General features: G+C 45.7%; 17 protein-coding genes across 32 annotated transcripts in view; 9 read left to right on the top strand and 8 right to left on the bottom strand.

The window, feature by feature from the left end:
- Tara (SERTA domain-containing protein 2 taranis) overlaps positions 1 to 7,169 on the top strand; it is a 49,314-nt gene extending 42,145 nt beyond the window's left edge. For 3 of the 4 annotated variants that reach the window (XR_013080988.1, XM_076781252.1, XM_076781251.1), the window contains one exon: positions 1 to 7,169. This exon is cut by the window's left edge. The gene's annotated coding sequence lies outside the window, so the exon portion shown is untranslated. The other variant, XR_013080989.1, reaches the window with a different exon arrangement.
- Positions 7,170 to 72,124: 64,955 nt separating this feature from the next.
- Grh (grainy head) lies at positions 72,125 to 217,099 on the top strand. 4 transcript variants are annotated; one of them, XM_076782284.1, is made up of 16 exons: positions 72,126 to 73,285; positions 78,058 to 78,366; positions 88,188 to 88,954; positions 176,481 to 176,903; positions 193,191 to 193,551; positions 194,002 to 194,222; positions 194,313 to 194,385; positions 199,396 to 199,655; positions 201,184 to 201,352; positions 205,283 to 205,394; positions 205,902 to 205,996; positions 206,110 to 206,280; positions 206,874 to 207,059; positions 208,085 to 208,537; positions 210,966 to 211,030; positions 212,998 to 217,099. In XM_076782284.1, exons 2-16 carry the CDS (start codon positions 78,304 to 78,306, stop codon positions 213,281 to 213,283), a joined length of 3,705 nt encoding a protein of 1,234 aa, XP_076638399.1. In that variant the 5' UTR covers positions 72,126 to 73,285; positions 78,058 to 78,303; the 3' UTR covers positions 213,284 to 217,099. The 4 variants fall into 4 exon arrangements, with proteins under 4 accessions (XP_076638400.1, XP_076638399.1, XP_076638401.1 ...); XM_076782285.1 differs by having other exon boundaries at positions 72,125 to 73,285; positions 194,002 to 194,385; positions 208,313 to 208,537; XM_076782283.1 differs by having other exon boundaries at positions 72,127 to 73,285; positions 194,002 to 194,385.
- A 3,978-nt stretch (positions 217,100 to 221,077) lies between these two features.
- LOC143349673 (uncharacterized) lies at positions 221,078 to 225,453 on the top strand. Its single transcript, XM_076781082.1, has 6 exons — positions 221,078 to 221,222; positions 222,764 to 223,077; positions 223,611 to 224,086; positions 224,488 to 224,762; positions 224,847 to 224,992; positions 225,061 to 225,453. Exons 1-6 carry the CDS (start codon positions 221,078 to 221,080, stop codon positions 225,211 to 225,213), a joined length of 1,509 nt encoding a protein of 502 aa, XP_076637197.1. The 3' UTR covers positions 225,214 to 225,453.
- Positions 225,454 to 225,544: 91 nt separating this feature from the next.
- Gwl (serine/threonine-protein kinase greatwall) lies at positions 225,545 to 228,347 on the bottom strand. Its single transcript, XM_076782288.1, has 3 exons — positions 227,929 to 228,347; positions 225,955 to 227,836; positions 225,545 to 225,666 (listed from the first exon to the last, which is right to left on the bottom strand). Exons 1-3 carry the CDS (start codon positions 228,142 to 228,144, stop codon positions 225,620 to 225,622), a joined length of 2,145 nt encoding a protein of 714 aa, XP_076638403.1. The 5' UTR covers positions 228,145 to 228,347; the 3' UTR covers positions 225,545 to 225,619.
- Positions 228,348 to 383,190: 154,843 nt separating this feature from the next.
- On the bottom strand, positions 383,191 to 909,651 carry Hth (Meis homeobox homothorax). Of its 6 annotated transcripts, none has more exons than XM_076782345.1 (15): positions 907,933 to 909,651; positions 890,373 to 890,632; positions 880,364 to 880,505; positions 867,371 to 867,421; positions 847,168 to 847,218; positions 837,991 to 838,182; positions 759,883 to 760,012; positions 681,712 to 681,720; positions 645,567 to 645,611; positions 616,716 to 616,823; positions 581,649 to 581,797; positions 501,170 to 501,246; positions 414,282 to 414,340; positions 384,867 to 385,014; positions 383,191 to 384,041 (listed from the first exon to the last, which is right to left on the bottom strand). In XM_076782345.1, exons 1-14 carry the CDS (start codon positions 907,945 to 907,947, stop codon positions 384,869 to 384,871), a joined length of 1,434 nt encoding a protein of 477 aa, XP_076638460.1. In that variant the 5' UTR covers positions 907,948 to 909,651; the 3' UTR covers positions 383,191 to 384,041; positions 384,867 to 384,868. The 6 variants fall into 6 exon arrangements, with proteins under 6 accessions (XP_076638460.1, XP_076638459.1, XP_076638458.1 ...); XM_076782344.1 differs by having other exon boundaries at positions 383,191 to 384,038; positions 384,867 to 385,035; positions 907,933 to 909,650; XM_076782343.1 differs by having other exon boundaries at positions 384,867 to 385,035; positions 907,933 to 909,649.
- Positions 909,652 to 960,660: 51,009 nt separating this feature from the next.
- On the top strand, positions 960,661 to 962,787 carry Atg6 (Beclin-1-like Atg6). 2 transcript variants are annotated; one of them, XM_076781806.1, is made up of 4 exons: positions 960,661 to 960,902; positions 961,193 to 961,357; positions 961,420 to 962,317; positions 962,394 to 962,787. In XM_076781806.1, the coding sequence occupies exons 1-4, from the start codon at positions 960,791 to 960,793 to the stop codon at positions 962,509 to 962,511; spliced, it is 1,293 nt and encodes a 430-aa protein (XP_076637921.1). In that variant the 5' UTR covers positions 960,661 to 960,790; the 3' UTR covers positions 962,512 to 962,787. The 2 variants fall into 2 exon arrangements, with proteins under 2 accessions (XP_076637921.1, XP_076637923.1); XM_076781808.1 differs by having other exon boundaries at positions 960,757 to 960,906.
- On the bottom strand, positions 962,523 to 964,100 carry LOC143350036 (uridine diphosphate glucose pyrophosphatase NUDT14). The gene is made up of 3 exons (XM_076781809.1): positions 963,585 to 964,100; positions 963,004 to 963,077; positions 962,523 to 962,840 (listed from the first exon to the last, which is right to left on the bottom strand). The coding sequence occupies exons 1-3, from the start codon at positions 964,025 to 964,027 to the stop codon at positions 962,683 to 962,685; spliced, it is 675 nt and encodes a 224-aa protein (XP_076637924.1). The 5' UTR covers positions 964,028 to 964,100; the 3' UTR covers positions 962,523 to 962,682.
- A 203-nt stretch (positions 964,101 to 964,303) lies between these two features.
- LOC143349672 (uncharacterized) lies at positions 964,304 to 967,300 on the bottom strand. The gene has a single exon (XM_076781081.1). It carries the CDS (start codon positions 967,298 to 967,300, stop codon positions 964,304 to 964,306), a length of 2,997 nt encoding a protein of 998 aa, XP_076637196.1.
- A 244-nt stretch (positions 967,301 to 967,544) lies between these two features.
- Positions 967,545 to 968,303, bottom strand: LOC143349671 (uncharacterized). The gene has a single exon (XM_076781080.1). It carries the CDS (start codon positions 968,301 to 968,303, stop codon positions 967,545 to 967,547), a length of 759 nt encoding a protein of 252 aa, XP_076637195.1.
- An 80,616-nt stretch (positions 968,304 to 1,048,919) lies between these two features.
- Positions 1,048,920 to 1,099,293, top strand: Ser (protein serrate). Of its 2 annotated transcripts, none has more exons than XM_076781811.1 (6): positions 1,048,920 to 1,050,210; positions 1,069,528 to 1,069,827; positions 1,085,014 to 1,085,305; positions 1,093,130 to 1,093,748; positions 1,094,213 to 1,094,853; positions 1,095,326 to 1,099,293. In XM_076781811.1, the coding sequence occupies exons 1-6, from the start codon at positions 1,050,163 to 1,050,165 to the stop codon at positions 1,097,038 to 1,097,040; spliced, it is 3,615 nt and encodes a 1,204-aa protein (XP_076637926.1). In that variant the 5' UTR covers positions 1,048,920 to 1,050,162; the 3' UTR covers positions 1,097,041 to 1,099,293. The 2 variants fall into 2 exon arrangements, with proteins under 2 accessions (XP_076637926.1, XP_076637925.1); XM_076781810.1 differs by having other exon boundaries at positions 1,095,311 to 1,099,293.
- A 1,930-nt stretch (positions 1,099,294 to 1,101,223) lies between these two features.
- LOC143349670 (uncharacterized) lies at positions 1,101,224 to 1,102,963 on the top strand. Its single transcript, XM_076781078.1, has 4 exons — positions 1,101,224 to 1,101,484; positions 1,101,572 to 1,102,079; positions 1,102,138 to 1,102,555; positions 1,102,735 to 1,102,963. Exons 1-4 carry the CDS (start codon positions 1,101,224 to 1,101,226, stop codon positions 1,102,961 to 1,102,963), a joined length of 1,416 nt encoding a protein of 471 aa, XP_076637193.1.
- A 5-nt stretch (positions 1,102,964 to 1,102,968) lies between these two features.
- On the bottom strand, positions 1,102,969 to 1,104,074 carry Arl2 (ADP ribosylation factor-like 2). The gene is made up of 2 exons (XM_076782548.1): positions 1,103,912 to 1,104,074; positions 1,102,969 to 1,103,700 (listed from the first exon to the last, which is right to left on the bottom strand). The coding sequence occupies exons 1-2, from the start codon at positions 1,103,974 to 1,103,976 to the stop codon at positions 1,103,211 to 1,103,213; spliced, it is 555 nt and encodes a 184-aa protein (XP_076638663.1). The 5' UTR covers positions 1,103,977 to 1,104,074; the 3' UTR covers positions 1,102,969 to 1,103,210.
- A 284-nt stretch (positions 1,104,075 to 1,104,358) lies between these two features.
- Positions 1,104,359 to 1,105,965, top strand: LOC143350410 (uncharacterized). The gene has a single exon (XM_076782547.1). It carries the CDS (start codon positions 1,104,640 to 1,104,642, stop codon positions 1,105,906 to 1,105,908), a length of 1,269 nt encoding a protein of 422 aa, XP_076638662.1. The 5' UTR covers positions 1,104,359 to 1,104,639; the 3' UTR covers positions 1,105,909 to 1,105,965.
- Positions 1,105,966 to 1,106,195: 230 nt separating this feature from the next.
- Positions 1,106,196 to 1,107,524, top strand: Vps25 (vacuolar protein sorting 25). Its single transcript, XM_076782549.1, has 4 exons — positions 1,106,196 to 1,106,449; positions 1,106,708 to 1,106,853; positions 1,106,955 to 1,107,173; positions 1,107,258 to 1,107,524. The coding sequence occupies exons 1-4, from the start codon at positions 1,106,400 to 1,106,402 to the stop codon at positions 1,107,368 to 1,107,370; spliced, it is 528 nt and encodes a 175-aa protein (XP_076638664.1). The 5' UTR covers positions 1,106,196 to 1,106,399; the 3' UTR covers positions 1,107,371 to 1,107,524.
- On the bottom strand, positions 1,107,513 to 1,113,970 carry Eaat1 (Excitatory amino acid transporter 1). 2 transcript variants are annotated; one of them, XM_076782545.1, is made up of 10 exons: positions 1,113,471 to 1,113,970; positions 1,110,345 to 1,110,618; positions 1,109,851 to 1,110,034; positions 1,109,727 to 1,109,769; positions 1,109,608 to 1,109,647; positions 1,109,347 to 1,109,533; positions 1,109,033 to 1,109,266; positions 1,108,763 to 1,108,954; positions 1,108,549 to 1,108,683; positions 1,107,513 to 1,108,425 (listed from the first exon to the last, which is right to left on the bottom strand). In XM_076782545.1, the coding sequence occupies exons 2-10, from the start codon at positions 1,110,598 to 1,110,600 to the stop codon at positions 1,108,278 to 1,108,280; spliced, it is 1,419 nt and encodes a 472-aa protein (XP_076638660.1). In that variant the 5' UTR covers positions 1,110,601 to 1,110,618; positions 1,113,471 to 1,113,970; the 3' UTR covers positions 1,107,513 to 1,108,277. The 2 variants fall into 2 exon arrangements, with proteins under 2 accessions (XP_076638660.1, XP_076638661.1); XM_076782546.1 differs by lacking the exon at positions 1,113,471 to 1,113,970 and adding an exon at positions 1,110,815 to 1,110,866.
- Positions 1,113,971 to 1,114,777: 807 nt separating this feature from the next.
- Positions 1,114,778 to 1,124,107, bottom strand: Cks30a (Cyclin-dependent kinase subunit 30A). 2 transcript variants are annotated; one of them, XM_076782297.1, is made up of 3 exons: positions 1,123,813 to 1,124,107; positions 1,115,954 to 1,116,081; positions 1,114,778 to 1,115,793 (listed from the first exon to the last, which is right to left on the bottom strand). In XM_076782297.1, the coding sequence occupies exons 1-3, from the start codon at positions 1,123,839 to 1,123,841 to the stop codon at positions 1,115,729 to 1,115,731; spliced, it is 222 nt and encodes a 73-aa protein (XP_076638412.1). In that variant the 5' UTR covers positions 1,123,842 to 1,124,107; the 3' UTR covers positions 1,114,778 to 1,115,728. The 2 variants fall into 2 exon arrangements, with proteins under 2 accessions (XP_076638412.1, XP_076638411.1); XM_076782296.1 differs by lacking the exon at positions 1,123,813 to 1,124,107 and adding an exon at positions 1,116,826 to 1,117,110 and having other exon boundaries at positions 1,114,780 to 1,115,793.
- The window catches only part of Cactin (cactin, spliceosome C complex subunit), a 10,926-nt gene continuing 637 nt past the window's right edge, over positions 1,117,212 to 1,127,500 (top strand). Inside the window, exons 1-9 of the mRNA XM_076782299.1 lie at positions 1,117,212 to 1,117,605; positions 1,117,667 to 1,119,401; positions 1,121,592 to 1,122,052; positions 1,122,269 to 1,122,731; positions 1,123,580 to 1,123,696; positions 1,125,785 to 1,125,874; positions 1,126,208 to 1,126,459; positions 1,126,715 to 1,126,883; positions 1,127,378 to 1,127,500. The exon at positions 1,127,378 to 1,127,500 is cut by the window's right edge and continues 637 nt beyond it. Of these exons, the coding sequence (XP_076638414.1) occupies positions 1,117,358 to 1,117,605; positions 1,117,667 to 1,119,401; positions 1,121,592 to 1,122,052; positions 1,122,269 to 1,122,731; positions 1,123,580 to 1,123,696; positions 1,125,785 to 1,125,874; positions 1,126,208 to 1,126,459; positions 1,126,715 to 1,126,883; positions 1,127,378 to 1,127,500 (3,658 nt within the window). The 5' untranslated portion in view covers positions 1,117,212 to 1,117,357. The remainder of the gene's footprint in view (positions 1,117,606 to 1,117,666; positions 1,119,402 to 1,121,591; positions 1,122,053 to 1,122,268; positions 1,122,732 to 1,123,579; positions 1,123,697 to 1,125,784; positions 1,125,875 to 1,126,207; positions 1,126,460 to 1,126,714; positions 1,126,884 to 1,127,377) is intronic.

The following is a 1,127,500-nucleotide window of genomic DNA, read 5'->3' as shown; positions in this document are numbered from 1 at the left end:
AACGATCTGTTTTTGCAGTTGCACCTGCGAATTCGGCGGCGCACGTATGAGTTCCCGGCTAGCTCAAAATGTCGCCACCGGCACGTCCGACAGAGAGAGCGAGAGTGTGTGTGAGAGAGAGCGAAAAGTCTCAGAGCTTTCAACGTCCACGCCCCCGGGCCGGCGATGCGGTAGACGAGTGCAGGATAGCCTTCTTCTCTTCGAGTCTTTAAAGGAGGCACGGCCAACTGGGTCCTCGCGGGCAAGGGTGCACGCTACTTGCCTCTGGGTATTTGTACGTCACAACAGAAAACAACGGGTAGAGGGTGGGCGAGGGGGGATCAATTGCAGTAGTGGGGATGTAGCGCTGTACGCTTAATACTTTTGCAGCTACAGCATGTGTGGTGTTGCACCCGCCATCCGTAATTTCTAGCTGTGACGTCAAATGCCCGCTGGAGACGTCGTTTGCTCTTCTTGCTCGCGAGCGTCCAGTTGACCGTGGCTGTCTTTGAACCAACCGATGACTACTCGATGAAACAGTCACAGACCTACGTGTTCTCGACGGAAACTCATCGTCCCTGTTTATATACGTTTCGTTTGTAATTTCCACGAGTATCGCTCGCCTAGCTGGCCGGCGTTGAGAATTCTTCGGCGATGTCTCGGCGTCGCTCGCGACAGCCAATCAAAAACTGGTGTGTCCATCGATCAGTGTTTTCCCATCGGATTAGGAAAACGTTAAGAACCAAGCGATGAATTAATTAATGCCATACACTCTTGATACACCAATGGTACACTTACACGCATAAGACATAACCGCCGTGGCCTATACTACACACGCATCGTACACGCATGCATACATCATACATACATACACGTACAGAGACACGTTTCGTACATAGAAAAGTCGATATGGTGCTAGGATGATCACGTCCTGGTGCTTACTTCTGTATACACAGAGCCATGTGCGTACATTCGCACGGATCGCCTGCAGTCTTCGTCGAGGAGTCTAGATACGTCCTGACGTCGTAAACAGGACACTGGTGCAATCGAACGCGCTTCCATCGAGACGTTCGACGATTGGAGCTCGGACTAACCTAAATAGTCCCTGAATCGGTGTTATTAGACGGGCCGGTTTTTTGGCGCGAGTCTCCCAGGTACTTGAATGACGTCGAAGTATCTGTTTAACACGTTTACTGTTTAATACGTACATCTACGTAGTTTTTATCAAGATTTTTAAGAACAAATAACAATCATCAAATTTCTGGTGAATTCGATGGGGCAAGTCCAAGGGAAACCATTTTTTAGATAAAATTTTGGACAGTGATATACAATAGCGACAAAGATTGATTATTCCAGAATATATTTATTTTTAAATAAAAGAACGTAACCCAAACTTAAAATAATTTATTTGTTCTTCAAAGTTAGTCATAAAAATGAAAAGTAACGCGTTTTCTTTCTCAATGAAGTCTCAAAGGGGCATAAAATTAAGGATTTTTATGGTAAAACTTTGAAACGTGATCGGAACAAAATGCAATAATCTAAAAAAAGAAGAAATTATACGGACAGGAAACGTGTTTAACGGAACATCAAAGAAGAAAACTTTGATTTGCCAAAAATTCCAGAGAATGCATTTAAACGATAAGTTTATTTGAATCGTTGAGAACTCGGCTCGTCTAACAACGCTACCCTGAATTCGTGAACATTTACCCGAGGCTGTATTCAGAGTGGGTGAGGGACACGTGATCACGGATGGAAGCTCGTTCGAGTTGAGGTCACTCTGTGTTCTGGCGAACGACGCTAACAAATGTACCTGTATTTTAGAGATCGGGATTAATATCGGTCCCTTCGGATCGTCGCACGAAGGCCACTGTGCGCCACTGATCTCCCGTAATGTACCATATACGTGTAAAATAGAGTGGCCGACGGGCATAGAGCGAAGGTGACCGTCACTCGGGGTGGAACGAAGAGATTATTAAACTCGACGGAGAGACGCACTTCGCGAAGAGGAACGGCGATCCGCGCGTGATCTCGTCCTCAACGTCCACTAACCGAACCCAGGAGAGCAGCTATACTTAAATCGAAGTTAAGCGTTTAAGCGAGTCTAACGCGATAATGCGATATAATAATTTATAAATCGACTGATTACTTACGCGAGAGAACAAAAAAAGAGATAGTTACAATAACGTTTTTGCGACACATTATTGATTTAAACTGTAATTAATTCGATGTTAAGTCAGCATGTAAACACACGTACAAACATTCAGGAACACACGTCACGCTACACTCGCATACAGACACGTAGAACCCGATTGTATGTACATGGGGACATGCTAGATACTTCGATGTATGTATATAGGTACATACATACATACATACATACATACATACGTGCTAAATCGAATAATCGTAACGTGAACCGTGAACTCTGGCCGATTTACATATTTCGTGCGTTTCCTTTGTTATATCGCGAATTCAAAATTCTTCGGTTTCGTTCAAGTATCGTACGTTCGTTTGCGTTGTTAACCCTAGAATGGCGCGTTTAAAAGGCTAAGGTGACGTTATGTTCGATGCCAGCGATGTTTGAAAAAAAATTTCCCATTATCGATAATATAAATTCCGAATGGAAGAAACGTGTATCAATTAAATAGAAACTGAATAATCATACAAATGAATTAAACTTCAACGATGTTTTTGCGGCAGTCAGTATAATAGTAAGCATTGCTAAACAGTTGGTGTCGCTAGTAACGCGACTTTACCTCTAGGGTTAATTTGATTACGTCGTTTCCCGAGTACTTTCATTTAAAACCAATCTCTTATCGATTCGTTCCTCTCGTATTTAATATAAAACATCGAGCAATATTATGTTTAACATTGGGGGAGAATCTGGGGGAAAGGATCGTATGTACATCAAAGCTGAAATTATTCAAAAACCTGTAATACGCGGTGTGAAGAGAAGCTTCTCTGTTATTCAATACTCTTTTCGAGTGCTTGGTAACAGTTGTACAATGTATATATATCTTTAGAATTACTTTCGCATTCCAACGTGTCATTGCAAAGAAAATATCACGCGATTATTGAGACGTTATCGAAGATTGGTTTTTAGACTTTGTTGTAGTGTGTTTGTTCGATAATTCGCCGTGGTTATCCTTCACGTGTATCTACATTATGCAAATAGTGACCAAGCATCTAGTCAAGGGGTTTGCGATATGGAGAAAATGTTCTCGCTGCGCTTTTTATGCATTCGAGTCGTTTCATTGAACGTACTTTAATTATGGCCGCCTGAGTGTTAACATAAAAACATATAACACACAACACAAGACACACACACACAAATACACGTGCACGAACGAACGTTGTGTGAAATTATATATGCGCGTTTGATACGAATGTCCGGAGCATTTCAGTGACGAACACTGTTGTTTTCTTGCATGGTATGCCGACGAGAGGGACACGAACGTCCAGGCATTTGGCACATACGAGTCTCTCTAACGTACGCTAGATTGTTAAAAAATTTCGTCCATCGCGTTATAGCGTCTTGCGCGTGTCATTTTGTGCTTTACGACCGCAGCGCCATCTCGTCGGATCGGCTTGGTGTTCTGCGTATAGCAACAACAGGCGCCGAGCACCTGGTTCCTTCCAGTGCACGTTGACTCTTTCGATTTTTATTAGCCATCGACTTAACTGATACCGTATCGATACGCCTGATACCAGATAATAAGGTAACACTTTGTATCAACGTTTCGATACTCCCGTGAAATTATAGTTACGTACAAATCGAATTAGCAACGATATTGTTCCAAAATAAGAAACAATCGATACGAAACAAGGGAATTGGAAAACAGATACAACATCGACCGACTACTTCATAAGCTTTTGTAATTGTTCGAAATTGCATCCGTTTCCTATTTTGCATATATTTACGATGTATCGTACGGTATCGGTATCGATCACTGCATTCATTCCACGAGCATCGGTATCGAAAGCTTTGGTACCAAGTATCTAAAATTTCGATACGTTTTGATACTCCTTGTTACGTATGTACTTTGGCGTCGAATTGTTTGATTAATTTACTGATCGTTGGAAAAAGAAAAAAACGTCGATCGGCCAGTGCACTGTATTAACCGGCGTATATCGAAAGCATACTGATTCCGAGAAAACAAAAGAGACGGACGTATGTACGAGCGAACGTGAAAACAAAATACTCATGCCACTCGATCGGTATTTCGCTCGAATCGAGTTGGCTATCAAGCGGAATACCAAGCACGGTGTCGGAACAGGGCGTGGTGGTGTGTTCTCGCCTTTCGTAGAAAGAAAAGACACTCGTGGGGGCGGAGGGAAGGGTGGGGAAAGGGGGTGGGGGAATAATTTCGTACTTTTTACACGGATGTACCTTTGGCGCGTTAAATCGCGTCCGTACATACGGTACCGGTGGAGTACCTGCAAATTTGGCCGACAGAGAGGCGGACACGGCGAAAAGAGGCGCGGGGCGAGGAGTTCGTCGGTTGTATGTCGCGTGTCGCACAGAGCCGGGAATGTGTGTAACCGTGCAAGAGAACGACGAACGTACACAACGCGCGCTTCGACGTTACACCGGCGCGCGTATTAATGTTAAAAAAAAAAAAAAAAGAGAAAAGGGGTGTGTACGACGAACACTACGGGGACTACGATTTAAACGAAAAGAAAAAAAAAACGGGAACGTTGTAAATAGTATAAATAGCGCACGCGCAGAAGTACGTTTAAGCGGAAAATAAAAGATGATATAATAGGTATAATGTGAAGAAAATATACATATAAGATATTATTATATATTATATATATATATATTATAAACACAAGAATTATATATATAAGATTATTATATATATATTTACCGTGATAAGTGATACAAAGCGGTGACGGGGACTCGCGCAATCTCGTTGCCATTCGGATGATGGCGCCAGCGGCCCACGGGGCCATTTCCCCCCACTCAAATTCAGTTCAATGCGCAACCGACAATGGACTATCGCGATCGAGTAACAACTGACCGCTCTGTTGTTGTCATCCGATCATCCACACAGCTCTTCCAGAAACGTTTTTACGCGCGCGTTCGAATAGAAATAAATACGATCATCTCGGGACACGTTTAGCGACATGCTCGTAGCTTCTTTTGAAATTTCCTGCCCCTTTTTATGCTGGAGCGGTCAGTTGTTTCTAAGATGGTTATCGGGATCGTAACGATAGGTGGCAAAGCACCGTTTCGCCGAAGTTGCGTCTTTAACTCCTTACGGGACAGAAGTTTTTATAAATGTTCTCTGATGAATGTTTGTACGTAGTAGGCTAGAAAACGTTGAGCTCTTTCAGTCTGCTCGTTCGTTGTTCGAACGAACGAAACGGAATGTGTAAACGTATCATCATTGAGTTTATTTCATTCTTTTTTTTTTTTAAAGAGAGAGAATAATGAAAATATTGCAATTCTATTGTCCTATGAAGAGTTAATCGAATTGGGCTGGTGCGAAGACGTACGATTAAGTTCCTATTACACGATATCTAAACGAGAATTAGTTAGCAATTAACCCGGATTAAACTACTATGCAACGACAGCTCGAGTGGGCCGCCTCGCGAACGCATCAGCGTCCTCGATTCTATTCTCTTTTTTTTTGTTTTGTACGGTTATTATTATTATTACTATTATTAATATTATTAATATTATTATTATTATTATTATTACGTTTGTACTAGACGCCCTCTGGGCGCGAGAATGGTCTCCTTCTTTCACGAGCGAAAGAACGAGGCCGCAGGATCGTTGCTTGAAGGGTTCGAAGATATTGTCCGAAAAATAACGAGGACGAACGAATGTTAGTTGTTGGGTTGGATAGAAAGTCTTCCTGTTCATTCCAAAAGAAATACAAATTTTTGTTCTTTTTTTTTGTTAAATGAAGTTTTGGTTACGTATATGCGGATTTAGTTTAAACGGAATGTGTATCATTTTATTTTATTTTATTACTTAATGAACGTCATCTGTTGACAAATATGAGAAGACTTTTCGTCCAGTCCATAAGATCGGAACGGTCATCGAGACGAGCGAGTCCCATCGTAACCGCGAACCTAGGACAGGTGAAAAACACACGACACTGTACATTGTAAATAGTAGCGCGGAGAAGACGGTTACAGAAAGACAGAGTTAATTAATTAAAAGGAAAAAAAAGATGAAGCGAGGAAACGAGGTTGCATCGAAATCGCGCCGGGCGCGTGAAGCGAATGCACGTTTCCGAAGGGATCGTCGATTTTTACAGCGAACAGAAACGTTCGATTTCACTAAAATGTTACGGTCACGAAATTTTTCCCAATCGCGTTGATAAGGGTTACGGTTGTAAAAATTTCCCGTGCAATAATTTCTACAGTCGTACAGCGCTGCCATACGACTACCATTGCGACTCCACATACGACTATTGTACGATTAAGTTGTTACGTTCGTGACTCGTGTTAGCTGCAAACCACGCCTGAAATCGATGGATCCCGTCGGGGTACGTTCGCCGTACGAGCCGTGTGTGCGGCCATTTTAATAGAGCTAGGAAAATTTTAAGATGCACGGTTGTATCTTCGGACGTGTGCCGATCACTCGACTGTAATCCGTATTCGTGTCACGAGGCCGCGTCTAAAGAAAACGAAAAATGAAAAAAAAAAGAAAAAACGAAAAAAATATCCTTGTAGCAAGTACAATGCGGGAGAAACGCGATGTCAACGCGCGGAGCGATGCGCGCGAACGAATCGTCTCGGGGACGGACGCGCGCTCGCCAGAGATTGTCACTTTGCGCGAGCGTTCCGGCAATTTATTATGGATGCAAGAAGTAAATGAAAACACACAAACAACGCGAACGAAAAGAAGCCAAGAATCGCAATTACTCTAGTCCTAAGTGGTCCACGAAGCATACGGTACACGAGAATTCACGGTTCTCGAGTGATTGGACACGTTATATTAATATTTTTTTTTCGTCCGTTTAATTTTGTTTCGAAGTTGTGACGTTGTATCGCATACCGTTTTATCGAAATACCAGCAACAAAATCAGCAGCAACAGACAACAAAATGGGATTTAATAAATGCAAGCGCAAAAACGATTAACCTGATGAAAAGTAAAAGAATAACGCACGATATGGATAACAACAACAAAAACTATCAAAAACAATAAAGAGTATTATTCTATATATAATAATGGTGTTGTGATATTTTACAACCTTTTCCTCTACGTTTCAGCGATGGTACGATTTAAACGACTAACACGTTCGTGCAATTTCATTTAAAATTACGTTATTGATGATAAGAAACGCGATGGGTTATTCAACGTCAAACGAGTAGCAAGAAAAGACGAAAAAACGGTGGACTCCGGGTCCATTATGTCCCGAGTATGAATATTATAATTTCTCATTTCAATAAAAGTATTTTGTTATTTATTAAAAACATTGTTATTTATTAAAAGCTACTTCGCGACTCTAAAAATAGTTTGCATTAATCCAAATGGACTCGGAGTCCACTGAATGAGAGCTAATATTTCTTTTTGATGGTAGGTAATGTATTTAATGGTTACGGTATTGTATGCAGCTTAAAGCTCGATTTCCACGCCACGTCACCCTCAATACATAGTGGCAGAACTTTTCACTATGAATCTCGAAGGTTAATTTTCGAGTTAAAATATTAAGTACTATGACAAGTTTTAAATTATGTGATTTAGAATTATTTAAAATCAAATTTTGATCTCGCAGAAAATTTTACTAGCCCAACAATCGATGCGTTGAGAAACGCAACAATTAGTATACTAATCCCCATGAAATTTCTATCACAAACTACGTACAGTACAGACCTATCTAATGACAAAATTTTTAATCTAGTATTTCTACTCGTCAATTTAGTTTATTTATAAAAGCTTGACCCTCAACGGCAAAACGGTCAAGTTTCTCAAGAAATAGTTTCTATTGCTATCCTTACAAGCCACCTCCAACTTCTGCTTTTCGATTCCGTAATACGTATTTGAAATTTCTACTGCTCTTCGTGCAAGAACATAGTTTCACATCACGCTAAACGAATGTACATTAACTTGAGATTATATACGTCGGTTTATTTAATAAATTTAGTCCAAAGTTCATTTTTATAAAAAAAAAGAAGTATGCACTCTCGTACGAACGATTGCACCACCATCTACGGTGCAACGTTCAAGTTCGTCGAGAAATAGTGCATTCTCTTCGACGCTACATGGCGCCTCAAGTAATCTTCCGTGCAGCACTGCATTCTTTTTGTTATAAAAGTAAACTGTTGGCTATTTTTATTAAATTGATCAACGTATATAATCTCAAGTTAATGCGTATTACGTTTAACGTGATGTGAAACTATCTACATGGTTTTGTTATCTATCAAATTTGAATTGTTATGCTATTGAATGAGACATATTTTTGGGTAGAATGATCACTGACGAAATATAGATCCACTATTACGAGCCAAAAAGTTACCAACCTAAAAGTTGCGTTATCTAATTTCCATGAGTCTACCTGCAAGTATTTTTTATTCGTCGATTACACCACAGACGAGGTGTAGGATAGAGACTATGCATCTATGGAAATTAATTTCACGCGAACTGAAATATCGATCATGATGAATATCATTTCCATGGCATTTCCAACGTTACCAACAGGTTATAGAAAACGATCATAGCGCTCATAATGTACAGGAATTCTTTTCTTTCTCAACGGAATGAAAACTGTACCACAGACGAGATATACCAGCAGACGTTGAATCCAATGTATTTTTTCGGACCATTTCTCTGGAGCTTTACAGCCCCATTACCACATTTCTATCAGTTGCAACGTTACCAACAGGCTATAGAAATGAACACAGGAGGAAATGAGACAGGAATTCTTCAGTTTTTTAACGGAATGAAAACTGTATGGTTCAGACTTCGACGCGACACTAATGCAATCCGAAATTAGTTCGTATACGCAACACTACCCTGAAAAAGAACGCGAAAAATTTTCATCGTTCGCAACTCTAAAGTTATCCATAAAACTAATTATTTGCAAAGATAACTAGACAAGCAACGCGAATAATTTGTACTTCGTAACGCTAATAGCAAACCGGTATTAATTCTTATTCGTAACACTACTCTGAAAAAAAGACGCGAAAATATTCATCGTTCGCAAACAGGATGTACCTCATTGACAACTGCACCGAAAATCTTCTATTTCTTATTTTAAATTGTAATACATCAGGCTGTTTCGTGATGCTGATGCACATACTACCAGTGTTATACTTGAGGCATTCTATACGTCGCAACTCTACATCAAAAGAAACGCGACCAGTGATTATTATACGCAACGCTACACCAAAAATAAACACGAGGCATATAATCGATCGCAACTCTACACGTAATCAAAGTCGGTAAATTGTATTTGCAACGCGATAATATCTACATTTCGCAGCACTAATGCAATCCGAGATCAGTTCTTATACGCAATCTACTCTGAAAGAAAACGCGAAAAATTATTTATCGTTCGCAACTCTAAAGTTATCCATAAAACTAATTATTTGCAAAGATAACTAGACAAGCAACGCGAATAATTTGTACTTCGTAACGCTAATAGCAAACCGGTATTAATTCTTATTCGCAACACTACTCTGAAAGCAAACGCGAAAATATTCATCGTTCGCAACGCTAAAAGTAATCGCGATAAATTCAAATTATGCACAATGCTATTTTTAAAACAAACGCGATCATTTGAATTTTGCAACACTAATGCAAACCACGATCTGCCCCAAAATACTGGCTGTGGATCTGAAAAACTACAAATACTACAAATACAGGCGAATATAGTGACGCAGTAGGAACATGAAATGACTTTCCATCCTCATCCGAAGATGAAGATGAAGAACCATTTGTTGCAGCCCACTCTTGAAACAATTTGTCAGGGCCTCTTCGACTCCATCGAGTCTCTTCTTTCTTCGGCGGTCCTGCCAAAGCCTGAAACTTAAGCCTAGACTCGAGATTCCGCGCAATACGTTGTCGGAACCATTGTGGAGAAACTCGAGCGGGACGAGCGATTCGGGGAACCTACCGCGAACGAACGCGACCGCGAAGAGCGACTGTAAAGCCGCGAGATTCCAGGAATCGAAAGTAAAACCAAAATAAACGATACAATCCGTTTGATTCGGCGAACCTTTCGACTCCTCAAATCGAACTACAGGCACAGGACCTGTAGAGTCCTGCCCTGACCCTACCTACTTACATCTAACACACATACCAGAAAGCAAGTTACCTACCTACCTAACCCTATATTTAAAAAATTGCAAAACTCATTCTCGCAAACATACGCTCCACGGTTCTCACACATAATGTCCGGGCGCAAAAGCCTACACTAGGGAGGACGCCCCGGGGTGCCTCCGACACCCGAACATTCCACACAACATTCACACTCTAATGTGTACGTACCAAATCCTGAAATCAACTGACAAAGGCTAGTGATCATTGCGTATCTTTATTATATGTCAATGAATCATTAATAAAGTATGTTATTCTTCGAATTAAATAAATTATTGTATTATTGTATAAATGATCGTGGTCGAATTTCTTTAGTTTATCGCTCAAGATCAAAAAGTTAATCATTAAATATTTTGTACTATGATGTACATGTATGCAACAAATATGTTCATGATCAAATAAAGTTATCTTTGCAAATTGAAATGAATTTTTTAAACGACGTAATTCCACAGCCTAACCACAAACACACACATGTGGCAATTACGTCGCGCACGATACACTAGCGCAATGTTAGTCGCATATTTATATTATTAGATATTTTTATTAACTAAGTCATCGTGCCCATTGCTTTCACTCACGGAAGTAGCACCTGGGCACTTGGGTGAGATTAAGCAACGAACACGGAAAGGTATCCTGAAAATCCTGAACTAGAAAAATGGTTAAAGTAAATACTAGCGTATGACAAAATAATAGTTATTTATTCTTTTTACTGAACTTTCTATTTGTAATAAATAAAAAGCAAAAGTTTAATATACATTAATAATGAAAAATATCATTAGTAAAGAAAATTATTCTGTTTAAAATTAAATTATTAAAGACTTTACAATAAAATAATTTACTTTCAAAATTGAAGAAAAAAGTATTCAAGCAAAGTATAGTTAAATATTTAACACTTGAGCAATTCTGTCGTCAAAGTGTATTTTATAAGGATGGAAATAGTACATAATGCATGTTTCTTTGACTCAAGAATTTACCCATCGCGAAATGTCTTTTTGTACATAAATTGAAACATAAAATTTATCAATATGTAAGACTTTGGTATCTTCCATACAAAGCCATCAAGTTACATTTGAATGTGAGACATGAACAGTTTAAAAAACAATCATTATTCAGCATCAATAATCATCATTGAATATATGATGTAATTACAACTCAAAGAATTTCCATATTCAATTTATATTATATTATAATTAATTTGTATTATAACCATTAGCTACTCTATGTTATATTTTCATGTCATATTAAAAATCGCGGAGTACAAAAAGACCCTAGCCTGAACTACAAAATAAAACAATGCACATATGTATGTTTCTACTCACGGGTACAAAAAATACCCGCGGTCACTATATTCGCCAAAAATACTAAGTATACAACTGGTCACCCGTGTTGATTCGGACCTTTCGTCCTACAACATGGTTGGGGACCAGAGGAAACAAAATAGCATGCGACTCACCAAGTGTAGAATGCGGGCACCCGGACGACGATGTTGCCTAGCAGAAGTCACCAGCGAAGTCATCGGCGAAGTTAGCAACGAAGTCAGCATCAAAGTCAGCAGCGAGATCATCGTCGAGTTTCTCTGAATCCACAAGAACGATGATGAGATGTCAGGATCCTGTAGAAAGAAAGAGTAAATGTTTTACCGAAAGGGTTTTTACCGTATCTGAAAACTTGATGTTAGTAAATTTGAATAAAACAATTTTATTTAACAGTATTCGGAACAAAATATGAAGAATACTTACATTTTTCGCACGTGGGCATCGCCAAATACTCTTTTTCGCATAGATACAGGTTTCCTGTCGAAACATGTTCACAAACTCTCAAAGCATTATGGTGTCGCGTCTATTGCGTGACCGTAGTTTGACTGCAGTTGAGAGTCTCATGTGGTTGAATTGTAATTACGAACTATAACAGTAATAAAACACGAATTTGTTAACAGACACTTAGTAATATTGAATAAATGGTCATTCTGAATCGATGGAGAATGACGAAGAGACGAGAAACGGTTAAAAATGAAAAATGCGTTTGACCGTAGTTGAGCGTCTCATGTGTTTGAATTGTAATTACGGGTTTTAACGGAAATAAAACACAAATTTGTTAACACACACTTATTAATATCGTTTAAATGTATCGATGGAGAACGATCAAGAGAACAGAAACGGTTAAAAATAAAAAATACATACCTAATTAGACGCGGAGCTGTCAACGCACTTATCACACCACTTTCCACACGAAGAATGACGAACAGGATCAGACGCGTCTCCTGCGCAAGGAGTGGGGAGTGGGGTGAGGGAGTCACGTAGTCCGTCTCGACTCTCGATATGTATCTTTGAAAGAAAGGTTATACCTTATATCTCGTAGAATTGAAAATAAATAAAATAAATACGTGAAGTAAATAAAATTAATATAAAAAGATATCAAACAAACAATTAATTAATGATTTATAATCTTTATACTACTGTGACGTTACAAAGAGAAGCTGTCATTGGCTCATCTAATATCGATCTGTTATTGGTCGCATAAGTAACTAGATCAATTGAAATATATTAATTCTAACCATATAATGGGTAAATATTAACTTTCAATCTAAATTTCAATCAGTTTTTCATATAAAAGTTTCTCTTGTTTCTACTAAATTTTCTAAAGATATTTATTTTAATTCTCACTAGATTACCAACCTTCTTGACGCAGTGTCGATAACATTGAACTTGGCACAGTTTGGTAAGAAGTCTTCTGCAGGCATAAACGAAGTGTGACGTAGACGCCGAACGCGATATTTTTTCGTAACACACGGATTAAGGGCACAGACAATGCGTAGTATAGACGCATAAAACAACAGTGTTTCTGTCACGCAGACCAGGAATTCATGAGCGCATCTCCAAGGTGAAGTCGAGAATATAAACACAGCTGGACCGAGCTTTCAAAAGATAAGAAACGTATCGCAACATTGTCCTTGGCTTAGGAATGCTAACAATGGTAAGAATAAAATTAGTTTTAAAGAATATTATAGAATACAATAGAAATAGGTACAGACAAGTAACAGACAGGAACAGTATTTAGTGGGAGTCGTATGCCGCAAAAGAATAATATCGTAAAACATTAATATATTTGTATATTTTATACATATTATTTGTCTATTGTTGTTGCATTCACATATATGAAAAGCATTTATTAAAATTTCAATTAAAAATGAATATATTTACATATTAATAAGTACATATTTCGATCAATCGAGTTCCCTATGAACAGTATAATATATCGATATTTATCATAGATCATTAATTAATTGTTTGTGTGATATCTCTTCGTATTAATTTCATTTACTTCATATATTTACTTTATTTATTTTCAGTTATTCGAGATATAAGGTTTAACCTTTCTTTCGAAGATGCACATCGAGAATCGCGACGAGACTATGTGACTACCTAACCCTACCCTTCAGCCAGCCGTTAACGTCTCGTGTCGTTTGCATTCGTCATTCGTTCTTTGGAAACTGGTGAGATGAAGTGCATTGACAGCTTCGCGTCTAATTAGGTACGTATGTTTTATTTATTGTAATCTAAATGTTCCGAATCGCTCGTAGTGCTCTCCGTTATTCTTTGTTGGTGCTTTCATTTAATATTAACGCGCTTCTACTGTAAAGTCAGCCGGAATCGCGAAAAGTGTTTAATGTGTTTCGCACGCGTTCTTCCATAGATATGTAATCGTCGTCAATTGTGATATCTCTATACGAAATTATCAACACATAGATCTTATTTCGAGTTCAGTTGACGCGTTATTAGCATACAGATACATTGATTTTAATGCATTTAATCGTAATATCTGTTTTATTACTGTTGCAGACTGATTACTGCAATTCAACTCGAAGGAACGCGACCGGCATGCAACAGACGGCATGTTGCGTGGAAATCTCAAATCGAAGTTTGGAATCGAATATTGGCAGAATCTACTTTGTTAAAATCAAGTTAGTATGAATTTATATATTTTTACATATTCGTGTCTCCTTGTTAATTTAGCATTAAAATTTAGTATTAAATCGACAGGCCTGTGTGATTATTGAATTATTTCTTCTTTCTAACCTCAATTTTTTTTTTCAGAAATTTTGATGACCGTGCGCAAAGCGGTCAGTAGAATCAGTGGTTGTTTCGTAGTATAATTTAGTGTTTTTCGAAGCGTAGTAGCTTCAAGTAGAGTTTCGTTTATATTTTAGACGCGATGGTCGAGTCAGTTTATATTGCGCAGTTGTAAATTTTGTCCAGAGCATCGGGGCTCTTTTTGTTTTACGAATCGCGACAGTAGATTCACTTGTTCGTCGAACTTGATTTTCGGTCGCGTTAGTTTAATATTTCTTTTTTAATTTTTCCTTTAAACATTAACATTATTCGTTACCGGTGTAGAGTCAGTGTATCATTGAAGAGAAGCATGTATTGGGCGAAAGTCTACGAGTAAAAAATGTAAGTATCACCCTACGTTATTCTTCGCGCGTTTAGAAAAAAAAATGATATTTTCAAATTTTGTTATCTGTTCAAAATTTTTTAAATTATCAAAAATCTGTGAATAGTTTCGAACATAGAGTGTTTTATATTAAATTATGAAATATTTATAATTTGTACGTTAGGTTATAATTGTTTTCTTGTACTTCACAGACTATGGATCTTGTCCTTCCATCCTGGAAACCAGCAGGACCACGCAGATGACTTCGCTGATGCGATTCACGGGGCAGTATCATCATCATCGTCGTAGAGGTACATATTACGTCGACGTAGTCAAAGATTGGTGAGTCGCATGTTATTTGTGTTCCTCTGGTCCCCAATCATGTTGTAGGATGAAATATCCGAATCAACACGGGTGACCAGTTGTATACTTAGTATTTTTGGCGAATATAGTGACCGCGGGTATTTTTTGTACCCGTGCGTAGGAACATACATATGTACATTGTTTTATTTTGTAGTTCAGGCTAGGGTCTTTTTGTACTCCGCGATTTTTAATATGACATGAAAATATAACATAGAGTAGCTAATGGTTATAATACAAATTAATTATAATAAAATATAAATTGAATATGGAAATTCTTTGAGTTGTAATTACATCATATATTCAATGATGATTATTAATGCTGAATATTGATTGTTTTTTAAACTGTTCATGTCACACATTTAAATGTAACTTGATGGCTTTGTATGGAAGATACCAAAGTCTTACATATTGATAAATTTGATGTTTCAATTTATGTACAAAAAGACATTTCGCGATGGGTAAATTCTTGAGTCAAAGAAACATGCATTATGTACTATTTCCATCCTTATAAAATACACTTTGACGACAGAATTGCTCAAGTGTTAAATATTTAACTATACTTTGCTTGAATACTTTTTTCTTCAATTTTGAAAGTAAATTATTTTATTGTAAAGTCTTTAATAATTTAATTTTAAACAGAATAATTTTCTTTACTAATGATATTTTTCATTATTAATGTATATTAAACTTTTGCTCTTTATTTATTACAAATAGAAAGTTCAGTAATAAGAATAAATAACTATTATTTTGTCATACGCTAGTATTTACTTTAACCATTTTTCTAGTTCAGGATTTTCAGGATACCTTTCCGTGTTCGTTGCTTAATCTCACCCAAGTGCCCAGGTGCTACTTCCGTGAGTGAAAGCAATGGGCACGATGACTTAATTAATAAAAATATCTAATAATATAAATATGCGACTAACATTGCGCTAGTGTATCGTGCGCGACGTAATTGCCACATGTGTGTGATTGTGGTTAGGCTGTGGAATTACGTCGTTTAAAAAATTCATTACAATTTGCAAAGATAATTTTATTTGATCTTGAACATATTTGTTGCATACACGTACATCGTAGTACAAAATATTTAATGATTAACTTTTTGATCTTGAGCGATAAACTAAAGAAATTCGACCACGATCATTTATACAATAATACAATAATTTATTTAATTCGAAGAATAACATACTTTATTAATGATTCATTGACATATAATAAAGATACGCAATGATCACTAGCCTTTGTCAGTTGATTTCAGGATTTGGTACGTACACATTAGAGTGTGAATGTTGTGTGGAATGTTCGGGTGTCGGAGGCACCCCGGGGCGTCCTCCCTAGTGTAGGCTTTTGCGCCCGGACATTATGTGTGAGGACCGTGGAGCGTATGTTTGCGAGAATGAGTTTTGCAATTTTTTAAATATAGGGTTAGGTAGGTAGGTAACTTGCTTTCTGGTATGTGTGTTAGATGTAAGTAGGTAGGGTCAGGGCAGGACTGTACAGGTCCTGTGCCTGTAGTTCGATTTGAGGAGTCGAAAGGTTAGCCGAACCAAACGGATTGTATCGTTTATTTTGGTTTTACTTTCGATTCCTGGAATCGCGCGGCTTTACAGTCGCTCTTCGCGGTCGCGTTCGTTCGCGGTAGGTTCCCCGAATCGCTCGTCCCGCTCGAGTTTCTCCACAATGGTTCCGACAACGTATTGCGCGGATCTCGAGCCTAGGCTTAAGTTTCAGGCTTTGGCAGGACCGCCGAAGAAAGAAGAGACTCGATGGAGTCGAAGAGGCCCTGACAAATTGTTTCAAGAGTGGGCTGCAACAAATGGTTCTTCATCTTCATCTTCGGATGAGGATGGAAAGTCATTCCATGTTCCTACTGCGTCACTATATTCGCCTGTATTTGTAGTATTTGTAGTTTTTCAGATCAACAGCCAGTATTTTGGGGCAGATCGTGCTTTGCATTAGTGTTGCGAAATTCAAATGATCGCGTTTGTTTTAAAAATAGCGTTGCGCATAATTTGAATTTATCGCGATTACTTTTAGCGTTGCAAATGATGAATATTTTCGCGTTTGCTTTCAGAGTAGTGTTACGAATAAGAATTAATACCGGTTTGCTATTAGCGTTACGAAGTACAAATTATTCGCGTTGCTTGTCTAGTTATCTTTGCAAATAATTAGTTTTATGGATAACTTTAGAGTTGCGAACGATAAATAATTTTTCGCGTTTTCTTTCAGAGTAGATTGCGTATAAGAACTGATCTCGGATTGCATTAGTGCTGCGAAATGTAGATATTATCGCGTTGCAAATACAATTTACCGACTTTGATTACGTTTAGAGTTGCGATCGGTTATATGCCTCGTGTTTATTTTTGGTGTAGCATTGCGTATAATAATCACTGGTCGCGTTTCTTTTGATGTAGAGTTGCGACGTATAAAATGCCTCAAGTATAACACTGGTAGTATGTGCATCAGCATCACGAAACAGCCTGATGTATTACAATTTAAAATAAAAAATAGAAGATTTTCGGTGCAGTTGTCAATGAGGTACATCCTTACGTATTTTAATAATCTTGAAATCTTTAAATAATCTTAATCGATTGATTTCTCCAATGAAATTAATCGATAGATGCTTAATTTTGGACCGTACAGCTTTCATTCCCTTAAAAAATACTGAAATTTATGTAATTTCATTTTCTGTCTCGCTTCCTCTTTCGTTTATTTCTAAATCTGTTGGTAACGTTGCGAGTGACATGAAAACGGTAATGGGATTTCGAGACCGCATAAAAATGGATCGAAAAAATACACTGGGGGAAAGATCTACTGGTATACCTCGTCTGAGACAATACTCTAGAATCTGTGATGAATCAATGAGAATCAAAGCTAATCTAGCAAAGAAGCTCTATATTTATGATGTTCTATGCAAAGCGGATCGCAGCCAATTTGCTAATATTATTTAGTTTTTAATTAATAATTGCATTACCCAGCTAAGAATAATACGATTATTGATTAAAAGCTAAATAATATTACCCAGATCTCACCACGTGGAGGTTGCTGCGAATGGAGATCCACCCTAACCGAATCCCATCCACCCTCCATTAATAAAGAACTTCTGTGACCAACGATCGTTGGTCGAGGAAGCAACAAACGAAAGTGCAACCTGTGAAAGGTGCACAACCAACGAAGAGAGTATTTTAACCAAAACGAGAGTTTGTATTTAAATGGAACCCTGCCTGACATAATAGTTAATTGAAATTGCAACCAACGAAGGAAGCAACCAACAAAAGAGTTTTCTGAGAAAGAATTTGTAAATGCCCATCAACAAAACAGAGAAGTAGACCAAAATATAGCCTGCCTGATAGAATAGCTAACACAAACAACTAAATTCCTGCCTAACTATAAATCTAAATTAATTTACATCCTACCTATTTGATTATTTAACAAAAGACATGAAAATATGTACTTCCTTGATGTTTCTGATGTATTTTCTGTTTATCCCACGATGATTTCCTGAAACACAAACAAAACAATATGAAACAAAATTGTAACAATTCTTAATTCTTACTTCTGTAAACCTAGAACTTTCATAGAAATATCCCCTGTAACAGAAATTTATTTAATAGATTAGAAATAGAACAAACAACAATTTGACATTCGTAAAACTACAGATACTACAACTACAGGCAAGTGCAGTGACAAAGTGAAAATAGTACATAATATACATATGTTACTTTGATTCTACAATGTATTCGTCGCGAAATATCTTCTTGCACATAAATCTAATGATATATTTTAATAAGTAAAGAAAGACTTTGGTTATCCTCGATATCGAAGATACCCAAGTCGTCAAATTAATCATGAAAGTGAATTTAATTACTTAAAAATATAATGAACAATCGGAAACTACAAATTTGACACTAATTTTAAGATGAATATAATTACAAGTAAAAGATATTAGAATCTACTCTACTCTCTACTTTCGATCGGCGGTACGATATTTGTCATACTAAAAATCGCGGCGTGCAAAAACATCGCACGCTTAAATAAAACGCGACGCGACGCGACGCGTGCTCATAGCGTGCAGTGAGTGTGGGTATCAAATTGATCCCCCCCGGCCTTGATTATCAGAAAAGCAAGTCACAGTTGAAACTGGTCACTCTACTTCTCTACGTACACCGCCGGGTCCCAGAGAACACACGATTACAAAGGGACCCGACTTAGTACTGAGAAAGGACCTGAGTCAAGACTTCTCGACGTCGGTTATGCTCTTTTCCGGATAAAGAGGAGAATAATCCCTCCGCCAAGGCCTCACTTAAGCTGAACCAAGCTGCACCGGGGTTGAAGCGGTTAGAGTTATCAGACCTACTACACAGGTGATCACGTGTTTCATTCCATTAAACAGAGGTGATCGAGCAAAACTCTCTGGTCCTTTCAGTCGAGACATAATCTCGGAAAGCGAGAACCAGAGAACGAGCGGACGAGAGAAATTGATGTATGTACTCGTTATATATTCATTTTAAAATGAGTGTCAAATTTCAAATAATTGAATCTACTATGACATTTGTCATCTCAAAAATCGCGGTATGCAAGAAGATTCCAAGTTTAAGCAAAATATCCGAAGATAAAACAATATACATGTGTTACTACTCACGCGGTCATTACACTTGCCAAAGAGAACACGTATACAACCAGTCACCCATGTCGGTTAGGACGTTTCATCCTAACCGACATGGGGCCGGAGAAATAAAAATCATATTCAACTCACTGATTCTGGCTGTTACTCACTACGGCCCGGCATTGGTCAGCATTGGTCAGCATTGGTCAGCATTGGTCAGTCCTGGTCAGTCCTGGTCAGCATTGGTCAGTCCTGGTCAGTCCTGGTCAGTCCTGGTCAGTCCTGGTCAGTCCTGGTCAGTCCTGGTCAGTCCTGGTCAGTCCTGGTCAGTCCTGGTCAGTCCTGGTCAGTCCTGGTCATCAGTAGTCAGCCCATTTCACTAATTCGCGAGACCCGATCCCCCTGGGAGACCCAGGGGTACTGAGAGAGTACGCTAGCAGTGATCCTTTATACCTCTTCCTGAGGTGGAAGAGTGGGGAGACGGAGACCAAGTTGACAGTTAAAGACAATTTGGTCTACCGAACAACTATTTCGGTTGGCCCTACCTTTTGGATTCCTGGACCTCTGATCTTGATGTCAGCCTCACTGTTGACCATCGATGACCATTACCTAATCGTTGCTGACCAGCGAATAACCAACGACCCGTTAAAACCACGACCAAGTAGAAGATTAAAGCCTTCTTACAAGGATCCTCTTAAAATTTAATGCACGACCTTTTTAACATTTTGTTCCATTTTGAAGGAGTGTATCTCAAGACTAGGAAATAAAAAAATAAATGTTAATTGAACATCGCGGATAATCGGTACAATAAGACATACAGTAAGGAGCATAAGTGACCACAAGTTTTGCATAAATCATTATTTATTACTAGGAATATAAAAGAATAACAAAACATAAACATTATAATTATTTTTATCACAGTTAGAAGTAATATAAGAAAGTCTTTCAGTAATTAACATCTTGTTGTTTATGAATAATACGAACAATAGATTGATTCAGTTTTGCACCACGTCCAATATTTGACAATATTTAATATATTATTCATTTTTAATATTTCGTCCATAATTATGTCTCAATTATGCCCGATCTGGCCACACTGCTCTAGAGCTCCAGAAAAATGAGCCGAAAAAATACATTGGGTGAAAGGTTTTCTCTTATATCTCGTCTGTGGTGAAAGGTTTATTCATATAAGTCGTTTATTGTTTCTTCCCAGAAACAAGAAGGTTCGGTTGGTAATACGCGAATAAAATTCCTCGAACAGTTTTCTTCATTATCGACTACTGTCCTGTGTGGTCCGAGGTTTCGAGACTTTCGACTTATCGAGGATGCAACGATCGATATCGTCCAGTCTGGAATTTCGCATCTCGACCGTCGAAGGATTTTCTCAAATTACTGCAATCGGAAAAAGACAAGTTATTAGTCGCGTAAAGTTTCTATCAAAATTGCTCATTGAATAAATCCCTCGTTAGTCGAGTATCAATAACCAGTACTTCAACGTCAACGTTTCTTATCGATCCATCGAAAAGGTTTTTCTATGCCAGCCGGTGCTAAACGATTTTTCCAAACGAGTGAAATTAAAATACAAACCCGTCACATTTAATTTGTAATGGGTACCACTTACGCCCGAAATAAATTAACTTTCACCGTCACGCTTAATCACACTCGGCTGGCCACAGCTTTCAGACTGTATCGATCCAAATATCAACGCGGTCAGAGTGGTAAGCTCCAAACTGTCAGCGAATATCGACGCAGTGTACTTTCTACGGCGTGGACAGCCATAATCGTTTCCTGGTCTCCGCGTTCTACCGATAGCGATTGCAACGCTCGCCTTCTGGATGAACCGGGAGAATCGTAGACAAAAAAATGACGGAAGCATGTAACTCGATTTCTAAGCAAAATCAACCAAGTCGTCACCGCTGTAAGAGCGTAATTTGCTCGTCGACGGTTAATCGAGGCTATTAAGTTTCCGATTACGTCCGAGCCAATTTATCTCGCAATTTCGCGTGATCGCCGCGGCGCGCGCGCGCGCATTCGCGATCCGCGGACGAAAAAGAATCCACCGGTCGCTAGCGTAATTGCTCACTCTCTGATAGGGCCCGATGCATTACAGATACACGAACGAGTTTATGAGAAACCGCGCGTCACGCGCTTCGGTGGCTAGCGTGCAAATGAACGCTCGGTGGAGAGCGTGGGTCTTTCGCCGGGCGAAACGGACTGTCACGCTTTATGTACTCGCGACGAATCCTACGCGATCGCGGCAGCTGCAGCTGCGACACGCTCGTTGCCCGGTTCTCCTGGTCTTCGGAACGTCCCACACGATGAAAGACGTCTGGCGTGCATACAATATCCGTTGCACTTTGTAAACGATATTTTTCACCAGTCCGCAGTCGCTGTCGAGGTGAAGGTAGGTGATACGGACTCCGTTTAGGCGGAGAGAGTCGATGGCAGGTCGTTTGGCCACGAAGTTGACGATGTCACGGCTGCTACATTTGGGATTCGTTGGCGCGACGTCGTCGATTATGGAATTTCTGAGGATCTTTCAGGAGGATTGTTAGTTCTTGTGTAGTTTTGGTTCGAGATTGTTTGGAATTGGGATTTGTCAGTGCCAGGTTCATCAGTACAGGGTTGGGTGAGAAAAGGTTGTCGATGGCAGGTCCGCGATAAGCCTCGATAAATTTTTGTTCGATGTCAGATTCTTCGAATTAGAGTTCGACGATGTGGGGGTCTGGGGGCGCGAGGGACATCGGTATCAAGTTTCTCCGATCCGTAATCGTCATTATTAGGTCTCCATACTAAGAAGCTAGAGCATATAATGTCGGATCTCTCGACTCCGAAGCCATCGATATCGAATGTCCCGATTCAGGCGTAGTCGGTGTTGAGTTTCTCCACTCGGGGTTCATCGATATTGGCTCTTTGGAGTCCGGGACGCCAGATTATTGGTGTCAAATCCTGCGTGTCGTCGTTTTAAACCATCGCGGTCTACGATCTGTTCCACGGAGCATCGTACGGCTCAAATGTATTTGCATCCTATGGCGTTTTGCATCTTCTTACAGGCAGTCTCTGTTCGTTTTTACGCTAGTCGATTAGAGATATTTTCTGGAGCACCTACTTATGTTATACTTAAAAATCAGCTTGACCTTGTATCGTGTCGAAGAGAGCATTAAAATCCTTGGGACGTGGAGGTTGAGGGGCACTGGTCTGTTAAAGTTTCCGTAAATTATTCGTCTCTCGAGATGAAACGATCGAAGTTGATTGGGACGCCGATTTCGATTCCAGCGATTACGGCTAGACGCCGGGGCAATAAGTTATCGAGGAGCACGGAGGAAATGGCCGATGATGAAACGCACGGCCGCGTCGGGGTCTCCTAATTGAGATGTAAGAATGGTCGGCCGGTAAGAAAGCCGTTGCGATAACCGCAATTTCGTGCGCGAAATTCCACGACGCACTTCACCCCGGTGTAATTTCCATCGTTCACGGTTAAACCGTGCCACATTTCGCGGCGCGGCTTCGCCGGTACGCGAACGCTCGTAACCGTAACCCATAACCGAGTATCCATTCCCGAGGAACCGCAAACGCCACGTGAAATCCGACGCTGTATGGGCACACAACCGATCCTCGACAATGTATGTTCCGCGCGCTTCGAGGAAAGAGGCGGAATCCGTCGTTGGAGACCAGCCGCGCTCTCTTTCTTCGGCTGGCGATGTCCAGCCACGGCCATTAATTCTTTCAGTCGGGATCAAGCTTCGCGTACTAGGGGGATCGAAACCTCGCGGACTTTCTCCCGTACGAAACAAGTACCCGAAACGTACTCCGGAATTTCAGTCTTTGGAGAGTTTCGTTCGATAATCGCCTTAATGGCGTGTCCACGGCAAACAGTTCGGGAGTATTATTAGTACTTATCGAAAGAAGGGAGGGAGGCTCGATCGAAGGCCACGGGGTCAATTGTACAGAGTGTTCCATACGTACAGCGTTTTTTCTTTAAATGTTTTTAACCCTATTAGTGGGGGGATGCAATTTTCATATTTATCGTGTACATTGATTTCACGTTTTTTAGAAAATCGAACATCCCTTGGCACGAGATCGTTGGAGAATTTTTATTCTCCGTTCCTCGACTGGCTACTGCTGGTCCAGCGATCTCCTCGATCGCGATCGCGGAGGGCCGAGGAGAAAACCGAGCCCGGTTGAAACTCTTTCTCTGCCCCCGCCTCCGTTTGTCTGCTCGTGCTGACATCGTTTTCGCGGCCTTCTGCTCTCTTTCTGTTTCACCTCGTCCAGCTCTGTCCCGCGCTCGCCCCGTCTCCTCCATTTTCATCCTCTTTCTTACGCTCGCGGTTCGCCGATGTGAGATTTCGATCGACCGATTTTGATCGCACCCAGCGGTGAGATCAAGTTCAATACGTGGGAGCGAGTTTTGCTCTTTTCTAGAATCGTACTCGCAGAAACAAACGCGTAATATAGCGGGATCGGTGGAATTTTCGAAAATTAAAATCCGAACGGTGCAATATTTTATAGCTGGGATAATTGTTTTCGAGATTAATGCTTTTCCAACGAGGCTATCGATGGAATTGGCGATAGTGACGATTGATAGGCGGTGAAGTTAATTAAATTTTTGAGGGCTCGATACGAGAAAGATGCAATCTCAAGATAGTCGACTTCTTCGAGTTTGATTATTTTCTAGAAGAAACTAATTAATTGTAAATCTCGTAGATTGGAAGAAGCCTCTTATATCAGTGACGAAATTTATGCGTATCGAAGCAAACGAAGCTCCGAATATAGAAGGTTGTCTTTAATCTATAATAAGAGAGATCAAATTCAAAAGTAGACTACGAAAATATATTATACAATTATAACGATTAAGTATCCAAGAAAGAATCCATCCATTATCTAAGAATTCAATTAAAATTTACTCAAAAGAAAAGTATATCCGCGTACTTAAAATTTAGGCTCCTGTAAATTGTTTCGTATAAATCATAGAGAATTTGAAACTTCGGTTCACGAGCGCTCTTTTACCTATAAATCGTACCAAAGACTTAAACGTCGCGTCGTAACGTTTACGTTGATAAAACACACTTGCAAACGTTACCGTAATTTATTGCCGGCTACTGTTATCCAATACGGTTTCAGGAATCGAGGAATCGTTTCTTGTGCCCACGAGGTGCCCAGAAGACGTTTTCGAAAGTTGCATGCACGCTACTCTCGCGCCACAATATAGCCTCCGTCACTCATTTCCTCCCTCCTTTCATTCTCATTCGACTCTCTCGCTTATCCCGAGGCCTCGAAAGAAGCAATCAGGCCAGATTATCGTTAGCACATTTTTATCCTCGACATCGTTTCGGCTTTGCGAACGTGCCGATTTAACGAGCGCCGCGAATACTCCTCGTGTTTTACCGTGTCGAGCATCGTCGAACTCGGTCGCTGCCGCACGGAAACTCCCGGTAACCGGATATAAGACGCTACGGAGCCGGCAATTAGCCGATTTGGGGGCGTCGTGCTTTTGTCCAATGCCGTTTTACAGTAATTCGGGGTTACAATATTGCGAGCGCGTCGGGCCACGTGCCATAAACACCGTACGTTATTAGCCAACCGGATTATCGCGATTAATGCTGTTGGCGTGCGCGCGGAGACGCCGAATCCGCGGGGGAAATGATAAAATAAGTCGACGATCGAGTAAAATTCGTTGGTTCGAACGCTGCACTTAACATTATCGCCTGAAATATTCCCTGCACCTTTTTCGAGCCACAGAATTCTACGGTAGTACGAGAATTAAGGATATCGTCGAGTAAACAAACTAGGTATTTGGAACTTGGAATTTGGTAACTTTACTCCAGAGGAGATATTTTGTTTTCTTTTACGATAAATTTATATCGGTGTTTTCGAGACTCCTGGTCTCCCTTTAATAAAATTATGAATGCAAATATAAACGCTAGTCCTGCGTTTCATCGATGCGTTTTCGGTGATTTCAATGCATGGCAATTACGTCGAGAGTCAATAACCGAAGAAACCTTGGGTTTAATAAATCGCTGGAAGAAAATCCTAAATATTGCCTATCTTTTAGGATTTCGTATTTCGTTTGGATACTTCTGGGTTCCCTGCGGACGTTTATCACGAAAATATTTTAGTATCATAAGGGTATCGATAGTATTAGAGTATTTTATGTGAAATTCTATGATAAAACCGAGTGGAATACCTTGTTTAACAGGGGGACAAGGTGGGAAAGGGCAAGGACTGTCTTGGGGAGGTAGTTCTTTTCTGGCTGCCTATCGAGAAACGTGAGAAGCGCTATAATATAATCCACGACCGTAAAAATTCGAAGGTCTGGTCGATAGCTGTCCTCGGTCGTGATAATGATCCGAGGACGCTGGCTTTTAAGGGGACGAACGAAATTCGCCGACCTTCTTTATTGCCGCGTTTGGGGACAGTGGACGCGGACCGCCCTTTTCAACCGTTTTTAGGGACGCACCGAATGACACTGTCGCTATAAGATTTCACTGTTCATCGCGTGACCTATAACCGTCGTGGTACATCACTGAAAATGTAGATATTTTTTGTATTGGATTGCAACATAAATGAGTTCCACGATCGTATCGAGCAGTCGGTTTTAAAATGGGGAATAAATAATATCGAGTATAATTCTCGCGCTAAATGAATAAAACTGTCGAATACGAGCGAGCTTATTTGCGTTCCAGCCGGACTCTCGCGTATCATTTTCCGTTCGAACGTACGAAAACACGTTAATTGAAATCGATGACCCCATTTACAGCAATTTCACGGTACTAATTTCCTTTTTCACCCTCCTGACCTTCATTTACCAAGCTCAACAAACACATTACCAAACGGACTGGTAGCCACGCGATCGCCTGGCAGCCAGTTTACCAGCAGCAGTTCGATGTTACGCGTCGAAGTTGCATTAAGACACTTCGCCGCGAGCGTGAACGGGGCATTATCCTCGCAATCTCAAAAGGACGTAAACAAACCACTGGCAGCGGCAGCCAGGAACGAGAGCGCTCGCCAGGCCGCATTACTCTCGTCAAACAGCAATTAGCGTGAACGTTTAAGAGAACACGGAGCCAGGCTATTAAACTTAAAACGCCGCGGTTCGAAAACACCTCTGCGAAGGGATCGATTATTCCTAACTTAGCGTCGACGATTCTGCTAAACGATCGTCTCACATGGCGAACGGTTAAAGGATAATTAACGAGTGAAGCGATACCACTTCGTTCCGGCCGCTAATGTATGCTTTCCGCGAGGCCGGCCATATTAGACGGATCTAGCGACTGGATCGGGGGGGATCTCGTTGAAGTTTCGCGAGATCTATGGCCGCTCGATTCCGGGTCCGATACGGTAGCGCGCTGTCCTTGACGAGATCCCGTATTCCCGATACGTAGCTGGAAATCGAGGTCGTTTTTGAGATCGTTAAGGTCGCTTTCCACCAGCGTCAGCGACTTTTCGATACCCGGTTTCATTCATAGTGTCTGGGTTAGTTCGATCGGTCGTAGTAGATTTTCACTCGATTCGACTGGGATCCATTTAAGAAACGCGACTGTCGTTCGTTTCGTAAAGTACGAAGCCGCCATAAATAGCTGGTCGCTGGTGGGAACGGAGCTTAACTGGGCGGATAAGCGCGCGTATCGCGGGACGATCGACAGATCCGTTTTGGCGGACGAATTGAGGTGCGTGTCGCCAGCAAATGGCCGAATTTCTTTTGCTCGTTCGACGTACTTGCCGCCACGGATAGATTTATGATCGCGTCCGCAACGCGAATGTGTTTCGAAATGGAGACGATATTTTCCGACGGTCTCGGATGGAATTTAATGGCAGATAGTCGTTCATTTTGCTTCTCTATAATCGAGGGGAGAGAATTATATTAGTCGACCGCGCGAATATAACTCGTTGGACTAATTGAAGTCGTTCCTCTTCATTTAGGGGCGTTCCCGTTCATATAAACCGCAAAGATTTATAGAACACTTTTTCTACGGTATCGTTTTCCGAAAGTAGTTAATATTATTACCCCCGTGTCTCTTCTTTGCCCTTTTCTGACCATTTAAATTCGTATTTGGATTTCGTCCGATACCAAAAGATTTTAGTACCTATTCTATACGGCGCCACTGTGGTAAGTCATTAACGTCAAGCGAGGAAGTTAAAGTTTGTATGTATTGCTATTAAGCCGGCTACCAGAAGATTCCACGTCTTGGAGATCATGGTGGCCATTCAACTGGACGCTTCCTGTCCATTTCGCATCAAATGTCTCATTTAAATATTGAGCCTCCATAAAGCCTGCTGTACCTCTCTTAGGGTTAATTTATGGACCATGTCAGGCGGACATCTTTCATCTATATTTGTAAGTACTCCACGCTCTCCAAGTTCTAAACCTTTTTTCAATGTGATCCGATACGTACATTCGGCTCCGAAGCACGGCAATCTGTGCCTCTATCGAGAATAATTTATAGACCACGTCAACTTTGTCATTTTTCCTCCACGCTAATGTGAAACACGTATCTACAATTTGACATACTTGTCAACATTTTTTCTTAATCAGAAATTTCAAATTTTGCACCGGTTCACCCGGCACAGAAAATTGGCGTTTTTCCCAGGTGTTGTTTGCGAATCTATCCGCATCCCTCGGAGGTCGCGTTATCCTCATTATCAGTTATTAGGCTGGACGGCATCGCGCCGGCGTTTCTAGCGTTCCCTTTAATGCAGATTAATTTCATTCCCAGAGGCGAAGTATTTGCCGAGCATTGGCGCCACATCCGCCACGCCCTGTAATTAAGCCTCTGACGCCGGCACTACTCGTTAGCCGATCCGCGCCGAGCGTTCGCGTTAAAAACGCCCCGGCCTCTTCCCAATTAACCGGAACATCCGGGGATGCAATCTCCCTCGTGGAACGCGTGCGCCACGGGGAAACATGTCGCTGCCTCTGGTCTCGACCACGAAAACATCCAGCCTCTGTACGTCTCGATATCAAACGCTAACTAAACTCTGATCCACGCAGATGAGTTTCGAAGTTCGAAGATGGGGGATTCGATTGTCGAAACGCTTGGCTAAAATTGGAGCGCGTGTAATCCGAGCGTGCATCGATGGACCGATAATCGAGCAGCCGTAAATTTTCCAGCTCCGTCCAGCCCCGCCCCGCGTCTCCCCGTGTCCCTGCCCGTTCTTTTTCCGTTCGACCTCGTCTCTCCCGGCTGACACGAAGCAGCGCCGCCGGGGGCTGTTTTTTCTCCCTTGAGCGGCCCCCGGACTCCGTGATATTCCTTCCCTCGCGGGGTCCCGCAAGTCGTTTCTCGTGACCGAGGGACGAGTCCCGAGCGCGTGACGCGCCTCTCGATAGGACTCGACGCACGCACGCACGACACGCATGTTCCTAGTCGAACGGCTGGAAACCGTGGAAAGAAGACGAAAAAATGCCGGCCAGCCTCCGTTCGAACGGAGACAGGCAAGAACCGCGAAGAAAAGGGACATCGACGGGGAGAAGGTGACGGAGGAAGAGGGACAGAGTCCAAGGCGAGGAGGCACAGAATGGATGCTGAAGACAGAATCGAAGCCAAAGCGGAATACGGTAGAATTACCTCGCTATTTATTCGAATAACTGGATCGTTCGTTCACGACTCCAGTTATTAGAAGAAAATTTTGCTCGATATCAGATTTACCGAACTAATGCTCTACGAATGCTCTAGTCGCTTGAATTTGGAGCGAGAGACTACCAGATTGGTGGCTACCAGTTGACGAACGATGAACGAACGCTCGTTTTAATCCACGTAAGAGCATTCTTTTATCGCTGGTCGACATTTGAAATTTGAAGGAGAATATTGTCGAGGACGGTGGAGGATAGACTCGTAGCCGGAGAGGGGCAGCCGAGCACAGGAGGAGGGAAGTGTCGCGAGAGTAAAGGACCCAAGTGGGAAGGAGAGACATAGGTGGGAGAGTGTGGGATCAGGTGAAACGGAGACAGAGAGGTTAGCGATGGAGGGGGAGAGGGGAAAGGATAGAGAGAAATTTCTCGATCAAATAAACGCGTTTCGCGGCGCGGGAGATCGCGACCACGCCCTGTCTTCTTCCCTGCCGACGGCCTTCCGGCGACTTTTCGACGCGGAGAGGAGCAGAGAAAGGAACATGCAGCGAACAGAGGTTATACTCTTCGCGGTGTCCATTCGTGAAGTTCCTCGGAGACGAAAAGCGTTTTTCCTTGCCCAGAAAACCGTGTCAATCTTCGAATAATACGCGTATATTGACTATTTATTACATATTTGAAACGATTTTGATCGAATCATCATTATTCTTTTCTATATATATCAGAGAGGAGGGGCCATTAAAATTGTATGTAAATATTCAAGGTCGTTTGAAGGTCGCGAACGATTTACTCCACATATATTTTCGTATTATAATTATACAGTTGACAGTCGAGTACGGTGACTCGATACCTCGGACTTAAATATTTGTGTTTTGACCGTGGAACAAAATGGTCGAGTAAAATTCCGACAGTGTCTACGCCAATGAGGCGCCTCCCTTCGTCCTGCGCCGCTCGGAGGAATCCTTGAGACTCTCGTTTGGTCTCTTTTTCGCGTACGCTTAATGAAAGTTCGAAATCTCCTTGAGTATCGCTCCCGATCTATATCTGCCGCGGGGCAACAATGTCTTTGTTATGTTTCTGTGCCGCGCGGAAGCTTCCACAGGTTCTACGCAGGTATTAAAGACGGGATATTCTTAGCGCTAGGATTCGTTGACCCAACCATCTACGAGAAAGCACTCGGAATTGGCAAAATTATTTTTGACGAAGTCTGGCACATTATATTCCTCGAAGCAAAAGAATTCTAAAATTAATTAGATTTATAAAATGTCACCGACAGTCGTTGTGTTCAGTCGATGTTATGGATATTGCCACTTCTCGCGGTAGGTAATAAAATACCACGAGATTTACGACGAATTAAATCTTTTTATGATTGAGAGTTGTCTATTTCGCCCATACTTTGCGACGTGGTCTCAAACGAGCATTAAACGCGGCTGGTTCGATTTTAATTTCAAAAAGTTCTCCGATACACCCTACGAAAGTCACTTATGAAACGGAGACGCGCCAATTGGTGAATCGTTTGCGATTATTAACACACCCCGTGAACGAAGAATGGACATTGTTTTGAAATAAAAACGCCGTTATCAATTCCAGCTAGAGGTAAAGCAGTACCATTTTCTATATTTTATTGGAAACTTTATGCAACGTAAAGTGGCTTCTCGTCTGTTCCCTGTCGTTTAACGTCGTGGCTGTTATCTATACCGCGACGTTTATTGCAATTAAGGACTGTTTTCTGATATCGACTTTCCCACCAGTCGTGCCTTCATTCATTATCCCGATTTTTCTTTTTAATCGAATCCACGACACGTGATACGCTTGCAATACGTGGGAGGAAAAGGTCATACGCGCACCAACTGACAGATTGAATGGTAATTCTACTCCGCGGCGACCTTCGTCAGCCTTTTTCGCGCAATTGTTGTTAACGCGGTGAACCGTAACGCATAGTTGACTCCGATCGAGCCTTTATGGGTTACTTTCGACTGTCCCCCGGTATTCCACGATAAATTCGTAGCCTATCGGAATTTTCGAGTTCCAGCGATCTTATTCTATTCGTTACAGAGTACCATTTTTACCATTCTTGATAGGGAGCTTGTGGTTGTCTAAAAGTTGTTAAGAATTGTATTTTGAAACTTTTCTGTCGTATACAAGTTTTCGATCGACTGGAAGATTTCCTGAAATCCTTCTGAGGTGTCCAGAGGGACAAAGAAGGAATGAAAACATTCACAGCCTCCACCATAACACTTTCTAATCCTTGAACTTAGTAGACCATGACCCAAAAATGCTTCGGTCGAGCCTCGTATCGTCAGCTACCATCAGTTACCTACCATAGACCATTAAAACTACTTAATTTTCTCCCATCAAAAATCTCCTGACAGTCGAACGAACAGTCCTGACGTTTGTTGACAAGAACTTCAGATAAAATTACAAGATTAGAGTTTTATTTTTATTTAATTCCACTGACACTAGTTTTAACATTTTTTATCGTTTAAAGCCGCTTACGTTATTTTTGAAAACTCCTTAGGCGATAGAATTGGAACTTTTGCCAGTGAAAAGTTGAAATTAGAGAGGAACAGTCGGCAAACGGAAGCAGAATCGGCAGCGGCGATTTGCTCGCGGGATCGTCCGCGCGCCGAGCGGAGAATTTCATTGAACAGTTCTTTGCCCGAGGCCGATCCGGCCGGGCCGTAATAGGCAGGAAAATGTCCGCAGGACGCGGCAGGATATGGCAAGTGGAGCTACTCAATTCGCTGAACTGGTCTGGCGTGTGCTACCGCGGAATCGGTCGCAGCTGACGTTGAATGCCTAAGTCGACGTTTTTCCGTCAACCGAGTAAGTAAGCGAGGAGTCGAGTCAACAACCCCCGTGTCCCTGGTGCCCTAAGCCCCGTGGCGACTCGGCTGGGGCCGCCCGTGTGCAACCAGACAACACCAAGATCATGAACGGCTCGTTGCGCGTTCGCTTCGCCGCGGGAACATCGAAATTATACGCAGTATCGAGCTAATTAATTAAATTTATCGTCTCGAGATTTTTACAATCACGTTCGTAACCTGTATGTAACACTAGAACCACCGTCGACTACACTCGCTTCCACCGAAGGGGTTAAACGATTTTTTTAATATATTTACATTGAATTTGATTAATATAACGATACGAATATGAACCGCAATTAAAATAGAACATCACGTTTCGGGGTAGGATAGGGTAGGATATACTGCTGTGTCTCCGATCTTCATCCCACGAGAGAAAAGATGAATCGTAGCTGTCGATTATGCGACATTCGTTCGTACTAAATACGTCTCGAAAATTATTTTACCAGCCAATCTTCAGCGGCTTCTGTCTTAGTTCTTTCCTCGATCTTCGATTCGACCGTAGGGTGAGGGGAGTTGTAACGTTTCGTAGGTTATGTTGATTCTCGTTCCATTCAACCCGACACGCCGGGCGTAACGAATTTCCAGTTTTAAATGGCCGCCGAGTCGGATCGGTTTGGAGGTCGGGACGATTCCCGGACGATAGCGGTCAATGAAATTCCGTAGCTCGAACGCAGGCGTCGCGAATCGACGAGAAGGAGATCGGCACGACATTCCTGGAGTTGCGTGGAGCGCGTTGGCGAAAGGCACTCGCGTTTGGATCGCGAAATGGAAAGGGACACACCCATGCATAGCATACCGTGTTACGGGAAATCTGTTTACGCGGGGAATCCGTGGCATCCGAAAAGCGTATCAGCCAACGGCCATCGAGAATTCGGACGTGAAATGCGTTTAATGACGCCCGAGAAAATAAAATCGGTTGCCTTCCGGCGAAGAACTTTCCTTTACCTCGAACACGCTTTCGTCGGAACGCGTGCCATCCATTCATTTGAAATTTTAAAACTCCCAAGAAGTATTAAACCATACAAAATCCATTTACCCATGAGTTATTTTAAACCAATTCCCTATAATAATAGACACTGTATACCTTTCAGGGGAATGTTACGAATATCAATCTTCCTTCAATTAATATTCAAAATCCATTTTTATAGATAAACCGGTAATCACGAGACTATCGCATACCTTGCTTCAAACCAATTTCCAACAATAATAATCATTGTTATATCTTCTAAACGATATTGCAACCTACAATTAATACTCAATTTGCAATAAACAGAGATTCGGTTATCTCTCTAACGATACTGCAAATATTAATTACCATGGTTAGTTTCTATAAAAGAACTTGTAGCTACGAAACTACAACATAGCTCGCGTCGAATCAATTTTCTACAATAATGATCGCTCCACATTTTCCAAAAAAGCATTACAACCTTCGATTATTATGATCGTGATCTATTTCGATAGATAAAGTGGGATCTACGAGATTATTGCATACCTCGCTATGACAAGATCGATTTGCATAAACTAACAGTTACGAGACTATTAGATAACTTACTCTGACTGAATTTAGGACAATAATAGTCACCGTACATCTTCCAGATGACATTAATTACGCTATTTACAAGTTCCGAAAACAAGTTGCTTACCAAATTTTCAAACGGTAATAACAACGCAGTTTGGAACGGTATTATAACCCAGAATTGATCTTCCGTCTCTCAAGATCAATTTCCAGAGACAAACTGGTAGCCTACGATGGCTCCTTTGAATCGAGACGCTTATTCTAACGTTAGCTAGAAATTAATGTGCCTCTCGCGCACGGAGTCCGTAGAAGTTAAATCACGGAGGCCCTACGGGGTTATCGGCGCTCCAGGCACGAGCTGGATGACCACTCAGAGACACAGAGTATGTGCAAATTAATATGAACAGAGATTATTACATTAGTAGAATACTTAAGTTGTCATAGAAGCAATTAAACATAGAATCGATTGACTTTCGACAATTTTCCGACGTTTGCTAGTCCCAAATCCCTGATTTACTGCTTCTGTCATCTTTTCCTTGGCGGTGCAATCCATTTTAAGTAAAAATCCCAACTCTCGACCTAAATATTGTTCCTACGTCCGTTTGTACTTTGCACTATTCATCGTCCGTGGTCAGAGTATTGATGGCGACGAGCGTGCACCTAACCAAATAACCGTTGACATTAATTCGCGCAGTTCTGCAGTCTCTTCTTCTGACTGCGGCGTCGCGGTTGCAGTTGCGTCCAGTGTGGGTTACCGCACACTACGAGCAAGGTGAAAGAATGTCAAATGATGATTGGTCATTGCGGTGGCCAATGGGTCCCCGACTTCTCGTCCGGTAGGTAGGCGCTCGCCGTTCCGCGTACCGGCGCCGCCTCCTGGTGCATCGAGTTAACAGACTGCACAGAGTCGTTTTGCACCGCGCTCGTAAACGACGCCCGGGATAGCGAGACGCGTCGCGTCGTTCGCCGTTCTTTCGGCTCCGGGGGACAATTGGCGGCGACAGGGAACGCGTTGGCGGGTTACGCGTTTCAATTAGGGAGTCTGTGTTCGATTATCTTTCAATCCGATTGAAAACGACGGTCAGAAGATCCGGAATACCGTGGTTGAGATTTAGTCCTCGAGGAACTACCAGACTTTTTCGGTTAAACAAAATTCAGCCAAGTAAGAGTCGGTCCAGATTTAGAGCAGTGGGTTAGGTGACATTTACGCTATCGATACGATCGATCGAGGAAATGGGATCACAATAGGTTGCATCGATTCGAAGTAGGATACCGAACATTTAACAATGTTATTCGCCATGACGATGACAGAACTAGCATAGGTCAGTGAGTTGCCGTTTTCCAACCTGACCCCGTTCAAACTGTCGATCATAATACCGGGAATAAATTAAACCCAGATTGAGCACGGTCAAAGATCTCGGATAAAGTATGACGTGGACTTGGACTAGTAGCGATCTAGATCCTGCTGAGCGAGATTGTCTAGACCGGGCTCAGCTTACGTCGGTACTTTAATTAACTCTAGCGACGCAACAACGCCGCGTGAAACAAAATTGAAACGTTGACCCGCGGTGCTCGAGTCTCGTCAGAGTCTGGGTTATTTTCACTTCATCCGAGCTTTCTCCCGCGGAATACCAGCCGACGGAATTTCCACCAATTCACGTGGCAGTGATTTACGAGCCGATTACCAGCGCAGCGGCGTTCGTTGGGCCGATGAGCCCCGTCTCATTTGCAAGCGCCCCGCTGGCCAGCCTGTTCCTACGCCAGTGGCACCGACCGGAAAAAAAGAAGCCTATCGTCCGGCGTGGAAGCTCAAGATCTATTAAGTAGTACTCACCGTGTGTCGACGGTCGTCGCTAACGGGGCTGGCTAGCGACTTCTTCGCGACTGCCGTGTTCTTTCTTGTCGCGAATATCGCTACAAGAGTATTTACTTCTAGCATGGTTTCCGATACCGATACAGAGGTACCGTTAACGCGATATCAACCTGCCGCGCCGTGGGTTGTCGACGACCCACGGGATCTCGAGGGAATCGCTGAAACAATGCGACTGCGTCGCGTGTACGCTGCAAACGACGATAAATCGATGATACGAGATTTGTTGGACACGACGATCCTCGGAGAAAAGACCCTGGTGCCTTCTGAGTTATTACGTTGGCGATTCTTCCTCATTTTGAGTATTCTACTCCAGCGTGCATGTTAGATACCTGCGTTAGCGAACGGTACCTCTGTTTCTCTAAGCCTCCCGACCGATTTGAAGAAACGGTGCCAGTCGAAATTGGGGAAAAGTCATTAAACCGTAGAATTGCCTATGCTCCGGTTGGCTTCGGGCGCTGCTCACGGTCGGAAGCTTATAATTCGACGTAGTTGCCTGTAATATACCGAATACCGATGTGCACCGTGTGCTCAGAGATCCTGTCCCATGATGCGTGTACGTGACCATCATTCAGGATCGACCGATAAATAATTATTGATAGACCCCGTAGTCGTAGGCCAGACGTACGATTGGTGAGACGAGGAGAGAGAGACGCCGCGTCGTCTGTGGCTCTATTATACCAGAGGCCACGATAGCATTATACGGGGGACCATTTTATCGGTTTCCACGACGTATTTTCACCGGCCGACCGTATAAATTCCGACCGATAGGATCTCGACAAATGAAATTACAGGGCGGGCCCCCGTTAAACCGAGCTACATTGTACGTTCCGGTATCACCGGGCGTCATCGGCTGATGGTGACTCCGGTGAACCTGGGTGCTCCTCTGCACCGGCTGCAGGTAATGGCCAACGCTCAGAAGGATTCTTCGAGGTCGTTGCTAATCTTGAGACGAGAAAGGCCAGCATCGAGGACATTAGAGTCGTTCGACGAGGCGTCAATTGACGCTCGGATTATCGGGGACAGAGATTACGACATTTTGTGTCTGGAAGAATTGGAACTAGACCAATGGTACTGTTGATGAAGGAAATTGAGAAGAACAGAATAGAATTTGATAGAAGTTAGAACCGAGGGAATCGATTATATTGTTTTCTAAGTAGATTAAGGACAACTGTTCGTGGTTAGACTTAATAGCAAAGTTTGCGAGATTGTTTGTCATCCTTCGTATTACAGGTCATTTATTCGTTAGTAATACTACCGATGTTATACCGATACAGGTATTATACTGATACGTGATATCTCTTCGCGCTCCAATGATACTTCTACGGTGACACACTTAATATACACACTTCGGTTCAAGTTTTATTCGTGGTGACGCGAACTGAAACGAGCAAATAGGATCTAAATTATAAGTATTTAGAGATAAAACAATCATTTTGGAGGATTACTCTTGAGGACCATTCCAACAAGACTACCCGGAGTTCTCGACTATCAGACATTAAGGAGTATATCTAGAAACTATAAAAGATCCTCCCATCGAACTTGGACAATTTTACAAAAGTATCTTAACGACGTGAAGCCATTTTTAACGATCGTTAAAGTTCCCCAGCGGTCTCCCAAATGTATCACCTAAATTATAGAACACCCTTTGTGCCTGTGTCTCGATAAATACACACCGATCTCGTCGGAATACCTCGATCCCGGCGAGTCTCGATAGAGTCCCGGCCTCCGTGTTCCATATAATGCCTCAGAAAAGCTCGACATCGCTAGAGACGAGCCTCGAAACTGTGAAGAATGACGGAACTTAACGCGAAGATTCCCGGAGGAAACACACGGCCCATTGGATGCAGATGGAGCGTCCGTGGAACAGTTTCGTTCGAACGACCGTCGTTCCGGCTGTCCTGATAAATAATTACCGATGCTTAGCCGCGTCCTAAAACAGAGTCCCTGGCATCGAACGCAGGCCATTACGCCGTTGGCCACGATAGCAGCGCTATACGAGGCTATATTCGCTGACATCGGTCGTATAAATACGGACACGGACGCGCATTCGTTTCGTTGAAAGCGCCGTGTCGTTATTCCGCGTAGTGTTGCTCCGCGTTGACGATCGCGATCCTAACAGAGGATCGCTTAATTCGGGATCCAGTGTTATGGCAGGCGTTCAGGTGTGTTACTCGAGTATCTAACTCCGATACGAGTCTGTTTCGAGTCTGATACACGAACGTTAGGTCCATGTTAGACTTGTTATTACCTGGGTTAGATCTGTGTACTAACAATGGAAGTGTCAATACTTAGTGTAGAGGTATCTTAATCCTGACAAAGGATTCGTTAGAGTCTTGTCTGACGCTCTTTATGGTTCCTAGAATTCTTCAGAAACATTTTCACGTTGTTAGATGCAGTTTTGACACTGTCAAGAATGATGGAAGTTAAGACGTTGTGAATCGTTAGCTTTTATCTGCCTAGGTCCACGTTGTAAGATAGTTAAAATTCTGTATTGAAAGGAATTCTATTTTAATGAAAAATAAATCCCGTATACTTTGGTCACACGTACAAAGAAATCGTTGCGTACAACATTCCAGGCAACGTGGTCCCCCTTTAATACTGTCGAGCAACCTTACAGAAAAGAGTTTTACAGCATGTAGCGGGTCGAGATTAATCCGTGGCTGTCCGCGTAAATAAAGAGAAGCCACTCCGACAAGGCGACGATCGACAATGTCCTCCGAAATGGCTGTTCGCCGACGACCCACACACCGTGGCTCGAAAACTGCCGTCCACGAGCGGAGAAGAAAACGGTGCGAGGTGTCTGAAAAGCGACGGGAGGAACGGCGAGTTTCGCGTTCAGGCTGATAGAACGTTCGCCAGGGACGGTCGTATAACCGACGGTCGTTCGATAAATAATCACCGACACTCGCCAGGGCTCCAGAAAGAGGGCCGAACGAACGCCATTACGCCGTCGGCCACGATAGCAACATTATACGAGGGCCTCGTACGGATCGGTGTATCCGGTCGACGCCCGAGCGCATAAATTCCGCCCCGGCGCGCGACGTTCCGCGCCGGCCAAAGCGAAATTGTCGTGGATCGTCACGGATAAATAAGGGTAAAAGTATAGTAATTGATCCCCACGTGCGGCAGCCCCGGCGTAAATAGCGAATTTTAAATTCTAATTTACTGAATTCGAAAATATCGAACGCCAAGGAAAGTTTTTGTCGCTTCTGGCTTTCGATGTCTGGGTATATTTTATTATTTACTACGACCGTCGGAGCCCCGCATAAATAGCGAACTTTAAATTCTAATTTACGAAATTTGCCCGGGTTAGGTGCTTCAGAAGGTTCGTGCTTTTATATATTATGCTTCCTTGAAAAACTATTCTCCGAATAATATTTTACGATTATTTGCAATAGTATCGAAATATATGCACGAGTCATTTTTTAAATTTCTTGTTGTTTTCTTAACTAAAAATCCAAGAATTAATTCGTTGAAAGTCGTTGAGTATTTTTAAATTTACTTGAGGGTTTGAAATAACGAGGACCCATCGAGGGCGAAGCTCCGGGGGCTGTGGAGCCCCCTAACCTCCTCCTTAATCCATAGCTAACTATAATACTGTTTCACCTACTATGTAACCGATATCCTCGCGGAATATCCCGCTTGTTTCGCGCCGGTTCCGTCGACCGGTTCGCAGGTCAACGCGGAATGATCCTTACGGGGCTGAGCCGCGCCATTATCCACCGGTCGAGCTAATTTATGAATGGATTATGAATGGACGCGCGCGAGCACGCTTCGTTCTTGTTGCTGTCGGACCAGCCGACGGCGAAACGCGGACGAAATGGAAAATCGGCTTAAACGGTGCTGAGAGATGAATGGGGTACTCTTGCATCGCTCGTAACGAGGCTTCCTTGTCGCGCGACCATTTTTGTTCCTACGGTTCGCTCGGCCTGGAATGCAAAACCAAAGCTGTGTTAGTTAAATATTTTACGTCGATCCTACGTTCAAAATTTTTCGAAAGGGACCTCCTAAAAATAAACTAACAAGTCCTCCATTTACTTTGCTGTCTCGTTTCTATGAAAACGAGCGCGAATATTCATAGTCCTGTTGCGATACGAATTAAACTGGAACACCTTTTCAAAGTGCATTTTTTCTGCCGAGACAGAAAAATTGCAGAGAAACACGCGAATCGGATTTCGAGCGTGGATAATAATCGCGGCGTCGTTAAACGCCGTGGACCGATTGGGCGTATCGAATACGGCGAAAGGATACGTTCTTGCGGTGTGTCTAAACCGTCGATAGTTCGACAATCCAACGGAATTCATAATTATCCATCGACGCGTGGAGAATTGCCCGCGTTGTCGACACGTGCAATCGTGGCGATCTAGCAATGCCTCGCCGATCGTTTTATCGAAACAATATACAATGACTGGCGTTCAAACTGTCCAGGATCGGCTCTGAAAATAAGTGGTCGATGGTTGGGCATTGCGGCAGCCCTCGTTAAATGTTTAAACGAACTTGGGGACCGGGGCCATTGTCTTTGATCAGTGTCTTAGATTGACTGAATTTATGAAACGCGTCCTGTAGATTCAGATATTTTGAGATCGTTTAAATTTTGCGTCGCACATAACATCTGTGAGTTTGTGATTTCCTCGTAACTTCTACTGTTTGTGTTCAATCCTGACATAACTTCGTTTAGTTGCTCTTTAAGTTCCAAGATAAAGTATACTTAATTTACATGTAGGAATTTCTTTAAAACCCTATGTTGTCTTATCTCGTTCAGGAAACTGAATCAATATTATTCTTGTTATTCAAGGAAGACAACAAGGATTTTGAAAGACAATAGAATTTTCACTCTGCTTATAGGTCATAAGAAAATTCTATAGACAAAGGTTTTAATATATAGAAATTAATATATAGTAAACAAACGTTCGCTAACATCGATTTTACTTTTACTCGTTTAAACTTCACAATTTGTATCATTCGTTTTCTCGCCTGAATCTTATCACGCCTGTCATTAATCATAACACTTTCAACATTTTAATTAAGATATTTGTATCGACGAATGTTTGTAACCGTTCTTTTTCCTGCGGTTCATTTGCATATCGTGCAGCAATAGTTGTGTCGTTCGAGTTTCGGAAAAAAGTATCGTTTATTGACAGATTCGAAGGGAACGTCGAACGATTCGATATTCCATGCATTAACGTATCATTAATTTTCACCGGGGACCTTGGCGAGGGAAAAAGAAGAAAATGAACGTCGACCCCGCAGTGGTCGCAGGGGGATCGAGCATCCTGCGAATTCGCGATGGCGGTGACGATAATAAAGACACGCACCGGTTGCTAGGCCGAAAAAATAAACGGCTCTCGCGTAATAAGGGCTTCGCTTTGACGCGAATCGTTGGAGAAAATGAGCAAAAAAATGATGCAGGAAGAGAAGAAACGGGAGCGCGTCCTGCAAAACGAGACGCCATCGCGCGTCGTGCGACGAGTAAATTAAGCGATCCCCCGTACCTCTGACTCTCGTTTTCCGGTGCTTCATTTTGCAACAATCTCCGGTCACAAAAACTCTAAGTTCCATTTGAGAATGATAAATAATCGTTTGATGAAACTATATGCTTGTTTACAGTCGGTCGCAAAAGTTTTTACGAGTCCCATGTATTTAAAGGCAGAAAATAATTTATAGGAGGGAAGTCTGTTCGAAGATTCTCTGACCTCGAAAGATGATTAACTTTTTACATAGCAGTAGTATTAGAAACCTGTGTATAATCAAGGTTTCAACTATACATAATGATTCTTCAATAAATTCTTCGATCGAAAGTGGTCTGGTCGGCTGTAACGTAAGCGTTGAAAAGATGAATCGCGTGTGAAAAACGGAACCAAAGAGGAAGAATCCAAGAGATAAATCATTACTGAAAAGTCCTAGATCGAATGTCTAACAGTAGTTCGAATATGTACAAAGAAACAGGCGGTTATCGAGCGTTCGATCGATTCGTTTATCGTCTACGACTAAATCTCCGTTTCCGCATAAGCCGTTCGAGCGCATTCTAGACTAGATAATAACATCGAGTAATAAGGCAAGCCGCATAATGAAGCCTTCAGACTATGACAGGCGAGATCGGCCGAGAGAAATCAAATCGGAACGCGCTCGGTGAACGCGAACGATGGCGGATCGATCAATCACGTGCAGCGACAAGCGTGCCCCGTGCGTACCGCCGATATCCTGAAACGCGTTTCAGGATCCTTTGGCAAACCGAAAAGCAGTTAAAAGGATATTAGCGACGATTAAAACAGAATTTCTCATTTCAAAACTGGATACTGTTGGCTCTGGTTATTATCAGCTATTAGACACGAAGAATTCCAGTGAATTATTGGACAGTAATCCCTGGTAATGGCAGGATTAATAAGCTGTAATACTAATTCGCGAAAGATCGATTTATTGGCGATCAGGATTATTATTCCCGTTCGTTCTTTCGAGAGAAATGTGCGCAGTGTGGTTCGGCTTCTGCACTTTACGATACGAACTTTTGCTAAGGGTTCCTGACGTTTATTATCGTTTTTATTAGCACTAATTCTAGAAAAATCGCGAAGATACTAAGGATGTAGATAGTACTCAGTTTCATTTACTAACGAAGATAATCAATTCACTTCAATTATAAACACGAAGTAACCAATTTCGATACACAAAATCACTCGTACGAAATAGTTACAATTGCTATTTTCAAACACAAATCGATGACATCTAATCTCGAGCAAACCTCGACGCACAAAACAACCGTGTACCAAAACCGCCAATTTGTATCCACTAATTGTGCTAATTCCTCGCCTGTACGAACCCTAAACGCGAACCGAGTGACTTCGTCGCGCGAAACGTCGAAGAGGTACGAGCTCCGTTCGCAAGAAGTAACAAAAAGGAAACGGACTCTCCCCGAAATCAATCATCCGCAGAGAGTTCCTCGAGTAAGTCGCGTTTCCACCCCTGGCGGCAAACGTTCGCCAGGCGGTCGTTAAGAGCACGGCTGTTAGGTTCGCGGCGTAACCGTCGGCGGATCGCGCGAAATCTCGAGGCCAACTGCCAGGTGATATTTCTTTTCCATTCTTCGGGCCGCGCGCACTCACACCGAAACGTCATTGCTTATCGAACGCTTCCGTACAGCGTCCAGCCGCGTGTCCGGTTCGTCCGGTTTTCCCATGGCCCGTTGAACAACGTCCGCGATCTCGTCGAACGTACGTTCGTTACCGGTGTAATCCTCGCGCGCGCGTATCTCGCCGGCGAATTTCGAACGGTTTTCATTGTCCGTCTCCTTCTCGCTCGGCGTCGCGAAACGGCCGTGACGAGGACTCCCGCGATCAGGTTTTCGTTCCCACAGAACCGGGTGGCGGAATTAGACGCGGCAGAAGAGGAAGACGAAGAAGAAAAAAAAAAGAAACGAAGTCGCGCGCAACCCCTGGACTTATCGTTTGGTCATCCCCAAAGGATAACGCTGGACAGAGGTGTGGTCACTGTCCCTTCCTCGTCGAGACCCTTTCTCTCACACCTCTTCGACAGGTTGTCGTGGATCTTCTGCCTCCTTTGCTGAACCGGGCGACCCGCGATCCCCTTCGGTAGCTTTATTGTCCAGAAACCGGATTCTGACGGACGCGGACCGCTTCTGATGGACGGAGGTCAGTTCGGGGTAGGGGCCAGAGAAATTTTAGCCAAGGATTGGGTACGTGGAGTTGGAAACTATCGAGAGGGTTGGATCAGCTTGCGTCCGGGTGGAAGATGCCACGACATCGACGCGGAGGACGTAGAATTTGTTATTAATTTTGGTCTTTCGTAGCTTGAGACAGTGGTAGCAATTTAAATTTATTTCTGTTTTTAATTCTGTGAGGACCGAATAATGGCTGGGTATTTAACGGACACCTTTGACAATAACGCGATTTAGAATTCGTATAAATGCATTTATTTATCGTGAACTGGTAATAGATAAACAGATGAGAAGCGTCAGTCGACGTTTCGTTGGTCTATATTTTTAACCACGGAGTCCTTGAAGGTTTCGACAAAGATGCGGTCGCGCAGAAAGCTGAGAATCTTCTCGCGAGCGGAACGGGATCCTTTGAAGCGGCGAACAATTGGCGTATTAGAGCTATCCGTATTATAAATCGCCGGCGATTCTCGATTGCGGCAGGTCCCCTTTTCTCATCCCTTGCGAGGTGGAAAGTTTGACCCACGGTCACAACTGCGAAGCACCATGCAAGGGCACTGCGCATCAGGTATTGTCGAAAACCGGATTTCGATGAGGATGGACACTCCGGCGGTAATGTATGCGGATGGTCCGCGTGCGTTGGAATCGTCAAATGGGGCTGGAACCCCGACACCGTGCGACGCCATGTAATTGCTATCAGTCACCGTTGAAGAATCGAGGCACGGAGGAAACGTAGCGGAGACACGGAGTCGATGAATCGCCCCGTGCGATCTACTTAAAATTCTGTTCTCCGACCACGTTGCTTGTTCGTTCGATCACGAGGGTTGAAAATGGTTCCGGTTCGGCCCGCGAGGCAGGAAAGCCTTAGACATGGTTCGATCGCATAAAAATCGTTGGTTTTAGAGTCTTAGGAACCAACTGTATTGTCGATTTATTAGTCGAATTGCTATTTTATGAACCGTACTTTATTAGGTTTATTTTCTGCTAGAAAGGGCTTAATAGCAGTTATATTTTGTTTTTGTGAAAGATATGTTTTGGTAATTAGTACAAAAGGAGCCTTTCGTCAACGTATTGCAAGTATGTAATTTGAATAAATGGTGTAAAAAGAGCAGGAAGGATAGCGACTAATGCTATATTTTCTGGGACACTGTAATATCATTATCATATATTGGAATCGCTTAAAAATATAGAGTAAAGTTACCACGTGTTGAAATCAGCCTAAAATAGTGTCATTATCACGCATTGAAATCGCCTGAAAATAGTATCTTTACCACGCGTCGAAGTCACCTGAAAATAGTACCATTACCACGCATTGAAATCACTCGGGCGTTAGAGTATAACCAGGCATTGAAATCACCACAGCTGCGTTTGCGATAATGTTATGTTCGGGATTTTATTATACGGATACTAGCGGCGTTATCGATCTGATCTTTTCGTAGCATGATTTACGGTTCGTTTCCCTGTAAATATCCGCAGTTCTTTCTTGTTTTTCTATGTTAAACGGTGGCAGGAATAAAGCTAGCCTTAAACCCCTTGATCGTCGCATACAACGTTTATCACGCTTATCGTTATACTGTGGATTTTACACATTTATTGCGTACTTATATTAATGTAGAAAACAAGTATATCGTAAATTAATACAATAGCTTTGCTGTTTTACTTTCTGTATTCTTATAAATGCATCAAATTTGCACTTCATTTATTCGTTAGATGTTATCGAATCGCTGTATTTCTATATACTTCTTCAATCACCCCTTCTTACTAACACGACTCGACTAAACTAGTTTGGATTAGGACAGTGTGCAACTATGTCATAAATACGTTACGCGTTTTTACAGAATTCTTAATTCGATAATAACAGAAAGTGTTTCTTACGTCTAATTATAATATATTATATATACAGACAAAAAATATATCTCAATATATTGCTGGATTTATTACTTCGAGCTACTTTATTGGCAGTTTTACGCTATCGAATCGCTTCGCTTCTCTATATTTCTTTGATAACGAGTCCGTTCCACTCCCATTACTCGACTGGACGAGTTCGAACTCGAGTACTGGCGCAACTGTGTTAGATTTCCCCGATGTCTGCATTTCGTAATTTCTTCCAAACGACCCTCCAAACTCTCTGGAATCAACTCTGAAAATCGAGATATCCTTCGAAAGTCCCATGCAACGCGCCGTCAAATCGTTCCATGCGGTTCTCCCCGGGCGTCGTGGTTCTACCCCTAGCACGCGGCAGGTTTTCCACCCTTGGTAGCCTCGTTCGGGCCCAGAAGGTGACCCGAGATCGGACAGCGTGGCCGGGTATTGTCGAAAACCGGATTCCTCGGGCAGGATGGACGGCGTTAATGTATGCGGATGGGCATTGCGCGCGTACTGTGGAAAAGGGGTTGCGACCGGACCTTCCGTTCCCTCTCTCACGGGACGAGGACGCAAAGAGAACGGGGGCTGACCGCGGTACCGCTGCGCAACGGGGTCCCGCCCGATGACCCGCGGAATCCGGAAACCCGCTAAACCGGATCTATTGGTCAGTTTCACGTGTCTTACGGGGTCTCCCTCTCCCCTCCGTTCCACGAGTGGTTGGTTGGCATTGAACGGGGCCCTCTTCCTCCTCTGTTCACCTGTGCACGCGCTCGCAGACATCTGCGTGGCGTCCGTTCGGCCGGTGTCCGGTACGGGGACCAATACGGAGACCCGGTGAGAACTGGACAGTGGTCCGAGTCTCAAGAACGAGATTCGCATTGTCGGTTGTCTCGTGCTCCGGCTATCGTTTCGTGTCGCTTTTATTATTTTTACGTTTTTTTTTCCTTTTCCTTTTCGGTTTGTCAACGGTCGGAAACACCGACGTTCCCGAACGGGAGCGGACGTTTTCGTGCACCGTTCCCCGGGGGACTCATCCCAGGCGTGTTTGGACGTTTCGCCGCCGCGAGCCGCTCGGCGAACCTCTTACATGGCGCGCGTTTAGATCTTGGGCGGACCGTACTTTGATTATTCTTCTGGGCTCCATTCGATGCAAATTTTCCACTCATTGTTAATGGTATCGTTGTTAATTTTCTGGCCCGTATACGGACCAGCATGGAAAAACCAGGCCTCGCGTGCGCTGGAGAATCGGGCATCTTTCTAGATCGTCGTCAGAAATTACTGCACTTTTATCAATTCATGTGCATACATATACATACTGGTCGCATAACTCGTTGAACGGCTCCTAGAGTATGCGAGAAAGTCTTTTATGTAACAAATTATGCGGTAAACAATTGACGTATCCGTTTACGAGATGTTAAGTGGCATGCGAAGATGGTTTCCTTAACTGAACTTCTGAATTGCGTAATTTGTGGAAAATATTGGATTCCATGTTTCGAAAACTGTTTGCATTGCGGAGCACGCGTCGAATGGAAATTCACGAACTCGAATCATCTTTCACATTTTCATCCTTCGACCGCAATAACTACACGATCGATTTAACTGACGTTTGAATACACGGCTCCGAATCACTTTCATTACTTCCTGCTCGACGTACTATTACCAGGCATTGAAATCACTGGAGCAACGTGGATACTATTACCGCGCATTGAAATCTCCACGCTAGCGTTCACATTCGTATTCGTTGCTGTATTAAATTGGTTTTCGAAGCACCAATATTAAATTGATAATTGAAAAAGGGAAATATCGAAACCTAATTCGAACCACGCATTGAAGTCTCCTACATTTGATTTCGCAACTCTTTGAGCCTTCAATGAGCCATAAACATCTAAAAAAAATAATAAAATGAAACGGAGTGCAACGAAATAAATAGAACAATTTCTTTTCGTGGAGAGTGCCGTGTTTGTCCAAAACGGGTACGAAATCGTGCAAAACGCAATGGTGCCGATTTATTATTGACAAGGAACGTTGCTCTCGGAGCCCAGCGTCGCAATCGTTCGAAGCAGTATCGACAGTAGAAAAGGTTCATTTGCTCTCGACTTGTCAGACAGGTTGACCGTCAGCTCCGATGAAGTGTGAACGCGCCGTGCCGCTGACAACTATATCATAAGCCGGCGACGTTATGGTCGTGGTGCACGGTGAACTGTACGTATTACTTTTTCGCAGTATATTTCGACAACGTAACGATCGCCCGGCACGTAAGGCCTCGATAACGAGAAATCTGAAACGAGGCTCGCGTGATCGCCATTCGTGCTCGCGCGTCAGCCATTAGACGCACAATCCGACTATGCGCCGGAGATAAAATGCTTTTTCTTTTTATCGTGTCACTGATACGGTCTTACCCTGGGCTCCGCGTACGCGTCGATACTTCATTCCCTTGACAGTGCTCTTCTCTGTCTTTTGATAAATGGAAGTCCTGCTCCACTGATCTTTTATTCGATTTTAAGAGTTCGTGTCAGAACGCGAATACTATTTTCGAAGCGCCGTGGATGGGGGATATTTGAAAAAAGAAAGATCCAGGATGTCGACCGCGCGGAGTGCTCGCGAAAGTAAAAGAAAATAGGTTACAGAAATGGCTGAAAGATAAATCTTTCCTGTTTCATTTTTCTACGGTCGCTTCGATCTTCCTCCGGAGCTCCCTCCTTCTTAAGCTCCGTGGACAGCCGTAGATATCTAGTTGGCGGACGTTTATCTTTTCGTAACTTTTAGTAGATCTCAACAATTTTTTAAATATCTTTTCAATAATTTGTCTTACACGTAGGTATGTACCCATTAATGAAACGGTAAATTTTTCTAGTTTGAAATCAACATAATGAATTTTCATGTCGTTGTTGTTTGACGATACAAAACAATTTTCTTCCGATTCTGTATTATTAAATAAAATAAACTCGTATAACCGGACGCGGTCGGTGTTATTAAGAAGATCGATGTTTTTCTATATTTTGACTCGTGTGGCTGCTTTTAAAGCGGGTCCCGTTAATCTACGTACCCGGAGAAAAGATGGACTCCCTCTTCTTATCTGCTTCGCAATTTTTCTCCAGCGCGGAACACGTACCCGAATCGAACCTTGTCCCCCTCCGGGTGGGGCGGGCGGGAATTTCATCGTGGATTTGACAAATATTCAGGCCAGATTTTCGCATAAATTACGGCGCCGACCGGCCGTTTAGCGGTGAATTTTGATAAACGTCCGCAATAATAAAAACGCTCGCCGTAAATCAACGCCGACCAGCAATTCATTCGTGCGTCGTTGCTCGGATCTACGAATCGGACGGGTGTGCTCTGTCGTTGCACAATCCGCTTCGCGGGAATTTATCGGTGGCTTAAGGACCTCCTTGAAAACGTACTCGCGTGACTGATGCTCTTTGTGGATCGAAATTAACCCCCTACGAATTTTATTCTATACCCTGAAATAGAAATCATTCTCAGTTCATAAATAAGCCTTTCAATTTCTTCTTGTACAATTTTTTGCTGCTTCCAACTTTGGTTGCGAACCACCAATATTTACTGCACGATATCATTTTAATCGATTAATTGATTCCATTTAATTCATCGATGCATAGTGGCTGAAAAACAGGACTGTCATTTAACGATCGAAAGATTCGAGTATAATATATCTTTTTTCAATATTTTGAGTTTCGAAGCGTCGAAACTTGGAATGCTTCGTGACTCGAAGTACGTCGTCGACGAAAATAGCCGCGGAGCGTGCAATAAAAATTATAATTTTATCAACCAAGCGTCCTTCCAGAGAGAACGAGAGAAACACTTGGATCGTCGTAATTTATGGGCCCATTCGCCGTGGAATCGTTTGCATTTCTGTCCATGGAAATTTTGACATTTAATTAAGCGTCTAATTATTGCTTTTGGAAGGATTTCGCTGTACGATCTCGTACATATGTCATCCTCGCGTAAATTGCTTTTCCTTCGACGGTCGTTCGAGTAATATCTTGGGTTTTCGTAAAATATAGTGGGAAATATCACCTGAAATAATTTCCTTCTGCTTCGATGATTTTAAACGTTTCAACAGCTTCTGTAGTTGCTATAGTATTTCCTAATGAACATTTTTAAATGTTTCAACCAACAAACAATCTCTCCACTTATAGGATCATCAAGAGACAATTCTGGAACATAATACTTTGCGGTTGACACAATCTGCCTTCAGCTTTTATGTCTGCCATTAAATGCCACTCACACTTCATATTTCATTATTTCAACATCGTCCTTTGATTCCCCAACATTGTACTTAAGTGCTTCATGTTTTCCAGAATGGTCGAACACAGTTCGTTTTTGACGGATTGAATTATTAGAAGCCCCGTTCGCTGGACGCATATATTACAAGATTTGTTTCGTAACTAACGCTTAGATTTACTGCGTGGCATGATTGTGTTTCGTTTAATGCGTTGATATACGGTTTGCATTCTAGCCGTTCGTATTAACTGGAGCCAGAGTTAGGCAAATTTTATTCTCAATAAAGAATAAAGAACAATGAATAAATCCCAAAAATTATTCGCGAATAACCAATAACGATTTTATTCAACGAAAAATCATTATTTATTGCCAGATTTATTAGGAGTGATACTTTATTCTTATTCTTGGACAGATGGTTTATTACAGTTTAGCAACGACGATTTATATTCGACAACTAGGACGACGATTCCAATAATCCTTTTTTTAAATGATTCGTAAGTGGATTACGAGCAACGATAAATGTTATTTTATATTGGGCGTGGTACATGACTGTCGCGATTTTTCATCGGTTCTTAACAAGAAGCGCCGAGCAAAATGCAGTATCTGGATAAGAATTTTGCTCCCATCTACCATCTAATAAGAATGACCGGAGTTCAGATAACCGAGTACCGTGTAAAATGGAGTTTCATCGTATTCGTTGCTCGAAGCTCGCATTATCTGGATAAGAATTTTGCCCGTGTTTGCGATCGGGTTAAAAATTTCGAGAATCCACGGGGTCGGTTTCAAAACACCGACAGCTCGGTCGGGCATCGTTTTTTGCGTGGCTCGTTGCAGAACGACGCGTTAAGTCAGGTCATGTTATGGGCTTATCTCCCACGGGGCCTGCCGCGAAGACGCGGAGAAACTCAAGGAGGCCCCGAAAACGATTCCACCGGCGCTGTTTCATTCCGGCGGGCCACTTCGTCCTTTTGCGGATTTAATTTATGGAGCGATTTTAATGCCTAAAAATACCGCGGCACCGTCCCCGCCTCGAGATTCCAAGCGGTTTCTGGCCTTTCCAGATTCTCGCTCGTTTCCCCCCATCCCCCTTCCCCGTCCATCCCTCGTTTTTCTCTCTCGTTTTTAGCGTCGCTTTTTTTCGCGGAGTATTTCTCTCCTTTTGCTTTTCGACGACGAAAGCAAAAGAGTCGATGGCGCGGGGTCCAGGGAAACGGAGTCGCGGAGAACACGAAAGTTATTCCCTCCTAGTTACATAGAATATTTTCTTAGGGCTTTCGAGTGGTTTTCATAGCGATGTCAGAGGGGTGAAACCGCGAAGGGGTGTTCAGTTCTTAACCCCGTAACAATTTAATGCGTTTGAGTGGCGTTCACGGGAGTGTTAGGTTCATGAGTAGCCTCCGGCTGTACCGCGCCATTACGCAAGATTATTCCATCTAATATATTATTTGTGCACTGTTCTTATTTACGCAATAAAGACTAATATAATAATATAGGCCTATACTATTTATTACAGTGTTTTTTGCATCGTGCGAGAACCACTTATTAAACATAAGGTAATAAATAAAGAAGTACGTGTAAAATATATTATAGTCAATCCTATATAATAATTACCAGTAATTTAGATCGCGAACGAGGATAAATGCTTGATTATTATTAACATTATCTATTGATTTCTACGTGTTTACAACCTTCATCTAAGCTTGGAAGATGGTCGTACTGCAAAATATTTAATTTATTGACTGCGCTCCGTTACTTTCAATACGCTTCCTTATTTAAGTGTGTTATTTCCTCTTTCTAAAGTTTAAAATTACTTTCAGAAATTGAATTCCTATCTTCTAACTCAGTAATAGAAAAATAACGGTTCTTAATTTCTTATTTCCCCTCTATTGATTTATTATTGTTCCAACGAACGCATGCTTGATTTAAATAGATCACATTTCCCGTAGAGATTGGAGAGTAGGCGCTACCGATTGGTCCGAATCGCGATGGCCGGTTGAAATCCGCAGCGTTTTCATTGCGGTACGAGGCGCTGCTCGCGACATTTATCACTGCTCCCACGTTTTATGCTAATCCAGGATTCCGCGACGGCTCGGGTAAGGAATCGATATCTAATAAAAGCAAGGGAATCGGACGAAAGGAGAAAAAGCCACCGTCGGTCTTGGGGGGTGCCCGGCTAGCTCCGCACGCAACTGGTTACGATAAATCATACTTAACTTCAGCGAAACCTATAACTTGTTGCCAGGGCAACGGAACCCGGCGAAAGACGCTGAAAAGCCCGCAGCATGTACGATACGCCGGGCATCATCGATTTATATCTGCGACTCGGTTGCACTCGATCGAAGGCCACGCGAGTGAGACTTTCAGCGTACGCGCGCGGTCTCGCGATCCAGCAACGATATCACCTCCTAAAAACTCCAATCGTGCCAAAAGCAGCAATCAAAACCATCGTCCCTATCATTGAGCTTTTTATCTAACTTCTATCTATTCAGAATTGAGCAATAATAACTACGTCTCAAATAATAATCCCCTCTGTTACAAATGTAAATATATCATCCTGCAAAGTAGGGTCAATCGAATTTCAATATTCCATCGAGCCATCTATGCTCTGCAAGCGGAAGGGGATTCTACTCTCAACCCCTTCGTTCCACGAGACCGACGAAATTAATTCGATAAGGTCGCGACTCGATCCTCTAGATCCGTTCAGCGATAGCGGCTTGGATTATTAAATTAAGTATTCCTGAAAATCTTGCGGTCCTGGACGCGTTAATGCGCGCTAAATTACGGAGGGAACGTTATTCCAGCGCCGGTGCTGATAAATGCCGCTTATATCGGTCGCGTTAATTCCCTCGCTGGACCGGCGGTAAATCATCCCCGTCGCTTGATATAACGCTGCTCCACACGCAGACGATTTTTCTTACCATCGAGCCGCGATCGCGAGTTTTCCCGCGCGGCGTATGCTTTATGCGCGTCGAGCGGTTAGGGCAGCCTCGATACCCCGCGGCACCCAGCTGATCTTCGGACAGCGATATTTCACAATTAAACTGGTTTCCAAGACGGAGCGTTTAATTATCGCGACGTCATAATCCGGGCCGCGTGATTCAGTGGCGATTCCGCGGACGGAAGACGATGAATCGTCCCCGGTTTTCCGTTTCGATGCCAGTCGAACGTCTCCCGATATCGATGGCAACCGTAATCGCGGAACGGTCGGACTCGAGGGTTGTGCATTTCTATTTTCACGGCTGTTATTGATTATAATCGAAGGCATCCGGGGTTGGATTTAGTAATAACATGTCGTATTAGGCTACAGATATGACCAATTCAATTTAAAAAAAATAACATCTCGATATAATTATTTTATTCTCTGTAACAAATTTAACTTTCAGTTGCCCTAATGGGGAATGCTTTCTTTATACACATGTTTCACTTACTTGCAAAACTCTTATAAAAACTTAGATAATTTCTATAAAGAATTTCCTCTATAAAGAAATATAATAACGGTTTAGGAAATGTTATATGCACGCTAGTTGCAACAAATGACAATCGTAATCGATTGCATTCATCCCCAATAGCAATATTGCGATAATTGCTTTAATATCGTGGTGTTTCAAATTAGGAGCGTATTTCATATTACTGACCGACTACGTTTCACGGATTTTCATGGGGGAAAAGATCCAAAGACGACGCAGAGATTTTCTTGAAGAGCCTTGCGTAAGAGTCGTGTGCGTGCGGACAGGTTCGTGTCAGGAACGTGGTTGTCATATCGACGGAGCCTATCGACGAGCGTACGCCTTGTCTGCGTTATTATACCTATCAACGGACCACCCTGAGCTCGCGAGTCAGTCGTTGTGTACCCATCCAGCCCCCTCGACGTTCGTTTTCTTCGTGGTAACCGCGAAGCTCGCCGGAACGGCGCCGCTCGGGAAACTGCAATAATGGTAACAGCGTCGCGGTGCACGCGTGCACCCGCCGCTATCGGAAGGTGGAGCCTGCCTTGGGAATGGTTATGCATTATGATTTACGTTCGTGCGCATTGGTGCCGCGGTTGCAACCCATCGGCTCGTTCACGCGCGTGTTGCCTGCGTGTTCCACGTCCTGGCGTCGTTGCGCTGAATTGTCGCTGAACTCGGCTACCAGGGGTCCCCGTCGCGACTGACCCTGCTTCGATTCGATGAATCGTTACCACTTGTCGATTCTCGGACCCAGGTATCCGCAAACCCGACGTTTCGTTTTTAAGCAACAGGGGAAACGCGTGACCTTAGAGTTCTTTTAATGACTCCTATGGAAATTTAATTTGAGAGAATCGGGACATGGGGACCTTTAGTGATAGTCGGGGGTGTTAATTTGGGGATGTAGACGCTTTTAGTGGAAAGTGTCAATTGTAGGTGAGTGATGTCCTGAGATCTTCATTCTAGCAGTAGAAGCTTCTTCAAAAGAGAGTTTTGCGTGTTGGCCAATGTCAGATGAAGATGTAGACAAGAGTTAGACCCTCATAGTTGTGGGATACAGAGTGTCATGAGAATAAGTCCCAAACCCAAGCGTAGTTGCCTAGCCATTCTTTTCTAAACGCAAGAAAATCCTCCAATGTCGCGTCCACGTAGAATCCTAGCAAGATCGTACCTTAGCGCCGATCAACGTCCACCCACCCGGTTCTGTCCGCGTCAGGATCGCGAAAAAAGGCACGATCGATCCAAAAATGCTCACCGACTGGCGCGTTTAGCCAGGAAAGCCGGATTCTTCGATTCGAGCGATCGCTCCGGGTCTCCGTTATCGGCTCGCGAGGCCGACAAGCAGCCGTCCGATTCGAGAACAGCGTAAACGTGGTTACTCGTGCATATTCTACCTCTGTCTCGCTTTCTTTCTCCCGTGACTGGTGTCTCTGTCTCTTCCTTTCCGCGCACCTAGCCGTGTCGCTCCGTTAAATCCTTCCTGCTATCTCGACCAGCCCTGATAGCTGTCCCTCGCGAACGATAACGCTAGCGAGAGATACGCGACGAGATACCGCGCCGCTCGTTCGAATTTTGCAATGCAGATCCCACTTGAGCGATACGCTGAATTGATGGAACGGGGCGAAATGGCTACGCCTATAAATTGCTGGACGTCGCGACTATGTCACGGCCGGGACGCGCAACCAACCGTAATCCCCGCGAATTACGCTCCTTTGATTCGATTTTGGCTTTCGAGGAAATCTTCATTCTTAAAAGTCAAACGTTTCAGCAAAAGAAGATTATTTCTTTTCATTTGTTTCTCGATTAATTTTGGTTTCTAGATTTCTAGAATCTTTGTCGCCATCGTTTGTCGTCCCCCTTTTAATGTAACAATTTTTAAAAACAATTTTAGATCGCGACGAGTTTGCTTCTTCGTTAAGGTTTGTCCCCGAATTTTATTCGACGGTCGTGTTTCTCCGAACACGGTCGATTAAATTTTCAAACCGCCAAGGCTCGTCGGTACTCCATATATAAACGAACTCCTCTCATTTAATTCTTCTTTATATAATAATTCAGCGCCGCTGTCACATTTCTCAAAGTTATTAGCGACACCCGAGCATTACGCGTTTTTGCTAGCGACAGAATTACACTGTCAACTTCTCGCTCGACCCGTCCTTCTCTTATCCAATCCAATTACAGCCGGCCAGCAGCGTCGGGCATCGGGAATGGTCGGCAAACAATTTCATTTTTCCGCTCGCGTGTAACTTCGATCTGGCCGACGTCGGGCCATTCATTGAAATTACGCGCGACGTAAGTTACATCTCGCTGGAATTTACATTCAAATTGTAATTAAGCCGCGACGATCTCTGTTTTATCTGAAAATAACCGACAGAAATTCTGCGCCTCGGATGCATATAGACGTAACCGGTACAGTGTCTCTCAAATTCCACACCCACGATGCAAGACATCCTTTAACAACTTTTTTAATTACACCTAGTCTCTTACACGCGTACCTATTTAAAATTCATTTTTATACAGCATATTTATCTACGGATTTTTCAAACGTTTATTCAAAGAATACATAAAATTATACAAATTATAATACTTGTATATAGTAGTCTTTGTACACTGGCCAAGGAAAGAAATCATTTTGAGAATTTGCTGAATTAATTTTCCTTTATATTCAAGATTATTAAACACATGTGTTTCACTTCAGGGAAAGTTATTTAACTGGAACTCGGGTGTCTTTTTGCTTATACTTTTCGCGAGAGACGAATGACATACCTGTTCGACAACGATCATTTTCCGCAACGTGCCTGTAGGAATAAGTTAAACGCGATCCATAGATCAGCGTCGCGTTATGTGGGGCACTTTATTTAAAATAGTCAGTTGCTCTATTTAAAACATTTGATTCCTATATAATTACCAACATGCGGCGTAATACATTAAATTACTAGAAACGCATGATCTATGATGGGTGATTTGCCAATTAAACGACGGTAGCGTACACGCCGAGCATTCCTTCGTGCGTACGAACTCCATCATGGTCTCTGCGATCCTCGAGCACGATAGCACGAATTAAAAATTATTTACCATATTAATTTCCTGGAGAGTTCTCTCACTATGAGATAACAGAAAAATTGACGCGTGATCCCATAAATATAACGCGATCGTTTCACGTGAACTAAGCATGATATATAATTTTCCAATTCTCTCTGCATAGCATATAAGTCAAATAACTGGTAAACTGATAAAAACGTGGAGAGATCGAAGAGAATTTGCGAAGGAAGGTCTTCTGGCTCGATAGTGGTATCTATTTACAGATAAAAAATATGGGAACGATACAACAAGAAACTTTTCAAAGGCAACAAATTTGTTTCAAGTACGAATATTAAGCAGCAATCATTCCGAACCTTCTATTTTCACATTTCTTCGTCAAATTTCGAATCCAAATCTCGAATCGAAGACAGCCAATTCCACTGGTGAGAAGCACTGGGGGTTCGCGACGTCTAGTCGGCGTTCCGGAAGCAACGGATCCGCGGAATTGATATTTAGATTAGTTAGCAGCAGCCGTGGCGAGCAGCGTTTCGTTAGAACCATTGATTATTTCTGCTATTTGCGCGCAGCTTGTATCGCCGGAGTTGTAACACCTCGGCGTTACACGCGCGCGAAAGAAGTACGCCCGGATGGCTGGTTCGATGGGCCCGATAGGCTACCGTCCACCGACGGTCCCAGCGGTCTTTGCAATGCAAAACGCGGCATTCGCGATACGGGGGCCGATGTTCCGGAACGAGACGCGATGATAAACGCGATCGCGCGACGATTCCCAAAGCGTCGCGTCCGCTCTGGTACATTGATATTCAGATCGGGTCCGGTCTAGCCTCGAGCTGCCCCGTGATTCAGTGGTCCACGCGACTTCCCCCCTACCCCCTACCCCCTCTGGAAAACCGGAATCGAAATTAGCAAGAGTTTTTCGCGATCGTGGGACCGGTTGTTCGCGGGGCATCCGTTGAGGAACGACCGTGGATTCCGTAAATAACGCGGAGTAACGCGAGTTCCATCGCGAGATCCTACGGGGCATAAATCAACGACGCTGATGATAATTTGTTGCTGTTCGCCCGGCTTGACGTCACCGCCTGTGAAATGGTAATTAGCGATTTTGTTCCCCGGTGGGGAGCTAAGTTGTAACGTTTATCGGGCAAATTATCGCCGATCGGGCTCGTGGGAATTGAACGTCTTATTGAGATCTACCCTCGTAGGACTAATTACAAGCTACTTTTCGGACGCACGCTGTTTTTGGTTCTGTTCGAGCGCTAGTGGATGATAAATATGACTCGATAGTGATTATTTTATTTTATATTTCAAACTTTGCTTCTTTCGTCCATTGTTTGCTATTGGAAATTGAAAGCATATCCTTGACTGATTCTCCGTTGTAAAAATCCTGCGCAAGATCAGATATCGAACGAATTTATCGAGCTTATTATTAAAACAGAAGATTGCGCCAGAGAATCGCAATCCGTGCCTCCGGTAGTCGCGCGAGCGAAGTAATATCTCGTTACCCTTTTTTGTAAATTACGCGGAGAAGTTACAGTCCCCTTTCGACTGGTTTATGCGTCCGTTCACCAATCGCAGTAACAATTATTCCATTACAATAACGGTCGGAAACGCGCTGGCAACACGCGACCGTAAACCAACGATTCCAACAAACGGACTAATGGCGTTCATATTTCGCTGGCCCCACTTCCGCCTCGCCCGTAGCAACAATCGTTACGACTTCATCGCGGTGATCCTTACTGACGCCGTTTAATAAATCTCGAACCTGATTATCGCTCGCGACTGAGAAATCTTTCCTAGGAAACGTTCCTATCTATTCAATAAAGTACGATTGCACTTTGGTTAACGCGTAGGATTACAGCGGTTCGTAACACCATCGATAATTTTGAGCAAATCGATCGGATCGATTGAAATGTGACATCATCTATAAAATATTACAAATATTGCACGCAAAATCTAAAATAACATTGGTCTATGCATCGATCCAGAGAATCAAATCGTTCCAATTGCCAGATTCGCTCGAACTTGCTCGAAGTTCTAGCGATTCTTCACCAGGACTCGTTCGGGTGTCGAACGATTTTCCAAACGTCGAGATACGGTCCCGGGGTATGCCTGCGTCTCCCGGGGATCGCGTCGTGTCGCGTCGACTTTTTCCTATTCCCCGTCACGATCGGAGTCGCGGTCTTGTTTACACCCGGCTCGATCGTCGATCCATAAATCCTGCATCGACGCCCGTACATACCGGGCGTGGATCGCTAGTGCACGAAACGCTCGGTCGATTATTATTGGCGGAATAATTATGATCGGTAGGTCGTTTCGCAGAAAACCGGCGTATAGGAATCGTCTCGCATGCCTGATCGTAATTAATAACGCAAAAGGCGTCCACAAAGCTGTCGGATGGCCGCCAGAGCCACCACGAGGGTGGAGTGAAGGGGGAGAGAGAGAGAGAGGGGGATTGCAATTTGCCGATAGGGAATAGGAAACGCCTATGAGCGCAGCTCCATTCCAGTTTCTCCTTTTCCTACCTCCACTATCGTCGCGTTTTTCCGTCGTTTTCTTTTTGCATCTGTCGTCGTCGTCGCAATTTTCCTCCCCTTGCGCGATCTCTGCCCCGCGTTTCACTCTCGATCATGTCGGTTAAACGGTCCTCCTGGACTTACGCGATCCCTGGTTGCGCCGCTACTGGACGTCCAACACGGGGAGGGGGAACCTTTCTGGGGTTAGGTTTGTAAGCAGACTGTAGGTGTGTTTTTAAAAAATGGGAAAAACTGAGACGCACAAAGAGAAATCGACACGTACAGTTCCAACATAATTAATATAAATTAAACTCCTTTTACGATGTTATAGTAAGAACATTTATGTCTTGAACAATTTATTTACAATTTAATTGCAACAATTAATTTCTACGAATTCCCGACGTTTTTCTGGATCGTGCTTCCCGACACGGGGCGTGCATCGTAAAGGAAGTCTAATTTTTTGCAATAGGATAAATCCCGCGAGTAAACGTCAGAACAATAATCGACGTCTCGTAAATTCGGTTTGAAAATATCGTACGAAAACGCCCAAACGTGCTCTTTGCGAAATCTCTTCCCTAAAATACGTTTCCCGGCGACGACTGCAAAGACGAAAATTGCATCATTGGGACTGCAATTAGCCGAAACGCGCGTCGACAGCTTCATTTACCTGAAAACTTTACTGCCACGCGTACCACGGCCTTCTAATTAACATATCATCGAACGTCTCTACCCTTTCCACGTTGAATTTACTGCTTCCGATGGTGCCCTTTGATTGGACCGAGGGATCGAGGCCGAACGTTAAATCCGTCGACCATTGCTCCTCGATCGATATTAATCGCTAAATGTTTACCGTCGTCGAGAGTTTCACCGTGATGCAACGGGTTTAATGAAAAACTCGCGGCCGATTAAACGATTGATAATAATCGGCGCGTTAACCGACACGTCGATTACAATTTCACCGTTGCGAATCCGCCATTAAAGCGAGAGCGACAGAGAATAAAAATATTAAAACGAGACGCGGGAAAGTTGGCGAACGGTCGGCTTTCCTCCGGAATGTCGGATCGAAGACTTCAGCGACAATTTGCGTAACTTTTAAACCGTCAAAGATATAGTAATTGGACTCGAACGAAAAAAACCTCGAGGAATATTTATTTCTAATAGTATGTAATATATTTGGTGCTGTTCGATAGATTCTTTCTTCGATCTTTAAATTTAGTCGTCATACGGAAATATTTGAAGCTAAATAAAGGACAAATTTGGAGTTTAGCGAGTTCAGTCGTCTATTGATTTTTTAATATCCTCTTAGGTAATTTCTTTATTTTCGAGGTCGATGGACGATTCAGGAAGCGATAGAAATTCGGTATCGACAGCTTCTGATCACGAAAATACGCGAAAGAAGCCGTTCTCACGGCTGGAATGTGCTCGCGCGCGCACGGCCCCTGACACCACGAAAAAGTTACGGTGCCGGATCGTACGATGGAAACCCTCCCTCCCCTTTCCCCTGCGAGGTGGTAAAGGTTTTTTGGCTTTTTACGCTTCGCCAGGTAAAGCCCTGACGGGGGTGTTCCTCGGGCTGACAGGTGCATCTCTTCCCGACGTTTTCTATGGAGCATCCTCGCCCGAAACGCATCCGAGCTCGAACCGCTCGCGCGACGTCGCCTTCAACTGTGTGCGAGCGCACGTGAAGGCGTCGAGATAAATATACCCTAGCCCCAGGTAGACGAAGCGAGGAACGAGACAGGCAGGTAGAAAAGTCCCGTATACCTAGAGGACCCGTACCTGAGGTCATCCGAGTGACTAAGGGAGAAAAAGATTATCTGACGGGACGATAGCGTCCAACCCCGAGGAGGAAGACGCTTGGAAAATCCACGGTGAATCACTGGCTGGGTGTCGGAATCGACGCCGTTCCTATTTTCCTTGGTAGATTTCGAGGAAGAATTTAAATACTTAGGGGGACGAGCAGTGGCGAGTTTAGGGGTGTGACTTGGCCGGCGTCGATCGTTTCTGGAGGTGACACTTTTCAAACGGGTTAGATCTAGGTTAGAGTTGAGTTAGTGTGAGAGCAAAGGTGCAAATGAATCGTGCGATAAATTTGGGTTGAGGTTTTCACCCCGATGGGGGTCCTCAGAATTTTCGGTTGAAACATAAAGAAACGATTTTTCGAGATGCAATTTTTATTTTTGTCATATTCGTTGCCTGTCAATAATTTCTATTTGAACATTAAACACTTAAAACTAAGATTGAATAAAAAATCATTAAATTTTCGACGCGACAGTGTCGTTCGGTATCTAACGAATATTAATGATGCGCCATTGTGCGGTTATTTTGCAACTGCCGTCTCTTCAGTGCAATTTTTCCATTCGATGCAACGAGGATGTGCAGGCCCCGCTGTCGTTCGTACGTCGCGTGGACCGCCAGAAGAAGAGATAATTTATCATTAGACGGTTGCGCAATTAGCGTTGATTACGCCTCTTCCCCCTCTGGCAAGATCGCTGAAATTTTCAACTCGTCGCAATTTTGTCGACGGATATTAATTATACGTCGGTTGCGCAACAATTTGATTCCTAACTAGGTATGTTTACTGTGACGGGAAGCCAAACCAAAGGCGATGAAAATTTTATTCATGCAATAAATAACCTATCAGTTACTGAAAACAAAGATTAGTAGCAGTATTTTAATTTTTATTTTCATGTAACTCGTGTCGGTTAAGTAATTATTTATTCTCTAGTTGTTTGAAATTTTTATTTTACAGTTAATCAAGTTAGACGACTCAATTTTCGTGGTAGAATATGAACGGGATCGAAATACTAAACATAGTTTTATTTTTTTTCTTTTTCGATCGTTGTAACTAGGTTAATTAAGTATATAAACACACTAACCGAGCAAATGGGTAAACGTTACGGAGTCCAACAAAGGAACGAACAAGCATTCGTGGCCTACGAACGCGTGTCCCATGTTCCTTATTGCCCGGGTTCGCATAAATTCCGAGTCGAGCGATTTGCATGCAAAACGGCCCGCGGAACGCAATTGAGTGCAACAGCTAGCCTGTTTCCTGCGTGGCTAAAAACAGGCGACGTCATCGACTCTCGACTAGGGTTCGAATCGTTCGAATACTTTTTAGTCACCCGAAATTACTACTAATCAACTTTGAATATTTAAGTATCTATTACGAATTAACTTCGAATATCTGTATAATTAAATATTATGAATTAACCATTAAATATTTGAAATTTCGAATACTACGAATCAACTGTGAATATCTGATAGTTATTTGAATCATCGAAATATTCGAATATTCGAATACAGAGCATTCGACAAATAGTTCCAGCCATGCTTTCTAGAGATCTACGTCAAAACCGATAGATTTATTCAGGTTTACTGTTTGTAACAGCCGTTTAAGAGGCCATTCGCGCGTAAACTGATAATCGTTAACCCGCTCGGCGTTTACACCATCGCCGAGCGTTTTCCAGCCGCTGTGCCGTGTTATTATCCTTGACGTTGTTTAATGACGATCTAATAACGATCGGCGCGGACCACCGATTACTGATCGTTTGTGAATAATCGCTATACAGATCGAGGAAGTAAACAGAATACCGTTAATCGAAAGCAATAACTAAAGTTCAGGAGTTTTCATTCATCGAATTTTATCAATAATGTTCGTTGTAGTCGTAAAAAGCCATTCACTATTTCTGTCTAACGATTTTATTCGCCAAATTCTAGGTAGAATTTTACGACAGGGTTATAATTTACAATAACATAGTATTTTTATTATTTTTCTCATGTTCTCCAAGGTACGCTAAATATAACGTCCAAGTTGCATCCAAGGTCCCTGTCTTCATTTAACACTATATTATCTCAAGGGGAGCCATCATCGTTGAAATAAAATTGCTATAAACACTAATGGCTCTCAGCACGGCAGAGACTCCATTTTACCTCTGTACAACTCGAAAGCAAACAAAATAATGATCGAAACAATTCTAGACATTCTGATTTAGGTTCGAGAGGATGATATCACGTAGTCCCATAAAATTGTTACAAAGTCTTGCGAACGTGCTGCCATTTCTGCTACGCGTTTTATTTCTCAACATTCCGTGGAACTGTTTAGTAAGTCTCCTGGAATGGTTTCTGAGAAGCCTGGAATAGAGTATGGTGGTTTGTACTTCGATACTTTTACCTATACATATATTGTATTTCATACACATAGTCCCTTATCGTCTGTTCGTACGAAATCATTGTCATAACTTTCGTGAAATATTTTCGTTTCACTGAAAATCAACGGGGAGTAATCTTGATTCTGTATTATTTAATATCCTACCAGTTTGAATAATCTCTATCATAGATTTCCTAAAGTAATAGTTCCCAGTATTTCGATATTTACAATTTTACTCGATAACCCCTACGTCGATTTTATTCCCAAGAAGCACATATTAATTACAAAAACATAAATGTTAGAACGTATCTGCTTTAAGCGACGATAGCGTGCGTTACAGGCGTTATGGAAGCCGTTCGATTATTCCTAACAGTACCAATTCTTCGGCGATTTTCTCCAACGCAGCGAACCTTCCGCGATTCCATTACTCCACATTCTTGCAATTTCACCGAACACCGGTTCGTCTCGAATTCCGCCGTTCCCCGATTCTCGATCCGGCATACCGAGGCAGCATTTTCATAACGTTTCTATCGGTACGATTTCCGTTTCTCGATTCTCGCGCGCGAGCATCTCGTCTACCCCGGCATTCAAATCACCGGCGATATCAAGCGAGGCGAGCCGCGCAAGCCGATAAAAAGCCGCTTCGTTTCAGGCCTATCCTCGATGGCGGGTCCCCGATGGCTGTTCACCAATCCACGACGGTTGTGCGTGTGTCCGTGTCCCGTCGACGACACACAAAGTTCACGGTGTTCGAGTATGTGCAACGTGAACGTCTTTCGCGCAGTTTCGCCGGAGTGTGTGCGTTCCCTCCTTCTGCACGGCCGTTGATTGGGCATATCTGGGTTCCGTTTCGGGGCCCTGCCGACCTGCTCGATGTTCTAACGAAGGCGAATGCAAATCTCGTCGTCGGCTTCGGTTATCCGAAGTCTGGCCCCGACATTTCGGTTATCCGAAGGTTACTCGATCCGTGCTCTTCGTAGTTAATACTCCGTTCGTTGATTGCGCATTGGGCCTTTCAAGTTGCAATTTTAAGATTTCTAAAATGTCTCGCGCAAAGTAGCGAATAAAGAAGAATGTTTCTGAAGTTTATAGCGAGCGTGGGTCGCGATCTATCCGCCGGTCGTATTTTATTCCATAATTCGAACACTGTTTTGTATCGAGCGGGTTCGTCTTTCACGTTCGTTTTTTGTTCGGAATTTTACTGGGCTCCGAGCGTACCGTCGATCTCGCGGCGGCCATTAAGTTCCTCGGGCTCGAGTCAATGAAACCGCTCTTCTTATCCCTCGGCCGCGCGCATGTCTGAGCGGGGTAACTGTTTTCCGTTCTTGCGAAAAGTTAACGGCACGTATCTGTCGCGATTTCGCTTGCTCCGCAGGGGCAACGGATACCGGCGCAAGAACGGCCCTCGGGCATCCGCGCGATTTTCGCGTACCGTTACGCAAGAGCAGCTTAATTTGTCGACGATCGATTTATCGAAGCACCGCCTCGAATCGGCCGACTTCCACGACGCCGGTTAACCACTTGTCCGTCTTGCACGTGGCTATGTCAGTTGTTATTCTCGGAATTTTCAGTCGCCATCCGAATGGCTATCGACTCTTCGGCGCCTTCCATTGATCAGAAAAAAGTCTGTCGTCCGAATTTCGAAACTTCTTTTGGACAGTGTTATGGTACTTCCCTTTAAATATTGCAAGCGTAAGTTATCATGTAAAAAATTAATAAGCGGTTGTTTCGCTTATTTACGAAGTGAATCGTGTTTACTATGAGCAAAGATACGGATCGTGCAGTTACGCTCGTGGCATGTTTATATTTTACACGTTTTGCTAAATTTATTTTCTTCGAGCCTCTTTAAACCGGAGCTGTCGCGGTAAAGTGGCGTTAAATAATACGGAATGTGTTTTGAAAACGATAATACGTTCCAGCGTGTTTCGAGCGAGTCAGGTATTGAAAAAAAAAACTATTATCGATGCATCGAGGAATAATTACGTTATCTGTGAATACATTCGCGACAGAAAGGTATAATTAGGCGGTAGACGTTGATTATTTCGTACGCTACAGTTTCTTGAACCGAAGCATCACACGTGTTTTCGCACTAGTGAATCGTGGATCATTAATTGTTATCGATATTTTCGCTCTATCGTTGCGAAATTCGTAGAGCAACTCGTATAACGTGTTACCTATGCATTATTCATTCACGCGGCAAAATATACTGTTCCAACAATTAAAATTTCACTTTACAGAAATGTTACGTTGTAACGTGCGCCGCGCGATAACGTTGTCGTTTGCTTCGCGTATCTACCAACACGGGCTTGCATATTTAACCGAGCGCCATTTTACGTCGATAACGCGAAGTCGACGCATAATTACGCGTGCCTCGTTTCGACATTTCGTGCTCGTTTTGTGCGGCTGAATTATCCAATGAGAACCATATTTGTTAAAAATCTCACGCTACGTCTGTAAAAAGAGGGAATTTACGAGATTTTCAAATCGTCTGCTGGAGGAAAGCTTCGACTTATCGGAAGGATCGTAAGAAAGTTCTTTTTCTGCCCCGACAACCTGATTTCGCCGATCGCCATACTTTGGATCGTGCGACTAATTGTCTCCATTAATCGCGACTCGATCGAATGATTTCGATTTAGACACGGTCGGTTAGTAGTCCACCTTTTTACGCCTCGAATAAGCTCGACTGTTCGTTTTGTGCGAAGATTATGCAATATGTTTTTTTGTTTCGCATTATTCACCGAATAAAAACAAAAGCAGACCTATGGAGGAAGTATGCCGAGCGAATGAGGCTGCTTTACAACCTACCCCAACTTAATCTTAGCTCACGATCTACTTTGATCGTAACACGAATAAAATGATTCTGGTATGTGCAAGAGGAAAACGAAAATATAGTGACGCGGGAAATGGGAAAGAATAAATCAACAAGCTGCACGTTCGAAGGTGGTGTTGGTGTTCGTAGAACGTATATTGATTGGGAGAGAGTTGTAATCGAAGAGTAGTAAATTGAACAGTTAAATCGGAAGTCTTAGTGTTCGATACTATAACTCGAGTCTCGAATCCACAGCTGAAATGGATCCCACACATTACGATACACTCTATATTTATATAACAATTAAAATTATATACTCGATAGGTTCTCTAGAAATAAATCCCCAATATCACCTAGTTTTAGGTGTTCAAAGTCGGAGAACCTCTCGATTTCAGGACGTTTCTCGGAACTTTTCCGCCAGCTTCGAGGCATAGAAACGCATAGGAAGAAATTTACACTCGTATGTAATGCGATCGGCGTGATTTTGTTTCTCTCTGTCCGTTCGCGAAAGTCCAGAAGTGAAAACAACGCGTACGCGGCGGCTGCAGCTCGACGGGAGGCCGTTCGCTTTCCGCACTGACCGATTCTCAGGAATGGGAAAGTCGCCGATAACAATCATCGTTTAACAATATCGCGCGAGGAATAAGCGTTTCATTACCTCCTGGCTATCGACTGTCGTACGCTCGAATAATGGCCACGCTGTTGCGGCACCGCGAAGAATTGCGCGCGGAGCGTTGGCGACCCTTTCGAGCTAGCGCGAGCAAAAAGCAACGAATTCAGCAAACAATAATGGACAGCCAGCATTTTCCGAGACAATAAATTCCTGTCTCACGTCGCGAATTTTCTCTCCGCATAATTTATTAAAACGCATAAACCGAACGATCGATTATCTCTGCCTGTGGCTTACGAATTAACCGATAAATTCGCGTAATAATTTTGTCCATCATTCCTCGTCGATGAACACGTTGCCCATCCGTCCATCGACCAAAATGGACGACTCTGGAGTAATCGCGACACGGGTTGCGCGACGTCCGGCGATAAGAGCCGTCTTTGGACGTCCGGCGTTCAAAATAAATTTTCCAACGACGATTAGCGCGATGTAAATTGGAGGTCGCTACTCGTCGTAGCCTAACGTTTAACCACCGATAACCTCACGAGCCGTGCCCGCGGTCGTATGCGTAACACTTTCGATACCGTTATCGCGACGACGTTCGCGCTTCCTGTCGACAATCGCGCGCGATACGCCGCGGTCGACGATTGGAAACGCGCGCGACTGGACGATCGGTGACCGGTAATTACCGCGGACACGGATCGATTCGGTTTTTTTTTTCCGCCCATCGATAATTAATGGTAAACGGTGATAATATTTTTTCGCGATCCACGCGGTCGGCCACGCATCGAACCTGGGTGAAAGTTGCATCGGCAGCCGCGAGATAAATTGCGCCTGGGTTCCCTTTTACCTCAGTTCCGAGACGTTCACCGGGACTTTTCCTTCGCCGCGACTTTTAACCCTTTGCGGTTCGAAACCTTTTTTAATACTTCCCGCCAACGGATTCACGAGATAATCAGTAATTCTCTTATTTATATCCGACTGCAAAACGCTCGCGTACAAGATAGAAGTAAAAGAAAATAGATAGCGACGTCCGTGATATTATTTTGGCTGGTAGAAACTTTTCCGTCGTGGAACGACGCGACGTACTCGAATTAAATTTATAAGGAACGACGCTGGATAAATAATCACATGTTTTTACCAATCGACGTCTCCGGACAACCAACAACCGACCATCTCCATTTATTCGCACGAAGAGTGCCACGGTTTGAATATAATTATATGCCATTCGTTACATTCGAACATAATTACGAGCCATTCGTTACATTCGAGCGTAATTATACACCATTCGTTACAATATTGTAAAGGCGATTTTTCATTCTTACCAACGCCAAGTTAAAGCACCGTCATATTGTGAGTAATCAACAGTGAAATCGAAGAGAATGCAATCACTCCCATGGGAATTAGCATAACGATACAGTCGTAAAACATACGTACATAAATATTTGTACAAAAAATGGCATAGATATAATAAACAAGAAGTTTGTATTAAATAAAACAGCTTAAGTTTTTCAAACGATTTATTGTTCTACATGAAATTTGTTTGTGGATTTAATAATTATCAAGTTGCACAATTAGTATTATACATATATGAACATAAAATATTGTATACCACACATTTTAAATTAATTCAAGTTACGATTTAGTATATTTTGATCGAAGTACGTGGACCAAAGGTTGATTCGCTGAGGCCTGCGGTCCCGAAATCCCTAAGACGGTGTTTACGGTGCACAAACAACGCGTAAAAGCGAGAAAATTCTCTAGCGATGGTTTGAGCGACGATTTATGCAAATCGCGCGGTCCGCGGCATCGTAAATTCGAGCCGAGTGGAAAAGAGAAGCCCCGCGTTCCGAGAAAAGAATCGCTAATCCCACTTGGCAAGTCCCGGGCGTTAACAATGGCTCTTTCTTTCGTCGCGGAGGCTCGTTGTAAAATCCTTTTTAGCACTTCCCTTCATCGAACGACGGATTGTTTTACTCGACGCGCGTTCCTCCGTCCCTGTCCCGTCGGCGAACGGTCTCCCTCGATCGTAAGTGGGTTCTGTTTACTTTCAAAACGCGGGCAAGACCGACCGGTGACCGGTCTTTCATCGAACAGGTAGCCTATGATGTATTGTGCCTGTACGCGTGAATAGATGCAACATTGACGTCTCTCTGAATGAAACGCGCGAACCGGTCGGTCGGGCATTATACCCGTGAACGCGAGCGTGTTTAACCCCTCTATAACCCCGCGTATCTCTTAAGTCACGAACCCATTATCTATATCCCCAAGGATCGATTTAATCCTATTACCCGTGTTTATTAATTACCGTTTTAAACCAAAGCCTAGGCAGCGAGATGCTCTCATCCTGCTAATAAATCAAAGCGCGAAAACGGTCTAAAATAAAATTATACGTCGTCGTAAATTTGGAAGAAGTCTTAATGTTAAGCAGAGTTACGTAGAAATATTAACCTCCGTATCTTTACGGTACCCCGAGTGTGCAAACCAGTTTTCCATCGGGTAGAAAAATTCGTGTAGTATCTTCGTGCATTCTAAATGGACAACACGACGTTATTTACAAATGTCACCTTGTTAATCCCCGCGTTAATGTGGCTAATAAAGCGTGAGGTTAGAAGAGCGACGAACAATCTTTTATCGTCCTGTCGTATAAGTTTTTACAGAAGTCGAACGTAATCTGCGTTTGCTGCGCAAGCGACGAGTCTCCGCGGAGACGTCGACGCCTGGACAGAAACCGTATCTCCACGGAGACTTCGACGCCTGGACAGAAGCCGAATCTCCACGGAGACTTCAAATTGGAACGCCACGCGTTGAACTCTCTCTCGCGCGCATAATTACCCAACGCGTTACACGCTCTCATTTTTTGCCGCCAGAGCCGTAATGACGACATAATAGGATTTTTAATCGAAACGAAGGAGCACCAGCGGCACGAAAAAGTTGCAGGAATATAATTACAAAATGCACTGATAATTTAACACGCCGAGCACGGTTTTATTGGATTAAACTGCCGTCGGTTCGACGTTTTTGTAGCAAATCATTACGAAACCGAGGATTTTTCTTTCGATCTAGTTAACCGACGTACCTTTTTTCGTTTATTTTCCGTAATAGGTAGATGAAATTACGTAAAAACAGGGTAACAATTTTTTTCTCGTCGTTGGCGCAAAGCAATTCATTTTGTACGAACTTGTAGTTTTCCTTTTTTCTTCGAAATTACCACCTTTACTTCAGCAACAGAACGAATAGGTTTTATTTTCTTCGCGATTAAAGAATTTCTGTTAAGAATTACCGTATTTCTCCAGCGATTTTTTTCTCGATACGAAGAAACACTGTGCAAGTTGACGATAAAGCGAATAACGAACCCCGAGAGAGATTTTCGCACTTTGTGACCGATGAGAAATGGCCGTCCGGCCGAGAAGGACGCGTATTTCACCGATAATAACTTGTCGCCGACCGTTCAGAAGGATGCGCGCAATTACGCGCGACACGACCTACGACAGAGTCGCCTGTAGACGTTTCTACTGAAACCACCCAGTGATGTATCTCCTGGCGGCATCGTTCGCTGTCTAAATAAAATAAACACCGAGGAATCGCGACTCGCCTCGGACAAACGATTTTGTAGACGTCGGTTCGACTAATTCGTTCTCTCCGCGGCCGGTGATGCTGGCAATGCCTCTTCTCGTGTTTCCGCGAACTTTACCGTTCGACGTGATGAATCGTAGAAACGCAATTTTGATCGTGGATTAGAAATTCGCCACGAAACAAGGCGGACGGAAGTAAACATGTCGACCATCGTTGGGTCATCCAATCTTTCTTTCCACGGACACCTCTTGGGAGTCTCATGGACCTCTTCCTAGGCAATGTTTTTTTAGGATAACCGTCTTAAGTATTAGTTAAATCAATATTGAAAATACTGATTTGCTCGGATCGGAGAATCCTTCCGAGACTTTCGGTTTCGATTTGAACTTTTGGTTCCAATTGGGTCTGCATCTTCACGAATTTATATTAAACTAACTTTGTTTGAAATATATTTTTAATATTAGATTTTTTCGGGGTTGATTCACCCCTGGGAGGTAAGTCGCCAGGTTGCGGATCGCGGCAGCGTTCTATCGGCATAAAAGAGTCAAGGTCGACGTAAAAAGAATCGTTCGTAAACGCGGCTGTAGCCCCCCACTAGGCCGCGAAAACGTCGACGTATCTCCACCTCCTTCTCCGCGGTCCGCCCACGCAGTTGCGTGCAGCCACCCACGCGGCACCGTTGCACGCGTAACGACCAGCGGACGACGATTCTCACGGGAAGGCGTGCGTATTCAAATTATCCGAGTCTCGTCGCATGTCACGACGTCGATCCCCTAATTACTCCCTGCTAAACAGCGTCCATGCGAGCCCGGCGATTCGACCGTCGCGAGAATAATTTCCTCCGTGGTCGGTCGCTTCGCGTACGCCACGAAGTTTATACATCTCCGAGGGAACGGATCCCTCCCTGTACAGGGTCGCATCGCGCGACGTAGCCCGAGGCTGTCTTCTCTCGCTGGGTGCCCATTTTTCACGAGTCTCCGTCTCGCTTCGTCCAGCCCCGCTGCTTCCTCGCCTTCCCTCTCGGCTCTCGCTTCCTCCTCGTCGTTTTTTCCTCTTTTAATTCCAGCTCCTCCCTTTTTCTCTTTTTAATCTCTCCCTTCGCGAGCGGCTAAGAGAACCAAACAGGGAGGTAGCCTGGCGGGACCGAGACAGCGGGATCCACGATGGAAAAGAGCGAGACGGAGGAGTTCGTCCACGGTCGCTCATTTTCTCCTCTCGTTCCTTCTATCAGGGCTCACGCACTCTCCCTCCCGCCGTCGTCGTCCCTCCCGCCGCCACCCCCCTCTCCCCCACGTTCGATCCAGAGTCCGTCTCCGTAGCCGCTACGGCAGCAGCAGCAGCAGCATCAGAAGCAGCAACGGCAGCTTCGTTCTTCCTCGGCCGTTTGCGTCTATATACTCTCTTGCGCCTCGATGCAACGGGGAATCAATAGCACGCACGTGTGTACCTATATATCGGTGCACGGCAGGAGCTTCTTCGTCTTCCTTTTCGGTCATCCTCGGCGTCCCCTGGCTCCTGCCTCTCTTCCACGGGGGTGTCGTTTCTTTTTTCCGTGACCGAAGAGCCTCATAGAATCTTCCTCTTCCCCTCCTCTGCTGTACCGTCCCCGATAAAAAGCTCGATAAGAACTATCCGAGAGAAGTAAGGGGCGGGGGAGGGGGGACCCGGTGGACGAACAAAGAGAAGTCGAAGTGAAAGTCCGAGCGATATTCGGGAGGATCGATAAACCTGGTGGTACCCACGCCGTCACACGTGGCTCCGTTTCCGTTCGCCTTTCGGTATTCGTCGGGACATCGCCGCGATATCTGGATATCCTTCTCAAGGTGGGAACGTTCCGGGGGGATAAAACGAGAGCTCTGGGGTTGGAGGGAAGGGAGAATTACGATAATCCACGTACACGGTTCTGCGTCCTCCTTCTCCGCGGCATTCAGCGGCCCGGGGTATCCTTCTCAAGGTAGCGAGAGACGGAAAAGGAGAAAGCTCGGGCAGATCGATCGCGACGGAGAAGGACGCCGAGAGGCCGATAATGGACTCGTGTGCGTGTTCCCTGGCGTCTTCGTTCCTCCCGCGGGCCAGGTATCCCTCTCAAGGTAGCGAGGGGAGCAACGAAGATGACCAAGGCAGAGAGAGACGCTGCCGGAGACACGATAATGCCGGGTGGCCGAGAGCCCCGGCTGCCTGGCCGCCTCGTCGATGACTCGATGCTCTGTTTGTATCCGTGCAGGTCGTCGTAAGAGACTAGCTCGATCCTCGTCCGGCGAACGGACACGTAGGTTCGCCTGGTCCTTGTTCGGCGTTGGCTACCTGCGCGCCGTCTAGCCTGTCTCCCTCCTCTCTCTTCCCTTTCGCCGGGTCGCGTCCTTCTTTCGGGACTCCTCGTCTCACCTGTGCGCGACAAAGATAAACCTGAACGAGGAAGAAAGAACGGAGTCCCTCTCGCCACCTCTCCGCGCCAAGGTGTACCGCTGGATTCCCGAGCGGAGTGGGAGTACGGCGAGACAGCGCTACAGGTAGACCGCGAGACGGAGCGGAACGGAAAACGGAGGCGATAGACGGAGAACGAAGGCATCGGAGGAGGAAGGTGGATCAACGGAGAAAGAGCCTAAATGGGGAGGTGTCATAGGGTGGCCAGGTAAGCGAAGGAAGAAAGATAGGTGAAGCGAGACGGAGAGAGGAGATTCGGGAGCGCGGGAGGCAGACGAAGAGGGAAGGAACGCGGTACGCGGAACGGAGAGAGAGCAGAGTATAGCGTGTGTGTTGGAGGAGAGAAGAGAGGGGGGTTCGAGACACGGAGCCGAGAGCGGGATGCTGGGAGGCGGCGGCGACGGCGGCCATGTTGCCGTATCCCGAGAGAAGAGAGAACGATCCGAGAGAGCACCGTGAGGCTGCTTCGTTTGTTGCTTGCAGCGGCTGCCCAAACTTTGGGCGGTTTAATTCTACCTGTTGGGCCGCACAGTTCGGGGTAGTGCATCGTTCCACCCTCGTCTACGCGTTACGCGTTACGGGGGCCATTATCGTCGGGTGTATATCGCGGTGTCGCAACGTCGTCGCGTTCGCCGGAGCACCGCTCTCCTCGCGTTCGATTCATCGGCGACGATGTCGTCGTGCCCGTCGTTCCCGTCGTCGTTGTCCTTGTCGTCGTCGTTGTCGTTGCGGTCGTCGTTCTCGCCGCGGTGCGCGCGACCGTGCGCGTGTTGTGCCTGAAAGCCGGTGTATACCAGTGTGAATATCGCGGACAAGACGATCCGGTTTTGGAGGAAAACCGTTCACGGGGGAGAGCCAGCTCCTCGTGACACCGCCGCGTCGAAGAGGGGTGTGTGCACGCGCGACACAGAACGACAGGTCACGGGCGAGCGGACCCGTAGCTGACGGACCGGAAACGAGGATAATGAGGTGCGCGGAGTGAAATTCGTGTGTTGCCACGGTGTCGTCGATCCGGACAGCCCCGTGTACGCGCGTCACGGGGAACAGGGTGATATCTGGCTCGACCGGAGGAGGCCTCCATATCCCAGACACCGAAACCGCAGAATACGCGCTCCTGGACGCCTCGGTCCGCGGTCGAAGGTGGTGACACTATCATCCGTTGAGATGTGATCCGGAACACAGGAGGGACGCTTAGTAGTTTGTAGTTGCCCCCCCTCCCTCCTCTTCAGCCCCCTCGCACACCACCACCCCACCAACACCCCCGACCTACCGCCTAACCACCTTCTTCCACTCTTGCCGCGCGCACACACAGACAACGGACAGAGCGCGCGCGCGCGCGCGACCATCCACTTTGCCGGCGCAGCGACCACCGAAGTCCGGAGGACTAAGGCGCGGATGCGCCGCAGATTTCTTCTACGCCAGCGATATCCCGTCTACTCCGTTTTCTGTAACGCGAAACCCCAAGAAGTGAGTATCTCTTACCAGTCGATTTTCGTTTTCGCGTTGCATCGCCGCGCGGAGGCTACCTGCGCGGTGACGCACAGGTGACGCGCCGGGTCACCTGCCCGGTAAACACGACGCTTCGACCATCTACGCGTACATTCTCGAGCTTTATTATTTTTGGAATTCACCGCGAAACCGAAGAATATGGTCGCATACGCGATGGAAGATGAGTCGACTCGAGCCATAGACTCGATGTTTACCATTTTGTTTGAGTACGAAGGGATCGTCGAAGAATCAGTTGCAATCTTTATCATTTTGCGATTCTCTAGTTGATTTGAAACTTACTTTTCTTCGAGTATAGAAGAATATCAGTAGCTAGAACCATTTCATTTGAATCTGATCGATATGATACAACGGAAGATGTTGTTGATGAGTCTCTCCGTTGAAATAATCCATAGATTCGATCTTCGCCATATTGTATGAATACAAAGGTTATTAAAAACAAACAGAATGCAATGGTGACTTAGAGGAATTGGTTCCCTGGAATTCTTAAGTCGGCTTGGAATGTGTCAATATTTACCATTCTGTCTGAATCCAAACAAACCCTCCTAGGGTTAAACAGAAATTTTCTGCAGTCGAATCAAACTGTGATTCAATCTGTGTCGTTTTGTCTAAATTTGGATTCTCGAATCTGTATAGATCCAGATGAATCCAATTATAGAGACAATCTTTACTATGTTACCCGATTCTGATGGAACATAATTATCAAAGAACAAAACGGAGATTCAGGCCCATTAGTTAGTTTCTTAGAATTCTCGAGATGATTTGAGACGTCCTTGATGTTTACCATTTCGTCGAAACAATCTTTGGACACAATTTTTACCATTTTTCTTTGAATTGTGACTATAGAAACATCTTGGCGACGAATAGAATGCAATTCATACTCGTATGGATTAACCATCTCTTGGGATTCTCGAGTCGACTCGAAACGTGGCCTCGAATACCATTTCTTTCGAATTAAGAATAACACGATGATTGGACCATCTTTGCAACGCACGCATCGTATCGTGATATTCTTGAAACGATTCGAAACGAACCATCGATCAATGCCATTTTATCTGAATTTGATTCAACATAATTACCGAAGACCAATGGAAAGGAATCGAGGATTACGCGTATTAATCGGCTACTGGAATCTTCGAGTCGACTTGGAACGTCCTTAATCTTCACATTATATCTGAGTCCGATGGATTGCAATTATGGAAAACGAACATGCAGTCGAGGTTCCCGCGGATTAGTTAGCCTATGCAATTTTCCCGCTTGCGGTGTCCTCAATCTTCGTCATTTTATTCCAATCCAACGAAATACGATTATTCGACGATACTCGCTGTCGATTTCGATGATTTTTAAAAACTTTTTCCTGTGAAAAATTGCATCTCGACTTTAGCTACAGAAACATTCAGTTATAAATATAATGCAGCAGCTGGCAACCAGTGTACTTTCAGTACGCATACTTACAATAAAGTTTGATTTTTAAGACCACCCGTAGTACGTAGGTGTTTACAACTGTGTTTATAGTAATAGTATAGTAAACTCCTGCGAGCGTGGACGTACAGAATACATTAGAATAGTAGCCATAGTTTATTGTTTGCATCCCGGGAGCTAAACTCGACTTGCAATATTTCCAAAGGGAAAAGTTGTTCGGAACATCGTGGTTTGTAACGCATATTTAAAAGTCATCGATATCAACGGGCGAGCCTCGCGTCAAACGGATCGCGATCGAGGGTTCCTGTCTATTGCTCGCCTCCTGGAGTCTTCGATCTCTGAAATCGAATACTCCCGAGTCGAATAAACAACGCGACACCGTATTCCGCCAGACTGTCGCGCGTTCGCGTCTAAATCGGCGCTGATTAGCATACATGCGTCGCGTTCGAAGTGAATGGAAGCCCCGCGAGTATAATTGGCCCAGGTTTATGATCCCCCTTAATGGAGCGCGTCGCCCCGAACGCGTTCCCCGGTTTTATGTAACGTCGAGGAACGACAGGCATTCGGAGAACATTCTCGAACGGTCCGCGTAGCCGATACACCGTCTGTCCCCGTTCCTCCTCCTCCTCTCTCTCTTTCCTCTTAGCGGCAGAGAGTCGCGCTAATCGCTCTGCCCACGTAGCCACGGCCAGAGGATCTTTCCCACAACCGAAACTCGCCACTGATTCTCACTCCCGAAACACTGAGCGGAGGACACCGCCTCCATAAAGCTCGGAACTCTCAGGTAGCAAAAGATCCTCCGGGTCGAACGGGACGACTCGTCGTCCCGACGTTTCTCACAACCGATCCGTCGATAGTCACTGTCCGAACCACTCTAAACGATCACAAAACGGCGATCAGGCCCGCCACTAGACACCTGCCGGCCGACATGCTCGTCGAGGAATATTCGGCGATCATTCGAATCTTCCTCTTCGGCAGACTGGCCGAGAGAGTCCTCCGTCTCCAGAGGCATCGTCCACTGACGCGAGGCGAGGGAGTACAGGTACTTGAAATACAAACGGACCCACGGAGGTGGGTCCAATCTGATGCAGGGTTCCCTTTGAGAATCAGGTTAGACCGGCCGAACCTGCTCCTCTGGCTTCTCGTCTCCGGTCCGCGGTTGTATACCGGCCTCGTGTACCTACTCCTTCTCTCCAGTCGCCCCAATCTCCTTCTTCCGCGTAGTAGGTAGGCACCTACCTACCTACTTCCCGCCACCCTGTTCGGCTTCTCTCTTCTCCCCGTGTGGCCGGGTCCGGTTCGTCTTGTTCTTCCTCGCGATCCACGGAGAAGGCCTCCGGACTTCTCCCCCGAGCCCACGCGTGTTGCGGAAAACGCGACGGAAACCACGCCGGGACCGTCCGGCGCACGCGACCGTTCCTCCGTGTCTCGTGCACGGCTTCCTCGTTGCGTCTATTATTACACCTGTCTATCCGTCAGCCGGTAGCTCCGTCGGTTGAATTCCAGTTTTACGCGTCTCGCCCTCCCTCGACCTCCAGTCCACGCCGTAGTAGGAGGAGATGAACGAGTCGGGAGAAGAGTGGAACCCAACTGGTTTTCGCTAACTATCCACCTGGACGACCCGAAGACGTAGAATTCGTGGTGTCCGACTGGTTTCGGCCACGGATTCCTGGCCAGCCACGTGATAACTGAATCAACCTGGAGTCGAACCTGCTATTCTGGCTCCGCCGGGCGTCCTCCCGATCCGCGAGACACCGGCAACCGCCCCTACCCCACGATGGCCTTCCTGATTCCGTTTGGCGATCTCGTTCTTCCGGGACGTCAACCTGAATCGCAAAAATGCGGCTCCCGCGAGCTTCCTGTTTCGGCCGACTTCTTCTTCCTCCTCGATCCGCCGCGCCTCGCTGTCCGGTTCAACGGCTTCCTCCCTTGCGGCGTTTAGGCGTACGCGTGTCTCCTTGTTTCGCCGGCTTTTCACTCTCGCTCGCCTGTCCGTTCTGTCTTCGACGCCGGTTTATTACCACCTGTCTATCAGAGCCGCGACCGCGAAACCGTTTCCAGTTTGACGTGCTTGTCCGCTTGAAATGAATGGAACGACCAGCTGGTCCCCAACGATCCGCGCCGTTGCGTCATCGAACCGCGCGAAGCCACCGAGATTCCTCTTTCCGGCTTGCTTGTCGCGCTTGGATCTCTCCGGAGACCTAACGCTGCTTATGGTCTTCGCGACGATAGCCATTGCTACGGGGGAATTCGTATTTATCGGTTATTTCAAACAAATTTTATAGCCTGTGTCAACTTTTTGCGGTTGCAATAGCTTTGGGCAAACGCTGGATGCCTTTAATCCTTTCGTTTTGCATCGAAGAGTCTGCGTTCCATTTTTTGTCTGTAGCCCCATCGATGAGAAATACTATATTGACGAATACGGTGATTCATCAAAAATACAACATTCTTCTATTTGTGGGCCTTGCGTTCTTATATAAGGTTAAAGTATCAAACAGATTTCAAAGTCATTTTTTTGTGCATAAGCTTCTACTTGACTGTTCGACCTTCGACGACCCTGGTTCGTAGAGTATAAAACTGGCAAAAAGAAATTATTATTTATCATTCACTTTCACGCACGAAAGACTTCACTGATTTCGATAACCTTGAAGTACGTCAGAGGGGGAGGATCACTGGGGTATTCGAGGTTCGAGTTACACCAAGTTCTCGAGTTACTCAGTCTCGAGTCAGGTAGGATGTATAGACATCCAGTTGTTCCCCCATTTACGTCCTCGAACAGAATTTGTGGATGTAAATATTTTTCTTGTTTCATCTCCTTTGGAATATCTCTGGAATACATTGCTTGTTCAGAGTTAATAAATTTGGTTTAAAGGAAGAAGTGCAATTATGTATGATACGTTGACCTTCGAGTGACCTTCAACGCGAAAACTTCCGCGTAAAAATAGGAAATGTCAACCACCCATTCTAACGCTATCTCGTTCCAAGCCTGCCTCTTGTTTGCGAACACAATTAGCAGAAACAGTGCTAATGTCTAGCGACATTTGACGGTAGAGCGATAGTTGAATCCTCGGACTACGGACTGTCGCGATACTCGAAACCGACCAATGATAAAATTACTTCCGTGTTTACTTTAGTAGGAAGTCGTTCGTCGGATTTTTGCACTATCTTCGACCATAATATAAATATACTAATACAATTATTTATAATTTCCTGAAGGGAGCCATATTATATTGTATCCTACTGTATGCGTTATTAAAAATAGATTCGTTAGGTTATTGGAGCGTTATGGATCGTTTTCGTTTGCTTCGCAGGTCCTCCACTGCTCCTCTTCTTCCCTTAACGACGTGCCATACAATGCTCAGCAGCCTGTGATACGCTACCCCAATTGCCTAGAATCTTTCGCGTAGACGTAGTCGAGAGTTAGTCCGACCAGATAGGGACCCTGGACGAGATCGTCGGGAGGACGAGGAAGAAGGGGTGCGATATTGAGACAACAAGGATCCTACAAGGACGTCACGATACGACGAGGAAAGAGAACCGGAAGACAGCGCGGGAGAATGTCGACTTGCACCGACGAGGCCGACAACGCACCCCTGCACATGCAGGAGGCCCTGTCACCGGTTAGTCAACCTTTTTCATTTCAGTACGCTTCAGAATTTTGTGTGGCAAATCATGCAACTTTAGACGAATGTCTAGTACTTTGTTACCATCTTAATAGAGTACGTTCCTAAAGTTTGGTTGCTTATTTTAGTGGAAAGAAATGAAGATCTTTCCGTGTGGTTTGTCGAGATCAAAATTCCACCGAGAGCTTGGTCAAATATTTGAGCCACCAATCGCCTCGGAAGTCACGACACTTTCCTCGAATATTCTCGCGACCGTTTGCAGAAGTGTCATTCACCTCGTGACGCACGAATTAGCGACTCCTCGGGCACGGTGCTTGTCGAGACGAGCGAATTTTCGGGACAAAAGCGTGACGTGCGCGAACGCCAAGTCGAAAATCGAAACGGAGAACGAACGCGAACGGATCGGGCGCGAATGAGCCGTGGGCAGCGTCGATGGAAAAATAGAAAGAAAAGAAAACGTGGAAAGAACGTATCTTTGTTCTTCGACTGCTTTTCGCTCGCGGGCCGAAAGATTGACAGCCGATCCTCGATCTTTCGGGCCGCGCAGACTCGTCCATCACTCGGTCCTTGGCGTCTCAGGGTCGTTCCAGAAGTTCCACGCCCGGAACAACGCAACTGGCAATAATCTTACGGGTCCGCCATTCTCGTTATTTCGCGCAACGGGTGGTACCCTGCCGCGGGTAGAGGCGGGCGAAAGAAAGAGAAACGGAGGAAGGTCAACCGATGACCCGCGCGAAACGCCGCGGCCGTGAAGTATGATTGCATTCCCCGAATTGTCGAAATCGAAGGGGGCGTGGACGCGTAAGTCCTCCGCGTCGTTAATCACGTTAATCAAAAGCTCCAACGATCGGAATTTATTAGATCGTTGCCCACGTAACGAGAAAATAAACGTAACAGAATAAAGAAATACATACCGAATATGAAATAAACAATTTCGTAGACCAGTGGTTTCGAAACTTCGAGCAGGCAAAATCGTACGAGAAATATAGAAAATAAATAAAATGCAAGAGAATATGAGAAATTCTAGGTTGAAAGGAGGAAATTATCCAGCATCCGTGCACGATACTTTCGTAAATTCACGGCGGGGTTTGATGCCTCGGCAGCCCTAAACGAATTCCAATACTTTATCGCCCGGGGTGATATATATATCCTTCCCGAACGGCCACTCCTGGGCCCGGAGAAGCCTGAAAAGATTTTTACTGTCACTCGGCCGCAGGTTTTTAACCTCACAATGGTATACCTGTCGCTGAAAAGTGAAACTCCGCCGGACGAAAGCCCGTTATTTGCGTGGCCCTGCTCCACAATGAGGAGTCCGAAGCGCATAAGCGGTTCCCCTAAGAATCTTACGGGGGCCCCGGCGTTACAGCCAAATCCCCGTGGAATTATTACAGTCGATTTCGCTGCCAGCCACCGCGCCATCCTTCCCAAACGATGATATAATTTATGATAATACGATGGCTTTTACGTCGTTGCGTACGCGGCGTCGACCCACCCCTCCGGTTTGTCTTTATTACGAGCTGCGAGTCCGATGGCCTGTAATTCACCTTTTGGAATTTTCAAGCACCGTTCGCTCGACCGTACAGGAAATCGATCGTTTCGTGGAAACTTTTATTCCACGCGTTTCTTTTTTACCCCAGGCTCGTTACTCCTTTTAAGGCTTCTCTCGCGATGCCTGCGAAGACTTTTGCTAATTTCTAGTCGAATCGCTGTTAAATTGCTCGTTCGAGAAGATCGTATCATTCAGGAATTTCTCTCATATCGCAGATTATGCACTCTCAATATTGTATATCTAGTCCACGAATCAACAGCTACGATAAAATGTTTGCAAACTTCAGATCTAATGAAGTTTAATCGTACAAACGATGTTTGTGACTGCAATTTAAAATAATAATAGTCAAGAAATTCCGTTCTTGATGCTCTGAGGAGCGCGCGATTCTTAGAGCTATCTAGTGGATGGAATTTTCGAAGTACGAGATGTTTGTTCGTTGCGGAGGATCGAGGTAACGGCTGAATTTTCCATCCGACGAGAATCCCCATCGAACGCTGGCATTCTTTCGTTCGCGAGAAGCGAACGGTACGTTCTCAACCGTCCATTCGTTCCAGCCCAGCCACTCTTGAGCCTCGCACGCGGGGCGAAGAAGAAGAAGAAGAAGACAATTTTGCCGCGTACGATGACTCGCCGGATTTCGCGTATCCTATACTCCGCACGGTGGGAAGGCTCGGTCGGCGATCGTGCTATTCATTATCGAAGTAACCAGCGAAGATTACCTAATAGAATCGAGTCGACTTCCAACTTTGCGACGCGAGATTTTCGGCCCTTTCGTCCGCCATCGGGCTCACTCACGCTACCTCGACAATTCTTTCTCTTTGAAATAAACTCCGAATTATTATTTCGAAACGTTGTCCTTCCAAACAAGTTTAATCGATCCAGAAGAAATTTTTCAACAGAATTGTTTCACTTTTGATAATTAACGTTTTTAGCGTTTTTGCGCACCGTGTTGGAGTATGTAAAACGTGTTTAACCAACCGTGTAAAATGAGCTCGAGGCGTACGTATATGTTTTGAAATATTTTTGTGTCCGTATAATTATGTTTTTAAAAATAAAAACAAGAAAAGTTACCGCTAATGTTAATGTAAATGTTGCAATTGATTAATGCAAAGAGTTAAGCCGTTCGAGAATCGTGCTATTACTCAAGTCGATGGCTTGCAGGGTTAGTCCACTCTTACTCTCAAGGTCTCGTTTATCGCAAGCGTTATAAAGATACATTGCAAGTTCGAAGCACCTATTACCAGTGACCACCATGACAGTCAACGCGTCGAGGCATATTTTATTAATGATTTAGAACCATAAGGCGGTGATTGTTTCTCGAAGTTTTATAGTTCAACGGATTTGAAGCGGCAAAAGGGAGTTGCTATTGATTAAAACGCGCGGTTTACGAAACCAATGAAAGTGATGATCGCTTGAAAGGATTAGAAGAGAAGGTTATTACTTTTTCCCTAGGAAAAAGCGTTCTCTTAACCGTTCTGAGTAGTGTATAATGGGAACGGAATAATGGTAGCAAGAAACGCAGCGAGAGCTGTTTGGAGATATCAATCAAAGATAATGGCGGCGGAGAGATTTTTGTCCGTTACGTTCGCCGCGGTAGCGAACGCAACGCGGGGATATTGTAAAAAAATGATTTATTGCTCTGTACACATCGGTTGGATTCTCAGGACACGTGATAATTATATGAATAATATCGCAATGCACGAGTGTCAACAATATTGCTTGTTTCTTGCTACACGAATTGTGATTGATGACGGTTAAGTAATAATAAACGTTCAACGAATGGCCACGGATGACCGTTGCGATCTTCGGAAATTTCGAGACGGTCATTTTTGCCGGACCTCTTGAAAATTTCCTGGACAATGTCCCACTTCGAGTCCAACCACTCCGGAGTTTCGAGCACAAGTTAAGTGTTTCAGAACTCGAAGGTCTCAGGCTTCTAAAATTTCGTAATTTCATAATCAGACTTCGTTAGCTTTCGAATCCTGAAAGCTGCGCAGATCGGTGCCAGTAAACGAAGAGTACGAGTAAAGTGCAAGTGAAATGCCAAGTGCGTTTAGAAAAAAGAGAAATAATCGACGGAGATATAATGATACGATCGTCAACAACCGTAAACGTTGCGAGCAATTCCATGTACCTCGCTGAGTCCCCGGGCATATTCGTGATGTCCGATAAAGAAAAAAAGGTATCGCGAACAATCACATGGGTATTTTCATGATTACCGGCGACTCGAAATAGCGACAGGAAGTCACGGAGCGTAAACGCATGGATATAACTAATAACAGTAATTTATCATAGGTGTGCCACTTTCATTATACAAGGAACCTTTTTAATAACATCGGCGAAATTTCGTTCGCAGCGCGTGCATTATACGCTCGTACGACATTTTATGCAAATCGTCAAACGGTTAAAAACAACTTTACAACCAATGGAAATACGGTTCACCATAATGCTAATCTGTTTTGCAATAGAAGTTTCGATTCGGAGCACTTAAATAAAAAGGTTGATCGTTTCATAAAAATAACAATAGCTGCAAAAATTCATAAAAGGACGTTTGGAAGAGGAGTCGATCGATCCATTGAAATCGACGCGCGCCGCGCGGGTTCGGTTTCGAACAGATCGGAAGCGAATGCCGCGGATTCTGCTCGCAGGCTAGGCCCCCGGTACTGTTTACACGCAAGAACTGGCTGATAATAACAGTTAATTGGCCTGCTGGCCTGCGCCCCGTGAGAGACTATTCCAGGTCGGACGGCAGCCACCAGACGTGTCTGTCGGTCGAACGGGGCCGACTCCGCGAACGGATACAAGACCGCTGCTCGTCCCCGTCGTTTCTTCAACGCACGAGCACGCCTATGCGCGCGATTATTGCCGATCACGTCGTTGGAATACGCAGCTGCGCGCTCAAAGATACGCGGAATCGTTAAGGGCCTTTCTTTCGTTTCTCTACAAGACCAGTGTTCCTCGGTGTACGTCTCGCAACCTAGCCACGCCGTTGACCGTTCATTGTTGCGTACATCCACCCCTCCCCCCACCGCGTCGAAGGCTTCCCCTCTCGTCCACAGCGCCGGTACACGATCGCCGTGAGTTTTTGCGATCCTTAGTTGAATCCTTGTTATATCGGCCGAGCGTAGCTGGCCATCTCGCCGAGGCAGGGGAACACCTGTCGCCATTTCTGTTATTGCGGCTGCGCGGCGGTAATTTCTTTCCGCGCTGCTCCCGTATGGAGCTTCGTTTCACCCTCCTTCTTCGTCCGTTTCTTTTCTTCGCGGATACGAGCTTCATTGTACTCGAATTTTTTGCCCGGAATTCCTTATTATTTTATCCCCGGTCGCTTCGTGCGCGAGCCGTAACCAGAAGGTAAGTCCCGATTGATCGTTGGATAACGTTAGCAATTTATCGATGGTAGCATCGAGACGGACGATTATTTCACTTTGAAATAAGCGTAACAACTTGGAAACCGCATTTCCTAACCATTTCCATTGCTTTCTAAAATCTACGTTTTGCGAGATAAACTCTGGGAAGTAATAACTCGTGCGAAAAGAAATCGAAAAGTCATTTACCATTTCAAAATCGGAGGTTTCGTTTTCAAGATATAAGGGGTTAAAGTTTACTGATATCACTCCCACACCCGCCATTGATATTTTCAGTCAGCTGATCGTGCGGCGCATGCGCATACTTAAGCCCGAGAAACTAGCGTCCGTTCTCGTGTATAGAAACTTTAAATGCTTACATCTTGGAAATGGTGCTTCAGATTGCAAAATGGCAAAGGACTTTTCCATTTGTCTTCGCAGGAGGAATTTTGTGATATTCTCCATCGTCTTAAAACATTGTGTTCAGATCTAATAAAAAGTTTCCACTCAATTTTGTTCCTACCCGCCTTTCGACAGTATTTCGAACGAAAACAAAGTTGCGCAAAGCCACCAATTTAATCTTGTCATCTAGCCGTCGCGCATAAGCGATTCGAAATCAATTACAGAGTAGAAAAGAGGAGGAGGAAGAGGACTGTCCACGAACCGTGCCGCTAAAAACGCTATTGCGCCGCCCGAGTTACATAATCGTTCACCTTGACAGCGATATTAGATTGAATCTATGGTACAACGCCGTCGTTGAACGAGCCGTGTACACGTTATTTCATAAATCCCGAGATAACATTCTCCAGGAGCACTACGAAATCGTGAAATATGTATTCGTGCGTGGAGTATATAACGAACCGCGCTGGTCTACTCCCTCCCTCCTCTTTCTCTCTCACTCTCCCTCTTCTTCCTGTCGTTGTCAACCACGTGTGTAAAACGTCGTAAAAACGTAATGGATTCAGTCCCTGGGTCCCGTGAGTCAACGTGTTGCCTCGGTACCGCCGCATCGAAGATCGCGATAAATTTCCCCCGACCGAGCGGCGTACGATTAGATTTCGAATGAAGTCGGTACACGACCGCCATGCTTCGACCGGAGGAGTACTTAACGTCGTGTCGCGACCGCGGGAGGCTTCGTAATCGGGCTGATTAATGCCTGTTAAGGAGAGACTTCTGGCATCGAAAACGCCGTTCAACGTTACGCCCGGTAGCCGCAGTGCCCCGAGAAACTATTCGAATTAAACGTTTCACCCTCAACGTATCAAAACAGGGCCTCTCGGGGACTTAAAAGGTACGCAACAGTCGTGATTTTTCCATTATTTCAAATAGAGTCCCAAACAAACGATAAACGCGATTGTTCTCGATTCTTTTACACGAACCGCTGTCGTAATTATCACCACGCGTTAAGAAGGGGTTGAAATAACGCAATGCAGAAGCTCGTACGCGGACTCTAATTATATCTTCCAATAGCAGGAATGCGCGAAACGGTCCCAAATTAATTGCCACGCCATTTGCGCCATTATTTTCCCCAGCCGAAAGAAAAGAAAACCGTAAAGTGGATGTAACGAAGCAAGAACTTAAGTACAGAAAGTCGCCGACGTCTCGTGAATAAGTATGTCGCATTTCTCTAACGACGTCGTTTGGAATTTCCCACGTGCCGCTGGATTACGACGCTTTCCAAGCGGAATGAAGCTGAATTATCGCGGACTTCTCCTTTTGCCCGGCCATTCTTTCGAACGTCGATCCCTTCGACCGAGAAACACGCGGCGCCATTTACAGCGAACGTAAAAAGCAATCGCGCAAACACAAATTTCGAATAAAGCCGTGCGCGGCTTTAATTAACGTTACATTTACATGGCATAAATAACGCGTGTTCTTCGATATTTGCGCGAGAAACCGCATACCGAAGCGAATCACGCAACCACATCACACTTGTGTAATATCCAAATAATCTGCGAAAGCATTTTCAGTAATGGAATCCCTATTCGAAGAACTTTCATTTGGAGGAACAAATTTTAATAAGTTCTTTATATTCGTCGTTACCTATCTCGGTGACGAATTAAATAATAATAGTTATTATACCTGGTAAGATAAGCGTATAGATCCAAGTATGACTGAAATTGGAACTTGTGCGAATACGCTCGCTCGTTCGCGCGTGATTTTTAGTTTATTTTCCCCGCACAGATTACTTCACCTGTTCGTAACAGCTGGTAACGTGAATGGAGGAAACGCGCGATCCGCGAATTTTTGCAAGCGCCGTTTCGTCGTGGACTTTCAAATCCCTCGCAGCGATTAAATAAGCCCTCGGAAGACGGATCGTCAGCGTCTCGGAAATGAAAGTCCTTCCTGAATTTCGTGACGAAAAAGGATCACTTACGAAGGCGCGAGCCGATAGAAAGTCAATTGGAAGGTGGCACGGCACGTTCGTTGGTGATCCTTTGATCTTTGCTCGGATTAGAAGTATACTTCGCCTCGACGCGTTTACAGGTGGCCCGGGGATTAATTATTGCCGCGCCGTAGTTATTAACGTGATTTTTACTGCATTCGAAAACGAGCGCGTTACAACACAAACATCCATGGGTGTCGTAAATCGTGGCAATCGTCGAGAGCGATTAATAAAATTCGAGTTTCGCGTAAAAACGAAATAAATTATCCGCGAACACGCTTGCCAGAGGCGTGGAGTTGATGGAAAAGTTCCAAGAAATAATTTGGACAATTTACTACGCGCTAATCTGGTTCGCGACAACTTTTTTAAACCTTCCACGTTTATTTGTACGTGTCACGAGAAGCCAGGTGTTCCTTTCGCGAAGAAATATTCATTGTAAGACTCGTTACGTCTTTACTACGTGAATTGGAAAACTTGCGGAGCCTGCGTGTTGAAGTTCGATTGATCGAAGACTTCCTCGACGCACGTTGAGTGTTTCGTAATCCGTTAATTACGTAAGTCCGTGACCTAAAGTCGATCTTTCCGATAGCCACGAATCTGAGACTTTCACGGGACGCTGGACGTCTTCCTACTGTCGTCGGTCGACAAAGAGCATTGAAAAGTTATTCAGAGAACGGTGCCCTATTATTAAATCCACCATCGGCTTCAATCAACCTGCAGTTCACCGCGAGATCTACCCTCGTCAACCGTCCTCCCAAAGAATCGCGACTCGGGCGTTGAATAACCCACCCTCGACGCCCGCATTCAGCCTCTACCGGCCTCTTGTTCCCGACCGCGTCCTTGAACTCGACCACCGTGCGCTCTTTAACCCCTCTTTTGACCGAAATATCGCCGCGGCGGGAACAATTCCGCAGTTAGCGATGGAAAATTTGTGAAATTTTATTCCACCATGTCCGAGAAGCGGCGAAGATCCAATTACGTTGCAGAAATTCCCACATAAATTAAAGACGACGCGGGTTGTAGCCCCTAAAATGGTTTAAAATTTAAATTTCTTAGTATTGTATTTGTTCCAAACCACGTGCCTTCGAAATGTACAAGTGTGATCCTTAATTTCATGTTTGTGTGTATGTGGTTTATTACTGGAGAGAAAATCGTGGAAAGAAAAACCAAGAAATAGCGAGAGAAAGTAAAATAAAAATTGGCACACAGAGCTGTAGATTAATCGAGTAGTTTAACCAGTAATTATCGCTTGCTAAATAAGTAAATATGAATGATATTATAGATTTCAACTTTTTTTAAATGTCTGTAGTATCTCTGAATCTCTGGAGTAGCTCTCCTCGCGTTCGCAGGCGGATGAACGTCGGCAAAAACAAAAGCCTAACGTTTAGCAAAAACCAAACACCATAATTGAAACTTGTTATCCTGTCTAGGTTCTTTGAATATTCCACAGTGCACGGCTCTACTTAGTTGCTTGGATAGCTATACGTCTGCGAGCGGTTAAATGTAAATAAAAAACAGAGATCCAACAACTAACGAAGACCTAGCGTCGTTATTGCAGCTCGTTATCATTTAACCCTGCGGTACTATACGTATTCTCGTTAACAGCGTACCGGGCAAACGCATATACCATCCATAAAACTATGCAAAAGTAGAGTTTAAATGTTCGAGAAAATCATTTTATTATCATGGATCTATTATTATGGCCTAGGCACTGAATAACAGTAATTGTTTTCTACTACACCGATTATTGACAAAGCACATTGACAGATGCTTTATGGGAATTGCAATTAAATTAAATTAAATTGAAACTACTTCTAGAATATAAGGAAGGAATACTATTAGGGAATAGAAAAGAGGCAAAAGAGAGATTTATGCGTCCTTATTTTGAAGAATTCTACATACAAAAATATTATTTATATTGGTCCTTTCAGACTATTTAAATATTTGGATGGAACATCCTGTACATTATCAACCAAAAATATAGTACCGATTATTTTGTACTTGCAACGCAGTGATGACGAACATTAATTCTCTGGTAATTAACATTCGTCTGCATGGAACTATTTAATAAGTGGTGTATGATGACCACTTACTGTCATAATAGATATACGCTTCATTCAACAACAGCAACGCAATAATAAACGTCTCCTTAATGACCTAACCGTTAGCCTACCGTCTCTAGTACGTGTCAAATAATTTCTCACCATGCTGCTTAATAACATTCAAAACAATACACTGTTGCATTTTAAGTACAATATTTAGATCTGCAAAATTGCCAGTTTAATTAGTATAAATTACCAGTAAAATTATTTAACAGAATTTTAACCGGATATAAAGACAAGAACGAAACTAAAATTGAAAATAAAATAGAACGATTTTATCAGCGATTGTAACGTATAAATCCTCGACGCTAGGATCCATCGGATTACCCTTGTTTGGTTTCGGGTATCGTCGGTCGTAGTCGGTGTACAGCGACGGTGCCAGGCCTCTACCTGAGCTCGCAGCTTTCCCTAAATCTAGAACCTTTCTGTCTTAGGTGCAGGAGGGCCCAGTGTCTCCGGCGTCCTCCTCCCTGAGCAATCAGAATCAAAACGATAGCGAGCAGCAGGTGCTGCTCGCTACGATGCAACCAGTGAACGTACTGGACCTGCACGAGCCAGCGACGGTGCACTCGCTCCATTCCAAGTACCACCATCATCATCACCGCCACCATCACCACCATCACCATCATCATCATCAGTCACAGCACATTCAAGACCCGGACGACGTGCAGCAGCGTTCGGCCGACGACACCGACGGCAGGGTGACGCCAGGCGGCGAGCAAAACTCAGGCAACCCGACGCTAGGCGTCGGCGAGCACAAGATGATCGATCTCATTTACAACGACGGCCAGAAGACCGTCATGTACACCCACGACAAGGAGATCATCTACGAGAACGAGGCGGATCGCGTCCAGGTGGTCGAGTACCCGCCACCGCCACCTTCGCCGCCATCTCCGTCGCCACCGTCCAACGTTTCCAGATCGGGGTTGCTGCCGCCCACCTGCGTCACCCCCAGGTCAGCGTCCACCACGGCGTTGCACTTGCATCACTATCCGCAGCTGCAGCTTCAGCACGAGGACGACCTTCCACCCGGTGTGCGTCACGCTGTCAACGCCACTGTCCCGAATTGCGGAGCTGCGACCACCACCACCACGGTTCTGGTCCTTTCGGAGCTGGTCGCAGCGGACCCAGCGGCTGGGGCAGCAGCCGCCCAGCAACTCACCCTCACCGCCGCCGCTGCTGCTGCATCGTTGCGTGCTGGGTAAGTCTTTAGACATTTTTCTGATCTCCGCTGAACGTTGTTTACTATTAGAAATCACGGGGTATTCGAATAACATTTGTGGTGCAATGTTCTGATGTCTGAAAAGAATTTTGAGTACCCAAAGTTGATGGGTTGAGTCGAGCAGGTTCGGAGAATATGGAGTGCTTGAATAAATTTTGTGATTTAGGGCCTGAAATATTTGGAGTCTAAGTGTGTGCGATAGGGGTGAATTCTAGATAGGGTTTGAACGTTTTCTGTGTGAATAGTGGTATTTATTAGATGGAAAATTAAAATTCTAGTGGAAACAACATAATTGTCGATGCAAGAACATTATGAAACACCCGGTACGGTTAGTAACAAACATTATACATCCGTGCTCCTTAAGATCGTAATGAAATTCGTGGCTTTACGAGTATCGGAGAACTTCTGCTCAGCGTGCAAGCAACGAGCTCGTCATCGTGGACCATCATCCGTGATCAACGACATGAACGAAAAGCCACGCGCGAAATTCCTAAGGCTAGAAACCTGTTTGTGTCAAATCGTTTCCTCTCGTCGTTTAACGATCTGCGCTTTTTTTTAAACAAACTACACATGTAATAAACACGCGAATCAAATTATACAGCGTGCAATAAATATCGACCGCAATGAAATTCGTGAGATATACAACTATGCAAACTATTTACTACACAGTACGCAAATGTATACAGATTTTTTCAAATCGTTTTGAAAAAATTATTTTCGGTTGCAGGGGTCAATTACAACTATTTTAGGTCAATAGACATATCTCCGAAATCCTACGCACTTTCGAGAAAAAAATTCGCGTAGGTGGACAAATTCTATTAATAATTTTTCACATTAATTTTGTTAATAACTTTTTAACGAAGTCTCAATCAACAAATTGGTGTACTTGATTTTAAAATCTTTCCCAGGGGTGGCCAAACACCCTGTATATTTCATAGAATTCTTCGACGGTGACCAAAATATTCCAAATATATCTTCACAAAAGTTTGACAGGGAGACCTGAATCTAATTTCATCAGCACTAAAGGAATCATTAGAACGATTTCACTAAAGTAAAATTCAAGTATGAATGCAGAAAATGTTCCAATAATTTTTCACGAATGTTGGGATCAGCGAAGGGTTCGAGTACAAAGAAATTCGACAGGTAGTCGGAGGCTTAATTTCGCGAGAGCGCGATAGAACAATCGGGCGGCTGCGCGTTCAACGAGACGGAAAAATGGAATTCCGCGGCACAACGAACCATGGCAGCGCCGGCAATTACCGATTCAGTATTAAACCGACGCGGATCGTGCCGCTGGAAGAGAACTTATACCGCACGGTCTCGCGCCTTAATAAGCCGTAAAGTATCGCGAAAAGTGTCTCTACACGCGGACAGTAGCCTGCTCGCTGGTACGGAAAAATCAGAATCGCCCTCCGCGCGTGTTCACGTTGAAACGCCGCGCGGCTATCTGGCCCGTGTATCAGCGCCGACAATTAACAATTATTGCGCACACCTACCCGCGAGCACGTTGGATAAGTCACGTTGCCGCGTTGAATTTATTATTACGACGCGACGTGAGCGCGCGCGCGCCTACAGCGCCATTCACAAACAGAGGACCACGAACTGTTCGACTTCGATTTCCTCGATCGTTTGCAAAATAACGATATACAGCTACCCGACGGTATATGTAAAATATCATATACAGATGATGGTTTCAAAAGTTGAATTTAGTCTCGATGTACTGTATGTCTAAGCATGCTGTACTTCTCCATCCTCTGCTGTTATTTCTTATTTTTTCCAAACAATATGGTACCTCGAGTATGCTGAATTTCCTTGATTTAGAAGAAAACGAGTATTCTTTGCGACAGTTACGAGTTACACTCTTCGATTTAATAGCTTCCTTTATCATCTTGATTCTGATTTTATCAAACGGAATAGAAACGTTTGAAGATCCAAGGAAGTTGCAACATGTGTAGGAATCCACGGATCGTTGTTACTTATTTGCATCATCAAACACTTCTAGCATGGTTACACGCCTTGAAAGAAATTGTACAAGTGTTGACATGATGTGAAGTAATGCTATAAATGCCTCTGAGGTTAGGTTTTATAACACCACTTAAACTACACCTTGTCGATTTGCTCTTTTACAGTGTATGTAATTTTGCTTTTTCTTTTCATAATTTATTTCCTCTAATTCTAACTTGTGCAACAGAAATGTAAAATAAATAAATGTCTGTATATTTTCGACATTATCTTCGAAAAGGACTCGACAGTTCAGGTTCTATTTTCGGTAACACAAGCTGAATTAATGGAGGAAATAAATGAAATTTAATTGAAATCGATAGTACGTTTGTTTATTTTTATTTAAAGAAAACAATAGCAAACACGCGATCTACAAATTCGTGATATTTCCATATCGTCACCGTATCTCTTTGTGGGACCGTGAGACGTCGATAAACAACGTTTCACCCGGTATATTTAGAAATGACGTTCCTCCGTGCCGTTTCAAATGCTGCGCGCTGAACTATGCGCGAGCGTCCAACCGTAACACAATGAATAATCAAGAAATGTTGTTGTTTCCTTTATTTTGCTCTTGTTGGTATGCAGGATAAAGTGGTAAAAAAGATGCCAGTGTCCGTTTTGGTTTTATCGAGCGATCGAGAGTAGAAATTCATTCAATTCGTTATTGAGAGATAAAAGGAACTAATAAACACAGGAAATAATGTATAGGTATCGCTCGTATACCACGGAACTTCTATAACACGGTTAGAGAACTGAGGGAAACCCTCGTATAATACAGAGAACGGGGGATATCCTGTAGAGAAAGTGCAGCATATTTAGAATACCAGTCTACTTAAAATGAATAACAAATTACGATAAAAGATGGGAGCAAATGAAACTGCGTAATGTCATAGAGAAATTAATACATTTTTATATTTCAAACTCTCGTTAATGGTGCAAAACTATTCTGTGAGAAAAAGGATACTATTAATCGAGAAAAATCGAGCAGAATGTCGCGCGAAAAAAGTTGAAATTCAAACGTTTGGCGCGCAGCTTTCGAGGCAGCCTGTAGCGATGCGCGCGCACCGTCGAGCCCAGCGGACCAATAACCATTAAAACGCACACACGGCCCCTGCGCGCCTTGTTCTTTTGCAATAAATAAAAATCAGCCGCAATTAATCGGTCGTAAGATATGCACACCGAAGACCTTGGGGGTCTCGAAAACAAGCGTGTCTCTTTCTCTCCGTTCTTTCTCTCGTCTCCCAAGCCTCCTGGCTTATTTTTCTCTCGATTATTATAAATCGAATTCGCTCCGGCCAATCAGCGCGGAATCCTTCGACTGCTCGATCCATTTTCTTTCTTCCCCGTGACGTTTCCCTTTTTATTTGTCGATTCGTGGATAGATTCCTGCGAGCTCGAGGATTCATTTTCGAGGGACGACGAAGATAGAAACGCTCCGAAAATTCGAGCTTCCTTTCACTTCGACGACCCACGGTCGTTCCTACGGCTTAAACACACTCGATGGGAGAAGGAAATATGATAACTAAAAGGTCGTTGGTGACTGGAACGGCATCCTAGGTGATAATATATTATTTTCCCAAGTCAGATGTAATTCTGTCTTACACGATTGGTCAAAAACAAATTGCACACGAGTTTAAGATTACTAAATTTATATCAATATAATAATAATTGTAGCATTTTTACAACTCTCTAATATAGAGTACACTTATGACCTTATTAATCCTTCTTCTTTAAGAAGAGCTAAACGGTGAAAGTATCACCAAAGTCGATGGCGTTTTACAATGCCTTTCGAGTTCGATGTCTGAATTAACGACTCCCTGTCCCTTCTCGGCCATATTTCTTCCACCGCGCGCGAATAGCAGATTACAGGCTCCAGATTGAATCGCCACGAATCGAGAATCCGACTCGGATTTCGTTGACGCGTGTGCTTAAGTCCTGGAATAAGTAGCTTATGGGGGTTGCGGAGACGAATCTCTATCCGTGACAAGTTCCTCCGTCGACTGACGTGGGGGAAGGTGATCGAGGCCTTAGTCGACTTTAATCTGATTACCGCTGCTTTATCGTTTAGGGGATAATTAGTACGCCAAAGGATTGGAGAACGCTCGTCTCGCGATTGATTTCGATTATTTGCGAAAGTCTGCAACAAGATAGACGACCTGCCTTCTCAGAGGTCTTCCATATCTTCTACATTTATAATTTGTTATATTACTGTCCCAGTAATTATAGAATTTTCTTATTTATAGACGCGATCGAGGAAAAATAGCAAAATGTGCTCGCTTCCCGGTTGTAGTACGATTACTGGGTTAGGTATCCGTGAGTTGTTTATCGCAACAACTTCAGGATCGATGCAAAACGATTGCAAAAGACGCAAAGCAACAAATTTGCACGTCGTTAACGGTGCACCGATTCCTGTCGTCCCGCGTCTTCCGGGTTCGGAAGCAACTGTTACTGTTGCCTTTGCAACATAGGCGATTGCGTCGAGTTCTCACGTGTTCAACCGGCGATTATAACTTCCTCCGTGTTTCGTATGTACTTACGAGCGCGCACCGAGTGTCCGCGAGAGCGGTTGATTGCGAAATGAGTAGCTAAATTGCGTTACGCGGCATAAAATTAAAATACGAGACGAAGAATACGGCCGCGGCACGATCGAATTTGCATATATTTCGCACAAAATGCCCGACCGCGCTCGTTGCCCTCGCCGAGTACGAAATTACTCGGCTAACGTCCGTGGAGATGTTTCTCGCACACGAACTTTTCCCAGAAAATACCTTCACGAAAAAGAAAAAAGGATGGAAATGGTCAGAAGAGTTGTGTGGATTTTATGCTGGTCGATTAACCACTTTATTGTTTCATCATCATTTTTATAATTGCTTTACATAAACCGAAAAGGAAATGAATGTGAAATTTGTTGGCCCTGGACTGAAACTTCAGATTTAAATTGAATTTATTTTTTGGTAAATATTCTATCACGATAGAAATTTTTCAACAGCTTCGCAATTTCTTCTAAGTTTACGTAAAATTTAGAAACTGTCTTAGAGCTTTCGAACAGCACTATATGAGTTAGGTATTCGCTTATAAATGATATATTGATGTCTAAGTACTTCCTAACACAGTATAGTGATGCTCATGTCAATAGTATGGCTAATTTTCTTGTAATAGCCTCTTGAATGCAATGTTAACGCGAACCTCGTTCGGGAGACTTCAATGCTTGATTATAGCACCTCGACTCAACAGTGTTTCCTTTTCTATCAACAATTCATACTGTAATGATTGTACGTATACGTCTAGGCAAATTAATTAAATACTAATGAAACAACTTTTCTTTACTCCTACATATCGTTAAATCGTTCTTTTATTATTTTTCTTTTTTGGTCGACGTTTTATTCAGTCACAGTGAACACAATAAGCAAAGTTTCGTGTATTATGATTTCTATGGGAAACTTTGTTGTATTGAAAATAAATTGTCGATTATGAACCTTTGCATACAATATGGAATACGCATGGTTTATAGAAATACGTATTGTTATACTTCGAAACAAAGTTGCAGATACGCGAAGAGATCGTAATCTCAAAGAGGGCAGGTTTTCTTGAGAGATGCTGATAGATATTCATGGTGGAAGATATTCGTGTAAAAAAGATACTTCTCTGAAGCATACAAATAAATATGTATTAAGGTTGTAAATAAAATAAAGAGAAAGCCCGGTCCTGTACCTGGCCCAGACCTTTTTCAATTTGTGAAGGTAATACCGGCTCTCTTCGCGAAGTAAAACTGTCACAGACAATTACGCATTATGATGCTGCATTTTATTTACTAAAGATTATTAGCGATTTACATTATTATGACAATTATCTTTTCAGTTCGGTATTATCTTTTACCTTTACGGCTGACATAAATTTCATGTATTCATAAGCAATTCTGTTATTTTATAATTGGTTTCGTTATTGCGCACATTTTGTAGCTTTATTACAATTTCAATTTTCATATTGGAAAGGGCACAAATTTTATTTATTTCGCCTTTAGTTATTGCCTTTGTTCAACGGAATTTCTTTACGTTCGCTGAAAATATCCGCTAACAAGAAACGATCGTGAAGCAAGATGGTACGTTAAGAAAATCCTGATTACAGTCAAATAAATTAACTTGGAATCTCTGAAATCATAAAGATTTTTGTGTACTGCCCCGAAACGTGATTAAAGATCGCCCCGTTGAATAACGTCGCAAACGAGGCTCCCCTCTTTAAAGTTTTGATATACGAGCGAAAGCAGAGCAAATTTGAGGAAACATACAAAACTGACGGCAACGTTCGTAAATTGGATGATCCGAATGCGTGAGAATCTCGTCGGTGGAAGCCTGTTATTATTTATAAAAAATTCAAACGACCGTCACACGTCGAATCACCGCGGTTTTCGTTGCATAACGTCGCGTCCAGAATCCATTTTAACGTTGCAAAAACCGTCGGACGCGTTGCATATTCCCGGGACGAAGCGTTCTCGAAGCTGGCCGTAAACGCAAACACGGCCCGCGGGGAGGTCTGCCAAATAAATAATTCCCCGAAAGCGTGTGCTCGTCTCGCGCGTGTATTGTTCCCGCGTGACGTCACATCCTCGAAAACACTATTATTACAGACATCGTTCACCCACCTCCGACGCATTAACATAGATTACAAGCGGGCGCCCCTCGAGCGATTCTCGCTTTTCTGCGGACCATCGCGATTCCATCATGTCGGGTTTATGTGTTTAGGGGTTACCTAGAAAGCACAAAAATGAGACCCTGTTTCAGAATTTTGCTCGCTCGAATCTCTACGAGCTTGCATTTTGCATGGAAATTCATCGGATCCAAGATGTCCGACAAATCGTAACTATTTAAAAATAAGTTGTGAGACGAATTCCCGTGCATCCCACGTCGGTCTTATCAACGACGGAGCATCAGGGGTCCCAAAAACGGTCGATCCGGCTCGAAGAAACGCGGAAAGCAGCGTCTCGTTACTTTTGGGGGCCGAGTTTCCTGTTCGAGTCGTTCGTTTTGCGCGGCTCGAACGAGCTCTCTCGTCCGTTCCTGGCTTCCCCTTCGATTTTTATCGATCGATGTACCAGTACGACATAATAATTTCTTCTTTACATTGTTCCCCCTTCGCAGTCTCGCGGCCCCGGAAACCGCAAAAAGTCGAGAACCGCGCATATATGTATACAACGGCGATGGCGGGAGGCTGAAAACGCGACGGATCAAAGGCACCTCCGAGCTGCGCAAGAAGCGGGTGCGGCGACGAGCAACGAACGGGCTCAGGGGAAGGGAAGTCGACGCCGGGAGGGGGGCGTGAGGGGAACGTTCTCTGTCTTACATTCTGCTTTCCGCGAACGAGGAGCTTTTTACGCCGGCGCGCCGTCATTACGGCAATTTGGCGCGCATACGAAACGCCCGGGACCCCGGTAATCCGAAAATTCGCGAGACGATCTTCCGCAATTACCGTTCGTCGCTGCTTTGCGATTCATGAGCTACGCGACGTGTATTATACTGTTTCTCCGGCTCCAACCGTCGTGTACATACAATGTGTCTTGACGGTCAGGGGAGGATTCTACAATAGGATTCATTCTGTCGATCATCCTTCCTGTACGAAATCACAATGACCTTATAAGATTAGAGGGTGGTGCAGATCTAATAAATTATACCTTAATCTTAATAAATGCAAAGTTCAGTCGTAGTGCTAACTTGAAAATTTTCGATTACTCTGTTGGAGGCACCATCCTTCATAATTCTGACTCGATTCCATCATTTAAATGTTCTTTACATGGCATCTCTTTATAATTACTCACAGTCAGTCTCACACTCCATATCATTCAATTTTGTTTTCCTGTTTATCTTTCTTTACTAATGGATATTTCCCCGTGAATAAATAAATAGCTGACATTGGTACATCCTTCGTCCACGAGGAAAAGAAGATTCAGTCGCTGTGCGTGGACGTTACACGCTGGAACTTTTCCAGATTTCTTCGAAAAGAAATATCGGACCTTTTTCCTTAATCGCGCGGGTTATTACGATCGCCGGAGCGTGACCGTATCGCGATATCGGCACATAACCGCTCTAAAATTAGAAACCTCGGTGGGGATTTCCCAATATCCTACGCGTTTTTCCCCCCTTTTAGCGGCCGTTCTTTTTCTTATTCTCGTCCGTTTCTTCTCGTTTCGATCGCCACCGTGAAACTCCGCGAGTATCGCGATCATTCACGAATGGAAATCGACTGACGTAAAGACAAATTCTGTTCGCGCCGGTGAGTGATTACGATACGGCCCGGCCCCGAGTCGAGATAGCGGCCCCGTGTGTCGAGCGTGTCGACATTATTTCCACCCGTTACAGACACAGATATCCCCGTCGCCATTTTTTCACCGCCGTTTTCCGTATCTAGATCTCAGCCGGATTTACGCGTGGACGCGCGCACGTTTGGTTTGACGAACGCCATTGCGATTTTGGAACGATACCCGCCGATAGTCGGATCGAATTAATAATCGTGAAACTTTTCTTCTTGACAAAATATTCAAAACATTTACGATTAACTGAAAGCAAATCGTAATGGGTTAATCGGTTTAGATTTGATAGTAGCTAGTAGAAAGAAATGTTTTAATCCCGCCAGTTTAATGGACACTGTCGTCTCGATGATCGAACGTTTCTATCTTCCACATTTTCTTTCGACATGGCGATTCCCGATACCCTCCCCGATGGCGCAGCTACGACCTGCAATTTCCCAAACCATTTTAATTGTACTTCGGATGACCGCACGTACGGCCTCGCGGCCAAAGAACTCCAATTAGTCGTCGCGGTGGTGTCCTTATGCTGCCTTAGGCCGATAAAAACTAATGCCGAAATAAGGGAAGAGAAAGAAGTTCTGGTGGCTCGCTGGCGCGCATGCGTGCGTGCGTGCACGCCACGCGCGCAAGAAAATCCTCACCGATACATGCCTCGTGAGCGGAGATCACATACCTAAACGTATTACTCATACCGAGGTGCTTCAGGCATCCTCGCGACGAGCCCTCGAGACTCTCGATCGATACCCAGGTGAACTTTGCTGGCTGCATTACGATGCACTTTTTGCAAGAATTTACTTTGTCCCCGACTGCCGATTTTTGACGATATTCAACGCTCGGGGCGGAACGAATCGCTTGGAAACGGCCTTCCTCGACGCTCGACGCGAGAGATTTTTATGTGACGAGCGTTTGTACTCTCGTGGAAACAGGAAACAGTTATTTTATGCATTTGTGACCGGAAAAGTTGTAATTGTACTGAAGGAAATTCAGATTTAGCGACCAGAGTTATCGGGAAAGGTTATTTCGCTACTAGCCAGGATTTCATATTGCATAAGCAATGTCTCATTTCTATTGTTGAGTTCGATTTTTGTAGAAATTTCTAAAGAAGGCCTCGTACGAAGGTCGACGCGTAGACAAAGAAATTGCTATCTAAATATATCGCTGTTTCTAATCAAGAAACCATTACTCTTCTTCCCCACAACGTTTACGTCTTCACGGTCGCTAAATTACCATCATCAATAAATGGATTCTTGTCATCCGTTGATTAAACAACTATTGTTTCCTGATTCCATCGAATGCACAGCAAAGACAAATTTTTATTCGAATCACCAAGACCAACGCATTATAATTTATACTCACCTATACATTTTTATTCAACATGGATACAAATTACGTAAAAGTGTTGCTTTTTCTGTGAATACCAAAAATGGTACTTTCAAAATATTGTCCTCTATTCTCTGATTTTTATCGACGCTCAAGAAGATATATTATCGAACGATTTCCAACGACTTCCCACTCACGATCGAAAACATACCCACGATTTCCTCGTGTTTAGTATCGTAACGCCCCCGCATGTTCGTTTTTCGTGAAAATCGTACGACGTCTCGGTGCGGCGCGCGCACGCTCGACGAACATAAATTTGTCGCGCGATGGATGAGCGTAGGTGAGGAATTGAGCCACGTGGCAAGACGATAGGAGAAAGAATCGTCTAGAATATGCTTCTAAGGCGTGTGTAGCGATGGGTTTGAGACGCGTCGAGTTTCAGAACAAGGTTCTAAAACCTCATTTTAAATTTAAAAATTTCTAAAGGGATTGTAACTTGAAGTTCACATTTTAATCTCCTCTAAGAACTTTCAATAACAATTCCAATCATCTTCAGACTTTTATAAATGTTTGAATTACTGCTTACGATTTTAAATTTACTTTATTTTGAGATCAATCATGGAATGGCGATCTTCACCCTGCACTCTATTCTCATAGACTAAAAAATAGGATAAAATCCAGGAAATTTTCCAGGCTGGTCTAATCGCGTGATTAATTTTCGAATCAGAAGCAGCGCACGCGTACGCGAACGAGAGCGAAGAACGCGAACGACGGAGGGAAAAGGACGAGGACGTGTGGCCAAGATGGCCGCCGTAGTCCAGTCCTGTACGGGGAAAAGCGTCGGACCTCCGCGTTGTTCGTCTCTCCTTTTAATTCCCACCGGTGTGTCCTTCGTTTCTGCCCTCCCCCCTGCCCCCGTTCGTCCGCGTCTCGGTCGTTCCTCGTCTCCTCTTTTCGAAACCTTCGACGCCGCTGGTTGCGTTCCGTGCTGGTCCATCGGTGGTTCCCTCGTTGCTCCTCCGCGTGGAACTCCCCCTCGGTCCCCGATCCTCCTTCCCCGTTTGGCGGTCGATCGCCATAATGCCCACGTGATCGGGCGAACCGTCGTGTGTTTTATGCGACCGACTACCCAGAAAACCGGCGCAAAATCGACGATCTGTACGTTTATCGAATTACGATGCTCTCCTCGCCTCGCTGACGAGATCTCCTGCCTTTGTCTTTTCCACCTGTGGCGTCTCTTTGTCCCTTTTCGCGGCGATCGCGTTCCACGGGTTCGATCTGTCCCCGGCGTCGTCTCTTTCGGCCGACAGGGAGATGTTGACCGACGTACCGATCGGAATGGTCGAAAAAGATCGATTACGAGGGGGACAAACGGGGCGAGACCCGGTTTCTCGACGAATTCTCTCCTCCTACTCTGTCTCACTCTCTTCTTTTGCTTCTATTTACCCATGTTTTTGTACTTCTATTCTTATCTACTCCTTTTGGTCGTTTCTTTTCGGTTTTACGCGCGGAGGAAGGCCCCCTAATGGCGGACGACACCTAATACCGGGCATTAGCTGTGTCTTTAAAACTCGAAGTCGACAATTACAAAAGACTTGGCTCACAGGGATCCACAAATACTATTATATTTAATAACCTATAGAAATTAACAGAAATATAGAAACAAAAATAGAAATTGCAACCCTCCAGCAGCGAGGTTCCTAAACAAACCGATCCTAATGTTTAAAAAATTGATTAAATCCTTTAAAAAACAAAATATAAAGTTTGGACGACACGTAGTAAGGTGTCGTTTGCCTAATTTGTTTTTAAAAAATTTAAACTTTCACTTCTCCCCATTTCTTCCTGGGTTCTTGGACTCTTCGAGCCGTGTATCGACTTTTTCTTCGCTGGAAATTGCGCGGCTCGATCGGAGGGGTTCTAAACGAGAGTCTCATTATCAGAAGTTCTTTTGTTCCGCGTTCTCGTGCGCGGGGCTTTATGTTTCGTCGGTGCGCGGCACGCTGCCCCCGAGGAACGATTAATTCGCGTGATTATAATAATTCCGGCGGTCCGCGATAGAATGTCGACGCCGTGCTCGAATCCGCGGCGCTGTCACGTAGGGTCGTAAATGCACGGGCTGCGCCGCGGTTTATGCTTACAATTTTATTATCGTATCGTCGCTCGCCTGTTGGATTAAAGTACACATTGCGCGATTAATTGCGCGCGGCGGGATCTTAACTGCCTCGGCGGACGTTACGAGGCTGTAAGGCGAAGAATTCAGCTACTACAGGGTGTAACTGAAACGCACTGCCAATCTGTAAAGGAACATTATACTCGGTACCGGCACTTCGAGCCCATTTTAGCCAATTTGCTCTTCGATACAATGTTGTGGGATCGTACGTGTACGGTTATTTCAGATCAAAGAAGAATAATTCGATGGTAAGCTCGCCAGGCATTAATCTTTGAAGATACTAAATATCGAGGCACTACGTAAGGTTCTACATAAGAAAACGTGTATAAAATATGGTACAAAGTTTGTTATTACGAGCCTTTGTTTTTGAAATATCACGTCTGTCCATAGTTTGCTGTTTCTACTTGAATTTGTGTTTGTGAGAATCGACGTTGTCATTGTTTTATTTGTCAGACTATAGTCAATGTTTCAGAGCACCAAGTAAGTAGAAATGTCGAGTAATAGACAGACACGTGCAATTTTTAATATCAACAGCGACCAGATATTCCACAGGATAAAATAAGATGGACCACCCTGTACATTAATGCCAAAAGTGGGATCCATGCAAGGGGACTAATAAATGTACTATTTTTATTAATTTGTGATTCATGAATTCATTGTTTTTCATACATATCGGAAAGGGTGAAGCGAAACCTTTCGTCAAAATAATATTCGTATAAAAATAATGCATCGGTTTCGTAGTCTTTATTACACTCATTACGTTTTATTATGCTTTCTTATACCGCTGCTGGTAATTAGCTTTATTGTGCTCGTAAAAGTATAACGTGTCGACCATTAGTATCAGATCATTTTCAAATTCTGCGATCGGAAGAAAAATTATAAATTATGGTAAATAATTCCAGTTGTATTATGCAAGCCAAGCATGGAATTGCACTCTGTAGACGCACCAGTATATGATACTATACGATCATGCAGTTAGAATTTCATTCTCGAGCGCACGGAATAAATATAATTCTACTAAAAATTAGTAAAAAGAGTGGCTGGTAGGAATAGTAACGATATATCTGAGAGCAATCTACAAAAATTGATCCTCCAAAGAACGAAGGACACGCACACAGGCGTACTTTTGTTTCGGTGAATAACTTGAAAGAGCGAATAAAGGTACATTGTTCAAATGCAAATGCCAACCAGTTTAACGATGTTATGATAAACGTGAAGGAGCATATGCAAAATAGCGTTTCAAATGCAACTCTGAACCCTTGTTACAATTCGTATCTATATACACACTACGATACGTTTCGCACAGTGTTCGACTTTTCGAAACACTCGAACATTGTTGAGCAAAATGACGAACAGGATCGTGTACGGTTCATTTGTATATTTTGTCGAAGAAGATTTTCACACTGTCACACTACGTTTTTATACTCTCGTACGTTTAATTTTAAGGTTCCATAGATCCTCTAATTATCAAATTATTACCCAAAAAATAAAATATACAGGGTGTTTTAAAATTTTAATGGGAGATTTTAAAGGCCAAAATAAGACGAAAATCAAGAATATCAATTTTTTGATTGAGGCTTCATTAAAAAGTTATTACAATATAAAATTAAAATATTTCAAATCATTCTGAAAAAATTATGTTTGGTTGCGGGGGGCAATTATAAGCATTTTTGGTGAATAAACATACCCCCGAAATCCTGCGCATTTTCGAGAAAAAAATTTAGATAGGTGCCCAAATTTTTCGGCGAAAAAAAAAATTTCAAATCGTTCTGGAAAAAATATTTTTAGTTGCAGGGATCGATTACAAGTATTTTTGGTGAATAGACATACCCCCGAAATCCTACGCAGTTTCGAGAAAAAAATTCAGGAATGTGGACAAATTTTTCGGCGAAATTAAAACATTTGAAATCGTTTCAAAAAAATTATTTTTATTTGCAGGGGTCGATTACAAGTATTTTTGGTGAATAGACATACCCTCGAAATCCTGCGCATTTTCGAGAAAAAAATTCAAAACGTGCGGAACTTTGAACGTTAATAACTTTTTAACGAAGTCTCCATCAACAAATTAATATTCTTGATTCTCGTCTTATTTTTACTTCTAGAAGCTCCCATTAAAATTTTTCCCAGGAGTGTCCGAACACCCTGTATAACTATGCAATTGTATTAAGATAGAAAAGGACTTACAATTAGTCCAACACCGATTTCGATTTATTTTGATTTCACCGAAAACCGTTGGAATTAATTTTCTCCAGTTTTTCGCGATCCAACGCCACTTTCACCTTTCGTCGTTTCTGAGCGATGGTCGTCCATTAAAATGCACGCTTGTTCGACACCTTCCATTTCGTTCCACGTCCACGCAACGGCAATTTGCGAATAGGAACGCGTATCGTCCGCGAACGCTTCTAGTTCGCTGATCGAGCGAGACGAAGTCGGACAGACAGCACCGGTGTTTATACTGTGCCGGTAATAAGCGACTGCAATGATGATCATTACGGCTTCGTCTAGGAGCAAAGCGGCCGGCCGTAATATTAGAACCGCGAAACACCATAATCACACCGAGGTGGAATCGGGGCTCGTTTAGACAGGCGAATTCGTACGATTCCGCGAGGCGATCTCTAGGACCGAGTAATTGCAGTCGTTGCGTTGCGCGAACGATCGACGTCGATGGATTTCTTCGGTTTTTCGTGCGCGCGATACGCGCCCCTGGGGCGCGGCGTAACGAGCACGATATAATCAATTATTTCTCGCATAGCGTGAGGCCGTGCACGTGTGCGCGATTTATGGAAAACGCACGATAATACGAAATGTCTTCGGGGCTCGCGAGAAAAGAACGAACACCCCACGAAAGGGGGGAATTATCATTGCGTTACTCGCTTCCATATAACGTTAACAGACCCAACGATGCTTTCCACACGTCTTTTTAAGGATATTTCCATCGTAAATAATAACCATTGACACGGGAGAATATTTCTATAAGTAGAGAATTTCTTTTGAATAGAGAAAACAGGGTACTTTTCAATAATCAATCGTATTACTGTATTTGTAGATCAAGCAAACAAATTCCCAACGATTTCGTTAAACAGCGGTGTGTTTCTATACAAATTAATTATGAAACGTTTAAATAATACGCCGTACGTGCAGAAAACATTCGACTACCAGGAATTTAGGGAGCGATTCTTTGGGGGAAGAATAACCACCTGCTGTCGGAGCACACAACAACGACTAAAACATGATTAGCACCTCTTGTGCGTCGAAGCTCGTATAAAGCGTACGAACCTCGGGACTTGAATTCCAAGCAATAAAATCAAACATCCGCGGTCGAGGCGCGGCGCAGAACAAGAAATTACCGGTCGATTCCCGGGCCGTCTGTCGGTAGCAGAAAAATCCCGTCACGATCATAGCAATCGGACGCAATACTCGTTATCGCTACGCCGGGGACACGTTCGCGTTCGAACGGCGCCCGTAATAACCGGTCGCGTCCTCTTCGTCTGCCCACGTGGAGAACAATCGAGCCGCTACCATTCGAAACCTCCATAATCCCGTTCACCGCGACTCCAAGTTACTCGTGATCGTTACAATTATGATTATTGCTGGTCCAGGCTCTTCTCAACCCCATGAAAAATTAATGTGAATCCCAACAGTCTTCAGGAGCTAATGGCAAATAAGAAAACACAAGCCGAAGATGGCGTTACGATGCTAAGATTTAAGTTCCTTTAAAGCCTTATTAAATATCGAGTCTCTCATTTTAGTCTACTCTAAAAACAAATGATAGTAGTTCAATTTTGGACCATCTTCAATCATTTTATCCCTAGAATAATAATATAATATGAAAATTATTAAGCAAAACTAACGTTCACAGTTTTAATAATCGTTCATAAATTGGTTTTCGAGAATTTGTGCATTTTTAAGGTGATATATAATTTTTCGTGTTTAAGTCGCCCGTGGACGTCGAAGCTTTAAGAGCGAATTCCAGTTCCGCGCATTTTAAAGCGTCCGCAGCTGTTCGATTCGTCCGTCAGCCGAACCGAGGAAAAATTTACACGAGCAATTAATTCACGTCGTATTCCAGAGCTCGTCAAACTTTCACATTGCGTCAGAGATCAGCGCGAAACGCGTTGCCTGGCGCCATGTCTTCTCGCGGAGCCGGCCCCGTTCGTCGCACGCGCGTAAATGGACCAACAAAGCGGGACGACGCGCAAGATTTAAGCCCCTTAAGTGCATCGTGCGTAAATCACCGGGCCCATTTTATCCGCGGTCCGATTTATTGGCCGCGCTTAACGCGATAATCAATTCAAATTGTTGCACGCTCGGCTCTGCTGCTCGCAATTTGCCTCCAGCCGCTTCTGCCTTGCTCCTAGCGAAAAATCGCGAGTTGATCCCTTCTTACGATGCTCAAATTGTCGTTAAACTCAATTACTAAGAAATTCTCTCAGCCTCTGCGAAATTTTATCTCCAACGATATTAATTTAAAAATTAATAAGCGATCCGTTAATACGGTGTTTGATCATTTTGTTATTACAGAGACAAATGTAATTATATTGAATTTTCCAGCGCTCACAAACAGATTTCCAGTATTTTACTAACAATGATTTAGAAATTAAGAACAAATTGATTTGTTCCTTAGTTGAAAGATAATGTCTACGAAATGGTCTGTTAGTAGGATATTGGTTTATTCGAATATTATAGGAGACAGGCGATCGGTTCTATTCGTTTGGAACGATAGAATCGTTTTAATATCATTAGCCGGCTAACACCACTTATCGCGCGTATGGATTTTATGTCGTCGGCCATGCGACGATCGTTATTTATGAACATCGCGGAACTTCCCGCGGTGATAAAACAACGCTTTACACGAAGAGAAGTCGGTGGAAGAGTTTCTTTTTCGTTTTCTTTTATAGCGCAATGGAAGTAGAACGGGACTAGATATTGCTATGCTAATCGACCGCGAACGACAATTTCGATAAGGTTACACGCGGAATGAGGAAAATGTCCGACGATAGCACACTCGTTATCTGTTACGAGATTCCTCCGCGTTTGCGAGTTTCTGTGATCGTTGAAACGGCAGAATTTTTCTTCCGTTTAGATAGGAAGTGGATCGAGAAGATTTGACGCTTAGAAAAATAGGGAACACCGATCCAAGCGCCATTAATACCAAGTTTCCAGGAAATGTACGTTGAAATTGTCAGACTTAAATAAGCTCTCTCGTTTTACGTTTTCATCTATCTGTATATTTTAAATCGTTTTGATTATTTGTCGCTGGATTTTACACTATTCCTGTACCTTTAAATTTCTTTTCTAGCTTGATATATCATTAACAATATCTCTATTTTTATATAATAATAGTAGTTGCTAAGCACTGTTCAATTTAAAAAGAAAAGAATCGCTCAAAAAGTGGTACAATCGAAAAAACCGAGTATTACACTGACTCAGGAAAAAGAACAATAACTTTGGGAAGGCTTCAGATAGAGCATTCGAAATTTTCGAGCATGTAGGGAAATGAACCGTGAATCGCACAGTGAAAAATTTCTATCGATAATGCAATTAGCGCACGTTAAATAAAATCGTAAACGCAATTACATAAAATCCGCTTCGGTGATTTCAATGCGTGGGTAAGTGCGGTTTTAGATTCCAAGTGATAATGATACTATAGAATCGCTAGAATTTATAATAACGACAAGACATCTTGCTCGTCTCGCGTGAACCATAAACGTGGCAAACAAATGTTTCAATAAGTAGATAAACTAAAAAGTAGAACACAAAGAATCTCTCGATTTCGCAAATCGAGCAGTCGTTCGTTTGCTGCAAATGGATAATAATATTTCGATAAAAAAAAGCATTGATTAGACAGAAACAAATTCAGACTAGAAATATCGTGCGCCGGGCCCCATTACCCGGGAAACGGAGTTTTCCAATTAACCGGCATTCCCGTCGCTTCCGCGTAAAAAGAATCGATTTAACGCTTCCGGCGATCGTCGCCGCGTCGCGGGACGCGAATTCAATGGCGCGTCGGGTTTTTGCAACGCGGAAAATCGTTTTAACGGTAAAACGTCCGTTAGGCCGTTCCCCGTGAAATTATCGGTACGACCGAACCGATTCGCCCGTCGATCGTCGATGGATATCCGAGTCGTGGAAATTGTGCGGGGACAAACAGAACGAAAAACAACGCGTGGAAAGAGCGGTACCCGGTGATAGGAAGAAGGAGGGAAAGAGGAAAAGGAACGAAGACCGAGAGGAAGAAAAAGAAAATGTATGAGAAAAGAGTGGCGAGCATGCACGGTTTGTTAATGAATGCCAGCGTAATCGAGCGATTCGAGATCGGCTCGTTAACGAAGCCGAAGCGTTACCCTCTATTTACCACAGTTTCGCGGTAACCACTTGCCACGATATTTCATCGATATCCCAACGATCGATATCCATCGTCCGCGATAATTATCGGTGGTCGCCGGTGTAACGTCGCGGCGATACTTTACGGCTGGCGCGCGATTGCCGTGGCAATTATAGAAGCCGGTTAATGAATGAAGCTGAAATCAACGCGGCACCGGGGCCGTTTCATAACGCGGACTCGTAATTAATATAATCGCGTCTGGATATCGATTTGACCACCTCGCGGGACTCTGCGCGCCAACTCTTGCCGTCGACCATTCGCATGGACGCGAACGCCGCGTTTATGGTTATCTACGGTAGCTCGCGAAACCACTCGAACGCCTGCAATCTGCGTTACTGGCAAATAACACGTAACAGTTCGATTGAAATTTTCTGCTTCTGTTCTATTACAAAGAATCTACTAAACTAGAAATAGTTTTCCAGGTAAATCTCAAGACACGTTTCGCCTTTTCCAAGAAAAGTTTCGGAACTCAATGTCCATGTGACTTCGACGCGATAAAACAAAATTTACGATAACTATAAAAAATTGTTTCGTAAGAAAAATAAAGAGTACTCAATACCTCGGACTCGAACGATCCATTGAAAGTTATTTATGTTCATTCTTAAGTTAAAAATTCGCCGATGGCAGAGATAGTATCATGTTTTCTTGATGTCGAAGGCTCCGGATTGTGCTTATGTTATGCACCGTGGCAAAAACGACGTAGATTTTTAGATCTGTTTCGATATCTCTCCGAACGGTCGCGCAACGTCCTTCTCCCGTTCGAGAAATGCATTTCCTTTTCCTCGATGGAAAAAATTCGACCGCGCCACGGGAGATCGATTCGCGAGAAACGCAACGCGATGAAAAATGAAACGAGCCACCGAGAGTTATCGGCTCTCGGCGTAATTTGATTTATCTGCGATTGAACGGAGAATTAAAGGTTTCTCGCCCAGTCGGTTTTCACGCTCCACGGATCGAGCGACGTTTAGCGCAGGTTAATCACCGGCTCGCCATTTTTCCTGCTCGGTTTTTGCTTCCGCGACGCGGGCTCGCCGCTCAGAAAATGTCGAAAGCGAAGGGTCAAACGTTATGAACCTAAATCAATAATGCACGACGCAATCGTAATAAAAATACAATTTTTTTAAGATACAAGAGATCATTATTTTGCATCAAACACGATAAATTTAATTGAAAAACTCGAAGACAAAAATAATGATCGGAATAAACCTGTCCAATCCGAGAAACGAAGCGCGTTTTAATACGAGCAAGCTTGGCGACTGTTTTCACATCGAAACAAGCATAACCTCTTTATTAAGCCCCAAAAATCATTTCGTCAGCGTGTTATAAAGTCACTGTATTACGTCATAAATAAATGAAATTGTGAACATTAAAGCCACGCGTACTTAAGAGTCCACTTATGAAATAAACAAAGAATATTCCCATCGACAAGCTTCTCTGTAATGTTATTTTTCTCTTTTTCTTTTCGTAGCTTTCGACGAAAATCGACGTCCGCCCGCGGGATAATTTAATTCGCGTACATGTGGCGTCTCCATCGACGCCATAAAAGGCGGACAATCGCGGAAGATCCAATAAAGCGACCGCGTATCCTCGGGAATCGTGAGAGGAAAAAAAAAAAGGTTTTCACGACCAGCAATTAACACACGGACGGCAAGAATTTAAGGCGGAAATCTCAGCCAATGGGGATGCTGCATCGCGTCTATTTTAGGGACGCCGATGAATCACGAAAGACGCGATTTCACGTGTTCTTCGAATCGTCGACGATCAACGTTTATTGCCCTTCACGGAATCCCCATTCTCGAGTCCTGTGTTTCGTGTCGTTTCAATTTCGTTTTCTTTCCATTATTTTTCGTTTATTTACCTCGTGGATAGTCCTCCTCGACGCTCCGAAATCCGTGTTTGCAAGCGAAATTCCAAAATTCTTTGTGCTTTAATATTCTTTAACGTCAAAAATATCAATATAGTCCGTTTGCAAAATTACATAAAAGCTTCGTGCTCGATCGTAAACTGATTTCTAAATTGGAATCCATTAATGATTTTCTAACCGAGCAAATGCTGGTTTACGAACGAATCAAACAGTTTTATTCTTTATTTGTTGAAGATTTAAGTAGACGAGCCACTTAAGTGGAATATTTAAAATGAGACGAAAAACATACGAGTTCCTGGAGTTGTTAAGTGTACGGAAAGAGACGTTTAAGTTATTCATAATATTCTATCGTGTAAAATGTTCATTTGATTAGTGAAGCCTCCCTATAAGTCGCGCCTTCGTAGTTCGTAGAGCGTCGATATAAAAGGGAGCCTTGATGGCAGTCGCTGGTATTTCAGTATTTAGATTTACATGATCGCAGATAGCGGAGCATAAAACCATAAAAATAATCGTCAAACGATTATTCGCGGCGGTGCTAGTTTCTCGTTTCCAGCGCGCAACCGTTCGACCATTAGTACACAGACACGCGCGCAATTAAATTCGACTCTCATAAATATGTATAGGAGCAATTCCGATGTTATACCCCGCGCGGTACTTTTCCATAATAGGGAATTCAAATTGCACGATACACAACGTGCAACATGAAATTGAAAAGCGACTGTAATTACTAGTTTACGCACTCTTCGACGGGGTACTTCGTTTCAGGGATGACAACGCGAGCCAGAACAACTAACCACTGATAAAGCTATAAAAACAGTTTCATTCAAAGTTAACTAAACGACTGGAACTCCAGCAGCTGTTCACTAGCAACTTTGTTAGGTTTCATTTCCATTTATATGTTTGTCTAACAAGCGTTATCTGATACTGTTTCGATCTAAGACTGAGCCTATGGAGGTCGAAGAAAATTTAATTTGTCTGTAAATGGGATTTTCTATGCAATATGGCAGCCATCATACAAGAATCCTAAGTTATAACAAGTTGTAGGTACACGTCAGCCAAGGTGTAATATCGATGATCCCTATCTGTTTAATCTGCGAAAACACTTTCATAAGAAACTAATCGAGAGACTCTCTAACTAGGAACTCGAACAGCCATCGTTGAGCAACTTGTCACACTGTTAGGTTCAATTCCCATTTATGCGTTTCATCCTCGTGTTTCAGTAGTCAACGACAAGTAAATGAGTGGCTGACATGAGACTAGCCGACGATGAGTAAATGAGTAGCTGGCATGAGACCAAGCATGTAGACAACTTGCTGTAAATGATAGACTATCATTTACGTCTATAACCTACCTAACAAGTGTCCTTCGATAGTACGTCAATGTAGTTAGGTTATGGAGGGATAACGTGGAAGTAAAACACAGTCGAGGGATGTTTTTTAATTTATCAAGTTTAACCCAGGATCTTCTATCCAAGAATGTCATGTTATGACGTCAACTTGAGATCTCTATAGACCTGACGATGACCACCTAGATCTATATCCTAACGTTTGGTCTTGTTTAAAACAAGGAACACAGTAACGTCGATCTGAATCGAAACGTCTCGCTCGATCTGACTATCCATACTTAGAATCTTCGATACGCTTACGGTAATAGGCGTCTATGGACCAAGAATCCCAAGTTACGACGTTGTGGAATTACTCCTCGGTTGAAGATCTCCACGATCCTCTATCCTCTAATCTACAAAGCCAAGGGAACTCGCGGACCGGGACTCTCGAGAGCCACCGTTCAGCAACCTCTCCGTACTGTTAGGTTCAATTCCCGCGGCTCGTAGGTGAAACGGTTCCGCGGCGTTTCCATTCATACGTCCCATCGGCGCGTTCCAGCGGTTAACGATAAGTAAAGGGTCGCCCCGGAACACCCTCGGTGCAGTTAGCAGCGCGCTTTGAAACGAGACGGACTGTAGGAACGATAGAGAGCCAAGACGGAGGGAAAGAGAAGGAACGAGCCGCGGCGCTGGAACAAGTGCAGGCCTGGTCTCGGCGGCTGCAGGCGGGCAGACAGGTTGTCCAGATTCCACGGAAGGTCGTTTGCTTTGCTTACCGCGGGTCGCGAGAGACAGACTCGAACGCCACTTCGGCCATGCTTAGCTAAGAGGAACGGAGAGGCAAGGAGAACCAGCTGCTAAAACGAGACAGAGACGCACCGACGAGCCGGAACGACGGAAGGGGAATACCCAGTGACACGTGCACGCACACGCGTGAACGGCTGTTTACGCGAGTCGATACTCGGAATGCGCGCGAGCGCAACTCCGTTCCAGAACGGTTCATCTCTCTTCCGTTCCGCGACCTGGAGACTCCTTGACCCCGGGGATCGCGCGTCCCGCGTAAACGATTCGCGGGGAATCCTCGCGCGGGCCTAACTCGGGCCCCAAAGTAACCATTTGACTTTGAAATCCAATTTTAGGAGAAGTTTCACGACACTGTTTCTAAAACTTTAACTTGAAATTACTTTCTAAGTTCGGTCGTTTCCATAGTTAGTTGCATCCGAATGCAAAGGTGTCTTTTGATACCTTTAGGTTGACGTAGTGATAATTAAACTTCTTCTTTTGAAGTCTGAGAGGTGGCAGCGCCAAGTGAAGGCTTCGTCTTACGTGCCAGTTTTCGGAGATATTCACTGATGCATTTTAACCAGAAAGAAATTAGCAAAATCGTTAGAAATTCCTTGCAGTTTCAACACAGTCGTTAGCTATTCAATCACCATGTGTAATACACTGTCTTCAATTGTTTCTCATATGTTGTTTCACGCTTTCGCGATTAAAGTCCGTGTCAATAGATGAGTCTATTTCTGGAAGCTAGGTTGTAGCGCTGTTTAAACGGTCAGCTCTTAAGAGACGGCCTCGAAGAGTTAGCAAGAACTGTACTTTATAGTGTAGAGGAAATTAAGGAACTGAAAAACTAGAAAATGTTCGTCTCGTTATCACTACACTACAAGTTGGAACGTGCATTTTTGTCTAAAAAGTCGACCATTATTCAGTGTAACAAAAAATATTCCCCCACTTAGCAGATCGAAGATACCAAGATACGGTATGTTTCCTGCAAATTAACGTGGCGCCATGCAGACACGTCCCGTTTCAAGAAAATCGATGTATTTGCATTATCCTATGTACCTCCATAATAGATAGTCATTTGTTTGGAGACGACATCCGCTCTATCATTACCGGAGCCATCGTTCCATTTGTATTCTTTTGATCGGCGCGAGCTTGTCAGAAACGTCTCGCGCGAGACAAGAAGCAGCCGTAAGAACAGGTTCTGGTCGGATATTGGTTGGAAATTTTGCAACAAACTAATTTTTCCCGACATCCTTTCTACAGGGATAGTTCGCGAGAGATTTCGGAGACACCGGATACCAGCTTCGTAGCTGCCTTCCGTTCAATCGGAGAAAGCTGGAGCCGCCGCGCGTGGCTCCGTTTATATAAAACGCGCATGGCCGCTTCTCCGTGCTCACGAGTATCTGCCTATTCATAGTCAGCGGACATGGGTGTGTTTCTGCCTCGCCTCGATCGTCCAAAGAATTCCACCGAATGCTTCTTCCTGGACGCCGCTCCAAGCATCAGGACGTCCACAATGAAATCGTATACGCGTAATAAAATTGCGAAGCAAAAGTTAGCGGAGACGTCGCGATGGTGCGGGTGGTTAGGAATAGCTGACCTCCTCCGATTCCTCGGGAGGACTCGAGGACACTCCCACTCGGTTCGTGGAATCAGCCACGCTTTTCCCGCGAGGTGTCCGACGCGCGGATATCCCCGACACAATCCGCAATTCAGCTCGGACGCGTGCAAATCTAGCTTCGCCAACACACAATACGCGGCGGAACATCCCCAAAACGGGACGAGGAGAGAGAGAGAGAAAGAGGTCATGGGTCTCAGGCGAGGAGAAGAAAAAAATCTACCGGTATTTCATTCTCCACCGATGAGCACAATTGACTCCGCTGGACGGAATCAACGAGACGGAGGAAGGGAGAACGCCAGCTGTCCGGACGAATCCACGGTCAAGCTCCTCTTTTCATTTTTTCTCTCTCTTTTTCTTCCAGACTGTTGAACGACAGCCGCAAGAGGAGAGCACAATCGGCTGGAATTAGCGAGCCTTGTGCTATCTCGCGCATTGTTCGTCCCGACGAGCTTTACACGCGTGTGTAACTTTCCGTGTTCCATCGCGGGACGCGTGGACGCCTTCGTACGCGCGCGAGCACGCCTCATGCATATCATCCGACGCCTTCGTACGCGTCGCGCGAGCAGCTGTTTTTCTTACGTCACCCCGTAAAGAGTGGAATGCTTTTGATTTATGACGGTTGCGCCTTCGTCGTCTCCGTTTCGCGTTCGCGCTTCGCCCTATGCGTCCGCCGGTTTCACCGAGCCGCGACAATTGCGATCTCGCATGCACGGACGAAAAGGGGCGTGGAACGCTTTTTAACGCCGCGCGCTCGTTACCGCGAGACGAGGGTATCGTTTTTGGCCGAGATTTCGCTGGAATTCGACCGGGATGGTATCGTACCCGCGGCTCGGGAAGTAAATGGCTCGTTGGATTGCCTGCAGTTTCAATTCTCTGGACGATTTAGGGCTGTAGATAGGCTGTGATTTGCTCGACGGAGGCTCCTCGGAACGTTCGCCACGAATGGAAACGATTATCGCGAGCTACGCTGCACGGGATATTCGGATTACTCGACCGTGGTGCACTTGCAACTGTTCGAGAACTAAATCTCGTTGTTTTTACCTCCATTACCGAATATACATCTTAGTCGACAACTGGATTCAATGTAACTAATTGTTACGTGTTTAATAGTCACTGTAATTTTATAGAAATTCAGATAAACTAGTAACACTGAATTTCCAAGGAAATAGTAAAAAAGGAAAAAGAGTATTTGTACTTTTTGACCCACTGTACATAGGAAAGTAGAAAGTATGTATAAACGTGGCACACATTGTACTATTATTAAACACAAAATATTAACCAACGAGGGTTTTAAAAACATCAAATGTCACAATATCAAAAAGATCATTAAATATCATTGAACTAGTTACACTTTACCGTTCCATGCAATGTTAATCACACCAAGCATCGTGTCGTATGCAACGCTTTTTTGTGGCACAATTTCCTATAACACGAAGCTAATTAACCACGTCACAGGTGGGTTACCAGTATTTACGTAATAAAACGAACGTAACACTAACACCGAAGTCGGTTCCGGTGACTTCAATGCGTGGCAACGGGGTCCCATCGTCGCGTTGAAGGAATTAATTAGTGACCCGAATGGTGCAAAAAGACGGTATTTAGAAACACCAACGCCTACTTTCTCCGACCATGCGATTTATATGCCTTATCACTTGCGCTGACAGTGGCAAGCCCGGTGAAGTTAATGAATTTTTAACCGCGAAGTTTTCGCGCTAACCGGATGTTCCACTTTCGTTTAACGCTCGTAATTCCAGTTCACATGGACGCGTTAAATCACTTGGCAAATTAATTACCACGGCGGTCAAATAGTCGGGTTTCCGTTTTGTTCGGTTTTCACGCGCGAATTGTAAAATAGTTCCGAGAGAGGAAATAACGTTCTCGCGCCAGGATCGAGAATCGCGTAGCCATTTTGCCTCGGTGTTGGGAAATTGCACGTTTGGTTTCTCGGCGCGTAATGTCGGGTTCGATAACTGTCGCTAGTCACGACCGATAGGAGATTCAGCGCGCGATTTAATAACAATTTCACGACCACGGGGGAGAAGCCGTCCGTCCGTGTTTGAAGTATCCCGACGACCGGGATCCTTTCTTGCAAATTAGTGGGAATCGCGATCCGTTCGTCGGTGATTTTCCTTTCCTTTCGACGGGCGTGTTATCCGTACAGCGTCCCGTGGAAGTTAACGCGCATGCAAATCGACGTACTGATCGATGCGACGACGCTCCGGCCGGGATCTAGTTTCGTTTTGATCGCGTTGGATTAGCCTTGGCGATCGTGGACGTCGAAATGGCTTGGAGATTATGTCTCGATAACCCGCGACTTGTCGGTCGTTTTCTCGTCGGGATCCAGGAAACGCGTGCTTGAAATATTTTAACTCTCGTGGAGCCTGGGTGTCCGTTGATCTCGACTGTCGAAGCATTTCTTATCCGCCTCAGAAATTGTTACGTCTCTTTTCGATAAGTGGGAATTTAGAACGACGAGCAGCGTGGTTTAGACAAGGCGGATTCTGCTAATATTCTAACGCTCGAAGAACCTAGGTGGTCGACGATCGCGGCTGTCGAGGTATTTATTATTCGCTTCGAAGATCGTCGCGTCTCTTTCTTCGTACGTGAGAAATTAATGCGATCGAAGATTAGAATAGGAATATGCTACTAATAATATTCCGATGCTCGAAGAACCTGGGTGTTCGACGATCTTGACCGTCGAAGCGTTCCTTATCCAATTTAGAGATTGTGTAGGCTCTAATTGATAAATAGGAAATCACAAGTGCGTGCTGCGAATCGTAGAAGTGGTATTTTAAGCTCGAAGAAATCTGGAGTATTCTTTTTCTCTGATAAATAAAAAATTATAATGGATAGCACTTGGTTTAGAGGTGCAATTTGCTGCAATTAAATCGCGGTACTTTCAGAGCTCGGAGTAAAAGACCAACTCGAAAGAATGATGAAGTAACTCGTAGTAATCTCGAGGATTCCAAGGTTCGGCTCTCCGGAGTAGCGTGTGTTTGACATTTAACATTAATTATAAGTTGTTATTCAACGAGAATCGGTTAATAATATAGTACTAATTATAGCGTCATAGGCAGCTTCGGCACGAAAACGAGTCTTTAAATCTGGAGCGCCGTGTCAACAATGTAGACTCGTTGCCTCATCCTGTTAAGAAATGCCTGTAGCTATTTTAAAACTATTTTTAAGTTATTCCGAAAACGTGTATAGCGAGCCATTAAATTTAGAATTGAACTAAAGGTCGTTGAATCGACAGCTTTAACGAAGTCAAAAATGTATTTATTTTAGATTGTTTGCCCAAAAAAGAGGATCATGGTGACGGTTGCCACGCCCGTTTGTATTCGTCGAGTCTTCCTGTTTTCGCAAGGCTAGATTTTCCCGGTGAAACGAACGGAAACCGAGGTCAACGAGCGCCAATACCAAAACCGACGCGTCTAATCGCGTCCTATGAACGAGCAAGAGACGTTGTATCGGCGCTCGAATGGCTTCGCGATTATGTCACGATAACCTCCGCGTCCGTCGACGTCCTTTTGCATCTGGAGTCCTCGAGGCGATCACTGCGCCGTGGAGAACCTCTTTGTCAACTGGATCGCACGTCGTTACCGGGAATATGCAATATCCTCCGTGTCTCGTCTGGTCCCGGCTCGCTTGTAAATGATTTTTCTCAGTTTACTTTAACGCGATCTTGTTAGCGCGGCACGACTATGAGCAGCCGCGCTTACAAAATACGCGATCGGTGTTTCTCTTCCTGATTTATACACTTACGGGTCGGATACTTGTTCTGGCGGATGGACTCGTTTTGCATCTCCGTTCGAAGACGTCGTTAACGAATATTGGTATTTTGAGACCGACGCTGTGGAAGGGAAATAGGAATGGGATCGAACCTACCGCGAGTTACGTCCAAAAATTACGGATTAAATACGTAGTTTTATTCCTCGTGTAGTAATTTTCAACGATTTTAAATTTGTAAAACGATGTGGAGCATTTAAAAAGTAAAGTTATCGTGTGTTGCAGGAGAAAAAAAAAGATCAGTTGTCGGAAGTAATTACGAGCGATATTGGGTTAGGGATGTTAGTCAGCCATCGTCAGACCACGAATTAAGTAAAAATTACACGACTCGGGCCATATTCTACTTGCCGATGACTCCCTTTCCTCTTAAATCAGTCTGATCCTTGTTTCACCAGTTAATGCTACAGTTGAGTATCTAATTATATTGAGCAGAATATTATATCCTTTGCACCGAAACGATCCCGTTACGATGCCGTGCTATTATCACCCATTATGTAAAATAAATGTTCATTATTATTACTTTAATACTACCGGGAGCGTTCAGTGATAAAATCCTTGATACGACTAACCTTTAAAATTGGTAACATCGAATGAGGATCGTAAATAGTATGAAAATACGAAGGTGTAACGTGTAACGGGTATAAGTTACTCACGTCCTAAAATAGAAATATTACACATTGCAATTAAATATTTCTCGAAAACGTCCAGTTGCATACTTCCGTTTTATACAAGATTTAGAAACTGTTCTAAAACCGTTGAGTGACAATCTACCTACGTATTATACAAATTAGACACTCAATAAACATTTTGTATTAAGGCGAAGTACCTCTTCGCATGCTGCAACGAAAGTTCGTATCGATAAAACGGGTAATTTCCTATAATAAGATCATGAATACAATACTAACCCAAGCTTCGCTCCGGAGACTTCGATGCGTGGTGAATGACAGTATCACGGTCGAGTGATTTCAATGCGTGGTAATAACACACTCGCCCAACGTCGAATCGGACGAAATTCCTTGAATAATAATTGAAATATTAACTTCCACGTTAAAAATACAATTCAATCAATTTGGCCTCTCTGTCGAGCAAAGGACAAACAGGCTTACGACCATGCCCACAATATAAATATAAATACAACGGTAAGAGGGCTGCAAAACGAAGACTGAAATTCTTCGGTACGATACAATATAAATGAATTGCATTAATATTCAACGACCGTTTTAAGATTTTAAAATGACTTTGGTCCCGGGGCATGGAAGTATTCGATCTGAAACTAAGCATCGAGATAATCGGCGTCTTGTCCGCGAGATACGTCGAAAGTAGCGCGTTTCGCGAAATTCTTCTCGCGGCGGTTAGAAATCATCGGTCTAAAAGCAAGAACACACCCATCGCGGGCGATCGGAGTCGATCGTCCATGGATTTCGCGACGTCCGTAGGAGCTCGGCCTCCGGGTGGCTGGACGCACACGCACCGACGCATCTCGAGGCTCGTGTGCGTGTGCACGATAGGAGAAAAGGGACTTAACCGGAGCTAAACCCATTTATCGTGCGGTGCACGGTGCTTTCAATGAGAAGCACGCGTGCTGGAGGAGGACGGAGCAGGAAAATCGCGGAAAAAGAGAGAAATGGCGCGGTTGGAGGGGGTTCGGACGGAGTCTGGACGCGGGTAAGAAGAGGCTGAACGGAGAGGGACGGATAGAAGCTACGGGAGAAGGAAAGGGAGCAAAACGGAGACACAGAGGTAGAGAGAAAAGGAGACGGACGTAGCTGGACCGATTGAGAAAAGACGGAGACGGGATCGAGCGAGAGGCGGGAAAAGAGAGCGTAAGGATATCGTGCGTGCTCGTATACACGCGTGCACACGCACGCCACACTCGTTGGGATGGGAGGGGGGGGGGAGAAGAGAGAAAAAGAGAGTAGAGCGGAGACAGGGCGTGGTCCAGCCTTGCTCTTACTTATAATTATATTTATTCGCGCAACGTATGTACCTATAGCGATTGATATACGATCGCGTCGAGGTCTCGGCTTACCGCGACCGGGGGTCTGGCGTCCATCGGACGCCGAGACGCTGGGTCCTCCGTCGTTCCGGCGAAAACGCAGGTGCACGACGCATGCGTCTCCTCGCGTGGAATTTAATGTCCCCGCGGATCTCTATCCGACACGAAAAAATAAACGAGAGAAAGAAACGCCATGGAAGAGGCATTCACGGATGCTCGTAAAAATGGTGGACACTGTTACCCGGCGAGATAACGAGCGCCTTGACCTTTCCGGGGGATTTTTTGATTTATCGCGCGGACGTCGACGCGATGAAATCGAAGGCTGACGAGCGCTGGACTTCTCCGTTCCTTTTCTGTGAATTGCGATAGCCAATTTTTCTGTTCGGGTCAGCTGGGATTTACGAGGGAATTACTTGTACAGTGGACGAGTATTTTTTTTAGTCGTTCTAACGTCCAATGCTGCGAAATTCTTGTTTCGTTAAATAACGAATAGATAACTTGACTAATTAGCTATATAAGCATGGTTAAAATTTATTCGTGTTAAATGTCCTGCTCCATCCTCCACCGTGTCCGATATTCATTATGTACCTAATCTCTGCTTGTTCGTACATAATTTTAATCGTCACGAAGCAATCATAATTAATTAATACGGACGTAGACGTCAGATTTTATAAAAGTTCGACTACCCACGCGCCACGCGCTATACTCGTGTGTGTTTTGTTCTCGCCATAATCGTTTCTCATATACTCTAAATTTTGCTTTTGGTTCATTCCTCCCGCTTCATTTATCATATTTGATTTTACTTGGTATTTGAAATTTGGGACACATCTAACTGTAGGTTAAATCGTTTTACAGCTGAGTATAATACGAATAGACTTTCAGATACAATCTCATTCCCAAGTTGGATCTCGTATCGCGCCACTGTATTCGGTTCGTCGATGATCGCGATCGAGGGGTCTCAATTATTCTTCCGTTTTACGGAATCACCGATCGAGACCTTATCGGGGGAAAAATTACGGTAGCCACGAGCAGTATAACCCAGCGCCGCAGCTGCCGTAGAATGAGTCTATTCGCGATAACGGTTGGCACTTTCTCTGGAACGCAAAGCGTCCTTTAAGTCGCGGGCGCGATATGCAAATCCCCGCGGTTGGTAACTTTCCGCGCCGATCGAGGAAATTAACGATCTTGTGCAACGTCCAATCTCGAATCCTTAAAACCGGGGATTTTTCCAGAGGAAACGCGGCTACCGGTGTCCAGCGAATATAAAATTCAATCGATTAGACATTAAATCAATCGCCGTGCACCGATAACGGGGAATTTTTTAACGACAATTAGATGGCAAAGCAGGTCGGGTTCGTTATCAATGGCGCAGGCTTCGACACGCTTCGCTTACACGGCCGTAAATTCGTCACAGACCGTACGACGTCGTTTTGCGCCACGTACATCCTCCCTCGCTTAATTCGTGGAAACGCTCATCTTTTTAATCTTTGTCTGTAAAGACTTCTTAATTTTGGAAAGTAAGTAAATGAGGAAGAATTTTAAGCTTGAAATTTGGCTGGTTAAAATTGTTGAGTATCTAAACGTCTCTGTAACAGTTTTCCAAAAAGTTTCATAGAACGGATAATACATATTGCGTCCCACGAGTGACGAGTTTGTCGAGTGTCGTAATACCAGACGAAGCATAAATTTCAAAACTAAACAAAATGCAACGACGTACGTAAAAGTGTTCGTCGAGCATGCAAGGAGAAATTTAAAAACGCTAGGCGATATCGAAGATACATCCCAATAAAGGGTTTCGCATTGGATGTTCGCCGATATCGAATAAGACGTGATAGAAATATGTTTCTACCTTAATGGACACGCGCGAACATCCTAGACGATTTCTAGCAGGACTGGGGTATCCGGAGGGGGAGAGAATTCCTTCGTCTCTGTCCGAACGATTCTTCGAGGAGATCGCCGGCGTGATCGTTTCAACGAACCCGTTTTTCCTCGCCGTCCCGTCGCCGTGGAACACCGGCGTGTCGCATACCTTCGGGAAAGGAAGCCAGAAGGGCCCCAGAACCCAGGGAGAAAGTGGCTAGAGAAAGACGACGCGGCGAGAAAAAAAAGGGGGGTTCGCGGGGCGAGCCATCGATCCTCCGTGCCCGCGACCTTCCAGGTGGCACTCATACACAAATTATGCTAATGATCGATCGATTCCCTCTTCGTTGCTCTTTGTCCCCCTTATTTCGACCGTTCCCCGTCCGTGCCCTTGCCCATTCGTGCCCAATTGGTCGTGGGCCTCTCACCTATCGCCAACACGACACTCACCTTTGTTATTTTGATCCATCAGGTTACGCGATCCACGCATCCCTGCGCGGGAATCTTCCATATTGTTCGCTGCCCCGAAATTTTTAACAAATAACCAGCGAACACTGGCCATCTTTCTGAGTTAAATATAAAGTTGCAAAATGTCGATATATTAGCATGTAACCTGAAAGTTACATGGACCCATCGATTGCCATGATGGTTATTAACGAATCACAATATTGTTTACAATGGAAGAGTGTTCCACGCTATAATTCGAACGGTACTCCAGCGAATAATTCCGGAAGAAACGCAATGGACGTCGTATGGAGGGGGTCGAAGCTGCCCATTTAACGAAGTATCGTCTAAATGGGCGAGTATGGATTAAATTGATGCGGTCGCGACCGTTCAGTAAGAGTTTTAGTACGAAATTGGAGATGGTCGATTGGGCGATGTTCCTTGTAGCTATGTAAATAAATTTCCGCGATTACCCTGTACGGCGCCGCGATTGTTCCGCGATCCCAGCGATCGAGAGGCCGATTCGAGTCGGTCGGCCGCGGGCAATCTTTGATATTTTAATCCGTCTCTCGGCTCTAATACGTGACACGGGTCTTAAACGCGATACGACATCTCGACGTGCGCGCTGTCCGGCGCTCGTTCCGCGCGAGGATTTGATATCGACTCCGATGCGTGCTCATGCGAGCAAACGTCGGACGTCGGCTCTGCTCCGACGATACTGTTCCGGAATCGCGTGTATTCGGCGAAAGGAAGTCGTCGCGAAAAATCCAGACACGCGAACAAACGCGTCCACCGTGATTCCATCGCGAACATTCGCGCTCTACGCTTATTTGTTCGCATAACCGCTTCCGCTGCCACGGAGACACGGTCCATTCATCGGCTGTGTTCGATACATTAGCGTAGAGATTCAAGGTGAATGCATTTATTGTGATCTATGGTTCCTTTAAAAATGTTTTGTTACTCTCGGCACACGTAAACGGACAACGATGATTTTCTCGAGAGATTTTTCTCGCTAGATCGACGTAGTAGATGAGATATTGGTAGACTCGAGATTTTTCAAATGATAAAAATCTTACGTAGTTCGATGGTCATTGATTATAAGTAAGAAATGTGATAGATGTTCTTTTTGCCTAGATACGCAACACGCGATGAAATGAAACTTTAATATAAAGACGAAAGTGGGGTATTATGAAATATCCCATTTGTAAGAGGTGATAGATGATCATTATTTAAACGATTGCATAATATCTGAGCGGACGTCAGTTATTTCCTTGTTTATGTCTTCTATATTGATGTACGTATAGATGCGTTGAATTAAGGACATGTGTACGATACAGTCAGACAATGATTAATATTTCTAAATTAGTTTTTTTGCACGTACACAAAAGAAATATTACTCTTCTCCGTTTTCAATTAGTTAAAATAAGCAGTGTTTCTTTCAGCTACGTGGTTCTGTTTGATTAAATAGAAATGTAACAACTAGAGTTCTCGAATCTCTCATCAAAATGTCGATGAGATTTGTCCTCACGTGTTTCGATGAATTTAGGCGAATGGAGAGAGACGATTAATTTCTGTTTAATTAAATCAATAGGTAAACTGTCGTCGAGACGTCGTTCAGCGCGCAAAGACGACGCGTAACGAGTGCAACGGCCCCGATCGCGCGCATTCGCGTTTTCCAAAGGCCTTTCGAGCGGTATATCAATAATTTTTCTCGCCGCGAAACCTTTCGAAACGTCCGCCGCGGCGCATAAGCGGCCTTTTTTCCAATTTCCCTCTATCTCGCCATTACCATTAACGCACTCGCGACCTTTCGATCGGTCCAGACGCACGTGCGATACGCAACTCCGAGCACGATAAACCCACGAACCGATCGAAGCACGTGGGATTTTTTCGATATCGAAGTGAATGGTCCGTCAAACCTGCGCAGGTGCGAGCGCTGCACACTGTCGACGTTAATTTCTCGATAGTCTTCGACGCTAATATCGTGTCACTTTCACGAACCGACCAAATTGAAACGATAAAAAATACGAAACGTACGAATGTCGACCTCTGCATTGCTTTATATCCCAGGAATGGTTTATTGGAAAATCAAGAAAACTGCTACTGTATTGTTCGAATTATCCGGCACCCGGTTATCCGAATAACTATAATAGAAGGTAGACAAATTTTTTGGGGAAATTAAAAAATTTCAAATCGTTCTAAAAAAATTATTCTCGGTTGCGGGGGTCAATTGCAATCATTTTTGGTGAAGAGACATATCTTCGAAATCCTACCCACTTTCTAGAAAAAAATTCGAGAAGGTATAAAATTTTTCGACGAAATTAAAAAATTTCAAATCGTTCTAAAAAAATTATTTTCGGTTGCAGGGACCAATTATAATCATTTTTGGTCAATAGACATACCCCCGAAATCCTACGCATTTTCGAGAAAAAAATTCCTTACCGAAAATATAATTTCAAGTCAGAAATGTCACGCGAAAATTTCTTGCGTACCTTTAAAACGTCATAATTTCTGAACGGATTGGACGATTTTAATGTTTAAAAAAGCAAACGACGCGTATTTTAGTGTAGAATATGTACAAATTCTAAAAATATTCGAAAAGTTGTTCCTTGACCCCGTAATATTAGAAAAACCACATAAAAATGGTCCAATTTTCAAACAGTCATAACTCCTACAATAGTGAATATATTTCAATGAAACTTTTTTCTGAAGTAGAGCCCATAGGTATCTACAAAAAAGTATTACACAACTTTTCTGTAGGTCGTGAAACAAAATTACTAAAAATGAAAAAGTGATTTTTAAGAAAAATCGACAGGGTGTAGGTGCCTAAATTTTTCGGCGAAAATGAAAAGTTTCAAATCGTTCTAAAAAAATTATTTTCGATTGCAGGGGTCGATTACAATCACTTTTGGTCATTAAACATACCCTCGAAATCCTACGCATTTTCGAGAAAAAAATTCCTTGCCGAAAATATAATGTCTGACCAGTAATGAATGATTCTCCTGAAGTTTCATGCGTATGTTTAAAACATCGTAACTTTTGAACGGATTGGAGGATTTCAATGTTTCAAAATGCAAACAATCCGTATTTTTGTGAGGAATATGTAGAAATCCTGAGAATATTCAAAAAGTTGTTCTTTAAACCCGTAACTATTACATTATAAAGACCCAATCTCAGAAAATATCGATCGAAAATACCAATACACATTCAACAACTATCCCATCAGCCCAGTCTTTTACTCTATTTATAATATCTGATACATTGTATAAAATTATTATTAGCGAGGAATACCCGACCAGTGTTTTCAGTGGACTATTTTAGACTCGATATGGGAGAATGGCGGAGCTATCGGGGCGATAATCGTTCCCGATGGTTTTATCGCTGCCGCAAATTTATCAGCGCGTGTATGTTCGCTGAATGTTAGAATCTCACGAAACGACGTAATCGCTCGTATATTCTTTCCGCGGTGTTCGTTTTGCGTCCACCGGGCGTCAGGCGTGAACCGTTTCGAAGCGACACACACGCGATGGATAAGGGTGATCGTTCTGGTTATCAGATAGCCGGGGCACGGGCGAAAAAGTCCGTGATGTAATGCAATTGGTAAGCAGATTGTATTGAATATACGCGTATATAGATTGATACAGCGATAAGGCGATCGTTGGTAGCGCGGAGAAGGCCATTAAAGAAACAAATAGCGAAGGGAGTGCTGGGAATGAAGGAAGAGGCGTGTAAAATGGGCCTGGACAGGTAAATTGACGGGGGATAATAGATAGCGAATTGAGCGAGGTGTTCAAACATCCTTTTCAAATTTCTTTTTTTTTTTAATCATTATACCTCGCGACGCTTTCGAGCTTTTTCTTCTATCCAAATTAGACTTCACGGAACGTTTCGTCGATTTAATTGGTTAGCGTTCTACTCTATTTATGGGCGAATATAAAAATATTAACGACGATAAATACATTCAGAAAAGCGAAAATATTACTTAAAGTTTGTACAGTCGACCATTTTTCTCGAATCGACGTTGAACAGTTCGTCGCGGTCAGGCTTTCCTGTCAATCGTACGATTAATTTGAAATATGCGGGACATTAATCTAAGCTTTCGTCGCGAGTATTATACGATCTCGATGAAGATCGATGATATTAGTCGAATCCAAGAAACATTGCGACAGACTGTTCGCAGGAAAAACAGTTTCCCATAAAATCACGCACCTACAATCGCAACTGCAAATAGAGACCCTTATGCAACGATTCTTCGAACCATTTCATATTACTCGCAATCACGAGGACCATTAAATTCATTAACAAAAATAATTGTCCAATAATGTGCATGCCTTTTCAAACTTTCTCCAATTGTCGCCATTAAAATGGGAGCTCTAGCAATTAGCTCGGTCGTTAATTCGTCGGGTAGATTGGTAATCGATGCAACCATTAACCCAATCGTCGTCGATTAACTGAGTTGGAAGTTACTTCGTGCAAACCCTGGAAAATTACACTTTGGGTACGTAGAACGAAGAATAAATTATTTTCTACGTTTCTATATCCATCTAAAATTCATTGACATTGTTGGAACGTCGAAAAATGGCGCGAAACGTGTCGATAATTGGAACATTTACCTTGTCTGATAATCGTTCGAGGACTGGTCCGATCGAGATCGTTCTGGATCCGCGACGGAAGTCGCGGACATAAAGTCCCCGCGATGGCGTCGTCGATTGTCCCCCTTCAGAGACGTTTAATTGGTTCGTGTAAACGATCCGATGCGTAACGTCGCGGACAATGATCGTTTTCCGCGGGCATTCCGCGTTTATGTTCGGCATGATCCTCCGCCGTTCCGTGGCTCGTGATCACGAACGTACGCGGCAATGATCGTCGCCATTCCGCGAAGGGATTCGCCTTAATGGTCGCGCGATTCGCTGGCATGCGATAATTAAGCCCACCTTAGCGGGGACGCTCAAAAAGAGCTTTACGCTTGTATTTCACACTATACTAGTCCTTTTCGAGTTGGAACGAACGCGTGCAGTAATAAACGGGGCGTAGAGCAGCGGGGGAAAAATATTAATTACGTCGGTAATGAGCGGAGGAGAAGGGTAGAAATATTAGGCGAGGCACGAAACGGAGATTTCCTCGAGGCGAGCTCGCTGGATCGAGACGATCCGATCGCGAGTTTCTGTGTCAATTAGAGCATAGTCCGGATGTCCCGATACAACTGGTAATATGTATCACGATCGGAGAAATCGATATGGCATGCAAGCTGTTTAAGAATAATTAATTCCCGGTGGGAGTACAAAATTTTATCGAAGAATCTCCGACCGTTTCCTAGTTACAGACTTTTCTTCAAGGTATACGAATCATATTTACAATCTATTTAATTCTCTTTGGGAGGGAGTGAATAACATATGATTGGATGATCCTAGAAGTACCTATATTTGCAAATTAATTTATACGCGAAGTTGATAAAATGGTCGGAATCGGTACAAACGGGAACATCGATAAGCGCCCAGCGTGGAACAGCTCCCGAAACGATAAGATTTGAGTAATACCGAATTTCGAACAATTGGACAACCAGACCGATAAACCCTCGATGTTATCGGCGACGAAGTTAATTTAATCGACGGCATGTTCACGCGCGCCATAATAAATAAGGAAACCGTTGTCAATTTAATGTAACAGCCGCCTAAAAGCTCGCGGTAGCAATGATTTATGGTAACTCGGCGGGAATTAGCATTCCCAGTTAGGTGCAGCGTTTCAATCGCGCGAATCTATTTTCGATATGGCACTGTATCGCGGTTTGCGCCCAGTGGTGGCCACTAAATAAGCAGATATCATCGTTGATACGTGGGTGAAATTTATCTCGTGTTCGTTGAACTGCCACCGGTACCACTGGTTCGACGGAAAGTTCTCCGCCCGATAACGCGATAAGGCTCCAAACGTAAAAGTAATTACATAATATTTATATGTCATCGTTAGAGCGTAGATACAAGCGAACGCCGGCGTAAATATTCATATTTTACCATTAATTTTCGTATTCGCCCGTTACCTGCTCGAGCAGTCCCGCCGATAAGTGTTCAGGGACCAGTTCTGCCCGCGAGTGAAAATGCGTTAACTTAACGATAAACTCGCGAACACCTTCGACTTCTGAATCGAACGTTACGATAAATCCGACGATTCGCGGGATAGCGATTATTAACGAGCGAGAACCGAAAGGGATCGAACGTTTCCTGAAGTGTCTCTTTAAGCTTGGACTAATCACGCGATCTTGGAATATTTGATTTTTCCTCCTGGGAACACACATCTTGAAATACTCGAGACGCGATTAAGCCTGGTACATTTAATTCGGAATCCTATCTTACGTTCTGTGAAAGTTACTCGTTAGGTTCTCCGAAACGACATTGGCATTTGGGGTAGGGTAATACGTTTTGAGAGTCTATTACCCTACCATTTGGATTTTCAACAAATTTTAAAAAAGCAAATATTAGGATACTGTTAGTTTTCATCTGTCAGGAGAAACGTAACGGGGTTAGCATGTTCGAGGTGTTATTGTATGTAGTATGTGAATGTATGTTTGGTTTCGTATGACCTATAACCTCGGGCCTGGTGACGCGTGGGAGACTCTTAGAGACTAAAGATTATTTCCATAGAGAAGAGTCGTGCAATCATTTTTTATTTGCTAGTCAAAATCATTATTCTTCGTGGCTAATTCGATTTTTCTTCTTTGTTTCAGGTAAGTCTCGAGATTCTAACGGAGACGAACGCGTAGCCAATTTCGTAAGAAATTTCTCATCACAGGTATTTATTATAATCGCTGCAAACAAAGTGTCTAGTGCAGCAGTGGAAAAAACGGGGATAAAAACTTTTGCTCTGGATTTACAATAATTTGAGAATGAAAGGGTCGAAATAGATGTTCCCGAAGGGCTCGAAGCACGTCGTATCGCGTGTCCCAGAGTGTCCCTTCGTCGGGCCGTGGCTCGGGGCGCAATCAGAAGCGCGTTGAAATCACCGTTCCGGTCGTCCGAATAAATTCACACCTCCTTCGTCGGCCATTACGCTAACGTTGGGCCGCGAACAGGGTACTCGCGAGGGCAGTTAGAAGGTTAAACGCGAGGACTGGTTGCCGTCGCGTTCGTAGATCCCCGTGGACTACGAAACGATGGTCGATCGGTATCGTCGTCGTTCCGTGCAGATTTGTTTTAATGCGCGACGACCGACTCGTCGATGGCCTCGCCTCCATTAAAGCCTTCCACGAGCATCCATGCGGCCTGGGCGTCTACCTTTCGTCTTTTCCACGCTGGTCTCGCAGCGTGCGTGCGAATTAAACGAGAAAACCGAGAGAGAAGTCGCGCCGTTAACCATCCGTGCCCACCGATTAAGCTGGAACACTAAATTCCCAGATAGTGGCTTTTATTCGCGCGATCCTCTTATCGCGCCGTCTGGGATCCGGAGGCTCCTCTCAACGGCTGATAAATTAATAAAGACTGCGCTGATTATGGAAATCGAACCCGCGTGGGCGGAGCCCAGGAACCCGCGGAGACGCTGGCGTCTGGTTTATATCGATATTCAACGATTTTTGCACGATAGGCTTTCAAACGATTGCTAATGGAAGGACAATACAGCGGTACCATAATGGCGAATGGAAATTTATACAAAAAGCTTTGCATCACTCGAGACACGCTGCGCAGAATATGCAGTAATCAGATAATTTTCACGTCCACGATTAAATTCTATCAAACCGGAGACGAATATGATAAATATCCACACGGAGCGGAGATAAAAATTGATTTATCGCGAATAAAGTTTCTCTTCTCGCGGATATTTGAATAAATTCACAAGAAATCTGTTGAAATCGCAGGTTACATGACGGTGCGCGAGTCTCAGACGCGTCGTTCCATATTCCTTACCTGTTTTCCTATCTCGCGCGTCCGTTATACCGTTAAAACCGCGGATAGTCGGCTGTTTTCGCGCGCATGGACTTAGTGGGTGTCAGACGCGACACAAAAAAGGATCGATCACGTCGATCGCGCGTTTATCGAGTCGCTAGACGTCTTTGCCACGTGAAATGTTGCCCCGCGAGCGACTAAACGATCGTGTTATTCGGCGTGCCGGTAGTGAGAGTGCCGAATGCCGATCTTGTTCCTTTCGGTAAGCGAAATCTTGATACGTCCAACGGATCGTTCAGCCACCGAACGAGCCCGTCGAGCCGTTCAGCGCACCTGCAGCAACGTATCGGGCCCGTTTCGGGCCTCCTGCTGATCCCCCTCTTCCTATTTACTCTCCAACGGTCCCGCGAAACTCGACGTTTCGCTTTTCAGATCGTTTCTGGGGAGCGTTCGGTCGGAAAACGTCACGCGTTCCGGCGTGGACTAAAAAATCAACACCAATATCGGTACGAGACGGATAATCGCTCGTCTCGCGTTGCGCAACCTAATCGCAATTAATTCGAAACGCATTTCTCGCCGTGTAATTTTATCGGACTACCATTTCCCATTTTTGTCCCGCGCAGCGTTCTCGCCCGTCACGCGTGAAATTCACTTCGTATCATGAATATTCATGATACGGTTATTTGATTCCTGGACGTCTTCCTGCTCTCCCATCGAAAGATGGATGTCTCTCCAGCGTTATACTCGGTGTTTTGCAAAACGTTCGCTAATAACTCCCGCGGTGAATTTACCGGGCGATAGCGAACCAAGTTTGATACGAATCTAATCGCAGGAATTGGCTGGAAGAGAAATTACGTACTTATTAAAGTTTAGTTACGCTGCGGAAGGAAAAAGCGAAACGAAGAACGCACGATGTTTCGAGAATGTTCAGAGCGATGGAAATATTAATTGGACGATAGGAACGGTTCTTTTAACTTTTACATATCCGCTATGATGCGTTTGCATATTCATATAAAGCTCTCGCGTCGTAGAATCGCACACAATATAAATAGAATGAAATGAACATATTGCATACACAAAATTTATGACAGGATTTACTAATTTAATGTTCGTTGTACGAGAGTTTCATGAATATTAAGACGTTTAAAGTAGAGTAAATAAACCGTGAATCGCACAGCGAAAATTTGAGATCGATAAGGCAACTGGTTCTTCCGTAATAAGATCGCGAATGTGACGCTAATGCATGCGCTGCTCGAGCGATTTCAATGCTTGGTAAGAGCACTGTCGCCGGAGACTTCGATGCTCGGTAAGAGCACTGTCGCCGGAGACTTCGATGCTCGGTAAGAGCACTACGCCCGAATATTAATATCGAAATATCAGATGGTTTCGTACACATATACATACTTATTCCAGGGAAGCATTTTTCATAACTAAAGCTACGGATTCTCACGAAATCTCACGTAAAGTCAATGGTAACATCTCTCGTAAGATGAATTATTTCCAACAAAAATTAAAAACAACGCACGCGATACTTATCGATCATGTAACAATCTAGACACAGTACAGTATCGGGAAATTTAATTACGAACATTTATTCACAATTTTTGTAGTCATTTTCGTGTTAGACCAGAAGTTTCAATAGAAGCAGCGTGCCTGGAGTAAAAGTTGCTTTTCCTACCAGGAAACCTCGTCTGTTCTTATCTCGTTAACTATCCTCGGTTCTGGCCTAAATTTCGTTTGATCCGGATCTCGCCGTTCGAAGAAAAGGAGCAAGACGTCCGACGTCCCTGGAGTTTGAATTCGAGCCACGTACCCGACGAACCCTTCCGTCGAGGCTGTCCTCGCGTGTCCCTCGCGGTAGGGGGGGGAGTTGGAAAAAGTGGCCGCGTGTCAGAAAAACCGCGATACGTCTCCACTTTGGGCGCACGAGGTCTCGCGATCGGGTCCGTCTCGACGCCGATGGGGCTACGGGGCAGAAGATTTTTCGACGACGGGGCAAAAAGAACCGAACGCCGAGAATTTAGTGGGACGACGGTTTGGGGCAGACGGGGGAGGGGTCGAGTAATAAAAGAGCTCGGTCTGACATTACTGTCGCTGCAGACGCGCGGGGATACTCGTTTACCCCGGGAATATCTGCGGTAGATCTCTCTTTCTCGGCGGCGCACCGGCAGATACGATTGCCGCGGGCCTCTTTTATTTACAACGACAATGACAAACGTAACGACGATTCACGGTTATACCGCGGGCCAGCCCCGGGCACGAACATAACGTGCGACGTCGTTTTTATGAAGCGCGGCAAGAATTCGAAAAGAGACCCGATAAATCGTCCCGTAGCGCTTCAACGAACCGACGCGCGCCGTATGTGTACACGGGGCACCGATGTATGTAATCCTTGCTCGTCTCGTGTCCGTTCGACTTCGTAATCCTGGGTTTCACTCTTTTTTCTTTGGGTTTTTTTTTTTTTTTTTTTTTTTTTTTGGGAGGGGTACTCTTGGTCTTTTTGATCTGGTATTTCTTGCGGTTGGGAGCATCGTTATGGTAATGCCAGGCGTATGAAATACTGGGCCGGTCGATGGCGCTTCTTCGCCGAAGACAGCGCTTTCGGAGAAATCTGGGAACCCTGCGCCCGTTATTAAAACAATATTGCACGATGAGAATAATTTTAGTCGGTGCAATCGCTTATTAATCGTTTCAGACTGGTTTTGGCAGGGTACGTTCTGTTCCAGCACGCTTTTATGTAAAATAAAATTACGGAAGTTAGTCATAAATATCAAACTTGACTAGTATATTTACTACGGAAAAAAGCGAAGAGGGGCGGCGATTAATTTTTACTTTTACAGATTCGTATCCGATGTAGACACATTAAAATATCGTGTGACATTTAATAGGCAAGTGGATAACCGATATCTAAAAGAAAATATTATATTTTTACGTAATAGAATCACCAGACTGCGTCCCATATATCAAAATCGATGAAAGTTTACAAATAATTGCTATAATGTTCATCCCACCGTAGATAAATCAATATTTATTACGAATGTTGCAAGCAGACAAGCGTTACCTAACTTCGAAAAACTTTTCGATCGTGCCAGACCACTGAACTGCATCGAACGCAGCGACGGAAACGGCGTCTGGCCAGTAACACACGCCTACTACTTGCTGGCTCTCGCGACGCGACGTAAAAATGATTTCGTACTGAATTATCGCTAGGAAACGTGACAGCGAACACGTTCACTTCCCCAAACGCGTGCAGGAAAATGTGGCTTCGTTGGACGTCGACTCGCGTTCGCGACTGTCGTTCGAGTTCTTTCTTTTTCTTTTTTTCTTTTACCCTGTACCTTTATAAAATACGAATAAAAAACGTTCGATATCTGGCTGATTATGAGCATAGCGTTCGGTACTTCGTTACGCCGCTATAATGGCCCCCGCAAAATGTCCCTCGCGCGATTACAGCGCTAAGTGTGGCGTTTAGAGCGACTGGAATTTTACGCGGCAAAAAACCGAACGAGTTAATTAATGCAGGAAGTATCGGTGGTGTTCGTTAATGCAACCTGATCGAACGATAAATTTTTGCATAACTTACGACGTCCGCGACTTTCTATCCAGCGAATCGTTTCGTTGAACTCTTGAACTATTCGCAGGGGAGGAAAAGTTGAAAGCACTGACCCCAAACGACGGAAGTGAAATGCTTGCTCTCGTGAAACCATCGTTCCGTATACTTCGTTCTATATCGATTCAATTTATTATTAAAAGCATCTACGTGGTTGGGGATAACAAGAAGTTTTACTCTCGAGAATCATCCAAGAATTTTCCAGTCTCTTTTTCCTAAGATAAATCAGGGATCAAGTATTGTATAAAAATTCTTTCAAAGTACACGCTTGAGAAATAAAATCAGTTGAACGGTGCAATGAAAATATTAACTTTCACGTAATATAGCCGTACGAAATTAATTCGGGGCTTGTCTGGACATCGATGGCGTCGAACGAATCGAGCCTGACTGCCAGCTCGCGTTAAACGCTCCAAGCACAATGAACAGACCGGTTGACGTAATCCGTTTAATTATTGAACGAAAGCACCGACTCTCTCGCGCGGCAGAAATTTCGCTAGAGCACAAAAGTCCGCTAATGAATGCAGTGTCACCGCTTCATTAACGGAACTGGTTCGAACTGGTCGGATTTTACCTGATTAACAGCACACCTTACGCTCTTCTCGACTTTTTTTCGCCCGTTTCCCTCCCTTTCCGCGCCGCCGTTTCTCTCCGTGCACCCTTTACTCCCGATCGTCCCTCCTCCGTGTGTTTCCCTTTTCTCTCCGATCGCTATAACAGCGCCTCTGCTCTCGATCAGCCTGGTTATACTGGGTGCCCCTGCAGATTCCCACGCAAACATTCCCAATTTATTCTGCCTCCAAAAACTGAGACCAAAACGTCCACTGCTTTTCAATGTCTAAATTTACAAAATTTTCTCTTTGCAACTTCACTAATTTGGAAAGTAATTGTTCCAGAAGTTGCATTCCTTTGGAACCTATATAAAAATAAAGCAATTAAAAAATTATATTACGTTTAATCTACTTTTATTTGAAGTCCTTTGTATTATACTTTCTCAGGACTATGATTCTAGAGGGGGTGAAAATTTTTGAGACATTGTCGTTGGTAATTCAAAATAGTTGTCAAACGAGGAGTTTAAGATTGACGAAGAATTCATGTCGCAGAAGAGATGAGGCAGAGTTCGTACAGAAATCGGTTGGACACCCTGTAAGTGTAAGATCGAGCTCTCGTATTGCTTATGGGCGTAACGCCCGATCGACAAGCGTGGAAAAATGGTCGTCGACGACGAGCCGGTCGTGAAACTATCTCTTATTTGCGAACCGTGGCTGGACTTCGTTAAAATAGCCAACGAAGACAGCAGAGGTGAAACTCGGCCCCGTGGCCGACCGGGTTCCGTGCCTCGTCCGAGGGAAAATATATATCACGGCCGAGCACGGTGGAAAAAAAACATGGGCGCAAGAAGCAGAGATCCGCGTTTTCCACGCCCGAGGTTCTGCTGAAACGGGCGAATTCAATCATTACGGACGTGCTCCGAACGACTGGTCGAGCCGCGATGAAAGCGTTTTCATTAAATTCGAACTGACTCGTCGAATCCCTTCTCGCGTCCATCGGGCGTCGTCTTCGAAACCTATAACCATCGGTGACAATCTCCGACGCCGGTGATCGCCATACTAGAGAACGCAGACCATCGAGAACGAAGTAAGAGTTCAAATTGATCGGAGACGACACGAAATTTCGATTTATTTATTTTTGTTTTGCATTCAAGCTCTGTAGAATGTAGAGTTTAGGGAACGTTCGTGGTTGAGAACCTTATTCGAAACCACTGACACCAACAAATGCCCGTGATATGGTCGCGATATCATTCTAATCTCTTAATTACTTTTGCCTCATTGTTGAGAAAGAACAGCATGTATAATAACAAACGGCACATTGTATAACGCTTTGTAGGTAATGAATCACTTTGTGTGCATAATTTATCACTCTTGTTCAAAATAAATTAGTATAATTTATAACATATCTAGATATTAACACATCGAACGCTGGCTCATTCATATATGACACGTCCAGTGTTTCTCGGCGATTATTCAAATCTAAATGACTGTTATTACTAGGCAAGGAAATGTGTCGTTCAAAGTGCAAATAAAATGGTGGTTTAATAGTCTCCGATCACAATTCAAAGGTTATATACTATACGAAACGTTAACGTCATTGTTATATACTAATTTGTTACTGTTGAAACTATATTAAACCCCAGAGAGGGCTTTATATAATTAACATTGTAAATTAATATTTACTAGATACAGTAATCCCCACTTTCGGGCGACAAATTTTTATCCCAGCCAAGAATAATTTACAATGCGATAAATTAAAATAATCAAAACCTGTTTAATACACTAAAGGATTATTTGTAAACTTATTTTAAAATCTCGAGCGACGGACGGAATTTCATCGGTCACGATCCACATAAAATCAAACGACGCATTCAAGTCGCGAGTCTTTGACCTAATCGACATCATCGGGATAGTTAGCGCGGTGACATTGCAGTGAAACTTTCGACGAGTTTCCAACGGGGGGAAAAAGATCAGGGGTAATGGAGATCAGTGTTTTCCACGCCCGAGGTTGTTCTCCGAGTGAATTATTCGTGCCAGAAACGACGACGGACGTTTAAGCGACTGGCGGATATCTCTTTATGCGTTCTTTGCACTTTGAGCGGGAATCGAAGAAAGGTCGTGCTCGTTCAGCGTTGCTCGATTAGCGGATCACTCTGACGAAGTCAGGTTCACTCAATTTATTACTTGGCCCGAATTAGTACATTTTTGACGCACGCAAAGTAATCTTTGGATTCGAGCGAAGTTTGTATGACACATTGGTTGGAATAATGGAGTAGCTTGTTAAATATACTATAAAACCCTCAAACGAGGGTTTTTATATAACCAGTATGACACATCATATTCAATATTCAGTTGATCTGTTAAAAACAACAAATCTCATTCTTTCTTTCACCTTGTGTATTACTGATTAAAACTAATATTATTCCTTTATCGAATCTACATATAGCGTGTGTGTGCTCGAATGGTAGAATGACGTGGTAGGTTATTGTTGCCAAATGCCTAGCCGCGACTCCACGCTCGAGGACGGGATAATAAAAATACTCTCTGGTTTCACGGCCGGCCAAAGAAATCAGAAATCAGCGAGGCATTTGGAACGGAGAATTTCGGGCTGTCGCGAACCGGAGGATCGCCGGTTCGCCACAAAGCCCATTCAGGTGCTCCCCGGGGCGCGGCGAGCATAAACAACAACAGAAAATATCGGTCAGTCACACCGAACGGTGGCACACGCAATCCTCGTGAAACCAGAAACACGAAGAGCGCGAGCCCCCGGTACCCGACGTCCTCGAGAGCTCACCCCCGGAAGAGTTCTAAACGAAAGAATCACCCTTTCCTCCGAAATCTATGCCCCCTACCCTGTGGCGTCCGATGGTCAGTGTGCCCCCACCGCGGGTCGTTCGAGTATGTAGAAAATTGAGACGGTGGTGGGGATAGAGCGCTGTCGCGACACGCTGGAAACGTCTCAGCGCTGAGAGTCACGCACTTACGCACCTAGGGAAAGAGGTGGTAAGAGGCATAGAAAGGACGTAGTAGGGGGGAGGGATCGGTGAATAACAGAGACGGTGGATGAAGAAGGAAAGAGAGAGCGACAGGTACGAGAGCGAACGAAGCTACCAGTGGTCTGTCGGTCGACGCAACAGGGGTAAAGAGACGTGTGCGTGCGCTCAGGTAGACCAACGGTCGACAGAGAAAGACTATCGTGCTCGTATGGCGGCCGTCGTGGTTTCCGGTGGCGCGACAGAGAAGCGACCAGGTATCCGTGGTGGGGAGGGAGGCGGGTCCGGGCGCACGCAGCGCTCCCGTGTGTGATCCGTGCCTCGCGCTGACGCACACAACCAGCCCACACCACGTCCCGATCCGTGTCTCACGGGGCTACGGGACACACGCCCGAAGCTCACACTTACCTGACAAGATGTAAGCTCAGAAACTGGAAGGTGCCACTTCTGCACAGTCCAATACAAGACACCGAACCGGAAAGTTCGTCCCGAAAATTACAGTTTTGCCCCGCGAGCGGAGAGCGAAGCGCGGTCTCGAGGCGACTCGAAGCCACCGGCGGAGGTGGATACGCGTCGGAAAGAGGAAGTAAACGGTCGCAGCGGAGATAGAGCGGATAGAGACGAAGGAGCACGGAGGAAGAAGAAAAAGAGGCTCGTAGAAGGCTGTGGCCGCGAGTCTCGAGGCGTAGGAAGGGTGAGGAAACCTGGAGGTGGAAGAAGAAGAGACGGAGGAGGAGGAGGTGGAGGTGGTAGCCGGGCGGTGGAGGGTGGCGAAGAAGGAGGATGAGAATAGACGCGAGGAGGCGGCGGTGAAGGCGGAGGCACGATAACGAAATAACCAGAGATACGTGAAAACGTATCGGGACACGGACAGCGACGGTGTGGAGGAAGAATCGATCTCGTGGACGGACGCGAACGAAGAAAAAGGGGGATACGGTTGGGTTTTCGGTTCGATCAGAGGACGATCCGCGGGGACGTAGCGCCCCTTTCGCTCGCGGTTCTTTTTTCTTCCGTCGATAGTAGACGTCGGGGACCTGATCTCGTTTTCCGTCGATCGCGGTTACGTGTTTTATGATGGTGTGCCGGCTCGCGTCGACGACGAGGACGACCGCGATGAAGACAATGCGCACTATGTGCGTCGAGAGGCATCGTATACGTATTGGATGATTATCATATTAATGAACTCGCGTCGCCGAGACTCGACGAGCCAGTTCGCGGGATAGTCGACGAGGCTCCACCTCGTCGAGCACGGCCACCGAAAATCCGACGGATCGACTCGAGCTTCTCTCATCGGGTGGTCGACGCATCGTTGCGCGTCGGTGACATTTCTTAGTTTTTTTTTTTTTACCCTCTCTCGTCGAGTGTGCCATTAGTGATCGAGGAAATAAAAGAAACGCGCACACGCGCGTAACCACGCGTGCACACGGACGCACGGAGTTCGCTTGCTGAGTGCCGTGAAAGTGTCGTTTCGGAGGAGAACAGTGACGAAAAGAAGCGCCCGCGCGCGCGATCGGTGTGTTCACGAAAGACCACGGGACGGAGGGTCCAAGTGCGCGTGTGTGTTTGTGTAAATTCCTCTGTCGCCGGGTTGGAAACCGCGCGAGGAGTCGAACATTCCGCGCGCGAGGAGTATGTTGTACCTGGATAAACAATCTAGATCCCGATCTAGAGAGACGCGTCTCGCCGGATGACTGTGCCCGGTCGCTGACATCGCAACCGAAGGTGAATAAAAACTACACCGTGGCCGTGAGTTTTATTCTTTAACCATAATCGGATTTACGGATTTACTCGGGAAACGCGTGGAAACGCGCGACTACGGAACCGATGAAGGATTTACCGTTCGACACCGACGAAAGGCGCCTCTCGCGCGACGCCGATCCGATTTTTGGCGCGAACGCCGGTTCCGCGGTATCGCGTTTCCATCGCCCTTGAAACCATACCGCGATTTCGCGCGTCCTGACGGTGCACGATGCATTTCTTTCTCCTTTCCAACCGTGACCGTGCGTCGGTATCGTGGAAAGGACCGCGAAGCTTTCGATCGAAAGTAACTTCGTCGATTTCGGGAGTCGCGGAGTCGATAAAACTGGTGTTGATCCGCGCTCGCGAGTTCGGATCGATTTTGGAAATAATGTTTTTGTTGAAACTGTCGGTGATTTCTGAGAAAAATCGGGGATGAGTAACACAGCTTCCGAGCACTCGAGTGAAATTGAGTTTCAGCGAGTATGTTGCAGTTAATTGTTGAGAGGGAATATTATTTATTTTCGACCGTTCTCGATGTACAGTTTCCCCGTAACGCGTTCGAGCAAACTATGTAACAGTTCCCACATGATAGTGCGTGTATCGTCGCGGAAGCATAAAGGCAGTTTACGTGAAAGACCGAAATTAATAAGAAGTTGGTCCGGTACAGGCATGTTATTATTTATAATAAACGCTTCAACGGTTTAGGTCTTCTTTGGTATGAACGATTACATATCTATAAAGAAAATTTATACAACGGTTAATATTGGACAGACAAGAAAATCGAAACGTTTATTATAAATAATAACATGCTTGTATCGACTAACTGCTTATTAATTTTAGTCCTCCGAATCACCAACATTAACTTAATTTTTCGATTTATGGGAAGGGCGTGTACGTCCCAATTATCGCTTTCATTTTTGATAGTCGTTGCTTCGAATCACAATATCTTCCTCGAATATAAAGACTTATAGAAACTATTCGACAGATACAAAGTTAATTAATTTGGATATAATACAAGAAGATATTTACATATACATTATAAATATAATTTACTCTATCAAAAACTAGACAAATACTTATAGAAATGGTTCGATAGATAAATTTATAAATCGATCGCGAGTGTCGTCGTATTGAATGGCGCGACGCCAGTGGAGATCCTCGGATATTCGTTTCCTCCGATGAAATTCCTCCCCGGTGTTCATGTATTATTGATTGATACGAGTGTTTATCGGAATCCATGTTATTCGTCCCTTGAACTCTTCAGTATTTTTGCGGTATTTGGGAGTCGAGCGCGAACTCGTTCCCACGATAACGAGCGGCGCGGTGAAAAAGCTGGAATTCGTTCCAATAAGAATTATCAACCAGACGCAACGTGTATCTCCGACTTCCGGTTTTACGCTGCTAGTTCATAGTTGCGAGAAATATATGTGAAAAATACACGTGGCTGTTCCATAGTATTATCGAAGTCATCAAAGATACACCTTCATTGGATAAATTACTAAATCGTCTCAACCATCGAACGTAATTTTCCATTATCAATTACGAGACGTGTTTCTAACGATTCTGTTGAGATTTACCGACGATTTTCGATATATTTTCTCGTTGGCGAGTACGTAGAGTGTATGTAAGATTCGCCCAAGGCCCTTGGATGGCACCGTCTCTGCTCGAAACGATGACCCTTTGCTGTTGCCCAGCTTATGCAGAGTCCGCACAAAACAGAAAGCCGAAATGGGGTCTGAATTTCCCATGGGTAGGCCTAATTATGTCCATGGGACATTCGTTCCATTATGATGCGCGCATTGAGCATTTGCTAGTTACCCTTTTATGCTAAGTGAGAGGAGAGCCAGTGGATGACCCTCGAAATGGGTGACCGCTTCTGGACGGTCTAGCTGGCCGGACACTCTGACCATCCCTATACCCACGAAGACCCACAGGTTGCTCTCTCTTTCTATAGGGTGTCTTCTAAATATACCTCACACGTCCTAACAGCTGGCTCGATTCGACTCGATATCCGAGGAACGTTAATACAAACATTCAACGCGACATCCATTACATATTCTACTTTAGAACAGATAGACAAGATTGTATTTGTACCATCGAGACTCCTACGTTAGTTTTTTTTATTTGAATTGACTCTTCCAAGTTACCTAATAATATTTGATTCTTCTTCAAATATATTTCGTCGAACATTGCGATTAAGGAACCCTCAATATAAATTACCATAGCTTACAATTTCTACAAAACGTAGATAATAAATTGAACTGAAATTTAATTTTAAATTACATATTTTGCCCCTCGAAGCGACAAAATCGGACCGTTTCCCGAAGATTTGCGCGACAATAGTGATCGCGACGACAGACTTTCGCCACGTCGCGATTAAATCGGCTGGGAAATGCAAAGACTCCCAGCGATTCGCGATCGAACGGAAAACGAAGCTGGGTCGGTCGCGCGGGAGACTTTAACGAGCGGTAATGGGCCACCCTGTATGCAGGTAAACGCGCAAGGTCCCACAAGTCGGTAAACGTCCGTTGAAGCTCCAACGTGGTACGAAAAAAAAACACACTCACACATTCACGCACACACCAGCACACAGGTAGTACGCAATAATTCGTGATTCTGGTGCGGTGACACGTACGTTGAACGAATTCAGCAAAATGTCCGTCGTTCTGGCGGCACGATCGCAAACTACCACCGTTTAATCGACAATTAGTCTCGAAAGGGCGATCGACTGCATCGCGAAACCTCTGACTGGGATAATCGTTGCCCTGGTGATGCCTTAATGGAGCTATAAAACCGTATTAAGATTGACTCTGTTCCTCGCGGCGACTGGTACAAGAATCGCGTTAAGTAGAGCGGAATCGAAATCGTCGAATTTAACCCCAGAACAAGGTTGAGCAACGTCGGCTTTTCAAATTAGCGTGACTCGTTTGGAACGGCATGAATTTCAAGTTGGCGATGCTGGTTTTCCCCCCTGGTCCTCGGAAATTACAAATGCATGCGTGTAAAAATGGTCGGGACGAGAACGCGTCGATGTTCCAGGGTTAAAAATTATGTACCGAGATACGGGGGTATCTTTTTCACTATCCAAAGACTCTGTTCGAAAATCGTATCGTCGATAGCACCCTGTGTACAGGTCAGACTTCTCTTAATTTAATCTCTGAATAGCCAGGGAAAAGAACCAGACGCGCAAATTAGACGGGCGACGAAAAATCCAGGATTTTCTAACTAAACTGGAGGAGCTTCTCGATAATCGTCCTCGAACTGGTATCGAAGATACGCAATCAGATCGGGACTCGCGTTATCGTGGCTCCGAGATCGTTGGTTCGCGAAAGCAGCGCCGGCAAAGAGAAGAGACGGTGTAATTAACGCAGCGGGCGGATAGTTTCGCTGGTCTTTCACAACGCGTCGACTTGTTTATCAGCCACGGCGATAATAATAGTAATAAATAGGCAGATGTATAAATTGTATCGCCGGCTGTTTTACAGCGTGCTAATTAACCCGCGTTCAACTACCGGATAAAACGGCTGAAATATTACAATGAGCGGCGGTTATGCAAAGCGGTAGGCCGTGAAAATCGACAAACCAGTTTCTCGCATTATCGCGAAAACAAAAAGAAAACTGCGCTCTGTTCGGTAATAGGTAAAATATTACCTGCGAAAAATAGAAGAATACAGAGCTGTCTTCGACCATTTTGGTGCACGATCGATGAGGAAACGTGGGTGTGTGTACCTCTTATTTCAGTTTAATTACTTTGAATTTAGTTCTAGATATCTCGAATGTTTCGATGTCTAGGTTTTTAAAATTGAAATTCATAAATCTTTTACGAGCAAAATCGAATGTTTTCTCATCTTATATTTAAGTCGAGCGATCAATTAACTTGGATAAGGTTGTAAAACAGCTTTATTACACCCTGCTGAATGTAACTCTTTTATTTTGCTGTTTTTTCTCCATTCGGCGAATAAAGACGTATAAAAATGAAACGCTCGAGTTTTCCGTGGAATCGCGTGACAGGGAGGGTCGGGTATCGTCCTTAGGAAACGGAACCTCGCGAAAACGATAGTTACCGCGGCATCTGGGTACGTTTGGTCCGTTTCTGCGAGAAGAGAATCACGCAAATGGATAATGACGAGGGATTAACGGATATCCGTATTTAAGTTGTCAAAGTACTCGTTCGGACGAATGACACGACAGGAACACGCCGTAACGACAAAGGATTGGTTTGGTCCGGCCCTTCGAGATCCATCTGTGTCACGCGATGGATCGCAGGAGGTCCCGAGTCCTTGAGAAGCGAAAGAACCATTTGTTTAATTTTATTTTTCCGGTTTAATGTCTCTATTCGACCGAACGGTTTGCAGCAAAAATACGATTACCAGCAAAATAAATTGTGAAATTAATGAAAGATGAAAAATCGAATAGCTGGAACAGCAAAAGGATGAGATTGCGTAGTAACAAGACCGAGGGCTCGATCGATTAAGACTTCATCTCGCGACGGAGACGGATGACGAAAGAAATTGTAAAGTCAACTTTCCCGTCGGTGGATATTGCGTACCCCTGACGGGGATGGAAATTAGAGTAATTTTTCCTGGGCGTGCGTTCGATTCCGATATGCAAATTAACGCGTCGTTTTGCGTGCCACCGGTAAATTGGACGAGGCTCGCCCCTTTCTCTCTCTTTCTCTCTCTAATTCTGTGCAGGCCCGTTTCGCCGTGAGACAGTCGCCAATTTGATTTGCACTAATAACACGATCGTTAGCCCATTGAGAGAGACTCGAGCCCGCGGGGTTGCCCCGTGCTTTCTTTCTCTGCCCGCTCGCCACGCACCGACAATGCCAATAATGCTCAGGCATTTTCGCTGAATGGTCGAAAGGGGGCAAAAGAGCCGCGAGGTAAAAGCACTCCCGTCGAGTATTGTCGAGCACTAGCTACTTGCTGAGAGCGTTCCTTTTCACCTCTGTCCTCTCTCAACGCTGGAGCACGAAAATACTTTGTCGCGTCCATTCTTCGGGAACAACGCGATCCTCCTGAGAATCGGCCAAACCCTCGACGAAATTGCAGTATCATTATTATTGGCGCCCGTGGGGACCATTTTTGTCTAAAGGATTCAAAGAAATCGAATTTTTAATCATATTCTCTCCTAATTAACCCTCAAGGGGGTACGTTTGGACACGTAAAAATAAGGTATTACTTAGGCAATTTTTTGCTAGAAAACTACATCTGAGAATAACTTGAAATTTTTATGTAACATTGTGGAGAGTATTTACTATACTTTGACATTTTTTTAATAACCAGTCACCAAAGTTCCAAAATAAATATTCCTTTTCTTGTTACGGCGCGAAAGTAGCTTCGAATTAAAACGTTCCGTCGCGAGTCGATTTTTTTCGATTTTTTTCGAGCGATTCTCGGAGGTTTCGACGCGTGGAATCGTCCGCGAAGGATTCGAACGTTATTTTTAGACACGAGGAAAAATTCGCCCGGCGATTTGAATATTATTATTCGGCCTAAACGGAGCCGGATCGGGCTTCGAGGCATCCTCCGTGAAATATATCAGATTCGACTATCGCGCGACAAAAACCGTCGAGGCGATGCTCGGGCTCGCAGACAAACGACGCGGCGCTAAAAATTCTCTGGCCGCTGGAATTCCGTGTCCCGTCGCCTCGAAACTTATTATACGAACCTGTCGAAAAAGGAAACTCGAGAAAAAGAAACGGCGAAAGGAGAATCGCGGTTACTCGGCCGAGCCCCGAGAAAAACAAATTCTATCAGCGAGGAACTTCGAAGAACGCGTCTAAGCAATGCTCACGATGTGGGAGGAATCCGTCGTTTCGACCATAAATTGCGTTTTCATGATAGCAATGCTATCAAACATCGATTTCTTTCGCGCGGAATCCTGAATGGCGGAATGAGAGGCCGCGCGTGGAATTTTTCTGGCGATTGTGGCACACTTTTTCAGAGCTAATACGTATATATTTATGTTATTGGCAATCAACGCGTTTAATTCTAAAACACAAGAATTTACTCGAGCAGGAAGCTTTAGATCAGGGTAAAATTTTAATCTACGCATTTTCGGACACGTTCTTCCTGATCGTATACCAATCACAGGAGACACACCGTATTTCGACTTTACCAACAATTCTGATCGCTATATCAGAGCCCCGTCCGGGGGCAATATTTCCAACTTTGCAGTATACGTCTCGATAAGCGTGCAATCTCGGCGCGCGCGATCCTCGAATCGCGTCCAACCGCGGCCATTCATTACGCTATCGCGCGCGAATCGCCAAGACGAATTACCATATCAACCGCGTGATCGCCGCGGACGTGAAATCGCTCGACTCGAGGAGATAAAAGGACGAACGAAGGAGACAGAAACAGACGTCCAGAAAAACGTGCACATCCGTTCGCGATACCGTCGCGCTAATTACCTCGTCCGCGTCGTCGCGACGTCCACGGACGTCGGAAATCATGTTAACCCTTAGTTATTCGCGCGACTGCGGCGCAGAATATATATACGCCAATCAAAAACCGCGATTACACGCATCGGCACCGGGTTTATCTCGAAAATAAACGTAATAGTCCTCTAAGTCTTCTCAGAAACGTTCGCGTCAACAAAGTAACTCGAAATAAATGAGGATTTTTTGCGACAGTGATGCAATTCGAAGGGGATCAAAGTACGATTATTTTTAGACAAAATACAATTCTGTTTCTGACCCTAGATCAACAGAATTTAATAGTCATTTCACGTATTGTTCAAATCGAGCACAACGTTATGGCGTTCGTTTGATTTATTTTTAGAAGTGTTTTTATATAAACAGTATGACACACTATATTCAATATTCAGTTGGTTTGTTAAAAGTAACAAATCTCTAATCTCTATCTAGTCTCTAAATCTAGTGATTCTATTTTAACTATCTTTCCAAAGAATTAAATGGCGTTTGCTCGTTCTAAAAATGAAATGGTGCTTTCGATGGATTGTAAAGCTCCTATCGACCCTATGCTTTTAATTTTCTGACTATCGACAAGCGTTTTTGGTTGTCGTTTATCGTTTGACACTTATGGAGCCGCGAGAATCGGACGCCATTTGCGTGGCGCTCGGCGTCTCGGTCCCCTGCGCGTCCTCGGCGCGCCTTTCACGCCGCCGCGACGAGAATGATCGTGGTGCCTTTGCCAGCGTCTCAGCTTACCCGCCGCGAGGATTCCCGAGTGGTTATCACCTCGAGGAAAGGAAGACACCGCGACGCGGAGGTGGCTCGAACGAAGGATAAATCTGCGACGAGAGGTACGAACCGTTACGAACAGCAGAAATTCGTATCTTTCTTCATTTTTCCTTCGGCTCCTTCGACAAAAATCGCCGTAACGACGAACCATTTGTCGGATGAGATTCCTGATGGCGTCGAGGAAACGCGACGCACCCTCAACTCGCTGGAAAGCCTTACGGCGTCGACCGTGACAAAATGGCGCATGGAGGAAACCGATGAACGTGTCCGTCGGAGAGTTAACGTCTTATCTACCGCGGACACCAGCGGAATTCTTATCCGGATAAAAGTTTTGAAAGATGGACGACCGAGAAATTTGCTCGATAAATTTTACAGAAACGAAAGTTCAAATGTTCAAGTTCGAAAAAATACTCGAACGTTCGACGTTTCTAGTTTCATCCGTTCCATTATGCGAAAACACGTTTATGGAATACGTTTTATACTCGTATTATTTTCGATACTGTGTTTCTTTGTCGGAATATAATTACTGGGAAAATAAGTTCTGCTTGTTTAAATTTCTTGATAGACTCGTTCGTGTTATTCTATTTCTCCGATTGATTTATTCGTTCGATCTTTTTCTCCGCGCTATGGTCGTCTTTCTCATCGTAAGCAACCTGTCACGCTCGTTCGAACGAAACTGCCTCGACAATTCGTTTCTTGTTGGAGCGTTTTCAATCAGCGTGCACGCGCTGACTGGAAATCCGACTTCGTGAAATTTCTCCAACGGGACGGTCTTAATTTTTTAATATGCATTTAATCCAATATCTTTATTTTTGCTGATTAAATTCCTACGCAGAAACCACGCTTTCGAATATCCGTTTCGTTTCTATATAACTTCATTCGTGTTCGAGCGTCGCGGCTCGAACCGATTATCCGCGATACTTGTATTTATACGAACGGAGACAGAGATTGCCATAATCGTATTTTTTCCTCGCTACGAAAAAAATGCATTATGAATATGCGATGCTCGTTTGTATACGAATTATATGACGTAGCGATCCTGTTAAGCAAAACAAATTACTATGTCGAAAACCATTTCCATATCCTCTGCAACAATAATATAATTTTGCTTTTTAATTAGATTGGAATAAATGTAAATTTCTTTTCCTGGTTGCGAGATCGATGCGACGAATATTTTATCTGAGACGGTTGCTTCGTTTAGGACAACGAGTAATCTGGAGTTAACATAAATATGGCAAGACTATTTTTTACAACATATAAATACGAATATCGTAATTTACGCCTTAATGTTATGTTTTTCCTTTTTAATTTCAACCAAAAAAAAAATCAACGATTACGTATGCTAATGTCAACCATTCTTCAATGTTTTCTCACAGCTAAAAAGTTTCAGTCATACATATATTCAACGTATTAAACGTATTTTATATACTTTCATTCAAACAAGTTAATTGTAATAGTTGAGAGTATATGCAAATAGTAAGCTACTTTACTTTGTATTATCAATTTAATAAATATTCATACGACATTTGAAGAATACGCATTTTATACATTCAACGACAAAAAAGGATTATAATTTAAATTCATTTCCTATAATTTACGAATGTTAATTTTTCCCCAGTATAAAACTAGCGAAAAAACGAATTGTTTATGAATGTCTATGACGAATGAATCGAGGAGAGCGTCGCGCCTCGGTGTCTTTGAACTGCAACAACCGGCGGTAAGAGGATCGCGTGTCGAACGTGACAATAAATTATTAGCAGGACGATAAGTGATCCGATCGTTTAACAAGCGTAGCAGCCGCGGGACGAGGCGAAGTAACGATAACGCGTATCAGATGCTCCCGTGGCGGGAAACAGGAAGACAAGGGGGGATCGAAGATGAGAAACGCTCGATAATCGCGGCAAGGCGATGAGGAACCGTTAACCGGTCCGTACGCACCGCCAGATATACTGCAAATTGATACTTTTTCTGTCGAGTCGTCGGTTGAAAGAAGGGGCCAGCGTTAACGAGGAATGATTTGTCGGACGGCGGAAGCTGGCCGCGGGCGAGGGACGGATCGTGATCTCCGCGGGAGCTCACCCCTTTTCCGCTCTGATCCAAACTCTCCCGGTCAACCTTTTTTCGTGGATATCGAGAACCGTATCTGAACATCGCGAAACATCCGCGGTGTCCTCCGAACGGAGATAAATAACCACATCGTGAGCGGAATCGAACCGTTTCGACACCGACCAAGCCTGGAATCTGGACCAAAGCGTTAAAATTTCTGGATAAATCGTGGAACTTTTGATAGAAATTAGATAAACCAGAGAAATCTAACAGGGGGATCAAAGATAAAATGGAGAGTGATAAAAGAAAAATATTCAGTTTGAGCCTAGTGTCAAAAATAAATCTTTTTGAGGGGGTCAGAAAGTCAGAAAATTGATTTTTTTTTCTTCGAAAGTAATACTATTCAGAAATTAAATGCTAAAGTTTCATGACGTTGCGGTGAAAAATAAGGATTTGGGAGATGAAAGATTTGTATTCGTATATATTTTAAGCTACCAAAACATCGTGTAAAAGGGAAATTATTTATACCTAACTGTTTTTTCTTAATAAGCCCTTACAGAAAGGTCCTCTTACATTAGTGTCTACGCAATTTACTGTCGAGACGTCTGACTGAAATAGTATTTATTCGAGCATCGTTGACTATAATTTCATGTAAAGCTGTTTGAAGAAACAGCGAAGTAAATTTGCCGTTGCCCGTTTCGAACATCTATTTTCCTCCATTTCTGGCCATTACTTCTCGTCAGTTTCGTCACAAATGTGAGGCAGTACGTTCAGAACTTTTCACGGCACGTCCATTTCTGCGCCTCGATAGCAACTTCGAATAGTATCGTGTTGTGCGTACACGTCGAAGGAATACAAATGCGTGTTTGCTATTGCCTAGCTGGAGCAGCTATGTTCTCGAATCCCGACCATTAATCCTCCTCAATTTCTGCACAAACGTAACATGGTCATAGGTTTCGTGCAAAGCGCCTATTTCCGTACGCTAATAGCAATTTCAAATAATTTCGCGTTCTACCATTATTATCACCCATTTTCTCCGATTCCTGCCCATTAGTCATCATCGATTCGTTCACGAACGAAACGCGATATGTTAGCAATTTTTCTCGTCGCTGTTTCTACGCTCTAACAGCAATTTCGAGCAGTACGCGTCGAGGGAATACAAATGTTCGTTCGCTGTTGCCTATTTACTCCAAATCCTGGCCATTAATCCTCAATTTTCTCGCAAAGGGAACGTAATATGGTTAGTGATTTCTCGCCACAGTTCTATTTCTTCTAATAGTAATTTTGAATGATATGTAGCGTACATACGTCGAAGAAATACAAATCTGTACTGGCTATTTACTTCAAACCCATCGATCCTCCTCTGTTTCTCCACAAAGGAAACGTAATATGGTTCGTGATTTCTCCTCACGCTTTTCATTCTATGTAGACATTGGATACAAATGTGTATTCACTGAATTTCTTAACAAATTAAAATCGTAATACGTTAGCAATTTCAAATAATTTAACCCTTAATTTTCCATTAGTTCATTATTCTTTAAATGCTTTGAAGGAGAGGTGATTTCCATTTACCAATTTGGTAAAAATCAACATTAAGTGAAACGATTCAGTTGAGGTTGAGAGTCCACTCGAGGATTAAAGACATATATTAGTCGTCAGTGTCAACCAATTGCCAATTCCGTGACGACTGGCGGCCGTGGTTTCCTATTGTGTTTCTCGTTCGTCGTAAAGAAGGTATCATTCTTCCGCGTCGGCCTCTACGAGAGCCCCACCCCCGATCACCCTCGGTCCCTCGTCGGGTGGAACGAACCCGAGGAAGAGGAGAGAAACGCCGCGCTCTCGATGATGTATCGGCCGTGGAATCGAGCTAATGGAAGGTCGCCATAGGGAGATTAGTTAACGGGCCACGGATGTGTATTCGGGATCATAATGCTTCGCTGACTTCGAACTGGTTTCCGATGCTCGGAGCCGGCTCTGGGACCGCGACGACCGGAGAACGGCCAGAATCCAGAGCACTTATGGCTCCTAGGATAATATTCATGCTGCCCAGCTCCGGCTGGGCCACGCTGAATTGAATTATAATAAGCAGGCTCCGTGGAAATTGAAATATTTGATTAGCAGCGATTTCTCGAAGAACTCTTGTCTACAATTTTCGGTACAATATCAACTGTTGCCTTCGAAATCTTCGAGGAATTTTTTTCACGATTAAAACCACGATGAATTCGAAGATCAAAGCCTTCTTTATCCTGCAACCGTCCTGAAATTAGTGCACGATTTCTTTCCACGGTGTTATTCCACTGATTCACGTTGATATTGTGGAAATGTACGACGTTTTTCTCGTTGTAGGAGTATGTCTTTATGATTAAAAACAAGGAAAAAAGTAAACGCGAGACGTAAAGCAAAGTTATATAACTGTCGATACTCAGTGACCACGCATTGAAGTCTCCAGCGTGTCGTGCTCTCTCCACGCATCGAAGTCTCCAGCGTGTCGTGCTCTCTCCACGCATTAAAGTCTCCAGCGTGTCGTGCTCTCTCCACGCATTGAAGTCTCCAGCGTGTCGTGCTCTCTCCACGCATCGAAGTCTCCAGCGTGTCGTGCTCTCTCCACGCATCGAAGTCACCGGAGCGCGTGCATCGAGTGCATTCAAAATCTCGTTGCGTCCGCTCTGGACATCCATTAATATCTTCTGTGCGTCCGTACGGCAGTTTACTAGAGCACAATTGTTATTTTACTTTACGTAAACCTATTTATACGCTATCTTTAGTCACCCACAGAATTGACTCTGTTTTTTGGGCAAATCCGATGTGGAATCTGCACCGTGTTCACCGGCGTAACATATCGCAACGCATTAACCGACGGGTGTAACGTATGGTCGATCATAAATTGAATTGAAACGTTATCGTTTCGACGGCCAGTGCCATTAATCACCGTAATATAATCAGATAAGTGCGACTAAGTATGAGCAGATATAGGCAGATTATTTTGATGGGCGAACTGCACGACGTATATCAATAACGGTCACTGTGAATCCCGCGGCCGGTGCTCGAAAATCTTCGATCCGAGTGCTTAGATTAATGTCAGAAAAAGCGAGCGCTAGCAATTTCCGGAATAATGCTTCATGATCGCGAGGCGATGGGAAAAGCAGCCGATTAACGAGCAGCGAATCGCGTCTCTCCGCGTCCCGGCGGCGCTATACATTTTATCATAGTAATTGTATCAATTAATCGGAGCTGGATTCCCGCGCAATGATGCCTGAATTCAACGATATAATCGCGCATTAAGGGGCGGCCGTTGTGCGCTGAGATCGCCTCTATCTTGCATTTTTTATATTAAATAGTATTCAAAATGCAAATTTCAAGGCGCGGTCGAACCGTCTATTACCCTTGCCTATTATCATACATTAATCTTGCAACATACCGTAATTATTTCAAAATGGATTACATCGAGTATTTTACGACTCGAGTAGCCTCGAGATCTGTCGTATTCTACGGGGAAACTTTGGCAATAATATACTACTGGCACGCTGTAAAATCGGACATTAACGCGAGCAAATATTAATTTAAACGAACGAGGAGGAAAAGCAATTTTAAACCCTGATCTGAGGGGGCGCCATAGTCGGCAATCTTTTATGTGTTTGAACAATTTTAGTAGGTGCAAAAATGCAAGTTTGTGTACTTTGACGATAAACTCGCGAACGGTGTACAAAGTCGCGTAATCTCATTCTCGAACAACAACAGTTATAAGCAGTAAATTGCGATAGAAACAACCTGTTGAATGTCTCGTAAAGATCCGCGTGAAAGATTGAAATAAGCATACATCCAGATCATCCCCGAGTTAACTGTTGACCACGACGTGATAAATTCAGCCGTGAAATGGCCACCGCTGCAGGCAGCGTAATAAAAATATCGTAAAAGTTTTTAGGGCCCGAGAAAACGACTAGGCCGATATTGATTAATTACGCCTAGGCAGTTCTTGCATAAGCAGAGAAAAAAGGAGCAACGTTAAATATCAACGACTCGATTGCGAAGGTCGTTGAGCTCGTTAACTTTTGTTTAAATCATACGTATTACTGGAACGGGCAGAAAAATCGAGGATCTGTGAAATTGATCGGGACACCGTGTAGATTTAAAGAACCGTCAAATTGACAAGCGTATTTTGCCGCTCGTAATGGCCACTGTCTGCTTGATGCGTGACATTTCCGGTCGATATAAATCGCCGTCGAAAATCACGTGCCAAAATTAACTGGCAAACAGTTTAAATATATTTTAACAGGTTGACTGCCGCGCTAGTTTTCGACCTAAAATGATAAGGGACATTTTTAAATTGATATTCTTCGCTATATTTATCTTTTATCCTTTTCCTTCTAATATTATGACATCTCCTAGATTTTTTCTGTTTTTTACTGAAGAGTCTGCCAAGCAGAATGTCAAAGTATTCTGTTTAACAAGCACACTTCCAGCGAAGCTGCAAGAATCGAAGGAAACTCGGGGCCAGAAATTAAATTTAAATTCATCAAACGTTTTCGGGGGTTCGTTCCCGTTGCAATAATTAGGCATCCAGCGTCCGTGTTAAGACGATCCCTTCGATTCGTCGCATGTTTCGCGTCCGCTCCCGGTGGAGGCCCGAATTAATTGACGGCGGTTCGAAAGTTCCGATTGAAAGTAAAGATTACACGCAGGGAACGGTGCCCGGGAATCGTATGAAAAATGACAGAAGCCCTGCAGGGGCTTAACACCGTTATAAACGGAACGAATTAATCGATTTGGGTCAATCGAGGAGCGAAACAAACAAGACAATGACCGATACTCGAACTATGGATACATAGAAGAACAAAGTAGAGACACATTGATTATAGATCTCTGTTATTCAGGTTAAAAGTACAGATCTCCAAAGATTAAGAACATAAACAACCACACATCCTTGGTGGGTAGAAATTTAATCGACACGCTCTTATTAAAATTTTGACGTTTTCTCTTCACAATGTAGAAGGTATTAAAATGATAAATACGGCAGAGCTAATTTTAATCGAAATTTTAATCAAGTTTCACTTTAAAACTAATTAAATCAATCTCCAACTTCTCGTCGATTAATATTTTTAATTGATGACTGACGATTAATTTCGCCGATCGATTAATTCGATCCCCAAGAAACTGGTCATTTATTTTCTTAATCGCGTGTATTAATACAACTCTGCAGGGGATTGCTGAATTTAAAATATAATTCAAAGTTAGACTCAAGGAATGATATAGTTCAATTGTTTACTGAAACTTAGCAGTAGTAGCTGTATCTGAATAAATAAATAATACAATTGCAGAGAACCCTTCGAAACAGAGAAACAGGAAACAGAATCTCGATCGCCGTAATCGTCGATTAAGTCGGCGAATGATCGAAAGAAAACGCAAGCTTCTGGCTAACGGCGTAGTCCGCGATCAATAAAACCGATCTTATCGGCGAAATTGCCATTTAACCTCGATGATCACGTAACGATTCATCGATCGGTCTTCCTGGACGACTCGATAAATCCCGAGTGTTTCGATAATTCTGTGAGAGGTACGAACTCGCGAAGCGTTGGCCTATTGCGTAAAGGATCGAGATGGTCAGTTTTCTCGGTGGTTTATCGGGTCCAGGAGCCGCGGTTAAAATCGGTTATCCAGACGAGGATACATGGAACTGTCCAGGAAGACTGGGACGATCCGGTAATTACGATCGCGAATTACAGTGATTGAACTTTCTACCCCAACGGTAATGTCGTCGCGTTAGGTAATAATGCAAAACGTGTTGCTGACTTCTGCAACCCTGCTAGGCAGCAACCAGACATTTTACGTCCCGTCTGCCGGGTAATCGTCGAAATATCACGATTCATCGCGAACGAAACGCGCGCCAAGTTGTCATTTCATCGCCATGTGCCGCGCGAGTCTAACCCTTTTAACCCTTCGTCGTTGCCTGGTTGAACGTAAACGTTGGAACTTGGTTTCACTGTACTTTATGTACAGGTAAAGTTAACGAAGATCGTAATCTCCGCGCGAAGTTGTCGAGCCAAAGGATTAAATTAATTATGGTAATGAATATGTGCGACACGGTGGCTAAAGAGGTGTAAATTTCTGTGGGAGTACGTTTCTGTGTTATTTTTAGCGTCAGTGGGAGTCCGTCACAGCATCGCCGTGGAATTGGTAAGCTACAGAGTAGCGTAATCGAGGTGGAAAGAGTTGAAATTCATTTATCGAACGCTTGAAGACTGGCGACGTATCGAAGTTGCGTTTAGGATTTCATTTTACTGAAACGAGTCACGGGATCGATTTGTTCTTTTGGTTATTGGATTCATACGTTCTCAGATTGTAAATTATTTAATTGCAAGCTTCGAGTCTTAACAGGTGATTGAAACGAAGTTTAGTTTATTGGTTAAACTTCACTGTTCCTGTAGCATTCATTGCTTGACACGATCAACGTCACGTTTATGACTTTATTACATAAAAACGAGTTTCACTATCGATACCCAGTTTATAAATTATGAACACTTTCCAAACTTCTTGTGCACCTATACAATTTCTCGAACGCGATGTTCTTTCCCAAATAAACGTAATAAGTAAATTTCATCTCGTAATGAACCGTAATGTTTGCGTGGGTTTGTCGTGGAAGAGAGTAAATCAACTATGCCATTAAACGAATGTGATTTAGTGCAGCTGTGCAGATATTTTCTCTATAAGAGTACATTACTGTGATATTTTTAGTGTCCACGATATCATCGAGGAGTTAATAAATTATCACCAAATTGACATACATTTTTTCCGAAATTTGGCAACTCTATTCGTTTAAGAACACCCAATTCAGTTGATGGAGTCTAGTATTGGAAATTTCATAGCGGGTTAAATAGCTACGCGTCAGTTCGATATTTTATCGCTGTCTTCACGCGCTAGCGAGTTTAACCCTTAACCCTACGCGTTACTTGCTGAATGCTAACGCGGTGCTTGCGTCCAGAGAAGTGTACGTTTAGATGAAGTTAACGGAGATCTTCGTAATGTTTGCGTGGGATGCCAGGGGAAGGATTAAATCAACTGTGACATCGACTAAGTACGATATAACACAGCTATAAAGATATGGGTCTCTATGATAGTTAAAATTTGCGTTATTTTTAACGTTTCTAATAACTTTCGTTGCATTTTTGACCAGTCGTTTTCACTATCCTCCAAGAATAAGTCCTGACAACGCCTGCTGTCTGATTTTGTTTGGGGAACGTTCGGTTGAAAAGAGAAATTAAGAACGTTCCTCGTTTATAGGAGTTGACTCGATTCGGTCGTAAAACGGTCGCGCGCGAGGGAAGAAGCATCGAGATTTACCTCGTCGTTACAAGATTACACGAGAAATACAAGAGTTAGCATTATGTGCGCTTTGATTTAAACGACGCCAGACGGATCGACGCGATGTATCCACGTTGTGCAACTCGGTTCACGAGAGACGCCGTACGTCGCGGCGCGAATGAAACCATTAAATCGGTCCGTTCCTCAGCGCGTAAACGATAATATATCGGCCTGTAAATTTCATCGGTGTGTTAAACGGGATAGTAATTATCGGCCGGGCTCGTAAGTAACGGGCCACTTTTCTGACATGAACGACGACGGTACCGACGATCGCGAGGCAGGATGAAAATTTGATCATTTACAGCCCCGACGACTACCTTGTTAAGCTACGCGGTTACCAATTAGCGAAACTGGCTTCATAAAGTACGCGTGATCGTGGAAAGGCTCAGGGAACCCCGGGCAACCTAATTGAATCACCGCGGACTCGAATAATTTCAACCAGTTCGAATATCAAAGAGGCGGTCGTTCGCGAAAAGACATCCTCTTATAATATTTTGTTTAGAGAATTCGACGACAAGGGTTCGCGGATCCAATTTAAGGAATAACGCGGACCGATACAAGCTCGCGTTTTATACGTTTTGTTCTTTCGTGGTCCTCGTCGGTACTAATTAGGAAGAACACGATTTCGTTCAGGAAGAAAAAGAAGGGAACGGAACGATATGTAACGGCGTAGATAAGAGAGAGGAGAATATTTTGTAAAAAGGAGGAAATGTTTAATTTAGTTTTCATCGTTGGAGTTAAATGCGTAACCCAATGTTTGGGACCGCTGGACCATTCGGAGGGACGATATTTTATTTAAGGAAAACGATTTTAATTATAGTTTTGTTTTATTTGGATGCCTAGATTCTTACAATCAGATCTTCTACGCCACTTATCCGGTTTAACAGTCTCCTTTTACATCGTATAACATTATAGACTTATAAACTTTGTGTATAAAAATCTATTTCCTAGTTCTATTTATTACTAACTGTATGCACGATTTTTATCCCTTGATTTGTATATTTTAATTATAGTTTCAAGAGTTTACTAGCTTTAAAGAGGGTCTTGAAAGAGACTCGCGATGAGGGGATCATGTGGGAGACAGAACGATCGTGTAACTGGAACCCAGTTGCTATTCGATACTAAGATGGAGTTACATTAAAATACACATCAGCACAAAAGCACAATTCTCGCCGCAGAGAAGCTACGTGACTCGGTCTAACTATGCTCGAGAGTATCGTAAACCCAGACTAGAGAACTGTAAATCGATTCGAAGGGGGGCGCCATTGGAGTCCCAGAAATTCAAGCACGTAGAGACTTTTCTCTTCCTTTGGGTCCATCGAGTGTACCATAAACCTAGACAGAAGCAAATAAGAAAAGAACGAAAGATCTCTATGGCTTCCTCGAAAGTGTCGACGGTGTTGCTCGCGAAAGGTGAGCAGAAACGAAAAGAAGGCACTTAGGGTGTCGTGGAACGCGGCTAGGTGACTCACCGGAGAAGATCTATTAACCGAAGGCAGCTCTCGAGCTGTACGCTGGGCAACGACAGACGGATAAACAGATCGGCGCATTGTGTACAGAGACGGTCGCGTGTCTACACGTGTTCGTGTACACACGGGCGTGGCTGTGTGCGTGGACCGGACGCACACGCGAGCACACGGTGTGTCCAACGCGCACACGTACGCGACTGAGTTCCTATAATGGGTATGCAAGTGGCGAAGCAGGTTCCATTCATTCATGTTCGGAGCGCACTAGTGGCCTACCATTTACAATTTCCCATTTACCATTTACCATCCTCCTCGGGCGCGAGCGTCGCCGCCGTCGGTCGTTCTCCTTCGCTCGAGGAGAGAGGAGAGGGGTCGTAACCAGAGATGCCAGATTCAGCACCCGGTGCCCTACTCACACATACCAGATCACGCGTACGTGAGCTCGTAGAGTTTCGGAAAGTCGACAAAGGCAAACTGACACATGTCCTCTTTTTCGATTATTCCGAAGCTGCCCGAAGTAATTTCGGACCGTCTCGTGGGAGTCCAGAGAGAAAGGCTCACATTTGCCTTCTCGCTCTTGAACTACTGAAATCCGACCTCACGTCAACGGCATACGATTCGGAATGCCCAGGTATTTTTACTTGCTTTTCCTAGAGTTCATTACTGAACTCTGCAAATTACTCCTGGTTTCTATTTGCCTCTGATGACCAGTGCTGACAAAAGTACAGAACTCCCGACAACTTTTGACACCATACAGCGACTGTTACTGACTGCTCCTGATTACTGCTTGCCTCTGCTGGACTCTGCTGACCATCGCTTATATTTCTGACAACCTACAACGATTACTACTGACTTCTGCTAACCTCTGTTGGTCTTTGCTGATCTCTGTCAGCGTGTGCTTGTCTCTGCTGAACTTTCCTGGCCTCTGCCGAACGCTACTGACCACTGCAGGTATTTCTGATAATGTATAACGATTAATACTTACTACTGCATGCTCCTACAAGTCTCTGCTTGCCTTTGCAGGTTTCTGCTTGCCTGTGCATGCCTTTGCTGGCCTCTGCTGAACACTGCTGACCACCCCCGATGCTTCTGACATCGTATAACAATTACTACATGCTACTGTTCGCCCCTGCTGATCTCTGCTTGCCACTGCATGCCTCTGCTCGTCTCTGCTGACCGCTGCTGACCACCTCTGATGCTTCTAACAACATGTAACGCTTACTACTTGCTACTATTCGCCCCTGGTCATCTCTGCTTGCCATTGCTGGCCTCTGCTGACCTTCGCTTATATTTTTGGCAACGTACAACGATTACTACTGGCTACTGCCACCCTCTGCTGACCTCTGCCAACATCTCCCGACGTCAGCTGACCATCGCTGACCATCGCTGACCACTGCTGACCGTTGCTGACAAATTGTGACACGATGTAATATAATATAATATGTTTATATGTATTAAAGTGTTGTTTAATGTAAATCTATGGCAATAAATGATATAATTTCAAAGAATTCTATGTGTTCTCATCATTTTTACCCTTCTTTTCCTATCGAAATCATTCCCTTAGTTATAAGACACTCCGAATCTTTTAAAATGTTCTAAGTTCCCCGGAAAGATTTCAAATTTCCCGCCGCCAGAAATTTTTGCGATTTCCTGAAACTTACCGGCGTTCCTGAAACTTCTCGGAATCCCTGAAATTTCCCAGAAGTTTCAGGCAGCGGCTAAAATTCCGGCCTGAAACAAATTTAAAGAGCTATTACGTAATATTACGTAATATTACATAATGTTACGTAATATTACGTAATGTTACGTAATATTACGTAATTTTTGCCGAAAAATTCCGGCCACGAAAATTTTTGAAGAGCTATTACGTAATATTACGTAATATTACATAATGTTACGTAACATTACGTAATTTTTGCCGAAAAATTCCGACCGCGAAGAATTTTAAAGAGCTATTACGTAATGTTACGTAATGTTACGTAATATTACGTAATATTACGTAATAGCTCTTTAAATTTTTGCCGAAAAATTCAGGCCGAAAGTTTAGCCGCTGCCTGAAACTTCTTGGAAATTTCAGGGATTCCGAGAAGTTTCAGGGACACCGGTAAGTTTCAGGGATCCGAGAATTTTCAGGAATTCTTAGAAATGACGTCTTTTCCAGGAATTCGAAATTTGGAGAGGGAAAGAGGGGTAAACAATGATGAGAATACATAGAATTCTTTGAAATTATATCATTTATTGCCATAGATTTACATTATACAAAACTTTAATACATATAAACATATTATATTACATTACATCACGTCACAAGTTGTCAACAACGGTCAGCAGTGGTCAGCGATGGTCAGCTGACGTCGGGAGATGTTGGCAGAGGCCAGATTAGATCGGGAGATGCTGGCAGAGGTCAGCAGAGGCAGGCAGAAGTCAGTAGTAATCGTTATACGTTGTCAGAAATATAAGCGGTGGTCAGCAATGGTCAGTAGCGGTCAGCAGAGTCCAGCGGGGGCAGGCAGAAGTCAGTAGTAATCGTTATACGTTGTCAGGAATATAAGCGGTGGTCAGCAGAGGCCAGCAGAGGCTGGGAGAGGCTAACAGTAGCCAGTCGTAATCGTTATACGTTGTCAGAAGTAACAAGAGTGGTCAGCAGCGGTCAGCAGAGGCCAGCGGAGGCTGGCATAAGTCAGTAGTAATCGTTATACGTTGTCAGAAATTCCAGAAGTGGTCAGCAGCGGTTAGCAGAGGCTGGGAGAGACTAACAGTAGCCAGTCGTAATCGTTATACGTTGTCAGAAATTCCAGGAGTGGTCAGCAGCGGTCAGCAGAGGCCAGTGGAGACCTGTTGACGGGAGGTCGGATATTAGTTGTTCAAGAGCGAGAAGGGAAGTGTGAGCCTTTCTCTCTCGACTCTCACAAGGCGGTCCGAAATTACTTCGGGCAACTTCGGAGAATTGAGAAAGAGGGCATGCGTAATTTTGCCTTTGTTGGGTTTCCGAAATTCCACGAGCTCACGTACGCGTGATCTGACATAGTGTGAGAGAGCACCTTCGTTGCCTTTCTGGCATCTCTGGTCGTAATGTGCATACATGAGATCGACCTCCTGCACTTCGGGACGACGAGTTGCTTGTTACACCGGATACAGATGGTTTCTAGGCTGGAATCGCGTCCGTTAGCTGGAAACGAGCTGTTATCGCCCCGGTTGAAAACAAGGCTCTCGTGCTCGACTGCTGGACGAGTCATTCGACGATGCAGACACGAGGATCCGCGTAGCTTTCAACGTTAGCCTCCAGAAAGACTCCACAGACGTCCTTCAGCTCCCTGTTTGAAAACGAAAGTTGCAAATCCGAAAACGATTCGCCCCGGAGTGCGTTTTGCAACGTCGATCGATGCCAACAGACACGGTACGTGGAAACCTGAATACGGTACTATCGCGACCCGCGATCTACGTATGAAAATAAAATCCCTTAAAGATCTCTGTACTCGATATTTCAGCGCCGGCTTGTCATCTCGGGGGAACGATGCAAAGATAACGCTACGAATGACGGCGTTTTAAAGGCGAATGAGAAACCAATTACTTTGTACCCACGAACGATTTATAACGCAGCCGCGCGGTTAATCCTTTATCCTGTCGACGATACGCCAATTGATGAGACACCTTCTGCAATATATTTCGACGATTATGCGCCGTACGTTGACGCATCCTCTTTTTTTCTTCCTATTTTCAATGTACGTGCGACTTCTGCTTCTGCCGGGCGAACAATGTTTCAGAAAGAAACCGTCAGGATTCAATATTCGAAATTAATCCCTTGCCATACAATGACGAGTCTGACTCGTTACAAATTTCGCAATCAAGAGGCTACTTACTCGTCATCAAATATTATTCACAAAAATCTATTCCTTCTCGTGGCCATTTCTTGTACGAACAAACTATTTCAAATTAAATCGTACGTCTAGTGGTTAAAGTCACACATTTGGTCACGTGTCTTATTTGGGAACGCTAAGACTAATTAAACGTTGGTCACGCGATAAAGTAAAGTGTCGTTCGTTATTGTACCGTGCACCTTACCGCATTAATAATATTTGGCAACGTTTCTCCGGCGATTTTAATGCGCGTGAATAATATGCAGCAATTTCTCTCCGGCGATCTCAATGCGTGGTAGTATCGATGCTGCTTTAATGACTTCAATGCACGATAATGTAGAATATTTACCAACGCGACTCCGGCGATTTCAATGCTCGTGAATGATATTTAGCAATTTCTCTCCGGTGATTTGAACGCGTGGTAGTATCGATGCTGCTTTAATGGCTTCGATGCGTGATAATATTTAATATTCACCGACCCGAGTCTCGGAGACTTTAACGCGTGGCAATAACACGTTGCCCCGGTAATACTGATGCGTTGCAATAATATTCACGTGTTAAAAAAATTGTTTTCATTCCAGTTCGATTTCATCACACCAGTTGCTCTAACATGGAGTACGTTCCTAATTTGGAACACCACGATATTAAAAAATCGCGATTTTGCCATCTATTGACGATGAATACAGTCGATTACGATTGTCGTTGCATACTTAAGGAAAGTATGGATCGTAACTAGTCCCTGTTGCGAATTAAACGAAACTGAATCTAAATGAAAACTAACGACGCGCCTCGTACGATTAAAAAGTCGTGTTTCAGCGAGCGAACCGCGGTTTCTGGTCACAGTCTCCCGTTTCTGCGGCGTCCGCGTTGAAAGGAGAGCAGGAAGCTTGCACGCGCTCGACGTCCGTGACCCCTCCTCGACTTTTCGCGCGTGCACGGAAGCGCCACGGGATAAAAAGCGTCGAGATTCGTCAGCGGGGACTCCCCGTGGCGAGGGATCGAACGCTGGATCGTGGATCGAGGCGCTGGACCCGAAACGAAGGGGCGCCCCGAGAGGGTGAACGATCCGTGCAGAAACGCAGAAGAATAGGCGCGAGAGAAGGTGCAAAAGGGGGCGGGGATGGACCGATATGAAATATTCTCCCGGGCGAAGTAACTCTATATTATTATCCTCTTTCACACCTCCCTGCACCTCTATGCGCGAGGAGACGCCACGGCACAATCAACGCGCGGCGTCCATTGTCTCTCATTGTCGTGGGTCTCGTGCCCGCGTGGCCCCCATGCGACGACGGCCACGGGATTCCGTTCTCGACCTGCTCTCCGGAATTAATTAGCCCCGACGACGCGGCCGCTAATTAGCAAATCGATTCAGGTCCTTCGGTGCGCCCCGCTCGTCGATTGGAAAGCGGCTGACTTTCACGTGGCGCGTTTGTCCTTTTTATTTTTTTTCCTTTCTTTCGCCGACCAGGAACGATTCCGCTTGCGTACCCCGCGCCACCGGTCGCTCCAGAGATTATTAAGCTTCTTGCGTTCCTTCTTTTTCTTTTTTTTTTTTTTCTCTTCTTTTCTTGGTTTTGGTTTCGTTCCCAGTCGCGAAGTCGCTTAGCCGAAGGATCAGAATGCCGAGTTATCTAGATGGACGTTCGCCGCGACCGAGTTCCGAGAGTTAATTCGTTCCGACTGGCGGATAACGGCCGGGCGCTTCGTCGACGCTACCGTGGAAAAATATTAATAAGCTCCAGTACCGTGGGAGGGAGAGTCACGCGAACCTAATTAGGAGTACCGACTGAAATCAGAAACGGGTTCCCGCAACGATTAGGCTACCGGGATGATCCCCGGCCAACGGTCGGGAATCGTACGCGCTCGCTCCAAACATGGAATTAATGGCAACGTTCGCGAGCCCCGGCGGAAAATTAAACGCGACGTGCAGAATTTCATACGGAGGATATCGACGACGATAATCGATTTCGACGGTTTCGAGGCATACGGCTATTCGAATAATTTTATGTTAATTTTAATTCGTTTTCTTCATTTTGATACCAGACAAAATGTATTCTTTCGCGTTGCTCGGGATCGAGACGATCGCAGGGGAATTCTTCTGATTCGATTTAAAGTATCGAAACCCATCAACGGGGACTCGAAATTTAAACATCGACCAAAACGAGGACTATTCGAATAACTTTATGATTATGCGAGCCACTTTTCCGCATTGGTTGAAACGACATAGTAGACCATCGTTAGCAGCGGGTGGAATCGTGTTATTTCAGTGCAGAGTTTCGATCGTTAATTAATATCTGCTATTCGTAAATACGTCTAAGAAATAGTCCATTATTTACCTAGAAACCGTTAGAAAAATGGCAATTTTATCGATTCCAGGAACGAAAGGATATTCCCGGTCAGCGATATTCCCCGATCATCGATCGTTGGATCGAGCGATTCGTTTGGCTATCGGTTGTTTCGCGACGGCGATCCATCAGACCCGTGTCTCCGTCGTTCTCCTCGGTATTAAATAATTCAATGAACCGCCCCGTTCGACGCGATCGGACACTCGCGGGAGAGAGAGACGGGACGTTTGTTGGGAAACGGTAAAAAATGACGATAGTCAAGCACGGTTACGCACGACCCGAGGTGATTCGATGCGTGACATTGCTCGTTTAAGAGCCACGAGTGCGAGCTGCGCGTCTTTTTCCTACCGCGGCACGGTTATCGCACGTTAATGCGATGCCGCTAATAAGAGGTGTCTCCTGTTTCGAGAATTGTTCCTCTTTTTGCCCTATTGTCAGCGGTCGCTCGCGGAAGTCCACCGGTGTCGTCGACCTCGATAATCAGCGAACGTGGCCCGATAAAAGGGCGACCGTTCGAATCGCATTAAGATAAAACCGCGAACCGTATTCGCTTCGCGTCCTCGATGCGTCTGGGTTCTTGCTTTACCTGGTCTTTTTGCCCCTTCCGAGAAAGCAACGACACTTTTTAACCTCCATTCGCTTTTCCTACTGTCTCGTGGAACGTTTAATACTCCTTCGCGAGCACAGGTTGATACTTAAAACTGGGTATTAATAGGCATTAGTTTTTCGAAACGGAGAACAAAACTCGTTCCCTTATATAAATTCGACCAAGTACCGAGTCCTTCGATAATTTGCTCTCCCTCCGTTATCTCGAAGACGAGCCTCGAGCTCGATGGCGTAGAGACGCGGAGAAACGTTCTGGGACTCGAACTAGTCAATAACCACGGGCAGAAAATTAATTTAACGACGGAGCAAACATCGAATCGTTCCCGCGGGAGGAATCGATGCGTTCGGCGCGATAACGCGGGCGCAAAAAAAAGGGCATTAATAGTCGAGCAGCTTGTTAGCGACCGTCGCGATAGAGCTATCATCGCGGTACAAGAGTCCGCACTTAACTCAATTCCCCGCGAATATGGACACCGACGATTTTTCGAATAGCCGTTTCGATCGAGACGATATCTCAGCGCGGACCTAGTCCGGGATAGAGCAGCCCTCAAGTCGAAGTTCGATCGTAAACTTAATATTCTCCTCTCAACCTGACGAATGAGCCCGATTATCGTCGCCATTTGCCTCTGTTCGCCCTTCGCGCGAAGGTTCACGGTTCCCAAAATTACTAATCTATATTGTTATTTTTAGATTCAGACAAACATCGCTACTTGATAGTCGATACAAGTAGCGATGAGATTAAACGTACCAATGGACAATTTTAACAAGATGAATTCTGAAACCTCCATAATCCTAGGTGTTATAGTCTAGTTTAATCCTCTGATACTTTATTTGATGATTGTCTAAGAAATCTCAAGTAACAGAAGAAACGTATCATTATCTATTGCTCTACCATCCCAGATGAGGTACCCACAAAAACACTTATCCCAGCAGCCAGGCCATAGTTCTCGTCGTCTGTGCACGATATCTATCGCGTGGAATGGATAAGATAGACCAGAAGCTGAAACTGCTTTGGCATTCGCGTCCCTGAAATAACTCACCCCTGAAATTCTTCTTAGGTACCTGGTTGTCCAAACGATACCGCGTTGGATTTGCCACGAACTCGTCGTTCCGTTAGCCCGGGGCTCGCGTTATCGTCCCTTCCTCCGACTCCGTAAATGGCGCGCGATTACGCCGGTCGATGCTAATTGTTTTCATCCTGTTCGGTTAATTTTCATGCGGCGTAGGAAGTACAGGGTGACGTTTATCCTATCGCATGGTCACGCTGGGTAGCCACGTCTGTGCCCCGTTTTCAGATACGCGAATACGGCGAGAGGGCGGGAGAGACAGAGAGAAAGCTGCGACAGCGGCCTGAAACGAGAGCCCAGATACCGGGTGTACATTGTAACGGGCAGATAACGGCTTGTATTATGCGCCTCCGCGCATTACCTAATCCGATATCCGGGGAATGAGGAAAAGTCTGGACGGGGAACCCGTAATGGGAACCTGGACTTCCACTTTCGTCCATGGTTGCTCTTAGCGCGGTGGTTTTTGCGTTTGGTGACCAGATAGGGTAGTTTGAGAAATCCTCGATGAAAGACGGTGGAAGAACGCTGGTTAGAACCGAGTTAGGTTGCCCCTAAGATGTATTTTTTGTGTTCGATACCCTGATAGGGTACTTTCAGAGACATCCAACGAAGACAGAGGTAGATCTTTTAGTTCTGCTTGATACTCGCTCTTGAAATGCAGTTCTTATACTTGATACACCGATTTGATTGGGAGATTTTCTATGATAGAAGAGATTTATGAAGTTTTGAGAGAGTTTCTCTATTAGTACCTGAATAAAGATATATTGAGAGATTTTTTAATAGAAGCTATCAATGGTAAATGGTGACGTAAAATAATTGCTCAGCGTTTTGATGGTATGCATGGGAAAATCACGATCCTCTGCACGAGATGGATCTATGGATCGCCTAACAATGTAACCATCTCTATTTTAACTTGATGAGCGATTGTTTTAGAATAGCGATTCCCGACGTAGGCAGCAGCGTTACAGCCGAAGGGCGGTCCCCGTCTTTCAGGGAGTGCTGAATTGTACACTTTTTCATCGCGAGTTCCATTCAATTCGCTGTATTACTTGCACTAAAATGCTGCGTTACATTCTCTTTGCGATTGTAATATCATTTTTGTAACATACTTTTGCCCGTACCCATCGAATTCTATTTAAAAGTTTACCGCGAATAAAAGTCGCGCAAAAGAATGAGCTGCAATTTTAATTTTTGCCTCCGGCCGTAACTGGTATTTCGCCCCGTACCAGTTCGAAAATAATTAGCTCGGAGTCCAAGTACAGAAGTTGATTTAGCCTTTATCATCGATCTTCGCTAAGTGCAGCGTTCGTGGTTCTAAACGAGAGCCAGATACGGTGTACACAGCGTGCCCGGATATCCTGCATTTACGCGCCTCCGCGCGTTGCCTAATCTGACGTCGGGCGCGCAAAAATTCGACGACCATATTGACAACGGGCGCGGACAGCTTTCGATAAGGCGCGAAAAATCGCGACCGCCGGCGCTTCTGATCCATTGCCGCTGCAGTTTACATAATTGCCGTGCCCGATCGAGCGTGAGTCACGCTGCAGATCGATAATGAAAGCCGTAGATAATAGCCTGCTATCGGAAACGAACGAAATCTCATTCAAATAATACTAATGGACAATTCAATCGTGACGTTTATTCGATCGGTCGCAATATTGGATAAAATTTGCTCTGGGGCAAAAGTAACTTCAAACTAAAAACTTCGAATATAAATAAATATAGAGTGTGCCTGTTTACTATTTTCAAAAGACAAATATGACCTGTAGAGTAGAGGATCGATGGATTTTGCGAATCAAAACGTAGCACGCGTCGTCGTAGAGCAATATTCGCGTTACAGGTCATGGTATTACCTTACCAGCTATTGATATTTCGTTCCCCCGATCGTGTTACAAATTCGCGTTGGTATCGAGCCAGCATCGCTGTCCTGTAATTTCGTCTCGTATCGCGCGCGTTTTGTTCGCCGCGTTTTTCGCGACAGATCGCGAAACGCTGCAAGTATACTTCTCGACAGGGTTACGCAACGCGAGTCAAAGATTAAAGGAAGGTTTTGCGTGCTCGAAACGATAACGACAAATCGATAACTACGTGCCTTTGTGCAGTACAAATATTAGTAAATAATCTGAACGAAGTGTAATATCTCTTTGCTGAGCTATGAGGATCTTATCAAATTATTAATTTCGAATAAGAAATATTCCAACCTGATAAAGAATTAAACGGCGTTTGCTCGTTAAGAAAATAAAACTGAGTATTTGAAGGGTTGTAAAGCTCCTATCAACACCTTGACGTACGATTTAATTATGCTATTTACTTTTGTTTGATGGCCAGTGAGTAGCCTCATGACTATGAAACTTGACATCAAGAATTGTACAGCAAGGGGTTAACGATCGTTTTAAATTTTCTGTTTCTTCGCGATCCGTTTGTGATATCGCGGAAAGTGAAATTTCCAACGTGGATTCAGGGCTAGATCCGATTTCTCGTCGCGACGGACTGCAAGCTGCATAGTTGCCGCTCGATCTCGCGCGAGGCTCGCAGCATCTGCACGCGTATCGAGTGCACGCGCGTTGCAAAGGACGTTAACATACACCGTGAGAGAGTAACCTGTCAGACACGCCGTTTTATCCGCGGAGAAAGAAAAAACAAATACGTACCTACTCGGTGGTCCGTGGTGAACAAAAAAGGACGGAAGAGAGGCGTTGAGAGGGGGAGGGGGTAGGCGAAACCCGGGGGATCTTCGATCCATCAAAGTCAACGCTTGACACCTTTCTACCCCCTTTGGATCTTGTCCTTTTCTCGTCCTCTTCTCCCGTCCTCGTCCCGTCGACGTCGAAAGCGAAGGCTTTTACTGCCAAGGTTCGCCACGGAGAAAGTTTTACGAGCATGTCGAACGCGTTTGACGATTTTATTACAAGCACGGGGTTGCTTTCGTTTTTGCCGGGGGTTCACGTCACCTCGGACGAGGGGAAAGTAAAATGGAAGCGACATAGAAATTCTTAATGAAGATTTTATCGCCGTTACAATCGCTCGAGCGTGAATTTCCGGCTACTTTTGAAAACAACAGTCTTTTATGAGGGTTTTCTCAATTTACGGGGGTGAGGGCCAACATTTCGAACATTCTTAGAATCTCTACTTATTTGTTACCAAAATACGCGTCGTTTGCATTTTTAAACATTAAGATCCTCCAATTCGTTCAGAAGTTATGATAGTGTAAACATACGTATGAAACTTCAGGAGAATCATTCATTCATAGTCAGACATTATATTTTCGGTAAAGAATTTTTTTCTCGAAAGTACGTAAAATTTCCGGGGTATGTGTATTCACTAAAAATGATTGTAATTGACCCCCGCAACCGAAAATAATTTTTTTAGAATAATTTGAAACTTTTCATTTTCGCCGAAAAATTTAGGCACCTCCCTGTCGATTTTTCTTAAAAATTCGTTTTTTAATTTTAGTAATTTTGTTTGACGCCCTACAGAAAAGTTGTCTAATACTTTTTTGTAGGTACCCATGAGCTCTACTTCAGAGAAAAGTTTCATTGAAATATATTCACAATTGTAGGAGTTATGGCTGTTTGAAAATTGGATCATTTTTATGGGGTTTTTCTCATTTTGCGGGGTCAAGGACCAACTTTTCGAATATTTTTACGATTTGTACATATTCTCCATCAAAATACGCGTAGTTTGCTTTTTTAAACATTAAAATCGTCCAATCCGTTCAGAAGTTATGACGTTTTAAAGATTCGTATGAAATTTCAGGGAAGCATTTCTGGCCCGAAATTATATTTTCGGTAAAGAATTTTTTTCTCGAAAATGCGTAGGATTTCAGGGGTATGTTTAATGACCAAAAATGATTATAATCGACCCCAGCAACTAAAAATAATTTTTTTAGAACGATTTGAAATTTTTTAATTTCGTCGAAAAATTTCACACCTTCTCAAATTTTTTTCTAGAAAGTGGGTAGGATTTCAAGGGTATGTCTATTGACCAAAAATGATTATAATCGACCCCAGCAACTAAAAATAATTTTTTTAGAACGATTTGAAACTTTTCATTTTCACCGAAAAATTTAGGCACCTACACCCAGTCGAGTTTTCTTAAAAATTCGTTTGACGCAGTACAGAAATGTTGTCTAATACTTTTCTGTAGGCACCCATGAGCACTACTTCAAAACAAAATTTCGTTGAAATATATTTACTATTATAGGAGTTATGGACGTTTGAAAATTGGACCACTCTTATGTTATGTGATCTAGACTTTTGGTACAGTCTGAAATCGATAAAGAACACGGTCGAGGTATCTAGAATTGTTTCGGGAAGCGGAGTTTCGGCAAAAAGTGATAAAAATCGTCGAAAATGATAGTGTCAGGACGCGGTGAAACAGTGTTCTCGTTCTGGGACTTATTCCGGGCCAGAGACTCGCGTGTCTCGGACACATAACCGTGCCCACGTATTAAGACCGAGGAAAGGGACTCTTGGTTTTTTTTGTTTCGATGGCTGGGTGGTGCCGTGGCCGCCGGAAGTGACCGGTTACCGGCACAGACGCACGAGAGCGGAGGAATACTGATTACAGGACGATCGTCGATTCGCGACAGGACGAGGGTCGACTCGCGGGACAAAGACGTACTCTCCTGATCGACGTCTTATTCTCGAGAACGTCGCGTCCTGGATGCTGCGGCGAGATTGCTAGCGAAAGATCAACGAGCGACCGATGATCGATCGACCGATCGAAACGAGAAATTTCACGATGGATCGAGGCGGCTTCGCGAGGAAGTTATTATAACGCAGAAACTGATGGTTTAATCCATTAGGTACCAAACTGACGTTGATTTCTCGTACATTGTACTCCGGAGTACTTTATTAAACGCGAAAATTAAACCTCCGGAAAGGATTATTTAAAATATAAATTGAATTGTGATAACGCAACGTTTCCAAAATTAACCGAAGAACCAGACTAGTAGAATCAAGGTTGTTATAGAATATAATTTTCATTCATAATACATTAAAAAAACATTGCTGTGCACTATAGTTACTGAACTTCCTATGCGAAGAATCTCGTAATATCCAAATAAATTTCTGTATCAATAAAGTGTATTTGCACGTACAGTACTTATAGGATTAAACTCGATACTAACAACTCCCCATGCGATGTAAAAGTAACGGAAGAAAAAGCAGCGGATCGACGGGAAAAACAGTAGCGATTGCAAAGTAGCCAGAGGAGAAGTAATAACAGTAAATTGGGGATCGCCAGTGGATAATGGTGGGAAATGAAAGAGTGCTTTGGCGAAGGGGCGTTTGGAAATTGACATGCCCCGCTAGGAGATAATGTAATACCAGCAACGGACCGATCGCGGAACAGGGAGCAATATTCTCCCAGCAGCCGATGCTGGAACTCTGGAAACTGGCAGACTGTAACGTGCTCTGTTGTCGATAAAGTTACTGCAACCGGCTCGCGAGATCGTAATACCGGTATAACGTTATTAGTGGCTGAAAATTGCAAGAGGGACGATAATCAAACTTCTCTGGTATCTGAAAACATCCAGCGACCGTACGATACCGGAATTAAAAGTCGATCGACATGGCGGAGATCTTTTTCTGGCTCCCAGTATTGAAGAATTATCTTTAGATCCCGGAGACGGGATCGAGAGCGTAAAATTAATCGATCGGGTCCGGTCGGCAAGGTTTCGAATTAGTCGCGAGATTAATAACCCAGTCGTCGATTATGCAAAACGACGACACCGCCGGACGCGAGTATCGTTCTCGTTTTCGTCTCGCGGATTTTTACGTGGGCAGACACGCGCGAGCGAAGATTTATACGGCCATTGTTCGTTTGTTGTACAAAGGAGGAAACGAGACATTCCGCGATACGCGCGCGGAAGACTTAATTGCGCGATTAATTGCGCGCGTTTAACGTTCCCCTGGAAACTTTTAACGCTCGGGGTAATTCTGTGAACCAGCTGCGGCATCCTCGCGAACAACGACTAAAAGAATCAACTGTAAATCGTGACTACGGTTTTCTTTAACCGTTTAAAATATCGGAAGCACAGAGGCAGCCGCTGCAGTTACGAATAAATAACAAAATTTTTTAGGCGATACATCGTCGAGAGACCGACAAATGTCAGGAGTCAATGTCGGTTTAAATTTTACTTTCAAAATAATTCTCCCTAGAAGGATAAAGTGATTTTCATGTATTTTTAATGGGGTTTGCTTGTGAATAAAATTGGAGATTTTGGATCTTTTCGTTTTGTTTTCAAATGCAAGATAAGAAATTTAATAACTACTGCTAGCTTAACGTTATGTGTTTCATTATAAATTAATAGCGTATCATTTGTACTGTGAAGAGGGTCTGCGGTAGAAAGTAGACAAACTTCGGTTTCCAATTATAATAAACTAATAGGAGGCTGATGTTTATATAGGCAGCGTTTGATTGTGTTTGCATTCCTTTACGACGCAATAAAGCGGTTCTAAATAAAGGAAAGAAAGCGTGGATCGAACAGAAAAAATTCTTCACAAAACATAGTCATAATGTTTCTACGCTCCAATTAAGGATAATACGACTACGTACCTGTTGATTAACATTTATCTTCATCGCGTTCAAGCAACGATCATTAATTTCTATAAATAAAATCTTCTAGAGTGCAAGACGTCCAGAATCCCGAAATAAGAATCGTTTTTATCGAGAAACGGGAATGGAAATTTGCTAAAAAATGTCGAGAATTCCCGAGTACAGTTTGTATACCCGAAGACTTGGAGAATGACGCGACTCCGTGATTTTTCTTCGTTTCTCGAGCTGTAAATCGACCCAGTTTCCGCGAATCGTCTTCTACTGTTTTACGCGCGAGAAGGCGAGCTAGTTTTCGTGGAAAATATCGTCGGAAATTTATTCACCCTTCGACCGGCGTTGCGAGCGGCCTCGAAGCTCGGAGAAACAGATTTATTTGTGGAATTAGTATGCATACCGCACGGCAGCCGGCCGAGCAAACGACGGGGACGTGTGAGCGAGCAAAGGTGACATTACATCGAGATAGCGATCGGTAAAAAGTATCGCGGCATTCTTTTCCCCGCTTCTGCTTTATAAATCTTATTAACGCCGCGATCGGACCGACGGATTATGCATCGAGGTTACAAGACAATCGAGGAAGCATTTGAATGGAGAAAACGCCCGACCCGCGCGCCGTACACGGAATCCTTTTGGAATCGATACGCTTCCGCGCGAACGCCATTGTGGATGCTGTGGTTTCGCAAGCGCAGGAACGACGGTAATCCTCTACAATCGCGAAATTGTTATTAAAGTAGTCCGCGGCGCAAACCAGTTCGACGTTGTTGTATCGTTATCGTCGTCGTGCGCGAATTTTTACGGAAACGTCGCTCGCGTGGGTTAGTTTGATAATTGAATGCCGTGTAAACCGTTTGGAAAAATAATCGCGCGGTATAGTTATCGATAAGAGATCGCGTGGATTGAAACGAACTGTCCCCGATGGCTGATTAAACGGGACGGACGATTACGTGAATTAATGAAAAAAAAAACAACATTCCTAGATGTTATTAAATCGCGCTGACATAAAGCTGTAATCGTTGTCAATTAAGTTAAACATCGATAATGGGTTAATAATGTAAACGGTTTCCTTTCCGAACGGAAAGCTGCTCGGCTTTCTTGGAACTGCTTTTCAGGTTCTTCGACGATCGGTTTTTTTATACCTCGTGCAAAACGTTCCACAGATATATTAAATAAATTTCTTGGCTGCCCGCAGTGAATCAAACTCGAGGATACTTTTATTTATTTTTATGGTCAAAGACGATTTCGAATGAAAAGATGAAAGAAAGACTCGTTTCGTAAAAGTGGAATCGATGATCGGCTGATGGATCAGCTGGACGTTCGATTGGGCGATCGTGCGCACGAGCGAAGGCGGGTTTATTGAAATGCACGCGAGGGAGCGACAGGGTAGGTTCTCAAGTCGCGTGGACGACACTCCCGCGGAATATTAAACGCTTTTCCCACTCCAGGTTCCCTCTCCTTCGGAGGTTCGCATGTTCCATCTACCCGCGATATTTCAACATTAAATACCTCGCGAACTATTAATCGTATACCCACGAAGCCATAACCGCTGAACTCGGCAGATAGATTTATCGTAGGGACAACCGACGAGTTCGAGGACTCGGTTCGCGTTCTATTTCTTAACTCTTTCGATAACCTTGAGTTCGTTCATTTTGCAAAATACGTTTCTTTCTCCTCTGAACCTTCGTATTAAAGACCCCTGTGCGCATATTCGTGCTTCTGGGTGTGCGTAATAAAGACGTTTACTAATAATAACAGCAATAATAACAATAATAACACCGTGGCGCGAAAGAAAATACTCGCCGGATGCGAGAGCAGATGCCTCGCGAGTGGAACGAGACGCCGGATGAAGGACGAAGAGTGTCGCTTGGGGTACGAGAAGGACGGGGAACCGTATATATATGCACGCACGAAGATTAATTATTATAAACCCCTGCCTTTTGCCTACAGTCATCAATTTATACTCCTCTCGCGCGCATCCCAAATCCAATCCCAATCCCGATCCCGGTGAGTCGCGCACGGAATAAAGGCTCATCCTCTCTAATTTATGCATGTCGAATCAATCTCCCCTTTTTCTCCCTCCCCGTCCTCCCTCCCCTTTGCCCGACGTCGCTCTGGCCGTCTCGTCGGGCTCTTATCCCTTTTTCTTCCTCTCGTTTTCCTTCTCACCGACCTCGTCCATCCTTCTTCCCGGTCGTTCGACGCCCGTAGTCCTTCGTCTTGTTGCTCCTGTTCCCGCACCTGGGCAACCGTCGCCCCTCTAACAGCGAGCCAACCTACCCCGATAATGAGGGACCGCGTTATCCTGTGCAAATATTTTTCTCGACGGGTGTTTGCACAGCCACGGCCGTCGGGCAACCCCGGGTTCGATGACGTCGATCGCGCCAGGATGCGGCCTCGCGATGTTCCACGGGGAAGAGGTCCGTTTTCACGCGGTACCGTGCACGTGTATAATGAGTTCATTCGTGATCATCAAAGTGGAGACGCGCAAACACCGGGGAGAGGATACGCGGAGGGTTTCTTTGCTCGTACGGTTCGCTGGCTCTTTGAACGAATTCGTAGATTCCTTTGGTGCAACGGCGCGATAGGAATTGGAGGACCTGGAGATCGCGTTGAATCGTTTGCAGATAAGATGCTGTACAAATGCGCAGGATTGATATTTCGAGTCGTTTCTGTGGCGGAGATTTTTCTACCAGAGAAGAAGCTTTGGTATTTAATTTCTAACAATTTTGATGTTAGATAGACGGCTGAATTCTGTAAAAAATCCATCTGGAATCCGTCCGAAATGAGTCCATCTTTACGTCAAATTAAATATTCGAACTGCACTGATACGTTACACGAGTGGCAATTTAAATAAACATTACGTAACAGTGGATGTGTCAATGCTTCGTTAAAGAGTATATCAGACGATTCGATTGATTAGTTTGAACATGGAAACCGAGATCAAATGTCAATAATACTAGTTATGACTGGACGGTATCGTAATTATTATTATTATTAATACGCCAGTGTGATGCAAATTAGAAGAAAGCGTGCATGTCATAACAGAGTAATTGCATAAAGGTGAGGTAAAACTAACTTCAAGGGAAAAGTATCGAGAGAAAACGCGGAGTGTCCATACTTTAGACAGAATATTTTTCCAAGCGGCCATCTGTTGCTAAATGAACGTGACTATCGGGTCAAAGTTTAATAGGAGAAAGCAATAGTGCAAACTGAATAATAATGTAATTAGAATGATGCATCAATGATCCTTGATATATGTAATATGTGTTAGTTATTTATACAAAGCAAATACGGTAAACGCAATTTAATTCGACGTTTCAAAGAGCATTGTATTTATATCTTTTATATTCTTCCTGTTTGTATCTTCGTATCGCTTTTCTAAACGGAATTAGGAGAACTAGATAACCTGTATGTACCAGAAACAAACACAGGACAGATAACGAGGATAAGGTAGCAGTTTTCACAGCTGGTCACTGATCTACATTTATGTGAACAAATCTGTGCGTCACTTATTAGGCGTGTTGGAAATTTGTCCTGATAAAGAAAAGAACTGCTTCGAAGCAATCGTCACCTTGGGCATATCTGTATCTATCCTATTATATAAATTAGTTCGTACGCGATATACTCGAGAACCACTGGACCGATTCGGACAAAACTTTCACTGATAAATAGCTTATTTCTCCAGTTTGAGCACAAGATACATTACTCTATCATAAATCTATAGATTTCTTTGCATCTGATCTAAAAGTTCCAGGATTTCACACACGAACAATTTATCCTCTCTTATGCATCTTCGAATGCTTTTTTCTCCTCCGGTCTTCGAAATTAATAAGCAGATGCTGGAATCGAGTCTAACTCTTCCTGCGATTTTTCGTCGTAGCGATGTCCTTTTAGCGCCCATTTACGACGAAGAAAAAGGGACAGAATCACCTGGCGAGAGATCTGGAGGACATTGTACGGTCAGGGAACGACAGGAAGCGAATTTTTTGCTTAAAACTCCCGAGTAATTAAATCTGTGCGAGACTTCACGTTGTGTCGTGACAACCACACATTCCCGTGCAACAAATCTGGCGTTTACTTTCGGATAAACAATCTTACAAATTGCATAGTACACCGCAGGATAATACCCGACTACGATTCTTTATCATTCGATTACAAGAAATTTGCACCTCCGTAATAAATTCTTTGCAAAATTTCAAACCGCGCAATCAACAATTTCTAATTTATTATAGAATTATGAAGCTACAAATTTCATAGTGTAAAGTAGCGAACAGACTTCTACAAATTCATCGACGCATTTTTCAACCGCGAACAAGTTCTAACTCAAACATTTCTCCGACAGCCACTTCTGAAACGCTTCGAAAACGACTATTCGCCAGGTTCCCGGAATCCTAGGCGTCCAATAACTTTCTACGGAAACCGCCATGCCACTCGGGAAGCATCTCTCTCGTGCATCAGCGTTTCGCCGACGATATCGCGAGGAGGAATGAAAAACAGTGGCACAGCTCTGCCAGGCAAGACAAATTGTAACATAACGACGCTCGCGAATCGCGGCGTGTAATCCGTCGTTTATCAGCGGTTCGTGAGCCGCCTGGACACTCTCGATGGAGCAGATCCATCCTCCGGTTCGATCGATCCGCGATCGTCCAGGCGTCATTCGTCTTGCCCGAGAGCTATCGCGCTCTCTTCGATGGAAACCAGGTTGAAGCCGTCGGAATGCGTTTGCTTAGGCCTGAGATAGAGAATCAACATCCTAAAGACGCCGTTTGCATTAGACGACTTTTGATCGATCGGCCTCCAGTCGATCCAAATCGTCCGTGTAAACGCAGTGTCGATCGCTTCTGTTCCGCAGAGATTTGTTCGATTAAGGGGGTCTTCTACTGTAAAACGCGTTTTTTTTTGTACAGAAACCATGCAAGTTCTTGTATCAGCGTTTCGCATATATATTTATTACTCTTTCAGTAATATTCAGAAATTTTTACAAGGAGAGATAGTCAAAATTATTGATAGTACAAAGCCTCGTACGAAATTGGTTAAGTAAATCTTGAGAGATCATGGAAGCCAATTCAGAAAAGATAGTTTTGTGAAAAATGCTTTTGCACATATATTTCTAAGACTATATCTTTTAAGAAAATACAAAAGAAATTGAATTTTTTGGCATTTTACAGTGGAAGACCCACTTAAATAGCTACTCGAACGAGTCTTTATTATATAAATTTTTATCGAACGAATAGGAAAAGTGTTTTCTTCCTTATTGGATACATAGTCTGTTCGTTATTGGGAATTTGTATCTAGATAAGAATTTTTTCCCGTCTCCGGTGTACCGTCCCGCGATCCCAAAGGCAAACTTCCCCGGAAACCAGCGGCCAATGACAAATATCCAAGTGGCTGTTCGACCAAACACGCTGGCATGGCAGCGCACGGGAGTTCTTAGAGGCGATTAGATATCGCGACGCGGCTGACAATAAATTATCAACGCTGGCGAGCGTGTGTGGCGCGAGGGATCCACCGTCGCGGTGGGCATTGCTAAATTGAGGAATCATCGGTCGGGGCTCGCGCGCCGCGATTATCGTTAATTGATAAATTCGACGGTCCCGGCGGTAATTTATTCCACGATGGCCGAGGCATTTCTAACAGTTATTCCCCCGCGAATTCATTCCCCGACCTTCTGGGAAATCGACGAACGATCGTACGGAACGCCAGTCGGAGCTTCGACGGCGTTTGTCGATCGTTGTCCACTGTTTCCGAGGGAATGGACTGCCAGGAACGAGTTGTCGAACGGGAAACAGAGATTTAATCCTTCCAAACATCGAGCTTCATCTTCCAACATCCATATGCGAATAGTCGTATTAACTAAATGAATCGAAAGAGTCGACGACTGCGTCGAAATTGGATGCTTTTACTATATCAGTTTCTCACTTGCACAATGGACGGATATTATTACTATTCTAACCCTTTAAAATTATTGTCAAGACATTAGTACAAGTAAAAGAGTTGTCGAACGTAAATTAAACGTAATATTAGATACTGGAAGATATAAATTCGTTGAATGTGCGCTGGATTGCACTGTGCTACCAGGCATTGAAGTCTCCCAGCTTACCAGCTGGTGTATGATATAAATCAGTGGTTTTCAAAGATTTTGGAAGATGCTCTCGTGAAAATGAAATCATCTAACCTTGTATGACTCAAAAGACTTTAATATTACTAAAAAAAAAATACAAAAACTAGTAAAATAGATGAAAAATAAATTAATTTCTGCCACTGTCTTTTGTCTTCTATACTCAAACGAGCAAGAAGAAGGGAAAAGACGTTTAATTGCACAACTTTTGTGATATCGTGGCAAAGAAGAAGCAGCTAACAAAGGACTACGTTTGTTATTTCAGACGACGAAGTCGCGGCGAGGAGGAGACGAACGGCGGCGTGGTAAACGACGACACCTCGCAGCAACAGCAACCCAGCTACGTGTCCGGTCAGCGTGATACAGAGGAAGAGGAGGAACTAGGCGCGGAAGAGGCGGCCCAGTCTCTGCAAAGCGGCGCCGAGGGCGCCGACCCGGAGGTCCACAAGAGGGTTGCTGCGGTGCAGGTGCAGGTGCAGGGTATGGAGGGCGACTGGCGGACCTACTGCGAGCATCCGCTCTCGGTAGCGACCGCGGCGATGCTCAATCTCCAACAGCAACACCAGGTCTCGGCCGTCGCCAGCCATGGCGACGATCCTGCCGCTTCCTACGTCTACGAGTACTACAAGCTGCCGGAAAAGACCGCGGCGGACGTCAAACTACCGCCCACTCATGAACTCTGGTCCACGTAAGTGCCAACAAATATTAGAAAATCGAACTTTAATCCCTCGACGTACGATTTAATTAGAATTAAAAAGCATAGTATCCAATTTTGTTAAATTTGAATGTGGAAGAACAGGTTTGTTTCACGAATGCCTCGCGAACGTGACAATTTGTTTATTTCTTAATTTAAGGGGTCGGTAACATTTGTTTTAACCCTTTGCACTCGGCTATCCCAAACACAAAATACATAATGTAAAAAAAGATATGTTTGCTTGGAGTATTTGCTATCTATTTCGTAAGTGTGTTTGAGTTAGTGGTAGGTAGTCTCCGAGTGCAAAGGGTTAATAAAATCTGGAAAATACCGAAGTCTCACTCGAATAGCTCCAGACAAATAAAAATTACTTTTATTCTAATGTGAAAGAAAATATACGTAGGTGCGTAAGAGGCAAATATAACCACCGTATCGGTTTATAAAATCACGCGTTAGGTGCTTGTTTCTCGAGTACATATATATTAACCACCCACGATAGAAACTCGATGGAGACTTTGGAGATCTTTAAGAACCTTTGGTTTGAAATAATACTGTTGATTTTTTCGAATAAGTTGATAAATATTCGAATCATCCGTTGCTGAAAATATTACAGGACGTTCCCGGTCGAACGAAAAATGCTAAAATACATTCTCCCGTAGTCCAAGACTCAAGGCAGCGATACTATAGCGAAACTATTCATTATCGCGCGGCTGCATAATGCTAATGCAAAATGACGCGTTGCCTCGCCGTTGAACCTATGGCATATTAGTATCTGTGTCTTAAGGTCACCAGATAAAAATCACGACTTTCCACAGTTATCCTGCAACGCCTTCCCGCGATACATGGAAATATTCTAAGCACGCAGTTCCAGCGACTGAATAATGCACAAACATACGCTCGCAGCGTTGCATCGCTGCATATCGGGATGCATCTCTTTTGTCTTTGCAATTTTCATCCGGAGGAAACGCGGTCGCGATACCTTCAAATAATTTCTCAACCCTTTTTCTTGAACTTTTGATGGGTTGGAGTAACTCGTTACTAAGAATTAAATTCGTTGTACGAATTAGAATGTTATTTATCTATTTTACGGGCAACGAATCCATTGATTTACATCTAATTGTACATCGTGCTGAAGGAAGAGATTGCAAGGGATTGTTAATCTAACCTCTGAAATTCTCGAACGGGAAACGAGATTTTGGAATAAAAGTAACAAAGCATAGAAGTTTATACTTGATAAGTGCTGTCTGTAATCAATTGGACCATCGATGACTTTGAAAAAAAGGAATAACGTTTTGAATGTCAAGTATTGAAATCTTACGTAACTGGCAGAGAATAATTATGTAGATGCGATTCGGTATGATCGTTTCAGACGAACGTTGGTCGATTAAAAATTCTGTTCACCGATGTCCAGTACGAAACGTGTTAATTCAGCGATACGCGTTGGCATTGGCTGGAAACTGAGACCAAAAGGTTCGCGAGTTCGCGAAGATAGCGGCGCGTGACGACTAGGCGCATCGGGAGTGCTCGATTAGCGTAGATCGCCAGATAGCGCGTGTAAACGTCGCTGAAAACACTCTTCGGCGCTGCCCGACGCTTTATTAACATCCACGTTTCCCCGTATCTCGATTAATAGTCCCAGCGCGCATAATTGAGTGCTCGCGACCGGCATAATTTATCGCGACGCGCGTCGTCTCTATGTGGAACAATCGCTGGTCACCCGATCTCCGCCGTAACTAGGACTGGTCTAATGGTCTGCTATTCAGATATTTTAACACTAAAATATTTTACCTCAAATAAACCTTTTTAAAATTTCGTTTAGAATCTCTAACACACAATATTATTTTACCACCATTTAAACGTCATTTTTCTTATAGTAGACTTTTCTTATAGTATACGTACAATGAATTTTACAATATTCACTTCTATTCTTATTGTTTGTTTACCGCGCGTTGACGCCTATCGTTTGAGCCCGGATTTCGTCGAGCTAAATGCCACGGGAAGGGGTTGAAAATACATAAATTTTAAACGCTCGCAGTTCCGAAACCATTCATGTTTTTTGCATAACTGAGCCATCGTTGGAAGCGGCAAACCTTCCTCTTTAAAATGGTTTTTTATTTTTGTCGATCCGACTTACCGTTTCGGAGATATCGCAATTTATGTAAATGGTAATTTTTCTTAATTCGACTATCGCTGTCTCCATCTAATGCGTCGCGTCGGACCTCCTTGTCGCACGTTGACCCACTGACCGAGTGACTGAGTGACGTCACGTTTAATATTTACTACGAGCACGTGCGGTCAACGACCTCAACAAGGCCGTAGTAAACAAACGCTTCGGACCCTTATATCTCCGTAACTAGCCACCGCATCGACTTGAAATTAAAATCGCCATATCTCCGGAACTAATAAAGCTATCGACTCTCACGAACGCTCATTTTAAAGGGCATTTCGTCCTCTATCCAATTACTATACCAGCTACTACAATTTTTGCTGTCTTCTATGTTTATTTTCACATTTACTTTGACGCTACATACCCAAAGTAGTTTCAGCACTTCCTATTGATCATAAATTATTTATTTAATTGACAATGAATTTAAATTTAAATACAGGATGTTTGCGTAATTACTAGCCAGTACTTTTTCTCAAATAATTGTTTTCTCTAGAACTAACTAAGTAAAACACAACTGTCTATACGTATACATGAAGTGCCGGTAGGTTCATTGTTAGGTTGAAAATGAAATAGGAAGATCCAAACGCTACGAATAAAATTCGAAGCTCTGGTAGATCGTAGATCGTATACGTTCGACTCGCAAATGGTCGAAGGGTTAACGATCCCCGGTGATTGCACCGCGTTTTTTGAATATTGAAACGTCAGACTAATCTAACATTTCGGTAATTACGTTTTCCCAGAGGGTGGCCTCGCGCGGGCAAACAGTGGCGGCCAGATCTTGGCCGAGACGTCGGCGAAACCGATCGATCCTCTCAACCGGTATCTCAATCGCGCATCGAACTCGCTGGGATCGGCGTGCCAGCTCCCGCGGCCCTATCAAACGCGACCGCGCGCTTTTATCGCACCTGGATATCGCGGATCCCCGTGAAGTAGCGCCAGCTCGCCGCGAAATCGACCCCCGTGACGACCCAGGCCAGCCATAAATCTCCGTCGTTGATCCACGATGCGAATCACAATCGCCTACTGCACCCCGATTCGCTCGGCTAATTCGAATTTCATAACCGACGCCATCCGTTCCCGTGCCCGAAACAGAACCGCGCCATTTGTTCAGGCTACTCCTTATCCGATATTATTTATTACATAGTAATTGCACATTGTGTAACAGAATAGAACTTTTCTTCTTTAATGCTAATATGGTCGTGCCTTCATTTTAAAATATACTGTTTTATTATTTCTGCTGCCTTGAATACTGTATTAGCCTTTGCACTCGGCTGTCCCCTCTGAAGGGACATCCAGCAAAGAATTTGGAGTATTTTGCAGTATTTACTACTTATTTCGTAAGAGAAGTCTCTGAGTGCAAAGGGTTAAATTGATAAATAAGATACTTTAACACATTGACTGCCGTATCATCCGTATATGGATGACATGATTCTTCACTGAGGAGCTAAAACAATTAATTCTTAAAATTAGATGTTGAAGAAAATAAATCTAGATAGGACTCTTGAATTTGAACGAGTGTGCCAGTTTCTAGTTGTCTAAAAACAAAGACAATTTGAGAGGTTTACGTGTTAAGCTTCCACGGTCCAGGTTCTGAAAATTGACACTAGCTTCCTAATATAAAATCGTTCCAACGTTCTACCAATGCTAGATCCTTCGAAAGCTGCAACCATTACTGTATTAATATCAACGTCGATCCAATTATATCGTCGGTCCAAATACACTGTCCTAAACCCTAAATCGCGCATGTGCTGGGTCTTCCGGTCCATTTGCTCGGTTTGCAAACTCCAATGTTGGCTGGTTGAGAGAGAGAGAGTCTCCTGGATTCGTGACACGGGGCACCCTCCTTATTTTGGGTCCCGCGGAACCGGAATCGAGTGCCCCCCCCGTTCGGGGTAGTCGTGGACAAGGACAGCAGCCCTTCGTAGCGACTCCTAGGGCAACCCTTGCCAGGTTTTGATTTATATCGGCCGCTTAGCATATTTTGTAATTTACTGTTGAGAATCCTTAACGTACGGGACCCATCGTTTGGGCCCAGGGCGACGAATAGCGACGGCGCGCTGTCGGCAACAGTGGCATCAGGATCACCCGAGTCTCCGCGCCAGTGGGGAGATACCGCCCTAATCTTCCCTCGCATCATCTCCCCCTGTCCTCTTTCCATCCTCTTTCCGCGATCCTGGGTCCTCGTTGCTCTCGGTTTATCGCGTCCGCTATCTGTTCTCTCTCGCTCGCGAGGCTCCCGCGGGGCCCCAAGATACCATCTCGACAATTTGTACGGCGGTGGATCGTTAAAACTATCTCTCTCTCTCTCTCTCTCTGTTCGCCGAGAGGACACGGTGGATGTAACTCCTGAACGCGAGTTTAATCCAATTTCATTGTGTCGCGGCCGTCACCGGGGGATCGGAATCGACGCGTGAGACTCGCACAGGGGCGGTTTCACGAGAGATTCAGGGGTAGTTAATTTGTTTCCTCTTCGATGACTTCGAGGATTCTCGCTGCAGCACTCCGGAAAAGAATAGATGTACTGACAGAAACGCTTTGGTGATAATATTGTATACACAGCGGAGGATATCCCAACGAGGCAATCGATATTTAAACTTAAGCGAAGTTTTGATAAGTAGTTTCATTCAGAACTGGTATTACAGTCGAGAAATATTACCTTGCGTAGCGCTGAGTGTACGATGTTTCATTAAAGTAAAAATAATCTGCTATCGACTAATGCTCGAACAGCATCTTCACTAAGAGTCTTGTTCGGCCTCGAGAACTCGTTCCTTCTATCATTTCTCATGTTGACACCGCGACAACCGTGATGAATTTTTCCAAAACTAAGCAACGCATTGCTGTAAATTCTCTTGTGGAATTCAATTCTGTACCTTTTTACGGCTTCGAAGAAAAGTCTAAGTTTGGTCTTCTTATATAAAATAACCCCTTCGATTCCTCGATAAATTCTATAAAAAGACGACTGTGAACTGACAATGATTTGGAAAATAATATCGACCTTTCATTTTCACAGAATTTAAAAATGATCGCAGTCGAAAGTTCGTAATAAAGGCTGCAAACTCGATACCTTATTTTCTACATCCCAGAATAGTTTGTGAGTTGAAATCCGTTCCCCATACGAAGATCGTGGGCTGCTTCGAGCGAAGATCTCAGTTTTCAACTATGATTAAATCAGCAGAGCTCAGCCATTGTCACTTTCACTGATAATCGTTCATGCGTCTACCTCCCAAGTCGCAAGGATTCCAAGCAGTAACAAAAATCTCGGACGCAGAAAAGAGTCTTCGTCTCTCATAGGTCACGAGCAGACAATTTAGAGACGCCTCCGGTCGAAACCAACGACGTGCCTTCGTGAAACCGCGAAGATATTACGGAATAAACGCGAAGACGTGCGATCCTCGAGCCGCCTCTATACTCCTTTTCAGGTATCGCTTACTAATGGCCAACGATATACGCCTGCAACGTGAATACAAGGTCTGGGTTAGGCATATACCGTTGCCGATGTTAAGACGTTAGGGTCCCAGCGAATTCACCGCGGAAAGTCGATAATATAAACGCCTGACCGTTAAAATCGTACGTCATCGCGAGCCACGCTGCAAAAAAGCTCCGAACATAAAATTCTTTGGCTACCGTAAAACAAATTGCGCGTCTCCTCCGTCGCCATATCGAAAAGGTCCATTTAATTGCAATTAATTGCGGTCGTTTCGATGGCCGGCCATTTTTCTGGCGTTATCGAGCACTTTCTAATTTAGTTTCTCTCGCGGTTCTTAATTGGAGTAGACTTTCGACGATTCTTAACTTTGCGTTTCTGGTGGAAATCTTAACGAAGGATTTGTAAATTTTTAATAACCAGCTATTTTTTTTTTTAGTTCTTGCGTTTCTAAGAACTTTTTCGCCAAACCAGAGCTGACGGTTACGACCTGGAAGATTGTAAATCGCATCGAAGCTGTAACGTTTGAATATTTTTGTCGAGCTAGTAATTACTGTAATGGTTATTCTCGTTCGACGGTACCTTCTGCCGGTAGAAATTTCTCAATCGCGCGTTCGAACCGAGAGTTATGTTCATTGGTAATCGCAATCACGCTCGAATTTTCTTCAGCGCGGAGTGTCTTCAGGAAACCGAGGATCGCGATAAATATACGCATTCTACGAGGCTCCTTAGACCCCGGCGAAGTTTGTAAACTATCCAGCGACGCTGCTAACGACAGTCCAAGTTCCCTCTGGTTGCGCAACCCTGGAGACACGGTTGTAAAATACGTCCGAACGCGGATATACGTCGAATCCGATGAACCTGTGGCTCTTATGCGAATCGAACCCGAACGGAACGAAGGTGTTTTAGCACTCGGAGTGTCCGAAGGCAGCTTCGCGAGAGTTATCCTATTTTTATCGACGCTGGAATCTCCTCGAACGCGGATACACACGTCACATCCAATAAACGCGCGGCCACAGATGGGCAAAACGATATTCGATTAATAAACGTACAGCAATTTATTCGTAACGTTTACACGAGTGTCTTTTCCAAGAATAAATTTCGGTAGAAATTAATATTAGACGGAGTAACGAAAGTATCGACGCCATTTTGGTGCATGAAATTCGCACGACGAGGCGCGTGTTACCCTTAACGAACGAAATTATTATTACTCCGGGCGCGGAATGGCGCCATTATACGGCGAAAAGTTTCAGAAATCTGCAAAATCTCGACGCGATGGCCGACCAAACAGCCAGATAATATCGAGCGGAGGGCTGTTACGCTCGAGTCGAGTCACTTATGGCTCGCCATGGGGTTGTAACGTCGCCAGGAATCGGCGCACGGTTTCACAGCGAGTCGACGCGATAAAGTCGGGCCCCGTGGGGCCCCGCGATCGCTACTTTAATCTAAACTCCCGTGCCAGCGAATGACAACCGCGACCTTCAAACCCGGAGAACGCTGGAATTAAAGGAACAAGCGAATTCTACGCGATCGTTAAATATTACCGAACCAAATGCATATTAAAATCAAATATTGCACGTGTAAAGTATATCTTCAAATGGACTTGACCCAGTCTATCTAATTTGTATTCACATTAATAGAATAAGAAATATTTCGACGAATGTACGCAATGTTTCTAAAATATCTACATACATACGTAGATTCACAGGTTTCTTGCTGTGATTCTTGCGCCATCAGGACTCGAAAGTTCAGATTTCCAGCCACGAATAACTATCGCGGACTGGATACCCTTGTCGACAATGTTGCCACGTACGGCGTTGCTATTAATCGTTCCTTGCAATCCAGTCGAGTATCACGGGCACGGTTTTTGTCGGTTCTTTCTCCTCGACACGCGATAGCGTATCATTACATCCGAGTTACACAGAAGCAGGGGATGTATTACGTATTGAGAAACGGAATTCGAACCGATCGTTCGCGGTGGATTTCGTTTCGCCGCGCTTGCGTTTCCTGTCGTCCGCGATATTAACACTGTCGCTGAAAGATTCGTTGAAAACTCATACTTATCGCTCAGAATCTTTAAGAAAACGATGTAAAACGCTTTTACACCTTAACACATTGGCTGCCATATCAGAAAACAAATTGACTGAAACAATTGTTAACAAATGTGACATTAAAGACAGTATCTTATGTCCATTAAACCAGATAACATATCTTAATTTGTATATCTTTAATATCTTTAATACTTAATTATCAGTTTTGCCTCACCTGTTTCAGCTTGATGAAAATCGGTGAATCGCGACGTAACATAAAGAACGCGAAGGAGTTTAAGTTCCCAGGACACGTATTTTTTGTCAGTGCTCCATATATTTAATTGAACCAATTCTGAGCGTGGTCGACTCTCGAAAAGACTTATTTCGTAATTCCGGCAACGCAATCGTAGAAACGCGAACGAGACCTGTTTCGCCGTTCCGTTTCCGTGTGAAATACAAAATGACGTCCGCCTCCTAGAGGCGGTTCAAAGGTCGACTTTTAATGAAAGCGGTAGCGTCCGCAATGACTGACCGCGGCGTCGCGTTTTATTGCGTTCGCGGGTTATCGTTAGGCGGCGATCTTCTAAAAAAAAAAAAGACGCAAGCCTTTCGTGCGCAAGTATATAGTGCCATACGTGTATATTTTCAGTGGGGCATGAATCACTCCGGACGATGGTTATTGTACGCATCTTTCAAAGTGCGTCATCTCTGAAAATTGCTTGGGTTTCTGATTCACGGCGCGCCACCGCCAATTTAAATTAAAAAAGATATTCGATAATACATTGTAAGAATATCAGGGATGGTTGCAGGCGTGTGGTCAGACACAATGATTCGGACACATCAAACGTAACTACATAAACTATATTATTCAATATTATTAAAGTTCGTTACAGAGTGTCTCTCGAAGTCGAATCCTGTCGATTCCTATCTGCATATAATAAACAAAAATTCTTACAGTTTAAATATATAAATATACACTTCTTACAATGTATGTTCGCGTGAATAAATCTGTGGGGGCAGACACATTTGCAATTTTCGAAATTTTTGTCCAGTACGTTACGATTAAATTGCGTACAAGCGTAGGTGTTTCCATGATGATAAGAATTATATTTTAAAGAAACGAGGGATCGATACGAACCTAGAAAAGTCTAGAAACACGGGAAAGGGGCAAAATGTAGCAAATGTTAAAGAAGTGGACAAGGTAGCCCAACGCTCCCTCCCGCCGTCCGGCGTCGTCTTAACTCCTTATTACGCGTTTCGTCGTTCGGTTATCGTTACGCGGAGATCTGTCGGGTACGAGGAACCCGGCGTGCCTCTGGTACACGCTGGCCTCTGACCCACTTGACGAGGAGCCTCGTGTCACGTCGTAAAACGAAACGGGCCTGAAGAACCAGAATCAAGCCGCGCGGGACTAGTGCCACGGCCCGTTTTCGCTGTCCGCCGGTGCTTTATGCCCGACACGTAACGCGAGCGCGTTCCCCTTTATTTGAATTTATGATCACAAAACGCCGTAAACGTTTTTCGCCCCTCCTTCGCGGCGCACACCCTCGTCGCGCGTTTTCCACGGCGAGCGACTCTCTGACGCGAGTCCGCCGGGGAAGCCCCGTTTTATGGGGTCCTAGCTGGGACTGGTTGCTGGGCGTAATTGCGGGAGGCAACCAAACTGGACGAGGCTGTTACTTCGTGGCGTGAGATCGAACCGATAAGGGCCTTTCGTCGAACTACTTGGGTCGAAGAGGGATAAAGGTCCCTGGGTCTTCCTTCGAGCTTGTTTAGATTACGAGAATTTCCAAGGGTTACGCTCAGTGGTGGAAACGGTCCCGAAAATATATAACTGTGTTAACCCTTTGCACTCGTATAGTCGCCATTGTACATTTTATTATTGTACACATATTTAGTATTTCATTCTAGGGACCCTTGTTAAAATGTTTTCTTTTAGTTTCTGCTTAAATGCGTGTGTATATATAAAATAAAAGATAAAAGGTTTTGTCTCCTGTGATTCTTTGGACCCGTAAAATTTATAAATTTACAGAACAGGGCGTAGAAAAGAGGAAATAGGAACAGACTTCAAGCTATAATGGGGCCAGCGAGATGTTTGCTCCGTTCAGGGCAGAATGAGCAATAAACTCCGTTGAACTGAACTCACTGTAGTCCACTGAGGAATGCCCTTTATGATTTCTATTTCAACGCCACTGGTTTCACGACCTCTGTGTCTCAATTACCGGCGACGTCGCGCGGAATGGCTAGCCGCGAACTCCCGTTTCATGTAATTCCGGTTTTCAGGCGTTTCAATTTGTCCTGGAAGGTTAAGACGTCCACGCCTTCCTGTTTTGCAAACGGATAGTCCGGTTCTCAGGGGCCTCGGGGTCGAGCAGGCCCAGCAACCCCTTGCGAAAACGCGCCAGTTTCGCGCTACACGGCCGGCTCTACGTGATCGCTGATCGTGTTTTTGACCTCGCGATCTCTATGGCCGGTTCCTCGTGACCGGCGTTGCTAGACAGAGGCATTCGAGGCGACAATTTCAACGGGCAAAGGCCCAAAGGCGGGAGCAAAAAGAGAGATCGACGCCGCGATCTCGCGTTTCGTGCTAATGAAACTTCGTGGATGGAATCTTTTCGCAGGCTTGTTAGACCAGTCCGCCATTTGGCAGCTAGTTCCTTGATGCCGACGGAGTTTATCGGGACTACTGTCTACGTGGAAGACGTTCGTTAAAATACCTAAATTTTCTACGATTTGATACTCCGAGATGTTGAAATGCAACGCCACTACAATCAATATAACATTCCATGACCTACGATTTCGTTTTTTGTTTGGTTCCTTGCCAGATCTCACCGCGACAACCATTTTGCATTTTTTCAACGAATAAACTGTATATATTTTATTATAAAAATTCCACATTCTTTATATTCTAAAATCCTACATAAAGAACGAGAGTTTGCGGAGTCTTTCTACCCCTATTATCGGAAAATCCTCTGGTTTCGAGCGACCCAGAAAAGAATGGCTAAAATCCCCTGACCCCCCATCGGAATCAAGATATCCAAGAGCACCGGCGACGCGTGTCCGACATAACAAGTCGTCGCCGTCGTATGGAAGCGTCGTGAGCAGAAGCCCGCTCGTCCACGCGGCGCGCATTTCAATTTGCCGGGTCTTTGGAACGTCGAAAAAGAAAAAAAAAATGAAAAACGCGCGTACATATGCATACCGCGCGGAGCGAGCGGCACGTGCTGCGCGCACAGGTGACGTGGTGGATGCGTGCGTGCGTGCTCGCCAAGGTAAAAAGCGTGTATATACTGGCCGCGTTGGAAAAAGCGGCGAGGGAAAGAAGAAAAAAAATGAAAAGAAACGAGGAAGAAGAAGAAGAAGAAGAAGGAGGAGAGGAGGCCAGACAATAATAATCAAACGCGTGACCCGGGCCCGGAGCTGGTAGAGCGCCACTCGGTCCGGACCTGTCTTTCGAGTCCGCGGCAGGTCCCGCGCGCACGCACACTCTTCCGCCCGTCGATTTCCGGTTTGAGGAACGCCGATTCCGGTTCCGAACCGGGTCCTGCCCGGTACCGCAAGCTCGAATGCCCCGCGCCACGTGAACCCCGTGATCGTCAGGCAATAGCGACCTCATGGCCCTCAGGTTGGGCACGTTTGTGCTCTACGATGTCTTTTTTCTTATTGGTTTGTTATTAGTTTGAAAATCATAGTCAAGATTCTCTTATACTCTCAGAGTGACTTAGACCAATGACCAGAATCTTGCTACTCCATCTCACCCGAGATTTGCTCGAGTCTCTCGCGAGTCCTAAGCTCTCTCACCAGAATCTGGTTTTCGTGAGAAGCACCATTTTTCAATTAATTTTTCATGTTTTTACTAGGAAATATTATCATTGGAAGTACATAAATTCCACTAGCAGTCATACAAATTACTGTAGTAACTTCTCCTTTCTGCTGATGTAAGTGCTTCGATATTATAATAGATGGCAAAATCATTCTTTAATATTGCACATTTACATATTAGGGCAACTGACCCCACCACTTTTGTTACACTTCCAGTAACCACTGTTCGAATCTTTCCTAACGTAGAAGTAGATCTAAATTCAGTAGACGCGATCGCTTCGACCAGTAACAAGCAGCAACCAATTTGCACTCATTTCTTTCACTCGTCATCTTTCCAGCTTTACACAGTATCTGTTTCCTCACTGATAGCGCGTCGTCGGTTCCTGTTTTCCTCGAACGACTCATGCAAACGTACGCTCGAATCCGTGAGCTCGTCGTGACCCTTTGCTGACCCGACGACCTCGAGGCTCGCGAGGTGCGTCTGTCTTGTCGTCGATAATGCTGCACCGTAAGCGCGTAATTGCCTGTTTTGCGCGTACACCGACGTTGCGTGGCCACGACGACGCGGCAAAAACGATCATGTAACGTTACGCGGGATAATTTGCTGGTTTGTAAGAGAAACGGTTCAGGCATTCCTGAATTCGTGATGAATTCGTTCGCGGTACGCTGTATGGGGCAACGTCTTCCAAACCGGGTGACAGAAATGGACTAAATCTTATGTAAACAACAGGGTAGACCGGGGTCAAAAACCTAAATATTTGTTACAATATATATCCCTCAGAACTCTATAATTTTATTTTATAGATATTCGTTGGTTTTGAAATGAAATCCTCGAATTGCAATAAAAGTTTATTTTCTCTAGAGTTTTGAATTCATACATCTTGATGTAATTTCATACGACATTTAGAATTGATATTCGCAAAGGAATAAATACTTGTCGATGAGAAAAACACTACAGAGCCTTCTTTATTCGAGCTACCTTTGCTCGAATGTTTCACGATCGGAACCATAAACAATAAGTAACGTAGATAGGTAGGGAAACCTGAACTTCCTTTCTATGGTCGTGTGCATTATTTACGACTCTATTAACAATGGCGTATCCGAGGAAGGAAGCGTTGAATACCCCCCAAAGGATACGATATCTTAGATTCATTTCAACGAACTTGATTGTTTAAACTACTGTCGGATACAGGTATTGATAAATTTCAAATCTTACAAAGGAAGGTTAAAAATAGACTTTTACGTAGTTCAAAATATAAGTACGGCTTTGCTATCGTTTACGTTAATAATAAATTAATAATCCATTCGACTGCACGTCCATTGTACGAATGGATCCTGCAATTAAACTCAAGATTAATTCCTTTTTAATAGGATGCATCGAATGTAATTTATTCCCGAGAGAAATAATTCTTTTCCTCGCCGTGCATTCGAAACGTCCAGCGTCAGAAAACCCCCTAATACTTTTCCGACGCGTAGGACTTCCGCGAACGGGTGACGTCGGCCATTATGCGACCGGTCGTTTAATTTATGATATACCTTCCATAATTGTTGAAGGCAGTCCGCGTAAACGGGAAAAGTAGCGGCATTATTGTTTTGCGGGAAAATATTAGCCGTCGCGGAGAATTCCTAACAGGAATTGTCGCGTTTTAATGCAATTATTAGTACCATTATAACGGATCGTGGCTCTTATTGTATCGTCCAGTCCTTCATTACAACCGTCGTGATTTTACGGCAAACGACGTTTTTATGCATTATTAAAATAGAAAGGAGGAAACTGAAACCTCGTAACCCGTCTGAATTTATTCAGAAAACGTCGTTAGTTTTCTAAAGGCTGGAAGACCGGGCGATATTGACATTCTTCGCTTGTTAATTTTTGTCGTTCGGATGCGCAATTTTCTTCCTTGAATTCGCGTCCGGTTGAGCGCGATTTCTGTAATGAAGTGATTAATGGAAGTTGCATAGCCGCGGGATCGTTGATTATATTCAACGCTCTACGCTTGCGAGTGTCTAACGAGGGACACTAATTGCAAAACTGATAGAAAACAGTATTCGTAATACTGTGGTAATAGTTCAATTATTCATAACTTGGATAACTTAGGACCTGCTGAACATTTCAAATCCCAAAGGATTAAACCTCATTTTTTCACGATCTGGAGGAACGACTCCACGAACGTTATCGAAGGAAGAAGTAGCGAATATTAGCGAGGGATTTCTTGGTCTGCAAGACAACAAAAGAATCAAATATTTTCGAGGAAGTTTGGTTAGTCTCATATGTGAAAGTTTAATCGCCTCGAAGGTGGGGTTCCAAGAATGGCGTAAGGATGACTCCGCGAACGTTATCAAGGGAAAGATAGCGAACGTTAGCGAGGGACTATTTGAAAACGAACGAATCGAAAATGTATTCACTACGAAATGAACACTTTTCACGGTGTTCCCGGGTCTGGGAACCCGCGGATATCGTTCGAGGCGACGATGCATCTGCCGAACGGGCGGCAATAAAATTTTCTGGGCGCGGAAACGCGATTCGTCGAACGGTCGTACAGGGAAGAATCGAGAGGATCGCGAGGCGGCATTATGCGAAGTAGTTAACATGTTATATTTAGCATGATAATACGTATCCACAATACGGGGGACCCTTATAAACTGCCAACGCTCTCGGTGCATGCGTTCTTACTCTCTCGCGCACGTTGCTCGTTCTTTTTCACCCCCCTCCTCGTTCCTTTTCTTTCCATTCTTCCCTGCTCTCGTCCTTGCCCGGCGTGTCGTGGCAACCTCCGCCAGGTTCACCGGTCCTTTTCCCTCCTCCTCTCTCGCCAGACGATCCTAGGACGTCTCTCTCGTTCTCTTTCTGCCCGGTGAACATCGCCACTGTGGTACCTACCCTACGGTCAGATGCTCCCGTACAATGGCTCTTTTTTTACACTTGATACCTGATCTCACTCGTCTGAACCCTCTCCCGGCCCTCTTCTTCTTCCTTCTCGCTCGAGGCGGTGTTTTCTGTCTGCCACGGTTCTCGTCCGCTCCGAGGAAAAAGGGTGACACGAGAGAAGCACCGTAGAAAGATACAGAAACGGAGAGAGACGGGTGTATACGTGACACGTCGTCGCCCTCGGCACACTTGTGCTTGAAGAGGTGCGGATAGGAAAAACGACCGGTGAACTCGGGTTGTACTTTCCACGGGCGGAAAGCTGCACTGTAGACCGTCATAACCGGAGGCCACGGCCTCATGAATTCGGCTTACGTGAAATAGATCCCCGGTAGTCGTTGCGACGAGACGCGGTATTCGTTCCGCGTTTGCTTTAATGCACGCCGCGTGGTAATGCGATGCTAATCCGTGATGCGGGACGAAAGATTCCGGGGCCAAACGTGCCCCAAAAACTGCCCGCGCGGTTCAAACGTCGATTTTTCTTTTCCTTCTTTCGCGGAGAACCCACAAACGGTCACAAATTATTTGCAAAGTTTAGAGAATTCAATTTAAGGTGATTATTTATTGTAGGGGACCTCAACATCGATTTGAATGATTGCAAAATTTTCCTATACATATAATCGTCACACGGCCTCAGTTTCCGAGATATACCGAAAATTCTGCCTACTTAAATTGCACTTAACTGATTTCCACCCAGACCTAACTTATCCTCACTGGGTGATACTTTGTTAGAAAACAAAGACTCAAAATTGTTTCCCCGCGGCGATCAATTTCGATTTATTAATTATATTGTCTGCGATCGGACGGCAAATCGACGCATAATTAATTAACGACGACGAAGGTATGCGCCGCGGCTTATCGTTTATATTTAGTAATGATTGGAGAACATTGATATTTATCCGCGGGTGTCTTTATCTCGATTTTTTTCTTCTTTTTCTTATGCTCGTTGGAAAAAGCGACGTTGCGAAACACGCTACGCGCGCGCCATAACGTTATTGATGAGACACATTAAGCATTTATTTTCCGTGACGGACCTTGAAAATCTATGAATTAATTATAGTTTTCTTGAATGTTACGCGGGACCGATGATATCGCCGCGGAGGCTCGAGATGACAAATGTACCGCAGAAATCGCGCTGTCGATCGATGCCTTCGCTTCGTCATAAACGCTGCGCCTTACAATAAATCGTTCTACTCGTTAGCTAATGCGATATTAACGTTATTACTTCCCACGGGGCATAGGATTCGAGGGAGGCTGGAATGCAATCGGTTAAAAGAAACCTATCGTCCAGCGCGTGAAAGCCTATCATTACCTTATCCGCGGGCGATGAAACTTATTTTTCCCAAAAACAATGCCGGTAATTAACTTATCGGATTAACATAGATGCCTCGCTAAGTTCTTTTTTCCTCGCAGCATCGCGTCGCTGCGAACTTATATACGCTGCTGCCGGGAGAACGTGTAATAGTCGACTCGTCAGTTTAACGTCAGGAACTTCTTATGGCGAGGAAGATTGCCATAACTAATTCTCCAGGAGGTATCACTTCGCGCGCGGCTTGGAAATTATAATGTGAAGTTGCTCTATTTTAGGTGCTACTTTACTGTTTCTCTTTTCTATCATAAAAACATATTCTAGAATGAGAATACATTAGTGAACCATCGTAATCAGATTACATTTTCAACATCACTTCTCGAGTATTTCGTATTTCCAAAACACCCCCAGTGCGTAGTTCGAATAAAACGTTGGCGAATCGTGAAGAGACAGAGGCAACGAACGCGCAAATAGGCGCAATGGTTGGTTCGCGAGGCGATTCGACGCGCGTACTTAGCATAGTCGATCGATCCCGATCCCTCGTTGTAAAGTTGGGCACAAAAGGGCCGCTGCTAAAGGTCGATTCTCCACGGACTGTTGAAGGGGTGTGATGGGCCAGAAGCTGCTGGTGCAGGAGGCGCCTGGCTCCGGTTCCGGTTCGACGAATCGCATGGAAGGCGGCGAAGGCGCCGGAGGAGGGGAGCTGCACCACTTCCTGCATCAGTACAACCAACAGTCCCACAGTCCCGGCCAGAGCCTGCAGGGTGGCCTTCCGCTTCCGCTTAGCCCGCAGTCCCTCAGACACGACGGTTCCTCCAGCGCGGGCATCGCCGGCGTCAAAAGGGAACCCGAGGACCTCAGCTCCTCGCGAGGGGCCCAACAATCCAGCAAGAGGCACAAACAGGCCCAACCGGACAGTCCCACGCCACCGGGGATGTACCATCATCATCAGCATCAACTGCAGGTGAGCCACTACTACGCTTAGCCTGACAAACCTGTCAACCCCTTTGTTCAACACATTTCTCTTTCATGAGAATTTGATTTTATCAGAATAGTACAGGGTTATCCAAATTGAGTGTCAGAAAACAGAAACTATTTGAAGTATTTCAGGTTTCTTTATTTTAATATAAAGTCCACTTCGTAACCTTAATCGTGAAACTCAATGTCCGACTTGTTATTTTCTGTTACACTATTGCATAATTGGGCAACAGGCGTCGAAAACAAGCTCGAACAAGACTTGAACGTTTCTAATAATTTTCAACAATTTGTACACGTTGTTGCACAGTGTATTCCATGGCGGTTTGCTTATGTTTAGTGATGACACGTGTGAAATATGACAAAGAGCAATCAAACACTCATTCCCTATAGAATGATTATCAAAGTTCGACCGGTGGTAAATCAGGTAAATTTCCAGGTGCAACAGTACGGAAGTCCCTACGACCCCTACACCTCGTGCAGCCCACGGCTACAGTCCACAGCGTACACGTCGACCTCAGCGACGGGGGCAGCGAATGCTGGGAACCAGAGCGGACTGCACCAGGAGGCGACGGCCGTCTACGTCACGGGGGATGCTCTACCACCTCTGGCATCGTCGAGCTCGTCCTCGTTGTCGACCACGACTGCTTCGTACACGAGGTACGAGGTTGTGCCAAGCTCTTACGCGACGACACACGCGATACGCTCGTCCTCGAGCAGCAGCAAAGTCCTGACCGTTGATCTTCCCAGCCCCGATTCCGGCATCGGCGCGGACGCGGTCACACCCAGGCAAGATCATCATCCACCCACGGCGTTGCACCAGGTTAGTCCAATCGACAATACTCAGATGAAAATACTGGCTTTAAAAAACTCAACCTTCCTACACAACCCTATAGCTAACACAGTTTACAATCACAAGTTGGAAATTATTCATTTTATAATAGAAGAAGATTTACAGAAATCTAGTCCCATAGAAGGGGAAATAAAATTTTGCAAAAGAAGATATACTATTTCAGATAGAATATTTAAGGGTGGTTTTGCATTCTACGTAATAATACTGAATCCCTTATCACAGATTGGGAATTATATATTTTATAATAGAAAATTGTTAGCAGAATATAAGACTGCCATGTCATCCATATATAGGTGGCAGAACTTTTAACAGTGGAACTAAAATAATTAATTCTCAAGTCGAAATGTTAAAGAAAATAAATTTGAATAGGTGTCATGAATTCTAATGTGATTATGAAAATAATTATCAAGAGAAATTTCAATTTGTATAGCTTACAATTGTCTAAAATCACAGTTTTGGTCTCGTAAACAATTTTACCGTATTAGACTGTCAGTAAACGCGTTAATGGCGGTTTTGCATTGTAGCGCAGGATTTCGACCTTCGCTCGCAACGCAACATTGAAACCACTTTTAAATAGCCAGCACTCGTGCAGAACCATCGTGTCGACTGCGTGCACTTTCCCCCGAGGACGTTTCCCCCTCGATCACTTTCCATCGCGTTGATTTCGTGCCCAGGCACCGTAAAGATGTTTTGATCGCTACTAACAAATTAATCGGACAACGCCTACCATTAAGCGTTATCGCGCCCCCCATCTAGGTAGATATAACTTCTTCCACGCGCAATAATTTTCTGCGCGGTCTCGTGGAACAGAACTTACACGGCCTGGTAACGACACGAGCGTTTTACATAATCAGCAACGCATATCTCTCTGGGATACTGACACATTTATTTATAACCGTCTAGAATCGTATAATGCGCGCCACGCTTCTTTCGCCGGCCTCGTTTCCAACCACGAAATTGTAAACATAATCGGCGCGCGTACGGCGAGACGGGACGATCGTCGCGTGATCATCGCGGGGATCGATTTCGAGAAGATTTTCCCGCGAAACATCGCGAACCGCGACTTCCATTCGGGATTTATGTAACGACCAGCGCCGGTCGTGCTCGGTTGCGATAATATGGAAATTAGAGCAAATTAACCGAGAACGGCTGTTAATTATTATCACGCGCGCCCGCAAGAAGTGCCGATTAGAATCGGAAACAAAACACCTGGCTGCGCGAGCTCCTTGCAATCCACGTACGCGAAGCTAATGTCAAGTTTATGACAGTGTGGACAGTTTGTTTAGATGGTCCGCGAAGGGTTGCGTAATGTTTTCCTACTGGAGAGTCGATATACCGTGTGTTCAGAAACCAATGAAGGTAAGGCTAACTAATTTTTGAATAAAGTGGGTTGCCTTTCAAAGAAATTTTAAACCGTACAGCGAGTTTAATAAGCGAAAACACCCTATGGAGCCGAATCGAATCGTCTCCGTCGCGTAGCTGGCGTAATTTTCGCGGCCGTCGAAGAACTTCCACGCGGTGCCATTAGCGATCCATCACTCCCACGCTTGATTCGGTTGTCACGCGTAATCGACCGCTTCCGGAAACATTAATCGTCCGACGGGGGCAGCGGTTTATCCGCGCGAGTAAGTCATTAGCATTCGCGGTTGACATTACGAATTAGAAAGCACGCGTTCCGTTCTGCTCCGCTTCCCGCGAACGTTGAAAATAAAAGCACAGCTCGTCCGCCAATCTCGTACGCCAGACGAAAACCGATATACGCAGGAGTAATTAAAATACTCATATTCGAGCCACTGGCCGGGCGCGATTTGCTCCTTTTCCATTTCGTTATTTTCCTGCGGTGCTCGTTTCGCTCCGCGGGGCAATTTCGGATAAAGCGGCCGCCTGCCGATCGACGACTTCCGTGATTGCCGGCAAACACGTTACGTTCGATCAGGGATTCTCAACGGACGCCATATTGGTTCAATTTTTCCTTGGAGGCTTGGCACGACTAATATAGTTTCCATCGATCTCTTTTACTTTCATCTTAGTATAATATTGACGAGAAATATTCTCGATGAGCAGTTTGTGGTTCAGACAATTTCCTAGCAAGTTTAGGAAACGAGTAAAGTTTGTCTGATCGAACATATCGTATAATATAGCCTACTATATTTTGTAAGAATCTTCGAATATGGATTTTGATTTACTTTGAAAAACGGTCGAGGTCGATGAAAGGGCCCGATTGGCCCGAGGGACGGACATTGTGCACCACTGCGTTAGACGCAGACCCGGTGAGACTTGTAATTACGGATTAAGTCCCCGACGCGCTCCGACACGTGTATCGGGGTGTGTAACATTCGCTACGGAGCAGGGAGATAGCGACACGACACTGTTTGATAACACCATTAAGGGAATCGCCGCGATCTCTAGCAGCGAACGCGGAAACTTCACGTGCAGGGAAAAAACACGCGTTAGGGAGCAAGGAGGAAATCGAGCAACGAACGCGCAAAGTGAAATTCGGAAGCATGTCGCGCCAATTTCGTAATTACGAATGCCTCGTCTCATAATGTTCTCTTTCGTAATTTCTTAGCGCAATCTGGCACTTACGTTCCTATCTTGAAATTTCTTTTTATTTTGTACCCTCAAGATTTGTAATTGAATACTACGCGTGTTTGCTAACGGAATAACACACTTTTCGGAGTCTCGAACGCACGATTGTGCAAAGATTAACGCCAACCAGCGTCTCTTGTAACAAAAACCTAAGCGATCGTAAAAACTCGATCGTCCAATGATAAAGCATTACTCGTACCGAACGTAATGCGCATAAATTGATAAAAAATCATTTATGTCGTTCACTCGTACGAGCTGCTGGCTAATGATACGCCACAGTTCTTTGCTGATCGTTATGGCGCTCGAACCAGCGTCGATCTGTCGGAGATATCAACGCGCGGCTATGCAAAAACACGTGCAGACACGTGTACGGTACACGCATGCCCGTGCGCTCGCGAGTGTCGCGCAGAAGAATGCATAATGGAGAGACGTCGAACGCTCGATGGCGGTGGGGGTATAAACGATTCCGATCGGCGGCGCAATTAGATGAATCGATCGAGAAAAAGCGCAATCGTCGTCGGAGGCATTAAAGCAATTAATCGCGAAGGTGGCATTCGTGTTTGCGCACCAACAAGCTCTCGTGCTTCTCGTTTCGTTCGTTTTTTCAACGATCCACTCTGAATATTCTACGAGCACGATTAAGCCGAGATCGTTTTCAGCATAATTAAGGCTGATGCATACTACCCGATCAATCGTTAATCGTTCGCGTTCAATGATTTTTGCATCGAAACGAAGCGTTTTCGCGTTGTTTAAATTTCCCGCGCACTGGACGATGTTACGACGCGAACAATTTCATGGAAAACAGTTTATAACGATGCTGTCACGAGTGTTTTTATATGTAAGGTTGTAAAAGTAAAGGTAAATCGAATGCAGTATCTTATTATCGTCTTCGGATGGCGACTCTGCGATGCCCCTACGATACGAGGTCATTCAAGGTCACTGAAAACCAGTCACGACGAGCAGATGAAACGCTCGACTAACGTGCTACGATATCGTGATCTCTGCTGGCCAGAAAAATTATTAAGAAATTATTTTTTAATTAGCACGGAAACTAAATAAATCCATGGGTAAAGAGGTTCCAGAGTTACAAGGTTCTCGAGTCGCAAAGATTGGTAACGACAACTCGAGAATTAGGGTGGGGAAGATCCTGGTCGAGAGTGAGGGTAGTTTTACGACGAGACAACGTGGATGGTGCAGTGAATTTTGTTTAAATTTCAACATGAGGCACGTGGTTGCCTGGCGATCAGTGTGAATCAGCCTTAAGCAGGAACTCGAGGCTCGAGGAGCGCGCATAAAGTAGAAACGATGGTAGGGAACGCGAGAATATTATTCCTAATCACGGGATCGACGCGGTATTAATTTATCGTCGTATAGGAGGGGTATACTCGGGCATCGAGTCGCGGGAAAACGAAACGTCGTCCCTCTCGGGTTTGTTCTCGGCTGGGTTCGATGGATTGCTTCCGCGATGCCGTTCGTCAGACCGAGTAACGAGCTGCGGTAACCGCGCTACATTCGAGGCAGCTCCGAGAGCCTCGCATGAAGACGTACGAGGGAATAAACCGTACGGCAGACCGCTTATTAACAAACCACCGCTGGAAACACGTGCGGCCGGCCTGGTCAATTTTACGACACCGCAACAGCCTATTCTATTCTGGCTCCTTGCGCTTTTGTTTCACGGAAGAAGCCTGAGTTCGTCTCCGACCGCGACTACGGGCTGCAGGCGACCACCTCGGGGTGGTTTTAGAATCGTCTGGAGAGTCTGAAGCGATCGTACGTCTCTACTTCGAGGTACTTGACCCTTATCATACCAGTGATGTATCAGGATGAAATCGTTCGGAGTATTACATAGGAAAAGAAACTAGCCCCATTTGCAGACCTTATGTTTGTGGTCAGCACGAGCTCTCATCTCGAAGTGCGTTCAAATTCTATCAAAACTGTTTTTGATACTTTTTTGCAGTTTATTTTTAATGTCTAGATGTTAAAATCATCTTTGGGTAGACATCTTGAGAGCCATTATACGTGGCTAAATTTCCAATCGTTCTGGAAAAATTATTTTCGGTTGCGGGGGTCAATTACAATAGACATACCCCCGAAATCATGTGCACTTTTGAGAAAAGAATTCCTTACCGAAAATATAATGTCTGACCATGAATGAATGGTTCCCTTGAAGTTTCATGCATATTTTTGTAAAGAATATGTCAAAATTTTAAGTCTATTTGAAAAGTTGTTCCTTCAACTCGTAAAGTAAGTAAAACCAGAGAGTGTATCCTTTTGGTCGTGGCTCTCCAGTGCAATTCAGAGAAAAACTCGTCCCGGACCTGGGGCCTCAGTTTCGAAAGGCAGTATGGATTCAAAATGGAGTTAATAATGAAGGGTTTCTTGTTCTCACAGTCCTCTTTCGACTACACGGAATTGTGTCCCGGAGGAACAGCGGCCGGCGCCGCGGTGGTTCTCGAGAGCGGCGCAGTGATACACCATCAGCCACTGCAACTGCAACTGCAGCAGAGCCACGCACAGGCGCAGGTGCAACGCGGAACTTTGGTGTCCTCGGCCGCGACGAATCCGAACCCCAATCCGAATCCACCGAGATCACGGCCGTGGCACGATTTCGGCAGACAAAACGACGCGGACAAAATCCAGATACCAAAAATGTAAGTAGCCAATCGATTTGCATTCCAAATTCCGTAAGGTTTCCATTCGTGGATCCTCCACGAGTTCAATGTCCCTTCCAATCCTTCTAAATAGTCATTGCCTCGTAAGTAGCCCATCATGTTTAGAAAGATGATCTTGTTTCTTGACGATTTTAATGAGCAAAAGGTTCGTTTATTACCCCTATAAATCCCCATTAGCTTCCACAGCTATAAATCTCCTGCGAGGACTCGAGAAAATTCTTTGCCCATACGAAGACTCCAAAACTCTTAGCCTCTTCTGAGTACACTCTTATTCATATGTAAAATATTTAATTCCAATTTCACTATCACTGTCGTCATAGAATTATCTTGGGGACCCAATATTTTGGATTCTATTTGGTAGGGCGAAGAAATTTGTCAAGGTGTGGAAGTTGAAAAATCGACTTTTGGTGAAGGATTGGCGTTCTTGGGACCACCGTGAGGCGGTGTGGCAAACAGGAGCAGAAGGCTGGAGGCCGTTCACCCGGGCCATGCTCGGTTATCGGCTCGTACGCACTGTCCTGGTTGTCCTCCGTCGGCGATTGGAAAAAGAAAAACCGCCGCGAATACGAAACCGCGTCCCCGACCGTGTCTTCGCATAGATAAAGATAATAGGTCGGCTAGAGCCGACGGAAAGTTCGCCAACGACGCCGATAGGCCGACCGCGGGCAGGGAAAAGCTCGGGCTACCTTCGGATAAGGACAATTGCCTTTTATTTCGCGTTTCAGAGCTCTATATTTAGAGCTGTGCGCTGCAGTCCCGTCGAACGTGTCGGTTTTGCGGGAAATTGGCCTTGGGGGCTCTGTAAACATTCGCCTCGCGACGAGGAAAGTTCTCGTAAGATGCGCACTTCGCCATTTTTTCTCCTTTTTTTTTAGTCTTCGATCCATTCGCGATGACGTATCGATACATCGAAATCAGACTGTGCCAACTCCGTCGATGAGTTACTAATGCGTTTGTAAGTTGATTCTAGAGAGACCAGGGTTGGATCTTTCTGAATTTTCTGAACAAAAGTATCGTAACAGCTACAATTGCAAATAGATTTTCATACTGAGTAATCTTCGATTCAAATAACAAGTGCACTGTTTGTACTCTATAATGCGAATTAATCTGCTGCAATCATTGACGTTACCCGTCCGAAGTTTCATACTTTATCTCTATTATTTACAACGCTACGGTTCTATAGCGTGAATTAAACGCGAAAGGGACAATTTTAGAAATCGGAATGCACGGTCAACTCGTTGCGTCCGATCTTTGTACTCCTGCGTCCGTGGAAAACTGAGCACACGCGAACGACGTAATCGCGTCTTAATGTATGAAGATTACAGGCTTTTTATTTGTTTGTTCGACTGTCGGGTAGCCATTATCATAGTTCCGGCCGTTTTTCTTTTTTTTTTTTTCTTCCCCGTGGACCCATATATCAAACCGTTGTTACGCGTTTATCGGCGCACATCAGACCGTTCCAATTAAATCGTACCGAGTTTTTCTCATTGGCGTAATCCACGTGCAGATTCTCCGCCTATGGATTCAAATATCACCTCGAGTCGCCGATCAGCACGTCGCAGCGCCGCGAGGACGACAGAATCACCTACATCAACAAGGGACAATTCTACGGGATCACGTTGGACTATGTCCCGGATCCTGACAAACCCACCCTCAAAGCTGGACAGACTGTCAAGGTAAGCAAAAACCATTTTGACATGTCAGTAGTAATAAAAATTGTAACAGAAATCTTAATCGCTATTTCGCTCGGAGCGATGTTTCTTTCCATATGATCTTCAGGAATTCTTAATCTGTAAAAGTAAAAAACTGAAGGAAATATTACTAACAAGAAGCGTAGAGGACGAAACGATTATACGTGAAATTAGAAAAAATCCAAGCGCATCTGCACCGAAACTTGCAGCGATTGTTGCAAATACATTGTCTTACTAATTTCTAATTTCACTTATGTAGTCTCAGCCTCACCCTCGTTGTAGGATGCATGCACAATACTTCGTTAGTTCGAACGTCGGATTGAAAAAATTCGCAAATAAATTCTAATTAAGTTATTCGCGAATAAAATCTGGCCAACTCTGGTGCACTCCTGGCTCTGGAGTCCTGTCCAGGTAATGCACGGGAAGCGCGACACAATGAGACGCCGAATAAAACTCCCCGCGACAGTAAACAATAACCCCGAGGCGCGCTCATCGGCGTAACATGGTCACGCGAAATTGCGTCGTGCTCCGTCTTAAATCGCATTAGGCCGAGTTGCATCGCGTTGCATAGCATTACGCTCGTTTACCGACTCCTACGAGCGATAGAATTCGCGCAGCCCGTCCGGGGCGTTCGCGTCGAAAGAAGAAGTCGGACGAGGTCGTTTGTTCTCGCGACTCTAATTGGCAGCACGGCGCACCGTTAGCAATTTCCATCCTGATAAAGCTGCCGATTCTTTTCTTTTTCCCTCCCGCTAGGAGTTACGACTTCCTCGTTAATTGCTAATCGAGCGTCCAGCCGCGTGGCGATTCGAACGGTCTACGTACGTACAAAATTACTGCTTATCCGTGCACCCCTCCACAAACGCTTCTGCTCTACTCCATCTATGTTTACCCTCGTTTGCCTATGCCACGAGACTCCATTTGCAATCTTCTTCCGATTCTTTTGGCTATAAACTCCGTCCTCCTTCAATGACCAAATGCACTCGATTAATTTCGTAGCTAGATCGGTAATAGATCGTTCAAAATTGGATGGGAGACTCCATCTTCATTTCTGTTGTTCCTCTAATGCAAGCGTTATTTCAACTAAGAGAATAGTACCTCGACGTATTTATAGTTGCTTGTACGAAGGAAATGCGTAAGCAGGTCCTGCCTTAAACGCAGGGGCAATTGATGGTCAGTACTTGTGAGAGAGCGTAGCCCTCTACTGGTGAGTACTGGAAGATTGAGCAACGGGAAATAATGATAAAACCCTAATGAAATCATTGATTCTTCTTTTAATCGAAGTCCTACTTCCAATCTAATCTTAGCAATTGAAATAGTCAAGTATTTCCGAATAATATACCCACTAATCGTAAACAAGTTATTTCCTTTTATTCCGGTACCGTTCTTTGCGTTAAGGTATCTTCAAATCGGATCTCTATTTGCTAATAGACCCAGCGTTTTCTCAGTGCGTGCAATTGTTCGCCCATTCACCCGAATCACGAAAAATCCCCGCAGAACGCTGGCCTGCGCACTCGAGCGTGCTTCTGTCGCGACCGATGTCACGCTCACGCGAAGCCCGCGTTATCGTGGCGACTTCCAGCCGGGTATTTTTCATCGCCTACCGCCGTCGAACGGTTGCCTGATTCTAAATTATTTGTCGGCAATCTGTACGCGGCCGGGGTATGAATATTAACCCGTGAAAACGCCCCGGGGACACGCGGTAACTAGTTAGTCGCGAAGGTTAGCGTTTTATCTGATCGGGCAGTTTAAACGGCGGTGCAACGAGGAACTTATGGTCGTACGAGCGGTCGACAGAGGTCTCTATCGACACCCGTCGGTCACGCAGACTCGGTGCTGTCCCGTACGAGATACCCCGACGACGTTCCTCTTCTAGATATTCTTTGACCAATGGCTTACTCTCGAATTATCGAATTCAAACTTTCGTCCAGTCATTCGAAGATGTACGGACTCGTAAACTTCTCTACGCAATAATTACGGCGATAAGCGTACTTAGTTATTATCGAATGCACAGCAGTTTCGTACTCGCGTCTCGGGGAAGCACTAAAGGCGCATTTAGTAGCGTCTTAAATGACTTCTATTAACGTGCAATCTCTAGTATTTCTATAGCGCGTTCCTTTCTTCGTAGACCACAGTTTCATACACCGAAACCTTATACCCCGTAATTACAGAGACGTAGGCAGCCAACGCGATCCACGGCCGCCATTTTAATCGAAACGACCAATCGTTCGATCGACAGCTCGCAACGAGATAAAAATCGACTGTCCCGTGTCCCAGTCGATTAATCAACATAATTGCACCTCGGCCGTACGACACATTTTTACCAATGAATCACGATCGCGAACGGTGGAAAAGATCGAAAACACGGCTATCTACGAATACGCGGTCGTTTATTGGGAATTAGCAGTGTCGAATGGTGCGATTTATGCTACCGGATTATACGGTACCGCGTGATTTATATGCCTGCGCGGAGCCGAGCGTTCAAGCGTGTCTATGTCGCGGGAACGATGCCACGCTCACGCGAAATTTGCCGCCTTGGCGCTGCGCGAACAGATTCCGCGTTATTTTCCGTTACCGATCGAGCATTGTCCAGTCTTACCAACAAGAAATCAAGGAATCAACCAGGGAAATCAAGAAAACTGGTACAGTAGTGTTCGGATTATCCGGCACCCGGTTATCTGAATAACTATCATAGAGAGGGTGGAAAAATTTTTCGACGAAATTAAAAAATTTCAAATCATTCTAAAAAAATTATTTTCGGTTGTGGAGGTTCATTACAATCATTTTTGGTCATTACACATACCGTCAAAATCCTACGCACTTTCGAGAAAAAAATTCCTTACTGATAATATAATGTCTGACCATGAATGAATGATTCCCCTGAAGTTTCATGCGTATGTTTAAAACATCATAACTTTTGAACGGATTGAAGGATTTTAATGTTTCAAAATGCAAACAACGCCTGTTTTAATGTAGAATATGCAGGAATTCTAAGAATATTCGAAAAGTTGTTCTTTATACCCGTAAACTGAGAAAACCCCCATAAAAGTGGTCCAATTTTCCAGAGGCCATAACTTCTAATTGATTACTTATAGATTCTAATTATAATTAGAATTGACGTTTGCGATTTAAAATATTATTGACTGCAATTATCAATTGGGAATTCCAGTTGTAAATTTAATTACATTCTGGTCAACATTGCCCGCTAATCGTCGAAAACAAATGATACCGCGGGGGTCGCGCAGGCGCATCATTATGCGTGAAATTTGAAAAATTCCCGCCGCGAAATACGCAGAACCGCTCATTGATGCCTATTGATCCCAGAATCTCTGTAATTTGCATTACATAATTGCACGCTACCGTGTAATTTATGATGCACGCGATCTTGCGTACACTCGCTCTGTCTGTCGCGACAGACAGACGATCTAAACTTTCGACTCGATCGTCGATATGGTTGTTTTTCCCACGTCTCGTTCGCCGCCTGTTCTACGAACCACGTTAATCCTCTGCATCCTGCTGCCATTGCGTCTACGTCAATTTTTTGCACGAACGTTTCCTGTTGAAAATGAGCAAAACTGCATTTTTACCCGTGAGTCTCGTAAAAATGCTTCCCGTCTGTTACTTTCAATTTCGTCGCTCTTTTTTTCGAATATTATCCAAAACGTATCCATCGCGGAGACAGAGCGTTTCATTGAGAATTAGTTAATCTGATCTAAAGAACCATAACGGAACCTCGACGTTAAGAAGCTGCAGAAGGTACTAAAACACGATCACGTGAAATTATGCCTGCTGTTCGAAAAACAAACTGAAAAAAGAATAGTATAAAATACGTCGGCGGAAACCATGTTTATCTACCCTTACAGTATTAACCTTAATAAAGTACTTACGCCGTTTTCTTGATGGTTTGTCGCGCAGAGCGTGGTAATGTTGATGTTCCGAGAAGAGAAGAGCCCCGAAGACGAGATTAAGGCGTGGCAGTTCTGGCACGGAAGGCAACATTCTGTCAAGCAACGTATTCTCGACGCGGGTAAGTAAAGCGTGCAAAATCGCCAAGCTTGTACCATTAAATCCTCTTCTGAATAATGGGTACCATCGTATACACACGCACAAATTACATTCTAATCAGTTCGCTCGATCAAAACTAAAACCTTACATCTTTATATCTTTCGTAATTACACAGTGTCCCACGCAAGTGGAAAACGCTGTATCCATAAAACGGTTGGGGATAGATAAAAATATCGTAAGGCAATATTAAAAGGGGATCGAACGGTGCATAATCTCCGTATAATTTTCTAAAGTGGAACACTATAACTTTTACTGTGTTACTAAAAAAAATATCAGGTCTACACAATAATTACAAGTAAATAGTTTACTAAATTATTTCTGACGTTTTAATTTTTATCACTGTCGTGATATTTTCTGCGCAAGCCGCTCGATATAGGATTTTTGCAAGTTCGGTAAGATGGCGCAAAATGGCGCCCTTTCGAGCCCGTGCAGAGTGATTGCGACTTTGACAATGATCTATACATTACAGACACGAAGAACAGCGTGGGACTGGTGGGCTGCATAGAGGAAATTGCACACAACGCGATTGCCGTTTATTGGAATCCACTCGAATCCTCGGCGAAGGTACGAGAGCCCTTTATCGTTCATTAAAGAGATTCACGTTTCCATATTGCGATCTATAGAAAACTTTAACGAGAAATTTAATGAGATCGAGGTATTTGCGTGTCTTGTTGCAGATCAACGTGGCGGTACAGTGTCTCAGCACCGATTTCTCGAGTCAGAAGGGTGTGAAGGGTTTGCCTCTGCATATCCAAGTGGACACTTACGAGGAACCACCCCCGCACGCCCACTCGTACACACCGCCGTCCCATCGTGGCTACTGTCAGATCAAAGTCTTTTGCGATAAGGTAGTTGTAATTTACCTCCATTTTTCAACCTCATTACGAAGTAAATTAAAATACTATTCGAAACAAAATTGCAGTTAACGGAGCAGATCTAGATTAATGGTAATAGGTCTAGAACTACTAACTTTATTGTCTTACAGGGTTCGTACCTTTTATGAATGATAAATATATGGATTAGAAGGTATGCTTGGAGATAAAATAAATAAGTATCGATTAGTTGCTGGTCGTTTCTCGATTATTTTTCTATTTATAAGAATCTTCCATTAAAACTCGCTATACTGAAATAGATGTTGCACAATATGGGCAAGAAAGGATACTCTATTATTAAACCTAATCGCAGCATACATCTTTCCAAGAAACGCTCCAATAACCACAATTTATTTTATATGTAATTATTTCCTCGAAGCGATTGTTTTCTAACGGATCAGATTTCTATTTCTACCTATCGATTGCATGTTATTTATAAGGAAACAGTGGCGGATACGAGGAAGGGAGCTACAGGGGCTCGATCTAAGCCCCTATGAGCTTTTTTGCTTTTGTATAAAATGAAGTAGCTCGAATCTAAAAACTCATGAATTACTGATGTTATTTACCAGGGGGCCGAGAGGAAGACTCGCGACGAGGAGAGGAGAGCAGCGAAGAGGAAGATGACGGCCACTGGCAGGAAAAAGCTCGACGAACTGTACCATTCTGTCACGGAACGCAGCGAATTTTACTCGATGGTGGACCTTCACAAACCTCCAGTCCTATTTTCCCCACCGGCGGAGCACACCATTGACAAGGTACCCATACAGTACTGTTCCACTATTCTTTTCCCCTTTTGAACACTTTCTTCGAAGCACACATTCACCAAGAAAATTTCGTACACAACTTACGACACTATCTTCTTCGAAATACTTTCAATTTTTCAATATATTTCTCGAACATTATCACACTCGCGAATACTCCACGTTAGTGGTTTCCAAACATTTCTGAACATGCCTCCCGAAAGAATAGAGAACTTTTGTTACGTTATTTTAACTCAAAATTAAGTTACTCTCTACTACTAGTGCCACTAGAGGAGGAACAGTGAAATACTATACAGGAATTGGCATAAGATTTGTATCATCTGTATAGTAGTTGTGTTTTATCTCTGTTACGGGTACTAATAGTAGAGAAGACTATTTTTGGAACGACTATCATTGGTTGGAAACGCAGCTAACCAATGAGATTCTCTCGCAATCATATGGTTTTTTTTTTAAACGATCTTTCTGTGAACGTAAAACATTGTTGTCCGAACGAAAGGGTTAAAATGCTGCCAACAATGTCTATGTAGTATCCATCACAATCCTCTGCTCTCAACACCGCCAAAACTCTCCACGAAACGCAACTCTTACATCGCGATACCAACCATATAGAACAAGCTACAGTGCCTGCTAGAAATAGTATACTCAGATATACTCCGAACAAATAAATATTCTCCGAAATCTATAAACATGACTAGAGTCCACAGACATTAAACAATAGACGAATTTAACTCGTCAAACTTCAACTTCTATAAATTGGCTCCTTCGTAAATTGGGGGTCCCTTTCAGACCTACCTTATTTTAAAAATTATTCAAGATCATAATTTCTTGCGTACGTCGATCATCGATACATGGAATAATTCTAATTCTAATTTATAGAAGAGAGATATTCTCTGGAAGCCAAGTTTGATCCGAAACATTTCTCTTTGATCCATTACTGATGTGTGAAAAGAATTCGAGATCGATTACGAGTAGCTCGTGCTTGCAAATAGCAAAAATGTCTGTTTCTTGTTCCACGACAGTTCTCGACAATGGAGTTGTCAGGCTTCTACGGAGGCGGCGGCGGGGGCGGTGGCGACACCGACACGTCGTCCCTCAGTAATGGCGAGGGCGGAGGATTGAAGGCGGGTGGCAGCAGCCCTTACCCAGCCTGCGGCAGACCCAGCTTGCCTGCCCTCAAGTTCCACAACCACTTTCCGCCCGACAATCTGACTAGCCTGCACGACAAGAAGGACTCGTTGCTGATGCAGGTCCAGGAGCTACAGGGCTCGGTGCTGCAGGGCGTGCAACAGGCAGGACTAGCCGGGACGGTGGTATCCGGTGTTGGCAACCGACTACACCTTCAACAACAACCGCCCCATCTGCGGCCAGCCGACACCGAGGAAAGGGTGATGCTCTACGTTCGCCAGGAGTCCGAGGACGTCTACACACCCCTGCACGTGACGCCACCGACCGTCCAGGGACTTTTAAACGCTGTAAGACACGTCTAGAATTCTTCTTTAGACCACACGCACCGGGTCCAACACACCTAGACACGCATAGATTCGCGTCAGCCATTTTGGGGTTCGCCTGCAGGAAGGAAGAATCGAGTTGGGGGGATGAAGTTCTGATTTGAACTCCCACTTTTATTTTTTCGCAGTCTGAACGGAACACGACTTTTACGACCGATTGACAGTTTTGGAGTAAATGTACCAGTAGTCGATACATTATGGAATATGTTTTTTTGATTTTTTGAGACGAACGATATGACCACCAGGATTGCCTTTGATTCAATCACTCGATTATTGATACGTTTACCTAAATACACTACACGATTCTTAGGTAATTATTTACCATGTTAATAGCTACACCGTTCCAATGTCCTCGAAGTATGTTAAAAATGAAAGGTTCATAAATATATCAGGCAGGGGGATGGATCTACTGTCGTTTGTTCGATAAAACCAACTGATACACACGTTCTGCATAGCAACAGAATCAAAGAATTTTCTTATTAAAACCAGTCGTTTATATTAGTATAGACGTCATCGATTTTAATGGTTTTAGAGTATGTTAAAAAGGAGTTTGGATCTGTGTTTGAGACTCAAAAATGAATTATAATAATCTACCATGTTTCTCTTATTTTTTAATGCCAATAATTTCGAAACTAGGTGTGAACAACCCTCAATCACGAGTCGAAGATACTCGATGATCTTCCCACTCATCATACTTCAAGGTCATTGAAATCGATGAGATCGTTAACATGGTAAATAATTATCAATTTTTATTTCAAGTTACTCGAGGACCAAAGACCAGGATGGGGTTTGTATGCTTGAATTAATGGTTAACACGTTCGCTATCGTAATTTATGAGTATCTACACTAAATATTCTGAATAACGAGTTGGGATTTCTCGTGATGCTTGGTAGCGAACGTGTTAAATATATATTATTTCATCAGATTTGTACGTTGCACGCGGTACTCTCGAACCCGTCGCTATCACCCAACAGAGTGGGGGTAAAATTCTCTATATTGGAAAGGTGGGAGGTCTCCCTAGATGATTCTTCCTTCAAACCGACTATAGACCGATTCGTCCAACGATATCGAACAGAAACGGGCAAAACTCTTGTCTAAACAAAATCTACAACGAATTAAAAGATAAAATTGGCAATTATAGAAAGAAACATTTTAGATTCGATCGCAAACTAGCTTCCGTCCGCCTGGATAACGGTTCGAAGAATCCGTCGAGAGGTTTCAAACTCGCGAATGAATTTTTATTCGTTATTCGCGAATAAAATTCACGCGTTCGCGGCTCGTGATTCGTTCGTAATCCCGTTTCTAAAAGGGCAGGAAAATTCAAACGGAGAAATCACGCGAGCCAGGGCCGTCGAAAAAAAATTGGCGCGTTACATAAGTGAGCCACGGTTAGGCTCGGGTGCGTTCGAAAACGCGGTATCGTTCGATTCTATTTATAACGAACGAACGTTTCGAAACCTGCACGGTAACAAGTCCCGATAGAAAGCGACACGCGCGGCCCGTTTCGACGTTCGCGACGGTTAACATCGCGATAATCTCGACGCGGCCGATTAATCACGTATAGCCGCGCGGCCGTGTTCGATTTTGACACCCGTTGCCCCCGGTATGAGTAATGAGTGATGCGCGAGAGTATACACGGGATAATATTACAAGAAACACACCCATGATGTATTAGCCATGCATGCGAGGGGACATACCACACCCATTATTAATACTTGTTGCACCGTTCCATACGCTGGTATTAATATTAACGCGCATGCATCACTCCTCCAAAAATCCTCACAAATTAATACGATCATGTTTCGTCGTCTGTCGACGACGCGCGATCGATTAACCCCTGAGTTGCCTGACACGAACGATGGTTTCGGCGTCGCCAGCCGCGCCGGAACCATTGCTCGGTAAGCTAGAAGACACCGATGGTCGCATTGTTGCTAGCGATCCAGTGGCAGAAGAAAAAAGTGGAAAGAAATTGCAAAACATGGTATTCGTTGTTCGCGTTCCTCCTCTATTATTTCACGCGCGTGCTCCGGTACGAGAGTCCAGTCGCCATTTCGTCCGCCGCGGACCGATCGTGCGAACTGTTTTTAACCGTATGTGATCGCGTTTTCTCTTTCTGTTCTCCTCCCACCCAACCCCCCCGCCCGATGTGTATCTCTCTTTTCGAGTCGGCCTATCGTTCTTTCTATCCTCCTAGACGCGACGAATCTGCTCTTCTGTCCCTTCTCTGTCTCTCGTCTTGTCTCTGTCTCGACGCGTCCGCGGACTCGATACAGTTTTTTTTTTTTTTTACGGTAGCCTTTCCTCGGGGGTCGAGCACGGAGAAAACTCCCCGACCCGATGGTCCGCAACCACTGTCAAAATTTCTAATGTTCTACTTTTTTCTATTTTACAGATTGAGTCAAAGTACAAAATTGCATCCTCGAGTATTAATAACCTCTATCGCAAAAACACAAAGGGGTAAGTTTAGTAGAGTGTCATCTTTACTTGCATGCACCGCCCACGTAGTGCATGCCATAACGGTGACATTGCCTGACTTCTCTCCGGCTGGTTCGGTAGTCTCTTCCCTATCACGCTGCGATCGTGCCTCTATCCACCGTATCTTCTTTCTCTTGCTCTATCATTTTCTTGCTCGATCTACCACGCCGTTTGATACTCTCTAATTACTTCTTTCTGCCTGGTACTTGCGCCGATCTCTCTCTCTTTCTCTTTGACGGGCCACGCTCTCACCCCGCGTCGTCCTGATGCTCCGACTAATCCACTAATCTCTTCTGCTACTTGTCTTTTTCTTCTGTCACGAGTAATCGAGCGCGCCTGTGCCTGCCTTTTGCCTGCCTCCGCACGTCTTCTCCGCATGCCTACTTTTGCTTCTTAGACACCAGCATGTACATATCGTGCCTCTCGGACGCATCACGCCACTTCATTTGCCTGAGATTAAACGTGTGTTTTGTTGTTCTTGCTCTTTGTGTTTTCACTTTCCGGCCGCGTTTCACGGAACTTCCGCTCGTCGTTCACTTTTGATACCGCGGTCTCGGTAACCGACAGATTCGCGCGCAACGCCCTGCTTTGACCAGGCATGATGCACCCGATAAGCCTTGTCTCGGCGCCGCTATCGAAATTCACCAAGGATGTTTCAATTTTGATGACTTTGACGGTAATTTATAATTGGTCACTCGAAGTAGTTGGAGGATCGCCTGCTCGAATCGCATTTAAATCGTAATCTTCTGTCGATCCTGCTAGGATCGTTTCAGTCTCCGAGGTCAGGGATTTTCTCTTATTTTCCTCATAAAATTTTGGCACGATTATTCATTTTCAACATTGAAGAACGTTAAAATTTTAATCGTTAAGTTATTGAAACAGTGTACAACTGTACCTTCTGTAGTGTAATTCACTCCTCATTTAATCAATACTTCTTTTTTTTTATACACTTCCGAAGTTTATGATTAATAATTATCGTCAATGTAATGGGCGGATTTGAACGATCTAAATTTTTATTTCTTTTTTCTTTTCATTCTAGTGTAATTAAGACGTATTATTGTTAATTTTTATGTCTGACATGGGCATAATAGTACTCCTTTCATCCCCGATATTCGTGTGGCGATGTTTCAATTGCAACAAACGTAAATCTGTTTCTTTAAAAGGATTCTTAACGCGCGATCGAATCTGTCGAGCTATCGAGCAAGGTTTCCTCAGCCATACTCTGTTTTAAATGTACCTCACACGAACGAATGCGACAGAATTCAAAATTTCCTGCCCCTCGACACGAAACACATGAAATGTCAGGTTCTAATTTACACGTTATTCTCGGGCACCCGTTGCCGCCACTCCGTCGAACCTCGACCCAAAGGACACTGTTCGAAAATGGCCATTTTTCATGCAAACAATAGTTATTTGACGTGTGATAAAACAAAGTTGCAATAAATACGCCTAATATTCGGAATATCACCGATTTAATGTGTTTCAGAAAATCGTTTTAAAAAATCTACGGAAGATCTATAGAAACAGAAAAATTATAATATTGTTGCAATAGGAAAGGAACGACTTGTGCTCGGTTCGCCAAGGATGCGTTGGCACGCAATGATGGAAAATGGCTGCCCCCGACACGACATTTCGCCTCGCCTGCGTTTGCATTTACAACAAAACTTTAAACTGAAATATCCCAAGAGAATAATCCCATTTCGACGAACACACACACAGAGATTCTAGTCCGCGCCCGTGAGCTCTCCTCGCAAGCTGAACTGTTCTTTTCGATCTTCATGCGTGCTTATTACAACTCTTCCATCACACGTCGATCAAACTACTTTCCTCCATCAAGTACCAAGTACGCCCCATTCCCGGAACATTGTCCTTCCAAGCAGGGTAGTCACGATCGCGCATACACCGCGATCGCAATCGACGTTAACGACGTTTCAATCGACCTGTTTCAGAATTACAGCGAAAATTGACGACGACATGATCCGATATTACGTGGACGAGGACCTGTTCCTCCTGGAGGTGAGCCACTCCAGAGTAAACCCGGACCCCAGCAACGACCGCAACCCGAACAATCCCGGATCGCCTGGTGATCCTGGCGACCCGGGCGACCCGCCGGCCACCGCTGGCTACGACGTCACCCTGATCGTGCTACCCTCGTCGCCCGCCCACATAGCTCACTCGCCGCTCGCCAATTCCGCCCACGGGCACTCGCACGTCCACGACAACGGGAACACGTGAGGCGACACGGTGCCGCGAGGAAAAATAAACTTATACGCATATACCGTAGCTTTCGTTGTGTAAATAAGTCCGTGGGACGGAGCAGCCGACGATGATCGCGAGAGCCCGATGGATCATCGGCGACGGTGCAATGCGAAAGGACGCTCGATAGTTCGAAAACGAGGGACGAGGGAGCTTTTCAGAGACCAGCGCGAAGGATAATCGAACGCTTGGATCCCGATCAACGATCGCGCGAGGACGAAGACCAGGAAGAAACGAAGACGCGTTCGGCGAACGTCCCATTACGCGAGGAGCAACGTTTTCTGCTGTTTGTACTTTGGGACTGCTGAACGGACCGACGTACTTGTCCGTACCGTATAATCGTAAGAAGTCAAATCAGATTGTTAGTTGATGTAGTTGGTCGTCTTGCGATGCTCGGGCAACGCTGGCGCGGGCGGTTGTCGTTCGAACGCGGGGATTCCGCGGACACGGGTGGACGTTTGATCTCGAGGACGCGTTTTGTCAATATCGATAGTCGGTTCTCGACACGTTCTACGAAATTGCGAGGGTGGTTCGCGTATAAACGGGATCCTGTTTTTCGTGGATTTATTGGGCGTGTACCTTGGCATACGGAAGCAGCGACGTGGCTAGAGTTTGTACCACCCCCCCAAGAATACAACGTAATAGATGTAAAAGATTCGTAGAACGATAGACAGGTAAGATGAAAATTTTATTTATTTTTTCAGTCAATTCAGTTTGTCTCGTTATAAATAACGATTCGATTGAGTCGAGGTTCCATAAATACGGAAAGAGTCACGATTATATTTGAACCAACCTCGTATTTGTTACCGCCAAGAGTACGCTCTCTTGGTACGCTGTTGGAAATTTTATGATAAAAATATTATAGCTCGTGTGCGCGGAATGTATAGTTGGCAGAACGAAAGATCAGCCCTGAAAGGCGTGGCGTTTCGATAAAAAAATTACTCGACACTGTCCACCGAGACTGATCTTTCCTTCTCCGTATAATACCGGTCGTCGAACAGCCTGTACCAGCGTTGGCGTCGATTCGAAGCGCAATTTCGCGAGGAAGCGTGTTTCTAACCACGCAGGGCGACTCGTTATTTTATATTTTTGTTTGTTTTCACTTGTGAACAATTTATATCGATGGTTGTTAGCTTAGAGAGATACCGTGGCGTCGTGGATGAAACGCGACGGCTATATGTAAATCAATCAAAATTGATTTAAGGAACCTCCTTGCCCCGATCCCCTCCATTCCCCTTCCCCTCTTCGTTACATGTTAAGCAATACGTATGACGTATAGATTGTATATGAAAATGTCCACTCTATTTTATCGTATCGTCGATTTAGAGTTTAAAAATTCTCGTTCGCACGTTCGACGAAGCGAAGCGTCGCTGCTCTTAGCCATCTGTAAGGACGCGAATGTTTATTTTATAGCAAGACTCGCGCTTAGAACTTAAAAAAATTCTCAACGACGCCATTCCAAGATAGGGTGCCATCCGAGCATTATCTCTTCGTATCATTACGCTCGCATACACACATACACACACGCGCACCCATTCAATCGTAAGTTCTGAAGCATATCAGTGTCATAATTCTTTGACGTTTGGTAGAAGGGCCTCGAGTCAAAATTAGGTCCAAACAGCTTATGCAAAACTCTGAATATCGTGCATAAAAGTTAAATATTACTTTAAGATGTTAAATTATAAAGGAAATAACTCGTGATCATATTTTGGAAACACAGAATATCTGGAGTCCTTTTTACCAAACACGAAAGAGTCGCTTCTTGCATCGAGTCCACCAGCTGCCTAATTAAAAGTCTATTTCGATCGCGAGAAGAGAAGCAGTATCGTATCCTCCCTTTTTCACATATCTTTCCTACTTGCACGAACTGTCCATTTACTTAATACTAGTAAGTATCGTTTAGGTATTTCACTATCATTCCAGAACCTCCTGAGTGCCCCAGGATTACTTCGATATATCATACAAAGACCAAGTATTACTCAAATACGTAACCCTCATGGACGATTGTAAAAAAGAAAACGGAAAAACGAATAATCCATTAGAAGACTAGCAAGACGCGCCGGTAAATTTCGATGGAATCACCAGTGAACGACGCGTCATCGATATTTAGTGTAGATTACTATAAGCAATCACGTTATATCGCTATAATCGATCTGTCAACGCGACCCCTGCTCGAACGTTGGACGACCCTTTGGGGGATGTAATTTCATTTTTCCATTCGCCTAGGACGTCTTCTTAGATAGCGTAGCGTGTAGTGGAGAGAAAAGAGACCATTTTCCATTGCCACCCTCGAAACCGTATGCACACGAATCCCCAAAGGGATCGAATGGTGAACGCGAGCCCCTGTGAAACCCGAGTTCGATCGTCGATCATGGCAGACACGAGTGTGCGCGAATAATCGTCAACGACTTCCGGCGAAAAAAGTCGTCCCAGGCGACGAGGGTACAATGGTACCGATAGCCTGCGATCATATTGTTTTTAAGGTGAAATAACGTTAACGTGCCACCGTCGAAAGCGAGCCATTTCTGCCATTTCTCGTCGCGTAATTTTTCATCGGATCAAACGAGAAAGTTACGCCTGTATACATACGCACACAAACACGTACACGCACATCATCGATAATAAAATGGTAATTAGTCGCGTTTAGGTTCGACTAGAGAGCATTCCACAAATCATACACACGCTACACATACGTCGCGACACACCGATATCAAAGCAAGGATCAAAATACGCTTGTAAAATGCATATTATTATAATGAGTACTATATTTTGTTACATCTATTGCAAGAACAGCATATAGTTTGATATTATTAATATTATTGATTCTATTGACTAGAGCTACGTAATACCGTATATAATTATTATTATTATTATTATTATTTTTATACAAGGGATGAGTGTGTCGGAGGAAGAAGCGAGAAAGAGAGTGTAATGTGCGAAAGTACGCGAGTGAATGAGGAGTGTGTATGCCTGAGAGTCGAGAGAGAAAGAGAGAGAATAGGGATATCTACAAGATTATGAAGATTGTTAGCGTTGCTCCATGACATTTTTAACCGTAATCGATATCTCAACCCACAGCCACGCGCACACAGCCCAGCCCTCGAACCACCCAAATGTTCTATTCGTCATAACGCCGTTTGCACCTCGAGAGGACTCGTCGCGCGTGCACGAGCGGCTGCGAACGATATTATTTTTTTTTTTTTTTTTTATTGCTATCGCACGATCCCTTTATTATCCTTACGTTTATTAAATATTATTAATTAATGATACATTATGGAAAGGCAGCCTGCGTCAGGGTCAGGAGGAGGCTCAAATCGCTGAACCAGACTGGTGAAACGTCAGCTTCGCGCGACGAAAGAGAAAACGCCCCCGCGTCTACGGTTCGTCCGCCATTTTCTCTACTCGTACGATTTTGTTCGCTGCGTTTCGTACTTGCCGCGAGCTTTGAGCGCTTCTCGTGGCCGTTTCCCAGCCGTGTCTCGATATCATACTTAAACCACGTTAAACGACGATGCGGAACGCGCCCGACAGGCCCCATACGCCTTAATTTTGTTAGAAATGTTAGGCCCGATTTTAATTTTTTTTTCTCAAGGGCCGAACGCGCACAGTGTACTGTTTTGTTTAGACGGGGCTCGAGAATCCGTAGCCACGTCCCCGGACCCAGATATGATGTCAGAGTACCCGATTATATACCGTTTTTCGCGTTGTCTTGCCATCGTGAGATTGTGCCAGAGGTGATATTATATTACGCTGTTTATTGCAAACAATAAATATTATATTAGTACGTTTTATAAATTACGTGTTTTCATTGCCACGACGAGGAATAATTCTTTTAAGAGATTAGACGTGTATGGTTCTCCAATAGGAGTAATAGAAATAAGTTCCCCGTCAAGCCGGAGGAACAGAGGAGTATTCTCTGCATCGGGTGTCCGATGAAACCTGTTAGCCGAGAATCTAATAAAGGATAAAACAAGTCACGGATCATAAAATTGGACGGAGGTGCCTGACAAACTTTTAGAGGGATCTAAGTTGGTTTCACAGTTGTATACGGGGCGAGGCACTTAAAAGAGACCACTCCTTTTTAGAGATACCAGAAGTTGTTTGGGACGGGAACCGTTTGATATCGAGGGGGCCTGCGCCGGTGCTATTTTTTTTAGCTCAATTGTTAAGAACGCTCCAAGACCATCCATCAATTTAAACGATGTCGTCATTTTGAATATTTAATATACAAAACTTAGAAATAAATTCCCAAAAACACGGTACGTTGAAAAATTGGATCTATCGAATCGGTCCAGACCTTTGCTAGTCTTCCTTCCGGTGCATCGATCGTTAAGTACGATGCTTCAAGTCCAATACTCATGTTCAGTGTCACCATTAATCGTTTACATGCTGTACGCTTGAATACCTACTGTGACGATCGCGTGTGAATAAACGACCTTGTAGGGGGACACTGGCCCTGGCGTAAAGTTATCTGTACACACGTTGGCCTTTGTCGTTCGAATTCCTTGCTGGTCAATAACTCGCGAACGAAGGGTGGTTCTTACGTAACGATTACCGAGATCGATGCACGCGATTTGGCTAAACAACAGATTTTCAGATGAAAATCTTACGCAATGACAAATCTTTAGTTACTTCGAGACGGGTTTAAAAAACTTCAAATAACGTACGATTTCTTTTGTAGTTCCTCGTCGATTATACGTACACACACCCTAAGAAACTACCTTAAATGGATACCTCCAAGAATTAACAATTCAAATTCGATGGAAGCAAGTTTCACTGTGTAACAACTTAATGAAAACATCGTGCATTTTATTTGTCAAACAGCGTTGTAAAACGTGGAGTGCATTGATACTGTTTATAGCCGCATAATAAAAAGCAACCCTGACGCAACCGGTTTCCACGTTTCCGAGACTCGAGAGCCAGTGATCCAACAGTGGCGCCACAACGAAATTAAGATAAAGGACGATACTCGAAAATCTTTTGGTATTCATCGTAGACGAACTGTTTTACATAATAATCATCTATCTAATCTTCAACCCTTTCAGATTCGCTGGAAACGAACGTATACAATAATATTCAAAGTTAGTTTTACATATGCATGTTATAATAATTTTTAACATTTACCGTTTACCGGTTAGTGACGGAATACGAAACCGGTCCTCGAACGCATTGAGTAATCCACAACAAACGTTAAAAATCCACGAATGGGGTTAAAAGAAATATCCTGTTCGATCTCTCGGGTCTCGAGGATGTACACGTTATAACGTGTCCGCCATAAATCACTCGAATATTTAAATCAGGTTCAAGAGAGGCGCCGAAGAAGAAATTGAACGCTTCGAATTAGAACGTGTATATCAAATAACGCAATACGCTCGGGGGAAAAACCCATGTAAGCTTTCCATCTCTAAGAATTCCACGTGTCCATGAACAAAATTACAAACCGTGTCCCCTTGATCTTTCCGGTGACATCGGTTTGCAATTAAGCGCGAAGATAGCATCGTCAGACATCGCCATTAAGACTTTGCCACCAAAAGGGAGATCCTCCGTCAGACGAACCCTGAAGAATTTTCTGCGAAAGCGGGAGTTCAACGTTCCGAGATACCCTGGTCTTCCAGGTCCTACAAATAGCTCGCGAACATTTTCGGAATGGTCCGGTTTGACGAGTGTGGCAGTCGCCTTATCAATTATTGGAAGTCCCTTTCGCCGAGGGTGGCGCCATCTTTCTCGGAATTTAAGTCACGACATTGAAAAATTATATTCAAATATGCGATTTCTATTAATATTACTTTTTATTTGGCAATTAAATTCACGATCTTTTCTATCTTTTTTCTTTCTAAACGATGTCTTTCGATTTAGATTCCACTGTTATCCAAAGACTATTAGAGTTCTTAGAAACTCTATCTCGTACATATCGAACACGCTACAATCGACGATTCTTTGGCGCGAATTATTAATGGCCTGCTCGAACTAAACACGAGAGGAGCTGAAAAAAGACCAAAGCAACGCGGGTTTCCTCTCCTCGTCCTTTAAGAGGCAGTTCGTTGAACCACGAAACGCTAAGTTTACGTCCATCTCACGGATCGGTCCTAACTTCTTTTCGTTCTTGTTTCGTCCGACGGACTGCCCTTGATATTATTTTCGTAAACGAAGAGCGTCGACACGCGGTGGGTACAGGTGCTTGATTTTTTGGCCCCTTCAACGCCCAAAAAACCCCTATTATCCGAACTTTAATCGCTTAAACTTTAATACTTCCACTTCCATTTATTAGGGGTGAGCAAAACTACAGACTAAAATAATATAAAAGCCACGATACATATGCAAATACATTCCAGTCTACAATATAAATTTTCTTGAATATGAAAATTTGTAGATCCTGTTTAAACCCATAGAAACACGTGAGAGAAATTTATATGTTACAAAATTTTGTAGTTTCTCAAAAAAAAAAAAAAATATTAGAAAAGGAATGAGAGTGATCTACTAGCTGAGCATTATCGTCTCGGAAGGCAAACTTTATAGGCGGAAAAACGGATTTTCCTCGCGTCGTGAACATCGTTCGGAAGCAATCTTTATAACACCGTGCAGTGTAAGTACACTGACAGGTTCTAAGAAATTCCATTCATCGTGGTCAAAAGGAAATGCACACCTTACCGCTTGGCATTCGCGATGGAGCGCGAGGATCACACGGCTGGCAAGTTCACGGCCGTCCCTTACGTGCAGCCTTCTACCCGGCCTCTTCAAGGCCAGCCCGAGGATCGTACTCTCTATGCAAATGCGACTTGAGCTCGGCATTCATGTTCGACAGGGCATTCGAACGGCGACAAATCAAAGTTGAGCCGGTTCCGTCACGTAACTTGCATAATCATCGGCGCGAAATTATTGTCGACTCGATCGCGTCCAGAAGCGTGTTTCGTACCCGTCGAATAACATATTCCCGATACACATCGGATAACAGTCCTGTCGTTCGTTATCGAACGGGGAAATTAGGTACGGACGATCGTCAAAGCGACTGACAAACCATTACGAAAGCCAAGATGAAAAAATAAGTAATAAAATCGAGTAAAAGATCGACGGTTGTTCTACGGCCATTAACGGATCGTTCCCTGCCTTCTTCGACCGATCAGATCAGTACCGTGTGCATCGAAACATTTACACTCGACGGATATGTAAATTAAAATTCAAGATTCCTCGAGCACGCATAAATACATGAGCAAAATTATGGAATTAAAATACTCCGTGGCGGTGACACCTATCGAAAGCCATGATACACAACTTCCTTTAAAAAATGTGTGAAACCTACACGTTTAGTTAATTTCTACGAAACACTTACCGAACGTTATTATTACTTTTCCCGGCAGCGTAGGGGTAAAAACGTGCTCGATCCGTCAATTTCCAAGAGATTGAAACTCGTTAGTCGCGGTCCACGGTTCTCGTTCGCGCCCTCTGCCCACCCTTTTCCTCGCGATGGCTCCACGGGGACGGATGGAAGCGTTCGCCAGCCGGTAAAAGAAGAAGAGGAGAGCCCGATGACTCGACAGCGTCGAACCTGCTAGGGGCAAAGAACAGCAGAGTGAGCACGAGAGGGGAGGACGAGCCCGTTATAAGCTCGAGCAGCGGCCATTCAGCAGATTGGCAACTTAGTGTCTGCCTCAGGATCCCTCCGGGTAACAGCGCCCCAACATCTCGTGCTGGTCCAAGGTTTACGCGTTGTTCTCTTGCTGGTGGTTACACGTTCGGTCGGACACGAACCGACGGCGACGCATGTCGTCGTTCATGATGGTGCTGGTGCTCGTGGTGCAAACGCTCGCGGCGATCCTCACGATCGCTGACGCGACCTACGTCGATCCCGAGGCCAGATCGATCGTCGTCGACTCCTCGATCGAACAGGGACACGAGGATGATAACGCGGTGATCGTCGATGGTGAGTCGTCGTCAGTGTGTCGATGTCCTTGCTCCGTCTCTGGCTTTGAGTTAGGTCTTTCGATTCAATAGAATTCTTACACTAAGGTCGTTTTAACATCCTGAAACAAAATCAAAACGTCGAATCGTTTACAAGCCAAAATAAAATACACTTTCTTTAATAGCGCCACTACGACGACATATATAGCACGCGCCATGGTTAAATATAAATTATGTATGCGTCTCTGTTGGAGAAAAAGCGCTCAGTTTTTAAAAGTAACAGCACACAGTTACCATTTTAAGTTACTGCACTGCCACGTGCTTCGTGGATCCTCGAGTATCGACTCAGGATCATCCGCGGAAGTGAAAAGATAAATACTCGAGCGTTACGATGCTTTCATTCCGATTTATCCGAAATTATCGAGCCGTTTGGGCAGTACTAATGACACTAGAATCGTCTGTCGTACGTGCTAATAATCGAAGGTGAACATCGACAACTGATCCATCACTCCATACACGGCGAACGGAAGTCTTCCAAGCGCGTACCAGCCTCGTCGTTGGCACATGCGTGTACCTGTGTGTATCCTGGGTCAGCGAACTCGCTGTTCGAGAATCTGGGTAGAATTTTATTACAATATATCTCCTTAGCGACCGGTCAGATAAATTTTCGATGTCACCACGAGCCACGGTTCGACCGATGATCGCAAAGTGGGTCATTTTCTTGATCCTTTGCAATTAAAATTCACCGCGACGGTAAGACGTATCAGAATGTGTCGAGCATGAGAGGAATACAATCGCGGCGTCGATGTAAATATGTAGGATCGAAAATGCGTCGCGCAAGATTCGATCGAAATTTGTAAACGAATACCTGGTCGATCGGTTTGTTATTAGAGTGATCCAGAATATTATTTACGCAACGTTTCAGTATTTCAAAATAATAAAAAATGAAAGTGGCGATAATATTATTTACGTTATTATCAAATCAAACTCATATTATCAGTGGCTATAGATAATATTCTGAATGTTTGGAGTACACAAAAGGAATACCAATTGTAATTCTGAATTCGTAAAGTTCGTTCAACTGTGAGATTTCACGGTGACACAGTGTGAGTGGGCATAGAATTTCTCATTATTATTCAAATTTGACGAAAGGTACAGAAAAAGTTAAAAATGGTTTCTGGTGTCAATGGCACGTTGTTTCGACGAATGTGTCACGCAGTCACTCACACAACGTTACGTAAACAATCTGCATTCATCGCAATGGTAGACGATGTGTCATTCTTTGTCGGACATCGTTAAAGAATACATGTGTACATGTATAAGCGATGAGGCAAGTATTCATGGTTGTAACTGTGATCCTTTGTAAACATTACAATGTGGTTTATGCTGAGGTAACGAAGTTATTGAATAGATATTCCGAGACATAAATGCGAATAGAAGTTATTATGAAAAGTAATGAACTCTTGGCAAACTAAACTAGTCCTTATCCGTGCCAAAAAATTTCGTTCCCATCGATTACTGTTCTTTCATCATTTTTAACACTTATTCTGTTTCGTTCTATAGCTGCCATCATTTCGGGTGGGCGATTCGAATCGAGGGACAGTCGCGGTATTCTGTGGAACGGAATATCTAGTCGCGATACCTGTCTGACGTCGAAAGGTGAGGTTGGCCGTTGCACCAGCTTCAAAGAGTGCTATCCCTATTTCAAAATCCCCGATCTGAGCGCCTTGGACGGTTGGGTCCTCGGTGTCTACGACACCTGCAGTTATGTTCGAGATCCTGGCCAAACTAGCTTTGGGATTTGTTGCTCTAACATACTTCCGGTCGTTACGCCACCTTCGAGCGAGAAGGATGAGACTGTTGTAGAAGATGCACAGGTAAATTACCGCGTTCGACAACTCAAACCATCATAATGGGAGGGGGGAAAAATATAGAAATTCAAGTAGTGTGTAAAATTGAAAAGTTGACGCTCGAACTATCAATTTTGCCACGACTATAATAGAACGTTTCGCTGGGATGGAGTCCCAGTTGGAGCGATTTCTCGGTCGATCGCAGAGTTCGGTTAGTTACCAGGAACTCGTAAAAATAATACGTGATGCGAATCGAAAACGTTAGATTCAGCGTAGAAAGCCGCGGCACGGGTGTCTCTATCGGACCAAACCATTTCGCAAACTTTTACGATCGGCTTTAAAACCGTACCCGATCGTGTCCAGTTCCTCTGTGAAATCTCGAACGACCGTTCTATCGTAAGGTAAAGGGAAAAGTTATTTCGATACCAAGCTTGAAATAATGCAATTGAAAATATAAGAGTTCGATCTCAGAGATACCATCCTCTCTCTAAACCGTTTCCTTTAACAATTGTAACGTTTATCTTATCGAGTATAGCTCTGATCTACTCCGGACGTTTCAGGGAACCGACAAAGAGGAGAAGAACGACGCAACGACCACGAAACGAACGCCTCAAACACCAGGTTCCTGGCCACCGCCGATACCGACGCATCCACCTGATCACACCATCCCACCGTTGCCCACCCATCCGCCGTATTTCGATTTCGTGACGGTCTCCACGGTGAAACCGATCACCACCACGAAGAAGCCCACCTACGGGACGACCTGGCCGACCAAGAGACCCGGCTGGTGGCCGGGTGCACCGACCACTCCTACCACCACGCAGAGATCGACAACGGGAAGTTTTTTTAGCATGGCCGGATCTCAATGTGGAGCGAAGAACGGTATTCAGGACCAGGAACGCATTGTGGGTGGTCAGAATGCCGATCTCGGCGAGTGGCCTTGGGTCGCGGCGCTCTTTAACTCCGGACGACAATTCTGCGGCGGGTCGCTCATCGACGATAAACACATTCTAACCGCGGCTCATTGCGTTGCCAAGTAAGTATACGACGGGCGCACAGCATGATAAAACTATCTCTTTGTGGCGTATTCGTTGGTCGTTCTGGAATTCGAGCAAAACCCAGACGATTCGGGGCACAGAGAGTTCCTATGAACGATCGAGGTTCACTGATACAGCAATTACGAAGAAGAAGATTACAGAGTTAGGATGGTCATATCGTTTAGAAATTACGAGCGCAGAAATTCTTTCTCTTTCTAGGGAAGGCACCTTTCAAAAAGTTTGGGTATCACTACAATTGGTCTTATTCCAACTATAGTGGAATATACTGGTAAATGTTTGGCCAAACATCTCAGAGACCTAGCCCAAGTCGCATTTGTGTAGCCGTGCAATGTTTAACATAATATTTTTAATGTATACAAGCAAAACTGAATGTTCCTAGCATGAACCCGTGGGACGTGGCGAGGCTAACGGTTCGTCTTGGCGATTACAACATCAAGACCAACACGGAGATTAAACACGTCGAACGACGAGTGAAACGAATAGTCAGACACAGAGGCTTCAATCTACGTACCTTGTACAACGACATTGCTCTTCTGACTCTCAGCGAACCCGTTCCATTCACGGCACAGATACGGCCCATCTGCCTGCCAAGCGGATCCCAGCTGTACTCTGGAAAGACTGCGACAGTCATTGGGTGGGGTTCTTTAAGAGAGAGTAAGAGAAAATAAATTAGTTCTCGATTCCAAGTGCGACTTTGTACCCAGTAAAATTCGTATAGTAAATATTTTACTTGTCAAGGTGGCCCGCAGCCGGCAATTCTTCAAGAGGTTTCGGTGCCAGTCTGGACTAATAACGAATGCAAAGTGAAGTATGGTGCAGCAGCACCCGGTGGTATCGTCGACAGTTTTCTTTGCGCGGGACGGGCCGCGAAGGATTCTTGTTCGGTTTGCATCGCAATGCTTCTTTGTTGGATCGTTCTTAATAGGATTTGACGACACGAGGTTTATTACAGGGCGACAGCGGTGGTCCTCTGATGGTTAACGATGGACGCTGGACGCAAGTGGGAATCGTCAGCTGGGGTATAGGATGCGGGAAGGGTCAGTATCCGGGCGTTTACACGAGAGTAACGCATTTCCTGCCCTGGATTAACAAAAATCTGAAGTAAAAGAAAGGAGGTTAAAGGAGGTGCCACTCGTTCCAATCGATAAAGTATTCAATTTTGGTCGATATCATTCTCACAATCATCCAATAACGCGACGCATCATCATGTAGAATAACGAGACTTTGTACACACATAAAAACAGCTCTCATACACTCGGTCAAGAAAATCATCAACACCCTTCTTCCATCTTCCTTTAATCGTTATCGAATGGAAAATAAAAGCTCACGAATCTTCGCCTACAGATAAGTGATCACGCAGAAAATGTAAGTCGTAATAAAATATTTTTTAATATTATACATATACAACTACATAAAAAAATAGTTTTACAATGTAACAGTTCTTGCGTTAATGTTCTATTCCTATCGTAAGAGCAGGCAGTGTATCGACGGTTCCCACAATTTTCCCTAGATCACGTGTCGCAGTTGCTCACGTTTAGGTGCTGCATAATATTCCGCGCTGGAAACAGAAAAGAAAATAGATTTGACACGTCGGTCACCGGTGACTGACACTAAACTCTCCGTTCGGGCCGCAACAATCGTGGATTAATTGCATATGTGGCGCTGCTTTGCTGCGGATAAAATGAAAAGGAAAGGAGGGGGCGCGTTTCGCCCGGGCCTGTTAGCAAACTCATCAGTAAGGCTTTCTAGCGTGGCCTGACAGGGATTTCCTCATAAATTCGCGTGGCACTTAACGTGTTAAAGGGATCTGCTCGTAGTTAAGTAATCGTAGGACGGAATAACTTACCCTGGAAGTAGCACGTATCGTAATTATCATCGGGTTGAGGTATGAAAGGCGGCACTGCTTTGCGCGGCTCGTTCCAAGGGAATTCCTGGAAGAGACTCATGACCTGTACTTCCTTCGCGGATGGACGTTCGTTTTGATCTAAAGTGAGCAAAGCGTCTATAGCCACTATGGCCGCCGACGACAAAGATTCTTCATCTTCCGGCCAGGGGACGTCCCTGGCGAGAATATTCGCGAACACAGCTTGCGGCGTTTCGTCGTTGAACGGCGGTACACCGGTACAAAACTCGAAAAGGCACACACCCAAAGCCCACCAATCCACCGCGTGTCCATGACTCTGTTTTAAAAGTAACTCGGGTGCGAGATAATCGGGCGTCCCGAGTATACGGTCGTCCGAACTCCTGATACCGCCCTGACCGCCTCTTCTTACGGACTTTGGAGTTCTGTAAGGCGTGTAACAGTTGCCCGAATTCGCTGGCGTCTTGATAGGCGATATACCCTGAGGAGAATGATGCTTCTCCGTTGCATCGTTCACGGACGTGTCGGGAATCGAGTGTGCCGCGGGCGACGGTGGTAGTTGGAATCTGGTAGTCTTGATCAACGGTGCTGTTTCCTCCTCGCATTTCTCGCCTTCCCCTTCGCTGTGACACCTTTGTTTCGTAACCGACACAGGCGTGCTAAACGCGACTCTTCCGCTGGATCCATTTTCTTGTCCACCGGTCGCGGTTTTATCGGTGCTCGGTTGCTCCGCTGATTCGGAGATGTCGGAATTCAGCGGGCTCCTGGAGAATATACAGCCACGATTCTTTCTCTTCGGTGTCTTGTCCGCCTCTAACTCCATTACGTTTATCTCGCACGTCAGACCAGTCGTCCCCGTTACCGGTTGTCTCTTTCTTTTCGCGCCTCTTACGAACGAGGTCGCGCACGTGGTCAGTGGACTGGTATGGAAATACGTCGGCTGAGACTGTTCGGCTTCCAACGTGGACTCGTCCTCGTCCTCTAGGTCCTGGACCAGTTGACTGTTCACGCGATTGGATGATGCCTCGCACGTGTGGTAGCTACCAGAACTACTCTCTTGTCCCTCGTCGATAGTTCCAATAGCATTGTCCACTATACGTTCCCCGAAACGAAGATCCTCGGCGGATTGGAAAGGAGTAATACCAGACACTCGCGAATAATCTCCCGACGCGGTTGAGGAAACTACCGAGTTAGGCGACGTTTTGGAGCTATACTTTTGCAACGCGGCAAGTAAGTTAATGCCAGGCGTGCTCCTGTTACTGACATCCGATTCGCTGCCGGATCTGTGTCCGGAGCCGAAAGATAGATGGGACGTTAACGAAAGAAGTTGTCCAGGTGTTCTAGTTAAAAGACTAGGCGTGCAATTTATTAAATCGGATATTTCAAGGTCTCTGTGCAACGATATTTTACTAAGCCCGAAATCTGTGAGCTTGACGTGTCCCTCGCGGGACAACAGCATATTGTCCGGCTTCAAATCCCTATGCACAATTCCATGGGAATGAAGGTACTCCAACGCAAGACATACTTCTGCCGTATAAAAAGCTGCCATAGGCTCTTCCATGTACCCGTACACGCCGAGCAGGCTCTTAAGATCTCCACCCACCATGTACTCCATTACTAAGTAAACACTAGTAATGGACTGCAGCGAATAAAATAATTGTACGCAATAGGGACTTCTTGTTAAAGCTAATGCATTACGCTCGATTATCACTTGAGAAGCCATGTTCTTATTGATCATTTCATTTTTCTTCATTACTTTTATGGCATATACCTTATCAGGATTTGATTTCTTAAACCCAAGGAACACTTTCCCAAATGCTCCACGACTTATAGGTTTCACAATTTTGAAATCTTGAATTTCTGGCACCTGAATATTAATAATATAACATTAACTAAATGGTATTGTCAATTTTAAATCTACATTAATCGATATCTTAAGAATGTATAATTTTCCTTTACCTTTGCTGTAGGATTGACAATTTTAGAAATGGTATTGAATATGGAATTGTCGATCTGCCTGTTCGTCGATGTTTGTTGCGGTGTACACTCTCCAGACCGAATCTCCCGTTCGTTTTCTGTATCATTGTAAATTCCAAAATTCTCGTCGTCTGTCTCGCTGAATCGATCATTACCCTCTAGACATGATTCTGGCGACCGGATCGCCAACTCTTCCATTTAAAAACGTAACCTAATTGAGACCGAGTCGCGAACCGATGCAGCGAAACGTAAAATACCGAAGCCTCGAATTTATAAAACTACTTCGCAGTTTGTAAAACGCGAGGTTTTATTCATCGATCTTTCATAACGTAGATAAATAAACTGTAACGGTTATCTGACATTTTTAAAAGTTACATGGTTACGAGATGTGACAGAAAACGCGTTACGTACTTCACGCGCTTAAAGTGATCAGGTCTACCAATTCTGCTACCTACTCCTTGCGTTACAATGATTCTTGCCGCAAGAGAAGAAAGTCACTAGATTATCCCTGTTTCTTTGTTGCTCGCTCTTATTGGATAATCCTGTCACGATTATGAACCGTTCTAATCGAAACTAAATATCACAAAGAACTTCTATTTTGAATAATTGTTATAAAGAACCTGTGATTAAAGTCGAAGTATATCACTTTAAGTTAAAGTTCTTGCATCAGCTTTCATATAGGATTTGGAACTGTCATAAGTGAGCGTTCTAATACTTTCGTGTATGAGAGTGTTTTGAGTGTATGAGAATTCGATTTGATAAAACAGAAATTCTTCGATCGATAATCGAATAGAAATGTTCGTCGTCTCGCGTACGTACTCTCATCGTAGGATATGTGACTTTGTAAATCATAAGTAATTACATGTAATCATAGAAGTGAATAATGTTAATAAATACAAAAATCTACATTACATCGTTATCCATCAACATGGTTTTAAAGTCAAGGTATGTACTTACGTTGTTCTAGTACGTAGTATCTCGTTCTTTTTGTTTGTGTCCACGGTTTCTGCCTGAGGCATCCTTAGTTCCGCGAATTAACAAAGTTTCGAAATTAAAGGTTAACCTTCCTTTTCAAAATACACGTTTCGCGAGACATCAGAATCCCCCTCCTGTCTACCTAATTCGCGAGTGTTAGTGATCAAGTACGAGGGGTTTTATTCGTTGTTTGAAAATTGGCTTAGTAAGACGTGTTAAGACGTATCAGCATTTCGCGACCAACGAGGTGTGTATTTCTAACCTTTTGATATTTCCTCATTAATACTACTCGCGTTTAGTTTCTATCGATGTTTTCGTATAATACTGATAGTTTTGATTATAAATTCAATCGACATTTCGTACTTCTTCTCTGACATTCGATCGGTGTTAATTGTTAACATGCCTCCCTGAATTCAATCACGATCTTTTGTAATACGGTTAGGATTTAATCATTACTTAATTATAATAATCGTTCGTGTACTTTAATGCATTTTTATTTTGTTTCTGTTACAGTCTCTGATTGGAATTCGAAATCAAAGGAATCCTTTTCGAAATAGAAGCTTCGGGAAACATCGGAGCCTCCCCCCACTCCCCGAGCTAATTCGCGAGCGATGCTGGGTACAGCGAGGGGTCGCCATTACTATTGTAAGACATGTTGAGACATGTTCGGACATGCGAAGACGTATCGGTGTCTCGCGACAAACGAGGTACGTATTTCTAACCTGTTGATAATTCATCATTATTACTACACGCGTTTACTCTCTCACGGTGCTTTCCTGTAATATTAATATGTTTCTACTATAAATTGAGTCGGAATTGTAGCAAAAACTGAATCGGGTTTCGCGCGTTTTCTTCAATATCAAACCGACATCGATTCATTATACCTCCCTAAACGAAATCACTTATCTTGTACATCAATTATGGTTTAATTATGATTAGATATGTTTACTGCAATGCTTTTGACTTTAATATGCATTTTATTTCTGTGGCAGTTTCTGATTGGAATACGACGCCATGGAATATTGGCGCGCAAATAACACCATAGATGGCAGGCAACTCGACTTTCGAAGAGGATATTGGTAACGTTTAACCTATTATAACAAAAATTAACATACATATTAATATGTTTATATTTTTATATAATGTATTTCTTCTATCCTGTCCCTTCCATTCCAACTTTTTTTCCCAGGAAATTTGTTGGCCGCGCGCAATGCGGCCGGTAGCTTCGGTGATTGTGCGTAGTAACAGTTTGTTTTTCAGGGCAAAGTGACCCAGAGTAAGTTGTGCAACGCAGTTAGGCAAACGCGAGACTAGAATCAGTGTTTGTTACGCAGTTTTAAATTATTTCCAGAGCATCGTGGCTCTTGTTTTCTGAATCGCGAAAATAGAATCATTTATTCGCCGATTTCAATCTTCGGTCGCGGTAACGTAATTTAATATCTAATAAACTTGATTATCTTTTTAAATTGAAATTAAAAATTCTTCGTTACCGGAATTAGAGTCAGTGCAACACTGAAGAGGAGTATTGGACGGTGCTCCACGAGCGAACAATGTAAGTATAAATTTATACTTTCAAATTTTTAATTAAAAATCTCTGTAGTTTTAACAATAGATTCTAATTGTTTTCTTACAGTTTTCTTACAGCTTCTGGACCTGATCCTGGAAACCAGCAGGACTATGCTGACTGATAGATGACGTTGATGACTTCCAGTGAGCAGAATCATCACAAGGTAGTCATCATAAAAGTACTAGTTAAAAAATCGTAACTCGTCACAATTAGTTTTGATTCTTATAATGGATAGCGTTATAGCACCGACGAGGTATTAAAGTTCCGACCGTACTGAATTTTTTTCTCGAAAATGCGCAAGATTTCGAGGGTATGTCTATTCACCAAAAATGATTGTAATTGACCCCCGCAACCGAAAATAATTTTTCTAGAACGATTTGAAATTTTTTTTTTTCCGTCGAAAAATTGCACACCTTCTCGAATTTTTTTCTAGAAAGTAGGTAGGATTTCGGGGGTATGTGTATTCACCAAAAATGATTGCAATTGACCCCTACAGCCAAAAATATTTTTTTTAGAACGATTGGAAATTTTTTTTTTTCGCCGAAAAATTTAGGCACCTACCCCCTGTCGATTTTTCTTAAAAATTCATTTTTCATTTTTAGTAATTTTGTTTGACGCTCTACAGAAAAGTTGTCTAATACTTTTCTGTAGGTACCCATGAGCTCTACTTCAGAAAAAAGTTTCACTGAAATATATTCACAATTGTAGGAGTTATAGGTGTTTGAAAATTGGACCATTTTTATGGGGTTTTTCTCATTTTGCGAGGTCAAGGACCAACTTTTCGAATATTTTTACGATTTGTACATATTCTACATTAAAATACGCGTAGTTTGCTTTTTTAAACATTAAAATCGTCCAATTCGTTCAGGAGTTATGACGTTTTAAAGATCTGCATGAAATTTCGGGCAAACATTTCTGGCCAGAAATTAGATTTTCGTTGAGGAATTTTTTTCTCGAAAATGGTTAGGATTTCGAGGGCATGTCTATTGACCAAAAATGATTGTAATGGCCCCCCGTAATTAAAAATAATTTTTTTAGAACGATTTGAAATTTTTTAATTTTGTCGAAAAATTTCACACCTACACGAATTTTTTCTCGAAAGGGGGTAGGATTCGGGGGTATGTCTCTTGACCAAAAATTATTGTAATTGACTCCTGCAGTCTACTCATATACCTCGTCTGTGGTGATAAGTCTACTTGTATACCTCATCTGTGCATATAGCATTCACTTCGATAAAAACAAAGGAACTCTTGTAATTTTATTTCTTACCATAAGCGTTATGGTTGTTTTCTTACCATAATAAGCGCTATGGTTGCTTCCTTACCATAAATAGCGCTGTAGTCGTTTTCTATAGCCTGGTGGTAACGTTGCGAGTGACTTCGAAATGATAATGGGGTTCTAGAACCCCAGAGAAATGGGCTGAAAGAATTGAATGTAACGTCTACTTCTATACCTCCGTGATATTAGTAAATTAACTATTGCTAATTGTTGTTAACAAATTTCGGTTATATCCTATGCAAATATTGTAGAATTCGTAGCATGGTGATTAAATATATGTTGTTTCCAGTCACTTCATTTAGAGGGCAGTAAGATTGCATTGATCGCTGCTGCCCCCTTCTGGAAGTATCAATAACTACCATCAAAACTAAAACGTTAAGATTACAATGGAACGTAAAAATGATTTTTGGAGATTTATATATCCTACATAACTGTCTAGATAATGCTTTTGCATTGTATATTACGTTATTGATAGATAGTTATTATTCTTCTAAATTAAATATTCGAGACAATACATTACTACTCCAAAGAATATGCATCACAGATCGTCGTAAATTAAATTTCACCAAAAGATCCTCCTTCAATTTTCCGATTGCCTTTTCGTACAATTTTTAACCAACATTTCGAAAAGGGATTTATGGAAAATAGGGGTGCTTCCTGCTAGCATATTTTCTACGGTTTCTTGGACTCTTGCCGGCACCGTTCGACCCCCCTAAAAAAAGTAAAATATAAATGTCCTCGAATCGAACGGCGTGTATCGCGTTTAAAGAGAAGCAGAAGATATCTGTCGGTGGAGCCACGCCCGGTCGCCAATCACAGCCAGTACCAAGGTTCGACATGCATCCTTTGTGTCCTCCGGACCCTTTTAGTCCCTCTTTCTGGCTCTCGGGAGCCCAGGGACTCGGTGGCCATCTCTGGACGTCCATTAAATACAGAAATGAGCCTTCCAAGAGCGTCTCGAACGGGTCGGACCAGATCCTCCGGTCGGGCCCGGCCATGGTAGGAGAGAGCGGACGAAGAGAAAACGAGAGTGAAGGAGAGAAAGACAGAGGCCGGGTCAGACCGGGCCACGTTTAGCTGAGGTCGCCCCGGGCCCCCAGACCATTAACAAGGAGCGGAGCAATTTATGGACCGGCTCGCTCATTTCCACTTTATTATTATTTTCTCATCTCATAGATGGTCTTCTGCATCGTTTTGTTCTCCCTGGTTCCTCGCCTCGTTCCCCCCTTTTCTCCCCCCCCCCTCTTCCACCTTCTCCACCTCCTCCTCGCCCCACCCACCGCGGCCAAGCCGTCGCTCCTTGTTCGCTTTCCGTTTTTCTCTTTCTCTCCCGGAATTAATACCCACGGCGGAACCCCAACGGGAGGGGGAGGAGAGCCACCGGCGCGCACCACGAGTCGCCGATGAGCCCCGAATGGAACTCTCCTCGCCGGGCAAAAAATTGCGGAACGCGAAATATTATTGCCCGGGACCGCCTTCTTCCCTTCGTCCTAGCCAACCGTCGATAATACTTCCACCGTGGCGTCCCTCTCGCTAATTTCGCCCGCTCTCGCTGCCCCGGAAGTCGTCCATTTTTGCGCGCCGTTCCCCGTTGGCTTCCCAGTTTCCCTGGTATTTCGTTTCGTTCGGTTCCGTTGCAACGATTTCATTCTCGCTTAGAGGATATTCGTGATTTCATATACTTCCTTTAATTTCACGGTTTCCCTTATTAGTCTTCGATCCCGATGGAGGTTACTTGTTTTTTATTAACGACAACTGAGCCTCTCTCAGGCTTATATGCCCCTTTTTAATCTACTTAACCCAGTCAGTCTTGATGTGTTCGTATTGCCGAGGTTATTAGTACTTATTTTACTACTTATATCTAGATTAAATTAATAGTTTGCGGTCGAGTAGAAACGCATCAATGATGATATGCGCCTTAATGTTGGGTTCTTCTAAATCTGTTTGTACGTGGTAAGGTGTTTCCGGTCTCGTATCATGTTTTCAGATAGATCAACAGGATTTGTTCGCTGTGTCCACAAGGGCATGCAGAGCTTGCAATGATGCGGCTTCTTGCAAGAGAGGAAATGGACGTTATAAATGGTCATTCAGTGATGCACCATCTCGTTTGAAACACCCAAACTGCTTGTGTTCGTCTTATTGATGAGGAAGACTTATTTATTAGAAAGTGTAAGGATTGTCAGGGATGGTTACAGGCGTGTGGTCGGACTCGATGATTCGGACACTTTTACCCTAATCGTACTACATTGAGGAAACTTAAATATTCATCGATACCCATTTGATCTTAGCCTAAAAACTTCCACCACCGACACCAACAGTTTCCTTCTCGTTCCTCGGTTAAAACATACATTTCTTACAAAAGTCTAACACAAAATGGTGTATCTAGATGAGGTCTAGGGGTTAACGAAACTCGTCGAGTCTCTCCGAACGAGAACAGCGTTGTCCGTAGGCGACAGGGTCGCAAGGGTTAAAGTTTCCCGGTACGTTGGGGTTATGGGAAACGTCAAACATTTATCACCCGGGTAAAAAGCGGCCCAGCCTCATAGGCGATCGTGGAATTGATTAAACGTATCCGACACCGGGCGAAGAGAAGAAAAGAGCGGGTTCGATCCACGCCCAGCGGTAGACGATTGTCGAACACCGCGACTGGCGTGGAACACGTAGACCGTGCGCGTTCGGTACACGTAAGTAACATTTCTTCCTGATATAACCTCGCGTGACGGTGTGCCGCGGCGCGGTGGCGGTCGGTCCGATAAATCCTCGGTGCGCGAGTTAATTTTAAACGTTCACGACTTCCAGCCGCGATGACAACGCCGAACCTTTCCCTACCAACAGCGCCGCCGCCGCCGCCACCCTCGCCAGTCTAACGATCGGGTACCACCTTCGAGATGAGCTCTCCATTTTACGACTCGCCTACATACGTGCACGCGCGCGGACGCACGGTTGCCCGAAAGAAATAGGCGGCTTTCGTTGCCTCTTCACCAGCCCGGGCCCCGGAGGTGGACCCCTCCTTCCTTTTATTTCTGCTCGCTGGTCCCTCGCGGCCAGGCACTCCCGTTGTCGTTTTCGCTCTTTTCTAAGCCCGGCTCGCCCATTGGCGCAAGGGTAGTTGTTATGAAATTAGCATGAGCGATCGGGCCGAGGCCTACGTAGGTAATCGCTTCGAGGGCACCGCGTTTGGATTGGACAAGCCGGTTGGAACCGGATGCTTTGGACGGTGCCGCCAATCGTGGAACGCGAGACGATACCTCCGCCGTGTCCCATTGGCCTGCCACGATTTACGAGCCTTTTGCCCCGAACGTCTTTGCCCCGTCGATGAAGAAGATCTTTCTACTCTCTCGTCCACCACCCGGTACACCCCGGCCACGGTCCGTACGGCTTGCAATTAAGAGTTCCGATGTCTCAATGGGAACCTGCGCCGAGATTACGCTCCGAGAATCGAGCTATGCATCTCTGAACGGTCAACCCGTTCTTGTAACTAATTGCGTTCATTAGGGATGTCGCTCACGCCGTCGGATCAGCGATTCTTTTCGATCGGGGAGGGACGAGATCTCGCGCTCGAGTGTCGGCCATCGAGGCTGATGCGTTCAATTTGTTCCACAGCTATACAGAAGTTTAGGGATCGTACTCGTACAACGCGAAGAACGCCATATTCTGCTGCAAATATTTTTTAATTTCGAATTCTTCACGCATATCTATTGATGTTTCTCTTATCTTATGGTTCCTTAACCCTTAAGTGGACCCTCAATCTCAATTGAACTATTTTACTCAATGTTGATTTGTACCAAATTGGTAAATGGAAACTAACTTTAAAGCATTTAAAAAATAATGAACTAATGGAGGATAACAATAAACTTTCAAATAATTACAATACTATTTTAAACTTGTAATAATCCACTTAAGGGTTGATTAGAATTAGTTTGGTCATTAAAACGAAGCACGAAACGTGTAAAAAATCGCCATAGTTGTCCCCAGAGTACATAAATACGAAGCTCTTCCTTTCTGGCTTGGGACGACGGAGTATACCGAACTTTGGAAAGAACGACTTCTTACGAAACTTCGACTCAAGCATCTCGGGTCGATAGCAATTACGCTACTTCGTACTCTACTCGTCGTCAGACTTTGTCGTATAAAGTACCTTACCGAAACTCGCGCACTAGTCGCGCAAGATTAAGTTAATACGCGTCATCGAACTTGGCGACTTTTCTCAATATTCGAACGAAAGTTTGCACGATAATGGAAACGTTAAGTTGGGGGAAAAAATTCTCGAGGATCGGTCGACGATGCACAAGATGACTTAATTTTTAAGAAACAGGTATTTCCTTGCGCTCGTTTCCACGTACGCGATCGCGACACGCGTCTGCCCGACCCCAGAAAGAATTGCTTCTCGTAAACCATATCCTCAAGCAGTTTGGATCGATAGTAATTACGGTATCTCGTACTCTACTTGTCGTCAACCAAACCTCGTCGCATAAAGTACCTAGCTGAAAATTACACACCAGTCACGCGATATTATGTTGACGCGCGATCTGTAGATTAATCCAATCACCGCAAAAAAGGCCCTCGACAAACTATACTCTGACCTCCAAAAACTCTACTCCGCGTACTTTCTTTACTTCCATCGTGTTCCTTCTGAAACACTGCAGATTAGTTTTTGGGGGAACTATTAGGGAATTGTAAAATGCAATATGGTATTGCATTGAAAGAACTGAATAAAAAGAGCCATTTTATATATTTATAATGACTATTTTTTTACTATTTCTATAAAATAGTAGTAGCGAATAGAGTCTGTAATACTTCAGAGGAAACGTATTAATTGACTACTTAATCCAGCCTATAAAAATTCCTGCGGGTCGCGATCGACAACCATTAGAAGGCTTGATTTACACAGTCGATCGATATAAACGGCGTAGCCCTACTCAGCTCTAGAAAGAACGGCTTCTCATAAAACATGTCCTCAAGCAGTTTAAATCGATAGTAATTACGCTACCTCGTACTCTACTTGTCGTCGGCCAAGTCTGGTCGCATAAAATACCTAGCTAAAAATTGCATACTAGTCACGCAATATCATGTTGACATGTAACCTGTAGATTATCGCAATCGCAGGTAACAAAGACCTCCAACAAGCTGCTCCCTGGTTTCCAAAACTCTAGTCTGTCAAGATAAAACCTAACATTACCTATATAATACCTAATCAAACTTTCATCTACGTCCTCCTTTTCCTGAATGACTAAACATGTTTTTGAAACATCCTTTGTCCTCTGATTTTTTGTAGAAAATAAACATTTGTTCAATCAACATTTTTATGGGAACAATTTAGCTTGTCGGTTTAGTAGAAAAAATTAGAAAAATACACAAATTCAATCTGCACCTCACCCCCTCTTGAACAGTGAAACTTCTAAATTGGGAACACATAGGACACACAGGAATACTAAAGGCTAAAATAATGATGTACTGCATATAGAGCTCCACTATATTTTTTATTACATTCCGTTCGAAAAAACAATCTTGTATTACAATTGTATTTTTTATTTTTATTATTTTAACTAAAAGAAAACATTGTAGCAGGGGTCCCTAGAATGAAATGCTAACGTAAGTAAACTATATGGCGACATACGAGTGCAAAGGGTTAATAATGTGGGAATCGATAAGGGTCGAGCGACGTTCGAGTCGAACCTCGTCTATTTCACGAGCATCGTTGGTATTTAATTACACATATCGATAATTATAGGGCCCGTGACGTTGGCTATCGACCGCGAATGGCCCCCGTCGTCCCACATTATCGTCCGACGGAGTTAATTACACGCGCCGCGGCCCCAGCGATTAATACGCGTGTCGCGGGGCCCCGCGGATCCTCCCGTCGGATTGAGTCGTTGGCCGTTCGCGGATTCGTTCCAGCGGGTCCCGCGCGCACCGTTCGTTACGGCCCGGGGCCCGAGCGGCCTTTTTTTGCGCGGCGCGCGGGCCCAGTGAAATTCGTCCCGAGGCCCCCGATGGAACCCCGGCCGAGGACGGTAGCGGAAGAGCGACAGAGACGGAGCCACGGATCCGGGCGAAAGTCGTTTGACGTTTGACATGACTCGAACTGACAGCCGCCTTGTGTAAGACAGGAATCGTGCGTCGTGAAACACCCGGACACTCCCGGGGCCCGTGGTGCGCCCGTCAGAGGCCCCCGATGCCGTTTTCGGGACCGTCGGGGATGATGGATTCGCGTCACGCGTCTGGGCCCGCTTCCACCTAGCGGAACGCCTCGATCTTCCGCGTTTGGCGTCTACGAACGCGTTCTATTTCTTTGTTTTTAATAATAAAAGACTACTCGAACGATCATTCCGGCAACAGAGTATAGCGAAGGTTTTTACCGTAACGGAGCTGGAACGAGACGCGAATTACGCTCGCGAGGATTTCGCTTTTTTTATCGATTAAGCTGGTCTTTAGAATCTGCAAACTAATGTAATAATTTATTATACGACGAGTCGTACGCGGAGTTGCAACGATAGTCGTTAAGCCACCCGTGCTATCATTCAACATGGCTGCATCGTGTGACAGGTTGTACAACATCGCATACTTTATAAGGCGGTCGTACAAATTACTTTCTTTTTATCGACAATGCTGACCTTTGCAATCTGCAGACTACAATTGTAATAAGTTAATTGGATGATGGATTAAGTCTTGATGGGAGAAGTCATCCATCGGCGCCATTCCTTTGTAGCGGTGCTGCTGTTGCAGCTGTAGCCTTCTTACCGTGGACCGATCGTTTCTAAAATTTTGAACTCCTTCGGTGATAAGTATCGAAGTATTTGTCTTCTTATAGGAAGTAGGCTAATAGGTCTGTACAAAGTTATTCAGTGATGTATTTGATTTAGAGGCTGTAATTTCAGTGTAAAATTCCGTAAGATCGACTAGAACTACTCTGTAGACGCAACTAATTGTTTTCCCCACCACTGGGACAAATTTTAGTGGGAGATTCTAGGGGCCAAAATAAATTGGTATTCTTGATTTTCGTCTTATTTTGGCCTCTAGAATCCTCTATTAAAATTTTTCCCAGGGGTGGCCGAACACTCTGTATATAGTACAATTTTTCCTACGATCATAACTTGGTATTATATTTAGCTTTAGTTTATATATTACTGACCAAGATGGACGTCACATTATCGTTAGTACTGTTTATCGAGAGCAACAGTGAACTATCATACAAAAGCTAGCGAAGATATACACGCGTCAGAAGGAAGACAGAGATTAACTATAGGAGGTTTAACTACTCGTGAGTTGAGACGTAATTGCCCGGAGACTCGATGCATTTCGTTCATATTTGGCATAGTCGCTAGAAAGTCGGTTGTCGAGAAAAGCCCCAAACCGAACGCATCTGGAGTTTCAAGTCGCGTGGGTGGCAATTACGATGGCGCGTCGAAGTCCGGTGTGCAATTAGGCGAAACAAACGACGACAAATTTTTCTGTCCATTATCTTGAAGGCTATTTAACGTGGAATTTTTTAAATCGTCGAGGCGGTTAACCTCCCCTCGAGATTCTGGACGTTTCATTTGCAAGCGCAGGGTTGCAGATAGCAAGCAGCGCATGCAACTCTGTAACTAGCAGGTCGTTATCGCGCAAGAAAAACCCGGCGGTTTGTACCCAACGAGGGTATCGCTTGACAAATCACTCGAAACCGACTCGAGCGGATCGCTATATTTGTTTCACGAGCTGTACCTGAAATCGCGATGTAAGGTAAAGGTGGAACGTTTTTCTAAACGGTCGAAAGACAGAACGTTTCCGCGGGATGTCCAGGCGAGTCGCGAATTCCCGTGAAACCGGGATTCTGCATCGCGTGACCGTTCCATCTGAACGTAGATCGATTAGCTTCGCGGTGCAAGTGTTATGCCTGACAGCTGACACGACTGGAAGCGACACTCGGCCGTCCGTACACGCGTGCATGCGCGACCAAACGCGCGTGTAGGAAACAGGGAACGTTTTTTCGGTCTGTTTGGGGCCCGACGTCGAGGCAAGGCCCGACGCGGATGATGGATTCCCGTCACGTAGTCCGATCGCTAAACGTCTCTGACGTCCCTGGAGAAATTCCCTCCGTGCATCGGCTACACGTGTACGTGCCGCTATAGACGATGTTATTATCGATGATCATTTGTGTAATTCTTCGGCGAATTGCAGGCGAATGGGCCTTCGTGGATATATGAGTTTAACGTTCGCGTTGCTCGGTGAATTTTTTATTTATTAAGACGTCCCTTGAGTAATGAGACTTGTTCGACGACCAGACTCCGCAACATTTAGGTTGAGTCCGGTTGGCTTATCGTTGGTGATCTTTTACGCGATTCTTCAACGAATCGCCAGAACGGTTTTCGAGTTTTTTATTCGCTCGGAAGATAAAATTATTTTCGTGCTCGTTAAACGGAGCATCATCGGATTCATCAGGGTGTGAATTTGACCCCCAAACTGGCTGGAAAGCTCTCGAATCAACGGGGCAAAGTCCACGCTTCCGGAAGTCTCCCACGGACGTCACGTCGAGAATCCCCCGTTGATCCTCGAACAGGACGCGTCGCGGTAGGAACGGTTGTTTACACAGGAGACAAAAAGCCCGGCACAATGATGACGTTACAGTTTCGTTGTCGATCTGTCAGACGCGGTTACAAGCCATAACGTTCTCTACCGGAATGATTAACCGGTCTCTACCGCGATCCGATCGACGGACTGATCGCCGGCGGATGAAGATCCAGCCGGTAAAAAGGGGAAAGAAGATCGGGACGAAGGTGGGAGGGAGGAAAAAAAGAAGAGTCAGAAGGAAGAAAAGATCGTGTCCGATGAAGAGAGAGGGTGGAGGGAACCGGACTGACTCTTTTGGAAAGATAAAACGCGAGAGGCTGAATCCTCGAGCTTCCGACGGCGTTTCTGTACGCGTAAGCATAATGCTGGAACAAGGAGAAAGGGCAACGGACGATGGAGCACAATCAGAACCCCGCGGTGCAACGTCGCTCGATCCGATCGCCGAGCAAGATTGATGGTTTCTTAATAACCGAGAAAAACCGGCAAAACGATCGGCGCACCGCGCCGCCGCGGGTGGTCGACATGGTTTTTCACCGATGATCCGCTCGACGACCGAGATATTTTCTCTTCCTACGTCTTTAGTTTTCAACTCGAGTACGATTTCTCGTAGAAAAGTGATTTATACAATTGAAATTTGGACCCCTCTGAGTATAGGATAAACAATTCAAGGGGGGGAAACCACTGTGACGGCTGAAAGTAAAGGCAATTTTCAAGAATCTTTTGGGCGTAACTATGAAACTTTTTCTAATAAATGTTTAATGTTTTTGAGTGTACATTTCTTGAGCTACTTCTGGGAAAAATTTTGCATGAACATATTAATAATAGTCATAATAGGAACCAGCGTGGGGGGCCTCAATAATAATTTCTCTGATACTTTGTCATTTTTTCGGATTTTATTTTAATATTTTAGGGGGTCATTCTTAAACTAAATTGAAAAGAGATGGAAAAAAATTTCAATTTTTTCGATCCGTCACAGTGGTTTCCCCCCTCAAGTACCCTTCGCGAGATCTTCGAAATCAAAATTCACCGTCCTTGGGACACTCGTAGAGGCCCAGATGGAGGATAGTTGGCGGATAATTGCGATTCGTGGGTCCAGGGGGCCCGTAGACGCGACAGCGTTGCTCCCTTTTCATCCGGTAGCGAGGGAATAAGAAGAACGAGCAATTTCGGCGCGGGCGCCGCCTACATCGGTGCTCGAAACGAGCCGGACAGCGAAGTCAGTTTGGTTCTTGTCACATTCTTGTCAACCGGGACAGCGTGCCACGTCAATCTCCCGCTCGCTACGCTCCACCGCGGCGTCTCCCTTCCTCGTCTTCGGGTGCTGGCGCTTCGAGAGAGCCTGCCTGAACACGAACCTCCGGACGGATGGATGGACGGACAGCCGGACAAGCGCTCGATGCGTCAAAGAAAAATATAACCGGCGCCCCTGACGCAGCCAAACTGCCTCATTAGCCCGGTTTACTCGCAAAGCGTAACCGTTCCGAGACGTCCGCCTGGACGCTGGGACTCCCGACCGAGTTCGTTTGCATCGGTTCTCAAACGACGCTGTCAATCCCACCGTCGAAACGCACCAGAAAAAGTCCTCGAGGAACGGCGTGAAACCACCGTCGAAATAATCGCGTTGGATCACGGATCTAAAAATAATTCCTCTGGATTGGGGAAGATTTTATAGGAGTCAACTTTAGTCCTATCCAGATTTATTTTCCTCGACATCTGAATTTGAGAATTAATTTCTCTAGTCTCACAGTGGAAAATCTCGTCATATATGGTTGACGTCAAAGTGTGAAGATCGTCTACCTACTCCAAACCTGAATATCTGAACGGAAGTGGATCTGGATAACAGTTTCTAAGAGGAAGCGGCCTCATGGTTACGTATGTTTCGCGAAAATGAAGTCTGCTCTTCTCCCGAATTTAATGATCCTCCGGAGGTGGTGTTCCCGATCTCTCCAGCTCGTATTGTCGCGGCGCGTGGGTTACGAGAGTTCATCGGGACGGCGGAATTTCGCGGATCGAGAACACCAATTATCCGAGCGTCGACAACGAGCGTCCAGACGATCCCCGGGGGCCAGGGTAACGTCGGCCGGTAGCCCGTCGCGCGGGACAACCTTCATCGGACGAGGAGCGTGTAGAACGGAGCCGGCGGAGGTCGCCGAAAAATACGGCGGCGACGGGGCCCAATTCATCGCGGGCTTCGCGGCCATCGATCAATCTATAGGGGCCCGTGAGAGGGGCGCGGCGAGGAGGCGGCGGAAGAGGGAAGCGACGCGACGAAGGTAGCCGCGCAAACGTTGTACGCGGAGGGACATTAATTGACACGAGCCGAAGGCGGGGTAGGAAAGGAGAAAAGAAACCGGGGGCCTACAGGACGCTGGCGAAACGAAGGGGACCCGCGCGATGAAGAGAACGCGGGGAGGCAAGAAGAACGAAAACAACGGGTGGCGGCTGTCCGATCGTGCTGCCGTCTCCGAAGCAACAACAACAACAACGCCAAGGAAGAAGGAAGAGAAGAGAGAAAGAGAGTCCCAACCGTAGGCGGAGCTCGACTTTGTGGATCGGTTTCGCCGCTCCCGTTCGCATTGGCTGCCTCCGTGCGGACTTCCGAGGCTGAGATCGTCTTCCGTCAGCCACGTGATCGCCGATTGTTTCCTCTTCGATCGAGGGCTCCCCTCGTTGCTTCACCGTGAAATCCTCGGGCTGTCGCGGCCGCCGCTTGCCAACCCTCCTCTTCCTCCTCGCGCTGTTCCCTTTTCGTTCCTCTACGTCGTCGTCGTCGTCGTCGTCGTCGTCGTCGTCGTCGTCGTTCTCCCTGTTGCTTCTCAGGCCAGCTACTCCGCGGCTGAACTAAGATTTATGCCTGCCGCCAGTTGAGACGTTTGCGCGAAGAGATTGGACGAGATACAGGGGAGGGCTGCTACGCCGTGTGCACAGAAGAGACACCGCCGGTAACCGGACGATGATAGTGAAATATGTACCTGACCCGTTGCGTCCTGGAATCGCTCCTGGTACACCTGTAACGCTCTGTAATCGAAGCTGAAGCTTTCGTGTCCTCCGATGGCAGCGACGAGAGATTTTTTCTGGAGGAACGAGGGTTTTCGGTGAAAAATGGCGTCCGCCAGCCGTGGATCCGAGGATACTTAGATTCGTGACGTCCGTTGTCTTCCGAGAGCGTTGAAATTTAGTTTACGTTGACAGTTTCGATATCTCATATCTGTCAATTGTAATTATTCGAACGTCTCTTAGCACCCTCCTATCATTTGTTCGTTCGAGACTTATTAATCGAAGGACGCATTAATTCACATTTCTATGCATACGTATTTAAAACGTATCCCATTAAAAATTGCAATTATGATGAGTTTCGATATGGTGAATACATTTGTTTCAAAGAGCACATTCCAGCGCATTCCATCTGTGGTTCCTATAAATATTCAGGCTGAATTCCTTTGGAGCCAGTTCAGCTCGGAAATTCTTAACGATAACAGCAGTAATTCCTTTCAGCTGCATTTATTGTCGGCGAGCATATCATTCTTTTTACAACGGGAAACAGTAAAAAGTAATAATTACACTTCGAACTAAGATTATAACCCTTATTAGTATCTATTTGTGGATCTCTAACAAGATGTAAAAGTAATTATAAGAGGTAACCTTATCTCTAAGTAGTTTTAGCGATTATCTATACTAATATCCAGTATGGTTATTTTAATTACCTCCATGCTGTTACTCTCTGAAAAAGTAACGAAGCCTATGCTCAATGTCTTCCGAGCAGTCTCCAATTAAAACAGGTTAATAGCCGATTTAATTGAACGCAGACGAAAGTGAACACGTAATCATTAGTCGAAGAAAAATCGTTTCACTGCAACATTTTAAATTAACGCGAATTCATTGTAAACTTGGTACAAATTTAGTACGCGTCAGTTCCGTCTCGCTTAGGCTCCGACTCGCGCTACTAGAAAATATTAAAGAATTATGTACGATCCCCTTCGGCGATCGGTTCCCACCGTGCCCGTCAAAACCGTCTAAATAACACGTTCCCGTTTAATTTCACTTTACTACTGTAAAATTACCCGGCAATAACGAAAATGAAACTGTTTCGCTGGGCCCACTAATAACGGTGATTTGTCTCGTTTCTTTGTGGTACTGCGAAACCTTTCCCAACCGGTTGCGGTTTCTGGAATCCGTCCTTCGACGGAAAGTATTTCCGACTCGATCGCCTCTCGCGTAGGAATCTTTCAACCGAGAAATTATGTCTCGTAATAAATTCTCTCCCCAATTAAATTCCACGTAATCGCTCTAATTACACGCGACAAATTTAATTCGAACACGTTTACCGGTAAAACGTTTCGAAATTCTTTCACGAGACTCGCAATAACTTCTACCTTTAATAATAATATAAACCTCGTGGGTATTTGTTCTTGCAAGTACTCGAGACACAGGGTTTAACATTAACATTAGAAACAAATATAACAGGGATATTTTGCACAATCGTAAGCGAACAATTTTTAGAAATTGTAAATGTGTTGTTTTTAGTCTACAATCCTATAACTTTCAGGATTGAGAGCGTTGATCTCGCGTAACAGCGCCATTTTCACGAAGATCCACGTCGCGATGCTTTTCGCTGGCGCGTTTGCGTAACAAGCTGTTACTCAAGCGGATATTAAATCGGTTTCACGGTAAATAACGCGCGTCCCATCGTTTTCCTCGTCCATTCCCGCCGCCACGGTCTATCTGTTCATTGATCTTTTTCCCTCCGCATCTGTATCTAGAATCGCGCGGTAAGCCCGGTCTCGTTCGTTTCGTCGCTAATTATTTTAATTGGCCGGCGCACATTCAAAAGAGATACCCAGGAGGAAGGTGGAAGATTCCCTGGCGGCGAGTCCGCTTCGATTACCGATCGACTCTCCTCCTTTCCGTTTCTCCATCGCTGTTTTATTTCCCTCTGCCCTGGCAGCGGCCTCCGAGCGGCTCGAAATCGCTCGTTAGCATATTGATTGGCGATGACGGGATCGCGCCGCGGTGGTCCCCGGCGGAGAAAATTAAATAGAATCGCGAATTAATATCGCCGGGACGACGCGATCGCGATAACGGATCTGGTCCTCTCTTCGCGAACGAAGAGGGCCTCGAAGCGAAAGATACATAGATTTGCAGTGATTCGAGTCGACGAAAGATTTTTAGAGAAGGCAATATATCTAAATGGATAGTTTTGGTAGATTTTCCTTCCCATCGAAAGGTTGAACGATTAGTAAACGTTGCAGGATTCTTATAAATGGTCTTCCGTGAATATAGAACCGGAGGATCTCGTCGAGCGCATAGCTTTCAGTCTTAATTACTCATTCGGGGTTCGTCCATCGGCGGTTGAAATCGGAGCCGGTGTCGGTCGATTACGTTCGATGGGAAGATGCTACGGAGACACGAGGAGACGAGAAAAAGGGACAGAAAGACGGGAGGATACGTGGAGACGTCAAAGAAAGCAAGAGGGAAGGGTGAAAACCACCGAACTGCCTTTAGGCTTCGTTAGTCAGCCAGTGACTTATCAAAGGGCAGGCCTCGGCCGATACAATGGCTGAAAATCCTCCACCGTTGCTGTACGTAAAAGATGGCCCGGTTGTCTCGTAAATTCACGACGGACCGGCACAGTCTGTTTCTACTTTGACAGGCAGCGCTACTCTATACGTAAATCTGCCGCTGCGAACTTCGACGCTCTTACGTTTCGACAGGGGTTGGTGGACAGTAATCGATTACGTAAGCACGATATACAATTACCATGCTCCTTTTTCGAAACTATGCTCCACGCTTCGGGAAGGATCACTCGTCTTCCCGATACTGCAACCTGCTCGTTAAATTACGCGTTTCCTGTATCCTATAAAAACCGTATCGTATTTCAAACACCGATGCTGTGGGAGAAAGCTGATGGATTAGTTTATTAATCGTCGTTAGTAGGATGCAGGGAATTCGTAGAAGAAAGCTTCGTATTAAGCTAGAGTACTTTGGTACCCGATACAGTTCAGATATACAATCTCTCAAAATAAAACGTGCATTCTGGTGTATCAACGTTGCACAATATTTGTAGGATTTTGGAATAAAGAATGTGGAATGTTCGTAATAAAATATATACAGTTTATTCATTGAAAAAATACACAGGTTAGAACAAATAAACCACGGTTGATAGGTCGATGGCTAGTGCAGGTCATGTAATGGTATATTGATTCTATTCAACAATATTTATCAAGACGTTCGATTCTGGTAGAAATTGGCTATTCCAAAGTCTCGTAGTGTCCAGTGGCGTTTGCGTTTTCAGTATCCTAGACAACCTTCGAACCCGCCCAAAGTTCGGGCAGGCCAATCCCGCGGTGCGTCCCAGCCCCGGTCAGGAACTGCTGTCACCGCGACCCCCGCGACTTCTAGATCGGTCCCGAGACGTTAGGGTATCCTAGGTCGAGCGACGTTGACAGGCGAAACGCCGGTGGATCCGACGCGGGGCGTCGTCGTTTATTTTGGCGAACGCTTAAAACATTGTCCTGTTGAAGGACTGCTGCCGCTCTCCAGCGAAACCTGACTCGCGTTCAGGAACGGTCGGGGCGGCGTTTCATTTATTCAAAGTAAGTTATTGCGATCGCCGCGGCCACTATATTACCGACCCGAAGACTCCTCTCCTCCTCCGTCCATTTCTCTTTCGTCGTTTCCGTATCCGTCCGACCGAAGGATCGTGCGTCCTTCTCTCGCGGTCGCCAGCCCCCGAGAGCTCCTGGTCCTGATTTCCAGGTAAGATATTCATCTAATTCCCCCCGATTAGCTGGCCGCGGACGACCGAATGGCAATCCGGAGTGCCTATATAAGCTTTTCAACCGTTTGGACAGCTACCACTAACTTCTCCGAGCCCGGGCAATCCGTTATATCGCGCTCCCGCACACACGCGAACGGTCTAGGCTACGTTCGACCACGATGGATGCTCGTTTTTCTGGACAGCCTTCGTTAAAAGAAGCTCCCCCGATTCCCCTTCTCTCGTTGATTGCTTTCGGAAAGATTTGTCCCCGCGGCTTGTAATTTCTGCGGTCCCACGGCGATCGCTGAGGGCTCCGATTGTCTCGCCCGGCGCAGGAACGAAGACACTCGTGGGCGAATCCGGAGAATGCATCACGAATCTAACGCGTAGAAAGTTTCGATATGTACCCGGGGAAGAGTTGATTTAACGTCGAACTCATTTTGATCCGAGGGTCGATTTCAATCGGGGGGAAAATACAGGAACAAATGGTTTCTTTTGGAATTTAGTGTTATTTGACGGAGCTAAACATTTATTCGACGATACATTATTATTATTTTTGTCTGGCAACCTAAGGAGTTCATGGAATTGCCAATTCATCAAACCGTAAATAGTTCCGAGCGTGACTGGGAACTTGGCTGACGCGTCTGTCTATTGCTCGCTGTTTCTACTTATGTTGGTCTTCGTAAACATCGATGACGTTGCCTGTTTTCCGCTAAGCTTACTACCTTTTTGCTAGTCAGAGCGATATGACATATGCAACAACGTGTCGTGAGTGGTTACAAACATCGATATAAGTAGAAACAATCAGTTATGGGCAGACATATTCGTCGAGATCTACTTAATTGTATACCTAATCGGTTTTCCAAAGTACGGAACCTTGTATCCGAAAATTTCATCTTACAATTGATTTTGAAAATATCCAATATAATATGATACTCGACTAATTTAATTTTACTAGTACTAAAAAAGTACATTGCTCGCTGTAATTCTTATTCGAATAGGTTTATCAGGCTCGTCTTCCGCGTACGCGAATTTATAGCCTCCCGTGCAAAAAAAAGCATCCGAAGCTGTTAAATTTGATGACCTGGCTAGCCGAGTCTTGTCTGTTCGCCACGCCTAACGAAATCTGCTTCTAAACTTCCATCTGATTTTATTACATTCTTTTCCTCGGATTCGCGCGAAGGGTTTCTGGAACAAAATTAATTAAATTTTAATTAGTAAGCTGTATGTTATTTGGTTTTATCGAGCAAACACTGTAAAATTAATTGAATCCTTTATTAACACGACGTTTTATACTGATGTACGGTCCAATGACGTAGAACTCGAACCTCGAATGATGCACCGGTCGTCAGAATAACTTAACACCATGCTACGCTAAATTACATTTGGACATAAACACGGTCTCATACAAGGATATTTATTTATTTATTATTCATTAGTAAAGAAAGAGATACAAGTATAGAAGACAGAGAAAAACAAAATTGAATATTATGGAGTATAAGACTGACTGTGAATAATTACAAGGAGATGCCAAGTAAAGATCATTTAAATGATAGAATCGAATGGTTAAAAACATCGATCAAACAGCATTGATTTTACAGAAATGAAAGGCTTCAAATATTTCATTAACGAACAGAAGGAAAGCATAGGGAAAGATACAGCAGCCCTATTTGCAGGCCTTACGCTTATGGCCAACTCAAGTTCTCATCTTTAAATTCATTTAAATTCTATCAAAGCTGTTTTTGAGACTATTTTGCAGCATATAGATAAGTTATCGCGACAAATAGCGTAATATACTTCAAAAGATCAACATCAAACATGAAACGAGGACCAAGCCAATAGTCGAAGTCCTTCGAAACGAAACAAATTCGTAAAGTAAATCAATTTTTCCGTGAATCGCGTTGGTCTCGTAAAAGTGTGTTCCACCGAGGATCTCGAGCTCGTGATACGGAGATTCTCGACACAGTGCCCGAGTTCGTTCGGTCCAGATACGGATGATCGTTTCGACGGTCCCGGGGATGTAGATGGAAACGCGATACGCCGGACAGAGCAGAGTCATCGTAGACGGAACTCGACGGTTCTGGCCTTTCAGTATGCCAGTGCGCGTCGCAGGAAGGCCCCTGGGAAATTTCTTGACAACGGCTGCCGCCGCGCGCAACGTGGGAACAATTTGCAAGCCCGCGCCGGTTCCGAGCCACGGTTCGTAACATTCCTAAGCTCAACGGTAAACGGTTATTCGGGACGCGTCCTCGTACGTGCATGTACGGGGGAGAGGCGGCCGCCTCCTCGTATCCTCGTGACGCCGAAGACGCCGGCTGGAATTCCGGAATTCGTCGGCGAATTCCATTCCCTTCTCCGTGTTCCTTCGCGTCTGCGGAAAGACGATCCTCTTTTGTCCCCGCGTCGCGTTACGGAACTACGCTGACGTACTCGGAAGAAGAATTTTCGGGGACGTCCCCGGTTTTGGAATTTCGCGCGGTTAGAGAGTCGGGGGTGGCGAAAGAATGGCGCGGTTCTGCCGGATTATACGCCTCTCCTCGTCGATGAAATTCGCGGGTACTTTTCCGAGGGACGCACCATTGTTTGGGGGACGTTCTGCGCGCGAATCGAATCTCGGAAGTTGTCGACGATTTAGGAGATATTATCGAGTATGTATATCAATCTTATGTAAAACGGAAGGTTACTCGCCAGTTAACAGACCAACTGGAACGATATCTGTTCGGAGGCCTCGACCGTGAAGGGGTTGTTCCGACTTGTTACCGAGTCTAAAAGGAAATTACGAAGTTTATGAGTTTGATAGATACTGAGTACACGCCGATGCAGATGCTTAAATATATTATACTTAATAATTAATTAAGTAACAACTGCGGAAATGTTAGTTGTTCCGGTTTAATTTATTACGCCCCGTATCTTCAACACCGCGATCGTGCGCCATATCGCTCCTTTCCCCGGGCATTTCGCTTTGAAATTACACCCCGACGCTTTACCATTATGCAATTAATTAAAACGAGACCTGGCAGTAATTTTTATTCGTACAATAAGAATTCAGTATCGAGCAACGTCTTTTCGATATTCGATGATGGACAGGACATCGGTAGTAATATTTACAAAAAGTCGGTGGCTACGAGAATTTAATGCTGGTTCTCTAATTTTCAGTTTTATATTCAATTTATAACGGTACGCGCACGGACGTACTCCGAACCAGAAATATGATCTTTTATTCATCCAAATACGCTCGTAGGAAGAGATCAGGCCAGACCCGCGCTTACATGGGCAAACATAAGGGAAACGCGAAGAAGGACTGAGACGTCGTTCCCGGGGAGGAGAATTGTAAACGTCGACGCGAGTGACACGCGTATTTCGAGCACGCGGCAACAAAATCCCGTCGGTTCTATTTGCGGGATGCCACGGCGATGTTTCACATTGACGGGTCGACGGGTCTCTTCGCTCCACGCGGTGAATCTTCATAGCCAAGAAAACTTGAGCCCCTTTTTTGCCATCGGAGCGTCGCCGCTAGACGTCCCCGCGACTTTATTCCGGATTCGTGCGACGTATTGCCTCGGTTCCTCGTAAATTTTGGCCAATCGTAAAAGGTGCAACGCGCTGATACCGCATCGTCGCTATAATTCCACCGGACGGACGGGATAACTAGATCTCCTTCGACTCTACAGGCATCTTACCAGAACCACTTGCAGGAATTATTTCATTTAACTTTGTAGAGTCGTACATAACTATTTTCAAGTTCATAAATACAGATCCGCAGCATCCTTTCAGGATCTGTAATCCAGGGGTGCCAATGTCCACGAAAGGAACTCGAGGGTTCCGGCCCAACGGAGCCCATTATCCTGAAATAATAGAGTTTGACACGACTGAAATCGATTCGGAGGTTTTCGGGGCTATCATCGCACCTGGTTGCGAGTCAAGAGGGGGTGTAGACTTGGTTTTACCCCGAGGGGGTTGGGGGGGAATAATTTCGAGAGGGCCGACCAACCGAGGCAATCATAGGCTCGTTATGGGGCTCACGCGGGTAGCCATGGCGAACTCCACGGTTCGTATATCCGCTTGTGTGAGTGACGGATAATGTACACCACCTGCGTTAGCCACCGTTCGCGTCTACGCGCGCGGTTAGTTCGACCCAAGATGGCGATCGTCAGGCGTATCGTGCCCCGGCCATGTTCATTATAGCTGCGTGTAACTGTCTTGTTACGCGAAAAGTAACGCACAAGTAATCGTCTTTTATTATGTGTCCGGGTTGTTCAAACTGTTGCTAAATTAAACTTAATCTGCCCCGTAGAATCGTGTAAGCGATTATCTCTCGACGATCTTTCGTGTAATTTCGTTGCTTCGGTTATTAAGCTATATCTCAAAATCTGTCGGTTGGAGCACGAAGTAATAAAATTTGAGAAATTGCAGGGATGTAGTGTTCGTTGGCTGTCCCCCATTGGCGAACGTTTTACTCTATGCAATCGTTACGATTCGGTTCTCTCCGACGAAACGGAAGTGCAATGAAAAAGTCGTAATGAAAGTCTAAGCGTGTTTAAGGCGACGAGCTGGATGGCGAGACCTATATCGATCACGAGACCGGTCACGCGAACATTGGGTGGGGTTCTCGAGAAAAGTAGCGGTTCTTCGTAGCCAACGCGTCGTTACCGTGCTTCGAATTGTTCCCTTAACCCGCGATCATTATGGCGGCCGTTCCGGGCGAAACCGATGTTGATGTAAACGACGAACTCGAGGCACCGCGACGCCCACGCGGTTTAAAGCTCGTTGTCGATTACGAGGAATCGTTGTAGCTCGGTTAGATGCTACCACGATAGAAATTACCAGTTCCCGCTTGGTTTTTCTCAAGAACGACTAAGAATTTCACTTTGAAATTTTTACACAACATTTTTGAGATGTAAATCGATTTTCTTGATCCGTTGCTTGAGCCTCCCCCCCCTTAAACGTTTCGGTAAACTTGAAATCAATTTACGGTCGAACGTCTGTTACAATCGTAAATGCGAATCGCCAGCTCGCCTGCCTCCTCATAAATACTAAATGACGCAAAATTACGTCAGCGGCTGCGAATGTGTTAAGAGCACTTTTAACATCCGGTTAAGCCTCCCCAACCACCAGTCGATTTATCAGTAGCGGACACAGTCGCTATCCGGCCATTAAGCGAACTTTATCGCCGGCGTTTCACGAATTATCGCGGCGCGTGCGTTCTCGAAGAAAGCAACGTTTAACGGTCCCGCGTCGCTTCGTAAATCCGGCGCTTTTTCATCGGGCCAACCGGTCGCCCTAATTCCGCGTGACGTGTGCACCCGGCGCGAAGAAAAATTCGGGCAGATGCACGTCCGCGACGGGCCCGTCGCGAGAGCGGGCCCGTCGTTCGCGGTGCCTTCGTTCGCCATCGACGAGCGACGAAGGGGGTAGGGCGAGGGCGGGAGCAAGGGAAAGAAACGTCGGTGGAAGGGCGACGGTGGTACCCGGGGGCCACGAGTGTAAGTAACGAGTTCAGAATTTCATTAGCGGACGGGCGGCGAGATTATTTTAAAGAGATACGGAATTACCTGATTAGGAGGGAAAAAGTCATTAACTCAGGCGAAACTAATTAACGCTAGGCTCGAGAACGGGGCTCCTTCTCCGAGCCGTGGCAGGGCCGAGCCCTTGGATCGTTGCGGCCGCGAGTCTTTCTCGCTTCTTCCTCCGATGCCTTTTTTTTTTTTTACCTCTTCCCTGCCTCTCCGGATGCTTTACGAGATTATCCTTGGAAAGAAATCGATCCGTCGGTTTGCAAACCGAACCACCCCCTGGGAAAATGGCGCCTCGTTGAATTTTCTCTTTCGCGCGGAGGGATTTTTATTTGGAACAGACTTATCGTTTCGCGTCATGGTGCTCGAATTGATCCTCCTGTCTCGGTTGTTACTTAATGTCGCGAGGCTCCGATATTAAAATTGCACGGGGATTACATAGTCGGCCGGAAATGTACAAGTTTACTAACTCAGCGGCAGCGGGATAAGATAGTATCCGTTCGCGTTCTCGTTGTAACAAGAATGCTTAAAAAGATTATCGTTCCGGCCGGTGGAGCACCGCCGGTGTCTGCGCGAAGTCGAAGGCGTAGATCGTACATAAACAACATCGGTACGCCATCATCAAAACCTAAGCTTCGTCCGACTGCTTTATTACTTCCCGATTAGTTAGATAATCGACGTAACAGCCTCTAAACCTCACGGTTCGACGATCCAATTAGTAACAAAGCAAACACTTAGCTCGCTTGTAATTAGCGTATCAACCGGTCGGCCACGCATCGGGATTCTTCGATCGCGATCATCCTCTGTCTCGCGTCGGGTGAACAATGCTAGGGGGCCGATACGCTTATCTGAAAAGGCTCTCGCGGAAATCACTCGAGCGGGCCCCGCTAATTATCGTCCCCCCAGTCTGGTGGTGTGTTTCGCGGTATCGCCTAGCGTATTAACGCCTGAGAAAGACTTCATCGGTTGCGGTGTCGGCGACGAGGCGAGAATAAAATTAACCCGCGTCTGAGTAGACAGCATTATCCTGAGCACGGCGATTCATAACCGTAACAAGATTAGCCGGGCGCAAACCCTCCCGTCCGGCTTTTATTGTTTACGCTTCCCTCCTTATCCTGCTTCCGCGGGAACGCTCTCTTCCTTTTGTCTTCGCCCGTCGAGCTCCTGGACGTCCCTGGAATCGAGTTACGAATTAAGAGAAATGATCCTCGTGCTACGAGCGCGGTGCCCGGAATTTTAATCGCTTAAGTTTTTGAGGCTGGATTTGTGGAATCATAATTATTTTAAAAATTAAATCTCTCATCCTCGAGAGAGACTGCGTATTATTTATCTCGCTTATTGTGTCGGTAATTGCCAGCCAGTTTTTTTTATTTCTAACTCTTTACTGACTGATAATCTAGCCGAAGCCCGTACTTCTCAACCACCTCTCGACGCTTCCGATTAATTAAGTCACAACAAACGTCAGCGTGAACAATTGTTATCCCCTTCTCCGGCCGCGAAAGACGCATACGCCGGGCGTCGAAACAATCCCACGATTGCACTCGAAGGCGCTATAAACTTGGAGCGACCATTAAAACCCATAAATTTTTCTCAACAATACAGTTATTACACGACCGGTACGCCCTCGAAGTACATTTTCACGCCGTTCCAAGGACAGGGCCAATAAAACCCGCGCCCGTGAACAATAAGACATGCATTACGAGCGCATCATCGTTAAAATATTTATTCAACGTCGAGCGTCGGTGGGACGAGGACGGTGAACGTCTCCCCACCCTTTCATAATACTTCGACCAGTCGCATCCGTTTCAAATAAATATCTGTTATCTGATCGAGAAATGACTGTTACCATTGCTTCGGGACGCGTGTAATTCGCTAATTAAATAAAGATACGGGCGGTAGCTGCAGCCGGCGATGCTCGTTGCTCGCTCGAGCCGGGAACGAGCACAATTTCGCGTTGCACTGCGTCGAATTCTTCTGACGCGGATGAAGACCGCAGCTACTATGTGACGCGTGACCCATGATTTGCTTACATCCGGAAGTCTCACTTCACCTTACACGTTGCTGGCGATATCGCGATTGTCTGCAGTTTTGAATTATGTTGCGCGTCGTGTCTTTAGTTTTCGAGCAACGATCGAAGCCGGAATCTTGATAATTCAATTTTCGAAAATTACGCATCGTCAGGATACCACGGAACAAGCTAACGTAGAGCAGTGATCCTTTTATGAATTTCATCGTGGTTGGAATAAATATAATAATTTAAATCGCTTTGTCTTCGCCTTGAAAAGATAACCTGACAACGACTTTCCGCTCGAGCGTCGAAATGCAGTAATCGCGCAGCTCGTTCCCCCGAACGTTACGGCGTTGAAAAAGCCGTAATGATTTTGTCGTTCTTATCGCGATCGGCTGGCCGTATTTTCTTCCTCGAGGATCCATACGACGCGCGCTAATTGTACCAAGACATAATGAACCGAGCGCCCGCGTATCACGGCGCGTTCGTTAACGCGGCGAAAAGAACGGTTTTACGAGAGGCAATTATTGCGTTAATAATTTATCCGGCTGAAATATTCATAGAACGATGTCTGCTCGATATAGATACTATGCACGTAGTCTAGACTGCACGAAAGAGCTGCGTGGAACAGCGCGATCCGACCTTCGTGTATTGGACTGCGTTCTACGTTTCGCACCCTCTTCTAGATTTCTCGATCGAGGAAATTTATAGACTAAACTACCCTTCGAGAACAGCAGATTACTCGGAAAGTACAAATTACTCCAAAAGAGGCAATACTCAAAAATGTAGAAGAGTCGAAGGGTTCCTCACCCTCTAATTTAATTTTAGATTTAATCTCAACCCCTGAGATGGTCTGAAATATTTTCAATTAATTTCTTCCAGTCAAATTATCTTAGGTAACCATCCCTTATTTTCACGAACGTGGTTTTAAACAAAATTTTGCCCAACGACTGAAATCAGGTAGCTACCCTCGCAACCAGGCGCTGATCATCCTCTTCGGGTGTTCGTTAAGCGGGAAATTTTGAAAATCCCTCGGTTCCAACCCCCATAAAGTGTCTAAAGCCGACGACAAAAATCCTTGGAGTTATGGTTCGCCGTTTTAACGTGCAAGCATGCAGCTCGTTTTTAGCCGTTCGTGGAAGCTCGAGAGGGTTGTTCTCCGCGACTAGACTCTCCCCCTGCTTGTACTTTTTCTTTGTTCCTGTCTATTCTCCGCGGCCCTTTTTCCTACGAAATTCGCCCTCTTGCTCGCGCACGCTCTTCCTCCGGTGCATGCAATTCCCATGCATATTTGCGCGGTTCTTTACGAGGTACATTTTTTCCCCCCTGTCATCGTCGTCTTGCTGAATATTCGGCCGGGGATATCTTGCTGCTGAACGGCGTATTTCTTGCTACCTTGCGCTCCCTTAATTGGAAATTGGCGATAGGTTATTTGATAATATGGAAAGCAAGTCGACCACTGTTACAATTTGAAGTTGGGTTTAACGATGTAGCCACCGATAAATATTGATATTTTCAGAGCAATTTGTTTTCGTCTCCTTATTGCTCCACGAAAATAACGATCAAAATGCAAATACGATGCGTCAAGGTAGAATTAAAAGAAGTTACGCGCGAACCGTATTTTCGAGAGGAAACCCGCGGGAAGCAGGCAGGGGATAAAATGCATTTTACGCGGAAAAGAAGTAGTTTCTCATCCAGAAATAATACAACATAGGTTACAATGTAGGTAGTTGAAAATGTCGGGTTTATTAACTTTGTTAGTACTCGGAATAATAAATATTAATCACCACTAAGAAGTATCATATCCAAAAAATATTTGTCTGAACTTCGCGAAGCGAAACAAATGGGAACTCGAACCAAATTATTACGTATTCGCGATCTTCATCTTACGGCTTATTAATGGATAGACGGGCATCGTCAGATAAATTGTTTAGATATTACCGTATACTTTATTACCAAAGATTAATTGCACCGATACATGTTACAAATAAATTACTTTCCAATGCATCATAAAGCGGAAAATATATACTCAACGGTTTGGCTAAAATTAGAGTATCATGAAGAATATTTCAAAAATATGATACGTAAATGCTAAATATAGTACGGGAAGGTATTGAAAATTGGTCAAGTCTAAAGGTGTAAACACAACAGTTAAGTAGAATATGATAAAGTTTGTTTTATCAACAATTTTATCGGTAAGCCCGTCTGTAGCTTCAAAGTTAGAAGATGTGGCGTCTTTTTGCATCGCTCTGATTAATCAACGTTTTGACGTTTGTGGTTACGCGGATGTTTCCGTTATGGTGTTTCAGAAGGTGAATTGTGATAAATGTCTAGTAATAGCGACGAAGAAAGAGAAGAAGAAGTAGACGCTTGGAATTTAATTGGATGAATATACAGGCTTGTTTAAATGTTCTAGGGGTTTAGATATATTAATAAGGTAGTAAATTTTCTCTGAAGCGCGGATGACTCGAACATGGCCCGATATGTCTTTTTCCCGTTTAAAACTAGTGTTCCTCGTTTTGCTTCTGATTATTCCCGAGCGAGGACGCATTTTATGCGTACGAAGTTTGTAATCATAAAAGACGCTATAAATTTTCAAGGAGCCATTATTTTCATTCCGCGCATAGATGTCTGGACATTAAAAATTATTCAACGATTATAGGCCGTTCTGATTAAGTCTACAATCTCGGTTAATCACCGTTTATGGTTACGATCCAACGACCGATTCAAAAGTAGAATGGCGATTGTCAAACACGGCGACGTAATACCGTAGTCATTACCGATGCAAATTTTCGCTTGAAATAATAAATATACAGGGTGTTCGGCCACCCATGGGAAACAATTTTAATGGGGGATTCTAGAGGCCAAAATAAGACGAATATTGAGAATATCAATTTCTTGACTGAGGCTTCGTTAAAAAGTTATTAAAATATTGAATTAAAAAATTTCAAATCATACTGAAAAAATTATGTTTGGTTGCGGGGGTCAATTATAAGCATTTTTAGTGAATAGACATACCCCCGAAATCCTTCGCATTTTCGAGAAAAAAATTTGGATAGGTGCCTAAATTTTTCGGCAAAAAACAATTCTTTCAAATCGTTCTAAAAAAATTATTTTCGGTTATGGTGGTCAATTACAATCATTTTTGGTGAATAGACATACCTCCGAAATCCTGCGTATTTTCGAGAAAAAAATTCAGTACGGCCGGAACTTTAAACGTTAATAACTTTTTAACGAAGCCTCCATCAACAACTTAGTATTCTTGATTTTCGTGTTATTTTGGCCTCTAGAATCTCCCATTAAAATTTTTCACAGGGTGGCCAAACACCCTGTATAAACGAATTGATTCTTCACGAGGTTCTAGATCGTAGATACTTTATAGAGAGTCTTTGTAAATAAAGTAATTAGCATTGCTTCTGTTCTGGAGATGATAGTTTCTGGAATCTGTATATTTACAAGGTTCTAAATTTATGTTTTAAGCATAAATGTGTCGAAGGAAACAGATTTTCGTAGATCACTGGTAACATTGTCGTAATAAACATATTGATAATACGCCATTTCGGTCCATCGAACGGTTCACCATCGATTTCCCATCTCCTTGGAAATCCAGGTCGCGTAATCGACGGAGGAGCTTTTCATTTGCTCTCAACCCTTGTTCGTTCGCGCGACGCTCGATCGACGTAACGATGATCGAGGTTCAGTCAGCGTTATGCATCGGTGAACTCGAGAATGCAACTTCATCCCGGCTGGGCTGCAGCCGGGCATTCCGGACCGCGTTCCGAACCGGTTTCCCTTTACAATATAACTTACGACGGTAGAAACGAACGGTCGATAAGCTGATAAACAAATCTGTTCGCTACCGAAGGAACGATTATTCTTCGGTCGAGCGAGCTTCCAGGATCGTTACCGCGCGAAACGGCCTTTTAATCGTGGCAATTTGTTGCGAGCCGTGCTCCCTTTAATTAATAAAAACGTTGAAACCGTTGAAAATTGTCGATATTCGATCGTGAAAGAGGGGGCGGATGGTCCGCGTAGATGTCGCGGGACGGGCGAGGGTGGACCAACGAAATAAACAATTTTATCAGGATATCGTGCGCTACAGCGTAATCCGGCTTCGTGGCAGGGATTAATTAAAAACGGATTAACCGGGATCCCGCGAATCCGTAATTCAGCTACGTTCGATCTGAGGAAACGCCTTGCAAATAATCGTTGATTTTTTACTCGACTGCCCGTATTTTCAATATGATTATTGCGCCCGTGTTGATGTTAATGGTCCCATTTAGAATCCCTCGGTTCGTTATGTACCTAATAAATAAGGCAATTTCCCGTCCGTTGTACGACGAAATTACCGCGACTTAGCAAGACAATTTTTCCGTTCGACGATCGAGGGGGGGAATGGTCCCGGAAAAATCGATCGAAATCGACGATATTTCTCACGCGAGCGAAGAAAGCGTTTCTTAATAGGAATCGACGTCGTGGTTAGTTGACAAATTTGTCTTTACAATAACGCCTCGGAGTTGTTTCACTCGTACGTTTCGAATAATAACAAAATGTTCGAGTTGCAAATGCTCCGAAGTCCGTGGCAAGAGGCATGGCGGGTGCATCGATTTTCAGGGCCTCGAGTTTCGAAAGCATCGATACACGGGACGGCCATAAGAACGCGAACCGTACGGGTCCAGATCGGCACATAGTGCTGCTCGAGAAACTCGTTACCGAAGGGACCACAAAAATACAGAAAAATCCTCGCGACGAAAGCCGGCTACGTCCGGCGGACGGTTAAGGGCCACTAAATATCCGCTCCGCGTCGGTTGCACGGAACGCGATGCAAGTTTACGCCCCGGTCATATACGAGCCCGGCACGTGTAACAGGAAACTTACCTTAACCTCCTCACCCTGCCATACTTATTTCGTGGCCGCAACCGTTTTCATGGTCTGGCTAGTAAGCGATTTCGAGAGACTACCCCGAAACCTAGCAGCCACGCGAGCACTCAGAAATAGAACCAGCCGCGCTGTCACTGTCAACGCCTAATGAACAATATATATAAGACGGCGAACAGCCGGCTAAGAATCCAACATGGCCACCTGCATCCCGAAGGATCGCGAGGGAATCCTGTGATTACATTCCTCGCTCTTCCCGCTCGCCTTCATCCCTCCGCCGCCCCCCCAACGTTCGCCCTACGACGCCTCGGGTCTCCCTGGGACGTTATTTCAAGGAAGCCTCCGGAGTGTCTTGAATAGTTTTAGAATATCCTATAGTGACGCGACTCGTGTTTCGGGAACGGGGCTTTAATAACGCTGATTTGATTTTCTACAGCGATCATCGTTTCGTCAGAACCCCCTTGATTCTTACATCGACTTGCCATGAAATTTTATCTTGTTTGTTTGAAAATTGTGTGCGAAATTTACAAGTAGGAATATCTCAAACGCTATTTTAGATAGAGAATTCGTCTCTGTGACATTTGAAAAATAAAGGTGAGAAATGTTGTCGCATCTGTCGTCTCGGCAATTTTCGCTAAACACAATTTCGTTTATAATATCTTCTTCGTCGAACGATTCTCTCGTTCTATGTCCCACTTTCATCGCGCAGTTACATCGAATTATACCTCTGTCACAGCTGTTCGCGACCGATCGCGCACTCGCGATAGAAACCTCGTGCACGAAGTTCGTGGCGGTGTTGGTATTCAAGGATCCATCGATCATCGTGGCATTACGATCATTTGGACGTTTCCGTCCCCCGTTATATACACCAGCACGCGGGATAATTTATCCCCTTGCACCTTACTCGACCGCAACTCTCGTCGATCGTATTTCCCTCTTAATTTCGAAACGATTCGACGCGGTTCACTGCGGCGTGTTTAACGCCATTGATGCACAACCGCGATTTAAAACGTCACTTGTCTGCCTGAAACGAAAAAATTCTCTTTTCAACGGGAACATTAGTTTCTCCATTCGAAGAAACAAGAACATCGATTAATAGACAGGACCTATCTCGTACACGATTCTCTTCGTCGTTCGAAATATATTATTTGTTGGAATCGTGGTGAAAACGAACAGTAAAATTTCCAAAATCAGACGTCTTACTTTTTTTAAATAGCTAAGTTTTGTAACGCGATAATCTCTGTATTAGCGAAAGATCGGTCCACGAGGGAGAAATTAATTATGAGCGTCTATCGATTTACATGTTAATAACCAAACTCATAACGTTAGAGTCTTTAAGGCAGCTCGATAAATTTTCACGCGCTATTGAACGCGATGGTTATGCGATCGCAATTAGGCCCGCGAGTTTATATGTTTGTCCAAGTGACGGAATGCTCGAGACTCTGAAAACGACATAATCGCGAGAACAGGTAGATAAGCGGTCATGTGGGAGCGATAACGATAATCGTCTATCAGCGTTAAATTATCGCCAGGCGATTTCTTCGTTGAAAACACGCGTAACAAAGCGATCAACGGCAAGTTATTAACGGACTGCTCGATACGTAGTTGATATAATAATTTATTAAAAAGAGCCAAGGAAATGTATTTTAACGGACGTGTTTTTACCCCGTGACGAAGGTATCGATTTCAATTTTCCATCAAGAGCTCGCGTAAGATACATTGTTGTTACGTAATTCAACTCGAGTCTATTTCGCGTTTATTGACATCGCGCCCATGCCGATTCCACGCCGCGTAAGATTTAATTTAACAAACTGTCAATAACGATCTGAAATCGACAGGCAAACGGTGACTTTTTCCCCAGCCAGCGAAATCTCTGAACGTAAAATGTTTTTTTCTTTTTTTTTACACGTCGATTACATCTATAATGGAAAAAGAAACTCGATACTGTAAATTACAGGGCCAAGCAGGTAATTATGCCTCGACGATAATTGCTCGACTCTTTGCACGTTTCGTTTCTCCGGGACTCGATTATTAATTTATTTTCGTTCGTTATCGCGTTAAAGATAATTTAAATCCCGATAGCGGACGCTCGAAACATTCCAATTCTCGTTCATCGATCCGTTGTTGGCGGTGTGTCTTCCTCGACGCAGATATTTTATTCGATTTCGACGCTCGCGCCTCGCCGAAATAAGTTTAAATTCGATTTAGGAGATTCGCGGGCGAATCGACAGCCACGATTTTTAATTCCGCTTACATAATAGCAAATGTCGGCTCGTGTCGCGGTTTCGAGTCACCGCTGCCAGCGTCACGCATGATGAAGCTTTTCAATTTCACTCAACAGATAACGTCGCCGTAAATATTTCGCGTCGATTAATACCGCAGGAAGGAAAACTGCAACGAAAAAATAAAAAAAAAAAAAAAAGCATTACTCATTATAATCGCGCGCGTATCGACGCACCACTTTGCAAATTGCGTTCATAAATATTTATCGATAACGCCGGTCCGTAACGAAAGCGGGAACCGTCGAAAGCGTTCGAAATTTATCGATCGGTTCGACCGATCTCGAATCGACTCGAGATCCTCCTCCGAACGTTTCTTCAACGTCCCCTTCGAACGCGTTTCGCGTTATTTGTCACCCGTCTTGCTATCGAATTTTTACAATTCGCCGTACGCGTAAACACAGTATCCAAAGCTATGGTAAATCGGCACCGAGTAAATTAAACAGAACCGGAAAACATGAATTTAGATATATTTTTTTTAAATTTAAATTACGTACAACGTTCGGCATTATCATCGTATCGTGGTTTCTTCGGCACGGTTCGTTGTAATTAGTTGATAAATCGTCTCAATGTATAACGATAAGTATTATCGCGACGAAACATTTACATATCTGCCTTACGTGGCCGTTAACAGGTGTCACATGTATTTAATGAGGCTTACCTGGCTTCCAATTAACGTATCGGTACTTTTTAGTTATTTATTTCTGCGCACATAATGAAGCTGACAAGAGTATTTATACGCGCCATAGGTACTTTTAATATTACACCATTTCTTCGGTATTAATTAGACTGATAGTTACTCGTATATTGTGGCTCGACGGTGTCGGAAAACAAACTTATCGCGTCATCGAACGTATTCGCACCTCGAACGATGTTTCTCGGTGCTTCTTGACGTGAAATACACGACAGAAGATGCAGTGGGCACGTCAAAACGAACTAAAATTTCTGTAATCTTATATAACGCAGAAATTATCATAAATTATAAGCCACTATACCGAGTCTTACACCTTGGAGGATCTAAACTCACAAAATTGATTAAACGGTGTATGCAATAATTGGGGTACTACTAGCTGAATCTGAAGACTACCAGCAATTAATTGGGTGTTTCAGTATCAACGAAGAAATTGTCTAAGAGAATTGGAAACCATGCTATCGCGTGTAATTTGAAAAATTGCTACACTTGCGAGACTGTTTCGGATTTCTGCGAATTGTACTGTTGCGTGATCGTAACCGTGGGCTTTTGCAAAACTAGTTAATATAAAAATCAGTTGCGCAAGGAATCCGTTTCGCCGGTGCCATCGGCTGCATGCGAAACGCTCGAGCGTTTTACGCAATACTAATTATGCAAACGAGAAAGGAACTCGCTGGAAAAATGCACGCCGGGAATAATAATGCTGTCGATCATGCTAATGGCGGAAGTGAAGGCGAAGATAATCGTGGAGGTAATAACAATGGCGCGCCGCGTCCCTCCGCGACCGCTGACTGAGAGCAGAGAGGTGATAAGGTTGACGTTAATTCATTGCGATCGGAACGCGGGCTCGGGATCGCGGTCCGTTTCGTCGTCTTTCGCCCGGCGGCCGAACGTTTCGTAATTTTAGGCAGCCCATGGGGAAAATGTTGTATGGCCGTCGTTAACCGCGGACCCCGGAGCTGACAGTGACACCATTACCGGAGATTTGCCGTCGTTAATACACGCCGGCACTAAATCACGGAAATATCATCGATGGCATTAATCATTCGCGCGTGCTCGATCACCACGCAGCTTCTCGATATTCTTTACATTACGGCCGCCACGGATTTTCTCTCGCAATATTATCGAACGTTGCCTGTCAAATCGCTACGAATAAAGTAAACATCGACGATCGATCTTGAAACAAGCCTCTATTTATTCGACGCCTGGATCCTTCGAGTTCTCGAACAAATAGGGGTGGATCTGGAATTAAGGAAAGCATCCTCGATCTTTTAGTCAAAATTGTTGTTAGTGTAAATCTGTCTAGAGAACAGGGAGGATAATAATATTAACGAGCCTGAAGGAGATAAAATATTTCAACGATAATACGAATTTGGATGAACGGACAGCGCGCATTTGTATCGAGATTAGTGGTTCGAATCAAGCTAGGTTAAAGAAATTTTTGCAGAAATCATGCGAATTGAGCGGATGACGGAACGGTCGGGCAACGTTAGCGTAATTGCGCGTCGAAGTTTTACGCGCGAATAAATTTGAATCGTGCGCGGTACGTTCGCGTTAATTTCCGCCCGCGGGATTCCGCGCCGGCTGTTTTTACTTGCTCGGGCGAACGTTATTAGAAAATTCCGGGCGGCGCGTAACTGCGCGATGCAACGCGAACAATTGGCCAGCGTCGTTTTTGCCCCTCGTCCAGATTAAAGTCGACTTTACGAGCGAGCTTGCGAGGCAAAACGCGGCCCGGGGAAGTTCATCATCATCAAGTCGCAAAGTGCGCTGCGTGACTGGCCGAGGCTCGAACCTAAAGCGAATTTATACCTTTTACGGCTACCGCTCGTTAGGTCCGCGATTCAATGACCTTTGTTCCCCGTTCCTCTCCCAAAGCTTCGCCATCTTCCATCGCGAAAAGCTCACTCGCAACTATTTCCCCACGAACGAACTACGTTTAATCGAAATTTAATATTTTATATAGCAACGGAAGAAAAATTACAATTCTATACCACGGTGGTGGTTATCGAAATTAAAGTGGACATTTTTTTAATTCGAAACCTTTTGATTTTATTAGCAATAGTAAATTTGGAACTCCAGAAATATTGCTACAAAAATGTTAGAGAGAAAATCCAAACGATATTAGAGTTGTCAAAAAATGAATACATTTGTGTGTAACTTTTCTAGTAAATGTGAATCAGGGTGTTAGATTTATCGGTGGAATATCGATCGAGAGGAACAAAGGAAGGCCGTTTTATTCGAAAGAATCGCCTGCATCGTGAGCGTCCTATGACGTTCCGGAGGTTCTCCCTTTCTGGCTTCCTTTTTTCAACTCGGATGGCCTGTTGGTAGCGGTAATTATTCCCCCTCGCGCTTTAAATACAGTAATCTTTGAGTTTCTTCGCGGCGTTGTTTATGGTAATCCGGCGGTGCCGCTATAAATATTCCTGCAAATACAAAAATTGCAACCCTCGCCCGCGCCGCGATCGCGATGGCTGCCGCTCACGCTAGAGGAAATCACCTGTGGACGGGGAAAAAGAACGAACTCGAAGAAACTCGGTTACGAGACGAGCGGCAACGGCCTTCCGGACAGTGAAATATTTTCGACAAGCGGTTGTTACGAGTTTCCCGCGATTATTTTTAACGGGAACGAGTGCATAGCCTCCCCGTAACATGAAATCATCAACGAAAAGTGAAACTAGATGATTAACGTGTGTTTGTTTCGCAATAATCGTTTGTTACGTTATGGAGATTCTTGGGGTTTGAGCATAATTGTTGCGTGTCGCAATTCTACTGGCGTATTAAGCAGAGCACGCTGTTAGTAACTCGTACAAAGTAAGCAGGGACAATGTTTTAGTTCGTGAAACGTTTCAATTTTTCTGCTAACTTTCACAGATACAGCAAGACAAAAATCTCAAAGCCATACATTTATAGAAATGTTTGATGATCGTACAGAAATAGATCAGGAAAATTATAAACTCTGTTACGTACCTACTGCTTTGATTTTCATTTTCGAAAGATTTATCATGTATTTGGGAGCAGAAATAAAGTTTGACTGAGCAAATACTTTGAAACAGTAGAGTACATAGGAAATAATGCATTAAGATTGTATCATGACACGTTTATAAACGTCTTCTGAGTTGTGTTCGAATTTGAATTTAAAATTGCGTCTCAGAATACATTAGCTCTCAATTATGTTTAATCGTGCCATAAGGGTTTCCTTCTTAGAAGTTTCCAGTGATGAATTTCTCATATAAATAGTTTCCTCTTGTACAGGTATCATTAGAATATTCATTAACAATGAAAGAACACTGCAGTAATGAAGAAACTAACAGCGTGGAAAGATTCTTTAAATAGTAGTTGAGAGTTGAGACTACTTAAACTGCTTTTAAAATCGCGAAAGTGTACATGCAATTATCCAGTTGAAAAGGGTCATGTATATTAACGATCAGACATTTACAAATTTATCATTTTCTCGAATAGCACCTTGGCTCTTTCGTTTCCGAAGTTTCAACGCGATTTTTGATCATGTAACTGACATAGTTATTCGTAGAAGTTTTTAAAACTTCCTTAACTGTTAGAATTTCGTACATTTTCCATCGCAGCGATTAATTTCAGTCTAATAGCGGGGCCAGTATCGTTTCGTTCGCGCAGTATTGCACGATCGAAGTAATTTTTGTTTGCCTATTTTATCCCAGAAGTGATCTATAGGGTTTTTGTCTGGCGATTGCCGAGGCGTGTGAAATCGTTTGAACACATTACGTAACAATCAGTCTTTCATTTTCCTCGCTGTTTGCTCGCGATCGTAAATCATACTAAAAAATGAACGACTCATCAAGATTCAATTTTTGTGCGCTGCTATGTTATCTTATATAATCTCGGAGTAAGTATGTTGATCCATAGTAAACTCAATAAATTCAAAATTTCCTACGCTAGTCACACTCACGCACTCCCATATCAACCCATCGCTATGCCTCGCGGTTGGACACATATTTTTGCATTGCCTCCGTTGATTGCAATTTCTCTACACCATAACTCATCCACCCGATATAACGAATATCGAACTTACTTTCGTTGCTATATAATTCCGTCTTTCAGAAATTCGAATATTTATTAGAGCGTGTTTTCAAAGTATCACTATTTATATTTTGTTTCGAGTACTCTTCGAAATCATCGTGAAGCAATCAAAGATTAAATCGGTGGAATTCCTTTTCGGTCTATTTCGCCGTTAGAAAGAAGAAAGAGGAAGAATAGATAGAAAATGGGATCGAAGTAGACCGAGACTAACAAAAAATCTATCCAGGTTAGCGAGGATTCGTAGAACGGATCGCTGAAGCGTGAAAAGTCGCGAGTCGTAGATCAATCATACGAGCGCGATCGGCGGAGTCGCTGAAATACTTTTCCGCGACTAATTACTCGCTGAAGGGGTCCCGTATCTCGGCTGAAATCCCCGGAATGAAACGATTCTTCTCGAAGCCGTTGCCTCCTCGGCCACGGTCCGACGCGTGACTCTTAAATTAATCGAAAAGGACGAGCGCGGAGGCCGCGATGGTTCGCGCACGAGCAATGCAAATTGCAATCCACCTTTCATTCGTTCCAGGCACCGATCGTCATTTCGCTTTCCCATTTCGCCCAGGCGGATTCGAACTCACGACTCCAATCCGAGACGTCGGTAAACACGTTCGTGCTCGCACGATATTTGCGATAGACAGTCCCTAACGAACAGCCGGCCGAGAAGACAAACGAGTTATCCAGTCGATTATTGTCTCCGCCCACGCCGCGGGCCTGGCCGTCTCTTTTCCACCTTGGACGCGACTCTCGTTTCAGCTCTTTCTCCTTCTCTTTCGCTGCCGGCCGTTATCGACCAGCAATGTTAATGCTGGATGAGCGGGGGCACCTGGCGCTCGAGTTGTAGCAGTTATTGTCACGAGTCGCTGAAACTTTAATCGGCTCCTTCACCTGGCTACCTTTCACCTATTTTCGCGACAGAACGCACCCTCCCTGCTAGACTCTACCTCGGAGCAGCTCTATAATTTATTGTTCTCCGCCGTGAACGCCCTGTATTTCAACACACGCGGAGGATCGATCTATACATCGCTGGGCGAAAATTGTTCGACGCGTACCGTCCCTAAATTTTGATACACTCTGTTTTTAAAGGTGGAATGTAGTTTAATATGACGCTAGACTGTACTTGGAATACGTGTATTTCTCGTTCTCCATTGTGAACGTCCTGTGTTTTGAGAGACGCGGAGGATCGATCTATACATCGCTGGACCAAAATTGTTTAACGCGTACTGTTTCTAAATTTGATAGTCCCTTTTTTTAAAGATGAAAAATAGTTTAATATGATGCTAGACTGTACTTGGAATACGTATATAATCTCTTGTTCTCCATTGTGAACGTCTTATGTTTTGAGAGACGCGGAGGATCGATTCATCGCTGAACGAAAATTGTTCGACGCGTACTGTTTTTAAATTTTGATAGTTCTTTGTTTTTAAAGGTGAAAGATAGTTTAATATGGAGTTTCTAAAGGTGAAAAGGAGTTTTTTGTCGGGAGAAAGTATGCATCGAAGAAGATGAAAACTAGTTTAATAAAGAATTACGGTACGCTTCGTGTTAAGCAGTCTCAACCTTTCACGAATTCTCGCGTGAAAATGACGAAATAGAAACTGGTGAATGAGAATTCAGCTGATGAATTATTTTTAAAGGTTAATATTAAAGTGGTTCGTAAACGACTATTAGGGTTTCATGGGAAACAAGCATGCGATCCCGTCATTATTTAAAACTATTTTACGAAGACGGCAGTTATAGTAATGGATTTCTTCGCTATAGAGTCTCCAATTTTCTTGATAAGTTCCACGTCTGGGGTATCCGTCTCGACACTCGCGGTACCGAGGATGATTCGTGCACGTAATATTGCACTTCCCGGTATGAGAGCATAGCATATTCAAGCAACTATTCAATCAAAAGGAAACTACACCGCTCGACTTACTGTTCTTCGTTGTAAGTTTCTTCTAATTTTCTTGAAAGCTTCCCGTGGGCTACGTAGAATCTCCGACGGAACGATTATAATTTAGCGAGGACAGGGGAACCACAGACCGGTAACTTCTGAAGTATCCCCGAGTACATTAAAAGATTCGAGTGCATTATTCAAATTATATTGCCCCGGCATTACGAATTCACGGGCAGTTACAATGGACCCATAAACTACCCGTAAAATCTGCGCAGATTGCGATCCGATTCAAAAGGCACCTTAGAATTATCAGATCTAACGTGGCAGCCCGACTGAATTTCATTCGACTGGCTTTTAACTTTTAATTCCGACGGCGGCGCGGCTATTCTCCTATCAATTGCGAACGTTTCTTAATCTCGCCGCGTAATCGAGTAACGGATCTAAGAAATGCACGTCAGACGCTAATTATTCGCCAGGATGTCGCGCATTCCAATCCAATTACCCGACAATCGACAATCGCGCTGGATGCCTGGTTAAGTAATCACACGTATTACCGGTAATTACCGGGTCTGCGGTATCGTCAATTTATCGACAACGTTTCAGACGTAGCGCTTAAATTAGTCTTTTGCATAATGAGATAACGCAGCGGTATCATTTATCTCGATCGAGGAACCGCCGCGATGCAATCATCCGCGCGCGCGCTTATCGCCGCGGTTGCATCGCGTAGTGAGTTGTTATTGGACTATCGTTCTTCGGATGTTCTTTTATTTGCCGGTGATTAATAGGCACTCTTACCAGGGATTATTCCGTTACGTTCTAGCAACCGAACTATTGTTAGGAGTTTATCGAGAGGCACCGTTCTTACGGGACGATCGCGAAAGTAATCGGCGAGTTAATGCGTTCCTTATACCATGGGATCGCTTTTTGCTCGATTATTTTCGTCGGAAATAAATTGAAAGTTTTATCGACGATACTGTCTTTATGCTTTCTCGGAGCGCGAAAGTCTTTTTCCACGTTGAGTTACAGGGAACTGTCATTAATCTTCGCAAGACGTATCAATTAACTTAACAGCTATGGACACGCGATCCGTTCGGTTTCTCTCGCGTATCGGAAGAAATAATTACAGGATTTTATGAAACTTGACGAAAATATTGTTCTATCGCGTTCCTCCTGTCCCGAGCCGAGAAGCTCCGTTTAAATATTACCGTGTTTCGGTCCGACGCGCTGTCGAGGAAGTTTTTCCTAATTGTTTCGACCCTGGAAAAAGCTGGACCGCGTATTATGTAGCGTCGAATCGGATCTTCCCCGCTTAACAGGCATCGGTTTATCCTGGAGGGGGGAAAAAGACGTCCGAGCGTTCGCGTGTCCGCGTGACAGGCTCGTAATTAAAGCATCGCGGAAAGGAAACACGTGGAAAAATAATCATCGGTACTCGAACCTGTCCAGACTTCGGTGGGTTCGATCGACCACCCCTGTCGGTCTCCCAGCTGCCGTTGGCCGGCTACCGAATCAACCGGAAAGACCATCGGGGTCTCGTCCGCGTTTGAAACCGGTGGGCGGCGCGCAAACGTAAAAGCACGTCGAAACGAAAAGTCACGTCCGTCGCGAATCCCTCTCGCTTGGCAAATAAAAGCCTGGCCGCTCTAATAACGTCCACGAAAAGTAAGCCGGGCCAGCACGTATGTCACATTTTTCCGCTTAATCGCGGCACGTACGCGGCAAAGTGGGTTCACGATGGGGGCGCGATCCAGCGTATCTCGTGATACGGTGGCGCGCGAGGGGCACGGAGGGGTGTGGTGGGTCTCCTCGAGCTGGCGAGAATGTAATTATGAAGCTGAGATCTACGGGAGGAGATAAGGCCCCGCGAGCGTGATGGATGTTTTCAGCGTCTGCTTCGCGTCTGCTCCGCATTACTGACTTACGAGCTCGCAACTATAGACACGTCGTCCTTTTCCTTCTCCGCCTCCGCCTCCTTCATCCTGTCCGTTCCTCTTCTTCTTCTTCTTCTTCTTCTGCTTCTTCTTCTTCGTCGTCGTCGTCTTCTTACCGACTCTAATGCCGCCGATATACGCCCCGGCAGTCGGCCATTCTATGTAAATCACGTCGTAAAAGACCCGACACCACCACCGGACCTTGAGGAGGCCCTACACGTCCTACGGTCCTCCTCCAAAGGACGACGTCGTGGCACGACATTAAAACGGACGACCGCTTTGATCGCGGGGGAAATTAGAGTGCCGCGTCCCGATGGCGGGGTGTGTACTTTGAATATCGATTTCTTTTATCTTTTATTTTTTCCAACCTTTTTTTCTTTTACGTTCGGTCCGTTCTCTCTCTTTTTTCTCCCCCTTCTCGTCGCTTTATCGGCCCCTTTGGCATTGTTGGCCGCTCGATGGTATTGATATTGCAGCCCGTAGCCGGCGAAAACGTTTGTGTGGCCCCGTTATTGATAAGGCCGGTGCGCGAGCCCCGGTGAAAGTGCCGGAAGATTTATGGAAATTGGATATTAATGTTGCATCGAGGGGGTTCGTTACTTCTTGAGCGGTCGCGGAATTCTGGACGGGAAAAAATTAACGCCTATCGGCCGACCGCGGGAGGCTGAACGCTTCCGAGGCGATTAGTTACTCGGGTTACGAACGATCGTGTGGAGAAAAATTTTAGAGGCTTGGGCGTTATCGAACCGTGTTATGCAATCCTTTTTTTAAGTAATTTGCTGTTATTTTAGTACCGGTGATACTTCTCGGGTAACTAGATTACTCGCTACAAGTCTGATAATTTATCTTATTTTGATTTGTAATTTAGTAGGGAATATTTGAACCAGGAAGCGATATTAAAATCCAACGGTATAAAGTAGATAGATGTTTCAAACCACAATTGTAAAAGTATCGGTAATTGTCGGGAAGTGTATTTGTGCCAATCGTTAAAACACGATTTACGTTGAGGAGATCATTTGCAATCATATAAAATCGCAAAGAAACAAACCAGAAGAATAATGAGCTATATTTTTCTGTTTCTCTCATATTCGTGAAGGATTTGCCACACAGTGGAGAAGATAAATATGGTTTGAGTGGGCAAGAACTTAAGAACAATGTATGTGTCTAGGAAACAATATATCAAGATCATATCCTGCCACATTCGTACAGATCTGTTAAATTGTAGTTACATTTGCATCTAGAATTGCATCTAACAACGAATGGTATCTTAATTATGATTAAATTTGCCATTAAGCTTTCCTTCTCAGATGTTTTCAATAATGAATTCCTCCTACAAAAAGGAATTCTTGCAAAACTCCGTGGCGCGACGCGTACTCATTGAGATAATAGTAAGTTTCCACGTGTCCTGACACGCCTAATTTAAATTGTGTGTGTGAAATTAAAACATTAGTAATGCGTACTTGTAGCGAAAGAATACTGTACTTATGGTAAGAAGAGGTGTTTGAGATAGGAGAATTACAGTTGCGTTCTATAATCAAACTGCACCTTAACAGTCTAATTGGAATATTCATTAGCAATCAAAGTACACCGCAGTTATTAACTGTTTAGCCTATTTAATTAACATTTAAAATTGCGAAAGTGTACATGCAATCGTCCAATTAAAAGAACTCGGTTAAATGGGTCAGCCCCCATTTTCTGTGGCCTCGATATTGGTAAAGCTGTGTGGTAATGAATGAAAGTGGTACGTTATTTATGGAAATTAAATATTAGTATCAAGGATTTCATTATACTGAAAGTATTTTTTTATACTCTTGCGATAGTTTGCATCGTCGAAATGCAATGTAAACGATTGGTACGCGACTTGTGACCCTGGAAATATGTTACTTAAAGAATTCAGCTTAAAATGTTCACGTATTTGTACGTTTTCCGCCATTGGCTCTCCAATTACTTATCAGTACGTCTTCCGTCGGCTAAGCGTTAACTCGTTGACTGTAAAATTTTTCTTTGTCCTGTTTACGATAGTTGAACGATAGTTTGTTCTAATGCCAATTTAACTAGGTTACCTTGAAACCACATACATTTCACCGTCGCTGTTTACTTGTATCGCGTATGAAATATTATCATTATTCGACCAGTGCAATTCTGCTTTGGTCCGTTGAACTAAATAGCAGAAATTCTTCCTTCTAATTGCGGCTGAACCAAACATTTGCATTTATAATTTTGTGTACAGAAAGCAGAAACATAAACGATCTAAATTCTCTTGTTAGTAAGCTCAGTTTCTTTATTTCATTACAGTATCTTATAATTTCAAATCGCGATTCTTCGGTTGTTGCTTGTTTGTATATATTACATTCGTCGTACCGAAACTTCCTACCATACTTCTGGCAAGATTTCCGTTATTTCGTTCAATGTACCAAAGCAAAGGGGCAAAACAATCGCGTATCACAAATTTATTGGGTGCAATGGAACTCGAGTACTGAAATCTTCTTACATACAACAAGAACACGTCCTCGTAAGTTTCGAGTTCAGTACTTCATACGCGGTATGCCCTAAGCCAATTGAACTTGGCTGCCATCCAGTCACCGACTCTCCCGTAAACATACATAACCACCCCTACAGAGTTTCCTAAAATCACTCTCGAGCAAACTTCTACCCACATCGTATAGCTGAAAATTGAAGTCTCTCGTCGCCTCCGCGGGAACCACAAGGAAAGACTCCCCCTCGTTCATCAAGGGTATCGCTTCGTGATCTCCGTTAACCCCGTGAAGGATCCAAACGTATCTAAATCATGTCGCGGCGGTCGTTTACTAGAAAATCAACACCGAACTCAGTTCGTCATCGCCTGCTCGACGGGGCACGTGTTTCCTACGGAGGAAACGGAACGGGATCGCCGGGGCCACGGTGACCCCGGTGCGAATAGCGTTCTAGCCTTCGTCCCGAGAAAGATCCTGGCCAGAGGGAACGACGAAATATACCGGCAGGCAGTTCCAGCGTCGACGAGAAATCGACTCCGGCACGTATACGGTCTCTGACGTCTGTGTGTGAAACCGGACAAGTTCTCCGGGTCCCGCCCAGGTCTGCCGGCCAATAGTCATTAGCTGGGCCCATTAAACCCCCGGACGTGCACGCACGCACTCACGCACTCCGCGAACCAACACCGGGCACCGTGAGCTGGGTACCGCGGCTTTGCACGCGGCGAGGACTCGCACGAAGGCGGTTTCGAGGAAGAGGAACGAGGACCGACCGATCGGGAACACCTGCGAGGAAGAGGGATGCACGTAGTAGGGCTGAGCAGCGGTCAGGAGAGAAGGGTGGAAACGGTGGGTGAGTCGGGGGGAACGGAGGAGCGCTGGAAGGGTAGAAACGGAGCTGACGAAGAGAGGGAAGTCGTGGTAGGAAGGAACTCGAAGAGAGGGAGAGTGGAGAACCGCTCGAAGCGAGCAAGATCCAGCCGAAGAGCGTCTAGGAAGCAGAAGCGGAATTGGAGGAAGTTCTAGAAACGAAACGCTTCCCCCGGTCGGAAGTAAAATGAAGAAATGTCGCGGTACCACGCGCGTACGAGCGTTTCCAGTCGAAACTTTCGAGTGGTTTGCTGGTGGGATGTATACTGTGCGTTATCGCGATGGTAGATAGCATGCTTGAGATTTTTTACGTTTGGGATGGATGGGATCTGCACGATATTTGTATCGTTTGATGTCGAGATGGGCCGAGTAACCTTCTTCGGTGATATGGAAAATATTGAGAGGGTTGATAATTCTGGGGAGTAGTCGGGGGTGGATGCTCTGATTGGGATTTTAGCGTGTTTGAGGAAAGAAATCTAGCTGTGATATGAACGAAACATCTATCGAAATGTGTTTGAGAATAATTTGAGAGTACTGTCTCCAGATTTTAATGTTTAGCAAAGCAAGTCAGTATTTTGCGCCGAAGAAATAGAAAGATGTATCGAAATGGTTTAGAGCTTAGAATTGGGCAGTGATACGATCAGAAATTTGAGTAATAACATACTAGATCGTACGTATGAAGTCGTTCGTCGTTATGGTTATATATTTGGCACTTATTAGTAGTAGATAAGTAGCCTAAGGATAGCTACATTCAAATAGAATGCTTTATTTCGAAAATTAGAAGTAGACCTCTTCAGATTGTACACGAATTCCAGCGTCGGATCCATTAATCATAGATCCCTTCAATTAAATTGTGAATATAGGTGGAAAACATTGTTCAAGCTACTGCCACATTTTTGTTGACAACTTGTATATGCTCTGTTGTGTATTTATCGATGACAGTGCTTGGAAAAGTATAATTCAGAATAGTATTTTTTGTAATTTGTCAAATGACTAAAGATCTCGTCAGGAATGTCGAAAAAATCATCAAAACAAGTTTGATTTAGCTATTCTCGGGTTCTTATCTATCTTAAATACAGAAGATTGTAGTCGAATAACAGAAATTCAAGAAATTTTGTATGACACAAGCAAGTGGAGTCCTCTTCGAAATGTTTACTCCTTTTCATAATATTTTTAGTCAATCCTAAGCCTGAATTATTTAATTTCTGAGACTGTATGTGGCTTCTTCCCGATGTTCATGGATTGAGATATAGACACTAGAAGCAATTGTGTCATACTCATCCTACAAGCTCCTATACTACTAAAACAATTCTTGCGCGTAAGTCCAAAATGGCGTCCTCTACACTACATTTACGAACATCAGTTGGACATATTTTGGAAACGTTCGGCACAGTTCCTCCACAATTTCTCTGGTTCACACGTTCGATTTCGTGAATAATATTAGGACATGTACTCACAATCGTCGACTTTAAATACAAAACTCGAAGGGTTCCGCAAATCCAGCGTTAAGATATTTCAATTTCGCGGAAGATCGGATTTTCGACGTGTTCGCCAGGTAGCGGACCACCCTTAACACTATACGGTGCGGGAAAAAATTGCGGAGATTGGCCACCTAAGGGAACAGGGCGTATTCGACGACAGAGGGAGATCCATCGAGCGTGTATACGCGAAAGGAGGTCCCGAAACGCGCGGGAACACGTTGTCAGGGCCACGGCAGAATGGCGTTCCGTTTCAGGCCGTTCGCCGGTTCCGGCGGAGCGAAACGGTGCTCCGGCGGTGGCCAGCGGTAGGTCTGGTAGCGTCTCCCGGTGAGTTGGTCGGCGTAAACGGTGGGGGATCGCGCACAGGAGGTAGAGGCGGGCCCGAGAGGCGGCTTTAACGCCCGCCTTCCATCGACTTTATAGCGGCTGATAGCAGGCAACGTAATCAAACGGCACTTGCTGCGACGCCGAGCGTTATCGGGAGGCATCCGTGTGCCCCGCCGGGGACGTCGGGAGAGAGCTGCCCGCGCCGGGAAGTCGGCCCGTCGACGCGCAAAACGGGGCATAACGATGCCCGAAACTGCCCCGTGAATCGGTCGCGCGCGCTGCTTTACGGACGGCGTTAAGTTACCACGCTTACGAGACGCTCGTAATTCCGTCCCGTATCGCGCAATAAACGCCTGATATTGGTATCGAGACGTCGCGGGACTTTACGATCGCGCCGATCGCTTCGGGGCGTGACTTCGTCGGGTGCTTTTCGGAACTTCGGTTTCTCGCCGCTTTACGATCCCCACGAAACCAGGACCGACTTCTTTCTCCACGAGTATACGGTTATATCCACTGGCACATCGTCCGGATGACACTCACTCGCGGAAACCACGCGCGATTTCCCGGGAAACGCGATGGACGCGGACATCCGCCGCGAGGAACGTCGTCTTCTGACATCGTGCGAGGAACTGCGCCGGGCTGCGAGTGGCCGGCGTGAAGCAGAAGAGGCAGAGCACCGGGCAAAGAGCGGATATTTCAGCTGCCGGCTCCTGCTGAGATGCGGCGATTATGTTTGTCCATTAATATGCGCCGAGACAAGGCAGCTTGGTCCTTTATCCGCTCGTCCGCGGTGCTCAGTGGGTCTCTGGGTCTGCGGGTCTAGGGCCTCCCCGGTACGTCCTATCATTTATCACCGGGCTTTCACGCACACTTTTCGCCCTGCCCTCTCTCGCTCCGACCCGCGCGAGCAACAGAGACCGTTAGCCTTACTCTTCGGCCTCTTTGGAATACGAATAAACGAGCAACGCTTCGTCCCGTTGTCGGCGCGTTCGCTCTTCTCTATCCGACCCGGAATTCGGGACGCGTTCGACGCGACTTTTGCTCTTCGACGAGTATCCCTTCGACCCACCAAACTTCGATCCGCGCTCACGAGGACTCCTTTACCGTTTCAAGGTTTCGATCAGGCAGGAAAAGATCTTTCTCACTTCACATTTATTATACAGGGTGCCACGTAGCATGTGGGACCCACTTCAGGACTAGAGTTCTACTTCTTCTTTGACACATCGTATTTGCTCACCTTTGCAACAAATGTTCGAAATGAGGCCTGGAGACTTTTTATCATTGACTGTCTTACCCTTTCCATTTGTCCAGGAATCGAATTCCATGGAAGCATTTCATGGAAACAACATTACTAACCCTTTGCACTTCAAGAGTATTAATATAAATAACTAGCAATTTTCTGACGTGACTTCTAAAAATAGAAAGATATTCTTTTTGAATAGGACGTATGTTTTCATGTGTAGGATCTAGTCCTGAAGCGGGTCCATGCTACGGGACATCCTGTGTAAACTAGTTTATTACACAGCAGAGGCAACAATTGTTCGTCAAGATCCACTTTGTTGCTTCATTCATCGTACTTCTTTTAGTCATCGAATGGACTAATTTTCTCATGCATTCAGGCCCAATATTTCTCTCATAGAAGAAACATATTCTATTCAGTTTACCGCGTCGTGTATCCCAAACACTTATGCAATCCTCCAGCCTCCATCGATCCAAGTTAATTGCAGGAAGTCGCAGCGGATATATTTTATCGCATCGGGGATTCGCGAACGGAGCACGTAACAGAATTTCGTTCCCAGATAAAGACCGTTCCCTCCCCCCCCCCCCCGGGTGTAGCTTTTATCCGGCATTCATTTATTTCGTAGCAGCTAGTCCGAATAGAAATTACCGGACCACGAAGTTCGTTCGAACGCAAGAGTCGCTCGTTTTAATGGACCAAAGTTTCGCGGATCCAATAACGGCGTCCCGATAACGATATTACAGTTACAGCCGGATAACTCGGGCCGGAAGTGACGCGGGTATCGCAAACATGTCAGAAACTGTCTGACGGGATGACACGAGGATTTCGAGCATCATTCATTATTACCGCAAGTAGCCTGTCGCGGCGGGATACGCTCGCCTCGTTGTATTTTTATTGCGATATCGCAATGAGTTGCAAGAAAATTTTTTTACCGTCACGCCGCTACCATATCCCGCGAGCGGAAAAACCGCGCGCTGCACAGAGTTCTTCGTTCGATCCCATCCGTTTCGGTGTTTGTTTTTTCGGTTGCAACGTCGATCGACGAGGACTCTAATTATCGAGCGAACGTTTCTTCGCGCAAGTATTTGGCGTGTTTATGGTCGTTGGAGGTTGTAATTACGTAGCTTGTAAATAAGTCGAATGTATGTAAAATGTTCGTTCGATAAAATGGGGGTTGATTAATCGTCGTTGAAAATAGATTTATTCGAGAATAAAACGCAAACGGAGAAGGGGTACGTAAATTTATGTAATTGTAGCTTTCGGGGACTATAAATATGTCAAGTACGTGTTTGAGAACTGTCGTTACAATTATTGAGTAGACGACGACGCGTATGGAAACGTTTTCTTGTTTGGTTTTGGAGAGCGACGCCAATTTTTCTATGGAAGAGATAAAACTAAAAGGTAACAAAGTCTCTGGCGGTAGATTCAAAGTATAGGAAACTGCATACATCGGAAGGAAGATGGCTGAGCATGTGGGGCATCGGCGTTTAACAAAATGTAATCTGATTATATTTGCCACGATTATTTCTGCAAAGTGATCCCACTATAATCACATTGCAATTACACGGTAATTATCGTGTAAGTGCCGTGTAATCATAATCGTAAATTATTAAACCGTATAATTACCATGTACTTACCGTATAATTACGATGTAATTGCAGTGCAATTACAATGCAATTACGTACTTTGCAGAGGTAATAGTGATAAATGAAATCAGAATACATTTCGCCGTTGATACTCGTACGTAGCATCGATGAGTCTTTTACGTCTTTGAAACTATTCTGCGCGTACCTAATTTACTTATTTCGGGGGATGGACACCGTTCGGTGCAAGCAGAAACAATTTCAGTAGAGCGCAGGAACAGGTGATGCGAGGATATGAATTCAGAGCGTGCATACGTGCAATAACTCATAAGTACGAATCATGTTCTATGGATAACCATTAAAAAGAGGATAACAACCGTCCGAGATGGTTTATCTCATCATGCAACCAAGGATCAAATACGTGCATAGAATACAAACTAAGAAGCAAGCGTGCTAGAGACAAAGTAAAGCTAAAACGCTGTTATTAAAATTTATTCTCATTATGTAACCAACTCCTACACGGAGCCACGCAAGCTGCAACCTAAAAATTCTGCAAGCTTCCGCAATAAGCGAGTTGACAAATTAGAGAGATATTTTCTCGTAATTATTTTGACATTTAACATTTGTTTTGTTAATAGGGGAGCGAAGTACTATAACTTGTCATTTTCTTAAAACTAGTACAACGTCTGGGTAACTTAATTCGTAAGACTTCTTTTTAAATGGATCCAATCAACGGTCGGTTGTATTCGGAAATGGATGACCGATCGCGGTTTTGTCCGTTTCTTAAAGGGAACCGGGGTTCTCGAGATCCCGACAACGAGAGTCGCGGCTGTCAGGCATCCGAGAATGGTCGGGTTACCGGTATTAATAACAATTCCTCCCCGGGAACGGTTCCACGGCGGGTCTACAGGTGATTTAGTAACTCGTCTGTTAGCTTGTTTCTTTTTCCATCGGTAGACCGGGGGCCCGGGGCCCCACGAACACCGGCGTCAATATGTTAATCCACGGAATATAATCCCCTCGATACGAAGAGGGACCGAGGTTATTAAAGCTCCCGAAGGACCTGTCCTCGTCCCACGACCACGTTATACCCTGTACGTCGTCGTAAATATGAAATATCGAAGTCCGGATCCACCGAATCGTCGGTTTCGTCTGGCCACGAATCTGGCCAGGGCGACGATGAACGTTTCTAGCGTCTCCACCTCCTTCGTCCCGAGCCGTTCCCCAGCCACCCCACCCCCTATTCGCCAGGTTCCATTCGACTCCTATGCCAATTAAAAATCTTCCTTTCGGCGATTTTACGAGAGAACGAGCTTTGACTAGCGAGCGTGGGACCGAACCGCCGGGATTCTATGCTTCCACGGAATCAACGTCAAGTCGAGGAAATAATGTCTTCTTCGTTCTTTTGTTGCACCCACGATCTGCTGGAACTCGAACTTTTGTCCTCGTTAATCGTCCAGGGTGCTTGGGAAAAATTCGCGCCCTAAAAATTGCTATTTTCGACACCACTTGCAAATCAAACGAGGCGTGCTATTTTGAGAGAAGATTTAAACAGTGTCGGGATTGTTCTTCAATTTTTTAATTTTTACCGACGAATATTAGAAATGTGGATACCAGAACGACGACTTCCTCGCTTGTTCGCCATTTATTGACGCAGATTCGCGTTGCTTGATCGAATTAGCGACAAAAATGGCCAAACAGATCTGACGCGACATTAACGAAGCTCCGGGTCGCGTCGGATTTCTCGAGCTCGAAATCCGTGATCTGAAACCGGACCGAATTAAATCAGCGCCATTAGCAACAGTATTTCCCGGCCGTTTTTGCGCCCATTCGCGATCGTAATCGGGGATTAAACAAGAACGAAACTCGCGATATCTGGCTATTTTGCGCATCGATCGCGATAAATTGTGCCCCGATGTAATTGCACCCTTCCTCCCTGCATTCTGGCTCGGTCTGTAAGACGACGATCGGTAGAAGAAGAAGAGAAAGAAGGGTCCGTGGGGGGAAGATCGGGGAGAAGTAAAAGAAGAAACGACGAGGAAATAAAACCAAGATCTGGGTGCAATAGAAGAAGTATCAGAAGAAGAAGCACAAGATGAAGCATCGAAAGAATTGCAAGAAGTAGAGGGAGAGATCGCGATAAATTAAAGCACAGGAAGAATTTAAAACTTGCCGAAGAAAAAAGGCAGAAGCAGCTGCGACAAGGGGACGAGTGATAAATTAAAACGAAGTATTTGAAAGTTCTGAATGGACGAACGGAAGGGGCAATGGTAGCCGTGGAAGAAATAAAATGTAAAAAGAATTACGGTACAGAGAGGGGTCCTAAAAAATTTGTAACAAATTAACGTACAGCAGGAATTTGAAACCTCCGGGAAAAGAAACTGCAGAAGCTGCTACCGGGGAGGAAGAAATAAATGGCGAAGCACGGAAAGAAATACGATACAGAGTGTACGAGATATTATTTGTATCAAATGAACCGGTGGAAAGGATTTATAACTAGTTGAAAAAAGGAACGGATGATACAAAACGAATTTTAATCTTTCGTAATAATAACAAGAAAATGTACCGTTGCGTGTTCCGCTCTTACGTGTCTACGAGTTCGGTGCCACGGACCTCTTTTCGTCACGATAGCCATCGTGTTTCGCTTTATTATCAAATTTCGTTTATTTCGAGAAATTTCCTCCTTTTTGTGTCTCAATATTTTGATATTTTTAAAATTAGCCTCTTTAAGGGTTCCTCGACCCGTCCACTTACTTCTATTCCTGTGTCAGGTTTTAATAATTCAGTAGCCATGGTTGCAGATGTTGCTACATCGGTTGTGACGTATAGCCCAATTTTTCGTTCGCCTTGACAGATTAACGCCTTCGGGCGTCCTCCTACTGCAGACAGAATGTCATTACAATATTTTTTTCACAAACGCTGAACAGTTTGTTGACCCACGGAATATTCCTAGGTGCTCTAACGGGTGGTTTGACCATTCTTCTTACAGTTCATTTTGTAATTCGTACGCGTTCTAAAATAAATTGTTTCCGCGTGATGTTAGACGTTTACGGTTTACTCGAAATTAGGATCGAACGATCGTGAAGAAACTTTCGCGCTTAACGACGCATTAGACGCGAAGAAAAAGTCGACGATCGGTCGCGAGAACGGGGTGGCAGAAATCGTTTCTCGCCTCGCACGAAACTACGACCGATAAGACTAGAATTTATCCGCGTGCATCGGTCGCAATAAATTCGGATCAACGGGTCCGCAGTCCCGAAGCTGGTCGTCTCCGCGCTCGCATCTTAATACGATCGCAACACTATGCAGCCGCGCCGAGGTATCGAGGGAGAATCTTCTGAATGGAGAGCAATCTTCGAATGAAAGAACGTGTCTACGATTTCTCTTTCTTGTTTCTCGTCCCGGGGCTCGAAGGTTCGGCGTGGCTGGAAGCGAGAAAAGGCACGCAAGGGGGATAGAGAACGACGGAGGATCGCGGATCGAGAGCGGCAAGGGGAAAAAGAAGAACGAGGAACGGCCGTTCCAGGCTACACGCTCGGTTCGAGGAGATTTTTCAAAAAGGAAATTATAAAAGCGGACTGGAAACGAGAGGGGCGGCTATAAAGAGGGATCTTTACGAGACACGGGGGCTGCTGAGGCTCGGGTCTCAAAGAGAAGAAGCGCGCGGGACCTGCCGTGACATCTCGGTGTTGTTTATCGAGTTACGGAATTTGAAGATAAAATCGTGCCAGCGGAACCACGCTGCCTCCTTGCAGGCTAAGGGTGTGCCACGGGGATGAGAGTTTGCTTCTCGTTAAAAAATTGCAAACGAGCTTCGCTTCGCCCGCGTCGATGGATGCTCTTGGGTGGTGGATACAGTTTCGTGAACTCGACTTGTGAGTTCCGATTCTTTTATATCCGTTGAAACTTGATCATCCCCTAGATTGATCGCGTCCCTCTGTCTTCCTCGTTCTATTACGTATAAATAGGAGATAAAGTTCGTCGAGTAAATAGTTTCGCAGTATTAAAGTTTGAGGAAAAAAATGATTCGAGGCGTGATAAATTATCGAAGTGAAGTTGCATAAAATGCGTCGTATATCCGAACGGGGGAAGGCGTTATCGCGGGCAGGGGAAAAGAATAATTAAAACGTTACGAGAAGCTGTTTACCGAAAATTTCAACGAAGGCGCGTGAGCCCGGAGGAACGTAAATTTCCCGGTATAAAATAAACTACCGGTAATATGCTTGGACTCGTCCGCGAGAAAAGATCGTCGTCATTATAAAGATAGAATTATATCCTGACGATATTAACTCTGTGGAAGCTCCTCGCAATTTCCAGAACGATAAATAACCCTCCTTACTTCGCGAGATACACTCGACGACGCTTTTAATGCGCGTCATCTGAAATTAGTAAGAGTCCGTCTGACAAATTTTCCTTTCTTCTTGCCCTCGTACCTTCGATCCTGAGGCGCGCGATCAACAAACGCACCTGCAGTTACGTAGCTACTATAATTATCCAAACCTGTTTCTTTTCCTAGTTTCAGCAGGAAATTTTAATTATCGCTACGCGGTCGTTACGCGTCTTTCTTTTATCATACTTTTCATTCGTACGTCCATGGTAACAAGTACTTTACTGTCTCTCAGGTTTCATGGAAAAATTTTTCGATTTCTCCCTTAACTAACTTCTCAGTTCCAACGAACCCTTCTTTGTGCAAACTTCCATAAGAATCCGCGGGTATCAGTCTCCAGGAGTTTCCTTCGCGAGTTCCTCTTGGTCGCAAGCGCGCGTAAATTTAATTCTCGCGGGGAAAAGAACCGGACAGAGTTCTTTTAGCGGGGCTCGCATCCCATTTCTCCCAACGTTAACGAAGAAGTTTCTTACCTAGTAACGATGCCTACAAATTACAACGAGCAACATTATAATAATTCCTTCCGCCGCGATACTCGGAATGGCGAGTCCGTAAAGACGCGGGGGTCCCTTAATTTATCGGACGATCAGGCGAAACGCTTCTGCGTTCCTTGCCCGCTTGAATTCCGCGATTTCGCGCGTAACCCACGACCGCTGTCGGCGTTTAAACGTCTCGTGCCTCATCCGCGCCTCGGTCGCCGATAATAATCCGCGATGGAGACGGTCGCGTTACGGCGAACCCACGCGTCGACGCCGAGCGCCACGGGAGACGACGCTTATAACTTTCGCCAAGACCGAGAAAGAGGCGCACGGGGTGAACGAAACGAAACGAACTCGCCAGCGATGGCACCGATACCGATACACGATCCTCTAGAATCATTCGTTACGAACGCAATTTACTAGATTCGTGCGCGAGCTTTCGAATTGCAGACGATATTAGTTTAGAACGGGGTCGTCGATTCTAGTCAATTATAAAAATTTTAGCACCCATAGGAGTAATTACAGAATATATTTCACATTAGTAACGATCTCGAAATTACAAGGTATATGCTTAGTTAATAACGCGATTTGAAACTTGTAACGTCGAAACAAAAATCGAATAGGTAATCGGTGTCACGAGCGATACATAATAATTTCTTTTTTTATTTGAAGATCGTCTTTGCACCATTTTCTATTTCGCGAGTAACACTCATCGTCGATAGTATTAGTTAGTCTGTCGTTCCCATTGCTATGCACCGGCGAGCGTATTTATATTTTAAATCGCCCCGGGGCTTGGAGCGGATTTTTTCAAGAAGTGCGCGCGCGCCTGGCGAATTTCGCCCGCGGAACGAGACGACCGCCGCGTTTTTAAACGGTAACGATTTTTAATAACCCGCGGGATTCTGATTAATAAACGTCGATTACGGTTTATACGGCGGCCGAGATTGTCGGCATACATCTCGCCAAGCGATGATTTACCGTCGAATCTTTATCCTTAATGCGAGTCGGCCTTCCTCCGCGCGATGATGCATACATTGGCCGGTTAATAAACGCTCCGCGTTCCCTACGGTATCGTTTTTTGGACGAATACCGCGCTAGCGCAGCCGGGAGACGTTCATTAAATCCTGATGCGTTTTAAAAATTAATCCGAATTCCTAACCGCGGTAATTTATAAATTTTGTCGGTAGCCTGGCGGATACTTGCGCCGCGAGCTAATCAGTTAATAAGTTTGCTACGAAATACTGGGAGGCTTTTTGCAACGATATGAAAATTTCATGCGAGCTTAGATCGACGTACCGTTGCGTCGTGCACGGTCGTCGAAGGAAGTCGTAAATTTCGCGGGAGATGCAGAAATTATTTGACATTTTTGCTGCCCGCTCAATTTCATGAATTCCATGACACACGAAATAAGTTTAGTTAAACGTAAATTGAGATCTGGAATTCCTCCTGAATGAGATCTACGTTTCTACGTAAAATCTACATTCGATTGAAAATCGATCCAACCGTACCGGGTTCTTATTAAACGCTTCGAAACGGTGATGTACATTGACAATACGAATTTTTGTTTTAGTATATCTAAAAATAGAGATCCAGTCACCCATAAAATCATACGACTTCTGCCGCAAACATTTTTTTGCCGTCTTCGGGAACGAGTTACTCGAACGATTCGTTTTAAGCGTCCACACTGTATAATTATTACCCATTAGGCTCGCTCTGGTCCCTTCCCCCAGATTAATCCTCGCGCATTAACATAGGAAACCAGTAAACCAGTTACGGAAAATGACTCGTTCGCAAGAAAGTATAATTCTAATAAGTACTACCCGCATTTAAATTCTCTTACAAGCGTCCGAAATTACCGTACGTAAATTCGCGTATCATTCAGCCAGAAGCAGAAATGAGTACAAGTTATTATTCCGTCCGAACGGGTATTCCGTAGGAACGTGCGGGCAAATATTTAAAGCGCGGTAATAATATTCCGCGCGCTGCACGCACGGGATCGCGGGGGGAATAATAAAAAGGGACGTGTTCCGATGTTGCCCGTCGGAAATATCTGTATACACAGAGCCTCGTTAGCGACTTAAACTTTGCGTAAAATCGGCCCGAACGGTCGTTCGTGTGCACACCGGATTACCGAAAACGAGGCGCGGTTTACGTCGCGGACCGAATTTCGCTTCTCGACGAATTCCGATAAGTCGCGGTTACCGGTTACTCTTGGTAGCCATTTTGCCTTGCAATTTAGGCACCCACACTATCTTGGACGTGGGTGACATTTAAAATAGGTCATCGTTTCTATAGATTGGAAACAGTGTGACAGAAGTTGTTCCATCGAATGTATATAGCTCGATTTCTCAGAAAAGGTCCTTGTAGGTGCTTCAATATTCACTGTTAATTGCACTGGTATTTCTCATGATTTTTTTCTCTTTTCGGGTCTTAAAGTCGATTGTCTACTGTTGTTCGATCGTAAGTGGTTATTTACTTAAAAAAAATATTGAAGGAAAAAGGGGAAAAGGATATTTTTGCAAAAGTCGCGATTAATCGTCCACGCCCAGGTTTTAACGCCTTCGTCCGCCATCTGTGTAAACAAACGCCGTGATTCGAAAAGTCGCTGGACTTTCTGACGAAGCAGAAAGCTCCCCGGACTAATGATCCCAGGGGCTCTGCGTCGGGTTAACGAAAGGAAGGGACAGAGAGGAGAAAAGGAAAAACACGCGTCGGAGGATCGGTTTCTTTTCGACGCGAGACCGCGGATGATCAGGTCGCTCTCGATGGTCGGCGGGGTGATCAAAGATCCCGGACTGTGCTCTTACGAGCTGGCTGGGAGGCGAGCCGGCGAAGGAGAATAAAATAAGAAAGAAAAAAAAAAAGAAAAGAAACTGGAGAAAAATCGAAAAAATATTGCGGGGTGTCGGGACTGGCGGGAGAAGGAGGGAGAGCCGAAGAGCGGAAAGGAAACGAGAAAGCCTGCGGATCGGAGGGTGAGGCGACAACCCGTGACCAATCTGACACTAAATCAACTGACGTGCGCTTCGTGCTCGATCACGTGCACGTGTACGAAGCGCGAGTCTGTGTAAACGACGCAACACGAACCAGTCGATGATACCAACTGTTTCGTAAAAGTATCAGGTGTACCCTCCCGCTTGTATGCAACAATTTTTACCCCCGATGTCCTCCCGCTGTCGCTTCCTCTCGTCCCTGAGAATCGTGCGAAAGTAAATCGAAAACATAAAAAGTTTCCATACGATTAGAATCCTCCAAGAGTTTTCTAGTCGAATCTCGATTGATCTCTCGACAGAAATGATGATGAAATCACGACGTACTATTTCTATCATGACTGGTCGATCATCTATAAAATTACAAAGTTTTGCCCATTGATTTCGAACGCCGATCGAGCGAGGTCGACGAACAGAAGTGGGTTCCGTCGGTAGCAGGGGAGCAAACAAGCCCAGGTTGCAACCCTCTAATCATGCCGCGCGCGATCGAGCGACAACGACAGCGTGGAAACCTATCGGTAACTATTATCTGGAGGCGCGGGCATCGTAATCTTCGCGGCCGGAAAATTTGTTCCGTCGCGTGGGCTAGCATTATCGCGATTAAACGGTCGAAAGGCTGGTAAGCTGCAATTTCGTGGCGCGCAGCTGTGATCCGTGAACGGACTGGACTGCTCGTGCCACGGTTCGCCTCACGTCCTGCTCTTTTTCCTTCCATCGGGGCCGTTTCTCCTAATGCCTAGGTGTGGAAATGACTTGTGGGATCGGCTGGTAGCGGAATGGCAGAAAAGTGGTACTTTCGAGACGATCCCCTAAATCATGGAATCGAGGGGGAGCCGCGCGGCCGGTTTATCTCGGAACGAGATCGTTTGTCCTTTTATTTTCGACTTTCCTCCTTTTTGGTCGACGGGTATCTCGACGTGTACGGTCGTGGATCGACGCAAGAAACGAATCGTAGACCGGTATGCAATTTGGTCGCTGAGATTGCCAATTTACCCAAAAATTTTATCAAAATACTTTGGAATAGCTGAAAATTTTTTGCGAACGTGGATAGGGTGGTTTGAGATCGGTTTGCTCGGCGTCCATATGGTGGACGAATTTTGTGCAATCGACAGAAGACGTCGAAGGCTCGAAAGATACGTTTCAGGCGGGCGTTTCGTCAACTGTAATTATGTCCAGGTAGGTGGCTAGGAATGAACGAAACGAATAACGCCGGGGTCACGCTGGGAAATAAAATGAGAAAAAAGGGGATGACGGCATGACGGACAGGGGGCGTCTCAGGGCGGAGAAGGCGTTTCCTCTCGTGTTCGCTCGTTCACCGGCTGTTCCTCTGCCTCCTTTTTTCTTAATCTATCGAAAGCACTTCGAACTCGACTCTTCGCAAAGAAACGGAATAATTAACCGAATGAGAGGAACACAGACGGTCGATGAAAGTCTGTTTAAAATTGCACAACTGAAATTTCATTATTACGAAAAATAGTTTCACGCAACGATATTGATAATATTGCAGACTAAAACAGAACAGTTTAATATATTGACCAAATTTCGTTAACCGTATGTTCAGGAACAGAACATTATTGAAACGAGCTCGTTGAAATTCCCCGTTTATGGAATATCGACGGGCATATGGAGCAGAAGGGTGACGTCGATCGTGATCTAAAAAATCGCCCGACAGCGAGACTGTCGATCATGCAAATCGATCGTCCATCATAATAGGTCAACGAAAAGTAAACGCCGGTTCGTGCAATCTGGCAGAAGTTATCGCGAAATAACGGTTCGTCCGCGATCGCGGCGGATGAAGGATGGATGGGTCGCAGTCGGAGATTGCGTGACAAATTATCAATAACTTCAGCATGAGTCTAGCAAGACACACCGACGAGACGAGAAGGAGGAAGTGGAAGACTAATGACGAGATTGATGTCGTCCGTGTTGTAGAAGCGTTGTAAAGAGAGCTCGACGACAACCTACGACGACAAGCTGAAAAGGATCTCCGTATCACCTTGCCAAACAACTGTATATCATTTCGAGTCGGTGGTTCGTTCGTACGAGAAAAAGAACCGTTGCTCGTCCTCCGATTAGCATTGGTCCGTCCTAAATTCCAAACGGATTGGACGTTAATATCTTCCTTTGACTGTAATAATGGCGACGCGTTGAAACAATGATCAAACACGCGAAGGTATAAACCTTTCAGATAAATTCTAAACGCGAAATATATTAGAAACGATCGTTTTATAATAATGTATTTAGTTTCAACGGACGCGTGCATCGTGAAATTATTGACTTTAAAATATCATGAACGCATATGTTACTGTCAGGCCCGAAAGAGTTCCGTAGAAACTTCCTCTCCAACCTTATAATAAGGGAAGTTCTTGTGCACGCGTGGTCGTATCTAACACGTCTCACAGTGACAGGAATTGTTACGTCTCGGAATAAATTGCTCAAAACGATCACCTTGGGCCTCAACATCGGTAATACGAATCGACCGGTACGGTAATTTCGTAGCAGATGTTTGAGTAGTGACCTACGCGTGGCAAATAAGAAATTCTCAACTCCTTTGCTACGGTTAGGAAAATATTTGATTAAAAAGGAACGTAAAAAGGAGGTTTCTGTCGATAGTCGGAACACGGGGTTTAGTTTTCGAATATGATAAGGAACGTTGCGTCCCAAGACAATCGTTCGATGGCCGATCGGATGATCCCTAAGTCACCCGAAACGGTCGGATTTATGCAAATCTCCGATCCGTGGACGATAACAGGAAAAGCGTTTCGAGGCAGCGGGCAGAGAAAGCCCGGGTAAGTACTTAAGGCGGGACTCGGCTAGAGTTTCACTTAAACGAGGAGTTTATCCGAAACGAGCTCGTTTCGCGGATTAAAGCATCGCGCCGCGGACGAGACTGTCTGCACGACCGCGAACAGATGGCAGGAGACGAGGCCGCTCGCCACCAAATTGGCCAGTAAACGTAACGGGCCCTCCATGTAAAGCGTGTATAATGAGTACGCGCCTACCGTGAAATAATAAGCCACACACGCGCGTGAACGTTCGCGTTCAGCTTTTACGCCGCGCTATTCGACCAAGATTTACGCCAAGACACTCGCGAATCCTCGACACTGAAAAACATCTACAGATTTCGATCGAACGATCGTACACTCGTGTCGATCGTGCACAAACGACCCATCTTTGATATTCAGTGTTTGAAAACAGTTCCGTCTACGGAAGAAGGCTTTAACATTGAAACGAACCGTTTAAAAGATTACATAAATTTGCTCGCGCAAGACCGAAGATTCTAGAATCTCCGTTACCCAAATGGTCTATCATCCGTGATTAGTATTGCGTAAAACGTTCAGGCTGTTCGAGCGTTTCGCATGCAGCTGATGGCTCCGGCTAGAAAAGGATTTCTTGCGCAACTGATTTTCATATCGACTAGTTTTGCAAAAGCCTTGGGTATCTGTTGGTTCGTGGTATAATTAACGCGATCGTATTATCATTTCATTAATGTAAATCCACGGTAGTCGAGATCGAGGAAATAAAAATACCCGATTCTGCACAGACATCCAATTCGATACGCGTTCTATCATTGAAATCCTAGAAACGCGAAACCGGAAATCCGCGGAACAGAAATCAATCCGAACGATGGAATTCAATTACGAAATAGCGCGAGTACCAAGAATGCGATCCGTCAGCGAAAAGTATTCGAAATTAGAACGTTTCGATGTTTTCCTCAGAAGAGAACCGTGACAGGTCGGTTTGATGCAATTCTGTCCGAGCCAAGGCTGCAAATGACAGCCAGGACAAATTCGAACACAGAAAAAGCTAATGGAGGCTAATGGAGGTCGCATCTTCGGCGGATACAGAAATAGACGAGGATTCGTTGGTGAATCTCGACGCAACGGCTGGCGATCATTCATCCCCAACGGCCTAATTATCCAACGCGGTTAATAATCGATCGACTTCGAGGCAACGTTTCATCGATCGACGATTAAACTCGAACGACCAGCGTAACACGATTATGGTGCACGGATCGATACGATCTCTCGGTACACGTTCAATTTGTCCGATTTCCTGCTGCTCTGGATACGATCCACGACCGTCCAGACTGTTTCGCAGTCTTATTTGTACTTTCGTTATCGACGTTCCGTATAAATTTCAGCGGTCCGCTGCTTTCCAGGGGTGAGTGACACTTGTTATATCGCGAAATTAAAGCAATTTTAACGAGTAATTTACAAACCCTAATTTACTTAATCTTCGTTGGAATGTTCGGTATCGGGTATTTTATTCACAATCTTCTTCCATCTGGCCCGCAGAGCGTTAGTTCTCCGTTATTCGGTTCAATCTTTACTCTGCGATGTTTCGGAAATGTGTTCAGATAATAATTCTGGGCAAATGTATTCACGAATAATGCATACTTTTTCACATTTAACGTAACCTATATTTCTCCTTCTCTGTCAGTCTATTCTAATTTGTGTACAATATTAAAATAGCAACGAAACGATTTTCGCCCCAACTTCGCGACGTTTCTCACCTTTGCGTCCCGCGGTTGTTCCCGGAGGAACAGGAATCCCCTCGGAGAGACGAAACGAGCGAAATGCTAGAAACGATCAGAGGCTGCGGCGAGACGAACGGTTCTTCGAGGGGCCGAAGCGGTGGGCCGTCCCCGATTCTTCTTCTGCTTTTGTTTCCTCGCGTTTCGGTGGTGTACCACGGCCAGAAGAAGCAGAAGGATACAGAAAAGAGGCGCTTAGGTGCGGAACGAAAGACGGACAGAGAAAGAGAGCGAGAGGGCCAACGAGATTGGACGAGGCTCTCGCGCAGCCTGCGGTATAATTAAAATACAGCCGAGCACCAACTGCTGGCCCGTGTTGCTGCTGTTGTTGCTGCCTTCTCTTCTCCTCTTCCATCATCTTCCCAGACCTCCCCACGCCTTTCCACCTTCATTTTCCTCTGCTCCTCGTCGCCATCCTCCTCCAAGCGTTTCTTCTTCGTCCACGACTCCATCGAGGCTCAATGATTAGTACTTAGCCAACACTGAGTTAGTACCGAGGTAGCGTATTCGTGTCGATACTCTTCGCGATGATGGACTCCATCGCGACGAAGGCAAGATTACTAACGTGGTTAGATAGGAGCTTTATTGGATCCAAATTCCACGTTTGGGATACGTACGGTTCGTTGTTTTCGGTGAAATCGATCTTGATATTTTGGGAATTTAAGTTTACTTTCAGAAATCAGTATTTTCCAGTTGAAATAATTTTGTTCAAACAGGAGAATGTCGATCTATTTATTTCGAGTAATTAAATATAAAAACGAGACATCGCAGGAAGAAAAATATCGTAAGAAAAATATTCGAAGATAAGAACGATTGTTTCGAGTAATTTCTGGAGGGTCAGATTTTATTTTTTCTCGTAGTTGTAGTATTTCTTCCGAAAAGTTGCGAATAAACGCTAGCATAGCGCGGCGAAGATGAAAGGGGAGAGGTAATGGGACACGGAGGCTGTAAGCCGTAGTCCTCGGACTGGATGAAAATTTTTCATTGTCACCAAGCGTGCTCCCGCACGTCGGTTCATTACGCATAACGAAGCGATGGCTCATATCGATGCGGAGAGCACGCAACGGACCGCGTGGATGCGCGGTTTCACGCCGGCAGATTACAAATTACGATACTAGCCGCGTCCACGGCCCTCCCCCTGTCCTCGTACCGGTCGCCTCCGTTGGCAAATAATTAATATTCATTACGTATTAACGAAGCTATCGCATAAATCGCGGCACCAGCGGCAAAAATGGTGCCGCGGATAGCGGGCGAGCGATGGGAATCCGATGGCGAACGCCATAGTTCCGTGGCATGCCGGGAGATGTAGCGAGCAGTATCGCTTCGAGTCTGGATTAGGTTCGAAACGATAGATTTCGAAGCAAAAATTACTATCCCCTAAATATTTTTCATTACTTTAACGCCTAAACACGATTATTCGCGTGTAGTGTCAATGTAACGTAGAATTGGATATTTATTTTAATAGGAAAACAAATCTTAATCTCTATTTAATAATCAAAGTTCGTGACTTTGCACTGCAACTGATGAATAAGTAATTTTGCACCGTGCAATATAATAATACATGCAAATAAATTTCAATGTTAATAGCGAATTCTGACAATATTAATCACTAATATTCCGATACAATTTATGTTTTATAATTAAAAGAAGAATTTAACCTTGAATGTAGGCGTCAAGATTAAAGGAAGGTGAACTTGATTCACTTAATTGAAAATCCAATTTTTTCAAATATCTACGTCCGTATTCCTTCTTACAACGAGCTCAACGCGTTATAAAGCAAGGTCATCGAAGGTCAAACAGTTATTTAATTTATATTAAAGGAAAACTAGTTTGCAAACCACACGATCGCCTCCGATATATAGTTTCAAGGGTTTCCAGATACACGGTAGAAGGATGCAAGGCATAAATAACATTAACGTACACCGAGCCGAGTAAATAACACCTACTCGGCTCGCTTGGAAAAATGAACCCTGTCAGAGTTAGAAGGTATTTTCTGTAACGCCTGGCGATTTGCTTCCCCGACATAAATCACGGATCCCCTCGCAGGATCGATCGCCTTTACGGCGCTAGGAGCGTACGTGCAAGGCGATCGACATCGGAAAAATCTTCACCTGTCTTCGCCATCTTGGCGCAACTTTTCCGTTTCGTTCTCTCGAACGCGCGCATATCGCGCTGGCTCATTTTTGACGTCGTAAAGAGACGTTTTATCGGCGCGTTTAAGGGTTATTGTACAATAAAAGCGGCATTATTATCAGTTAGCCTGGCGCAAGGTCGAGGGCCAGGAACGGAAAGAATAGAAGAGGGTCGGTGCTCTGCTCCTCGGAAGCGACTCGTGAGAAGCACGAGTGACTTTATGACTCGTAAAAAGCTCTCGTCCGTTTTCCGTCTTCGTTCGTCCCTCTGTCATCGGGGACACGCGCCCTTCGTTTACGCGGGACCGTGAAATTCGAGGGTAATTTTTGTCCCCGTTGATGCGCGTCTCTGGCCCGATACTCGTGCTCGGACCGCGAGAGGACATCGACCAGGTCGTTATTCTTCTTTACTGTCGACCCGCGTCTGCCTTCGTCGCTAATCCCGTGGTTTCGTCTCGAGGCTTATTTCGAGATTTCTAGATTAGATACGCGGTCGAGATCGTTGGATACGTTTCTCAGCGTGGCAGGCTTTAATTAACTCTTCCGCGATTTCGAGCGCGGCCCTCGAACCCGCCGCGCGCTGGATCGTATTTCTACGAACTCTATTGCTGAATAAATTCAACGCCGCGGGATCGTGAAGTTCCGCGAGGAACAAGTGGAAATGAAGAACCTGCGAGGAAGCTTTCGGGCTCGTTACAGGACGAACGCTGCGAAGCGTAATAGGGCTGCGAACCGTCGCGTCTCAGGTATCTCTTTATCATCTGTCAGACATCGTAAACACCTGCTCGTTTTCCGAGTCGCCGAGTCGGGATCTAGGAAAATTGCAAAACACGCTAGGGATGGTGTATCTTTATTACTTTGTCAGTTCACCTGTTCGATGTTGAGGATCTAGGAAAATTGTGGGATAGAAGGTGGTTGTTGTTTCGTTCGATTTTGTTACGTCTATTGCCGCGTTAAAAATAGTTTGAACGTTGCACCTGACAGGGGTTCACATCGAACTTTCGTACCTTTCGACCTTAATCTGCCGGAAGCGTGAAAGAACGAGTCGCAGAAATGCGAGAGGGAACGAATTAATCCTGGTCGGAGTGGAAACGCGTGTCCGCGCGTTAAGAGGCACGGTTTGAGCATTGACCCTGAGGGGCCTGACAGTGATCGATCGATATATATTTCCTGGACACCCGCCTTATTTCCAGAATTCATAATTCACTTACCTCGGGCCCGGGACGTCAACGTTCGCTTTCACTGGCGCGATAAATAAAGCGGGCAAGGATATCGGACCGCGGAACGTAAGTGCTGTGTCAATGACAAACGTTGACTAGCCGGTGGACAGCCGGTAGAGATTTATTCCTTCGGCGCGATCATTGTTCCCGCCTGGTAATAAATTTATAAACGTAAACACGACCAGTTTTTCTGAATTTGACTTCTCGCCGGAAGCCCTGTCCGCGTTGCTTTGCGACTCGTTTTTTTCCCTACTCTCGTATTCGATCTCTGGATGATAAAGCGTTCTTCCTTGCGCCTCTATCTTGGATCCACATCGTTGTTTTCTTCGTAATTACTAGGTTATTGAGGAAAAGAAGCTGGAATTGCTTTCAATAAATTATGTAAGTATGGCTGTTATGAAGAGAACGATGTGGGGATCGCTAGAAATATTAATACAGCCTTGTCAGGTATTCTTGTCAAATTTTACTAGAATTTAGAAGTTGTATTTTGGGAACGGCTTCGCTTCGTTCTCAAGGCGAGTAGAGTAAGCTGCTAGAGTTAGACAACCCATTTCTGTGCCATTTAGTATACAGAAGTAATTCTAGAAACTGGGGTAAGCTGCAGCTCTTTTCAAAGCGAAGATACAAACATTGACACCAGGGACCAGTTAAATATTGTCCAATCGTTCAACGATGCAAACCTTTACGTAACTCGAATCTCCTCGTACTGGGGGCTTTATGACTGCATTCAAACCTTCTATCACATAGTTTTCATTATATTTCAAAGTTGCGTGTCATCGATCCATTTTTTTGTATGCATCGTGGTCACTATGCTGTGTAAATTTCGAGTAACCACGTATCGAAAGAAGGCTGTCTCGGTTCGTAGAATCGTGTATACGGAGATTGAAATAGAGTCGTGGAAAGTGTCTCGCGGACAAAAGTTTAGTAACTTAGTTAAAGCTTTCGTTCATGCGATAAACTCGCGAAGACAGATGTCACTCCGGATTAACAGAGCCGGGGTGGAAGGATCGACGGTTGCAAGAATGTTTCCTACGGGCAACCTTTCGTGCGATGGAAGCGCAATCATCCGATGCTACATTCTTAATGACATCCACGTTTTAACCTTCCTATCCTGACATTTCACCTAACCCCCGCCGACGTTTTGTCGGAATTACAAGTAGCGTTTGATGCTGGCGAAGGTTACCCGCGCCGGCCGCGTTGAAATGTACAAAAGCACTCTGCGCTCCGCGGAGCCAACAGCCAGGATTCGAATAATTACGCGGCGGACATTTTCTCGCGATCGTCTTACGCCGTAAGTCAGCCGAACGTCGGGAAGAACGATCTTAAATCGCGTTTAGTCTTTCTCGCGTCGCGCGACGGACACGAATTCACCGATAGGATTTCGTTAAAAGGTGAGAGTCGATCCCTCGTGACGCTTCGTGTTCTTTAAATCTACCGCGGATGGCTGAAAATCCGTTGCGAAATAGGCAAATCGGTATCTGAGATGCAACCACTCGAACTTACGGAGGACTTCAATTTTTTAGCTTAACGCGAGTTCTATTCTGGGAGACGACAGACTTCCCAAAATATTTTCGAACTCAAAGTCTGAAACTACCACTTTCAAGCTATTTTACAGACATGTAAATACAAAATTAAGCAACGTACATTGTTCGATCGCCATTTGTAGGACTTCTTAAAGATTCCTTTCGAAGGTGGCTAGCGATACATCAACCCTCCATAAGTTCAAACTAATTTTTTAAATGCTTTAAAGAAAAATTGATTTCCATTTACCAATTTGGTAAAAATCGACATTAAGTAAAATAATTCAGCTGAGATTGAGAGCCCACTTAAGGATTAAGAAGAACAATTTCACAGGAATGTGTAAAATCTCTACTTTTCAACTAGATGGACAATATACAATAAAACAGAGATTAAAGAGCATTGCAGCAACGTCAGCCCAAATTGTTGGAGCGTAGAATGGGCTAAGTAACCAGCTCGATACAGGAGGTCGTAAATCCTTCGACCCGAAAGCTTCTCGTTCGTTCCACTCCATCATCAGTGTCTCGTCGAAGAAGTCTTGCGCCGAGTCTCCCTCCCCTCCCGGGCCGGGGAACGTCGAAAAAGGAATTAAAACTGGCCCCCGGTGCGGTACGTTCGAGCGTAACGCTATATTTTTCGTTGCAACGCGAGAAAAGTCGGGCGTCTGTTGCGTGCAGGCGAGACGAAGGCGTCTCCGCATTGGCGGAAGGGCTGTTTGAGATCCGAATGCGCGATACGTCGGCGATAACGTTTATGTAGCGAGGTTAGTACGAGCGGTCTGGCGCGAGCAAACTTCCTTCCAGGTTGTACCGGAAACTCATTGTAAATCTCGGTAGTCAGCGAGGAGGAGCGAGCGAGGACGGCAGAGTTGGCCGTCGCACGTGGGCTCAAGCCGCACGGTTTCCGTGTGCCGTGTAGCTGAACACGATAACGTGCGCCCGGGATTCCAGGCTTTCTCAAATATTGAAGTTGGCCCCGATCTTCTCGTGGCGACGAGCCACCGCGCCAAAGGTGGCGTCAACGCGATCAGGAAACACAGCTGGCGTGCCTGAATTAATCGCTGTAAATCTCACGCGACACCGGCCTCTGTTCGCCGTTCTCTTGCACGCCGTTTGCCGCGGCTCACGGACCTGTACCGCAGATATTTAACGGGTGATCGATGTCGCCCGCGGAGTTGTTCATCGAACTCTACCCTTTTCTGCTCTCTTTCGACCCGCCAACTCCCGCTCGTTTGTTACCGCGCTACCTGAAATCGGTATTTCCTTTAATTAACCTTTGGATCACTATCCTCGGGATCTCCTATGCGGCCGTCAGCCTTCGAGCTCCCGCCTCAAATTGGAATTCCTCCTTCGTAACGCTTTCGCGCCTCGATAACAGAGCGATTCTTAATTTCGAATATAAAGGCGCCAGTTAAGCTGAAGCTTCGAAGACCATCGGGAAAAATGGGTACTTACATCTCGCGGTAACTTCGTTTAATCGTTGAGCCTTGGGCTCCATCTTTAGGAGAAATTAATATCGAAATCTACTTAAAAGTAAAATTTTTAAACAAGTTTGTGGATCACCAAGACTTTGTCACCCAGTGGAATCGAATCCGCGTAAATTCCACGGGTTTCGCAAGGTTCTCGATCGCGATGGCGGCTCGAGGCTCGCGGAAACGCGTCGCGATAATTAACCGCCTTATTCCGTAGCCGAGCGTCGAGCACAAAGAGAAAAGAAGACGTTGAAGAATGAAAAGCTCGGACGGCAGTCGTATAAAGAAGGATTTTCGATTCAGCGGAGGGAGAAATCCTTATAAGTTGACGCGTCTTGGATCGGTAATCCCGAGAGATCTTGGCAGAAGGACGACAGACCTCGCTGACTCTCGATGCACCTCTCCCCGGGTGTATTTGCATACTGCAACGTCGGTGACACACACGGTCGTATGCAAAGTTCTGACGAGAAACAAATACCAACTAGTCCGTGGACGTTCGAGAGGTGCGTGCACCTCATTATAAAGCAGCAGCCGGATCCGCGATGAGATGATTCGAATTTACGGTAGCGTGCGCGAGGGGGGAATGTTTTCTTCGTTTTTACACGATGGAATTCGCGGCGACTTTTCCACGCGGATTTCTCGCTAGTCCGATCAGGCTGTCCGCTGATTAACTCGGTTATGGAACGGGCGTTTTCGCGCCGACAAAAAGGTTTCATTATCGACGATCTACGTTGATCCTCTTCGTTGCTTATATCGGGCTTTTCGATGCCTTAAACGATCGTATTCCATTCTAATTTTAGAAACTTTTCTTCCTCTTTCTCGATTTTATATTTTCGTCCAGAAGCGTACTCGCATTTTTGTAAATTTTATTCATACCAAGTGCGTTGCTGAGGAATTTCTTCCTAACCTAATGCCTTTCTCCAGCACGCGCTCGTCTACTTTCTCGGGGGATGAAATATCTCCGGAGTTTCAGAACCGCGGGGAGGCTGAAGCGAAGGCCTGCCTCGGGGGGAGCTAGATCCCTCGAATCTGACTTTTCAAATTCTAAAACTGAACGTGATTCTTCTTATCGCCGCGAGTAACGTTTATTTATAAAAGTCAACAGTTTCGTTCTACCCTCGACTGGGGTGCAAACTGGTAACATCGTATCACGATATAATCGTGTGAGGTGTCGATCTTACCCTTTCAATAATATTCTCATTATTCGAGCAACATGATCGAGATGCGAGCAAAGCAAGTTTCTCCTAATCTAACCCTTTGCATTCGGAGACTTCTCTTCGATCATCTACTACTAACTCAGGCACACTTTCTTACGAAATAAATAGTAAATACTCCAAGCAAACATATCTCTTTCTTTACATTCTTTGCTTATGTATTCTATCCTATATTAAAACAATAATATCGTTTTCTTAGAGGGTACATCCAAATTCTTTGCTGGATATCCCTTCAGAAGGAACAACCGAATGCAAAGGGTTAATTTGCAACGTTTGTCGTGTCCTGTTAACAGAGTATTAGCATTCGAAATTGAAATAACGTAATGACTGGTACGTAGTTACTGAATTATGTACCGTACAGGCTAGACCGAGGTCACCTAAATCTTTCACTACCCTTATCCAATCCCACTCGATACGAAGGTTTGCCAGAAATAGTTTGTACGCGCGCAGGAAGCAGGATCCCATTTTATCCGACGCTCTCGACGCCGACAAATCCTCTGTATTACAACCGTGTATCGTCGGTATCGACGAAGAAACGCGTACATCGTCGGTCGTGTTCGTCGGGTGGCGCGACCGCAGAGAAGGTCGGTCGCCTAAGAGGAGAAATAAAAGCCGGTAAGGGCCGTATAAGAATCGTATTCCACGGTCTTCATAAGTCAGCGTAACGATGCCGACCGAATGAGAAAGAGACGGGGGTTGGCGGCGGGGCGGGGGATGGCGGAGGGAGCCAGAGGGAGAAAAAATAAAGTAAGGAGATAGAGAACGCGTCCCGACGAGGCCGCGGAGAGGACTCCTCCGCAAAAGTCGCCGAGTTTCGCTCCTCCTTCGAACTCTTGACGCCGCAGGCAGGCCTCGGTCGCCGCCAACTAAACGCGAATACATTTAAATGGTAATCGTCGATGCTCGAGTAGCGAACGCAATCATTGGACGAAGCTACGTACACGCGAATCGCGTTCAATCAAGAAATTAGCGAAGGACCGCCACACAAAATCAATGGAACACCATACGAATCGTAAATGTACTACCAACGATTTTGTAATTGTCGCAGTGGTATCGACGAGAATCGTAGTGTTTTTAAAATTACGCAACGTTTCAGTCGTTAAGTTTGGTGCACGAACGCTCGAATTTAACCGCTATCTTAATATATCGAGAACGTGTTCGTACGGAATGAATTATCGGTTCCCAGTTAGGCTTAATTAAAGCGTACCAAGTTGCGCCCCGACGTCACGCGGGAGGGGCGATCGTGGCTGGAAAAAAATAAAAAGGCAATCATATTTACGAACGTGCCTCCGTTCGGGGATCGCGTTCCGAGATCGAACCGTGTAGTTCGCGAAAGTGGAAAGCATCCGTGGAATGAAACGGTTTCGGCTACCGCGTGAGTTCCTGGGCGGCGTTGTTGGCCGCGATGTCGCGAGAGAGTAACCTGCATCCTGTCGCTGCAGTTGGGTGCATTCGTTGCCACGACCTCCTGCAACTCGATCTCCGGAGAGAAAGAGCCACGGAGATCTTATCGCGGGAAACGCAGCCGGTTCGACGTAGCAGAAAGATAAAAAGGAAAAGGTAAAGGAATAGTAGGAGGGATGGGGTGGGAGAAGAGGTGGGGCAGAGCGGAGGGATCCGCGACATCCCTGTAAATTAACTCCGTTGCCTTCGCTCTGCTCCCTTCGCGTCTGAATTCTCTCCTTTCGTTTCGTCTCTGCCTCCTTTTTTTTTTTTTTACTCTCCTCCCTGCTCTTGGTTGTTCCGTGTAATTACAGAACGCTTTAAATACTCGAAATGCTTCGTACCACGGCGGATTTAAAAATTACGGCCCGCCGAGATCGATAAAACGCGCGATCCATAAATTTCCGCGCGGCGAAATCTAGCGTCTTATCTTGTCCTTTATCGTGTACGGGCTCGCTCGGAAATGAAGCGAACCCGGGGCCCCCGGGATCACCGTTGATCCGCGTTGTTGATTTCGCGTTGATTTATCGATTTTCTATTTAACGATCCGACGAACGCCGCACGGCCGGTTTCGCTTAAATTCATTAAAGGTTCAGGGATTCAATTACAGAGTCGCTCGACGTTGAAATTTCGTTCGTTCTGCCGCGCTCGGCAATCGTAAATTTCGTTTCGCCACGCGAAGGACGCTCTTCCTCCGTTTGCAACATAAGTAATAATAATACTGGTGAACGTTGAATGTAGTTCAAATGATTTCGCAAGCTTCTTGCGTTATTAAAATAGCTTGTATTCGCGAATATTCTCACCGAAAGGCCGTGTTTGCCTTGAATTTCGCGTTCTCGACGGACCTCCATATTTTCCAAGGCGCGGAAACAAGGAACGAACGTCGATTCGCGTTTCCTTTTCGCGATTAGGTTCCCCGGCGCGGCGCAAAGCGAATAATCCAGTCGGTTGCTCGCGGTTTTTCCGCAGGGGAAAAGAGGGGTGTAGCAATCTGCGGGCGGTTGTTATTGCTGCTCGTTGCTGGGCTGCGGAGACGCCGGTGGCCGTATAAGCTGCAGTTGTAACTCAATGCTCTCTCGACCTACCGACCGTGAACCAACTGCTGCCGTGCCCCACGCCCACAAATATATATATTTTAGCTTCTTGGCCGATGCCGTGGCCTGGTAAACACTCTGGCCACTCGGTGCACCGAGCCGGGAAAACGAAATCCACGAAATCCTCGCTGTAACGGGCCACGGGATTAATACATCGTCTCGTCGGGTCAGTCGGATATTGCTTCGCCCCGCGTACGATCGATACTTGGTCGAAGTTTTCGTGTGACTTTGCGTCGTTTGGGAACGCAAACCTGGAAGCTTGTACCTTGTGGTCTCGCGAAGTTGGATTTTCAGATTTGCTCGATTTACACGCGGTGTGGCTTTTTCGGTTGCGTAGGTTTCGGGTTCTAGAGAAACGTTTCCTAACCCCAATAACTGTAACGTTTATTCTCCGGCGAACGAAAGGGAAAAATTACCGTCGCGAGGGCAGCCACCGCGCGTTAATGGAGTCTGAATATTTATTAAGAACGTTAATTCGAATTCCCCGGGTTTGGTTGGTCGGTTAATCGAGCGCGGGCCCGTCCCCGGGGCCCGGTATCTCGCCGTTGCCACCGATTGTCGCGTTTAATCGCGGGCCCCGTCGCGAATTTAAGGCTCGAATTAGCCGGACGGTCGTCCCGTGAATCTTGCCGTCGTACGATTAAATACTGGTCGTTCGACGGCATTCCCCGCCCCGTTCCGCGAACGAGAATCGATGACAGCGATAACCGCGCCCGCGGAGGGCAATTTTTTAGCCCCCGGCGGCCGGCAGCGCGGAAGAAAGGAAGATATCAGGCGTTATCGGGAGCGCCGGGACATCGTTCGAGTTTGCGAAACATAGGATGCAAAAATATTCACCGTCGACCGCGCCGGAGATCCGTGAATTCAATCTACCGAATGATTAAACATCTCACTCTCGAGATCAGCCCCGAGCGTGCGGTGTTGGATCGCGGAGAGCAACGAAAACGGAGCAGACCGGCAGAGGACCGGAACGAAAGAGAGAGAGAAAATGGCGGAGGGGACGGAGGATGAGACAGCCAGAAAGGCCCGGGGTATTCCTCCGCGAAACTTTTTTCTTCTCTCCGGGTTCCTTTATTTTTATCTCGGAAACCGACCGCGTCCCCGTACAAATTGCCTTTCGTCCCGCTTATCTCGCCGTGGCCCCTCGTGCGCACATATTTAATTAGAATTAATGCTCGAGCCGCGCGAAAATTAGCATCGCGACCTGTGCGAACCGCCGACCAAGGACCCCCGTCCCGCCCCGCCGGTCCCTGCTTTCGTCCACCCTCTTACGTCATTACCGGAAATAACACGGGCTCGCAAGGTGCGAAAACCCGAATCGCTCGTGCGAGTTCCACGGCCGTAGGGGCCCACGAGGAGTGGCCAGGGGTCGTTAAAACTCGGAATCCTTATCCGGTTGGATCGCGGGGACCGGTGAACGCACCTTTGCTCTCGGAACAGCGTTCCACTTTCGTTCGCCGAACGCTCGAATTACGAGCGGTCGCGCGAGAAACGCGGAACGCCGCTGTCCGTCACGTCCAATAAACATGCAATGTTTTTTTGAGAAAAAAAAAAGATACTTTAGAACCGGCGTAAAACCTACGCTTTATTCCCACGAGAATTTACGCGAACTTTATGATTTACGAATTAAGTCCTCGAGGTAGCGACTCTTTGACGGTGACAGAACATCGTGGATCTCGAGATTCTGTTATTTATTTCTCCGCGTTTAAAGGAAGGACGAAGTTTATTTTGAATCGATGTAATTTATTTACGGGTTTGTACACCCTTTGATATAATACAGTTGCATAATATGTGTAAAACTCTTATCAATTGCGTATATTGTGAGATACAGTGAGTACAACACTAGCGACATGCTTTTTAAAGGAATACAGAGTTGCTTGAAACAGCAATTTGTTTTTCTGATAAACAATTGACAACGTTTGGAAGAAGAATAAAAATCAGTACGCGTTAGAGAATATCAATTCGACCGCGGGAATCGACGCGTATTCTCCAAGATATTCAGCCTCGACTTCGACGGTAGCAGGATTTAGGGGTTTTTGTTAGCGCGGAGGATTTGTTTCTAATGGTGAATTCAGAGCGGCGCGACGAGAGGGACGACAGAAACGTAACGGACGTTTGATTTGTCGCGCGGTGGCGTGTCGTTGTTAGAGGAAGAGTGGCGAGTATAACGTTGTTCCAACGGGGTGAGTTATCGTATTGGACTCGAGGGAGGAATGATATTTTTGCGCGAAAACCTGAATGCCGAATATAATATATGTCCGACGCTCGAAAATCGTAGGATGCAAAGAGGAAAAGATATTCCCGCGAAATCCCGAGTCCCTTCCCAGGGGATGTACGATTGCGATACGAGGGATCGACAGTTCGACATCCACGCTATAACTATCCCGTGTGCTTTGGCGCACGCGTTTCCAGTTCTCCCATGATTTACGACTCAAAGCCATTCCTATAATCTAAATCGTACGACGGTAGCAAATTTTTTCCTTCGTCGATGGACGCTTCCTACGCGGCGAGTCGATACGAGTGGTCGTCGACGAGCTGGAAATGGATGATGCGTCGATGTTATACAGGGTGTTCGGCCACCCCTGGGAAAAATTTTAATGGGGAATTTTAAAAATTATTGTAATTGACCCCCCTAGCTAAAAATAATTTTTTCAGGACAAATTGAAAATTTTTTTTTTCGTCGATAAATTTCAGCACCTACCCCCTGTCGATTTTTCATAAAAATTCCTTTTTCAGTTTTAGTAATTTTGTTTGACGCCCTACAGAAAAGTTGTCTAATACTTTTTTGTAGGTACCCATGAGCTCTACTTCAGAAAAAAGTTTCATTGAAACATATTCATTATTGTAGGAGTTATGGCTGTTTGAAAATTGGACCGTTTTTATGGGGTTTTTCTCATTTTGCGGGGTCAAGGACCAACTTTTCGAATATTTTTGCGATTTGTATATATTCTCCACCAAAATACGCGTAGTTTGCTTTTTTAAACATTAAAATCGTCCAATCCGTTCAGAAGTTATGATGTTTTAAAGATTCGCATGAAAATTCGGGCAGACATTTCAAGCCTCAGATTATATTTTCGGTAAGGAATTTTTTTCTCGAAACTGAGTAGGATTTCGGGGGTATGTGTAATGACCAAAAATGATTGTAATTGACCCCCGCAACTAAAAGTAATTTTTTTAGAACGATTTGAAGTTTTTTAATTTTGTCGAAAAATTTCACACCTACTCGAACATTTCACGCCTCCATCAACAAATTGGTATTCTTGATTTTCGTCTTATTTTGGCCTCTAGAATCCTCACCCTGTATATAATTTAATATCTATGTAGATTATTAGTGTCTCTTAGTCTTCTTTTGATATTGGAAAGTCGTGTTCTATTCCTTTATTTAAAACAATTAATTCTCAAAACTTTGCACGATTAACCTTCCCCTTTACAAATAGTTATTTTATATTTTGTATAAGAGTTTTAATAACAGCGATAAAGTCGATAGTCTCGAGTGCATTTCTCTACGTCAGATATTCAAAGTTGCATATATTTATATTTCTACGTAGCTTTAGGCGCGCGTAACGATCGCGTTTCATAATAATGTCGATAGCTGAACGGTCATTGGTACATGGAATTTGAAAGCGTTTCGTTTGCGGAAGTAAGGCGCGAAATTGAAAGGCCGTAGAATTCGATAGGAACCGATGAGGTAGCGCGAAGGCAACGTCCACGTCGCTGTTTCCTGATAGAAACGTGATTGTCAGTCTGTGTTCCGTCTACAGGATGCGAAGCGAGACATTGTCGCTAGATAATTGGATCGTCGAATCGTGGCCATCGTGCCACTTCCAAGCCGGACAATGGCGCAACAAAAGAGCTAGTTTCAAGCTCGTGTGTCACGAGGGAAAGATGAGGGACGTTTATCAGTTTTCTGGCGGCCGATTGTTCGGACTGCAAAGAAAAGTAATTAAAGCCTCGTGCGCCAGCCATCGTCGGACCAACTATATTCGACCGCGTCAACCATGGGGATCGATTTCTCTAACAAAATTCGATATCAATATTATTTCCCCACTTTCGCCATCTACGAGAAAACGTACTCGTCGAGTACTGTAAAATGGTTGAAATTTTTAACTTTCACCTAATGTTCTATTCTATAAGATTACTCAAATTGAGTGACACGTGTATATTTGTACCAAACAATAATTTCTTCGCCCATAGATAAATAAGAACGTCTTCCACGTTCATACTTTAATCCAAATTAAAACGTCGACGAGTATTTTTGATTTCTCGCGTTTAATTTGCTCGGAGGAACGTATGGTCGCGCGGAATCGATCTAATTAACGGACGATAGCGTCTCGGGCGTCGCGATCGAGCGGGACGCGACAATCGCGCTTCTATATCGGGGCAACGATATCGTCGGGCGGTTCTGGACTGCTTCGCCGGGTCCGTCACGGAGCCAATCACAGCGGAGCCGTTCCCGTGCCGGAAACCGGAAGCGAAGGAATCTCGGGCCGACGGTGTACGTGGCGTCGCGCGTGTACGTACGCGGCAGCTGCGGCCGTTTCGCCCCGTTGCTGCATCCGCGCGAATGTGTACGGGAGCTGGCCCACACCCGTGAGGGGGGGGGGAGGATATTGAGATCGACTCGCATCGCGCTGGACATAATTTCCGCCCGACGAGATCGGAATTGCTAATGACGTCACTACCGCCTCCGCATCATTCACCGGAGCACGGAACTCTCTGCCCAGCTAACGCTCGCCGCTGCCTTCACGAACAACCCTCTGCAGTTCTTGCGTTTTCCAGGATCCAGGGTAAATGGTTCGTGCGGAAAAGGTCGAGGATCCTGGGAACCGAAAACGGAAATAGGTGTCTCGCGTTGCATTTACAAACTACACAATTCCTCTTTTCTGTTTGCAAAACTTTATTATTATCACTTCCAAACAGTACCAAAATGATAGCCGCTAGGAATTAACCCTTGTATCGTAATAGTTTATTTACCCCAACGGTACAGTTTCATCCCGCGAAACTGTCGAAACGTTGCCTGCAAAATAAGAAGAACAAATGAAACGACCGCACCGCGGACGGTGCTATCCATAAATAGGGGATGTTTCCTTCTCTTTTCCTAAATCCGACGTCACGCTGCAACAAAGATCCTTACTTTATTCAACGCCATAAATCCCGGGATGAAAGTCCCGTCGAACCGGTCCGAAATTAACAGATTAATGTCCCGAGGTGCTCGAATCTCGTCGCCCGGAAACAAAGCAGGGTCGAACAAAACTCGCGCTGTCACGCACGCATCGAGACGGAGGCAAAAATTTACGATCGCGACACCCACGAACGGGTTTCGATCTTACGAATTCCGACTTCCTTGATAAATATTTTGAGCTAGGGAACGCGTCGGGCGATACGGGCATAGTTGAATTTATTTTTCGGGAACGAAGAGACGAGAAAGAGAGGGCTAACGGACGCGTTTGTATTTACATATTATAAACAACTGTCACGCGTTTGAAACTTTATGCACCTTTCCATACAATTTTATCCGCTCTCGCAGCTGTCGCGAGAAGAAATATAGCGGCGTGTATTTTACAGAGGAAAAAGGACCTTCCGTGCGTGTCGTATTGGGTCAGACGTTTATAGTCAGCCTTCGTAAGGCAAAATTATTTGACGCTGTCCGCGTTTTACTTGTGATACCACATTCCCCGCATTGCGCGCCGGAAACGAGAAATTTCGTTTTTCTGGGAAACATGCGGTAACTGAGAAATCTAGTTTTCGAACGAATATTTCAAAACGAAATGGGTAAATCAAACAACGACTGATTCGAAGAATTTCTTGGACATGCTCTTATAACATATTAGGAGCGATTCTTCGCAGTAAAATAAGGTGAAAATGTAGAATAAATTTTGTTCTGCTAGTGCTTCTTTCTTGAAATAATGGCGTGTCTGTTCAGTATTCGCCATTTCTACTTATAGCGACGCCCAACTCTATTACGCACGACTCTCAATTTATTTGAATACTTCCTACGTAAAAATTCAATTGTCGACAACACCCACATAAAACGCGTTCATTATTTATCGAATTTTCAAAGACGCCAGTAATTATGTACCTTCGACGTAAATTTATCAATCTCTGTGAAACACTTTAATGGTTCTAGTATACTATCAGTGTTGATTTCAAACAAACCCGCCGATATTATACGAATTCCTTTAACGTTGTAGGGCGTGAACGAAAAGAAACACGGCTGGAAAATGGTCGTCGTAGCTCCGTAAAAACTCTCCGTCGGATGAAAAGCGTCCGTCCGCGTGCCGATATTTATCCGCGGCATCGTTTCTTCGCGAATTTCAATCGCCGCTGTCGTTCTCGCTGGCAGTCTTTCTCATTAGCGTCACACACGCCGATGAGGTTTTTCATTAGTCGCCGCGATGCATTCCTGTTAGACAGGCCCCGCGCCTCGACGCAACGGGAACGGTCGCCGGGACGCGAGGGACGCCGCTAAAAGGGTGGCTAGGGGGTAGGGTAAAAAAGAGCGGCGGGCGGAAGGGGTCGGGAGACATTTTTAATTACAAGCCGGAGGTACCCGGCCTCCCTCGCGCCAACTACTCGCCATCAGCTGCCAAATATTTCCGGCGTGTCATTGGACGCCTCTCCACGCCGTCCACCTATCCCACCGCCACCCCTTTAACCACCCACGCTTTCGACTCCTACGCGGTGACGAATTTAGCGAATTAGTTTGAATTTCTGCGATTTCGTGACACTCTCGAGCGGGCTCCTTTCTCTGTGCCGGGGGCGCGACGCTGGTCATTGGGGTTGGCTTCGATCGGGGGTGGGAACCCGGTCCGTGAGTCTCGAAAGTGGCGACTCTGGTACTTTTAACCCTTAAGTGGACTTTCAATCTCAACTGAATTATTCTAATGTTGATTTTTACCAAATTGTTAAATGGAAATCAACTTTCCTTTAAAGCGTGTAATGTAAGGGTTAATATCGACCTGAATATTTTGTTTTTTCTCTCAAACATATTGTAGAGAATATTCGAGACGTCGAATGCGAGTCTGTGGTAAAAATTATGGAATTTAAGTGTGCAGAATAAAATCTCTAAAAACGTAACGTGAATATTTGGTGAATTCGTTGAGGAAATGTTTCGTCAGTCCAATGTTACCAAATACGTTAGTACGCGAAAGATTTGTTTTAAAAATTCTCCCGTTGGTTTTCGCCATCGTCAAATATTCCCGTCGCCCCAGTTTCAATCGAAAGCCCAACCGGGTTCTCGATTTTCCCTGGACGAAACGAGAAAAATGCTGCGGCCGTACGCATCTGCCGGCGGAGGGAACGTCGGGGCAAGAGTAACGTATGTGACGTCTACGAGACGACGTTAATATTTGAAAGCCATCTTCCTGGTGGCTTCTCGTTCCATTCCACCCCCAACCCCGGCACTCTCCGCCCCAATGCCGAGTGACACCTCTTGTACGAGCGGAGGCCCTCGACGATTATTTATTTATAGGCAAATGAAGTAGAGGCTTCCATTAATTGATGGGCTCTCAGTGACCGCCAGTCGGGGGATGACGTCTATCATTTTAATTTACCGCGGCGTTATTAAATCGTCCCTACCGGCGCGAGGAACACTCGCCGCGGAAGGGAAAACTCCTCTCTTACCCCCTCGTCCCTATAAATCGGGACGCGAACGTTAGGCTCGTTGTACTGTTTTTTTTTTCCTCCTCCGGCCGCTCTTCAACGCTTTTCGAGGTGACGTTCCGTTGTTTCGTTTCAGGAATTATTATCGCCGGGAATTACAGCCGTTGCGCGTAGGCATTCGAACCGTCAGAGGGAGTGTAAAAATGTGGAGGGGATTTATGGGCGATCAAATGGAAGCGTTTCAGCATGTAATATGCAAAACGGCGATAAAATTACATTTACGCTTTGGCATCTACGCGTTTCGGTTTTTACGGGCTCGGGTAAGGGGGATTCGCTTAAGTTCCATTAAACTAAAATACCAGCGAAATACCACTTTGAAGCAAAGATACAGGATACTCGCGGAATACTATCACAAAATTGTTTAATACATTCACCGAGCCTGATCTGAGAATAAAGTTTCTTTATTTTCTCGTACCTCGTAAATTCGATATTACAACAAAGTATTCTTCCAAACTCGGAAAGATTTTCACACTTTTCTAGTACGAACCCAGCGATTAATAATTGTTTTTCGACTCCCGGTGGTTGGAATTTTCATCCCCCTCCCCCTCCACCTGACGACTGGCTCTCGTTTATCTGTTTCCCAGCGAGAGAGAAGTTGTTGCAGCCCCGTCTTCGCGGTACGACGCGGCCAAAGGGGCTGTACTTGTTTTAATTAGTTTTTAATTTGTTTCGTAATGGCGGGGCGTGCCTTCATAATTCGAGGTATTTTTACTGCGAGCGCGGGGCACCCCCTTTTTACCGGGTGGTCCGCGCGCCTGCACGCGTACCCTTGCACGCTCTGAATAATATTCAGACCGTGAATGGTCGTTGGGTTTCAGGGCTCTTGGGACGAGTACATCACCGTGAACTTTCTACAACGGGGGTGGCCCCTCGGCGAGACCGGCCGGCTAACCAGAGAGAATTACTTTACACTTAAAAACGCATCCTTATCCGTTGCATTCGCCACCGCGTTTTATCCCGCCGGCTACTTATCTCCTCGCGGACGGCAGCGGGGAAAGAATGGGGTTGATTAAATTTACCCGTTTCGCGGATAGGTCGGTTTCGTAGCGTTCGTCGACGTGCCCGGATTATCGTGCGCCCGGTCGCCCTTATTTGCGACCCTTTAAATTCGGAAAACGATGTATCATGGAATGGCGCGATTTAATCGTGTAACGGGGTCGCGATAACTTAGATAGTAAAATGAATTTTACGAGCGCAACGTTCGTTCCGGGGAAACAATCGCCGATAAAAAGTGGTTGCGTTTTAATCGGGCGCGACGAAGCCGCGTTTTTGGCCGACATTCGTTGAAGTTACTCGAACGCGGCGGAACGGTTACTGTTCGATAATAAAATCCTTCGTGAAGTTGCGAACGATCGTTGCTATAGTAGAAAAGTGTTCTTGCGCGTGTATCGTAATTTTAACCCTTTGACATACATTAACGTGTCCGTCACGTCTGAAGTCTACTCGTTTTCGTGACCATTCCTTGCACGAACAAATTTAAACAAAATTAAGTAGTATACGTTTGAAAAATTACATTAAATTGTACGTCAAGGGGTTAATTAGGGTCGTTGAAATTTTTTCATGGGGGCCCAAAGCAATGCTGGGTGGGGAAAAAGGATCTCGACGACTAGCAAGTTGGCAAGATCGACGTCCGAACGCAGCCCCGTAAAGTCCCGGACAGCGAGGTCGAACTTTCCGACCGGCCAGGAGTTAACCTCCCGCGACGAGCAGAGAGAGTTGCCGGTCGTAGTTTGGTCGTGGCCGAGGAAAACCGGCAGACAGAGGCGGCAGTCGTCGTCGGAGTGACGAGGAGGAGAAATAGGAGGAACGGGAGAAGCAGAAGAGAGCTCCGTGGAGAAGGACGCTCACCGTCGGCGGGTAAGCTCAGGATTTATGGTAGCGTCGCGACGTCCGTCTTCACTCGCCGTGACGCCCTTCCACCACTCGAAAAGTCCAAGGCGAGAGCGCCGCGGGAAGCGGCAAAACCGACGTCTTTCTCCTTCGGTTCTCTTCCTGCGATGGGGGATAACGTGTCCTCGAAGAATACCACATAAACACCGTGCAAATTGTCGTTGCTCCTCTCAGAAATTATTCGATATTTCTCATAGATCTTGTTTTTAACCCCTAGCAACTTTGTCCGGACTATGGCTCGAGCACTAACTCAATATTATATGGTCAAGAAACTAAAGGACAGAAACTCGGAAAATTAAGATTTATATTAAATGGGGTGTAATAGAAGCTTCGTAGCCCCCCCAAAGAGACGTTGCAATCGTTTCGTAGCTTGAAGAATGAGCACTAACTCAATATTATAAGTGTTTATATGCGTGGTCAAGAAACTAAAGGACAGAAGCTGAAAAATTAAAATTCACATTAAATGGGGTGTAATAGAAGCTTCATAACCCCCTAAAGGGACGTTGCAATCGTTTCGTAGCTTGAAGAATGAGCACTAACTGGATATTATAAGTGTGTGGTCAAGAAACTAATGGACAGAAGTTGAAAAATTAAAATTCACATTAAATGGAAGGGGTGTAATAGTAGCTCCCCCAAGGAGACGTTGCAATCGTTTGGTAGCTCTTTTTAACGAAACGGCGATTCTTGCGAAACGTTCAGGGAGGATTTAGGGGCGGCGTATCGTGGTTCTGTGCAGGTACGAGGCGGTCGCTTTCAGCGCATATTACTCGTCGCCTCCGCGAAAGAGAGGATTCCACTTGAACCGGGGAACAACCGGGCCGTTGACACTCGGGATGGCCAGGTCTGAAATTACTTGAAAATTCTGACCGCGGAACGTTAGGAGGGTTTGGGGCGGGGCGGCGAAAGGGTCTCCTGGATATCCGTTTCTCTCTCGCAGCGGCATCCACGGGAAACGGTATCAGTATGCGAGCTACGATTCGGCCACATCTCCCGCTCATCCCTCGACTTATTGCGGCTTAACTCCCTCCACCGTGCGGCACACACGGCGTCGTGTTCGTCCCTGCGGCCGCACGGTCGCGCCCCGGGGCTTCATCCACGGCCGGGGGCTACATGCACGGACTCGGTCGCACACGTCTGCCTCCCGGCCAAAGCCTCTAAATTGTTTCCATCATAAGTCCAGATACTCGAGGCGCATATATACGCCGGGGATAACCTTCCTTCTGGAGCCTTCCCGGCGCGCCACGAAAGGTGCTCGTGAAATACGAGAGCCGCTCGTACCATTAACCCCCGATGATAAGCCCGCGGGGGCGGCGACCATCTTTATTCCCTCGGTTTACTTCGACGCCGCGCTTCACTGTTTGTTTCGCTGTTACTCACTGACGACTTACGTAATTAAGGGGGGCTCCCGTGTAACACATGACTTTTATATAATTTTTTTCTAGCAAAAATAAAACAGAAAATGATTTGTTTACCTGTTACACGAGAATCACCCCTTAAAGGTCCTCTTTGATACAGCAATACTATGCTCTACCTAATCCCACGTAGTTTTCTCTGTAAAAATTTTTAATGAAATTCACAATCGTTCATCGACTTGTGGTAGTTTCGAATATGCAACATTCTCAGATCGAAATCTTTCGCGGGATTCCTTCGGTAGGCGCATCGACGGACCAAGCTCGTACATCCACGGTCGTCCGCTCATTCCGATATACGTTTGCCAATAACCCCGAAGACCGTCTACATTTTTATCCTCCCGGTGCCAGGAGACCACCTACCGGCACTTTAATACCTCTGCATCGAAACCGGCGGACCGGATAAACGTCCCGATGCGAGACCAGGAATTATGGATCCGGTAGCCGCGGCGCGCAGATCTCTCGCGGTGTTCGTCGATCCCTCAAACGATCAAGCGCGCCGGTAACGACAGCAGAAGGAAGCGGAGAAGTCCGCCGCTAACGAGGACTTGAAACGAAATTGTTCGAACATCGCGTGGAATGTCTGTTCCCGTACATCCAACCGACACGATTCGCGAAGTTATCGCAATGGAGAATTTAACTTCGCGACCACGAAGTCGATACAATCGTCGGAGAACGTGTTAATTTTTTTTCTTTTTAACCATTCGTCGCACGGAAATTTATTTTTACCTCTCTGGAGAGAAATTATACGTTCGCGAAAGTATTAATACTTCAACCAACCGATAAGCCACTGAATCCGCAGGCTTATTAAGAGTTTCTAAAAGAAAACTTCTTTAGAAAAAATGTATCCTGAAGAGGAATATTTTCTTTAACGCTCTACGTTATAAATTCCATTTTATCTTGGTTATTTATATTTCCATGAATTAATTAATAATTCAAACAAAGGATAAGTTCTTCGAGCTACAAGTGCATTAGGCGGCCTAATGAAGAAATATCTTTACAAAACATGTTTCCGAGGTAGAAATTAATGTATAGAATATTCTTCGACCCTTCTTGGTTGTTTGTACGTTCAACCAGGTAGTAATTAAAATTGCAAAGTTACCAGAAGTATTTATGAAAATAGATCTAATGTTTGGACATATCGTTCGCTGAAGAACGGTATTTTTCGATCTCGTTGATCGTAACATACATCGTGTTCTTAGGCGTGGGAAGTTGATCGATGGCGATATGGAATTACGTCGGCATTTGCACTTCAAAGTAATCCCACTTGACCACCTGGTGTTATTTTATTGAATTTCTGAGAAGATACATGGTCCGGATCAGGATTTATAATTATAACGTCTGTTATAAACGAATTATTATTGTTATTTATTATTCGACGTCTTTGCTGGAAGTACATACATGAATCTGTAGGAAATAGAATGGAACTCGTGCTCTTCAACTTATAAACTGACTAGTAAGACTCAGTATATTAATATTTCAGACGTGTACACAAACATACAATAAGATCTTTTTCTTAACAATCGTTCGTAACAAGAATGCAGTTTGTTTCCCTAAGTAGATGTCTTTAAATTTCGCATTTATCTAGAATTCACTGACTGTTCTTTTTTTATTCACTTTCGTCATTATCTTTACAATATAGTTTATTATGATTCCCTTGCTTAAGCGTATAATTTCCCTCCTCTTAATGTGTAAATATTATGTACACGAAGAGAGTTTCAAGGAAGCGGAACAAAACATCGTTTGAATAAAGGATTCATTCATAACGCAAGATCTTCTTACATTTTGATGCTATCGCGTATCAAGAACATAGAAGGAGCTGCCTTCCTGAAACATTCGTTTGTTTATTCTAATGAGAAAGTTGCGTCTAAACGAATTAGCAATGCACATACATAACTCTCGAAAAAGATGTCTATCTCACTAATTGTACAGATTAACGTGTTATATTTTGTATAAGTTATTTCTGGCGCTTGCGCCTGTAGCGTAGAAGATCAGTATTCGTCTAATTGCCAAAAATTAACACAATAGTGAAAACGAGGATAAAGAAACGGATGGGAACCTGAATATAGAATAGTCTAGATTTCTTTGTATCCGTTCCATCTTCCCAGAGATTTGACTTTATGATTACAATGTCGTATCGTGAAATTTGGTCGAAAGGTAATGTCATAACGTTGTAATTATCGTTCTAGAAGAAGTACATCGTTTAACACGATTAACTTTGTTTCCAATCACGGTGACTGTGATTTATGTGACGTCTACTAACTTGATACTTCGCTTCTAATTTGTTTGATTCTAGTCTATTATATATTGGAGTTCTATCTTTGTGGAGAATACAAAAATCGTGCCATCAAAAAATATTTTCGAGGTCGTTGAACTCGTTAAATTGCAATTTTTCCTCAGACTACTCGAAGTGCTATAAATATTGTAATCACAGGGTTGACCATCCCCAAAATCAACCACGATGCACACTCCTCCGTCTCGTTAACCTCTTGTCTCGCGATTTATTTCCTAGCATGGATAAATTTTCATTAAATCCCCCGATCGATTACCAAACGTGGTGTTCGAGCAATTTAAATATTTCGAGTCGAGTTTGCGCGAGTCATTCGCTTTCACTCGAGGGGTTAAATTCGTAGTCGAAGGCACTTTGGATGCCGACGGGAAAGCGTCGTGGAGGTCGTTCGTCCAGAAACGTTCGCATTCCGGGGGAGGAAACAGCAGGTGGGACCGGTGCAAAACGCCACTCGTTGGTATCCCGGGCCGTGTGGCGTCAAAGTGTCGCAATGCGGTACAGAAGATCTCATACGTGTTTTATGGGCGTCGTTGTGTAAACCCCCGTATCGGTATAAGCGCGCCTTTCGCGCGGCGGTTGGGGGTTGCGAGGGGGTGCGGGTCGACGGGATGAAACCGCGTCTACGACGATGGAGTCCGTGTTCCCGTGGCGCAACGGGACGAGCTGAAACGAGAAACACGACGGGTTGCTGGCGTGCAGGACCGCGGCTCGAGAGGGGGTTGAAGGGCCGGAGGGTGGAACCGGGAGGCAACCGGGATGATAGCGCGGTCTGATTACGTATTTACTAGGAACGGAGGCAGAAACGGAAGGGAAAATTCGCTCGGTTCCGCGGTTCCACGGACGGCTGTGCGACTATTTGAATTATGCATGGACACGGCTTGCCTACAACGTGTATTGTTTGCGGTACGCGATTCCGATTCTTGAGGCCGACGGTGTACGTATGACGCCCGGGGAAACGGAGGTCCCACGGTCGCCGGATCGTCGCTCAAGTTCGAATTTTAAGTCGGACCCGTCTTCCTTCGCGCGTCACCCCGAGACTGGCGTTCGAATTTTTACGCGGTCACTTTTTATAAGTTTGCAACCAGAGATTCGGGAGGTCGATTCCGAGACTTTGAAACTTCCACGATGCCATCGCAGGCTCCCCAACCCTTCCAAGGACCCGCGCAACAGTTCGTCGCTCGAACTTCCGATAGTTCCTCCACCCCCCGTGGTCATAATCCTCCCCCGGTTGACGGATCGCGACGGTTACGCTCCGGGAGCAGATTCCCGGGTCCGAATAAATCCCCGGCGGCGAAGATACGAAAAAAGCAACGGCTCAGAGAAGAACGCGGGGAATCGGGGCTGCGTTGAATTCCAGGGGTTGCTCGCGGGGTCGCGACGCTCGAACCCGTTCATCCCCCTTTTGCCGCGACGGTTCCGCGAGTCTGATCGTCGCGGACGAGCGGTGTCTTTCCTTTTTGTCCCGGTGAAAAACGTCGTCGCAGCTGCGGAATGCTAATGTACAGCGCCCATGGTTCTGCTTTGCACTTTAAACTGTCGCCCCCGCGAAACTCTTCCTGCGAAAAAGGAATACGCGACGCCCGGAGGGTGGCTGGGCGTGACAACGCGGGGGTTGCGGCGGGGTATGGCGGAGAGACGCCAGAGCCAAGGAAAGCTTTCCCCGACGATTCCGGCAACCGGTGCACCGTGAAATTCGACGCAGTAAATTCCGATAGCGCGGTGCAAGCTCTGGCTGCTGCCTGCTGCCGCTGCCCTGTTCCATTTCGGATTCGATATCGGCTATCGATGAGCATTGTTTCACGTTGCTGCCGCGCTACGTTCTTGGGATAGGTTAACGGCGATACGGGGGCAGAACGGCGGCGGCTGCGAGCCGAAAATAGCTACGCCGTTCCAGAATGTAATTTCATCGTACGTCGGACAGCCTTCGACGTATTTTGTGCAGAAAAACCAAACTTTTCCTTCCCACTGTGCGTATACAACTCCGGGATACAGAAACGCGTTCATAATATAACACGGTTCAGTTTTTTTTTTTTTATTATAACGCACTTTCAACCTCCGATGGAGATTATTCCGCAACGTAACATTAGGAATATACTATTCTTCTCATTCCACTCTGAGGTTCAATGATATCATCGTATATAAACACCCTGGTGTCAATTACAATCATTTTTGGTGAATAGACATATCCTCAAAATCCTACCCACTTTCGAGAAAAAAATTCGAGTAAGTGTGAGCTCCGCCGTACGTAAAACAAACACACCTGGAGCGGCGTTCATTTTACGAATCATCGCTGTGCTTTTTATCGACTTATTTTTCTGTACGGCATTACACGTACAACTCTAACGGTATTACCGGCACGGTAAACTATTATTATTAATATTAGTCGAGTTCCCGTCGAGCACCAAATGCATCGGGTCGTTAATATCGCAGCGGATCCGGAGTTCCCCGACCGCGGTCGGCGCAATTAAGCGCGACACACGCGTCGAATCTTCGTCCCTTAATTTTCCTAATGGACATTAAAGCATAGCGGAGCCACTTAGCCGCGTCTCCGGCGGCGTGACATTTTCATCGGGAGATTTTCTGGGATAAACACGCGGCCCGGTCGCGGGAGCCCCGGGAGTAATGCTGCGGTTCTCGAAGCAGTCGTGCAGAGCTTCGTCCTCCTGTAATCCGGCGTGACACATCGCCGATGCATCGAGCCGAACGCCGCCGAGAGGGACGGGGTGGAGACAGAGAGGGAGATGCATTTGCAGCCGATTGTCACGGGCTCCTGTGTTTCGGCAAACAACCGACGAGGAAGACCGACAGCAGGAAAGGGAGAGAGTGAAAGACAGAGACTGTGTTGCCGCGGCTTGGTTGCTTTAAGTCTCCTGGTTGTTAAGCCACGAGACGAATTCCCCTGGACGGCACCGTTTCTTGCTAATGCCAACGCCGTACCTAATCTGCCTTTCGCCTTTCCTTCATCCATTCCGGGGCTCGTTCGGTCTCCTTAGCGTACGGCGAAAAGCTCTTTCCGTGCATTAGCATGGAGCAGACGCTAGGTATCCGCGCCACTTACCGCTGTTCCACCAGCCCTCGTAATCCTGTCTTTCTGATTTTGGATTGGCTCTCGATCAGCCGGCGAACGCGCTTCGAATTGCCCCAGAGTCTTTCCGTGGATTTTCTTTTTGTTTTGTTTACCGTAAGCAAAGTGGCTCGCGATACCTAGCAGCGACGATGAAACGGGGATTAGAGTTTAGTAGACTTCTGGATCCCGGTGTTGACAGGTCGTACGCGATCGTTGTTGAGCTCGATGGAAACTATATTCGGGTCGCGAAAATCGATACGAGTTGTGAAACGTGATACGGGTGACATCCGAGTCCCGGTAACTCGACACCTACGGCAGTCCATGGTGAAACATGGTGGAACTGTGATATTTGATACTTATGGAGGTTGTGAAACTGGACGCAATATCATCTGGGTCGTGAAACTTAACGCCTACGATATTCTGGTCGTGAGTATTAAAATTCCGTGAATCCTCGAAAGGAGGGCGCAAATGCCGACTCGCTGGACGAAATGAAGAGCGACGAAGGAAAAACGTCGGCCGTTCCCGCGGGACCTTATGAAAATTTAGCTAGCAACAGAGTCTTAAATCTCATTAAAACGCGAAACTTGCCTCGGGGGGTGGCCTGGAGGGGTTTGTATACCGGGACGAAGAGGAACGCGGATCGCGTAGAAGAAAGAGGAGGACGGAGTCGTAGCGGGGATCCCGACGACGTTCCGAGGGCGCAACGACTGCAGGGATGCCACCCTAATTACCTCTGGCCCGATAAAAAAAAACGAATTAAAGAAAAGAATGAGGTGGGGACGAGGGTGGGCTGCTCGTGACAGCTAGCTAATCGGGGTGTTTAAGAGTCTACACTGATCGCCCGGGCCTCGTTAAAACCGGGCAGAGGAAAAGGCTCTGGCCGCCTTATTTTTGCCAGGCGTGATAATGGGGGTTGATGGGGGCGAGGGTGGACGGAGGGAAGGCGGGAAAGGGCGGACCAGGGGGCAGAACGAAAGAATGCTGAATCGTATGGTCACGCTTGTGATTTACGGCCGTAGGATCGCGCTACTTTGCATACCGATCGACGAAATCGCGCCCGGCCATTACGGGATGGCCAATAGAGGCCTCGATGATTCATGTGTTACGTGCAAAAAATTGCTCCCGTCTAGGGAGCGTGATCGCGGATCATTTTTCGGACTAATTAAACTCGCGATCGATGGAACACCTTCTTGAGAACGTCTTTCGTTCGCTAAACTTGCGAATAAATATTTAAAGAATGTTTAATGACACGACGCAAGCGACATGATTCTTGTAATCAAATTTTCGCTAAAACATGGCGCCTGAAAGTAGCGAACTTAATTCTGTACGAGGCTGTTAGTCGCGATACAGATGTTACGTGACACGTTCGCGAAGCAAGAGTTAAACGGCATCAATATACAGACTTCTTCACGTGCTAATCAGAAGTCTGATCCATATTTACGACGTTTCTTAGCCACCGGGTGTCTGCTCGTGGCAGGCATCCGCGCGGCTCATACATATTTCCGTGGTGTTTCTTGCCGAGGCTGAGGCGAGATCGTCAAAATTCGACGGTAATAATGGAAAGATACGGACGACGGACGTGCGTCTGTTTCGCGGGGGCGACGCGGGAGGAACGGGCCGTAATTAAATAAAGTCATTTTCTTCCGTTCTCCATTATCTCTTATCTGGCCGTCGCGATGTCGCCGTCACCGCGTCGCCGCGACGTCCGACCGAGGCGCGAGTCCGATATTTTATTTATTTAGATGCCGAGATGAGAAAAAGTAATCAAGGGTGCGCTAATGGAAGGCCCCCGGCTCTCCCTCGTTTCCAGCGTTGAACTCTTTTTGTTTCTGTTTCACCCCGCCCCTGTTGGCCCCATCACCCACCATAATTACACAGCGACTGAGCTCGCGCGCGCGACCCGCCTCGCTTCGAATAAATAACGCAAATGAAACTTGCCTGCCTCGGTGATAACGACCGTGCCACCGTATTTGCTTGACCTGGTCTCTTTACCCGCTGGAAAAAACGCGTAGCTTCATTTTTGGCGGTAATTAATGACATTTGTTTACGTATAATTGGTGGCAACTGGCGCGAGTTCACGGAGCGTGGAAAACCTAGCGATATTTCGTTTGTCTCGAAACCATTGGAGGTTGAAACTCCGTTAAAATACGGAATTCTATAAACTTTGCATTGGGCGTGGTACGTTTCAGTAGACAGCACAAAGTAACGTAGTACGCGAAGTGAGTCCGTCAGTGAACAGAAATTAACCCCGCGATTTTTCTTTCCTCTTTCCCGTCCTGTTTCCTCTTTCCCTGTTTCCCGGCAGTTGGTATAGGGACCATCAGATTGCGCCTCAAGGAAATTGAAACATCCACCGCCTCGAGGCGAGGCGAGGCCATGATTTAGGGAACGGTTTTGAGTTATGCGCTCTCCTATATTAAAGTATTTCGAATGCAAAGCTATTTCGCCGCGCTGCTCGGCCAACGCCGCCACTTCCGGTGGCTGATTTTTTCGCGAGAACGGCCGGTCGATCCCTCCCGCGCTCGTCGTAAACGCTTCGCATAAATTATTATGGTAGCCTGGGTTTAATCGTCGAAAATCGCGGGAGATTTTACGGTCGAATTTGGGCCACGTTGGCGGTGAATTTTTTAAAGGGTATCGCGTATAGCGATCGATATAAATCCATCGATGATTCATGACGCGTCAATTTCGAGCATGATTCGCTCCGGGTAACGCGCCGCTCGTATGCAAACGGATAAATGAAAATTGATTGAACCGTGAATTCTGATTTATAATTTACGAAAAACGTCGATCGACGGGGACACCACGGTATCGCGATACTCGAGCCGCCGGACATTTCTTTATCGATTTGTCAATTTTTATGTCGGTTATCGAATTTTTAGCGGATGCCGCGAGATCGCGTGAATTATTCTCGCAATTAAACTCGCCGTGTTTTCGGTTCTATAAACATTCTTTATAGGACGATCGGCTAGGTTATTGCAATTTCATATTTCACTTAAAGTCTGACACGGGGGTATCGTTCGAATAAAAAAAATAGTTGTATCCTTAAAGGATCGTTTCAACTTGATTTACGTCGATGTCCCTCGCAAGATCCCCGCTTCTTTTCTCGCGTTTTTTCACGCGGGATCAATTAACGATGACGAGGAACAGACGAGGACATTGTGGACTGCTGGGTCAGTTCCTCGTCCAGGGAGGAGGCGGTGGGTACCGAAATCGAATTTATCACTCGCTAGGATCCATTATCGAGCATCCATCCAGCCTTTTTCTCGAGTCCTCCGGCTTGTTACCGCCGTGGTAAAGCGGGGGTGGTTGTTCGCGTCTACACAGGTAGGAAGCCCTGCGACCAGGCGGGATGGGCCATGCATTATGTATAATACATCACGTTATTGGTTCTCTCAGTGATTCCACCCTTGCCAGCCTTATCGTGTACCGCGGCACGGCCCGGTCTAGTAAAACATAAGCATCGGGAAACGATAAATAAGGGAAACGTGGGCCGCATGCCGCGCCACGTTCCCGCAGAAACCCCCGTGCAACGAAAACGTGCTCCACGATCTCCACCCCTGGCTCTCTCTTTTTGACTCGGTCTCTTCGTCGAGAGGGTAGCAGACGAACCACGCCACCAGGCGTCGTCGAGGCTTTCTTCGGGGGTTCTCTCGTATCCCTTAAGAAACGAAGGATCGAAAACGAGAACCACTCGATCCCGACCCTCGACCTATCACGTATGCGTACTCTCGAGCGCCCTTATGGCGATACCGTTACGTGCTCTTTTCGCTATTGCGCCAAATTGTTTAGGTTATTTGTTTGGATTTATCGTGGGAATTCCGGGTGAGTGCTGGGAGGCTTCTGCGAACGGGGATGGAGAGGGGCAGAGATTTGTTATCGTTTGACCAGCGAATGAATTATCGTCGCGTTTTGTTATCGGGCGTATCCTATTATTAGCTAGCGCAATGTTAATGAGCCGGACTAAAATTATTGTTTCGCGCCCGTGAGATATTCTAAATAATAGCGAACATCGGACGGCTCGCTGTTATGATACAGAAAGATCGATGGCTACGGCGCATTGTAACTGATTTAATGGTATTCGATTCGGGCTCGGTGCTCGCGTTTAATTTTCGGTAAAATAGTCAAACTCGATCATTTGTTTAAACGCCCTGGCATTAACAGTGCGCAGTGACAAGGAAAATGTTGGAAATCGTAACGTGGATGAGATCGCGGAGTTTTCGATCCAGATTCGCCGCGATCCAACGATCCGTAGCACACTGACCCACATAAAAGAGACCACCCACAACGTTTTTTATTCAACCTGTCAACGCGAGGTCCCCCGCGACTCCCTCGAGCCCCGGCTGTTCAGCAATCGATCATCTCGTCAGTGTCGCGACACGGTTGCTCGATACTCGATACCGTCGTTCATCGTCAGGCTCGATGATGGAACGGGACGAAAAGGGGCGAGCGTTGCTCGTTCAACCACCAGAGAATGTACCAGCATTCATCACGTTATCAAGTCGACCGCACACGCGGCGTGTTGATACACAATTATGCGTGGCAACGTGCACGCCGCGACGACGACGACGACACCGGGGACGTCGGTACGAGACGAGCGAGGCGTCTGCCGAGGAAAGAGGGAACCGTCCGACGTTTATCATACGGCAACGGCTGCCACCGTGGTGATCCATGACTCCTCGGAGAGCACGGTAGAGGAGATCCAGAGTTAGGGAAATAGGTTTGGGAACTTGTTTGCCCCGTCCCAGAGCGTCCAGCGAGGAATATGGAATCGCGAAACAGGAGGTGGCGAAATTGCGTGGGCGGGCGTCGAGCGTTCGAATCCGGCGTCGCTTTATTTTTATTTCGGTGCCCCGTCGTCCGTGGAATACTTAAGTTCTATCGAACAAAGCATCCTCGACGCTTTGAACCGAAAGTTAGGTTAGATAAATGAACGATTAAGAGGAATTATTATTGAGTAATTCAATTTATGGGGCGTACTATATTATGAATGTTTCGAAATTCTTTGGAGAAACGTATTATCGATCATTTTGACTGACGTAATACAAATTTCTATTATCGAGCAGCGGTGTACGGAGTCAAGTATCATACTGACGATTTTATCAATGCATAGGACGTCCCCAGGCTCGTTTTACATTCTCGCGATTTTCTGTCGTTCGCCATCCCCGTCGTCCCGTTCTGCATTCATCGACGGATTTCTCGTTTCCATGGGGGAGGGGGGAGGGACGCCGGGGCTGTCGCGGTAGCTGGTTCTCGACGACTGACGAATTTATTGCATCCGAAACGGACCGAAGATTTCGCGGGACCGTGCGAAAGGAGCAGCCCGTGAAAGAACCACGAGCAGGGATGCGGAATCTCATTGAGAATTCATGCAGTACGTACGACCGAGGCTCCAGAACAGAGGATCGTCCTATCGGATGGCGAAGGGGGTGGTTCGCGACGTCGGGGAAAGATCCTCGCCCCTGGAGAAGAACGGAATCGAGAAGGATGGGGGAGGGGGTGGAGGGAGGTCGCGCGGTGACACTCTCATTTCGGGGAGAATTTACAAGCCGCCCTCTCGCGTGCCTCGCATAGTCAGACCTAGTCCGACCCCGCTATATAGATATTCTGAACATAGCCAACAGTCTGGCGTAGTTAAGTGCTCTTCTACTAGGTGTACGTTACTGCTTACGAAATTCATTGACCTGGAAGTGGTTTCGGGGAAAACGGTCGCCCAGGAGTAAGGTGACACCTGTCGGATGTGTAGCTCGAACAAATGAACATTCTAATCTGCCTCTATCGTCTGTTTTATAACGTGAAAAATAGACTTCGTTCTAGCAAAAATGCCCAAACACACTCGGAGTCAAGATGACGTCGTTTCTCTTCTCTGAATTCCTTGATTCTGTCAGGTTGTGGAAAACAAGTTCTATGAAATTTTTCATAACTGTAGAGTAGCCAAAAATATGGACACGTTGCATAACTAAAGTCCTTTGGTACCAAAGTTAAAACAGACATTATTTACGGAAGCTCGTACAGAAAATATTATACAGGTCGAGGAATGCAACGGTGTTCGAAAACAAAAATCACCGTCAAACGTTGCTATCAACCGTGTTCCGCGAGAATTTATTTTTACCAGCTAGATAATAGCCGCGATTGTTCGCACCTCGTCGTAGCGCGGTTGAGTTATAAGCACGATAGGGGCAACCCCTGGCGGAATTACCTGGGTTTGCAGGGGTTGTCGGTGCCGGTACCACCCCGCGACCGCCCCCACGTCAACACCGAGTCACCGTCTCCCATCGAAGCTGTGTTTTTGTCCCACTCCAACGGCACCGTCTTATCCACTCGGCATCGTCATCGGCGGGAACACCTCACTGCCACTCGGCACGCAATCATTATAACCTGCCCCCGCGATACCCTCGCACGTCGGCGCTCGCGGCCACGCCAACGGAATCATTGCGCCATTATGGGAGTTATGTGGGCGTGCACGATTGCAATTCGCCGCTTGCCAACTTTATTTACGAATTGGATCGCCGGACGGCACGGAAGCACGATCGTGAAACCTGTTTCTTTTCGCGGCTGCTCTTCCGTCCGACGTGAATTTAAGATTCCGCCTTGACGATCGCGCGGAAATTAACGATCCCCTAACGATTCGATGTTTATTCTCGCTGTCCGCGGCAGAAATTTAACACTAAACCTACCGGCACTTCATGTATACCCATTCCTACCATGACCGGTTAAATAACCAATCTTTCTTTTTCTCTTTTACGAGGGAACACACTTCTAATTTTTCCATTATATGTATAGAAAATTGTATTTTGATGTTTATTCGTAAGATATCCTTCTCTTTTGTGCCAAAAAATTTTTAAATTTTCATCGGATAGAAGATAAAACGCCCTTGAAAACGAATTTTGTTCCAAGTCGATACCGTAGTTAGTTCTAGAGAAAATAACTATTTAAGAAAAAGTACTGGCTAATAATTACGCAAACATCCTGTATTTAAATTCATTTTCCATTAAATAAATAATTTATGGTCCAGTTTTATCGTACACTAGTCGTACGATCAGTAGGAATTGCTGAAACTTCTTTGGGTATGTAGCGTCAAAGTAAATGTCAAAATAAACATAGAAGATAGCAAAAATTATAGTATGTGATATGATCATTAGGTAGAGGATGAAATGCCCTTTAAAATGAGCGTTTGTGCGAGTCGATAGCTTTATTAGTTCCGGAGATATAGCGATTTTAGTTTCAAGTCGATGCGGTGGCTAGTTTCGGAGATAGGGTTTGTTTACGTTTTTGTTGCGCTCGCGCGAGTTCATTCATCCCCCGCGCGCGTAGATAGTAGACAGGGCGTAGTAAATTCTTGGAAATACTACGTCTTCCTGGTCACGTGACTGTCTCGACTCACGCGCGACAAGGAACCACGACGCGACGCGTCAGACGGAGACAGAGATAGTCGAATTAAGAAAAATACCCTTTTACATAAATTACGATATCTCGAAAACGAAAAGTCCGATCGACAAAAACAAAAAACCATTTTAAAGGGGAAGCTTCACCGCTGCCAACAGTGGTTTAATAATTAACAAAACACTAATAGTTTCGGAACTGCACGCATCTAAAGTTTTTAGTATTTTTAGTACGCGTTAATAGGCTTTTGTAAGGCGGAGAGTCAGGCGTAGCGGAATTTTAAAAATTACGATTGTCTTTACACGATGATATCTCGAAAACGGAAAGTCGGATCGATAAAAACCAAAAGCCATTTTAAAGGGGAGGCTTTGCCGCTTCTAACAGTGGCTCAATTATTAATAAAACACTAGTAGTTTCGGAACTGCACGCATCTAAAGTTTTTAGTATTTTTAGTACGCGTTAATAGGCTTTCGTAAGGCGATGAGTCAGACGTAGCGGAATTTTAAAAATTACGATTGTCTTTACACAATGATATCTCCAAAACGGAAAGTCGGATCGACAAAAACCAAAAGCCATTTTAAAGGGGAGGCTTTACCGCTTCTAACAGTGGCTCAATTATTAATAAAATACTAGTAGTTTCGGAACTGCACGTATCTAAAGTTTTTAGTATTTTTAATGCGTGTTAACAGCCTTTTCTAAGGCGGCGAGCGGAATTTTTAAAATTACCTTTTACATAAATTACGATATCTCGAAAACGGAAAGTCGGATCGTCAAAAACCAAAAGCCATTTTAAAGGGGAGGCTTTATCGCTTCTAACAGTGGCTTAATTATTAATAAAACACTAGTAGTTTCGGAATTGCACGCGTCTAAAGTTTTAGTATTTTTAATGCGCATTGTTAGACTGTTTTAAGACAAAGATTCTCTCCTTTCGTCGTTGTTATACATATATTTCTTATTTACATCGGAAGTTAACCAGAATTTGGTACCAAATTTTGTCCGGTTTTTTACAAAAAAATATAAATCATTAAACCGGTCAGATGACCGATCGTGGTAGGCATGACAGACTACATAGTTTTCTTAGAAAACAAACAATAAGAGTAAAAATGAATGTTGTAAAATTCATTGTCGATCAGAGTAATTTTCCGATGGTCTCGGCTCTCACGGACCCAGTTGTGTGCTCAGGGGTTGATAAAAGTGATAAAAAAAATCTGACTTTCGTTCCAAGCATTCCGTGACACGGTTCAGCGCCTGCGGTGAGAACGAAAGGGTTGAACGTAAGATCGGACCACGCGAATCTCGGAAAGAATTCACCCCTATCAACGTTTCCAGAAAACTCGCGGCTCCAAGGGGCAATAATTCGGCCGGGTATCTCGCCGGGCATCGGAATGCCAGCGCTTCGTTCGTCGGAGGGTCTCCGACGGTGGTAAAGGTCTCCGTGGCAGCGTCTTCGCTCCGTCGCGGTTTCAAAGGGTGGATCCGTGGGATAAGGATATGATAGGATAGGACAGGGTCGGTACTGCGGGTGGAGAGGCGCGGTGTAGCAGGGCAGACGTCGCCGCGGGGAAACTTACATGCTCGTCCCGAGGGAGGCCGCGCGGCGTCAGGTTGGCACAAGGGTGGCAGAAGTTACGGCGTCTCGACGACGCCACTTCCTAAGTCTGCTCCGGTATTACCTTACCGTCTAACCCGGGGGAGAGGAGGGGGAGGGGGCCACGGAGCCGCAAGCTATCCCCTTTCGGTTCGCAGCATCCGGCGGCAGCGACGACGTTCGTGGCCCAGGTGTTGCTTTCCAACCGGTTAAAGCCACTCCGGTCGTAGCTGTCGCGTTCGCCCCCGTAGGCCACCGTCGAGCCTACGGGGCCACGGAGCCAAGACGACTTGTACGACTTGGGGGCTGACTTGCCCGCGGAGAGCACCTGCACACGCCGGTCGTCCGTGAAACGACGAACTTGATGTGCCTTCCGGGGCCGACGCGAGTTTCGCGAAAGTTTTACTCTGGATGGGAGCGCGCGGCGGGGTCCCGGGGAACATTTTAACGCTGCCTGGGAATATTAAATTTGTTTAACAAGCCTCCTCGCCGCGGCTCGACCGTCCCAACTTCCACGGTTCGGGTTCGGGAACCGAGGGATCGCGAAGCCTGAAATTAAATTTTCGTCTAATTAACGACTGCCGAGCGGCGGGCCGCGTCGGTGATAACGCCTCTCCGTCGACTCCTTATTGCACCCGAGGAAACATCTGGGCAGTCCGTTCCCCGGATTTTATTTTCTGCTGATTATTTCGGACGCATTCCTGCGCGCTTTCGGTATACGGAGTCATTAGAGGGGTGGTAAACGTTGGCAATATCGAACGGTTGACCGATTGTGGATACAGGAAAATTCGATTGATTATTTTGAAGCAAGAATCCAAGTAGAATCTAATATCAAATGTAAATGTAGGGACCCCGATTTTGTATACACAGTTACTCCCACTCGTATTCGTACACTACAATGGTATTGTACGAATCGTCGCTGTAGAACGGTCATAATCATCAGCTAAACTTGTCGAACCGTCGAAAGGAGCGCCAAACGACCACAGTCCGTCCTGCTATGACTGAAGTGCAGGTAGCCATCGCATTAATCCCGTTCTAACACGCCATTCTTCTGGTCGTTCGGGCCCAAAAGCACCGACAGTCTATACGTCGCGCGTTGCTCACCGATCAATCGGGACGCGCCTAATTACCACATGAAACCTATCAATCGGACGGATCCGTTGGTCGGGGGTGGGGGCTTTTAAGCCGTTCCTGTTCCCGCGATCTCGCATAAAGAAGGAAACGTCGTGGCTAATCTGCCGGGAACGGCGGGGCCCGATGCACAAAAGACGATCGACGGGGACGGGACGACGGGATCGGCGCCGGGGATATCTTCATCCATATCAATTACTCTGCGATTAGATGGATGAAGATACGTACGCCGGCGAACAGTCGCGGCTCACGGAGAAAAGAGGCGAGTCGGACGAGACGGAGGGACCCTCGCGACGACGGAGGATCAGGCGGAGAGGTCCCTGGCAGTCCGCTGGGTGATTGACAACGAGGCTGCCAGAGCGGGCCCGGTCTGATTCTTTGATTGACCGCTGTCAGCGGACCGATAAGAAACGAGAGGACGAATATCTTAATGAGAGTCGCCCGTTGCGGCGGCTCTGCCCTCCGGGGACGGATCGGTCCCGCGCGTTTTACGCGGCTAATTAAACGCGGGGCCGCTAGATCTATTTACACCGCGGGGTATCGGTCACCGATCGACGTGTCCACCGTGACCGAAGATACTGCCAATTAACGCTGGCTGATCGATCTTCCGCCTGGTCTGATCGCGCGCTCTTATCGTCCGCCAAGGACTTCTTTTTGCCGCGGCGAAAGCGGAAACCGAGAAGGAGCCTCGAGGCGATCGGCAATTAAAGGCGATCGCGTGTTAATCGATCTAGAAACCGGCGCTGTCCGTCCCGGTGAGACGCGTCGCTGAATGATGGAAAAGGGTTGACGCGAACTCGAGTCGCGAATAGACCAACGCGGTTGTGGGAAGCAAGGCGCATTGTCGGGGCACGCATACGGTGTAAATATGGTTTAGTACCCTTTCAAGTCGGGTAAAATGCAATAGTATTCTCTCTGGATCTCAACCTTTATTCGCCAATTATACGACCCTATTGTCTAGTGGAAAATAATGAATAAATATAGATTATGTTAGCTTTCATGTAACACCCATAGTTCTCTTTAGGTGTCGCTGTCTCTAGGGAGTAACTTTAAGAATTTCGTTTCATAGATTGCAGACTATATAATTCGATAGCTTCGATTTGAATTATTCAAACAGTATGAATTCTTTTCAAAATATTCTGAAGTAATGCAGATATTCGTTAGGGTGTGTTATCGTCATGATATTTAGTACCGAGACCTAGTAAAAATCTTGAAAAGTTTGGAACGGCAAACGGTAGTCCCCGGCGGTACACGAGAAATCAAGCGAGCACGATTACGGTTATCTCCGTTCGCCGATATACGAAAAGAGTATACACGATGGTCGGTGGTCGTCTAATCTGGCGGCGATAGGGCGTGCACGATCGCGATATCGGGATCGCAAAGGCGGGTTTCCAGAGCGGGCCCGGTCCCGGTTAACAAGAGAGTGGGAGTAACGTCGACCGAAGGGAAGCGTGGAAGAGTTAAGGAGATGCGGTGCATGTAAGACGCGGCCGTTATCTTGTCGATCAAACAATTAACAATGCCAGTCGGCGGAGGCGAAGCGGCGAGGAAGAAGGACCGGCACGCAGGAGGTGCACCTTGATCAACGGGATCCACCGAGTCGGGAGATATCGGCACAAAGAGATAGAGGGGACACAAGGGGCCCCGGATCGGCCGTAGGGGAGCCGGGGACTCTCGTCGATGTCTCCTTTTCGCAGTGTTACCGTTAATTACCCATTAATTAGCCATCCCTTAATTGCCACCGACCGTGCATGGCCGCGTACTAGTCGAAGGACGAGGTCGAACCTATATCTGCTCCCCTTTGTGATCAGCCGATCTTTGGAACTACGAAGTTTCGCTTGTCGAGTGCAGCTACGTTCTTAGAGACATTAATTTTTGATCCACGAGCCACGATCGTGCCCTTTTTAAGCGACATTTAAATAATCAGGTGACCAGAGTTATCCTTGCGAGTGTAGAAGATACTTCTATGACACTTTTCGTGCTAGCCACCAGAGGGCTACGCGCTTGCCTCTCTCACAAGTGCTCGCGCGCTAGGGTTGCTTTCCTGTTCTCTCCTCCGCGTACGTTTTCATGAAAAATTCCTTATCGCGTTTCAACTTCTGGAAGGAAAGGACAGGGAACGGAAGAGCGCACGGATTCACAGTATATGATCGCAGGGAGAAACCCGGGGTCCCACGATACCACGGATAGATGCCCGCGGGACACCGGGGTTGGGATACAAACGGCGAAAAGCGATCGCTTCATAAGTCAACGCCAATCAGGGAAACGTTTGCTGGCGGAGGTCGGTTTCTTCGGCTCGGTGGCGCGGATAGAAGAGAGACCGGGAGGAAGAAACAGGCCCCGAACGTCTGGGGGCCCCGCGAATCGGGAACGCGACGCAACAAGAAATATAGTACGGACTGCTATTTCACTCGCTAAAAGAGAACTGGCAGGACGCCCGGCTGTCGAAAGTGGAGGATAGAGAGAGAAAGAGCCCGACGGAGGGAAGGAGAACGGGGTACGGATATAATGGCACAAAGCTTCTTTGAATCTTAGAGCCTCGCCGCCCCGCACTGTGCTTCGCTATCGGCGATCTGCTGCATCGTATGCAAATCCTCCTCCTTATAAATACATCAGCCTCCGCGGATCTTAGGTGCCTCCGAGGCAACCTCCTTTCTCTGGCTCCGTTCTGTCCACCTACCCGCCTTCCCGCTGTCCGCGCATTGACAGTTGACTCGGGACTTCGGTGGCTTGTGCCGACCAGGAATGAATATTCGGATGGGACTTTGTGCCCGGGGAACCATTGGAGATTGATCGTTCCTCGGTGCCGTTGCTGGACATGGCCAGCCGGGACAGCGTGCGAGGACTTTGAAAATTGTCTATTGGTAGCTTGAGGGAATTGGAATGGCGTTGCCTGTCCATCGACCGATATTACACGCGTCATTTCGACGATATACTTATTAAACTGCGCGAGAAATTACGCGAAACCAGGAACCAAGTGGCCATCGTTGCTGCTCTCAGAAATTAACGCACAGAGAAAATGTAGCATAATTGTCCCATTCGGAAAAAGTGAGAAAATTGAGACCACCCTGGTGCAATAAACAATGCATTAGCGATCTCAACGAACCCGTAACTCGACGTAAGAATACCACACGTCGACCAAAACAGTAATTGCGAAATCGCTATCAGGATCGCGGTAACAACGTAGAGAACAAGTTTGCAAGCCAACGTATTAATCTCCCAAGAAAAACAAAGTCATCCTCTAAGAAGTTGCGCCATCCGGCCAACAGCAAACTCTCCACGGAACACGCTCTATCCCCGAAATCCCGCAGACCCAAATGCTTCGCTGGATTCACCCCCTCGAGCAGCCGCCATTGGTATCGCGATAAATCTCACGATGCCGCGCGCGCGTCTCCGTTTTTAGCGGCGAGGAAGCTCGAAGACCACCGAGTGGCGTGTGCCAAATTCTGGACCGTTCTTATTTAAACGTAGACAATTGTTTGCAACGCGCAGTTCACGCTGTAACAATTTTCATCGATAGAAAACTGCCTGGAACTCGATGGTACGCGCTCGAGTCAACCGCAAAAGAGATTTCGAATCAAGAATCGATGTATTTTGGTAAACTTTTGAGCCGTGGACCACCGTGTGAGCGTTACGCGAATCTCCGGGGCGCTTTTCGGCGGTGATTTAATGCAACGACGTGCAGATGTTCGCGTTGGCCCAGGTATCGCTTCGAATCGCCATTCGCGGTGGGAATCGGAGCCCGAAGAGGCGCCGCGCATTTTGATGGAGCCGATCGCCCGTTCATCCGGCCCCCCGGCCCTCCGTTTGCCCCCGTGCCGGCGTCGTTGCACAATGAGACACGTATCATACTTATCCTGCCACCATCTTGTCACGAAGCTGGTGTACTTAAGGCGTCGCGTCGATTATAACGATTTGTTCGCGCCGCCGGGGGCAGGCCTGACCGGATTGCCGAAACCGGCTCCTGTTTCGTGGAAAATCGGGCCCCGAAATCGCGATTCCCGTCAGGCAGCAACGATTTTCGACGGCCCCTCGTATTTCGATTCTAATCGCCGCGAGAACGCTACCCGATTATCGATGAAATCCAAGGCGGTTAATTTGGTTACTTAATACTTCCCGCGCGACGTGTAATACATCCCACTCCAGATCATTTACACAATTATCGTGGGTCGTTTATGACCCATCAATTTTTTGTTTCAAACTCCATATTGGTACACTACGTCCCTCCAATTGAGAGAGACAGAAATAACATCGAAGAATTATTTATAAAAATTGTCAATGATCTCCTACTCACAAGCTAATGTCTTCGGTAGAACGTTTGCGTATCTGAAAAAAATATTGAGAGCTTTCTTTCGAAACAGAATAAACGGGTATTAATGTTTGGCCGAGGACGAGTGTTTCTTTCAGCTGAGCGTTCGCGCGATGAAATTAATTGCTCGCGGGACGCGTCGGCGGTTTCGTTGAGCGCGGAAATTACACGCGGCGCGCGTTACGTTCCCCGTATTTCCATATTTTTAATTCTCCCGCCGGTGTAACGAGAAAAATGCTACCTTCGCAATTATAGATAACAAATGGTTTGTTTGGTGGTCGGGTGCGTTTGGTGGGGGATGTTCGCGTACACACTCGTTATTTCGTACTTGGTAAACGCGAGAGACCGACCGGGGGGAAAAGGGGGGTGGGGGACAGGCGGGCAGCGCAATAATGCTGGCCTGGAAAAGCTGAAAAAGAGGGCCAGAAGGGCAGCCATTACTTCCGACGTTTCGCGTCCAAACGATCGCCATTTGTCTCCTCGCAGCCGGTGTTATGCAAAGAGCCCTCTGCCATTCGGTGACTCGGTCCGTGTTGGGTAGTGAAAGTTATAAACAAACGGCATCGCGTCGCTTTTCCTTTTCTGTCTCTCGCTCTGTTTGCCCCGTGAAAACGGGGTCAAACTTTCATCCCCCGAAAATATGAATATTTGAAAGACTGGCGTCGGTGCAGCGAGAACTGCAGTGTCCAATACCTGATATTTTAAATCACCATTCCTGTCGGAATAAATCATCTTCAAACCTGCTGTTCACGGGGCAATTAATCTATCGGAGAATTTAAGTCTCGTAGTAATATTTAAAATGATATTAAACTCGTCGATCGCATCTATCGTGTACGATTAAAAAGAAAACAGTATATCTATGAGAAGACAGATAAATTTAAAAAGAATTATATATCATTTCTGTGAACTCGTTACCAATGATTGTTTACCATTCTATAAAATTAGAAACTCAAGTATTGTAAGGAGGCTGGAGCCTGGTGAATTTTAGTTTCCAGCAGTCATAGCTTTCTAAGTCGCGAAGAAAGGAACGAAAGCTTATTGTTTAGCGTTAAATTTATTGCATTCTGTCGTCCCCGGTTGCCCGATACGAATTTTTCCTTCCGTTCGTAGCTCTCGCTAGCTACCAAGCAGCGAAATACGAACGTGATCGTATGGAAACGCGGGTCAAGAGGTGACCAGATGAAGGCGAAGACAATGTGCGCCCCTGGCGCCGGTGGACAGAGACATCACAACGCCCAGAACGTGAGTATCCTTTGCGGAGGATTCCGGTTCTCGGAGATAACTTTGTCAATCACAATTTATTGTACCGCGGGAGAAGGCAATTTAATATGATTTGTGACACCGAGTAGATAGGTGCGTAATTCCTTTGGTAATTACACTCGTTCATTGGTTTAAAAAATACGGAAGAAGTCATTGTTTCAAACGTTATGCGTCCATAAATTAAATCCTCACGAAACGGAGATAATATCTGGTTGAATAATGATTCAGAAATAGTTGTGCAATTAATCGACACACGTCAGTACCATAAAGGGTAATATTATTACGAACAAAGCTCGCCGTAACGAAATTAATAACGTTGGTTGTAATCGTAACAGAGCATTAACAGATGACGGTCAGCTTTTAGAACTTAAATTGTATATTTGTTCCGTTAATTACGTCCGTGCATTGCGTGTCGTACCTTTCGCGGGAGATAGCGGTACAAGTTTCCTATTGTTTACCAGAAACACGATGTTCTGGATGTTCGTTACCGGGTAAACGTATAAAATGTGCAAGAACCGCAGGAGTGAGTCGGGTTACGTGGTAGACGATGGTCGATCCGACGGCCATTAACTCCGGGTAAACAGAGCCATACTTTATTCGCGGGGCGTCACTCTTCCTCCAGCTTGGTTCCTTTTTGCTCCGAAACTCGTAATGTTCTCTGTCAGAAATACGTTCGAGGTCGGAACGGCAACGGTGTTCGTTTTCGCGTTTATAAGCAAAAAACCCCCTGTTCCCCTTTACCCCTCCATCATCCGATCGAACAAATATCTCTTCTTTTCTCGATCGAACATCCATTTCTCCGCCACTGTTCCCTCGATTTCTCGTCAATCCCGCGATTCTGACTTGCGCTCGATACAACGTCGATGGAAAGAAAATTGGTCCTTGCAAACTACAATTGCAATAAATAAATGGTGGCAGAACAGAGATAGAATATACATCGTAAAAATAAAAATTTCATTCGTGGAATGAAGTTTAACTGTTTTCAAGTCAGCTTTTATATTTAAACCAAGATATTCGACCCCATCGTATCTCGGTATGGAAAATGTAGAAGGAACGGGGACCCATCCAATTCCGTTAAGGTAAACGTAATGCGAGCAAGGTGGCGCGTGGCGAAAATCCAAGAGAACGGAAAATGGCACGTGTAACGCCAGAAAATCCCCAAGTGGGCCAATTAACGTCATCCGCGAGAGGGGTTACTTGATGGCGCGAAGGGTGGAAGATCGAAGCAACGTTTATTTTTCCCGGTTCCGTCTGCGAGCTTAAAGGACATTCAGAGGTAGCGATAAATTAATGCACGTACTTGAAGAAAATTTATTCGAGACGATAATACAAATTATCTACGAATAAAAGCATACTAAACTTTTTAAAAACGTAATTATGGCGCTCCTGCTGGACGAGTAATTATAGGTACGCGCGAAGGGATCGGGCTTCCTGTTTTCTTCGATTCCAGACTCGACCACTTTAGATCGTCCATTCTCGTTTCCCAGACCGATCGGTTCGCGGAACGAGTAAAATTCCGCAGAAGTCGCATCCACGTTGGAGCACGCGCCGTCGGATGATGCAGTCTGCACGGAAACGTGGCCGCGGCAGCGAGAAATACGCCGTGGAACGGAAGTTCCGCAGACGGCGGCGACGGACGAGACACGGCGAACAGCTCGGAAGGCAGACGAGAGACCCGTCGATCGAAGGAACGACCTTGCCGATCGACGACATGCAGACCGCGTCTTCGGTTTCGCGGAAACTTCTGGCACGCGAGGAGACGGATTTTACGGGACGGACAATGTAACGCGCGCAGGTTAATTGTCCTGGAGGGCAATGGACGGATAATGGCCGAATAGGACGAGAACGAGACGAACTTTCGTCGAGGGTGCCTTTTCTCATTGCGGTCACGTCTTTACGCGCTTCTTCTCGTCGCTATTATTTTTGCACCGGTTTGCAACAGTTCCAACGCGTTCTAGCCTCGCAAACTAACTAATACTTGCGAGAGTTAACTCTGATCTTTGGAAATTTATTCTGGGGATAGCACTGATTATTTTCCAATCTTCTGGTCTATTCAGTGCACTATTAGAGGTTTAAAATATATCATCGTTAATTATCGAAGTAAACTGTTAAAGTATGTGTATCATATCTCGAGGAAACATTATAATTTAATCATAAAAAACTTCATTCCAATGTACTCGCGTTGTATCGTTTACCAAAGAGGTTAAATTAGAATAAGAGAATCGTTGGCCCAACAGCTCCAGAAGAAGTTGGTCCCCAATTATCAGGGAGATTCGGAGCACGCAACGAGCCGAAGGGGCAATTATTCCTCGCGAGCAGCGTCACGGTTGCTCGCCAACCCCTTCGAGCGAGATACGGGGCGAATCTGTCGCAGAGGCGATGGCCGATACGTCTTTTCTCGGGGCAGGTACCGGCGGAGCGATCCCCGACAGTGGTCTCCGTCGCAAGCTCCGGGGGGATAAGGTGGCCGAGGGCCAGGGCCGTTTAACCGGCGATAAATTCCCCCGGTGTTCTGGTCGAGCAGCCCTCGGTGCTGCGGGGAAATATAAAAAGCCGATTCCGCGGCCGAGCGAACGAGTTCTCCGGGTATCGAGGGAACCCGAAGAAACCCCGAGGAGCCGGCGGAAAAAGGACGGCTCCGAGGTGGCGGGTACGCGTAGAGCGAGCGAGGAATAGGAGGTGGGCACGATCGGAAAGGGGACATCGGGACGCGAGGAGGACGAGGCGGGGAGCGGAAGGGCAGACCTTCGGGGGATAAGGAACACAGGGAGACTAGGTGGAGAACGGGGCCAAAGAGGGAGGGGGAGGGGATACGTTCGTTAAATATACGAGTGTATTGAAATTCCGCCTCGAGACGGAGCGCGATGGGACCCGCTCGTTGTGGAAGGACAAGATCGCATGACGGCTCGAGGGCTTGGGAGCCTCCCGCTGTTTTGAATACGATCCTCCGGTCCGTAAGTCCTCGTGTTTGCCGCGCTGTGTGGAAGCAGAGCCGCCCGTATACACACCGGGTCCGTCCTGCCCGGAGACGACAACGACCCGACGCGACTCTCGGCCACGCATACCGTCGTCCACTCTAATTTGAATGTAACAACGTTCCGTTCGCCCGCAACCCGATACCATCTCCCGGTTCCCTCTCCGTCCTCGGGAGCCTCGTTCCTCTGCGTTTCGTTCACCGCCTGCCCCCCTCCCCCAACCCGCGACCGCGGTGTCCCCTTCTTGTCCTGCCGCCCAGGATCTCGGACAAAGGGTATCATTACTGGAGCGATGATCCTGCGACCGCAGCGTTCCCGATACCGACCGTTTCCTTAAAACGCGTTCAACTTGCTAGGGGATGATCCTCCAGGAGGCCAGAGAATGGGGGTGAGGATACGTGTAATTCATTTTATTTTTATTGGGCATTTGAAATCACGCGTAGAGGAAGTAGATTTGTAATTTATAATCTTAGGAGCCTTGTATTGGCAATTGAAACAGGCATCATTTTCTTTTAAATAATTGATCATATGTTTGCATGGTGTCATAGTAGGTGTTATTTACCACCGAAAATCAACGTCGTTGAGTTTACTATTTTATTGGAAATTAATCTTGAATATGGACAAATTTGGTAGAGGAAAGAAGACAAGAAGAACCTGTGGAGAACTAATAGCAAACATTGCTTTGGTGAAAACCTGCTAAAAAAAAGAAATTAAATTTCAAAATTAGATGTTAAAGAAGAGTCTAAAAATAAAGTTTCCTTTTCATGGACAATTCGTGGGGTTTGGTCATGGTGTACCAATACGAGTGGAAGAAATTGTAGATATTTTAATCAACAATTGTACTCGAGAACCTTTTCGTAACGTTTCTCTAAAATCGTGCGAATATTCTACGGCCTCGTCTGCTATTTTTCAAAGAGTAACCGTCCTCGAGAGCGCGGTTGCGTCGTTCCGTAATATCTGGAACAATACCCGGTCCCGGACGTTTAATATAAAACGCGGAGGAACTAAATAAAACGTACGCAAGCGTCGTGGCTTACGGAGCGTCGGTCTCGACCGGCGCGGAATAATATCCGATTACTCGCATAAATACGACAGCTACCGAATTAAATCCACGTCGATTGTGTCAGGCGCGATGTCTGTTCGAGCAACGTTGCACGAATTTACCGTGAAGTTGCCTGCAGCGATTCATGTCACCCGTTCAATCGGCTCGACAGTCTTCGTTTCTCGGGACGCGGCCGTGTTACGTATCCCCGGAGCACGCGTAAAAAAGACGAGCTGACGATGAAAAGGGTGAAACGCGCCTCCGCGACGGACTCTCGATCGTTCATGACAATATTTGGTTACACATGGCCTTCGCGTTCGTACGATAGTCGTTTCCCGTTCGCGATGGAAAATTACAGAGCGTTATACGTCACCTACCCCCGTCGTCCTTTTTCATTCGTGTCCGATCGACTCGCGTGTTCTCAAAACATCGGGCATGAAAACTCCATTCCCTCTTCTCCACGATTCTCTTTCGACGCTAAAAGACACCCTGTCACGGGCGCAGCCCGAACAATAAGATTTAACGTTCTCTAGGTAACTGGGATAACGGAACATTTTCAGTAGACTTCGCTGATTCTCACCCTTTACGCTGTCCAAACGCGATACCCAAATTTTACAAAAATTGTAATAATGATTTCGCGTCGTTGTTGAAGATACATGTCGATAAATAGGCTTCAATTCCAACAATCTCCGTCCAGCTTCTCATTGCTATATAGCTGTCCAAATTCGAATGGTATTACTTTTGGAAAAAGAAAAATCGAGTTTCTGACTGGTGCCCTTGACAAATACAGCCAACGATGGTCGACAGTTTGCGAACCGCTGCCCCGAACGGACCCCGGGCCGGCCAATAAATACAAAACTCCGAAAGGGCAGCGAAACACGGATTGTTTACACGATCGGGCAGCCGGGCGGTGTTTGGTTATATTACATGCAGAGTGCGCGATGACGGGGACGTGTCTCTGGATGATTGACGGACGACGGTGCACCACGTCGCATCGCAATGCAGGACGTCGACCGGCTTCCCGGTAGCCGCATGACGGGAATCCGCAAGTTGCGGAGCGTCTGTGCGTGCCCAGAACGGGAGAAAGATCGTCACCGTGCGGAGAAGAGACGGAAACCGAACGACGAGGAGGATCGACGTACGAGAGAAGAGGAGGGATCCACGCGACGATTGCGAATGCGTGGACGGTCCGGCTGCGCCGAGGCAAGGACGATCCCTTATCTTCGGGTGGCTATTTTTCCAGGAACGCCGGGGCTCCGCGCCAAATTACTATAAATAGGCGCTAATCGATGCGGTGGGAAAAACGGCCGGACGCGAGACGAATACCGACCACGAGTCCTCCCGTGATTTTCAACGCAACGGGGCCCCATGATCGCGACGATCCTACCAGTTCCAACCTCTTCCAACGTTTCACACGGTTGCTCGGCCAGGAATTCTAGGTTTCTGCGGTAGTAGGAATATGTGGGTCAATCAGTTAGGCAACCTCAGGTGTCTGAGGTCTCCAGAACTCTGGGGGGACTCTTTGTTTAATTCCAAGTTGATCGTTTGCTTTTTTTTTTTTATCTAACTCTTTGACTTCAACATGGCTAGTCGCTCCTTTGCACAGTCTAGTGATGAAAACAGTACCCAGAGATTCGATACCATTCTTAAGCTTTAAAAAGTAATAATTGCAAATGAATTTAAATTATCCATTTTCTATATATTTCAAATAGCCTTTTAAGCTATTTTAAATTTGCAAATTCCTTCAATAATAATGAGTAATTGAATATAAAGGAAAGATTCCGAAATTGAAGGTGTTATATTACAGAAATTCAGAGGACATGTATACGCCTTTCGTAGTGAAATGCACCAGAGAACACTTGGGGAACGCTTGGCTATGAGGCCACGAATTAGGAATTGCCCAACCACCTTATGATTCATTGTATTTCTCGTCGCTGATAATTTTAACGAAGTAATACTTAAATCAACAGTATACCGTTGTTTTTATAAACAGCACGATAAAGGGGCCACGGAGATAAATAACGCGCGGAAGCGGGCCACGAGCCAAAGGTTGAGAAATACCGAGGCGATGCAAGAATAGCCAAACAGGGTTCTCGTCACCGTTTATGATACTCGCAACAATTGCCTCGATAAATCTGTGTTCCAGCGATAGGAATCTTCCAGCTGGATTGTTAGTCGGTAGAATGCAAATCGTGACATTTTCCTTTACGCCGATGGAGAACGTTGCGGTCGTCTGCCGTTAATTAGTTCCTGACAAGAGAGCTAAACCATCCTCTCGAGCTCCTCGAGATCCACGTGCGCCTGGGAATCGTCTTTCCCGTTACAAAGTTACCAAATGGTACACTCTCGCTCCGAATATCGGTTCGTAAAAATGTTTACCGCTTCGAGGAACGCTCGGAGCACGAGGTTCCGAAGAAGTTTGATCTCCTCTTTACCTGTCAACAACTTTGCATACAGTGGATGACGCATCGCGCATCTAAATATCGGTAGATAGTTCTACGGCCGATGACGCATCGTGCATTTCAATTTCAGAGGATAGTTCGCGCAGTAGGTGACACATACACCTACAATTTGATCCCTACGACAGCGCACGCATGACAAACGCGTATTGAATTTCGCAGTCCCTCGTTTGGGCTTCTATTTTTCTGCTATCGGGAACTGTTTTGTTCCCGACTAGTCATCTCCAACGCGTGTTTGCCAATCGTTCCCCCCCATTATAAAATAATATCAGAAATATTGACTCGAACGACGATATAAAACCCTTTGAAACAAGTATGATCCTTGCTAACAACTCTCGTCGCGAATTGAAACAAATTCGATCTTCTTTGCCTGCCAATGACCGTGTCTACAATAGACACAACAATTTCGTTTCTGCTTTATCGCGTCCGCGTAGGCAACAGCAAAGTAAGAATAGCCCAATATGGATCAACAATTATCCCGATAAATCCATACGATGGGAATCTTCTGGGCCGTTGGTCGCGTGGAAAGCGTGACATTTTCCTTTCCGGCGACGGAGAGTCGACGTCCACGGTTAATTAGTTCCCGACAAGAGAGGCAAACCACTCCTCTGGCGATCCGCGTTCGGAGCAGCGTGTGTCTGGGGAATCGTTTTTCCCGTTATAAAGTAACCGAACGTACGTACGTCAAGCGGCGGCCGGTAGACAGGGAGAAAAGGCCGGTCGATTGGTAAATGGAAAATACGGAATCGCGGGGCGGACGTGTCCGCGGACAGCCGAGGACAGGCTTCAGAAAATGAGTTTGCCAGATGCCTCGCATCGCTGCGTGTAACATCAAAAGAAGTCCGGACACGTCCGAACGCTCGTCCGCCTCCTCCTCCTCCATCGACGGTGTCGATTCGGGTACCATTTCTGGCATCGGCGTCCGGTTCTTTGTCTCGAGGATAATAATTATCACGTCCGTTCGGCGATTCTTTGTGGGCGACGATGCGTACACACGGCGTGTGTTTTCGGCTAGGCAGGCAAATTAAACTCGGTATTGGTCCACGGCAACGGCCGATATTTCACGGCTCGATTGCATTACACCGACGACACTTGTGATTGGTTGTCACCCCCGTCCCCGGCCCTTTGTGTAGTTTTTCAGCAGACGTCGCATCAACTCTGCTTTTAACGGCCCCGCGATCCGTTGTTTGCCTCGATTTTTCGCCGCCATCGCGCCAAGGCGCAGACGAAATCGAGAATCGAACGCTGGCTGTCGTGATTATTTCTGACTCTTTTTTTTTTATTAACAAGATTGAATTTTTCAATTTAATCGATTAACGCGACGGAGCAATTAAGATTGCATAAAAGTCTGGGCGATTCGTTAGACTGGAATCGATTAAACACCTCTTTTGTACGATCGCTCCAGACAGAGTCTTCCTCGTCGGATTTTTACAGAGCACCGTGTATTAATTGACGACTTTTATCATTTTGACAGACGCTTTCGACGATTAATATGCAATCGTGACGTCGTCCGCGTCCAATGAATAATATTTCGATTAAAACGTTTCTACAAAGAGAACTGAAGAATATTACTCGCTACCGTGTTTCGTCACACAATCTCCCAAGAATATTTATCGTTTCGTGTTCTTGTAACAGCATAGAACGGTGTCTACTTATTTACTACCAGAACGTCGTAATTAGCCGGCCGGCTCGTTATTTTTAAGATTCCCTCCGTTCGTGTCGAACACCAGACATCGCCGAACGATACAACGGAGATAGTTCAGTGTGATTTCGAGGAGAAACACGAGTTCTTCGGAGGACAGGTAGAAATTATTCGATACACCGGAGGAAATCCTATATGGACAACGAGATTCAAGATTAGATGAATCACCTTCGACCGTGAGGACGCTGTCTCACGGGGATAGTGTTCCATGACCAAGTTTTACATCCACACGTTCGAACTGGAATCCTTCTATTCGAGAATCGAACGTCCAAAGAACTTTACTTACGAAACCGACGCTCTCACAGAACAGATTCGGAACGTTAATACATCTCACAACGGTATTTGTTAACTTAGAGCTACGTTGTTTTATCCCTGCGAGGGTGCAATCGTTTCCATTTACTCGTTTCTCTGTGTGATACCTCGAAACTCATTCGTGCAGAGTTGCGACACGATCGGGACATTAGTTTAGCTTGTACAGTAATGATTCTTAAAATGATCATCGCTCTTAGAATGAAATTTGACAACAGTAGATATTGTAATATAATAGAATAAAATGGAAGTGTTCGATATACTTCATTTTAAGAATTATTTTTCTCTACACAAAGTCAGAAAACTGATTCCATTTTCTTGCTTTCATCGTTCGAAACTCGACCCTGACATTTCTCAATGATCCATTTATTTCACTCGATATTTGCAAGTATTTTTCTCCCCTTTCAATGTACTCGACACGGATATTTGCGTTCGCCGTTTTGCAAGTCGACCACAGATATTTCCCCGCGTAAACCGATGGACTAGCTTGGCAAAAATCACGGACGTAACGCGGCGAGGACGAATACCAGGTGCAGTTAACCGAGCGGAACGTATAATGTCCTCGTATCGTAGGAAAATACAACGTGGGCGACTTTCGAGCACTCCGACGAAGGAATACGTAAGGGCTTGGCCATTGGCGAACATTTATTTGCCGGTCGAACGTAAATTTGTTTAGGGGTGGACATACGAAGGACGAGCAGCGACCGTTCAGCGTCACGGAACATTTGCCGCGAAAAGTGCTTTCGCCGCGATCGCGTCTTTGGTTTCCTTTCACTTCCGGTGATCCTGGATTTCAGCAACGTCGTCAACCGCCGGATAGTCCCGAGATATTTCTCGTCGAGTCGATTCGAACTCCAGCTAATGTCTCCAGAGACGGATACGTTCGATATCGTCAACCCCTTCGGTGAGGAGGGCTTAGAACAAATTTTATCCGCGTACTTCGTCAGCTGTAATAGTTTCGGAACATACCTGGCCCAAAATCGATCTTGAATCATCAACTTTGCATCTGCTGGATGTGTTGAGGTAACAAAAGAAACTCTATATTCCGTGTATTCGTTTTTTATCCACGTTTCTGTGGCTGTACGGCCACACGTTTTATCGATAACTTAAACAGGATGCAAGGAGCAGGACAGCTGGAAGCGTTTTTGTAATTTATTTTATTTAGTGCATTCTGCGCTGACTGAACTTCGCTCTACTTTTAGTAGAGTACAACATTGTTCGCGATAGGGAGGCTAAGATTGAACGGTGGAATCGATGAAATATGGGATAATTCTCAGGTTATGCCAAGCACGCGTTCTCCAGCAGGTCGAGGCTCGCGATTCCTCTTCGTCCTCGCTCTAAAGCAGTCCGCCCTTAAAACCCGTGGCCGTAACATCATCCGGCGGTTCGAGGGTCCGTAGGCTGCGAAACGACCGGTCCCGCCGGCAGTCTTATCAATCAGAAAGCCGTAAGGTCGCCGTCACGGGGTTACGATACAATAAAACGGGCCATCCCGACGGGACCGCGGAGCGAGCCAACATTTATACGTGATTCGGTCGCGTGTGTCCGCACGTACGTCGAATACACGTGCTCGATCGCGAGGCGTAGGGCGCGCACGAGATGCCTCGTAAAACTCGGCCATCCGAGCGACATAAGCTCGCGGTGTAACGTGACGCGTGAACGCGGATCGCGGGTCCTCGGCTACGACTTCGGGGTTCGTCCCGTCCAACCCTTCGGGACGTTTTTAGGCCGTCCACTGGAGCTACGGAAACCCCGTCGTGGCTCTTTTACGAGCGCATCATCCGGATTTGTACTTACTTAGGAAGAGCTACCGTGCGACGCCGGTACAACGGAATAGAGATCTTAAACGACGCTCGACGACGAGGGCTGACGATCATCATTCACCCCTTTTTTTATTGATCATTACCTTGAAAGAGTGTTCGCGTCCCCAGTTTTCACGGTACAACTGGGAGAAATATCGAGATCCTCAACCCTTAAGTGGATTATTGGGGCCCTTTGCAAGTTTAAACTAATGATTGTTTAATATATGTCAATGTAATTGTTTGAAAATTTTTGTAATCCTCCATTTGTTCGTTACTTTTAAAATGCTTCTAGGGAAAGTTGACTTCCATTTACCGATTTGGTAAATATCAACATTGAGGGGATCTTCTACTGTGAAATGCGTTTTTCTTTATATCCTCTGTAGAATTTTTTTTATAAAGAAACAATTATTCATAACAATTTTTACGAAGCTAACTTGAAAGAACAATTTGGAAGAAAATGCATCGCCTCGTCATTACTTCCATATATTTCCAAAACTATATCCTTTAAGAAAATACAAAAAAAAGAAATCGAATTTTTTGACAGTTTACAGTAGAAGACCCCTTTGAGTAAAATAATTCATTTGAGATTGAGAGTCCATTTAAGGGTTAAAAATACGCTATAGAATATTGACTCCCATATATTAGCTTAGAATTTACGTGAAACAGTGGCTTCAAAGGAAGGATCTACGCAGATCCGAAGATTTATCGTTCTTTCGGCCCAACGCTCAGTGGCGATGGCGGCGTATAATAACCGCGGCGTTATCGCGTTTTTATCACGCATCGACGGGCTCGTCTTCAGCCAATAAAAAGTCCGCGGATTTCGTTCTATTAATCAACACGGTCGCGCCCGGGGCCCGATCCACTCGTTTTCCATAAAAACTTATCACCTGGCACGTAACATTTGTTAAGTGATATCCGAGCAGCGTGCCGCACAATGCGCGCCGTGTAATATTTCCGCTTGTGCCAAACGCAGTACGCGCGCAGTAAACATTCATCGGCCGACGCCGTGAGCCCAGATAGAGGATGCTGATAGAATTGATAGATCCCGAACAGCCTGGCCGCGCCATATCTGCGCGCCACGGATCGCGAATAGTATGATATAAGGGGTATTGTGTGTCCGCGAAACGTCAGCTTCTATGGCGATATTATTAAATTACCTGTTAATTTTGCCCCTCGATTTACGTGTATTCACGTCGTGCTTTCCCCTTCATCTATTTTGATCATTCTTAGATTTCAATCTTCGATCTATATTTTCGAACTACAATCCCCCTAATAAACTTGTATCCTCGATGAGTCGAAGCATGAAAAATATCATTGACATTTAAATATGAAAAAATATGATTTTGACGAAAAGTGTTTCGTATCAAAATATGTGCCCCTTCGTTTAATTTTCTTCTATCGTTAACCTTGACTCGTTATTGTATCTGTGCGTAAAAAGTACCCTTTCCTCGACCAAGACACGGTGAAAAAATGGCGCCAAAGCCCGAATCGCGTCGAAGCAAGGCCGTGGCCCGGCAAATAGCGGAGGAAACGAGGCCTCGAAGTCGCTATCAAAACGCGAAATCGAAAAACGGTTTTGCCAGCGTTGGACGGAAACGAGTCGGCAATCATTTAGCCCTTCCCAGTTCCCCTGGGGGGGGAGGGGGTGGCGTATCTGCAAATAAGGTATCGATGGCAACGTGGCGCGGTCCGTTATTCGACGCGCAGCAAATTTTGCATTTGTCCGAATCCCTTCCGGCCTTTTTACGTACCCGAGGCGGGATAGGACGAGCGCATAACGGCACCCATAGGTACATACACGTCGGCGATTATACGGCGACGCCCCGAAATCGCCGGTCGGTCATTAATTTCGGCGCATAAAAATCAATGAACAGCCCATAAACAACGCCGGCCGGTGTACGCTCTCTCCCATTTTCCAATTTGCAATTGCGAGTCGCGTTTTTAATTATAACGAACACAATGGCAGCCGGCCACCGAGCACCCTCCCAACCCCCCTCTGGCCGTCGATTTCTGTCCCCGTCCCTCTTTCTCGCCATCCGTTTCGCACTTTTAGCTTCCGTCTCTCTCCGTTCCCCACCCCCGCCTCGTTCTCCGTCTCTCTTTTTCGCTCGTTGGTCGAACGATGCGACCGGGAATGACATCCGGCTGGGACCCACCCACCCCCGAGCGTCCCACCGCCAACCTCACCCCCCCTCGGTGCATCCCTTCGTTGCCCAGCGAGATATTCCGTTTTCACGATAATTATTGTCGTTCGATTTCTCTCTGACTCTGTTCGTCCCTGTTTCGCCCGCGGTCGCTCCCTGCGTCCCTTCTCCCTCGTCGCGCCCCCGTCATCCCCTTCGCCCGATTTTCCACCCTCCCGCCGCCGAGATCCGTGTACCAAAAATCGCAGCAACGCGCGATAACCGTTCGTCCGTCGCAACGGCAAACATTTTACGCGTTGATGTTCTCCGCCCTTTTCTCTCTATTTTTTTTTTCCTTTTTTTTCGGGCTTGTTTCGTTTTGTTTTTTGCTTTTCTCTTTTTTTTTTTAGTTGTTTTTTTCACCGCCGTTCGTCGAAGCACCTTCTCCACCCTGCCGCGCCCTAGCGGGTCTCTCTTTTTTTCCTCCCCCCCCCCCCCCCCGCGTTCGGAGCGTTTTTACGAGCCGTAAGTGTTTCGAACGCGAACGCAGAGTGAATTTTACAGCCGGGTAATTTTTCTGATAATGCCCGACGATTAATTTCGCTTTTCCCCGTTTTCGTTCCGCGGCCATCCGTACCGCGCGTTTCGACGACGAAACGACGCCGAAGAGGACCGATTCCGTGTTCTCTCGTTCTCCATGGCGCCCTCGATGGGCTAGCGGCTGTATCGACGATGACTTTTTCATCGCGGCGAATTATTTAATCCCCAGTCGAGTCGAGCATCCGATAATAATAGAAATTTAGAATGATATATTCAACGTAGTCCTTAATTCTTTTTGCTTCGATGGGGCGAGCGTGGTTATTTACTTTGTTGGAATGTTATTTTATAATCACACAGATTCTACCTTTACTTAAAGAAAAAGAAATATGTATTCTAGAGAAGAAGGTAGATCTCGAAGGGGTTGCAACTCGTATAGGGTCAGACATTAGTGTCACTTTTTCCATTCTTACTGTTTTTACTGTACATGTAGAAATTATTATTCATGCTTGAGAAACGTGTTATTTTGTCGCTTTAAATTGTGTCACAAACGAGTTTTTATGAAAAATCGACAAGGGGTAGGCGGGCAAAATTTTCGGTGAAAAAAAAGATTTTCAAATCGTTCTAAAAAAATTATATTCGTTTGCGAGGATCAACTACGATCATTTTTGGTCATTACACATACCCCCGAAATCCTACGCATTTTCGAGAAAAAAATTCCTTACCGAAAATCTAATCTGAGGCCAGAAAGGCTTCTTCGAAATTTCATGCGAATCTTTAAAATGGCATAACTTCTGAACGGATTGGACGATTTTGATGTTTAAAAAAGCAAACTACGCGTATTTTGGTGGAGAATATGTACAAATCGTAAAAATATTCGAAAAGTTGGTTCTTGACCTCGCAAAATGAGAAAAACCCCATAAAAATAGTCCAATTTTCAAACAGTCATAACTCCTACAATTGTGAATATATTTCAATGAAACTTTTTTTTGAAGTAGAGCTCAAGGGTACCTACAAAAAAGTATTACACAACTTTTCTGTAGGGCATCAAATAAAATTACTAAAAATCAAAAACGAATTTTTAAGAAAGATCGACAGGGGGTAGGCTTAAATTTTTCGGTGAAAAAAAAAAATTTCAAATCGTTCTGGAAAAATTATTTTCGTTTCCAGAGATTAATTACAGTCATTTTTGGTGAATAGACATACCCTCGAAATCCTACGTACTTCCGAGAAAAAAATTCATGACCGAAAATATAATGTCTGACCACTGAAGCTTCGTGCGTATGTTTAAAAGATCATAACTCTGGAACGGATTGGAGGATTTTAATGTTTCAAAATGCAAACGACGCGTATTTTTGTGAAGAATATGTAGAAATTCTAAGACTATCAGAAAAGTTGTTCCTTAAACCCGTAAAGCAAGAAAAACCCCATAAAAATGGTCCAATTTTCAAACGTCCATAACTCCTCCAATACTCAATGACGTCAAACGTCCATAATTCCTACAATAGACAAATCACTGAATTTTTAGAGCATCACGCGGCAGTTTCGAATGAAAATGGGGAGGGGGGCGGTTCTTGAAAATCTCGACGAAAATTGTGACGCCATTAATGACAGGCACTGACGTCTATTCGAACGTATTATCAAGCTGGCGATTGTTCAGTAATACGTTGCGCATTTTATATTCTACATACGTCATACGCATCAGCGAGCACGAAAATTTCACCGGAGTCACCCCCGCCGAAGGGGTTGGAGGGAGGGGGGGTGCGGTGGGCTCGGTGGCTGGACGGAAAAGCGAATCAGCCTTCAAATAAAAGCGTTGAATTCACACGCGCGGCCGCGTCGAATGCATCCTCTATAATTTAAAACGGCTACGCGAGCGTTGAAGCATCAAATAAAAACAATCGCGCCGCGGGATGATGTAATGAACGATATCGGATTTTCGGCTAATTTTTAATCGCGCCGCGCGCACTGCATTCTGCGTGCATTGCGGAATAACGGGCCGTTGAAAACGCGAACAATGAATCCGTATCGGTGAACCGTGCTCGCTCGGTTTTTGTTCAAATATTTTATGAAATTCTTTGCCCGCCGCTTGCGCGATGTTAATCGTCGACCTGCGCCGCCGTATTATCGTGCAAATTTTTTAGTACGTATTTTGCATCCGCTGATAGGTGGAATCGACTGTGCGGATTAAATCTCACGGAAAAATTCGGCGATGCTAACTATCGCGTGTTTGCATTGTTCCGTGCAACGGAGCCCGGTTATTGATTTCGCTATTTCCGACGGATTCCGCGAATCTTATCCGACGGAATAGCAGTTTGTTTAAGAAACTAATATATACGTAGCTCGCGTTCGTAGATTTTTAAAATGTGCACGACTCTGTTTACAAGTCATTGTTTTCAATAGAAGTATTTATAAAGACATCTTGGAGAGAAGAGATATTTTGTGTTCGAATGTCAAATTGATTACGCGAATGTCGAGGGTAATCGACGACGAAACAGTGGAAAACGGTCTTTGGGGTGTTGGCACGAGTGCTTCCGCGCGACGCAATAAAACAAAATGCCGGCTCACTTTTGCGCGCGCGATACTACGGGGTTACGCAGCCATTAAGAGTTAACGACGTAACGATTATGTCGCCATCCTGGATAATCACTATCGCCGCCGATACGGATCTTTATAACTTCAAATGCACCGGAAAACACGCTCCCCCGGCAGCGCGCCGGGAGTATTTCGCGACGGAAAGTGTCGGAAAGTCTGTCACTTGCCGTGACCCGCGAACGTTAAGCTGGAAATTAAACCTTCCTTCCGCTGCTGGAAACTCTTTATGCGCCATTGTAACTTTCGAAGCGATCTCTGATATTTGTGGAACGATTCTCGAAATTGTACGAAACTCGACGATACACTTTTCACTTTTGCAAATACAATTGCAATTGTAAAACTGATAATGTTGACTCGTCGCGTAACCCAGGGCTCTCGTGACCCGACGGGGGAACAACGAAGTTTTTATCGTTGGTATCTCACTCTATCAGCCTCGGATCGAAGAGCCTCCCGGCTTGGCTAATTGGATGCAAACGGTAGATACGGTCAGCGATATAAAACCGTCGGCCCAGAAACGAGCGAGGCATCGTCGTGCACACGGTCAAAGACCACGCCATGAGACCAAGGAGCCAGAATGGTCAGAGCTAGACGGACACGGTCGGCGACAAGACGAGGAAGAGAGAAGGCTAGAGCGACGGTTGAGGACGAAGGGTAAGGAGGGATGGTTCGGTACGTAGCAATATACGGGAGACTTAGCCGTGATAAATCCTTATATATGAGGCCGCACCGCGGCGTCCCTCTATATGAAACTCCCTCCGGAGCACCCCACGGGATTACCCTTATACCTCTCTGGTCGACCTATACCGACGTAGAAAAGTCGCTGCGTGGAGAAGCAACGTCGCTGCTAGAAATAGAAAACAAATGAGAAGTCCACGGGCCGGGGTCACGTTCGGGGATTCCTCGGCGATCGGTGCTCGATGGGCGCCGGTAATCTCGTAAGGGCGGTTTTGCGCCGGAGCGTGTTCGCCACTGATAAGCTTTCGAAGTCCGAACCAAGAAAACTGACCGCTCGAGGCCACGGACTGCTATATCCGCCGATAGTTTACGCTCGATGCGAATTAGAATTCATTTCGAAACCAGGGATGGGAAGTTCACTTACGCCTGGAGCCATACAAGTAGCAGAGTACGTCGTGATACGTGGGATGCGCTTATATTCTGCGATCGCCGGCAGAGGGCTACGCTCCGAGATGGCTTTCTCGCGAGTATTCGATCGACCATCGAATATTTGATTATTCCAGATGGCAGTATATAGTTTCGAATCAAAGGAACCTTTTTAATTAACTTCGAAAGACTAACCCTTGGACCACGGAACAAGGTCTGTAGAGATAAAGTTATTCGGAAACCGCGAAGAGGGCGCATTAGGGGTTGCCGCAAGACCGATAAAACCCCTAGCACGGTCGACCATGATCTCTTCCTGTACGCTGGATATTCAATGATACCTTCTTTCTCCCTCTCGCGCCACTCCCGCAAAAGATCTCGTCTATTCCGAATCAGATCCTGTATCCGCTCGTATCACGGGGATTAGGGTGTTTCCTTCTTCTCGATCACTTATTCGCGCTGGAGAAGGCACTTTCTTCGATTCTGGAGATAGGGGGTATCGAAAATTTTCCGCCGTTCTGAAATAGTTTGATTAAAGAAGCTCCGACGATGTTTATAATTTTCCGTGTGGCACGTTCGTTGCCGCAGGGCTCCCCCGTTGCCTGGTAGCGGGCAGAATCGTCTAAAGGGACGAAATAATCCTCCCGAAATTCCGTCATCCCGTTTAATCGCGGAGGCGCGCGCGTTCTTAGGCTCGTTCCGACAGCTTCGGAATGTCTCGACCGGTGGAAAGTGGTTCCTAGAGGTGGTTGGCTGGCAGCCGACGGAATCGCAAATTCCTCGTAGGTGCGGGGACCCGGTGGCATTTTGGCGGGCCGAAGACCGGCGTCGCTCGTCGTCGCATTAACTCGCGCGGCCACGGCATCGTTAGCGGCATACCTTATCGTTTGGAGCGCGGGCCCCGGCCGTTTGGAATGCGCAAACACGAGTCCGTTACTTCGAGGGTGATTTTACTCTGCCCCCCCCCATCCTCCAACCCACCCCCCAGTATGTATTAGCGGGACAGGAATGGCTGTCGTTAAGTCGAGTTTACACGAGGAGATTGACAATGGGGGAGAGCATGAATCATCCGGCGTTTGGACAGACCGATTCGTTCGGGCGCAAATTATTCCGGAGCGCGTATCTTCCGTGCTGATACGCGTGCCCGGGCGTGATTTCCCTGATCAACGGACGACATCGCCTATTTTATTAAATATCATTTCGTTACGCGACCCCATTTAGCAAAATATGAGAGCAACGAAACCCAGGGGACTACCTAAAAGTGATTCCAAGTGGTCTGAGATACTTAACCCTTACGTGGGCTCTCAATGTTGTTTTTTACCAAACTTTCCTTTAAAGCAGTTAAAAAATAATGAACTAATGGAGTAGTGGATCGATCCATTTAAGGGTTAAAATGGAAGTAAATTAACGATATTTGAGCTAGATATATCTTAGTCGTGCTACGAGGGTAAATAAAAAGATAATGGGAATTTTTGAAAGAAGTATCCTCACGAGAAGGACCTCGTATGCAGTCCATACACATGATCCAGACCTAACCAAGATTGCAATTCGCGTGTAACTTGACCAAGGCGCAATGCAAGTAGAATTCCAGATAAAATCCAGACGTATCCAATGCATAATTCAAATAGTCTCGAGACTCGACAAAGACGCGACGCAGATATAATCCGGACAGAACTATCCCGTGTAGGTGAGATCCAACATAATCCGTGTATAATACAGATTTAACCAAGAGACAATCTACGTGTGATCCAGACTCGACCAAGATATAATCCAATCCAAGATATAACACGACGGAGATTTGGCCAAGACATAATTCGAATAAAATTCAGATCTTGCCGAATTCACGTAAATTCTTTCTCGTTCGGAAGCGTTGCGCTGAGATTGTATTAAAAGCATTAACTCCGCGCGAGATAGCAACTTTATACAATTTTGCATTTAAAAAGACTCATCAACTTTGTTAACACAATCTTAACGTCGCTGGAAGATTGAGGAAGTTTCCAGACACTGCATGATGAAGTACTCTACTGTTATCTGTCTCACAGCAGCTTGAACATTTCCATCACACGAACCGTAAGCGAAATAAAAACATTCGTGCACGTTTAGCTTTTGGATACGCGATAAACAAAACGTAAAGTTACTCGATGCAAAACGATTCTAATAGCTGGGGCCGGATTACCCTTCCGAATAAGGTTTATCATTTTAATTTGTCCGTCGACAGTTTCTACAATTGCGTGAGTAATAGGTTTGTGGCGTTAATTAATGCTGGAAGTTCGAAATTAGATACCCCAGACGAAATACTTTTTTACGTTCGCGGAACGCGTTACCAGAGGCCGTTGAATTCAGGAGCATCGCGATTCAATTTCTTTCAACGAGACCATTATAAACGAGATTCATCGTCGCGCACAATAACGTAATACGTGGAATTTCGACGTCGACGAGCGCGATACGTGCTCGAACGGATTGTACAATTTCCTTTACCCGCGTAACGTCGTCCCGCGGAAAAAAAACCAGAAAGAAAAAAGGCCGGGGAAAAAAGGCGAAAATATTAACGACGGAACGTGCTGAAGAGGATGAAGTTACGACCTTGGGTAAGGTCGAATTGCCCCTGCAGCGGACGAAACATTTCCGTCCGAGCGTGTAAAGCGGCCTTTAGGCAGAAGCTGGGTTCTATCGCAGTTCGCGAATTCCGTCCTGTCATTTGTAACTGTCGGGCTGCTCATTACAATTCCCCATTCCTCGCCTCCGAACTACCCCCTCCCCCACTCGGTAGTCCCAAACCCTCCGCGTTGCCCTCGAACGTCTCGTTTCTGCAGCAGAAGCGGCGAAGGGCTCTGGCGTTTGTGCTTCCTTGCTTTTCCCTCTTTGTCTTCCACTCGGCTCGTCCTCTCCCTCGTTTCTCTACCCGTTTATGCGCAAACGCAACCTATTTCACCCCCGTGGCGCGTCCGCGAGTAAGAAGAACGGGCTAATAAAAATATTAATTTTTAATCGTCCGTTTAATCGTTCCCCATTCGAGTCGAAAGCCAACGAGAGTTTAAAGAGGTGGCTAAAGACTTGGACAATTTTGCGGATGAACGACGAACGTGAGGGGGTGGGGGGGTGAGCGCGAAGGAATTGGACAGATAACGCGCAGAGGTAAGTACGTCAGGCCGGAATATAGTGTGACCAAATATTGGCACAAAATTTCGAAGGTTATACCAATCGCTGACATCCCCGTAAATTATAAATATACGTGTAACCGATAAATCCCGCGTTTATCCCGCGCATCGTAGATATATCAAAACCGGTTCGACGACTACTATGCATATATCGATCGCGCTATCGTTCTTGCCCCCGAGAATATATCTCGCGTGAAATTGAAGTGGAACGATCTGTTTTCTTTGGAACGTCGTCCACCCTTCCTTCTCCCGGAGGTTGCGTGAGTTATGAAAAATTGTATAAGAGGATACGGATAGAATTCCGGTTTCCTCTGGTAATGAAAATAATTAGCGGTAGGAGTCTAGCTATGGGCTTAGGTAATGCATTCGAAGCTCCATGTATTCTTAAATCTTGCAACAATTTACAGAACACAACCTTTTTCTTAAACAACAATTTTATATTAACAGTTTTCATAAAATCATGCATTAAGTTTGAAGGGATCCTTGTAACAAGGCTTCAATTTTAGATTTCATGATGGATTTAATCGATCATTGGTTATTCAATGGTCAACGGTGGTCAACGATAAGACATCAAGGTGTCAATGGTCTAGTGAAGATCCAGGGATGACCAAGAGATAGGATCAATCGAAATGGCACTTCTGTAGATCAGTCAAGCTACCTGTCAATTTTAATATTGCGTATCCCCACTCTTTCTTCATCCCATAAAGTCTTGCGGATGTACCTCTGGTCATTAGTGAGCTACTGACCATGACTGACCACTGGCGATCACTGCTGGCCACTGCTGACCAGTACTGACCACTACTGACCACTACTGACCAGTGCCAGCCAATAGCGACTAGTGGTAAGAAGTATATAAAAATTCTCTCCCCACTTCTTGTTGTCTTCAACCTGTTCAACCAATCAATCTTTCACTCTTCAAACAGCCCCAAAAAATATTTTGCTCAAAATGCAGACGAAACCTCGATTATCGATAACGCAATGTTTCTCTCGCCCTCTCTTTGGTCCTTGCAACCGAGTCACTCCCACCCTGGCGCCCACTTTCTTTATTACATTCCTTATTTCCTATCCACCAGCCTCTGTAACTGTAATACAAATTCCTATTGTGATTTATGTTGATATCAATGGCAACCCCTCGGTGTCGTCCCGTCCGTCGCGCGTTCGCTCGCCCTCTAACCCCCTCCTGGCGAGTCGAAGGACTCGCTCACCCTCCGTCCAGATATTATGCTTTATTGAATCAGAGTTGTCACCATTATTGTTGGCTTCGCGACCCTTCCCCCCTGCACCGAGCATTTTCAATCACACTCTACACGTTTCCTCTTACTATGTTGCAATTAACGAAAAACATTCGACGTTCGAGTTACTACAACCCTCCAGTCGAGCGACAGATTTTTATCCGCAAATGCAATATACTCATTGACCATTCCTCGTCAGAAACTCAGAGTTCAGAGTTCAAAGAACCTCAGAGTTTAGAGATAATCCATATTTCAATATCCATACTTTGAAATTCTCGATGGAGCTATTTAGATCGAACAAAAGAGAACTATAAAAGGCTTTTTAAAAATTTTTTTGTGTTTGTAATTGAAAACATCCGCGGCCTCTAACCCCGCCACGGCGAGACGAAGCACTCTCCGCTCGCCCTTCGTTCAGACATTACGCTTTATTGAATGAGACTTGTCACCGTTATTATTGGCTTCTCGCCCCCTCCCACGCGATCGTCTCCTTCCCTGTTCCACGACTCGTTCGTTTCACGTCTGCCAGACTGCGCGAGGTCCGGGGGTGAAACCAGCCGCCGCGGGATCTCTATGAATTTTATTAATAAAACAACATCGGGCGAGGAGCGTCGACAAAGCGTCGACTGACAGCCAACACCAGCGTCCCGGCGTCGGATCCCCGGTTTTCTAAAGCGGGACGCGCGAAGGCACCGGCGCTACTTATCGCCGCCGAGGGTGGAGCACCTTTGTGTCTCGGTTTCAAGAACGCATTGTCGACGCGGCTCGGTTAACTCGCCGCTGATAGCACGCTACCAAAGAGGAACCGCGAGAACGGAGAACCTGGTTGACGTTCCGGTGATTATTGGGGTGGCCACTTCCGGCTAAGGGAGCCAGCACTGTTTTTTCGCTCGACGTTCCAACGGCTACGCGTTTCCGAAGAAGGGTGGCTTGATTCATACGTCGATTATTTCTTACATTTGTCTCGCATAAACAGTTTCCATGGCGGATCCATAAGAGACTTCGAGGTTTCGGTGATTGTTCAACGTTTGGATAAAATATTTTCATTGAAACAGTCAAAGTCAAAGTCTTAATGGTCCAGAAATATCTCAAGTTCACTCAAGTCCAAGCTGTTATTATATCATGGAATAAATGTTTTTATGTCAAGGAATTCGCTATACTCGAAACTGAAGGCACCCACTTACCCTTTGCATCGTCTACTCGCTATCCAATGCGTTTTCTGAATGGATCCAAGAACCAATACTCCCATTATCGGTCGATCGAAGCACGCAAAGCGATAGCAAAGGAGAAGGAACGATCGGCCGAACACGCGTGCGTTTACACAGTGTACAACAGTGACTTGCGACAGTGGGCCGCTATAAACGTGATTAATGGACGCGGGTCCGTTTACCATTCTGATACTCTTGCTGCAGCCGGAACAACAAAGTGCTCCTTCACCCGCTATCGACCTTTCCCCTTCTTTCCTTCGCTCTCCCGTTTACAGCAGCACCTTTCCACGTCGGGTTCACGGTTTCCTGGAGGACATTTCCGACGTCTTTCGAACTCTAACCCCGGGGATTCGACGAGTAACTCGAGAATGGTACCGCGAGTTACCAGTCGTGCGCCAGGTTCGGTTCCAAGGTTCCCCCGTCCGACGGAATCCAGCCACGAAAATGACAGCCCGATTTCGAAATAGGATTAACCTTTGCTCGACTCGTGTGGCTTGCGAAATGTCACGGGTTGCGTGTCGAGGTGCCCTCGTACTGCATCGCGAAACGCCGTTTCGATTTTGGGCGGTTTCCGTGCTGTTGGCTGTGCGGAGATTCTTTAGAAATTGTTTGGAACCTGATTTCAGGCTGTGTAGTATAATTTTTAGGATAGGAATGGTTTATCGGGAAATCAAGAAAAGGTACAGTAGTGTTTGGATTATCAAGTACCCGGTTATCTGAATAATTATAATAGAAGGTTGAAATATTTTTCCGGTGAAATTAAACAATTTCAAATCATTCTGGAAAAATTATTTTCAGCTGCAGGGGTCAATTACAATCATTTTTTGTCATTACACATAACCTCGAAATCTTACGTATTTTTGAGAAAAAAAATTCTTTACCGAAAATGTAATGTCTGACCATGAATGAATGATTTCCCTGAAGTTTCATGCATCTGTTTAAAACATCATAACTTCTGAACGGATTCGAAAGATAAACAACGCGTATTTTGGTGGAGAATATGTAGAAATGCTAACAATGTTGGAAAAGTTGTTCCTTGACTTCGTAAAATGAAAAAAACACCATAAAAATGGTCCAATTTTCAAACGACCATAACTCCTAGAATAGTGAATACATTTCATTGAAATTTTGGGAGGAAGTAGAGAACTTTTCCATACAGCGTCGAGCAAATTTATTAAAAATCAGAAACGACTTTTTAAGAAAAATCGATAGGGGGTAGCTGCTGAAATTTTTCGGCGAAAAAAAAATTTTCAAATCGTTTTCAAAAAATTATTTTTAGTTGCGGGGATCAAATACAATCATTTTTGGTCATTACACATACTCCCGAAATCCTACGCATTTTTGAGAGAAAAATTCTTTACCGCAAATATAATGTGCGGCCAGAGATCTGTGGTTATATCCCTCGTTTTTATCGCTTGATATGTAGATATAGCCCAATTATCCGACGTATAAAGGGTATATAAGGATTATATATATATAATAGATTCAGTAATAACGAATTAGGAACGCAGAGAAAATTTAAGTAGAACGGATGTGCCAAGGAAGACGGAGACCGACATTCCCGGGTTCCCCTTTCCACCCCGGTTTGAGACCCGACGCACGATAGCAAGACGAACATCCCTTTCGCAGCCGGTGACAACTCGCATGGTATGCCCATGCAGGAGTACTCTCTCACGGAGGACAGCGCAAACATTCTCGATTTACACGTTAGCCATTCCATTTGGCTCGAATCGGTTGGAAGCCATTAATATCGGCGAGCGTGAAAGCCACTCGGGCTTCTCGCTCGCAGGCAAGACAGCCAACCCTTTGCACCCGATTCCGTGGAACCACCTAAGGGGGTAAACGTTCCTCCGAAAGTCTCCACCCCCTTCTCGTTGGTCGCGCGCTCTTTCCGTCACCGCGACCCTCTTCGTTCCCACCCTGTCTGTCGTTCACCCTTTCCAACGTGACGGTCCTCGAAATCAATAAATACATATTTGTTCGACACACAGGGCATCAACTATCAATGACACTAATACCATTAGTCGAGACCTGACGCAGCACGCGGACGGATCGTGTTCGTCGACGGAAGACGAGGAGAGGAACGGAACGTGTATCAGAGTGGGAAAGAGAGGGTTGAACGAGGGTCGTTGATGGGGGGGTGTAGAGGGGATCGGTTCGGGCACGGTTTCTCCCGTTCCCGTGATTTCCGCAGAGTCACGTTACAAATGACTGCGGCCGTCTTCCATCCTCGTTATCGAAGTGACATAATCGTCCGTTCGTAATGCACGTAGGTACGTATCAGGGTATGTACGCACGAACCGGAGGCGCCGCGGCGCGGCACGAGGCCGACGTCACGCAATGACGTACCAGCGTTTAATAATCCGCTATCGTCGTCTCTGTCTATCAGCTACGCTGGCGGCTGCTGAGCGTTCATTAAACGGGAGATAGTGGCCTGTCGCGGCCGAAAGATACGCGACTACTTGCAACTGGGATCGGTATCCGCGCTAATACGAGCTGGTTATTGTTCCGCGACGCGCCCAATGTTTCGACAGAGACCGAAAATCGACGGGCTCGACGCTCGAATTGACTGATCGAGTCCGATGACTGATGCCAACTTGGAACACCGGCGTGATCGACTCTAGAAAATTAACGTTCGTAAATTCGCCGGAGGAAACATTATTCGCGCAATCGGAACTGGAGCTTGGATTTTTACAGAGATCATTTAAGAAAAGTAACAAGTCCTTTCTTTGGAAGAGAAATTACTTGACCTGTTTCTGTTAAAGTTTCTTCAAGTTTCGTGCAAAGATTATTCGATTCTTTATTAACGAGGTGAAAGGATTCTCGAACGAGGCAGAGAAAGAAATACGAATGGCAGAAAACATATCGCGGCATCACTTTGAACGCCCGATAGAATCACCTCCCCGCGATTAATTACAGCCGCGACGAATGCATAAATACAAGCTTCGAGCGTGGATTGATTAAAATTAGAAACGCCTAGCGATCGATCTCCCTTCGATCGCCGCTCGTAATTGCCTATTCCCGCGCAACGAAGAAATAGCATAAAATGGAGTACCTGGTCGACGACTGCACGCGCAACGCCGCTTTCGTTTTGCTATTGGTAATCCCGGAGGGGAATACGCGACCCCTGTAGGCTTTGATCATAATTTATGGTTGTATAAGAATGCGAAAGGGAGTCCCGCTACTGTTTACTGTCCTGTACAGGATTACACATGATACCCGTCCATTAATTTCGGCAACCATCACCTGTCCTCCCGTTTCCTCCGCTTCTGTCGGCTTAATTGCGTCCGCAAACTTCGACGAACATCACCACTCGAGACCATCTTCCATTCTTTATTAGCTTAGAATCCCCAAAATTTATCGACGTTCCACGTTAAGCCTTTATTTGTAATCAAATTCAAGAATCTTCGAGATATATCGATGTTCCTGGTTAAGTTTTTATTTGTTATTGTTTGGCCCCCTCCAGGTATATAAGATCATCAGACACTAGAATTCGAGAGGATTCGATTTTGTACTAACATAGAATCTCCAATACATGCATCGATATTTATTTCATTTGCAATTTAATTGTTTGATGCTGTTTGGCCCCCATTTCTCGGTCCCCTTCAGTTCTATTTAGTACATGGTCGCTCGCATCGAAAAATAATTTAATGCTTTCGTCAAGCCGTAAGATCCACTATCAAATAAAGGGGTGTTATTTTTCCAAACCTTGGATCCCAAAAAGCTTTTTACAAACACATTAACTTTACAGTCTCTCCGAATAGTACGAACGATAAATCACTCAAATATCCTCCGCACATGTTCGTCAATACTCCCAATGTGCACACACCCCCACCGTAGAATGTCTTCCCCCCGTGGGGGGGTTGAAATGCTAATTTCGTATCCGAGCAATAAAAAGTCCCGTCGATCCGAAAGCAACGAAAAAAGAAAATACGTCGGTCGAGGGTTTCGGAGAAACACCTGCTGCTCCCGATCAGGGAAAGAGTTGGAGTAAATTACTCGAAGCGCAGTTTCCGTGAAGGACGGTTCCAGCAGTAAGCCTGCGGAAGGGTGGTCCGCGGGCGACGTCTGTGTGCGCGGCTGTGTAGAATGTGGCTGGTGTCGCGTGTGGAGGGCCACGCCATCTGCGCCAATCGCGGTTACTCCGTTACGTTAAAGCCCCTCAGCCAGTTTCCAGTTGGCAGTTCCAGTACGGTCGTTTCCAAAGGGTTTTAGAGTCGTAGATTCAGTCGGTCGGTCGGCCGCCAGCCCGCCATTAGTCATTCCAGGGACGCGGATACACGCCACCCCAGACCGCGCAAACAATTTGTTTCGGGGGATGGTATCTCGCGGTCGTTGGTACAAGTCGCATGGAAGTGACGACGAAATCGCGGAATTAATCGTCGGAATTTCGACGACACGATCGTCATTGAGCTTTCGGGGTCGTCTTCGCGATCGAAACTCGAGTTACAGCGCGGGTCGTCGTTTCGGTTTCTTTTCGACCCTCCTTGACGCGGGACTTATCATCGAACTTTCATCGATTGCTCGAGATTTCGAATAATAGGATATTTCCGAACGGTATGGATCGCAGTTTGGAACAATCCTCGCGGTGATTCCCCGGCTTTCGCCGCTTTCGCGCGTAAATAATTCTCCTCCCGTCCACTCGGAAGCGCAATGTGTCGAACGACGCAAACATCCCTATCATACAGTGGAACTTCTCCGTCGGTTTATCTCCCTTCCAACCGGTAGCCAAGATGCTTCCGCTATCGCCGGCCACACTGTCGGCGGGCATAAATTGATACAGATGCGAGTTAGCCGGAGTTTTTCGCTTCCGTCCCGCGGGAATGCCAGCATAGATGGAAAACGACTTTACCAGCGACGGCCACGGGGATCATACAACGCAGAATCGCCGATCCAACGGGCAGAAAAATGCCTCGATCGCCTCGGGTGGGATTTTCTTTCGTAACGATTCCAAGATGGAGGATCTTCTTTTTACCGATTTGTACGTGCAAACGTTCCTACGCAATATTATGGTTAATACAGAAGCTTTCCTAAAACAGAATATCATTAACAGCCCCATCGATGATTGGTCATCGTAAATCTACAATAATCTTCGAGCAAAAAGTTCCATCTCAAGAACACACCTCGTTCGATCATCGTGTGATCCTCTTATAAAATTTACAGATTCGTTACACGATTGATTTGAGAATCGAGTTTCGAGAATTCTTCTTAAGACAGAGTCCTCCGATCGACCTTTAACGAAACGCCACACGTTTCCTTTTTTCTTTTCCGTTACAAGTTCGCCATTCCTTTTCCCTGAACCCCGATAGAAGCGATCGTTCGTTACGACGCCTGTGCTCTCACGGAGCAGCGCAACTGGGTCGAAGGTAAACCGATAATGGCCCCGCGAACTGGCCGGACTTGCGAGTCGGAGCGGTTATGAGTAAGTGCAAAATGGCCCCGGAGAAAAGTGGCTTTTACAAATTACCATTACCCGGGACTAATAGTAATTTAATGGCGCGGGAACGCGGCCGCCGGGTTTATTGGAAAAAGCGCGCCTCGGCGGGTTCGTTGAATGCGGAATTTTGGCTGCGGGCAATGGTTCGTGAATTTCGCCATTTCGAGGCTCTCCGGTTGTTTCGGTAAAAGTTTCGTTTACTGTCACACCCCGCGTTTTAGAGTTTTCTGGCGGCTTCGAGCATTCCTGGTCAACTCTTGAAATTTTTCTCGAAAATTAAGAAAATATCGACAGCATTATAACAGTAAACACTCCTTTTCCTGTGTTTTCCTTTATATCTCGAAAGTGGTTTATCAGACCACTGTCACTAAATTTTGCAAGTAATTGGGCCATTAAATGCGAGAAAATTAGTGGTAAGTAAGCGCCAGGGAAGCCCAGAAAACGCGTGGTCAGCTTTTTTGTGTCCCCATTGATTACCAAGGCGTTTATTCGATGGCATTACACCGTCGTTCTCCATTCGCGATGCTTTCCATTATCTAAAAAAAACAGTCCTCCGAGGACCCGCGTCACAGATCTTGACAAATCGTTCCAACCCTCCCTTCTTGGAGAACGGTTAACGATCGTTTAACGATGCCACGGTCTAAATGTTCCAGCGTTTCTGCCGCGGCGGGCGAGAAAACCGCAATGTCCCATGAGTATGGACAGTGGCAGCACGATGGTTATCGGCTACCCTGATGGATCTGAAAAAGAGGACTCTCCACTTTGTCATCTTGTCCCGTTACAGATAAGGGAGTTGCACTCGGGTAGGAAGAAAATGGATCGTTAATAACGAAGGCACCTTTTGTTTCGTGGGACGCTTTAAAGCACGATCCTCCACTTTTAATGAGCCATACTGACGCCAAATATTAAAGTTTGCAATAAACCTTGAAGAGAAATAGCTCTTATCCGCGTTGATAGCGAAGTCCAGTATAAACGATATTATAAATAATATCATTAACAACTCCATCGATGATTGGTCATCGTAAATCTGCGATAATCTTTGTGCGATCCTCTTATAGAATTTATACTTCCAACAAGTAAAACTAGAGCAGTCGTACAGAGTTTAACCCTAATCCCACGGAGCCTGTCGCTTCAGACCGCGTAGCAAGTTTAAGTAAGGGTTCTTAAGTAAATTTAAACACTGCTACCGCTTAATGTATTTTTGAGTAATAAAGCGTGGCTAGTACATAAATCAACACGCAGAACCTACGGTTATCCAGACTCGTTACGCGATCGAAAGTGGGATTAGGTTTGGCGTGTAAGAAATTTTATTTACCCGAGCCGAGTACCGTGATTTATGCTTTCATAACGTTGCTCGATGGCGTATCCAAGTGTCGAAGGTTTCGTCCAGTCTCGGAAGGACAAGTTTATGGTTCTCTGTCACCCTCGACGAGGAACCAACATTCATTAATAGCTCCACCTCCAGTTAGCCTAGCACGACGTCGTGGCAGTCCGGACCGTCGCCAAAGCCCGGACCGGCTTTATGGCCGTTTAATTGGCCGAGATAGACGACGATATATTATTATGCTAATTTTCAAGGAACTTCGCGGCCACGGGAATCGTTACCGAGAGATTAAGGGCCCTATGTGACATCGTACCGTTAATTACCACATTGAACACAGACCGCACGATGTTAGCGGCTTATCCTGGGCTTCCTGGACTATTTGTTGTCTGTTTACATGGGAGACTCGAACAACGCCTACAACGAAAATACCGAAGCAACACGGTACGTCATTCGAATCCGAAGATTTCCATCCGCGATCATATTTTGCATACTATTGTCGCGAGATGACTGTCGGTCGAAACGCTTACAATTTACTTTCATTCCGAAAAATATGCTTATTACGTGTGAAGATTTCTTATTAAGTTCATTCGTAGTTTGTTTAGTAGAATTTCTGTAAGTAATGACGAGGCGAAGCATTTTCTTCCAAATTGTTCTTTCAAGTTAGTAAAAATACCTTTGACAGAATTGAAACCAGGAATTTTCTGTAAGATTGACGAAGACACGAACGAAAACTTTCTGTTTCGGTTAAAATCCCTGATTTTATTTTAGCCCGTTAAAGTTAGAAACAAGAAAAAATCGATATTTCGACTTCAAAATGCTGCCATTTTCTGAATGATCATTCTTTTTGTCCTTTTAGTACCGGCTATAGAACAATCCTAATTAAGAATCTTTTTCATTTCATTGACTTAAACAAATTTTGGAATCACGAAAGCCATTAGAACACTTCCTCACTACGCGATTACTGCCCTTAAGGGCCTAGCCGGGTAAGCATGGGGAGGCGGCCCCCACCACCAATACTACTATTTATGTATTCCAAATATTACTGATTACCTAGAAGTCAACTGTGTAAAGTTTCAGATCCCTAACCCTCCTCCTAAGGGAGATATGGGGATAACAACCCTGAGCATTAACACTTTTTTTCTCGGAAACGGGCTGTGATATTTGGACAAATTCAAATGAAAATAATAGATATTTATTAGCTCTCCTACATATATTTTTTTCAAAATTGTAAGTTAATTACAAGGGGTGGACAAAAATTAATTTAATTTTTGAGGGTGGTGTTTACGAACAACCCCTTGAGTGACAATCATCAAAAAAATTAAGAATAATGCTCTATTATCGAATTACTTTATATTAAATTTTCAGTACTGTCAAATGGGTGGAACATGGTTAAATAATTTAAAAAGTATTTTAGTGTTATGAGAGAGAAATCTTTATTCAATCTTCGTCGCTATTTTCCTCAATAACTGGTATTGTTTGTTTCGATTCGAATATGTTTGTTAATATTTCCGATGGTTTGATAATTTTTGACTTAAACAGCGCTTGTGACAAGTAATAAATAATTGCGGTGTAAAATGGCTTTCTAATTATATGCGTGGGACAACACCGATTACCTTTCGGTATATAAATTCTTTTTTGCGTAAATATTGAAGGCGTGCATTTAATGGTATCACAACATGTTGATTGCATGCCTGACACAAAATACAATATTTATGTGTATGCACGATTCTTTTAAACGGTAATTCCACTACGGTTTCCGGAGAGTTGCTTTCTCCAGAATGGAAATCCGTGTCCGTTGCATTGTCATCAGTATCAGTACTGTCACTTTCGCTTGGTTGCTGATTTCTATAAACAACTAATCTGCATTTACCGCAAAATACAGATCCGATTGTCACCGTATTGACACAGTGTTTCTGATATGGTATGATCTGTGAATATTACCGGAAGAGTAAGATAAAAAAAGTACCAAAGAGAAGATAGAAAAGCGTTTTACAGTAGAAGATCCCCTCAAAGTGGACTCTGTTCGAGTTTGAGGCTTCGATCCGACCGAAGATCGTCTTTCCCGGTGAAAAAAATCGGTGGAAAACGTTAAAAATCGCAGGGAGGGGCGAGGGGGGATGGTTCACGGTCGATTACCCCGGTAGTCGACGCCAATCTTGGCGTCGATTTTCAGCGCGGCGCCACGCCGCGAGGGGCGAAAGTTCATTTGCGCTTAATGCCGCGCGATTAATTGCCGACCGCTACTCGCCGAGAGGTTGTAAGGCCATTTACGGCCGGGGCTCGGGCCCGTGTAAGCGAGACCCTACAAATTCGTTCGCACTTAAATTCCATCGGGCAGCGGCGCTCGGATTTATCGACCTTCCGAAGGCTGACTCGAGCGAGGTGAACCGCGGAAACAGGTCCGCGCGCTGGCGTTTCGCGCGCCGATCGCAGCCCACGACGATCGTCGACGTGTCCCGGGACACGGAACGAACGTCGAAACGGCGCACGTAACCCGAACCCCCAGATGCCCCCGGGGGACAGCCGGGGCGAACGTCCCCGCGACAACTCTTCTCCATTTCCGTCCGCTCGTGTTCGAGGATCGGCGCAATTAGCAACGACCTCTCCTTGACTCCGCTCCGCGGCCGGAGCGCGAACCGGCACGTAGAACGGCACGGAAACGGCATTTGAATTGCATTTACTCGTGAGAGCATTGCCTGATTCCGTGTCTGGCGACGCAAGGAATTGCCCGGCAGCGTATAAGCGTCGGATTAAAGGGGCTCTGGCCGGCGAACAGGCCTCCGATGGGACGACCGTAATGAAATGAGACAACTCCGGACCGTTCGGGACCATTCTTTTCGACCATCGGTGATTTCCACCCCCCCTACGCCTCTAATCGCTTCCCTTTACGTCGCTCTCGCATTTGGAACTCCTAGAAATCACTTTCTCATTGTCGAAATATTCCATTCGAATCGACACTATTAACGATACTGGAAAATACTTGAAATAAAAAGTGTGGCGTCGCCTCCCATGCTCGCCACCGGACCCCTCGGTTGCTACACAGGGTGTTCGGCTACACCTGGGAAAATTTTAATGGGGGATTCTAGAGGCCGAAATAAGATGAAAATCAAGAATTCTAATTTGTTGATGGAAATTTTTTTCTAGAAAGTGGGTAGGATTTCGGGGGTAGGTCTATTCATAAAAAATTATTGTAATTGACCCCCGCAACCGAAAATAATTTTTCCAGAACGGTTTGAAATTTTTTAATTTTGTCGAAAAATTTTACACCTCGAATTTTTTTCTAGGAAATGAGTAGGATTTCAGCGATATGACTCTTCACCAAAAATGGTTGTATTTGACCCCAGAACCTAGAAATATTTTTTTTAGAACGATTTGAAATTTTTTTTTTCATCGAAAAATTTAAGCACCTACACCCTGTCGATTCTTCTTAAAAATTCCTTTTTCATTTTTAGTAATTTTGTTTGACGCCCTACAGAAAAGTTGTCTAATACTTTCTTGTAGGTACCCATGAGCTCTACTTCAGCAAAAAATTTCATTGAAATATATTCACAATTGTAGGAGTTATGGCTCTTTGAAAATTGGACCATTTTTATGGGGTTTTTCTCATTTTGCGGGGTCAAGGATCAACTTTTCGAGTATTTTTGCGATTTGTACATATTCTCCATCAAAATACGCGTAGTTTGCTTTTTTAAACATCAAAATCGTCCAATCCGTTCAGGAGTTATGACGTTTTAAAGATTCGCACGAAATTTCAGTGAAACATATCGACGCTATGGTCAGACATGTAATTTTCGGTAATGAATTTTTTTCTCGAAACTGAGTAGGATTTCGGGGGTATGTCTGTTGACCAAAAATACTTGCAATTGACCCCTGCAACTAAAAATAATTTTTCCAAGACGATTCGAAAGTCTTTTTTTTCACCCAAAACTTTCAGCACTTACTCGAATTTTTTTCTCGAAAGTGGATAGGAATTCGAAGGTATGTGTAATGACCAAAAATGATTGTAATTGACTCCTGCAACTGAAAATAATTTTTTTAAAACGATTTGAAACATTTTTTTTCTGCCAAAAAATTTCAACACATACCCGATTTTTTTTCTCGAAAGTGGGTAGGATTTCAGGGATATGTCTAATCACCAAAAATGCTTATAATTGACCCCTGCAACCGAAAATAATTTTTCCAGAACGATTTGAAATTTTTCTAATTAATTGCTAATAACTTTTCAACGAAGCCTCCATCAACAGATTGGTATTCTTGATTTTCGTCTTATTTTGGCCTCCAGAATCCCATATTAAAATTTTTCCTAGGGGTGGCCGAACACCCTGTATATACATTCCTCGACCGACTTCCTAATATCCCAGTCCTTTCCTTTTCTGTCCTCCTACGAATCTCACAAGTTTCCAACCCGCAGCGATGCAACGCCGCAAAAGTTAAATTGTGAAGATATTTATTGCTAAACATAAACATATGGTATTGCTAGTTGTCCATATTAATAGAGACTCTGAGTGTAAATGGTTGAACACATAGCCTCAGACTATAGACAGTTACTTCCATTGGTACTCCTGCACTAAATAGATCAAGCCAAAACTACTTTGCAAATAGAAATAACAGTTGAAGAATTCCATAAGAAAAACAAGTTCCCCCTCACTTATAATGAATCACCATTACAGTGTACGAATACAAACGGGGGGTAACTGAATTTATCGCAACAAAATTGCACGAATAGAAGAGACTATATGGAAATAATTGACTCGTGGTTCGTTAACAAATATAACATATGATATGCGACTGTTGTTCAGTCCCATTTCGATTGTATCGGCGGGAAAGTAAAGGGTACGGAGGAACAACGGCGAAGACGAGAAGAAGAGGTGAAAAAAGAGGGAACCCCCGTAGGATAGAATCGCGCGGACACGCGGTAACGATCGTAGCAGCGGTCCCGGGGCGTTACAACATTACAGCTCCGTGTTTTACAACGCGACAGCGCGCGTCCCGTTCGGCCTTAAATTTCGCGATCGTCGCGACGGTGGTCCGTGGGAAAATTGGCGTGTCGGGGCCGCGGGCAAAAAATTACATGAATTTCTAAAGGGCAAAGGACACGAGGAATTGTCGAACGAACGGGGCCCGTGTACGCGCCAGGCCGGTGTAACGCGATCCTACCGTAATTCACGTTGGTTTTACGCTTTATGCGACACGCGGAACATTGCGCGCGACCGCGCGAATTTACGGGGCAGCCGGTATACCCGGGACCGTTCGCGCGCGCCGCGGACAAAACCTTTGCGACCGGAACGCTTGATGGACGCCTGGCCGGTATTGGATTAAACGCCTCGAAAAAAGAGGAAAGGAAATAACGACGAGAGCGCCGCGGAGAGAGCAGCCCGACGCTTTTTCTCCTCGGCACGGAGGCAAGACTTTCGCGAGCTACACAAAACGGATAAAAGCGCCTCGAAATGTTTTATCGGCGCTGGGGCTTTTTCACCGAACCCCCGTTGGCTCGCGCGGACCTCGCAAAACCCCTCGAAACTGCATTCGAATTTTCAACCTTATTCCCAGTCGATGGAATTTCAGTGTCCTCGGATTCCGAGGAATTCAAAATTCAACATTTACTTATTAACCCTTAAATGGATTAGTGGGATCAATAATTTGGGGTGTCAACGTAGTGGATTTGTGTAATCCTCCATTAATTCATTACTTTTTAAATGCTCCAAAGGAAAGTTGATTTTCCATTTCCCAATTTTATAATGTTGCAACGCAGGATGACGATCTATGAGTTGCTCAATGGATCGTTTGCGTTCGCTAATTTTCCGTACAAATTAACGTGCGAAGAGTTGCTGTGTTTTAAGACAAAGTTTGACAATTCTTTAACACTATTTAAACTTTAATGAAAATGATAAACTGATTGTACAGAGGTTGGATTCGCTGATGGTTTTTACTCTGTGCTGTTAAGTGATTTTCGTGTGCTGGTTGAGCGAGTTCAACCCTTCTATGCAACCTTCTAGGCTACCTGTGTTGGGCCTCAACAATCGAAATTAACTATAATAATTCTGTTGAATTCGAGAGTCCACTCAAGGCTTAAACGAAATACAATGATTCGTTTTATACATAAAAGTTGACGCTTATATCGCAATAGCTAACAAAGTTATAAATCGACGACAAAAGTAAGCGGAAAATGCAGTGCTCCGAGATTAGAATATCCTTTAAATTTAAATAGTCCAGATTGCAGAGAGTTTATGCAGCGTAGATTCGGTTCTCGCGTAATCGCGAAAGCGCGGAAACTCTGGGCGAGGGCGGCGAAAGCGGGGAATTCTCCTGCAGAGGACACGATTTTTAAACGAACGACGTTAATCTGCTCCGCAAACGGCGTTACAACGCGTTTGTCGATTTTATTATGCGAGCGCGTTCATAGTTAAACGGGCGTAAATTTTCGATAATGTTTGTCGAACGACAACAGTGGGGTGGGCGGACCCCCGCGCGTAGCTCGAATCGAAAACTTGCGAATAACCGTTTTTATATTTACATGGTAATCCAGCGATAAATCCGGCGCTCCTTTCGCGCCGGTTCATCGGGCCGAGCTCTACAAGTTATTTTAAATTTTAATTTCACTGCTGCTATTCTCCCCAGCGCGAGAAATCGTACATAGGAAAATCCACGGCGATTTTTCATTAAGCTTTAGTGTCGCTTTAATGTTGAGCCCAAAAAAGAACCGCGCTTTTATCGTACAGTATTTCTTTTTGGATTCTTAATTCCGCCGCTGCGAGAGGATATATTCGATTGTCCTGAAACGGTGTTTCGAACGGAGGGGAAAAACGCGAGGGACGTGAAGACTTAACTTGTATAGAATTCCAAAGCCTCGGTCACCCGTACATTGTTTAAAAGTGGACATTTTTTGTACTTAAAATCAACGATAGTCCTTAATATAATTTCTCGATCAAAGAGACTTTTTAGACAAAACGTTAAATTTCTCTGGGTCGCGATATATTTCTTTCTGACAGTTCGAGTGGAAATCGTTCCCATTGCATGATCTTTCCCGAATAAAAAGCACAATGAATATCAAGCAACCCCGTGTTTCCGCGTTGTCGAGCAATTCCGATAAATCCCTTTGGAACCTGTTCGCAGCCGTGGCGGTCCAGACATTCCAGAAAGGAAAGGCTCGCGCCCCGGCCGGACCAATCCCATCTCGACAGGTGATCGCGCCTCGATACACTGGTTCGGTAAGTCGACCTTTAAAGATTCAATGGTCGAGCTATCTGCCGGTACCTGGCTTTTGTACGGACCTCCACGCGCTTACACAGACACCGGGGGACGTCGGTTCGCTGTAAAAAGGGTTGAAAGGGTAGCGATAAGAGAGGATAGTCGGCCAGAGTGCTCGGGGTCCAGGGAAAGGAAGGAAGAGGAAAGGGGTGGCTGGCCAGAGGGCGAGGGTGGTTGGCAGTCGCGCATTGTATCGCGAGCTTTTTGAGCGAGCCTCCTCCAGGGACGAAGGCACGGCCAGGCACAGAGATGCCAGAAAGGCACCGAAGGTGCTCTCTCACACCATGTCAGATCACGCGTACGTGAGCTCGTGGAGTTTCGGAAACCCGACAAAGGCAAAATGACGCATGCCCTCTTTCTCGATTCTCCGAAGTTGCCCGAAGTAAGTTCGGACCGTCTCGTGGGAGTCGAGAGAGAAAGGCTCACACTTCCCTCCTCGCTCTTGAACAACTAATATCCGACCTCTCGTCAACAGGTCTCCACTGGTCTCTGCTGATCGCTGCTGACCACTCCTAGAATTTCTGACAACGTACAACGATTACGACTGGCTACTGTTAGCCTCTCCCAGCCTCTGCTGGCCTCTGCTGACCACCGCTTATATTTCTGACAACGTATAACGAGTACTACTGACTTCTGCCTGCCTCCGCTGGACTCTGCTGACCGCTACTGACCACTCCTGATACTTCTGACAACGTATAACGATTACAACTTGCTACTGCCTGCCCCTGCTGGACTCTGCTTGCCACTGCTTGCCACTGCTAGCCTCTGCTGACCACAGCTGACCACCCCTGATGCTTCCGACAACGTATAACGATTACTACTTGTTACTGCTTGCCCCTGCTGGACTCTACTTGTCTCTGCATGCCTCTGCTGGCCTCCGTTGGCCTCTGCTGACCGCTGCTGACCACTGCTGACCACCGCTTATCTTTCTGGCAACGTACAACGATTGCTACTGGCTACTGCCAGCCTCTGCTGACCTTTGCCAGTATCTCCCGACCTAAGCTGACCTCTGCCAACATCTCCCGACGGCAGCTGACCATCGCTGACCACTGCTGACCGTTGCTGACAACTTGTGACATGATGTAATATAATATAATATGTTTATACGTATTAAAGTTTTGTATAATGTAAATCTATGGCAATAAATGATATAATTTCAAAGAATTCTATGTATTCTCATCATTTTTTACCCCTCTTTCCCTCTCCAAAGTTCCCAAATTAGAAATGACGTCATTTCTAAGAATTCCTGAAAATTCTCGGATCCCTGAAACTTACCGGCGTCCCTGAAACTTCTCGGAATCCCTGAAATTTCCAAGAAGTTTCAGGCAGCGGCTAAAATTCCGGCCTGAATTTTTCGGCAAAAATTACGTAATATTACGTAACATTATGTAATATTACGTAATATTACGTAATAGCTCTTTAAAATTTTTCGCGGCCGGAATTTCTCGGCAAAAATTACGTAATATTACGTAACATTATGTAATATTACGTAATATTACGTAATAGCTCTTTAAATTTGTTTCAGGCCGGAATTTTGGCCGCTGCCTGAAACTTCTTGGAAATTTCAGGGATTCCGAGAAGTTTCAGGGACGCCGGTAAGTTTCAGGGATCCGAGAATTTTCAGGAATTCTTAGAAATGACGTCATTTCCAGGAATTTCTGCGAATTCCTGGCGGCGGGAAATTTGAAATCTTTCCGGGGAACTTAGAAAATGTTAAAAGATTCGGAGTGTCTTATAACTAAGGGAATGATTTCGATAGGAAAAGAAGGGTAAAAATGATGAAAACACATAGAATTCTTTGAAATTATATCATTTATTGCCATAGATTTACATTATACAACACTTTAATACATATAAACATATTAGCGATGGTCAGCGTTGGACAGCGTTGGTCAGCGATGGTCAGCTGACGTTGGGAGGTGTTGGCAGAGGTCAGCAGAGAGTGGCAGTAGCCAGTAGTAATCGTTGTACGTTGCCAGAAATATAAACGGTGGTCAGCAGCGGTCAGCAGAGGCAAGCAGAGATCACCAGGGGCGAATAGTAGCAAGTAGTAAGCGTTATATGTAGTCAGAAGCATCAGAGGTGGTCAGCAGCGGTCAGCAGAGACGAGCAGAGGCATGCAGTGGCAAGCAGAGATCAGCAGGGGCGAACAGTAGCATGTAGTAATTGTTATACGATGTCAGAAGCATCAGGGGTGGTCAGCAGTGTTCAGCAGAGGCCAGCAAAGGCATGCAGAGGCAAGCAGAAACCTGCAAAGGCAAGCAGAGACTTGTAGGTGCATGCAGTAGTAAGTATTAATCGTTATACATTATCAGAAATACCTGCAGTGGTCAGTAGCGTTCGGCAGAGGCTAGGAAAGTTCAGCAGAGACACGCACACGCTGATAGAGATCAGCAAAGACCAACAGAGGTTAGCAGAAGTCAGTAGTAATCGTTATAGGTTGTCAGAAATATAAGCGATGGTCAGCAGAGTCCAGCAGAGGCAAGCAGTAATCAGGTGCAGTCAGTAACAGTCGCTGTATGGTGTCAAAAGTTGTCGGGAATTCTGTACTTTTGTCAGCACTGGTCATCAGAGGCAAATAGAAACCAGGAGTAATTTGCAGAGTTCAGTAATGAACTCTAGGAAAAGCAAGTAAAAATACCTGGGCATTCCGAATCGTATGCCGTTGACGTGAGGTCGGATTTCAGTTGTTCAAGAGCGAGAAGGCAAATGCGAGCCTTTCTCTCTGGACTCCCACGAGGCAATCCGAAATTACTTCGGGCAGCTTCGGAATAATCGAGAAAGAGGGCATGTGTCAGTTTGCCTTTGTCGACTTTCCGAAACTCTACGAGCTCACGTACGCGTGATCTGGTATGTGTGAGTAGGGCACCGGGTGCTGAATCTGGCATCTCTGGCCAGGCAGAGGCTGTTTCAAGAGGGCGAAGGCACGGGGGTGGAGTGAGCGTCGGGGGTAGGGGGTGAGTCGGTCGGTCTGGTGGGCGAACGTCTGTCTGTTGGCTGCCAGCGAGCCAGTCAATCATTACGGGCTGCGCAAGCGCCTGCGATCTACCTTCCTTCTCCTCCGCCTCGACCACCCTCCGCCCTTCAACCCCCTCTGGTTCTCCTATTTCTCTTGCTCCTTCCGTGCGCGTCCCCTGTCCCTTTTCATCCTTCTGTTCCGTTTCGCCTCGGCACGTTCGCTTCTATTCGTGACTCCGTCGCTTTCTCTCGTTCATCCCCTTCGTTTCCCTCGGTAGCGAGTTCACCCCGTTGCTCTCGCGCTACAAGCACGCTACAATGCTGCCCGCCGTCGCCCATCCTGCATATTTAAGCGAGCTGTCTTGCCGTGCAGCCGTTACCGACCCCGCACCACCTAGACCGACCGACGACCGTTCTCCACCATCGCCGACCCAGTATCCCACCCCCGTCGCGCGCATCCCCTGCACGCTTTGCTGCTCCGTCTTTGTCCGCAGACCGACTCGCGCCGGTTCCCTTTTGTCGCGCTTCGCTGAAAGAATCCCTCTACGCGCGGTTCGAGGAATTCTTTCGCCAGGGGTGGGTTCAAATAAGAGCAACAGAGACCACTGCAATGATAAATTGTAGCGCGGATGGAATATGTTCTGCCTTCTTAACATTCATTTGTCAATTAACCCTTGGCAATCAAAAGGCTTCCATACGTCAACGTCCAATGAATTCTAGTTTTATTCCACTTATGCTATTGTTGACAATCTATGATGTATCCAAGACCATCTCCAGGCACTCGGTGTCTGGAGCAATAATGTCATCGCAAAAGAATAAGAGTTTAATCTAAAAGAATGCTCCTTACAACCCTGATAATTGGTGGAAGGATTGGCCTGCTCAATCATCGTTGAAGAAACTTCTTCCAAGATAAATTTCAGAGTTAATAGAACATGTAGATTGAAGTCACCCCTATTCATGATAAATTCCATTACAGTTAGAACGTGTTCGATTTCCTATCTCGGTACAAGAAGAAATCGTAGAAGTGCTCCTACCTTTATCTAATTAACAAACATCCCCCATTTCGGTATGAAAGCGTCAACAGTCTGCGTCACAGAGTCCACCCTCTCCCATAAGTCCCAGTGTAGAACATGCACGATGAATGATCCCGGTGCAACGGGAAACCTTACGAACACTCTAATCTAATCTAATCAAGAATCATCCCCATTTCGCTGCAAATGTGTCAACAACCTTCACACTGGAAGTCGAGTACGTTCCATCGAACGTCCCTGATTTCACCAAATTTCCAACTATCGGACAACCCTTCTGTAGGAGATCCGTCGAAGGTACCAACCCCCATTTCTGTCTGACCACGTTCCAGTAACTAAAATCGCTGAAACGCCACGGAGTCAAACGCCGCGCGTCCTCAGGCGCCTCCAGCCGCGGGGGTGGCGAACCTGGGAACTGCTGAACGTCTGAACGCGCATGCGCGTAGGTTAGCGGCGCGACTAGTCGCTTCCGCGAGGGTGGAGGCAGACGGAGGAGCGACGAAAGGGTGGTAGCCCAGGCTGTCGGGGTAGTGGTGGAAGCCCGGGGGTTGCGTTCCGCCGGCGGGGTGGCAGTCGCGCAAAACCGAGGGTCGCCCACGGCTCTGCTCTGCTCGCTCGCTCGCCCACGCTCGTCGTCTCGCTCGCACCACCGTCGGCTGGCCGGGGGTGTTTCCATGGATACGGCGCTCGCGCCTTGACATTGACAAATGGCTGACCGAGGGTGAGCCGAACACAGCGCCGCTTTTACATATGCAGGGACACCCATTTGTCCGCGCGAGGGGGTGCTACGGGGTGGCACCGACGCGGGGGAGGGACGGGGTGAAAGGGTCGCGGAAGGACCAGAGACGACCATCGTCTATTGCCACGCGCTCTTTTGGCCTACCCAAGAGACGGACGACATTCTTATCCGGATACAAATTTCCAGTAACGAACTACCCTTTACGAAGACATTAAAATTTCTAGGGCAAGTCTCTGAACGTGTCGCAAAATAATATTTTCAATCCTCGAGAAATGTTAAGTAGTTATTTTTTGAGGGATTGCCTGGTATCGAACATTTTGCGATCGAATTAATCTTTTTTTTTTATTCGTCAAGGTCATTTCAAGGACACCTTGATTTTTATCAAATATTTCCTGCCTTTAAATATGAAAGGGGCTGTGGATTTGAATAGTATAGAAATAGTTCATTGTTTTTTTTATCGAAATTTATCCAGATAAGAATTTCCCCCGTTCCTGGGGACATCGATACGCCGGTTAACTGTTAATCCTTTTTAATTGATACGCTGTCCGTGGAAAATTTTGATGCGATCTAGCGAGCTACCACGCGCGCTGCTGCTGAGTAATGAATTAGGGGATGAATTTAATCTTGAAATGGCCGGCCTGCGACTTTGTTTACCTCGTTATTTTCGGAGGGGTGGCAGACGCAGAGTTCGGGGATATTTGTGTACTGTATTCGTTTCGCTAGGCTGGGAATGTGGATTATCAACGCGATACATTCAGATTTCGGGAGGCCTGTCTTTCCATTTGGTATTCGTAGATACGTCAGAGGTTTTTATCGATGGGAATCTTAATGGATACGATACGAGGCTATGATTGGGAGAACACGTAATAAATAAACTCACATATTTTCTATATATGGATTAACCCCTTGAGGCATCGGGGTAATATTTCATCCCCATTAAATTTTTGCACATATAATCTTTCGAGCTTAACAAAACTTTTTATTCGCAGATTCAATAATTTTTAAGTGATAAATTCAGTAAATTTATCGCTTGTTTAATTGCCACTGATTATATATTATTAGATGTTTATTTGATCGTACGCAACGCTTTGATTTTAAATTCAGCATTTATATCTTCCTACCCACATTTCAACCTCAACTCTTGCATCCTCTCCGGTTGTTCTAAATAAAACAAATATCGATAACTTCACAAACCATATAAATAAGAAATAACATAAACTCTTAAAAATAGCTAAATAAATGTACACGGTTAAATTACAATTTTGCGTGTTACAATCGGAACGTGGTTCTTTATTTGTGCACAGCAGTTGTCCAAGCATGTAACAGTTGTTAAAATAATATAAATGTGGAGTTATTTTATTCGTCGTAAAACAAAGATCTTATAAAATTGTAAATTCGTACGACGAACGACGGTCACGAGTCTTTGAATTTCCCCATGCTCGTCGTCCTCGAGGATATCTCGTCCCTCGAAGTGAAAATCGAAGGCAGAACGGGTATCGACTTCTCGACTTCCGTACTCTCGCAGAAACACCGAAGAAAACAACATCCTAATCGCGTCCCAGGAGAGAAAACGATACCAGCCCCTTAGCAGTACTCCCTAATAACGACCCTCGAGCTCGTACGGCATAAACGGCCGCCTATCGCGCATTACTACCCCGAAGTGGCCACTCCCTTCTGGCTGGCCAGTCTCGAGTCTAATATCTCATTACCGCGCCAACAGTCGGCCGTACCGAGCTGCCATTACGAGATTGTTTGCTCACGGGGCCTTCCGTCTAATGTATTGCCAGCTTCCTGACGCGTTCGACCGTGTCAAGCCAGGGGTCGCGTTCGTTCGACGAACTTTCCGACGATCTCGCGGATCCCACGATTCCGTGAACCAGAAACCACCCTCGCGGGGTCAGCAATTTCAATTTCACTTATCGAAAAGAATTACGATCTCCGAGCTACGACTTCACATTCGAAAGTTCCTTGTCAGTCTTAGGCGGTGTCCCGAGGGAAATTAACGAATTTGTCAGATTTTTATTGCACGAGGGATCCAACCCTTGAATTATTTCGTTGTCGATTATCCTATGTTTTAAGCTTGGAAAACTTTTAAATATTTGGACCGCCGAAAACCGAATTACCTAAGACACGTTCACAGGTCCAAACTAGAAGCTCTATGAGAATTTATAGAACAGAACTAATTTACGAGGAAACGAAATTTATTACACTTTGTACATGGTCGTTAAAGCTATTATAATAACGTAACCTAGTTTCACACCTAAGAATCAACCCATTTCCGAGCAGCGTACGGTACGAGTTATTCGAACCGTTGAAGTCCCTGAAAGACGAGAAAAAACAATCCGCTCTTGTCGCGAAGTTGGGGGTGTGGTCCGTCGGGGAAAAAAGTAGAAATCCCCAGGCAGGGTGTTCTCCGGGCTGACGATTTGTCTCGTTAGAAGCTGGAAAACGTCGACGGCAGCGCCGACTCGGCGCTTTTCCCGATGCTGACGGCCGCCAGAAAGCATCGACGGTAGCAAAAATAATTGGTGCCTACCCCTTGATTCCCGACACTCGCGTAACAAGGTCCATTTCCATGGAATAACCATCAACGGTAATTGGCACCTACAGTGGATACGCGGCCCCTATCATATTTCAGAACGCTGGTAGGCGGAGGGGCAGCCGACAGGGGTGGAAAAGAGGCAGGAACAGGAACCACGGTCCAGGGGATGCGTCGCGGATCGCAAATGTGTGTTTTATACAGCGACCGGCACCCTTTCGTTTTTCAGTCTGACCAGGAACCAGGGGGAGGAAGGGGTGACCTTTGCGGATAACAAAGCCATCGACAGCTCGCTAACAACCCTTCGACCGCCTCGACCAAGATCGGCTGTCGCATAAACCGTCGTTCCTATGGGGATCTTGTTTCGTTGTCTGCGACGATCCTCGACGAGGAACGATGGCTTCCAATTCTTGATAGATGGATGATCGTGATCGTGAACACCCTATAACTGCTGTTGGGATGTATTTAGTTTTGTTTCGCGAACGAAAATTTGCCTTGTGACTAGTTTTCAAAATGTTTAAAGGAATAAATGTTCTATAGGTGCGCCAAGAATGTTGAAAATTGAAAATCGATCCTTGTAAGTAGGGGTAGATATTTTGTTTGAAAATTCACGATATAATACGTGGTTTATCGTTTTTAAAATACTCGTATGCAGCTGTTTGTCTTACCTGTTTCGAAAGAAAGGAAGATGAGACTTCAAAGGCTGTCGGGATCGAAGAGTATAGCTAGCGGATAACAGGAAACTCGTAAAGATTTTTGGGTAATTTGATTCGAACAATAATACCGCCATGTATCTTCGCGTATCGATGCGATCCGACTTTTCATTAATATCGAATAAGCAAAATATATTCCATGGTCGAAATAAACTATCGATCGAAATGTAATTCGGCCCGAGCGTGGCAATTTCCAATTAGCGTAACGGCGATCAAACGAAATTAAAATTTCTATCTGGCATAGAATCGGCAATTTCCGTTTCTACGGCGTCGAGAGGTGTATCAATAACGATTTCGAAAATCCGCCCGAACGAAATTAAAATTCCTTGTTGGCGTCGGAATTTCCAATTTTCAATTTCACAGTGCCGGGGACTCGCGCATTATTGCTTTTCGAAATCCACAGAAATTATCCGAGTTTCCCCGGTGCGCAAGGAGTTGGATATTCGGCACTCGCGATAAAACGTGATACGCGCGTGATGCTCCAACGAAATCGAAGGACGATTTCTCAAAGAAAGGCGTATGCAATTAAAAAATATAGCAAATACTTGGTACCCTCTGAAATATTTACGATTGGGGAGAACTGATGAAAAAGGACGAGTAATTAGTGTCGTTAACAGGTTAAAAGTTGTCCAGACATGACTTAAAAAAATCGAATAGCAAAATCGAGACTCGTAGACCGAATGGACGGAGATTTACGAGCATCACGCCCGCGTCGATTTTCTCGCGAGCGGTTCAAATAAATGACTGCACACAGGACGTACACAAGATGTAGCATTTAATGCTCACGTTTCAAAAAACACTATACAATGGACACTCTCTAACATAGACCACCTTTGCATCGTCCTTCCTTTCATCGTCATCACGTCGCGATCCGTGAATAGTACGAACAGTATCGACCGATTACGCAAAATGATCGACGCTGTTCCGTCTCGACGCGTATCGGGGGATGATGCGTGTGTAGGCTCTCGTTACAAGATGGACAGCGTAATATTAATACTTTTATTCGCGACGAACACAAATTTCATTCGAAAATTCGTATTTGTTCGCGAGATAAATTTGTCCAGCTCCGTCGACAGGTATCGTTTCCCTTCGTCTGTGCGTTTTCTTTCCACCCCTTTCGTCTCGAAACGTGGACACGCGCGATCGGAGGGCGTGGGCCAGATCGAAAAAAGGAGAAAAAAAAAAATAAGAGATAACCAAATTTTCCCCACGTCGCGGACCGATCAGCGAAGAGCGGTTTCAGCAAACACAGAACACATTTCGATTTAATTCGTTTTTGTTTTAGTTTTTTTTTTTTTTTTAAATTTATTTGCCGTTCCTCTTGTTTTTTTTTTTTTTTTACTTAAGGGTGTCAATAGGTCGTCAATACGCAAACAGTTGAAAAAATCTGATTCCATACCGATATAATAAATTTTTAGCTTACTATACACATCATCATCGTCGTCGTCAGCATAATCATAATCATAATCATCATATATCATCATCATGGTTATCAGCATCATCATCAGCGTTATCGTAATCGTTTCACCCGCGTGACGATCGTAACGACGACGGTCGCCGATCTTTCCGGACGGACGCCCACGCGTCTCCACCCCCCCTCCCCTCGTCGGTCGTCGTCGTCGTTACGATCATCGTCGTCATCGTCGGCGACGTGGTTCTGCTATAACATCATCGTTTCGCCGTAATTACACGATAATTATACATTATCCAAATCCCTTCTCTAGCCTTTTCGCTCGCACTCTCTCTCTCTCTCTCTCTCTCTCTCGCTCTTTCTCGCTTAGATCGTGTTCTCTCTCGTCCGTGGTCATTCTTCGTCCAATCTCGCGTAACCCACTCACACACGCACGCACGCACACGCACAAAACTCTCGCTCTCGTTGCCCTATAATCGTGTCGCCGCTCATAAAATCTTTGTTTTAAGTTTCTTTACCCTCTAACATGATTATTACTTAGATACCTTACGTGTTACTTCGTATACATTTTTAAGGCGATGATTCAATCGGGTGAACTCATTTAGAAAACGAACAGCCAATAAACGTCGTCCGTTCGCCGCCGTCTTCACGTCCCTTCCACCGGAAACCTTCCCTCTGTGTCGCAGGGTCGGAAATCGACCCCTCCGTTAATCGTTCGTGCGATCCTTGCACTTCCACGCCGCGGTATACGCGTCGCCGGGCATTTCTACGAAAATATTGATCGCGTTCTCCAACTAGCGGGTGGTGTCGGGGTGGTTTGTCGGGGGGTTGAGTGAAGGGGGCGCGTAGGGGGTTGGTGGTGGTGGTGTGGCGTGTCAGAGAGCGGGGTAAAAAGACGGAGCGGCCACGTTCGCGCTGGACGTTGCGCTTTCCGGCCCGGCAAAAATAATTCAGTTTCACCGATAAATATTGGTCCGTCGCTGATAAGTCGCTTCGAACGAAAATGATCGTATACGAATGTCGTCGCCTCTCGTGGCCCGGCGATCGCTATATATCTCGTGTGCGCCTCCTTGTATCGCGTTCGAAATCAATTCGCGTTGAAATTCCTCGCGAGCGCGGCGACGGGTTTCCGGCCGCGTCGTCGCGACGCCTCGGAGGGGGCGGGCCTCAACAAAATTAAACAATATATCGTTCAACAAATAGAATTCGTTTAAAAACCACGCCGCCCCCCCCGTGTTCGACGATCGACGACGGGTCGTACCGATCGACCGCCCCCGTTGCGTGTCCATGATTGTCTCGTACTTGATAATCATTTATTGAATACGATTGTTCGCGGCAGCCGCGGCCCTCGAGATCGTCCCGGGAGCATCGGACGTCCTTCGATAAAAAACACTCCGGGGAGTCAGACTTCCTGGTGACGGCAGGCGATAAAAACTCTCTCTCTCTCTCGCTGGGTCCCCGCGGTAAAAAGCTTTTCACTGAAAACGACGGGCTTAAAACTCGATTCTGCGTTAAAAGGCTTAAAAAATATGTCGTTGCCGGCCTGGACGGTCCGCGAGCCCGCGACTACCGTTTGCTTCACACTTGTTTCTGCGTATACCCATGTATCCTGGTGGCTTCGTCGTCGAGAAATTTCAACCTGTCCGGCCGGACCCCGGATCACGCGATTTCGAATCTCCCGCGGCCAGGATCGCACGATCGATTGCCACGCCCGTGAAGACGCCACGCGTGCGTCTCGACGACGCGTCGGGAATTTCTCCAATTAACCAGGACCTACGTCGACGCTTCTCTCGCACCTGAGTCGTTCGGTATACGTGGGTTATCGTTTTTTTTTTTTTTTTCTTCAGTATACTAACACGCCGCTGCGACGAGATCGGAGGAAACCGCGAGTCGTTCGCTCGCGCGTCGACGGCTCGAGGGAGATCCGTGGATTCCGTCGATCGCGGATCGAGCGAACGACAAGCTGGGGGCCTCGAACGATCGACGACGCGCGGCAGGAGCAGTGTGTTTACATTTAAAATTTTTATACAAGATCTGCGTGTATGCGGGCGTATTGAAAATATCGATAAAATTTCTCTCGTATGCTCTGCGTTTCTCTCGTTCGCACGCGTCCATTTTTTCTCTCGCAGCCTCTCTCTCTCTCTCTTTCTCTCTCTCTCACGGTCTCTCTCGCTCCCTGTCTCGCGTCGCGGATCCCCCGTTGTCTCTCTCGTCGATCCGAGCGCTAAACAGTCCGGAACGATGATCGATGCGTCATCGTTCGCCGCGCGATTTCGAATTTTCCCGCGCGCCACGGGGGACCCGCACGTCGCTACATCGTCGCTAATCGGCTCCGACGTATAATCGACGTTTAATTTATTGAAATTTCAACGTTCTCGCCATTCCCTCTCGCACTGTACCAGTCTCTCTTGATAAACACGCTCCGATTCCGCGGAGTATCGTTACAAAGGGTCGCGCGAAAAACGTGTCGCCCCGTGTTGCCTCGCTCCGTTCGCGTGTTCCAGATTTCTTCCCTTCTTCCTTTCTTTCCTGAATTTTAAGTACGTTCCAGCGATTACGGTGAATTAATAATTATACGGTTCGCGGAACAATATCCCGTGGAAAGATATGAAATTGAGATTGATCGATGAACCACCGCCCGGAGGTACCGGGATAAATTATTCTGAAAATTTCTCTAGAGCAACGTGAAATAGTTATTTCGATCGATAAAAGCGTAAAGTGGACCTTCGTGATTTTCGTGTATAGGTTTAAGGGCGAATTAAAATTCTATACGTGGAACTGTGTTCGATAGAAAGATATGAAACTGAGATTGATCGATGAACCCCTTCGTCGCGGTGCACTGGAATAAATTATTTTAAAAATTTCTCTAGAACAGCGAGAAACGTGTAGAGTGAGTGGACCTTCGTGATTTTAGCATATAGGTTTTAGAATGAATTAAAGTTCTATTGTTTAATTAACGCGTGTACAACCTTTCGCAGCAAAGCACCCTTACTCGATAATCGATTTTAGAGAAAATTAAAAATCTGATAAGTTTCGATGTAGTTGGTCCTCGGTATCATATATGAATTTTGGTAAATTCGCTTCAAGCTATAAAAAAGAAACATTTCCTCGCGATTTCACTCTACGAAAGATATGACGAGATCGGTATCGTACACTGTGTCCCAATTAAGAAGCTACCGAGTATTGTAGTTTACAATTTTGCTTCCGAATTTAGTAATTTTTGAAGAAAATATACAAACTTGCATATAAAAGTAAAATTAAAGTTTCGAAAGTTCAAAGGACACGAGAATGATATCGTAACTCCAAATTTGGTGTTTCCCCCGGAAAGCCTGAGAATTCAATAAACGAAAAGACACGACCGAGCGACGGGGAGTCAAACTCCATCAACGACGATCAATCTCCGCGTGAACTCGAATCAAACGGATCCCTGTTCCCGTCAGACGAGAAACCAGGCCCAAAAGGACGATCGCAGGAAAGCGAGGAAGAGAAGGAAATAATCGTGCTCGATCCTTGCTCGTTGTGGCTCGCCTTTCCCGGATTCTCGTTCTCCGCCACGCGGAGGATCACACTGGTCCAACCAGAGAAACGGAGAAGACGAACGACGAGCGAACGGGGACGGCCGCGAAACACCATAGGGGGCCCTAGAAATCGAATTTCGCCCTTCGCCCTTCTCCACGTTCGCCGCGGTTCAATTAACTATTTATACACAATATATTATATGATAAACTGTAATCGTGTACTCGTTCGCCCGTTTGGGTTCATTTAATTATCCTTACGGTGTGGGCAGACGGGGCTGTGAGGGAGGGGGAGGGGGTAATAACGCTCTTTTCACGCATGTGTACGTGTGTGTACGTGTATGTATGTGAACGTGCGTGTACGTGTGTGTTGAGTTTACGCGTGTCTGCCTTTCTCTCTCTCTCTTTCTCACTGTGTGGAGTCGGGTCAGGTGGGGTAGAAGGGATCCGACGACGTAGAGCGTCCGATCCTCTCGCAGGTATCCATACTTTTGTATTTATATATTTATATATATATATATATATGTATATTTTTTGTTTTTCTGTATATATATAAATATATATACGTATACATATACGCTGTATAATCCCTCACCGTGGACGCCCGCGCGTTACATCCGCATTCACGCGCTCACACACTCGCACCGTTTACGTCGGGGGCCTGCGTCGCCATTAGCGTCGTCCCGCGTCTTTGTACCCGCCTCTACGCACACCGAACACGGCAACACACGCGAGAATAATCGTCCCAGTCCAATTAAAACGCTCGCTTATATATATATTACAACCGGGGCCACATGTTACTTCAGTTATGTATATATTTATATATATAATTACTTCCTCCTTAAATCAGTAAATTCATTTATAATTAATAACTGTACAAATTTCAATGTCACCTATATATATATGCAAGTGAATGTGGTCGACGCTCGAATCCGGCACACGCGTCGATTTCATTCCTCGTCCTAAACGGTTACTTTTTTCCCATTTTTTTTTTTTAAATCCGTTTACCGTCTCCTCTTGCGCGTCGTTCGCGTCACGCTTCGAATTTTCGTACAGCTCGTGGAAAATTCCTCGTTAAAATCGTTTTCGTCTCTCCGTAGCGTTTTTTTTTTTTTCTCTTTTAATATTTGTATCCGTTCGCTCGAAACGACGCGCCTCTAAAAATTCTCTTCTCTATTTATATTTATTTATATACCCGTATATATCTATACACACGGTTTGCGTCCTCTGCGCGCGCGTATTCTGTGTATATATATATATACATATACTCGATCTTATTTTTTTCCCCCCCCGTCTCTCGTCCACTTTGTTGTCCGGTAACCACCGCTCTCCGTATTTCTCTCCCACGCGTTTCTTCTCGTCGCCATTTTGCACACTGGACAAATCCCTATCTATCACGGATACGTGCGAGCACCGGGTTCAAACCTCCCTCTATCCTCCTCACTCTCTCTCTCCCTCGCCTCTCTCCCTCGCCTCTCTCCTCTCGTTTTCTTCCCTTAATGTACACGCCCGCTAAATTGCCTATATCACTCGTGTTATCCTCGTCACCCACGTCCCTTCTATTTTTTCTCTCGTTAATATAGCTCGATCGCGACCGTATTAAAATTTAACATTTAAATTCATCTTCGATCACTACAAATATTACACCGCGACATTTTGTACACAGAACAATCACATGAATTTCCACGCGGCTCCTCGTCCCGTTCGCGAAGCCGCACTACCCTCTTCTTCCCTTTCCCCACCCTTGCTTTCTGGATCCCGCGTTCAGACGCCTCTCTCTCTCTCTCTCTGTCGGTCGTATCTCGTTTCTTATTTTTTTCCTCTTTCGTCCTCGTTACCGGAGACCTTTCCCTGGGATTTTTCGCGGCGAACGGCGTCCCTCGACACTGCGTACCGCCATCTTTTCTTCGCGGTGCGATTCCACGGCTGCTTCCTCCCGATCCTCCGCGTCCCGTCTCGAGTATCCGGCACCGCGAGCCTCGACGCGCAGCGTGGCCGAGAAATTTCTTCCTTCTTTCACGCTGATCACCCTGCGCTCGCTTCAACGCCGACCGGAGCACGGTGCTTCCGTCACGCTTCTACGTTTCCCGTTCCGCAAGGACCGTCATTCCATCGTCTACCTTGACTCGCGACTACTGCTGCAACGTGAGAAACCGGGCTCGAATTAATGCACTGGCTCGCGGACGTTACGTCAACCCCTAGACGCTCGCATCTCTTTCCACCGAACCACCAAAAACCGGTCCCCCGAAGTAAATAATTACCCCGAGCTACTGTCACCTTTCCGACAATTACTATCATTCCTCTTTCGTACGTGTCGCTACTCGAGTCTCACTCGGAGCACGAACGTCGAGGGGTTGACGAGCACTGAGGGGGGTCCGTACCAGCCAGAATTTTAGATCCATTCGTAACCCAGCTGGTCCTTTGATTGCACGTTGTTGGAAGAAATTTTATTGCATCAATGTTTATCAGAATAGTTAAAAAAAAATATTGGAGATCTCAGAATCTCAAAAATATGGCAACTCTGATGTACGAGTGAATCTAAAATAGTAAACATTCACAACTCTTTTGTACTGCGACTTTTCACCCCCTCTGAATCTCCGTGCAAGAGGAGAAGAATGTAAAGAATAATAATTAGAACGAACCGAGTGTTCTTAGACGACTTCAGAAAGAAAATCTCATAAAAGTACAAAGTTAAGACTGGAATCTATGTTCAATTATGTTAATTCCTGCCAACTCTGAAGTACGGGCGAGTTACTAGGAAATATTCGCGTGAGTTTCTTGCATTCTCATTAACATTCTGGCCGAGATTCAGTCGTGGTCGTCAATCTTCCCCCCCCCTGTCGAGGGGAGTGTCCGCGAACTCGATTATCGAATCAAGCGGTCGTATTGTTCGGCGTCAATGTCTCCGTGTTGCCGGTGGAAACTGGACAACGCGTAGCTGACCAGGCTACTTTCCCACGTACCTTTATAAGTGATGTCCATAGTACTCTGGCGGGTAATGGTACTGATTGTGGAAGGTGGGATCGCCGGGCGGCCGGTGCATCATGCTCGCCGCCTGTCCGTCCATCATGTAGCCCATCGTCGCATCCGGACTGTATGCCCCGCTCGGACCTGCGGACAATGGTGGAAACACTACACGTTACTACGGTTAGATCACTGTTCCGTAATTGGCAAGCGGGTATTGGAAAAGCTCGCCAGTCCCCTCGAACGGCGTCCTCGAGTTCCCTCTTGGTGTTCTTTCGAACAATACCCGGGAACTCGATCGACGTCCAAGAATGGTCTCTCCACCATCGGGATCTAGCGAGCTGTGTAATCGTGATTGGTCCTCCTACGTTCTATGCTCTTGTACCCTTCTTTGGGTAACAAACAGACGCGAGAAACTCTCGAGAATATTGCAACAAAAATTTTTATTCGCTTTCTTGGAGCAACTATTCACACCTATTTTTGATTTTAGTAAAATTGTATACACTCTTGGTGTTCTTTCGAATAATACTTGATCAACCCCCAAGAATAGTGTTCACCATCGGGATCTGGCGAGCTGTGTAATCTCGATTGGTCCTCCTACGTTCCATGCTCTTGTACCCTTCTTTGGATAACAAACAGACGCGAGAAACTCTCAAGAATATTGCAACAAAAATTTTTATTCGCTTTCTTGGAATCTTAGATTTCATTGAAAGTGACAGTAGAAGTGGATGGTTGCAGATGGAGTAATATTTGTTCTTTTTCAAAACTAAAATTGGGAGTGTTATTGTTGTTCTATTATGAGAAACTATCCACACCTATTTTTAATTTTATTAAAATTGTATACACTCCTGGTGTTCTTTCAAATAATACTTGATCAACCCCCAAGAATAGTGTTCACCATCGAAATCTGGCGAGCTGTGTAATCGTGATTGGTCCTCCTACGTTCTATGCTCTTGTACCCTTCTTTGGGTAACAAACAGACGCGAGAAACTCTCGAGAATATTGCAACAAAAATTTTTATTCGCTTTCTTGGAATCTTAGATTTCATTGAAAGTGACAGTAGAAGTGGATGGTTGCAGATGGAGTAATATTTGTTCTTTCTCAAAACTCAAATTGGGAGTGTTATTGTTGTTCTATTATAAGGACCTATCCACACCTATTTTTGATTTTAGTAAAATTGTATTCCCTTTTTGTGTTCTTTCGAACAATACTCGATCAACCCCCAAGAATAGTGTTCACCATCGGGATCTGGCGAGCTGTGTAATCGTGATTGGTCCTCCTACGTTCTATACTCTTGTACCCTTCTTTGGGTAACAAACAGACGCGAGAAACTCTCGAGAATATTGCAACAACAATTTTTATTCGCTTTCTTGGAATCTTAGATTTCATTGAAAGTGACAGTAGAAGTGGATGGTTGCAGATGGAGTAATATTTGTTCTTTTTCAAAACTCAAATTGGGAGTGTTATTGTTGTTCTATTATGAGGAACTATCGACACCAATTTTTGATTTTAGTAAAATTGTATTCCCTCTTGGTGTTCTTTCGAACAATACTCGATCAACCCCCAAGAATAGTGTTCACCATCGGGATCTGGCGAGCTGTGTAATCTCGATTGGTCCTCCTACGTTCTATGCTCTTGTACCCTTCTTTGGATAACAAACAGACGCGAGAAACTCTCAAAAATATTGCAACAACAATTTTTATTCGCTTTCTTAAAATCTTTGATAAAAATTGACAGCAAAAGTGGTTGCAGAAGTAACATTTGTTCTTCCTCAAAACTAAACATGGTAGTGTTATTATTGCTCTATTATAAGGAGCTATCCACACCTATTTTTGATTTTAATAAAATTGTAAGCTCTGTAATTTATTAAGATTTATTAGAAAGTCTGAAACTCGATAAGATTCGTAAATCATGAACGAGGGAGCCTAATATCGCTAAACGGACGCGAACCGGAAGCGCGGCGGCAGCGATTCCGAGAGGACGAGACATCGGGACCCGGGGATTCAATCTTCGTCGGCTCGGAGCGGTTTTGGTCGACGGCGACGACAGCTCCTCTCTCTTTTCGTGAGCGGTAATGGAGCCCGGAATCCACGGGAGGCTCCCCTAGTTTTAATGTCGGTATCTTAATGTATATTGCCGCGATAAATCAAGGGCACTGATTGCGTCCTACCCTCCGGCACCAATACGAAAGCGGCGAACGAAAGGCAGGGAGAGGAATCGGGCGTCATCGAAATCTCGAACGTAAGCCAGAGAGCAGCCATTGTCGAATGCTCTTCTAAGCCTTTCTTATGCTAAACACGAACGGACTATCTCCTCCGTAACGATATTACGCGCGGCGTCCTTTATTGCCAGCCGAATTCTGTATTTTTTCCAACTTTAGGGCGCGTTGCACATACGAAGAATCAATTCACGTTGAAACTTAAACTTTGTCTTAGCATTTATTCTCGTAACGAGGCTAAAATTCATGAATCCCATTCAAATTTATTTCCTCCAACATTTCAGCCTGAGAATGAATTATTTTAATAACAATATGGCAGCCAAAGAGTGGAAAAAACGTAGCTAAGTTTTTGTTCAATACAGACATACGACTCGGTAAGAAATTTAAATTTAATTCAAGTTCGATCTTTTTGGGTTGCTCGTGGTTTGACTCGATATAAGACCGAGTGGAAATACGACCGCCAAAGGCTGACCCCGCGGGCGACGCGGGTCTAACGAACGCAACGATAAATTCGGTTAATAGCTCGTCCTTCGTGCCAGGATTTCTGCCCCGAAACGTCACCGATAAATGGCCTCTCTCGCCTCCCACCGTTTTCCATAGCTCAACAAATTTCTCATCGGCCATTTGTCAGGAAAGCGGGAGGAAGATTTTTCCCTTTTTCGTTCGTACGTCCGTTCCTTTTCTGTTCGACGAGGTCCCCCGGTCGCGGTGCCGCCGCTCGAAACGAACTCGTCGCGCTTTGCTTCGCCCGCGTGCCGAACCGTAAATCACAATTATTGCCAGCGTTCTTTGCCCTCCTCTCTTTATCCGTCTCTGCAGCTTCCTTGGGACCGTTTTTCTGCCGGGGGAATCGCGAATCCACGACGGTACGCAAATAAACTTTCTTTTATCAGCGTTACACTTTGGGGCCAAAAGTACACGACGATCGTCATCTTCATGGCAATGGAACTTTGGTCAATTTTATTGATTTCAAGAATTTTCTATGATCGAGGGTCTGCGTCGTGCAATAAAATTAATTTTTAAACGTTGCTTCTCAAATCATTCTGGAAAAGTTATTTTAGTTGCAGGGGTCAATTACGATCATTTTTTGTCATTACACATACCCACGAAATCCTACGCAGTTTCGAGAAAAAACTTCGAGGAGGTGTGAAATTTTTCGACAAAATTAAAACATTTCAAATCGTCCTAAAAAAAATATTTTTAGTTGCAGGGGTCAATTACAATCATTTTTTGTCATTACACATACCCACGAAATCCTACGCACTTTCGAGTAAAAAAATCCTTACCAACAATATAATGTCTGACCATGAACGAATGATTCCCCTGAAGTTTCATGCGTGTGTTTAAAACACCATAACTTCTGAACCGATTGGAGGATTTTAAAGTTTCAAAATGCAAATGACGCGTATTTTAATGTAGATACGTAGAGATTCTAACAATATTTAAAAAGTTGTTCCTTAACCCCGTAAAGTGAGAAAAACCCCATAAATGTGCTCAAATTTTCGAACGTCTATAACTCCTACAATAGTCAATGGATTTCGTTGAAATTTAGTCTGTCGGTAGAGTTCATGGATACTTACAAGAAAGTACTTTTACACTATACACAAAAACAGATTAACGATAAGATAGAAAGTCATCCCACCTCCAAATGGAAGAGTCGAAAGTAAAAATGAACTGGTGGGGTAACGGGGAGTAAAAAGGAGCGTTTCGAAACGCAATTCGTTTTCCCGCGCGCGGCGCCGATCCCGCGGCGTGAAGGATCAACCGGGCCGTTTTCCACCAATCACGGGAGCCCGAACGATTATTGCGAATCCAATAAAACCGACGGTCCGCGGCGCGTAAGTCTCTCCCCGGCAAAAGGAGCGAGCGCATCTCGTTCTCTCGCGGCCTATCCAAGGCCCCGTTGGAATGTAGTCTCGTATTATAGCCGCTACGATATCCCACTAACGAGGGACGCGCGCTTGCAGTGTGATTAAACCGCGCTATAACGCAGCGGGGAGTCCCGGGACGGCCGGGACCGGCCACAATATCGGAAATTAAGGAATCGGCCGCGCGGGAGTCGCTCCAAGGAATCGCCGAGTCGCGAGCTTGTCTCTTCCCGTACGCGCAAATTGCGTCGTTAAGTACTCTTTCGTTCGATCGCTGCCTCGCGATTATTCCCCGTTAAATTGTCCCTGGATCGAAAGTTATGGGCGCGCGTTAGCGATCGAAGTGGCTGCATTCTTTATTTCCTCGTCGATCGACCGTGCGTTTAAAATCTCCGGTATAGTTTACTCGTAATCAAGAAATCGGAAGGCTACAAATTAAATTTTAGAACTTTGTTATGGAATCGGTGGAAATTCTGTCTCGAATTGTCCGCGAGATCAGCGCCAGTTGATCGTCCAACCTAGTAAAACCGTAAACAGATGATTCGAAATGAACGACTTAAGTGTCTGCGTTTTGTTGCATTTATAGAGGGATATAACACGGGCTATTCTCTGAATTAGAACACTTTTATGCGATTGCGTACGAGTTTTGACTATTTCTCGTAAAAATTTGTGAATATTACTGAAAGAGAACTTGCGTAGTTTCTTTATTAAAAAAAAAAAACACAGAAGACCCCCTGGATATCGTCATTTGTGAGAAATCGAAGGAACAAGTTTCTGTTATTTCGGGTCTCCCTGACGGGAATATCCATTCGATTATCGTTCGATCCGACTCGATTGACCCAGACCCCCGTTCGCGCGGAACATCCATCGTCGTTCCGCGTCCGATATCCAACCACGAACGATTAAACCGACATACTCGATCCCCTCCAACGGCGGTCGGACTCGCCGCTATCGACAAGAACAAAAGAATCGATGGTATCTCTCCGGGTCGTCGGATTCTTATCGAGCCCCCGACGATTCGCTATCGACCTCGCCTACGGGCACGCCGGAGAAAAAAGCCCCCGCGGCTCTCCCTCTCATCAGGCTTTAATAAACGAAGACGAACCATCGGCAGATATGATCGCCGCCTTAATGGCAGTTCTTACGGCGCCTTTGAGTCTCGTGGAGATAGCGCCCGAGAGCCGTACGGGGAGTTCGTTAGCCGCTTCCTCCGTCGCGAACGACGTTACTTTTCCCCGGGAATCGAGCGTGGAGGGACTCGTTGCTGGCGAAGGATCGCGGGAAAAAGTCTGCGTAACGCAATAAGGTCGGCCAGTGGTGTACGTCGCGTAAATCCGCAAAGCTTGGGAAGCCTCGACCCTGCAGCGAAACTACCCCTGCGCAATACCGTCGCGGCTGGTGATTTATCTAGAGCCGTTTCCAGCGCGTGGGAGTAGCGGAGGTTCGTTAATTGCGGACGCGCTAAGTTGCGAGCGAGAGAGTCCCGGGCTGCACCCGGACAGGCAACTTCGAGACGGTCGTTTCGGGGCCCGAAGACGCGAGCCAGAAGGAACAGGAATAGGAATAGGAATTTTCTTGGACATAGGTGTTGTTCGATCGAAGGAAAGGAAAGGTCGTTCGTACTGGAGAGTCGTTATAAGGGTTTTAGTCGATTGAACGATGGTCGAATCAACGGCGATTACAAATTGGCCGCGTGCGTAATAAATAGCCAGCGAATTGATTAATAACGGAGCGTTAAACCGCGCATCGTTATAATCGACGATGAATTATGCGGGCCACCGCGCGCGCAAAGGTCACCGGTAGGAATTTATGACACGGTTCGGAAGCGACTCACGAGGAGCGTCCAGAGCCGCGATGAAATCGAAAATATAGTGTCTGGCGACTTTTGAATAGATTGTTGAATTTCCTAATCGTCTCCAGTAACGATGTATATGTCTAGAGTTTCTTTGATAGAAAATCGTACAGTTTAGTAACCGGTCCCGAAGAAAGGATATTCATAATATTCATAGCCCTGCGATTCCAATGCCTGAAAATAAATTCGCGACGGAGAAGCAAAGGATTTTAATTTAGCGATCGATCGCGAAAGAAAGCCACCTGCATCGGGGTTCGGGGGCACCAGCGTAACGTAAACAAAGCTTTCTCGAGCAGCTGCACGGTATCATTAATATAACGCAGTTATTCCCCTCTCCACGGGGCAACTTTCCAGCCGCATCCGCGATTACCTTTAATCAGCGGGCTCGAGCAAACCGCAAAACACGGAAAGACACCTTCGAGCAGCCACTAAAGCGTATCTATTATACCGGGGAAGATAATCCCCTCGGAAACGAGGTAAAACTTCGAAATCCGTTTTGCGGGGGTGGCGAGCGCGCGCGATCGCAAGATCCAGAGCTCCGCGCCAACACGGGAACAACATTAGTAACTTATGGTTGCGGCCTAGGTGGATGCCTGGCTGCGTTTCAGACGGAGATCCGGAGGTACGGAAGCGTGGTAAGGTCGACCCCCGGTGCAACCTAGACGAGCGTGGAATCCTCGGATCGCGGGGGTGGAACAAGTGGGAGAGGTGGGACGGGGGGAGGGCCAGCCTCTGAAGTTTAGTTGCAGGCGACACGGCGAGCGTTCCCCGCTCGGAGTTTCTCCGACGGAGTTCCAACGGAGTTCGGGAGTTCGGAGTTCGGAGTTCGGAGTTCCCTTTTCGCTGGTCGGGCATAACCCAAACCCCCGTCGCCGAGTTTGTCGGTGGGGCTTTCACCGGGCCGGAACGGTGCGAAAACCGCGGAAGAAGGTGCGCGAGGAAGACCGGAGAAAGACCGCCGGAGTGATAAATATGAGCAGTCTAAGTAACAACCATCAGTTCCCGTAGTTCGCGGCCGAGTGCAGTAACGAACTTCCGGCAAGATTTAAAGGAGGCCGTGCACGGTTCAACCCCCCGCGACCTCGCCAGAATTGACGACTTAATTAACGATGCCCACGGCCCGCGAACACTTCGGGGGATACGGTTTTTCGGAAGAACCTCCGTCAAGGGGTTGTTTCTATTTTTCGAGTCGATATTCAGGCCATCTTTGGGTAGAGAGCTTCGAAAATCATTTGGTTCTCTTTTGAGTAGACTAATATCAATTTTCGAAATTTTTTTAACGTGTTGAATGTCGAGTCGAAAGTGTAAAATTCTTTGTGAGATCTAAACTTTGATTTTACACGACTTTAAACTACGTAACTTGGAATTTGTCTTAGTATTGTCACCCACTATGTATTTATTGTTCAAATGAAACGTTTTTTCGGAAGAACCTTCGTCGAGAGGGTGTTTCTATTTTTCGAGTCGATATTCAGGCCATCTTTGGGTGGAGAGCTTCGAAAATCATTTGGTTCTCTTTTGGGTAGACTAATATCAATTTTCGAAATTCTTTTTCACTGTCATGCCCAAAACAGTCGAAACAACAATAAAATTGAATTATATAAACGTGGCTATTATCCCTACTAAAATTAGAAATATATAATGATTTTCAAATGCTTGAAGCCATTTAAATTAACATCCAATTAAACTGGAGTCATTACCAAGTCAAGAATTTCATTTCCAGAAGATCAGAAGTCGCACAACCCAGAATTTCTCCTAACAAAGAACAGTACGTGAGATAGTAACGTTACGAAATACTTCTTTCCGTTCAAAAATCGCGAAACTTCGCCATTATCGATAATTCGTAGGCAGGGGATAGTGTCCAAGATTGGACCACGAACGTCGAGGAGTCGAATGGGCGGGTAATATCCATCGAGAGCCAAACTACCCTTCCGAGAGGACGACGGAAGATCGTCACGGTTGGCGCATGGCGGAGGAAGCCAAAAACTTCCCTCCCCGGGTTCACGGACAAGCAAATTCCGAGAGGCACCAGGGGGGGGAAGAAGAAGAAGACGAAAGGGAAGGGTGATCCGTCGAGCGGAAACCGGAAATGTGCTCCGGAACCTTCAACAATCCCTCGATGAAACTATTGGTCATCCGCGACGCAATACCGGATACGCCGGATCTAATAACTCATCCGCCTACTGCCTCCCTTCCCCTTTCTACCCTCCTGTCTCTTGTATTTTGTTTTCTCCGGTGTCTACCGGTTTTTCTCGCGTCGTCTACCGTTTTCCTAGCATTGTTCGTTTCGGTCGCGATCGGAGATTACGTCGTCGGCGGGAGAATAATATCGGTGTCGCGTAGCGCGCGGCATTGTGACGATTCACAATGAAATTTCTGCCGAATCGGCGACGTTTCGCCATTGTCGGCGCGCTCGGATTCGTAAATGGTATGATTAGAGACGGCTAATGGAAACAATCGCGGAAACCGGTCGACGTCGTCACGCGTCGCTCGTTCCGCGTTTACACCGTATCGTCGAAAACGCGGACTGTGTTTTACGCCGCTGTATTGCTTCTTTCGGAAGCTCCAATCGTTGGAAGATTTGAAGTTCCGACTCGAAACTGTCAATAGATTTCGAGGATCGATCAGGAAATTATCATAAAACCCTATCAGGCATTAATGCGATCTAAACTAGATTATTATTCAACAGTTTACAACTCTAAAAATGATAGACCTGATCCAAAATACAACGTCCAAACAAAAAAATACAAGATAATATCACCTGTGGCCCTGATGTCACAGAAAATACCCTGAAATATCTAAAAGAAATCACACCAAAAGAAGAGAACCCAGCACCACGTGGTCGCTAATGATCGATGCGACGTAAAACATGAATTTAAAAAAGAAGACGAGGCTCGCGGAGGTCTCCATCCGTCGAAGACACAAATTTCTAGACGAGGACCCTCCAGGAGACAGGGAACTCGAGGGGCTCGGTGACGAAACAATGCGTCCCGGACGCCCTGGACTTAAAACGATCTCTCCGGGGGTGCTAGTCGGTGTGATATACGACACGACGTAATTGCAGGAATTTAATCAATCAGAGATATATCCTAGCGCGAGTACAAGGCAGCCAGCTAACCTTGCCGAGCCGAGTTAAGCCCTCGGGGAGTCTCATTTAAGATAAACCCACCCTGGACCGAGCGACGTCGGGGATAACCACCAACGACCATCGGTGTCCTCCTCGTGGATGATGAAACGCTAGGACTACTATCCTAGATACGCCGTCGCCGAGTCTCTCCTCCGTCCTTTCCACCCTCGCGATTCTGCTCTCCTCTTCCTCTCGTCGTTCTTACACGAGACCTCGCCTCTTCTTGCTTATTCCATTTCTCCGTGTAATACACTACCCTCCAAATGTTTGGAAACAATCGTACGTGATTTGCGTGGCTCTAGTAGTTTTTATATCCAAAGTGCTGCAATTGCTGCAGTTTACTATAAAATTTAGACCAGAATGTATAGAAATACTTTCATAAAATTTTTCAAAATTAAAAATTCATGGAACAGAGGATTAAAGACGTATCGAGACGTCAAATGTTGAATTCGAAGATTCGGAACGTGCACGGACATCCGCCAGAAACGGGCCAGGGTGTACACGTAGCGGAGAAACGGCCACACACAAAAGCCCCCGTCTCCCCCTCCGGCCTCTGATATATAGCCCCTTGGAGGTCGATGACTTCTGCTATTTTTCTTCCGCTGTCTCCAGCAAGCAACTTCCCTTTCCTAACCTGCACCCCGCCCGAACCTTTCGGTTCTTTCCTACGTTCTTGGTCTCGGATATCCAGGAGCGGACATCGATCGAGCTGCTGTTACACCGGGGCACGGACGATATCCCGGAACGCGGAACGTCCCGGGAACGCCGGCGAAATCTCCGGGAAATCGAGCTCGAGGTGCAGGTCCTTTGTTTGGCTCTTCGAGGCATCGAACGTCGCTTCGATCGCGTTCACCGCTGGAATTGGAACGGCCATTCGTTTTTCTCTGTGTTGTTTGTTTCTAATTTTTTAGTTTTTCTTGCACACTAAATCATCCTGTAAGTAATATCGTTGTTCAACTTACTTTAAATAAAGACTCGAATCTTTTCTCTGCGTCCATTAAAGCTCTTTCTACAACGTACGTTCGGAGGAGATAGATTATTTACGAAACAGTGTTGGCTAGTAATTTTGCAAACATCCTGTATGCAAATTTAAATTCATTTTCAATTTATAATCCAGTTTTATCGCTCACCAGTTCTTTTGGTGCGTAGAGTCAAAGTTAAGGTCAAAATAAACATGGAAGACAGCATGAATTAGAATAGCTGATACACTCATCGGATAGAGGATGAAATACCCTTTAAAATGAGCGTTTGTACGAGTCGATAGCGTAATTAGTTCCGGAGATATGAGGGTTTTAATTTCAAGTCGATGCGGTGGATAGTTTCGGAGATAGAAGGGTTCGAAGTTTGTTTACGTTTCATTGACGCGCCGTGAATGACCGCGCGCGCGTAAATAGTAGCGCGTAGTAAATTCTTGGAAACACTACGCGGAACTAGGTCACGACAGTCACGTACGCGAGGTAGGTCAGCACCACGCACGAGCGAGCGAGAGGTCCGACGCGTCAGACGGAGACAGAGATAGTCGAATTAAGAAAAATTACCTTTTACATAAATTACGATATCTCGAAAACGGTAAGTCGGATCGCCAAAAACCAAAAACCACTTTAAAGAGGAAGCTTTGCCGCCGCTAACAATGCCTTAATAATTAACAAAACACTAGTAGTTTCGGAACTGCACGCGTCTAAAGTTTCAGTATTTTTAATAGGCGTTAATAGCCTTTACTAAGACGGAGAGTGGAATTTAAAAAATTACCTTTTACATAAATTACGATATCTCGAAAACGGTAAGTCGGATCGCCAAAAACCAAAAACCACTTTAAAGAGGAAGCTTTGCCGCCGCTAACAATGCCTTAATAATTAACAAAACACTAGTAGTTTCGGAACTGCACGCGTCTAAAGTTTCAGTATTTTTAATACGTGTTAATAGCCTTTTCTAAGACGGAGAGTGGAATTTTAAAAATTACACTTTCACATAAATTGCGATATCTCCGCAACGGGAAGTCGGATCGCCAAAAACCAAAACCCATTTTAAAGGGGAAGCTTCCTCGCTTCTAATAGTGGCTCGATCATGGATAAAACGTAAATATCTTCGGAACTGCACGCGTCTAAAGTTTTAGTACTTTTAATACACGTTGTTGGAGACTGTTAGGCTGACCTAATATTGTTCCCTTCTAAAAATAGAAAACACATTTCACTCGATGAAGATATCGAAAGCATCGAGCACACGTGCACGCACACACAGATACGTATAGAAAGCGATATCGATTCTCGACGAGAGCGTTCAACGAAGTACTTATTTACGAATGCATAAGCAACGAGCATTACACGGCAGATTTTTGTCGTACAAGATGCAGAGCATCTAAAGAGAGAAAGAGAGCCGGAGAGCGAGCATACGAAGCGGGACAGGGTAGCAAAGAAGCTACTGCATTTATGGATGCCCTCTCCCCGTGACAAGCCAAAATTAATTTACCCTCCCCCTCTGCGAACCTATCCGCGGCGGTGTTGGCATATTTTAACCCAGTTCTTCGGCCCCGTGCGTTTTTTACCCCAACCCTCGTACCCCCACCCCCGTGTTTCTCGTCAGCCACGAGTTCACATAAATTGCTGGCCGCCGGACAGACGGACGGATCGGGATTCGCTAAATCTGCCCAGCGATTCGATAAAACCCGTGGAGCGCTCGCGGCTGACTGGCTCCTTAGTTGACGCGATAAATAATTAATGATCCGAGGCACGGGGGACAGAGGGGGCCCATGGAGGGAACGGCGGGGCCGCGGGTCCATAAAACATTTAATATTTATAAGGTACGAAGCGGTCGGGACGAGAGAGGGGCAACCGCCTCGCTGGGATATATATTATCGGATCTTATACGGCCTATACGCTATTTAGATATTTTAATTAACCGATTGGCTATAAATTATGATAATTAAGGAGGCCTACGGACCGAGGTGAGCCCCGCGGCTCTGCCCACGCCGTCGCGATTCGCGTTCTTTTGCCGCTCCCGGGGACTAGACGGCGACATGTGCGCGACGTGGATCCGTAGGACCTGGATTTTGTCTCGAACATGGGTTTGCCAGACTTTCTAACCATCCCCGTACTTCATTCTATTATTCCAAGTCTGCCTGAACCTTCCAAACAGAAATTCTTCGATACATACGCCGGTGACCATATTATAAAACAAGCGAAAACAAATTCATGTACTGCCCTCAATTACATTCCTAACGAAGAGAAGTTGGCAATCGATCTTTGCAAAATAATAACACCGTTTAAAGAAATCGTTGGTACATTTGATTTCCAAGTTTCCCTCGAATATTTATTTGTTAAATAAATGCAACAGATTTCGATCTAAGATATATTTAATTAAGGTATAACAGTTTTACAAGGCGGAAATGCTGTTCACAGTTTAACGGTTCTCTGCTAACTGAACTTGAGGCTCGAAAAATACCGAAACGCTCAGGGGGTGCCATAAATGAGTGTCCTCAGGTAGTACTGACCTTAGCAAGAGAGGGGACCGCACCGCTGGATAGAAATTTCCATTAAAAATATACAGATGCAATGCTTATTGATTATATGAAATATCAGATCAGGAGTTCGTGAACTGAAAGAACGAAGCTACATCGAAATGACAAGGGTGCACAGTGCTTATTATATCTCCGTACGTTTGGTATGGACATCCGGAGGACACTCGTCCATTACACCTACAACGTGTCGTTATCAGTCAACGTAAACGCTTTCCTGCGTCGGATCGAATGAGAAAAAGTTCCGTCGTCGGAGTTCCTTTCAATTTCGGTCGAAAAGAGGGAGCCAGGCGTGGGCATCCAGACAATAACACGCTGTTTAAAAGGTGGACGCGGTATTACGATTTGAACGAGGCGGGCGGATGCAACAGCCCCGCGGGCGTATCCCGTCAATGGATTACAGAAAGCATTCTTAACAGTGTCAATAAACGGAGGTTATGAGGGCCACAAACGTCGGAAGTGTCTCTCCTTACGACGGGCATAAATAAGCCGAGCAACGGCTGACTGGTCGTTTAAATGTCGCGAAGTAACTCCGCAGAGCGAGTTCGGACTTCTTCGCGCAATATAATCCGGCACGGCGGTCGTTCCTCTTGCTTTTTTCCGGCTCACGTACGTCCGTCGCGGTCGGTAATCACTTAACGTTCAATTTCTTAATCGAAGACCCACGGATCGAACGACTTTATTCCAGAGATCGAGAGAACGCCGCGTGATAAATTATCCTTGATCCTCCCGGTCGACTCGGTGCTCGAAATTTCGCTGGATTTATCGCCACGACGCGAGGATGCGATACACGGGTGCTCTCGGGACACTTTTCCACGAAGATAGAATACATCAAAAGCACACGGGCTAGATATGAATGCAACTCTCGTACGTTGTCGTGAGATAAAAGATCATTGCGTTTTCATTTCATCGTGAACTTATTTATTTACTTATTTAGTATAGGATCAGTTGCTTACGATTGTCATTCGTTGCAACTAGCGTACGTATGCTCGAATTTCAAAGCAATATTCATCAGCTTTGTATTAGCTCGATTACTTCTTCAAATATAAATATAGTATTCTATATTACGAGTGCTATGAACCTAATATGAAAAACGAGGACATCATTTCCTAAATCGTTATTATACTTTAAATTTGACTATAGCAAGTGAAACATGTGTATGAAAAAAATATACGTAATTTTTACTGTTCCCAAAGGGGACTGAAATAAAATAGAAACATTGAAAACGTTCGAGAGACATTCCCAGGAATCTCGAGGACTGTTGCGAGTCCAGGTCGTCCGATTTCATTACAAAACGCATCCCTGTCCCCGTGACCCTCGTCAGCCGGGATTCAACGCCTCTGGTCGAGCGACACTCGCATGGTAGCAATGAAAATAAACCGGTAGCGCAATTACCGAGCGAACGGGCGTCTCGCGATGCAGAAAACGGCCCGGTGGGTTGCACGTACGCGTCGATTCCGCGTCGCGGATCGAAATCGAAGCGCTGGCTGTTCCCGATCGGCGATAAAACGACTTAACAGCCCGGCAACGGCGTCGATGCGTTTCCACGATACCGGACCCCTCGCCCCGCCTCCCTCTTTGGGCTTCCATCGCACGAAGGCACAAGCCAGGTTTCTTCCTGCTCCGCCATTACCGCGTCGGAGCCTCGATGGCGAAAGTGGTCTAGGGGCAAACGGTCAACGAGACTCGAGATGAGATAGAACAGGCCATTATGGCTACGCCGATAAGATAGGTCCACCCTCCGCGTGATACGTGGTAGCCACGGCGCGCAACCTTCTGGGTACGGCTTGATACACCGGACGCGATCCACGGGCATGAAAAATCTAGTTGGTGGAGACGGGAATGGAACGGGGGAACAAGGGCTGAAGCGTGAGAGAGAGAAAGAGCGGGCGAGAGGAGGTCGAGAGAGGGCAGTGTCCAGCGCCCTCGAGAACTCGGACCTTATCTTTTCATACCGATCGTGACCGTCCAAGACTTCATTTCCGTGCTCGAGGAACCACCCCAACCGCTCGGTTTATATGTACCTACGAGTAGCGAAATGGACCTCCTCGGGAGCGTTTACATGGAAAGGATTTCGACGAGACCGGGGAAATTAGTTGACGCGACGCTGTTGACGAGGATCGAGATAAAGTGACGAATCGAGGCGATCTGGCAAAGAGCTTTAGCCTTAATTTTCCTCACGCTAGATTCACTCGTCAATCTCTGTTAACAATTTATATCGAATTTAATAATACTCGTTTAAAACTCAAATTATATATTTTCAACTCCTTTTTCCGACCTCGATTTTTAACACTATTGTTAATTTTGGTATTTTCTATAGCTGAGGTCATTAGATTCACTCGTCAATCTTCCTCTGTTAACAATTTATATTGAATTTAATAATCCTCGTTTAAAAATGCAATTAATCATTTGGAGATCTTTAGAGAGTACTTCGAATTTTAACACAATTTTATTTAAATCCCCTATTCTTTTTTTGCCCATTTCGAAAGCCAAGTTTACCCGAAGGTCACACCGTGTGAAACTAAGTTTTCCCCGCAGATATAGTCGTTTTAGAGTCTCCTAAATCTAGCGTCCGATCGGTAGGTTCCGGTGGCCGACTTACGTCCGATCAATTTTACGTTCCCATCACTGGACGCCCACGAGAGACGCGGTCGCCGATCGAAATTCGCTAATACGACGAAATGCAATTTCCTCGGTTAATCTCGTCGCGTGCACCCCGGCTCTGCTCGCCCCCACGGGCAAATAATAACATTTCTATAAGTCGGTCGTTTGTATTCGACGACTACCGTGCATGCAACCCCATTTCAATTAACGTATGATCTATGTCGTATAAGGACCTATATCCCAGCACCTTTCGAACGCTGGGGCCGTAATGCGCGGGGGATCGGTTCTCTAAGTAACTCTATATCACGTCTACGTGACACGAAACTCGGAGAAAAAAAATCTTCCACGACCGAGAAGTACGGCAAGGGGCAGAAATCGTCCTGTCTTACGGCTGTCCCCTCGGGTTTTCTGCCGGTCTGCGCAGGACTGCGTGATATATCGCTCCTATTTGTCGAACAATACGTTCCAACGAGGTGGTAAACAATAAAACAGAGGCGCCCAAAACGTTAGCTAGAAGTTTTAATTTCTCTCCTTCGCGTTTTAAAATTCAAGCTACGGTTTATTCGACACTTTGATCGCTCTTCAGATGAATAAATCATCCATCAGAAGAATTTAAGTCTCTGCAGGACACAGTCGTTACCTCACTCTATTTTGGGAACTGTCATTCCTCAAATCGAGTAAACAAAAATTGCTTCCTATTGTTCCTCAACCATCGAATCGAACTGTACATAATAATCGATAGAAATTTCCTTTTCTTCGACGATCCCAAAGCTTAAAGCAGATCTGATTCGAAGTTCGTGTCCATTACCGGTTCGACGCACGAAAGTGGCGAGAACTTTCCACCCAGGTTAATTTAAATCCAAGGAGCAGTCGGGCGTCGACGCTTCCGATGACGTTCGCCGGTTTAGCGGACGGGGGGTGGCAGAAAGGGGTGGGTAGTTCGCAATTTCTCCCGATTCCCGGGTCCCCGGGACATCCATTTTATTTAGCGCACCGGTGGACCGCGAGTCGGTGGCGGAGGGGACGTTAAACTCGACGGGCGAGGGGCTTTCTCTTTTTCTCCGTCCAGCGATATCCCATCAGTGCCAGCAGGAACGTTTACAGCGGGCTGGTGTCCAGCCACCGGGGCGATCTCCTTCGCTATCCCTCCCCCCCGTGGCCACCCTGGTCGCCCCGGCGAGTTAGCCAGATATAGAGCGACGCGGAGATCGAACCGCACGACCATCGGGGGCGGAGACGGAAGAAGGAACGGGGGGGACTCCGGGAGGATGGGGTGTCTGGACCTCTCCCGAGATGGACACAGAGAATCGCCATTACAAATTGACAACCTTGATTGATGGCCAGCACGGAAGGGACGACCAGAGGAGGACGGAAGGATCGGTCGGGAAGAACGACGGAGAAAAGGGGAATCGGATGTGCCTGGAGTCCGAGGGGGTTGCGACGGGACGAGAGCGAGGGGATGAGGATCGAGCGAGATGGAGTGGACGCACTGCCACGCTACGGTGAACCGGACCCTGGGTTTCCGAGGGACCTTCCACGGTCAGATAGCGTTCCGTGGGCTTCTGTATAATGGGGAACGATACCAAACAGGGGGGAGGGGGTCGCGTTATCAACCGAGACCTCTCAGCAAGTGCGTGACGAATGGTCGCCGGTTGATCCGCCTTCCATTTCGCTATATCCGATGACCGACGGACGATCTTTTGAGTTTCGGAGACCAGAGCTTGGATAGAGAGTTCGTTTAGAGATTGCTTAGGGCACTGATTCGCAACGGGAGCTCTGAAACCCTTGGTGAGATACGATGCAGTCGTGAGTTAATGGATTCACACGTTAATTACCAGACCAAACATGTATATTGTTACAGCCTCGTTGGAATTCAAGAGTCCAGGCTTATTATTTTCAAATGAGAAATCGTATGTCAATGGGTTAAGCTAGATTCAAGGGAATTGCTTTTAAAATAGGTGCAATTATGAAATGTTCCAAGAAATTGATGAACTATAAAAACCAGTCGAGGCGATCACTCGAGTGACTTTATATTAAAATAGCGAAATCTGAAATATCTCAGTTTGTGTTTTATCGCAATTTAAAGAAGCGACGCTCAATATGGATCGTCCGTACAGAAGTAGATCTGTTCTTTCTAAAATGCCAACGATTCGAAAAGTTCTCTCAGGCTCGTTGCATCTAATGAGCGATACCGAGCGTGCCGATCATCGATTCCCGGTACCGCAATGAAGAATGTACCGGGAATCCTCCTCCCTCAGTGCCGACACACATCGTTCCGTCCGATTTACGAGACGCGAGACGCCTTTCGATTTACGCGTACGGAGAAACGCCGGGCGGGAAAAGGGCAAAGGAACGAAAGTAGCCGCGACGCGTCCGTCGAAGATATCTTAATTGCCAGTTTTGCTTATTATTCCCCTGGCATTCGTCGGTAGCCGAGGGGGGTCAACGCGAGCCACGGCGAGTTCAGCGTCGTAGATCACGAGGAAAGGTCGGGTTCGTGTCGGCTATTCCTTTCTTCTCGCGCCCGACGATCCTCCTCCCGTTGTTTCCACGCTCTTTCCTACGGTGTCTTTCGACGTTCACTTTCACAGAAGCTTGATTGTCATTTACGATCGGTCGTCCGTATTCCCATGCTGTCGAGAATCGAACGCCCGAATGCCTGGGGCCCTCCTACGTGGCAACTGTAATGGGCTCTCTCCTAGTCCCGTGGATCGATTCGAGCGCATCCGGCGATTAGTGTTTAATTAACCGGGTTGTTTTTAATTTGATTGCGTGCGCGTACCGTGATTGCGTTACCGCCCGATCCGGATGGGGTGGGCGAGGATGGTTTAGGTGATTGATCCGGAAACTAGAGCGGAGGATATTCCGTTCCGTTCGGACTCTCGATTTTACACTATGCTTTTTAGATCAGTTCATCAATTTCTTCGCACGTTCCATAATTGCACTTATTTTGAGGTTTGTTATATCGAGATTTACAAAGTCAGGTTCTCAGTAGCTTAACACAGTAACTGTTACATCGTCTACATATGGGTTAGACCTGGGTTAGCTTCCATTTTTGACTATGCTTTTTACATTAATTTAATTCATCAATTTCTTGGCACGTTCCATAATTGCACCTATTTTGAGGTTTATAGTATCGAGATTGGCAAAGTCAGGTTCTGAGTAGCTTATCACAGTGATTGTTACATCGTCTACATATGGGTTAGACCTGGGTCAGCTTCCATTTTTGACTATGCTTTTTACATTAATTTAGTTCATCAATTTCTTGGAACGTTCTATAATTGCACTTATTTTGAGGTTCGTAATATCAAGATTAACAAAGTCAGATTCTAGTTAGCTTAACACAGTGACTTACATCGTCTACATATGGGTTAGACCTGGGTTAGCTTCCATTTTTGACTATGCTTTTTACATTAATTTAATTCATCAATTTCTTGGGCCGTTCCATAATTGCACTTATTTTGAGGTTTGTTATATCGAGATTTACAAAGTCTGGTTCTGAGTAGCTTAACACAGTGACTTACATCGTCTACATATGGGTTAGATCTGGGTTAGCTTTCATTTTCGACTATGCTTTTTAGATTAGTTCATCAATTTCTTGGAACGTTCCATAATTGCACTTATTTTGAGGTTTATAGTATCGAGATTGGCAAAGTCAGGTTCTGAGTAGCTTAACACAGTGACTGTTACATCGTCTACATATGGGTTAGACCTGGGTTAGCTTTCATTTTCAACTATGCTTTTTAGATTAGTTCATCAATTTCTTCCCACGTTCCATAATTGCACTTATTTTGAGGTTTGTTATATCGAGATTTACAAAGTCAGGTTCTGAGTAGCTTAACACAGTGACTTACATCGTCTACATATGGGTTACATCTGAGTTAGCTTTCATTTTTGACTATGCTTTTTACATTAATTTAATTCATCAATTTCTTGGGACGTTCCATAATTGCACTTATTTTGAGGTACGTTATATCGAGATTAACAAAGTCAGATTCTAACTAACTTAACACAGTGACTGTTACATCGTCTACATATGGGTTACATCTGAGTTAGCTTTCATTTTCGACAATGCTTTTTAGATTAGTTCATCAATTTCTTGCAACGTTCCATAATTGCACTTATATTGAAGTTCGTTATATCCAGATTAACAAAGTCAGATTCTAACTAGCTTAACACAGTGACTGTTACATCATCTACATATGGTTTAGGTCTGGGTTAGCTTCCATTTTTGACTATGCTTTTTACATTAATTTAGTTCATCAATTTCTTCGCACGTTCCATAATTGCACTTATTTTGAGGTTTGTTATATCGAGATTTACAAAGTCAGGTTCTGAATAGCTTAACACAGTGACTTACATCGTCTACATATGGGTTACATCTGGGTTAGCTTTCATTTTCGACTATGCTTTTTAGATTAGTTCATCAATTTCTTCGCACGTTCCATAATTGCACTTATTTTGAGGTTTGTTATATCGAGATTTACAAAGTCAGGTTCTGAGTAGCTTAACACAGTGACTTACATCGTCTACATATGGGTTACATCTGAGTTAGCTCTCATTTTTGACTATGCTTTTTACATTAATTTAGTTCATCAATTTCTTGGAACGTTCTATAATTGCACTTATTTTGAGATTTGTAATATCGAGATTGATAAAGTCAAATTCTAACTAACTTAAGACAGTGACTGTTACATCGTCTACATATGGGTTACATCTGAGTTAGCTTTCATTTTTGACTATGCTTTTTACATTAATTTAGTTCATCAATTTCTTGGAACGTTCTATAATTGCACTTATTTTGAGATTTGTAATATCGAGATTGATAAAGTCAAATTCTAACTAACTTAACACAGTGACTGTTACATCGTCTACATATGGGTTACATCTGAGTTAGCTTTCATTTTCGACTATGCTTTTTAGATTAGTTCATCAATTTCTTGCAACGTTCCATAATTGCACTTATATTGAAGTTCGTTATATCCAGATTAACAAAGTCAGATTCTAACTAGCTTAACACAGTGACTGTTACATCGTCTACATATGAGTTACATCTGGGTTAGCTTTCATTTTCGACTATGCTTTTTAAATTAGTTCATCAATTTCTTGCAACGTTCCATAATTGCACTTATATTGAAGTTCGTTATATCCAGATTAACAAAGTCAGATTCTAACTAGCTTAACACAGTGACTGTTACATCATCTACATATGGTTTAGGTCTGGGTTAGCTGACTAGAAACTTTTAATATTCTGGTAGTAGTGTGAAACAATCGTTTACTGTCTCGGTCCCTATTTCAGAAAATTCCGATTAGGTCTGCACATCAGGAACAAATTTCCTATTCAGTTAGATACATGGTCTGAGAAAGAACAATATATTCCACGAGATGGTAAACAATAAAAATAAAGCGCCTAAATATAAACAGTCTGGTTTTAATTTTTCTATCTTGCGTTAATAAACTCAAGTCATTCCGTTTATTTCGAGTAAATTGCACAGTCCAAGCGTAACAATTTAATATATCAGATCGAAGTTACATGATGAAAACTAGGATCAAGTAGCTGATACAATTCGAATATTATAATACTAAGAAAAATCGAGTACAAAGTCTGCGGTGGCTCGATGGGAAACGGAAAGTCCGACACGCACTAAGATGTTACAGGGAATGGTGCGGTTTGGAAGTCGTAAGGTACGAAGTACAGGAAGACTGCTCGAAAACAAGAAAATTCAGCCGCGCTCGGCGTCGTGTTCTCGTCGAAAGATAAAATAATTAATCGCCGCCATTCGCTTCATCGCGGGGATCCAGCTGGCGCGAGCGGCTCTCGAGAATATTCGACCCGAACTCCGTCGCTATCGAAAACAACTTGTTCACCGTGAATATTACGGTCGAGAGAGGCCGGGGAACTGTTCGTACGTTCGGCCACGGAGGTTGGCCGACGCCTTTTATCGCGGCATCGTTACGAAATGCACCGTACGGTCGCAGCTTTACGGTACTTCGGGGCTGCTGTTACGTTTTTACTGCGTCGTTCCGCGAACACGTGAAAGGACGACGATTCCACCGGTGTTACCGGGCGCTGCTAGTAACTGTATACGCGCCAGCGTCCCAGCGCCCCGGCGCCGAAGGTTAGAGAGCACGCGAAAAACTTTTGATAAAGAACCGACCCCCTCGAAAAATTTTTCCTCCGGGAAATGGGTCGAATTTCCGTGTCAGAGAAATGGAAACGTACACTTCCCGCGATGAGTTCAACTATAAATACTTGAAAATTAAGAGGTCTTCCGAGCAAATACATTTTATTCAATATTCTTTAAATATGGATGCTAGTATTTAGTGCATAATTGAGAGGATTAAACATTCAGAGGGTATAATATCTCCGTAATTCTGGATTGGAATTCAAATTAAACAGAATTTTATATAACATCGAATTTTGTATTACTCGTATAAAATTATTTCCGTCTGTTTATAAAGCTACGTAGAATTTATCGAAGAGTTATTTTTGCTAGATCGTGGCTACAGCGTAAGGTTTACGTAGTAAGTGGGAAAGTTATGCGATTTCCGCGGATCCTCCGAAGGGAGGCTCTGCGAACTTCTGTTCAGTATCGCGCCATTTAGTACGCTGATGCACCTCTGTCAATTTCGCGGCGATGTTTCTCGGAATCCATCCAATTTGTACGCACCACAATGTGTAGAATTTGCTCGCGTCGGCGTTGCTTTATGATCCCCGTCGCGTATTTTTGGAACGCTTCGCCAATTCCCATTAGAGGATTCGACCGTTACGGTGTTCAAAAAACAGACCCTTAAAATATTACATTACACTTTCAAATCGAATCCTACGCCTGGTGCAAATTAAATTCAATTATCCGTACAAACAACTGGAGTTTCAAAAAACATATCCCGATAAATAATCCATCGATGGAAAAACATTTTATATATTTGTATGCGAATATTCAAGCTCGATAGAAAAATTACAAATTGAGTTTAGTATAAAGTTTGAATTTAATTCCAGTCTTCAATGATTAATTTTTTATCATTTACAGTAAATATTTTACCATTATAAGCGTTCGTTTGATAGTACGAAAAGCTTGGATATTTTGTTATCGTTCAAAGGGACACAGAGTTCTCCCACGCGATACACACCTAATAGAATCTGAAGCTTGGGAGGACACGAGGGCAGCTTGTACGTCGTAAAATGATGCGTCGAGGCTTTATATTTTATAGTTCGAGTGGATGTCCGTTTGTGTACTATACGTGAGATTGAAGGGAGTAGGATTTAAAGGGGATTGCAGCTTTATGGCTGGTATTAGGAGCGGTATCTAAAACCTTGCACGATGACTTTACTACCTCCGAGTACGTGCGTGCAGCTAATTTTACACTAATTTCCCACCACGTATAAACCTGCTCTCCTGCTACCGTTTAATAAGTAATATATCCCCCATCTTGCACAAATATATCAGGAATATATTGCACTATAAAAGATCATTTTTATTATCAATCCTGAAGTGATCACTTATATCATTTGCCATTAAAAAATGGCATCGAAGAATTCATAAAAATTGTCAATTTACCCATTAAAAATTCGTTTGTTTCGCGTATTACTATTACGAACAAAATGTCGTTTTTTATTTTAGATCAAAGGAGAAAAATGCTGCTATAAGGAATAACATTTATCATTTCATCCAAAGTCGATAGAACGTAACGAAAAAAATATATTTGTATCTTGAAATGTTGAAGAATATACAGGGTGTTCGGCCACACCTGGGAAAAATTTTAATAGAGGATTCTAGAAGCCAAAATAAGACGAAAATCAAGAATACCAATTTGTTGATGGAGGCTTCGTTAAAAAGTTATTAACAACTAAATTCAAAAATTTCAAATCGTTCTGGAAAAATTATTTTCAGTTGCAGGGGTCAATTGCAATCATTTTTGGTCAATAGACATACCCTCGAAATCCTATGCAGTTTCGAGAAAAAAATTCGAGTAGGTGGTGAAATTTTCGGCGAAATTAAAAATTTTTAATTCGTTCTAAAAAAATTACTATCGGTTGCGGGGGTCAATTACAATCATTTTTGGTCATTACACATACCCCCGAAATCCTACGGACTTCCGAGAAAAAAATTCCTTACCGAAAATCCAACGTGAGGCCAGAAATGCTTCCTCGAAATTTCATGCGAATCTTTAAAATGCCATAACTCCTGAACGGATTGGACGATTTTAATGTTTAAAAAAGCAAACTACGCGTATTTTGATGGAGAATATGTACAAATCGCAAAAATATTCGAAAAGTTGGTCCTTAACCCCGCGAAATGAGATAAACCCCATAAAAATGGTCCAATTTTCAAACAGCCATAACTCTTACAATTGTGAATATATTTCAATGAAACTTTTTTCGGAAGTAGTGCTCATGGGTACCTACAAAAAAGTATTAGACAACTTTTGTGTAGGGCGTCAAACAAAATTACTAAAAATGAAAAAGGAATTTTTAAGAAAAATCGACAGGGAGTAGATGCCTAAATTTTTCGATGAAAAAAAAAAATTTCAAATCGTTCTAAAAAAATTATTTTCAGGGGTCAATTACAATCATTTTTGGTGAATAGACATACCCTCGAAATCCTAACCATTTTCGAGAAAAAAATTCAGTACGGGCGAAACTTTAAACGTTAATAACTTTTTAACGAAGCCTCGATCAACAAATTGGTATTCTTGATTTTCTTCTTATTTTGGCCTCTAGAATCCCCCATTAAAATTTTCCCAGGAGTGGCCGAACACTCTATATATGAAAAATGGCGAAAATTTTTCATCAAGGTATTCTGTTGTAAAAAAATTGCCAAAGATCACCTCTCGTTTTGCCATTTTACATGGAGCTCTCCCCTTAACGTTTCTCCCTAATTGTAAGGGATAGAAAGGTTCAATTAACGAATCACGTTAATTTGAAGAATCGTTACAGTAGCCGGGAAGGACGGCGCGAATCGTTATCGGGGCAGAAGCCGGAGCATGAAATCACTGATTGCGGTGCCGTCGTTATCGCGGCCCCCGTGGCAAAGAACATCCTCGTCGACGGGGCACGCGGCCGTCGTGGAACCTGGGGAATAATAACAATGGGCCGCGGGCCACGCGGAGTCAATGCGGAGCAGCTGCGATCCGCGTAATGAAAGTATGATTGATGATCGGGCCGACGCGCGTCATTAGCTCGACACGAAGAAGCGCGACGAGGAGGATGCACACGCTCGACGTTGCAGTCCGACGTCGCCACGGAACGTGTTCTGAATTAGCGGCAGCGACGCTTAATATAATTCGAACGAGTTTCGCCGTTCTCGCTCTCTCTCCTCCTGGTAAATGTATAATATTTCCGGATAAAAGAGTATGAGAAATGACGCAGCTCGCGCGCGGATAATTTGAATGCGACCCGGCGACTTTGACCCGAAGCTACCAGCGATTGCCCAGTCGCGACAGCGAGGAAATTGCATTTCGAAAATGGGATTGCTCGATTCACCCTCGAAATTCAACGAATTTGTCTCGACAAACACGGTAGATCGATGTGGCTGAGATCGTAGAATCGGGGGTAGGTCAGACTTTCCAAGTTTCAATCAACTCCAACAACTGAATTATTTTTTTGTTCAAAGCATTTAGAACAGAGTAAACTAATGGAGGATGAATTTTCAAATAGTTACACTGGCATATAGGAAACAATTATTAGTTTAATTAATTATGGGACTGCTTGATCCACCCTCGAAATTCAACGAATTTGTCTCGACAAACACGGTAGATCGATGTGCCTGAGATCGTAGAATCGGGGGTAGGTCAGACTTTCCAAGTTTCAATCAACTCCAACAACTGAATTATTTTTTGTTCAAAGCATTTAGAACAGAGTAAACTAATGGAGGATGAATTTTCAAATAGTTACACTGGCATATAGGAAACAATTATTAGTTTAATTAATTATGGGACTGCTCGATCCACCCTCGAAATTCAACGAATTTGTCTCGACAAACACGGTAGATCGATGCGGCTGAGATCGTAGAATCGGGGGTAGGTCAGACTTTCCAAGTTTCAATCAACTCCAACGACTGAATTATTTTTACTAAATTATTCAAAGCATTTAAAAGAGAGTAAACTAATGGAGGATGAATTTTCAAATAGTTACATTGGCATATAGAAAACAATTATTAGTTTAATTAATTATGGGACTGCTCGATCCACCCTCGAAATTCAACGAATTTGTCTCGACAAACACGGTAGATCGATGCGGCTGAGATCGTAGAATCGGGGGTAGATCAGATATTCCAAGTTTGAATCAACTCCAACGACTGAATTATTTTTTTGTTCAAAGCATTTAGAACAGAGTAAACTAATGGAGGATGAATTTTCAAATAGTTACATTGGCATATAGAAAACAATTATTAGTTTAATTAATTATGGGACTGCTCGATCCACCCTCGAAATTCAACGAATTTGTCTCGACAAACACGGTAGATCGATGTGGCTGAGATCGTAGAATCGGGGGTAGGTCAGATTTTCCAAGTTTCAATCAACTCCAACGACTGAATTATTTTTTTGTTCAACGCATTTAGAACAGAGTAAACTAATGGAGGATGAATTTTCAAATAGTTACATTGGCATATAGGAAACAATTATTAGTTTAAACTTTCGGAGGGCCTCCAATGAAGAGATTCGAATGTGTCAGATCGTAAAATATTATCTATTTTTTTAAGCCGTAAATTTAGACGCGTCGATGTACGAGCGAGAGGAATAATATAGTAATAGAATGAATTTTTTGAGCCTCCAAGTTTAACGCTGAATTAGTTTGATCAAGCATTTACACATACGAGAGATGAGTAATATAGTTAGGGTCAGACGAAGTCGCGACTGACAGCGCTAGGATGACGAATAATATAGTTAAGATCGCAGAATGGCTGTGGATATGTATTACGCGAGGATGATGGACCCTTGGGTCGCAGCTGTCATCGTCCACGTGTGGCTCGCGGAGTCTCGAAGGGACCTCTGACGCGCGGGTCACCGGAGACGTTCGACGCGGGAAATAAACGCAACGCGAACTATCGGCTAATACAAATTTAAAGTGATGGACGCCTGAGTTAAAGATCCTCCGATACGGATATGATTAATGGACGCTCGAGAACTGCTCACAGACCAAGCGCCAATAATATAAATCTAAGATCCCGCAGACTACTTCGAGCTATCCGGAACCGGGCAATATTTATCCGTCGAATCGTTTCGTAAATCTTAGTCACGTTCGAAAAATTCCATATAATTTTCGCATTACAGACTACCCTGTACGTTTTTCCATGGGTTCCCCTGGTCTAAATAGAGAGAGTCTCGCCTCGAGAGCGAGGCTGCGCGAGAGCATCGGTTTCGTTGGTCCACCAGGGACCGTGAGTATTCGAAAGACACATTTATCTCGCTTCCGTTGGAACAAAATCTGCCCTGGGGCCTAATGCTTCGGCTATTAAGCTTTAATGGACTGCTGATCGTCGACGGGATGGGGGAAGGGCCGCCGGCGGGACGCGGTCTCGGAGGAATTGGAAAAATGGCCGGGAACGAGGAGGGCTCGGGAAAAGTCCGTGTAGCCCTCGCGAATTTTTCTCCGTGGCTCGACCATCGCCACGGAAACGCCGCTGGCCGCAGGGGCCTCCGCGAGATTCTCACGTACCGCCATCGATTTCAATCGGTAGCCAAAGCCCGAGAAACCACCGACGGAGTCGAAGGTGGGCGGACCTCTCGGATACCGCGATCAGGATTGACTCGGGATGACAATCCGACGTACACGGGTTTCCACTTTACTCTCGACGACATTTCGACTCGTTAGCTACCCCTGTTCGTGACATTACCCCGTAAACGCACGCTGGATCGTTCACGAAGACGATTCGTTACAGTCGCGATCGATGTAATCTTGGTGATCCGAGGTCTCATTTTTAAGGGGCTGGGCAATTGCTTGCGAGATATAGTTAAAAGCTCCTTGCCCAAGTATGAAATATAATCTGCTGAATTTGCAAAAAATATTGCTTAGTAACTTTCACGATTCTTCGAATTTGCTAAACTATGAATTTACGTAACAAAATTGTATCGAATTTCCGCACGAAAAAGGTTCAATAATTCAGCACAGCGTCTGACCATATCGCGACATTTCTACTTAAAATTGACTTGTCACGCTTATAAATTATTAACGTTGACAGAGACGAATTTTACCCGAGCATAGGGTGATTCCTTGTGCAAAAGTGCACCGAACATGTAGAATAAAATTTTTTGCAGGAGCCTTCGTTTTCAAGATAATCGATCTCGAAGTTGCGTCTGGCCATTATCCGATATTTCTACTTCCCTTTACCCCGAATGGTATTATCCACTTTCCATCGATCTTACCGTACTTTAACTATTATAATTGACTAAAATAAATAATTCTACGATCACCAATCCCTCTAGAGTACATTTGGTATACAATTTTTGAGGATAAATTCGAGATTCCCCGGGGAAAAAGCTTTTCGCGGACAGTTTCTTCATAGCAAGCAGCCCGTAATTCGCACGAGGGAGCCAATCGTAAAAATACGAGCCAGTTTCGACCCGTTTAACCGGACCAGGTGCCAGGAAACAAAGAAAGGCCGAAAAAGACACCGTCTCGTGTCGAAGAAGGAGGCAAGAGGCATGTTGGCTGCTCGTAAAACTCGGTCTGATCACCGCTACCAATTATCCCGCCGTTATCCGAACGTTATCCGGGACGTTATCCACCTCTGCTCACCCTGGGCCTTCACGAAACAGCCCTCCCGCCATCATCCGAATCACAAGCGAACCCTTGAACCCCAGAGAGCGACGTTACTTCCAACCCCCGATCCGGCTAGGTAACCGTTGTTGTCGCCTTTTACTGCAAACGAAGTGATTCCCTCCTCGTAAACGCGACGTCTTTACAGATTACACGGCCCGGAAACCGGGGGGTCGGTGTTTTTCTTCCCTTCTGTTTGCTTTTTTCGGCGGCTCGAACGTCGTCGAAGATGGCTGCGGGGGCGTCGCGTTAAATTGGTCGGCGTCGGTTCGGCCGTATCGCGATACAGCGACCCTCGTTTTATTTGGATAAATATTTTCCGTCGTGGGGAACGTTCTTCAAAGCCACCGTATTCTCGCGTCGTCCAATTAATCGTGAACGCATTCTTGAAGATCACTTTGGATAATATAGATTCTACGAGGAACCGTGAATAATTCAATTCTGAATTTAACATCGACGATGTACGGAATTTTACCATTAATATGAAAACGATTTAGTCTACTTTTTCGTATTAATTTCTGTTAGCTTTTATTCAACGGGAATTTTCTGTTCTCTAACGATTTCTCTCCCCATTTCTCAACGTCGGTATCGCTGGTTCGATATTACGAACGCAGGAAATTGATAACAGGACAGAAAAGATTGGAGAACAGCTATAAACGAATCAACGGGGACGATTGACTCGCGCCAAGGGAACAAAACCAGCAACGCCTTAATAAGGTTCAGACGGTTAGTTTATTAATAAATGATCAAGGTGGATGCGGCACTTGGAGACGCGGAGGACTTCCGAGCACCCGTTACATAAATTGCACGGGCAACACGTCGCGGTCAATTTTTTCTCGAATTAACGGGCGACGTGATTGCCAGTTTTCCAGAATTCGATACTTCTAATCAACGCTAACATCGACGATAAGTTCTAAAATTATAAAGAGTACACGATCATCGAACTAAATAAAAAGATTTAACTAGAAAAGAAATAGAAACAAACATTCTTACAATGTTCCAGAGCAACGGAAGATATTATCGATATGGTGAAACAATTTTTTCTAATAATAGAAAGTAAGTTTAAAATTATTTAAAACAAAAAGACAACAGAAGAAACATCGTTATAATCGTATGAATGTTATAAAGTTTAAAGTGATTAATATAAAATTCGTATAATAAAGTCGTTCCATAAAATCTATCAGAGTTTACGTTCCTTCGAACGTACACCTAAAACAAAAACGTTCTCGGAGAAACTTAGCTTAATTAAGACATTGGTCGATTCGACGAGCACTTGTATGCATAGAGGACGCTAAATTCCTTCGTTTCGGCGCATCGATCTACGTCAAACGATAAGGACCGTGTGTGTAATCCTCGTGATAAGCCGGATAAACGTATCCGTGATGCATGCCCGGCACAGGTGACATGAAATTATACGCGTCTTCGGCGGTGTATGTGTGTGTGTAAGGATCTGTTGACAGAATGGGGCTCGTCTTACCGGCTCGATTGCTCTGGTCGATCATTGGCTGGACGATTCTACGCCTCGCGTTGATGAACCTGAAACAGACAAAGATCTAACATTAAAACAAACCCCAATCATTAAAGGTTCTCCTGTTCTATTCTCTCTCTTTTAGAAAAACTTGACTTCATACGTCTGAAGTTTCGTATAAATATTCAAAAATAATTTCTTCAAAGCATACTCGAGCGCCTTAAAATTCAAGGTCGCAGGAACGTAACAAGTACTCGTAAGATGCAGATCCGCAAGCTGTGTTTAACAACGCGTACGTTTTAAACGTTCCGACCTCGTTCGACCCATCATCTTCATCTTAATTAGAACGAGCACGCGTTGCTCTATACTTTGCTCCATTTTTTCTAGCCTCGAACGAAGCGATGTTCCGACTAATTATCACCGAAGAAGACGTAAGCGAAAGGAGGGTAAGGAGCGTTTAAAACGCACGCATATTCAAGCGGACGTTCGCGCGTCGGGCGCCATTATTTCTCAATTCGGCTCGCGAGGATAGAGCGCTCGTTTCGAGGAGAAAAATTGCACAGTGAAAGAGTTAATATCGCGAGACGATCTTAATGTGGAATCGCTAATTTACCGCCAGGGCGTTTCAAGGGCCCTGCGTCTCTAGCGAGGAATCTATTCGGTTAATCAGAGATAACGATTCCAGTCAGGTAGCCAGACGTATTCATGACTCATTATGTAGATCACTGGATCACGGGTAGCGGGCATTAGGCGATCGACGCGATAAGGTCGAAAGCTCGGTCAGAATGCGCGTACGTACGTCGAATGTATCGTTCATCTCAATTTGGCTGGTCGGGGCGGCACCGTCGATATTTCATCGGCGTAAGGTCCGTAATTGTCGGACGTAATTTCCGGCCGAATCGTGTATGTTAATTTGACGAAGTGGCCGGAGCGAAATGCACGACCGAAAGAGGACTACAGGTGCGCGGGAACTACGACGAATCGAACTTCGGCTCTATCGATCACCTACCCCTCGTTCCTCCGATCGACACCTTTACTACTCCCTCCTGACCGTTTCAAATATTTTCTCCGCTACAGAATTATTATTACGAAGTGGAGAATCGTAGGAGACAGGCTTGGACGATAAAATAAATTTCCAAGCGCTAAATGGCGATTAATCGCGTTTAATATTACGTGACAAACGTGAAACGTTGAGTGGAAGAGCGGAAAATATTTCAGTCGCGAGCTACGAGTTGTATCTCCGCTGGTCTGACCCATCGTGGGTCTATTCTACTGGGAAAATTAATATGGAATATATGATGAGACCAATCTGATAGCTCTTGCTTGTGGTTTGGTATTATTAAGATGCGATTGTTAATATTTCTTTGGAATAAGATTTTTAAAAATTCCAAAATTACGTGGCGTCGTAGGGGGTGAATTTAATTTAGAAGCTTCATTAACTATACTATTTTCAATTACAATCTGATATCTCTCACTTGTCGTTTATATTATTAAGACGTGCCTGTTAGTATTTTTGTAGAATAAGATTTTTAAAAATTACAAAATTACGTGGCGTTGAAGGGGGTGAATTTTTTTTTAAATTCACCGAGCAAATCTAATTCTTATTGATCTATTTTGCTGCACTCATTATTTGAATGCTCCTACCTATACAGTAAATTAATATTTCTCTAGACTCGAGTCTCCCGCATATTAAATTCGAAGCGTCTCCGTTTCAGCGTAAAAATTGTTCGCCGAGGCGGCCGCAGGGCGCAAGCTCGTCTCCCCCAACCTCCAACCACGGAAACCCGAGTACGACGCGACCTATTATCTAGCTAACAACGAATAAAAAGGGGGCGGCGTGTTGTCGGAAGAAGCTGGAGAGAGACGAAGCAAGAAGCAAGGCATCCTCGATACGTCATTAGCCACGGTGAAGGAGCTTCCGTGCGAGCGCTTTCCAAACAATAGATCTGCGGTCTATTTCGAGGCTGCCAGAGGTCCAAAGGAGGGCTTGCCGCGCGGAGGCGATCGCAGGGGGGGTGGAAAGGGAACCGAAGGAGAAGCCGGAGGGCGCGCGGGAGAAAGGAAGACGGGCGAAACGGCGTACGTCAGCCGACGTCAGCGTCGCGGCGCCCTAATGGGCGCAGACGCCGGAAGTGATTGGGTTTCTGCTCGACTGACTCGAGAGCACACCCCCTTCTCGTCCTGGAAAACCATGGTTCCGTGACGGCGAGGAGAGGGCGCAGCTGCACGGCCCCTTCTCTTGTTTCGCGGCGCATCTTTCTTGCTTGGTATTACGCCTGGTCGACTCCCGGGGATCCAGTCTTATGAATAATGATTATTAAAGTCTCCGTTGGAGGACTGTCGGTCGCGATCGACTGGACCGAACGGGCTAAGGGGGTCCAGGACGTCCGACGAGGGACTTCGCGTTCGATTAACGCGTCGCGAGTATCGATATCGATGGTAATGCGGGGGCGGCGATACGGGGGATGGGGAAGTCGAAGCGTCGTTGCCGGCTCCAATAGGATCCTGCATTTTGATGGCAACTGTTTCGACGATTATACGTAATTCTTTTAACGCGTTCACTGTTGAACTTCTCAAATTGTCCGTGGGAATACTTTGTTTTTGGTTGGTTGGAAATTATCCACAATTTCTCATAGAATTTATGTTTACAGTCAACTTTAGATTTTCTTTGATTTTAGTAATCTGGTACACGAATATATTTAATCAATTTTGAGATCTCATTCCTTGGACTATCCAGTGATTTCTTTAATTTAATATTGAATATTTGCTTACGTGTAGATATAAATCGTCCAAATTTATAGCAGCACATTAACACGTTGACCAAAGCTGTGATTTTAATACTCAAGTTTGAATTTAGACCAACAACGAACACGGGGGAGCTTCGACACCGATCAATTTCGTGATCCCGAAGCTCGAAAACGCTTCTGCTTTTAAAACACAAATATCGTGCCACAGAGGACAGTAAATTTCGGATTCTACGGCCACCGACCGCCTAGAACAGAGCCACCGTCACCCAGAAACGAGTGGAACGAGTACATAAGCGACAAGAGGATCGGCAACACACAGGCTTCCTTCAAAGTCAAGGCCTCGGCTATCGTTGGATGAAAGAGTATCCCTGCTTGTATAAACCGAGGGCCCCTTCCCAGCCCCCAAATACTCCTAAACGCCTCTGGTTCCCCTTTGGCGGCGTAGGCAGCGTGTCACAGCCAGCTGACTACCGTCGCCCGCCCCCGTGCCGCCCTCCTGGCAACCACCCCCGTGGCTGAAATATCGCCCGAACAATGGCGCGCAGCCCCTGGCCAAAGGAGAAGAGGGACGCTTACAGAGGGGGAGGGAGACGGAAACAGAAGCAGCGGCAACTGCCCCCAATCTTTCCTCTCTTTTCTACGGTGGCCGAGCCGGGAAACCGACAAAAATATCTTCCCCGTTCGGGGGAAACTTAACCTGGACGCACCGGAAAACGGAATAAAATTTTACTGTCGTGGCAGCGGCTGGCGAACCTCGATTTTGTGAAACTCACGATCATTGCACCGTGTCACAGATTCTCAAATTTCCTTTTCCCGATAATCGATCTAGATTCCCCTCATTAATTTACGTTTACTTTCTCCCGCGACCATGATACACCCACGAAGAAATCGATTTTACGATCGCAGTAAAAGAGAGGCTACCGAACGACCCGCAATTAAACAAACCACTATGGACGCTACACGGTCTCTCAGGTGCCCTCTTCCTCCCCCTCTCTGGAAGACGTATGAGTAGTGTTCCGATCATAAATTTCGATCGAGAGGCCGGGAGAAAAAAGAAATCGACGATTGAACGCTCTATTTTCGCGGGACTGGCGATGTCGACGAGCTTTTTACGGCATTATTATCGCCGCGCTATCGTAACGGCCCACTAAAATTATCGGTTTACGATGTAACGAGGCATCCTAACTCCTCGCAGCTCTTCTGCCCCTTTCGTCGCGTAGGGACGAAGCATATTGTTGCGCAGTGGCCGCCCCTGGATGACAAAACACTTTTTACCGAGCCCTCGTCCCGCTTTCAGGATTTTAATGCAGTTTTGATTATGAGCCCCGTACAGGGGGGGTACATCTCGGTTTCGCGGCGTGAAACAAACCTGCCAGAAACGCGCCCCGTCACGCAGAGGGGTTGAAAAGCTAGGCCCTCGTCGCCTCGTCATCGCTTCGGGATCCGAATTTGAATTTTTCATGGAACGCTCTCTCTGCACTACGAAGACGATTTAATAAACGAGTTTAACGAACCCACCCCCTCTTTCTGGAGCCACCATGTTTGCGGAAATAAAAAGAATCTAATCGTTGGGATATTTCTTTCAGTTTAGTTTGATGATGGAAATGGTGGACCAGTGAAAGATTTGCAGTGGATGACGTGTTAAATAAAATAAAAAAAATCTAACTTATATATGCACTCAGCGTTATTATCACGTGTGAATCGTTCGGATATTTTTTTCAGTTTAGTTTCTGAAGCCTCGAAATGGCAAAATGGTGGGCTTTTCGCCTCTGGAAGCATCCTGCACGGTTCTGCAAATTTTTATCTTGATTATTTGGAAGATTTGCAGTGGATCGTGGCGTATTAACCCCACTTACCGCGGTCACGGTGTCGCTCGAGAGGACAGGACCGGAAACGTTCAGGCTCGATTGACAAATCGCTGATGCTCGGGCGGCCGGGTTCGAAGCTCGTCGTTACTTTTTATGGCCAGAGGGGGAGGCAAGAACATATGACACGCTTCTGCCGCGAAAAAAAGGCATAAAAGCCGGAGTTACGAGAGGGTGTCTCCCGCATGACCTTCCGGCGCCGTGACGAAATTTAGTGCGCTACCGGAGCGCATACATGAATAATGCTTGAATTTGCTTATACGCCGCGTGGATTCGATTTATACAGTTTCGGAGATGCTTCGCGTCGACTGTGTATCGAGAAGCTCAAAAGGAACTCGAATACTCGTCGACTGGATGCATTTCGAACTGTTCGTATTAAAAATTTTGCTTTTTATCGAGCAACGAATAGTACATGGACTCTCGTGAAAAGGAAAAATACGATCCACGAGCGTCCGTGATTCGATCCAGCGATCGCGAGTCGGTGGTGCTCGTTTCCCGCGCGGCCAGAAACACCAGTAACGATGATTACTGTCGCGCTGGCAACATTTACTCTCCGTCGGCGCTCGCAATTATCGAAGAGCTTCCATTAGTTAACTGCAGTCGATACGCGCGGTGCACCGGGGTCCCCGCATCAAAACATCATTACTGCACGTACACGGGAAACGCGCGAGTCAGGGAACCGCGCGCGTCGGTATTGGTAATCAATTTCGCCAGTGTAGAGAGAACCGCGGGCTAATGCGACGCGAACGGCGAGCTTTCGCATTAGCGAGGATCGAAGAGCCGTCCCCGTGATCATTGCCCATTACAGAACGAATCGAATCGGGGATCGGGACGATACACCCAGCGCAAACGTGTCGCTCGCCTGTCTTGCGATCTTCAATCCGATGATCCGGGTCAAGATCTACCGTGACAATTTTACGCAGCCTGTTTTGGTACGTGTGTTCAATACTGGGCACAGGATATGCAAAGATAGTGTATGCAAGTTGTAGCCACCTCTGTAGATCGATTCTTAATCACAAACTCAACTGATTCGGCTGAAGTCTACACAATGTTCGATTGTTCCTCGTTTTATCTAACTCTTTGACTGTTATTCTTATCAATTCTCAAGTTGAAATAATTTTATTGAACATTTTCAAGGATCTATAGTAATGTAACAAACTTCTATTTAGGTTTCACTCCTTTATCTATTTCCTAGAAACATGTATAAAGTGTGTACAATGTTAGATTACTCCTTGTTTTATTTAACTCTTTGATTGTCATCCATATCAATTCCCAAGTTGAAATGCTAATACGTAGTCTAGTATAAAATTTTAAAGTTCTAACCTGGCAGTCAAAGTGTCAACACATTAACGACGGGTCATTTTTATTAAAACTTTCCCATACGGTGATTTTAATGACACAGAATTCCTTCAACATGTGTGTACTAAAAATGTGATAAACGTCTGTGTAATTAATATATATCATTGAAATTTTCAGGACTTACATGCGGATATTAAATTTTTTTCCTGCGTTAAAATTACTAGAAAGCACACGCTTGTCGTAAAACGAGAATACTCGTTTACCGGTCGGTAATGTGTTAACAAGGTACAGAGAAACCTAATATACCCAGGAAGACGTCTTTCCTCTTAAATTCTTCGCCTCATCAGCATCGACAAGGACAGAAGAAACGATTCGATTCCCCCCGAGCGATGGAGTCATAAAGGGACGCTTCCGCGTCGAGTTTTTACGCCGCGTTCCGAATCGTCTTTCGAGGACGATTTTGTTGCAGGACTCTCTCCGCGCGAACCCAACGCCGAGGACACGGTCGGGGTTATAAATCCAGACGCTCATAAGCCAGCGATGGCCATCGTTGCATTTACGATCGATAAAATCATTTTATCCGAATATAATGCACGATTCGCGCGCCCGTTCCTCCTCTTTATTTTTCTCTTTCAACGATCCTCTTCTCCCTCGTTCCAGGTTGTTTCTCGTCCCTTTCCGGCCGGTTTTCGATCGCGATCTCATTGTAATGTATTCGATCGGCTCGCCACGCCGGGACCCCGAATCTTCCGTGCCCCCCTCCTCCTCCCACCACACACCACATTTCGGTTCTCCCTCCGTTCTCCTCGTGCTACTCCCGCGATACATAATTCCAGTTCGACAAATTCAATGAGCATTGTAGGCCGTGAGCATCCTTCCAGCGTGTAATCGGGTTTCCGGACGGCGGTGCTGGCAAAATCGCGGGCCAACGACGCCCCCGCGCGTCCACGAATTTAGGGGTTGGAACGGCCGGCCCGGCCACGTCGAAAATTTGTATCCGCGCTGCACCCCCGGCGTCGATTCTATCGATACTTTACGATCTGTTTAGCCGCGACGCCCGGATATTGAAAAACTTGCCTGCAGCTTTTCCCTGCGTGTTTACCTTTTTGCTTCCAACCACCAGAACTCCTATCGCGGCGGGGAAATTTAGACGTTTTTGGCGACACTTGTCTGATTTTACTGAACATGCAAAATACAGCTCCAGCTGTCCCAGAGCACACGGATACATGGAACTCGACGGAACAGTCACATTTCTGGCTTAGGACCGACATCACTCGCGTTCGTCGTTCGGATTAACGCGTTGGCTGTCGGATCAATATCCGTGAAATTTTTTACGAGGCCAAAATTTCGTTTTCAGAGAGTCCAGAACCACTACGCAAACTACAGATATATTTTGCCCCCCCCATCTTGAAAGTTTCAACCCCATAAATACCAAGCAAACTTGTGGTCCAAGATTGCTGGCCAAACAAGAGCGAACCGATTGCAATCTTTCGAGTCGATGAAGACCTAAAGAAAAAAATTCTCGAGGCACAGAGTCGAGGACCCGACCGTTAGAAAAGAGTTGCAATGGACACCCTGCCGGTGGGGAGCGTCGAGGAAAAATAAAAAAAAACGCGTTGCTCGGTTCGCGGGGAATTTTCTCGTGGCTGGAGGGTCGTCCGTATAAGCGCAACGGACGCGAGCTGCGCGGCGATCGCGCGTATCGGATACGCGTAGACAGGTTATGTGTGTCAACAAAGCGATTTAACACGCGACGTGTCACTGATAGCTCCCGCCGCAGCCGCACGGCTGCGTCGCATCGACGTGGCCCCGGCTCGACGTGTGCAGCTCGGCTGCGTTTAATCTATGGCCCCGACGCAACGGTTTTTCGGAAAATTCCTACCTCCGTGGCAGAGTACGCTGCCCCATACCCCTCCTCCCGCGTCGACCCCTCTCTGGAATTTATATAATTGTTTTGCCGGGGTCGTCACTAAATCGTGTTCCCGAGGCGCGATAGCGCCGGCGCGTCGTTTCGCGCTGATGTTGATGGGCGGTTCGACGATCCCGCCAATAAAGGGATCCCTGGAAAACGTTCAACGTCCGATGCAGCTCGGGTTCCAACTATTTTCACGACTTCCGTCGGCTTTTCCGCGGGTTTTCCATCGCCTTGCCCTCCCCCAGGAATGTACCGCTCATTTCGACAGCTTGACTCGGTGCAATATAAGCAGGAGGAGCTAAGAACTCTATGGGATTGTTATTTCGCGTAAACAATAGTAAGAATAGAATAAATAGATAATTAGAAACTAGTGTATCGTACAAATTATGACACCAACATATCACCTCCCCCAACGATCTTCTCCAAACAAAACTATTTTTACAGCTCATTTAACTCCCCAGATTAGGATCCATGATATTCTAACAATTTGAGAAGACGTTTTCGTGACTCGAAGAAACATTGTCTGCAAAAGCCACGGAGTCGCGCTAATAAAGAGAAACGCGGGGGCGTCGATTACGACTAGTCAACTAATTCGAGTGGACCCGGAGATCTGCGCAACGTTGTCGTAATGGAGTCGTGCACGGACATCGAGCGACGTTACCGCCATTCGGAGCCCCTTGCGAGCAGCTCTGGCTCGCGAGGGCAAGTTATTGGGTCCACAGCTGTCGCAACCCTCCCCCGTTATGGGGTAGTGGGTACTCCGGCCGATTGTCACCGGCTACCTCGTCGTCGGGGTCAGACTCATCTCGTCGTCGGGTCGAGGGTTGATACCCGGTTCTCTCCGTACCTAACACCCTCTTCGTCTACTTTCCTCCCCCTTCCAAGGCACACCGTCTACCCTCCCCCCCTTATAGCCTGATTTTCACCCCATCTCCGTCGGCAGCGACGGAGGCGTCAGCTTGTAACAGTCTCTTAAACTCCGGGCACCGGGGCCACTATATGTACCAACTGCTGACGCCGTTATAAACTGCCGACCTACCAACCCACCCCCGTCACCCTTAGCCATAGGGAATCGCGGGACCAGACGCAACGCGTCGACGAACCGGGAAAGTAACGATCCCTCTCCGCCCCCCCTTGGAAATTCGCGCGAACGCTAACGGGCCTTTCGACGTCTGGAAAGAGGCGTCTGTGTCCGGAAGACGCCTGGGAACGTCGAGGCCGACTTCATTTTCCGCAGCCCGGTGAAATACAAGGACGTTCTCGAGAGGGGGACCCAGGGCGTATTATGGCGATCGATGCCGACGCGATCGCGCCAAGATCCCTGCTCAAATGACTCATTCGAGGAAGCCTGCGACTCGAAAAATGATTTCGCGACGATCTCTGATGGTTAAATTCGCGATCCGGTATTTAGTTCACACGATACGACAGTTTCTGCAATTTTTAACACCTTCTTTACCTCGAGCAAATTGTGAGTGCCTAGAGCTGGAGGCAGAAATTTTCTAGCCTCTATGTTTGAAAAGCATTTTTGTCAAACGCGTTGCATCGATCGAAACAAATGGAAGGCAGATGTAGCCACGTTGAAAGAAGATTTCCAGCCTCAAACTGTCTTATTCCTACTAGAATAGTTATTTTAATTCGATCGATAAGTTATTAACGTAGGAATTATTTTCAGTAAATCCCTCGTAGATGGGTATCGAGATACGAATGAGAGAGATCTTACAACTCACGGAAACATTCCTCAGCTAAACCAATTAATAAACATTCACATTCACACGTCCATTCTTAAATTAATCGAACGGGGCCAGGTTCTTTCCGTCCGACCAGACGTTGACTCGTACCACTCGTTTTAGGGCCACGTGGCGGCAGTAAAGCACCGACGCCACTAAGCACGCCGTTCCCGACGCAAATGCGGTTGTTTAGTCTTCCAAAAACGCGGCTAGCGGCCATCCATCCCCCGCGGTGGCCCGAGGAAAAGGCCCGTTACTCCCGGATCTCGGCGATCTCTGGTGTTTTACTTGGAGTAACCGCTTTTTATTCAGATTTCACGGAAGGAATAAACAGTCTGGCCCGAGAGAGAGAGCCTCGCCCGTTGGAGCAGATAAGGGGTCGTTTAGATTGACCGCTCGTCCTCGGGATGGCCCTAAAGCGTCCCGTTTACCATCTCCGCGCCATGAAATCTTTTCCCTACATCTCCGCCCGCCACGTGGAAGCGTTACATATCCGGGGCTACGCGCGTTTCTCATCCCGACGGTTCCTCCTACGGGGGCTTCACTGTTCGCGACGCGGCTACCATTCCAGGCACGATTTCCATCGTCGAAGATTTAGGTGTCACCGTTGCAGATGCAAGGAAAACGGTCCCCGAAATTTGCGTGCAATTTTCTGCCTTTGTACGGACTCATCCGCACACCTCAAACCTCGAGTCACTTTAACACTTTAGGAACAAGTCTTCGAGTATTTTTTTACCCAAAGCATTATTATTTCTTCAAGAACGTTTATCGTTTCCCATTGTTCCTAATGAAACGATACACGTTAGTAATTACTGTGTATACAGGAGCCCGGGGCAGCTTAGATGCTAAGAAATAGACCAGTCGAGGAGCGAGACTCGAGCATTCGCGAGAGAGACGAGTTGAAAGTAGCCATCTACTGGCGAGAGCAGGAAGTTTCGCCTCGATTAATCGGAAAGACGCGTCGTAGGAAGATTTTGAGCGAAGTACGAGCGGCAAAAGAGAATGTTGGGATCGAAATTTTTATCCGCGAGAAATAGAATACGCGAGTGGTTTATGGGTTTACGCCGCGGGAGGATTCACGTGGTCCGGGGCGGCATTTTTTATATTCCTACGGTCTTTTCTCTCGTTTCTCCGCGGCGCGCCGTAGGGGCTCGCCGTGTGCGCGGAATTTGAATCCTCTTGTAATAAAATCCGGGCTTTATGCGACGGCCGGTGCCCCGCGCGCTCGTGCAGCCCGCGCGTTTACCTACGAAAAGGTGAAATGTATACAGGTACGTTCCGCCTATACAGACCGTGTCGCTGATCAGGTATAAAGCGTGACCGCCGCGTCCCGCGCGGACGATGTAAATAATACCACGAAATTGCTACCAGCCTCCGCCCTTTTTTTACTCTCTTTGCCCTCTGCTCTCCTCTGCTCGCGTTCCTTCTTTTTTTTCCTCCACCGTTTCTCGCTCTCGAAACGAGAACGCGACTCTCGATACTCGTCCAAACTCCAAACATCTTCAACACCATTCGGTTAAAAAAACATGCAGAATTTACTATACTTCTTGCAATCGTGCGCTTTCAATCGTTTACGAATAGAATATACAGAGATTATGAAGATTTCAAACAACTCAAAGTATACATGAAACTTCCCATTTTGACACACGACGTACTTTAATAATCAAACAATGTTAGATACTGGTCTTTGATCATAAATTTATTAGTTCCACCGTTCTCATCCTTAGAGAGAATGTTCGTATGAACTTTTGTTATTATTTTCTCGTATAGAATCCATTGTATATGTCGAGCAAACGAGAAGCTACTTTCCCTACGTAATTTAAAGCTGAATGAACATACAATTTTCTCAGTAACGAATTTCCAACAGTTTTCCTTGGAGGACGTCGGTACGTTCGCGACGCTCGCAGCGAAAAGACTCGAAGGGCGCCAAAGGGGGGCGGGGGGCAGAGGCGGGGAAACGGGGGACCGGTGCAGTCCTGCGAGTCCTCCGGTAATTTGTAATTCGCAGGTGGGAAGCGGAGAGATGCGAGATACCGGGAAGATTTAGTGGAGAGGAGCACGGCGAACGAGCAGACACGCCGTGGCTTGTCGAGGGGTTTTTGCAAACGATGTACCGATGTCGTGCGTGACTTTAACGAGATGACGTTCAGAATCCGACGCGCGGAATTTTTCTGCCGCTCGTTTTCCGGACCCGACGCGCGCGCAGAAAAAACCCCCGCGACATCCGATATTCTTGCGCGCGGAAACTTTTTTCCCCCGATCTAAGTTACTGGTCGAGATAGCGACGGTACATTTAGCTTCGTAAATTTAACGCCTTAACAGCCGCGTGACTCGCCGCGCAGAAATACTACTGTGCCGCGTGTTTCGTATGGAAAACCTTTATATTTATCAAAAAAGACCAGAAATAAACTCGGAACGAACTTTCTGTGATATCTGAAACATACTGGAGGCTCGTGTCCAACATTAGCACGCGTTCTTCAAAGATTAACAAACACACAAGTACAATAACAGAATATTTTATAGTGCCTTAAAAAAAAGAAATTACAAATTTTAAACTTGAGGAATAAATCACTCCTATCCTCCGTTTAGAATTTTAAATATTGGCTCTCGAAACGCGTTCGCAGCGTCCGTCTAAAGTCAATCGATCGTCGCTGGCGATGAAATCGGATCATCTAATCTCTCGTTAAGCGTCAGTCGAGCCTGCGGGCCGGGGGTTGCACGGCTGGTGTATAATTACCCGAAACGGGGCGGGGGTCTCTAACGTTGATAGCGAAGTCGAAGTAAATCGGATTACTCGGATATCATCTGCGTAATGTATGTATGCAGGCATGTATACACGGGCCCCGTGTGCACGGGGTGGCGCGTCAGAAAGAGGAGAAACGGGGGTGGCAAGTGGTGTGTGCTTCCTCCACGCTCGAGGGAAATAAGGGTGGCTCGGGCCCGGGCAGATAAAGGGTGCACTGCACGCGCGGGAAATGCCCCGGCTACGACATGTTTTTCTAGACAATTTGTTCGGCAACATTAATCACCGGGAACGCCACGAAATACGCAGAGGGGGGCGAACCCGAGGGTCGATGCACGAAGGACGTCATGCTTCCTGTCTTTTATCCTTGCCTCCCGTGGAAGAATGCAACGTCGACTGGGGACGAATTGACGATTATTTGATTCGCGCGAGAACGACGCGTTTCCACCCCCGTCGCGACGAAACGTCATCCCCGGGTTTGATTAAAATTGTATTGTTTGGTTTGTTAGCCGCGCCATCGAGATTTTTAATCCTGCACCGACTCTCGTCTCGCGGACGGATACCGGTCGAAACTTTGCTCGGGGATGAAATTCATTTAATCGTATTTTATAGCGACACGTAGACGAGCCACGATTCTTGCTTATGTATTATTTGTAAAATAGCCAATCCAATTTCCAAAGATCCCCCAACGACAGTAATCGCTACGAGTCGAATTATTGTATCGAGCGTAAAGTCTAAACCTCGAATCGACGAAAAAGACACGGAAAGAAAGCGGGTTGGAAGCGGACGGGAAACGAGAAAAAGCAGATCCGCGGGACGGTGTGCGAAAATTGCCTTCCTTATCGAGCCAGGGCTCGTAACTCCGCATTAATCCGCGTTTATATTTTAAGCCGCGTTCGCCAAACAGCTGCCCCGTCGACTCCACCTTCGTCGTCCACCCCCGCATCCGTGCCCGGAAACTACGAGACGCGGCACACAATACCGTGAGATGATTATCTGGAAAACTAATTTCACCGACGCGCGCGCGTGTTATTGCTGTTGCTAACCCCCCCGAATGCATTGCTCTCCAGCCCACCCCCTGGTGGATACGCCAGCTCTGAAGGTGGCAGACCGGGGGTTGCTCCGTTTCGCGCGGAGAAAGAAATTATTAGTCCTGGACCAGACGGTTCTATCAAATTCCAACACGACCCTTGCACTCCATATTTCGCAACCCCCTGTGTATTATCGAGTCTAGGTTAGGTTAACAACAGCTTGTACCTGATGCTACACAATTCTTATTTTTTAAACAACCTCTGTAGATTGGATTATACATTAGGACCATTTTTACCCACGTTTGAATCTTACTATTTCACGTTTCAGTTCAAGCTTTCCTATTTGATCTCCGTTAAATTGTTTGATAAAAATTAGACGGGCATTTAATTAACTCGAACGACCAAAATTAGCAATTCCTCGAAGGTCCAAAGTTCCCAAGACTCCGTGGTCTCCGTGGAACGTCTCTATACACCAGAGCGTCACGACGCCCAGACATTTGTCTCGAGATAACAACAGAACGACCAGGTCCCCAGCAATCTCACGGAATCAGCCACCCCCGTAGTGGCCAGGTCCAATCTACTTATCGGCACTTGGAATGTATTCCGCGCGATGGCCAGCTTCCTGGCCGCCCCCTCCCGACAAATATAACGGCCGACAATTTCCTATAAGTCCGGCCGCGGCGTCCCGACGGCGAAACTTTCGACGTCGGGATTCGGCTCGGGACCAACGTGCACGCACGTACGGCGCCGGGCTATTTGTAATTTTCATTATCTCCGGGCGCAAAACGGAACATTTAGCCGTCTCGGCACGTAGGGAGTTAATAGGGGAACCGGGCCCTTGGGGGTGGTACCTTCGCCTCTCCTCTTCCAGCCGATCTTGGCCAGGTGAAGGAATCACGACTCCTGCGTTGCACGTCCACCGTAAGATCGATAGCTTCCTGTTTTGATAATTCGAACGTTCCTGATGCATGGGCTTCTTCGCGAAATATTGCGATCGGTTTCGAGGGGGGTAGCTTTGATTCTGCGGAATTTAGTGGCGTCGGGGGCCCTTGTTTCTGAATTACTGCCGGCGCGTGGGAGCCAGATCTCTGCATCGAATCTAGTCTATTGCGTTGCGAGGACGAACATTCGATAATTTCTGTTAAAACGAGTAAAAGACTTCCGAAGTTTGAAAGGAGGAGGAAAGTTCGTCAGATCGTCGGACCAATGCGTCAGCCATCGGGTGGCGCGTGACTCTTGATTCCCGTTTGTTGATTCAGCGCGCGACACCAGACGCCGTTTCTGGACGTAACAACAATTTCCTGAAATCTGACGAAATTGGCCCCCGAGGGCCGTGGGGGGGAAGAGGCGGCCTAGGACGGCCGCGTAACGGCGTTTATTGGCTGCTTTAAGGCAGTTTCTATGCGCGACACATTGTCGCTAAATAACGCGCGAGAGAGCCCCCACACTCCCCCTTCGCGTACGTGCCGTCCCACATGGTCCACGTACGTACGAGCGTGTGCGTGGGCGCGAGACAACAAAAGCTCGGGGAGCTTTCACGGGAGATACGAGTCGGCCAATATGCGGGCCAAAGCCTTTGAGATTCGACGGAGGCGATTGGAACGAAGGCGTCGATGACCAGTTTCCTCCCCCTTTTTCGATCCACGGCCAGAGTGGAGCGTCGTAAAGGGATTAGGCGAGCCTGGAGGAAGAATTGCGGAGGCTAACATTTGCATCGGGCTACCCATAAATCTAATATACTCTTAGACGTGGTTCATTTTAAAATAAATATTTTGCAGTAAGATACGTAGATAGGAATCGAGAGTAGTCGCTTGTGATTTCTTTCCTTATTAAATAGTTCTAGTAATATTAAATAATGTAGTTTGTCTCGTTAAAGTGTCCGAATCATTGGGTCCATACAGTTCAGTATTTTTCGAGAATGAAATTGACGTCGAACATCGTGACACAATTTCCTACAAAAGGGGATCCCTCAGCCCCGGATGTATTAAGAACCGGAGCATAAAGCAATTTTCTATCCATTGTTCCCCTTCGTCGACCATTATCCGAGGACGCGACGCCCAACACCTATTCCACACACGAGCGGAGACGCGTAACGGCGTGGCAGCCAAAGGGTTGAACTCCACTCGACCCCATGTTGATAGAGAGAGAGAGAGAGACTCACTGGCAGGGAGGTAATTCTCATTTGGGTGTAATCGCGCTCGCAAAACTCCATCACACTTTCCTAATAGAGCCCACGAGGGAACACGCCGACCGAATGGCTCTTCGGATGCGGCCTTCCTGCAACGCGCCAGCTTCGACGTTACGTTTCTGTCGACCTTGTGTACGCGCCTGGACGAACATTCGGGCCTGACATAACGGGGAAGAGCATCGATAATAGAGATGCCGCCCGAAAACGAGATTATTTAAACGGTGGAGATGCTCGAACAATTGGCAACTGATCGACTATTCGGATCGTGGGACTCCAAGAATAACGCATTCGAGGTTTCTGAATTATCTAGAATATTTTAACGTAGAATCTACGGGGAAGAACTGTCGCTAAAAATGTTCGTAAATGAATTATCGAACTACAGAATTGTGTAATATCTTCGAGATATTGACAGGTGACACGATTCACTGTCAATTTGAGTTTTACGATATAAATCCCCGACGAAACACAGTGACAAATTCACAATAATATTTTCGTTTATAATATTAGCAATGGTTCTTAGTTGGCGATGGAAAATTTCCAAGATGGTCGCCGTTCGAATCGAATTTCAGTTACGAGAGCCGAGAGAGCCTCGAAAATCATAATTTTTCCCTTCTCGTTCGAAAGGGGTTAAAAAGGGAAACAGGAAACGAGAAATGCAACGGCGTACGTGCCGCGCGCGCCTGGGCTTTCGTGTTTTACATATTTCTTCCCGGAGGTTCGCGTTATTTTTACGCGGTTCACGCGGAACGGCGGAGAGAAACGACGAGAGAGAAAGAGAAGGAGACGCAGGTGCGGCAGGATCGAGATTATCGGCGAGGAACCGAACCGGAAACCGGTATCCCGAGCACGAAGCTCCTTCATCACTCTACGTGAAGCGGGTTACGCCGCCATTGCTCGTACGACGCGTACGTAGCAAACATCCGCGCGCAGTTTCCGGAACGGTGCGTCCTTCTCCACCTCTTCTGCCACTTACGCCATCGCGACTCCACCATCCAACAAACACACCACCTAACCAAATCCATCCGATACGTGTCCAGCCTGATCCCTTAAACCTCCCTCTCCTACTGACATATTGCATATTTCGACGACTACTCGTCTACCACCATCCCTTCTTTTTAAGAATTGATCGTTGCAAAATACATAGCAATCTCTATTATTTATTCCATGATAAATCGTTCTTAAATCTTCTTCATAGTTGTTTACTGGAGTAAAAGTTTTGGGTTCATTCTAAAACTAAATTTAGCCCCCTTGGTTCGCCTGAATATCGCTTCGAAACATTCATTTATAATAAATGGAAGTTACTTTACGAATGAATCTAGAATCTTTATTCGTTAATCGCAAATAAAATTGGTCCAACTCTGGCAGGAGGTCGCGTGACACAATTACATACGTAACAATACCGATGTAAGATATCGATGGCTCGATTATATGTTATTATACAATAAGAGAAAGCATTTGTATCGTATAAATGATCGTCCATAGAACTTTTCCACTTACGGAATGAAGTCACCGAGTAGAACGGTCTTTCCCGAAAGGACATTGTTCAGCATCCCCTAACTCGAGAGAAGGAACACGACGAAAACGCAATCCCAATTTTCCTCCCGATGCGTTCTTCCGTGGGCCACGGAGGAGAAAAACTCCAGACGTCGCAATTACGGAACAAAGATCAGCGCGCCGGAAGGGATAACGAGCCCCAGAAAGGGGTAGTTGTGTGTAGGGTGTACGTCGCGCAAGTAAATAGGCGAATTCGGTCGGGCGTGGATGGCTTAGTTGCCGCGATGGCACACCTGTGGAGCAAATTTACGAAATGTTTACGAGCGTCTGAAGGGGCGTCCGACCCCGGCCGCGTTCCCGCCACCCCCTCAGGGTGCCCTTCGAGAGCACAATGCCGCGTCATTCGGTATTATTACATCGTCGCTATCACCATCTCGCGGAAGCAACAGGGACACACGAATCCACTCTTTCCCTATCTCTTGCGCGCTTCTTCTTTCCACGTTTTCCCTCCGCGGCAGCGTTTCAAACGATCCTCCTGCCTCCATTTTTCTGCCCAACTTCTCCTTCGACCTACCCCCTTGCGCGCCACTAGCACCGAAATTACGAGCAAGCTTTCGTTTCGACTCGTCGAGATTTATTTCCTTGAAAATTAATTTTTCAAGAAGAATTTTAGTCAGAAATCAGAAACGAATTGGGGGTACTTAAATACCAGGAGTAGTCAGGGTTAAATTTGTTCTCAAACTTGTGTCTCTGCTATTTTTATGCAATCGTTATTACCAGCCTGTGGATCTTCATGAAAATTCATATTCTAATTAATAGAATTAATAATCAACCCCTAAATATAATAATTCCTGTCTTACTTCAAGTATTTCTTACATTCTTGCACAAGTGCATTCTGTCGTTTCTCGAGAATCAAAATGTCTAGTTATTACGTACGTGAATAAAAAAGAATCTAACGTTATCACCTGGAGGATAAATAAAATGAATGGCAAGGATCGATCCTCCGAGCCCTATCATTCACGATAAAGAAATATTGATCCACCGACAATAAAAATAACAGGGACGTACAAGTTAAGCGGTTCGCCCTCGGTGATGATCGTCGGTTTCTTAAATCAATCCCTCGATCGGTATCCCCCGTTGTTATATCGTTGGCCGTTTTAGAATCCACTTTTCCACACCCTGCTAATACGTCGGCGGACGGGATCGATCGTCGTTAATCGCGTACGGTATTTATTTAGAAAGATCCGAGACGGGATAAATTGTCGGGCACGGAAACGCCTCGGCTGCCTACGGCCGCATTTTATTCGACGAAAAAACCGACGTATATATAGCTGTATCAATTACAACAGTGTATTCCCGCGCAGGGGAGATTGGCCTTCTCCCGTTCCTCTTTCCCTCCCCCTCCTCCCGCCTGGTGCCCGGGCCGCTTTTTCTCTCCCGGTCTCCTTCCACCCTGAGTTATGAATGTGCCCAATTACATCTTAAAAGCTGTGCTCCATTAATTTTCACAGCTGCTGCCGCTTAATTGGGAGCCTGGCCTGATAATAAACCCCGGAGCTTGCACCCGGGGCCCACTACTGCGTTTATGGCATACGAGCCGGGTAGAGAAAGAGCGAGAGGGAGACAGAGTTGGCGTCTTTGCAGACGATTGCATCGATCGGCCACCAGGTTTACCCTCCTCGGCCGATGTCGTTCGCTTTTACGACTCTGACCTTGATTCCCGGTGCCCCGTCACCCGGGGTAACCGCGAAATCTGGCTCCTTATCGAGGGAGAATCCACTCGTGTCCGCGTACGATCGGCGAGTCACACGGAATACCGACGTTATTTGTTCGAACGTCTAAACAAACACGGTGTCCTCGAATTATTGCCGATAAAGCTTCGTCGAAATAATCCACGGCGACGACGCGGAGGCTCGCATTTCCATAGATCATTTCCCGGGAAGCAACAATGTCGCGGCTGGACGTGGCGTTCCATAAATCGGCGCCGGCCCTTTTCAATAGGAATCGTTAACATCGGAGATGTTATTCCATAAAGTTTCGCCGAACGACCAGCCCGGGGAGGTCGCAGGACGGAGACGAATAAATCCAGCCGGTCGCGGCGGGCATCAAGCGGCCGTATTAAAAATAACTGATAGGGTCGTGGCAGCGATTTGCATGCGCTCGTTACTCGGGCCGCGGGCACCGGAAAAAGGAAGAAACACGACCCGGGCTCGAACCATCATCGCATACCTACTAATACCGGCAATATTTTTGTCGCTACGGGCACGGGGAACTCGTATCCGTGGCGCGACTTTGTAAGGATCGGCGCGGATCGTCGGTCAGGGACGCGCGGCCCTCTCCACCCACCGCGGCTAAACATCTCTCCGCGAAACGTCTCGCGGTAATATTACCCGAAGCAAACGACCAGGTAAGCCCGTGGCCGCCGCCACCCAAGTGGACCTTGTTAGCACGGATATCCCCGTGACGCACCACCCAGAAACCGGAGGAGCGTGCACACCGACGCGCGGAGTAACGAGAGAAACGGGGAGAGAACGAACGAGCCTCGCGGGTAAATAGAGACTCGCCTTTGTGGCTTCATTATCGAGATAGAGCCGCGGTTCCTCCCAGGAACGTCTATTGTGAACCCGCGTGCTAGCCGCTTGTTCGCGACTAACGACACCGGGGACGTTTTCAGAAACTTGACATTCTTTTCGACGTGTGATCGTACAGCAACTGGAAAAATTAGGGAAAAGACTCCTCGCTTAGTGATGGTTGCAATACTACTGTTTATAATGGTTTCTGGTGCAATAATTTATCAACCTATGGATGTATAAGGGTTATCGAGCGCTAGCCTTTGGACACAGACGTGGTATAGGAGTAGACCTTACATCCTATGTTTTTTTTCGGAACATTTTTTACTTTATGGGGTTTAGGATCAACTTTCCGAATATTTTTGGAATTTCTATATATTCTCCATTAAAATACGCGTTATTTGCCTTTTGAAACATTAAAATCCTCCAATCCGTTCAGGAGTTCTGAATACGCTTGAAATTTCAGTAGAACATTCCTAGTCAGTGGTCAGACATTATATTTTCGGTCATGAATTTTTTTCTCGGAAGTGCGTAGGATTTCGGGAGTATGTGTAATGACCAAAAATGATTGTAATTGACCCCTGCAACCGATGGTAATTTTTTTAGAACGAATTAAAAATTTTCAATTTCGCCGAAAATTTCACCACCTACTTGAATTTTTTTCTCGAAACTGCGTAGGATTTCGAGGATATGTCTATTAACCGAAAATGATTGCAATTGACCCCTGCAAACGAAAATAATTTTTCCAGAACGATTTGAAATTTTTTTTTTCGCCGAAAAATTTAGGCACAAAATTTACCCCCTGTCGACTTTTCTTAAAAATTCGTTTTTCATTTTTAATAACTTTGATTGACGCTGTACGGAAAAGTTGTCTAATAGGTACCTATGAGCCCTACTTCAGAAAAAAGTTTCATTGAAATATATTCACTATTGTAGGAGTTATGACTGTTTGAAAATTGGACCATTTTTATGGGGTTTTTCTCATTTTGCGGGGTCAAAGATCAACTTTTCGGATATTTTTGCAATTTGTACATATTCTCCATCAAAATACGCGTAGTTTGCTTTTTTAAACATTAAAATCGTCCAATCCGTTCAGGAGTTATGACATTTTAAATATTCGCATGAAATTTCGAAGAAGCATTTCTGGCCTCACGTTGGATTTTCGGTAAGGAATTTTTTTCTCGAAAGTCCGTAAGATTTCGGGGGTATGTGTAATGACCAAAAATGATTGTAATTGACCCCTGCAACCGACAGTAATTTTTTAAGAACGAATTAAAAATTTTCATTTTCGCCGAAAATATCACCACCTACTCGAATTTTTTTTTCGAAACTGCGTAGGATTTCGAGGGTATGTGTAATGACCAAAAATGATTGTAATTGACCCCTGAAACTAAAAATAATTTTTCTAGAACGATTTAAAATTGTTTAATTTCGCTTAAAAATTTCTGCCAATTTCTATCGATTTTTCTTAAAAATTCCTTTCTAATTTTTAATATAATTGTTTGACGCTTTACGGGAATGTTTTTTAATACATTTTTGTAAGTATTCAATTACCTTCGAATTTCAGATCGTGTGCGAGATTCGATGGAACGATTTCCGAGTCGATGTCTCTCTGCACGTGGGTGGATGATGGTTTCGGAGTCAGGGCCGTGGACCACTGGCGTACGAGTAGGAAAGATGAGGTACAAAAGTATGGTACCGATATCACTAGCGGAATAGAAATCACAGTTTATTTCGAGCGGCCCGGTCAGCGGCGATACGACAACTGAGCTCTGTATCCAAGCGTTTCGGCTCGGTTCGATTCGAAACCGGGAGCAAAAAATTTGTCGCCCGGTAAACACCGGTAACCGGTCGAGACGGCAGTTTACTGGACTAACCGTCTCGCGCGTCGCGTCTGTTATTGTCTTAATAACGGCGAATCCAAAACAGATCGGTATAGCAGTCAGATCGAGCCACGAAAGTCTACAAGTTGTAAGGTTCACACGTATATCTCATCTGTGCTTTGGATGTCCCATTGGATATCAACAAATTCCTAAAAATCGAAAACTGTTATTAAATTCCAAGATACTTGGGACTTTGCATGTCCCAGCCATCTCACAGCACGCATGGGATATCCGAGAGACACAAGGTGCGCAATTATGCGTAACGCGGCTGGGAGCACTCCAATCACTCCGGTAGGAAAGTGTCCCGAGAATGGCGTCGTCGAAGAAGGGGGTGGCACGGCGTCACGGAGCCGACGTTCGCGCGGTTGATGCATGGGGTTGTCGCGCGTCGGGTCATGTGTCATTGGGCCGCTCGGAATCGAGAAACCGAGGTAAGTACGGCTCCAGGGTCGCCCCACCGTGGAATCGACCGAGGACCGAGGCACGCCGATCAACGAAAAGAAGAAAAGGAAAAGCCTGCCACGAAGGGGCCTCGCCGGGGGTGTAGTCGAAAGGGGAGGTGGGGCAATGGCCCGTGAACCACCGCCACGACGTAATGACGCGGCTCTCCTTTCAAAGATTGCATCGCAGGAAAAGCTCCGCGCGAAGCTGCCGCCCCCCTCGCCGTCCACCCCTTCTCCACCCCTTGGTCGGTTCCTTCCGCGGGGGAATCGATACGATGGCTCCAGGAATCCGGAGGGTTTTACGTTAAAATACTGCAGAAAATAATGGCCCGATATACCTTCGACCGTGAAAGGATGGCGCTTCGTTCGTCGCGCTTCATTCTCCGGGCTCTCCGTCCTCTTTCGATCCAGCTTTGGCCGTTGCCCCGTCCCTCATCCGTCCTCTTTCCTGCCACTCGATTCACGGGTTCCTCCGAATTACCATGCGGAAGGAGTGCATCCCTCTAATTGCACCTCGAGCTCGATCGGCTGCGAGCGCCGGGAGGAAATTGGTAGGAAGGTAATTCATCCTGCTGAGATAGCGAACACGGACAGGCTGTGGAAGCATCCTCGAAACAGCCTGGATCGACGCGATTTCGCAGAATCGAGCCACGATAACGCGACCTGTCACGAAACCCTTTCTGTCCGTCAGATCGACGACGACGTACGAGACGATTCCTCCTGGAAGAACTGGTTTCCAGAGGCACGCCTTTCAGTTTCAAGTCCAGACCGTGCGGAACCATTTCGCTGTAATCGCTCCTCGAGTTTCAAAAATGGATTCAACTTCGTTTATTTAAAAAATGTGAAGACCACCTCAACGAAATTTTCAATAGCGTTGGATGATAATTAAAGCGTCGTGGACGACGCGATTCGCCTAAATTCCTCCGCGAGGAACGGTGAGGGTCAACGAGAGCGGAAGAAACACGGAGGGCCGAGATAACGCGAAACTTTTAAGGCGCCTGTTATTTGATTCCGCGCGAGCGTTGTCCCCGGTATTCAAAGTTATAAGAACCAATTTAAAAACCCGACTACGGAGGCTCCGGGTCGGTCTTCCGTTCACGGAGCGCGGCACGCATCCATCCAGAAGTTAAATCCGGTAATCTTAGTTAAAAGAGGCAATTATAGAGCGGACTACAAGGAGATACGAGCGGCCCGATAAGGGAAACTGATCGTTTTCCTCCTGTATTCCGTTTCATTCGCTCCCTTCTTTCCCTCGTCTTCCTTAGTCTCCGTTCTCCGGCCCTTCTCTCTTCTTTCTACGACTTTATTTCGCCTCCGTTCGTCGACTGGAAAACAGGAACGTCGCTCGAGCGGCAAAACCACCCCCTGGGCTTTTTATCTTGCGATTCTTCAGACTTTCCTTTCTTCTCCGGCAAACTCGCGTTCCGTTATTTACAAACCACAGTTGTATTTACAATTCGCCATCTATCGATTTGATTGTACTAATATTTAAGTTGGAGAGATATGCTTGAGGGGGTTTTCGTTCACACCCAACGGAACTCGAACGACAAACTTTCTTGGACGACGTGGAGGGGAGGTTGCAATCACGACAAAAGGTCTTTTCTCGCTGTTCCCGGGGTCCCTGTCTTTCTTGGCCTCGCAATAATAGGCGTTTCTATTCTTGGCCGAGCTGCCGTTAGCCATCTTAGGTGCACGACGCGACTCCTGGCTTCGCCGTGAGATGTTTATTTGCGCTATCTATCACGGCCGAGATAACAAGACTGTCGCGGAACTATGCTCGGGAGGTAATTACGCGGAAAATCGAAAGTAACGCGCAACTAGACGGCTGTCTATATGCGTGCTCGTGGCTGCCAGAGAAATCTGTCTTCCATCGCTCTTTGTTAACTCGAAATTTTTCCACGCGGTGGATCCTGCGGCTCTCTTCACACTGTCTGTGCTACTTAACGCGTCAAAATACGAGTATTTTTAATACGTTTCAAGTGGATCATTGGGACATATGTCAATGTAATTATTTGAAAATTTATGCTTCGAATTAAATGCTTTAAAAGAAAATTGATTACCAATTTGATAAAAATCAACATTAAATAAAATAATTCGCTTGAGATTGAGAATCTATTTAAGGGTTAAACGGTGCAATATGTAACGATTTCTATTTGCATGTTACTCGGGACTCTGTTCTTCAAATTTTCCAAAATTATAATAACGATCACCACCGTTGAAACAAATTATCTTCAAAACTAAAGTGCATCGCTCGAAACTACCCTTCCGACGTTTCGTTTGTTCGGTGATCCCTTCGGTTCTTGGAGAGAAACGCGTCAGCGAATCGTCGAATTCGGCTGCATTTCGGGCCTAATTTTCACGGAGCCGCGGTGATCGATCACGTCACCGTCACGTTCCACCCCGGCAAACACGGCCACGTGCATACATTTCCACGGCCCCGAAACGAGCCCCGGGCTTTTAGCTGCCCCCCTCCACCCCCTAGCGTTCCGTGGAAATGCGAAAAGGCGAAATTCAGCCGGCACCCTGCTCCTTATCGGCGTCGACCGATTTTTCGTGTTTACCCGCGACGAGATGAAGTGCCAGCGATACATCAGCCACCGGAACGCGACCCTAGCGCGGGCATGTTTATGTATAAGTCGCGCGTGGCCACTTTCGGACTGGGAATTCGACCATCGGAGGAGGAAATCCGGGGAGATCGATGGGAACGACGACGGGGAATCGTCGATCGAATTAGCCTCGATCCGTACTTTCGGGATAATCGGTAGAACGAACAACGTTTGGCGAAATTGTGAGTCCATTTCGTGATTGATGAGCGAGATTAGGCGGACCCGGGATCCTTTGTGCGGGAGATCGCTGGGAAGTGGTTATCAATTCGAGACCTTGAGGGCGGGGATGAATGTTTCAGTCAGAATTTTTCTCATTGAAAAATAACGCGACTTTGGGAAATAAAATATCTGTGCCACTTGGAGGTGTGTCAAATGGAATTAGAGTACACGGTGCTCTCAAAATTGAGTACAGATCGCGCTGCACGCTGGGTAAAGTGTAAAGGAACCTTTATCGAGCACATTATCCCGTCGTTAAAGCTGGACAACGCGAGTTCAACGCGCGCCAGGACTCCGAAGAAGCCCAACCCCCGACGGCGCGCGCGGCGCCGCTAGAAAAAAACAAATCGCCGCGGCTTTGTCTCAAAATTAGCACCGGTTTAATTTCTCGCCCGGGGCTGTCTCCGAATAATGAGGATTAATTCCCCGAGACACGCGGCGACCTGGTAATTTCACACGAGCGCGTACGACGCACACGAACCAACCTGGAGCTCGATGATCACCAGAAAGGTTACCAAAATTCAAACGATGGACACGCTGAGCACGCTGTGACGTTTAAAAAATAATCCTCATGTAAACAGAGCTATACGTTGGGTGTCGTGGACAGGATAGATCCAACGAAAGTTACACAATATTTATTTGAAAAATTGTTTTTTGAATGTGTAGAGGACCTAGTGAGACTAGGAATTTTGTCGTGACGCGAAGAGAGATGTAAGGTAGTTTTGATAGGGACTGGCGAAATAAGGAACATGTTAGTAACTGTTCTGAAAGTTCGAAAACTTTCGGAGGCCTATGTTTCTGGCTCCGCGAGCTTTCTCGGATAATTAGGTAAAAGAGTTCGCGACAGGAACGAGTACTTCGTGAACAGAAACGGGCAGCCAAAACCACGAGTGGTCTCAATACTAAGTTATAGTTAGCTAGAAAAAAATGTCATTGATATATAAATTTATTTAGACTCTACCGTGGTCTTACAATAGCTATTTGATATTTAAAGTCGTATTCTGTTAGGGCTAGAATTGACTCCTACACTTGCTAAAACTCTTGAACAGACTAAATAAGTAGCCTGCCATAATTTTACCATAATTTACTGGCTATTTCCAGTTCCAAAAACGCTATAGAAACATAGTTCAAGTCAAAGTCCAAGTCTAGGACATCCTAGCTTTTGACCAATATTTTACCAATTACAAATCGCAATAAAAATCGAAAACTGTATAGGGATAGTACTGTAGAAGCATAGACCAAGTCAAAAGAAAGTAAAAAGGGAAGCACCGGAAGGGCAGAAATCTAGACTGAAACTCGCAGTTTCAGTGACGTCCTTCGAGAGCCCTCCGGGGGTGTTCCGAGCGCTCGAATCCGGTTTTTTTTTCGATGGTTCCGTGTGTTCCGTTCCATTTCGGCGGGCAGTTCGTCATCTCGTTGGATCCGCGGTCGTAGGGCCAGGACGAACGTCGACGAAGGGAGCAGGAGACGACGGAGGATGCGGGAGAGAGAAGCCAGCAGCAGCCAGCGTAGGTGGGTGGGGAAGATTCGTGGATAGCGTAGGTCGAACGGACGGAACGGGAGGTTGGCGGCGGCAGAAGAGGGTCGAGGGCGAGAGAGGAGGGCAGCGTGTTTGCAGATCCTCTATCGGCCGCTTCAGCCCCCGATCCGGCATCCCCATTCCCTGGCAGCCCAGCTTCGCCTCCACCAGCAGCTCCATCCGCCCCTGGAGCTCTCGGATGGTTTGGGGTAGAGCGGCAGGCGGCACGAGGCAGATAAGAGAATTGCACTGTCAAGCCGGAATGATATATTTGACCAACATTTCCATATAACCCCGGCAGAGGCGCTCTCGCGCGCATCACTCCGCTCTCTTACTCTCGGATCCTTCCTCCTTCTTCCCTTCTTTCATTTCTTCCCTTTTTGTCTGCCCCGTCTTTCTCCCCGTTTCCCTCCACCTCCTCTCCCTCCCACTCCCAGGTCCGCCGGCTGACGGTTCTCTCTTTCGATTTGTTCGATTCGATTCCTCTTCACCCCCGATTCGTTCCACCCTTTCGCCCCCGGGACGCGCCACCTTCCTCCGATTCGCACGGTCAACCCTCTTCCACGCTCCTACGGTTCGATTTCCATCCGTTCCTCCGTTCTTTCCTATTCTCTGCTCTCCTGTTTCTCACCTCCGCCACCCCCACACCGACGGGCCAGCTGCTGCCGTTGCAACCGAGAGACGATCCGAAATTACGTTTGGGGTCAGCGCGCTTATTGACAGTTTTATACGCCGACATTCTTATTACAAATCCGGTCCTCCTATAACCGCCCCCGGGGAGGAATCTTCGTCCCTGCGCCGCCCCCGCCTCGATCCGATTTTCTGCTACGAGCTCGAGACCCGCCGACACGGAAAAATCGGAGGAATCCGTGGACCCCGAAGGTATGATACGCAGACCTCGAGGAACGAGAAGAAAATAGCATTTCCTCGAGGAAGAAACGTTGACTTTGTTCGATCGGGGATGCACGCAACGTTCTGAGATTAAAGGAACCCTTTATACAAAGAAAATATATATCTTAACCACTTTTTAAACCTACGCGTTACGCTTCTAATTTTGATCTTGCTGGTCCGTTTAAAAGAATTTGTAATTTATCCTCTGATAGTTTTAAGGCGGAAGCAATCAGATTGTTAGTGTCTTTGAATATTTAATTGTAAGCACTATTGTAACTTCGTAGCCTCCTTTTGCGTATTTAGGTAGGAAGAGATTAATGTATCTATCTGATATATTTGTATATATAATGTGTTCAAATAAAATATCTCCATTCAGCCACTTATCGTTTAATTAATCCCTTTCGACGACGGATATACAATTTCGTAAAACGTTCTTCGGCGTAAATAATGGAAGCGAAAAAATGGCGTGCCGTTTCGATCGACAGAAGTAAAGAGTAGCTTCCGGAGACGATCACTCGCGTGCTTTCGGGCCCTGAGTAAGGGACAGCACAATTTAGATAATTAAACAGATATCAGGGAAGTTATCAGCGGATGTAAAACAGTCCTATTCCATTGTTTCGCGGAAATCTCTTCCGTTGCACCCTCCAGCCCCGCCCATTTCTTGAAAACGAGCACTCTTCGCAATTTGTTGCCACGCAGCAAATTAGAACGACGAACGATAAACGAAAATAAAACTCTCAAGTACAGATGAAAATATTTCGTCGCAAATGTAAGTTTAATTATTTCAATCACTGTAGGGATAGTATTGTCGACGAAGTTTTTCTTCGATTATTAAATTTCACGATTCACCGGACGGTAGCGAAAAGCAAATAAGAATTACTGGAACTGATTCGATCCACTCTACTTTCTTTGTAATTAAATTCTGACCCCATCGTTGTCACTCCGCGTTCCTTTCCACTTCATCGTCCGATAAAACTGTCGTCCTGTCGCGATTAAATCCTCGCTGGACGTATTCGGAAGCGCAGTGTCCATTACAACGAACACAATTTGAAATATTTAATTTAAAAGCAATATTTCATCGAGAATATTTTTCCGTCGTGCAAGTGTACGTGTAACCTAATGGTCGATATTTAACACATCCCCGTGAAGAAATAAATAATCTGTGCTCGTCATAATTTCCGATGGACGCTGTTTAGCGAGTATAATAATTTTATTCTGCGGACGGTAGGCGTAAAAGAATTAATCGCGACGGAGCTAGGATTGAAAATTAATCCGCGTTGACTTACGGGGCATCCGAACAGTCGCAATCAATTCAACCGAGATCCTTTACCGCGTGAATCAGATCGGAATCAGCCAGAAGAAACTTGCTTACTGAAATCAGCCGAATCACGCTGACGCCGCGGTTTATTCCCGGACAGTTCTTCCCAGCAACGATCTATCACCCGCGTGTACACTGCGCCGGCGATCGCAGGTGCAGTTTATGAAACGTGATTTATCCTTAACGCGTCGATCTTATTTACACGATTTGCGGACACGAATAACACTGCATCCCCCATTCCGCCTCGCCATTAACGCCGCCGCGAGAAACGAGATTTCCCAGCAGAAACGACTCTCTCGATCATCCGACTCTATTCCTGGATATTTTGTTTGGTGCTGTTTAGAGAATCAAAAATTGATCTCTAACCCCTCTCATTGTCCAAGGTTCAACTGTATAATAATTCTGTATTTTTATAATTTCAAAGTATGAGAAGGAAAAGATATTCCATAGACTCGACTGAAATTTAAATCTACCACCGCTTGTTTTACCCCGCGTTCTAAGCAACCCTCCGCGCGGAAAGTGGTCGAAATAACGTATCGACGTGGAGATTCCCCGAGGATTCGATCGGGCTCGCGGAACAAGATGTAGTTTCTCGAGGACCCTCTCCGAATATCCACCGACTGGCGTCCCACGTCGCGGCGATTTGTCAAAACCGGCGTGGCGCCTGTCACTCGTCTCTTTACTGCGCGATCGTTAACGTAAAGGGAGGTGGGGGTGAGGGTATAGGTGGAGAGAAAAAAAAGAAACGGGAACGAACGAACGGTTCTCCAAAAGAAAGACAAAGAAACGGGGGGAGGGGAAGGGGGGCGATCCACCGCGATATTATCTCTTCCATACCGCGGCGCAAGTTCCCCGTGGCACGGCCACGGCCCCCCGTGGGGCGCTGCGTGTGTTAATTTGAATCGAGAGAGATTACGCGGAGACTCCCCGCGGTGAGCAGCCATTTTGTATCAAAATGTCGATAAAGGAAGTCAGTGGTCGACCCCTGCGCCCGTACACGCGTCCCTGGACTTCTCGGTGCGCCTTCTAATTGTCCACCTTCGCGCCCTCCACTTTCCTCGCTTCCCCTCGAAACATTTTAAAATGCTAGACCAACGTTCTACTTCAAGTCTTTCAATCCCAACTGGTCCATTCATGAATCACACAATTATCAAGACGAATATACAACCTCGCTAATTCATTTGCATCGACGTCGTATCAAGAAAATTCTCAAACAAGTAAAATGGATGCTCCTCAAAGTCAATAATCAATCGTCGCTATGAACATTAACCCGTTCACAGTTCGTGGCCCACGTACGGGGCACAGCCACACGCAATTGAATACGTCCTCGAGGCTACCGGACAGTGAACGCGTGTCTAAAACGAAAAGTTGCTAATATACTGCAATTGTTCGTTAATTAATACACCGATAGGACTCGTAAACCACGGCGCAGCTACTTTCTCCGAAAAAGGAAAGGGATCAGAATTTCTCGAGCGCACCGAGTACGCCTTTGCCACCCACGCGACCTAATCACCATTCGTCAAGGCGGTCAAATAGAGCTCGAAGCTGGCCAGATACGCCCATTAGTCATTTATTAGTTCGCTATTGTTGTCTCCCGGCTCGCTAGCGGCCCACAGGCGCGCGATCAGCGCCGGAAGAGGAACGTCGAGCATCGTCGCGTCGATCATTGCCGGGGCGAGATTAATTTAATCCGGCGGTTCAGCACATTTCAGCCACGCTCGAATTTCCTAGATCAAATCTACCGACAGGAGCCTCGTTCCGGGGAGGGGCGGGCGGGTGGGTCGACAGGAATTCGGCCCGAAGTTATTGGAGTTCCTCCGCGCGGAGCAGAGAACATTCCACGGAGCGGTGAGACGAGTAGGACGTTGACCCGACCCGGCGAGATTTATTCGCGCGTCGTGGACCTCGCGTCGATGCGGAACAATCGAATTTTTCCGATTCTACGATCCCTCCCCCTGTCGTCGAAGACTCTAGGAAGCGTCGCGAAGGTTTTATTCGGCGATCGGGAGTCGTTTGGACTTGTTGCGTACGAGTTCGAAGGTCACGCGATTTTTCTTTCGCGACAAATATGGGCGTAGCGGAATCAGCATGCTCTCGTAAATAAATACGAATTTATCGCGGCGTTTTCTAAGCTTCGAAACGCACAGAAAGCGTGTTCCGGTGCTCTTCTTTCCGCGGGAAAGAGGGGGGTGGGCGAGCGCGTTATATCATCGCCGACATCGTGTAATTCTGCTCGAGCGATATGTCCCCCTCCTCCTGGCATCGCGCGCCAGAAACTCTCTGCACCCCATAAATATCTCTGAATCATCGCGCGGTGCCCTTCGTTGTTCTTCCGCCGCTCGAACACATCGCCGGAAACGCGGATACGGTGCTCGCGACCTTATGCTAGCGCGGCCGCGGTGTCCCGTGCAGCGTAGAAGAAATATGGCGGCCCTCGAGGAACGTCTTCCGCGTTCGTCGTCCGCTCTGGCGGGGAAATTTTGAATTTTTTACCGGGTAAAAAAACGGACGGACGATATTACAATTTTTGACGACACTTATTCACAGCGTGTATGAGTTGAAGAAGATGTTTTTCATTCCCTTGATGGCCTATTAAATGCATTGTACTAAGACCGCGGCGATGATAAATATTATTTTAACACGACCTTTACGATTGATGACCACAATTAACGTAATTCACATCGCGTAACTACTCGCGCCTAGAAGATTAATGGTGGAAAAGGAAGTATCAAACGTACTGCTAAATACAGTTTCATTAATTCCACTACTATAATCCCTTAATAAAATTCATTTGTCATTCCGATAATAAGAGTCCACCGCAAGATCTCGCAAAACATTCTTGACAACGAACGTGTTGATAAACTATCGTCTATTCTGCGAAGTAAGTCTATTCTATCTCGCCCACTGTAAGTACTGAATGCAACAGTCATGTTCGGTATTGAGTATCTTCTATGCATCCGTGCACAATGCTCGGACGCAACGAATTGTCGGAGATTACATTGGGGAAACTATTTCGATTAAAAATCGTTTCTGGATCCCGGGCGATCGTCGTAAATATAGGCCAGGTTTGGGTTCGCGATGCAGTTTTCATCGAGAGTTGCGAGCGCTGTGGCCCGGCGATTCCCCGATCCTGCGTTTCCTGTCGATACGAGGGAACTGGCCGCGTATTGCGGAACACGCGGCAGGCAGCACGGGCAATCGAATGCTCGCCAGAGCGTTTCGCGCGGTGTTCGTTTGCGCGGAAGACGAGCGGACGCTGGTCGACGCACGGGCCCGCGGTCGTTGCCGGGACCGACGAGCGCGATTGTTTGTTGCACGGCCGATTAAACCATCATTGTACGATTCCGCGGGTCCGGCAGCGCCGTGGACCAGCAACCAGCGCGGAATATTACGTTTCCACGCGCGGATGCAGTCGAATATTCTCCACCGGTGGCCCCATCGTCCACTCTCACCCACGCGTGCACCTTGGCTCGCAACAAATCCACCGTTGTCGCGTGTATCGGGCCTTGGTAAATTTTATTTCGAACGGAAACGCGACACAACTGTTTCAGACTTTGCCAGAAAAATATACCCCACTGCAAATTCCTCCTACGAAACAACGATCGGTGGCGGAGCATGCTTTATTTATTCTTCGATGGATGAACGCGTAATTTTCAACCCCTTGATGTACCGATTTAATGTAATTTTTCAAGTGTATTTAAAGAGTAGAATAACAAGTGAGGGCCTTTGTAACTAGTCAGACTGGTCATTGTACGGCAAGGGGTTAATAAATATTTACTAGAAATAGATCTATGTAAAGAGATCTGAATTATCGGAGCTTCCATATTAAATCGAGACTCACGAAAGTGCAAATATTGCCTTCGACTCGCTAATAGTTGTTGGCCTACAACATCAAGAAACACGGAACGAGGCACGATAGAAATCTTCCGAGCGCAGCGTGACGCAGAGAAAGCGTCGCTTCCGACGTGAAACCAATCCCCCGTTTTCTCCTCCCTGACACATTATTTGACACGGACATATTTATTCTCGCCCCCCCGCCGAAACGCCGTGTAACACGCGAGACCCTTCCCTTCCATCTAGCCCTATTAGAGCAACGACGAGTGTACCGCAACATCGCTGTCCATCAAGCGAAGAAACGCAAACATGGAAAACCCAAAATCATTATGACGAACACGTTTCGTGGACGACGCGAGATCTTCCGGTCAGCTCGAGCCTACAGGAGTTAAATAACAACGGGAGGTCTTCTGGACGCGTTCTAAGTCAGCTTAAAAGCTTGTTAGACGAATCTTACCCAAAGTGGACGAACGACGTCGATAGAATTGGCAGGGTACTCACCTGAAACAGAAAGAGAAAAAATGATTAGTGATTTAATTTTCATTTTAGAATCTCGTGTGTTCGGATGTGTTAGATTTTAAGACTGTTCCACGATTTGCATGGAAATCTATGCCTGTACAGAGTCGGAAACAGCCTCTCAAGAATTCAGAGGGTACACGACATAATTCACGCGACAGTTCTCTCAGGCTCCATCCACGGCGTGCAAAAGTTTCCGGACAATTACTTTTCTAGCCCTACTGGGAAGGGAGAAACACACCATCCTTTTCCCCCGCCTCGAAACAAAGCTAGAAAGGTAACTGTCCGGAAACATTCGCACGCCACGGTGAGTTTCCGAAACAGTCAAAGAGTTGCAGGAACCCTTCAAGACAGGATATTCGATTTTAAATCAATTTTTGTAGAGGATAACAGCGAAAAATGTATTCTTACAATTTTCTTACGTTCTTTCTTCCGAAAACCGAGCAATAGCTATATTAAATAAAAGGAAGACAACTAAGTAGATTCTACGAATCGATTTTGAGTAGATCTCAGTTACTTTAACCTCGAAATCAGTTTTTTTCGTCCGATCAAGGAAGTACCACCTGAGTTTGAAAAAGCCGCCAGTAGATGGCGCGTCCGTTCGCGTGCGCGCGCCGATCGGGCCTAACGAGCGTCGCTCGTTATCAGTTTTCGTGCGGTTCGCCGCGAATTTATCGCGATTCCGAGAAGCATAAAACCCCCGGGTCCGCAGCCGACTGGTTCCCGATGTCGTCCTCGAGATGAAATCTCGATCCCTTTTTACGAGAGCCCGGAGACAGTTTCTTACACGCCCGCGAGGGATGGGAAACGAAAGAGTCGCGCCGCGCGCCAAAAAGGAGTAACCCGAACCACCGGGCGGGAGGAAAGGGCGCGATGGCGGCGGATACGAGCGTGTCGTATTATTACGTTCAAGCCGGGCGCGGGAGATCCGATCTCACCTCGAGTTCCGTTCGCGTGGAAACGCGAAACGCGACAACGGGGAGGGTCGGCCAGGGGAAAAGAAGCGAAATGAAAGGGCGAAGCCGCGCGCGATCGGTGGGAATGCGACACGCTGGATCGCGAGGAGCAGCCGCGAGATTGCTCGAGCGCATTAGCGGCATCTCGTACAGGTAGGAAGGTTAAGGACAAAGACGCAAAAATGTGTAATGCAATTCGAATACGCGAATTAATCAAACTTGATGGGAAACTGAGAACGAGGTTACTTTGTGTAGTATTATAACGCGAATTACACCTGTTACATTAACGTTGCTCTAGTTAATTGAGAAAATTTTTCTGTTTCGAAGCCTTCGGTGCGTTTGACAAAGTCCTGGAGAGGTTTTACGAGCGTCTCTCGTCGAGCGTGTCAGGGACGCACGAGCGTTGCTCAAATGAGCGCATAGGGATAAAAAAGGAAGGGAATTTCAAGAGTTGTACTTCGGCAAATTCGCGAGATGCCTGGCCCCTCTGGCGGATTCTCGTATCAGGTTCCACGGCGCGGTAGGTACACCGGCCTATCGCGATCTTCGACATTCCATCTACGCCGACCGAAGTGTTCGTCTTCCACGAAGCACGCCAGGGACTCTCAGGGAACACCGACGCCAGTTATTCTGGAATCATTCGGGAATCGTGGCGACAACGCGAATAAAACATACCGGCTCGTTTTTGTAGCGCGGCCTCGATGACGGCGATGTTTTATTAAATGCTCGTAAACTATCGAGCATTCGAGCAAACTGGTCGCATACTTGTCGGTCCTGTGTGTATTCGCGAACCTTTACATTCGATTCGATTAAAAATTCAGCTTCTGTTGATCTAATATCCTCTAGAATAATCAGCTTTCGTTATTAATCCCGGAAAGTAACGTTTCATCCTGAGCAGAGTCATTAGTACAGCCCTGCATGCCCTGCCTTATATGCACCGGGCCTTGTGAATGATTCATATTTAATTGCCCCAGAAGCATTAGATCGTTCATCTTACGAAGTTGACGCGTGTTTTGAGGGATGTTCCGAATTAAAAAGCCCGTTCAATATTCATACTAAGTACCACCGTCGTCGTATATAATAATTGACTAAAAAATAGTACCCAGGATCATCTGCTACCATTAAGTGCAACGAATGTAAAAGAACGTGTCGATAATTGGGACCATTTATCTCCCATGCAAATGCATAAGTTCGTCCCGCGAGGGGAGCACGGATAAAACCGCCATCCGAAATCGTACATAATTTATCCGTTCACCCTGTCGACGACACTTGAGCGTGCCATCCCCGAGCACAAAGTCGCAGACCTGGAAATCGTGCATCGCGAACGACAAGCGTTTCCTGCGATTCATAGATTCACCTACGGGGGCTGCCAGTACGAATTTACAGGCATCGTTGCTCGCATTAAATTATCAGAACTCGCGTTATAACTCTAGTCGAACGCAGGCTGCGACGTATCCCGGGCCCCGGTACGATAATCTCGAGCGTACACACAACCGTGGCAGGAAAGAACCCTTTCCGCGTTCCTCGAAGCATTAATATTTCTGGCCGGCTGAAACGGGCCTCGAGGAAGATTCCTCGCCCACGAGGTTGTTAAATTGGAGCCAACGGACAGCTGCGAGACGCTGCTAGGTATCGTTCGAATTCGTCGATAGAATCATAGTTGGAAATAAAGGTATAGAACACCGTTCACCTGCCTCTGCATAATGCACAGAGTACAGACAGGGTGGCTGAAGAAACGACGGGAACTCGAGGAATCGAGAGACCCAAGTTCTTTTTTAGTAGTGGAAATTGTTCGAATCGGACGAAGGGGTTTGAAGAGATTAGGAATAAAGAGACGAGGAAAGACGCTGGCTCGTAAATAATTTCTAATGAGACGTGTACCTTGTACCGAAGTCGCGCAACGCGTCGGGGATATTTATTGGCCGCTCCTTATCGATACCACGCTAATCAATCACCCACTGTTATGAAACGTTCCCCAGTTAAAGAATGGAATCGCGCTAGGTAGCCGGAGGAGCTCGGTTTCGAATGAATTATGCGTGTTTGGAAAATGCATCCGTAACAGTCCCTTTTGACGTGGTAAGCGTTACCATAAATACAATATAAATCTATCGAATTATTTTAATCGTGATTTCTTCGATTACATTAATTCCTAGTTTTCCTCTGACTTTCCACAATGTAAACACTAAAACACTAAATGAATAAATAACTCGATCGCCTGAGAATTGAATCTTGGGAGTTTTGGAGTCGTTCGAAACGGAGGTAGTAATTTTTTGTCGAACGAGAAAATTTCGGGTGACTTTCGTCGGGCGAAATCCTTCGGAAGGGGGTGGTCGGTACGGGTGATCAGGCTTCCGGCGCGGAGAGGAGAATTCCGCTCGTTCCGTGAATAATTGCAGCCGCCGGTAGACGGAAGGTACGAGAGAAGGCGGAATCGCGGGCGAAACTTCGCGTCTATTATTACCGCGATCGCAAGAATGCCGTGGCTGGCTCGAAAGGGAACGGGGAGGGTAGGGGGGAGGATCCCGCGAGGGGAGGCAAAAAGAGAGGCGAGAAAGAGACCAGAGAAACGCGCCGGAAACGTTGGATCGAGGGAGCGCAGCCCCCCTACTTACGTAATTTTAAATTAAACTGTGACGTTTTCAAATTAACGTTTTTGCCGGGGCTCCCTCTCGTCCCTGCGGCGCTTCAACGTGAAGCTAGACGAGCGAGGAGCGAGGAGGAACTTGCGATATTACAGCGGGGTATTTTTCGTCTCTCTCCCTCTGGCTGGGTCCCGGGCGCGGAAGCGCCGCGTAATTTAGGTACCAGGAAATTGGTTTTCTCGACGGTGAAATGGAAGAATGCGATGCGTCCGTGCCCCCCCCTCCCCCCGCCCGCGAAAGAAACGAGGAAATAGCGACGGGAACGAGATCCTGTCCATCGAAGGATACCGCTACGATCGAAGAATAAATATATCTTTCGGTTTTTCTATGAACGCGATCGGAGGGAACTCGCTGGCACGACGTTATGATTATTCTACGAGAGAAAACGGATCGACAACGTGGAATAAATTTTTCTCGCGCGAGTCTTTGCACTCGAGATAACCGACGTCGAACGTTCATCGATTCTCAACGCTCGTCTGTCCATTACTCGCCCTTTCTACTTGAACCTCCTCCGGTTTATTTGCTCCGAATGACGAAAATACTTTCGTTACGAAATATCAAGCGAAAAGAGATTTTCAGCCGCGCAATTTTCTCCCCTTAACATTTTCAGAGCATAAGTGGAAGTAGCCGGTATTGGACGGACGCGTCGGACGCGCTTGGAAGCTCGGAATTAAGACGTTGCGTCGAGTAACGAATATCAGCGAATGTAAAGGGTGGAGAATTAACTGAACTAGACGGGCCCCTTAAACTGCCCGGGGTACGTCGTCGCGCGAACGTGTCTTCCATTCATGGAAATTTCATCGTCGTCGCGGAAAGCGCCCCATTGTGCTCGCGCGACGCGGAAAAAGACAAACCACGACGACGACCGCCGCCACTAAAAGTCACGGAGAACTGGGAAATCCACTTCCGCATCCTAATTTCGGGGAACAAAGGGCCGGGGTAGTCGCTCGTCCCTGGGAAAGCGGGGCGCGAGGAGGCAAGTTTTCAGAAGGATTCGTTCGTGGGTAGTCCGATTATTCCCCGTGACAGGTGGGTTCGAATTCGCCTTTCTTTTATCCTGTCATCGCGGGGGAAGCACAATGGCCGCGGAGGTATCACGGAAGAAAATGAGCCGCGTCGTTTCATGCGAGCGCCACGGGAACGCTTCTCTCGCGATTTTTGAAGAGTAATTAAGAGAACCCTGGAACGGAATTCTATTTTCGTGACGGCGAACGCTGGGAAATGAGCTTCCGCGGGGGTTGCCAACGCGCAGACAGATTTCTTAGAAAATTTATTCCCAACTACCGAGACTGTGGATGTTTACGCATTGGTGGGAAATTTTAATTCTCAAAAACTACAGAATTAATTTAATGTACAAAAGTATAGGAAATACTTAAAGTTGGGGTTGAGGCAACCCTCTGAAAAACTCCCACTTCGTTAATTCTATCAGCAAAAATATGAATTTGCTCCTGTATTCGGCCACTTTAACCCTTTGCACTTTTATGTCGGAAGCAAAGCAGATATTTAATTGAATTTGTTTGTTCCTCTGTTCGTTTAAATTGCCCTATTCTTTAGTTAACGCAAATTTCAAATAAAACACTTAAAATCTTTTAGCTTTTAAAATCATTCATCGCTGAAAATTTTCAAGAGAGATAAAGATCGCGTAAAGCAATGACGAGGACAGTTTTGGTTAGAGTTTCGGAAGATCCTGGTAAACGTTGGTATTTTCAGACTAAAAAATTCTCGTACAAGGCTAGAGAAATTTGATGTGGATGGTTTTAAAGGTCGAAGCGACGGTGATAGTTGAAGATTGCGGACGTGGCGGGTCGCGCACCGTTGGATTTTCGTGTCTCTCGGAATCGTTGGGACGATAATTACCGTTGGCGCACACAATCGAAGTTATCCTGCAGCGAATCCCAGTGTCCGCATCCTGTGCGATGCGTGCCGCGCGGGCCCGAAACGCGGAACATCGGTAATTGTTCGGTCGTCGGGGCCATTGAATAAAATACAAGCTACCGGTCCGCGTTGTCTGTCAGTCCGTCAGGCCTGTCTGTCCGTCACGCTGACGTGGGAAGACGCCGCGTGGTTCCACCCCGGAACGCCCGCCACCGAAAGCTAGTTACAATTGTTGTCGAGAAACTCGGAGTCATGCGAGCTAGGCTGCCACAACCCCTCCGGTTTTCTTCTGCTTCCTCCGCGCGCACGCCCTCGCCGCGAGCAATTTCACAGTCATGCAATCATAATCAACTCGAGATAATAGTTTTCTCGGCCGCGCGGCCCGGTAGCGCCTGCGGCCTCCGTCCTGGGCTCTCGAGGACTTCCGGTCTGAGCGTTTTTCCTTTCCGCGCCATCTGCTTCGCGCTCCTCGCGATATCGACGCTCCAAACTCGCCTGGTCGCGTTTCGTTTCGCTTGAAAAATTCGTAACCACCGCGAACGCGAGTTCTTAAACCCGTTTTCGCCGACGAGTACGTTTTAAACTAGTTCCGAGAGACGACGCGGTTATTGCAGTTATCATTAACGTTTGTGGAGGTTGTTAATCACGGGAAGGAAGTCTTTATTTGCACATCCACGCCTCGACCGATCAATTAGTTAATCGATGCGTCTGGTGATTTTCAATCGAGCTACGAGTTTCTCTTCTAACACGTATTATATTATACTAAGTCCAAACGGAAGGCTACTCGATTTACAATTTTAATACGACTCTTAACGTTTGGTTTCGCGATGTTGCAGATTCTTCGTGCGATCAAAGTCCGTGGAGCGAGCCTAACTTCCGGTGCTCGTCGAGTCGCGACTACCCTGCTGAATCTAAATACCCTGAATGCCCGCGAGAACAAAAGCGAAACATCCGGCGATTTGCCTACGACCGATTGGCCACGTCATCGAGATATCGCGACTTTCTAAGACGGTCGTGCGTAATTTGCGATGTCCTGTTCCAATTACGAGCACCTGTTCGCGATTTCCTACGTCGATCGCCTCGAGGGCTCGTGCACGAAATCCCGGTTACCGTTTCGGAACGACCGCAGGCTAACGAGAACGAGGAAGAAGGGACCGTAGGGGGGGAAAGGGTGCTCGAAAACGAGCGACAAAGTCAAAATATGTCAATGGCCCGGCTGCGGTAGACCGCATAAACAGTTACGTCGAGTTCCAACCCCGTCGAAGGCGGCGGGGGTTGCTTTGAGTCATGCCAGGTGACGTGTCGACAAGCCTAACTGCGCCAACGCGGTGTCGCCGACCGACTCGCTTAAAGAGGGAATAATCAACGGCGGTGGTTTCCTTTGAGACTGCAAAAAATACCCGGATGCGACGAGTTCGCGTCGGGACGCAAGAAACTGGGAAACCGCAAATTGCGGTTTAACCGGTGGACGCAAATTGGGAGGGCTCGAGAGCTCGAGGACCCTCGATGATCGATTTTTAAAGCCGTGCATGCCTCGAGAATAAACCGAGACTGCTTAGAATTATGATTTCGATTCTTGAAACTGACCTTTCGATGCAGCAAATAGTGCGGGGTAAATTTTTATTTAGCTATTCTGCAAATCTGTCGAAGATACAGCGGATTAAAGAATTCAGGATCCCCTGTTTTCCCAGTGTCTGACACCCTGTTCGAGCAACGGCGGAAGGGCTCGTTGACAATGGCATTCAGCGTCGAGGCGGGGAAGAACCGGAGAAAATGGCACGTATAACCCGGGGTGCATTAGCCTAATCTAATGACGCAAAGAACTAATAAGCGAGCCGGCTGAATCCGTTTCCCATTCAGGGATCCCTTTCCCCCGCAGTTCGCCTCGCTCCATCAAGGTCCTTCCATTCCTTGCGCACTCCACCTTCGAGAACCGCCACCCTCCGGCTCGAGGATAACCTATCTGGTGCCCGTAGGGCTAATGCATCGCACAATAGATCAATTACATACATTAGTGGCTCCGCGGATGGCTGAGGGTGTCTATAAGCTTTCCCTCGTCTCCCTTCCACCTGAAATCTCTCGTCCCTCTATGGAGTATCGATATCTCCGTAGCATCGAAGATACCAAATACCTAGGCTTTAACCGGTCATTCTCTGAAGCTAGATACTAGTTCTGATTCTAGTATAGGTGTCAATTACAGTTCGTCGACCCAGAGTGAGCCAACAGAGACGTCCACTCGTTCAGATAGCGAAGTTTAAGTTTAGGGTACCGATGCACCGTATCTGCAAGACTCGCAAAGCCCATTAGTGGCCTCGATCCTTCGAATAACACGGTTCCTCGCTCTAGATGCGCAACGAAACGCTAAACGCCAAGATCTAACAGGTCTTCGACGAGAATGCAGAGAGTCGTGGATAGAATCCGTGAAACCGTGAAAATCGGGAGACGGTTCGTCGAACCTGTTCCAGGGCAAAATGGCTGAGGATCCGGTGGAATGCACGCTGCCGGGGAAATTTCGCTGCCGAACGGAGCAGCGACGTATAATCTACGAGGCGCAGGTAAACCGCGAGCGGCATCGCCGCCGGCGCCGGTGCGGCCAACAACGACGACGACGACGACAACAGCAACAACAGAAGCAGCGACGCGAGGAGGCGGAAGGGGGCGGAGGAAGAAGGAGGACAACGACGACGACGTCGACGGGGAGAAGGAGAACCGACGACGACGACGACGCGAGACGTCTCAAGCAAGGCGAAAGCAAGCAGCACGGGCGTGCGAGGGAATCGTAAGTTAAGGTGGGGACCGCAAAGGAGGAAGGTTAGCCGGCGCAAACATAAAGTTCCAGACTTACGACGCGAGATCCCCGATAGCTCGTCCGCGGTGGGCATAAAAGCATTAAAAAGCGCCGAGGCAAAAACGCGAGTGCATACGTACACGCTCACGGTCGTACTGCCGTGTGTACCACCCGTCGTCGTGTGGGTGAGCTTATATAGGTATATCCGAGAGCTCGCGAGACTTGGCGCTGGCTTGTCTTATTCTTCTTCTTCCACTCCTTCTTCTTCTTCTTCTTCTTCTTCTTCTCCTGCTCGTTGGTTGCATGCGTTCTTCGCGGCAGACCCCCGCGGCGACCAACCTGTCTTTCCAACACCGTTCCCCCCGCTATCTCGCCGTGGATATCCCGATAATACTCCGGCGCGTCTAAATTCTTTTATAACCCTCGAGCTCTCCCGCTCGCCGAGGGAGCACGCATCGAGCGATAACGATAATCGACGAGCGTGAAGCCAGGCCGGACCGCAACCGTCCGTTCCCGCGTTGGATTACTCCGATGCACGCCTTTGATTGTATTTTTGCTGGATCGCGACCCCCGATTGCCCGACGTCCAAACCTTTTCACCAAGCACCACGGATTTCGGGCAATTTCGCTCGCGTTACGCTCCTCTTTCGACATTCTTTCAGCCTTCGAGGCAAATTTCTGACTGGGGGGGAACTGCCCATCGACGAAAACTGGAAGAGCACATTCTACTATTGCACGTCCGCGAGAAGTTGGCAAGTGGGACGGTACCAGAGTGGAGGGGGCCACCAATCAGACCCGCGTTACTTTCACTCGCCAACTTCTCGCGGACGCACACTACAACCCGAAAATAAAGGTTCCTAGCAAGAAAGAGATTCTCGGTAGTGACCCGTAGCATTAGAAATTAGTCGCCACACCGTTCGAGGGCACTGCTTATAAATAGTCGTAGGTGGGAGGGGTGGAGGAGGACCATGTCCGAAGTGACGGGGGACAAGCGTAAAGAGGCGAGCGCCGTGGCCTTTGAAATATAGGCTCCCCCGGCGATAATGATGAACCGTGTTTACACTGGAGGGAGCTTCGAGGGGCGCCTCGTCAGGCATCGCGGGGGCGGGTGAGCGAGGAGGAGGAGGGAGGCTGGGTGGAAAGGGAGGAGGCGACTCCTTTCTCATGTAAATACGATGTAGCCGCGTGTAAAGGCGGCTGGACCCGGCCGTGTATGTGGCACAATGTCGGCTGCTGGCCCCTCGCGGGCCACGGCGGATCCACCAGAGAAGGAAGGGAAGAATATGCCGGCGCGCTGATGGTGGCTGAGAAGGAGGCGAAGAAGCTGGGAGGGAGGCGGAGGACGAACGCCCGTAAAATATATCAGCCGCTGTGTGACTTCTCGGGGCAGCCACAAATCACGCGACCCCCCGTCGCTTCCCGCCGTGCACCATGTGGGTGTACCCCCGTATACACGATGCAACGAGCCCGTAGAGTGCACCTTCCCGTGCACGAGGAGCGGAGGTGGCGGCTGATCGCGCCACGTCCACCGTCGACGCTGACCATACGCTCGGGTCAATGTTTGATTGGGTATACATTTCGTGGGATTCTTTCGCCCCCGGAGGCAATTTTTACTCCGTAGTATTTATTTAATTGATTATTCGAGCGACGCGTACGCTCGTAAAAATACTGACGGACGTGGTTTTTCGTACAACGTCGTGGTCAGGGACTCTTGGAAGCAGAAACGAAATTTTTATGCACGTAAAAATGGAATATTTTTTTCACATTTAGTTATCTAGTAGTCTAATAAAATTTTACTTGTTTGAATTGTAGAGAAAATGATTGAGATAAATTTTGTTTAATACGAAAAGAGCCTCTCTTTCTAGTTTGAGTTCTAACAGACATCCGGAAATTAGCGAAGACTAGCATAGGTAGAAGGTTTCGCGCAGTAACGTACGATATTACAGAGGTAGCAGCCATGTTGCAATACCGGGGAGAACAAGCTCGGTAAATTGTAATTGTTTTTGCAATTTTAGAACGACCGAGGGACAACTTAAATTTGTTTTATTTATCGTAGAAAAGAAATTGGAGTAATTTTCTACGTACTTTCCTTGGTTCTCGGCCCCACATACTCGGGTTTCAAAGCGTCCAGAAATTACTACAGAAACCAGGAAGTCGCGCACGCAAAAGGGGAATTAGTAAGAAGCTTCAGGACCTCGCAATAAACAATAACAAAAAGAAAAGTTACCTCGAAAGCGAATATTCTGCATTTTTCTCGCGAACAATAAGAATAAACGACTTCTAATTATAATTCAAGATTGATGCAAGAGCGTAAATCATAAGGACATAGCAATTTCACCTGCACCAATGATAGTCAACGTTAGACGAGCAATTAAGCAAACGAGATTACATTGCCGTTGATTGCCATATACTATCAGGCGAGCCCATAAATTCATGCGCATTTTTCGTGGCAAACGGGACAGAATAAAACAACACTATTTGCTTTGAATAATTTATGTGCTCCTCGCTGTAATCTTTAATGCGTTGACGACTTAGGGGCAATCTTCTACTTCGTTCTCATGAAATCGTGAAAATGCTCTAGAAGACCTAACAATCATTTAATTAATAACAAGAATGAAGTAAACCCAGCTGATATTAAATTCCGTGACTCTTTCTCTGCGCCGCGACTACTACAACTTATCTTCAGAAATTAAAAAATGCCACATCGTTCTGGAAAAATTATTCTCGGTTCCGGGGGTTAATTACAACCATTTTTGATGAATAGACATACCCTCGAAATCCCACGCACTTTCGAGAAAAAAATTCTTTACCGAAAATATAATGTCTGACCAGCAGGAATATTCTACTGAAATTTCATGGGCGTTTAAAACATCGTAACTCCTGAACGGATTGAAGGATTTCAATGTTTCAAAATGCAAATACAGTATACTTTAATCTCAGTTAATCTTAGCTCCCATATGTTGAATATTTGACATCGCATTATATAAATTACAGTTTATTATTACACTAGTTGCACTTGTAGACTTTTCCTATCACCTTCTGTTACTGTGACAGACAGATCGCCAGGTCGACAAAGAAAATACCAAGGCCGAAAATACACTCAGCGACGCATCCGGATGACAAAGATCACGCGTGCACGGGGTTCTCGAGGACCCAGTGTCCCGGGGCGGTCGCCTAATCCGGCAAACCCATGTATCATCCGAAGTTCGTTAGAAACTTTAAATATGCTATCCGAACGACTCGGTGCAGGGTGGGGGGAAGGGTGAGGATATCGTCTCGTATCCGAGAGAAGCGAGCACACAACGCGATCAAGCTGGAATCTTCTTCGGGTGAATACTATTAATGAGGCCCGTCCGAGACCGAGGAGCAGAAGAAACGAGGAAGGCAGAGAAAAGACGGTGAACCGTGGCCAGGGGTGAGTCAGGGGGGGAGCAAGGGGGTGAGTTCCTTTTGAAAGGAGCTGCCTTTTGTTGGTCCACGGTGCGAGCGAGGAAATAATGCGCCGTGGAATGTGACCCGTGCACCTCGTCGAGCGTGTGTGGATCAACACGGCTCGATCCTGATGCTCGCTCGGGTAAACCGTTACCGTCTGGGATGGACAGACAGACTTGGATGATTCGATGACGCCTTCGACCCGTGTAATTTGAACGCCGGGACGCTGCAAACGTCCTGCTCGAAGTGGTACGCATCGATTTTAATGAAACTTCCTAGATACCGCGCGAAGGGTATAATGAACCTGCCTCGACGATGTTTACGATAGAAAAGAAACTGCCTTTCCAGTTTATAAATCTCATTTTCACAATCGCGACGCTGTCAGTCGATGGAATAATCTTTCGAGAAAATTATGAAATTGTGAGTGAATTTTGATGCTAATGGGAGGTTTCGAGCCCTTCGACTTCATTCAAGGTGCGAGTACCTTCGACCGCGCGTGAAAAGATCGCGTTTCGCGTGGTTCACTTGTGGGCGTGCGGACAATGGCCGATTCTAAATCCATCGGCTTCATTCACGGCGCGGTACCTTCGACTTCGCTATCCTTTCATGCTAGATGATCCATGGGAGTACCTTCTGCCAGTCAATGAATGATCGTCAGCTTTGTGCAAATTAGAGATATTGATCGTCGAAGCATTATAGCGTCGCAAAACACCGAGTTCTACAATTTGGGACAAAGGGAAATTTCTTATTAAGTCGCGGAGGAACTCTGGGGGGAAATTGGAGGGATCGAAAACGTCGAATCGACGCAGAGGTCGGGGCGGTAGGAATCGAACGGATCGCCGCGTAAAAAAGGAAGTGGCGAGGGGACGCAAGATGGAGCACGAGACGAAAGCAAAGGGTCATTTATAACCCCGGCGGAGAGGCACGTGATTAGAAGTACCAAATGACCGGGGAGCCAGGGAGACCAGCATCAGAAAGAACTCGCGCGGGGACCGAGCGATGTCCCTTTTCTGTCTTCGTTCTTTCTCCCTCTAGCGCGACGCGAGGAATGTTTTAAGTTTTAACCGGTAGCGAGCAGGATCATTATAATGATTCGAATCTACCGGGAGGAGGCTTGCTCCGCTCTGCTGGCTCGCTCGTTATTAATATCGAATAACGAGATGCTGGCCGGCTCGCGAGCGCCAATGGTATGCGTGCCCAAGGCGTATTCTTTATTAACGATGCACCACCGTTCCACGGGATCGTCCTACCAAAAAATTCACCTGACGCCAGCCACGGACCGCGCTCCCGACGATCGCTAGATGGAACTCGGGGGACCACGGAGGTTGCTATGCTCGCGGATGAATGCAGAAACGCTCGAGCAAAAAGGGATTGAAAGTTTCTTGCGCGCGGGAACGCTTCGTCGGGAATAATCCTTTCTCGGCGGGCAGGTGACTCGATGATGCGAATATACACGTAACCGTTCAACCGCCACGATGATAAGCGAGTTAATTGTTGCCCAACAGCCTCCTGCCACGTTGGCGGAGAAAATTTGTTGGAATTTGTAATCCTTGATACGCGAACACTGCCGGAGTGACGTTAAACGGTACCATCAGGCTCGCCATCGACGCTCGATTCTACTTAAAATCAGTACTGCAAAGAGTAGTGGTAGGAGTTTCTTGAATAGAGTGTTGCGATGATCAGGAAAATATGGGGTTGGCCTTTGCTAGCAACAGTACACTAATGATTAAATGTCTTCGACTGGCTTCAAAGGGTATTGTCCCATTAACGATTTGAAATTTCCAGCTGGTGAAACTGAAAATCTCAATCGTTAACCGCCCTTTGCCCGGTGCAATCTTTGATCGACGAAAAATCCGCGCAATTAGAACGCGGAATGCAAGGCAACGCAGGCCCCTGGACGATTAATACGTCTTGAGCCGTGGTTCGTCCTGGCGGGCAGGGAACGGGTCCTCGATTCCACTCTGCGATAGGCGTTCCTTTCGGTTTCTTGCGGGGCCCGGTGCATTTTTATTGGGCTCGCGGATCGCCTATGAGATCGGCTCGGGCAAAAAGGGAAGTCGCCGGCGCGCTGCAACGAGGCATGCACCGAGCGTCAGCGGCCCCCGCGGTGAATCAAGTTGTGTGTGTCGGCGGTACAGCGGGGGGTCGGTGGCCGACAGTATCGCTCCCGAAGCATCGCTTCCACGACGCCGCACAGTCTGTCATTTTACGAATTTAACCTTGCTTCAGTCCCTAAACAAAAACTTCCCACGATGTTGTAATTCTGGTGCCCGCCATAAATCGCTGGCCCAAGAAAATCCTCGAAATATTTCGATTCGAAATTAGTCCACTCGAATCGCTTAATATCTTTATCAAAATGTATTGAAATCTACACGCTGTACTAAGTAAAAAAGCTACTGTACATTCTGTGAGTCTGATTGGTGCCCCTCGACTCTAATTTAGAATTTGGCCAGTCCACATGGTAAAAATGGTGGATCAAGATTTTAATGCACACTGTTAATATATTTCTACGGAAGAAACATTTCAAGAAAATCGTCAAGTTGTCGAGTAAAGCTCAGATTGTTGAAAAGACAGGTTAAGGTCGCACATCCCCCAGCTACCGTGATAATCGACTTTGGAGGGAGCGTACCATCAATAACCATTAGGTTTGCGCGCAATTATATCCGCGTTTGTAGCAGGGGAATAAAAAGTGCGATCGGCGGGAGAATTCGGCGTAGCGCGCGGAAAGGCACCGCGCAATCAATGGCGATGTATTAATAAAACGTCGAAGGGGAGGACCTCTGCGCGAGGCTCCTCTCCGGTGGTTATTGCATCGGGCATATATCTTGTCGTAGGTGCATACAGACCGGGGACCTAAGGTCTCAAATGAAAATTTATGAAGCGCGGATTGCCATGGAACGGGACTGAGAAGGAATTAAGTCGCTTTCGGCGTGAATTATGATATCTCGGGCTGGACGATACGTACGATGGCGCGTAGCAAGAACTACTATGAATAAGTAGAACGTAGACAGGCTCGAGCGATTTTTGCTCGGGCTAAAATTCCAACTCCCCGGACTGTTCTTTGCTGATTGCATCTGTAAGCGTTGGTCGGATGATCACGGGAGCTGAATAATGCGCGAGCAAATGAGATTTAGTTAGCTCTCATCGAACCGTATTACATTAAACTATTTACTTTCTATTGTTCGTGGTCTCTGAGTCGAGACAAATATTTATTCCGCCGAGCACAGCGAAAAGATCAACCCCGGTGGACTGTTTAATTTAAAAAGAAAGCGCTGGTAATTAAACGAATAAGTTTCGAACCGATGGCGTCGCGGTCAGTGGGTCAGCGTATTGTGTTAAGCGTCCTTTCTTCGGGACGTGACGCGACCGGAAACCGTCGTCGGATGGATCGTGGATCGCGTACAAAAGCGCGGGAAAATTCTGGCCGACGATCGCGATGGAAGAAGGAAAGCATTGTCCAGCTTCTGCCCGGAACGCTAATTATGCCGGAAGGTTTTCGCGTAGGTGCCGTGCATAATCGACGCCGCGGAAGAAACGATAATGGCGGCTCGATCGGGTCGATTAAACGGGGCAAAAGAAACGTCGATGGCGCACAATGCAGCTATGAAACCGATCGGCCGCCGCTAAAGACACTGCCACGGGGACTTTAATTACTTTCTTATCTGAACTCCTTAGCCGGTCGTTTCTTTAATGGCGTTCGTTTTTGCGTGATTTAATGGCGACCGCTCCGAGCGACCGTTCTCCAGAACGTATGGGAAAAATTGGTCGGTTATTCGTTACCTTCTACCGAGGATCCTTTTAACGAACGATTTTTAACATTTTCATATAGTGAACGTTTCATTTGAATTTTCCGTGTATAAAAAGTGCTATCGTGAGCTATTTTCTGCATTAGACAATCTCAATTTTTAATCGAACACATGGGATTTTGCTGATACACCATAGTTTCTCTGCCCGTGAAGCATTCCTAAATAACAGAGAGAACGAGTTATCTATTTTTGCTGCTCGCGTATTTAGCATATTTTGCATAGACGATCGAACAAAAAAAGTAATAAATTTCCATCGTTGTTTCGTAAGCTCCGCGAGTACGGTGCATCGAATTTGTAACTGCATTCCTGTGCGCTATCTTCCAGCGAAATGAAATCGCGGGAGATCGATACCCTTTCGTCCCGTCTCGAAACGCGGCCGACTTCCTGTGCATGAAACATCGTCCTCGTTAAATATTCACGATCCCTCTCGCGTAGCTTAGAATTCCGCGCAGAAACGGCACGCAATTAGACAGTTTCGCAGAAAGCAACGCGCGGCTGGCAGGCAACGCGGTCGAAACAACGATCCAACGAAATATCCGGGATTCCAGGTGCTGGCCGCGATCGTGTTTCATAAGACCGTAAAACGGTCTGTCATTAAAGGCGAGCGAAACCGCCCGGTGCCACTTGCGGTTACCTTTTCTTTTCTTCGTGAAACGCGGTCTCGGGACCCGTGCACCTTTGCCGGCCAACTTTTTAGCGCGTTCGAGGCTTTCTTCTCCCGACGCGTGCTCGTTAATACCCAGTATTCCGTGTCCTCGTTGACGCGTACCCTAACATCGCGCGAAATAAGAATAATAGTCTGGATATTTTAGGTTACAACGCCACTGTACTGCGGTTTGCGGACTTTCGAGCGTTTTCCACTGCGGTCGCCACCCCTTATCGGGTTACTAGCAATCATTTCTGGCGATAACTTTGATTTTTTTCCAGCAGTATGTCGACAGTTCTTTAACGATGCGATAATATGCAATTTTGGTAAGACGCCTTTTTAAGAAAAAATTTTATTATCACTGTGATTTTCCAAAAGTCGAGCGTTCGTATGGGGGAACACGATCGTTCGAAAATAATCAGTCACCGATATTTACCGGAGCTGCTTAATTGGACGTTGAAACAGCGACCGGTAGAAAGTCAGGGGTAGTCACCCTTGCGCGAATGTTTTCGAAAATAAGCGACGGGCAACGTTTCGGTTCGACAGCGGGATTCGTTCCCCCCCTTGGACGATGACAGTCATATCGATAAACCCTCCCCGAATAATTGAACTTAACGAAGTGTCTGGCGGCGTGGAAGCGAATTCGTCGTCGAAGCGAGTAGCGCGTAGCTCGCCCCCCGCGCGCGGCAGTTGCGACGATCCAAATCCAATCTTCCAATCGGAGTCAATTACAGGCTGACAATACCCCGGACCAGCGCGCTGCCTAAATGTCAGCCGTACGAAGCGACGGTGTCATTTCGTATACAAACGGGATTACGCGATCTAATTCACGGCCTGACAAAAGGCCGACAAAGAAAGCCGCGAGAGCGACTGGGGGGGTGTTTGCCCCTTCGGTGTCTTTCTGTTTCCTTCGGGGACCTCTCGTTCGTCCTGTCGTTCGCGTAATTTCTCTACGTTTCCGTGGTGTCGCGGCATTGACGGAAGTCTAACGTTTATTGAAATCGACCCGTCGGTTTTAACGTCCGTCTCGACGGTTTGAAAACTGCATCTCAAACGCCGGCACGGTGGGACAGTACTGCCAATCCCACCGTCCCCGTTAATAGGCGATATTATTTTCGAACTGAAATGAAATTGCCCCGAGACGTCTGATCGACGAGGCTCCAGATTGTAACGAGTTTGTTTAGGTTTCAACGTAACGCTTCGATCTTTGATTTATTTAGTCCTCCGATAAGTTCACGATTGCAAAAGAGGAACAAAAAAGTATTATCATTTTTAATTTCGTGGCTGGTCTCAGCAGGTCGCCTACCTTCGTGTAAACAGCCCATAGGATAGAACTCGAACGCATACGCGAATTAACATAACTCTTTGAACCCGTGACCCCGGCATTCTTCCCGTCATCGACTCGGTTTCGTAACGAACGCTGAAGACAATCGGTTCCTGGTCGACGAGACTCGCGTTACAGTTCGCTCGTAGTTGTTCCCTCCTCTCGTCGCGCGTTTTTTTTTTTTTCATCGTCATGCAACGCAAGGTCTGGGTGAAACAACGTCCGCGCCGAGAGACGCTTAAGTCCGCCCCGCATGTTAATATAATGTCTTAGGTGGCCGCAACCGTGTCGACAAGCCACGGATACTCTCTCCGTGGTACGTTTCCCCCCTTACAAGGCAGGCGGATAGATAATCGCGGCATTGTCTTACATCGACGCTCGTATTATACACGCTCGCGCGCGCGCGCACTCGTGCATCCACGGGGTACGTGGAAGTGCACGACCGTTTTGCATCGAGCTTGTACCGCGACTCTTCTACCCGGGCCGCGTTATCGGGACAAAGATCAGCCGCAAACGAACTGACGAGACTAATCACCCGTCCGGCGCAGATTTCTTCCTTGCGAATTCCTTCCTCATTGTTCTTAACTCCGGTCTAGTTGATTACGAACAGGGAAAAAGATCAAGGAATGCCGCCCCCCGGGGCCAGTTCCGGATGCAATCGTTAATTTTCGCGGTGACGATCAGTGAGACCGTGTGCGACGACTGGCGAGGAGATATTGCATCTGTAGGGGCCACTTAGTTTACTCAAACTTCTTCAAACGATGGAGGATCGCGTTAACAAGGGGCCTGGATTATAGAGAATCCGAGGATAGCAAGAAGTTGCAACATAGTTTTATCGTACACTAGTCGTACGATCAATAGGAAGTGCTGAAACTTCTTTGGGTATGTAGCGTCAAAGTAAATGACAAAATAAACATAGAAGATAGCAAAAATTATAATAGGTGATATGATCATTAGGTAGAGGATGAAATGCCCTTTAAAATGAGCGTTTGTGCGAGTCGATAGCTTTATTAGTTCCGGAGATATAGCGATTTTAGTTTCAAGTCGATGCGGTGGCTAGTTACGGAGATAGGGTTTGTTTACGTTTTTGTTGCGCTCGCGCGAGTTCATTCATCCCCCGCGCGCGTAGATAGTAGACAGTGCGTAGTAAATTCTTGGAAATACTACGTCTTCCTGGTCACGTGACTGTCTCGACTCACGCGCGACAAGGAAGCACGACGCGACGCGTCAGACGGAGACAGAGATAGTCGAATTAAGAAAAATACCCTTTTACATAAATTACGATATCTCGAAAACGAAAAGTCCGATCGACAAAAACAAAAAACCATTTTAAAGGGGAAACTTCACCGCTGCCAACAGTGGTTTAATAATTAACAAAACACTAATAGTTTCGGAACTGCACGCGTCTAAAGTTTTTAGTATTTTTAATACGCGTAATAGGCTTTCGTAAGGCGGAGAGTCAGACGTAGCGGAATTTTAAAAATTACGATTGTCTTTACACGATGATATCTCCAAAACGGAAAGTCGGATCGACAAAAACCAAAAGCCATTTTAAAGGGGAGGCTTTGCCGCTTCTAACAGTGGCTCAATTATTAATAAAACACTAGTAGTTTCGGAACTGCACGCATCTAAAGTTTTTCGTATTTTTAATGCGTGTTAACAGCCTTTTCTAAGGCGGAGAGCGGAATTTTTAAAATTACCTTTTACATAAATTACGATATCTCGAAAACGGAAAGTCGGATCGACAAAAACCAAAAGCCATTTTAAAGGGGAGGCTTTGCCGCTGCCAACAGTGGCTCAATTATTAATAAAACACTAATAGTTTCGGAACTGCACACGTCTAAAGTTTAACTATTTTTAATATCTGTTGTTAGACAATTCTAAGACAGTGGAACTTGAAGATTCTCTCCTTTCATCTTTGAGATATGTATAAAATCTACTAATAAGTTTTGTTACCCGTAACGGGATGCACTATTAGGCTTGTAAACCACTATATTTCAATCTTAAAAGTTCCAGAATATAGCAGACAGTGTAAGAGACGAAAATCAGTAATCTATTTTGTCTACCTAACCGAATGATCGATGAAGATATTGACAGCACACTGTCGAGAAATGCTACAGAGGGGAATTCCGGATACAACCATCGATTTCGAAAATTAGAACTAAAAACTGACGAAGTTCCAGAGATTAAAATTCTACAAACTATCGAATCCAGCGATAAGTGAAGTTAAGATTAAGATTCTAAAGAAAGACCCACGCAAATTATGTCGTATAATATTTAAACAAAACACTTTCTTATACTGCATTGACTCACTCTGTGCTCGGAATTAGATTATTGCGAGTTCCGATGTAACGAAAAATGATTTGTCCGATCCGGTTCGAAACAATTCAGCCCCTCCGGCTGGAAATCAATCCCTGGAAACATTTCCAGAGACGGGCTGAATTATTCCCGGGACACGGTGCAGCGATGTCAAGGAATCTGACAATTTCGCCCGCTACTTTATCGCTTCCCGGTGGTCGTGGAGCGTGTTTCGCCCGCGGAGGCAGCCGAATCGAGGGGGTAAATATTGCAGTATGCACTCAGCGCGGAGACAGGATACACAGACCGGGTCGAAGCCACCTCTATCTGGCACGAGTCTATGCATTAGTATCCGCATATATTATTTCGCGGCATAGCTGGCCGGGCTGGCGTGCATGCTGCGCATATCCGAAGCTCGCGTTGTTTCGCGCTGTTCGTGCATCGTTCTCTCACGTGATACCGAAATACGTGGCACGCGCAGGTACGGTTCCCTCGGAACGGGACTCTCGCAGGTGATACGACGTCGAACATGTGTACGAGAGCCAGACGGGGCTGGAAATTTCGAAGGGACAACTTCCAACCCTCGAAAGATGAAACGAAATTCCAATTTTGGTCACGCAATTTTAACCACAACGGTATCTACCGGAGGAATTTAACTTCCGGCAAGATTTATTTCGAGAGGATCGTGTAACCGATCGAAACGTTAAGAGTTTCAAAGCAGAGCTGAAACGTTCGCTGGAAGGACTTGCATAATTTCCACGCGTCGCAAAAACGAGCCGTCGTCGGCCGAAATTCACGACAAAACGAGGACAAGGTTTTCTGTCAGAGACATCCAGCGTGTTCGCTGCGAGGGAAACCCCGGGGTTGTTCACGGGGGTCGGGTTTTACGCCCCCGAAAACACGGTACACACGGAGGAACGCGCTCGCGAAACTAACTTAACGCCGCTCGCCTCGGTTGTCACGCGTCCTGTTATTTATGAATGCAACACAACGACGGACCCTCTTATTCCTAGTTTTTACTCATATTTCGCAGGCCTGAGAAACGCCGGATGAAAAGCTGATATCCGTGGACCGAGACATCGCCGAGCAAAAAGGGGAGAGGTCACGGGAGAGCGTCGGAAGAGCGAACAAGGAGTAGATCCTGAAGTTCGGACGTTATTTATGATGCTTTCTAGCCCGAAATGGCCGCGCTAAGCGACCACGGCTTTCGTAAAAGCGCGATCGCCCTTCCGACAGATTCCTGGCTTCTTCTTCTCGCCGAACGCCCATCGGTCTTGCTCGAATCGCCATTTTTGAAGGCAACCAGATCAACAAAGAAACGCAGGCCACCCTTAGTGAGATTTTCGAAATGTATATCTGTTTCTTTTTCAGATATTATAAGGTTTCGAAGCGTATTCAGTCGTCTGAATTCTCGAGTGCAACCGGAAGGGGCGCGATATATACGAAGGGATTGGTGGTCAGCTGGTCGGCCCGTTTAATCCCTTATCCCTTTAAGCGTTGTGTATTATCCTCGTAAAAACTAATACAGGAGCGACGTTGGTCCAGCTTCGTCTAAAGCCTGCTACCGGGGCGCGAGGGACGCGCAAAAGGGAGTAAAAAAAAAAATACGAGGAAAAAGAATGGGGGAAAAAAAAGAAACAGACGAGTCCGTGGCCGGGAGAGCCGGCGGCGTCGGCCCCGAGGGCTCGAAAATACGTCGAGTCCGCCTCGCCCCCGCCAGCCAGGGAGGAAGAACGAGGAGAAAGAGAGAGTTTTGCGCGCAAGAGGGGCGATATATCACCGGGCGACGAAACAACCAACCCCCGACGAGAGTTGCATTTGCATCGACGGACGTTCCCTCGCCAACACGACCGCGAACCACAGACACGCTCACGGCGTCTCACCGATCGGCATCTCACCCCCGTGGCCACCCACCCCAGCCCCGTGGCCGCGTACCACCGTCCCCTAACCCACGGCGTCTGATTTACATTTTCTTTCTTGGCGCGGAGTCGCGTTCCACTCGATAAGAGGAAACGCCTCGATCCGACGGTATTTCAACCCTTGCGAACGAGAGTTTCGGGGCCACCGAGGGTTGGGGAAAAGAAAAGGCGAGGGCTGAACGTAAGGGATCGCGAGGGGCTTAATAAAGTGGAAAATGCGACAGGGGGGCTGCTTGTTTACCGTCTGGTTTTTCGCGAACACCTTTGTAATTCGCGGGAGTATCACTCTGGTCTTATTAAAAACACGTTTAGGTTTTGCTACAGATTTCTTTCGAAATTCGAGCGATAGTACTTTGTTCCTTGTATTCCTCGATTTAAGATCGAAATTAATCTAATGTTTTTTGTAAAAATTCGCGACCCTATTCGACAATTGCATGGTAAAAATCCTTTAGTGTACAGATAGTATATTTAGTCACTGTGTGATGAGAAGATATCCATCGTCTGGTTCTTCGTGAAAAATTTCTATTTTTTCTCACGACCCTCTTCAAGCGTAATATAAATGGCAATTGTATTCGCTAAATAATAAATTTATTCAGTAAACGGGAGAAGAAACCCTTTAGTGTACAGATAGTAGATAGTATTTGCAGTTATGTCTAGTGGACGCTGGTAGTACGAAACGAACAGGTTGATGGAACAATAGGAGGGGTCGAAGGTACTAAAATAGGAAGCTAAATTCTTCCCTAGCGGTGGTCTAGGGGAATCGGATCCGGATACGGTCTCAAACGACGCGTCGTCGTCGCAACGAGGTGTTAGCGCGACAGGTTAGCCCACGCGCTGGATAAAAGCTCACGCCTATACTTTGAAGATCACAGGCCTGGCACGAGCCTCTCCATTCTCTCTTCCTCCCCGTTCGTCGCACACCCCCTCGCCCTTTCCTTTCCTCGGTTTACACTCTATAAACGGAGCAGCAGAAGCGGCGCCGTTACACGATCACTGAATCATTGTTGGTGATAGATAGCGCAGCTGTTGCGCGCGAGATCACACGATCTCGAAATAGTTTGCAACAATACGAGAGGCACGGGGTGCCTCCGGGCGGACACGTTGCCCCGACACCACGATTTAACGAACCGCCATTCCTTAATGACTCAAAGGTCGATACCTAATCGTCGCCCAGACATTCGCGAAATTCGTTCCAACGATATTTTCTAGATCTCCTTAACGTTTCGATAGTAAAGAAAACTGAGTCTATCAGGGACACGTGTCATTATAGATGGCAGGATTTTAAGTTTACAAATGTCCAAAATCAAAGTTTCAAAGTCAATGCATTAGTATTTCTTTTATAAATTCTTTCCCCCTTTTTAAAGAAGTATTTAACCAAGTGCGGAGTAAAAATACGTTCGATCGGTCAAACGACGGAAATAAATGGCCGCCTGTCGCTTTCGTCGCTTACCGTTTCAACAAGCGTTTTCCCATCCGCTGAATTATCTTTGTTAAATTGCGAGATATCGAGGTACGCGTGCCACGACGACCCAGGTCCTCGCGAGGAGTATCGATGACTAATTCGACGCAGTTTGCTAGCCGTGAAGGAGACCACTGTTGCCGAAACGCGAAACAGTAATTCACGAGGTAGACACAAAGTGGTAGCTTTAGAACCATTCTGTCCGGGCCGGGTCGCAAATTTGTCATAGGAGCAGCGATCTCTGAAGCTTCGGGTAATTTGGTCCAGTTAGCCGTTTGATGGAATGTCTTTTAGGCGTGCCCGAGCGCTTCGAGGAACTTTATGGGACTCGGGACTGTCCCGCCGAGAGTGGAGACACGTGGCGTTGCATCTCCTGCGAGAACAGCGACGCTCGAATACTTTTCTGGCAGACTAGGGGGCCGCCATTGTGGCGATCGTTCATTGTAACGTGATGTTCGACAATTAGGGTGGAAAAATTGTATCCTTTAGTGTTAATCTAAGCGTTAAGTACATAGAAAGTTACAACCCCCTGTTTCTTTATTTTTACTTCGCCAAAAGATTGTTCGATACTTTGACTTGAGAGATAATATTGCGATTCGAAGAACCAACGATTATAATTTACAATGAATTGAAATTATATTTAGAACGCGTGAGTTTGAGGCCTCCGCGAAGACGGAGGGATGTTTTCGCGAGTCTTTACCAGGAATTATTGGCCCGAAGATCGCTGCCCCGTTGCATTAAGATTGATAAAGCATCGGCCGCGACGGAATTTCTGTATAAATGGCGAATAATCGAAAAGCTGGCAGCCGCAGGGACAGCCGTAAATAGAAGCGCGCGAAAGTGCGTTTAAGAGGCGGACGATTAGTCTGATTCATCGCCCGGGGCTCTCGACCGAAGTTAAAATTTATACCATCTGTTTAGTCTGCGCGGGACGATCTCTTTTTCCGTCGGTACTTAGTCCTTCGCCGTCTAATCCTACGCTTGATACGCGTGGAAATTTATCGGCATAGTTGCCAGGCTCCCAGTTACACGTTGTTACACAGCGAAGAAAAGACAATTTCAGCGGAAAGAAGTCCACCTTAAACCAAGGGAAGCTCGACCGCGAATAAGAACTGCCATTCGTTGCGAGTTTATTCCCTCTAGGGACTTATTTTCCGCTCTGGGAAGATACATGGGAATATTTTGTTCGTCGATTAAGTATTGGAGGCTAAATCTGGGGAGTAAAGTACTGGGATACGGTGAAGTTCAAAGTGGAGGACGACCAAAGTCTGAGGATGGCCAGTGAATTTGAGTAATTAGCCAAATTCGCGGAGGACAAAGTTACGGCCGCTGGTCTCCCTCCCCCGCGTTGTTATTACGTTATGAGGGATAGGGCGTATTATAGGGAAGACCGGTAGTCGGTGGGACCAACGAGTTTACGGTTTAGGAAAGACGAAAGGGCGAGGAGACGAGGTAAAGAGAGGCAGTCGCCAGCTACCGTATAATTACACGAACGCCCCTTCCGGAGATGACGCGTTATTGCCCCGGAGCGACTTCCTCGTGCGGCCCGTCCCAAATCCTCCGTGGTGGACCCTCCGAGGAGGGGGAGGACCCAAGGGGGATACCAGGGTTCGCGTAATCGCCTCGTTGTCCCGGATCTTGGCGCGTTTTGGCGATTTATTGAAAAACTACAGCGAAAACTGCTACTCTTCCCACGATGGTCCTTTGATTTTTCAACCCCTAACGCTCGACAATTTTTCAACCACACCAATACATACTGCACGTAAAGCACTGAGGCTCTAAATATTATCTTAAGCAACCGTCAAATAAATTTTCATAATTCTTTACATGAAACCTAACCTAGACCTTTCGAGCAAAAATGATCTTGAATCTTTCAGCCTGCAAAACTTTCAAATAAAATGGAGGACAATCACGACCACATGACAAATCTTCTACTAATACATATGCTACATAATGTACTTAGAGGCAGAACATTATCTTAAGCAACGACAATTTTTATAATTCTTTACATACATCCCAACTTAAACCTTTCGAGCAAAAATGGTCTTGAATTTTTCAGCCTGCAAAGCTTTCAAATAAAATGGAGGACAATCATGACCACACGACAAATCTTCTACTAATACATATGCTATACATATGCTGTACTTAGATGCAGAACATTATCTTAAGCAACGACAATTTTTATAATTCTTTACATAAATCCCAACTTAGACCTTTCGAGCAAAAATGGTCTTGAATTTTTCAGCCTGCAAAGCTTTCAAATAAAATGGAGGACAATCATGACCACACGACAAATCTTCTACTAATACATATGCTATACATATGCTGTACTTAGACGCCGACTATTATCTTGATCAACGACAATTTTTATAATTCTTTACATACATCCTAACCTAGACCTTTCGAGCAAAAATGGTCTTGAATTTTTCAGCCTGCAAAGCTTTCAAATAAAATGGAGGACAATCACGACCACATGACAAATCTTCTACTAATACATATGCTATCTAATGTACTTAGACGCAGACTATTATCTTAAGCAACGACAATTTTTATAATTCTTTACATAAATCCCAACTTAAACCTTTCGAGCAAAAATGGTCTTGAATTTTTCAGCCTGCAAAGCTTTCAAATAAAATGGAGGACAATCATGACCACACGACAAATCTTCTACTAATACATATGCTATACATATGCTGTACTTAGATGCAGAACATTATCTTAAGCAACGACAATTTTTATAATTCTTTACATAAATCCCAACTTAGACCTTTCGAGCAAAAATGGTCTTGAATTTTTCAGCCTGCAAAGCTTTCAAATAAAATGGAGGACAATCATGACCACACGACAAATCTTCTACTAATACATATGCTATACATATGCTGTACTTAGACGCCGACTATTATCTTGATCAACGACAATTTTTATAATTCTTTACATACATCCTAACCTAGACCTTTCGAGCAAAAATGGTCTTGAATTTTTCAGCCTGCAAAGCTTTCAAATAAAATGGAGGACAATCACGACCACATGACAAATCTTCTACTAATACATATGCTATCTAATGTACTTAGACGCAGACTATTATCTTAAGCAACGACAATTTTTATAATTCTTTACATAAATCCCAACTTAAACCTTTCGAGCAAAAATGGTCTTGAATTTTTCAGCCTGCAAAGCTTTCAAATAAAATGGAGGACAATCATGACCACACGACAAATCTTCTACTAATACATATGCTATACATATGCTGTACTTAGATGCAGAACATTATCTTAAGCAACGACAATTTTTATAATTCTTTACATAAATCCCAACTTAGACCTTTCGAGCAAAAATGGTCTTGAATTTTTCAGCCTGCAAAGCTTGCAAATAAAATGGAGGACAATCATGACCACACGACAAATCTTCTACTAATACATATGCTATACATATGCTGTACTTAGACGCGGACTATTATCTTGATCAATGACAATTTTTATAATTCTTTACATACATCCTAACCTAGACCTTTCGAGCAAAAATGGTCTTGAATTTTTCAGCCTGCAAAGCTTGCATATAAAATGGAGGACAATCGAGGCCTCGTTTTCTTTCTTCCAAAGCAGAGTGTAATTAAACGGTCCTCGACGCGGCGTTAATTTCTCGAAACCGTAGGACGAACGAGGGGACGTCGAGAATTAATGCGGTCGTTTTTCAATCCGTAACGTATTAAATCGTACGATTTGTACAAAGTAACATCGCGAACGAATAATCCGGTCCGCGAACGGACGATCTACATTCTCGGAGTCGCGCCTTCTATGCCCCGTTCTTTGAACGAGTCCCTCGAAAGGCTTTATTGCTTCGGCTGGTTCGTTCATGCCGATCTCTCCCTTTCTCTCCACCTGGTCCCACCATGTGATAAATGGCCTTGTTCCATCCACCCTCGCCTTCGTCCTTCGAGAAGGTCTTATCAACTCGGACGCGCACCTACTCTCCGCGTTCTCCCTTTGCCCCTAACCCTTCGCGCCGTAGAACCCCATTTCGCTCTGAAAATTCGCTTCCATTTCCTTCGACTTGGTTCAGAACCGCTTTCCTCGAGCTCCTGCGATTGCGTTTTCCTCGTTTATATCATCCTGCTTCCATTCTCGCGACTTTGACTCGTTTTCTAACGCGTTCACTGCCGCAGCAGGTTTACAATTTGATAATAAAATAAAATCGAGACCAGAATATCGCTCGAGACTTCCAACTTGGTACTGAATGTATATTAATTTTCTATTAAAAATATCTCGATATTATTCGAACTAATGCATCACCGTTTTCTTTCTTTCCCTATTTACCCTCCTGTCAAGGACCGTGTCGAATCAAGAATGGCACGCAAGATGTCCCTGCGATATGACGTCTTCTTTTCCTCGTTTCCTCCGGAACAGGGTGAACTGTACCATCGTAACGCCAGCGCTGAATCCCTGAATCGTAGTCCCGCAGGGGCGGGGGTTGCGGGAATGGAGGACAGTAGCAAGGGAGGAAAGAAATGGCCCCCGGAGGAGTGATAGAGGCTACCTAATAGCTCACGGAATTGCCCCTGAAACACCTTTTTAATGAACTATTGCTACGGGAAATGAAAATAGGGGAGACGACAAGCCTCCTCTCCGACTGAAAACTTTTTCAGATAAACTCCTACAACGGCCACGATCGTTCCTTGTAATTGACTGTGTTGCTCTTCTTGATAACGCGGAAATTAGGTGACTCGGGGCTCGATAATGGAGCAATTTTATGCAAAAGGGAAGATTCGATAATCGATTCGAGACAAGCAGTGGAAAGTTCTTTAACACGTTGACTGTTACACGACCAAAACTTTCATTTTAGACAACTATAAACTACCTTAAAATATTATTTTCTTTAACATTTCCACTGTCATACATGGATGAAAGTGTTAAAAATTTAGATAGATTGAAATTTAATTCCAGATCAGTCAAGGATGCAATCCGTTAAATTTGATTTAACTGGACACGCAAGCGACAGGGGAATAAATATACTGGGAACGTCGGGAGTCTCTTAATCACCGAACAGATAAATATCTCCCACCCGAGAGAAATACCAAAAATCCCGTGAAATTATAGTCGCCCTTCCTTCGCGGCGAACGGTTCCGAGAAACACGAGGAATTCGCCGGCACACGAGACGTCCGACGTATCTATCCGCGGAATCGCAGATAAATTCGACAGAGAGGGAGGGTGGGGCGGGGGCGTGGGGCGAGGCAACAGAAACGCGGGAAGAAAACTCACGGGCGTGGACGGGGGCAAGCTGAGCCCAGCGAGACATCGGGCAGAAAACATTCCGGGGAATTAGACGCGGATCCCCGGCAGGAGATCGAAAAAAGGGAGCCTCGAAACGAAGACGAGGAACGGGGGGCGATTTGTCAAAACGCGCATCGCCGCTCGCGAACGCCAGCCTCTTCTGCATCCACCGACCGCCACCCTGTTTGCTCTTTCTCTCCCTCATTGTTATGCTAAGCGTGATCGTAGACGGCGTTCTCGGTGAACGAGAACGGGGCCTCGAGACTCTGAAACTCGCCTGGATATGAATAGAAAATCGCCCTTGCGTTCGCGGTGCTCGCGAGCCGATTGTCTGTTACGCCAGTGAAACACGGCGTACTCTGTTCGCAGCCAGAAACGACGCAAAGGACTCGAAAATTTTTATTTTCCCGTTCGCGAACCGTACTAAATTTCTGGCCGCAGCGTCGAGCGTTCCCATCGATTTGCGGAGACGGTTTTCCTACATTTTGCAACGCGTTAGTAAAGTTCGATGACGTCACGGAGGACGGTGGCGAACTACCCCCGTGGGAATCGAAACGTCGGCCACCTGACCCATTAAGGGGTGACTCGGACGCCGCGGTGGTGGTTTCTGGTCAGCTGTAAGGGTTTGGATTATGGCTGTAGCCCGCGGTGTTTACGAGTCCACGAAGGCCGATTACAGTCCGCTCGTCCGGTTAGGCGATCGTTTTACGGGAAATAGGTTTGCCCTTAAAGTCTTTACGCCGCGGCCGCGTACGGGAGGCTGAACGTGCTGGAAATGTAAAGCTACACGGAACTCCGGTGGGGGCCCGGATCGACCTGAATTTTCAAACCGGACGACCGATTAACGGGATACTCGATCCCACGTGTCGATTTTGGTTAGTTTTCCTGCGAATTTTTAAAGTACACGAGGGAACGCCTTTAGGAGGCTATAAATTTTCGAAAAATTGACGAAATTATACGATCACTAATTCTATTTAACAAATAACGAACTAATGGAGGATTACATAAATTTTCAAGCAAGGGTTAAACTCGAGAGATCCACAACGATTGTTTAAATGAATACGCAGAGGGGAATCCCGTGTAATCTGGGGACGAAACAAGCCCCATAATCGATGAAACTGGAAAGGAAGAATCATTTCTCAAAGCGGACGACCGTTACCTAGCTGCCGTTACGAATTAGCCCCCGATTCTTTGTTCTACCTTCGAACGTAAGCAATACACTCCCCCGTGGCAGTCGATCCTTCGGTTTTTCAAGCCCTCAGCCAGCCCGATTTCATTTCTTTTACAAGCGCCGCGTCATCATTTTTCATAGACCCCGCGCCGCCTCGCCCTCGCCGCCACCCTCTTTCAAGGAATAAGGGTGAGTTTTCACGATACCGTCTCGGAACCGCTTTCTCCCTCGACACATTTTGCGCCCGGGAACTGCTCACGGAAAGGATAAGAGAGAGAGAGAAAACGCCGAGGAGAGGAGTAATGCCCTTATTCTCCGCCACCCGTGAACCGCATTGGCACTTTTAAACGACTCGACCAATAACGCCGCGTCATCGCTGCTAACGGGCTGAGTTCGCGCTAGCTGGCTGCTTCCGCGCTTTCTTCGACGTGAGAGGGTGGCTGGGTATACTTTTTTTCAGAAAGAAACTCTACGCGATAAGATACCGGAGTATATTTGCTCGAATTTCTACGATGCGCTCTTGTTCGGATGGACAGAAGTAATTCAGAGTGATGGTTAGCTGTTAATCTATCTGTTCTGCTTCCTCTCAACATTACTGCACTAAAGCAACCCTAGTAGGTCAAGTAGGTACATATAAAAATAGGTGTTCGATCGAGTACTTGTGAGAGAAGTACAGTCGAACATCGTCCTCTGTCGACAACTGCAAGCAAGAACATATTTTCTTCGGTCACTTTATTTCAATCCTACTCTGTATTTTCTTTTATTCACTCGTCCCAAGGCTCAGGTGCACACATTTTGAGAACACCTGTGCGTCGAAAGAAAAATTGTCGGCGTCTTGGTTAGGCGGTGCTCGCTGGGAGATTCATCCGCGGTCGGTAGATGAAAACTCTTGCCCCTCAGGAGGCAGCGGGGCCGCGTCATGAAATATTTTCGAAGCAATCCGACGAATTTGCGATGAAATATTCACGGAGGCGCAAGAACCGAACGGTTTGGCGCGACGTGGGAGCCGCGGACGGTCGGCAACCGGCAGTCGTGAACTCGTAAACAAGGAATGACGTGGAACAAGGACGCGAACATGACACCGACGACAGCGGGAACGAACGACGGGGCCCCGACGAAGAAGACGGCGACGACGAGCAAGTGATTTAGAATATTCGGCGGCGGATGTCAGCTATTGCTCGCCCACCGGGACGTCATTATGTCATCATCATTCTCCTTCGCGCCGACCTATCCCGTTGACGGGAGGCGCGCGCCTGGACATCACTCACCCGGTCCAACGTGGCATCGGTGCCGCGACGAACCTCGGGCTTCACTTACCGCCTCGCGTCCGACAAGGCTAAACAATATTTATCATGTAGCCCTGGGCCACGGTGAATTGGAGTTCCGGTGCCACCCACGGCAACCGTGGCCCCCGCTAGCCCTCCCGAGCCTATGCATAATCATTTGAGAGATTCGACCGCGTCGATTCGCCCGCTGATCGCTCTGGGAAGACCCGTCTCGTTCCCTCCGCTCGGATGATCTACAGCCTCCCTGTCGTCGGGGCTCATTGTTTGGTAATCTTCAACGCGACGTTTCCAACGACCGTCCCCGTAGCACTGGTCCTAGCGCTGCCCCCTTGAATTGATGGCTGCGAACGCCTAATCAAGCGATCGTGCATTTCTACTTATTTTGTTCCTCGTATTCCTCAATTTCGGATCGAAATTAATCTATTGGGTTAGGTCTGGACAACTTTATTCTAAACCGTATTCTCATTAGAAGTAAAGTGAAACCTTTAGTTAAAGACAGTGCCCCCTGCTAGCCGGCACACCTCATCCCCCCAACCGATTCCATCCGGAACGTGTTGCTCCTAGGCTGGTCCATAATCGAAAGGCTCATTTAGAATTTGGTCGAAGAGTGTATATAGAAACGGAGGCCCGATCGAGCGCTTGCGAGAAAGACCAGAGCGCCGTAGCCCTCTGGCGGCTAGTACGGGAACTGACGCTTACTGAATAAATGGGGCCAGCTGTAATCAGCAGTAGCCAGTAACAATCGCTATGTGGTGTCAGTTTGCCTTTGTCTGGCGTCTCAGCTACGAAGTCTCACCGTCGCTTTTCCTCAGCGACTCACCGCGGATGAAAATTGCAATTACGCGTTGACTCGACAATTTTTCAAGCGAGATATACGTCCTCTGAAAGCAACCGCAGAGTTTCAGTTGTAATGCACTCGTCTGAGCGGCGAACAACGCGTAAACTTCGCCAAGGCACGGGGAATAATTCGGTTTTAACGATTCCAATTTCGCCGTTCCCGTTCCGTTTCTTTTCCTCCCCTCGGTTGGAAACGGAGAACGGCCGAAGTCTCCGAGGAAATCATTGAATATGCAACTTAAGGAAATCCTCGGATATTGCGCTTTATTATGAACGGGCCTGTTCCCGCCCCTCCCCGTCCAGCATCCGCGAAAATCCCCGAGCGTACGGAAGATTTTGCATATTCCCGAATCTGAAAATATTCGCATGCAAAGTCCCGCGGGAGCCCAGATACCCTATATCCTTTCCAGAGAGGTACGTCGCGTTCCTGGAGCCTCTACTTCTCGAGGATATCGCGCCCGGAATCAATTTACATAAATAAATCGTCGATAATCCGCGGACGCCACGCTACCATGAATAATCGCCTCGCTGCTGCATAGAGAATGTTCAAAAAGTGCAATAGAAAATTCGAAAACGTCGTGTAATATTTTTGTTGAGTTCCCCGCGGGGCGAGTTAACGACTGATAAACGTGCAGTAACGTTTCCCAGGGTGGTTTCTCGGAGGCTCGAGGACTTTCGTTCCATTAAAAAGTTTTCGCGAATGGTTCGAGTCCCGCGCGCCGAAAGCTGGCGGAAATCGAATCGATGGAACTGGGTCGAGGCGTCCAAGTCATTACGGCGGGGGTCGAGCGGGCTTACGCGTCGCGTACGTAGCAATTTCAGGCTGAAAGCCAGGTAAACCCAGGTGTACGGGCGCAAGCACGCGCGGAACGTTCATTATAAATGGCGTCCCTCTGCGCTTCCTGTAACGAGAGGCTTCTCGCGAACTTCGACCCCCCTCTCGAGCGAGGGACGCGCGAGGGCGGAGAGTGCCGAGAGATTTGGGGCTGAAGGAAGGATAGGTCGGATGTATAATTAGGCAGCGTTTGTAATTAGCGTAAATTGTTTCCCAGTAAGAGGGCTCGAGGATCTAATACCGAGCGGGAGGCGAAAACTATGATAAATTTAATATAACGCAATCCAGTTACGGCGCTCCCGCGGCCAGGAGGCAGAGCAGGGGGGTGGGTAATTAATAAACGCGGAAGAGCGTGGAACTTTCTGCGTGGGAAAGATTCGTTCCCAGTATAAAAGTAATTGTATGTCATATTAGCAAGTGGGCAGGGGAAGAGGAACGGGGGAACGTCGATACAACCATTCAGGTGGAAAATGAAGATCGAAGGAAAGCTTAGCGCTGTAATTGGTGTCCCGCGAACCAACTGTTCATTATTGATTAGAAAACTTTGGGGCTTACGAGGTTACAGAAATAGCTAGGGAAAACGTCGGTGGAAATTTAGATCTGTTCGTCAGAATTTTTTAGGATTTAATTACTAATTGCAATAACAACGATATACTGTTTTAAGTAGGTCCAACAGTCCCCAGTTTCGAGAGGACGGAAGCCAGTCGGTGCAACGGGGCTTCGCGAGCGGGTTAATCGTCGTGGAGGTTAAAGTTGCTGGAAAAACGACAGGAAGGGAACGCTTAAGCACCGAGGAACGCAGGTGCGTGATCCTCCCACGAAAATATACCGTTATCCGCTTAGCTTGGACGCCGAGACGGAAGCCGTCGCTGGCCCGTGTATTATACGAGTCAATAAAAACTTAGTCGTCTCTTTCTTGGGGACCTGGCTCGAAAATTACTCGAAGAAGGGTGAAATCGAGACAGACACGAGAGAAGGTAAGAGACCAATTTTGCTTCGTATATTAGTTTCGTCTACCTGTCTTGCAGCAGCTCGAGGATGGCAAGGGTCATAGATTTTTTAGAATCTCCCAGTCGTTATCGAACGTGTGGTCAACGACACTGTAAGAACTTGGCTAACGGTACGAGGTGCCGTCTCGACACAATAACGACCGCATGAACCATCAAACGACCGTTTCGAATGGCGCAGCGAGGACTTCCGGTATGCCGTAACGCTTGGACATCTCCCTGGTCCCCTTAACAAGAAACTCTCGTCTCCGTGTCCTTTATCTGGGTCTCCAAGTATCCAGGATGGCTCTTTAGTCGTTCTAAGCCTACTGTGCAATGACTAAATAAATAATAATAATTTTGAAAAAAAATTGAGAATCACCAAGGTCTCTATCGAGGAATCGTGGAAGCATAATTCTATAAATTCTCATCGATTTATTCGCGTTTCGACGGTGGTGGAAGCCAAGTCGCCAGGTCGCCGAGGCGACTTTGGAAGTTGAACTGGTTCCAAGGGGGCCTTCCGCGGCGAGGTTTAACAAATTAGTATCGAACGCTTCCTGTTCCTAATTCCGCGGCGAATAAGTGGCCGGGCGCGTCGTTAGGGAGCGGACTGAATTAAACGAAGAATTAAAGTGGCAAATGAACCGCGAGCGACGATTCATCACGGGCGGGCGTCGTCATCGTCCGGGAAGCCGACGCGGTATCCGTAAAGTTCACGGACAACATTGTAATAACCTGCCCCCGGCGCGTAATACTACTCTGCCGGGTCTTTAATAACGCGAAGACGACGCTAAACTAGGTAGACAAGCGTTAAGTCAGCGAAGTCTGGTTGCCTCGCCCCGCCGCGAAGCAATATGAAGTCCGAGCGGGTAAAACTTCCGCAATATATATACGCCGCGAGCGGCGGCGGTCGGAAATTAGAATCACCTTTCTTCGAAGGAAATTAAAAGTTACCTCCGCGGGAAAGGAAGAGTTACGAAGCAAGCTTAGGCACCGGAGCCCCGCGTCCCCGTTCGGGGGGGAAATGGAGCCCCGGACGATAGAACTCGCCAATAAGAAAAGATTAAGGTACGCGGGAGAGCCGGGGTTAAAGGAGAAACCGGGGAAGATCGAAGGCAAACGCCGAGTGGTTATTCCCCGGGAAACGGGGCCAACGCCGGCAATTTTATTCCAAAAGTTTTGGATCCGTTCGTAAACTGGATTTCGTATCCGAGGGATATTAGTTGACCCTTTGACTTACGACTTAATTTCAAATAATTTTTTGACCGTATCTTATTTAATTTTGATTAAATTTGTTTTTACAAGGAATGACCACTAAAAATTAAAAAATTTCAAATCGTTATGGAAAAATTATTTTTAGCTGCAGGGGTCGATTACAATCATTTTTGGTCATTACATATACCCCCGAAATCCTACGCACTTTCGAGAAAAAAATTCTTTACCAAAAATCTGATGTGAGGCCAGAAACGCTGCCCGAAAATTTCATGCGAATCTTTAAAATGTCATAACTCCTGAACGGATTGGACGATTTTAATGTTTAAAAAAGCAAACTACGCGTATTTTAATGGAGAATATGTATAAGTTGCAAAAATATCTGAAAAGTTGATCCTTGACCCCGGAAAATGAGAAAAACCCCATAAAAATGGTCCAATTTTCAAACAGCCATAACTCCTACAATTGTGAATATATTTCAATGAAACTTTTTTCTGAAGTAGTGCTCATGGGCACCTACAAAAAAGTATTAGACAACTTTTCTGTAGGGCATCATACAAAATTACTAAAAATGAAAAAGGAATTTTTAAGAAAAATCGACGGGATAGGTGCCTTAATTTTTCGGCAAAAAAAAAAAATTTCAAATCGTTCTGGAAAAATTATTTTCGATTGTGGGAGTCAATTACAATCATTTTTGGTCAATAGACATACCCTCGAAATCCTACGCAGTTTCGAGAAAAAAATTCGAGTAGGTGGTGAAATTTTCGGCAAAATTGAAAATTTTTAATTCGTTCTAAAAAAATTACTTTCGGTTGCAGGGGTCAATTACAATCATTTTTGGTCATTACACATACCCTCGAAATCTTACGCACTTTCGAGAAAAAAATTCATTACCGAAAATCTAATGTCTGACCATAGCGTCGATATGTTTCACTGAAATTTCGTGCGAATCTTTAAAACGTCATAACTCCTGAACGGATTGGACGATTTTAATGTTTAAAAAAGCAAACAACGCGTATTTTAATGGAGAATATGTAGAAATTCCAAAAATATTCGAAAAGTTGCTCCTAAACCCCATAAAGTGAGAAAAACCCCATAAAAATGGTCCAATTTTCAAACAGCCATAACTCCTACAATTGTGAATATATTTCAATGAAACTTTTTTCTGAAGTAGAGCTCATGGGTACCTACAAAAAAGTATTAGACAACTTTTCCGTACAGCGTCAATCAAAGTTATTAAAAATGAAAAATTAATTTTTAAGAAAAGTCAACAGGGGATAGGTGCCTAAATTTTTTGGCGAAAATGACAAATTTCAAATCATTCTGAAAAAATTATTTTCGGTTGCAGGGATCAATTACAATCATTTTTGTCCATTACACATATCCCCGAAATTCTACGCACTTTTGTGAAAAAAATTCTTTACCGCAAATATAATGTCTGACCAGAGATCTGTGATTATATTCCTCGTTTTTATCACTTCATATGTAAATATAGTCCAATTATTCGGCATGTAAAATTGCAATGGGAGATGTTAGAGGCCAAAGTAAGACGAAAAAAGGGATGGTCGAACACTTGTACAAGACTTCATGACGAGTAGTCTCATGATTGAAAAATTTGATAAGGGGTTAAAGAAAATCTGTGTCTAAAAAAATTTTAATACGCGGATTCTGAAACGTTGAGAATTTTTATTTTACGTTGTATTTCGTCTGTTGTTATTTCTCGCCCCTCGAGGCCACACCCCATTCGAGGTGACGACGATCGCGTACGCATTCACGTGGGCCGCGTAACACGTGCAGCCGGTGCAAAATAATCACTCCACGGAGGCATATGCTCACTTGAGACAGATCACGAAAAGGCTGAAGGGTTCCGTGTGTTTTGGTTCGCCATCCAAGCAACCAACCCCTCAGAGGGTGGCAGATTGTTTGATGGTTGATTGTCGAGCACCGCTTCGGGGGTCGTCTGATTGGGTCGCCGCGAAACATCTGCCGGCCTCCCGCGGGGCTCCACGACGACAATCATCCTACAATCGCGAGGTAATACACCGAAAGATGTCTCCATTCGGGGGGAGAACGTCGAATGAAAACTGAGGATTCGTCGGATCGGAACGGAGAAGTCGCGTACGATGATAAACGACCGCGTCTCAAAATTTTTGCAATCTTCGTTATTGCTCTAATACAAACAAATATGTTAAATTTTGTGCTTGTCTAATAGATCCACCTCCAGGCAGTAATCTCTTCGTGATCTCCTAGAGAAGGCAGTCGAGTGCAAGGGGTTAAACTCTTTTGTATTACGCCACTTTGTTGTTTTCAACTACGACGATTTCCTGTCCCTGCCTGTAAAACCGCTCCATAATACGATCGTATGCGCGTAAAAGTTGTACTTCCGTCGCGAAGAGATCATGGCTCGCAAAAGGAGTGGACGCGTCGCGCCGTGCCAGAAACGTTGGTATTGTGACAACGAATTAGAATGAAAAGCGAGCCCGGGTTCCTTTCAGCTGATACGACTTTGTCCGCGGGGACGACTTTCTGCGGACCCGGTGCTCATTCCACGGTCGCTCGTGCGCGTCATCCACCTGAAGCGCGCATAATCGTGGCCAAAAAGAGACGAGGAACCGTTTCTGCCTTTTAAAAGCGCGGCACCGGGGGGACGAGAGGTTGGCTCGCGATGGAAGGAGGGAACCGGGCAAAGGACGGAAAGGAAGAAGGGACTTTTACAAAACTCATCCATCCCCCAACCCCGGAGCCGCGTAGAGACACTGATACCTACCGGCTGACGGTACCCACCTACAACCCGACGACAATGGATCCTTTGCGGGCAAAAAAGCGTAAAAAGAAAGGGGTAAGAGAGGCGGAAAGAGAGAAGGAGAGGACGAAAGAGAGCCGTGGTCCACCTCCAGCGCGGGGGAATGAAAGAAAGAGCGGCAATGATGAAAGCATTGTCCCTGTTCAACGGCTCCTCTGCGAGCCTTCGAGGCGGCCAGCCCATCTCCTCCGCCTTCGCCAGGCTTCCTTTACATCCGATTTCTCGTCTCTGCGTGCCCGCTCCGATGACGTTCAAGATTATTTAAACCCTCCCGATGACCACCTTTCTTTCCCTCCCAAACTCTATTCCAACCTCGCTATCTTTTCGAAAACATCCATTTAGCTTGTGAATTCTGACAAAGTTACTGTTGGAGATAGAAATTGGCAGCCATTATCTCTCTCTCGCCGTCAGTCCGTTCGAAAACGCAATGTGAAATGTAAAACATATTTTGTAATCTTCAATTTTATAATGAAATAAATATGTTTGTTTCGGTCTACAATGGTGGTTGAGTTAATGTTCCTAATTTCGAACACGGTGATATTAAAGCAATTATCGCAATATTGCCATTGGCGATGAATGCAATCGATTACAATTGTCATATGCCCGAATTCCAAGGCAACGTTCGTAAAAGAATATTCAAGAAAATATCGCAATCTGAGTTTTTTCAAGGTGATCATTTACCTAATATTATAGACAACAAGGTAAATGCATCCGCTTTGCGTTAGCTCGATTATTTCTTCAAATATAAATATAAATATAGTATTTTATATTACGAGCACTATAAACCTAATATGAAAAATGAGACACAGTAAAAAAACTGTTACATAATATTTAAGTTTTCCATACTAGAACAACTGACCCTACTACGACAAATTGAATAACATCTAAGTCTACTACAATTTATACGAATAGAGGTACCGAATTTTTTCCCTCGCCATTTTGCGTCGATTAAAACCTCGAACGGCGCAGGAATCATCGAAAGAGTAATTACGGGGTTTGTCCACGAGGACGTCGGACACGTGTCCGTTCCGGGGTCGCCTGGACGAAGATTAGGAGACGCCGTAGCCCCGATTCAGGAATGTAATTCGAGGAGCCGAGTGTTTGCGTGTCTTCGAGAGCCCAGGGTCCCCCAACTGGCCGATCAGGAGACCCTTGACTCGTCCCGCGTAATAACGCGATAATCTTCTCGCGCAAAACAAATAACGAGGGTCCCCCGGCCCTCGGTAACTCCAACCCTTTCACGCGAAAGGGCCTGCAAAGAGCGACCGATCCCCGATGATCGATCACAATCGGCTACCTTTTCGTTCGAGGGCGTTCTTTGCTACGTGTCGACGCTCCCAGAGAATGGAGGCTGCACGGGGGTTTAGGGTTCCAACCCCTCCGTTGTTATTCTTCGAGCGAGAACTATTTACAAAGTCGAGGCTAATGGCATCAAGAGATTTCGCTCCATATGCCGTCGGAGTTTCGACTCTCTTTACGATACGACATTAGCGTAGTGTTTCTAACCGGATCCTGATCGCAGTGGCGTACCAACGTAAAGTTTACACGCTATAAACAGTCTTTATTTATGCTTTCTAAAATTCTTTACTATCATCTTCGTCGATTTACATCCAAGAATCTCGTATATAAAATGTATATTCCTGAATTAAATCTCATTTGTCCAACAAAAGTTAACTCTTGAAATTTATTATAGATATCGAAGAACAACACTACAATTACTCTGCTCAGTTATAGGAGTGAGTGAATCTATATATACTTAACGCAAGTTTCGATCGAGCCAGGAGCATTTGATTATTATCACAGCGATCAAGACGAGCCAAAAGTGTACTTCCTGCCTACGCCAGTGACGATGCCGCTTCTCGACGACGGAGGGGGCACGCGTAGAGCCTAATGCAATAAAAGTTTGTCGAGTGGGTCGAAACGTATGCATATTGACCCGGTCAATCTCGTAACGTTACCGATCTCCCTTCCCCCCTGCTATTTCCTCGAGCCGTTGCGTAGGTGCGATCCGTTCATTGGAACGCATTTAATTCGATATCCAGGACCAGTTTCGCGACGATCGAAGCTCTTTTTTGTCCAGAGTCGCATGCGAATCGTTCTTAAGGAAACGAAAGGCGCAATTTATGGATGCTTCGAAATGGACGAGATTTCCATTTCTATTCGCTACTGAGCAAAACAGTTTTGTGGTTTTTTAACTGTGGAGGTTGTATAATTGTTGGAATGCATGTTGAATGTGCCATCTTGGCGCCTAGTTGTAAATGTCCTGTTTAGGTTAAGACTAGAGACGTCAGAGAACCGAATATGACACGTGACACCATCGCTGTATTTTGCCTATCCGCTATTTATTCCCAGTGTTTGCAGTAAATGTTTACGTTCAGATTAAACCATTATTGTGTACTGTTATTTTTTTACAAATTTGAAAATCCTTGCCAGAAAGCCACCCCTAAAATACGCCAACGAGTTCAGGTCCCGGGGAATGTCACTCGCGAAGAATTTTCGAGAGAATCTCTTTGCACAAGGAACGGGGAGGATTCATTGTGGGGATTTAATTGACCGGAAGCTCGACAATCCCAATTTCGAGGCTAGGACTCCCGTGATCGTGGAACAACGTCGATCCACGGATCCAAAACCCTTTTCTCCTCGACTTCGGTGCCCCTTTCGTTCGTGCACGTCGCCCCCACGCCCTCTGCCCGCCTCCCGTCACACGAACGTCCTATTCTTCTCGCGTTCCGCGCCCCCTTTCCACCCCCGTGGCACGTATCCCTAGGCGGCCCCGGTACTTCTCCCTTTCGCGCAGCCGAGCGCGCCCGGGCGCTCACAAATGGAAAACGGATTGATTAATCGTAGTAATTACCGATCAGCCCCCGCTAATTAGATATCCGACTCCTGGCCACCCCGACGGCCCCCAGAGGGTTTCCTGCTTCGCTACGGGACGCGGCGATGGCGGTGGTCCTACCGCTGAGGGGACTTTCCAGGGGTTGACTGGAGAGAGACGACCGTCGGGGAGGACGGAGGGTGGAACCAGGCTAAATGAGATTGTTACACGAAGCCAGCCAATGAGTCCGAATCACCGACGTGTACTACACGATTTCGGATTTCTGCGGAGACCGACTCTCTCTCTGTGTTCCTGTGGGGTCGCGCCGGATCGCTTCCCATCGTTTGTCCTAAGCGACGCGCCACGCTTTCGGTGATCTTGTTGCTCTAACGAGACACCATCATTCGTTGACCTCTTAACCGGTGCAATTAAACGAATATACACGTATCTTTTTCAGAAGCCCAATCGATGCGACGAAACGCAGTGTCTAGTTTAATTAGAAGATTACGTTACTAACGAATAATATTTACAAGTTCCCGAGTTTCAAGCGGAGACCCTACAGTCTACTCAATTTGCACCGTAACCGAAACCAACCTTACTGCAAAACTGTAGAACGATATTTTGTACCAATACATTACTTTTAACAATTTAACTGGTCTGGATGGCTAGTGTATGTATATACTTCAAAAATCTGTCATTGACCCCTTGGCGTACGACTTAATTCCGAATAATTTGTCAAACGTATACTATTTAATTTCGTTGAGAGTTCGTACAAGGAATGGCCACGAAAAAGAACAGTTCTACAAGTACCTCGTGAATGTAAAAATGTGTCGATTTTATTATATAAGGCTCGATGGCGAGTAGCCTCATGATTATGAAACTTGACATCAACAATTGCAACGAGACACATTACTGTACGCCAAGGAATTAATCAACTTTGTAACAATCATGAAGGATTCAGGCGAAAAAAATTAGTACCCCCCCACATAACGGTGTATATAATTCAGAAATTCGTCCCCTATTATAAAATGGAGACACGTAAAGAAACGTCTAATTAAATTCCTAGATGGAGGACTGCGTTTCCAGACGATTTACCGGCAATTAACAAATACCACCATATCCCGGTTCCCCTCAAGGCGATCGTTCCGGGCGTCGATCCAGCGATGAAGAGGAGCCCCGGTAGCGAGGAGGACGATGCTCGAGGTTGTGCAGGCTCGTTTGTACATACGTTGCGAGAGCAGGTGATGCAGGAGACCGTAAGTCAGCCGGGTGTGCGGTGTCACCGGTGTGCAGCTCGTATCGCGTCACTCCATCACCTCTCGCGGCCCTTTCTTGCGCCGCTGACGCGCCTTATACGGGTGTTTCAAGATTTTCGACTCGGCCGAGCGTGAGCTCCGGGGTCTTCGGTTACCCTCCAGAATTTCAGAAGCGTCGCTGCAACGGTCCCGTGCCCCGTATCGTCGTCAGGGATCGAGATCCTCCGCGTGATCTCGCGATACGCGAATCGGGAAGAGTACACGAGCTTTTCGAAAGTATCACGATGCGATTTTCTTTCTGGGACCAGGGGATCCATTATATTTATTTTCAGTAATCTCATAGCAGTACTATAATAGAAATATATTCGATGGATCAACTGAATATTTCGAAATTCTACAGCGCAAGTAGCCCCACAGACGAAAGATTCTCAAGTAAGCTTTGTACGGTCGAGAAGATACGCGTTCTGCCCTTGGAATAATCTGCAACGCATCAGCAAGGTAATTTATGTCCCGAGGCATCTGGTTACCAGATCCTTCTGCTCGTAGACAATACGTAATTCGTATTTTAAAGGTCCCCAAGTTTATCGCCCTGCCAGACTGGGTTAACAGTTTGACACCCTGTCGAAATGCATGATGCATCAAATTTTCTTAAGAAGCCAATTTCTTTTAGCTTTCTACGAACGATAGCAAACATTTAACGGCAATTCGTGTTTATTAAAATAATCAAGATCGTTCCCAATATACTGGAAAAATAATTTATGTTACTCGCCCCGGTCCTCGAAACGTTAAACGAAGAGGGAATTTCACTCGAGTCGAACGACTTCATCGAAAGAAGCTCCGGGTTCTCCCAGTCCCATCGCCATTACCGAAACCGCCGCGACTGAGAAGCTTCGATTCCCAATAACAACGCTCTTGCTTCCCCGAACGAGCTCATTTGCGGCAAAGTCGACTGTTCTCTCGCTAGCGGCTAATCGAACGCCCTAATCTGCGCCGGATTCGAATCCAATCGCTCCTTACTCGGCATGCAAACGACTTCGACCGCGTTTCCACCGTCACGAGCAACCCCCGCAGCTGACCCCTGCACCGCAAAAACGTAAAAGAATTCGTTCCCCCGTCTGGAAAGAACAACGCTCCCGACTGCGATTCCGCTCGACTTTTTATCAACCCCTTCGGTAACAGTTTGCTTCTCCCGTTTCCTGTTTATCGAACGTGGTGAAATTAAAAACACCTTGGACAGCCTGTACAGCAGTTAGGGGCACTTAAAATATTTATTACTGTAATTAAAAAAGTAATCGTCTTTGTAAGGAGAACCCTCCTTTAGTTGACAGACTAAAACTTCGATTTTAACTTGTCACATTTTCGTAACCACGCTAGAAGTCACTAATCCTATTCAAAGTTATTTCCTTTAACATTTAAGCTTGACATTTAGTTCCAAAGTGTTATGTGAATCTGATGTTTCGATAATAGTTTTCTTCCCTGCGTCTCGTTCAATTTGTACATAGTTTTAAGCGTGCATAATAGACGTTTAAGAATAATAATAATTTTCAAAGGTACTTTAGACCCCCGTGAGGCTACTTGAGACCTAACCCGCGACGAAACACGTTGCCACCTCCGTGGGGGCGAGTGATTTAGCGGCCATCATTCCGGCGCACGGACAGCGCGGAGCGTTTTCGCGGAACGCGTAAAAGAGATTAGGCCCGCCGCGGCCGCAGAAGTGACGTTTAACGGCCATCGCGCTCAAAACTGCGACATCCGCGCTGTGCAACAATATTTGCGAACGCGGAGACGGGGGGTGGTTGCCACGCTGGAGGACGGGGGGATATTAACATCCGGTCCCGGGATTTACGGCCCCATTCGCGTGGCTCCCGGGTCTCGGACGATTTTGTAAAACGAAATGTCTCGTTAGCAAGTCGGTTACAACCGAACGCGCATATACAGTGTGTCTCGCGATTTTACGACCGATCTGCACCGTAAAAGAGAAACGAAACCAACAAGTTGCGTATTAAGGCCAAAGATGCTTTCACGGAGAGCGAAGAAATAATTAATCTTCGTCTTGTAAATAATGTATTTAAATTTGTCGTATTTTATGAGAATGTATATACCTTCAACGTTGAAAATTTATGTAACGAAAGATACGCAATGGGCTGCACAAGGTCATCGAGTACGAGCAGTATATTTGGTCTAAATAGTTTAGAAAATGAATTCTTTAAGTTCGAATAGAGTATCGTTGGGTTTGTGCAACATTTTCATCCGTAGGAAGTGGAAAATCGCGGGACACCCAGTACGTGCAGCCACATGTTTACAACGTGGGCACGAGGATCCCGCGGTTTTACAACGGTCTAAATTACACGCACGACGTACAGTTATGATGTTAACGATCCGCTCGAGAAGTCGAGAGAGTAGGGAGCTCTTCGAGCGCCGCTGGTCAGTTCGCGCGAGCGGAACACTCCCCCGACGGTTGTTCGAGAAAAAGAGGCGTTCGAGGATCGGCGCAAAAAAATATCCAGCCCGCTGATAAGTGCCGGGAAACGACGCGCCGATAATAATCGCATTAGGTTCATTAGCGTCATCAATAATGCCGTTAATATCGCCCGTTGACAGCTCGTTGCTAGCACTCGTCCGAATCACGAATATCGCTCGCGTCGAAGGAGTCGTAAATAAAAGATTAATATCGCTGGTACGAACGAGGTCTCTTGAAATTGGAATTTCTAGAAATTTGGCGAGGTGGGTGACAGGAATCATAATTGAAACTGTACGTGGCCGGATAAGTTTCGAAAAGAGAGAAAATAATTAAACGATAAAATTAAAATAGGATGCCAGGATCGATTTTTCCGCGGGAATCGAACAACCCCGGAGGAAAGGGGACCGTGAAGCGGAATGGCGAGAGCAGCAAAGTCTCTTTTCCCCTTCTTGGAGAACGGTGGGACGGTAAATTTCGTCCGGTGATTAAGCGTCGTCTCGGGGGCTTAAGCGAAATCGCTCTTCGTCTCCGTTAACATCGAAATCCTCTTAAGACACCGGTCTGCCGCGCGGCGGCGGTGCAGCTGTAAGTGATAAAATTATTTCGACCTCCGCTCAAATAGAGCAAATCGGCCCGGCGTCGGTTTAACCCTCGCGCGTTGCACGCGCGAAGAAAAACACGGGCGACTCGACGACTCCGTGGGGAGGCGTCGCGGGAATAAATGGCCGGGACCGATGAAATTATTTCGTACGCGATGCAAAAGAACGTCTCGCGGTTCGAGGAGATCGAGCAACACCTGCCAGGTGTGGAAACGCTGCCACGAATGTAAAGAAATCGAAATCAGTTTCTATTTAATGATACACTGATGGACAAAAATATAAGACACTTTGTATATTTCTGTATCTCATATATTTGGAAAAATGTACATTATTTTGCACTCTATATATCACAATCGTCTCCAGAATATATGCACAAAATTTACGAAAACATAAGCAGCTCTGGATTGGACAATAGTATAAAACAATCATATAAAATTGACACTTCTTCTAGAAAAATACTCAATTTAATTCTGTAACATCAAGCATCGCTTTCGGAGTGTTTTACATAATTTTTTAATTCGTTTTTGGGATACAGCGTTCCACTTTTGCACGCAAAAATGTACATTTTCTTTTCCCCAATATACGAATCACAGAAATATACAATATCCAGCTCTAACTAAAACTTATATTTAGTGGTGAATCTATGATCATTCGTTAGCAACTAATCGCATTTGAAAGTAAACATTTTGCAGAAACACTTTTTACACTCAACAAAGATACCAAATGAAATACAGAAAAGTTGTATCGTATTAGGAAACTAATCATTATTCGTTTAATAAGTTAATTTGAATTCCTCGAAGAAGAGGGATGACTGAGAATTCGATACACGTTGGAAAAAGGAAGCAGAGGCCAAGCGAGAAACAAGAAGAGCTATGGTAGGGGCTCGCGGAGTTACGAATTGCGCAACGTCTCGAACGTTCGCGTTGGACACGTGTCGTCGGGGATGAACGGGCAGACTGATAAAATTATTTCGAGCGCGACTCGAATAGTGCGCTCCCGCGTACGCGGCGTCGAAAAACGGCGTCAGCGCGGGGAACCGTCGACGAAATGAACGGCCTGGGCGATAAAATTATTTCGACCGCGGCTCAAATAGAGCAAATCGCGCAACCGCGGCGGAAAAACGCGCTGGACGTCGGAATAAACGGCCTAAGTGGCAGCCACCGCGACGCGGCCGTCGCACGTGAGGCTGGAGGAACTCGACCCGGAGGGGGTGGGCGAGCCGATAAATAACCTCTGGTTTATTAGCCAGAGACCGCGCCGGTGGGGAGAGGCTAAATTAGCGGGAATATTAGTACACATTTGCGACACTTGCTCGCGCGTGCTCGCACTATGTCGGAGCTAGCGATGGTTGCACGCCACCTTTCGCGAACAAGAATCTTCCATTGATCGAAAATCCCCCTCAAACGAAGCAATTTCGAATCTGGATTCGTAAAATTTAAATTTCTACGCCTCTTGAAACGCATGAGTGTAATTTTCGAGCAATTTTGAATCGAGCGTTGAAAGTATAGAGAATTTGATTATTTAGAATGCAAAATGAAAGTGTCGCTGTATTTCCACTCGTCTACTATTTCGCGCGGCTAACGCCGAAACGCAAGACCGCCGTAATCCGTATAAATGAATATGTAAGTCTCGTTAGGAGCAAGAATTAATGAATGTTAAAAGGATATTTGAATGGAAAGTTACTGCCGCCTCGATAGAATCTAAAACTTTAAATAGAAAGATTTCGCAATGACCTTTCTATCCGGTCAACTTTATTCATCAGGACCGGTGGCCCAGAAAGTTTAAAACTTGTTACATTATTGATCACGCGAACAGGCTCCTATATCCAATTCTGCGCTCGCTTCATCTCCAGATTCCTCGAAACGAAACTTCCACCCTGCCGATAAATTGCAACCCCTGCTTCTAATTCCGTCAGACATCGCTCAACTAGCTCTACGAGCGAGGGCGGATCAACCATGAAACTAATCTTCGGCTCCGAACTCTCCTCGAAGGGACTCTAAAGGCACCCTATTTGTTGGTGTTTTTAATTTAACGTACCTCTTAACTTTGGTAAATAAATCTGCAATGATCTTAATGTTACCTAATTTTATTTAAACTTTATTGTCAAATGGTATAAGCACGTTTGCTTTAATAAAAAGGGCAAACTTCAAGGAGTGTGATGTAAACGTTAGCTCGTTAATTTAGAAATACAAAGACGCAATAAAAGGGGTCGAATAAAATGATGTGTATTTAGTTCTAAATTTTTAATTTTGCAACATTTCAAGCAGAATGTTTGCACCAGTTGTTTAAAGGAAAAGAGCAGAAACATTTGGTTCGCGTTAATCGAGCTCGCGAAAAGGTATCCGAGACCGGCCAAATGGTCGAGTTCCATCTTGAACTTATTCGAGAGCGGTTTCATCCCCGCGGTGAGTTACAGCGGCCGCCAGTGTACACAGCGCAGATCGAGGTCCGCGAAGGGTTACACGCGGTAACAAGCTGGCAACGGTTCTAACTACTGTCCAGGCTGATATATGTGACGGAAAATTGTGGGCGAAAGGAGGGAGAAAGGGAGGTCAGGGGGAGGGGGAAGAGTGAATAGAGCGAACCAGAGAACGAGCAACGGAGAAAAGCGAAAAACGGGACGGAAAGAAAGAAGAACCAGAAGGGTTGGACGAATTTCTTCTTCCCCCTTCCCTCGATGATACGCGGGCAGGAACTATTTTATTTGCGAATTATTTCATTTGTACCGAGTATTCTAATTAGACCAGCTATTTCTAAGCGCGTCGCCGTCGTCGTCTTCGTCCCTGAACGCAGTCCTCGTCCGAGGCAACGTTCCACAGAGCGGTGCAACGGCCACGCTCTAATTGCATTACGGAAACATGAGTTTCCCCCGGCGAAATATATCACGAAACTTATCGCGCCACGAAGAAATTGCCGTGGCTCTCGCATGCACTTCGGCGCAAGTGCAAGCCTCGCGTAAGCTCCGGGGCCCGCCTACGTGCGCCCTTATACCTGCCCACCCACGCGGAGCATACATCACGACCCGCACTTTCGCGCGCGAAAAAAAAAAATACACGCCTTCCTTCTCGCTCGCGAAAAATCCCCGTTTCGCGAAAAAATCCTTCGACGATTTAAATCGTATCGTGGCTGCGGGCGAACATTTCAAACAATCCGGTACGAACTTATTACGCGAGATGCGAATTGTACATTTCAAGGTACTCTCTGTGGACTCCATTTTGCAGTATATATGATTTCTCCAATTTTATGTACACGTTTTCGACGTAACCTGACCATATATTTTGCGTTGTTATGAGGTCTCTCGTACCTTTAATTAATAAAATAAAAATTCCTACAGTGTACAAAAAGTTTCGACCAAAAGTTGCACGGTACAAAGGGGTAGGTTTCAACGTAAAGCGCAACAAGGAGCCCGAAAATTCCTGAAAATAATTTCTGTTGACGTTCGGGAATCTCCCACGCGAATAAGGGGATGTTGAGGAAATCTCGATACGGTTCAACTGCGATCGACTTAATTAACCTCGCGTCGCCCCGTAACGCCATCGTTGCTCGATGGTTATTTCGGAGCGCATGGAAAAGTTATGCGGTACTAATTTGCGCGCGGGCGCAGGTTGGGGGACGGTTAATTACGAGGGCGAGGGAAACGTCGCCCGTATGGACAGATGTCTGAGAAAATATCGGTCGCACCGGGTGGCGCGTAAACACCCGCGCGCGTTGCCAAAAATTCCGCAACGCGACGACGCAATTAACACCATTCGTGACACCGCCGCGCAATTATCGTGGCATCGCGTGGGCGTCGCTGGAAACACCGAACGGAATAAATATTACGCGACGGGCGATCAAAAAATCCCGGCGCGCTGGAGGCCTCCTTAAACTTGATTTGTGCTCAATTACCGAGCTATGCTCCCTCCAGCCTCCCCCCTCTCGGTCCTCGAACAACCCCCCACCCTTGGTCGTACGCGAGGATACTCTTATTATAAGATGCCGGGCGTACGGACGTTCGCGTACGTCGCGACGCGATTTTATTTATACGCGCTGCAAACCACCCGCGTCTCCGCGGCGTCGCGTACGCGAGAAGACGCTCACGACCAACCGCGACGCCCGGTCGGAAGGCGTCGAGCAATTCGTTTCGCATTTTATATCCAGCCGCGGGAAGATTCGCTGATTCACCCCCGTGAAACCGGCGTATTTCGATCTCCCCGGGTTAATCCGGCGTTTCCAAACGTTTCTCAGATCGTGGTTTGAAGATTTTCGTACCCCCTCTTCTGGTACAATATATACCGTGGCGCTATTGGATACGCCGCTGAGAGATTGAGAAAAAGTGTGGTGTAATTAGGTACTTCGAATGAAAGAATTAACTATGTAAAAATCTGAGAAAAGAAATACTGTGAGAGTAAGACACCACTGGGGGTGAGGGGGTGAGAAATGATCGAAAACGATCAATGTTGGGTGTCGAATCCATGGTTTTCGGGGTCTCTAGACCGATTGGTGGCGGTCTCGATGGCATTTGAGTTCAAGTTTAGTCGAATAGAAAACTGGGATAAGTAAATACTCGAGCAAGCCTGACGACCAGCTGGTTGGAAATGAAATAAGAATGAAATTGTAAGCGTGTCCTTGAAGCGGAAAATGTTTTCGAACTTGCACGATAACGGAAGGGATGAAAGGGGTGACCGAGCTCTCGACACTCGAACATCACGGTAAACAGGGGCCGCTGTAATTCGGATGGTGGCGCAGGTGGTACGCAGAAACATCTATCAAGATAGCGGGATACGAGCAAGGGGAACAGTTCCGTCCTCGGCGGAGAGAAAACGGGGAAGAGGACGGGACACCGGTGGATCAACTCGAAGAAACGAGGGATTTCACGGGTACAGGATGCGCTAAGCTTCCGAGAGGGCGTTCCGCGCCTCGTCTTAACCCTTTTCATCTGCCATCGCGCGGAATTAACTTTCCTACGAGACTCATCGAGCGCCGATTTTTCTCAAAATCTAAACAAATCTTGGTTCGAGAATATCAAACTTAGAAGTTTACGGGGTACCACGAGGGTTAAAAGATGTTAGGGCCACGATAAAAACACGATTGCTAGCTAGATCTATAGTAACGATTCTTAAAATTAATAATAGACAACGACAGATATTTTTTCAAATATCACCTTTCATATTTCACTGGCTCCAAGGGGACTCCAATGGCTCTAAGGTTTAATTTATCTATTCTAGTTCATTATTTCAGTTTTGTATTATGAATGAACAAATACTGGATTCTATAATACCTCTCCACATTCGAAGAATATTATTTTTGTAATGTATAAAACACGATTGTTATGATTCAGACCTGATAGAAGTCTCTTTTCGTCTTGTTTTTGGGGCGTAAAATCGTTCTCTGAGAGGATCACCATTAGCAGACCGGCCCATGTACGCGTCCTACATCGAATATTCTCGAACACCGTGACAATCGAACGCGGTCACTTTATCGCACTTATCCGGCGCACCTGCAACCGCGTTCTAAGCGGATGCAACCACCTACGAGCTCTCGGTTAACCTGTTCGAGTCCTGTTCGGTCTCGACGATCGAGAAAGAATCCTGGTCGGGGCACATATGTAACCCCGGGGGGGCGCATGCCAATGGTATCTCGTATTCGCTATCGCGTTTATGGCAGCGCGGAACCGAAAATCTCGCTCGAGTACACGGGCCCCGTGAGTGCGTTTATCGGTAGCGTCAAAATTCCGCGTAATCTACGGTGTTTCCGTTCCGATACAGCCCGAACATCGAAGTGGTTCGAAGTCCACGGCGAGAAGAGAACAAGTGGCGTGGAAAGGGACAGGAACGGTTCTGGAAATCGGTCGAGGGAATACAAAGAAGCTCTCGGGGTCTCTCTCTGTCCCGCGCGAGACGGCCCAGATACGAAAATCGTAAAGTCGCTACATAATAGCGGCTAGTATAATCCGGTACGGCACTTCGCGCCGAGATTAAAGGTGCATAAAAGCTGGCTCGGTATAAACGTTGTATAAGCTGCTCGCCTACTTGGCTGCCAAACGTGCACGCCGCGAGATATTATTTTCAACGTCTCGTTACGTCGCTGCCAGGCGGTTCGACAGCGGTACGGTTTTATTCCGTCGAACCGCGGGAATTATTGCTTCGCGGCTCGCGTGTGGTCGAGCTGTTTCCCAGTTTCCTGACGATGTAATCGAAGCATTGCAACGACCATAACCGTCCGGAATGCTGTGCAACACAAAAGACTTTATTCGGTTATCCGAATAACTATAATAGAAGGTAGACAAATTTTTCGGCAAAATTAAAAAATTTTAAATCGTTCTAAAAAAATTATTTTTAGTTGCAGGGGTCGATTACAATCATTTTTGGTGAATACATATACCCCCGAAATCCTACGCACTTTTGAGAAAAAAATTCCTTATCAAAAATCTGATGTGAGGCCAGAAACGATGCCCGAAAATTTCATGCGAATCTTTAAAATGTCATAACTCCTGAACGGATTGGACGATTTTAATGTTTAAAAAAGCAAACTACGCGTATTTTGATGGAGAATATATACAAATCGCAAAAATATTCGAAAAGTTGGTCCTTGACCCCGCAAAATGAGAAAAACTCCATAAAAATGGTCCAATTTTCAAACGTCCATAAGTCCTACAATAGTGAATATATTTCAATAAAACTTTTTTCTGAAATAGAGCTGATGGGTACCTATAAAAAAGTATTAGACAACTTTTCTGTAGGGCGTCAAACAAAACTACTAAAAATGAAAAAGGCATTTTTAAGGAAAATCGACAGGGGGTGCCTCTAAATTTTTCGGCAAAAATGACAAATTTCAAATCGTTCTGGAAAAATTATTTTTAGTTCCAGGGGTCAATTGCAAGCATTTTTGGTGATTAGACATACCCTCGAAATCCTACGTACTTTCGAGAAAAAAATTCCTTACCGAAAATATAATGTCTGACCATGAATGAATGATTCCCCTAAAGTTTCATGCGTATGTTTAAAACATCATAACTTCTGAACGGATCGGAGGATTTCAATGTCTCAAAATGCAAACAACGCGTGTTTTGGCGAAGAATATATGGAAATTCTAAGAATATTCAAATAGTTGTCCCTTAACTCTGTAAAGTGAGAAAACCCCCATATAAGTAATCCAATTTTCAAACGTCCATAACTCCTACAATAGTCAATGGTTTTGATTGAAATGTATAGATGTATTTTAAGAGAAAGCACTTCGAAACGCCGAGTAATGTTATAATTACGCTAAATATAGTGTACGGTGCTCTGGAATGCCAGCGACTTAATCGATACTAAACGAATCGAATTTTTATTTGAATCGTAGCGAGAATGAATGCTCGACAATGGGTTAGGAGGAATGTGGTATCGCGAGTAGAATGTGGACAGTGTCTGACCCAATACGATCCGCATTTCCTTTCGTCGCTCATTCGACTCCCGTTCCGAAATGGCTTTGGGAAATTATGAAAGAACAGTTTCTTTGGTATGTAAACAAATCTCAAACAGGATATGAGGTAAAAATTCATAAATACTCAACTATTGAATTACTGGTACGAGGTATTTTCCTTGAACTGTGCCTGGAGTCCATCGAGATTAACAACCTACTTCTAAACTGTGCTGTTCAAAAAGGTGAAAAACCACCGTCGTAGAATAGTCGTTCGAGACGAGTATCGTGGGGGTTTACGACCCAGAGAAAGTCGAATGTCCTATAATGATTGGACGCGTAACGTGGGAAACGTGTCGTGAAAGGAACTTCGAAATTGGGGAATGTCCGTGGGTGGTATTATTGCACCGTGAAATGCGAAATGGCCGCTCGTAAATGTAGACGATTATGGACTATGTTTCTTCTTGACTCGGATGATGAATCTTGCGGTCCGCCGTTCGCATGGGAGCAGGCGCTGGTCAATAGAAAGGTTCTATAAAGTTTTGTGTATCTAGTATTGGATGTTGCGAAAAACCAATCGTCTGAAATAATAGAAGAACAAGCCATCGTCCCGCTGTATGTATATAAAAGCAAGGACTTTCTCCGTCACTTTATCGAAATAGAACTCCGGAGCCTTATACCTCGTTAAACTCGAGTCGCGAGTACCGCGATTAATAAAGTTTCTTTTTTTTTTATTTTATCATTAAAACAGTACGTCCCGTACTTTACGTCCCATAACTTTTCTGCGTTTACGACTCCGCTGGATTCCTCGGTCGAAAGCGACAGTGGAAAAGAAATCCAATCACGCAGGTGGACGCGGAAGTAGGCGACAGCGAAGAATTTCGAGGAAAACGTGAGATTAAAAGTATAATTCCTTGCTCGCCCAGTATTCGTTGTTAGAAATATTTTATCTGGATAAGAATTCCGTCTATTCTTTGATCGCGACGCGGAAGACAATCGAAAATGGCAGCTTTGCCTTCGGCTGGTGGCAGCCTTACGAGGGGGAGGTGGGGTGTATCGCGGGAATTTCGAAATGTAGCGCAGCGGTGCGTGGCCTGGGGCCCCAGCAGCGTTGTTCCTCGTATTTCGCGTGATCGGCGCGGTGAAATAATCAGCTTGTCGCGACGTCGACGGGCCGCACGGTTCGTTTCGTTTGACGGACGAGAGTAATTTCAGCGTGTCCGGAATCCGCGTATCACGCGCGTATCCGGGCGAGGCAGAAAGAGTGTTCCAGGCACGCAGCCCCGTACAGAGATAACACGGAGAACCTGTCGCCGAGCGTACGTCGAACCCGCTTCTCGTCAATCCTGTGACGCGCTTCTGACGTCGAACTTTCCGGCTCGCGTTCGCGATACACCCGATCGCTGGATGATAATTATCGCGTCGCCTGTGGAGGAAGGGCTGGGGAGAAAAAAAGAAGCAAACGAATCGCCCGAAGCAAATTCCAGCTAATTGGCGATCTTGGGACGCGTTCGGGATAAGAGCTGGCGAACGACGAGACCAACGTCGATAGAGTATCTCGATGACACTGGTTAGGATCGAATATTAATCACAGAAACCCTCGTTATAACGAACGTTCGACGATTCGATCTGTGGATTGTGGGCATTTATCAAATTGTATTGAATTGCTGCAATGTCGAGCAATTCCTTGAACTAAATGACCCTGTCGAAAAACAAAGATCCTACTGTGTGTAAATTGTAGCACATGCAGGCTACTGTCTGTCGAAAATTATTGGGTCGCAATATACGAAAAGTCTGCCCAGAGATGAATTCGCATTTTTGCGATAGTGTAATGAAAAGTATAATACAAACGTGTTATCTCAAAGAATACGGAAGCTAGGAATGTTGCACACACAAAAGTCGAAGTTGAAACGGCTCGATTTAAACTTTGGACGCTCCGATGGACAAAGTTCTCCGCCAAAGAAGAAGGTAGTTTGTCAAGAAGACAGACGTTTCATACGTTGCAACCCATTATGTAGTAGGTTTTTCGTAGCACTCACCAGTTGTTAACTTGAAGGATCGTCAACCCCGTGTCCTGTGCCAGCTGCTTCTTCTGGTCTTCCGAAGGGTACGGATGCTGCAACAGAAAAGGAAACAACTTTAGCAAACTTTCTCCAAGCAACGAAGAAGAAGCTTTGCTGCGCAGAGATTCGATCCGTGATTATTCTATTAACACATTGACTGCCACTAAAATTAATCTTCATGATTAGATGTTAGGACTCTTGAATTTTAACGAGTGTGGATATGCTAGTTTTTGTAAACAATTTGAGGGCTTTGATCTGGCTGTCAATGACTGATATTACTTTTTGTAATCGATAAAAAAATGACGAATTTTGCACTCATATTAATTTAAAAAAATATTTCATATTGACACTGTTACACAACGCAAGTAAATAATAAAAGAAAGCTAGAATTCAAGTTGGATGAAATTTCTATAACCCAGATCGTCGACCACGCGTGGTGGCTAATTGAAGCGTTCGAATTTCGCGCCCAGGCGGCGTCTAACGTTCAAAAATGGCTGTCACGGGGACCGAGAGCACCGCGTCGAATGTCCGACCAGGTCCCACCCGCAATTTCCGGTGGTTATTTACGACGAAGGCCGCTGGAACAGAGAAAGCTGCGCGTTTCGCGTCGCCCCCCTCGGGCGGTCCGTGCTTTTAAACAATTTATCGAGTGATTTATTGCGTAACAGGTAAGTGCACAGAGCGCATAGATGCACGGGGAACTTTTATCTACGCGACGGCAGACGCATTACAGGCGCCTCGTCGTCTGGACGCACCTGTGAAATATTATTTATCGTCGGGCAACAACAAGAATAAAGAGAGAGGAGAAGAAAAAAAAAGCAGCAGACAGCACTAGAGGGAAGGGGGGAGGGCGAAGGACAAAGCGGGGTAAAAAAGCGTTCCTATAGAGAGGGACGAGCGCGTTTTATCGCGCTGTCGCATCGGCGCAGATGCGCTTCTGCGGAGACGACGATCCGTCCTCCGGTGCTCGTATTGGCTTTCACGAAAGGCAGACTTTATGAGGGGCCATCGAAGATATACGAGAGAAAGGTCAGCCGAGGACAGCCCGACGGAGAAACGAGCCACGGATAAGCGGTTTACAAGATAATCTTTCGTTCGCGAATCGTCGAAAGAAATCGACGTGCGCGCGATAACATTGCTAAAACGGCGCCGTTCGGAGCGTTTAACAGCGAGAAAAGTTGCAACCCCGTTTTGCAACTTCGCCGCGGCTCCGTTGTAAATTATTCGCCTACCGTCGTTTTTAACGTCCATTTCCTTTTTTTCCCCCCCCGTCGTACTTTGTGTAAGCTCGTTCTCTTAACAGCGGTCCCCGGCAATAACAACTTTCTGAATTGCAACCGTGCAGGGTAGTTATTCAGGGGAATAAATTTGTTGCCCAGGCGCGGTACACGCTCTTAAAAATAGAGATTAAAGGATTACGTTCCACGGTGCTGTTCTAAAAAAATTTAGATACGCAACTTTGACTATATCGAGTGTTTTTGCGGTACCAACGAGTTTAGTTTGAGATACCAGGTTGCCGAGTTCCTGCGATTCGAGACTGGGAGTTGAACGTTGACTTTAGCGTCGGGAACGGGACGAATCGTAGATTTTGATCGGTCGTTCGCGAAATTCGCCAAACGATAAAATATCGCTGTCGGTAGAAAGTCGCCATTGGCAACGGCTCAAACAGTCCCGCGACCGCGAAACTGGAGCTAGATGCACAAACGATGCACTGCTCTCTGTTATTCAGCATCGGTCTTGCCGCGCGAGTCCATAAATTCGTGTATAAATCTCATCGTTCTTCCAGGGAAGTTACTGGCCGCATTAATTTCGCGCTCGCGCCGCGGCCGCGGGATCTTTCGAGCCCTCCTCCGCGACGATGGGTGCCAAGGTGCGGAAAGACGAACGACACGCGCTCAAACTTACGCACCGTCGAGTGAAAACACGTGTACGGCGCTTCTTTGCCCGACGGTGACGTTAATCTACTTGTTGCGCTTCGCCTAATCGAGCTGCTTCCACGTACGTCAGCCTCGGGAACGCTCGAAATAGACCCCAGATATTAAATTTTAATCCCAGCCGCTGCTGCAAAATCGTAAACACGTGCGTGATATAAGTCACTGAATAGATAGATTGTGCTACAGAACCCCCGAGGATCGACGGATCAAAAATTAAAAGCAATTCGTCCGAGACTACGCCTTGGAGAATGGGGGATGAAAGTTATTTAGGTACAAATTTAATTTCGAAGGCCCCGCGATACTGGCTGACGTTCCTTGTTAGGTTAATTGGAAGTATGTAAGACTTCTCCGATTTCTAACAGAGACGCTGGTTCCGCAATATGGTTGGGACATAAGTCACATTGTGAGTGAAAGGTAAATTGGACGGGGAGTACTTCGGCGTACGATTGGCTCTAGGACAGATTTAAATCGAGCTGATGCAAGAAATTATGGTCGGTAGGTAAAGATGCGCGAAACAGTACGGGAATCGCAGAAATGAAATGAGAAACAGATGGCCGTTGTCCCGGTGTTGTCGGGATGCAATCTTTCTTCGCGTTACGGATGAGAAACGCGCGGACTCCGCGGAACGTTAAAAAGAAATGAAAAATAAACGAAGAAACGAAACACGCGATCCACGGATAATCTCGTTAATTACATTACGAGCTGCGCGAAACGCCGATCCCGCGGGGACGATGCGCATCTTAATTTTGATCTCTTATTAGCTCCCATCGCGATATTAAAGTCACGTAATCGTCGCTGAACGCAACAAATCGCGGACATCACGCGCGGCCTCTCGCGTTCAGGAAGGCACGAAACGTATGCGGAACGCTGATACATATCGTTGAACGAGTTTGTTTGGTACTTAAACAACAAAATTACATACGCATATTTTTAAATCCTGCCACGGTACGATTCCACCGATCCTTATCGTTCCGCCAAGGAAACAAACCACAACAAGAAATTAGGATCGCGTTGCCACTTCGCCGCGCGATAACTGCTTTTGTTAAATATTTTATACAAGTGGATACGCGAGATTTACGAGCCTCGAGCCAGGCTTTATAACGTTATACAGGCCGTGGAATTTAAAACGCGTCTGAATTATTCATTTGCTCTCAGTGATAGATAAAACTACTCCCCGAACGCATCTGGCTCGGTTTCAGGGGTGTCTTAACGGGTGAAACGTAGATCCCCGATTGGTAAAGATTCTGCGAATACTACAAAGTTTCCCCTTTAAGCTTAACTTTCGTTTGTACACCACGTGGATGAATATTCCAAAATATTGAAATTATCCGCGCAGTTTCGCGAGTGAGTTGAGATACGAGAATGGCGGGGTTAAACCGGAAGTTATCGCGCGCCTTCTAGCGGCGGTCGATTAAATCAGCCCTGTTACGCGACCGCCGCGACACGTTCGATAGTAATTCACCTCCCGCGATACTCGTGGCGTTAAATTCGACGGAAAATCGGGCCCAGAACCGATGCCAAGCCCCCGGTTGTACGCGCAGAGGTCTCGAGCGGATCCGGCTGCGCATAAAAGCCCGCGGCTGCACCGCAAGCGGCCGAACCGCATCATATTTTTACATAATTAGCACGTGGCGCTCGTGGTATTACGTTCCCCGTGCCCCAGACGCCCCACCCCCCTCGTGGTACCCCCGTTGGTCGTTACTTTTTGTCGAAGCCTGCGGTATTTTTGGAAACCGCCGTAGCCCGCAGATCCCCTTCGACCCCTCGGCCTGTATATCATGTTTCTTGGAGGCGAGCCACCGGGGTATACGTACACCAGAAGCGTGGCTTCATGTCCTGCCCCACCCCCTTCAGCGCGAAAGCCCATTGTGCGGCCGTGTATACGCGATCCAAGCGATTCTTATCCTAATTAAATCGGCCGAGAGCATTGTCTGGGCGTAGAGTTTCTATCGGATCTCGGCGTGCTACCTACCGGTTTCCCCGTGTAACGTCATATCGAGGGTTGGGCGGGGGCGGAGGGTGGATTTAGACGCGAACGACCACGCGCAAGCCGGACTTGACGGGGATCGATCGTCGATCCGGATCTCCCCGGAGGGCCCCGGTCGTGTCACGCCGCCGGCGACAACAGGTTCGCGACCGAGTTTCAACCAGGGGAACTTTGACGCCCGGAATTTCGGGGTTGATGCCCCATGGATGAAGCGTTCCCTTTTATTAAATCAAATTTCCCGATTCCTCGTACTGGGTAACCGGTTATTTTCAATTGTGTATATGGAAATGTCGAGAGCACTTGCGAGAGTGGTAAAAGTTGAGCGTGGCCCTCTGGTGGCGAGTGCGGGAGGTTCGACGTATCAGAGCGAGAATACACAACTAATATAAGTACGTTTAATCCAATTCTAGAGGATTGGACATTTTCCAACGATGTTTGATCGCGTTTCGCGAGACTGGACGAAGAACAGAAAGGGTGATCCATTTTTCAGCACCGACGGTAGCGTTTCAAGAACGATTGCTTCGGTCGGGCTTAACGTTGATACAGTCTCGACCCTTCTCAACAAGTTTGCAAGTACAAACACCTTCTACAAAATGCTGCACTGGCTCGCATTTCGCCGTGAAATCCAAGTACCCGTCCCCCTTTCGCTCGGTGGAGCTGGCTCGCGCCAGTCTCGTTGGTGTATGCATAAAACAATCAAGATAATTGTTGAAGCTACATGGGGACCGGCTGGCTGACTGCTTTCCACCCTCTTCTGGGATCGAGGTAGCTGCCGGAACGGCAGGCGGAAGTAAAAGGGACAAAGAGAGAAAGAGAGAAGGCAGGAGCTATCCAATTACATTGAAAACAATAGTCTTAAGTGCTCGCGGCGGTCCGTTCTGGGCTGTTCCCCGACCCCGGCCGACCGATGCTTTTCCACGAGGGTCGTCCCCGCCCCCGCCCCTTCGGACCGTCAGTGACGATGCACAAGTTTGACTCGGTAAAAGTATTATCGCGAGAAAGTTGCAGGTAACACTCTGCGAATTGAATGAATCTTGCAGACGTCTCTGCGGGGACCGTCCCTCGATTAAGAAATGAAACGTTCACCCTTGCCCGATGACGCTCACAGGGTGCACGAAATACAAACCTAAAGTAATCGTAAATACCAGTAGAATCATTTTCTCTCTAAAATCGTGGAAGATTAGTATATTGTGAAACGAGTTTCTTCGATAGAAACTCCGATCATTGTATTAAATTACATCTTAGACGACCTTATTAGTCAGAGACTATATTTGGAGCCTTTCGATCGAATATTCAGAAAGATCTTAATAAGAAAATGATTGATCACTCTCTGTAATTATTTCTTTTACCGTAATTAACACGTCCACTGTCCAGGGCCTATATACGGGTCACAACGCTGCGCTATCGAATATGGCGGTGATAATCCGGACAGTGAATAGCTGTTTAAGATCTTTCTCGTTGCTGAGATTGATATAAAGACTCTATTAAAAATAATCAGTTTACAGAATTATTCTAACGATTGGTCCAGCGTCCCTGGTATTCTAGAAACAGCTGCCACCCACATTATCGAAGCATCGTAGGTATCTATTTACGTGAAACGCGAGAAGGTAAATCCCCGATGGAAATCGATTCAGGGCGACCCGCGGTAGAACGAATCGGAATAAAAGAAGCAGACGCGCGGAACCGCCGAGGCGGATGACTCGAGTCAGCGGCCAAACAAGCGATAAAATGAAAACGGCCGATAAAAAGACAATATGAAAACCATTTGGGCACGGCCGTCGGCTGGGGTAGAAACGAGCCAGGCGGAAGCCGGGCTAAGTGTGTAAATGAGTCCGTAGTTTAGCCCGATTGCCTCGAGACGACCCCTTTTCGTGGTACGCTAACCTCACCCACGAGCCGCTACCTTGATAGCGGAGACGTAGCTGAAATAACCGTGGCCCTTTCAGGGAGCAAACTGCTCCCTAAGACGATTCTCGAGACAATGAGATCGCTCGTGACCCAAATTCAAATCACTACAAACTGGCGCGCCGCGAACTATCCTTTCCGAAAGATCATAACTCGTAGGTACCGTACCGTCAATCGTACATTTGACACTATCGGTACAATCTATTTCTATTCACTCTAATAATTATACTATAACTATTTACAATAATCTTAATCTCTAGTTATACACGAAGAATAAATCGTTGATCGCGATTTGTACGCACGACTTGGTTAGAAGTGATTTTTTAAAAATGAACTGTTCGAGATCGAAGTTTGCCACGGTTATTTAAGAGTGATTCGAGTTGGAGGGGGAGTCAAAACTCGGGGAGGATCCGAGTCGACCCCCAAGTGGTGAACACCAGTAGAGACATAAAGTCGTAGATTTAGATAAAAGAGAAAGTTTCTGTAACTTCTTAAAAATAATTTTAAAAACGACGTACTAGTTTATTGCTGGTACGTGCTCCTAAAAGGAATCGGAGTTTTTGTGGACATAGAATAATTTTTCGATCCAGGAATTCCCAATCGTGTCATTTTGAACGTGTCCCGACAAATGGCTGTACCATCCGCGATGAATGAAATTCCAGTTACGTACGATTTCCACGAAACACGGGGCAAAGAAAGCGACCTTCGATGCCCATTAATATTCAATGTAGGCGCATTAGCATCTTGCAATGTTTCAACTTGCAACCTGTTCCGCGCGCGCGCGGTGCCCGGTTTCAGTCAATAAATCATAGGAAAGCCAGGATACGGCGGTGCAAGTCCATTATTAATCGACGTCGATAAGCGTCCGACCGCGCGCGCCCGCGGAATTGCCAAAGTCGTGTTCCGCGCGACGATAACGACACCCCCGCGACGACGACGGGATCCAACACGTGATCGGGCCAATTGCGCACGTAACCCTCGTTACGATTCGACGGGACGATACAGATACCGGTTGTCGCGCTAGGAAGGCGGTCTCGACGCTACCCACGCGACGACGATCCCGCGAGCACGACAATTTGCTGGCCTCGATGCTGCGTCAGGTCGTCGATGTCGAAGGGGCGGTGGTCCCTGTCTCCGGACGAGGACCTCTGTGTTTCCCAGCGCGTCGCTATCGGCGTCCTTCGTCGACTCGTTCCGGGATCCCCTCGATAACCGGGCTCCTCGGTGCCGAATGACACGTCGATGACGACCGCTGCTGACTCCGACTAACGAGCGGGGCGTTTGGGGCGTGGGAGCCGCCAGAGATCGCGCCTCGTCATCGCGCCCCCCTGGTCCCCGCGCCAAACGTGTCCGGGATCCGTACATCAAAAGGTTCATCCCTTTAACAGCCGTTTTTGAATCTTGGGAACCTTCGACTGGTGGGCTCGAGGCGAATTTTATCAGAATGCAAAGAAACTACCAAAACCAAACTTATAACACGTACAGCACAAATATACTGGTGGATAGAAATATATTTCATCAAATAAAAATGTACTATTCCGTCATTTTTTGTATTATTTAAAAAATTACGAAGTACACACCTGCTTCTCTTCATTTTTACTGAAATTTGATTTAAATTCTCTCCTCTTGTCCTTCTTTGAAGGATCTCTATTTTCTCCTCTTCGGTTAGAGACTTACTATGTGGCATGCTTTCAGTTTTAATGTTTTATACTAACAAAATAACTGCAGCAGAGAATGTACAATACGACTAACATTAGTGTCTTATAATTTCTGCAACATTTTGTCTTGCTACGTGTACAAGCTTATACATACGTTTTTAAAGAATAAACTGTCTTATTATTTTGTCCGCCAGCGTAGATGATCACGTAACCTTTTTCAAAAATATTCCATTCGAGGACAGTTCCTTCTGTTTTATCTTAAGTTCTCAGGAGGCGCAAGAACCGACCGATGAAATCGTATTCAAAGGATTTGTCATCGACGGAGTGTGCTTTCCAAGAAACCGGTTGTCTTGACTGACGCGTCCGCAAGAAACGTGACAGTCCGCGACGAAGATACACTTCGCGAACCTCTCCCAGCGACCGCGATCGAGACACTCGGGCGATCGCACGACGGTGAAATTGCCCCGGTCGAGCAATTTGACGGAGGTCGTATCCTGATGGGAAAACGAGGACACGGAAACGGATCCGTGGCGGCCAGAGAAGGAGACAAAATGGGCGACGTCAGCGCGTCAGTCATCCCTAATAACTTCATTCCAACTGTCTCCTTCCATCGGCGGATAGCTATATAAGGCATTTCCATGAGCGGGCATAACTTCGTTACCGCCTCGGGGGTTATTCAATTTCGGCGTTAAAATCCTTTAATGTGCCGTTATTGCAGCCTGAGAGGGAGGCAGGCGGGGGAGAGGACGCGACGAGGTAATGGCTGCCGCACGTCGAAAGGACTTCCACGGGATTTCCTTTAAGAGAAGAGGATCGTCTGCGCCGAGGATTCCGCCGGCTGGGGATATTACGAGCTGTCTGACAATGGAGCTTCCACCTCTCGCAGTCGTGACCTCCGAAACACGCGACTTTCTTTGATCGAAACGTTAAAATCGGGACTAGGCTGCAGCAGCTCGAACAGTATACGAAAATTGATCGGTGACAAGGTCTGGAAATGCAAAGGGTTAAACGTTTTCTACTCACTTAGGCAAGGCCCACTTTAAATGAAAGCATAATTTTTTTAAATTCCACTCTCCGTCTTAGAAAAGATTATTAATGTGTATTAAAAATACTAAAACTTTAGACGTGTACAGTTTCGAAACTATTAGTGTTTTATTAATAATTGAGCCACTGTTAGAAGCGGCAAAGCCTCCCCTTTAAAATGGCTTTTGGTTTTTGTCGATCCGACTTTACGTTTTCGAGATATCGTAATTTATGTAAAAGGTAATTTTAAAAATTCCGCTCTCCGCCTTAGAAAAGGCTGTTAACACGCATTAAAAATACGAAAAACTTTAGATGCGTGCAGTTCCGAAACTACTAGTGTTTTGTTAATTATTAAACCACGGTTGGCAGCGGTGAAGCTTCCCCTTTAAAATGGTTTTTTCTTTTTGTCGATCCGACTTTCCGTTTTCGAGATATCATCGTGTAAAGACAATCGTAATTTTTAAAATTTCGCTACGCCTGACTCTCCGCCTTACGAAAGCCTATTAACGCGTATTAAAAATACTAAAAACTTTAGACGCGTGCAGTTCCGAAACTATTAGTGTTTTATTAATTATTAAACCACTGTTGGCAGCGGTGAAGCTTCCCCTTTAAAATGGTTTTTTGTTTTTGTCGATCGGACTTTTCGTTTTCGAGATATCGTAATTTATGTAAAAGGGTATTTTTCTTAATTCGACTATCTCTGTCTCCGTCTGACGCGTCGCGTCGTGCTTCCTTGTCGCGCGTGAGTCGAGACAGTCACGTGACCAGGAAGACGTAGTATTTCCAAGAATTTACTACGCACTGTCTACTATCTACGCGCGCGGGGGATGAATGAACTCGCGCGAGCGCAACAAAAACGTAAACAAACCCTATCTCCGAAACTAGCCACCGCATCGACTTGAAACTAAAATCGCTATATCTCCGGAACTAATAAAGCTATCGACTCGCACAAACGCTCATTTTAAAGGGCATTTCATCCTCTACCTAATGATCATATCACCTACTATAATTTTTGCTATCTTCTATGTTTATTTTGACATTTACTTTGACGCTACATACCCAAAGAAGTTTCAGCAATTCCTATCGATCATACGACTGATGTAGGATAAAACTGGACTATAAATTCTTTACTTAATTGAAAATTAATTAATTACTATGCCATTTTTTCGTAAATAATTGTTTTCTCTAGAACTAACTACGGTGTCGACTTGAAACAAAATTCGTTTTCAAATGCGTTGTATCTTCTATCCAATGAAAATGAAAAAATTGTTTAACATAAAAGGGAAGAATATCTTACGAATGAAAATGAAAACACAACTTTCTATACATATAATACAAAAATTACGTTGCTTCGTAAGAGTGAAAAAGAAAGACTGGTCATTTGACCGGTCATGATAGGAATGGGTATACATGAAGTGCCGGTAGGTTTAGTGTTAAGCAGAGAGGTGTATCAGGAACAGATCATTGAGTAGGAGTTTTTAATTTTCAGGAAAGCATTAGTTGTTGGTGATAACACCTCGAGAAACGACATTTCATCGTCCAGGAGACGTCCTAACGCTACGCTCCGACGTTCCGAACACGCTGTCAGTTCGACGTCTTCGCGGTTAGCGGCGGCGCTGATTAGAATCAGCTCGGAGACGCATTCTCCGCGCGACGGACTGCGCCCGAACGAAGACGCGCCACGTCCCTTTCGGTGTAATTACGAAGGAAACACAATGGAATGTATGGAGGTATGCCCGAGGACGCGCCTGTAGCTATTCGTGCCAAGCTCGAACGATACGAGATAAGCCAAGCCCAAAGATGGTATGCCGCCGCGATGTCGACTCGCGGTGGAACAGCACGACGACGGGAACCGAGCAAACGCGGAGCCCCGTCTGCCAGATAGATATCGTTGCTGAATTCGCTTCGTCATTGCGCCGGACTCGCATACTCGCGCTCGATAATCAACTATTCCGACCGTCGCATTCTCCTGGACGAACCATCGGAAAAATTCGACGCTCGACTTTGTTTGGATATCGAATGTTAATGCTCCACTAGAGGTTCCTCTCGCGATCAAATTTGCGTTTTATTTCGAGACTCGTGTCCAGGAACTGGCGGCATTAAGCATTCCCGCGCTCGGAATTCGATGATCAAACTAAATCAAACGTTTCTCGGCACATCGGACTGCTTCTTTGCGAATCAAACACTGGGGCCAAGTCGAGTGCTTTCACTGAGGTCACTTTGGGCATGTTGTAACGAATCTCTGGGAATACTGCCAGGCTTTCACTGTTCCATCTATCACGATGATGTATGCGTCCTATTCACCGACTCTAACATTCTATCTAAAACCCGATTATCTAATTAAAGCGTATTCCTTCAAACGAAGGCTCTGTAGTCGCCTAGAAATCCTCATCAGGCTACGGTTCGACCTAGACTAGGAACTCGAGTATCAACCCGAAGCAAACACCATCAAACAAGGTTAAAGCTCCCGGTCAACTCCTGTGGGATGACTTTGGATGTGTCTGAATAAATTTCTAAGAAAATTGTGACCCTTTAGACACCCATCCTCCAACTGCTTAGAACCTAGCTATTCTTTCAAACTCTTTCAAATGAAAAAGTCCTGACACCGTTCCCCTAACATCAGAGAACGTTATCGGGAGGCGCGGAGGGTATCTGCGATGCGACTTAGAAATCGATGCGAATTGGTACGGCGACCTGCAGGGCGTGGTCGAACCGGGTCTCTGTGACACAGCCACCTCAATCACCGTGCGACGCCCAGGCCTGTCATTATCACGCGACCCTGTCTACCATGGGGTCTGCTCGCGCCCAATACACCCGAGGAACACCGAGCGTGTCTGTCCTTCTCGCGTCTGGGGGTGGACCAGCCTCTGTTCCGGGATCTCCCACGATCGGACGTGCGATCCGGCTGATCGTGAACGAGCCCTCGAAGGGTGCGTAAGGAGGACCCGGGAGCGTGGCGACGACGACACACCTACCTCATTGTGTCCTTCGTAACGTTAGGTACGTGGCGGTGGTTCTTCGACGTCGACTCAATCGTCGCCAGGAACCGATGACCGTTGACCCCGGCCACCGACCCGGCTTTGTCTCCCAATTTCATTGATTAGGCCTCGCTCCGCGCCACGAGGATCGTCCGGGGGCCGTATCGGGCTGATTGGACCGTGCTAATGAAACGACTGACGGTCACTCTGGACTAATCTCGCGCTGGGGAGGAACCCGTGGATCCACGCCACTCGCCGCGATTAACTGGCTCGACTAATGGTCACGGGAAACTGACTTTGTTGCACCGTCCATCGAGACGAGTTTCGGTTGGAAAAATTATTTCTTTACCCTTCGATGGTACAGGATTCCACGCAAGGCTGAACAATCGTAGATTTAACATCTTTCAGTAATGCCATCATCCCCATTACTACTATCAGTTCCGAGAAATTGACCAGACGTCTCTATCTTGAATAGACTGCTTCGTAACAATGAATCCTCGGATGAGACTGTTTAATTGTACCTGCATCGTCCAAGTCCCCGAAGAGATATTAACAAATATTCCACTATTTTTCCCAGTCAGCGAACTATGTCGTCCTATAATTTGACCATTTCGAGCCAACACCTTCAGAGACCGAGTCCTGAACAGAGAGCATTTTTCCCCGGCCACGTCAATCGGAACCGAGCTCGTGACTTGTGGGAATCGGGATAATTATAACGTTTCCGTTCAGTTTAGAGCCTGTAAGGGGGATGAGGGGGCGTAATAACGAAACCTCCTCCTCCTGAAAGGGGCCCCCGGGCGGCAATTCCACGCTCATGCTCGCGCCGCTACCCGGCAATCATCCCCAGTCAGTCTTTCAGTCAGTTTCGTTTGCTATTTAATTATCCATTTAAAGCGTGTAATCTTCTGCTACGGGGCACCGATTCTCACTCGTGGCCCGGGTCGCCATTCGGCGGAACGACAGAACGGGGAAACCCTCCTATCCTTAGGGTCGATTCCCACCAGAGGTCCGTACGTCACGAACGAACGTCTATCTCAACGAAAATTTATTCGAACGAAGCAAACGGACGAATAAATATTTAAACCGTGACGCGCGGACCTAATAAATTATAATACTCCGTGTAACAAGTATCGTTAAACCAAGTTACAGACCATTAAGGCCAGGTGTTTTTACGGAAGTTGGCCTTAGCGGGGTAATACCGGCATTACGCCATTACAGGGGGTTGATTTATCGTAATACTTGGCGCAATAAGAGTTCCTGCACTGAATAAATTACCGTATGCTTTATCGTTCGTATTGTTTGCTTTTCGAGATACTCGCGTTTAAGTCGTTTCTCGAATCGACGGGTTCGCGGGGTTGACGATCGAATCTCGAAACGAGGTTGCAATGTTTCCCGACGCGTGGGATCGCGCGTGCGAAACGACCTGCATCGGTGTATCGGTATGGACGAACCAAACGCCTGGAGATAAGGATGGTAAGCAACTCTGTTGCGAAACGGTCGTTTTCTAGGCCACGGCGTACGCGTCGCGTCGCGAGTTTTCGCAAACGTGATTTATTAACGACTCTACCCGGAGCCCCGGTCGCGATTAGAACCGTTTCGATTTGCAAGTATACGGATGGAAAACCGTCCACGCGGGTTGACATCCTCTAGGACGCGTTCCCAAGGACGCAACGACGCTCCTACGGTCGTTTCCGCGGAAAAGAGAAATTATTTCTTTATTTTAAACATCGATTCGAATTAAACATCGGATAATTCGTGACTTTGTTTCGTATCGAGTGTGAACATTCTGTCCACGCTGTAACTCCCGGTGACCTGGATGTCAGTTGGGAAATCGTGTCCCATTCCCTGTACGATTCGTTCGGTACGTTCGGTATAAATAACGGGCGTTAGCGTGGAGGTAAATGTTTCGAGCAATGAGAAAATCTAGAACAATGACCGTAACCACGAATACACAGAGAAGTAATGAGTTATAGAGAGATAAGTTGGCCAGGACTTAATCGAGCTGAACGGAGCCACGTACCAACAAATTTTATTGCCGCGTACGCGACAATATACTTGCGCGGGGGAATAGCGCAGCTTTTCAATTGTTCCAGAAACTGCACCTACCCATTGATAAATATTTGTCTACCGCCGTAGGAATGTCCATCGTGTCAATAAACTTCGTCGAATGACTCCTTCAGGCTGGATTATTAAAAATTTACAATCGAATGCGACGCGGGAACGTATGTTAAGTTGCGCGGAAACGACACCTGACATTTGCATCTACTTATGCTCTCGTGGTCCTTTTAAAGCGCGATAAACCCAGAGACCCGCGTAGAAAGTTCAACGTAACGTAACGATTTCGGTACAATTACCATTTTTAGACGTTTCGTTGATTTAAAAAATTACCGAACGCCTAGTTTTATATTTACAATTCACTTTATAGGCGCGACGAAATAGAAATCCCACGGAAATAAAGAATCGACCGGACAAATAATTACGAGTTTCTGGACAAGCAATTCCACGAGCATGAAGGCGATACTTTCGACGCGCGTATCGCGTGTTTTTCATTTCTCGGGATCATTCTTAACGCCGCGGAGGGAACGGAAAAAAAGAAATAATTGGACTACGACGGAGACGATGCAATGCAGACGGCAACAGGAAGCGTGGGAGTCGGGCATATATAGCCGTCGATGCGGGCAGCGCGGGAATGGCCGTCCTCGTCGTTACCGGTATCGGTAACAAGGATACGGTTCGCGCGGAGGGCCATTTCGTTCGAAGGTTTACTGTCCGGCCGAAGGTTCGACGCAGTGGCGAGATAAAGAGGGAAGAAGATTAGAATCGACGTGGATCGCGAGCGTTCCTCCTCTAACTCGACGTCCGGCACGACGCAAATGCTACGCTGAGATCGTAATTTAGATGATTATACGATACCTCTGGTATTTACACCGTACGAGAGCCGACGAAAAAATGGCAGAAATTACGGGCGAACAGGACAAAGTCAGGGACCAACACAATTCGGGTCCGTCTAGTTAAACAAATTTACCAAACTACGAACAAACTAAGAATTTCAACATCTTTAATTTCTGCAAAAAGAACTGTTGCAGATATCGAGTTGATTTTTGCACCAACTATAGACAGACTAATATTCTACATCAGTGCAAAATTTCAAGAAAATCGGTCTACGGGTTCCCGAGATATCGCGTCAACAAAACTGGAAAACGCGCGTGCCCCAAACAACATTCAACACCTGTTTTCTAGACAACGGAGCCCCGTACTGTGAAATCTTATTCCACGTTTTCGACTCATTTTTGAACGTAGAATCACCCGCATTCGATTTCACTCCTCACTGCGAGACATTTTGCCACGATGCATGGCGTAAAACTGAGATTTCGTGCTAACAAGGGGCAGTTTTGGTACGAAAGCGTTCCTCGGAGAAAACAGACGATGACGAACACGAGGCATCACGCGCCCCTGCTGTCGTTCGTCGCAGGCAATGCATAGATTCCGGAAAAACACGTTCCCGGTCGTTCCCGCCCCTCCCTCAATCCCGTCGTAGTATAAACGAAATAGCTGTTAGGTGATATTGGGATACGGCGTGTTGCGGGGGCATCGATATATATTTCCGGCGTTCCCCGGGTCTCCTAAACGCGTAGCTTGGATGCTCCTCGCTGTCTAGGACGAAATCGCGCGGCGGGACGAAGGGTGGGAACCCTTCCCGCGTTTAGTGTCAATTTATTCGGGATTCCCGAGATTCCCGAGGCTTTGCCTCGGCGCGATCAGCCCCGCCCGTTTGCATAATATTGTATTTATTTCGTCTTGTAACCTCGTGCAGGGCGTACAACCCCTTTTCGCAGCCCTTCGTGCCGCCGTTAGGGTGACTTCGTTTAGTCGTCGGGTTTCGTGCGAATGGCGTCGTATACGCGAGCCCCGGAATGGGCTATACCGGGTTACATGGAGATCCACGAACCTGGGGCCCCGGCTCGCCGCTTCTTTTTGCCTCTACGACCCCCGAACCCCCTCCCTTTTTATTAGCTCGTGTTCGTCGAAGCGATTCGGCGCGTGATCCCGTCGGATTTCCTTTCGACTACGGTTCCTCGACTTCCTACGAAGGTCCTCGAGAGAATCTAGAAACGTGGGACCATTTTGTTTTTAATGGGGTAATTTTTAATGGACACTCGAATGCTTTATTTTGGGACTATAGCTTGTCAAATATTTTCTAAAAATTGTGCATCAAGATATTCCTTGCGACTACGGTTCCTCGACTTCCTTCGAAGGTTCTCGAGAGGATCTAGAAACCGTGGACTATTTTGTTTTTAAAGAAATAATTTTTAATGGACACTTGACTGCTTTATCTTGAGACTACAGTTTGTCAAATATTTTCTGAAAGTTGTGAGTCAGGATATTCCCCTGCTCGGTGAATAGGAGTCGTGCTTGCTATGCAGAAACAATGGCGGAGCCCGGGAGACACCCACAACACGAACCCATGACGAACGTCCAGTCGATCCGGGGCAGACAGGTCGAATAGAACTACAATACGCTTCTATATTAAAGATTGCAAGGACAGATACGTAATTTTTCCCTTTCCCGGGTCGACAGCTGAACGACAATCGACGTCGTGCGAGTAATTTTTCTTTTCCGCGGGGCGAAGTCGACTCCACGATCCCGATGACGTAGCGGAACGTTGAAAACGTACTTGAGAAAACACCTACCTGACAATGTTAATGTTGCCGGCCACGACAGCGGCCCGGAATTATTGAAGCCGAGGTAACAGCGCGGCTCCAGCGATAAAGAATGACAGGAGGCGGCTGTTATCGCTCGTTCCTTTCATGAATAAGCACGCAAACATTCGTATCCATCGCGAGGAGCGGCCGCGCTCGATAAGCCGAATCGCTAAAGTCGGACGGCCCGTTATCAGCCGTATCGCGAGCGTGCCGTATTAATTTGAATATTTAGCAGCGCGCCGTTTCATAGAGGTTGCACGGTCGAACAATTCTTTTTGTTTCTTTTTTCCCCTTTCTTCTTCCCCTTTTTCACCCTCCCGTCTTAATTCCTGCTACCGTCGTTTCCTTTCTACTCGCCAAACGCCGCCGTAACGTCTCTATCGGGCGACAGTGACCAATCGTATCACAGGATAACAGTACAAAAGAAATATCAAAGAAGCAAAGTGTCCAACAGATTCTCAATTTCTAATATTTCAATCGACAATTATATTCGATTCGATTCAATTATCGCATATCTTTCGAAAACTTACAGAAACGAAACTCCAGCGACTCCAGAGGGTTCATTTAACTCGAATCGAGTATTTTACACCACGCGTTCCGTGTTTTGGCTTCGTGTCTTGTAAAAAGCGTTCCGCAGACGCGCGATATTTATCACCGTGAAACGGAGCGAGCTTTAAAAATGCACGCCGTCACGAAAGAGACAACGAATTTCGGAGGGAGACAGAGGAATTTGTTCCTATTTGTTTGAAAGCGTTATGCAGCTGTCAATGGGACGGCGTGGCCGCGTATGTTCGCCCGGAACGAGCGGTCAACACTTTTCTCCGCGCGCATCACGATCTGTTCCAACCGATCGCGTCAATCACTCAAACTCTTCGACGCGCGGGTTATCGATGCACCGACGCCCCCGCGACGCGCAGCGCGCGCTATCTGCCAGCGTCGTTTCGATCCGTGAGCGACGTCCTCATTATGAATATTGTATTTTATGATCGCGCTTGCTCGTTCGCGAACCCAATGCAACGAGACGAAGAAGCCTTTCCTCGACTATCTGTTGATGATTCTTAAAATGGAGGCGAAATTCAACGCTAAGATATTAATTCACGATTACCCTCGGTCGAAAGGGATAGGAAGATTCAATAATATTTAGAAAAAAGAAAAGAAAGCGAGGAGCAAGTTCAGCGTCTCCGGACTCGCGAAACCAGCACTCAATATTGACGAGCTGTTTCTTTGGTTAAACGCTAGTTTTTTGGCGTGTTGGATCTCCGTCAACGGGGACGAATGGCAACTTCCGGCCGTGTTGCGGGGCAGTCACGAAGTTACACGAGCCCCGGAGGATTGATCCATCGGAGCAGGTACGAAGCGTGCACCTGTGCTGCGAGCGGCCGACGGTGGATGCAACGCCAGCCAACACGGACAGGTGACTGTCAGTGCTCCGAGCGACGCCTCGAGATCTTCATAGAGCCGGTGCTCCTCGCGCGGGAACAACGAAAATTCCCTGTCAATGGGAATTAAACGCTGACGCGCGTAGCTGTTGCCCGGCCCCCCGGGCGTTGCAATCGAATTAATGAAAAATTGCGACGTCCATGGGAGCGGCGATGATCGTTCGACGGGGGCTGCGTCGAAAGGCATCCCCGTTCCCGTGGAAATTCGACGCGCGAAATTTCGCGAATCATCGCGGGAACGCGTAATAATAAATCCCAATTTCTCCGGGGCGTGATCGACGACTTCGAAACGAAGACATTGTCGCGGGAGAAAATGCGATATTATTCATCCAGGAGACTTTATGTACCGCCGTTTTCAATAGAACGATCCATCGTTCGGAAATTGAAGTTAACACTGCGGAGAGCACAATGAAACGCGGGGAAAGTTTGTCGAGAGCATAGTCGAGCAATAGCTTAGAAAATAAATTGCAATTTTGCGTCTTATAATACATGGAAGTCTATGAATTTTTGCTAGTAAATTGTACGAACAATCTTGGTGTATTATCACCATGTTTCAGAACCTATTCTAGTTCTCGTGTATTTTACACATATTCCACGGGGCTTCGAAACTGACTAACGGTGAAGAAAATTGCAATACAAAGTCTTTTTCCGTGTTTTGCATTTTCTTAAACTGAATAGAAAGAAGAAGCAACGAACGCAGGCGATCGGAAGTGTTAAGAATAAAAGTATAATGCTCGAGAACCAATAAGATTGAGTCACCAACGGTCCCGGGATCCTTCGATAATCGCGAAACGACCAGGGGACGATATTACCGCAATATCGACGATAGCGAACGATCGACCGTGCAATAATTTAAAGTGTAACAGCCCGGCGATGATAATCGCGGACGAATTAAAATATTCAAGGAACGACGCGTGACGCGGGTTCGCGCGAGACCGACGGGGACGTTTGTAACGCGGAAAATTAAACGTCCTCGACGACGCGCGTAGCGCCGCGTATAAAAACGACAGTCCATTCGATTTTACGAACTGGCCGAGCCGGGCGCGTTGCACGACCGGCTGCACGAACGTCCCGTTGCGTCCGGTCATTTCCATCGCGGTAATCGCGCGTTTATCGGCATTCCGAGTCGCGGACAGCTCGACGAACTTTCGCGGAAACGAATAAAATTTTATCGCGACCGCGAGAACCCGCTGCGATCCAACGTAACGCGAGAAGTTGCCTCGTGGGCGACTACCAGAGACAGCGGTACCGAGATTGGGCGCCTATAGTTGCTACGACACCGATCTACGACGCATCGAGCTACTCTCAGTATAGTAGAATCGCGATTATTGCGCGAAACTTCTTGGGGGGTCCGTTGCTCGGTCATCTCGGTTACTCTGGCCCGATTTCTTGCAATTCTATTGTACGAAATGGAGGGATAGACTAGTAAGAATATTATGCCACCTTCGTTGCTTACAGAGGTAATAAATGCACTTGTAACTTGCATTTAAATTTCACAAAATATTCGGTATTTTTGTATTTATTCTGGTTAAAGTTCAAGAGGTTCAAACTCAGAACGACCAGTGTGCATATTTTTCTCAAATTATGGAAGATACTTTTTTTGTATGCAGGGTATTCAACCACAGAGGCTCACGTCTTATTTTGCCTCTAAAACCTCCCATTAAAATTTTTCTCAAAGGTGGCCGAACACCCTGCATATTAATTGGACGACTCTTTCGAGAATGAGACACCTTTAATGACAGTCCATCCTCGAGGGAAGGAAGAAAACGACCAGTGGATGCAGCCCCCAGGAAACGGTAAATTTGATCGAAAGGATGGCGACGAGGTTGCAATTTCGCGAAAGATACGTTTCCAGGATACGCGAACGTTCGTGGTCAGCGACACCGTATCGTCGAGGATCGCGTATTCTCCGGTAACTGCAGGCGATATCCGTACGAAAGCGGCAGGTCGGTGTCCGCGTCGTCCAAGCGGATGACTTAATTACACGCGATCCATAATTCAAACGTCCTTAGCGCGAGATGCGCTCGCGAGTAATGATTATCGTCGTCCAAACGGCTGACGCGCGGACGCTGCGTTCGGGATCGATCGATCATCTTGTCTCGCCCGGCGAACGCGCGAATAATTACTGAAAACAAACCAAGACGCGAGGAACGAGGCGTTCGATTATTCTAGCTCGTTTTGGTTCCGGAGAAAAGAGGCAATCTCGTTGAGACGTGGCTTCCTGTTGCACGGTGAGCTTGATCCGTACGGGGCATCGATTTGTTTCGACTCGTGTCCATCAAAACGCTTTGACGTATTATGGGAAAGGCTCGCGAATCAAGATATTTAAGAAATCACTTTCTATTTTATTCTGAGTTTGGATCTCAGAATTGCGTAAATAGAATGAGCAATCATGCAAATTTTGTACACACTAAAACTGATATAATTGAACGATCATTAAATTGTTTATCAAGAATTTTATAAGCGATAATGTTTGATTAAAATCCATATTTGTAGGTCCTTACATATTACATCTTTTCTAATAAAGGGTTTATTCCCGTTAATAAACGAATAATAATAATGATTTACTCGACGAAAATTCCAGGTGATCGGTAAGCTTCAACTATGTACTGTGCGTTCTTAAGAAGTTGGCTAGCGAGACAGTAGAGGAGCACTTTGCTTGCACCATTACGAATAAAGACTAAATATTCTACCCTTAAATATTGTTGTTTAATTGAATCATTCAACCCATGTAATCAGCCCTGTAATTCCAATAATATTCAAACACTACAATTACAGAAGAACGACGATCGAACACAGCAAATTCCTCACACGATGCGTTAACTTTATCCTCGAATTAGCCAAACAACGAAGGTCCAGTTTCGCGATCGTCGATACCGGTGTATCGCGATCCACCGTGGCGAGAGGGTGGGGAGGAACAAAGGGTAGGTAGAGAAGGAGGGGGGCGAGCCGCAAAAGGAAGTCGATTATTTCGAGCCGCGGCTCGATGTTCCGGTCAATTAAGTTTGCGAAATTTCGCCCCGTGCATCGGTCGCGTGATCCGTCGCGGTCGGACGGACGGCCAGCGGATCCTGGGCCCGTCATCGTGGGCGACTGGCCTGGCAAAAAACCGCCCCGTTGACGGCGTCATTATCGTTATTTAATATCCCGGTCATTAGCGCGTCCCGTCGTGCCACTCGGGAGTGTTGTTTATGTACTCATCCAGGCTTTCAGGCCGCGCCGCAACGTCGCGGGGAGATCGGTTTTTGCGCCCCAGCGACGCTCCAGCGAGCTTTGAAGTCTCTCTTTCGATTCGCTGGCGGATACGGGTCGAGCTTTTGCGCCGATTAAGCATCGCGGCGCGATACACCGCGGTTACGATGGTTTAATTATCGTCCTCTGGAATCGGAGGGGATGGTTTCAACGAGGACGCCGGAGGTTGTATATCGAGCACCGGTATGTCGACCACGGGTATCGTTAGCGCGGGAAGAAGCGATCGAGGACCGAGAAGAAATCGATGGGGGGGACGGTGGGCGTCGGATACGTGCGATTTAAGGAAGCAAAAACCGATAGGGGGGTTGGAAGAAACGATCGCTTCGCTCTCGTAACGAGCGGAGGAGCCGCGATGGGAAACGGAATCGTTACGTCGCGTATCGTTTGGCGAATGGAAGGAATCCGACGGGGCACGTTTCGGTCGCCATGATGTCATTGTTTGCGATCGCCGTATGCGTGGAAGATAGGAACGCTGTCGAGAAATCTTTATTTTTTTTTTTTTACGTTCTCTGTTCTGTTTTTTGACAACTGCCCAACGAAAGGGGGTTGCAAACATGGAAAACAGCTGTGATTATACAGTGTCTGAATCGTCGAGTTTAAAATCAATAAATTTAAATGAAATTAAATATCTCGTCCTTACATTTGCTCTGGTACGAACAGTATAACTCGAGCACACCACCGCCCCCGCGGTTTTTCGTCGCCAGTATCGAATCATTGCTACTTCGATGACCCGACGGGTTGCGGTGTCAGCTGCGGTCGCCGCGTCCACGGATTTATGCGTGCGAATTCTGCGCCAGGGGTAATTGAGAGTCATTATGTGTTTTATTTCCACCCTCCGCGCCCGATCCGTGCAATTATTCTTTCGGCGAATAACCGCGAGTAAAAAGTTCGCGAAACGACTCGGCGAGGAAGACACTAGGAGTCAGGTGACCACGGATTGGCGGCTAGTCATCGTTATGCGAAGCCCCGGTTCGATAATCCGCTGTTTTATGGCTGCTGTGACGTCACGCGTAATGCATGAATTTCCACCATCCCGCTTAATGCGACTGCACGCGCGTCCGACGGAGTCGAGCTAATTTTATTTACGAACGAGTTAGAATTTTCACGCGTTCCAGTCGGCCAATGACGCTTTCTGAATGAAATAAATCTCTTTTAATCCTTTAACGTACGATTTAATGTAATTTTTCAAACGTATACTATATAATTTTATTTAAATTTATTCGTGCAAGGAATGACCACGGAAAAATATGAATTTATTTTACGAATATGATTCTGTAAAATTAACATCAGGAACTTGTAACGAGTCAGACTCGTCGTTGCATGGCAAAGGGTTAAAAAACAGGAATCGAATAGTTAACACATTTAGGACAAGCGTGTGTTTCTCTAGTAAAATTCTAATATTATCCACATATAACTCCCGAAAATTTCAACGAAATATATTAATTAGAAAAATACTTGTCACATTTTTAGTACACACTAAAGACACTATAACTTTATTGTCGTAAATGTGTTAAAATTCAGAATGGCCACTAAACTAAAGGATCACGTTTCCATTCTTTACCGAATTATATTGTAACAAGGTATAAATTGCCTAATTCCAGAGTCCGTCTATGAAAAGCAACGATGGTCGACCAATTCGTTAAAATTCATCGTCCCTCCAACCACCCATAATGCGTCCCGTCTGTCCTCCCTTACACCACTCAGCTCTTTCTCTCTTTCGCTCGTTCTTTCATTTTTTATCGGTCCGGTTATTGACAGATGATGCTTTTCCCCGATCGCGATACACGTTCCCGGACCTCTCAGCGGTTTACCGCGCCGGCGGTCATAAACACCGACAATGCACCTCTTAAAATGGCCTCGCGCGGTCCCTCGAGGTATTTAGAAGCCGATAATTGCGAATATTTTGGGGGGAGGAAAAATCTACGAACCTCCTTCTTTCTCCGGACCCAGAAATATCAACGTTTTCAGCACTGCGCGAAATCGTAAAGTATTAATTGTAAAAGGGCGAACGGCGAGCTTTGATTTCGTCGAAGCGAAGCCCACACCGAGCCCCACCAATATGGCTGGTTATGCAAACAAGACGGACGCAAGGTAGACAGAATCGCGCGGAGTCGCGTTACCATTATTTATCTCCCTGCGGGGCCGGAAAGAAGGGTATCCACCTAACACGTATCCTCCGGCCAACAAAGACCCCCACGCAGAAATTTGCATGGCTCCGCAGACGTTTTACGCGCGTACCTACACCACCGGTGGGAGCCTAGCGTCTCGGGTTGATGAAGATCGGATTTGAGTCGCGTAACTTACGACTCGCCATCGCGCCGTGAGAACAACGGTCCCGGGGAAAACCACCAAGAACGATGTTGAAGACGCACTACACGGTGGAAAACGCATTTCCCAAAACATGGTCGAAACGTAAACCACAAGAAAATCAATGGAAAAATACTGTTTAATCCGCGATTGAGGCGTGCTAAGACTACTTCGAAGGACCACCCTTTTCAGGGACGAAACAAGTCCCTGTTTAAAATATATATGATATAAGATGTAACGAATCTCTAGCAAATCAAAAACGATTCTGAGAAACGTTGTTCATCCCTTTCCAAATACCGTGTATCCTTTTTAAAATTCAGAAACGTGGGCTGGAATGTTTAATTTCATTGTGGGTCTTGGGTTTGCTTCGAAGGCTCTGTAATTACAGATTTCGACCACATTTAGAAGATTTTGTCCGACTTTGTGCCAGTCACTTTCCGAACGTCTAAGCGGTTCTCGTTGGGAGGAGCCGATGAGAGGACTGGCTTCAGGAAATGACGGGGAAACGATCGTAAATTGCGTTTTGACGGGTTGTAAATTTCGCGGCGGCACCGGGCTGTTTAATGCGTTCGAAGAACAGGAATTATTGGCGGCGTAAAGTAAAGCATTTTACGCGGATAATTAAAAACAGCGCGAACCGTTCGGGATAACGTTTTCTCCTTTCTTTCGACGGTTTTGCTGCCGGGTGTGATTTTAATTATCTCAGAGGGGGATATATATTACGATCGTCTAGGAAGATAATTTTAATAAATGCTCGAAACGTTTGCGTAACGAAAAATTGAACGACCGTTTTTGGAATAAAATTTTCGAATGCTGCTGTATTTTCTAGACCGTCGCCTTGTCGCGCTTAAAACCGTTTCGAGCTTCGTAGGGTGCGATTGCACGGTGGCTAGTAATTCAATCGAGCCACGGAACAAGGACTTCTGTCTGTAATCTAAGATACTCTGCCCCGTCTGCCTCGATTTATAGACGTGCAGCTGGAGATAAAGAATTTCCTGGGGAGCAGGTGTTCGTTCAGAAAACGTTTACATAGGCTTCCGATGCCGTCGGGGAGAAAGTGTCGCTTGTCTCCTAATTAACAACCCCCGAGAATGTTAAATCGTTGCGCGAGTTTTTCAGTGTTCCATTTAACTCGCTAAAAACGAAATTAAATACCTCAAACACGCTCAAATGTATTTAGAGTAGAACGATTGCTCGAATCAAATGAAACATTCATCGAGGCTTTTTGTTTAAACGCGACGCAAGGAAAATTCATACAGACCTCTGCCTGTCAATTTTAATCGAAGAGAACATAACGAATACATTTATTTTAACGCTCCAGATAACCAATCAACAATTGAAATCTTTGACGATTATGGAAGCTGACGTTAAACGAGTTTTTTCTTAAACAAACTGCCCGGTTTCTATGAAACATCGATAAATTCATCCGGCGACAGGAAAAAATGCAGTCGAACTGTGGTCGCGCTGCAATACTGTATTTCTCTAATACGATTTACATAAACAAAAATCCGCAGAGGCTTGCAAAACTGCCCGATATATTAATCATGCGTGACAAAACAGAATGGATAGTCTGTTATATCGAATATGAATTATTAACACTTGGTCAGAAGGTGATACAGAAGAATTCATCGATCATGCGCGGATTAGATGTTTCACTCTAGAGTACGTCGCTCTAAGTATCTATCACCTGACATAGTTAGTCGCGTTCCTACGCGTAAATCGTATTAAGATCGAGACGCGTAAGCGGTCGGTATAGAATAAAAAGTGCGTCGAAAGGAGAGACGGAAACCGGCAATTTGCGATTAATAACCGTATCATTGAAACCCAATGAAGTGGAAATTCGAGTCATCGTAAACGTCGTTCAACGTTCCAGGGAGACAAGACATCGTGCTAAGTGCAATTTCGAGGATCGAGAAACCGTCCATCAAGACGAAACCGGCAATCTGTAATTAGTAATTATACCACCGAGGGTCGAGCATGGAGGAAACTCGAGTCATCGTAATCGTTCGAGAAGCGCGGTAAAACCAACACTTAAAATTAAGCGTCTTTTATCATTTTTTGTTCTCCCTACCTCCCATCAAAGAACGATTGAATCAAAATAAGAATTGGTAAACACACGCCTCGAACAAAATATATATAATCACCTGAAATTATTGTTTGCCGTTATTTTTATTTTAGCGATATTATTCGTAGTTTTCTGGTGGATACCAGAGAAAATAATAAAATTAAATTACACGCTTCGATGATATTTTTCTTTTGTTCCGAGGGGTCGTAGAACCCCCATCGGCAACGGTGAAACAAAAAAACGCCAATTTTTCCCGACGTTCGCCGCAATCTTTTCGAGATGGTATCTTCGAGAGAAAGGGGGATAAAAATCGATGTTTTGATCTGAAATTACCAAGACTGCCCTTAAGTGGTCGCAAGAGAGGGTTCGTGGAGGTTCGTCAAAGGAATCGTGTGCACGCGAAGCGCAATTTTGGTAGTCGGACAGCCGTCCATCGAGATCGTCGAGGCGATCTGTAATTAGTATCCACGCTGTAGGGGAAGTGGGAGGGGAGGAACGAAGGAGTCGGATATAAAAAGGGTGGAGCGAGAGGGAGAGAGTAACGCGGGAGAAAAGAAAAGACGTCGAGTCGTGCGGGCGGTCTGGACTCGGGCAAATCGTGGCTCTGGCCAGTCTCTACGGCAATTACCGCTGGGCACGGCCTCCTCCTGCATCCTGAACTGCACATTCGACCTCTCGCTGCACTCGTGCACGTACGCCGCGGTGCACGAATAAGCCTCGACTCCGTTGCGACATCGCGGCGAACATCGGTTCGCATGGCGACACGCGCGACCAGCGAGCGCATTGAATGAACAAGCAGCGTAATTTCAATCGTTACTCCATTGTTTTCATCCACCAGATCGAGCCCAAGGATGCTGCCTCCACGCAATTCTTTCTATTATAGGACACACGACTGTATCCACCAGATGTCCTCATATTTTACAAGTTAAAAATCAGTACGATTTTAATGGAAGCAAACAACCCCCTTGTCGCGAGGTTATTCAAGATAAAAAATTGCAATTCTTTCTATTATAGGAGAAATGGATATTTTCAAATTTTGCAACCACCATTATTATACTGTTAATAAGAATTACATTGTACATAGTTGTACGTCAGTTTCAGAAAACACGGTTGTTAAACGTTGTCCTTTGTAAAAGGCCGTTATAAAAGGTAAACTAAAAATCAGTACGATTTTCATGGAAGCAAACAACCCCCTCGTCGAGAGGTTATTCAAGATAAAAAATTGCAGAATTTATTGTCAAACAATTCTTTCTATTATAGGAGAAATGGATATTTTCAAATTTTGCAACCACCATTATTATACTGTTAATAAGAATTACTTTGTACATAGTTGTACGTCAGTTTCAGAAAACACGGTTGTTAAACGTTGTCCTTTGTGAAAAGCCGTTATAAAAGGTAAACTAAAAATCAGTACGATTTTCATGGAAGCAAACAACCCCCTCGTCGAAAGGTAGTGCAGAATTTATTATGGAACAATTTTTTCTACTATAGGGGTAGCGGATCATCTAGATATTCTCAAATTTAGCAACCACCATTATTGTACTGTTTAGAAGAATTAGTTTGAATATGCGCGTCAGTTTCAGAAAATTCGATCGTTAAACGTTGTTCGCCGTTATAAAAGGTAAAGCAACAATCAGCGGTATTTTAATTGAAGCAAACAACCCCCGTGTTGTCGCGAGGCACGAGTAAACAGCCCTGACAGGATATTCAAGACTGCGAGCGATCTCGCAGAACGACGCAAAGTGGTTGCCATGGAGGTATACCTGAGGCTATTTACGGGGGTGGGACGACGAGCTGTTATGGCTCGCGGACGCTCGCTGTAGGTTTGTACGAACAGACGTGATACGGAATATATGAATAATAATGGGTTGGCCGTAACGCGAAATCCACCACCTCCGTCGGTCGTTTCGCAGTCGTCAACCCCCGGCCACCCCTTTGCCCGCGCGGACCCGCGAGCATGATGTAGTGCTAGACCGCGATACGGCATGATTCGCTCTGATTAGCGGTATCTGTAACGATAGTCACCCTATGGTTCCATTGTAATCGGCCAACGGCTCCACTAGAGTAAATATTTTAATGATCGTCGCGTGTCGGGGTGGTTTCTACCAATTTCACATCTAACCTTGTCGATTCCCCTTGCAAGAAAGATCACTCGAACGCTCCATTTCTTTTCCTTCTATTTAGAATTTTTATTCGATCGAAAGGTGACGCGTAGATCCCATTTTTATACTTTCCTAATTCTCATAATTACGATCACGTTCTAACCAAATTAAATTTGACCATACTTGAACACTGCAGAAAAGTAGCTGACTCTTTGTTAACAGGGTACCTAATGGTCTGATCTCGTGCCCTAATCGTTCTGAATTATTTAACGTAGAACACCATCGAACGCTTTATTTATTTGCTTGGTTTGATCGATTTTTTTAACTATTCTATTCTATCAATTAAATGTTCTTTACTTGGCATCTCCTTGTAATTATTCACAGTCTGTCTCATACTACATAACATTCAATTTTCTGTTTATCTTTGTTATGTAACTGTCTTCTATACTTGTATCTCTTTCTTTACTAATGGGTATTTAATTCAGTCTTTTTGAATCTCTCATTATTCCTGAAAATAGTCTAAAGTGCTCCATTACATTTTATTTTTAGAGTTTTGTTATAAACATTGCTTGGTTCTTAATGTTTATATCGTTAAAGGAACTGAATTTGAAAGACTTAGGTAGTCTATGAATTCTCCGTGTTGAAATAGAGTAAATAAATATTTCACCTCATAACTCAAGCTCTAATTTAAATCCTACGTAAGCGTAACGGATAAAAATTTTTATCTGAGTGTTTCTATGGCGTGAACTCGAAGATGTGGTAGTCGTTGCCACGGTTGCTGTTAACAAAGTTGCACGAGGCGAGAAATTACTTCCATCGCGGCTAAAGTATCGCTTGCCGAAGAACGCGAGAAAATTGATACCAGGGTGGATGTTACAGAGCCGCGCGGAATTCCTCCTCCTGCGGGCCGTTCTCTCGAGGATTCCCGTCACGTATCCTGTCCCGCGTGTCGCAGAAAAATCCCGCCCGTGCACAACGCCCGCATCGCGGAATCGAGAGCTCTTAATTAAACCGCCGATACACGGGGAGAAGGTTCTCTCGCGTCCGCTCATTATTCGCGGGTAATCAAACGGAACAAGTGGTGCCTCGGTAATATACCAAAGGTCCACGAGTCCAAGCGGCGTGTGTGTGTGGAGTCAGTACCATGGAGAGGCCAAGAGAGAGAGAAAGAGGACAGGGAGTGCGCGGAACAACGACGGAGAAAGAGCGAGAGAGGCTCGATTCGCGCCTCATTGCCGTCTAAGCGAGAGCCATATCTCTTTGTGGAAACACGAGCCCATGCATCTCCCGCCTTCACCCTGTTCATCTTCCGCGATCTCCTGGAAGGGCCCCTCTAACGAACTCGACGTCCACTTAGGGGCCCTGAAAGGAGCCTCGTAACGAGCAACCCCACCCCCGCGAAAGCTGCTCGGTCGCAGCTCGCGCCTTCGGGGCCGTCGCAGGGCCCGCGATGCGCGCGCACGCTCGCCACGCACCGGTCTGACCCAATATTTTAATAAAGCGGCGGCCACCACGCGTAACTAACCGACTAACCTGCGGTTTTACGGAGCACCGGGGAGAAACAGAGACGACGGTCGAATACGAGCGAGAGGGCAGGGAGAAGAGTTGGCCGACGCGGTGCATCGTGATGTACGGGCAATCAGCCGCATTAATGCACCGCGTGCGCTGCACGCTCCTATAAACCATATTTATAACACTTCGTACCCGTAATATATCCCGGAGCGCGGGGAGGCCACCAGACCGAGATCTGGAAAGGGAAGAGGTCCGGGGGAGGGGGAGGATGAGGAGGGCGAGGGCTGAACGTTGACCGATCGGCGGGGTGTGCTGATTATGTGAAAAGTCCCGGGATCGCTACAAGGTAGATTCTGTCCGCTTGATTATCGATGAGCGTAGGACGGCTTGCCATTCGCCGCGCGCGCACGCGCACACAGACCAACGTGTGCGCGCGCATTCGTTAGCGCGGTCTTGTTCCGTCGTTTAAAAGTAATGAAATATTAGCGGGCAACGCGAGCGCGGCCGCGCGCCACCTTCTAGCATATTTATGAATCGGTTATCGGCGTTACGAATCGACCGCCGTACGTACCCGAGCATTGAATTCAGTTTCTATATCACTCGACGATCCAATTACATCGTTGGTAGCCATGATGAAAGGGGCTCCCATGCCGCGACGACCGGGGATCCCAGGAAAAAGTCAATCGATCTTGTAATTTTACTTTTGGAAATTAATCGTCGGAAAATTTCGTAGAAAGATAATCTATCTGTTGGTCGGTGAGTATATTCACAATACTGTATGTACAAAGAAAGACGTGAAAGTGTTCGCTTTAACCCCTTGACGTACGATTTAATATAATTTTTCAAACGTATACTATTAAATTTTATTTAAATTTGTTCGTACAAGAAATGGCCACGAAAAGGAATAGATTTGTTTTAATATATTAGACTTGATGTTGAACGAGTAGCCTCATGATTGTGAAACTTGACATTAAGAGTATGTAACGAATCGAGCTCGTCATTGTACAGCAAAGGGTTAATTGCCGATACAAGACTGTACAGAGAAGTCGACAACGTGCACAGTACTTTTATAAAGCCTAGATGAGACCAATATAATGTCTATTGTATGATAACATCGCGATTAACAACCCCATGCTCGAATTTCCATGTTCCAACACCATCGAATCAACGTTGAAAACGTAAAAATATTGCTGCTCGAAGTTTTTCGCTCCCGTCTCATTGCCGCGAAAGTCGTCCTGATTGATTCGTGTAATAATGCAATAACAGAGAAGGTATATTGCAACGTCGTTCACGGTAGGAGATGTATTTCTCATGGCTCCGCGCTCTTACTTCAGATTCTAAAGTACTCCGTTGCATCCTTCGTTACTCCGAAATAAATCACATCCGTTATTAGCTTACCGTCGGTCTCCGCGCTGCACACGATCGCAAAATGACACAAAATTGCTATAATTATAGAAGATTATTAAAAGATAAACGGTACGGCGACTCGGAACGAAAACTTTTTGCGGCTCGATCCTCCACCGCGAAAGATCGCCGATCCGTTTAAATCCGCTGGAAGTTTTCGCGCTCGTTCGTTATGTATCGCGCTCGATCATAATTAAGGACGAGATCGTTTTTCCACCGCGTACTTTGTGCTGGAAACTTTTCGTGCCGTAGTCATCCTATATATCACCGTCATCCGGAAATTACATGCCCCGCGGAGTTTCACGACGATAGGGAACACGTGAAAGGGGTAAAGTTACGAATCCCAGAATTATGCTCTCGGCTCTCGGAGGCATCGTCGACCGATTCGAAACACGAGAAGGATTAACTTTGACGGTGGGGCGACGCTTCCTTTTGAGCGTCGAACCAACGTCGACGCCGACCGCGAACCGCCGCGCACACTGTTCGCTGGAGGAAATTACCGCGACAGAGAAATCAAAGCTGATTAAACGCGTTTCTCGATGGAGTTCCTTGCAACGATGTTTCTCACCATAAGTTATTTACTCGTTTAACACCCTTCATGAAAAAGTGAATAAAAGAGGAGCACGATTACATATGAAGGAGTCTACGAAGTTGCAATATTTATATTCCATTTATTCGGATTGATGCAATAATGGAGCCTCCGTAACGAATGATTTACAGGTATTTTCTATTTCCTGCGGCCGTAATTGAAGCACACGCTGCGGCAATTCCCCGTATCCTCTGGCGTCGTGCAACGGAACAGAAATCTAATATACTGTCCGCTCCATAGGTACGCGGCTTTACAATTTATTAACCGGTCCGTACAAAAATAATTTTCTCGCGGAAATATCGAGTTGGTGCACTAAGGCCTCGATCAGAGAAAAATGAGGGGCAAGGAAACGATCGAGACAGTGGCGTACACCCCGCAGGGCGGAATACGCGTCGGCGTTGGACGCCAGCGATGCGTGTACGCCTTGATGCATTGCGACGAGTCGGTAGCACGACGTGTCACCGTGGAGCCCCGTCATGTCTTAACATTTCAGTTTACACGACCGCTAATCATGTCGACGACGCGATACCGTGGTCCGCGCCGAAACGGAAATAGACGCCCGAGCGTCCGTTTCCGCGCGACCGAATAAAACGCCGCGGAAGATTCACGCTCACGGCTACGGAGAACTCCGCGGCTCTGGTTGAATTACGCCCAGCGCTTTCCGAGAGTGGGTCTTCCAGCGAGTACACGAGTTCGTCAAACACCCCGTCCCGCGGCCATAATTTAGTCCCCGTTTCGCGCGTAACGAAGCCAAATCGCTTTATAGACGCTCGACGTTACAACTTTATCCCGCGACGTTCCGTCCACGAAACACGAAAGAAATTCTACGTTGTCTGGGACGACGGATTTACTAGTAACCTGCATAATTGGTAGCCGTGCATTACTCTTGGACGATACAATGGAGGACTTTATCATCTAGGTTACGATTCCGCGAGACGCTGTCGCGTTAAGAGGCGAAATTTACGGAGAACAGCGAGCTCACACTCGAGGACAATGAGGGTCTATTAGCGAATCAATCGCGAGTGTTAGTTTAAAATATATATATTAAAAATTACCATTGTAACGTACTGACACATTGACTGCAACTTAAATTTTATTATAGTATTTATGCCTGAACTGGAGGCTTAATTTTTTAAACTTCATAGTGGTAAATTAAAAAATATTCAGATAAATGATTTCCTACTCGATCGTCGAGGGTGAAAGTTTTGCACTGGGGGGTAGTTTAAAATATACATTACAAATTACTACTGTATTAGTGAGATGTACGCCTGAACTGGAGAATTAATTTTATAAACTTCACAGTGTTAGATTAAAAAATATTCAGATAAATGATTTCCTACTCGATCGTCGAGGTAGACGATCCTCAGAGACGAACTTCAGAGTAAGTTTTGTACTTGGAGTCACCCTAAAATATACATTAAAAATTACCACTGTATTAATGAGATCCACGAACCGTACTTAGATTTCTTTTAACACCTGAACTGGAGAATTTTTTAAATTTCACAGTGCCAGATTAAAAAATATTCAGACAAATGATTTCCTACTCGAACGTCGAGGTTCAGAGTAAGTTTTGCACTTGGAGTCACCCTAAAATATATATTAAAAATTACTGCTGTATTATGGTGGACTAGAAAATATCGAGGAAGATGATTTTCCCTCGATGGAGCTTTCGTTTCGCTCCCATAGCGAGCACGCGGACGGAAGAGGGGCAGAAGACGCCAGGACGAAGTGGTCTCGATAAAAAAAGATGGCGGGCACCGTGGCGGCGTCGTAAGTATGTCCTAAGTGCATTTAACGATTATTTTATATTAACGGGTGAATTTATTAGCGGCCTCCATTATCGGAGTTTGCCGGCCCCAAGGCGACCGTCTGTACGTCTTTCGCTTTACCAAGAAACGGCGAAGACGTAGGAAGGGGGGGAAGGTAGAACCGGAGGAAGAAGGCAAGACCCGCACGAAGGAAAGGCTACGTGGGTTAACGGAGGTCTTCGCGTCTCTATCTAACATCGTGGACCGCCTTTTGTTTCGCTTCGTGGCTCGTGAATACTTCAGAGGACGTCCAGCCTCGAGTAGTATCGATAGCGGCTTCCACGTTGCGTTCTAAATAAATTTATGTTGCCTTTCGCTGCGGGGAAAACTCCCCTCCGCTACCGTGCGAAAATTACCGTCCGCCATCTTGCGTGGGACGGACGTCCAAACATCAGAACACGGTCCCTCGATTATATACACGTTACTTCACAGTTTTTTGACGATCGAAACAAAGTTACATTATAATGCAAGAAAATGGGACATTTTACAATCAACACGTTTCACAATTAAGTTTGCCTTGCACCAAAATTTTCAAAAAAAGAACGAATCCAAATAATTCCACCGTACATCGAAGAATTTCAACCCCCAGATTTCGAAGCCCCTCGGAAAAAATCGTAAACGAGGGTAAAAAGTCGAGTGTCCCGGACGGTATCGAGGAACGGGAAATTAATAACGAGTTCCTGAGGGTTACTGCCCTCGCGGAGGATACGAAAATTCATTCCGGCCGCGAACGATCGGGTCTCTGGTGGGTAACTAAGGCCTCTTTTCAATCCCCGCGAACGAGTTTCGCCGCGGGGGTGGTTTTTCGACTCGTGAGAGGCTCGACGACGACGGAGAAGAAGAAGTTTCGGGTTCCAGTCGACGGAGACCGCAAGAGGCGGTTTCGAGACGTCGCACGGAGGGCGGGAAAAGGATCGTGGGGGGGGTGTTATGCCGCCCCTGGGACAAACCCTGATGGGGTTATGAGCCTCCGAGGCCTACTCTTTCCACTCGGTTTCTACGTCCCGCTTTCCTTCCATTCTATTCCATAATACGCTGAGAGATGTATGCGTCCTGCAGGACGGCCGGAAAATGCGTTCTAGATTGCATTCGGATATAGGGAGATTCACGGGGCGAAAAGAAACAGAAAGAACGGGACGTCCTCGAACGGGAAAAGGACAAAGAGGCAATCCTTGCTGGAAAGATCGAGCTGGGATTTGCAAGGGCGTCCCGATTACTTTTCGCATCGGTGATTCGCCGTATTCTAAGAATCCTACAACGCTGATCAGGATCGCTTATACTTACGTCCCTCGTATGCGAAATTCGATACGCGTCCCGCGGGGCACCGCTTGGAAATTGGACGTTTGGTACTCACCTAAAACAGAAAGAAACAGAGGATTATTCGTAACTAGTCGAACCTTAAACACGGGCGATTTAAATAATAAACAAAAATGACAATTTTAACGCTTTCGTAATATCGAACCAATTACTTGTCGTCGAGTATGCAGGGAGATACGGTCAAACATTTTTCCCAGCCCTTTTAATGATTTATAAAGGGTTCGAATCGCTGGTCGATACGCGTTGCAATGGCGATCGAATTAAATTCTGCGCTCTCGTATTGTTACGCATCGTTTGCCTCGGAGCTCTTCTTTTTCTCTGCGGAGTACGAGCGTCTTCCTTGTCCCCGTAGCCGGTCCCCGCGAATATAACTCGCAATTAAACTTGTTACTCTGTAATAACCAGGTGCGGACGCGGGTACATGTACTCGCGGTGAAAAAAGAAGGACCGAGACGTCGAGACGCGGGCTCTTCAACGTAGAGCGAAGAGAGATTTATGTCGCGGGGGTAAAAAGAAGGAAAAAAGGTCGCATCGCCGCTTGTACCGAGAATTGAGAACGAAATCTTGTACCAGCGGGCACAGAGAGGACGAGGGGTTAGGCGGCGGGGAGCCAGAGGGGTGATACGGCGTAATTAATAAACCGGTATGCTAATTTCGCGAGGACAGAACTCGGTGTTTTCTGCTGGCCCGGTACGCTCGGTGTGTACTCTTTTATCGGGTATCGACAAGAAAGATGTAAATCGTGGCGGCGAATTAAACTTCGTGCTTCAATATCGACCTCCTGCACGCTCGACAACCGCACGATCGTGTAATTAAATTATTAAAACGATTAAATACGCGAACGCGCGGACCTTTTGATAAGGATACACGAACCGAATACACGAATGCCCTTCGATGATTCTGTTCTAAGTATTTCGCAATTTATTTATATTTTTAGCCCGGCGATCGTTCAATTTCGATCCTTAAAACGCGAGATCGCGGACAGCCGCATAATACGACACGTGTCGGAAAACGGAAACGAGGAGGCTCGCGTTTAATCTTGTAACGTTTAGCGAACAGGGACGGTGGACAACGCGAAATAGAGAATCGCGCGAGGGAACAACGCTGCTTGGACGGTAAATCAAAAGCGGGTTGGAGCAGCCGATCCGAGCGAACGAATCGCGAAAGAGGAGAAGGAAGACGAAAAAAAGAGACGACGTCGAGGACACGAGGAGTTTTCCGGCGACGAGCAGCGAGAGCTCGCTTTGTGATCTCGCAAAAGGGTGTCTAGCGGCAGCCGGAGGGTGTAACCCCGGCTTATTCATGCCCAGGAAGCGGCGAACGAAGGAAACGGAGGACACCGAGCACGTCGAGCTTTTACGAAGCGGCTCGTCCGGACGATAACGTCGCTGGCTCCTGGAAAACTGAGGATGATCCCGTCGCGACAGCGCGAAACCTAACGAAACGGCTATCGAACTTACGCACGCGTGCTCCTTAACGCTTTAAACGGTTCACCTTTAATTATCTATATGTCGCAAAATTGTTAGAAAATTTTCTAATACCAATATATTCGCAACCCTTGAAATGGTATAATAACCAACACTTTTTGATAAAGTTTGTTCGAAGAATTACGGGGCAAAGGTCGCACGAGAGGACCTGAAAGAAAGTTGTTTCTCCGACATATATTTATTATACGTTTATAAATTTAGGGGTGCGTGTTTTTGGTGCAAGTAGAATCTTAAGGCTAAATGTGAAGTGTGCAAATGAAATAGAAAGATCAAATAGATCTTGGAAATTATTAACGTCGACGAAGATACGATTTAAGGAATGAAATCGGTGTAAGAGCTACCGATTAAAGAAAATATTTTATATGTGTGACTTTCTTCCTACACGCTGTGGCTCGAGAAACGAGTGTCTGATACCCGGAATTAAATTCTCAGAGACAAAGTAAACGAATTGGACGTCGTTTGAACCCTTTTTGAGCGCCACAATGGCGCATCGCGGGGCGCGTTACGCGAACGGTAACCACGAAGCGTCAGAAAATCCCGCGTACGAATTCGACCTGGAAACACGGGGCCCGCTGGTTTGGATAACTGGTTTCGGGATCGTTTTATCGGTCAGCCGATAAGCGGAGAGGAGAAACGCGCAGCGAAAGCGGTCGAAGCCCCGTTTAGGTCGTCCGGTATCAGGGACCACACGCGGATGAGTGACGTGGACCCGTATTAAAACGAATCGTCGAGCTTGCTTCTGAAAAACGAAGATAATTACCGACGCCGATAGCTCTCGGTGACAGAGATCGAGCCGACCAGGGGAATCCTTCTGCGAGTCGATAACCCGGCCCGTAAATTAAGATCTGAGACAAAGAGCACCGAGGGGTTGAGCGGTGGTCCGAGAGGGGGGAGGGACAGGGCTGGGATACGATATCGATCGACGATACCTACGCTCGAATTCGCAAAAAGAGAACGACGAGGATTCGGAGGCGTGCTGGGTTCCACCGGGCCTCGCGATCGCCGCGAGTACACGTACGTTCGTTAATATCCTCCGTGAAACAGGTACACCGAGCTCTCCAAGATGTCCTTCTTTTTCCTACCCAGGTTTCGACGGCGTTCACGGCTCGTCGGGGTGTTCGGGGGATCGCGAACGTGAGCTGGATTACCAGACACCCCGCGGACTAGCGCGTGTAAACGCTCCTTATCGCGGCTACAACACACCACTATTGAGAAACGTGCCATCGGTATCGCGTGACGACCAGCTTCCGCGTTGCTCCACGGACGATGATCGATTGACACCGTTTTTGGTACGTTTGGGACAGGAAGGCATCTCATTAGTTTTAAAATCAACCCTTGGAATACTCAAAGCACTGATGGACTTAAGTGAAAGTCATTTGCCTTTGTGACGTTACAAGTGTCAACTTTTCAGCCTTGCACAGTAGTACCTCGTATATTACAATTGAAATGATAGAAGATAATAATGTGTGTTAGATCTGAAAAATTGGCGCCTTTAGAACCCTTCACCAAGAACACCATTTGCCTTTGTGAGGTTACAAGTGTCAACTTTTCAGCCCTGCACAGTATTACCTCGATTACTGCAACTAAAGAGACTCGAACATAAGAATAACTGTAATAATCGAGGTATAGATGAATTAGAAAAAATTATAAACAGTTTAAAATTCCACATAGGCGTCGAGGAAGGTTCTCAGGGACGCTGCGTGGCGAGTCAGAGGATCGTGGAAAGGGCTGCAGATTATATTCGAAGATTTCGTTTCCCCCGTCCGCGGAACCTCTTCCTTCTGCCGTTTCGCTTCCCTTTCGCAGCTCGCTACCGGGAAACGAGTTACTCTATGCTAAGTTTATGGACGCCGAGGGCGATGCGTCGCCCTTGTAAAACCATTTTCAGATAACGCATCGCGTCCATTACGATCTGACGCGCGCGCGCTCTTGCGTTTTACATTATGCATACCTATATCTACGCACGACCTCCTTCTCTATAATACGCACCGGCCTCGTATCGTTTCCCCGATCGGTTTATGGGCTGACGTTTCTGTCGGGGTTTTACAATGATTGGAAATGCCGCGAATAGATACACGGACGAGCGCGTATCCGCGGTTCCTCGACCCGAGGCGAAACTTTTGACCCACTCTGTTTCGCGTACCTCGCTTTTATCGCTCAACGATGGTTAAAGTCAAACACTTTGTCATTAGAAATCGTGGAAAACGATTCGAGGGTATGTGGAAATCAATTTTATATCCGTACCACCGAGGCGACTATAAATGTCGTTCTTATTAGTCGTTTAAGTCGAGTTGAAGAAAATCATGCGTGTTCGTTGATATTAACGGTAGATTTACAGACATCGATCGCGTGTATTTTTGCCGAAACCCGTTACGTTGACAGTTACGTCAAAATTTATATCGATCAAATTCAACCTAAATTGCTAACAAATAATATTTACGCGTTCTGTGAATTTAAGTATGGAGTCCGACCTGTCAAACTGTTGAAGTCTATGAAAATAGTTCTCCGTTTATTATCGTGCGTCTATACTCGATGGAAATTAACTGCGAATATCTATTTGTTCAGCCAACCGATGCTCACCTATGCTAAATACAAAGGCGCGAATCCTTTAAGGCACTCCCAGTTTTGGCCATGTTTCTAAAAGTCCATAAAAAGCTAGGTATTAAAATCCACCGCGGATCTCCTTTAACCGTATTAACCGTAAGTCATAAAACCTTTGAAAGAACAGTTTGGGTCACTTTGACCAAACCCGTTGGACCGTTAACGACTGCAATAAATTCTGCGAAAATCCTTTTCGTGAAAGACTGAGCTCCCTACTTAAAAAATGATTATCGAAGAAAATTACAATCCTAAATATAGATCCATTCAAACGATCTTGTTCTTGCATCCCTCGTTGATGCACTCGAATTAATTGTATCGTATGCATATCGCATAGATTCGAAACAATATCTCCCCACAACATTAGCAAACGGGACCAGGAAAATTCAGTTTTTCCTGCCCTCTGGGGCGTCGAAAGTTCCCCGGCGAATGCATAAACACGAGAACCAGAGACGGCGGAGAAGAGCAGGGACGAAATGGGGTCCAGCGATAGAAGGACGCGTTTATACGGCATCGTAGACGGGGGTGGGCGCCGGAATGGTGGCAGGAATCGGCAGAGTGTCATCAAAATTGCATAAGGAGCTCTTAGGAAACGATCGAGCGCAGCATCCCGCGGGAACCGTGCCGCGCGTGTCCTGCAGGACGCATCGCCACACTTTTTCGCGGATATGGACGCCGCTTATAAACCGACGGGAAGAGATCACCGGGCACACGAGACGGATCGAACTTGTTACGTTAAGTGGCTCAACGTGACTCACGAGACCATGGCTTCCATCGAGCTCTGGCTACCCTCGAGGACCCCTAAGCTGTTTAGCGTTTGGCAGAGGGGGGACACTTTTCGAACTTGGTCGAAAATTCGCCTCGACCCCGTTTGTGAATTCGAAATTCACCCCGAAAGAAATCTACGAATACGTAAAGTACGCTAGAATATTCGAACGAATAGTTAGAAATTGATGAACGTACACATTGAATAAAGTATTTTTCAAAAGCACTAGTTAGGTTTCAGGTCGAGACCGAGTTCGTCTGGCCGCCCTGTGTCGAATTGAAATTACACGAGCGGATGAAAAAATCGAAGAAGATATTCCCATCTTGCCAGGTCAACGGGTTAATTCGATCACGCGATCCGGCGTTCATAATTCCCGCCATCGAGGCGCCGAAACCGCAAATCGCGAGGAGGACGCTATAATGCATGCGCCCGGGGGTGCAGCAGATGCTAGGATAAGAATTGGCGCATCGACGTCAACCAAAATGGCGCTTATCGTCGCCGCCCCGCTCGCGTGAGAAACCGTGGCGAGGAGGGGCCCCGAAAGGCTGTATTTTAATGTGTTCCTTATTTCTCGGCGCACCTGAGCGCGTCGTGTACGCATACACGGACACGAAACGCGTACACACGCGCAACGAGACGCGCCAGAGGGTGTAGGAAGACGGGTAGGAAGAGGCGGCGGCCTGGTTGACTTGTAGATTTATTGACGAATTTGGCCGCACATTTGTTCGCCCGGGATTTCAATACAATTGAAGGGGTTTCGCCATTGTTGCCCCCGCGGCGAGACGTCGTCGCGGGGAAAAAGGATATAGGTGAATCTGCCGGGAGAGGGAGGAGAGAGAGAATCGCCATTTGGTATTGTAATGGCACCTCGTCCGCGTCCATCGGCCATCAGGCCCCTTCTTCTGCCCTGACGGCTCCGGGATTCGCGAGTTTCCGTATCCGTTGACCTTCAGACTTTCACAATAGGATACCCGAGGATATGTAATCGTAATTTGACCGGAGAAAATAACTTTGAACAGTATTAATAAGCCAAAAACGATCGCCTCCTGCCATCAGCGCCGCCAGTGACGAAGCAACGTACCGTTTGCGTCTCGTCGTTCGTCCGCTGGCGGCGCTAACAGCGCGGAGGACAACTATTTTTTGTCCCCGTGGCTCCGGCGAACTCGACTTCCGCGTTGTTTCAATTAACTCCATCGATACACGCAGTTTCTCATCGCGTTCCTCTTCTGGAAATTTCGTCGGTCGATCGATCATTCCGTTCGTCCCCATTTTGTCTCGGCTGCGCCGTTGTCAGTAAGGCGAACGCAACGAACAGCGAATGAGACAAAGGGGGATGATAGGGGGCGAGATCGGGCTGGAAAGGAGTTAGCCAGAGGCCTATACGCGATGCGTGCAAGAGATAGCGGCGGCACGTATAGCGACCGACCGCCGTATCGAATAATTGGCTCCTGCGGCAAGTGCACATCCCGCCCATTATGTGCATCACTGCACCGTGCACTGCCATGCCGGACCACGGACGGGTAGGATATCGCCGACGATGCACTTCCCTCTTGTTCCCTGTCTCCGTTACCCAGCCCTGCGACTCTCTTTCTCAGACGCGTTATATTGTTTCGCGCGTCCGTCCTTCCACCGTCCTCCTCCCTCGGACCTTCGACGTTGTCGCGTTCGATTTTTACCTACCCGTAATTGATAAACTCGAATGGATCGCGTCTTCGAAACCGTTTCGATTTTACAAGAAAATTATTTCAATAGGGAGTCCTTAGATCAGAATAGTTCAAACTCGTGACATAGAGAAACAGAAAAATTGTATTTCTGTGTGTTACGGAGGGTGTTGTGAGGATGACTGTGTAGGTGAGAATAAAGACTTAGTGAACCATTTTGGTTACGCGTGTCTACTCGTCGAAGGTTCCTATCCAACTGCTCGCGATAGCTAACCGATGAGCGCTCGTGCAGTTACAGAACAACATAACAATAACGCTGTATGATTGTATCGTACGTAAAGGGATCGCGTCTTCAAGACCGTTTCGATGTTGGAAGAAAATGATCTCAGACAGTATGGAATTTTTAAATCAGAATACTCCAAAGGTGTACTCGTCCAAAACCGTATGGCTCGTGAAACTTTGGCGAAGCGAGCTTAGCGCCAGACGTTAGTTTCCAAACCGATCTTTTCATCGACGATGACGGACCGAATTCGCAGCCAACCGATCCCGATAACCGCCGCGGAAATAACGAGACGTCGAGGGGGTGGGATTACGGGCGGCTCCGCGATCGGAACGCGGCCAAAGTCCTCCGACAGTTCGGTAGTTTAAAATTATATCTCCGAGGGAAACGGTGGGCCTAGAGCCGGGTTTGCGAGCAACGAGGGTGGTCGGTTAGCTCGGAGGCGCGAGGCGACCGCAGCCACGGCGCAGGGTTTGGCGTAATGCACGCGTATGACGTGTGCGGATAATTGCAGTAGTTGCAGCCACGACCGTGCAGCCGTGGTGGCGACGGCGCTGGCTGGCTGGTCGGTTGGGGTTGCTGTGGCAAAGGGTGTCACCAATCTACCCCTCGTACGCCCCTACCCCTTTGCACCACTAATCAAATTCAAATGCATATACCTAACAACCGCTGCACACACAGTGCCGTTGATGAAATTATGGTCGGCTGCACTCTGCACGGCTGCGTTCCCGTGCGTCACCAGACGTCTCCGTTACGCTCCACCGGATCCTGGCGAACCGTCTGGTTCGAAAAGATCCCGCGGACGAGTCCTCCCCGACAGCCTTACTCTTTTAACGCCAATATACGAGCGACAGGATTCACCACCAGGGAACCAAAAAAGTTGATTCTCAAGTTGAGACGTTAAGTATCGTGAAAAATCGTTTCTATCGAGTTCAACCAACCCCTTCAGGCCCAAGATTTATACCTATTCGCGATTTCTCCGACCGATATTGTGCAAGAAATTTCATACAAGAGGAATTGGTTTCGCGAGACAGCAAATTACGGGGACCAGTGACGGTTCGATACCGGAGGATCGATTACCAGATACGCTTATCGTTGGAACGCGCGCGATCTCGTTAAGCCGAGCTAAGCGAGCGATGGAAGCTCTCGCAGGGCGGTTCTCTCGACTCTGGCGGGCAGTAAACCGTCTTTACGAGCTTTCTTGCCTGTTTACCAGGCACGGCGATTCCTTTTTCTTTCGTCTTCCTGCCGCGTTCCCTTTTTTTCTTTTTTTTTTTTTTTATTTTAATCGAACACCGCGAGGAAAGAAAAAACTAGAAACGGAGGGGACGGAGGCACCGGGGCAGCGAAACGTTCGCGTATACCTACGTATATATTTTATCGTTGGCAGTCTCGTATGCCCGAGTCGACGGGGCCCGCCTCCTCGCTCGCTCCGAGTTAGGTTTAATTAAAACCTAAATCGTATTTAACTGCGCCGTAAAACAAACCTGATGTCTTTCGTAGAGGCAACGCGGTAGCTACCAAACGACTCCACGCTCTTTGCTCTCGATCGCCGGAGTCGATCTCCTTTTTGGTCGCGCGACTAGCCACGGCATCCACCCGGCTCGAACTCGCATAATACATTCCCGGACGCTTTCTTTTATGATCCATATTTCTCGTTTCGTCGCGCTATAAATTGCGAGAAAGCAGCCGCCATTCTTCCAGGACCGGGAGACGCGAAACGAACGGGCAGTTTGAAAATTTCTCGTAAGAATCGATCCTATGTAAATCCCTAAAGGGAAACTTGGTTACGCCACTAAATATATTTATATCGTAGATTAACAAAATATTCTAACTTTTAAGACACAGTCAATATGTGTAATCACACATGCTGACAGTAGTGTCAGAATAAATCACCCAACAATCGAAGCATGAGCCTACGTGATTCAACTTTGGATCACCCCATTCGATGACAATGACCCAAATTTCAGTCGAGCACGAATATTATTATACACACGTCGTTTCATGAATTGGATTATTGAAATCGAGTGAAAGAAATGAATACGTTTCGCGACAGGACTCGACTTCCTTCGAGTATCCCTATAGACGTCCAATATGGCGTCGATTTCAGCGGAAGGTTTCCCATCCGACCAATCCCTCTTCTTCTCGTACCTCGTGCACCACCATTCCGACCGCTGGAGAACGAGAGGGACGGCGATGAGCGAGACGTAGCAGGGACGAACGCGTGCGGGCAAGCAAGATGGAAGACGAGAGCCGCGTATAGCCGAGCGGCAATAACGCCGAGCACCAGACGCTAATAACAGACCGTACTGGCTGCCCATAGGCCATCCCGTGCAATGAAACGGGACCAAATAAAAATCACGGGGGAATTATTATGGTGGTCGCTAACGCGGAGGAGCGTGCACCACGAGTTTTGCGAGCCCTCTTTCGGCGCACGGGGCTTTCCAGTCTGACGATTTTACGAGAAACTGCCGTCCAATTATGCCCAGCGAAATCGTATCGATCCGCGAGTCCTCCGCGTTCTTCTTATTAATTTTTAATGAACGACGTCGGCCACAATCGTCGAGTTTACGCGCGGTTTTAAACGTCGTCTAACTTACTGTTGGAATATTTCATGTTGGATCACGTGTGCCCTGTTTGTCAGCGATGAATTAATAAAAACGATTATTTATGGAAGACGAACCGACACTGTCGATGGGGGAAGTCAAGGGTGGAAGCTGATAATTTCGTCCGTTCGACGTGTATTTAGTTAATAACGATGATCGACGTTGCTAATTCCTGGCGAAACTACGATGTCTCCTGTTTTCGTTTAACCCTTATCGGTCGTACGTCACGTGGGAGGTGACAGGTCGGAATATTTATCGAAACCAGCTACAAGCTAGTGAGAATCACGTATAAAAAGCTAGCGTCCGATAAGAGTTAGCTTGTTTCTGCACAATTTTATTTAACACCTGCCAGATCAAACAGTTTAAATTATTCACGAAACATTCTTGTCATGGAACTTATTTTAAACGTCCAATCTTGGGAATTATCGTCAACCCCTCGACGTACGATTTAATTTCAACTGATTTTTCAAAACGTATACTACTTAATTTCGTTTAAATTTGTTCGTACGAGGAATGGTACAAGAATAGATTTCTTTTACGAATACCTCGTGAATATCAATATGATGATTGTGAAACTTGCAACGAGTCAGACTCGTCATTGCATGGCAAATGGTTCAAGCGGTTAGAGCCAAGGACTTCCGTGTCAGAAATTGATTCGTAAGAGAATCGATGCCTGTCGAGCAGTGTCGCCACAAAATTTCGGACTGCGAAACGACGTCGCGAAGGCGGCGAAGGACGCGAAAGGAAGGCTGCGAGTCGAGGGCAGGCGTCCGAAGGTGAGGAATAAAAGGTGGTCGCGTCGTGGCGCGCAAGGTTTTCGCCAACGTGCAATCATCGTCCCCGTGGGAAATCCCCGGAGACGTTTGGACTCTTCGGCGTCGAAGCCTCGTTCTGATTGGACTCCACGAGTACGGGAAAGGTTTCGACCTTCGCGTACACGCATCGTTGCCCTTAGGTCGTATCGGTCGAATGATCGAGGAGGACCCGGGACCGAAGAGGCGGCACGATGGACCAGGGGGGGCACGGTGGACGAGGGGGGTAAACGGGAAAGAGGAAGAGAAAGAACGCGCGAAACCGCCAGGTGGAGACGAGACGAGCAGAGGAGGCCTCCGAGAGAAGAATGGCCGACCGCAATGAAGATTTTAACTGGTACCCTCTCGAGAGCTGACCGCTCTCGACCGACTCGCTCTTTTTGTTATTGTTTCTTTCTGGTTCCACTTTCTCTATCGCACCCCCTTTGGCCCCTCTCTCGCTCCACGAAAACGATTTACCGAGGCCATTCCGGTCGAGGCTGCGATCGTCGGGGTTATTTGTATACCGGGTCGTGAACGTTCGCGGAAATTGCGGCCCGGTGTGTGGGTGGAAGAGCGTGCGCGCTCGCGCGCGAACCCACGTGACCGCGTAGAGGGCGCCGCGCGCGCGAGCGACAGGTTACGCAATAGCGATAAACGCGGCACGGAATAGGAAACAACGGGTCGACGGAGGGGTAGGAAGAATCGTGTCTATTTTAGAACAATTAATCGTCGGTAATTACGATAAATCTGCCGCGTCGTTAAGGTATAACCGAAACGCGCGAAATTATTCCCAATATACGGGGGATGATTTAAAAGCGGGCGACACGCGCACCGACCGGGGCAAATTGGCTCGATCGGCAACCGTTTTTCCCGCGCGAACCGCAAAAATCCAATTGCGATTCGACCGGCTACCCGGTGCACGGCCGCTTCATTGCGCGATAACTTCTCTTAATGCTCCCGGGCGTCCTTATTATACGCTTTTCGAAATATTCCACGCCAACGCACCGCCATTGAAAATTCGAAACGCCTTCGATACACCACTAAACACGATCTGCCTTTCCAAAACGATATCCTTACTAATAATTACTTTAAAACAATAATATCGTTGTATTTCCTTAGAGAGTACATCCAAATACCTTGCTGGATGTCCCTTCAGAGGGGACAGCCAAGTGCAAAGGGTTAATTATAATAAAGTAATATATTTAATACGGCTGACAGAACAAAAGTGCATAACCTAGAACGTATTAAATATATTGCTTTATTATAATTAAAATTACAGTAGTTTGAATTGAAGTAAAATAATAAAGCATAATTCATGTTATTACCCAATTCTAAACATTCAGAATCCAATGAATGGAGTCTACTTTTCAGGCGCCACTAAGCACATAACATCGAATAAGGAGCTAATTAAAAATACAACGGATAGAATATCGCTGAAGACGTGTACGTTAACAAATAATCCAAAATCAATGTCCAAGCTTAACAGGATCAGGTACAAAATGCTTCCAAAGACTGGAGAACGGTTGGTTTCCGGCAGAAATTCAGCCTTCCGAGACGCGAGGCCTGCCTCGAGGATCTTTCCACGTCGCGAGCTGGTAACAAAAAGTGGGTCAAAGACAACCGATCGATCTTCCCTCGGTATCGGTCGTCCTTCTAATCAAGCGGGATTGGCGCGTCTTGGCCGCCGCCACGCATGCCTGTGCATAAATTCCGCCAATGGCGGCCGTAATTGGCGCCGAGCGATATCGAGACGGGAAGATTGTCATCGCGGAGGTCGACCTTGTCAAACGTTCGACCGCGCAGCGCCGTTTTGCTCATCGTCGACGAATCGTGCGCTCTCGTGCCCCGCGGAATTCCTATCCCGGGGTCTTTTGTGCGCGCCGTGGAGCAACCGATATCTGCGACTCGGCATCGCCTTAGGGTCGCGCATAATTATCGCGATGACGACACACCGGTCGACGGACGAGCCGTCCCGAGGATACGCAACGCGCGTACGAATGAAATCGCGCGGATAATTGCAGGTGTCACGACGCGTCCGCCTCGAACCATCCCCTTGGAGATCCTATCGATGGCGTTCGAATTCCAGATTAAAGGTTGTCGTTGTTTTTCTGGCCTCTGGTCGGCACGCGGTACAAATTGGAGACCAAGATGGGGGGCTACTGATAAAAATACGTACCCTGGAAGACGGTATTTACGGAGCTGATAAGGGTGGGGATGCCTACTTTCGCGAGACGTTCGAGATAATTTGGTAATCCGTGACTGGGAACTAAAAAAATCCGTATAAATTGGACGACGTGTTGTTACGTTTCAGTAACTAACGGGTAATTCAGCAGAATCTCTGTATAGAAAATGTTAAGTAGACTGCGTATTATCTTCGTATTTCACGGTTGCTAGATATTAACAAGCGTAATATAAGACAACGGTCGCGGGATGCTCTAATCTGCGAAGATAACTTGATAGTCTGTGACGGTACTAAATATCTGCTGCGTGTACTTTGTGTTGGGGGGAAGATAGCGATTGGAGGTCTCGTTATCCCTCTATTTTAGGATCGCTAGATATTGCAAAGCTCAAAATGAAGCAGTTAGTATCCTTGAAAGATAGCCTTCTTATGTCATTTTACAAGTTTAGAGTAAAACGACGTGTGAGAGGGACAAAAGATGAGATGCAAAATAAGTATGTCGACCAAAATCCTAGATGCATCCTTGTTCTAGACCATGGTTGAAACTTTCGACTAATCCTCGTCCAGAGGCAAGAAAAGTCGTTGCTCGTGCGCCGATTTCGATTCAATTGTCCCGACAATGGCAACAGCGCGAGCGCCCATGAAGGAGTACACGCGTAATGTTGTTTACAGTGGGTTGTGCGTGTGAACCCGTGGTCGCGCGCGCATTTCCACGATGTGTGCACGCACACACGCGTGCAAAACGCACGCCCACACGGTGTGCCGGCACACACGTCCTGCGAAACACGCGAGAGACGGGAGGCAGGTGCTCCGCGCGCCATTGGCCACCTCACCAACATGGCCGTACCCCTTTTCCTCACCAACACCATCGCGAAACACGGCGTTAACGCAACCTACAGAGGTGTCTGCACGGTTTAAGAGAAGGTACCGCCGGTTATTGCCGAAGATGCGTCACCCTGATGCTCGAGAAAACTTCTTCGCGCTTTCCTTGCCCGCGGAGCTTCCGATCCTCCGCGGCGGCCGTCGAGCGACCCTCGGGACTTCCGGGACTAGCAATTTTTAGCGCGTTTGACAGAGATTGCTATGTTTTCACTCTGCGTTCGGCAGATTGTAGTACTGGGATGGTTAAATATGGTTTGACTCTTTGCACTCGACGTTTCTTCAAGTCCAAACCGTTATCGACACGTAATCTGTTCATCCAAGATCCTCACATTTCAACTTCCTTCGGTTAATTTGAAAAAATACTTGGATGGAATTTTGTTTGCGAAACGTGCGAAAGAAAACTAGAATTGCATCCCGGGAATTGTTTCAATTACAAAACAATAATGTAAATTAAACAGGTATTTAATTGAATTTATTTGTTCCTCTATTTGTTTACGTTGCCCTTAGTTAACGTAAATTTCAAATAAAATACTTAAAAGAAAACAAAATTGAAATATAATTCGGAGTGTGAAGGGTTAAAAATAACATGGCTGCAGTTGTACACCGGTACTCCGCAATATTTAGATTGAAATATCTCTCAAAGTAAAGGTATTTTAGTACCACTAGGTTAATAATTTTTTAGAAAGAATGCCCGGCAGAATCGAATCGAATATCAACAAAATATATAACCAGATAAAATAAGTGAAACGGAGGATCTTTTGGCAAATATTGACGCGATCGTCTTCAAGACTCGATGGCGATTCGAACGAATGAAGTCATTGACTCGCGATCCTTGGAGGAATCCGCAAAACGGTCGGACGACGGCAAGCCCCGAAAGCCTGGCTCGCCCCCGTCCAGACAGCAATAATTATTACTTGGAGCTCTGGTTTCGGTTCGTCGATAAATGCATATACAGACGAGCGGCGTCGGTGCATCGGTGCGGTCTGCATACAGAGATACGGGATCTCCTGTTCGCCAGTAATGGCAGACCCGGACCGGGCCGAAGCAATTAGAAGTACGAGGTAAACACAGAGGAGCGTGCCCCTCGACCGGGCCCCCGCCGCGTTATTTTCTTACCGCTCTCGGGACTCCGCGAAGGCTGTAATTAAATATTCCGGGGGGGGAGGAAGGGTGGCGCGTCCCGTAGAAACTCTCGCGGTTCCTTCTTCTTCATCCCGCCTCCGAACGGCCATCTCGCTGTCGGTTACGTCCCGTTGATGGGGAAAAGATAGATAGACGGGGCCCGTTTCGTTGTCCAGGGGGGGCCAGGGGGAGAGAGCAACTGCCCGGTGAGACGAGAGCCCCGGGGATTTAAGTTTCTATAAATCATCTTGGTCTCTCGAAAACGCGGCCCCGTATTTACGACCCTTCGACCTCGGCCGACCGACCGACCTAGCCGGGGCCCCCGGTCTCGTCCCGACTCCTTTGTACCTAAATACGAAACCGTTTAACGACGACAAAGTATTTCGACGATTTCGACTAAGTTTCCATTCGTGGTTCGCGCCTCCCGGATCCCACCGCTGTCGTCGACATAAATTACCCAACGGTGGATCTCCCCCCGTCATGGGACCTTTACTACCGGTTCCTGGAAGGGATCTTGAATATTCCAAAACGAGAAATCGTTCCTTCGACGTTTCTACGCCTCGACCTTTCGCGAGCAACGAAATGGAGGAACGCTATTCGAAAGAAATCTCTGTGAAACTAAATTAAGTGGTTGAGGCGCCACATTTCTATGAAAATGTTTCTTCGCTAATTTTACATATAAACTAAAAGCAAACTGTTTGGGAATCAACAATTGTTCACGTTTGAAATAGATGATCCGTCGAGAAGCGATCGAACGGAGTTCTAACGGACAAATTCAGCCAGCGAAGGCTTAACGCTATCATTATTGAAAATAAGACGTTTCCGATCGACAATTGCCCTCGCGATAGCCAATTACGGCCGCATAAGGTATTCTCCCGTTATCGTCAATTCATCGAAACCTCCCCCCACCGCGATCAATTCCCGATAGCGGGCAATTAATTCGACAGGCGAGCATTACACGACGATTATCGAAGCATCAGCGCGAAAAGGAAGGAGAAAAGCTCGGTTAAAGCGTTCCACGTGACGCGGCTACGCCCCCGCTCGCGCCGTTTGCTCGCGTACGAGCACCGCCGGCAATAACAGGCTTTTCGGTAATGCAAAGAGTAATTAACATTCCTGTTTTAATTACAGCCTCCACCCGGGGGCCACCCTCTTTATTTTCACCACCCTTTCTCCGCCATTAGCTGACGTCGGTGCTTCGTTCTACACATCGACGTGCGCGCGCCCAAAAGTCGAGCTTCTCTAACACCCATCCATACGCATTTTGTTTCTTTTCTCTATCGAAGATTGAAATATAACTATATCGAGAAGATTAATCAGTCTTAACCTAATGATTTTTCTACAACCCACTGATACGCATTTTATTCCTTTTTTCTATCGAAGATTGAAATATAAATGTAACTAAATCGAGAGAAAATTATTCGGTCTTAAAATTTCAATTCAATTTCCGCAAATTGCATTTTACAATTTCAAACCGCAAGCTTCCATACGAATTTCGTGCAATTCGTTATCGCGATCGAATCTAAGAGCGAACAACGGTTAGTATCGAAGTAAAATTTATTAATCCCGACCAGCGACACGCAAAATTTCGAGTTTCCAGGTCGGGCAGTGCAGGATTTCCGCGCGCAAATCGTGCACGCGACCTCGTGTGCTTTTGACCACGGACGTGTGCTCCGCCAGGAACCGCGCGCGTGTGCTCTTGTCATATCGATTCCGCCACCCGCGTCGTTGCTCCTTTGTAGTCGCGCGATTAAGCGCGTTGGAACGCGCGCCGCGACATTCGTTTACGAGCCGTTGTTTGTTGCTACGAGAAAAGGGAAATTGCTGGGTCAAAGGATGGGGAACAAACGCCGAGGATCGTTAGAGCGATGCACACTTTTTGCGAGACCGTACGCGAAAAGTTAATTATACAAAATGAATATGCCGCGCGAGCACGCTTCAAAGAAAATTTTTCCCCCGAGACCAGGAACCTCCGATAAAAATATTTCGAGCGCGTATCAAGATTATGTGCTTCGAATAATATTCGTAAAAATATGTCGATTCGCTTTGTCATCGTTTGTCGAAGCTAAGGGGAGCGAGTCTTTATCGGAGCAAGTTGACATAGTCGAACCCTGGTTATCGATGTCGCGTCGTGGGCCGCGTAAGCCCGCGCGAACGTGCTAATTATAATCCTCGATGGGCGCAATTGATCGTGCTCCTCGTTACGGCTCCAATTACAGCCTTGATCGCGTCACCGCGCCCCGGAACCGCGAAACTCTCTGCCTCTCTTTCCGTCTTGCCCTGTTGTCGTAATTTTTGCTCCTGCTCGTCGATCGGCGATCGTTTCACCGCTTAATTAGCCGGGTTCGACGCGACCAAGGCGATAATTGCATTATCCTCGAGCGCGAGTGTTCGTCGGGCCACCTGCGTCGCGGTGACCAAGAAAATCGAGGGAACGAAGTTAAAAAAGAATTCGACGAAGTTTTGGGCAAAAATAGCCGGCAATGGGGCGGTGTTTTCGCGAGTGTAGGAAACGGGACAGTCCCGATCCGCGAAGATGGAAACGCGAGCGTCGCAACAACAGGCTGTTCGTAACGCAAAAACGTTTTCCGCGCGTTTCACGGTTGAAATTCTAACCCCTTCGGCCCGTTACACAATCTTATCGGGTCTCTCCTTCGTTGGCCGCCTTCGGGGGTAGCGAGTTGCCAGTCCTCCGCGGAGGGAAACGACGAGAGAAATCGAGGGAAGAAGATAAAGAGAAAGGAGAGAAAGCGAGAAGGTACGGCAGCCAGTCAGGCAACCCCTGATCCACGTTGTACCCGTGGCTCGCAGGGTGTGCTACGAGGGAGGAGGGGGTGGATGGAAAGGGACGCACCCCCTGGCTAGGTAGTAGAAGGGGTGTCGTGATAACGTCACGCTCTGACAGAGTGCCGCTGCTATCGCGCCGCCACACGCCGGCAGAGAAACAAAATGGAACCTCCGACCGACCCTTCCCCTCGTCCACCCCCGCACCGCGCGTCTCTGCGCTTCGCCTTCCCGTTTCATCCCTCTCTCGACGAGCCACCGGAGAACGAGGATCCCGATTACCGGAGACATCCAAGAACTTTTCTTTCGACGACGACGATGGAACGCCGGACTCCTGGACGGCGTTCTACGCGAAGGTTGTTCGGGTTTGCGCGCTCCGTACGGCCAGAAAAACCCTCGAGCGCGAGAAAAAACGTCAGGTCGAGAAGTAAGCAGGAAGAACGGACGTATTCGCCGTTTCCAATCGTCCCGAGGCACTCGAGATTCGATTCGGGAGATTAATGATCGGACCGGTGGATCCGTACGATCCTCTCGAGCCTTTCCCCGAGCAGCCCCCGGGCGACGGGACCAGGCCCTCTCCCGTCCTCCTGGAGCAAGGAACGAAGGACACGAAAAGGAAGATCTTGTCTCGGCCGGGAGATCGGGAATGTCGGTGATATACAGCCCCGGCTCGATTTGATTCCCCGATCGCCAGAAAATGATAGTCTTTCGGGAAGATGCCGTTCGATCGATCGCCACCGATGCCAACGAGGCCTCGGTGCCGATTCGATCGCACCTGCGATTACACGACAAGTCGTGACGCTTCGCGCGAATGTGCCATCGCGAACGTTGACGCTCGAGTTAGGATGAATTCGATAGGCGAGGATCGGGAACAAATTTTAGTATAGTGATCTTTTGCTCTGAATGGAAGTCAGCTAGTCTGCTACCGATTCTCAAAATATTTTTAAATACTATAATCATTGTAATGAAATATCAAAATATAATGGCCTCTTTGATAGACTTGAACCACCCTTAACCCTTAAGTAGACTCTCGATCCCAACTGAATTATTTTGCTCGATGTTGATTTTTACTAAATTGGTAAATGGATTACATAAATTTTCAAATAATTACATCGACACATCACATCACTTAAGGGTTAAGAACCAAGCGTTACGAACAGTTTTCGGTTAATTTTTCTTCCACAATGTTAATTGCTATCTCTGACTTTGCATGATGTGAATATGTACGCAAACGAATAGCTAGGAATAAGCGCGATCCAAAGGATGGAATTAAATTTGTATCGTTTCTCAAGTAAGTTCTAAGATCGAAAGGGCTATTATAATATCTTCGAGGGGCAGGAACGCGATGTCCTTTGATCGTCAGCGGGTGATCGTGGCCGTAAATAAAGGATAGTCGAGACAAATTCGCGGATCGCGCGGAAAAGGGCGGAAAATGCGAGATCGGGGTGTCGTCGGTGTCAACGACGAGCGCGCCGCGGACGACAAACGCGACACGTGGCGATGCAAGATGGAAGAAGAGGGCTCGATAGGGAGGAAAGGAGAGCCAGCGAGAGGGATGAAAGCAGTAGTATATGATTTCGGATCGGAGCCAAGAACATTTCAGAGATCCCTCTCGGATCTAACCAGGTATGCAGGCAGCGGGTTGAAAATAAGCAGCGACACGCCATCAACATAGCATCGCATAGCGAAGGGAGTTTCGCGTTTGACTTTTTTGCCAGCTGGCAGCCTGTTATAGCGGCAGATGATCTCCGAGTCGAGTTCTCCTCAACCCCTCTTTCCTCTTCGTCCTTCGTTGGCTACACCACCTCCTTCTCTTTCTTCGTCATCTTCTTCTTCCTCTTCGCCATCGTCGTCGTCGTCGTCTTCTTCTTCTTCTTCTTCTGCTTCTTCCCGTTCTCCTCGTCCTCTCTTCTCCCTCGCGTTCCTTTTATTTCGACTCCTTATTTTCTCCGCGCGGCGGAGAAGGCGACCGAGGCGACTCCATCATTTCTCAGAGAGGCCCGTGTGCTCCGTGCGCCTTCATCTGATCGTAAAAACGCGCCACTTTTGTGCCCCTCCGAGGGATAATATCGTCGGGCATGTACGCCGGTGTACGCGTACCGAAAGAACGGGAATCGGAGCCCGAGGGAAGAAAAAGTGCCGTACACACCCGGGGAGGAGGCGTGCTCGACAGAAAAATGGAAAAATTAACGTAGATCCCGATCCACCTCGCGATCCCATTGCCACGGACACTTGACGTTCCCGCTAGACGACTTTCGGGTCCACCACGAATCCTTTAAACGGAGTTTTAATCGAATCCAATGCTGTATTTAGGGTAGACCACTTTTGATCCATTGATATAAAGTTAAACTGACTTATTGAGTAATGAAAACCTGCGATTGCATATTATTTTTATATTCCCCACTACGATAGGATGAAATCCACCTCTGATGATCCGAAACAAAAGAAGAAACAAAGGGATACTCGGGAGGGTCCGCGTCAGAAATCTACGATCTCCATCGGATCCTTGGAAACCAGCGGCGAAGGAACTCGATTCCAAATCTCATCATCGTTCTATCACCAATCGGAGACACGGGATCGTGGGACCGTGGCGTAGGCCCCGACCGATCACCAGAAGGCGTCGTCTCCGTTGGCGAGGCATCAAATATCGTGAAGGAAGTTTCTTCTGTTCCGAGAATACGGCTGGGTTTCGCGATGGTTGTTAGTTTCGGGTTTAAACAAAAATAATTAATCAGCCCGGGCCCGGGCCGTTTCGCCGGCGGCTCGTTGTCGTCCTCTCCTTCTTTCCTTTTATCCGCGTCCCTCCCCTGCCATCCCCCGTCCGCCCCCCCCCCGGTATCCATTACATTATACATCACCGCGGATACTCGAATTCTAATTTATTCACGGGACGACTCTTCGGGACGAAAGTTCCGTCCGCTTCGATCCTCTCCCTCGCGTTTCTACGCTCTTTTTCTCCCTCCGCCACGTGCCTATAAATCTCTCGGGCGTCCCGTAATTGTCGCGATCCTCGCTCCGAGGGACTCCTCCGAGCGAAAAAAGAGATTTTTAAGACGCTGCTGCTGCCAGCGGGGCGATCGTTCGCGACTACGTTCGACTCTTCGATAGTCCACAGTTTTATACATCTTGGGTTACATTAGCAATTTCATTAGATACTAAACTCCTTCGGGAAAATTTTTAAAATATGAGAAACCCTGACCCTGCAACTACGTTTGTTACGAAGGTGGGGTTACTTTGAATTGCTTGGTTTATTTTTGTATCTTTTCAGTGCGTTCGACTGTTCGATAGTCCACAGTTTGATACATCTTGGGTTACATTAGCAATTTCGTTAGATACTAGCTCTAAACTTCCCACGGGAAAATTTAGAAAATAATAACAAATCTTGACGAGGTGGAGCCATATTGAATTGCATGATTTCACTGTGAATGTTCGAAGTACAACATTCCCTCGAGGGAGGTCTATTTTTTTGCATCGCACTTTCAATTGCTTCTGTATCATTTTAGTGCATTCGACATCCAATCATCAATTTTTTCTTCCTCATATTTAAATTTCGTTTCTTATGTTTTCGAGGAAGTTAGTGGTCAGTCCTATATATAAATATTTAATAACTACGTTTGCAACGTTTACCTCGTCGATGCAGTCTCAGGAATCGATGCGAACAATATCGAGGGAGTACTGTAGTCTCTTGAAAGTTCTAAGAGTGTCATGGATTTCTGAATTGCATGTTTCGATTCGCGTCAACCCCCTCGTTTTAAGAAGCATACTATTTGACTGAAGTTTTAACTTGCAAAAAGTGTTAGGAAAAGGAGAGTATCTGAGCCTGGTCCCCGAGATGAATTATCGCGTACGCGTGTAACACGGAGAGTGACGTCTCGCGGGGGGAACGCTATCGCCTAATTCCGACCATGACTATATGGAGCAGCCGGTGGCCGCTATCAAGGCTGATTCGCAGAGGTGGTTCTGGGGCTGGTTCAGACACTAAGCCTGTAGACGCGGAGAAGCACCTGTGTCCCTGCTCCGCCCCCGGCCGAACCGACGACTAGATCGATGCCAGAGCTCTGTTCTCCCTTCTCCGATCCTCCACGTCCTCTCTCTGTCTCTCTTTCTCTTTCTCTCTCTCTCTCAATATCTCTCTGCACATCTCCACGGCGGGTTCTCACGGCAAACAATGCACCGCGCGACGCCCTCGAAAACATCCACTTCTCTTGTCGCGGCGAGGGAGAGCCGCGTCGCTTTCGAAATTTATTTCCCGCAAAAGCTCCCGATGCATCGGATGCCCGATACGAACGAGGGCCGTCACCGCTTCTCGACCTGTCCGACGCTCCGTAGGACACTTCGAGCCCCCGAAACTTATTCACCTGCGCCCGGGGGCTGTGAACCTCTTCTGGGAACCGCGGTTCAATACGTGGACGATGTTTTTCGATTTAAAACCCGCCGGATAAACTGCCGTCTCACGAGGCTCGCTCGTTTTACTCCATTCCCCGGTTCACCGACTGTTCTCGACAGATCTCCAAACAGTGGTTCCACACGCATCCTCATAACAGAGTTATCGAACTTCCTATTAAATTAACCCTTTGAACTCGTGTGTCGCCATATTGTCGTCATCCTACATTTTATCGCTATACACATATTTATGTAGGATTTAACGGAGACAATTTATTTGAGGAACAAATGTACAAATCATATAATTATAATAAACGAATTTGAAACACACAAATTAAAATCACGTCTGTCTTTCACTATCACTCGTTTCATACTCCTTGTTGTCTCGCTGGCCTACCAAACCAACAAGTTAAATTGTAATATGTTCCCATAAAAATGTTTTCATTTTGATCGCATATGAAAAAAAATCCTAATTGATTTGTAGCCTTCTCGAACATGACTACGAGCTCAAAGGGTTAAAGATACGAATCAGTTTCGAAGTCTCGCTAACGCGAACTCTGCACCTTTTTCGAATATATCGCTACTTTAATATTTAATTTTTGTATGAAATTAGCTGGTCCCAAAGTGTGACAAAAGGAATTCGTGCCCGATTTTTCGAGCCCATCGACGATAGGTGGAAAGTATAGTGGTAACCGTGAGCGCGCGGCGTATTTACCCGACGTCATCTGGCGACTTCGTCGAATGGAATTTGATTGGCCGTTTGCCATAACCATAGCGGAGTCGGTTGGCCGAGCGTTGCGTCTGGCCCTCGATGTCTGTCCCTACGCGTATCCATTCTCTTCGGTTCCTCCATTTTCTCCCTGTTCCATTCTAACGCGCACGCACGTGCGTGACACGGTCGTTAGGAAATTTCGCGATGCAAAAATAGAAATGCAAATGAACCAGACGCGGTATTGCCCCGGCTCTTATCGGGTCGCGCAATAGGCCGGAACATTAAATCGCGATAGTGCAGGCGTCGAATTAAAACGCGAATGCGCCGAGTCGCGCCTTCGGGTCGATTCAGCTGTCTCCTCTAACGCGCGATATCTGAAATATTAACTATACCGTTATCACGATAACGAACACGTCATAAAGTTCCTACTAATTAAACTTCTTAATAAACCCCCCACCCTCCCCTTCTGAACATTTTCATTCCCGAGTGGCGTAACGCCGTATGTTCTTTTTATGCATCGATGCTATCGCCGAGTGCACTTTTCAGAAAATTCGACCACGATTTTTCCTGCGCCAATGGAAAAATGAACTGATTTACATACTGAGCAAAATTATGTACTTTAAATAAAAAATATGATCCTCGTCTAAGTTTTGTAAATCACCTCTCATATGATCAACAATTCTGAGGAAGAAAAATAATTATATTTAAAACGAATAAGCATCTTGAAGGACCTTGAATAAGTTAAAAACTTCTCTAATAGTTTACAGGCAGTTTGCAGGCAGAGTGGACCAGTTCCGAGAACACGAAGCGTATCCGTAGAAGATCTATCGCCGGAGCAGCTCCCCCGGGAGCACCCTCTTGCGCCCCAACCCCCTCTCGATAGCGTCTCCAGGCTCGGGGTAAACCAGGATAAATGTCGCGGAAATATAGCAGGCCAGCGTCAGGCGGGGACCGGAAATGGAAGCTTGCGGTCGGACACGGATATGTATTTCGTTTGGCTCGGCGGATTTTTTTCCGAACGTTCTCGCCCTCATAACAGTTTTTGATATCCGGGAGGGTGCCTCGGCCCTCTAGCGCGCCGGAATTCCTAAACCGAATTCAGGACCACCCCTCGACTCCGACATTTGTCAAAAAATATTCTAACGACTCGTCGCGCGCCGCGAATCCGTCTCGATCCGAGCGGAAATTAACGCGTTGCACCCCGACGGGATCTCTCGCGATTAAATTAAAACGTTTTAAAGGAAACTTCTCGATATTTACGAGCGAGAATTCTTTAGTAATGAGGAAGTAAAAGAGAATTCTCCCTGTAGAAATCATTTACCTTGGTCTCATACACCAGATACTCAACACTTCCTGAAGAGGCTGAGAGATAGAAGTAAAAAATGACGCAACGATCGAAAGAATTGAATTAATTCGACGATCCCTCGTCAAATACATTTTCGTGCGGCCGCGAGAGCGAGAAAAAGAACAATCGCCCCGGCGGTGGTCGTGTCGTCTTTCAGACGCGGAACGAAACGTCCGCGCGGGCCTCGACGCGTTAACATCGCTGTCGTTGGTCGTCCAGGGTGAAATTCACACGGCGGAGGTTCGAGCCAAAGCCCGTACGGTATTCGAGAGACGTCGTTGTATTCGAGAACGCGTTCCTCGGGGCGGACTGGTGTGTCCGCGACACCCACGTTCGCCCGCGGCCGAAGCGTGGCGAGGCACAAAGGCTTCCCCTTTCGCGGATCAACGTGGAACAAAGGACCGGTTGTCCCAACAAAAATTCGCTCGTCGTACGCACAAAAGTGAGACGATCCGGGAACCGACAGAGCCGCCTGACACTACGCGGACGCGCCAAACAGGTGGTGCTCGACGCCCAGCGCACGGACTTGATCGTTGTTTCGCGAGCCTCTGCACAACGATCCATCGATCTGCTCCCGCGAACAGTTCTGTCTCCGTCAGGATCTTGGATCGGAGCAACCACGGGGATCTATCGACTACCTAAAGCAACAGCCTCTCGTTTCTTCTGTTTTGACGTTTACAAACTAAACTAAGTTATCAAAATAGTTTTTATAGTGGATAAATCTACCGGCACTTCATGTATACCCATTCCTACCATGATTGGTAATTTTTGCATTGTATGTATAGAAAGTTGTGTTTTGACTTTTATTTGTACGATATTTAATTTTTATCGTATAGGAGAAAAAACGCACTTGAAAACGAATTTTGTTTCAAGTCGATACCGTAGTTAGTTCTAGAGAAAACAATTATTTACGAAAAAATGGCATAGTAATTATGCAAACATCCTGTATATAAATTTAAATTAATTTTCAATTAAGTAAACAATTTATAGTTCAGTTTTATCCTACATCAGTCGTATGGTCAATAGGAAGTGCTGAAACTTCTTTGGGTATGTAGCGTCAAAGTAAATGTCAAAATAAACATAGAAGATAGCAAAAATTATAGTAGCTGGTATAGTCACTGGATAGAGGGTGAAATGCCCTTTAAAATGAGCGTTTGTGCGAGTCGATAGCTTTATTAGTTCCGGAGATATGAGGATTTTAGTTTCAAGTCGATGCGATGGCTAGTTCCGAAGATACGAGCGTTCGAAGCGGTTGTTTACGTTTCATTCGCATCAATGAACTCGCGCGCGTGACAGTAGTAAACAGTGCGTAGTAAATTCTTGGAAATACTACGCCCCGGAACTAGGTCACGAGAGTCACGAGACACGAGTCACGTACGAGACAAGGAGGTCCAGCGCGACGCGTCAGACGGAGACAGCGATAGTCAAATTAAGAAAAATTACCTTTTACATAAATTGCGATATCTCGAAAACGAAAAGTCCGATCGACAAAAACAAAAAACCATTTTAAAGGGGAAGCTTCACCGCTGCCAACAATGGTTTAATAATTAATAAAACACTAGTAGTTTCGGAACTGCACGCATCTAAAGTTTTTAGTATTTTTAATACGCGTTAATAGGCTTTCGTAAGGCGGAGAGTCAGACGTAGCGGAATTTTAAAAATTACGATTGTCTTTACACGATGATATCTCGAAAACGAAAAGTCGGATCGCCAAAAACCAAAAACCATTTTAAAGGGGAGGCCTTGCCGCTTCTAACAGTTGCTCGATGATGGATAAAACACCAGTAGTTTCGGAACTGCACGCGTCTAAAGTTTTAGTATTTTTAATACGCACTATTTCACGTTTCTAAGGCGGCGAGAGCGTGGATAGTAGAATTTAAAAAATACCTCTTTACATAAATTACGATATCTCGAAAACGGGAAGTCAGATCGTCAAAAACCAAAAGCCATTTTAAAGAGGAAGCTTCACCGCTTCTAACAGTCGCTTAATTTTGGATAAAGCGCTAGTAGTTTCAGAACTGCACGCGTCTAAAGTTTAACTATTTTTAATACGAATTATTAGACTGTTCTAAGACAGTGGAAACTAAAGATTCTCTCTTTCCGTCTTTGCTATACATATATTTCCTATTTAAAATTTTGTTGAGTTTTTACAAAAAAATATAAATCACTTGACCGGTCGCGGTAGGTTTAGTGTTAAATAATGGAATATGTTTTTAAAATACTGGTAATTGTGTTGCAGTAAGAAGAGAGAGGGTGAAAAGATCGAAGGGTTAAATCGACAATTGCAACTGTAGTTTTGTCTGGTCTCGTTCGCAGGAATTGTTAAGCATCGCAGTCCGAGGGAACGTAGCGGCGCAATTTGAGAACGATTTCTAAATCAAAGCGCTCATCGACCAGGCCGGATGACATCGCCACCCTCGTCCCGGCTGAAATACGATAAGCAGTTTTACCGGGGGGCGAGTTTCCACGCGACCGTTCGCAAGTACTTGCTAGCACGATAACCGACGAACATCGTGCCGCTCCTGAAACGCGGTCTCGATTCCCGCGAACAGCATAAAACTCTCGTTACACCTTTCCTGCCCGGTAGATCGCGGCCTGCAACGCGACCGTGGATTTAACCGAGGCGAGAGCGAACGAGAAACAGACAAAGAGAGAGAAAGAGAGAGAGAGCGAGGGCGCGTTTTAGCGGGCGGTGCATTTTCGTATCTTTACGACACGCGATAAACGACACAACGGAAAAGGAAGAAGTCGGAAGGGTGGCGCGATTAAAAGTCCTTCAGAGAATAGCGTGGATACACAGCTGGCGAGAGGTAATTGCGCCACGTGACTGTTCCTGTACGCTGCACCGAGCAACCCACCCTCCACGCCCCCCCTTACGGCCATTCCACCTTTACCTCCTCGCCACCAGCGCCTTCGTGCGCCTCCGACAACGTCGAACCCCCGTGTGGGTCCCGCTCCGGCTCCCATCCCTTCCACACCCCTCGAGGAACGAGCAACGAGCAATTTCATTACTGCTTAACGCCTGTCATAAATCTCCGCGAGCACCCTCTCCGCCCCGCTCCACCCCCCTCTTCTACTGTTTCCACCCACCACCCGCTCCAGGCCCTCCCTCGAAGCGACTCTCTTCTTCCACCTTGCTCTCTCTATCTTTCCACCCGGAGTCCCTCAACGTTTCTCCCTTCGCGATCCTCGCCCAAGCTTTTCCCTCCTCATTACTCCGTCGTGTTTCTACGTTTCTTTTCCTTTTACCTCGACCTTGTTGCCCCGTTCGTTCTCCGGCTCCTCGGTCCCGTGCAGACCTCCATGTTATTCCAACGAATTCTTATTGGAATAATTATTCCACCGCGGGTTCCTTGGAATAACACTTTACTCGAACAAACTGTCCACGGCGAGGAACGTCAACGACGAATTAACGAGACAAATTTTTTGGAACGATAAATCTCTGATAAGTCTCTAAGGGTACTTATTAGTAAATTGGGGGATCATTTTTCGTTTAATTACTGGCAATTATCTACGCCTCATAAATACTTTACATCCGCGAATAGTTGACTGAATAAAATTTCACCGATTCTGGTTCCGTCTTGAAAGATTCTTGAGTCGAAGGGATGGTGGAAACGCGACAAGGAACGTCCATTTCTGTAATTTCGCTGTTTAAGCGAAACTAACAAGGGACACGCGTACTTTCGAGCGTCCGTGTTTTCTTTCGGGTCGCGACGCAATCTTCGTTCTTGTTCCGCGGAAATTGAGGGAGGCTGGGGACCGAGGGAACGAAACGACGCGAACTCGCGGAGACGGAAAGAAAACGACGGTGCCCCGATGCTCCCCCGTGCAACCCCGTCTGTCTTTTGTCGCAGCTTTCTTCGCGGGCGAGATTGTCGTTAGACGCTTCATTTACGCTCGCTCGACGAAATTCTACGGACGCGACGCCCGGCGTCGTGCCGATAAATCACGGGCGCCGCGCGTTTACCCGATTCGGTCGTGTCTGCTTCGAGCTGGTAATTCGTCGAGCTCGAATTAAATACTTCGACGGGGGAAAATATCATGGTTCATGGTTGATATCCTTAGAATATTAAATGGAGGTTACAGTATTGAGCTGCAGAAAGAATTGAGCAAATATTGTTTATTTAACAAGTCTGAGTTCTTTAGCATGCATAATTACGAAGAATGTGGTAAGAAACGTGAGCATTTAGTTTGTAATAAATTGTAAAATGTCTTTAAAAGAATGCGTGAAACATGAGAAGAAATCAACACTGTTGCTAAGTTTGTTTGCTGCGTACAGATGAAAAATATAGAAGTTTTAATGTCTTTTCCAAATGTTGACAAAATCGAACCTCCCGTAATATTAATAAATATCAAATTTGAGAAACGTGTATCCCGAAGAAACGAAAGTGACGAACGTAGAAATTGATGAAACTGACGAACCTTTACGGACGGTAGGAGGCCCAGCGTTGTTTCTGGGCGCATAATCGCGCCATTTCGGGCGGTGCGAGGACAAGGAGCAAGAAATGCACGATCGCGAGCCTGCACAGTCGACTTTCTCGCCCGCGGGATCGGAATGCAGATGGCATTGTCCCGGGGCGCCAATGGGTTTCGCGTCGGAGCTGGAGGCGTTGATGAGCCAACGCGGGCCACGGATGTTTTCTACGGTCTCGCTTCTCTCGGGCCATCCTGGCCCCGCTGCTCATTCTCGCCCTTCAGAGACAGCGGAATGCGATTCGTCGAGGCCTGCACGGCCCAACTATCGCTATACGCGACCGCAAAAACTCGGCCCTCGGCGTCGTTTCGACGCCCGGAGACTCGAGGGCGTTGTGTTCCTCTTATTTCGTCGGATCGAACCGTCAAACGTGCATGCAAACCGACACCGACGAAAATTCTGGACCAAACTATGCTATCGGAACGACGTACAATTCGAACGATACCAAAACGTGACTATTACAATTACCTCTGGGTGCTCAAACCTTATCAAACCTAGCCAAACCAAATTTAAATCACATGAGGATGTTGCAAACCCAAGCATAGCCAGGCGACATGCATACAAATTGACACCAGTGAATTTTGGACCAAATTATGCTATCGAAATGACGTATAACGTGGATCTAAGAACTTGGAGCTTCGAAACGTGAGCATTAAAAGTGTCTCCGTGTGATCAAACTTGATGAAACCTAGTCAAACCGAGCTTAGATCGCATGAGGTTGTCGCAAACCCAAGCATAGTCAGGCGACATGCATACAAATTGACACCAATGAATTTTGGACCAAATTATGCTATCGAAACGACGTACAGGGTGGGTCTAAGAACTTGGAGCATCGAAACGTGACTATTACAATGGCTCAAACTAAATGAAACCTAGTCGAATCGAGGTTAGATCGCCATGAAGTTGTCAGAAACCGAAGCGTAGCCGGACGACGTCCATCGGCGATTCCTACGATTAATCATCGAACAAAGGTCGGCCGATCGTTGCGGAGGAACGAGAGTAATCGAGAAGGAGCGTATCTCGAGGAAGGTGACGCGTGACGGAGAGCGTCTCTGACGCGTTTGACCGCGATCGATGCTGGCACACTCGCGCGGATCTTCGACGCGAACGATAGACGACACGTCGGAGTCACTTCCAGCTGTAATCCGACACGGTTCGTGTAATATAATGTAGAGAAGCTGCGTAAGGGGCAGAGCTATCTCGGTTTTGCTGCACTGCTGTATAAGGTTACGGGCGTGCACAGCGATGCTGACGATCGGTAAAAAAATCAACGCGCCTCTTCCGAGGCCGTAGACCCGATCGTTTACGATCAAAAGGTTCGTACGATCTTTGGAGGTACGAGCTACGAAAGGCCACCTATTTTGCGCGAACGTGTACGGTGCTTGTGGAACTTTCGAAGATAGATAGTCCAACGATGACCCCGGTTGACGCTATTTCGCTTTCTAAAGGGTTGGAGCAAGAATCGAGTATAGATCCTTGCATCCTCGCGATGTTTGGTGACACATTATAAGAAATGTAAGAGTTCCCAGCGATTGAGAAAGGAGGAGGAAAAACTCTCGTTTCAGTTGTTTCTTCTTCCTTCAACCTGACGAGTGACCTATTTATCAGGAATCGGAGCTACTTCCTCGACAGGTAAAGGTATCTCGCGGATTTCCGGGCGAGGATCGACTCCGAATAACGTCCCTAAATCAGGTGGTTGGCAGATAGCTGGGAGATAAGGGGTAAGATGGTCGAGAGCGCGGCACGGCTCGCGTGTATCAAAGGACTCCATCTGCCCGGAGCTACAAGCTCGCGTCCGGCCGCGGCGTCAATGTCAACGGCCTAATCATGACTAATGGTTCTTTGCCGGCCGTTCTCTCTCCTTTTCGTCCTTCTAGCCGACTCTGCCGGTCGCCGTTGCTAGAGAGCCGGCCGGGGCATTCTGCGATGCAAGAACCACGCACACCTAACCGAACCGTCACACGTACCCGGGGCGCACGTACGCGGGTAATGCGCCGGCATAATCGCGCGTGCGGAGAGAAAAAGCGAATGAGACGCGCAGGAGGGCCGGGAGACGAGGCGGGGTACGGGGGGACGTCGAGATAGGCACTTTGTAAAATCGTTACTCCTCGTTTCCCCGGCGGTTAGCCACGGCTTGTATACGCGTACCTTACCTACAGTGACGCTCACGAGGAGCGAAAGCCGATCCCTATCTCGTCGTGTTCTCTCTACGCCCGACGATCCGTGCGATCGTTCAGCGGGACCGAGAAAGTCCGGACGCAAAGGGGGGACAGGTAGATTTTTGTCCAATTAGCATGCACCGCGTTGCGGAATCTTTTACCGATGTAATCTCCTCCGCGAGCCGGCCCCGCGTCTCGCGATATTACGATTAATGCAATTTGACGTCGGTGTTCCGCTCGGTGTCGCGTACGCGGCTCCGGCGTGCCTCGATCATCCGAGTATCCGTCTCGATCTCGACCGACAGACCACGGGGACGAGGATGTTGTCCCGAGACGAGGGCCAAGACAGCCATCTCTCGCGGGCAAAGCGGGGACCACGCGTATCGCTCGTTTCGTACCCGCGGATGAAGATGAATTGGCTATCGGTGAGGCAGGCCTGTTCTATGATCGCTCGGATCACCGTAGATCGATCGATCGGGCCCAACAGGTGTTACGGATTCGACGGAAGGTGGTCCCGATCGTTGTACACCCACGGTGATGACTGTGGATGTTTATGCGTTTATGGGAAATTTTTATTCTCGAAAAAGTACGGAATGCACTTAATATGCAAAAATATTAGGCATACTTAAGGGGGTGTTCTTGTTTAGAATTTTTAAAAAATCGGGATTTTTTTATTCCACTTTCTTAAAATATATGTTCGTGACACCGCGAGAATTCTATACAAAAGAAACGGAAATCTTTCGTATACGTGATTTCAGTGATATAGAATTCCTTCAACGCGTGCATACGAAAAATGTGACAAGTATTTTTCAGAAATTGTATGTAGATAATATTAGAATCTCTTTTCTCGTGTTGTCAGAGAAATTACTAGAAAAACACATACTTGTCGTAAAACGAGAATACTCCTTCCCCGATCGATAATGTGTTAACTATTACGATTAAGTAAAGCCGTATTCCTATCGATGGACGTTCCGATTTTCTTTCGCGCGAGTGATCCACGCCAATAATTTCACCGCCGTATCGCGACGAGGCCCGACAAAACCAAAGGATAAGTACACGGTGATCGATTCGTTTCAATTTCCATGGGGCAGGATTTCGATAAAAGAGCGGGGTACCGTTTCGATTCGCGTAATTCCGTCGCATTAGCCGAGAGGAAATGTTTCTGGATTCCCAGCAGATCGAATGCCAGCGCTACCGGCAATTCGGATGAGCCGGGACGAGGGGGCGGGATTGCTTATATAGAGATGGCCGTCGGTGATATAAGATCCACCGGATCCCGTAGGAAATCCCGGGAACGGATCTATCTTACCCCGAGGGATAGTCGCGCGGCTCGCGGAGGGGAGGAATTCACCTGTCAACCTGAATTAAAGGATGGTTGGGTCGGACGCGTCTGAGAGTCCTGCTCCCGTGCTTGTTTCCCGCAATTGAAGCGTCTTGCGGGCCGGCCAACTCCCATTTCGAGGAACCCGCAGAGAGGATACCGGTGTTCCGCGCGAAACCACCCTCGAGGCTCGTGCACACGGTTACAGAAATTCGTGCCAACTTAGGGGGAACATGGCCAGTTTCACGCTCTGCTCCTTCGCCTTCTCTGTTTGCGTTAGGGTCCGACAAACTGGGTGTGCTTTAACGTCTAAATAAACCACCACCCTCCTTCTGAAAGTATCGTAACGCACGAACTCGGTATATTCGTAAAAAAATAAATATTTGAAACCCTTTTGGTATAAGATACATTTGTGATAAAAACTTGTACTAAACAGAGTAATTTTTCGACGTCTTCGCGTAGACAGGAGGGCGGTAAGGATCATGGGGTGATCCCTTGATGAATTTAGATTAAAAGAATTTTACATCGACCGAAATAAGTTTTTTCGCGTGGACGTATTCGCGAAATGGTGAAATTCATAAGGAACGCGTTTCGACGCGTTCGTTTTGGATCGACCGGCTCAACGGGGTCGTAAAAATCGAACAAGACGGCCGTGTCGCTTCTATCTCTTCCTCCATCGATACGTCCGAGCCGCGCGCGTGTGAAATACGCCGCGGAAGGTTCGCCGACGCGAAACGACTCTCAAAAGTCGCCGTGTAAGAACGACGAAAGAAACTACAAGCGAAGAAAAAGAAGGGACGGTGGAACGATACCGCCTGAAGACCGTGAAATCCGGATCCACTCTAAGCCCCGTTCAGCCAGCAAAGCGACTCTCTTTTCTCTCTGTCTCCTGGATGCCCAATCCGATAAAAGGACGATGCGCGAGAAGCGCGAAGAGAACCGCGTGGCGAATCGCAGCGGCGGTTCGTTAACCGTCCAATCGCGATGACGATGGGGATGCAAAGGGACCGCAAAAATCGCAAGATCGCTCGACCGTAGCCTCCCTCGATCACGGGAAATAACCGAACAGGGGTCTCGTTATCGATCGTCGAGCAACGACATTTTTAACCAAATGCAATTCTTCAGATAAATGTGAAAGGCTAGAAAGATCCAGTGCAGTTAGTAAGAAATCTCGACGGGGTTAAAAATATTAACTTTCAATATTTCGTCGAACAAAATATAAAGAATACATGACACTTTGCTCTCGAGGATTTCACGTTTAACAAATCCTCCCTGAAATATAAAAGTACAAATTTCGACGAAGTTAAAAATATTAATTTTCCATATTTCGTTCGACAAAATATAAAGAATATGTGACTCTTCGCCTATACAACGGATCACTGTACACGTTTAATAAGAAAATATTTCTTTTTACTGATCGTTCATCCCCTCACGAATGGACAACAATGGAGTCTTTTTCCGAGATTTTGTAGGTTGTGGCGTGCAACAACGTCTAACGACGCGAAACGAGCGATTCCGCTGAATCGTGCGTTGGACAGTTACGCGAGCCCCGCGGGCGCACCAGTTATTAATTAACATTTCGTTAATTACGCGGCGATAGAAGTTCTACCCAGCGCGTATCCAACACGTTTGTCCGCTCTTCCGGCATAATTCGCTGCCGGGCCGCGCTCGACCGTAAATAATTTATTCGCAGTTCCGCTGTTTTGTGCCCCGCCTTTATTATCGATTCAAAACACTCGATGATATTTTGTTAACGGCTCGGTAATTAATGTCCCGGTCGCGCGGTCGTCGCGGCGTCATGGAGGGAGCCCGAGATCGCGGAAAACAATTACGCGATTATTGATCCCTGGTCGCCGACTCCTCTCGCGGAAAAGAACACACAGACTCCCTGTTTCGTGTAAATACGTTTATTCTTCGATACAAATACGCGAAAATATTATTCTATAAAAAATAATAAGAATCTGCTTCGTAAGAGTCTTCTTAAACGTCGTCTCGAATCGCTAAAAGCAACGAGGATATTTTAGACTCCTGCTCGGTTAATCCAATACTTTCTTAACGAGGACGAAAAGATCTTACCAGCGATATATTAATACGCACACTGTCCAACAATAGATGCCTCAAAAATAACAAGAACCGGAACGATTAAAATTTCGCAATGTTTCCTCGAGCAAACTCGCAGAAATAGTTGGACCAAAATATTTCGGGTCGAAAATGGTGAAAATTCGTATCTAGATAGAAGTCAGAATTCCACGATTACTCTCGTTCCTAGCTCGCCATTTACTTCCACAGAGGCGGACCAACGGTTAGGGTAAAAACGTGCTCGCACTAACGATGCTAATATAATCGATGGTACTCTGCCTGGTAGCCCGTATTTCCCGGAAGGAGACGGCATAAACAAGAAATAAGACGGATAGATCCGGAAGACCACGGTAGCCATCAAGTATTGATGGCACTTGGGCGACTCGCGTGGACTACACGCACAGGTGCGCGTCAATATCGAACCAACACGTGGACAATCGTCCGCACGGACGACCAGGAAACTCTAACGCCGTCTCTGTACGCATAGGCTGGGATGACCAGCACTCTCCTTAATGGGGTGCCACCGATATCCTCCTCCCTTGCTGTTCTCCAATACAGACGCGCGCGTGTAGAGGCTACGGGATGAACTAGAAGCGGCTCCTGTTCCTCATCTTTGCTCATCGTGGCCTGCTAGACGCCTAGAAGGAATTTAGTGGTCTACCGGGAATCGCGGATAACGCGCCTTAATGGGAACGACGTTCGCGGAACGGTCATTAACGTCGACCGGGAGAAGAGTCGAGGAGGAGCCACGACGGTTTTGTCCGCGGAACTCAACCTTGTTCGGGGACAACGCGATGGCTCTGCCCCATAAATCCGCGACCGGATCCCATGGGGAACAGACGCGACTACACGCTTTCGGAGCTCCGATAACCGCGGGGGACGCTAAACGGTTATTAACGGAGCCCTTCCAGCGATGGGAAAATTGTTTCGATACTGGACAAGCTTTCGCGTAAGATTATCTGCTCGAGAAGAATTATAATACTCGACAATACCGAAAAGTGAGAATTTTGTGCAGTAACATGGATTCGTGAATCGATTTTGTTGGAATATGGAAATTCGAGCATGGGGTTAATCGTGAGATCTGTTATACAATAGACATTGTATTGGTCCCATCCAGGCTTTATAAAAGTGCTGTGCAGTTGAAGCAAACGCGTCTTTCTTTGTACATAAAGCGTTGTGAATATACAATTGTAATCTTGTCAATTGTTTCAACAAGAAACAAATTTGTTACAATATAGAAATGATACAAGTGTGTGTAGCTCAAATAAATGAAGTTCCTTTTGATTTTCGAAGACTTTCACGAAAAATATGGAGTTTCTTTCCGTCATGTTCAGTTTCGAACGCAACAGACGGTGAAATAGCGAATAGTTTCGAGACGATTCCGCACGCGTCCCAGACATGGAATTGGGTCGAACGGATTTACGATTAACGAGGAAAGACGTACGCGAAGTTGGTCCGCAAGGTGTTCGTCCACGGTGTAAATTTCATCGTCGCGGATCCTTCCGAGATCGGCCGTGACTAATCCCGGGGTCCGCGGCGAGGACGCTTTGCATATGGATGACGCGGCGCAGACCTTACGTCCATTATTCGGCTTAAACCTTTAAAGTCCCGGTGCCGAGAGCCACGAAGAGAGAAGCAACACGGCCCGGACTTCTCTCTGCCCGGCATGCATAATTGGATTAATTTAAACTGTAACGAAAGCATCGTCCCTGACGAATCCACGACGCGTTTCGCGCCCCGAGAATGTCGGGGATATCTTCGCAGTCGTTCCACGAACATCCGTATCGAATCGCGCGCACCGACTGTACTCAGCTGCGAAAGTTAACACGCTGGGAACAGATTACCCCAATTCAATCGTGACCCCTGACCTCCTGGAGGACCACAAAAACTTGCAGCGGTCCCAATAATCCACTTAAGGGTTAATATTGACCCTAGAATATATAATTATTACTCCTATATGGACTATTTTAATAGGAGATTCTAGAGGCCAAAATAAGACGAAAATTAAGAATACCAATTAGTTATTAAAATATTAAGTTGAAAAATCTCAAATCATTCTGGAAAAAATATTTTCGGTTGTGGGAGTCAATTATAATCATTTTTGGTCATTAGCCATATCCTCGAAATCCTACCCACTTTCAAGAAAAAAATTCGAGTAGGTACTGAAATTTTTAGACGAAATTAAAAAATTTCAAATCATGCTAAAAAAATTATATTTAATTACAGGAGTCAATTACAAACATTTTTGGTCAACAGACATACCCCCGAAATCCTACTCAGTTTCGAGAAAAAAATTCCTTACCGAAAATATAATTTCTGGCCAGAAATGTCTGCCCGAATTTTCATGCGAATCTTTAAAACGTCATAACTTCTGAACGGATTGGACGATTTTAATGTTTAAAAAAGTAAACTACGCGTATTTTGGTGGAGAATATGTACAAATCGCAAAAATATTCGAAAAGTTGGTCCTTGACCCCGCAAAATGAGAAAAACCCTATAGAAATGGTTCAATTTTCAAACAGCCATAACTCCTACAATAGTAAATATATTTAAATGAAACTTTTTTCTGAAGTAGAGCTCATGGGTACCTACGAAAAAGTATTAGACAACTTTTCTGTAGGACGTCAAACGAAACTATTAAAAATCAAAAACGAATTTTTAAGAAAAATCGACAGGGGGTAGGTGTCTAAATTTTTCGGCGAAAAAAAAAATTTCAAATCGTTCTGAAAAAATTATTTTCGGTTGCGGGGGTCAATTACAATAATTTTTGGTGAATAGACCTACCCCCGAAATCCTACCCACTTTCTAGAAAAAAATTCAGTACGAACGGAACTTTAAACGTTAATAACTTTTTAACGAAGCCTCCATCAACAAATTAGCATTCTTGATTTTCGTGTTATTTTGACCTCTAGAATCTCCCATTAAAATTTTTCCCAGGGTTGGCCGAACACCCTGTATAGTTTCACTATTTTGAACCTACAATGAGGAAATTCTGTGGAAACCCTTCGTATCAACTTAATAAAGACTGTCTTGTTAAAATAGAATTGTTCTTCATTCATTCTCTCAACGTGCACCAAAACGTCCCGTCATCGAAGGGTTAATTTTATTTTTTAGAATTCTATGAACCTGAAAGTAGTTTTATTTCTCGTCGGAGATGTTCGCCAGATTCAGGCCTGAAGGACGCAGGGAAAATATTGAAATAACTCGCGAAAAGTCCCAGGAGTGGTTGGTATCAGGGGCAGAGGATCTCTCTCCCCGAGGAAGATGACAGCTCCGGAAGTAGCGACGCGGCAGCGTCAAAGTTAAGCCCGGTTGGCCAGGATGGACGTGAGATTACGTCGAGCGACAAGTAGGACCAGAAAGGCTAATGAGTGGCCAAGCTAATACCGGGATCTAGTCTCCGCTTAGCGTCCCGCGCGAGGACTAACGCACACACGTCGGTGCCCAGCGACGTTACCCAGGCAGGCTTGCGGGATATACGCGACGAGGACCCTGGTTTAAACCTATGAATGCATATTCAAGATACGAATGTTTTAAATCCCGGCAGGATTACTCGACGACGAGTCCCGCCGCGCAGCTGGAAGAGCCGTGGTCGCTGCAACGCCAGCCGCGGGGGTGGGAGAGCACTCGCGAGCATAAAGACGCGGGGGCATTTTATTATTTTCCATATCGACAACGGCGGTGGTGGAAAGAGGGGGAAGGGGGGTGGAAGGTACGAAGAGACGGATACACGGTATGAAAGAGAGCAACGAGACTGGAGAGGACAACGAGAACAACGGGCACCGCGGACGTGAACGCCGGGGGTGAGCAGGGTGAGGGATTAACGGCGATAAATTTCGCAAAAATAGGGGCTTACTCTGTCGCGGGGCGACAGTCTAATCCTGGGTCCTGCGCGCCACCCATTTCACGTAGACGGGGGTGGCTCTCCCCCGACACCGAGCCCGTTGCGCCGTGGATGCAGCCGTTCCTGTACACCAGACAGCGGCGGTGACGCTGACCGCGTACAGTTTTTGCAATTATCCGACCGGCTCTTAAGAATTCTCTTCCTTTTTTTAATCATCCGTTCTCGCGAGTCGGCCTCTCAATCCCTCCGACCCGGGGGGTTAATCTTCGGGCTTGCAATTAATTTCGCACGGGGATCGCCAGTTTTCACGCGAAATTGGACGATCGATTGTCACCGGTGCGCCTTGCTGCATTCATTGCGCGTAACCTCGAGGAACCCATCCGCGACAGGCGTTGCAAGGGTGCAGAATTTAGAAAATTCGCAACATTCCAATTTGAGGGGGCTGCAAAGATTTTACGGCCTTTCCCAAGTACCTACTTGTCGCCATGCAAAAGAAACCTTCACTTCCGGAGTCAATTATTTATTGCAAACGTTAACCTCACCTTACAGGATGATATCACAGTCCGAACGAAGATGTTCCTTTCGAATACTACTTCGTTACGATAAAGACAGAGTAGAGGACTTTGTACTTTTCAATCGTGAATTGCAAATAATATCTGTGTCCAAATTGTAACGTACGCGTTGCTCGAGGATCGAGAGGATAAAATTTGGCTCGCGCGGGATCGAGGTTTCCCCTTTATTTCTCGAGCTCATTGTCCGGTTTCGGCAAAACGCAACGAGGATGCGAGAATAATCGTCTCGGTTTCTTTCGCCATAGCGGCGGCGTGGGCGAGAGGAGAGGCCTTTCCAAAGAGGGAAAGAAGGAGATTCGGCATTCAGCCGAGCGTCCAGGATGGACGCAACAATGGCTGCGCATCAACATAATTACAGTTCGCTTCGGTTGCCGGGGACGCTCGGCCGACGAGGGCCAAGTATTATATTCAAATGCGAGCCAAGGCGGCGCCAGTGAGCGCGAACTGAACACAGAAGGGGTTGCCGTACCCCGGGGCCGAACGGAGGAGGTTGAAGGTTGTAGGTTGACCGTAGGGACGCGACGCGAATGTGAGTACCTTTCACCGATGCCAGAAGGACAACCGAGAGGACACAGAAACGTTGCTTCGAGCGGATTACCCCCCTAGAGAGGAAATTACGTCGTCTGGCCCGAACCCTCCACCCCCGCTTCCGCGACGTTTTCTCTCGCTTCGACCTGCTCGACGTACATTTCGAAATCCAGGAAATTTAAAAGCTTCGAATCGCTACGATGTTAAGACTCTCGATAAGTGAATTGGCTCGGTGAATTTGAAAAAGAATTTTAAGGTAGCGGCAAATTTACAAATATAAATCAGTGGTATAGATGCATGAAAATTTAGTGACTGTAAACAAAAGTGATGTCTTCTTGTCAGCAGCACCCAGCAGCTCACTTATGGCCATGTGTAAACCCCCGAAATCGCGAAACTAAAGTATTCGTTCGGAGTAGGAAAGTCTCAAATTTATAGTTTGTAAAGTTGAAGTTAAGTACGAAATTTCATCCCTTAATGAAACAAAGGCTGCTAGAAATCTATTTTAACCTTAACTTCTCATCCATATGACTCGAACCACCCCCATAAAAATCACCAGCAACGAGCCAATATTGAAACTAGTCCCATCCTCCTGAAACTCCTGGTTTCACGAGTACCTGAAAAATCTCTGCGTAGGCAGATCGTAAGACGGAGAAACACGCAGCGAACCAAAGGGTGGGGGAAAAAATCACGAGCTAGGCACGACAGAAGAGAACGAAGCATCGACTCCCAGGAGGGTGAGGGGTTAGGGCGCGACGACGAGGATTTGTTCGAGCGGAAAACTGCCGGTCGATGTATGCAAACGTCTCGAGCGCGTCCTCCTCGAGCGACTGGGGTGACAACGGGCGTCGTCGTCGCCGTCGCGGCGGAACAATTGTCCGGCGTCCTGGAGGGCAGCAATCTCGGCTAACAGACTCATCAAACAGTCGTCGACGGTCGTGCAGCGCTTGGGTGGGAAACGCTGGGACCTTGACCCAGCGACGGGCAAGGACGAACGGTCGGGACCGGAAGCGTGGCGGTTAAACGGCTGGTCCAGGGGTGGCAAGGGGACAATAGATATCAGCCGGTACGCGGACACCACGCCGGGACCGAGATAGCAGATCTAAGTGGGCTATGCCGCGCTACGGTTATGGCGGCATAAAACGCTCCCGGTAGCGGTAGTCGCGGCGGAGGGGGCGGACGGAGCCAACCAGTCAGCCAGCTGGCGGCTCGAGTGCCGCAGAGAGCCCCTTTACGGCCGAAAAAACTGCCGCTATGATTGTCTATGCAAATTGTTTAAAATATCCCGGCCCCAGGCCGTTCCCCGACGTCTTTTGCGGCCGTCGTTTCCGCGAATATCGCCGCTGCCAGGTCGAGAACTGCCGATGGGGTGTCTCCAATTGCCTCGAGGTGGGGGCGGAAACGCTGCGGACGATTGGTGTTCGAGAGATTTAAAGGCGATCACGGAGTTCCTAGCACACCGAGAAATGGTGTTTCGCGGATATGGAGGCAAACGACCAGACGACGCCGTTGACCGCCATGCGTTCGCGATCCAGTACGTGTTTACGCCGAGAGTTTGCGACCACTTAACCCCCCTTGCACTCCAGTGCCCTTCGAGACTGGAGAATCTTCGTTTACGTTCGATTCGAACCTCCGAAAATAAGTTTCTAAGCTCTTTATTTTCTACGAACCACAATGCACTACCATTAGAAATGAAAAATTTATTGCAATTAAACGACAATGAAACAGATAACTCGTCCGGTGAAAGTACTATTTCAATCATTAATGAAGAATTTAGTTTTCTTACTCTCTTTGTTATTCTTTTGAAAAAGACGTCAAAACTTACAAATTTGTATAAAAAAAAAAAAAACAGATATTAAATACCGAATAAAAATCCGACTAGTACCTCTAATCGCGACACTGTGCGTACGTATGAATAAGAATAAACAGTTTTGTGTCAAGAATCGAGTCTTGAAGTATAATTAAAAATCCGAGGGTACGACGAGAAGTGAAAGTATCAAAGATCCGTTAGAAAAATTCTAGGGACGATCGAGGCGTTAAAAGGCTGTCGACGCTCGGTGGAAATAACGAATTAGCAATTCTATGGATCGCGGAAAAAGTCGAGCGGGGATTATGGCGTTTACGGGGAAGTCGAACGTGGAAGAATGCCGCCACGCGTCCGGATCGATCCGCCGTTTTTGTTCGCGGCTTCGATCGCGGCGCGCGATACGGATGAATTAAAGATCGCGGCAAGATATATTGGTATGGGAACGCGCGCAATACGCTAAATGAAACGCGTTTCATTATCGATCTCAACGAAACCGCGCTTGCATCTCAGCTTGCGGCCCCGGTGTGTGCGGATAATGGCATTGCCGGTTTGCGGTTTGTACCGTAGCAGCGTTACCTGCCTTAGATGGCTTATTGATTGCCCCGACTATGCTCCAGCGCTCGTGTTACAACACGGAATATCGAATGAGAATCGTTCCTGTTCCAAAGCACCTCTCTCGTCTGCGTTACCATGACCCGATGTAAGGAGTTACGCTACGACCGATCGACGAAATCGATTTTCCTTTTCATTTATCCCCCCCCAGTGTCCCACAACCTCTCCCCAATCGCACAACAGCTGTCCACATTTGATAATCTACGTAATTCTCACTTTTGGACGACTTGAGAATCCGAAATTGAAGTAACAAATTTCCAATTACAACTCAGAATAAATATTTGTAATTCTAAATGGTAGTATTTACAATTTCTAAGTTGTACATTTCAAAATTATTGGAAATTATTGTTTCTTGTGCAAGACATGTACAAAAGAGGGCTTCTAATAATTCTAGATCGGTAAACAATTTGCTGCACAATATGTTTAACACCGAATGGACTTAGAGAATGACCTGCAAGACTTACATTTATTTTTGCGGGGACATAAATAAAATCTGAGATCTATGTCTGGTGCAACGACTAATTAATTAACGTTTTAAGTATTTTCAACTCCCCCGTAACTTCTTCTTCGTATCTAAATCCTGCGACTCGGTTAAGATTTTCCGTCGGAGGCGCTGAAAATTCGCGGACCGCGCGGAGAAAGGATTTGATATGGAATTAGCTTTCGCCCGGCGCGATCAAATTTATTTGGCGTAAGGGAAAAAGGGAGATTCCGAGGCGCCACTCGATACGTGAAACGGAGTAGCATACAGCGGGGCCCCGGAACTGGCAAATGTAATTTCGCGAAATGCTTCCATTGATATAAGAAGACTGCGCCCCGGTATCCAGGGATAAGGACGACGAAGCGGGAAGAAAGATCGTGGAACGGGAGAGCGCGGAGGTAGAAAATGGAAGAACGAAAAGGAACCAAGTCGCGAGGAAACTGCAAGCTAGACGGATATATCTTCCGAGTAAATTAAAATGGATTATATATGTCGACTCCATCTTCAATCTTTCTTCTTTTCCCGCGCCGGTGCATTCCCAGGGTCTTTGGATTATTGCTGGAACGACGGGCAACGCGTAATTGTTACTGGCTCGAGGACATTTTCCGAGTGAATTTTACCGAAATCCTCCCTGATACCCAACGAACGTGGCTGAACTCGATTTTGATGGAAATTCGGGATCGAATAAAATCGAAATTCGTATGCAAATTCTGTGAAAAAATCTAACGATTTGATCGATGTATTTAACCATTCGATTCTATCATTTAAATGTTCTTTACTTGGCATCTCCTTGTAATTACTCACAGTCAGTCTCATGCCTCGTAAGATTCAATTTTGTTATGTAACTATCTTCTATACTCGTATCTATTTCTTTACTATTGGGCATTTAATCCCCTGAATAAATAAATAAACGGACATTACAAGCTACGAATTTAACTGTTGAATATAGGCAATGATACTAAGTTTTCTTCGTAAAAGAGTGGAGAATAGTGTAGACAATTCGAACAATTTCGAATGAATTAAAAGGTGCGAAGCGTTCTCGCGTTCTTTCGTGTCCTTCCGGTCGATTCCAGACAGGTCGTTTGAAACATCGTTCCCGAAGGTGTGCACAAGGACAGAATAGGAGAACGGTAGTAGGTCGGCGGCCACAATTCTGGAAAGCCCAAGTTGGCTGGCGCGGAAGGTCGGGACACGGAGTCGACCATGATGTATGCTCCTCTTCCGTCTAATTAAACTTGGGGAGGGTCGCAGAGTTGGTTGGTCGGTTGGTACGCTGGCTGCTCGGACAGACGTACGGACGGACAGTGAGGGGCGGTCGTCGGATGGCTTTCCAAATGACAACCAACGCGAGAGAGAGAGAGAACGAGAGAACAAGAGACCAAGAGAAAGACGTCGACCTCTCGCCAGAACAACCGAAACGATTTCGTACACCGACGGCCACCCCCGCTGTCCGAATATCCTTGCGTCGAATTAACGTTGTCCCATGACGTCCACATTACTCACGTTGACGTTACAGGACAAACAAATCGCGAGTCACCGTTCATTGCATAACAATTTCTTAAATTACGGTTCGTTTTTATCGTTTGTTCATACGTGCAACCTGGAAAACATACTGAGGGGGTAAGAGAACCCTACACTGATATTAGCGTCGAATCTATAGTTTTCAGGGTCACTAGGCTGATTGGTGACCTATCTTGATGACATCTAAGTCTAAGTTTAGTGTAGTTAAGAATTATTTTGATATTACACTGTACATAGATACGATGACCCTTAGCTACACTTATAAACTAACCATTGGATTCCGACAATCGAGTTCAAAGACATACCTAGTCCGGAGCGAGACTGTCGGTGAGGAACGCGCGGGATTCCACCCCCGGGGTGGTCGGGGGCCAGCATTCCCCCGCGAAAAGAAGTTCGAACCGCAAGGACGAGATTCGCGGAGTCGACGAACGCACCGCCTCTATCAAATTAATTTAATTTATACTCGGTCGTCCCGGAGATGTCTCGCTCCTCTCCTGTCCGCGGTCGTGTTGCTTCCATCTCGGCGTATCCGTCTCCTTTGATCTAACGTCAGGCGAAACCTGCGCGGCTCTTTTCCCTTTTGGCCGTCTGCGAACGCGCGTCCGTTCTCTCCGCTCCTTATTCGAACGCGGCTATCTATCTACGGGCGTATGTAAACTATGCTCCGCGTGCTTTACCGGTGCCCCGCGTCGATGCGGAACGCGGCTCGCGGATTGGCGTCGGCACTCCTGTACGGGGACAGGTTATTGGCGCGCCCCGACGAATTCCTTGGCGCGGGTCCGCCGCGTGTTCCGAAATGTTTCGACGGGGTGAAACTGCGATCTGGAATTCCCCTGCTCGCCCATCGTGGACCAAAACCACCCAAAACCGACCAGAAATTCGTCTCTGTTCGTCAACACTTGCCTGGGGGAAGAATTTACTGCACCCAGGAAATATTAGATCATTAGCAAACACGTTAAAACAAAATCAGTAACTTTGTTCACGGTGCAGCTTTGGTGGAAAAAGTACCATCGTTAGTGAATCGCAATGCAACTCTATTGCACCACATATTAATAATTATAATTGGGAATTTGCACGACACCCACTATACTGTCTGGACCTTATATCGAGCGATTACCATCTATTTCGATCACTGCAATATTAATCAAAACTTCTGAAATTTTTTGAAGATAGCATCGAAGGTTAATAGATGAGAATAGGTCATACAAAGGTGTATACATCGATGACTGATAATAAACGTATTAATTTCTTGCACTCTTAGTCATCGTCAGAGAACATGACTTATGTAAGACTACATATTCCATACGTCGCTCTAAAGAAGTCAGGACCATTTTGGAAGAAAATGGAGAACCAGAAAATAGCTAGAATCGAAGAAAAGACAAATGGCGGCTGAATAATATAGTTGGTGAAACAGGCGGTGAAGATGAATCTCCGTGTTCGTTATTTAATAGTTTGTCGCACGATCGAGCGTACGAGATCGGCAGGACGCGATGCACCCGATTTGCGTTACATTTGCCGTTTCGTGCATCTGTTCTGTAGCAATTACCGGAGGAAACAGTCGCGCGCGACCGAGCACCGAGAGCGTTATCCCTTGTTGCGCGCATAAGTCATCGCGGCGGAGAGATTAGGACGCTAAATCAAGGCTGTTGAGGCCGTAATTCGTTGGGTGAAAAAAAAAAGAAAGAAAAGGGCACGTCGGGTGGAAGCTCTTAAAGAGGCTGGCAGCCGAGTGAATACACGCTTGGCCCCGAGTCGCTTACTCTTTTAAGGCGTAATATGTATCCAGCGCGGCCGAATGAATTCCAGTTCACGGTACAGTCGCTTAATCGCTCGTAATAACGCCGAGACGAATGCCCGCGGGACGACCGTCGCGAAAAACCGCTGTAATTTCTGGCAGCGGATACCGCGTAATAGCGCGGCCATGGACCGTCGGAGCGGGATCCATGAATCGTGTGCGCGCCCCGCTGATGCACTTATTTTTACCTCGTAATTGTTCCTAATTTATCGCCCGTGGCGCTCCCACGGGTTAATTTCGAACGGAATCGGCCGACAGAAACCGAATAGATTTTAGGTCACGGCATTCCCACAAACGTCTTCGTCTATAAGCCTTTCTAGAAATACGCTCGACCGAACTTTGTTTACCCCGCTTTCGGAACTGAATCGCGCGCCAAACGATGCCTTATCACTGGACGTTAATCGCGGTAAACTTCAATTAAGAATCCGGTTGTTAGAGGCTCGGTACTTCGTTTTTAACGCTTCGAAAAGTAAAATTTTGATGTTAGACTGTTGTAAGGTACATAAACTAAAATTTATTTCAGTACGTGATCTATCCAACAAGTTCACTACATATAATTCCATTATTTGTATCTAAGCGATCTATTTAAGAAATTGATGTATTTTCGCATAGGGTTAAAGTGCAGTGAATCCCTTAACGCATCGCGATAAGACAGAGGAGATTCGAACTCGAGCAAAGCGGGTAGGCGCTGGAGGGGGCGGACGGACGCGCCCCCGACTTACATTAAAATCCTTTCAAGCCTAACATCCACGCATGACGCCGTTAACTCTGGAAGCTCTCGACGCCGCGATTAACCGAACAAGAGGAACGACGCAGCGAGGCTCGGTATCGGAGCACGACGCGAGAGCTCGTCTTTTCACGAGCGCAATATCGTCATCGTGCAAACAGCGTATATGCATTAAACCATGAACCCACTATCCCCGACGTCATATCCAATACACGTTGTTAGGGGGTTGCCGAAGCTGGCGGCGGAGCAACGAGGAGGAAGCCACGGTGAGGGGCGGTGAGCAGCAAGGGGGCGGCGGACTGGTTGCGGGGTGGTTTCGAGGGTGGCTGGCAACCCTACCCCCTACCGGTGCGGTAATGGCATTAACCGAGCTGCAATATGATTACCGCTCTCGCAAGGTAACCTGATCACACCCGAAATCTATGGGGTGTCCGTAGTATGAGGGACAATGTACCGTGCTTCGAATTGCTGCGCAACGTTACGCGACCGCGGTTACCAACGCCGCCCCCCTCGTCCCACCGCGTTTCCCTTTAATCGCGTTGCGCTTTTTGCGGCTCAGATTACCCGTGAATCATTAGACGAGCGCCGCGACGCGCGGGGCGCTCCTTATCTAGGCATTAGGAGATTACCGGTCCCCTCCGCGGCGCTGTTTTTCCCCCCTGACTCTTCTCGTTTCTTTTCGTTTCGGGGCGAAAGCAATTTGGAAAATGTTTTCTTTTCGTCGCGTCGTTTTATCCGTACCAGGGCCACGCCGGTTCGATAAGCGATCCGTGGATCGCCGAGCGTGCCAGAGAATTTCCCGCGAACGTTCGTCGACGACGTTTCCCTACGTTGCTCTCGGAGCAGAGCCGCTGATGAAGACGACGAACGACGAGATCGTCGCTCGGGGACGAGTTCGAACGACTCGCGGACAAGGAACGTCGTCGATGCGACGAAAGACGAGCGTAGACACTTACCGTGAGGTGTTGAAACAGCCACGCCCTGAGGATGTTGGTCGCGACCTTAGGGAAGATGCCCCTCTTCTTCTGGTTCTTCTTACCCGTAGAATCGTCGTCTTCCTCGCCGGTGCCCTCGCCGCTGCCGATACTCGCGTTACTCGCGTCACCTAAAACAATTCAAACACAAACGATCGTTAATAAGTGGCTCAATTACTGTAAAAATGGTCCAACGAGCTCTGGAACTCGGAGATATTTCATTTCAATTCAATTACTGAACGTGGGATTTTGGAATAAAGAATGGGGAATTTTTGTAATAAAATATATACAGTTTACACGTTGAAAAAATACACTGGTTGTCGCAGCGAGGTCTGGCAAAGAACTAAACAAAAGACAAATAAACGATTGGCAGGCCAATGCTGGCGTAGATCATGTAATGGTATATTGATTATATTGATTGTACTAAATTCCTCGATGAATAGAATTCATAAACACTACCAAATAACGTCAATACATGACAGAGACAACGAAATAAAGCAGAATCTAACCTGGAGTCATCGTTCCAATCTTGTAGGATTTCCAACGTCCGAAATTGATCGTCGCGAATGGCTTTAGTCCAGATTATGACGGGCCAATTTAATACTGAATAACTATACTCGCTCACCGATAGCATACATATCGCGATAAACGTTAAATATTGCGATAAATCGTAGCCTCGAACCTTCAATGTTAGGATCGGTATGAAACGCGTCTTGACTCGACCGCACCAAGGCTACGAATGTGCCGTGATCCATGACAACAATTCGAGGGTCCCCCGATTTCCTGAAGGACGAAGACCGACGTTTCCAAGAGAATAAAGTGCGTACGGAACGTTTTCGCTAATTAAACGGACCCGATTCTTGGAATCGACCGAAGCCGGTTGTTGGGATCGTCGAGCCAGGGTGACATTTTACGATCGTATTGTTCCGCGAGTCAACAAGTTCTTCCCAGGTACTAACGAACTGGTCTACCGTTTCCGTTCGTCACGTTTCGAAGCACGTAACAGAAATTTTATTTCCTTACAATTTTATGTCCCCTTATGTTTAAATATAACGTCGATATACATACGTACATTTGTAATATCGTTAAAAAATTCGTCTCAGAACTCGGCGAACAGTACAGATGCGTTTTTACGAAATCAGAGTAACCTTTAAAAATTTTTATTGCAAATGAAAATCTGTCCAACTGGAAATATCTAACTGGAAACGTTGAAGCGTGAAGAGTTATTATTCCAAAAGCAATTCCCCGTTGAATGTTCGGAATATATTGTCGAGGGTAAGATTTTCGAGCACTTTAAACCACGGGTCCCGATTTTCGGCGCAAACTATACCGGGCGATAACTACCTCACCCCAAAGGCCGGTTCCCATGCATACAAACACCATTAAGCCACCCGCAATCACCCTGTCCCTCTTTCGCTGGCTGGTCCCTAAACGTTCCAGCCCCGATTCCGAGGCCATCCCCTTTCCGTCCCTTCTTTTCCATCCCCGGGCGCATTAATTCCCCGTCATTTATCAATCTTAGCTTTTTAATTGCACGGTCACCGGGGATTCGAGCATCGAGACGGTAATGAGAGATATTAAGACGGCTTACGGTCACGCTTTCCCGAGGCAAATATCATTTTTATAAATTATCGGCCAGCAGCCAGTTACAGGTACGATCCCCCCCTTCCGTCAGATCCATGCCACGCATTAATTATCTTGGACGCTGATGAACTCGATGGACTGCTCGCTGGGAGGTTTCTTGGCTCTCTAGACGGGCTACTAAACTCTTATTGCGTATATTTTCTTGGTTCAAGATTGATCATACTTTTCCGCGAATCGTCTCACTCTATGCCAATATATTTCTACGTGATATTTCAAAACGCTGTAACTTTTACGAGACGTCAAGAATGTCAAGTTCGAAGATTTGGGTTAGCTTCATGTTCCATCTATCTAACGCGTTACAAATACAGGGTGAAAACAATAAAAATGTTCATATAAACATACGTCCTACTCGATCTTGTGTTCGAGCTACGCGAAGGAATTGTACCAGGCTACCATGAAATTCGAACAATGCCTGGACAAATGGAAAGTGTAAGACAGTCAATGATAAGAATTCTCCAGACCTCATTTCGAACATTTATTGCAAATGTGTGTTAAAGAAGAAACTCGTCATAACTTGAAAACAAGGTCTTTTTTTATTGTTTTTATGTGTAGAATCTAGCCCTGAAGTGGGTCCCAGATGCTACGAGGCACCCTGTATACGAACAGAAAAATATTGAAAACAGATTGCAACGGAAGAAAATGGTAACCACCCACGTTGTTTCGGAGTTAAAGGAAAGGTCGCGTGTCTATCGAACAGTAGCCTAAGTAGAGCAGAAGTAACGGTCGAAAATGGTCCCGGTCGGGAGCGGAGAGCATCATCATCAGAATTCACCTGACGTCCTCGTCGATCCATCTCGCTAGAGCGGCCGGAAGTTCGAGGCTCCCTTTATTCCTTTCTCTCTCAATCAGCGCGAAAAGAGAACGGCAGGCTACTTACGCCGACGGATTATAAATGACCGAGCCTTATCGTGCTGCCCAAGGCTCCGGTTCCCAAGGTTCTATCGTAACAGAGAGATCAGGGTGAGCCCGGTGCTCCCAGGGGTTTCACGATGACAGGTCGCCCGGGGGCGCCAGCCAGCCACCGCCTGCCCTACGTCCGGAGAAACGGTCTCGTGGCCGAGATTAACTTTGAATTCGTCCAAACCGGGCCGTCGGGAGAAAAAGGGTGACCGAAGGTCGTCGTAGGAGGACGAAAAATTTGTCCGTCAAGCAGACGGCCTGGAACGACGGGAGATCGATGGAAATGGGACCCAAGCGCGACCGTACACTCGCGTTCCTCGTTTTCCTCCAGCGATCTAGGAACCAGGACGAGGGGATCGACTTCGACCACCTGCCATTCGATTCGCAGGACGAGATTCGGAGGGGGGTATGAGCGAAAATAATGGACGAGGGTCGGAATGTTCGATTATGGGTGGCAACACTCGGAGAACCTTCTCCGACACCAGCCAATGAAACGTTCCATCGATGATCTTTTAATCTTTTCAACCCCCTATGAACCGTTCGGCGGGTAATGGTATTCCTAGATTGTCAAGCGAGGACACGTGGGCACGAGAGGAGCTGTGTGTTCATCGAGTGAGATAGTTTATAGTATTTGAACAGGTATATAAGGAATGGACGTTCGAAACTGGTAAGCAGTATCGCAAAATATGACCGTGCAAGGTACCCCACGGGCCAGAGGGGAGACTAAATATACGCAACCACGGAATAACCACCAAGAAATCACATCATCAGCGTGAATCCTCACGGTTGGCTTCACAAGGAGCCAGGAGTCTTGGCGTCGCCGGCGTTTCCCTTCCTCGGGGCAGGCTTGTTTTCGTCCATCGGGCGGAGAGGATGGTCCTCGCTTGGCCAACAAAAACGACGTTAAGTCCTTCGTCCTTCCCTTATTCCTGGCGTAACGACGGCTCCGCGCGAGCGAATAGAGCGGTCTAGAGGCGCGCGGAACGGCCGACGGCCGGCTAGCGGAATAACGGAATGGCCAGCGGATCGTCCCCCTGATTGCAGTTAATTTACTCGGTGAATCGAGTTAATGTAGCGTGCCGATCGCGCGCTGCCGTTACCGTGCCCCTGACGTATCAGCCGAAGAAGCGCGCCCGTCAGGAATTTCTCATTTCCGCGGGAGGAACTAATCCCTACGAAAAACCATCCGGCACGAGCAAGAAACCGAAGATGAACACCGTGCACCGGACACACTTAGAAAACGCGAGTACACGCTTCAGGGGGTAGCTTCCGGGGAAGAATGTTAGATGGTAATGGTGGCCAAACTGGGGTTCTTCCACAATTTCTCTCATTTCAGGAATTAAATCTCTGGTTTCTTTAACCCTTAAATGGTCAATTCTCTGACTAATATTTGTCAATGTAATTATTTGAAAATTTATGTAACCCTCCATTAGTTCATTATTTCTTAAATGCTTTAAAGGATAGTTATTTTACGAAACAGGAATGATTTATTGGGAAATCAAGAAAACTGGTAAAATTAAAAAATTTCAAATCATTCTGGAAAAATTATTGTTAGTTGCAGGGGTCAATTACAATCATTTTTGGTGTATAGACATACTCCCGAAATCCTACGCACTTTCGAGAAAAAAATTCTTTACCGAAAATACGATGTCTGATCATGAATACCTGAATTCCCTGAAATTTCATGCGTATGTTTAAAGCATCATAACTTTTGAACGGATTGGAGGATTTTAATGTTTCAAAATGAAACAGTGCATATTAATGGGGCTCTAGAATCCCAAAAAAATGGGCTGAAAAAATACATTGAATATAAGATCTACACGTATACCTTGTCTGTGATGAGAACTACTGTCACTCGCATGCAGCTGTTTACAGATTGTTTAAACATTAATTTACTTTCTAACGAAGTCTCAATCAACAAATTGGTATTCTTCATTTTCGTCTTATTGTGGCCTCTAGAATCTCCCATTAAAATTTTTCCCAGTAGTAGAGCTTGTAAGATCTACATGAGTTCGAAACATTTGTCTGACTGATTACAGAAAACAACGAATGATTAAGGTACAGCCTTAATAGATCGTGCTCGTCTGCGTTGCGTATCTTGTTTGCCAAAAGATAGAGTCGCAACATCCCCGCGTTCGCGCAAACGATTTCACCGCGAAGTATTGACACGCAATTAAGAATCTAACCGCGCGCCTTTTGAAGCGCATCGCCGCGCGCGTAATCCAGCTGCGTCGCTATTCACGCGTGACCGACAGCCCACGTCCTGTCACTGATAAGGCGAAGCCGTTTCTCCGACCGCGATCGAGATCAATGACTCGTTGCCGACTCCGAGCATCGCGCAGCTGGACAAAATCCTCGTTTATCCTCATTTACAATTCAATCGCCGAAAAAAGCCCCACTGTCAATAGACCGATTGTAATTTTAAAGCAACGGTAGATAGTAAACGCTCGACTGACGGGCTCCGAATTTAAAAGATAATAACATTTTAAACAAACTGAACGTCGTCTTTTATTCCAGTTGAACTCTGTGTCGAATCGTCTAGATAATTCAAATTAATTACCAAGTATACTCAGTTTTAATTACGAAAACCTGTCAAAAATTTGATACTCCGGAGTGAAAGTTGTTTGGTAACGATACCTTAGATAGCTTAAAGCGTTGGAGCGTGCATCGAGACTCCCAGGTGGCGCTGATGACTCGGTGTCGCGAAGAATGGCGACAGCGACACGATGAGAGGTATTCCCGTATCTCCTACATTGTTCGCGGTAAGAAGGTCGCGTTTTCGATGGATTACGAGTTTGGGGTTAAGAATATTTTCCGAGAAGCTTGCGTCCGCGACGGGGAGGCCGATGGTCAGGCAGAAACAAGTGTCTCGGGCCGCGTAGTCGGCGAAAATTAAACGGTCGCCGAATCGAGCACGAATTTACCGCGGCAATAAATCGCCCCGGTGGAAAGTCGCGAAAATTGTCGACGGCATGCGCCGTTTGCGCGCGTGTGCGCCGCGTTTACGGCCCCGTAGGCGCGTGGTGCTAGGGGCCATATCGTGCTCGTGTTGATTTACGCGGCGCACCGCGCATTTTTACTGCCGCGTTATAGAGATTTAAGTGCAGCCAATTATACGTTTACGCCGTCCCCGTGCCGTCGTCCCCGGGCTGCGTCGGGCGCTCAGACGACGGCCGAAGACGCCGAGTCCTGACGACTCGACGCTGACGTCAGGGAGAATAACGCTCTCTCGCTCCCCGTGCTTCTTTCTTTCGAGCTGTCGCGGTCTATACTTAGCCGATGGGTCAAGAATAAGCGAAGTCTCACGTCGGGCTGACTATACGCTATTTCGAGAGGACGAGCGGGCAGCCGAAACACGCGGTCCCACGTCGAAGCGTTCCCCTCGCGGTTCTCGATGGACGAATCTCGTAATTTTTACGTCGAATTTTCGGAGCAAGTTTTGCCACCACGCGTTCCAGTTAAAATTAATTCTGTAAGCGTCGATTTAATATTCAATGTTCTTGTGACACGTAAGGAATTGTGAAATGAAATCGTGAGAGATTGAAAAGGTTCGAACGGTGTCTAAGTAGCTGGCGAAGGAAAAACGAAACCGAAGGTTAATACACTCCGTTATACAACACATAATTCATTTAGTGTCTTATGTCAATTATCCGGAGTGTCCAAACGCATCCACTTCGACGGATTCCTCGGCTATCGGAAATCTGTTGCCCGCCCACGTTCCCGGACCCGTTGTCTAGCGACAGGTAATTGCGGTGGAATCAAAGTGGTTAATAATACGCAACGATTCGTCCCCGACTGTACAAATATGTATAAAGTCCGGTTCTGCCGTCGACTGCGCGTACGATGTAATCAAGCAATCGCGAGAGGGATCGGAAGCCCCTGCAGCCACGAACGTAATAACCAGGAAAAATGCTAATAATCATAATTGAAAACCAATAAGGCATACGTGGTCATTAGTACCATTGCCATAATAGTGCGAGGCGGTAAGGAGAGATCTCTCCGGCGGGCCTAAACGCCACGATAACACAATAATTCCAACGGGAACAGGTAGCAATTAGCGTCACGCGCTGCGAGGCGTCGTTTCTGCGCGCGGTTTGAAGAAATCGACGCCGCGAAGAGGATCGAGGATGACAACGGGGACAGAGAGGCTCGACCACCGAAAACGTCTTCCTCGGAGACGGGGACCCCTACCTCTATTTAGGGTGGCCGAGCGGACTGTCGAAATAAACCGCGCATATGGCCGACGAAAATAAACTCCTTATTCCCATCCCGTCGAACCGAGGACCGTGTTTCTCCTCCACCTTCTCTTCCCTTTCTTGGCTCCTCCTCGCGAGGTACGGACCTCGCGGTGGCTTCTTCCATCCGCGGGGATCCGCTTCGAGGCTTCGTCTTTAGGCGAGCGTGAAACCGACCTTCCTTCTTCCAGCTCGACCGTGTAGGTAGAACGCACCGGATACAGAAACATTTATTTGCTGATACGCCACGCGCGGAAGTACTATGAGGAGGAGGATACTCCGGAGAAATAAGAAGAAAAGATGTCTGCCTACGCGACTCTGGATATCGTGTTCCACGTGCTCATCACTCGTGCTCGCGTCTTAAGGGGATATTCCCATTCGTGGATCTCGATTTCACGCGATTTTTCATATTAGATTTATTATTATCTCATTTGCTATTTTTATGACAGTTTATCGAGCATCCAGTAATAATGCTCGAGATTAGTTTCTCAGCCGATCGGAAAAACTAGGAAGCACCATGTACGGCTTGGAAAAAGATTTTCCACTCGCTGGCCCTGCAATAGGATTATATTCAACAATAATTTAGTCGAAAGCGGAGCTTTGTTTGTACATTATTCGTGGGTTAATTGCGAGCACCGTCGTTAAAGGTTGACAAAATATTGGCCCGTTAAAGCTGAAATTTATTTATCGGTATTAGAGAGTTTGAAATATGAAAGGTGTTAAATCAAGCCCCCGAAATATATTTCATCCTTCAAAACACACCGTGAATGTCACGCAATAACGAACGATAAAGCGCGAATGCCGTTAAGTGGAAAATTTAATATCCCGTATTTATATATATGATGTAATATTTGCAGTAAACGTTTGTAGTATTTTTACCCGGCCTGCCCGCGCGATAAAAACTATAAAATAAAGTTATTCGCGCGTGCGTTTTATATTCGAACGCTATAAAACTATGCTTTACCGTTCGTACCTCCGCGACTGGCTTTTATCAGCTGCAATATTTATACATCGGATAAATTAAGTTATGCGCGAAGCAGTGACTAAAATGCATTTAAATGTCACGATTACGTTTAATGTACGCAGAAAGAGTTTCTTTTCGCTCGTCGATTATTAAAAAGGTTTCTACGATCGGTCTCTTCCGTCGCCCTGAAATTAATTGAGCAATTCCAACATGCGACGTCATCGATTTAAAGAAAAACTTTGTCTCGATTTCCATTAGTGGGACGTCTTGGTATCCTACATAAAATAATTTCTATCGACAGAAAGCTTCCGTTTACTAGAATTAATTAAATATAAAAATTGCGTGTCAATTCCCTTTCGACGGATCGAGATCCCCCGATCTTCCCGTATTGGAAATAAAAAAACGGTTGAAAGCGGTGAGAGATAAAGGTCGATAGGCAATCTCCGCGGGAAGGAAAGGGTTTTTCGCGCGGCTGGAAACCGGCGGGAAGGGGTCAACGCACCAAAACACGCTCGTTTTGGCATCGCGTTCGCTCGGAGCGGCGGCCTCGACCAGTTGCCACCGGCAGAGGCAGCTCTTCGCCGATTCCGAAACTATTTTCGGCGATGAAATGCGGCTCGACGGATCCTGCCCCACCCCCGCCGTTGCTCCCCCGTTTCCTTGTTTTTTTTTTTTGTTTTTTATTTCCCGCCATCTCCGTTCGCGGCCGGCCCTCTTCCGGCGGCCGCGGTGTCGCGGTCCGCGCGAGAACACCGCCTCGCTCGATTTCCCGTAGCGCGCGCGTATCTCAACATCGCCGCGACAGTCGCTTAATCCGGGAATCTGCTTAACCGAGAGATTAATTGGCGATTGTGGGAGCGATGAGGCGCGATGCGGAGTTTGTCCCGTCGACGGTTGTTCCGCAAGGCGAACGAAATCGGCCCGCGAGCGCACTTTGAGAGAGTTTGTCTTACAAATGAGCCGAGCGACGGGGATAATTTAGTATGCTCGTGCAGCCGCGCGCGTTAAACTGGGAACGTACTATCGACCTTCCCGTGAATTAACCCCTCGCTGTCCTAGCCATTTTTCATATTTCGTCACACGATTACAGCTGTTCCCACAACCTTGGAACATTTCGTAGGATCGATCGAATGAGAGTATATTCGCCATTTGGAGTTTTTCTTCTTGCGTCTTGCCAATTTGGGACACGACCCGTGTTCGATTTGCGTAACGCGTCCTGTATTACGCGACGTAGCGTTTTTCTTCTCATTTTCTCGTTAAAGTAGCGCACGAATCTGTCCCGACGTCTTACCGGCAACTGGACCGTTTAGTCCAAGAGAAATCGCGGACCGACTAAACAGTTTGGTCGACGGAAAGTCGATAGTGCTCGCCTAGCCTTAATCCGCGAGGCGGAAAACCGTGTTTCGCGGCACGTAATCGCCGCGGGGATTTTTCGATCGACCGGCTGCCGGGACTCGGTTGCTTTGGCGTTGCGCAACGACGAAGCCCTGTGTACAAAGTCGAACGGCGCGCGTCGTTGATCCGATGAGGAGGCTTTTGTGAAATTCCCGCGGCTACGGTGACGCAAGACGCGTCGCCGAGAACGGGACCGACAGAGAGCAGACGAAAATACCGGCCTATCGTCAAACGAGACGGGGAATACGAGAGTCCGAGGGAACGAAAAAACAGGCGACCGCGCCGAATTTGTACGGATTAACGAGTGGAACCGTCCGGATTCCTCGAACGCTCTCTCTCGTTTCGCGGTCGAGACTCTTCGCTTTTTGCTTTCGACTTTTGGGAATGTTTAAAACCTCGAGCGAGGCGGGGCAGCGGACGGGACGGGCCGGCGATTTCAGCCGATTGTTTACACAAACTTTGGAGAACGGCGCGAAGCGACGTCGAAGCGGTCGAAAGAGAAACACGTACTTCGACACCTGACGCTGCTCGTCAACGATTAACGTCGGACGTCCGCCACTTATTTACCGAGTCAAAATATCAACTATTAATAGATACCGTAAAATAGGGTGCGCGTCTTCAATCCCTGAAATTATTTGGCGTTTCGCGCGCTCGGACGCGTTTAGCGCGAGGCTGACGACGCGCGAGGAATTACTGTGCGCGGACCACTGCTGCAAAACAAACCGACCACGACCAACCGCTCGTCGATCGTTCATTTTTCGCTGTTACGCTTCGACGATCAATTTTGGTATTCTCGGTGCTATTTATTCGCAACAAAATGTACCAGACGCTGGAAAGGCTCCATGATGAAAATGAGGACGGCGTAAATATTTCGCGTTGTATGTTTCTACTCTAGAATTTCGAAATTTTTCATTAATTTTTCTTGGAAACTACACGTTGTATAAAAACATGTTTCGAACGAAAGATGTTTGGTATAGAGTTTGCTATTATTTTCGTTTTCTATCAAAATGTTCTACATACGAACGTTTTACACCATTAGCGAGGATCATATCCCGCTTCTTGATATTACTAAATTTCATTATGTATCCTTCATATTTTGGCAAAAAATATTTTTTTATATCAAACAATATATATTACAAATGTGGTTACTTGAATATTAAACCACTGTAATTCGAAATTGGGAGAAAATAAAAATGGAAAGTAATAGTCGTAGTGAACAGTTAAATAAAGCAATTGGTTTGTCGAAGTGGGTGGTCGAGGAGCCCCTTGATAGGCGGCAACCGTTTGCATTGTGAATCGCAGTGGCGTCGCTTGGCCGAAACGGAAAGAAAGCGGTCGGGGACAAGCGGGCTGGCGAGCGCGAGGCGCGCAAAGGCGAGGAACGAGCTCGGTTGATTGAGACATCGACCGAGCGGCTGTGACAGTTATCTGATTCATGGACATGCCGAGTATATTTTATGCCGTACGACCTATGAATACAGATCGATCGGACGCGGGACAGCGGCTGCGGCGGCGGCGGCGTCGGCTCCACTGGCCCGAGGAGATCATAGGTGCCTCCGCGTATATGGATATATCAATTACGCGCGTACGCTTCGGCCGGCGCAACACGTATGTACGTACGCGAAGAAGTAACGCGACCAAGAGAGCCCTCGTCGCCGCTAGAGACAACCGCGCGGCGGGGAACATCGCATTACGATTCATCAGGCGTCCAGGATACCAGTTCCGCGAGGATCCGCGGAGATACTTATCCGGTAACGATCTACGTGATAAATCGCCGATTTGTATCGACGCCTGGTGTCGCCCGACGCGAAACCACGCGGCGCGGAGTCGTGCCACGCCGCCATTACGATTACGCTCGCGAAAGCGTGGATCGGATCGCGGAGCCGTTGGGAAAGCGATCGGATCGAGGAGAAAGCTGATCAAAGCAGGCGACGCCGTGACGGATGCGTCGCGCGGAACTGTAATCCTTTTCTACACCGATTCAATTTTACAATCTACCGTGCAATCTTAATTTTCTTTTTACCATTTCGTTGCAAATACGTTCGAAGAACGCTTTCAATTTACTTCGTCTCGAACCCGTGTTCGCTTGCGCAAAGTCGAAGTCGTCTCGGTTAACGCGGAACATTAGACGCGTTAGCAATAATACGCGCCGAGAATCGCGTAATCGCGCGAGTGGTAATCCGATATTCGCTCCAACGACGACAGACAGTGGTATGCAAATGAAACGGAGCGCGATTTGAATCCGGACCGCGTCCGACGTTCCCGCGGACGCGTTCGCGTCGTCTTGCCGTACCCCGTGGTCCGTCAAAATGGCCAGGATGAACGGAACGGGACAGGAAATGGAACGAGATACGTAGAAGCGCGCGAGATATCCGCACGGTCGATGCTGGCGACGAGGCACGTACGAAGATTCCACTAATTAATGCCACGGGGACTGGGGAGGCCGGTGCTGCGGTTCGCTGATGCGCTGCTGCTAGGAACGACGCTGTTACTATGATAATTACCGCCAGAACGTGAGGCTCTGTCTTAATTGGGACTACCGGGGCGAATTAATAACGCGACACTAACGATGACCCCTTTCGCGACACCTTCTGGGGCCCTCGGAGTCCATTCGACCGCGGCTGACCCGCCTGATCGAACATTCATTAGAGGACGATTTCTATGCAAAGAGAGATTGCACTTATCCGGGTAGAAAAATTGAAATCGAGTCGCTAGTTAACTCCTTGCCGTGCGACGACGAGTCTGACTCGTTACAAATTTCACAGTCATGAGGCTACTCACTCGTCATCGAGTATTATGTATTAAAATCAACACATTTTTACATTTACAAAGTATTCATAAAAGAAATCTGTTCTTTTTCGTGGCAATTCCTTGTACTTCGAATTTAAACGAAATTAAATATTATAGGTTTGACAAATTATTTGAAATTAAGAGGTCAAGGGGTTAGGATACTTAGTTGAGTCTCTGTGGAGATTTCATTAAGTTCTTGCTCGATTCTAGGATTCAGGAAAATGAAACGACTGTGGGTGCTTCGGTTATTTTCACCCCCCCAAAATATTTCGTTAAAAACCTCGTACGTGAATTTCTTAAAAATCTACCGAGTTACGAGTACGGGTTTAAAACCCGAGGAATTTCGTTTCCTTGCGAGTAATTCTGGATTTCGCGTAAACGTTCGCACGGTATCCTCTCGAGCGCGTTTATTCGCGGAAGCGACAGTAAAATCGGTCGTTCGACCGGCTGTCGTCCCAACACATCGTAGAAATAAAAGCGTTAATGGCAATGCGCCACCGGTGGATACGTTGGCCGACGTCGTGGCGCTCCTCGTGATCTTCTTCTTCTTCGTCTCTGCCCCCTCCCACCCGCTGGTTGACGTTCGCTGGATGGGTTTCGGTACATGTGACGAGCACGTGTCTCGAACTGGTACATATCGGCTCTCGCCTTGGAATTAGTAAGCGGAGAAAGAGCTTTCGTGGCAGCAAGGCCGACGGAAGGGGCGCGTTTTTACTTTTTGTCACCGTGTGCGGCGTCGCGACGCGTTTAAACTTTTCGTCATGCATCACGATGCGTTAACTCTCGTTTATTTCCAGTGGCCCTTCGGCCACATATTTATAACCTAATCGGGTGCGAACGCGTCGAAACTCCGCCCTACAAGACGGCTATATTTACTCACGACTGAATCTTAAACCCAATAATTGGGGACTCCGCGCGTGTACCGAAATTTTAATACCTTCACTTAAATGGTAAATGGAAATCACCTTTCTTTTAAAGCATTTAAAAAATAATGAACCAATAGAAGGTTACACAAATTTTCAAATAATTACATCGACATACATTAGATTAAGCTTGCGGAAGGCCACAGCCCACAATAACCCACTTAAGGGTTAAATATGTTATAGTACAACGTTACAAGCGCTCCTAGTGGAAAATCTATTCTTTCCTCAACGACTCCTCCCCCTAAATATTAAAAAAAATTCTCGTTTTATGGAAGAAGTAAAATCATGGGACGTGCCCTATCGACACAGTGGTCCATTAACCGAGCCACTTATTCATCGCGTCCTTCGGCGCGAGCCTAATGAAACGTCAGCCGCGAGTCTTAATATCGGCGATCTATCAACCCGACTAGAATTTCGACGCCGACGCGTCCGCGTAGATCGTCGCGCGGACGCGAATTTCGGACCAATGGCGGTTCTTGGCTGGCGAGAGAGCGCGACGGGACGAAAGAGGAAAACGGAGCTCAAGAGAAATGGGCGCCGGTGGCCAGTAATGAGCCAGAAAACTGGCGACAGCTCCGCTATGCCCTCTATATCCTATCCCAACGAGACGAGGCGCGATATTGTGCGACTCCAACACACGGACGACGCGTGCACACGGACGGCTGCGCGCCGTGCAAGCGCGGGCCCATAACTCACCGTGGCTGGCCCGCAGGCCCATCTTGTTAGCGCCCCGCAGAAACCGAACCGTGGACCTCTCCTAACTATGATACCGTCGATACGCTGGAAGGACGAGCGTCGATGAAGAACAACGGAGGAAAAAGGATGCCTAGGAGGGTGGGAAGGACGCACAAGGTAGACCAGTATTGATTTCCCAGCGACTGGATAGGAGTTTCGCCAACTCGAGAAACTCGGGAGGAATGTGCAACCCAAATTTGATGGAACTATCACGGAACTCGAGCATCATCTTAACCCTCGGGCACGGGGACGACCGACACTTCCGTGTAAATGCAGACTTCGGAATGGAAGATAAGAACCATGATGGATAGCGCTAGAATGCAACGATGACGTAGGACGTGCCAAGCATCAAGTTGGTGTTTTGTTTAAGATGTCTTGTGGAGGGAATAAACTTGTGTAGTAAACTGAATTTACAGCAGATAGCTCTGCGGGAAAGTAGTTGGCACAACACAGTTATTTCGTTGAGCATTATGGGGAGTTGGACCTAACAGGAGACTAGTCACGCAATGTAAAATTACGGAATAAATATATTTGCAATATAATCGACACTGTAGGGCCAAACGCTTGTAACACGTCCGAAGCTGAGAGTTTCGAGGAGTCTAGACTTCGTCTTGTTAGCGCCCCGCAGGAACCGAAACCGTTCCTATGATAGCCATCCATTTTGCCAATACACGTGGCGAGCTCCCCGATGAGGAACAAGAGAAGAGAAACGAGGAATAGACGCGCGGAACGGGGAGCCAGGAACCCACGAAGACGGGGTTAGATCCGAGACGGAAGACGAGGGAAAAAGAGGACGAGAAAACCGTAGGTGAAAGAGGAAGGAGCTTGGAAACCCTCCTCCGACTCCGCCAACGCGCATAAATGCATAGCTATCTTCGGACGCATCTTCCCCGGGCGGAACGAGCGAACGAAAAGAGCGCGTTATCGGTGCTTCGACCTGATAAATCCCCTCCCTCCACGGAAAGAATAATGAGTCGACATTATTCATGCCGAGCCGTCAGCGTCGGTCGACCGGTCCACTACGCTCCTGCCCTCTTGCTCGCTCCTTTTTCGCCCGATGCCGCGGCGTTTCGTCGCCATTAGGGGGTTCCCGGACAACGGGCACCGGAGAATCCGGCCTGGACGATATTAGGAGGCCGCTTAGCCCCGGATCAACTGGAATTCGGCCCCGGGGTACAGGGCACAAGGGGACGGATGCGTCGGCACCGTTTGGTCGATAGGTCGGCCTACGACTTTTCGTATCAGCCCGGTACGCGCGATCGTAAATTATCAGGGAGCACGGAAGGAGAGAGCTTGTAATGTCGCGTGGTCACGAGGACGCGGGGATTGCTGCCCCCGAATGGTTTAGCGTCGCCTGCCTGCGAATCCACCATGACGCGCGTTATTAACGGTAATGACACTAGCTAGTTTTTTGTAAACCAGGGACCCTGTCCTATCGACGACCTCGGATAACGAGCTTAATCCTTCCATTTCCACAGCAATAATAATAATACTTTATTACTGCACTCGGATACCAGGCATTACATTTTTGTATTTCGAATTGAACACATTCGACGATGCGTCGATATTAAATACAAGAGTCTGTTACTTCCGAAAGCACCAATTTATTATTATTTTTCAACTTTACTCTGTGGCGGCTTGCCTCTTGTAGGAAGATGTAAGCGAGATTTGTTCTGGACCTGATAGTGGGACTCTGTTGGTGAGCAAACAACTGCGCTTGGCGTTTACACGCTCGCTACACTGTCTGCGATTGAAACGATCAACCGAAGAGGCAGTACCAGAAGACAGGTTGATAAACACAACTGCATAAGCGCCGCATCGCTAATGCAACAGGTTTTGTTTTCATCGGTGGTTGAACAACAACATTATTGACCGTAAAAATATGTCTTCCAAGATGTCACGGCGCTACCGTACGCACGATCGTACGAAACGCGTCCGGATCGAAAAATGGCGAGATCGGGAGGCGATGCAACCGAGCGGTGTAACTGTCGCGATGCAATTTCCGCTTTCGACGGAAACAAAACTCTTGCAGCCGGAGCCGCGCTCGATATTACGGCTAGAGTCGAATCGTCCCCTCCCGCGCCAGCATCTATCTGTGACGTTGAGTGACACGTTTAGCGCGCGTCCGTTTTATTACGGCGTCCCCATCGCGATCCCGGCCGCGGGCTTCCCCCGTCCAATTTCATCGTACAATAAAACACGTGGCGACAAATTCGCCGCTCGGCGCGATCGCGATCGAAAACCAACCCGGCAGTCATGATGACGCGACTTTGCGGTTCGCGCGCCGCTCGACGGGCTTTAATTTCCCATGAAAGCGTCGATAACTCCGTCGAGCGACCCGAAACGTGATTTACGCTCGCCGTTTCCATTTCCAAAGACACTTCCCAGCCCGAGAACGACGTCGTTTGGGCTCGTTCGAAAGGTAAACGCTTCGTTTTTTAAGTCATCCGATATAATTTCGAGTTAAAAAAACTTCACAGTGGTACTGAAAAGGGGTACTGAAATTTGTCTCTGGTAAGAAGAGGATGGTTAGAAATTAGAATTCGAATCGATTTCTCTTTTTAATCGAATCTTGAAGGAAGGGTTGGATATCGTACTTATCGTTGCGACGATGGAATAAATCGTCTGTGGGTCGTAGAACGTTGGACGATGGAGCTGGGAAGAAAAGTTTCGAACACGCGAGGGGAGCCGAGGCAAAAGAGGACCGCGTACAAAAAGCCAGTTTGTTGCCGCTCGCCTTTTGGACGCGCCGCGTTATTTAGTGGCGAGCCTCGTCTCGACTCGCTTAAGTGCTCCGGTGACTTACATCCCTCTGGGGCAAGGGCGCGCTAAGGGGACGTGACCGTGTACCGTCCCGTCAGGGATCGGACATACAATGGAAAGTTTGTCGAAAACGAGAAAGGGGCTCGAGCGTCCGTCGGCCAAAATAAGGAATAAATCTCGGTTACGCCAAAGTGGAGAAACGAAATTTTCTACTTCCTCTCTCGGTTTAAAAGCTACACAACAAACTCCAAAATTTATTCAGTGCCCTCAAAAAGTATAGAATGGTCCCTCTATTTATTACGAGCTCTTTGTTTTACCATATATAAAGGTTCCATTTCGCCTTTTCCAACGTACTCTTCGAATTCGAAGTAAATTCCTAGACGAGAAGAAGATGTAAACGATCTAGGAGAACGCGTGGAGGTGGTTTATGGAACAGTTTGTACCCGGTATCGAATGCGTGCTCGAATCTCGAGGGTCCTCCGTCGGAAAACAGTACGGCACCGACTCCGGGACGGTACTTACGATCAACTGGCGCACCGGAGGATCGCTGGCGATACATCATCCGGGAGAGCGCTTATCTCTCCCGGATCTGCTATCTCGTTGGACCCCGGTTTCTATCGAACAATGCCTCGCCACGATATACCTGGCCGCCGAGCGCAAAGAAACGCGCGCCGCGACGCGTTTTGCGCCATTAAAATTTTTGCTGCACACGCGACTCGTGGTGGCCTGCGCAAAAAAGACGGAACAAAAACGAGAAAACCGGCCTCCTCCAGGCACCAGGGCCCTTTTGCAACCCGTGAGAACGTTTCGACAATTTATTAGCCACCAAATTATATTTTCGAGTACAGATACGGTGGACTGATGTTGCATAGGACAAACTCCAAAATAGAAGCTCGGAACAATTGTTGAGAAAAATGGCCAACACGGCGAGGTTGTCCGGTTAACTCGAACTTACGGGCGAACGATCACGCAACGAACTCTCGGTTGGCGTACAATGGGAAGGCGCATGAATATTCGAAGGTACTGTCAGAGTCTTCATCGGAGCCCGGGCAACGCCGGAACACTTTTCCAAGAGGACGCGAGCAACACCCGGAAGCCCGTAGCAGCGTCAGCCGTAAGAACTCCGGGTCCATGAAAGCCTCGAATACATTATTCAAAGCAGCGCCGGGCAACGGACAAAGTTGCGACGTCGCAATAACTAACAGCGAACCGCGAACAGCGGAGTTTCGAGGAGTTCGGAGAAGGACGTCCATCAGCGACGATCCAGGGGCCCATCCTCGCGCCTCCGCGCGTCCATGCCCTAATACGAGCAAACGGAAACGCTGCCGTGGCGGCGAGCCAGGCGCATAAGGACCCGGGATTCGAAAGCTGCCGTCTGGAATCCGCGACGGTCGTCTAATCAGCGCGGCGCGATTATTATCTCCATTTTAAGCGCACGCGGAACGCTCGAGCGGCGCATAGAAGGGGCCCCATATACAACCGCCTAATATGGCGGTCCGTCTCATTGGCTGCCTTAGGTGGATACGGATCGTTCCACGGGCACTCGAGACCGCGTCCCGACTGGCGCTCAGCATCGAAAGCGCGAGAGTCCTCTCTTAACACAGCCTCTCGCATACGTGTTCAGCCTGCTCAGGTGGGAGAGAGGTGCTGAACACCCGAGGAGGAAGGGGAGGAAAAAGAAGCCACGGGGAGGGCCGCGCGCGGTCAGGATGGAGGCAGCATTCCATCAAACCAGACTCCATCTTATGTACGTCTAACCCCCGGGCAACGTATCTCCGCTCTATCTCTTTCGCTCCGTTCGCGGCGTCCTCCTTTTTCCGCTCGTCTCAATTCGATCGAACGCGGCTCTTCATCCACGGTCGTCTCGCTTTTTTTACTTTATTTCCTTTTTTATACGTCGATGTAAAGTCTGCGCGAGAGATCAAGGGACGCCGATTCAGAGAGAAGAAAACGCTTCGCATACGCTTACCGGTTATGCACCGGACGATTTCTATTATTTCCGGCCACGCGTTTTGGCCATTACTTTAGCCCCTAAGTGGACTCTCAATTTCAACTGAATTATTTTACTATTATATTATTATGTAACGACTTTCCTTTAAAACATTTAAAAAACAAGGAGTTAGTGGAGGATTACATAAATTTTCAAATGATTAAATGTTACAAAGACGAAGGAGTATTTTTCGATCGTTCGAGGAAGAATAGATCGAGTCGGGTCGAATCTCAGGATGTCGGAGGATCATGGTCGACGATAAGATCGTGGAGGATCGAGGAAGGCCGACAACGCGACGGCGAATGGGCGCGTTGACGTGTCCCGATGGATGCATTTTTAACGGCACGAAAATAGCGGCAAAAACGCGCCGTTCGGGTTCGTGGCAGCGAGCGGGAGCCCGTCGCAGACAAAACAGCCGCAGCTGCGAGAAAAACGAGAACGATGTAAACGGGCACGACGACAAGGAGTCGGTGCCGAATTTTGTTCCCTTCGTTCCTCGCCGTTTCATTTGAATCCTCCATACGTCGTTGCGTCCCTTCTCCCCGCGTGGACCATCAAAGTGGAGAGACCCTTCGTTCCCGTCGTAGACGCCGAAACAATTCCGCGCGCCTCGCGATCCCCGGAGCCTTTGGCCTCTAATAAACATCGCCGACGAAAGTGAACGGTTACTCATTCTGAAATACGCCGCTCCCTCGCTGCTGCATAGATCCAAAAACAAACGTTCTCTACGCGGTTATATAACCATATCTCGACAACTCCATACGTTCGCGTGGATTTCTTGGCGCGTAGAGATTTGCAAAATAAAGATGTACGATCGTAATTACTAATCCAGTGATCCAGAATTTGAAAAGAGGCGAGAGATAGAGCTGAGTAGATTCTTTGGGAAGCTAAGAGACTGCACGAAATAAACAAAACGTTCCAGTTAGTTAAGCAAGAACATTGTCAGCGTTATCGTCGCGTAGCGTAGCTGGTAAAAATTGAATGGGCACGCGTGGCAACAGCTACCAGCGAGGATAGATTTCGCGTGATCGTTCGCGCGAGTAAATACACTCGTTGAACGCGACGCAGGGCAAACACGCGTCCAGGGCGATCTAGAAGCGGCGAGGTCAGGCGTGCACGGAGCGACACGACGACGATATCGACACCCGGCCCGGCTCGTAAACCTAACCCCTTATGGCGGTGGAGTACGGCTCGCACGGCACGTCGCTATCTCACGAGAGGCCGAAACGAGCGGAGCCGCGCGAAAGAAGGAGGGAAGACTCTCGTGCCGGCCGATATGCAGATAGAAGAAGTAGGTGTAGGGTATGTAACGTCGCACGAGAAACCCGTTGCGTGGGCGAGGCCTTCCGTTACTTTACGATTATTTTACCGCGGCTGTCTCGGCTCGATGTCGCTGGAAATCGTCCGTGGAAAAATGGAGGAGCCCGACGCGGGAAACACGGGAAAGATGATCGTTTACGACGGATTCGATGTCCTGGTTGGGCGATCGACGTCGCGAAACGAGATTTTTATTCGCATTACGGCTCCAACGTTCCTCAGATTTTCGCGAACAAAATGGCTTAAGAATTCTTTGAGAAGGACTCTGTAAATCTTTCAATCTCGAAGAAACTTCCGACGCAAGGTTAAGAGGCAGGGTCGTCGCTATTTTTTAACATCTTCGTAGTGAAAAGTCCCACGATGGCGGAGATGAAATTGAGCGTTTGGCGTAGAACGAGATACGTAATATCGGTTAGAAGGACCAACGAAGTAGGTCGAGAAGGGGATCGCAGCGCGTGGACAGACGATCGTACGACCTCGTAAATCACCGCGTTCTCAGATTGCGCCCGCGTTAGCGCCGGTTTTACGGCGCGCTCGGAGAGGTACAGATTAAGTAGAGCCCGACGACCTTCGATCGGCGCGACTCGCAAGGCGTTGCTTGCGGTTGTTAAGAATTAATGGACCCCGCCGCGTAATTAGACCGAGATCTTCGAGAAACGCCGCTCGGTTCCACGGTTCGATCCAGGACGTTGATCCTCGGGCGTGTCAACGCTCCGCGACCGGTCGTGAAAGGTTACGTAAAAGTTATTTCCGACCCGTGACCCTTGTCTCATCGTGATTAATGAAGACGACGAATTTATAAATGTTTCGATTTCGTGGCGGGACCAAGGTCATTGCCTTGATGTTTCGAGGCCATCATGAGTTTGCGTCTTTGACCCTGAAACACTATTCTCGAGCCACGTTCGTTTCTATTCTCGATCGCTTCGCAATTAATGTTATACTTAGTTGCGAATACTTTTAACGAAATCATATTTTTCAACCATAATGGCGTAACGAAGAATCGGAGGAAAATGGATCGGTGGCCGAAGAACGCGCGGTGCGAGGACGATCGAAATGAATATTCAGGGGCGTCGAAATCGCCGGGCCGATACTTTTTCGCCGCGCGTCGGATGATCTACCGTGTAAAGCGATCGAAGGAAATTTGCATCGAGTTTCAGCGCGGCAATTTGTAGCGGCGCGAAGAACTGCGCGGAGAATGCGAAAAGATCGACGGCGAGGCAACGACGACTCCGTCGTCCTCGCGTATGTAAATGCGCGGAGGCACCTGCAGTGATAAATTGATTATCCCTCCGCCCGTCTCCTCTCTTTGCCGCGAGTCGGGGCCCAGGAACAACGCGCGCCATCGGTCCGGAGCCTGGATCGCATTATAATAAATACATAATATCGGTGCTTTACATGTTGCGCGGGTAGAGGCTCGTGGAACGCGGTAAGTGGTGGCCCCGAGCGAGGTCCGTGCAATTTTCAAAATTTTTTACACCGTCTACGAGACAACGTTCACCGGCTGTAAATAACACCGGTGCCCCAGATGGTAGCTTTCTTCCATTACCACGCCCCCGATTTTCTAAATTCCCCCGTACGCGTCACAACTACGCCAATGCGTCCTCCGTTTCGCTCATTTTTATAATAAAAGTTACCAAATTTCTCTCGCTCCAAAGACAGTCGAACGTCTAGAAATCGATCGAAGTAGGCTCTCGATAGGAGGAAGCGCGCTACAGGGGTCAGAGGGTGCAGAGGAGGTAGAAGGCGAGATGGCATTGTTTCTCTCGTCGTGGCAATCCGTTGTCGGAGCTCTCCAGTCGAGCGTTCTCATTCGCCCTTCTACTCCGTCTGGTCTCATCGCCCAGCTCCGCTTCTCCGCTACTCCACGTCGGCTCTCGTCGAGTGCTTGGACTTCTCAACCACCCTCGAATCGACCCTCCGAGTAGCAGCGGAAATCTCCCCCCCGGGCCGTACACGCACCCTCGAAACGCCGACAATTAGTTTCCCATTGACCTATACCGCGGACCCCTTCAACGGTACGGCTCGCGAAAGAATTAAACCAGAACAACAAACAAACAGAAGAGCGATTACTCGACAGGGGGGACGGTGTTTTGCCGAACGCTGGCGAGAAATCGTGGGAGCTTGCGCGTCGTGTTACCAACGCTCGAATAACACTCGTGGTGGGTCCTCGAAACCCCGTACGGGTTCATTAATGAAACGTAGAATGTAGAATAAAATTGTTAGATCAAACGCCTAAATTGTGGCGTTTGAAACATTTACCAACGTATAGAAACTCGAGACACCGAGAGTGGAATCTTCCAAAACCCTGGCGATCCTTCTGCACGCAGGGTATCTGGCGCGATCGAAGATCCCGAAGACGATTGATCGCCTGGTCGGAGTCGTACACAGTGAACGAAAGATGGCAAATTGCACCCTTAAATTTCTCAAGATCCGACAGGCTGGCGAAGCACAACCTCATTACCGAATCGGTTGGCCGACGAGGAACGAAACTGGTCATGGAACGAGGAACGTACACGCGGCGCTGATAGCGACGATACCGAGCGGATACGCGCAGGTAGCGCGTGTGTGTCGCGTCCGGCAGGTAGCGCGAAACGTGTAGCACACGCGCCCTAAGTCTCCACCTCCTCCTCCCCCCCACCCCCTGGACTCTTTCCCGCCCCTGCTCTGTTTCTGTTGCACGCCGGGTGTAATTAAACGGCGTCGGATGCTGCCGGAATAAAAGTCGAGTGGCCGGGCTAATTAACGACGCCGAGGTGTTGAAATCGAGTCGCAGTATTTCACCGGCGGGGCCCCTGGTGAACCTTCGTCGCGCGACGACCGTGTCACGGGGCCCCTTGGTCGAGAAAAAAAGAACGGACACGACGACGACGACGCCACGTCCGTATAGATTCCCTGGACACGGGGAACTAATAGGGCGGGGTGAGAAACATGCCGGCGAGAAGATAACGGGGAGAGACCCATCTTCGGCTGGCGTAATAATTTGTGCGCGCCTCTGTCGCCGATGGACGCTACGGTGGAGGAGAGGAAGATCGAAAGCTGAAGGTCTCAATTACCGGGGGAAACTTCGATGATCCGGGGACGCGGATTATTTTTTGCTTAAGTTGCATCGAACCAGAGGGATTGAGAGTACGAAAGATAAGTGGTCCGGTTAATGACTGAAGGAGGAATGCGAAAGAGGGCTTTCTTTCCCCGCGCGATAGTCGCACCTGTATCGAATTGCAAATTACGGGCCGCGGGTACCGTTCGTAATAAGAAATTCGATTTATCGACATGGGCGAGGCCTGGGCATTGAAGTGGCTAGGCACGGTACGTAGTAGTAAAATAATAATAAAACGGATGGAAGGTGGACAGAGCACGCACCGTTACTTCTCGAAAGGAACGGCGACCCGTCGATAATATTTTTCAAGGGAGTGTCCAGTTTGAAGAACACGACTGTGCCTCCCCGAGTTTCCGCGGCGTCGCGCGCGACGAAGAAAGGAAATCCACGGGCAGGCCTCTAACGGCCCCGGCGTATAAACGGGTAGAAAAAACGCGGAACAACGAGGATCATTGTACTTGTGGATCGAACGCGACGGATTCCATGTACGACGGAATGTAACGCCGTAATAACACGGTGAACGCACCGGTAATATCGGCTGAGGTATATGCGAGGGCCCCTTGTACGACGATGTAAACGCATCAAGTGCCGCGGTACGTTCTAATAGATATACCTCTCTTCCACCATTCCCCGTACCAATGAGCATCGAACATACTTTAGCCTAACGTCGAACAGGACTCGAATGACTATTCGATGCGGTCGGCTCTCGGGGCTCTCGAGCGGCGAGGGTCGTCGGTTGTATACACGCTGAAAGAACCCGCAGGCACTTACTTCTTGAAAACGTTGTTTCTGTCTGTTGCGCGTTTGAAGAATACGCCGGAATCTCTATAGAATCTCCGTGCACAATCGCGAACCCGGGACGAACGTCACGGCACTGTTTCTTGCGTAAACGAACACGCAGCCAAAGGATCTCGCCATTTTTGGTACCCGGTGGAAAAGAGAAATTATACAATATTCATACTAAAATAAACTCAAACTTGTGAAGATTATTTTGGAAAACTGACGAAAATACTGTGACATTTTCTATTCCCCTTTCCTTTCGAAGTTCTATTATAAATAATTGCCCACGATGTCTGAAACAGAATAGTTTTATCTGCTATTGATTACACACGCGTTCACGACCCCTTTCAGAAGATCATCCATTTTCTCGCTCTAATGCGCTCCTATGATTTACTCCCGACGTTCTATCAGATACAATCAGTCGTAAAATGTAAACGAATGGGGGGGACAAGTGAGTACTCGGCTTACGGTTTAAATATCTTCGTACCTACGTGCTGGAAGACAGATTTAATTTATATTGTCTGACAAAATTTAATTTATACGAGTTGGAATCTTCAACTCCGTCTCCGTATGGAGCGTTTCGATCATGAAACTTTATTGAAACCGACAACCAAAAATATAATCTCAATTTCAGTCGTTCGAAGAATGCTCCAAAATCTCTAGGATTTCCTTAGAATCGTGGCACAATTGGAAAGCTGATACTCAACGTAAATGGATACCCGCTGGAATTTATTTGGCGAGTCTCATGCACGGTACTTTCCAAAGAAAAGATACGTTCATTATCCGTAATGGTTGACAGTGTGTTCTTAAAGGCTGCTCAGAGTTTCGGTCTATTTTCAGTTAGCTCGAAGAATTTACCGACTCCGTTGTTCCAGCCCGTTCTACTGCACTCTCTATCCTTCGCCTCTTCACCTTCGGCGGGCCATTGTAGTCGAGGACGCCGGTGCGCGCATTGTGCTCCGACACAATAATAATTGCGCTAATGATCGCGCTCGAAAAGCGCTTCGTAATCGGCGGGTAGAGTCCTTTCAGCCTCTTTAGTCATCCTTTAAAGTACCTACAAGAGCGCTAAAAGTTCCTGGATGGTCCAATCTCTTAAAAACTGCAAGTTGCAATTCGTAATAAACGACTTTGAGACCGAACAACCACCGACTACCCTGAATGAAATTCAAATTTAGCCATCGAAACTGTAATCTGTTTTTAACTTCGAAGCTTTGGAGACATATTGGAGAAAAACACTATAAATTGAAGCTAAATGAGTTGCTTCGGTAATTCAAACGAATGACAATTTAACAAAAACAAATGATATAGATGTATCCAGCAACGAATAAAGATTCACCGCTTGCTAGCAGTGGTTATGAGTACGTGGAGTATTGCAAGTGCGCGCGGGGCTGTAGCGTCGAAAAAAGAATCGACGGAAAAACTCATCCAGGCTTTGTCGATCAATTTTGCGAGCCCCGATCGACAGGGCGAACAATTAGAGACGAATTACCGGGAGAAAAAAAAATGAATCAATCCAGACGCAGACAAAATTAAAGGCGGGGTAATGAAAGAACGGGCGAAATGAAAGAGACGGAGGCAGGAGCACCGACCTCCGTTGAACTCGTGCTCGTAACACAGGCCGGACCACGTACACGTTAAAGGGATAACGTGGACACGCGTGTGAGAACAGAACGTACATTCCTAGGACGCGCGTTAACGTACATAGGAAAGCGGGTAGGATACGCCACGCGGGGGCACTCTCTTCATTTCCAGGCTGTCACGAGCAGAAGAAGATTCGGCCTGCGTTTGACAGCCCCAGGGTCTGGGTTGGGTGCTGCCGCTGCTGCTGCCGGGGTTGGGCCGTAGGTTGGGAGAACTCCGTGCAGGGGCACGTTCGAGGTGGATGTGGATGTGGAGGTGGAGGCAGAGAACGAAGGCGAGAGAAGACGGGGACGGAGAGGGAGAGAGAGGAAGTTGGCGTGTGCCCATGTGCCGGTACCACCGATTGTACCGTGCTGTACCGCGCTACATCGAGAAACTACCCTCTTCCCTCCTCTGTCTCCCCGTTGCCCCGCGCCCCCAACGACTCACCCTCCTGCTAGCACACTTTCGAGCTATATTCGTCTCTTCCACAACTTTTTTCTTTTTTCTTTTTTTTTTTTGTCTCCCCCGCTTCTCCGGTGTATATTTTCCTGGGCTCGCTTCGCTCCCGCTTCTTTATCCCCCGATGACGCAGCCGGCGGACTCTACCCCTTCGTGAATTCCGTGTTTTAATTATCCCGCCGTGGTTTCTTTGTGCTTTGCGCACGATGCTCGGCGCGGAAAAGGCAACCGCCCCCCTGTCGAGTGGCCAGCTGCGACTCGCGAAACGATGGCCGTTCGAAGGTCACGGAACCGACTCCTGGGGAGAAACGGTCGGTCTGCGTCGCGCGGTAGCAAAGGTTACCTCGTTACGAGCACCTGGTGCACACGGTACGTCGCCACCCGATGACGGACCGCCGTCGCGGCGGATTTTCATATTTCGGGAAATATCGCGGCAATGCCTCTGTCGTCGCGTTACGGAGGGGAGGGGAGGGTGGGAATAAAGACGGCGAGAGGCAGTCGATAGAACGGCCGGAAGCGGAAGGAAGAGCCGAAATTCGGTGAGCGGGAACTCCGCGGGCCACGCTAGGCGGAAACGCGCGTATGGAGCAGACACCGGTAGCGCAGATGCAACGACGGCTGCTGTTTAATATCGGAGCCGCACATGGGCACGGCTACGAGACACATTTCAGTAATATTGCAGCCAGCCCAGCCACCGAACCGGTGAGTCGCGCGACTCTCTCAGTCACACACGCTTTACATATCTCTCGGCGCATTAATATATTCAACACATATGAATATTGCGGAGAGAGAGAGAGCCGCGGGGGTGTGTGGGGCCGGGACGAACGGAAGAAACAGAGCCAGATACCGAAAGGAAGGACGGAGAGGGAAAGAGAAATGGCGCGCTCTCACGGAGCTAAACCATTGTGCCTATCTTCGACTTCATGAAATCTGCAGTCGTACCCTCTCCCTTCCTCTCGCGACCATCACTGTTATGTATGACTCCACCTCTCGCTCCTCTCTCGCTCCCCCCGCTATCTCTCATTGTTCCGCGACAGAGCTTTGTGCTTTGTGCCTCCCGCAACTCCGGAACTATTTCCGTGCCTTTGAGTAAGGAACTAATGAATACGGACCGTGGATAGCGGCGCGCCTGTGTATATCCCCGCGACGTGTATCACGTTTATCGGCCTGTCGCCTTCCTTCTTCGTCTCCTTACTTCCTTTCCACCGTCGTTCTTTTCCCTTTTAACTCCGCCGTATCGTCACGTGACACCTCGATTGTTCCAACGTACCTACGATACGCTATTCTCGTTCCACGACTCTACCCCCTATCTATTACACTCGCGTGTCTTTAATCCCTCTGCACTTTTACTCTCCCGACCATCGATTTCTCTAGACACCCTTACCCAAAACATATAAAAGAGAAATTACTTTCAATTAAATCTTTGAAACGTTTACTAGCAATGCATAAATTTCTAAATGCTCGTGTTTTACATTTGGAGTCATACGTTTCGTTTCGCGAAAGACGGTCCTCTGTTCGTCGATTTTAGAGTTATCCAATATCCCTCTCGCAGCTTCCCGTGGTCAATGCAAATTTTCGTCACTTCCCTCCGCTTCCATCGAACCACTTTTCAAACGAGCCCCGTCTACCTCACCCCTTTCGTCGCTCCTTCGCGTTTCCTCCTCCCTTTGAGTCTGCATTACGGCCTCGCGTACACCGTGCACTTTCGACGGGACGTTTTCGAGCGAGGCGTTTTCTGCCTCCATGGGAACCAATTACCCTCCCACCCTCTCGCGAGAATGGCTGCCCCCTCTGGGCGATGGTCGTCGGTATGCGACTCGCCGGTGTTCCTGTTGCTGAGTGACTGCGTGCACGCGTGAGTACGTGCGCGCGTGAGTGCATGCGTCGCGACGCACTTTGTATTATCGTTGGCGCGCGAACGAGTGCCATTTTGAAGCTCTCCGGGTCCCTCGAACACGACGCTCCGACAAGTTACGTTCGAAAAGCCACGTAAAATACCCTCATTTTCCTCACATCGAGACTCAAGTGTTAAAATAAAATTTGCAATAGAAATTTCTATCCCCGTCGCGAGGATGAGATCGAGTGGGATCGCTGAAGAGTCTAGAAGTATGAATTTCTAACGGTGACTGGATAGTGTACGCGAAAAGTTTGTGGACAGTTGACAACTTGCGATCTTCGCACAGTAGAGGAACAAATAAATCCTTTCCAAGGACGATATGGTCGATTTTCAGGGAAGATTCGTATCGAGACTTGTACGATGACCCAATACGACGCAAAGTTGGGTCTGCTCGAAGGCGGAGGCAGGGTTTCTCCGTTGCGGCCGCACAGGGCCACCTCGTGTTCTTCGATTAGCAGGAGTCCGACCCGACCATGACCTCTCTCCTCTCCTCTCCTCGTCCGCGGCGTACCGTGCCATAGGTGGAGAAGATTCTCTCCCTCTTTCATTCCCGACTCGTTCCCTTTCCGTTTCTCTCGTGCTCCATCTCGCGGCACTGATTGGACGATCCATCACCGGAGCTCGTCTCTCTCGCGCCTTCGTTCGCTCTACCCTGTCTCGCCATTCTCTCGTTTCCTCTGGAGCCTCTCTTACGGAGGAACCGGACACACGTTCATGCGCGTACATACGTTCCGTCCTTATGTACTTATGTAGATAGGTAAATACGCAAGCGTGTACACATATATGGAGTCCTCACGGTCTGCGGGGCCTCTGCTCTCCGGGGCGTTCTAGTGTTAAATATTTCGAGCTTGAAGATCGTATTTTTCGTGAATTTTTATGGACGACGTCGACTCCGTGTTTCCTGATGAAGGCACGGGGGATATTTATTCGATCCATAGTGTCTAATAAGGGAACCTCGTCGAACGACAAATACTGCTTTAAGAAACTACCCCTTTTATATATGTACTTGAACGAGGGCTAGATACAAGTAAGAAGGAAGTGCAGAAAATTGTAAACACTGTGACTCGCAGATGCAGAAATAAAAGGGGTGGTTAATCTCTTGAAACGTTTCACAATCATAAGGCTACTCACTCGTCATCAAGTTTTATGCATTCGTAAAACAAATTCCTTTTCGAAGCCATTAAAATTACTTTAAATTAAATCGCACGTCAAGGGGTTAATTCGATAAATAATTGTGCAAGGATTCGTGAAAAACCGGCGCGTGTCGGCCATCGAACTTTCCTTGCGAGTGTGAATGACAAGTATTGGGGTCTGCAGCGAATGGAATCGAGTAGATGTACAGATTAGAGTATCAGTTGCCAGCGTGGGAACGGATTTTGGTTAGGAAATATCGATCCAGTTAGTCGGTCCATTCAATTACGAAAAACGTGGCGGTCGACGGTGCAGCCTCCGCTGGATCGAAATAAAAGTACGAAGAACGAATTGTTCTAAAACCTGTCTGGAATCAGGGAATTTAAATTTAAGAAGGCTTCTTCCACGGCACGGTCACCCAATTCGCTTATTAAAATTAGAATTTGCAGATCGTTAAGACCAGTTGACGCAGAAAAGCGTTTGGACGCCGCCTAAACACTTTGCGGTCCACGCAGACACGTAAACGCGTTTTGAGTCTGTAATTAGAACGGCGGAGGCCCCTTTCAAGGCTGGCCAATTACCAGGGGCGCATCGATCGCGAGACGAGACAGCGTTTCGACGGGGTTTCCTCGACGAATCGCGATGTACCGGTTAGAACGGGTGGAGAGAACTGCGGTCGGGAGGGTTGAACCGAAGGGTCGCGGCCCGTGAGCTTGAACATCGTTCAAACCACCGCGCACAATAGCGGAGGGGCCGCGGAGCGAAGAGATTCTCCTGGAAGCGAAACGAGTGTTTGCACGCGAAACGAAGACCAGACGCAATAGCGTAGCCTCCGATGGAATTCGACGCGCCACCCCCAACATTTACGAATTTATGAACGCACGGAGATCGGAAAAATTGTAATTTAAATAAGGAAATATAAAGAATCGGTACAGAAATTTAAATTTGAATGTTCTTGAAGGTTGAGAAAAATTATACGAGCCGTTTCACCATTGGATTTACAATGGCGCGCCCAAGACGCAGACTAGGAGTATCAGATATTCTCTATGCCCGGGAGGCACACTCCGGAGCGCATAGGGTTAAACGTTGTCGAACGGTGAGATCAGCCGAAACGCAAACTCGTTTCGCGACCTCGTTCCGATTCGTTTCCTCCTCCCTCCCCCCTCGGACCGACCAAAAAATTCTTTCCCGACGCGTTAACGGGAACGGGATCCCTGACGTCAATCCCCGATTTGTTTATCTTGACGGGGATAGACATTCCTTCGATCCTCGCGTACGAATCGTTCTGGGCCGCCAGAAAATAGACTCGCGAGACTTCGACGAAGGTTTCTTTTTCACTTTTTTTTTTCTCCCGTTCACCGAGGCCGACGTTTATCGCGTTGTCCGGGACACTCGAAGTGGGTCAAGCGTCGTTTAAATTTCCTACGGTTCCGAAATAAATTCAACGACGACCGGGGAAAGATCGGGTAAAATTTCAGCGACGGCGAGAGGGCCGCGGGGGGTGCGAGAAAATAAATTACGACGGCGGTCGCGGGACAAATTCGTTGAAAGTTCGTCGGAAAGCTACTTGACCGCTCACTCGCGGTAGATCTCGTTACGGTACCCGGTAGGACGAAAGGTATAAGGGACTCGAGGGAGGAACGAAAGGGGGAGAGAAACCTGCTGGAATTCTCTCGGTTTGGTTTTTCGTGGGTCGCATATCACTCCCTTCCCTGCGCGCGGAACCGTTGCTCTAGGCTAACCCTCTCTCCTCCTTCTTCCACCCTCCAGAGCCCCCACACGCTGCAATGGCACACGGCATGGCTCCCTTTTCCGGCGAGTGTAGCGTAATGTAAGGGTTGCGCCCGCGTCGGCGGTGCTCGGGGGTGAGAGAGTTTAAAACCCCTCGGGGCTTGAGGTCCAGGCCGGTTAGATTTATCGGATGTTTTGGTTGGCGGCCATTGTTAGCTGCCCTCTCTCCACCCTCTTTCCCTCTTTCAGTGTTCTCTACGGCCAGTGGCGTAGTCGTTTCCGTCCAATAGGAGAGCATTTTTTACTCCTTTTTACTCGGTCTCGAATGCCTGTCGAGCGCGCCCGGATATCGGGATCGGAATTCCGCGAAGCAATAACGCTAAGAACGCGCCCACTGTTTCGCTGCTTTTCTTCCACGCGAAATTTATCGTCGCATCTCTGGCTTTGTCGGGTGATTTTTGGGGGCTGCAATCGGGAAGATCGACTCCACGAAATAATATTTTTATTCGCCCCGTGGGCGTTCAAATTAAACAATACGTCGTCACCGCATGTCTACGCTATCCAATCGTCACACCGGATGAGAAACATATTAAAAATTAACCCTTGACTGCAAGTTTACACTAATAATTATTTAATACATGTCAATGTAATTGTTTGAAAATTTATGTAATCCTACATTAGTACATTATTTTGTGAAATTAAGTAAAATAATTCAGTTGCAATTGAGAGCCCACTTAAGGATCAAAACAGCAATTATATTTCGTTCGAGACGATAATTTGAAGTAATTCTTAGTATTTTGTTTAAAGTAGCCTGGCTACGTGGAGACTCCCGGAATGGACCATTCGTAATGGATGGACCGACGGGAATATATTGGCCGTGGAAAACGCAGACGGGCAAATGTCGTCGTCGACGCAGAAACTCGATTCTCGGCCGACGTATCGGGAGTCGAGCGTCGGTTGGAATCCCGGGATTCCTCGACACTCATACATAATCAGCCGCGCACGGAGCTGTTCCGTCTAGGATCGACTCTCCCGTACGGCTGGTTGAACGGCGAACCACGTTTCCGCGTCGAAGAATGTCGATAGCTTTTAAACTACGTGCGCTAAACGCGCGCGCGGCTCCGCCGTCACGGTTTTTTAACGCCTGTCGACGTTCTTTGCTCGAAGAGTGAAAATTCAAAGTGTGCACCCGAAGACACGAGTCGACTATACTGGGAACTTTTCCATTAGTTTTCCCCCAGCGAACTACATTCTCGCGAATTCCGTTCGGAGTTTAAATACTTGCGGACGAAAAACGTTGAAATTAGGATGGTATAAAATAGTCGAGTACTAGAAATTTTCAACGATCACAGTTTCATTGGAAATATTTTCTTGGCAAACAACGACGATCGATAATTTCGTACGCGACAACCGGATGCTGGAAAATGTTGGACAAAGGGTGGAGACGCGTAAATCGAATCGCGATCCGTGGATCCTATTAACGAACTGCTAGGAACTAGTCATTATTAATAACCGTCGCATCCTGCAACAAAATTTATCCCGCGCTTCCGGCCGGTCGTTTAATTCAGTCACCGATATCGGTTACATTCAAAAACGCGTCCACGGGTGGGTGGGAGGCTCGACCGCAGAGAGACGAGCCGAGGGGAAAGATTATGAACGCATAAATCAAAAATTAGCATTAACGATTCATTATTAACAGTCGAGCTGCCCGGCCGTAGATAAAATTTATCCCCCGTTTCCGTATTTCGATTAATTAATGCGGCTCGCAGGAGCCTTTTTAAAAACAACATTAACGCAACGCCGCGGAACGCGGAGCGACGCTTTAACGAATGGAAGAAAAAGGGAAATATACGCGTACGTTAGTTACGTTTATACGTATCGGAGAAAGATGGACGATTCGAGTTACGAAAAGGTGCAGTCATAATCAATGGGGCATTGTTGTGTTTAACAGTCGAGTTTTAATTGGATGGAAAAGGGTGACTATGGGAAAGAATATTGGTACAGAGGGTGTTGATCCATTCAATTCTTTCCGAGAATAGAGCTCCACGCGCGCCATTGTCGTACCAATTTAAACACTTGTCACTTCCAAACGCTAGCTGGCCGACATCGACAAAGAACTAGTTTTCGGATATAAATATTCATTCTGCCCGGGAATTATGTAAGAGTTTTGTGCCCCTTTCATCCAGAACCACAAGCTCGCGTCAACGTTTCATCGATGGGACATCAAATATTTAACGTTCGACTCCGTTCCATTCGGAGTCGAGCTGATATCTAACCTAGAACCAGTTATAACTCGCACCTGACAAACCTACATAATTTTTCCATTCTTCTAATCTCTTATTCTCCGTCTAGATTACTCTCGCGGCGCCTTTATAACGTAACCGCGACCGAGCTCCAATCATCCCCCCTTTATTTACACGCCAAGCGACGCATCTCGTTCCGTGCACGCATTACGATTATTAAAAGAAAAGTCAGAGGGAGGTGGGGGGGGGGGGGGGGGGATCGAAGAAAAAGCGAAAAGAAAGCGGAACGTTTCTCCAGAGCGCAGCTCCGGCGTCCGCTCCACCTTCTCTTTGCGGATCCGTCGGTGCTCGTGGCTGTGTCCGTGGGTGGAAGGAAGAGGTCCAGATCAGAGAGGCGAACGAAGAGGACGAGGGAGCAGAAAGAGGGACAGACAGGTCGGTCCGAGAGAGAGTAACCCGCGGCTGCCATGGTTACCGTCGCATTCCCGCCTCGCTTCGTTGCCATGGTGACGCCACACGGACCTCTCTCTCTTACCTTCGTCAGCCCTCTGTCTATCTCTCTCTGGCATCCACTCCACGCGTCCTCCTTTCTCCGAAAGCTTCGTCGTGTACCTCTCCGTCCCACCCCCTCCCATTTTCGCCCCGTCGCGTCGCGGCGACTCACAAGCTTCTCTCTACCTCTGGCATTCGCTCATATTCCCTCCGTTCCTTCGAACGAAAAGGAAGAGGGCAGAGCAAGAGGAACGCGACAGGGAGAAAAGAGGGAAGCTATGCTCGCGCATGCGCGATACACCCGTCTTCCGCGACGAGGGACTCGACGTCTACTCCGAATCGTTCGATTAGTTATCGACTGGAAAGTGATTTACGTCCTCTTATCGGCGAGCTCCTTGGCGGCCGCGTAATTTAATTAAAGGAGAAATCGAAGATAGACAGGCATCGCGATCGTTTCCGCGAGAATTAGACGGGCATCGATGGGTATCGACGGCTCGACTTTGCCGCGAGCTGGACGCCGCCACACCGGAGAGGGGGATACGAAAATTCTCGCCTCTGATACTTTAACCCCTTCGCGATCCAAACTACGAAACGGTAACTTCGATTTACCGAGAAAAATAACATTGGTGGGAAGGTACCATCGCGTGGGTTCATTCTGACCCATAATATTGGGATAGTTAAATATGGTTTCCCTTCCTTTCATCGTTCAGTCGGATTGATCGATTGTCTTTCCTGTTAACAATTTAGCAATCGTAACCTTTCCCACGATTCCTCCTTACTCGATCATAATTTCGCAAGCGTCCTTTTTATTACGATCATCGATCACTAGTACTAGTACTGCAAGGTATTAAGACAAAATTGTAACTAATTGAACGATTTTTTATGGGGGTTAAGTTCCTCGACCCAATTGCATTTAAAAAATTTGTCTCAGGCCGAAAGTTTCGAGACGAACTGGCAGCGTAAGTCGAGGGCTCGTGTTTCTTCGTTTCGGATGTTTGTAGATCGAGAATACACGCGCCATAACGCTCGACGGTGAAATAGATGGCGCGCGTGTGCGCCGCGATAGACAGGCGGAGGTGTAAGCGGCTTGTTTTATAAGCCCCGATTCTGATTGGCCGTCGCGTCACCCGATATCAATATTTATTCAACGCGTCGAATGCCCGAAGCACGATTAAAACTTGTTTATGCCGCGAACGATCGCGCTCCTCCCACCGGGGCCGCGCGTGTATGCACAACCGCTCTCTGCGCGCGTACTCGCATCGCGATCGGCCTCTTTCTTCTTTTCTTCTTCCCTGCCCCATTAATTCCTCGCCTCTCTCGCGCGAACCAGCTTCCTCGCGCGCGATCGACCATCTACCGGTCCCTGTCGATTAATCGCTAAAGATCGAAGGCTACTAATACGCCGGGATACGCGTGCGAACTCGTGAACCTAGCAATTGCTTCGATGTTCAATTAATCGATCGGAGGAAATCTCTGTATTCGATTAATTTCACAATTTAGATTTTAATAGCTCTTATGTAAATAAAGAAATCTTGAATAAAAAATAATTGTTAGCATAGAATTAGTTAGAAAGGAACAATCTTCGCGGAATAAAAATACAAACGGAGCCAGTTACACAGTTTTTAACCCCGAAATGGAGCGTCCACAGGGCCCGATCGATTAATCGACGGCGATCGAACGCTGTTAATGCGCGTCGAGTATCCGTTGATCGCGGTACAGGCGAATCCCGCTCGCGATTAACGCGAGAACTCCGCGCGGACGCGCGAAACGGGCTGCGAGTCCCGGTTTAATTAAGGATAACGTACGAGCGACGACATTTAACGGAAGTTTGCTACAAGCGTCGCGGAATGCCCGGCCATATTTCGCGAAGATATTCAATTTTGGAAGGGCGCGGAAAGTTTCGAAGAGAAGCGAGAAGAGAGTTTCGTGAGACTTACCGGGACTACCGAGGAAGACGGAAGAGTAAAGAACGCCGCGACGCGCGTCGCTAGCCGCTCGCTGCGCGTCTGGCGGTGAACTCCATTCCCTACGCGGACACCATTTACCTGAAGCAAAAAAAAACATCCATTCTTCGTTAATCACATATGCAAACAAGCTACGGCTATAAATTACAAATAAAATAAATGCGATCGAATCGTACTTGCAACTAACTGTACCTCTGTTTCGAATACTTTGGTCGCTAAGTGGTAGATCTCATAGAAAAAGGGGGCCTCGATTATTTTTTAAATGCTTTAAAGAAAAGTTGATTTCCATTTACCAATTTGGTAAAAATCAACATTAAGTAAAATAATTCAGTTGGGATTGAGAGTCCACTTAAGGGTTGATCTTGGGTTACTCTCAACACATTCAGAATTCAACAAACTTGGAAGCCCCCTTATCCAGACAATTATAGAATGTTGATTTTAATCTATATTTGCTTGCTGATCATTTTACCAATCGAATATTCTTAAATTTAACATTTTCTTTGGTGGCCCCCAGAGATTGTAAGACGCCCCCGCTTAGATATCGCGTGCCTTATGGCGACGCGTGGTTTGATCGGGAAAACGATCGAATTTGCATCATAACGGGGTGAACGATACCGGAGCGAATTGAATGGACCCGGTTTTCGGAGTCGCCACTCGAGGGGCTAATGAAAAACATAAATTCGTGAAAACGGAACTACCGTTGGCCAATAACGCGGCGACCGGTCGGTCCGGGCGACGGGGCGCAAAAATAAACGTTGTCCCGCGCAAAATTCCACGCGGAACAGTTATTACGCGAACGTCGGGCGCATGCGAGGCAACGAAAGAATGCAGAAACGGCCGATACAAACGGAGCAAAGAATTCGTGATCGTTTGCATCACGACATCGACCGGGAGATCGTATCGCGTGCTGCTCCATATATATCCCGTTATTTCTTTCCTTCTTTTTCTTCGAACCGGACGACGGCCGGCATGCGATCTCACCCCTGCCGCGGCTCGTTCGACCGAGAATAATCGTGCAATTATAATAATTAGATAAACGCGCGAGAGGAGCTTGTTGCGTTAAGAGGTGGCACTCGCTCAACGGGTTCGCTCGCGTACTGGTACGTGCGAAAGGATTCGCGATAGATGCGAATTCGAGGCGTGATCGCGATAACCCACGACGCTGCATCCCATATTTCTCAATTAACGCGACTTTTCAGTCAAAAAACACGCCATTTTTATGGATCCTTCGAGAAGCGACCGCCCAAAATACGACTCGAAACCTTGAGCTATGACCTACTGAAATTGCATTGACTTTTTTACCGTAGCAACCTATCGTTACGATCGAGGATCAACGGAAGGGACGAATCGGAGGGACGCGATTAGCGGTAGCGGCTCGAGACTGATTTATAAGGCGGACAGGAACCAGGAACTCGCAGCCGAGGTATTGCAATTTTCCGGATGCGAAAATAGGAAAGGTATCTACTTTATTTCCAGGGAGATCCCGGCTGAATGAGGATACACGGTAAGAAAGGGTGGCACCGAGGGATAAGAGTAAGCCGCGGAGCGAAGTAATTTCACACGAGAGAGTAGGGTCTTGCTGGGCTAGCAGCGGATCCGACGGAGCTCTATAGTCTTATCTTGGAAATATAGCGACCATCCCACGGCGAAAATTATATTCTTGAAACGCGGAAGATTGCTTCGCTTCGACGACGACGCGCCGTGATATTAGCCCCCCTTGGCGACCCCACGCATCGAGACGCTAAACTGTTCGCGAAAAACTTGTATTATTTAATTAACGATTACTCGTACGGTGTCGATACCCGGACCCGAAAAAGCATCGTTGAACGGGTGATTTAATGACGGGACACCGGGGCTCGAAAGGCTAATGGATTTAAAAACACGCCGGACGATTCTAATTCCAGGGCCCGGCCAAGATGCCCGTTTAACTGGACCCCACGGTTACGGTTGGTCGCGTTAATTTCTGGCCCCGGCCAAATGACAGGGCCGAATCAGTGATTCGAAAATGATGGTTATCCCCGAAACAGAGGGACAGCTAGATTCGCGTTAACGACGAGGAGATCAGAGGATCCGACGACGCCCAACTCGGGAACCACCCGGAGATGAATTCCTCGGGATACCGCGCGATAGTTCGGAATAATAAAGACGAGAACGTCGCGGCAAAGGACCCTGGGATCATCTGGACACATCGAAATCGGCCTTGTCCTCTTAGAAAGGGCCAATCTCGTCGATGGAATCCATCCTTTATGCGCTCGGACGAGCGATACATCAGGATTACTGCACCGCGACGGACGGATGAGTCATAATTATCCGAACCAAGGTACAATGTAGCTCCAAGGTTTGAATACTCGATTCCTACACTGCTTTTCTTCGATCCATATATTTTTTAAAGAATATTATAGTTCGATTCGAGTTTGCAAAACCTCGATTATTGCAAGAAATCTATATTGATTGCAATAATCGAAAGTTTGCTATATCGACGAATGACTTCTGTACGTATATTTATACCACACAAGCGAAGTATTTTACGTTCTAGTAATTTCTAAATTATATTATCCGAAATTTCCATTATTATTCGAGATACATTCATCGCATTACTGAATTCTCGAGTAAAAATGATGTTCGTAGACGGAACGGGACTCGGGGATACCTGTGGAATCCTAGAGCGGAGGTGGAACGGTCGGCGCGAAATTTATAGCCGTTAAGAGACAGGGTGTAATCATACGCGTCACCCCGTCAACCCCGCGGGGCCGTGATTTATCGTGGGAAGTTCGCAAGACGTCCAGGAATTCCCATGTCCGCGACCAAAGCGCCGTGGAATCTGTCCGCGGTCGTCGCGGCGCGTAAGCGCCGTCGGGTCGTCGTGCTTTTTGATTCGCCGCGATTATCGTCGTGAGTTATGACGCGCGCGTTAATTGAACGTTGCGCGTCATGCCGTGGATAACGAACGCGTGCTACGGCCGTGTAATTGAATTCGAGGAAACTCGTAGAGGAACGGGAGGAAGGGGGGCGGGGGCGGGGGCGGTGGAGAAGAGAGGCGGTACACGAATAAGCGACGATCCGAATTCATTGAAATGCTCGAACCGCGTCATGAATTATTCCGCCCCTGAAACTTTAATCACGGCCGATTCCGTGTTCTGAGCAGAGCAATCGTCGCATCTGGAAACGAGCACGAGTCGGACGCGTCTCCGGGTGAACGGCGGGGGATTCGTTAAGTGGCATCAAGTGAGACGTCTCTTTTGAACGATCGCTCTCTGGCTAAATTGCGGGTTAACTTCGGGGTTCGCGTGTTAGCGACAGTCATGCCACGCGGTCGAGTCATGTAGCGGGATGAAACCAGAGAGGAAGGACGAGACGGATCGTCCAACCGAATCGGACGAGGTGGACGATTCGGCGACCACGTCATCCGAACCGGAGACGAACCCGAGACCCCGGGTGATGATACACACGAGCAAAGATTAAATCCCCGGTTATTTTTACGGGCCACCATGCTCGACGATTGCGAATTGGAACGTCCACCTCAACTAGTTTGATAACAGCGAAACCACTGACCACTCCGAACTACGCTAGGTCCGACCAGCGTCATCCGATACTACTTAAAAGTAGCTACACTGTGGGAAGGGTGACAAGGATCTCGTACTACGTGTCTCTGAAAAACTTCCTCCGAACCCCTGCAGACTGGTCCATGAGAACGTTCGTTCATTTGCTTAACCCTTAAGTGGACTCTCAATCTCGACTGAATTATTTTACTCAATGTTGATTCTTATCAAATTGGTAAATGGAAATCAACTTTCCTTTAAAGCGTTTAAAAAACAATGAACTAAAGGATATATTAAACAATTATTATTATAAGGGTTAAAAATGTCGAGTTCCGTAGTCTAGAACAACTTGACAAGTTTAATGAGGTCCCAGAGATAGTGAATCGAGGATGGAGAAACGACTAGGTCCATAGACTAACTAGCGATATTTGATACTGGTCAAAAGAAGACTATGGAAGGTTGACAGGGATCGATGTCGACTACGATTCTAGGATCCTGTTTGTTCTTTGAGAAATGAATCTTTTTCGATCGGAATCTCTCCGTGCCGTTTCAAATTGTCCGTTCAGCGTTCGAATCTTTCGAAATTTTGAGTTATCGAGCCCGGAACGTGTAGCTCGAATTTAATGAGATCCCCGAGGTGAGGCCTCGAGCGTGAAGAAACTGGAGGCCAGGCGTTTAGACTATCGCCAGAGCCTATAGCCTAGATGACGACTGCCATCTGATACTATTTGAGAGAACTAATCTATGAAAGAATGACAAGGATCGATGTCGAGTTCAGCAGTCTTTTATACCTCGGTCTTCTGACAAACGACCCTGATTATTTACATATCCTTTTGAATCGCGATCTGGGCTTCACTCAATCGCTAACGCGTCTATTTTATCAAATGAACCGAAAATTTAGGGTTTCCAAACCTGGAATGCTCGCTGCAATAAGTTTAACGAGCTGGTTGAGCAAAGAGGAGCGACCAGCAGGGTTGAGACCAGGCGATTAGAGTACCGCCTAGACCTACAGCCCAAGCTAGAGTGTCATTCGATACTACTTAAAAGCAGTAAGACTATGAGGATGACATGGGTCAATGTCGTCCAGGGACGTTATTCTAACTTGTTGAGTTATACGTAATCCGAGCGGGTCCGCGGATCTATCATCGGTATCGGGTTTTCGTGTCCGCGACTGATTCATTCGCATTAACGGCCATCGTGCTTCCAGTTCGTTGAACTTTTTCGTCGGCCAATCCCTCGGATAGTCTCAATTGCAATTCTTCTGCCGTTTATGAGTCAGGCCACGAGCCATCCGCCGCACTTCTTCGTTTTGTAGTCTGTCATCGGTTCTGTAATTCGTTCGGAATCTGGCTCGACTGGGGATTACTTGACCCGGTGTTTAATCTTTAACCAACGCCGCGCCATTCGCGGAACCTCGTCGCTGCACGCTTCACTTATCCGGGTGAGGGGGACAGTGTACAAAAATCACCACTTTTGCTACTCCTGCTACGATTTTACGTTTCTTTTCCAGCGAACACTGACCTTTCCCGACGACAAAGTGGAAACATTTCTCGCGACCTGTGCTTTCGATTTTCGCGCTGTGTGTCCGTGGTAGATGGGCGTGACGCAACCGTAGGATCCATCAGCTCGTGGAAAACATAGACGAGGTTACAGGCCGGATATAGATACATTCCCAATAACCCCATCGTATCGGGGTTGCGTCCTCGGTATAAATAAATCAATATAACCTGCTTCCACCCTCAGACGCCGCCCTCTTTCGCCGTAAGGAAGTGACGTATGAGACTCGTATCCTCGGAACGAGGGTTGAGGAGGCCACCCTGTTATTTCACAGTTAGGCTCGTCCTGCCCCTCTTCGCGCCACCTTCAACCTCCTTCCACGACGGCATCTTCTCTATCCAGACCGACCTCCGTCCCCAGTCCCGCTTCCAGCCGCGCACGAGTCCCTCGGGAAGCTTTTGTCCTCGAGCTGTAAGCGACTTCCTGACAGGCCAAGTTTGCACCTGCTCTCCTTCTGCCGTCGCTTGTATCTCTCTCCGTTTCTTTTCACCCTTCTCTCGGTCTCTATCTTTCGCTGCTTCGCCGTAACCTCCGTTCTAACCTTAACGTCGGGGCCCCGTACCACCCACCGCCGCAAAATTTATTCGAGATGGGTATCCTCGATCTTTCTCTCCCTCCCGTGCTCGCGCGCTTTCGTACCAAGGTAATCCGTAGATCAGCGGATAAACCGGGCGTGTCGCGCGACTACGATGCCCGAAATTATTTTCGAATAATCCTCCGCGTCGACACCTCGCGCTTGTCTCAATTTCGCAGACTCCACGTCTCCGTTGCAAGGAACTCGTTACTTCGATAATAGGCACTTGTACTACTGACTCAAGCACACTTTCACATTCTTTGTGTGTGCATTTTGTCCTATATAATCACTTTGAAACAATAATATCGCTGTGTTTCCTTAGAGGGTACATTTCACGTGGCGTTGGATTAAACGATCGCGGCAATAAAACGATCAAACTTTTCGCAGGACGGTCGGCGCGAGTCACGGGTGTCGCGAACATTTTCCGCTCGCGGTCGGTAGCCGGTGTCTTTCTCGACGAGAGGGGAGGGGGTGGGCGTTCGCAGATGTTCGAGACGCCGGGTGATTAATGACGCCCGATAAACGTAATTTGTTGCGGGGCCGCGGACTCGTCGTCTCTCGGCTCGTCTTTCGAATTCAAATTGATAAACAGGACGCAGTTTGTAATGGTCGGTGGGTTGGCGCTGTTACGGGACGGCCGGCTGTCGGATGAGCCGGACGACTTCACTGACCGACCGGCATAGTAATTAATTTTAAGCAGCACGGTGCGCGATTTTCGCTATCTCGCCGGCGCGGTCTTCGCCTTCCGTTCTCCACGTGACCGTGACAAAGACACCCTCGCGGTCGACGGGGGGAGGGACGAACGATTACCCGTGTCGCTTCCTTCTTTCTCGAAGCAATTTGCAGCGGCGTGATAATTCAATTAGCGGCTCTAGCCATCGAACGATCTCGATCCTACGCGCGATGAAAAGTTTGAGGCCTCTTATATTTTTTGCCTTATAATGTCGAATCACACTCGTGGACTCTACGACGTTAACAAATATTGATGATTGCGCATGCATGGAGGAAATTGGCTATGAGTTTAGAGTAACTTTGTCGCCAAACTTCGTAAATTCTTCGACCTGAATATGTTGAAAGGGATAAGAAGATAACGGGCAAAACGTTTACAAACTCGCAGAATGACGAAAGGTGGTAATTTTCGTCGCTTCTGGCCCAGCAATTCCTTATCCCCGGAGTCGTAAAAGAATAATCGACCCGGGGATCTGGCGTACGAATCGTCCAAAAAGGCAGCGGGCAGGGTGGGGTCAGAGGGCGGCGTAAACGAGGCGGTTAACTGCCGCGAAATGAAAACGCGAACGCGGCCGATACGACGGCGATAGCGCGACACGCGCCCCGAACCGAACGGACGTTATTAAGAGGAATAAAGATAAGGTTGGTATGGGGCCACAAGCTCGGTTTCAGCGTAGCGGCACGTAGGCGCGTACAACGCGGTTCTCGCACGTAGGCGCGGCTGACAAACGCACCAACGGGCCACGGCGTGTCGCGCGGACGCGCGATTACCATTAAACGCGTAATGGAAACGGGCCCGAAGGAACCTGGTCACCGACGATAAGATCGAACAAAGGTGTTAACGTAACTCAACGGCGACAGGTGAGAGCATCGGGCTTCGGCGTTGCGCGCGCGCGCGACCACTACGGCTTCCGCGACTTCCCTCGTAAGACGCGGATCCACAATTAACACTCTTTGCCCGGTGCCGGTCGAATTTACATTGGCACTTAGCGCGGGCCCACGGTGACCCCTGCCAACGGCCGTTTACTCGCATTTTAAGCAGCCCGAGATCGCTGAACTTGCGAACCTAAACCGGCACTTGGAGGGAATTTAAACTGTACCAATAGTTGAGCTTAAATAATTTTGTATTATCTTTTATTCTATAGATTCCATGAAGTACGATATCGTCGTTGATATCGGAACGTTCAATGACCGAGGAGTATACAGAGTGTATAGCAGCATGTGGGACATGAAAACAATGAAATTGCATCTGAACAGAGACTTGGAGACGTTTTATCATCGACTGTGTTACCCTTCCCATTTGAACAGGAATTGTTCGAATTTCATTAAAGCCTTGTACGATTCTTTCGCGTTGCATTACGACGTTCATTAACCTCTTGACGTACGATTTAATTTCAAGTAATTTGTCAAACGTATACTGTTTAATTTTGTTTAAATTTATTCGTACAAGAAATGGTCACGAAAAAGTATAGATTTGTTTTATGAATACCTCGTGAATGTAAAAATATGTTGATTCTAATGTCTAAGGTTTGATGATCAGTAGCCTCATGATTGTGAAACTTGACATCAAGAACTTGGTAACGAGTCAGACTCGTGTATGACAAGGGGTTAATATCTTTCGAAATAATTATACCAACGTACAACTCGTCATAGCTCGAAAACAAAATTGAATATGCTACAAGACACCCTGTATATGTGAGAGTATTTGCAAGAGAGGTATAGGTTGATCGTATCGCAAGTACGAGAGATGATTTCAAAATAGTCTAATCAATTCGCGTGGATATGCGTCAGTGACCTATAAAATTGATCGCGACAGGTTTGGCTCAAAAGGGCGAAGATGTACAACTATCCTGCGGGATTCTATCGTCCAACGTTATCTTCAAAATGTTTCGAACGAAAAATAAAAACAGAAGAGTTTGAAAAAGCATTCGACTGGCGAAAGTAACGGATCCCCAATTTGGTATCTCGAGACTCGCAGCGTTCACCGCACGCAGGCGTCCACGCAACGTCTATTCCGGATTCTCGAAACGAAGACCGCCGAAACCGCTGTCCGTGGCGTTGTAACAACAAACGAAGGGTGAGTTATCGTCGCGTCGACGGAAGAAAACAGGCCGAGGGAAATTCACGTCGAATCCAGCGCGGCGTTCCCTATCCTCTCCACGTCCGATTGTTCGTCGAGTTATAAACGTAGCCCAGAGCGGAGGCCGTTTGATCGATGGCAGCCAAAAGCCAGTCGGCGCGGCGGAGGAACAGAGGGATAGAGGGAACCGGGAACGGGAACGGAGGAGCAGAGAGAAAGAGAACGAGGTAGAGAGAGAAAGAGAGGGAGAGAGTGAGATGGAGGAAGAAGGACGACGGGTAAGAGGGAAATGGAACGAGGGGCCGAACGGAACACAGAAGGTGGACGAGTAGGTGGTCGGGGCGGTCGGAGGTGGTCAGGAATCACGGAGTGACGTCAGCCCCCGTGACTCGTGACACGCGCTGGTTTAATTAGCGCTACAATGCCGAATCCGTGTGCATGTGCAGCCAGAAGGTGGAAACGCGCCGGCAGAAAGAGGAGGAGGAGACGGAGGACGTTGAAATCGGACGGTGGAGGACGCCAAAGCCCGAGCAAACCACCACCGTGCGCGCCCTGTTCCCGGCCACGATTCTCTCCTCTCTTTCTGGCATTCTGCCTGCCGACCTACGACCCGCCCCCGGGACCCCGGGACCACGTTCTCCGAATTACCGGTCCCGTCGCTGCAACAGCGGTGCACTTAGCGTAAATTCAGGGCGAATCGACGGCGCTTGACGTCCCCTTTCCCAGACCCCTCAATTTCCTCCCCCGCCCCCCGCTTCACCCACCCTCCCCCTCACATCACTTGCTCGCTCTCCTTCCACAGAGACCGGGCACATCGCGTCTATATCTCGTTTATATACCGATCGTCGAGACGCTTTCCTCCCACTGGCCTGGAATTAATGTTACGTGGAAACGGACGACCGGAATTTGCGACGAGCGCCAGAGTAGCCTCGATACTTTTCGAAACGCTTTTACGCGCGGCCATTCCGCCGAAAGCCGATATTTTTCGTCCCCGATCCGCGCCGGGTCGAAAATCAACGCCTCCGTTCGAACGGAAATCAGAAATCGGTATGGGGAAATCTTGGAGGTCGTAGCAAGTTTATACATACTTTCAACAAATATTCTCAGTGTCGCGTACCAAAGAGAAGACCTCGTCATTAAGTCTTATACATTAAAATCACTCCATTTTTACATTCCCGAGGTATTCGTAAAACAAATCTACTCTTTTTCGCGGTCATTCCGTGTACGAACAAATTTAAATCAAGGGGTTAATGAAAAAAGAAATAAACATGTCCGCCACCGAAGGGAATACAGAGTTCGCTCGCAGCCTCTGAACCTGTTCCTCCGGAGTCTCTTCCGTGGAAACGTACTCGAGGCCTCGCGAGGGACAGGGAATAAAAGGCCGCGGTTTATTTTCTTCTTAATTCGTTCCGGTCCGGTGCGTTCCTTATATTCCACGTTACTTTATTGCCGAACGTCCGAGCAACCGGCCGGGTCGAGATTAAAAATTCATCCGAGCGCGGCAGTCACGTATCCAGCCATTGACAGCGGTTTCGCGGGAAGAGGCTCCGAGTGCAGAAACTAATTCTCGATAGTCGAGAGATATAAAGGATTCAGGGCGAGGGGACCGGGGTAGGGTATTTTTCCTCGAACGCGCGTAGAGGGTTCGCCGGCTGACGTGGTCCGCGCGCAGAGGCGAGCATATGTCCTCGGCCAGCGCGACACACGGCCGAGATAGGAGAGATTTAAAATGTTGCGGCAGGTCGGGAGGACTAAATGATGATAAACTATCTCGCCGGTCCCGGTAGACTGACCCTGCACGCCGGCTTGAATTACAGCCAAAAAACAAAGCAAAACGGCTCGTCGCTCGCCGCGCTCCGCGAACAAGTAAAACACATCAGCGCGGACCAGACGCGAAAATCCCGGAATCCTGGACGATCGCTTCCTCAAAATTTCCCTTTGCCCGATTTTTTATCTAACCACCGATAGTAAATTGGAACCACGCCATTTTTAAATACGAGACTTCACGCAAGTGTATTCAATCCCCTATAAAAAGATTCTGATTTTTAACTACGTTTCCAAATTTGATTTTAACTTCGACCAGTCGTGCGATGGACTATTTACGCAGCTTTATTATCGAAACTGTGTCGTCGGGCTTGAATATTACAGCCATAATTTGAAATTCGCGGCACACATTAGGAAGGAGGTATAAGCGTGTAATTGGCCGGGCGCAAACTTCTTGTTACACGCCGTTAATAGATGAAGGGAAAGTTTATGCGAGTGAACGGTGCCTGAACGCAACTAACCTACAAATTCGTCATAATTACTTTGCGAGAGTGCACTTAGGAAAGCGGGTACAGTCGTCTAATTTGTTGGAGGCGCCCCAGACAAATTCGAGCTAAATCGAAGGAACAATTGCGAATAGGTTACGATTAAATTCAATCCTAACGTTGCTTCGTAAATCCAGAATAAAATTATAAAAATTCAGTGGTTCTATTTGTTTTATCAGCGATTTGTTATCGAAAGTTGAAGCATTACCCATTACGGGTCCTCGTAAAGCGTCGAAACGTAATGTTTCAACTTCTAATAACAAATAAAGTCAGTAAATTGACCGGCGATACTTTTCTGTTCCTTGTGCTTCTCGAATTTTTTCAATTTGTATTTTCTACAGAAAAAGAATGGAAATACAGCATTCGAAGTCCAGACAATGCTTTTCAAAAAGATTTAGAAATTATAAAAGCGAAAAGAATTTTTTTGGATCACGTATGCCGTACAAAGTATGTTTTCCAAATACTGAAACTGTTACTTTTTTTGCGACTATGATCGTTTTTCCCCCCCGACCCTTCGATTGGCTCGAACTCCACGTCGGTAACCTCTTTCGAACGCGGTCGATCCGTTGCCATAAAACTTCTCCCGCGCGATCATGGCCGTTACTTTTCTCTCTGTACGCTCGCTCGAATTCGCTTACCCCCTTCTTCTCCCTCCTCTTCCACCGACCTGCCCTCCCCTCGCTCCACCCGCGGCGAGCGAGTCACCCTCTTCCTCCCGGATTATTAATTCCCTCGTTAAAATCTGACTCGCGGCGTCGCCACGGTTTATTTACGAACGAAAATTGTAAATACGAGCGGGCTGCGAGCGTATCGACGCGCGACCACTCCCGCGGCCGCGGGCAATTAATAATCGCATCGGAGCTAATTAAATCCGGAAAACATGCAAATGCACTGTGTTTATATTTCAAAGGGACGACCGATCGCCCGTGCACCGGCACAGGGATGACGAAAGGGACGAGGGGGTTGGGAGGGAGACGCGACCGCCCGGGGGATTCGGTTACAAATTGCCCATAAAAGTGCATAAAACACGATTATGCTCTATTAATTACGTTTTTACGAGCCACGAATTCGGAGACGTTAATCCTGCCAGCAGGACGAATTCGGGCACCGAAGAGGATTTCGTAACCTCGTGCAAGTGTACGTAACAAGAAAACATAACCTCGTAAAATTGCAAACGACGCTAACAGTATTAGGAATTCTACAAGCCACTAGAGAATCATCGTGTCATTGAATAATCCTAGATTATCTGTGCCGTTCAATCTTTAACAGAGGCTAAACTCTGTAGGCTTTTCGTAGAATTTACCGTGCGACATTACGACACGTGGTCGTACAGAAATTCAACGCGTTGCAACTCGTACCATTTCTCGTGCGAGAAGTCGTAACGCGGAGGCCGGTTCGTGTTACGTGAATATTAAGTATTACGGTTGACAATTACCTTTGGTAACTGGTCGAAACTGCATGGTACATCGGTAATTTCCTGGGACGAATCGAATCGACAGCAAACAGGGACACAAAACACCATAAATGTATGAAAGTTCTCGAAATTCTTCGCATTAACGTAACCACTGGTCAAACTCAAACGTGCCTTGCCCGTGCTGCCACCCAATGGCCGCCGCTGTAACCGACGCTTGATCCAGCCTGAGCGCCACGTGGTGGGAAGTGTTCGAACTGTAGTGTTCCGCTCGCGATATACTCTTCCTCTCTCGCGATGATTATGCTATCGTGGTTCGAGCACAGGTTAGAAACGGAATCGACGGGTGCTGTACGTAGGTAGCCGGGAAAAAGACGATCGACCACGGGACGAGAGAACGAAATCGAGAAAGAACGAAAGGGTCGCAGGTAACCCCGGCAACCCAGTCGCTTTTTTCTCGGGTAATTGCGTCGTTAAGAGCCCAGGCAATTAAGACGCAAGAAATCGAGCAACAATCACGTTTACGGGACTGCCGTTTTGCCACGGTGTATTGATCCACGACACTGGAAGCGGAAGGGAACGGTCGGCACGGGGGAAGCGGGAGAAAGAGAGGAAAGAGCGAGGCAGCCAGTGGAACGGAAAAAGACAGGCGCGGAAACGAACGGGTCGCGCAAAAAGCAACGCGACAAATGTTTGGTTAGATCGACATCTCGTGTTTCGCAATTACCGAATATCTTACAGTTGGAAACGTATATGGGCATTCAAATTTAGTAGACTAGCGATTACAAAGCTAAATTAATGCGAGAATATGTAAATAATACTTCCGCCAACTTCGTTGAGATCGTTCGAGCGAGTTCTCAATTTGAGGTTAATCCGAACGTTTTATCGGCTGGTGGTCTTATTAGGGCAGTAACAGTGTATCATCGACAGAGAAAATCGATTACCAGCGACGGTCAATCGCAGTGGCACGAGGAGCACTCGAACTAATATTCAAACCGTCGGACTGGAGTGCTTTAGGTACGAAATATTACGCAATTTAAATCACTTCGTAAACGACACTGTTAACTTTTGGAGATTCACCATAACCTAACATCGAACTATCGTGCATTTTCCAGGTTTTTCCGTTCCGAATCGAAGGTTCCAGAGCCCCGGTGATCGGACCTAATGTTCTAGGGCAGATATTACGAAAAAAGCGGTCAGCCCTTCGCGAGGACGGCGGCCGCGTCGTCAAAGGGAGAGGCTACCATTCAAGGTAGCAGGGCGGCCATAAAAAGTGTATATCGAGGCGGGTGCATGCACGCTCCGCAAGGTATTACACACGAAGTGCACCGTGCATTGGCAGGTAAGCAGCAGAACCGGTGGGGAGGGTAAATACGGTGCAGCGGAGAGGAACGGAGAGAGAGCGAGAGAGAGAGGCGGGTGCACCTCGACGGACATGGCGGCACAGCGGCGAATCAAACGATATCGGGCTTCTGGATTAATTTATGCACCGTGGCTTGTTAAAACGCGAGACACAAAGGCCTCGCCGACGCTGCATTCTTACGGCTCACCTTAGGCCCACCCGCCAATCAATTCGCCTCGACCGTGCTTTCCGTGTATTTATTCGCGCGTAAAGGCGTTTAAACTTCGCGTAACAAACTTACATTCGAACGGGCTACTTCTTTCCCGGGGACTTAATATTGTTCGAGCGTAGCAAAAATTGCTGACACGTACGTTCGTCTACGAAAACGAAATACGTGTGGGACATTCGCGACAACTATTGTCGATTTAATAGAATCGTTACTCAGCCGTTCGACGGTGTCCACTTTGGGCACTGACGGCGATATATGTCTATAGAATACTTTTAATTCAGGTTAATATATATTTTATTCTATTTATATGGGTCTAGAACTGAAATTCGTACAAACACTGTCGAGTATGAGTGGAATTAAAATAATTAATTCTCAGGTTGAGATGTTAAAGGAAATTAATTTGAATAGGATACTAAAACAAATTTTAATTTATGTAGTTTACAACTGTATAAACTTAAAGTTCTAGCTTCACAAAAAATTTTATGATTTTGGTCTGGCAGTCAAGTTAAAAAATTTTTTAGTACTCGCGAACAGAGTTTAGCAGAAATTTCGCCGCGCGAGTAGCAACAACAAATTACTCGACACGAAGCTCCCTAGCAAAGAATGTTCGTCACGAGTCGCGTCGCGTGGTTCCAGCAAAATCGATCAGGCTCCCGGAAGCAGCCTACCGGCAACGTCCCCAGCAGCGTCTCGCTTGTCACCGCGACGGGAAACAAATCGTCGCTGGTAAATGGATCCCGGATTATTTCGCCGGCTGGAATTCCGCGATTTTTAACTACCGACTGCTTTTTCCGCGGGTAAGAAAACCTCGAAGGCTATTTATTCCCGGACAGATCGTTGGGTACAAATAGTATGGACGCTTTATCAACGTTCCGCGGTATCTTCGGTCCTGATCGCCGCGCACCGGAACTCACCGGGATTCTTCCACGTCCATTTCCCGATCTAAAAAGCGCCGCGGGATTTTTAACGTCCACCCCCCCGACCACCCTTCACGAACCCCTACGAACCGAGGGAATCGAGCTAGCCCCGCGTATCTTCGCCAGCATTAATTACTTTCGTGGCAGAAAGGATCCGGAGCGATATCGCTGCAACGACGATACCGGCTCTGACCCACCCCCTTTCGCTCCACCTTGCCACCCCCCTCCCCCCTCACCGCCGCCGCCGCCAGTCTTCTTTCAGTTCGCGATTTCTCCGTTTCTCTCGGCGGGATGCAATTTACCGAATTGTTTTTAAATCCCTCGGGCGGCACGACGGCGGAAGAGGAGAAAAGCGCGGCGGCGAAAAAAGAAACAAGAGGACGACAGAAGGAAAGAGAGGGAGGGGGCGGAGGAACGAGGTTGGCGGCAGCCATGGCGTCAGCTGTTTTGTTCCGGTGGCACCCCCTCCCCCTCCCTACCGCCCACCTCCGAGTTTCTTTATGTTTCTTTGCCCGGAAGCCCCCGTTTCGATATCGCCACCGATACACTCGCGCTCGGTTTTCTGCTCGAATGCATACCTATACACGCTCGCGCGAGCGCATGTATCGTTAAAACGCGAGGAGAACTCACCGGATAGTCGAACCGTATGCTCGACCCGCCAAAGGGAAAACGCCGCGATTTTCTCCAAGAAATACCGTTAAAAATACAACCGAACGTTTTACGATCAGCCGTTTCTGGGGCTAATAAATTCTACGCGAAACACAATTATCGATAGAAAGTTCTATCGCGGTATTACCGCGAAACCGTCGGATTCAGCAGTTTCGATTATTGCTCCGGTTTGCTGGAAGATACGGGGTAGATTTTAATATATGAGAACTGCGGCGATTAAGAATACAGGGAGGATAGAGTTCGCGTAAATATGGCCAAGACGTTTAACTGATACAGCAAGTGGTATGACTACGTTCGACTATTACTAATCTTAAAGTAGATTATGTAATAGTTATGTAACCTAGACTCGTAAAAACAGTGGCAAAATGTCGTATGAAATGTATAATTTTGTTCGCGATGAAGGACGGTTACGATCGTCGAATTTGAAAGTATGCGCGTATTGTACTCCCGGAACACTCATGTAAACACGCGCCATGTTTGACCTTCTTCCCGAGTCACAGCCATTTTCATACTCCGGTAATGTGTGGTTGCTCACCTGCACAGGAAGTACTCGAAATGGCCACCTTTGGCCCGAATTCAAGCATGCAGACGTCGCCTCACGGAGTTCCACAATTTTTCAAATATTCCATATTGTCTGATTCTTTGCCAGGATAAACAAATACTTTATAAGTTCACCTGAACATAGATATTCGGCATACTTGGATCTCGGAAGAGTGTATGACAGGCAATGTAAGCACATTATCGTAATTTGATATTATTAATCCAAGTTCGAGGGTTAAGGTTCTACTGTAAACCGCCAAAAAATTCGATTTTGGTTTTTGCATTTTCTTAAAGGATATAAAAGTATATCACCGAACTCCTAAATTATAAAATTAACGAAGGTATACGCAATTGCTCGGTCGAGCTATACCTGTTTAAATGCGTTTTTCTCAGAACTATCTTTTCTGAATTGACTTCCATGATATCTCGAGATTTACTTGAGCGATTTCGTTCAAATTTGGCGTGTACTTCAGTACATGTGTCGCTATAGCTTGCACTGCAACGAAGTCAAAATCATTATTCTTTCTATTTTCTTTTTTTTAGCCTGTTAACCAAGAAACAAATCGATATCTCAACTTGAACTAAGTACGAATCTTTTTCATTTTTTTGACTTCGACAAACAGAACGGTTGGAATCATGGAAGCCATTAGAACACGTTTTCTGTACTGCCACTAATTTTGACTATTTCTCGTTGTAAAAATTTGTGAATATCATTAAAATGCAAGAAGTTGCACAGTTTCTTTATAAAAAAAATACCAAAGAGAACATTTAAAAAACGCGTTTAACAGTAGAAGACCCTCTTAAGAATCGTCGTAGGAGGAAAATGGCCGTATCGAAGCCCACGTGTTACGATTCATCCGGTATGTGGGTCAGAAAATTGGGAACATCGACGGGATTTGTATTGCGCGATATCGTTCTCACGGCTGGTGTACCGGTTTCGATAAATGGCCGCGTCCCGTCTCTGTACGCGCGTGCAAAAGCCCGTCACGTGACTGACACAGTGCGTTAAGTCGCCGCGTCCGCTATCAGCGAGGCGACACGACAGGTGCGCGTCGATAACGGCGTCGACAATAATTGCAAATCGTAGCCGGCGACCGTGCCCGTCGTGTCGATCAAGATCCGAATAATACGCTCGAGCGATGCGGCAACGTTTCCATTATGTAACGGACGATAAACGATCGCGTTAAGCGCGAGGATCCCTTCCCACGTAGACGCCGCGCCGATCGTATATTCGGATCCCTTCCAGGGAGGTTAACGCGCCGCGGATGGATCGGGGGAGTCAAGACGTCGATCGGCAAACCTAATCTAACCAAAACCCCCCATACAGTCATCTGGACCCACGGTATTCATCTTCGACTAATTTCAATATCTGGAACAGAGTCGTAGATCCTTCCTCTGAACGACTTTGTTGGAATCGACTACGAATATTTCCATAAAAACGATTATACTCCTTTTAAAAGGCCACCAAGTGGAAACCGTCGGTTGGGAACGTCGACGAATACGAGCCGCAAGAGGGCGAAGAGCTCGAAGGCGTCACGAAGGTTTCGTTGGTTTCGCGTAATCTGGATCGCGATTAAAACATGAAAATACCGGCATTAAATTGGAAACGTTGGATCGTTGTGGTGCTGGCCGTTCGCGAAGGGTGGAGACGCACCGTGGGGAAGACGAAGAGGGGAGGCAGCCGGGCAGGGGGTAACAGTAACGACGTCGACAGGGTTGCGAGGAGGGAAACTCCCGTCGGAGTTTCTCCTCCGGCAGCGAAGAGGGATGGAAACGGGAATACGATTGGTTTGTGAGGGTCGCCATTCACGGGGGTCGCCGGTGCCGTTTGGAGTCTGCGCTCTTCCTTGATCCTGAGAGAAGCATTTCGCTCGTTTCAGCCAGGAGAGACACGAGCAAAGAGGGCTGGGGGTGGCGCGGAGGTGGTGGAAGATTCTCTTCGACGAAGCCCGAAGGGGCGAGAGAGGAAGCCAGACACAGGGACGGAAACAAGGCTGCGTGGGAGGGAGAGAGAACGAACTCGGCGGATGGACCAACCGGCGCAGCTTGACGGACGTCGCGACGCCCTACGTCACCTTTATCGCCGACGCCCTTCTCCGCCACCTTCTTATTTCTTCTGGGCTACCCTCTAAATGGCGGAAAGAACCGATATCGTGCTTTTTATATCGGTCGGATTGCAGCAAGGCTTCGTTACATATTTGTTAACGTTCCCACCCCCCCTTTATTGGGCTTCAATTATCGAGGAAGAAAACACGCCATTGTCATTAATTACGATATAGAAATATCACGTTGCTTCCTACGTGCACGTCGCGTGGAAAGTCACGAGCAAAAGTAAATAGTCGCTCAGTTATTTAATCAATCGTTCAGGAGCTCACACTTGAAACTATCATTGAATTTTGCCCAACTCTGACCCAGATATTATCAACTATACATACATTATAATTTAAAAAGCAATAGGTTTGCTTCACATGCGTAGTTTACAGAAACACCATATGGTACACACTGTTTGCGTTAGCTATATTTAGATGTTACAAGAAACTTCCAGAAGGAAGATTGTAATATCTAGGTCAACCGTCCTTCCAGATCGCAAAACTATTCAGTTGCGTTAAAAAGTAGAAAACCAACCAATGTGAGTACCGTCACGTGTTATGCAACGTCCATGCAGTTCCAGATTTAACTTCTATGCATTACAAAGTTATAGCAACAAAGTAGAAGACTGTTTCATACACCACCGCGTAAAGATATCAGTTATCGATTATCGAAACATTTACTCTCATTCGTTAACCCCTTAAAATGCTGTCCGGTGAATTGATACTCGAACTAAATAGAAAAATATAAATCGCGGAGGATCTCTTCCCCGATTCTAGACCAATCACGCGTAATTAACAGATCACTTGGTAACCCGACGCGCGTATGCAGAGAGTGTGAAAGCAACAGAGACGTCCCGCGGTGCATTCTTCACGCTTTGTTGCCGCGAAGTGCGGTCTCAGTGTCGAGAACGTTGTACAAATTCTTTTATTGCTCGTTATTTCTAAGTGCAAGGACTTCCCGTAGGTCGGCCGCGCTCCGGGCAGAGGGTCGACGCCGTGACGCTACACTTAAGACGTTATTTATGACGCCGTTTCGCCGGGAACGTTTCGGTTGAGGCAGGTCGGAACGATAGTCTCTGCTCGATATGTTTATGACGATGCTGGTCGACGTAGGCTTCCGGGACATTACCCGATCGGGCATTGATCAAAGAAGGGCGAGGAGGGAAACCCTAGGGAGGGCTTGGGGATACCGTGTTTTCGAAGAAGTTGACCGTAGATTCGCAAAAAAGAACTAACAGAACCAAAAGTAGTTTCGACGTTGAAAAAAAGTTTTTTCAAAGGTGACATTCTTGCAAGAAATTGTCAGGGCAAAATACTGCGTTCGAACGACCTTTTTCTAGGCGATCATCCGAGTTGGCCACCGCGCTGCAAAGAGTTAATCGGAGTCAAGTGATGCCCTTGCTCGACACGAGTCTCTAAATAGGATTTTCCCTACGTGATAGCGGTCTGTTGGCTATAGGACCACGTACACTGGAGCTATAAAGTCTGACCCTCGGTGGTGTTCACGATGCGAGAGAAATTCGTCTCTCCGTCCATAAAATGCGTGACGATCCTGTTAACGCTTACCCATCTAAAAGATCTAAAAGATTTCGCGTAAAACTGATAACTGTGCTCACTAAAAATATATTAGAAAATTGAAATGCGAGGGCCTACGACACGTTAACCTTAAAAAATGTCCCTGAACTGGCAACAGCGAGGAACGTTACGCCATCTTGGCACGCTACAATTGCAACCGAGATCGCTGTACGCGTTTGTCCCATCAAGTACGCGCTGCTCGCGGTCTCACGGAACGTCAAGTAGCTTCCTCCGCGCGGCACAAAAGAAGGAAACCAAAAATTACGAGAAAAATCGGAATTACATACCCGCGGACGAGTCTATTACCCCCGTCCCTCGTTTAATTAACCCGTTCCACCCTGTTTGTGCGCCAACAAAGAGGCATCGAACTGCTCCGACGGGACTCTCACGTGCTTCGCGGATCGCCGTCGCGCCGAAAACGGCCAGGAATTATTTCGGGCTGGTCACGTGATCGTATCGACTTCGAGGGCATTGTTTTCACGCGGTGTGCAATTACGCGGGGAGCAGCGGGTGGCGAGGTAGCAACGCGCGCGACAGGTGGAGGGGGTGGGCAACGCGACGGGCGGGAACGAGCGGGCTGTGTATTTAAATTTAAATATAATGCAAATCGACCGAGATAAGATGAATAATAATTGTTTCGACAGGGATGGCGGGGGAAAGACGCCTTGTACTCGATAAGCTGGACGATGGCCGAGGCTGCCTTGCGATTACCAATTCCTTTCGACCTGGAAATACTACTGGTCCCTGCAGAATTAGTCAAGAAATTACGAAGTACGGAGAACATCAATCTGTAAGTACGGTTTTAAATTCTTTAACCCTTCGAATCATATTTCACTTTTATTGACAGCAACTCCCAACGTTTTATTTGAAATTTACGCTAACTAAAAAATAGGGCAATTTAGACAGAGGAGCTGCTGAGATAAAAACTGACGTCGAGTCACACTTGACATAGGAGTGGAAAAGGGTTGATAGAAAAACAACGAGTTCGACGCGGTTGATGGAAACGTCGTTTCAGGAAGATTTTTTCGATCATTTCCCGTCTCGTAACCCCTTGTCGCGCGCGTCCATCGATCCGTGGCATTCATCATTTATCGCGTTACCGTGAATCGCCGTTTCCTTCCTATACCTTCATTAGACGCGGCCGGTTTTCCGCGCGTCGCGCGCACTTACACGCCGCGCTCTACAATGTAACGTCGATTGACTGGGCGAACTTCCGCCCCGCGAAGTTGAGACAGTAATGAACAATCGATACCGGTCGGGACTAACCGCGAACACCGCGCAAGAATCGGAACAGGCGACTCAAAGTTTAATGCGTCTTGTAACTCCGTACGCGAGGAGTCTGACAGTTTTGACGAACTTGCCGGCACAAGCGCGACCGTGTTATACGAGCCGTTGCGCGCAACGCGTCCAGGCACACGGGGTGAAAAATAAAAGTTGAGTCTTGGAAGAACGCTCGATTGCCAGGTTGCTATCGCGGTAAAACTTTTGCTACGACCGCGCGGCCGATTGCATTTTTCGCGCGAATCGGTATTCGCGTTCATCTACGGAGAAGACGCTAAGTTCTCCAGGTCAGGTTCGAGGAAGAAATCGTGGCACTTCTCGATATCGAAGCTTTTAATAGCTTGCAACCCCTACACACATTTTTTCGCTGCAATACGTTTATTGGGGACACGCTTGTCTAGGAACAGAATTATTCGAGGTATCTATTCGCGACTGATATATGGAAAGAATTTAGACACGATTTTCGATCAGGTTTCGCTATTTAATAATTCTTCGATAACGTTATGTAAGCTAAATTTACGAATAATATTATATCGAAGGTTGAATTCTCAAGTTTAACGAGGAAAAAAGAATGTAACGTAGGAAACTAAGTGCACCCTTCGGTTTCCTTAGCTGGTCGTCGTTAAATGTAAATGCTGTTTAACGCGATTTATTGCTACGAAAGTATATACACGAGCCATCGATCGCGTGCACAGATACACCAAATTCAATTAATAACCGTCCAACTTTCCTCAAGATTCCGTCCCGCGATAAATTCCCCGACGATGTCCATCCTCCCGGGGACGCAAGAGGAACGTTTTTCCCCGGATCTAACCGGCGGAATGAAGAACAATGCCGCATAAACACGAACGCGCCGCGTCCTCGTTACGCGGGATAATTAAAACATTAAGGAATTTCAATGCGACCCTGGAAAGATAGAGAGCAGCCGATAATCGAAATTAAAGACAACCTACGATTCCTCGAGCGCAATTCCCTACAAGGCACCAAATTAATTCTCCGATCGAGATTAAAATCTCCCCGTCGACGTTGCGTATCGAGCCGTAAGGTAGCCGCTTCTTTCCCGGCGACCAGAAAAACCGAACCGCGCCGCTTCGAAAACCCGGACCCGCGGAGCACGGACGGGTTCGTTAAGTATCCGCTCTCGTGCACGTAGCCGCGTTCACGTGAGAATGCGAACGAGGGTGGGTCTCGTGCAGAGAGATCGGCAAAACTTTATTTCGAATAATAGACGACGCATGGGAACTCCCTGCAGCCATTCGTTCCCAACCTTCCTTCGATCTAAACAAGTTTCCCTCGATATTCGCGCGAGAAAGTTGCAGAAATTCGAGTGACATACTCGTAATAATATTTTAAAACGAAATTTAGGACGTTGGTAGTCAAATTTGTTGGAGGTCGATTAGGAGAACGAGTCATCTTATGTATTTTCGATTTGAGATAGCGATTGCTGGTGTCTTCCATTAAAATATTTAGATTCCATATTTGGGAATAGATGGGGGAATTAAATAAAAATTGAACTATGATGCAAGGGGTTAAAATTCTTTCGACGATCCATGCAATTGGGGTATTTTTACCTAATGCATGTATCTCCACTCAATGAAGTATATAAAATTCGCAAGGAGTGTTAAAATTTCATCGATGGGGGTTAAAAAAACATCTCGGACCAGGGAGTCAGCCCCTGACACGTCGTTCCAGGTGCGTCTGCGAGCCCCGTCCGAAGGCTGCCGTCGATCTGTGCGATAAAAATTTGTCCTAACGCGGTGCACGGGTGAAAAATAGCGCAGAATCACGCGAGCCCGCACCGCTAACAGGCGGCTTTATCCGGGAGGCCTGCTTGACGCGAGTAATTAACGCGTCGCCCTCGACAGGTCTGACATGCGCTGGGGCTCGCGCTTCGGAAAGGAATTCGCGACGGGAAGCAGCCGCTTCTCACCTAGCCCAGCGGCGGCAAAAACAAGGCCCCGTCGTGGAAAAGAGGAAGCCTGCCTCCTCCCCCCCTTTGAACCCCTTGTAGAAAGAAAAGCGGCGCGCGTCGCCGTTGGCTCGCTTCCTTCAGGTCCCCCTCGGCGCGGTGCGTCTCGACCCCTCTCGTCCTTGGGGCCGAGTTTTTCGTTTCTCCGCGGAGATCGGTATCCGCGATTATATTATAAATATACATGTAACTCCGAGGAGGGACGGATCCCCTCGACGCACACGGACGTCGGTCTCACGTGCCGCGAGATATACCTGCCGACGCAACTGCACAACGTGCATTCGTAGAGTCACGTGTATTGTGTATGGCCACCATATCTGCCACGGTACGAGCCCGGCGCGGGCAACCTTCGTCTTATCTCTTTTCTGCGTCCTCTTCTGGTAACGCGAGTTTCGTCTCCTCTCTCTCTCGAACCCTCCGTGCCGCGGTATTAAATAGAATAAAGACATTCAATGGGAATTAATCGGATATCTACGTATCCTGGCGTCCACTCTGGGTGCATTGTTGCGCCGGTGCCCCGTGACGGCGCGCGCGGCCGCCTCTTTTCTTCTCGTTCCTTCTCGTTTTTCTTCCACTATGGGCCCCCAACCCTCTCGACTCCTTTCCCGGTCGTCGTGGTCGTCGTGTTTTCGCCTTTTTGCCAGTCGAGGGTCGGATGGAGATATTCCGCCGCGGAATAATATCGGAGCACGTTTTTAGAGAGCGAAACGCTCCGATGCGCCCCGGCGGCGGCCATCGACGACCCACTCGAACCCAAAGATGGGCAGCGCAACTAGATACAAATCTCGAATAACGAACAGATGCGCTAGTTTTTCTTGTTATTTGTCGGGGCACGAATTGTAATTTTAACCGAGGGATGCAGTTCCGGACACGTGTCGGGCGATGGGGCACTGAACAGAAGCATAATAAAGCGCTATTAAAGTAATACCTACTACGATCGAGAACGATTACTCATTGAAAATAATCATTTTTTCATATCTGAGATAGTATACGTTTCTTGTACGCTTGTCGTGTATAGTTCGAAGCAAGAAACTGCTAAACGCGTCTTCCGTTTACGAAAAAATGCGAAAAGATCATCGATCGTGGTTGCAACTTCCAGCAGTCGGAACCACAGCTTTGCACACAGGTTGAGTCATGCAATTTGATCGGCCATATCTTTCTTATGGCTGGGAATAGAAGAAAGAAGCGGGCAAAGAAGTCGAGCTGTTTAATAATGCCTGACTTTCTACATTACTTCTTCAGCGAGCGCAAGCTCATACTGCGGTGTCCGTTTAACAAGTTTCATTTTAAGCGACGTACAGAGCGTTTCAAAACGATGAGGCGAGACGAGATACGTAAATTCGAAATCGAAACGTCCTTTGCCATTCAACAATCCGAAGCCCCGTTTCTGAGATACAAGCAGTCAAAGTTTATAGTCGCTCCCGACAGGCACCATTTTCATCCCTGTCAGCTGATCGCACGGCGGACCTCGCACTCCCCAAACTTTAATCGCTCGTATCTCAAAAACGAGGTCTCTGATTGCAAAATAGTAAAGGACTTTTCGACTTCCTTTTGCACGAGAAACGTGTATCGTTTAAAAAAATTCTGTATATATATTTTTGTTCTAAAATTGTAGTCGATCTTAGGGAAAATTCTACGAGTTCTAGATTTCTAGAATTCGAGGCACGGATCGACAGCGGCGTCGCGTCACCGCGCGGACGAGAGGGCTGTTTTCGGACGTATATTTCGGTCGGCTCGAGAGCAGCCTGCAGAGCGACGGAAAGAGAGAGAGGCAGAGAGTTCAGGGTCGAGGCATACAGGTGGTCCATAACATAACAGTCACTGCGTTTTATCCGGCAGTAAACCGGCGGCAGGCGCTCCGGCTCTATGATTTAATACCCCAAACCCTTCCCTCTCCGCCGACACCCGCGCACCCCTTACGACCTCCCCACCTCCACGACTACCAGCAGCCTCTGTCCCACCTCCCTTTGCCTCTCGTTTCTCTGCTCTCAACCCCTCCTCCGCGGCGTTGCACCCGCGTGCTTGCACTAACCCAGTGCCGCGGAATGGCATTATCAGCCGGATGCTTCCTATGACCGTGCAAGGGTCAAACGAGGCCTGGGGAGAAAGGGTTTCGAAGGACGTCAATTCCATCGACGGGTTCAAGGACGCCTGTTCGGCCATTCTGAAGAGGCAATGGAAGCAAGTAACGAACGTCTGGGTCACCTTTTCCATAGAAGAATCATACTAAAAGTGCAAACGACAAGGTCACCGTTTATGATATTTCAATCCCTATATTAATAGAACAGTACCTAAATATTCCAACTAGCGTGCTTCGATCGTCCGTATTATAAAAAGCGTTTGCAACTTCTTAACAGTGGGAATGTTATATGTTCGAACAGCTGTACCTTCGAACAGCACGTGTTTTAACGCGTATAAACATTGCACAACAGTGAGTCAAACTAGTGACACGTAGCAACCAGAGTGCCCATTCTAATCGATAATGATATAAGCGCTTGGCGCTACCATTCCCAGAGCCAGAGAGTTCTTTGAATGCTAGATTTCAACAATTTGATTCCAACAATTGTCTGCACGGACTGCTCGACGACGATGATCGGCATTCACGGCGGGTCACCGCTCTCACGCTGTCCGAGCCCTATTTTATTCAATCTTCCTCACGTGCTAAGACCACATTTGCGTACAATGTACAACTCCAGAAAGAATACGAATTTATTTACCTATTGCTAGATGCAACAGAATGCAACTGAAAGGTCTGCGTACTTGGAAGTATCCTGATCCCAAAAATCAGGAAACTACTTCCTCCAGAAGATTGGTCAGATTTCAGTAGACGTAAAGAAGTTTTCTCTGATCCAACGATCGTATAGAAACACAGCATAAAAAATGGTTTGGTACCGCGAAGAAGAGTTCGAAAGAAGGTCATACATGGAGGGAATAGTATCGCGACCCACACGGCCAATCCCTCGAAGACGTTCGCTGGGGGAGGCCGCGTAATTCTGGAACTTGACCACCGCAGAAGCTCCGTAACTCTGTTAATTCATATCTGTAAAGTTGGCCGTCGCTCGGGAAGAGGAACGCCGGAGGAAGAGCTGCTCGTGGGTGGTTGTAGGTGGGCGGAAGACTGGGTTGCAGGAGGAGGGGGTTCGGGTGGGTGGTCGGACCGACTGGATGGGCGGAAAGAGGGAAAGAGAGGGCTGAGTTAGCCGGCACGGCCGGTTGGGGGTGGCTGAAGGCAGAGGAAGCCAGAGGGAGGGTGGCGGAGGGGTGGTTTCCTTGCCTGGCATCGAGGAATCGATACGCCGGTGGGAGCTCAGCGCCACCAACGCCTCCGACGCCCTACGTCATTGCACCTCGACGACCGAACCCTCTCTTCCTCGACGAGGTGCGTCCAACTTTTGCAACCCCGATTCGCCCGCGGGGCCGCGGTTCCCGTCCCTTCTGGCGCCCCCCTCCGACCGATCGCTCGTCTCGTTGTCTCGGGAGGGAACCGGGGCTCCGTGGCTGAGCAACTTCGACGAGGAAATTGTCGAGATGCTCGTCGAAGGTTCGAGAAATGCCGGGGATGCAAATTATGCAACGGGAGGGGGCGGATTAAAGCCGATCGTACGCGAGCTACGATTTATCTTGTGGAGTTGGACGGTCGTAACCATTTTTCTGGCAATAATTTACGCGTGACCCGAACTGTCGTCGATGGGGATCGTTCGAAAGATCGCAGTATAGTCATACGAGTGTCGAAGCGCCACCATTATTTTAAAAAATTCTGGATCGCTGATTAATTCATCGAGTTTCACGCATCATTGGCTACGACGGAAGGTCGCGTGCAATTTAAAAATGCATCGGGCACGGAATAACCGCACCGATCCGGATTTACGCGGCCAGAAAGAAAGAGAAATGGAGGCGACAGTGGAGGGAGACGAGTTAAAGAGACATGGAAATGACACGGCGAGCTTAACTTCTGGCACTTCTGGATGGTAATGCCGTGCATCCGCAAGCACGACAAGCGTCGGGACGCCGGAAAAAGTTGATGTCCCCTGTTGATTCCTGCTACCTCGCTACCCGTTATTCAAATTGTATTCCTCCGTTCGCGCGTGAAAGCTCATCGGATCGTGTTTCTGTTTGTGTCTTTTCAGCGTTTGTTCGATGTCTGCTGTTTTGGGCAGAGAACGGTATCGAACGATCGTTTTACACAATCGAATCGGAAGGAAAGTTAATAATTAATCAACCCCTGATTTCTTCCAAACGGACGTTAATGGCGAGCAGAGATTAATATGTAGCGCAAAGGGTCGTTCGCGAAACGCGTCAGCCGAAGAATATAAATGGCGAATATATCTCGATACGGCTTAATCGGGGTTGAATAAATTCGAGATTAAAATCGATGCTTGTTACTCAAAATTTGTTTTTCGCACCGCAACGGCCGCGCACGCGCTTCGTATAATTGCCCGAAAGCACTGATTTATCGTGTCGAACGTAGTGACAGGGTATCAACGATTTATTCGCCTACTTTTATTGGATCGATCGCAATGCCTCCCGTTAATTAGAAACTACTACATATTGTGGAATCGAGCCACGCGTATTACCTATCGCGCGCGAATCGACACGCTGGCAATGCGTATTAATTAACGCAGCCGACGCACGATTTAATTTCGTTTCGTTCCGCCGCGAAACGAACCGGGCCCGGGATTAGCGGAAATCCGACGACGCGAATTTCATTCCGGGTCGTGTTATGAGCGAAATCCGCGTCGACGCGTAATTCGAAAAAATCGCCAGGCCCCAATTCGACCGGATCGAGTGCCCCCCATTAATCCTTAAATAGACGCCATCGCGAATGCCCGTCGAACTGCCTAATTATAATATTATTTCTCGTCGTTGTTACGTGTTCGATGTTCATAAAATTGTAAGGAATATTTATAAAAAAAATTAATATTGAGATCGATTGGTTAAATATAATTTCAGTTTTGGAGGGTCGAAGATGGTTGAGAACCGTCGTGACCAGAGCAAAAAGAACGAGGAATCGGTGCCCCGTTCCTTCTTCCTTCTGCTTTGACGGAGTCGTAAAAATAATGGAACGCGGTACACGGCGTCCGTTAGCTAAATGGCATGTAATAGCAAAAGTCGACTAGCGCAAGAAGCGCACCCCACAATACCGTTCCCGTCGTCGTGACTGGTAAACAACGTCCGATCGCTAATTAATAGTGTGTCTTCCGTCGTAATTTGCGACGTTCGACCAACCTGACATTACCGCGGTCGCGTCACGACTCTATCCTCGCTCAGCCCCGTAATAACAACTTCTACATTAGATAATGAGGGCCTGCGGGCCCAACCGCGGGATAACCCGGATCGAAGGAAACTTTTCAGAAGCGTAAACACACGTCATTACGTTTAACAGCGCGCTGCGAGACGAGCACAATGCCGTGGAAAATATCGGAGGACCGAACCTCGTCATGCTTCCATGGGAAATGAATCTAAAAGCGACCGATAAAAGTTAAACGTCGCGAATAAATGCGCGAAACAAAATCTAATTTTGTATAACAGTGTTCCGTTTTAAGGTGATCCCAATCCAAATTGCCCCTTTGACACGTTGCTCACACGAAGGGTGAAATATGTAACTTGTCCACCCCTATTATTACGTTTCCATTCCTAGCGGATCGATCAGAATTTTTTCCTCCTGGTTTCCGTCGTTCGAGGCTCGAAGGAAAGTTTGATCGAATCAGCACGGCAGTCAACATGTTAATAAGATGATGGACACCTATTCCGCTATCCCGTTCTCCAGATTTCTCTCGTCACTGAATCATCCGACCCCCGGAAACAAGTACGGATTCGATCTAATGTTCCGGTCGCGTGACCCGCGACTTCGTTAGACAGGTACTCGAGCACCATTATGTCCTCGTCGGTCCCGTAACCGTCCCGTATTTTCTGTTTCGACCACCCTAAACGTTCATCGAAAAGTCCGACAAAGAATAAACGCGATACGGTGAAAAAGTAGGCTAGTTCTTTGTGAATTAAACTTCAAACTTACTGCGGCCACGGATCCAGCTCGGAGAATCGAGTCGCCAACACTTACCTGTAACAGAAAAGAAATCAGAAATTAGTTAGAAATCGAGTTAATTGGTCGACGCGGAGTTTCGTGCTACGCGATGCATTTCGTCCAATAACGACGCATCGGTCGCACGGGAGCGGAAAGATCGATCAGTCGAAGCGTCGAATCGATATTTTGCCGATGCTGCACGACGACGCTTATTGTCTATCGCTAGGGGGACGGGCGGAGGGGGTGGTCGAGCGCAGGGGACTCCCACAGCGCGCGATTTCTCGCAAATACGTTTCCATCTACCTGCGCAGCGCGCGTGTGGGCAGGTGCACGCGGGCCCACTGTGTGCGTGGACGCGGCGGCATACATCATCGTGCGACTAATTTCCGCGATAAATATTTTACGGACGGCCATTACGCGCGGGGGCCGCGTGTTCGTGCGATATAAACTATGGATGACTATGGCGGGTGTAACGTCGAGCCCCTGGCGGTAGTGACACGGGTGGGGAGAAGGGTGGGGGGGGCCCCGAAAGGTTTGACGCCCGTAAAATGCGCGGGAACGCCAGGACGCGTTTCGACCGCGCCGTTTTACTCATTAAAATCTGTTTGTCCGACGCGATAGTGGAGCGCGTTGCTTTCAGCCCCGCGGGCTGCGCAGAGGTCGGGGGTGAAATACGCGGATAGTGGCGCGCCCCTTCGACAACAGAATCCCGCGGGAGCGACGTTAACGCGATAGTCGTGTATCCACGGCGAAAAATTGCCTTTCCGCGAGGGGTCGTTCGATATCGAACTGCAAAAGTCCCGAACCGGCGCGCGGTCGCGTCATTTTCAGCCGCGTGTCGCCCCAACGCATCCGGCGAACGGGAAACTACGAAATCCGAGACTGGGTAACTCGAAATTCGGGGAAAATTGGTACGTTAATGTGGCGTGCTTATACGCCACCCGCTACATCGCGTACTTGAGCCTTTGTCCTACGAGGGTAGTCGAGAAGTCCCCGCTGGCGACGTAAGAATTCATTCAGGGTTGAGTTGTCGCTCATCGTTTAGCTAATTTTTGTTTGGTACCATCAGCTCGATAATAATCACCGAAATAATTTCGATAAAAGAATTAATGCAGAGGGTTGTACCGACGCGGCGTTAACGTCACCAACGGTGGCTCGTTCGGTTCCACAAAATTGTCGTTAGCTTAGCGTTCGGAGGCCCCCGACAAAAAGATCACCGCGACGAATCGCGTTGCATCGACTATTCAGCTGTTCGTTCTATGGAAGCAGGTGGCACGGCCTGACCTCGTCTGGCTCCGATCTAAGAACACCAAAAACCACGTGGTGGGCGTGGCGAGAATACACTGTCGCCGTTCGTTGCACGCGGCGGGTTTCACGAGGAACATTGATTCGATACGCGAGTCTCTCGCCCGTTCACAATCGTCTCGTTGGGTATTGTATCTCTCATTGTCCGCGGCCGTCGGAGCCGTAATGGCGTCGTTGCCGTTGCCACGCGGCCAGATTACGCGCCGCTAATTACGTGGCAACGCACTCGCCAGTCGAGCAACATCTGCTTGAATCGGACTAACTGTTGATGCCGAACAATGGCTCTTAGAAACGCCTGGCAACGTTAGCCGCCCGACGAGATTGAATAAGATATGGCATTGTTCGCCGGGCAGCGTTAAACGACGCAGCCGAAGCGATTGCGTTGCCGCGATTGCTATTAGCAAACACGCAGTTGATGTTACTAGGAATTCAAATAGTCTTCCCAACGCTGGGTATTACGAGTTCCTCCAAATCCAGTTGTTGGTTCTACGTTTCGCACGGACTGCCTCCAGTTTCGACCTTTTGTTCGAAAACTTAACCTCGACCCCGTTGTAAGGAGAACGGAAGATCAACCTTGGGTTAAGTAGAATGAGGACGGTGTAACTTTTGCTGGACCCAATACGACTCGCAAACACAGAATCAATGTTATTAGAATTTCGAATTGTATCCTGCAATGCGTAGTCTTAAGTTCAATCCCTTCGAATCTACTTTCCAGTCTTCTTAGTTCAAAACTTTCGATCCTATTGCAAGTAAAACGAATGATCAGATTTTGGTTAAGTTGCTTAGTCGCGAGGCTTACGATCGTAATGTCTGACCCAGTACGGTTGTATATCCCTTCCAAGACCGATCTTTCCTGCCCGGGGATTCATTGTATTCCATTTCTTCCCTCCAAGTTAATTAATGCTTCGATCGCCCAAAAATTGTCCGAACGTGGTCATTTTGATTTATTTCGCAGGTCAGTTAGCGCGTACAACGTAAATATTCATTATCGCGAAATTTCCTGATACAAGTAATTGGACCTGAATTATACACCGCTTGCATAAATTAGCTGTAGCTAAATAATAAATAACTAGACGCAATTTCCATTTCCCGAACAGGTTTGAAGCTTTAATTAAATTTCCATCGATTACGAACAGGAAAACCACTGTCGGGACACCGTGGACTTTTGATTCGTGAAATGTTTTACACGTATACTTGAAAGATTGCACCTGGGTGGAATTCAGATTCAGAGTTTTTCGAGTTTCTTCGCTATTATTCAAGATATCTACCTTTATTGAAGAAAGAAATAGAAGCAGAAAATACACCGATTATTTATATAAAAAATAATACTGCGTCGAGGTAGAATATAACAGGAATTAAAGAATACATGAGATAGAAGTTACGTTCAGGATTGCTATGTTTTCCACACTGCCAGGAAAGGGTTAAAAAATCGCGGAACAAAAGAGAGACGCGGAACGTTTTCCGTTCCCAAGCGCAGGCGCGGGGAAAAAAGCGCGCGGACGGGAAAAAGATGGCGCCAGGAAGAGGTGCGCGCAATTGGACAAAACGGTAATTGAGTTCTTATCGCCAGCGGCGTGGGCAATTGGGTGGCAAAACTTCTTCTACCGTTTCCTTCGCGTTGGAACGATATTATTAACGAGATCGCGCGTTTGTCTCCACCTGCGCCACGCTGGTAATTACACCGACAGAAACGGATTTCTAGATCCCCTGGCGAACCAAATACACAACGAATGGGATGGGATCTGTGCTTTTTATTTTAACTGTAGGTTAGCAACTGTGACTTATTATAAATTTAAACTCTATTTGTGGATCTTTTCATGAAGCGCATATTCTCCGATCTTATTATACAATAAACTATGCTCATTTACGCTTGGTATACTGGAATAGTATCTTATCAACACCTACATCTTCGATACATTCAGGATTCGCCATTATGGTATTATATGGCTTGCTCGTCTACTGTTTCGCTTCTTCCGTAAACTCATTACATGTTCACATACGTCGGTCGTCGTATGTTGCTTCAACCACCCCCTGTCTATAATCATATAGGGAACTATCGTTACGAATACATAGGGTGTTCATAATTTCTGTCCTCAGTTTCTTCTTTGATCGCAAGTACACTGCGGTCGGCTCAACAGCAAAGATGGATTTCTCATCTTTGCTGCATCATCTATAACACCCTTCGCGTTTGTTCCCCTTTTTGCCTCGTCGATCTGATTCGTACTAACCTCCCGTACTATTTCGCTAATGTTCATCCCACCTGTTCGCGGTCATCCGTTTCTACTTATCTCATTATTACAGCATCCTTCAGGAGTTCGCGTGCTTTCAAACATAGATCCTGCATCCATCAACACTTCGCGTTACTTTTTCTAAATCCGTCTATCTCTTGCGTTTCGTTTTTCGTTTATGTACCCAATGTTCCTCTGTTCAACGAGCAAATAGAACGTCGACCCTGCGCCGTATTTATTTTCATTTTTCCAACCCTTTCATACGATCTTCCATACGACGGTGTGCAATCGTACTCCCAATATAAATGCTTCCACAGCCATTAATCACTTAATTTTTGAAGGAATGCTAACAGTTTACCTAATGGAGACGTTACGATAACAAACTACGATTCCCAGAATTTCGATAGAACACCAGCCATGCGGTCAAGCGGGATTACTTTGAAGTACAAAATGCCTTGGTTGCATATCGCCATCGATCAACTTCCCACGCCCAAAGAGCTCGTTCGAACGAGAAACGGATAGTCCACCCCCTTGCCTCCTGGCGCAGCCCTCTTTGGCGATCTTGTCGTAGAACGAGTGAACTTGACTTGGAAACAGGAAACCGACCGTGGATTCGTGTCACGGACGTGTCTCGGTCGGCCTGGCCACAGTCAAGAACGGACCTTGAAGGCGCGCAACGCGTGAAAGTTGACGCCGATCTCCGTCGAACGATCGGCAGGATATTCTAGATACGACGTGGAACGGAGGAGGAACACGATCGACCGTCGTCGTGCACGAGAATCACGAGCAACGAGTAGTTAATTACAGCGTGCGAGCTAAATAATAATTACTTTTATTAATTTATCTCGCGGTCGTGCTCGATCGGCACCCGGTTTCTCTTCTCGTCGCTATTTATCGTGGCGCTAATTTTAATCGATACTATTCGCTTATCGCGATGCATTAAGGGCAATTAACGTCGATCGCCCGATCGTGCGCGAGGCTAAGCAGCAACCGGGGATCGAAGATGCAACCTACAGCCTCGATAGCTAGAAAACATCCCTCGAGGAAATCGTCACTCAGTTATTTGCTACGAGACTATGGATGGACTAGCATTTGAAAATTGTTTAATCGAGGAGGCTTGAATGAGTTAAAAGGAAAAGGGGATGAAATTTTGGAATTTGGATGTTTAACTAGATACAACAAATTTGTGTGGGAGAAGAGACGGAACCAGGATATCCCCCGTTCAAGGGATCGTTTCTAGCTCGTCAAAGTGTAGATCGTTTTATGATCGGTGGTGACTCGTTGTGCAAGGAGAACGAGCGAATATTAAATATGGGTTGCGCCTCGGGGGAAGCCCCGGGGTCGCACCTGCGGGTGGCTTCTTCCTCCCACCCCCCCTGGTTGGTTCGGTTGGTGAAGCAGGGATTACCCGCGCTAAGAGGCCAAGCGGGGCTTCGCGCCTCATCGTCTGGAAAATGGCTTACTGCTTACATTTACCTACCGCCCCCGGACCCTCCAACCCCTATGTATACCATGTATACGTATATATACGCGACGCTTTGGCCGGCGAAGCGCACCTCCGTGTCGCGTGCGCGTGGAACTTGTAAATAACGCCCTTCTTCTTTCTCGTTGACTCTGTCATTAGACCAACCGGGCGCAAAAAGAATTTCAAACGAATCGTGCCACTCGGAATTTGTTTCGTGCGTCCACGTGTCGCGATAGTGGAAAGAAATTAGTACCGATTAGCGAGATAACTGATGAATTTAATCAATACGGGTGTATTAAAATCGTCGACGATTTTTACTGCTCTTTTACTATCCTTTGTATTACTTTATCTGATCGCCAACCTCTCGTGCGACTCCGCTAATGACTATTCCGCCAGGTGATAATGATGGGAATGAATTTATGTTGTTAAGAATTGAAATGCAAGCTTAATGTTTTGCGCACACGAGAACGAATGATTTATTACTGAACACACGTTCGCAAGTGTATCACGGCGAAGAATGGAGCATATTAAAATATTGTTTACAGACGCTTCGAAAAATACCACGATAGGCTAGTTTCTGGTTAATAGAAAAGAAGGCTGTTCCCCAGGAAATATTCCCGAGGAGCAGCCTCGCAGCAGAGACCAGAAGGAGTGATTTATGCGCCCTCGGGTATAAGGAAAAGGGGACGGAAGCGCGGGGTGGATTGGACTTCCTATTCCCGCAGGAAGAGCCATCCAAGCCCCTCCTTAACTTCACTCGAGTTGGCTTCACCGTCGCGTTACGAGAAGGGCGTCCACTTACAGGCGGTTCACGAATCCGTGGATCCGCAAATGCGCGCGGAACTGCACACACAGGCCATTTCGGATCGCCCATCTTCCTCCCCCGTCCCCGCAGAGGTAACCATTACTGTGTGTGCTTCATAAAGCTTCAGCCACTTCGCCACTCGAGCCTCGATCGTGTCCCCCCTGCTAGCTTCCTGCCTCCATCTCTATCTCTCCCATAAAAACTTCGACACCCGTTAGAAATCACGGATTCAACGATTTATCTTACGATAATTTGTACCGCTATGCTCGATACTAGCGGTCGTATGATAAATTTAGCATTCCTGCTACTTCAAACTGCTGGAGTAATTCGGCAAAGAAATGCGCGCTTACGAGATTGAAATTATTGCCAAAAGGCTGGCTGTAAATCGTGGATCCTTAAACGAGCAAAAACTATCAGCGTAATTATTCAAGATTCCGAAAGAATGCAGAGAAATCGTGGACATTTAAACGGGCAAGAAATTATTGCACAACGTACTAATTACGGAGAATGGAAAGGCGACGCAAGACTCTAAATTATTGCTGGACGAAACAATAATGCGCAACAAAATTTTCGCAATGTTACAGAGCATGGACTGAACGATTTCTAAAAGATGTTTAATCGAAACTTGCGACGATTCAAAGGTACTGAAACTGACATTCGAACTCTTATCCCCCTCGAAACGAAGCTCGAACCGTGTTCGTATTACAAAAGTGTGAATCAGTGAGATACAAATCTTTTACTTTTCTGCTTCGGTAATTCATTAGTAACCTGACACCGGTCGCGTGTCGAAGATAGCGCCAACCGAGCAGTTCCAAGAAGCCGAGGATGACTTTGCAACATTTATCGAAACGCGTCACCTTTCGTTATCTTTGGTACCACGTACAAAAAGAGATTGTAAAAATTAGAAAGAAACCTCCAGCAAGACCCCGGGGCCGATGTTAGTTCGGACGATCGTTGGATCGAAAATGAAAGCTTCTTGGGTTCAAGGCACGTTCGCGAGAACATTCTTCTCTCTCGGATGCACCCGCGCGCGATGAATCAGCGCGAAACGCTATCGCTTCGGGGCGCAAAACGAGAATCGAGAAAGAAGAGGGAGCTCGTAGACGGATGAGCGTAGCGTCCGTTGCGCCCCGGCTGAACGCGGACCCATTAATATTTCGGCAATTAGCGGCCTTGTCACGCGAGCGAACGAGAATGCGCGAGAACGAGTCCGGGAAGGACTAATTAGGACGTTCACTTCCGAGACCGCGTTCGTGTGCGTATGCACGAGCTGCTGCACTTTTTGGCCGAGTCCTCTCCGTGGTGATGATTGACCGGTATCACGCGACGCCAGCCACCGCGGCAGCCACGACGCTCTGGCTCCTCGAGGAGAAGAGAAATGGAAAACGTCTTCGTGGCTGGATACGGGGCCACGAGCTGCTTTTGCAATTCCTGTACAACGTATGCAAAAACGAGCACGTAAACGAGACGGGTGCCCGTATCCCCAGGGGCCACAGAACTCGAATCTCCGGCTTCCTCGAGAGGCCAGGTTGAACGACTCATCCTGGAAGTATCCTGCCGAACGAGGAAATTGAGATTCTCTCGAGATTAAATTAACTTCGGAGGATGATGGGGCCCGTTTAACCACACAGTTTGCAAACAGTCTATAACAATTATTAGCTGTAGTTTCTCGTACCAAAGTGGATACCAAGTGCCATTATCGATGTTCTGTTGCATAAACATCGCCATTTCGTTCGGACTCTTTATAGCCAGTATACGTTTTATCAGAGAAAAGCGTTTTTTGAAGGAACATATTAGTGTGAAGATAATTCGTGTTGCTGGTCAGCCGCCCTATTCGTGTCACCCACCCTTACGTGTTCTGTTGTTAGCGACTCCTTTGTATTCCAGAATAGGGGATCTCCGATCTCGCATTAGCAAGAACCATAAAACACAGGTATTTCGTTTCGCGCAGAATTCTTTACCTAGACATCGTAGATCTTTTAAAGAAAAAAAATAAATGAATTTCGTGATAATTCGTGGTTAGAAGGTTGGACATTAGGGAGACACGTGTTTGTGGCGTCGATCGGGGCGAGAGTTCAGACGTCGGGCGGTAGAGGTCGTCGATTTTGAGGTATCGGGTGTCCTGAAATCTATATGACCTTCGTCGATCCACCCCTGGGCTCGTTCCGGGGCCGTATCGCGTTTCGTCGTCGACTTACAGCGCTCTCGCACGAACAAGCGCCCGGAGTGTTTTTTTTATTGCAAGGGGCTAGAATCAAACGCGAAATCTGCGACTTTACATCGTTCGCTTTTGTAGGCCTCGTAGCCGTCCCCGGGGCCGTCGTTCGGGGAACGAAAACAGAAACGTTGGAACTGTCACAGGAAACGGGACGATCACGGAACCCGGGGCCTAACGAACGACACGACTGTCGACGGCCTTTTAATCAGCGAAAGGGATCTTCGTGTTTTACGACTCGCGACGACCGCCTTTGCCATTAAGCGAGGGGGCCGCGCGAGGGGAACTTAGAAGCAGGAAATCCCAGAAAACCTGCTGATGCCTGGTCTTGGAACATGATCGGTCCCTACACCTCGCGCCAATCAAAAATCCGCTCTATGCATCCGCCTCTGGAATCGTTTTATTTCGAATAATGCAATTTATGGAACGTCTATTGATTTTTGAAAAAATACACCCCTTCAACCACTACTTCCACAACCACTTCGGAATTTTTATAAATATTAATATGGAATACCTAGTTTGGAGTTTGACGACTAATTTAACTGGAAGAACTCTTGAAAAGAAGGCGGTGTTTCATTTGAGAAAGCAAATATCACTACTATTGCTCGACTAACGAATATCAAAATGTCGAGTTAAATGAGCCTGTATTTGCTTAAAAGAGATGCAATGAATTAATTCAGTAGGGTGGATCTTTCGCTGCGTGAATACGGGGGGTCAGGTAGTTTGGTGTATTTTCCAGTCGGAATTCGGTGGTCCTGGGCCATCAATTTCTTCGGATCTCGGCGGTCCAGGCGCGGATTCGGAATCCGCGACACGATCCGTGCCCTCTTCTCCCCTGCGGAGGCTGACGGGTTCATCGCGCGGTAGGCGTAGGTGGATCGTGCGGGTTCTGCGATAATATGTAAATATTCCGTTATCTCCGTCGGCGCGGCCCTACGAAGTTTCCCGCCCGGGCGATTATTCGAAGCGCGTAGTAACTCGTGCAATTACGCGGCTTACGACAAATCGATAGCTTTTAATTACGCTCGGGGATATTTACGAGCGGCCGACTATCGCGCGGCCCCACGGATCGTCTTGCCCGCCCCCGCTGCCCCCCTTCGCGAGGGATAATCGAAGTCGGTTTCGACGAGTCAGCCATTTTTTCACCCCCCCCCCCCTTCCAAAATCCTTATCTAGATAAACATTACGTGGTTCGTCGATTGCTCGTTGAATAAAATCATCTCTACGTGTTTGTCCAATCTGTCTACGACTCGTCTTTGATTAACCCTAGCTTGAACTTCCTTTCATCGCCATCCCCGGTGCCATCGGAGTCTACGTAACCAAAGGCGATCTATGGTACCCAATAATCACGGAGCTAGCTGCAAACATTCTCTTATTTATGTACTCATCGCTGTATCTAATTTTATTCGAGGCAACAAAGACGTATGATTATTATTGCCGCGCATACAGGACCGGAGGAGGGAACGAGGCGAGCCGGAGATACGGTAGCGGAGTTCGTCGTCGTCGGAAGCTGCTCCTTTCTCCCCAGAATTGCGGAGGAAGGAAGAAGGAGCCCGGGGAAAATGATTAGTTATTAAAATGCCGATAATTATATATAATCAAGCGGCTGGGAGTGTCCTACGCATACGCTTACCGCGGTTTACACGGGTAAACGTTGCAGAAGCTTCTCTCTGCGTCTCGTCGATCCCGCGTTCCTCTCCATCCTTCTCCGACTATGGGCCTTCTGGATGGTTAACCTGCCTTCTGGTAGGTGGTTGCTTCGGAAACCGACAGCGCGACGGAGAGAGGCACGCCGCGCGCATTATAAAAAGCCCCTAATAACTGTTATCCACGATCTCGGGGCCTGGGCAGCGGGAGTACCGAGCCACAGCGTCGGGAGTAGAAGTCGCTACTCTAGTAGGCGGGCCACGGTAGGTAATGGTTCCGACGACGAGTGAAAAAGAAGAGTCCCGGGCGCGATTCAGCAGCTCGTTGCCCGAGTATTCGCCAAGAATGCGTTCCACGGGACCCCTCGACTCGCTACGTTCTCTCGTAGATCGTTATTGAAACGTTCCTAGCGAAGGAGGACTCTTATCGCGCCCGTAACGCAGTCCTCGATGCGAAATCTAATCTCCCGAGTCACGACGACGTTGCAGCGACTCTCAACGGGGGGCCTCACAGTCCCCCCGATCGGGCCTCGAATCTCGTTGCTTCGAATAGTTCTAGTGTTTAAGATTGAGTGTTCGATTTTGGGGAAAAAATTTGCTCGGGATTTCTGTACCAGTCACCGTGTCAGGAAACAAATTTTGCTAACGCGTCGACTGTCAGATCAAAACAATTGCATAGAGAATTGTAAACTACACAAATTAAAATTTGTCCGAGTAATTGTTTTCGTAGCCACGTTAAAGTTCATGAATCCTATTCTTTATTTTCTTTAACATCTTAGTTTGAGATTTAATTCGTTTAGTTCCAGTGTGAAAGTGCCAGTCAAAGTGTTTATTAAATATTCTTGGACATAGATGAAACTCACTAGCGAAACGAGGGTCGAGATAAAGTTGAGGAACACTGACTACGTTCCATCGTGAGATGTTGTACGGGAGTCTTTGAAATGGCCGTTTCTGTAGTCGATGTCTAGTTAACATCTCCAACTTATAGCCCAGCAATGAGAGGAGACAGGTTCTGCATTCAGACTGTGTGATTTATTATGCAAAAATATACGTAGAAAGCGTGGAATTATGTTTCTTCGTTTTTGAGAAAATTTAATTTCAACGTGTCTCAATTATCTACTGATAACTTTAAATATTCGCAAAGTCAGTGATTCGAGAGTTTCTAAAGAAGTACCCTGTGAGTGAGAGAAATTGTAGAAGCGAGTTCGTTGAAGGGGAGGATCGAGTCGGGAAGGGTTGCACAGGCTGGATTCTCGGGGCAGCGCAGTAAGGTTAATGCACACCGTGGAACGAATTAGCGGTGCAAATCGGTGCCGTCTAAATCAGTAGCCGAGATCGGAATTAACGCCATATTTCACGGCCAGTCGGGATTATTCGCGGTGCAGGTCGGCCGCGTTGCGCGCACCGAGGCGAGCTAGTTCCTCGATAAGTTCATTCGGTCGAACGGTTGATAAGCCACGTGGTCGGAATACATTATAGACACCGCTCGCCTATGCCCGCGAAATTATTTAAAGCGGACCGGCCTGGATGGCACGAAACGTTTTCTCGATTTTATGCTAAGCCCCCTCGACAGTCGACGTGGGACGCGTTCCATTTTTAAGGACGCGACGGATCAAAGAATTCCGGCCCCGAGAATGCAACCCGGAAAATATTTGCACGGGGAAGCACGTGTTAAGATCGGACCGGATGTTTGCACAGGAAAATATTTATATCGGAAAACCTCCGCGTTAGAAAATATTTGCGTACGTCCAGGAATATTCGCGAGCGAAAACAGCGGGAAATTTAAACGGAATCGAGCGGAATGATTTATCGGGAAATCAAGAAAACTGATACAATAGTGTTCGAATTATCCGGCATCCGGTTATTCGAATAACTATAATACAAGGTGGAAAAATTTTTCGGCGAAATTTGAAAATTTCAAATCGTCCTGGAAAAATTATTTTTAGTTGCGAGGGTCAATTACAATCATTTTTGGTCATTACACATACCCCCGAAATCCTACTCAGTTTCGAGAAAAAAATTCTTTACCGAAAATCTAATACGAGGTCAGAAATGCTTCCCTGAAATTTCATGCCAATCTTTAAAACGCCATAACTCCTGAACGGATTGAAGGATTTTAATGTTTAAAAAAACAAACTATGCGTATTTTGATGGAGAATATGTACAAATCGCAAAAATATTCGAAAAGTTGGTCCTTGACCCCGCAAAATGAGAAAAACCCCATAAAAATGGTCCAATTTTCAAACAGCCATAACTACTACAATTGTGAATATATTTCAATGAAACTTTTTTCTGATGTAGAGCTTATGGGTACCTACAAAAAAGTATTAGACAACTTTTCTGTAGGGCGTCAAACAAAATTACTAAAAATGAAAAAGGAATTTTTAAGAAAAATCGACAGGGGGTAGGTGCTTAAATTTCTCGGCGAAAAAAAAAATTTCAAATCGTTCTAAAAAAATTATTTCTAGGTTCTGGGGTCAAATACAACCATTTTTGGTGAATACACATACCCCCGAAATCGTACCAACTTTCTAGAAAAAAATTCGAGGTGTGAAATTTTTCAGCGAAAAAAAAAATTTTCAAATCGTTCTGGAAAAATTATTTTTAGTTGCGGAGGTCAATTACAATAATTTTTGGTCAATAGACATACCCTCGAATTCCTACACAGTTTCGAGAAAAAAATTCGAACAGGTGCCTAAATTTTTCGGCGAAATTGAAAAGTATCAAATGTGATACATGAATTTGTTTGTGTTTTTATATAATATGTTTTCGTTTACAATTTAAATAAAAATATGTCGCAACGAACCGACGGACGATAAAAAAGGGGGGAATTAGGAATTTATGAAAGAGGAATTAAAAGTTCCCACAGGAAAATATTTGGGCGAATTTCACGACTGGTTTCGAAACGTGGGAGGTCGATCGGGCGCCGAAATTACCAGATGCATCGGAATATGCAACGCAGCCGCGAATCCGGTGAATGGAGGGGCGACGAGGAACCGCGTCAATGAGCCGCGGCCATCAAACTGGTCAGGCACGTATCGCCACTACGGTGGGCCCCGGTGATTTACAACGTGTCACGCGACGAGAGTTCAACCGAGCAGGGTCAAACGAGGCTGGGACTATACGCAGGCCGCCGTTTACGTCTCCCGACCGCGTGCCAACGAAATTATGCGCCGGAAGTGACACCTCCGCGAAGATGGCCTCTCGAACGACGTCCTTGAACTCCGGACGCACAATTTTCGACGTGTCAAACACGCCGTTTCACAATTTCAGTGAATTAATCGCGTCTATATTCGGACACATTTTCGTTAAACTTTGATTATCCCTATGCGATTGGCCGTTCTGCTAATCATCTTTCCAGCTCTGTACAATGCTTCCCGCGGAGCTGCTCGTCTCGACGTCGATTTAGCGGAACGAACGCGTCGAACGGAATAAAAAGAATCGACGGGGCTGGATCGCGGAACAATTATCGCCGGAACGCCGCGAAAAGCCGAGAGTTGGCGCAAAAACCGTCGTGTAATTAGAATCACTCGGTTCGTCGGGGCGTCTCGTTTCCCTTCACGGTCCGCGATGCGTGACGCGTTTAATCCGATTCCGCGAAGAACGTCCGATAGCTCATCGGCGTCCAGCTGAGACGCGATTATCAGGCTTTTTTTCGTTTCCTCCGACAGGCTAAAGGCCGACCTTCTTCGTCCTGCGATAATAAACGACGCTTCCGTGCTTCATTGTGCTGGTCGTGTTTCGCGACGATCCTCCGTCAGAGATAAACGCCTCTTCCCTACTCCTTTCGTTCGTTCGACTAATTACGTGGATATTAATTACGGCAACGTTTCCGTATGCACGGTATCTAACCTCCCTGGTTTATTTATATATTTCTGCAGAGGAATAAATAAGACGGATGTATCGAACGACGCGGATAAAAACAGACGTTCGAGAGGAAGATACAGCGGCGGAGGCAAACAAGATTATCGTTTAGTCTTGGCAGCGAGGTGTGACAACTTGTCGGATAGGTGAGTGGAATTTAATCGCTGTTACCTCTCCGACTCACTCGACTTCGTATACACTGGTGTAATGTACACGCCCTAATCTGCGTACAGTTTCTTGCGTATGTAAATATTCTTCGCAACTTCGAATCTCTTCGTACAAGCAAACAACGTGTCATCCTGATTCTGCGTCACTCATACTTATAAACACCGTGTCATCCTCCGACGACGAACCACGCGCCATCTTGGTCTCTGCGCGTTACAGACCTTCGTAAACTCTACGCCGATACCCATGTTCTGAAAGCTTTTAAACGCGAAACTACATTTATTTAAATATGTCTTCGATGGATCCGGAAGATCGACGCGAAGAGCTGGAGGCCAGAAATCAACTGGATGCGGTTGCGCGAAAAGACGCGATGGAATTCAATTTGGCCGATGATCTCAAGTGACGATTGTTCTTTTTTCAATACCCGATCTTGGCCATGGTTGACGTCATTCTGAGAATCGAGCACGGATAAGCGATGTGGTTTTTTTCCACCGACCACGCTTCGATCTTCGAGGCCGATCCAGGGAGAAAGAATGCGTTGGAATCAATATATTAAAAATTCCGTCTCATAACAGTATAGCTCGAATCTCAAGAAAATGGTCCTGGAAGGAATGCAAGTCCCATCGAGAAGCCTAGTCTTCCCTCGTACTTTTATATCGTTTATAAAATCGAGAAAAAAAAAGTAAACGATCGTGTTTAACGCGTAGCCAGGATCAGAGAGCTCGATCGGATCGGAGAACCATTCCTCTTACATCACGGGTACCCTCCAGGACCATTCCCGTCGGCTCCCACCAGTGCACACACTCCCCTGCACGACGAATCCTCGATCGTCAGCCGCTCGAGGCGGCAATCTCCCACGAACAAACGAGTTCCTCCTCCTTTGATCTTCTTCTCCAACTCGTTACCTAACCTTCGATCCACGACGCGAGCTCGCGAGACGCGGAAATAGCGCGATTCCGAAGCGATCGCTCGCGAACCGTTCGCCCGTCTCTCAACTACCGTGGCAAGGTACACGACAGGATCATCTCAGCGATCTCTGTCCCAGTTTCCAACTCGTCATCCGGAACCGCGAGCCAGTCGATAATTAACTCCGTCCACGTGCACGTCGATACTCTATCTTCACGATCGCGCACGATGTTCCACGCATCGGATATTGGTAACGATTTCAGAAAGTACATATCGCGGATCGATAGCCTGGTAATGGACTTCGACTAGCAGGCTTCCAACTATTTAATCGACTATCTAGACCAGGGCAAACTATCATCCGACAGTCTTGCGTAACCAGTCGACGAGCGCTTCTACATGGAATTCTATAGGAAAAATGGTCGCTCAAAAAAGTTAATAAAACGAAAATTGATCTACAATTTTTACTTGGCTCAACGCCACCATATATCGAAAGTAATGGCGAACATTTCAAAGACCGAATGTCGTAGCGAAGTAGTAAATGAGTTTTTGCACGGAACAAATTGCTCGAAAGCGTTTGCATCGGGTAAAAAGCGACCGGTCCCCTTTCAGGAACGATTTAATTAGCGCGTAGCTGGTAACTTCTTCGTTTAGCTATTCTACAACGCGACAGGATTCCGTGGGATGGCGTTTTATCGCGACGGTGCGCGGCGATAACGTGCACGCTAACGATCCGCTTTCACCGAGTACTTCATATCCGCGTGCATGTATTCCGGGGGCCCGCATTCTTCGGGGCCCAGTCCTTCTCTCCCGGAGGATCTGGCCCCGAGACGAGCGCCTCCATCGCTCGCCTCGCGATGCCGACGTACTGGCTGAGAGAGCAGAGTGAAAAAAAGACGGACAGAACGAGGGAAAGACAGAGGCCAGGAAGAGGAAAGACGCTCCGAGCGAGCAGAGGGACGAGGAGAAGGAGAGAAAGAGATTGTGCCAAGATAGGCCGCCTGCCGCCGTCAAAACTGGTAGGCCTTGAAGAATTATGCGAGCTATTCTTGCCAGTTTGTCCGTCGAGAATTTACGAACGGCGCGTTGACGCGCTACGCACAGTCTGTTGTCGGGGCGTGACTGAAAAGGGTGGGAGATCCTTAGCTTAGATCCTTCGCGATCGACGATCCCACTGGTCTCCGATGTCCGGTCGGTGGGACCTATAACCATTTTAGCCATTCGAGCTTGCAACTTTCAATTCTTTCTACTCGAAAATCGTGCTACAGAGAACGACGACTATAAAGAGTACTTTGAATTTAAAACATTAACATTATTTTTTGTTACGAAATAATAAGTACCAATTAGTGACATAGCGCAGATGCCCAGAAAATAATGTTTTTATCGTGAAATATATCACGAAGAATCATATTTATTCTTCGCATAAAACTTTCATGCGATATCCGAGCTATAATTTACGTCAATGAATATTACTATACATTGCAATCATTAAAAATCACATAAATATTGTACCTCGAATGATATGTCGGATAAGATTAATATTTTCATTACGGAAAGAAAAAGATTCAAAGTAGACGTACGTATCGTACGACGAATTAATATTAAACGAATTTTGCATACTTTTGACGAATAAATAATAGTAAACGATCTAATCAATATAGAATACTGTTCCTCTTATAAATATAATTCAAAACTATGGGATGAAATTCGCTCGTATAGTGCTTCGTTTTCGAGATAATTCTACGCTATTGAATGCAACTTGGCTGGCGCGTCCAACCATTAATCACTGATTCTACTTACGCGGACGTCCAAGTCGAACTCTGTTGCACGCGCGCCCAATAAATTTTCGAACTCGATTCTCTCGAAAACGAAGTTCCATTACGAAAAATTTCGTTCTTCCTTTTCTTCTCGTTCCTCTGCAAGGAATCATCCTCTGTCTAATTTTATCACGAACAACGGAACCTGTATGAACAGTAGCCGATCGAACTGTCACGCGATAAAGAAAGGGTCGGAACAGACCCGCCCTTGGCGGCACCAAGATTAATCCAAAAGCTAATTTGTCAGGACGAGCGTTTATCGCAACAGCGTGAAGCGTCGTTAAGCGTACGACGGTTATTCTCGATCGTTCGAACGAGCACAATGTTGCTGGCTGGTTCTGAAACAGGCTCGTCCCCGTCCGACGACACCGGAGAACGCTCGAGTCGGTCTTCGCGATTATCGGGGATTAATTAATTTCGAACGAATTACCGCGCGGTTAATGCGCGGCTGCCGTTATTGAAACGGAATATAATAACACGGCGTGTCATCGTTAACTTTTAATACGGCAATAACGATCGGGCGAATGCAAATCGGTTCGCTGAAAGTATCGAGCGCGATAATTCGTTCGCCGTAAAAGCCCAGGCCCGGTTGGTCCGAGAAACGGAGGTGGAATCGACGATTAGGGCGGCGATGGAATAACGAAATTATAATAAATCCCTTGCTTCGCTCTATCGGATACAAGCGTTATTAACGTATTCGACTCGCTTCCTGTTTTACGTCTTCACCAAGTTTCTTTTACGGGGCGTGTAACGACAATAAACAGACACAGTTAAACTAATTTTATAATTCAGCTCGATGGCTCAGTCACGTTTTAGGTACAATTACGGTAGACACCCTGTATAATAAATCCCCATTACTCGTATCTCCAGCGTTTGGCCGGTAACGATAAGAATCGATTACCAGTCCTCTCTCGCTACCTAAGATCGCCACCGGGCACTTCCTGTTCGCAATAAGCGGATCCCCTGCCACTCGCGTTGGCTCCGAGTGATTTATCTTCGATAACTGCCGCGATCCTCTTCGATGCATCGACTCCGTGCGACTACGGTGCGTCATTGCGCTCCGTTTCACTTCGTCGTGCATGTACGTCGAATTGCGCAACGTGCTCGTGCAGAAATAAACGAGTGACGCGCCTCCGGGAGCTGCTGGCCGCCCCTCTGGTCGCTCTCTCGCTCCCGTTACGACCGTCTATCGTTGTCCCCCGTGCTTTCTTGCCCGCTTCCGATGCCCGTGCATCATCCTATACCCGTCCCTTTCGCGGACGAAGAAGGTAACGAAGAGATCCAGCCGCGTCACGCTGCGCTCCCGTGCGACTTGCATCCAACGGCGCGCGGTGCACGTTCACCTGTCACTCCGCGATTTGCATCGAGCGTTACGTCAACCGGCGACCCGGGACAAAAATTCGCGACGTGATCCACGGACGGCCGGGGGAAACGTCGGTTCCGGTTCTGGAATCCGGAGTTCGCTCAGACGATGGGAAATTCGGTCCCCGTAACGTCCACGCTATTGCTACTGGAAGCTACGTACTCACAGTTTCAAAAATCTGACGTTAAATGTTCACTGAATTTGTTTGTTCCTTTAAACGTTAAGTCAACTCTCAATCTCGACTGAATTATATTAATTACTGTTGATTTTTACCAAATTGGTAAATGGAAATCAACTTTCCTTTCTAGCATTTATAGAAGGATTACATAAATTTTCAAATAATTACAATATTGTGGTAAAAGATAGTTAAAGTAAGCTTTTCTGAGGAAGGTGTTGGAACTTGCTACTATCTATAATAATTACAACTATGTAATAAGAAAATGTTTCTACTTAGAAATTAGGAATAATTATGGAAGAAATGACAAGGTCCTCTATAACGAAGAGACTCCAGCAATCGTCGGATTTGGAGCAAAGGAGCGAGAGATGCTCGCAGATGCGAGGCACGGTAGCCACTAAAACGTCCAAGAGGAAGACCGATCGGCGGCGGGGCCGCGTCGCCACGTGAATTTCAAATTTTTTGCCCCTTCGTCGTTGTCCTTTTCCGTCCGGCGCAGTTTTCTAAATGCATCGACCGCCAGATGTCCAGGTCCTCCATTACGCCGACACCGCCGCGAATTTGAATGAAATCTCGAAAGCGGGCTGAATTCGAATCGAAGCAACCTTGACTGCGCGTATGGACAAAATTCGAGGACCGAGATTCTTTAAATCGACGACTCTCGATGCGACGCATTTTAAGTTCGATGGCGAATCCATACTCGGAATCGAAGACCTTGCAAGAAGCCTTTATATTCAACTATACGAATGGTTATTTAGTTTGCACAAAATTGTGTATCTGAAAACAGCTCAAAAATTTTTTGTGCTAATCTTGAATATTTCTAAAGAATATAACCCTGAAGAAGCATGGAAGAAACGGCGTTCTGAGGAGGATAAAAAAGACAGAGCGAAGAATAACGCAGTCTTTGGTTGGTTAATGATCTCGTAGAACGGGACGTTGCTTTTGTCGCGAATCGGCTCGGTTCGTTAAGGTATTGCAAAAGGGCGACGACGCTCATTAACCGCGACCGTCTTTAAAGCGCGCCACGATTATCTCGCACGGTCGTCCGCCGACGCCGTGTCACCTGGCGACGTGCGTTGCACACGTATGAATCGTGCATAATACCTGCTGTCCCACGAATGACGAGAGCCCAACAGAGGCACAGAGAAAAAAACCATCCGCCTATCACGGACGGAGACTGGTTATTATATTATTTACGGTTTATTGCTGCTCCCGATATATCGTTATCGCGATACCCCTCCGCCATTGTGTGTTTGTTGGTCGAGAACCTACGCGATTGTAGGCTGTAATCGTTGTAAAAATATTGCTCAGTCTTTGTCTAGCGTTGAGTTTAGATAAGAAAAATCCTGCTGAAGCCTCGAGGTACTTTGAAATCGAGAAAAATGTCGGAAACCAGTATATTTTCGAAATAAAAGGATGTTGCATTTAGCAGACCGACTACCGAAAAAACTCGGGAGGCCGTTAAGGAGAGATCCATGCCTGGGCATGGAGTTGGCTGCAACGGTCAATCAGCGGCAATTCGATCCGCGCGAAGGATCGAAGAGGTCGAACCCGCGACAGGCGCACGCGAATGGCCGACGTTCCTGTTTTCTCCACCCTTCTCTTTCCTCGACTTTTTATTTCCACGAGCGATTGTTAAAGGGCTTATCGAACATTTCTCTAGCGCCAATAGACCACTATCCTTTCCGTTCCAACTAGAAAACAGAAATTACCTTCTGATCAATAGCAATTAGTTGATTGCCTGAACTACTGATGTTTGCTACATTAGTCTATTCAGAGTGTCCCGTAGCATGTGGGGCAGAACTAGATTCTACACACGGAAACAATAAAAATAGTTCATATAAACATACGTCCTATTCAACAAAATGTGTTCATTCAACACGTAAAATTGTTCGAAACGAGGCCTGGAGACTTTTTGTCATTGACTATCTTGCACTTTCCATTTGTCCAGGAAGTGTTCGAATTTCATGCAAGCCTTGTACAATTCTTTCGCTTAGCATTCCGACGTTGTTAATAGGCACTTTCGAAATAATTATACCAACGTGCAACTCGTCGTAGCTCGAAAACAAGGTCGGATAGAACGTATGTTTCTATGAACTTTTTTTATTTTCGTGTGTAGAATATAGTCCTGAAGTGGTTCCCACATGCCACGGGGCACACTGTATATCGCAATTTGTATACATTTTGTTACATTCCCTGCTCGTCAGTTTGCAGTCTTCGTACCCTGACAGCTTTTACGTCTGTTTAATAAATAAATAACATTGACCTTCTAACTTTGCACCGAGTACAAACAATACGTTGCGTTTCTCCATAAATGATTGCAACCTCTCGTGCGTAAAACAAAGAAAGAGGGGTACTGATAGGAAGAGAACAGAGGCAAGAACGCGATAATTGCGGCGGTCGCAAGTTGTGTGCGCGCGAAGGGGTTAAGGAGAGATCGATGCCCGGTGGGACCCGAATTCGATCCGCGCGAAGGATCAAATAGGACGATCCCGCGACAGGCGCTCGCGAATGGCCGACCGTTCCTGTTTTTTCCATCCTTCGTCTCCTCCTTCGCCTTCCTGTCTCGCGTGAGAGACCTCGAGACAGCGGATCGTGTCCGGTGCAATTATCCCCGCTCGCCCCCTCGGGGCCCGTCCCGTCCCACCCTGGTTCGCCCGGTTTCGCAGCAGAGGCCAGGCGGAGGAGTTGCCCATCGGGAGAACTCGGTGGCGAACAGTACCCGCGCGCTCTTGGACGGCATTCCCTATTCCTCGCGCGGACGGCCATCGACAAAGCGAAACGGCTCATGAAATATTACACGGCGAGAATTTACGCGTACACGCGGCCTTCCCTTTGATCAGAACCCGAGGAAATCGTCCGTTCCGGTCCCGAGGGGAACGCCGGACCCCGTTGCAACGCTGTATCGATTCGGTCCTCGCCTCTCCTTTTTTATTCCGCCTTCGTCGCGTGCTCCCTCTCGCCTCCTCCTCGTTCGATCCACGCGCGAAAATCGTCTTTCCTCTTCGTTTCTGTACCCCCGTCGCCTCCCCCCTACCGACACGCGTCGGTTCCTTCGTGCGAATGGACGATCACTACCTTATGTACGGCACGCCGCCGTCATCCGCAGGGCGGACAGTCGTTCGTTTCGTATTCGACGCTGACCACTCGCCACTTTCGTGCGGTTCCGAACCACCCTCTTCATGGTCAAGGGTCTTTTTTATACATATACGTGCTCCTCGTACGTGGTCCACTTTGGGAGAGAATTCGTTTTGGGTACAAACGTCTTCGATGCGCACGATGCTGAATTAGAGACTTTCGGGGGGTGAAATGGGGCTAAGAAACGAGGGGGTTTCTAACACTCCGAGCAGTTGAGAAAATTAAGTGAAAGAATGAATTTTTTAGAGGATACATCGTCCCCGGAAAACAAGCGGGATTTAAATACATAAGTAACGTCATGGGAAATTACAGTTATCGTTTCGGGATAAAATCTGCCCCGTCCTATAAATGTAATTTATAGGAATTTGAACGGGTCGACCGAATCGATCGTAACTCAAACGTTTACGACCGTCCCGTCCGATTCCTAGTCGGTCCGTGTAGCTATAAATTGTCCCTGCCATCGCTTGTTTATTTAAGAGTCCGATCGGACGAAATTAGTAGATTCGTTAACGAAACTCGAAAAAAAATCGTCGTCGCTGGCGGGACCGATCGATCACGATTAAGACCAGGTCTGCTCGAGTAATTTAATATTCTATACGTACCCTTATAGATATTTTTTAAGTAGAAACATTTTTACCCCCGAATAGCCAATAATCGTATCACCGAACGTTTCACGAAATTGTATCGGTCTTAAAAATCACGTCGTTAACTTCCGGGAAAGTTTGTCTCGCGGCACGATATCTGTAAATTAACGTGATTAAAATCGGAATTAACGAACTCGTGTTCTACACGGTTCGCGCGCAACGGTGACACAAGCCCCAACGCGGCGAAAAAGAAATCGTTCGACTTTCGTTGCGTGCGATTCCGTTCGCCCGAGCAAAGCTTAATAAACTTAAACAACGCTGGACGAAGCGGGGAGGGAAAAAAGCCACTCGCCATTACCGCGTCGACGACCGACGACGCTCCGCCGTTCAGCGAGCACGAATTTATCTTCGCCGCGATTACGAACAGAACGTCACAGAAATACGATAATCGCTACGCTAAATTTTCCGTCCTATTCGCTCTTTCATCGAGCAATTTACAATAAACCGCGTTGACACGATAAATCGCGTGACGCCAGGCAATAACAGGCCCGAATCTCCGTTCAGCATCGCGGCGTACACCGAGCATCGCGAACGGTGGCCAAAAGTTGCAAAAATTGTACCACTCAAGATGATATATCTCGCGCTAATTTGCGCGCGAATTAATACGAAAAATTCGAGTCTACCGTACGATGATCGAAAAATAATAAACATTTTAGGCGACCTTACTGTAAATCAACGTAAACGAGGCCCTTAATATCCACTTCCGTCGTGAATCATGATTCGAGTTCATTTAAAAATTACGTAATGACTCGTTTCAGCTTCGAGAAACGAGGGTCCCAAATATCCCCCGAGTCCCATAATCGGCCGTGATTCGTGGTTTATTTTAAGTGTTACATAATGACGCATTTTGGGGTCTCGGTTTTACAATACGAGGGCATGAAACGACTGTGTTGCGTCGATCGGATCCGCTTATTAAGTCGCAAGACGCGTTCGATCGCGATACCGGCGGTCCGATCTACGGAGACGCACCGGTAGACGCGATTAAACCGGTCGTCCGGTTATACGCTACCTTTTCGGGGTTTATGTTCCACCGCGTGGCCGGTTAAACGGTGCTAATTGTACGATAAATTGTCCGGCGAGTAGCAGTTTCCATCAGCGTCTCTCTCCTCCTCTCAAAGAACTACGAAGCAAACGAAGGACGGAGCCGAGTACTCGCGATAAGAATGTCGTTAATTCCTTTATGGATAATGGCACCGATAATACGTCGCGCGTTCAGAAACCGCGGACCATTTCCGAGAGTCGATCGGGGAAGTGCCCCTCCACGTTCGATGGCTCGTCGCAAAATGGGGACCGGTGTAGCGAACGCCCACGCGAGACACTCGTAAAAGGCCCGAGAATTTTTACAAGAGCGCCGATCCCGCGATTTTACGGAAATTTTTACGACCGACGGCCATCGAACGGAGAAAGGCTCTCGGAGCGGATTTGATATCGCTACGATCGGAATTACGCGTCTCGCCATAATTTCCATGATGCACAAGAAAGCATCTTCGGTGTATTCTTTTCAGCAGTTCGATGTGAAAGTCAATATTTCTGTAGAATATTTATTTAGACACGCGACTCATGCATTTTCCTTTTTCGAGCGCAAGAATGAACGTCTTTATAAATCGTAGAATCCCGAGGACAGTACCGATCAAAACGTGCAGGATGTTTTGAACGAAGACAGGTTTAAGGAGTCATTTCGCTGGCAAGGTTCTTTCGATGACGAGGCGCTGACAGAGTAGAAAATTGCAGCGTGCACCTGTCTGACATTTATCGTGAGTAATAGTAGGAATTAAAAGAGGCAACTGAAAACAGCTGTTGATGAATAAGTGAAAATTCTTGAGATTAATGAACGGGAGACGCACGAGTCGTTTATATTTATTCGAGGAGCGTGCCGGTGTCGAAAACACGTTGCAACTCCCAAAGGGATGAGATTTCATCCCCACCTATTTATTAATACTGACGGCCGCACGCTTCATTTTCACGAGACTGTCCTAGCAAAACCCACCAAACCTTTTATATTCACCGTGCAACGAATACTTCGATATCAACAAATATTCTTATATAATTTTGTCCGATGGCATCACTGTGAATTTCTGAATAAAACTAAAGACTGACTAACAACGTGGCGCATACGCGACAGCGGCTGGTAACCGGTGGTAAGCGAACTCACGCATACGTGACAGCGGCCGGCAAAGGATAAACCTTCCGATCGAAACTTTGGCGCCAAATTACAGCCAGCGCGTCAATCGATCGCAAACGAGGCAGGTTTAATGGGCCCCATAAAATTTCGCGACACGAATTCGCCACGGTCTCGAGAAAAGGGCCCGCGGTTGTCGTTCGAATCCCGTTACAAAGGGCGCCGAATCAACGGTCCCGACCATTTCCAAACGCGGCGATCGCTCGAAACACCAGGCAAACGCTTTCGCGGTTAGGCGAAACAAGAATCGATCGATCGAGCGCGACCCCCGAGTAACCATGGCCAGAACACCGAGGGCATTCGCCTCCCCATAAATCATATTAATAAACTGCACCGCCTTGCCTGCACACGTTCTATCCAGTGCCGGATAAGACTCTTTCTCCCACTTCTCTGGCCCGCTATTCCAGCTGAATACGCTTTATTCTCTCTCCTCTGATCCGCCTTCTCCGCGTCGAACCCTTTCTCTCTCTCTCTTCCTCCCGTCGTGCATCGATTGCTCGACGACTCAATCGTTGGTGCACCTGGCACGAAATTACGTCTTAATTGCGATACGAGAGCCTCGGGTGGATTTTAAATTACTCTAAGACCTTCGTCTACTTTGTCTTCGAGTATCGTTTCAATGACGATAGGGGTTACCTGAAGACTTTACGATCTTTGCTGTCCTCTTCATCGTTGATTATCAGTGATCGAACTCTTTTCGAGTATTCCAAGAAGATTGGTCTCTGATCAAGGTAAATTATGTTTCGTCTTTTTTCGAAAATCTTACACTGCCACGAGCAAGCAGCATTAGTCCAGTCGAGTAACTGAATTTTCGAACCCTGATTTCCTGCAGACCTATTAGCTCCTTCCTACGAATTCTCCTCTAAATCAACGCCCACTCGCGCTGTCGTCCGGGGAACATGATTCGAAGTGGGATGATTTAACGACCAATGAAACTAATATTGTAGAAACACTTAGGCGGACAGTTCCTCAGATATTACAAAACACCTGCCCACCCTGCGGCGCGAGATGTTCAGGGGCCTGTCTGTGAGGCCATGCATGATCGATGCACAGTCGTTGCAACTTAGGAAACCTGGTTCAAGATTACCCAGAACCGTTATGCACTTTAGCATATGTGCGTTAACGTGGGTTTATAATACGTACAAGAAACGGACAAGGTGATGCAACATCTGCGAAATACACTGGTTGGGTTATTAATTCGTGGTTAAGTCGCCATTTGCCTTTAATGGAGCTCCAAAAAAAAATAAAAAGATGGATGAAACTGTGAGCGTCTGCTAGTACGCGGTAGCCTAAACGAATTATCTCACGGATCTCGTGTATCGACGAGCGGCTCCCCTGTAAAACCGCTTCCGAAAAAACGCAATCGTCCGGGACGGAGGCGCGCGTGAACGGGCCGCTGGAATTTCGACGCGAAACGGTATCAGCGCGCCGCGATTCCGTGATCCAGCGTCGATCCCCGGGGCCCGAGGAGCGCACCCTTCGAGATCGATCACCGATAATGCCCCCTCCCCGGGCCCCGTTCGAGCCGGCGAGCGGGACATTCCGTTCCGTTCCGCTCGGTAGCGGCGAATCTGCGTCCGGCGGCGCGGAATGAAGCGATGCATCTTTCGGCGAGGCGGACACGGCCGCTCCGAACTGGAGTCGAGGACGCAGAAAAAGGCGGAGCACCGGGTACCAGGGCGGAAAAAGAGCACCGGTGGGGCCCGGAGGATACTTGATGGCGCGATAGTTCCCTAAAGACGGATGGCGGCCGGAGTCATGATCGCCGACAGTTATGCGACCGTTCTTGCTCCCGCGGAGTGGAAAGGGACCAGGATCGGGGGAGCTCTCTTCCGTGGCCAGACATTATCCCCTTGTAATCGTGGGCCCCCGCGAAATGCCACGAACGTGGAGCAACCAACGCGACGAGATAGAGGGGCGGGAGGGAGGGGACGGAAACCACCTCGACCTCTTTTATACGGGATACGTGCGAGCATCCGCTCCGGGACCGATCCTCAAATATGCCCAATTAGCCCGGGCTGACATAATAAGTAGATAAACAACTCTAAATCCTTCTCGCGCGGTGAGATCACAGGCGCGAACTTTTTCTGAGGGGAACAGGGGGCAACGGCAAGAAGAGGCCCCCGAGGCTCGACGACTCCCTCCCTTACGCGGCGGCTACGTCTGTTTCTCTCCTCGTTCGGTTCCATAGGCCTCGTGTTCCCCTTTGTGTCCGGCGACGGTACTACTTTAGGGTCGATTTAGTCACCCGTCCGTCAGGAACGTTCCGGTTTTTCGCGGCGGTTCCACTCGTTTTGCCGGTAAATCGTGCCGCCGCGGACCGTTCTTCTCCGCGGCGGGGCATGCCGATCGGACGGCCGACACGGTGGGGCACGGGGGGCACGAGATTTATCGGGGAACCGCAGCCGTAAACGGTGCCCTGTCATATTTCTGCTCCGAAACCGACCGGTCATTATCGCGCTGACCCGAGGTTTTCTTCTATCTACGGAGTGCGTACATTTTTGTGACCAAAACAGTCTCTAATACCCGAACAAACACCTCGATACTGTCGTCTTACAGTAATGATTCGTTAAATAAACGTCGCGGGTTGGCAAGCACACATTTATACATAGCGAAATCTGCTGGTGTCTTTTTCATTCCACTCGAAAGGGATAGAAATGTTCAATTTACGAATCACGTCTGGAGTTTATTTTAGGAACCATTACTCTACACGATGACAATTTTGAATTACTGAAACAGATACATACTAGCACGACCCAAATAATTAAAAATAACACAAAGGCTGTACAAGCCCCAGCACAAGTAGAACCAGTAATCAATGAACAGACACAACAGCGAACCCGACGATACACGATGACAATTTTGAATTACTGAAACAGATATTAGGCCGACCCAAATAATTAAGAATAACACAAAGACTACACAAGCCCTAAGTAGAACCAGTGAGTAATGATCAGACACACCATCGTGCTCCAAAGATTTTTAAAGCGAGTTTTCTTCGAAATGAAGTCTCGTACGAACCAATTACATTCCACATCTTCGATTCATTTTTGCTCCAGCTGTCTGCCTCGCTTTCTATAAAATGGAAATTGATATCGATTTTACTACACGGAACTGGTTCCATCGAAGATATTGACCTCTGAAAAATTGATGGACCCTTTCGGTAACCGTCGAATCGTTGTCGACGCGTCGGAAGTTCGATTGCCGACGAACGAGATCGTTCCGCGTGGAATAATTAAAGCCCAGGACGTAATTGGGGCCCGGACGCGGGGTCGAAACAGGGTGCACCGGATCGCGAATGGCAATCTTAGGAGAATGCCCCCGGCCATTTGAAAGTAAAATCTAGCGAGGAAGCAACGAGCCGGTTCGCGCGACGATTACCAACGACGTTCCACCCGATAATTAACTTCTTTTTAACCGCCTCGGACCGTAGAACGGCCGGTTGCGATTTTCACGATACGTCGACGAGATTTGTAAAAAATCGTTCGAATCGCGCGACGATCTCCGGACGATTCGAACGGTTCTAATGAAACGCTTCCATCGTTACGTGGCTTATCGTCAAACGTTAGCGAGTCTGACAAACGAGGAACTCTAACGAGGAACAACGTGTGATTACTCTAATGGGAAATTAAATCTGCGAATCGCGTACACGAAGCTGTTGAAAGGAGCGATTCGCATTTAACGCGATATTCCTGGATTTTCACTGAGCCTCCGACATCCTATGAATCTTGCTTGCTCCTTCGTAATTTCATTTTTATAAAGGAAGTCACGTAAATAGCGCGTTTATCAAATTCTTCGAGAAAAACTGTAATCAGCGGTCGAACAACCGCGATTTCGTTTAGTCGTTTACGAGAAACATACGCGAATAAACGGCGAAGTAACGACGAGAATATCGCGAACAGGTGCGGAAGAAATAATTAGTGTAAATGATAATATGTTTCATTTTACATTTAACGATACGAGAAATAAAATTGTAAATATATTTTTCTCCTATAGGTACCAGCAACGATTAAAAGAATTTATTAAATAATTATTGCATCGAAAAACCATCGCGAGGGGACGAGAGACGTTATAATTAGTAAAGATATTTCTGTGGAAACGGGTCGCATGTGCGTGGCGATATGGATTCGTCCCTCTGAGGAACCCATAAAGAACGTTGATACGATCCAAAATTAATCGAGAAAACATATAAGAAATTAATTACTCGAAACCCACCTCGGTTACTTTATCGTTGCATCAGAAAACCAAATTCAAACACTTTAATGAGTAAAAAACAAGGACGACAATCTCTCTTGTAGATCTCGTGTTTTTTATATTGGTTTACGTATTTATACATGCATTAACGTTTATTTGCTTCACGATAACCTTGTCCGACCAGCGAAAGAACTTGAACCTAACAAAATCAAATATAGAGGGGGGAAAATATCAGAAAAGAATTTAGGATTGCAGTGAAATATAGTTATCCGCGATGCAGGGCCGCAGAGGGTTGGAAAAGCAAACCTGGGATATGAAAAATGTTGGCTTGTCGGTTCTATCCATTTTCTTCTCGCGCGGGCCACGAAAGTTTCTTCTAAAACAGTTCTCATTTATCACGACAAGTTTCAGCTAACCCCTTTCCACGGGAATCAGTACACTTTGATCCGAAAAAGTCCCCGAAAAATAGATCGAAGCAACGCACGTAGCCCAAAACAGGGACGAAACTTTTATTTACGACTGAAACAACAAACTTTCGGATAATTCTGTTCTGCTCGGATTAAAGCAGATTCCGGTCGCAAGATTGCCAACGAACGCTCCGTACCGCGGGGAAAAATGAACCAGGTAAACGGCGTACCAATTAAGATGCGTTATCGCCGCGCGATTAAGCGCGACCGCACGATACACGACTCGAACGAAGTTATTACGGTTAATCTATCCAACAGCCTCCGTGAATCGTGTCGTTTTCCGTCTCCGCCGTTTCGATGGCTCCTACGTTCGTTGAATGTTAATGTCGGCCCCCTTCGAGAGCCATCGGTTCCACGTTTTCGCGCGGCATACGGTAATACGGGCGTAGATTTAATAATGGAATGGTTAGCGGATCCCGGGCTAACGCGTTGCAATTTTTGGAGGGCACGGGAAAAGGCGGTTAAGTACGTGAGTGGCATCGGCGAGGATACGCCTGGAAAATCCTCCACGGGCACGTAATCTATTTGTTGAGCGACCGCAACTTCATCCACGGGGAAAGATGCGTGGTTGCCACGAGGAAATTACGGGGGGAATTTCGATTTCTTTTCGCTGGGAACTGCTGCGGAATTTTTGGAAATTAAAAGACGCGTAGGATGTAAATTACAATAATTCTTAGATTTGAACTAACATACAGGGCGTTCGGTCACCACTGGGAAAAATTTTAATGGGAGATTCTGGAGATTCTAATTAAAAAATTAAATTAAAAAATTTCAAATCGTTCTAAAAAAATTATTCTCGGTTGCGGGGGCCAATTACAATCATTTTTGGTGAATAGACATACCCCCGAAATCCTACGCATTTACGAGGAAAAAATTCTTTACCGAAAATACTATGTCTGACCATGAATGATGATTCCCCTGAAATTCGGGGGAATTGAAAAGTTTCGAATCGACTTAAAAAAATTATTTTCGGTTGCAGGGGTCAATTACAATCATTTTTGGTGAATAGACATACCTCCGAATTCCTATCCACTTTCGAGAAAAAAATTCTTTACCGAAAGTATACTGTGTGGCCGGAAATGTTTTTATAACTTTTTAACGTAGCCTCAATCAACAAATTAGTATCCTTGATTTTCGTCTTATTTTGGCCTCTAGAGTCTCACATTAAAATTCTTGCCAGGTGAGGATAAGCGCAGAGTCTATGCTACCAAATCAATATCAGTGGTCAGTTATGAATGATTTTATTCGTCGATTAATGATTGCCACGGTAATTTACAAGGACTCTGCTTTCACTGTTTCCGAGCTCGCTTTTCTCCGAGTTTCTCGTACACAACCTACAAACTGCAAGTAGAACAGGATGCAGAGAGACACAGGTTCGACCGCGAGCCGCAAAGTCGTAAAGCCAAACCGAAGATACAAGGAACGGGGAGGTATGGGACACTTTCAACCTACTTTAGAGGCCAACTGATTGGAAAAATCGCGTCATCTCGCGGCTCGAGGGCCGATCGCCTAGCCCTTTTCTCGACTCTGGCCCGAATTCGTTCGCGCCTTTATCGCCTAATAAATATTACGAGCCAAGAGAAGGCAACTCCGGCGCTCGTTTCTCGTGTAAACCGACCAAACAGTCGTTCGAGGGACCGTTCGAGCATCGGAAAACTCCGCGGTGTCTCGGAACTCGTAAGAATCGCTATTAGGGGCAAATCCGAGGGGCGATACGCGCCCGCTAGAAAAATCCCCGCTACGATCGACGCTAACCGGCTCGTATCCATTCCTGGCCGATGTAAAACCGACTTTAATACTGTCGTATTTTCGCTCGTAAGGATCTCTGTATCTTCGAACCGCTTCTGCCTGCGGTCTCTCGCCCGTACTGGGCCCGTAACGAACGATCCGCCGCAGCGACGCGATTCTTTTATGATCATATGGATGGAACACTTTCGGTCAGGTTCGTTTTAAGGGCCCATATCGTCTCGGAGAACCAACCTGCTTACGGGCAAGAATCACTCCGCGTTCCCCGATTTTATTTTCAGATTCGTTTTCACTCCTCGTTGGACTCTTGGGAAATTTATTGGTACGAATTTACGAGAGAGAGAAAATAGTCTACAAATAAATTGGCTACAACTTTCACACGGGTAAACAATTTACATACAGATAAAATTCTGGCGAAGAAGTTATTAAAATCAGCGTCTCCGAAAATAATTTAAGGTACTCGGAAGAACTTCACGACCGAAAAGGATTAAAAACGAGCAGAGGGATTGCGCCGAGCACGCCTAAAATTCACGCATCGAAGTCACCGGGGCCACGCGATTTTTACGCACCGTTAAATTAAATCCTGATCGTTGTTATTGACACCCGACAACCGTAAAAGTCTAATCAGCCAATCGAGATTACACGACTCTCGTGGACGCCCCGAGATCTAATTAACAATATTCGTAGCGAAAATCTGCCGGTAAGCGATCAGCCTCGTTTAAAATGGCGGCTGGTCGAAATAACCTGGCGCTCGTATTAATTAAATCGGGGCCGACCGACTAATTTTCATCCTGCTGATTTATACGGAACCTCGAAATTTTACGGCTTTCCAGCCAACGGAGGGCAGAGTAGAGTTTTACATGCGTCTGGGACCTAGTAGATTTGCATTCTAATTGTTGCGCGATCCGACAAACAGGCAGCCATTACTGGGGAGACACGGGGGAGAGTCTGGATGGACTCTGGTTTGGGGGGATGGACCGAGGTGTCGAAGAACGTCGACGTGTATACGCCGGGTCGTAAAAGAGGCAACAGAAGCGACGCCGAAGGGTGCTTATCTTATCGGGACGATGATCCTTCCCCGAAAATCGTTCCCATTACGTCAGACGCGATCCAGGCACCGGTAGCCAATAAATACCGGTCGCGTACCACGGGATTAACCGCGTTCCCATAAAATTTAATTTTCCTCATTTACCGCGGCTACTGAATTTTTTTAATTAACCCGCGCCCGGTCCCGCCATTCGTCCCGACCGCACGCTCTCCGCCGGGCTTCCGTTATGCAGATTTTATGGCGCGTTAAAGTAACACAGTGTATCGGGTTGTCGCTCGGGCGAAAGTGACACCGCTCACGAGGAATTAGTCGCGAAGGATCCCGCAGGTGCTCCAAACCACGCTTAGAGTAACACCGTTTTAACACCAATACATTTTCAATGGTGAACTACGCAACTTAAAATTGTTATTTTCGTATTCGAATTTATTTCCTCCAACGTTCGAACCTGAGAATTAATTGTCGACGTGTTAAATTTTAAAATGTAAGTAGTCCTTGAGAGATGAACTTTGGTATCCCCCGGTACAGTAGAACATGAAATTATGTTATCACGATTGCGTATACGGCTCGCAGAACGCGCGACAAGTCGAGAATTCCCAGCTCGTCGCGTCTTTCCCAGGATCATCAACCTCGGGCCCTGAAATGCTCTTTTAATTATCCTCGAAGAGACGGGATGATCGAGTCGCAACTGATTCGACACAATGTAGAGGAGTCCCTGGCATCGGGCCGTAACCTGTCGGTCCCACGACACGGGTCGTTAATGAACACTTTGGTGCGCGAGTGGTAATTACGCTTAACCCTTTCGCAATTTGGCTCGCACGACGTACGTGTAAGACAAGAAGTATCAAGCTCCTTTTTACACGCACGAGACACGCAACAAACGCTCTCCTTTTCATGGATTAAACTGTTTTGAATTAATTCCCATATAAAAAAACAAAAGATACGATACAGCGACACAGATATTTTCACGATGCTAGCAAGATTTTATTTATCATCTACTATTAATTTAGAAGGTACCATTGTATTGAGAGGTACTCCTACGTTTCTTTCAAAACCTAGAATACACAATGAGCGCATTTTGCGTCGATTTCAGCGGACGTCCGTCGAAGGAAAACCCGAGGAACGCACAATGGCGAACATTATGCGAGGAGAGAGGTTTAAAAATTAACTCGCGCGCGGTCTTCCTCTTTTCCTTCCTCCATTACCTTCTCCCATCGTCCATTCGTCTGTATCTCGCCCCTTCAAAGAGCTATTGCTCGTGTGTGCAACGCGGCGAGGAATCGTAAAAAAATGCAACTAATTAACGACCAAAAAGTCGGCCCAGCGAAGAAGGTTTTTATGCGGGCCCAGCAGCGAGAGCGTTCAAACTAGCGTTGGAGGGACTACTTGTCGAATCTTTCTGTATTCGAACATACACAGCCACCGGAATGCAAACTTCGGACCATCCTATAAGGCCATCGATACGTTTTCAAACTTTGTTTACATCGCAAATGTAAAACTCGACCCTCGACGATTCTCAAAATATTCCGTTTCCGTACGTTTTCCCCTAATCACCGCTCATTTGTGAATTATCGACAATTCCGAGTGAAACGGGCATGTTCCCCCGTGAATGAATCGCGCCAAAATTAGAAAACGAGCGGATCGAACGTGCACCGACGTCCTACAAAGACCTCGAAATAACTTCATTCAATATCGTTCGATCCCGCGGAGGAAATTCTGCATAATCGATGCCCAGGAATTTGCATATTGCTCCTCCGGGGTATCGTGGCTCGCGGAGCTCGACTTTATTCCGTGTTCGACGCGTCGCCTTGCTTCTCGAACACGATTCGCGGACGATTAAAATAATTCAACCGTGCAACGGATTTATTGCGACGCGAACATAACCGCGGCGACCATTTTTCCACGGCGTTGATAACGAGATCGACCGACGGAATAAAGGGTCGTGGGATCGATAACTCGCGGGCAGCACCTTTTCCTCGTCGACTTATTAAAATAATTCACGCACCGAAGGATATTTATCGCGACCGCGAACATACCGCGGCGACCATTTTTCCCGCGCCGATAACGAGATCGACCGACGGAATAAAGGGTCGAGGGATCGATAACTCGCAGTTCTTTCTCCATCTCGAGTCATTATCTCCTCGAATATTATACGGCGACGTTCGTGTAATTTTCTATTCGTTCGAGGCACCGGTTCGTTTCGCTGGATAATACAATGCATAAATATTTATAGGCGTCCGTGTACGGGCTTTCGTCGTTTATATATTAATTACGTCGACGTACGGTCCCAAACGAATTATCTCTGATAATTCGTGGCTGGAGGGCGTTTCCTCCGCCCGTGGTTATCCCAAAAAGTGCGAAACACGCGTCGATCTCTCGTACGCGCGATCGTAAATCGTCTGCGGTTTGCTACACTGTACGCGCGACAAACCCACCGACGCCATGAATATTCATGCACGCGGAATTTAAGTTATCGATATTACTTATGGAATGGACGAAGATCGTGCCGATAAAGTCTAAAGTGCGCGTGGAAAACGAGAGAGACGGATTCGAGTAAAGGACGATATCGAGCCGAAAAAAAAAAAAAAATTACGACGTCGCTTCGAGGCGATCTATAATGAAGAATGCACCCGGGCCCCGATGTGTCGCATACATATTTATAGGACGCCGACTCTCTGCCGGACAGATTTTACAGTTTACATATTAATTACATCGTTAAGGATTCCACGGCGCCGCGTGTGTACGGTAGATTACGGTTTTGATATACGATTTAGGTGAATTACCATGCGGCCGCGCTTCCGCAAAAATCCTGCAATCAAACTGTGACGAACAAAGTGACGTTTTAATAACAACGGACTATCGAAGATTGCAAATAAATTAGAACAAGATCTTCTGCGTGTCGAGATTCCCATATATGTCGATTTTAAACGGCGGAGAAATTATTTGAAACACGCATGGTATACGAGAAAGACTACTTTTTAATTATTTTAATAGCTAAAATGAGAATATCGAAGATTGCAAACAAATTAGAGTAAGATTTTGTGCGTATCGAGTTTTCCATGTATTTAAATTTTAAATGGCGGAGAAATTATTTAAAATACGTATGGTATATGGGGAAAACTACTTTTTAATTATTTTAATAGTTGGACCATGCGTGAATCGTATGCTTCGATGTTGGAAGTGTATCAGATAATGGATATCGGTCAATTTGCAAATCGATCGACGCGGCAGAAATGAAAACGTAACGTCGGAAGCGTCGATCGCGGATCACGACAGATCTTGGAACGCGCGATCCGCCTCGACTGCAATCTAATTAATCTAATTAAGCCGCTGGAGCGCCTCGTTACTGTGGCGCGCGCGACAGAGAGAACAGATCCGAAGAAACGTCCACGGGAGACCAGAAACGGATCGGTAGCCGTGCAAGATCGCTCGACGATCGTCGCGGAGTACAGTCCCTGTCAATCCTTGTTCGTAAAGTCGAACCTGTCGCGATTATGTCCCTGGTAACTATACTCGAAAGGATGGAGCGTCGTTCCCGGTACACCTCAGGCCCTTTAGCGTGATCGTTCGTGCCCGTAAAAACAGCAATAGCGATATTAAAAGATTACAGTCTGGATCTATAATTGTAACAGTCGAATAGAGCCCATTTTTGAGAGTGAGAAAAAGATCGTACGGTAAGCAAAAATTATGACTTCTCCGTCCGGAACTTGCGTCAGGAAAAACTTGTCTTCATTTATTAATCATGGCGCGAATCCCACTCTCGAGGGGCAAAAAAAGTTTCATAAAAAGTACTTTACTTCGACCGACACGTGTACAGTTGGCATTAGGTAAAATTAACCTTACAAGTTCGATCCTTGGTTTTCTGTCCATCATCGATCGCCGGATGAAAACCTCGGATCGAATAAATCGACAAACTCAAGTGACTCGTCGGTTGCGAGACAGCACCATTTAAACTATTAAATTATTATTATTAAACGAGTCTCGACAGGCAACTTCCGTTCGAATAATTCTACTTAGCCCGAGGTTATCCGTCGATGCGTGATCGGATCGATGTTACACGGAAAACCGAGAGTCGAACTTGTAAGGTTAATTTCGTGTAACGTCAACGGTACCCGTGTCAGTCGGAGCAAACTGCTTTTTATAAAACTTCTTTGCGCTTCGGGAGTCGGTTTTACGTATGATTACTAAATGAGAACGAGTTTTTCCAATACGAGTCGCGAACACGGAAGAGTCATAAGCTTGCATAATGTAGCAGGGCTTCGTTATACAATTTCTTGCTGGCGCAACAACTGAAAACGCGAGCTCCTTAGCCCCGAAACTGTTAGATCCTCCGGATCCACGAACGGAGTAGCGTAAAGAGTTTAATTAATTCGCTGTTTTAAAATTGAAGAGAATCGTTTAGGGACGATCGTGAAAAATGTGAAATACTGAGGCGTACTGTACGCGAAGTGTCCTGAGGATCGTCGATTCCGAGGCGGCCGCGATTAAATCGTTCGACGAGTTTTCTTGAACGGGGACCGGAGCACGCGGCATGAAAACCAAGATGCGACGCGGGAGTTACAAGTGTAGCGGAGCCGCTTCGTTAATTACGATCATTAAAGTGCGTGCGCGGCAATTGCGCGTAGGGATTTCCGTGCGCCGAAAGGATCGACTCGATCGTGTCGAGCTTACCGACGATCTCAGTTACCCTTGCCCCAGACGGACAAGAACGGGGAAGAAGAACCGGAGGACGGGAAAGTACGCAAAGAAGAAGAGAATTCCTGTCCACTTACCCATGGCGTCTGAAACAAAAGAAAGAGAGAAGCTTTAGTCGAATTTCCTCCGCACATTTTCTCGTCTACTACTACTAACTACGCTATTTACTTCCTACCTTCTCTCTAATAATAAAACACACACACAGTCCTCTGAAGCGGTACTCGCGTTCATTTTTTAAAAATATTACTCTATGAGAAATAATTCATGCAAGATCGTTCGAATTCTTAAAACACTCGATCTTCATCGCTCTTCGAAATTTCTTGCAATGTAGAATACTGTTGCTTTTAATTCCAAGATTAAATTTAACTTTGAATAGAAAAATCACAAAATTGTCCACTCGAGTGCCAAGTTTCATCAGACTAGGATGGTACTTGCGTTCATTTTTCTAAAATATTATTCTGTCGGAAGTAATTCATGCAAGATCGTTCGAATTCTTAAAACACTCGATCTTCATCGCTCTTTGAAATTTCTAACAATGTAGAATATTATTATTGCATCCATGTTGGTATCCACGTTGCTTTTAATCCCATGACAGAAATGAAATTTAACTTTAAATAGAAAAATCAGAAAATTGTCCACTCGAGTGGCAAGTTTCGTCAGAATGGGAGATGATTTCCTGGGAGTGTAGGTCGTTTTCTGGGTAGCAGGCTTTTCGGGGGGAGGGGCCGAATACTTAGTCCCGGACGCAACATGCCCCGTTCGAATGACTTTATGCGCAAAGAAGAAGATCGAAGAGGGGGCGCTGCGTGCAGAATGCGCGGCTAATTCCACGGCTAATTGCCACTCGGCGCTAAAGAGCGTTTCAGGTCGAAAAACTCACTTTCCGTGCCCCGTGCAAAAGGGAATTAAGAGCGCGAATGGCATTCTTCTCGAACGGTACGCCATACGGAAGAACGAAGCTCGCAATTACGCGGGGTCGCAGTCGGTTGCAAAAATGCGAAAATCCGTTTCTTCGCGGATGCCTTTTGTTGCGTCTAATTGAAACGTACGACGAGAACCGTCGATCCCGATCGTTTTTGCGCGGAACGAGACGACGTTCGAAGAGCCGAGGAATTGCCTTACAGTATATTAATAGAACAGAGCGTATCGAAATTAAGACGTCGACGTTCAAATAATTCAGAATTCTTTAATCGTCGTTCGTTCTTCGAATTCAATTTTGCCCGCCTCCGGTCTCGATAGAAGTCGCGAGAATAATCGAGCTCCACGCGATTAGCCAACGCAGCCGAGTTTCGTGTCGATCGTTGCTGCTCGATCGGCAGCCGTGATACCAGCAATTACAAAATAAGCTCGAGCGCGTTCGATCGCGGAACAGAACGGGATAATAAAGGCAACGAGCGTGTTGAACACGCTCCTCGCCGCGAAAACAGCCCGGCGCGGTGCATTTCACGGACGACTGGCGTCGGTGCACTGCTTCTTTCTATTGTTACGATCGCGCGGCCCGTGCGAGATCGCCGCGATCCATAAATTACGGGGGTAATTAAAAAAAAATAGGGAAAGACAACCGGCGCGAGCGACCAGAGTCTCTGACTCGCTCGAGCGAGTTTCGGTGGTTGACGAACGCCATCCAGGCGTGTAACGTACGACACACACACGATTGCTGGACAATCTTGTATTGGGTAATAGGTATTTTATATCTGAGCCACCTGGGGGTCACGAATACTAAATCTCCCCCCTCCCCCACCCACCCACACTGGAATTTTCAATATTTTAAAATTTGACAACACAATGATAACCTAATATCAACATCCAAAATAATAAAGGTTCACAGTAATGATTCATAAAATGAACCTGATCCCAACTTTCACTTGAGCTACTCCACCATTAAATCCTTCCTTCGTCTACGAAAATAACGTTCCTCGATTTCCTAGGGCACCGTGAGGTCACCAGCAATCAGGATAACACACTCCCGGAAAGAGAGAGAGTTCCCACATCAAGACCAGTAACTAGCAACTCCGCGGAATGTTACCCAACGACCCCGACACTTTTCGCCACCTTTAGAAAAGATGTTTCCGACTAGGCGCCTGCAATCGATCGTGATTAGCAAACGGCGAAAGAGATACCGGTGGTTCGTAGCGTCTGCTTTTACCGCTTTCACCTCCGGTCTCGAGGCGACCCCAAGTTTTAGGAATCGAAAACCGTGGAGCGTTTCACGGACGAGCGGCGTCGATAGCAGCTTTGCATAACCTAGAAGCCCGAGCGGTCACTCATAATTCCTCGAGATAATCTCTGCGTGGGCAGGACACGCGGCCTCCCCGTTCCCCGTATCCGCTATCTGCGTTCGTCTATCTCTATTTATTATTCCTAGGCGCGACTCGGTGTCTCCGCGAGCGAGATAGCTCGGTCCTGTGCGACGAGCGGCTGGAAACGGGTCCAGGGAACACGCGAGAGACCGACCCGTGTGCGTTCTGCTGCTCGCGTACCACCGCCATTTACATATGTTGCAGTCGCAACCAGCCCCGCGAGGGAGAAGGAAGCAGGGATTTTTCGCACGCTCCGTCCCGCGCGGCACGGCTCGTTGCACGGAGCCGTGCCTCGAGTCGTGTTCGAGCTGACTAACCCATTAGCGCCTCGGCTGCCGATCGACACGGCAAATCGATCGATAAAAGCGCCGGCAAGACCGCTTCCTGCCCGATCGCTGCTCGCACCGATCCGTGAGCTGCTACCATTCTTCCATCCGCGAGCATTCGGATCGTCCTTACGCCCCGTTCCCACGCCAAACTACCGCGATACGCTTCAAAATTCTTACTTTCGAATACCCCGGTAAACATAAGTTTACCACTCTAAAATTTTCAATTTTTACATGCTGCTGTTAAAATAATGAAAAGCAAAGTGTACCGTGTTTGAAATTGTGTTAAGAAACGATATTCTGCCAGAGAAGGATAAATTGCATCCGCTAGAAAAGCGGAGAATTACAGAAAGCTGATTTATTCTCGTTTCATAACTATAAAACTGGAATTCTTCAAATATTAGAACTGAACTAAGTTGTAACAATAATTTAGTAACGTGTGAAACCTCACTTATTTTCAAGAATTTCGATTAGTCGGTTTTCCATACTTCCTAGTAGATTTTGGCGTGTTGTATTTTGTACCCCACGCTGTTGTAATTGCATTTCTTCAATTGCAATTTTTCAAATTAAATAAGTGTGCAAAGAAATGTTTTTAATACGTAATGTTTGTGTATGCAAACTCTTGTCTAGCTTCTTTATGTCGACTAGTCGTAGAGCCTTGATCCAATTTTGTCTTCTTATGTGAGAACTACTTGTGATAATTCAGTAAGTGTTTCACTGAAATTGACCACTGTGTTAAATATTAAATTCTTCTTTTGCCTGGTTTTAGGATCGCCTGCTCGCGTTAAGCTCGATAACATTGTAGGCAAAAAACATTAAGAATGAGTGAAACAGAGATAAACGTTGAACGTTCTAAGCAGCCAAGATTTTCACCGCTCGTTGCTCAAATATGAAAATTGTTTTACGAACGTACTGGCTCTTCCCCGACGTTTGTAAATCATCCACGAGTTTTACGACCTCCTAAACCCAAGTAGACCAGTTTATCGAACTGTTTTTACCCAGACTCGATCCCGACAATCTATCATACACGGAACAAAGACTTTGAAACTTTGTAGGAAAATTTCGGCGGGAAAGCATCGGTGTTTCCGGTACCGCAATTAAAGACGACTCGACGTTCCAAATAGAATATCGGCGAATTAATGGCGCACGGAGAAACGTGGTGGCTCGCAGGCGGCGGAATAAATTAGAGGAACGTTTTGTACGGTCACGGGGAAAGGGAGGGTGCTAGATGGCGCGGAATAAATGTAAAATATAATACCGGTGTCTTAAATATAGACGGAAGTTATGGAGACAGGTCGGGGGTGAAAATTGGCGGCGTGTCTATAAAATGGCGCGCGGATCCGAATAGACCGCGCGATGAATGACACGATGACACGGAACGAGCGCGATAAATCCGACGGTAATCGTTCCGGCGCTGCCAAAAGAGAGCCGCGTCTGAGCGCCGCGACGGACGCCGACGTATTCATGGATCGCCTCTGACCGGCTGTTTCGAAATCCACGTCGAAATCATTGAACGAGGTCGGTCTACGGAATTCGACGCAGCCTCGTGCCTTTCCTTCGAAGACTCTTTCCATTCTTCCAAGCCACTTCAACCATCGTTCACTCGCGTGTTCGACGAAACGTATGTTTGCACAAACGGTTCGAAAAACGGTTGACAGCGACGCTGAACGCTCATCGAATAAACACGATAAAAAGAAACGAGCGACAGCGTGATTTATTTAAGCTAAATCTACACTCATTAAGTAGTTTGCTACTGATACTCGATCCTCAGTTATTCTACTTTGTACTTCCTAGGAAACGAGACCAGGTTTGAATGTACTTTTGGGCAAATAATTTCGTTCCTCCATTTCGTACTCCAGAACACAAATTTCTTGAAATCGTAAGAAAGCAAATAGGGACACCAGGGGCCACCGAATCTTTGCCAGGTCAGTCTCAATCTCGGTCAATTAGTCGAAGATCAATTCCACGTCCGTGCTATTTGGTTCAAGTTTGGATTCAGTTCCGTAATTCTGTACCAGATGTACCTGTCACTGTTAGTTACTCGAACGTTAATTAACAGTCTGGTAACTGCGTTCCTTTCTTATGTTCGTTGCACCATCGTTAAAAGCCGTGTACCTCCGCATATAGACCCGCGCCATCTTGCCTTCGACGGACTCTCGAGTGGAACACGCGCGACCGTAGAATTTCTTGGACGACACTTATTTGACTCAAACTCGGTTCACCGATATAAAATTAATTAATATTGCATATATCTCAACGTGTACAGCCTTAGGTTGACCAACACAACAATATTTGGTTGACAAAAGTATCAATATTTGATTCTCAAATTTAACATCAAGAAACGATCGACGACGATCGATCCTCCACTGTTTTCACGCAATATGAAACGTCGACGAGACTATTTCGAGGTTCTAATGTCGAATAGAAGATAGGAATAGTACGTTTCAATCCGATGGAATTCCTCAGCAGCGCGCAAAGTGGCTCCGTACGACGGAGGGGTTGAAGGAGGAGGGGTGGAAGGTTCGAATTTTCGAGATGGTTCCTGCCTATCCAGGCTTAATTTGTAGCACGTTCTTGCTGCCAGGGGCGACGAGCAGGCCCGCTCGAACCCTGGCGTCGGCCGGTTAGTTAGCGCGAGCTGAGGCGGCTGCCGATGGTCGTCGTTTCTTGCCCGGGCCTCATTTTTGCCGCTAAAACATCGTCCCTAATTAATCTCCACGGCCCCTCCCGGCCGTGAAGCCGCCGCTAATATGGACGAACGGTGACAATGGCTGGCGGCCTGCTCCCGACGCCTGGAATCCGCCGAATTCAACACGCCGTGGCGGCCGAAGGCCGACGAAAAACCTGGTTTGGCGTTTAACACCGTCCGAAGAATCGGGGCCCCTGGACGCGGTCCAGGAGATCGCCTAATGGGAATTTGTGGGACCCACGAAACGTACGAGGCGTACTCAACGTCTCACTTCGACGTACCATGGCGCCGACCGACACTTTGGCCACTCCGGAGGATCCACCGATTAATTGGAACAGTTGACGCGCTTCGTTCCCTTGGAGAACTTCTCGCGAATGTGCTGGAATCGGTGCACACGGAAAGTACAGTGTCTTTCGACCTGGGGGAGCATCTAGAGGCTAGGAATAATGGGATATACCCAAGATATTAATTACCTCAACTCTTGAGGAGTGACTTAACTTTCTTAGAAATCAACTCTATAGAGAGGATGTCATCAAACTTGCCCAAACACAGGTTTCCAAATTGTCACTTTGTTGATTAAACTTTGATGGGCTCTCAGATCCATCAGGATACTGATGGAAATAATAACACTTGCATTTGATAATAGAAGGTATAATTGAGAAAACCAAGACTCTCCTAAACAGGAGACAGACTAGCTGTCGCGACTGTGCACCATTACGTTCTATTATCAAATGTGAATGTTATTATTTCCAATCAGGTTATGAGCCCATATGAACTCTCGATTCGTAGTTAGTATTTCCATCGGATACTTCTTCAATGATCCTTTTGTGTAAATCCGCCCAAGGTCTTCGGTCCCCTAGACATTAACCTTGGGACGAGTGGAAGCGGATAGTACTGGCCGTCGGAGCGGAGTCTTTTATTGGCGAAAGATCGGTTCCCATGGATCCGCGAAGACTGCAGTTGGTCTCGAATCGATCGGTGGATCCGGCAGCGTATCCACGGGACGTCGTCGGCGAAGGCAAGGCACGAAGAGGCCTGATCGGATCGTTTCTGAGGGCCGAAAGACACCGTGAAACGCGAGCGAGCACGTCGATCCGCGGGCGCGCTTAAAGGGGGTCGCCGCGATCGCAAAAAGACAGCCGCGAACCATCGGGGGCTCCAGTTCCTTTTTAAGTCTCGCTAAGCTAGCGCCGCTCGTTTCTGGTATCCCATGCCTCCAATTCCCGGGAGTCAATCAACCGAGTCAGCCTGCGACTCCTATATACGCCACGGGAACCAGCCGCTCGGACGCGAAGGGACGGGAGAAAGGGAATCGCCACTTATTCTCTTTACATTCCCCTTAACAAATTTCCAACGGCAAAAACTCGTTATGCCCGTTCGGGGCCCGACGCCTCCCCATCCGCGCGGACCCCGCCGTCTCGAGCTAAGGCCACGGAGGGAGCCTCGCCCGCTCCTTCCGCTCCGAAATTTCGACGATGCTTTTCCAAACGGCCACCTCTTTTTCGCGTAAAAATCGCGTAGATCCGAAAGTATCGGGCCTGTTGGGACTATTGGACTCCGATATCGTCCTTGGGATAATTATTTAAACGACGTAGACACCATAGGGTGAAAATTCTCTCCAATTGATAGTGTCAGTTGCCCTAATGTGGAATACGTTCCTAATTTGGAACATACCAATATTAAAGCAATCAATCTAATAGCTCGCGTATGCCCAAATTCTAAAGCAACGTTCGTAAAAGAATATTCAAGAAAATATCGCAGTCTTAGTTTTGCAAAGTGATCTTTGACCTAATATTATACATAATAAGTGCATCAGTTTTGTGTTAGCTGTATAAATATAGTATTCCATATTACAAGCATTATGAGCCTAATATGGAAAATGAGGACCTCAGTAAAAAAAGTAAACATTTCCTAAACTTGACTTGACATGTGCATAAAAAAAAGTATTCCACATTAGGGCAACTGATTTCACGATTTTAACCATGTTTTATAATTTACGAGACCCATTTATTAAAGTAAACCAATCATAAACTAACTGAATTTACTACCTTAAGATGAAGTGTTGATCGATTGCATCGTACCAATAATTGCAGGAATATTGCAGTACCGCAATGAAAAATAAAGTTACAATAATTATGCCCGACATGTACAAAGTTGTACTATCGTCTATAAGCGACACAATTCTCAATACTTATGGATCTCTCCGAGTAAACCATAATCGTGGTGAAACATCTGCACCGCAACAAGCCTGTATTTTTCTATCCGTAATATCGAAGGTTATTAACCTTGATAATCGCCGTAGGAATAAAAATCCAGCGTCCATGTGGGTGGCAAGAAGAAACCAGAAGGCTTTAATACGCGTAATTAATGCGATCTAGGCAGCGTGCTCGTCGGAGCATGACAAGTGACAAGGACTGTATAAGCGTCGTCCCTCGTATAGCTGCTTCATTACCTTCTCTCAGATGCTCTAACAGCCTGACGCATTTTTCAAATCGGACGATTTCGCAAAGCCACGGGATTAAAATAAATCGCGGGGACGACGAGCCTCTCCCGTGTCGCGAGAAATGTCAAAAATTAAAAAGGTTGTACGCAACTTCCCTCCCTCGACCACCTTCAACATTCGTCTGAAATATGTCTCTTCAAGCACAGTGAAAACTTCATCGTCGCTCGCTTTGTCAAACTTTTATCACGAATTATCCGTCTCCATTTTATCCCGACGCTCCTCTGTTCTGTAGTTCATTCTTTTTATCACCGTAATTATAAGTCAGCTTCGATAGATACGTGGTAATTTCCTTTTAGTACGGTGTAACAAAGAGCTCGTTGCCTTTTGTTTATTATCGTATATTTGCGGTAATCTTCGAAAGGACCAAATCAAGATGGTCGATGTTAAAAAGTTAACGTAATAAAGGTGAAAAATTAGAACATCGATCGATGGAATATTTCACGTTCGTAGCGAGGATGAATAAGCGTCGAGTAGAATGGAGATAGAAACGACAAGTAGAATGGTTATTCTTAGTCGGCCGCGGCGATCGGTAGATCGAAACAAAAGTGCTAGGGTACAGTTAGGAGAGGTCCGCCCACTCTGGTCCGACCCGAATTTTTCCACGAACGTTCGTTCTACGCTGGCCGGGGACCGTAAAATCACGACGAGCGAAGCGTTGCCCTCGGAATGCGACGAAAAGGAACCGGACGGACCGCTAGCCCGGAACGAGTCTAAACTCGAGCACAGAAAACTAGGTCGACTTTTTCGACGAGCGTGAACTCGAGGACCAGACGAGGAGGTTCACCGGGGCGTCGATCGGACGGTTTTAATTGGTGTTCTATGAATTTGACGACGATTACGGCGAAACAAATGGTGGGGACCAGACGGTGGAATACGGTTCGCTTCTTGCGAGTCGAGACGGGGGCCCGATGCCGCGAGACAGGAGGGGCCCCGAGACTCACGTCGGCTCCCACCGTGGAATTTTAATTATAAATTAGTTGATTAACTCAATAGTGTTTTTGCCAGTGGCGACAGTGTGTCCTCGGAGCTACGCGTATACGTTTTATGCCCGTGTGCGACTCTCGCGAAGAAACGTCAACTGGTCAGTGGCTCTCAAACAGCAGCCAGAAAATATATGATCGGGTTAAAATAGAGTATAGATCCGGGATTCTTCGATTTTATAAAAGTTACACCGATAACGATAAGAATTTATTGGATAATCCTCGATGATTGAATGCTTGTCTATGGTGTTCCATTAATGTTACGTCTCTCTGATTAAGTGTTAAACCATCTTCGCTAACGACTACCTAGGTTCGTACGAAGCATAACGTATACTTAAAAGAGGCAGGCAAAGTCTGTCCAACAGCTTGTAATTTAAAACAGTTTGCTTGAAGTCTAGATACGTTGAAGCAATGTACCCCCAATGAAGAAATCAATTGCGAAGTGTTGTGAGTAACACTCTTGCGTTCTCAGAAAACTTCTTGGGGCTGGCTTAGGAGCTTGTTATACTTAATGATTGCTTTCAGAGCCCTCAAATTTAATAGGGAAACGGTAATAATGGTACTGCCATCGTGAAAATGTAATCTATGGAGAACGAAATGGAGAGTTGGTATTCTATGGACAATTAAAAGACTTTCGAGACTTTCTTGGCAGGCGGTGCAACGGTTTGCACGTTTCTGGGGCGTTTCCACGCGAGACATAGCGTTCCGTCGAATATTTCATTATCGAAATAATGGCTCGGGGTCTGGGCCAGAGGCGAAGGAGACGCTCGGGGTCTTCGAAGGCCCGCTCCACGAAAACTTTCCGCACGGCAGGTGCACGGGTCTCGCGTGCACGTAATTCCGGTGGCACTCGAAACGGCTGGTTCCGTGCATGGCGCTCTTTGGAGTCGCGGAAGCGCGTTTCGTGTGCCCGGGGAAAATGTTGCGACCAAAATACGAGGGGGAGACGACGGTACGAAGCGGTTGAGAACCCGCGACGATCCGCAGATACCTACGTCCGAGAGCTGGCAAACAGGAGAAACACAATGGCCGCGTCGATGCCCTCTCCTCCGTCGTTGGCACGCACAGCACGCGGGAATGCGTTTTATTTCATATTAAATAAAATTTTCGACGGCGAACCGACGGACCTGCCCACCGACATTCGGCGAATGCCCGTCCTCGAGACTCGAGATCAACAATCGGCGAACGTGACTACTCGCGCGGATATGTCTTGATACGCCTCGCTTCGACAAACCACTTTCGAAATGGAACTTTTTCCAACCTGGACTCTTCTTACGTCGAGAGAAACGGACGTATAATTCTTACGAGCCGAAAGCTACAGTATCCTAACGCCCAAGCAAATTATTGTCCGACGAGGAAATGATAGTTTAATCAATTGACGGGCAAAGAGGAGGGAACATTAGACATTTTTCATTTATAATCACATACGAAGCGAATTGGAGGAGTTTATTTTACGAGTACGATTCCTCCACTCGAGAAAGAAATTATTGCATGGTTATTAGATGTATCTAAAGACAGAAATCCCTGGAACGTCCAATCATAAAGTATACTCCGCTTATCGTTGCTGTTACCGCGAAAGTGTATGCGACAAAAGTTATCGTAAATGAAATTTAGAAACACGTTTACTCCGTGCAAATTTTCGATACAATCGACAGTAACCGAGATATCGAAATCTTTTATTAACCCTACGTAACGACACTGTATCGTTGGTGCAGAAATGGAAACAAAAATATTAAAAACCGCGGGAAATATTGCGAGCGAAGACCTGCTCCTTAGTCAAGAGAAACGAATTAGTATGCGAGGGATTGGCCCGCGAGCTTTTGTTGTTAATAGATTACTGATTACGATCGACAGTCCTTTCATTACGAGACGGAGATTTTAATCTAAATCGTGAGTGATGGAATTGTTTCGATTGTATGTCTTTCGTGCTCGCACGCGCGTGGGAAATGTTAACGAGGAGAAAGGACGTCGATTATAAAACAACTATGTATATTTAACTCGAGCTCAGGTATGCAACTATGAACTCGTACTGGGTCGATCGAGTGTCAAACTGGTAGATTAATACAATCGATAAGTCGCAAAATTAACCGCAGGTACGATGCAAGCTCTCGTCTACTTGATTTCGTTTCAAGAATAACTCTAAATGCCTCGACTACAGAATACTGATTGGAAACTTGACGAAAATACTCCTCGTCCCCCGTGGGGACACCTAATAACTCAGCTATTTTGTTAAAATTCAAGAGTTTCTTTCAATATTCTAACCAAATTATATTCGCGTATCAACGACGATTCCCCATGTAAGTTAAAACGAAAATGGCGAACTCCCGAAGATTTTAATTGCTTCCAAGGACCCATTTTTGAGGCAGTGTGATGCGGTCGCAAAGGCTATGGGCCCAGTCGAAAATCCCAAAGTCTGTTTCGCGATTCCCTGGCTTCTGTGCGAATCCGCGACAGGGCAGAGGCGAGTGTTGCATATTTTACATTCTGCTGACGTTCGCGCCGGACACAGTTCGTTCTCGTGCGCGGAGTGTCGGCAAAAAGTATGGCGGTTCCGAGGCTGAACGGGAGAACCGAGGCCCCGGCGGTCGGGTCACCAGTTTTGTACCTTTTGCTCGTACGGTTGCGGTATGCGAGTGCCAGCCTCGAGACCAGGACGTCTTTTGACCCGCGAGGACACTCGTGCCTAATTTGTGATTCCGTTCGTCTCTGGCCGAGCCTCGGGGCTGTTCTTTGCCTTCTCTGCGCGTCTATTTCGCCGACTCGTTGGATCCCCGTTTCCGGAAAATCACGGCTCAACCATTTCCACCGCGCTCGGGACAAAGAAGAGTCCAGATATTATCGTATCATGCTTGAGGAAGCTTTGAGAAATCGTAATCGAAGGTTCGATAAGAGAGGCGAACTCTGATAAGAGCAACCTTCCATGTCCATCGTGGTGTGGGAAATTGTAACTAATAGCCGTTGCGAACGAGGCTACGTTTCGTAATAGCATTTTTAACTGCTCCTCGGCGCTTACGCTCTTACACGCAAGGAGCTGCACAGAATGTCCCTTGCACATGGCAGATAATAACGCGAGGAAAAAACTAGCTGTCTCCGTGGGCCGCTTCCCAGGATATCTCTCGATGCATTTATTTCCCGAGGATCTGGCGTTATTAACTTACTGAATTTTTATTTAAAATAGCGCAAGATAAATGGCGGTTCGGTGAACTTCGAACTGCTGTATTCTAACCCCTTTCGACGAGAGAAATATGTCTGCTCGTAAATTGTATTTTCACTTTATTAATCCCCCTACAATAAACTACTCTGTGTACAATAGGGGAACGAAATACAAACCGACGTGTCGAATTTTATTCAAAATACCTTTTAAAGTGTATTTTCCTTTGGATAAAAATGACTCGTTCGAGGAGCATCGACGATGGGATAGAAGTCGGAATAGAAACGCGAACAGAAACGACTCTCCGAGTGTATCCTGGGGTGAGAGATTGTAACTAATAGCTGTTGTAAATGGGGTTAGGTTCCATAACAGCATCTTTAACTGCGCCTCGACTCCCGGTGCACTTACTTGCAAGGATGTAGAAAGAATGCCCCTGGCACATGGCAGATAATAACGCGAGGAAGAAACGCGGCTCGCCTCCCCTCGGTCCTGCCGTTTTCCCGCGGGCAGGGAGCTTCCCCGGCGCGGATTCCTCGCGCTTAGAGCGGGCAGCGCAAGCAGACGCGCGCGGAATGCCGGCAAAACCGACGCTCGCGTTGGAATCGTGCGCTCTAGGTGACCATTTGGCGCGTCCTCGGACGGAGGATTCTCCCCCCTTCGGCGAGCCGCGGATCGGAATGAAATCCTTGCGTGTAAATTCGGAGTATGCGGGGATACTAGCGATCAGCTCGGCATTTTCGCACTAACGCCGGCTATAATTGATTTCTTATTTACCGCGCGGACGCTTCCCGGAAGCCGACGCGGCGAACGCGGAAAGACACCTTTCCGCCGAAGGGAGACAGCGATTCGAGGATCGCTTTGTTGCTGGCCAGTAGCGCCGAGGAATTCGCGATTTCTTGCCGAGATTAAAGGGACGCGGTCTACGAAGCCGAGCTTCCATTTCTGCTCGAGAAAATTGCCGCTCGGATTTAGGGCTCGCTTGCAACCCCCTGGTTCGATCGAATTTTTCTCCATCCTTTTATTTTCAATCAAAACTACAGACTCGGATCTTGGTTCGCTAATATAAAATGTATTTATAGGGTATTTAGGGTAAACACCCTTTATGAAACACAAAAAGAAAAGGTGCACAATTATATACAACTTACAAATAAGATACATTGATCTCTACCTAGTTAAATACACAAAGGAGACTACGAAGTTACAGTAGTGCTTGTAACTAAGTATTCCAGGACCTAACAATCTGACTGCCTCTTCCTTAAACCTATCAAAGAGATCAAGATTCTGACATCAAGAAGCCCATTTTGATTCATAATCCCCGCCTAGATCTGTTAGGTTATCTACCCCGCGATATTCGAAGTATCAACCACTTAGAATCGCTCTGCATAGTCAGTGGGAAAAGGTTCGTCGTAAGAAAGTTAATAATTCCAGGCAGTGACGAACCAAAATGGCCGCGAGGAGGACCGCAGGGGGACTAGTTTCTTCCTAGCGTTATTATCTGTCATGCGACTCGGGTAAGCGACGACGCGGACTCGTATACTAATGATTCCCCGAGACGTGCTTTACGATTCGGGACTTTTACGAGACTATCTGACCCTTTTTTACTCGCCGCGGCGTTAAGAACGAAACCATCAGCTTTCGTCGAGAGATCCCTCCGGGAGGAATATCGAGGAGGCTAGCGATCGAAGTGGCAATTAGCTGCGTATCGAGGAGGAAAGTAACGATCCTGACGGAATCTTTTCCGCGACACGGAAATTTTACGACGGGGACGCTCGCGGGCTGATACGTCGCCAGCGACTGTCCGGACGTGCTAGAGGATCTTCGAATACCGGTTCTGCGAACTCGCGAACGCGGACATCGGCGTACGACGTGTTTTAAGAAGCCACGGACAACCGATCGACCGGTCGTACGATCGTATCGTCGGCCAGCTTGGGTCCGCGATCCTTCCGCCGGGAATAGAATTATCTCGCGTGGAAATGAGAAACTGCGTCTCGAAAGACACGAGTTGAATCTGGCTCAGAGGTTCCAATAGTGCATTATTCATCGAATAATATAAATTAAATTCGATATTTTACGAAAGTCTAGAAGAGACGCCAATTTTTGTAACTTTCGTTTCGGAATTTCAATCCTGGCAAGCATTATATAGAGTTATTTAAATTCAGTGTCACATCTTTGTTATATTTCATACACGTCATCACTGAACATAAACAAATCGTCATGAAACGCTACACTGTGTAACAACGTGTACAAATTGTTGAAAATTTATGAGCTTGTTTTCGACGCCTGATTTCTCGAGGAGACATCAACTGGCCCCCAAGATCATGCGATCTAACTCCGTTAGATTCTTTCCTATGAAATTTTTTAAAAAGTAAAGTGTATGTCAATAAACCATAAACGATTAACGGGCTAAAAAACAATATTATAGCCTCGATTAATGAAATAGAACCCAATTATGTAATAGTGTAATGAAAGTTACAAAATGGACTTTATATGAAAATAAAGAAACCCGAAATATCTCAAATAGTTTATGTTTTCTTTAAATTAAAAGACGTGACACTCAACTTGACTAACTCTATATACTTTCATTGGCTTCGACGCGAATTTTGCAGCGTCGATTCTTTTCGTATCGAGGATCGATGGATCTGCGCGGTCGTTCTCGCGTCCGAGATGCAAAGTAACGGCCCCGGGTCGCCATTCTATCGGCTCTAAGAATCCCCCTCGCGATTATCCCCGGTTCCGACCGGTAACGATCGAAGCCTGGATCGATCACCCGATTCGTGTCGATAAATTCTGCCCGGAACGGAGATCGTCCAGGCGCGTTGACGTGCCCGCGAACCGATCTCCCGACGAAACAACGTGTCGGAGGCTACGGAGCCAGAGGCGATCTCTCTCCGTTCGCGTCCGTCTCGCTCTTATCTGCCCGAGCGTTCTTCTCTCCACCCACGCCACGGCCATTCGCCTTGATGGTGGCCATACCATTACATGACTTTTGATCGCAGCCCGTTACCCCGGGTACTCGCGGCCGGGCATTTGCATACCTAGTTTGTCAATGTTGCATCGGCGATCTTTAAGGGGCCCGGCACCGCGGCGCTCCCGTCGTCGACGCGGCGTCGAACGTCGTCCGCGCGGATGACGACCGCCTGTAACGAGATACCGAGGCGATTTCACGCGCGCATGCAAATCCACTTCCAGTATCGAGTTATGTCGACTTCTCCTGGCCGCTGTCGCCGACGAGAGGATCCACGGCTTTCGAAGACGGAGGGGGGGGGGGGGGACGTGGAAGATAAAGGACCGACTCGCCGACGTCGCTTGCTTTCTGCTCGGACGGATGCTATCCGGTCTGACCGTGGGAAACCGACGCTTTTCTGCGCGACTTTGACGAAACTGGCTACCGGATCGACGATCGAAACTCTCGATTAAAAAGAAATCCCTCCTAGGATCGTTCTAAAACTGGTCTCGACTCGCGATCGCGCCAACTCGACCAACACGAGCTCAACTGGTATCGCTGGGTGTAACTGGAAGACGTTTTCGCAAACATAATATATCCATAAAATTCTACTACGCCATTTTACGTACTCTTCTGATTTTAGGAAGGTTGCAAGGGTTAATGCGCTCGTATGTCTCCATATAGTCAATTTTGTTACTAGACATATATTTACGTTAATATTTCATTCTAGGGACCCTCTTCACAATGCTTTCTTTTCGTGTACATATAGAATAAAAGATTTTTCCTCTTTTGTTCTACCTAATTGGTTTTGTTCCCGAGATCACTGTTCAAGAGGGGACGAGTTGCAGATTAAATTTTTGTATTTTTCTAACTTTTTCTACTAAACCGACAAGTCAAATTGTAATATGTTTCCATAAAACTGTTTGAGTTGATTGGTAGCCTTCTCAAATATAAATACGAATACAAAGGGTTGGCTAAAAATTACCTAAAGGTGAACGTTGTACTACGAGGGGGCGAGAAGACCCTCTCAAAAGCAAACATTCCCATGGAAATAAAGAGAAATACGATTCTTGCTCCATCTGATTGAAACTTAATTTCGTAGCTCTAATATTAAGATACACTCCCCTCAACGTTCTCCAAAATGGCCACCGAAGGCTAGTACAATCTCGTAGCTCAGAATAAACGGAATGCAATATCAAATATATCTCCTGTATTCGACGGAAAAGCACGAGAGCTTTATTTTCAAACGATTCGAATTCTGAAAGCATGAGGATCAAAGTCGCGAAGAATTTTCGCAGGGGACACGGTGAGTTCGCCGATACCGTGTCCCCGCGTCGTTCAAGATCGGGCTGACGATAGCGGGGTAGGGAATAAGAAGACGAGGTCCGGTCTTCCCGCGGTCCTCTCGATCCTTTTCAGCGTTGGCAAGGCGAGGGAGGACGACTGGAGACGGGTTATCATTAAGTGAAATGCCGTGTCCACTATCTCCGGCCTCTCACGCGGCTCCGTCGCGAGCGGGACTCGTTTCCTTCGTTCCTGGATATCTTCCCGGCAGGATAATCCCTCCGTCGCGTTGGTTATTAATAAGGCCGGCGCTATCTAACGCAATTAGACGCCCGGAGTCCCGGGGTCTTGTTACGTGGCAGCTCTCTCGCCCGCTACGTGAGAAGATACTCGCTACGTTCGCTTTCGCGCGTCTTGCCCGTGTTTCCTCTTCCACGTCTTCCATGCCAGGCGACACCGTTCACGCACAATGCGGCTTATTTATGGTCACCGCCGTAAAGGTTTCCATTCACCCGTTTATCTGAAAATTCGTGTTTTATTGCACCGCCGTCACGGTTAATTCACTTTGATTTGTTTAGGCTGCCGCGACGACGGTTCCTTCTTCGTCTTCGCGTCTACTAATAGCTCCCTGCTTCCGGTTCCCCCTTCGTATTCCACTTTCATTTGGTAACTCGAAAGAAGCTTTCCACGGTCACCAAAATTAAACGACGATAAATAAAGAATTTCCACGAACGTCGTTCTCGATACCGATTCTTCCGTACGATAATTTTTTTACGCGGCCGTTCGCTCGGAGAGTCGATGGTTCGTCGGAAGGTAGGGAAAAAGTTCGAAATAACCGGAGCCTTGTCTCGCGGAGATCAAGATACAGCGTGCGCGGAGCGATCATCGTTGCCCGCGTCATCGAGCAGATACGATCTCGCGACAGCGAGGAGCCGTTCGCGCGCGACCTTGCCACTGCCGGAGCCGAAGAGGCGAACGCTCGAATCGCCTCAACTCGGGGTAATTAACGTGGGATCCTTGAGATGGTGTCGCTGAAGGAAGGATTGGACCTCGCGACAACTCGAAAACTCCGACTATATCGCGGTGCTTTCCATTCTGCAGTTTCTAGAATCCGATTCTACCAACAATATGGCACTATTTTACCCTTAAACCCTTCAGGACTCGATCAGTAATCAGAGTTGGGCCCGTTCGATTATAAATTTAACTTTATAATCTATCGTAGTTTGGAGTCGATCGGAGTACGCTCGGCTCTGTCTTCGCAATTTAAATTTAACTACCTCCGTCGAACGAATGTTTAATGGATACGCGTTTAATTTTAATCGAAGAGATTGCCGAGCATTAACATCGAAGATCAATGAGAGTTAAGAGGAAACGAAGCGGAGTCGTTCCATTAACTTCGAACAGCATCCTTCAAAGGTCGATAACGTTTACCGGCGTCGAACGAGCTCTGTATTTTTGGACCGAATAGAAAATAGAAGTTGCCAATCGGCAAATCGAGGCCATTCGTCGGCGAGCCGAGTCGCTCGGGATTAATACCGATAGCCGCGAAACTGAGCGCGTACTGTGGGAAAATTAATCTTTCGCGGGCGATTATTTTGCTCGCGACGAGGCCAGACCCATTCGCCGAGGGATATTGACGAACGGGTGGACGAGCACATGGCAGAAGAAGAAGAAGAAGAGGCGATACGAGGAACAGGAGGACAGGAAAAAAGGACGAGAAGACATTTCTAGCGCATCATTACGACGAAGCCGCGAGTGGAGAGCTAGTTACCGGAGGTGTTCCCTCGTAAACACTCGGCCATTTACATAACGAGTGACATCTGCTGGTCCAATCATACACACCACCGAGAGGTTAATACCGCGAGCATACCACTCTGCGTGCCACACTGTCTGCCGGACTGGTCTGCGAGGTTCCACCTGCGCGTCAGGACTGTTCCTTCCAAGAATCTTCATCCTCAAACGCGCTCCACAATCTCAACTCTTGCCATTTCCACTCTCTGCGGGCGATTTCGAGCTTCCTGGCGTCAACCATGCCTCGAACGATGCGAAAACATCGTTCTGGTAGCAATTTGAACGACGTCTTCCGCCAAGGAATTTTGTCGAGGATGGAACATTCGATCTCTAGAGTTCGTGAATCTTGGTTTCATGAGATACCAGGTCAATTTTTACAAGCTTGACTCTCCAAGTCATCGAGAAGTCACCGTTGATGAAACCAAGTTCGTAAGCGTACGCAAAGATGGAGTCAAAAACGCTGTGGAGGATGTCTTTCGCGAAGGAATTTTGTCGAGGATGGAACATTCGATCTCTAGAGTTCGTTAATCTTGGTTTCATGAGATACCAGGTCAATTTTTACAAGCTTGACTCTCCAAGTCATCGAGAAGTCACCATTGATGAAACCAAGTTCGTAAGCGTACGCAAAGGTGAAGTCAAAAACGTTGGGGAGGATGTTTTCAGCAATCGAGCTTCCTTATTGTTCTTTATGAGGCAATCAAATGACAGGTGTCGGTGAATAAGATAAATGAACCGGACACTTCTAGAAATGGAAGCGAAAATGAGCCTGCGGTCGATCATACAGAGGATCCTCGGCATCGTGATAGTCCTTACAAACGCAATCGATTGGCAGGTTTCCAAGAACAACCTAGGCGAGGCGCTTCCACGACGCTCGTAGTCGTGCATAAAAGTCTCCTGGATACTCAATCCTGGCGATAATCCTTGCCGACGCGATTGCCTACGTTTGACAACGAGCCGGACGTTGCTAAAAATGGAATCGAAAATGAGCCTGCAGTCGATCATACGCAGGATTCTCTTGATACGCAATCCTCGCGATAATCATCGCTGACGTAATCGATTGGCAGGTGTCTAACACCAACCTATTCTCGGTAATCGCGAATCTCATTTCCACGACAATTTCAATTTAATAGTCTCCACGCGCGGGAACGCAGGGGAAAATTCATACGAGTTTGCGAAAACCTGATCTTCCTACGGACACGTTGCTGTACTCATTATGGGAACTGAACGGAGGATTCTCGATAATCCTGCTGACGCAATCGAACAGCGAAACGTCCTGGGTGACTGTTCCTCGATCTGACTTTCAAAGCAACTTCTACAAGTTTAATATTAGATCATCCGAGAAGTAAACATATATTTACTATATTTTGAATTACGACCAGAAAATACAACAATTAATTCTGATATATACTGCAATAAAATTTTGCAACACCCACCATATTCTCCAGATATTGCACAGTCTGACTATCACCTTTTTAGGGGGCAAAAAGTTCGACAATACTGAACATGTACAAAGTCCTCAAGAATATTTTAATAAAAAAGAGTTTTACACAGATGGAATAATGGCTTTGCCTAAGAAGTGGTAGAAAGAGAAAGAGATTACGTTTGTAGTCCAAAATATTCACTTGTTTCTTGACGTAAAAAGCGGTACGAACTTTTTGGATGTCGACTGATGGTAGATTGCTGCTATGAAAGTCTCATCGTTGAAGTCGTTTTCACTCTTCCTGAACACCTGACCGTAGGAACATTCCCACACCCGCGGTGTTACGTTAGCCAGAACGCTCAGAAGAGGGATCGAATGTGACCCGATCGATTCCCTCGATCCTCCCAAGGATGTAGTTTCCAAGGATGGTTGGTCAGAAGCTCATCCGGAGGTATATACGATCGTTATACCCACGTAGCAGACGCGACCTAATTTGTCCGTGGAGGTCGGTTAATTGGAGACAAAGGCCGAGCATGGACAACTCTTTTCTTTCTCTCGTTCACCGTGTCCCCCACCACTGTCGTCGCGTTCCACTCTCCGTCTCACGTTTTCTCCGGCGATCGTCTTCTTGTTTTCGCGCACCGAACGGGCGCTGCCCTCTTCCACGATCGGACGCTCTCATCAGGCCAAGTATGAAACGCACCGCCTCTTTCGTAATCCTGGAGACGGTGGCTTTTTGCCGGTGTCACCTGTCGCTCGGGCAACCGCCCTCGATCCTTTATTCCGATCATCGGCCCCGATCCGCTGTCATATTTCTTGTCCTGCGCGATCCACGACGGGCCAATTTAGCGGACCTCGCCGCCGCCGCGACGGGCCCCAAAATTTTTCTCTTCCGTCGCCCTCTTCCCCCGTGTCTTCTGGCTTTCCGGCGAACTGTAACTGTTACTATCCCTTTCAAACTCGTTGCCTTTGCTACGCAACATTCTTCAATTCCGCGGGAAAAAAATGAAACGCAATACAAAACGTAATTTCAGGCTATTAGGATTCTGTGTTCGGAGGTCTCGGTTAGGAAAAGAAACAACGCCCGGGATTAAGCCTCGATCTAGCATGGCGCGTCGTAATATCGCTGGCGGTTAAAAGGCGAAAGTACGCGGACGAGGGGGGATGGGGTGGGGAGGTAGGGGGCGCGGCGTACGCGCGAAGACACGCGAGAGAAATTACGAGCAGATTTGCCACGAGTGGCCGGCTGAAAATAAACATCGCCCCGCTGGAAATCCCTTCCCCTCCCCTCGGGCTCGATAGACGCCCGGTAGAGGGAGCAGCGCGAGCAAGAGACGCGTACGGTCTGGGGCGGGTGTGGCAACATATAATTACAGTAATTAGCGGACAAGTAATTAATTAGGATCGCACGTCGTTTGTTATTTCTCGTGGCAGCGGCGCTTACGTACGTACCGACGGCCGCGGGACCGATGTGTGCGTGATCCGCAGAAGGCACCAACGTGGTACCTGTGGGATACGTGTAACTACCGCGGCATGTCCCTATACGTCCGCGTGCTCGAGGGGTTACGTCTTGATCCCAATTAACGAGCGATTTTTTGCGCGCTCGTGGCCAGTCCGACGCTGACCGACGTGGTGGGGGTTGCACGAGCACCGATCCTGCAAATTGTGCGACGAGCAACCTACCCGCCGATCGATCGATCGATCGATCGCGGACCGCGTCGCGCGTTCACCGCATTGGGTGGTATTGATGGATCGATATTTCCTCTCGAAAGAATGCTCTCCATAGCGGGACGCTCGCCTCGCGACCAGATTTATCGCGCGTTCCTTCTTCGTTGTTGTTGCTCCGCTCCGAGCAACTCTATCCCCGATACCTCCACCGCGATTTTCACCACCGTAAGATCATCCATAGTGTCCAGCAGCGTAAGATTATTCGGGACACTCGGTGTCTTGGTTGGGTCGATGATCTAGCTCGATTATTTCGCGCGTTAAACGAAACACAGACTACATATTTTTCTCAGAAAACAAATAATAACAAAAGTGGATACTGTAAAATTCATTGCACGTATACTATAAGAACAGTCGCGGAGTTAAATGGCGCGAAAATAATATTGTGTGTTAGAAATTTTAAGAACGGTGAACATCGCTTTGACACGAAGGGAGATTTCTCCAATTTAAAGAACGATTACTGGTAGATGTCGCGAAGATCCACAACTGTGAAGCAGCCCCAACCGATGCACCGATAAATGAGGAACGCAGTCGTTCAGTTTGTAGAGGTTATTAGGCAAATTAGAGCAGCGTGTCCGGCCGTAAGGAGATACCAGGGAACAACGACACGGGGATCCGCGGATGGGCCCAGAAATAACGAGTTTATCTCGGGCCTCGTCAAACGACCGGTCGTAAATATCGTTCCAGGGAAAGGCGCGATCCGGAGAACCGGACGACGCGGTGGATCGACTCTTAGCGGGTCTCGAAAGATTGGTCGTGTTACGTATTTGCCAAACATTTCGCCGGGTCCCCCCTTGGCAACCGAACACAGCACAGGGGCGTCCACGCACGGCCAGTTTCGACGGCGATAAACATAATGGCGCGCGTCGTTAATTAAGTGAATTTTCAATCAAGATTCAATCAGTCTCGTTGTAAATGTAAATGCACCGACCCGGCCCACTCGGACCGCGCATCCCCCATTCTCCCTCTTACGGACGCGCGGGTTTATTTGCCCGAAGGTGTGAGGGAAGGAACGCGACGCACCCTGCACTCGATACTTTGCCCATTTGTTGCAATTCGACGGAGAAAAGCGTTCGAACTGCTTCCAATGGCTTAACAAAAATTCTGAACGCTCGATTCGAGTCTCATTCGGGGGCATTCTCTGTTGTATACAGGGTGTTCGGCCACCTATTGGAAAAATTTTAATGGGGGATTCTAGAGGCCAAGATAAGACGAAAATCAAGAATATCAATTTGATGATGAAGGCTTCGTTAAACAGTTATTAACGTTTAAAGTTTCAACCGTACTGAATTTTTTTCTCGAAACCGCGTAGGAATTCGAGATTATGTCTTTTGATCAAAAATGCTTGTAATTGACCCCTGCAACTAAAAATAATTTTTTCAAGACGATTTGAAATTCTTTTTTTTCACCTAAAATTTTCATCACTTACTCGAATTTTTTTCTCGAAACTACGTAGGATTTCGGGGATTATGTATATTCACCAAAAATGGTTGTATTTGACCCCAGAACCTAGAAATAATTTTTTTAGAACGATTTGAAATTTTTTTTTTTCGCCGAGAAATTTAAGCACCCCCTGTCGATTTTTCTTAAAAATTCGTTTTTGACTTTTAGTAAGTTTGTTTGACGCCCTACAGAAAAGTTGTCTAATACTTGTTTGTAGGTACCCATGAGCTCTACTTCAGAAAAAAGTTTCATTGAAATATATTCACAATTGTAGGAGTTATGGCTGTTTGAAAATTGGACCATTTTTATGGGGTTTTTCTCATTTTGCGGGGTCAAGGACCAACTTTTCGAATATTTTTACGATTTGTACGTATTCTCCACCAAAATACACGTAGTTTGCTTTTTTAAACATTAAAATCGTCCAATCCGTTCAGAAGTTATGACGTTTTAAAGATTCGTATGAAAATTCGGGCAGACATTTCTGGCTAGAAACTATACTTTCGGTAAGGAATTTTTTTCTCGAAACTGCGTAGGATTTCGGGGGTATGTGTATTCACCAAAAATGATTGCAATTGACCCCTGCAACTAAAAATAATTTTTCCAAGACGATTCGAAAGTCTTTTTTTCACCCAAAACTTTCAGCACTTACTCGAATTTTTTTCTCGAAAGTGGGTAGGATTTCGAAAGTATGTCTATTGACCAAAAATGATTGTAATTGACCCCCGCAACCGAAAATAATTTTTCCAGAACGATTTGAAATTTTTGAATTTAATTGTAATAACTTTTTAACGAAGCCTCCATCAACAAATTGGTATTCTTGATTTTCGTCTTATTTTGGCCTCTAGAATCCCCCATTGAAATTTTTCCCAGGGGTGGCCGAACACCCTGTATAACACTTGCAGGCAACTGAGCTTGCTAATCTTGGACCCATGTAGTTAAAACAATCCGCAGTGTCTTTGGAAAGCGATTCTGTCAGGATTACAACTTCATCGGCGTACCGAGGATGTCCTGACAATAGCGTCCCACCGGGTGCTACCTACCTAAGCCTCTGCAACCCTCTGAAACAGTTCCAATCCCTACTCAAAGATCACGATCTCAACCCCGTTCCTACCACTCGAGGACTGAGAAGAAGATACCGTTGTGGAATTTATAAACAAAATTTCCTAGAGCAACCTAGGTTCCAAAAATTTTAAAAATTGAATCGCCCCGTCGAATTCAGTTAAACCATCCCCCATCGTAAATACGTCTCTCTGCCCTGATGGCGGTTTACGCGCTTGGGCGATATTTCAAGCGGTTTAAAGGGCCGCCTTACGTTCGTATATCTGGCGAAATTATTATTCCCGCGTCGCGGTCGCGCGGCGTTTTTCATTTCCGCGACGGTCTCCTCCGCGGAAGGTCGGGGACTCTCGTTTATTTATCGTCCGTGGATCCACGGTGGCTGTCGCGCACGTTCGAAAAGAAAGAACGTCGCGACGAGACGGAACTTACGAGCCGCTGTTCCGCCCGTTAACGTGAGCTACCGTCACTGGCAAAACCGAAACACTGTGTGCAAATAGACGGTGGCCACGCACCACTGGCAGTTAGCCACACCTTTGCGTCTCGTCGTCCCGACGCGTAACGACGGCATCAAACGGCGCGCGGCTCGAATAATGACGAAACCCTCGCGACAACTGCAGACGCGTCTGGAATTACCAGTTTCGCGCGCATTTTTGCAGACGGCCAGTCCACGCCCTCCTGGTCGAGATTTTCAACGGACGCGATTACGTTCGCGGCCCACATGACGCAACTCGCGTCGTTTTTTAACTGCAACGACGCTCTTTCTTCCTTTTCTCCATTAAAAATTGAAGCTCGGATAAGCGTTCGAATTAAAACCCGAATAAAGATTATTCTGTTCGATCTAAAAAGTCCATTATAGTTAAAAATTTATTGTCCCTTGGATACAGTTCCTTTTTACTTTGAAAACCTGCTTACGAATTTTTGATTAAGATTTTTAAAATAATATAGTATGGATAATCTTTGAAAACATGGGCTAGTTAAAGTTTTGACATAAATAGTATAATCTTGCAAGAAATCTTGATAATTGCGAGGGATTGGAGGGTTGTAGTAAATAGAAAAATATTGCAGCATCGTGGAAAAAGCTTTCGGAATCGTAAAAAGAGAAAGATAATCGATTTCGAATGGTATCGGCGATAAGAAATGATTATTCAAACGTGCATCTTCAATCTCTTTAACGAGATTGAACATCAATATTCATGTCCCTCGCTCGGAAGTATCTATTATCGATAGTGATTCTATCGATAAATTACTCGAACGCCAACACCAGACGTAAATAAATTATTCCTCATGAAAATTTCATGAAAAACGGTATCAGACCGCTTCGTTAACGCCATGGCTACGATATAACGCAATCAACAATAAACTTTTTCCGGCCATCGTGCCCGAGCGCGAATTCGATCAATTCGCGTCGATTAACGTGCGCTGCAATTTTTATTTATTTTCTATTTTATTCGACCATTCATAATGAAAGGCATCCGTAGTATTTTTTCGAATCGTTTTACCGCATCTTTCCGTTCACTATTTCAAATTTGTTTTCTTCTGTCGATGAACTCCAACGACCTAACGACGACGATATTCCTCAGATTTGTATAAAAAAAAAATTATCAATTCATTGATTTTGTCTTTATCAGTGATTTTAATATAATGTACCTATTCCTTAAGGTATTTAAGAGCCGGAAGATGGCCATTTCGAAGCGTCGTCGAATCCTCACGATGGCGCGAAACGAGGACGAGGTATCGCGAAGGAGCAGAACGCGTCGCGATATCCATTTATCAGCGACATGTACGCGCGCACGGTATCGTAACGCCATAATTCGCGGCGTCGTAAAAAGATTCGAGGCACCGTCGCGATTGCAGTTGCGAACGTCGGAGCGGCGGATATGCAAATGTCTCGGGGATCGCGGCTGGGGGTCCCGCAACGTCGAGACAAAGTCACAGCGGGATCCACTCTGTTTCGATCCTCGTCTCCTCCTCGTTTTTGCCCGCCCCCTGCCCCTCCGTCCACCCGCCGCCTCCGCTTCAATGAAATTTTCCACGACATTGCGTTCGAATGCGATTAAAGCGCGTATAGCGAGCTGATACTCCGTGGAAACGGATGGAAAACGACGCCCGTGGCTCGCAGGGCTCCTCCTGCGTCCCTGCTATCGCTTCACGAAATCGAATTGCAACTTGTAGCGGAACCCTGCGTGGCCAGGACACGCGTGATTTATCGGCGAGTGACGCGGAACGCCTCGCTGATTGCTTTCGACTATCGATTCGAGGGCCACTTCCTTCTCTGATCGAATCCTCGAAGGATACTTTTAAGTACTCAGAACACGGCGGGGATCGTAAAAAATTATATTAAAATAGTCCTTATGTTCTCTAACGCACTACATCCAATATGACAATGCACTTTTAGACGGTTACATCAAATGAAACCTTTAGCTATGGTTGTTCAAATGGCAACTAGAGGCTAGTGAAAACAAATGAAGACAACTGGTAGTGCGAAAAAATAATTCATAAGGTCGAGTACCTCAGCTCGAACATCTCATAACTCTATTAAACATATATCAACGAATTCGAATGATTCGACCAAATCTATCATAAGCTAACGAACCACCCAGTAAGGAGACTGAAGGAAACGAACATCAAACCCCATAACTACATCGATAGAAGGAAGCGACATCGATGGATGACCTCTCCATGTTGGTAGCAGCTCATCATCCTTATTGTAATTACATTACGCGGACCGTAGGGATCGGCCTGTCGACGAAAAAAGATTTTTTCAAGACTTCCTCTACGAGAGCAACCCAGCGTCGAAAGATATTTCCTATATAGAAAAAAACGCGATGATGGATTAGCCTATGAATGGGAACGACTTCCTTTAATGTACGAGAACGACCAGCTCTCGTAGCTTCCTTCGGTGTAACCAGAAAGAGAACATTGAGTCGTCAATTCTGTCTCCCGGAGAGGGCGTTGACGGGGGGTTCGCCACCCTGACAGTGATGGACGGACACCTACGCGTGACGTCACCGAGCCTCCATCGCGCGTAGGCACTTTGCAACCCTCCTTTGATCTCGAAACGGATCGGGAGTACTCGTTCCAAATGTAAGTAGCTGTTTGTCAGCCGGCGTGGAAAAGAAACAAACACGTTAAAGAAGGGAATCACGGGGAAGGGGACACGCGGATTACGGGGAAACCGAGCGTCAAGGAATTTACCCGATGCCCCCTAACTCTTTTGACGCATCGTCCCTCCGCCTTTTTATTTTTCCCTCCGTCGATTCCCTTCGTCTCGCGAATCCCAGTGGCCAACGTCGGTAAAACTCGCCAAGGTGGCCGGAGAGAGCATCCTAGAAATAAGCGACGACGTGGATATAGGATCGTATGGGGATAGAGTGGTTCGCGGCGGTTCGCCGTTCACCAAGAGCAATATACGCGTCATATATCACCTGGCTGTAGCTAATGCCCGGAGAAGGAAGGTGTGCGTGAGGCTATCTGCGCGCCATAAAACACTCGCGCTCTGCTCCAGGAGGGGTTGCTGGCTCGGTGGCGAGTGTCACCACAGGTGCGGACATTCTCATCATAAATACCGGACCCCGGTGCAGCCGTAAACCGTCTGCTGAACCTAATTGGGGCGTGGCTGCGGTTACACCTTCGAGACTTTGCGTTTCGCGCCTTCGATTCGAGAACGTCGAGGGTATCGCGGAAAAATTGGAGCGATCGTGGGGTGTCGGGGTTTCGTAATCTGAGATGGCCCAACGAAAGCGAAAGGAAAGACCGGGAAAGATAAGCGAGTCTGGAACGATAACCAGTCGGACTGGAACTCGTCCACGTTCGCGTGGGAGACGAACGCTACCCGAAACGTGGGAAGGCCCTATGCGTGTCCAGGCCTCGGAAAATTAGTCGAAGGAGGATCCGAATATGTCGTGGCGGCAGAGTCTTCGTCAGGAAGCGATCAAAGAGGCCCTTTTTGGTCGACGGACCCAAGGTGTTCCCCGTAATGGGCCGCGTGCGTGTTTCGGCGCAGGGGTGGACGCGAGAAGAGCGTTAAAAGGTAGGCCGGTTCTGGCACACCTCTCCGTTTAACCGCCTCGAATCATTTTGCGCCCGTGCAGCTCTCTCTTTCCCCCCAGGATCCCTGTCTCTCTTTATATCGGCCGAATTTATAGCATCGAGGATCCAGCGGACCAGGGACCTTAACTGTCCGCTGGCATGAACCTGCGAACGATAACGAGCGCCAGCAGCACCGGTGCGATCTCTTCCTTGCTTCGTCTCTCACTCCTCCCGAACGGTCAGGTGAACGTAACGGTAAGAGGACGATACCTACTCTTTACACTGGCGTAACCGAACGGACCTTTTGCGCTTTCATCTCCCCGGTGCCATGATCAAAGATGCGAAACACAAGAGACCACGAGTTTTGGTGCCTCTAACGATAATATTAAGAACACAAATATATCTCTAATATACTGTGCACAGCTGAAAAGTCGACACTCGCGTCTAACCACGTCCCTAACTCACCTAAAATCACTACCCTCAAGTTCTCAACAACTCTTCTTATTTCCTTTAATCGACCAACAAAAACAACACATATATCTTCAGGTGCCAACATTCCAACTCCGCACAGTAGTCTTCGAACGTGGAAGTGCCCCACTTTAAATCGGAAAGTTCGAAAGCATCACTGAACAGCAATGACCCGTTGACATATTAACAATCGACGAGAGGATTAAATAATTACAAGTCGTGGTTTTACGAGCTAAGCAACTTTCACTAGGATGCAATAAACGCAGGTTAGGAATCAATTAATATCCATGTAGCTGGGTATGCTATTTATAGGAATGGTGCGAGTTTGTTGAGTATCGACGCATCATTCGCAGGCGGGGTAGAAAAGTGAATTATCAAACGATCGTATCGGTAACTCTACTCCTCGCGAAGCGAAACAGCAGACTTCATTTGCTAGCTACTTTAATAATTTACAATGTTGTTTACACAAAAACATCGTTTGCATAATCTTTGAACGAAGTGGTCCAGCAAACTGTGCTCTCCCGTTGGCTGATTTAGAGATAAAGCTTTGAAAATAAACAGCAGCTTAAATGTTTGTTTCTTCTTAGGATATGTACGATCCACCTTGCAAGACAACTTTATTGTAGTCGTTCATAATTCCATACTATCGCGGCCTGTATTATTCCAACGTATGGTTTAATTCATTATACAACCGTATAGAAAAATAAAGAACTGGTTGCTTGCCTACACGATGCGTCGAGCTCTAATCTAAACTACCTGCGAAGTCTTATTTAACGTGGAATTAAGTTATTCGAATATACCGAAGTACAGTTTGGTTCGTTTTACTCTTGTTTCACGTTCATGTACAAGAGAGAAGACGTCTCTATATCGCTTCTCCGCGATGCTTAGGTGGAATTTCTTGAATTTCAAAATCCATCCATGAGAATCCAGCTTCCTTGACTAAAAAAATCCTGACCTTTCGAAGGAAGTAATTCCGCGGTTTGAATCGTTCGATCCGAACGCGGACGTCTACCTTTCCCGTAGTCTTTCTTCGGTTTCTACGCTGCTGGCGGAGCGGTCCACGTCGTCGACGAAAATTATTCCCGCCTCGGTAAGCTTCGTACGTATGCACGTCCCGGTTCACCGGGAATCCTTAATTATTATCGTCGTTCCGCGACGAGGAGCAGCGAGAATGTAGCACGCGCGATAACCAGCGACGCCTGGAGACCCGCGCGAGACTCTTTACGAGACTTCCTCGTCGAGAGTAGCTCGAAGACAGGTACGAGAAGGTGAGGCATGCGACTCGATGGCGCGGTCTCGAGCCGCCGTACGAGGGCCGGGGACGCGGCATTTGCGTTTTGATTAAATCTGCTACGCGTGTGAGAGTACGTTTTCATGTTAAGACGCCCGGCGTACACGGCCGGGGCGAAGTTCCGGATTTTTTTCTCACCGTTTGGGAACAACTTTCACGGCGACGCCGCTTCCGTGATGAGGTTCGTCCGTGTTTCGCCTGCGTGGAAACCCGAGCTTAATAATGCGGCAGATCGCAAAAATTCCCTACGCTAACGGTGGGAAAGGTAATCGAAGAAGGCTTACGCCGATAGTTCCGTACTCACGGGAACATGAACCAACGATACTTGGTTGGCAAGCGGTCGAACATAGCAATAGTTGTACTTTATACATGAAATAATTCATAGATGTCCCAAATACCAAATTAATTTCCTGATAGTATGTACAGGTTGTTAGAAAACGATGAAACTTGAGATACGGATTCTTCTGGTGAAATGGAATCAAAAAGTCCTTTACCGTTTTTCGATCCGACGCTTCATTTTTGAGATAGAAGAGGTTAAAGTTTGTGACCGGAAGCCGCCGTGACAGTCAGGACGCGCATGCGCCGTCGCGCTGTCAACTGATCGAAATATGGCGCCTGGCTGCAGAAATATTAGTAAACTTGAACGGCTCGCATCTCAAAAACGGAACCTTGGATCGCAAAACGGTAAAGAACTTTTCGATTTCTTTTCAAACAAGGAATCTGATTACCTCAGTTTAATCCACCGTTGTAATATATTGCGCATAATATTGAATGGTTCTGGCAAGGATACACTATGTTGATCACCGAAAGGATACTGTTTCTAGAGATCGTGGAACGTTTCGAAGACATTCGACGTGCTTGATTCTATTGGTCACAAGGCAAACAAAGAGTCCACGAAGACCAGGCGGTCGCACGAGTGGCGGAAGAAGTCACGTTTCTCTTTCGTTACGGGACGGAGGCACGAGACCGTGTATGAAGAGCACTTTGCATCGCAGTCTGTTGGATTAGGATAACGCGAGTGACGGTTCGTCGCACGGCCGAGTGTTGCTTGATTTGTTGCTCGAGCATGTTTGAACATATTTGCTCGATGCTCGAGGCAACGGGATCTACCGACAGGGTCGCCCAGAGCTTTTCAATATCGATTCTCTTCGCCTTGATACTAACTACTTAAAAACTCTACCTGTTCTCAGAGTACTTTCAAACGAATCTTTCCGGCTGAAAGCGTCAAGATCGACTCCCGACAGCGTTTTAATCCGCGAGACGCGTCCCACTCGGGGTTTCGGGAACACGAAAAACGGGATTCGAACGGATCGGAATCTCTCGTCCCGCAGAAAACCCATTACGGAGGCGCGCGATCGATAAACAGGTCCCCCGGTTTGGTTTCGGTCGTAGAAAGAGAGGTCGGTCGAATGTGTGTCCATTCGGGCGTTATCCACACAGTACACAACCCACGCGATTCCCCCTGGCGCGGCGTGTAACACGCGTGCACTTACTATCGTCGAGGCCCGGGTGTGTACAGCCGCGTCCCGGGAATATACACACGAGGAAGTCGTCGGCCGACAGCGGACGAGGAGGACGACGAAGAGCGCGAGCTAACAGAGCAAACACGGAGCCAGTTAACCGGCCAAATATTTGTACCTGGCCGGATCCGGGGACGTTATCTCGAACAGCACCCAGCTTCTACGGCCACGGGTGCTCCGTGGATCCCCCTTGGATTCACCACCCTGGCCGCGCCAGTCGTTGGTTCCTCTCTTAATGAAAGACCTTCTTTCATGGTGCCACGAGAACACGGAGACAATAAAAACACGGTCTCGCCTCGTTTTTCCTCGTCGCGGGCCAGCGACGATTTCCTGTTTCCTACGATAATCTAATCTACGTTTACGGCAGGAAGGGGGGCCGAGCGTCTACTCCCCCGAAGTACACACAACAGACGCAGAAAGGTGTCGTTGTTTTCGGTCGAATCCCCGAGAACGGACGTAATCTCGCGCCCAGGCGTCTACCTATTCGTGAGAATGATCATGCCCTCGTGAATGAGCAGAGACGCGACGCGGATCTTGGCCGGAAGACGTTTCGGGGGTTAAACTTCCGGCGGGGACGAGGATCTGTGTTGGTTCGCCGTTAGAACCGCTGACTTTGACGAGATTCCAGGGCGGCCCTGGTTTGGCATTTTTGTCGAGTGTGACTCGACATTAATTTACATCTCAGGAGCTCCAAACCAACGAGATATCTTGAGAATTGGTACAGCTAGGTACAAGGAACTACTAGTGGGCGGTATCCGATTGCTTATGAACTTTTATTAGTCCAGGTTTTTCAGCTTCTCGAATGCACATTAGGATACACTTGATATTTAAAGTGGCGTCTACGTTTCTCCTTAACCCCTTAACGTATGATTCAATTTCTGTTTAATTTTAATTAAATTTGTTCGTGCCAGAAATGACCACGAGAAAGAATAGTGTTTTATGGACACCTCGTAAATATAAAAATGTGTTGATTTTAATATACAAGACTCGATGATGAGTGAGAAGTCTGATGACTGTGAAACTTGTAACTGAAAACTGCTTGGAAAGTGACGAAAACGGAGAAAAATCGTGGTATCGCCGAACAAGGCACCGTCCCTAATAAAAATCTCTTTCCATCGAGCAACGATTCCACGACCCCTCGGAATCGTCGGGACTTCTCTAATCGACGCTTCGATCAACGGAGGTTGCCGGGAACCGGAGGGAAGGATAAATCGCGGTTATTAGCGCGAGATTACGCGGGTTTGCGCTCAGATTGGCTGACGGGAGCGGGGACCAAATCCAAAATCTATACGTCCCGGGGTGCCTGGCGACCGAGGCATCGACTCCTACGTTGGCCAGGACTCGCAGGACTCCCTTCGACGAGGAGCGGAGAAACAAGGTCGGCGAAAGAAGGACGAACTGGCAAGAGGGAGGGGGGAATGTAAGAAGATTCCGACGCGTGCACATTGTTAGGGGAATCAGATTAGCCGACGAGCCTGATGTATGTGCTTTCGCTGGTAACGCACCGTGCCGAACTCGCGCCACGTCTCTACTATTCCCTATCCTCTTTCTCACTCTTTATTTTACCTCGCGGTCTATCCCACGAATGATGGAAGCTAATACCCTGACGCCAGAGCCGGTACCTCTGTTCCTGGATTAAGATCGATCTGGCTCTAAGTAACTCCTAAGCATCGTCCGTCCTCGTAATACTCCTTTTCATGGCGCCGGTCACGGAGCCACCCCATAGACCTCCACAGGGTAATCACGCTAATCTCGCGGTCTCGAGTGGGCGTAAGCGCGATCCAAGTTCTTTTTGAAACGACCAGGTGGATATGGCTGGAGAAGTCTACTGTTCGTACGCGAGAAGTTGGCTAGCGAAAGGAACGCGGGTCTGATTGGTGAATCCATATATTAATGCGAGATTCTATAGGCCAAAATAGGACGAGTACCTATCAATTTCTTGATTGAAGCTTCGTTAAACAGTTATAAAATTAAATTAAAAAATTTCAAATCATTCTGAAAAAATTATTTTTGGTTGCGAGGGTCAATTACAATCATTTTTGGTGAATAGACATACCCTCGAAATCCTATGCAGTTTCGAGAAAAAAATTTCTTACCGAGAATATAATGTCTGGCTATGAATGAATGATTTCCCTGAAGTTTCATGCGTATGTTTAAAACATCATAACTCCGGAACGAATTGGAGGATTTTAATGTTTCAGAAAGCAAACAACGCGTATTTTGGTGGAGTATGTGTAGAAATTGCAAGAATATTCGAAAAATTGTTCCTTAACACCGTACAATGAGAAAAACCATGAGAATAACGCTATATTTGGCTCCAAGTATAATTTAAAAAAAAAAACAATTTTTCCGCAGGCTCTTTCGAACAACTCACGAATAAAACGAAATGAATACCTATCAGAAGAGTAACTACATCCCCAGTGTCCTCAGCAGTAGCCAATTTTTCGCGTGCACACAGTAGGAAAAAACGAAGATCCCTATTGTCGTGTACCTAACAATATTTCCAAAATTTCTGAAGATCGGTGATTCTTGAATTGCTGATACAATTGCATTGACAAATATAATAATACGGTAATCCATAATGGGTGAACAAGGGGTGAAACGGATGGTACCTGGCGAAGATCGTGGACGAGGAAGAAATAAGCAATATATGCGGCGCGGGGCAACTAGTCGAAGCGGTTGCGGCGATCCATTCGTTCGTCGAGCGCAGTTTATCAGCGCGCGTAATTGGCCCGATAAACAACCCGTTCGATAGACTAATTCGTGACAGAATCGTATCGCGAACGGCGCGGATCTTAATCGATAATAAATCATTATCGCCGCGGCGTGACAGAGAGCGCGGGATTCCGCGCGGCCGACGACGGGGCAGACTCGCCGGCGCGTAAATATCGCGGACGGGGCCGGCTGCGACGAAAGCTGTAAATCGACGACTATTTACACGAACCGGCCGTCCAATTAAATTAACATCGGGCTCCGTTACATCGCGATCGGCGGCCCGGTAGTCACGTTTCAAGGAGATGCTGCGGGGCAGACGCGTTTAGAGTCCGATTCCCCGCCCAGCCGCGCGAGCGTACGATAATTTATTATCCAGCTTTCCATCGCTCCGGCGAAAGAGCCAAGAGAAACGGACGAAGGAATCGGCCACGGTTGCGGGACCTTGGATCTACGACTGTCGATTTAATTAGACTCGAAACGAATGAGACGTCTTGTCCCGGTACTACCCCTAACGAGGCCATGTTCTCGTGATTGGTGTTTCCATGTTGGTATATCGCGGGGAAATTAGAGGGACATTCGCCTGCCCGAGCGTTTGGTTACCGATACGAAAGGTGATTTCGAACGTTTCTTTCGTATTCAGAGACGTTCTATGAGTTATTGATAGCAACGATCGGTGAATTTAGTATATTCGAAGATGCAAACGCGTGGAAATACTCCCTACGAACTTCCTTTAGGAGCATTTTTATATACCCTACAAACTACATTACTATTTTGCATTGTGAAAGGTACCTACACTTTATATTAAGAAATATTTAAGAAACATTCCATATTTCGAGCCTCGGGCGCAAATTATAAAAAGGTCTTTCATTCCCGACGAATTCCAAAAATGGCAAGAATGGCACATTGTCCATTCAGTCCTCAAGTTCTTCACGTCGGTGGATTCTCGTCCGAGCCGATCCAACCACCCCCAAAAAGGAGAGGACGAGTCATAAATGCAAACCGACGCTGCACGTGTCGCGTCGACAGCGTCCTACACGCGTCTTGCTCGGAGGAGGACGCTGGGCGTCCGACGTACGCGAGAAAACGTGGGAACAGATTGGCGATTTGCTCGACGGTACACCTGAACGGACGGTATCGAGCGTGCATACGCGGGAGTAGCTTCTTCGAGGAGGATTTCTTGCGAGGGGGAAACGAATCCCCGTGTGGGTAGAATCAATTACTCCGTAGCGACAACGACACCTGGACGTCGGTGCCGTTAATATTTAAATGCGTACACCCACTCGGTGTACCCGGCCACGGGACGAAATTCGATAAATCTCCGCGGAATTATGACGGAATAATGGTAACAGGACCGCTAACAACGTCGTTAGCCGAGGATACGCGACGACTCGTCCCGGTGTCCCCTTCGATGATCGATAGATCCGGCTAAACGCGCGCGTATTATGAACGACGCGAACGCCGCGTTAATTGAACGCCTCGTTTTAATTTCGCAATTTTTTCTATCGCGATAACCGACCGGGTACCCCCGTGTTTCCGATCGATAAGATAGCGCGAATGAAATGTTGCGCTACGAATTAAAATCGTACAGCCGCTTCGGGGTATCAATTAGATTTTTTTTCCAACCGTGGTGTTAATAAAACACTCTTTTCGGGACGTTCGAACGTTATGCGTGAAAATGACGAAAGCCACGCGTAAGCGGTATGGCTTGTTCCGTGTATAATAGCAGGTTATAGAAATACTTTGAAATTATATTGATATTACAAAAAAGTGCTGATACGTTTTCAGTATAATAACGTGAAGTTGTACTGTTGCATATAAACAACGACAGCACAAAATTGGAGCCTGTCATAAAATAATTTCAAAGTAATCACTCTCTGGACTTATCTGACAGATCAGACTAGCTAGACATGCAGTGTTAATTGACTCTACGTCCTATGGGCACATGAACGAGATATTGAAAATATCATAGACGATTTTGTGATATTTTCACTCGACCATAAAATTGATTTCTTCTTTAAAACCGACGTAGGGTTGATATAATAAAAATAACAGAACAATAAATACCAATTGAATAAAAAAAATCGACCATCGTGGGTAAACGATCTTATAAGCCGTCCAGTGCTCCCGAATTTGTATCAATTCAAAAACGAAAAATATTGAAAATAATCCCCCACAAACTACCCCCGGAAACGAAAATCGCTTCGTAATTCAAAGAGAAATGGGCGGACGCGAATTCGCGTAAACCATCCCCTCCCCAATCGGAGCCAATCCCGAAAAAAAACGATCGCCAGCGATTTTTATTAAAATTCAACGCGATCGCGGACATTAATCGAAATCGCTGTCAGTCGCGTTTAGATGCAGCTCGAAGCGGCGCCGAATGACTAATGTCTTTTTTATCTGGCCACCCTCGCGCCAAAGTCATTACGGGTCGTTAATGTATCGCCTCTGGTATTCAGTGCCGCCCTCGTTTCGCGGCATCAACCACCCCGTTTCAACCCCCCAGCGTTGTGATTTCGTATGCGCTCTCGTGCTCGGGCCAGGTTTAAAGTTGCGCGCCGGTTATCGGTTAATGAAATCAACGGATGAGCGTCCGAAGTTAAATGCGATCAGGCCACCCCTCCCGCGACGAACAGAGGGTGCTGGTCGCCAAGGAGCGCGAGCCTCGAATCGCATTTTAATTTCCGACTGCCATTAGGGGTTCGACGGGAAGTCGATCGCGCCTGCTTCTTCTCCAAGAACGGGAGTATCCGAGTATTTCAGGCGAAATTTCATGAAACTCGAGGGGCGTTTCAACCCTTTTTCTAATTTTTTAGTACGACTAGAAACCTTACACCGCTCTGTGTCAACGCCAAGTTCGAAAGGGAACTCGTAATATTTGAAAGTATCGAAACTTAATAATCCTTTAAACTAATTATTCTTAGGAGAAATTTCGTGAAACTCGAGGGGTGTTTTATCCCTTTTTTTAATTTTTTAGTACACCACTCTGTGTAAGCGCCAAGTTCGAAAGGGTACTAGCAATTTTTGAAAGTATCGAAGCTTAATCTGATTAATTTCCGATTTTCCTGTGAAACAGAAGCAACGATGCACGAGTTGGATTCTTTTGACATTTAAGGGTCGAACGGTTCTCGCGAATTCAGCGCGGTCACGGCGATATCGCGTTCGGCTAACGATATGATTGCAACGGTCGGGGCACGAGCGTGGGCGCGGCGATCAGCGTGTTACGTTCAATTGTAATAACACCGAAACGAGGTACTCACGATTCACAGAAGTCACGTCACGCCGTTCAGGACGAAGTCATTCACACTTACCTGAAACAAAAGAGAATTACTTGGTTGGTTACGCGATCCGAGATAAGTTCCGATGCCGCGCGCGAAAATGTAAGATTTCATCTGGCCAAACGAAACGTGGCATTATTTAATTAACGTTCAACTTCGTTTCGAAGAATTTTCCCTATCTACCATCTCCTTAATCGCGTTACTCCCATCGCGGACAGACTGATATACTCGACGGGTGATTATTTTTACGTTGGCCCCGATGATGATTCCACGCTTCAAGAATCCACCATCTTCCGCTTACCAACCCAGCTGAAACCTTGTTTCTTTTACGCGAATAAACGTCTATAAGCGACTTCCGCCCCGAGTTACTCCGAATATCGAGATTATCAAATATTTATAAGCTCCGTCTGCTGATTAAAATAGCTCTAACTCGCGTGAAACGTCCTTCCTCAGAGTCTTTCCTAATTAATTTAATTTCTATTCGCCACGAATGTCCCTGATTTCAAGGGGTTGAACGAACCAAGATCGAGAACGGTATCGGTAAACAACCCTGTGGGGCATAAAATTCAATTCATCCTTTAGGTTCGCGACAGCCTTCGGGTTGCAAGGTCTCCGATGTATCGGTGGGGGGATGATTCCAAGGTAGTTTTCTCGGGAAGCACGCACCCCTCTAATAGTACTTGGTGGCAAGACTCTTTTGCGGCGCGCGAACGGTATTGTCTTTTTACGGCCTCCGCAGGCAACCGCGTTTCCCGACGCCTGGGGGATCCCAGGATCCGAGAGTTTGCCTCTGGCACCGCCTTCCCCGACCTCCCCCGCCCACAGCTGCCGGCATTATCTAGCCGAGATCACCTTTTTACCGGTCGTTGCGACCTCGTCATTCCTCCCTTATCTCGGGGACACCCCCACGAAAGCGAGGAACCGGGAAGAAGTGTCCTCGAAAACGATGGAGCGCCCGAGGGGGGACGGAGACGCCGTGACGAGGTCGTCAAATCCGCGGGCCGATTGAAAATTATACAGGGATCAGGTTTACGAGCGGACGACGAGCGTCGTGCTTCTCGCGATATCTGCTTCGACCCCGAAGACGATCTGCTTTATGAACCGTGAGGCGTCTTCGAACGTTTGGGGGTGCACTGGGTCGCTTGGAACACGTTGGACGTCGAAAATCGATGGTCGATATTTGGCACTTTTTACCCCTAAGTGGACTCTCAATCTCGACTGAATTATTAGTTAGTTCAAACTTGTCGAGTGGCTCGAATAATCCACTTAAGGGTTAAACTTGATCGTCGAAAGTAGAGTGTATCTGACGATATTTATTAATTTTCTGCTCGATGAACTTGAGATTCTGAAGAGGACCCTCATGGGAGTCAAAATATAAAATTCATATAATATGATAGATAATTAAATTCTTACGTATTAAGATTTGTTATTTCACAGACTCTTGACTCATTGACACGACATTCACATACGAGATGATTTTTAAAAAAATAAATCCAGATAGGTCTCTTGAATTTTTACGAGTCTGTAACAATGTAGGTAGTTTCCAATTGTCTAAAAGCACAGTTTCGTTTTCGTGGCCAATTTGAGGGATTTGGTGTGACACTCGACGCGTTAAATTTGGCATTTACAACCGGTGCTACCTGCACCCTGTGCTGTGATCATTTTATTATGCACCGAAGGGTGTTGACGAATAAAATAGAAAACAAAATTATTGTTATTGCTGGGAAGGAACGAAGTGGAAGGAGAAGCGAGCTGCCTCTATCGACGCGAGGGGATTATAAATTACGAATTATGGAGCATCGTCGGGCGTCGTAAACGACGTCTTCTCGCGGCGTAACAGCATCCACGAAGCACGCGGGACGCCGTATAAACGCGACGCGAATTGGTGTCTCGTTAGACACTCGGGCTCGTGCTGTCGATTTACTCGCGCGTCGTCGCGTCAATGGCATAACTACTCCATTAGCGGCGGGTCTATACAAATAACCGATGCCTCTGGTACGTTAATCCCGATCCGCCGCGTAAACTATCCTACCAACGCCTGGCGTCTCGACGCAGTATAAAATACCTTCAGCCAAGTCGTCAGGAACGACTCACAATTATTTCTAAAATTCAGCTGAGAATCATTTTCATTAACTACCATTCCAATTCTAAGACATACTTATTTTATTTACGTGGACAAGCTGACACAGATAAAATATCTTTTCGTATTAGAAATTTCTTTTGCATCAATACTCGTCATATGATGACATTGCAATACAGTTTCTCTTTTAATTAAGATGATTTAAATTCAACATAAATGGCTAACAAATAATATTTACGAGTTCTGTAATCTCAAATATGGAATCTGTAACCCATCAAGTTGACACTTCTTTTTGGAAACCTCTTCGAGAAAGTCTGAGAATGATCAAATAGATATACAAAGGATGCAGGTGATTTAGGGATGGTAAAGCGCGTGGGAGAGGTGGTGGGAGCGGAAGGGCGGGAAACAGAGGCCAGTGGTATTAGATGGGTCGTAATGAAGCGTAAATAGCGGGCAACGATTTTCGCGATAAGACTATTTTTATTTCCCGCACTCGAAGGTATGAAAACGTCACGAGCAGGAGTCGGACCCGAGCACCTCTCGTCGTTCTGAGCGGCTCCTTGCGCCCTGTCGACGTGACGGCCGCGTCAATGACGGCACGTGGTTCACGCGCGCATAAATAATTCACGCTGTCACGCGCACGGTTCGTTCCGAGCTTCGCTCTCAATTAGGTGACCCGCATCGTCTACGCGTGCCAGCGAGAAACTGCGCCTGGAGGATAAAAACGCGGCCGAGAGAAACCACGGAACAATCGCGATTCCATTTCACCGACACCGATCGCCCATCTAAATTTTCGATCTCCATTTTTTATTTCAAGAACCGAAGCACAGGAAAATGTTTAGACACAAACTTTTCTATGCATATCGATATCCCTATCGTTGGGTGAATAATTGTTCCACGAAGGAGCTAATAAATAATTTTTACTGAGGGGCTTGACAAGCTTGGTTTCATAGAATTCACAATTATCTTACTGGACCAGTGTATTCAACCATTTTTTAAATTCCAGGATGAATGGCTAATTAGTTTCAACTTTATAAGAATATTAAATTATCTAGATGTGCCATTATTATAAATACGCGTAATTTATTCGTTACGATAATTATTAGCCGAAGTACGATATAAAACGAAGTCGCAGCGACCGAAAACAATTTGAATACTTTTATAGCGGTTGTCAATGTAGCCGAACTGGTCGAGTTTATCACGAGCGTCGGATTTTAACGCTCACCGTAAAGTAGATACGAACGACATTAATGATCTAGAAAACAAATCTACAAAATGATCGTAGGTGTTTGCAGATATGTATAATAATGCGATTAATTGGATCGCGGTAGCCGTAATGAGATAAAGGCCGGACACCGTAAAACACAAGTATCTTTCCTGAACAGTCTAAGTGGAACATAAAGTTTAATTAATTCCGAAAGGGGTGTGCACGATTAAGCCGGTTGCCACTTTCAGGAAAATTGTTAGGCCGGTTATACTGATCTATACTCTTCAAACATTTTTCAGTTAAGTGAAAAATATTAGACTATTCGTGTTTCGAGAATCTCCGTCGTACTCCCGTCAATTTATTTAAGAGTTAATAAAGAATTTATGGAACTACTTCGAATCTGGATAATAACTATTTTCCGTAAATATTCTCTATTTTTAAACGAAGTTACATTTGGCATGTATGATCTCTCGTGACTCAAGATCAGTGAAATGCCAAGTACTTACTTTAGTATTTTTATTAGTAGGATCAGTTGCCCTAATATGAATGCAATCGATGCAATCGATAAATTTAACTGTTACCAGTCAAAACAGCATAAAATTTTCTACAAATTCATAATATTTAAGTCTTTATAAAAGTTCTGCAAGCAAGTGAAACATCTGTATAAAAAAAAATTTTCCACATTAGGGCAACTGACCCTACGTATAAAAATATAGGAAAATAAACATATACAAGTATAAGAGACGTGGTTAAATTTGTTAAGAAACGATTGCAGGAGCAATTCCAGCGAATCGAGATTGAACTCGAGATTACACTAGCATAGCGAGCAGTGCGTCGACTAGGAATTTTCGATTCGAGGGAGGAAACGCCGTAAGAAAGTTAATGCCCGGCGCGGTAATGGAGTACCCTGTAAGTAAAGCTCTCCTCCCAACATCTACCCCAACCCCGTCGCACCACCCACTCTTCTCCATTACAACGGAGCCAGCCCCGCGGACTCCATACGTTAGCGGCTCAGACAGCCTCAAATTGCTTCATTAGTCGCGTGATATTTTATATAAATTGGGGACTAAATTACCTGGCGGGCTGGCATCGGCGAAAAATTTGTAATTAGAGCAGGTAAAACGCGACGACGCTCTGAAAACGGAACGAACCCGTGAGACAGAGGGAGAGAGACGAAGGTGGAACGGGACGGAGGGTGGCTCGAAGCTATTTCTTAATTATTTACGCGCCACCGTGCGGCAGCGTTGTTCGTTTCTGGCGCGCGAACCGTGCCGAATCGCGGCTGCCCTTTGCGACTCACTGGGTTCCTCGGTTCACGGTCCCGAAATCCCGCGTGAATGGACTAATTAGCATTCGGGGGCGAAACGGGGCATTAACAGACACGTACGATTCGTTACGACGATTCCGATCGTCTTCCTCGCAAGGTTCCTCGAATAGAACCTCTTAAGATTGAGACACTTCGGTCCGAATGTTTAGGTTGCTCGTTCGCGGTAGCTTTGAACCTTTCTTTCGCGATTAAATATTCTTGGAGCACGTCGTTTCAACATCCTCCACGACAAAATGAAGTTAATAGGGAATTTTACCATTTTAACCTGCTACTAACTCAAACACGCTTTTTTACGAAATAGATAGTAAATATCCAAGTAAACGTATCATTTTTTTACATTCTCCACTTGTGTATTATAGGAGATTTGTACTGAAGATTTGTGTTGTAGTTTTGTTAAATGTTAATTTATGTGCGAAAGGGTTAAAGGTGAAAGAATGGGTAACCAGTGACAGCGAGATAACAGGGAGAACAAAACGAGTGGTTGCGAAGAACAGACATGATTCTTATATAATATTAATTTGTGTAAAATGATTGTGTGCTCAGTATGTTCTAAACTCGTTTGCATATTTGTTTCTGTTTCGGATTCGCCGTTATTAAGACAATAGCGGACGCGACGCGCGAGACGGTTAGACCAGTAAACTGCCGTCTCGACGGTTACCGGTGTTTACCGTGCGATAAATTTTTTGCTCCCGGTTTCGAATCGAACCGAGCCGAAACGCTTCGATACTGAGCTCAGTTGTCGTATCGCCACTGACCGGATCACTCGAAATAAACTGTGATTTCTATTCCGCTAGTAATATCGGTCCAATTTTGTACCTCATCTTTCCTCCTCGTACGCCAGTGGTCCACGGCCCTGACTCCAAAACCATCATCCACCTGCGTGCAGAGAGATATCGACTCGGACATCGTTCCATCGAATCTTGCACAGTTTCAAATACAATTCTCTTCTTTAAACTCTACAGTATTTTGTCCTACATAATCACTTTAAAATAATAATACATTGAAATTCTTTTCTGGACGTCTCTTCAAAGAGGACAGCCGACTGCAAAGGGTTTAAAGAAATGAAGTTTCAACTCTCGCCAATTTATCAATAACAAAGAATTTAATATTTTCGTTCCTCTCTCGAAAGGAGGAAGATATAAATCTGAAAATAATTTGTTCCCCGAAGACCTCAAGTCCGAATCAGGGAGTCTTCTGAACATTGCTTACCACCCCCGTTCGAAACAAGAGCGCCCGAGTAACGAAAGCCCATTAAAAACCCGCGAACCACCCTCTACCGCTTTATCGCTTCCCGATGCTAGCAAACTCCCGCGATTAAACCCCTTTCCACGGTCGTCGGGGATGCCTGCGCGCCTCAAAACGAGCGCGGAACCGGCCAACGAGAAAGACAAAGGAGCGCAGGAGCCCGGTAAAACGACATTTAAAAAGAGAGGGGTGCTTTTACTTAATTTCCTCCGCGGACGAGAACTTCTTATTATCGTCTCGGTCTCTTTCGGGCGAGTTTTTCCCACCCCCCGGTCGGGTGGCCGCGCGAGACAAAGAGACGAGAGCCCACGAGTACACCCCCGGAAGGACCTGGTACACGGACGAGTTCACGGGGTGGAAACGGCGGGCGAAATGAATTGGCAACTTTTAATTAAGATGGTATCGTTCCCGCTTTGTCGCCGCTGGCCCAGCTCCTTTTTTTCCCCGGGAAAATCGACGCGGAGGACCGTGGCGGTCCTCGAAACGGCGAGGGTGGTTTCAGCAACGCCGGGGCGGCGAGGGACGCGGTTAGCATTCTTTTTGTTCATGCCAACTATTCATCACGGGTGACACTTCTCGAGATAGAGGGACCCGGAGTCTCCTCTTTCTCTTCCTCCTCGAAAGAGCTTCTTCGTTGCCCCCGGGGCTTTCCTAATGGACCTCGACTGCATCCCCTCCCGCCCCCCGCCATCCAGGTCTCTACTCTTTGCCGCAGAACCTACGAGTAACGCATCAATGACCTAGAGGATTTTAATTTCTAACGTGCATAAGTCCAATCGGCAGTTCATCTAACACTTTGACTGTTTTTTAATTCTCAAGTTGAAATGTTAAAGGAAATAAATTTTAATAGGCTTCCGTAAAATTTAGCGAGGTTACGACAGGAAGTACTACGACAGGTTTTAAGTTGTGCAGTTTACAATTGTTTAAATTCAAAATTTTGGTCTCGTAAACAATTATAGGATCGTAGACTGGACGATTAAGAAGCGCGTTACTTGGTTCGTATTGGAACAACGATTTCGTCGTAAACGTACATCTGGGGAATGCAACACGAAACAAAATTAAAGGCCGCAAGATCTAATAAAATTCTACACGACCACCAACAAATATTAACGTAACATCGTTACAAAATTGCAAAGAGAGAGGTTTAGAAAAATAGACAAAGTAGAATATTAAAATTTAGCTTTCCAGCCGGAGCAAAATCTATGCACTCGAAAATTAACTTTAGCGACCCCCCTCTAACGGAACGCTGGCGTTCCAGGCAAAAAAAGAAAACAGAAGAAGCGACGGGGGTGGCTGAATAATAAATGCGAGTCGCGAAAGCGCGCGAGAAAATAACGTAATCATGGGAAGCGCGACGTGTGACACGCGTGCCATTTTTCCCTCGGTCCGCGTATCCTCTGACGTCTCAACGAAAGGCTTTCCCCGAAGCTTTTCCAGAGTTCTCCCCCAAGGACTCGGGGTAGACCGCGTGCTCCTTCGCGGTCCCTTCGGAGGGTTGAAACGGGAGGATGCAAGGACGCGACGTACCGGCAGGTGGCTGTTAATGTCCCCCGGGAGCCTCTGATAAAAACAAATGGTGGCGCGAAGGCAAGACGGAACCGAGGAGGGTTCCACGCCCCTGCACTCCCGCCGTAGAAAGAAATAAAGAAATTACTCGGTGCCGCGCCCCCGTGTAAACAGAGCCGATGAATGGGAGAGGAGAAACCCACCCCCGCGTTAGAACCTGCAGGGGGAATTTTTTTCTCCTCTCCAGAGAGCCAGGCTTTAATCGCGACGCGCGAAATTGAGGCTCTCGCGAACCACCCCCGCCCGACGCGCTCGAGCCCCGTGTTTTTACGGCGTTAATCAACCCGCGGCCGGATATAACTTCCTCTTTGATCGAGTCGATCGATCTGCCAGCCCGATATGGCGTCATTTAACGCACTGTCGAGCCAATCGTGTTATAACCATCGCTGGCGCGCATTTTCTGCTCTTTCGTTCGTCGTCTAATGGCATTAGGGGTCTGTCGAAACAATTTTGGGGGATGAAGGATTATCGTAACCTGCCATTAAATTATTGTGAAAGCGAACTATACGTCCAGTACGTCCATTTATAGTATTGTCTGAATACAATTCCAGAATTGAAAAATACTTGTATGAGAAGCTCCCGTATCTACCTAACAAATGCATACTTTTTATTATTCAACCCACTTAAAAGGTACAAACCCACCCTTATCTGAAGGTCCCCGATGTTGAAAGGAGAATCCACTATCATCGTTTGGAGATTCAAATTTTCCAAGCGAGCGTTATCGAAAGAGCGCCAGGGTGAGCGGAAACCACCCTTCCCCCGGGGGGTGGCGACGTTGGCCGTTAATAAAGTCAGGATTGTCCCGCTCAGTGGGGCGGATGACTCGCCGCGAAGATGGCAATATAAAGTCGTCGTTCGTCCTCGTAACGATGCTTTATATAACTGTATCAAAGAAGGCTTTGGGGGGAGGAGGGGGCGATCTCACCGTCGCCACTCCATAGAATATTTAAGCTTCAATTTCATACCTTCGCGGTGGGTGTCTCCGGGCGCCCGCGCGCATATTAAAAAAAAGAAAGTAATAAAAGCGAAAGGTGAAGGCGGACGAAAAGAAATTGCCAAAGTCACCGATTGTCGACGGGGAGCGCCACATCCCCCTGTGGCGGTGGGGTTGCACGAACCTTCCACCCCAGCAATATTACACGCCACTAAAATTGAAAACAAACTAAAAATGAAAAAAAAATTCTGCCGCTTTTCTGGGTGTCACGATTTTAAAATCAATCAGTATTCTTCTCTTATGAGCACGCAAGACCTTCGTTAACCCCTTGACATACGACTTATTTTCAAATAATCTGCCAAACCTATACTATTAAATTTTGTTTAAATTTTGCGGATACCTCGTGAATGTAAAAATGTCGTGATTTTAATGTAGAAGACTCGATGACCAGTTATTAAAGACTATCACTAGTTATTTATTTATCGCGCCAACGATCTTCAAACACTATACACGATCGTTATTCATTACTCGAGCCATGGACGGAGGATATTCTCGCGCGGATCGCGAGCCACGGCGTTGAATTGCAAATGGAGCGTCGCGAGAGAAAAAGGAGGGGCGTGCATGGGGTGGCTCCGGGACTCGGTGAAAAGAGGAACGGGGGGGCAGCAGCCAAAAACCGGTCGGAATTTTGCATACGCGCGAGCCTCGCCGCGGCGACCCTCTATTTCTTTCGACGGGGTTTTGCATACGTCGACGCGTACGCCCCCGCCTCCGCCTCCGACTCGTAGCTCTCTCGCCTGGCGTATCGTTATGGTTATGATATTAGGCGTACGAGGCAAACTACAAACGGTTATTCCATCGAAACGACCCCGCGACGGTTCTTACGGGAAACGCTTTCTCGCCCCAACGGTGGTTGCCGGCGACGATAACGTACGGCTACGCGCTAGGGCGGGAAACGTCGCTCGAATTTTCCGCCTGGGAAAACGATACGCGCTTCCGACCTCTCCGATGGAGGGGAACGTGTTTGCTTTGTGGGATTTCTTTTTAGAACTATCTCACAGAGCACCGGAAGATTGGTACCATAATTATTCAAAATTTTTTTGAACACTGTAAAAATCCTTTGACCGCGTACACTGTCTACCATGAGCCTCCCTAACTGCAAATCTAGAGAAAGTTGACCTGTTCGTTATCCAACTGTTTGATAGGTTCCCAGGTTTATAAATTTCTGTGTTTATAAACGCGTGGTCCCGCCAAGTTTTGTTGAAATCGGGTGGAGGTTTCAGCAGTCACGGAACGTTTGAACAGGAGGAACTTTGATCCTGCGGGGTCCGAGGATGGTCGGAGCAGCGATCGATTCCGTTAAACAAACACCATCGACTTTGACGGCGGCCTAAGAATAGTCACACGATCCCGACGATCGATTCCTCGCGGTCTGACGAAACGAGCGTTCGGTAGCCACCGGTGACCCCGGGGGTAATCCTAGCCCCGGGGCAGACGGCCGATTTCGATTAGGTTCGCGCGTCAGTTACGAGGTCATCGTTACCGGCCCCGCGATTTGTTTTACTTCAGCTATTTCGCTTTTTATTACTTTCGGGTTAGTCAACTAGTTAAAGCCCCGACTGCCTCCGGCGTACACCTAATGACTCGGCGAGTAGAGACAAAGGGTTCATTTGCCCGGGCGGCAGGTGTACAACCATGCGGGTAGAGAGACCCCGACGAAACTACTTTCCACCTTCTTCCTTCTTCTTCTTCTCGTTCCAACCGGGGGTCTTGATATTACGAGTCACTCTGTTTACCTCTTCCTCCCTCTGGTCGTCGTTCCGCGAGCAACGCATCTGCTTCGCGGAAAGCGAACGTTCGATCGAAAAACGACGAGGCGAGTAATTAACCGCGTGAAAAAAAGCCCTTTTACTGCCCGGTCATTAAGCTCTTTTGTCGATGAATTCGCGGGCTCGTGATTGCAATCTACAGGGCGGCGTAATCACGGGATCATCCGTGGTCTTTTTTTAACGACGCTTCTTGCGCGAGGTCGTGCCTGATGACTCCATGGGCTTCGTGTCTGTTTCGCCGACGTCGATATTCTAGATATCCGTCCGCCATTGTGTCTCAATTACGAGGGAATCTTGCACGATTATACTAATATTTTTTATATAATTAATGTGGAAGGATATCGCAACGTATAGAGGCAAAAACATATTTAAAACAGTTTTTCAGTATACAGGGTGAGGCATGATTTCTCAGCCCCTTTCGATGGTCCGACAAAAAACTGTTTCCTATTGAAGTTAATCAATATTTAACAGTCACTGTTATAGCTTTAAATAGAACTAGGTATTTTTGAATTCTCGAGACGAATTCAACGATCTGCTACGCGATTACTTTCAAACGTCATTGAAGGGAAATTGTCATGAATCGATTGCCACAATATTTGAAATAATTTTGACTATTTATCGTTATAAGAATTTATAAATATTACCGAAAGAGTAATAAACACGCGAAACGCCGATGCAAGAACTTGCATAGTATCTCTATAAAAAGATACAAAAGAGAACATCAAAAAAACGCGTTTTACAGTAGACTCCCTTAAGGTGCTCGGATTAAAATAAACATTTATCGTTGTAAAGATTTATAAATATTACCGAAAGAGTAATAAACACGCGAAACGCCGATGCAAGAACTTGCATAGTTTCTCTATAAAAAGATACAAAAGAGAACATCAAAAAAACGCGTTTTACAGTAGACTCCCTTAAGGTACTCGGATTAAAATAAACATGTATCCAGACCGCTGCTGATCCCCGGTGCTTTCGTCGTGAGTAAGGACTATAGAGACTTCCAAAGTGCTACCGCCTCCGACAATCTCCCCCAAAGTTTCCGCGAAAATTCATTTCGCGCGACGTCTCGTATCGGATCAAGGTCACGAGGCACGGTTATCTGCTCGAGTGCCTGGCACCTGCAAGTTCCCGTCTTGCAGGAGACCGGCTGTCACCCGAAGGCGTCCTCTTCATCGCAATCTTCATCAAATACCGCGACACCCAGGATTCAAGGAACCCAGTAACCGAGGCGAATCTCCTCCAGCACCCTCGCCCTTTCCCGTGGCGTCTTCCGGGTGGTTCGCGGCGGTTTTCAACCGGCACAAGCGCCGTGCAACGTTCCTCTTTCCATCGACATCCCCTCGGACCACCCTCGGGCCGCTTAGGTCTAGTCCGACCTTAAGATATTAAGTACTTTACCCGCGATTAGATCTCTCATTGTGCGGCTCGGTGTCAGACAAGCGGTTCGTTAGGCCCCCGGGGGAGACCGAACCAGAGACAGAAAGAGAGGAGCAGAGTTCTGGCGAAGACAATGCCGACGTAAGAGACAATTGCTCGACGAGAGAGAAAGAGGTCGCGGGTTCTAACTGCTGTATAATTTCCTGCAACGACACCTTCATTGTGAGACCGCCGTTTCATTCTTATCGCGCCGTTCCGGGATGAGAGAGGGTTGCCAGACCGGGCCGCGATCCCCGTTACGCGAATAAGAAGCGTGAGCGGAATTTCAGACCGCCAACCACCGTTTTCACATTCATTTTTTTCGATGCTCGAGACGCGAAATTTACGCGAACTTGGAAGAGATCCCCCCTTAGAATCGCTGCAATATTTATTTTAACCCTTTGCACTCGGCTGCCTCCTCCGAAGGGACGTTTTAAAGTGATTATACAGGACAAAATTTATAAGCAAAGAATGTAAAAAAAGATACGTTTGCTCGGATTTACTATCTATTTCGTAAGAAAGTGTGCTTGAGGGTTAAGAATGATTACTGTATCTCCACGACCCAGAAACACCGAAGATTCAAACTTTTTCAGATGGCTACCAGAGGCTAGACATTCTTAGAGAACGGCGGTAGTCGATAAGAAATAAACAGTTGGGTTTATCGAGGATTGCCAACTAAATGTCATACTGCAAATACCATGCTGGTAATTAACGGCGCACAAAAGTGCCAATAAAAATGATACGGCACGAATGCATATTATTAAGGAAGACGTCTCGAAGCCAGCGACGCGAACACCTTGAATTTCGCAAGAAAAGATTTATGAAATAGTAAAGGAGGTTGTAAATTTTATTTTTAACCTTATAGAAAAGAGGCTAGTTCGACGGATAAACGAGTTTTCTCGATCTCTACCCTTGAACCTGCCCGGGGAGTTCAGGGCATTTGAATTCCAACTCGAAAAGGCTTCCATCGGAGATCCAATTAGAGGAGCGTTTCGCACGGGACACGTGAGAAAAGGCGCGATAATGCACGCACGGTAAATTTATTCGGAGATTATCTCGTGAGAGGAGAATCGACGTCAAGAGAAGGCACGGAATAGCGTAAATGTCATCCCTGACAAATGCGTTCATCACTCAAACGTATCTATTATGAGTGATTGAGGCGCGGGAAAAACACGATTAGCGTTGGTAATGGATGCGTTCTATTTTTTTATTTTTTTCTTATTTTTTTACGCGAAAGATCAATAGCAACGCTGATTTACCTGCTAGTACACAAATGAATATTCATGGGGCGTCAGTCGTCGAATAATCGTTGCGTAAACATGTGTTTACTCTGGATCCGAACCCGCGATAACCTTTAGCGCGCCAGTTGTTCCGAACGCCGATGAAAATTTAATCTTAGCAATTTCCAGCCTCGTGTCTCAACAACAATAATAACACTCCTTTTTACGCGAAGGTAATTACCGGTTGGTTTGACCCTCGACCCCCGAGAGTGACGAGTTATAAAATATATTTTGTCTCTCGCGAGGGAACGACATTTTTAGCCATCAGTGCCGCGCATTCGTTGATCGTTTCGACGCTTGCGTTTTTGTGCACGCGGGACCGAAAAATGTCGCAAGCGGCTACACAAGCAAAGCGTTTTAAGGAGGCAAAAACGGATGATTTGCCAGAACGCGTTGGAAAATGAAAGAAGCGAGGCGTTTCTTTCGAATCAATAAACTCTGATTTCGTGAAATTAATTTAAAATCGTTGCGTCTCTGGTTTTCGAAAAGAAGGAACGAACGAGGATAAACACAATACGAGACTCGGTTATATTACGATCGTCCCCGAAAAAAAGGGATCTCGAGGGTGAAACGGATCGTGTCCTACATTTCCCAGCTCCTCGAGGAATTCCAAAGCGGTGACAAGGACTGTCTCCCACGATCGAAAGGGGGACAGGATCGTCTACGCACTTGAAAACCCTCAATGGACCCAATCACGAGCCGTTGTGATCCGACGTTGTCCCCTTTGGAATCACGAGGGGCCTCCTTCCAGCGATCGAGAGCAAGAGAAACAGCGAACCAGATTCACGGTTTGTTTTCTCAGCGAAGGCAAACCCGACGAGATCCACTCGACGTGACGAACATCGCTGTCTGGGCATCGGGATTCCCCTAGTTTCGTCGCGAGGAACGGTCCAGGTGAAAAATGGCGGCGCCCCTTCGCGAAGAACAGTCCTCAAGTCGCCCGCGATCGTCTTACGATGACGTTTGGTTCGCGTTTCATAATTTACACGTTCTGTTATCTAATCTGCATGATTAATTTGAGCTTAATTCAAGAACCTCGAGTAGCACAGATTAGTCGACCTCACATTCTTTGAATAAAACATGCCTTAATCCTATTTTACGATTAATTAAATTTTATGTTCCACTTAGAATGGAAGGTACGTTTTACAATGCAAGGCCTCCATTTCGTCTCGATCAGATTACCGCATCTGCAAACTACTGCAACATTGTAAACTTTTCCTCGGATTATCATCTTCTGATCGCTTCATATGCTGTACTTTGCGTATTAGAAGTGTTAATTGCCGTTGATATTAACAATAATAAGACGTGTTGTACCATGTTCTTATAATTAGGGTTTCGTTTCCGTTTCCCGTAGTCGGCTACATTTTACGTCTGTATATTTTTATAGTCGTTTACAATTGTCCAGAGAAATGTAAGTTTTTATCGAGCGTATTCGATATTTTTAACACTTCCAAATATCAAAGTCTGAACATTTTTTATTACGTCTTATTGCATAACGATTGGGGCGATTCATTTTAATTTGAACTTTCACATCAGATGGTGCAACGCGCGCTTGCACAATCGCGTAAAAAGAAAAAAAAAAATGTAGTCGTTCCGTTCGATCTTGCGTGTTTTTGTATTTTTATATGGTTAAACCTAGATCTCGTCTCAATTTATAGCGTCGCCCCGTATCGAAATAATAATTAATACCGCGTCCGATCACGACGAGTCCAGTAGCAGGCTCAAACGCAAATTTCCTTTTCCACGGAGCAGTAAACATAATTTATAGCGTCGCGACAATCTGCATAAACATCTTGTAATTAGGACACCGAAGAATGCGGGAAACGATCGAGACCGAGGTAACCACGCCTCTGGGTATGTACTGTCCCGATAGATAATTACATAATTACCCTACTCGAGATAAATCTCCGGTGTCATGTTTCTGTTGAATAAGTAAACGGCAAATTGAGCATTCATGGCTCGGCCTTCTTTGCAGAATGTTTCAACGTCGCGAAAAATGTGCCAGCAAAGGAAAAGGAGATGGTTCGAGAAGGATCTTGGGAACTGGTGGGAGCTATCGGTTGTTGCACAATTTTTTATGCAATTTTCAGTCTTTCAATAATACGTTAAATACACGAATTTGTAGCATTCACGACTGGAAAATTTAATGATGGCGATAATGTTACTGACTCGAAGATCTATAGATTCAAGAAGATCTGGTGACATAGAGATTTGTGTTCTGGACTTGTAGAATAGTTAGAGACTTGGAGAAATGGACTCAAATACGCTTAGAGAGTTAGGGATTTGAGTTGGGAAGCGACTTGGAGACTTATTCTTGAGGATACTAGGAAACTCAAAGATGTTCAAGAAGATCTACGTTCCTTATTTAATAGATTTGTAAAAACAGTTAACGATAGGGAGATCTAGGCTCGAGTAGACTTGATGACACAGAGGCTTGAGTTTGAAATGACTTGGAGGGTCTTTCTTGAGGATACTTTGAGACTCTGAAGCATTTGCTCAAGGAGATTCGTGCTCCTCAACTAATAGATTTGCAAGAACAGTTAAAGACAGGGAGATCTAGGCTCGAGTAGATTTGGTGACACAGAGATTTGACTTTAAAACAACTTAGAGGCTTATTCTGGCGGGTACTTGGGGATCCAATATGTTCGTTACCTAATAAATAAATCGCAATTTCGGTTGATGGCTGGGACGATAAGTGGTCGAAGTCCTCGATGTTCGTTGGAGACAGCGCGACTTTCTCACAGACGAAGCGAGAATCGTTCCCGCGGAGTCGAGGGAGGAGCGCAAAAATAAGAGCAGAGTGGTCCAGGGAAGAGCAGAGAGAAAGAGAAAGAATTTTCGAGCTGACGAGGAACGGTCGAGAAAGGGGGAGAGAAGGAACGGGGCCGGAGGGAGGGTCGCAGTTTTTGTGGATTCGCTACGCAAGCCGACCGCAAAATCAGAAATGAATGAAGAAGTGACACAATGCAACGTTTGCTGGCGGACCGGAGCCTAGCGCCCCGGTATCGCCAACCCCCTTTTCTCCCGTGTCCCCCACCCCCCTAGTTGGACCCTCGACGCGAAACCATTCACCTCTGGCGGAGAAAAAGGGAGGAAGATCGGCCAAAAAAGGGCAGACAAGAGAGCGTAGAGAAGAAGCAGGCCGCTTTAAAGAGAGCGCTGATGCGTGGCCAGAACCGACTGGGTGGTGCTTCCCCCTTCATTGTATCGGGATCGACGTTGTGTAAGAGACGGGACGGGGCTAGCATAGAAAAGGATCTGCATGTGACGGATCGCAGTCGCGGAGATCCGTCAGGAGTCACCCGGGGAATTTCTTCTCCCGTTTTCCACGACCACCCACCGAACCGTGTCGAAGCGACAAACTAGACACACGATTTCAATTCTCGGTTGGAAAAGAACCTCGTGAATTAAATTTTCAGGCGTCGACGCACTCGGGGACCCAGTGAACTGCAAATTTTACCTTCCGACTCAATTTTTTTAGTACTCTGGTACATTCAAACTTGAAGTAGCTGGAAATCCATGTTTATTGTATTTTAAATGGTAGAAAGTAAACTCTCGAACGAGAACGTAAGGGCAAGAAACGGAGCCTGGTTGCGTGGCCCCCTTATCGTGTATCTCAAATGCCAATCACGACGGTGAAGAAGCGGTAAAAATGGAGGCAGCAAAACGCGTAACGACGAGGTTCGTTTATCCCGAGACAAAACGACGTAATCGGGGATCCGACGACGCGATCCGCGGGACGACGTTTAGCAATCCGTCTGTTCGCGCCTTGTCACGAATCAATCGAGGGAAACAAGCCGTGACCACCGCCGACGTTTCTCCGTTTTTTCCGCGTTAAATCGCCCGACGAAACGAGCCGGACGAAAAAGGCCGGTGACTAATGAAATTCTCTTTCGCGCGGGAACGATTTTGATCCGGCCTTTCTTTCGCCCGGCGAAAGAAAGACGTCCTGTTTACTTCCTCGTGCATGAAGGGGGGGCCCCCAGAACTCCGTTCGTCACGAACCACGGATCCTGCACGCTCTTATCTGGACGAGGATCACGGGCGAAAAATAAATCAGCGTTTTCTAAAAGCGTGGCAAAAAAAATTCCACCGCACGGTATTTATTTAATAAGTTATTCGTCGCGAAGACTTTTATTATCCGAAAATTCGCTGATCCGCGTCTGCATAAAATTCCCTTTATCAGGGGGCACGGTATTCTCGCGACAAGTCCCGCGATAAACGCGAAAGAAAAACGCAATTACGTAACAGCATTACAGGAGCGTAATGGCGCGCCTACGGGCGTCCCTTCTTCGCCGTCGACCCTCCTCGTCGAGCCATTTCGCCAGGTCCTGGGCGTTTTCAATCATACACATCAGTGAGTTTCATTATTACCGAGTTTAGAGGCGTTCTTCGGCCGCGTTTTCCTTTCTCGGGGCCAGTTCGTCCTCACCGCGGTCGAACGATAAGTCCCCGCTTAATCGATAAACGTCCAAGCACCCCCGCGTTTTCCATCCGCGATATAAGCACGCTGTCGAAGTAAATTAAGGCCGTGTCGCATCAGCGGCCACGACTTCGCGAGGGCGACTTCCGTCGTCGTGTCCCGCACCCTCGAGTGTCGAGAAGTCGACCTCGAGCGGGAAAACGAGCACGTGGAATTGCTTTCTGACTAATTGAAAGCCCGCGATAATTACGTCCGACGCCAGTCTTCGTTAGAGACTAGTTTTAAAGCGGAGACGCGAAAAGGAAAAACGTCCGGGGAATTTTTTGTCGAATAAATAAACGTTCGAGACTAGCAAAATATAGTTGAAATATCTTCGTAAGAATTTAATATTTTAAATGCGTAGAATATGAATAGAAGTATTCAATTTACGAATCATGCATCATTACCACTCGGTCTCCGCTGACCACTAATAACGCATTCCTGTAAAAATAAAGCACGATAAAGGTGGACAATGCTCGTAGCACCTGTTCGAAAAATAACAATACAGTCTGAAACGACATCCCGGTTCTAACAAGACCCCTAAGGAATCGTTCATTCAAGCACGGCGTACCCTGGTCCGAAAACCCCTCGTTTCCCTTAAACCGCAAGGTACACAGATTCGCCGGCACCGCAAGCGAAAGATAATCTCGAGCGTCCTAACCACGGATTCTTCGAACGCGACACCCGGGCGTCCATAATTTCCAAGCTAACGACGACAATGGAACGTTGCTAATACCGTGATCACCGATACCGTATCATTTGCTCGGCCCTCCATTGTGAACGCGTCGTCGTCGTTGATCGACTTCGCGACCGCAACGGAGCCGAGAGCGTCAGCGGAAGCGTGCAAAAGAGTCCCTTCCGGCGGGTTTCCTCTCGGAAAACAACGATCCAGATGGTGCTATCGACTCGTTAGCTTCTGCAGTCGGAATTTAACCGCGCCGCCTTAACGAGATAAAGCCACGGTCGCGTTTACGCCGTACACGCAATAAAAGTCACGCGGGGAACAACCTCGACGAGGGACCGACCGACAAAAAATATCGGCCCCACGGAACACCATAGGATCCTCTCCTCGACCTCTCTTTTCTTCGTCTTGGTCGCCCGCGGTCTCCCTTTGGTGAAAACGCGCGCGCACAGCCCTCTTTTACGACCATACTTTGTGGTTTTCGAAGCTCCTAGCCGTGGAAACGCGCGGAACGAGTTCAGGGGAAACGCTGCTCGGGGATATTAAATGGTAATTTTGACTTAAAAATTACTTTGGAAATTCACCGTGAAAAGAACAAAGTTGAATTAATTCGACATGAATCACTTCGACGCCGTGACTGATTAAACCGCTGTAATATTTCGAATTCGGCACGCTTATCGCGCGATAATAACCGGCGACCTAAGCGTTTGTTTACAGCTATAAAGCACATTTTAACAAATCCGCAGATAACCGACGAATCTCGCCCAGACGCAGCCACTTTCTCGAGCAATTGAATGTTTTATCTGGCGATAAGGCTTCCGCGAAAGCGATTTTTGTCGTTCCGTCGATAACGGCGCGTCTTTATTTAAATTAAACGCGTACCGTTTCGCGCGACCGCGCTCATAAAAAGAGCCCTTTCTCGTACGTAGCCAAGATGGCGACGGTTCTCATCAATAAGTCTCGATTCCGATTCGAGAGTGCCGCGACTTATCTTGGGTCGATGCTGGAAGTTATCGTGGCGGGAGGTGAACTTTGTCTTTCGGTTATCTTTTCGCCTTCCGTATTTCGAAATCCCGAGCAATTTGTTTTCGCGGACCCGCGGTGAGCACGTTCCTCGGGGAAATGACCCCTTTCTTATCTGTTAACGACTGCGTTATCCGAGTTCGGTGCATTACGATATATGCGCGCGAGCCTTACAAAAATTGCGACTAATTACGAATCTTGTTTGTCGCGCCAAGTTACTCTCGCGTCTCTACTCCATTCAGAAGACGGAATTCCGAGACAATGAAATTCGTATTTTGGAACAGAATCGCCAGAAATTCCTTCTGACGCGTCGGTGACTGTTTCTAATACGAAATTGTTCGAGTTAAACAGACTCGTTTCCTAGAATGCAACCGCGTTGCGAAACGCTCTGGAACAATCACAGTTGCATAACGTCGCGCTCTCAATGAGAATATGGAAATGAATATCGATACCGTGATCGCGGAGCTATCTCGAACGTGTCGGGAGATCGAGAGATTGATCGGGACTTTCGAAAAATTCTATTCGATCTATCAAATTTCGCTTCCAAGTTTCTCCTATTAATTTTCAATATAAGGGGTGTGTTTTTCCTCGGAATCAAAGCACATCCGATTCAAAGTTTAGACAAAGTTTATTCCCGAACAACGGGTCAAAATTTTCGATTAATTCGGAAAGAAAAACAGTAATACGAGCTTGGACCGCGAGTTTGGAACATTTGCGCAAAGTTTCGCGAAAATCGTCGTCTGACAGTTCGCAGCGTTCCCTTGTGAGTCACGCACACACGCGGGCCACGGGCGAGCACACGCCTCCGAGCTCTTGCGGTTATTTTAACAACGTGGCAACCTCTTTGTAGACCGCACGCCTGTAAACCAAGAATGAAGTCTGTTCGAAACCCGGGAGGGGGAGAGAAAAAAAATGAAACGCGTCCTCCCCTCGTTTCCTTTGCCAGCGTTTACCTCGACCGACGTTTGCTTTATTTTCCGCCTTATTCGTCCGCGTTGCGTTTTATCCGGGAGAATTCAATCGTTCTGCGGTTTCGAGCCCTTCCACGCCGCGGGGCACCCATGCGCTCCTCGCGAGCGACGTTTCGAGTGTCGAAGCGTGGTACCCGATGGACGGTTCGCCCTGTTTCGTCCCCGTTCGAGCATCGATACGCTGCCATACGATACACCGGAGCATCAGTGGATCTCGTTTCCACAATGTCGTCCCCCGACCAGGACAAGGGCAATCGAGAAGAGTGGATCGAGGACTCTCGATTGGGTTACGAATTTCGAGTTCCAGCCCGGGGGGGCGTTGAAAACTGCAATTAATTGTCTTGGGATTCGTTTGTTCTTCGTTGCTATCGTTTGGTGGAACATTGGACCAGCTTTGAATCACCCTAGCTCGATTCGATTTCCTCGAGAAAACGTTAAACAATAGAAAAATGCAAATAGCGTGATATGCTTCTATTCGAGTTCAAACGTATCACATCGAAATTACTATGCTATTTGTGAACAACCTGATACTCAAATATTTTTCCAAGACATACACTTCGTCTATAAATCACTGAGAAAAAGAGAAGTTGAAGCTTCTGATCCGAGACTCCGATTCTGCGACCGATGACGAATCGAAGATGGACACCGAGCCATCCTCGGCGTCGAGCCACGTTCTAGCACCGCGTTCCGTTTCCGGGAACAACGGGACGCTGAAGAGCGCCGATGTCGAGCGTAGAAACGTCGTGTTCGAGAAGGTGGACGCGGGAATGCAGGGACGCGTCGAGGTTACGCGTACAAGTTCCTTATGACGAGGCGAGGAGGACGACACTCCGGTCTCTGTATTTTTGCACGGCTCCTTTCCTCTTCGCTCCTCTCGAGGCAGCGCGGCTACGTGAGTCACGCTCTATATTTAGACGCTCGTAGACGCGTACTCGCGCGTTCGGCCGTGCCCGCGCGCGGAGCTCGAAAAATATGTCATACTCGTCTTTATATCCGCGCCGCGATGCGTCCTTTTATCCTCCTGCCGTGATGTGTGGTCCGCCGTAAAGCCCTTCGAAACCCTCCACGACCGTGTCCCAGGACTTTGCTAGCGATCACCTGGTCGCCAAGCTACGATTTTGCTACGTTACCCACCGCGGTCGTTGCAGAAATGCATAACAACGATCATGGTTGACCGTCGTCGTGACTCTTCCCATCGTTCAGACATTGTTGCGATCCTCGATGGCGGATATAAGAAAATCAGAGCCTCGGTTCGATGTTTCCCTTCGTTAAATATTGGCAATTCTTATTTCTAGAAGTGGAATTTTCGAACGAAGTTTAATTAATTCGAGGTTAGGTCTGGAGACAGTACCTCACCTCGCCGCTTTGCAGCGGTGAAACTCTTCGACCCTAAATGATACAAAGTATTCCTTTCGAAAATTTCCATCAGTAAATGTGAGCTAATTTCACACGTATCTTTGTCCTCCATTTTCTCTCGAAAGAATAATTGCAAAAAGACGTTCGTCGGACAAAAATCTGTGAAACAACGGAACACGGCGGTCGTTCGTTTAAAGGCAGAAACGCCACGCGGAAGCGGAATGGCGGAGCACTAGGCGGGGTGGGTTTACAGGCGAACGGCGTGACAACCCCTCTTTCTCGTCACGGCAAAGTTTCATCACCGCCACGACGCAAACTCATTCCCAACCCCTCTGACTGAACTTCGACCAACAACTTCGGGTCTCCTCCTCGTTTATTCCGGGTGACTGCACTTTCGTTCCATCGTGAGCGCGCGCGGGGGTGCCTCCACCCCCTCCTACGCCGTTCCCGTTCCACTCTTTCGCCCCGTCCCTCGACGGCGTTCCTTCGCGGCCCGATCTTTCCTCCGCCGAAGCAATTTTGCTCGATGGCCGTACACACGATAGAAAATCTGGCACGTCCTCGGTCGTTCCGGGAATGCTAAAGCGTGCGTCTCGAGACGAGTCGGGTTTACTCGCGCCGCGCCGCGCATCTTTACGAGCCGATACTCCCCCGCCCTTCCGGTCGCAATTTTCCGCGACCGATTACGAGCTCCGACGCCCGTGCTTCGTTTCGGGGAAAAATCTCGGGCTTTGAATTTTCTCTGAACGAATCAGGGTCAAGGCTAACCGAGGCTCTGCGTCTCGAGCTCTCCAGAGGGGACACCAAAAGACTGAGTACTTATTAAATAATAAATACCTGCGACGACTTGCGTTGGCAATTAACTGTTCGACTTACCTGAAACAAAAAAGAAAAAAAAATATTAGGGATAGAAAGGAGCAATTTTGGCATATCAATTTACGGAGATTTTTATTGTTCAAACTGCGTAGAGAAAAGCATTATAATAATTTCGAAATAGTTCTACTTCCTCGGAGCTTCCCTTTCGCGTCGGGGTTTTCGATGGATCGTGTCAAAATGAGAATTTCACTGCCAAAAACAACACATTAATTCGTGTTCTAGAACCTGCCAAAATTCGCAATGAATCTTATCTACCAATATTACTCGAGTACCTTCCCAGCATCTTGACGTCAGTTTCTTCAACAGTCTATGATAAAATTAGAGTTTAATTGCCAGAAATGACTCGTTGGTTAGTGTTCTATCAATCGACAGAGTGTCCATAGATTTAACTTTGTCTCCCAATACCACCCAAGAATAAAACTTCCTTCGTCTTACGCTCGAGTTCTTCGATAATCTACGATAAAATTAGAGTTTAATTGACAGGAACGACTCACTGATCGATGTTCTAGAACTTGCCAAAGCACCCGAAGATTCAACTTTATCTTCCAATACTGCATAAAAATCTCTCTTCTCATCTTTGCCTCGGTTTCCACCGAGAGTTTACGATAAAATTAGAGCTTGATTCCCGGGATGAACCTTCTGGAAGACGTTTCAGAAGCTGACGGATTATCGAAACATTTAACTTCGCCCATTTCTAGGACATCAGTTAACTTACTTTCCCACCCCTTTTGGCAATTGGCCCCGTGGGTTTCTCGGAAAATGGAATTCTCTAAATTTTTGGTTCCAAGATCGAGTTTTTGGCTAGGTCCGCCTAGGATAGTGGATCCAGGCGATTCTTTTTCCATCCCCCGGAAACAAAGGGCGACCAGGATGGTTGTTAGACACCCCGAGGCAGTTTGGTCGTTGATTTCTGAAGGATACGGGAAGAAGCGGCGCTCGAACCGCAAACACCATTTCGTTCTAAGAGAGTCTGAGTCGCTCTAAGCTTTTCCGCAAGGATTCACCGGGCGGGTCGGGTTGAGTGGCCCACCCCTTTTGCCGTCGTTCTTTCTCCGGGCTCAGCGTGTGTTCCCCCTCTCCCTCTAGGAGCTACTACCCCCGGACGCGGAAAGAGCCCTATCCGTGCTTCCATCTTCTCTACATTCCTTGGGGTATTACTCGGACGGGCGTAGCACGATTTTCCACGAAGCTTCTCCGCGAAGTCGACGGTTGTTCCCGCTCCTCCTCGTCTTTCCACGGCTTTGCGGAGTCGCGGCCAGCCCCGCGCCAGGTTGGGCGAAACTCGTTCAAATCCCGATGCGGCCCCGGGAACAGCACAAACCCATTACGGATTCATCGTGCGCCATTAGCTAATTCTTCCCTGCTCCTAACGTCTTCCTTTCCGCGCTCCCTTTTACCGTTACCGTCCCGCTGCGGTTTCCCGCGCGCGTCTTACCCGGTCTCTTCCCGCTCATCCCATTCCCACCGACTCTCCCGGAGGAGCTCTCCGTCAGCTCCTAGGACCCCTTTCAGCGAGTCCTCTTTGGTTTCACGCGTCCCCGGGAAACTCGACCGAAATGTCTGGCTTTTCGGAAGGGACTCGTTTTGGGAATTGAAATTTAGAGACCACGGCGTTCTGCCTGTGTACAAACCAGGCGCGAAATAATTTAAAAATCGATAGTATTCGGTTGAGTCATAAGTAGACACAAATTGAACAAATATATATCAATAACATACCAAAATATGAAGCGGAAAATTAAATTAAACCGGAAAATTTTTCGGTGAAATTAAAAAATTTCAAATCGTTCTGAAAAAATTATTTTCGGTTGCGAGGGTCAATTTCAATCATTTTTGGTGAATAGACATACCCCCGAAATCTTACACATTTTCGAGAAAAAAATTCGAGAATGTGTGAAATTTTTCGACAAAATTAAAAACTTTCAAATCATTCTACAAAAATTATTTTCGATTGCAGGGGTCAATTTCAATCATTTTTGGTGAATAGACATACCCCCGAAATTTTACGCAGTTTCGAGAAAAAAATTCGAGAATGTGTGAAATTTTTCGACAGAATTAAAAATTTTCTAATCATTCTACAAAAATTATTTTCGATTGCAGGGGTCGATTACAATTATTTTTGGTCATTATACATACCCCCGAAATCCTACGCAGTTTCGAGAAAAAAATTCGAGAATGTGTGAAATTTTTCGACAGAATTAAAAATTTTCTAATCATTCTACAAAAATTATTTTCGATTGCAGAGGTCGATTACAATTATTTTTGGTCATTATACATACCCCCGAAATCCTACGCAGTTTCGAGAAAAAAATTCGAGAATGTGTGAAATTTTTCGACAAAATTAAAAATTTTCAAATCATTCTACAAAAATTATTTTCGATTGCAGGGGTCGATTACAATTATTTTTGGTCATTATACATACCCCCGAAATCCTACGCAGTTTCGAGAAAAAAATTCCTTATGGCAAATATAATTTCAGGTCAGGAATGTCACTCCGAAATTTCGTGCGTATCTTTAAAACGTCATAACTTTTGAACGGATTGAAGGATTTTAATGTTTAAAAAAGCAAACAACGCGTATTTTAATGAAGAATATGTAGAAATTCTAACAATGTTGGAAAAGTTGCTCCTTGACCCCATAAAGCCAGAAAAACCCCACAAAAGTGGTCCAATTTTCAAACGTCCATACTCCTACAATAGTGGATATATTTCAATGAAATTTTGGGGAGAAGTAGAGCTCGTGGGCACCTAAAAAAAAGTACTAAACAGTTTTTCCGTAGCATGTCAACCAAATTTATTAAAAATGAAAAACTAATTTTTAAGAAAACTCGACAAGGGGGTAGGTGCTGAAATTATTCAGCGAAAAGAAAAATTTCAAATCATTCTGGAAAAATTATTTTCTATTGCAGGGGTCAATTACAATCATTTTTGGTGAATACACATACCCTCGAAATCCTACGCACTTTCGAGAAAAAAATTCGAGAAGGTGGTGCAATTTTTCGACAAATCGCACTAGTACTTGATCCGAGCTTGTCGCCTGCTATTTCTGAAGTGTTCAACCCTCTAAAATAAGGTAAACGCAATGGCGAAAACGAACTACAGGTCATTTGGAATTCCTAAAACAGTTTATAATCTGTTAAGTCTACCCAATAGAAAGCCAAAAGAAAAAATAATATTTTCACGTACTCCTGGGTCTTGTATTTTGAATTTCGCGTACGATAGTATTTCGACGCAATCCTCCGCGGCATCAGAGCGGATAATAAAAAAGCGACGGGAAATTGACAGTTCCCGATGAGAAGTGGAGCCGTATTTTTACGGAAGGATCTCGTCGGATATCGAACGGAGGAGCAACGGTTCGCGAGACGGCCGGTATCTCGAGTGGATAAGATTTTACTGCCACCGCGGACATAAACTCCAGAAGAATACGTTTCGACGAGGTGTCGCGAGGGGTCCCTCGAGGACCGGCGCGATTTATGAGCGGCGTCTTAAGTATCCGTGACGATTCCTAGCCGGGGAACACACGCGCAGAAAAAGGTTACCCGCAAGAAATCGTTAAATCAAAGTCGCGGCCGGGTTGTTCCGTCTTGTGTAACAAGACGAAGAGAGCGTTGACACGGTTCAGCCGCTGTTATCGTCGCCCTGTTGCAACAGCATCTATTGTTGCTCGCGTTTCCATCGCGTTTTGCACCACGCCTGCGTGTTTCCCCGGGGGAATATCGATACCAGCCGCGGCGAGGAAAAAACGACCACACGGAGAAGACGATCGGAGGAAATTACTCGTTCGGCGAATTCTTCGTTATCGCCGGGAACATAACGATTCCATTTAGCGATTTTAAAGCGGAGTCGCTCAAACTCTGCTCTGTGTAACAATATTCAAATTGTTATTCTAATATGCAATAAAATTTTATTACGATAAAGACTACGTAGGACGATTCTTCGTCAAAAAGTAAGTCGCAAGTTCAGAATGCAATTTTTACCTTTGGGGCTTCTATCGTCGAGAAAAGCTAATTCCAATGTGGATGGGGCACGCAATTTACGACTTGCGCCAACGTACGAGAGAGAGTCAATTCTCTCGAGAACGAAGAACTGTACGAGAAAACTGTATTCCAGAATTTCGATTTACTTTTTAACGAGGAATCGGACTGCATCGAAGAAGGTTGACATTGATAGTTTGTAAGAAATCCTTAATTACCAGTAAATTGTTTGTACAATGGAATACGGTGGAGGTCGGGAAACGCTGGTTCCGTGGAGTTGATATCGCCGACGGTGAATTTTCCGATTTCGACCCTAATTAGCGTCGAGTGCGTAAGGCAGCCGATTCGAGATCGCCGCCGCGATCGCAATCACGCTCGAACGTTGCAATCGATTCCCTGATTACCATATAAAACCCGACGCATGCGAGCGTTGGTTTCCTCGCGCTATCTGAAGGAAAAAATATTGCATAACCCCTGAGTACAACTGGAATGCTAATTATATTAATAGCGGCCGCATCTGCGTCAGTGCGCTTGACTCATTAGCATACGATAAAACAGACAAAACATATCCCCGGCCTCCGATCGCCGCGCAGAAACGATACCAAACGGTCTTGGCGTGGAAATAGACGACGGCAACGCGTGCCAAACGGCAAAATTTTCGACCCTGGGCTACCGACGATTTTGTCCAGCGTTCCCGTTGCTCCGAAATAATTAGGCTACGAAAGCTGACAAAAACACTACTGGTCTCTGCTGACCACTCCTGGAATTTCTGACAACGTATAACGATTACTACTGACGTCTGCCAGCCTCCACTGGACTCTGCAGACCGCTACTGACCACTCCAGTTACTTCTGACAACGTATAACGACTATGACTGGCTACTGTTAGCCTCTCCCAGCCTCTGCTGGCCTCTGCTGACCACCACTTATATTTCTGACAACGTATAACGATTACTACTGACTTCTGCCTGCCTCCGCTGGACTCTGCTGACCGCTATTGACCACTCCTGATACTTCTGACAACGTATAACGATTACAACTTGCTACTGCCTGCCCCTGCTGGACTCTGCTTGCCACTGCTTGCCACTGCTAGCCTCTGCTGACCACAGCTGACCACCCCTGATGCTTCCGACAACGTATAACGAGTACTACTTGTTACTGCTTGCCCCTGCTGGACTCTACTCGCCTCTGCATGCCTCTGCTGGCCTCCGTTGGCCTCTGCTGACCGCTGCTGACCACTGCTGACCACTGCTGACCGCTACTTATATTTCTGGCAACGTACAACGATTACTACTGGCTACTGCCAGCATCTCTCGACCTAAGCTGGCCTCTGCCAACATCTCCCGACGTCAGCTGACCATCGCTGACCACTGCTGACCGTTGCTGACAACTTGTGACATGATGTAATATAATATAATATGTTTATATGTATTAAAGTTTTGTATAATGTAAATTTATGGCAATAAATGGTATAATTTCAAAGAATTCTATGTATTCTCATCATTTTTTACCTCTCTTTCCCTCTCCAAATTTCCCAAATTAGAAATGACGTCATTTGTAAGAATTCCTGAAAATTCTCGGATCCCTGAAACTTACCGGCGTCCCTGAAACTTCTCGGAATCCCTGAAATTTCCAAGAAGTTTCAGGCAGCGGCTAAAATTCCGGCCTGAAACAAATTTAAAGAGCTATTACGTAATATTACGTAATATTATATAATATTACGTAACATTACGTAATAGCTCTTTAAAAATTTTCGCGGCCGGAATTTTTCGGCAAAAATTACGTAATATTACGTAACATTATGTAATATTACGTAATATTACGTAACAGCTCTTTAAATTTGTTTCAGGCCGGAATTTTAGCCGCTGCCTGAAACTTCTTGGAAATTTCAGGGATTCCGAGAAGTTTCAGGGACGCCGGTAAGTTTCAGGGATCCGAGAATTTTCAGGGATTCTTAGAAATGACGTCATTTCCAGGAATTTCTGCGAATTCCTGGCGGCGGGAAATTTGAAATCTTTCCGGGGAACTTAGAAAATTTTAAAAGATTCGGAGTGTCTTATAACTAAGGGAATGATTTCGATAGGAAAAGAAGGGTAAAAATGATGAGAACACATAGAATTCTTTGAAATTATATCATTTATTGTCATAGATTTACATTATACAACACTTTAATACATATAAACATATTATATTATATTACATCGTGTTACAATTTGTCAGCAACGGTCAGCAGTGGTCAGCGATGGTCAGCGATGGTCAGCGATGGTCAGCTGACGTCGGGAGATGTTGGCAGAGGTCAGCAGAGGGTGGCAGTAGGCAGTAGTAATCGTTGTACGTTGCCAGAAATATAAACGGTGGTCAGCAATGGTCAGCAGCGGTCAGTAGAGGCCAGCTTAGGCCAGGGGATGCTGGCAGAGGTCAACAGAGGAAGGCAGGAGTCGTAGTAATCGTTGTACGTTGCCAGAAATATAAGCGGTGGTCAGCAGAGGCCAGTAGTGGCAAGCAGAGATCACCAGGGACGAATAGTAGCAAGTAGTAAGCGTTATATGTTGTCAGAAGCATCAGAGGTGGTCAGCAGCGGTCATCAGAGACGAGCAGAGGCATGCAGTGGCAAGCAGAGATCAGCAGGAGCGAACAGTAGCATGTAGTAATTGTTATACGATGTCAGAAGCATCAGGGGTGGTCAGCAGTGTTCAGCAGAGGCCAGCAAAGGCATGCACAGGCAAGCAGAAAGCTGTAAAGGCAAGCAGAGACTTGTAGGGGCATGCAGTAGTAAGTATTAATCGTTATACATTATCAGAAATACCTGCAGTGGTCAGTAGCGTTCGGCAGAGGCCAGGAAAGTTTAGCAGAGACAAGCACACGCTGACAGAGATCAGCAAAGACCAACAGAGGTTAGCAGAAGTCAGTAGTAATCGTTATAGGTTGTCAGAAATATAAGCGATGGTCAGCAGTGGCCAGCAGAGGCAAGCAGTAATCAGGAGCAGTCAGTAACACTCGCTGTATGGTGTCAAAAGTTGTCGGGAGTTCTGTACTTTTGTCAGCACTGGTCATCAGATGTCATCAGAGGCAAATAGAAACCAGGAGTAATTTGCAGAGTTCAGTAATGAACTCTAGGAAAGGCAAGTAAAAATACCTGGGCAGTTGAGATTCCAAATCGTATGCCGTTGACGTGAGGTCGGATTTCAGTTGTTCAAGAGCGAGAAGGCAAATGTGAGCCTGCCTCTCTTAACTCCCATGAGACGTGTCCACGGTGCACTCGGCGCTTCGTCTGGCATCTCTGGTTTATACCAAAGATGACAAATCACACGTATGTATGTGAGCTTGTAGTCAGCAGAGGCAGCAGAAGCCATTCGATACGTTTCAAGATCCGTATCGCTCGAACTCGATAAAACAAACGAGGTCAAACATGGGTTTTAACTGTGTCTTTTCATTCTTAATTATGAGAATTGTAGTTGGGACGATGTTAACCCTCTACTGTGCGATTGGGAGTTTGAAGAATTTTGTAGAACTTGTGCAGGGTTTAGCCACGTATTTTGTAATCTTCGAAAAATGGAAGCTCCGGCAATAGCATAGATCACCAAAATGAGGGGTTCGAGATCAAATATAAGCAAACGTGTTCAAACTCTATAAGAATCGCTCGACTTCCAGAGATTCTTTTTCTCGAGTCGCTAATACTTTCTTCAGACCCCAGCAAAAGCAAACAAAGGACTAGTTTACGATGGGTTTGTTTGCTACGAATGATAAAAATTTTCGAATGAACTGTTCGGTGATATGATTCTCGAGTTCCTCGTGTGGATGTTTGGAGGAGGAGGATGGAGGGGCCAGAGGCAGAGTTTCAGGGTAATTCGTGACCGATCTGCTAACCGGCTGACAGGAAGAAAGGATTTCGGTGCTTCCGAGAAGACAATCAAAGGGAGCTGGTCCGCGACGGCGGCGTTGCCCCGCCATTTGGGCATGACGACTTAAAAAATACAAACTACGGTCGATGTGCACGCGAGCTAGCCCCGGCCAGCCACGTAGCAGCCGCAAACGAACGGCGTCGAGAGGCGAGTTTTAGGTTATCTTACGTGCTCGGAACAGCTGTCGGTTAGAGGTGCTCAACCGCGACGGAATAAATTATGGAGATAGATCGGTTGGGTTACGCGCGTCGGCGTCGGCGGCGGCTTTCCGCGCGAGGATCGCGTGATCGAACCTCGATCGCCACCACGGAGACTAATCTGGTCATTAGAGAACGCTTTGTCGCGGTGAAAAATGTCCCCGATCCTTAATCCGTCGGGTGAAGCACGACCGTGTCGCGGGGGAAACGAGAACTCGAGATAGGATGTCGGACCCGGGATTCTTTTTGAAGAGGACTTTATTTCATTGCTCTCCACGGCGCGAAGATTTCCAGGGTTCGCCATTTTTCACCGATCACCGACAACCTTAATGGCGTTTAAAGCGATTGTATAGGCAACCATTAGCGACACCGAGGCTCGTGGCGATGGGATCTTTGCCCAACGATCTTTTTACTACTGCCATTTTCTCGGACCATTCCGGATAATTATTTCGTCAGTAAAGTTCACATAAACACGGATCGATCTTGCGTAACGCTCGGCTCAAAATAATTATCCCTGAATCGCAGGTGCCGGTATTCGTGGAGAAACGATAGATTTTCTGTTTCCAAATGCTTTCTGAATATTTAACGAACGATGCCAGAAGAGCTATTCGGTTTTGCGCAACGATAACACTGAATTCGCTTTCTCCTTTTAATTAACGAACGCGTACGCGCCTGAATTATCTCCGCGAATCGAAATTATTCACTGAAACCTTGTACCTTCTCTAAATCCCAACGCTGCAAATCGCTGTTAGACGATCGAATCTACATATGTATCTCTACTTACAACTCCATTAACCAACAAATCGACCATTTTGTTGAGCAACCAATCATATCGAGCATTCTATCTTTTATTTTCTTAAAAATCTACAATATAATCGACACAGTGGAATACTTCGTTCCTCGATCTGAACAGCCATCCGTTACTCCAAATTTTTATCCGATCTACGGATGCTCGAAAAATTTGAAATTTAAGAATACCTTATTATTTTCTATTTCGATCTTCGAAGGAGCCGGTTGTAAGGTTTCTCCGGCCCTGAAATAGCTACTCGCGGACAAAAAGCACGAACTTGGAGTCAACTCACTCGTTATGAGTCGCCACGCTCGAGTATCACGCTTTCTAACGATCGCGAGAGACACGGTTGGCGATCAAAGACGCCGCCATTGTCGCTTGCACAGGTGCAACCGTCCTCGGGGATGTTCCCCAATGAATCGATAACACATACGCGATCCGCGATCGTCGAGGACGATCCCTCCCCCCCTCTTTTTCCCCGGAGGACTGTCACATTGTGTGTTAATCAACGCTACACGCGCCGAGGGACGCGAGGGCTTCCTTTCTCGGAAGGCACGATCCGCAACAAAGCGGACAAAAATCGGCCGCGACGAAATTGGACGACGTTCCGCGAAACCGAGGCGACCTTGCTCGACATTTAGCCTGCCCTTCCCGTGTTCCTTCGCCCAGCGTTCCGCCCTCCGCGGTGTTCCCGAAATAAAAGGGAACCAGTCGGAGTCGCTTTTGTCACCGACGGTTATTCAACTTCGACGACTCGAGCGCTACGGCCAATGTCACGCAAAGTTATCCTACGCACGAAACGAACGGATTGTTCTTTATGGTGATATTTAACCTTGGAACGCTATAGCGGGCTGCTCCAGACACCGCCATTTTTTCTCACCCGATATTTATGGTCTGATTGTAGGTGCAGAAACATTATTCTGTATTTAGTAATTTTATATTAATACAATGGATATGAAATCTCGTTTGAATTTTCATTTAAAATAATCTCCTTTTATTTAAACGTATATAATGTTTTTATGCTTGTTACAGAACGGAAAGAAGAAAGAAATCTCCGAGCTTCTGAGAAACACGGGGTCGATTCCGACAATTCCTGTAGCCTTCGAGAAAACAGAAGGAATCTCGCGTGATGAACCTCGTAACCAACTTTTCTCGTCTTCTTTTTTAAACAGATGCAATACAAGTTAGGTCGACAACAAAATTTTGTGGTTAAAAAAGAAACTGAGACTTCGTAAAAGGGTAGAGAACCAATATTTAACGGATGCATGGTGAAAATTGCGTCGACGCCAGTGCACATGCGGAGGAACACGCAACTAGAAATGCATATGGCGCCTATACGAAGTAGGCACCGATGATAAATACAATATCAAACTGTTTTTAAGTTCGAAACAGCTCGAATCAGAGATTTAAACCTACACTTTGATGAATTTTTATACAAAATGGATCTTTTCTAACAGTTCTGAAGCTGCTCTAGATCGAAGGAATACAAAATTAGAACAACTAGTACCTAATCACAATGGAAACAATTCTCAACTGTATTATCAGTGTATTTAAACTCGCTAAACATTAAAAGTCAAATTGTTAAACGATTCGAACACAAATTATACTTTCCTATCCTCTCGTTGCATATTACACATCGATTTTTTTTATTATATTATAAATCGTACGAGGGAAAATTCAACCAGAGGGCTAATTGAACGAAACGATAGCACCCCTCCCAATTTGCACATTTCCCTGCAGTCCCTTAGTCGCGAGCTGGCAGATAACCGTGGCAATAATTAACAAAACTAAATACGCGCTCGCTGCATTATTTATCGGTTTGCCATGAGCAAATTTCAAAATATTTACCCGCGTCTCGCGCCGTTTCATCGGCATCCTAATAAACGTCGGTACACACCGGCGCTGGCTGATTTAAAAATAGTCGTAAATACGGATCGCTGTTGCGCTCTCCGTCCCGTTTTCGAGCCTGGCGAGAGAAAAATCAATTAAGCCGCTTATGTGAAATATCGGCGCAATTACGCGCGATTGCCAAATCTAGCCGGGGTATCGATGGGTCGCATTATCGACCGTTCCAAGCTCGACCATCGTCTGGTTTCACCTGGCGATCCTCTCGCGCCACGACGTCGCTTTTTCAGTACCGTTTCGATAGCCTTGGACCAACAAGGTTTATTTATTCCATAGAAATTACGTAAAGTTTCGCAATTGCTGATCGATCCTCGAGAAACCGGCTCCCGGCGTCGGTAAAATCTTCCGAAACTGCAGTTACCCGTTCACAGTTCGTTGATCCGCGGATATTTCTATTCGACGCTCCTGGAAACCACGTCGTCGGCCATCGACGGGCTCGCACATGTCTTAGGCAAGAATCGAATTTCAAAACGGACGAGATCATCGACCACTCGAGTCCCCGTGGCTGGGAATCTCGAATCTACTTACCGAAGAATCGCCCCGTCGCCGATTCGCGTTCGATAAGCGAAATTTTTCAGTCGAACAAGACCGACGACTTCTACCGAGAAACGACCGAGGAAGAACGATAACGCGAACTATTCGAATCAATGAACCCTGACAGCCAGCCAGTAACGGCGGCGGGAGAAAAAAATCAGCGATTAAAGGCATAGTAAACAGTAATATTAATGAGAGTGCCACCGGCTGTCGTGTCCGGCTATCGAACCGTCCCGCGGAGCCATCGATAGCCCGCCCAGTGACGCGGGTTTATTATTCATTAACGTATCAATTAACTTCAATGTCGTCGATGCAGAGCCGCCAACTTCGTTGTTCACGCGTCTCGTAAACTTTGTACGCGTTCAGCACGTGGGCGTTATCGTCGGTTTTTCGGTGATTCTGGACCGTGAACCGTGAAACGGACGAACGATCCATCGGACGAGATATCGAGCTTCTTCGAACGCGATTATCGAATCGAAGTCCAAATAACGATTAATCGCAACTAAGACGGGCTCTATCGGGCGCAGAACCATCGTTGGATACTGAAATTTTCGACTCTGGTTGTTGGAAAAATTGTCGCTCTCTACATTTGTATTTATTTCGACTACCCGAAAAGCGATTATTCAGCAAGTTATTATCAACGGAGCGTTTTATCGATGTTACGATCGATATGGGGCGATGATTTATCAAAAAATGAAGCAAAAGCTTGGAACAACATGTTTTCACTCTACTTTTTTTCTCGAAAACAAACTGTCCTAGGAGAAAAATGAATTCTACAATTTCGATTTACTTTTGCGTGGTTCCCAAATTCCATTTCTTCGAAAAAAGAATTTCCTCTCGGTCTCTTAAAAGACTTCTGCAGAGAAGATACTAAAAACAAAGCAAAACGCTACGAAAGCCAGTCCTCGTTTCGCTCCGCGCGGTAGATGGGAAACCGATACAGTTCCACGCGAAGATCGTTCGATATGGAAACGAGTGGCGCGGGCATAGGGCCCAAGGGCGAGTCCCCCGGGGCCGCAATAAAGGGACACGTCGGAAGGAAGCCGCACGGTCCCGTGTTCGACGAGGTTTTACGCAGGACGCGAAGGGCTCGACCGAGAAAAAAGGGGGTACAAGGCGCAGAAGTTCACGACATGAAGGCCTCATTATGCCGCGAGAGGGAACCGCGAAAGGGAGAGACAGAGGGACGTCCGGTGAGGGGGGGAGGGAGAGAAAAAAAGGCGCGGCCCGATAACCGACCGATACCGCCGCTCGCTGAAAACACAGAAAACAGAGAATCAACCTCATTACTTCTATCTTCTTCTCTCTCTCTGCCTCCCGCTCCCACGTGCTACGATTTCCAGGAATTCCCTCGTGATCTTTGGTCCCCCCGTACACGCTTTAACACGCCCCCCTCCTCCCAGCCGTTCGGTGGTATCGTTCTTCCTCGATCCTCTCTTCATTTATTTCTTTCCGCGGGCCGCTCGGGGCAGATAGTTGTCAGAAACCGGCGGATATCTGGTCCCCAAGCTTTTTCCCTGCCCCGCGGCTTCGGAAAAAGAACAAGGGCCCACGGGGACACGGGGCCCGGTCGCGGAGACGAGAGTCGACGAACCGTCGATTAAGGATCTCTCGACGAGGCACGAAAACCCCTGGCGACCACGACGACGGGTTGTTACCGAAGGGACTACCCGATGGCGGCGAGGAGGAAGAGGGACGTGGGGAGACCCTTCGTTGACGGGACTCGTTCCTACCGAATCGAGAGGGTCGATCTGCTCGCTGTAAAGTCCCAGGATGCGCGGGAAAAAACGATCGGAAGGTGGAGAGCGGACCGCGCGCGCCCGCAGATAGAGGGATCGATAGAGCCTCGAGATCGTTTCGAGGATTGAGAGCTGCGTTCGGCCTCCTGACTTAGATCCCTAGATCCGACGTCTTGTTAAGCTAACGAACCGCGTTCTCGTAGATTCGGTACTTCCACGGCCCCTCAGAACCCTAGATATTCCCTACGATCACCATCCACACTCTTAATCCCTTTTTCTGCAAACATCTTGGCATGTGCAACGATCGAAATTTATTTATTTATTTTACGGGCAATGAACCTATTGGTTTACATCTAATCGTACATAGTGCCAAAGGAAAAGATTGACATTCTCGAAAGATATATTAAAAAAAATCAACAGATACAGAATATCTATTAGCAGAGTTCTAAAGCTGTATAAGTTTGTAAAAACGGGCCCGTTAAATTGTAACATTTAATAATAATATACACTGAATTGGTTACCCCAATAGTTGCACTTTCCTCTGACCACAACTAAAGTAGAACCTCGAATAACAGATATGTCTACCATATCTTTCTAACTTTCTGGATGAATGATTCTAAATGATATCGATAGAACGTACAATGAACAAAGGTGCGTTTCGTCGAGTGGTGCAAGGTACCGATCTCTCGATCGCTTCGAGTCCGTAAACTGTTTAGTAACACGCATCGAAGACTGCACGAGAGTAATCCCGGTCGTCGGGGCGAAAAATCTTTCCAGGACACGCTGGAAACGCATGCCAGCGGCACGTGGAAGAGCGCGGCTCCGGACATTAACATACATCGTGTCGCAATCGCTCGCGGATAAACACGTTCCTTCTCCCGTCGAGGTTAGAAGAGATTCTATCTCGACCGACTGATCGATCTCGATCCGACCTCGACGAACGAAACGTTCCACGCTGCTCCCGTGTGATGCTGTTCTCCGTGAGAACTCGTCAACTCGCTGAACGATACTTTGAACGCTCGCGCGAATGCTCGCGATTGAGTCAGCCTGCCCGTCGCGATAGAATAGAACCGTTTGGTCGAGAACTAGTCGACTGTGGACCAGGGGACTTTCGATCGGACTTTGTTCGCTGAGACGAAACGTGGATGCAGGAATGGGGGTACGCGAGTATGGAGGACACGCGCAACGATCGAGGCGAGGAGCTTCGAAGCTTCTGTACATTCTTTATTAAAACAGTATCTTTTCTAACGAATATACCTGGATGCAACACGAAGAAGAGAGAAGACTGGGATTATTTAAAACTGGTTTGACCTCGTGTTTGTACGTGTTATGTGCTTCGAGAGTACAATTGCCTCCCGGTTCTTAGGAATTACGGACGCCATGTTCTCGCGCGAGGAATATGAGACCGAATCGTTGAGCGTGACTCATGAAAACGGTATCCTAGAATAAAATTCTCCGGTGAAACGAGCAAAACACACTCCACGGGGAAGGGAGAGATCCAATGTTTCTTCGACGATAGAAATTAGGTCCACTCGGAGATTCCACGGCCGCGGACAAGGCCAGCCCGTCGAAGATGATATCTGACGGCAAACACGCCGGCACGTTAACGAGCCCGAGAACGAGAGGGAAACGACGAAAAGGGTCGATGGATAGGTCGAAACGACGGAGGAAAGCTACGAAGGGCGCCGAACAAATACCTTGTCCGACGGTGACAACTTCGATGAGACGATCCTATCTCTGCCATTAGGTAACCCGAGCAGCCTCCACTATTCCTCCTCTCTTCAGCGTGTAGCCGACACGAAAGTACGAAATTTGTATATCCAAACAGATTAAAAACGCTGGATGAATTTTAAATAATTGTATTTTCGTTAAATTGCAACCTTTCCCAGCGGCAACAATCTCAAAACGAAATCAGTTCCTTACATTTTCTGCAATACCGTCTAAAGTTTCCACGCAAATTATATCGTTCGATGGACGTATCTTTTAATTGTAAGAGAACTCGAAGGAAACGTGGAAATTGTATAAACAACGATTTCTTTGAACGGTGTTTCTTTACGAAGATCGATTGCCAACTCCCTTTCGTGACGAATGTAACTAACGGCGATACATGAATTTGTTTTTACTTGTTTCATCATACAGCAACATTACAAATCAACACTTTTACTGGCAATGATACTCTCGAAACAGAAGCAGTTATATTTTCAATCCTGTAACCAATTTGTTAGATAGAGAACTGGCTTTCCCGATGTCGCAGGATCGAAATGTCTTTCCAACGGATCCTGTTGCAATCCAGTCTTTAAGCAGCGGTTCGTGGTGGCGTGCTTTTCCATAGGGACTCCCCGCGTTGTTTAAAGCATAAACAATACTATAATCGAGAATTAACGAGAGAATAGCATGCGGCGCGTTGGCTTGTTTACCGAGGAGAATCGATTCGGTGAACGTTTAACAGCGGTTCTCAGCGGGGATCGAGGATATTTCTGTCCCAAGAATGGACGATTTTTGCAAGCAACGAGCCTTTCCGTGAGACTCTCGAACCATCGAGACATAGTTGCATCCGGCTGTTGACAATTCTAGGACTTCCTCGAACGTCCCTTCGACGCCACGAGCAGCGATCGCGATTTCTGCAAAACTTTCGCAGAGATACGAGCGTTCCAGAAACAGAGACCTCTTTATGCCAGGGTCGCTCGAAACGGACGTCGAAAACAGGAATCTCGGATGCGGATGGACGCAAAAAATCAAGATCTCTGGGCTACGCGAGGCCTCGATGTGCCGTTTAACGATTATGGCACTTGGTCGAACGAGGAATTATCGGGGAACACTTTCTAATTGATACGAACATTTAATCTTAAGTCCGACGTGAAAAATCTATATTTTATAGAGTAACTGAAAAATGGATACTTCATTTATTCTACTAATCAAAATAGAACTCTTGTATAAGTGTAATTCCCATTTATACAAAATTCTAAATTCATTTTTGAATATAGAATTTATTTTCCACGAATAAAACTTCTTACTTCTCTGGAAATTGTTTCCAACATGGCGGTGTAGTAACTGATATCGAAAAATAATTGCACACAGTAGCTAAGCGCGAGTTAAATTTCTTCCAACACGAGTATTAAGCAAAGCCACGTGCATTAATTTTCATTTAATTCGAAATATTATTCCTCTATCTCTGAACTAGATCTCGGACGGTTAATAAAATTATTGCAATTATCATGAAACTTCCATCTAGCGTGTCAGTTTCCGCTCAATCACTGGTGAAAGCTGTGGATCGACGCGTTTCTCTCGTCGCGCGCTTTCCACGCGCGAAAATTCTTTCCTCTCGGGACTTTCCTCGAGCCAGAACGCGCTAGATCCGCGATCGTCGCGTCTCGAGCCCGAATTTCCGTCAGTAATCGAGGCACTAGCGTTCGGAGCCAAGAACAATGTTCGCGTTTCGCCCATAACGAGACAACGATCGCGATGTTTCGCGTCGGAGCGACACGTTTAGATACTCTCGCGGATAACGATTCCGTGGCGATCGCTGGACGAGGTGTTGCGTTGCTGTTTAACGTCCTTTAATTAATACGAGCGAGCAGAAGTCGCGGCGACCGCTGCCTGATCGAAATCTCGTCACGAACCCGACCGTCGTTTCTCATGCGATGAATTTTAAATTCGATGACAAATACGCGGCCAGCGATTACAGGAACGTCACCGCGACGTATCTTTACCGGGCCCTGACATCACCAGGTGTCGCGAAGAGAAAGATTTTATTCAGCGTCCGGGATTAGCAGGATAAAATGGTGACTCTCGTGATCAGAAAAACAGATAATCTATCAGAGATAAGAAGGATCACAAAATAGCTCGTTTCTAATAAAGTCACCAAAACTGGAACATTAGTATTTTTAGCGAATCTCCGAGACCATCGGGTATTAGGAAGAACAGATGTCTGAGGCGTTTGTTATATTTAGCCCGCGCGGAAAAGGTCAGAATGTTCCCTGTATGTCTAGAGCTAAGTAGACGAGCACGAGAGTCCCGAAAATGCATATTGAAGAAAGATATTGGAAAACTAGACCACCCCAAAACGGGATCGACTATTTCCAATGTAATTTTCTAAACCGAGGGGTTACTTTTAAGGGTCGATCGTCTCGAAAGAAATATTCCTGGCAGAGATTCGTTACCTTATCAGAATCCGAAGCGCCATCGTAACGGAGCCTGACAGAGGACGGCGACGACAGCTTAAACGTCTCGCGGCACCGTTTCCGAAGCCATTCATTCCTCCCCCTCCCCCCCTGTCCCCGGTACAGCGTGCTTTTGATTGTTATTGATCAACCGTTTTGACTCTCTGCTGGCGTACACCAGCACGCAGAAAAGTAAGAGGACAGAGTCGGAGGCGCACACACACACACGCACGCACGCGATACACGAGCGAACGTCCAGCGAACTGGCACGCCACGCGGCTCTATAACGCTGGCACGACACAGCGAATATAGAGACGGCGGACCTTAATGAATCTTTATGGGATGGTGTCGTGAACTTGTATACCCTCCGGTGACTGACTGAACCCGACCGCGCTAACCATTGGCGCGCCTCGCCGCCGATTCCGCGCCGCGAAACTGTTACCCTTGTTGCGCCCCGGAGCCTTTTGTTTCGTCGGTTAGGAGCTGGACGTCGTCCGAGAATAGAACGAACCTCTGTCTAGATAATTATTTCGACGATCCACTTTTACCGAGATCAATTTATTAATCTGTCGGGAATGGAACCTTGTCTAGACGCGAATATGCCCGAGTACATTCTAATAGAAACGTACGAATTTAGTAGTGTTTTTTAAAACTACCAGTCTGCGTGTCCACACTCGTTACTCGTGAATTTATTTCGTTGACAAGTTTTAAAATAGATTTCTAATAATTAGTAGAAAATTTCCGGCGATCTGAGAGAGGTATATCCCCGGGAGTTATTATTTTTTTGAAGAAACGTTACGTACGCTTTGGAAAAAACGATGTAGCATTAGGTTACGCCAATGTGACGGGTTGCTCATTAGGCGGCGTTGCCGCGGGTTTGATGGTGTTGACGCGCTCATGTCGGTGTTCGTAAAATTTGAAGGGCGTGCAGAAGGTCCGTGGGGTCTCGACGAGTCGCGTCTTGATTGTCATCAACCCGTTGCTCGTCGCGTGATATTGTCATTAGCGCGGCCAGCCCCGAACGTTCTTTCCACTCGCATACCCACTTCGGTTTTCATCGATCGACGTCGACGGATCGATTCGAAACCTTCCCACGATCTATCACTCTCCCTCTACGTCCTCGAACGCCCAAACGCTCTAAGGTCTTATCCATTCCCATCGAACTTAAAAATAGACTGACTTGGGATCGCCGAGGAAGTAGAAACCGTCGATTCGCGATTCATATTTTAATCATACTCACGGACTAATGGAGAATCGAACTTGTTAATCGTGTATAATCGAACAAGTAATTCTGATCACTGGTAGAAGCAACAGTTGGGAATCTCTGATAACCTAACACGAGACTGCACTTCGAACTTAAAAATAAACTTCTGAACGAGCTTCTCAACGCATGAATGTATTACAATTATGCTACAGATGATTCTTCGACTGCAAACACTATGTCACAAATATACAGGGTGTTCGGCCACCCCTGGGAAAAATTTTAATAGAGGATTTTAGAGGCCAAAATAAGACGAAAATCAAGATCCCGCATTAAAATTTTTCCCAGGGGTGTCCAAACACCCTTCCTCCATTGTATTGCCCCTTCTACTGTTTAGAGTATTTGATATTCAAACTGTTCTACAGTGGCAATTAAATTCTAATAGAGTAGGAGTTTATTTTTATATTTGTTGAATATCTAGACAGGTACTTCTACATTTTTAATCTTCGAATTGAAAAATATTTGATAAAATTCCCCTACCAAATCTTTTCTAATTCCTCACAAATTCTAGACGTGTAAGGCAAACAGGTTTAAGATGACCCATACATGAATTTTTCGTAAAATACACAGCCATCAGCTGTTTTCTCTCGTGTCGTTTGCAAAATAAAATGGCGTGGGACTTACCGGGATCCGAGGAGTCCAGACTGGTGGGCGCTTGTTGACTGAGGGGTCCTGGCGTGCCCCCGCTTCCAGGACTGCGTGCATCGTCGTTACCACCCGCTCCGGGGTACGAGAGCGACGAGGAGGGTGGCCTCTATAACAAACAAACCAACAACCAACGTTAATACTGCGAGTTCAACGTCCTACAACTCTAGATTCCGCACGATTCGGGGACGAACTCACCACCTTCACCACAGCAGACCATTTTCATCCCTAATCAAATATCACCAGAGTCCTAAAATTGATACTCGTAATCGTAGATCGTAGAAATTATTTAACTTGGTTTCACTTTAACATTTATTATCTTTAAATTTTAATATTAGTGCAGCTTATTTAGCACGTGGCTTTCCTGACAGTTGAATTCTTACTGCCTGTTACATGTTAAATGCAAACAGATATTCAACATAGATAAACGAAACGGAAACAACGAGCCAGAGACTGAAAAAATTTGTTCCCAAATAAAAATTTCACACGAGAGACAAGCCAGTTTGGATCATACGATAGTAATTAACAAGTAAAAGTTCAACGATTCGGAGTATTACACAGTAGAAGATGTGTTCGAATAATTCGGGGACCGATAAATGTTTTTTGTTAAATCGTGAACGTGGTCTTTGGATCGAGGTATTCGAAGTGGCATTAACGAACGTGTTAAAGCGGTGTACAAGTTCTGGCGCGCGTGTACGCGCGTGTATGGTACCGTTGTCGCAAACGGAATATCATTGACGAGTCCACGGCGGCCGATTTCGATCTCGATTAAAGGCGGAGCACACGTACCATTCCTCGAAAATGCTGCCGGCATAAATGATGCGACGACGCGCGCGTCTTACGAATCGGCGCCGCGCTCAGCGAATATTCGACGACGCTCGGTTATTCCGCGGGTGTAGCCGTGTGATAATCACGGAGCCGCGAAGTTGCCCGTTTGGGAAAAAACGCCGAGCAAATTGCCGGTCGGGGCCCGTGCGAGGAATACGCGACGAGCGTTCCCCGTGAACGGGCCTAATTGTTCCTTTTCGACGCTGCTGGTCTTTCGGAATCCGTTCCGCTCCGAACCTTCCTCCATTAAAAGTCCCCCAAAATCCCACACGTTTCATCCTGGCTATCCAACGCTCAGAAATGGGAACTATTTTTCGAAACAACTCAACAAATTATAGGGTACTCCATTTTGTTATCCTTTTCTCTTTTATTTCGCTAGAGTAATCATGGTGGAAGGGAAGACATTTTAAAAACTGGTCAACCCTGCATTTCACGGGTAATTAAATTTATTTGTTAAGAATACGGAAGCTTCGAAAATTTCAATCGCAAAATCCCAGTGACAATGTCTCTTAATGAAATAGATTGCTTTATAATAAAAAGGAAACTCCCACGTTGGGAGACGCTGTGGTATACGTATCCATCATGTTCGTACACGATATCTAGAAGCGAGCACGTGTAAGGAGAAATACTTCGTAAGCGGGAAGGTAAAAAAGTCTTTGGTCGTCGAATTGAAGCCGTTTAAATCAGATATCTCCGTTCGACAGAAAATGCCTGCGGAATTTAAATGTCCGTCGTCGCATCTCCAAGGTGAATAACAGCGGTCGTAGACGCGGACAGAGCCGGGTCGGCGAGTCTCGACCGGTCCTCGTCGACGAACACGTCCTCGTTATGTGTCTCCGAGCAGGAAGGTCCTATAGATTTGACCGTGTAACGATTTTAACCAGATACGAGAGCAGGCAATTCGAGAGAGGGAGCCGAGAGTCGGTACATTATCGCGAAGATGACGCCTATGACAGCATGTGGGAGTAGCTGTCACTCATTGTTGCTCCGGCAGACGTGATATATCCAGACATTTCGCTTCGTGATACCGACCCCGGGCTCTGGAATTCTTATTCTACGACCTCGTGTCGTGGCGATCGATACGACGTGATTTTCGCGCGTATACACGGTACAACTGTAAACTCGAAACCATGGAATTCGAGGATCGATCGCGTCTCGAACCGAATCGTTCCTCTTCGATGTTAACTATCATATAGAAGAATTAATTTTAAAATGAACTGTCGAGTCATTTTTTCAACTCAACCGTTTTACTACCATTCGAAAATCTACATCACAGTCAAGAAAGCAATTTATTCAATTTAGAAATATCGTAGTTTATGTATTAGATATATCGTAAAGCATACATTACATTCGCAATTTTGTTGATCCAGAAATTTCCTGACGAAACGATTTCGTTCTAACGATCTGCACAGGTATCTGAATAAGCGAACGTTTCAGTGTGTCGGAGCACTAAGTGATTGAATCATCGAAGAAAAGTTCCACGCACCACGAGTGGGAAACGAAGTTGACGACCCGGATGATCGTCCATTTCGTTCATCGCTCGATCGTTACGAGGAATCGCTGCTGCGAGCCTCTCTCGATGCCTCTGATGATACTTCGAAGCACTTGACATGGATTCCAGACCGTTCGGAATATAGAAAAAGACTTTCGAAACCGTAAACGAAATTACAGAAAATGATAATACCAGTGGGTCGCCTATTTAATATTAATTTGAATTTTATTTTATGAATTTATAGTTCTCAATGTGAGTTTGCAAACTCAGTTCTAAAATAAATTAAAAAATAAAATGCTTGGAATAATATTCGCGAACACTGATTTTCCCATCGAGTAACGCTTTGAATTGTTACACAAGGAAGAAGGTGGAAATTTAAAATTCCTTTTAAATCGACAATTATTGCAATGGATATGACTTTTAAGTGTTATTTTTTATACGAGTATTTGTACAGATCGGATAGGAGCACAAAATGATATTCTGGGTTTAAGAACGATAGAAAATCCGAATTTTCCTGAAATCGGACTGAATAATTCAGTCGTGCGCGTCTTAATTAAGTGGAAATAATTCTCACCCCGAACGTCTTAATTTTCATTACAAGGCTCGGCGATCACTTGTCCCGGACACGCAGAGGATATACGTCGAGCGAGCGAGTACAAGAGCGGTAACAAGCGAAGGGGGGACATTAATAATGCATCGGTTGTCGCTGGATTGCTTCCTACTAGCACCAACTACGAAACAAAGGGCGCTGGTTGTCATTGTCACCTTCGAGGTGAAGATCATCTTGTCGGCCGCAATCGTTTGAATCGAGTAATTGCGTGGAAGACACCGAGCGTGCTGATGAATCGATTACACGTTCTTATGTCACTTAAACGTGAACTGATTGTTCCTTACACTCCCGGTTTACTGTCCACGGGAAACGACGAATCCCAATAGCAAGAACCGACTCAAGTCTCCGCGAACTCTATGCTTAAAGAAATAGGCAACAACTCCAATTTAAATACCAGTATTAATAATTCTGTGAGCATTATTTTAAAAACAAATCTTGCTTACTCAATTATACAATTTAAATCGTCTTCTGTGATAAAATGTCCTGGAAAAAATCTGTCGCGAAAAATGGTGCGAATAAAATTATTAAATCCCATTTTACTCCAAAGTCCAAAACTCTCGGAACAATTAACCCAAGGTCAGCGCTGTCTATCGCGTTCCACATGGTCCCGAAAGATCGATGGATATTTCGCGTGGTGCGAGATCAGTGGTTACGTTGGCTCTGACACCGATGACGTCACTTCCTACTAAAGCCCGTGTCTACTTTTCGTTTTTTAAATGGACAGCAAGGGTCCACTGCGTGACTTGTGTCGATGCAATGATAAACGGTTAACGGGTCGACGGGCTACGCGCTCTCGTTCCACCTCGTTGCCTCTCTCGCTCTCCGCTCATCTCCTCGTCTCTGTTCCGCCACTCCGTCTACAGGCGCTCTTAACGCGTAATTCGACAAACCGGATGTCTGGTCTGCCCCTTAAATAAATCAGTTGCCCGCATCTCATATTCCACCCCCGCTCGTAGCATCGTTCCCCGCCCCTCCGCGGTTCCATCGAGGGAAAACGCTCGATCCCAACTGTCTCCGACGAAAGGAAAACTGACCGCTATCGTGGCACGCGTTCGAACACTCGAATGGAAGATTAACGTAGATCGATATGTATAGTTGGAAGCTGGAAAGATTGCCAGACAATAATAATATTCTAAAAATGAAAATTAAACGTTAATGAAACGCGGGAAGATTGAAAACCAGCGTTGCGCTGCAAAATCGGGAATTAATTAAGTACAGAGATAATTTAACGAGACTCGTGCATGATATTTTCTTAAGGAGACATCTAATAGCCACGTGGATTCATTTGCCTGTCGTTTAATTTCAGTATTAATTATTCATGGATGTGTAAATAATCAGGAAACAATTTCCTTTTCAGAGGATGGAATAAAATTCACGCAACAGTTAACGATTTTGTTTACCATAATCGGGAAGAAAACCCGTAGAAATTCAACTGCTCGGGCCGGAGAAAGGAATGTGAAACGAGGCTCGACGAATAGCTCTATTGCAATCTAGTCCTGGATTTAAATCTAATGCCTGTTCTTGAACCTTCTTTCATCGAAGGTTCACTTTCAGCGATCTCAATTATCTAGAGGTTTGGTGTCGCGTAAAAATTATTATTACGTAATATTTCAGCGAATGATTTCAGAGGATCCGGAGAGATCGATCAAGCCTCGAAAAACTCGGATCAAATGATGCAACGAGAGGTAGCACGGGGAACGGTGTTGGCAAGAAAGATAACATTGTTGCGCAGTAAACGTACAAGGTTGCACAAGATCGTGTCGTGAATTACGCGCGGATCGGGATACGCTGTATAGCGTAATAAATGAATGATGATCGAGAGGTGATCAAACCGCGCTCGTAATTGATCGACGATCCGTCAATTAATAATTGTACCGCTCCGAGCAAGTAGGGGTCGTTTTTGATCAATCGACCGGAATGTAACAACGTTTCAGTGGTACAAAACAAAATCGAGGGATCGTGATCGAACGATTGCTGCATTTAGTGCCCCCCCATTACCATTTCTGCTGGCTGCGATCTCGAAGAGCGGACGCGCTTTAATTTGCACATGGAGACTCGTGCTCCGTTAAAAACTATCGAACCGTTTATATTTTATTTGTGAATTGCAAAACAATTTTTTCCAAACTTTTAATATACTCATAATCAGTTTGCGGCGAGTAAATCGCGAAACGGCGACAGACGAGCGTTCTTTTCGCGCGAGTTTGCTCGTAGCGTCGAACGGGGGGAGCTCGATGGTGAAAAGTTCAAGGATCCAAAATGTCGGGAGGGACGGGAAGATGGTGGACAGGCGGCGTTGCGAGCCTCGCGTCGAACGATAAATTATAATCCCGCGTGGCGAAGTGGCGCCGCGGACGCGCGCTATCCGGCGTGTGTATCGCGCGTCGATCGCGAGCCGATGACTTACGCGCGCCTCCGAGTCATTGTGCCCACGTATTAATTGGTCGTCGTAACATAATGCCGTATAATTATGTAATTAGTGGCCGAGCATTAGTCTCGCCGACTGGTTTACTGGCGCGATACGTAAATCTCTGCAATTAATTTATTGGCGCTTGAGAGAAGAGCGTCGCGAGAGACGAAGAAACACGCTGAAGACAGACAGCAAAGAGAGACGGTATCGTATACAAAGAGGAACAAAGAAGACGAACGAACGAGAGTTGCGAACGGAGGAGTGGGAGGCGATATTATACGAGATGTTCGACTACGAACGGTCTAGATGCAAAAATAAAATTGAGAACGATGAAAACGCTTGAGGGCCTTCGAACTGCGGAGGAACTCAGATTTCGATAAATTGTGGCTCTATCAGGGAAGATGGAATATTTGTTTAACTTTTCTGTATGTATCAAATTATATATCGTTGTACTCTTCAGTCGCTATTATCGATCATTTTTACGGTTTCGATTTATCAAAAATCGGAGCTGCACCATTTGAAGATAAAATTTCCAGGGGTAATTGTTTTCTGGGCAAGGATTAGAAGGCGAAGGACCGAGTTTTAAGTATTTTTGAATGCACGAGTCTCTTCTTGGGCTGTTCTAGGTCGAAGAGGAGGCGACGGAACGGGCGCAGGCCGAGATAGCGAGGGTCGAGGGCGACCGGGGAATCCGCTGGCGTGGAACAGAGACAGTCGAAGAAGAGTCTCGCTCCCTGTCCGCGCAGTCTTGAATTTCTCTCGACGGATACCGGCGGCCGCGCAAGGGATCATAAATTACGATTTATTGCGGAGCCAGCGCCTCCGCTCGACGGATTATCTTACCGTTATGTCAGCACGGTACAATTATATTTACATTTTCCCGTAATGGAATTCCGGATATTCCTTCCGCGAACGTTCCGGCCGGAACACGAATTTTAGGGGTGGCTGGTTGACGTTCGAGAAATATCCAGCGCCTTTTCAGCCCCGTTTCAAAGCTAACTCGAACAAATCGTGCTCGCGTTTTTATCTTTATTTTATTTTACTCGCAAAGAGGCTGAGGACTCGTTTCTAAACCTCAAACGTACATTTCAGACACAGGGGGTGAATAATGAATTCGTCCTTAAACGCGACTCGATACTGTAACCGGCGTAGAATCGAGTAAAAACTTTTCGTTTACGATCCCTTCTATGCTAAGTGCAGTATCTCTGTTCCTACAGATAGTGATAAGATCAAGCAGTAGAAGCCTAGCTACTTATCTCCCTAAATAGTAAAGAGATTTAGTAGTTTAGTCGCGTCTGTGTACCGTTACCGATGGTGCTACAAAGCAAACGAAAATGATTAGTTGTGTAAAGAATAATCAGAATAGTGAACAGTGCTCCTAAACCCTGTCTCTTGACTACTTTCGTGTCAATAATAAACACAATAGACACTACAGGAGCATACCCTTTCTCGACTGCAAAATTGCATTAAGCTAATTTCCATTTAATTGGAATTTTCTATTATCGTTACAACGTAACGTCCGTGACGCGATTGTTAACAGAGAACCAAAGGATCCAGCACAGGTGTGATATATGCCGGAGCAATTACGTATCGACAGTCGACACTGCATCACTCGCGTGCACTCTGGCGTTCTGTACTCACTTTGTTCGCCGGTGAACGACGTCTCGCGTCGTGTATCGACGTCAGGAGTCGCTACCTTCGCGGAATACTGGATCGACGGTGGGATCGATAAATCGATCGAACGTCTAAACGGATCGATGTCGAAGTTGGCCCGATATTATACTCGCGACAAGGATCGGGGCAACTTGTATCGATTTTATGTTGATTTCGACTCGCCAGAAGCAGATTGGTCCGTACGAGAACAGATTGGAAGAGTCGATTCCTCGATATCGAAACTGATGATTCAAACATGGGCATGCATTTTCAATCGTTCGCAAGATGCGTACACCGGGGGGAAAAAATAGTTATTTCTAGTAAAACGATACTATACTTCCATTGTGTTACAATGTTTGCTACGTCAAAGTTTTTAAAATTCGAGGTGTGTAAAAATTGATAACTATAAACGATTGTGCACGAAGGATTCCATCGACCAGGATCCAGAGACTCGAGGAGGATTCGAGTCTGGGTCAAGCGAGGGTTTTAAGAAGGGAGGGCCAACGTTCGACCAGCTGATGGATCTAATCAACATTCCTGCCTAATCACAATATAGTTCCTTCCCTCTTCTCACGGAGGATCGATCCTCCTTTTTCCTCCTACGCGCTAGAGCCTTCTCCCTCGACTCCAGAGCCCCGACGAAGATTTGCAGATCCGTCCTCCCGGTCGGCCGCTGCCAACGCGTCCGTTTTAATTTACCCGCCGTATAAATTAGACTCCCAAATGATCGTGCTCCTTCAAAAAACCGCGACGACCGGCGAAAAACCCGGGTCCTCCGGGTTTCGCGATTTACAATGCGACAGTCGTTCTCAGCGTGACCATAGTGGTAGCCAAACTCGATAGCTCTTAAAAAGATAATTATTTTAGGCACTGATCTACTGTCTACGGTCTACTGTCGGACGACCAGGTTGTTAAAATGCAAAATCCGCAAGAACCAAACGCAGAAATATTCTTAGATGAGTTCCAGGACCAGCAAAGCAAATTTTCATCAGAATCGAAGATGGCTGACGAGAGATTTTAGGCACAGATCTACTGTCTACAGTCTACTGTCGGACGACCAGGTTGTTAAAATGCAAAATTCGCAAGAACCAAACGCAGAAACATTCTTGGATGAGTTCTAGGACCAGCAAAGCAAATTTTCATCAGAATCGAAGATGACTTACGAGAGATTCCGAACTTCTGTATCGCGAAAAGGGCTACACAAGTCTACGAATCAAACACAGTGCTATTCTTAGGTGAGTTCTAAGGTCCAACAGAGCAAATTTCCATCAGAATCAAAGATGGCTTATGAGAGATTTCGAACTTCTGCGCCGCAAAGTCTTGGGCCAGGTATCTGGACACCAGTCAGCGCGGTGGGATTTTAAGCAACGTCGATCGAGTCAGGTCGACGTTGCGTCTACGGGGTTCGCAGGTAACGATAACGGGAGGCTGGACCACCGGTAACAACGCGGTCGGACCAGCAGCTCGAGCGAATACGGTACCGAAGCTCGGACTCATATCTAGTGGCACGGTGGCGGCGTTCCTCGGCTAATTGGTTTCCCGTGTTGCCCGCGTCTCCCTCGGGATAAGGTGGCCGCGTCTCCCTCCCTCGCAGACCGTTCTGCCTTTGCTCTATCGCGTGCTCACCCTCCTCCCCCCTCGTTCCGTGCTTCTATTTTTCTCTTAATCGACGGAAACCCGGTCCCGGTAATGAGGACGTTATTGATGATTTTCTGCAATTGGTCGACAGCGATTCGAAGCTCGAGAATCTCAGGTGAATACACCCTGGCATGTTGGCACGATGTCGCGAGTACCGTGGAAGAATTCAACGGGAGCCGGCTTTCCGAGAAAGCGTAAGTGCTTTGGGAACGGTAGTCGGTTCTGGAGAGTGTTTTTGCATCGGTCTCATGGGACTCCAAAGTTCTTGGTGTTCCCTCGGTTCCACGTGTCGACGATTTTTGCCGCGGTGCTTCGTTTTATCGTTTTGCGACGAAGGAAAGAGTGTCAGGTCGGTTGCAAGAACGCTAATTCTTTTTCACTGTTCTTAATGACTACTCGAAAAATGGAAAGTGTTCACTCTGTTATAGTATCTTTAAGTAACTATGCATTTATCGTTCCGAAAAATAGTCGTTTTGCCTACTGCTAGCGCCCACAGCGCTAAAACACAGTACGTCCGCGTAGAATAGTTCCTCGGAAGATATTAACCATCTACTGCTATAAGCAGGCAATTTAGAACTCGATTGCACGCCATATATCTTCCGTGCAATCATTCTTCGCAGGTATAGTAGTCGTATCTCATCGTTTCTCCGCTGGAGGCGCTACCGATCGGCAGAACAACTATTCTCCGGTTCAGGGTGCACGCTGAGGACTCAATATCCAAGCGCCTATCGTTTATTAAATTTAGAAAAAATTACGAAAAATTGTATAAAAAGCGTCCCTTCCAAAGACCGCCGGTTTATTCCCCTCTAACCGAGCCAATACGTCTTAAATTACTCCGGGGCAAAGTAATACGGTTCATAATTTAAAATTCCATCCAGTTCTTGAAAGTCATTCGTTTAATCGACGTTCGGCGACGAGTCATCAGCCAAGTTCGCCACCGCGCGGATAGATCGATACCGGGTGGCGAGGATTTACAATGCAAATTGAATATTCCAGCGACGGCTGACCGGCCAAGATCGGCAGATCGTTCGCTGCGTGGCGGTTTTAACGAGAGGGATCGCGAATTTTTATCGCACGCGCGCGAACGGAGCGGCGCGGGGCGCGTGCGTACGGTGCCTCCGCTAACGATTGCCAAGAGGCAACCGTCTTATCGCGAACGGCGATCGCATTAAGCGTGGACAGTGACACCCAGCCCCCATCGCTATTATATACGTTCGTTAGCGAAAAATAATCGAGGTTTCGCGCGTGCGCGCCCGGAGTCAACGGCTACGAGTCGTTAAAGACGAGATAACGAAGCGAAAGAGGATGTTCCTTTGTCCATTCTGGCAAGGAAGAATACAATCGTGCTCCTCGATCGTTCAATCGCCGTCGAAACGAACGACCGACAAACTTATGGAAACGGTCGTTGGTAATTCGAGGTTAAGTTCGAAATTATTCCTCGATTCTATATATTAAAGCAGCAGACTACAGTTAGTGTAATGAAAACGTTACGCGATGGTAGTAATAATAGAATGAACCTCCTTTGCGATCTTTCTGCACGTCGCACGGTGTTCGAAAAATTATATTTCACCTTAAAAAAAAGAAATGTATTTATTATAGAAGTGTTGCTGCTCAAAACCGGGCTCAAAAACTGGAAAAGATCGTCGTTTTCGAACACTGTGTGTAGTTCGAGATGCAATTCCAATATGGCGGCGCCCTGCACCGTAACCTCCTCAGAGATACTGGCACATACGGTATTTGGAATATTTTAATACAGAAACAACTACTGAAATTGTGTGTAGATATTTATAAATAAATTTCCCCGCGATGGAAGACAATTTTTTCATATTTCGAGTCTAAAGTTATGAGTAATATGGAGGAGCACGAGTCTGAGTCTTGGGACTTAAGCAATTTCGATAGATATTTTTTCTACTTAAAGAACTGGATTTTTCATCGATTTACCAGGGTAATCTTCGTTGTAAACCCTCGAGGAGCTAATCGAATGGACAGTTGGCAGTGAGAACCACTGGCTGACAAAGAGCGAGAGAGAGAATGAGCCGTCCGAACGAAGCCTTGATAGCGACCACTCTGCCCACATATGTTAACGCGTTCACACAGGCGTCGCGTGACGCATACCATCGCACGCATACGGCAGGCACATGATCGAGCGGAGGGAAACGCCAAAAGCGTCCCGAAATCCGCCAGACCATGAAAACACCACTTTTCGGGACGGGAAACTGTCACACGGAAATCGTTTCGTCCATCTGGATTCGTTTACCAAACGAGGTCGCATCGACAGGCAGATTAAACGGAAAAAATCGCCAGAACTCGGAGTCTCGTGCAGGCTATCGCGATCCCAGCTACGCTGCAACCTTGCATGCCCGACATTCCGATCGGTGATCACGATCGATCCGGGTACTCATCAGCACGCGAAACTACGAAGAAACATCCGTGACACGAAACATGAATTTTTCTTCGGTGATCGAACGATATTCGCAAAGTTTCAATTTTATAAACGTCATAGACGCTTGCAAAACCAACGAAGTAAATCTACCTTCCAGATATAAGTTCGGGCGAATCCAATCCACGAGACCTCCCGTCCAAGGAATCTTATTAAACTCGTTAAACTATACAAGATCTAATCGTAGATCCGATCGATCGGACTGGAATGGAACGCAGAGCTACCGAGATCACCGCGAAAAGTCAGTACGTACCGGAACGAGCCAATCGAACTATCAAAGTCCAATTAGTCGAAGTTATCGCGGTCCTCCTGGTCAAAGATCGGATCGAGCGACTTCGACTAAAACCTCAGAACTAGAAAGCGAACTATCGCGATCCTAGGCGACGGCGCAACCATACCTGCAATTCTGATCGCTGATTAAGAACGACACTCCTAAGCGACTGGTATCAACGCGCGAGAAATCGTTGGATAACCGAACGAACTAACACTGTAAAATAAACAAATGTTGGAATCTGTCTACCGAAAGTAAAGACACGTGCTTTCGTCGTAAGAAGTACATATAGGTTCGAACACTGTAAGTATAAACTTTAAATGAAATATTTTCCATCTGGCTGAACAGAGCGTGGGTGGATCCAACCGTCTAATAGATCGAACCAGAGTGGAATTCAGAACTTCCAAGATCCCCGCAAAAAGTCTACTGGTATCCGAGCGAATGGATCGAACAATCAAAGCGCAATTAGTCAAAGTTATCACGGCCCCGTTGGCCAGAGAGATCGAGTCGATTACGGTCGAGCGAGACGCGGACGTAAATTTTCCAGCAACGCGGAGCGTGTGCTCGACGACGACACCGGGCGAGCCAGCAAGCAACCCCTTGGCGAGGGTGGATCCGATACAGAGGCGCGATAAGGCGAACTGGAGAGGCCGTGACATGCGGTTCACCGTCTGTCAGTCGGTTTCGTCCGCGTCCGGGATATTCACCGGTTGCCACACCCGTGTCACGTGCTCGCTTGATCGTGCATCACCGAGGGAGCCTTCAGTGTGCTCCCCTTTCTCGGAATATGGATCCATATACGTAAAATGCATCCATATTTAATGACGTCGAGCGTACCATCGCGATGCAAATTCTTACGAGAACTCTGCCAGGCACGTACGCGATCGCGTGAACTCGCGGGAGCGTCGCGACGACGGTGTCCCTGCCATCGTGTCACACGGGTCCCACGAGCGATGAAATATATATTTTACGCCGGGGTACGTGGGAACGGGGGTACGTTTTTACCGAGACGCGTTTTGAAAACGTTGATATAACTTTGGAACATACTTTGGAATTTTCTAAATCGACCATTAGACTTGGCAGATCATTTCAACCCCTAAGTGGTCTCTCAATCTCGACTGAATTATTTTACTTAATTTTGATTTTTACCAAATTTCCTTTAAAGCATTTCAAAAACAGTGATCTAATAGAGGATCACATACATTGACTTGATCCAATAATCCACATAAGGGGGGAGACTCATGTAAAATGGTAAAACGATACACAATAACATTTATTATTTCATCCAAAGTCGATAAAAAATATTTGTGTCTTGGAATGTTAAAGAATATATGTGGAATTAAACCCTTATGCTGTAAAAAAATTGTCAAATATCACTTCTCCCCCCCTCAAGGGTTAAAAAGGACGTTGCACAGCTCGAGGTAAAAATAAATTAAATCGAAAATCGATCTGTGTCTGTCTCTTTTACCGAGCGGTACGTAAAATGTTATCCAATAGAACGGGATAATTAAAAATCATTTCGGCGCGTGCAACGTGGCGTTTGAATGGAGCGGGTCGATCGAACCGCGGCGATCGAAACACAAGTCGGACCGCGTGTCGAGATAAACGGTCGTTACTGTTCGCCCATGCGTTTCGTTATCACAGAAGAGAGGCGCATAATGAGCGGCGACTGGAGTAGCACGCTAATAATAAAGGCCCGTAATTGAGCGGTCGAGTTCGAGACGAGCTATAGGAGGAACAACCGACCGAGGGATTCGCGTCCGTGTCGCAACTGCACGAATGAATGGACCGTCGTCATATAACAGGGCTCACCGCTGTTTCCGGTTTCGTCGTGGTAATTGAGAGCGAACCTCGCCACTGGGACGGCCATGGCCTTCGTGAGAATTTCGCGATCATTTCCCCGTTTCAGTATCCTGCTTTTCTTTATTCGACCATCGGATAATCGAACAAAGTCAGCCACGAAAGGATAGTTACGCTGTGGGGGGTGAAATAATCCAAACTGGAACCGCTGGGTCAACATATTTAACGCTAGATTTACGAACATTGCACACATTTGTATCGAAACTCTTTACGTTGATGGTCACATTAAAAATAAATAATAATTACGAGTTCTGCAAGTTTAAATATGGAATCTGACACTCGTCAAAGTGGTCTGTAAATCTAGTGTTGATTCTGAGATCCGGGACTTTCCTGAATTTTTTCTTCGCCCAGGTTAAGGGGGTTGGAAATACTAGAATATAGGTTTCAGTAATTTATATTTGTCTAAAGTGACGTTTGAACTTCAAGCTACTCAGTGAGAAAATGACCAGCCATCAATAATAATAAATCAAAGTAAATATCACCAGTCGACTCTTGAAAATTTGTGAATTATTGCAATTGATATGGAATCTAGCAGCTACCTTTCAGAGAAAATACAAACTACAGAGACTCTGCCTCGTAGGAGGAACTTTCTACTCGTACCTAGATCGAAGTCTTCGAAAATTACGGGCGAAACTGTCCCCCTCCAGGGTTAGTTCGACGTCTCGTTTGGATCCGAAAGCAGGCACGGAGGAGGAAATGGTTTTTAAAAAAGGGAGTGTCGGGTACGGGCGGAGAGAGTGTCGGGGTTGGCCGCTTTCTCGCTCACCTCCTGTCCTTACGTCTGTCACTCGAGGCACGCAACACACTCTCTAGCACGCCACGGCTGTTATTATGGTGCACCGACCACACCGTGTGTTTGCGTATCTTTTCGACCACAGAGAGTCGGAGCGAGAGAGGCGGTAAGAAAGCCGCAGACCAGGTAAACATCGCGCGGACTAACAGGTGCACGGTCGCGAACATTAATCCGATTTCCCCGCGATCCGCCGTGAAATCTCATCAGGTCTAATATCCGTTATTCCGCGTCGAACAAACAACGATTCCACTTTCGCGTTACGAGCTGGCAACGTTACACGCGAAATTAGAGCTAATATTTGATCCGACCCAACGGATCCACGCTTCTATTTTCAACGCCGTTACGACGTTCGAGACGAAAATTCAGAATCGAGACTGCGAAGCCACGCTTTCTACTCCTTCTCCCCTTATAGGAACGCGAAATCAGTCATCAGATCGGTGCTTTCCACTTGACCCTTGATTGGGGACGCGTTTCTCTGGACCATCGGGACAGTTCTGCCAACGATCGATGCTCCTACCGAGACCGCCATCGAATTCCGTTATTGTTGCTACTTTCCTTTTAGAGATCACCCGGCTAGATTCTTCGTTTTCGTTCCTGATCCGAGAGACGTTTCTATGGACCGTCTCGAAGTTTGCACCTTGTAACGCGGTTCAATTCTGCAGTTTACGCTAATCAAGATAGGTTCGTTAAGTTCTATCTTCGTCGTTGTTTTCCTTTTAGAGATTCGGTAGATTCTTTCGTTCTCGAGGGGACGTTTCTATCGACCATTTCGAAGTTTGTGCCTTGTATTCTGGGTCGAAGAGACGTTTCTATGGACCATTTCGTAGCGATTCTTCGATTTCGATACTTCTGCAACGATGGATAGTCCAAACGAGATAAGTTCCCCATCAAATTCTTCCTATTTTCCGTTTAGGGACTAGGTAGATTCTTTGTTTTCGTTGTTAATTAGACGTTTCTATGGACCATTTCGAAATTTCTTCTTCGGTGAGATACTCGAGAATCGATCATTCCGTAGCATATATTACACTAATCAAGATAGATCTGCCATCAAATTGTACCATTACCATCATTTTCCTTTTACGGATTCGATAGCTAGTTTCTCGGAGAGACGTTTCTATAGACCATTTCGAAATTACTCGCGCTATATTTGGATTACTCAGAGTTTGATCCCTCTGCAACACGCTCCATCAAATTTTATTATTGTTGCTACTTTCCGTTTGGGGGACTCGGTAGCTAGATTCTTCGTATTTATATAATCCTTGATTCGAAACACTCTGGATCCTTTTGCAGCATAGTCTGATCAAGATAACTCCGCCATCATATCTTTCTAACACTCTTTCAACTTTCCTTTTAAGGATTCGATAGCTGGATTCTTCGTTTCCATAGACTGTCTCCGAAGTTCCATCTCTTTCAGAGCCGATCGTTTTTCGCACTAATGAAGATTGCTTTTTGTTTCTACTTTCCTATTTAGGGAGTAGAATCTTCGCTTTCTCTCGACTTTCGATTAATTCCACGCTTCGACGTGATATTCTTAATCTATCCTAACTCAAAACAACGAGTCTCGCGTTTCTGTCAAACTTCGTATCTTGAAAATTATTTTAGCTACGAAGAATCTTAGAGTAGGCTAAAGTCAGACCAGCACACAAATTTCAAGGAACCCTCAAAGAAAAACACTGGATGTGCTCTTTAATTCAAGATGGTAGCAAAAAACAGAACTAACATTTTCAACATCGAGTCTGGAGGAAAGTAGCGAACGATGTTTGGATTAGATCGTCGGGTAAGGTTTCTGGTAGTTTCCCGCCCTCTTCAAGTTTCATAATCGCGCGTGTGAATCGCCATAGGCGAAACGTGCTGCGTGCGTTCCGCTCGGGGCGGAAAAAGCGTAAACGAGGAGACGGAGACGACCGTTGCTGGTAGCCGGCGCTGTACCAACTACCGTAACTGTCAACTCGAGGGAAGTGGCCGTATATCAGCGCGAATGTAAAGGTCGATTGGTCGTTACTAAAAACGACGCGAGTCCCACGGCCGCGGCAAGAAGAAACGCCATCGCGCGCAAAACGGTCTTAAGCGTCCGGTTGACGAACGAGAGTCACCTGCGCCATTTGTAATCGACATGGGCCCGAGTAACCAGAACCTTCCCATATTTTTTCGACACTTCTTGACGACCCTAACGAGCTCTCCTTTTTCGCGGTTATTCAGAAAAATGCTTCGAGAAAGAGTTATTTTATTGTTACTCCTCAGGGTAGATTTCAATTTTTCGAGAGATTCATCAGCTGCTCTGATTCTTCAAATTTTGAATAACAAAATTGTATTTTATTACGAATGTTCTTGAATTGATAATAATTTGACTGCATTAAATAGAGTATTTGACAAATAATACAGTGAATAAAATGTAAAGAGAGGATACTTTCGGTTAAAACGATCCTTTATCCGACCAGGCCATCGCGTGGACGCAACAGGAAGTCTTCCAGGCGATCCAAAGACCCGTCTTTTATGCCCACTCGACGTTTTACGGTGACGACACGGATCCCGTCGCATAATTATCATATTACGATTACGTTTACGGTCCGGAGCGGGTACGATTAATCGCGCATCCGTCTCTCAAGTCGACGAGGGACAGCCTTTTCGTGTTTACAACGACGTAAAGCCCGTGCAACGACGCTCTGGGCTTTCTATCGACAAACCAGCCTGGTCTTACGAAGGATGTAACCTCGATTTTATAGATCGCGAACGGTCCACCGTTTATTAAGTGAAAATGCTTCCTGTCGTTGATCTCTAGAGAAACATTCCACGCAAAACTCATCAATAATTATTTATTAAGTGATTCTAGTATTTTTCTATAAATATCTATACAGGGTGTTCGGCCACCCCTGGGAAAAATTTTAATAGAGGATCCTAGAGCCAAAATAAGACGAAAATCAAGAATACCAATTTGTTGATGGTGGCTTCGTTAAGAAGTTATTAACGTTTAAAGTTCCGCCAAAACTGAATTTTTTTCTCGAAAGTGGGTAAGATTTCGGGAGTATATCTCTTCACCAAAAATGATTGTAATTGACCCCCGCAACCGAAAATAATTTTTCCAGAACGATTTGAAATTTTTTTTTTTCGCCGAGAAATTTAGGCACCTACCCCCTGTCGATTTTTCTTCAAAATTCCTTTTTCATTTCTAGTAATTTTATTTGACACCCTACAGAAAAGTTGTCTAATACTTTTTTGTAGGTACCCATGGGCACTACTTCAGAAAAAAGTTTCATTGAAATATATTCACAATTGTAGGAGTTATGGCTGTTTGAAAATTCGACCATTTTTATGGGGTTTTTCCCATTTTGCGGGGTCAAGGACCAACTTTTCGAATATTTTTACGATTTGTACATATTCTCCACCAAAATACGCGTAGTTTGCTTTTTTAAACATTAAAATCGTCCAATCCGTTCAGAAGTTATGACGTTTTAAAGATTCACATGAAAATTCTGGCAGACATTTCTGGCCAGAAATTAGATTTTCGGTAAGGAATTTTTTTCTCGAAACTGAGTAGGATTTCGGGGGTATGTTTGTTGACCAAAAATGCTTGCAATTGACCCCAGCAACTAAACATAATTTTTCCAAGACGATTCGGAAGTCTTTTTTTCACCCAAAACTTTCAGCACTTACGCGAATTTTTTTCTCGAAAGTGCGTAAGATTTCGACGGTATGTGTATTCACCAAAAATGATTGTATTTGACCCCGGAATCTAGAAATAATTTTTTTAGAACGATTTGAAATTAATTAAATAAACAGGGAATGGCCTTCGAATTGTAATAGAAATCTGTTTGCGTTTTACGAACATGTTGTGGGTCTGGATTCAAGATTGCGCGTTTCCCCGTTCAAAGAGTACGACGACAGAGGATGCACCGCGGTAAAATTCCACGGATCGACCCGCAGCAATTTTTACGACACGCCGATAATTCGGCTCGCCGCGTTACAACACCGCAGCCGGTGGCTTTTATTATTGAGCAAACACTCGGTTTGATAAACCGCGCCGCTTTTATTGCCGTCTCGGAGCTCCCTGGTGCGCGACGATTCACTCCGCGCTCTTGGTTGCCCCGAAAAAAATTCATCATCCCCTCGCGGGTCCCAAACTAACGATTAACCAAACCTAAAAAAGCTCCAAAATTCGAAAGACGTCGGTCGACTCGACAGGAATAATATTACATCGCAAATGTTCTATACTCGTCGATTCTTTACACATTTCTCACATATTATTATTACAAAGTTTAATTTGAATAACTCAAATAATTTTACTAAAGACATTTAATGCACGCATCTGTCTAAATATCGAAGCCCACTATCAAATACCCATTTCTAATAATCGAAAGAAAGGGATAACATAGCCCCAAAAACAATTAAGTACAGTACGAAGTTGGGACGATTTTGATATATCGTTAAAAACCACGGATCAATCTACAATTAATCTTCGAATTCCAACGTTAAGAACTTTTCACGGGAGATTACGTTTCCGTTTCGAATTTCCCTGGGTCCGGCAGCTTTCCCACCCGGGGTCCCAGGGAATTATTTTCACCGAACGTTTGCGCGCGTAACCCAGTGACCGACAGAGGCGACATCGCCAGGAACAAGAGAGGCAGAGGGAGAAGAGAGTTTGCGCCAACAACGAGAGCCCGAGACGGAATTGGGGGACGCGTAGACGGTTGGGCGGATGCGTCGAGTAATGTACTTCCGGTTATTGAACGCCGTCTGAAGGCTGAAGGGAATTTCGGTGTCCGCAGCGGCAGACTCCCTCCGAAACGGCACCTGGAGCCTCTGGCTCGGACCTCTCGACTCCTGGACCCGGGTCCTGATTAAACAGAACCTTCCGCGGGGGGAACAGCTGCCTCGTGAATTTTCAATCCATTACCGGGCAAAATTAAGAGAGCTGGGGCGAAATATGAACGATAGGACGCATTCGCGCTGCAAACGTTGGTCGAAGGGACCGAATGGACGGAACATAGGCAGTAAATATACATGGATCGGTGGGTTCGTTGTGAGAATTAACCCAGTTATGGCTGACTGCCTTAGGATTCGGTAAATATGTTATTATATTGAGTAGGTAGATCGTAGAAGGGGAGTTGGAGGGACTCTAAAGCCTTGTCTTGCAATTCAAAACAACCAAGACAGACATAAAAACTTCCTTGCTTTAATTGCAAAACACATAGAGTCGCTGTGATGTCGCAACGGGAAAAGTCGCTCGTCTGTTTTCAGCCTAAAATGGTATTCGACGAAAATAAATGCAAACACTTCTATCCTAGATTACATTCTCGGGAACGTAATAATATATAATTCAGAATTATTATTCTTTTTCTGTTGCAACACCGTGAATATCACGAAGTGCATCCGCGATGCTGCAATTATAAACCATTCGGGCCGCCTGGCGTGCGTGTCGGCGGACATTCAGGATTCGAAACGGTACGAGAATAGCGTGGAGGCCCCGTACGATACGTTATTAAGATAAAAATCCACGAAACGGAAAGCTGCCCGAATGTCATCGCCTCTCGTAGGACGCCTCGGAGGCGGTGTGTGTTTGCGGTTTCATTTTTCCCCTGGTTCGCGACCGGCGGTCCGCGCGCTTTGGCTTCTTTTAATTGCGCGCTTGTCGCTCGATCGAGAGCGGCGAAATAACGTTTTCGGGGCGCCTTAATGAGAGGGAATGCTAAAACGGCCGCGGACCCGGGGCCATTTGGCCAAAAATTGTGGAATACCGCGGCGGAAAGGGCTCCGGGGGACCTCCTCTCGCGCGAATCGCGCTTCGAAGATACGTTTCGGCGCGTTAATGTTGCCCCCTTCGTACCCCCCGTGTCCTCCGCCGGTTACCTTGGTCCCGATGGCGGCATTAAAGGGGGGAAAAAAACGAGACACGGGAATACGGGTGATAAGCGTCCAAAGAAGTTCGAGAACCGCCGCCGTATCTCCCCGGAGGATACTAACGTTCCTTCGTGACCGCCCACGTATCGCGACGTGCCCCAAACGTCCAACGCCAAACGCGTCTCGTGCCCCTATGCTCGCTGCTTCTCCATACTTTCTTTATTCATTCGCTAAATAAAGTGGAATTTGGTGCATGGATTATTTCTGGGGCTGGAGAACGCGAACAGTACACAGTATTCCCTCGATAATGTTCGAATGCACTAAAAACTCCAAGAATATAATTTTTCTTCGCAAATTACACGATTTTATACGAATTAACAAACTAACAAATATACCAATTTTATTTTTCTTCTTTCCAGGAATCGCTTGACTCCGCAAATATTAGCGAACGCCATAGCGTTTGTTTCGCGATAAAAAGTTTGACGAAGCGTTTGGCGACACTGTTGCCCGTGGGAAGCATCGACGGGGGCAAAGTTCTATCGGTTATCCGGGTAATATTAGAATCGCGGTAAAAATTAAGGCCGTGAGAAGCGACGAGGAACTCCCGCAGCGAACGAGAAACCGACTCGTGTCGTTTATTTTCAAACTCCCGGAGCCACCCACGAAATCCGCTAATTCGAGCACCGTTTCCCTCAGTCGCTACATTAACCTCAATCGACTCCGACGGATTCGCGAGCGGCGCACGACTTTCGTGAACGGAGTTTTCCCTTCGGCCAGGAACGAGCCAAGTCGTTACCCGAAAAGATGCATCACGAGAACCACGGCGTTTAATGACGATATAATGACGCGCTCGGCCGACGTAATGGTTTCGACACGTGCATCGAGCCTCTGGCCCGCTCGTGCCTATTCTAAGGCAACGCGTTCGAGTTACCCGAAAACAGAGACACAACTGTTTTTCCTTCGTTCTTTCTTTTTTTTTAACGAGTCCATGAAATTGCAGGTCTCGTTGATCCCGTTCGAGAAACACACCTTTTAGGTGCGCGCATCGCTTGGGTTTTCAAGTTGTTAAGCAAAGTGATTTTGTCCGCTTTTTGCTCGTGTCGGTGCACGAGATAACACGGTGATTCGTATATTATTCGGGTGTATCGAGCAAAGTAGCAGAATTAATTTAATCTTTTATTTGCGTCGTTCGAGTCGTGAGGTGATTGGGTTATATCTCGGCTTCGAGTTGAATACACCGTCCAGCGAATGCTAATGAAACATAACGAAACAAAATATTATACGATTTTTTTCACACAGGGTAATAGATTTTATTTCTATCTAGAATCTTCTTCTGGTTCAGTTTAATACTCTGCACTTTTGTAAATTGTTCGAATTAAACAGCACAAAGGTTCTGTATACTTATATCGAAAAAAGAATTTTTATACGGAAGAACATTTCCTAAAAATGAATACTCATAGCCAAGCAAGCAATTCTACAGTGACCAGCGCAGCTACTATATCGTGTACAAGAATCGCACTTTTACATGTAATTATTCATATCAGAAGAAATTTATGTGAAATTTGTTTGCTCCTTTTATCGAGATCTATAACTCCGCGATAAGAGGACTTTGAAATGCTGACCTTTAACCACGTACGATCCGAAAATCTGTGTGTCTAGAAACGACGTAAATAACTCACGAAGGTGTATAATTTAAAATAGAACTCGACTTCTCGCTGCTTTTATCGAAACTTATAAATATGTATTATTATTTCCCCGATGTAACAACATCGAAATAGTGATTCTAATCGTATTTACGTCGAAATCTCGTGGCTATAAACGCCCCGAAGGTGGTTGTTTCTCAAACGGTATAACTCGTAAACGAAGCTTACTTTCAGCTCTTGTTTTCTCCGCAGACGAGTCGATTAATTCTTCACTGGGGCTCTATCGTGTCGTGGATCGTGGTTAATGCTACCGTAATAAGAGTATCGAGAAAAACGTATTCGATAGTCACGGTGGACGCGCCCGGGACAGTAATAATCGCGGTCGCATTGCAAACTATTTACTCTCCGTGGAGGATCGGACGAGCAAGCGAACGATCTCTTATTTCGCAACGTGGATCGTTCGTAAAGGGCTCGTAAACTCGGCCAGACGGTTTCTAATGCCCCATACCTTTTCTTAGAAAGTCTCGTAAACCGCCACGAAGAATCGTTTACGATTCCCTCTCTCGCTAGGCGCAATTTAATAAATGCTCGCTAGCAAACGAGCGGCCATCGTTGGATTAAACCGCGTTCCATCGATCCGACCGAATCACGCAATTCGTTTCTTTCGCAAACCCGACGATTTGGCGCTCCAAAGTCAGTCAGAACTACTTTCCCTCAAAAAATAACAACAAAAAATAATTCGATTCGTGTTTTTAACTATTACGAAGCGACTTCGTTGTTTCTCGTTGCACCGATTCATAGAAAAATCCATCCTTGGACAAAATGGATGTACTTAATAATTTCTATATAGAGACTCCAACTATAAAAATAAAAATTCGTCTACTCTTTACTCGATTTTATATAATTTTATATAAATATAAAATAACCGAGATTAAGCAGCGTTTCGTAAAATAAATTGGCTGGTCGTAAACCGAATAAAGAGTCGTTTTGTATCGGTTAATGACGTGTGTCGAAGGGTAGAAAAACCATTCGAAGGGACAGAGATGTGTAGAAACGACGATTTACCTGTTCTTCCCTTGTTAACGGATCGAGGATCACGCACACCGGAGGAGGACCATAACTCCTGCGCAAAGTAGGAAGTAAAAAGAGGAGGAAGCGTCGCCGAGCAGAAATCAAAGGACTTTCTTGAGACATAGCGTAACGCGTCGGTGATTTGCATAGGCTAATGAATATGTTAAATCAATTTCGCGAAACGAGCGAAACCCAGGCGTAAGTGGGCGCTGGTCGCGCGCTCGCGGAACGAGCCGCGGAGGCCTGTTATTATTGTAATTGCCGCGCGTGTAAAACCGCGTGTGGAAAATGAGCCTAATGTGACGTGTGCGGGCGGGTGGCGAGGCTCACACGTGAGCAGCCAGCGTTTCTATCCGCTTTAACGCGCCATCGCGCGCGTGTCGCTTGCACGTGCGACGAGGACTCGACCAACTCCAAAACCGCCGCGAACCAAGAAATTCGCGAAATTTCGCTTGAATTCAAAATAAGACCAACGAACAGAAATTCGATAAAGTTTAATTCGATGAACGACAACCACTCGTTATTCTCCTCCTCTAAAATTGATTTATTATGAAAAATATCCACCGATTTTGGAAAATAATCGCGTGGGTTAAAGTACGAGTTGTGACTACTGAGATTGAAATTCGTATTAAAATTTTTTGACGGAGTAAATTGATGGAAAAAATATTTTGAAGTGGCAGAAATGTTATATTGTCGCGACTCCGGGTGCTTGATAACTTCATCTCGCGGTTGAAAGAAGTTTCAGAAGCGGCTATGATACAGGGAAATTGGTTGCAACGAATGTAACAGCTACGCATAATGGGACGCTAATTGAGATCGATGGCTGGAGGAAGTTTGTTTTCCGTGATGTCTTAAAAGCGTGCTAATGCTTCTTGAATACGTATAAACTATTAGAACACCCGTATGAATATTTTTCCAATATGTCTCCCACGGGTCATTTGAATTATAGTTTATAGACTGCAGGCTTCGTTAGCTATGATTTATGAAAATTGCTGTAATTACTAAATGGCCTGTCAGTAGCCCAGATACAATTTTAATCGCTGCAAACCTGTTTCTTACGCATCTAATTTATTATAAATGCTAATATCGCGTATCCCTAATGAAAGTGTTAAAACTCTCCTGAAATCCTATCCTCGATCCAATGAATTCGTACCGACCTGAACAGACTCTCGTTTCCTTCGTTCGAAAACGCCCTAATATCACATTTTACTAAATAACAAAAATCCTATACATCAGGAATCGGACAAAATCGGAAGACTATTTTAGTTGTCCATTGGAGAAACGAAGAATTCTCCGGTCGAAAGGGGCCCCAAGGAGCTAGCACCGCGTCGGAAGAGGTTCGTCCTCGATTCTCGTTATCCGCGACATACCACGAGGAGAAGAAAAGTCATCACGGAGGAGGGGTACGGCGGCGAGTAACGCTCGCGACGAAGAAACCGCAGAAAAAGAGAAGATGGCTCGATGTGCGGTATGCAAAGTCTCTGGTCGGTTTAACGAGGGAAGCGAATCTCGAAGACGACTCCCGAGGCCTTTTTCGCGTGCAACGGAGGAGGCGTCCTTCGTGTGCGTCCATATGTCGACCCTCTCGACGGAGGAGAAAAGGGAAAGAAGACGGAGGGAGAGAGAGAACGAGAGGAAGAGACGACGCGGAGGACTGGCGTGCAGGAGGCGCCCCTTCTCGCGGGCTGCAGCTGCCTCGAAAAACTTCTCCGGCCGAGCCCTGAAAAACTGCTCTGCCTAACGAACCGTCGCCCATTCCCACTTAACCGAGAATACCAGTTACGCTCCCGCGACTTCGCCAACCCGTTCCCTCCCGATACTTTATTTTCTACACGACCCCGCGCGCCATCGTTCACGCTCCTATCTGCCGACTTTTCCCGTTCGATCCACCGTTTTCGATCGACTGACGCCCAGAAAACCACGAGAAATACGCCACCTCATGCCTGCCTCCAGGCGGTAGTGAGTACGCGCGCCAATATGTGGCTGCTCAAGGTCACCGAACTCCCCCACCATACTCCACGACTTTCTAGTTTTCGATATCGTCTTGGACTATTTTCTGTCAGAACGATACAACGTCTGCTTTTAATTTAACTTGAAATGTCTGACAGAAAACATTTTGCTAATGAGCTTATCACACCACAGAATCTTAAAAAAGATGAAAAATAAAGTTTAACCGATGGATCTGCATAGTGGGGAGAGATCTTCGATGACCCTGAACGGTCAAATATTGCTCCATTTACCGCGGTATCGAGCAGCAAACAGACTCTTATCCTACCATAAAGCACCAACAGAAAATAGTCCAAGATAGCTGCCAGACGAGTCTATCGAATTGCAAATCGTTGGCTCGTAACTCTAGCTTCGAATCTCCTGGGATTAAAAATAAAAATCTCCGAGACGACAAATGTTTCTCTTGTTGTTGCAACGAAAGCTGCAGCGAATTCCGCGATGGAGCGAGTCGTTCTGGTTATCGTGAATTAATAATTCCCGTGGCACTTACCGATCAAGGTGGGCAACGTAACTCAAACACGGGACGACGGTAGTCGGCCAGACCGGAGCAGCACTCGAGACTATGTTACGACGCGACCATAAACGTCCCCGGCTAATATTGAATTATGATACTGCACGTAGGTACACTCAATAAAATATTAAATTCCGGGAGATAAGTGGCCCCTGCTCGGATCCTCTCGTTTATCTAATGAGACCCCCACTGAGATCCGCATCCCGAACTCCTTTACGCCAGATAAGAGTGATTTAATCCAGAAGGTGCGACTGGACTTGACGTTGTGACGTTGTTTGTCCATGTATCCAAAGTAACGCATGGAAAGGTCTATTCTATGAAAAATCGTTAGCTATGTGATTTTCGATGATTCGACACACGCGAAATCGTAGCTGGATGTTACAAAGTAACGCGTGGAAAGGTTAACTCTTAACGATCAAACCTTCTCAAACACGGTCTTGCATTGTACAACAGTTCAAACGGATGTATTCGATGAAAAATCGTTAGGTATGTGGTTCTCGAAGGTTCGACACGCGCGAAATCCTAGCTGAAGCCACGTGGGTCGTTTGCATACGTTGGATTAGCCGAGACTACCGCGCTAAACTTGCGCAATCTCTTATCAGAGCGGCTGATATCCTCACCGTAAATACCGGTTGCAACAGCTTATAATCCAAAGATACACAGTCGGTGGCAACGTTTCGTCTTCTCTTCTTCTTTTTCCACGCTGGAAATACCGGGGTACCAATAAACACCGTTCAGACGACGCTGTTTCCTCTCTGAAAATCCCTGGAGACCCGCGGATCGCTACCTGAACGCGCTACGCGGAGACGGTAATCGAGATTTCGTTGGACAAACACGGTTTCTAGATTATGTCAATTTGACTCGACAAGAGACTCCCTGCTCCGGCTGGAAGTTTAAGTGAAATGTTAATCCCATGGAAACACGATGCGGAGTTCGAGATTGTTATTTTGGTGGATACAGCGTGGTATTGGGTCAGTTTCAGTGTCTGGAATGAACACACTCGATTGAACTAAAAATACGGAATAAGAGTGTCCTTTAAAGACTTCGTCCCCAAGGGTGCGAGTTTGAGAAAGTTTGACCACGTTTCTTTTTTTAGAATTCGTTAAACTATATGTTTTCTGTGATTCGTTTGCATCAAAATGTCTGGATCGATGAATCTCCGAAAAAGTTCGGGTTAAAATATTCGGTAATAGTCGTGAAACGGCGAAAGTAATCGCGAGGCCAATTTGGGAGTTATTCTGGCCCACGTAAATGCGGCGTCGCGACAGGCGGATCGACGATGCGTCGGGGCGTCGAAAACGACGAGGAGTCGTTTCCGCCGCGATCTGGATTTAATCGCGGCCGTAAACGGAGCGCGGGATCATTGCGCCTTCCAAATCGACAAAGCGGTTTCCCTTTATAAATTTAACCGCGAGTCGGCCGGAACGATATCGGCTGCAACCTGTTGCGTCCGAGCACGCTTCATTTTTCTAAATATTTCAACGCATACCTCGACCAATTAAACACAGGATGGGGTTCCTTTCTTCCGATCGAATCGACAACCCCAAATTTCATCAAACCTAGACTTTGTTCTCGAAACTAGTAAAACTTGTATCTGAAAATTATTTTCAACGAGTAAAATACCGAGTAAAAGCGTTAAGGCGAATGGGAGTAGTTGAAATTTGAGGTTGGTTTATCACAGAAGACACAATGATGGATGTGGTTCCGGTTGCATGTATCCCTAACGCAGCAGATTGTTGAGGTTTGCAAGATACTTGGGTCTTGTTCGCGCTAAAATTTTCGTGTCGCGAAGAATGAACAAGTTAAATAAGACTCCAGAACTAAATAAAATTCCCATTACACTTTCGTAGTCCTTTTTCTTACAAACTATATGAAACGACAGTTTTTGACCGAGTTGTAGGTCCAAACGATAATCTAAGTCCGATATTATCCCAGTGTGGCTTTTCCACGTTCGAGCCACTAGCTCGAGGATCTTATTAAACTTGTTCGGCTATAGTACTCGCGTCCTCGTGGTGTTGGTCCACGGCTGAACAGCCGAGAGAGACGAGGGGCCGAGCGGTGCGAGCAATAAACGAGTCTCTTTGGACTCTGGCACGTGCCTGTCGACGGGAATAAAACACCTGTCCCCTCCCCCAAAGTTATAAACGTTTACAACGCAACATAAACTTTAATTAATTCCCGATTAACGGCGCTGTAGCCACGACCACGATCCTCCTTTTCCTTCCGCTGCCCCTCGTCGGGGCTTAACGAGCCGGAGACACAAATATGGCCGGGGGATCTCGATCGCCCGGGACTGTCCAGGCGATGACGAGGAACGAAACAAATAAATAAACAACATAGAGGATCCGTGAAAAAATCTAACGTGATTAGGGGGGTTTAAATTTTAATTCATTTCTCGAAAGAAGACCCTTTTTGTTCGATAGCAATGTACAAAAACTTTCTAACGCCACGATACTTTGAAAGAAGCGATACAAAAATTGGATTCCGCTTTCTGAAAAACTTGAACTATTTAAAAATATCGCGCTGCCCCTAGAATTTTATGTTCAATCGAGAATAAACAACGATTCGCGTTCGTGTTCCTTGAAAATTTCGTCCGAGAAAGGATTCGAATAATTACCTAAATAATAGCCTTCCTAATGGGAGTCGGGTCCTGGTAGAATGCATAATTGCATCGTTAAGATACACCGCGAGCTTTGGTCGAGGAAAAAAATGGAAAAGAGACGTCGATCGCGAATCGGTTAGGTTAAGTTACGTTAACGAGCAATTCGCTGGCCAGTTCTCGAATTTCCGCCGCCCGCGCAGATATCGGGATCTTTATTATTCAGCAGTAAACCCCGTTGCCACGGGCTCCGGTTATAAACGTAAAATTCAGCCCGATCCCTCTAATTGAAGATTCATCGAAGTAATTGAGCCAGCCTTTACGACGAGATACGCCGAGCACGGACCAGTCGAGGCGCCTTTTTCGACGTTCCCCGGCCAAACGAAGAGCGAATCTCATCCCCCGGGTGACAACGATCCCCCGCGACTTTAAGAAACAACGCGAGACGGTGGCTAACGACGACGGTTGCTCGTTGTTCGACGCTCCCGAAAGCCTTGATGGCCACTTGTAATTAATTTTAGGGGCGTGGAGCGTCGTTGAGGTGCCAGTATTTTAACCAGGGTCTTTGCAAACAGTTTATCGAATATAAAGCTTCGTGATGAAGCAGGACATCCGTAGTTTTGAGATTGAACGAATTTTTTGCAATTTTTATTATTATTTTTAGGAAATAAATTTCCCACGATAACTCAGAAAAGCCACGAATACGAGTGCGATAAATTTATAGAATAATTAATCTCGAGTTTCAATTTCATTGCGAAGCGGAGTACGATCGTAGTAAAAATAATTTAAGGGATGTACTTTGTCGAGAAATCTGGACGAAATGTCGCGTAAGGCGTTGGAAAAAATCCGGTGGAACCGCGCGAGACAGGAAATGGTGTTTGCAAAGTCACATACAGGAGGCGGCGAACGACGGAAACGAGGAAGGAAAAAAGAAACGTCCACCGGAAATGGCGCCTCGCGTCGATGAAGGGAAACGACATCGTCGGCCAAACGAATAATTTTCGCAGGACGTAGAGTCGTACGTAGCGAAACACCTGCTTCTATGCCTCGGGATCTTATCCACCTTCTGTGTTTACTGTTTGCACAGCGAACGAAAAAGACGGGGCACTGCGTGCTCGAGTCCACCTGATCTCGACGCGAACGACCGACGTTTCCGCGCGAAACGTGTTTGCAGAAACGTTACGCTTCCTTTATCGCGCCGATAAATGCGTCGATCATCGAATCTGACGTCACACCGTGTCTTTTACGAGCTGAACCGCGATAAACGAAAAGCCACGACGCTGTTAAACGCCGGAACCTTTTGTCGCCGGTGATACGCGAAAACGCACGATTTTCCGGCCGGTTCGCATATACACTCAAACAATAACTTTATTTCGATCGATAAGTAATAAGAAAACTGGAAGTCTCATAATTGCGATAGAGGGGCAGTTTGGAAATTTATGTTGTATCGAAAAGTTTTGAAGAACGGGGAATTGCAATCTTCTTGTTTTCGAAATACAGAAACGGTTCTAGATTACAGTAATGCCTCATTATCAGGCAACCACTGCACGCGAATATTAGAAATACCTTGTACCGGGATATCTGAAATGCTCGGGTCAAGTATTATCGTTTTCCTCTATATTCCATTCAATATGGCGGATACTCCAACAACGATGGTCCCCGGAAACCAAAATTAACCGAATGTACCAGTATCAATCTCATATTAATGCAAGAATGATTCTTGCAAACGCTTGGTATAAACATTATTATTTCATGTTAAATCTTGTAACTATATCATTTGTCAAGAGTCAACATCGTCATGGCTATTAGGATACTAGTACTAATGGAAAGCCCAGACTCTGAGGCTTTGTATCAATCGAGTTTTACCGTGTTTGCAGCCAAGTCTGAAGTCCACATGCAAAGTATAGAAGGCAGAAGGGTGCAACGTAGCCTTTCGACTCTTTACAGGTTCTCATCAGGCTCAATATTATCGCGACACTTTGTTTGAAAGAACTTTTTCTTCGTTTTAAGAGTTTCTGGCGTTGTCGAGACTCGGAGAATTAATATCAATGGCGACGATCGCCAGTAGGGAAGAAAACTGTCGGGGTACGGTTCGTCCGGACCGTGTTTTTCGCGTTCCCAAAGAGAAGGTGTTCTCCCGACAGCTTTATGTTCTCGCCGATGGACCGTCACGCGATAATAACAGGTAGGTCGTCCACGGACGGCGACAAAAACCAGCACAACGAGGCGACGTTGCCTGCGCGGAAGGATCGCGGGAAAAAGTGGCATTGTGCGTCGTTTGTCGGAAATTAGAACGTTTCCGGGGGAACCCTCCAATAGCGCTCGCCGCAGACAGGATTTTTTATGGTCCAGTCTGCGGCCGGCTGAAAGGAGCCGCGGGTTATAATTGCAGGTTGGCCACGCGCCTTATAACCCGAGGCACGAACCAACATCCGCATTCGTTTGAGGAAAGGTCGAGAGGAACCGTGTCCGAGGGACACGCAAACAGCCATGTTTTTCTTGACGTCGAGTCCTGCAACAGTCGACGACGTTTCGGGACTCGAAATCGACTGATTTCACAGCTGACGAGAGCTAAATTATTGTTTACCAGGCCTGATTTACTCTGTTGGATATTTGCTGACTTTTGACAGAATCTTTTGCAAATAAGTAATACATTTAGTCACTGAGAAACTTTGTATTGCACGTCCGCGAGAAGTTGGCAAGCGGGACATTACAGAGGACAGAGGAGTACATCGCTTGCCACCTTCTCTCGTGCATACAGTACTATCTCTTCTCCGATTCTTTCTACGAATCTTCCTAAGAAAGATACAGTAAACTTTTTGGGACAACGTACACTCGAATGAGACCACTGTTAGCTTTTCTAAAGTATTAAACTCGATAAAGCATTTGAATTTCTTGGTGGTAGGATCAAATAAGACTAGGGTTGCAGCCCTCTATGCTTCTGTTTTGACTAATATCGGTGTACAAATAGGAAACGTAGCTAACTGTATAATGTTAGGAACTTAAATATCCATTTATATAATAATTTTTAAACTATATAGAACGATTCTCCCGTTCGCCTCCCACAGTCAGGACCTTTCTCTGCACAAACTGATAAATCCTGACAATAACGTTCCCAGAGTTTGCTCGATGCGTCGAGAGTCCCGTTTCGCCAGCCGCCTTTAATTACCCGCGCTTCCCGAAATTTCTGTATATTGTTCCAGGAGGGACCCCAGAATAATTTCCAGGTTTCTCCCAGAGGACCCGTAACCGAACACCCTTGCGGACGGCTCCGTGGGACGGTGCACACGCCGTTGAAAAGCCACGTGGGCCCCCCATGGGGTAAAAGTCTTTCTCCGGACGGTCGTTTGCGCGCCATGTGTTCCAGGACCACCACCCCGCCCCTCCCCGATCCTCGTCTAGCCGAGAGACAGGCCCTCGCGAAGGTCCTCGTCGGCGGTTCACTCGATTTTTTCGAAAAAGTCCCCGTTAAGACGAAAGAACGGAGAAGCCTCGTCCCCGGAAGAGCTTGGATTTCACGTTCGTAACGACCGCTAGCGAGCGGCTATAAAAACGACATAAAGATCGGCTATTTTGACAATCCTCCGAGCGAAAGAGAGAGTCCTCCCTCCGTCCCTCGCCTATCCGCGTCCCTGTCACGACGATAAACTTTATGGGGGCTCGTTTCTCGGGTGTAAACACCGAGTGTCGCCTCTTAAGCGCACTTTTTCTTCCATCGTTCCTACGCGTTACCGTCCTGCGACCGATGTTCCCGATCTCTGGCATCATCGGGGCTAATTCGGGAGATCCTGTCGAACAGCAGAGACACCTGCGATGATTTACCACCGATCTGTCGCTGGGAAATTCGCGATAAGCGCCCACGACGCTCGTACGAAATTCTTTTCTCGATGAAAATAGGCTGACTTTTAAATGAAAATACAAAGTTTTATCTCTGCCTAGCTGCGCTGAGGTACCGTATTGTTTAATTAAAATATTGAAATGGTGCAAATATAGGCTCTCGTTGAATAAAATAGACGTTCGTAGACAGTTGGAATCGAATACACGTTGTCCGAGTCGCTCTATATACAGGGTGTTCGGCCACCCTTGGGAAAAATTTTAATAGGGGATTCTAGAGGCCAAAATAAGACGAAAATCAAGAATACCAATTTGTTGATGGTAGCTTCGTTAAGAAGTTATTAATGTTTAAAGTTCCGCCAATACTGAATTTTTTTCTCGAAACTGGGTAAGATTTCGGGAGTATGTCTATTCGCCAAAAATGATTATAATTGACCCCCGCAACCGAAAATAATTTTTCCAGAACGATTTGAAAATTTCAATTTTATCGAAAAATTTCACACCTTCTCGAATTTTTTTCTAGAAAGTGGGTAGGATTTCGGAAGTATGTGTATTCACCAAAAATGATTGTAATTGACCCCCACAATCGAAAATAATTTTTCCAGAACGATTTGAAATTTTTGAATTTAATTATTAATAACTTTTTAACGAAGCCTCCATCAACAAATTGGTATTCTTGATGTTCATCTTATTTTGGCCTCTAGAATCCTTTATTAAAATTTTTCCCAGGGGTGGCCGAACACTCTGTGTATTATCACGTTATAGCTCCTCGTCGATTCCTCTACAGCGAATTCGTACATAAATCACCTCGGTACCGATTACCCCATCGTTGGTCAAGAGCTAGTAAACCCGTGCCCGTAGAAGAGGCTGCAACAATGCCAAAGAAACATCCATTCGAGCCAACTAACGCGCGTGACACGAATTTATTCATCGATCCAAGGATCGAGAGCGCCGTTCGGAGGGAAACGGTGTCGCGTTTCCATCGATCGACGCGAGCTAAATCGACCTGGGGAAACTCGTGCTGAACTGGGGGGCCCACGTCACCGTGTCGACCGGAATCCATTCAATTTTTTTGAATAAACAAAACGTCAATTTATAAACGAATCGAGAAACTTCGTTCGCTGTTCGAAGAAAGTAAGGATCGAATTTTTTGAGCAGACGAAACAAGACCTTGTAATTTTGACTCGTGCACACTATACTTCATCGACCAAACATCGTAGAAATAAAAATCCGCCATTGGCGTCGCGTACGCAAATTACAGAAGAGTGTCGCGGAGGGTGCAGAAAGCAAGTCACGGCGAGTAATTGCACCGTGCGATCATTACCTCGCGTGCGACCTGACTTCGTAGATGAAGGTTGCTCGTAGGTGGCGTACCTACCAGCAACGCATCGCCCTGAACTTGTTCGTTCCTATTCCGTACACGCTTATTTCGATCGACGCGATCGGTTTTAAGACACTTCGCGTCGCCATCATGGAAGATGACTCGAAAATTTTAACCAAACGTCAAATTTAAATTAGTGTATCACTGTCTCACGACTCACTCGAACCTCTACGAATTCGATTCTTAATAAAAACTAACAGTGGCTGGAAAAATTAGTATCGCTTTGGTACCATGTTAACCCTTTGCACTTCTATGTGACTCGACATTTTTTCAAGTCCAAATCAATAGATAAGTGATAAATACGATCGTTTAAATGAAAAGCCTCATTTTATCTTCGCACATCTCGAAGGAAAACGCAAGGATTATGCAGTTTGCTCAAACAGAAAAATACCTGGAGGAAACCGTGCGAAAGAAAATCAGAAAAATACAGATTAAATTGAATTTGTTTGCTCCTCTATTCGTTTAAATTACCCTGTTTTTTAGTTAACATAAACTTAAAATCGTTGTGAGCTGCTGGTAACAAAATCGAAATATAATTCGGAGTGCAAAGGGTTAATAACAATAATATTCTTGCCTTCCCAAACGAAACGTCCATTAATCCTGTTACATATTTAATAACAAAACACCACTTACTCGTTGCACTCAGGAAGGTCAAATATCCGCTCTCGATATTTCTTTGCTTTCACTTACCGGACACTCAGGCGTTGTAAGTGGAGGTTTTCAAAATGATTTGGAGAATCAGGGAACGTTTCTTTTTCACATGTGCGTTCCCGGATCACCGGTATCGTGTGCCTGCACCGTTAATCCGACCTTCGCGTCGATAAACGTCGACGTGAACTCCTAAAGGCCGCGCGCGTCGTGAATCTGAAGCGGATTTAATCGACGTGTACGCGAACACAGCGCTGTTACGAACCCGTCGGTTGATTAATAATGAAAGCACGCTCGCTTGTACGAGGCACGCGCGTGCATGACCAATGACTATTTGGAAAACTGTGTTTCGATCCGATAAGAACGACGCCGCGCGCGACCACCAACCGGAAGCAGCTATATCCAAGGTCCTGCGCGCACGCCCCGTGTAAATATTATTCTCAAACAGTCCGAAACATTAAACATCTTGCCGATAGCGCGGGGCAGGCGTGTTTGTGTACAGAAAAGTACACGTTGGTCCCTTTCCTGGCGTGCGTGTACCTCTTTTAACCGTACACTAGCTACCGGCCAAATAAACGCAAACAGCTCCGCCATCGCGAGCCTCACCTGACGAACGCGGAAACTCGACTAAATCGACCTCGTGCCCCCCCTTCTGCTCCTCACGATTCGTTGTTCCTTCTCAGAGATACTAGGCTCGAAATTTGTAAACACAAAAGTTCGAGGAAGGTGTTTACAACTCGAACGACGTGACTTATTGAGTTTCTGGATGATCGACTTTTATTTCGTACGTAAAATTTTGTTTATACCTCTATTTGGAGGAATTTAAATTGACGGATCGAAACTACTGCTCCATTTTTATTTTAACGATAATCGATATTAAGAGATTGCAATACCTTCTATGAAACTTGAGGAATGTGTTGACTGATTTATTTTTTTGAGAATAAACTACAAATTTGGAATACTTTCATTTCTGACTTAGACTTATCTCAAAAAATACTATTGATATGGCAATGTGTTAATAAAATAATGTCGCTGTTAGTTCTGTGGACGTCTTTGGTCGTCGTTTAGCTGGTAGCCATATAAACGAGACCAACGACGCTTTCGAGGCTTACCTGACGAACGGTGAAACTCAACTAAATCGATTTAAAACGGTGAAACGACTATCCCCACTCTCTCGACCCCGTCGTCGTTCCTTCTCGGAAGCCCCAGGATCAAAATTTGCAAAGAAAGCAGCTGACTGAGTGATCCTTCCCCTCGTTGGGATCAGGAAGGATCAAACGTCCCAACGACTATCCTTTTTGGAAACGGTTCGTTGGTGTTACGAGGTGTCTGCTTTCTTTTTCTGGGATCGCAATTGCACTCTAACTGTTTCTCTAGCACGTGGAAAATTTCAGGTGAATTCATTCGACGTTACTATTTTTAACTAAGAAATGATTTCCATGAAATACTCCATGTATATGGAATTATGTAAATAAAGGAATAAATGGATGAATCTGCGTCAGAAATATAATGTTATACTTTCTACAATAATCGATGCAGTATCTTAAACAGAGTATATTAAATTAACCGGTGGATCAGGGCAATTTCTCGGTCGTAAACTCTCGTGTACACGTAGTTGAAAATGAATAAAGAGTCTTCAACGCATCTTGCGAAACAGTAAATGCATATATAAGATCATTTACGCTGATACAGATATCATGATTCAATTAAAGATCTCCGGGTAAATAAATAAAGAAATGAGGAAACGTTGGAAGATAAAGGCGAGTTCAAAGAACGAGGTAACGTTTCTATAATACACCAGTTAACAGATTAAAAACACGATTATACTAACGATGTTGGTTTTAAACGCAGATTATTTCGTATAATATTTTTCCCAAACAGACTACACGTTTTTTATTCGTATTCAGCGATGCTGAGCAAACGAGACTGTTCGAAAAAAACAATTGCGAAACATTCACGACAATTATCGTGATCTAATAACAAGCATTTGCAAGTATCAGAATAATAGCAGGTTTCTTCCTATGGTCATTAATGAACAGATTAGATAGTCATCTTTAGATAGATAGTCAGCAGTTTGAAAAATTCCGATCATTCGTAATTTTTATCGAACGAACAACTGATGAGAATGTATTTATCTCTTTGAAAGCTGCTGAAATAAATTTATTTAACGTAAATATTTTGTTTGCACCACTTTTCGTTGAGAAATGATCTCAATGAAATATGGATAGATTTCTGAAGGTGCTTTGGAGCGTGTTTCATGGAGGATGTTTCTGGAGTTGGTCGTGATTTTTGCAAAAATCAGAACCGGTGGAACGAACGTTTCCCCATCTCGATTCTCGACTGTGATTCTGGGAAATCAACGAGCGAAATTAACTTAGTCGGCCAATGGACGGGGGACTCAGTCTTCGACGTCTCTAACCTACATACACGGCCGAGCAAATGATTCCGTGAAACGTCTAACGAGCCAGCGTGCAAACAAATCGACCGCGTTATTTCCGACGAACGGCCCGAAACCCGTTTCCTGAAACGGGGATAATTCGGCGTAATCGATGTCGATTAACGAGATTCGAAAGAGACAGTCGGTAACGAGCTAATAACCGAAATCGAGAAAATGGAAAATCTGGGACGAAGGAAAGCGACAGTCTATTTCTCTATCGTTTTAATCTGCCCCCAAAGCCTTCAAAAATTGATATACAGGGTGTTCAGCCATCCCTAGGAAAAATTTAAAAATCAAGAATATCAATTTGTTGATTGAGGCTTCGTTAAAAGTATTAAAAAATTAAATTGAAAAATTTCAAATCGTTCTAGAAAAATGTCTCATGATGTTACAGAAATCATCTCCAATGATGATATGTCTAGTTTCTTTCCTGTTAATTTAAGGGTTAATAAGCCTTCGAAAGTTTTGCCTCGATCCAAGGGACCTGGACAGAGTGGACATTTTATAAAAATGACAAAAAGAGCGTCGACCGCCTGGGGTCACCGCGCGAAGGGTTAATAAAAATTTTCGTCGAAAAGCTAGTCGGGTCCGCGACGGTCCTAGCCGCAAAAAAGACACGTAGCCGAAAGATCGCCGCAAAAGAGGCATCCATGACACTCGATCGAGCTCTTTCAAGCCCCGTTCTGCATGCGTCCCACGTGGGTCCCCCGGGGACGTCATAGGGTGAGCGGCCATTGAGCCCCCGGTACGGAGCCAGCGAACCGCGACACGGCCGAAAAGCGGCGTGCCTAGCCGCTCTAAGGCGAATTAAGTCCGCATTATTATACCGATAATGAAATTTGACGATATTGTGCATTTTACGGACGGCATTGTGAGGAGCCCGTGGGCCGCGTGCTCGACGAACGCCACGGGTTGCTTTCGCGCGTTATTATTGCGGCGACCGACGTTTCTGGGTTGGTCCATATCCGGCCGGGGACGCGGCTACCCAGGAACAATTTAATCCGGCGGGGCGCACATGCGTGAAATCCGTCGGTTGTTACACGTTTTGTTAATCTCGACGCGGATAGGACGCGACGAGACGCGACCGGTCCCGCGTTTCCTGGCTGCGGCGGCTCGCCCCGGCCGCACAGTCGAGCGCTCCTAGATATTAAACCAGATGGATATCGCGGTATTTAATTTCCGTGGCGCGATATTTATTGGCTGTGGAGACGCGCGATTCCTCGCGGCGATCGATCCTCCGCGTGATCGACGGCTGGCCGAGATTCCACCGTCCAGGGTCCGGCGAATTTTATACTACGTATCGGGGATATTTTAGATTTATAATTTAATTCGATCCACTCTGGTCTATCGTACGTTCCCGTAAACAGCTTTTCGAAGCAGAAAAATATTCGAGAGACGTTAAACGCAAGGGTTAGAGACTTTGTATGATATTTCTAGACTTGGACTTAAAACTAGTCCAGTTAGGTACTAGTAGCGCCGCCAGCGGGTGCATTCGTATACTCTGTTTCGTCACTCCATCGCTGGAGGCGCTATAGAGGACACCTGGTTTTTAATCCCACTGTACAATTCTTTTTACTCCTCATAAAATTTGTCTTGTTCAAGATTTTTCCTCGAATCTATAACATCCTTGTAATTGAGGTATCACGTTCCAAGAACAACCTCCCAAACAGATATTCCTCAGATATTTAAATATACTTGTTTTATGGAAAATTTGATTAAAAATGGAACCGTAGGTTTAGAATCGAAGGGAAAATCAGAGACGGTGGTGGGTAAGACAGAAGGCCTGGCAGAAGCGGCGACACCGCCTCGTTTGTTGGTCCAGAAGGAAGAAGAAGCGGGAGCAGCCGATAAGCAGCGGCTTCCGCGAAGTGAACCGCTCTGGCCTCCGGGGTTATAAAAGAGGAAATTCCAGCCTCGTTTGTTTGCGGGCTGGCCGTGCCTCGTGGAAACGGTTCCTCTACGTCCGATCGCCGGAATCCTTTTATTGTCCGGGGTCGAAATGAAACGCGCGGCCCCCGAACGATCTCGTTTCGGCGCGCTTTGCGGCCCAGGGAAGACACTCGTCGCCGTCGTGTGTGGCCGGTCGTTCGTGGCTCTTTATTGGGTTTACACGGCAATACGGACCGCGAAGAAAAATATATCATCCGCGGCACCACTATAATCTCCCTTCGTGAAAACCGCTAGCTTTCGTTCCACTGTGCCACATACAACCAACAGAGCGGTTCTCGCTCGTCCACCATTGCTTTGCTAATTTCTACGCTGCGAATTTTGTCTTCAAAATTACTGAGACTCGAGGTTTGTTAAACAATAGAATCTTCTCTCTCGATACCAACAAATCCTCGTTTGTTGTTTATTTAGATCCTTATTCAGGATAATTGAGATATGAAAATAAAATGTACTGGATATTGTTTTATTGCTCACAAAGATCCAGAGCCAGAAGAATGTCAGATTCCATAATTAAAGTTATAGGACTAGTAATTATTATTTATCAGCAATGTAGAATTCGATTTAACAGTTAACGCGAAGAGCTTACAAATATGTGGAGCGAGCGTCCGATCTAGCGTTAAGATTTCGGTCGTCTAGCGGGTCCGCCGCCCCCGCGGAGGTCTGCCAACCCCCGAAACGGTGAAAACTGAAACGGAGACGGCGACCCAACCGGGTACCACAAATCAACCAGCAGAAACTCGCGACGTTAACGAGAGATTTATAACCGGCGACATGGAGGGGAGTCTCGTCTTAATAAAGCTTTCCCCGTTCGTCGCCCAAGTTTACAGCGCGTGTAAATACGTGACTGAACTTGCTCGCCGTCGTGCATGCGCCGCTGCATCGCGGATGCGCCGCGCTGTTTCGAAATGCAGCAGGCGCGAGCCGTTCCACGTCGAATCGCTCACTCGAGCGAACTCGTACCTTTCAATCTGGCATTGATACAGCCACCAGACGTTTGAAATATTAGACTCGGAAGAAGCTTTCGTCCTACCACTAAACGGCTCAATCCTCACTCGACACTCCCCAATCTCGTTCTAGAACTTTGCATCCCCGATTCTGCGATTCGAGAACGATTTTTCGTCTGTCAAATTTTCTTTTCATTAGTCTCAGATTCTTTTAGTTTGAAATATTGAAAAATATAATAGTTAAAATACTCTAAAATACTCAAAGATAAACATTGCGGAAGAGACTTGGTTTGAAGTTTCTTGGGTGGCCTTAACGAGCTCGAGAGGGTACGAGCATAGCTCGCGACAATCGAGGTTGCGTTTGCCAGGCTGGTATCACTGGAAGATTGCCGGTTGACGAGCAGAAAGGCATCATCGTCGGAAACGGGACACGACTGGGTTCAGCAGCCGACCGATCACACGCGAGTATGACGCGGAAACTATATGAATCTCGGTGGAAAGGAGCGGCGAGCAGAACGAAGATTATGGTACCGGGGCCATGGGAAATTACCCCGACGCGATCGTCTGGGGCTTCCTGGAGCGTGAACGCATTCGGATCGGCCCCCGTGGAAAAATCACCGCTCACGGAACCGAGGAACGCGTAGCTTCTTACCGCGCGGATGCATGCTAATTGCCGCGATGAAGTGATTTAGAAATTCGATCCGTTCGAACGTGGAATTCTTTTGCTACGCTCGTGGAAATCCTTGGAGGAAATTGCCCGGCGAAGAGATATCGAGCAGCGACCTGGAAACGCGAAAAACGGTCGTTCCGTGAGTCATTGGGAGCGGAATTCGCCTCGGAATTTCGCTCGCGGTCTTCTTTTACCGCGCGCGAGCATTTCAACTATCCAAAGCTGGGGCCCTCGTTTGCAGTCAATTATCGAAACTGTACGCTGGTATTCAACCAAGCATTTAAAAATTCGTTCACGGAGGTAAACTCGAAATAAATTAGTCATTAATGAACGTTTTTTCTGGGATCGAATACTCGAGAAAATTTAGAGGCGAATGTCATTCTTTCATTTTGCACTACGAGGCTCCGTTATCGAGCTACGGGCGGTTAAAGTTCTTGCGCGCTGGGGCGTGTGCGAGCGCCCAGTAAACTTTAACCGTTTGTATCTCGGTGACCAAGCGTCGTATTGCAAAATTGTTCGAGACTTTTTGGCTTCGTTTTACGCGTAGAATTTGTTTCAGACTCAAAATTCAACTTTCGTGATCATTTTTCGATTAAAATTGTAACTTGTATCCCTCAGGAGATTGCTTGGAAGTTATTTGTCTTTGAGATTTCGTATCCAGAGGAGAGTTCAGCTGAAGGAGCAGGCCGATCGGGGCGGAAAGCGGCATTTCTCTCGCGAGGAAAGTGAATCGCGACCCGGCGGCGTTCTCACCGTCGATTTCACCGGGTGTCGGGGAGGAAAGGGGGGAGGGCAGAGACTCTAATTAAACAGCGGCCCTCCGTCGGCGTAATTAAAACGGTGCGTGGCGAAAAGTAGGCAAAGGATGGATCCGCTCGTTCTGTCGGCTTATCGACGGGGTTTTCTAAGCTGTCGGCTCCGTTCCGGGCTACGTGATCGGCCTGCTTGAAATTGCCCCTAATGCGGTGTTTCTCCATTCGCGGAAAAAGCGCGCGCCGCGAAAGGCACCTGCAACGAGCCAGCGGCCTACATAATGAAGACGTAAGGGGCGTGCCTACGGTTAGGTAATTAATCGCGATGCACTACGCGTCGCGCTACAACCCGAACGATTATCTCGGAAAGCTTACCGGTGGCTCGACCTCGACGGACGACTTTCCTTTCCACGAGACAGCCGGCAGGTGTAAAACGATGGCAGGGGGAAATTAATATCCGGATCATTGTCGGGAGAGATTTCTAACGAGAATCGTGAGCGGCGGATTCGCTGCGGTGAAAGAAACGATGTGGCACGGCGTCGGGAGAAAATTTGTGATAATTTAATTATACGCTTTTACTTTCTAACCTACGAGGAAGGAAAGTATTGTGATCGAGAAAGACGTCCGAACAATTATTTCCAAGGAAAATACACGCGTTTTTAACGGGCTAGCGATCTAGTAAGAATCACGAATATGTATTTTCTTTCGTTTGTCACCTTCACGTATAGATTGAAATTTCAAAATCTTCCATCGATTGTTCCATAATATTAGAGATGTTACCTCCGTTACCTAATATTGAAAACGACGGGGTTATCGATCGAGGTCATCGAACCCCGGGCGGTTTTACGCGGTTGGGAGCAAACAACACCCTCGAAACAACCCATAAAGGAAAAGAAACAAACATTGGACAGGGATTCGAAAAAAAAGGTTCGAGGAACGACCGTGAAGCGTCCCCTCGTTAGAGGCGGAAAATCCCGGCGGTGCTCGGGGAGGCGCGAATAAGTTGCCCGGTAGCACCTTTGACTCCTCCGTCCGGGCACGTGGATATTGTTTTTAAAAACACCATTAACGAGGATGACTGTCAATCGCCTGGAGCACCGACCGTCGCGGTACACGCTCGTGTAATCACATTACCCGGCGAGAGAGGAGCCCCGTTCCGTACGCGTTGCTCGTCGTCTCACAATGGCCGCTGTTTTTGTAGTGTGCTCACGGCAGCCATTGTTACGTCATTATTCGCGTCCTGCGCTAGGGGCACCGCAGAACGACGGGTAACTATAGCAGGATCCTCTCCTGAATCGAGCAGACCTGCCCCTCGTCGACGTTGGCGGCGGAAAAGGAGGGTGCCTCTAACCCGTGCGTGCACAAACTGCGCGTTCGTGTACGTTTGCGTGTGCACGTCGAAGGTGTTACCTCGTCGAACGCAACCGAGGGGTGTTCGACGAAGAGAACCAGAGGGGCCCAATAGGTCTCTCCCTTTTTTCCTGTCGGGGGAATCGTACGTGGACCAGAACGGAATCGTTTCTTCTCGGGTCTCGCGATCCCGACCGGCGGAACAATGAAACGAGGCCCCGGAAAAAAGGAATGTTTGCAGGCGCAACCGACTTTTCCGTGACAGCTGCGGACACTCGAAGGGAACCGAAAATGCCCGTGGAACGAACCACGGAACCGAGCGTGTAACGTGTTGCCTTCTGCGGGCAAGATTGTAATACATATAGCGCGATTCGCGTTGGAAGCCACTCGAACGGGGCCCGACCGCCAGGATACCCCCTCCTTCGCGCGATTCCGGGGCCCGAGGGACGAGAATCGATGAGATTTTCAACCTCGATTGCATTGTAACAGCCTTGAAAATTGGGATGCGTTCTGAGTTAACGTCGAAGGATCGTTCTCGATGATTTTTTGATGAATTCGAACAGTTTTTGAATTCGTAACGTTCCACTGCCCTACCATTCTGAAACCCCGATGAATCGAAATCTCCTCAAAGCGAACCAAAGTGAAAATTGTATTATTTTTGCAGAACAATTTGTTCTCGTTGTTTTCCTCAATTTTTGAAAGATGATAAGAATTTAGATGGAATGCACGATTTAAAGCAGTTGACCAGACTGATCGGAATCACGAAGATTATCAATATAGATTAGCGTATCCGTTGACTTTATCGCTGCAAAGCAATAATTTCAATGCACAACAAACTTGGTCGAGCCTCAGGTTGCTCCGAGTAATGAAAATAATTAAGTAATTAGTAGATAGACAGATGTCGAACCGAGGGCCCATTCGGTTAAATAAACTTGGACATCTGTTCGCTTTACTATTAGCACTAGTTACTTAATTAAAGGTATGACATCATTTTGAGCAAACAGTATTTGGACGAAGTCTCTAAAACATGACTTATTCGTATGGTAATAACTTTTACAATATCGACAACAGGCCTTGGTAAAAACTCAAATGTTGTAGCATTATCAGTTCGTTCAAAATAAATTCCCAAAGACAACGCACTAAGTAAGAAAAGTAATTATTTTCACTTTCATAGAGTTTGCCCTTTCAGGAACCATTTAACACGAGTATTTCGTCAACCAACATCTTTATCGAGTACACCCTTGCCTTAAAAAATTTTGTCGATACCAGAACGCACTTCGAAGTCTTAAATGCGACGTTTGAAACGGAAATACCGCTCGAACCCTAATCGCAAACTCGAAACGGAAGTCGATCACGCCTGGTGGACCCCAAGTTCGTTTCTTACCGCGGGCTGCACTTCGTTAGTCTCGAATAAATCGACGGGAAATGTAATATCGTGTCGACTTGACCCCAGCCTCGGTCCCGGGCGGTCCTGCCTGTCACTCGACTCGTCGTTTCACGTTGACGCGGGGTTGCTGGTCGCATCAGTCACCCATCTGGCATTCCCCGGGACCTGGACCATCCATGCGTGCCGCTTTTACACCGTACCCTGTTATGCATTTGACTATCGACAATGCGCGCAACATGTCGCGAACGCACGGAGGGTGCATAACGAAGAGACCAAGAGCAACGATCGCTGAAACGGGGGACCAACGAAGACTAGAAATCTCTCTCCCCCACGAAATTAAGGCAATCGCCGTCGTCGAACTTTCGCGAGAAAATGGAATCCCGTGGGCTTATTTATTCTCCGCCCCCTCGAACTTCCTCCCCCGATCGAAGCCGTATCGGGAGAATAACGTCGCGAAGTTCGCCGGGATCGAGTATGCAGATTTTAAACGAGAATTTCCCTCCCCTCGAGTAGAATACGTAACTCTCCTCGGATGTTTATCTATTTTAAGAACGTCCGAAGGGAGAATCGACGGGACGGGGCCGCGTTTCTCTAAATAGGAATCAATCATTAACGTCGTGGAAACGTGGGAGTATCTGGAACTCGGTACGCGGATAAAGATCAGACAAGAATAGAACGGTGATAACATTTTTGCAACAGCTTTTCTAACGATTCTATCCTGATCGAGTTTTATCGCGGCACTTCTGGCGCGTTGCAGGGTGTCCACTGCAATTCGAGAGGCAGGTGCGCCAAAATAGATCGGTCTCGGCTTTAGGTAGCTGTTGTGGCGAGAAACTGCGACGATATAGGGGAATTTAACGTATTAATAATTATCTCTACTAGGGCTGGCTTGTCTTTTATTAGATTGGACCCTTTAATTATTTCTGTGTAAATATAACATCCAATATTTGGGCTGAGGAATAGAAAATGATTCACGAGTGGCGTAATAATAAAAAATAAATATTTCGAGGCTAGACAAACCATCGAGTAGAATTCGAGACGAGGGCCTGTTTCCTCGGGGCTGTTCGCCGCTATCGTTGTTATCGCAATGCCCGTTTCAGTGCTCGTCGTCCAGGTAATGTCGAGTGGTGCGTTAACTCATACGCGAAAGGGCGGTAATGGGCAGAAGGGTCGCGACGATGGGTGATCGTTCACCGAGAAGCGACGCCGTCGACAAAAGTGCGGCCTTATCGTCGAACGAGCACGGAGCGGCCCGTTACGCGTAACGAGATACGTATTTTTGTGCACGGTGCAATATCTCGAGGCGCGAAAACGTGTCTTTCGAGAAGTAACGGGTCCAGCGGAACGGGCTCGCGAGAAAAATGAATTTCCAGAGCCGCTGAAATATGTACGGGCCGGCCGTCGGGTGTCGCGCGTTGCTCCGTTAGATCGGATCGATGGCCGCTGAATAATTACTCGCTCCTTTCAGGCGGCTCAATTATTAGTTAATTGACCCAAGATATCGACTGAATTAATGTACCGCGGAGTCGGATCTCCTGATACGGATTCCCGTTGATTGCGCGTGTCTTATTTATTCTTCCGCGCGCGTCGATTTCTCTACGACAACCACAAAATGGCGGAAATAGGTGGACTTTCCTAACTCTTTGGTTTGGTTACTTTCTAATAGTAGCGAGCTCTGGAATTTTTAGACGATCTATAAAGTCAACTGTTACTATTGCTGCCTTGAAATTACGATCGAAAGAGTTTTTTTAGGTGACGAATATGAACCTTCCTAAAATAAAATGAAAATTCGATGGTATTTAATCTTATGAAATCGTAGAACGCGAAGTACGAGGAAAGGTAGCGAACGGAGCGTGGAATCGGGTACGGCAAATCGTATTTTCCCGAAGAACGCATTCAAATCGTCGGGAGACCCCTTTCGAGAGCCACACTCGACTCGCAGGAGAGGCATCCGTCCACTTTTCAAGCGTCGCGGCTAACAGGATAAGAGCCCAGACCGCGAAGAAGACGAGGGACGACCGCAAATCGAGCATTCGCTGGCCGCTGGAGTCAATTGGTATTATTAGATTGGCAGCCAGCGTCGGGGGGTGCAATCCCCCGGTTACCAAGCACCCTCGGAGGCCGCCTCGCGCTACGTTACTGGCTACGTGCGTGATGGTCGGCGGTAAATTTCATTCGAGGAATTATCATGATTGAATCAGCTTCTACGCTCCGCTCCGCCACTTCGCTCGACCGAGCTGGATTCTCTCGCCCCCCTCCGCGATCGCTGCAACCCCCTAAACACGGCCTCGAAAATTTCACGCGAACGCAGAAGGGCCCGTGCTTCTTCGCGTGAGCCCTCACGTCTCCACCCCCGCTCGGGAATTTAATTTGATGAAATATCGGACGATGGTAAAATTGCCGCGACGTGATTTCTTGCGTGTTACGAACCGTATTTTCCTTAAATGATGGTGATCGCATTATTTTATTTCGAACGAGATTGCAATTGGGCTTGGTGATTAATAAAACGGCCATTGAACGCGGTTAAATCTAACAAAAGACTACGTAACGATCATTCGGTTCTGCATTTTAATCTAACGAATAAATAAAGATAACGAGAAAATAACATTCGATACGATAATTCGATTTGAACAGCTACACGAAAATTGATTTTCTTAGTATTTTTGTTATCGATGCATTAAATTAAAATAAAATGTGTAATGTAATTTTCAGACACGTTGGTGCTCCAAAATGCCCACGTATGGTATGCGAATGCTTGTTTCTAGAATTATGTCAGTGCCTCTTAGGTCGCGAGAGTGATTTATGCGCAGTTAACTTCGTGCAGTTTCGCTGAATCACCCCGACTGCCACGCTGCGATTCGAGCAACTTCTTCCAAGTCTCGAACTTGCGTTCTTCTACAATTGACAACTAAAAACTAACGCAGCTTTTTATCAACGTTTCGATCGAAGGTCTCCCCAACTATCCACGAATAGTTGCGACTCTCCACTAAATTCTATCCAAAGAAAATAATTTTAGAATTTTCTATACAGAATTCTTTGTGTATTAAGCGTCAATAACTAATTGAATTTTACCGGTGTTGTTCGATAGAATCAAATAATCCGGAGGGTTTTAATACTCCATCGAACGAAGATATCGGAATCGAGCCAGGAAGAGCGTGGCGAGTAACGATCGGTTCGCGTCGTCGATCGACAGAATTCGATTCGAATTCGCGTCTATTTGTATCGATTATCTGGGAAATTAATCGGCTGGCCGTGATAGCCATTCTCTACCCGGACACCCTCGACGACGGAATCGGATCGAACAGCTGTTTCGTCGATCGTATCGCTGCACAGAGCCGCCGATCGATATCGTCGCGTCGCTTGTCGACGATTTTGGCGCAGCGATTTCGTCGTGCACCGTGACCTTGAAGCACTCGCTTATCCGACGTCGTCGTTTCGAATTATCGACGCGATCAGATATTCTAACGATCGCGACGCTCGCACCTCCGATATCTCTAACCTTCCGAGCTTATCGGTCACGGTTAAGTTCGCGAAAATCTCTGTGCACTCGTCACCGATGATCGATCGACATGTTATTGATACGACTACACGTAAAAACGAATTGAAAACGTAGAATAAAATTTTCTCCTACGGAGATTCAGTTCGGAGGAAATCGACTTTGAAATTGTTTGGGGCACGGGTAGGAAAATTCAATTTAATTTAGATAGGCTGCTTTCATAGTTTCTAGTTAGAAATAATAACTTATGGCCAGAAATATACTACTTTATTAAATGATCAGGACTCGACGTGCGCCCACATTTAGTAAATCTCGATTATCTCGGTAACTGTAGCTCGTACGAAAAAATACTATTCCGCGCTTTCGATTCATTTTTTCGCGTAGAATAAATAAAGGAAATTTGTAAACTCGTAGATCCCGCTCGAAACGAAAAGTCAGCCACGAAGAGGTTTTCGAGGTGACGGGTACTTTACGATGCAATAACAATTACGAGCCATTCTGAAATTCATAGTCGAGTCTGGTAATGCGATCGTCGATACACGTTACGGGTGGCTATGCAAACACCAGGGGTGGCTTTCGTCGGGGGTAGGTTCGAGCATCGGGTATGTCCCGTACGCTGGCAGCCCCCCGGCTAGGAAAAAACTACGGAGAAATCGAAGGGCGACGACAATGGAACCACCCTGTGAGAGAAACGCTCGCGATGTTGTTCCACGCGCCGCCCCGGTTATCTGCTGGTGACTTCTGTAAACACCGGTGTACGTCCACTTTCGGAATGGACACTAAACGATGAGAACAGCCCTTCTCGAGCAGACGTACAGCGTAATTATATTTAAAGAATATATTTATTTTATTTCATTAACGCGTTCACTGTCTGAGCGTCTTAACGGCATATGAAATAACAAAGTACCGTGGTCCGTATACGGGTCACGGACCGTGGATGTGTTATCGTGCGACACCGGAATTTTAAAAAGTTGTAGTTGGAAGCCGTAACAAAATGTTTACGGACACGATTAATTATCCAATGCAAAAGAAACTTGTCGATGATATCACGAATATGTAAGCGTGACCCGACTTTCGATTAGGAGAATAACTGGATGCGCGAGATGATTGATGATGACACCGGTGCGTTTATAGTAATACGGGCGAGGATTCCAGTTAGATGCAAACACAAACCGGAGAAGCAATTACTGAATATTTGGATACGATCGACGATGTAAATAAACTTAATAAAGACGAAACGTTCCGACTCGGTACACGTCATTTATCGTGTATATTTAATAACAAAAATTATTTAAAAAATCGTACACGGTGGACTGGGGTTGAAAGGGTGAACAGAGTCAAAAAACATCGAAACGATCGAGGTTTATCGTCTCGAGAAAGGCAATTTCATATCGGGACACACCATAGTTAACGCGTAATTGCCAAAATGCGCGACGGTGGCCGTAGAAACAGCCTTCAGGCCTGATCGTTTCAATAGCGGGGCTTACGGCTTAGAAATCCGCCCCGATCTCGCCCATCCCCTTTCGACCCTCCCCCGAAATACTAGCATTACTGATTACAGAACCGCAGCGGCGGCAGCACGTGGCTCACGTCTGCGCCCGTCACAGTCACACCGGCCAATTTGCGTTTCCGTAATTTCCGCCTGACAATGGACCACCCTGTATACAATCGCCACGAGCGTGTGTGCACCCTGGATTATCCGAAACACGACCGCCACCAGTCAATTTCGTACATGCTCGCTTGCCTCGTCGATCGTCACTGAAATCGGAATCGCTGCTTTTTTCGCACGGTGATTTTTCTTCCTTTTCCGAATCAGGACAATTTTATGCACGAACAACGAGCGAAAACCAGAGTATCGAGTCGGAGGGAAATTCTTTCTAAAAGGAAATAAAAATTCGAGGGTGGATGACGCGAGTTAATTTATCGATTCGTCGAATATTACTTGAAAATTGAATTGAGAAATATCACGATCGCACAGAGAGAAGCCTAGAACACGCGAAATATTGTATAGTCTTGGTATTGAAGATGACTAAGACATTCTCTATATTACCTATTCAAGATTAACCCTATAAGTGATGGTCTCTACACACGGTATAGACACTTTCTCGTATAACTAATTTTAAGTACGTCTGTTTTGACCCGAACTGTACAAAGTGTGTATCAACATGTCCGTTCCCGTATACGAACTGTGCGTGTTTTACACGCCACGGGCACTATTCGAATTACCGTTTGAAATATGATGAGTAATATGTCGTGTGATATACGACAGTGGTAATAATAATAATGGCAAAACGTATGCAAAATATACGCGATAACTTAATAATCTATAATTTTGAATACCTGAAATTAAAACAAGTACTACGAGCCCATAAATCCACAAAAAGATCGAAAACGAACTGTTTGATGTACGGTTTGAATAATTGATGGATTTCGTACTGAAATAACTTTATTATTTACTTAAGTATTCGACGCTTGGGAAGCTTCACGCTTGACTTTAAAATTCAATAATAATATTGCCACGTAGCATACTAAATGTTTCTTTCATTTTTCATAATTGTCAACCCCTATATGTTGGGAAAAATTCAAAATTAAATATTTTCAACGAACGATAGAATAAAGTTCTGGGTATTCTGGTCCACGTTACAATATAATAAGCTGAGGCATGTATCTGGTATTTGATCTTTCACTTTTGTTTATAAAACTGATACAATAGTTTATAGATGTATAAATTCTTAAGGAACAAGTCATCGATGTCCGACTGTTCGAGCGTAAAGGTGTTCCCAAGCACCATTACGTAAATGTACGTCTATAAAACGAAGAATTTTAATTTTATAGGTATTCGAGACATATGGTTTCTTCGAAATAGTGCTAGGCCGAGTGTCGCTAACTAAATAATGCTATTTGACAATGATTTCTGTGCTGTTAACTTTAACAACGTTATAAATCTTCTATAATAGGCTATAACTGTCCAGCAAATATCACTATTTAGATAGCGATTGGCACGAACCATAGTCAGCAGTTTTTTTTGTAAACAAGTATTTCTACACGTATGAAACAATCATGTCTAAGGATCCAGCCGAGCCCTAAAGGGTTAATAAAATAAACAGAGAACCCAGACAACTGCTGCAACTAATAGAAAGTAGTTCAACATTTTTCGTTCTTGCAAATAATTGAACGCGAAATACCCAGAATTTTTGTCAGTCGTACAACAAGCTGTTTGAGAGAAAAAATGAAACACGGAATGGTCATTTTACCCAGGAGGATAATTTTAACGATCATATTTCGAAAGCTTTGTTTCGGTAATGGCCGAGTCCACCTCGGTGTAGCAGGTCAACAAAATTCCCCCGAAGTCAAGGCCCCGGACGCAAACGCGTTCTAATTCCTTTCTTTCACGGAACAGACACCGGAGGAGTCGACCTCGAGGGATCCTCGAGAACGGATCGGTCGACGGGGCAAATCCTTTCCGAGATTCGAAATCGCCTGGGCCCAGGAGGAATCGGTCGCGTCGGTGGCTTAGGCAGGCCAGAATGGGGCCCGCTGGGACCTCGGACGCGAACAATGGAATTCTCAGCGGGGGTGTTCCAGGTCCCGGGGTCCCAGACCCGTCTATTTTCCGACGGAATCCTTCCGAGAATTTTCCGTTCGACAAAGGCACGAGGAAAGACGTTACCCGGTGCCCCGTCGACGACAAAACGTCGCCCCGTAACCCCAACCCTTGGCAACTGTTGACAATCCTATGAAAGGGCCACGGCCAAGGGGAGGGGGGCAGGGAATCGAGAAACACTTTACTGCCGGACGTCGGCCAAAGGAGGCAACGATTTCGCACAATGGCGTTAGTGCCGCGGCCGGGGAAATCCGTTTAGAGTCGCTTTTCGCGAACCCTGAATGCACGGGAAGGAACGACGACGCGTCCTCTTCCTCGAAACCTCTGTTGTGACGACCGATCAACCGGTATTCGGATTTGAATTCGGTCAGAGTCGTCAATGGGACACGACAGGGGGGTGTGACGCGTAAGTCGACGCACGAGAGTTGGACGCGTTGTTTGAACTGGAGTCAGTTTTTACGTAGGAACGGATGTGTCTGCTAGGAAACTAGGGGGTTGATGGGAATGATCTTCTTAGGATCGATGGTTTCCGTTGCGGAGAGTTTCACACGATCGCTGCCACGTCATCCATCCGTGGGTGACGAGTTTAACATGCTCGCGTCGCATAGGGGTGATTTTAACACGTTGACTGTCGCGATCATTTTACGTGGTTTATGCGAAATATTGAAATATTATTTACAGCAGGTAAGGTGAGTTGTATAATAATGTTTAATGCATTTCTCGTGGTGTTGTGTTGTGCTCCACTATCTAAGCACTCTGATTATTTAGTCTTGTTTGAAGCTAGCGATGGTATTTAGTGAATTGGGTATAGAAAAAACTTCGTCATGAATTAAAAAAAATACCGGGAAATGCACGAAATGTAAGGCAATTTTGCAAAGTGTACTACGAAAAACATTCAAAGAAGCTAGGAAGAATAAAAGCAAAGAATTGTAAATACTGTAAAAAGCTACCCTCGACGCTTCCTCAACGTTTCCTAAAGAGGGTTGATAAACTGCACGCAATAGGCAAATAATTATGGCGGTAGAAATTTCGGTCTCGTCGATAGAGCGAGTAAAAAACAACCCTCGACAATACCATCGCGCGATCGTTCCGTTGAATGCAGTCGGGACAACAAAACCTCGAAAATCAGCGGCGCGTCCTCGATATGTGACTCGAATAACACGAGGGGAGGGGCGGTGTAAAGAGAAAAATCGAGAAGGAGGAGGGGGAGGCGAGCGATCGGCACAATGGACGGCCGGAGGAAGCTCTCGAGCTCCGAAATGAAATCTAGGCAAAAAGGGGTTGTTTGGCCACCTTCTCGTGTAAGCGTTCCGCGTTGCGCGTGCGCGCACACACGCGCCCTCGGTCGTCTTTCGTTGCGTCGCAGGGCGCGCGCGTTTGCGCATGCAACAGGCCTGGAGCCAGGACTCTTTATTTAACCGGAGCACAGAAGATGTGAATGCCTGGTCCCGTGGATTAAAAGCACCGTGACGCGGAGAGGGTGGAGACAGAGAGGGTGTTTGCTATAGCCACGGTCGGAAGAGGAGCAAAACAGAGAGAGCGAACGAGTTCTGGAGAGGATCATTTGAATGAGTAATACTACACCTCGCGCAACCCACCCACACTTCTATGGAAGTCCCGTGCGCGCAGCAGCTTTGTTTGATACGAAGCATTGTGCTCGCTGCCACCGGTTCACTTTATACCGCCGCACACAGGTACGCGTGGTCGGCGTGCGTGCGTGCTCCGTACCCTCTCTTTCTCCGTGTCTTTCTTTTTACGAGCAGAGCCCGTGTTCGGGGCCACGGTGTTCCACGTACTCCCCCGAACCCCGTCCCGTTCCCCGAACTACTGAAAATTGTATTATAATGCGGCCGGGACGCTCGACAATGAGGGAGCGGCTCGGTCAAGTTGCCTTATGCCAATCTCGCCGCGGAGGCGGTTACGATTTCAATGAGGAGGAACGGAACGGGGCCGGGAGAGGGGGAACGCGCGCGATTATTCCACGAGAACCGCGTTCGCTGTCCGAGCGCTCGACGGCCTATCTAACGGCCCAACACCATGACCCACCTACGGGCCATGGACAGTGAGCACCGCGTATCGGTGTTTCTCGAAGCCTACCACGCAACTATCGAGTAGATCGTTTTGCAACCGTTCTTTAGGTATTTAACAAACTCTAAAGGAGATCAAAATTGCAGCTAATCTAGGGTTACGCTGTTCAAATAACTATGCCAGAGCACAATACCACGGACACGGTTTCGAATTGCCCTGGATGCTCCTTGGAAAGACCCGAAACGCGTCCTATTCTAGCCAAAACTCCCTATTACAAGACATTGGGGGCTAATGGAGGCGGAAGGGCCGGGTGCAACGTGTCTAGGACCATCGGGAGATAAGACACGCGCGATTCCACGGCTACGCGTAACGTCCACGTGTCCTTTAATCGCGTGTCCGGCGTGCACCCAGTAACGTGGAAACGAGACGTACACACGTGACGTTCTCTCGCTGCAACGACGCCGATAACGGAATGCACTATTTGCACGAACCTAATCCGCGGACCCTGCGCCACGGCTGCGAAATTTATCTGGCGGCGCGGCCAGATAAGAACCCCGCCGTCCGTGGTTTATCCCGGCCCAGTTAATAGTGATCTCGGTAAGCTCTCCAACGAAAGGTAGGTTAGGCGTCCCCCGCGGTCGTGCATACGGATAAACGTGAATTTCGATTAATCGCGACCGCCAACGAACGCTCGTAATCCCGTTTACGCGCGGACCAAATTGCCACGCTCGTTAGAAGCGCACTTCTTCTTCGAAGAACTTCCTTCGCTGCACTTCGTTGGACTTTATTGGGTTTCTTTGTGCTTCGTTCCGTTACGTTGGGTCTTCTTGGACTTCTCAGGAAGACATTTTTCTGATACGTCCGACCATTTCCTTCTGGGCAATGTCCCAAGAGAGTGGAAACTGCGATGAATTTTGCAAAGAAAATACTATCTGAGATAGAGAATAGACTATTGCTCAAGATTTCGGGTAAACATCTTGAATTGAACATCTATTAAGATAGTCTTTTAAGGGCGTCAGGGGTACCTCGACCTTTCTGCTTTCGTGTGAGTGAGTTTGAAATCATAGAACTAATAACGTAATCGAATAAAGTTTGAGACATTGTAGAACAGTCTTCCTTTCCGATTCTAATTCTTATTGGTGAGCCAATCGTCGTTTCGATTTCGTCGGCACACTTTCGAGAGGAAGAAGGCAATCGAGGTAAGCCGTGGTAAATTCTGTCCCGGTATCTACGATCTGGATAAACCCGCCGTAAGAAGCGGAGATAGGGCTGGTAGTACAAGAAAGGGATAAACGTGAATTTCGATTAATCGAAGGGACAACAAGTTGCTATAATCTCGGGTATAGCCGAATAAACGAGGGACCCCGTGTAATCTGGGGGATAAAACTGGGAATCACGTTCCGCCGCGGAACGTTTCATTAACCGGGCCAACTTATAAACAATAATAATAACGACGCGCGGGGATAATTCGCTGGACGTTCGCGCGTTTAAGCGGTTTAACGAAGAACCGTGTGCCCGGAGGATTCGCCTAACAGTTGGTTTCAACGTCTTCCAATTATATTCTACGCCACGACGAAGATCCTTCGAAAAAATAAGTTAATAACGTCCCCGAAAGAATTTAAATATCCGTTCGGACCGCGCGAGGGCAGAGAAAATATCAAAATCCAATTTCCAATTTGGGGAAAGCGTCTCGCGGGGTCTTCATCCGCGGATTTTCCAGCAAAGAACGCGGAGGAAGCAGGTCGAAGGAAGCAGCCGAAGGCTTAAAGGGCTTGCGAGATAGGCGAAGTTAGACAACAAGGAGGATGCGCGCAGGGCTTTATCGCAGACAGCAGGATAATTAAATTTGTCGGGGTGATTTATGGCGTTGCACGAAGGGTTTGGCGACGGGAGGGGGGCTGATATGCCTGGGTTGTTCCTTGCACAACGCGACACGACGGTAGCTTCGTTCGAACCACCTCCCCCCGCCGCCCGAGGACGCTTCTCTTCTTTTCCCTCGGCGAAAAAGGCAAGAGGGATGGACCGAAATTACTTGCAAGGTTTACTTTACTACTGCGGAAAATTACACGGAAGAGAAATATTGCTCCGATCCTGGGCGACGGCGGCAAGAACACGAGGAACGCCGACAAATCGTCGTCCACGGTTAATTCCGCGGAGGGCGGGGGTTGAATTTCGACCGAATTTCGACGCTTCCCGCGAATCTCTCGAAGACGCTCCCGGTGTGATTCGTATTTTCGGTGCTGACACGTTTGCTTTTTTGCTCTTCGAACAGCCTTCCCGGAATTATTTTTAAACGCACAAGTAAACCTCGTGACGCGCATCGTCGACGAGAAGAGTGGACGATCAGGTTTCCGCGGGTCGAAAGATATTTGTTTAACCACCGGAGTACTGGACGCGTTTTTTCCGCCAATTCGAATTAAGATAACTTCGATGACAGTGAAACATACTTCGAATTCACTTTACGCGTCGGTGAGCTAATCTTGCAACATCGAAATAAATAAAAAATGCGACAGCGACAGCGTCACGTTCTTAGTAAACAGTAGTGGAAAATTACCTATGATTTCAACTCTGACAGAGAAGCAGCGAGAACTAAAATTTCGCTTGTCGATGATAGTTAGACATCCAGAGACGCGTGAAAGTTTAAAGAAAGACGTTGGTAACAGGTACAAAACGCGACAATGCATCCGGAGAAAATGCCAGGCTTAATAATTCAGTCGCTTTAGCGGCTCTACGTGGGAAACATCGAGTTTCAGTGTAAAGTTGGCGACACATGGGGTAAGATAAGACGAGTATCGGCGGTGTATTCTCGTAAGAAAACAGACGGGGAGGGAAACGCTCGCCCCCTCGTCTATCGGGGGAAAATCGAGGCGAAAAGAATTAGGGGCGGCCGGATATACCTTCGGGGGAAGGAAAGAGGCCTCGAACTTTTCCGCCCCTCGTGCCAAGTGTCGCCGGTCTCGTTAAATATTCAACCCTGTAATACAATATCCGGCGTGTAGAAGGCCCCGCTACGTGCGGGATAAACGATTTGCGAGGCCAAGGGGTGGCCTCTGCCCGCGAAACCGCCGATGGAAAATGCTCCTGGCCCCCCGGGCTCCGGCAATTTTATTCTCAGGTAACGAATAAACGCTTTGGAGTCGTGTAACTTTCGCTCCGTGGACTCCTTCGTTCGAATATCGGTCTTAAAAAATCCCTGACTCACTGCATCAAGATTATAAGTTTGATGTTAACCGCGTCGTGTATCCCCTGAATGATTCTACCGGCGAATGTTTATTATTCATTTCTGTCCGTAATCGAAATGTCACAGTGATCTAAGGAGTCTATAGCGAAGATAGCTCGAGGACGCTCGGCGTAAAGAGGAAATCGTAGGACTGAAAACAGCAGCTGGTCTATCGAAACTTACCTACTCTAGATTGAACGACCAATTATTTCGACGATAAGAAGTCCACGAGCGAGTTACAAAGTCACTTAGCCGCGGGGATAAGTGCACTTATGGACAAGTCTGTTGTCGCGAATTCTTTCGCGAACATTTTAATGGGCGTCGCGAACGCTGGAACTAACGTCTCGCAATTTCGCGACATAAGCAAGAATAAGCGACGAAGCTTTCGCGTACGACCAGCCATGGAATGCTGTAACAAGCCGTGGAAAGTGTCTGGTGAAAAAGGGGGTTATACTTCGATATTAGAGCTAGCTTATCGTTGCAAACACCCGCCTGTATTTTCTTCTTCCATTTTTTAAACTGTTGGAACACAATACATTCTAAAGTTTAGAAATAACTGAAAACCACACCGATGAGGTAGTACGCGATCTACGTTAATATGTACGCAGGTAAACAGACATCTACTGTCTTCAGACGAATGTACCTACCATATATGTACGTATGTATAGAAATATGAACAGAACCAGTAATTTCTAATAATTTTGTTAGTCTTCTAAAATTAAAGCCCTAGTATAAAATTAACAGTATCGAATCGTTCAATTTTGCGTGACCCAATAATATTAATATAGACGAAAGAGAAACGTAAAGGAATCCGATTATTTTGAATTTTTTCTACAGAGCCAGGAGTCTGATTTGCTTAATTTTCCCGGACGTTTCTAATGTTTGCAATTTATAGTTTCGTCCACCGACGTGACGTTGCGGCTGGGGGCCATGGAGCGTCCAAGTTCAGGAAACAGAGAATCGTTCTCCGCGAACTTGAGCTATCTAGACCCTGAGTCTCGACCATAAATTTCCACCGATCGCCATCCGGACGCTGGTTCGCAGTATTAAGAGCTCTCGACGGCTGTCATCGTTCAACGGGATGCCGGGTATCCGCGTAAACAGTGTCGAATTAATCGGCGCGGCGGATGGCAGTTAGAAATAAGAGCGCGAGGGAGAAGCTGGCGCGCGACAGTTACAAACGGGAACCTTGGTGCGCCAGAAATCGGCTCGTTTAATTTTATCGCCGGAAAAAGGGAGTTCCGCGGCAAGATCTCCCGCAAGCGTCGGATACGTAAGTATGTTAATGACTCGTAGGCGACAGGCTTTAGATCTGGACGTCTCTGTGCCGCGGCTCTAAGCTCGTCGCGCTCTCGCTGCCGCGATCTACGTACGCTGCCAACGAATAGTTTAGCATCAATCCCGACGTCTTATTATAACGTTATTAAAATAACCCTCGCCAACTTAGCCCGACTTCCCTCTCCTACGCGCCCCTATGACGCGCTCGCTGCCATACGCGATTCGAAAACGCTTTTTCTAGCCCCTTCCAGGCTCCACGCTTCCGCAAAACAACGATTCTTGAGTGACTAACAGTCACTCGAAACGTCTACCAACTGAGGACGATAAAAAAGAAGATGCCAAGCTTTACACCAGCTACATTGAAAGATATATATTTTGTTTTAAATTACCTAAGTCAGGGGTGGTTACCACTCCTTTTCAACGATATAAGAACCCAACCCTTTCTACTAGAAAAATATCCTTTCCTAATAAAAATACTTCTTTTAAACGAACTCGACCCTTTCGTTTACCAGCGTTGAAACGCCGTATTGATAATAAAAAATTCCCCAATCAGAAAATTGAAACCTGGAGAGGAGTACTTGAAGGCACGACGATTAGAGTGTTTTATGCGTCTTTAGACACCTAAGGTGCAAGGGCGTAACTGACTGCCCGGAAGCGACTATCAGATTTACATTCGACCGATCCACGGATCGTCCTGGTGAGTTTAGAGGGGCAATAAACGAGGATGTTTGAACACGAAGGCTCGGGCCTGTCGGTCTTCTTCTCGCCCCGTGGCCGCTCACGGACCTAATCGGTTCTCCCACCAGCCACGTCGATAGAAGTGATCGTGCCCGATGACTTTACGGGCGTCGATGCTCGTTCCCTTGATTTACGGCGCCCCTAACCTTCGCCGCGTTACCTACATTGTCTCCCCCGCGCGGGTTTCTCTTTACACGCGCTGCTCGAGCCCCGGCGTACCTAACGGGGTGCTGTTTTCGAGGCAGAACGAAACGATCGAGACCGTACTCGAGGATCCACGGAGACGAACCGCTTCCAGATTCCTGGATCACGGATAATGCGCTCCGGAGGCAATTGAGCTCGAAGAAGTCAAACTAATAGTAAAGCACGTTATTTGGATCGTATCCAGTGTATCAAGAATATCAAGAGTATCAATTTCTTCGAGAAATTGCTCTGATAAATAAATCTAACAAATCTAGGGGCGCATACGTTAGATAAGGTACGTAAGAAACGAGATTAGCGATGTAACTACCAAAAGAAACTGTAAATAAAACACTTTGATTTGAAAATTAAAATTCATACGTTTTTCTTTCGACTGCATATCGCTCCGAGTACAAACTAAATTGCACGCGTGGATATTTATCACCGTAGGAAGTAATCAAAGAGCAAAAAAGGAATTCTAGGTTGATTTATAGTTCTATAAGATTTTCTCGGAGAACTTTACAAGGATTTTATTAGATTCCCCGGACACATTACGTAATAAAGGGTTAACTTGCTTCCATCGAGCAATGTCCTCCAGTTACAAACTGAACAATTTTTGGCGCGCAAACGCAAAGAGAAAAAGAGAGATGGGAAGTAATAAAAATCGTGCGTTGCGCCTGAGGGCCGACGGTGCAATTAAGGTTCGCGGCGTTCCTTTACGACGGACGCCGGTTGTAATTCGGTCGTTTCGTAGCGTCTGATTTGCCAAGGTACACTCCTTTATGCCCCGAGACTTCTCGAGACTGACGCACCTGGCTCCGCGTCTTTCGAAAAAAGATCCCGGGGTTGCTGAAAGCCGAGAAACTCTGTCGAGGGTTACTTTAAGACTACGCCGATGCACCTTTCGGTTTCCGTATGTGGGCGCAGCTGCACCCGGACGGAAGAAAAGACGTTCCTATGGGAAAGATAATGGCCTAACGGTGCTCGATCCGCCGCCACTGATTCCGAAAGAGTCGTTGTAAACTCTTTCTTTTAGTAGTTTCCAAAATAGGCTGTTTTACGACTCGAGAAAGATACTGTCTACGCTTGGGAGTCATTAATGCAATTGGAACATATAAATTGACGAGATTCTCACAGCATGTCATGTAAATTATTTTTTTAAAAAGTGAATTTCGTTATTCTGAAACAGCGGAGTGTAATAAAAATTGAAACATCGATTCGATAATTCCTCTCAGGGGCGGTACCGGGTAAAAAATTTGGAAATCGTTTGGAGAGAAAGAGTGACCTAAGTCGATGGGTTCTCGAGGACTTCCGTGGATTCCGGAATGGCGGATGCAAAACGGGATATTTTTCCACGTGACTCCTCTCCCGCGAGCCACGCCGCTAGATACCGGGCTGGCTAGTCGGACAGGGCTAGATGTTGTTTTGCAGCGCCGGAATAGATATCGGTGGTGGCTGGCGCGGAGACAGGGAACTGCCACTATTTCTGACGAGAGGCGTCTTGCCTCTCCCCGTCGCCGCTCCCCGGGTCCACGGTATCCCCCGGTGAACGGGGAGAAAGGGGAAAGTCGCGCGAGAGAACGCGCGCGCGTTAATAGAGGGCAGACGCCGAAGCGGCCAGGAATAACCATCGGGATGTCACACTTCCATATAGACATCGCCCGTGAGCGGTCTCGCTCGATGATCTCGTTTATCCGTCTCTCCCTCACACCAATGTCCCCTGCGTTCGCGAATTTTCCTCGATTCCGACGAGGAACCTCCCTTTGCCCGACACCACAATCGGAGAACATTCTGAGTCGAGGGAGATCGTTTTCCAAAGGTGGGAATATAGCAATTGTGCATTTATGGAGGCCTCAATGTTCTCCAATATGGCTGACATAGATTATCGTACGGGTTTTTAGTCGAGGAAGATCGTGAACAATATACGGAGGCCTAAGAAAAGGTGGTAGCCTTCGATGATGGATATCTATCGCTCTAATTGGATACAGAGACTATAATTTTAATGACAGAGCTTCTAGAGCTTCACCTAAAACTGCACTCTCTACGTTTCAATTTATTCAAACCGATCTCGCCAGGAATTAAGAAGTCTAGGTATGTTGGGAGAGGCTGAGAGGATATTCGGAGTCAGGCATGGGCCAGAGACGCGTTCCGACAAATAATCTCGGGATCACGGGAGCGTAGCAATCCCAAAGAATAACAAGGGATCAGCAGTGTTGTTCTAGCCCGTGGTCGATTCTTCCCATCGGGGATGACTGCGTCATCGCGCGTCGGATCCAAGTTTCAGCGAACGATTACCGAGAGGAACAACGCGGCCAAGATGAATGGGGAGGCGCGAAGCTCTGAATGAATCCGAGATTTATGAATCCACTGGCGTCCTCCGTCGTGTTTATCTTACCAACGAGTCATATTTTCCCCGAGCCCATTGTGCGCTCCAGAAGCCCGAGAGTCGAAGATTCATGAATGAAGAGACACCCCGCAATCGTCTTTCGAAAGGTTCAACGAAGGTCAAACGATGCGAGCACTGCCAAAATAAAAACTCGACTGTTTCTATGAAATTTCATCGCTAAGAAGATCTTAAATTCCGAATTGACGTCTAGGATTCTAGGATCGATTCGGGAGACTTAGACTCTATGCCCACGCCTGCAATCTCCAACAGTCGTATCGATCGTTGACCCGAAATTACTGAAATATCCTTTAACGCCCGGAACATCATCGTACGATGGGAGCAGACGGTCGCACGGACCAGAGAGGCCTGGGTCAACGTTTCCTCGTCGGAGTGCGCTTATAAATCCTCAATTAACAGGGACTTATGATTCACGGTACGCGACGCGCGGACGATGAAACGAGCCGACAGCTTCGTAGGCATAGGGCGTCGCGCGAAAGCGGCGTGGAAAAAGGGAAGCGTGCTCGTCCGAGAAAATCGCGCGGCGATCTCGCAAACGGCGGAGACAGACAGACACAGTGGGAAGAGAGGCTGCTGCCGCGGCGTGCATGCACTCCGAGGGTTAAGAAGACGGCCGGGCATTCTAAGTTGTTGCTAAGTTTATCCTAAGCTCGGTGTCACGCGAACGAGCAGTTAACAAAACTCAAGGAGAGGAGGACGCAGGGGATGGACGCCTCCGTTGCGTCTCGCAGTTGTCCTCGCACCTGCTGGCATTCGCCTTACCTGGCCCGCGAACCTCTCTGATCCTCACCAGAGGGCCACAAAGTCCTTTCTTCGAGTACTCGATATCCTATGGACACGAGTTTCACGGTTGGGAGTCGTGGAATAATTGGATTGGGGGTTAAACACTCGATGAGAGGACTCTTTGGCTCGAGTGGGTGACGGTAATTTGTGGTGGACCAGGAGTTAGGGTAACAATGATCTTTTTACAAGCTTGGAACCTTTTTGGTCGCTAGGTTGTAAATTCATAGATAAGTGCTCCGAGGGAGGACTGGTTAGATCGAGCTCGTAATTTCTGCATGACGTAAAAATAGCAACTAGTTTCGTACGCGTGAAGTTGACAAACTGTTTCGACTATTAGACTGGCTTCAATCTTGTCAGTTTGAGAGACGACTACTGATTTTTGGCTCGAAGGTAGCTTCGTGAAATATAGCGTGAAGGTACTTTGCTTTGATACTGTTCTATTTCCAAGTATGATGGAAAAGTATCAATCGTGAAAGTTCTGTTACCCCGAGGCACGTTTCAAATTTCAATTTTTAATCTTCCTCCCCTCTCCCCCTCGGAGTCTGGCAAAGGGCAAGGAACGAATTCCTCAATTTCCCCGGGGCGCGCGACGGCCCGAAGTTATCGACTTAATCGGAGATGCTGGGCCCATTGTCGAAGAAGATAAGCGGAGGCGAAAGGCTTCGACGCCTGTCCGTTCCTTTCATTCTCTCTCATCACCACCAAAGATCTAGTGCCTATTCGTGAATGACAAATGCGTCTCCGTGTCGCATCGGGAGCACGTTTCTTCGCCGGTCGGAGGAAACAACGACCGTGGGAAGTCGCTTCGAGGGACTCTGGAATCCGCTGAAACTCCACTTATTTATTTCCATCGCTTCGAAGTACTCTGATACTACCGAACCTTTGTTCCAGCTATGACAAATGCCCGTACAAAATTAAAAACATTTCTCGACGAAACACACGTTGAGGAAACGTTGCGATAGGCGATGACCCGGTGACCCGAACAGCGTCGAGAGAAAATAGAAACGGAATCCAAGTAATAAGGAATTCATAAAATTCTGAACGGCGCGTTCCACGGGCGTAACCACCGAAGAAAGCACTCCGGCCTATCTCATTGAATTATGAAACTGGCATAGATATCGGGCGGAGGGAACGGATAAGGGAGCAGATAAGCGGAATCGTCGAGAAAAAGGTCCTTCTCGGCGTAGGAACTCGTTCTGCGACGGGGAGAGAGAGAGACCCCGGGACCAACGCCCACACGCGACGCCGAGAGAAAGAAAAAGATTGTGTCGCGATGTGGTCGTGGTTCGCACCACACCGAGTGACTGATCCTCTCAGCGGCGCGTCTTTCAATACGCGCGAGAACCAACGCTGATTGCCATCGTTCGTGAGACGTCGCGTTTCGCTCGTTCTTTTGTCGCCAAATCGCGCCGGAGACGACGTCCGACTTCGTACGCGCGTCTCCTGCGGCGATCTCGTCGCCGATTACACGATCGCCAATTGGTACCGAGCTTTCCTTTCGACCACTCGAGGAAACACCAGACACTCTACAAGAATACACTCCATTTTTAAATTTAAAATCTTTGCTCTATTTTAGGACAAAATTGCTAATTATCACGTTGCATCGAGAAACTTGTTACCATACGTCGAATTAACAGCTCGAGCTTCTTCTCTAAATCATGAATTCGAGAAGGCAGAGAGTTTAAGAAGAAGCAGATTATGAATCTGGCGAGGAATATTTCGAATAGAGCAATTAAGAAGGCGAAAGAAGACAAATTGGACGTCGATCGAGAGACGATTCTATTCGAGGCGAAACCGAGCACAAGGCTAAGGTCGCGATCGGCTGATCGACGAGGATTTCCTTTTGTACCACGGGCGTCGTAATGCAAATCGACAAGCGTCGACTGTCGAACGCCGCGTCGGCTGACACACGGGCGTCGCGACGCTGCCTGAACTCCACCCGTGAAATCAGGGTGCGCTGACGTGTTACAAGACAGCGCTACGCAGAGGGCAAACGTAGCAGTTAACACCAGGACGTCGTCGGGCTCTCGAGACACGCCGATTATTCCGGCGATCGACTCGCGAGGAATTCAATCGATTAAACGGGCACGATAAAACGAACCAAGGAAAAACGAACCCGAGCTTTAAAAGAAAACGAAGCGCGTTCTACGTCGATCACGAAACTTTGAATATTATTTATCTTCGAGTTTGGACTTGGAAACACAATGCTACCGATTATAGCATAACACAGATTTATTAACTTTTTAATCGTTGGTTCAGGTTGCAAACGAGAGTAAACTGTAAAAAGTGAGCACGTAGGTACAATTCAGGTACACTTCACGAGTCGTACGTTCTATTTTGCGATCGACGTCGTTATTTTGGAGATGCAAGTGGCAGAAGAATGAGATCGTTTTACGATTTTGCAATCTAGCCTGTTAGAGGATCTCGGTTTTCGAGATTCCCGGTTCCCTTTTTCAGGCCGAACGAATTCTGAAGCCCGCGCCGGGACCGGGTTAAATTTAGACCGGTGAGGTCGAAAAACGAACTCATCGTGACTCTCGAAGCCACTGGCAGTCACTCAGGGAACACGGTTACGGTTATCGTCGAGCGGGGAAAACATCAGACGGGATCGAGAATAATTTAGGGAAAACAGGATTCCCGAAATAGTCGATCCGTAAAACAACCGGCACTTTGCTTCTACGAACGGTCGCGCGAAGTGGCTGGAATAGGAGAATCTACGATCTATGGCACACGATTCGATGCTCGACTTCACCCTCGAGAGATTGGACGCTTACGTCGGGGGAGGGTGAAAATTATGTCTCGCGGAAAACTGGATATTCCAAACGATGTCTTCGATTCTGCGAAAGGAACTCTTCGATGGATATCATATCGAAATTTTAATAATACAAATGTAAAGCTAAGAAATATTTTTTGTTAAACAAAAATAAGGTCTTTTATATATATTTGCTGGCGTAAAATATCGAACCTACTTCTGAAGCAATAAGAGTTTGGTAGGAGAAGTTTTACCCAGAAAATAATTCGATGCACAGTTTCACCCCTAAGAAAATGGACACTTAACACATTAAGAAGGACAAGAACGAAGCCTTCGAGAGAACCGTAATCCATTAGCGGCACTCCCCAAAAGCTGACGAAGCCAAACGACATCCTGTCTTCGGTTTCGGGATTCCAAAAATACTGTTCCCGACATTAATGCAACGAATGTTTTGCTTCCATAAACTCCATTAGCTGCAAACAAACCTATCCATAGTTTTACCCTCGTCGCACGGAATAGAATTCAATAAATTCGAGTATCTTTAAATATTTTGGAGTATTTAACTAGTTCACTCAAGAAATTAATATCAGTGCTACTTGGGTGATCGAAATGACCTATCCATAATTTCTAATAAAAATTTACCATGATTTTCGAAACATTTATCTCCACTGTATTATACATTTCTTCGAGTATCTGTCGTTCCGATTTCTTTGGTAGAAATAAAGAAGTCGAACGTTCGCCTTCCCAAATTCTCAAACCTTTCGCGATCCGAGCGTCCATACCGGAACCTCGCGACAGTTTTGCGCGGGTGGATTCACCCCGAAGGACATATCCGGAGATCCGAAACACGAAAACGCTTCTCCTCGAGACCCGTGGACGGTGGTAACACGCGTGTTCGCACGTACACGGACTCCACCGATCCCCTAATGGGATTTATGCGATCGTGGATGCGCCGCCGCGGCGGTATTCGTCGGGCGTTAATTTCGCGACGCGCGGCGACGGTTCGATTAATCAGACCGCGGCCACGGAAAAACGTGAAACTCCGGAGGGGCGTCGGAGAACGTGACCAGGTGACTCGGGAAGGTGGCGGGTTTCGATTTGGCGTCAAGGTGTCGCAAAAAGGGGCGAAGAGAGAGAGAGGAGGAACGTAGCGGACGCGAAGCAAAGGAACGGAATGCGCTCGAAGAGCGTGAAACGGCTCGTAGCCAGCGGGAAGCATGTCAGAAAAATCGTCGAGGTGGCCGCCAACGGAATCTACGCCGCGCGCAAAAACCGCGCAGACGCGTTCGTGGAACACCGAACACGATTCTTTTGGAAGAAAAGCGCGCCGGACACCTCGCGACGTCCCCGCCTCTGCCCCCGACGCGGGGGCAATAACGATAAAGTCCCCGCGGCGGCGGATACGACACCGACGAATCCCAGCGTCCTCGACAGGCCGCTCACGTAGCCGCGTCGTTCTTTCGCGATCGTATATCTAACGCGAGTTGCGCAAAAATCGCCGGGCAAATAGTTTTCTTCGCACCTCTCTGCCCCATCCCCTCCACCACGGGTCGGATCTGCTCTCAGAGAACACGTTTCCGATGGGTTCGTGGATGTTCTTCCACGCGTAGGATTTGTGTCACCGTGAACGAGGAATGCAGGGGTCGATCGTGGAATATCGAACAAGGCGTACCTGGAGCCACCAGACTCCTGGCAACGAGCGAATTTTATTTACGATTCACGTGTACTGGGTTTATAGATTCATCTAAAACTGGTCCTGTTTTCGTAATTATGAACGTTGAAAAATACTAGAATAGAAGATACAATGTTTGACAGGGGTTAAATCTTTAGTCTCTAAGCTCGAACATGGGATTTTTGTAAATATGTGCTATCCATATAATAAAAAGAGTATCATCTATTAAAAATAGTGGAATGAAAGAACGTTGCCCTAGCCAAGCGCGACAGGACAGTGGGCGAGTCGAAGTTCGCGCCTCCGGTTTGTATTCAGGCTGCGCAAGGTAGGCTGCGCGCGGGGGGAAACCGACACGACCGAAGAACCGTGGTTTCACGGTTTCCGCGGGACGGTCGGAAGGCGGAGGAACATCGGACGGCGGCATCGTAGCAGTCGGAATGCATCCTCCGAGTCTGCTCGCGATTTCTTCTCTTTTTCGCGGGCCAACTCCCGGGGCCCGTCGGCGCGCGAGCAAACGCTCCTGGCTTCTCTTATTTGGCGGTCCGAACCGAACCGAGCTGGATCGAAGGACGAACGACACGAACGCGACCAGGACTGGAGGAGAGAATCGAGAGAGAGAGACGCGTCCGTGGAACCGAGGGATAAAAGGGAGAAAGGCTACTCTGACTCCCTCGTCTTCTTCTTCTTCTTCTTCCTTTCATGCGAGCCGGCCCGTTAATCCTCCACGGATCCCGGCAGGATCCCACGGAGATGCACCGAGGGAATTTGCATACAAGATCTTCTGGCATCTCCTCCCCCCACACCCCTCGTTGGCTCGGTCTGGTCGGTCCGCTGTCCCTCTTGGCCCTCTCGATCGGCACCGCGCGCCTCTCTCGTTTCTCGTCGCCATCGCGACTCGCTTGTGCCGCTATTCCCGCTTCGACTCTTTCGGCTTCACCTCCTTTCTCCTCCTACGTCCTCGGAGGCTCGTCCCTCCTGGTCACCGGGAGTCGCGGGGAGAACTTTGTTCGGCGGTCTGTCAGGGTACGGGGGCAGAAACCGATCCGCCGTGGAACAATGGAGAGGACTCGAATTCAAGGTCCGCGGCGACCTTGGCGATTGGAGGTGCCCGAGGGTCGGGGACCACGCTCGTTAGGGACAGGGACCATCTCCTGGACGATAGGAAGAATTATTGTCGTTCGGGGAAGCGCGAATAAATATGGCGATCTACACTGCTTGGAGAACGTCTCTAGCATCGATTTAAAAAAATTCTTCGATAGATATTTTCTCGATCTCCTTTGTACCCCGAGGATTACAATTCGACGCGTTGGAATTTAATTTAATCGATAATCAAAAGCGTTAGAGAACGACAATCTACGCGATTTCCCGTGTTTCTGGTCGTCCATCCACAGATTGCGTAACAGAATTACGATTTCGGTAGCCGACAAGGAGTCCGTCGTAGGGGTAGGGCAATTTTCCGGAAGCGGTGGCTGCAGAGCGAGCAGAGAGTCCGGTGGTAATCCCGTAGGAAAACTCATTCGATCCGATAACCCCGAAGAATTTGACGCGAGGGTAGCCCGTGGCCACCCTCTTGCTCCCCCACCCCGGAGTTAATCCGAGCCATATACGCGAGCGATTACCGTTAATTATATTTTCCTAGCGGGCTCTCACGAGCACGGCCGTGTGTTTGCGTTGTGTGTTCCTGCCACTCGTCCTGCGCGCTCGAGCACGTGGTGGGTTCACGCGGGTGTGGGTGCACGGTGCGTGCGTGCGTGTTCTCGCCCGACGGAGGGTTCGGGAGAGGGTGGTCTGGATACGAACGCCGTGGGAAGGGTGTGGACGAGAGCTCGAACGCCGAACGGATCGCCCTCCCTCGTCGCCGGCTCCTGTTCCTCCCTTAGCGTTAATACGTCGGGCGAAGGGCAGGATTAAATTGGCACCAATTACCAGCAAAACACCCTCCAACGCACTTTCTCCACTCCCCCTCCCACGCTTCTCTACGATGGGTTCACCCCCCCGACCCGCTAACGTCACGGCTCGCCCCTGTTGACGCCCGCTGTGCGTGGCATCCGCTCCACGACCACCCTCCAGAAAAGAAAGTCCACCCCCTCTAAGTGGCGCAACGATATTACATTATGAAAATATACATCCCCCAGCTGACGTGGCTGGTGGAGCGATGTAATTATCGGATGTCTTGCGTTTCGGTCGCTTTCAAGACCTCGAACCGTTACCAGCGGAGGATGTAGGATTCCAGATCCATTGTCGACAACCTATTTCGTTGGAAAATAGATCGATTTCAAAGAATGGCAAATTTATTTGGAATCCCCGTCGTTCCTCGATCTCAAACTATCTGTACCAGAATCAGAGAGATAAAATGCTACTCAGATGATCTATTGTTACAACCCGCAATATTAATAACACAACCTCGACAATTAATCCATTCGAAGTAGCAGTTTAAAGTAATAAAAATTTCAATAAGAAGTATGAAAGAGTTGGGGTACGAAGCACCTCGTCGTCGAATAATTATAGATCGTCGCGAGAGAAAGAAAGATCGTTGGAGCCGCGGAGAGTGTTCCATTGATACGTAGTCCCCGAAGCCACGTGTGCGCGAGTTCTCGCGGTAATTTTCCACGAGCAAAGGAGGATTACGCGCGTGGATCGCGTGATATGTCCTTTACCCGCCGCGCACGCACGCGTCGCGTAGAAGGCGCGGGTGACGGAGACGTCGACGCGTTGAGACAGAAGGAACGCGCGTTGGGCGACGGGGATCGACGACGGCCACGTCGACAACGTCGGGCGTCGTTTGCCCGCACGGAATGGGCGGTTCCGAGGCGAGGAATACCGCGTGCGGCAATTGGTCGAACGAAGTCGTTACACTTATCGCGTTGTTGCTTGCCGTGTACCTGAAACGCGCGCGCGTGCAAGGGCCACGCACCTTGAGACAACCAGAGTCGTGGGTGTGGGAACCGAACCTCTTGCTACCGGCGCCATTTACACAGCGGTTTTGCGGTTCCACGGCCCGTCGCGGGACCCACAATTCAACCACTTTTCTATCGATATCCACTGAACTTTACGCGAATCTAGAAATTGTACTTGCAACACCTGAAAAATTGGTTAACGCGTAAACTAGGCCACGGCAGTTTTCTGTGTCTATAGATGTCCTCGATGTTTATTCAAATTATGGAAACGTGGGATATTCGATGATTGATACGTACTTGTACATATGGTATTTAAAGTTACGAGTATCGGGGCTCTTCCATCGTAATTAGTTTTTGTATGTTCAAAGTCTATTCGTAATTGCAATCTAACCTACTTATGTAAAACTTGTTTCTTCTATAGAAATTTTCTCTATACAGGCACAACTAAGTTTCGTTGACGTGTTTTACTTGTACGCGAGGAGATTTAAAATTCTATTACTACTTTTTATTAGCGAATTAACTTGATCCCGATAGGAAGATCGAGACGTCGATGAATTGCCAACCGTCGGACGGCGGAAGGTTCCACGATAGAAAGCAAATGCTTCGACAAAAATTCTACCACGAACAAATTTTAAATGCACAGTGTAAAATATACACGAGGACCATTATAATATAATAATACATCCATGCATGTGCCAATCTACGTCAAATTATTTACCTTAACGACTCTCCGGAACCAAAATTCTATGACCAACATTCTGAATCGCGGAAGTAGCCCAACGGAGGGTACCGATCGAAACTAAGGGTGCAATTTAAAGCAAATACAACGGTTGCAAACCACTGGTTGCTCGGTTCTGGTTGCAGCAGAGTTATCGGAGCAGCACCAACACCGACACGCGCGGTGTTACGCTGGTCGCGGTATCGTGAAATCGGTGAACAGGTCCAATAAACAGTGTCCCCGAGAGCGAGGCTGTCCTGGCGGTATAATCGGCGCCTGTCTTCGCGATTATCGTCCAGGACGGGTGTGCCATGAGCGTCTTGTATCGCGTTACGACGCTACACGCGCGTAATGTCGTCCGTGGACCGTCGAGAGGGTAAGAGGAAGGGTACGCGCGACAGTGGGAAAAAGCCACGGGAATAAGAGCGGGAGAACCGAACGGAAGAGAACGAGAAAGCGGGATAAGGAGAGGACGATAATTTATTATGCTGTCAGTATGTCGCTCACAATGACCGCCTCCTCGATTTTAGTGACACGACGATTATCGTCGCGGCCGATCTCGGCCGATCATCGTTAGCATGAATAACGTGACAATGGTAATCCCTTTCGTGAAAGTGCTAACGGCCGTATATACGTGCCACGACGGCCAGATGTCGTCCGGAGAATGTAGAAGAGATCGTCGTCGCGAGGGACCCCGAAGAGTAGGAAGAAGATGAACAACGAAAGAGGGGGAGGCGCGAGGACGTTCACCACGAAACGACGAACCGGGGCTTCGACACGTGGCGCGTACGTACGAGCTTGTCATCCGATGGAAATGCTTCTAAAAATATTTACAGACGCCGCGCGGAACCATTGGCAAACGAAAAATAAAAAAAAGAAAATTAAAATAACGATAATGGTAATCCCGTCGGTTTTAGTTTGGCTCTTGGTAATCTGCTTTCGAATTTTGTTCCATTTTATTATCTATCGACGGATGTTTTGAATCATCGGGCAAAAGTTTAGTTGTTTCTGTGCCTCTGAAAGTATTACTTCCGGCAGGGGGGTTAAAATTTTTTCGAAACATCCTGTCCTCGAAACGTCTCGACGATTTCCAGCCGAAGAACGTGTTTTCTCGACGGTCCCCGGGGGCGTCGCAATATTCTCCAAGCAGTTTCCAAGGGTTGATCGCGGCCAAGGGAGGCCGACGTCGGATGCCAGACGCTGCTCGAACGGGGGTGGTTTACCGAGGGGGTGTGGGCGGCGGGAAGGAAAGTGGCCCCGTTACAAGTTTTACTGCAGTTTTGCGGCTCGGGACTGCGAGCGCGTAACGGCGGGCAATTGAATTTAAATATTCAATTATGCGATGTGTAAATGAAATAGAAGTCTTATGCAAATGGCTACACGCTGAGGGTTGTTGCAAATTTAAAGGGTTAAATATTTATTAGCAGAGGGTTAACCGAGATTTATGGCCGCGCCGCCGTCAGCTCTTCTGTTGATATTCCCTCACCGACGCGTCCAACGGGTGCCTTTGGGAATCGTTGGCTTCCAGACTCGTCCTGATGATCGATCCCATGGTCCTTAATTCGTCCTTGCCACGAATGAGCGCATATGATACTTCTTAACGTGAGAATCGATCGATCAACCCATTAAGTACCACTGCCCTGGTCGCAAGACGATCTTTCGCTAGACACTAAAACCTCTTTTCGCGTCGCGTGATTTTTAAACTCTTCGCAAAGCGAAACAATAAGCGTTAATTGCGCTTATTACTGACCGTAAATATCTTCAACATTTACTTCTAATCGAGTGTTGCTCATCGTGGTAAAATTTTACTTTTAAAATATCTGTAGAAGCTTATTTTACTGCTGTTTGTTGTTTTGCACTGTAAACAAACAATATTAGTCAATTTTTGTGAATGTCAATGTTCCGTTTATAGGAGACGTTATAGCTTAAAGAAAAATTACTTTTCCTGTTCGATGGGGCAGTTTTCGATTTTGGAAATAGATTGATCGCATACTTAATGGGTTAATTCCCGTGGCCAAGATTGACGCTGACGATCGCGACGAATCCTGCACCGAAACGCGATCGACGAATTTAATTAATCTGATCGCAATTACGAGCAATCGGTCCGCGTTATCTGCGAACGACGATGACGCTCCCTGATCGCCGTGTTAACGCTTTAATTAAAAAGGACACGAAGGTGTTTTGCATGCAGAGGGAAAGGAGGCTTGAGGTATCTGTCGTGTTTGGAGGTAAATAAAAATCGACTTTACTTACGCTCTCCTAAAGATCCCGATCTTAAAACCATTTTAATAGAAACTAAGAAACTTTAAAATTGTTTTAGTTAAGTAGAGCAGTACACAATGATATTACCGTAATAGTTTTCTCCCCAAAAATCTAAAATATCCAATTTTTAGAGTTCCAAACAAGACAGACTTCTAAAGGCTGCCATCTTTAACGGAAATCTTTCGTTCGTGACGTCGGTTCCGGTGGAAATTACCAGACAGTGTTTTTTTTTTGTTTTAACTCAACAAGGCTAACATTTATTTATAATGAAAATACGTTGATTGAGACAATAGTTTAAACAAGTATCATAATATATTATCGCTATGTACTGCTAGTCGTATACAATGTTCGGCTGAGTTTCTCTTCGTCGTCGTCGTTATCGTCTTTCTTTCTCCCAATCTTTCTTTTCAATCCGTGTCTCTCGCTTAAGCCTAGTAAAAGTTGTAATCGTAAACACACATACATGCACAATGTCCGTCGACGCGTACGAGAACTCGTCTCCCCTATAATCGTGCATCCCGGTTAATTGAAACAACGGGTGCGTTTCCGTTCGCTGGTGCGTCTGTATTTTCAGTGTGTATATACAGAGTATCTTCAAATTTGCAGTACAATCCAAACGTGAGGCGAATCTATGCCAAAAATAAGTTGAAAAAGTCCAATATTATTTTTTCGTGGGGAGTTCCATTTCCAAATAAATCAACGTTAAAGATTTTTGGTGCACGTCAAAGACTATGCTGGTAGATCAGTGCTTGCAAATAAATGGCACGTGATTTTTATATTAAAAGACTTTATTTCACTGTCCATCCTTAGTTATCTATTAGAGTAAATTGGAAGAGTAATGTAGACGCTAATAAATGAAATCACGAATGCATACACGCGCTCCAAAAATGTTTCACATCGATTTATTCGGAAAAGAAGCCTCGTACGAAAAATGTCATTCTACGTTTTCGACTTATTTTTTCACATATATTCACTCTTTTGCGATCGTATCACTTATTTCGAGACACCCTGTACGCGAATCAAATTCCCTCGAATAATGCGAGTTACTCGTCGTCAAATGTTAACAAACCGCAGAAACAATACGAAACAAAAACGTAACACTATCGAGAAAAAGAAACGCGACATTCTCAACAAATTCTCTCGCTCGGTTGGTTGGGCACGAGCGTCGATGAACGCCGAGGGCAAAATTTTATTCGAATCGTAGCTAACTAATAAAAACACGCAACCATTTTGCTCTTGTCAATTTATCTTGGATTCATTTTTAATTTCATTTAACCCCGTTTCGTTTGTTATTCGAAATTGTTATTTGGATAGAAATTTTGCCCTTTTCTGGCTACTCGTCGAGGCTACAAGCATACCAGGCGGAAAATAATAAACGTAGCTCACACGCGAGACGCAATCGAGCGAGTATTCTCGCGGAACGGTTCAACCACGGTCGCGAAATGATCGCGAGAAGAGATCCAAGATGGAAGGGCGGAACGTTTCGGGGGTTGAAAGAAAAATCAAACGTCCTGTACCCTTCCCTAAATGCACTCGTCAACTTGCAACCGTGGACGAAACGTGAGTTGTGCTGGGTATTCACTCAAGAATTTTTCTTTCAAAGAAAAGAGTAAGAATAAGATCAAAAATTAATCTTTGATATTTTTTAATTCTGTGCTCATCGAAGAGTCTGTGGAGGCCAAACACACAATGATCTTTAGTATAATAATTTCTGCAATTGTTGTTGCAAATTCTTATTCGAATTTGATGCTTGAAAATTTAAAAATCAAAAATGTATACGACTCGTGATACAGTAATTCGTTGTGTGTGTGTTTCCTAGGACTCCGGATGCCAACGATCGAGAGAAAAACTCTCGAGCGAATGCCCAGAGCGGTCAGATGCGATTCCTTTCGCGAAAGGGAAGTTCCCGATCGAATGGATCCGTATTTCGACCGACCGTTCGATTTCCTTTTCCGTTTCGAATCGCTCCTCGATTAGCGTTAATTAAGTACACAGTCTGGGCGCACGCGAGCGCCTGCTCTGCACCTCTATGGCACTATGTATTCACGTTAGTCTCCTCTCCTTCGTGTCGCGCGCGGAGGCGCTCGTCGCGCTCGAGAAGACGCTCCGCGATGCGTCCAGTCGAGCCGTTTTAAGCGTAATTGAAACCGAATTCTCGGACGGTCGAGCGTCTCTTAAGTACACCGGCTCGAGAACTCGATAGAACAGAAACAAACGTACGAAAAAAAAAAGAAGAAAATAGTAAGAAATATAGTGAAAATTGGAAGAACGTAACTCGTTCTCCGCAGGAACGGGTACACGCTTCCGTGAACGCATCGCGCGAATCTTCTAACGATTCCGCGCGATATGGAAGACGCAAAACAAGAACGAATTCAATCGCCATAAATTCAAATGTACAATACCCCTCCAAAGTTCGGAGCACCCTTCGATCGTCGATTATTATATCATCGGTACCGAAATAAAATCTTTTCATAAACCCCGCGCTCCGTTCAGCGAGAGTTTCAGTCTCTCGTTTTAGTATTTTATTTCATCCTATACAGAAGGAATTACTTGTTGATCAAGAATGCAATGACTGTTTAAAAGGACAGTAAATATTCTTTGAACCAGTATAAAAAGTTTGCCATTTATCGGTTGCTAACGAATGTCTGGTTGTTTTGACTTCAATGCTACTTTGCAGACAGATAGCAGCCTTTCATTATTGCGAAGAAGTTCACGGAAATAAGATTGTTTATGCGTGTGACTATGGCAAATGAAAAATAATCTACGGACCGATGACACATTATTTAGAATATTCGGTCGATGCATTCAATTTATAGCTAAATGCACTTTGAGAATTTTCTTTAATATAAAATAAAACTGAGGTACAAAAATTAATAAATGCCTCGAATGCAGCGTGGTTCATAACAGTTGACTTTCCAACCGAATAAAAATATCAAACGTATTAAGGATTCATAATGAACTAAATTCAAATATGATGCAAGTATTTATTGAAAATCGTACGTGAGTGATGCCTGATTAATATGCAAGATTTCTATTTCACTAATATGATTAATATTAATGGTCACGAGATAAAAATTTTAAAAAGAGTGTACTCAAGACCGATAAAAACTTCTGAATAAGGTCAAGGAATAAAATATTGCAAAACGAGTTTGAGTTCTCAGTATAAAATATCAATTCGTCACAACCCAATTTAATCAAAAAATGCGATTTCACTAAAAACGCTTTAAACGATCGTTTCCGTCGCAGACGTTCACTGTCTGGTCTCTCAGCGGCGTATCCAATAACGCTGCACAGTGACCCTCATGCGGGCCGCGGACAGTGAACGCGCAAGTATATTCCGTACCGCGTAAAACCACGGACCAAGTATAAACAAAAAGACATTTAAAGATCGAAAGGTGCTCCAACCTTTCGAGCAGCAACATACCACTCGCGCAGTGAACAAATTAACCAATACAAATGTACAATTCAACGATTAAAAATATTAAAAAAAAAAAATAAAAAAAAAATTTGAGAAATAGTACAAATTGAGCGTCGTGTTCGCGCATGTCCAAATATCGACGGTAGTACGAAACGCCGTGGAGAACATCTCGCGTGTTCCCCGGGGTTTCCATCGCGACTTCCGGTTCTCAGTTCCGTTGGGCCCGGGCTGACGACGCTCCATGTCGTTTCCCGGGGCCCGATGATCGCGGGTGGGGGTCAATCAAGCCGAGAGACCTTCCACGCAGGTCTCTCGACCCTAGGTTCGGCACTCGTAACTAGGGTTCCGACCGACCGGTGCCGAAGCCCACCTTCCGACCTCCGTACACACCCTTGTTGCTTATCGTTCTCTCTCTTTTCGTTCAATATCTCTGATTGCGATCTGGCGCGGCGTATCTCACGAACGGAGATCTCCTCCCGGTGCCCTGCGCCCTTCACCCTGTTTCCGTGTTACGTACCTGTCGTGTGGGGGCCGACATTTGTTCTCCCCGTGGACCTTGTGTGATATATACTTGTTTCTTTCTCTCGCACTCTCGCGGGTAAATGTATCTTGCACGGTCCACGCGAGGCGTGTTGGTGAACCGTGCGTGTGTAGCCCACGGAACACCGGCGAACGCTCGCGTGTGCCCGCGCGTAAAAGTCTCCGTGTACTGCTATGATTCATGACGACTGTGTCTCGTGTATTTGCGTGTGTGCAGACGTGTATATATGTATCTCTCTTTTTCTCTGTGTATACGTGTGTGTATAGCTTTTTCAACGTGTGCGTGTTTGTGTAGGAAATGCTAATTCCAGGGTCAAGGAGCTCGCCTTAGAGGCTCGAGCTTCAGCGGGGCACCAGCTGGGGGGCTTTCTCCGTTCATCCGTTCTGTTCCTGGCGCATGGTCGCGCAGGTTTCATCGTTTCGGCTGAACACAAGGGTTATTAAGTACGGGGATTGGGGGTGGACCTCGCGCGCCCTGCCGGTCAGGACTTGTACCTCACACAACTCCCTAGTTACGAGTACCGAGACCTAGTGTGGCGATGATCGTGATTTTCGATCGCGTACGACCCGTGGGCGTCTCGCTCTCTCGGCGTTTTATCGCGCGTGTCGAGGGGGGGTTGGCTTGTCCGTGCTGCCTCCGTCGATCGAATCTCGTTCTCGCGGATCACCCTGCTCAAGATACGCCCCGTGGAAGGCCGATCGGGTCGATCGTCGGTACTCGAAAGTCGTCGGATATGGTTAAAAGCATCGGTTCCTCTGAGCGTAAATCTCGAGATCCGCGACGATCCACGGCGTATTCTGAGCAGGATGAGACGTCGTCGATCTATAAACCGGTCCCTTCGTGTCCTTTTTATCAGCGTTCCCCGGTTAAACACTAGTCGAAGCTACTAATAAGTTAGAAACTATACGTCTATCTCCGCTACGGTTTCTCTCGATTCATTCTCACGTTTAAATTTTTTTTTTCTCTTCCTTCTTCGCTGCCGTTCGTTCCCTCTAACGCACTCACTCATGCACGCGCGCGATTCTTAAATTAATCCGAACCGTTCCGTTTAAAAATAGACACAAAATTCATCTTGTCACGCTTATAAGCCTTAATCCTATTACGTATATCCTGATCACGGTTAATATTTCGTTTAGCAATTAATCGTATCGCCTTCTAAACGGCGCTCAGAAGACAGACGTCGCGTCAACGGTGTCACGAAACGCGCCATCGTCGATGTTGTCGCGCGGAAAGTAAAAAAATTCACCGCGATTACCGATCGCTCGACGATCGTCAGATGACTGCGGAAGAAGATGCTGGGCCGAGACGACCCTCTGTCATCGAGAACCTAAAACCCTCCATGAGAACTGGTCGGATTCCCTGAAGGATGGACCAACAAAAGCTTCTGAAGAAACGTCGAGTCGCGCGAACCGAAAGAATCTTTCGAAAACTCTCTAAATTGACGCGCGTCTTTCGCTCGATGCTAGGTGTCCATCCAGATGATTCTACTCCGAACGATTCCTCTCGAGAATAGAGCTATAGACGCAACAATTTTTCAACGATAATTGCACAGTCTGTTATCACGAAGGGATATAGCTCAGCAAGCTAAACAATATTGTTTAAATATTGTTTAAAATAGGTAACGTTTTAGATGATTTTGCTCAATTTGCTGAGCTATACTTAAGTATGTTGGATGGCAGTACGGCGTTCTCTGTTCTCTGCACAATTATCGCGGTATCCCGAGGTACGATCGTTGCGTCTGGGGCACCTGTTACTCTCGACGGTTTTCCGGTCAGGAGCAAAATGATCGACTGGACGCCTAGCGTAACGATACTATGGCCCACCGTGTCGCCCTGCCGCTAAAGCCGCGCCCTTCTAATGCCCGGTTTGCCCGCGAAACCGCGCGCTGTGCCACGCCGCGAGAGACCTTGAAGGAAACAGTAGGAAAGGGTGAGGCGCGCGCGTTCATCACCACGTGGCGACTCACGTGTCCCCGCGACGCTCGACCAGAGGGGAAGAACCGAGCGACGACGCCGGGACGCGCGGAATCGATCGCGCGCGGCCGCGACGTTCCTCCGGAGGACACCTCTCGGAGATCGGTTCCCGACGACTTAACAGAGAAGCGAAGAAACAAAGAGGAGCAAGACAATACAGAAACAAAAAAAAAAGATCGTGAATGAACTCGTTAAAGCCAGCCAAGTGCCAAACAAAGTAACGCTCCGTACGTGACACTCGTGAGCGACGTACTGAAAGTATCCGACAAGTAGCGCCAGTCCAACAAATACGCGTCGATCGACGCTCGTGACCCACGACCTGTTCCCGCGAGAAATCGGCGAGAACGGCCAAGCAGTGCTCCGAGGATCGAGCGGCCCACCTGGGTGCACGTATCCTCGACTCTCCGTGGACCTCTCGCGAGGAACGCGAGAGGGCGCCTTGCGCGTCCGCGACTCTCCCCGCTGGTCAGTCGCGATCGAACCATCGCGACGCGCGGCTCACGATCAACCCCTTTCGTTTCAGGAACGCGACGCAGAAGACGCGGAGAACGAGAAGAGGAGAGACCGGCCAGCGACGCGGGGAGAACGCGTCGTATGATCGCACGAGCATAAAGTAGCAGATAGAAGAAGGTGAAAGGGGAGATAAGAAGAGAAAAGGTCTGGCGGTATCGGCACGGAAGTCGCGTCTATTACGAGCACGGATAAACGGCCGAGCTGATGCTGTGGTAGGCGGCGAGGGCGGCGTGCGCGTGCGCTGGGGGCGCGGATGCGGCTGCGTGCGGCGAGGTGGCCATCGCGGATGCCGCCGCGGCTGCCATCATCATCTGTTGGTGCGTACGCTTTAGGGAGTTGGGAGTTGTGGCGGCGCTACTTGGGGTAATAGCAGTAGTAGTGGTGGTGTTCGACTGCGGCGCAGGGTGGTGGTTTTGGCTTTGGTTTTGGCTCAGTTGCAAGGGGGTGGTAGTGGCGGTACTGCCGATACCGGCGTGATTATTATTATTATTGTTATTATTATTCTGGCTCTGGTGGTGATGGTGGTGGTGATGGTGATGGTGGTGGTGGGGGGTGATCGCGTCGTGCGGATAGTAAGACGTTGACGATGGTGAGGTACTCACGACGTCCGGCGTGCTGGCTCCGTCCGTGTGGCTGGTGCTGTCGGCGGTGCTCCTTGGTCCGCCACCGTCCAGACCGTTACCAATCTCCGGGGGTTTCGAGCTCTCCCTGTCGTCGATCACCAGGTCGATCGGCATCTTGCCCTTCAGGCAGCTGATGTACCGGTGGCAGAAGTTGTCGCACAGCTCGTGCACCTGCGAACGCAAAACGTCTCGATTAATATGCATCGTTTACTACTTTAGACTATACGTGTACAAATAGACCCCCAAAATAGCAAATCAGGCGTACAACCGAGACGCAACCTAGTTCGAATAGGGTATCCTGGCTAACAACGATCGTTGGACAATTCAGGATCGTTGGCTGTAAACCGTTCACCCGGTATTTTCACCTCGAGCCGAAGGTACCAAAAGATCCGGCCGATACGGACGCTGGTATCGATACACAAAGATGGAGGAGAGGCCGTCGAGGAGTTCGTTGCATCTCGAGGCCGTGGAAACGGCTCCGCCGGGGCGAGAGAGACAGAGATAGGAGGTCTGACCGGTGTCCAGTCGACCAGAATGTTATGTATGCAAATGAGGTCTGACAGGCCTATAGGATACCCGGTCCTCCGCCGTCCTCCTCACGGTTCTTCCTCCTCCCGCTCTCCCCTGACCCACTCCCCGGCCGTCGAGCCGACTCGCCGCGGACCCGGCCTGGCCTGGCCGCTTGATTCGGTTTAGAAAAAATGTATTATATAAGCAAAAGCAAATAAAAACGGTTATCTTGTTATATGTAAATCGACGGGGAGAGACGAGACCTCGGCGCATTACGAGGCGGCGCGTCTTCTCTCGTTGCGAGCGCGTACGCGGTTTCTTCCCTGTTCTCTCGTCGGGCTTCCTCGGCCTCTCTCTTGCCTCTTCTCTATCCACCTAGCGGATACTTACGGCCGTCTTCTTATTAGGCATTTATATGTAATAGAGAAGACGGCCATCTTTGCCGTAGGCGGCACCGTCCAATGGTGGAAGGCCAACACCGACCCGTAGACAATGCACGCGTTTATCATGCGTTAAGCGTATGCGAGAGGAAGGCTCGTTGATCGAACGCGAGCCCGATGCACGGACCGATCCTCTTTCGAGACGATCGCCGCCGCGCGACGTTCGACCGGCTCCGTGCATACGATATTTCACGATACCCTTTTCCCAACTCGATCCGTTTGCTTCTCGCCAGAGCTGTCGCCCCTACACCCTTCTTGCTCTTTCGGCGACACCGGTTTGGGATCGATACTCTTGGACCACAACTCTGCTCAAACCTACTCAACATGGCTGACGATAGGGAATTTCTTTGTCCTTGTATAGTAGTCTCTTCCATAAAGAAAGAGCAAACTATTCGAAGATAGCAAGTAGGAACCGTGTCGACCAACCTCTGATCCCTCCCAACATTAAAAAATGGCCGCTATCCACAAAAGATCTATCCGCAAGACCAACCATCTAGCCTGTACGTTCTGCCCCTCGAGAAGACTCGTTGATCGAATGCAACCGATCCTCTTTCTAGCCGATCGCCGCTTCGTGCATACGATATTTTACGATACCCCCTTTCCACTCGTCGTGCGCTCGTCTCATGGGAAAATCGCGTTCCCGGAGGCGACTGACAAAGACTGATATCGGGTCAGCTTCGGTTCTCATGCCAACCTCGGCCAAGGTTCGCCAGAATTTTCTCCGAAGTACCAACACGGTAACACAATGCCTCCACGAGATGACTAGACTCTCTTTAACGCGGGGACCAAAGGGCGGCGAGAGGGGGCGGAGGGCCTCGAAGGACAGCAGCTATAATGCCGGACTGGTTAGAATTTGATCCGCCGGGAGTCGAGTCGAACCGGCCGACAATGCTCACCGAAGAAAAGAAACGAGGCCCGTCGTTCCTTCTCTCTTCTTCTCTCCTCCCCGGCTGAATCGCCGAAAGGACCACGCAGAATGTTCACCTACACCGACGCCCGGGGCCCCCTGCGCGCGGGAACACGGATATCGAGCCATTTTTTAGCGCGCGCCTATCGCACGAATAAAGAGGGATCGCCGTTCCCAGAAATAACGAGTTATTGGTTTGGAAAAAAAATTGCTCGACGTTTTCCAAGCTCTGCTTGCTTGGTACTCGCAAGGGATATAACGATCTCGTAAAAACTGCGTGGTGCCAAGACGGTAGCATCGTAGACCGCAGGGTACCATCGAGATCTCTTCTCGAGTAAACTGTTATCACGTAAGAAAGAGACTACTTAAAGGAAGAGCGCAGGAGACGATACTTCCACGTTCTCGCGAATGCATAGTACACTTCCGGTAGTACGTCCCGCGAATCGGTGAACCGCCAACGCGAGGAGAGCTGTTTAAAGAATCGACATCGATACACGGTCCCTGAAGCTCCCGTAGAACACGATACGCCGCGGAGTTTTTGCCAACTATCGCGGCCCTTTGAATCGCGTCACCCTACACCGCAGACGATGATCTCGACCGGGTTGACACAGGATCCAACGAGTTCCCCAACGACACCGAGCACTCGACTCCAGCCGGAGTAGTCCATCTCGTTCGAGTTCTCGCGACGAGCAAAAGGTACGCGGCGATCTCCATCCGGAGCTTCCCCGGATGCATCGGGAGAGTCTAGGACACGCGATACGCGAGGACTCGAGAGTAAAGGCGAGCAAAACGAACGCGAGATTACGGATCGGGCCCTGGTAATCGAACACCGCGCGAAAATGTTCGCCAAAAGTAGTCGGAGAGGTGTGGTGGTCCAGGTTCCGTTCTCCGGCCGGGGAAAAAACGAGGACGAGCCTCGTCGACGAAAGATGCTCTTCCTCCGCTCTTTCGGATCATGTCCTGGTCGCACGGCCTCACGGTTGACATTGTATACCTTGGTCCTAGAGTCAAGGATACGCTAGGTGGAACGCAACGCACTTGATTGGTATCTAATTCATCCGGGACCACCGTCTCGGATTTTCTGATACGGGGAACGCGCTGCCAGCACGGGGGGACGAGGGGAAAGCTTTGTGGGGGCACGGAAAATATCGAGTGTCTCAAAGGATCGCCGTTTCCAGCGGGATCGTGGCTCGCCTTCTCCTTGGCGCAGCCTTTCTCAAAGCGGGAACACCGCGACCCACTCACGTGTGGGTTTCTTGGCGGAATTGCGTCCCAACCGGTGAGACTGGGCCCTTTCTTCACTTCTTGGGCCAGTGGAAATTGTAAAATAGTTTTGCGTACGTTGCAAGTAGTTTGGTGAAGAAATAATATTTCGTCTATGAAGCTTTTTGCGCCGATAATTTACTTTACATTAATATTATTGAAAAACTGATATATTCCCGGTCATTTACAACATTTGCAGGAGTATCAGGTTAACCAGGTTTTCTGGAGAAAGATTGAGAAACACTGGTCAGGCGGAGGAGAAAGCCCCGCTATCAGCGGAATTATCCACGCGAGTATTTAATTTCCACGAGCGAGGCGGACGTAAATTTTCTCGAACGGTCCCGAAATAAAAGCATCGAGGATCGCCGCGCGATGGGGTATCGCTTTCATTACGTCCCCGCGAACGCTTCTCGTGTTCCCGCGGGGTACATGCGACACCAGAGGCAACGCCATTACCGGAAGGTGGGCTCCGGCTGTGTACAAGCGCCAGAAGAAACTCAATGGCTGTGCGACACCGGCGACGCTGTCGCCTGTAACTCGAGATTATTCCCATTTTATGGCCGATTTAACAAGCTCCGCGGACGGGGGTGTCGGTTTGTACGCGCGCGGAGAAGAGAAATTGTCGCCGGGATTTCACCAAGTGCCCCGTTCGGAACTATCCTCGCAAACCCGTTCCATCGCAGACACTGTTGTTCCTCTACTCGAAACGGGGGTAAGGCAATGCCCGCTTTCAAGTGACAATTAGCGTGAACATACTATCTGTACCGATTTATCTCTATCTTGGAGAAAAAATAGCAACTCACCCCGCTTTCAAGCAACACTTTCTACCCCGGATTCATGCAATAGAATTATCCCCACCACTGTTTACGTCGACACGATGCAATTAATCGCTATAAGCCTGAACAAAATGCGCGACCCACGCCAGTATTGAACGAACGATCCCGATTTTGTCACTTGAAAGCGGGCAGCGTGGTAAATTTCGATTTCTTCGATACCGAAAGGAGCTCCGGTTGACTGTGCACGGGGAAGCTCGTCGAGAACGGCCGCGGGGCCACGCTGGAAACGAGTTCTCGAATTCAAAGACTTCTTAAACGGCCCCCGTTGTCCCGTCTTCCTTTCTCCGCCGCCTTTCTCCTCCCCCTCGATCGAGGGGAGGTTCCGCACGAGGCGACATTATACCACCGCCAGAGGTCCCCTTTCATTCCGGCCCCGAAATTACTCGAGAATTTACGTAAACGAAGGAACGAGCGAGCAAGTGTCTCTCCTCCCCCTGCGGCCTGCCCTCCTTGCACCGCGCCTTCCTCCCTCTGTTGACGGGCTCTCGGAAAGGCAAACGGCGAAGAATGGAACGGATCCGGGGTACGTACGAACCGAGGAGAGAAAAAAAGGAGCGCGGAGCGAACCCCATTTACGGCACAATGGGCTCCTTTGAAGCCGAAGGTAATGAAGGTTTCGGGGTGTCTGTCTCGGTTCCTCTCCCGTGGCCTGATTCACAACCTGACCACCCCTTACGGCACGCACAGGATACCCATATACCGGGTGTGTACGTACAAACGATTTCTCGTTTCCTTCCCTCTCCCGAACGCCCGATGACATCTTGCCTCTGGCGACCCCAGACGCTTGCCACGGGAGCTGAAGCTGTACCTGGAGCTCCTTCTTAACCTTTCGAGGGTCATCGGGTTTGGGGATTCCAACTAGATTCCTGCAGACTGCGATACAATGAATCCAAAAGAGAACGAGTTACTCGGAACGAAGAGAAATTCTACTCAAAAATGGCTGACGCTTGCAAATCATTGCTTTGAAGGATTGTAATTAGAGAATCTTGGGGGTTGCAATGCAACGAATCTTAATTACGAAGGTAGCAAGTGGGGCTAGTTTCAAGTAGAATGTGTCAATGGAGTACAATCTTGATTCTGAAGTATCGAATGACAATTCTGAAGAGCTGAGACAAGCAAGAGCGTTGACAAAGTATCAAAACCTTGGGTTAACCGGGTCGATGGCTCCCTTCGGTGGGTCTAGCGTTGAAAAATGGCTACTGCTCCGCGAAAGACCCACGAACGATCAACCCTACCCGGATGTCCTGCCTCTCAAAGACGTATGCAAAACCGAGGTCCGCCAAACGACAGGGAGGAAGCACGCGGATGTCCCTAGCAGAGACGGCTAGGTATAAGTTAGAACCAGTTCCCGGAGGCTCGGAGGGGGAGGGTTTGTCCGCGTGTTGCGCCGGTATGAATCCCGTTGGTATGCACTGTGCGCCATAATACCCCATAAGAAATTTACCGCTCTCTAACCGGTGATGGCGTGTACACGTTGCCACGAGTGCAGGTCGAAAGGAGAGAGAGAAGGAGCGAGAGGAAGAGAGAGAGAGGAAGGTAGGAGCAAGAGACAAAGATGCCAAGGTACGCTGCAACTCAGAAAAGACCGACGTGGAACGAGAAACGGACGGAGCAAAGGTGGGGGTACGGGGGCCTGAGGACGGCAGAAGGTAAACGAAAAGAGAGAAAGAGACGAAAGGCCCTTCCTTCCGCGCACCGGGCCCCTGCAAAACGTAATTATGCTAATACGCGATTGGCTCGAAAATGTTAAATGCACGAAGCGCAGCACCGCGGGCTACCATGCCTCTCCCCCCATTGGTCCTTCTCTGTCCCTCTTTATGCGTTCCTCCTTCTCTTCCGCCGTTGCCCTCTGCCTCCGATCATCACGCCATCTCTCTCCATCGCCGCTCCGAGTGCAGATATTTATGGAATCTTCTTCATCGCGCGTTCGCTGCATTCCGCTTTGCTCGCTCGCGTCTTGTCTCGTCTCGGCTCGGCTCCGTCTCCGGGGGCCCCAGGGACCGGGGAACGTTTCAATCTTCATTACCGTCGATGCCAGCGCGGCTCACGCCGTGCCAAATTGCGGCCAGGTTTTGTCGCGGCTTTTCGAGAACCTTCGATATCGCGGTGACGATCTCGCCGAAATAAATCGACCGCGGAATCGGACGATCGGCGGCCCACGGAGGGAAAAACGATCGTACGCCGGGTGGATCTCGATCCTAACGCCACGCCATCGAGCTCGCTACGCCCACTCGAAGCTATTTTTCGCAGCCAAAGCTCCTAAAAATGTAAAAAATCCTAATTCCGAATCGAACGGTTACTAGTAGAAGATCCCAACGTTATTCTAATTGAAGGGTGCAGATAGAAAATAGCTACGGGGCGAAAGCAAGAAGACTCGAAGCGATTAAGAGAATCCCTTCAGCGAAAATTGCAAGACGGTGAGTCCTCGTTCCGAAGATTGCGAGGCGATAAATCCCAATTTTAAAGGTTGCAAGGCGATGAATCCCAATTTTGAAGTAGATGGTTAAAATAGGGCGGATTTGGATTCTAGAAGTTGCAAGTAGAACTAATTCCAAATAGGAAATTAGAATGGTGTGAAGTGAGAAAGTTCCGAATGGAAGATTGCTACGAACTAAAACCTAATTTTGAGGGTTGCACAGCGACGAGTCCCAATTGCAACCGAACATTCTAAGTAGAAGTTCTAATTCTGGAGGTTGCAACGAAACGAAGGTAACGAAGATTCTAAGCGAAGGATTGGGATTGAGTGAATTCCAATACCGAAGATTGGAGGACAGTGAATTCTAATTTTGAAGATTGCAATTCTGAATTAGAGTTAGATGCTTCAATTTCGTTGGGCATCCAGCTGGTATCAGCGTTTAACGTGCATCAATGTCGCCTGACAGCGATAAGGACGGCAAAAGTCGATCGAGTTCACTCGCTACTTTATGTTTACTTTAATGTCCACGTGTGCCAAAGTGACTTCGACGTTGGTAATCTGTTTCCCTTTGCCAATTTCCTCTCGCTATATTATTCATGCACCGCAAATAACGGTAGAGTTTCTCGTCGTTTAGACGAGTGTACGGCTGTATTTGCTATCGTCAGAGATTACGTCACTCTCCAAGGTGTCGTTTTTCCGATCGAATAAACTTTGACGTATCTCCCCATCCTTCCCGCCCACGATGGAACGACCGTCATCGATCGTACGAATCTTTCATTTCCGAGACATTATTTCACTGTCGTATAACGCGATGAATAGAGAACTCGATAAAACAAAATCTCTGCGAGGCTCGTCGGGGAAACGAAATTGATTTAGTTACGAGAGTTTACGTAACTCTCTTTAAACTTGAACAGTAAGGAGGAGTAAAAGTTGTCGTTGCAACGGTTCGTCTGACAAATTGAAAGGGCCCGTTCGCGTGGGAAGCGACGACGAGACGTTAAAAACGTCGCTCGATAAGGGGTGCACGACGATCCCGAGCAGGTAAGTCGAAAAACAGGGCCTTTATAATAATGTAGTCAGTTACATTATTATAAAGACCCCGGAGGGGGTCGAACGAGGAAAATTGCTATAAAATTGCAGGATCGAGGAGGCGATCGAGACGGGCCCCTGCAAGAGGTAGCTGGCGAGGGGCAGCGTCTCCCCGAGCCAATGGCTGCCGCCGCGTCAGCTGCCATTTCGATGGAAATGCGATGGATGTCCGCTATTTCGTATGATAAAATATCGCCGCAAAAACCAGGCCCGCCCCGGTATTCTGCGGCCGCGCAAAGAGACCCTCGAAAACTCACGATGCCCTCCACTTTACTTGTCGAACGGTTATCAATCGTTAGCCAACGGGAAAAACGGCCCCCGAAACCAGTGGCCCTTCTAATGCAATATTTATCCGTCGTGCTCCTGAAATACCCGCGAGAACGCGCGCCGAATACCAAACCGGGAACCGGTGGTCTTCAATTAATCCCGACTCCTGTTCGATTAAACCGCGAAACGGAACAAGTGCATTCGTTTAGAGGTTCTTCGACGCGTAGGGTAGATCGGGGTTCAAAGGTCATCCGTGGCGGGTCATATTTTTATCGATGATACATCTATTGATATAATTACTTAATATTGACACGGAAATATTTATCTACAAATACCTTTGCGAAGGCTAGGATTGGATACCCCGAGGGCAGGTATTTTTAATATCAGAAAACTTTGTTATCTTTTCTAAAGGAACGACTAGAGTTTCTCAAGAATGCGAGTTTCAGATCGTCGGGGCGTAGGGAGGAAAAGTAGGGAAAAATAGCGATCCCAGGCCGGGTAGAAATGGCCGATCCCGTGCTGGCAACTTCGAGGCAACGTGTCTGTCCGCCTGGCCGGCCATTGGACAGCTAAATGACGCCACTTACGCTAGAACTCGACTCGAGTCGGACGCCAAGGTATACCATAGACGACGACAACGGCGACGGGTGGTGCCGAGCTTTCACTACAATTACGGAAAATTGCACTCCGGCTCGTAACAGTTGTTTTTCAAGCGTTACGGACGGCTTATCTACCGCGACGACGGTAATCCCCAACAATTGGAGCGAACGCGAGAATATGCCACTCGCTGACACTCGGTGCACGAGAGGTAAACGTTGAAAGTCGACGATCAAAGGCGGTAATGGATCGTCCGCGTCTACGCGGAGACGGGAAACATTCTTGTCCGTGTACGAGAAAACATGAAGTTGCGACGGTACGTCGAAAAATAAATTTTTAAATATTCTACCACTCCGGGACTGTTGATTTTTAATCGTAATTGCTCGAATTCGCAAATTCGAATTAACTTGTTACCGGGTGTAATCGATGGAATCCTCCGGATCGGTTCTCCTCGACGCTTTCTCGAAACCACTGGGTACTTCAGTTTTGCATATATATCATAAATCCAATCATCGATACGGACAACCGATCGATAACGTAATAACGAAGCGGACTCTTTTTGCATGCCTCCGTACAGGTGTATCATAAATAATTCCTCAAATTTACCCGGCGTAACGTGTCTCTATTGCGCTTATTTTATTCCCGGCACGATATTAGAATAATTTCGCCTCGTAGTCGCGGGCGATGATTAATTCATGAGGCAATCAAACGATCCCAGAATAACACGGTTAACTTATTAATGAACTCGACATTCATGGTCGGACGCGGAATCGCCGGATCGATTTACGTAGCTCGAGGATGAAACGGCCAGGAATCGTGAAAGTTACTCACCTTTTCGAGCTCGAGGAGGTGAAACCGGAGGACCTGGATCGCCTGGACCATCTGAAACGAGAAAAAGAAATCGAATGAAATTCGTTCGGCAGGACGGACGCACAAACGGGGAACGAAGGGACGGTGGGGGAGGCGGGAGGAACACGAAGGCGGACAACGGACAGCGGACGCTGTTGCATCGTCGGCAAGGACAACGACGATCCCCCCGCGACGAGGATTCGACGACGTATCGGACCCAGCCGCCATTTGTTTCTTCGAAAAGCTGCTCGGCTCGCTCCGCGGGGATTAACGGGAATTAATTATTATTGCATCTGCATCCCGCTAATTGCGTCCACGAGTGGATCAATGTACCGGTTCAACGACCGCCAGACATCGGTTCGAACGTTTCGAGGAAGCGTTCGTAAATTGGGACACCGCGGTGATTGTCCTAAATGGAATTCGAAGCATCGAAGAAGTCTTCCAAAGGATTTCGTACGGTAAACAATTGTTTAGCGATAAAAAGAATTTTCCTAAAATCGTAAATCGAAGTATGCTCGAATATTACTATTGTCATAAACTTAGTATAAACCTAGTTTACCCGTTCGAAACTCTATTGTGAGAATACTTGGCATTCTGGAGCATAATGGCAAGAACTCTGGACGCGTCAAGTTCATGCGACGCTCGGAACAAAGTTAAAAACTCTTAACGAAAGCAATTATGGCGGAATTTTAATCAAATTATGCAACGTTCTAGAGAAATTACACCTGGCTGGTACCCAAATATTTAATTAAGTTTGGAATAGCTTTTAACCGTCTCTCCTTTCCTTGCACGCTTCTATATTTTATTTTTCTTCTGCCTTGTATATTTTATTTACCGTGCAAAGAAACGATAAATATTTCTGATAGCGCAGCGATGCGTATCAGGAAGCTGGATGAAATTCAGATGCAATGTTTTGGTAACAGTTACATCGCTATCGATCGAAACTTCGTATCGCATAAACCGATCATTAGTAGCATGACTGTCGCGAAAACGCAGTTTACGAGCAAAAAGGATCGAATCGTGAACATCGCTCGACATAGCATTAAATCTTTTTGGAGTTTTATTGGTTCTAAATATCGTCGTCGATGTCTTTCGTACCGTGATCTATCAAGATACTAATATAGCTACCGACGCATCGTTTATTAATCTTTTTGCATCGTTCATTTCGGTCTGTTTATGCTCCTTGTACTTCTACGTACTCCATGCGTGATATTGAGAATCTTTCCTGTTTTTCAAACGTCACCGTGTCATTAAGTGAAATATACAAGAAGCTTAATTGCCCTGAATTTCAATGAGGAGCTTAGTATTATTTGAATGCCATATACACAAGTATGTTACACGCATTAAGACGTAACGGTTAATAATATTCTTTTATCTCGTACGAAGAGGCCTAGATATCTAGAACTTTCTGTAATTGAAATTATATAGAATATTCTAATTTTACTTCAAACAAGTGGAATTTTATATAGCGATCTAAAAATTATAATAATAGTATACGAGTAATTTCGATGAAAAATACCGGGAAGAGAGCATTCTGGAGCGAACAAATTAACTGGGAAGCATTTATGTATAAATAAACTTAATAAGATTTCCTGAGGTACTGGTTTTAGCGCGGAGAAGTGATTGGCCGAGTCGGAGACCGGATGATTAGACGATCGTCAAGGCCTATGATCTATATCCAGCTATTAGGTATCATCCGATACTACTTAAGAGAAACAAGGCACAGTTACTTGCAAATGTAACTGCTCACTACCAGAAAGTGCTCGACTTATCAGTATAGTTCTGCACTAAAACGAAGAATAAATAACATTACGTACAAAAACGATTAAATTATCCGAATGATCTCAAATGCTCGAGCGATCAGACGAGTCATTCTGATATTGTAAGCAAGTCTACTTGCTACGTTGAATTGCTCGGTGGTAATTAGCAGAGTACGATAGACCTCGCAACTTTCTTTCAATGTATATCGAGTAAATTCCATAATCACGATATTATACCGTCGTAAAATATGAAACATAACGAACATTTAAAGTGCACATTTGGCTCGCTGTATTTCAATCATATTAACTGTCGATACGCGTAGAAAGTCCACGTCTGTCGTCGACGAGAGCACCGGGACATACTTTGGAGCCACTCTAGGGTCATCGGCATAATTTTCCGATACGCGGTAACGTTTAAATCCACCTCCGTCCGTCCACCCCTCCCACGACTCGCGAAACGGGGCCCTGTCGGTCCCAGGAACGGGGGCCCGGTGGTAGCCGAAGCGGCGATTCAATTAGGCAAAGCAGCAATCTTAATTGTTAATTAACATTATATTTATGCAATTATGGTCCATTATGATGCCGCGGGACCGATAACGAAGCGACCGCGATGAGTGCTCCCTCAGATAGCGACTCAACGAAACCCGGTCCCATCGCCTCCCGCCTCCTGGACTTCTCTTTCCATCGCTTTCGGCGGACGCGAACACGAACACGCCACGCACGGAACGACCTGGAGGTCGCTGGCCATCGGCGTGCGACTGACACGCCGGGTATCGCCGTCCACCGAGTGCATTTCGATGCCCCGCGTCGCGATACCGACGATTCGCAATCAGCCTCTAATGGAAAGAACTGTGTGCCTGGTTCGTCGAACGCGAGGTGCGTGACCTCTGACGCGAAGGATTCGAGACTCTCGAGGCGAAAACTTTGGGAACTAGGAATAGAGTAAACGCAGAAGGTCCTAGAGAATGGCGTCGACCCGCGAAGTCTTGGGTTAGAGTCTTCAGGATGAAGTTACAAAATGATCGCAAAAATATTGAGAAGTAGAGTCACGGAGCAATGACTGTGACAGAGTTTTTAGGAAGATGTCGAAGTTAAAATGGGACAGAAATTCTCCGATGAGGAGCATCCCAGTTCCAAGAAATTGCTCCAAGGAAGAAACCGCCATAGGAACTATCGGAATAACCGCGACAGAGCCCTCAAAGAGGACGTCAACGCTCGCCAGCATCAAACGATTTCAACACACTCTTTGGAAAACAAAGACGGATATAATTAGAAGAGCCAAGTGCTTTCGAAGCGAAACCGCCACGGTATCGTCGAAGCCCCCAGACAAAAGAGACCTGCCCGACAATAAAGAAGTCGCGGTTGAACGTAGGCAGCCGGATAACGAAGTGAAAAGTGCCAGAGCGCGCGGCCCGATTACGCGTCTCGTAAATATCGCGTTAAACTGGCACCGCGGGGTTGTAAAATCGGGTTCGGATTCGCCCCGGGGCACCGTTGCGCGCGAAACTGTTGATCGTGGCCGATCTGGACCCGAACGGGATCGGATCGATGTAATTAAATGCACGAACCGTTTTAGGGGAACGACAACGATCTTGTCCCGCAGTATCCAAACGTCTTCTAATTTTCTGTTATGCGAGAAACTCGACGAACGATACTCGTTTTCGCTCTTCCACGGCTACTCCCGGTCGACGCTCGTCGTTACGTAAACGTAAATAGTGGAAAGGAATGATACCGTCGCTTGAACCCGGGGTAAAAAATAGTCGCGAGAAAGCGGGAAGCGTGTATTTCTTATAGCAATCAGAAACACTTATTCGACGCATCTTGCGCGAAGGAACGCTCGAGTACGTAATCGTAAATATCGAGAAGGGATGATTTCGTAACTTGAATCCGGGGTAAAAAAGTGTCACTTGAAAGCGGGCTCACCTTACTTTCTACGGCTACCGGAACTGTGATTATGTGACACATGCTGTACGATAGAACAGTTGTTGCTCGCACTAGATAATCATAAATATCGAAAAGGGATGATTTTATCGCTTGAATCCGGGGTGAAATATCGTCGCTTGAAAGCGGGGTCAGCTTACTTTCGACGGTTATCGGACCCGCGATTATTCGACGCGTGTTTCACGACGGAGCGGTCGTTTCTCGCATTATGTAATCATAAATATCGAAAAGGGATGGTTTTATCGCTCGAATTCGGGGTAAAAAATAGTCGTTCGAGAAGAAGGGGGGGACATACTGCCCACAGCGATCAGAGCCACGATTGTTCGACGCGTCCTACGCGACGGAACAGTCGTTCCCTGGTAACGGCTCGCAAGAAGGCGTCGCATAGCCGGGGAATCGGGTCTTCGACACTTCGCTGGTCCGGCGTCGTCGTCGACGGGCGAAAGAAGGGCGGCGATGTCGAGGGAACAAGGTAAAAAAAAGAGAAGACCGGCGCAGGCACGCCGCTGGGAAGCGAGAAGAAAGAGAAAAAGAGAAGATGGTATCGGGGCCAGTAACGAACACACAACACGCAGCCCCCGAGTGCTCGTTGACGAGATGGTGCGAGAGTCGATTCGCCACGACGTGTTTCTCTGCTCTCTCTTCGTCGGCCTCCGCGCACAATGTGTCCTCTATATCCCCGGGCGGTTTTGTTGCTCGACCAGCCGCGGCTGCTCCGTTTCTCTCGGACCCGTTCCGTTATCTACTCCTCTGCCTACTCGATCCTCCGCGTTTCCCTCTCCGTTTCACTGACCGCGGGACTCTTTGCTAATCGAATGCAATCGCGGACGCGACACGCTCTCTCGCAGCCTCTCGCACTCTCCCGACGCGATCCGACCACTTTTCGGCGTCGAAATTCGTCGACGCGATCTTCGACCTCCGAGCACAATATCTCCTCTATACTCTCGCCGTCCCCCTCCCCCCGTCACGGCGATACCCTCTCGGTAGCGATGGGACCAACAACGTTGATACTTCAATATATCTGTGCGTTTGTTACTTTCCTGTAGCTCCTGCTCCCTTCTACGGATCCTAATGAAACTTTGGTCGATCATTTCTCATACATAGACGGCAAGCATAGGCTACTCGATTCGCGGAAATCTGTAGTCACTATTGCGTGAATAAATCTTAAACCCGCGGTCAGTGTTCTCGATGGCGAAACGTGCATTCTTGGCGCCAGATAGCGCCACTCCAATGCTCCGTACCGGTTCAAAGTCTGTGTGTTTGTGAAACGAGCAAATTTCAGACACATAAAAGAGTTGTGCAACGTTAGATAGAAATGATTAAAGTTCTCAGTCAGCTGATCGAGCGGCAAAAAGGTTTTTACGTCTCGGTCCCATCGCTAGCATCCCGCGGGATCGTTCGAGTCGCTAGGTTTTGCCGCGATCGCTCATCACGTGATATTAATTAGGCTCGCTGGCGGGCACCCTCCGCGGAGGAGCGACCGAGGAAGAGAAAAACTGCGAAACGCGCGAAGAAACGGGGAGATGGTGTTATTTATAAGCCTGCGGGCAGGGACGACGCGGTCGGAAGCGACGCCCGGCGACGCGGCCCGCCCCGATCGCGTCGCTGGGTCCTCTTCTCGCCGGTTTTCCTCCTCCTCCTTTCACAGACGCGGGTTTCTGCTCGAGCGCCCTGAACTCGATGCGCTCGCGTATTCGATGCATGCTCGAGATAAAGTATGCGCGCGTATGCGCGTAAATGAGCGCCATGTCGGGGGCCCCGGCGATTCACGGACACTGATTTCGCCAGTTTTTGCCTCTCTCTCTCTCTCTCCGCTTCTGCCTACCCGTCGTCGTGTTTTCACTTCGTCGCCGCGTACTTCCCGCTTGCGTGTCTTCGGGAAATTTTCAAGCGTCCGCCGATGGAAACTCTGGACGCGGTCTCGAAACCGATTAACACCGATTGTGAGGAGATGCCAGCTTTTTCTAATCGGATTCGTTAACGCGCGTTACGCTACCGTGACTCTGTGTTTACGTTCCGAGCTGAACGTGTAAAGAAACTGCTCGACTTAAGAGCATCGTAATTTAAAGAATTACAATTAGGTAAAAAAATGTCTCCCAACAGCATAATATGTTTCTTTTTTTCTTTAATATTTATACACAATATTTGTTATACCACTCAGTGTGTTTATTGATATTCGTAACAGACGTCCTGAAAAACGTCGAAGAGTAAACGTTTCACAAGAGATTCTGGCGGCCAGTGTACGCGTTCAATGCCAACTAATTTGTCCGAATTGAAGAGAACGAGGCGAATCGCGAGACTTTAAAATTAGACACGCTACTCGAAATAATTACAGGATCACTGCCCAATGGCTTCAAAGTTCCAAACGAGTGATATAAATTAAACGATCGACACTAAGAGCCTTCAAAGTAATCTAAAATGTTCAAATTTACATTTAAACGAACTTTCATGCTAGAATTGAGGCAGTAAATATCTTGGTAATTTTTTAAATTCAATTACATTTATTAGGCACGAATAAAACAATTTAATATCAAATAACAGTATTTTATAATGTGAATTGTTCGGTAGAGCCGATGTTCAGAAATTTTGAAGTCGTTTATTCCGTGGGTCGAGTAAAAAAATCAAGATGCAACGAAATTATTCAGCTGGGCATCTTGGAAAATTGAAACTCGCAAACTGCTATTGCGTTACGCTGCAAATTACCAGCGCGACGCGTCAATCTAATTAAAACACGTCCCCAGAGGCTCGGTCGCAAATTACATATCGCGACAACGACGCTCGTTAATCTGCGCCAATGAAGTCCGTCATCTTCCAGCATCTCCGACAAAGTACGTTAAAGTGTGGATTTGTTCTGTTACATTAAACGACTTCTCCTCGAAGCGCGTATAATCTAACATAATACATTTAGCTGGTAAACAGTGCTAGGTGCTTCGATGGAAGAAAATAAACAAAACACATTCGATACGAATTAACGATTGGTTCGAATCGTAACAAACGGTTGCTAGACCCCAAGACAATTTTGCCAAAATTTTCGAAACTACGCGAAAATGTTTCGCGACTACAGAGAACACCCGCTTGCGCGGAGATCGCTATCGATATCAATTGTTCCGAGTAAATGAATCACGTAAGGTCACGGAACAATTGACCGGAGCGCGAGTCGTCAACGACGGTTGCCGGTTGATCGTTTCGAGAACCTGGTCGCGCGTTTGTGAAATAAAAGAGAAAAAAAAAAGGGAATAAAAATCGAAGGGAAAAGGCACATACTTAGGAGCAGCAGCGTGGGTGTAAAAGGTCCGAAGAAGACGGGAACGGGAGGAAAAGAAGCCCGACTCGGGGAGCCGATACTCGGCAGAATTTCCAGCCGACCGAGGATCTACGACGTCGTAAATCTCCGGGTGACGCGGCGCGGACCGATGTGATACTAAATAGAAATATGGATAACTGGCGCGCGAGGCGAAAGAAGCGAAATAAATTACGGCAACCGCCTCCTGTCGAGCGGCCAACGGCAAGGAACGCCGATGATTTAATAATTGTAACCGATAAACGAGCCATCGACCGCCGCTAATTGAATCGCTCTCGCGCACAAACGTACAAGATCCAAGTGCAGAACTCCTCCATTCCGATTGCAGCCTTCGAAATCGTTATTCGCATACAAGAAATAGACTTACCGAGGACGTTAGAGAAATTTTTGCAACGGTGGGCAAAGAAACTTGGAAATACTCGAACGAACAACTACAAATAAATTTTTGGGCGTTGTTTTCTTAGATATCGGTGAAGATTTTTACTCCATTTTTCTTTTAAAATAAATGGCCTAGGGGATGGACGAATTCTTTCAAGTATTAATGGAATCATTTCTTTGTTTTTGTTATTGTGCATAGCACATCGAAGAAGCAATTTTAAAGTCCTAAAATTGTAGAAAAAACATTCGACGAAGACATCGATTGCAACCCCTACCAAAAATTCAAATTCATTTCTAACATTCCCTAAAAAAAAGTCCAGCATCTTAAAACCTCTGAACACCGTTGTGAAATAAAGAAAATAGCAGTTTTTAAGCCCGAAGCTCGCGAGGAATCGTTCCTTTCGAGCCAGAATAGCGCGAATCTGCAAACATAAATGGCGGATGCTTCGCGATACGCGACGTTCGAAGAAAAAGTTGCCGATAAGGTGCGAGCAAATGGCCAATGAATAAGTCACACGTGATCGTGACAGTGGGCCAAGGTATCGGCTGGTTGGAAATTAATTACCACGGTAGCCTTGGGTGGGGGAGTACGACGCCGGTGGCGAGGCGTCGCGCGGTATTTTCGACGCGAACGCAACACGAGGCACGACCGATAATGAAGCGGTCGAACGTCGAGCGGTAGCGATTCGAAGCTGAGAGTCGAATCGTCGAGAAGAGGAGAACCGCGAAGGAGGAGGGAGGGTGCAGAGGAAAGGGTGGAGAGCAGAAGAGCAATCGGCAGGAGGACGTCTCGCCTCGTAAATCACTGGACATCGATAAGAGTCGTCGCGGCGTCCGCGCGATGTCCCTCGTTAATAATTGATACAATTAACGACCATTCATTAGACTCGCCGCTCGTGCACACATATAGATGAACGAGGTGTGCCGACCGTGTCACGCGATTCGCTTTGTCGTTTCGGCAGGGCCTGGCCAGCTCGCTGATAACCTATCACGAGCTTGTTGGCCAGCTTCTGTTCCTCCGAGACGCCATTTCCCCATTCAAAGACATCGGGAAACCGATTCTTTCGAACCACAATCAACGATAAATTGAGACTGAACTACGTTTTAACGCCTCAACGATCGTGCAGGTTGCATTTCGGGGTATAGAAATGCTCCATCGGTTGATGGAAGCATCAAAAATATTGGCTCCGTTTCTGTTTGAATACGTTTGAAGGTTTGACGGCTCGTAATATTTTAATAAGAACGTAAAAAAATATAGAAATGGGTGCCCAGGTCGTCAATGGAAGGGTTAAGTTTGTGTTTCGCTTGTTTGCCAGTATTTGCCACTCCAAGTTGGAACACAGTGTGACGGCGTTGGCCTGCAAACCATAGTTCTGTGTTCGAACGCGATGTTCGACGGGTTGAGCGTACAACAGCCTCCTCACCGGTCGTGGAATCGGCGTGTTTGCCGATGGCAAGTATCGCGCAGCTTAACAATATTTAAATATTGTCACCTCGAGTGTCTTGGCGCGCCGAACGTGCCGGAGGGTCGTAGATAAACCGTCCCCTGCTTGCACAGCGCTCTCGGCTACCGTGTACCGCAGGTTCTTCAACCTTTTTCTCCTGTACACACAGAGGAAAACGATGTTCGAATGTACCGTAGCTGGCCCGTCCTTCAAATACCCGTTTGGCGTCTCACAAAGTCTCCCTTTACCCTAAAACACGATTCCTCGTGTTCCTTGCATAAACTACTCCTTAATTGTACACCAAATTTTAACTGTATACATTTATACAGGGTGTTCGGCCACCCCTGGGAAAAATTTTAATGGGAGATTCTAGAGGCCAAAATAAGACGAAAATCAAGAATACCAATTTGTTGATGAAGGCTTCGTTAAACAGTTATTAACGTTTAAAGTTCCGACCGTATTGAATTTTTTTTTCGAAAATGCGCAAGATTTCGGGGGTATGTCTACTGACCAAAAATGATTGTAATTGACTCCCGCAACCGAAAATAATTTTTCCAAAACGATTTGAAAGTCTTTTTTTTCACCCAAAACTTTCAGCACTTACTCGAATTTTTTTCTCGAAAGTGGATAGGATTTCGGGGATATGTCTATTCACCAAAAATGATTGTAATTAAGCCCCTCAACCAAAAATAATTTTTCCAGAACGATTTAAAATTTTAGAATTTAATTGTTAATAACTTGTAGGTGAACGAATTTTTCGGCAAGATTAAAAAATTTCAAATCGTTCTGGAAAAATTATTTTTGGTTGAGGGGCTTAATTACAATCATTTTTGGTGAATACACACACCTTCGAAATCCTACGTACTTTCGAGAAAAAAATTCTTTACCGAAAATATACTGTGTGACCAGAAATGTTTCCTCGAAATTTCATGCGTATGTTTAAAAAAATCGTAACTTCTGGACGGATTGAAGGATTTTAATCATTCAAAATCCAAACAATGCGTATTAATGATAGAATTGATATTTTTAAGTAAACTCCAGGTTGAGAATCGCTGATGCGGGGTACGCACGAACAAAAATCTAGATTAGGTATCTGTCTAGGCTTACAAAATACTCGAATATTGAGTTACTCGACCGGAGCCAGCCACGAATAGAAGACCGTAGGGATAAATGGAAGAAATGATGGTGAGTTCGTGGTCGGTGGTCCAAAAATCGACGGAATACCGAGCGAGCCAACGAGGAGTTCTGAGATCTTTCAAGATGGCGACCGCGCTCGCGACACGGAACAGCTCCCGAAGGGTCTGTTGCGCGTCGTAACGAAGTATTAAGATGATAGTGCGTCCTGGCACGGGCCATCAAAACGGCGGACTGCCGTCTTAATAGCCGGAGATTTATAGTCTCGACGAGTCGACGCAACGTCACTGCCAAAGGAGAGAGGTCTAGCCCGGCTCGTAACCTAACCCAACCTTAACGTCCCCGCGTAGAAAGAACGCAGGTATGCACGTATATATAGGAAGAAACACGAGGAGGTCAGCCGAGGACGAGGAAAGGTCTTTGGTGCCACGGTGGCTCCAAAAGAGAAACGGACGGAAGAAAGCAGAGACGAGGAAAAAGGAGAAAATCGAGGAAAGAAGTTATCGCGTACGCGTATACTCTGGGTGGTCCACGAGGAGAAAGAGAACCGGCGATGGCGAGCTACCAGACACGGCCAAAACTCTTATTTCGATCTTTCCAACGAAGATAAACCGGATTTCGATCCGTTGCTTGTTTGTTAAAAATTGCTTTTCGTTGATGGATCGAGTTTGCTCGAAAAGAAACACGCAACAGGGGTTGAGAACCGCTGCCACATAGATAGCCGTAAGGAATTCCGCAAGCATTTTTCGAGAGATAACTTTCGTTCCGGCTCTGGGAGCTCTAGGTAGGCGAATAATAATTTCATGATACGTGTTCGATAATTTAAAAGAAGTATCCCTAGTGCTCCTAAAGAGCTAAGTAATTCTTAGATTAATTAGTACATTATTATACATCGGAGCAATGATTTGAATAGATAGGATTTATCTTGACCCAAATATTTATCTTCCTCGTTTCGAAAGGTGCAAAGGCCACGGTGCTCGCGGTTAGTAATGATTTTTCGCTTAAATTGCTCTTTTTTGCTAGGTGGTGTGAGTCCAGTTACGAGGAAAGTTAACTGAGATTCGATTTATTTCATTTTTAATAACTCTCATTCGAGACCTCCCGATATGAATTAATAAAATTCCTTCTACGCAAGTGGAATAACTTTATCTTTGAAGTAACTACATTGCCAATATAAAATAACCAAATCCAGAGGCATGGTCCTTAAATAATAAAATATATAATTTCACCTATATACAAGGACGAGATAAAATAATTACAGTCAATATTTATTTCTTCAAATTTGACCATTTATTATTGCTCCCCATATTGACATTACCTTCGAGAGAAATAGTGTTTTTTTTCTAAAATCACTAAAAAAAGTGGAGCTTCGCTGAAAACTATGAGAAAAGTTTGCCCGGATGGAACGAAGCGTCAGAGGCGGAGGCGGGAGTGTTATTCCGGTGGGTGGAAGGCGATTTTTTCGTCGATTCGACAAATTTTCAATTTCACATTCGTACAGATTAGACCGCGGAGATACGACCGTCCCGACGTTTGCCCGTCCAAGCCGGCAATTACGTTAATCGGGGCTTGATTTACGATAACCGCGCGGGAATACGTATAACAAGCACGCGCGCTCTTTCGTCCAGGCACCTGCGTTTTTCGAAATATTTTTGGTCGTATTAACGGGCTTAACGAGGACCGCGACAGGCCCGAAAAAAGACGAGTCGCGGGACACGAGCTACTTCTTTCGTCGCGTAGCTTTTTAAGGACGTCGCACGCTGAACGAAAGCCTCCGTTTCGGCTCTGGAGCCTTTTATTTGCTTATTTACTCGGTCAAACGGATGGTATCATTACTACGATTAACATCGGGAATCAACTGTTGCATTTATTCAAAAATTGTGCCACTTTAAACAAAGTCCACGAATTTTCAGTTACTTTTCTCGGTGAAAGAAAGTCACACGAAGAAATTGTGTTCTAATAACAACGATATTAATAATATTCCTTTCTTCGAGTGGCAACGAGCGTATCTAAAATAATATCTACATACTTTCGACGGATTACTTGCAGATTGCAAAGTTTAATCGATAACGCATACGTGAAAAGAAAGAAAAAAAAAATTGTGCACGCTGAATATTTTTTACTTCTGACGGACGGAAAAACTGTCCACGCGCTCGGTCGAATTTGCATGCGTCTAAGGCCGAGGAACGCCGAGCGCGTTTTTCACGACTGCTTGCAAATCCATTTTTCAACGTCACCTGCAGGAAGGTAAACAACGTGGCGGAAAAATATGTTGGCGAGCCGGTCCGTCCCGCGATCGCTTATCTACTGTTATCAAGTACCAGCACACGCGCGATCGAATGTAATCAACGCTGACGCGCATAAACATCGAAATTTATTTATCGTGTCCAAAATTAGAGCCTCCAAAATATTGTTGCCGCAACACCAATACGTTTAGAAAGGTAAACGACGCTTCTATAAAAATGAACTATCGACAATAATTAGAAAAATAATTACTGCATCGTTCCTGCGATCGATAAGTTATGTACGTTTCTGAACTTGTCGATGGCGACGTCCACTTTTTCTTAAACTTACACGCAGCTGCTGGTTGTTTATTTATGCTGTTCAAATATCGTGCAACGAATATTTTTGTTCGCTACTTCCGCGCCAGAGGACTTGCTTGCAAAGAATTAGATGCATAATCAATTGCAACGAACCGATCAGGAAACAGAAAATATTCGTGGCGAGTCTCCTCGTGCCCGAAATCGTGGTTGACTTTATTTTGAATAAAAAGAAGGGATTAAAAATCTATATAAATCCCCGAATATCTTGGCAAGGCGTACGAAGGCGCGTTGCGTCACAAAGTTGCGAGAAGGCACGATCCTCGTCGCCAAGAAGACCGGTATAATGGACCACCAGCGTGGCAGCGTTCGCCAGTCCCTCTGTTACGTTATACTTTACACATGCTTCTCCCTCCACGCCCCTGAAACTGCTTCTTTTCCTCTCGACTTGTCGAACAGTCGCCTCCTACGAACCCGCGGACAGCTTTTTATTTCTAATTCGCGAACCCGTCCAGGAGAACGCGTACACGAGCCAGCGGGAATATATAGTCGACGTGGGCGTGAGGATTTTTGGCGAAAGCTGTTGGACGGCCGTCCAAACGCGTTAGAATCGTTTTAGACGCTCGATTTCTCTGCTTTCGTGACTCAGCGGAACCCACATATCCGAATAACAGTCACCAATTTTCTACGTCGAACGTATAGATCGTAGTTTCCAGATAGAGGGTTCCGAGAGTCGAATAAAAATTAATTTCAAACTACGGAATAAAGGAGGAAAAATATATTATAGGTAAACGATTTGTCGTAATCGATGAATGTTAACGGACGGGAAGATTTCGCGAGGATGACGACGATTTTCGATCGCGACGCGTTAAATATGCCTCGAATTATTCCTCGACAGGTTGAACGAGAACCGATGATTTTCGGCGTGGATCTTTTATTCATGCAACCCGTTACCGGCACGCTTATCAATTAGTTACGCGATGTTCCGATTGAATATTTATTAATTGAGTTATCATTCGCGAGACCAACTAAAATTGTAGGCGGAACTTCCGGCCACCGAGTGAATAATGAACAACCCCGTTCGCGATGTTGCAAAATTCACTCATAAAAGAAACTGTGCGCGGCATTTGGTAAACATTATTCCACCAGCACGAAGAAATCAAGATTCTTCGTTTTATTATTGGCACAACCAGTACGGCAATTTTTGTCTTCGTTAGAGCGGTATGCAAATGTTTTCATCATTCTTAACCTCTCAGGCCTTCTAATTTCAACGCCAATCTTTATGATCGTTGTAACGATCGTTTCTCGATTATTAACTACGTCGAGTCTGCGGAATTTCTTGGGTAGCGTTCCTTTAGAATTTCAACAGGACTAGCCAAGAAGTTAACTATTATTTATTTATGAACTGTGGTATAACAGTTTATGCCAGTGTGTTTCATGCTCCTTTCATTTTCATAGCAGAATGAAATATAAAAATCCCCTCGATAATCGAGAAGTTTTGTCGCGATCAATTAGCGAGGTAATACATTTTAGCGACTTAACAGCGTCCTTCGAGAGCTACCGGGAAGAATTTATCGACGTAAAATACTGTGCAAACGAAAATCCGTGATCAAAGAGAGCCGACTGGAGCAAGGATTAGCAGAACAGGTTAATTAATTCGTCCGCGGTACGCAGCACGAAAAGGTCGAGCGGCAGGATGAGAGAAAGGTCAGGTAGGCCAGGAAACACTAGAAGCCTCTTTTTCACCGGCGAGTAAAGCTACACCCTCTCGTTTTGTTTCGTATCTGCTCCGTTTCCATGAATAAACTCCGACGGATATCCCCCAACGACGACGACGCGCGTTGCAGCCTCGAAGCTGGGGGCCCAATAAGACCCACAAAACGCAACCCGCTCGCGGAGTACACGGTAACGGTACCCTGGTAGCCAAGGATACCCGAAGCTGTGGGCTAGTTTACACGGAGAGTTTGATACGTGTACCAAGTATACCGCGACAGGTTAAATAAGATCCTCCAGCTCCGTTCGACGTCGGTCCATCTCATCCTTGCACGGTCTTACTTTATTCAAATAAATAAAACCAGCTCGAATAAGTTCTGTTTAATTTAACTGGTTCCACCATTGATTCTGGTACTCTTAAAAATTGTAAATGTTTCGAACTATCTTTGTAATAATATTCGATATCGCAAGCATATTAGAGCGTATACAAACTGTTTCTGTCAGAGTGCATATTAATATTTCATTATGTCTGCATTCGCAATTATGCACACTCGCGCGACTGATTATAAATATCGATGAAACAGAGCTCGATACGTGACACATGTGACCTTTGTTTCGCAATTTTTCTGCTTCTCATTTCGCGGATATTTTCGATTCTTTATTAAAACAAGATGACACCGTTTGAGGACCGAGTCTCTTTTCGCGAGGTTGTTTAGAGCTCGACGAAATCCATTTTTTCAGACCGATCCTTTAAAAATCTGTTAATATAACGAGATTATATTAAATCCTAAATACGAGGTTTCAAATGAGAATACCCCCTTAAACCCCGTCCGCATGAGAACGTCGTCGAACGACGGGCAACATCCGCCCGTCGAGTGCTCTCGCGGTAATAATTATTCTCGTAACGCAAGAGCGGCAATTAGCATCTCATTGGCTCATTTCTCGCTTATGCTAATGGGGAATATTATTAAAGCGCGTGTGCGAGGGCTGATCTCCGTTTCGTTCGGAGGCCCTTGAAGAACGCTGCCCGTAAACCCTCGTTTGCTTGCTTTGCTCTCTTCCGCGCCCAAGTCTTTCCTTTCCTCGTTTACGACGTCGTGGAAGAAGCCTGGGACACTGTTTTGTCCGCCCACGAGGTGCCACCGCCACGCAAACGCTTAAACTTTTCCCAGCATGCCGCGGAAACGGAAAACGAGCCTAGCTTAGAATTTCTGGGCCCGAAACTCGAAGAACGTAGGTGTCTATTGTGCTGGAGGGTGGCGTAAAAATATTCGAGGCGTTGAAAGACGTCAGATTTTGATATTTAAATATCGACAAATACAATATTTTTGTCTAATATATAGAATTCGTAATGTTTAATTGGCCAAGAGTGGCCTAGAATCTTTAGGAAAAAACGCTCGCAATTTGTAGAGGTTCGAGGTCGGAGCGCCGACGAAATTAGATGTCACCGGAAGAGCTTTAAAAAGAGGTTTCCAGGACGCGGGGGATATTTTCGTCCCCATTGAAACGTTTAAGATAAGATCCGCATACCAGCGGAAAACACGGATTCCACCGAAGAATAGAGGAAGAGCTTTCTCCGCGTTGAAAAGATTCGCCGAGGGCGAACGAGGATTCTCGTTGCTTTTAACCCCGAGGAAACCCTTGACCTTCGGTGAATTGAGAGAAGGAGCTCGCTACACGTTTTACCTCGTCCGCCATTGTAAGTGCCTCTTCCGGCGTGGAACAACTCCGACCCCGTTCTGTGTGTTGTTGTCGAAGGTTAAAGGTACCAACGGAAGACTCCTCGTCACACGTATGCAGAATGCAACCATAATTTATCTCGTCAGATGCCGCGTATTAAGAGGCGAAAGAAAACTGCACGCCCCAAAACGGAGCCTCGCCGAACTATGTGGGAATTCATCTTCCTTAATGATACAGCTGTACCTTGACTTTGCACCTAACGTACGCGTGTAGTTATAAGTTTATTAAACGACTGCCTGTTCCCATGCTCGGTCTCAAAAGTAGTCTACGCGAGCAAAAAGCTTTTTGATCTAAATTCTTTTTAATTTCAGAGTAACAAGTATCGTAAAATTTGAGATGATTCACAAAATGCATAAAAATTAAAATACGAGTTCGTGTCTTTTGTCAAGTGTCATTCGAATCGCGCCAACAAGGGGAATAAAAATTAATTTCCAGCGTCACGATTTCCTCGTTTTCCGTTTTCTCGACGCCGAAAGCGGCGTTGCTCTACCGATAATCTCTTCGAAAAATAATTCCCTCCGGCGGTGCGCAAAAACTCGCGAATCGAATCCGCTAGAGAATTTACGAACGGTCGGGAGAACTCGAGGCGCGAAGAAACCAAGCGGTTCGGTAGAGGAGGAGGCAGAATCTTCTCGAATCGAAAATCACAATCGCGGGATCGGCGTTGCTCGCCGCCAGAAGCCTGGCGTAGCTTCATTACGTCCGTGGCAAATCGCAATCTACGAGCAATGAGCTTCTATCGTAAAGAACAGGCACGTAACGTCCGCGGTTTTTTGCTCTGGCTATCCCCTCTCCACGCGCCAGCGGTTCTTTCTCCCTTCCTTCGGGGCCCTTTTTCCCCTCTCTCGCCGCTACCGGCCTTTCTTCTCACTCGTTCTGGCACTCGAGGTCCCCGCTCGGCGCTCGCATGGCCGTCGATCGACGGACGCTTTTTGCTGATAATTTCGCGGAATGGAAAAGTCGTGATCGAGGAAGCGTCTTCGACGTTGCAAGGACGCGACGTTTCCTTCGATCTGTCGTCACGCTCCGACTACTCGGAGCCTGAGGAGGGCCCGAAAATTCGGGACAGCTGCGAGTGTCGATCGAAAAGCGCGGGAAAGACCCGAGTTTTCTACTCGGTGGGTTCCTCACAAAAGGCACTGTTGCGATTTCGAGTGTTTGGAAGTTTCGTGGGATTCGAGAGAGATCGATTCTGTCCCCCGATATTAACAGAAATTTGAATTTAAAACAGACTCAAATCGGAGGAAACGTTTTTGAGCTATTGCGTTCGCAGCAACAGGTGTAATGATAGCGACCGAGATTGGATCAATGATGGCCGGTCGTAATAACTCATTTATGGTCTGAGCGTTTAATTTTAAGAGCCACGAAACTATCTACTCAACACAAAAGAAAAATAATCTACAAAAATTGTGAATTTATACTTCCGATAGAGAACGATTGCTCGTAATTAGTGTGTCAGTCTCGATCCGCCATTACGTTTCTCTTTTAATGACTAAACCTCTTGTTCCTCGAACGCTGCTACTATCAAATTTCGAAAACGCGAAACATTTAATAATTCAGTGATGTATTTTTTGTAAATCTCGTATTAAATAAGACGCTAGGCTTCGCGCGGAGGATGCAGTCGCTGAACGTCAAAAGTTTCCATGAAAAATTCCACACGGAGATCGTCGAGACGCGTTTCCATGGAACGACGACGACGTCTGGTCGCGTTTATTTTTCAAATTCAGATGCAACGCGTCTGGTGGCTGTCGAACATTCGCGCTCAGATTTACTTAATGTCGTGGATGCATAATTGCATCCAGCTCGGGTTAGGTATTTTCTAGAACGTTGTATCCGGTAACGCGTAATATTCCTCGCGTGTTCGACGCGGCTTTTCCATTCTTTTCCGTCGAATTTTTTTGTCCTGTCCATGCGCGCGCGCGCGCCTGTGTACGTTTCGGTTTTATTTCCTTTTTTTCTTTTTTTCTCCCCCCCTCCAGCAGATCGAGACTGGCCGACAGTTGTGACAACAGCGGCGCGAGATGCGAGCCCCGGGTACACCTTGCGTGGATATGTTTGCGCGCGGACCGATGCTGTCATGACAGCTCAGATAACGGGCGTGACATTTTGAAAAATTGAGGCCAACGATGCGAACAACGTCAACGAAATGCATCCCCGTCGTCCCCGTTCCTCCGTGTCCCCCCCGAAAAAAAAGCCCGTGTACGCGGAACCGTACACCGGTTCACCATTAACACGCTCGATATATCCAATTTTGAATTACGGCCGGATATTCGCGAGAACGCGCCAACCTTTTCGACCGGAGAGAACCCGCGGACCTCCATGCGTCACGAAAGAGAACCAGCTCGAATATTATGGAACTCTAACCTGCGAAATTTTCGAGAATAGCTGGAAAGTTTATTGAACTAAACGCGACTAAATAAAATATAAAGGTTGACAAATGTTTTTAGCGTGCAAATGATGCGTAAACTAACGGCAGCTGGTCTGGGTTAAGTCAGTACCCCGAAAATTGAAACACCTCGTTGACGAGTACAGAAAATAGTCCGGAATAAATTCGAAAAATATAAGTAGAACGAATGTAGGATGTGGAGAGTAATAATAGATGAAAATGCAAAGTAAAATTACTTTATATCCCGCGCTGGGACGTAACGATAGTAACAGAAAAACAGCAGATAATAGTCCAGATGTCTCATTAGATGACAAAGTAAATGAGACAGTGTACGTAATTGATAGTACAGAATTCCACGGACATAATGTTCAGGTAGAAATAATAGAAAAGCGTAGAAATACAAAAGGCTGCCATCTTGAATGCATGCAGAGTGTTATATTACGTATACGACGATCGTACAAATATAAAAACGAAATATATTATAAGTGTCTCGGGCTGGGTTTGCCTACGATAGCGATGGAACCAGCGACGAAGATGGCTAATTGTTCGGAGCGGAGCGGATAGGAAACGATAAACGAGCAAAGGCCACTGGCCCATGTAACAAGGACAAAAGTCGAGAAGGAATCCATAATGGCAGGTCGACATTGAGCTGGCTGGAGCATCGGGCGTCCAGCCGAGGAATACACCCGAGTTATTTAAAAAGCCCACTGTCCGTTATCTCGATCGGAGAACGCGGAGAGTCGTTTGAAATATCTCTTCCTCCGGTGTTTCGAAGGTCTGCCATTCAGAATGGCTGCCACACGGCCGGCCACGAGGAAACAAAGGCGCAGCGCCGAGTTCCCGAACGTTTTTCTCCTCTAATTACCGCCGCGGAGTTTTGCATACGTTTCCTCTGCGCGCGTTCAAATCACCGGGAACGCGCGCGGGGACCTCGAAAGGAAAACGAAAGTTCCGGGGCACCCTGTCGTCGTCCAGAGCATGAATTCTAGATTCCAGCCTTTCAAAAACGGTTGAGTGACTTAGAAATTTGCCCGATGGAGAGAAACATTGCTCGTAGTTTGTAGGAAACGCCGTGCTCCGAAAGAGAGGAAGCTTCAACGCCTCGTCTGGTTTCGTTTTCCACCGGACGTGCACTTTCTTGCAGTTTCCTTCGCCTAATTACCGTGATGGTGGTGTACGCGTGTTGTTGTTCACTCGCGTTTAAATCACCGGGACTCGAGCAATCGTGGAATTGGAAAGGGAAATATTAAGTTAAAATACAGGGACGAGCTAAATTATTGGCGTTTGATATCCTGCGCACGCAAATCCTGTCGAAAGTGGAACGAATTTTACTTGTTTCATGATTAAAAATAAATAATTTGACGCGTTAAATGCTGTTTCGTTTTCATAAATTGGTATAACGGATAACGGTGATAGCAAAGCGTAAAAATTCGGAAAATTGCGTGACTCGATCAAAATGAAAAAAATACCATCGATGGTAGGAAGGAAACGCGTGACTTTGTAGCGTCCCGTGTGCGATTAGATTTTCTTACAGGCAGTGTGCCCGCTTCCCGTAATTTCCATCGACAATTAAACGCTTCCCGTCTGGGGGCGGCGATCCGAGGCATCTTTTCTTCCATCGTCATTCTTCAAAACGAACGCGCCGGGTGGGCAGCGCGCGTCCGTACGTATCCCGGCGTGCGATCGCCAGATAAAATTGAACGATTAGGCGCAAACGAGGCGAGCGTGCTCGCATACGGAAGAAGAAACGACTCGATGGACGCGGGCAAAGGAGAAAAGAAAACGACGGGGAAGACATTTTTATCATCGGTGGTCTACGCGACACTGCAAATAAGGAAAATACTCACCAACGAGTCCACCTCCGGATCCGCGATGTAGTAGGGTTTCTCTTGTCTGATCTGTAACAAACGAGCACACACACGCAGGTTAGAGCTTTGGATAATTAGACTCGGTGGTAATTGCGGTATTAAAACTATAGGAACGATCGTATCTCGAATACTGTCTCTCCCTGTCTCTCTCTTTCTCCCTCGGTCATCCCTCCATCGACTCTCTCGCTGTCTCGTCATTTCTACCCCGTACTGGCCGGCCACACGGTTCGCTGTTCCAGCCAGTCTTTCTCCAAGCGATTTCCTTCGCGTGCTTCCTCTTAATTGGACCCCCACTGTTCAATTCGTACGTACAGAAACGGAAACGCGTCGGTGAACGCGATGGAATTCTCTCGACGGCGCGAGCAAGTCCAACGTCGAAGACGAAACGATCGTAAGGGAGAAAGAGAGACCGACGCAGGAGATTCTCAAGCATTTTCATGGCGCCGCGTAGTGCCGATCAGAATGGAAACAAAACGCACGCGGAGAACGATGCCCGACCGGTTGCTCGCTCTTAATTGGACCCACGGAGTTCTTATTGAAAGGACGGGGGCCAAAAGGAGCGAGGAAAAAACGAGACGGAAGACGAATCCCGATGGAAAGTGGTTAATCTCGCGGAATCCACGACCACAAGATGATTATATGCCCCTCTCGACACCGAAACGTGCCATCTGATTAGGCAACCCCCGTTCGCCAACGGCGAATATCGTTAAAATTCTTCCTAGGCCACGATCCACCATAAGAATAAATTGGAAAACCTTCAAACGGAGACGTTTATTGAGACGTACTACTGAACGCACAAAAAGCCCCATAGAACCGGGAACGATCAATCGCCGCCATCTTAAGAAGCCGATCTTCGTGATTTCTTTCGATATCTCATGAATCGTTTTATGAAAAATATTAATATTTAATACTGTGCAACCGAGTCAAACAGCAGTTTCTGAGTAACGTGTACTTTGTCTTCGGTCAAAAGCTAGAATTCATTCTGTATCGAATAGATTGTGCATCCATCGCGGAGATTACACTTTCGTAACAAGTTAATTTGCATTAATTAGCATCGATGAAAGCACCGACAATTATTTAACCAAGTGAATGGTATATTTTATTTTTTCAATCCCATTCCGACGTATTTTGCTAATTGAAAGTTAATTTTACAGCTTCTGTTTCCGCGACGTAAGAATTTCTTAAGCAACAAATTGTTCGCGTGAACTAAGCTGGAATTAGATTCTATTTATGAGATTAACCATTTGTAAGTATAATGCCGAGATACTTTGAAAACTTGTATTTCAAGACTCGCGCTTCTTCTGTGTGGCAAAACTTATGCAATACCTCCTCGCGATAACATTTACTGCAAGCTATGCAGCAACTATGTTAAACGCAGCGTTTTAAAACGTAATGCACTCTCAATATTAATGTATCGGTAATTGAATCTCGCGATTCGCTGCGCTGAGCAGAATGGAATTCCAGTTTCAAGCTTTCTCGAGACGCGGCGCAGAAAAATATTCAAGCGTACAATCCTTTCTCGACGATTGTGCAATTTTCTATTTACACGTTAATATTTAGATTATAATATTAGCGAAATATTCAAGTTCTGTGTCTTCCTTACATTTTAATCTGGATCTGAGATAAAGTTTGCATGGATTCGAACGGAGCTTGTTGGTCGAATGATCGACCAAAACACCCCGGGAGAAGAATGTGCCACGAAAGAACGAGTCAAAAGCAAAAATCGAATTACGGATCCTCGGTTGGAAGCGGCTGGTTCGACTCTGCGCGAAACAGAAGAGTTCTCAGAACGGGACCAGAGCGTATTCATGAGTCTGAATTCTGAATGGGAGTTCCTCGCTCGTATCGGGTGTATGGGTAATGAAGGCGTCTCGTACGCCGAACAAAAATACTGTCAACTCTTCGTAGGGGGGGACTAGTTCTTGCAGGGTCCTGTCACCGTGCTTTTTCGACGATACCCAAGCGGCCTAGCGCCGCGCAGGTAGCCACGTCGATTACAAATTGTAAGCAGCCTCGCCGGTGGCTCGTTTTGCTCGCTCTCGACCAGTCGTTGTTCCTTTTTCCACGCGCATGGCCGACCTTTGTTACCGTTAACGACAATTTCGACGTTTTTCGCCGCCATCGGATCAAAAACCAAAGGAGACTGTCGGAATCTAACCGAGAGAGACTCGTAACAGTTAAACGCCTGGGAAACCGGGTGCTTTAAATGCTGTTTCGTTGAAACCCCACCTCAAAAATCTTTAATTCTACATTCAAACGGTGTATTATGATTTTAGTTAAGTTTGTACAATTGTACGGAGTGATGTTTTACTTTGAGATAAATTCTGTTCGATAGTATTGTGTGGTGCGCGTTGATTTCCCATGTTCCTTCGGAAGATGAATTTTCCACATCGATCGAGGAAAGTTGGTCTCCGTGGCGAGTGGTCGGAGCTATCGAGCGCTGATTAGACGCTAGACAGGACGGGAGCACCTCGAGTGACAGCCAATTGAGTCCATGCATATGTATAAAGCGATGCCGAGCGCTATTAACGCGACGCTGCTCGTCGTTGAATATTCCAGATCGTCCATATATTTATCGCAGCGTGAATGAAACGAAAATATCGTCTTGGACGATCGCGCCATTGACGGGAAGGCGTCTCTTCCGGGCTTCTCGGCGGAGGATCGCCAGCATTCCGGAGCCGCGTAACGTAAAAATAAAACGGAAATCCTCGTAATATTCGTCGGACCTGGTGGATGATGGCATCCACTCGCTAGGCGATGCTCGCCAGGGAGAAAAATAAATATCGATACGCAGGCAACGCGGGTTTCGAGATTCCCGCGCGGTATAACTTATCCGGCGGGAGATAAAAATATTGTGCGATAATATTTAGAGAATGCTCTCGCGTTCCGGGCACGCGGCGCGTCTGTTTAGGCCAGAGCGTCGCGTGCACGCACGCCGTGGCTCTTCGTGGTGTGCGACGATCCCGCCGAGAGATATACGAAGCAGCTGGCCGCCGATGTTGCTTCAGCCATCGCCGGTGTTGGCAAAATTTTATTTTCGATCACTCGCCATCGTCGAAAAACGATTCGACGAAAAATTGTTGCCCCGTAATAATTAATTTGCTATTTTTAGTATTTGCTCGCTCCAATGGAGCCCCAATTTTTACCAAATAAGAGGAAATATTCGAAGTTCACAGTGTTCTTTTGGGTACAAAGTTTGTGGCTTCGACATAGCGGATGGTCAAGTAGATTGTATTAAATTTATGGGAATATTAAGTGTACAGTTTTAATCTTCTTAGAGGACCCAATATGGGCGGTTGACTTCTATTGACTTTCGAGATTGAGTTCATGCGCCGAAAATATATCCTATTTACACGATTCGAAAAGTTTCGGGAACAAAATTAACCGCTTAAATGGAGGGCCCGGCGCGCATAATTCGACGCGACGCCAAAGAATAAAAGTAAAATGCTCGTCGGGGGGCGAGAATCGTGGCAGGGTCGACGGACTAGGGACGAAGGATTGTCTCCCGGTGTCCCCGCGCAGTAAAACGAATTGCATCCCGCGTAAACTTTACGGCACCTTCGTTCTTAACCCCGGAATCGGTTCCGTGGAAATATGCCCTGTGGAACGGTACTTTCGCCGAGGAAAAGCACGCGTTGTAAAACAATACAACGGACCCGTCGAACCTGGCCGCCTCGTGGATACGAAGAAGTTTGGCTGCCCGGCCGAACGCGCTCGTTGACTTTGGGAAACCTTGACTTCCCAAAGATCCCTCCTGGTACCTGTCCAACGAAACGATCGTAAAGACCGACGAAAGCTGCCACGGGCCTGACAGACGCGCGAGAATCGCACGAGTCGGTGGAGTTAATCCGGTAATAAAAGGAAATTTCGTTTATGGCCGCCGTTTAACCGTCACGAATTGGAAAACCGAAAGTTTCCTCCCGCAGGAGAATTAGGGGCCTTCGAACCTACGTCCATTTTATTATTCGCTCACGAATTAACGTTAATTTGTACGAATAGCCTAATTCTCCATTTTTATTTCGTTAACCCTTTAGAATCGTCGCCTCTACGCGTTGGAATTTTTGTATTCCAAGTTTCTTTACAACTCTTTAACTGTAATAATAAATTTTCTTTATTGCGCGCAAGATTATGCAATTAGAAGTTCGATGAAGATTGAGGTACGACCGCAAATGGTTAATTCTGCGCAGACAGTCACAAAAAGGATGGGTAGGGCAGGTCTACGACGAAGGAATTTCGTGCGGACTCCGAGGATGACGATTGACCGATTTCTCGAGCAGAAGAAAGGCCAGGTGAGAGAGGAGCACGCGGACAAAGCGCAGAAACCGTTCGTAGCTGGACAGACAATTCGTCGACGAGGAGCAACGCCGTGAAACCGGTCCGTCGCGGGATAAGCTCGAGCCAGAACGAGCCAGAACTTCCTCGCGCGAGCTTCGTTTCGTTAATTAGCTCCGAATCGACCGGTACGCCGTTAGCAAAGCATCGATAGCCCCGGTATCGCGTCCTGGATCGTTCAACCTGCCGCGCGCAGGAATTCTGTGTAATCGGCTTTAATTGCATCGATTCGCTGGCGACCAATAAACCGGACAATAAAGCGGAAATCTATTAAATTTTTCCGCGCTGCGAAGATTTGTAACATCGGACTCGGAACAATCGAGCCAGCTTTTGCGCGGAGAAACCGGTAGCGCGGATAAATCGACGATCGCGCCTCGGCACCGACAAAAGAGACGTCGTGGGTATCGTTATCGCGATTATGATAATCGTACTTTCAGCTTCTATGCGCTATGCTTCGTTTAACACTCGTTTCTTGCATCAAGATGCGTTACGAATACTTGAAAAAAAATCTTTAATTTTGATAATCCAGAATACAATTTAGATGCGAGAAAGCGAGCCTTTTGTAAGAATTTGCAACAATATAAAATAATCGACGAAGAATTAGAGTTATGGATCCTGCATTGTGCGGAGCAGGAAATACAAATTATTTTTCTTGTTTTCCGTCACAATTATTTATACGAATTCTTACATAATTGATTGACTGTGTACCGGCGGAATTTCCATGAGTGACGGCCCAATTATACAATACATATATGGCTTATGTTCGCTCAGTCTGAATGGCCAGCAGTTGTGTAATTAACACGTCGACTGCTGTGCTGGTTTTTCCTGTCCAGGTATGTTCTCAAAATTTGTTCCAATTACAGCGTGAAAAACATGAATATTGACTCCTAGCGGCATCGTTTCAAATTTTATAAATTAATATTTCAAATATACGCAGAAATGAATTAACGAAGCACTTCATGTGTCCGATATTTTCGAGCTTAGACGAGCGTGGCAGTTAAAGGGTCGAAGAATTGAGAGAAACGGCCAGGATCGACGAAAGGACCGACGTTCTCCAACTACGGGGATCCTGTTCGAGTTAACTATACTTCTTCGAGTAGAAAAAAAATCAGCCAGGTGCATAAATTCATAGAGAACGGTGTCCACACCTCCGAGGTGGAGAAGCAGGTAGCGTGCGCGGAGGACGTGCTCGTCTCGCGGTCCTATTAGTCAGGCTGTCAGTGCGGGGGCCATCGTTTTACAAGGGTTTAATGCCCCCGGAGGTGCATTCTAATTGCACCAATAAATCCCGACGGGTCCTCGTCCGTCGTTTCCCGCTCGTCTCCTTTCAGGCTGCCTTTACGGGACCGAGTACGGGACAACCGTCGTCCTGAGATCGCCAGGGCTTTCCGAACGCCCACGTTTCGCGCTTGTCGACACTGTTTCGGCAGTTTCGAGCGCGACCTACGCTCCTCCTCGATTGGATCTGGACAAACTTTATTCGCGGCCAACGAATAAAAATCCTCTTCCTTTCTTTCGTGTCGACTTTAAGTTCCTACGATCGATTCCTCGCGGGGAATTCTGAGTAAATTCGATGACGTGGCGTGCAAGGCACCTTAACCATCTATTAGCCTCGACGTAGGTACGCAGGTTCGTCGGAACAAGTAATGCAATTACCATTCGTAGTTGTCCTATTTGCAAATGGAAAAGTTCGACGAATAATTTTGTATTCCTTTGGGCAACGATGTAAAATTCGTTTGCAAAACGGTCGAAGAAGCGAGCGATTTTGCGGTCGGTGTTGAGCGTCGCGTGTTTACACTTTTGTGCGTGGTACGAGGGACGGCACGAAAAACTTGGGATGCTCCTTTGGACGGGAGCGATTAATTTGAACGCAACGGAGCGCAACGCCGCGCACCGGGACGCCGACGAGAGCGAAATTTTCGCAGCGGAGCGTCCTGGCCGGTGGGCACGAAAACTGGGACGGGCGATCCCTGCCTGGGTAAAAAAAAGGGCAGGCAACAATGCGCGCGCGCAACGCGGCCCAGCGGGACGCTTCCCGCGGCGCGCGTTGCTACGTCGCAGCCAGCCCGAAAGCCGAACCATCCAGGCGACGCGCAAAAAGGGAGCTCGCGCGGAATGTATCGAGGCCCCATAGGGCACGCACGATCCCGTGGACCGCACCGGGGATAATGCCTGGGCCCCCATTGAATAGATCAATTTACAATGGCAGAAAATGAGCAGCGCTTCACCGGCTCCGCGGCACCCCTTCTTCCCCCTCCACACGGGACCCCCAAGACCACGGTTCGCCGCTTCTCACGACTCGACGGTGGTCGTACCGCGACTGAGACTGCGCATGCGCGACGACTGGTACGCCTGTGCATCGCGCATGCGCTGCTTAGGGCCCGCCGGCGCGCACGCAACCGAAACTACACGCGGTGCATCCCGTACGCGCGCGCACGCTGCCCTTTTGTCGCACCGATGCCCTCCGCGCGGCTCTTATGCGCGTTTCGAGCATCGACGGGGTGCAAAAGGGCTCGAACGCGAGCGGACACGCCTCAAAAACCGCCGCAAGAGGATTGACACCTGCTTATCTTTTCAGACATACACGCTGCTGTGCGTGCACGAACCCCCCCTTACCTCCGCTTTTCAGAGAACCGGATTCTAAAGTTCTGTACCCCGGTACGGATCGCTGGGATTCACCGTGTCTAGACATTCCACGCTTAATCATCATATATTATAATTAATTATAATCATACGCTCGCTGCCTTTGTTGTTTTATAAATATTTGTATCGCGTACGCTTTCATAATTTAGTTGGAGAACCGACCGTCACAGCCCGCGTTACGTTTGCAACCATTTAATTAGCGTAACGCGTGCTTTTAATTGTTACTTGTAGCACGTAAAATTGCTACACGGCTGTCAGTAAATTATTTAAGTGACTGACGGAGAAGAGAACGATGAAAAAATTATCTTAGATCTAATCTGTTTTGATAAAAATATGGACTTTTTAATGGGACTTGTATAGAAATGTTTTCAATGACACGTAACAGAACCGTTTTCTTTGTATCGTACGTAAAATCAGATCGAATAATTAGACTTTAATCGCGTAGATATAGTCGCAATTCGTATTTATGTTCGACGAGTAACGAATAAACAGTTTTGTATCTTCTATTCGTTATTCGAAATTCGTGTTACGATAAGAGTTCTGCGCGTCCCTGTTCTAGACCACCGTGTCGACAGATCGATGGGAAATAAAGAACGAGTGGGCGAGGATCCTCTTGATAATCGGCCGTGTAATCTGTGGCGTCTCGGTCGCCGACGACGACCGACGAACAAAATGAACATCGGAGCCGTGGAAAAGCAACCGAGTCCCTGACGAGACAAGAGATAAATGCTCGGAGTCGCCTAATGCTCGTGACTCGATATCAAAATTCATTATCCGTCCTCGAACGTGGGGGGACACGCCACGGGGCGAGCGACTGTCCCCCTCTCGACAATTTGTTTATCCGCTCGGGGGTCGGTGTACAATCTCTGAATTAGTGGGACACGTCCAACGGCGAACGCACCAGCTGCTTCCTCGTTGCGTTTCGAAGGATTCGCGGCCCTGGAGGCGATCTATGGCGCAGATATCTCGAGGTACGGACGATGTGTCATCGTCGACTTGCGATTCGTTAACGGACAAGGAAATTAATTGCGTCGATAATGCGTGTGACGTACACGGTTCGACCGAATGGTCGCAATGTTCGAGGCGAATCGACGCGAACGGAGACGATAAACAGCCATGCGTGAGCTTGAAAATGTGCAACTCAATATCGCCCAATTACAGTTTAGGATTTTTAAAATTACGTTGATCAAAATAGATGATAGAAATAATAAATTCCGTATAGAAACTCTTCTTGTTTTTGAATAATAAAATATATCTGGACCCAATGAGTCCCAACGACCGGAGTCTAGAATCTCGTTACGTTCTTCCTTCGAAGAGAAACCAAAAACCGCGTGACGGGCCACAAAGAATTCTGCGGTTTCCCTAATTCCAGCCCATGCGTTGTCACGAGCGATCGTTTCGTGAGGGAATGTGTTCGAAGGGCCCCGGGGGCCTTACCAGTGATTTCGAACCGCTCCAAATGAGTCGCGTCTCTTCGATACGTTCCTCTCCATCTGAGCGAAACTAGGGCTGCGACCCATTAATATTTTAGCAAAATTTATGGCCACAAAAATGATGGCCGACGTTTCGAGCTTGGAGAAAAATGTGGAAACTCTAACGCTTCCAATCTTTTAAATAGTTTTTACAATTTGATATACAAAAACGATAGAATTTTATTAGAAAATAAAGGAAAATCTGAAAGCACTTCAAATAATTGTGAAGAGCACGTGTCTCGTCTATGAAACGATGAACCGGAAATAAAATTTGAGTGCAATTGTTCCAAGGAACTTCGAGAAGATCGTTCAGGGCCGTGTTCCCCGGGGGACGCGAGCAACGAGCCGGAAGAAGACTCGCGTTCCCTTTCTTCGTCACTCTTTTGTCGCGTTTTGCTTTTCCTCTTTTACTTCTCACTCGCCTGTAACTCACCTGAGGCAAGTCCTCCCAAGGACACGCGTAGGTAACCGGAGAACCCATACGCGGGGCCTTGCGCCGCGGAACGATTTGGGCCTTTTAAAAACATCGCCGTTTCACCGTCCACGCTCGGGAGCACGTTCAGGTAGGTATACTACGGCGCAGCCATAAAGATTTCCCCCAACAAATGTTTACTATGTAAGAAAAATCCGTCTTTCCGTCCATAAAATGCCTTTTTACGACAGCGATGCTATTAATCATTAATTTATGCAATTCGAGATCTTAATCGAATAACTTGTTTCAAAAGTATATTCCCGTAGCGCTTTCTCTGCTCGATCATGTATAAAATGTACTGTGTATCGATAAATCTTCGGAGATTAACGAGCTTGTAACAAAATTGGTAATTATTCGATAACTCGCTGTGCAACGACGATCCGTCTTTTTGATCGTAAAATGCATTTTTATGACATTATTAGTAATTTTGTACGAGTATTCAATATCGATGTATTTATCGACTTTGATCGAAGGACTTCGTTACTTCTTCGATCAACGTCGATAAATACAAGTTAATTGCGAATTTATTAAAATAAACACGAGGAGAAGGTTTCATGATTACGCAAATCCCTCCTTTTTATAGAGATGGAGGGGAAACGACTATTCGTCCGGATAGTTTGTGACTTGATTTTTTTTAAATTAACGACAGTGTCGCAAAAATTCTTTTTAAAAATTGCAATTACCGAATCTAAATTCTATCTGGGGGGTATTCTCGTCTCCAGTGAGTCCTGTGACCGTGTTCCGTCGAAAAAAATGTTGGATTTTAACCGGTGAAAAGGATAATCGTTGTTTCCTCGTGTGGATAGAACGATTTCGCAAAGACAAGGAACGTCAGACCGTGGAAACAAAGTCGCGGCGATTAAGTCGAGCACCGACGATAAAAATGTCGCCTTGGCGGTGGTTCTTTGCGCGGTTAGTCGATGCAAACTAATGCAGCACATTTAGATTGAGGGACGTCGTATCGGCACCCATGTATATCGCCAAGTCAAATAGCCGTGTGTCGCAGTTTATCTTCGCATAAAATTGCGCGTTCGTCTTAGTTGCCTGTTCTCCTGCGTGCCAATTGTTCGACATTGTTTCTCCACCCCTGGATTTCGTCGTGAATTTCATTATTATCGAATTTAAATGAAAATTTCTTTCCAAATAAGAAAAATACACCGAAGTTCTCTGTTTAAATTTTTTGTTTTCATAATTATTTATAGATCTGACTTGGAGCACTTTTCTCGAAATTACATTTTTTATATATCTTGCGAATAGTAACACAGATCTAAAAATGATTTCCTTCGAGAATTCGAGTAAAGTGTGCACTCAGTAGCTAAAATAAAATATGAGTCCAATGTCAGTTTATCTTTGCATAAATATTGCAACTATTCCTGTCATAAATGACATCGTCAGGCGTAGTTGCGGTATTATCGCCACGAAACGTAAATTTTTCTACAATTTTGCAGCACGTGTCGTTGTGCGTACTATTTCGTTCCAAATAAATAAAAATTCGAACTAACGTCGATCTTGTGACGATATTGCTGTGCTATAAATTGCGAAATTCCCATGTTACAATACTCTCCAATATCTTCAAATATCCTCTCGGACGTTAATTTTCACGTATCTCGTAAGTCGATTAATCTTGGCGTAAAAATTGCGCGTCTTCGTTGTTTTCTTTTGTTTCCGCGTATCGATTGTTCGACTTCGGGTGTTTATCAGGAGCAACCGGGTGTCGTGTTTTTTCGCGAGCAACCACGGACGCTGGGAAACGATCGACGGATCGTAATCTCTAAATATAGATCGTCGGTAATACAGTAGCAACTGCTTCGAGCCAACGCCACGACGAGATAACGATAAGAGTTAAGCCCCGGCGCGAGGAAGGATAAGGTGAGGTAGGTGGTCCGCGTCTTAATTCGACGTTGCTGCGTCATAGGTTCGATTCGAAAATAGGTTGGAAATTTCGCAGACCCTCCATGGACCTAGCATCGCAAACTCCCATCATTTATCTCGCTATTCCATTCCCTACCAAGGGAATTTGTTTCCCTTCCGTGTGCTGTACAGTAGTACCTCGATTATTGCACACTTTCAGCCCCGGTTTCCTGCAAACACAGTAGCTTCACTCGGCGTATCTCCACCTACTTATCGCCATACAGTGGAGTAGACTCTCGTGCAATAACCGAGGTACTATTGTCTAACTACACATCTCAGTTAAAATGGCGTATGTAACTTTTTTTTTATAGCACTTGTATAGAGAATATTTGATAGCGTCACGGTGTCTTGGTACTTTATAACAGTTTTAACGATAGTAACTTAAAAGTTTACGAGTAATGGGGTTAATTATAGGGCCCAATGCGTTAGAGTGTCGATGAAGAGGTATATAAAAGATAGAAATCTTTGTTATTTTGGTGCACAACGCGAAGAACGGAACCAGTCTCGAATGGCGAACGGAGAAAGGGTTAGGTCATTAGTCCTGGCCGTTCTGTTATTTATCCGCGAGCATGTCGACATTACGTCGAGAGACAACCACGCGCATTCACGGATAGTCCGTTAGAATTGCGAAATTGACATGACATTTGCATCTTAATAAGGCGCATAGAATTACGAGGCTCGAAGACACGCGGAGAGCGGGGGTGAGAAAGGATACTCGAAGGCTCTGCGGCGTTTCTCTGCGCCAGGGTTTCTCAAACGAGGATCCTTGGGCCCACGATAGTACATAAGGCCTCGGAAGAAATAAGGAAGCATACTTATAACGAGAGAAATGTGTCGATTTATTATCGAAGTGTCCCAGGAAGACTTGTTCGCGATTTGTTTTTTGTAAATATCGAAAGTTCGAGTTACTCAGAATTATTTATGCCGCCACTTGATCGGTGATTTATTTAAATGGCGGTTCAACCGTCAAAAATGAGCCTACTGGGGACGAAGTAATTTATAAAACTGCCCATTTGTCAGCAATAATACAACCCTTGGACATACGAATGTAATTAGTTCCTAAACGTGATTAAACGCTTCGTCGGTTCTTGAGTTTTAGCAAAATATACTCCATACTCTTTTCTCGTAATAAATTAATTACCGAAGTACCTCGGTTGTCACAGTTAATAATCCACCTGTCGCTCGACGGAATGAGCCATCAAATTCCTCGCATTCGACACATTTTAGGGCACCTGGTACTTCGACTCGTCCACGTATTTCTTTAATTATCACGTTTCGCGAACGTACAGTCCTGTCCATAAATCATCGCTGGGTAAATATAGAATTCGAACGAAATAACATTGTAAAACGAACACTATAAATTTACCAGACGTACTAAGATTAAAAAATTAATAGCTGAGAGAAGAAAGGTGTAGATACCTCATGAATTCTATCGCTTATTAATTCATTACGTTATAGAAGAAATGTAAATGATATTTTAAGTTCACGGACAATCTTGAATTTTCTTCTCGTCGCCATCTCCGTCTCGAAGCAATAATTCCATCGATTAATATTTCTACCGTATCCGACGTAATCTTATTCCAAACTTTTTGTCGCTATATTCACCACAAGTTTTTTGATTCTAGTCACGTTTATCTCTAATGCTTATTCACGCGCTTATAAATATATTTATTGCGTGTTTATTTAAATATATGTGCATCGCAAACTTTTCCGGACAATAATAATTTTAAATGAGTATGTAATCACAAAATAAGGAAATAAAATTTAATTTTTAATTTGCATTTTACAACCTGTATTAGCGGAAAACTTGCTTCTAGGAGGAAAAATGTAATCATATTGAATATCTGCTTAAGAGACGTAGCTATAAATGTTACTATAAAACACCACGTGAGACTTATGGACGGTAGTGTACTTTGCCCCTAGTAACGATTCGTAGGTGTAAACATGGACACAGTGAAGTATTCATTTGTAGCAATAATTAAAAAGTACACGTAAAAACGAGAATGAAAATAAGTTGAAAAGCTAAAGAAAATTAAAATTTTGAAAAACTGGAGCTACGTTAGTTTCATGGCAGATTCTCTGTTGGGTATTTCAAAAGATCTGTGTGAGTGGATTTTGACTATCGATCGATGAGATCCTTACCTGTTTGGAGAAGACAGCAATGTCCTCGTTGAAGCTCTCTGACGAGCACACGTCACCGCCCGCGACACTTGGTTCACGTGGTGTACACGTCGCCAGCTCACACTTCTCGAAGATCAGCGCGAGAAGCGGGAACAGGGGGTGTCTGAAACAAAAAAGATAGCCACAGTTAGCTAAAAGTGTACACAAGTCGTAAGTGCTGCAAATTGTCCTTCGATAGAACGTTTTCTAGTATTAACTCCATCTGTATCAAAGATAATTTGAAGTATCGATCTAAGTAGTTGATACGATTGTAGACAATAATTTGAAAAAAAAGCTTGTACACATCGACGAAAAAAATTAATAAAGAAGCGTAAACATCGAGTATCCTCTTCACTGAAAATGGAAGAGAAGCTTGTTTAATTTTCGAGCAATTTATTTTAAGTGGGAACGGAAGACCGTGCCACGAGGATATCTGTCGTACAATAAATTAATCTTTCGATCAGTCAATGATATCGTTGATTAAAGATTAAAGACGAGAGACCGTGGATATGCGTCAGCGAAAATAACGCTTGTCGCGAAACGGTGAAAGCCGTTCAACGTGGACGCGAGCTGTTCCAATAAAAAAAAAAAAACAAAACGTGTCCTTTCGACGATCAAAGAGAAAGAAATAAATTACCACGGTGTTATTCGTTACCCGCGAACAGCATTCTGCAAATTCTGAGGCTTTAATTATACACTGATTAGAAGATATAAGCGGGATCGAATTGTCGGGATTCCTCGAGCACAAAAATAAAGAGACACGCGGATGCGTCGGATCATTTCGCAAGTCTTCCGTGTAGTTTTGCTTAAATAAATAAACTGCATTCGTGAAAAATAACAATACCACTTTTTAACTTAGTATGTATTTTTTTTTTTTTTTTTTTTAAGTCATAAACGAAGTTGCAATTTTGTTATAGATAAGAGGACTCATTAATTATACTGGAATAATTGTAGCATTGTAGTCGAGTGGAATTTCAAATAATGTGTGATATCGATTAATATTATATAAACTATTTATTTGAGGAAAAATATGATAGTTAGGTGAAAGATAACACAAACGTTTCAGTAACTGATATTTTAAAAATAAACGGCCTGTAAGATTAAAAAAAATAACATGTAATTTATTTCTGAACAAATTATCAAAAATAAACCAATGGTCAGGGATAGTATATCTTTCTTTCTAGAATTTCAATGCAAATTCAGCAAGCTTCATTTAAACGCTAAGAACGAATATAAATTATTTTTGACTGCTTATTTATTTTTGTCAAAAATTTGGACGAAAGAGACAAAATTTGATAAGAAACAGACCTTTCGCGTTCCGACGGCGACCGATCGTGCGTTCTTTTGGCCTCTGACCTGTCCATATTACTCCAAATTCACGATATTATTCTAATTTGAAATGTTCATTTTCAAAGTATCTTAAATACGATAATTATGAAGCTGACGGAATCACGATTTACTAATAATTACGTATAATTATGAGTAATCTAGTTAGACTTTAGACATTTATAGCGTGAACTAACATGATAAATATGTGTCAAATATATGCAGAATATAGCTGGTATTACATCTAACCCTGAATTAAATCTGGATAGATAACCGTGGATAGATTTATCTGTTATGCTATATGTCGAGAAATATAATCTCAGATACAGTTGACCTTGCACAATAACTTTCATTGTTTCTCAATTCTTTTGCAAGATTCGGCACATCAACAATTTGGATGTAATAAGTTTTTAAAATAAATAATAAACCTCTATTTAAAACATATTGCAAATAAATAAAAAGTAAGATCTTTCGTGTAAACGTAAAAATAAATTATTCGCTCTGTATCGTAAAACAAAAAATGGTATTGTTAAAACGTAGAAGGCAGTTTGGAAATAAACTTGTGGGTTTCGCAATAGCGTAATTTCCCCAGCGAGAAATCCACACCGTGGAAAAGGGAAATTGATACGACGTCGACGCGATGAAAATTACGCGGAAGTTTAATATTCCAGGTGTCGGTTGGCTCGTTATTAGATCGAATCGATCGTTTTATTAATATGGGAAGAGAATATTTTTCAACGGTATTCTCGTGGGCGAACGAGCGCGTGTTACACACGGACCAGGGTTACCAAGGCATTAGGAGGATCACCGGATAAGATAAGATTAGCCGATGCTGGTGCAACTACGTTGCAACTGGGGGACTACACTTGTGATTTAAAGTGTACCTCGACTACGACGCTCCAAAAAAAAAAAAGAAAAAAAAGGAACACGTAATAATCCACGCGTTCCCGTCGGTTGATACGATAAATTGCTCGATACGGGGGAAAAAGTGTCGTCGAACTTGTACGATTTCCGATAATTAAAATCCGCGCGGCTTATGCTAATAAACCGGTTCCCACGTTTCGATTTTCTTACGCGAAATTTTATTGCTGTCTCCTACGAGAACGGTCGATATTTTCGATTCGGAAAATCGCGAAACCATGCGTGCATCTAAGAATTATATTAAGATTATATTAAGACACTCGTGTTGCAGGCTTACCTGTAAAGTTACTTCGAGCAAACATAACTTTTAATCTTTCCAACGTTCAGTATCTACGTACATAAATGTAATTGAAATTTTAAGGGCCGTGGGTTTGTAGAAAATTCGACAATTCGGTCTCCTGATATTCGTTTAGAGGGTAAAAGCTGCTCGTAGAACTCGTATTGAACGAGAAATAGTTACAGACGAAACGAAACTTGGATTCCGTGGACCTGTTGGAGTCCAACGACGATCCGTGATTCTCTAAATGGCACTCTTATATGTGGCACGTAAAATATTGCGAAGGAAATTGCAAGGAATGCAACGAACCCAAAATGTTGTTTCCTCATGAGCCATTCATGAGATACAGCGAGTTGGGCTGCGAGCAATGGATAAAACATGGCCAGCGGTTCTGACCTCACTCCTCTGGACTTTTTCTTGCGGGTTAAAATAAAGGAGAAAGTGTATAGCGCGGTGTATGCAATATAGATATGCAACATTTATACGTTTGCATTTCGATACGGTCGTTCGTAATACATCGCGTTAAGAATTTTGTTTCACGACTTTCCATGGAATCGTCACGCGTCCCCGATGCTAAGAATTCACCATTTTGAAATATACTAATACAACACGACGAAACCTATAATTTTTAGTCATAGAAGACGCTCGATATTTGTAATCCATGATTGCAAAAAGACTCAAAGGGTTTGTCTGAATTTTGCAAATGGCCGACAGTTACATTACATTTCCCGATCGTTAGTTCTTTCGGATAATTATTCGTTAATTATTATCGGTCGCTTCGGGACCGGAACGGACAAAAATAATTCCCCGGGCGAGAAACGAACGATTTCTCGGTCGCAAATGGAAGAAAACGGCAGCACCGGGAGCGGTTTTCTCTCTCTGGAGAAAGAAATATGTTTATGTGTCCTTAGAGGTCTCGAGACGAATCATCGAAGGAACGGTTTGGGGAACGGGACCCGGGGATGTGGTAGCACTATGGGCCGAGGCATTGTATACGCATGGTAGCGGGTCGCGTCTCGCGGCGTGGCAGACATAAAACGATTCGGAACGAATTTCGACAAATTGACGTGGCCGCCGCGAGCAACGACTCTTACGAACCAAACGAGTCGAGAGTTCGGCTAGCCGACTCGACAAAAAAACCTTCCCTCGCCCTCTTGGCCTCCTTCTGCCCCCGCTCCGTCCACCTACCGGCTCCCTTTCGAACCCCGTTTTCGTTGCACGCCTCCGCAAAACGTCACTCTTCTTCAAAATTTTCACTTTCGTCCACCGAATTTTCGACATCATTTTTACAAGATTACGTACCGTTTCGAAACCGTACGATTCCAAAATAAATAGTAGCCATGGGTCAAAACGTACCCTGGAAATAGACAGAAAGGGAAAGTCGTTTACCATTTGGCTCGTTACAATTTCGTTTCCGACTCTGAAACCGAGTTTCCACGGTCGCTAAACTTTCTTAAAATCACCCGTACAGCAGTGTCCTTAAGAACCCTCGCCCCCACACGCGTGTAAACACACGTGCACTCGCAGATGCCACTCAGCCACTCTGACGCACGCAGGCGTGTCCCGAAATCTGATTCCCGAAACATCTGACTCGCATTTTCTCCCTCAAACTCAAACACGTCGAGCTAGTACAGTACTCATTTGTTTACATCTTCCCCAGATAACGGTGCTCAAACATTATCAAACCTCTTGCAGTTACACGTTTCGTCCAGATAAAAAAATATTAGCGTTAAAACAGAAAGGGATCTCACGATAGAAAAATAATAAATTGAACCTACGAATCGTAGTTTCTTTGGGACTGTCGACGAAAAACTAAGCTCGAGCGTTCGATAGTTCGCTGGTGCGTGTACGAGTCGTTCTTTGGAGTCCCTAAAGTGGACGAAGCCCCAGCGATTATCCTGTGCGGTTTGCGTTTCGCGCAATCAGGAAAACCGCCGACTGCACGAGCCTGAATGAATGGCGCGCGCTTTAACTGCACGTTCCTTAAGCGGTCGCGGTGCAGCAAAGTGCAACGTCGATGACAAATGACGGGTCGAAACGAGGTGTCAGAATGACGGGACCGCAGAAGGTAATGATATGATTGTCCGCTGTACGCGACGCGGAGGATGTTTGCGGTTTTGCGGTTTCCGCCCTCGATTCGACGCCCCGCCAACCCCCTTCGCCCTTACCGACCCGGCCCTTTTTATACGTGGATATTGGCAATTTCACGCTACGATTGGAGGAATTCACCACGCACTGCCCCGATCGATCCCGATTCACGAATATACACAGAACACACTGATCGACGACAATTATCGGTCCTAACCGGGACGAATAATTTTGTGACAGTACAATTAAAAAAAGAAACGACAATTTTAACGAATTTTCGTTGTTACATTTATGTTTGATACTCCTGAGCGCGCGTCTTGCAAGTAGCTATACGCTGCAGCATAAATTAAACATTTTTCTTATAATTAATTGAAACGGTGGAACGTGAAATAGAATTTCTAGACGAGGAGCGTCGATTAATAGATAAATGAGATCCTGAGGTTATTTACGTAACGGTAGAAAAACTATATTGTTATTAATTGTACGGTGGAGAGAAAATTTATGTTATTATAATCGAGCACAGGAGAGTTTATAGATCGTGCTACCGATAATTTTAATCTAGAAAGCAATAGAGCGATGAAAATTGAAGTTATTAGAATGATTAGCCACTTCGAGAAGATTAAAGCTTCCACCGTAACGCGATTAATTGCGAGCATCGCGTGTTACAGAAACTGACATCAGTTAAGGGTGGTTTGCCAGAATCGATTTCAACTTCGAAACGAGAAAAATGTTCGTACGATTTGCAATCGTTCTTCCTTGGTATACTTCCTTCGCTCGTTGACAAATATTAATTAACGCTCGAACTGAAATATATCGAAAATCTCGCGCAACGCGGCGAACACGACTTCGGTGAAAGCGTATTGCCAGCGCATGTTAATTTTATCGCGGTTTAAATAAAAACAACGGGAACGCGCGCTGCCGATAAATGAACGATAAAGGCGATAGCCTGGAAATTAATTCGCGTCGAAAACCACGCGAAATCAACCACGGAATCCTGCGCAATATTTTGTCGACGACTCGTCCGCATGATGCAAGTTACAGATTCGTCGGGTGTCCAAAATAAAAATATTCTTTATGTAATCTCCAATTAGAATAAACCTCCCCGAAAACGAGAAAAAACTGAGGGTTCTCGGTAATCCTCGAATCGAAAACGTAGGCGCAAAGGTGTCCATCATTGGCCAAATAAAACGTCGAGATATCCTGTTTTCCCGGGTGGCTGTCCGACTGCAGCGTGTGATGTAATCAAACCAGCGCGCACCAATCAATTCCATTAAACAGTACATTAATATTCATTAGCCGCTCATCTGCTGAAACGTCACTCTGGTGCACTAATTATCATCAATCAGAAAAATGGAATATTAAATAGGCCTATTGTGCGTGTACCGTTGGCGTTTGTGTGCCTGTATCGAACGTATCCGAACACGCGCGTGAGAGAGAGAGCTCCGGAACACGCACACGGTGTCGCTTCGGCGGTAGATTTGCGTAAGACGTCTAATCCGCAAATGACTCGGCCAATCATGCTCCTTGCATAAGGATACGGGCTTCCCGTGATTGGCAGATTCGCCTGTGCGTTACGTCTGCCGCGAACGGCTTACGTAAAGTCGCGTTCACGTGGACTCTCGGGGCAAGAATCGCCGCTCGTTTCGAACGATTTTTACGCTCCGGGCTCGCGTCCCGTTGCGCTCCGACTCTCCACGGAATCAATCTCCCGGACGATAACGCGCAGGTTCGATCGCTTCTACCGACCAAGAAGAAACGGAATCGATTGGACGCTGCTGGACCGTATCGAACTTGGATCTTCCAGCTCGGTTAGTCCATTATTACGGAAGGGACCAGTAACTGAGTTACCAGCAACCAGTAATGACCGTTACACACCGTCTACATCGTACAGATCGTCGATCGCCAACCTTCGACTACCTGCTATATGAATCTCGGAATTTTTACACCGCCAAATCGTGTACAGGATGTCCTCGTCTAAAACTACCTAACGTTCGAGACGGAGTCGAACGAATTCGAAGAGCGTATAATAAAATATATAGCGATTTAAGTGGAAAAAGGTGGGACAGTTTTTAAAAAAAAAACTCGATTTTTGAATTTCTCGATTCGCGATCAAAATGATGGAACTACCCAGATTTATTTTCTCCAACGTCTCGCCTCGAAGACGTAAAGATCCTGTGCCATTTTTGGATGAATTATAGCGATTCTAAAGATAAAGAAAAGGAGTAACGAGAATGGAGACGACAGTCGATTCCAGGAGGACGACTCAATCGGGAGCGTACACGATCGGTTTGTAAACACGAGTTTATCAACGGCGAAGGAAATGAACGGCTACGGGGCTAAACGCCGGCTTCGAAACGGCCCTCGACCGTTCCGAGAAAGTCGAGGAATCCGTTCGGGCTTCGGTCGGGGCACACGACGAGTGGACAAATTACAGGGTGCGCGAAATAATGAGGCTCCCGTTCTAGGGTGTGTACCAGAAATCGGGCCATCTCGCGGTTATAAATCACACGGAACACGGCCTCGGCCGCTTCGTAAAACGGGCCAATTGACGTGTTTCTGCCTGGTAGGAAGCGTGGCACGAGGCACAGCCTCCGCGAGAGACGCGGTTTCCGGTCACCAGAGACGGTTGAAACTCTTATCTGAACACGGATCTTCGAATAAAACGCGAACGACTGTTTATTCGTTAACCGTTCGCCGGAAATTTTGATTTATGAAACGAAATATTTCGCAACGAACGCGGAAAAATTTCACTGTTCGAAACGGCAAGAATATAAGATAAATATCTCGATTTCTACTCGCTCTTTTTTCTTTTATGTTACTGTTGATACGATTTTTAAAAATTTTGATCCGGATGATTCGAACACTGAATTATAAATTATTGCGTAAGACGTACTTAATGCGTTTCTCGAATTAAACTCAAGCAAAGATCAATACGATAAGCTTATACATGTACCGTATACTGCGTTCAATAGATTCTACGATATTATTAACATAACGAAACTTATTGATAAGTTATTGGCGTCGTATGGAAAATTCAGCAACACGTACAAGAATGTTAATGCACAACGCGACAAGTAAAACACTTTTGGCGGGTTGTTATCCTCCTTTAAACGTAATTTATGTGACTTTATGCGTCATGTATTAATTTGCCTTTCATGAGTCGATTAGTATCCGCAACTTGCATCACGCGTTAATACTCCTTGCACTCTCTACCACAATTATTTGTCGTTATATCGAAAACTACCGTCGCACGAATAAGTAAATAAATACTTTAGACCAAGTATTCTATGTCTTTGCTTTTCCTCGAGTTTCCAATATTTACCAATATTTACTCCAGTAAACGAATAAGTATTCCATGGATAATCCTTGGTGGCTCCGTCTCTTTCCTTCTTGCGTGCATCTGACCTTGTCCGTCGCAAGAAAAACGCTCGAGGAAAACCAATATCGTCGATTTTCAGTAATTCGAGACTGCGCGATAGTAATCGCCGACACCTTGGTCGACGAGACGAACCACGGCCAAGAATATCGATTGCGATCGCGGAAACTCAGGTTGGGCGGAAAAAAAAGAAGCGCGCGCCTGAAAATGGATTTCCCGAGCGTAAAATTCAGCCGGTATTATTCATAGACGACGGAAAAACATGGCTGATAGAAACGTGTCGATTATCGACCGCGTTAACCTCGCGATAATGTTATTCCGCTCGGACCCTGCGACACGTTGTAAAAACCGACAGCGTGACGCGAACGGGAACTGGTCACCGCGGCGAAAGATCGAAAGCTGGACGCCTAAGCGCGGAAAAGAAACGTCGGTCGACACCTCCTCGGCGGAAAAGGCACGACTGGTGTGTAAATCCTTCCGAATTTGGACGACGATAAAACACGGAGCTGTAAATTGCGAACAAATAAGAGCAACCTCTACGACTTTCGGTTTTTAGGATCGACCACGTCCACGGAAACACGATCATCGTACGAATTTGAATCAAAATTTGATCAACGATAATTTGAAGAACGACATAATATTGCACCGAGAATTTAGAATAAATAGAAACGTATAAAATTGTTCGTGTTTAGGAATGTACTCTTCTTTTTGTAAAATGAAATGTATTTTTATATAGATCCTAGGGTTTGTATTATTGGACAAGTGTTTTTCCCTCGGGCGAAACTGTAAACGTTGAATATTAACGCTGTCTGAACGGTCTGTGTCGCGAAGCGAAGCGAGGAGATTGTAATAAAGAAGTAAGCACGCAACACGTCATGAATTTTCATGTAAATCACGCGGCCATCGCGATCTATCAAACCTCATTGTAACGCCGCATTCCGCGATGCCATTCGATGTGTAAAATTATGACGTGATTAACAAGAACATAAAAGAATAGGCGTATTAATGGAAACCCGAGCGCGCGTTAAGCGATTGTTCCGCGCGTGTACGACTAACCCCCTCTGATAACGCGTTTAAACTCATTTGAATTTAAAGACTCCTTTAATTACACCGACGATGCAGTTCAGTCGCTCGGAAGAATCTCTTTGCATGATCTCGATCGTTGAGAAAGAAGAAATTAGCAGCCGGTTGCCTGACGTTTGAAATCTGGGACGTTTCAACGTCAGACTTTGGCAAAATGTAATCGCGATGCTAGATTACATTCTGTTCGGACGAATTTAAACTTCTTACTCGTTGTTTACGAATAAAATTTAAATATACGTTGAAACTCTAAATAGTGGAAGCTCCAGGTAGGGGAAAATATTAAAGGGACTTTAATAATCCAAGATGCGTCAGAGACTTTCGCGTTCTTCGTATTCATCAAGGTAGGAAAACCTTTTAAATTATTCTGAGATTGGAAGTAACTCGAATGCTTGAGTAATAGGAAAACCACTAAGACTTGACATCTGTTATCGATTATACAGTACTCAAAGTAATTAGAAAATCGCTTATCGTAGTAGTTGAACAGAGTATGTTACACATACAGAATAACGAGTATATTTGTCTTTAATCCATTAACTTCTAATATCCTATTTTCAGGACATTCAGAAAATCATTTTTTAAATGAAGTGTCCAGTAATTATTTTAGCGTGTAATAAATCATTTCCGAATTGATCACTAATCAGAACTCAAGCCAATTCATAATATTCGAGTTACCAAAAACTGAACAATTACCTCGCATTAATTTAATAATCTACTCCATCTCCTGATCTGGATCGTTCCTATCTGTGTTAAATCGATCTACATTACACTAACATGGAACAAAAAAAAATATTAAGAATGATCGACTCAGACTATGGGACTCAAATAACGAGCTATTAAATGCTTTCGAGCTGCACTTTAAGCATACGAGGGGGTTGAATAATTAAGGGTAGACAACTAAGGTTGCAAAAAAGTCGACTTACCCGTAGATGGCGTCCTTGTCGCGTTTGTGGACATCGGGCACCGCAGACGCAGCAGCCGCGGCCGCCGCCGCGAGAACATGTTGGGGTGGCTGTGGCGGTGGCGGGGGGTATTGGGGGTGTGCTGGTCCCATACCCCCGAGGTGAGGACTGTGATGGAGGCCCGGAACACCCCGGGCGCTCCCGTGTGGATCGTACAGCCCTGCGCCACCGCCGCCACCTCCGCCCTCGAGGTAACCCGCGTGCAGCCCGCCATCGTCGTACTAAAAACAACAAAAACCCCAAAAAGTTAGTAAAAATTGCATATCGATCGCCAAGACGATCGTGATTAAGACCGAATAATCGAGGTCAGAGATCCGTGGATCGTACGTCGCGATTTATTTTCGTTAGTGCAATGTCAACGACTTCGCGAACAACACCTCGTTGTAGAGTCCTCGATCGGGGTACGCGGGCGCATCGATTTCGCGCTGTTATAGCATTAAAAATAGAAACCACCACCGTCCTTGCTCCGAGTGCCATAGTTGCGGAATGTTCGCCGTTGCGTGCAAAAATAGGCGGAATTTATTTCTGCCGAGCGAGACAGCGGTGTCAACGCAGAAGGACGCGCGATCGAATACGCTCGGAAAAATAATACGGGGACGCTTAGGAATTTACAAACCCTCGTGTCGTCTCGTTGGACGTTGCTATTTATCCCTAATCGACGTAGAGGGAACGATCGTTGCAAGTATCCCTAACGCGATATGGTGCAAGAAGCGAGGCAGTAACGAAATTATTAACCCTCCGCAACCCACATAATTTTTGGCGTCCGAGATAAATTATACGCATAAATAAAAGGCAAGAATGTGTTGCAAATTCTGTAGAATATTATGCCGACTGCACCGTCTCTGGTTTCGAAAACTTAATTTCACTTAATCGTAGAATTACTCGACCCAGACCTGGCACGAAAACTACAGTCTAGCAAGAAGATTAATGCCAAAGATTTCACGACAATAACAGAGAGGAAATTCTCAGATTTCGATGCTATTATTTATACACGACAACGAACACAAATTATTGCACGAACAAATCGAATCTGCACAATTCGTGCTTTCGAATTACTTTGTATCGAAGATGCAACTATTTCTAAGGAAACTCACGATGTACATATCTTATAATACAAACAACTATATGATGCAGCAATTTGTTATGTTATTGCTTCCAACTTACGTGAACGCACCTGTGAGTCACTGTATATAAAAATAATATGTACTGCACGTCAAATTTAAAAACTTAATTGCATACGTGGCATTTGCAAGTATAGCTAAACGTTTCGATTACAATTTTTGCTCTTTGGTATAATAGATTACACAAGACCAATGTATTTACAACGACCAAGTTTGTTTCTTTTTAAATCGAACGTGATAATCCAAGAATACAATAAACGCGAGTTATGTACAGCGTGAAATTACATTATACTCCGAGGAAATGTTCTTTTTGCTTAATAGTGGAGAAAAACGCGAATAATAATCGTAAAAAAACTACAAGAATTATTAGACTAAAGGAAAGAGGCGAAAAAACGAAAAGAACAAACTTACTGAAGCGAATGTAATTGGACAGTTGCAGATAGATAGGAAGAAGAAAAAAATCAAAATACTACTGTATGTCCATTCACTGAAACTAAACAAGGAATAAGGTGTAAATTCATTTATGAGGATTTTAGTTCTTTCACTCTCACACGGTTTAAAGAAACAATTTTAATCAACCTGCAAGCGTCGATATTTTTGGATCGAGTACAATTTTGGTAGCAACGTAATTAACAAAATTATGACAGACCTTCCTGAAAGCTCGCACAAAACTGTTACAAGCAGTTGGACGCTAATTGAAGTTTTACACCGATCGCCTGGACATCGACGAACAAAATTCCTCGTTGAGGGCACGGTCGATCTCTCGACGATCGAGAAATACCAGGGATCGATCGGTGGCAAGAAAGCCAACGATTTTCTTGAATCGTCGGGATCGTGTACCTTGTCACGGCATCGCGGAAACGAAAGCACCGTCGATTATTGACGCTAATTACGTGGCTCGGCCATCAGGCCGGAGAGCCGGTAATTTTATCGCGAAAAAAACAACAAAAACGCAATTAAAAAAAAAAAAAATGGAATAAAACGAACGATAAAAATTCGCGGTTATCGAGGCGACACGCGTGTGGCTTTCGCGAAATGAACGGGAACACAGCGTGCACGGTAATCGAGGATCCTTAATTACAACCGTTAGCCAAGGTGACATCGCAGAAACGCTCGACAGATTCGCGTTCGTGCTTCGTCCAATTTGACTCGTTACGCACTCTGCCTCGATACCTGCACAGGTGCGCGTCCCGTATGTGTGCAAAAGATTTCCAACCAACGGACTGATTTCATCGCTTTTATCGTAATAACGATACCGTCGTTCGCTTTTGTAAACCGATCGGGACTTCCTGCTCTAGCCACGATATCCCCAAGAAAACGACATCTTCTGGGCCAGAGTTTCCATGCCGATGGGTCACGATTTATCTAAAAAATTCTATATAAACTTCGTAGCTGACAAATTAAAAAAAATGGGCTGAGATAATATTCGTGAGGGATGACATAACTCTTGCTTTAATAGCAAATGCATCAAAGGAATATTATAGGCTAATAATGGTCATTTTTATGTTTTTCGAACGCGAATTTAGCACCTAAGCCTCGCAAAGGGTTCGTAACCCCATTATGTGGCGATCTAATATAAACACTTCGAAAGCAAAGGGGGTGACTTTTGATCGGTTGTTTTGAATTGAGATTATAAATGAACCGAGGGGTTCAAGTATTCTTTGAAAGATTTGTTCTGACGCGGCGCCGTTCATAGTATTTAAGTCGAGAGCATGTCGATGGGAACTGTCAACGCGACTTTAGAGATGTTTTGCGTGTAATTTAAAATTGTGCACTATTGAGAAAATTTGTAAAAAGCAAATATACAGACTGAATAAATGTGTATTTAAGCAGCTTATCAACGCTACAAGAGTCACCATTTATTACTATCATTATTATTGTACTTGGAAATAGATGAATATACATTGAATTTTAGTACCTAGAATACGTATACATTGTACGCGTTATTACGGACCCTAATCTAATTATTGTAGCATAGTATGGATTCTATAACAGGGATTATCGTGTCCGTACGAATAACACGCGTGATAAGAGAATGAGAAACCGGATTAATAAAGATAGACGAAAGTTGCAGTTAATTGATGCACAGACGGAATCCTACTTGTGTATATTTTCATCTCACGATAAAAGACTCGTTATTTCACAAAAGAATTATTGAAACGATTAACAAGTTTTAGCTTGTAATATCAACTTAGTGGGCCAGTAACTATGCCAATCATAAAATTTTAGTTAACCAACTGCGATGATAAAATTTGCAATAACCCTTTCACGCATGGGAAATTTATGACAAACAGAAATTATTAAACGGTAACTAAGTTGATCGTTACCATCATTCGCATCTCTTATTTCCATAGTATCGACAAGACATAATTTACGACGGAAAATAGCGAAATAAACTATCTGGAATGTTTACATCATTATTTTGAAATTTACAATTTATGCAAATGAGTATCATTAGCAACTATATTAAACGTAGATTTAAAAGCATGGTTATAACCTAAGTCAATTTGTTCTACTCTTGAAGAGGAAATGAAGAGTAGAGGAATAGAATTTTTTAATGGAACGAGCCACAGTAATTTTTGTTGGAAATTACTCATTTTCAAATTGTAATTTGTTGCGATATAACTTACGGTTTGTATCAGAATTCTCGAAGGTCTAAAGAGAAGAACAAGTTCGGATGGATTTCGCGTTGAAGCACGACTCGAATCTAGACAATCGTACGAGCGTTCTGCGCGCGAAAAACAGCAACGGAAAATAAATTCCGTCGCCGAGAATGGACCGAAAAAACGCGAAGCCGCGTCTAATAATTCACGTCGGCGGAGCTATGAAGATATCACTCGTCGATCGAACGGAATATCTTAAACGCGAGAGAACGAAGGACGCGCGGCGACTTTTAAACTGGCCGCACAATTGAGCGCAGGGCAACGCAGCGCAGCATACTTCGCATTGCACTCTAAGCAGCCATACTTTCTGCATCATTTGTCGTTTCAATCAGATTTCATTAATCCACAGCGTTTTCTCCAATTACTGCTATATATAATAATTAAATTAGATACTCGTGGTATTAGCAAGCGATCTATATATTATTTTCTTCCAAATATACAGGGTGTTCGGCCACCCCTGGGAAAAATTTTAATAGAGGATTCTAGAGGCCAAAATAAGACGAAAATCAAGAATACCAATTTGTTGATGGAGGCTTCGTTAAAAAATTATTAACAATTAAATTCAAAAATTTCAAATCGTTCTGGAAAAATTATTTTCGATTGCGGGGGTCAATTACAATCATTTTTTATAAATACACATACTTCCGAAATCCTACCCACTTTCGAGAAAAAAATTCGAGTAAGTGCTGAAAGTTTTGGGTGAAAAAAAAGATTTTCGAATCGTCTTGGAAAAATTATTTTTAGTTGCAGGGGTCAATTGCAAGCATTTTTGGTCAACAGACATACCCCCGAAATCCTACTCAGTTTCGAGAAAAAAATTCCTTACCGAAAATATAATTTCTGGCCAGAAATGTCTGCCCGAATTTTCATGCGAATCTTTAAAACGTCATAACTTCTGAACGGATTGGACGATTTTAATGTTTAAAAAAGCAAATTACGCGTATTTTGATGGAGAATATGTACAAATTGCAAAAATATTCGAAAAGTTGGTCCTTGACCCCGCAAAATGAGAAAAACCCCATAAAAATGGTCTAATTTTCAAACAGCCATAACTCTTACAATTGTGAATATATTTCAATGAAACTTTTTTCTGAAGTAGAGCCCATGGGTACCTACAAAAAAGTATTAGACAACTTTTCTGTAGGGCGTCAAACAAAATTACTAAAAATGAAAAAGGAATTTTTAAGAGAAATCGACAGGGGGTAGGTGCCTAAATTTCTCGGCGAAAAAAAAAATGTCAAATCGTTTTAAAAAAATTATTTCTAGGTTCTGGGGTCAAATACAACCACTTTTGGCGAATACACATACCCTCGAAATCCTACCCACTTTCTAGAAAAAAATTCGAGAAGCTGTGCAAGTTTTCGACGGAAAAAAAAAATTTCAAATCGTTTTGAAAAAATTATTTTCGATTGCGGGGGTCAATTACAATCATTTTTGGTGAATAGATATACCTCCGAAACCTTGCGCATTTTCGAGAAAAAAATTCAGTACGGTCGGAACTTTAAACGTTAATAACTGTTTAACGAAGCCTTCATCAACAAATTGGTATTCTTGATTTTTGTCTTATTTTGGCCTCTAGAATCCCCCATTAAAATTTTTCCCAGGGATGGCCGAACACCCTGTATATTAACTGGACATACAAAGCCATAAATTAATAGTGAATTTTTTTATATATGTTTTGTACATTAATGAAATTAATGCTCGTGAACCCCGCGAGCGATATATTCGTATTTAATAATAATGTAATTAGTATGGTGTTTGTTTCCTTACATATTTATAGGATTAAGTTTTGATATACTATTATTATATCCTAAAAAGAACCGCGCCCATACGTTCGAAACGTTTAATTAAATTGTGTTTTAACGTACCGCTCCGTGTGGCCAATTAACACACATTCGCCTACCTTTATTTAAATATATTAATATATAATACCGCGAGCACCCATTAATATATATAGCAATTCGTTGCCCGTGAAAATAAATTTATTTATTCCTAATAACCGAGCGGAATCTACAATTATTATTACATTAATTATTATGAATTTTGTATATGAAGTATAATGGTAATAAGCAAATTACACGGAAGAACGTACTTGCTTACGGTTATTGAGTTTATTTGTGTAACCTCGTTACATTTATTATAGAAAAGAGAAATCGAGAACGTGAAACTACGTCTCCTACGGTATATTCATATTCAATCAACGTATTTTCATTTTCATAACACAAAACAACACGAATTAAACAAGTCTTTTTTTTCTTTCTATTTTATTTTACCGACGAGTAAATCTGGGTAGAAACCATGTGTTCTTGAAACTCAAAGGAGAAAGAATTAGTTTATAAATGTGTTTCAAAGTCAGGTACCAAATAATAGGTAAACGATTCGGTTTCTAGTCTCTGTTACCTATCACTGCGGTAGGCCATTTATTTGGCATAAATTTCAGACCGTTGCGCAGCCGCATCCGCGATGAAATATTCATAACGCAATTAAAGATAGACGCTCGCGTAATAATCCGCGAAAACCGACGACGAACGAGTGTGCCGTGTCTTCCTGGTTTCTCAGGATCATCTCTGCACGAAAACGATCGAAACGAACCGCTCGTTTTCAAGCGGATAGGTCAACGCGAATGTGCTTAACCCCTTCGGTCCTGAATTATTTCCTTCGGGTAAAAAAAAATATTGTTCGCGTGTCTCGAGTTATCTGGGCTCCTGCAAACGTAACCGAATTAAAAAGATACAATATACGCGTGGATCTTAACCCTTCGAACTCCACGAATTTCTTTTCACGCAAATCAACGACTTTGGTCATTTTACGGTGGCGATTCTGAAAATCGAAAGTGTATCTTGCACACACAAAAGTTTGTGGTCTAGATATCTCGATGTTGAAGATAAGAAAGACCACTCTAGATTAAAAGTTCAAACATGTTCTCTGCACTTCTTCCAGTGTTTTATTTGAAATAGATATCGTCGATACATTTTTCCGTGTAATTATATCGAAGACACTGACTTAGTATATTACTTGAAAGACCGTTTCATTCAAAGATTATTTTGAAATTATGTTGCTTCGTTTCCCTGAATTCGGGCTGAACCGTATGAAACGCAACATCTATTTATCTCCGGCGACGAGATATTTTCCTCTTTAGAAAAGATTAATCTTCCCAAAGATAAGAAAGAACACACGAAGTAAAATTTGAATGGATCCGTAGACAGAGTGAGTGTTTTCTATCAAGTAATTATAGTCGTTGAATACTTTCTTCCGTGCAACCGCGCTGAAGACTAAAAGAAGACACACAAGCCCATTCAACAACGTAAAGTGTGTAAATTTGTTACTTAGATAGATAAATCTGCTGCTTCCACACAAATTCCTTTTAATTTTACCTTGTAATAAATGCCCCTCTGTTTTCTCAGCTATTTAAAATGTACAGATACATTAGGTATGTGATTTGGGTACGCAAATTTATTTCCTTAATGATCATGTAATGCTACATTAACTTTATAAATTTGCTCTAAAACTATCCCACTCCGTCTGACGTCCCAAAAAATAAAGAGAAAACAATTTTTATTCCGAATTTAGGAAACAGTAACGTATACTGCGTTCCTTTGAAATCTATTCGGAATGAACCATACGAAACGGATCATCTAATTATATCGCTGTCTGTTAAAGATAAGAAAGACCACTCGAGGCAAAAGTTGAACGATTGCTCTATTCCAGAGAGAGTTTTATCTGTAGCAAGTATGGTTGTTAATAAGTTTTCCCTGCAATCGTATCGACGACACTCACTTTACAAGTTAATTGAACGATCCGAGATATACACATAGATCTCATTGTAGCAACAAGATAATGGGTGTACAATGTAAAGATACCTATCGATCGTTGAAATTCTCTACGAAAAATCAGAAGAATATTCGAGCTCCGCTTAAAAACTTACGTTACCGAAAATACTTTTCTTCGAAGTATCGTCGAGTTGCGCACCACTGAAGTTTCGCGAAACAAACGGTACGTTCCCCGGATCATTGCGAAACGTCAGAATTTCGGTTGGCGAACCGTGGCCAATTTGCTCGACTTGTTATCGACTCGAAACGAGTACCACGGTAATTGATTATTAATCGTTGCGCGCCGGTGGGAAATTTATACGAGGAAAACCAGTTGTGAACCGAGCTTAAGGTCGTCCTCCTCGAGCAGCTAGAGCTCGCAGAAACATGGCTGGGATTCCGGAGACGAAGAAAGAAACTGCAGAGCGAAAGAGAAAGAGCCCCGGTGACTGTTCGTTACTTTCTGATTGATGTCGACATTTGGAAAACATTGCGACGTACACGCATGCACCGGGACAGCGCCATGTGCCTCGCCTATCTCGAGGACGCATCGTGCAGCGGCCGCTTTATCGTCCACTCTTTTTCGACCCGCTCGTCGATTTTAGGGCGAGGATCATCGCTCCGAGATTCGACGATAACAGGCCCACAGCCTCGACGTTTTCCCTCCTTCGAATTACTTTCACGCGTCTCCAAATAATTACCACCAGTTCGCGCCAAAATTCCACGACGACGTCAAAGCAATTATCAACCATTTTCAATTATAGTAACCTTTACCTCGAGTAAAAGGAACCCCTATTAAATCCACGTTAATACAATGATAATTTGAAGAAATTAAAATTTTATATATTTCTAGATCAGGAAGAAGAACGATACCTCGTTCGTTTTGAAATAACTTACCATTTTGCGAGGCAAGGATGCTGCGAAATAATTAGAACCAGTTGATTTGCGTTCGCGCCAAAATTCGACGTCACGAGCGACGATATTTTAAACGAAACCAAAACCGAAACCGAAACTATGCATCGGAGCGATCTTCAACGACCCGTTGTTCTTTATTTTTACCATCGAATGGGATAAAGAAGGAAACGTATCCGGGCAATTATTTCTCCAGTCATGCTACAGAGGGAAAAATATCCCGAGGAAATGAAATAAATATTTATTTTCCGTAGCTCTGTCTTGTAGTTCATTACATTTCCACCTCGCCTCCTACTTTAATTCTATGTTATTTGAAATTCATCTTTGTTTTTCCTCTTCCGCCAGGTAGTTTCGCACGCTACCGTAAATGAAATTTATCTTTATCTTTTTTATCCACGATTTTTAATCGTTACAAGTCGAACAATACGATTCGTTCCTCCAGAAACCCGCGTCGAATGATTTATTTCTATTTCCGATCGTCAAGAAGGCAATAATTAAATTTACAATTTGATGCTTATTTACCAGCTATAGAATTAATGTAGATTTCTTTTTTGGTTTAAATGACACGAATAAAAATAAATTCTAGACGGAAGGAAGAATGATAAAATTAATTCAACGCGCTGCTGTCTTTCGAGATCTACACGCGGTGGTCACGCATTGTGATAACATACAATTACGTTATTGTAACTCTCTTTCCTCTGGGAACAAAAGACACGATGCCATTAACGAATATTCCGTGTTCCAAATCGTAAAAATTTTCATTAAAAACAAAATAAATTGAGCGCGTCAAAAAATATGACCCGTGTCAAGTTTTTTTTTCTAGATCTTCTTCGACACTTTATTTATTTCTTAAATTTGCGAAACGCTTCCCACGCGCAACGAAAAAATAGAATTTAGAATAAATATATAACAGAAACCGGAACCGTGGAAAATATCATCTCGAAATATGGACTCGTCAAGACGAGACAGACTTCTAAATGGATAACACTGAGAAAACAAGCGAAATCGCCGAGAGGAAAAAATAGTCAGGGATTAGATTGTTCTCAAATTTATAAATTCCACAACCTGAATCAATATTAGAAAGATTGATTCAGAAATTTCACAAACGGAGCTGAGAATTGCGCAACGATCCGAGGCGGGAGTTGAAACAAATCGATTCCATTAAATATTTCTTTCAAATAATTTGAAAGTTGGTCGTTCCGTACCGAACTCTGAATATTCAGTAAAATCGTACGATATTAAACACGCGCCGTTTGCTTCGTTCCTAACAAGTTAATCATTCTAATTCAAGCGGTATCCTACAACCAATCAGGCCTGAAATCAAAATATTTGAAAATTGCTGCGAAAATAACTTTCTGGCGCAATTTTCACGATTTTTAGGACTGGCTATCTTCGAACTAAGAAGTGCTTATCGTAGAAAACTATAGTGGCTATTTTTATAAGATTATGAACAAAATTATAAAGACATCTTTCTGTCTTTCGTCGACCAGAAAATTCGGTAGACAAAGACGTATTAATTTTGAATCGATCCAGCGAACATTTTCTATAAATATCGGATGCAAAAATGCTGAAGCCGGTGTTTCGGTATTTAGGGTGGCGCCTTTCGAAAAGTTTAGGAGCCGCAGCGTTGAAGTCTCCGAGCGAGCACACGCAAAATTTAAACGGCGTAAAATAAAACGTTGCAATAATTCTTTCGCCACCGAAATAGACGCTGCTCGGGAGGACATTTTTCGCGGTCTGGAATAAAACGCGGCCCAGAAATCGACCAGGCAGAGTGCTGAAATTCCACGACTGCTTTCGATCCACGAACAACCCACGACACTACGTTTTCCTCGACTCGTTAATGTACCGTTACACAAAGATCCCACTCCGTCGGTCCAAAACGACGACCGAAATAGAAAAAAAAAAATCGTCTCATCGGGCACATGGGGGGGAACGGAACGACGAGAAATCGATACGACTTTAATCCGACGGGCTAAAGGCCGATATCCGCGGCAATCGGGAGAGCGAAAGTGATTGATGGATACCCATAAATACATAATCACGGCTCGCTCGTGGTACAGCGGTGGACAAAAATCGACGCTATTCACCGGGTTAGGAATTTTTAATCCCGGTAACTGCGCCTCGCCGCCGTACACTTTCGTTCGATTCGACGAAAAAAGAAAAAAGAAAAAAATTCGGAAAGGGTAAAAGTTCAACCTTCGACGCTGAGACCGCGACTTGTCGGGTTGCCCAAGAAAATGTTACAAACTTTTTAGTTTCCACTATTTGTCTAATACAAGACTGAGCCACACCTGTCGTAATGTAGAACGATATATAAATGGAAATGAATTTTAATAAAATTTGGCTGGCGTATAGGGTCCACGCGAGAAAACTAAAGATGGAGTTTGGAAAAGCTGCTTGGATCAAGTATAGCCGAGTTTCTTATAAGTGTATGAGCAAGTGCTTGGTTTCTACAGCTACGTAAATATTAAAAATGGCGCGTTCTCGATCGCCAGGACGTTTTTTCCGACGTTCGTCACGCGATAAAAATTGTTGGAGAAGTTCGAAGACGATGGAGCAAGTTCGACGGATTCGAGTCGCGCGAATTACCCTTTCGAAGTATTCGACGGCGGAAAGAGAGAGATTCGCACGCGAACCGGTACCCGGGTAGCCCGTGCACGCACGTTTGGGCAATTTTGTGAGTACGGGCCACCAGAGTGAAGGAAAATTGAGCGGTAAAACGTGCGCGCCTTGCGCCGCCATGCGAGTGGATTGAGACGCGGCCTCGATGCACCGTGTTATTTAGACCAACGGACCAATCCGCAAGTCTTGCTACCCCCGACTTGCCATTACCCGCGGAAGCTTCCTATCGATGCACGGAATTGACCATACTTCGATTCTATCCTCCAATTGCAGCCCCCCTGCCCCTGCAGATATCCATTTTTCAACCATTGAAATATTCGTAAATATAACGAGGCGAAAGAAAACCCCAGATCCAAGACTCTGGACGTAATCGAATTATTCTACTTAATTTTTATTACTTTACTATAGAAAATACCTCTCAAAATATTGGATTTTATTCAATCGTTCGCTAGAAGTCACATGTTTTTATTTCTAAAGAAATTTCTATCTTGGAAACACGGTTGGACGTTTACACTTTTGAATTAAGATCGAATATGGGCCTCCATTATCTCTACACTGATGAAGAATTTCACTATGATTTCTATGTTATTACTGAATGTAAGTACCTATTTAATGATGAATATACGAAAAAATTGAATAATGAAAGAAAAATAAATAGATGACACTTCTCTGATAATTTTTAACCATGTGTGTGTGGTTTACAGAAATATAATAATACACTATTACTCTGCATATTTGTCTTCATAAACACATGTTAAATGTACGTTTTATGCGCACATCGCAATTATTATAAAGATTAAATCGATTCTTTGCTAAAAATTATAACGATTCCTAAATTGTACCACCGTATGGTTTCTTAAATCGTTTCGTTATGATTTATTAGCTCGAGCTTAACCTGTTCGCTACCACGCATTTAGCTTATCATATAGATTATACGACACGTACACAGCTTATCATATTGTTTATGCGACACTAAAATATATTAATATTAACGTAAATGTACTACATTCAATCATTACTATTATACGTTGGGTTCTTTTCCGTTTCTTATTGATAAAATATCCATTAGTAGAATAATTCCTCTTCTTAACTACACTTTTCATTATTATTTTATTACTTTTAAATGATATACTATTTAGAGAACCGGTTCTTTAAATCGTACCTTTCAAGTATGTCATAATTTTTCCCCCAATGAATGTTTTAACGCGTAAAAAATTTATACCAAATATAAGATAAAATATCTCGATTGTACCCTATTTATTTACGTTTATAATTTAATAGAATCTAATAGAACCGCAACAAGCTTCTGCAGGAAAAGGTACACTTTAACTGTAATTGTTTCTAAACGGTACGTTGTAATAAATTTTTCCTTGACAGGGTACATGCAAGTTAACGATTTGACGCACTGACCGCGTCGCTCGCACATAATTGACAAGAATTTTCAACACGTAATTAAAAATTTAATTTTTCACCCTTTTGCTCCTGACAGTTACGGACTTATACATACACATATACCGTGTGTGAACGCTCTATCTATTGCATCATGTTATCATATCCATGATTCTAGAAACAGGAAGAGGTTTTCCTGTTTCCAGAAAAATTTTCAGAAAATTCCAAGGTAATCCTCCACTGAACGAATTTTATTTCATCTATCAAGAGTATACGAAAGAATGGACAAAATTTTAACATTCTCAGAAGATAATTCTAGGATCTAGGATTTTCCTCGCTGAAGTGTCACTTTCATCACACTTCTTTGAATCCAAGGTACTTTTCTCCAAGAAAAGAATTTGTTCTTTCGATCAAACCACGATTCAATTATCTCACCGAAGTCTTCCGCGCATCGAATCGATTATGCTGCCGACTTCCGTCGAGGGTGTCGCGAATTTTGCCAGGAGAATCGCGAAAAAGGGAAATTGTCGCGTCGATAGCGAGGAAATTCGCCGATGGCGACCCATTGAAAAATAGACGGAAACGTTTCGTTGCGATATCGGCTATGGCGGGGAACCGAAGGCCGTCGGCGGGGCTCGTCGTCGCCTGGAACGAGACGTACGCTCGTGTTTGATTCCGTCACACGAAAATCGGTGGGCACGCGAGCGATCTGCCGGTTATCTGCGATCGCGTAAAGCTCTTTATCGGCGCAGATACCGTTTTTCACTTGGTCGAGGCTCGATAAAACCGCGCGCCTCGCTGGAATTGGAAAAACGCCACGGAAAACCCGTCCACGGGCCTTAAAATTAACTCCACCGACGTTGCTCCGAACGAAATTGTAATATCAGCTTCCACCGTAATTATTTGCCGTCTATGCTCTTGTTTCTACTATATTAAACGTCTCAGTTTTGGTTGGTTGGATTTGGTAAGAAGGGAAGAAAGTTGAAATTTTAATTATTGTGTTGTTTAGTCGATCAAATAAAAACACAGCTAATAATTATTGTAGGACACGATACAACGACCAACGAAAGTTTGAACGTCGACTGGCGATATGACGGAACACAATTTTTCACTCTCGGGAGAATATTGGTTGATCGACGTCGCTGCGAACGGGGAAAAAATAAATTCGAATCATCGTAATCCCCTGACGCGCGAAAAATTTCTGTCGAAGAATAATTATTCGACGCAATACTTTCTCCGATGGACTGGTAATATTTTCGATCACGAAAAATACGTCAAAAAACATTTGCCAAGAGCTGGTACTATTTCCTTTGACAAGATAATGCAAATATTCGATGGAATACTACCCCAGTGCTTCGATTAATTATTAAAACTACGCTTTATTATATTTCTCTTACGCCTGTTCTATTTCTAAAAAATAGGAACAAGTAAATTCGAACGGAACAAGTATACGTCGCTTGCCAGATCAACCACAGGATCATGCAACAAACAATCCACTCTAAACGTTTTCATCACGAGATGAAATCCCCAATGTCCACGCACTAAATTTACGAATAACGCTTTTTGGAATTCGTCGCGAGCACCGATTTCGATTCGAGTGTGTCGCTCCATTGCGTCCAACCGGGTTATTTTCCTCGTGAAACGTCTTTTCGAAATCGCGAGCCCCGTTGAAATATTCCTAAAGTTCGATCGCGAACGATCGATACGGTCGTCGAAGAGACACGTCAAGTTCGAGATAAGAGAATCGAATCCCATTCGACGGTGCATCGGCGTCCGACGGACAACCAAAGTGAGACCCTGAGACTCGAGAGCCGCGCGTTGCTCCAAATTTTTCAACGACCAACCAGTGGAAATTGCCAGGAAAAGTTCGCCTAACCGATGGCCTGGTATCAACGAGCGAACCTCGCGTGAACGAAACTCCCGTCGACGACAAGAATCGTAATCAATTCCAGCGAATTTCTGCGGGCGTTCGACAGAGAGCCTGCACACTCGCGATATCGATTCGCTCGTGCATCTCCGTAGAACACGACCCTGCCGAGCATGAAAGGATAATTTCGGGTTGTCCAAAATCCCTTCGACGAATTCCCGATCCTCGACACCGCGATTCATACGACGATTATTCACCGAGAAACGACCGATTTTCTCCAACTCCACGGTATTTCACTGAATTTACCTGGGAGGAAAAAGAATGTCCATAATCTGGAGACCAGACATACTGGATTTCCTTCGTGATTTCTAGGCGAAAATAATAACGATGCAATGGATTTACGAAATATCCTTCGAACGATTTGTTCGATCAGATTTTTAGTATCCATCCACGACGCTTACAGAGAAGAGACTTTTAGTTTCTTGAATTTTATGAAAGGTATATTATTGTGCATTCAGAAAGGAATTTTTATAAACTAGAGGAGAGGTAACCTGGATTTTGATAAACATTTTTATATCAGTCGATCGTCGACGCTTTCAAACAATGCTTACACATTGATAAAACAAGTCAATTTTGTAATAGTTGTGTTCATGTTTGTTTAGAAGGGGATACCACACTTTCAAACGATTCTTATTTACTGATAAATCGATAAATTGAACTATATAATGGGTATACGAATGTTGAAAGTAAATATGTTTCAAATACTTTAACAATTCTGATCACCACATTTTCTAAGAAGGGCTTTCGCGACTCATAGATGAAGAAAAATAAATATTCGAAATCCTAGCCTTCGGGAACAACTATTCTATGAATATATCTTGACACTCTTCAAACGCTTCTATGGTTTTAATCATTCATCGTCGGCACACTTTCACAACTAGGAAACGACAGATTTCTTCTTAACTTTGTAACAGATAATTACTGTTTATTTAGAAAAGAATTTTCACAATCTAGAGACGAGATAAATTGTACACACTTTGACACGAGAGATGTTCACCAATTCTGTACTACAGCTGTATAACTATCATTTATTTGAAAAGAAATATTTATAATTTGAAGAGGAGACGAAATAGATGTTCCTTGAATTTTTTACCTAGGCCAGAACATTAACGATTTAACTGGAATATTTTTACGAATTAAACGAGACACTCGCAAAAACTTCTACGATTTTGGTCGTCCATCATTGACGTCGCACTTCAATGGGATACTTATTCACTGGGAAACGATTTATTTTCTTAAACTTCATAGAAACTATACTACTATATGCTACTATTCTCATCGCCACACTTTCACACAATTTTGATTTTGTCGAATTCTACAATATTCTCTTATATTCATCAGCGAAAGAATTTTTGCATCCCACGCGAAAAATTCTATTCCAATGACGATAAATAAAATCTCTGCGCAGCAATGTAAACGTAACGTTTTATCGATTGAACGATTATTATGATAAGCTTCTATTAACATAATCTGATTGCAAATGCATAGTTCGCGCTGCTCACTTATGCATAACGTTGCTTGACAGATGTTTTATGAACAAAATTTTTGTTCACCAGTGGCTGCATTACAATAACCTATCAAGGAATAATTCGACCGTATAATTCCGGATTGTAATTTTCCATCGGACAAATGATTATTCGATACTCGACTGTTTTATTTGGATAGGAATTTTTCCCACGACCGTTGATATTCAGAATGGGAGAAATGTTTATGAATCAACCGGAGACACCCTTCAAACGGTTCTACGCTTTTGGTCTCGGATAGCTACTACGTTTACGTCGATGTTGCTCAATTACAACGAGATTTCACGTAAACAGCCTAAGTCCTTCCACGATCAATTCCTCTGTGTACAAACTCGTTGGCCACTGAATAACATACTAGCGTGCAACCAGTTTTGTTGACAAATTCGAATTCTACTATATTGGACACTTTCGTCAGAGCCCGCACCCCGAGATCGCAGATTTCCAAGAAACTAGAATTTTTCTAACTCGCACGGTACCGTTTAAAACGCTGGACGTTCAGGGAAAAATCGTCCAAGTCGAATTTAAGACAGAATTTTTTAACATTTTCTGGAATTTGTAATATTTCTGAGGAATAGAAAATATTTTCTCTCGTTATTATTTTGCATTATCTACGTTCTAACACACATTTGATTTGTTTATTGCGAGTATTTAAATATAAAGAAACGTCAGAAGGGATTCGTTTTTGACAGCCTTATGATCATGGGTGTCGTCTAAACTGTATCGTTTGCTCCAAAACAAATTTAGGGAATCGTTGCCTACTTTGGAGCACTTTCGATATTTTTATCAACGAGTAAATAGGAAAATATTTTTCATTACTATTTTATATACGTTATAATACATACAAAATAATGATCAATAAATTTGGGGCACTTTTAACATTTTATAGATCGTAATATTTCTAGAAAACAACAAATGTTTGCACCGGTTACTAATTCGTGATAATGGTGGTAGGTAAAAGTTGGACTACTTAAAAAATGTCTTAAATTCTAATATTTCTAATGAACTCTAACAAACACAGGATAATAATCGGTGAAATTATATCCGATTAGTTTGTTACAAATTCAAGAATACGTCTTCAGACATACTCTCATAGTACTCTGTGAAGTGTGCAACTACACAACAAGGTTTCCTAGTCATCTAACCATTCTCCTCCCCCACCGACGGGAACGTTCACGTTCACAAGTATGATTCACGGTACGAGGGGAGCTCCGAATTCACACTTTTGTCAAAATTCACACTTTGGGATCACAGATTCCTAAGAAGCTCCAATTTCTCGCAAGCTCTCTCGTTTAAGCGATCGTACTGCACCAAAGAACGCGTATACCCTTACGGACAGGATCTAAAATCTACTTGTACACCAAATTACGATACTCTGGTATTGTCTGGAACGCGTTACACCAAAGCGGATACGATTTCTCTAGTTTCCCGAGACACTCGAAGCGACGGAGAGAAGATTCACGGGACAACGGGAGGTCACTGAGTTTTCCTATCAACCGCCATAATGTTTCGCGACTACGGCCTATCCTTAACGATGGTAAAATCATCGACGTACCCTTGGCTGCGCCATGAACGCCCTGGCCGCGCCGGGGAACTCTGCGTGCTGAGCCACCGTAGCGGCTGTATTTTCCCACAGTATAAGCAAGTATAACCACTTCTCACACACACACACGCGATTCCAGCACTTTTCGCGGATATTCGTAAGCCCGGTTCGTCGCACTTATGATCGCGCGATCGGCCGCGTCTGGACCGAGAGACAGACGGGAAACGCCGCTGGTGGCCGTCGGCAGTGAGAGTCCTTGGGCGTGCTAACGGGTCGTTCGCCGACCCTGGACGCGAAACGTCGGCCTGGGGGCTGCTGGATGCTGAGGTTCGCGGCTCCGTCGGCTCTCGAGGATCCCCGGATCCGAGTCGACCGGCGACGAGACGCTGTGACGGCGATGAATCGAAGCGAGCGTCAGCAGAGCTCGGCACGCGCGCTTGAACGCTGCGGGAGGACCACGGCTACGGCCGGACACGCGTGCTTCCTCATCGTCGCGGCCAACGCCGGAAGTACCGCTGACCAGACGCCCAGAGACCTTGCCTCGACGTGACGTGTCAGTGCCGCGACATTATCCTCTCTATCGCTTGAGCACGTGGTCTCTCATGCGCACGCTGGGCTCCTGAATAGACTTTGGGATACCTTTTGCTCCGATTTTTCGATTCGATTGTCGAGCGCTATCTGTGGACTCTCTCGGTCTAACGGGACTACGATCGAAGAATACAATACGCGGACGAGACCTACTCTCGGATCACCGACGGATACAACTCGCGATCGCGCTGCTCGAAACTGAACCGACGGATATTCACTACGTACACGATCTCGCTATTAATCACGATTAAGCTGATTGGGGCTGCTCTTGTCCACTCCGTGTGCGCGTCGATCACGATTATCTTAGCTCCGGCACTGTTTCACAGATGATAACGACGTTAAAACACCTTCGTAGAGAACGTATGGGTCACTGTCGATGCACGCTTTTACATCCTTCGCGGACGGTGCGCGTATTGGCGCCAAGTCAACGCGTCGGTGCTCTCGGTTCCACTCGCGGGGGACAGGTGGACGTTCGCGCGCGCGACTCCGTCAGCACTGAGAACCCGTGACCGTGTCTCGACGGAGCTGGTCGGCACCGCCACCCGGTGGAAAACAGTCAACACTTGAGCGCTTTAAATCCGCGACGTTGCCGCGATCGATCGATCCCCCGTTGGTGGCGCGGCCCGATTCTGATCCGCGCGGTTCTTCCAAACCGTGCCGCGATGGACACACACCGGCGTACGCGTCGAAACTGATATCTCTCGAGCGGAACGGTGGCAAAAACCCGAAGGGTAACGTCGACGACGGAGTCGCGTAAGAAGAAGCGCGTTCCTCCTCGCGGCGTTTACTGAACGAACCGGTGTGTCGCGCAGAGAGAGAAGAGGAGACGCGCGAGAGAGCTGTCCGCGTAGACGGCGGCCGACCCTCCTCCCTGACCGTAACTACTACTGCGTGTGCCACTCGTAACTCCGGGCGGACAGAAGGCGGTAGGTCGGTGTATATGTTGCGCGCGGGCCGGCGGGCAAAGGCAGCCACGGGAATATGCGTGTTTCGAGTTCTTCCCCCACGAAAAAGCACCGGGTAGATCCACGGGTAAGAGACGAGCGAACCGAGCGAGCGTGGAGAGCAGCGCCTAGCGCGGTTTTAGATCCTGCGCCGTCCGCAGTCGTTCGCCAACTGTCAATCAGCGCCGCGCTACGCCAAGGAGTGGGAGGCGCGGGACCACGCCCACCGAACGCGGCCAATGCGCCCCCTGACACCGCCCACATCCCCACCACCGTACGACGATCGCAGCGCTTCGACGGCGAGATCGCGAACCACCAGATTCTCCGCCATCGCTACACCACTACCAACGAGACCGCCGACGGACGACGACGACGACGACGACGATAGACCGACGAACACGAGGGCGAGAACGATATCGCGAGGAGAATACTCCGTTTTCCGCCTATATACCTAAGCGGAACACGACTTTCCTAGGCACCGATACTCCCGCGTTCCGGGCTCTCGCATCGTGCCAAACCGAACGGAACGCTCCAACATCTTCTTTGCCTCGACGAATATTCCACTAAACGCTATATAAGTCGATTACTCTATTAAAAATCCTAAACGAATCTGTGAGATTAGACTCTCATTAGACTCTCTCTAGCTGACTAATGTCATCTCACACTGTTCCAAACAAATAAAACTATGGGAGATTGACCTTACTTAACTTGTAAGAGCTGTAGTTAAGTCACTTTTGAATAGCGTATCAGATACAGCAAAACGGTTACCCAATTTCCATATTATATCAAGCATATACACCTCAACAAGTTTATTAAGAATCCTGATTGTAGATGAATGAGTCAGGCAATTAGCCTACCTCTTACGTCTACACTCTAACCGGCTAATGTCATTCGATACTGTTCGAAACAAATACGATTGTTAGAGGATGATGATAGATGTCAAACTGAGAACAGGGATCTTACTCAACTTGTAGAGTTATAGCTGAGTCAGTTTCGGATAATATATCAGGTATAGCAAAACGTTCACCCAGTTTCCACGTTATGCTACTCCAACGTTTGAGCTGTTAGAGTGTGCTACGCGTCTAGGATGACCGCTCATCGAGTGGAACGCTCCACGCTAGCGAGGGGACGAATGAATGATGCAATGAATGGAAAGACTTCCTTGGATAGAGGAACTTGTTTCATACGTAACTATACATGCTTCGACATATTTAGTAACAGGTTTGAGAGTAGCAGGGATGAAACCAAGCTTTGTATAGACCTATAGTTTCTTTAGCTACCAAGTACCATCGGATACTGCCTAAAAGAAGACTATTGAAGGATTACTAAGATCGTTATCGAACTATACTTATATCAATTTGATAGTAGATCAAAACTTTCTACGTCTAAAATGATCACTTATCGTAGGAAATCTTAGTTGAAAAAGAGACGACCAAGTTATCTAACGAATGGAGAATGAAAGACCTTCCCTGAGTAGGCGAACCTTTTGTAACGAGCTCTATTATGTTGAACAGTGTCAGGTATTGGCCGATGTACAGTCACTGGAACAGACATAACGATCTACTTAAGTCGATTTCGAGAGGTTTGTTGAGCGATACCTTCGTACAGGCCGCTAAAGAGGTTCTTCTCTGCGTGACAGCGGCCTGTTGTGGCAAGGTTTTATTCGAATAACGGATGACGAATGAAAGCACCGTACAACGATTTATTATCGACGGTTATGCAATCGAACAGTTGTCGAGACAAGGTTTCATTCGTTCGACGAATCAACGACGGATCGAAAATTGTTTATCCTTCATGGGTTATTCAAAATTTTTATTTGTATCTCTAAATTGTGTCACGTGCCCAAACGCGTTAGAATCTTATTTTAAACTATACCGTGAGCTCTACAAGTTTTAGATATCGCTGCTCTAACAGAAGCCACAGGTATAATGAAGTTTCGTACAGTAACGTTCGTCCAGATTACAGATTATTCTGGTAAGAGGCTTTTTAACAATTCTCCCGGAGTATGAACTAAATTATCTCATATTAAATGATCTACGTGCTTCGTGCGCTTCAATATCTCACACAACTAATAGCTGCACGTCAACAGCTCGGTATGTGTGTGAATGACGACTTCCTTTAGTTTTGATACCATTTTTTTTTTTTTTTGTTCATTTCTAAGATCGTTGTCGTGAGAATACATGTATATTCTTTGGTAAGAATAGCATAAGAATAACTTACTTCAGCGAACAGTGAAATTATAATTGCTTAGACTCAACGTTCGAGTTAGGAATTAATTAAAACGTAAAATTTCAAGAAATTCCATCCGTCAGTAGTTCTATACTTAAGAAACTTATTTCCTCGTCCACTTAGTTTTTAATCTTAACGTTTAAGAATTGTTTGGGATGCCACGTGGGCAATCGTGTTCGTTTTCAAAGGTACATAGACACAAATGTTGGTCGTTAACAACATTAACGAGGAACGTGCATGTTGACCTTAAGTTATAGTTGCAGATTCGTCTTGTCAAGTATCGGAGCACGCAGCTTCTCGCTAGAGGCGACGATTTCCGCGTGCTGTTCCCCGCGCGCGCGAGCCTTCGAAATTTTCCGCGCGCACCACCGCCAAACGAGACACCCCGCGCCAAAAATAGTAGAATAGTCGCGAAGGTAGGAACGCGCTGGTCTTGGCAAGGAATTCGTCGACGGTCCCTCGACGTCCGAAATAACGCAGTCGATGATCCTGACAAATAACGACGTTCCGCTAAATGCTGCCCGTCGGACGCCTCGTTGGCCTGCACTCGTCACCCGCGCGAAAAGACTTAACAAATTTTCTATTAAAATTCAACCTCAAAACCGGAGCCCCGTTTGCTTCCTCAACGCCCACCCACAAAGGACGCGCCGTTCCTTTTATGCTGGAACGTGAAAACTTTCACCTCTTAGGTAAAGATGATTTTTGGAACCGTCGAATGTCTTTTTCTATTCTTCCTGTACTTTATGTATGCCCTTCTATACACTTTATGTGGAAACCATAAATGTTTTCAAACTCTAAACTTGATTCTTGAGTGTGGGTGTAAGAATACCAGAACTTTGAATTCTACAATTTATCGTGTTGCGTGTTTATAGTTCTGGCGCGAGGGGGACGATGTTATTACATCCCCTACTTGTGACTGAGGAGGAATTTTTTAAAAGAAATAACACTAAGTATATTGAACCTTCTGGAAAGAAAGATCCAAGAGGATCATATAATCAAATATAGTTGGAGTCAAGATGGTGCCATTTAAGTACCCTTCCTCGAGGGCCGGTAGTTCAGAGTCATGACCCCTTGGCTTTTGGAGTAGCCAAGGGGGTAGATAAAAATATTCGTGATCATCGAGTTGAGTGGTTATAAGCAACTTGCTCAAGAATAATAAACCGGAAATTCCGATGTTTTAAAAATTGTGCAGATTCGTTTCTCATTTCGAAAAATATCGAGAACTTGACAGAAGACTACGGTAGTCAAAACACGCCATTTATCGAGATCACTAAATTTGTATTAAAAAAATAATCTCGAGAGATCCGAAGATTTAAAGAGAAGTTGGTCGCTGGTCGCGCGATCGTTTTCCGACGACTTCCGGGTCTGGTTGCCGGCAGTATGGCGGCGCGAAGCAGACGATTTTCTCGCGGCCGAGCGTCGTCGAGATTTTATTTTATTCTTGTTTTGCTTTCTTTTTCCGCTGGTTATTAATTCGACGCGTTTGGCCACGGAACGGCCAGCCGGCGGCGGCGGTCGATCGAGCTTTGAATGAACCGAACGAACAGCTGACTTCACGCAGGAATTGGGTCGCGAACGTGCGGTTTCGAACTTTGAATGGTATTCGGCGTTGGGTGAATAATAGCGACAGGAGGCGGCGGAGGGCAGAGAGGCGGCGGCTGTCACCGACATCACTCAGTGTCTCCCTCCTGGCGTTCACTTCGCTCGATTTTATGACTCTCTCATCCCGAGCCGTGCACTTTCACCCCCGACCGTTCCTCCGCCTCTCACCGCCCCCGCCCGTTGCGATACCGCGCACACGCGTGCCTTCGATTCCGCGTAATGTCGCGAATCGCTATACTTCCGTTTCCTTTTCTCTCATTTTTCACTCTCCCTCCCTTATTTCTCGTACTTAATTAAAATGCAAAAAGTAGACTTTTTAGTCGATTAGGCGAAGGGATAACTCCTCTGACTAATATTCTTTCTTGATTTATTTCGTGCACGAAGGGTTTTCCGATCTATAAATAATTTAATGAAAAAATGAAAAATAAAATAGTAGAGACGAAGAGCTAAGGATGAGAACGGGACAAAGACGAAAAGGAAAACGTGGCGAGGAGCGGGGTCGAGGATTAAGCGCGAAACGCGGCGACGTCTGGCCGATCCTTTAATCCGCGCGAATATTAACCAGACTCGCGTCCGCGGTCCTCGTCCTTCCATATTTGTTGGGTGACGGCATCCTTCGACCCTGGAGAACGTCTCGTTGCCGTCGACGATAAATAAAAAACAGCATTTGAAGTAAGACACGACCGAATCTACATTATGCAAACTCTCGAACACGATAGACGCGCGCTTAGAAAAATCGGTAGAACGTTCCTCAAACGATTTTGTATTTAAAATAATATTTTCAAGGGACACGAGGCTCGAGTTTGGACGAAGAAAATGGCCCGGTTTTTTTCGAGACGTTAAAAGAGTGCTGGTAAATTAGAAATCACTTTCCACTTATCCGCAATTGCAACTTTCAACGCGAAATGAACGATCAGTTTGTTCTGAACACTGAACGTCCATAAAATACGCTAATGAGACTATAAACACGCAAAGGGTTGTAATTTGCGATATTTAATGACATCGAATGAGAAATACCACGGTTCGTTAAGTATGATGCATACTTCGCTTCATAAACTGACTTATAAATCGGTTATTTCGAATTAATGTTCGAGATAGTTTATGGAATATTTTAGCGTACTGTTTGCGAAATAGACTGTGGATAAAATAATCCATGGAAGCAATTTCACGACTGTGATCGAAGAGCTTTCATAGGGATTTTGCACGGATCAAATTCGCCTAATCGTCGCTGGAACCACATTCTACTAAAGTTCTTTCAAATTACGGTAGAATTTAGATTTTCGTCGATGCTAGAATAAAAAATTGCTCGTGTTAACGAACGCAATTGGACGAGTCTTTCTATTGTCCGCGTATAAATTCTCAGTGATACCTTAACAACGGAGAAATATTTCTTTTCCTTAACTAGATGACAGGATAATCGGATGATCGCGGTTCCAACGTATCAGAAACACGCTCATAGCAGCGTGATTCCGCTAAGACAGAAGGGACGAGGCAAAAAGTGGTTCGAGAGGAAAGTGTCGTAAATATCAGTCGACCAGATTGATTCTGAAATATCTGCGTGCGTGTATTTCATTATCTAAACGGGCCTGGCCGACCGATTCCTGATGAAAATAGGATAATTACGCGTCTCGCTTAAGGGAACGACTATTAATTTGCTCGGACGCGGCCAATGAGCAGCACCAGTTTGCGATTCATAAGGCTGCCTTAAAAGACAGCCTTAAATAACGTTAATACCGCCATGAGCATACATAAGTAATACTTTACGCGACGCTTTTTATGAAACGGCCAAAGACCTGCTAACCATTATTAAGTCCCTGTATAATAATACTATTCGCGACCGCGGTTGTGCACTCGTATTGTAAATGTTCAGCCATTAAATTTTGTTAGCAAATACTGGACTACGCCTGGCGAAATAGAAACATTTATCGAGCAATGTCCGGCTCGTGGTTTATTGAATACTTTCGACAAACCCACGAACAGTTCCTCCACTTTCTCAGATCCGAGATAAATGAAATAATCGTTGATTCGAAGGATAATAGGAAATGTACTATAGCGTTTACGACTGAATTACAGCAACAGATCTACTCCAGAGATATTTAAATAATTTCTGAAATTAAATCGAGAATTTTCTAATACGAACGGAGGTTTCGCCGCGCTATTATTTTATTTTAGATAAATCTATGGTATCGAAAAGATTTAGAGAGTAAAGCATTAATTTCCAAAAATATGCTCACGAAGCAAACGTCCCGGAAGGAGTTGGATTTTTGGTTGGAGTTGGATCGTTTTTCGACGCCACACAGTGTTGAAAATCGCATGGTCACTCTCTCGCTGGCAACACCATTTATCCGGTTAATTCGTAGGTGTTCCGGGCATTGTCGAGGCTTTACCTGGCACGGGACACTTCGAGCCTGTTATTTCGCAATAAATCACACCACGAGATGGAACCAGGCTTGTCGATAGTAACGAGGGATTCTCCCACGTCCGAGTCGGTCCCACTCGGTGTAAACAACCACGAGTCATTAAACTACGAGCAATAACCGAAGATGATCGATTCTTATGTAACCTGGGAGCACCGAATATCATCCACGGAAAAATCTGCGAGGATTTCGAACCGATCAAAAAGGTGCAACTTAATGAGATTGGTAAAAATGTCCCCCACGATCAAATCGGACTGGGCATCTCGTAGGAACTAGTGTATCAAATTTGATTACGTATTTTTCATTTGCTATTTTTAAAATGGAGTTACATGTAAGGTAGATGTAATACCAATAGTAGACACTTTCCATACCCATAATTTTGTGAGTCATCGTAGCGTAGGTGAAGAGTTTGAGATTCCAAGGTAACCCACATTTAGCTGATTAAAATGGAGGGCGTTTCGAACGGTACACTGGGTATAATGCAGAACCGAGGCGTTGATACAATGGGCTGCGCGACCTAACCCGTCCACTGTCCCCGAGTAATTCTGCGAAACACCCCTACTGTGTCTCCTCTATTGTACCTCCAGGCGTAACAATGTCAAAGTCTATACCGTTAAGCCGTCAACGAAACGTGTACGCGGTGTACCCCAATTATTCGTCTTCCGCGAAACATTTTAGGATCCGGTCCGTCGACGATCTTAGCTTCCAGGTCTGACTAATCCTTTGATCTTCCAAGGGGCTGTGACTTTTTGGCTTCGAAGTTCCGTGCACGTGGACACAATTAGACAATACGATTTCACAGAACGTACAGGAATGCTATTTCCTTCTCTTTGCTCGCCGATACAATACAACTTTCATTAGCCGTATTAGTGGAGAGACAAAACTGTTAAAATTTAGTTTCAGAATTGGGGTGAATTGCTACACGTTGGTTGCTATTATTCGTCTATTGTTCGAATTAAATTCTGTCTTTAAAAGCAGGAAAATTGAAACCTCGATGACACTATCGAGGATGTTCTACAAAAAGGTTGCCAGTTTTTTCGAATATGAGAGAATCGAGGTCAAAGGACGAGTCTAGTCACCTGAACATCGATTCGAGGTTCTCGAAAAGTCCATTCCGGATTATCCTGTGCGTCACTCGCCCTTGTAAACGATCGCGCGCTTTTTCACCAGCACGAAGAAATCCACGGATGACGTTAAACCACGGATCCGAGGCGATTCTCGCTCGATCCGCCGGCAACGAGCCAAAACTCGACTCCGAGGGGAAAGCTAGCCTTTTCTCGAGGGTTCCTCCGGTCTTTCGAGGCGGGGAACCCAGCCAAATTGGAACCAAGAGTAAGACGAATCTCGCCGGGGGAAAGGACACGATCCAAACTATCTTTCTGGATACTGCGACGTATAATTCGTAAGATTTGTAAAATTGGAAACATGCTTCTGAATTGTACTTTCGAAAAATAAATTTCCCAAGCCATACAAGTAATATTAAGAATTCTATATTCTGTACGATTTATTCGCGAACCCTTTATTATGATCGAATGGTTACCTAGGTACTCTGTTGTCCACGCAAAGGTGAAGACAGTATGAATTCCGTCGAGAATTGATTAGTCTGAAGACGACGATTTTTGTTCCGAATTATTTTCCTGGTTGCGGAGAGTGGATAAAAACAGCTGATCCCCGGAGCAACGAGGCCAGAAGGATTCGAAGGAGTCCTGTCGCGATTTGTCAGGCTCGCGAAACGCGACACCGATCCGATTATGGCTCTCGAATTACCGAATTCCCGGCTCTCTTTCCTAACCCCGGACCGCTGGGCTCGCGTTCGTGGGAGTAGAAGCGACCCGACGACGGTCGAGCAGTCCCGTGTGTTTATACGGCGTCCGGGATTCGTGGGTTCGCGCGTATCCGTTGGGTGCGTACTCCGTTGGTCGTGAGAAAAAAGGTCTGTTAGTAAACACGGGTAAGCAAGCCTCGAGCGCAAGAACGAGCACTGTGTCGTTTACGTCGCGGCGCGCTCTTCATTGACCATTCGTTCGTACTCGTTCGAAGGCTTTTTTTTCTCCCTCTCTCGTCGTTCTCGAGTAGATTCGCTCCTCGTGGTTTTTTCCCCTCGACAGGTTCGAGGAAACAAGAGAGGAACACGATACCGGCGTCATTTTTTTCCTCGACGTCGCGGTCGAGTTGGAGGCCTGCGGTTTTTTACGTCTTCCCCGGAAAATCATCGACGTAAACGTGCGACGCGATCGGCTTAGATCATTCTGTCGTTAACCGATCGAAAAATCGAGTAGGAAGTGCTCGAGGATCTTAAATATCTCTGAGGGGGTGGAAAGTGTTTGGTTCTAGAGGGCACATATTTTGACAGAGAAAAACATTATTCAATATTGAATTATTTCATAGTATTTTTAATCAGTCTCTACGTCGTTTCTTATGCAAATACGGCCGACAACAAAGTCGCCAGGCGATACAATGATCGCCTGATCGCGATACAAATTTTATTCATGGTAAACACAGTCACCGGTGCACACCGTGACTGATGCCTTTCAGGAATTTATCATCTTGCACGCGTGATCTCCGCTCCTCGTGGTGGAACTTGGACGCAGGGCTGTACGCGTGTATACGGGGTGGCGTATTATAACAGACTAAGGGCGGATAACCCGTGATCGATCACTCCGGTGAATGCGACACCCCTACGAACACGTATCCGCGCCCCATTAAGCCCGCCCTTACGAACGACGTACGCGCATCTATCGCGGGACGAACCTTCGACCCCCGAAGATCCTATCGGCCGATGAAATCGGCTCCAGTTTTCTTTCGCTTCGAGAAGTAAATAATTGAACGTAATACCACGGTTGCTACTTTGCATCAGTCGTCGATGCTGAAACCCACTGTCACATGTTCATACAAATTAGTTATTCCGAGAAAATGTATAATAAAATAAGTAAAATTCGACGCTGAACTTTTAAGAAATTCGCTGTTCTCTTTAACCGAGTTTGTGAAACTGGAGTATTTTCTATTTTGTTTAGCACGCTGACTCTAAACGCTCCTCTGCCAGCAGAGTCATATTGTTTCAAGTTCGTCGCGTGGTATCGAAGCTAGGCCGGTCAAACATGCCCGAGGAAAACGCGAGCTCGATTCCCGATGTAAAATAATTACAAGCGTCTGGAGGGAATGTTCTTTCCTCTCCCCCATTCCCCGGTACACCTCTCACGGTCGTTGCGTTAGCGATAATAGTGATAGACAGGCAACGAAGTGAACGTGGGCGTCTTAGCAACGCGCGAGCACCGGACTGGGCATAAATTACCATCGAAAATGAAGCTTGAGAAATCTGATCTCGTCATTAAATGCTCCTCCGCGATATAGAAATTCCCTCGACTGGGCACGGTACCGGGTACTCCTCTTGCAATCAGATCGAGACCACCGATTCTCATTCGAAGAGGTTTGGAATGGACTACGGACGATTGAATATAACGGTAACAAGACTTTTCGAAACGATGAAGACGATGAAGAAATGGATCTAGACTTCAAACTCGAGACGTTTCATTAAAAAAAATTCCAAAGAATGTTTGAACGAACGCGTTCCTGGGGATTCCCCCTCAACGTCACACTCTGCCACATAAATCGAGGGTCGAAGGAACGTAAACAGTGGCGTCGAGGAAGATTACATTGCATATATTCCCAAAGTAGATAATCAACTGTGAAAATGCGCGAGTTTCGCTCGCTCCGAGCAACCAGCACGCGAAAAGCCCGCCCCCGTCACGGCTACATGCTCCAATCAGCAAGTTGTGAGGCCACATTGTTTCCTTATCAACGGATAACTAATTTTTCTCCCCCCTCGAAGTCTCTGATTTTTATCGACCCGCCGACTCGCTCTAATTAATTAGACAAACGCGTATTCGCACGCTTCAAGTTGGCCACCGGGGCAGAAATTCAACGCCGTTTCGATGTTTCAAATCCTTCGTATCCGCTGTTTATTACAGTGTACATGGTCTTTAAGATTCTTTATTTAAGTACTAAATGGATTTTAAGCATCAAATTACTCCTATTCGAAACTAATATTTATTCTCTATACATGGAGGATACGAGAATAAAAGTGTTCATAAAGATAAAGAAAAAATTTCTTTATGAATTCATTTAGAATTACGCATCGTTCCACAACAAGTACGCAATAGTAAGCTTAGTAATGTAGCATAGAATTAGTTTTATCAAGATTTCATTTGGTAGAAATTTCACACCAGAAATAAGTCAATAAATATGGTAATTATTAATATTCGCGTGTACACTGTAATTTTTTAATCCAATTACCAACATCGAGACACGCGGGGAACATTCTTTTTATTCGAAGAAAAGTATTCAGGGCCACGGAGGATAAGAAGGCACTGGTTTTAAAAAAAAATTTCCACGCATCGTCGGCGCGTAATGGTGGACCACGTCAGACGCGTTATATGAAAATTACATTGTAGCAGAGGTGAAGTTTTTATTGCTACCCCGTTTGACAGCTGTAATCCTGTCGAGGCGAGCTTCAATTTGGAGCATTTCGCGGTCGATGTTGGCGATGAATTGACGCTGAAACTTCGGCCCACGTTTCTTACGGTTATTACGCGAGACGGAGATTATGGTACACGAGTTTTCTCGAAACATTTTCTGTGTAATTACGAAATATATCGACGAGCTTAGCTGATCAATAGAGTCTGTGCCATTTTGTTCCACGATCCTCTAACTTTTAAATAATTTTCGAACGATTTATCCCAATGAAACGTGGCAAAAGAATATATTTATTTGTATGCGTAGACCTCATTATGAGTACGAAATCGTGACCAATATCGAAAATCTTTTTCAGAAATTCTAATCGCTACATTTGAGTTCCATTCAGTACTGCATTCAGCTCTGCAGTGTATTGCGCAATTGAATCTTGTCTTCTTTGCGTTTACACTAATAAATAAATAAATAAACAACCATCCATTCCAAAAGACGAGCGATTAAGGCGATCTCTATAACGAATGCTCACCGTTTCGACGCGGTGGCTGCGAGGCCGCAACTATCGGGACACAACGGTCCTAACAGTGCCTAACGAATCCCGAATATCTCGATCGAGGATCGAGCGACGATTCCGTGGCCCGGGTGGAACTCGGCGAATTCCATGGAGCACCGAAGGGACGAGGAATTCCGTCGCTCGTTGCGTTCCGAACCGCCTGGCCGTCTCTTGCGGCGGAGAAGACGCGGCCCGATCGAGCAAAGGACGGGGCAGAAATCCTCCAACGAAATTCCAGTGTGACTAAACCCCCGTGGATGACTGGCAGGCCGGCTGCATACGGGATACAGGCAGCAGGGTTGGGGTCGTCCCGTGTATCGCTGTTGGAAGATCTCTCCGTCCTCCGTCTTTCTCTCTATCCGCGCGTCCCTCTCTCTGTCTTTCGCCTTGCTCGCTTAAAAAGACTTTAGGAGAGATGGAAAAAGAGCCAGAGAGATGATGCATCGGGGAACCACCGAACTGGCCGTCCAACGGCGAGAACATTAGCGCGGGATATTAATTCTTGCGCGGGTGGACGATTCGTCGATGCGTCGGATCATCTTGTCGAGCACCGAGCGATGGTCGATTTTTGCGGCTTGGAAATCGCGAGATAAGATCCCCGTCGATGCTTACTACCTTTAAAACGTTTTGGAAAGTATTGTAAATAGTTAAAGATCGTGCGAGAATTCTCTGAATTACGAAATGCAAATGGAGAGGTCCGCGATTCGATTTATGGGAGAAAATGACGAATGATCCACGGTGTTTGTGCGCGCCACGAGATCCGAATCTGGATGCTGACCGAGCGAGGGAGCGTTCAGTATGCGAGCCAGGCCTCTCATTACGTCTCTCAGGTCGCTGTCAAAGCGACCAAGAGTCTCTGGGAGTCGAAGGAAAAGGTGGCCCCGGGAGAAAGAGTCGGAGGATAAAAAGGAAAAAGTGAAAAGGGTCCTCTTCACGGCACTTTGGGTCGCTCTGTTCGTTTCTGGTGACGGTAATGCCCCTTCGTAGGCTACCTTATCTCGACCGGGGGCCGTGGACCGCGCGGACTGGTTAGATGCATTTCGTGTAAGGTCGGACCATACATTTTCTAAAAAGACCGTATTACCTGACCCCTTGTCTGTTCGCCCGCCGCCGGGGCCGCCTTTGGCCGTGTGAAATATATTTATACACTTTATCTGACCGCGGACGTCATATCGCGAGGCTACCTGACGTCGAACAAAATTTCAATCTGAACGCCGATAGGGATTAAAAGAGTTTTCGCGTTCGCCGCTCGTCGCTCGAACCACCTTTCGCTCTTCTCTTCTTTTAACCCTTTCGATACTCACGATGACCATAGTCACCCATTCAAATTTCGCGTATATTGCTAAACGATTCCTTTAATCCGATTTATTCTTGTTGCTTTGGGTGTAGAAAAGGACTTCTACTAATTTCTTAACTCCGATACAACTTGTATAAGAAGATTCCCTCAATTTTCTGAAATTGATATATGTTGTTGAGGATACCATCTCGAGGAACTTTTTAACTCGTTAAATAAACAATATTTCAGCACCAATCGTTTGTTTTTACCGATCGAAGGACCCTCGTGGAGTCTGATAAATGAATTCGACTGAAGGACCGAATGATGACGTTCCGAAAAGCTCGAAGACAGAAATGGCGACGCGTAAGTGGCCGGGCGATGAAACTCGTCGGAAAAACACGGCGAGCGTTCTTTCCAGGAAGGAAAACCGAATGTCGTTTGGCTCACAATGGAAGACGCGTACGCATCTACATACATATACATAACACAGCCCGGACGATGACACGCGAGAAATCCCAACCCCGGCGCATCTCCCTGTCGTCACTTGCAAATGCATAGAAACTCCACCGCCCGACGGAGAATAATAAACACAATAGTGCTCTTTTTCCCGTGGATTTGCGTCTCGCTGGCGCGCGACAGAATATTTTTCCCACGATTTTCTTTCCCTCTAATTCGGCTCTGTCGCCCGCCCGTCCATCCAGGCTCGAGTTTCCGAAGACACCCCTTCTATCTTTCGACGAATTAGTATCTCGATGTCTCAATCTTCATTAGACGACGATCTGCCGAAAATGCGGATGAAAGTCTCGTCTGTTTTCTTGAATCGTTATCGAGTTTTTGCAGTTCGATGCGTTTGTCGTGCTCGGTGTCAAGCGACCCGGAATCACTTTCGAAGGGTCCTCCGAAACTTGAGATTATTTATAATGCAAACGATGATATACCGATGTTTTATATTTAATCTTCCCAGCGATTTCACGATTACGCAAAATGTCTTACGAAACGTATGATTTAAATTTTATTTCGAGTTTCGAGGGCGTCCAGGCAAATTGAAACACCGTCGATGGAAGAATAGTAGTTTAATTAAGATCGAAGACTTTAGCGGCGAAAAGAATCACGGTGTCAGAGCGTGGCTGCGCCCGACGCGATCGCAGATTACGATCCAGCGAGAGCCAGCCCTTCGAAGGGCCCCTTTTATTTGGACATGTTCGATCCGCATTCGACAACCACTTAGCGCTTCGTTCGGGGCACCGAAAGACGCGGACTCATCCTGACTGGTGCTCTCTCATGGTTATCGAGACCAGGCCGATCCTTTCCTAGACAATCCGACGCGGCATTTACAGATCCATCGATCCCGACACTGTCGTTCGACGCCGGAGATCGAAGATCTGCGTAGGTGAGACTTTACAACGTTTCAATCCGCCCGAACGTCCGACTCTCGCGCTGCGTTATTAATTATCCATTGAGAAATCAATGAGAATAACGACTCAATTGTCGTTCGTGATTCCGTTCGAGCGCCTCCGCTCGACTTGTCATCGCTTCGCGTCGAGAAATATTTCATCGAACGACGCCTCGGTTCCGCGTACCGAATATAGTTTGAACGCAAAATAACATAGAGCGCTTCGAGAAATATCAAAATAAACGATTATTCTCTGTTTCCAAACCCCAAAACCGGAGTCGAATTTAGGTATCGGTCGAAACTCGTAAAATAAAGTCAGCAACGATCGCAATACCTGAATAAACGCAATGTCGTCCATGGCAGATCGAACCTCTCGAGGGTTGAAAATAGAAGAACGACCCTTTAACGACACGAGACGCAACAGGACCACAAATCACTCGCCATTTTTATCATCCATCTACGCAGCCCGTCTAATAGAAGCAGAAACATCGAACGCGTCGGTTTACAAACACCACGGGCCCCAGCAATAAGGATCCGTATCGCGCAGCCGACTTAAGATGTTATTTCAGTTATTTACGAGATGTCTCGGGACAGGTGACACGCGCCCTATACCTGCCGCGGGTAAACGGCCTCGCAGCCACGGTTTACAAACGACCGACGAACGTGAAAGCAAGCGAGAGAGAAAGAGAGTAGGGGCAAAACGGGGAGGGGAGAACGATAGACACCCTGTAATTACGCGAGGGTGAGTTATGGCGGCACGGGTGCCGCGGTTACTCTGCAACTCGGAGGACCCGGGATACCTTTCCCGTCGATGACACAGGGGGGGTTAACTTCTGCCATCGGATACGGAAATGATAAATACATTAGGCGTCGCGTGTCGAATTAGCCGAGAGAGCTTTGATTTGTACGCGATCGTAAAGATACTTGGATCTGTTTCCAGTGGTGGTAACCGGAGTCGAAATGATTTTTAAAGAGCTTGAATACCGAAACGCTTGGGCAACGAACGTTCCAGCGGATCGGATAAATATTCCCAGAATATCCTTCGGAGCAGTGTCGTCACGGTGAATGCGTGGCTTTTTCTGCGTGGCGGCACTTTCGCGCGTGAAATTTAGGGCACGGTCGGAGAGCCACGGCGGGGCTCGAGTATCTCGGAGGCTTCGTCCTTGAAACTTCAAGGCAAACCGAGGCGGGAACGGGTGATTTGCGCGAAGTCCTGGTCCGATGTGACGTACGCAGGACGAGGGAGCCGCTGAAAACGGAGGTTTTTTGCTCGGGCTGGCCGGATCCGTGACACGATCCTTTGTTTTGACGCGGTCGGACAACTGAGTTATCTGCCACGGCAGGACGATCGTTCTTCTCGGACACCGACACGTCGCGGAAGTTCTTCCCGAAAAAGATCCATCCGGGCCCGGTGTAAACACAGCCGATAAAACGACGAAGAGTGGCCGGAGCCTTAACCGGCGGGGAAGAGTGATGCGCCGCGGGAAACCATTCTTTAAAACCCCACACATCTCGTACCAGCCCTTTCGCTGCAGCCACGGCCCACCTCGACCAGTAAAAACGCCGGGACTGGCTCCTGGAAGATGAACTACTACCACCACCCCTTACGGAGATATCGACGAGAGGTTTTGGTAACGTCCACTTTCGCTTCTATCGATCAACTTCCTCTTTTGTGTTGTAAACTATTTTTACTTCCCGAGTTAATTGTGATTTTCACAGGGAAAAACAAAACCTGCTTCATAAATGTTTTTAGGGAATCTCGTAACTAAAGAAACAGTTACGTTAAATGGTATTATAAATGTTAATTTTGATCTAGATGCCTTTACTATTGGATTTTCAAGTTTGCTTCTAAAATGAAAGAAATTTTACGATCTTTCATCCTTGAATCTTTACTCCGAAACAAGTCATCGCATGGCCAAAATTTGCGAAATGAAAAAATCCTGGATCGCATAGGAGATCTTGGGCCCAATAAATACGAGCTCGATTCTAATCTGAGCGGTAATAAAATCGTTAAGCCTTTGGACACGCGGGAAAAGAAGCAGGCCGCGAGGAGAGGAAGAAGAAGAAGAAGAACGAGCGGAGGAGCTGGAAGAAGAGGCGTCCAGAAAAACGCGGCAACGGATAAGAAGATCTGGTCCCGCGAACCCTCCCTCGGGTTCCTCGAGACGAGTCGGCCATGCCGACGACGACTGCACATCAGTCAGTCGGTCGGTTGGTCGGACAGTCAGTCAACGGGGACGTTTGGTCACACGCGACGGGACATTATCGCATTAAATATCGACAGCCGGCTTTCAGCGGGGACGAGGAGCGGCGAAATCGGGAGAAAAATGCTTGAATCCGTTCGTCGTCCCCTCCTCGGGTCCCATCGAACCGCAATCCGTGTCCACCCACACCCGCTGCGTTCATAATAGGCTCTACGGAGCTAAGCCCCTCTAATTCCTCTCTTTCCCTCCCCTCGTCCATCGTTCGTCCGTGGCATCGCGTTGTATCGTTCACCTATCTCTCTCTCAGGCTCTCTCGAACGCGCCTTTGAGCCAGGGTTCCCATAGATTATTATTAGAATGCGCGTTTGTGCCCCGGTCGCGGGCAGGTAGATGGACAGTGCTCCGCCCCGACGGTGGGGGGAACGAAAAAAAGAAAGAAGAGGCTCTCGTGCAGGCTGCAACTCTCGTATGCTCTCCCAGTGACCTATCTCTTGTCTACCTGAACGAGCATTCCTCGACGGGAATCGAGCGACTGTCCCCGGGACGGGTTACGGGGACACGGACCGCGACGGACCCACCGAGTCTCGGGATTTATTTTCGGGGAAACTGGTTCGCAGGTACGGGGGTTTCTAGTTACGCGGCTGATTTCTGGCGCGCGTCCCTTCGTTAGGCGACATTATCGCGACTAATCGAGAGGAAAATGACAAGTCCGCCCGGCGCCGCGCGATTCTTATCGCACGGTGGGACGAAACTGTTCGAAACCGGTCAATGGACGGAAAAAGTACGCCGGGATCGTGACGAGGCGGGGGTGGAAGGTTATCTGCCCTCGGGCGGTATGTTACGAGGCCGACCACGGGGGCCTTTAACCCTCTTATGACGTTTATTTTTGAGAAAATGCTTCTTAAAATGTTTATTTACGAATTTTGTCGACATTTTGTCGCTATCTACGCAAGTTATTCGCCACGTTACTAGTTCCCTCCTATTTGGAACCATCAAAGGTCGGGGAGTTCTCAAAGTTCATCGTCGAACGTCGTCAAGTGTCGCCAGATAGCAGCACTTCTCGGTCGTTTCGCGATTTTGCCTACCGCCCTCGATCTTTTCCCTCCCCTCCGCGTCAACCCTCCGACTACACCCAAAGCTAGATCGAAAAATACTCGACAAGTGTTAGACACATTAATTTCCTTTTAATATACATCGAACGAAACGCGATTGGCACGTTGCACCGAATGCAAGTTTTGGAGAAATTCTGATTTCGTAGCGGCCGGAATCCCAGCTATTCGAAATTGACAGCGAACCGCGTACAGCACGGTTTATCCAGTTCGTGGCGCATAACTTACAGGCGCGACCGTGACTGCCACCGATCAATGTCCCGATTATCGATAGTTTCGGAATTTCATTATCACAGCCGTAAAACGGTCGTTACTTAGAAAAGTTGAAATAGAGTCGTAGAAGACGGCGATATTTATGCGAACTCGCGGCCACCAGCCGCCCGGGAATCGATAATAATTAATGGAAACTTGCCTGGTGGTCGACGCGCGAGAAGAACCAATTGCAATTAGCACCTTTGATATCTCGAAAACTACAAGCGCAGGAGAGATCTATACGGTATGTGCCTGGTATAAATCTATAAATTTATTCGGATTGCACATTTTTACGCGATCGAAAATTGTAAATAATGCTACTTTAATAAACAGTGCTGTGAAATAACAGCTACATCGTGGACTGTAGAATATTTCAGATGACTTTAAAAACTTTTTCCATGATAGTTAAAAGTGGTCTTATATCTTTGTGCTTGTACTAGCAATTTGTCGATGTGCCATCTCGTGAAAATCGTCTCCGCGAGGGAACGATTTAATAAAACCGAGGGGAAGTCGGTGAAAAGAGAGGTCCGATCGCAAAGAGAAAATCTAGAAATGATCGATGGCGACGGTCCCGTCTGCGTTCAAAAGAACCACCGTCGCGACGGGCTAAGTCACGAAATATGCCAGCGTCGAGAGTAATCTTCCTCCTCGCGGGTCCTTTGAATTAAGAGATGGCCCGAACAAATTCGAGTCGCTAGTCGCGACGTCGAAGGAGGATGTCGCTTCAAAACAAACGATTTATCTTTTCTGCGGGCCAGAAAACCGCGGCGAAAAGATATCGTCGACTGTCAGACGCGAGAAAAAGACCAGAAGGGAGTCGAGGGCTCGAACACCCCTCCATTGATTTCGAAATGTTTTCTTTATTTAAGCTAACTACGATACGTTACATTTTTAAATAAAATAATATTTCTGCTACGATTCCTAGCATCTTAGAACCCTCCACGATAATCAAAAGACTCTTTCAAAATAAGAAAAACATTCGAAATCTAAATGTTGAACACGGAGTCGTGAAATTTTTGGATTAATCCACATTTTAATCTAAATATCTATAGTTTCGGTTGTATGGGATTCCCAGAGGGTATGGTTGCTGCCACCTGTCGACTTCCAGCGAAACCATGCGTGCTCGGCCGATACTCCACGCCACCCTTATCGCCTCCAAGACGCCTAAGGTCATCGTTCCCGGCGAAGAATTCGACCTTATCGTACGTCCATCACGCGACTCGTGGTCTTCGACGACCGTCCGTTGACTGTTAGTCGGCACTGACAAATCCCAGCTTCCCAAAGGTCTGGACCCTCGCGAGAAACTCCATATCTTCGATTGATCTCGCGACACGATCGTCGCGGATAACGTTATCAGCGGTCCAACGCGATCGGTTCTCTCGCAATAATCGCGCGCGTGTCGTCCTCGGTGGTTTCGCGGCGGCGAGGGTCGTAAAATTATTCATAACTTTTCGAAATCCCGTCAATATGCAAATGGGAAAATGCTAATCGCGTTCTGTTCGCGCCTACGACGAAGGCTATCGCGGCTCGTCGACGCTCGCCCGTCAAGATTTTTGTGTTTCAAATATCCCACCAGGACTAGGATCTTCGCAATCGTTCGCTGGGATCGAGTTTCCTGCTTGGATATCATTTTCACACGGCTTTCGATGCCATTTACTTTGTATCTTTATTTGTTAGGACGCGAAACTAAATTTTGGTTGGTACACTCTATCAGTGATAGAATTTCTAAAGAAAATGCGTCAGTTAGTGAAAATATCGCCTTTCAGGGAATTATCCAGAAATTGTCACCGAAAGAAAACATTCCAGATAATAACGAGCTTTATCACCAGTACAGTGCCATAAACCCCTGTTGCTTAACACGTCGGATCAAAAACCTGTTAAAAACAATCGCGTTAAAGTTCACCGGAGGAAATTTCACAAGATTCGAGTATTATATTTTCTTGTGTGGGCATCTAATAGCTCCGTAGATTCGATCACTCGCCGTTTAGCCGCAGCATTAATTCATTCACGAATGTATAAATCATCGAGAAATGATTTCTGTCTCGAAAGATGAAATAAAATTCATACTGCGAAAGGTTAACCGACGTTTATTGCCCGTTCCGAATTTCTCGATGTTAATATTTTTTCTAATTAACTGATTCTCGGGTCGTTGTGTCGCGTTAAGACAAATTAACGCGTCGTTCGATTAATGAGCCTAGATTTTTGATCGATGGACAGTGTTTTCAGAGAGTTCGTTGATCGGTGAAAGTATCACCTTTCCGCGGCGACTTTAATGGTCGAGGTAAGAAAATAACCAATGATTAGAAACAAGAAACGAGGAGCCATTATCGCGGTACGGAGTCGGCGAGCACAAAGGGTAGTCTCGAACGAATTAAAACCCGATTAAAAATAGGACACGCCTCGTGTCGCAATTTATGAGACCGCGACATACCGTTTGCGCATGAAACAAACACCACTTATTACAGTTCCTAATTGCTGGTCGCTGCGTTACGCGTAGAAAACGTTTTTAACCGAACTCGTCAATTTATCTATTTATTTACGAGAATGCCCGAAAGAAAACCCAGGAAACTCGTGGCTACCAAAGAAGCAACGGAACAAACACCACCATAGCAGTTTTCAAACTTGTAATCCCGAACATTTGTATCCATGAAACTGAAGTCGCCCGGAGTTTCGCCGGCGGAAGGTAAAAAACAGAAACAGGAAAAAGAAGGGAAATACGATGGGAATAAAGAAATTTACGTTCCTTGGTGGTATCTGGTCGGGAAACCGCGAGAGCGAACCCGGTACATCGAACGAACCCACGTTAGTCTCTTTAATCGCGCCGCGAATAATTAGCGAACGGCGATTAGGGTGATTAAGGGCAAGGGACCGAGTCACCAGGACGACGCAATTAGCCGAATCACTTAACGGGCCGGTCGACGGGTGTAAGGCATGACACCGGGGACAGGGATCGTCTGGTGGTCCTCTACGGTGAACCCGAAAGGAGACTTCCTCATTTTATTGCCTCGACAAATAAATCTAATCAATCTTTTAACTAAACGCTACAGACTTGAAACGTAAAAACGCGATCCATATTTCTAATCCATCGCGTTGACTAAAATAAAGTTTGAAACATTCCGAAAACACGGATTTCTACGAGTCTTGTCGCATAAATTTCAATGCGCTGAATTTATTCGTACCACGAGCGACAGACCACCAACTTCCCGACTTTTCGAATATCGTACAAACTCGATCTTCGCGTTCGTTCGCAACGTAAATATGAAGATACTTCCGCGTTATCGTTTCCAGATACTGACCGGGCAATTACATTATATTACTGTAACCAATCGGACATTCCCGTTCATTCGAATAAATAAACGAACAAACGAATGAATATCTTCCCATAAAAACGAGCGGAACGCGGTTTCTTATACGAGCTGGCGGACGCGTCGAACTGAAGTTGTAAAAGAAGGATAATTCCCGAAACGCACGCTCGAAGCACGCATTTACCGGTCGGTTATCGCTGTGAAAAATACAATAACATTGCTCTCCTAATTTCACGACCGGCATAAACCTTCGTACGCTCGATTCGCGCGGCGATTCCGTTGATTTACGAAATTACAACCGTTTATGAAACGCTCGAGACGAAATTAAACGTTAATTTCGCCGGCATAATCGTTTCCCGCCTTTTTTTCCTGTCGGTCTCCTCCCACCGCGTGGATTCGTTCCTCGGCCCTTTCGATATTTACGCGGAACAACCTGTTCTCAGGTTCCCTCCCGATCCGACGCCGCAGGATTCGCGCCGGAATCGCTGAATCCTCGTCGTCGGCGACGATCGAGCCCAGTTCTCTCATCTACATAAACATCTTGGTAGCCGGTGCAACGTGGAAGGGCCCCGAACAAGAGAACGGCCCCTCCCATTCTCCTTCGTTCTCCCGTCCACGCTGTTCCAGGGCCCTCTTATGCTCATCTGCATGAGTCCATCGACTGCAACTAGCCTCGAGGATGTTCCCCGCCGCTACGCCCGGCGTTCTTTGTCGGTTTGACGCGATCCGACGTCGTTTCGCTCTCGTACGAACAACCATCGTGTACTTGGCGTTAAAAAATTTCCAACCCCCTCGAGTATCCGAATTAGACTTGCATTAGTCGGATCGCGTTAATAAATAGTTGAAATTTAACGTTTGTCGATGTCTGACACGGTGTTTGATAATATCAAGAAATCAGGTTGCAATATCTTCGAGTTTCGTAGAACAATGTATACAAAACCGGCTCGAACCTCTCGTCGATCGCTTTAATTTTCCGCCTGCTTGCTTCTCCCACGCTCTCGCGACCAGATTAAACATCTCGTTAAAGTTACGCCGGGCCGGTTTTATCAAACTCGTTCAAACTTGGCGAGCAACGTCTTCTAGAACGCGTGTGCCTACGGTGTGCGCGCCTCGTCTGCCGCGGGCGTAGTCGGCCCTAGTGCAAACAAGTAGAGCAGATAGTGGCAACGGTAGCAACGTCGAGAGATTAGGATTTGTTTTACAGCGAGCGGTAAAGCTGTCGCGAAGTCCGCTGCCGTATTTAAACTCGTTCCCCGGTCTCTGCTTAGCCCGTAAGACGCGCGGACAACGCATTCTTTCATGCCTCGATTCAACGTTTGCTCTACGACTTGTCTCCTTTCAGGTTTTAGATACCCTACGGATACCCGCCGCCACGGAAACGGTGTTTGATTAATCTCTAAATTTTACCATCCGTTACCGTGACGCGTCTTCATCCGGGATTAAGGCTCCCGGGATTCGCGTGAAACGTATCAGAACGTTTCACGATTAAGAGCCGTTGAATAAAGTCTGAGACGCGAGAAATTACATCCTTTGATCCCGATTCTATTCGCTGGCTGCGTACGCGGACTTCCTTTCGAATAATCGATCGAGTTCGGAGATACGTACGGTCGATGGAAACTTGTACTTCTTTACGCAAAGAAACGTTGCAAAACATACACGGTAGAAAAAATTGAATACCGAGAAACGCTCGTTGTGTTCGAACACGCGAAGCATGGAACGTCGCCTGGCTGGCGACGACTTCATTTTTCGCGACGCGTCGCGACAATGGAAACGCGGGCATTAAAAGTGTATCGAGTCGCCACACGTCGGAAGGTTATTCCGCAACTAAGAAAACACAATTAAGAAGCAATGAAAATAGACGCGTGGCGCAAGGGGGTGCGTCGACTCGACCGGCGAGCGCAAACATTGGCGCGGCCGCCTACGCTTCGAATGCAGACGGTGCCCTGGCACCAGTGTGAAACGGACTTTCAACGGTGGAGATCTATTTTTCTGTAACGCGTACCCACGCAACTATTTCGAACAAGTCTAGAGAAGAGCGTATACGAGAGGAAACGTTTGCAGGAGCTTTCTAGGATCGAAAACGGTGGATGGGGGAATTCAGCGATGGACAGCGGGCATAAGGAGATACCGTGAGCTTCTGCAGGCTCGCCTTACAGGTGAGAGAGCGTAATAGGTACGGCAAACGAGGTTACCGTGTCCCGCGAAGCCACGCGGCGGATTATCGTACCTGTCCTCGTTAACTTTCGAAAACGACGCCTCGAATTCGCCTAATGAAGCAAATAAACGACAACCGGCGCTGACTGGAAACGAATATAATGGTCCGACGAGTTCCCTTTATCTGGCCACGGCACGTACGTGGCGGCGTCGCGGTGGAAGGACTATCTGATCGTGAGTCAAGGAAGGTCAGCTGCGCGTCGAGGCGAGAAAAATGGTCGAAGAGGTCAAAGTGGACACCGGTCGCGGGGTAACGCGAAGAGACGGTAGGATGACAGGTGCGGGCGACACCTGCCTGGATTTAAGCCGATGTCACCCATCGATCGACGTCGACCTACCTAAAGTCACGATGATAAGCGCGTACCTCGCGCGACGTTATCGCTCGATCGGGTCGCGCGATCGTTCCTCAACATCAAACGGACGCTCGTGTTTAATTAATTTAAACCGAGTCGCTCGATCACCGTTTAATCGCTCGAACACGATCGTTTCAGGCGCCCCCCTCGTATCTCGTGACCATCCTCTTTTTAACAAAATAACGCACATTTTTATTCGGATTCCACCGGCGTTTTAAACGAAAACTGGTAATAGTAAGAATGCCAAGAAGTTTCGATCGTATTTGTAAACATCGCGGTTTGTTTATCCGCAGAAAATTGAACGCGTTCGCGTCGTCGGACCGTTTTTGCGCCGGTGGGCTCTATAAATTTGGGACTTTGGGGTCGGCGAGAGATCAGGATCCCGACGGTCGAATACGCGTGAATTGCGAGCAGCGAACGGTATTTACGCTCGGCCGGGACTTTTTCTGGGGAATTTACTCCGACGCCGGACGTCGCGAACGCGAGCGAATCGGCCTTTGCACACGCTCTGTACCGCTCGTTGCACGACCGGGAATCACGAGATTACGCACGACCGTGTGTATACACGCGAGGAACGAACTGCTTTTAACCTTCGTCTCCACCCCGTCCGACAAAACCCCTTTCCGGAGATGAAATATGCGAGACGGGGGACCGCCTCGCGGGATAATTCTGAATTATGTTTGTTCTCGTCTGTTCCGCCGGTTCCAAGCGGAATCGCGCGCTCGCCGTCGCCTTTGTCAGGCTCGCGATGGGCACCATCGGGGTCACCATTCTTCCCGCGTCCTCCGCGCGCTTTCGATTCGTTCCTGATTCGTCTCCGCAGCCCGAAGAATGCGCGTCGCGGCTCCGTCGATCTTTTTGATCCTCCTCCCGGTTCGATTTAACGGTCGAATATTTTTCGGAAACGATCCTCTCTCGCGTCGGAGACGCGCGCTTCACGGCTGGCCTCTCCCCCGGCATCTCGAACGATAAATATCGACGCGTCGCGTTTCCCTCGATCTTCGACGTTCCATTAATCTCTGGCCGAGTTCCTCGACGTTTTACTGTCCGCGACGAAAAGATCGGTTCGCCTCGTTTTATTTATCTCCCGTTAACTTACAACGCGATTCGAACCTTTTGCTTTTTATTCCTAATTTTCGAGGACACGCATTCTCGGCGATTGCTTCAACCCTTAGCATTGCAAGTGGGGGATAATCTCTCAGGAACTCCAAAACTTCTGGTTATCATCGATGAAAACAAAAAATTTCAAGTCGCTTATAATCGTTATTTATAAGTAAAACGATTAATATTTTAGTAACTGGATCTATGGGTTCAGACTGTGAGCCTAGTATCTCTAGGATATTTTTAAAAGATGCAGTAGTTTATCCGTGACGTAAAGCAGTGATCGAGGGAAGGAAGAGAGGCGATCCACATATTCGTGGAAGGAGGATCCATCGCGGTCGGATGCATCTCTCGATCTCTTGGCCCCCGTGTTCGAGGCCGCGTCTCGTCTTCCCCGTGGCGGACAATTATTTAAAAGGGGAAGCCGAAATCCAAAGGCGAAACGAGACGAAACGAAGGAACGGTTTACGAACGCGGGGAAGGAACCCGGAGGAGGGCCGTGGACAAAACGAGAAGTTTTCTGACTGGCACCGAACCGGAGGGAACCACGAGAGAGGAGAAAGAAAGATACTAACCGAGAGGGATAAGAGCAGAAGCAGAGAAAGGAGGGAAAGGAAAAAAAGGAGCACACACAACCACCCGCTGGGTTGGACGAGACGCATGCGTGCGATCCCATGGCGTTCCATGGTTCCTGTGTGCAGCTATTCACCCGGTTACTCTCCCCCTAGATTTCCTTTCCGCTCCCTCCTTCGTCCTCCGTCCTGATCTTTCACCGTTTCTAGACGATTTTCCCCTTTTCTTTGCCCGTCCACTTTCCCCAAGCTCGCTGAAATTCCGTGAAACTCGGATTGTATCTCGAATTTGGTGAAAAATAGAAACCTGTGGATGGGAAGGCTCCATGGCAATGTTCTCTACTTCATTTTTTTATCTAAGTATTAATAAAATGTATTTCTTTCATATAGAATTCTATATGTAAATTTTTAATAAAACGAATTTCAGGCAGAAGGGAGCACGAGTCATTGCCAAGTTACTTATTGCAATGATATTTTGCAGAACGAGACCGAACCGATGGCCGCGTAGAACTATTCATTCGAAACTAAATCACTGGAGTTGCTGTATTTAGTACATTTTTACGCTAATGGTCCTCCTGCGATTCAATTTCACCCTTTGTTTTCGTTTCAATCGGCACGGATTAATCGAGCGTTCCGAAGAAATATACTTTCCCGCCTTTTCAAGGACGATATTTATTCCCTCTCGTTTTTTCTATAGAATAAATTTCTACCTTTGAATTATCGCGTTCTATAGCTTAATTATTATCTCTTCGTCGCGGTATTGTTCCACGCGTATCGATCGAGCGTTTGAATGCATACCTAGGTAATTAAAATAATGATAAGTACTCTCTCTCTCTCTCTCTCTCTCTGTGTATACTTTCGCGTTGTGTTCTGCACCCGAATTCATTTGAATAAACTTCGCCGTCTCGAGTTTATTTCCATGTACAGCTGGGTGAAATAGTGTTTCAGATAGTGGACAGGAAAGACCAGAAAGTTTATCTCGTACATTCTACGGCTCTATAAATAATATTCCGTTGCAACGCGTACGAGTGGATGGAATAAATTCCTAGAAATATTTGCCACTTGCTATATATTTGAAACGTTGTTTAAGATTCTAAGTAAGCCCGCGAAAGGTTAAATCGACGGTTCTCACGAACGCCGCGTACACGTACACTCGTGATACGTAAATTTCGATAGTTTGAATAAATGAAGAACCACGCCTTATGCAAATAACTCTAATTTTATTTTCGACTTTATATTGCTCTACCACCGCAGTTTCATTATTACACGGAACACAGTTACCTTGATTAACTCGACCAAGATCGAAATGCAAAATCCCAATCGACCCGTAACGAATCGACGAATAGACCCGAAGGAAAGTCCGATAATTTACGACGTCGGAATGGCCGTGACAAATCGTGTATGCAAACACTGTAAGGAGCACTGTCGAAAAAACGGTACCTTCCCGGCTCGTTCGCCGCTAATGCAATAAAACTAAACTACTTTGGCTCTCTTTCGCGCGCACAATGTCTCGTCCTCGGTCCGGACACGACCGTCCCGGGTCCTCCGGAGTCATAAAGCCGACAAGACGCAACCCTAAATGCCTGAAATCCCGGGCTTCTGTCACCGGTACCGTAAACACCGACATCTTTTTTTTTCCTGCCTCGGGTCCGCGACAATGCTTTCGCTGGATTCGCACCGGGAGTAATTGGCGTTCGTCTTTTGTTCGCGACTCTTTCGACGACGACAGCGTTTTCTCCCGCGCGAAAACAATCTGGGAGGGAAGATTTATAGGTGACTAACGGGGGATTCGTTTTTCAGCGTGCCGGAATAGGGATAAACGATATAGCTGATCACGCGAGAGCGATTGGCTCTAGTTAAAAAAATGGAAAGGTATTTAGGAATGTATACACAGAGTCTAAGTGTAGTAAGAGTCATTATTATTATACTGGCCAAAGAAGCACTGAAGTGGAAACGAAGCTGTTCGCGCTGCGCGTCGCATAGTCGTCGACGGGGATCAATAAAGTTAATAAAGTAGCTAGGTTCTCGGTCGGAAATTGAAAGATCAAGCGGCCAGATGCAACGACCGACTGTTTTAATCGATTCCCTCCGATTAATAAGTAGATTCTACGCTATTTTCTAACCACTCCCTAACGCAACCAACACCCGCATGTTTTAACGAATAAACGATCAACGTATATGCAAATTCTGTCTCTTGAAAACATCTATCGACGGTTCCAATATTGTTCCAACGTGAAAGAATACTTTCAGCATGTATGCCAACAAACGTGCACCAGTCTTCGACCAAAGTTACGTAAACGTGGAGGTGCGATCGACGAACGATAACGACGATAGGAAATTAGCCGATCGAACGAATAAAAGCGATTAACCGTGGCCTCCGAAATTATTTATGGAACCCGGCGTCGTTGTTTCGCTTTATTATCCAGCGTGGTTGGAATCGAGCGTAAAAGAAAAAAAAAAGGAGGAGGAGGAAAGGCAGAAAGGAGCATCTGTGACCCGACATCGGGACTAATTATTATCTTGTCTCCGCAGGTACACCTGTAGCTTCGGGACACGAGAAGTCGCGCCACCGTTCCTCGTCGAACACGGTCTCCGGGTGGCTCGTTCTCGGGTTCTGGTCCCGTGAACGCTTCTCCCGCGGTGATATACAACCGTCACCCCTTTTTATGACGCGACGTAACACCACCACCGTCCCCGAAAACTGTTTCGCGTCACTTCTCTTTCGTTACGCTGTCGAGGCAGAACGGTCGTGTATTTATGCGTGATTACACGCCGCGCGCTAAGTGCATAATGCTTGCCTCCCGTTAAGGAGACCCTTCGAAAGTCTCTATTACTATAATCACTCCCAAAGTTCTCAAACTTGCACCCCAGTTCCATTGAAAAAATAGTAGAATGGAATTTTACTTCGCCTAGAACGAATGCTTTCATATATGATCAAAGTAAGATACGCAATATAAGAAACTCGCTTAACACGTTCACTGCCAGTCAAAAAAGGAAAATTTTGATTTTAAACCATTGTAAACTGCATAACTTAAAATTTGTCTCGGTAGTTATTTTTGTAAGTTCACTGAGATTCACAAATCCTATCCAAATTTACTTCCCTCGATATCTGAACTTGAGAATTAATTTTTCCAGTTTCACAGTAGAAAACACAGTGACGTGGCAGTCAAAGTGTTAAAGAATCGTACCTCGAACGATCGGGAAAATAATTTTCGCGCGATCGAAGCTGCGCCATTCCCAATCCACCTTGCTCGTACTCTTATGAATTTATGGTAATTACGGAATCGCAGATACCGAGTAGCGGCGGGCCGATGATCGCGGTCAAAGAGCCACGGCGAAAAAGCTGAAGAGGAGAGACCCGACTCGACTCCGTTGCTTCTACATATTCATGCGGTATTAAAGTCGGGTCCCTGGAGGGAGGAGCAAAGGAAAAGAGGGGAGGCAAAGGGGTACACACGCCGTGGATCCCGATTATTCATGATACCGGGGAACGAGCGAAGACCGGTACTCGCGCGGGCAATACTGGTTTGTTTGGACGGTGGAAGGAAACGCGCGCGTTCGCTGATTCCGTTGTTTGCTCTTTCGCCATCCGCAGATAAGATTCGTTTCCGGTACCCGGCGCTCGCATGGCCAACGCAGGAAAAAAGGGATAAGGGTTGCGCCAGTAATCAGCTCTGAGAGGAAATCCTGCTTGCTCGCGGAGACACGGCGTTCCACGGTTTCAAAAATAAGTCCAGAGTTTCGAACAAAAAGAATTCTGTACGTGTTCCTAGCATTTTATCTGCGGGCTATCTCGACGCTATCTAAAAAGTCCCATTGTAATACAGAGCACAATAGATTTCTTCTATAAAATTGCAACCCTTCGATGCTTCGAAACCCAAATATATTACACCTTTCGGATTCTAAAGACAAGAAATTGTGCATTCGTGTTAATTAAATCTGTACAACGTAAAAAAACTTTAACTTTGAAACAACATCGTACAGATGTAATTATCGTCGAACCGTCGAGTGCGTCGGAGCACCAAGAACCGAACGAACACTATAAAATTCCACTGTCATGTTCGATCGGCAGATTGAATTCACTGGGAGCGTGTTTCGCAGCTGATGGACCGAGCAGAAGCGGCGATGCTGTCTCGTATTTCTCACGCGAGCTCCTCCCAGTCATCTTATGATTAATTGTCTCCGAATATTCGGGGGGTCATGCGCCTACGGGTCAGAGTTCTCCCTCTCGATCCGAGTGCGACTCGTACCCAGGGGTTGCTCTCTTTCCTTCCTCGCTCTTTTCATGTATTTTTTTTTTTTTTAAACACGACAAATCCCTCCCAGTCCGTCCTCTGCGGAAGACTTTCAATTCGGTCCATATTTCACGCGTACGGTATTTTTAAACAGAACCGAGAATGAGTAATGGCGAAAGCACTCTTTCCCCGACCCCTTAAACGCGAGGGCTCCGGATATAGCAACGTGTACAGAAGCAAACATTCTCTTAGAGTCGAACGACACGTGCGTATCGACCTCTTCGATAACGAAACTAGTGATTTTCAAAATTTGGTAAGTCCATCGAGCTAAATCGAACAAGAGGAAGCTGACTTTCGAACTTCCACCGTATTTATTGCTTCTGGAAGGCACACAGCTTTAGCGAACATCGTTTCTATTATTTGGAATAGCCAGAGATAATTAAGGCGGAGAGTTTATAATAGGACAGCCTGTACAAGAAGGAATCGGGTCGAGGTTTAGCGGACTTAGCAGGGGTAAAACGTTCCTCCGGGTACCTAAAAGTTGCCGATGGCCTGCGAAACCGTGCGCGGCACGTATGGTTCCTCGAAAATGCGACTTTATAATGGGATTAGGAGGGTTGCAATTCGGATTATAAATTGGATTACGGCGCACCATTAACCGCCTTAAACGCGTACGCCCCGGTGCTATGAGCCATCGTAAACGCGCAATTCACCCCTTATTACAAACTTTCACCCCGGTAATTTTACCTGGACGAGAAAAGACTGACCGTGCCGACATAAAATCGAGGACTTCCCAGAGAAAGGTTCGGTTTGCCTATCTCCTGTTAACCACCCCTCTTCCATCCGTCTATTTTATTTACAATTTTCCAGAATCCCGAGATGGCTGAAGCACCCTCCAATTTCCTGACTATCCTGGCGAGTTGTAAACGTAAAATTTGAAAAATCTCGCACGCTAATAAATCGGCATACGAATGATAAGAAGGTCGTGATTTAAAAATGTTAATGAAGGTGTGCAAGGCACACACGAAACGACGATAAAGCATGTTAAACGTCGCTTGGAGTTGTTTTCGAATCGGTAATAATTTTTTTTTTAGTATAGATCGACCTCATTATTTTATACCCGTAATAATTAATAGTTTCCGAAATTACATATGGAAATTGCTGATATCCCGATACCTGACGGCTTGTTATTTACGCGTTGCGAGCGGATCGCTGCATTAATTTTTCGCCGTGACTGGCCGAATCTAATTTGTTGGTCTCTCGCAGGTACCAGTTAGTTCCAGCACCGGGGGAGATGGAACTCGAGGAATTTCTAGACACCGCGGCGACGTGTTTTCAACAGGTGTGCGCCCGTTCAGGTCGGCACGGAAATTACGAAGTCTCCGACTGGAGTAATCGGTAATTATAGGTTTCCTTCGGACCCCGAGCCGCGAGAGATCTCCGGGACCCATCCAGCCTGTTCGGACTCATCTCATTATACGAGTCGTTTTAGATTTTCAGTCGTTTCTCGGATTCCAGCCGCCGTGAACCGAACCCCAACCCATCCACCGATGCACCGTAGTTCCTTGGAACGTGCAATCGACCACATTTTAATCGTTATCGATAGTTATCGCAATAATCACAATCATTAATCAAGCAATCATCGCTGAGAGTAATCTAATAATCTTGCACGATAGTTGTAATATGTAACCGTTAATCAGCGATGTATAATTCTACAGCGAATGACGCATGCATATTCATTATGGTAATGAAACTGATATTTAAATATTTCCCATCGATAAAAAAAAAGGTCTTTTATATAACGTCCGGTGCCATCTTGTACGAGAGATTCTCGTACGCAACAATAGGTAATTTGTTCTAAATATACTCTGAAGCCATGGTGTCATCATGATTTATTTTTCTTGAAAATTATATTTGATTTTAACGACTGTGATTATTGAATTTTTAGTAACAAAAGAACTGTGTATTAGTTGGAACAATCAACGTTCTACCGCAATTCGATTTACGCGGGAACATATTCGGAAAGACGATGGAACTTGTAAGGTCAGGTGAGTTCTGGCACAGCCAGCGTCCGCCATTGAGTATTCATGGAAATCTGGTTACGTTAAGAAGAAGGCGTTGAATATGGATGAATTTTTTAAAGTAATCAAGAAAGCCGAAGCTCTATGCGTTTTTAGCCGAGTGATCGCTATATTTGAGATTTAGCATGTTTATTAACGCCATTAACATATTTAGCATTTTTATTAATGTTGTTACAAAATGGAAATTTATGTTTGACGCGGGAATATAAATGCAATGTTTAACGTTAACAAACGGATAATCCGAAGTTATGTAAAAGCGTTTGGATTACAGCAAGAATGGGAAATTGCCTTCTACTTGTTTATCGTTGACGAACGCATCGAGAAGGAAGAGACGCATGAAAGTTGAAAAATTATTCATCCCTGGCTTACAGCACGCTTTGGTTTCGAAATCCAGGAGATACAGGTTACGACCCTTATTTTCTCATCGGATTACGCGACGGCGGAGTCGCGCGATCGCGTTCCGGGGCCCTACGAGGCAAGAATCCGGAGAAAAGGGTCGCGATGGAAGCCGGAGAAGAGGTCCCGAGATGCGCCGATACGTCGAAAGATCGCATTCTGGCGGGCGGTGGTCGGCCGCGCACGACTTCATAAAAGGATACAATGCGACGGACGGCGAGAAAGAGGGTAGAAAAGAAACAAAAAAGAAGAAAAAGAAGCAAAGGAAAGATGGAAGGGTCGGAAGAGAAAGCAGGACCGCAGGGATCACCCGCGGGGCTGAATAATGGCCAGCAAAATGCGGTGGGCCACCCCTTGCCACGCTTTTCGAAGCGGCGCGAGATCGTTTGGGGCTGGCCGTGGGGGGGATGCGGGGGGTTGAAAGCGGTCAAGATTTCAGTTTAAGTGCCCGGAGGTAACCCGCAGCTGTCAAATGTGGGCGGACGCGGCGCGTTTCACCTGCTGTCAGGGGTAACCTCCCCTGCAGCCCTTGGATTTCACTAATTCTTTCGGACGAGCCGTCAGCCGCTCGCCGACGTTCGACTCGGCGACTGGAAGTTCCACGGCGTTATTATGTCGATTCTACGCTCCTCGACGCCCGCGGGAACCGCGTCGACGAAGGAAAAATGAACGCTCGATCGTCGACGAATTGAATTTACCCGCCGATGCTTCTATCGGAAACTTGTCAAACCGCGCTCCGCACCGCTGTTCGACGAATTCGCCGACGTTTTCCGTCATCGAGCGCCGAAACCATCGAAATCCTAGTGGCTCTTTAAGGCAAATTTAACATTTGCACCGTGGAAGATCGGTGTAGTCTATTAAAATAAATTTAAACACCGAAGGGTGCAAACATTCTAGCTTCCAACTATAGTATTTCGCGTAAGGATACTCTGTCTATGATAAATTAGGTGAAATATGTTGCGTTTCTTTCGTTGCTAATCGTTTGGACAAATTTTCTACCGTGCTCTAGGAAAATCGATGATATCTGTTGTTTTCGGGGCCCCATCGCGCGAAACCCACGACGACGCCGAAGTGGCGTAATTTGTTTTTTCGCCGAACGATGATTAATGATCCTCCCACGATACAGCGGGCCGAGCCGTGTCATCGGATCCTCGAGGATGAACCCAAACAACTCTATTCAACGCGTTTCGCCAAACTGTAAACCGCTTCGCCGGGGGTTATAAATGGACATTTAACGATCGTCTGTCCTTCCCGCGCACCTCGTGCGCATCTGTCTCGCGGAACGCGACTCTCGTTACCCAGAAATAATCGTCGCGACTACAGGTCGAACTCTGCCCGATGCGCCAAGGCCTATTACTCGAGACAAAAGAAAACACCTGGGGTGTACGAACCTTCCACCATCGAATCAAAACACAGCATGCAAAGATTACTCGTAAGAAACTGTATCGATCGGAATAAAATAAAATTTTGTCAGCAATTTTAAACTATCTTCTCGTCAGTGGAGTTATCAATGTTTATCTCTTTCTACTGGACAACTTAAATGTTCCAGACGATTACGAAAGTAGAAAACTGATTGTAACATATTTCGGTGTCACGAAAAATTCCCCTGACCCCGAAGTGATGGATTTGGCGCGGGTCGTATAATATGGCGTCGATTCAGCGTCGCGAGACGCGGGGTATCGTTCGCAGGAACGTGCCGTCCGATAACTGACCCCGCGGTCGTTTAATAAGCGTCATACGCCCGCGGGAGAGGATATTTTCCGTTTATGCAAATACACGGGGAGACGACGCTATCGCGCAATTAGAGTCGCAGCTGCAACCGGCGAGCGAAGGTGTCGTAACTTCGTCGAAGAGGCGTTACGGCGTAACCGAACACGATATCGCGGACCGAAGGCCTCTCTTAGCGACCTTAAACGAGGATATTCTGCACCCTGGTCGCCGTTCGACTAATGTGTTAAGTGGTATGCGCCGCGTCGTTTATACCCCAAGGAACTGCGTGCTTTATTTTCGGGTCCGGTCGACACCGGACTCCGAGACGCCGGAACACACCGACAAGATTTAGGGACAATTAAACGACCTCGCGGATCCTGGGTGCGAGAAAACGCGGCCCCCGCGAACGCTCGACCCCCGACCTCCGCCACGTTCGACGACTGTAAAGCTTGATTCACAACTTGGCTCGAGTTACGAGCCTTATGGAGCATCCCCTACACTGGGGAACGAAAAATCGTCCGATTCTGATCGAACGCTTCTCTTCGGAATACTAATTTTATTAGATACTTGTTGCTATATGGGAATAGATTTAGCACCTATCGCGTAAAATTTGAGAATTTAAGTAAACTTTCGATTTCGTTAGGATGTCAGAAGATTCTCCGTCCATAAAAACATAAAACAAACGCTCGTGGAGGAAGCAAAATTTTGCAGCGTAGGAGTTGTTCCTTTTGCTCGGCGGCGGGTAGTTCTAGCGTAAATAAAACGAACGGAGTACATAGGTACACCACGAGTACTCGCGAGCGCAATACGTTCCAGTCGTTCTCGCATTTTATGCTTCGTTAGCGTACATTACAGTGGGTCTCGGTTTCGCGTGTAACTGATACCGGCTGCAGCACAGTGGCACGCAGGGTGCCACCTTCGCCGGATAAAAATCGCTGGATCCCGATCGATATACTAATAATTTTCTGCTAATCGCGGTAACCTATCGGCCTACGTCCCGGACTTCGCGTCCCCGCGAAGTGGGGGCGCAGGGGAGGAGGCAAAGCAGGATTCAAATCCTCTTTATGCAGACACTCTCCCGGCTCATTTGCGCCACGGTACCGTCGCGAGAGACCGAGAGAACCTGCCGCGACACCGCGTATCTCCACATTATTATGATAAAATATTTTTTCGGCCATAAATACACGTCCAGGATACGAGACCCCCGTCGCGCGGCCCACCCGACGCACGTTGCGCATCGCGCCGCGATAAACGCACGTCGTGTCGGTTGCCCATGCATTCCGTTATGGACGAAACACAATGAAACGCGCGTGGCCCTCTTGCGATTTTTCGCCAGGAAAATCGACGAACGTGGAAACGAAACTCCTTCACCGGAAGTTGCGACATTTCTACGAAGTATAGATAGCGAAAATAGTTTACCTCAGGCAAAAATTTGAACAGGAGATTCTAGAGGCCAAAATAAGACGAAAATCAAGAATACCAATTTGTTGATGAAGGCTTCGTTAAACAGTTATTAACGTTTAAAGTTCCGACCGTACTGAATTTTTTTCTCGAAAATGCGCAAGATTTCGGGGGTATATCTATTCACCAAAAATGATTGTAATTAACCCCCGCAATCGAAAATAATTTTTTCAGAATAAATTAAAAATTTTTTTTTTCGTCGAAAAATTTAGGCACCTACCCCCTGTCGATTTTTCTTAAAAATTCGTTTTTGATTTTTAGTAATTTTGTTTGACGCCCTACAGAAAAGTTGTCTAATACATTTTTGTAGGTACCCATGAGCTCTACTTCAGAAAAAAGTTTCACTGAAATATATTCGCTATTGTAGGAGTTATGGCTGTTTAAAAATTGGACCATTTTTATAGGGTTTTTTTCATTTTGCGGGGTCAAGGACCAACTTTTCGAATATTTTTGCGATTTGTACATATTCTCCATCAAAATACGCGTAATTTACTTTTTTAAACATTAAAATCGTCCAATCCGTTCAGAAGTTATGACGTTTTAAAGATACGCAAGAAATTTTCGCGTGACATTTCTGGCCTGAAATTATATTTTCGGTAAAGAATTTTTTTCTCGAAAATGCGTAAAATTTCGGGGGTATGTTTAATGACCAAAAGTGATTGTAATCGACCCCTGCAACCGAAAATAATTTTTTTAGAATGATTTGAAATTTTTTAATTTTATCGAAAAATTTCACACCTTCTCGAATTTTTTTCTAGAAAGTGAGTAGGATTTCGAGGGTATGTCTATTCACCAAAAATGATTGTAACTGACCCCCGCATACGAAAATAATTTTTCCAAAATGATTTGAAATTTTTTAATAACTGTTTAACGAAGACTCAGTCAAGAAATTGATATTCTTGATCTTCGTCTTACTTTGGCCTCTAAAATCTCCCATTAAAATTTTTCCCAAGGGTGGCCGAACATCTTGTATTGCGTCTACGCACCCAATGAAGATATATTAAAAAATGAAATTCCTGTTAATCAAAAGTTGCAAAAGTTTACCTCTCGTTTTTTACTCGAATTTTCGACCCGGATAAGAATCACGCACGAATCGAACCTTTCGACGCGATGTCGTAAGAATCGGTCTCGGCGTTCGCTGCGTAACAATCTCTGGATTTTGATTATTTACGGGACAGGATGATTTATCGCGTTTCAGATAAGAGGCAGAAAACACGATTGCGGAGATAAAGTCGTCTAGTGGCAGGACTTTTAAAATCGACTCGCGAATTTGCCGCATCACGACCCCGATATTACAAGGTTACTAATCTAATCTGTCGACGTTCAATTTTCTCTTACGACCGACGACAAAGATTCATTCGATGCAATTCCCGGCGACTGTCGCGACTCCCATTCCGCCTGGTTCGCCATCGCCAGAAGCGCGGATGACTTGCGCGTCCAGTTCCTAGCAGCGGGGTAGAATCATAATTAATTTGCACAAATTAATTTGCTCGCGATCAAAAAAAGAGACGCGTAGGGAGCGATAACGGCGTCGTGTACGGACAAAACGTACCCAATTAACCCTTATTAACTTTCGCGTATCATCCGGGCCAGCGTCCTTCAAACTTCGCCTACCTGCAGACTTCCCCGATAAAAAAAAAGACTTCTGACAGCCTTCCTACGGTGAAATTGAATCGCTAACGATTAAAAATACTTATGTATAGTTTACAATTTTCAATGGACAACATATTTTCTATCTTCGTTAGCTGTAACGTATTTAAGTATTATTAAAACTAGTAAACAACATCGGTCACGAAAGATCTACGGACCCAGTTTCTATCGTCGACTGATCTACGAAGATAAATCTAATTTTTGCATGCATCTACTTTTTCCAGCAGCTTCTCGGTCGCGAGTATCTGGTGAAAATCGTTCGCGAAGGGTTTCTCGTTCACGGGAGCATCGAGTTTCAGGAGTTCTCGGGGTTCTGGAAGCGGAGAGACGTCCCGTGGACGAGAACGCCGGCGGGGGTCAGAAACTGAGAGAGATCCTGGTCGATCCACTCGCGGCGGGGATGCTCCGGATTCCGAAAACGAGACCGTGCTCCTCGTGGGCGGATCGTGGCCCATAAATACTTGCGGTGTAAACACGAGTCGCCGAATGTTTGGCCAGCTCGGGCTCGGCCAACCATGCCACGGATTCGATCGTCTGATGTAAACCCTTTGGTTAAATAAACTCGGCCTCGTGCGGGCCACGTTTCGTCCGCACACGTTGTCGTTATCGTTCCCCCGTCTCTCTTTCTCTCTCCTAGTCGCGAGCAATAACGCGATCCTGCAAGATACGTCGCTGCAAATTAATAATAATTCCACCCTGCTGCTCGCGACTGGACGCACGAGCAAAAGAAATCAAGGGGAACCTCTCGTTGATCCTTTATCGTCGTGGAAGAAGAAGTTCGAACCGGGTGGATTGGATTTAATTAACTTTTTAATGGAGTAACTGTTGAATATAGAGTAACGATAAGATCGTCAATAAAGAAGATACCGATCATCCGACTAACCAAATTACTCTGTACATGCGACTTGTAATTTGAAACTAGTAAAAGCCCACTGTGACTAAACTACCTTTTCTACGCCTGAACCAACAGTAACTGCCCTCCGAATCGGATGGTTAACGAAAAGTGAATCGTTCCTACCTGTAAACGTGGGTTAAAACGAACGAGTTGAAAACCCAGAGTCTGTAATTTTTACATTTCTCTCCCGAGAGCAGGAAATATTGCAAAATTACGAGCCGAAAATCGATCGAAGCTTTCGATGGCGAGCGGCTCCTTCGATCGCGACGCGGTCAATTTTCGCGAGAAGCACACAGAAGCGTACATTTTCATGAATCACGGGATTTCGGAGCGGGTTTTTTTCGAATCGTAAGTCATCCATGTAAAAACGCCAGTTTTGACAGAATAGAGAGGAAAACGCGAACGGGAGAGGGGTGGGGGTGTCAGATCGATTCCGCACGGAACGGCAATTTGCCTGATGGGAAAAAACAGATGAGTTATGTAGGAGATAATAGTTCGAAGATGGATGCGTTAGCGTCCCTATTTCAAACTATTCGACGCGTGTGCGCAGGTACGCGCGCAAATATATACGGGGGCAAAAAAGCCTCGAAAAATGTTTATTTTCGCCCGCCTAGACGGGCCGAAACAAAATTTCTAACGGCAAAGAAAACAAATCACTCCGAATTCGATCTGTATATTTTACGACCGGTTACGCAAACAACCGGGGAATCCGTGCGCCAGGTTCCGAGGGAACGTTATAAAGTAAATTATAAAGCCGTCGTTGGAACGTTTTCCGTCGTTAATGACAATTAACTACCGCTTCGTTGTAAGCACGCATGAAATGTTGAGGAAATTGATACGCCCGATACATTATACGCGCGTTGGTCGAACGTTTCGGGAGGGTTGTGTTTTATGTTCGAATTAAAGATAATACTGTCGATTATCGAGTATTGATAACATGTTGATAGGTACAAATTTATGGCACTGACGCGTGGATGCGCGTGGAAGAGAATAATTTAAAATAAACTTTATGGAATAATGAAAGCCATCGGAAACGTGGAGTCGAGGGAATGTCGTTAATAGCAACTTTACAATCAAACGAGAAATCTTTTCGATAACTGTCGCTGTATAATCTCTGCTGCGGACTTCATCCTTTTTATCGTAGACATTATAATCTTCTAGTTGTTTTACGAAAGAAGGATGTAACATACTTATTTATGCGTGCTTAAACGCAAATGCAAAGTCATTAAACCAACCACCGTCTTTGTAAGTAGTAGACAGAAACGCGGGGAAATTCTACTACTCGCAATTAACGGTTGATTCTTTTATTGAAGCTCGAACTTCTATAGAACAGGTCCGAAGTGTCTCTTATAACCCATTTTCTACCAATCGCGTCAGTACTTCCCTCGTAAAGACTAATTAAACATATGTTATATAACAATATTATATTAACATATGTTATATGTTATATAACTATACGTAAAACTGTATAGCTATTTCAGAATTTATTATCAGTGACCCTAATTTGCTTTGCACGTTCGACACTGTTAATTTAAATGTATCTTTCGTTACGATTTATTAGCGAAATGTCGTTAAGAAGAACTATTTTCTGCAAAAACCACGGAACGAACCAATCGATTTATGAAAAAACAAAATCAGACAGTTTCGTTTGGAAAACATGTCCGATTACTCTTAGAAGGGAACTATACTCTGGCCCAGTTGTTAGAATCAGCCTGTACGGAACGTTTAGCCGGTGGAATTGCGGCGTTGCGCGTTCGTGCAATTATCCGGGACTCTCTTTCGCCGCGGCTGTAAGATCTATGGGACAGTTGACGCGTTCTCGAAGGCGGAATACAATCGTGCCCGGGACTCGCTGGCTGGCAATTACACGCGATCCGCGTAATCGTAAAACGAAATACTAAGCATGGAGTTGTTATTCTCGAGGCAGCGTACGCTACGCGAAAACGTTGCGGGGAACGCGCCGTAAATCAGCCGACCGGGCGCCCGATTGGACAGAGTGAGAAACCTCCGGAGAGGTGCCAGCGTATCCTAATAATTGCGCGTGTCCAGTGCGTAAATAATTCGCTTCTCGAATATCCTTCCGTTGCGTACGCGCCAATTCTATCGGGTGTTTTCCTCGCGATCGATTTTCAATGTGTTTAGGTCGACCCCACTCGGGCGAACTGTCTCATTTTCAACGAGTATCAAATCGTGACGCGCAAAATGGTATCTCGCTTCTGTTCTACGTGCTCATCGAATTATTTCTGGCGTGCCGGGACCAAGGAGTTCGACTCGCGGTCGAGATACCAGCAAGGTTACGTCACCGGTCGCAGGTGTGTCGCGACCGCGACCCGGGTATCGGTCCCCGAGGAGGCGCGACGGCCGAGATGTGTAACGCGACCGCCAACAAGACCAACAAGTAGCCGGCGAGCAAAGACAATGCAAGAAGAAGAAAAAAAAATGGAAAACTGAAAAATACCAAAAGGAAGGAGAAGAAGAAGTCGAGGACGTTGCGTCGTCGCCAGGACGAAGGCGAACGAGAACGGAAGAGAAGCGGTTCCGAGAGTAAAAAGAGAGAGAGACGGCGGCGCTCCGCCCCAGGTACACGAGCAACATGGCCGCTGAGGGACGGATTGGCGGAGGCCAGCCACGATGCCGACGTCGTCGTGACGCCCGCGCTTCACTCACCTCGCCTCAAACTCGCTGGACTTCGCTCCCATCGGCCCCTACGGCAACTCCTCCGCTTGAAACGGTCGCCGCCCATACTACCTACCCCCCCTCCTTAACAACAATCTCCCCCACCCCCTTTTAATCCGCGATCTCCCTCCTTCTCGATGATTCCTTTCGCCTCTTTCCCTCTCTTTCCGTTTTCCCGGTCTATTGCTATCCTTACCTCCCCCCCGCTGCTCCCCCGCGTGCCTCTGTCTCCGTATCGCGGCGTGTTCCTATCTATTATCGCGTTTAGTCTATTTCAGCGCACGATTTACGAAAACGTTCGATTCACCCTATCCTTTCGGCACCCGGTTCCCGTTAGATCGAACCGCGGGTTTTCGTACGACTGGTTCGATAAATCTGTATCAGAGACTCCACGAAACAATCTACTTTCTAGGGTTCTTCCACCCCCGAACTGATGCTACCGTAATATTTACATTAAAATAATAGTACTCGACGAGGTTTCTAACCTTAAGCCGGTCACCAGTGACCACCGCGGCGGACAACGTGTTAACGAGCACCCTCCGCCGTAACACATGCAACGCGACGTTGTGACGCACCCACACCGGCGCGGACGCACGATGTAAGCTCGCTGGCGACACGGGTAAGCGCGCTGGAAATTTCGCAACAAGCTTGCAAACTGTCAAGCAAGGACGTTGCCGCGGATTTTTATGCACCGGTCGAAAACAGCCACCGAGATGCCGAGGAACGATATCTCGAACGGTCCCCCCTGGTTATCTCGCCTGTTAACGCGACCGAATCGTTCGCTGGCGAACGTTTACGAACGTCGATGGGATTGCGGTTAAATTTCGCTCGGGAGACACACGTCCGCGTGCAGGTTACCTCGAATTCGGAGATACAAACGATAATCGCTGGTACTGGCAGTCGGCGAAGTCGAGAACGAGATCCGGGTATCGAAGTTAACGATCGTTGCTTCGAGAGATAATCGTAATTGCGTTCCCTCGTAATTGCTTATTTTGTTCCTTTTTATTCGTGTTTTAACGAGTTCCAAACGCGCCACGCGGCTCGACGATGCAAATGCAATCGATACTATTATTATCATTATACGTCTTTATTGTAAACGTAAGTACAATGTACAGAAATTATCGCGCAAGGAATAATCTGCCCAATGACGGGGCCCAATCCAGACTGGATTAGCTAAAAAGTCGAAATTGTAACTTTCGAGAACCGTCGTTCTTTTGTTTATCAAGATTTTGACTTTCCCTTAATCCGCGCCATAATTACACACTTTCTAAGGAAGATACGTCGCGTTCGCGATGCACTGCTACGATTCTAATCGAGCTCTACCGCGTGCGTTGATGCATGACCGGACGAACGTTCGATGCATATCGGCTGTTGCATACTAATGCGAGGATTATCGAGGGAAACCTATTTATACACGTTGCTTGCGATGGTTTCGAAGGAGTGGCCCTTGACGCGTAATTAGACGTTAATAAAGCAAAGTTCAGAAATATATATATTCCCACGCCCTTTAACCTTTCTGTATGGAGCAGAGACTAAAACTTTTCGATAAAAAAATACCAAAACGTTACGAAACCAGGATGGTGGAAATCGATGTTACCGAAATGATTGACACAGCTGAGTTGACGATTCGTCGCGTCTCTCGAGCGACAACGATGGAAGAGGGAACTAACGAAACACGCTTGCATAATAATTCACCGCATCCAGTTGACGAGAAGGCAACGGGGAATGTCATTAGAGAAGCACGCGCATGGTTTCCTAAAGCTGCACGAAAGTTTACTGTAATTGCGTCTAGGAAACGCCGATTGTTACGGCGCAGGTTAATGGACCGCAATGATAAATGTCCATGAAGCTTAAGTTATATAGCGGGGACGACGCACGAAGCTGAGAAGCTACCTGTTGATTCTCGCCTGCTTCCCGATATTTATGCGTATACAGGAAAATATTACTCGACGCGGCCGGGCGATACGTTAACACAGCTTCGGGCGCGTTAGTGTCGCTACGCGTGCTCCCGCGTACGAGAAATGTCGCGCTACCGTATCGTTTTCGCAATCAAACGGTAATCTGATCGAACGTACATACCCCGGTAGAAATCGAGGCTCCTGGTATGATATATGACGGTCGGAAATCCTTCCCGCTGAATTCTGGAGACGCGCTGAAAATACGAAGCAATGAATCATGATAAGAGATCGAGTTTGGAAAAAGCGATGCACGATGAATGATTAATTCAATTACTTATCACAGGCCACGTGGTAGTTGAGAGTGAATTATGATTTACAGCGTCTGGTTATGTCGCGAAAACGGGACGATATTTTATTTAAACGCGCAACGGACGATGAACTGAAAATGCATAATTGCAATTACGGTAACCAGAGGGCAGCACTTGACAGGCTGATGCGCTGCACCATCTATGCACTCCGCACGCTACTAAATGACTGTGATCCGTAACTCTTTCTCCACCAGATAACAACACATATCTCATGGACTTTCGTGGCCCAATCTGACTGCCTTACCGACCAGAAAATTCAGAGGTAATTTTACCGTCCACTTCTCATGGATGGCGGTTCCAGGCTGTTTCGTAATGGTGTAGCATACCAGGGTCATATCTGAGGCATATATGTCGCAACTCTACATCAAAAGAAACGCGACCAGTGATTATTATACGCTACGCTACACCAAAAATAAACACGAGGCATATAACCGATCGCAACTCTAAACTTAATCAAAGTCGGTAAATTGTATTTGCAACGCGATAATATCTACATTTCGCAGCACTAATGCAATCCGAGATCAGTTCTTATACGCAATACTACTCTGAAAGATACCGCGAAAAATTTTTATCGTTCGCAACTCTAAATTTAACTATAAAACTAATTATTTACAAAAACTAGATAAGCAACGCGATTAGTATTCGTACTTCGCAAAGCTAATAGCAAACCGATAACAATTCTCATTCGCAATACTACCCTGAAAGCAAACGCGAAAATATTCATCGTTCGCAACGCTAAAAGTAATCGCGATAAGTTCAAATTATGCGCAACGCTAACTTGAATACAAACGCGATCATTTGTATATCGCAACACTAATGCAAACCACGATCTGCCCCAAAATACTGGTTGATGATCTGAAAACCTACAAGTACTACAAATACAGGCGAATATAGCGACGCAGTAGGAACATGGAATGACTTTCCATCCTCATCCGAAGATGAAGATGAAGAACCATTTGTTGCAGCCCACTCTTGAAACAATTTGTCAGGGCCTCTTCGACTCCATCGAGTCTCTTCTTTCTTCGGCGGTCCTGCCAAAGCCTGAAACTTAAGCCTAGGCTCGAGATTCCGCGCAATACGTTGTCGGAACCATTGCGGAGAAACTCGAGCGGGACGAGCGATTCGGGGAACTTACCGCGAACGAACGCGACCGCGAAGAGCGACTGTAAAGCCGCGCGATTCCAGGAATCGAAAGTAAAACCAAAATAAACGATACAATCCGTTTGGTTCGGCTAATCTTTCGACTCCTCAAATCGAACTACAGGCACAGGACCTGAACAGTCCTGGCCTGACCCTACCTACTTACATCTAACACACATACCAGAAAGCAAGTTACCTACCTACCTAACCCTATATTTAAAAAATTGCAAAACTCATTCTCGCAAACATGCGCTCCACGGTTCTCACACATACTGTCCGGGCGCAAAAGCCTACACTAGGGAGGACGCCCCGGGGTGCCTCCGACACCCGAACATTCCACACAACATTCACACTCTAATGTGTACGTACCAAATCCTGAAATCAACTGACAAAGGCTAGTGATCATTGCGTATCTTTATTAAATGTCAATGAATCATTAATAAAGTATGTTATTCTACGAATTAAATAAATTATTATATTATTGTATAAATGATCGTGATCGAATTTTTTCAGTTTATTGCACAAGATCAAAAAGTTAATGGTCATGTATGTTTCATTAAAAATTTTGTACTACAATGTACGTGTATGCAACAAATATATTCAAGATCAAATAAAATTATCTTTGCAAATTGTAATGAATTTTTTAAACGACGTAATTCCACAGCCTAACCACAAACACACACATGTGGCAATTACGTCGCGCACGATACACTAGCGCAATGTTAGTCGCATATTTATATTATTAGATATTTTTATTAACTAAGTCATCGTGTCCATTGCTTTCACTCATGCAAGTAGCACCTGGGCACTTGGATGAGATTAAGCAATAAACACGGAAAGGTATCCTGGAAATCCTCAACTAGAAAAATGGTTATAGTAAATACTAACGTATGATGAAATAATATTTGATAATTCATTTTACTGGACTTTATATTTGTAATGAATAAAGAGCAAAAGTTTAATATGAATTAATAATGAAAAACATCATTAGTAAAGGAACTTATTCTGATTAAAATTAAATTCTTTAAGACTTCAAACAAGACTTTACAATAAAATAATTTACTTTCAAAATTGAAGAAAGAATTATTCAAGCAAAGTATTTTAAGTATTTAATACTTGAGCAATTCTATCATCAAAGTGTAATTTGTAAGGATGGAAATAGAACATAATGCATGTTTCTTTGACTCAAGAATTTACCCATCCCGAAATGTCTTTTTGTACATAAATTGAAACATTAAATTTTTAGAGACTGGTATCTTCCATACAAAGCCATCAAGTTGCATTTGAATGTGAAATATGGACAATTTGAAAAACAATCAATATTCAAACATCAATAATCATCATTGAATATATGATGTAATTACAACTCAAAGAATTTCCATATTCAATTTACATAATATTATAACCATTCTGCTATATTTTCATGTTATATTAAAAATCGCGAAGTACAAAAAGACCCTAGCCTGAACTACAAAATAAAACAATGTACATATGTATGTTCCTACGCACGGGTACAAAAAATACCCGCGGTCACTATATTCGCCAAAAATACTAAGTATACAACCGGTCACCCGTGTTGATTCGGACTTTTCGTCCTACAACATGGTTGGGCACCAGAGGAAACAAAATAGCATGCGACTCACCAAGTGTAGAATGCGGGCACCCGGACGACGATGTTGCCTAGCAGGAGTCACCAGCGAAGTCATCGGCGAAGTTAGCAACGAAGTCAGCATCAAAGTCAGCAGCGAGATCATCGTTGAGTTTCTCTGAATCCACAAGAACGATGATGAGATGTCAGGATCCTGTAGAAAGAAAGAGTAAATGTTTTACCGAAAGGGTTTTTACCGTATCTGAAAACTTGATGTTAGAAAATTTGAATAAAACAATTTTATTTAACAGTATTCGGAACAAATTATGAAGAATACTTACATTTTTCGCACGTGGGCATCGCCAAATACTCTTTTTCGCATAGATACAGGTTTCCTGTCGAAACGTGTTCACAAACTCTCAAAGCATTATGGCGTCACGTCTATTGCGCGACCGTAGTTTGATTGCAGTTGAGAGTCTCATGTGGTTGAATTGTAATTACGAACTATAACAGTAATAAAACACGAACTTGTTAACAGACACTTAGTAATATTGAATAAATTGTCATTCTCAATCGATGGAGAATGACGAAGAGACGAGAAACGGTTAAAAATGAAAAATGCGTTTGACCGTAGTTGAGCGTCTCATGTGTTTGAATCGTAATTACGGGTTTTAACAGAAATAAAACACAAATTTGTTAACACACACTTATTAATATCGTTTAAATGCATCGATGGAGAACAACCAAGAGAACGGAAACGGTTAAAAATAGAAAATACATACCTAATTAGACGCGGAGCTGTCAACGCACTTATCACACCACTTTCCACACGAAGAATGACGAACAGGATCGGACGCGTCTCCTGCGCAAGGAGTGGGGAGTGGGGTGAGGGAGTCACGTAGTCCGTCTCGACTCTCGATGTGTATCTTTGAAAGAAAGGTTATACCTTATATCTCGTAGAACAGAAAATAAATAAAATAAATACGTGAATTAAATTAAATTAATATAAAAAGATATCAAACAAACTATTAATTAATGATTTATAATCTTTATACTACTGTGACATCATAATGAGAAGCTGTCATTGGCTCATCTAATATCGATCTGTTATTGGTCGCATAAGTAACTAGATCAATTAAAATATATTAATTCTAACCATATAATGGGTAAGTATTAACTTTCAATCTAAATTTCAATCAGTTTTTCATATAAAAGTTTCTCTTGTTTCTACTAAATTATCTAAAGATATTTATTTTAATTCTCACTAGATTACCAACCTTCTTTGACGCAGTGTCGATAACATTGAACTTGGCACAGTTTGGTAAGAAGTCTTCTACAGGCATAAACGAAGTGTGACGTAGATGCCGAACGCGATATTTTTTCGTAACGCACAGATTAAGGGCACAGACAATGCGTAGTATAGACGCATAAAACAACAGTGTTTTTGTCACGCAGACCAGGAATTCATGAGCGCACATCCAAGGTGAAGTCGAGAGGCCGCCGTCCGAGAATATAAACACAGCCGGACCGAGCTTTCAAAAGATAAGAAACGTATCGCAGCATTATCCTTGGCTTAGGAATACTAACAATGGTAAGAATAAAATTATTTTTGAAGAATATTATAGAATACACTAGAAATAGGTACAGACAAGTAACAGACAGGAACAGTTTTATACATATTATTTATCTATTGTTGTTGCATTTACGTATATGAAAAGCATTCATTAAAATTACAATTAAAAATTAATATGTTTACATATTAATAAGTACGTATTTCGATCAAACGAATTCCCTATGTATATCGATATTTATCGAATAATCGAAAGTCGGATACAACTCATTATGACGTCACAGTAGTATAAAGATTATAAATCATTAATTAATTGTTTGTTTGATATCTTTTTATATTAATTTAATTTAATTCACGTATTTATTTTATTTATTTTCTGTTCTACGAGATATAAGGTATAACCTTTCTTTCAAAGATACACATCGAGAGTCGAGACGGACTACGTGACTCCCTCACCCCACTCCCCACTCCTTGCGCAGGAGACGCGTCCGATCCTGTTCGTCATTCTTCGTGTGGAAAGTGGTGTGATAAGTGCGTTGACAGCTCCGCGTCTAATTAGGTATGTATTTTTTATTTTTAACCGTTTCCGTTCTCTTGGTTGTTCTCCATCGATGCATTTAAACGATATTAATAAGTGTACGTTAACAAATTTGTGTTTTATTTTTGTTAAAACCCGTAATTACGATTCAAACACATGAGACGCTCAACTACGGTCAAACGCATTTTTCATTTTTAACCGTTTCTCGTCTCTTCGTCATTCTCCATCGATTGAGAATGACCATTTATTCAATATTACTAAGTGTCTGTTAACAAGTTCGTATTTTATTACTGTTATAGTTCGTAATTACAATTCAACCACATGAGACTCTCAACTGCAATCAAACTACGGTCGCGCAATAGACGCGACACCATAATGCTTTGAGAGTTTGTGAACATGTTTCGACAGGAAACCTTTATCTATGCGAAAAAGAGTATTTGGCGATGCCCACGTGCGAAAAATGTAAGTATTCTTCATATTTTGTTCCGAATACTGTTAAATAAAATTGTTTTATTCAAATTTACTAACATCAAGTTTTCAGATACGGTAAAAACCCTTTCGGTAAAACATTTACTCTTTCTTTCTACAGGATCCTGACATCTCATCATCGTTCTTGTGGATTCAGAGAAACTCGACGATGATCTCGCTGCTGACTTTGATGCTGACTTCGTTGCTAACTTCGCCGATGACTTCGCTGGTGACTCCTGCTAGGCAACGTCGTCGTCCGGGTGCCTGCATTCTACACTTGGTGAGTCGCATGCTATTTTGTTTCCTCTGGTGCCCAACCATGTTGTAGGACGAAAGGTCCGAATCAACACGGGTGACCGGTTGTATACTTAGTATTTTTGGCGAATATAGTGACCGCGGATATTTTTTGTTCCCGTGCGTAGGAACATACATATGTACATTGTTTTATTTTGTAGTTCAGGCTAGGGTCTTTTTGTACTTCGCGATTTTTAATATAACATGAAAATATAGCAGAATGGTTATAATATTATGTAAATTGAATATGGAAATTCTTTGAGTTGTAATTACATCATATATTCAATGATGATTATTGATGTTTGAATATTGATTGTTTTTCAAATTGTCCATATTTCACATTCAAATGCAACTTGATGGCTTTGTATGGAAGATACCAGTCTCTAAAAATTTAATGTTTCAATTTATGTACAAAAAGACATTTCGGGATGGGTAAATTCTTGAGTCAAAGAAACATGCATTATGTTCTATTTCCATCCTTACAAATTACACTTTGATGATAGAATTGCTCAAGTATTAAATACTTAAAATACTTTGCTTGAATAATTCTTTCTTCAATTTTGAAAGTAAATTATTTTATTGTAAAGTCTTGTTTGAAGTCTTAAAGAATTTAATTTTAATCAGAATAAGTTCCTTTACTAATGATGTTTTTCATTATTAATTCATATTAAACTTTTGCTCTTTATTCATTACAAATATAAAGTCCAGTAAAATGAATTATCAAATATTATTTCATCATACGTTAGTATTTACTATAACCATTTTTCTAGTTGAGGATTTCCAGGATACCTTTCCGTGTTTATTGCTTAATCTCATCCAAGTGCCCAGGTGCTACTTGCATGAGTGAAAGCAATGGACACGATGACTTAGTTAATAAAAATATCTAATAATATAAATATGCGACTAACATTGCGCTAGTGTATCGTGCGCGACGTAATTGCCACATGTGTGTGTTTGTGGTTAGGCTGTGGAATTACGTCGTTTAAAAAATTCATTACAATTTGCAAAGATAATTTTATTTGATCTTGAATATATTTGTTGCATACACGTACATCGTAGTACAAAATTTTTAATGAAACATACATGACCATTAACTTTTTGATCTTGTGCAATAAACTGAAAAAATTCGATCACGATCATTTATACAATAATATAATAATTTATTTAATTCGTAGAATAACATACTTTATTAATGATTCATTGACATTTAATAAAGATACGCAATGATCACTAGCCTTTGTCAGTTGATTTCAGGATTTGGTACGTACACATTAGAGTGTGAATGTTGTGTGGAATGTTCGGGTGTCGGAGGCACCCCGGGGCGTCCTCTCTAGTGTAGGCTTTTGCGCCCGGACAGTATGTGTGAGAACCGTGGAGCGTATGTTTGCGAGAATGAGTTTTGCAATTTTTTAAATATAGGGTTAGGTAGGTAGGTAACTTGCTTTCTGGTATATGTGTTAGATGTAAGTAGGTAGGGTCAGGCCAGGACTGTTCAGGTCCTGTGCCTGTAGTTCGATTTGAGGAGTCGAGAGGTTAGCCGAACCAAACGGATTGTATCGTTTATTTTGGTTTTACTTTCGATTCCTGGAATCGCGCGGCTTTACAGTCGCTCTTCGCGGTCGCGTTCGTTCGCGGTAGGTTCCCCGAATCGCTCGTCCCGCTCGAGTTTCTCCACAATGGTTCCGACAACGTATTGCGCGGAATCTCGAGCCTAGGCTTAAGTTTCAGGCTTTGGCAGGACCGCCGAAGAAAGAAGAGACTCGATGGAGTCGAAGAGGCCCTGACAAATTGTTTCAAGAGTGGGCTGCAACAAATGGTTCTTCATCTTCATCTTCGGATGAGGATGGAAAGTCATTCCATGTTCCTACTGCGTCGCTATATTCGCCTGTATTTGTAGTACTTGTAGTTTTTCAGATCATCAACCAGTATTTTGGGGCAGATCGTGGTTTGCATTAGTGTTGCGATATACAAATGATCGCGTTTGTATTCAAGTTAGTGTTGCGCATAATTTGAACTTATCGCGATTACTTTTAGCGTTGCGAACGATGAATATTTTCGCGTTTGCTTTCAAGGTAGTGTTGCGAATGTGAATTGATACCGGTTTGCTATTAGCGTTGCGAAGTACGAATACTAATCGTGTTGCAATGTACAAATAATATGAATTTTATCGCGGTTGTGTTTAGTGTTGCGATTATTTTTTCGCGTTTGCTTTTCAGGGTAGAGTTCCGAAATCACGAAGCAGCTGAATTAGCTGCATCAGTTGCGATTGTCCGTTGCCTAAAACGGCTATTCTTGATTATTAATCGCGACTTTCTTTTGATGACTAAATTTTAAATTGCATCCGTTAATCGATTTATTTGTTCAATAAAATTAAGCAATTGATTTCCAACTCTTGTCCGTAAAGTTTCAGTCCGTTAAAAAGAAAAACATTCCTGTATTTTCATTTCCTACCACAAGAAGCGCTATGATTGTTTTCTGTAGCCTGATGGTAATGTTGCGGGTGACTCCGAAATGTGTACCTCGTATATGTGATTACTCTCGATATTTGGTTTTATTTCCAAATGTTAAAAGTGCAAGTGTCGTATTCCAACATACCTCGTCTGTGTTAGTAACTCGAAAGTGCAACGTGTATTTTATACTTCGTGTGTATGTGTTCAGATGGCATAGCCATCTTATTCTTTATAGTGAAAAATTATGGGGAAATACTGTAAAGGTTGGTAAGTCTGACTTAACATAACTAAGAATCATACATTCTTTTCATACATATTAAATTTACGTTACTGTATTTTTCATAAAGTTAAAAATTATGAATTTATTTCTAGAGATACAGCATGGAATACGGAAACTGATGAAATAAGACTACTAGAGACTCCTAAAAATAAATAAATCATATATACCACCCAGCTTTTAACTTATCATTGACTACTAATAAATTCTACTGTATTTGCATGTATTCAAAGAATAGGCATTTGTCATCACAGCCCTGTTGGAATCACGTGATTTTATTTAAATCCAATGGAGTGCTAAAAATTATTATAATATTCATATTTGTCTAACAATGTAAAATTTATGCTGTATACATTGTAATTTATTTACTTCCTTTTAGAACCCAAACTACCCTTTCTAATTGATTGATTTTTAATTATTTGTAAAGAATATATAAATCAGACAATAACAATGGGCACGTAAACGCCTTCTCGCGGTACATAATGAAAACATTATCAGCTGACACTGTCTTCCAAGCGTCAAATGCGTATTTATAAATAACGTGGCGTACGAGTCCATAACGAGTTGAAGTTACTTTTCAGTAACGAAACGTTAGAATGGTAGATATGAAAACTAACGTGAGTTTCGCATGTCAGCGATGTCTACAACCTCTCCGATTAGATCCGAGTTTCTATCATCTCGGAGAACATACGATAGCAGAACTTTCACGTAGGTAATTTCTATTTTAAACTCTATGATTTTGTAAGAATTTTTAATTTTTTTTTTCACCATTCTCTCAGACCTGCAATAACATCTGTCGTTCTAGATGTACGTCACTCTCGCATACGTCAGATATATTTTATAGTTATGATAATTTTAATTTTTAATAAATTATTTATACGCCAAGAACCAACATATTCATATTTAAAATACTACAATTTGTTAATACAATCATTTTTATTACGAAATTATTATAGTCTTTCTACCAACAACAGTATAAATAAATATTATTATAATAGTTCCTATTCAACAACAAGTGACCGGAGAAATTGAACCCCACAGTGGAAGTATAGAAAATTTAGTTCCGCCATTTAGATTGACAGAATCTGCAAATGGGAATAATGGATTTATGTTAGTTGGGGATGCTGGAGAAACAGAGACTCTCAGTCATCATTTAAAGGTACCTAGGGTCTTCTCTGACCCATGGCAACAAACATTAATATAATGTTTACTTGTTGCCAGGTACGAGCAACATTGTTTGATATTCTTAGTAGTAGTAGCTCTGCTGATCACCCTCTGTGCGATGAGTGTACGGATAGCCTTTTGTTGTTGGTGGATCAACAATTGAGAATGAACGAAGCAGAGTGGTCGGATTACAATGAATACTTAAAAAAGTTAGAAATAGAGCAGCAACAACAGGGTCATGAAGATGAAGAGATGGAATCTCTTACCAAGGAACTGCAGGATGTCAAGTCGGAGGAAGAGAGAATGATAAGTGAATTAGAAGCATTGAGGAAGGAAGAAATTGCAACTAGGAATGCGATAGCCCAACAAGAAAAGGAAAGAGAACGATTACAAAGAGAAGAAGAAAGGTATTGGAAGGAATATTCAAAACACAAAAGAGATCTCATATTAGCAGAAGATGAATATCGTAGTCTGGAGTGTCAATTAGCTTATGCAGCTTCTCAGCTAGAGAGATTGAAGAAAACGAACGTTTTCAATGCTACATTTCATATCTGGCACTCAGGACATTTTGGAACTATAAATTCCTTCCGTTTAGGCAGATTGCCAAGCGCGCCCGTTGATTGGAGCGAAATAAATGCTGCTTGGGGTCAGACTACCTTATTATTAACAGCACTAGCTCGAAAAATGAATCTCACGTTCAAACGTTTTCGTTTAGTGCCATTCGGTAATCACAGTTACGTCGAAGCTCTAGACCAACACCGGGAACTTCCGCTATACGGAAGTGGAGGATTTAAATTTTTATGGGATACAAAATTTGATGCAGGAATGGTAGCTTTTCTCGACTGTTTGCAACAGTTTAAGGAGCAGGTGGAAAAAGGGGACAGTGGATTCTGCCTTCCGTACAGAATGGATCGCGGTAAAATAGAAGATTCCGCAACAGGCAACTCTTATTCTATCAAGTAAAGTTATTCGCCTAAATATCTATTTCATATGTCTTTTTTTGACAATTATTCAAACTCATTATTTTTATATTAGAATTCAATTTAATTCGGAAGAACAGTGGACCAAGGCACTGAAGTTCCTCCTGACTAATTTGAAATGGGGTCTTGCTTGGGTCAGTTCCCAGTTCACAAAAGACGAGGCTGAGCATTAATTCAACATCAGTTTATCTGAATTCATCCAGTCTTATTATACATCTCTTTCACGTTCACTTATGTACATACACGTTATTTGTAAATAAACTCAGTTAGAGGATAAACCTTTTATTTAGACTCTGATCAGTAATACGTATTTTGAACAGTTTTCAAAGGGATTGGAGTATATGTTAAGAACAATGTTCGGGTTTGTTAGCTAGAAACCAGGTCACACCATAGAGTAAACACGGGGGACTTTGTACTTCTTTAGACTCAATATATTCTCTTACTTCTGGGATGCTTAGTTCCACCACTTCGATCAGTTCTCCTTCAGATGCAGCTCCTCCTCCTTTAATTTGATGAATTGCTCAAACTTAAGGACAAGGAATGTGGGATTTTCTTCGAAATATTTTATTAAATACTATAAACTCGATGTGCCATTAACCTGATTATTTATATAAAACAACACTACAATGAAATTGTACAGAATAAAACTATATAATTAAGCTTACCAGGGTATGTGTGCATCTCATCCGTAACTTCCACATAGTAGAGTGAATTCTTGAAGCTTGCAGTAGAGACATAACTGTAATAGACATGAATTTAAATTGAAAATTACATTTAAATCCCTTACTCCATTCCTGATAATCCATTTTATTATATGTTGATTTATAGTAATACTTTTTCTCTATTTAATAAGGGACAATATCAATTTATAATTCAATTTATAATTTTTATTCAACCAGTAACAAATAAAAACTCGTTTATCTTCCATTCGATATTCGAGCTTTTTATCGAAATAAGAATTTTATCCATCTATTATCAGTGGCGGATACAAGGAGGGAGCTACACGGTTTTGATCGCCAAAAAATTCTATTATCTCAATTTTAATTCAAGCGATTTCTCTATTTCGATTTATAATTTCTAGGAGTGGGAATCTCGAATTATTTTGTGATATTTTGTTACTCCCCCCCCCCCCCCCCCTTCGGCTCTTCTCGATCTGTTCCTGCTCCGAAAGCAAGCAATATGTGTATCTATAATTACGTAAGAAGCTCGTGGTTTTTTAACAAAACAAATACTGTTATTGACGTACCTAAAAGTAGTTACATATTTAAAGGCCTCGGCAGGTGCATCGTAACCGCATTCTTCCCTAAGTTCGTCCCTCGCGATCTCGACATGTGGCTTGTCTTTGTCGATAATACCGGCGCATAGTTCCAAGGTTACACCTAATGTCGGTGGATATCGTTCAAGGTCGACTGACCCATGTTTCTCCGGAAGAAATGTGTAGAAGAAAGCAGGGCGGAATTGTTTGACAAGAACGAGCTTCTTCCTAGTCGTGTTGAAGACGATTATACTCACGCCGTCGTGTGCCCTTACCACGTCCCAGTCTCGTTCTTTGCCATCGTGTTGGTAATGTATACGAACGGGTCTGATCCACGGTGAATCCGATGGGCATTCCGCAATACGCATTTGCCTCACATCGAGCATCTTCTGTCGTATACTTTCATTTTGCTTCTCTTGTGCCTTGACATCCATTACTCGCGTGCAACGAAAACTTGTTTGATCGACTCGGATTCAACTGTTTAACTCCAGTCGATAACGTGTCGAGAGTCATGCGCAACGGCCGCCTGAAGATGCCGCAGTTTGCGCCAAAGTCAACGCGCAAACTCGATCATTAGAAAATGCGTGTTGCTTTGACGTAAATCATTGCCGTATAAGATAAAATTCAAACTTTCTAATTGTTTTACTATTTGAACCGTACGCGCGTCTCTAGTTCCCCTTTTTGTCGTCATCTTCGACGCAATTTTCTTTTCACGCCGAAGCCTTTGATTTGCCTCCCTCCTCTTTCTTCGTAGTTTCCGGTTTCAACTTTCTCTCCCTCTTAGCTTTCCTGTCTTTCTTCCTCGTACTCTCAGTCTTCACGGCGTCCAGAATCTCCTGCTGACGAACCTGCGTATCGACGTGAATCACGTCGGGCTTCTTGCGGTACCTAGTGACCGCCGCAGGTGGAGAGAATTCGATTTCCATGTCGGACGCCGTGGAGCTGGACGTGACCGAGGCGTCGTCTTTGTTCTTCACGATTTTGAACTGCAGCGGCTTTATGGGCTCGGACAACCGCGGCTCGGCCGTCGTCTCTTGTCTGATCGGGTACATCGTCACGTAATAAGTCCCGTCTTTTCTGTGAACGTGCAAAGTCGGTGGGTTCTCCGCGCCTTGGTCCTCGTCCTCCATCGTGGACTGCACCCTTTGCATGGACTCTGACGTTCTTCTGCCCCGTCTTCTCGATCCACTCCTCTGGATTGTCGTCGGTTTCCCGCGTTCGCCGGCGCCTCGTGCGCGTTCTATCGTCGTTTTTCCACGGCTGGTCGTCGTTTTTCCGCGCTCGATCACCGTTCTTCCGCGTCCAGTCGTCGTTTTTCCGCGCTCGGACGTCGTTCTTCCGCGTACGGTCCCAGTCTTCCCACGCTCCGCCGATTTCGTCGTCGTCACCGACGTAGTCTCGTCCAGCATAGAGTTCTCCTTCGCCTCCTGCATCAACTCGTACACGTAACGGCTAATGGCGCCCGGCTTCCAGCCGATACGCGGCTTGAGGTGGCCCGCGATGGCCACGGTGTTCCATAACCACCCCATGTTAGCAGGCACCCTCATGCGCACGTCGATGCAATCTCTGTGCCCGTAGTTGATACCCGGGTAATGGTCACCGACGAAGTAGACGAATCGCATTACTCGTTTGCTGACCGCTATCGACGGCTTCGAGCCGTGATCGCGATCGCCCCCAGGTCCTGGAACAACGTCTCTGCCTCTGCGATACTCTCCCCCCGCGCCACCTTTTTCACGCGACCTGCCTTTGCCGCCGGGCGATTTGCTGAACCTGTCGCGCCGTTTCTTCGAACCCTTGACAGACCTTCGACGACTCGTCGTCTTCGAGGACACGAGAGTCGCGCTTAGCGTACCATTGGTAACCTCCGCCGGTCTCTTTCTTCTGGATTTGCATCTGGGCTCGCCGCAAGGGCCCATCTCGGTGTCCATTAGCGCGGCCACTACGTCGTAGTCCTTCTGCTTCTCGCTCCTGTCTTCCTTCTTGTCGTCCCGTTTCCTTTGTTTCATTGACGTGGCCGGGCCTGCCTCCGGTAGTACAGGTATGGCCTCGCGTACGATTCCCAATCGGGGTGGAAGCATGAGACCTCCCAAAGGAGCTGGCGGCACGTAAGGTAGCTGAGCGCGCTGGTCGTCGTTCGATTTGCCTCGTTGCACGTTGCACGGCGCGGTGCACGGGGCTGGCGGGGGTGCTGAAGGAGCAGGAGGATGTAGTTTCCTTTTTTCGGGTTGCTGGGGTTCCTTGGGCACGTAGTCCTTGTCGATGTCTCTGCCAAAATACGGGCTTTCGGAGGGGTCCATCAGACCCAGTCCGGGTAGACCCGGTACTTTTCCAATGTTATCGACAAAGTCCTGCGCCTCTTTGAAAGCCCGAATCAAACAGTCCACGCCCAAGCAAGGCTCCTTGGAGCATTTCGCGGCGCCCGTGTGCCACATTTCCGTGTCCTTTCCCGCGCAAACGCACGCGGGCCTGGGCCCGGTGGACGTTACGCGAGGCTTGCAGGCATCGAATATGGCTATCAGGTTCTCCTCTTTGGACTGTGATTGCTTGACGGGCACCGGACCCCCGGAACAACTGCAGCTAGACATGCCGTTCTCTCCACCGCCCTCTAATCGTATTTCTGCGGCGTTTATCGCGCCATACCAATTGTAATCCCCGTTGTAGTCGGTCCATTTGTATCCCGTTGGATCTATGTAAATCTGCTCGATGTCGCCACCGCCTCTGAGCCTCGACGCGTTAGAGCATGGCGGTTCCCCGTTCGAGTCGTTCACGCAATAAGTACCGACCGACGTGTCCTCGATAGGCTTACCTTTGTGCGTGGCCAATACTTGGGGATTTCTCAGTTTCATGCAGCAAGGACGGTTGCAACCGGAACGGCATTCCATGGGATGCGTCGATCGATCAGTCGGCAGACAGCAGCAAGTGGGTTCATCTGGATAAGCTCTGTAAACTAATTCTCGGAACTTAGGATCGTTGAGCTTCTCGGCCGTGGTCAGTCGTTTGAAAGCAGGATCGTTCATCGAAACACGCGGCGGTGACGCCGGCCGTTTCAGCGACGGTTCGACAGCCGCCGTTTCATCCTTCGAGTCCTTTATACTAGGCGTGAGATAAGGGCAGAGAAACTTTTGAAGCGGCGAGTCTTCGAGCATAAAAGACTTTCCGGTCAGACAGAAACTTTTGACGATCGAGCTACCGAAACAGGACAATCTCAAAGAGACGGATACGCTACCAGTCGTGGTGCCAGCGAAATCGGTTAGATCAAAGGTATCTCTTACTATGCACGGTACGGCTAATCCGTTGATTCGATTTCGCGAAGAGGACACTTGATCGCACATGCAGGCAGGCAGGGAAATCTTCGCTGTGCCTAGAACAGCTTTGGAAGATCTTGCTCGATGCACATTTACGTACAACGGTGTAGATTTCAGGGCTTTTATCAAACTACTCGGCGTCTTGGCGAATATACACGATTTACTGAATTTACGATCATCCGAATTTCCCGTCAGTTCACCATTCTCCGTGTGACTGTTTTCGCTGTTTTTGGGAACGCTCAATTCGTACTCTGGCAGGTCGGTGAATTTTACGCAGACGATCAGATCCTCGACGTTTGTATCCGACGTTTTCACGGGCTCTAGATTCACCTGATCGATAAATATTTCGAGCATGAAGAGCTGCTCCTCTTTCGGCGACGAAATTTTCTTTTTCAACGCCATTTTCTTATTCTGTTCACGACGCGGGAATTTAGAAAAGAATGGCGAACACGCGAGGGCTTCTAGGGATACGTTCGGCTGGGACACGCCATTAATTTTGTGGTCGTTTTACGACCAATGTAATTGTAACCTAACCGCACCAACGCCTCGATGAATCGATGAATTTTTGTATCTGTTAAGTCGGGTGTAGTTACCATGGCCACGACAGTGACAAGTAACGACGGATAGTCTCTATAACGGGTGGTCTTCACTTTTTACCCTTTCGTTTCCCACCTTTGCCCTTCTTTTTGCCCTTTCGTCCTCTCCCTTTGCGCGATATTTCCGGCTTGATCCCTTTCAACTCGTCCATCGTCGTCCTGTCTGGGAACTGGGAGATGTCGTGGGTGACACCGTCCGGAAGGTAACTGGGTGGTACCAGTCGTCTGACACAGAACTCTCGTTCTTTGTCCTGGTTTCTGAACGTGAAGAACTTGGGGTGCAGCTCGTAATGGGTCATGATGGATCTGCCAAAGCATAGCATTCGCAGCTCCATGTCCACTGTGCCCGATGGATTCTCGCCAGGATCCACGAGATTGTAGCTACCTTTCACGACGAAAGGCTTGGGCAAGTTCTCCGCGTCATTCTGGGCCATAGCCACTTGATCGCATAGACAACCAGGTAGCTCTACCTCCGTCTCAGCTGTTGGATAAGTGTCACCAATTCGGAAGACACCCACCTTTATAGCCGTCGATTGCAAAACACGTACCAGTTCTTTCGGCTGCATAACGAACAAACAACTCCTGCCTATCATGAACTGCAGAGAGCAACCGTCTTCTTCGGGCGGCGGTGGAGTGTAGGAGTAAAAGTCCTGTCGCGTGATCTCGAACACGGGGAAGTTCATAAACTTCACCTTTATCGCTATTGGATATTCACCGATATCCTTGATTTTTCCTCGCGTGAGGGTCACCTTGTGGATCAGTACCTCGACCATGTAGATCTGTTCGTCGGTGCCGCCGAAACAGGACATGTCGATGTTGAACGATCTCGATGATCAGCATTGGGCACGTGGATTTGCAGAGAAGCGTGGCGCGGGACTTTTGACACGGAGAATTTTTGAAGGTTCGGGTCGAAATGGAAATTGACAGACGGGACCTGACAGTCGAATTGCGAGTAGCGTGAATGCGTGGACGCCTTGATTTTGGGAAATACGTAACTTGCAATAGATATTGGAAAATGTTTCGAATACAAATTTTAGGATGAAAAGAAGCCTTTTTCCGAAGATAACGAATTTCATTTTTCGCGAAAACGTTTGGAGTTATGACGTAGAGTATTTTTGCGTTTATGCCAAACTATCTCTTAGGATAATTTCTTCGATAGAGGATTTAAATTCCGGTGCGATGACTCTCGCCGCGTCTCACTTCCGTGTCTATAGATATCCCATCATCAATCCGCGAATAAAAATCATCGACGTACAGTCACGTATATCCCATCAACTATACGCGACTTCGTGAAGTCTCTAATTCCATTGGTAGTTATTACTTAGCTCCCACAGTGATGTATACTTAATCCTGCGGTGTGAAACAGGCTAGAACCGTTATGAAAATCTGAAGGAAAAGACCCCGTCGCAAATCCGTCCCTTTGACGCCATTTGCCACGGCGATCCCGCTACTCGCGTCCACGAACTTCCGTTCGAGATACGATAATCCAGTCCAGGGTTGCTCTTTCGTTTCACGATTCTTTTCTAGGAGCCCGTAGATAATCGCCATTCTAGAAACTGGGTTATTGTTCGCGTCTGTGACAGATTAGTATCCATAAAATTTCCGGTGACCGGGAGAGGACCAAAAGCAGGGATCAACTTCTCTTTTTTGACAAGCCCTTATTTAATCCTTCGAGTTCTGTGGTTCAAATTGGAATACTACTTTTGTTGATGTAAACAAATGCTTCCAAAACTTTATTGCGAAAAGCTTTCTCGTCTTTGGACATTGGGAAAGCAATTATGCAATTTTTGTCTATAATCTATCGAAAGATACATTATTGCTTAATGAACGAGTTCGTTACGTCGAGTGTCGCAACGTTCGTTAGACAAAATAGGGTAGCCCGTGACTTATCTTGGTTCTTTTATGAATAAATAATCAGTTCTCTGATGCATACAAATTTTTATTCTTCTTTCAAACGCCCATTATCCATTATTTACTCGTAGGTGGCATCTGGTGACAGATCATTAGTTACGAGTTAACTCGTAGGCGGCAGTCAACGCGTTAACGACGTTAAATATTATTTTAGGTGATAAATACGATACAAGAAATTATTAATATTTCGCGCTTCTTCTGCGAACGCTGTCAAATAATTTTTTAAGGAAACCAGACCTCGAGGTACACGAAAATAAAAGTGTGCACCATGCACCGAGCATTCGATGCAGGAGCAGTTGATCACCATAACAGGTTCACGGCTGGATTTTCCAAAAAGGCAAACCAGGTAGTGACATGAGTGGGACACGTTGTAAAACAAATAGTCACCAATGGACTCCCGAATAATGTTCTAATCGACCAGCAATGCTATTGGCGAATCTTTTCTGTCGCTTTCTATATCGATATCGATACAGGAGCCTCGCAATTTTACCCTGTACCGAAACGAGCGGCCATAGGTAATAATCCTGGTTTTTTCCGAGTATTCGGACGGCTGTGCTCGGAACCTGGTCCATTCCCAGCGTCCGTGGCAGCCTGACGAAGTTTTCGTTGGTCGGTTCGACTAGAAAGCGCAAACGCTGAAACGACGACCTTGGAACGGTTCGTCCCATTCCGTGGCCGCGGTTTCGGTGGCCACCGAAAGCGACCGACAGGGCAACGTGGGCACCCGAACACCGAGGGCCGAAGTATGCGCTAATTGGTACGGTGCTGGCTCACGCACACACGCTCGAATCCCTTCGTAAAGAAAGAGACGGTGGAACGATCGCGGGGAAAGAAAGAGAGGGAGAGAGACGAAAGGATACCATGAACGCCGTGGCCTCTCTGGTTCGGTGGACGCCGACCAGGCAGAAGTAAAATTCCGGGGCCGGGCGACACGGCGGCTCGTTAAAATGCTTCTGGGGGTTTCGGGCGCGGGACGCTCCAGGTAATTGGCGATTAGCGATTAAAACGAACGTACGTCTCTTTCTCTCTTTCGAGGGTATCTCTGTCGGCGCTCTCCGTCGCCCTTTCTGCCTTTCTTCACTGTCCCCGGCGCGCGGCAAAGTAACGTTCGGTGGAAGGCGCTTTTATCGGCTCGCCCTAGAGAGCTCTCTCGATTGGCCGATTTTATCTCCTACCCGGTAACGATGACACTCGCCCCGGGACCGTTTTTGAAGCTTCCTTCCCGCCGTGCCCGCGGGGGAATGGCGTCTTTAATCGTGCGACTCGAAGCAGCGATGATCACTTTCCGGACGAGATTGGGAGCCATTTCTTGCCGCGCTCGCCTGGGAATCCGACCGCCCCGGGGGCCACACGAACGGACCCCGGCATTCGGATCACCGGAAACAACTACCAAACCCGCGGACGCTAATTCCATCGTATTTAGGTTAGCACTCCAACCCCAATAAATATTCTATATTACAAGTTTATTTGTTCGTACATCGAGATATTCAAGGTTGTGTGTTTTAATGTTTTTAAAACTATAAAACATTAGGACTTCTTCTGTATCGGATTCTAAAGCATAGAACACAGTCTAGCGTTACAGACTTCGCTATAATATCTTCCGTTCCTCTTCACTCTTCTCCCATTAACACGTCGAGAAGAACATATTACACTCTGTCTTTCAACATTTTTCTTTGTATCCGTTAATGCTGCAATCGCCCCGAAGAGCCTTTCTGTCAAACGTAATGGTTTCAAACTTTCCGTAGATCTATCTTCCTTGTTAGTTCCCCGTAATTGAGTGGAACGCCATTTTGATATCATATACGTGCCCGGTAACCGAAGTCGAAACCGTAAACGAGCTTTCAGATTGAATTTCACGCAGTTTGATCGAAGAGATTGTAAACTAAACAGTTTGACGCGATCTGTTCTACCGTTGCAAAATGGAGTGGAGTTTCATGAATTTTTAGATTTGAAATAAAAACGTCATTTTTTCGTTAACTGATCTGAATGTTCCTAGCAATATACAAAGCTTCAATTAAGAAGCGATGCGAAGAAATGATTAAAAAATATAGAAGAATACCGATGTGTTCTCCGTATGAACCACGAGAGGATTAATAGAGAAATTACACGAACTCGCTGTCCTTACTACGTTAACTCCCGTTAAATCGTCGAAGAAACCGACGACGCACACGCTAACCATTTATCCGTGATCCACGCAAGGTCTCTTTGTTTCTGTCTCGTGGTACCGATCGAAATTACATAGTAAAACCCAGCGAGCCGCGGAGTCAAATTAAATGCCCGCTGAAGGATCGACCATTGTGATTTGCGATTTTTACCACGGTAGCGATCCCTAAGCCGTCGAGGTTAATTTGCCTTCCCGCCTATAACCGTTATTTCGGTATTGCTCGAAAGCGATTACTCTTGTCCAGAGGTCCGGTATCGGGATTAGTCATCGAGCTGATCCGAGACGAGCGCGAAACTTAACCAAACGGGTCGACCTGACGCTTCAACGTGTCGACTTTTGACCCAAATACAATGTAAAACCCGCTTATACAGAGTGTTTGGCCACCCCTGGGAAAAATTTTAATGGGAGATTCTAGGGATCAAAATAAGACGAAAATCAAGAATACCAATTTGTTGATTGAGAACCAATCTGTTCTGTATGACAACTAGAGATTTAGGGTGTTGTTGGAAAACTCGAATTATTAATAATATTACACTTTTATAGAGATTCCAATCCACTGATAATATTTTGATAAAGATATTTGGGAAATAGAAAATGTCGACGTTTAGAGGATAATTCGCTACCTTTTCCGGATAGGAGGAAATAAATATAGCTTACTAGGTCGATTTATTAATCATGGAGCATTTTTAGCGCGTTTTCACGACATTGTTTCCTGCGCCTCCTCGTTTCCAGTCGTTCGTCGACGCGCGCGGTCGGTTCTACGTACTGGTTACAGCGCCTCGCAGCGGAGCACAGTTCCGACTCGGGCTCATCGGCAATTTGAATAATTCTTTCCTAAGGAACGGTTTCTCATCTCGAATTCGCCTAACGTCCGGCGTTTTTGTTGCACTACGGGGGCTCGCTCGCTCGCTACTTACCGCGGAATGCGAGTGCCTCCGCTGCATGCTACTTTGCAAATGTTGCATTCCCACGGGGAAAAGTCCGCGAACAGGCTCGTTCTCCATCCGACTGTTCCATTTCCGTTTTCCAGGTAGACGTCCATTCATAGCACCCTTTAGCGCGTTCGCTGTCCACGATTAATAACGGGATCGTGCTAGCTAACTTTTGCAAGCTAAATATACCCTTTGCTGTACGGAGGGATCAATTTCATTCCAATAAGAACAGTGATCGAAACACTGGATGCTGCAACTCTTAAACTCTAAAAGTCACCCGGACGCGAGCGACGAAACCTGTTCCGTCTAATTGCTATCGCGTAACAACGAACGAGAAGATACTCTCACCGAGGGTAATCCTCGCGAACAGCAACGAAGAGAATGACAAAAGCGGAGTATCTGCAGGCGGGATCTCTTTAGCAATCGAATTCGTGTGCAAGCTCGTCGAGGGGATCTCGTCTCGGCGCGACTCGGCCAGCTCGGGGCCCAAGGATCACGAGACCAGGGGGGACGTTGGTCTCGGGATTTTCGATGATCTAGATCCGAGTAGCACCAGGAAGCCGGGACCGAGGGCAAAATTACCGGTGCCAGTGGAAGGAGGCCTCGTTCGCTCGCCTCGAGAGGTCAGAGGGCGATAGCGGTACCTTCTTCGGCGGAGGAAGGCCTCATCCTCCTCGTCCTACCGCCTATCGCGGTAGTGTACGCTGCACGCTCCGGTACCAGCGTTCCTCGAACATGTTCGCGCACACACGCTCCCCCGTGGACCTGTTCATAGACCAGGGAAGAGGTGGTCGTGCAAAGGAGGCGAGTGTTCGTGCAACGAATACCGAAGGATACCCGACCGACGGACCAACTGTGCTCCGGGAACAAACCGAGAGAAAAAGGCAACTGGGACCCACAGGGTGGAACAAGGAGGAACCAGCTGGATGGATATTAGAAGGCACTCTCCCGCGGCGCTAGACGAAATTTGTCAAACAACCGACCTGATCCCAATTTGTTCTGGTCCGTGTCTCTACCACGCCGGGGGACCCGCAGGAGGTGGTGGTTCCTGAGATACTTTCGCTGGACGATGACTGGGCGACCCGGTACCGCTGCTACCAACCGGTCCTCGACCTTATCGGGCCACTAAAAGGTCGAAGATCGATGAAAAAGAATTGGAAAAAATCAACTTAGAAGTTATAATATTTCCAGACGAAACACTGGAGCCAAGGATTAATTACAGAGTTCATTGCGTGTATTCGTTCTTATCGTAATCGTTTAATCGTTGTTCTCAGCGCCGCCGTTTAAGCGCCGCACGAGCACGGCCTCGATCACGATGGGGATTACGAGCGAAATCCGGAGGAATCGTCGCTGCTATAACGTAACGTCGTTTCAATTTGCATCGTCGCAGGCAATCGCGTTCCCAGAACTAATTTAGCCGCGGCGTATCGGACGGGACACGCTTCGCGATCGCACGATGATAACATTGCGAGATGATTATCGGCCGGCAACGGTGATTTCTGCCTCGCGGGAAACCGTAAGTACGCGGTCGCCTTAATGCGCGTCAGATGGTCGCCGCAAATTAGCAGTCTATTATTTACCGCTTGACACTGTTCAACATTATGAACGTGCCCCGTTACGTTTCACATCGTAACGAGCCATTGTATGGTAATCGTCAACGAAAATTGCCCGAGAAAAATAGCGGGAAAAACGTCCGATCCGTCAACAGCACCAATCAACTAACAGTTTCACTTTCTGGAGAATGTTCAGTCATCGATTGAACGCCATACGAAGAAACTTCGCGGAGCACGCGGAAGTTGACGCAGGGTTAATAGAACATGGATGACTCGGTACTTAGAGCAGCGATTCTAAACTACTGTACGCCAAGACGTGCTACGATCGTTTGAAAAAGATCAAGACAAACTATTACGCTATAAATCGGGATTAAAAATTCCCTTCATGATCGAGGTACCTAGATACGCTGATTTAGAAGTTCCTTCATTTTTTTTTTAAAGAAGTTCACAAGCAGGTTCGTTCACCCCTGGCGAACAAAGTCTCGCCTCGACCAGAGTCGAAGAAATCGACCTTGAGATGAAAACTGCTCGGTTCATTTCGGCGATAACTCTTTCCACGCGTCTCGACGAAAACGATTGTTGCGTCCGGGTTAACCGGGCGCGAAAGACCGTCGTAAAATAAATGTCAAGTCCAAAGCAATTACCTGCGTCCCTCGTTTCGCTGCCAGTCGGTGTCGTCACGAGCCGCGGCGTTGGTCATTAATTCTGTTAATTTGTGGCGCAACTGTACCGGGAATCTGGAAGCGTTATCTCTGCGCACCGAACGTATAGTCTGTCGCTCAACAGCCGCGGCTTCGATAACTTCCAAGAAACGCGAGGCGACGGTAATTGTTATAATCCTCCGGTACATAATCCATAACTCTCCGTCTCTTCTTTTACGTACGATAAGAGCCAATTTTAACGAATGCTGAGTTTGAAATATATTTGCAAACATTTTACGGGCGTAATATAGTATCCATTGCTTCGAGGGTTTAAGAGATTACAACCTTTCTCTTCGTAGAATCCAACGGAGATTCATGAAGACATCAACATAGCTCATGATCCGGAGTTTCCGCCGATAAAATCAGGAAAGTGTGTATTATAGCGGGGCTCCGTAGAAACCGTATCTTCGCCGTTGTGATAGACGCTCGGTCTTGCGCGATTTTTGTCTCCGTCCGTGGTCAAAGACTTCCGGCGAGCGACGCTCGAGTTCCATGCGTAAATACATTCTGAAAATTATGCAGGTACAAGAGCGGTTTGCAACGGTCGTGTATGCACGTGCAGTTCGCGTTTAAATCGTGTAGCTATCGGAAAAGATCGTTACCAGGAACCATAAGAGCCGGCACGTCGGCACGAGACACGGCGGGATGAATCTTCAAGAACCGGGTTAGCCAACGACCGTTCCCTGCCTCTGAAGTGCAACTCCGGGCTCCAGAGACGAGGCAGTTTGCCGGAGAAAACGGCCGGGCACCCACTTCTAGAACCTCTAAAACACTTTAAAGGAGAATGAAACCAGTCGTAAGGGAATATAGACTATCGTTGCAAGCGCAACCACAAGGTGCGAGTCCTGGAAGCGCCTCGCTGGCTCGCTGCTCGGGAACACCTTATCCATTAGACTATTATTTAGACAATGTCTGAAAGCCGCGTGAAAGGCTCCACCGGGCCTGGCAGGCTCGCAACTTGTAATTTGAAAATTACCGCGGTCCGGCGCACTCGGGCCCCGAGAAATTAATATAAGGCGAGCCAAGTGTATCGCCAGTCGACCGTTTAAGACTCTCTTTTTATAATCGCGAGAAAAGTGCTCGTTATATATACTTTTTTCTTTTCTTTTCTTTTCTTTGTAAAAAGCAATAAACTCGCGTGTGTTTCGGGAGGCGACGATAAGGGGGTGTCGAAATGGTCCTTCGATTTACGGCGCGTCCTGCGGAGTTACAGTTAGAATACGGTCTGCCGTGAGCTCGTATCACAAAAATTTGTACCGCCGCGGCACAGAAGCATGAATTCCTGTCTTCGGTCCCGCGGAGAGTTAATTACAGCCTCGGAGTGGTTCCCTAACGAAGGGGCCACGTGGTAAACGTAAAGCTCCCGACGGCCTGGTAGCCAACAGTCGTCGGGGATTCACGTAATTCCGTGCGTTCAACGATGAGCGCGCGATTAAATTCCTGTTACTAAATAGAAGTGGAACGCAGGTTAATCGTAGTCAGGAGAAATTAAGTGCCTGGCCGGATAGGTGATTCCGCGGCGGTTGGAACGAGTCTTTCTCCGCGGCGTGCTCGTACGCCGGGGTACACGTTCCCGCATGATTAAGCTCTTCCGATCGCGGAGGTCGTGATCACGAGCTCTCGACTCTCGATGTATGCGCTCGCCACGAAAATCAGGGCAAGCGCTTCTTCGCGGGAACGCCGCGAGCAGAAAGGATCCGTACCATCCGTTCGACTCCGTGTTCCCAGGGACTCCGGGGTGCCCTTTTTTACGCGCGACAAACCGCGATCTCGACGATAATCCGAATATCGATGCATACATGGGGGCGCGCCAACAAAGGCTAATAACGATCCCAAAACAAGGCGCTTGCGACTGTTGCCGCGCCTTGGTTTCTCGGCAACGAAATACAAATACTCGAAAGAATAGGGGCACGCTATTTTTTTAAACCGCTGGTAAAGTAAATTTCGTTGGATTTTTTGAGAGTCGCAACACGATGTAACCCCTTAACGAGAGTGACTAAGAATAGCCGGGGGATCCTGACAGGCGGACGGAGAAGCGAGAAGAGAGGGAATCGAGGCAGAGAGGAGCGCGAGTAGGCAAAGGGAGCCGAGTTAGGTAAAGCACAAAGGTAAGAGGAGGGAGGTAAAAATGTTTGGAGAAAAAGAAAAGGAGTAGAGCGAGGGAGTGAGAGAGAGTCGAAGGGGGCAGAGGAGAAAGAGAAGAGGGGAAGAGGGAGTGGACCACGTTGAGGTCGCGACCCGTAGCCCGCAGGCCCCAGTGAAAGGCCCAACGGCGATCCGCATCCGCGGGGCCCTGAGCGACCGAGACAGCCAGCCACGACGGGTCGAGCGAAACCGAGACGGACGCCCGAGCCCTGCTGAGGCACCGTGAGCCGTTTCTTAAGATCGCGTTCTTCTTAGCGAGCCCACTGCCATTATGGCGCACTTAAAGTGGCAATCGTGTGGAAGGCAGCACCGCCGCGCAATAGCCACGAGTTGCGCAACCTTCGGTGACCCCACCCTGCTAGCCCACCATGAATTGCGACCAACAAACGAGTCCTCCGCGTCGAATCGCTAATAAATCGCCGATCAGTCGACGAGAAACGGCCATGGGAAGCAACTTTGGGCCTACCAGTCTCCCAAGTATCGGTCCAAGTAAACAAGCTTCGTTTCGTCGATATCCAGGGCGCCCTTATCCGTTCGTTTCTGTAAACAGTGGCTTTAGGAGAGCTCCAAGTAGCTTTCCATCGGCTGTTAAAAGTTAGTAAGCGAATTATTTCCGTTCGCGAAGGCAGAAATTACTTCTAATATCGTCGTTGGACGCGATGATCATTGGACTACGACCACCGTTAGAGAGGGTATCCTTTACACTCGACTACCCTACCGGCTCACACTCGGTGGCTGTGGGTCTCGACAACCACGGACACAGCTCCGATCGAACGATAATTGGATAGATTACGCGGAACCTCCTCCAACCCCGATAGCATCGCGTTTATGCGCCCGTTTTATGTGTTACACAGCCCGTGGCCCTCCACAACGTATACTTAACTACAATACGTTCACGTGACTCGGTGACTACAAACTCAACGCAATGTTGGTATGGGAACTTTCGCTGCGTCAGTGACGTTTAAGAACCATGGAGAATGATCGCGTTGGCTGTTTAACTTCCGACTCTGGTTACTGGCTCTATTTGACGCTGGTTCGAGTAGCAACGCGCGAATCGATTTTTAATAATAACTTTCGTCGAACGAAAATGATTTATTATTTACTAAATGAAATAATTACGCGCCGCGCTTTAACCTGCAACTAACTGTACGTATTTCACGGATAGAGTAATTTCTATTAGTCGCAGATTTTTCCTTTTGCAATATACTGTGTCCTTGTATCAATGCACGGTGTTTGTGCCTCAACAAGAAGCTAAAACTCGAATAAATAGAATATAAATTTCTCCTGTGCGTGGTTCGTAAATCAACCGGACCTGATTTATGTTTCGGTATGAGCAAAATTATGAGCTCATCGTGCGATATCTTTATTTCAACATGCTACAAAAGAGAACCATGCGCGACTTTCGTGGTATACGTAAGTTAATAAATGAATATCCTACTGGTCCCTACACCTATTACAATATTTGTCTAAACGATTCATCAAAAACTAGTCTGGAGATTCTCTGTGTGTACACACAGATTATTCGAAGCAAAGATTGATGATTCTGATCCTATTAGTACACATAGTTGTGCATCTAACAAACAGATCTTTTCTTCGAATCGAGAGTATTATTTATGTAGCTTTATGAAAGTTACATTTTGCAAGCTTGACGTTTATTAAATATAACGTTCTCGATCGCCATTTCAATTTTTAAACGCGAAACATTAATTCTATGTGCAAAACTGAATCGAAGACGTAGAATAAAATTTTTTCCGAACGATTCTCTCATAATCTTTGAGAGAAAGACGGGGCCTGACCGGTGGGTCCCAACGTCACGGATTGCTGTACACGTCCCTATTGTTTACATGCGCAAACCGTGCAAAGTTAATTACGAGAAATTAGTATTTCCTGTTATAAATCATTGCTTCTATATGTTGTGTACAAACTCGATAACCATCTGTAACAAGGCCCATTAAACCGAACTTCATGGGGACGCGTGCCCACCTCAAAGTACTTCAAGACACAAAAATAGTTTCAATTGAACGTATCGCGTACTTTGCAAGGCGCGACTGGCGTCGTGTCGCGAACAGAAAAGCCACGAAAATCGTCGGAAAAAATTCGCAGAAACGTGAGACGTTCCAGGAATGCAGTTCAAAACGCAGGGAACGAGGTTCCCCGGTAACGCGCGCAAAATGGTAATTCTAATAGCGATAAGAAAACCAGCCAGCGCCGCTGCATCCGACTCTGAAGCCTCGTGAAAACGTGGAGGAGGCGCGATCACGCGATCGCATAAAATTTCAGGCGCCGCATCCTACGATTTAGACGCTACTATACTCAACGGCTATGGATGTCTGGATCCCTTAACGCCCCCCTTTCGACGACGATGAATGTGTCTAGAGCCTGTTCCTTATCAGGACTTATGGAAAAATGGCGAAACGTAACAGCGATAAGGATTAAAGTGAACTTGTCCAACCGAAGCAGATCGATTAATTAAAACATTATCCATTTATTTTCAACACGAGTAATCTTCGATGTTACGAATAGAAAATGGTGTTAGAAACCATTCTTTGAACGTTTCAATTGTTCGTTGAAAAAGCATCGGTCTCTGGCGTTGCATTATTCCAATCGAACGACGAGGAATCGGATCGATCTAATTTTTGGTCGTTCGAATCTCCGTTTCCACGCGCCCGTAATAAAATTGAGGCGGATTCAATCATGCGAACGAATGAATGCAGACAAGAAAATCGGGACGCGTTGGAACAGGATGGATTGTTTGCGATCCGGTCGATGATGATAGTACGATCGCAAGATTTGATCGACCACAAACCGAGCGACTTTTATCTTCCACGAAGGAACAACTGTTTCTCGGCTTAATTATACGGTATTGATGGTAACGAAGGTGGTATCGGTCGATCGGAACGCGTATGGCAGTGGTAATCGCTAGGTATATGACGTTTGACGGTCTTTTCGTTATTTCAGAACCGATCGTATCGAAATCAGCTACCGACCAATTAATGGGGCCGACTGATTCTCATCTTAGACCTAATTTGATCGTATTAAACGTACACCAAGGGTTAATAATTGACTTCGATTATGCATCAGCGTTTAAACTTTAATTAGTACTACGCGGAGCCGTAGATTGACAGGTGCCAGAAGCTGATATTTCTATAATTAGAATCGAGTTAGAAACTTAATGGCAAGTTTCGTTTAATAGGAAGTGACTTTGATAAAGTGTTGAACACGAATAGGCGTTCTCGATTGTGTAATTTAAATTTACAAATAAAATCAAAGCAATATTTATCTCAGAAACAAGATTGATAAAATTTGCCCGTGAAATTATCGATTTAGTATTCACCCTTCTCGATATTTTAGAATCTTATAACAATCTTTATATTCTTCTGGTACCCGTTGTAACAGCTTCATTGAATCAAGTTTCTTTGCATTCTTAGACGTGGTAACATTTCCGGTATTTGACCTAACATATTTATCTAACGAGGAAATATACCCTTTCCTAACAACTTTTTTACATTGTCTAATATACTTCTATATTTTCTCACATTACACGCGTTTCCGTTCTTTATTCTTATAACTAGTAATTAACTCGTCGGAATTAGCATCGCAATTACTATCAGAACACGATGTTAACAACGTTTTACCCGCTTCCTTGACAAAATCGACTGGAATATATTGAAAATCATCTGCATTTATTGCACGCGATAACAGAACAACTTAATACCGAACACAAAGGATTGTATACGTTAACGCTCACATTGCACTCTTCGTCTTATTTTTTTGACGAAGTAAAGAAACGCAGTAAAATACATGTAATTGTATTTGGAAAAAACAAATGATTTTCGATTAACTCGGGTCTTCAAGAATGCTTCTTAAAAATGTGTAGCACAAGCACGTCGTCGTTGAATCCCGTTTCCGCGACAAAAACCGCTTGTGCTCGTCAGTATTCGGCCCCATCAAAGAAACAATGTCCTAAGTGTTCAAGATATCAGTGTCTTCGTACACTCGTGCAAGACTCCGGAAGATCGACCGTGTCGAAAATCGTATTTTCGAGTCGCGGAACGCCGGCTGCTCGAGGAAACGACTTCGGAGGGACTGTCTCTTCGTTTCTTCGACACGGTTTCGGTGGTTTGCCACTAAATCGCGTAAAGTGGAACGCTCGACGCATCATTGTAGACAAGCTAAGGAGAGACGGAGACGAAAAAGCGATAAGAACCGCCACGATTCTAGGTACGGCTATGCGCGGAGGCAGCGTGCTGACTGTGGGAAAACGATCGACGTTGGCCAAAGAACCACGGTAGACGCCATAAAAAGCGTTAAACTCGTGATTAGACGCGGATTCGCGCATGCCCTTGCTCGCGTCGGATTCCTCTTTGTATCGTTGCGTTTCCTCGTCCCACGTTTTTTTCCTCCCCGACACTCTTTTTCGCGAGGCGGCTCGCTCGTCCACTCCGGCACAAGTTTGATCCATCTAGTCGATTTTCGAACCGTTCAACGCGATTCCCAATGCGTGACGATCAAAATCAATCAATTCAATCTATAACCAACTGTTCTAAAATTAAATGCTGACGCTAAGATTAATCCGAATCGTATCTTCTGCCTTTCGATACATTTAGGTTTCTCGTACCACATCGTTTACACATTTATTACAATTTTTACGCGTGTGGTTATTAATTTCGAACCGAGTCGGTACAAGCGTATCAGCTATGGTCGGTGTTCTTCCCCTGCAGGGATTTCAAAAAAAATTATCTAATTAAGTATGTGTAGCAATTTCAACTGGCCAGGAGCAATTTCAAATTTCCTGTTCCCATTAGTAGACGCCATGTCCCAGCGTTTCGTTAGAATCGCGTTGCAAATAACTGAACGCTTCGAGCGAGTTAACGCAGCCATTCGCGATAAACGCCGGGCGATAAAGTGCGCACGGTAGGCGCGCGAGCCCCGAGCCCTAGGGACATTTTGTCCCAAGATTGTTTCGTCTCGACAAAAATAAATCACTAAAGGATACTTCTGAGGGATGATAAGTTCATATAAAAGGCCCTAGTCTCGTTTCATCCTCAGGAACTGGTCAATTAGCGTCTTGCCTAAAATCGATCGTAGATTTCTCGCGCAAATGTTCGATAAAGTTTGACGAGGTCGTTCGCACGACGAGATGGAAAACATCACGCCTCGCGAAAGCACACCGTTCGTGGTGGAAGCTGGGGAATTCCAGATAAAACGATCCTGGCAATAAACGTACGCAAGTACAGCGGAATGTAATAGGAGCAAATTGGAGACGCTTCTGCCTCCCCCCCGCCGTTGCTGGCTGACTGAAACTGGCTTTAAAGAAGGGATCGCGAGACGTTTTAGTTTAATGCCGCAGGTAGTTTCCACTTCAGGCATCGGTGGCTGCGATTTAGTCGCTTGTAACGAAAGACTCGATCGGGGGATTGTTAATACCTCAAAGGCATTATTAATCGATGCTTAAAAGTAGGAAATGAACTCGACCGGATGATTCCACGGCTCGTTAAATGCGATGCTTCTGCGCTAACAGTTCAAATATATCGTCCCGATGAGCTCCTTTTTCTCCTCTTTATTCCCGCGCGTATCTCCTGGCAATTACTTTCACAGTCGTAGATTCGATATCGAGCAATTTATGGTAGCTGTCTCTTTAGTGTCGCCTACTACGCGTGGCCACGCTGACAAAATTCCCTCGACTCTTTCGGTCCTTTGCATCCTCGGACAGGGCGAATCCGCGATCGAGGATGGAACAAATAATTTAAATAATAAATTCGACAAATGAATGCTTTTGCATCGATCAAACCGTGTTATTGAAAAACCTATAACGAGATTAATAAGGTTCGAAAGCAAAAACTAGTACCGTTATCTGGAAGGGGACGAAGTAAACGAGAATTCTCGTTACCAGTCGCGTTTTCAAAGTTTACCAAACACGCGCGCACAATTTGCGGCCTTGGGGCGGGACGAGTCCCGATATTGTAGTTTCACGGTAGGTTCGGTTCGACGGATTTTTACCGTGCGGCAAAAACGTTGTAAATTTCAGAAATTTATCGCACGTGCTCGCGGCCGGAGGTAGCGAAGGTGAGAAAAGATGGGCGCCGCGGCGGCACGGGGAAGACGGACGCGGCGCAAGTAGTCTTGGAACACGTAGCGTGACCCAAACGCGTGACAAATTCGTCGTGTCACGCCGTCTCACGTGCTCCGTGGATCCTGGACCACCGTCGTGAACGATACGAAGCCGCTACGCAACCTGCGCCGTGCTCTTGTCGGCCTCGTCGAGACGCTGATATAATTTAAGCCTAGAAGAAATGCGGCTATTAACGCGCCATTAACGAGCCTGGCCATGCGTGACTCCCTCCGGAGTTTTGCTTTTAAAGGGACCAGAGGCGGACCGCGTAGATCACCGTTCACGGGCTTTCATTAACTCTTACTCCAATCTGCACGCTCCGATACCAGATTTACTTTCCACCGGTGGCTAATTTACACTGTGCATCGCCAGTACACTTGTACCAAAATGGAAAATACTGGTTGCTTCGTGATCCTCATAGAAATCGAAATTACCGGTTTTTAGATTCTTTTTTTAACAGAGAACAAAAATCTAAATGGTGTTTACTATTATTATTTAAGCTTCTTCTCTGATAATTCGCATATTACTCAGGCTACAGAAAAATCGCGAACAATGTTGGATGCTCGGGTACCATTTTGTTGAAAGAATTTTCGTCCGGAGTGCGATAGTTTTTAAAGGACAAAATGTTTTGACCCTGGGTCTGGCCTTCCTCGAGAGTCACCTTTGGTGTTGGTATCGGTGTTCGACCGCCATTCTGGTTGGGAATTTGAGCGACCCGAAGTGGTTCGTGGTCGGTGGTGCGGCGAATACCAACGGGGTTGAGACGGGGGCATATGGGATCGATACATCATGGGGGCCCCGGCGGGGGGCCTCAGATACCATCTTAGTTAGCATCCTCGAATAGACGCGTACGTACCTCGCCTGGGACGTTCCAGACCTCGTCATTATACCTCTATCTGCTTATCTGTATCGGACCAATATCGACGAAGCCCGACTGCGACTCGAAACCTACGCGAGAACTATGGGCTTCCCATGCCAGGATATCGCTCTATTCGTGCGCTCCGATGTAATGGGGTTAACGAGGAGCTTATGTGGTTTACGAGTGAGGCTGTACTTACGTGTTACGAGATGATCGGCGGCCATTAAAGGTTCACGTGCACCTAGAAACGTTAAAAAGAAGGTCTTATTCGAGGATTCTTCTCGTTCGTATCTTCGATTTTATTGGTTATTAACAGTTTAACATTTCGGTCTAACAGGTCATCCCACTTATACGGCTCGTATGTTTGGTCTACAAATTAATTTTCGGCCCTTCTGTGGTAATTTTAACGAGTATTTAGAAATAGTCAAATTTTAAGTATCAAAATAACGTACTAGCTGGGAAACAGTGTAGGACGAGTAGAGAAAAATCCTTCCTTTAACGGCGAAGGGAAGGAAAAACGTGTCCCTAAAAACGCTAAGATTTAATGGGTTGATGAAACGATTAGATAGGGAACGTTAGCTGGGGTTTTCTTTATTTGTTACTGTGCTCTTAGCGCGTTATTGTGGACGAAATTTACGATAATGTGTTCGAACGATCCCCCGCTTTGTCCTTTTAATTCTATTGGGGTATCGCACAATATATTTTCATTGTTAGGGTAGGACTTGTTTTTCAAACACTAGTGTCGTAGACGATAATTATAATTAAAATTACTATTCACCCAGTGTATAGCCTTCTCTGAGCAACGGTACTGTTTGTGAACGCGAAGAAGTGATTCAACAACGATGACGGCATTAAACGTGGGTGTTTCAAGTTTTTCCGTACAAGGAATTAGCATATCGTTGCAGAGGAATGCAATCGTTCCCAGAATGAAAACAGAAAATCACGAACGTCGCTAAAAAAAAAATCTTAACGTGCAATTAATAAGATTAGTGTTCGGTGCATAGTGCAAGAAAAGCGGCAATGAAAGGTTGCGCGTGCGGTTTCTATTTTTATGAAAGAACGTTCTTGTTGCAATTTTACGTCCTGCTACCGCCGGTGTTACTCACATTCTTCGCGCGTAACACGGTTATTACATCTTGGGAATTAATCGCGACGAAACATAAGCGAGCCTTAAAAAACGGAAGTGCATTTCCCAGACGTGCACATCTGATAATACGCTGTGTCTCGTGTGCATCGATTGCACCACCCGCGTTAATCTCTTGAAAGAAATACGTGTGGGTACTTTACATTCTTCGAGACGCGTCTCGCTATTGTCTTACGTCTTGCAACGTGACTCTTAACGGTCGTTTACACTGCTGCGACCACCTATACAGAAAATAAGGATTTTGATCGCTTGTATTACAACCATAACTAGTGCAAGATAAATAGTATAACACAAGGGTCGATGATGGTCTCGCAACCGAGTTTAGGATCGTTACTATTGGGCCCCAACAATTCGAGGTCGTTTACATCGAGTCTGATGAATCGAGAGTCTTTTGTATCAGGTCCCATCCTACAAGTTCAAGATTCAATAAATTCCTAAGAGCAAGGAATCGATTTCATTGGATCTCGTGAGTCTGGAATCGTTAGTATCAAGTTCCACGAGTGCAGAAACATTTTTATTGGGTCTGGGGAATCCAGAGTCGTTGCTATCGACTCTGAAGTATCCAGAATCCTCCGTATCGAGCCTCGAGTGTTCAAAATTGTCGATATCAGGTGTTACGAGTATCAGTCATCCTGTTCTGCTTCATGGGACTCGCGTAAACGCGGCTGTGGATGCATTTCGAAATTCCCCACCATTGTCGTCGCCAGACTTCTTATCGCAGACGCATTGTAACGCCTTGTGGCACACATTGTGATGTTTGCGAAACAATTCCACGCGTTTGACAATCGCCAACCAACGGTGCTCTTGTTTTCTTTCGTTTCAACCCTGTTGCAACAACGGTACTTCCGTGAAAACTTACATTATTCTATCTTTTCTAGAATTGTACATCGTGATTTTCAAACCATTTCTGGGACTTTGCAACAATATAGTTACAATTCGATTCAACCGTTCAGTTCCACGAGTTTAACAATGGCTACCCGTTCTCCTTCGTTCCGAGCCCTATCGTAACAATATTATTATAATTATCCCCCGGCCACGAATCCCCGCGGTTCTAATAAATCTTTCTCAACAGCTGAAGATTCACGACACAGCGAGAAATTGTACGGTTAAAATCAATTTCGTCATCGATCCTAGTCCGGCGTCGGTTGCTAGAAAAGTTGCAACAACCGTCAGAACATTCCGCGTCCCAGACAATTACGGGCATCGATCGGCACGGTTACGCCTACGATCGTTCTTGTTACAAAATCATCGACCGGGTGAGATTAACAAAGGGTTCGGAAACTGTTTTATCTGTTCCCGATCTGACGGCAATAAAAGTCCATCGTTGTCTCGATAGCGCAGAAAATCTCCAAGATAGCCTTTCCTGCGTCCGTCGTGTCGGTGTTCTCGATAAAATGCTCGCTTGAGATCGAAAATTAACGAAACGATCTAGCACGGTCGCGTTCCCCGATCCCGATAATCGTCCGTTACGTAAAAATGCCTTCCTTTCTCTTCTTCATCGGGCTCGCCTCGAAACGGTACCGCTCTACATAAATATAATATTAATAATTGCTCGATAGTAACCGGTACACAAACCACGCGAATTATCAAGCGTGTAGCATACTTTCCAATCGGATTTATCCCGTCGTACCGATGACTTTTAGAAAAGAAACGATACGATTGCTCTTCGCTTATAATTTACAAAGTGCAACACGGTGAATTAAAACATCCTATCGATTTATTTTTAGCAAAGCGCGAATAATGGAGAAGAGGTTTCTTCGCGTGCACGAATGAAAAGGTTCCACCGTGTTTCGCTATACCTTGTCCGTTGCCGAATGGAGTCCATATTCTTTGACGCTCCACGGTGCGTTAATTTTCGCGGGGATACCTATTCATGACAAGCGTAACAACATCTGATAAAGCCTCGCGATGAATTCCTTCCACCCAGCCCTTCGAACTCCAAAGTACCCCAAAAAGAGAACTTGCATCGCGCAACCTGATCTCTGTCTACAGATAGAACTTCTCGTTTCGTTCGCGAAAGAAGCCATCGGGACCTGCAACGTCATTCGATGGAATCAGAAAATGTCGATATCGATACTCTGTCGCGTGACAGTTTATTCTCAACGCAAATTATCAACTCTCTTAGTCTCGAAGATATTTAAGAAAAAAGATTACATCTGCTGAACAGTTTTTTCGATGGAAAGTCGACAGTGTGGGTGGAAGTATTCAACTATGGATCGTTCCCGGACACGGTAGCGACGGTTCCATCGTGCAAGAGCCCAGCACCGGCGTCACCGGCTCATTTATTCAAGCCATCGAACGCGGAGGAAGTCGCCTTGGTCCCGTTCACCCTTTAGCTTCTCTCCACCCCGTTCGAAAACCCCTCAACCCCCCTGGTCCATCGTCGAGTGGACGAGACAGCAAGACGTGGCTCATTACGCGGGCACGGTCCGCCTTATTGTTCATTACGGTAATGAGCGGCCAGCCTCTTGCATTTCGGATTACCCGGCGATCAATTAGCGACCACGACAACCGACCAGGTAGCGTCGGAGGGGGGCAGAGGGAGACAGGAAACCCGAAACTGGAAAATAAATAAAAGGTCGGGACGTCACGTTCGCGGCGGCCACGGCCACGGGCGTCTCGGGTTAGGTCTGGCTACATAATCGGCACCGAATTCGAGAGAATGCCAGACACGTGTATTAATTTCACGGGACGGCTCGTAAAACTCGTGCCTTTACGATTCTAGCGCAGATACGACGTTTGTTCTCGGGTACCCCGACACCGAACGTCGCTCGGACAGGTTGGTACAGGTAAAGGTGTATCCGATACGCCGCCCCGAACGTTTATTTAAAACACCGTCGCCGTGGTGCTCTTGACCAACGCACTCCTCCACGAAAAGATACCACGAACGGTTTTTTCCGCGAGTACAACGAATTTAGTAGTTCGAAAGTAGGGCATTTCTTGAGCTATACACTGCTCGATCTAGCGTCTTTTCTTTCAAAAAATAATGATAATTCTCCGATTCGAAGTAAATGGTCTTGTATTTATCATTGAACGGACGAGAATTTTTTAAATTAATTACTACGATTACTTTATCGATTTTGTAAGTAATTTACCGGAGGTATTTTTCCGAGGAACGTTTATAAAATCGTCGTGACGATCGATGAGTCGAGGAGGTAGAAGCGGTTCTTCGGTCGCGTATTCTGTTCCGGGTTTTAAGACGCATAACGAAGGGTCCACCTCGAGAGTCTGGCGAACGAAGAGGAAGAGACCCCGCAGTGTCTCTTGTTCCATGTTCCACTGTCCTCTCTGTCTTATCCGATCTTTGCCTTGTTTTCTCCTCTGAGTGCCACGATCCTCGTCTCGAGGAGGTGTACTCGCGTGGAAGGTGCATTACGAAATTTATGCCACTCGTTAATTTCATTCTGCGTCGTCTCCTTTCCTTCGCGAACGAAATTGCGCGATGTATTTGGAGTAGGATCGCTCGTTGCGTCACCGTACTTCTGGACGGCCACGAAACTATTTTAAATAATAAGAGCACGTCTTTTTGTAAATCGTATTCGTCTCTTGTTTCAGGGAGATTGGAACATAAATTTCTAATTATCATTGGTCTGGATCTAGATTCGTAGCAAAGATTTTTAAATAAGTCCCTCGCCAGCCACCGGCTCAAAATCGTCGTAAATCAGCGTCAACGTATTACAAATATTATCGAATGTCCCCTGACAAGTTAGAGGTGTTCTTAAACTCTCACCATCGAACCGGTTCTCCCCAAACACAACTCGACTATCGCGAACTGTTTATCCTATCGTCCTCGAAGCATCCAGTGAAAACAGTTGTGACAAACGTCGTCGGTCGTAGCAGACGTATTCGCGCATCCAGCTCGCGAGGATTCAACGAAAAACACTTTACAAATTCTTCTCCACGTTTCTTTTTCTTAGAGTGAATCGAACTTTGTCGCGTATATAATAATATATAATTTTCTTTACTACGTTCGCACTGTTATTGATGATTTGATCCAGGGGGGAACAGATAAATTATACACTGGACGGTGCAAAAACGATTTCCATGAACTTATTAAATAGTTCTCATGACTCAGCATCCAATTTCTAAATTATCGCGCAAGTCACTCGGTCGTTCAGCCAAAGTAACGTCCAGCCCGAGGAGGAAATCGTTAAGAGCTTCCGTTCGCTAGACATCTTCATCCTCCTCGCCTTTCCGACGATCTTAGCTAAGAGAGCAGTCCGTTGCCCGACAAAAACTTTTCTCCTTCCAACCCCCTTCCCTTTGCTTGTTCTTTATGCATCCAATATTCATCGGAAATTATGATTTTGCCGCAACGGGGTTCGCCGTGATTTTAAAAACAGTTATAATAATTCTCCGGCGAGCTGTTCTTGCCGCTCTGTTTTACGCCTGTTCCGATCGTTCTTCCAGTCGACGTGCTTGCAGAAAGCAACCGACGAAACGGTTGCTCGTCGCCTCGTGAGAACACCGATCCACGACGCGTTTACGTCAAAGAAAAATATAATAATATATTTCCAGATTCACGTAAATATTATTTATACCGATATGATAATTTCTACAGTCCCGCAATGTATCGTATAAATTCCATTGCAATTCTGTTTATTCGAGGAAATGTGGCGTCAACGTGGATTAATCCTGTCGACGAACGACGCAGCGTCCTGTCGCAAATCGTTTTTTTTTTATTAAAAATCGGGGCTATCCAGTCGCGATAAGCGTCTTTTTCGAGCTGTTTCGCGCTCCTCTCTTTACGAGGCCAATTACATGGCCATCGATCGAACGGTTGCCGAGTATTGACGAGTGGGTTCCGTTACTTCGGGGGGAGCAATCTTCCACTCCGGGTATCGATTTGCCCTCGAAATCGAATCGAAGCAGCTCCGTCTTCCCAGTCGCTTATGTCAATAACAGTAACTGCAGAATGGGATTCAGGAACGGTTATAAATGTCGACGAACCGTACTTCGTTTCGTGGCTAAATTCTTGTTCCATCGACGTTCGATTTTCTGGTTTCCTTCTTTCGGGGGTATAGCAGATTTTCCTTGGGGATACGCGTAAGTAAGAACTGTATAATTAGATTTGTAGGAGAGGACTTTTGCTGGGAAACGAGTATCGAACTAATAATACGGCCATTAAACTCGAACGAAGTTCATTAATTGCAATGCCATTTTGATTTGCGAGCATGAAAACGAAGTTAACTAGCGTTTACATAGCAAACATAACTCTAGAAATCGATGTCAGCAACGAAAAACTCGAACTCTGTGTGTTTGTGATTTCCCTGTAACTTCTGTTATTTCAGTCCAATCCAGACGAAATTTTATTTAATCGCTCTTTAGATTTTCACGAAAAGTATAGACTACTTAGTTATTATATTAACAATCCGTTGCATTTTAGAATATACTTTTGGCCAGTTTTTTCTGTTCCGTGCCACAATTCATTTCAATTATCATCGCGCACGCGATTAACGCAATCTCATAGCCTCCGTAATTTTTCGAGCGCACCACGAACGGCAGTTAATCAAACGCAGAATGTAATAAAGAGAAACTCGCGGATCAATCTCGGCGTTACCGACTCGAGGCAAACCCGTTCTCCCCTCCAGCGGACATTGTCTAATTTATTCGAATGATCGTGTAAAGACCGTCTCGAATAACGTGCACCTGTAAACGCAAAACATCGGCTAGAGGGATACCCGACACAGAACACGAGTATCATAAAACGTCCTACTAATAATACCGCGATCGGAATCGTAAAAGCTGCCGAACGAAAACCGGGCCCAGACGATCCGGGGCCTTAAAATCCGTTCTTCTTTTTCTGGCTCTTCTTTCCGTTCTATCGTCGATCGACCGACATCCAGCGACCTCCTCGACGTTTCATCTGTCGACCCACGCCTCGAATGATCTCTCGATCGCCCGGCCCCAATAAATGCAATTAATGATCTGTCACGTTTGATCCTGGCTTACCGATCGCCTTGGGCCCTGTTTCAGCATCGCGGGCAAACGTTTCGATTCACGGGGGCCTGACGATTCCATGCCGGACACCCACGGTGCTCAAAAGTCCCAAATTACCAATTTATTTTTAATTTATTTCCCATCGTTTGGCTAGCTTTTTAGGATTTCGAACGACTGTGGGACGTTTCTGGACCCACAATATTCCACCTATCTAATCCGAAAGATTCGAACTTTGGTCGTTTTTGTTCTCCCGTAGAAAAGGAGAGGGACTCCACGTTCGTTTTGCGTCACAAAAGAAATCCTCTGGGGTCGTGTTTCACGATTCGTCATCGCGATGCTTCGTGAATCCTCTGGATCCTCGATATCGGGCCGATCTAATCGACGCCTCATTAAGGATCTACCAACGGACCCGGCCGTGCAATGTTGCGAGCAGTGGTTCTCCGCTCGATTCCTCCCAACGAAATCACAATCAACCGAAAAATGGTTATAAATACAAAAATAGAATTGACCATTCTTTTTAGATACCCGATTAACCGATAAGTTTTTGCAAAACTGCATTTCGATCGATCGAACAGATCCGTTGCAAGAAGTTCACAGAAGTTGCCTCTAGGAGTGCATCTCTTAACGACTCGGGTCGAGTCTCGCGTAAATCCGCGAAGACAATTGGCATTTTTGGAGTTCTCCGGAGGCGATGGTTCAACGTCCCTCTATAATTACCGCAAAGACGGCTAAAGACAGACGACATGTAACTGTCGACCGCGGACAACAAACCGAACGGTCACGTAGCGAGCGAAGAAGAAGGTGGGAATCGGAGCCGATTGTGAAACGGAGCGCGGGCTGGGAGCAAAAATGGCGACAAAGAAAAGCAGAAAATCACGGGGAAAAAGTGAATCTCGAAATAGAAGGCCGAGCAGAGTAGATCGGGGACGATCGATGGGTAATTACGAGTCCTGCGTGAAGGAGCTGCTCTCGAGGCAGCTCGTGCCAACAAGCGTGACCCCTCTCCAACCGCTTCGTTCCCTCTTCGCGATTCTCTTTGTTCCGTTCTCTCATCTCTCGGTGTTTCTTGTTTCTTCGACTTCGTTTGCAGCCAATAACCGTGGCACCTACCTTGATGAATTCCGGGCACCCGACGCGAAACACGTCCGCCGGGAAGACAATACCTTCGCGATATTTTCTCCCCGACTTATTCGATCGATGCTTCTTTCACCGTACGCGAAAACACACGGGGTGTCGAATAGATACATCGACATGTCCAGCGACAAAAAGTCGTGGAAACAAATCTTTTAATACACCAAAAATCTCTGTATGAAAATCTCTTTTCGTTTATGTTTTGAAAGCTTCGGAAGATCCAATAATAATCATTCATGAAAGATAAGTGATCGTCAATGACGAAGACAAAATTTATACTTTCATGGCATTCGATCCACGTTTCAAAATATTGTATATGAAATTTCTTGTTTAGAACGATCTGCTAAGTTTTGTTGAATATTTCACGGGACACTCTGTATATCTCGTAACCTCTGGTTAGTTGGCAAATGGTGTACTAGGATCTATCCAATGGAAAACAGATCTGAATAAGTCCTGTCGGTGATCGAATCCATTGTTGGGTTAATAAGTGTTCGCTCCCAATGAATCGTGGCTATTGTAAAAGTTATTTTCATCAGTATAAAGGATAGAGCACACATTGTGTTGTATGTGTGAGATGTACAAGAATTAATTTCATCTTCGATAAAATATTAACGCTATAATAAACACGTTTTCGTACGTTTACGTAGTACGGGACGTTGGTGATTTCAATGCCGGAATAAGAAAGCAATGATCGCATCGATGCGACACCAGCGCGTGTATGCTTGCAATACTTATAGAAAGTAATCTTCATTTTGCAATATTCTTGTACACGGACACGCGTCGATCGTGATCCCATCGTCTCACGGTTTTCCACGTGGACGGGCACGGAGCATGAATCATCTCGTAGGTGCCTGAACGTTCACAGAATTTTACACTCGAAGGACGGAAAGGGTTGGCGGATCTTCGGAGGCGCGTGGAGGCAACGAGAGGACAGCCAAGGCTTTCTCATTAGAAGACGACGTCTCTCGGCCAGCCTCCTCGATCTCTGGAATTCCGAGGGAGATGTTACGATTATTGGCCGTCGTGCGGCGGTCGAAGAACGAGCTGGAAAAAGGACGACCGGTCGCAGGATACTCGCGTACGGGAAACCGTGGATTCGTTTAGTCGGCGGGTTCCACGGGAGACGCGGCGTCACCTTGAAAAAGAGTTGCTCCTTGAAAATACAACGTTTTCGTCCACGCAGCCTGGCCGGTGAGTCAGTTTTATCTGATTTCGCAAGAGAATATTTTGCAACGCATTACTGAGCAATATAAAGCAGGTAGACGCCCGTGCGCGACGCATGGTAACGTATACCTGAAACAGTCTTTGTCAGGTTTCACGAATGTACGCAACATTCGGTGAAGGGTTCCCACTAGAGTTTTGCAAACTTTTCCGAAAATCGATCCTCTTGATCGATCGTTATATTGATACGACGTTCCAAACGCGTTAAATAAAAAATGTTTATACTACAATAATGTGCTTTAATCAAGTACAAACATATGCTTAAGTCACGAAGAAGATTAATTTAATTATAGAATTTCTCCATTTTTCTTGACGTTAACAAGCACTCGAAGTACCGTTAGCTTTAAGAACCGCCAACAGGTGGTTTTTGCATATTATTAACCATCTGATCTTGCAGCCTCATCGGTTATAATACTATTCTCACTCTAGAATTACAGCATGTTTAGGTTCTATTTTACTGTTTACATTACGTTTTTATAACCGTCTCTTTATTTCATTGCATAGGTATTCGATAAGATTCGTAACCAGTGATTACGTACAAGTATACGTTTCAAAGACAATACTTCATAATTTCTATTTCTTAAGACACTGCAAAGGCTAGCATAATGATTACTTTAGAGAATTCTAGAGGAATGGAAGCCCATTCTGTTTAGTTTCCCCAAGAATGAAAATTTGTAGGCATTACAGAACTTGCAAAGTATTTAAGAAGCTTGTGACAAGCTATCCGAATAATATGTTTGCAATAATTTTGGATTTTGATGGTGGAAGCATCGTTTTGTTATTTTTTTGCTTTGCATCTTTGCGCGTCCGTCTCCGGAGTTAATTTTAATGGCGATGATAAGGTGGATTGTCGGTCTCTCTCGAAACACGCGAGTGCCGTAAAAATGAAAGTTTCGAAATGAGCCGGGAAGTAGTTAACGCCGGATTATAGGAGCTTGGTGAACGGAGAAATGCTGATTAATATGACGCGCGATTAAGCATGATGACAGTAATGTTTCGTTATTGTCAAGAACACGACCGAGCTAAGCTGGGGCTAAGTTAGATTACACGGTAGCGCCGCGGACGATGTGGTTTGGTATCGGTGTTCCTTGCCGCGTAGAATTTATTTTAATTAATATACGTACTATGACTCACGGATATTTCACGTGAAACTATTTATTCGTTCATCTGGATCGGTGCTTCCCAACATTTCTCACACTATCACACGCTTCGGAGATGGGCATCTTTCTTTAAGTGTTTCGATTCACAGTTCCTGTATAATTCTCCAAAATTATACTGATTAAAATAGCACGCGATATTTCCTGAACGATTTAAAGACTATCTGTCTCGTTAATTACGAATTAGCTATATTCTAATAACATATCAGTTTATATTCCGTCGTGGGAGTTGCGTAAGACTTTCCTTGTCGCTTTCACTGCGACTTCCGTGCATCCTGTCGGACTCTCTAAGGCTGGATTCGCGTTGTCCATCCAGCAAACCATCCGTCGAGTCCCTGTAAAGTTAACAAAATAGTCTTCTGTGTTCTGGAAGATAAAATCTATCCAAAGGGATTTGATCGGACCAACCGAAGACCTATGGGCCATCCACTCTCACGGTAACGATAGCTTCACCGTACGGTGTCCAAAATCCAAACTGCTGGTATCTGCTTACATCGAGTGCCCCATCGATTTCGCGTTAAAAATAGTAATACCACGACCTCGACCAGCCTCAATTACCGAGATCGTGTTCATGGAAAAAGCCCATAACGCGAGAGGCCCCGTGCGTCGAGATTTCGCGGCGGCGAGCCAGGCCCAATTTTCGTCCATTCGAAACAGGCGCCCGATAAGAATTATCGTATTAGCAGGCGAGCAGTCGACCAATCGAGATAAATACAGGGGGGGCTAGCGAATGGAATAAATACTAATCGTTGTCGGTAGCCGCTCTGTCGCCACTTCGTCGGAACTTTTGTCGAATGATCGTTCATTTCGTTTTGATTTATCATTATGGAGCAGTAATGGTTTCTGATGGTGCATCATTAAAGAATCAGAAAACGTACGTGCAACGATACGGAAGAGTTAAGTTAAGTGAGAGTATTCATTGATTCAAATTTTAAGTTCTATGATTATTACTGCTCCGTAATCTTTAGAGGCTGACCGGATAATTGCTATCTGGCCGCTAATTCGATTGTTTCAAGACGATCGCGGCGGTTTCAGCCTCGAACGGCGTGCAAAATGGCGCGAAACAGGGTCGAGGACACCGCCGCGGGACAAACGCGCGCGTGTTCGATTCTTTTCTTGAGAAGCATCGCCGGGATTCCAGCTGAATGAAATTCCTCGATGCATCCCGGGAGATCGAGTTTCATTACCGAGTTACGAACGCAAGGTCGACACAGCCTCTCTAATATGGCTCTCGATTAATGATACTTTGTGCGAAACTATTCTGTCAGATTCGATTTTACTCCCCGCACACTCGATCCTCAAGCACGCGTGGAAAAATTTTCTACGCTAATTAGTATTATGGAAATGTCTTTTCGGAGCAGCATTTTGGAGTTTAGTGGTATCCGAATATATTTTAGTCCTTGGAAAGGAAAATAGGATACCAAATTCTTCGAAGGATTTTTTCACTTGAAAGTTTAGACAGTTTTTTATAACGTTTCATTAATATTTTTATAATAGTGTCATGTTTCTCCTCCTAGAGTAGGAACGAATAGACACACAAGTCTAGAAATTACATAGATAGTTACGTAGCAATATTTCCAATAACTACTTCCATCGATGAAGCGCGAAATCTTGATATTTACCGATCATATTACAAAGAATTTTTATTGCAGAGGGTTAGCGTTGACTCTTGAGACCTTGCGGCGGTCGTATACCCTATATAATAATGACAGGGATAGCCGCCTGGCCACTAATATGGCCAATTTTATAGTGTCCGTATTTATGGAGATTTTTTTCGTAATGATGACAGATATAGGACTATATATTTACTTTCTCAAATTTTTCGATTCGCCCCGGCTGTAATAAAATTGCATCTCGAATAGTAATTATAAAATCGTCGAAGAAAAGTTTCATATATTTTCTAGTACAACAGTCTATCGAAGGAAGTAATCATCAAAAACTATAGGAGTAATTGTTCTCTGCTATCTTTTTTCGTATGATTAATTGAACGAGTTGTGGTGAAAACCATTTGGAAAAAGAGGAAAATGAAACTCTCTTATGGAACTTAGGTATATAAAGGTCGATAGCATAATATAGGTGGTTGTAATTAATAAATAAATATCAAATCTCCAAAAGATGGTTATAAAATATACTTTTACGTATTTCGCCATACCCGATCGAGGCTCCCGGATCCGCCCCTGCATACGATTTCGCGTTATCGCGTCGTTAATTATCTTTCGCATGAAATATTGATCGCGACGTTGCGCGTCGTTTTCATCGGTGACGTTAACGCTGGACGTAAATTAGGATCCGCAATAACCGGAGCCAGTCAAGAAGGGACTCCGATGCCGCGTCCAGCAACGATCCTCCAATGAGAAGACGCGCTGTTTCAAACGCTACAAAACGGTTACGAATAATTGTCAAGTAGACAGGAGTGTGTTATACAGGATGCATCATAACGCGTGATAGCTGTCACCTGGCACGTAAAATTGCCTGAAAAAATTAATGTAAACATTCGATATTGTTCCCGAGCAATAGCCATTTTTGTACCCCGTTATCACTTTCGTTCAGTGAATCTAGAATCAAGAGAATATTTGAGAATATTGTAAATAAAAAATGTCTGACAACAACTGTACGAAAATTTTATGTTTTGAATGTATATAGAAATAGTCGTCGTACAATTCAGTCGCTCACACTTTGACAATAATTACAAAATCTGATAGAATAATACTTCTATAGTCGAAAAATTCTACAGCGTTTCTGCATCTTGGATTCTCCATTGCGCAAAAATGACTGCAACGGAAATACCAGTTTCCATCCAGGTCGTCCGGTGTAAGTGTCTCCCCGCGTGTTATGGTACACCCTGTACACGGTCCCACCTGTCCGTATCGATGGTCGTTTCACGTCGAATTACACGAAAACATCTCGCCGGTGCATCTCTCTGTTCCGTCCACAGACCGCAGGCGTCCCTGGTCGTCTTTTTGATTGCTGGCGGTGCGTCGGCCGTGCCAGGGGCGGTCGTGTCTCGTCAACGGGGCCACCGGGATGGCTCTCGAGAGGTAACGACCCGCAGGGTCAGCGTCTGGGACAGGAAGGAGACGGCGGTATGCGCCATTCGCGACGGGAAAAAGTCACCCGGGGGAAACGTGAGCAACGGAGTCGCGCCTCGAGTCTGGGTGATCGACGAAGATTCGACGGTCCCCGTGGATAAGATGGAGGAGAAGGAGGGGGCGAGAGGAAAAAGGAGAGATCTCCGGGCGAGATTCGATCGGTGGCCTCGTCTGTCCGGGTCCGGTGCTCTGAGGGATCGTCGACGCGGAGGAAGAAGCTCGCACAACGGATCACCCTTGTACCTCTCGTACGTATCCCCGGCTACGTAGACCCCGATGGTAGTCGAATCGTGTGTTGGTGGACGAGGAGAAGAGAGTTCCGTGTACCCACAGCGTGTACCAGGGGAAGGTGGTACCGCAGAGACCGAAGGTGAACGACGTAGGAGCGAAGGAGAGGACAAAAGGTTGGGACCGAGGAGGGGACCGGAGCAAACGCGACGGAGGAAGGAAGAGGACCCGACCAGACGACCAACGAAGAGAGCAAGATGGTGTGCGAAGGCGGTCGAACGAGGACGGAACGAAACGAGGAGAGCTCGGGAGTACTCGGAGAGATGCGAGAGAGTTCTCCTCGGAGGAGAGTGGATGCTGGCGAGCCTCGATGGACCACCTACCGTTCCTGATCCGATCTCCGTAACGCTCGTCCGTCTGTCCATCCGTCCGTCCGTCCGTCCGTTCATTCCTTCGTCCGTCTTTCGCGCGGGGTTCTCCGTTCGCCCCGGCCCCGCTGTTCCCATCAATAACGCTTATAATGTCTAATTAATCACAAATTATCTAGATCCACGGCTGAAAACGTAGAAAGCCGCCGGGGGCGAGCGTCGATGCCGATCGCCGCCCGGTCCGCGATGTGTCAATAGAACGAGGGCCCGCGACGCAACAAATTCGTGCACTATTTGTCAAGCGGATGTTGAAATTATCGAGAGAGACAACAGCCGGGGAGAGCCAAAGGGAGATTGACAAGCTAGCTTCGGGGTGGATTATGCAACCGATTAATTAACCTCGTTGAGCTCCAGCAACGCGGCGGAATCGGGATTAGAACCGTGAATCATTAATTTAGCCGGTACGAAGAACAATCGTAAACGAATCGATGTTTGCCCAGTAGGAACAGTTAAATAAGTTACGATATCGTGTTGTTTTAAGTATTTTAGTGGGCTTTTACTAGTTTTACTAATACTTGGATACACAAATAGGTGATTGTCTATTTTATATCTCGAAACGCGGTCCATTTCGTGAATCATTGCTTCCCCCCGACACGATGAATTACGAACGACACGAGGGGGAGTCGATCGACTCTAATTCGCTGCCGATGAACACGTACTAGGAACTATCCTCGAACCATACCTACGCTTCTTCCTTGTTCGACGGATACACAACGAGTTCGTGTACGTTAGCAACAATAATCGCCACTGCCGTGCGTATTCAACGCGGCCAATTCCCGGTTGAATGATAAGACGTGGGTGTTTGCCTACGCGATACACGGCCTTAGACGTCCACCAGACGCCCGGCTGATCCGCGAGGGGGGCTGAACGGGTGGCATTGTGAGTTTCTGCAAACAAAAGGAACGGAAATTCGAAGACGGTGTATTCTTGCGATATTCTCGGTTCCGTTCGACGCCAATTACAAGGGGTCGGTGATAAATCATAGTACAATAGAAAAAGACCTCTTTAAATGACTCTCGATTCTTTGCAAATAGGATTCTATAAAATTGTTCGAGAGATGGGAATAGGTCAGAACTATTTACAATTTATTTCTGGGGAAGAAGGAGGAAAAGGCGAGTGGAAAATGCGAGAGAGATTCCCAAGATATCCCCGTGAGTGGCACTGACGGGTACGAGCGCGACGCAGAGGATAAAACCGGCCAGGTATCCGGCGGCCCAATTAAATCTGTAGCATGTATCACGGTTATAGAGAGTGCTTTTTTGTGGGCATTCGGGATCACGCTAGGCGGTCCAAGAAGGCCGTTCCCGTGCCTAACCCCCGTGGAATCGACGCAACACGAACGGCGAATTGGATGGCTGCTCGCCACGTTGTTACCTGGCCGGTACAAGCTACGAGACAAGCAAAAAGAGAATTTAATGAAAGATAAAAGAAAAAAGGTGAGCAGAAAAGATTAATAAAAAGAACCGGCGGAAAAAGAGCCCGACGAACGATAATGCAAGAAGCTCACCGGTTAATAGAACGAATGACACGCTCGTGGTTCGGTATCCAGAAATCGATGTTGATCGCGAAGCGTGCCGAATCGCTCGGAGCGAGAATTAAATTCGTTCGCGGCGCGGTTCGCCCCGGACTCCGTCGTTCGTAGCCTCTATTTTTATCCCTCGATTCTTTGTGGCTCGTAAAGTTCGCTTCGAGAGGCACCCAAGGATCGCCACGCGTTCCCCGCTAATTTCTCGGTGCTCGAATATGAGCGTTTTATTGAAGCGGATTCGATCGTCGAACGTAGCCGAGATATTTCGTTGTAATTGGCGGCCGAGAGTCCGTCGATCGACCCGCGCCGATCGCGTTTCGTTTTATCGCGGCCGTGTACGAACCGGTTGCCGGTGTTCCTTTACGGATAAACGCGTAATTGCGGGAAATTAATTGGGGAGGAGCGTGTAAAGCGAGGGGCTCCTCTTTACGGTTTAATCAGGGCGTTACCTTTAATTAATCGCCGCGATCGCGTTCGATCTCAATCATCGGTTCTTGCGTCGCGAACGCTTTCGAGGATAAAGAGTCACTCTTTCATTTTTTATCGTATCACAACTTCGTCGAACGGTATAGCGGCCGTAATTATGCGTGCCCTAATTTATCGACGCGAAGGAAACATAATGGACAGGTTCGTTTTTACGATTTTTATACACGATATAAATTCTGAAATGTATTTAGAATTTTTAAGAGAGGCAGGCGAGCACGCGATTGTAGACGATTGTTACCAGATCGAAGAACAATTCCCGCCGATATAGTGTTTGTACTACATCATCTATAAATCCGAAGCACCATCTAACACCTACCCTTCAGTATAAAAGTCGTAAAAGGTCTTGCACCTAATGTGTTCGCCATTATTATTTAATAGTCCCATTATTGTAATTGATAAGTAGTCAGCGGCCGTTGGTGCTCCGTAGGAGCTGTTACGGCAACACGTTTTATTACGTCGGACTGTTGCAAGAGCGAGATCACCACTGCGTACACTTCTTGCCGGTTAATGAACAAAACTGCTTAACGCGGCTTGATAAGAAGTCGAATTATCTCGCCGTCTAGATGTAACCGCCTCTTTTCGCCCCGTTCCGATACCTATGCACCAATACCAGGCTTTATAAATACCCGTTTAATTATGTTGATCTTTAACGGTTCCAGTTTTATCGTCGTACCTCCCCTTAACAGTTCCTTCTCCCTCATATGGGAATTATAGTTGATTTTACATGCGCGGACATACACCGTTAACTTGGAAATTATCACTGATTATATTATTAAACCAATTACCTCGCGCCCGAGACCCGATATTCGCAGGTTAGGCGTTATCGGTCTGGTTCTTTTACAATGTCGATCCTTCCTGCGAGCCTGAGCCGCCTAATGGGTCTATTACAATTACGAACGTACACGCTCTTGGAATATCGCTGGGCATTAAGTGAAAATTGTCACGCGCTTCGAATTAAGCTATCCGGTTCTTCCCTTTCGACGTGAAACCGAAAGGAGTTTAGAGTTACGGTAGAATCTTCATTAGCCGTAATAACAGGGAGGCAGAATTGTCCGGTTCAAGATCATTTTACACCAAAACGATCGCTCTCGATGGTACTTAACGCTTCATAAACCACTTTTTTAATCATACGAACTGTGTACAGTGGACCCTCGCTGAAGTTCGCGAAGTCATCCCCGTAAAATCCTAAAAAGAACACGATTATATATCAAAGATATATTATTTTCGATAATAATAATCTATTTAAATCTTGAAAAAATGAAAAAATTCAGGCAATAACGTAGACCCTCCCTCGATAACGTTCATGTTGGAGAATCGAGTCAGCGAACGTTAGAAAGGGATTACTGTATCTCTTCGCGACGACTCGCAAACCACAATACAAATGCGAATAACAAATACGATGAGTAACGATTGAAAATTCTATATACTATATGATAAAACGTTTCGATGGTGGATATTTTCAATACTTTCGACGCTTGTTCGAAATCGTATCGGATTCCCCTCCGACGAAGACAAATACGATCAGCTTCGATTGAAAATTAAATTAGATTTAACGGAGGGAGGCGAAATGCTTCCGATCGTGTTCTGTGGCGCACGGTCCGCTGGAAATATTACCAGAAATTTCGTGAAGAATGTTGCTCGCGCCGGTAGGACGAAGCCAGAGACGCGGGGATCCGTCCCGAGGCCTCTTATGCGCTTGTATATACTAGCGTAATGATGGTTTATGGCCAATGGAGGCACAGAGCCCGCAGCGGTCGTGTTGGACATGCGGTAAACCGCAGAACGCAGCCGCGGCAAAACCTACGGCGAAACACCGCGGACGGGAATCGCCGGTGGCTTGCGAGACGATGCGCGTTAAGCTTAATTACCTCGTCCTGTTCCTTCCATCCTGAACCTGCAGCCTCTGGATGGTCGTGTCGTCGTAAAATTCCATAGTCCTTTGACGCTTCGCGCGAGAGAAAAGCCCGGGACCCATCGTAGAGACAACCGAATGTATTATCTCAATTTTAATTGCTTCGACGGAGTATATTTCCTGTGGGAATTATTTTCAAGGAAACTATACCACTTTTCTCAGTCAAACTGACAAGGTTTATTTATACATAATTGAGCGACATGCTAAAACTTTTTGAACAGAAAAGAGTTAAAATTGATCTAAATTTTCTCAAATATAATAGCTTTTAAAAAAGTATGAGGAAGTATTGATCACCGTGAATCTTCAGCGGCCTCGGAAAGTTTCTGGTTGCGCCTCCGGGCCGGAGGAATGGAGTTCGCGATCGGTCTTTATCAAATCGTGCGATTCACACCGTGGAATCGAGAGTCACGATCCTCCCGGTACGATATCTACACGTGTAAGGTCCATCCACCTTAACCTGGATGACTCGATAGCTCGCTGGACGCGGCGAGGATTGCGTATGGATATATAAGCATGTAGGGGTTCGCAGGTGGGGGTAAAAATGGGGTAAAGAGGGCTCACGGTTAATAATCATTAGCCGGAGATGCGGGAGCAGATATCAGTCGAGGCAATCACCGCGGCGTTCGATCAAACGAGCAGACTTCGAGCCACGAACCACCTGCGATGCATGCGTCACGATAAATCGGCGAATTTCTCCGATGGCCGAACGTTTTCGACCGCGATTTTTCATCGTGTCTGCAGTTTACAGCTGTATCGTGATGCACAGGGCGCGAACAAAAATTTCTGTCGCGATTATCATAACTATAAACCCCGAGGAATCCGTTTAAGTACAATCATGTTTTGTAGATTAAGAATTGCATAAATTTTGTTCTCTATTTTGTACACAAGTACTCGAGGAAATTTGTCTCGTCTAAATAAGGGTCGCGCTGGCGAAATATTACTAAACCGTTATAGCATCGTAAATAAACGCGCGTTTGCAGATTCGATTGAAATAAATCTTTCACGATACTCTTCGGGGCCCCTGCGCGTATTATTCGCCTGGACTCGCGGGCCAGGGCGAATGAATTACGCTGAAAAGAAACACGATGTCCTACTGACTGGTTGTCGAGCGCAATTTATAAACCTGCGTCTGTATTAATGCAAATAACGGATCATTTGTAACCATTATTTCGGTCGATTTCGACCGTGATTCCATCCGACGTAATCTCCTTTATTGGGATGGCAGAGATCAACGCGAAATAATTAACGATCGTTCGTGTTCGATGCGCCGAAACATTCGTCCTAACGGGATTAAGTTTTTAACCAGCAGCATAATACATTTTTACGCAGATTCCAGATATTATTTACCATTTTCTATTCTGGTGTACAACTTTGGTTAGTACACAGGATGTATTGTCGTTTCATTTTAGTGATTTATTAATAGTTCAATAATTCTTTAAGACCAAGCAATAAATCAAATTATTAACGGAATTAGGAATGAATTGTTGGGAACGTAAACGCCGTTCCCATGGATCGTTCGAACGACAATACGGACGATTGAGACGGCTTCTCGTCGAGCTTTGTAACCGTAGAATAATACGCAAACTTACGCCGAGTTCGAGGTTAGGGTAATTAATAATTCGATACCTTCGTATCGACGTGGCACCCTTGATTCTAACTGATCTCACGTTCTGGATTAGACTTCCGACGCTGTCACTGCCGTTTCGCGGAGTAGAAACAAAATGGCCGTTGCGTAAGTCCCTGCGTGGCAACTCGGACCCAGGTATTAATAGAATCGATATGTCTTAAACGGTAATTTCATCGTTTGCCATTTTTTTTCTGCCTCTCGTCCGAGGATCAATCACGACTATTAAGTTACGAGGAAACCTCGCCAGTTTATTTCATCAAGACCTGGTCGAAGCAAAAAATATCCTCGCGAGGAATTATTCCATATCAAAATTTTTATTCGTTTGCGTGTATCATTCCAGGGTTAAATTTTAAATAGCAATTGTGTTATCGTAATCAAAATGACCGATCCAAACCTTTTTAAAACAATCTTCCAGTGAAATACCTACTCAAACGTAACGATAAATTGCAAGGGCGGGAAATTCAAATCGTGAAAACGATCGCGATATCCCGATATCGGATTTCTCACGCGAGAAACGCAGAATCGTCGGAAGAAAAACCGAATGCATTAACGGACGCGTCGGAACTTTGAACCCGCTTTAATCCGGCGAAGATCGGACGATTCATCGACGTCTCCGCGAGTTTCGAGCTCAGAGGGGATGGAAATCGTTCCCCGGTATCTCCGGTAATTAATAACGTTGCAACAGTCTGCGCGGAGCGATTCCATCGAATACGAGCTATCGATCAACGACGGTCGTCTCGGTCGTTTCTAACTCCGGCTCTAATCCGAGCAATATCATCATTACCAGGACGATCAGGGACCGCGACGTGGCCTGGACTCGTTCCTGGGCGGCATAAAAAGAACCGTCGGACGTGTCTATGTACACGTTGCACGGTGATAGATCTCGTCCTGCGCGCGAATGAAGACCGCGCACGATGAAAATTAATGATTCGCGAATCGTGGGTTACGCCGATCGTAGCCGATCTGGATTACGGTTGCATCGATCAACAGTTCCGTTACGCATCGCGTGCTATCGTTTTTCCGGGTTTCTCGCCTGGTCGTCTTTATCTTCCCCTCTGCTCGTCTCCCTCTATCCATCTAGAATCGCTATGGCGTCTATTCGAGCCGATTCCACGCTCGTACGAACTTTGTTATGCCGACTGTAATGCAACCACCGCGGAAGCGATCTGTTATGCCTCGAAATAAGTGGCTGCAATTTTTGGGCTCGCAGGTGCTATCTTTTTCCGACGTGCAACATTGTACATCGTACGAAGATTCGATTAGTCGCTAAATCGATATCGGTAAGCGGGTAATCTAGTAGAACGATATTTGTTTTGTCTTTGTGCAACCGTTCGATTACGTTTGTCGCAAAACAGGAATAGTTATACGAGAGTTCTTGTTCGCTACAGCTATAACCTTACTATATCCACGTATCTTTTGATATAATCAAAATCAAAGCAAGATGTTTAGAGTGTTTGATGAGGAAGTTGCGAAATATGATGCTAAAATCGTTGATCGGCATCGGGAGATATTCATGATGCTTACATCGGTTTATGTTCAACGAAGGGTTCGCCTATGGCGACAGGATGTGGAAAAGAGCCGTCTGTCGCTAGTGGGAAGACAACAAGTGTCCTCAGCACCCTACGTGTCACCCCCTTTTAAGTCTATGGTCTCTTTCATTACATCTGCCCATCGAGATCACCGTTCAAAAACACGCAGTCACCGTTTTCCCTCTTTTATTTCCGTGCAGCGATCGACGTCGATTCTTCCGCCACTCCCGGCGTCGGGCTCAATGTCCGATCCCTTGTCGCATCGAATCATTAGGATTACTGTTCGAAAGTACGGAGTCATTGTTTGCGAATGGGGCGGAAATTTAAGGTTCATCTACGATAGGTATCCTATCAAAGTATCTATTATATGTAAGCTCTACGTTTCGACCGATCAAAGCAAGCCTCGAGTGTGAATACTTCTAAAATATACATGATAAATAAAACGCAATACATAAATTAAAATATCTTCCTGAGCCTCCAATTTCATTAATAAGGTTCCAGATTAAAATACCTTTTGATCGATCGAATTCGAAACCGCGTTAAAATTTTGCACGGTTTATTTTCCCTCTGACGTGGATTCGTTCCGTGGCAAGCTCGGTTGAAACTCAAGACACCACAACACGGCATCCGAAAGATTAGCCAGGTCGGGAACGGCGTCCCACATAAGCAGATATTGCGTACAGCGATGCAGAAGCATTTTAAGCGTTTCGCTGGCGGGTTTCATCTTACGCTTAGCGCCGCGGAGTTGAGCGCGAGCGCGAAACAAGAAAGCGCGCCGCGCTGTTTGAAAGGAAAGAAAGGACCGGGTTCGAAGGGGTTCGGAAACAAGAGAGGCCGAACCGAGAAAAAGAAGCGGCCCGCTAGCGTAAACGGTGCTCCTGTTCTCGGATTACGAGAGCTGTCCTAAGCTGTCGCACGTGGGCCACGGGGCGCGTGCGGGATCACGCGCGAACCCGAAATTCGTCAAAGCACGCCTCGCCCTGGTGCAAACACAGGCTGCATTGGCGTCGACGCGACTCCTTTCGGCCCCCTTAACTCTTTTCCATCGTTATAATTGTAAACACTGTCGTCCCGCTGGTACGAGAATTATTTTTTAAGAGATTACGTTCGAACACGTGTCTGTCGCATCTGTCCATTACACGCCCATTCCACTCAAGTCACCGTTTTCCAGCAATCTTATCTACTTAAAATAGGCTGTTAAAACAACACAAATTATATGCAAGGATACAATCTTGTACATTGACATAATTTTGCGTTATTTAATTATGTTGATGTTATCTTTAACAGAAATATTTTGGTGGAGACTACGATTGTTACCTCGCAACCTTCTTCTATTTCGTTCGTGAGTTTTCGCTTTTGGGCGGTCGAGATCGACGCCAATGGCAGGGAACCTGCAGGCGGAAATAACAGAGAAGAAGGTGGGGGACGCGGATGCACGAGGGGGCTCCGCGTACCCCCATTTAAATCGCCTGGCCCCGGCTTGCTGACAATGCCGCGGTGATTGCGACAGATGCGTGGTCGCGCGTGTCCCTTTAAAAGGACGTTTTCGCAGCCCTCGGCACACTCGTGCCGCGCCCCTCCTGGCCCCGTCGAGGGCGCTCATTCACCGCTGAAAAACATACACAGGTGCGTGCCACGGGGTTCCCCATTGACGGTGCCGCGGTCTCTCTCGTCGTTCTCCGTCGCGCACCGGCAGCGTCCAGATGCGTCGGCGGAGGAGGCGCAAAACACGATGGCCCACCGTGCGTTAAATCCCCGATCCAGCGGGACCAAAATCAAAATTTCACCCATCATACGCCGCTACAAGTTTCGCACACAAGACCCCCCAAATATTGAAAACAATACTTCTTTGATTGGTTCGTCCAATCTATTGTCAACTCGAAGCCAAAATATAATTATTGACTGCTAACAGCGTTTGAAACGAAATGGTAGAAGATAATTATGAGATTGATTCAAGAGTCACTCAAAGAATTATTAGACTTTGTCAAAATTTAGCATGTTTTAATAAGATTTGGTAACTTCGCGAAAATCGCTGCGGCAGCTCTAGGTCCGGGGCGACTCGCAACCGGATCGAAGGTGAACTTAGTATTCCCTCGACGTACGCTCGAGTGCTTGGGATTCCAGGCTTCCAGCTCCAGGCTGGCCAGCGAGCAGGCAATTTACGAGATCCCAACGACTCGACGACTGGATCTCGTTCTGTTTCCTATCGTATCGCACACGGCATGCTCGATCGTCGCCTATTAACGCCGAACGTTGCTTTCACTTCGTCGACCAGCTGATAAAAACCGAGCGAATATTTACAGATAAGCGGGTGAAGCAAATGAGAGTGACCCAACCGATGATCGAGTACCACGATCTAGACTCGTTTCTCCTCCACTTCTCAAACTACGTTTTTGCCCCAATAATTGGACGATCCAGGAAAGATTAAATGGCCATTTAATTAAAATTTCTATTTCTGAATTTCTGTCTCCGTATAACATCTAAACAAAGGCTTGGAATGCTTTAAATAGTAAGTAACGTGAACTTATGGGCCGATAGACACATAAAAATCTAAAGTGGAACCTGACTGTCGTCCCAGTTTCTTGAAAAATAGCGGATCATTAGACGACGTCGACGCGCGAAGAGATCGACGCCGATGTGTAACTTAATCCGTTCCGTCGCGGTGCGAGCGTCGCGCAATCTGTCAGATCTCGATCGGGACGGTCCATTTGGTCGATATCTGGGCCCGATTGGAAACTCGATCGAAGGCTAGGCCCCGGCGGCCGGTTCGCTCGCGCGTCGCGCGCTGTACGTTGGAAACGTAGCCTAGCCACGTAATATCTGGCGACTCGATCTGCGATCGTATCGGCCCTCGGAACATCCAGCTTGGCAAACATGAATCGCGATACCGCGGCCCCGGCCTCCGTACAAAGCTCAAAACCGCGATTTATATTTATCGTTCCGCGGTCGTAGAATCCGTCGCGAATTTTATCGTCGGTTTATCGCGACCGGGACGCCCGATAAATTTCCACGCCGCGACGAATAAGGCCAGAAGGTGTACAACGGTGACGCAGTTCCGATCGTTATTCCTTGCGCGATCCGGTAATTTCTATCGTCGAAACGATCGTTCCGTACGACGCATTCCCAACCCAACCTTTTCCCTTTTTCTACGTCCCACGATTGGAAGGAAATCGGTAAAGATTCTTAAAATGAACGCCGCTACCGTTTTATGAACATCGTCTTTCATGGTTCACTGGGCTTCAAGGGTGATAGAAATGTTCAATGTACGAATCACGTTCATTTTAAGAATCATTCCGTCAGTCGTCGTCGACGCGGCACAGAAGGAACTTTAAAGACACCACTTAGGGATTCTCTTCCTCGATCGAAGTTGGACTTACTATTCCAGAGGCGCGTTGAAGATAATCCAGCGTAGAAAATACTGCTGGCCCCGTAATATCTGGCGACTCCATCCGCGATGGTATCGAGCACGGAACATTCCGCATGGCAAACGGGAGCCGTGATATCAAGCGCTCGAAACCACGGCTAACGTCTGTTATTACACCGGCCGGGGCCCTCGACAAATGTTCGCCATAAGGTGCTCGTCGTTTTGTTAAACCGTGGAAGATCCGCTCGATCTGGACGCGATGATGCTTCGTTCGCGCGGGGCGTACCGCTGTTAGCAGCGTTAACACATCGCCAACCGATTCGGCAGATCTCTAGATATACACAATGGAACTTAAAATTAAAGATAACGTGACAAACTTTAAATAACAATTAATTTCCCAGTTGTAAGTACGAGGACCATTGCAACTTTATGACAAGAAGTACGATTCTCCTGGGGTCATTTTATGGCGACACTTCCCGCACTCGCCAACAGAGGTCTACATTCGAGTCTTACCTCCCTCACAAGTGCTCGCTCGATCACCTATTTTTATATATACACTCTTCGATTAGCGTTTAAAGCAGGGCTTGCTAGGGTTGCCCTATTTTCCGCCACAATTTTATAGGTATACTTTTACAGATCGAATAGAAATGGTCATTTCCTACCATCCATTCAGGAATAATTCAGAATAAAGGCGTACATGAATGTTGAAATACGGTACCCAGCGTTAATCTCTTCATTCTTGATTGAATAAACAGTTGTTGATAAACTGGTTATCTCTCGTCTCTCGAGTCCCCCATGACAAATGAGTCTATCCGTTGGAATAACCCGTGTTAACGTCCGTAAGTGGCATTCAGGTGTCCCAGGAATCCCCCCAACTCTAATATAGTGGTTTTCAAAGTCCTCTCTTACGCCTAATTTACGGTCGCGAGAAAAATCCATCATCGAGCAATTTCTGCTCCCGTGGCAGCTCGAACATTGAAATCGCGTCGGCTAGTCCCACCGAGGGAGAATTGAATGGGCATCGGCAATCGCTAGGGCCCCTAGGCCATTCTCAGACACGTTCGCACGGGGAAACAGCCACGCATTTGTGGCTGTGTACGGTAGGCACGCATAACAACGTGCACTTACTGGCATACTGGCGTAGGTTGGCGTCCAGGTAACCCGATAATCGGCATATCCCAGCCAAGGGCCGGTGCACCTATTAAGACCCAATAACGACACGTAATAGCTCAGGTGTTGCGCCGTGCCTGTGGCGTCCACCTCGTGAACGACGTTTCCAACCGGTGTGAGAAACGAATACAGCCACCCAGAACGATCGTGAGTTTCGTTGCGTAGCGTGACTAAGCTTCGGGATCGCTGTTCGCTCGCATCTGGAAGTGGAACATCTGTTCCTGGGAATACGAAAATCCCCCAGTATTCGCCGTTATCGCGAAACTGTACACTAGCTTTGCTCCGTCAGGTTCATCGACTCTGTGCTTTCTGCTTTTGGGCATTATAATATTGGGAAGTGTGTTATCTAGACTCTAAAGCAGTAGTAAATAGACATTCAAACTGATATTGACCCACAACATGTTCCAATCTAGCGATAGAAAGAATCTAGAATCGATTCAACGGAGATTCCACATTCGCATTATTACCTCTCTAATTGATCGAAGTTTTTCTTCGACGCACTGGAACCATTCCCATCGCAATCTCGTAAGCGTGGGATTCAGCCTCGACCGAAGTCGAAGATAAAGTTTTGAAAAAAAGCCACCGTTTCTCGTAAACCGAGGAGATTCGCGATGAATTATCAAACGCAGTACCGTATCGCTTTACTTATCTCCGGTTCCACGATCCCCGTAACGCCGTCCGATTCCCATACGTCCCGCGCAAAATGGAGCCTGCGGTACTCCGTAATTTCCCCGTCCGATCCGGGGGAATACAATATTCATGTGTTCCGCGAACTGGCCAGGTTCCTGCGTCTCGTGTGGAAGCTGCCACCGTGAAAATGAAGAGATCGACGCCTACGTTTCAGCACGCCCCGTGTGTCCCTTGTCGTGCGGGACGTGTATACGATCCACGACGTGGCTGCACGGCACCTATAACGAGGACCCTCTGACGCCTCGCTCGGAATCCTTTTACCGTCCCTGATCCATGGGATCGTGTACCGTTATTATTCCGGCTGTCGCGCTGGCCGTGTTCTAACGGCGAGAAAACGAACGAGTTCGTACGGGTCAGTCGTTCCCGGCGAACACGCGTACGCATCGGGCTGGGTAACGAGCGACAGCGATACAATTAACACGCGTATGGGCGTCGCGGCGTAAAGGGAGGAGCCGGTTCTCCCGGCTGTTAATTATCGCGGCGTCGCTTATCACGAGCATTGCCAGCGCTATCTCGATCGCGATCGCTGCCGTGCAACGCGCGGCCCTCGTTCGTTCCATCTTTTTACTGCCTCCGCTTATGCGCGTCCGCTTTCCCGCGTTCCACCCCGTTATTAACACTCTCTGGCCCGCCGACGGCGATCTTATTTCGAGAAACGCCGTCTCCCGGACTCCATTTTGAACTCGTACCTTCTCTATTAGATCGTTTACATATTTAGAGTTCCTACGAGTTGTTACGTGAAAATAAAGACACGAAAGCCACCCCCTCCGATTTTAACAAAATTTGACTGGCCAATGGATCTGTGTGTAGAATAAGCATAACTGAGATTTTAGAAAGGGTTGATAAGGATTTACAGCGTGCAGCCCCGTAGGCGCATCTCACGTTTACGAAACGAGCGGTTGGTGCACTAGACGACGCTCGGGGAAACCGCGCCTTTCCTTGCGGAGAGAGCGCGCGACCACGTAATTAGAGATTCGTGTCGCTCCTCTGCGAAATCCTCTCCTTGTAATTACGCGTTACGTATTGAAGGGGACAAGGTGGGAGGTACGAGGACCGTAAAGGGAACGAGGTAAATACAGGCGCGTAATGCGCCGCTGAAAATAATTGGAGGAGCTGGCCTGTGGATAATTGCGCCCAGTGGCGGATCTGGAACAGCTCAAAGGTAATGGAGCATGTCGCGGAGGAGGGGGGGGGGGGGGGGGGTTGACAAAAAATCGCATAAAGATTCGAAGATTCGAGGATTCGAGATCACTAAGAACGATAAAAACGAATTAATTCCAAGCTTTTTTAATCGTATTTCTTCACCGAACATTATCAGTAACTCTTTATTACTCCGTTTTCTTTTTTCCTGAACTTAATATTAATATCGGCGTATACCCTTCTCATTCTCATAGTTCCTTCTACACGCGTAATTCCAATTTCCCAAAAGGGAAAGTGAAAAACGTTGACAAGAACTTGTAAAGAAAAAAATCAATGCAAATCAGCCGCGGTGACAGAGAGTTTTCAGCTTTCTTGCACCCTCTCGGAGTTGAGAACGAGGAAATAACCACCTACCGTTCGCCCCCTTTGGCACGACTCGCACGAGACTCGTGCTACGCGTAGATTGCATGCCCTTAATCCGTCCAGCTATCGCTAATTGCTCGTAACTTAGCTACTTGGCGTTCCGGAAGCCGGCTCCCAGAGTCTGCATCGCCTCTTGCCGGCTGAACCCGGCGGAGAAGTCTGCCCCCCGTGGACACTTTCGTCTCGATCGAGCTTGGATGCAATCCCCCTCCGGTCGCGCGAACCGCTTTTCGCGATCGGCGGCGGCAGGTGTTAAAAATAACTTAATTAATACGCGCCAGAGAGCGACGGGGTAATTGGGCGTACTGGCAACGGTACGCTGGAAGGCTAGAAACTATGATTAACTCGGCATCCAATTAGCTCGTATTAGGAGCCAGCGATTGGCGTTAGCGTGATCGCGTACCGGTCTTTCTTTTCCTTTCCGCGCGTCTCGCGATGGCAAAGCCTGATTCCCACTACAGAAAATTACCTCCATTTTCAATTTTCTTATACTATGTATAGAAACACGTACTGTAAATGTTCGATAACTATCTCCAGATATATTAATCCATATAATAAAATGAACACTATAACATCGAGTATCCTTTCATAAAGAATTTTACGCTGGTTCACAAAGAAAAATATTTCGATCTCGACGAATATTAGTGAACACGAATACGAGTAAGAAACGCGTATAAGAACGCGAGTGGGTACTACATAAATCGAGACATCGAAGAGTAATATTTTCTGCGGAGCATGAGCTAGTGGGAATCGCGCATAACGCGACCAATAAGAGACGTAACACAGCGTCTCTTTGGCTCCGCGTCGTCGGACCGGAATTATCGGCAGATTGTTCGCGGTCCACGAATGTCCCGATAATAGCGGCGGCCATTACGTATGTATGACGGGATATCGTTCCTCAGTTTCTTGCATTCGGTAAGGCCTGCAGCGACTCGGGACGCGGCCTCATTACCGTGCCACCGCGTCGCCGCGGCGTCCCGATGCGGTTTCTTTTACTCGCTTTCCATCCGCGTCGAGCGTTTTTTCACCGTCGATTTGTCCAGCGAGTGGCCAGCAAACACGCGGATGCGACCTGGCGGGAGCCAGCAGCCTGTTACCTAGCGGATATTATCGCACGCATCGTGCGTCGGCCGCGAGGGTTGCGCGATGGCGGTCATTCGAAGGCGGCAAAAATAGGATGCCTTCTTCTTTCAACTTTTAACGCTATTCAAAAGCTTCGGGTACAGCGATGCGTCCCATTCTATGGACGCCCTTGCAAATACGAACCATTCGATTTACCTTTAATTAGCATTGGACAGTGTTGTCCAATGGTTCTTAAACTCCAAGGCAAATAATTAACTCGAGCTTCCTAAGACTTGTATTGTGCATCTGCGAGAAGTTGGCTAGCGGGACTGGAGTGGGGATCTAGGCACCAATCAGACCCGCATTCCTTTCGCTAGCCAACTCCTCACGGATGTACAGTACTAACGCTAATGAAACTCTTATTCCTCTTCTTCCGAACTTTGGTGGTGTCTCATTCTAAATATTTTGACAAATTTAGTTATACCGTTAAAAGATCTCGAGAATTCTGTGAACTGGATCGTCCAACGCGATCGTTAGATGGCACTCGGGCAGCAGGAAGCCTAGAAACGCCCCTGCGCTCGAGTAAAATGTGGGTGCGCGGTCTGGCGCGTAATTGTGCGATAAATAGCTGCTTAATTGAGCCAGCAACCGTCGCTGGTTTACGTGGAGCTTTCACTTCTTTCATAAATCGGCCCGATTCGCGTTGAGCACACGGGGAGAAGCTGGAAAACGATCCGGGGATGCTCCTGCTTCTTCCGCGTCCTGGAAGTCGTAAGGTACCGATCAGTTCTTGTAAAGTAGGTGATATTATTGTTTAACGATGGAGGAAACGAGCGCGGTTCGAGCTTCTGTAGAAGCTGCTGCTTGCTCCTGGCAGGAATGAAAACGATGCACAGGGTTTTCGTAGATGCTAGATTGTCTAGAAAGCGAAGATGGTAGCCTGAATACCATCGTTGACTTCATCCAAATTATTACGAACTTCTTGACCAACCCAGTGCTTCGTAAATGCGTGAACTTCAATATAAAGATAGAAATCGTTAACCTGAAAGTTAACGGTGAATCTCTCTTTTCCTCGCGATATTCTGTTTGCTCGAATTGTCGTAAAGATCCAACCACCAGCCGCGGCTAATATCTCTTCCACGGTCACTCGATTACAGCGTTCCATTCTGTTGCAGCGGCGCGTAACCGCGAGCACTTGAAGCCTAATTAATATCGACGGCGGTCCGCGGCACGAAAATCGCTGGTCAGCGCGGCTAACGCGATAATTCACGGCCGATCGTGCGACCGAAATAATCCAGGCCCGGAGGATGGCTCGCGTTTGAGTATCATCGAGCAACGCCGGTCGTTAGTTACCAGTCTCTCAACCTCGTCATCGTTATTACCGTCTCGGGCGAAAATAGACGAGTTTTCAATCGACCGCCGGAGTTAAACCCTTCTCCCGTCTATAAAACACAGGAATATTTCCACAACGTTGCGATGCTGTAGCTACAAGGTGTTCCGTATCGTGTGTGATCCTCAGAAATGGATTCTGTCGAACATAAATACAGAAATGTCCCATTCGATCTTGTTTCCGAGTTATAGTATTACTCACGAACACAGAAACTTGTATTTTAATTCTGTGAACACTTCCTCCTAGGCCTTACAAAGTAAATTTCAAGCTACATAGTTTCCAATCGTCACAGATAATCATCGACGTTGCACTACCGTGCAGAGTCGAAGTGGTGGCGCTTGGGTCGTCACGGAACCAAAATGGCGGCGCCCATTCGGTCCACGTAGTCCAGTCGTACCCCCACCTGTAGATTTTCAACGACTCTGTCTGGATGATTCTTCTTCCTTTTGTTCGTCACGCTGCTCGACCAATAAGATCAACGCGTTTGCTAGACGTAGGGCCCGCGGAGAGGGGATTTATAGAACCAATCAGGTCGTCAATTTTTTCAGGTGCCAACTTTTCAGCACCGCGCTGTACATCATCCCCCGGGGCCTCGACGGTGCATCTCTCGCAGGGACGAGGATGGCGTCTGCCGACGTCGCTCGCGACAAGCGTTTCGCGATCGCTTCATCGCGCTGGGATCTCGTGTACCATAAACAATGCGCACGGCGAATCTCCTTGAGATCGGCAATAAGTAATAACCGTGACGGGTAAGGCCGAGCTGGGCTGGTGAGCAACATTCTTAAAGGGGTCAGCCGCGTGTCACGGGAAGAAAAAGTTACACGGCTCGTCCGTAGAAAGTGCGCTGCTCCACGCAGTCCCGAGCACCGACGTCCAGTTGCTCTTAGCGAGCGTCGGATCCTCCGCTAATTTGTTGCCTGTTTTTCCTTGGCCTCCATTTTCACGCGGTAGTTTCTTTATTCTTGGCTTGTTTCTCTCGCCTCCGCGTCTATTTAGTGTCGCGTGCACTGCCGCGTTTTAGCGCTCGTTTACAACGCCAGTGTCCCTCAACCGTTTTTTCACCAGTGGCCTCCTTTCGAGACACGTTCGTCCTTGCAGCCCTTACCTTACGATTCAATTCATTGTGATTAGAATATCTAAAAATTGACCATAATTTGTGTTTGGTCATGTTTGGTCAGTGGCATTAACTACGACTCTATTTCCTATTGCTTCGCATCCAAGGTACTGGCGAGCATTCGTTGATCCTTGGATCTCTGAATTGTGGATCATTCCATCCCGCTGTTTCACATTGTCAACAAGAATACTTTCTTCTTCCTTTTTCCTCGACCTTTGGCCCCGCCATTTACGAAGCTTCATAAATATTTATTAACCGCCGCGCTCGTCCTCGAACATTCGTAAAAAATGGAATAGTCCGAGGCAGATCCGCGAATGTATCCACTTACCATATGTATAATTTTCTTAACATTGTTGATGGACCCGAGTCGTTTCGAACCGTTAACCTCGTCTTACAAGGCACCGGGTACTTTCGTTTGCTGCCTGCCTATGCAAAACGTCGTGACGTCCATCGCTGACATTTAAAAGGCACTCTATAATTGTCCATCTATTTTCAACATAATAACGCGTTATCATTCTCAAACAATTTCGTTACGTTAAAATGCAATTTCGAGGAGGAAGCTAACCAAAGAAGTTATTTAATTTGGATTTCATTTACAAACAATTTCTATCTCCTTCGTCGGACCAGACTTTCATATATAAACACAAAACTGAAGGGTGTTTATATTTTTGTTATTCGAAGCAGCGTGTATCCGTTTGCATATACTAATTAACATATGAAAATATTCAACATAACAACGACCGTAATTACCCGTAGCACGATACCCCCATAAACCTGAAACAATCACGAACTCCGTTCACGTCCGTCCCGATGTGTCGTCTCGATGTTCCATTATCTCTTTCCTCGAAGTAACCGCAAGCAATGAAACAACACCGCTCCATTTCTCGATCGCATACCGTCTTCCAATTACGCTCCACCATCCCTCCCATCGTCCCTGTAACCGCATTTTAATGAATATTTTCCAGATTCCCGTTCCCGAGCCGGCGATTCGTGAGAAAAATCTGCCAGCGAGCGTCGACAACAACAGAACCGTCTCGAATTCCCGGTTTGCACGAAAAACTGCTCCCTGGCCACGGCAAGGGAACCGAGACGAAACCACGCGATCAGAAAAACCGTGTTCCGCCGCAGCCTCCGTGCTTGTTGTCGTCGTTCGCCAAAAACTGATACCGGCTCGGATAAATTTCAATCGCACCTAGAAATCAAAATCTGAACCTAAACGTCAAACTAAGAACAGTATAAATGAAAATTTGTTGTAATTCTTATCGTAACAAGAAAAATTTCCAAATACATTAGGTATTACACGTGGCAAAAGATTGTATAATTACCAAGCAGCTATTGCAATACTTAAAAAATATTGAACTGCATAACTGTGCCGGTAGAAGAGAGTCACAGACGGATGACTTCTTCCTTCAAGACACAGGCGTTCGATTTATTTGGTGCAATTATAGTTTGCGGATAGCGAGGAGCAGCTTAGTCGACAAAACGAAAAGATGGAAGCTAATACCAGCGGCAGCGACTGTTGGCCATCGGAAATCATACGTTTCACGAGTGGCCCCGAGGCAGCATGAGCGATTCGTGAATGAAATCGCGATGTTTCGACGTTTAACGACCCCGCCGAGGAGTAGTCGGGTAGCTGTTGGGATCGTCGTTCTGTTTTTGGCACGTGAGAGCCCGAGGTGCGTCGAACATCGACCCGACGAAGACGTCGGGCTAGCCATTTCGAGGTCAAAGAGCTAAAAAATACCGAATGACCTCTCGTGAAGCGATACATCAATAGAAATCGATGTTTAACTTATAAGACGTAAGGCGTCCGCCATTTTGGAGAACACTGACTTAAAGCTACTGCTAAGATCTTTGAGAACAGAATTTTTTGGATACTTTACTAGCGTTCAAACGTTTCGTACGATGTAAACTAATAATTTTCCGAATGTTTTATAACATCATCGTCTTTTCACGGCTGTGTTTTAAGCACTTGGAGGATAGTCCTCGACGAATGATGGCCCTACATAATATTACTCCGAGTTCCCTTATCGAGGTATTTGATTACCAACGTAGAGACACGGGGCTGAATGAAGGGACCGGACTGGCAGCGGGGCGATAATACGGCAGTTAGTATGCAGCTGGTACTGTTACTTAATGTTAATGCCGGGGTCCCCATTGATACTTCTGTCGGGTACGCGATGGAACGAAGAACAGATTCCAGCTACGAAACGAGAAGGCTTTCCTCCTCCTACTGCGGCCCCAACCGGGGTGGTGCACGAAGAAGCCGACTCAGGAATGCTACGAGTCCCGATCCGGTGTACAGTCCGCGCCCGTTCCAACCTGTCCAGCCGTGTACCACCGCGGAGCTCGGAGTCGACGAGGGGCAAGAAGAAGAGCCGCGCAGAATGGACGAGGGGGGCAACGGGGCAGGGAACAAGAGGGAAGAAATCGCTTTATCGCGCCACCGGGCCCGTGGCCCTTTGCGACCGCCACGGACGAGGAGAGCCGCCACGCCGCGGAAAAATTGCTCTTCGACGATGTTTGCCACCAGTGAAGGATCTACGAGACCTCCAACGCAGGGGCAAACAATTAAATTCCAGTTCTCCACCCCTAACAATTACGTCTACGCTTTGTAGCAAATTAAAGGATTATCGCTTTCAGACAAAAAAATTTCCTGTGACTAGTGGAATCTAGGTGCGTTTTAATCGTTGGTTAACTATGTCGTAATGACGGATCTAGAAGACTTCGAAGGTCTGCCAATAAAAGAATTCAAGACCCCCTTAGAAATAATAAATATGTCTCGCAGAAAAATTAGAGAAACTTTGTGAAAAAAGCTAGTCCCAAGACCGCGACCGGAGCTGTTACACGCAACAATTAGCCGGGTAGCATGATTTTAACGGGGGGTCCGAACGTCTCGGTCGAGGGGACACCTAGGAGCAGCCGTGTCTACCAGCGTCCGGTCCCCTAGGTTGCCACATTTGTGTTTCGCGTCACGTAGATCCGTTTAATCTACGCAGGTATAAATCAGGTTGATTTCTTAAATGAGGCAACGCGGGGCTACATCTCTGAATTAACCTTGCACGCCGTGACATCATCTTGTATATTTCTTTCGTGGCTTTTTAATGGCGTCGAATAATTCACTCGGAAAGGGCGACGAGTGAAAAGAACAACGAAACGACCGTCGGTGGTGAACGGCGGAGGGGAGTCGAAAAAAGGAGTGGAACGAGACGGAAACGTAACGAGACGGGATCAAGAGAGAGAGAGAGAGAGAGAGAGAGAGAGAGAGAGAGAGAGAGAGAGAGAGTAGGGTAAAAGAAGAGACTGAGTTTGGTCATACCTCGCCGGAAGAAATTTTTATGGGGCCCTGTCTACGAGCTGCGAGCTCTCGGCGGGAACGCCTGGAATTTTTAAATCCGTTCCCCCGGTCACTCGTAAAACCGCACGCCGTAATTAAAAGCCACGGTGAACGCAGGATCTTCGCGTTTAGTGTCGCGGACATTTTCATTATTGCGAGTTTGCTTACCCGGACAGATACGACCGGAAATCTAACGGAACGACCGCGGAAGGTAACGTACCGAAAGCACCGTGGCGAATTACTTTATCGAACATAAAACTCGGTAATTATCGGGCATCGCGCACAGACCGCTTTCCGTCTAATTAGTGAGCAGTAAAATCACGTTGTTTGTATATACGTTAACCGATGGAATTAGTTTAACACTTCTGTCGGGAGATATCGACCCCCCACACATAACAAGCTCCGTAAAATTGCTCTTCTGCTAAATAAATTAACGAGCAAGCGAATGAAATGTTTCCTCTTTTTCCCTATCTTCGCAGGAAATGCTTAAAATGACCGTCGATGTCCTGTTAGAAACTGCTGCCACGCTCCAATTATTTTCGCGGATTTATTAGCAGGACTTGTCGTTGTACATTGTCGAAGTGCTTAGCTGGTAATGGATGTTAAATAAACAAATGTTTGTAAATGGCCCCGAGAGTAAAAATCGAACGGATTTAGTTCTGGGAACGAGCAATAGACCCGCAGGATCTATGCGTATGATAGAAAATTATTCATTCAAGAACTGACTAACCAGCATAAATGGGACTATGCACAGTCGTGCATAAATCACACTCGACGCACAACATCTAATAGAACTTCTTCCAATAACTCATGCAATTTAATGCTCAAGGAATAGACATAAGATTGGTCTGTTAATCTCCCATTAACTCTTTGCTGCACCATGGGTAGCTCACCTAGAAAATGTCTATTCAAACACCGATGCTTGGCTTTGGCGACCACTTGTTGCTCGTAAAAGTATGATTCTTTGGAAATTTCTGTTTAAAAATATTAGTAAACTCCAAGAACAACCGCGTATTTGAAATAATTGCGTTTTGTCACGAAAAAGCAACGTGGGACCCACCTAACCCAAGCCCAGAGCATCTTTTCGGCCCTCGATCCTCAATTAGTCTGCTCGAGAAGTATGGATGTGTTCTGTAAACGACTGAAAAGATATTTTGGGCCCCATGGTCCCTAAATCCCAATCTGCCTCATTAGGGGGTATGGATGCTTCCTAAAAACAACCGCGTAATTAAAGTAGCGACTAATTATCTCATTAGTGCACCGTTTTGTACTAAATTGTGATCGTCGAATCTTGCAACTCGGGCGTCATTAGACTTTTTCTTGTGTAGCCACGTTAAGTTTCTTGTTTATCCCAACAAACTGTTGACGATCACAAAGTAACGCATCCTTCCTATTATTGGTGCTAGAGTAATGGACCCCAGACCCAAAGTTCTAATGTTCTCGTTGGAAAACCCTTAGTTTCGTGTGTTTGCCAATTGCTCCATCAAGACCGCCGGAAGGGAGCGGTGGTAACGAAGGGGCCGCTAGGGGAATAGCCCGGGCCTGGCGGAGGCAGAAAAAGTAGAAATCGCGTTGGAAAAAAGGGAAGGACCGGGAGAAAGATATCGAGGAAGAAAGGCTCGGATCGACGCGAAAGACAGAAAAAGAACGGGGTGGCGAACCGAGCCGGGTAAAGTAAGAAGAAGCGGGTCCGCAGGAGGGGAAGGGCGAGTGGAAGAAGGACGGACTACCGAAGATTCTCGAAGGATGGAACTATGGAAGCAAAAACAGAAACCAGTCTCACTGGCTCAAGGCTGCCTACCCCGAGAGTACCTGGGGGCCCGGAGCAGAGAGGCCGAGAGCTGAGCCTCGGCTACCTGGTCTGCCCGTGAGTACCTGTCTACCTTTACCTCCGATTCCTCTCTGCTCTTCCTCCTCCTACTCCTTCTTTCTCTCCCGCTGTTCCTCTTCTCCTTCGCCATAGTCTTCTTCTCTTCCTCGCGAGTCAGCTTCTCGTCCAAGCACGGGGAGGAGGAGAAGGAGGAGGAGGAGGAGGCGCAGGAGGAGGGGGTAGCCCTCCGTCGTGGCTACCACCTTTATCCTTGGTCCGTGGCACACCGATACGCAGAGTCGTTTCACGCAAATTCACCGGGAACGCCTTCGTTGAGCGCGGAACCCGAACTCGTTCCCCCGTTAAAACCGTGACGCATCGTTGGACCGGTCGAAGCGAGCCGCGTCGTCCGCGGGTATCGTCCTCCTTTGATCCTTCGACTCGGCGAAAGGACGAGAGACCCGGGGACCAAGCCCGTTCGATTCTTTCCACATAATTATATGCCCCCCCCCCCCCCCCCCCTCGAGATAACGTTCCTCGGCGTCCCCCCTGACCGTCGATCCGGCCATTGGATTAGACAAGCCGCTCGGGGAGAGAACTAATTAAGAAGGACGCAATAAATCCGCAGCAGGCGATATAACCTGGCTCGGAAACGCGCGCGGATAGATATTAAGCCCCCGCCACGATGTGACGCAAAGTATCTCTGATGAATCGATTTCACGCGCACGCCCGTACCCGCCGCTAATGGCGCGCTCTATTCGTCCGCCATGACACGCGTAGACGATAAGTCGTAACGCGCTGTGGCGAATCGCGATCGTTTTAACGCGACGGCTCCGAAGACGCGGGAACGCTAACGCGATCGGCGTCGATCGATTTATAGCGGAAAATGAGCTTTGGCGCTATCGATGGGATCGACAGTCCCCGAGAAATGGACAGGTTGACAAGGTATCGAGCGTTAGGTGGTCGCAAGTCCTGATCGTCGACAGAGTTTTCCTAGCAAGTCCAGAATTTCGATTTCTATTAATAGCCCAGCAAACGAAACCACTCGCGCCAGTCCTTGTATCGGATCATCGGCTAATCGCTCGAACAACGATCTTCTCAATAACTCATCAATATTTTTCCAAACCTTTCGCAAGAAGATGATACGAGAGAAGTTCAACGAAGAGCATCGAAGACGCTATCGGTGTATCGCCGAGTCACCGTAGCCACCAGTCGATTATTTCACGTCACGCGGCGGTTGCATCAAGATGCGGACACAGCACTAAAAGCCTTTAACACCTCGTCGCGTCATGATACAATATTGCCAGGGTATAATGTACGCACCCTTATCTGCGAGCAACTTCTCCTAGGTATCGCCCAGACCCTGTGTCGACCACACTCGTAGACACCAAGAACGTTTGATCACCTTTGTATTGAAATTATGAACGCTATAGGCCATACATCTTAGCCTCCACATCTTCCAGCTTTGTAATATTCTAATTGAAACTCACTCCAAAACGATACTTTAGTTTTGAAAGGCTTCTGACTAAGTCGAGGGAAGAACAGATCCTACATACGAGATTTGAAAGGAAAGTCGACCTGTCGACTCTGTTTTTAAAAGATAATACTATGAGAAGCTCGAAGCTTGCCTTGAAATCTAAATGCTCTTCTAAATAATACAAGTTCCAACATCTTGGTCTCAACGTCCACATTAAAGATCTAAGTTGTCGAGTTTCATAAACAATGGTATCGAAATCCTAGCTCATTTATCTTTTGGCGTCCATCACAAATGTATTGCGCAATAGCAACGAGAATGAATGGCATCCGAGAGCCTAGATCACCAACTCTAAGCATCCTTACGAAACGTACAACTTCATATTCAGTACTAGCCACGTTGCAAATTCAATTTATTTAGTTTGTTGAACCTTGTTACTTAACCGCGATGCTATTCTTCGGACACCTTCCTCTTTATGAGTCATCGGTAAACTTTTTCCTTTGCCTTCAGTGATCCCCCGGGTGTTCACTGTACTTGACCCAAAGTTGGCGGCCTCTATAAGTTAGGTGTATAGACGCCACCGGTGGCTAGCTGTATTTACATCGTCGCTGTAACTCAACCCACGGTCGGCGCTAGCTCATTCTTCGTGGTACCCCGCAAGTTCTTTCTTCTCGGAACATAATAGTAAAAGCCTGTAACACCTCATCAAGCCATGCTACCAGGGTCTAATGTATTCTTATCTATGTCCACTTTCTCGTGTACGCTGCATCATTCAAACTTTACGAAACCCTCGGCCTTCGAGTCTAAACCGTTCCAAACTTTTCTCTAAACTACGAGACTTTGTACGACAAGGGATCAATAAACTTCTAGTACATATATCTTGGAGAGCACGTCGAACGAGAAGCAAAGGCATCCGAGCAGCCTAGATCGCCAGTGGCGCAAAAGCTTCGCCAGGCATCCTTACGAAACGGCGCGTGTGACTTCATAACAGAGAATTCCTCTTTCTTCAGCGGTCGCCGAAGAATGTGCACTCGTTATTTCAACGAGCTAATCGGCCGGGATCCGCTGACACGAAACGCCAATGGACATTCCGCCGTGCCTCGGGGCTGCTCGTCTAAACAAACCCACCCCTCTATGGTTTGCTCCCGAAGCTGGGCGTATAAATCGTAATAACGCGCATATTCTCACGAAACGAACGACGTAAGAGCCTGGGTCCCCGTGCCCCGGACCCCATCGACAACAACGTCCCACTTAGGCCGATCGGCCGGTATAACAAACTGCGACGCTGAAACGCACCGCGTACACACGCTCGGCCCACGGCTGATCGAGGCAGCCAGTTGGCCAGGCAGTCGCCGGTCGCGTTGTAATCGCGGAATAATTGAATCCGCGCACTAACCGATCTCTCCCTCCCCCTGGTCGGTCTCTTCCTCTCCTTCTATCTGTCAATTCCCTCCTCACTCCCACTGGCTGACTTTCCCCACCGCAGGAGAGAGATCCGTCTCCCCGTCTCAGCGCGGCGGACCCTTTATTTATAAGCGCCTCCAGCTACCCGGCATAAATGCGCCGAGGACTGCATTCATAAAGCCTGCCTCCGGCCGCCGCCAGCTTTCCTAGACCAGCTCCGTGTTGTTGTTGTCCTCGTCGTCGCGGCCGACGCTGGTGGCGCTGGCACCGGTGCAACCGACGACCCCGTTTACATCGGTCCGCCGAGGCCCCCGGGGCACGCTACCTCGCTTACTCGGGCTCAAACGATCCCCTTTTTGCCCTCCCCCTCCTACCCGTTGTTCCTCCGTTTCACCGTCTTTCGTCCTTTCCTCCTCTCGCGGCCTCTCGCTTCCTCCCACGGAGTCCTCCCGCTAAACGCCGACGAGATTAATGCCGCGCATCGCCAGCGAGATCTCCGATGTTCTCTTCCCCCTAGGCGTGCTTCCGGACCTGCTCTGCCCGAAGACCTCTGAACGCGGATCCGTTTGTGCCAGTCGACCGATATTCGGCCATTACAAATTGCCTTCACCGGGGAACCACAAAGGTATCGGCGATCGACCCGTATTATTTCCTCGCTACCGTCATCGGGAGCCCCGCGGGGGTGGACCTCGGGGGACTATTAATCAGCGCTTTCGATCGGAAATCTTGGCGCTTAGATCGAAGAACTCTTCGATAAGTCAGCAAAACATTTTAAAATATCAGTTTTAGGGGACGAACTTTGTTCTTCAAGATGGCGTGAAGCTTTTCGTCTGTTTGTTTGGTCCCTTAACCCCTTGACGTACCATTTAATTTTAAATAATTCGTCAAACGTATACGGTTGAATTTTGTTTAAATTTGTTCGTATAACGAAAAAGAATAGATTTGTTTATGTGAATGATTGTGAAACTTGACATCAAGAACTTATAACGAATCCAGAAGGAATCCAGAAGATGAAGAGGTCAAGTCTCCTCAGTAGTAATATTAAGAAGATGGTCACCGTTTGAAAATTGAACTATTAATATACCATCAAAAGACAATTCAGAACCAAGAAGGTAAACAGAAGAGGATGAGCATCTATCGAGGCGCCACGCAGGTCCCGACGAGTCGTGACGGAGCTTTTAACGTCGATCGCGAAGCCATTGGCGGCCATTGCGACGGCCTCGTTAGATTTTGTCTCGGTTTCCCAGGGATTTATGGGGGACGTCGGGAACGCGTACGATGGCATTTCGTTCGTTCTGTCGTGCACGGTGCCGGCGCGGGAATTCAAATGGAACGATGCATCCCAGAGAAAATGGAGGGGGTGGGATAGAAGGGGAAAGGTTAAGAAGAACGTTTATCGAGCACGGGCTTCTCCGCGCTTGCATCCGGACTTTTATCCCGGCCTGCTTACCCAGAACTAGCTTCCTCACTTTAAGAGATCATAAAAGTTCTCTGTGAACAACCGAGAACCGAGCAGACATTCGATTTGAGAGTTACTCGATGCTGGGTGCTCTTACGATATGTGCTTTTAGCGATGGTCAAGGACAAACAGGGAGACGCGTTCCCCCTAGCTAAAGCGGCCATTGAAAATCATTGTTTACATTGAAACTAAGAATCCGTGTTAATCTATCGAACAGTAATATTATTATTATTTATTCATACAAGACAAAAAGACAATAAAATTTAGTAAAATAATTAATGTACCGCTGCGAGGATAGTTTTAGATTTCTGAAGAATAAAATTTGTTGAATCGTTTTTTAAGGCGTGTCTGGAATGTAATTTCAATTTTTGAGAATTAACGATGGTGCTTTTATGATTCAAAAGCTACGCAAAAATGTCACCAAAGTGTTCGATCGCACCGTGTGGGGGGAACGGCACCTACTCAACTTTATTGGCAGCAACAATAGCACCATTGAAAGGCCACGGAACGCTAATGTATCATTCCCATCGCGGGGCGCAATAAAGATGACGAGGAGCATGGGAGGAGGCACCGTGTATCGCTGCCGGCCGATTTAATGCACCTGAGCAGAAGTTTAAACTCGCGTAAAGAGGATGGTGAGTCGGATATCCTTGAATGTAGTAAGGCTATTCCCTGGCCTTGGATGGTCCGTTCGTTATGGATGCCGGGAGTGTGGAAACACCTCGCTCGTTATTTTCCCGAAGCGTTGTGTAATGAAGCACGGCTGCCTCCATCGAGCTACGCCCAAAGATATTTATTTCGAATATTATTAGATCCGGATGGTATCATAAGAGCTCGTATACCCGCTACAGGGAAGCGACACATCCTTGGGAACGATTAAAAAAGTGGACGGCGCTACCGAGTGCGCAAAATTATACAGGATGCTCGACTACCGACATAAGAACTTTTAATAGAGAATCTTGCAAATAAAAATACGACGAAATTGTGGCTGGGGTTTCTTGTCGGTGTTACTGATTGCTAAAAATACGCGGGAAAATTCAAACACCGTTTGATTTCTTCCTTGTTGGAGACAGTAGGGACATAGTGCCTCACGTTCTTTCGAGCGTTCGTAAACAACGAATGTATATTTTGGCCAGAATTTAAACAGACTTGAGACGGGAAAATAAAATTGATGTACGTTTGCTCGTGGAATTATTTACTCGTCCACAAGACCAGGAAGGATAATCGAGTGTTCGTCGATGAGAAAGGAAGGGAAAGAATCTCTAGGTGGAATTGCCAGTGCTTGAATCATCGGACAATGCGGACGTGTCATCGATTTCCGGCGCGAACGAGAGTCCTGGCAGATTACCGAGCATCCTTGAATCATAAAAAGAAGGATTCCGGGGCACGCGGATGTGTAATCGTGCATTTATGTCGATATAAGAAAGTATACGAGCGTTTAGGCGTGCACTCAGATGCAACGGGACGTGTAAATGATACTCTGACAAATAAAATTGAAGAAGAAGCTTCTAATCCTGTATGGGATTCGAGACCAGGAATCGAACGAAACTCCTGGCATTGCCAATTAATTAAAAATAGTAATTTGTTTGCTTTTTAACTTTTTCACGAATACTCGACTCGTTTGTACCCAATTTTTAAAATGGCGGCTGATCGGTGTCGATTCTCCCACGTGTCTGGGTAGTCCGTATCGAGTTTCATGACTCATCCCAGAGTCCTTCTAGAAGATTCAACTTCAGGTACATTCTGCAACAGTATTGCAGCTGTACATAACCGACGGGCTAGGGTTCTACGTCCGTTTATGCGGCGTTGCGCCGATCAAGATCAACGGGATTCCTCGCGCGAAGTAATCCTCGGTCATCCGATTTTTCCCAGCTCATTAAACCGGACGTGGACGAGCGCTGTGTTTGCATTCGTTGGCTCGTTACTCCCGTCTTCCCGGCAATTACGCGTAAGTAATAATATATCTCATTATCGGTTCGTAAACCGAGGCGCAATCGAGCATGCAGGAACAATATTCGAGGCGCTTCCGTCTACGACTTCGCCTCTTCGCGATGATATATGGATCTGTTCTTGCGCCTCAGAAAATCAACACCGTCGATAAAGCAATGATATAGGAGGAACGCGAAAGAAAGTCATGATTTAAAGAGAGAATTCAGTCGAGGTCTAATTGTGCCTCGCATAAATTACGAACGTTGTCCCGAAACGTCTCTCGTCGTCGAGGACGCAATCCCGTTCTCCGGTCACGCGCATGCAAATTGCGTTATTTGGGATACTCGCCGACTTTTACGTACAATTTTGGCATAATACGCTTGGCAAATAAGGTTTTACAGAGCCAAAAAGATTCAATTTATAAATAGTTTATACGTAAAAGTGAATTTGTTCGATCGTTCTCGGTGGACGCTGTGTTTTCGAAGGGGGAAAAAATACGCAAATAATTGGGAAATGGCGCGATGGGAATAAAGCAGTCGAAGCTCGCGCTGGAACAGCCATCAGCGACGTAATGAAATGAAAATAGGGTAACACGGCGAACTCGTGGGATCGAGCGCGGCTCGTAGTAGAGAATCGAGGCTCGATATTCCTGTTTTCGAGGCCTGGCGGCTGGACTCGCGCTTGAATGGCCTGTAAGAAGCCGCAGGGGTTTCTAGACGCTCCTTTTAGCCGGCTCTGATCCGTGACGAAATATTAATTGACACAAAAAGTAGTAGCGCGCCGGACTTTACGTCTCCCGCCACCTTACGAAACCACTTTCGACGTCGGATTTCTATGGGCTTCCACGCCGGACCCCGAGCACATATTAATTCGTATTAAATCCTAGTTGCTCGTGGAAAGGGCCGGCCATTGTCGTTAGAACCATTATTACGGTTTCGGGCTTATAATTGATACCGGGTGACGGCCAACGCGAGCGCGAACAAAAAACTACACGTCACGAAACGAGCATTTTGTCTGCTGTAATTGTATCAATTTCTGAGGATGACGTGGATTTGCCAAGAGAATGTCCCTTTCTTCTCATCCGTCTCGCGAACTGTGCTCTGAAAATCCTTCTACTTTTTTAAATGTCAGTCTATAGATCTTTTGCAGAAAACAAATTAAATATTTAGTAAAAATGTTAAAAGCTCTAATTTCTTCGAAATGCAAAGTAAATATAAATCACTTTGGACACGTAAATTTTGACGAATATCCCAGCATTAAGGAATTAATTCTCTATAAATTTGAAAATTATCAAAGAAGAGCCGCGCGTGTGCGAGATGTCCTGATGATCGTGTGAGAATTGAAACATTCCCGCGTCCCGTGAGCGCGCGTATTCCTCGGGATGGCGAATCAACTCGAGCGTTTCTTCGCTCCTAATCCCGCGGCTGTAATCCGGTTACACGAACGCATTACCTTTTCGGCCTCCTACGAGTGTCAAGGTGTGACAGGTGAAAGGACGGACCCCGAGAATGGTCTTTACGACTTTCGCCGGCGTACCGAAGAGAATAAAGGCGTTTGTGCCGCGCACGAAACGCCCCGATGAAAAGTACACCGTCCTTTCATCGAAGATGGTGGCAAAACTGTTTTCGAATAACACATAACCAATTGTACAGATAACATTTTTAAATATCTCCGAGCGACGAACTTCAAAAAGAACGCTAAGCGGTTAAATAGTTGCGTTGGGCCCAGTGGCCTGCCTGTCACGCGGACGTAATTGCCCGCGACAACCTAATCTCGAAGTACGATAAATGGCGCAATACATCAGGAGGTAAATCATGCGACGTAATTTGCCCCGGGCGCTCGGATATTGCGATCTGTCCAGGTTTAATTCGCGGAATTGCTCTTTGAAACCGTGTTCGCGCCATTGCATGGCAGATTTGTTAATTGAATCGCTCGCAGGTCCCGAGTGTGCAGTACGAGTAATTAAGGAGCTTCGAACTTATTTAATTTAAGATGGAAGCCATTCTGCGCCTCGAAAATTTGCGTTCGTCAGTTATCGTCATAACAGTACATAAAAAAACAAAATCTAGAAAATATCTACGCCTAACATTTTGCATATATTATATGGAAGATGGCCAGTTGGAAGCCTCATTGGACCCGTTAAGTATCTCAGAAGCGCGGTTTACTCTGCATTAGTACCACAGGTGTGAAAATAATTTACGTTTCGTATCCCATCGTAACGGTATTAAAATCCAAACTAACAGCGAGTACTTGGTACAATAAAAAGTTCGTTAAGGATTATGTACGAAGTTCCCATTTCAATAACAACCAAGAATTCCCACAGGTACCTGTTCCATAATACTCGTCGTCGATTCCAACGAGCGGTAAGCCTCCGCAAGGTGCCTGGAGGAAACCGTAATATTCGACAATGATGACAATAATAATAATAATAATCGATTCCGTTCGCGACCGCGAACGATACGATTCGAAGCTGACGACGTCTCGCTCTGACGTTTTTGCAATAAATCAATTAATCGTTACCGTTTCGCGTTCCGGCGGCCAGGGTAATCCAATTACTCGTAGCGGTTTCTAAATGCAGCGCCTTCGGAGAAACCAGTCGGTCCATCTTGGACTTATCTCCGCGGTCGGACGCGCCGGGACCCCGAGCGTAATCACCTGAGCCTGTTCCATCGTCCGAAAAACCGCTCGATATAGGACGCACCTCTTATCTAAATATATCCAGAGGTGGAAACGGACCAGGACGTTTTAATTAACTAATTAACATTCCTCGTGCCGTACCATCTTCCGCTATCGTGGATCAGGCCCCACAATTCGACTAAAAAAGTTTCTCCTAAAGTTCAAGACTCCTCCCGTCCCATTCCACTCTTCCACCATATTTGTTTCTCCGCTCGAGGAATTTCTACCCAAAGCTGAGTCTAGTCCACGGTGGCTAATTTTATTAATTTAACTCGAAGAACATTAAGAGCGTACATCAGTAACCACCATGACAGTCAAAGTGTTGATAAATATATCTACATTGAACAGGACTCGACCGTTTGTTCTATAATTTTGAAAACCATACTATAATAATGTTGTAAAGATTTTATAAATATTCGTTTGGATTTTTAAAATCGACCACCGCGCGAATCGTGAGTGGCCCATCGTCGAGGAGGGTCTCGGACGCAATATTAAAAGTTAAAAATTGCACGAGCTTCGTCTCACCTCCGCCGCTACGCCCCCGCGCGAGTGGCTCCTTCTGGGCCTTTCTGGCCCCCCCGTGGCAAGCCAGGGGCCCTGTCGAGCCGAGCTAATCGCCGCGGAGCCCCGCGAGTACGCTTCGCCGCCTCGGTTCTGCTCGAGAGCCTTCGGGGCTGGTATTAATAAACGGGCTTCAAAGATCGGACTTTTCGTGTACCTTTTCGTCGTGCAGCTCTAGAGGTCCTGCTTCTCTTCGTCTTCGCTCGAGAAGCACACTTCTATCTGTAATTTTTTAAGTATTTCCTCTAACGAGAAACTCTAATTTTAAACGTCGAATTATCTCGAAGAGGAACCAAAAAGGAATGGATTGAAACATTCAATTGACTTCTTAAAGGCTATTAAAACATTTGAACCAATGACCAATTAGATATACAAGGATATTAGATTAACAAAGATATTTTAGTCCATAACATACAAAATAATAAACAGACCTTCTTCAAGAAATTCGATTTTCTTGTTGCTTGTACGATGAACTCCGCGATTTAATATTCAATATTCCCGTGATTTAAATTAAATCTATAATTTCCGCGAATCGGAATACGTATTTGTTTGCCATTAGAAGAATATACCACCGTAAACGTGTCTACGCAAGAAAGTGTAAATACATTTTATTGCTCCACAAACTCTACACCTCACCGTTTGCGGTTTAACGCTCTTCTCTTATTTCACGTCCGGCAATTCGAGTTACTTGTTCAAATACCTCGAACGTGTACTCGCCTCTTAACGGCCACAAGCATTTCTCTGTTCCACCTTCTTCTCCTCGAAATCGGACGTCGTTTGCGAATTTACGAACGGACTTTTAAATCTACGCTGGCTCTCGCCTCGTCGGGGCCAATCGATCATCGGGCGCACACATCGACCCGCCATCGCTTCGAGTCGAGCGATTCGGAAATTTTTATCTCGATTAGGGACGGGACAGAATTTAAATTTTAAAAGAACGATAGACGTCCGACAAGACCAACGCGTAGCAATTAAATTTTTTATTATTCGATCGTGAAATATTTCATCCCACGATTGAAATTCGTATCCTTGTTCAACCTTTCGATGGGTGGCCCCAGTCCAACAGATTTGCATACAAATCTGACTACATAACGATGCATCTGTGTTAATAATGAAAATTATATTGGCTATGCATTGTGTCGTTTCTACATTAAATGCCTACATTTCCAACGTCGATCGTTAGAATCTAGGCCAGAGATACCCCCAGTCACAGGTCACGAAAAGGTTGAGAAACACTGACTCTGGACAACGAAAGCCAGCAGATAAAATAATCTCGTCGGGTCAGGAGTCAGCGTTGGCCACATAGCGAAAACAGTTGGGAAACACTGATCTAGGTGGACGTACGGTAGAAACTAATGATCGATGATAGAGACCGCGCGCGAGCGTCGGCAGTTATCTGCGATCAATGTCAAGATTGTGATCGCCGGGGCCACGTCGCGATTTTCAATAACGATCGATCGAACAGGCCAATAACGCGAATGCCACGACTACGTAATAGACACGCATAAGAGCCGGTAGGATAATCATATTATCGGCATGCCTCGAAAGCAGAAAGTGTGTACCCTAACCGGGACTAAACCGTTCGATGGTGCATGGTACCAGTGATCATTGGTCTTCCATCGGTTCGAGATCGACGTTGATCGAGCCTCTGAACAGATGCGGGGAAATAGCACGAGGTCGTTGGTTGCATTCGCGGTCGTTACATTAGTAGAATAACTCGGGTTTATGTACGCGTGAAATCCAGATTTGTACGGACTGACGTTGTTTGATGTCTCGGGAGCGAAATGGTGGATCGCGATTTCCACACTGGAACACATCGGGGCTGGTGTCCAAGATTGTGAGACTGTCTACTTTTCTAAGACTTCGTTTCTTTCGCAAATGTAACGATGCAGTCTGAAAAACTTGAGAGATTTGGCGTCTTTTTTCACATTTTTCATAAGTCACTTATTTTATAAAATATGTTCCAACGCATATGTATAATTATATGGAAACAACTGGTTCTCAAGATGACCACCACTGGGACCAAAACGTAAAAGAAGCCCTTATGCCTAACACATATCCAAGCTATGTTTCATTTATTGTTCAAGAGACTACAGATGTCCACATTATTAATTTGTAAAACTCCAGTTTACTTATATGTATAAATGAAAGAAAGATCAGCGTAATGCTCGAGACAAGAGTTGCCATAGCTGCTGCTTGGGTTCCAAGTGGCTCCAGTCCAGCAGCTTGTTCCCAGCTCCGCGAACAGAGCCTCCTTCAGGTTGATTTCAGGTTCGAGGCTCCCGGTGGCCTCCCTGGGGAGGACAAAGACCAGATTTGCGTGGGCCAATGGCACCGTGCCCCGTGCTCCACCGAAACAATTACTCGTCGATCCTGTCCGGAGCACGGACGAATCTTCATCGGTCATCGGCGATCCGGATGCCCGTCACGTGGCGGCGTTTTGCGTGAGTACCACCGTAAGGCCCTGAAGAGCGGTCCATTGAATGGAGGATCGAAGAGGAGGACGCCAGAAGAAAGAGACGTAGAAGGGACGAGGAGCCGTACGGATCCTGACGACTGTCGCGTCAATGCAAACGTCTAGACGTTACGAATAATGCCACCCCGTCCTTACCTTGCTTTTATTTTCTGCCCATCTCTACCGCGATTGTTATTGACGTCGGAACACCGACGACGTTCCACGATTTCCCAGACTGACGTCGACGGTCGCGAAAAAAATTTACGTTTCAATGCCAAGGCTGCTTCGACCGTAGAAATGTTTATGCACCATTGCCATTGCGTTTACAAAATTATTCAAAGAGAGGTGAATTTATTCCAAACTAACAACGCTGTCTTCCTGGAAAATATTTTTAAGTTTCTCAGTCTTAAAACTAATCGAGTCGAGCCCAGTTCAGGCTCTTTGGGGATTATTAAACGTTTCGTTTAGAGTACAATTACATTTGCAACGAAAAGGAAGGAAGAAAGAGAGGAAACAATATTCGCCGCGTCGTAGCGCAGTCACGAATAGATTAAATCTTGCAAATGAACAGAGCGGTCCGCGATGGATCCTGAATGTCACAGCGATGCCATCTTGACGCCATGAGATTCAGCCCCGAGGGCACTTTTCCCCTAGCCTATTACCAGCCGCGAAGACGCATCCTTGTAATTAAATGCTGGTGCTTAATACATTCTGCGCATACTTGCCGATACCGACGACGCGACGTCGTCGTCGTCGTTCGGATTATTACGAAAATAACCACGGTCAGCAGTAACCCTTTAAATCCAACAGTCGGTGCATCTCTTCGACTTTATCGCGTCGAGCTTTCCGGATAAAATATCGCTGACGTAACGGACCGTTTCTCACCGTCCCGGAGAACCCGAGGCGCGAGAATTTTTCGCGTTTCGCGTGTTTAATTCGCTACCACGAAGGCGGACGCGCAACACTGCGACCATTTTGCCGCACGAGGGGCCTGATAAGGTTGCAGTGTTCCCTTATCTTTATTAACGCGTATCCTTGTTAACTCCGAGGTTAGAGGACTCGTTGATCGGGCGTTCTTTATTCGCGCTACTCTATCTCGTATTTTTTTTTTTTGCGCGCCGGACAGCTTTCAAAAACTCATGCGACGGAAATAAAACGCTTGGCTCGGTTACGATCGCGCGCGCGCGACCGCTCGATCCCAGCGCGGCCAATGCAACCGATCGAGAAAGACCAGGGAAGGGAGAAGGAGAAGAGAGGAGCCGGTTGGCAAGAAATTCCTGCAATTTAATGGGATTCTTTGATTGGTACTTGATGCCAGTCGCCATTGGCCCGATACATACGCCACTCACGTACCCCAAAGGCATTTATAAGAATCGTGATTTCTGTCCTCAACGGGATTTAGGCGTCACCGACGCCGACCGATTTTTACAGGCTTCCTTCTGGTAATTCTATTATTTTACCCCGACTCGTTATCGAGAATTCTAAGGGTGTTTCAGATTTAAATGGCCAAGTGCAGATGATCGTTCGCGATCGAACCGTGATATTCGATTCAGCAAACGAAAATATTTGCCTACCTCCGACACGTAAATAACCGTCACTGTATTAACATCGATGGGAAACGGTCGGGAAGAAGTTGCAGCGATCGTAAATAAAATCGACGAGTATTTTAATGGCGGAACTTTCTAAAGATTCTTTATTTCTGCGGAGAATTTAAAAAAAAAAAGCATTATTAAACTCGTTAGAAATTGTCGGCGAAGGCAGCGTTTTGAAGTAAACTTTTACTTCATAAATTACACGGGCGCGCGAGCACACGGACCGCGCGCGTCTTCGCAATCGTGCAGACGCAATTAAGGGTGAAATCAAAAAGTTGCTGAGCTCATATGCGCAACGACTCGAAAAAATTAAGTGATATACCGTATGTATTATACCGGTATCAGTATTCGAGGGAACATTCGCAACGAAGTATGTAATTTATGAAGCGAAGAAGAACGAGTTGCTAAATGCTGAGCAGAAACAGCGTTAAATTGCAGCCAATAAAATTCAAGTTGAATTAATATTATAAAACAGCATCGAGAAATTATTCGACGGACCGTGGAGCGCAACGATAGCCGGGAAAATTACATCATTTCGTTCCTACTGCATTCCACGTTTATATTCGCCCGGGGAAAATTTTAATACAAATGCCTCTGACCGTTCGTACGCATCGACGATTTCAACGTAGAACAGTAACAATCTTTACGCTCGTTATTTACCTCTTCGTTTTCCCTCCTCGTTGGTAATTTATAGCCCACGGGTTCGTTTCTTTCCGATACCGTTGACAGCGTTGATCGTTAAGTTCATTATTAATTCCGTGATCAGGAACTCCCCGTGGAGAATTGAGCAACAAACGACACCGCTATTGCTCTTATAAATAACGCTGAACGCGTATCCTCGGGATGCACTCGCGGTGCTACTTGCTAATTCCTCGTCCGAGCTGGGATCGCCCGTTAAACGTATAACTCCGGCTTTCCATCGCGGGCATTCCACAAATTTCTCAGGGATCGCCAGGATTCCGAAGGGTGGCGCCTGCGTCACAGGATATACGCGCGATTAGTTTTCAGCGAACCGTTCGTGTCTCTTCCGCGTCTGAAAATCGAGCCAACTGCAGCCGACAGGATTCCGCGACCCTCGAGCTTCGTAAAACACTAATTCGAATTTTAAAAAATAGTGAAAGTTATAAGAGAATCGCAATCACGCGAGATTCTGAGTTTTATATTAACTTTGGTAATATTTACGTGTCCATGGAGGCCTCGAGTTCTCCAGGACGACCCACCACTTTCTCCCGGATGTTCAGAATATTTCCGAAATTTATTTAGCGTCTCGCGCGTGATAACAGATCATCAGAAGTATACCTGGAAAATTCTTTCAAGCCTTTCGAACGGACAACCGCCGAGAGTCTCCCGAACTCTCGAGTTTCACGGTTAATCTAACATCTACGCGTCGTCGCGTCGTCGAACTCCGAAATCCCCGAAAGCCTCGTCTATCGAGTACGATCTTCTCGTGTGCCTTTAACGAACAGCGAACACGAGTCGTTAATAACCGGCTGTGCCACCTAAGGAGGCGTATCCCGATTTCCACCACGAACGAACGCTTTTCGGAAGAACGAACGCTCAATTTCCTGTCGCGGATAACGATCCGGTTCAAGAACTACCAGTAATTGACAGGTGAATCCTTCGAACGCCTTTAGAACCTGAAAACCTTCGGTTGCTAATTACCTGTGAGTGTATAAGTTGCACTTCTTTTTCTCGAGCAACCATTCGCTTGTATTAAATGGTTCTCTTTGAACTTTCTGTTTTCTATCACTTTTACACGAAATTAATTTCTGTGACACTAACGTTCAATCAACCGTGGACGAAGAGAACGCTAGATTCGTGGGAATCGAACAATGCGGAGGATTTGAATAATCCAGGTTACGATTGTGTCGAGACTTAAAAAGAATTGATGGATGAGTATACCGAGAAGCTTAAGACATCACGACTGTCTGTCCATGGAGATTTACACGAGATAAAAAGAATGATAAATCTGACGCTATAACTTTCTTCTAGTACCGTCAAAGTATGCAGTAAGAAATTTAACGAGACGTACAGTGGCTGCCTAACATTCCAAGGTCACGGAATCTAAGCAGGTGAAACGTTCAGAACCTACAAATCAAACCCATAGAGGCAGCCATCTTGGTTCTCTTACGTTTCGATATTTAACCTCGTACCGTTTGAAAATAAATAATAATACAAGATCGACGCGTTGAGACGCCTCTTTTGAGAGAACCCAGAGTTGTTTGCAATCCCCTTTTTCGAAACACCGTGTATACAAGCGGAGAATATTACTCACGCGCGCCGCCAAACGTTTTTCCCGCCTTTTTACCCGTTGGCCCCCGGGCGGTTCTTGTTTGCCTTTCGTAATTGTTAAACGAAGCTCAATGAACGGTCCGGGAACGTGACGGCAGGTAGAAGAGACACCTGTTGATTCCAACGAGCCCGAAAATCGTCTCCCACGAGGCACGACACTCGGAACCTCGTTAAAAAGCCACCTTCTCCTCGCTCCCAATATATCACGGCGGTGGCATCTACACGGCTGACACGGACGGACGGGTCCTCCAGAAAACCGGGGAACCCCGGGACTAATGGGATTTTAACTAACGATCGGCGAAGAAGAAGCATATACCGCTGGCGACGAGTCCGGATTCAGCCCGATCGATCGATCGCTGCCCCGATGGAATTAACGACGCTCCTCTCCCCCGGTTGAATTCTATCTCCGGTAAATTGGATTCTTTAGTGTCCGTGAATCGATCCTTCGCGTATTCGTTGCTATACAGTCGCTGAAGTTAATATAATAGAACCATTGTTTCATTTCTAAATAATTTTAACAAACATTTGTAATTTTCTAAACGTAAATCTCCAGTTACTGGTAAACATTGTCATAGCGTATAAGAGATTCATTTTTCGAAGTATTTATTAAATTATGCGAAGATCTATATAGGAGGTCTCAAACATCATCCAACGTTAATGTGGACCAATCCCTACGATGTAATCCCCAAATATACGCAGACGTTATTTAGCAAAACAGCCTTCGTTCGCAAATAAATTATTCGTCACCAATAATTGAAATAAAATTCTGACCGTCTCCGACGTTCGGGCACGATTTTATTCAAATCCGGACGAACGATTCGACAGAAAAGACTTAATTTAGATAAGCGTTTATGCTAAACAACCGCACTCGGGTCTTCATTGTAGGTAGCGATAAATATGACACGATATTGCAATTAATGTGATAGTTCGTCAGGTTGATTTTATTTCGGCGGTAAGTATGCTTAATATACGACTAATATATGTTCAATATATTACACGCTAATCTATTCGCAAACGAGTTTTTAACGCACCCGTTAAACGAGCAGATTAAAAATGCAAATTTCTCCGTCTTTTGCGTCGTGATGTTTCTATCATCCACCGTCCTCTTTGTTCGAAACTGGAATTCGAAATCGTTGGGTGAATATATTGCACGAATCAATGTACAAAATAATTTTCTCGTAAAGGATTAAAAGTACAGTTTGAGCAAGCTGGAGGAGGCGAGTGTAAATACCCCCGAGGCCTCCGGTCCTCCAGATTAATATCAACGAATTAATCAAACAACACCGGCTGCAGGATCCTCGACGTCCACGACATTATTAAAATCGACTTCCCGCTACGATTACGAATCCACGAGCGAATCGAACGCGCGATCGGCATTCGATTAATTCCCCCGAAAATCATTATCAAATTGATCGGGCGTATTCGATGTCCGTCCTCGGCACGGCGCTCATTAAATCTTTAATTAAAATTCGCTGATCGACTTTCTCCCTCCCTTATCTCTGTCCTTTTCTCCCCCCCGGAGAGCGTCCCATCGCTGGGAGCAGATAACGAAGAATATCTCGGCGAGGCGAGCAGCCCCATGGCTCCTAATGATCGAGCCCCTGGAGTCGAGGAACCTGGACGCGCCACGACCACTCCGGGAAGATTAGATAGGTCCTTACTCGAATTTTTACTTCGATCCTGACGCGATTATTCCGTTTAACGAGCACAATATGCATACGCGACTGTCGGGTCCCACGAGGAAACTACGGAGGAGGTCCGATGGGCCCTCAAGCGTCGCGCGAAATCACGCACGCACCACGAAACCCCTGGGCCCCTTATCTTCGGGGCCCTTTTTCCGCCATTAATTAAATCTCGACCCTGCGTTCGTCGTGGGATCCGTTCGAGGTGTCAGAGAACGACCAATACGCCGTGGGGCCCAAATTCGTGGGACCAAAATCGGGAAGATCCTCGAAATAAGACGAAGATCGAGAATAATAAGGAATTTGTAGATATTCTTAAAAGCGTTCTCTATGACAACACAAGACTTTCCATTCGGAAAAGAAACTTAAAGATTTTGCAAGAAATATATATCATTTACTTTCGTTCTGGGGCAGATTTTTATATCTTCGATAATTTTTAAGATACGGTACCGCCCATTTGCGCGAGACTCCCTGTATACAGTAATTAATTTTTCGTCGCTATAGCGGGAACGTGGACTCGCACGGTGACTCGCCGCTGTGCCGAAAATTAAACGATCACTCCACCTGGGACCGAACACCGAACGTCATCGACGTGATTCGATTATTACGGGGCAAACGTTCGTTCACGCCCACTTTAACGACGAAACGGCAAGAAGCCGATCTCGTGTAATTACAAAATTTTTTTTTTCATTTCCGATACACTCTCGGAGCCCGCCTCGTGATACGAGAGCGAAAAGTCGGCGAATCGGTGCCAAATTAAATGGTCGCCAAAGGCGTTCACTGAACTGTACTTTTGTATCTACGTATCAGATTCACAAATTCATGGTAATTATAACAAATATGAATAGTCAGATTAGATTTGCGTTAGCATCTATACAGGGTGTTCGGCCACGCCTGGAAAAAATTTTAATGGGAGATTCTAGAGTCCAAAATAAGACGAAAATCAAGAATATTAATTTCTTGACTGAGGCTTCGTTAAAAAGTTATTAAAAAATTAAATTTAAAAATTATTCTGAAAAAATTATTTTCGGTTGCAGGGGTCGATTACAATCATTTTTGGTCATTACACATACCCCCGAAATTCTACGCAGTTTCGAGAAAAAAATTCCTTACCGAAAATCTAATTTGAGGCCAGAAATGATTCCCCGAAATTTCATGCAAATCTTTAAAACGTCATAACTTCTGAACGGATTGGACGATTTTAATGTTTAAAAAAGCAAACTGCGCGTATTTTGCTGGAGAATATGTACAAATTATAAAAATATTCGAAAAGTTGGTCCTTGACCCCGCAAAATGAGAAAAACCCCATAAAAATGGTCCAATTTTCAAACAGCCATAACTCCTACAATAGTGAATATATTTCAATGAAACTTTTTTCTGAAGTAGAGCTCATGGATACCTACAAAAAAGTATTAGACAACTTTTCTATAGGGCGTCAAACAAAATTATTAAAAATGAAAAACGAATTTTTAAGAAAAATCGACAGGGGGTAGGTGCCTAAATTTTTCGGTGAAAAAAAAAAATTTCAAATCGTTCTGAAAAAATTATTTTCAGTTGCAGGGGTCAATTATAATCATTTTTGGTCATTAGACATACCCTCGAAATCCAAACCAGTTTCGAGAAAAAAATTCGAGAAAGTGTGAAATTTTTCGACGAAATTAAAAAATTTCAAATCGTTCTAAAAAAATTATTTTCGGTTGCAGGGGTCGATTACAATCATTTTTGGTCATTACACATACCCCCGAAATCCTACGCAGTTTCGAGAAAAAAATTCCTTACCGAAAATCTAATGTGTGGCCAGAGATCTGTGATTTTATTCCTCGTTATTATCACTTCCATGACTTCCATTCACAACCAAACTAATTAATTCTTTTTTTTTTTAGTTGAAGGACAACGGACATCATCATGCTCGCGATTGTGTTTCAAGATTACGTGAATTTCTAGAAGTTGATGCCCAAAAAGGTGAATTAATTTGGAGTGCAAATATTCGCCTCTATTATATGAGCAGTTCTTTGAATATTTTGGTATTGAAAATGTCACTGCACTTCCTCTATTCTTTCAGAGCGACACGTATTGGGGACCGATTGGTCGATTTTCGTCGGCTGGTCGGCACGGGCCCCGTAAACGCGACCAGGTTGGAGCGACTCCATCTATAAATCTCTCTCCCTTATCCATCCATCCATCTATACGTCTCGGTCCGATCGTTATTGACAACATCACCGAATTAACGGTACGACGCGTCGTCTTTCCACTTTTCCCCTGCCGCCCGCCGGGCCTGAAAGGCCCCTCTTCAAAGGACGAATTAGAGGCTCGTATCCTATACGCGCGTCAAGCCGTGATTTCACTGGTCGTTTCTCGTCCCGGGATGAATACAATTACGAATCGACGCTCCGTGTCCGATTCGTGGCGCGTTTGCGCGAGCCACGAGGCAAGGATAGGAACGTGTAATTTGCTGAATAATACGTTTTGCCAGAACGCATTATTAATTCATGAAATCGCGGATGTCCTCGCGTGTGGACGGATGAAAAGGCGTTCGTCCGTGGGGAGAAAAATTATACATTGTTGCGCGGAAGGGATCTTTATTTTTTGTATGCTCTTCGTATGGCCCGTTCAAGGAAGATCCGACGTGTTATTAGTCACCGGGCCACTTAATGAAATCGTGAATCGTGTACGCGCGTTGCTTCGCCTTTTTTCGCGAAATCAATACAAGTTGTTAGTCAGAATTTAATAGGACATATAGTTACTCCCGAGGAGCGCGTGCTTTTCGTATTTCTCGTTTCCCTCGTTTCGCCGCGGCTGTATTTCGTCCTTGTGGCTTAATTGAACGAATTTACGATGATCGAGCGTCCGATATAACCGTTTTCCTCGTTTTCGCTGTTAATTTGCACGATCTTATTGGAGCACGCCGGTCATGCTCGCGCCGCGGCGGTGTTTACGACGATTCAGCGAGAGTCGGCACGGTTTCCGCGCGGGAAGAAAGAAAAGTCACGGAATGCGGCTTGTAATTCGCGGCTACGTAACGGGCACGCGATTTCAGCTGTGCAATTAGCGGCCCGTGTCAAAAGGACACCTGACATGTATTCACCGGTTAACGGAACCTTGGGTACCTCCTTGCTTCGCGATACGCATGCAAATCTCGCTAAGAAACGCTCGACGAGACTTTCGCTCTACGAAATATTTCGTCGCGTATTAAATTTCAGCTCTAGTTCGAGGAAACAATAACTAACAAAATAGAAAACAAAAATAAATTAGCTTAAAAACGTCCCCTTTGCAATCCTTCGAACTTGCAATATTTTCAATTACATTAATGGGTTTATTAATCGTAAACTTTACTGTATAGATCTTTGATGATTCATTCATCAATCCCTCATCGCATCAAAAAGAAATTAGAAAACATGTAATTCCGATCTCTCTGGCTAACGCGGGAACCGACTTTTCTAATATAATAGCACCAGTTTTCTTTATCGTCGATGTTTTGCACTGCTTTTTGCGCACATAATTCACACATATTTATGGCATGCTCAACGTAAATAGGTATCCTACATTTATGGCAACGTGGATTTGTTTTGCGATCTTTATTACGTGTGCTGATCCGACAACCGTTATCCTTTCTCACCACGTGTGTTGAACGTCCATACTCAAAACTCTATTTATTAACGGCAGTATTAAGCATCAAATTTAAAAAATTGATCGACCAACTATGTCTAGAATATTTTTTGGTAAAATATATGTTTTAAAAGTGAATTCTCATCGCAGCATTGAGCCGCGCGCATCAGAAAAGTATGAAAATCATCCCCATTCGATTAACCTAACCCCGTCTCCCATTTTCCCAAGCACGCCATTTGCATTCCTCCGTTTACCGCGTACAGAAATTCTGCCAGTCATTTCGCGAGTAACGAATTAAAAAAAATCATTACGCTCGCTCGTATCGCGAAACCACTCTCGTACAACGAGCCTCCCATTATCTCTCCGAGAGTTTTCCTGTTCGCAGACGCGAAGACGAACGCCAATCCCGCGACAACGTATCAAAAGCCAAGGAGCCTTCGTTCAGCTCTCGACCGAGAGCCACGACGGTTAGACGCAACAGATTTCCAACCAGCGGCCCAGGTGGAATCTGGCATCTATAGCTACCCGACGAATACCTGAAGAAAGATCATTAAAATCCCTCCGCGTATGCGCCCGCGCGGTTTGTATCCCGTCGCGTATCCATTACGCCTTAATTTCGCCAAGACCTTTCGGTAAACCGACCCGCGGATAATGCCTGCGGGCATAATCGAAATGGAAATAAGCGGAAAACGCGCACGTGGAAACATTTCGGGAAGCTTGCAATGAAACGAAATCGAGAGTGTAAAATATTTCAGGATCATAAAAAACTGTGGGGAGTCCCCTAAAGTAAACATTGAAGTTAATTTTCAAATTTGACGTTAGACTCTAAGGACCGAAAACTGATATAGCGTTTACCATATTAACTATTATATATGCTGGATATATTATTTTTTTTTTTTGAGCGATAAAGGATCTGGGACGTTAAAATTAACCCCGAATCGATCTCTGCCTCCATAGTGCAATACGCGAGAGGAAAGTTTCTGCGTCGCGCGAGAAACGATCGTCGAATGTTAGAGAAGCTAGGTTATCGGCGAACACCGGTATATTAAATTCCTAAAAGAGATCATCCGGCGGAACGATCGTGTTCCGCGAGATTCTCCCGTTTAGACGATCGCACCCGAGAGACGGTGAAAAAAGTCCGGGAACTCCCCCGACGAATTCGAAACGATCTCACGACACGAGGGGAGACAACGAAGACAAGGCGGATGAGCACGGCAGCAACGGGCAAGATATCAGGCAGCACAGGTGGAATCTGGTATCTGACTCTCCGGCGAGAGCCGGTGGGACAGCCGGAACGATGAGAAGGATGAGAAAGAAGGAGAAGAAGAGGAGCAAGAAACGAGGGAAGAAGACGAACGAACGAGCCAGGCTAGCGAACGGTAACGGGGTGGAGGACGGGAGGGTGGAGGGAAGAATGGAGGGGGGTTGGTGGCTTCACCTAAACACCCTTGCGTGCACGCTCGTGCGCTTTCTCCGTCCGCCCAGAAGCGCGTGTGCGTTTCGCCTCGTCTTCAGCCCCGTCCGCGGTCCCCCGGGGCCCTACGGACCCCCGCCCCAGGAGCCTCTGTTGCGCCTGTAATAATGTGCTCACATATTGGAGTACCTAAGGAGGCCTAAGAGGAGAGAAAACAGCCCGAAGAGGAGGAAGAACGGAAAGAAGAGGCCCTCGCGATGGGCCGGAGGGGAAGGGAAGAGGAGACTGACGGGCCTCGAGGTGGACCAACGCGCCGCGTGCACGTACGAGCGGTCCAGCGAAGGTGTGCGTGCGTTAAGCGTGCCCACATGCCCAACGGCGGTAATAAGAGAAAATAAGTAAAACCCTAAGGTACGAACCGGAGGGGGCATAGGGCGGCTGAGCGTGGAAAGGGGCAAGAGGGAACCACGGGAGGGGACTGAGGGGGGCCCAGCGGCGCGAAGGAGGGAGAGGAGGAGGTGAACCTGTTCCCGAGGGAGTTCCTTGACCCTCGGGGGGCACACTCTTGCGAGCCTTCGAGAGACGCGAGAAGCCAGCGGTGTAGCCACCATGATGCCCGCCGGCTAACTCCGGGCCCACGAGCGAGTCGGTATCGAGGGAGACGGAGATGGCGGCAGAGATGGAGCGGGATATGCCGGTAGGCAGACGGAAAAAGATGAAGGATGAGAGGCCGTTCGAGAGAGAGATGGAGGATCCTCGGGACGAACACGAGTGGAACGCGTCCAGGATGCCGGCGAGGAAGCGAGACGGAGAAGGCAGCGCACCGCGCAGTATCCCACTACCGCTGTCCGTCCGTCCATCCGTCCGTGGACCACGGTGCACCGTACCGCCACGCTACCACGGGCATCCTGGCTCCGGTACGCTATCGCGGACCCCGGCGAACCAGACAGAGAGAACGCCAACGACTCCGACTCCGACTCCGACGCCGCTATCGTCTCGGTACAGGTTCTTTCAGGGGAGGCTGACCTCGGTTGTTGCGACCAACGGACGGCATCGGGGCTGCCGGGAGAATCGCGAAAATTTAATTTCGATCGCCGCGGGGTTCGTTAAATGGCCGCTCGTTTTTGTTCGGGCAGAGATAGATGCCTGCAATCGGTCGAAGGTGATTTCCAGACGCGGACAATCGAGCCGTTTCGCGAGTTAAACGAATTTGACGATCGGGTAACCTGCCAATGAATCAGTCGATCAACCGATCTTCGATTCTCGTTTTTCGATTCGAGGGAAACTTTCTTCGAGCAAAAGGTTCCATCCTACCCCCGATGTTGTTCGTTACACGATTTAAATAAGCGAGGAAGTGGATACCATTTGCTGGGAGGTGTTGTAAAATACAGAAACGATTATCGGGCCCTCTTCGAGATCGTTACTGCAATCAATACAGTCGTCGAAACTGGCGATGATAAATTCTGGTCGGTGAAGTCTTTGTCGGTCGTTTGAATGAGGCCCCACCGTAAGTCCCGTTTTCACGACTGTGTTAAAGGTAGGAGATGACTAAATTATGGACCACAGGTGTCCCAAACTTACGGTATCTCATATTCCGTCCCAGTAAAGTTTCATTAAAATCGAAAAGAGGGGCCCGGTGTTCATGAACGTTCCCCGTCAGTCTCCCGCTGGAATTTGACAGGGAGTTCCACGGTACGTGGACACGACCGATCGGATAAGGGTTGATATATTCGTGCATAACCCGTGGGTAACCGCTCGCGGAACACTGTAAACTCGTCTGCTCTGTACGCAGCCATGGAAAGTACCCGGAATTGTTTACCGATTCTCGAGCACACCGTTTCGCAGAATGATGCACGGGACGACGAGATGCGACTAGAAAGCAGCCCTGCAAAAGACGGGCCCCGGCTGTCGATGGCGATAATTTATTGCCGTTTAACCGGCCGTCCCTTCAGTTTGCGCGATAACTCGACACGCGAATTACGTGGAACGTCGTATACGGGGGCAGGAATTCAATGACGATCCGCGCCGATGGCATTTCTCGCAAGGGCAGATTACCGTGTCCCGATAGCCCCGGCGTAATGACGGTGGACACGCGACAGGACTTATCCATTATTCATCGGCCGAAATCATTCTTTCGGAATATACATAATTTCGTCCACCATCGATCGGAGGTCTCCTCTACCGGGAACCTCTTCTCCCACGGGCGCCGACTGTTTACTCCCGCGGAGGATCCCCTCTCACGTATCATTATCGTCCACCTAACCGTACATTTAATAACGTTAATTCACCGCCACAATTTCACGGGGGACGAAAATTGGACACCGTCCACTTCGCGACGGTCCATCTCAATGCCTTCGTGAATACCATTTCCACGATCCCTGGGAAACCCTGCCTTTCCTCACTTTTAAGATACCAGCGATTACAGTGGATGTGACTATTTGACATCCCAGCAACCACAGTTTTTTTATTAGTTTAAGTATATATTTTCCATTGCAATAGTATGCTAAATAAACGAACAGACTTTGTATACTACTATTTTTCCCCAGGTCCGGTACCCTAAATCCGACCCCAGGGCACGGTTTGGCGCCAGCAGGAGCAAGGGTCCAAACAACAACGTCCATTGGGATCGCCGTAACAATGCCTCCAAAGTGCCAGATGTTCGGACATCTACTTTCTCTGTCACGCATTATTTTACGGTGAATAACAACTACGAGTCCCTTCTGCTTCCTCGAGTCCAATCCGAGAACACACGACTGTTTTGCGTTCGATACTTAGCGTACGACAATCTGACAGCGAGTGTCTGTTCTGCACCGTGGCGTCTCAAGAGCGCCTAAGCTCGAGCCTTATACCTCCTTGATCCGAAGATTACGAACATGAACCCGACTGCCAAGAAAGAGAATGTTTGAAAAATTTCTTGAAACGCTGGATGAAAATATTATAGAACGTTTTTCTTTTTTACAAATTATAACCAGCAAATTGACCTCAGCTAAATTTATCGCAGACACCGATAGCGTCGAGAAACGGTGGTAAAAAAATTGGATATGAAAGTATCGAGAGGGTCTCGAACCGTTAAGGTAATCGAGAACGTAATCGATTTTGGCTAGGTCCAATCGATAGCTGGAGGAACGGAGGATGTTGGATCGTGCAAACAGCTCGATGGTGCTCGCTTCCCCGGCGAGGTGAGAATACACAACCGCGGACGCTCGCGATGAAACCGATCGTAAGATGTACACGCGCGCACCGTCGCGGACGGATCCACCAAGGCCTCAGCATCCACCGACCTGGGCACAAGTGTACCGTCGTGTAATGCCTTCTAGAAAGGCGAACCAGCGAACAGAGAGAGTCGAACGGAGACGGGAACACCGGAGTCTTCTCTCGACACACACCGCTAGCTGGCCAATTCCCCTTACACAATCGTGGCGTTGCACCAACATGCGCGTCACGTCCGTGAACGCACGAACGGCACACTAATACCGATCCTGGATGGTAAGAACCTTGCTGGACATAGAAAACCTAATAAATAAATTTACTATTAGGATTAACTTATTAATATGCAGAGTACACGCCGTCACATGGGACTCGACCGTCGATCGACGACACAAAACAATGGTAAAACCCCATATCCGTGGACTGGCAATTTCTTTTCCGCATTTTATGTAAAAGTGATTTTAATTGTTGAATTTAAAATTTTTTAAGGTAATTCAGCGAATTACTTACATTATTTACTAATATAAATTCTTTGGGCGATTTGTAGTGTTTAGAAATTTGATGAGGATTTGATCCAGAAAATGACTATAACTTCTGAGAGAGGAAATTTCTTTGCTTAAAAAAATCGACCGACCCGTAGAAAAATAAGCAACGACTATCCAAGCGTGTAATGATTATCCTGAATGATCAATTGACTATAGAATTTGTTTTATAATCAGGCTGAAAATAATTTGTTTCGCTCGAGGAATTTTCCGACAGATAATTATCCATCAATCTCATACTAAACTGTCTGTATAGAATGTTCGATAACTCCTTGCTCTTTTAACGGTGGCTTAACAGGTCAATCTTCTGCGAATTTCTTGAGTCGTAAATTGTACGAATTAGTGGAAGAAGTTCCATTAAGTATTATACGTCGCATGTGATTTATGCATGAACGGTGCAACGTCCCATTTCAGAACGAGTAGCCGGACAGTTCTTAAACGAATGATTTTCTAACAGACGGATAGGTCGTACAAGACCTGTTGCTCAGTCCGCTCGTACCCCAGATTTTTATTCTTCGAACAGTTTAAAAGCATTTGTTTATTCAACACCCATTGTCGGTGTTGAAATACTTCGTGAAAGTATGCAACTAGGCTGCCAACGAATCCAAATACGTGGAATATTTGAAAGATTGAGAAACTCTAGGACGAGGCGTCTTCAAGCTTGTATTTGGAACAAAAGTAGTTGTTTCGTGAAATTCCTGCAATGTTAATCGGTGGAGGACAAAAGTGAGAGGCCTAATGAAAATAGATATTGTGCATCGTAATCAAGAGTATTGTACCTAACTGGAACATCACTCCCAAAAATTGAAATTAAGCGTGAAATTTATTTTCATGTAGATTACAGACCTCAGCAGCGAGTACATAAACATGTTCCAGAAGACCTGACCACTGTCACAAATTGCTTGAAAGCGACCAGGTCTTCCAGAGATACTTGTGGGATCGTAAACGTGTTTACTTACACTCGCAGGTCCTCGATCGTCGCTGCCAAGGCGTGCGATCCTACTGGAAATAAATATCACATTCAATTTTAATTTTCGAATGCATAGTGCATAAATATTACTTTAAGATCGTGCCATCTTGTAGTTCCGACTATCAAACAGCAGATTCTCAAAGTACAGATATAATTAGTCGCCAAAGAGGTTGCTCCAATCGAGTAAACCTGCTAATAAAGTCCTGTAGCTCTACATACGACAGAGCAGGTTTCCAAAATTGGAGCACCCCCTTTATGTATATTTTAAAAACCTGTTCCACAATATTTAGTGCAAGAGGACGACACATTACGAGAAAACGTAATCGTGTTGAGAAGTTTGCGCGACAAGTTAACGAAATACTATTTGAGCGAGTGTACGATCACGATTACGTTACAAAAGGATATATATATATAAAATAAACCGATATATAACATCACCATCCGCCAGCAATTTCCCTTACACAATCCTAGCATCACGCCACACTCTCGCAGAGGCCGTGCATGCACGCGCCAACACATCGCGGCGATCGCGAGCAAGAGGTACGCTGGACACACAAGAGAGGCCAAGCAACGTGTATAAAGAGGCAACCGATGCAAGAGAGCGGCGGCGGATCCATGGGGTCGGGGCGAAGAGCGTTCCCCGCGGTGGTGGGAGTCGTCGATGCTCCCGGTAACGCGGCGAGGGAAGAGGGAGATCTTTCGGGAGTAGGGGCTGGTCGGAGAGAGAAAGAGAAAGGGAGAACAGAGGCGCGAGAGCGAAGAAGCGTGATGGTAGGGGGCGACGGCGATCGAGAGTTCGACGAAGGGGAGGGGGAGGCCCGCAGGCCGGCCTGCGGCTCCGACTCAGTATCCCCGGAGCGACCGACTCGTGTACCCCGCGGAGGTGCTGCGTTTCCGTGCTCCAGCGTGCACGACACACACACACATACACACGCGCCCGTTGACACGTATACCGGTGTACACCCACGGTGTTTACGCGATCGTACACGCACACAGGAACCCGTCGACGGATAGGTGCGCGTACGTGTGGCTCGGTCCACACACCTGTTCCTCGAGGAGACACACGCTCGATCGCTGGAACGAGAACACCGCGACAGTTCGACGACGGCGTGTTTGTCCGCGATCGTTTCGTTACGCGCGTACCAGGGGTGGATCGTCGATCCCCACCCCCGACGGAGGGTGGTATTTTGAGGTGAAACACTCGGGACGGATCAGTGACAGATGGATTACCGTACGAGGAACTGAACGCCCGTGGAGAGAATCCGCGTTCCGAGGTGTCCCTCGTGCACGTGCGAAGGGCCTGCCCACCGGCGGATCTTAATATTCCGGACGTGGAGCCCGGCTACCAGCGTCCAGTGAACTGTCCAGAGTTGTTTAAAAGGTCGCAGGCTTCGCGGTGATTATCGCCGCGTCGGGAACACGTGCTCCCGTGAACTGTCCGCGCGAGAGAGAACAGGTGTCGCGAAGTGAACGCGTTTCTCTCGACCACGTGTTAATCGACTGGAGAACCACTCATGTTCGATCCACGCTGCACGAACGACGATCGATCGCCTTGAGACGAGACATCGAAGAGAAAGGTGGTGAACGAGGAGGATATCGCACGAGGGAAAGGTACCTGTCGCGTAAACATCCTCGAACGCGTCCTCGTCCAAGCGACTCGCTCGGGGTCTCCGTCGGAGGCTCGGTCGTAGACGATTCCGGGTCGGAGTGCGCGCCAGGAACCCCCACAGTGTTAAACAGTGTACAGTGCCAGCCTGGAGATTCGCTGGAATCGAGCTAAGTGCGTCGCTCGTTCGCCAACCGTCGAAGTTGTACAAAGTGGAGAACCGTGAGACCCGGTAACGCCGGTTGTGGATCGTATACGGTGTGTGCGCGGACCGGAAGTAGAAGTGAAGTGTGCCCGATCGACCAACGGATCTGGCCGGTCGATCGTGTACGGTGGGTGAAGAGTGTTGCTGCGATCCAAGGAATATACGGAACAGGAGGGATCCTGGAACATCGACGACGACACACGGTCGATTGATAATTTGGAGTGGAGGAAGGGAAGAGCGCTGGGTGACCCACGGGGAATGGTGATGCGGTAGTCGAGGGATTCCTCGAGGAAAGACATGAGGGCGGCCACCGCCTACGTCCTGTTCCTTGCCCACCTCATACAGGTACGTGTGTACGATTTATCTACCCTAACCGCGACCACGAATCCTCTTCCGTGTTACGGAATTATACGGGTGTGCACTCTATCGGATTGTAGGAATCCGACGGGTATAACGGGACCCAAACTATTAGGAAATCTTGTTTTTTCTACACGTTTGTTACGAACCGCGAAGGAAAAGGACTGGGGGATCCCAGGATTCACGATTACCAACCGTGACTGCTGACTTATCATCCAACGTTCGTCTCACTCTACGCTACTTCTTTGTACAGGGTGTCTCGTTCGATCGCAGACTATGTTCGAGGGGAGCAGGTGTGTTTACTTATGTAGATGCTCGCTGTTGCGACTCGAAGCCTTTGAGAAATCCTTTTTCCAGGCCATTTGTTAACGAACCATCTATCTAAGTTGAAAGATTACCCGTGTTAAACATACTTAACGCACCAGTGGGTAATTAGAAAATCTTGTTTCTCGTGTAAATTTGAACGGTTTGCCGGGGAAAAGATGTCTGAGGCTCGACGGGACTTCTGGAGTCCTAGTATCCATGATTGCGAAGCTCCAACCGTGCTTGTTAAGCTACCATCTATCATTCGTTTCACCTTGTTCTCTTTGTATATTGTCTTTCTTCGTTATTACGTTCTGCTCGGTAACCTTTGGGAAACATTGTCCCATAGCATATAGTTAAGTACGAAAATGTCTGTCATTGCTGATTCACACCCTTTTGAGTCCAAAAATCCGAACTGCTCTTGGACTGATTATTCTTTTAACTACTTCAGAATAATCGTAATTATATAGCGAATTACAAATTTGTATTCATAGGATGCATAATTAACTGGAAATTTATAATCATGGCTCATAAAATTCATTTCAAATCCATAGTTACAGCGATGCGATTATGCGATTGCGATGGCTTAATACTCGTAATTAATTTTAATTTTATCCTTGTAACGCATTATAATTTGAACGTTTATAGGTTGTACGATGCCTATATTCCGAAGGCATTAAAATAGCTTGTTTAAGAGTGATAATTATCGGTTGCATTTTGTTTATTACGCCGGCAAGGATATTCTGTTGATAGTTATGTAAAATAAAGAAAAAACCTTAGATACCGGTGGGATTCGACCCTGATCAAGTGCATTATAAATGTGGGAAAGCGCAACGATTGCTGTCAACGATGAAAAATGCTTCCGTTCCAGTAAAATCAAAATACTTTTTGGACATTCACAATCGTTAAAAATTGAAATAATATTATGAACCGAGAATAGATAAATAGATAATCGGTAGAAACGTAACGCTGTCGAGACAAATTGTTACAGCTCGGAGGCTAGCGCCACGATCCTTGGCGAACCATATTCGATTCGTGCTTGACAATCGACGCGTTAACGATCAATTTTTAGGTCGCGATCTTTGAGTTAGGAAACACTGAAACGTAGAAAACGATTGGATTGATCGATAAATATCGATCCGGACGGAAGAAGCGCTGTTCTCGCGCCCTGGAAACGCTCAGGACAAGGTGTACAACATCGCGCCAACATTGCTGATTCTTGATCGAGCAAACTGCTCGGGCAAAAGTCCAGTTAGACATCGGTCGAGCGCTCGCACGGTAGACGGGCAGGGCAATTACTCGCCGATGCTTAATGATAACGTTTGCCGGTCGCGATAAGCCGCAATTACGGACCGTAAACGTCGCCGTCGGACGAGTATCGGTTCCAGGGCACAAAAAACGATTACATATTAATTACATGCATCAGGGTGAAGGAAGAGCAAACTGTCGCAAAGTGGAACGATTAGATAAGTAGCGACGAGCAGCGATGAATCATTCGATGAGGTTTATTAACTTATCTTAGACGCTAATTCGATGAACGCTTGAGAACGGTCGACGAGACGCGTGTTTGTCTCCGTTGACTTCGACCGACGCAAACTGTATCGATTACGGCCGCCACCTAATCAGGATTATCTTTTTCTGAAATTTTATTGAATTTCATCGAGCATTTTACAAGTCTTCCATATTTGGATTCTTAAAATATGTCAAATTCAAACGGCTCTTGTTTCTCTTTCTTATTTCACTCGTAACGAGGGATAGTAGGAACGATGCAAAGTCTGCACGTTCCACGACTTTATCGCGATCAATGTCGCAGAGTTACCAAACCCATTGTCTGCGTGATAGTCTCTTCCGCTCTGTGGAGTATCCGCACGGTGGGTCCACGAAGTTTCGCAAAAATTACATTTCTAAATAATATAGCTCCCCAATTCCTCTGTGAAAATCAATTTTCAAAGAAACAAAAATGTAATTGTACCGTGTTTGAAGCAGTCGTCGAATCGTTTGCAGGAAAAGAAAAGTACCATTTTCGCTTCTAACGGTTGTAACGCGTTGGAGGTCGATGGAAAATGGCACCTTGACTTTTGAGGGGCCCTGTAGAGTGATCTGCGAACGCGCCGGCGGTGTCCCACGACGTTTCAGCGTATTTCCTCTTCTCTCCCGTTCCACCTTCGTCTTTCGTTGCTTGCACAAGGATAGGAGGGCGGCCCGCTGCATCCTTCTCCTTGTTCTCATCAAGGAGATACATACTTACGGTGTAACTACGGGCTTTTTTCCGCCGATGTTGCTTCGTCACCCACACTTATCATCTGGCCTCTCCCGGCAGTATCTCTGTGGTATTGTGCGGGCCCCGCGTGTACTTCTATTGTCCGCGGCGAGTCGCCCGGCGATGCCCCGTCGAAAAATGTATAACACGTTGCGTCAGTGTAATGGGACGGTCTTATTTGTATCTTCCTGGGGTTATTACACGCTCTCCTGCGCGCGTTGTGTATTCAGGAAGTGTGCGCGCGCGGGACACGCCGCCGACGCCGCAACGGGGCCCAACGGGGCCTCAGGGACCGGAGGGGGAAAGATGGAAATTTTCTCGGAGAGATGGACGGGACGTTCAGATCGAAGATCGAGAACGTGATCGCGTTAATTCGTCGGCGCCAGTGCTCAAATCCGGGGAATTTTAAACAAAGGGGGTAGAAATGGGTCCAAAGTAATGGACAAAATTTTAGACTGTATTAGAAGTTGGGAACAACGAAGAAATTTAGATAGCAGCTTGTAACGCTCGATACTTCGGACCACATGGTTACTTTAATTTTGTTTTATTTATTTAACGACTTAATTCGCCGGATAAAAATAAAAGCAACGCGTCGAGCAGCGTGAAAGGGAGTGGTTCGGCGAGCAATGCTGTTTTACAACCTGACCCGTCTCGATCGTAAATTTAAAATGTAACTTGAAGACGAGCGAAAGGATGATGCCGAGTACAAGAACGAAAATGTTCTTTAATGAGAAATGGGGGTTGCATGTTTGAAGGATATTATATTTTAAACATATTGGGGGCGTCGCGACTACCGTTATTTCGGGTGAAATTATTATTTTAACGAAAACAAATATTTAATAGTTTGTTATAAAAGTTCGTCCGTGGATTCCATGGTTAGGAACCTCTGCCTTAAGGCGTAGTTTGATGGATGTTTCCGCTACCGTGGTGATAGGGGTTGGAAAAGGGTAGAAGAGGGTTTAGAAAGAGGGAAAAGGTTCACTTTATCTTCGAATAATAGAAATAAAAGCACGAGGAAGAAAAGAATGTCCTTGACAGACAGATAGTAAAATTAGTTTGGAAGCTGTTCTCATTTACTTTTTTAAACTAACCAACCTTCAACTAATAGATCTCAACCATCTTGCACCCTATTAACTTCTCGAAGAATAAATTATCCCATTTGAAATTGATCTGTGTTGTATCATTGAGAAATTTGATTATGAATATTTATTCGCAATTTTTTCCCACGGTACGATATTTATGGTAGTTTAAAGACTGATCGTTTAACCTCTTCAAAGAGGTTAAAGTAACTACTATGTACTAAAAAGAAGTAGGTTATACTCGATGCTAGTTTGATTCGTTGCAAAACTGTTGATTGGAGTACGTCGCCAATAAAAATTAATAATAATAATTTAATTAACCGTAATGTAACCTTTGCGAGTGCTGCGAGTAGTAGTTATCAATTATAACTGACAAGCGTCTCACGAAAGAAGCAAATGGGAATCGTACGAACGTGAATATTCATACTGTAAGTAGGTTAATGAGGCGAAATAGCCTTCTGAACAGAAGGTATGCGTCGAGTTACGGAACATGTCAACGAAGTTACATCGAATTGCAAAATTGCACATTCTGCAAATAGGATCTAAAATCATACGATTAAGATTGAAATATCTCCTAAACTAATAACTTTTCGTCGCATACAACTAACTACGTGCATCGATTAATGCACATAAGCAATATGTACTTCTGTTTCAAAATCCAAAGTTGACCTTCTTACAATTTACAAAAAAACTCAACCCATCGTTCTCGTCGACTTTCAATATTCCGTTCGCCATATTGAATTCGGTATTCTCGACTCTTATTGTTAGTTTGTAATCAACGACTCCAAAAACCTGCACCCGTCCTGCGAACCCATCAACGTAGCCCGCAATACGGGTGAGGTGCGCGTAAAGACTCTCGTTTTTTCCGATCCCCTTGTTTTCGACGGCAGGAGCGAAAAAGTTGAGGATGAACGGCCATCGCGGATTATGTTTAAGAGCGGCCGTGGAACACGAACGCCTCGGCAAAGTGACAGAAGTTGCTGTTGAAAATCTCCGCCGACGGAGTATCGGTTTCTCGGAATACTTTCGGCGAAGTTTTTTCGTCGGCAACCACCACTCGCATTATAACGGTAATTCCGCGCGGACTGTAATTGAAAGAGGAGCAGCGGCGGCGGTTAATTGCACTAGGTCGAAATCATCGGAGGGAACGACGGCCCTCTTCCCGCGTTTCTCTTCTTCGAAAGTCATTTGTATGAGACGAGCAGCCAGAGCTCCAATTATTCTAGCACCGGGGGTTGCTCGAATCGAAGGCCTTCGACGAGTGTTTTCGGGGTCTCTGAACGGCACAGTGGCTGGCGTTTAAATCGTCTTCGAACAACACAATTGGGAATCACCGATATTACTTCATCAATTGGAAGATTTTTTTGAACTTCAACTATGTTGACTCCTGTCCGTCCTGAGTATCCTCGAGATTTAATAAGTGTTTCAAAATATTTGACGAGAATAGGTTCGGCCAACCCCCGGTGCAGAGAATATTCTTCGATCGGTGGCCTCCGCGTCGCGATTTTCCGCAGCGGATCCCCACGACGATGGAATTTCTATGCGAGCCGACCGACCGGCCAGTCCATTAAGCTTGAAATTGCATGATGCTTCCAGCAATTATCGTAAACCCCCGTTATGGAGGCCCATGCAGGGAGATCGATCTCTCCTTGGACGGGAATGCACATGCGAGCCGCAAGGCGAACTGTCGAGGATTCACCGGGCGACTTTTATTGGGCCGTCCCCGATTATAATTCATCGTCCCCCATCGGCGCGTCTTAATTACCCGCCTCGAACGTGCTCTCGAGATGGATCGACCGCGGCTTCCGAGACGAAAAACACACGCCTAAGCAACTAGGGACCGGTCGCTCTCGTGGACGATCCACCTTCGATTCAAATGGATTTCGAGACGCAACTCGCGGCCATTTTTTTGCACTTTGGTCGCTCCGCAGCGAAATCAAGGTTAGGTTTGGCAGTGCGTGGCTTCACCTCGCGTGTATACCAACGTACTTTTAATTCCACACGCGAGATTTCATCTTTCTTTCACTCGATGCTGAATATCCTAATCTGATAGTATAGGTATTTGTAATTAAAGTTGCCTAAAATCTGTTGTTTTAGGAATAAGAGGTTAAAAACTAAGGCCAAGTATATATCTGACTCCAGCGCGCGACATTTGAATGTATCGTTTCCGGGGGTGGTTGAGAAATGGAAAAAGTCGAAAGCGTGGATGTAAACTGGCTCGTTCGAGAATCTTTCCGGGGGTAAAAAAAAGAAACTGCAATAAAGTTTGCGGTAGCAGGACGTAGAGAGATGATGATCGCGTCCGTCCCGAGGGAAAGGGTTGAGAAAAAGACGCTCGTATGCCCCGCGGCGTTCGATGACGACCCGTTTAGCGCATTAGCGCGCCGCTTCCGCTTTTACCCTGGGAACCGATCTCTGTCTGCCGCTCGTACGAGCTCGTAGGCACGCTGCTTCTTGTTCCTCTTCTTTCGTTCCTATCACCGCGGCCAATTATCAGCAACGGACGGTCGGCAGGCTGTTAGTCCCGGCGTCGGAGCTGCACGGGACGCGAGAGTTACACGCGTATAGCTCAACGGGCTAAATAAGATCCCTTGGACTACGTTCGACGTTGGTCCTTGTCATTCTTTCGTGGTATTACCTATTTCAAACATTATCAGATGACGCTCCCTGGTTAGGGCTCTGTATAGGTCTAGGCGATAGCGTAATCGCGCGATCGCTAGCCATCCATTGCTGCACGCTCGCTACCGCGGGGATCTTATTAATCTTCTTGATTTACGCTCTTCGGGATCGAAAGCTCCTTGCAAACCTCCTGGGCTTGGGTCAGCGTTGGTCCTTGCTCGCTTTTCGATAGCGTTACTTGTTTTACACGGGATTAAACGATGCTTGCAACTAGACTTAGAGATGGAAACATACATAGTACACGCTTTACTGCGCGAGACAGGGAAAACCAAGATGGCCGTGTTCTCAACGACCTTCCACTTGCTCTTGAACGATCACATCTCAGGGATCTTATTAAGCTTGAGTTATAAGTGCTACCAGAACGTCGATCGAAGTAATTTCTTGAAAAGACCAATTACCTCGTAATTAAATGGTTGGATTCGATTAAACGAGTGTCCCGATCATCCGTCCATAGTCTTACACGTTTCCAACATAATCAGATGACAGTTGTTAGCTAGAGTACAGGGCCGTTCGATAGATCGCGCGATCTCGTCCCGTGGCACTCGGTCCTGCACGCTCTCGGATCCACTGCCTCCTGGATCTTATTAAACGCGTCGAGTTGCACACGTATACGCGCCATACGTCGCGCGATGGCGTGACACGAATCGGACGAAAAGGGACAGCGTTGGATAGCGTGACGGAAATGATAAACCCCGGGGGAGAGGGAGGAAGGCACGGGGACAGAACAGGTGGAAATACAAGGACGAACGAGGCGTAACACGGGTACGGAAGTACCGGTTGAGGAAAGCTCTGGGGCCCAGCGATGCCCAACCCGGATAAGGGAAATGCAAATGCGCCGGCTAGTTCGGATATATGAAAAAACGGACGACGGTTCAATAAATTACTCGATTCGAGATCGGAACTCGACCGTTGGAGGAAGAGGGACGTGGATTCGAATTTATACGCGAAAGTTGAACAGAGAGAGACGATTCGCGAAGAAGCGGTTACACGTCGACGTCGAGTGTGAAGAGATCGAGAAAGAGAGAGAGACGAATACCGGGAAGGAGGTGAAAACAGGGAGGAATGGAGGCAACCAAGATGCTGCCGAGGCAGAGTTGGGCGGGTTAAAGCGAAGCGTTTAGCTAGCGGTCACGCGAACCTCCTATAAAAATCAGCCCCGAGGCTCGCTTCGGCGGATGCTCCGCAGATAGACAGATAATGCCGTCTGGTGGTGGTGTGTTGTGTGCCGTTGCGGCGCGATCTTGTGTGTTGCGGTCCCGCGTTCTACCCCGTGGACCGTGGAGCGCACAGGTGCGTGCCTCCGAGTCCTTTTTTCACCTGACGGTTCACCAGCCTCCACGGTGGCCGAAAGAAGGGGAACGAAACGTGGCCAGAAGTTTTTACGAGTTCGGGGAAAAAGGCTGCAGACCACGGAACCGGCTTTCGCGTAACGTACGATAAACAGGGGCGTCGATATCCGATAATTGCTCGCCGTACGGGGCGCGGACCGAATTTCGGGACACGAAGATGGTCATTATCGTATTCCGCGTTCGATTTTTCGCGCGGCCCTTTTGTCGTGAACCTCTCGTTCTCATTCGACAAACCGTCGCGTCTCGTCATTGTGAAAGACAACTAGGCTGTGTGATTGCAAATCGCGTGGGAAATCGTTTGGTGAAATTTTTACCTGCACACCCGTGCAGTTGTACAGTGCCATTTAATTTCTATCGATGGAGCGTACTGATTTCATTTTGTTCGATAGTAAAATACAGAAAATAATTGTTTTCGATCGATTAAAATTTGAGTGTTTATCCATTTCTCGATTTCTGAATTTCGAAAGAATATATTTAAAAAAAAGAACGATTGCAAAAATTTCTCCGCGTGAAACTGAATCGAAAGCGTGGAATAACGTTTCTCCGTAGCTTTTGCGCGAGCAGAACGCGTCTGTCCATTACTTACTGTTTCTACTTAAGTAAGATATTACCCGCGCCGGCTGGCTCCAACCAGGTATATCAATAAACGTTCTTATTTAACTTTTACCGTTGATAGTGGCCGCGAAAAAAATTATAATATAAACGAAACTTGGAGAAAATTGTAAATAACTATAAAGTCGGTTGAAATACCTTCGTTTATCACCGTGTGAAAACCTATGCGGCTCGGGCTAGGAGCAAACTTCTCGAGCACTTTTATTTCCCCGCTCGAACGTCGTTGCCAGGTGGAGAATAAAAAGTATCGACACGCCGCGTTGCGTGAAAACGAACGATTTAAGGACAAAGACCACTTTGGAATCTGCCGCGGGTTCGCTGACTCCTCCATTTTCTGTGCTGCTTTGTTTCCGCGCTAAAATTCAACCGTTTCGTAGTCGTACAGCGACTGAACAACCTATTAACAGTTGGATTGAATTTTCACGAACAGTTTTATTAACAAAAGGTAGTTTTATTAAAAAAGAATTTTGAGGTTGATTTAATTTAAACCTAAAAATGATTTCCTTTCGCCTTCAAAATGTTTAAATGTAGTGTGATTGAGGCATCCGTGTCATGTCTCTGTTATTCGAATCGTACAAGCATAAATAATTCGAGAACCAAAATGTGGTCATTTTGGAACATTGTCCTGGGAACGGATCGACCATCTGGACCAGGTTTCTCGTGGTCCCCTTGGGTATCGATTCTCCGTCGACATCCAGTACACGTTGCTCGTTTTCGTGTTCAGTGAACTTGACCGCGCCGTCGTCGGGTATGATTAAACCGTGCACCTTTGCACGCCATCAACGTCTCCGTTTTTCCTTTTTAATTTATTGTCGCGCCACTTGATTTACCTGCGTAATCGTTCCGCCACTGTCACGCGTGCTTACACAATGTGTAATCGACCAACGAATATACATATATAACAAATGGTGGTCGGTGTTTTTTTTTCTCTTTTTTATCAATCAGAAAACGGTTTGAATCTGTTTAAAGTTTCATGACTTCTCACCAAAAGAATCACCCTCCAAAAAATCGTTTAGCCAAAAGGTCCCCGACTTGATTGATTGTTTTTCGTGTTACTGGGCTGGGCCCATCCATCGACGAACCGAAAATAATGGACGACTTACGGGAGAAAATTGTCGCAGAATTTACACCCGACCATGAAACATCGATCGACCGGCGCGACAAGTCCCGTCCCTCTTCGTCGTACGTAATTAATTCTGGCTGTTGGACCTGTAATAACGATGATGACCAAAGGGACCACGGACAACACATAAATTACCGTTTTCCCCGTAAGAGCAGAGAAGCTGGTCGTTGACGAACAAACGGAACAGGTTGTTATTGAGACTTCGTTGGAAACACGATGTTTTTAATCTCGAGTTTGTCTTGCGTTATTAAAATTTACCGCTGCCGATCCGTAATCTTGAATTTGTAAACTTCGGTTCGTTACAAAGTTATTTAGGGTAATTATAAGTTGGAGTTTCGAGAGCAATCTATATTCAGAAGACCTCCTTGGTGGCGTCGTGCGAAACAGAAGAACCATAATTTATTATACTGTTCTAGAATGTATTGATTAATATTTATATACATTGTTGAAGCGGATCTCACATCTGATGCGCCCGGTATACGCGTATCCTGAAGACGACGTCTCGGTAACAACCTGTTTTTCCTGCTCGTTGGCGGAGACCTTCTTTCGTCGAATGGAAAACGGTAATTTACGTTCGACGATCTCGATCACGATAATTATTACGGGGACACGGAATTAATGAGAAAAATTTAATTCGTGTTCCGGATTATATAATTATTTTAAGGTTTCGTTTTTATGCCCTACAGCGGGTCATACACCTTGGAAAAAGTAGCAAAACCAGTATAGTATTGCTATCATTTTCTTCTGACCTTCGAGATCAACAGTTTCTAGTTCAGATGTTCGTCTAATCTCTAGAATTTTGTTCTCATTTGACAGGCTTCTATCCGTCTAACGAACCGCGAATGAATGGTAATGATTATCATTTCCTGATCGAAAACCTATTAATTATTAATTCTAGTCCAGCATATGCGGCAGAAATATCAAACGTTAGTATCTGGGGAACCAAACTGGCTCGCGAAACAGGATAGACAACAAGTTTAAGAGATATCGAGCAGTTATCGAGCATTACATACAAATAGATTATTAGTATCAGTAATAAAGTACAATTAACGAGTAGTTGCGTGAGTAGTTGGCACTTTACGAAGAAAATCTATAAAATAAAGCTCTTGAGAGTGATACTCTCGATGCAAAAACAATTTCCAGTAGCCCATACCGCGAATGTAAATAGGTCCAATTACACATTATCTATCGCCAATTATGTCTGATCGTACATTCGCATTGAAACGTGAATCCCATTCAAATTTATTCCCTTAGAACTTCCAACTTGAGAATCAATTGTTTTAAAACGGGAATTATTAACTAAAACTGATCTCCAAACGCATTGTTAATCGATACCTGCGGGATCAACGAATCGATTCGAATTGTTTTTTCTTTTTCCGGATATTTTTTCTCCTTTCTGTCCCCACTCTGCCAAGCTTCTCTGGTTATGATACGGCCTGTATATTAGTTAATAGAGCTGGACCGACGTCGAATCCAGACACCTCGTGTGAGCAAAACGGTCTTGACTCGCACCTGTTCTTCTTGTTTCGAGCGTTCGATTCCCTGGCTGGCAGGTAGACGGATCAGGTTGAAGAAACTGGATGATCCCTCGGGGACCGAGCTTCGATCGTGTTTCATCCACCCTTGACCGGGCTAACAAAAGCTCATCGATAACGGCCTGCCGTTTCTGTGCCGGCGACAAGTTCCCATGGCTCTTCCCACGGGGAACACGATACACCCACGCAACGATTACTCCTTAAATCGCCTGAGAAAATGGCCGATCGGCCTCGTAAAAATTTTATCCAGCCGTCGTCGCGCCTAGCGGGAATACTCGCGCGAAATGGCGTCCGACTTACTATTTAACAAATATTAGATAATTCCACGACTTAATAATATAAAAAACTAGCTTGCACAGAAGCACAGTTCTCGTATAAAAATCATTGGTCCCACTTTGCGATCGGCGGATTAAAAGAAACGACGAATCGAATTAATTTATTCCTTCTCGTTTCTCCTCCACCCACCGAGAAATAATCCCGCGGGCGGCGTCGTGTCGGCGATGGATAGCGAAATAAATTGGAGAAATTCGCTATCGTTCGCGATCCTTCGTTCTGGTCAGCGAGCAGAGTCGCAAGAAAGAGAAAGAGAGACAGACTTCCCACGCGAAGTAACAGTTTTTAATTATTTTGGTAATTTGTGGTCGATCGACGAGAGGCAGCCACGGCCGGCGGAATCGAGTGGGTAGCAAATAAATATTAAGTATAGGTCTTCCACGCGAAAAGGAGAGAGATATATGGTCGACGGGGCCCCGTACACCGCCTCGCAAAAGGCAACGATTCGCGTCCATGGCGGATCCTACAGTGTAAAATTAAATGGTGTTCGGCAGGTCTATTTCAGCGGGGCAGGTAGCGGCCACTGGTAATTACTACCTACGACTTAGGAGCTCTCAAAGACGAAATGAAAGGCCCCTGGACGATTTTCGAGAACCAAATTCGCGTCAGTTGTTGTTGTTGTTCCCCTGCGATCCGTGGAGGGCTTCTTCCCTTCGTTTCTCGTTCACCGGGGTTCCTCGGCTTCCTCCTTTTGCTCGTTTTCCGGTTCCAACACGGGTCGCGTGAGCGACTGATCCCTAAGTCTGGGACCAGCCTGGCGACGACGAGGATCTCGATGGTAATCGGTGAACGCCGATCCAAAATGTCGATTCCGAATAGAACCGTGTTGCTCTCGCTTAGACTTCCTTGTTTAATTATTTCGAGCAGGCAGAAAATTAAAATGCAGTGGTTGAGTTACAGAAATGATATATCTAAATTTTAGGATAATTTCCAAGTATCGATGATGGCAGTCAGTCTGTAGAAAAAGCTTGTCGTTTGTTTTTTAAAGGATTCGATTAACACGCGGAAGCCACGAAGGAGGTCAACGTTGCGAAATTCCTTTCCACGTCCAGTTTCCTTACTTTCCTCGTTTCCTGGCTTTTCAATCGAGTCCCCCGAGCCCACTTTTCCGTCACTCGTTGATTTGTGCGTGCGCGGAGGCCGTCCCGTCGCTTTATATTTCACTTTTATTTATTTCGAACGAAAGTAAACAGAACGCGCTAATTAGCATCCGCGGTCGGCGATAAAACTGCTTTCATTGATCCATCCCGCTGCGACCGACCAGTTAGCAGGTTCTCAATTAAGATATTACGAACGCACCTTCCGTGACTTTACATAATTGCATCCAGCTCTAATTAAGCATTTACATAATTACACGTATTCCGTTCATGCGTTCGCCGCACTCGTTTTACGCGCGCTAATGAGATCGTCGATAACAATTAACTCGGGGCAACTGGACGATCGTGCGCGTCCGACCGCCATTTACCTTCGATTATCCTCGACGATTCGCAGCGTTTTCGAGAGTCGTCTTCTTATTAACTCCCCGGATCGACGAGCAACTTCGACCGAAAGAAAATAATATTTTATCGGCGTTCCGTTTCCTCGAATTGCTCCTGATGACCCGTTTCGCTGGACGATCGTCTCTATCTTTTTCGCAAATTATATACGTTACCGGCGATTGCTTTTAAACGCAATTACGATGGCATTATTCCATGATACAGAGATTCGTGTCTCGCGAAAATTTTTGAATATCGTGCCCTTGGGAGAAAATTAATATTCCCTAAATAAAACAAGAGGCGACATTATTTACGAAAGCGTCTGATATACAAGTCCGCTGCTTGCCCAATCGATCCCCGAGAGCTTGGGAAACGCTATCTCGAGATATTCAATTCTTCAAAAGTTTCGACACATCTTCAGATTTCCCATAGCATCCTTTCCCTCGGAGACTCGGCGGCGTGAAAGAATTGGACAAAAATCCGCGGTACACTCTCCTGCGTTTCGTCCAGAACGTAAGAGGCGAAGCAGATCGAAGTTGCAGTAATCCCGGGCTCGGCGAAAGAACAATAGACGAACGGGATAACGAATACAAGGAGAGACAAGAGATAGCAAAAAGGTCAGAAGAAATGGAACAAAGAACGTTGAATTCCTTTCGATATCCTCCGGGACGAGACGGGGAGATCCCACGAGAAATGGCAGAGAGGATACGGTAGGCTCGTTCCTCAGTATGCGTTGAGCGGTTGTTTTTTCGGTCGAATGAGTTATTCGTATTAACTCCCGCAAACTTCGACGTGTATAAAACTAAGAGCAAGCGGGGTATGGCTCGCTGCACCTTGGCTATGCGGAAAGGAAAGGCTGTTCTCCTGCGAATCGACACACAGACAGGAGAAACGTGTGGCTCATCCTCGTGAACGTACAGCGTGGCCGACTCCGTAACAAGTCACGGAGGTGTATACGCGCTGCCGGCCACGGTAATACCTCAGAAGGGGCCCAAGACGCGCGTAAAATACCCCCCCTTCGTGCACCAGGTGTCCAGAAATCAATCTCGCGACAGCCTCCTTTGTTTCTTCCCCGCGAACGATCGCTCCGGATTTTTTACCGACTGCCTCGGTGGTCCTCGATTTTCGGAGTCCCTTTTGGGGTGAAATCGAGGCCTCACGATCGGGGGGAGGCCCTTTGTTCCAGAGACTACGATGGACAAAATTTTAGTGTGAAAGGTCTCGTTCTTCTAGAAGTCGATCTTTGTTTTTATTTTTTGCGGTGAAAAGTATTTGCAACTTACAAAATAGAGGGTATTTTTCCACGATTATACAAATTTTCTTACGTCTAAATGACAAAGGAACGTTATGTAAACATAGATCCTTGGAAGCTTTGTTAAAAAGTACAGTGATGGTACACGGACATATATCAACAGTATGTACATTTAGTCAGTGAAAATGCAAGATTAAAATAATAATAGAAATTTAACTGTCCGATGGGAGGAACGTGTTGTTGAAATAAAACATTGCCCATCCCTGGTGTTTACATAATGTGCTTCGAACGCGGAACTTTGCAAGCGTATAAATCCCATAGAAAGTTCCTTTTTGCCGTTGAAATTAGACTCGAATGTAAAATAACTCGCGTTTAAGCGGCCATTAGCGGCGAAAGAATTTTAAAAGAAACGTTTAACGTCCTCGAGGCGCGTGAGAACGGTTCGAAAATGCATAATAAGTTCGTCGGTTCGAAAGACACTGGGTTCCGTCGCGTCTAAGCAGTCGGAGGTAGTTGACACTTTAATGACTGATGCATCGTCGGCTGCGTTCGTCGTTTTCCTACGCATTTAACCGGTTACCGCGTTAATGCCTGTTTATATTACGGTACCGTCTCGTCGATCGTGTGTGTGTTCGCACAGATCGAGCGCTAAAAATTTTAGAGCAACTCGATTCGTTGCCTTGCTCATCACCGGTGCCGCAGCTTTCACGAAAGGCTCTTCCGACAACCAGTTTGATAGTTTGTAACCCTTCTTACGGACAAGTGCTTCTGTTAATAAACCGCGAGCCATTACGCAAGTGGCTCGATCAGTTACCTGGACAGAAATATATTTGCGGAGAAATTATTGCGACAAAAAGTACCTTTTATCTTTATTGTGTAATTTATAGTTCTGGTACGATTCTTGGAACGAGCTGTTGGGACCATTAAAACTCGGGTTGTTAGTCGACCGGAGGAAGCACGTCAATGGCTTCCCGACTTTTTTTTTCATTTTTTCCCCCTACTCTATTAAAAATAATACGAGTTGATTTCTACTGAAGATGGTTAAAGTATTTTTCCAACCCCGTGAAATCTAGCCAGAGCCGCATTTGCCTAGCAGGAATCGAAACGAAACTCGCGTCGCGGTTTGATGCCGTTTGTTGGTGAAAAGGGGCACGACCCGACATTTTCTCACATGGCTGTGGCTTCGGGTCGCCACCCAGCGATAATTGACGTCTCGCTGAGCCGTCGAGAGGTGTAATAAAGGTGGACACCGCGTATTAGCGACCAATTCCCATCGTGCACCGCACCTTTCAACCTCGGAACAATCGCTCGAGCTGCTCGCTTTCACGGTTATTAGGTCAATTGTGCGAAAGCTCATTTTTTCGTAGCCTCGCGTAACATTGTTTCGCTCGGGGGGGTTGCCGTAACTCCGTATTACGAAATAAATCATTCGATAAGTAAACTCTTCCTCAAAAGGAAGTTACTTATTACGACCCATTGATGCACAAGAGAAAATATAATATTTTTACGAAGAAGAACCTTTTTAAATTCAGATTGCGTTAAAATGGAGTCCCGAGGGTCGCAGGGAGGCTTCGTTGGAAAAATCCGCGACCTGGTCTCGTGGCTCGTGAGAAAGAGTCGATCGGCTGCTAAAAATTCTCGACTCGTGCGACCGTCCCGATACCATCCGTCCGTATCATCGAGCGACCGATCCCAGTTTTCAAAAAAGGCACTTCCGTGTCGGCGGTCTGAAAGCCATCTTTCGCGGGGCAATTTCGCGCCGGCACGTGAGCGGACTGTGCAAACTCCCTTCGGGCACCGTGCAAACGCTACGGGGCCCCGTGTGTGCCCTCGCCACGGTCCCCCGCGCGTTTTCAGCTTCTTTCGGAGGCACGCGGGTTACCGGAGAGAGCCTCCAGAATAAGTATGCACGGCCAATAAAACGACGTCGACGGCCGGTTACACCGTTCTCTCCTCAAACAGTTGTCCTCCGCGTCGGGATTTAGCGTCCGGGCGTCGTCGTAAACGCGCCATCGCTGCACGGATTCCTCCCGACGCGCGATCCTCGCGCCTGGTGATCGTCGTTGAATACGTACCGACGACGATGGTTGTCATTTTACGACCACGACAATTCCGTTTCGCCGTTCTCGATTGATATATTCCCGGTAACCGAGCCTCGTCGCGTTAACAGAAACTGGCTTCGCCGTTTCAACGTTCCTCGAGCTTAAACCTGCGTTCCCATATGGTCGAAGGTACAGAAGAAGCTTCATTATTTGATTTAATCATCGATCGTCGCGAATTATGGCCCGTGCGTGTGTGTTCGAAATTTCTACTGTATCAGGACATCCTATTCCCAGTCTGACAAAAATTTATTTAACACAGATTGATCGAGTAGCCTAAATGGAAGGGCATGATGGCGGTCTGGAGGGTCCGCTTTAACGCATTGAAGGTGTTCGTTGGTTAACGTGGAATTTACTTGTATCGTTCGCGGTACGTAGCACCGAGGCTAACGATAATGCGAGGACACGTTTATCCCGCGTCTTTTAGCGAACGTTTCTTGTAGAAACGAGTCGTATCATAGCTCTCGTACACGTTGATGGGCTCCTCCGGTTTCCCGTCCCGGACATTAACCGTGATTTAGCCTTCAATTTCCCCGTGAGATATCCATCCGACGCGTATCGAGGGAAACCGCAGAAGCCACTCTGCGGTTCGACGAAAATGTCACCTCGCGTTGCACCGGGTATTATATAACGCAGTAGGAAGCGCGTCGTGGAAAGCAAAGGCCAGCAGACGATCCTTCGCGCTTTCTACCTTCGATCTTACTCTTACGGTAATTACACAGGCCCCGTCGGGGCCTTCTCGTCCGTGCATGCGCGGATCACACGTACGCGCACCCACACCTTCGGGCCCCGTGCGCTCGATGCACGTGCTCCCCGATGCAACTACGGCGCATTCGAAACCGATAAGTGTAGGTGAACCGTACGTAGCCGATGGTTTCGTAACGATGAAAGGAAGACTCTCCGCGTCGAAAGCAGACGATTTCGAGCAGTAACATTTTCGCTTTTGTTATTGATCGCTCGGGCGAACTGGCGCGAACGCACCAACGCGCTCCTCTTACATTTGTTTATTTTCACTATGCTCTACTAAACTCCATTTCGACCCCAAAATTCAATACGCAATTTCCTTACAATAATTTTAATCAAATAGACACGAGTATCTTACGTGATAAAATAATAAATAATATTGAATTCACAAGTGTTACGTATCGTCTTACAGACGTAGATTTCGATCTTTCTAATTATAATTTTACGGATGATTATTTATATAGAAGGGCTAGAATTTCAGAAGAAATTTTCAGCCAATTTTGTTGATCCGTGTAATATTTCTTTTTCGAAAGTTTGATTTAACTTTTCAGTACCCAGTCTCTATCAGTTATTTTCGAACCGTAGCACGGAAGAATGCACCCCGACGAACAAGCCTTCTAATTTCATATATTCCCAGGTTGAGCAATCGACACGGTAAAGTTAGCCAGGCGAGGAAAGAACACGTAATAATTCTGATATCGGAATTTTTGCAGAATGCTTTCCGAAAATACGGTGCACGCGTTCGAAAGCCTGGAACGGAATTAATTGCTGGAATTCGGACTGCGAAAGCCTGGCGAATTTTTCTGAATCCTAATAAGGTCTTCGATTTAATTACGCGTTCGAGGCATGATCCGCGTTGAACAAAATAAGGAAACGAAAGGTACCCGAGAAGCATTTTCTATTAACGGCTAGTTTAAAGAGTAATTCTCGTTAGGGGGAGGAAAAATGCTTAATTAATACAGGTTTATGAATCAGCCTGGTCGGCATAAATAAATTGCAACGTTCTGTTTCAATATCTCAAGCGAGTAATTTGTTGCTGTGTGCTGCACGCAGGCGAGGGTAATCAGTGACTGTATTGAAATTAAAGGGCAACGCGTTGAACTGCTTGCAAAAATAAATATAAGACGATGTTGGTAATCTTGCATATGGAAACAAGTTGGACGCTAAGTGCGCTCTTTTGAAACCTGGTTTCGAATACACTGCACATAATTATTTGAATTAAATGGACTCTTAGACGATTGGGAGATTGTATTCTAAGGCGATGATTTATAACAGATCCTAACGAACTTTTGTTCAAGAAATATTAAAATATCAATATTAATGCGATTATTAGTTAAGTAACAGGTTTATCTGCCCAGACCAGATAAATCTAGAATATTTCCATTTTCCCTGGAGGGGATCCTCGAAGTCTCGAATTTGTTCGCGATTCTAATTTAAACCGATAGATAGTAAACGATAGCAATAACAAATTCCGACGACCAACGACATAAACACGGATCGTTTCCCATACGAAAGATTTACGGTGCCCCTCGCGAGGAGGTAAAATATTGAAATTCGCGCGGAGGAGCACGACGTGTTGCAATTCGAGCGCCAAAGGTGCAATCTAAACGCACGTCGTGAAGTTCAATATTCATGCACACGATGCATAGACGATACACAGGGATCTCGTAGAAATTGCCAGCTCGATCGTTTCGAAACTGCTCGATTTCTTTCACCGAATCGTTCAAGAGCTGGCGGCTAGCCCGTAACAGACACTCGAGGGGCCTTTCGCCTCCCGGGGGCCCCGACTACGAGACTTCCGTTTTCACAAGACTGGCTGGAGGAAAATCTCGCCGTGTTATTAGGCCCATTAGAAAGAAGCCGAACGAAATCGTGATGTTTAATACCGAACGACCGCGCTGTAACGAACGCGATAAATTCGCGTTGGTATTAAATATCGCGGATGGAGGAAAAAGCTGGAGAGAAACGGACCGATATAAAGTGGAACGGTGCAATTTAATACGCTACCGAAGTTAATTAGGAACGGGAGAAAAATAGGTGCTCGCGGAATGGCGAGGATGAAAGCTATGGCGCCGGATGTTCGTCAATTTCTCTCAGCGACCATTTTGGGGCTTCCGTTTGATCTAGGAATCATTGCATTATCTGCTTTTGCTATTCGATATTGGAAATATTTATAGTATCCATCGTCGTATCGTTTTTAAAAAATATTTTTGGGATAAAAAGAAATCTAAATGTGAGTTGTTACCTCTCGTGGGGGTTGCAAAAATAGATGATAATATTCTTTTATACAGTGATATTGGTTTGAGTCAATTTGAGTCATGTCATTGGTCCCTGGTCAACTATTTTAAAAACTGGAAGGAATTCCATAGGGGGATTTTAAGGGTAGCCTGCACCCCCATTAGTTTAATAAGTGACTAAGTCGATGAACCGAATTTAAAGTGTGTGGTTTGTTGATGACGCAGGCGACGAACGCGAGTGGATTCTTCGAGGTGCAGATCCTCTCGCTGACGAACAACAGGGGCACCCTGGTGGACGGTAGGTGTTGCGGCGGGGGAGGAGATGGCGGAGGAAAGGGAGGATTACCACCCTGCACGACACCGTGCTCCACGGCGTTCTGGCTCTGTCTGAAGGAGTACCAATCGAACGTCACCGCCATCGGCTCGTGCAGCTTTGGCAACGTATCTAGTCACGCCCTCGGTCAGAACACCTTCACCCTCAGCGAACCCGTCACCCTGCAACTGCACTTCACCTTCCGATGGACGGTGAGTACAACCTTATTTTATTAAAAAAAACCTAGCTTATTTCTTCATGGACGTCGTAGCCACCATTTTGAGCCATCTTATGATACGATAGAGATCGAAAACTCTCAATCTTATTTGTTCTTGATAAAGTGTACGAGAGAAATATTATTTACTTGGCAAATATTATGAGAAAAAAAAGTTTGTGATTTTTTTTAATGGAACTATTTACCATCTAACAAATTGACTAATTCTCTAGAAACTCATCCATCAAATTTCTTGTCGAGTTCCTCGAACCCTGACACGGATTCGAGAGTGGAGATATTTATCCTCCATTACATTTTGAACAAACAAAGGCGCCGGTTCGCTCGGTCCGCGAATTATCATAAACGGCGTTAATGATATTTTCTCAGGCGGTACGTATGTATCGACAATGGCGGACGATCGGTTTGGAAACCGGTGGAACGTTCGCAAAAGCGATTCACCTGGTCGCGAAAGAACGTTTCACTCGTCGTTGCACAATAGTCGGAACGCGCCACGGAACGGTTCGATACCCGTAATTAATTTTGCTCGCAAGGTTCTTGCTCCGTTCGACGACAAAGACCCGCGAAGAATTATGGCGCGTCCGCAGCGAAACCAGAGGGACGGAACAGCGTCTCTTTTCGAATTTAAATTGCTTCTCATTAGCGACGTCGCCTCTGGTTCTATCCGACCTTCTCCTCGGGCGAAATAAAATACTTTGGTCTCTACAAAGGCATTTAAAAAATAATCTTCACGAGTTCCTACTATCCCAACTATGGAATCCAACGAATTTTGTTAAAATATTCCTCTCAACGGGTTAAAAAAAAATTCCAACGCTGCATTTGAACGTCCACGAGGATCGATATTCGACTTTTGCAAGGCAGTGGTCGTTCAAAAAAAAAATAAAAAATTCCAGCGCGTACCTAAAGTGATCGCCCCACTAATGGGAGTTCCCCCCTCCTTTAAACGCTCTCGTTCCCATTCTCGAAATCGTTGGAAGCCAACCGAGTGAATCTCTCGAGCGAGAGCCGCCGTTTCGCAACAATACGGGGGCCCCCGGTTCGACCTCTCGGAAAAAGACTTCCACGGGGCCCATTGTATCGCGGCGCCGATCGCAAATTTCTAGCCCGATTCCTTTGTCGATGCGGGGCGCGCGAGAGCCATCGAATCCGAAGGATTTCCGGTCTGTTGCTCCTCTATCCGCGGAGAGTCGTTACGCAGAATTCCACTTTGGTTCCAGTCGCTTGGCAACGACTCTTCTGTTCCTCTCGCTGTCCTCTTCTTCGTTTCGGGCAATTCCTCGCGAACGGACCCACAAATCGCGGTGTCGTAAAGCGCGGATCGCCATTCGACACCCGGAGGATCCATGATCGAGGAAACCGTTCCAGTCGACGACGGTTCGCTAAACAGTTTCGAGGATGACGAGAGTTTTACTTTAGATTTTAGGGCCTTACATAGTCACTGATTTTACCCTGTACTAACTTATTAGATAAGATCGAGATATTATCAATCTACAAGATGCTCGTGGTTAGGAAATTGCTCAAAATTTTTATCGATGATGCAGTGTATTTTTGATTCCTATCGACACTCTGTTCATATCGTCTATCGAACCGATAGGTCCCAGGCCTGACAAATAGTAGATAACACCGCCAGACAAGGCTTACACGAGAATTGCTTCACCCTGTCGAGAGCCCCGGAACGTCAGCCTACGGGAAAATGTCAAACAACCATAAGATCCGCGTCTACCGGCACTCTAACCACGGGTAGCAATAAGTACGAGTCGTCGTCCAATCATTGCCAGAGCCCTCGGTGAGGCACTCGAGCACCAAAACACACGCTGCGTCGCGGCAATATATCTTCGAGTAATTAAAAAGCCGTAAGTCCTCGAGCTACCGTAAGGAAAGGAGGGGTGGTGTAGAGCAAGAGAGGCTTCCAGTAAACGATTGCTAACATCCCACCCACGTGACGTGTCACCAGGCTCCGGGGCAGGCCGCTGTCGAGCGTAATTACGTCGAAACGAACGGCCGATTTCGAGCGAGTCGAGTAGATCCTCGGGAGAGATCCTCGAGCAAGCATGACGACGTGTTTCCTCGCAAGAGGTATACACAGTGACGGGTACACGTCAAGGGTCCTCGTTCGGGGTACGTTAACGGACCGAATCGAGGCTCGCGCGCGCACACATAGGGCCCCAAACAGCGGATTATTTGAAGAGCACCAGTGTGTTTGTATATTTCATAACTCGCTCGTCGGAGGCTCTAAGAGGACCCACGTCGGGGTCCGTTCTCCGGAGGGCGACAAAGGGTGGTCCGTGGGTTCCATCGTACCGTGCCCTCTCGAGGGCCCACGGGGGCATAAACAGAGACCCTTAAATTGCTTCCTTTCCCTGAAGGATCTCTCTACCCTGGGGTTTTTCTTCGGTCGGCGGCCTCGCTCGCCTCGAGCGTTTAGCGCTGCCTCGAGCTAATTCAATTATGAGAGGGGGTGAGCAATAAAAAAATATCTATGGTGAGCAAATAACGCGAGTGTGTACACGGGGCTTTCGAGGGTACGCTAAGCAGACGGAAACGGCGAGATCTTTAACCCTTTGCGCTCGATAATTATTTCGACATCCTCCTTTCGCCGACTCGATAATTGGGAGACAGAATTCTTCGAGAAATATTCATCGCGTACGGACTCTGGCAACTGCAACTCGCTATTTCACGAACGTTTGGTGAAATCTAAATTGGAAGGGTTAATATAGAACCGCGAAAGGGCGCGTATGGAACGGCCATCGAGGCCCGTAATAACTTCGAAATCATATTTCGCCCACCACGAAAAACGGTGAAGACCGACTTTCATCGCTTCCCTGGATAATTCCGTCATTACCGTTCTACGGTGATTGAATACGGTATACATAATCTCATCCGTGCTCAAAGGGGGCACGGAGGTGGAGGGGGCACGATGCAACACGACCGTTCTCGAACGCCGTCTGCATTTAACGGGCCCCTGGGAATCGTTCGTGGATTCTCGATTCTCATCAGTAGGTACGGAGGAACGTTTCGATCCTCTAATGGCGGAAGCTGTTCCCTGTCACCACGATAGAAATTCCTTAACCGTCCGCACGTTTCGACGCGGGGGGAGGGGGCAGGAAAACTTTTTCTGGCTAGTTTCGCCGGGCAGGATTAGAATCGGACGTCGATCGGCTAATTGATCGATTGCACGACACTATTTAAAACTTGGACGATAAGTCAACGATGCGAAATCCAACGTTACTAGTTTCACCGCCATTTTCCAACGTTTTTTAGTTGGTAAAATATTGGTAACTCATTTTGGCTTATTATTTATTTATCTGATCCTTGCCTAGTAGGCACGACATTCAGTTTACTCGTTTACTTCTTCCATCTGTACAATCTATAATCTAGTAAACCTTCCATTTTGGTGGAGAAGTTCTCTGACTCAGACCATAACTCTTTTCCTATAAAAGATAAAAAAATATTATACCTGTTATCCGGAAAGTGAACAAAACTACCCCCGAACCCTCTGTACCAGGTCGAACGGCTATTGTGAACCACGACTGAATTCTCGAAGGCACAGTTGCGTTGGCTATTGTTGTCCAGCGAAAAAGGAAACTTTTCGGTTGACTAACGCTACATACTCCTCGACAGTATCTCGAAAAAGTTCGCTAATGTCTACAACCGTTGGCGAACGAGTCCCTGTTCCAGCGAACAGAGTCACGTCTTCGACTCGGATCGAGCATAATCGTCCTTCGACTTTCTCCGTTTGCAATTTCAATAGCGGCGTAAAGAGGCATATGTAAGAAGGGAATAACTGCCTTTTCAGCGGTAGCATAATGGCACAGGAAACGATCAGCGAGATGAGTGTACGGCGAGCTTTTGCACAATCCTGACCGTTCTGAGTGTGCGTCTTCTCGGGCAGACGGGTACGGATTCGCTTCTTTCCTTTCTCCAGGCTCGTGTCTCTATCTTTTTCCATCGCGTTGCACCTCCAACACGTTGTTACGCTCCTCGTAGTGTTCCTCGAGGCATCTTTGTCTTCGATTCGAGCCCCGATAATTTTCCCGCTCTTTTCATCGCGAGGCTCTCTTCGCTCTTTCCCACACTTGGCAGACCAAAGCAACCAAAGATGGGCAAAATTTACGACGTTCGATCGAATGGTTCGGATAGGATCTCCCTGGTTCGATATAGCGTTATTATTTATTGTAAACAGGACGGGCCCTTTAAACACACTACCTTTATTCGGTCTGTTGTCTCAGAAAAGGTATTTCACTCACCGTGAACTTTTACTAGTTCTAATATTAAAGAAGCCTACAATTTCTACGGAATGGTAATTACTATAATAAACGTCTGCTTTCTCGCAGAAGGTGTTAACAAGATTAAACATCCCGATTGTGGAGAAGGTGGAAAGTTACTGATTCGATGAGATGATGCATTCCAAATTAGAATTCTAATTTTTATTCAGCCAGTAACGAATGGAAAGTTTAACTTTTACTCGTTGAAACTCGAACAAAGAAAAAAAAATGAATAATTTTGTATCCATTGTTAGAATTTGATCCGCTGTATATATTGCATAGGTGTTTCTGCTATTTCAAACAAATTTTCAACCTCTTGATCGCGTTTCACCGCAGCCTTTTGACGTCGATTTCAGCCAGCGAGCACGTACGATGCACACGTGGACGCACAAACGCAGCGAATCGCGTCGAAACGAATAGGTGGACGACGTCTATTCTCGGCACAATATCCACGGCGATGTGGGCGCCTCTATCAATGATGTGACGTCACGACTGTTGGGCCCACGTGGACGCTACCGTTGCCCTCGTTGGTGTATTGTGTCGACTGAATTAGCGGTGTCGACGGTTCTCTCGACGTTGAAGGGAGCCTCGATTGAAAACCAAGTGTTTCCTGACGTTGCGTTGACAAATGTTTGATTTTGTAGAATCTAAATGCCTTGATACCGGAGGAAATTTAACAGGTTGATCGACGCAACTGTAACCGGACCAACGGAACTTCGACCCACTCTCGAGTAATAGGGCTACGGTGCAAATAATTCGAGGCGTTAAATTTCCCCGTGTAACATCCGCCCGGCGCAATTAGCACGAGCGTATTGAACAAACGATCGCGGTCGAAAATAAGAAAAGAGAAAACCGGGTAAACGCGAATCGAGCGGAAACAGTGCCGCGGCTTTTATCCTCCTTTCTCCGGCGACCGTGATAAATCTTGATAATTACAGGCCCGATAATGGCCCGTGTAATGATAAACGATGGTCGTCTAAACGGTGGCCGCCGACGAGGACGGATAAAAACCGCGGTGAACGAAAATGAAGGAGTCAGAGCGGTGGCACGCCTCGAATCCCCGCAGGGGATCAGCGTGAGTCAGGCCCCAACAGGTGTGTATTCTTCCTGCATACTTTCTGGGGCCTGACGTTACTCCCTGACCCTTTGTCGAATTCTACCGTTTCTCTCGTTTCGACATTCCGGTTGCCTCGGTCGGTTTCCACCAAGAGTAGCCTCGTTTCGCGAAGAAACTCCGGTGAAATTTCTTGGACCCCGCGCAAAAACTCCGCGTTTGAAATCGTGCCAAGACTTTTGTCCGGTGACTGTTCAAAAGAAAAAAATGTAGATACTTCTAAACGGCCCCGCAATATTTAAAATTGCCAGAGGTTGGGAGACGCTGGGCCAAAAGGGGCCCGAACATTCGCTCGAAAGAGCTCGTAGAGACGGGTGATCGATGGAAGGCGGTTCGATGGCGGATGCTAATGGTTTCTCCGCACGTTTTAATAATAGACGAGAACCCATGGAGCACCTGGCCATTCAGCTGGCCAATCTTCGTCGCCGGTTCGTCTCCGAGTTGGCGCGTCAGATACGCTGGTATTTTGCATATTTAAATGAAGATAGTCATTGCGAGCACGGTGGATGTCCGTATAGAGATTACGTCCGTGGAGCGTCATTTATATTTTCGTTGGGGCAACAGGTACGCGCGGCTCGTCCGGCTATTCTAAGCGCGCATAAATCACGGAACGCTGATACGGAAGCAGGATCGATTTGTCAAAAGCTATGCGCGAACCGGTCGTTAATCGACGAACGGGGCCCAAAATCGCTTCTGCTTCTTCTGTTCCGGCCCCGAGGATATCGCAATCAGGCTCCCTCGTCGTTCGCCATCGCGAGATTTACGTCCGCGCGACTCTTGAAAAACGCACGTCCGTTTTTTGCCAATTTTACGCGCGTTTCAGATGTCCCGTTAAAAGGGAACACCTGAAGCTTTTGTTTCGCCGTGGTCTTAACGAGGAATTAAACGTTTTCATGAACCGCAAAGAACAGCATTGCGACAGAGTAACTTGTTTGTATAACTAACAAATTTATAGATGCAATGTATTCAAAGAAATTTTTATTTAAATAGTTTCTTTTGCTCGTGACGCTGATTTATCGACGTCGAACGGAAGCGTCGTCGATTTGTCAACACTTCCGTCGCTCGATCCGATATCGGGGTCCAACCGGGGGCCCAGCAATTACGAAACCGACGCGCCCCGGGTTCGAAGATTTATCGGTTTCCTCCAGGTCGGTGGTTGAAATGGCGTAGAGGGGGGTATTAATGCGTTTCCGCGTTCCTGATTTAAATTCAATCGCGGATTTTTCTGCGGGCTCGTTAATTACCCGAGTCTCCCGTAATTCCCTTACCAGAGCCCCGCGACAAGCCCGGGGCTCCGATTATTAATTATTCTGTGGCTCGAACCGAGGAACGTACAAACGACGACCCGGGCCCAAGCTCATCGATTACACGAACCGGCCGCGAGCTGCCCTCGTTGACGCGGCAGGGGGCCCCCGGGGAATATTCACGTTTCACGTTCCAGATTTACGCCCGTCGACGGACTTATTGGTCAGGTGTACACGGGACACGCACCGTCCGTGCAACACAGGTGTACGTATCGCGTATGCAAATTAAGAAAGAAGGGAGAGAAACTGTCGCCCCGGTTTGGGCAATGCCTCCAAGAGCTTGTCCTGACCCCCACTCTCTCAATTGCGCGCCGCTGGGGCCCCCTTTGGGCCGTGTGTGAACCCGCTGCGCGGACCGCATACCAAACTCCTCGCTGTCCTTCCTCGTCTCCTCGTCCCGCTGAACTGTTTCTCTTCTTCTAGAAGTTAGCTCTCGCGACCGTTGCCAACGCCTCTTCCGAACCACGTTTTCACGCACAGCCTCCATTTTATTTCATCCTTTCCTTCGTTTATTAAAGCATACAAAGTGGGACTCGTCAACCCTAATATGCTCTGCCTTATAGACACTAGTCGAGAAGCATATAAATAGAAATTTGTGAGAGAGGGTAGCCCTCTGCTGGCAAGTGCAATTAACATTTTCTTTGACCGTCTGTAATTCGAAAACTGAGTTGAGCAGGACGTTTGTTGACATTTTTAAGCATTTACACGTATTTCCGAAGCACAATTTCTGGGATCATCCGACATTCGTGCAGGAACGGGGCACGATGCCACAGCTCGCTCGACGAGAGTGTCCGAGGAGAGGCATTTAATACGAGGAATGCCGGGGGTTCCCCTCAGTTGAGGCCCCCCGATGCAGGTAAAGCCACCACTACCAACGGCCACCGGTCGGCTAACTCGTACCGACTCGCGGAGATGCTCCTCCATCGGTCCCCTTTAAGTCTCACAGCGTTGGAAAGAGAGCCGCGCGACATCGTACCTACAGAAAGACTTCTTGGCCTTGTGCCCCTGTGAATAGTGGCTACCACGGCGGATTCTCCTCGTCCCCTGTCGCTCGAGAATCCCCTACGTTCTTTCTCCCTTTCTGCGTCCGTTTCCTCCAGCCTCGTTTCTTCCCCCCTCCCCCTATCGTCGGGCCAACTGGGGGCTTTCTACGGTTCTGGGGACACCGCGAGATTTATTAGCCGGTCGGCTAATTGGGAAGCGAGGACGAGGAAAGGAGGATTCCAGAACCGGAACGATTCCCCGACGTCCCGAGTCGTACGGAATTTCCAGGGAACGAATAACAACCCCGTGCCTCCTTCGCGACGAATCGTATCTACGAGGGGGCGAACGGAACGCCGTCGCGAATTTATAGCATCGCGACGTCTGACCTCACCGGGACCCCCGACTCAGCGCGGGGTGATTTAGGGTCAAGCGCGAAGCGGGGGCGTCGGTGCTCGAAGGCGATCAAGGGTCCGGAATTCTGGACGGTTTTTAGACCCGGTCGGGAATAGGGATTCCTGAGAAATAGCTGCCGCCACCGATTCTCGAGAATCGGAATCCTCGGGACGCGACTCTCGAACGTCACCTGGGGACCGTAGATCTCCCGATGTTAGAACGAAATTTATTTCGTACAGTAACTTAGAAATAATCGTTTCGAATTATTTTAATTGGTATTTTATAAGTAACGAAGTACAAAGGGAATCTGGAAAATAAAGAAGTCGACCAGAATCCAAATAATTTAAACTTATTGCGCACGATAATTGCCTCCTATGTATTTTTTCCGTTTTGTTTTTGCAATCATCGCCGCTAAATGACGCTTAACGAGGGTGCAGATTCGGTTGTTTCTCCCGCGAGAGGAGGTCCTCGAGGAGCTTTACGAGTCGCGGGTTTCGTTTAATTGAGGTATTACGACGAATACATGAATGCACTGAAATAATGCGGCACAATGAATAATGCATCGGGACGATTTTACGTAAGGCGCTTTCACAAAATAAATTGGCGTAATCGGCGGCGTAAATCTCAGCCGAAATTCGAACGCGACGACTTTACGTTCTTTTCGTAAGGAGAAAGGTGAAAGATGAAAAATGATCGCCGTTGGAACGGCCCAAAGTGGAAAGCTTGATCAGCTGAACGTAACCGTGGAATATATTCGACGTTGAGTGAAATTAATTAATTGCAGAGGATCCGTGGACGTTGTTTCAAATCCGTGGACTTTTTCATGGGAGAGGATCGAATTTCTCGAGGTGAAAAATCCTGACTTTCACCTACTCTGAATATCACTTTCTACTCTGAAATCGAGTTTTCGAACTCTTAACGTTAGCAGCCTTCAATTTTCTTTTTACACTTACGATCTTCGCGATTGAATATCGCGTTCCTCCAGCCTCCATTTATCAGACATTTTGGCAGATATTAATAATCCTTTTCATTCTCAAATCCTCAGAAATATTACGAAACACTGAGAGTCTTTAGACTTAGAACTCGTTCTCGTGCGTTCGCGTTTCGTCCATCGAATATTAAGTTTCGTGCATGGCGGAGGGCGCCCTCGCGCGTTAAGTTTACCAACCAACCAACCAGCAGCCATTTTTTGTTCGTGAAAAACCAGCTTCGAAATGCAGAAAGCCCGCAAATAATATACATTCTTGACCTATTTTGCCACTCGATACCACCGATGTCTGTTTTTTAATAATCATTTCGTCCCCCCCCGATGCTTACGTACGCTGAAAACGCTGGAAGAAATCGAAGGAAACCGTGTGCACTCTCATTCAAGGTTCCCCCGATCACCAGCGGGTCTTGAACGTTCTCTTCTGCTTAGTACGCGTCCTCACGTACCACTCGTTCGATCTTTTCCGCGAAACCAAAGACACGTTGCCTGACATAGAGAAGGAGACGCGTTCTATTCGGCGTACGTAAGTACCTACGTGCACTTACCGACCCACACATTCGACGTCGGCCCCCTGTACGTGGACGCGTCCACCATCGTCACGATGGAACGACAGCCAACGCGGCCAGGCAGATAGAGGCTCGTCGTGCTCTACGTGCTCGCCTCGCTTCCGTCGATCCTTTTGGATCGCGAATATCGGAATTTACACGCCTTTCTGTCGCCTCGACGAAGGTCGCAAAAATTTGCTTACATTTACTCCTCGTCCCAATTCCCACGACGCACGGAATTATTCCTGGTTGGTTGTATGGATGCTCAGTTTTGCTGTACTTCCTCAACCCTTTGTGCTCCGAGAATATTTAATACATATTTAAGAAATTTAAGTTCCATTTTAATTACTTATTTTTTTAAAAGTCGGTTTATAGTACACTAAATCAAATTTAAATTGAATCGTGGGACTTGTGATCTATGTTGTATTTTGTGAAGAGTGCAAACTGTTAAAAATTGATTTTTAATGTAAACTGCATCAAATTTTTGCTTCAAACGCAAGATAAACTGTTAAGATAAGGGAAATATGGACCTAACAAAAATTGCAAGAATAAATTAACTCATATCATTTTACATCGACTTTAAAATAGCTAGTTACCACTGACATAATTTTACATCGTTTGCGTATCTGTAACCGATCGCCACTGACGTAATATTGCGTCATTTTATATTTATAAGAAGATAGATGGCTTTGTGATTCATATTCACGATTAAACAGCTACGTAATAATTTTTTTCAAGGCTAAGTAACCATTTGAACGAGGTCAAGTTTCTATAAAATCAAAGTAATCCCATTTTCAAAAGTTTCAAATGTTCCATTCGAATCGAGTGGGTAATCTTCGAGTCGCAATAATTTTTCTAACCTACTAACCTTAAAATGGCCGCCGGAAGAGAGGACTCGAACTCGAGGACATTGGTCACGGTAAACAGAAATGTAAGAGACGTTTGAGAAGGACTGGAAATGTTGGGTACTTCTTTTAACACGCGTCAACCGGTCGCAAGAAATTAATTAATTGGTCCACGCGCGTCGACATCTGGGAGATTAATATTCGACTTAATGAATTTCCGACGCCCACGGTCCGTGGCGACCCACGTCCACGGGCGATCCGCGAATAGATCGATCGACGATCGAGTAGCCCGGTGGTCGGATCGTGACTTTGCTCGGCGATCTTCGATAATTTATCGGCTGCGTGGACGTTGGCTGGTTTTCAGTGAACGCGTCGATGTTTTGCCAGTGAAAGGGGAAATTCGTCGAGTCGCGCAGCGGTTTTCTGCAAGGAACACCCACGCAAATTCCTAGATCTACGGTTACGGTGCATCTCCGCGTGCTTGGAGTTCACGCCAGAATCACTCTTTCTGATAGATAAACGTATTTTAATTAGAATTCTACTTCTGACTCGAAAGTGGGCAATTAAAACCGATAATTTAGTTTCTTCTTTATTTACGGTCGATCGAATCCTTTTAAAATCCATACTTTCTATTCCCAATAGCGGTTTCAATCAGAAAACGACGGAATAATAGAAATTTGATCTAATCGTGATTCCGTTGCTGACTCATATTGATTAAAGACGGCTCGACAAAGGGAACGTCTGACCGCGTACGAAGCTGGACAAAGGAGGGTTCTCGACGAGGAAACCACCGCGACAGACGAACGAATTAGAATATATATACGAGGTGTAACGAAAAAAAAGGCGAGCATGAAAGTCGCGGGCGTGGGAACGCCGGGGTCCGAGCGAGCCACCAATTAACACCAATTAACGCTCATCTGCTCTAGGTAGTGGCAACGACGAGAACCGACTTTACATTTAGCACGAGACGTCTGACTCGCCGCGGATTGGTCACAACACGCTCTTTGTGCTATCCAGATCGGACTGGGAAATTTTGCGCTTCCGCGAAGGGTCGAGAAAAATGAAATCGGATCACCAACACCACAGAAACTCGTGTTTTGCTCCTATTGCCTCACAGACTCGCAGTATACCTTAACGCCTCGCAAACGTTACTTAAACCTCTATAAATTTTATCTGACAGATACAAAAATAGTTAATAATATTTCAAAAATATCGGTAAGCATCGATAATGGGGTGTAACTTTTGTAAATCAAACACTTCAATTTTCAAGATACGAATTATTCGTTCTAGAATATTTTCGAAAATTAAGGTACCATTCCTTCTCATCGCAAATAGTCTCCAAATTACATTTCGTTAGGAGCACAAGGGCTAATAGTAATCGTTGCAGTTTTTTAATTAATTGAATAATTGTAAGCAGCGTCAAGCACCGGTACAATTACCTTACAAACGGTCGCAGCAACAAAAACGCCCGGTAACGGTAACGCAGACTTCCTATCTCGGAAGTGTCGCGCCAATTTAGGAAGCCATTTGTTCGTAAGAAACGCTCGTCGTCCGCGGCGACATTAGCCGCCTTACCTAAGCATTTGGGTTGCTCGAGAGAAGAAACATTTTCGCTAATTCGAGATCGGCAGTTCAGTCACGAACGGGCAGTTAGCCGACCGTACACGACGCCAAAAGCGGGAAACGAATCGATCAACTGGAAATAACCCGTTCCCACATACCAGGGATGGTCAAAACTCGTGAACGAGTACAAATATCGAACAACGAACAAAGAAACGAACCGCTTCTCGCCCAATTGATCGTAAAAAATTTGCATTCAACTTATATTCGAATTGGACGTCGATATAAATGAAAACGATGTTCGATCGTACAGTAATGATTCTTAAAATGAACCCTAGACGTGATTCGTAAGTTGACTTGAACCACTGCACGAAAGATGGACCTATCAACCCCAGATGTTCATTTTACGAATCATTACTGTACACGGAAAACGAAGTTGTGTAGGAAAAAAATTTATTCCACAGTTTCGACTTATTTTGCCACGAGGAATCACCCATCAAAGACATTTGTTTATTTCGAATGGTACATTGTCCCCCAAACTTATTTTTCACTTTCCCTGGCGCGAAGCACCTGCGGTTCTAATTAAAAAATCGACAGGCCCGCCCCCCGTCTCGTCGAAAGTCCCCCTCTCATTGTCTACCAGCGAGGATCTTGAAGTTCATTAAACCGGCGCACACACGAGCGCGAGCATGCACCGCGGACACCGATGCGCCGATCGTTTTTTTCGCCCAACGGACCGGTTCCATCAGGAACACTTCCAGCTTTCTGTCGTCGGCCTGGACTCCTGGACACCCCTTTGGGATCCCCGTTGCTGCTGCCCGAACGAACAGATAGCCGCTGTCTTCCGCGGCAGCGCGATTGGAATTTATTTATTGCATTAGCCGACCGTCACTCACGGGCCTTGATTGGTGGTACCAATCAGGTCCGACGTTGCGACGAGCCAGGACGCTTCGAGAGATGCAACGGGCACGGCGAAACGAAACCCACCGCGGATACGTAGCGCAAACGCGGTGTAATTATTCTGATTTGTGGCGGGACGGTGCTTGGAACGTCGCCGCGGCTAGCGAAAAATAAAGGGGGAGGGTCTGATTACATCCGTAGATCGGTAATTATCGCGAACGTCGCGGGTACCATTTGATGGGACGTTCGTTGTCCCTTCTTCTCTTCTGCGACTGCTTCTCAAGGACCTTGGCATTCGAGAAAGAAATAATAAACTTCAGCTCCGGTTAGATTCCCACACAAATCCTCCGCGTGAAGTCTGAAAGGATACTTCAATTGACCTCGAAGTTTAGGAGATCTCGGTGAAGTGTTCATTACAAAATCATCAAATTGGTTTAGGAATTTCATTTCTGGGTTATTGATATCATTTATGATAGAAGAAAAAGAGTATTCGTTCGTGATAAAGAAAGATGAACGTGGGAAAGGTACAATTTTATTGACACGTTGACCGCCACGTCAGCCACGTTTGGGCGACGGTGTTTTTACGAAATTAATAAAGCAATTATATAGAAACGACATTTATTAATTTGTACATTAGAAAATTGCATATACGTCGATCTTCGTATCGTTGAAAATAATGCAGGCTGGAAAACTTTGCGTAATGGCGGCATCAATGATAAAATTGACTTCTTCAGTAACAGCATGACCCCCAAGGAAAAGATGTTTTTCATACTATTATGTGCGGCGAACGACGTAAACTACTTATGATAGGGTCTGATGAAGCAAGGAGTCTCTACTGCAGATCATCGTTTGTTTCTGTGGAAATTGTCGAGGCTTTCGTTTCTAGTTTCTTCGATTAATCAACGAGAGAGTATTGCATGAACAAACACAGATAGACTACGAAGAGTATTTTGATCTTTTCACCTAACCCTCGCAGGGAAGGAAGAAACAAATGTGGGAAGAGTACACCTTTTAATTCGATCATCGATGTGTTTGAGCTTGTCATGTTTTGATAGATCGAACGGATGAAACGTTTAATCCCATAATTTATTTAATTGCTCACACTTATCTCTCGACTGGCGGGGTAGGATCAATTGGAGCCCGATCTGAGAAATAAGTGGAACAGTATATTTGACCGAATGTGTGATTGATGACACTTAACCCCTAGGAAGAACGAAAGGGGGGCTCGTTAAGATACCTTAACCTTTGAATATACACATTTCTTTAATTAACATTGACATTACGTTAGATTGAACTTCATTGAGGCCATACGTGAAACAACGATTGAGTATCAACTTTGAGAAACCAATAACAGAGGTGTCTCGATGAACTTTCGAACGCGGTTAATAAAATTAAGTACGTTTAAATTAATTTAATAGTTTCAGAGTAAGGTTTAGGACCTCAATTTTAATTTTCATCCCGGCGACTCTCGTCGAATTCTGACGGGACCAAAAATGGTAATTTTATTCCGACGCGTTACGCGGCAGCGTCAAGGGTCAGGAAACGCTGTATAAATTTGCGAAAGTCCATCTCGGAAGGTTCCACTTAGGAGCCACGGCCGCTGAGGAATTATTCAAGCTGGGCAAGGGTTAATTGCTTGCTTCATCAAACCACCTCCCCGCCTCTTCCGAAGCAGTCCTAGACGCGAGTGACGTCACCGTTCCGTATTCGATTCGCCTTTACCGGAACATGGCAATTCTGGACAGCAACAGCAAAGAATAGTCCTAACGAACGAAACACGACCGAATCTGGTTAGAAGGAAATTTTGCCTAAATCGGTAAATTAAACTTTATTCCGAAAGTTTCCTTCAGGCAGGCTTCATCCATCTTTTAAAACTTTTACTTTGGAACTTAATAACCTGGATTTCGAAATAATTGTCCATCGACGAGTAATTGGATGTCGTATGCAACTTTCCTTTCCAATTAATTGTCGGTGCATCGTTGTTTATTGTGAAACCGATGCTACTGGATAAAACCATAGAGGAAGTACTTTCCTGGAAATGTGTTCGCCATTGCACAACTGTACAAGATAAGCTTGAATCGAACCGCTTGAATATCTTTGAATTTGTTTTTGATACGTGTTTGTGTATATCATATATTTTTTAAAGATTGATGAAAGTGGTAAGGAAGTGTATAACGTACCGTGTGTTTCGTGGGAATATTTTTCCCGTTTTAAGATCGTTAGGGGGTAAAGATTCTCCGTTTAATTATTGAACTTTTGTTCTCACAGAGGCAATTCACGTTGATCCTGCAAGCGAGAGACGAGGCGAGCGCAGGCGTGATCGAGGAAGCGAGTTACAGCGGCATTGTCCTGCCAGGACCCACGTGGCACACACTCAATCATCAAGGAAGAAACGCTCATCTGGCCTATCGCGTTCGGGTCCAGTGCGCGGATCATTACTACAACGCGACCTGCACGAAGTTCTGCAGGCCGAGGAACGACATATTCGGCCATTACACCTGCGACGAGAACGGGGACAAGGTGTGCATACAGGGATGGAAGGGCTCCGACTGCGAAACAGGTGAGCCGATTCTCTTATTCCTCCTTTTATGCACACAGAACCATAACTCAAAAATGAATATTTCACTAAACTCTAGAATTAAATTGAAATAATTTTCATCGTGTCCCAGGTCGATGAAATTCTTTTTGTCGCGTAATTCCTGTCGAACCGTACTTTTTGCCACCTGTTGCGCGCAGTTACATGTTTCAATACTGGATAAACTGAATCCATATTAAGTGATGCAAATTGGTAGCATACGATGAATAGAAAATCTATCGATCTTATCGTGAACGTTTGCATCCTAGCGAGCAATAAATGAAAGTTGAGCGTGTAATTACTACGCTACCCAAGAAAACGGATCTCTAATTTTAGAATGCAGTCGAAAACTGTGGTACGTGCACCTCATAATAAAACAAGTTCCTTTTTAAATTTGTTACACAGAATTTTCTTTATATTAAAACCAACGAAACTATGCAGATTTCTATGACTTTGTAGATTAGATGAAAGACTATCGAATATATTGATTACTTAGACGAAGAATATTTGCTGTTGACCAGCGTCGTTAGGAATATTACAATCGATCGCTCCTTTCCCTGGGGTCGCTCATTGAATTAGCGCGTTTCTTTTTAATGTGACGGAAGTAAACGCGCACGAAGTACAAGTGTGCCCTCGTAATTAAGTGGAACGACACACGATCGTAAAAAAGTGCCACGGTTCTGTGAAAGTATACAGCGGCAAAAAACCAGCGAACAAGCGAGTCTAACGTAGCTTTTGTCGTTCTCGCCATCTCGTTACGTATGCAACGAAGCGTCGCGCAAGGCCCTCGGCGATATTGGCGACTAAACGATTCCCTAGCTCTTTTTTTCTCTTTTCTTTTCTTTTTTCTCTCGTGCTCGCCACCGTGCCGCCGAGGGAATAATTAATCGATCCGCGAAGCGTGAAATCTCGCGTCGCGCGTAATCACACTCGCGCGACTCACGCCCGTTTCGCTCGCTTTTCTCACGGACGGCTGCGCCTGAAACTAACGAGCCGCCATTACGATGGGGAGGACGACCGGATTTTTCGAACTTCGAATAAGTCGTTTCTTCTCGTAAAAAAAATAGATTCGATTAATCAGCGACGACGCGAAAAGCAAACGATACCGTTTCCGCGAAACGAGACGAACGACGAGATCGACGTCGATCCAAGGTCGGGATCGAGGAATCGAACGATCTTTCAAAACGTATTTAATTGGCTGCTCCCAGTTGCCTTTCGATCTCGATCCATTTTTTATATTTAGTTTGTAACGTTCGATCGATGAATTATGTAAGCTGAACCGAAGGATCTTATTGTCGCTATCTGGATAGAATTTTTAAAGAAATTACTCATTGATGCCACGTGTGTGTGTGTGTGTTGTAAAGTGATTCATAAACATAGAAATAAATCGTAAACCGTCGACTGGTCGCGAAGGTTCGTGGGTTGGTACATTGTATAACTGAAAGAGTTAGAGCTTCGTGTATCATTGGCAGCTGAGAAGAATGCCTCCGAGGAGTACGCTCGGTTCAAACGATTCTATCTACACTACCACAGATGCACGGAAGACGCAGTCTTTCATTGGGAACCGTTTAAACCGAGTATATCCCTCAGAGGTATTCTTCTAAGCAGCCAATGATACTCCGTCTCGAAGTTGGAATTATAAACGATGTGTTGAAGATTCGACTAACTGTTTACTGGAAGTTCCTTGCAATTCGCTGGCATTCAGAAAGTTTATAAAATAATATACAGGGTGTTCGTCCACCCCTGGGAAAAATTTTAATGAGAGATTCTAGAGGCCAAAATAAGACGAAAATCAAGAATATCAATTTGTTGATTGAGGCTTCGTTAAAAAGTTAAATTAAAAAATTTCAAATCATTCACGAAAAAATTATTTTTGGTTGCGGGGGTCAATTACAATCATTTTTGGTGAATACATATACCCCCAAAATCCTACGTACTTTCGAGAAAAAAATTCTTTACCGAAAATATACTGTGTGTCTTAGTTTGGCCTCTAGAATCTCCCATTAAAATTTTTCTCAAGGGTGGCCGAACACCCTGTATAATGTCCATGTACCAATGTCTTCAATCTGGTTACGAGACCTCCTCTGTTTTGTCACAAATATTACAGACAGACCAATTTTACCGATTCATCCTCGATGAAGCAGTAAATTGCGAATAACGTCTTCGATCGAATATACAAAATGGACGTCCCGTTAGGCCCTAGAAGCCGTGCCTATTGCTCCTAATGAATACTACCGACTTCGCTGAACCCAGAGATATTTCGATGTGACTCAAAGGCAGTAAACTTTTTCCCAGCATCTTTAACCACCGTTACGCTTGATTAATTGGACACGTAACTTCGCCGCCTCTGTGCAATGAATAAACGCGAGAAGTTAACGCTCGCGCCGACCACTTTTGCACCGTACCTTCCGGCTGTGCGCCCGAAAAACAATTACTCTCGGCCATAAATGCCAAGATGTCTACCGGAGGCTCTCGTGTTTCTCGCAAATTGCAAGGAAGGGAAAGTGAAAATCTACGCAGCATCGAAATATCTCTGTTTTCGTAAAGACAATGTCTCCTAAAAATTCGTTCGATGGTCCTACGTGTTCGTAGGCTCGAGTTTGGCTGTTTAAATCCGAGACACCGTGTATGTACGGCTTCTGTATAAAGCCAAGGATAGACTATTGCGCATCTCCGTTCCTCGTGGCGGGTTTCATCAGACTTTCACGTTGCTTTCATCGCCACGAGGGAAGGCAGAAGTCTCGATGCGCGGATCGAAGCAAAGACGCGGCACAGCGCAAACACACGAATTATCTCGAAGCGTGCCTCAATGAGCGGACGTTAGACGCATGTCGTACGATCGTATAAAGGTATGTAGCCAGCATCACGCCAGATCCCCTCGCACAATGCTGGCCCGACTAATATGGCAGCTCTTTCTTCGCTGCTTAATCGTTACTTCCGCCTCCCCGTGTCTACGACTCATCCGACTACTACGTTTTGTCCCTCCATCTTGGTGGGGGATCGTCGTTTTCGCGAGGGCTCTGATAAATCGTCCAAATCGATCGCTTTCAAACTTTTTGGGCGACTAATATCGTTAAAATACTTCCAAGTATTCCAAAAAAACATCATAGCCAGTATTCTATACGCTTTTACTTAAAATCTATCAGTTGAAAATTCCTTTAATAATCGTGGGAAAAGTTTCTCCGAAGATTGAGAGATTTAAAAATGAAAATAGTAATCGTTGCACTTAATTATTATTAATATCTTTCAAAGTGAACTAAAATCGTGTACATATAGGGAAGCTCGAAATAGCTGAGAGTAGCTGTCTTTATATCCAATGTTCGTTATTAATGGATGGTATCTGTTATGCACTGGCGCGTCATTAGTTAACGAGGTTCTCGTTAATTGCAGTTTTCCTTGAGCAAGTGTTCCAAAATGAAAAAAAAAGTATCTGTTTATTCCTTGTTCCATAAACGTATCATTAACGAGTTTACGTTTCTCAATCGAGAATTCTTTCGCAGGCTTCCTCCTTTTTTCCACCTCTCATTTCACATGCACGCAATCAACGACTAGTTCGTTATTTGCTAGTAAACCAATCGTGCCCGAAAAAAAGGTAGACAGTGGTCTTGGAAAGTCTCGAATCGATTTGAATAACTGAAACCAAGTCGGAGAAAGTAGGACGAGGTATTATAATTCTTTTCCGTGGAATAGTAATTAGCATTTGCGATGATGTCGAGTGAAACAAAACTGTTCCGACTCGTTGCTCGTAAAGAGAGTTACGATAATGTGTTTGACGAACATCGAAATTATATCTGAATTCGTATTCGATGTTAAATTTAATAAAACAAACGTTTGTTCTTACCGACGATAAAATAGGGATAGAGAAAAATTCCGTTATCAAGATCTTTCACAAACGCGTATAATCTCGAGAAATTTATCGTCGCGACGTCTCAAAGTAAAATGGACGACCGCGCGGAGAACGCAGCCAGTTTCCCTTGACACTGTGAACTTTAAGATTTTCTTGCTTGCGTTTACGAGTTTAAGCTTCGCGAAGATAAATTTATAAATTTCCTTGAAATAGACCGTGGTTATTAATTTTTAACTTTCAAGTAATTGAATCGTGAAATTAGACGAATATTGCAACGCGTTAATGGCTGTTCTGTAGGAAACAGAACGCCCCATTTAGCGATTGCCAGTGACCAAGCATAGAAAGTGTCTCTGCAGGAAAGACAGAGGTTGAATCTCGGTGATACCAGAATATTCCAAACGTTTAACGACGCTAGCAAGATCATATTATCGTTCTGCAATTAGATGCGTTCCACTTTCGTCGAACGTAAGGGAGGAACAAGGACGAACGATCCCAATTAGGGACCATCGGTGGAAATCGTGTACTCGTGAGACGATGAGCCGGTTGGTTACGAGAAGGAGAGATCTGGCTCCGGCATTTTTGTCGCGCTGTGAAAGGTCAATACGAGAATTTCACTCGTGCATCGTCTTCACACGAGCTCTATGCACCAACCGCCATCGCGCAACACCGTTCGAGGAGAGAAGCGTCGTATTCTCGCTCGGACGTGGCACACGTTCGTTTGCATTTGACCCCTTTTCGACAGAAACCGCGGTCGTAAAATAGCTACCGATGGTTCTGGAAAAATCGATAACGGGCACGATCGTGTCACAGTATTTTAAAAACGTTAATGGCGCCCGACAACGGCGGTACTCGGTGGGAAATTAATATCGATGATATAAATTTCAATTAATAGTCGTTTCATGCTTTGTACCACCACCCTTCCTTACGAGTATCTATTTTTTTAAATATCAAATGAAATTGGAACATCAGACGATATTGTGAAGTATCCCGTTAAACTTTGGTTGCACCCCTGTTGCTAGATTTCTGGGTGCGCCATTGTGAATTCGGTGCGCAAGCATAACGTACAAAGGTCACGCGAGGGTTTGCTCCGTCGAACTTTCCAACTTACGATCGTACTCGTATGTCAGCTGTTCATCTATTTGCTCGGAGACCAGTGGCGGAGAAATTAGAAACAGCGTTAAACGACAAAGACGATTCGAAAAGGGAAAGAAGGTCGGGGTGAAACTGGTGCATGAATTATTTTCGCTAATTTAACGTTGTTAAAGTCAGTTCCGAAGCCGGAGACCGCGGTTTATAACTGACAGGCGCGTAAATCGTAAAATGTCGTGGTTAATAGCACGAGATAAGTAAACGTTTGGTTTTCCATGGAGAGATTATCGCCTCTGCCCCGTGGCAAAGGTAAAACGTTACAACGTGAAAGTCGTGAACCTTCACCTGTAATCCGATTCTTCGCGCGTTCGTTCCGTTCACCAGATCGGTGAATAAGAAAATAAAGAAGCCGCGGCGTACGAAGACGAATTGCGCGCGTTAATTTGCCTGCTGCCGGCGCAATCGACAAAAAACTCATAGACGTGTAACTGTAGACGCTACGGGGATGGATTTATAAATCCCGAACAATGAGAAAACGGTACTCCGTACTGGTTGTTGATCAACGAGGATCTATGCAAAATATTAATCTCCGGACAGATGCAGCAGATGCTCTCTTAATTTATCGCCTTTAATTTATAGGGATAAAATATCATTTTCAAACTTGTTCGTTTACACTCGAGAAAGCGTACGAAAACGGTTCTTCAAAGTCATTCAACTTTTCCTCCCACAAATGTTGTCTGTCAGTACAATACACGTTTTCAATTTTTAGAATTCCATGGAAGATAAATTTTTCACCATTTTTGCCTATAAAACAGCCGTGTCGTATACTCTCGGCTCTCCCGGCCAGCCCACACACTCGATTTACTCGATTTCACGCGTAGACAAGCGTAATTAACACTCTACAGTGCTCGATCGATGCCCCCCGGCGTTACAGTCGCCTGGTAATCGACTTTCCCGAACAAAGTATAAATCCTCGCCAAATAAAGATTCTTCGACTAAGTGATTCTCGCACCTGTTGCGTCCCTAGCCAAGAAAAAATAAAATGGCGGCCCTAATTCTTAGCACAGAGCCTCTCGCGTATTAAAAAATGATTTATTACACATGTATGGGAAAATAAACATTCGCTGCAAGGGATGGGACGCAAGAAAATAAAATTTTCAAAAAGTGAAATTTCAAAACCTAATCTTATTCGAGGTATTACGTAACATTTGCGGTAAATTCAAACTCGAAACGACGTAGAAAAGAAATCTGGGTAAACCAAAGATCTAAAAACTCCCTAAGAAGCAAAAATCCCGGAAAAACACAATCGCCGGTCGGGCGCATGCATCGTAACGTCGAGGTGGACTGAGTCTCGCGGACGCATCGTTATTTAGGGCCTCGAATGTCACGCTGCAGTCACATAAATATCCGCGAACGAGAAAGCAGGACTATTAATCATTAAAGATCCCGCAAGCCTGTGTATACTTCGTACACGCGTCCCCGTGTCGTCGTAGCTTAAAATATGCAGCCGGCACGTATAGCGATAGGTATGTCCAGGGTTTCAGATTGAAAAATAGTTGGGGCTCGACCGTGTGTAAATACAGCGTGTCCTAGATTCAAGTGGACAGATCCTGACAGCGGGTTTCGGGGATCTCCGAAGGAACGTCCATCGAGTTCGGTCGGTCAGCCACGTCGTGTTTCAATCCAGAGTTTTGAAATAGCAAGTTTCACGCGAAATTAACTCGGATTTAATGGTAGCTCACGAGTAACAAGAACTTATGTCTTACTGCTTGGAAGTACATCTTGTGTACCAAAATAGAATTCCTCACGAAAACAGGGTGCATCGAGAAACTCTGTCAACGACTCGTATCTGTAACACCCTGTACCCGATCCTCCGCGTTCTTGTCGTGCGGTGGACGTAACGGTACAGAGTTTGTGCGTCGGGTTTGAAAGTTTTGAGGGATTCGTGCACGCGTGTCGCGCGGCGTGAATTTTCGTTTCACGGTCAGAGGGATAATCCTTCTCTCTGTCACTTCTCATCCGTCTTTCTGTCCTCCCGGCTAATTGAGTTGCTCGGCCCCGGCCAGAGATCTTCCACGACGCGTTCCTTTTTTCCTCGATTTTTTTTTTCTTTCCTCTTCTTTATTCCAGCCGACCGCGAGGAACGAGATCGTCGTTTCCAGAGATACGGTGCCACGGCCGCAACGAAATTGGATTTCGTCATCTCTGCCACCTGTAAGAAGCCCCGTATCCGTTTTGCCCCGCCTCCGAGGGACAGCCTCGCGGAGATACGCGCCGCACGAAACGTCCATGGATCGTATAATCCTCCGGTGGACGTGGCCGCGGAAAATAATCCGACACTTATGCCTTCGCGGCCGTGGGCGGATTAATCGTTTGTGTTTTAACTTCCATTCACGGCTGTCTTTTGTGCCGTTTGGCGTCGCGTCGCGGTGCGCGTCGGTTATTGTTCGCCGGAGGAGGATTACCCGGTTGGGAAGTCGTTTTGAGTTATGCGCGACGCTGGGAAGAGGCTCTTCTTATTCCTTCGTTACCGGAGTCCGCGGCTCGAGCAGGAAACGAACGATACCCAGGGAAACGGGACGGGTCCCGGATAACTGATAGGACCGATGATCAAACCTTCGGGGGCAAGAGTTCCTCGAGACTTGTCCCCGGTTACCAATTTGTGCTTTGCTTAAAGAATAGATTTACTTTAGAAGACACGATATACGAGGATTTGTAACTCCAACGACGCCATTTTGATAACTGTTTCCACTTGTGGCGATCTTCAACCCCTTTATATTAACCCAATTTTCTTGAAAACGAAGCTCAACTCGAGGATTCGAAGCTAACGAAGATTGCGTAGAACCTATCTAATCGCACGTTGATGGTTTCAGCGGTTTGCAAGGAGGGCTGCCACCCCGTGCACGGCCATTGTAACGTCAGCGGCGAGTGCAAGTGTCGCCACGGTTGGCGCGGCGATCTCTGCGACCAGTGCACCCCGTATCCCGGTTGCAAGCACGGCTACTGCAACGGTTCGAGCTGGCAGTGCATCTGCGACACGAACTGGGGTGGTATCCTCTGCGACCAGGACCTCAACTATTGCGGCACTCACGAACCCTGTCAAAACGGGGGCACTTGCGAGAACACCGCGCCCGACCAGTACAAGTGCACCTGTCCCGAGGGATTCTCGGGTCCCACCTGTGAGAAAGTCGACAACCCCTGCGCCTCGAATCCCTGCTTGAACGGGGCTACCTGCCGGGAACTCGGCGAGAGCGCTCATTGCGAGTGCGCCGCTGGTTTCACGGGGCCGTATTGCGCAACGGACGTTGACGAGTGCGCCTCACAACCCTGTCAAAATGGCGGCACCTGCGTGGACGGGAAAAACGGATTCGTCTGCAACTGCCCGGCAGCCTGGCAGGGCATCCTCTGTCAGTTCGACGTCGACGAGTGCGCCCTCAAGGAGTCGCCGTGCAAGAACTCTCTGACCTGCGTCAACCTCGCCGGGGACTACAGGTGAGACGTCATTCTGTGTTTAATATTCGACGTTCGCGAGAAATAAAAGTTTAGAACGAACGTGAGAAGACCAGATGAGTCTGGTCGATCAGATGTTAATCGATACGTATCGATTCGTTCGATAGTATCTGCCTCTCACCCATCGCTACCCGAAAGTTTCCTACGTTCTTGTTTCGCAACAACCGGTTTGCTTGAAACTCTACGTCCAAGAGCGTTAAAAGAAATCGGCTATTAAGATGCCCCATTAAGCTAAATTAGAACGTTCGCGGTAACGCCGCCCGTGAACGATCTCGTACCGTTGATATTTCCATCTGAACTATGAAAACCAATCACCCTGACGCAATCTCCGTCCTCAGTGAATTTATTGAACTTCAAACGTTCCGTGACCAATCAAGATATCTGCCTCCGGGCGTTAACGTCTTGGATCTTCTCTATTTTTACTATTTTCTCTGTATCGTTTTCAGATGTCGCTGCAGGAGCGGCTTCACCGGAAAGAACTGCACGAAGAACATCAACGATTGCGTCGGCCAGTGCCAGCACGGGGCGCTCTGCATCGACCTGGTGGACGACTATCACTGCAGCTGCACCGCGGGGTATTCTGGCAAAGACTGCGACGTGGACATCGACGAGTGTGCCTCGAAGCCGTGTCAGAACGGTGGCGAATGCAGAGACCTGGTGAATGCCTATGAGTGCGTCTGTCCCGTTGGCTTCACCGGTTATCAGTGCGAGATCGACAGGGACCACTGCAGCCCGAATCCCTGCAGGAACTCCGCGCCCTGCTTCAACACTCAGACCGATTACTATTGTCACTGCCCGGAACAATGGCAGGGGAAGAATTGTTCCGAGCCTGCCTCTCACAACCCGCAGTTCGGGATCATGGACGAGGAGACCGGATGCGGCAGCGAGGGCACCCCTTGCGGCGGCAGAGGCAGATGCAGCGGCGGTAGATGCATCTGCGACCCTGGTTATACCGGGATGCACTGCCACGAGAACATCAACGACTGTCGGGGCAATCCTTGCCTGAACGGGGGGACCTGCGTTGACCTGGTCAACTCGTTCCAGTGCATCTGTAGGGAGGGCTGGACCGGGGATCTGTGCGATCAAGGTAAGCATCTATAACAGATACCACGCTAACCTTGCTTTCTTTCGAATCTTCTAATAACGTAGAACTTTGATTTGAAGTTTGTTATTTGAAAAAACCTTGTGCAGTGATCGGAACGAGAAGAATCCAACCTCCTAATCCCATACACTAAGTAGAGAGATGATTAGTACCTTAACATATTCTGACCACTGCACAGGGTTGATGTGGAACGATGTACTATTGAGAGACGAGATGATGGCACATATGTATAATCCCTTCCACTTCCTAGGTTCTTGGTTATTACTGGTTAAGACAATGAGGAACCAAGATCTAGGCCAAGAAACTAAACAGTGGAGGGGATGCCCTTTGCCTCTCTTATCGTTTAGCTTGCCAACATCTAAATTTCAGTACCACTATCGCTATCAATATTTGAATATAAGCAATCCGGCCAGTCGAATGAAACTAAAATGACTAAAATTAGTGGCTCCGTTTTCAGACGTGGACGAATGCATGGCGTCGCCCTGTCGCAACAATGGGACCTGCGTGGACGGGGTGGCGGACTTCACGTGCATCTGCAGAGGCGGTTGGAAGGGGAAAACGTGCGCCCTGCGGGGCGGTCACTGCGAACCGGGCACGTGTCGTCACGGAGGGACCTGTCAGGACCGCGGCGACGGATTCACGTGCCACTGTCCGCCAGATTGGGAAGGAGCAGCCTGCCACATAGCGTCGCCAGCGTGCGCGAGCAACCCTTGCGAGAACGGGGCGACCTGCGTGAACACCGCCGATGGGAACTACAGATGCGTGTGCCGCGAGGGCTTCGAGGGGCCGAATTGTCGCCGGGACGTCGACGACTGTCAACCGTTGCCGTGCTTGAACGGCGGCAAGTGCGTCGACGGGATCAACTGGTTTAGATGCGAGTGCGCGCCGGGCTTCACCGGTCCAGATTGTCGCATAAACGTGAACGAGTGCGCCAGCGACCCGTGCACAGGTGGATCCACCTGCGTGGACGGGATAGCAAGTTACTCGTGCGTTTGCCCGCCGGGCAGAAGCGGAACGCGCTGCGAGATCCGCACCGCGGGCGGTCCTGGGTGCATGGTGGCCAGCTGGGACGACGATTGCAACATCTGCGAGTGCCGCAACGGGAAGAATCAGTGCAGCAACATCTGGTGCGGGCCCGGGAACTGCCTGAACGGCACCTCGTGTCTGGCTCACGAGGTGTGCGTGCCCAGCCCGAGCGAGAGCTGTTTGTCACCGCCGTGTCCAGCCTGGGGCGAGTGTCGACCGGTGGAGACTGGCAGAAGAGTGGGTCCTCCAGCTCTGCCCGCTCCGCCATCTTGTTGGCCTGGGCAGGCCACCACGGGACCCACCTGCTCCAGACTTACCATCCTGCTGAGAAGAGACACCCTGGCGGCGGGCACGTCGGTGGAGATCCTCTGCCGTCGTCTCAGAAAGCTTCTAGCCGATCCCAGGAGGCCGCAGTCGATCGTCCTTCTCTGCGATTTAAAACCAGGAGACAACGACACGGTGGAAGTGACTATCTTCTCCGAGGCCGCTGTGGACGCGGCCAGGGATCTAGGCGAGGCGCTCAGCCGACCCCTAGGAAGACCTCTCGCCCTGGCCTCCGTGCTGGAGGTCAAGGTGGAGACGGCCTTGCTCAGCGAGCCGAGCTCGGGGAACGCCAGCAGCGCTGGCAGCTACGTGGCCGTGCTAGGCGGTGCTCTAGCGACGGTCCTGGTGCTGGCCCTCTTCGGCGGGCTCTGGTACCTTCGATCGGTCAGGCAACGCTCCAGCCTCACCGCGACGACCAGCAGCGAGACCTCGTTGCACAGACATCGCAGCGACCTGGACGAGAAGTCCAACAACCTACAGAACGAGGAGAACCTGAGGAGATACGCGAACCCGTTGAAGGACCAGGACCAAGGCGAGCCGCGAGTCTCCGTCGTGAGGCCTCTGTCGGGTACGTCACTCGGCGCCCTGGGCACCACCGAGGAGAGCTTGGAGATGGTCTCCGAAGAGGGTAGACATCGCCTGCCGCCCCTTTACAAGCCGCCCAGCGCGGAAGCTAGAAACAACACCGCCAGTTTCAGCTACGAGGAGGGCCCCCACAAGCCGTACAGCAAACCGAGACTACAGGAGCCGTCGTACTCTCATCAACAACCTGGCACCAGCCAAACGTCAGGACCTCACCAAGTATTGACGGTGCACGTGTAATGGCGTCGCGCGAACGAAAATGAAGCAACGGACGCGTCAAATCGGAGGCGTCGGATTTAAGGACAGTAAGAGCGTCGCGGAAAAGGAACGTCGACCAGAGACTCGTATCGCGAGACCACAGGGATATATCGAGGTCTCTTTTTCCTTGTAGAGTTCGTTCGTTCGGGATAGATACGCGGATAGATAGATGGAGAAAGACAAGAGGCATTTTTTCTTCCTATCGCGAGGTTAAGACTTTTAATCGCGATCGCAACGAACGAACGCGATGAAAAAATGCGAATAGTTGCACGCGAAGTTCCGTCTTCGGAGTCACGATCCAAGCTACTCTCTATCTACCTTCGCCGGTTGCCCTTGCGATTCACACGATACACGACAATAACCGATCGACGATATATAATTATATTGATAACGCCGAGTTGTTTTATCGTTGTACATATGTACATAGCTCGTACTTATTAATTTCGCTAAGCCTGTATCTCCCTTGGACGCGCCGTCGGCCCTGCAACTCTCTTAAGATGTAAGATTCGACGTTGTATTTCGCGTTGATCGTAGTTTGCCGCGGTCCCCTCCCCCCTCGTCGTCTGAAGCCGATTCTGTCCGTACGACTTAGGCGTGTGTAGCACTTAGGCAAACGATTCTGCGCGAACGCAGGCTTCGGACGTTCCGTCGGACGATACTATTGTGATACTCATAAAGAGAGGACATCGTGCGTAAGACTACTTCATTCTCATTCCTCCGCAGCACCGTCGTGCCCTCTTGAATTCGTCGTTGATCGTTCGTCGATCGCTGGGAGATTCGTCCTGGCAGAAACCAAGAAACAGGGAAACGTACAGCTCGACGAGTTCGATATGATCCCGGAAGCAGTGGCGTAGAGAGCGACGGGGACGAGACCAGGCCATTGGATTGTCGCCTCTGCAACGAAAGGGTAACTTGTTGAGCTATACGTTTACCGCGAAAGCGATACGTTCGAATAACGGTTCTCGCGTAAATCAATCATCAGTTTCACGATACGCAAGGGCCTCTCAGAGATCGAAAGAGGCCCAACGCTACTTACCTTTTAGAGGCCCCCAGTATATTAAAATAAAACTATGTTCTGTGCAAAGAGCAATATTCCAAATTGGAAAGAATCCTTGGTGGATGCAGCGTTGTGACTAAGATTCAATAGTTCGTAATCAGATTGGTCGAACTATTGGCATTGCTCTTCGTATTGAAACTATTGGTATTGCTAAGAGTATGAGAGTATACAAATTTCTTACCTATCTCTTTCGTGTAAATTCGAGGTCCCCGTAAGTGTGAGGCCCCAGTCGGCCCAAGCTGTGATAGGGCCTGTACATATGTACTTCCTCGCGCGCGATCTGAAAGAATTCGAAGCCGAAACTTTCGATCGGCGGTAAACGAGAGCGTCGAGAATCGATGAAATTTTTTCCGACGCTGGAGGGTGAACGACGCGTGTCGCGATCGCCATGTTGCGCGACGCGAACAAGAGCCACAACATGGCGTCGCCGAACGATGTAAATAGTCCCCCCAACCCCCTCCACACAACGTACATAGTTCCAGATCCACTTTCTCGTTTCACCGAGTCCCTTTGGATTCTCCTTTTCACCTATGTTCTCCCCCCCCCCCTTTCCCCGCCCTTTTAGACGTGCAATTTTTACTTTTCTTTTTTCTACTTCTCGTAGTATCGTTCCAGCGTCGCGACGCGCGACGACCGAAATCGCGCGGTACACTTAGACTTTAAATGAAACGGAAGGGCGCATAACTCGTATTAGACGATACCCGTAAGTTGTAACGGAAGGAAGAAATTTTTTATAACAGATACCTTTATTTTATAAAGAAAAAATCTATATTATTATACAAATATATAGAAGCGATGAGGAAAAAAAAAATATATATATATATATAAATATATATATTATATTATTTTATATTATATTATATTATTTTTATTTTATTGTCTTGTATTAATTATTGCGTGATCACGGACAATAGTTCTTCGATCGTTCCTCAAGCTCCGAGCATCGATCCGACGACCAGGTTCATCCATTACCCGATCGATCGTCACGTTCGACATACAATCAACAACTATATAAAATAAAAATATTCTTTGACACACCCGACGAACTAATGTCCCTGGTCAAACGGTAGATAGCTAATGGATAATCCCTACGCGATGTGATCAGCCCCCGTGTCAGATACCGAAGGAGGCGTGAGCGAGTGAGTGCGTGTAAATAATAAGCTCCTTCCAACCCCCGACCCCCCAAACCCTCACCCTCAGACCACTTTTTCTCGCCTAAGGTTACGAAGATGAAAATGTTTCAATAAAAAGTACAACCCTTCGAGATCGTCTGGCTGTTCACGTTTATTGCACCCGAATTCTCTCACGCGAGCCTCGAGTCCCCGCGCAGGTTGCATTCAAATCACCGCGAACGCACAATCGTACGTATAAACGTGCCTTCCGGGATTGCAGTTCGTCGATAGCGTTCTTTCGACTGCCTCGCGTCGGATTGGCCGAAAAGCAACCGCGCCTTTTTCCTCTGTAAACGAAAATCGAGTTTCATATTATATTATGCAACACAAAAAAAAAGACTCAATTGCATTTACCGTCGGTACAGCCATCTTAACTATGCACGAGTGGTTAACCGTATGGAAAATAAAATAATGTCATTGTTTCTCAAACTGAACTAACGTGGAAACCCAAGTTCACAATTATTTTAAGCAAGTTGTGCCTCTTTTTTGTTCAAAGAACTTTCAACAACTTGCATCGACTGTATGTTAGAGGTTGGAAGATCTCGTTATTTTTCGTAATTACTCTCCGGGTAATAAGAGCGTAAAAGCGCCTGGTGAACAACCTCCGTGGTACGTGGATCCGGATTTCGTTGACGGCAAACCGGGACCAGGGATTTCAATAGATCGTTTCATTGAGGATAATGCTGTTCATTATCATCGAAAGCGCGTCTGAGATTAACAAAGGCCCCCGTGTGGGCAATTTCGTGGCCGTGACAACGGCGGCCATCGGGCGATCTTGACCACGAGACACGAGCTGCGTACACCAGCGTGACCGTTGAATGAACGATCTGTCAAAATTACAATACAATGGCCCAGAAGAGCCACTTGACGAATACCCGGTAAATGAGTCAGCCCTGCCAGTGGCCGAATAAGGCCCGTGTGAACCGCCGTGTGTCCGAGAGCTACGGCGTAAATGGGATGCCTTGAGCAAGCACGGAACCAAGATTGCAAGCAGCCACGACAACTGGAAGAAGTACGACGCGATTAAACTTTGGATCCCATCGTGGACCATAGGGGTTCAAATCTTAAACGTCTCACGAAAACGTTCTTTACTATTTAGTACAAACTAACTATATTGTATATCCAACCGTCAATTTAACGGGTTGAAAAGTACAGATGCTTCTATAGTTGGAAAAACATTAGCAAATCGAAAATAATTTTCTCGTCGAGTATTCGTAAAACTTATTTTAGCATTTGACAAGACCCCTCGAAGATGGAGGAAGTTGGTTGAATATTTTTGGAGAACTCGTCGTTTGAAGATTAATAGCAAAACCAGGAAGCTTGAAATCCACGTTGCGACTGATTAAATAAAAATATTAAAGATTGTAGGTTACTACGCAGAAACGGAGAATTTTGAGGTGCTGCAAGTAACGTTCACGATTTACTTTCCGACCTTCGAATCGCGTTCGACATTTTTAATTCCAGAATATGGACGATGACAATGCCACGGAAGTATCGGAATATTCCGATTACAGAGTATGGCCCACGGATTACGAGGACGAAGGTTATGAGGATGAAGCGGAGGACTTCGCGGAAAAAGGTGGAGAGGATGAGGAAGCAGACAAAGACGAAGTGATAGATATATTCGAGATCGTGTTGGCCCAAGTTCGAGACAAAAGGGCGGAGAGGATCGCGGCAGAGGCCGAAGAAACGAAGGCGAAGCTGCGAGCGTTGATTGGTGTAATTCTGTTTTATGTTCCGTTTTTGGAAAAGAAGTTCCACGAAGTCCATGTCGAATTTCTAGATAAAAGAGAAGGAGGTCTCCGAAGAGACGTTGATCACTTCAGAAGAGAAATCCGACGTTTCCACGTCATCGAGGACCGAAAGTTCCATCCACCCGTGCCTCTTGGACATAGACATCAGCGATTCTCAATTGAAGTTGCAAAATCTTTATACAATGTACCCGATACCCGACGATCCTGGCCTGGTGCCAGCGTTCTGGACCATTCATGAGCATCAAACCACTTATCCCGACGACGGAGCGGAGAAGTTCTTCGATATGGCGGAAACGTTCAAAATCCAGTCTATAAAGGCTTTGGAGGACATGATGCTGTCTAATGAAATCAAACTGCAATATTACGGGGTGGATCCACGGGCTATCAGACTCCTCTGCGAATCTCTGATGAATAACATTACGGTGCACACTATTAATCTCACGGTAAGGCGGATATTTTAGATTCATCGCGAAGCAAAGACGCTCCTAGCATTCTCTACGTTTCGATCATTTTACTCTGGGCCTCTTCAGGACAACTGGTTGTCGGAGGACGCCTGTTATCACCTGAACGATTTGCTTCTGAAAAACAGCTACGTGGAGACTCTGTTGCTATCGGGATGTCGAATCGGCGCGAAAGGTGTCGCGAGGCTTCAAAACGGAATTTCACAGAGCACGACGTTGATCAGGCTAGACCTGGACAGTTGTAATATTCGCAACGAAGGCCTCGATTATCTTACAACAGCAGTCTGCGACAACAAGAGTCTCGAGAGTCTGTCGCTGGCCGACAATCACCTGGACGAATTTTGTGCAGACGCTCTGCAAAAATTGGTCTCGTGCTCGAAGACGTTGAGAGTTTTAGGGCTGTCGTGGAATTCTTTGTACACTGCGGAAACTTGGAAGAAATTGATCAAGGGGATCGAGAACAACGAGACTTTGATCGAGCTTGATTTATCGTGGAACGCATTGGGCAAAGAATGCGTCCACTATCTTCGACAACTCTTGTCGCGTTCTCCAGCACTGAAGAAATTAAATCTAAGTGGTAATATAGCGAGTGCAAACAGATTCGATCGCCTGCTCATTTTCGTAATTATGACTAGGAAATCAGTTCTACGACGAGAATGCCACGATTATCGCCAGAGGTCTGACGAGAAACACAGTATTGGAAGAACTGTATTTAGGTAACAACCCCTTGAAAGCAGAGGGTGCGTTCGTTCTTGTCAGAGCGGTCACCCCGAAAAGGTCACCCGAAAGTCAGTTGCGCGTTCTGGACCTCACGAACGTTTGGGCGAATAAAACTATACTACACGAGCTGAATGCAATCGCAAACGATAGGCCGTGGCTCGAAGTTAAGCTGGGAGGAATACTAAGCAACTACGAGATCCACGGACCAGACGTGAAAGCGTTACTTTTCAAGAGAGCAAACTTCGAAGCTATGAGGCCTAAGAGAAAACGACAACGCAGGAACTTTGGTCATTTCGTCCTGTCGCTGACCGAGGAACCTATTTCAAGAAGTACGTATTACGTCCTAATGATAAAGAACATCTAGGAAGTATGAATAAAAGTTTAAACATTTTTTTAAATGTCACATTAAAGTCACAATCTCGCATAGAATTTTATAAAAACGACAACCGTATAAAAAAATTTTAAATGCTCGTAATATGTATATAGAAATTAATGTTTCCCTCTCCAGTAAGATTTATGGAACTCGTGAGGCGCTTCCGAATGAAGCTCTCAAAGACTCTAGTAGATGCAATTATGAATGAATTTGTTGGAATAAGGAATACTGTGGACCAAGAATTATTAAAATCGGTTTACATGACACAATACCCAGATACAACACTTCCGCCGGAGAGACCTAAAAGAAAGAGGATAGGTAAAAAAAAAGGTCTGAAACGGAAAAAGAAGGTGAAATCAAAAGATTAAAGGAGAGAACATAATAAAAGATTTATTTATTAATTAAATTACTACCTATCTTTCGATTAATATGAACTAAAATATTAAGAAACATCATGAGTTTATTCTGTTTTTATAATATTGTAATAATAATTCTTTGAGGGGGAAAAAACAATAGTATCATATTTATGCCTTCCGAGAGATAAAAAATAAATAAAGTAAAAAATTACAATACTAGCAGCAACATCAATCATACATTTTAATACACTTTTGAGTTTTAGTCTAAATAGAATATCCTCGCGGAAATATCGTCGACGATCCAGTTTATTCCTTCCACAAGATTTTCTCCTGTGACTGCAGAACATTTAAAAATTTGCCAATGATGCGTTTTAATATTAGGCAGTTCCAAAACTTCTGCAATATCCGATGCAGACAATGCTCCCGGCAAGTCTTGCTTATTTGCAAATATTAGAAGACTTGCACCCTCTAACCTTTCCTCTTGTAAAAGTTTATACAATTCTGTTTTACAATCTTCCAGTCTTCTCCTGTCTGCACTATCAATTACCCAAATAAGTCCATCTGTAGATTCAAAATAATTTCTCCAATAAGAACGCAATGATTTTTGACCACCCACATCCCATATGTTAAGTTTATATCCGCGATGCTCTAAAGTTTTGATGTTAAAACCAAGAGTCGGTGATATTGTGTCGATTGGTTCTCCATTCATCCTTTTCAAAACCGTTGTTTTACCAGCATTGTCCAAACCTCTAAAAAGATATACAATATTTACGTAACATTAAAAGTATAATATCATTTCATATCAAACGATGCTCATAAGGACACGAATACAAATTTTATTAAAAGGATCAATAAATTGTTTGATACAAAATTATACTTTTACTACAAAACATAATATTTCGCAGAAAGTGACAGTACTCCTTTCTAACCTCAAAATTATTAAAAGGCTAAAATACGTACAACATTAAAATGCGCATTTCTTTTTCCTTCTGTTTTAATTTTTTAAGTACGGTTAACAAACCCATCGTACATTACATGAAAATATTATGGATAATAATTTTAAATATACGAATATACAATGATTGGACGTAAAACTGTCTTTCATGCTGCAGCAATGTTACTAGACGACAAACCGGTGCCCAGAGGAAGCTTTTATATTACTAAAATTTTCCATATCCACCTATTTTAATAATGAACTATAAAAATGGGTGGATCTTGTTAAAATATTGTGTCGGATTAATATAAGACAGAAAGCAAAGTATTTCCTGAAGCTTTCCGTTTTAATCCTGACCGCTGTCTAGTGTTTTCAGCAGTTTTCATGAAACATGCGCCATTTTCCTATTAGGCGCGAGGTCTATTTTATACATCGTTTATGATATTCATTGTTTTATATTGTAAACAAACGAATGTATCAATTCAAACATTCTTAGATTTATTCCATAAACACAGAACGATGGATAATAGTTGAAATATTTAAAATGTTTGAACTGTATGTAACATAATGATTAAAAAACTCGAACAACAAAGCGCGAAAGCAGTCTTGTTTAGTATGATTTTTAACCGCGTACATCATTACACCGTTCGAAAAAAAGGACAATTTTTATAACTTTTACAAATTTTACACATTACACTTTGATAAATTCATACTTTATAATTATAAATTTGTATATAATCTCTATTACGTTGAAATGGTGTCAGAGTATAACTACTTCTTTTACACAAATGTATGTCATGTTTGTAAACGGTTTGGCAAACAAGTTTCTTTAAAAAGATGCGGTGGTTGTACAATGATTGCTTATTGTTCTAAAGAGCATCAAAGAGAACATTGGCCACAGCACAAGGATTTGTGCTATGCAATATATAATGTTTTACAAGATAACAAAATGTCAAGCTTTTTAATTAATAATCAAGATCTTTGTACAGAAAAGTGGACTGAAATGAAAATGAATTTTATGTTACTAGTAGCAATGAAGATTTCTCGTAAATTAGAATACTATGAGGAGCAAATGTTTAAATTTCTTAGATCTTGTGCAATGTGCCATAATTGGAATACAAAAGAACTTGTGGATTGTCATAATTGTCCAAATACCAGCTTTTGTACAAAGCATAAAAATGATACAATGCACAGAAACCTTTGTAATCTGTTAAAATTATGTTTTAAATTAGATATGGCTTCAATACTACATGAGAAAGAAATACCTGAAATAAAAAGATCATATCATACAAAACACATAAATTTACCACCAAATATGAAATATTTTATAAAAGACTATATTGAAGCACAGAAAAATCCCAATTTATTAATAGAAGAAGAAACAATAATTAATGCAGAATTTCTTACAAGACCTTTAACATTTCTTTATGCAGCACAAAAGTTAGGATATTTTTTAAAGAAAAAAAATATAATTATTCACATTATTGCAGCTAATGCAGTAGAAATCAATGGTATAGAACTTTGGGAAATTCTGTTGCATTGGCTACCAAATGTAACAGTAGCAACAATTATATTATTAGGACCTGAATTGTCTCCAGGTTCTATATCAATAAACCTTTGTAAAAATTGTCTGTGTAGCAACAAGCAACTTGAAATTCAAATGCAAGACACACTTTATGAAAATTATATTGCAAGTGATTCCTACATAAAACCAAACTTTATTATTGGGTACAATGCAGGAATTCATGAATGTGAAGATTTTAAATCTCAGAATGATACATGGACACATTCTCTACAAATGATAGCTAAACAAAATTGTCCACTTATTCTAACATCTTACACATTATCTGAAGCAGAGAAAGAGCAAATCAGAGTCCAAGAAATTTTGGGTAAAGATATAAAGTGTACATACTTTGAACAAAATCCCTATTCTAGCTTAAGACCATACAGAGATTTTGAAACTGAAGGAGTATACTATCAAAATCAGTATGTAATTATTTATGAGAATTTTATGGCACAATAATGATAATTAATTACAATGAGATACTCTTACAATTTTATAATAATGCATTTAGCAAACAGAAAGACTTTTTACATTTTGTATTAAATTTGATATGTGTTTACAACGTTTACACAAATATACTGTTTAACAAATAACAAAATATGCTAATTTCTATCGAATTTTGCGATTTCTGACCAAGGATTAATTCTCGAAATTCTTAAAATCCTTATCCTCTCTTTCACATTTGAGATATTTAATTATGCATTTACTTGTTTCTTGTCGGAAATGTTTTTATGATTCCAGTTTAGATCGATTGTGGCCTTGTACGACAAAGGTCTAACAGTGCAGTCAATCTAAAATTCGAATAGTTGAATTCGCGTACACCTAATAGCTAACGTCATGCACGTAAATGCTTTTGTTTATGCTTCTATTGTCAGTACTCCAAATACCGTAAAGGCATAATTATATATATTTATACAAGATTCATTAAAGTATCGGACAGTGTAGTAACAATGGCAGAAATCGAGTGGCCGTGGCAGTACAGTTTCCCTCCTTTTTTTACGTGAGTGTCAATAGGTTACGTCAATTGTATATTTTCGATTATTATTTTAACACGAGTATTGATCTTTAAATTTATTCATAAAAATTTAATTAACAAAAAATGATAACAGTAGTAATAATATGCATAATAAATGGTATTGAGGTTAAACATGATTATGATCATCAACAATGTGTAAATTAGCACCGTGTTTAAATCAAATAAGAAAAGATTCTTGGCTATTATTACATTGTTCGTTATGTTATTTATACATTTTTTCAGTTTGCAACCCCATACTGATACTAGAGCTAAACAATTAGCAGCATGGAAAAGTTTAATTCTAGAATATCATCGTATCACGAAACAATTTATTATAGACATACGAGAAGTACATTCGAGCCCATTATTTAATAACTCCGCAATTAATCGTATCCTTCGTATAAAAATAATTTAGCAAAATTATAAATATAGTGAATATGAATATCAATAATCTTGGTTAGAAAATTATTCCTTAATATATGCCTAAAAGGGAAATTACCTTCAGAGGTTGTTTTACTAGCATTAGAAGAATTAGCAAAATCAGGGAATGCAAGTCCATTAGATAAGTCCAGACAAAGATGGTTAGTTTATTGGCATACTTTAGAAGAATGGGGTGAAATGATCTATAATTGGGCACAGGATAATGGATTTGCTGGTTCTGTATGTACATTTTTTGAATTAACACAAGGAGAAGATACAGTAAATGAAGGTATGTGCTTGATTGAAAATTGAAGGATCAAAGAAAAATGCTTAAAAAAATAGGTCAGTATTTAGAAATGTTTTCTTTTTATAGAATTTCATGGACTTGACACAGAAGTGTTAATCAGAGCTCTTAGAACACTAGAAGCAAATAAAAAAGCAGAGCTGATTTTATTTGATGATAATCAAGGTGTTAAGTTCTTCTAAATGTATAATTATACAGGAAAACTGTTTTGGAAATGTAAATATAAATATTTGCTGCTACAAGTGGTGTATTCAGGATAAAGGAAGGTCAGTTTCTATGCTTTTAAAGAACTTAAGTAATAATTGATGTTAAGAAACTCATGAATTAAAGTATGCATAAAGTTTAATCACAAAATTAATTAAAAAAGTACATTTCTATATATGTTTACAAGCGATTTCTTGAGACTTATATTAATAAAATCTGTGTAATAAATACTACGTATGTACAAAAATGAAATATGCAGAAACAATATTCAATATAATTTTTTTTTATATTTTCTGTATTCAATAAATATATGGAATGTTTTAATATTATGAGTTACGTAATAGAATAGTGCCCATATAAGTGACCGCGTTACTTGAAGTTGAAGTCGAGCGTTACTTGATGCCGGTCGTTATCGATACATTGTATATGTGGTTTCGGGTGCCAGCTATTGTATCTCCGTTGAATTCTGAGAAGTAACCACGCCCACATAAGTGACCGCGGCCGGTCCCGAGCGTGGTCATTTATGTGGGCACTACCGTGGTTTGATTTTATACATTAAAACATTTGTAACAAAGCATTACAATGAAAGAAAACAAAGAACAATGTATTTAACATATTTGTGAAAATCGAAATGAGTGCATATTGTCTTTTAAAGTACATTAGTGCTTAACCGTTTTCCTTTAAATCTCTAAATAAGTATCTTGCTAATAACGTTATTTAACAATTATATAAATATGCATAGATCACTATGGAAAAAGATCTGCACCCAGCATGAGTATACATTAGTACAAATAATTGACTATAAAATACAAAACATATAAACACTGTAAAATTGTGTTTACATAATATCATGGCAAACTTGTATTAACAGGAAATACAGCCAAATTATGCGTCGGCTTTCCTTACTCTGGCTAGTTCAATCGTTTCTTCTTGGAAACTTGTAGCTACTTCGAGTTCTTTCCTACTCATATGCTCGACAACGTAAGCTCCGAGTGCATCGCATATAACGTTTACTGTTGTTCGGAAACGATCCCTGAAAATGCATTAAACAGTAATAATAGTAGACAATGAATAAAATTTAATCGGAGCGACGCTTGTTCTTTTAATTACAAGATCGATCGAATGTTGTCATCCTTGTTTATAATAGTATACTTACAAGAGCCAATCGACCGCAATAATCAGTGTTACATCTTCAGCCGGTAAACCTACCGTGTCCAAAACCATAACCATTGTAACAAGACCAGCTTGTGGGATGCCAGCAGCTCCTATACTCGCTGCAGTAGCTGTTATACTGCAAAAATATATTATGACATTGTAATTGTTATGATTTTAACATTGTTTACAATTAATACTTTAAATCGACAACTTACCTAATACCAACAACATTGCCGAGAGATAATGGAACTTTTCTAACTTGAGCTATAAAAATTGCGGCAATGGCTTCGTACAATGCCGTTCCATCCATATTGATAGTGGCCCCAATTGGAACGACAAATCTTGTGATTCTAGGATCTACACCAATATTGTCTAAACACTGTATCGTTACTGGCAGGGTAGCTGTGCTGTATTCACAAAAATATGTCGTTTATGCATATTTTTATTAAAGTTATAAATAAGACTTTAAAATTCGTCCAATTGACCTTGATGAAGTACCAAACGCTGTGGCTAAGACTTGACCCATTTTTCCAAGCAATTTAAACGGCAATTCTCTGGTGCAAATGAAGAATATAACAGAAAGAGTTCCGCAACCATGGATAATCAAACCTAGTAATACCGTGACGAAGTATAAACCTAATTGCCCTACAATAGCACCAATATCGTCAATCTCTAAAAGTTTCGAAGTAACAAGGAAGAACACACCAATCGGGGAGACCCTATGAATAAAATAATTGTTACAACATAAATTACGTGGAAGTTAATTAAATAATTACTACTGCAGTTCATGATTCTGTACCAAATGACCCATTTAGTGATAAGCATCGATGCTTCAGATAACGTCTCGAAGAACGTTAGAAGAGGTTTTCCAGCTTCTCCCATTTTACTAAGAGCTATACCGAATACAATTCCGAAGATAACTAAACCTAGAGTATTTGTACCATCTCCATATCGATGAGATATTTCCCAATCGCGTATATCGTTTACTGGAACAGAGAAATATCGAATTATTTGAATATATTTATTAATATCATTAAATAGATTCAAATGTAATATTTACCGCCTGTTGTATTTTCAGGCTCTACTAATATCGTACGATACTGCAATAAAATAATAATTAATTAAATACATCAAATAATATATATACAGAACGAAAGATTATATTGCAGTTGTACATACTTGAGCAATGCAGGCTTGTACAAGATTCGGAGGAAATACATTTCTAAAAAATGGAAACAGATCAATTCCGTAAGGAAATAATGATAATTCATCAGAGAAAGAGATTTATTTATTGATCATATACCTGACTAGATCTAATAATGTATCTACAGTTGTAACATTCCTAGGCGGTTTCACCTTCTCACTTGTAGTTAAACCATGCGAACTAAAATCTCCAGGTTTAATAATGAGAACCAATATTATACCAAGAATCACAGCGGATATCGTTGTCGATGCATAATAATAAATCGATCGTATACCGATTTTTCCTATGAATGAAATATATATCAAAATTTGTCTCCCTTTAATTATAATGTTCTTTTTCGCAGTAGTTATAATATAAACAAATTTTTGTTTACTGTGTAGTAATTCGAGAAGATTGAATTTGAAATATATATGATCTGAATTGTTTGCGACAGCGAGCGAAATCGTACCAGAAAATACCAGTACCGTGTGCACTGCCAAACGATCTGTATATACGTAAACAAGTTTGTACGCCTACGCGGCTCGCTCATCGTGAATAATCAGATATATTCTATGATACTTCTGACTGAAGCTGTATACATAGATAATCATTACCGGATAAATTCAGATCCAAACCACCGATCGCGCTAACAATACTAGCGACGATCAATGGCAAAATGAGAGCCTTCAGCATCCTGAGAAAAATATCTCCTGGAAACTGGATGTACATTATCTCGCGCTTCGTCCATGGCTCGTCTCTAGAATGCCTTAGAATGAATCCAAGAATAACACCGGCCACAACACCGAGCACCGTCAATAGCGTTAGCATGTTCTCTGACATGCAATTCCTGAATTTTTTTGGATGCGCCATGTTGTCACCGTGCTTATCCTGAAAACAGGATTTCTATACGTCTCTGTTTGCCCTCCAGTGACATGATACCACGCGTCATAGTGGACTGAATCGAATACAATAATATAAAAAGAATTCTAAAAGAGAGATATTAAAAATCCACTGACATACGAAGGCTTTTGGCTGATAAATTAAACGGTGTAATAATAACAACTTTAAATTCTGTTACACGTACAAGGTCCAAGGACCGACGCAAAAGCTCATCTTCTGGATTAGATGATAGTTCCTGGTACTCTACGTATGAAAAGAGTTTACTGTATGTTTATAGCAGTCACGAATATTGCGATTCGCAGAAATGTATTGCGTAAACTTTTCTTCCGATATGATAGTAAAATATAGCTTTCGGGCAGCGTGTATGAAGTGGACAGTATTTATAATTCAAGAGGCGTTGTAGTAATTATATTTTATTATCTTTTTATGATCACAGTCTGACGACACGCTAGCGTTACTTTTACGATCGTAAATGATTTTAAAACATTTGCAGATGGTGGAGGACCGCGATAAAACTGACACGTGGGTGTACACCAATTATGAATAAATTCGAAACATTACCATGTGCTTCTTTGCCGTAATCTCGAAAACTACGAAAATTTGCCACAGTTAACGCAGGCAAATAGACTGATTAATTACGCTAATAAGCATTTCTGAGCGAGCGATGACGGTCATCGAACCTCATACCTGACTGCAATATGTTGTTTACATTTCGCGAGATTATTGTATCGATAATTTATCAATGCGTTCGTGTCTTCTTTTTTTATTTTTAATATACAACTAACGTATATGCTTTACGTGGAATTGAACAATGCATTTTTAACTCTTTAATGGGAATAAGATGTACCGGGAACCTTGCGATAGCGTAAATTTTTTCTTCTGCGGTCATTTGTTATTAATTCGAAATGTTATTAGGTTAGATTAGTATATCGCGTATACTATAACGGTATGTTCTATGTGTACTCTCTTTAAAAAGATTTATCGCTCGAGGGAGGTCAAAACCAATAACCAAAACATAACATAAAGTTTAATATCAATATGTCTAATATATCTTCCCACAGAGTAAACAATTTTTGCTTTTAACTGAATGCAATTTTACAATTTTCATAACATTAAAACTTTTTGTCACTATTGAAATATCTTTGTTAATGTTTCAAGATAACGTTTCAACGATATCTTTGATTTATCCTTGACAGTAAGCCTTGCAGAATATTTTTTGATTGGAATGTAGCTGCCAAGCATATAGTTAGCCACATAATTGCAAAAGTGTGCAGGAAAAACAATCTGTGCGGTGCATTACGAGACTGACTCGTCTCGCATACTAATTGACAATGACATGATGCATAATATAAATCTATTATATAACACGAATGATAATGAAATATTTATATATGGTAATTGTTGATTCAAACAAAGGTTGTAACGATTCTCATGCAATAATTTATCGCCTATCACCTTGAGCAATTCACTAAAGAAACCAACATGGCGTTTCCTAATTTCAACGACACTCGATGTCAGACACGTCCGAAATCAGTATCGGTAAAAATTCGATTTGCCAAATATTGATCTTGGATTCAAGTAAATAAACCTAAAAAAAATGTTTACTCTAAAAAGGTCCAAGGCGTTGATTAATTACCAAAATAATTTATCGAATTAAAAGTATAGAATAAACTGCAATTATTCTGTCTCTGCTATGTATACATGTATATCTCGCAGAAACTGGTATTAACCGGTTTGAACTGTCCTGGAAATCTGCCTTTACGTTCCATCCGCCAACAAAATTGTATACTGCAGAAAAATTTACCATTATCTCGCGGCCCAGACGGCGATGGTTTTCGTACTGCGTTACGCGTGTCGAAACAAATAAAGAAAAAAAAATTTAGAGATACAAGAAACGCGATCGCGATCGAAAACAATATTCGATTACCGTTCTTTTATTGGAGAACGATTGGTGGACCTGTCTCACGGACTCCTCTCCACGAGGGCAAACGAAAGTGGGGCCAAATAAGATACAAACGCGCGTGCCAGTCTTGTTTGAATCGCAGAGAGCAAAAGTAGCGTGTTCTATAAAAGAGGCGCAGTTTCGCGAAACTTTCAAACGAATTCGAGTTGTCTGTCTAATCACAATTAATAATTATAATCGCTGGATCATTACGCGCAAGCATGTCAAGATATACACGGCAAACACGCAGATAAAATATACGACTGTTCTCGTGCACAGAAAATATCGTGCAAAATATCATTCAAAGATACCGTGACATACATTGGATAAAATTTCGTAACAAAGAGTAACGTTACGAATTAATGCTTTTACAGAGACGTTATTTTCCTTGGTGCAAAATGTACCCGCCCGACCATTCTAGAGCAAAAAGTCCGGTTAGTCATAGAGTTGCGCGAGCTGTTTGAATTTCTCTCTTGTGCACGTGTATCGCCGTAGAAAGACACGAGATACGCAGTTCATTAAACCGTTCGTCCCTTCTCGCCAACACGACAATAATAGACAATAAGAAAATTCCGTAGCCGCATCGTTCGTTCAAAGATCATAATTATCGACGGGGCAAAGATAAACGCCCCAATAGACAACATTTGCCTTATTTATTATAAAAGGAACCAGCCCTTTATATCAGAATACGAGTACGATGTACGATAAAAAACGAAGCATAGACAATCCTCCGATTTCCCTCATCCTATTTATTTACCCTTCGTGAATAAATAATTTATTAGATTTCCATTTAACGATCAAGACCGATGTGTCACTTGAAACGCGCGGTTTCATTCAAACGTTCGCGGAAGAAGTAATTCGCGTTATGTTTATTAAGACGAAAAAATAATGTACTTACCTGTCGATTTAGATATTGTTCGCGATTGCCTGTCCGTGGAAGACTCCTCGTCCGCAACAATGCGATTCTCCTTCGATCGAGTTACGCCGTGTGCTTACTGATTTTTTGTATCGGGATGCTGAACACGTTCCGTTTCGGTTTACAGTGCGCGAAAAGTCGATCTTCCCGCGAATGCAATCGTCGTACTGTTGGCGCGCTTCGTTCTCGTAGAGTGCCGGCTGGGCCATGAGAGCGGAGGCCCTTCGTCGCGTGGATGCAACATGTGTGCGTCAGAGATCAAGTATCTCCCTCCCTCTTCATTACCCTTTCGCCAACATTCTATTTCTCTCTGTTCTTTGTCGTTCCTTTGCCCCCTTTCACCGAACTCCCGGTACACAGTCCTCCCTCCTCGTTGTTTTTCTTATGTATCTTTGCACATGTAGCCGCGGATCCTACAATGTACGCGTGACTGCGCGCGCGCAACCATACACGCGGTTTACGAAACCCCGCGTGTGCATACCCCGATCAACGCGTATTCGAAACTTGAATGAACGGTTATGCCATATACGGTGGGTCACTTCAGTAATCAGCACGTACTTGATATTTTAAAACACAATCGTTACGAAACAGTGGTTACTGTACTGAAGAAACCATTCACGATAAGAGTGCCATTCGTTTAGCAGATATTCACTTCGTTCGATATCTTGACCGATTTCTGTAAACGCGTTGCCACATCCTGAATATTTAAACTGATCGAAATAAATTTGCTGCATCCAAACGCTTTAAATTCGTTAAATACCGTTGTGTATCTTTGATATTTTATAGATGCACCGTACGCGAATGCATTTTTTTCTAATTTCAAAGAATATTCGCTAATTACTTGTTTCCTTGTTAAAAGACACCGGTAACGAAATTATGTAATAAAAGTGAAACGAACTGTGTACGCAACACGCCGTCAGTCCATGGACGATGATTTAATTAATGTACAATTTACAAAAATTAGTGTGAGAATTACTTGACCGCTAGGGACAATATTTGTATAATTGGATTGAGGTCAGTCACGTGGTTGTTTTAATTATTCTGCCTCCTCCCACCTCCCTTGCCTCCCACTCTTCTCGTATATTCGGCTAAATTTGTCTCACTCTTTTTGCCATACGAGAATAAAATGAAGAAACACATGGATGTTTCTCGCAATAACGCATGTTCGTTATATTTACGTTTAGCATTTGTTCAATTCGTTTATACTAGTATAAGACGAGTTCAAACTATCAAGATGTTTTTAAAAGCTCCATGATAACTTTGAATCATATTTTTAAAACTGAAAGCATGTATATTAATATCGCATAAAACGTTTTAACTGGTACGTAAAATGAAAACCAAAATTATTAGTTACAAACTTTATTTATGAATTGACAGTACGTGTTTTATATATTAAAAGTAAATCAAAGTCAACTAATACTAAAACATAAGAATTAGTTTCGAGAAATACTGATAAAGTAACGTTGTAAAAAATATAATTAGAGAGCAAAGTCTGAATGAAGTTATGTATATAATAAATGCAATACATGATGCAAATCTAATTAATATAAACATCTTGTGGCAAAGTACATAATAAACGCGGAATTTGACACTTAGTAATGGAATCTCTAATTAATATCCATATCGTTATTGAACTTAAAACTTAAAAACATATTTGCTTTTAATACATCATTCTTGTTAAACATAAGGAATGATATTCTATATGCAGAATTAAAGTATACCTTAACAATTAACGAAGATTAGCACATTCGTGCAAGGCACTGTAATCACAAAATTATGGGGGCTTTTCCTTATTTGACAAATTCCGAATGGAATAGTTAATTCCATTTCAGAACTATGACTTTTAGAAAAAAACTAGAACATTTCAATGTTTTCGCTTCTGTTACATTGAATGAAATACCAAGTTGTTGTGGTAATTCGAAAATTAAGAACTATGTAAACTGCAATTAAGAACTAAGGCACTATATAGACATATATACAGAATATTTGCTATTATGAATGACTTGCTAACAATGAAAATGGAATGCCACCATTCATGTTGTAGTGAAGAATTCAAGAAACAAAGCTTGCTATTATGTCTTTTAGATTTACCAGATGCAATACGTATATATATAATACTAATTTCTGTACTATAATACCAATTTTTGTAAGTCAATAGGATGGTTTTGCTGTGATAGTTGAGCTGTTCTATGAATATTAACAATGATCTGAAACATTATTTACAAATTGGTACAGTGATATTAAAGACATTCATTCTCTGGTGGTGGAGATGTTATTTTTCTCTTAAAGAGTAAAATGTGTGGCTCTGAAACAAACAAATATTTTTGTTCAAAATATCTCTTTGCATCGAATAACCTTTTTTAATTCATTTTTTTAAAGATATTTTCTTTTAATACGAATGCTTTAACATCGAGTACAAATCACTGCAATCGAATTTAGGTAATATCAAAAGAATGATAGCATACCTGGTTTATGAATCATATAATGTACCCATCCTTGACTTTGTTGAACACCAATAGCTCTCCACTCTTGTTCAGAAAGTAGATGAGTACTTGACACGAACTTCACCAACTCCTTGGGCAATACCACGTGCCTAGTAAAACATATACATAGATGTAATTATCAGGAAAATAATAACAGCTTAACATCTTTTTTATCCCTTATTTGAAATGTGAAATTCTATACGCTTCTAAATAAATTAGATACACTTTAAATAAGTAGTAATAACAAAGAAGGTATGTATTGTATTTATAGATATGTATTACAATAAACGTATCTTAAACAAATAGTAAATTTTTCTATCAGGAGAATATTTTAATATAAAATTGCAAAATTTTATGTCATTCTTAGCAGCACTTAATATTGTTTCCCCCTACCAACATCTATTCTTTGTTACGTAGCTATTGTTCGGATGCTGGAAGACATGATTCCCGATTTTTCCTCCTAATTTTAATGCGCAAAAACAAGGCCTATAGTCAAATCGTTGCAAGAGTATCGTATTAATGTGTTATCATGTAATAAATCGATACGTTAGAATAATTAAGAATGATGGGTTAGTAAAGCAAACAAAAGAATATGCTAGACGGCCATTTAAATGGTATGTCACATCTGTACCCAAATGATGAACAAAGAAATTACTAATAAAACAGATAAAATGGGACGAAGTAAATTTTTTGATGAACGAAGATTTTATGTCACAGCCATGAATACAATATCGACATGAATATACGTACAAAAATTAGGTTTATACATCTCTATAAACCGTATATATTAGCACAATTGATCAAAATCAAAACCTATATCGAACATTACACACGCTACCGTTATTTTTACCAACCTGTACTCGTATTTGTCGTCATAGTATTTTTTCGAATAGTAGATTTCATTCGGCATTGTGGTTCATTTAACAGTTATCACAGACCTTGGAAATCTATCGTAGATTCACTGAACACAACAAAAATCAACCGTGAATTTTCGAAAACCTTCTTCCAACAACGTATGCTCTCTAATTTGAAAGTTTAACGGATGTCGCGTCAAGAAGAGAGGAGGAAAGTACTCTTCAATCGTTGATAGTCAATATTAAAAAATCCTTACAAAAAATAGATAGGATAATAAAATAATCTCTGTAAATTTATTATTCCCTTGGGAAAATAATTAAATTCTGATTGTTCCTTGTATTATATTAATTTATTGTATACAAACGGAAATTTGCACGTAGTAAACCGGAATCAGCTGTCTAAATTGGTCTGAATTTAACAATGGCGGATATTAATGCGTCGTAGCATCGTCTTGTTTGAGGTTAGGTGTCATAAAAATATAGGGTAGGGTATTTTGTGTAAAATGATATAATACATGCATATAAATTGACAATGGATAAGTATTCTCATAGGAGAGACTATGAGAGGTCAAGAAAAGACTATAAAGATCGCGAAAGATATAAAGATAGAATTTCACGTAGGGTTACTGACAGTGATTATGAAAGTCGGTCCAGAAGTTCAAAATCAAGGCATAAACACTCTAAAAGTTCTAATGAAAAGTATAAAAAATCCAGGCATAGAGAATCCTCCGATTCATACGAATCTCATAAAAAATCTTCGAAACGTAAAAACAAAAAGAGGTAAGGGACATTAAATATTTTTGAGGTTATGGATTAATAATCTTCTATCTTTTAATTTCAGATCATCGTCGTCGTCATCAGTGTCTTCTTCAAATTCAAGTGAATCTAGTACCTCGTCCTCGTCTGATTCTTCCTCAGATTCTACAAAGCTGTTAGAGAAACTTCAGAAACAACGTCAGAAACAAATTGAAGACAAGAAACGTCAGAAAGAACTAATGAAAGCAACAGAAACTCCGGAAGAAAAGCGATTACGCCGTTTAAAGAAGAAAGAAGCTAAAGAACGTAAACGTAAAGAAAGAATGGGTTGGGATAATGATTACTTACATTATACAAATACAGATAATCCATTTGGCGATGGAAATTTACTGTCCACATTTGTATGGTCTAAGAAACTTGAGAAGGAAGGTTTACTTGGTGTTAGTAGAGAAGCATTAGAAATTAGAAATAGACATAAACAAGAGGAGAATAAAAGAGAGTTAGAGAAAGTTAAGAAAAGGAGACAGGAAAGAGAATTAGAAAGGCAACAAAGGGAAGAAGAAATGACATTGTTACAAAGAGGAAAAGAAGCTGCCCAGTTAGAACAATGGGCAAGGCAAGAAGACCAATTCCATTTAGAGCAAGCAAGATTAAGATCTCGTATTAGAATACAAGATGGCCGCGCAAAACCGATTGATCTTCTTGCGAAATATATTAGCGCGGAAGAAGAAGTTGATGCTGTAGAAATGCATGAACCTTATACTTATTTACGCGGATTACACGTAAAAGATTTAGAAGATCTTATTGAAGATATTAAAGTTTACAAAGAATTGGAACGCGGCAAAAACTTAGATTATTGGAACGATATTACTGTAATAGTTGAAGATGAATTGCATAAACTGAGAAAATTAGAAAGATCAGAGTATGAAGTGGCTGTTGGTCGAAGAGAAGGAATACACGAATCAGTAGCTAAAGATGTAACCGCTATTTTCAAAGGAAAAACGGCAGCGCAATTGGAAGCTTTACAGCTACAAATTGAAGCAAAAATTACAGGAAAACCTGAAGGTGTTGACATAGGATATTGGGAAAGTCTTTTATCACAATTAAAAGCGCATATGGCTAGAGCACGATTAAGAGATCGACACCAAGAAAATTTGCGGAAAAAGTTGGAAGTCTTAATCGCCGAACAAGGCGTAGCTAGAACGGAGAATGAACCTGAGACTTCGCAAGCACACAATGAAGCAACTGGTGAACAGTCGGAAAAACTAGACGAACCATCTACCAATACAGCTGCAGAGAAAAGCGAAGATAGTCAATCAGACGACGATCAAGAAGTTACTAATGCGGCTGACGACCTTTTGTCAGAGTCTTTCTGTGAATATGAATCGGGAGGATATTCTCCAAAATATATACCTTATTCTCAACTTGAGCCAGGAACTATAGTCACTTTAGAAGAAGATGATAATCAGAGATTGGAGTATGCGAGAAATCAAGTGCTTAGTACTGGACGGAAAATTCAGAACGTAATGACCGCGGAAGAACAAGCTATGCACAGAGAAGCACGTAAAAATATGGGTTCTGACGAGGCACAATTCAGCGTTGAATCGTCTTTAGAAGCACAGATTTATTTGTGGTCTGACAAGTATAGACCCAGGAAACCAAGATATTTCAATCGCGTACATACTGGTTTTGAGTGGAATAAATATAATCAAACACATTATGACATGGATAATCCACCACCGAAAATTGTCCAAGGTTACAAATTTAACATATTTTATCCGGATCTCATCGACAAAAACACAACGCCCGAGTACTTTTTGGTAAGACAAATTTTAAATTAATTATATTCATATTGATGGTAGTAGTTTAAAAGTATATTATTAATAAATATTTTTTTGTAATCCTCAGACACCTTGCTCTGATAACAAAGACTTTGCAATTTTGCGATTTCACGCTGGCCCGCCTTACGAAGATATCGCATTTAAGATCGTTAACAGGGAATGGGAATACTCGTATAAACGTGGATTTAGATGTCAGTTCCATAACAACATTTTTCAGTTATGGTTTCACTTCAAACGTTATCGATATCGTCGATAATGTTATGGTACTATGTACATTATGTATTTTTATAAACGCGTTTATAGATATATTAACTATTAATTTACTTGTATAGTGATGGTTCAAACTAAACAACCATATTTTTAACAATGTGTTTAAATAAAATTGCGCAATTGTAGACGTAAACGCGTAAAAGATTACTTTCTAAGCTAAACGTACCCACATGTGTGAAAATAATAAGACTATCGGGATCATTATGAAACCGGAAGTACTCGACTTTTCACTTTACCACCTGCATAAACATAAAACATACAATTTACGACGAATTTGTTGATATCAGTGGTATACTTTCAAGTAAATATGTTTAAATAATTTTATTTTTATTTCATCAATAATAAAACTTGAATGTATCATAAGACAATATTTGTTTTAGCATTTGTTTTGGCATTGTTCTCTGTAAGAAGTTTATTTCCTGTAGTAATTCGTGACACAGTCCCCCCATTCAAAATATCTAACGCCGTAATACGCTTCCGTAATGACGAAAACGTATATAAACGGGGCTCGATATAGTTGTTTAATAGTAGTTGTTGGATCGATTTCGTGGCCATCTGTATTCTTCACACAGTCGACCACAATGAGAAAGGTAAAAGCTACATGTAGCCAATGGCAAGGTAAACCGAAGCTCAGTGCACCGGGTGTTTCGCCGATAAAGGGCTTACGCGTTTGAAATCGTGTTTCTTCCTACAAAATTCGCGCCAAGTAAAATCGATAGAGTGATTTTCGTCGATTGAAAGGAGCAAAATACACATTATTTCCAATAATCCCTGCAAACCGGTCGAAATAACAGTTTGCATTTGTATCTTGCATAGTGTTTGACGAAGGAAAGGTCATGCAGATGTATATTTTATTTCGGACAGTCATGACCTTACGTGTGTAACTTTATATTTATGATAATTGATCACTTGTGTGTTTAGTGGTTATAATCTAGTTGACGGTATACAAATTAAAAAATTATTACGTAGTTTGAAATCTTTAAATCGTAAAGTGTAACAAATGAATATTTAATAAAAAACGTAACTGAATTGTTATTGCACGAACTAAAGGAAATCGGAAATGAAGCAGTTTCGAGAGAAGCTAAATTCAGTGAGCTGTCAACGAGAAGGAACAGTTCGAAAGTTATAGGAAAATCCGTTTGTTTAATGTGATAACCACAAATGTTGGAAAATCAATTTGTACTGATAACAGATCGAAGAAATGATGAAATTTAAGCGTATTTGACAACGGTCAAACAGATCTGTCACGTTTTATCCATTTCGGAATACAGTAAACGTAATCCGTGCAAAGATCTACTATGAAATTTTGAAAGTACCGAATATTTTTCGAAATGTAAAATCGTCTTTGTAGCAGTGACACGAGGAATCATTAGAATAAACGTTTTGTATCGTTTATTGGGTTCTATTTCCAAATTCTTACAACCACGGCGTGTGTCGCAAAAATCATGAAATGGAAAAAGGAACCGACAGAGATCCTGTCCGAGAAAACGTTTTTAGTTATCACGGAAGATCTGGACATATTGGAAAGTAAGTCATTATTATTCTTCGAATAACGAATAAAAAATATGGCGGGAGTGTTAGGTAAATTACAAAATATTTGTGTACAATAATGAGTCCAATAGTATAATGTACAATAATAGTTGAGATGACTAGAATAGTGTAGAGTATTAAATGAATAAAGCAAATTGGTAGGGGGGGGGTTGTTAAATTTATAATAGGAAACATAATTGCGGTAATTATAGTCTGTAGACGATAGCCATTTTCAAATGTTAAAGGTAGCACAAACGAAATATTCAAGTTATCAAATGCATCCTGTAAACAATAAATAAATATCATTCAGAAAGGGGGAAACATCGAGGAAAGTCGAAGACGCCAGACACTGGTACTTGGCCGCCGAAGTTAAAACGGGGAGTATCTCTTTTCGATAACCTGGAGCGACCAAAGACCGCGAATCTCGAAAAACCGAGCGTTCTGGACCCGAATCTCGTTGACAAACTCGACATGTCTCTGCTGAGCAAAGAGTTGCTTAGCGATTCTATGACGTTGCATCGCCATTCGAAAACAATTAGTGGGGGAACGTCGTCGTTCCCTTCGTCGTCAAGGTGTCGCGAGGACGTCACTATCAACGGACAACAACAGAGGCCAGCGTCAAACTGTACACCAGCAACGTGGTACCACGGTTTGACATCGACACGACACAAACGACGGACGTTCGAGCAGATTCTGGACGGGAGATTCGGTCACGTCGACGTTGTCGCGGAGTCACCGAGGATGCAGAAACAGGCGCGCATCGTTGGCCAGGATGCCACGGCGACGAAGAAGAGCATCGATAATCGAAAACTGGATGATAATAACAATGGGTTCGTGCCTACTTTGATTCGCAAATTTATAAATAAAAATTCATAAATTTACGAATTCAAGGAATCCGCAATTTCACACACTTACAAATCTAAGAATTCCTAGTTTTATAAATTCACAGATTCAAGAGTTAAAACATTTATGAATTCGAGGTGTCACAGATTAAAATATGTAACAAATTTTGTAAATTAAACAAACTTGACTCTCTATTAAATTAGAAACGGCACGATTGGCTACAAGGTGCCGTCCCTATCTACGCTAAAGAAGAAGAACTCAAGACCGATGATACAGAATGATCTGGAGGTGTTTACATCCACTTCCACGAGAAGCGCACCGGAACCGTGTAAAAGTTGCGGCACGCCGAATCAACCGGAGCGATTTCACAGCCACCCGAAGATCAATCAGCAAAAGATGAAAGACAACCCTGCCAATTCGAAGACGAAAACCCCGATACCGAAATCTGTTCAGAAGCCAGTCGCCTTGCACTTTCGTAGCGACAAGAATAAGAACAAAATCGAGGAGGTGGACGTTCAAGAAGCGAAGTCGAAATCGGATAGTCCACAATCGTGCAGACCGTCCTCGGCGCCGGCTAAAAAGGGACCAAGGACCATCACTTGTTACATCTGTGGCCGCGAATTCGGCACCGCCAGCTTTCCCATTCACGAGCCCAAGTGTATGCAAGTAAGTAAACAATTCATTTTCGCATAAAGAATCTTATCGCAATTAAAAAATTCTTGCAACAAATGTCGTTTGCAGCGTATAAAAAAAGGTCAGAAGATATTTTCGTTAGGCATTCAGAAATGATCGCAAAAGTATTGAAAGGGGTAGCAAATTTAATATAATAAAAGCACATTTTTTTCAGAAAGCAAAACTCAGATTGCACTACAGAGAAACACAGAAAAATAAATTAAATATCAAGGATAAAAACAACTCACAGGACGAAAATAATTCGTATAGGATAGATTCTAATTTTATATTGAACTTGAACTGCGTTATTCTTACACTTTGATGGTGTTGAACGCGATGGACATGCATATTATTGAATTTCCTTGTCTGGAAACATGCAATACGTCAAGGCCCTTTGTTGAATCGATACGAATATACGTGTATTACGTATATCGTTGGAGTTGATATCGAAAACGTTTACGTGCATATGAGCTGGCACTTCGTACTATCTCGTCGTGGTTGAGCACTGTACGAGGTGATCAATGCTATGTAATTTACACGCGAATCGCAGTTCATATACATTCGGTTCGATACTTCCTCACACAACGCCAACGATCGTATTCATATTCGCAAAACGAACATTAATTACGCTCGTCTCGCGCACGGTCGTTATGCTATTTTACCACGAGTTGGATGCATCGTAAGCTAAAAGGCCTAATTTCGTAGAATTTTAAAAATTGAATTGACTCAATAATTTTCATCATAGTCTTAATTTCTTTGAGAATTCTGTTCTTTCTCTGTTTATTTTTCATCGATGATGCACAGAGTTGTTACTTGAATATTAACAAATATCATACTCGCAGAAGTGGGAGAGAGAAAATAACTCTTTGCCCGCGAACCAAAGACGCCCGACACCTCAAAGGCCCGACTCTGCGATCGATCGATCAAAATGGAACGCAGCGGCATGGGAAGAAAGTCAGGTATCTTCCTGTTATGTGAACGTCTCTTCAAACATGCAAATTGCGTCTATAGCCTTACGTGACCAAGGGCAATACATTTCAACCAATTTCTTATCTTCACGTAATATTTTACTCACGCTCGTGTAATCGTCACAACCAGAATCATTTGAATTGTCTAGCACTTCCGTATTTACTGATATAGACGAATGTATTCTAATAAAACGAATGAGTCACTCCGCTAAGTTCATCGGAGCTGACGGAGACCTCTCCTATATTGGCGATGATGTAATGGAATTATGAAATACCACGGGTGAATTCGAATAGCAATGCATAATGGATTCGAATACATACATACGCATATGCATTGGGGTCGAATATTCAAACGAGACGCACGGAAAAAAATAATTGGCAGTCAACTAAAAGAATGGTTGCTTTTACCAACCTAATTTCGTTACATATCTCCTCGTCAAACCCTTTTGTATACCAAGTATACCAAGCTAGTTCGTTGGAAATGGTAAATCGTTGGCGTAACCATTTCATTGATTACCATCACGACATGAATAAATAGTCAGGAGAAAGCCATTTCCTTAACAGTGTTCTTTTCTGCTTGTAGAGTTTATTTCTGATGAAATTGGTATAACGATGCCATAGAAACAATTATAACATTAATAATTTTTTACTTTATCTCTATACCTATAAACATTTATATCTATATAAAAACTATGCTCTACAACGATCAAAATTTCTACAAATACAGCGATAGCGAACGCGTTAAGCCAAAGTACAAAAATTTCTATACGCAGAAATTTATCTTGAGTGATTACAAACAAGATATCCCACAATGACTGGTGCAACCGAGAATATGATTCTACGTGGAGAAATTAAACGAAAACGTAGAATAAAATTTATCGGTACGAGTTTCTTCGCAATATTCAGAAGTGTTAATAACACTAAGCGTGTAGAATGAACTTTGCCCAGTTTACTTCCAAACGCAAAGTTGCGTGCAGAGCGATGTGCAAAGTTCGGATTTACCACTTAAACCATTTAAAAGCGAATTTGATTCCGCGTTTTGGATTTATTATTACACATCGAATCGAGCTCTTTTTAGTTGCATCATTCGTTGCAAGATCTCGCGTATAATCACGAGTTCTTTTTAATGCGTAGTAGTTATACGACACTTTAAAGTTCACCCTTGCACGTTTCGCACGCATACGCGAAAATACAAATAGGAATAACAAGTAGGAACTTACGAGGTCTCCGGTTCCGTACAGAGAACATGTCACGCACTATAATCCCCCAAGCCCTATCGTGTTCAAGGTGCTGGCCCACATTTATCACGCACATTTAGCTCCATAATACCAACGGCATGTTTGATCTAAAAACTAAGAACCGCATTGCGACTCATTAAATTCGACATTAAAGAGGAACTTTCCCTTCAACTTCATTTTTTCGCTTTAAGCTGATCGATCTCGACTGGCTAGATACGATCATAATGATCATATATAAATTTTTGATGCGCCATTGTTCAATTTTAGCCGAAGGGTAAAAAAATATTGAATTGACATTAGTTTAATTATTATCGATCCAAGCGCTGAACTCTTAGTTTTGATAATTGTTATTATATTCGATTGCATAATTACTGGGGTAAATGATTCAACGAGAATACTACCTGTTACTCTTACCGTCAACTTGTTGCTAAATGATCATCTCTTCCGCTTATTAACACAATACAACGAACAAGGTTCGCGTGCAAGAATCGAGGTTCTATTGTATTGTAATTTATCTTTGTACTGGCCAAGACAGACTCTCATTCAAAAACTTTGTTAGTTGTAATTTATACATATAACTTTATAAGTAGAGTGTGAATGTAATACGACCATATTGAAATCATTTATTAACTTAACTAACTGACGATTAACCTGTCAACCGGGATGTTACAACGACAAACGAGTAAAAACGAGTTAACTCACCTTGCCCACAGCGAATGCAAATTTTAATTTATTTCTAATACAAATTTGCGCAGCTAGTTGACTAGTTTTAACCGGTTAACAGATTAACGCGAACTCAAAACACAGAACGAGATAATGATTCGGAATTATACTCTTCCAGGCGCAATTGGTTCCGTGTTCCAAATGTGGAAGAACGTTCCTTCCGGAACGGCTGCCAATACATCAGAAAAGTTGCAAAGCTCCGCCAAAGGTGAACCAGCTGCATGAAATTCACTATTTCAATCGATACAACGTCGAGTATTCGGAGAAATAAAATTAATAACGCATTTTTATGAAAGTCTTGACGTAATATTTGATTACTCATACTGTAAGCATTTAATAATCGGAAAAGGTTATCGCACGAGGTTGGTCAGTGCATCATTGATTAATTCTTAAATCAATTCTAATTACGGTATAATACGAAATAAATTCAATTTTAATTTCTGAAGGTTTTCTTTTCAATTTTATAATTATTGTCCGAGTAAACGATGTTCGATCGTACGCTGTTGCACAAAAACCAATAAGTTCAACATTCGATCGACAGAATCCAGACACGGAGAGGTCGGAAAACTCTGTTCCGGAAAAGCCAGCGAGCACGTCACGATCCGGACCACCAACGATCGCATGCCAAAGTTGTGGTAGAAACTTTGGCACGAAAAGTATTAAGATACACGAACCTCAGTGCATAAAACGATCTCAAATCGAGAACGATAGGCAACCACGAAGAAAAGACTTGACTGCCCAGCGGAAGTTGGGGTCGACGAGCGTGCAAGAAATCTCAGTCAGCCCAACAGGGGTGAGTCGCGTTGGAAAGCATGCTTATATCCTCCAGTTTGTGTGAAACCATTTCCGCTATGTAAATTCTCGTTGATTCTTATACTTAACCCAGACCTTTGAACTTTATCGTGCGATATAATCATAGGGCGATATAAATTTTATTGATTATTGATAACCACGAATAAATAATTGTGCCGTTTGTACCCGAGTGTCGTTAATTTGGGGGTGGAGCGAATAGATAGCGGGACAGTCATTCGGAGGCGATTGGTTTTAGGAGCAACAGAAGAAGACGGTTACATGCTACATATGTGGCAGAGATTTTGGATCCACTAGCATAGCTATTCACGAGCCACAGTGTCTGAAAAAGTGGCACGTGGAGAACGAGAAATTGCCATCTGGCGAAAGAAGAAAAGAGCCACAGAGGCCCGAGGTTATCTACACTTGTAAGTCGATATCTTTTTCGTGCTTTAAAGAAGTTTAAAAAAAACAATGGGGACGCGTCAGTAACGTCGGACAATTCCGATTTAATTGATGTCGCAAGTTCAACGACTTATGTGATCGATTTACTGGAATACTTTCATTCGACACACTTTTGATTTAAAATGCGAACGCGATATTGCCCGTTTCGCAGGAAATTAAATATTGGTTGAATGGCCCCGTGGTCAACCAATGAACTTACGGTCAGCGTGATTATATCGATCAGAGGGTGATACCCTTGCAAACCGAAACCGGCGATGCCGTGAATCTGTCGAATTGTTGAAATAATATTTTAGCGTAGTCCTAACAAACTATCAATAATAATTCGTGATTAATATTTTCAACTAATCGTTTGTAATCTAAAAAAAAAAATATACAAATTATATAATGTGGAATTAATATATATAAGTTCTTCTTTGAATTTTATTTTCAAATATTTACGAACGTAATTGATACACAGGTGATCCAGGAACAGGAAATATGGTAGTAGATGTGATGGCAATGGCTGAGGCTAACTGGAAATCGCACTTGAATCAATTGGTTCCGTGCAAATATTGCGGAAGGACTTTTAATCCTGACCGCG

The sequence above is a fragment of the Colletes latitarsis genome, chromosome 14, assembly GCF_051014445.1.
Source record: "Colletes latitarsis isolate SP2378_abdomen chromosome 14, iyColLati1, whole genome shotgun sequence".
Taxonomy (NCBI): domain Eukaryota; kingdom Metazoa; phylum Arthropoda; class Insecta; order Hymenoptera; family Colletidae; genus Colletes; species Colletes latitarsis.
Note: the sequence above shows the minus strand (reverse complement) of the source record. Positions and strands in the feature narration are given on the sequence as shown.

Excerpts from the sequence above, each read along its gene's own strand:
- LOC143349673 (XM_076781082.1), top strand. The coding sequence starts at position 221,078 with ATGGTGCTGGTGCTCGTGGTGCAAACGCTCGCGGCGATCCTCACGATC. Across the intron at positions 223,078-223,610 it reads CTGTTGTAGAAGATGCACAG|GGAACCGACAAAGAGGAGAA; the intron begins GTAAATTACCGC and ends CGGACGTTTCAG. Across the intron at positions 224,993-225,060 it reads CCGCGAAGGATTCTTGTTCG|GGCGACAGCGGTGGTCCTCT; the intron begins GTTTGCATCGCA and ends GGTTTATTACAG.
- Ser (XM_076781810.1), top strand. The coding sequence starts at position 1,050,163 with ATGAGGGCGGCCACCGCCTACGTCCTGTTCCTTGCCCACCTCATACAG. Across the intron at positions 1,085,306-1,093,129 it reads GGGCTCCGACTGCGAAACAG|CGGTTTGCAAGGAGGGCTGC; the intron begins GTGAGCCGATTC and ends TGATGGTTTCAG. Across the intron at positions 1,094,854-1,095,310 it reads CGGGGATCTGTGCGATCAAG|TGGCTCCGTTTTCAGACGTG; the intron begins GTAAGCATCTAT and ends GACTAAAATTAG.
- LOC143350410 (XM_076782547.1), top strand. The coding sequence starts at position 1,104,640 with ATGGTGTCAGAGTATAACTACTTCTTTTACACAAATGTATGTCATGTT.
- LOC143349670 (XM_076781078.1), top strand. The coding sequence starts at position 1,101,224 with ATGTACCCGATACCCGACGATCCTGGCCTGGTGCCAGCGTTCTGGACC. Across the intron at positions 1,102,080-1,102,137 it reads GAAGAAATTAAATCTAAGTG|GAAATCAGTTCTACGACGAG; the intron begins GTAATATAGCGA and ends AATTATGACTAG. Across the intron at positions 1,102,556-1,102,734 it reads GAACCTATTTCAAGAAGTAC|ATTTATGGAACTCGTGAGGC; the intron begins GTATTACGTCCT and ends CTCTCCAGTAAG.
- LOC143349672 (XM_076781081.1), bottom strand. The coding sequence starts at position 967,300 with ATGGCGTTGAAAAAGAAAATTTCGTCGCCGAAAGAGGAGCAGCTCTTC.
- Vps25 (XM_076782549.1), top strand. The coding sequence starts at position 1,106,400 with ATGGCAGAAATCGAGTGGCCGTGGCAGTACAGTTTCCCTCCTTTTTTT. Across the intron at positions 1,106,450-1,106,707 it reads AGTTTCCCTCCTTTTTTTAC|TTTGCAACCCCATACTGATA; the intron begins GTGAGTGTCAAT and ends ACATTTTTTCAG. Across the intron at positions 1,107,174-1,107,257 it reads AGAAGATACAGTAAATGAAG|AATTTCATGGACTTGACACA; the intron begins GTATGTGCTTGA and ends TTCTTTTTATAG.
- Atg6 (XM_076781806.1), top strand. The coding sequence starts at position 960,791 with ATGGTAGATATGAAAACTAACGTGAGTTTCGCATGTCAGCGATGTCTA. Across the intron at positions 960,903-961,192 it reads TACGATAGCAGAACTTTCAC|TTCCTATTCAACAACAAGTG; the intron begins GTAGGTAATTTC and ends TTATTATAATAG. Across the intron at positions 961,358-961,419 it reads CAGTCATCATTTAAAGGTAC|GAGCAACATTGTTTGATATT; the intron begins CTAGGGTCTTCT and ends GTTGCCAGGTAC.
- LOC143350036 (XM_076781809.1), bottom strand. The coding sequence starts at position 964,027 with ATGGATGTCAAGGCACAAGAGAAGCAAAATGAAAGTATACGACAGAAG. Across the intron at positions 963,078-963,584 it reads AAATATGTAACTACTTTTAG|TTATGTCTCTACTGCAAGCT; the intron begins GTACGTCAATAA and ends TGTCTATTACAG. Across the intron at positions 962,841-963,003 it reads TGAGATGCACACATACCCTG|GAGGAGGAGCTGCATCTGAA; the intron begins GTAAGCTTAATT and ends ATCAAATTAAAG.
- Hth (XM_076782344.1), bottom strand. Across the intron at positions 616,824-645,566 it reads GAGCTGGATCCGTGGCCGCA|GTAAATGGTGTCCGCGTAGG; the intron begins GTAAGTTTGAAG and ends TTTTTGCTTCAG. Across the intron at positions 581,798-616,715 it reads CGTCTTCCTCGGTAGTCCCG|GTGACGCGAGTAACGCGAGT; the intron begins GTAAGTCTCACG and ends GAATTGTTTTAG.
- Cks30a (XM_076782296.1), bottom strand. The coding sequence starts at position 1,116,881 with ATGCCGAATGAAATCTACTATTCGAAAAAATACTATGACGACAAATAC. Across the intron at positions 1,116,082-1,116,825 it reads GACGACAAATACGAGTACAG|GCACGTGGTATTGCCCAAGG; the intron begins GTTGGTAAAAAT and ends ATGTTTTACTAG. Across the intron at positions 1,115,794-1,115,953 it reads TTATATGATTCATAAACCAG|AGCCACACATTTTACTCTTT; the intron begins GTATGCTATCAT and ends TGTTTGTTTCAG.
- Gwl (XM_076782288.1), bottom strand. The coding sequence starts at position 228,144 with ATGGAAGAGTTGGCGATCCGGTCGCCAGAATCATGTCTAGAGGGTAAT. Across the intron at positions 227,837-227,928 it reads TTGTCAATCCTACAGCAAAG|GTGCCAGAAATTCAAGATTT; the intron begins GTAAAGGAAAAT and ends ATTAATATTCAG. Across the intron at positions 225,667-225,954 it reads CGATACGTGCTACTTCCAGG|CGCGGAATATTATGCAGCAC; the intron begins GTAAGTTATTCC and ends TTCTGTTTCCAG.
- LOC143349671 (XM_076781080.1), bottom strand. The coding sequence starts at position 968,303 with ATGTCCTGTTTCGGCGGCACCGACGAACAGATCTACATGGTCGAGGTA.
- Arl2 (XM_076782548.1), bottom strand. The coding sequence starts at position 1,103,976 with ATGGGTTTGTTAACCGTACTTAAAAAATTAAAACAGAAGGAAAAAGAA. Across the intron at positions 1,103,701-1,103,911 it reads GAAATGCGCATTTTAATGTT|AGGTTTGGACAATGCTGGTA; the intron begins GTACGTATTTTA and ends ATATCTTTTTAG.
- Grh (XM_076782283.1), top strand. The coding sequence starts at position 78,304 with ATGTCGACTTGCACCGACGAGGCCGACAACGCACCCCTGCACATGCAG. Across the intron at positions 205,395-205,901 it reads GCAACGTATTCTCGACGCGG|ACACGAAGAACAGCGTGGGA; the intron begins GTAAGTAAAGCG and ends TATACATTACAG. Across the intron at positions 206,281-206,873 it reads TCAAAGTCTTTTGCGATAAG|GGGGCCGAGAGGAAGACTCG; the intron begins GTAGTTGTAATT and ends GTTATTTACCAG.
- Eaat1 (XM_076782545.1), bottom strand. The coding sequence starts at position 1,110,600 with ATGGCGCATCCAAAAAAATTCAGGAATTGCATGTCAGAGAACATGCTA. Across the intron at positions 1,109,267-1,109,346 it reads ATCACTAAATGGGTCATTTG|GGTCTCCCCGATTGGTGTGT; the intron begins GTACAGAATCAT and ends TTTTATTCATAG. Across the intron at positions 1,108,955-1,109,032 it reads GCGTTTGGTACTTCATCAAG|CACAGCTACCCTGCCAGTAA; the intron begins GTCAATTGGACG and ends TTGTGAATACAG.